This window comes from Zootermopsis nevadensis, unplaced genomic scaffold, assembly GCF_977971745.1.
Source record: "Zootermopsis nevadensis isolate Lab colony 2312 unplaced genomic scaffold, Znev_1.0 Znev_ptg000024l, whole genome shotgun sequence".
Lineage (NCBI taxonomy): Eukaryota > Metazoa > Arthropoda > Insecta > Blattodea > Termopsidae > Zootermopsis > Zootermopsis nevadensis.
Window position 1 is genome coordinate 13,202,709 of NW_028259156.1, and position 1,153,433 is coordinate 14,356,141.

Genomic DNA, 1,153,433 nt, shown 5'->3' on the forward strand with positions numbered 1-1,153,433 from the left:
AGTGACTAACCAACTGAGCTTTGGCATGACCTAAGAAAGAACCATAAAATCACCAGTCGTATTTGTGAGCACGCTCTGTTTCAGACGGCATAGAAATTCTTTTGTTCCATGGAGAGGTGCTGTATACTTTAGATATTTTAGGTTGTTTGACCTGTTTAGAAAATTGTTTTGATTTTCTAATGTTGGCACAACCTAGTATCATTCTTTTGTGTTTGACAAACTGTCTACAAGTTTCTATAATTCATGATGGTTTTGGTTATGTCTGGGTATCAACAAAAGTGTGCTTAAGTCTGCGGACTTGGGGTGTTTTGACTGCAAGATGTAGAAATTATTTTGCTGGCTTAATAGTCGTGCTCGTAATTAAAGTGGTGATATACTTTGAAACAAAAGTGAGATGTAAGAAATAGCCTCTTATCCGATACGTTCCAAAGGTTCTACAATGATAATATTGGTGATGGCAAATGAGTGATAAAGTATGTGGATATTCCTTCCAATTTTGAATCATGTGAAGGCAGTTTTGATTTGATTGGCAGTGAACTGTCATTCTTCTGTGAAGCTACAGTGGACCAAAATGTGCCTGGTAAGTATATTTCAAAGTGCTTAGAAGGTGTGAAGAGATATTCTTAGATGCTACCATAATATATCTCTACTTGGATTAAATGCTTTCGAGCTGAAGTCTTTAAATTCAATGTGTTACATGCTGAAGTAAATGTCTTGAGAAAATTTCCCTATTCTTTTCCTACATTAGATCCTTCCGTGTCAGAGACAGGATACTATGGACAAAATTGTTCATATCAAGCACATTTTTTGCACGTTCTTTAAGAAGTACTTTAGTGTAAGTGTGTCCATCTGCCTACATGTTTAAAAATTTGACACTGGTGATTATGTTGACTCATTTTTATTTAAATAATTCTGATGGTCACTTTATTGTGCAAGTAGTCCTTGTATCCAAAACCAACAAAAATTTTATGCTGGGCCCTACATTAGTTGTAATTTCAGCGTAATTTTGGTTTATACCGGGCCAGTATAACACCTATTAACTTCAAATTAAGATTAAATTGTATATTCTCTCCATAAAATCAAATGAAGGAAAGCTGACGAAACGAATATCGAGTATATCTTTGAAAGCAGACTTTGTCTTTGCTTTATTGAATTACATAGGCTATTGAATTTATCAACATTTATAGCTTTTGTTTGAAACTTCTTCGACATGACGAATGTTTAACACAATACAAGTAAATACGATTTGTAATTGTACAATGTGATGTCAGTTGAGTCCTCAGTATTGCAACAAGAGATTTGTAACTGCATACAGTAACGTTATGGTCAGTGAGACATCCATAATCATGTAGAACACATTAAAAAATACATCGACTACAAATTTCAGCACATATTTCCACTCATTTTTATTCCCTAATGTTATTTCTTTTAATGTGCCATTTTCCCCGCATACGTCTCCATTTTGAATGAAATTTGAGATACGCTTCCCTTGTTTCTTATTTGTTCTAATACTGCCAATTTCATGTACATTGTTTGTTCAAGTTCGTGTATTTTTCTACAAAATTTCACTTTGAAAACGGGGCTTGTGTGCCGTATTTATATTCTAAACCCTCTGTCTGACGACGATGAATATGAAGATAATTGCTTTTATCATCGCCCTGATGACGGAGGCAGTAAGCACATCTGAAACCTCGGGAAGTTTCTATGCGGTTATTATTATTATTATTATTATTATTATTATTATTATTATTATTATTTAGTGTTCTGTCTGACGACAGGTCCATATGAACAGGATCATTCCATCCTTTTCTCGGACTGGGACCTGTTCATATACGTTCTTGGCAGATGATCCAGAAGTGGTTTGCCATTGCCTTCTTCTGTGTGTGAATGGAGTAATTGTTGGGATGCCACGGAGGAAAACTCCGTGTTGCCTAGACCACGGCCTTGCCCAACACAAGTTATAAATTCGGGCACCGCCGGAAATCGAACCCGAGACCCCAGGATTACAAGCCCAGCGTTCTAACCGCTAGACCACCGTGGCATAATATCCAACAAAAGTTGTCATGTTATCGTTAAAGGAAGAAATTATGTCTGTAATCACTGAGGTCATAAGCGAATTTTTCTAAAATAATTTTAATTTATTTTTTGCTGATTATACTCGCGTCTTCCAAATATTTCTACAAATTATCAATAGCTGTGTTTATGAAGTCCAGCATTTGCCCCCGATGATTTCCGTTGATTTTGTATTCTCCTCTGTCGTAAGGATCTCTTGTTTTTTTCACAAAATGAATATCCGTTTGTACCTGTTTTGTGTGTGCATATAAGTTATTCGCATATAAGTTATTCTCTCTTGTAGCATGCCTTGTTGTTACCAGACTTCTTTCTTGCTTGGGGTTTCAACTGTGATGCCTAATTGGCTTACGTTTTTAAATTGATTTTTAAAGTGTTAACCAGTTTAAACATCTGCAATACTTTTAAGTTCAAAACAAGTAACAATAAGCGAAAAAGATGTATAAGTGTGTGTGTTTAATACAGATTTTTTCTTCGTATTTGGTGAATGTCGTGTGTTTCCCAGTTCTCTCTACGTGTTGTTACGTGACAGGCAATACGTCGAAGTTCTGGAATTATGCAATAGTTACGTTTTAGATTCAGACCAGTAATGAAATTATTAACGTATTTTAACTTGTAGCATTTAATAAACTGTATTAATCATAAATCATGTAGGTTTAGTACTCAGAGGGTGCCAGGTTCGATCCCGAGCCGCTAATATCGAAAATACAGAAATAAATTTTTTAAAAAATCACGCAAATATAAGAAATTCCAGAAACGTCATTTACCGGTGTATTGTAGGCCTTTCCTCTGAACATATGCAGTATCCTGAGAATGTGGCATGTTAAGATTGTATAGAGGAACTTGTTTAGTTGCGCCAGAAAACATTTTTTAAAATGACTTAATGTCCCTTTCATTTCCTTGACTTATTTTGCACAGGTACGTATCCATAACTAAAGTCGTAAGTACTTAATTAAACTCGTTGTTTATGCAGTAAAAGTTTCGGGGAGTAAGCACTCAGTACTCGAAACGCGGGCATACAAGACTCAAGTTGGAGACGAGTTTTGTGTATTTTTATTTCTAATTTAAAAAATGAAAAATTATTGAGGAAGTTAAGGTTCCACTTAGTCAAATAGAAATGTATAGTAGAGTAAATCGTGAAAAAAATCCACGGGTCAAGAATCTTCGAAGCGTGTTGGCCACTTGTGGTAAGTGCCTGGGGGGGAGGTTTTAGCTTGCCAGTACTAATTGCCCAGAAATCTGTGATGCGTGCGCAAACTGCAGATAGACTTCAACTGCCAGCTAGCTTGTATCCGTATTCAGATGTTATTAAGAGAACAAAGTACGCTTTGCCCAACAAAGAAGTTGGTAAGAAATATGAAGGAAGAGGACAGCTGATTCATGCACACTAAAACTCAAGTGCAAGGACTGAACAGAGATCCGTCTTCATATCAATTGTGTGACGAAACATAAGGCAAAATGGCACGGAAATGAAGAAGAATGACTTTCGATCAGACTTCGATCAGTGAAAGAGAATGCAGGAAGTTAGGAGGAAAGGGGTGGCTCGGTGGGTGGAAAATAAGGGGGGGAGGGGTGTGCTTGTGGTGAATTAAGTATGCGGTGCTGGTACCCCATAGCCGACCACTAATTTCCATATCAAACGAGCCACTATATCGTTCCTTTCACACGACTTCACTTGCTCCGTCCTCTTCCATTCATTCCTCGGCCTCTAATGGCAGTTATTTTCATTACCCACCCAACCTGAAGCATTAGGATCTCCGGGACTCGGCTCTTTGAATGCGGAAAGACATTCGAGCGAATAGAATGCTAAAAATTATATTTACTACGGAAACCCCCTTTCACCGCCATCTTTTTTTTTTATCTTATCCGTGCAATGTATAGTGAAGTTCTTTACAATGCAGACCCTTGCTTGCTGAGGGAAAGAACAGTCCTCAATCCTTCATGTCATTTAACGCAAGACTAGACCCAGATCAGCGAAAATAATGGCTCCGTCTGGGATGTGCTGGTAGCCATTTCTTGAAATTCGAGGAAAAGAAATATCCTGACTGATAGACAGATCTTGGAGATAGGACATGTAATCTTCTGCAGGCAAATGTGTCTGGTGGGCAAAGAAGAATTTCTTCCCCACGAATCAAAGATTTGAAGCCAGATGTTTATTTAAATAATATTTAAAAATTTATTTCCTACCTCAGAGGATATACGATACTTCTCCATTATAGATATTAATTGATTAATGCTATTTAGGGAAAAAGGCTAATTGCTGTTTATTCCGAGAATTATATAAATTCTATAAATAAACTTTGTGGACAATGTGCAATTATTTAAAGTTCAAGCAGGTGGTGCAAAAGGTTACCAGTGTGATTCAGAGCGTTAACGAAGAATTAAATGCATTTAATGGTTATCATCACTATTCTTCGTCACACACCAGACTGCTTTTATGAACACTTCGTAGGCCTGTGTCTTCGATTCCAGAGGCGTCGCCCCGACAGCATTCATAACAATTCATTACCTCACCCTTATAAAGTGCAATGAATTTTTAATTTAGCGTGTTGTGGTGCTAAAGCTGAAGAAGATTTTATTTCGATAAAATTTCTCATCACGGTTGGAAGTTCGTTGGACCAAATTCAGTGACCAGGAATCCTGAGTTAGGGGGACTTGGCTGGTCTCTACGTAACGTCACTTTTGATAGTCTATAGCTAAAAAAGTCTTACAAAACAATTACACAAGAAATAATAGCATTTATGTGTAATAATAGTAGGAGTTCACAGCTGTGAGTCCGAATATGGCTGTCTTCTGGATTGTAGCGCCGTGTAGTCTGGTAGATGTTTACCTGCATTTCAGAGGTCCTTCCTGCCTCCATCATCAGGGCGATGAGTATGAAGATTTCTGTCTTCTGGGTTGTTGCGCTGTGTAGTCTGGTCGATGTTAACCAACGTTTCAGAGGTCATACTGCCGCCGTCATCAGGGCGATGAGTATGAAGATTTCTGTCTTCTGGGTTGTTGCGCTGTGTAGTCTGGTCGATGTTAACCAACGTTTCAGAGGTCATACTGCCTCCGTCATCAGGGCGATTCTTAGTATGAAGATTTCTGTCTTCTGGGTTGTTGCGCTGTGTAGTCTGGTCGATGTTTACCAACGTTTCAGAGGTCATACTGCCTCCGTCATCAGGGCGATGAGTATGAAGATTTCTGTCTTCTGGGTTGTTGCGCTGTGTAGTCTGGTCGATGTTTACCAACGTTTCAGAGGTCATACTGCCTCCGTCATCAGGGCGATTCTTAGTATAAAGATTTCTGTCTTCTGGGTTGTTGCGCTGTGTAGTCTGGTCGATGTTAACCGACGTTTCAGAGGTCATACTGCCTCCGTCATCAGGACGATGAGTATGAAGATTTCTGTCTTCTGGGTTGTTGCGCCGTGTAGTCTGGTAGAATTTACACCGACGTTTCAGAGGTCATACTGCCTCCGTCATCAGGACGATGAGTATGAAGATTTCTGTCTGCTGGGTTGTTGCGCCGTGTAGTCTGGTAGAATTTACACCGACGTTTCAGAGGTCATACTGCCTCCGTCATCAGGACGATGAGTATGAATATTTCTCTCTTCTGGGTTCTTGCGCTGTGTAGTCTGGTCGATGTTAACCAACGTTTCAGAGGTCCTTCCTGCCTCCATCATCAGGAGAATGAGTCGCCCATCACCCTAATGATAGAGGCACTGCAACCCAGAAGATAGTCATCATATACAATCTTGTTTAACTGCGTAACAGTAGATAGGAATTTCAACATAAAAGTTCATGTTCCGTTTGCTGGCTGTAACACACTTATTAGTGTCACCATTTCTATTTATCTGACATAATTTTGTGTCGTGATATTTTTCTGCGTCTTTGATGGATGGTCTATTATATTTGATCGTCGTATGTTTTTTAGGGCCTGAGAATGCTTTCGATTTCACGATGTTAAACACGCCTTTATAAAAATAATCCTTTTGTTATGTTGGATTATTCTACTCTTTACTAAACCAACTGCAGTGTTTATTAATTTTTTTTATTTTTTTGCCTAGTAATCTAGATTTTCGACCAATCGTGACGTTGTAAATAGTAACAATACAAACACAATACTGTTCAAACATGGAAAATAGATTTACTTTAAATCTACGCAGAATTGCTTGAAATACGATAGAGTGATAACTCAGACTTGGTAGTGTATTTGTTGAATTTAAATGAATACATGACATTACGACATATGTTAGGACAGAAGTAATTCTTGTTAGACGCGCGGGGTGAAGTGATAGGAATGTATCATCGCTTCCATCTAAAGTTGGAGGCGATATATTCCTACATGATTACATTGCGTCATAACACAAAAGATCACAATCCACATTTTTAGAGCAGTGAAAACCTCAGATTTTCTATTATCTTCTTTAAATCGAACAGAACCGTGAATAAAGTATATCTAAGTCTAAGATTAATCTTTGTACTGGCATTTAGATTATAAACGAAGTTAATGAGTTGGTCAAAACTTGTGACACGAATGGAGAAGAAATAAAATGATACAATATTATTGTTCTAAAACTATGTATTAAGAGATAAATTAAATCGGCTAAACTTGACAGTATTAGCATTGTATTGTGTGAGAACGTGACAGATTGAATCAGCAAGCGTAGTCCTACTGCTGAATCAGCTGTCGTCATGGCAGGCATTATATCTGCATTGTGATAATGTTGAGGCAGGGATGCATTTTGATAGGCCTATAGAAAATACTATTCACTCCTGTTCTAGTAATAATGTTGAAGAAATAACTTTAGCGGTGTGCTCTAACGCATCCAAGCTTCAATAGAATGGTGAACCACACAAAACCCGACTTTCTCAAATCTGGCGGTGATGAAGATTTGCGAGGAAACTGAAGTATGTCTACTTGTTTCAAGTTTCCAACATCCTGCTATGTTAGTTGCAGGAACTGTTGTAATATCGCTAAAATTTTGACTTTGTGAATACAGATGCTTTTCCGCATACATCAAGATGATAGGTTCTTAGGATAAACACCAGCATTTCTATAAATTTCTCTCGAGCAAATCTCGTGTAAATTTAGACGGCCGGTGATTACAAAACTCTTCATCGTAGGATCATATTTCTGATTCATTGATTAATTAAGCAAAGACTTTTTAATCTGTTTGCGGTTTCTCCCAGAACAATATTTAATTAAGGAATAGCATCATAAGTGAAGATGACCCGCTGCTGCATATAAATGGCACTGCTCGGTTAAAATTACAGCCTTCCGTATACCGCTTCTAAGGAAGGGTATGACCTTAATAACGAAGGAAGGAGGACTATAACTTTGGCTGTGCTACACCAGCCTCTGGATCTTAGTACAATATTACCTGCGATATATAATGCATCTTTCTCCATTCGCCCCCTCGACGCTTATGTTAATTAACATTTTATAGTTTGCAACTCCCTTGCCTGGTGGCTGGTTTAATTAGACCTTGACGGTAATCCTCCTATTCTTTGATGGGGTTCAGGGTCTTCTTGTTTGTGGTTGGAGGAGGGAACTAGAAGTTGCTTCAATGTAAGAGGTCTAGCCATTTACATAAACCTTATTGCATTTTATACTTTATCCTTTGTCCAGCCGTAAGGTACAAGAGAAGGAATATTCTCCAAGACGTGAGTTTCACTACTTTCTTCGTGATTATATGAAATATATAGTTCGAGAAGATATTCGACCGGAATTAGTTTAATCAGAGTTCGAAGATTCTAACGAAAATTCATTCATGTGTTGGGAAAGTTAAGAGTTGCTTTGGCATGCTATATTATAAACGTCACTACTGTCATCTGTTTTCAGTGTCACCCATAATCACCGCGTCAGCCGTTACGATTATCACTACCTTGTGATCACCATAAACGTCGCGACTGCCATCACTCATGACCGGTATAATCGCCAACATGACACGATTACATTCCCACAACCATTATCATAATCATATGCAATGTGATTCCAAAGGTTAAGGCCAAACTGAAGGAGCGTATAGAGGGACTCCGAGAGAACAACTTTAGAATAGGAATCCATGTCCTCTGAAGTTATCCTGAGTCAGTCGAGGCGATTGAAGGTAGGGAAGTCTGATAACATACCGCTGAAATAATTTGGTTTGTAAGATTGCTTATGTAATCCTTGTACATTAATAAAAAACAAAATTAAGCTAGTAGGAGAATAGCAAAATACGATTATTTCAGCGGGTATGTTATCAGACTTCCCTACCTTCAATCGCCTCGACTGACTCAGGATAACGTCAGAGGACATGGATTCCTATTCCTATTCAAAAGTTGTTCTCTCTGAGTCCCTCTATACGCTCCTTCAGTTTGGCCCTAATCTTTTGGATCATCCTATATACTATCACTACTGCAATATCCAACGCCATTATCACCATAAGTGTAACAAGGATTGCAGCTTTTTCAGGTACCGCGTTAAAATGAGTTAGGAAAATTTTCCATCACATTATAATTCATTCAATATTTATAGATTTTTGTTGTGCAGATCATGACCACTATCACCTTTGCCTCAGCTGTCAATATAACTTTATCATCATCGCCAGAACCACAATTTCCACCACAGTTGTTCTTGACACTGGTACGGACCAGAAGAAACGGGTTCAATTTCAAGCAGAGCTTTTAGAAATTCCCTATTCCTTCGACTCGCTTAGATGACTGTGGTACTGTAAATTTCTACCTGAAGGGGATTCGAGGTACCCTCTCCAGTGGCAGAGGAGTTGAACGTGAAGCTGACTAATCATATCCACTCACTACCGACTTTCTTTTGCATATGAGGGAGGATAAGTTAGACGGAACGTGTAACACAGATGAAAGATATAACATGTGTATGATATTTTAATTGGAAAGCCATAAGGATGATTTCAGAGATATAGCCATAGATGAGAAAATAATATTAAAATGGGTCTTAGGTACGTAAGGTTTGATATTTTGGAATAGTTTTTCCTGATTCAAGATAGGTTTTGATGGCAGGTCCCTATGTGCGCGGTAATGAACATCCACTTTTCATGAAAGATGGGTAGTTCATTGACATACAGCGATTAAAGCAGCTTTTTGAAGAGGGCTATGTTCCATGGGTAGTTCCTTAAAAATAAGATTTATAACGAAGAAAGCAGGATTTGCATTGTCTGAAGGGACAGTCGTTTGTCTTCTTTCCATTATCGTTGTCGTAGTCCGTGCAGACAACACAGAGTCTCTCATGGTGTGATGTAAATTTTCAGGGAGCAAGTTAATCCAATACGAAGACAGCTGCCATAGTTGTTCCTGAAAAACTTCATTTGTAAAGTTTTGCTGTTGCAAGGATTTTACAGTAAAGCAAATGAAGAAAATAATTCTGACCATCATAATAATAAGGGAAGTCTGATATGGAGTTATATGTACTACGCTGTCGTCCTATTCAATGAAGTATGGTACGAGACAGCGCTCTATTGAACACTCAATAATTACAAATTGGTCCCTTTTCAAATCCCCAAATGGTCACGTAATGAACCTTCTCTCCGATGCCGAGACATGATGTCCAGTTCGCGTTGGCTTATATAAACGCATCTGCCATGGCCATTGGCTTTCCTTGCAAGTCTCAGCAAACACATCGGTCACGTACGATAGTTACGTGGCGTAATGGAGGAAGAAGACAGCAGAGGAGGGTGAGTGAAGTGAGTTTTGAGGGAGAATCAATCCTCTGGCCCTTTTGTGTGGTCCTGTCACCAAAATGGAACCTTGTGCGCATATAGTATAACTTTGTGCGGAGTCATTCTGAGATGTATGGGACAGTATAGAAATGTCTTCATTGGAAGGGATTCCGTTTGCTTTTAGTTGATACAGAAGACTTGACAGACCGGACAAAAGGTTACTGGTCATAATGGTCTAACATTGATGATGGCATTGAAGAATACTTTCTTTCTTTTGCTAATACTCTGTAGCTCTTAAGCACTTGAAGATCTCTTGCGCCATGTTGCTGTACCATTGTTTGTTTTTTTTGTTCTCGACGAAAATATTAGACCATAACATGAAATCAAGATACATAATTTTCTTTTTCCGCGTCCAAACACTTTATGTTATGACTTATTTAATAAAAGTATTTATACAGAAAGTGTCATTCAGTCTAAATATTCACTAACTAATTGGTTGATTCATTAGTCGGTTTTCAATCGAATGGGCAAGGACTGAGCAATATTTTTCACTTTTGTTTGTCAGAGATGATGCCATGTATGGATATAAATTATTAGTTTAGTTGTGTCAAAATAAATATGTAAGGACGTTCGAAGGTTTTGCAATGATCAATATTAGCAATTTATGTAAAATGATTTCTAATGTACAAAAAACCGAGTAAGTCTTTCTTTTTAACGTTTAGAAATAGAGGACTTCTGATAAATATTATATCTCTTAGTGATTTGTAACCTCCTGTCTTCGCCGTCAGATTATAAAATTAAACATCTGAAATTTAATTAAATAATTATAATTTTATTAGAATATAATAATTATAACAAATGTTATAAACAGACATAATCTTTCTATTTTGCTTTTGGTGTACGCATTAGTTGAGTGTTTTTTGTACATTCTGCGAAACATGAATGATCTAGTCTTCAGCGGTCAAGTGAGAATATAAATGAAAGCATAAAATATTTGAACTGTATTTCATTTTCCAGTCCATATGTAAGCAAAAGAGAATACTGTAGAATTTATAATTTTTTACCATTCGGATGCTATTGTGCAGGCAAGCTTTATAACAAATTATTTTCTATTACTTTGTATGCAACCTTGCTGAATTGTATGTAATATGTTTATGCATTATGATACACAAAATAGTCACTAGTTCACTTTTTATTCTGTCACTCATCATCATCATCATCATCCGATCTTCACATTAGTTTTTCTAATCCAGTTACCCCATTATAGATACAAAACGCCTTTCTCCATAGGCAACAAATCAGGCGCTCATGGTGTGTGGGTAATCTAATTTATGTTCTTCAGGCGGTGACTGCAGCCGGAGCGCTTTCAGTGAATATATTACCTTTAATTAACTACATGGAGCATGGGCTTTCTTGATAAGCTGATGGTCGCTCAATGGTCAATAGATTTTCTGTCTTATGGAATCGGAAGGTCTGTTATCATATTCACAACAGCCCACCACTGGACTCTGTCCTGAGCCAATTTGAATGCAGTCCAGAACCTCATACTTTATTTCTTTACGATCAATCTGGATAGTAATCTCCAATCTACGCCTAGTCTGTTGTCTGTAGAGTTTTATGGTGTACAAATTTCAAAACGCCATGTCCTTAAGTGGTGCGTATGTCGTGATCAAGATTCTGTCAAAGTCCGAAGTAACGTGATCGAAGCTGTGTTATCTGTGTTGCATAATTAACAGGAACTGGGAGCAGAATAATAGGGTACAGTGTAGAGAACCTGTGAGATAAAGCAAAACAAAGCGTGTGTTACGACAACATGGCTGGGTGGCAAGAGAGACGTGAGAAATAAAAATATTAATCATCTGGGTCATAATTTTAAGATCTACTTTCTAGCTAATATTTCATATAGTTGTGAATTTTAATAGAAATTAACTCGAGTGACGTACAGGCGGAGAGAACATAGTACGTAGTTAACAGTGTCAGCAACAAATAGCGTAATATTCATATTTATTGTGGCCGTCTATACACAAACTTATTAAAATGAGTTGTTAAAATATTATAACATTCACAATATAATTATAAAATATATAAAATATGTTATGTTATGTTTTGGTGCTCTTTTTATCGTATTACGATATTACATTCCATTTTGGCACCTTCATAATAGAAACGACATGTTTCGATGTACTAAGACATCATCTTCAGGTTATCAATTCTATTAATTTTATAAACTATTATATACTAAGCTGAGTTGCATTTATTGATTTTATGCATTTGTGAATCCATCCATCTTCATGATTGATTTGGTGTTAATGTTTCGTTGTTTATTGTCATGTTGTAATGTGTTGTATCATGTCTGACACCGGGAGACGATAACCTGATATTTTATATTTATATTGTGAATATTATAATATTTTAACAACTCATTTTAATAAGTTTGTGTATAGACGGCCAAAATAAATATGTGTATTCGAATCAACACAAACATGACGCAATTGAGATACAAATAGCGTAATATTGTTCAAATGGCAAAATACTTTTATTTCACACATTTTTGTCTTTCTAAGATCAGTTGACTTTTGATTTGTGAGACAAAGGTGTTGTAAAATATGGGTAGGAAATATCGTCTTGCGCAGTAGAGCATAGTATGAGTTGATGCTGATGTGGAGAAAGAGACTAATAAATGACGTAGCTGTGCATCTGACCCTGTAAAATCTGTTTCTTTATTCTTCCAAGGCAGAGACTGCTCACTCAATTCATTCGCTCTAGGGGCTTATCATGAGAACGTCGTCTTCCTGTTTCTCTTGCTTGATTTAAATTTTCCTATGGGGAGAAAAAAAAACTAATAGCAGAGGAACAAGAATGGAACAAAGAATAAGTGTGAAAATAAAACTGTATCTCATCATGTGTTTTGTTTTCTTTCTCTGCAAGTTTCATTCTGTACTGTCTATTCAGTGCATCGGCTCGGAGCACGGAGTAGGCCAAGCGTATCAAACTCCGTGTCTCCTGAGGGCAGCCTGAAAAAGAGATTCCAGTTCCGGAGGCCATCACGTAAGTGGTGAAAGTCAAAACAGTCCCCTTTTACCAATTCCAAGCTTATGATTAGGTTATGTTATAGTTCCTCTATTTTCCCACAAACAAACACATTTCTAAAGTTCATTGGAACACATTTATTTAAATGAAATGTAGAACAGTAGCTACTTGAAATGCATTTGAAAGATTTGAGGTTTTACAGCGATGATATGAAGATTTCCGTCTTCTGGGTTGTTGCGCTGTGTAGTCTGGTCGATGTTTACCAACGTTTCAGAGGTCATACTGCCTCCATCATCAGGGTGATGAGTATGAAGATTTCTGTCTTCTGGGTTGTTGCGCTGTGTAGTCTGGTCGATGTTAACCAACGTTTCAGAGGTCATACTGACTCCGTCATCAGGGCGATGAGTATGAAGATTTCTGTCTTCTGGGTTGTTGCGCTGTGTAGTCTGGTCGATATTAACCAACGTTTCAGAGGTCATACTGCCTCCGTCATCAGGGCGATGAGTATGAAGATTTCCGTCTTCTGGGTTGTTGCGCTGTGTAGTCTGGTCGATCGCCCTGATGACGGAGGCAGTATGACCTCTGAAACGTTGGTTAACATCGACCAGACTACACGGCACAACAACCCAGAAGACAGAAATCTTCATGCATTTGAAACTTTGTATTTATTCACACTGGGACATCAGGGGCCACATATCGTGTACAGTTTATCATGACTGGTATAGGCTATTACGTTGAGATTACGAGTTAAGAATCATTTGTTAATTATCGCTGTTAAAACCAATTACTGTCACTTGTAAACAACTATACTGGAACTTAGTGTCTTTACTCAGTCAAACCGCGGCCTCCAGAAATGGAAGGCAGCTCTTAAAATGCTGAATGAGTAGTCGCTGAAACAGAGCCTAACGTGGGGATGTAGAAAGTCACATAATTACGAGCTTCATAGTTTGCACACTTAGCCAGTATTATCAAGGTGATCCAAAAAATGATTATGGGGCATGCAGAACGCGTGAGAGACATGAAAAATTTATAAAACTTATTACTGCGGATATTTTCATGGGAAGAAGCTGGTTAGGAATATTACACTGATTGTAGGATAACATTAAAGTTATTCTTATAAGAAAAGATTTCGAGGGTGTGAACTGGACGTAGCTAACTCAATAAATGCTTGGTGAAGAAGAATTAACTGTATTTATTAAGGGTCAGCTACCAATTTTCTCATATGTTCAGCTTATTTTGACATCGAAAATTGTGTGACACCAGAATTCATTGCATAGCATTTCGAAATACATGTTACGTACGTACATTTAAATCACGAAATTTTATAAAAGAAGTCAAAGAACGCTGTAAACTTTTTTATTATCATAGTTCCAAGTTGTATAAGAAGTGGAGTGACTTAAAGAGTTTACTGTCGCGGATACTTTGTGGTGCTTTACTTAAGAAAAGAGATTAGGCAGTTTGCAGGACAGGTTTTCTCCGCGCGCGGATCGAGCTGTAGTTACCGCGTTATCTACTTCTTTTATCGAGACCGAGGTTCCTCTGCCAGATTTATAGATGGCGCATCGCGGGAGTTGGTCCATTTCCTGCTGGTGCTAGCGTGGAGGATCCCAGCAACTCAGATAACACATCCACGACAGTTTTCATTAGTTTTTAATGTTCATTTCCGGCCTGGAATGCGAGCCAATTCAAAGTCTGTCGTCTAGCAAGTAAAATTATTGTGACTACTGCTTAGCTTTGCAGCCCAAGTTCCTTGTGCTCAAGGTTTATTGAAAACGTAATGATGACGGAGCGACGTCGGGACGAGATATTTACGAAAATATGGAAGCGAGTTAAATGACATTTCTGTTCTGTTTTTAATAATATTATTCTCATTTGTTCATGGGAATGATGGAAGATATTTGGGTGATAAACTGTAGAATAAATATTATTATAAAGTGGTCTGGTCCAGCCTTCCAAATGTTTTTCTCGAGTAACAGACCTGAACTCATGGATGATGCACATACCCGTCTGTGGCTCGAATAAAAATCTTTCAAAAGCCTCTACGGATTTTCCTGTCGATTGGATTCTTCTGAGTTTTGGCGCCATGTAGTCTTGAAAGTTGCTGCCTATGTTTCGAAGTAACATATCGCTGCCATTTCCGAGTTAAGTGGTAATGTATCCTTGAACAGATCACCCTGAAGGTTGCAGTGGTATGTTCCTCCGTATTCTTATGTTTCCACTACCATTTACTTCAATATTATCTCCATAATTTTACTCGTTTCGGCCTATAATTAACTCTTCTGGGATTTGTAGCAGAATGAAGTGCCTTTTTCTCTTATTTCCTTATCAACAAATCAAAATTAAATTTGCGAAGGAATTAAGAGCGGATTGAATTCAAGTAATATCTAACCTACGAGCTACAATTCAGCTTATAACCTTTATCTTGGCTTCTATTTAGAGATTAAAATGTTGTGTCTACAAAACTTTGGGGAAGGACATGGCTTAAATGTGTTCAGGGTGAGAACAAGGTGCTGCGCGCTGTATCTTGGCTCAAGGGGGAGAAAGCATTGGGGATGAAGAATGAGTATTGTTACACTTTGTGCTTTTCGACAGTTGTTAGGCTATGAGCGCGGTGAAATAAAGAAAAAGTAGATTGACGGGCATGTAGCATGCAGGGGAGAGATATGAAACGTGGCTTAGGATAGGGATCAGTGGCGGTTTACTGTGTATAAGATAATGACCCTACTAGTTCCGTAAATAGTGCGTAATTTCTTGCCAAGCTGAGCCACAGTCAGCTTCTCATGGATATAGTTTATTATAATATGCATAGGCCTACTGACGTTTGCTACCGAGTGTGTTATGCTATTGCAAATATAAGAGAAACTTATGAAGTAGCCTATATTTATGGAACAGTCGCAAATCTTGGCAGTGAATACCTAGGGTTTTATAAGGAAATGTAAGAATTATACGGTCTACTTAGAAATTTTAAACGAAATAATCTTACTGTAAGTAAGAATATTTAAATAATATTATATTATAAATTTAAAGTTTGTATTACCCTGGTAATATCAGATTTGTATTCGATATTCAGATAAACATTTTCACTTCCTTCATTCCAGAGCTAAGTTACTGCCATTTCTTCAATTATAAAAGTTTGCAGTAATATTATGGGTGCAGCAAGGAATTGATTTCACTCGTGTTACAATTAAGGCATATTCGCCCCATTAACAACCAGTTCACTGTTTCCGTAGATACGATGTAGCATATAACTAATAAATAATATCGAGTTATTATGAAGTTAAATCTTGTAATATAGGTGGTGGAAGTTCGGATTCATTTCCCGTTACAGAACGTGTTCTAATCTCCGCCTTTACACTCTAACTGCTGGGCCAGTTTCCAAAATAATTCTTCCCTCTCTCGCTCATTACGAGAAGCGCCTCCTCAGCACGAGATGGTATCGGCTGGCTGGCTGTTACCAAGGGAGGTCCCGCCGTTGGATGAACTTCCTGAAAGCCCGTTTCCGAAGCTCATCAGGATCTGTGTCGTTAATGTGTTCTGCCAACTGCTGTTAAGAGATGTGGAAACAGATCGTCAAGATACCTGCACCAGACTTGTAATGCTTCTAGAAGGTCTCTGTGTTGAATCTCCGTGCTCGAATGGTGTTTACGAGTTTGTCTTTATTTAATGCAGCCCGGATTGTGCGCCGCCCACCACATAAATCGTACGACCGCTTTCTTTCGAATTATTTGTACTTTTCCTTATTAAGTTTATAAGCAAAGTCAAGCAGGCAACGTGAGCTTGCTGTTCTGCATGTATGATGCCACCTTATCAATCACCGGTTCCAATGCTCAGTCGGCATTCACACAATCAGCATTTCCACAAGTCACTCTTTCACTCCGGTGGCATTCTGACCTATTCATCGAGTAAGGAACCTTCCCATAGGTCTGTCTTGCACGTACGCAAATGTAAGAAAACAATAGAAGTAGTAACAGCCTTTCTGTTTTAATCTTATAACGTAGTATTCCGGTAGTGTTTTTAATATTATATTATTTGAAGATTTTTGTCTTCTGGTTTGTTGCACTGTGTAGTATGACCTCTGAAACCAGACTACACAGCGCAACAACCCAGAAGACAGAAATCTTCTCCGGAGATAGGGATTAGCTCTATCTAGTGGGCCAACTGTGTAGGAACCTGAAGACGGAGATAGAGTCCCATCTCCGAAACGTCGTTTTACGTTTTATATTTACTAGACGATGGATAATATCCAAGAAAATTTTTATTCAATAGAAATCTTCAAACTCACCGCTGTGAAAACCTCAAATCATACATTATATTATTTGTAACAACGAGTTATCAGTTCACACTTATACTTTTAACTTAATGGACGGAATGTTTTGACAACAAAATGTAGATCTTCCGACCTAGCTTCGTCGTAAAACTAACGTAGTGAGCCAAAATTTTGTTTTATTTTACGACAATTTCGTAAGAATGTGAGTTATATAGCGTCCAATATAAACACGGTTATAAATAATCTGTTGAGGAGGATGTGAAAGGAACTGGTCGTGACCTATTTTAGAGCAATAACTTTGCATTTGTCTGGGAGTTGCTGAGATAAACATGAAAATCCTGAGTCAGTTTCGTCGGCCTACTGGCCAAGAATCGAACTCACGACATCCAGAATGCGAAGCAGAAATGCTATCCTAGATATGAAAATTATATGGAACTCTGAAATTCCTCGAGTTAAGGTCTTTTCCGTGTAGCAGTAACAAATTCCTGAATAGGTTAACTGTAATTTTAAAATAAGGTTAATAAAATTCGCTACTACTGCCTCGGTAAAAAGTCGTTCGAGACGGAAGATGTGGTTCTTTTGTTTTGTTTCTCTTATAGTTATTCCGAGACCGATGTCTTTGTGCCACTGACGTTTCCGCTTTGTATCACCGGCATTTAGTACAGTACGTACGTCGGCAACCGGGACTTGAGCGGGGGATTTATGAGTTGTACTGGCTTTAGTAGCGTTGTCGGTAGACGACTGGGGAATCGCTGCTGCTGATATCGGTGTAAGGACATTGTTTCCAGTTCCCCACATTCACTTGAATTTCAAGTCTGTTTAAGTACTCAGACAGACTCTTGTGAAAGACTCAAAGTATTTGCAGAGTACTCGTGTGTGTGTGTGTTTATTGAAATAAACACAAATTCATTTAGTTTTACTAACAAAAACGTAAAACAAACCACGAAAATAATAACAGGCATATCAAAGCAACTATTAATATTTACGTCGTAATGAATTTGGGATAGAAGATTAGGGACAAATACTCCTTGTGAGTTACTCGTCATCAGGAAAGATGTTTTAAAGTTGTAAATGAGATTAGAGAAGACACGTGGCTGGTGATAACAATTAAGAACAATGATAAAACAAGGGAAAGCCCGTGTACACAGCAGGAGAGTTAGCCATTCTGCGCGATGTTCGATAGATGTAGTGAAAGTTTAAAAAATTATAAGTCGTCGCTGACTCTACATACTGTATATGATATCAGCTTTGCAAAAGGGAGTTTCTGTCTACAATAAATAAGTTATATAAATAAATACGTTGTGGGTTTTCGCCGCCTCCTTTTCGGAGGTTTCATGGTCTTGTTCGTGAGTGATCACTGACTATATAAATAAATATCATACATAATTAAGAATGCAAAATCATAAAAATTAATTCAGAAATTATAATGGAGCACACAATCTCACTCACTCTTGTGACATTTCAGGTTTTCAGGGCGACGAGTATGAAGATGGCTGCCCCCTTGATAGTTTCACCATGCACTTGGATAGTTTCAGAAATGCGTATTGTCTCCATCATCATTCATCGCCCTTTTGATGAAGGCATCTCTGAAACCACTACACGGCGAAACAATCCAGAAGAGAACAATCTTTGTCCTCACTCTTTGTCTCGCAGCAGCTATAGCTCGGCGTACGAACTCTTGTTCCACGTTCAGTTGAAATAGTGCAAGTATTAATGCATTCTCGATAACCTAACCTAACTCCGTATATTCACTAGCATCTGCTTATTTGTGTTTGCCGCCGGAGCAGAGTCCAGATCATTCACACCTACACACGCAGCCCCATCGCATGGACTATCGACGCAACCCTTTGCATCGGACACAATGTACGAGGAGATTAAAAGACTGAATAGCTATTGTGACGGTTCCGGGTTTTGTGTGTGTGTGTGTGTGTGTGTGTGTGTGTTTCGATTCAGCCTAGGAAATGCGACGTGATCACACAATAGGGAGTCAGTCTCTCACCACGAACAAGCGAGGATCGTTTGCCTTCACCCACCTCTCATTCGCCTTCCATTCTGTCCACCTCCTCGCGTCTCTTTCGTCCCTCTTAAACCCTGAAACTAGACTGCACAAATAGCACGCTATTATGTATACACTTTTGCATCTACCTATTGTCTTATTACTAAGGAATTCGTAGAAAATGTTATTTAGTGCATTATGAAGATGAAATTGTGCACCGTTGGGCCACCAAAGAACTTTGCTTGTGGAAGTCTTTCTGCATTAATTTTATTTAATGTTTTATGTTGCTTGATTATATTTTTGTTGAAGGAAGAAAACAGTTGTTTGGTCTAATAAGTGTAATGCGGCAGACAATGGGAGAAACAGTTCAGTTTTTTAGACGTGGCCGCTGAGTGGCAAGTTAGGGGAAGTGAGGGGAAGAATAGTGGGAGTTCACATTTAGATGCAGTGGTTAAAGGTAGTTCAGTTTAACTGAGCTAACCCATACGTCCCTTTCTTTCCATACTTCTTTTGCTGGAGCTGTCTAAATGCATGGCTCATCGTACTTGCGGCTGTCACGTGTCAGAAACTGAACTTTACAAAATTGTATGTGTCCCCAAGCACCATGAAGACACACTCTGGCCGACTTTACCCGAGGGGAAGATCCCCTGGAACGTATTTGATAGGAAGTCGGGAGGGGCGGAGTGCCCTCCAGACATGATAGCAAAAGAGAGTATTCTATTAGTTTCGAACCTGTTCACTCTTCTAAGGTATCCGGGCTTCAGAATGAGACGGGTGTAGCTGCCGGATTTCATATATGTGTACTAAGAACTGTGTTGCATAGCCATAGTACATATGGTTTCATTACATCCCATTATTCTTTTTATTTACAGAATCTAAATTTCTCGAAGTATTTATCTTTCGTGTTATTCAAGATGGCTTTTACTCCTTTGAACTTTGGTTCTTCCGTGCAAGGCAGTCTTAAATGTAAAGGAACAAATAACTTTATTAGTTGATACGCCTATAAACCATCGTAGTTAGCAAGCAGAATTCTGTAGTTGTAACGTTTTACATTCGTATTTGGGATTTAGAACGCGATTCCAATGTATTTTATCAGTATTAAGAGTTCTTAGTTCAAATGTACTTGTATCACGAGATTTCACGATACAAATAATAATAGCCATGCGATTATTAACACCAGCTGTGTAGTTTCAATAATATTTTTCTCTTTTCCTGTTGTACGTTAGAGTTTGTGTTATTCTTACTCACATCTTTGATATTTTAGTTTCAGGTGAGTGATTCTGTTTCCAAAGTTAAAAAGTCGTGTTCTGTTTAAGTTTATGTGCATAATTTAAACATCCTGGCAACCTAAAAGAATGTAGACTATAATGACTATTTTGAGACTGACAAGGACTGCCATTTTATAAACGAAATAGCGAAATCATGCTTGAGTTGTCGGAATAGCCTTTGCTCGCATGAAAAACAAAATGTAACTGAACATCCTGTTCTAAGGTGTTGTTGTAAAATGAATCATTCGGTCACGTCTCGATAATATATATAATGCGGTGATTGACATAGAACTTAATAAAATTGGCGTACTTCGTAAGCAGTTTTCTATAATTTTAATAAATACGTAAAGTTATGAAATATTGCACCGGACATGGTATCGCGATTCGAGTTTCGGCGAAACAGTTGTCATACATAAACCAATTTACTGAGAATAGTAAATCTCCCGTGCTTTGTCACTGGTAGGTTTACTGGTCGAACGTGAGCTGCTTTAGAAGTAAATGTAGCAGTCAAAATTATCCTATTTCTACAGAAATATGTCAATGCTCTCTGCCCATTTTGACGGAGTCTTCGGGCGGGGTAAGATCAGGTAAGCTGAACATTGCTACGAGGTAGGGAGACGAAACACGTGACCTCACCGGCCGCTTACGTAGAACGCAGGTGGTGAATCAGAACTAATGTAGACGAAAGTACCTGATACAGTGTGTATTGTATTGATCTTGAGATACTTGTGGCCGTGACCATTTCGTCGTTACAAGACTACCAAAAACCAAGACCAATTTTGGATTTAGAGTGTTCTTGATGCTTCCGGAATAATTTTGCCAACAAGTCCTAAAACAAGAAATATATTTGGTTACAAATTTTTTTGTTTGAATTATATTTATTTTAATGTAAAATCGGTCTCTTTAACTTGTTTTGCACTGGGAAAGCCAAATCTAGATTAAAGTTTCTAAAATTTAATTTGTTAATTCCTAGTCAATTAAACTGTTCTAATCATTCACAACAGTCAAAATATTATACGAATTCAAATTCAAAACTAAAATCAACCAATCGTAGTCAGAACTTATACTGAAGTAGGCCTAGTCAGTTATTCCTACAAAGATAATAACGATAATAATTTATGACGTTGATGATAATAACAGTGTATTTTACAGTTTATTTTAACTTATTTATTTATTTTTATTTTGCGACTTTGCAATTGTTTCAGATTATCTGTTTGATGTTCAGGAAGATGCTATTTTATATTTAATTCGACCATTTCACAGATTACAAAAGACAGCTTCAAATAATAAGGTTTTAATTATTACCGAATTGGAAAGGAAGTGGAGGAAAAAGTCGTGGCCTACTTCAAAACACATTAGTATCCAGGGAAATCGTAAGAAACCGTTGTTAGTTTTGTCGGTGGCTAGGCCGAAATTTGAAACTGAGGTCTCCCGAACACAATTCATAAGTACCGACTAGTCTTCTGCGACGTTTCGTGCAGTTTCAATTATAATTTAAGTATAATGCTGTCAGTACCTAATACTATGTGTCGTCGGAAGGTCGGGCACTGAAGGAACAATGAATGAAAAAGGATATGGAAGGAGGCGGTCGTGGACTATTTTAAGCTATTATGACGCAGTTTGACTGGAGGGATGAGCATCAGTCAAGAATAACCGATGTAATAACCCGACATTCCGAAGCGAGACTGATAACCACTCGGCCACGACTTCCGGTTTTATTGTTGGATTATAAACCTAGCCAAAAAAACCCACCAAATACGGATTTGTGGAAATGTAAGTCTGCAAAAATGGGGAAGTAGGTTTTACGAGTTATGTCCAATGTGTGAGCATTTTACTAGACAATACAAACCTTTTATATAAACTTGATGGTGCTACTTGGCTGGAAACTTTGAATAGAAAATGTTACTTCAGTACGTTTGGTAAGCGTGTTATTTTAAAATATGTATTTGAGTATTTGGTCTGCTGTCCACATAAATGCCACCACGTGTGCATTTGACTATGCTACTAGCCGTATCTACACTGAAGATTGCCGTTAGCTCACTTCTTGTTACGTCATTGCAACTACTCGAGTTTCTAACTGCATAAAAAAAGTTTGGAAGCTGAGTTACCTACCCTTCACTCCGAAGTGGATATTGTAAAGTGAAAGACATTTATATAACGCTCCTGATTGTAATTTTGCCTATTTTTATAAAGGCAGTGAAATACGACCTTTAGTTTCCCTCAGAGTCAGTTAAAATCAGATTCCGAATACATTCCTTTACATAAAACCTAAATTTAAAATTAATACGTCTTTAATTAAACTCGTTTACGAATCTAATTGAAATCATTGAAGCAAATGGTTTTCTATACAACAGACATTATTATACACACCAACACAACTACCACCGTCTTTGCAGAGGATAACTTATATGGAATTTTCCATAAGGCTCAAAATCACTTGCCACGGTAAAAGGAAAGCATAGGATGGTGGGGTTTGTGGTACACACAAAAGCTTTTCCTGTGCACAAGATATACGCTACGAAAAGTCCATTGAGTAAAAGGCAATTATGGGCCCTATTGTTGTACGTCGGTTCTTGTATAACTGTCATCACAACACGGGAACGGGCTGTTGGATCACCGTGGCGCGAGGTACTCTGATGTCGAACAGAAGATAGGGGAGGTGCAGTTGGCCTGTGGCAGCCGCGCGTAGCGGACGTGACGTTCGAGCTCTCTCGCAGACGACTTGCCGCTGGCTGCTACCTGTTTGTGTTTCGCTAGGTGTTGGACGACGTGGTGGCATTTGATTTTGTTAAACGTGATACGTGTTGTAGTGATTATCGTTTGTGAAATATTGTGTTTGTGAAAGTTGAATTTTGTGATGGTTTTTTGTGTGATTGGAACATTCATTTTGTCGTTATTCTAAACCAGAAGACAAACGCGGATAATCGAAGGTCAGTGACAACTTTGCATCGATACATAAGTGATCTGTAATGCACTGCCCTTCATAGTCACTATTATTCACCAATAGACACATTTTACTGTTTCGTTCAATGTAGTTCTCCTTCATTATACGTACTTTAGATTAACATTTGACCATACGAAATTTTCAGTTATCAGTAAATTTCCAGTCTGATATTAACGGTATATAAAATTCATCACGTAAACAATTACATTTAGATTTTATTCTTTCAAAACTTCCATTAGCAACAAAATAAAAAAAGAGACGTATTTGACTGATACTTCTCTGGATGTTTTATTTTGTTACAATGTTTTGTGGTACTTAGTATGTAAATTTAATAGTCGGGATTACGTGCTTTTGCTCAGGCATAAATATGGTTATGAAAATTATTCTAGTTCAGGGGTTATCAACTTTTTGCAGACAGAGGGCTAAATTTTCACTTATATTTCCTCTCGCGGGACGCAAGATTATAAATGATCGACAATTTATTGAAATTTCATGACACTATAAAAATGCTACCAATTTCTATTGCAAACATTATATGTCAAACTCAAGTCATTCTATATTTGATCTCACTGTTGTTGAGGTTCAATTTGCATGCTTTCCTGTAAGTGTTCTTTAGTAAGACGCGTTCTACGTATTTCTTTGGTTTGACGTTTTTCCCCCCTAAATAGTTGCTCACAGCGATAGTTACTTTCAAATACTGTCGACAAAGAAAAAACATGTTTTCTGATATCAAAGAAATATTTTTTCCCATAATAGAGAGTGTGACGTATTAGGAATGATAGAAAATGTATGTGGGCCGCTTAAAACATATCGGAGGGCCGTGTGTGATCCACAGTTTGATAACCCCTGTTCTAGACAGCATATGGATGTCAGTCTGTAGTCGTCTGATATTTATTTAATACGAAGTACTCAAGATAGCAACACAAACAATAGAAGCAATAGAATAAAGGTGTCCCAGTTGACTTGCGTTCGAACCATTTGACCGCCAAAGACGAAGCTGGCACAACGCGTGGATTGTTTCAAATGAAATGTGCCTATCCACTTCGTTACTGCTTTGTATACCTGTTCGCGATAGTTGATAGCCTTTACCGATTAAAAATAAACTCCTAGCTACTGAGTCATTTAGATATTTGGTGGGACTCTTGGGGGTAGACCCATCGCAAAATGTTTGCCTCCTCAGAACGCTGTTACAAGACGTAGAGCGTAGCAGGTTTGAACTTGACAGATCTGTATCAGATCGTCAGATCGCACGGACACGATGATCGGTGATAGAATTCGTCTCTGAAATTCTTTATGAACGATTACTTTTAATAAAACAGTTTACACATTGATTTACTTTAATTGTGAGATCAGAAACACATTATGAGATGAAAATACGTTAGTTGCAAATATAATTTTTAAGAACGTTTTGCAAAAATAAAGGATTAGTTGGCTGAAATCTTACGGTGTTGTAAAGGAACATAAAAGCTTTCGAGAGCAATTAACTGTACACGACATTGTTATTTTGCTTGTAAAACAAATGTTCTCATAAAAATTGTAGAATTGAATGAGACACATTTGTCTCATGGTACGATCACGATGTAATATGAAGGGAAATGTTAAGTTATATCTGATATTTATATAAAATGGGGGTTATATTAAACCGATACGAGCCAAAGTTAAATTCCTTTCATATATTTTGATATAGTTGTTATACCGAATTTCATCTAACCCGTTGGTGGGGGCCTCTGGATTATGTACTTCACGCAAGGAACACATAATTAAATAAAGGTTATGATTATAACAATTATGCCGATTATAAATCATATTTGATTAATTTACTGCATGATATAATTATTCCAGTTATTGTTACTAAACTTTCAGTAGCGTTATTTGATGGTGGTCCTTTATTAACGAGAGATACTTCGGTCCTTGGAACTTCGAATACAAGGTCATGCTGACTTGGTTTATGTCTGTCTTGTTTATGATCGTATCTCTTACAGAGCGTTCAGTTTCCATTTGTCACCGCCCCACCGTAAACACAATGTTGACGTCGAGTGAGCTTGACAAATCACTCCTCCAGCAGATAGGCAGGTTAACAGTCCCCTTCCATTACCCCTCACCCTGACCCTCAAGCAGAAGAACATGTACCTATCTGTCGTTTACAAAGCTCACATGACTCCCCCCCCCCCCCACCCACGAAGCGTGGCTCGTGTCAGGAAAGCGTGGGAAATGGGGAAATGCCCTACTGCTCTTTTGGTTTCCTGGTTGAAGCACAGGAATGAGCAGTTGCTACAGGCCAGGGCGACTGGTGACAAGTGTTTTATGATGACTGTATTAAACGTGTTGTATGCTTATTACTGCTTGTGGGACACGACTTCTTAGCCTCAAACCTCAACCTTCTGAGTTGATTTTTGCTGGTTTATCTTCCTTGACTAATTCTACTTATCTATATCATCTCAGTGTGTTATGCCCTTGTAATATTACTATTGTATTCCTATTTAAGTTATTTTTCTAATGAACTTTACGGTCTGTAATATTGCTCTGTAAACTAACTTGTAATTGTCTAATTCAATGTTTCTCAACTTTTCTGTTGCCTCAAATCGCCTTACCTCTTAAACTTTCTGGTACCGCGAACCCCTCCCACGGTTTCAGGAAATCGGGAACGGAGTTTTTGGTTCAGAAACGAAGCTGCATTTGACAGCTGTAATGGTTTCATACCAGAGGGTCGCTAATCTTTTTCGTTGAGGGCAATTATGTAGATATGCTATTACACACTTACACAAAACTACCCTAGTTTAAAAGGCATTCCTTTGTATGATTAAGGTGCCATCGATTTGTTACAGAAACATTTTCCTTAGTTTTTAACCGTACCTCAGACACAAGAAACCGCATTGGCAACTCCTGTTTACGTAAACTTTCTGGCGGGCACCTTGATGCCCGCGGACGTACGGTCGGCGACCGTCATCACCTTTACAACCACGTGACGCGATGGGAAACAATTAAGCACACTGCTCCTTCTAATCTGCGGGCCCGTCCCACCTGCTACAGCCTAACTGGTTTATGTGTGGAGGCTTCTCTGCATGAAGCTGATGCAATTACTCACATTTACCACCCACGTGGGTTAAATATCTCTATCAAGATTGTTTAATATGTGCAAAAAGAATCGACGAACTGGACCGTCTCATCACTGGGCGTGCAAGTAATAGCATAACTGGAAAGGGCGGGGCCATGAACATTTATCCAGATCCGAGATGACCGTTCGCATAGATTTAATGGGCTCTTGAAATTTCCAGGCTTTCTGCCCCATGCAGTTTGTTTCACTGGGTGGACAGGGCTGTCCAAAGCAGTATTTGTAGCGAAAATAATACAGATGAAAAGAGAACGGGATGTTGTTTGGAATAAAAGAGTCAGAGAACTTGTCAGAGAACATTTTAAGATACAGTTATCGTACAGTAAGTGAACAGAGCCATTTTTATTATAACTGTGGATAGTAAAATCCTGGTGCTAGGCGGAAGCGATCTTCTGTAAAAAAAAAAAAAAAAAAAAAAAAAAACTCGTTTTAATAAATGACTACGTAATAATCAGCAATCTCTAGGCATAGCTTTTTCCAGAAAAATATAGCCCACCTGTTATTATTTAACTTCTACGCAAATGGCAATCTGTAAATCTGGTTTTGGACTCATTTTCTTGGTAAACTATCGCATTTGTTGTTTTATTCTTCTGCGTTCATCCATCTGTCCACTTATCTCATCGCAGACTGTGTAATGTTTTGTGTCTGCTCTGCACAGAGAAATCACGTTTTCTTTGAAGAGCGTAGTTTATCAAAGTAACAGGCCTATTTATTTCAATTCATACCTTGCAATTGATTAACACTATTTGTTGAAATACCATCCTGACACAAGTTCAGACGGATGGACTAATCACATCACCTCAGAGCCGACTGGCAGGTTCGTCCCGTATCTGCCTTCACTCATTTATCATACGTAATTATTCTTTCATCAACATTCCTATGGCCGGTGATTAGCGTTATTTTATGTTTATTTTATCACAGGTGGAAGAATTGTTGTTTTACATTTAGTGATTTTTTTTAAACTTTTCCAATTTGCTCTCAGCGACTAACTGGTATGTGCTGAACATCACTTCATCTTGTATTCCTTTGGCTATTTTCAGTGCTGAGAATTTGGGACGTGAGGTTAATCTCATACACCGTTCTTATCTACACAACAAAACCTTCATTTAGAAATAACATTTGTTTTTTTCCCATTGAAAGGCATATTATTAAGATACAAAAACCTACATTTTGGACATAGAAAATACATTCTTACACCCCACAAAAAAACGACATTTAATGGACACTTTCGTATACAGGACAGCAAACTACTGAACACAGGCACTGCTTACACCTGACAAGGACCTCTGAAACGTCGCTAAATTTCTACCAGACTACACGGCGCTACAACCCAGAAGACAGTTATCTTAGTTTCTTTTGTAATTTGCTTTATATTTTATTATTGTCTAATTTCGTCTCTTCTCGTCCCATGAATATTGATCGTAGTGTATTTTTAAGTTGGTATTAATTACAGCTTTAATTGAACCTTTCCGTATATATTTTTAGATCTACAGATGGAAATTATTTGTTTATTAATTTAAATATATTGTATATATAAGAATCTGAGACGTTGTTTGGAGTTCAGTCATGGTTTGATTGTGTCCACGGAATGGTGTGTATTACCTGCACATGTGTGTTTATTGCTACGTGGCATAATAGAAACAATCTTCTTTGACATCGCATAAAAAGGATACGTTTTTCAACAGCGATAGAGTGAGTGTGGTGCTAGAGGCCCCCTCTCTTGTGAAATCTGTTGAGTCCCTCTGAATTAATCCTTGGCTGAATGTGAAATATTCAATATATGGTAAAGTAAGGCATAGGTTCAAAGGTATTCTTTTCGCTTTGTTTAACACGGAACAATTCAGTGTTTGCTGTGAAACAAAGACTGGAAAATTGAATAAAAACTCCTAAACGTTTATTGTGATATGGTATTTCTTTACAGATATTATTTTTTGTTTCACTGGTGTATAATACCATCCTACTTTTCTGTTCTGACACTGAAAACAATACTACATATGGTTTTTTAGTACTGATCGGATTTTAATAAACAGAGAGTTTATAAATTATCTTTACTGTTTTAATATCTTATTACATATAAACGTGGATGAGTATATTTGGAACTAATCAGAATAAGTAGCAAGAGATTGTGAATATTTTACAGTGAAGAAATATGTGACTTCTATTATCCAGCAAATATTGTTAGGGTAATTAAATCAAAAAGCATGATGCAATCAAATCATGTAGCACGCATGCAGAAGTTGAGAAATGTGTGCAAGTTTTTAGTAGGAAAATCTTAATTTTAGAGACCATTTGGGAGATCTGGCCATAGACGGGAGAGCGGGCTAAAGTTAGGATGGACTCGACTGGATTCATTCGGCCCGGTATATGACGAACTTTCTCCATAAATTTTCACCAACTGAACGATTGTCGGCTTTACAGGAATCATCTGGCCTAATAGCCGATGGGGCCCGAGTCTGACACAGTGTTAAAAAATCAGCCAAAACATGAAATTTACCATGCGCCTCCGTCTAGTGTAGAAATCAAGACTGCGAGGCTGCAAGGTGGACAAAGAGGAATGAACTTTTCGATTACACACAAACCCGACAAAGTGTTCAAGCTAAGCTATAAATTATGTACGGGCAAGTAAGATTAAGCACAAAATGATCACGAATGAAGGAAAGTTATAAAATCTTTAGACCTCTTATAATATAACAGGCTAGACAAATGACAATTTTATTAATAAGTGGTTATTGTCTATCTTAATACATTTTTCCGGAAATGAGGGTAACCAAAATAGGGTTCACTCACATAACGCAGTAACTTGTGTACTCAACTGGAATTTGAAAGCGTTATATCGTGTTATATCAGGCACGATACCCTCGAGATAACCCACCATACCGTCTACTTAAAACAGTTTCGAGTATAATACAAATTAATTAGTTTTATTGACAAATATACCTGTTTTCTGACAGCATTGGTCCGATTCAGTCAAATATTCACAAGAAGAAGATGGCGAAGCAGACTGAATCTGATTTCGATAGACACACATCCCTTTTCTGTAATTAGATATTTTATAAACTAGAACTTATTTCAGTGTATGGTGCGTGACCACCAAGAAGAGATCATTGCATCTCGATTTAAGGATTGCATCGCCAAGAGGACGTCTTGACTTCTCAGCCACCTTGGGTCACTCAGACACAGTGTTGTGTGGGTTGCAGAATCCCACTGCTCCTTCCACAAACCAGATGGGGGAGGTAGAGGGATTCACCTCAGACCTTGCTTCCATTCTCCGCTGTCATGCAGCTCCGATGAGCATTCACCTCTCTTATCATGAAGATCACAATAGCTTATGAAAATGGTCCAGCTAGTCCTTTGTTAACGCCTATTGTTATCGGCGTCCATTACGGAACTATTGCTGCAGACGATGTCGTTTTGTTGACTGGGGTAAAAGGGGAGGTTTCTGATGGAAGGAGTGGATTCAGGGGGGGGGGGATCCTGGTAGCATGAAAAGAGACGAGATGGTATTGAATGGGACAAGTCTGTGTGCCAGAGGAATGGTGGTACTGCGGTCCAGAAGAGATGCTGGATGGATGGATGGATTCTTCTTGGGAGGGGGAGGTGAGGGAAGAATAAAAGAATGAATTCGGAGTTTGTATTGAGAAGCTATGAAGGATGAAAATCATGACGGAGGCTTCTTCAACGTGGAGGGGTTTCGTAAGTATACGTTGCATAGTATTGGGATCGAGCCCTGTGTTGTAACGGACATTGTTGTCGCAGTAGAAAAGATGGAGTGGGCTCATCCATCTCTTTCTAACCTATATGTCTGTGTGGGTAGAATAGAAGTCATTATATACTATAAGAATCCAAAGTCATTTCCGATCGACTTGATGCTGCCTGAAGGAGAGGTGGAGGTAATGTCTAGAAAAGTAGCTCATAAAGAGAATAGTTCTATCCCCCTCTCTCTATCTTTTTCCGGGATTTTGTTGGTGATTTCGATGCTGGAACACTTTGTAAGGTTTCCATAAAGAAATTTCACCGCAAAAATTTCTTACATTTACATGTTAAAATAATTTGTAAAATGGATTTTCTGTTACTTCATATAGAAATTTTACAAGAATTGCTGTAGAAAGTTGTGTAAATATTGAAATAATATACTTTTACTCTAGTACAACTTTTATACATAATTTAATAACAGTAAGAAGTGCTAAACGATTTAGGAAATGAGCATAATTGAAAGTGACGGGTTTGTTAAATTTCATTTATCGATGTTGCATACTTTTATCACCTTCGAGAAATTAATTATGAGGAAAGGAACGTCTGTCTGTGGGTTCAACATCAGATATTTTCAAATTTGTGTCATCATATACGTTTCTCATAAAACATAGACAGTTGACAATTTTTGTATTTGTTAAATAATTAAAACACTCTTTTAAGTGTAACAGTAAACACATTCCACTTCACAGCTTAGAATTCTGTTTGGAGTGTATGGACCTAGCTACTGTAAAAATCTATTGCGGCCTTCTGTGTAGTTCTGTGAAGGCCTATTGAGTGTAGGGATTTATTATGTTTTATGAAATGTAAATTTTATTCGGATTTTGACCTCCGAATATCCGACCTCTTGAAACCCACAGCATGTCTTTCAGCCTACTGTAACCATACCTTCAACAATTCTGATCTTGGAATGAAATTTAAACACTTCTTATTAAAGAAATGAAAAAGAAAATTTGTTTGTGTATATTGCTTCCTGTTGTTCAATAACTGTCTGTAACTTAAGTCCATCTGTTGGCCGATTCTAATGAATCTTAGTATGAACATCATTACACTAATTGTCTTCCCTGCTTGTTTGATTCTTATGTAATTTCTTGATTCCGTCATGTGAACATGAGTAGGGGGAACAATACTGGAACCATTAAACGTACCGTCTGAAGTTCTGAATGGCAACAGAGTTTTGAAAAGTATAAGACTTTCATTAAGACATTCCTTTACCGAAATTAAAAATAGTAACATGGCTTCTGCGCGTACGCTTCTAATACATATCAGTGTACGTACCTTAACAATTGAAATTGGTATGGTAAAATGGTACAAATACACCAAGATCCCATTAATAGTTGGTCACACAAGTGCCTTAGAACCTGAATTCATAATCTATAAACTTACAATGTCAAGAAATAAAACAGTTTGTGTATTCTAAAGGAAGATTTATCTAGTTTTATAGTAACTCGATGGGGAAGAGTACTTAACGAGTGATTTATTCCTGATCTCTTTTCTTCTTTCCTTGATCTCCTTACTTCTAAAACTGCATTATACTATCAGAACTTGTGGACTAGGTCCCTTAGGCTTTATGCTTACCTCGTCTAATTCGGGTTAACACTTGCAAAGTGCAATATACTCGTATGACAACGTTCTTTCATTCGTTCTCCCCCACCAGACGCCAGGGTGAACTGTCGTCCACATGTTTTTTTTTCTCTCTGGGTCGAGCTAAACTGTATAAAACAGGTTAGCCAGCTTTATCGCGAGTTCAACAGCTACTAGAATTTAAACCTCTCTGACCTCAATAATACTATAATGGATTGACCTCGCTGTCGTAAGTGGACGTCGGGAAGATGGCTAAACGAATAAACACGACAGGCATTGTGTCAGGAATCCTACTGTTCGTGTAAATTCTACTTTGCTTCTAAGTTTCTTGTCATATATCAGCAAGAAGTTAACAGTATTCTCCTCCTTTGGTATAGCATTGAACTGAATACATTTTCTACCACATTTCATTTACTACCATATAAATTGTCATCATTCAGAAGAAGTTAGCTACACCTTCTCTCGCCCATTTGTCTTCATTATTGTGCTTAAATGAGTACAGAGTAAACTTTATCTTTATCTTATACCTTCTGTCAAAGCTTATATCCATTTCAGGTTCCTGTAACATATCTGTTTATAGTTGAAATGTTCGTCATCTTCAATCATTTTGATGACAGTAAATTTATAGGTATTCGTTCATGAAGGGTGCATTTTGATGTGTAAACAATTCAATAAATCAATTTCAATTTTTGTCTGTACCGGCCTAATTTAACTGCATAGAGCAGATTACTTCGTAAGAAGCTAATAGTCGCGCACCTAGTCAAAAATGTCATTTAATTCTGTGGAACCCATACTTTCACAAAATGCCTGCCCCCAGACTCTGCCCTGAGCCAGATGAACCCAGTTCATATCTTTACTTGTTTCTTTTAAGATCCATTTTTAGTGTCAGTACACCAGTGCGTCTTAATTTACACGAAGCTGAAGTCAAATTTCATGAATTTCTCTAAAGTGGTTTTGTGCTTGGCATGAAATTCGGTGCTTTCTAAGACATAGCTTTGTGTTAATTTGAAACATAGTTGGCATGTCTGTGTCCTGATATTTAACGAAACGGGGGACATACATTACGTCTGTGTGTAATATAACATTTGTGGCGTTCATTAGTTTTAGAAAGAATGGAATTGTAACTGCAACAAATGTATAAAAACCAATGAATTCACATAGGATGACTGTGTAAAATTTGTGTTAAATTACACTCTTGTTATTAACATTTCATGGAGTATGTGACAGTTTTTTCTGTTGACATGTTGTCAGAGTTCAGAATTATGAAGTTGGAGTAGGTACCATTTGAAAGTCACGAGCCCGTGTTCTCAGCGTACCACAGTTTGCAACCCACTGACTGCCACCTCAGTGCTTTCTGACTGGTGATGGGTCAGTCCACATGGTCTTCAAATTTCCCAGCGCTTCGTGTGGCAGCTGTAGCCATCATAAAGAAACAGTTGCTATAGGGAGGGTGATGGTTGTCAGTGCAGTGATGAAGTTGGCAAATGTTGAGCGGGAAGCTATGAATGTGGCTTGATTATGTAGCTGGTCGCCTTTTAACAAGATTCTAATTATCTTCACCTGGCAGGAATTGAGGGGGTATAAACTAGGGAGGCGATGAAAAATACATACATGTTAATGTCTGCACCAGTTAATATGACAGACCTTGTTCCACTTATGAGTTAAATGTGTGGAAGTAGCAAGCTGTCATTACTACATGCCACTCATGTGACTTGCAAAGAATTTTTGTGATTAAGTTTCACGATCCACATCAAGACGTTGCGAGATGTGTTCATGTTTTATTATAAAGCATCTTCGACTAAGGAATGGAACGTACACTGTTATATTCTCTCCTTATTAAAAAAACATGGAACTAAATAATTTTTGCAATTATTTCTTGAAGCTTTTAAGGTACAAAATGTGATAAAACCTTTACTGAGGACCAGCAGATTTAATTCGAAGCAAATGTCCAACGTTTAGAAACCCTCTCTTTCTACATATTTCAGGAATCTAGTTCACCATTAGTAATACTTCCGTCCTGTTTGATAATATATAACCTCAGTATATGAAACAGAGTCTTCAAACAGCTACGGAATCGGGAATCAGAATTCGAATCAAGAACGGCTAATACAAAATATAAGCTAACTTTTCGCTTCTGACTTAATGATATTGCGTCATTTATATAGGCCTGTAGGTCTACACTCGACAAACCCTGAGCAGTCAGTCAGTCAGTCAGTCAGTCATTAATCTACCGCTTGTGAAATACGTGTTGATTTAGTCAGCCGCTTTGGGATCAAAACACCCGTTCATGTCACGTTGAAATCAATAAATCATTTTCGATTTACAAATAGTATATAAATTGGTACTTGTGTCTTTATTCAGGAAACGTGTTCCGCTTATTACCGGTGTATTTTTTTTATTACCATTTTGTTGTACTGCGTATCAAGCAAGCTGATCTCGATATAATAGGAAATAATTGGATTAATTCTTTTGAATTGAGTGATAGAACCATGAATTCATTCCCTAACGAATATTATTCTGTGCAAAGCTCTCGAACAAGCTTCGTTCCCGTTCAAATGAACATGAATGTATTTATTGCTGACTACGCCATACATCTGTCACGAAGGCTGAAAGACGGATTTCAGAACCAATAATAATAATTACGGCATATGTCTGAGAGGAAGTGACGTCATGAAACACTGACTGTAAGAGAGACCATAGGAAGGCCTTATGGTTTTGTTTGGAATTTATGTTAGAAGCAGCGGGATCAGTTTTAGGGAAGTGTCATGAGTAATAACCCGTGTTGAACATTTATACGTTAACACATGAATGATGACTGTGGAGGGTGTGCAGTGTATTTTTCTGGTAATCATTGAGAGGTTAGGATCTGATGACGAGCTGGTGTGAACGTGGCAATGAATTTTTGGACTTTATACAAGGCAGAGAATATCTTGACCAGCTCAGCGACTGTCAACTTCAAGAAGGACTTTGCTTAGTATTATTATGTAAAATCAATTTTTTTTTGTTACTGTGATGTGTTATAGACGTATGTTTCATTAATAAATGAGAAACTAACTCGGATCCGTGATGTGGGAGGCCAAGCGTCTCTGAATTGGATGTCGTACTAATGTATTTTAGATGTTACTAAATGGCCCAGACTCCAATGCTGTATGCAAAATAGTCACAATATTTAATCCTTTGTACCATACGTCGCAGCCACTCTGTACTGTCTTACCGGTTGAAATCAAAGAGTATAAAATTTCTTGTCTGACGGCAATGCTGATTCTTGTTACGTAATTTTAATTACAGAAGAAGTAACAGTATTTTTGCGAAACTTCAAATTTCGGTCACATTAACCCACTTCTTGTGTTAGGGATTTGGCATTTCAGTTAATATTATTCCCTGATGCGTGCTGGTATCCTTCCGTTACTTCCGCCATTTACGTTTTTTTTTTGTTAATCGCAGGAGAAACACATGCGACTGCCATTTCATTTTTCTTGAATTAATTCGAATAAGAATCATGAACTGCAATTGGCTTCCAACATTTAGACGTATTTAGTTGTCACAACGTCCGTACCGCGTATTAGGGTTTGCGTAATCTCATGTTCTCAGTAACCTCTGCAGCAAAGTGATACTCAAAGAGTAAACTTTTGTACGTATTTGTTCCTGCAGTTTAAATAGTAAGCATAATAATGAATATACTTCACGTAGTTTTATCCCACACGTTGGAGATCACACGAAAATGTATTCATTGTATAAAGGACTTTGAAATCCCTGTGGCAATAATAACCGCAGAGCTGAATGATTCTATACTTTGTGGTGATGTGTAAAGAACTACAAATTTTAGTCGTGTATTTTATAACTGTGACAAATGTGTAGTACAGTAAATGTATGTGGAAATTTCAAACCTGGGGCACAACAAATCACTCCCAAGCACACAGCGATGACTGGGGGATGGTCTTGAAATGTAGTTTCGATCTTGTTGTTGCATTAAGGAAATCATTCCCTTCTTCAAATGGATTATGTTTGTTCGTTGAAATATAGAAGTGTATACAAGACGAAGACATTTGCATGCAAATAGAATAGCTTACATTTCAAAAGAGATGCATTGCAGTTTTAAGAGCAAGATCATATTATACAAGCTAGTAATGACACTGTGGCTTGCAAGACAAATATCTGAACATTTGCAGCAGAAAATCTTACGTTACAGATTAATATCAATAACAACAACAACTCCATGGAGCAAAGTCCTTCTTGAGAAGTTGATAGTTGCTCAACTAGACAAGAACTAGTCCATCTTTTATGTAAACCAGAATGTTCATTACTGTGCAAAAAAATTAATATAGATCCTTGTTAATAAGTTCTAGTCAGGATTTGCGGTTAACACGGCGGTAAGTACTAAGATGGACGTCCTCTGGGTTGATGGTAAACTTCTATCAGACTACACGTCGTTGCAACCCAGACGACAGCCATCTAAGTTCAATTCAGTTCACAATTTAAAATTCTGTTTGTTTAATATGCATTCTAATCTCTCTCCTAGGCCTGAATCCTTTGAGTAATGTGATCCCTTAAGATGTTATTTCTATTATGTTATATTCCATTTATCATCCTGCCTAAACCTGGTACATGTGCAGATTGCCTCGTCCTTTTACATTCGTTATGTAATTTCACTACATCACTGTTTGGTACATATTTTTTCAGACTGCTTCTATGAAATGTTAAATGTTCATGTTCATGTTCAGTTGGTAGCACTGTGCTGGTAGTTAGGAATTGGCAAGAGTTTCACTGCAGAAAACATGGCCGTCATTATTTCCCTTAATATAGCTATGACAATGCGTCAGACATTTGATTCATGCTTGTGTTAAGGCCTTCATGAGAAATATGAAAGAAATGTACGTGCATATACTACGCTGTAGCTTCCTCAGGTAGAGTGCTATGCTGTGTCTCCTTCATTCTCGCGATCTCTGGATTTCAGTCTCTCAAGCGAACTCCATTTGAATGCAATGCCTCGACCCCCCACGTGTTGAATTGCTCTTATACTGAAGAATCCCATGGTACAGCTTTTCGCAGGTACAGATGCTAAGGCGTCTTAAACACTGAGAATATCGTTGAAAGTGTAGAATTTAACATAAGTAAACCTTAATCGAAATCACTTGGGATATATTTATATTAATAACATCACTGATTAAATATCTATAACTAATTAAACTGGTCTGTTCTTGTATTGGTTGAAGACGTGTAGCTGAATAGGTTGTGGAGGATCAAATGATACTATGAATGCGAGTATGGAATGTGGACGGAAGTGGTAGTGGCCTATTTTAATGTGCCCTTCGAAGAATTTTTTTAATGGACTGACGAAATATACCTGAAAGCTCAGTCAGAAAACTCTGTAATTAGATTCGATTTCGGGTCTTCCCGAATGTGACGCAGAATTGCTACTTTCTTTCGAAATTCGAAAACAAAGCTCGTTGCAGAGGGAGGAAGACTGATTTCTGCAACATTACTGGCTAGGCATATTTGAATTAGAGAAGTTGCGTTACGTTTTATATCTTGCTTGGAAGGAGAAAAACAAAAATACTACACAATTTCGATGGGGAAACCTTTACGGAGGGAGTCAATTTCAAGATTGAGAGTGAGGACTAAAGCTGTTACGGTGGATCTTGGGCAAATACGTTGTGAGAATGTGAGAACTGGATTGGAGAGGCTGTGAATGGCTTTTGTGTGAGTGCTGTTTAACTTCTGGGTCCCGGTATTAGAAAGAATTAGTATTTTACAGAACAGTGACACCACTCGGTTTAAAATTAAATAATTCTGCTATTTCCAATTGAGAATATCGAACTGTTCCTGTTGTTCCTCAGAATAAACACCGATTATTTATCTGAACAGCATTAAACAAGTGATCCTTCTCAGAAGCGTTGTGTTTTCTTTCAGGAAGAAACTGATTCTTTAAATATAATTTGTGTAAACTTTGTGCTTCAAAGGGTTAACTGATTATAAATTAGGATAATTAATGCTGTCTCATAGAACGTCATATAACGTCTTACCTTAGAAATATTTCAATCTGTTTTAGAAAATGCTACGAAAAAATAAGTATTGTATGTAAATATAAATCCTTATTTCTGTAACGAAATACAACCAAATACAAGTGGAGTCTGAATTCAAGACCAAATTCTTTATCACTACTGATTTACGGTTTGTTGGTATTTGTTATCGGAATTTGAATTGAATGGATCACATGAGGGTTATGGATAGGCGATAAACCGATCAAGTCACTAATAATGTTTGTAATTTCTCTCTGAAACACTTGACAAGGCAAAGCGCTGACGTTCCATATCTGTATTCAGTTCAATCTTGGCTAGATTACTGTATATCCTCACTCAATATTTCGTGTTTTTCTCGGTGTTTCCAAGCGAATCTTGGGACTTCGTCTTGAAATATACTACAGTTGCCTCCTTCCAAATCTCTAGATGTCATTCCTAATAGTCCACCTGTCTCATGCGAAATCTGCAATTGGAAAATATGTATTGTCGTAATTTTTTACGAGATAAACTTGAGAATAAATTCATGTAACTGCCATAGTCAACATAATAGTTTTTTTTACAAGATTCGCCCCATTAGCACCCCCTATAACTGCTTAAGATTTCTGCATGTACAGGTAATGTTACCTTCTTTCATACTTGTTGAATATTACGTAGATGAATGTGGAAATAATTTGTTCTGCAACAGAGGTATCACACATTAAAAATTCGCTGTGATTTGCATCGATTTTATTTTAAAATCTTCTAATAGCTCTTATATCGATTCTATTGAAAGGACGCTTGAAGAGTAGGCCTATATCCAATAATAATCTGACTCACTCATAAATTTTTATTAAAACCAACTGAAATCTTTATGAGTTCGGAAGCATGAGAAATAGACACGGACGTCGTGGACGGATGCACAGCGTGAGTCTCTTAACGGGATTCCTCTGGCGTGATTAATATGCGACTGAACCTACAGTAGAATGACCACACTAGTTCTTTGACATTTATTAAGAGGTGTGTGAATGGAATGATTTTGAGTACTTTACTGCAATTTTATTCCTGCAGTATGTTCGCTGATTTGCAGTACAGGAATGAACTGATGGAAATGGAGGTGGAACATTATCTTGAACTCCTGCTACCACACGCACGCACACACACAAACACACACGAAAGAGCATCATATACTCATTTTCATAACCATTGGGCAACTCTTGGAAAACTCTTAATGGACGATTCCTTTTTCTGCCTTTTTATATTCAACGTTCCCCCGAGTGTTAAGACACTGTGAGATTTATAACAGACATAACTCTCTCTTCTTACGGGAGGTGGAAGTAGGTCCTGACGGCATATACATTGTCTCTAAGACGGAAAAATACAAAGGACTTTGGGGGGAATGGATGATCAGAGTTAGGGAAAGTATAAGCGAAGTGCTGCTTCTGCTCCTCTGCTAGAAAGAAAGGCCATCATACATTCAAACCCAGAAAAGGGGTGCAAAATAAATGAAAATATGGTGAATGTGGAGAACGAATGAATGGAATGAGGAACGACCCATTTCATATACTTTTTTTTTAAAATTGATGCAACGTCTTCAAAAACTGTATTCACTTTTTTTCTCATCAAAATTTTGTAAGAAACGTTCATACAAGTATTTTATGAATTTGTTCTTATGTAAAATTTAACTGCTTTCAGCACAACTCAGTTTAACTGTCACGTAAAGTTTGTTATTAAAGTCGCGTTACCACCAGGAAATGTTTTGATTGAATACTTGTAACAACATCAATACATCCTTAAGGATAGGAAAGCGACTAAAATTTTATTAAGCCACGGAAATCTGGATGTTAAAACAAGGACGAGAAACCTAGGCTTCATATATAGATAAGTCAAAAGTACTTTACACTTTTTATTAAGGCTTGTAAAAGGTTGCTGTTATGTTAGAACTAACTAATATTTTGTGATAAATAACAACCCCAAGGTTTAAATACGTCTGTTTCCATGGGGTCCGGAGAAAACTCGTTCTCACTTACATTAAATTACTATTTCAGTCTATACAAGAATTTAGATGTGTACTAATTATGTATTAAGTATGACCGCAACATATTTCGTTCTCAAACGACATCAAAAAATGGCATACAGTTATGATAAGGAGTTAACAATTCAAGCATATGACTACTTTAAATTTATTGTAAAATATTAAAATAAAACATATTAAAATTATAAAATAAATTATACTCTAAATTATATAGGTACTGCACCTATGAGAGTCCTGTTAAGTGTAGTTTACATTATTCTATGGATGTGGCAATAAGCTCTAGGTTACATCTTATAGTGATAAATGATATGTTCTCGTATTCTGATTTTTAATATCCTGAATGTCGAAGCCTGTAAAGTAATTATTAATATTTACAATATTATTTCAAGATCATTCTTAATTGTTCATTGGTTTTCTTGCTCACATTTATTACCATGCCTCGTAGAACACCCACTGTCAACAAAGTTATTGCGCTATTGGTACACAAAATGTTTTCTAGGACGTTTCCTATCGAAACCTGTACGAACATTTCTCTGAACTTCTTTTTCAGACCAAAACGATCTGAGCCTTCGTGTCTGTTTTCATTGCAGGATCGTCAGAGATAGCAAAGTTAAACCCTCACAACAAATGTGAGAGAAACTTGAGGTATAAATGTATAAATTTTTGCACTGGACTACAGTTTACACACTTACAGGTTTCGAAAATTGTGACGCTACTTTTGACTTATCCTGTATAGCTGAGAGAAGGAAGATTGGGATACAAAATTTAAGACGTGATTCTGGTCTTTATGCCTATGTACATAGTGAGCTTGATTTTTTTAAAATAGAAAGCACGAATTTTGGAACAATGTGATTAATGGTAGACATGTGCTCTGCGGATGAACACAAACAGGATTCCATTATTATGACTGTATACCGGTTGGCCACAGACTTGTAGGCGTCCTGTAAGAAGATTCCTAACAGGCAAATTCGGTGATTACAAGAGCGAATTCTCATGCTTTATGCTCGTTTTATTAATGTGGTATGAATGCGTGGAGTGTTTTAATTTGTACTTTCTACAGCCAAAGGACGACTAATAGAATACAATGCATGTTCTGAGGTTTTTCCTGCTTCTGACTAAGTAACGGCTCCCACAGTCTGAAAAGCACTGCTCTATTATATTTTGATTAATTAACTTCACATGACTTTTAATTTTGCAGGTGAGTTGGTCCATTCATCCAATATGTTTTGAACCGAGAAAGCCAAAGTTTCGCGTATAGTCATTACTGGTAAGTACGGTTTCCTCTGATATTTATATTAACCTTGTGAGTGTTGTCACTGCTTGCAACACTACTAGGTGTTTAGAAACGTGTTTAAACCCTTTCGGTTGTACATTACATAAGGGTTTTCTGTTATCATTCTCCCCGGAACCTGCAGGACACATGTTCTACACATTAAACCTATTTTGTAGGGCCTCTTGAATTTCTTGGAAGGTGGTCCTACACGTCACGAGAAAACATCTAGTCAGAGACATTAGTTTAATTAAATTTAGTCTACTGTCTAGTGAAAAAACGCCTAATCAGACATATTTTAATATACTCTGTTGTCTAATGTGCAAAAATTCAGTCAGATACATTAGTAAAAGATGGCTGTCTTCTGTGTTGCTAAGCCGCGTTGTCCGGTAGAAATTTTCCAACGTTTCAGAAGTATTTGCAGCCTCCATCATCAGGACGATGAATTATGATCTCCCAGATGATGGAGACAGTAAGGACCTCTGAAAAGTCGATGCACTTCTATCACACCACTCGGCGCTACAACCCAGAAGACAGACATCTTAGGACTCACCGCTGTGAAAACCTCAAATCCTACTTTGAGACAAAGGTAATTTATTAAAAAATACGCTAATGTCTGTGTAAAAACAAATAGTCAAAGACATACGTAGTTTATGTATGTGTGGTTTATTGAGTGGTCTTTTCCGTTGTTCATACAAAGGAGTGTCGAATAATAATGTGGTTAATACATAATAAGTTGGAAGGAAGTAGCCGTGACCTAATTTAAAGTGCTACTCTTGCATGTGCTTTGGGGCACAGAAGAAAGCACAGAAACTTCAATCCGTACAGCTGATCTGTGGGCCAAGGTTTGGATCAAGAACATCCCGAATACGTAGCAAGATTACTAACGACTCGACCGCGGCAGCCGGTGATAGGCATGCAGGTAGTGATTTAGCAGGCATAAATTTCTTACCACTACGTTTTCAAGCTCAAAATTACGGCTTACAATCCTCAAGGCCCATATTTTAGTATTTTATTAAAGCTAAATATTTGGAAATGAACTGAAGAAGATATGCGTGCGAATTTATTTTCTTTGTAGCTTTATATTTAGGCTAATTACAGACACTAAGGAGCATAAATTACTCTGGAATAATGTTTAATTTATACTCGTGTTTAAATCGGTAACCGTATGAAGTTAGACCAAGTACGTAACAGTTTATAGCTTCAATATTTAACTAAAATAAGTACCAAATATTTCTGTTTGTTTTCGTTATCTTTTTTTTTAGTAACATATAATATCGTAGGAAATATTGACTCGGTATTCTTAGTAAAATATGTTACTGAGTGCTCTTGATTCAGTATCATGTACTCTCTAGTGCCCAGAAGAAATTTAATATTTATTTCTGAGAGAACGGACTTTCAGAAACGTTGTGTACTACCTGCCTGCCTGCCTGCCCCTTTCTTGAATTCAAACGTCGCTAGTCCTAAAAAGAGGGCATAGCCAATTCTTGACATTGATTCGTATAGGGTCTACTTGTCATCGAGTTTTTGAAGATGGATGCGTAGGATGATCTCATAGGAGTCTTTTCATAGCGCTTTGAAATCGAAGATGTGTAAATATTGGGGAAAGGTAGGATGCAGGCGGAAGGTTTCGTCATGAGGACGTATACGTACCCCAGCTGATCGTAAGATAGACTTCTACAACCACCCTGTATACAAATGACAGAAAAAAGCAACATCTCCGTGCTAGGGCGTCCTATCTTATCCTCATCCCCACCTCCACACTTCTCTTGTTCTGGATCCTTACAGCCTCTCATACTTCTACAAGGCCTTTTCCGCCAATAGCAAGACTTCAAAATATTTCGTCCTTTCTGCCACTTGTTCACTCTCGCTCCCCCCTTCTGTCTCTGTCTAGAAACTGCCTTTTGAAAATCTCCTGAATAAGGGTAAATTGTAGCCACAATACTGTCTTTTCAAAATGTCACTGAATAGCGTTAATTTTGAGCAGAATAGGGAAATGTCGAGAGAGAAAAAATGTCTCCTGCACGCTAGGAACTGGTTGACGGGAGCTGCAAATCCTGTCGGGACGAGGCCCTATCCGAGTCACACATACACACTAAAAGACTAGTTTATTCCACTGTATTGATGTAAACAAACTTTCTGTCCTTTGGATGCCGTGAAAGGATATGCAAACTCGTGCACCCATCCTACTCACTGAAGAGGAACCTGAAGAAAGCTACTTTGGTCTTTCCTCTCTTCCGTCTCAGGCTCTGTATACGGTGGGTTAGTTCAGTTTTCGTCCTTATTGTTAAACAAATGTAGAAGGGTTTGTGGTACGTTCTTGTTGCGAAGGAATGTCTCTAAGGCTAATTGGTACCCTGCCGCATAATTAGCCTTACAACCCGATGACTGTCTAGTAGTAGTTTAATATCAATTTAAGGCAACTTCTAGGAGTGTGACCTGTCAGAAGTTTTATGAGTGGTTACTTCCTGAAAGAGTCACCTAGTAACGCAGACTATTAAAAATTGTCGAAATTAGGTTACACTGTTTTGTTGTGTTTTTGTTTGTGGCTTCAAAGGGATAAACTTTTTCTATCCCTTTGAAGCCGAAGCTGATCTAAAGGGCTTTTAAAACCTCAGTCCCTGCCCCAAAGAATATGGCACGCGTCTGCATTACAAGGATCAACTGGTTATCGCTGTTTAATTAAATAACTTCTGTTTCTTCTGAAAATCATATGGAACCCATAAAATAAATTCTGTCGACAGATTTTCTGATTGTTGAACAGATGGCCGATGTAGTTAGGTCACTGAGAGAAACATGTAAGGAATGATGAGCTTATCGCGGAACTTTATAATAAAATTGAAATTAAGCTTTTTATAACTTGTGAAGTTTGCGATGGCAAATTAATCTTACACGTACGTTGTCCAGTGGAGCAATAATATAGCTTAACTCCATTCAATCTACGAATCTGTATGTCTTTGAAAGACACAATGTTGGACCACTTCATCAGAAGTCAATCGATATTGGTGATCCAGTTTATTAGTAGCTTTCCTTGCTAGGATGTAAGGTGAACACTAATAAAATTTATACCTTTAAAAGCTACTTCTATTGATCGGTTTGGTGGTTAATTAAACGAATCTTGTATTCGGTGAAATGTTTGTCAGCTGGAGAAGTTAAGAATCTAGACCTGTAGTGATTTACTTGTAAAAAAGAGTTTCAAGAAACTTCGTGAAAATCAGACTGGAAAATTTGAAATGGGATCTGAGATCCCAGAAACCGATTTCCTATATGCATTCACACAAACTTCGAGTTATTTGCTGCTTTCTAAGCTAAACTCTTTCCTGTTTGTAATGAATTTTACCATTGTTCTACATGGCTGTGTAACATATCTTTAACGGAAGAACGTAGACTACTGGTATTTAAATTAAATTACGTGGATCTGAGTGAGGTGCTTCAATACAGTACATTACATAAAGAAAAACTTCATGGTTTTTGTATGTTACGGAATATTATTAGAATGGTAAAACTAAGGAATATTTCGCGTCGACTTAATGAAGTTTTCTCATGTACGACAAAAATTGATATTTAACTTAATTCCGACACGATTGATCGCCTGAGATGTCTTGATTTAAATTAAGGAAGTTGTAAGAGGCTGAACTTATGTGTAGCTTGGCTAGGAGAATAATAAATGCATACAGAAATTATGTCGCGGTAGACTATCGGAAAGCATTCTCTTTGAAGACCGAAAAGAAGATGTGTGGATAACATTAAGATGGATCTTAAATAACGTATTTGTGAGGGCAGAGGGTTAATTTATGTGGCTCAGGATGCTGTTTTTTTAGTAGTGTTGAACCGTCGGGGTTTTGGTATTAGGGACTTAAAAAATCGGCTCGCGAAAATTTGTTATGAAATGTAAAATTTGTTCCATGTTTCGAGGATATAATAGCGTTTACAGTATCCCATGGTACAAAATTTGTCTGTTGTTACTACATGGGTGCGTGGCGTGTTGCAGCGGCTGGCTGTGAAGGCGGGGAGGCGTATGTTGCTTCCTGTGTAATCGTTCCGCTAATATGACGGCTCGGGTTTGTTTCAATGTGAAATGGCTTCGGTGTGAACTCAGGTTTCAATGCGAACGTTCACCATCTGTTGACACTTCCTTCCCTCACAGTTGTTGGCATTTTATTAAGAGACAGTTGTGTATTGTTCTTTCCGGTGTGTAGACCTCGATTTACAGCTAAAGATAATTCTCAAACTGTTGATTTATATTACGTTGTCTGTCCCGTGAATTGTTAAATGAGTCTCCTGTATCACTAGTGCACGGGAACAAATCGAGCAGTCAGCATTGTAGGCTTGTAGAATATTCTTCTCGGGTGGTCTACCAGGTCTCGTGGTCGAAATTTATCTATGCTTCATTACTTCAATGTAGCCGAAAGTCGCTCTAGAGTGATTGTCACATCTATTTTGTATTCGGGAGGTGCCGAGTTCGAATCTCGGCATGGATATCGAATATCCAAAAAAATATTCCACGTAGGAAATTATAAAGAGCAGTTTCGTCATAAATTGCTATTCTCTGATCATAAGATTTGATCACATCTGCAGTTTTACCTTGAAATTTTGATAAGGTATTTTGTGAATTGTGCTATTAAATATTTATTTTATTTAGCACTAGGAATTTTCATTTGGGTGCTTAAAGGTCCCTCTTCCGGTGGATTACAATCGTCTTTATATGTAGTGTTTTTAGGATTACTGTGGGTAGAATAAAGCAGGTGCTGTGACTAGTGTCTGAAGAGTAAATAGAGATGAGAAAAGCACATTTAATGGTCAATGCAGTGCTAATAGGAGACCAGATAATACACTGTCTACATAAGTATGAAATTGATGCAGATCGCAATCCAAGTTACAGACGTAAATTAGCATATCAGCATAAACCGATGGAGTATACCTCTTGAAGAGGTAAAGAGCTATGAAATAACACGTCACTGGCGAAAGAAACCCGAATTATTATGTGAAGAATTTATAAGGTCAGCAGCTGGTGAAAACACGATGGACCCTGTCATTAATGAAGACTCAGCCTTGAATTAGAGTTTATTTAACTTCGTGCATGGAACATTAATTGCCAGAGGTCACTGTGAGGTTATGTTCTGAGAGGGATGAATGTCGCAAAGTACCCAATGAAAGACAAGAAGGCTGATTATTTGCTGTGGGCAAGAATTTATTTAATAGTAGATGACAGGAATATTATTTGCCATGTTTATCGACGGTAACACCAAAATATATAGCCACGGTGGTCTAGCGGTTAGAACGCTGGCCTTGTAATCCTGGGGTATCGGGTTCGATTCCCGGCGGTGCCCGAATTTATAACTTGTGTTGGGCAAGGCCGTGGTCTAGGCAACACGGAGTTTTCCTCCGGGGGCTTCCCCGGTTTCTCCGTGGCATCCCAACAATTACTCCATTCACACACAGAAGAAGGCAATGGCAAACCACTTCTGGATCATCTGCCAAGAACGTATATGAACAGGTCCCAGTCCGAGAAAAGGATGGAAGGATCCTGTTCATATGGACCTGTCGTCAGACAGAACACTAAATAAAATAATAAAATAAATAACACCAAAATGCTCCTGGAGACAGTATACCATTTGTGTAGCCGTGGAAACTGTGAGGGCGATACAGTGGCTCTAAGTTGAGAAGATATCATACACTTCCACTATTTTCATGTCAATACAACAATTAAACAGGACATAACATGAAGATAGAGTAATCTGTCACAGGCTATTTCGGATATAATATTGATTTAATAAATGTAGGATATTAACGACGTTGAAATTATGAAATAGTATCTGTGATGTAACCTTATAAAGCAAGCCTTTGGTAAATTACGGCCAGTAACAATGTGGTAAAATCTTGATTTGAACGGTAATTCTGTCCCAGCATATTTTGATTTAATGACCCTAAAGACTATGTTAAGGACGGAGACTTGATACAGTGTTAAACGGAGTGCCATTTAAGTACGTTATAAAGAAAGATTTTTTTTTTGTGAAAACTTTTCATTTTAAATGCAGGAAGCTTGCGTTATACTGCGATACAAAATGTTTACAATCTATGCAGTATATTTTAAACATAACATGTAACATTTAGAAGTTTGTTTAACACATTTTTATTTGAGAAGGTACACAACTTTTATCGTTTGAAGAATATGACACTACTTAGCATGGTATATCACTGTAAAGAGAATTCTGTTTTTTGTTTATTTAAATCATCTGCACTCTTAACTGAGAAACACGTAGTTCTGATGTTCCTCATCAACATATTTCTAAAATTCTTCGTACACAAACATGTAATTTTCTGTACCTGAACTTACGGCATGGCGTCATAGTGTTACAGTATTTCGCTTATTATTTAGAAATGTTTTTATTTTGCACTGCACGAATTATTTTATTTTATCTGTTTTCAATTAGTTGATTTCTGTTCTTTCCTAGTTAATATTCTTGCAAATAAGCTTACCCAAAATAGTGTTCTTCTTATTATAAAATTTGTTTCTCTTTTTACTGCGATGTGGATAAGAACTGCGTTCCTGTGTTCACATGTACTAGCGATTCTCGTGTATATAGTCGTTATGTTTTACATATTTTTTTTCTTCGTGCTGTTGTTTTGGCAGGAAGCGCCATTATAGCGAAACGGGTATGCTATATGGCGAATACGGACCTACCACTGTGAGATCTGGCGCCATCTTTCCTCCTGCCCTCCACAGATTTACAGCTTCCTACTCCCATCATGTGACTCCAGCCGAAAAGTGCTTCTGCAATTAGAACATACAAAAACAGGCCACAATACGCGTTAACGGCTCTCTGCTTGAGCAAGACACGTGATTGTATTGGATTTATTATTCGTTCCCTTTTCTTGGTGTGGCGAGTATCATTAGAACTCTCCTGGCCACAGATCTTTGGCTTTCTTGATCTTACAGCTGTGTTCTGTTCTGAATACTCTCCGACAATTTGTTTGTAATTAGTTGGACTTACTTGTAATGGTAATGCATCTCCGTTCTCTCATATAGCATAAATTGTCATTCTTTTTTGTCTCGTACAAATACTTACTCTGATTTTATGACGTTTTGGCCATCAGTGTTTGTGTGTACATGTGTTATGCATATACGTTAATTCAATTATCGAGACGCAACGTCTTTAATTATGTTGTTTAATTACGTCGTACGCGACTTAATTTTCCCCCAATGAACACGCTGACTGAATTCTGCTCTACCTGACATCTTATTACATCTGAAGTCGGACTGTGGTTCTGTTATTTGTTAACTGTTACAGGTTATAAACATCGTAAATGTGAAGTGCGATGCTCAGCGGACACGAAATTATTATAAAAATGTGGAACGAAAGAAATGATCCTTACTCAAAAACTGCTAAAATGTGACACGGAAGGACAGTGTCTAAGATGAAGATGGCAGACAGAATCTTGGCGCTGTCTCTGTGGTCTCTGAGACTGCAGGCCGATGTTTTCAAGAAAGGAAATAGACATTAGATCAGTCATTTATGACGGACGAGGTAACGAAGATTTGAAATAATATTAAAATGCTTACATGAAGCATAATCTCAGCTGAGGACAAGCTGATTTTAATTTGTGGTCGCTGGAGTAAATTATAATTTGGGAACTATATAAATGTGTTGATATCATACCAAGGGAGCCAGTACTATAACGCCACTTGCTGTTAGAACTGTCGTGTATTGTCGTGGAGATTGGTCGGAACACTTCACTAGAAGAACCTGAGACAGTGTTGGGCGTTGTCCTCTCTGGGAAGTCTTCTGACTTGTTTTCGCTACTACGTACAACGACGTACGGTTGGCCAGGTGTACAAACAGCGCATGCAGTTCCATTTACTCTACAGCGAACAAGGAATGGCAGTGTATTCGATCATAATGCAACACATACAATGTTGTCGTCAGGTTTAATACAGCTGGCTTCAATTCATTGTCCATTCCATCTCAGCAGCCGCGAGGAGTTGTGGACCACCCTGGTCCATTGTGATGGTGTCTTGTTTGTTGTTCGAATCTCAGACAGCGCACTGAGTGTCTTCTCTTATGGCAACAATTGCAAACAAACGCGCTCTTATATGTGAGAACAAAAGGAGATGACCGAAGAGAACTCCGACGCCAACAGTCAGAAAGTCAGAGTCCTCTCTCCACCTCCTCCTGAACCCGCTGGACAAACAAACACACCCCGTCGCCCGCCATCTTGCTTCTGTTGTTATAGTTACTCTTTTGTTCTGAAAAGACAAAAAGGAAAATGATGTGTCATGAATGTGTGGGATGGGGTTTTGAGGTAGCAGAATGAAAAAGGGTGGACTGAGAGAGAGGGAGAGAGAGAGAGAGTTGGTTGAATCGTGTCTGAATAACTCTCTCCTCTTACGACACCCTTGCAACACTTTGGAATCAACACTGAGTCGATGTAGAACCAGAAGCATTTCTGTGGGGTGGCATTTTGCGTTTTTCTTCACGCAGTGTGATCGCTACTCATGGGCTTTTTTTTGTTGTTGAAAGGATCTTTAGCGTCGGTCCAGAACATTCTCTTTTGTTGTAGGTTATAGTTGAAGTGAAAGAAGATGTTGTGCGATGCTATTGTTAGTTCATTGCCGTGGCTACGTCTCTCTTTCTGCTTTTTCATTGTTAAAGTTGTATAAATGAGGATGATTACGTCGCCACAGCCGATGTGCAACGCTAGGCTTGAGACAATTCAAAACTACACCATGAATGCCTCTGTTGCACGTACAGTCGGTGACAGAATTGATTTGCTGTAGCACGAGTGATTCAGCTGTTCGTTAACTTTTGTCGCATCTAATACTTTTTTATTTATTTAGTGTTCTGTCTGACGACAGGTCCATATGAACAGGATCCTTCCATCCTTTTCTCGGACTGGGACCTGTTCATATACGTTCTTGGCAGATGATCCAGAAGTGGTTTGCCATTGCCTTCTTCTGTGTGTGTGGAGTATGGAGTAATTGTTGGGATGCCACGGAGAAACCGGGGAAGCCCCCGGAGGAAACCTCCGTGTTGCCTAGACCACGGCCTTGCCCAACACAAGTTATAAATTCGGGCACCGCCGGGAATCGAACCCGAGACCCCAGGATTACAAGGCCAGCGTTCTAACCGCTATACCACCGTGGCGTTCATCTAATACTACCAAAGGGAAAAAAAATATATTACAGATAAATGTAGCTGGCTGTGTTTTGCTCACGAGATCAGAGTGTCAAAGCTTGAGGCTGGATTATTTTGCTACCGAGTTCTTCATTTCTCCGATTCAGGAAACTACAATTTTGTATGGTTGGATATCAAGCAGGATTTTGTCGTAAACAAACATCAAATAGACACGTGTGAATTAACTGGTTTTATCTGTTTAACACGCCACTGAACATTAAGAAGTGGTTGAATTAGGAATAATTTTTGTAGGGAGTGTTCATTATCCTGTAAAGTGCCTTTGTGTTTATAGAATTTTCATTTGATGAGAATCAGTTTTCTTAATATTAAATTTAGGAAAAAAAAATTACGAATGAAGTTTAGAGTGACTGGCTTCAAGTATGTGTCTTGTTCCTCGCCATTTGGCTGATTATTGAACTTCTTAAAAGGAAGACAGGGGCGATTGTAATATTATCCAAAACAAAAGTTTTTAGTGACTAAGAGGAAACTGTAACCAGAAAATTCGCTGTTGAGAAATAGTAGCCCATTTATTTTTCAACAATAATAACGTATAATTTGCTTCCCGGTATGAGTTAATTCGCAAATTGTAAGAGATCCGCGGTCTAAAGTTATTCAATTCAATTCAATTCAATTCATTTATTAATTATTTATGTTGTTATTTATCTATAAATAACAACATATGTCTATTGACATGCGAATGTGTGAAAACAAACATTGTTTAGGTAGATATTAAATAATTAACGTCCTTAAACACGCAATAAAGTAACTGTCAAAAGTGAAGTGAATTTTGCGGCAGTTCGTACGAGGGTTGCACTAAGGCCTGTTGAGTTGAACGCTGTGTATAGGACTTGCCGTTATGTGTTTGTGGACGGGAACAAATGATGCTTTTGTCTGTTGTCAGCGCAAAGCATGATTCTCTTCTGTTTGAGATAATCGTGTATAGCTCCTTCAACACTGACTCGAACAGAAGCTTTAGGGAACGCGATTGTTATGCGTCAGGTATTATCGGCTGAATTGTGTGCGCATCACGTGTCTAAATGGAAAGTGGGATGAGAGAATGTATTGCATCATACCACATGTTCAATAAAATTAATCGTTCAGTTTACAAGTAAATTTCCAACCAAATACAGCAGGACTTAATTGTCTTTTATTTTCTAAATTTCGTGCGTAAGAATATAGAATTAATTAAAAATAATAAACTTAATGCAACAGAAGTACTATGTGTGTATATAAATACTGGTATATAATAAGTTACGTATATTAACAAATTACAGTAAAACCTCTCAAGTTGGACACCCCTTTATCCTGGACACCCCTTTATATTGGACACCTCTAAATGGAACCGGCGAATATCCAATAATTTTACATGTCCACAATACCCTATGTCTTGGACACCCCTTTATCCTGGACCTTGAACACACCTTATGTTGTAAGTTGGACAGGTTCATGCACTTAACTTCGATGCTTTTCAGGGAAACTTTTTCAGTTACATATTTTGTTATTTTGAATTTCTGACTGATGAATGCCTTCTCTCTGGAGGATTATCTTATGGACATTGAAGCCGTCATTGGAATGCATTGCAAGTGTTTAACTATTCTTTTGTTGAACCCTTAACTGGACTACAGTATCGCAGAAGACACAGCTTTAACTCCATCAGTACTGTGCTTGCATTTGAGTTCAGATGGTGTTAACAGAAATGGAATTTTTCTTTTTGCGATGGGGAAGCGAAAATTGGTGGAATTAACTTTAGAAAATGTTATTGAGGCTGTAGACCACAATTTGATTTTTCTCTTTCCCTCTATCTTGGACACCTCTGTAAGTTGGACACATTTTCGTGGAACCCCAAGTGCCCAACTTAGAGAGGTTTTTACTGTATTAGGCATAATAAACGAACTGAGCTATATTGAAATATGAAATAATTTGGCTATTATTATACCTTTAAACTGAAAGCAATAAAATATCATTATAAATAATTTATTATACGTATTCCGGTATTATGTTAAACGTTTGTCTAACGTTGTCGAATATGAGGCATATTTAATATTTTCTTTCATGATGTTTCGAAATTTATCTTTCCTGTCGTCTTGAGGTGACTGATATCGTTATTCTGAAAGTGATTTTTATTTTAATATTTAATGGCAAAAATTAATATCGAACATTATTCCACTGAAGCAATCTTGTAATTAAAATGTCCTGAGTTCTATTCTACCTGAAGGAAGATACCTCCTTGAATGTCTAGAAATATAAGAAAGGATATGAGGCCCATTAAATTACAACTTACGGGAATTAGGAGTGTCTGGTCTGGACTCATGAGGCTCAGGAAAGAGTATCGTGAGGAATGCGGGCCCTTGTGAACGCGGTGATGAATATTTGTGTTTCTTAAAACGCTTTTGCTGATTGCCTGAGAGAAATTTCTTTTCATAAATGACTTTTCTCCGTGGAGGTTATTTCAACAATACTTCATCTAACGTTGTCATTCTTCAGAGTTATTTCTCCGTGTAGACGTGCTGTACAGACTTCTCCACAGATATTCCAACAGTGTAATAGCCTTCGGTCAGCATCGAACTTAGACTCAATTAATACAGGCAGAAAACATTCTGAGATTTAAGCTCAGCGACTCGGAAGGGATGTTCGCTTGACTCTACTACGAATCGTTTCATTGTAACAAGTAGCTGAACAGCAAAGAAAAGAAAAGAAAGTGTAAATGTTGCAGGTCAAATGAAGATGGCCGAGAAGCTAATTAAAGCCATAAAATGACCGCAGGGTATTGAACCGTTAGAGCCCTGTCCCGGGCTCGAATCCCGCTCAAAGCCTCGATGCTTCTTGTGTTGCCTTGCATAGATACGTGTCCTACGATTGGCCATTCCACTGTCCAAAGAATCCTGTGATATATCTTAAGAGTGTTTTTCAAATCTCTGAATTTGAAATACGTAAAACAGCCTAGCCAGTGAAATCTGAGAAGACCAATAAAATAATGAGTTCAATCTAGAATTAAAACCTTTGAATCTGAAACTGGTATAAATAATATTAATTAATTAATCCGTATCGCGAAGAAAACTCAAAGTTTCTACGTTACGGACGTAAGTTGTTTAACAATGTTGGAGGAAATGGTCGCTGTTTGTAATGGGAATTATATGAAACACACAAATACAAAATAAGGAGTTATTGAGTGTTAAAGCAGGTGGTACGTATAGTTACCATAAGGATTTAAAGGGGTCAGTCACGGATACTGCTGATATTGTTAATTGGTAACAACTACTATTTCCCATTGTTCTTCTTCCTTATCCAGCACAGATAGAAGCCAGTCGATATTATGACGAGTACGTCATCCGAGTTGTGTGGTCCTCTTTTGATGGTGCATGCAGCTGAGCGAGCAGAGTGTTAGAGAGGATCGTCTTCTATCCAAAGTCTTTTCATACTGCAGCAGCGTTCTTCAAAGTCACTCTTTGTATGGCTTTGCCTTGGCTTGTCAGAACTCACATTCAGCAATAGCGCAGCTTCTCACAGCACAGAAATGAATTCAATGGTTTTCGGGGGTCTTGAAGACGGCATGGAGGAGGTTTCCGCTTTTCTAATTTCGCCTGTGTGTTCGCGCCAATAGCCTACTTGCTGCTACTGCTCCGTGTTCAGTGTTGGGCCCAGTGGCGTGCTGGTCAGTGCAACAGTGGGATATAACCTGGACTTCACATGCCAGGGACGGACACGATGTTTTGTATCGTTAGCGTGAAAATCTGAGAAATTCAAGAACTAATCAGCCATAAGAAGATAAAATACTATCAATGTTGGTATTCTGCAACAGTGACTTGGTGTGGTCACGTAGGTTGATGCCAAAGTTCTAGAAAAGAATTTAATTTGCAAGTCCACACGTTGTCAAATCGACATCTTTATCGCCTTGAAAACCTCATATCGTATAAAGTAAAATACTCTTTAAAATATTCTGATAATCAGCTTTCTTTTTACAATACCCTGTATTTTAAAGATAAACGGCAATCAATTCATTCAAATTGTAGGCCTACTTAAGCCTGAGTTAAATGTGAATTAAGACAATTTCTACAACGAGAACACGCGATTAGTGAGAGTTATACAGAAGTGTAAGATAAAAATAATAAAGTGCTTAATTAAGCACCGTGCCATTCAGGCGTATGGAGGACTGGCGGTACAGCTCGACGCATTTCTAACTTCGGCATTGAACATGTCGTCATTTTAGCTTCTGGGGTAATTTGCAAGGTATAGAATACGGAAGTAATGTACGTACGCTCAAAACTTGCTCGATTTTGGCCTACAGTACGGTATTTATCGCAAAAACATTGATGTACTTGTAGCTTTTTAATGTGAAAAGTGAAAGCAAAAGTAATTCCAATAATTATAGGAGCAACTGAAACTGTCTGCAAGTCACTCAGAAAATATTTGGCCAACATCCAGGGCGAACACAACATCAGGGAACTTCAGAAAATTGCAATTCTAGGATCTTCGTACACCATTCGAAAGACGCTGTCGTAAAATATGTAGTCATCGCAAACACTAAAACTATATAATACATGTAACACGTATTAAAAACAAAATGTATTTCGGAAATAGCTGCTGCACTATGTATCTTAGGGACAAGGTTTTTCTTGGGTACATAGAAGTAAATATCCTATATAAAGTGGTGAATAGATGACATAATAATAATAATTCATAATGTCTACCATTTACTAGGCTGTGGGCTGGACGACCGGGATGTAATTCCCGGAAGGGCAGGAATTTCTCTTCGCCATCGAAACCACCTTTTCTCCCACTCAAAATCCTATAAGGTCAACACCGAGGTTCTTTCCTTGGGATAAAGCGGCTGGTGCCTGAAGATAACCATTTACCTCTAACTAGTGTCGAAGTCTCGAATGTAATAATGCGTGGCGCTTCGTTTCCGATCCAGCGTACGTCTTAGAGCTACAGTTTCGCTGATATGTAGATTATGACATTGTATTTTATTTCATAAACAGAGTTAAAGACACGTCATACGCCACTGGAAGCTACAGTTTAACCGCTGCACAAACTTTATAGGCTATACCTACAGGATAGTAGAAAGATCTCTTCCTCTGGCTTCCAGCAACCGAAAGGTCTTTCACTGCCTTGTCTTCATCCCTTTTACCCACAACTTGCTGACTCTATCTGGTCCCTTTTATTCATCATTGGCAACTAAGTATAGGTGTACATGCGGAGACTTAGAACATCCGGTGTTCGGAACGCTTCAAAGCCACTTACAAATTGAATTCTGAATACAACGACATCTTGTCATAACGTATGCTACATTCTCACTTCAACATAAAAAGACTTCAATTTAATTTCATGTTCAATTTGTACAAAATATTGCTGTAATTTCTTTTCTTTCGTACGTCTTTACTATTATGAAGATATATGTGAGGAAATGAAGGCTAATAGGAACAGAAATTCAAATTTAATCCTGTGTTGGTATGTGCTCTTGTTCGTGATTTAGAGTTTCGGTTAAATAACGTTATATAAGACACGAGCGGGTTGTATTACGCGTGATCCTAGTTATAATAAATAGCCTATATAATGGAAATGTGCATTGCAATAATTAACATAGACCAAAATTTCGACAGTAAAATTAAATGAAAGGATTAAACTGCTAAAATTCGTTTTGTGATATCATTTTTAGGAGTTTTACTCTGAGACCAAAAGAGGAATTAAAATGTTACACATGAATTACTTCTGATTAATAATAGTACAGGTATTATTTTAGACTACTGAAGTTTGTGTTGGGGGACGTTTAGTATAGACTTATGGTCAGCAAGAATAAAGGTTAACGAAGATGGCAGTTATCTGGGTTGTAGTCTGGTTCAAATTTACCGACGTTTCAAATGTTCATGTTGCCTGCATAATGAGGGCGATGGGAACTGATGATGGAGGCAGTAAGGATCTCTGGAACGTCTATAAACGTCTGCACGGCGCTACAACACGGGAGGCAGCCACGTTAGTACTCAGCTACGCGAAAACCTCAAATCCGACTTATGAAAGAAAGATAGTTGGAAGACCAATAAGAAAAAGGCTTGACCAGAGACAGAAGGTCACAAATGAGGGAACGTTGAAGAAAAATACAAGATCGAAGATAATTAGAGATTTCATGACAGCGACATGAGGCACGGAATTAAGGATGAGAGAAACAAGACGCAGACAAGATATGCGCAAAAATGTTGCGTACGTGCTCATCCTAGTGCCATGGATTTAGACGAACGTGTGATGCTGTAGCGATCAGCACCGCTGAAAGAACAGAGGTGCTTTTTTAAATGACTGAACGTCCCGTCTTGAACGGCTCGCAATACGTGATAAGGTCGATACTCTGTTTTAGTTCATCCAGTTGTGGGACCTCTGAGTAAGTCGCAGGCTGTACCAATGTCGCGGAAAGAGAAGACTTCTGGCGAGCTTCGTCATCCCATAGTTATCAGCACAATGACAACAGACTTCTTTCTTGTTCCATCTGTCTCACACTTCTGTGTATGTGTGTGTTTTCTCTCTCCTCTCCTCTCCTCTCCTCCCTATCTTTCTTCTTTCCCTCCTGCCATGTTTGTTCCAGCTTTTATGAGTCTCAAATAGAGACACAATCCTTTATGATTTTTGACAGAAGGTATTGCATGAGGGGTAGTGAGGGGTGGTAGGACTTGTCTGTGTAGTGAATTGAGGGGAATGAAGGGGTGAGTGAATGAGAAGGGGTGACAATTCAAACTCTTCCACAGAACGCGAGGATCCTCTCAAAAGAGAACCTTTGTTGCCAATTGTGTGTCTTCCTTTTTGGAAAAGATGGGTGAGGGGGTTGGGGGGGGTGTAGAGAGTTGGACGTTATCCACGGCCTTTTGTTCCAATTCTTGTTGCCTGCGCGTCAAACCTCCACATTCCTCCCCCTCCCTCCTACTCCCCCGCATCGCCTATTGTTTACGTACAAATGGAAGGCCTTATGCAAAAACCGATCAAGTACTTACTTGAAGTCTTTGTGTCCAGCTTAATTTTCTCACGCATGAGGTTGGCCTGTAGATGTCTGCTGAACTGCTGCAACAAATGTAGTTTGCCTTGAATACTCGACAATTTCACAGAAATCTGATGTGTATGGCGAAGTTCGTAACATAATAAATAACGAAGCAGTGCACTGCAGTCGTACCTCGTTATAGGCTGAGGACGCGTTCCTGAAAACGAGAGCTGTAACAATAAATGTTATGAGAGGTCAGTTCAGTACAATACCTACGGATTTATTACGTGACCTCAATATGCCAAAGTTTCATTTGGTTAGTGGAATATTATAGATGGTAAACATGATTTATACATGTAAGATTCGAGGTTTTCACAGCAGTGAGTATGAAGATTTCTGTCTTCTGGGTTGTTGCGCTGTGTAGTCTGGTCGATGTTTACCAACGTTTCAGAGGTCATACTGCCTCCGTCATCAGGGCAATGAGTATGAAGATTTCTGTCTTCTGGGTTGTTGCGCTGTGTAGTCTGGTCGATGTTAACCAACGTTTCAGAGGTCATACTGCCTCCGTCATCAGAGTATGAAGATTTCTGTCTTCTGGGTTGTTGCGCCGTGTAGTCTGGTCGATGTTAACCAACGTATCTGAGGTCATACTGTCTCCGTCATCAGGGCGATGAGTATGAAGATTTCTGTCTTCTGGGTTGTTGCGCCGTGTAGTCTGGTCGATGTTAACCAACGTATCAGAGGTCATACTGTCTCCGTCATCAGGGCGATGAGTATGAAGATTTCTGTCTTCTGGGTTGTTGCGCTGTGTAGTCTGGTCGATGTTTACCAACGTTTCAGAGGTCATACTGCCTCCGTCATCGCCCTGATGACGGAGGCACACATCGACCAGACCACACAGCGCAACAACCCAGAAGACAGAAATCTTCATACTCATCGCACCGATGATGGAGGCAGTATGACCTCTGAAACGTTGGTAAACTTCGACCAGACTACACGGCGCAACAACCCAGAAGACAGAAATCTTCATGATTTATATAGTAAATAAAGAGCTCAAAGAAGTTGTGGTCTGGAGCAATATGGTGAGGATATTTGGCTGCTGTGCCCCTAGGACTAAGAAACGCAGAATGGCATGGGTTTCGTTTATGGGCGATCACCACCCTAGTGATCGCCCGTAAGAGAAAGGCCATGACATGCCGCCAATACCGTACAATTTCATTTCATCGTCAAACACAGACAGAGTATTAAAACTAACTTTCATTGTTCACAATCCACTTTGCTGACAGTTAGTCTGGTGATTAGCTCAGGTGAATTTAATTTTAAGGATAGAGCTTAGGCCGTAAATAGTCTGTGTATAAAGGCATAAAGAGAAGTTTATCTTGATAGTTCAAGTACCGCTATATAGACTTGCAAAGCTCTTAAGAATGAATGCAAGATCCATCTCATAATTTCTAAGAAACGGGAAATGAAACGGTGGCGACAGGAGTAGAGAATAAAAGAAAATGGCGTAGGGAGTGAAAGGACGAAAAGAAGAAGAATAACATTTTGAAAAGAATACAACACAATACAGAAAAACGAAGGTAGTGGGGTGAGATAGATAGTATAAAGGAACCCTAGTATAATTGTGTAAATAAAAGGAGGACACGCTGAAGGAAGAAGAGAGTACAATAAAAAGGGTGACGTAAAAAGGTAAGCACAAAGAAAACTGTTGTATATGGAGTGGAAGAAAGGATTGACGTCATCATTGCAGGAGAGACAATGGGCCAGCGGTCCGTAGGTCCGCCACTTCTATTCTTCGCCGTCTGACTTGTGTCCTGTCAGAGATGGACGTGGTCACCCTTGCGAACAAAGACGAATCTGTTACCATCCACAGAATTTAGCGCGCCACAATCTGTAGTAACGCGGCGATAACAAGATTACGTAAGGCTTCTTCTTTTTTTACTTCAGTTACAGGCTTAAATTGCTGCAGTGAAGGTAGTTCCTGGAGGTTGCCGATAGGAGTCGTGTTTACTAACTTATGTTAGGGCGGTATCGCACTAGGATGCCAACGGTAGGCCATGGCGCAGCTGCCAGCATCTCGGCCAAACTCAATGTATTAATTTAGTAGTCATATATCGCACCTGGCATCCGTCTGGCAGCGCTTCCAACTTGGTATCGCTGTCAACCACGATGCCAAGTGAAAATGTTGCTGGCATCGCTGCCACGGCCAAGGACAAATCAACATCACACGACAGTCTGAGGCCAGTCCATTGACGTCCGTGCGTGTATGTGCTTGTGTGTATTTCTGTTTCTTTCAAACATGGACAATTTCGACACCGAAAGATTGATAATTGAAATTCATTCCCGACTATGGGATTCATCTGCTATTGAGTACGCAAACCGGGACTTGAAAAAATGAAACTGGGTAGAACTTATGGAAATATTTGGAGGAGGAGATTTATTTACAGTAGAAAAGAAAGAATTAGGTAAGAAGTGTTTCTATGGCTTTATTTGTGGGGCCGCTTTCCAATATGGCAACTTCATTTTTAAGTTTTTTTGTTTAGCAATCTATGTATCTATCTATATATCACAAATAATGTGAATTAAGAAGAAACCTGCTTTTATAATGTTTTATTAAATAAAGTTTGTTCATGTAATATTACATGTGATTTGCAAGAACTGAAATATTTCAAATTCAATAATGTATAATGTGTATGGACGTGCAAAGTGTGTGTATGGAGAATTTTTTTACTTATTTCTTTGTTGCAGAATATAAATTCACTCCAGGAATGTAGTTTTGATAAAGGTAAATTTCATTTCCTCAAAAGTGATAAAAGTGGACATTTCTCCTTGCTAATAGCCCTTCATTTCGTGATCTCATAATGTCGATCCATCTGTTCGCTCGACTGGCGTCGAAAGCTGGCAGCTTGTCTGGCAGTTTGTCTGGCGTCTTTTTCTGGCAGCTGGACGCCATGGCATCGCTGTTGGTGTCGCTGCCATGGCATCCTAGTGCGATACCGCCCTTAGTGTAGCGTTTTCTCGTTCATGAGCGTGTTTCGTAATTAATTGAATTCTTGAAGTATAGTGTTTCAGAAGATAATAGTATCTCAGCTGGTAAAGAAATGTAACTCCTCTTATGGAACCGAAAATATCACTACCGTTCTCACAAGAGTCCGCCACCGGACTGTATTCTAACACGGTAGAATCCAGTCTACAGTCTACAGTTGACGACCATTCGAATGCTATGGCATTTAGAATGTGAAACAGATAAATGAACTCACATGTAATGGTAGTTCTGTCTGCAATATTTACTTCGTGATTGTAATAACATACAAGCGAAGTTTGAGATTTGAAGTTTTCACCTCTGCGTCACTGTGGACTGTAATTATCTGAGTTTGATGGCGGGTTGTCTTGTTACCAGTAATATTTCGGAGAAACAGACTGTCATCTTCAGGACTTAAAAGAGTATTGATTTACTTAAGCAGCAAGGAATGTTTTCCTTTGTATATTTATATGAAACCTTACATTTATATTTTAAGAATTATTTATATTAATCTATATTATGCTACTTATTTCGGAACTTACTGTACTTACTTTTAAAACTACATTACATTTCTACCTTGAGGGTTTACAGGTAAGTTTGTATTCTTGTTAAACTCCTTGCTTATTGTTAAGTGTTTTCAAGATTCAAGATCATTTTTTTGTTACATTATTAATATTATTTTATTTTTATTACTGTAGTCTTGTGTTGATCCCGGTGTCTCGCTAGTCGGAAATTGTGAAGAAGTAGCTTACCTGGTAGACATAGCTATAAATGGGAAGATAATATGAAGATTGGTTCTAGAGAAATAGGGCTTTAGGGCGTGGAATGTGTTCGTTTAGTTCAAGGCAGAGTCCAGTGAAAATCTGTTGTGAATACGGCAATGAACGTTTCTTTAAAGCCGGAAGACTTCTTGGCGAGTTGAGTGTCTTAACTACTGAAGAAGGAAAATGCTGTACGGAGTCAGTCAGTCCTCGAAATCACGCCTAGGGTTTTGTTATGTGACAGAAACGTTGACTTTCTGAATAGGAGTAGAGATTCAAAACGACAGGTGATTTTTAAAAGAGTAATGTTTCTTAATCACTTTGCTTTTGATAGACTCTGAATGGAATAGGCGTTCTTTGAGGCTAGAACTTGTAATGTCACTTATGCTATAGACTCTTGAAATATAATGACCACGTCTTCTTTCAACACACTACAGAAGAATACCTCATAAAAGCTTTCCAAACTGTTTTGTAAGGGAACAAATTTGGCATTGACTGCCTATGCTGAATACCAACATCTGTTATTTACCTTATACATCAATTCTGCGCAATGACCATGTAGGAGTTCATTATGTTTTGACCTGTGTTCTTCCGAGCGTTAAGGAAGTCGGTGTTGTCATGTGCTGAATACCCGTTTAACACATGAATTCTATGTTCTGTACCCTACTTTGTGTGTTCGGAACTTTGAAGGAAGGAGGAAGGATTTCATGTACTTAAATATATACCCATACAAGGGAACGTTTACGTACTTATTGTGTTATGAAAGAAAGCCGACAGGGGGTAGGACATTGTGGTGACAAGGGTCATGCGTGCCAGCACGTGGTGCCTGTAAAAGGACAGTGTCTGCTTACTATTTGCTCCCCTTTTTATAAACTCAAGAAATATGTGGAGAGAAACCTAATTTTGTTTCAATTAAAACGATATTTTAAAGTGACTAAGAAAAACCAACTTGCTTTGTGAAATGTAGGTAGGTTCTTGTTACGCGTGTTTGTCGGGGGGGGGGGGGGGGTGCATAATAGAATAACGGATGGAGTCAGATGTCACAGGTTTAGAAAATATTAGTTAGTATTTTGTTGACGTTTAGTCAGAACAACTCTTGAATATTTCTAGTGAAATATTACAGGTCCCTCCGGCGTCTTGTGAACGTCAAGAAGCTATTATTCTCTTTTAGCGGTAACTTAATTTCAATGTTTTAGATAAGAATTTAATTTCAAGGGAATATCTACCGTACTCATCTAGGTCTCAATATCCCTAAACCGGGGCTAAAGTGATTGCATATACCAAAGAAATTATCTCTTCTCTTGGCTACTCGGTTGAAAACAATAACACGAAAGTACAAGTTTATAATTTATAAAAAAAATAATTTGAAGAGCTATTTTATTGCCGTGTTTGGCAATGTAGCAAAGAGAAAATAATTTTTTTATGTAAGTTTCGGAAATGGGAGAAAATCAGATTTTCGGAGTTGCTTCGAAGTGCAGTAACCTTCCAGTCAGTCTTCTCAGCTCTTCTTAGTTGGCGCTTGCCATTCTCTGTCTGGCCCTTAAGAAAATTCTTCCCTTATCTGTAGCAGTAGCGTCGTTGTCATTGCCTGACTCCCCAATTCAACAGTACGTGCCCCCGTGATTGTATCGTCCCACTTTGACTCCTCAAATGACACTCCGTTTTATCTTCTTTATGTTTCTTTCTCGATCATTCTGTGTTCCACTTTCTTTCCTTCCTTCTGTCTCCCTTCTTAAACTTTGGAAAGAAAATTGTAGACAAAGACAACAAGGTGCCAAAGATATATATTTTTTCTTGTTTTTTTTTCCTTTAAATATCTCCTTTAACGTATTTGTTACATGTTCACCCTTCGGTCTCTGAAAGGTGTGTAAACTGCGATTTAAAAATCTGACTAAAACTTTATTATTAAAATGTTCTGGCGTTGGATTGCTCATTCGGTGGTGCGAATTTGGTCATGATTCAGAAATTTTCTCTCCTTTAATAAGTAGATTTTAGATTATAAAATAAATAAACTGTAAAATAACTGGTCAACAAAATACGAGGCCGAGTCCTTCTCGATAAGCTGACGTTCCGCTGATGTCCAAGTAATTTACCACCTTTTACAGAACCCAAAGATCCGATATTATGTTGAAGGACCCGCCCCTATTTTGATCCACATGAATCCAATACACACCCTCAGCTCCTATGCCAGTAAGATCCATGTTAATGTCATATTTCCGTCTGCACGTACGTCTCCTATGTGATCTCTGACCTAAGAATCTCTTTTATTCAAATTGCCATGAATGTCTCACATTCCATGCGTGTTGTATGTCTACTCATCTGAATATCCTTCGCCTTACTGTCGTAATAGACTAATATTTGTTGAAGATTACAAATTATTAAGCTTGCGTTTTGCGTTCTTCATGTACCTGCTACTTATCATTTCTGAAGTATGTTAATGATAGGATAAGCAGTGAAGCGCTCATGGCCTAATTTAAGGAAGTCCCGGAATTCCGATATTACATTCAGAATAGCTCGGCCTCCGGGCCGAAATTTTATCCCGGGATCTTTGGGACATGAAACAGGAATACTAATTACTTAACCGTAAAGTTCAGTAACTTAAGTCATATTATGAAAAATTCATATTCAAATTCTGATTCTTTACGTTTAGTCACGGCTTAAGGTTGTCAATTTGATATAATGCACGGTGTAAGCAATATTCCTTCCATGAGATACTGCACATAAATGATGGCCTAGAATTCTCTGTATTGTCCACTTGCTAGTAGGTATCCAAGAGAGCTGGTAAACCTATGTTTATAATAGGGAAGCATCTCAGTTGCTAGGGCGTGGCACCGTTTATATATAATGAACTCATACAAAGCTGACACGTGCCCTGACATGTAAATTACAATATTACACACAATCAGCTGTTTACATACTCATTAACAATGTTGTCTGCGCGAGTTAGCTTGTGAGACGCGAGGAAGTTCGTTTGTGATTAACGTCTAGAGAAAATATCAAATGAGTCAAGTCTACGTCCAGGTTTTCTCGAGACGCTGATAGTCACTCAGGCGGTCAATAAATTTCCTCCCTGAATGTAAGACTGATTATCGCCATGTTTAAATAATCCTACTATTAGACCCCACCCCCCGAAAGTTCACTCTATTTATCATATGCACCCATAAATTTTGACCTATAATTTCTAACGTCTTCTACTGATCTGTTCTCTGTATTGTACTTTTGTTTTCTTCATGATGGATTGAAACTTGGGTCACATTACATTGTAATTGTATGGTTTTTAATGTGCACTATTCAGTTAAATGCAGATTAGCACAGGCTTATTCATATTTTTAAATCGAATATATTTTTTGCTATTTTCTATGTTTTATATTTATGTATACACTGGGTACATAAAATGAACACGTATTATTTAGCCGTCTCCGTATGTACGCTTATGTTTAATTTACGAAAATATTCAACTATCAACGTCGTTTTATATCGGGTACTTATACTATCAGAATAATTTAATTCTGCGGTGTAGTCGTCCGTAATTTATGCAAGCTAAGAATTTAACTTTATCAAATTTCTTAAAAATTGCTTTGTGTTAATTACATATCTAATTATTCTGAGATGTATTTTATATTAAATATTTTTGAAGTATTTGACCAGATACTAGAAAAATAATTTCGTGCTGTGAGCGGTGCAATTGTGATTAATTTTCCTAAAATGGATTTGTAGACCTCGAAAAATTTTAAAATTTGTGTGCTCTTATTTATGACGTGATGAAGAGGAAAAAGGCGAGTTAGGACACACATTTGTCTAGTAACAAGTCACCGGAATTTTACCTTACTTTTGTGACTGACACCTTTTACTAGAGATTTTTTGAGGTCAGTGACCTGTGACTGGGTGATGTTATCACGGTAGATTCTGAAGCGGTTAACTAATTTAGTAAAACACCCCAGCATCAAATTTAAACTGTTCTGTGGTTGTTATGCGGGGACAGACAGACAGACAGACATGACGAAGGCAACAGATTCGTATTTAAACTTAGCAAAGAACGCGCCTAAAAATAATGTTTTGATCAAACTAACCAATTTGGCTTTAATTTGCTTTCTCGCCTCTAAGATTTCGAGGCCGCTGCAGGTCCCCCGTATTTCTCTCTCTCTCTCTCTCTCTCCTGGAGATCTGATCCAGCTCTAGTACTTGATGATTCTGGGCAGGGGGTTGGAAAGGAGGGCTCTGCACTGTTTGGTCTCAAGTGGTCATTGTGAAGAGACCGGTCGACCAAACAACCGCCCTCTGTTCCCTTCTGCCGCGAAGCTTGGTTGACAATAGATGCTGCTTTTATTGAAACTAAACCTCCTAGTAGTGCAATGATGGTGAGTCCTGAACACAGACTTGCTGTCTGCTATCAATACCTGGATATTAATCATGAACGGTGCTGGTTGGTAGTCGTGGTGCTAGGGGATTGTGTAAGTCGAACCATTTTCTTCGCGAAAATGCTATTCAAGTACCTTATACTCGTCTCTCACCCATTCTATGGTTCTAGTCATATATATGTATGATAAAAAATGTCACCGTGTAGAATCCATTGTTGGTGCATATAAAGGAGTGATGATGGCGGGTAGAAGAGACAGAGAGGATGGTTCCATCGCCAAGGAAACATCATCATTGTTCCCCAAACAATAGACCTCTCTCACCCCACCTCACGTTTCTCAATACCGGCCCCTCTTACAGACAAACCCTGGTAACCACGTTTGATGTACAGGCTGATATGACATGCGAAGAAGTAATTTGGTTATGCAGGCGATAGAACAGTATTGATAGCTCTCATATTATGCAAGGAAGATGACCAGTATTGTTGGTGAATGCTGTTCTGTACCTCTGTCATCGAGTTCAGCAATCCCTAGTATGTGGTCGTCGATTTTAAAACTAAAAATATGGTGAATCATATGTACACGTTGATGTGACTGTGGTGGTTATGTACAACGCATTACTAGAGGGAGAAACGTGGGGGTAGATGGGAGGATAATATTCGAGTGGGTGAATGTTTAAGGATGTGGACTGGATTCATCTGGTCCAGTATATGGTCTAATGGCGGGCTTGTGTGACCACGGTAATGAAATGACTTATCCTGAGCCACACGAACCAAGCTCAATTCTCAATCTATTTATTTAAGAATATTTTTAATATTATCCTTCCATTTATATCCAGGATAATCGAGTGGTTTTCTTCCTCTAATACTGTATTAATTTCTGTGTCTCCCGTGCCTGACACAAGGTCAGGTCATCTCATTCTTTCTTATTTTATCAAGCCTACTAGACCAATATTTGGTCATAAATTATGCGCTTGCCTCCGATCTCCTGATTTAACTGTTGTAGAAGAGTTATACGTCTTCGTGGACTGAAATCCCATCTCTCTACTTCGAAATCATTTGTCCTAACCAAATGAGTTATTACAGCTCATTTCCGACTAGAATTGAGATATTCCAAATATTGAATGTCTCACCAAACGAGCATCGTGGATTATTGTCTGTACCACTTATCACTTTTTTCTCTCTCTGTCTGCTTGTTGGGGATCGAACACATTGCCTTGGGACCGGGTAATGGTGGAGGGGATTTAGAAACACGATGGCAAAGTTGTCACCCCTCGCACTCATAGGTTCGCACTACACAGTACTCAGTGTGAGAATACTAATCGCCTCTGATTGATTCGTTCCGAAGCGTGTTTGACTCCAGTGCCAAGATTTCTATGTTGCTGAATGCAGGGTAGAAAGAGAAGGGCTGATTCTATTGAAAACACAAACCATTGGGCACCGCAGCCCCCTCACTTCCGTGAGGTAGGGGTAGCCAAGAATTCGATTAGCCAACGAAATTTTGTTCACCCACTCTAATATAATTTATACGTAACCCTTCGTCTCCATTATCTAATTCCTGTCACGAATTAAAAGTTAAGCCTGCCTTTTAATGCCAGTTTGAATTCTGTGAGGGATATTCGGGTTAAAAACAAACAATTTCCTGACCAGCAGATTTACCCATAACTATCTCCAAGAAAAAGAGGCCTTATTGAGAAGTCTTTTATGATACCTGAAGTTTCATTACCGTCTTCAGAAAAGCGTTTCATCAGTCTGCCATGCATTGTCGTTAACCGTACGTTACTGAGTACGAAATAACATAACTCAGTGGTTAATACAGCGCCACACAAAAGTGTCCCTTAGGTTGGTCTCCCCTGCCGTATCACCCCTTAGCTGGAAACCACAGTCACAATGTGTCACACCTCTTCTCCGCCCTCTGGTTACGATAACTTAAAACAGGCAGGCAGTTCCGGGTCGGACCGAAGACCTGAGGGGTGTTATACTTGCTCTTACAACACTGATAATGTCTGAATGAACCACCTCTTCCCTTCATACTCTCTCTATCTTCAAGTTATTGCATCAACCCCCGTCCTTTTTATTTCATTTTATCAATTTAGACTGAGCTCTTTCCTCACTTCTTTCCAGTTTGAAAGCTTTTCTTTTTTTTTCTCAATGTGCATTTCCAATGGAGCGTCCATAAATCATGACAAGTAAGAACCAATAGCATATAAAGTCGAGCTCTTTTCACGACTATTTTCCAATGGCTTTGGTGAGACATTAGAGAACCGGGGGAAGCCCCTTTGATAGCGCATGCGTAATGGTAGAAAGATAAGAGCTCTGCCTTTGTCTCCTTCTATTTATGCAATGCCGTAGCTGGCTGTGTGGCCTCCCTTGTTCTTTTGTGACGATTATCTGCATAAATCCGATGGAAGAGCTTTTCAACTCCGCAAACTATATTACTGAATTATCTGAGCTCTTTGAAAGGCATGCCCGACGTACGTACGTATGGTACATTGAGAATTCACAGTAGATATACGTAGTAAGGCAACCAGCGTTCGAGATGGGTTTTCATTTGATTATGAACAATGAGGATTCTGCGAACAATAGACAACTGTAAGGATTGCCGCTACTGCTACTCCTGTTGAGAGAGTGGTGGCGGGTGGAAAGGGGTTGCAAAAACCCCGAAAAGTGAATGCGGTGGGTATAAAAAGCGAATGTCTGTAGCTCAGAAGCCTGTGAAGCTGGTATTGCGGGCTACGCGGCCAAACCTCGTGTGGGTAATGACCGGGGCTGTTTGTACCAGACGCCACTCGATTGATTGAGACCGCATATTGTCAGAGATATCTTAGATAGCATTTCTTTCAATACAAGCTGTAAGTCAGTCTTTTATAATATTTTATATATGATTTCCTTGTCGTCGCCATGCGTGCTGCCTATATAATTTGTCTGATTTCAGTTTGCTTACTGGAATTTGAGTTTGTAATAATTCAAAAGTTAAATTGAGAAATATTGGGACAGTGTTGACAACCGCTTCAACCGAACACTGCTGTGAACTTTAAGGTAACACACCGCGTGCACGTGTGTTTGTGTCGTATTTGGCACTACAAGCAGTTCTTGTAACTCATTTCATTATTAAATAACACTTTAATTCAGTTTCGCGTTGAAGTTATTTTGACATTTTTATTGAAACCACTTATATCTGTTACATTTTTAACTTAATTTCGAACTACCATGGCTGTTTAACCTCCCCGAACTATGCAGATGTTACCAGGAGTTTGCATTTACTCACAGCTGCTTTATTAACATTGCTACGAGATTTCGCAGGCTCCTTCTGAATCATTCTGTCATAAACACTAGAGTTACAAATTGACACTGAGCGAAAGTTAGCTTAAAAATACGTCACACCTTAAGACTGAAATGTACTCTTTTCAGCAGCAAGAGAATATATATCTTCGTGAGATAATTGTTTTGTGGCTAGCAGAACGGTGTTCACTCAAATGCGAAATGGGATTAGCGTTTTCTGTAATAGTTTTAAGTAACTTAATTTTTGTGTATGATAAAATTAGTGCTATAAAGGTAATATGACTGAATTTAGCGACCCATAACGAGAAGCTGAGAAGTGCCATATATTGAAGGAGCATCACTTTGGTTGCGTAAAGGTTAGCTTTAATGGGCAGTACAGTACTGGAGAGGGGGTGTTTAAGAAAGAACGAGGTAATTGTGTGGGAAGGGTTTAGATTAGTACAGTCAACCGAGGGGGTGGTTTTGTATGTTAACATATGAAAGTGTGATGACGTCAGTTTACTCTCATCCCCCTGAAGTCACTGTGAGCACAAGAGGGCAATCAGTGTGCGGTATAGCCCCTATGGGTTTGGGGTTGAGGAGGCAGGGAGAAGTTAACCCCAAGAGGGTGAGAGTGTCAATACCCCATTAATTTTATCAACCCTGGGAATAGCTTTGTTTAACGGAGTGAAGACTATAGTGTAACATATCAGCAGGTCCCTTCATTTATCAGATGGTGTATACGTGCAGCTGTACTCTGTAATAAACTATTCATTCCCGTTTTGCAAGCAGTCCGAACTATACACCTAACTCCACTCATGTTAAGACCAATACTTAGTCTGGTGCTTTCATCAATCTGCACAGGCTGCTTCATGCAATAGTACTGCTACAGCATCTTGTGATTTCCGATGCTTTGCACCAGAATTTACAGTTTAAATGCACTAATTAAATGACCGTTTTAACGTACCACCAAAAATGGTATTCAGGGGATTAATAACGAATAAAAGAAAACTTATGAACAGACAAAAAGCAACAGACTAATTAATATAAGACAACATCCACAGTTACGTTTATGTCGAATTTTAATTATCATATAAAAGGGAAGATACACAGATGCGAAGATATCTGCGATCCTAAAACTTACGTGGATTATAAAGTCGAGAAAAATACAGGACGGAGGATGTATAACACTTCAGTCAGCGCTCTATAATCTCCGCTGTGAAAAAGAAATCCGGACAAAAAGTGGGAAAGACAAATCCAGAATTACAGCTGTAGAGGAGAAATTAAAGATACACGCAGCAAGATATAGGCTTGTCTCAAGGTTACAAAAGAAACGAATAAGTTTTGGATAAACTGAATATCGAATCAACTTTGATCAAAGTTTTGCACGAAGAAATGAGTTTTTCATGTTAACAACGTTACAACTCAGACGAATTATGCAGTACTAATCAAATGATACAAGAAGCTGGGGACGATATCAGGCATTTTGGCAAGCAATTGAGGCCGGAAGGAGTTAGCAGCACTTCGAATACTTATTTGTGCGAACTCAGAGTGATAGTTTAAACACATATGTTAGTTCATATATATATTTGTTTTTCTGTAAATATGACTCAGTTTTATGCCAATTTTTACAATTTGTGTATTGAACCGACTTCTGTTTCCTGGTATGAATTAATGGATTCACACTCCAAGTCTTCTTTTCAAAAACTTTCTTCTTCATCCGTTCCATCCTTCACGTTTTAAAATATGCCTTTTCCCTAAAGTAAAAAAGTAAAAGTAAAGTTTGTCCCACTAGCGCCATGTAGACGCATTGGGGGAGTGGAGGTATAGCTCCTCTCTTCCTTGACCTCGGCACTAGATGGGGGTGAGTGGTCAGCATCACGCCCCGGCCGGCTTTACCCCCGGGAAAGGACCCCGGTACCCATTGTAGAGGAGGCTGGGTGGGCCCCAGAGCCGGTCTGGACGCAGAGGCTAGAGGAAAAATCCTCTGCCCCCGTCGGGGATCGAACCCCGGTCGTCCAGCCCGTAGCTAGTCACTATACTAACTGAACTATCCCGGCTCATCTTTTCCCTGAAAATCATCCAAATTCCTCTTTCTCTGTCTTTCCTAATCCCCCCCAGTCTCCATACCTCGACCTTCCACCACATAACACCTCTCCTCTCGTCCCCCATTTATATTTCTATACACTCATCACATTTCTCTAATTTTCTTCCAAAGAATAGTGCAACATTAACGATTTTGTCTTCCCCATATTCACTTCTATGTTCTGTCTTTCTGTACCAGCTCATCTTCTAATTAGCCTAATATGCACAGTGTATATTCACCTTGTTTCATTGGTCCGTGCTATTGTATTGTTCTGTAGTCGCTCCCATAAAGGTTTGGTTGTACGTGTAGCAGATGGATCGTATGTTATTTAACCACGTTAAATAACACACGGTCATCTGTAGAATACAAGTTACTAGCGTTACAGGTTCAGCCAACTTTTACCGTCATATATGTAACCTGGGGTCCGCAGTGGCCGCGCGTTCTGAGGCGTGGGCCTTGTGCCGCTTGGTCGCTGGGACCGTGGGTTCGAATCCCACTCAAACCATGGTTGTTTGTCCTGTGTACAGGTAGAGACCTTGCGACGGACCGATCCCTCATCCAAGGAGTTCTATCGAATGTCTATAGATCGAGCCAATGAAAAGTTGGGACCCGCAGTGCTCAGGCACTTGAAGAACGGGTCGTTCCTAGTAGCCCATTCTTATTACCATGCTAAATTAACAAAAACAGTTTTATGCAGATTCCTTAAAGAATTCATTACGTCGCACAAATTTAATACAAACTATTTTTGTTATTTAGGCTTATATAATTACAAATTTCTAAAACCACTATATTCTGTACACTGCCTTGTAACTTTAAAATAAAGGTATGGGTTCCATTCCACACTGAAAATAAATCGTAGGTATTTTACGGAATATGTAGCACCCTTGATTGTTATAAGAAATGCATACAGAAGTTTAGTTTGAAAATTGAAGGAAGGAGACAGTTTGGAAGACATTAGTTGGGGAATAACATTGAAACGTATCTTAAAGAAATAAAGTGGAAGTGTGTGGTTATAATTCAAGTTTCTGAGGATGAGATCCAGTGATGAGCTCTTGTGAAGAAGGTAATGAACATTCGGTTTCCATAAAAGTCGTACATTTTGTGAATATGTGAGCAACTATTAGCTTTTCAAGAATTGTTCTGCTGCACGAAGTTCCTTATTAATTCCCTTCGCACTCTATTTGTTGATTTTATTTTCGATACTAAATGGCGTTAGTCGTGTTCGAAATCGAAAATTTTTAATATTGAATATGTGTGCTAACAATCGATTGTGTAGCTTACAACGATATTATTCAAATAGTTATGGCTTCAGTTCCGGCCACTGACAGACAGTAACATGTAAAATAAGACCATTGTGCAGATATCTCCGTGTGACAGCCATCTCTTGAAGAATGCGAGATTGAAACCAAGTTAGGGAATACAATGCACCAGGAGGTTAATAGTGTACAACGCACTTGTGATAAACGAATAATTTTCACACCCTTAGAGAATAACTAGGTTCGATTCCAGATTATGTTCTAGTTTATTTAACGTTGCGAAGCCTCGGATGAATGGATAATTAACGAATGAGAAAATTGGAATGGCCATGGACGAAGGCGGTCGTGGCCTAATTTAAGGCACTGTCACAGCATTTGCCTTATGTGAAAACCTTAGCCAGGAAACCCGATCTCGGAGTCGATATTTGAACCCGGGACATCCTGAATACGATGTAGGATTCATATTATTCAACCCCTAATTTGGGCGAATTTTATCCGGATCAACCTGTTTTGAAAAGTAGATTATTTTCAGGTACTCGTTGTGAAGATTCAATTTGGTACGTTACCCAGAAACCGGTTTGTGGCAAATCAAGTAGTCTATTATGTGGTTTGTTACCTAATCATTTCCGCACAGAGCAAGTTACTAACCTTGTAAATCTGTCATGTCTTCTCTTATACGAAGAAGAGAACACGAAGAAATTCAGGTGTAGCTATTATGGCTATGGGTGTGAAACAGACATTACCTATTGTCATGGTCCACCTAGACGCAATATAAAAGGGGAGACCGAAAATGACAATAGGAGCACGTCTATTGGCAGTAGTAACAGTAACTGCCTCGTGTCCACAATGAGAAGCCAGTATCAACATTATGACAGCTTCCGAAGAACAATCGAGGGGTAACCAGAAAGAACCTCTAAGGCATTGAGGCATTGAGGTGGAACTGTCTGAGTCATGGCCTACATCAGAAACCAACCGCCTTGCCTGACTCCAGAGAACAATGCACGACCTGCTACCACGATCTTGCCGAGTTATAAAACAAGTATAGAAGCCTGCCATACATTGTAGAAGCTATCTTATACTACACAGAAGAGGACAATACAAGTTTCTATTGTAATGAGCGGCTAGAGTTAGCATATGAATAAAATGGACAAAAGGCAAAGGAGGTTGAGACGAGGCAAGAGGAGGGGGAGGAGGACTCTCTGTGTATCAGAACTAACTCTTTTCTTTACTCCCGTCGTAAAGGAGAAAGGTGGGGGTGGGTGTCTGATGTGGAGGGGGAAGCTCGGATTATTGTTCTCAAATGTATAGCGCTTTGTGAGGCTTCTATTCAGACCCTTCGAGAGGTCCATGCAGTACAACAGCGGAACTTGCGCAGTTCTGCAGGAGGACAATGCAGCAGTAGTAACAACAGAAGCACTAGTATCAGACTGCTGTTCTACAAGAAAGAGATGAACAGGCTACTTGCTGGATGACAGAACTCGACAATGCAGAGGAAGGAGTCGGCTTGCACCGGCTCGTAGTACAGTCTCTCGGTAGGTGCGACGCGAGATTTCCGATGATGCGTTGTCGTCTGGGATGAAAACACCTTCAGCTGGTGAAAGCCGATTGAGTGGCGTAGAGATAGCAGGGCTCTCGCCGGCCTATTCGGCGATTTCCGCTTCGTCTTGGGAAGGTACCAGCTCGTAGGTCCATTTGAGAGGTTATGGAAAAGAACGGACAATTCTAAACTAATAGGTCACATTGGGATTTGAAGTGGTGCCCTGTGTAATTAAAATTAGGGATGGTAACACTTTCAGCATAATCATTCTATTTGTTCTGCCTCGATTAGTTTCAAAATAATAAATAAACAACAAAATAAGAATACGTCAGAAGAGAGTAACATAAAGGTCCGGTACCAGCGAAGAGCGGAATAAATCCTGATAGTTTAAGAAACGAAAAACAGTTATCGGACTGGTGAGATTTCAAGTTCCTATATACCTGATGATGGAGTCATTTAACATATCTGAAATGTCGGTAAACTTCTACCTTTCTGCATGGCGCAATAACCCAGAAGACAGCTTCTTCTGAATAAAACTAATCTGCCTTTACCCCAAGATCAGTCAAGTCACAGGCAAAACCCCGAACTTGGACCAAGGGTATAATCATGAGTGCTGTTTGGTCACGGCTATTGCAATCCTTATGGAGCGGTGATAGATGAGCGTGGAGTGACGTTTAACACAAAAAAGTTGAAGAACTATAAGAAAAATCCGTTCTAGTGCTACTTCATCCACCACTAATCACACTTGAAATGTCACCCGGAATTGAATCCGGTTCACCGCGATGAGAAGTCAGCGTCTAGCCGCCTGATCTATAGCATGGCCTTTGCAAAATAAACACTGTCCATAGAGAAGTAGGCTAGTTCAAATGTGGTAGGCGAATTTATTGTCCGAAACATTGGTACCTTGCTAACTTTGCTGCAGAAATGTTGGCGGGTGTCTCCATTCTTCTCACTTTATATTCAAATTCACAAAGAGAAAGAAATGTTGCGAGATAAATTCATTGTGTTCTGACGTAGTAACTTCCAGTGTAACAAAGCTCTCCCTCTATCTGTCATTCAGAACATGCATTTTGACTAAAAGGCAGATTACATTTGTACTAGTGCACTTACCGGAGAAATACAATGCAGTCAGACTGACACGTGTAGGAATTAAAACCGGCCAGTGTTAGAAGTGGCTTACAGGCACGCTCGCCATGCTTTCAGCTGTCTGGAACAAACAGAGCACGTCTCCTAAGGTGAGATCACCGACTTTCATAAATTCAAACAGAAAATAATGGAAATTAGCAATGTATGGGGAACTATTAAAGCAGCTCAATAGTCTAATACGATTACGTGACTAAGAAATGTACAGACAGGTACCTTTAAGAAACAGCAAGTTTTATATATAATTATTTATAATTAGCCTCTTTTAGGTTCAGCTACGAAGTGTGACCAACAGGTTTTGGACGGACCTTTTTTTTACGCTTTCTGATATTTCGCGCTGTTTGCTCCTTTCAAAGTAGTTCTCTTGCGAACTGTTACAAAAAAGTCAGCCGAACAACCACTGTTGGGTGATTCTCTGAAAGTCCTTTGTTTTGAACTTTGTGGTTCTTCTGTTGAGATGACGTCATAAAGTTATTTTCCTTCGAATGAGTTTAGAAAAATCTAACACTGATCCTTCAATATATGTTTCTAAGCACACTTAAATAAGTTAGAAAACACATACATCGTGTAACATTTCTGCTGCGTTTTCCTGCTTTTCTGATCGTTTCGCTAATGTAATTTGATGTATTTTAAAGGGTCCTGACGATGGTACATTACGGCTTTCATGGGTTTCTGGACGTCGATCGTCTTCTATAATTAAAAGAAAACTTTCGGGAACTTTTTTTGTTTCTGTCCTCAGGACTGGGCCTCCCGTGACCGAGATGAACCTTTTTTGTGATGGACCCATCTGAGTAGGCCGAGAAAGGTTTTATATGTTCTTATTCTGTTTATTGTTATGTGTGTGTATATTGTGTGAACTAAATTTCTGAAAAATGTTAAAACTATATACTTTGTATCCGTTACGGAAACACACGTGAATTGAGTGTTCATGTAAGCTCATTCTTCTGGAGGCAATATCCACGTTAAACTTAATCCGTATCTTTGAGAGTACGTTCGGCGTCTCCCCATTTCTTAACCCCTTATGATCGTCTGATATGAGAATACTTATAGAATTCCCAAGTTAAAAGAAAACCTTTGAGAACAATAGCCGATCCTGGGCGCATTCACATTATTGTTGTTTCCATCCGTACTTCTTTTATTTCCAACTCTATTCTTTTCTATACTGCAATTTCTCTTCCTGCGTGCGCATCCATTTATATCTTGCTGAGTTCCCTCTGCCTATATGAAACTTTTGTTTGCATAATGTAAACCAGTTAGCACTTTTTCTCCATTGTGATGCGAATGTGCTTGTTCTTTTCATTGGTAGTCCGTAATGGGCTGCTTCACTGCATGTAGAGGGACCAACAGACAGACGGTCATTCAATGTACTTCCCTAGTCGCTTATACGTCGTGAGGGGATGGGACGTCACTCACATTAACATAAAGACATCATTTCCAATTCTCACCAGTGTTTGCTCGAATAGTTTCTTCTTTTATTTACTCTAATATCTGCTGATATACACACATCTCTTTTTAACTGTTGTACTTTCTTAGACTTTATAGGGCATTTAGTTTCTAAAATGATTTCAGTTCTGTAATCCGAAGACTAAAGGGAAGGACCTAACTGTGCAGTGTGAAGTTTCAAATAAGCTGTGAGATAAGAGGTTTAAAATGTCGATGTTGGTCACCCGGCTTAAGCCCTGAAGGTGTAGACAGTATGTTTCTCATGTGTAATACATTAGAAGGATCAATATTTCCGAATTAACTCAGAAATGAGCTTATTTTCGGGCAGTAACCCGTATAGGCCTACGAAATATCCAAACATTGTTCAAATGCGAGCTATGAACAACGAAAGTAGCACACGCTTAGATGATGTTACATGATAAATGAAAGTGTAAGGCACGTTATAAACAAACACATACAGTAAAACCCCTCTAGTTGGACACCCCTATATCCTGGACACCCCTTTATATTGGACACTTTTAATTGGAACCGGCGAATATCCTATAATTTTACATGTCCACAATACCCTATATCTTGGACACTCCTTTATCCTGGAACTTGAACACCTCTTTTGTTGTAAGTTGGACAGGTTCATGCACTTAACTTCGATGCTTTTCAGGGAAAGTTTTTCAGTTACATATTTTGTTATTTTGAATTTCTGACTGATGAATGCCTCCTCTCTAGAGGATTGTCTTATGGACATTGAACCCAGCATTGAAATGCATTGCAAGTGTTTAACCATTCTTTTGCTGAACCCTTAACTGGACTACAGTATCGCAGAAGACACAGTTTTAACTCCATCAGTACTGAGCTTGCATTTGAGTTCAGACTGTGTTAACAGAAATGGAATTTTTCTTTTTGTGATGGGGAGGCGAAAATTGGTGGAATTAACTTTAGAAAATGTTATTGAGGCTGGGGTGTAATGTGCAATGCATGGAAGTGGGCTTCAAAAGATTATTATTAATACTATTGTCATTAATTCTTAATTTAAGTAAGCCTACAGCAGTTAGTGTATGTAAGTAATTGTCATTAGACCACAATCTGATATTCTCTTTCCCTCTATCTTGGACACCTCTGTAAGTTGGACACATTTTCGTGGAACCACAAGTGTCCAACCTAGAGAGGTTTTACTGTATTATGAAATTTTAATCAGAATTTCCCACTTGTTCGCCTTCAGACTCTTTGCGACAGCTTTTATGCAGTTTGCTGTTCTTCGTGTGTGATGCTCGTTCGAGGACGCTAAATGCCTTCTTAACGAAGGGCCCCGGTTGTGAAGATGTGAACTGGATTCATTTGGGTACAATACATTGGCGGGATTACGAGAGAGAATTTATTGACAGCTGAATAGCTAACAGTTACTTGAAGTAGACATTAAATCATAGTTTGAGGTTCAAGATTTACTCAGACATTAATTAACGATGCCGAAAAATCTATTAGGACAAAAATATACTAAAATTAAACCAACTTCTTTAACTTTGAAAGTCAGTTATTAACAACACTTAACGCCTTCGTATGAACTTTAGATAATCTCTCGTAGATAACACATGGGACGTACAGGACGTGCATACACACATTCGGCGAAAAGAGAGAAACATTTTCATGATTTATTTAGCAGTGGACTGTGCCGTCTGTTTATGAGTCTAGATAGATTAATCAGTAAAGTGACTGACTGGTACTGGGCGACCAAAGTGTGATCCCCTTTGGGGACTACTTTCTTTGCCACCGTTTCTGAATCAGTTACAAGGCTCACCCATCCTTCTATCCATGAGAAGTGGTAGGGTTGATATGAAAGGTGAATGACGAGGATGTACAAGGTCATGGTTTATTTTAAGATATTACTATGGAGTCTGCGTACAGCGATTGGTTGAAAACCACAGACGACTCCGGTCAGGCCTTTGCTCGATCCGAGATTTTAAACTGGGACTTTGAAAACTATTTGTTCAGACATTGTTTGAAACTGTAATTGATAAACATCAAATAATTTTCCAGCATTCCAAATTTGTAGTCTCTCTCTCTCTCTCTCTCTCTCTCTCTCTCGATAGTATGGAACTTTGTTGATCTGTTCTTGTCTTCCTGCAAACACACCTCAGATTTTAAGCAAGTATTTAACACACTGTAGTGCCTCATTTGTAATAACCAGTAGCAAGCAATCGACTCCTTGTATAATGGCCAATGTCCATCTCGCCTTAGTGTTCTAGTGCGTCATTCGTGAAATTTTGAAAAAAAACTTCAAATTACGTTCTGACGGTGGCGAATATGATTAAAAGAAATACAAACGAGACTGTGGTGGCGTCAGTGGTGGAGTCCTGCTATGTCAGAATTTTGCGGTAGTCGGTAGTCTGGAGTCAGGTTAGGTTAGGTTTTGCGTTGGTGCCTTTGACAGGAATCCGACTTCAGTCGGCCTGAGAACATTTCCACTTTTAATTGATTTATTCTAGGAAATTAGCAGAGATAGTGCTGCAATGAATTGTATTAATGTTCAACGCAAAAGTGCTTCATTCCTGTAAACTTTGACGCTAGTACGTTAATAAAGCTAAGATATGAAAATAGATCTAAGCAGAGCACTGAGTGTGATGTGCCTCAAATGTTGGCAGACTTGTGGTGCTTTGCTTGCGGACAATTTCTGCTCCTATCCGGGCACAACATTCGTTTGGCAAATGATCGCTTCTATGGTTACGTACAAAAGCCTCTCAGTGCATAGCTTCACCTGTTTTGTATTTGGGTCGAGTGCTTCATTGTTGTATCCCAAGCAGAATGAGCAACTGTGTGTTGGGGGAAGGTAATCAATGGGTTGCTCAGCTGTCCTATTGGCAGAATGGGGGTAATTGCTCGTCCCTGCTGCAGAAGCAGATAACGACTGATCTCAATTTTTCTTCACCAGACGTTGTTGCAACGGGAGTATAGAAGGTGCATTTTTTCAATACTTGTTAGCGTGTAGAAATTTAAGTGGAAAGTTCTTGCCTGAAATTAAGTTTAGGTAACACATGAATATGACTAACTAACTAACTAACTATATGGCTTACCGAACACAAGATTCATCACCGAATTAACCAAAGCCCTCCACCGGACCCTGTCCTGGGCCATCAAAATCCAGTCTCCTTCAACTCCTATCTCCCATAGATCACGCCTGACATTATCCTCCCATCTACGTCTAGGTCTCCCCAGAGTCTCTTCCCCTCAGGCTTCTCGGTGCACACCTCTTGTCCCATTCATGCGCGCTACATGCCCAGCCCATCTCATTCTTCTCGACTTAATCACCCTGACAATATTGGGGGAGGGGTACAGATTTTTAAGCTCATCATTAAGCAGTTTTCTCCACTCCCCATCGTCTTCTCTCCTAGGTCCAAATATCCTCCTCAACACCCTGTTCTCAAACACCTGCAATCTGTGTTCCTCCCTCTGAGTGAGAGACCATGTTTTGCACCCATACAAAACAACAGGCAAGATTATTGTTTTGTACACTTTAATTTTCAGGTTCTTAGAAATCAGACGGGATGAATATGACACGAACCAAAAATCTGTAACAAAGTCACAATGTAGTTTTAGGTATGTACTATAAAATGCTTGGGAATACATGCGGGAACAATAATAAAGAATATAAATGGAGATCGTGATAAAATTACGAGAAGAATAAATTCTGAAAATGATTGTTATTATACAGTTAAAAAATTATTTTCATTCAGTCTTAATTCCAAAACGCTGAAAATCAGGTTATATGAAAAAATAATTTTGTCATGTGTTTTGTGTGGTTGTGAAAAGTGGTCAATTTCTTTCAGAGAAGAATCTGAACACAAAATTACCAGGAAATTATCCGGGACCTAAGACAGATGAAATGAAGTAAATGGAAATTTTCACAGATCACTTAATATTGTTACGACAGGGAAATCTATCCAGGAGGATACGATGGGATTTAATTTTTGCTATAATGATGGGAAACAAGGAATACATGCAGAAATTTATGTAAAAACATTTTCGAAATATTACGCTTGGAAGATGATATTGAAGGGGTAACTGTAAGACTGGTCTTGGGGGAGATCGATTATGGGTATTGGGAAATGGCTCAGGGTCATATCCAATGACGAATTGGCGGTGCTGAATCTACGGTTACTTCTGCTGTAGTGGAGGTTTATGTTAGTTTAATTGCGTGTCTTTTCTACATTAATTGTAATCTTCACCAGCGTTAGATACTCCCAAGTCTGAAGGAGGGTATAGTTTATTACATTATTCTTAAGTTATATAATTTCAAGAAGATAAAATACGGGCTATAATGTTCCTTCATAATACGCATTAAACTGAAACCATTATCTCTCAATCTGGGTCCAATCATTTGTCACGAAAAATCGATTGATGAGGAAATCATGTGATTAATTATATAGCATGTTATTTAACCTAAAATCTATACACTTATTTCATGAATCTACCTGTACTCGAACTTTGGTCCTCATTGGACTCAACGCTTCTGAGTATAAATACAACGTTTCAGTGGTTATCTTAATTATGAGTTGGAAATATTTAATTTTTGTTATTTTATTCCTTTGCTATTTCATTACACTTTCTACAAATACACATGGCGAATGATGGGATGACTGAAACATAGATCGGGAATGATTTGGTAAAAAAAAAAAAAAAAAGGTCTCGGTTATTTATAAGGTAATATTCCAGTATTTGCACTGAGACGCAGAGTAGCAACACGAAAATCCTGTTTGGAAATTCGGTCTCCAGGTCTCCCGAATAAACGCAAGAACATGCCACTAATTACTCGACTACGACTTTTTGTAAAATTAATTTTTGGTAGTGAAATTTACAGTTGTATTTTGGCATTATCAAAGTACAAATGCATAAATATTTGTGTTCTATCAGACATGTGCTCGGGTGTTCAAGGTTCCTTGTAGGATTTGACGTTCTCATGACGGCGAGTATAAAGAAGGGTTTTAACGCCGTGTAGTCTGGTGGCATTTTTTTTAGAGGTCCTTGCTACCTCCATCATCAGGGCGATGTGTATCTCAAATTCTAAACCTTTTCTTGTCCTGTTAATGAACATTGTGAAGAATGAATCGTGTGGCTCTTTCCAACGCAGCTGTGATTCGAACACCGCTACACGAATCTCTCGACAGCACCAACTTGACAGAGAGAGTCTGCGCGAAACAGACTTCCTATTATTTTACTATAAAAATGTATTTTGTGCTACCTTATCAGAACAACAACAGAGACTTCTCCAAGCAATCTTTGTATTGTATCTCCTTTTGTATGAAGTCATTCAATCCAAATTCTTTCTTGTCGGAAAGTTTGACACACGCCAGGAAAATGGAAGTCGGTATCTGTGAAGGAAGAGGACTCGATGGAGGTGGTGACGAAGAAAGAGAAGAATGAGAAGACAGAAATAGAAAAGGAGGGGGGGGGGGTGTAAAAAATTCGTCGAAAGTTGCTTTGTATTTGCAGGAGTTGCCATCACCATACACATCAGAGGCCGACTGCTTCTGTCTTGCTCTCGTTATTGTATAGAAAGTGCTCACGGACGAGGCAGGAGGCTACGGAGGTTCTCCTCATGGAGGCCCTCTTCCTCCCTTCCGGGGCAGGGTGCGGCTGGGGGAGGGGGGTGGCTCGCTTTCTCGTTCTCCTGTTCGCTCACTCGCGGAAATCTTTCAGAAATCCAAAACTTGTGACAAAAGCGGAAGAGAAAGACACACACCCTTCATACAAACGGTTCTTGTTCGTCGTACAATGAGTCTGTCTATTCAGAATCGAGCTTTTGTGTTACGTTCGTCCACGGAATCAGAGCGGTTTTGTCAGCTATTATGGTTATTAAAGTGTGAGAGTAAAAAATAAAAAAAGTCTCTAAGTCTTTGCTATTGTCTGTGTAGCCAGTGCAACGGTATTCTTGTCTCCGTCTCCATCTTCTGAATGGTATAAAGAGTAGGAGCAAAGCAAGATAAGGGATGAATAGGGAGAAGTATCACACCGTGTGGATACCACCCCATAGGCCCGATGGGGGTGAGAGACGAAGAAGAAGGTCATACTGTGTTCTAGTTTGCTACTGCAAAGTCAATTCATCTCATGGACACAAAGCTCGTCTATTTTATTCGGAACTACAATTAGGCAAGGCGCAGGAGAGAAAGAGATATGACAGCAGCATAGGGAAAATAACTGTACCACAATGCATTAATTTGGTCACAAGAAAGATGAAGAAACCAAGTCGGGGGAAGAGGGAGGGTAAAAAGTTGGAAGCAATTTAATTTCATTGTTCATCCCGATGGACGTCAAAAGACTCCTTTCACATCGCTAATAAAATGAGGAAGGTTTCGCGGGAAACCGTAGCAGCAGAAGCGATTCAAATGCGTTTGCTGGCGTTTGTTAGCTCGCGGACTGGACACACGTTTGTGTTGTCAACTGCTGGATAATTGAAATGCATTATCATTAAATGTGTTTTCTTGCCTTTACAGCACGGCACGATAATGCACGTCAATGAAGACTTACTTTGTTCACGCAGATTACTATTTCTGGGGGCTCCTTTGGTTACAGCTTTACGAAATACCAAATGCATAACGGAGAGGTCACGTGTTATTCAGTCAGTCAGCCAGTTAGTTTACGAACTGAAAGGAATGGCGAATAGAAAAGTGACCTTTTTCTAAAAGATGTAATATTCAATAGACTGATCTTATAATAAGGATTAAAATGCCATGTAGATTGACCTATATTATCCGTTTTCTAAAGAAAGGCATTACTTGAGATTAAACTCGATATCAGAAAGCTTAAGTTACTCCGGGAAAACGTATATTACTCTCCTCTTAACGAATACACTTATTTCGAGCAATTTTAACAGGTAATTTCTAATCTAGATTTTTAGCTCGTGTACTCAGTTGGACCGACAAATGCGATAAATGAGAATCACGAAGGCTCCACAATTAAAGTGGTGATTGGGGAAAGGTGTCCAAGTTTTTCTCTTCTTGAATAAACAACAACAAAACTGTTTACTGCATTTGGTTTTACTTGGTCATCAATATCACAGTTATTAATTAGCAAAAATAAATTACAATCAATAGGCTGTTCTCATCCCATATTATTTTCCACTTTATGGATTTATACGTGCTGCATATTTCAGTTTCATGGAAAAATTTTTACTTCTTAGTGATCCACTTTAAGACAAGAAATTCTGTGTCAGGTAAATTCAGCTGAAATGTATTTTTCTCTCGTTTTTGAAACTGCTCTAAATGTTATATCATCCCTCCTAGAGTAGCTTATAGCAGGAACGAACACATGTATAACGTTGGAAGGCATGTGGTAATTGAAGATTGAAATTACAAGAATTTACTTTCAAATAGGTTACTCAGAATGGTGTAAGATATTATCTCAATGCCTCACTACATTCTCCAAATGCACGTATCAATTTTAGCTGAATGTAAATGACGAGTGTTACACGGTTGCTTCACTTTGGTCTGTCGTATTAATATTTCAAAGGACTAATCATATTATTCCACTTGTGAAATCGTCATGAATGAGGCTGTGTTTTAATCCCCAACATGTAGCCTAACTTGTAATTTCTAACCAGTAGAGAATACCTTAGAAATTCGGCACTCCAAGACCAGAATCACTAAAAAGCATTTTAATATTGATTAAATTTCTCTGGGAATTTTGATTTGATTGAGAAAAAGTTGCAATGTCGTAAATGACTCATTAAGTAAAAGAAATATCAGTGATTTCCAGAATTCAAAATAAATAGCACTCATACGTGTCACGTAGTCAAGCGTTAGATTAGGTTAGGTTAGGTTAGGTTAGGTTAGGCCAGCCCGTATTAGTGGGTTACGGGCCGTCATATTTTCACTCAAGAGATACAGTGGTTGAATAATTTTAATATTTTTTTTCCATAGTCTCGATTGTAAAAATGAGGGAGACGATGTTTGGTGGGTGCGTGGGTGGTTGATTTGCTTGCTTAGGAAGAGTATCACACAAGTGCTGGAAACGTCATGTTGTTAAGTGCTTTGAGCGCGTGCGCTAACTGTGTGGGTGGCTCTCACAAGCCTCGTGCTACAGACAGTCAACTGTCAAGCTGACAACACGCGTGGCGTTCCCTCGCTTCAGGAAACACGCGTTAAATTAGACAATATTAATTATACTTACGTTAGTAATAAGTTTACATTAATTTTCTCTGTGTTACATTTTTATAAATGTCGCTGCAATGTAACATTACGCATTTGCGACGTTTTAATTGTATGTGTGTGATATTCAGCTTGTTTCTTCCACGCGTTTAGAAGAGCTGTGTCCAACATGCTTTTTTTTACGCTTGTAACAGAGGATAATATTCACGTGTTTAGCTTTTGGTTTCAGTTATTTGTTTTGTGCTGTTGACGTAACATTGTGTGTTTGGCATGTTATAAACCAGTCAATAAGTGTGTGTGTTCTGTTCTTCCAGTTCCAGTGTTGGATTAACGAATCTGGATCTACATATCATCATGCAGTTAAATCAGGTAAGATCCTACGAGTTACTTAAAACGTACAAACTCTTTGGACATCTGGAATAGAGGCTTGGCGCGAGATTGCCTGGTGACCGGTGGACCCGCCTATTTCCCTTCTGGCAAGTTGTTCACGCTACATTCTTAAACTGCATGTTTGTAATTGACTTAATGCGTGGTTTAATGATGATTGGTTTTATCGTGTACCAGTATCGTTAAACGCCATATCCTAAGCTGCCGTTCTAAAAATTTCGCTGTCGAATGAGATGGAGAATAATTATGAAACTGTTCACTATACTGCACTAAAAGCCATATAAATTAATTATATAAAATATAATTTCAGTAGATATTCGGTTGGTATTTATTTCTGGTTTAGTAACGACGCTGTCATCACCTAAGACTATTTAGAGCTGGAGACTTAATAATTTCTTAAATTCGGTCTAGTTACTTAGGCATTAGCAGAAAGTTGCGGAAAATATGACGACTAGCTCATTAAAAATAGACATAGAGACTATAAAACGGGCTGGACGAACTGGATTTGAATCCCTGCAGGATAGGATTTTTTTCATCACTACAATATCCAGACATGCCCTAGGGCACAAGGCTCTTTTTCGGAGCTAAAGCAGCCGGAGTTTGAAGCTAACCAACCAACTCCACAAACATCTGTGAGGCGTTGTGTTTGATTAAGCACTAGGGAAAAATGAATACAAGTGACTTTCTTCATGTTAAAATCATAGCACTGACATTATAGTGAGGTAGACAAATAAGGGTGTATTTACAGTTACCTCTTAACACGAGGGTTGGTCCAGGGACTCCTCCATCTCAACGACAGTTACGTGTTTTCCTAAGGGACACACGAGTCGTGGTTTCAAGTGCTTGTTCTACGGAAGATTGCTCAGATGAGGGGAGCTGAAAAAAATCTCAACGCAAATAATTTCAGAATTTACTGTGAATGAGATATTTTGTTATAGGATACCAGAATGGCTTTTTGAGAGGTTCAGCTAAAGGACTTGGCTCTATCGACCTGCTTTCAAAATCGAGTCAGCCCTTGTGAAATTTTAGGGTTACTAAATTCATCCCCAGTATTAATTATACTTGTCAAGTTCATAGACGCTATGTCGTCTACTAATTGACGCGAGTGGTCACATTTGATAAAGATTGTTACAGAATGCTGAGAGGTTGTTTGCCTTGAAATGATTGTCAACTAGGCTGTTTTGAACGAAAAATATTTTGCTTGTACCACTGTTACCTAGGGATGACTGTAGTCGTGGACTTTCGTATTATTATCAGAGACATCTACAGTTGTTACGTTGTTAACCTTTTCATGAGCCTTTCTGTACAAAAAAAAAAAAAAACTTTAGAACGAATGTGAGATTGAGGTTCTTGCGGCTGTGAAATGTTGATGTTGGTCTTTTGAGTTGAAACGCCTTATGAACTTGTAAGTAAATATTAAAGTTTCGGAGAAACGCACTGTCTCCTTGTTTCGCCCTGAAGATGGAGACATTGCGTTTGTTTCAAACGTTTAGTCTAGAAGATAGAGACGGTATATTTCTCCCAAACGTCAGTGTTTACCTAGAAGTCCACGCGGCTTTACAACTAAAAGACCAACATCGATATTTGTAGAATGAATTATCGTACCATTGCACGTTTAAGTCGGGTTTATCAAAACATCTTTTATTCTACGCTAAAGAGGTCCTTAAATCTTACGAAATATTTTGCTGAACATATAAGGTATATTCCTTGTCATTGCGCCGTACTCGAATTTGTATTGAAGGTTTGCCTTAAATGACACGAATGCCATTTTCATTCTTTTTGACTTTTCTTATTTTGTCGTCATATTCATTAATTCCTGTACGTCATATTAACCCCTTAACCTAATCAGTATATTATGCAGGTAAATGTAATTTATTTGCAACCAGAATTGCAACTGCGATTAGTGTAGAAAGAAAATTTGCAAATATGGTCGTGTGAAATTAATTATTAAACATTAAATTACAATAAGGACATTTGTGAATACCATATTGTTGAGTTTAAAATGTTAGTATCATTTAAAGGAGTGAATATACATTTTAAGAGTCATAGGAAAGTTGTCTTGTAAGACTGTACATGGGCCCTACTTTATTACAGAAAAATGACTGACTCACTGACTCACATGCAGGTTGCTTCATTGTGCGTTTTATAAGGTCGAATTAGGGTTGAAGGTCATAGCGGATGGGGCCTTGATAAGGATGTCAACGCCTATTGCAGGCCACTTCTCGATATTCGCCTGGACACACTAGGGAAAACCACGAAACGTCTAATTAAGGACGTCTGCTAACCTTCCTCATATTCGAACGAGATGCTTCCCAATAGAATTATAAATGATTATTATTATTTAGTGTTCTGTCTGACGACAGGTCCATATGAACAGGATCCTTCCATCCTTTTCTCGGACTGGGACCTGTTCATATACGTTCTTGGCAGATGATCCAGAAGTGGTTTGCCATTGCCTTCTTCTGTGTGTGAATGGAGTAATTGTTGGGATGCCACGAAGGAAAACTCCGTGTTGCCTAGACCACGGCCTTGCCCAACACAAGTTATAAATTCGGGCACCGCCGGGAATCGAACCCGAGACCCCAGGATTACAAGGCCAGCGTTCTAACCGCTAGACCACCGTGGCACAAACTCTCTGATTACATTTGACACTTCCTCATGTTTATAAATAAATTCATATAATAACTGCTTTCAGGTGTCTCGCGTTATACAGTTTGAAAACCATGCTTAACGTGACACATGCATCATAATGGTCATTCAAGTGATTCCCAGTTTATTTTAGACTCGACTACTTCACGCGATGCAATTTACATGACACTGATCGTCACAGGAACTATTAGGTTATCCCCAGCCATTGTTAAAGTTCGTTCCGTCTGGTGAATATATATATTTTCCCCCCTGTTACTGTTGTTCTCTTTATTGGAGATGTTATTGTTACTTGGCATGTACTATACACTCGTAGTTTGAATATAACCACAATAGTACGACACAATACAAAGTACTGCACTGTGCACACGTTACAATGCAGCTGTGTGTTTGTTTCCCATCCAGCGGCAGAGCATTCATTGAATGAAACAGACAAAATAGTGAGCCTACACAATGTGCATGTGTGGATATTGCAATTCAATTTATTTCTCGTTGTTCCGCGTCCGTTCTCCTGAATACTGCTCGGTGCTTAGTGGCAACTGGCTGTGGTGACTATTGAGGTAAAAGATACACACATTGTAAAGCTATCACGATGTACGTTCCGTGTCTAATTTTCCTGGAACATTGGCCTAATTCAGTGTGTTGAGGGAAGCACTGCCCTTTTATTTGTGTTCTTTGTTTGCTGGTGAACATGCGAGTACAAATGAACCTCCTCCCACCCTTCTCACCCAGGTATTGTTTCCTCCCACACCTGAATGTGTTGCTTATTCAGAATTATGCGGTGAACGCTATCTACACGATATGTAATTCCTTCCTCGCTCTTATGTTTCTTCATACGTGGGTGTCTTTATCTTGATTATTGTACCTTAATTTTGTTTTAATTTATTGTTTAATGTAAGGGCGTATAGTTATTAGTAAAACAACGAAATCTATGAACGTTAAACATGTCTTGATTTTAATAAAAAAAATACGACGTTTCGGAGACTGGACTATGTCTCCATTCTCAGGTAGAAAAAGAGTCTGCTGGATCGTTAGAGCTCGTCCCTATTTCCGGAGTTCGTTTTTTAACGATGCACCATCGTCACAAACCTTCAGATTTAGCCTATATTTATTTATGTTTACCTGGCGTAGGTTCTTTGCTGTTAACAGACGACCTTAATGAAGGAATTGAGTTATCAGGTCAAACTCAGTTATGTTTTTCTGCGTTTTTTCAAAGGTTATGTCAACTCAGCAGCTCTGTATTATTTTTACGAAAGGTGCAAGAAGAACAACGCCTTAATGAATAAAGTGATTGACCCGCATTACAGCCGTGGCGGAGAAGTTGCCGCATCATCACGGCGCATTCAGCATTTCAAACCTATTCTGTGAAGTTGCTTTACATTCCTTAGATGCCTTTGTGGCCTGTAGGAGTTTTACTGATATTTCTCAAGTCTCCAGTACGCTGGACACATCTGCTTCTCAGCAGTTCAGGAATGAAGTTTCTATAAGAAAATAATATTACGTATCTTATAACTCTATTAATATATATATATGTGGACTACAGTATTTGGGTAGTCGGTAAGCGACGGTTTCTAGACTGGTCAATTTTCTGATTCTTTCCTTTTATACACCTTTACCAAGCGACCCACACTCCGATAGACTATGTGTTTGATCATTGAACTTATACTCGGTTATTGAGCTTTCATCGATGGTTTCCAACTGCATGAACCATGAAGTATGCAGAAAGAAACAGTCTTGACTTATTTTAAGCTATAGTATCTACTTGGAGGGACTAGATAAAGCTACGAAATCGAATCAAATCTGAGATCTCCCTAAAAAGAAGTAGGGTAGCAAGTGTAGTATTACATAAAGATTTTTCCTGAGCATTCCGTTAGCAGTAAAACATGTTTCAAAACGTCTAAAAAATCTTCTATAGTTTATAAATACGTAAATGCGTAAATACGTGGCCAATTGTCTTGATATAGGATGCAGCGGGAACTTTAGAGAAGTCCGTAAACTTGTATTAGTCTACGCGGCATGACACCCCAAACAGCCATCTTTTTCCTTGGCGCCGTGAAAACATCAAATTTCATATTTAAAAATTTAATGTAAGTTTGTTTGGTAGTTTTTGAAGTGAACATGATGGCCTAAACGATTTCTCCCTCATGCATTTATTTCATGCATAATGATACAAGTAAACGTGAAAATATTTAAGACCTTTTTATCAATTATATATTAATTAAGGAACGAATGAAAGTGACCAAATCATTTGTAATAGTTGTCAATTTTTTTGACGTAGTCCGGAAAATAAGCTGTAAAAGACAGAGCACCTGTGTGTGGAAGGAAACTGTACATTTTTTATATTTGATGGTGCTGTGACGAGGAAAGACAAGTGGCAAACACTTGATGGCGAACTTGTTGAGCGGAGTATTGCACTACAGCTGGGGAGATTGTGTTGACAGCTCATGTTGGTTGGCGTATCAACAACAAGGCTAATCGCTAGGCATTTCGGAGACAAAGGTGCCAGGAGAGAGAGGGGGTTACCAGGCACCATTGAATAGAAACTCGGCAGCTGGAGCTTTTTATTATTACTATTATTATTATTATTATTATTACTATTACTTCGGCGTGAATTCTGAACGTTTGTCTCGTCCGCGACTTGCAGTTCACGTGAGAGTAATTAAAGCTGCAATGCGCCTGCTTGTTATCTTGTACCAAAACAATTTTTGCAACAAAAAATGGCTCTAACATGATCTCTCACCCCCCCCCCCCCGTTTTCTATGAATGAGGGTGTGGTGAAGGGAGCAATTTTTATTTTCAATTCTTTCTATCTACTGTTTTATTTTTTTTTATTTTCTGTTGTTGTAAAATTGCCATTGTTGTGGCCCCCACATTCTCGTTGCTGTGTGAAGGGAGACAATACATGTAACGGGAGCAAACCGCTTGGGCTCTTAACGTTTTCAGCTCGCATTGTGATCGATGACATATATCGCCGGCCTTGTGGCGAGACAGCTACACCTCATCCAAATAAAATAAAAAAGTTACGAACATTCTGTTCTCAAAACACTTTTCTATTAATATTTCCACCACCGAAAACATATTTCAGAACGTTACTGTACGTACTCACGTTTGTAACCAACTAACTAAGTAACTAACTAGATGGCTTACCGAAACCGAAGATTCATCACCGAATTAACCAAAGCCCTCCACCGGACCCTGTCCTGGGCCAACAAAATCCAGTTTCCTTCAACTCCTATCTCCCATAGATCCCGACTGACATTATCCTCCCATTTACGTCTAGGTCTCCCCAGCGGTCTCTTCCCCTCAGGCTTCCCAACCAAAATCCGGTGCACACCTCTTGTCCCATCCATATTTACGTTTGTAAGTGTAACTTATTTATAAATCGGATTAATAGTAATATTAAGGAAACTGTGTCAATATGGGGCAAGTCGATTTTGAGAAATTGATGTTCAGATAGTCAAGAAATTCGCAGACATATACGGAACGCAATCATTTACATCCGTCTCCACTAGAGTTCTCATCATGTCATCATATCATTGCCAGCTGAATATAGTCCACAAACTGACACATCTAATTCATTCTCTCATTTACCTCGAGGTCTCGCCAGTGGTCTGTTTCTATCAGGATTGTTGGCTAAAATTTTGTATGCATTTATTTTTCTCTCCGTATGTGTTCCAAGTGTCGACTGTCTTGTCCCTCTTGATTTCATCCTCCTGATAATATTTGGTGAGTAATATGAATTATGAAGCTCCTCATTACGTAATTTTCTTCATTCTGTTCTTTCCTGTTTCTGAGGTAGACGTATTCACATATCACATATTTTGTCGATGTCCAATTTTCTATTTCCCATAGAGCAAGAGGCTAAATTCTGCATCCGGCTTAAAATATCGAAACTTATTTCTGTAAATCTTAGCATTTAGGGTTTCATATAGGATAAGGTAACACATGAAATGAATGGCGGGAAGAATTTCCCGTTAACTTCGTGAAAGCAATTTTGATTTCTCAAATTGTTTGGCTTTGGCACAATTTCGAAGTGCTTATTACCTCTCTTTTTATTGTCATATGTCGTATATTCTGGTTACAAAACATAAATGCTTACATCCATATTTTTTTCTGTGTTAATTTCTAAAACAATCCTCGTTTCATTGTGTAATAGAGTTTCAGTGTTTGTCTTTATCTTCTGTCTTTTTCAGTAAATCATCTTGACCAGAATGAACCAGTAGGTGGTTTGTTTTATTCAATTCCAGTCCCTCATGATTGTGTTGATCCTTGATGTCGTATTCTAAAGCGAAGCTTAAAATTAATAACCATAAAATATTTCCTTGTTCCAAGCCGCTCTGAAGAGAAGACACATGAGAAAAATTTTGCCATAAAATGTAACATGGCTTGGACTTCGCACCATTAACACCTGATCCTCCTCCGCGCGATCTTTGAAGCCGCGCAGTGTTCACTGTGCAGGTAAATAAATTAACACACATAAATGTGGAGGATATCTGACGTCACACAAATCGTATTTCAATATAAATGTTAACTTTAAGGTGTGAGATAGTAAAATTATTTCTTCCTGCTACGTTTTTTGTGTTATTTAATGTTTCATGTACCCTACATTTCAATTAGACCTCTCTAAATGTTGACGATTAGAAAGTCGTTTGCTGTTAATTGTACAAATACGTAAGAAGAAAGTAAAACAGTCCAATGCTTCACATGGGACAGTTTTTCGCTAAAAATCATTATAACGTGTTTAAAAACGAGTCTGGGCTCTCACTATATGTAAATGAACGATGTGGTAATTATTTACAAGTCTTATAATAATAATAATAATAATAATAATAAAAAATATGAATTCTTTACCCCTAAAAACGATGAAATAATATTATAGGGATGGTTTCAATAATGAGATATCATATCTAGCTGGACTATATTTTTGTACGGTCGGCGTCTGCAATCAACGTCAAATTTATTGTGGTACTTGATCACATAAAAAGCAATTGAAAACCCCCTCCGTCCCTCGTGTCTCACCCTACCGCGCTGACAGTGCAACCTGCACACCACATCCAGTTATCTGAACCATTCATTCATTTCAAGAGACATTTTTATGGGGCCGATTTCAATTCGCTGATCACACAGCAGCAGTGGAATTGACTGGGCGCTATTATTATTTTTTTTACGGCAAATGTCCTTTGTTTTGACTAAAATCACAGGTGTAATTGGTGAAAATATATTTACTTTTCCCCCCCTTTGTAACATTTTTATTCTTCTCTTTATTTCAGTCGATAAAATACGTGTTTTACGTATCATTGTTTCATTCCTGGAGAAACTGGAGGCAATTAAAAATAATGCATGGTCTTTTTTTATTATTTCATTACGGTGAAATACTGCGGTGGTCTGTGTAGAAAATATAAGTACTTATGGCAAAATAATCTAAAGTTGCATTGGCGATTAACAGCTTTGTAGGCAGTTGCGTGAATCTTTTAGTACGTGCATTCAGTATATAGCCTAAACGAGATCTTGGAAATTGAATATGCCATTTTGCAGTCGTACGCAAGTGTCACAGATAAACGTCCCTTATGACATAGATAACTAGAGTGCACACGAATCACTGTGTAGATTCATAATTCTTTAAACTAATAAACCCAGTAGCTGATTGGACAGCCTGAATGAAAGAGACCATTCGGAAGATCTAGGCGTAGATGGGAGGATACTGACAAAATGGGTCTTATGAAAATAGGTTTTGGGGGTTCCATATATTTCCATGTGGTTCAGAATAGAGACCAGTGGCGGGCTCTTCATAGCACGGTCCTAAATCTTCGCTAGACAAGCTGAGATCACTACAATCTTCTCAGACGGAGCTCTGCTCCATGGACTTAGTTAATATAAGTTGCAAGAATAAATTTATAAAATAAATCGGAGCTAGCTTTAGGAAATTCAGGTACTCTCTCTGGTTAGGATTAAAGGGTGACATCTGCATTTATTAAGATTATTCGTAAGTTTGTCAATAAACACATACAATTTCACCAAGCCTATGGCCTGCGTAATCCGTAATGTTCCAAAATATAATTCTGCAAAGAGAATAATGGATTCTGAAGCGAATTGTTATTTTTATTGTAATTATTCAGTTCTTAAAATATTGTTCTGAACATCAGGATATACAATAACGCTGTGTCGTGTTTCTTTTGGTGTGGTACATATTCTTTTATTTGAGTAAATAACGTAAATTATGTGTCTGTAAGCAATGTGGGCAACAAAATATTTAGATCTGAAAAGGATGAAATAAACAATGAATTTCGACAACAGGTGGTATTTTTAGGATAGTGAATACAAGGAGGCTGTGTTGGGGGATACGAAGGATGCAATTTAGAAATTTGGTTCTGAAACATCTTGAAGAAAGCCGGGATTCCCCGACGATAATATTTAGATAATAAGTGTTTTGACGATGGCAGGTGGATGAAATGGCTCAGGGTCCGTGACCAATACGTGTTTGGTGCTAGCGGTGTGAACGTCTGTGATTTGTCGTATATTCTGGTGATGAGACATGAATAACCTACATCCTTAATTTTATCTGCGTTAATTTCTGAACAGGGTCCTCTCTAGAGTGTAATAGGGTTTTTGTGCTTTTAATTAGAAGGCATGTCTTTGTAAATAAATTATTTTGACCAGAATAGACCAGAACGTAATGTGCTTTATTCAGTTCCAGTCACACATGACTGTGTTGGTAATTAATGTCTCATTCTAAAGAGTAGATTGAAAGCATTGACGATAAAATATTTTTTTCGTTTGATGTCTGTCTGAAGAGAGCATTCATGTGGGAAATTTCGACTTAAGATGTGACATAATACCTGCTCCACACAACCTTTGAACCCATACTACCAGCTCGCAAATGTGTAAAAATTATGGGCGAGAGGATGACAAAGCCCTATTGCCGATCTGAACTTAATGGCGATTAGAAAAAATCTTATTCCCTTTCGTGAATCTAACCCTGATCACTTTTCAAACTGAGTTATAGCACGTCACTCACTTTTATTGTTATTGTTTTATGTCTTACTTCCTGCAGTTTTTCGTCGGTCACCAGTCCTTGATTGAACTTAAATTTCTGGATTTTGTCAAACATTTTAACTCTTTATTATTATTATTAATTATTATTATTATTATTAATGATTATTTTTAAAATAAAGTTCAATGCACGTAGAATATATGATACGCCTTTCGATAAGGTTTTTAATTCGTCGTGTAAATTATTTATTAATAGGTTTCATAATATGTGTATGTTCTTTGTTGTTGGCAAACACTTTAATAAATGAATTGAATTGAATTATTATCATCACCATCATCATTATTGATATAACATTGACGAATTGTTTCGAGACTACTCTCTCAACAAATGTCATTCATGCTCTGTGCAATGGTACTTGATCACCTATTTGATGTTGATCAAGATCACCACAGTACTCATGTCGGCCGAACTATAACTACCCCTCCCCCCCTGTCCCACTCACCGTTCTGATAATTGGGGTCACATTTAGTTAGAATTCTAAAGTGGAAACCTACTGGACACGCGGCGATGAAATGTAGAGAATCAGCTAACGCTTAATGGTAGAAGAAAAGTCTTACTGGATTTACTGAAAGGGTGGATTCGGGGTGTTATTCAGATCCAAGATAATTTTATGTGCTTATGATGTGTACTTCCTTCTCATTCTCTCTGGTCCATTCACTCCCTCTTTTCTCCTCTGGAATCAGAACGAAATTATGGGGACAATGGATTAAATCCTATGTCCAATCAATTTTAAGTACCATAGTGTCGTGTTCTAAACGAATCCAGCAACAGGGGAGCCTTTTATTCGGGATAAAGACGATTGTTGGAGTGGTTTATTCGATCAAGGGAATGGAGAAAATTATTTTTTTTTCTCTTTTCCTTGAATTCAGATTTTTAAGTTTTATCGAAGTAAAGTGATGGTTTGATGTCTCACTACTTACGAATATATTTGAATTGGGAGTCTATGACGTATAAGAAACAAAAATGTCAGTAGATGTTAACACTTCGTTGATATTAACTTTATAGTATTCTGTGATGGTTTAAGACTAGGACGTGAGAATAAAATTTTGCTTTATTTTTCCCCATGTTTGCACACTAAATTGTTTACTCTTGCGTATTTAACGACGCTGTTTTAACTATTGTGATTATACAACGTCGAGTAAGATGGGAAAATAGTTATGAATAGTGAGTAACTATTTGGAATTAGCCGATTGTGACCTGTTTGACGATAATACCCTTGTATTCGCTCGGACGGATTAATTAAATCTGAATGAGGATGGACGGGAATTCATCCAATATTGAAGCCCTGAAGGCATATCCTCTGACAACAAGAATCCAGATCACCAGAAACTCGTTTCAACACAAAGCTTCCAAACTTTTCCATTTTCAACTATTGATAGGACACATTATAAACTTAATCAGTGAAGATATAAAGGTTTTGTACACAATCTGCGTCCTTGTTTATCCATACATATTTTTGGCAATTAAACAGAATAATACCATTCATAATTATGTCGATAAGCGTTTTCTTTGACGCCACATCACGTAGGTTGTTCTTGCACTGATGTGATCGTGGTTTATTGTTGTCATAAGACATTTTCCACAAGGTAATTGTTGGGTCGTCGGACATTCTTGCACTAATACTTATACAACGATGTACGACAAAACTGTCTTTCTACTCCTCATCCGAGGCGCCACTGTTGCCCAACAATAGAGTCGAATCATGCAGCCATCCAACCACCCATAAGTGTTCTTCGTTCAAGCTAACGCCTGAAGAATAATAAATAAAAGCTGCAAAGGAATGTACTCCAACAAGGCAAGAGAGTCCTGCTCGTACGTAGGACACCCGTCATCTAGCTGTTACTGGCAGGATGCGGTGTGAGGAAATTGCATAGTGGCCAGGGGCCCGCGACATAACTCTCCGACGTTGGGTGTGGCGACCTTATTGTAAGTTTCTCCATTTCCTGCGTAGCGTCATCAGGACCAGGAAACTCGCCGACCGCTTGTAGATAAGCCGCACTGCACAGCGCATGCGTGGGTTTAAAACGCCTAGACTCATGGCGGTGCTTGCTAACCAATGAGGTCGAAAAATTCCATTAATGCCACGGAGCAAAGTCCTTACAGAGAAGCTTGGTAGTCGATCAGGCAGTCCAAAAATTTTAAGCCTCTTATGTAACCGGAAAGTCCAAAGCCAAACGTTAAGATTCACTTTAATATTATCCGCTGTGGAAGTAATATAGGCAGCTACTATGATAGAGGGAAGCTTATCAGCTAGTGATGCTTAATAATACCTGTGTGAGAGCTGCAGGAAAATGTACAGAACAACAACGCTTTGTTTCCTAGATTTAAAATGACTGAAGTTTACGCCGGTCCAACCAAACAATGCCAAAGCCCACTATAACATTTATCCTGTACCATTTCAACACTTCTCGTATCCTCAGAATCATTTCATATCACGCATTTCCAGGTGGCTGTGTGGAGTAAGGATTCATGATAACAGCTTATTCAATTCTTTAATTCTAAAAATATTAAATTAGCTAGTAGTCGTGAAGCGTTTGGTTATGTATCTTTCTCACTCTGCACTTTTAGGTCAGACTATCCTCTTTAATATCATATAAATAACCTAGCCTCCTCTCGCTTTGTGGGTATATACATATATTTCTTCCTTCACAGAAGATACTACGATTCAAAACACAAAACAGTCCTTTGTGTCTCGGTATTATGTTAAGACACTTCGGTAATTGATATTTTAATAAGGAAGTAGATCACATTAGGCGTCAGTCATTATAACTCATTTCCAGAGAAAATGTAGCGATTAAAATGACCACCTGTTCGACAATCGAAACTTTTTCGTATAAAAGCTTATGAAGGCTGTTGTGTATATATCGATCTTAAACAAACGATGAATATAAGTCCAACATCAGATAGTACACAGACAACACTGTTATCAATGATTACAAGATTTATTGTTGTACCTTTATATTGCAAAATCACAAACAATTGATAGCAGTAAATAATCCCTTCATACATATATATATTGTATCCTGCATATAAAATTAGGCTACATTCAGAAGGGAACAAGAAATAGAATACAATTACCAGAGTATCAATCGACTGAGAAATTCCGTATCGATATCTAATCTTATTGGTTTAGAGTTGTTTTAAATTGCTCAACTGTCTAATTAAGATCAGTCCAGACAAGAATTTACTTTATATTCTTACAACCCTCATTTATAGATAGGCGAATCATTGATGTGGCCTTGTCAATTTTTATTGAAGTATTAATCTGTACTTTCTCTGTAGTTGTTTTAATTTTAAAAAATTAAACCACTGAAATGTGAATTTAACATCGTACAGATTTTTTATAATGAGAGTCAAGGGCCGAAACCTTCATTATTGCAAATATATAGCACCAGGAAGATAAATTTGGGATCATTTATGTATTATATAGGGAACTGGATATAAAATTATATAAATGAAAACTAACGAAGCATTTTAAAAGTGTGTGTAGAATTTCTAAGGTACTTGTTGGGAATATGGCCAAGTCGCTGCCTTATTCATAATTGCACAGATTGTTTACAGAAATTACCGCCATTTGGTCACAAATATCAAGCAAATTGTTTTCAGCGCGTGTGACCAAGCGCAGTTTGAGTGCCTGGAGAACAGAAGAAACAACACGAATCTGACTTTCAGAACAAAGACAATATATAATAAATCTTAGTAAACAGAAATTACATTTGTTTGCTTAGAGCTGAATTGAAAGGAAATTTTCTGTTCTCTTATACATTGTAACTGGATTTCATGTTATTCTTCGTTAGATCTCCTCCTGGCAGAGATGTAAACAAATACCAAATGCAGGTTATGTGGCCAACGTTGCTGGTTTCAAGGTTTCTGAGCTCAAAATCAGAGTATAAAACCCGCACGTCCTCAAAACTAAGCCGATTTATTGTGAAAGTTTATTTTATAAACTCAGAAAATTAGTAATGCAATTAAATATCATTGACAGGTTTTGACAGATTTTAAATGTTGATCGGAGATCAATCATTTCTGTTGCTTCCACGTTAAAAGAGATAAATAAATTTTGTCAAAATTATAAAAATTCGTGTCTTTTTTTTTCCATCTTTTAGAAGAACATGTGGACTGGCCACATTATCTGTGCTTTGCAGGTAATGTGGTCGCAAGTCTAACTTAAAAGAAAATATTTTCTGGCTGTTATGGAAAAAAACTAAGATCATGCGTTTTAATGCAGCTTAAGAAATCCTATGGTGGATTCGTACGTCACAGTTGTTTTAAAACCGTTTTAATATGATAAAAAACAATATGGAAGCCTAGCATGGCCATATTCTCTCCGAGTACCCTATATGTTAATTAAAATATTTATGTTGATTGCACCGTATTCCATATCACAGAAGAGTCATCAGCAGAAGATAATAAGAGCTGTCGTCATCGATGGAAGTAATCTCCAGTCTCACTCAATACACCGGTATACGGAAGCGACAATTTTTGCATTTCATCTGAAACAAAAATAGAGCGTCCTTAGAGGTGTCATCTTACCACACCTAGCATTTTGATTCTGTGCAGACGGTGCATACCCACAGAAACGGTTTGTCCTTAGCTCCATACATGTTGAGACGGTGGTATTGGGAACGATTGGCGAAGAACAGGTTCAGATTATTTTTCTGCAGTCGAGTTGGGGTGACGAGCCATGACGAATTGGTGATATTTGCAAACAGATCCAGCACGTCACGACCTTCATGCATTATTACCTGAAAGAAGATTACATAATGTAAGCAGCTTAGTAGTATTGATGTTTGACTTTCATTCAATCTCACTTTCGTGGGTCACAGCTTCTGGTTGCTGTGACGTTCATTCGAATACAAATTGTACATTATAATTGCTTTACATTTATGCACTACTGTTGTTTCATTAACAGCAATACACGACAGGAAAATCTGGCAATAGGTCATTACTTCTTATTTCCTATCAGCCCCCGTAGCAAAATTTAACATGAACTCGTGTTCAGGCACTGAGTGAGTACATAATCGTGAAGATGTTAATTAGTAGCAAAGTACAGCAGAGTCCACATCGAGGAAGTCAACTAGTCAAGAAATTCCCCAACTATTGATCAACTCGGACATTTGTCTATGTCCAAAATACCCTACAACTCTTCCCTATCTTGAACCAAATTAATCTAGTGTAATTCCCAAGATCGATTTCGATATTACCCTCTCAATTAAGCCCAGATTTTCCATGTAATCTGCTTCCCGACCGAAAACTTTCCACGACTTTACATTTCTCGTTACATTTGACATTTTGTGGCAAGGAGCATGCAATATTACATGTTAGGCTACACGCGTGATGAAAAGTTGCAATATCTGAAGAATAAAAGACGGCGAACATTAAAGGATAATGAAACTTAAGTGACTGAAATTAAACATTAAAACACCGGAACTGAAAAGAACTTACCTTCTCTGGTTCTGGCTCCTGATCGTCGAAATCACAAACGTGTGGACAATCCGCTTCTTCATTCCTTAATTTGTCCTCGGAGCACGGAAATGACCGTCCATTCTCAGATGGCAAAGGACAGTTGAAGAGGGAATAGTATTCCGTATTCTCTTCTTCATTTTTTAACAGCTGTTCTTGCACTGCAGTCGCGTTTTCATTCGTTCCTCTTTCATCCTCTCTTTCTTCGTTTCTTTCCTTGTTCACTTTCCTTTCTTTGTATTCTGTCAGTGCCACTGTCCGTTTCTTTGCCTTCTCTTTTTTGTTCATGTACACTGCCTTTGCATCTTTGTCTTCCCTCAGCAGAGCCGCCGTTCGCAGTTGTTTGGACTGCAGAAATTCAGTCGCTACTTGTCGCTTCCATTGCATGGATGCGGTCCCTGTTTTTCCCTCATAACCTACAAATTCCCCTTTTCCTTGTTTCCAATACTTCCTGGATGCTGTTGCTCCATGTTTCTCGCATCCCCGGGTTGATGTACCGTGATGCTTGTTTCTCGAAGACGCTGCTGCCCCGTGTTGGGCGCATCTCCAAGAAGATGCTATTCCATGTTCCTCGCATCTCAAAGAAGATGCTATTCCATGTTCCTCGCATCTCCAAGAAGATGCTATTCCGTGTTCCTCGCATCTCCAAGAAGATGCTATTCCGTGTTCCTCGCATCTCCAAGAAGATGCTACTCCGTGTTTCTCGCATCTCCAAGAAGATGCTACTCCGTGTTCCTCGCATCTCCAAGAAGATGCTACTCCGTGTTCCTCGCATCTCCAAGAAGATGCTATTCCGTGTTGCTCGCATCTCAAAGACGATGTTGCGTCTTCATCCTCGTATCCCCGTGCAATTCTGTCATTTCCCAGTGATGTCAGTTCTTTATTTTGACCGTATGCTCCGAATGCAAACTCCCGCTTCCGTTCATATCCTGGGGCCGCCGAAATTTTTAGCTCATTCAATGGGAATGTTGCTATTTCTGTCTGTATTTCGCTTCGTAGGTTTGCCGTTGCTCCCGAGTTTTCTTCTAATAATGCAATCGCGCCTTCTTCATTATCTTCTGTCGCAACGTTTCCTGATCCTCCTGGCTGTTCGTGTTTCCCACCGCAATTTATGTTTCCTTCGCGCGTCTCAGTCTCCAAGAAGTCCTCTCCTCCTGCAGCCCCATCATCGTCAGGCGACATTTCAAAGATCTGTTCTTCGTCAGTGTCCGGAAAGCTTTCTGGTTCAGTCTCTGTTGAGGCTGCACTTTCAGCATCAACATCTCTGTCTACGGATTCAGGTGGAGTGTCGGTGGGGCTGATGACGTCAGCGGAGCCAAATCCACTGGACTCGCTGTTTGGCATAGACGGAGTAAATGTGTCTTCGGTGATTTCTCTTTCACTTTCTTCGGGGATGGTACAGGCAAGACCTGTAACTGTATAGAACAACAGCGCAGGTACTTAAGGGATCGTGGTTTCTTGGAACTACAGCAGGCTGACCGGGGCGGGGGGTGGTGGAAGGCTAAACTGAAGGTAAACTGTTTGAATCACTGACTGAAGTCCAAGCTTAAGAACTAGACTTTAAGTGACAAGGACTTTGTACTTTCATCCCCAGAATTGACGTTTATGGACATGGATTTTCCACTGAATGCAAATTTCATAAATAAACATGACCCTGACGTCGAATTTTTATATAAAAGAACATAATTTATAAAATCTTCTCGGGCGATCAGCCGCGTCAAATGGTTACCATAGTAAACCGACGTTTCGGGAACCAACTCTGTCCCCATCATCAGGGTTATGATTTCATTGGACGTTTATGTCAGTTTTAGTCATGAAGTGCATGATATGAAAGTTTAATAGAGAGAGCGGGGAGGGGGGGAGGTGGGAGATATCACCTGTAAGACCAAGAAGTCGATTAGAAGATAATTTTAAAATGTATCCTGGAGAAACTTAGGGAAAATTGGATTGGAATATATGGAATATTTTAAAGATTGTATTGTTGGATTGTGGTTTCATCCATCCTCCCGTCACTTCATCCGCCTTAGGTCCGAATATTCTGATCAGAACTCTGTTATCAGACTGTGTTATCATATTGAACCCTTTTAGATATTTGGCAACATTTATTGGACCTGGGGGGTGGGGGGGTGGGATAAACCCAGCACAACACACAAAAACGAGGAAACACATAAGTGGAATGGGGTCCGAACCTACAAACCCAGGGTTTGAATGCGGCCACTGTTGGCATTAAGCGTAAGACTTTCTCATGTAAATAGACGGCACGAACAAAGAACACGTAATGCTTTTATTGAGCTACGTAGTGAAATGTGTAAGTGAAACTGCCTGCAGTTGGTCACTTGAAGTAGTAAATCACTTTTGGTCATTTGCAGTTTTCCCTATTTGCTGTCAGTACAGTTGACACATCCCTTGTTCAGAAATATTGCCTTATGCTGAAGTTCATATCTGTTGCTTCCCATCGTATCTCGACCACAACCCTTTAGTTTATTTCAGTTTACGAAATGATATTTTCTTTTGTGTAGCTGACCTTTGGACCACGCATGAAGACTCTATTTATCTAATGCATTGACTTTGTAGAAATTTGTGTATATTGATTTACTTATGCATGGGGTTTTCTACGAGCCAGTTAAATATATTACCAGCTGCATAAACCCAGGCAAAAATATTCTTATTACGAGTGTATGTTGTCGGGCCTGTAAGTTATTTCCACGTTATACAAAATGAAAAGCTTTGAGAGTAATTAACTCTAAAACAATTAAAACTACTGAGTAAAAATAAAAAATATATATACATGGAAATAATTTAAACAAAAATAAATAGTGGTTTGTTTTTATTTTAAAAGTGATTCTACGAAGTTGGTATGGTTTATTGTGTTCTTACATAAAACTGAGGCTGATAATTTTTTAAGGTATTTGTTTCTAGAATTTGTAATCAAAACTGCCATTTTCCGTAAAATGACTAGTAGATAAACAAACAAGTAAATAAATTAAATGCAGAACACATTAATTAAATTTGAAAGTGATTATCACATTTTCCTTGAGAGGTGTCGCTACCACTTCTGTTTTTCGTAGTCCGAATGAAGAAATATTGTATAATCAATACGAAATGAATTTAAGTGATCACTAAACCATGTTTACACAAAGCCAACTACAAAATTAATGTCATAATATAAAAGCAAATCAGTTTGCGAAAATAATTTTATTTACTTACCTTGGTTGCATCTTAGAACCTCAGCCATCGCTCCAACTCACTGCGGTGCCCGATGTCCAGTGATCTTATTGCTGCCTGTCACCGACTTCTCCCTCCGATGAGTAAACACTATCTGCTGTCCTCAAGTACCTACTGGTTGTCTTGTGGTCGCAGAAGGTGTATGAAGGGGAGAGGGATTTTGGCTAAAGCCATTAGTTGTCTTCAGACAAAAGTATGAGGTTCAGCAAAAGTGATTAGTCTTTACCTCTTACATAGAGGCTAATTTTGTTCGTCTTAAATTTATCAGCGATAGGCTTATCGATCAGGTTCACTTACTATGCGATATTACCATTTAAGCAGCTAAATAAATAGGTGAGCAATTCAATGGAACCGAGACAACGGCAAGATAAGAAAGTAGCGGTACTGAGCTCGTCACTGGTCACGTGAACATAGTTACATCCCCCCACTTTCTTACCCTAAGGTCCATTTTAATATTATCCTCCAAGGTGTCTCACAAATTCGAGTTTACCTTATAAAATTTTGTTCGTTTCTCCCGAGTGTATTACATTATCCTCATTGATTTAACAGCCCTAATAATATGTATATGAGGTTATCACAGCAGTGAGTATGAAGATTTCTGTCTTCTGGGTTGTTGCGATGAATCGCCCTGATGACGGAGGCAGGATGATCTCTGAAACGTTGGTAAACATCTACCAGACTACACAGCGCAACAACCCAGAAGACAGAAATCTTCATACTCATTGCCCTGATGACGGAGGCAGTATGACCTCTGAAACGTTGGTTAACATCGGCCAGACTACACAGCGCAACAACCCAGAAGACAGAAATCTTCATACTCATGGCCCTGATGATGGAGGCAGTATGACCTCTGAAACGTTGGTTAACATCTACCAGACTACACAGCGCAACAACCCAGAAGACAGAAATCTTCATACTCATCGCCCTGATGACGGAGGCAGTATGACCTCTGAAACGTTGGTAAACATCGACCAGACTGCACAGCGCAACAACCCAGAAGATAGAAATCTTCAGCCCTAATAGTACTTGGTGCAAGTATGAACTATAACGCTCCTTAATTTGCTGTTTTATTTAGCCGTCTGTCAATTCCTTTTAGGCCCAAATGTTCTTTTTATAAAGTTAAGTACGGTGACATCTATATGCATTTATAGTCCTCGCGGTAATAAGTTAAATGCTTCGATGTCATTGCCCAGTTCCCGTAGTTCCTGGGACAGAGGTGGGATAACGTTCTTTCCAATAATTTACTACGCACCACGCGATGCAGATACATGGGAAAGTTGAGGTATATTTCCACACATTTTTAACATCGACATGTGATTGGTGAATGGTTAGAGTTAATGACCGGGGAATGCGCCTTCTCAGAACTTGTCATTAGACCCCAGGGTTACTGAACTCAGCTACCACACATTTTTAGAAAGGTTGTGTTACCTGAAGGATTTAAGTCCCGGCCGCAATTAGTACCGGTATTTGGGAAGAAAGTTGTGGTTAATTTGAGGTTTTAGGGGTAGTCAGCAGACGTACTAACACCAATTTCCTTTACAATCAGATGAAGAGAGAGATAAATGCCTGGATTGGATTTAGAAACAAAGTTCCCTATCTATATCACAAAGTTTTTGTCGGATTATGAAGGCATCACGTTCTTGTGTTATTCTGATTTTCAAAATGGCCAAGATATTTCTCACAGTACTGTTGATATATGTTCGTTATTAACTATGTAGGATTTGAGGTTCTTACTCTGATGGGTTTAGAAACGAATATTTAACGGGTGTAACAAAGTGTAGACTGGTAGAAGTTTGCCAACGTTTCGGAGGTACTTGCTTTCTCCATCACCAGGGTGATTATTATTAACTATTTCCCAACCCATATCTCTGCATAGTATATGAGTGTTTCTCAACCGGAGGTCCGCGAGTTGGATATTGATGTACGTTTTAAGATTTTTATCGTTGCATTTTTACTACCACATTTTAGTGAAAAACACGACGAAAAATATACTTTCTATTATATTATAGCACGTTTACATTCCGTTTAATAAAAATGTATAAATTTAGGTTGGTGGTCGCTTTACCACAAGATTCAGGACACAAATATTCTGGTCCTGAGATCCAGACGAATGGACCGGATCATCTCGGAAGTCATTGAGATCAAGCATTATCCCAGCAACACGTTACAGGGCAGGGAAGATGATGGCTTCTAACTGATCATATTTCCAACCTGAAGGGACTAAAGGATCTTGTTGGAAGCTCGGTGCACATTTCCACTGAGCCCTTTCCTGTCCTTGGTTCTTATAACGAATCTGTGACAGTTGTCGCCCACATTGCTGTATTTTTAAAAGAGAATGTCGTGTTGTTACAAGCTCACAAAGCGCATGAGATTAACCTGCAGCTACCTGCAATGTTAAATCTTAAGACGGCAATGCAAATAAGTAAAATATTTAAATTATACATTTTAAATTTGGGGTATTTTGAGCAGATGACTGTAAACTGTATAGAAATTAATCCCTACGAATATATTTATTCTAACTTTCATAAAAGTCGCACACTACCAGATTTCATAATGCGTATTCAATATGAACTGAAGGTAAACAATTCATTAATTTCTCTCAGCTAGTTTCTAAAGCTGAATCAAATTCCGAACAAAGCAAGAGAATGAAAACATGTAAATAAACGCAACTTCATTGGAGTCGAAACAAAAAGTTAGGTTAGTTAACTCGGAATGTTATGTTTTCACATTTCAATGGGCATTTTATTTGAATAGAATAGAACAGTGCTATTTTAAGTGACCCTATTCAAATATATAATTTTGAAAATTGAAAGCAGGTTTATAAAAATCATGAGTTGCATGTAATTGCATTCCCAATAGTGTTTTGGTTACCCAAGTTGAAAGCCATTGATGATATGAATAATACAACGTAAAAGATGTTTCGAGCATCCAAGCCATATTTTATGTTGGTTTATCTGATGTCGTGTAATACATATTAAAACACCCTATATCTACACTCTGTAAAAGTGAAATTATTCTTTGGGTATTTTTCGCTAAGGACGAGGATGAATAATATTGCTGAACGAAATATACGGGGTTTATTGTACGGCTGTGTGAGATGATGGCAAGAAACCGCTCGGAAGATCTAGACAGAGATGGAAAGATAATATTGAAATGAATCTTAGGGAAGTGGAGTGGATGGGTGTGAATAGGACAGGAACTGGTAGCCGGTTGTCGTGGAACCGTTATTGAACTTTTGTGTTGGATAAAAGGCGGAGAATTTCTTGAGTACTTGTACGCGCTATTACCTGCTTAAGAAGAACTTTGCTCTATGAAATTGGTTTTTTTTTCTCTGAGGGATTATTGCTGTTTGTAGGGGTGGCCACCCGAGAAGAGAATTTACTTGAGGTCTACACAGTTGCCAGTTTGTCAGTCATCGTCATTCTCTGATGACGTCAGGGAAGAAAGGGTTTTATTGCTGATCAATGAAAAGCATTGAGAAAAACCGAAACATTGTCATACAAATGCCTAAATCATGTTTACAATATTTCAGCATACCAGATTCGGTGTGATTTCTTCTTATGTTATTTTAAACGATATTCTTTTCAAGTGCATAGGTTATAAGCGTTGATTAATGTGATATTTGTGAATACTAGATAGAAAACGAAGTATAAGAAACCAGATCTGACCTCTTTTGATTAGCTGTGTCAGCATTTTCTGCAGCAAGGGAGACAAAATATGAAAACATCAACAGCTGGTTTCGGGCTCATATTTGATATCGGAGGCAGAAGTTTGATTCCAAATTCTTCGTGGTTTTGTACAGCGGTTGGTCACGTGTTCTTACTACTGTGAATTGTTAAATTTTATGTGTTTTGGTTTTGAATGCCATAAAAGGCCGACAGCCCTTTCACCTCTCTTTCAATAGACAAGGAAGGTTCGTTTACTGTCTAAAACTGTATAAATATCCTCTTTCTACCCAACCTAACAAAGCTAAGGGGTAAGCTTAGGTATTCGCTATGGCCAGCATTTTTTGTTCCGGCAATGGAAATGCTCTTCATATAATACAAACATTGTGCAGGATTTCTGCATTATTAACAATTACTGGAAACATTTTTAAAAATACTACTACCACACTAATATGTGCTGTAGCCCCTTTGAGCTGTGACTTGACTGGGTAATTTCTACCAAATTTATTATTATTTTTCAACGTTAGGTATTTACTATTGCTTAGAACTGCGAGGGGGAGAGTCGGTTCGTCCTAAGGTCTCTATCTACGCACACAAATGGTAACACATATACATGCCGCGGGTGAGATTCGAACCCATGATCCCACTGAGTGGTTAAGGCCAACGCCTACTGGAACTGATTTGAGTAGTAGCAGCAGCAGTAGTGATAGTGGTAGTGGTTGCACTAATGAAGTACCGGGGACAGGCAGAGCTTTCGTATTAACCATGTTAGCACTAGTTGAGAACGCCTGCCTGGTTGGAGCTGGCTAATGGTTCATTAAGATATTCGGTTCTGTTGTGTTGTAGTGTGTGGAGTATCACTGCACCAAGAAAGTAGGAATCTTTTAGTATTTTTTTTTAATTTTATGCGGACTGATGCGGTTAATTAAGATGAACTCTCCGCCCCTGTAACTCTGATCTCAGTTCATGATCGTCTTCCAGTCGTTTTCGATGAACCGGTGTGTGTGTAACCCGGGTGTCCCCGTTAATGCAGATCCTGTAGCAATGGACTGTGTCCCGTGTCTCTTCTTCAGAAATTAGCTGCTTGTCTATTTATGTCATCCCAACCAGCAAAGTATTGACGATTCAAGTTTATTATTGGACTGTAGGAAAGTTCATCTTCGCCTTTCCTCGTGGCTAACCCGACTCTATTCCGCCTCTGCCCCTCTTCCCGTACCTTCATCATCTCTGTAATGATTGCACTTGTTCTCATTTGACTTCCTTTTGATCGTACACTTCCACGAGCCGGTAGAGTCCACGGGAGCCAGCCTTCATTGTTCGGAACCAAATCAAACTTTCAATGCCCTCTAGTGCTGTGGCACGGGGTATACGGGGGGAAGGGGGCCTTTTCTCCCGGAATATAACGTACCACTCATACCCCGGAATTCGATTACTCTCTTCCCCCCACCCCCTTGCAACTATCCAACTAATGAATGTACTCACTCTCACACATTCGCTTACAGTGCAGATGAGAAGTAACTTCCCAATTTACCAAAATTTAGATTTTATTTACGAAGCTTATTCAAGGTACTTGAAAGAGCCAAGTCAGTAAATTGAGCGGGCTTCGATTCCCGGCGGAGATAGGTATTATTCTCTCGTCACCATATAATTTATTCGGAAAAGACTTTAGGATTAAAATATTTTGGAACGTCAGTAACTAACAAAGCAGAAAGACGTTATTAAATTCGGAAAATGCTTACTGCTACTCGAGGTCTTCTGCGTTTCTGTCTTTTATGTATAAGCGTAAAGACTGAATAGGTCACAAAACTGTAATTTTACTGTTGCTTTTGTAGGACTGAAATATTGCTTTGACATTAAAGGAAATGCATAGATTGATGTTGTCTGAGAAATGTGGAATCACATAACAGAGCTATTTCACTATACAGTAGTTTGGATTTGGCGCCCAAAATTGTCCTTCCCTTTTGGATGTTATCGCCCGCATAAACGAACGTAAAGATGAACTCAGACGAGCAACGCGCCATGTCCTCACACGAGTTTCAAAGTGCATTGATGTTGACGGTGGAATTTTCGAAAATACTAGGTAAACTATACCAACTTTGTCACTTGAACAATAAATACCGGTGTTAGAAACAGTACGTAATATCTCTTTCTTATTAACAATTTTGCAACTGTGCAGTGAAATAGCTGTATCTCGGAAACCGTTCGGAATAGGACACATGTACATGTAGACTTTTTTGACGTAAATACGTCTATACGGAAGGGTCATTCGGCAAAAATGTGTAACGAAAATGTGTAAGATCCGTGTCAACAAATCGACAACAATGGTTAGCTTGCGTGTATTGTTATGTTACCTTGGAAACGTCATCTGTTTATCAACAAATAAACAACAATGGTTACCTACATAGTTACCTTACATTACCTTAACTGTTGGGCAAGGCCGTGGTCTAGGCAACACGGAGTTTTCCTCCGGGGGCTTCCCCGGTTTCTCCGTGGCATCCCAACAATTACTCCATTCACACACTGAAGAAAAAACCACTTCTGGATCATCTGCCAAGAACGTGTATGAACAGGTCCCAGTCCGAGAAAAGGATGGAAGGATCCTGTTCTTATGGACCTGTCGTCAGACAGAACACTAAATAAAATAACCTTACATTACATTACATTACTTTACATTACATTCAGCTACCACAGACCCATCTTAAGCGTAACTAATTCAAGTTAAATAAGCAATGTCTTAATCAAACTTATCTCAATTGTAAAGCATGTATAAAGGAAATATTTAGAATAAAGCCAATATATAAACTTCCTTTCCGTATAGACGTATTTACGTCAAATTCTCCTGAACCGTGGTTCCACTGTCAATTTTGCTTAGAATAACCGTTACTATGACTTCCCTTAATATTGACCTTTACTCCTGGGACACCCTGTATAGGTGTACTCTTCACAAATATTATTAAGCGGGGAACGAAGTACGAGCAGGACAAATCAGAAATGTGTAGGCAGGTTCTGGTAATGAATTGGACAGCCTTACAGGTCTTGTGCATGCACGTGGTAGTGAAGACAAGTATTTAGGATCTGCATGCACAGAGAGGACAGGGTGAGGTCGTCATGCGTAAGGAGGAATCCACTGCAGAGCGGGTACCCCGTTTAAGTTCTCGCGAACAATGCTTCGGGCACACTAGGACACAACAAAAGATATGGGGTCGCTATGGTAACACTGGTCAATGGGCCCGCCATTCAGTGTGACCAACAAAGTATGCAACAATTCCCTCTCTTCTCCGCTACATCTAAATTTCCCTATCTCTTTCTCCCTTATAATCAAATGTCCCTTTTCCTCGCTTTACACAGGCAGTACAGGGTACACAATGAGAGATGGGTGTAGGGAATGGCTGGTGGTTGGTGCGAGAGAAGGATAAAGGAGAGAGGGGTTGGAATAAAAAAGTTTCTCTCTTTTGTATAGGCGTGTGCCGGCTACGTATCCGCTTATATTTTGAACCTGTGCATTGAAGGTTTCCACACACACACACACACACGTGCCCCGTTGAATAGACGTGCTGTCTCATATACGGTGCACTATTTTTTTACCCTTAGTTTTATATATATGTGTGTGTGTGTGTGAAACCCGAGGAAACACATTGTACCAATGCATTGTGCCGAAGAGTTGGTGTGGGAGGACAGGGGAAAATAAATCAAAGACCGGATTGTTGTGGTACGAAGGTGGTCGGCATGAAGGTCATCGTTCAATTCCCTCACCAGATACACACAATTGAAAATTGTTTTGTGTGTACAGCTATATGCAGATGTCTAGTCATTGTTATGGTATCATCTTTTCATACGTAGGTCACTTAATATCCAGTGGTAACAGCAGTTACCACAGTAACTGGGTGCTCTTAACAATAGGTCGGTAACTGCGTGTGCTGTTATACGCAACACACAAAGGGGCATTTTAAATTATGGTCTTGGTTGACGCGGTTGGTGGTGATATTGAGTGGATTGTTCTGGTAGTCAACTCTCAGACGCTGAACAACAGTTGAATGGTCATTTCCTTCCTGTAACTAGAGATAAAAAGTTTGCTATTTCAAGCAGCCAAATGTTATTATTATTTAGTGTTCTGTCTGACGACAGGTCCATATGAACAGGATCCTTCCATCCTTTTCTCGGACTGGGACCTGTTCATATACGTTCTTGGCAGATGATCCAGAAGTGGTTTGCCATTGCCTTCTTCTGTGTGTGAATGGAGTAATTTTTGGGATGCCACGGAGAAACCGGGGAAGCCCTCGGAGGAAAACTCCGTGTTGCCTAGACCACGGCCTTGCCCAACACAAGTTATAAATTCGGGCACCGCCGGGAATTGAAAATATAAGAAAAAACACAACGGCGAGCAATTCTGTAGAACGAAGTTTTTTTATTGTTGCGTGTTGTGTAATGACTACAAGAATGCGTGTATTTGATTTTAAATTTCATGTTTGCACCTTCTTCGTTACACCTCCAAAAGAAGTTTCATTACAGCTGCATCATTATCAAAACAGTCATGAAATTCAAAGTAGGTTTTGTCTCCTTTGCTGTTTAATGTTGGTACAACTGAGTACGGTAGTGAAACCGGTTGAAAGCAGCATCTACTTCTAGTTCAGTCAGTGAACAATAAATAACACGGCAATGCAGCGAACAGTGCACTGACGTCTGTGAATAAAATGGAACAGTGTGATGAACGATTTGTGGTCTAACATCTTAGTAGTGTTTAACGTTACAGTGTGTAGGTAGATAGCATATACTAACTGAAGTATCTACTGAACTACAAGCGAAATACAAGGTTAGTACAATGATAAGAAATTAGTGTTTCGGTTGATAAACATTTTAACTGTAGAAGAATCCGGCGTCCTGCGCTCCATGAAATACATTAGCAGGCACAGTGAAGGTTTTTATTTATTTATTTATTTATTTAGTGTTCTGTCTGACGACAGGTCTATATAAACAGGATCCTTCCATCCTTTTCTCGGACTGGGACCTGTTCATATACGTTCTTGGCAGATGATCCAGAAGTGGTTTGCCATTGCCTTCTTCTGTGTGTGAATGGAGTAATTGTTGGGATGCGACGGAAAAACCGGGGAAGCCCCCGGAGGAAAACTCCGTGTTGCCTAGACCACGGCCTTGCCCATACATATATGTAAAGTAAAGTAAAATTTGTCTCGCTACGTGCCATAAAGGCGCTTGGGGTGAGTGGAGGTATAGCTCCTCTCTTTCTTGATCTCGGCACCAGATGGGGTGAGTGGTCAGCTTCACGCCCCGATATATATATATATATATATATATATATATATATATATATATATATATGATGAACGACAAGTTGGAGACATTTAGAATTTAAATCAGCGGCCCATGTTACTTTACGTTTCCTATTTGTAGCTAAAGTGAACAGCAGGACTCACAGCAAATGGGGCCACCTAAAATGTTTCTCTTCTGTGGAATTATCCTGGCCGGCAGCCAGCGATTCATTGAGCCCAACTGCACCCGATTAAAATTAATTAAGTGTCCTGACAAGCATTGCCGCCGATAACAACAGTTGCGATAGCAATCGACTGTTAGGTGCAGCGAGTGTGTGGTCGTATTCATACTTCATTTAACAGGGCGAGCGTGGCGCGAGATAAGCCCTGCAAGGGGATGCTTACTTATTGGTGGAGAGTGTCTCACAACAAACGCCTACAGCCTGTGTGAGAAGTTGGATTACGCTGGCATCTTTAGTACGGGGTGGCACGATCACGGGTACGTAAATCATGGCATCTGATTTTTTGGGTGTTATAGCTAAAAGAAAAATTTTATTTTGAAGACTATATAGTAAGAGTTGCGATTTCATGATCTCAGCTCTGCTAGACTCGAAACGACATTTTCCGACACTCACGTGTTTATCAGTTGCGTTGCTGGTTGCACTTCTTCAGGGGGAATCTCCTGACGATTCTTTCCGTCGCAGGTTAACCTCTGGAGGAAGGAAGTGCTCTTGACAGCCACAAGCCTGTGTCTCCGTGCTTCCACGTTTAGGGTTCAAAACGAAGAGCTGACGAGACCGTCATATTTTTCAACCTGAGGTTATGCGTACCAAGTGGCACGTGTCGGGGTGGGATAAGGGAGGGGCAAGGATCATCAAATCCCGATGCTACATTAACCAGAAGATGAGATGAACCAGAAGGTTTTCTCTTGATCAATGCTTTTCATGACTCTAATTGTGTAGTTGTATATCTGGTAAATACCGCCACGGTGGTCTAGCGGATAGAACGCTGGCCTTGTAATCCTGGGGTCTCGGGTTAGATTCCCGGCGGTGCCCGAATTTATAACTTGTGTTGGGCAAGGCCGTTGTCTAGGCAACACGGAGTTTTCCTCCGGGGGCTTCTTCCCCGGTTTCTCCGTGGCATCCCAACAATTACTCAATTCACACACAGAAGAAGGCAATGGCAAACCACTTCTGGATCATCTGCCAAGAACGTATATGAACAGGTCCGAGTCCGAGAAAAGGATGGAAGGATCCTGTTCATATGGACCTGTCGTCAGACAGAACACTAAATAAAAATAAAAATTGTATGTATGTATATAACATTCACTGTAGGAAAAGGCCCGTTAAGTTTAGTTTGACTCTTTACAAGTCTATAATGCGTTAGTTCTTACTGTTTGTTTCAAGCTTAATAATGTTATCTTTGACAGTTTCGCTGTACACCTACGTTGTAATTAATAACACTGATTTCTCCACCCCCAAGTAATGATTATCATTTTTGCAGATGATATTATTTGTTCTTCGTAATATCTCAACCGCCATAAGCTCTTAACACGTTTCGACTTTATTTGAGTTCAACGAAATGGTGATATGGAAAATATTCACACTCTCGACACAGATAAATGCGAGATAAAACTGCGTTACTTTTTGGAATTTGTATGCCTGCTTCAAATGTATTCTAGTTTTATGACGTGTATAAAAAAAGCATCATATTGAAACATCTGAGTACAGAGTTGTAACTTTATAGCAAGAGACGCACACGAAACTTTCGCAGTGTGTTATAGACGAAGTAAACTCTCATAATTTAAAGGTAATGTTAGTAGTCATGAAGAAATAGAAGACGCCATTCTGGAGCCAATAAAACAGCCCACAAAACTACGTATCCTCTCGCGGATGCTTGCCAAAACGAATATAAATGGCAAGTAGAATTTCTGACTTCAAGAGAAATGAAAGAAATGAAATATAAAATGTTTTGTGAGTCGCTTGAAACTTAATGAATGCAAAAGTGAAATGTGTGCTAAGGTTATGTGGTGACACGTTAATCATAGACGTGTTAACAATTTATAAGGTTGACTAGAGGACAATTTTAAAGAAATTGTAAGAGAAACCAGGGATAAATATTTTAGTAAATACAGCTATCTGATGATATAGGAAGGCGATTATGAATGGGGAGATAAATATTTTTAAGGCGGTTGTAGCAGCCTGCTGCAAGGCTATGCTAGCGTTTTCTTTGAGCGATTGCCGAAAAACATGACCAATCTGTCAGCATAACCAGTAATCAAGGAAAGTTAGAACGGAGTCCCTCCCGGATATAAATTTAGATCGTCGCAAAACCAACACGTTAAATTTCCTCATTTGAAGATTCTGTACTGTTCAGTATAAAAATAATATGCATTTGTGTGTATCATTCTGAAGATGGAGTATATGTATATGAGGACATAAAATTATTTATTAATTAATTAAATGCTAATTACCTAAATAGGTTATAAATATTGCGTATGACAATATTATTTATTTTACCCAAATAACCTGTGACTTCATCAGGTCTCGGACTGTTTCAGTTTCTACAAGAACCTCAGTATCTCTTTATGTTCAGACGGAATTTTATATGATTGCTGTAAACATGGATTTAACAATTGAGTTTACTTCAAGCAGTTCTTACTGCTAGTGATGATAACTATTTCCATGCAACAGTGCTCTTAAACGCGGTAATTATATGCTCAGCTAGGGAGGTTTATTCCGAAGTCCATAAGAGCCTGCTATCGGCCCGTATGAAGAAGAAATAACGATACAGGCCTCCTACACCTTTAATTCATCAGGTGAAAAAGTTTACCTATTATTAATAAACATTTATTAACAAGCACACTTACTAGCCGTCATATATTATCACAAATTTCTTGCTATTTCCTAGTCGTGGAATAAATTTTTCGGGATGCGGGGGGCAGGTAATTTTACCTGTGTAAAAGTTCATTAGATGTAAAGGAGAAGATGTATCTTAAATAAATAGGATATGAAGGTCTGTAATGTGTACATCTCACTCGGGATAGGTCCCATGGAACTTTGCCTGAAGATTGTATTGAACCTTCGGGTTTCGTAGAAGGCGGGATTTTCCTAACGACTGCACGACGCCACTTAATAATCCAGATTTTTGGAATGTGAATTTGTAACGTTTTTTTATATTTTGCTGTTGAGTTCAAGTAGATAAAAATTTTAATACAGCTGCAAAATTGAATTGGGTTATTTCCCGCCATTTGTAGTTTACACGGGAACTGCATTATCGACCCAGTTTCGCGGTAGTTCAGTGTTCTTCCGCTGTGAGGGAGTACTGTGTGGTGTCAGCCTGCAGAACGTAGTTACAGATATGTTCGCAAGGGGCCACTAGCATCGTCGCGGCAATCGACGGTTCACGTAGTTCATCGTTTCATCGTTCGAGTAGTAGCGCCCAGAATACGGTCGATATTATTTGGTCCAATCGACATCGAATGCCGTCGCAGTTCAGTGCATGTGTTTCAACTCTCGTTACTATTGGCTGATATTGTTCGATGTGCGAACCAATGGTCGCCTGTATAATTTATTACAATTTGCCACCAGAATGACAAATGCGTTAGAGAAAGCCGGAGAACAGCAATATTTTACTAAATGAATGATTCAGTCAGTGTAACCTAACCTAAAATTAGAAGTAAATACGTAAATAAGCCGTTATTTCTTATGAAATATTGAAATATGTTTAAGTTAAACCGTTGTAGGATTATTTTACTGCATTCCCGTTAAAGTAATATACGATAATTGCTTATTTCTTGCTTGATACGAGTGACAGCTACAAATCCATTGAGTATAAAGTCGAGTACAGTCGACAGGAATTGATCATCCATTCAGCCTTGTAACTTGGCTGTTTTATCCTTCGCCCTAGTAAACTACGTGTGAACTTTATAATGAAGGTGACTGTCTTGTGGGTTGTTACGTCGTGTAGGCTGACAGAAGTTTACCGACATTTTAGAGGCACTTGCTGTCTCCATCATCAGGGCGATCTCCCTGCAACACGCATGGGAAAAGTTAAAATTACACAGACCAAATTCTGGGCGGAAAATATTGATGAAAGAGACCACTTGGGAGACCTTTCCTTAGATGGGACGATAATGCGAAATTTTATTTAGAGAAAATAGGATGTACAGGTTCGCAATAGCAGACCCAGTAGTGAGCCTTTATTAACGTGTCGATTAATATTAGGATTCTATTAAACTGGGGAATTCTTTGAACAAAGACCTTGCGCCTTGTAGTTACTTACGTGATTAGTACAACAAAATACTGAAGTTCGTACGTTACGTAAACTGTCGTTTAAACTTTTAATTTTTGGAGTTGAAATATCTCTTATTATTTTCTTAATTGAATTTAACCGCGTTCTTTGTTTTTGTTAGAATTACTGCCTGAGACCCTCAAGATAACTTGCCTCTGATATAGAACTCAGATTTAAAATACGGAGTCCTGGAAATTATCATACTAAGGCACGTGATTTTGTCCTTATGAATTTCAGTTCCAAATATAGAATAATAATATAGATGACCTTGTTCGACTAAAAAAGTGTATTTAACCATGAAAACATTTTACTTTGTCTTTAAAGAACACTACGTTACCGTTTCATGCCACCGAATTAATGAGGATTTGGAAAAAAATTATAACACATTTAAATCTACGATGCTGGAATTCTTCTGGAGGAACTGAGGAGAAACAGAAAACCATGAATTTCTATAACCTGTACCTCGACAGAGACTTGAACCGAGTCCCTCTCGAATGTAATCTAGAACAATGCCACCGCCGTAACCTGCTCTGTAAGATGTCATAGTCGATGAGGTATTATATTTATTTATTGTTCTGTCTGACGACAGGTCCATATGAACAGGATCCTTCCATCCTTTTCTCGGACTGGGACCTGTTCATATACGTTCTTGGCAGATGATCCAGAAGTGGTTTGCCATTGCCTTCTTCTGTGTGTGAATGGAGTAATTGTTGGGGTGCCACGGAGAAACCGGGGTAGCCCCCGGAGGAAAACTCCGTGTTGTTGCCTAGACCACGGCCTTGCCCAACACAAGTTATAAATTCGGGCACCGCCGGGAATCGAACCCGAGACCCCAGGATTACAAGGCCAGCGTTCTAACCGCTAGACCACCGTGGCGGTGCCGATGAGGTAGAAACCATTAATTGTTTTGCCGAACAGTTAGAATAAGCTAATTCGTGTTTGGTACTAATCAATTTCTTCAGTTAGACAAAGACATCGCGATTTCTTCACCTTACATACTACAGTTTAAAACTACGCGTCCGTGTAATATATATAGGAGTACTTGTTTTGAACACTTGAACATCTTTATAGTGTAAAATGACCTCTGTCCGTTTTAAGGAGTTGGCCTTGATACTTTATACTTAAATATTTTACTAATGTCCATACACCCCTGTGTTCCATTCTGAAATGGCTTCTCCCGGGGAGTCTGGAGACGCCGGAAGCCATATTGATTTCCTCTGTCCCCCTCCCCCGCGCGAGTTTCTGCAACAACCCATCTTGTGTTAGTGTAAGTGGCAGTATTCAAGCTGGAAAACAGTAGCTTAATGGATTTTGCTTTGCCATTGGCTCCCACGTTCGTTAAGGCGTGACGGAATTTATTAAAGAGGGGAGTTTTGGGGCCCCTGGGGGGGACGGGTGTTGGTCGGCATGCAGGTGGTAGAGGGTGTAATGTTATTATGGCGTATATGATGAAAATTGTAGCTACCCACGCAATACCCATCCTTCTTCTTACACCTGGACACGTCAAACAGTTCCAGTGTTCATTTCACACTAAAACCTACGGCTACCAGGGAATTGATAATTTGGTACGCAAATCGATTTTCAGCTGTGCGGATTGGTTTAACTTAAAGTGCAGGAGGAAGGTGCAATGTTTGAAGTGATATGCTACTACGTCATCAGGTAATCTTTATGCACGATTTGGGCGACGTAAATAAAATGAACGTACGATGGAGACATGAGTGTTCTTCGTCGAACTTTCTCGAATCTACTGTTATATGGTAACCGAGTAGAACTTGTGCAGAGAATTGACAATAAAGTATATATTTCGTAAAGTAACAGAGTTAGGTTCATGAGGTTGTCTTGAACGGTTGCAAGAACATGTCAGTTTTCATTGGCCGTAGGCAAATCTCCTCCATAAATGCGCCTTTCGTGGAGATACAAATGCTACTTCTTGTCAGGCGTTCTGAAGCATCTCCGGTGTCATGAGTTCACAAGCAGTTGTTACTAGGCGACGCGGGTCAGCGTCGTCCCCCACTCCTCAGGCGCCGTAGACGAGATTTTCGCACGCGAGACGTCTGGTGAAGAACTGGAGATTTTGCATGTTACCGAAAACCCTATGAAGATTTCTATCTTCTAGGTTTTTGCGACGTGTAGTCTGGTAGGAGTTTACCGACGTTTCAGAGGTCCTTGCTGCCTCCATCACCAGGGAGATGAGTCGGTAAACTTCTACCAGACTACACGAAGCTGGTAACTTACTAAATACGCTAAATAATATTGTGATTAGTAGAAACTGGTAGAAATTCTGAAGTAGGCATAAACTATGTATAAATCAATATCAAATATAGATTATGATTGTGAAAATCTTGTAACCACTTTTCATAGGAAAGGAAAATGGTTACTTTATGCAATATAATATGTAAAGTGTTTTGTAGCTGCGAGGAAGTAAATTTATATTTATGTTAAACGAAAATAAATCACAATGAGGCATGCAAAATAGCAGAGAATGGAATTATGTACGCGTCAGATGCAGGCTTAAGTAATAAGTCTACTCTTCGTTTTCCTCATACGTTGTAAAGACTGAGATAGGCTTCACACACAACACTTCAGTTGTTGAAACAACAGAGTTTTGGTTATGTGATTGTGATAAGAATTATGAATTTGACCCTAATGCGGAGAAACTATGACAGTCAATTTTGAATATTATTATTGGACACCGCGGTTAAATGGGCATTACTCCTGCTTCGTAATCGGAAGATCCTGGCTTCACATCTCGACTCTGAGACCGGTTTTTCGATTGAGGTTTTCTTTGGGCCCTTCCGCAAATTACTTGGTTATGTCTTTCATTAGTCCGCAGCCTCGCCCCTTTAAAATGTTGCTACTGTTCATTTTTCATCCCATAATCGACGCTATATAGTTTGGGTTATCGGCAATGTCTATAAAAATATCATAAACAAAATAAACTGGACAACATTTCTGCATGTGCCAAAGGAAATTTGAAAAAAATGAGCTAATTTGATTTAGGGTATTCAGATTGTGACATTTTGAGACTCGGAGTTTGAACCAGGTTCTTCTGAGTAGTAGACAGACATGTCTTGGCCTCGGACTTGTTCTTTCGGCCCCTCATTACTTTCGTTCACTTGTTTACATTTCCAGAGTTACCTGTCCGAAACCTTTTGTAATGTACGACAGTATTTTCTTTGGTTAAGTACATGATTACTTGAAGTGCCATATAGAAGTTGAAAATCAGTTTCCCGGTAGCATAGTTTCAAACTTGAGCTTCAAATGCAGAAGTTGCGTGCTCATTCCGCTAGAGCTCGCGGGTGTAGTAAATGTTATGCAGTATTGCAGAACCCCTCGGCGCATGTACCAGGAAGTCCACCAATTGGGGAGTTCCAATGGCTGATAGGCAAGCTTTCTCTCCCCCTTCTTCCCCAGCAACCCGCAACACAGTTCTGGAACAGCAGCTTTACCCAAAGGGTGGAGTAATTCCTTCCACAGATTCTTTGCTGTAAACCTAAAAAAGGAAGAGAGGAATTTTTTATCATTAGTATTCTCTCCACCGGAACATAGGAACGTGTGGTGAATCATCCTCGTGCATTCCGTTCTATGTTTGTAGCTGGTATCTTTCCTTCATTGTCTTAGAGTAACATTTCTGTTCACACGATATCAGATATGCGGGTTTCGATCGCGTTTTGTTTGTATAAGCTGGTCTCGATAAATCAAATCACTTACGTTGTTCAGCAAAATACAGCCCTACTATTTATAATGCAACCTGTTACTTTCTGTAGGCTACCGTGTTAGAGTTATAGTAATTTACATTGATTCTCGGCTTAGTTCTGACTCAGGATACCTCAGTCGGCAAAGAAATCGGTTCAGGAGATTCATTCAGGGGACAAAGCGACTGCCCAGCTGATGGTCTACATAAGTATGGATCCGTGAACGGAATAACGTATACATTAATTGAATATAATCTTTCTGGCTACAGCTTTCTGTTTTGATCTGTGTTGCTTCTCCCTAAACCTGCAGTATTGTAGTACGCACACCTCCACACCGCAGTAATGCTCGTCTTCCCCCCTTGTAACCATAGTCGGATTAAATCCCCAAGCTTCCTCAGTGGGGCATCGTACTGTCTCGAAGCGGCCTCTGCTTGTTTGAATAATATCCACAGTGTAACATATTACCCCCCTTTCCCAACACGGGGTGAGAGTAAATCCTGTGGTAATCATCTCTAATGTGAATCCCCAAGCTCGCCAATAGTCTATAATATTCTCTCTTCATACATATATACATATACATTTCTATGATAATCCGAAAGTAAACATGAATGGGGCCAAATTGAGATCAGTCTCGATATTAAAACTTAGGGAAGCGACTCATACATATTTTTACCGAAATTTGACACTCGAAATTGATATTGATGCTTATATCGGCATAAAAGCTGACTTAACTACTTAACAAAAACCTGGCCGACTGGCTCCCTGCTTGCCTGATTAAATTTTAACCCGTGGAGATTTAACTCCTTCATGACATGGCTTTTAGGTAGAAGTTAATATTTGCATCTGGTACAATGTTTCATACTTTCTTGCATTCAGTCATAATAAAACATTTTAGGTTGGACCTTAAACTTTTCTTGAACAGCCTTGTTCCATGACAGATGATCATTTCAGACGCTCTTTACCAGTGATTCTTCTGTTGTTCCGGATACTCTGATCGATCACCTCCTTAAATTTGACTCATTACGGTCCTTACCACTGCAGAAGCCTTCATGGCTATTATTCCACTCTCCTTTCAATAATTTCACTCTCTCATATAGGCTTACTTTTCCTCTGGCTCGTAAATTTTCAGCACAATTATCGAAAGTTGGGTCACAAATCGTTGTTCTTCGTATGTTTGAGGCAGCCATGACAAATGCGCCACAGTATTATGATTACTCATAAGACAGGAAAATCCAACTAGGTAAATATTTTTCAGTGGTACAAACTTTTTCTGAGGTGCAACAATCTTTGGCTTGTCCTCGTGTCGGAGTATAAGCGGATATTCTCCCCCACATTTCCTACAATAAATTTACTCAACAATCCTTTACCCACAACTGATTGTACCTAAATTTTAAATCTCTGAAACAGATTGGTTTATTTTATAACACGCGGGACAATTGACATCGACAAGAACAAAAGATGTTCCTATCCCAGTAGAATTTCAGTAACGAAAAGTTAGGTTTGGGACCTGGAATTTCATGCCGTAATATTTCGTCCTGCAAGAATATTTGCTAAATATTATTTCTGTATGTTGGTTCTGAAATAAAGGCTTGCAAATTAGATTCAGCAGATATACGATGAACAGAGCGATGCTCAGCTGTGATGTACAGTGGGGTATGAACCTCCCCCCCGCAATTCCACTGGTCACTTGGGAGCGAGAAGGGTGACTGAAAGGTCACGCGGTCCGATTCCCAAATTCCCAATCCACGACGATTCATGGTCCAAATGTCAACGTCTCAAGTGGTGTGAGAACGGGGTGTGTGGTCCACGATGATGGTGCTATCACTTCCTAGCTTCATAGATAAAGATCGATGGCGGATCAGAAGTGTGGACATTTACATCAAAGGAGAGAAGCCACTAGTCTATTAGGTTTCCTGAATATTATTTTGCGTAAGAAACCATTTGGGCCATAGGAAAAGTAAAAAGATTGGACAGGTGTACTCTTTGGATTACACTGACGTAACAAATTTCAAACAAAAAAATAAATAAAAGTATTAGCATTTAGTCCTACAAAGCAGTCGTCCTTGCATTTATAACGTAATTGATTCTGTAGTTGTAGAAATATACGCAAAAATTGGTCGTTATTATATATAATTATTAACTTATAACAGTTGCAATCTCACATCGATTTTAGTAATTTAAAGACCATAGTTATCATTAACTTGTTTCCAGTTCTTGTTCTGTAGTTTAATTTGCAAAAGAAACTGGTCGTCATGTTTCATGTTTATTAAGGTTCTTAGACGCCTACGTCTTTATTGATTTAACATTTCTGTCGGTATCACTAATGGCTAGCACGAGGTCACAATAATTAAAATAGGAAAAGCTTAGTTGTGTGGGATGACAAAGTGGTACAAGGAGACACCAGACACGTGTCGCGCAGCTCTTGAAATAAGCCGCTGTCTTGGGTTCTGAAGTAGCCCTGCCTCCTCGAAACAAGTCTGTGTTTTATCGATTAGACAAGCACAGTCGATTTCCGAGGAGAAGGCTAGCGTAAATACGTGTCTGTAAAATGGCGAACCTCACACATTCAGGTGTTGGATAGTACATATTAAAAATAGTAGAAAGCAACACCTCTAAAATATTTTACTTCAAATAACTGGCTCTACAGAGCGGAGTTGTTGTAAAGTTGATTTTCGCTTAGCTTATAAATATATTTTGCTTATGTTATGAAATTCGAAGTTTCACCGAAAAGCAGCCTGCAATGGACCCTATGTAGGGCCTACATGTGCGAGTAATTTATAGTCGAGTAATGAATCCAAATGGGCAAGAAAGGAGCTTTTTAAGGGGCTAATTCGTCATGTTTTAGAGAAACATTGAAAAACTATGAAAGAATCAAGTCCGGATAGCCAATCTTCTAGGCTAGTGACGGACCAGAAAAATTCTGTGCGCGAATAATTGTCAGTCATTGCACTTAGATGTTTGATTTTTCTAGATCAGAAACACCTTATCAAAAACGTCAAATATGAAGAAGTAGAAGTTGCTGTTATGTTTAATTTACTGCGTAATTCAATTAACCACGAATCAGATTTGAAAATAAAAGTGATGTAATAGCATTTTGTAATCAGAAAGGACATTTAATTTTGTAAAAATACATCACATTAGTGACGAATAAAAGTTTCGTTTTGCCATCCATTTAAAACTGCAAGCAATTCAGTAGCGAGCTAGTTGTTCTGTATAATAATGAATGCAGTTGGTTCAGCTTTAAGTTATTTGTAGAGAGCGCAGAACAATGGACGCCGGATCTAGCAGCACGATGGAACTGTTTTGTGCGGCTGACAGCAGATAGGCTCGAAATAGGGGACACCGGAAACAGTGCCTAGGCTGCTAGTTCCTCTAATAATTATATGAATTGAAACGTAAGTGCGTACTGTTGATATCCATTATCATACCACACGCACCCCCCACTGGCAACCTCTCTCTTATATTATTTGCGGTCAGTGGATCGAAACTCGAATCTCGAAAACCAATCAGTAGTCCTTTTGAAGAGCGATTTAATCATTGGAAGGCGATACAATCAATACGCAACACTTCAAAGGGGATTTCACGGTTTACAACCTAGTAGCTAAATATAAATCCTTTTGATAATTTCCAAGTACCGCCAATGAATTGAAACACGTATTTCAATTAGGTTTCATGATGATTAATACTCACTTCAGTTAATCATACATCCTTTGAGGGATCAGAATCATGTAAAATATATCTGTTCAGTTAAACAGAGTTAAGTTTTGTAATTTTCATCATTCGTCCCCTCATAAAAATGACAAATTTCTGGACGAACAGGTTATCAGTGAAATTCAGGAGTTAGATCTTCTTGGAATAAACTTGGACTGAGTAATGTTAAATGCTGGAGCATTACCTTCAGATAGACCAGTACAACCACATTAAAAATCGTGTAAACCCGTTGTCATTTTCTCATCTTATTCGATAGCATGCACCTTCAGCTGTTGAAACAGAACGCTTTAAATTTTTAGTAATTTGTAAAATATAGCCTGCTCGTACACTTAAACTTTGGTATGTTTTGGGATTTCAGTCGAACTCTCCAGGGAAGCTGACGTAAGAATCATATTCAGGAACTATACGAACGAATTTGTGTATCCTGATACTGTTTTTTGTAATTTATCCTGTCTTATCAAGTGAATCCCTGATAGTTCGTAATTATAAACCTTTTTGAAATATCCACTATCTATATCGAAATATTTCCATTTAGTAAAATATTCGTATCTTACACCGAGATAGTCTTTTATATCTACAGAGTATTAAATAACATAAGAATCTATGTGATTCTGACATTATTTAAATATGCTTTATTAATTATAATGCTATTCATAATTATCAGTGATTCATTAGCTGGAAAATAGAAAAGGACTTACGAAATAAAGGTAGAAAATAAAAGTCACTTCGTGACGTAAAAATCTACGCGGTTAGATGTTCTCACGAAGGTAAATACGTTTATGGTTACCTTCCGTATTGTAACTCCATGAACTTGTAAGTAGATACTAGCGTTTCGGAACGACGTATTGCCTTTGTCTTCAATCAAAATTTTTTCCCCTATCGAATATGCTAACTGGCCATTAATATTATGTCCAAGTTGCCTGGTCTTCACGTATCGGGTGTTTGAAAAGCGAATGCCTTTTAATCTAACAAGTGAACACGTATGAAATAGGTACAGCGTTTCTGAACCTTTTTCCATAAACGTACCGCGTGGTCTCAAGGCGGGTTGCCACGCTCCCCTTTTCAATGCGAACTTAATTTTTATCTGAGACTGTGAGTGAACTTAGTCGCGCGCTGTTGTAATCAAACTTCTGCAAAACTGCAACTGTTATAAAACACGACACTTTTTATAACACAGTTAATGTGCGTTAGTCGAAATGGGACTCATGTACGCGTTGCAGTACTGCGGTATTTCCAAGCTTTACATAATCTACTAAAATAAGTACTTGGCATGTTAAGTGGTTGCCCTCAGAATTATATTCACTACTTCTCTTTCTGGGTCGTTGTGTCGTGGATCGTAAGCACAAAACGATCGGGGTTCGTGTTACGAAATGCATGAAATTTGGTTGCATCCGTTGGTATATTTGACGATTATATTTTGATTTAATAGATTATGAACTTGTAGGGTTGGATGTAAGCAAGCCACGGTGGTCTAGCGGTCAGAACGCTGGCCTTGTAATCCTGGGGGGGTCTCGGGTTCGATTCCCGGCGGTGCCCGAATTTATAACTTGTGTTGGGCAAGGCCGTGGTCTAGGCAACATGGAGTTTTCCTCCGGGGGCTTCCCCGGTTTCTCCGTGGCATCCCAACAATTACTCCATTCACACACAGAAGAAGGCAATGGCAAACCACTTCTGGATCATCTGCCAAGAACGTATATGAACAGGTCCCAGTCCGAGAAAAGGATGGAAGGATCCTGTTCATATGGACCTGTCGTCAGACAGAACACTAAATAAAATAATAATAATAATAATAATAATAATAGGGTTGGATGTGATCTCTAAAAATAAAAAAAATATATAATCCAAGCACTTTAATTTGTATGGAAATGTTACGTAGACAAATTTTTTGCGTATATTGGCGCTGGTTTAGAGCCGATTTCTGTCACCGCTGAGCCCGTCTGTGCAGGTCCCGTTGACGGATAGGCAGACATACCTGTGTGGTTGTGGAAAGACTGTTCAGTAGTTAGTGTCTTTTATAAAACCACTCGCACACGTTCTGTGTCTGTGGGTCTAATAATATAATGAATCTACTTTTGCTGGCTCTCGGTGTATGTGTGCGAGGGAACAATGGCCATCATCGGGGTGCACAATGGGAAACAATGGATGCCATTGTGTTGTTGTATCTGACTCTATTCTCCCAACTTCTTGTAGCTTGCACATTAAACTTGAATATCGCCCTTCCATACCCTTCCTCACCTCTCCCCACTTCTCTCCTCTTTCATCACCCGACATAATAATGCATGCATGGTTCGGTTTGTGTGTGTATGTGTGGCTGGTACTCTGCTGGCTCTAGTATTATAGCATATACTGGGTTTGGGAACAAAATATACTTCATTTGAGCAAACGCCCCGCGTGTACAATAGTTGACTGACATTTTCAGATAGGCTATTGTTGTGTGTGTGTATGTGTATGTTCATACGCTTTTGCCTTTGGTGGAAGGGCACTCAGGACTTTAGTTTTACTGGTGATGCAGGCAAGTGGAGGCGAGTTCGCCAACGCGATGCTCCGGGTGTCTCTTTAGCAAACTGCTGCTGTTATACCGCTCGAGACGTGTGGACATTTTCCGCGAGATAGCTTGCCTGAGGGGCTGTCTGTCGTAACACGTGTCGTGGTGGTGGTGGTGGTCGCCGTGGACGTGTGTCCTCTCTCTGACTTCTTGGACACTTCAACCCCTCCACTCCCTTTTGGGGACTGCGACTTCAGCTACAAATTGTTAGGACGTCTCAGGTAAACACTATGTACGTTTGCCACTTGTGTTGTGAGCTACGTAACGATATCCATAGCTTCATTGACGTTCCGTAATTTTAAATGATATGGAATGTATAACAATGTGTGATGATCATTTGAAATGCAACATCCGTAGAACGAAATTGCTTGTAGTTAAATTCACTTAGATGTGAAGCTAACAAAGCATGCTTTCCGAATTCGCAGGCTTTTAATCCTGAACGTCTTTTGTTAATGATAAAAAATTACGTCGCTCATATAAAAATATTTGCTGATGGACACAATTCAACGCAATGTTGATGTGACTGTACAAGAGCCCACGCAGGTCACGTCATGCTGTAACCTGCTCGCGGCAGTCCGTCAGTTGTCTTTCAACAATCGCAGTGCAAGGATGTCTTTTTCACAAGAGCGACTACTTTTCATTGTCGAACAGTATCTGGCATCGCCTTCTTAAGTAACCAACCAGAATGAGTTTAGGGACAAACTTCCCGATTCTCCTATGACAAACAAATCGACAATGTATGAAGTGAAGCTTTCGCGGCGATTGAAGTTGATGAAAGATTCTCGGGCTACAAGCCACGTCAAGTGAATGAAAGGTCAATAAACCAACGTTTCGAGAACCATCTCTGTTCTCATCCTCAGGGTTGATGGGTAATCGGTCTGTTCTTTTCTTGCGCGTTAGCTGATGGATATTTCGTCTGGTGAACCGTTTCGCGACACAGGAACTCTTCACTTTCTCTTACGTAACTTTTTGATCACCGTGCATTTAGGTGATGTTAATCTTAAAATCCAGCATTCAAATGCAACTTAGATCATGGCTTAATATTCTGGAATAGTGTTTAGATTATCAGATTTTGTTCGATTACAGTTTTATCGCTTGCAATTGTTCATATGGTACAGCCAATCAGCAGTATCATAAGCAGAATAATCTTCCCTCATCCCCGGAAAGAATATAAGATTTAATTACAAATTTTGTACAAGATTTGTTGGATGTAACGTCTAATTTTAGTGTCGTCAACATTTTTGAAATTGCTGACTAACAAAAATGTTTCATATATATTTTCTATACAGGTTTGTGGTGTCTCTTCATGCGAAACTTTGTATTTCAACTTAATTGTTCCATTAGTTATTACTGTCAGACTAAAGTTAAATTACATGTTCGAATGGCCTTTGTGTTGTCGTTTTATATTTTACTAAAAAATATCTTCACGAAAGTTTTAGGTTCTGAAGGCTTCTGAGGACATAGATTACTTGGTTTTGGGACTTTGACCATCGTCTGATGAACGTTTTGAGAACTGGGTCTGTCCTCGTCTTCAGGTGTAGTGAAGGGGGCAGCTACTCTATGGGCTCCGTTAGAATGAAAGTGGGATTGACAAAGATGGACTGGATTTGATTATTCCACATGAAATGCAGTTTACGAGTGTACAAGCGGTTGGTAACTCGTCCCAGCAGAGCGCGTGCTTGGCTAAATTGACTGCCTCCCACCTTGCAAATTGGCAGCAATGGTCGTAAGAGGTAGGTGACAGTCTACACTCTGTGACACCTGCAAGTTGAGAGCTTCGAGTTTAATGATGTGCTCATAATGTTACTGATCTACTGAGCGAATGAATGTTACTCAGCTGGAGAAAAGATTTCCCAATATTATGGACCACTTCATTTTACAGTTGATACAAAAGCCTAGTTTTAGAAATTTTGAGTCTGTTAAAACTGATGTACGTAATGAAAGCTTACTTTAATGAGACAGATTCTGATGTTATTCTTTTGTACGAGCAGCATTCCACACATTTTAGTTATCTGTAACTTTTTACAACCAACGTTAATTTTCTGCAAAGCGATTTGCCACCCTATCCTATGTCCTGTTCTTATTTGGTTTGTTTGTTTGTTTGTGTCGTTTTATTATTTCATGTGTCCTACTGCAGAAACGTTCATTGTGGATGTTTGTGGCGTCTTCTGGATCTGAATACAGTAATATAAATGTGGTGGTTTGCACATTATGACCTGAAATCTTCGTACATATTGGTGATATTTTGATTTGTAAACTGGTATATAATCACTTTTTCTATGTACTTTGAGACGTACGGAAACTTTCTTTGGAAATACAACAGTATCAATAAAATCTTCTCGGGCAAACATGTGTCAGACGACTTCCGAGGTATCCAGTCACATCAGAACCCTGATGATGGGGACAGAGTTGGTTCCCAAAACGTCGGTTTACTACGGATGATTGCCCGAGAAGATTTTAATGATTGTACTCGCCGCAAAAGTCTCAAATCCTACATCACAACAATATCGTTTCACTAGTCTGTGGATCAAAGATGTCGTGGATCAGTGAAATCAGCCACGGCTGTTTCTCGAAAGCATCTACAAACTCAGCATTTCAGTCATCCTGTCAATTCTTACTCGTTAGTCACAGTGTTGTTACTGGCTCACATGTAAGTCGGTCCACTTTCCTTACACCCAGACTGTGTGTGTGTGTGTGTGTGTTTCGGACAGCTGTTCTACCAAAGGAAAGATAAGAAGTCCTCAGTAATGATTCTTTGAGAATATTCAGCCAACTGGGGCACTGTCCAGGTGTAGACTTCAAAAGGGTCGCATCGTACCTTAGAAAGGTTTAGCACAAAGATGTCTTCGACAGGTTGAGTGATGTGCCCAATGTCCTCCATACTCCGACAGCCTCCTCAGGTGTGAAATGGGAGGGGCACCGCTGAAATTACCTACAATAAAAATTTATCTTGACAGCTCCAGTTTTATGACTTTGGTCCTACGATGTTCTGGTCAGTTAAGAGATTGCATTTCTTTTTCTGCTTCTCCCTGACGCTCAAGTAACAAATGGTGTTTAACAGCAGGAGTAGTGCGAAAGGTTGACTCATGTTTTACTTGGCGTTGCTTAGGGAACTGATAGTTACTCAGCTGGTAAAAGATATTTCTGTTTCTGTTGAACATGAAAGTTTGATTACCATTTATAGAACTGTATGTAGAATTCCGCTACTGAAATTTATTTGAGCCGATTGAATCTAGTCATCATATTCAAACCATCGTCTTCTAAAACCTATTTTAATATATTATTCTCCCATTTTGCGACAATGTCTCCCAAGTCTTTTTTGACGTAAATACGTCTATATTTTAGGGTCAGTGTCATTCGGCAAAAAGTGAAACGAAAAAGTGGAACGAAAAAATGAAAGGATAAAGTGTAACTGCATTGTTATGTTACCTTGGAAACGTCAATTGTTTACTCGGCATTGTTGTTACCTATAAAACATTTCATTACATTACCTTACATTACCTTACCTTACCTTACCTTACCTTACCTTACCTTACCTTACTTTACATTACATTCAGCTACCACAGATCCATCTTCAGCGTAACTAATTCAAGTTGAATAAGCAATGTCTTAATCAAACTTTACGCAATTGTAAAGCATGTATAAAGGAAATATTTAGAATAAAGCCAATATATAAACTTCCTTTCCGTATAGACGTATTTACGTCAAATTCTCCGGAACCGTGGTTCCACTGCCAGACCTTAAACGTTACAAATTTTCTGTTCTTATTATACCACTTACGATGAAAATAAACACCAAGACTGTGTTTCCCAAACTGCCCCATTTTCGATATTGAAATTTCCAGAGATATCCTTAATCCTTGCTTGATAGGATATGGAGAGTGAAAATAAGTAGATCGGAAATGGTTAAAATATGTTGGTGTATTCCGTATTGCATCTTTACAAAACAAATACTTAAAACAAATTCTTTAACTTTATTTACATTTACTACACAAATCGAGATCACGTATAAGGACAAAAGAGAAAGGGATGTTTTGTCATCCATCGGGAGAGATAAGATGGAGCAACGTGGTTTGGTATTTTTTCATCTTCGTCTTTAGCTTGCTATTGAATGGAGGACAGGAGTCAAATTTCTGACTGGAAGTTTTAGTTTTATTGTTCTACAATGACAGAAATGTATCAAATTATTGCGTTGTGGATACGGTTGTTGGGCACATAAATGTTACAATAGTGAAAGAAACTTGTGTTCATGTTCAGTTCCATTTGAAGAAATTAACTGTAGTGGTTCTTGAAACGGGGGCATTCAGTAATTGTTAAGAATAGGAAGGTCAGAAAGCTGCTGTACTTTTCGATGGTAACAAAAGTCAATAATCCTGTAGAGTTCTCGAAATGCAGAAAAGCGTTTTGTCTCCCGCTGTTCTTCGTAGGAATGCGAGCAGGTGGTTCCATGGTCAGGGCAGGGCCCCACACACGTCGCTCACACCTCACTCATTGTAGTCGAACGCGCGGTTTTTTTTCTTAAGATGTCGGGAGTTCCCCTTCGTCTCCCTTTGTCGTCCTGACCCTCACTCACTCTCTACTCTAGTTCATTCAGCATTTCATTCATTCTTCCAAGAACGCGTTACTGCGCTGCATACACAGGATAAAGAAACGAGCAAAATATATTTTCCTCTTCGCCTCTACAGTTCCTTTTTTTATTCACATTTTTCAGAGTTGCGAGGGTGTGGAAACCTTTCCACCTGGCTTTGGGACGGAAATGCGTGTCAAAAACTGGATAGGGGTTTCTTGCTAATACTGAAAGTGACTCCAGAATGATGGAAAGAGGGTGTGTTACCTGCAGAGGTTATTTTGGATGTGGGAGGGAGGATTCTTCGGCAAATCTGAATGGCAGGGACAAAAGGCTATCTGTCTTTTCCTCCCACGAAATAGCTGACACAATGTGAAGGGTGAAATGGATATGGTATAGGTTGTAACTAGATGTGTGGTGGGGAAAGTCGTTGGCATTTTTGCTAGCAGCCCCGCTGTCTGCCTGAATTCATTCCTGACTCACGTGAAACTGTTGTTCGACTTTCGTGTTATAAATCTCTTAACCAGAACTACAAGTTCACGAGGCTGCAAAAGTCCATACGTCCCTCAGACTGGTCTCGACGGTATTATTAGAATCCTTTACAATTTTTATATACTTACCATAATGGGGTACTTCAGGCTGCAACTCGTTTAAGAGATCAGCTTATTGTTGCTTCTTAATATACAGTTACACTTGAAGCAGCTTTACAGAGTAGTTAATTTTATGTAAGAACATTGAAATACAATCACTAATTATGTACGAGAGGTTTCAGGCTTTAAAGGCAGCGAACATGACGATGGGTTTTTTCTGGGTTGTTGCGTAGTCTGGTAGAAGTTTACCGACGTCTCGGACGTACCTGCTGTCTCCATCGTCATCATCAGTCTAACGATGTATTTAGAATCGTAATTAGTGTGGCGTTGAACACGATTTGAAATAAATGAAACTCGTGACAGGCTGCTCACATAATGTCATCAAAATTGAACTGATTCGAGTACTCATATAGACAAATTTGTGTAAAAATAATTTATGCAGGCATTGTATTTCAGTGAATATAATGGCGTTGAAAATAAATTAAGGTAAGCTGAGTTTATACTCGGCAACAGTGTAAACTTATAACAACAGTGCCATATATAAAGTTTGATCAAAAGTCTATCAAGCCACACAAAAGATACACAAAATTTATACATTCAATAAGAACTTTCACGTGAAGTGACTCTCACTATATTTAAGGTAAATTAAAATTAACCAGATTGAAGCAAATTTTAATCACTTGGAAAAATTTAATTTGTTCGAAATATCTGGATATTTTGGGTTGTGTTACGTGCGAACTAACGGACGTGATATGGATGAACGGTGTTTTATTCAGTTTTTCAGATGAACCCAAACAGATTAGCATACAAAAATATGTCGTTGAAAACATGAAACGTGTGACTGTCTTCATATTGCCGTTGGTTGTAATTACTTAATGTGCATGTATTCTTAGTTTTGTCTATATGTGTGCGTGTGTGTGTGTGTGTGTTTCCTACGAAAGAATGAATATTTGTATAATTTTGTCTCAATATCCTAACTGAAATGTCTGTGCTTGTATCATAAAATTCCTAACTTATATGTCTATTAACCCATTCAAGTTCTTTATAATATCAGAATTTGTAGGTCTATAGAGTTCTGATTCACATTTTTAGGTTATGAAAATTGTATGAACAAGTAGTGCAGACTTCATGGAACTTAACCATTTACACGTCCAACGACCAGTCTCAATTTACGCTGATTCGTGTACCCAGTAATCTATTAGAAATGGCGAATCAATAAGCGAGCGTTATGTGCAATTTCGGTGGAGCCTCTGGATGGAAATTGTTTCCGACTGCAAAGACATTTATAGACCTGTGGTCAGGTGATTGGCAGGAACCACGCCCTTCGTGTCACTGTTACCATGGAAACTCGTCTCACCCCAACCTACCACGCCCTCTCATGCCCTCATGGACATAGCTTGACAAGTCGCCTGATCCGAAAATAGAACCTTCTTGTTTTATTTATGAACAATATAGCATATTGATTTCCCCCACATATATGATTAGTCAGAGGTCACAGGAAGTATAGCACACAATTAACGTTTGCTTTATTTCATAACATGACATTTTTTGGTAGTACACAGCAGATTTTGGTGCAAAAAACTGAACGCGTATTTGCTTTGCTGGACCCATTTATCACACAACACACAGCTTCTCTCAATACCGTCGAAATGTGGAATATCTACCGTTGTTTCATAAGTTATTTAACAGGGAGGAAACATAGGTATACATTGAAGGTAATATTAATGAGAAGGAATGGTCAAATATAATTTAATCCAGAAAATTTCACTCCGCGATAAAGAATGTCGTAGTATATAATATCCTCTCCCATTCAATATTATCAGCCAGATGGTGAAGTGTTTCGTTTAATTGTTTGCTCCTAAATTTATTCGATTTTCCTAATTACTTTATTCTGTAGTGAAATTGAATCAGTAGCTCCAGTCTGAGTAGTACACATCTTCCTGTAGGTTTCATGTAAACAAACTATAGTTATCCGAAGCAGAGTCATGGCACACCAGATTCACTGAGCGTCTTGTACATTAAATAGCAGGATGTGGGATCTGAGGTTCTCACGGTTGTAAAGGTTTCGATGTTGTAACCCAATATGGACTTATAGATAGGGACCAGTGTTTCGGGGGATAATACTGCCTCCTTTTTAAAAGCTGAAATCGTATATATCTACTGGCCCACACGGCATTAGAACTTAAAAGATCAACCCAACATCAATGATAGTAGTATGTCCTCTGCGAATCACAGGTTTTGTTAAAGAACGCCTCACTGCCGCATCCTTCCCTGTTCATCACTGATAACACTTTCCTATTGCACGCTGCACAAGCTAAGCAGTTGAGAATTCATCTTTGAATGAAGTGAAAAACAATTAACACGAAAGCTATGATAACTTAATGAATGCTAAATGAAGGAACGCCAAGCTTCATAGGCAACTTCTCTGCCACCTCTGTCGGGCATGAGCTCTAATTATATTTTGTCAGGCGTCCCACACATCTCCAAACAGGAAACTCGCCCGAGTCGCATTTAAGCAATGCAGAAGGTTTAGATTTGCACGGCATTGCGTGTTATTGTCTTGAAACTTTGATATGAAAGATTTGTCACTGCCACGATTATCTGAAACGTGTGTTGTTTGGTCAGTTGTTCTTCTAGCCTGATTTTTGTAAAATATGTGGATATTTTGCCTGAAATTTTACGCGGTTTTTCTCTGGTCATTTATCATCCCCGTTTGGTAATTCACAATTGCTTTAATACTATATATATATGGGATGTATAGCAATTCATACAGTAAAATATCTTTAGGACTTACGTTTCATGAATTAGTTTTCGTTTCAAATAAAAACACACATAACAGATTCTGTCCATCAAGTTACCCACCCATACATATGTGGGCCCTATGTATGCATATGTACACGCTGAATTAAATTAGTAACTAAATTCATTGCTTTGTTTCCTTGTTAACATTATTAAAATCAGAGTGTTTGTTATGAATAGCAACCGATTACGCCGTCTTTTCGTTGCTCACATTATAAAACTTCGCCAACGTTTATACTTATGTGTAACAAACTATATGGGACAGAGTAGTTATAATGAAGCGCTCATAGTCGGTCTCTGAGTCTGTTAAGATATTTCTCGCATTTTTTGGGACCTGAAGGACCTACCACTGCTCCTTATTCTTGTTAGATAAACCCAGTCAACCCTGTATCCAATTTCTGTATGATCAATTTTAATATTATCCTCTGGTATACACGTAGGTACAGCAAGTGCTCTTCTTAATGTAATGTAAGATAACACTCTATGATTTTTACTTGAGATAATTTTATAGTTGTGGGACTACGTAGTCAGAGAATCTAAAAAACAATTTGTTAGTTCTGATTGGATTTCTCCACTTTTGTGTAACTCGGCAATTTTGAGACTGGGAGACCTCAGTTTCAGCAAGCTAGAGCCAGTTTAAATAAGAATGTAGGGTGCATTCTGATAGAGTGCCATTAACTAATTCAGTTATGAACTAAGGTTTCCTATTAATCCAAAGAAGTCTCAAAGGTAACGTTCAATTCATGCAAAAATGATAGTTGCTACTGGAACGTTTGATGCTTAGCGAATTAGCGATTTTATGAATGAAGCTGTACCTAAAAGTAATTTTAAATCAACAAAAGGGATGAGAATTCTATCCATTATTTTCCTCTGGTTACGCGATGATTTATCCCAACCATTCATAACGCTGGCCAATAAGTCTGAGCGACAAATGGATGTAACAGTTCCCACCCCATAATAACAATAATTCTTCCCGCGAAATGAACTTCATTTTTAAAACACTAGATCCTTTTGTAGTCTGCATTGGTGGGAATGAGTTGTACGCTATAGCACATACACAGATATTGACTTATTGCTTGATTTATATCTTGCATTTGCGTTACGGCTTGCAGATTTATATGCTAGTAATGAAATTGAAATTTTTGGGAGTTATTAGTGATCGCAGTATATAATAATGTTCAATGTGTTGTTATATTGTATTATCTCCACTTAACGACAAAGTGTTTTTTCTGATGGCTTATATGTTTTCTCAGCTGATTATTGCTGCAGAAGGCTTTAGTAAAAGCAAGTTAAAACTGTGACTGTCCTGAAGATTCTTGTATAGTGCTCTCTGTAGAGACTAAGACAGGCCGACCTGCAGTCTTGTAAGCTATAGGTTCAAATAACATTCTGGACAAATCTTCTGTACGACACTTTACAACAGGGGGTTTTAACATTTTCTATTATACACAGATTAGTACTTCGAAAGACTTGAAGAGTATAAATGGAGCCAATACAGGATGTTTTATTTGTTTGTTAACATTTGCATTGTTAAATATATTAGAAATTAGTTTTGGCTTTTCCCTTTCGAAAATATTTCTTAACTAAACGTATACACTTGTAAAACTGATAATAAAATTTTCAAATTCCCTCCTTCATTCACTCACTCATTGCTGTCTGCTCACTGCAAGTAGCAGACTAGTGACCTAATCTAGAAATTTAGAAGTTAGAATCTATTTAATAAGCAACTGCTGGTTGATGGTTGATTTGTGACCATTTTCTGTTAAGGGATTCTGAGCGTTATGAGATAATATTTATGAACGTATGTGTTGTTGTAACCGTTTCAATTCTAATGCTGTAAAGGGATTTTTGGTGTTGTGTTATAATTTTTATGAACATACGTACTTACTACTTCAAATTTTCCAGCCACTCCTGACTAATAATTTACTACTTTCTTCATAAGAGTGGTAACAGATTTATGAAACACTTCATTTAGAAATGTCTTACAATACTTTTTTCTTTATTGTTTCAGAATAGATGGATATGAAGTCCCAGTGGTGCCTTCTAAAGGTAAAGAAGCAACAGTTTGTTTTATAGATACATTTAAGATTTTGGTCTAATGAGTTTATGGATGGAAGTACATACGTGTTCGGCAAGACGGTTAATGCATCTAAAGTGGATGGACAACAGCGAGCTTTAAAATCTTGCAACAGACAAAATGACAGACTATAGGGATATGATTAATATTCACAGTACGGTTATGAAGTCCAAGCGAGCTTTAACTTGATCCGTGAAGGGAATAGGGCTATGTACGTTGTCTCATATTTATTATTCGCAGGGTCACAGTCGTATTTCCTCGTCGCGTACAGATTAAACTCACAAAAATATTTTAGTTGGTCGATTGTGTTATTTTATTAATCAACGTGATACGACAAAACATGTAAACACAACCTGCTAGCTGTAGTTTTATTTTGTTACTGAACATGCTATAAAGATTTATTTGGAGGAATTAATCAAACAAGGCTTCTAATCTTTAATAGGGATGTGTAATTCACATGCGGTTTGGAGACCAAATCCGCTTTGAATGGAGCCATTTAGATTGCACTGTGTGTAACGATGGTCTGTAATTTAAACACGAATTAATTAAACTGTAGGTGAATGATCCCTCAGCGGATGTTTGAGGAATATGTGCAAAGTGCACTTTTTTAAATTGGCCAGAAATGACATGAATGAAGGAAGAGGAATTTTAGAAGAATATCTGATGTACGAATTAACTAAATTGTTTGTGTTACTTTATCGTCGATTACAAATTAAATTGATTTTTATATAGTCGGCTACTCCATTCATTCATAGCGGCTGAATATACTGTAGGCAAAAATCTGAGTTATGACACCTCTTAACGACAGAAACTCAATCCACGTAGCCTGAGACAGCAAGTCAAACGATTAGCCACAAAATGATATTATGAAAATGTTTTAACGTAAACCTATATTGCAAATGCTTTCTGTATTTTTATTTATATTTACTATAATGACAGCATTTTCTTAACGTTTGAGTCTGAACGCTGTGGTATAATTGTTGATGGACATTGTTTGTATTGTACATTTGTTGTTGCTTGTTGTTGGAACAACGTTGTATTGATGTTGCAAGACAACCCTGGGAACAGATTACAGGACATGTTCACAATTAATGACAATGCGATGGAGCAGTTGAAAGCCATTATGAAGCTAAGACAACGAGACGTGTTTCAAAAGTGTTAGTGATGTTGCAATCGGAGCGTCCAGGCGGAAGGAGATTACTTTGAAGGGGGCGCTTTCGACTAGCTTAGGAACATCACAGCTATTTCGAAAAACAGTGTATATATATATTGCATGGTATAATAACAATTACTCTGTAGTAGTTGGAAATTACGTGTGTAAAATGTTCAGGAAACAATTCATAGAATGCAAATACTACATCATAACATATGAAGTTCAGTCGTTGACTGGCATTTGTTGTACGCCTTTTTATAAAACATACGCATTGCAGTGAAAATGAACATTTGTATCTGTGGCGCTGTGTTACAGAAAACACTTTTAGGTTTCCGAAGATCGTTAACTGAAATTTCGGTTCAAATCATGAGCTTGATTGACGTATAAACACATTTCTGGCATGGCAGTCATCAGTCTGAGTGTCTGGACCGCTTTCGGCTTATTTTTCAACAGTTTCATGCATCTTCACCGTTTTCGTAGAAGCAGCAAATAAAAAGTGAAAGCGACGCTGACCCACTGCACGCCACGGAGGCGTCTGTGGGGGACAGGAGGTACAGTTCCTGATCGTTATTGACCTTGGCACTGGCACATAATGAATTAAATAAACACTTGCAGAGACACTGCAGTAAAATTTCATTTTATCAACTGACATGTTTCGTGTTGATGTAAAGATGCTAGGTTCTTAAATTTTTGAGTTTACATTTTTATCGTTCATGAGATTTGAGATTCTCACGCCGTTGACGCTGGATAATATTGTATGTACCAGTATTTCAAAGGAACACGTGGTCTTCGTGAAGATGGCGGTGGTATGTTGTTTGTTTTACTCTGGAAAGCATATTGTCGGGAATAATCGGTATTTTAATAAGAATCATTGGTGATTATCTTACCTACGTGTTTATTTGTTCGGCGTTCATCTGTGTGTCTTAGGTAACGACAGTTTTGACACAATTCGCCTTGCCTATATTTTTTCGTGTCCTTTCTTCAGTGTAGAAGACGAGGGACTTTGGACTGTGCTCTTGTTCTATTGTTAGTGAAGGCGTTCTACGCCCCGACAATACTAAGCCCAGCGTAGAGGCTATTTTCGGACTTGTGTTATCAAGGAAAGGGTGAAACCTTCCCTCATCATGTTTGATCCTCTGAGGAAACTGATGAATGGAAACAGTGAAACGATCCCGCCAATCTCTTAGACGTCCATCCATCGTTTGGGTTCTTAGTGGACTTGAACCATAGTCCGCAGACGTAAAGCACCGCATAGTACGTCAGAGTGATGAGTGTACCATGAATGGAACCTCATGAATATCAAGATGGCCGGTCTGCTCGCGGTGATTGGGAAGACTTAGCGGAACAATAGACGTAAGGATTACAGGATAGGACGTGTCCTTCCTTTCCTTGCATGTTGCCGCCTAATTCTCCCAGGACGCTTGCCAAGCATTGGTGAATGTGGGTAGAAAAGGTACGTTCTTTTGTCACTGGTCATTCTCCTTTAGAGACGGGCTCCGGTCAAATAATGTGATTTTATGAGCTTTACGAATATTGGCAGGTTCACTAGTGCATCAACGACAAAGCTTTCTTTTAGTTAGCTTTTGTTGCATTGCAGAGAACTGGAATTGAAATGGGTACGTTGAGATGTATGAGCCGGGATAGCTCAGTCAGTATAGTGACTAGCTACGGGCTGGACGACCGGGGTTCGATCCCCGACGGGGGCAGAGGATTTTACCTCTAGCCTCTGCGTCCAGACCGGCTCTGGGGCCCACCCAGCCTCATCTACAATGGGTACCGGGGTCCTTTCCCGGTGGTAAATCCGGCCGGGGCGTGATGCTGACCACTCACCCCCATCTAGTGCCGAGGTCAAGGAAGAGAGGAGCTATACCTCCACTCCCCCCAAACGCCTACATGGCGTATAGTGGGACAAACTTTACTTTACTTTTACGTTGAGATGTATTCTCTGTCTAATGTAACAGTGCAAAGTACCATCTAAGTTCAGTCAACACATCTAAACATGAGCTTCGGTTCTAATAATGTTGTAATACTCATATTTGTCTGGATTCTGTTTTATACATTTATTCCAGTCACTGAGCTATCATCTCCTTTTAATATGAAACGTATGTGCGGCAGAGTTGGTCATATATATACGTGCGTTTAGAAGCCACACGGGATGAAATGATATAAAATAATTTGTAGGTGAGTTAGATGAACACAACTCCCGCATACTTTTAACAAGAATAATGACAACTTCGTGACAATGAATGCTAGACGAGTGCGGCCTCGTAGATGTGTCTGGAGACGTCGTCTTTAAGGGGTTTCCCATCTAAAAATGTGATGCAATCAATTTCTTTCACTGTTGTGAGTCGTACCATGCCGCGGTATGCGACAGGCTACACTTCTTGGTACCAAGGAGATGACTGATAGCTAATTTGAATTGAAAGAAAACGTTGTTCATCGGCGTAGTAGAGTGAGTGCCGCCTTGTCTGATGAAAGCTTTTAAATCATGCTCGTAATAACGGACAACATTTTTCTTCGTTTCAGATTTCCTGGTTCTTTTTTATTGTACAATTCAAGGGACAGGAAAAATATTGTAGTGGGTTTGTACATACTGTTTTCAGAATCGAAATTCTTTGAATGTCAATATTTGCTTCGGCTTTTATTCTCAAACTTTTACCCGAAGGGAAGTCATGTGAAAAATGTCATATGGCTATAAAATTATCGAATATCATTATTAAAAAAAAATATTTTGAGGAGAATTTGAGTGCTCTGGCTAGTAGATTGTTTCAAACTGATTTCACCACTGGGCCTGGCGCATACCAGTTACGTAAGACTACGTCAGATAAGACGAGACGTTATTGCTTCGTCTTCAGCCAGAGAATTTTTTGAGAACCTGAGAGATGCCCAGCTAGTCCAGATATTCCCCGCCTGATATGGAATCTTGAAGGTTCATTATCGCTTTCACAAATATCTCGGCTAGACTCCTCATCCTGGGCGAGATGAATCCAGTCCACACACTTCCACCCTGCTTTCCTAAGTTTCATTTGAATATTGTCTTAACATCTACGTCTAGGTCTTCCAAGTAATCCATTTCCTCATGCTGTCCGACCGAAATGTTGTCCGCATTTCTCATCTTGCCATGATTATCGCTCTGAAAATTCAAGGAGCCAAGAATTTTCAAGGAAACTTGTCTCTGAATATTTAACTCTTAACAGTATCTGTGCGTTTCACCAGATCGCCCGAACTGGAGAAATCCATTTGATCAATTTATCGAGGCACGAGAAGGTGTTTAGAACGTAGAATATAAATACGTCTTTACTAAAGCGCGATATCGATTTTTGGAAGAAGAAAAGATTGTACGTTATAATAATTTATGTCAGTTTTGCTGGACTGGATTTTCTCTCCTAAATTACGTGGAGACAGATTTTGTCTTTACCAAACTCACGGGGCATACAGGACGTTCAGTCAAGCAACACAATTATCATAAACACTTCTTGTTTCTCTGTAACGCTTTTCAGAGATTGACATTAGGTACAAAACAAGACGTCCGGCATGGATGTATCAGCATCAGGTAGACTAATGTTTGGCTCTGTTGTCAACACTTCGGGAGAAAAACAAGACGAGAAACTGTGTCGAGGGGAAAACGATACAAGGAGGAGATCTGTCCATTGTGCTTGCGGCATTGTGTGCTGTTTGCTATCATCCAGCAAGACAGTGCATTGTGGGCGGAACTTGGTGATGATAAAGTAGCTGTCCATTATCGTGGCGTGTCCGTGTGTCTTTACTTCGGAGGACGGACAGGCCTGAGGCGTGCGTCTTCGTCTCATATGACAGCTTGGAGTGATGATACGGAACATTACGTTTCCAGGGGGAGAAGTGGATGACAGTCACACTGGAGGATATCAGTTGATTGCGCCTAACTTTTTTGTCTGCTGTGCGTGCGTTGATAATGGATCCTGAAGTTTTTCTCTCTCTACCGTGGCTACTCAACTTGGTTCTTGTGTGCCCTTACAAGGATTTCAAATAGGGAGAGACTTTGTTTGCTAGTTTCTGTTGTTTCACTTAAAACGTCGGACTGAATCGGTATTATCGTTATGCATCAACTTTCCTTGAGTTGCACAAAACGAACTGAATGGTATAATCACGATCAAAAATCCGGACTGGGTCCGGCTGGGTGTTTTAAAAGGTTAGCCACTGCTGACGGTTATAACGGCACCATTTGAACAAATCTAATCAAGTTTTATGAGACACCGGACGTCTGATGGGTTGAAACCGAAATATTCCACGGGGGTTACAGTTATTTCGTTCATAGTTAACCGCTTTTTCTGTAAAGGTATTCTTTCTGCGCTGTGAAAATTAAGTTTGTTCACAAATGCTGATTAGTCAGTTTACATTATATGCAATGAAACAGTTCCTTTAATTAATTATATGTTTTCACACAATAAATACAGGACCTACAGAGCAGAACTCGTAAAGCCCACTAGTTTTGCAATGCATATACGTCCATTCCCACACAAGCTGGGGTGTTATTGTACGTTAATATTCGGGTAGTTTAAATTTATAATCCAACAACAAAATGCAATTTAGTACATGGGTTTTGCGTGTTTAGATCTTGAACTAGTGATCAGAGGACCAAATACTGCACTATTCAGAACATCTAATGTTGACAATTATAGATATTATTATTATTATTTGTTGTCGTAGTTCTTAAACGCAGGGGTAACTTCATTGTCCAATACAGTGGTTGAGCTGACTGGAATTCAATATCTTTTTCGGGATAATGATTAGGGTACGGGATGGATGACCGGGGATTTTAATTCCAGGCAGAACAGGATATCTGTATTCATCACAAGTTCGGGTCGCTCTAGCGTCCACCCAGTTCCCATGAATGGGTTCCGGAGTTCTTTAAATGGAGGTAATCATTCGGCTCAAAGTGCCGACCGTAAGAATTTGTGGTGCATAAGCAAGCAAGTTTTCTATGTATTAAGCTGTGAAGTCGATATAGGCCTACTATTTGCTCTGTGTTTCCAGGATCTTTTGTTTCGTGTTCTCTGTTGTTCGAACCTAGCCCGTCGCTATTGTTAGCAATGTCGCAACAGGCACTCTGGCTAATTTGCTTCACTCTTCCCTTGTAGTCACTCGTGTATCTTGGATTGAGTCTTCCAAATACAAGGAATCACATCTTATCCATTTTCGCCTTACATCACAATAAGTAGCAGCAATTATCTTTATTAGACAAACCAAGTGATTGAGTACTTTATATTCTCATTTCTGATAAAATTGTTTCATGGCGACATGTTTTAGTTTTTCGGTTAGCAGAATCGCATGTTTCCGTTCAGTTTTATTTCGGAAGTGATGTACCTCTGCGTCGGTAAACTGGTACTAGACTACACAGCGCAACAACTCAGAAGACAGCCATCTTTAGATTCACCGCCGCGAAAGCCTCAAATCCTACTGATGCTAATTTATTTGGCAAAAACATAAGTTCCAAACTGAACAAGAACACAAACTCTGTTGAAGCTAGTACTAAGATGGCTGGTCTAGGAGTAAACTCGGAGAAAATTAAATTGGCCTTTATGTTCAAGTCTTATCACCAGAGTGCGGTACAAAGTCATACTAAGACGACAACCAGTAGGCCAGAGTCCTTCGAGAAAGAGCTTAAATGTTTGGGGACAGTTTAAATCTGGAGCACGCTTCTTACAATTCATTTTAGAGTCTTTATATTCCAGTCTGCTTCGGAATAAAATAAACGAAATAAAAACTGTAATTTTGTGTTTTGTGTTGGTGTGAAATTCCGGTATCTTAGCCTGAAGAACAACATAAGCTGAGCTGAGGATATCTGAGAGAATATTTAGATTTTTGTAAGAGGAGTTAGTTACGCCTCAAAATTTGTAGTCTTAACCGAATATTGTTAGGTTTATAGCCTATGTAGCCTATACATACAGTTATTACATACTTCAGTATTGTGTGTATATATTTTTGTGACAACCTGTATTTCTATACTCTAAGCTTTGTAATTACCTTCTTATGCTAAAATGTCGAAAGTAATATATTCTCATTTTTCTAGCATTTGTTTGTCGAATCGTTTAGTTTATATATCTTTAATAGTGTTAAACGGACTGGTATTAAGGACGTTTCTGGAAGAAAATTATGAAAATTGGCCGCTTAAATTTGTTCTTGCGTAATACATAACTTCCAATTTTGTAAGCTGATATCATTTTTACTCTTACGTTTTTCAACGACTCTTTTATTGGTAGGGAAGTTTGTTGGTGCCGAGTATGATGGGAATATTATGTATATCGTAAGTAGTCACGCATAAGAACTTTTAAGGAGACGCCCATTACCATGTCAGATCGCCTAGAGACAGGAAAATCCACGTGTTACTCAGACAGGACTGTAACAATTTTAGTCATTTGCTGAATGCAAGTCCAGAGTGATGCTGGTACACTGACCTCGATGAGGTGCACGTGAATTATTCCGAAACAAATAATTTACAATGTAGTGAAGCTCTGCGGTTTGCAGACGAAATTAACACTGATAGTGTCTTCAGATGTTTGATAGATGTGAACATTGAACCATTGGTGTATTCTTAAATGATGGCTTCAACGAAAGATGTTTGATATCTTAATGTAGGCGTTCTTGCAACCCAGACTTTTATATCGTAAGAATCTTTAGATGACTAGGCTGCTCACAAAAGTGCAGGTTTGTTGTTCCCTCTTTTCTTAGAACATGTGTCTGATAACGTTTCCTTCCTCATTTTTTAAACCCCTGTGTAGACTGTTTTGTTGGTTTCGTGCCAACGACATTAACGTAAAAATAAGGCCCATTCATACAGGTTTTTATATTAAAAAAGTGCTTTTACACCCTTTCATGGCGTAGTAGATTGCTGGTGGATAATTAATACGATGCATGTTTCTGTACATTTAGAATGGCGTGGCACTTTAAAGGCATCAGGGCTTTTGCTCTTGTTCCATTTTGCCCGTTCGCTCTCTTTCTACCCAATGCTTGTCCATTTATCAAAAGCTGATTATAATTAATTAGGCGTTTCCTTTAATTAGTGAAGGTATGCCAAAGAGCTTTAGAATGCATAAACGTGGCGAGAGTGTGTGTATACGAAAGGCTGTAATTTATGGCGTGTTGTAGAAGTAATGACAGTCACAGGAAAATAATTTGTTGCTACCAGATTTCAGTAATTAGGTTTGTTGCATCTGAATGTTTTTACATAATCCAGTGCAGTATATGTGCTTGTAATCCGGGGATTTAAACTGTTACTCTTTTAAAATTAATTCCCTCTTCCTCTGAGTTATGTAGCAGTCACGAGTCTATGACATCTTACGAAGATCACATATTTCTTAATTTCATTGTACAAGTAAATATAAAACGTACGCACGTACCAATGTCGGAAATCATATATCGTATCGCTCACAATCACTTCCGCGCACTGAAGCGATCGTAAATCTTCATGAGAAGTACAAGTTATTGTTCGAAGTATTAAAAGTCGACAGCACCAAATTTTTGCGAATCATTTTAATGACTTTAGTTGGTACTTAGGCTACACGTAATGCATGTCTTGTGTCTGCTTGTAAGTAGACGTTATTGCTTACACTGAAATATGCAGATTCTGATGCGAAAGATGAACACTGCTATACGGTCTCAGTCCAGGACGAGGCCACTATCAGTGAAAATGTCTATGGGGAGTAGGTCTGTTCGGTAAATTATCGTCCACGTATCGCTCGACATGCTAGACCGGACGTGATCACTAATTGATTATCGACTGGATGTCGTAAAGGTAACAAATGAAGCACACACGTTACCTTGAATAAACATGAGATGACGAAATGCTTGTTCGTCCGTACTGAATAAACAAGTTGGGAAAAGCGTAGGCAAGAGGGCACAAGAGAGACACGTGGTTAGCTGGGTAGATGCTATTAAAATGTTGCTTTCAAGGCTCTGGATTGGATGACTGTGGCTTAGAACACGGCAGTGAGCCTTGAGGTTAAACAAACAACGGAGGGAATTTACTGGCTGAGCTACTGTCAGCTTGTGAAGACGCATCGCGCTTCACGCACTGAGTCAGTCACAGCGCCCATAATAGGCCTATGAGATTCGTACGTTCTGTGGAAGCAGATTTAGTCCAGCAGGAGGCACCCAGTTCGAATCTTATTCATCCTGTCTCGTACTGTCATGTTCTTGCTGAGTTTTTTCAGTCACATTCTAGTTTATTTCAGTTTCTATCCAAACTCGTTTAAATTTATGACCTGTTCCCCAGACTGCAGAAATATATTTAAAATGTAGTCCCAGTGTTATTATTATTATTACATTACAAAGTCATATTTTATTTATTACTTTCGTTATTGTCAGTCCTACGCTATTTAAGACAATGTTACAACTTTGGGAGTTATGTGACGTTTAATTGAATGGAAAAGCGATAGTGAACGGTGAATACGTATGGATTTTGGAAGGAAGTTGTCGTGGCATACCATTATACTCTTTCAACGTTCTCCTAGAGACTGAATAACAAACCGCATTATGGAATTCAGTGCACGTTATGTGGGCCCCTCGATATATGAGGTCATGATAGGTCCGCGGTTTGTGAGCAGAGGGTGACAACCAGAATTTTAAATGAGAAATCACGGACGGTTAATAAGAGTAAGTCCTCCAGGTTTAGGAAAGGGCATATAATTATAAATCCTTCACAAAAATTACGAAACACAGTTCTTGGAATTTGACGAATTTTTGGACTTAAAAAGTGACGTTAGAAACACACCAGAATTGGTACTTGGAAGATGGATCTTATGGAAAAGGAAATGGATGGAACTACAACAAGATGTTGCAAAATTTTTGGATTTTGATATTAGCGGCGTTATACCATCCGTTTCTGTTACCGCAGCGTTAGTTAATAAAGAACTCATCTCATGTAGCTTCTTGCAGACGCTTACGTAGAGGGCTTGAAAGAAACTACGTGAATACTGAGGATTTGTGATCTCTAGTCACATTGATCTTAAAGTCGCAAAGTCAACCCAAAATTTGTCATGAATCACTAAACTTCAGTCCCACGTTCGATTTTCATTTCCGCCCAGTACTTACAGATGCACGAAGCTTTGTTCTGTCTTGGTAACCTGTTTACACATTCAGACGTCATGCAACCCCACGGGGACTCTGGTAATTGTTTCTGAGATCTGTATAGAGCGGTTGCAACTGACGGCCGCGACAAGCACCTCTCAGCTTCCGAACTCTCCGTACAAGAAGGCAGAAGTGGAGAAACGAAACACGGGGGAGAGGAATGTGGGAAATTCAAGGGATCTGAGTTCTGCCCCTCTGTTTCCAGCTGCAGTAGCAGCAGTCGGTTTCTGCAGATCTGCTCTCGTGACAGAACACTAAGGAAACTCGTCCTACTACGCATGCCTGAAACATCCTTAGTTTCTGCATATCCGTCACACGCGAATAGGAGCTGGCGCCTTGCAGGCGACACACGGATGTAATGGTATTGGAATTTTGATCATTTTTGTCATTCCTCAAGCTTCTTTCCCCCCCACCCCCACCCCCCGTACATGTCCCTTCTTTATTCGAGACAAATAGATTTTTCTTTCCAACTTTTCTTCATGGTCAATGAGAAGTGTTTATGAAGGTAGTCTGTCTGTCTGTAAGCGTATTTATTATACTTCTATTCTGTGACTTTGGGGCTAGCGGGCGGTTTCTAGACAGATTGGAAGGGTGAGGGGGCGAATGAGGATTGGGGGGTGGTTGAGGGGGGTATTCAGTCAGTAGATGTTCTGTACTCGGGTAACTTTCAATGCTGCTGTGATTATATTGAAGAGATAGCATTGAAGGAGAGTAAGAATGAAGTTGAAGGGACAACCAAAGCCGACGGGAGTAAGGGAGAGTAGGCAAGAGAGCGCGAGAGATCTGCGTTCTCTCGTGCCTTTATCCCCAACTCCTTTTGTACTTGACGCACACAAAAATGTGGAGATATAACCCATTACTACAGCAAAAGGAGACTCTCTATAGCTCTTTTATATATAGACGAGTGGCGCTGGGCGTCTGAGCTTCAGTTGCACTGGGGACATGCAGGCTTGAGCACAAATCAGAAGGTGTGTATGTTCTGTGTGGGATAGCGCCATCTCCAGACGTCCCTGATCTGTCAAGTGGTTTCTGGAGCGACTGAAGGATCAGGACAACCATGGTACTCCTGAGAGACGGCTGCTGGAGTGTGGTCGCCTGACGTCACGAAACGCCATCTTCGCCTGGAGCGGTTACAGTGTTCGGAAGTAGTGAATCTGTGGTCCAAATTCTCGTTCCTTCCTCCCTCCCACCCTCGCTTCCCGCCTCAAGTTGGCACCTGCGACGCCTGGAGTGGAAAGAGCAGCCAATCAGCACGTATGCCGTGTTCTCATTTCTTCTAGAAACGTCGGACCTGTAAGGGATTGCGGGTCGAAAAGTGCAACGAACAGTTCATCGTCTGTTCTTACGATATTCGGTATAAAACTGAAAACTGAGAATTGTGTTAAGACGCTTTAAAGGGAACCTCCATGTACACAGTGACTTGACTAGAAATAAGATTTGCTTGTTGCCTTCAGTGGGAATCAGGTCTCAGAATCCGCAGCTAACTGGCTGTCAGTGTCCATAAGTTTCTAGCCCTAACAGGACATGCAAACATTTAAAAATGTAATTCTCGCACCTCCCCTCCTCTACCGTTTCTTGTGTTTTAAAATTGTGACTCGAAATTGTTTACTTACACAATAGACAGATCTTAAATTTTCTCGCGTGTATCGCCGCCTGTCAGAATGAAGTTGATTATTTTAAGTTGATAATGAAATTAGAAATCAAACAACATAACTGTGGTTTGCCTTTCAAACTAATAGAAACTGCATTTTGTGAATTTTATTTTGAAGGGGTATTTTTTTAAAAAAATAAGGTGTTGGATTTTTCCGCTTAAAGTAGTGTATTGTGTTAATAAGTTTACATCGCTAATAAACGTAATAAACCCGGATATTTGCTTCATTGCAGATTAATTTCGGCTGCTAAAAACAATCACATTTTTCAGTTAAAAAGAATAAATCTTATTATGCGTGTTGTTTATATATGCCACATGGACTTCTATACCCGTTTAAATCATTACATATGCTCCTAAATGTTTTCATATTGACTTTTAGCCTTTAGTTTTCGTAAATATGCTTGAAGTGTGCAGCGCAAAATTTGAAGTCCTATGCTGGAAAGAAAAATACATACTCGTCAAACAATATGAAATACTAAACAATAAATAGCTTATATATATTTAAACAACTAGTGATTGCTCAGAGTTTTGGCTTGAGAACTGTCCGCTTTCATTTCAAAGGAGTGTAAACGTAAAAGCAATGGAAAATTAAACCTGTCCATAGTTATGTTACTTTAGAAACAAATGAAATATATTTGAACTGGCTTCATTAATATTGCTGTAAGCGTCATTACATTCACGCCAAATCACGAAGCCGACCTGTAATGAGAAATTAATTTTAGGTTATTTATACTTCTCCAACCACCTTAGTAAATTATCATATGCTGTTCTATTAAATACAGGCACTCTGGGAATTGTATAAAATGCGGTTCCTTTGACCTTTAAAACGAAAACAACATAGGGCTTTAATCTCTTTGAGTTATATTTTTCATTTCGAATTCACAACAATTCTGGATTTGTTTGATCATGTACGTCACAATTATCCTCTCCCCCACGCTTGTAGAATAATAAAAGTAAAAAAAGGAACTTAGGTTTTTATGCACCAATATTGAGTTTAAAAAAGTTATCAAAAAATTTTGTTTCTGAAGTTCGAGTTAATCTTACAGTGCATGAAATGCATTATTTGATGAAAACGTAACTGATTCCGTCGATCAGAGGTCGTATTGAGCAGTTAATAGTCGCTAAGTTAGTCAGAAGAAATTTTCTTTGATTTATGAAATAAAATGATATTCGGAAGAGGCCACCTTTGACTACGTCAGACACTAAGCACTTATCATTACTTTTAGATTATTGTGAAAGTCCCAGTTTAAATTTCGTGCTTTCCCTCTGCCGTTTCAAGTAAATACTGGATGATAGTACATTCATTTGCATTTGTCCCTCTCATCAGACACTTTACATTCAGTTCAGTTCAGTAGGCTTATTTAAAGAAACGAAAGGCGTCCATGAATGTGTTAACGAGACCAAGAAATTGCTGTGTAACCCATAACGCAATACAAGATGCGTAATTATAAATTTTCAATGCATCTCAAATTTTCGCTATATAGTGAGTATGGAAAATTTTTGGTAATCTTGCCAAATCGTTTCATCATCCTAAGAATGCTGCTTATTGCTTATACGAATGTTGGTTTTCGTGTTTTTAACGACTCTGTTTCACTTACAGATGTTTAAGTTACAATTTCAAATATTCTGGGAGATGATCACTAATGATGAGTGCTTAAAGAGATAGACTGTCTTCCTGAGTACCTTCCAAACATGCGTAGTGTATATATATATATCTTTCATGTATGTAAGTAAACATTTCCGTCGTTGTTGTAATGTGACAGCACGTAACATAAGAAACGGTGACTGTCGCCTTCTGCTTGTTTACTCCCGTCCTCCGGAGAGCTGTTGCGGGCATTGGCTCCCTCTGAGGCGGTCTCCACCGCTTCTGCTGGTGGAGTAGCACTAAATCCAATCCCGACTAAATTGAAAACGTAAATTAAACTGTTGGGTGTGGAGTTAATCAGTGCTTGAACGTGTAGTCAACCCCATCGGCCCTCCCTCTTGGCTTGTCCTATTAGACTACCAGATGAGGCGAGGCTAAAAGAGGTCTTGTGTCTGGTGGTTGATGCTCACTAGGGGCGAGACCTCCCCAATCATCACTCTCTTACTCCCACTCTGTCCTCAGGGACATCACAACATTTCAATCAAGCAATCAACATGCACGCTAATCCATCCCCCCCAAGCCCCTTACCGAAAGTCAGTGCGAGAGAAAGAGAATTATAACAGAAGCGAGTGTGTCTGAAATTCGATTGCAGTAAATGCTGGTGCTAAGCTGATTTTTTTTTTTGACGCCTTGTGTTGTGGGGCAGTGGAGAGCCGAGTTCTGATCAGTTCACTCGGCACGTGATGCTACTTCATACGCCGTCTTTATTTTGTTCTAAGATACGCGGAAAGAGAGATGCTTTGCGTTTATATGTGTGTGTACCTCTTGGATTGTTAGCCTAATACGATAAACTTCACACCTTCGAGTAACAATAAACACATATTTAATGATCCTTCAGGAATTCAGCGTGTTGATTTCCATTGAAGCCTCTTAAGAAATTCCTCTGTCTCCTGTCATTGTCTGCATTTTTAATGGTCCCGTCTTTGAGATAGTTTCAATTGCATTCCAAATGTCTTACTCACTTCTTCATCCTCATTTGTCTTATTTTTCTTCATGTGCTAGTACAACAAACGTTTAGGCTACATTTTAAGTAATTTCTTAAAGCAGCGGGTATCATCAGATTAAGCTATATTTCCAGCAGCGATGAGGATGACTATCTTCTTGGCTATTGCGATGTAGAATATTACCGATAAGTTCTCATCGCCCTGATGATGGAGGCAGTAAGAATCTCTGAAACGTCGGTATAATTCTACACGGCGCACCATCCCAGAAGACAGGCTCCTTCGTGCTCATGACCGTGAAAACCCTCCCACAAATAAAATGTTTTGAGAAGTTGCCGCACTGACTGTAAAATTGTAAAGAATTAATCTGAAGAAGCCTAACCCAAAGAAAGGACAAAGGACATCTGACCACTCGCCTTTATCAAAGAGGTTAAATCTGTAAATGAATGTAGCCTTAGTTCAATGCCCAAACACAGGTTGATAAAAAGACATGTCATATGTAGATGAAAGTGCACAGTTATTCTGTAAACAATAATGTAATTAAAGGTTTTATTTATCTTCTTTTACAAGGTCAAGTGCAGCCGGTGTAGGTCTTTCTGGACCTCGTGACACCAACATATTAATCACGCTTTATAAGAAAAACATGAATGTATTGTATGTGATATACTGCAAAACTAACCACACTATCGATTCCTGTATAAAAATAAATTTTTCTTATATTGCTTAGAGTATTTATGTCTAAACTATATCGAGTTGTATAAAAGCTATGAATTTATCTGTTATTTTTTGTGGCACTGAAATTTGATCTTTCACACTAAGAGAAGAACGCGGATTGAGTGCGCATAGAATCAGAGAGACATAGCTGATGAAAAAGATGATAGATGCGTATATAATCTTCGTAGCGAAGCCTGAAAGGAAGAGACCACTCGGGAAGACCCAGGCGTAGATGGGAGGATGCCATTAAATAGAATGTTAAGAAGATTTGTAGAACGGTGAGAAATTGATTCACATGGTTCGGTAATGGGCTCTTGTTAGCAAGCAGGAAATTTATTTCGATGAACTGTTTTCAATAATATCGATTGAAATAAGAGTTGCACATTTCCTTTTTTTTCATAGTTAGGTAAGGGTTACATTAGGTCGATTCAAACCGAAATTAAATTTTCACTGCATTTTATATTGTGATAGTAGGACCCCCCCCCCACCCCCGTCTAACACTTTATTTGATCGAAATACGTTTAGCATTTCAGAGATATGAGACTTTCGGACAGGCACAGTCAAACGCAATGTAGGTTTTGTGTGTGTTTCTATTAAGCGCGCTCGTTCAGTCAGGGCGAGACGGTGTGTGGGCGCTTGACGGCCGGCCGTGTCTCATCTTCCGGTATCCACTCCGTTCCTGTCCCGCAGTTTATTCCAGCGGATCACGAGAGGAGACTCCAATCAGAAAATGTGTAATTTGTGTTTAGCTTATTTTTGGAATGTATTTACTTTGATTTATACCTACACCGTGGAGGCGTGCAGGGAATGTCGAGATACAATTTGATGCATGATCAAACTTTGTTCTAAATACGAGGCGTAAGTTTAACAATCTGGCCGTTTTGATTGATCCCGGTACAATGTTGGCCTGCCATGTCATTCAGTGAATACGAAGCTGGCTAATTCAGAAATCTGTAACAGTAAAAGAAATTTCAAAATATTTCTGCAGGTGACTTAAAGCGACTCCCAGGAACAGAGACGTTACTCAGAAACCAGTTGTAACTCAGTTGCTCAAAAAATTATCGGTCCTTTTGGGACACACGTTTCATCATCGTGCTAACAAGAGCCTGTTTCTGGCACCGTTCTTAGACTACTTTAATTCACTGAATATTCTTACAACCTATGCAGAATTTTTTTAAAAGATGTTAAATGTTATCTATAACTTCTTGGTTATCTTTATCCCCGGACTCAATCACCGCGATATTTATTATCTGAGTACAATATTGAATGTTGATTTTTGATGTACTGACAACCTGTCGTTCCCAAAATTTGAATCACATTTTTATACGCTTAAGACCTTCATATGTTTCTGTTGCGTCCATTACCGCGTTGGATGCAGAAGAAAATCTCTTATAAAACTGAGGTGTTTATGAAGATATAATAAAATTATATAATATACAGGTAATTCAAAGAGAACGTAAGATAGTATTTCAATTAAACATTAACAAATAATATTTATTAATTACAGAATTTATTCATGTAACAGACGCATTATGGGATTCTAATTTTGAATAAATCATATGATGGAAATGAGGCAGACATAGATTTCTTGCAACAATATTTTTATTCTGGGGCAAACTTGTTAGTGCATCCGTAAATCCTAATACAGGGATTGCCAAACATCTCCTCGAGGGTACTTTGGTGCCCTCAGAAGGGTTTTCGAGTGCCCGCAATAATTTCATAATATTCATAAGGTTTTTTTTTAAAAAAATATTTAATTCTTAATTGATTTGTTTCACACTCGCGATGTTTCGTCACGAAATATTCTGCGTTGCTGATGAAAGAACAAGCATATTGTAATCTGATTCATTTCATATCTTTTTTTTTTTGTAGGTTGTTACTATATCCGCTATAAATTATACGCTCCTTCTGGTTAAACTCAAAAATGTTGACAATCCTTACCCTAGTACATGCAGAAGGAAAAATTTTATGTCGTAGAGGAACTCATTTTAATTTCTCCTGAAGGTACAGCGTCCCTGCGCATTGACTACTGCAGACGATATAAATTTCCAAGGCAGCAGAAGACGTAGCTTGTTATCTGCATACAGTAGAATCCTCCCCCCTCGGGCAACCAGTAGGGGCATATTCCGCGACCCCCTTCCCCCTTCAACCCTTACTAACACAGTTTGTTATCGCGCCATGAAGTAACATAACGGGGAGAACAACGTAATTTTCGTCACTTCTCGTGAAGGCATGCACATGGTCTGGATAGGCTATACACCTAATCTATTCACACAAGACTTTATAACATCCCTTCAAGGAACACGAAGGAAAATTTACTATATATTATACAAGTTTGATGTTGAACTTTCTTATGATATTGGTCTATTTAAATGGCAGTGGGGAAGTATCTGGTGTCTGACTTTTCGCTGTTTAAAATGTAAACATAATTTAATATAATTTTAAATTGGAAATCTTATTGGGTGGTATGGACTGGATTCATCTATTCATCACTATAATTTTTTGTGTTCGTTATTTGAAACGAAAAAGGACGGACAGCTTTGTAAAAGGGTCCCAAAGAAGGAATCATAGAATTGGAGCCGTAAGGATGCTCCGAATGAGCATTACAAATATCAGTAGATTAGTGATGTTTCGGAAAGGAATTGCGTACAAATTCGCAATCTTGTCTCCAGGGGTCTGGCCAAGTTATTGAATGAAGGTTAAAACACGAAACGTGTTATTGTGCTTTACACAGTTAAAAATGTTGTTTTACTCGATTAATGATCTGACCGCACACTTTTTTTTTTGACTCAGAGCGTTGGAAGAGTAATCTCTTAAAATCCTTTGTTACTTTACCGAAAAACATGTTGATTAATATGATTAAAGATCTTTGATTAATGCTAGTAAATTGTTGTAGCGGTACTGTATCTTTCATTGCAGCCTCTTAAGATTTTTAAATTAATTTTTTGAACACCTTTCGACGTGGGATGTCTTGGCTGTGAAACGTGTCCTCCGGTCGGTTACGCTGTTGACAACGACACAGACCATAAATAAAATATGGCACGCACGTATGTTGTTCCAGGGAACAAAAGAACGGTGGGCGGGAGTGAGAGATGAGAAAGGAAAGAAAACAAGTTGCATAATTTCTGGTATAAACGTCACACATCACTTGTCGCTAGGTGACAGAACAAAACACATTTCAGTTATGTAATTAGCTGGCTGATGAGGAGGAAAACACTCCCATGTCACATTATGCTCTTGGTATTGGTAAATAGCCCTCTAGTCCATATTCTACCGTCCATCACAATTCACAAACTTTCTTCGCTACTTTTTCATGGTTTCATAAAATGCGCCTTGAAACGTAGACTCTTCAATAAGTCAGTATAAACCAGTCATAATTTCAATTCTAAATGGTTCTTACGATGGTGGATTAAACTTAAAATTATTTATTATCTGGACTTTTTCATCGTTGTTGTTTTAAAGAATAAACAACGACGTTTCGGTAACTGGCTATATTTCCGTTTTCAGGCGAGAGGTACCTACTCAGTTGGGTCCGTCAGATAGACCTAGTTCTCCGTCTCTGGATCAGTGACGATGGATAAAATCCAGATAGAAAATAATTTAAGTCTTAATTTACTGACTCGTGGCCCAACTGAAAGGGTTTTAATAACTATGGTGGGTTTCATTCAGTATTAGTGTTTGTATGGACATGAGCTATTGCTCAGAATTATAAATCGAGACCATTACATTTCGGGAGCTGGCTGTACTCCAGTCTTCAGGTGAAAATACCTATTCTCTTGGGTCCCATAAAAGAAGCTCATCCCAGTCTCTAACGACATTGTGTACACAAATCTCATTCATGATCTACTTCATTAAGCGTTAGTAAATATTTTCTGGACAAAGAGTGTAGTAATTAGTGGCACACATTTTATGAATAAAAGGATGATAACGAAGTGCCTCCAATGAGCTGAGTCCTTTTTGAACAGAAGTTTGATTTCGCTTGTCTCGTCGAAAAGTACCGCTCCATTTATGGAACCCGACAATTTGTAGGACGTGGACAAAAGGAGATTCGAATGTCTTCGAAAAGTGGATGGTCTCCCTTCAATATTTTGCCTGCCAACACTGAAACACAATGTTGACCGCCAGGATGAAAGATTGCATGCAGCGGGGAACACCCATTCCACAGACAGAATTAATATGCCGGAGTGACATTTCACAGTCCACCGATTTTTTCCTTTTAGACCAGAAGAAATTTGAATGAAGTCTTGGTATCCTTCAGATGTTAGTAAGGGTTTCAGCTTGAAAAGTTTCCTTAACGGGATTGTATTTATTTATGACATGTGAGTTATGGAGATATATAGTCGACGTTAAAAGTGATGGGTTTAAACAAATTATAGCAATCAATTACTATATTTTAGTTCCGTAATTGTGTAGTTCCTCTATCTGGTTCTTCGAACTGCTGATACGGAATGCGCGCTGGTTCGAGTCTCGGGGGAGAAGAATTTTCTCATGAGCTTTCGACCAGTGTATGGGACCGGTGCCAACCCAGCATCGTGAGGAAATTGGGGAGCTACAATGAGTAGCGTAATCCGGTCAGGAAAGCTAGCAATGGCTGGGAATTCGTCGTGCTGACCACACGTCACTCTATATCTGGTTGGATGATCGTTCACCTCTGCTTAGGCATGTGGACGTGAGGCCAGCAGTCAAGTTAGTCGGCTTTGGCTCTCTGGAGCTGTTACGCCACTGATTATTAATATTATTATTATAATAAAAAGAATTGAATTGAATTGAATTGAATTAATAATACAGAAGGAGCGGTCAAATCGGTGAGAGACAAGTTGAGCATGATATGTTCAACGTATGAAAGATGTGATAAACCCAATTAAAATTTTAGTCTTACAACCTAAATGCAATTTTTATTTGCACTTCTCAATTCAGATTTTCAAACATGTCAATACTGCGTTAATATGAACCGTAAAGCACACAGAATTTAAACAAAGAATTTTGTTACAGAAATGGCGTAAAGGATAATTTCATTTCATTAAATACACTCTGCAGATTATAATGTAACAATAATTTCATGGCATTGTGAGAGACTAATTACTCTTTTGGCGTGAATGAGCAGCAGTGGAGACATGCAGACCTAAGTGAAATTAAATTTTTCTGAAGATCTTATGAACAATATTTAAAAATTCAGTCCTGTTATCAATAAAAATACAATACATAATCTTTGAAAAGATCACTTGGTTAATGTTTTTGAAGGAAATAATCGCTGATTACTAGAATCTCAAGAAGCCGATAAATATACTTTGTGGGATAAGGCGGGCTTGTTTATGTTAAAGTGGTACATGTAGCTGTCAATGGGCTTTGAACAGTTGAAGGTATGTGGTAGTGGAAGGTATAAACCGCTTTATCTTAAAATTTAATAAATGTTATGTTAAGGTGAATGGGAGTATAGGAGAAAGAAACTGACTTGTGGTGCCACCTAGCGAAACTCCGCCAAACGAGCCACAAGAAGCTCTGCATTGAGCAGAAGCCAGGAAGAGAATTCCAGGTCAGAGGCCATCTCTGCATATTGCCAATAGGCGTGAAAGTTTAATGTGTGTCTCTTTTAAATATTCACAGGAAATTCAATTTAAAACATCAAATTCAAATTTATAAACAAGGATAAACATTGATATTTAATTCTGATTGTCACTGAGGATCTGAGAAATTAACTGAAATGTTAGAGGCTGTATCTTGTGAACTGTAGGCCGAACGAAGGTTAATATGTGCAGGGCAGGAAGGTAGAGTTGTGAAATGACAAGAAGTCAAATCCGCGTCGATCGTGAGGTCCCGGTATCTAGTTCCGCGACTTCTGTTCAGGTTTCAGTTCTCAAAGAAAACCAGCCTGACGAGCTGAGGTCCTGGTTTGTATTCTTACTGGAGACGAGGCCATTTCGGATGCCCTTACCGTCATTTTTCGTTTTTCTTTTCTAAGAGTCTCCATAGAAATACCTTGACAGGAAAAATTACGAGTTCACATTCTCCACTTTGGGCATTCTTTACGATTTTCTGGTTTTTACGTGATTGTAAGAGTTGATGAAGCGTTCTAAAATAACTTATTTAACTGTTTGCAAACATGTACGACATCCGTGTTGTAGCTTGCTGCTATTGATATGCGAATAATGCGACATAGGGGCTTAACATTCCTTCCTTCGCCTTAAGCACTACATAAAACTACGTTAGCGAAGCAGACTTCCGCGTTTATTTTCATTGCAACTGTTTGATTAAATTCTGAGTTGTAATTGAACGAAGTACTCTTCTCCCGAACAAATAAAACAGAAGGAGAATTCATCAGTTGTAGCTGTAATAAGCAAGCATTGCATGGCTCTTCAGTCACGTGCCCATGGAAGAAGGGGATAACAAACAATACGAGTAATGTGGGCGGGTGTGATTGGGAATCTTGTCTAAATCTGGAGTACCGGATAATTAAGAGTGAACAAATAAAAGGACAAGGGAAGCAGACACGGAGAACAGTTTGGGTATATGTGCAGCAGTCTACTTTTTTGCACTCTTTCTTTTAATAAAAGGAGAAGGCTGAAACTGTGATTGTGAATCCGTAGATGTCGGCTTGTACTGCGAAGTTCTTTCTAATGGACACTGTTCTATACAAATGTGTACGAAAGGGTGTAGTGGAGTGTCTCTTTATGTCCGAACTTAAGGCTTTTGTAGCAGACATTAAAAGGTGGCAGTTCTAAGATGAAAGTAGTTCTGTTTGTGGCTTTGCTGGTGAATGGATTGGACTTCATGATTAAACAAATTCTTTGGCTGTCTCTCTACCTTCTTGTATTCATTCGTGTGAATTTCAGTTTTGAAATTAACTCATAACTTTTTAATGTAGGTAGAGCACATTAAAGTTACGTAATAATGGATGCAATAATCTAAGAGGTGATACTTTTGAAAATATATTTTAATTTCAAAACTCAATACACGTGAACTTCATTGCAATGTAGTCAGTTTTATCCTCCAATTACCGACAAACATGAAGACAAACGTAATAACTTATACGATAGATTCTTAATATTATGCAGGTAATTTTAATATCACGCAGAGAAAGTGTGCCTAATAACTGCAGAATCTTCTAATTCTTTTAATGTACTTTTTGTTTTGCTTGTACGTTCTTTCAGTAAACACTGCACTTCACGTCTAATAAGGTGATGCGTATACGACGAAAGCAACTGTCCACGAGTTCCACTAGGGAACACCATACATAGTCTCCTAGTCATAATCTCCTAACTTCTAATTAGATCAAGTCTTGTTAGCGTGTTTATTGCTACATTTTAAGTACCTATATTACAATAAGTAAGATATTTAAATCGTTATTTTATTTACAATTTTGATTTTGCTACCTGTAACAAATAATTTTAAGAATACAAAAATAGTATAAAATGAAACGAAAATATTCTTTCAATATTTCAAGATTACTTCCAACAAAATTATCTATATAATTGCCTCCTGATATCCTCCTATAGAGGATAAGTAGTACCAACATGTCACTCCACCCGCAATAATTTAATATCCATACGAATGTTGGCAAACGTGAGGTCGTAGCAGTCTTGAGTGAAAGATGGAGTCTGTAATTGCGAGATGACAATGGTCCATTCAATTACAAATGTAACATATTAAACTTGAGAACTAAGAGAGACCTACTTTTGTAATAAATTGATACTGACTTAGTAAAGAATATCAAACTTGTTAGTAGCTTATGTTAGCACACTTTACAAGTTCTGTTATCCGCCACATAGTTTATTTCAGTTCGCTTGTTGCACTGCGTCTGAATACTTCAGATTCTGAGTAAAATATCATAATGCCAATATGGATTCTGTTTGTTTTCAGATATAATTTTGAATTACTTCAGTCACTGCTGTCTGGGATCACGTTGTTACGTTTCTTTCAATGTCTGAGAACGTTTTACTAAAACTTTTTTAAAATTGAATAAAGCTGGGGTAAATATAAAAGGAGTTATTGAAAACTTAAAGCTGAAACATCTGTGATATTGCTTTGCAGTTTTTGAAATTTCCAAATTGCGACACTGGAAATTAATAATAGCAGGAAATTGTGATTCCTTGCGTTGTTGCGCATATCGTCCTGTAGTGCGCTTTCTAATGGACGCCCTTTCTTAAGCCTGTCACAGAAATGGCAATTTATTCCAGACCATGCGTTTGCCCACAAGTCCTCTGCCACTCTTCCTTCACTAGCGAGTGCTTTTGGATGCTGCTGTTGCTGCAGACTAAACTGATTGCGTATTCCAAGTGGGATCTCCTATAGTTGACTGTAGGCCTGCCTGCTTTACTTTCCCAGAAGCTGCGACTTGCCCAGAATCCTCTCTCCACTTGACTTAATGGTGCCTTCCTCTTACTCTCTCTCTCTCTCGTAACCTATCCACATGTTCTCTCTCCTTTTCACTCATCCCCCAAATTCTTTCTCACCCTTCCCCCAAATTCTACACTCTAGGTTTAGGTAATGAAATATTTTCTAAACCTTAACAACGTTACGAAACCCCTGAGAGCGTGCATATTGTGTTTGCAGTGCTAACGAAATTCATTTGTCCAGATTTTCAACTGATGTATCAATTCACACGCTCGCTCTTAAGGGGTTTTGGGGGGGATGTTGACGCAGAGGGACTTGTCTCGTGGTGTGACGGATGCAGTCAGACAGGCTCTCCCGTTGTTTCTGCCCGCAACACTTGTTGCAGTCCCACGACGTACTCCTCAGCAAATTGACCGAAAGCACTTGTTTGTTCTCTGAAGGTGTCCATTCTATGTTTACACGCACAAGCGTATAAGTACTTGTACTTAATTTAATGAAGTAATTACTTTATAGGGAAGCATTTTAACCTAATAAATACGAAGTATGCCAGCACTTGTACAATTTTACGTAACGAAGACTTCCTAACATACACGTGCTGGCTATGTGCCTAGAATATAAAACAAATGTCTGAAGAATTTTGGTTTGGAAACCTGTTGGGGAATAAGGATTTGAGGTTTTCACGGCTACGAGTCCCAGAGTAGCTGTCTTCTGAATTCTAACGCCGTTGCTCACTCAATCATGATGGTGATGACATCGCCCTGATGATGGAGGCAGTAAGGACCTGTGAAACGTCGGTAAACAAACCAGAAGACATCCATCTTATATTCGACAGTGTCCACTTTGTAGACATAGATGGGGAAATAACATTAATATTGATCTAAGGGAGAGTTACGAGTATAAGGTGAGTGGTACAAGACGAGTTTAGTGGCGTCTATGCTAGAGTTGAGATTTGATGTTGCCTCCGATCAGCGTCTAGCGCTGTACGTCTCAAAATTGTATCTACTGACAGCCACGAGGTTGTTACGTGTTGTTCGGTTTTTTCACTGAATCACATGATGATCATTCTACTCGTAGTCTGTTGGAGTGTACTTTGATCGCAACAAGTCTGCGATTCCACGCATCATCCACAATCGAGTTGATGTGATGAGATGACAGTACTTCCAAGATGGGGCCTACTGCTACGTCACACCTCAAAGATGATCTCGACGCTAGAATATTAACTACAAGATGAATGTAATCGACTCTCGAAAATTTGTTTTGTACTAAATATAATTTACACCAGACAATGGGCAGTGATAAACGCTCATTGTGTAAATGTGACGCAAACCTCTTTAATCTTACCAGGGCCAAGGGACGAGATTCGGCTTCAAAAGTTGAATTGAAGAGCTGAATTAATTGACGATTAAATAATTTCTTGCTTAATTAGATAAATTTCTTTATTAACTATGACAGGTAACTAAGGCTGTGTCTTTTAGAAACCTAAAATGTTGTAGCTAATATATGATTAGTTTAACAAGTTATTATTCTGTCGTCCATTACTGCAGGGTGCTAGAGACGGTCCGCTTATGACAATTAAACTGCTGCTCGCAAACGCGGGAACAAATTCATTAGCTGTTGCTCGTCTAATCGGGTTTCACAAACATGGCCCTCTGCCCTGAGGGCGGGCGACAGCATTTGTTTTGCAACGAAGTCCGTGAAGTAGATTTACATGTACCATATCACCACCGGCACTTCTCCATTGCTATTCCATTACCTCTGTCCATCCAACCTCGTGTAATAATGTGACATAAAATCAGATGTTATTTTCTGTTCAAATATATTATTAAAATTGAGATTCCACGGTTTATAATAATGATGTAACTAACAAATAAATAGATTGTTGTTTTGAGGAGCAAACCTAATCCAGTGTATTGTCTTATCTTCTCAATTGGGCTTAAAAAATTACTGAATCATGTAGTCACCAGCTCACCAGTTTTGTCAGTTCTATTGAAGAATCGGAGAAACACACTTCTTCAAGGAATGCAATGGATACTGCTATCAGCATTGCGTATGAATAAGCTCAAGGAAGAGGCAATATAATTCAAGAGTTCCCGGGTAATAAACTAGTATCGCCAACTAGCGTTTCTGGTTCTGGTATTTCGTGTCCCATGTCCTCTTATCATATTGTTTTTCATTATATCCTTTAGTAGGGACAACCGTGGGGTAGTGAGGAGGAGAATAATAATTCACTAGGCACTTGTTGTCGGTGTGCATCCAGTTGCCAACGGAACATAACCACCATACCTGCTATTTCATTAATACAACCGTCCGTGTTTAATTTCCTTTCCCGGTACTTTACTGACAACCAGCCTACCAATGGACACCTCCACATGACGCTCTTATGCGGTGATTTCTTGTAGTAGGTCCTAGCTTCGGGGACAATAGAGTCAACCAGATTTATTGCCCATAAACATGTTGGCACACATTAACGAGGCGATATTTTTATCCTGATTTACCGAGTACGCATTCTTGTGCACTGCCGCGCTAGCACACTAGCCATATGGGTGTCCACACGGCATCTGAGTGCTGCATTTACTGTCTAATCCCCTCATATAGGTTTATATTTTACCGTAGGAGGTGAAGTATTTCATTCATAATAAAATTCTTCGCCTCAAATTAATTCAACATAATTCAACACAGTTATGTGTAAATGAATAAACCTTGGAAACGTTTACCAAAACATGACTATCCTCTGGGCTGTTGCGATGTGTAACATTAGTAGTAATTGTACGACGTTTCAGAGGTGCATACTGCCTCCATCATCAGAGCGATGAATCACTCTTGTTGAAGTCAAGATCACGGCAATATCAACCCAATAGTTTGCCGAAAACAGGCCTTTAAATTTTTCAAGGTCATTTGGTTTAAGTTTTTCTCACGCATATTTCTGCATGACCGTACTAATTTCAATTTGAGGCCATGGACAGTCTTGTTCAAGAAATAACCTCTCTTTTATTGATCTATAACGTACATAACCTTGTTTAAAGAAGTCTGCCATTGGACTATGTTCCGATGCAGCCCACTCTCTTACACAGTGTGTCCTTAAGCATTCTTGTTCCATGTTTTTTCCACTGAGTCTGATTTATACTTTTCATGTACCTCACTGTGGACTTCAAGTACGTACTGTGTAGGTACTCCCAACTTTCGAATTTCGAAACGATATACTTTCTTTCTTTCTTTAAGTCCGAAGCTCTTTGTGACATTTCGTATCGAAATTCATTAAAATATACAAATTGATTCTTAAGAAATTTGGAATAATTGTAAATTAAGGAAGATATTCATGATTATTTACCGAATGTTACGCAAGCTTAACATTTCTAGGAGACACAGAGAATCACCTTTTCAAAGTGTGTTTCGTAAGATTTTATTCCGCGACTGTGTGAAGGTCAGGCTGGTGGCTTGGTTTTTCTTGCCCCCCCCCCCCCCCCCGGGACAATGATGGTTATGATTCGGTAGCGCGGTCTGCTTCAACAGAAGATTCTACTGCAATGACATTTTCGAGAGTCATATTTCTGTACAGTGCGGGCTGCCGTGTCTTACGGATTAAGGTTGTGTGCCATTTAGAATGCAGCCATTCCTCTTCAGTGTTGTGTGTCCAGAAAGTTATAAACAAAGAAAAGTAATTTATCTTCATTACGAAAAACATATTTGGGAATTATAGTCACTTTGATATGATTATGACACTATAACTTTAACACACTTGTCTATTTTGTCCCGTAAATTTAAGAAGGCTTTTGTGAGTAATATTTTGTTTCAGCGATAAAGCATACAAGCATAAGGAGACCGGTTTTAAAATGGTTTATGAAAATATTTCAGAACAAGATATGGCTGTAAATATATCCCTATGAATAATAAGATCGACATCCATTCGCTTATCGCAAGCTTACGCAAAAATTGGAATTCTAATTCAACATTTCTCAGGAATCCCTAACAAGTATCGTCGCTATAAAGCGAATAAAACGTCATGACGAATATTTGCAAAATGAGTATAAGTTCCGGACTTTAGACTAAGCTTTCAAGTTATTGATTTGACCTTGAAAATTTTACTTTAAGAGTAACCGTGTATAAGTAATTGACGTCCAGGATTGAAGGCCAAATATCATGGACACTTTTCGAAGATCCCTGGCTCTTCATATAATGTTCAATTACATTAGCATGAGTACGTACAGAATATTCATTAATATCTTAAGCTATTTGAAAAAAATGTTACGAATTTTAGAAGCAAAATACGATTTACAAATTTACAGTGATACTATTTCTGATTTGAATAAAGCCATCCTGTTACATTTTCTGTTGGTGATTCCATCCTTTATTCTGTCGCCGCAGTTGGATTCTTCCGATTGGTTTACATTCAATTAGATACTAGAGTCATAATTACTATTCCACTCTTCTCTCATTACTCGCTGTGTTGTCGGCTTTCCACCAACAAACCACTGCTATTAGAAATTTCGTTTCTGCTGTTTGTAATTTTTATTTCGACATATTTTCGTATGCTATGTGAAAATTGAGGCTTTAACGACGGTGAAATTGCGGATTGTGATATTCGGGCTTGTGACGTCATGTACTCTTCGAAGAAACAATTGTAACAACCGGCGTCACAAGTCAGAATCCCACAATCTCCGTACACAAGCAGCTGTCAAAATTTAGTTTTCTTTCGCCATTTGTTTCAAATTGTGAGGGCATTTTTCCATTCGTTCCGAAGTATACCTACATCGTATCTTTAAGGAGAATGTATTTACATGTGTTAAAGAACATATGAGTGTATGAGTCTTATGTATTATGTCCTTATTGTTATAAAATTTCCATCTTAAGACAGAACAATAATTGTTCACATTAATTTGTATGAAACTCAAATAAGGCATCAATTTCTAAAAGCGTCTCCCCCCCCCCCCCCGCGTGTGGCCGCACAAGGAATGTGTCACGTGACACGAGACTTGGGTCTCATTATGACCCATAACATTTATTGTTAAATTTTCTGAATATAAAGAATATTTAACGAAACACAAGGAAAATAAATTTGATGTTAATATATCTACACTTTATCGTTCTAGCAACTGAATTATATCTCAGTTATATAAAAGCATTAAGGCCACTAAAATGTGTAAACTCCTAAGTAAAGTAATTTTCTTTAATATCTGTACTCCAAATTTGATTATACCTTTCCATTCTGTCTGTCTTAATTAATGTGTATAACGGACTAATAAACTCATCTTCTTGTTGTTAGTGAGACAAATCATTCCTGCGCTCTGCCTGATTCACAGACCCTTTTTCATTTCGCTTACAATTAGAACTGATGCTACTGTAAGAAGATGTTCCGAAGTATCGCTCATTTCTAGTCATACAGTTTTGTAAACAGTACTTGGCTGCTGAGTTATGATTCGACCTTTCGAGAGATAGCAGAGCTAATTCACGTGGGTAACCGACCTCGAACAATTGAGCCTGCTGCAAGTGGTTCAGACAACGAACGCAGTGAAATCCTTTGTACTCGGCACCTCATTCATGAACGAACAACTGGCAGTAGTTATTTAGTTAGAATCCGATGCTAAAGACTCTGAAACAAAACATGAAAAGATCAAGTCAATTTGTAGGTTTTCATTACAGCCTTCACTAAACGACTTGATCCAGAAAACGAATCTTACAGAAACAGTTTTTATTTTATGGTGTGAAGCTTTCAAGGCGGCTTTCATTAATAAAGTCGTCTCGGGCTATCAGCCGTGTTAGTTGGTGGTTAATCGCCGACGTTTCGAGGACCATCTCTGTCCTCATTTTCAAGGCCGTTAACTTTGTGGCTCAGCCTTGAAATTAAGGACCAACTAACACGGCTGATAGCCCGAAGAGACTTTATTAAAAGTTTTTATTTTGTTTGAGGAGAAGTATTGATTAGTTTTATATTTTAGAGATAGGTCGTTATCCGATATAGTTTCTCAATAACAGATTAAATATGAATTATATTAATTTAAATAAATTTAGGCTTAATTAATGACAGAGAAAATAAAGGAATTTTATAACGGGTGTTTCCCAAAGTTTGATTGGCGGAGAAACGGTTTGTGTTATTTCAAAATTGCAGGTATTTCTTCTAATTTTGTCACAAAAATTTCTTTCGTAGATCGTATACATAATATACCAATAATTCTATAAGGGTAATCCTTATGTTTTCTTTCAAGGACGTCATTGTTTCCTAATTTCTATCTATTTTGACATTGTTAATGGGAAATTCGTACTTATTTTTTAGTAGAGGCTGGTTGGGATTGTAACTTTCACTTCTCTTGACACATTGAAGCAGAAAAATCATTTAAAAATGTAGTTATCACCTCGAAAAATCACAATGACTGTTTATTCTGAGAATTACGTGAAACTCAAAAATACACTCTGTCGGCAAAATTCATTATTCCTGGCTGTTTAAGCAAATGTTCCATCTGTTTATCAGTGTGCTTTAAAGGGTTAAAATAATTGTCTTTTAAGTTTCCCTTCTGCTTCTAACTGATATGCAGGGCAGTATACTCTGTCTGCGATTAAGTAAGCCTACAGTTTGCCTCAATTTTGCATTTGCATTTATGTATATCATTGTATTCGTGAACTGAAACCTAATTTTTGGTTTAATAAAATGTAAACACCTGTCACGCACGTTCCATTTTGAGATTACAGGTTCTCACGATGATGAGTATGAAGATGTCTTATGGGATATTACACCGTGTAGTCTGGTAGAAGTCTACCAGACTACACAGTGTAATATCCCATAAGACAGTTACCTTCGTGTTCCATTGTGTTCAATTACGAGGTGGTACTGTACGTATATTTACAGGAAGTGGCTCACACCCCAGTCCCAGGGTAAATTGATGTACCTGTTGCGGTAGTAGGTATGTGTTCCATCTGATTTCCTTCGTCTACAGAACTTCATACAGTTGCTCCGTCTGTGATATTGGACGTCTATTTCTGCTTAAATTCTAATTACAATTAAGTGCGGTTGGTCCTTGTATGATTATATTTGATGTTTATATGTAGTTCAGTGTCTAATTTTTCCCATTAATTTGTGGTCAGATTTGCTGTTTCATATGACTAGGTATTCCGTAAGAAACACTTTTCTTGGCTGGCCAAATTTTTGCCATATTCTTCAGTGAATACTCCTATTTTCTGTAGATGCCACAGTGAATTTCTCCCATGACGCTCGATCGAACTGCGAGACAGTTTTGTCTGCAGGAGTGTGTGTTACCAGCAACATCGGGTCTCTGCTGTCATGGTAACTTCTCGGATTTTTGTTGTTGCATGAATTAAAAGGTGTACGCATACAACGGCGAGTTCTCTTTAAGCTTTTATCACGGCTGAAATTCAAAGAGTTGCTCTTTTTATCGTGTTAAATGGATTCTAAGATTTTTTTTTGCTTTAAATGAGTCGGCCATTTTCTTTTATATGAAACACTTTTGAGAATGAGTTGCCACTTTATGTTACCAATGTCACTGTGTGTGTACGGCGCTCGTTTCAGTGGACGGTGAGTGTAAGAATGTACAATATTTCGTGACAGAATACTAAATATTATTAAAAAGGCCCATTAAGTTTATCTGATCTCTAGGATACGTTTAAATGACTTCATCTGACGACACGAGTTCTCAGCGTTAGTACTGCGTTGTAACCGTCTTAATCTCTTACTCATGTTCAGAGGGAAGTAGGTTCTTGCAGTCTTCTATTGAAAACTCCACTCTTTTCCGTGGTTATGTGCGTTATTTACTGAAATTACATTATTATCTGTCATCACGTGTGGAATTATATTAACATTAAATTATGTGTAAGCGTTATCTTAAATTTCTTTCCACGTTTTGCTAAAAATAAAATGAGATTTCATACAGTCATGTCCATAAAATGTTTATAATTCTGTTTATGCACATTTTAATATATCTTGCATAACGTCTTAGCTAGATTAAACTACAAAGTTCCCTGTCGTTCTTTCCATAAAAATGGAAATTACGTAAATGAGAAAAGATTATATTCATTCTTGTCAAGATCTTTATGACGCAACAAATGTCATAGTGCAGTGAGGGGTTGTATGATTACAGCACAAACGAGGACACCACTGATTTGGTTGAGTATTATTTCTAGTTCTATACGGATGCCCACACAAAATTGTGCCTGAGAATTTCTCATCGTAACTTTGTCTAACCTCAGATTCAGGCTTATTGAAGTTCATACATCTGTAATCACGTACTAAAACGAGGCAAACATTATGTAGCTACATACGTACCTAAGTGTCATATTTTAAATTTAGTATGTGACAGTCATATTATTTTATATTTAAATGTTTAATTTAGCAATCAAAATAACAATATTATTTTATTCCTTTCTGTTTTCGCTACTCTGAAAGTTCTTAATGTTTACCGTTTCCTGAGCCAAGAGCTCAGCTGTTATACTGACTGATTATGAGCTCAGCGACCGCGGTTCGATTGTCGGCAGAAGTCTTCCTCTTCGTGACAATATCCAACAAGCCTCTGTTACCCACACAGCCTCCAGGAATCTCTGCTCGGTAGTACAGCCGCCAGAGATTGATTCTGACAAGTCAGTTCTCTGTTGATTAGATTAAGAGTGCATGAAGCTACATCTCCTCTCCCCCATCCGCCTACAAGGCGTGGTGTTTTATATTAGGCATTTTATATGTTCTACACTTCGTTGCCCCCATCTACGGTCCCCCCACCCCAATCGTTGAGTAGTCCTGTACAAATTTCTTTTAGATTTGTATATATGACACAATACCCAAGTGGAATATATAATAAGTCCGAAGTATTTAACTATCTTTAAAAATGAGCGTTTTAAAATTGCCGTGATTTATTTTGATTAAAGACATGCAGGTGGCCTTGAGTGAGGTATTTATCACTGTAATATATATTGATTGTTTATATATTAACTTCTAACTCGACTGATCTTAATTTGTGTTGCATAACTTTAACTACCACCTTTTTCAATACACTGTGTTATACGGAATTGTGTTTTAATCATAGGTACGAGTAGGTTTAGTGTAACTCACTTCATCGTCGTGAATTACCAATGTGACTCGTGTGAGAACGTCAAACAACTGATTTAGTGCAAATATGTTGTTGCTCAGAATATAAAATGCCTGTAATGGATTTGTTTTATGGAACTAGTGCGATATAGATGTTAAAAATTTTGTCGGAATACCTGAATGAAATTGAATAGGGCACTTGGGAGACCTAAGCCTAGATGTAATGATAAACTGGATTTTAAAACAGGGTGTGAGGACGAAGATTGGATCTAATTGCCACACCATACGTGCCAGTAGGGGGGAGATCATGTGAAAATGTAGATTAAAGAAGGGAAAATTCTTTTCAGCTGAACGACTATTAGCTTCTCAAGAAGAACTGTCGGTTTATGTTAAGCCAGTTACATTTATCTTTACGTACACCCATAGACTGCACAATCAAGTGTTTTAATAGCGAGGGTAGCCGAAATTTTGAAAGAGACCATGTCCGCAGCCTCGTTGGTTTATTAACATTAAGATGGTGAAAATGCCATGAACGAGATGAAATCTGTGAAATTAAAACGCAAGGGATTTTCTCTTAACAGCGATGTTTCGTTTTCTCCCCTCTTGTTCGGTTCAAATGCAGCGTCGGTGTTTAAACAGTGAACACTACACTTTTCCCCACTTACAAACGTAAATATAACAGCAAATTTGCTTTTCAGTATTACATGTTTCTCGCCCTCTTACAACAGGTCCTTCGAGGGTATCGGTTTTCGTTTGCTCTGCCAGCGTGACCGAAAACTAACCATAATGCAATGTTTCAGTGACGTCATACAGTTACTGCCAACACTCGATTCCAAGAAAATTACACTAAATAAGAGCAGCCTGCCATTCTTGTAGTCGGTCCCAGATATTTTGAACCTTGTAACACAATTTCCACCTTAAAAATAACTCCGCTTCGACGTTGAACTTCATCTCGTGTCTTCAATACTGTTTCCAAGAACTTCACATAATGCACAACAGAAAAAGTTGTTTATGAAGTAACTCCACGGAGCACAGTTCTTTTTCAGAAGCTCATAGTCGCTTAGATAGCAAAGAAATCCCCGACATTTTATAAAACCAGAAAACTCATTACCGTGTTCACAAGTGTCCGCCATTGGACACTGGATTCAAAATTCAGTCTATAAGGTACTTTTAAAGATTTATTTTAATATTATATTTCCATTCATGCCTAGGTTTTCTAAGTGGTCTCTTACTTTACGTTATTAAGGCTAAAATGTTTATATCTTTCTACGCTCCCCATTCATGCTACATGCCCGTACTTCCTGTTCTCATTGTTTGTTTAGCCTAATGACATTTGAAATAAGTGACGAATATTCTCATACGAAGGCCACTTCAGTTCTAGAAGTGGCGTCCACCTGGTAACTGCTTTCATACTGATTTAGAACTAGTAAAGAAATTTGTCCTTTCACATACGATTCACTGTCGCTATGACGACGAATAAACGAGATAAGGTAACTTTCCACCTTTGGAATTAGACGATTTTGAATGGTCTGTTTTACTCTGCAGCCATTTCACCCTCAGGGAGATACGCCACTATCACGAAAAGTTACGAACGGACTGATGACTATAATTTGTAAAGCCTGATATACGCAGGATCAAATGTGTGATAGGTGAGTGCTTGTTCTCCGCTTACAGTGACAGGGAAGTCTGTTCAGGACCCTCTAGATATTATTTTCCGGTCACTGCAGTGCCAAATGTGTCGTATATGTGGGTAACTTTATTGTCACGTAAGGGTTGAAATAGGAGCCCTACTACCAGTGTGATTGTTGTTGTCGTGGCGGGTAAAATGCATTGATTCTGACCTATGTCTGTTGTTCCTTTCGTCGGAGAGTTCCTTACAAGGACCTACTGTCTTAAATTATTTTATTTTGTTTAAAAATCATATTAATAACAATATCGCCTTAGAACAGGATCCTTAGATTAAATTGCATTTGCTTTCCTTAGTTTCCACTTGTCGAAGTTCTTTTCGTAGGTATTTTAAATACGATATTATGTGTACTCTGTGTCATTTCATTTGTTTCCAACCCTTTCCATTGCTTTCCTTTGCTGAATCTGTCCTTAAGTAGCAACAAATTTAGGGTCTTATTTTCTTTTCTTGAACGCTGTTTCTTACATACGATGTTATAAGGCATTCTCGCATCTTAATTATCTCAATCCATAAGTTTTTGATGTTGGTGAATAACATAAACTGCCCATGTGTTACGATGATACGTCGTCGGTCCAGCAATTACGAGCGTCGGAGGAGGTCGGCCGCAGATGATCCTTGTCATGTAACACTGACGCCTTGTCACGAGTGTCAGGGTATTCGCCACTCAACTGTGATGCCGGTGTGGACAACGCCATGCCGTCATTGGCTGTTCGCAATGCACAGAACCTTTCAGTTCATGCATGCCGTGTGACACGAAATTCAATTTCTGTCACGTTTCATTATTGCGGTGAATTATCACTAAGCTCCTCTCACGCGCTGGCTTAGTCACGCTCTGTTTTTCTGTCTTCGTCCAGGATAATGTTACTGCAATGGGATGACGGACCCGACAAACTGAGAAGCTTAACAGATAATGGAAGCGACTCGATTAATCGGATTATCGTTTATCAGACTCCCTAATATCCTGCACTGCGGACTCAATTTGAGGTGATTTATTGCTAATCATGAACGCTGATTTCACCCCCTCCCCCATTTCATTCCATCTCTATACACACACACATCTGTGTGTCATGTCCTTATGTTACTCTGTGGTACTTAACACCATTTCAACTGTATGAGATTTGTAAGGTTACAAATTGCTTATTGCATTATGGTTTATGTTAATGAAAATTGGTATTATATATAAACGAAAGGGTAAAATATGTGGCGTTTTTAATTACAGTGATGAAAATTCTAAATCTTTCCAAGGACGACATTACAAAACTTCACGTTGCTGTTGTTAAGACCTTATTACGGTTACATGTACGTCTGTTAGGGATACAGACAAGGCTAAAGCCAGTTGAATCCAAGCCACACCCTCGTATTCTGTTTCTCTTAAGTTTCAGTTTCCATTCACGGTGAAGTATCCCAGATGGTGTTTTCTCTTCAGATTTACTGAAATTTCTCGTCGTGCTATGTACGTCGCTCATCTGATCTCCTTGATTTGACAGCCGTGAAAATATGAGACGAAGAGCACAAGTATGAACATTAATTCAGGTACCATATCTGTGTGTTTCTCGCTGTTCTGTTGCGAGGACGTTGCAGCAAAACGCCCCTGATGCTGGCAACTGACTGTGCCGAACCTAAACAGCGCCCCTTTCTGGCAACTTGGGTTCCGCTTGAGCGGTTCGTATGCAGTATTAGCATCGGTCATACATCCAACTCTTCATGTAACCAGACGCCCCTTCCCAGAAGCCGTTGTACAGAGGACACAGCTTGACGTGGGTCCCGCCTGTCACAAGGCCTCTGCTACGCGCCATTAGCCACCGTTCCCTGCCGTCTTCATCTGTGTTGCCAAATTTCATATCACAATTCAGACTCGTATGATGCTCCAACGTTCAGACGAACGTCATTATGAAAGTACACTGTCAAATGTAAGGAAGAGTAGTATATAAACAAGCAATTCCTGATAGAATTCTGCTTTACAGAATTTAATGTTAGTTCGTGGTCTCGGCTTTGTTATTTAGCTAGAAGATCTGTTTCGGACTTTTAGGTACATACAAATGTTTAGAGGTACATTACTGCCTGAATCTTCGACCTCAAGATGAAGGCAGCATGTTTCCCCGAAACGCCATTATCCTTCAAGTCCACACAGCGGTACATCCCAGAAGACCAACATCGACGTATTCACAGGAATCTCATGTATTTTACCAAATTTGTTCACATTTCAGTATTCAAAAATTCCGGTTCGGTCCCAACAACTACTATCATGGTGAATGTTAAATATAGCTCAGACAACGAACAGTGTTTAATATAACATTAGAGTAATGGGCCTTAACCTCAAATGTTCAGAGAATCTCTTCCTCGAGTTGTGTCTATTGATTGAACTTATATTTCATCCAGTTACCATCGCCTGGGAAACATTGGTGTGTCGCAAGATGGTTTCCAGGCTATTTGAATGCTCCCTGATTCAATTCCAGGGGCTGTAGCAGTACCTGCACACACGCACTGGTCCTGGAGGCTGGAGGCGGATGGAGTCGATTGAAAACGTGGCCTGAATAATGGATAGAGATAAACACAGGAACTGGGTGGGTGCGAGGGGAGGGGATGGCTCTGTGACGAGGCGAGTTGTAGGATTGATTTCTCTGGTAGCGCCGGCATATTGCCTAGATTCAGCATTGTGTCAGCACCAAAAAGGACTCCTTATCATGTGTTTTGCTGTGTTTCAGAAAAGATCAAAGTAAAAGACGTGAGCTCAGGACACGAACTAGCACTCTCTTCGTCCTTGTAACTATGTTCTCAAGAGTAGCTTATAAATGACCGCTACACTGGAATGCATTATAATTCTACAATGGATTCCAGTCTTCAGTTGTAATATTGATATAGCGACTGGTTACTGGCAGAACAATCGGAGTTAGATTCCCGCTGGAGCGGTAATTGTTACAAAACATCATAAACGTTCCTGTAAACAGTTAGGTTTCTTCGTTTCGCAGATTTGAAAAGGGAAGGAAGTAAATTTCTGAAATTGTCCACGACATAAAATGTCCATTTCCGCTTCTGGATAACTACTCAAATTTCATAGAAAACCAATACAAAAGTTTTTTATGGGTTGGTAGACCATTGACTACCGTCTTCCGGAGACTCGCATCTAAGTCTTGAAACATTCTGCTAGCGTCTGTCCTTTTCTACTTAGTAGGCCTATGTGGCCCCGAGGACAGTTAAACAATTAAACTTTATTAGATGTGTACTCTTAGATACCATTTCCAAGCGACACGCGTTTTAAATATTATGGTTAAAGTCTTTATTCACATACTCATTCTGTACAACACGTAGAAGTCTACATTTAGTAAGTACCACTTACTGTGTTCCAGCCTTTGTAATAATTATTCAAAATGACTATGCTTGGCAATTGTAATGTGGGTTAATTGACACTAATAAGCGACGAAAATTGGTTTGGTCGGTACACGGCACTTAAAAGCAGTGTGTGTGTCTGGAATAATTCTCCCAAACAAATTCAATTATACCCGTGGTGCTATTTAAGCAGTACCACTACTTCCCTTCACTGACGTATTTATTTAGTCAGCATGCAGAGATATAGGCATTCCGTTGTCTGAAACCCAACCCTATTTTCAATACCATCCCTGCAAAAAGTGGTTGTCGTATGTGAAAAATGGGTACACATACGGTTGAGGATGTAATGTGGGGTATGTAGGAGTGTGGATGCAGTTGAAGGGTGGGACATTGGGCAGGGGAAAAGAATATAACTGCTTCTACACCCTTTCCATTTTAAAACGGTCCTCCCTGATCTCGTGTTTAGGGGTTTCCACAGGGAGAAACGTGTGGCACTCACGTGGCATTAATCATCCCCCTCGATTTTCGAACCAATCGGCCGTTAGAGAGAACAGAAGTAGGGTGCTTGGATTTTGTGCAAAACCCCCCCCCCCCTCCTTTTCTAACCCCCACATTACATATAACAACTCTCCAATCTCGTTAAAGTGAAAAACCTCCATTCCAATCTCTGTGACTTAATGGATAAGACGATGATATTACTTTCCTTTGTTAAATTTTCATTTTCTTCGAGAATTGAAGTTAAAAATTGTACCGAGTACTTACAGTCGAATTTAATACAGTGCATATTGTGATATAGCATTATGTTTGAGGTTTGACCAAAAGAAGTCTAGCCTGTGGATGAAGCCACTATTTACAGTCGTCTAAAATAATAATTCAAGCTGAGAGGATCTATGACTAACGCTGTTTCTTTTCACACACTCAATGTAGGTCTGTAGCTATAGGCTATATGTAAGGTCAACTACGATTAATCTGCACGATTAATAAATTCATTTTTAATTGCCAAATAATTGTATCAAGCCTTCCAACCATACAGAATGTATGCTTTTTTATTAAATGGGACAGGCATATACATAACCAATCCAACCTGCTTGATTCTAAAAGAAGTCCGTGCCAACGAAAGTTATACGCTTATTCAGTTAAACATTTATCACGTACTTTATATAACCCAAACATTTATCAACACCAACACAGACACCATTCATGTTAACCTACTCCAAACTAAATCGATCTGGTTTTAATGTAAACAATCTGTTTCCCTGAGATAAGTTATGTTTAAATATTAACCTCTCTTGAGAATCTAAGTGGTCTTTTTACAAATATTTCCAGATTCACTGCTTATGCATTTGTTGATTCGACACATGTACTACATGCTCTGAACATTTTAACCTCATCATTATTAATAACATTAACAATAATAAAATAAATATAATTATATGAAGTAGTAGCAGCGACTGTAGAATGCCCCACGATGTCAATCTACCACTTTTCAGGTGAATTTTTCTGGAGCAGTATCCGTAAATATATTATTGGCTAAAGAACGGATTGTATTTCGCTTAGTCTACAATCAGACATTCATGCCATGGCGTATTTATAGTTTATTGATTTGTTAAAACTCAGGGCTGGCACTGTTCAATTTTAGCGCCTACTGGTGCATCCAGCTTCAATCTAGACCTGTCCCAAAATGTTCGGCATGTCAGATCACAAACTATGTTGTAGGGCGCAACTGAAGTGCTACATTTCCTAGTGTGAAAACTTAGTGATGCATGAACTATCACCTCATAGTTCTATTGGGGTCACGCGCGTGTTGCCATCATAGTTCATGCATGTGTGAGTTGCTGAATCTCCCAGACAAGGCCAACTTTGTCAGTAACATACGCATCAGAACACATATGGGTCGATAACTAGAGAAGGGACATCTGTCATCCTCCATTAGGTTCATTACGCAACCTAAATAATATGTTGATGTGAACTTTATGGTTAAGTAAGTATTCGTTTCACTCTTATTTTGTATATTAAGTAGTCTGATGGCATCACTTCCGTTTTGACTGTCAGTGTCATCTTAAGTGTTGTCACCAAAGTAGCGTCCCTTACTTTCCGAGATTAGTCTGTGGATGGATGCTATGTTAAGTGTATGTGTGACCTCCGTGGACCTGTGATTTTCCCAAATTGCTCCTACGTTGTGTTACAATTTAGTAGTATATTCTTAATATGACATCCTGAAAAAATTGAGTATAATCTTAAGGACGGAGTTAACAAATTAGCAATGCTGCATTACGTAATTATATAGAAAGATTTTCATGTTGAGGCTAAGAGCTGAATAAAGCCAAAAAATTAATTCAAATTATATGCCACATATGCATGAAGTGAACAATTGAAGTAAGTTTTATTGCACGTTTTAGCAAGTTAATTGCACTTTAGCTACTTACAGCTTGACTTTCTAACCTGGCCTGGTATGTAGTAACCGACATATCAGAGGGAGATCATCGCCCTGATGATGGAGGCAGGAAGCACTCTTGAGACATTTGTCATGTCCTACGAGACTGCACATCGCAACATTCCAGAAGAGTCACCCCCTTGAGAACCCGAAATCTCACATGTTTGTTGTTACTGTACATGTTACTACAAATTTTAAGAAATCGCAAAATACACTAATGATTGTCTGTATTTTATCATTAACAATAAAATATTATATTGAAGTTGTACTGCGAATTCGCAAATAATATTTGCAAGAATATGCCTATCAGCTTCGTACTTTCTTTTCGCACGTAATAGCTGAAGAAAGGCGGATAAGATTTTTATGAAATTTGGTACTCGAAGTGTCAGCACATTGCAGTTTGGGTTAAAATCTGAAAACGATGACGTGCACTTGCATGAAGACCTAATTGTGTTTCTTGGCAGGGAATCCCCGGGTTACCTTGGTTTCTATCGTTACCTTGAATACCATTACCCTTGACGCCCCCCCCCCCCCCGGGACAAGTCTGATGTCAATAGCGCTATTCGCGAAGGTCAAAATTCAAATTTTGGTAAACTCTCCAGAATTGTAATGCTGTGCGTATATTTCGTAATTTATTTATTTTTTATAGAATTAGTTATCTCTTTTAGTCATGAAATCTCGTTATTTCCTATATTTTTTATTCCCCGTTAATGGTCGTTATATAATTGCGTAGCAAATTTGACTAGAAGACAGAAGTAGCTTTTCTGTCTTTGTATTGTAACGGAACTGAAGATACGCGTCCAGAGAGAGAGGCAGCAGGATGCTTTTCCTCGTGTGCGTCCAAGTGAACTAATAGGATGACGCTGGTCGGAACAAGCTTTCTGTTGCAGTGAGTCGTTCCGTACCCGTTTGGTCATAAGTTCGGGCGTAGATAAACGTACGTACGTACGTAAACACGTACTTACGTGCAGTAGGGGAGAACAAAGAAAAGCAGAAGAACTCTAAAGTACAGTCACAGCAGGAGCCTATGTGTCTACTGCAATGTAATGAACATTCTGGCGAAATACTTCCTCTGCGAATTTGTATTCTTCTGCGATCTTTTGATGGCAAATTATTTCAAGCAGGTTTTTTTTCAGCTCAGTGACAATTAACGACTCAAGAATAACACCCTGTACGGGTTTCTGGGAGTTTTGTTTGTCTTATTTTGTTATTCGTGATAATAGTTCGTGAATTTACAAGGAAATTGCTGGAGTAGAATTTTATCTAACGTTGCTTTCGGAGAAATGTTGATATAAATCCAGTTTTAACATGAACGGAACTGTACCTCTGAGCAGGCACGTATTGTAGATGGGAGAACAACAGGAGATTACAAGCAGGCCGGTCCTTGTGTCTGTGTACCTTCGTTCTTATCTTCAGCGGTTCCCCTGTCAAGATGGTCTTGTCGGCTGAGCTGTTGGATTTCTGGGCGCCTGTTTAGAAAACTGCTAAGGGCTGTGTTAATCACAACTCTCAACATGTGCGGGATTGTCTCGACACTCTGTTCCGTCTTCAAAATAAAATCAACATTTAGTGCTTGCTTGTGACGTAGATAATAATGGCAGAGAGAGACAACGTTGAGACATAGGCTTGAAGGGAGGATAATATTAAAATGGACGTTAGAGAAATAGGGTGGAGTGGATTTGTGTGGCTGAATATGGGGTCCAGTGTGCGGATTCTTGTGAGCACGGTAATGAGTCCCTGAGTTCCTTAGTAAGAGAAATAATTTTTGCAAGTTGAATGACTTTTAGCTTCTGAAGAAGATTCGACCTCCAGAAGCTACTTATAAATGTAAACGACAGTGGACTATGATACCTGATGTTTGTACTGAATTTTGTTATATGCAAAACCGTACAAACTCTGTGGAAGGGAATGGGTAGATATTTTCGAAAACTCCACAAGCTTATTTCTGTGTTTGGAAACATGGTTCATTGTTACGTAGCAGAACAGTCCAATTGTTTACGTCTGTGATATATTATTATAAATTTTGGTACAGATGAGAAGAGAACGCAGAGGGAGAAAATAACATTCAGAATCCAATATTGAAACTGACATAGGCTGTGTGATGCTTTGACAACATGAATGTAATATGGGTGGTGCCTATTCCTGGTATATAGTGTTATATATCTATATAGTGTACAAATCCAGAAACTCATTTCCCCTGATGGAATCGATCATATTCCTACTTGGTATATTTTCCATTGTTTTCCATGTCAGCACGGTTTGGGCCATCAGACCCACGTGCTAGAACGAACAGCATTGTGCTGCCAGGCAGGACGGCCTAGCCAGAAGGGGGCAGTTATCGGCCTTTCTGCCTCATTAGCTTGGAACTGGTGGAAATGTTTGCGTGACACTGGTGCTTATGAACGCGGAGGAGCGACGGGCATCGTGCAATGAAATGATTTGATTTTGTGCGGAACTTAATTCGCCGTCGAATCTTATCAGAGCGTCTACTTTCACACTGGAATTTGGTTCACTCCCATTTCATTCCAATGTATAGATCGAGGTTCTCATTTCACAAACGTCACATTATGTACGATCTTTTGTTAGTGTTCGTCCTGTGAACTACCTAACCGTTATAGATCTTACGAGCTTGTATTGCAACTTCCTAATTTAAGCCTTATAAACATCCATTAATTAGAAACATTTCAGTCAGTTTTTGAACGTGTCCGGAATGACGTTGCAAAAGTGCACTTTTTTTTTTGTAACTTTATTTGGTTAAACCGGGAGCTGTTTCCACGGGGGTGAAGAGATCGGAGCACGAAGCTGAGTACTCAGCTCTGTCTCCTTACAAATCGCATGAACGTCTTCAATCCTGCAACTCTTGAATACAATTAATTGTCTTCTGGGATGTTGCGCCGTGTAGTCTGGTAGAAGTTACCGACGTTTCAGAAGTGTTAGCTTCAGGAAGTTGGCTAACGATGCATTTTATATGATCGGTTCTGCTGTATTTTATTGAATAGAGCAGTGGTATTCAACCTTTTTGTTCGCGTACCCCCAGATATAATTTCTCTTCAACTTTGTACCCCCAAAGTTGTTGGTGTATAATTCAAGTTATATATAGTATATAATCTACATCTAAAATAAATTAAATAAATTACATTACTGATTATTCAGTATTTATCATAAAATAATATATATATATATATATATATATATATATATATATATGTGTGTGTGTGTGTGTGTGTGTGTGCCCCTACTTTCAGACATTTTATATTAAGACTTCAGATTTTACAAAATTTTATCGTATAGGTTTCGCTGATTCTAGTTATAGACTTTAATGGACTGAAATATTAATATTTACACGATCATCGGTTTTAATTGGTTGACATTGTATATTGTGGAATTTTGTGGAAGATGAAGTTGAAACGATTTAAAGATATTGTCAAGTGTAGACAAATTTTTCATCCATTAAATACTTTAGGGCAGTGGTATTCAACCTCTTTTGTTCGAGTACCCCCAGATATAATTTCTCTTCAACTTTGTACCCCCAAAGTTGTTGGTGTATAATTCAAGTTATATATAGTATATAATCTACATCTAAAATAAATTAAATAAATTACATTACTGATTATTCAGTATTTATCATAAAATAATATATATATATTTTAAATTTCACGTACCCCCTAAGATGTCTTCGCGTACCCCAGGTTGAATACCATTGGAATAGAGTACAAATGAACTACTGAAGTAAGACAAAATATTTTGTTTTTGATTTTTTGATTTTAAAAGTGTTAGCAAGTGTTAGAAAGTGTTAACATGAACTCTCCGCCCCAATTACTTCGTGCGCTATTTCAGTAGGCATGCATGTTGTAGACACGAAGTCGGTAGCGGCTAAATGTGTAAACTACGAAGAATGCTTCTCAATAATTTAATAACTGTTAAGTCTATGTTTCTTCAATAGTTCAGTTCAGTCCAATCTCTTCAGCCACTGGATAATTTGAGCAAGCAGTCGCCATTACAATATTTGTTTTCCACGAACAGCATTTACGTCGTGTAACCTTGAGCAGAGGGCCTAATTATTACTTTACAATGGCGCGGCTACCTGAGATCATAACTCCGCTACATTCGCTCTCCCCTTGCGTATCTTCGGTAATATTGGGTCTAAGCTCCTGTTTGTTTCACCTAATCCTCCACAAACAACCTGGTTTGGTGTACCAGAACGTTCACATGAAATTCTTTGAACGTCAGGGGTGAACGACAAATAATTCTGCTGCTGCTAACATATTTTAATGCTTTTAACACGGTAGCCACTAACACGTCATGTGTATGTCTGCCTTTACCAAACTGAATGCAATTTATTTAAATTATTTTAAATTTTATGTAAACAATGGTACTAAACATTTTTGGAAAGCCATTTCCGATTAAATGTGTTCGAATTTATCAAGCTCTCGCGAACTGCGTTCTCTGGCATGTTCCGAGTTAATAATTGGTTCTGAACCTGTAGACTCGTAGACTTATTTAACACATTCCTAGACACGATAACATAGTAGAAAAGAAACGCGGACACGATCCATAAAAAACTTTATCATTATCCATTACAGAGAAATGTATACTTGTTACTCCGTTAGAAATAACAATCCAGAAGACATAACGCTTAATTCTTAATGCTATGTGCACTATACACTCAACATCCTCAGTCATCCAACACGGTATTTTGGCAACTATGTTTTATAGAAGCCTTCACCCTCAACAGAAATCCTACAGATTAGATCTCGCTCAGAAATGGAGAGCTTAGTACAACGGTAACGTTACAAGTTTATGCTCTTTAGGTACTCGGTTTGAATGTCGGCCTGTCTGCCAATTACATTACCGAGGTTTTCGTCGTGTGTTCCAGGCGAATACTGCGTTCATATCTTCAAATAAGAATGGAAGCCTCATTTCAGATCTTTACCCACTCATCATTATTCTTGATCATAGTTCCATCTCATTTGAGACTCTGTAAATTTAACTGGAATGCAACCCTCAAATTACTTCAGTGTCGGCAAGTCCCTAAGTCTGATGCCGCACTATGTCCAGTCGCCATTCCTTGTACAGCCCTGGTGGCGGTTATGTTTGCTTGGTTCAGAATTGTGCCTGCTGTAGTCCAGTGTTTACCCAGTTTCACGTTCATCTGTGTTGGTACAAAAGACCAGGTCCCTGTTCAGTCGCACATATTGACCGTGAACTGTTTGTTCTCTCCCAAATCTTCAATACTTACTTTAAAAATGGGAACTACTTTTTTAACTAATACCTCGTATCTGACAGCCGTTTCTGATTTACAGTTTTTATTTCAATAGACAGAACATTTATTCAGGGAGTAGAGTTTCAATACAAAATGCAAGATTACAAATTCCCTTATTTAATATTGAAAATTTGTTTACTCACGTTTTTGTATTTATAAATACCACGTATTTATACGCATGTAAGATAGAAATGCATATGTAGATTGAAATATACTATTAAAATGGATCTTACAGAAATGTGGTGTGAAGTGGTAGATAGAATTAATCTGTTTCAGGATTAGATTTAATGGTAATGAACATTCGATTTCCTTATAAAAGTCAACTCTTGGTATCTGGTTGTGTATCAACGTTTGAAGACGGACCATGGTCCACGTTGTTGGTTAGTTGGTCTGGGCCAATGGCGAATTTGGTATAACTTTTACTGTCTAGTGATAAATTAAGTTGTATGTGGATTGTGTCGACGATAACCACCTACGAGTCTACACGGGGTCAGAACCGAAAATACCCCATTTTCAACTCCGTAAAGAAAATAAATAACGCAGATAATTTGTATGTTATCCTCTAGTTAGGCAACAAGTTTATGAAACAGTTTACATTTATGAATAAATTGTTTTTTATTCAAGACTAATTTAATTTATCTCACGGACTTTGAATATATAATATTACAATTATTTGCATATTTTTTGGGCTTGAACATTGTCAAAATGATTAATTTGTACCGTACTTAGCAATATCTTGATTTTGTTTCCCTACGGCTATGCTTGTACTAAAATTCCTTTCCTTTTTGTTCGCTACCATTTTTGAAAATACTCTTGTCAATAAAAAATTACTACTCACTGTTATGCCCGAGGGTTGTATTATCCTGTATTAGAATGAGAATTTTTACGTGCCTCTTTTATCGTCATCCCCCGTCTGCTCACAGTGGAGATAAGGTCTGATGAGTGTAGAAGACGAGTAGCAAATTGTCGTGGGGGGGGGGGGAGCATGATGTGTAAGAGATGAAATGAAGAATTTGCTAGACCTTGGCAACGCCTGCCCTCTGCTTCCGTCCGTCGTCTGTTTACGTAAAAGCGGTTAACTAAATATTTTTATTCTCCGTCTTTCTTTCCGTTGTTTGTCTTGTTTCACGCATCATTGGTTTCTTTATATTTTTCTTTTGTGTTCCAATTAGAGATTTAGAACTATCACGGACATCTTCTGTTGTGTACTCTGCCCATTCTCTTGCCTGCTAAGCAAAGAGAGCTGTGTTTTTGGATACCGAGCTGCTTTTGTTCCCCCGATTTTACGAAAGCTTGTTAGCCTTTGCCCCAAAGTATCAGCACCGTAGGCTAAAAATAATTATAAATTAATATACAGATCAAACTTTTAAAACTTGTTATGAAGCCACTGAAAAATATGAACATATGTTTAAAGATATGTACTTAGGTAGCCGTTTTAATGACGTAGGGGTTACAAGGGACGAGCGAAACGTAATATAATTGTGAATAGTGAATAGGTAATATTTTTGGGAGTAAATTTCTCGAAGGCGATATTCTGATGTAAAAGCAGAGATAACCTGTCAGATTAACTGGCTATCCGGACGAGATTCGAACCGGACGCCTGAAGAATAGTAGTCTGCATCAGCCTTTTTAAGGGCTCCTTGTGTATAACACAACACAGAAGAATAAAATTTTTGTATATTGTTAGATTATGAAGTATTGTTTGTTGTAGACAGGATAGGGAGATAACATGTTTTCTACCCGTTTGCCTATCCGTTTTCGCCCATAATGGTCGTTTACAACCCACCTTTTACAATAAATTCAAGTTCAAAACAAACATTTTCTTCGACAAACAGTTCATTCTAAAATAAATGTAAACTCTGTGTAGGTTGTAATCTGGTCCCCACGTAACAGAAAATATAAAAATTCCGGTGCATTCTGGATATCGAAGTCTGTAGCGATGCAGAACTCCTCAGGAGTGAAACGTGGCCTCGTCCAGTCGCGAACATTGAAACACCTGGGAATGTTCCACTTCTGTGACTTGTGCCGACCGGCTTCCATGATATCAACCGGTGCTAATGAGCTGTGTTGATGCACTACCACGGTATTTCCGCGAACTCTGTAAAGTGCCCAACCGTTGATAAAACGTGACCTTTCTTCATACACATGACCCATGTGAAATTCAGTTCTTGCAACGCCACGTACTGATCTTCTATGAATTGTACTTTGCTCACGGGATAATACAACGCCAGACTGAGGAGGTTCCCCTTATATTTCCTTGTTTTGTTCTTTTTATTTCATCTAGATTTCATTCGAATTTAGAACTAATCACAACTGAGTAACATTTGCTTGATAAACTTAAATAATTTTGTCTTTGTTAAGATACCTTTTATTTGCAAGAGTCTAAGTGAGTCAAAAGGCTTGGTAAATTATTGCATGTGCGCGATGAATAGGTATGGGGGTGTGGAGGTATAGATCCACTCATTATAGCAACTGAATTAGATGCTTCACGTTCCGGCCGCTTTCAGTCGAGAAAATATCTTATGATACCAGTTTGTTTGTGTATGCATTGTTACTAAAGGTAATGTATTTATCAAAGCAGCATTAGAAAAACTTGTCTCAAAATATAATTCCTTTAATATCACCTGTTTAAAAAGGAACATTTTCATTTCTTATTCTTCATGGAGTTGGATTTAAAGATTATAAAGCCTGGTACACCAATTTGCATCTAAGAATTGATTCTTCCAATGGATTTATAGCACAGAACGCAGTAAAGATCATATTTCTACAGCATTGTTCTGGTAGTAAGATTTGTCGCCCTATTAGTGGGAAGATCTGCACATCGTCTTTACCATATATTACTCTTTTTGCTGAGTTCAGAGAGACGGGAATATACTTTTTAACATTCAATGCTCACGACTCCTGTTTTATCTGGCGTATTTCTGTCTGTTGATAGTGTAAAAGAGAACTCGGTGCACTAAAGAACACCGCAAAGATTGTAATTATTTCTGATGCAATGCGTCGTAGCGAATGACTCATATTATTATGAAGAGCGGAAAACCGTCTTGGACTGTGTGCTTCTCCGAGTGATGTTCTATATGACTGGAGCTTGTCAGGATGCTGTGTTCAGATAGCACAGGGATAACTCTGCAGCTGCTTATGCAGATCTGGCTGTGAGGGGAGGATCAAACGTAACGAATTTGTTAGCAAGTTCGTAGCTTCTCTGCATGCACACAAGCAGCTCAGTTTGACCGGTTTGCACGTTATTTCTTCTGTGTCAATGGTTGGTTCTCCTCCTGATGTCAGGATGGGCGGTTCTCCTGAAGAAGAACACGATCATACAGGTTGTACACCGCTCCAGTTTCTGCCGTAGCGTTGGCACTACGTTTGCTCCAGTGACATGTGATAGACGTTGGTAGTAAAGCTCATGTAGTGAGAGAGATAAATGAAAGGTTAGGTTAGACTTGGCAGGCACGGATACGGTTCAAAAACTTCGCTGCGAATATCCCACGCACCTGGGGACTCACATAAGCATCAAATGCAAGGGTGGGTTGAGGGAGAAGGGAGGTCTGCAATTGTAATGCAAACGAAGGCAAGGCCCTCTTTCGGGTTTTTTGTCGGCTTGGTTCAACTAGTTTCTGAGCTTCCCAAGCGAGCAAGAAATCCTTGCTGGGTTCTTCCCCAGGTGTGAGGCCTGAGGGAATGGTTGCCAGCTGGATGTAAGCTAAGGGGGAGAAGATGCAAACGAGGCTGGGAGGGAGAAGTAGACCGTCATCGGGAAGTTGTATGGATCTGTAAAAACTCCTCTAGAGTTTAGGATAGTACGGGGAGGACAAATTTCGGCACCTGTGGGTTGGGTTGCAGTTCCCCCCCCCCTGCTCCTTCTAGGTACTGTGCCGACTGAACGGTATGCCTCCCTCTCCGGTAGCTCGTGAAACCCGGCGCATCGGGGGGTCCCTTCCCATCGCAGTTACCAAAGCTTTTGTCAAGTTCTTTCTGAATGGAATGGACCGTGGAATGGGAGACGAAACGGTAAGAGGAGACTGCTGGCCTCTGCAGCCGGCTGTTGAAAGAAACGTTGCTGCGTCTCGCTCGAATTTGGATTTTTATAGCACACTACTTGCCTGTCAAGCGCCTCGAGTTTCTCTCCATGTCCACGTCTCAGAAGCTCTTCAGTTGGAGTCCGTTTTCTTCCGCTGCTCTCCTTATTCATTATGGTGACAGCGTGTAGTCTTATGTACTTCTCTGTGCTGTGTTCGCGCCAGAAGAAGTACAAGTTCATGTAGAATGAATGAATATTTGAAGGACTGTATTAAATTGATTTCTTGCGTGTACTTTGTACCCTAAATTCTTGTGTTCCTGATATGAGGTGAAGGGCTAATTTAAGGATCCGTAACGTTTTATTATTTTTCCTACAGTTAAACTTGAACCTGAAGACGGTTTTTTTAAGATCAGTCCAATTCATAGTACAGTATTGCCTTTTTATCAGAATTTTTAAGAAATATGCATAAAAATCGAGGTAGTTCCTGAAGAAAACAAGAATTCATACAGACCTACTTTCTCTTGGGTAGTGTAAGGCTTATGCGATAGTCATACTAATTTCTTTTGTTGCTTTGTTATCAGCATTTACTTACTCATTTGTATGCGTACAGTTTCACTTTGTAAGCTGTGTTACATGAATCATAGAGACACTCTTTACAATAATCATTATCAACTAACTATGAATGCATGAATTCGGCATATGTTTGAATAGTAGAAGGCAAAGGAACTGTACTTATGATGGTGTTAAACAACCATGTCTCCAGATATAGAGTTGCGAAAAAGTCGAATAAGCAATTCTGGAGAGTCTATAAGTGCTGGGCCTCTAGCCAAGAGACAAACAACTTCTCGCCTTTTATTTTGATAAGAAGTTGTGAATCAACTCGTCGTCTTGTTGATGGAGACAGTACGCGCCTCCGGGATGTCTGTAATCTACGAGACTACAAGACGCAATAACCCATAAGGCTGTCCTCTGCAGAAATGAATCCGCAGGAACCATTTATAGCATGAGGGGCACAGCAAGAACTAACACAGTGCAACCATCTATAAGGTTACATGGAAACAGAACCCAGAAGATCACAGTCGACAACACCGCTCTGAGAACCTCAACGTTTTCAATTTCCAAAATCGTCTCCATAAGACCGGCCATAACGGTGTAGCGGTAACGCTGTAAACTTGTTTTTCGAGAAGGACCGGTTTGAATTTCGGTCGGTTTACCGGGAAAAAAAATGAACGAAGACTTCTATACGGTGAGTAAAGGCGGAACAGGCAACGCAGGAATTGTACCTAGAAATAAACAACCGTCAGCGTGTTGAATTTATATTATTTTCATCGTCTATGGTCAGCTTTGAACTTCGTGACCCCACCGAGGTTTTCTTGCGAAAGTACCACGGTGTGTTCGCCTTGTCTTCCGTGGCCAGTCTTAATGCATCAGACTGGAAGAGAAAGGACGCGGACAAACATCCATGCCTTGAGTGCGACTCGAACCAACGGTCCCAGCGACCAACGATGTTAAAGAATTTGACGTCAAGTGTTTTCATATTTTTAACCTACTCACCTCCAAGTTAAGAACGTATCTGTTGTAATCTTGCCATTTCACTACCCGGAATTGAGATCGAGACAGCAAAGATTAAGTTGGTCGTCATCGCCAAGCAAGCAAAATGTAAGAAAAAGTGAAATTTTTAAGCCTGAAATGTTGAGTAGTTAATTTCTTTCCATAAATGATAACCCAGACTAGACCACTCTTGTTATGTGTTGGGGTCTGAAATGGGTTCAGCTGGCTCAGGATATGGACCGATGGAGGGCTCTTGAGAGAACGATAATGACCTTTCGGGTTCGATAAAAATCAGAAATTATCTTGAATAGCTGAACGACTATCAGCTTTTTAATAAGGACTCTGTCCCATGGCTTGAGTGAAGTAATTCTGTATTGTAATACTGCTGAAGATCGAAAGTTTGTTTCAAAGCAAAAGTGTCTGGTGACATCACAGATTTCCTTTGAAGAACTAGGCCTTATAGCAGAGTTCTAGTCCTTCTATGAGTTAAGTTATTTTGTAAGATTTGCGGTTTTCACAGCGGTGAGGATGAAGATTTCTGTCTTCTGGGTTGACGGAGGCAGTATGACCTCTGAAACGTTGGTAAACATCTGCCAGACCACACAGCGCAACAACCCAGAAGACAGTTATTTTGTTATGTGAGGAAATAACTTATTCCTTGGGGTTTTTCATTACTCGGGGCACACAGAAGTTAGGTGTTAATATTCATACTCGGTGGAGCTGATACGCGTCCTTGCTCTTGACGTATTGGAACTTGCAATATATTTAATTATGTTTTCTTTAAATTTCTTTTGACGTATCGTTTTACCAAGTTTCAAAGTAAAGTCAGCTATAGTTCTGTCTTGCTCAAACCGTAGTGTTTAGGGTGGAGGGTTGCTCTAATCTAGGGGCTTAAGCTTTTGGACTCATCATAGTTGGTGATGAAGCCGAGAAGTGCAATTGAAGTCCCTCGAAAATGTTCCGGAAATGGATTGCCTCGTGCTGCTCTGCCTTTCCCCTCTCTGTCTTTTCAAACGCCAGCGCCCTATGATTCATGCCTCTATTGCTGCAAGTCCTACGCTGACGGGGTTCTCATTCCCACTAACTCTCTAACGTTTCAAAGAGTTACAATTAACACGACAGAAACCAGTTATGCAACGAACGACTCACTATGATTTGATCTGCCCATCAGGTCTTGAAAAACAGGCGAGCGGGTTTAGACAAACCCAGCGTAACGAAGCTGATTTCTTCGTCGGTGAGACTGTTGGTTTCTAAGGCTGTTCTCCAAATAGGCGATTCTGATTTTTGGTGTCATCACATATTTCTGTCCTCCAGGTTAGATGCAGGAGTTCTACTCTGGATGTCTAAATGTTGATACAAGTCTCTCACTAACATGTCTCGTCATCACAGTGCACATAACACAGTCATAACGGATAACAAACCTTTCCAAACGTAAGGTTAATATGTCGGGACTACAATAAGAAATCTAAATTGGTTCCAAAATTAAGTGAAAGGTAGATTTAGGTGTTAAACTTTAGGTTTCCATAAAGAAAGTAGGTTATTCTGTGACAAACCGCGTAACAATCAACTTTACAAAGAATAACCCGCAACATTGAGTGAGCGAGTTAGTGCAGGTTAACTTTGGGAAGTGATTGCTACCATTTAGCTCAGAATATTCTAGCTTCCCGCATCTCATAATAATCCTGAGATGATGCAAAATTACGCGAACCTGTTACGTTTATGTTTGACATTGCGTGAAACCTGTGAGTTTATTTCGCTCAGTTGAAAGATCTCATATAGAGAGCTTTCGAAAATAAATTTCTGAGGGGAATATATTTTGTTTTGCTGTATAAAAGGTGAAAGAAGAATATTAATAATCTCACAACACGGTGACTTAAGTTTGGAGCACGCGACCTCCTTCCTTAAGATATGCTTCCTATTTTTGACATATCTATCTTTGGAAGAAGTTCCCTTGCAGTGTCCCGCCACCCCCCAAAATAAAATACGGGACGCGGCCCTGGACCGCTCTTGCTCGACTGCAGCCCTACTTAAGATTCAGCCTTTAATACGTTCTCAACTATGGACGCGGCCCACTTGCTGAAAACCAGAGATTCGTTTCGCGTTGAGACCAGATAGTCAATTTATGACTCACATAAACCACTACGGAGCCCCGGTCAACACACACACACGAGCCAAGAGCCTTTGTATTATTTGAATCCCCTTTTTTTGTAATTCCCCTTTATATCCATTTTCTTCTGTCACTATTACACAGTACATACCTAAAAAGTGAAGGAGAGACACTTAGATAGTGTACATAGGGCCTAGTTCTCGTGGTTTTCCACGATAGTGTCATGAGAATGTTCAATATAGGGCTAGTATTCTGTAGTCCCTTCGAGCATTCCACCGCCATACGAAGAATGTACGCGATTGTATCCATAGCCTGCTGAGGCATGGCTGTACACGAAATGTTTTTTCACTTTGAAATTCCTGAAAGTGTGCCATGACGCCGAACCAGGTTCAAGCCAGGGCTGTGGTGAATAAAGATACATGTGTTACACGAATAATAGTCCCATGAGCGCATAGGCTCACACTATCTTTTCAAAGTTCGTTGCAGACTTGCACGTGAACATGACCATTCACTCAGTCAAAGGTTCTCCAATTTTTTAAGAAACAAGACCCCTTCTACTGGGACTCTTCCGTGTCAGATGAATCCATTTTACATCATACACTAATTCTTTAAGATTTGTTTTAATATTTAATATCTTATACGCCTGGATCTCAGAAGTAGGTTCTCTTCTCTCCAGGTTGTGTTACTGCATGCAACATACCCCGTTCATCTTATGCTCTTAAACCTGTAAAGCCAAATGTAAACCACAGGGTGGGTGGGAATTAAGTAGACATTAAATAATCGCTATGCATTGGAAATATAGAGGTTATAACCATTTCTCAATGCCTACTTACTTCCCACCCACTCTGTATATGTATCACCTTCTTTCACAATTAGCAACTCTGTATTTTGTATTTGTTGCATGATTCTCAGTTTAAACAGGGATTGTTACTTTAACGTCATTGACATAACTAATTATTATGTTGAAGTGTGATGTTTCTTTTTGGCTGAGGGCTGAATTTTTAAATATGATTTGCGCTACCTTCGACTTAAAAGGGTTAATCCAGTTGTCCACGTATTTGGCGAAGATTACAAATTATGTTGTTAAAAATAATACGAAGTATAATTACTCCAATCTTTATTTTGACAGTCCTTTTGACCATGAAAGCTCACACATCCCGGAGGCTTGCACAGGCAACTCGGTACTTGTGTGGAGCTACGTGAGTGAGGCACAGAAGTATTCTAGAAATGTCTGTGTGTTCAAATAGAACAGTGATTCAAATAATGATTATACACAGTATTTCTTTCCCTGGGTTGCAGCCTACTTCACCGTGACGCAGGGGTAAAGTGACTGAGCTACAAAAGATGTTCTCTTTTCCTCCCTGTCTCTCCTTGATGCTTTTATCTCACAAAAGGGTTAAAAAGGAAGAGTTTCTGTGCCAGTTTTCAATACTCCTCTTTCATACATGACCGCTCATTAACTTTTCGAGTTTAAGATTCCGTGTAGGGAAGATGGCACTATAGTCGCTGATGAGGGCATTTCTCACCCTAATCCAAAAGCGTTTTTCTTATTCACTGACTTTCGTATTCTTCTCGTCTGTTCCTTTTCAACATCTTTCTTCTCTACTCTGTCCTCTCGCTATTTTCTGATGTTCCAACTAAATCTACGTCTTTCAGATGCAGAAGCTCGTTATGAAGAAGTTTTAGCCAATTTTATGTTGCGGTGTTTGGAAGAACGTATATTTTACTAGTTTTGTATTCATGTATTATTTTAAGCTTTCTCTTTACTTCCAAGACCTTTCTTGCTTAGTCTTTGCGCCTATAGTTTCAAACTCGGAAGATCGTTTTTGAAAAGCGTATCGAAATTCAGTTTTTAGACAAACTCATGACGGTAAAACATGAAAGTTCAGTAGCTATCACTAATGCCAAAATCCACCAAATAACACTTCCTAGCTACATCTCTTAAAAGTTTGTATTTTTCTATGTTGTTTCTTAATTAAATTGTTCTGTTTTATTCTTATCAGCTGCAAGAATTGGTGTCGTAAACGGTCTAGACATCTGTTGAAAATGTAATAGGTATATTAGGTGTTTGATATCTCATCTCAATGGGATACGTATACAGCTTAAAAAATAATTTATTTGAAAGTTTGTTTATTATATCTTAATTCAAAGTGATACAGCGTGCCTCGTTCTGTAGTAACACAATTCGTTCTTGATCATTTTGAGTGTGCCTACAGTGGCGACATCTACACATAACCGTGTGTCACGACTTCAGTAGCCTATCAGAGCAGTTAGCTGTGAAGTGTGGGTGGCATGTGCCAGGAACTAACTCTCTTAATTACTCCTGCTGAAAGACTGGCGAAAAGTTCCGGCGACTTAATTACTTGGAATAATTGTCGCGCTCCGTCGTTATTACCGTGGGCAGCCATTACCCATTACACTTTACCCCCACAGCCCCTCTGCCTTCTGGCGCCTGATTACCTCACGTCTGCAAATCGTTCACAAAGATTCAGCGAACCCAAGCGCTGATTTAAAACAGCGTAAAAGGCTGTCTATTCAGTTCCCTTTGTTGTCTGCTCGAATAGACATTAAGACACTCAAAACTCAGAATAACAATTTTATTAAAAGTTGCGTTTTTCTTTCGAGTACTAACAGATTACACATTCGGGTTTTATTTATATGTTGAAGGAAGGGAAATGTTGTCTGTGTGTGTAATTATTACGCCATGAAAGCTAATATCAGGAATGGTGGTAAAGGTTATGCATACTGACTCTTAATACTAGGTGGAAGTGAGATTCAAGTTCCGACTGATTGATACCCAGGAAATATCTAAAGTACGCTTTGAATAGGAATCTCCATGGCCCGCAGACGAGGGGACCACTGACTGAGCTATCCTTAATCATATTTGAGTGATAAGAATGATATATTTAATAAAACAGTTTATATCCACCCTCTAGAAGGCTTTTGATATTGATATCAACGGATCGTCTACATTTGGAACTTCGTATTTTTTATTTCGAAAAGTAATTTCGATAACGTTTTCTTAAGGCTTTTAACCATGGAACGTTAATAATTGGGTTTTAACATCAGCACACAGAATCATATGACTATAGATCTACTTTTGCTAGAAACAGAGATGTATTTTTCCTTTCTGCCTCTCTGTTTATTTATTTATATCTCTCAACCTTTCTCTCCTCTCCTCTTCCTTCCTTTGCTTCTTTTACCCCTTTCTTTATTCGTACCATTTTTCATTCCTTGTCTTTAAGCTAGAAGATATCGCCACTTTCTTCTTACGCGGAAGATGAGAACTCACTTTTCGGTTGTGGTATGTGAGCTGATATAAACGCCTAATATAAATATCACTCGAGTGTGAGAACCGAAAGTCGCAAGGAGCGTGAAACATTTTCTTGGCTTCATGGCGGTGAGTGCGAAGTTGCTTTCTACTATGTAGTATTAATAATGTGTAAAGTCGTGGGTGGACGGAGCTAAAGATTTGCCTAGAGAAAGGGAATTAATTAGGCCTACAATAACAGGTTATATCAGAATGACTTTCAGTTTCCACTAGTTTAAACCCACCCCTGAACAGGGTTGCCCAGTTCTTTGTCCTGCTAATCAGTTATAATTTTATGCACAGACCTGAAGCTTGGTTTCTGGGGGGGGGGGGGGGGGTCACAGCTGCACTCCAAGGGACTAGCACATTGAGAAATGAGGACACGTACAAAATTTGAGACAGAAAACCTAAATGGAAGAGACTAGTTACGATGAACTTACTGAAATAACTTAGTCCTATGTGGTAAACGAATACGTTGATGGAGTGTGGATTAAATTATTTCACGATAGGATTCATTGGAAATGTCTGCTAAACACTATAATAAAGCTTTTTGTCTGAGTTTTCACTGCGGTGGATGGAGGCAGAAAGGACCTATGAAACGTCGATAAACTTCTGCCAGACTACACGGTACAGAAGACAGCCAGCCATCATCAAAAATTATTTGATCACGTTGCGACAATTTATCCACACAATGATGTTCAGGGCTACTAGTGTTACGTAAGTGTGATCCAATAATGAACCCGGATTGTTTGGGTTGCCTAGTTACTAGAAAAAGACAGACGTGGACGGGTTACACGATTACACGAGAGCGTGGTGTACACCTAAAAATAATCACTGAATGCTATCACGTGAAGCGGATTATAAGTTGCGATCGAAACGAGGTGGCTGACTTTCTTTGGTTGACGATCTGTTTAAAAAAAAACAGATGCTGTGATTTGTTTATTGGCAATGCAAAACTGGGGAAGGAACTCGAACTTTTACATGGACAAGGAGTCGTTAGTTCTGTCTGTGGCAACTACTACGCTTATATACATTTTATCTTGATAAACATTCGCCTTTAGACAAAGAGAAATCCATTGCCTTTTAGAATGTATGAACGGATTTTACTCTGTATGACCGAACGAACCCTTCGTTGGAGATAATGTTGAACCTTTCTGTGAGCCATCCATCAATGAAGACACTTGTGTCGCCGCTGTGGAGATGGAAGATGCAAGGGCAACAGATAGGTTATCTTGACACGCATCAGTCCTTGTATCTGCCGGCAGTTAATGTTTTTCGCAGTAGGGCGCCACTGTTCTACAGTCACGGTACTCTTTGGTCTGATGGAACTACCACATCTTTCCTCTTCAACTTTTCAAGAACTGAAATACATTTAGAAAATCCCGTTTCGGTCATCTTGTAATGTCGGGCTACGTACGCTGTGTCACCGTCTTTATCAGTTTCTGCATGACGTGTCTTCAGACCTACCCTACTTCATGGCTTCATGGCTTCATGGCTAGTACTTCCCACTGATTTAAGGATGCTTTTCGCTATTTTTACACGAGAAGTTACTTACCAATATGAAGTGGCGTCAGCCGACCTCTTTACTTCTGAACTTAATGAGATATTTTCTGCTATACATTTTTATATAGTTTTTTCAATTCTTATCTTGTGTGAAGTTTTGAAAACGACACAGGCGACACTTATTTCGTTTGCTAGGTGGTTTCTTAATTTTAATATTTTATTTTCAACATATGAAAACAGTCTGTAATATGCGTAGATACAAAATAAAAAGTTGCAGATGTTTTCATGTGGCTGTCTTTGCAGGGATTCTGAAACAGTTTACTCTGAGGCTCATGTTGCGAACATAAAAGACGTAAGGTCCAATTACATAAAAAGTGATTTAGGACTTTAGAAATAATTACTAACTAACTTAATGATGTCTAACGCTTGAAGTACATTTTCTATTGAATTGTGTGTTTGTAATTTAATGTGACCCTTTCAAAGCAATTTGTATGCTAATTAGATCATTAGACTTCCTAACCCTTTGGGAAACTCCGGTCTAGAAGCAGGAAAATATATCTTGTAAAAGAATGTCTTAGAAGAACTATTTAACTATCAAGTAAATCCAGAGAAACTTGTAAATATAGATGCAATCTAAAATCTCACGTCTATGCTAATGTTTCACCATGACTGAAACTGTGGTTTGACAAAGGCTTCTTACAGCGAAAGCTCGCTTTGAATCCTACGGCAGCTAACGTTAGATATATAGTGAATAGTGGAGTTCCGAGGCAAGTTTTGGAGTGTTAGATTGGAGCGGATCGTCAAAATATATAAAGTTTTTAAGATCACTTTTGTACAATATAAAGCAGCTTGACTGATGCTCGAAATCTTCTTTCAATTATCCGTTTAAAAGCGATTTAGTGCAGATATACAGGTGCAATACAACTCGGAGATAGACCATAAACTGATTTGCAAATTTTGTGTGAACATTTGGACTGGGTGAAAGAGTGACATTTTGAGCTTGTTTCCGTGATAACCTCAGTATCTTGTAAGCAAACAAGTTATGAACGATTTCATCATAAATTCTTCTCGGAATTCTATTTAATGTAATGACATGTTATTGAGGTTGGTAGACTCCGGACTCCCGCAGGACAACCTAATCCACTCAGGGATGCAAAGAGAGTGGCTCTGGGGCAGGTTTCTTTGTCTACAGTTCGGTTTTCTTCCTAGTGATAACCGAGTTCCTGAATAGTGCCGTAGGCTCGACCAATCGATATATCGTAACCAATTACTTTGTTGGAAAATTCTGTCGTAAACCTTGACTTGGATGAGACGAAAATATTGTTATAGATTTTAAAGAAAAGGTGTGAGGGAGGGTCTGGACTAACTTCAGTTCGTTTAGAATAGGGTTGAGTGATCTGTTGTTGTGGACACGTAACTGAACCTTTGGGTTAAATAACACGTGTGTACAAGTCAGTGAGTCAAGCACAAAAATAGATTATGTAATATTGTTTCAGATCACTGACATCAATTAGAACAAATATTTTGCTTCATGCATTAATACTAATTCCTGCCCACAGACCGGCTTTCCTGAACTCTACTATGGTTTTCCTCAGTAACTCCAGAAATATTCCAGGATAGTTGCTTAAAGCTGAACACTGCAGATTTATTCCACATCATTTCGGATTCATTAATCTTACTGTCAATAGACGCTGTGGAGCCTGAGCTACTGACAGCGTCGTTAAATAAATGATAAATAAGAAAACAAATGGCAAAATTTCTCGTGGTAAGTGAATGCTATGAGCCTGTTAACTCATTCGATTTTGAAGATTTCTCTCTTCTGGGTTGTTGCGGTGTGTAGTCTGGTCGATGTTAACCAACGTTTCAGAGGTCATACTGCCTCCGTCATCAGGGTGATGAGTATGAAGATTTCTGTCTTCTGGGTTGTTGCGCTGTGTAGTCTGGTCGATGTTAACCAACGTTTCAGAGGTCATACTGCCTCCGTCATCAGAGTATGAAGATTTCTGTGTTCTGGGTTGTTGCGCTGTGTAGTATTGTCGATGTTTACCAACGTTTCAGAGGTCATACTGCCTCCGTCATCAGGGCGATGAATCTTCATACTCACCGCTGTGAAAACCTCAAATCTTACATTCATTCGATTGTATTTGAGGGTGAACACCATCGAGATACTGGAATATCCTTGAAGAAACTGTGATCGTCGCGAGCTATGAGCATAGCACCTTTACTCTATAATTCAGCATTGCCTGGGTGACGGGAAGGGGGGATGGATTCTGATTCTGTTGAACCCCTCTCTCTCTCTCTTGGCCGCGTAGTGACTTCCGGCTCGGGGAGAGGGTTCCACAACAATGGAACTGCAGCCAACAATAGGAATAAGGGAGAGGGAACATCGATTATCGATACTCCATATATGCCACCCGTCAAAAATGCGTTCTTCACAAGTGGACATTGAAAACAGCTGGATAGCGTCTGTATCTTAAAGATGCTGTCATTTCACGGAAATTAATAAATAACAAAGAGCGTTTGAACCTGTGTGCATTAGTGTTTACGAATTTATTTAAATGCTGCGCGTTTGTTTATACAGGTATTCCTGCTACTCGATTGTTGTGGGCCATGGATAGTAGTAAAATTTACCTGCCATAATCATTCACGTCCGTCTCGAGACTGGATTCTCCATCTAGCGTAATAGAGACCAGAGATTACACACGATATGATATAGGTGAAATAATTCTGATATCGCTGAAAATGCATATCGTTGTAACGTAATGATTTTTCCTAAAGTTGAATGTATCATTGTCCTAATTTTCTTGAATTATTAAACTGTGTTTAGGTTGATATTTACAATAGTAAAAATAATGATATATACAGGTCTTCTGTTGAACCTTATAGATCGATAGTCGTAACCTAACCTAACCTTATCGATCGATATTCGTAACCTAACCTAACCTTAGCGATCGATAGTCGTAACCTAACCTAACCTTGTCGATCGATAGTCGTAACCTAACCTAACCTTATCGATCGATAGTGGTAACCTAACCTAACCTTGTCGATCGATATTCGTAACCTAACCTAACCTTATCGATCGATAGTCGTAACCTAACCTAACCTTGTCGATCGATAGTCGTAACCTAACCTAACCTTGTCGATCGATAGTCGTAACCTAACCTAACCTTGTCGATCGATAGTCGTAACCTAACCTAACCATATCGATCGATAGTCGTAACCTAACCTAACCTTTACGATCGATAGTCGTAACCTAACCTAACCTTTACGCCTAGATCAGCGAATTGCAGGGTTAAAGACGACGTCTAACTTCGGCAGGAAAACCACTTCAAGACATTTCGCATTTATTACCTTAGAGTCACTAGATCTGGAAATTAAGTAACCGGACTGATGATTCAGTGCCATGCTTCTGGAAGTTGTTGGATCTTGTGATTTCTCTAAATCATTCAGAAGTTTTTGTGTTAAAGTCTGTTTCGATTTGTTTGTAGTTCAGTATCGAAAGCTCTTATTGGCGCAGTGTTTAGTTTGTAATTTGCCTTCCTATACGAAATCTCTCTGAAGGTAATGGATCTGAAACAAACACCCTCAAGTGCCTCCGTGCGACATCTCTGTGTTCTGGAAATTGAAATTATTCTATAAATGTTCTCATTTCGATACAGATACCCAAAGCAATGTGACGTAACAGTACCGAAGGACTTCGTAAAGTAAAGATGTAGTTATTGTTGTGAACGTCTTGAAGCGACTTGCAAAAATGAAAATGGCTAACAAAGTCTCACATATGCCAACATAGCCTTCAGTTATGGGATAACGCTTTTGTCTGTTTCGTAGTGTCGATAACAATGCCATATGCGTAACCGGCGATTCACTGATGACTTAAACTGTATGTCGACGAACCTGCCATGGCTTGCGAACCACCATCTGAAATCCAAAGTGCATGAAGAGCTGGAATGCAGGTGATACCGAGCAACGTGGATAGGGGTCAGGTCAGATGCATCGCCTAGATGCTTACAAGAGCCGAGGGGTTAAAAATAAGGGCAGAGAGAGAACGGCTGTAACATCCCAGGTTTTTGTCGTTCGTTTCCATCCCCTTTTTTGCAAAACATTCCCTTCGCCCCATCTTCTCTCGCCCATTTACCATAAATCTCGGAGCAATGTCCAGGTGTGCAATATCATGCGCACTACGAGGGGTCCGACGTTTAAGGGAAATGGATGTTGTGCACAACCCATGGATATTTTTTTTTTCTTGGGGGTCCAAACTACCCCCTAACTTTGTCTCGGTTCGGGGTTGGAAATGGAAAGGGTGAGGTCAGATTAAGCCCCTCCTATCCCTATAATGGGGGCGGGTCCATCGCAACTCCGCCTCCCCCTTTCCCTTCCCGCTCTTTCACCCCCTTGTTCGTCCGTTTACCTCTCGCCCTTTCTCTCTCTCTCTCTCTAACCAACAGAGCAGAAATATGGCTGCTACCCTCTTTACTGCTGTTCTAGCCAGAGAATCAAATAACGAGGACTAATAGAGCATAATATAGGGTTGGGTAAAGACAGGAAGAGAGAAAAGTTAAAAGACGAAATAAATAACAAAAATGAACAGAAAACAGAAGGAACGTTGTGGAGGAAGAAGTGGAAAGAATGAGTTCCGGTAGGATCCCTACGGGGCCTGAAGATGTTAATGGCTTGCTGTGTATAGAGAGAGGTGTGTTAAATCGATGGGACTTGGTTAGCATCGGAGACGCCTCGCAATGCCATTCTCTTCACAGTAGAAAATTGCCTTTCAGGATTCATGGCAAGAGTTTTGGCTTAGGAACCAGACGACAGTCAGAATGCTAAGGAAATGACTGCAGGACAGTGCTCTTCTGCGTGCAGTGTAGAAGATTCTGCCTCATAATGATGCAAACCACGGCCCAGTCACTTACATACATAACAGTGCATTGCTTATTCAGTTCCCGATGCTTAGCAGATTACGTCCGAGACACAGCGATGTGTCCCTTTTCGTAACAAAGACGTAATAGACTTTTCTTAGCACATGTTACAGATACGTGGGTTTTAAGTTATCAATATGTTGAAGTAATTGAATGCTGGTCATCATTTGGGACGTGTTTGTCAAACTTACAAGAGAGTATTCGCTGGGGAATCTATAAAGATCTCCACCTACACAGGACAGCTTAACACAGACACACGTAGACACCTATCCAAGCCTCTAGCGGGATTCAAACTCACTATTCCAATGTTCGACTGGCCAGAAACCACTTCTTGAACGGAACGTCCACTATAATGCAGATGTAGTTATTTGAGAAATGAAATATGAGTAACTTTGTAAACGACTCACGACAGACAAGGAATATCCTTCTTCAAACATTACCGGTTATTTATCACTGTGTTTCCATTTTCATTTTACGGTTTGAATTTTACATTACTCTGATATCAGTCATAGTGGAAATAACATTTTGGTATTAAATTGTTGCTTTAATGACGCCGCTATGCGAACGTTTGAAACTATAACCGGTGACCAACAAAGTGTTTCAGAATCATATTAATCTCTGGTTGTGGAGTGCACTGTCAGACCAAAGAATACAGATTAAGAAATCTATTTTTCACAAAGAAATTGTTATGTAAAAAAGAGCTGTAATTTGTGATTTTCTTTCCATTCTTATGCCTATTTCTATCAGTTTTTATTGTAGTAATCGATTAAAGGTGACTATGTTACTATGAACATCCTGTAGGCTGGTATGTGGTTTGTAGGTTCGAAGTCAGCGTTGTAGACGAATACGTTCGTATGGTGGTGGTAGAACTTCGCGGAAAATGTGCTAAGTCAGAGTGGTAACAATGGTCCAGTCATGAAAGGAGGGGAATTCCCTGCATTGTTGTGGCCTCAGCTGATGTCTCAGCTCCCAGCATGCCATTGCGCTAATCACCTCAACTGTCACGCTCAGACCGTGCTGTAATTATTTGCCGGATCAACTCACAATAACAGAATCTTTCGTTGTCTTTTTTCCCTTTTTTTATAAACGATTCACTTTTATAAAATGCATTAGATGATTCTCTTGAAAGTCTTTGTGACTTGTCTTTTAATATCAAACCCCGATACTAGAACGGGCCACTTAAATCTTACAATGATCAGTAGACTCTATATATAAATTACTTTCCTCAGGTACTCCCAAATTGCCTCATATTTGTACAGATAAGGTCTTAATTATTGATGGAATTACTTTGACTCCATTTTTAAGAGTTCCAAGGAATTTTATCTGAAGTCACTTCTTTGATAAAATAATCCATGGAAATTGCAGGTATTTGGATTGCAGATGATACATGTGTGAAGTGATGATAAGTGACTTGCATAACTTAACAGCATTTATTATAGACAACAGAATTAAGCGGTACAAGATCAAACTGTTGATCTGAACTTCGGGATGGAATTGTGTGAATGTAACTGTTATCGAACTAAAGTCGATAATTCTCGTTCTTCAACAATTTCTGTCACGTAGGCCTAGGCAGTTTTTGAATTTGTTAATAGTCATATTTCTTTTGAGACGAGTATCATCGGAGCTCACTATCTAATAACATTAAACACAACACTTTAAATAGTTTATCTAATTTTTACGAACTAGAATTGTAAATTTTTAAGTAGGTTTAGATAGCCTTATTCAAAAATAATAATACAAACAAAAAAAATTAGCGAAGCTCATGGACTTAAAACTGTAAGAATAAACTTTGCTTGCGATTATAATCCTTAGGTTCACCAAAAATGTCTTTCATCTAAATGCCGCATTGTGCGGACCGACAAATATACCTGCACACACTTGAAGTTCGTAAAATATGGCACTTGATGTACCCCTAAACATTAACATCTCTCTTTATGCATTGAAAAACGCAATGCATCCAAATGCGCACAAGAGCAAGATCTTGCTATTATAAGCATGTATAACACTTGTTCGTAAATGACTTTAAAAGTAGCAGGTTCGTCATTGTCCATAGCTAGCTAGCCTATTCCAATGCATTGAACAATGCATAGCTTAAATACGGGACATTCATGGCCAAATACAACACACGCTTTATAAACGTACACATACACACACAGGCCCAAACAGCAGCAATTCAAGCCATCAGGTTTTAACCATTCACTTGGACCGTGACAATGCAGCAACCAAAAGCCAATCTTTCACACAAGATCGTATATACAAAGGCTGGTGCACTGTTATAGAGGTAGCCTGCTGAACACGCGAGCATTGAAAATACCCTCTAGAGTGAAGCTAGAACTTAGTGTTCTCAGTATAAAGAATCTTTAATTCTGTGTCTCTCTCTCTCGCTACCCCACAGACTGTTGGATTATTCAACGCATCATAGAGAGACATTTTTGTATAGAAAGGTTTTTCATTCATGGAACTGGATTTTTTTATAAATGTGTGTGTGTGTGTGGTAAATAAAGTAGCAAACTAGGGGAGGTGACGAAAGTATCGTTAGTAGTTCAGTGTAGGTCTGTAGGTCAGTGTGAATCCAACAGAGCAGACTTAGAGGCAGGTTCTTAATTTATAGCATCAGTTTCATAAGTCGCAACGCTGAAATGCAGGCAAGTGTCTGTACGTAGGACTGTTGGAACACTATATAGAGACGTAAGACAGATACGGAGTCTGATAGTCTTTGGCGAAATTTTAGAATTGCGTGATGTGTTTGGTCATTGACCCGTTCTTCTGAATCAAAGAGAATGGTGACCTTAGATCATAACTTGTAGCAGAATAAGTTAGTCTTACGGTGCCCCATAAGAGTTTTTTTTTGTTAAAGATAAACACGTGGCATATTAATATTTGTATATCTAACCATTACTACCAGACATTTATATAAAAGGTTGCTCCATACGTAAATTAAATACATAAATGTTTCTGATGATAATATCAAGCAGTGTTCATCAAATTGTTGCCAGTGCCAATGAAGATATAAAAGAATTAGGGTCTTGAAATTAGCATATTCAATTTGATGTAATTAGTCAACACATTTCTTGTAAGATAGTTGCTTGCAGCATGGTAATCCCTTCACGTAGGTTATCTGTTTAGATATAAACGCAGTTAAAACTACTTAAGGACGAATGCAGCAGTATCACGAGATGAGATCAGCAGCAAGGATGTAATATATTTAACAGTTAATTCATAATATTAAGATATATTTTAAAACATTAGAACTAGAACTGAGGATGAGAGTGCAATTGAGAGAAAAGAAAAATTTGCGATGCGCTTTTCAACAATAATTTATAAATATTAAATCGTAAGATAAAGCAGTTTGCGTAAGTGTGAGAAGTGATCTGATATCCTGAAAGGGTAAAGTACTTATAATATAATTTGATTTTATGAAAATTGTCCAATCACCTTCAATGAAGTGTTTATGATACAAATGTTTATCCAAAATATTATCCGTACGATGTGTACCTATTAAAGTTTAAGTTAATTAGATCATTTCACCTGTGAGTTTGAGTTTGGGCAAAGATAGACGATCAAGTGACTAATTTAGTGACATATCAAAGTACATGTTAAATTTGTATTGCAAACCTGATACTTATTCCCCTGCTTAAGACTTTATTTGATACAGCGTAACACAGTGGCTTGTGCTGTCATCAGAATAGCCGTTATGGGGTCATGTCATGTGCCGTAACATCATTATCAGCTGCAGCTAGTAACAAGTATGTCGCCCGTAGCGAATGTTTGTGATGCTGTGTAACGGAATATCCTCACAGATAAGCAAACCTGAGACTCAAGCGGAAGGTTCATTCGACATAGGATAAAAACAGGCGAACTACATTATACGTTCAAGGAACTGTTTAGCAGAATATTAAACGTCGCTATTTTAACCAAAAAGATTATTCTTCGTTAAACAGAATTCATTAACAGTTTTGAGGACACTCTCATGCAAACACAAGTTTTCTTAAGAGCTGGCCACATAACACGTTCCGTAACATTGCGGACAGACCGACATGACATGGCTAATAAACGTGATCCCTTTGTTACGAAACACGCCTGAGGGTTCAAGACATAATCTCGAATGTTACGTAAATATAATGATCGCATTTCCCCCTTTATTTCAACGGGCTTCTAGCTCTTGGGTTGTAATTAGTGAGTTAAAGTTATAGACTGAGCTACAATAGCGCGGGTCAGCCTTGTTTTGTGTGAACATCTACACTAACCGCACGAGCTACGTTACAATAGCTAATGTTGGTTAAACAGTTTAATGCAAGTGCTGCACAATTGAATTTTTGCACAATTCTGTATAGGCTACAATGCACCAAGAGAGAATGGCTGTGAAGTAGAGGAAAGGGACTTGGTTGCTATTGAAAGGACTAGTTGTTTGTGTATGATTCCTCCTATCAAAAGTGCTGTTACAAAGGAGGGGAAAGGATTTCATACTGTGGTCACTGTCGAATAGGTACGTGATGTCTTTGAATGGGGCGAGACTTAACTATTTCGCATCATCCTGGAGGTTTGTGAACGAACTCAAAAGTGTGAATGCCCCTGTTGTGGTGTAGTTACTATCCAGACGCGTGCTACGATCATCTCTAAATAGTACAAACGGTATTCATTGAAGGTCTATTGTAAGGCCAAGCGTTCAATGGGCTCAAATGTACAGAAGAAAAGACCTTTTGATTGTCAAATGCTTGTGTGTATATGTGTGAGTTTTTTTAAACCGAAAACATGAACCTTTGATTGTCTGGATGTCTGGATGTGTGTATGGGTGTATTAGGAGCCTTAACATGTTCCATATTGACAACTGAACTTACTTTGACTTCTTTTCAACAACCTGCCGCAAGTATAGAACAGGCTAAGTGTAGTTTCTCAAAGGAAATGAAGTCAAACTGTACTGTATTTCATTGTTGCGTGTAATGATTTGTATAGAAACTCTCTAATCCCAATTATATTATCGTTTGGAGCATAAAACGAGATGTGACTTGTTTACTGGCTAATAATATTGACTTTGCTCTGCCTTACTGTTGCAGCTTGTTAAACCTGCGTTTTCAAAATCAGTTCTGATCCCCTAACAACATTAAAGGCGGTGAATCGAAATACTGGCGTACGTTGTGTCTTCCCACATTTATTCTCTAACAGTAAAACTCAATGAAGATTTCTTACGCGTGGTATAAGTACCGAAGTACAGCATGTTACGACCGAGACTTTTCGTGGTTTTTGAGTGTTTCTCCACTCCCGTATCCGTCTTCATGGCGCTGTTATTACGCGTTGATGACAGCATTGTCTTGTTTTATTTTATGTATTTTTTAAGTTCTTAGGCTTACGCATTTCTAGTCGTCTGATTTATTTTTCTTTTGCGTGTATAAAACGTGTTTGTTACTCATGATCACTACTGATTTAATATAACAATGGTGTCTAATGCAAGGTATCAATTTTAAGCGCGAAGGCCTTCGACAGGAGAGAGAGCTTTCATTTAAATGGCCCTCGTAATTATTAGAGCAGACGTTTGGTGAGGGGGAGGGGAGTTGTTGGCGTGGTATCCAAACCGAGATCTTGACGGAGGTCATTGGTCACTATCGTGTGGTTTCTTACCCCTGCTATGTCAATTGAAACTGAAGAGCCTTCTCGTTTCCTTGCCAAGATCCTCCTCCTGGCTGGAGATATATGGCAGTCTTCGTCCCATGCCTTACTGCAGATGCAGACCAGTCTCCGACCCGCAACGAATGTGCACAGATTGGCGGAAGTGGTCAGAGAAATTGCATCCCTTGTACATCCATTCCTCTGCCCATGTAACATACATCAGTCCCCCTCTTAGTCCTGGGAAATGGGCTCCATAAAGCAGCAAGATCTCGATCACAATAAACCACACCGAACGTAATTTTGAACCGTTTTCAAGCGACATTTTTAACAAATATTTGTTCTAAATAAAAAAAGGCTTTTGTTCTTTTCTGACCCTAATATCGGTGACCGTGATGTTAAGAGTATATAAAAAAACGTAAACAATATTTAATATGTTCTGTTCAGTAAAAAGGCAGATGTTTTCATAATTTTTTCTGTGTTTTACAAGTAAAGATTGTGGTACAGTCATACTACACGTATGACCATTGAAAAAAATTCATGAAATTTGGCGTGAGTATACCACTAGAGACCACTGACTGGAAACGAAGGTGGTATATATAGTAACCATTGCTTTAAACGGTAAATTAGTGTGTTTAAAGTTAGCCACATAATGTCGTGGTTTCTGAGCACCGCGTGCCTGAAGGCTATAGGCGCATGCTAAATGATGCGAGGAAAAAATAAAATAACACAGTACAAAAAATAATGTAGAAGGGTTTGTAATAAGTGGTGAGTGTAGCTAAATAATGGGTTCCAACACCGACTTCAAACTATTCGTGTAGACAAGCAAGGAGAAACCACAAGTCATTGCGCAGTGATATGCGAAAATTGTTATTTGCTGATGTTTATTCCAACGTCTTTATTCTCCTGTTTCTCTCGCTGGTGTGTGTGTGTGTGTGTGTGTGAAGAGGAACTGGATGGAATAAAAAAAGAGGTGTGACTGGAAGGGATCTAGGCTTGACGCCTTCTTTTCTGACTTGCCGCATATATTGCTGTGTCAGCTTCCATCTTCAAATCATCATCGTCAACATCATTATAACGTTTCCAAGCCAGCGGCAGCAAAACCATGAAATTACGCGCAGACGGGTTCGAGCCCAAATGCTGCTGAGTTCTTGTACAGTCACGACAGAAAATTATTTCTATTTCAAGCTTATTACAGTAATCTAAAGGAAATTGTACCGCCAGTCTTGTGTGTGTGTGTGTAAACTGACAAACACACATTTCTCTTCAACACATCTTCTCGCCCACTGATGAACGATAGCGGATAATTTAAATTCTAACAAAGTTCCAATTAACCTAACCTAAAACTGAGGTAACCAAGCAGGTTGTTGCAGTCGTCGAGACTTGGTCTTGTAGTACTCGGCTCGTATCACGGCTGGGTCTTAAGGTCTATCCTCACACACTTTCTCGTCTTTTTATTTACTATGTCCATGAGAATGTTGGGACATTAACTCTACCTAAAAATTGACAAATCATACTTGCACTTAGTACTAAATAACTCCAGAGTCCTCCTTGAGAAGCTGAGAGTAACACATCTAATCACAAATTCCCCGTCTTTTATGGAAGTTTAACTTACCGTTTGATCATTCATAAATATTCGAAGCTGTATAAATAGTGCAATATAAATTATTAAATAACCCAGCAATGACGAAACTCAAAGGAATATCTACAAAGTTTGTAAGATGTGAGGTTTCAGGTTCTCATGGCGATGTGTTGTTGTGCCGTGTAGTCTACTATCAGCAAAAATTCTTAAATTAAAAAGAAATGTCTTCCTGAATTTTGTCAGTGAGCAACTGATGTGTGAACGGAACGAGGAGGCTGACCACATTTTTGCCGTAAATTGGCCTATAGACCTAGTGAGGACGTCTGTTAAAACACAAAACTTTCATTATTCTGTAAATTTGATGAGTACGGGGGAATGGGGCGAGGCGCCAGTCATTTGAACTTTCCTGGGCGTAAAAATGGCTGGTTTCTACCTCTACAGCTGGGCATTCCTCTACCACTTACTTTGCACCTGTAGGCTACGTAATAGATTACCAAGAAATAAAGGACTGTCAGCTTCGTTAGCCAATAACTGTGGTCACATGTTCAAATGAACCATTTCTATTATGAGTATAAAACAAAGAAATTGAGCCTTCGGAGGCGGTTACTAGCGAGCAGAGTAAACAAGTTAGGAAGCCAATGTTGGTCTCTTGGGTTGTTAAGCCACGTGGACTTGTAGGCACATACCAACGTTTCTGATAAATATTCTGAATCTATTTTCAGGGCGGAAGTATACGCATAGCATAATAATTCTGGTGCTTTAACTATATTATCGCCTCGTATGTTCAATTTTTAGATGTTATGATGATCTCCTATAAGTAGCACGAAACAGGAAGGACTAAGTAATAAAGACTTCAAAATCAGTCCAATGGTTTAGTTGCGAGATGAAATAGCACAAAATATTTTTGCTTCTAATGATCTCAAAAAATAGGAAAATTTTACGGAAACGGCGAAGGCCACGAAGGAACAAAAGTAAATAAAATTTAAGGATAGTAACAAACCACTGAAATTAAACTTTATTCTTCATCTAGTATTCAAGAAGCTGGTTTCGTTCGTTTAAATCTTGTCTTCGTCAGGTCATGTTTGCCGGTTTAACGAATGTGAATAAATTTGTGTTTTGGCAACATCTTGGCTTCGAAGATTTCCGAAGTCTTACACAAAATAAGTTTTTATGAATACATGAAGACACCAGTCAGCAGCATTCTGCTCGTAAAGGAGAAGGGAGCAACTTTTGTTGAAATTCTCTGTACCTGAGTGAGGTGTAGGAAGGAGCAGCTGTCAAGGAGGGTTTCTGTTCGCTGGAAGGTGTAACACTCATTAAAGCAACCCATGTTCTACCAATTATTGTGACTATATTTTTAGATGAGTAATGCTGGGGGTTGTTGCACGCAGATCATCTAAGAACTATAATCACAGGTGAGGAACTGTAGCCTCCATAACGTGGCATGTATGATAAGGGAACAAAACTGATACGATCTTGCATAAACTTTATTCCAAAATGATACGTTACACAGTGAATACAATTACACTTTCTGTAGTTACCCGGTCATTTATATAAACTACAACAATTTTGTGGCGCGGTCGTGTTGAAAACGTACTTATATACGCTATACAGTATTCTGAAGTTAAATTTTTTACAGGAGGTATTTATGGTACAATATTTGGTTAGAAATTCTGAACGAGACGAGCTTCTTCCAATACAGAGGCCTTTCTGGGAGAATAATATTATGCCCATTAACATTAGAAATTTTAGGCATGGGGACATGGAGTAGATTGAGGTGGCACATGACGACAGGATTTTGTGAAGAAGGTGATGATGATCTTTTGTGTTTAGTTAAAAGCTGAACTTTTTAACAATTTAATCCTGTGCCTATTGATAATTTTGGTTTTATTGAAGGCAGAAAATTAAACTTTACAAAAATGATACTGTACATTCTCGCGTTTTCTTGGCAGCTACCTAAGACGATAGATGTCAGTCACGCTAAACCTACAATCGGCTACTTGTACATCTCGTAATAACTAGAATTTTTAATGCTACAGCGCTGTTAGGACGGCGCCGTTCACGATATCCATTGCGAGAAATGCCAAGAGTTTAAGTGTCAGGTGACCTTGATGGCAATTCATTTTCCAAGGTATTATTCCACCAAGGATTTTGATTACTATACCAATAGAATACATGCAAATATAATGTAAATATATAAAGAAATAATGTAGATTATGTATCATACATCAGCAGAAATGTTACGTGTTATTATTAAGGCAGTACATTTTTAAGGTGCTAAGGAAGTTTGTGATTCCCCTGTGGTAAATAGCTTATATTTTGTTTTAAAAGAGATAAATAGACATGATTTAGTTTTCTAGCTCACTGACTTGCTATGCGGACGGAGACGACGTCACTTTAAAACAAGCGAATCCATATAAAGGGAGAATGAGCAGAAATCAATGATACAAGGTGACAGACGGAAAGAAAGTAATCCGAGTAAGTGAATTGGCTCTCGTATCAGAAGCCCACTCACGTTCTGTTGCCTTTAACACCAATGCGAAATAACTGATTGGGAGAAGCTTTCACCCAATGCAATTCTCTTCTTCATTAACGAGACACCTTCACAGCGGTCGGCGGCCTGCTAAATCACGTACGAGTCACGTCACTAAATAAATGCAGTCCGTCGTCTCCTTTTCTTTTAGAAAAGTAATTAGCGCAAATTGTTTACAGTGAAATTCTTTTCCTCGTCACATTGTCCCTTTGCAGGTTGGTGTTACTGTTCCCGATGCTGCTAAATTTGATCACCATTGAAGATCGGTGATCCAGCAACATCGAACCACAACGGGTTTCTTTCGAAATTACTAAGACTCAAGAGAATTTATATGAAAATACTGTTTTAAACAACAGAAACACTCTTGGATAAAACAGAATTAATACAGTGATGGAAAACTCATTTAATTTGTTAAATATGACCCTAAGTCAAATTCCTTCATTTGGAGAATCACAATTATAGAGTAAATATGATATGGTTTTTAGACTAGGGGTGTTAAAAAACGAAAAACAATAAATTAAATCCGCCGAGGCAGTATTAAAATACTATTGGTAACAATAATTATATTGTAGAATATGCAAAAAGAAATATTTAAACAAAACTGACGGACACGTAAAACGCTGCTGCAAGCAGTTACTATGCTAAATTTACTAGTCCTAAATATGTGTAGGTTTATATTACTGTGTTACGTAAACCCAGCATTGGACATCATTCTGAGACACTTTTACACAGCCCACAACTTCAACATTTTTAAAGAAATATTATCGTCCCATCTAAGTTTCCCTTTAGGGTTTCCGAGTTAAATTGTAGGTTTGTATATTTCTCATCTCCCCATGAGTACACGTTAGCATTTTCCGAACTTAGTCTCTCGTAATATTGACACGAAAATACTTTTGATTTTCTAACTGAAGCTCCTAAGAACTTGAAATATTGGCAGTAATGCACTTGAAGGCATGCACGGCATAAATTCTTTACTAAGTTGGTAGACTGGCTTATAGCCTATCTGTCAGATTGAAGTCTGTCCCGAAACAATCTGAATATCTGATCTGAACTGGACTGAAATATGGTAAACAAATAACTTTCACTGTTTGATCCTTTTCCTTTGAATGTGTGAGAATAGTAATAAACATTAACATATTTTTTACGTAATACACAAATTTTCTCGCCAGACTGCCTTCCGCGTTCTTCTTTCGGAACAAATTAATTATCTATCTCTGTACTACATAATCGGTTTCAATCATGGCTTTTCTGCAAATTGGTCTTCACTATAAGGTAGACTAAGGTAAGTTATGTATAAAATGTTGTGATTTAAAAACCGAACACCATATGATTTTTTCTAAACTCACCTAATACTAATGTATGGCTGAAGCTTAGATTTTAACTTAAATTTATGATCCACTCGGGTTTAGATGGGCATAAAAACGTCCATAAAATGTTCTTCAGTACGAGACATGATGGACATATATCTTCCTGAGCGATATATTTTGTCATAAATCTGTTTGATGAGAAGCTAGAAGCTTTTGGTATGAAATTAGTCTGGATCCGTGATACCCCGTCATCTTTGAGGGGACACGCACATGTTCGTGAGCACACATTTCTATGCACGGGACAGAAAAGGCTACGTGATGCCGCAGCTGAATGTCCTACTGCGGTAAACAAACATCAGACTTAACGACTTCTCCTAGTCAAAGCCGTGTTGTAAGACGACTTCAGTGAAGCACTGGTGCTATAGACTTGTAGGACCACAGCGAAATTCTTGTAACTAGCTGACGCTTTCGTTGCTACACACGAGATATCTCGCCTTAAACTAACTTAAGCTGTATCCATATAGATAAGGTGAAAATTAGAGGCTCTTTTATGAATTTCAACAGAATAACTTCTGAGTAGTTACATAAGCCTCTTTATATTATTCTTTTAAGTGTTTCTGTGCCGATCTGTAAGCTTCTTCAGTTGATTAAGTTAGAATATAGTATTTATATTGAAGATGGAGAAACGTACAAGACTTTCCGGCGTCACAACTCAGAAAACTGGAGTTGTCTTCTTCCCGGCGTGAGAATACCGAATCTCATACTTCGAACAAATTAGGATTTAAACGTCTGATATTGTGGTTGTAATAGATTAATCTTCTTGAGTACATAGGGCCGACAGCATACATATGTGTGTATGTATGTGTTATATATGCCAATGAAATATTGGAATTTAAAGTCTGTGTCCAGATAAATGAGTCAGTACAGAGACTATGCTGTGGCCTTGATAACGGAGTTCGATTCTGGGCACAGACACGATATTTCCCTCTTAGCTTCCACGTCCATAGTGGTCCGGATCGAACGAAACATCTTATTCAATGAGTCCGGGATGAAGCGGACAGAGCTTGAAACTGATCAATCAAATCTATCCACTACCGAGATTAAACATGAGTAGAGCTATACATCCATTCCCCTCAAAACTTCATGGAATGTGTTTGACAGTAGTCAGAGACAATGTGTGACCTCACCGAAAGGAAATAGGCCCACAGGCCTGCTCATGTTTGGTAGGCCTAAGTATTACTCTGTGCTTTTCTTATGAATTGTTTGTTGATTTAATTTCTAAATACTATAATAAAATGCCGTTTATTGAAGACCAATTTGTCGTGCAAAATACAGTAATTATAAATATGGCGCCTCTCTTTCAAATTCTGCCGCTCCCAACTGCCAAGACCAATCCACCACTGAACGAACGATTGTAAAATACATATTAAAATTTATTTGTGACGAAGCTAAAGTTTTGTATCCCTCAGGTGTTTGTGTGTAGTTAGTCCAGCTTTACTTAAAACTACTTTAAGGGACTCTACTTTTTATGGATTCCTTTTAGTACACCTATGGATTATTCCTACTCAGAACTATGTACAGCGATCTCGGTAGTAGCAATAGTGGATTTCATACACTGGATGGCGGTTAGTAGTCCGTTTCAAACTCCGGAGGTTCTGGTATTTTTTGGACTGGAGGTTGACTCTGAACATGTTAGCAGCTCTTGCAGGGTCTTGAATGCCGGTCGTTCAAAGTAGCCAGTAACTTGCCTGTGTCGGAGAATCAGTGCTAATTCTGACCAACATTTCGAAATGCAAGTTTCGTTCTGATACAGAATTTCATCTTGACTGATGTCCACAATAATAGATGAACCAAATTTATATCTTAATATAATCTCTTAATTCTGCATCGTCATTCAATACGCACTGTTGTTTTATTTCCATTTCCTCCGTATGTTCAAACACTCGCCTACCAGAATATCATATATTAAGAGTGCATTTAATTATATAGCGTCGTGTGATACCTTTCAGACATGTTGTGTGTTCCAACGAAAGTTGAATGTAGGTCCACTCTTGGCGGCTATCAGGCTGGTAACAATGCAGAAGGAAGCCCACATTACAAGCTTGTCTTTTCTTAGAAGTAAAATCGAATACTTCACGAAGTCGCTGACATGGCAATTGGCTGCAGTCTTGAAGAAGGCATGTGTCGCGGTATTTCCTCATAATTTGCCGCGACTTGAGAACAACGCAACGTTTTGTGGTTACAGAAACACGAGAACTTTCTATGCACTGCTTTTCCTTGAAGAACAGACTAAGGAATTCAATTATTTCTTTTAAGTGCCGAATGTGTGGTACATGTGTTGTATGTACTATGTAATACACTTATTTAATTTATATTTAAAGTACTTGCAGTACTGTGGTTAGTGTTCTATAGGTGTTAAGATACGAACTCTGTTTTATGAAATCCAGTTATGTGTACTAAACGGTTTAATATCTGTCAGAGTATAAATTCTCTTACATGTCTGGCGTTTTGCGATTAAATGTTTGTGAAGGTTGGTTAAGAAAGCTCCATCTAAATGTTACCACATACTGGAGAGAAGTTGTCGCGGGCTCTTATATGGCCGCTTTAACCCTAGAGCAGAAAAGTGAGACCCACCCCCACAAGAACACACTCAAAGTATTACGGTAAATTAATTAAGTTCATTTATTCTCACTGCAAATCTCAGAAGCAAGATTAGAGTCCATCTTAATTTATGTATGTAAACCTACTTAAATTCTTCTGTTTAGTAAATTAAGCAAAGTTACCGAAACTCTTTGAAATACGTTCGGTGGTGAGTGAGTGTAACTTTAACCATTCGTCACGTTTATTAGTTCGGCAAAGCCATTAAGTGTGAATGTACTCGAAGTCACTGGTCTGCAAAATACGGTATAGGCTCATAGGCCTTCGCCTCTGTAGCAGACCTACGCCTTGTAATTCTTAAGTCACCCGTGACCCATGCCGTATCGGGCTAATCCTCCCATCCTTCAATGAAGCTCAGTCTTGCAGCAATGGGGTTCTAACTGCAGTGCATTGCAACACCATGAGCAAGTCTATTTTCTCCAAACACCTTTAACAAATAAGGGACAACAACGGCTTGTATCTTGATCCTACAACTGTTCCAATGTTGCATTCAAGCACTGCCGAGGCTGTTCGCGCTAAAGGAAGGCTATTGATGTCCTGAATGAGGACTATTGGCAGGGACTTGTCTACACTTATTCTACAATGCAACTGTCTTCTGTCGTTTTGTGTATTCCTGTTTCTTGAATCCTTGCAGGATTATAGTTCATCTTTCCTTCAAACCGAGATCTCATCTTATTCCATTTCATTCACATCATGTGGATAATTCCCCTTTACTTGTCGACACCTTTTATCAAAAGGAGGATATGGAAATAAAAAGAGAGAAGAAAAAGTTGTGTCTGAAACGCTAAAAAAGTGATTCCACACGTCGATAAGTTTGAACAGTAATTTGGAATGCTGATTCAGGAAGGTGTTGGGTTTACAATGACCTGCCAGCAAACAGGTGACGACACATTCTAGGAAACTGCTTTGTGACGACAGCCTACATCCACTGGCTTCCTTCCCAGACCTTTCATGTCTGAGACGACTCAGTGACAATACTCAAACAACCTTGACGATTACTTCAAAAACCTCGAAGTTTGAAATGCGTAAATCATTACCCTGGTAGAAAGGACCACACAAACAAGTTTTAAGTACAGATTTATCCTTCAATATCGTAATTATTTAACTCATTATTTTCTCCCGTTTCATTTGTCATTTTAGAGTTCTTCTTAACGTTGAATTATTCTGATTTCTTTTCTTGTACTATTTTTAGGATATCTATACTACAATAAACTTATATATTGACTAATCTAATCCCACTAAATCTATTTTTTTTAGATTTTACTTTAGACAAGAAATGCTTACGGAATTTTGTAGATGAAACCTGTAGGAATCGAAAAGGGCTTGTAAAGAATTAACTGATTTAGAAGGATATTAAAACGTTGTTAATATCAATTAGATTTTATTTAGACTGCACTAAATAGACTGGAACATGAAATGATTTTAGATCCTTTCAGAAATGTTTATTGGAAGGGGTCACTTGAAAGACACAAATGTAGTTGGAACGATAATATTAAATTAGTTATTAAAGAACTAGAATCTGTCGTTTTACTTTCCATTAAGCTGCCTGACAAACGGGGTCTGATATCGGTTCTCTTGAACAAAATAATGAACCATGCCGTTCTATAAAATGAGGACATTTCTTGACAGCTGGGCGATTGTCAGATTCTGAAGGGGCTTTTCCATTAAGTTTATTTGGCCAGGTGTAATACATGACCCTTCAGTGTCGTACTGAATTTTTGTAAGCGTCAGAATTTAATTGATGTTAGAAGTTCCTCGTTGTATAATGTCCTGAAAATCTCATTGTCTTTTTATTTTTCACTTTCAGATGCATTCCTCAGCATTGTACTTCCTAACATTTTTAATTTTTGGTTCCCCCTGTACGTTATGACCTGCGTTTTTGTAAAAGATTGTACTGATTTGTCACTTCAGATACAGTAATTTTATGCAGAGTATTTGTGTTTGACCCCTTGTTTTGTTTTATGGTAATTGTACTCAGTCACGTAAATTTTGTTGCATTTATATTTTCCCCAGTTACAAAGTATTTAACTTTTCGTATTCGTTATGGGTTCTTATGTTATGAAACTCATGGCCCACTCAGTGAAAGAAAGTTGCTGGTACAATTTATTACGGGAACTTGGGCATTGTCATATGTAACTGGGTGTGTTTAGAACCTGAGGTCTAATGTGAAGGGAGTCTATACAGGTCCTGTAATCTGGTCTGGCAGATTGTGAAGCACATAGCTCCGGGTTCTCTTTCCTTTCCCACAGCTGCAGCTATTCTTCTGTTTCCTTACCGTTTCGAGAGGAAAACCAGAAGCTATCAGACTTGACATGACATGAACCCTCTTCCCTCCCCCTCCCATGTTCCCTTCACATGTCAACCACGACTTTACTCTTGAAGATCCACCGATTATGTTAACAAACTTCATCTTTCGTTCTCAGAAAATTTTTTTGTACTACATACGTACCGTATCTTTTATTCCAACCCTCTTCGTGTTCTTGAGACTGAAACTTGGATGTGGAAAATGCTTAAAAGATTGAGGGTAGAAATTGTGGTCTAGATTCGTAAAGAAGACCTGGTGGGTAGACAGGTGACGTATGAGGGAGATGTGTTGTTTGTGCGTCGTTTTGGGGGTGGGAATACCTTAAGGGCTAACGTGTAGGAACATCATACTGGTAAAGCGTCGTGTACTGAAGGGGGGCGGATAAATGTAGACCTAAATCCTCCGAGATGTTTTTTTTTTTGTTTCTTCCTGGGATCACAGCAAATGTTTGTGTCCTTGGAGCGGTAGAATTTATCACCGATCAAAAATGTAGTACTAAAATTTGGAAATCTAGGTGTTTCATCAGCAGCAGGCTGATAAAACGAAAATATCACCTGCAGTTTATTTACGAACGTAAGACACATAATAATGGACATTATGTATAAAGAATCTAAAAATAGTTTAATTTTATAAAATACCATGTTATCTCGCATATCTTTACGCTTTTAAGACAGTTATGATATTAGTACCACATTCTTTAACGTCAAGATTTAAGACATTTTGTCCACAGAATGTCAGTAGCGGTTTCGTTAGGTTGTCAAAATACATAGCAATACTTTCCGGAAATATTTCTTATAATGATTTTCACTTTCTGAGGCAATGCACCAGTTTTACGTGGATTTGGTTTGTTTTAATGGAAATAGGTACCAACATTTGAACATGAATTTTGTGACTTTTTTCCGCTAAGTCACTCTTATTAATTTTTCGTGTTTCTAATCGGCCTAAGTAACATTATGGCATCTGACGTGGCGGTTGAGTGCTTAGCTCTCTGAATTTTAATCGGTAGATCCGGGATCCGAGTCTGTGCCCATATACCGGTTATGCTGACATGTTTCGATGTTTTCCTGAGTTTCTCCAGTAACATGTTCGGGTAGTACATTTAGGAAGACAACGAGTGTTTGTTCCACACCATATCAGAATTTGTCATTGATATTTTGCGAGTGGATCCTATATAACCAGTTAATTTTGAAGCATCGCTAAAAAAGCCAGTAATGAATTAGTCATTAGTCTGGTAGCAGAATCTAAATCTCACCGTTGGAAACAGTCCTAAGCCAGTTACAACCACCTCTCACCCTTACACTCTCTGATTTATGCAAATTCGTGCTAATGTTAAACTCAAATTGATTTGGAAAGTTGTTATTCATTGGCTCCTTTATCAACTGTTCAAATTAGGTCTGATATTTGCTAAAATGTTCGGATACTAATTTATATTCTGTCGAAATTTAAAAGTCTAGAAGTTAATTTCAGTACATTTTAACATGTCTAAACTATTTAGCAACTTCAGTTTCAATCAGATCCTTGAGAAGTACTTGAGTGTATCTCTAATTATAAATCCACTAAAATTATTTGGAAGCATTTGAACATATTTCATTTCAATAATAGTTGCTTGTGGCAGTCTTCATAAATTTCTATGACATTACCTACAAACAATTGCTGTTGAAGACTGATTAATTAATTATTGTAGTTTTAAGAAAGCTGCGTGATGTATCTCATTCATTCCACACCTGGGAAACAAACACCTGTGTGTGGTTCGACGTTACGCTGATACGTTCACTTCACTTGCCTGCCCCATACAAAGCAGTATCTCATTTATCAAACTTCAAAAAGCGACCTCTGATTCTGGTTAGTACATTACCATATTGATTTCAGTTATAGGTTTTACTTAACAGAAAAATGCTTCTGTAAAGTGGCGTTGGTAAACTGAAGCTGTATAAATGAATTAATAAATATGGATGCTTATGAAACAATTTCCTTTTGTTGTCGACTGACTCGTAAAGCTAATATCATAAGTGTTTATTTCGTGAGAAGAATTAAAACAAAAATGTTAACAATATAAACTATGCACTGTGCTTCATAAATTTGTCAATACCCTCATGCAGATGATTTTATTTGCAATTGCAGTATACTGTTAGAGGGACAATTGAAATACCTATACATTTACGTAATTTTGGCAACAAAACTGCTTTATTGATTTCTCCTGCACCTTCGTTAGAAAATCAATAGGCTTTGAACATACAAAGAATTTGAAAGGCTCCTATATAGAATGCGCGAATACAGGTTGTTGAAAATAGACCGAATTATACACTTGAGAAACGAAGAGGAAGATTAAGACGTTGGAAAGGGGATTTTGAGGCCGGAACAGGCATCAAGCTGCCTAACCTATGAAAAAGGAAACCAGGAAATGAAAATTTGTGAACAAACCTAGTATCTGGACGGGTATACGCTATGTGTGGTTAATATATAGCTAAGCATAGGAAAATGTGGGTGTGATGATGTTTTATATTTAAATAGGCCTGTTAAGTAATATGTATGGCTATATTAATTACAGCACTTGACAATAAATCGGCTTAAAATATCTATAATGTTTTAAGACAACAACAGGCATGTGCGATGAATAACTTCGGATAAATTTGATATAACAACATCGCACGAGGAACAGAGGTTAAACTGGGATAGAGATAAATTAACAAAAGTTAGGGGTTACAAAACAGTGGCATTTTGAATTACAAGAGGAACATCAAAATTCTCAACGGCTTTATGAGTTTTTCAGAGAGACTGGTAAGAAATAGGGTTCACATTTGCATTTTGGGAAGCAAGCACAGCATTAGAATGATGTTTAATTAAGTGGTGGCGTTATAAAATAGCGGCATGTTAGTAACGAGACTCCAACACGGCTTTCGGTGCTTAAAATAATATGTAGTATTAAACATACCAGGCGTATTTCATTTCGTGCGGTCACAATTCACTTTCATGACACTAAATCTTACTGACCGTTAAAAACATTATCCTAATCATGGTTTTGCTAACAAATCTCTCAGATTAATTTGACATCGGTTTCTACGATTGTAATCATTCAACACAGGGGCAGGGTTCGAATCTCAACTTGAAGCATAATAAATTGGTGGTGTGTGTTGACAGGAGCGCAACATAATTTTGGTTGGCTTTGCTGTTCTGACTTATGTGACGTAATGACAATGAGGGCCCCATGCAGAGCTCAGTATGTGTTGTGTGTTCCAACACAATGGACTTAGGTGTACAATATGTGGCAGGTTCAACACATCCGTGCACCTGACAGCAGCAGGGGCGGTGATGCATCACGCAGCACAGCTTCGCTCACGCCATGGCTCAAAGACCTGTCTGCATGCATATATGTCTGCTCCTATATGAGCTACGCAATTGAATTTAAACTGATGTCGCTGCACGTGGGGACTCCACTAGTTTTGTTCATCCACTTATGTGTTCACATGTGTAGTTCTTCCACGGATTTTATTTTACAGTTTTTGTAAGTTTGGAGTCTGGCGATCCAAATGTTGTATTTGGCCGCGAAGATGTTTTCAAGTTTAATTTATTTCATAAAGAAATTGTATACATTTTGTATTTTATGCGATTTTAAAAGGTAATTTTTTAGTAAATCACATCAATGTTTAACACAAATTGATACCCGTCAACTTTAACGGGTTATACTCTGTTGCTAGTGAAAGTATATTAAACGTTCTGCACTGACGAATGGAAAGTTGGAAATGGCACGTATAGGCTTAATACCATATTGCTGTTTCGTAAACGCGCGTGACTTCAGATACCACTGAGTATCGGATAGGTCTGTATATTAGAACTGTCTTATGACTGTCTAATTTTGAAAAGCGCTGAATGATACGAAGTAGCATTTTCTCTGCTCATCTTTCAAGATGAACGGGACGATGTCAGAATCTGTGTGTTCGTAGCCGCTGCTGCATCTCCAGGAAAGAGTCCATCGTTTCTTATTATGAGGTGTAATTTATTACTCTGCGAGCCCACTGATGGTTTGCCACCTCCACAGTGGAATATCAGAACAAGGTGATTAATTTCTGGAACGTGAAGCTATCCATCTCCCAGGCTCTTCTATCAGCTATCTTTTCTCCCTAACTCTTTTTCTTAGAGCTCCTTTTTTTAACCCTTTCTCATCGTCTTCTGTAACCACCAACCCATATTCACAATCCCTCATTATTATTCTCCTTTTCGTTTTCTGCATGCAACCTTCCCTTCACCTCTTCTTTATCCTTCCTTTATTCTTTATGTTTGACGACCTCTCGCGTCTCATGATTTTCCAACACTTTTATTTCACTTCTGTATTCGTCTCAGCGTCAAAATTTTGCATACTCATCATCTCCTTGTCTTGTCTCAAATAATTGATGGTTTGACTCTGTAATCGACTTGTCGCAAGGGAAATCTACGTTTCACGCACGTGATGTATAATACAGCGCGCAGAACTAGGTAACGCTCTCTGTCTTCCTACATACAACGTTTGCTGCGAAGTTACTCCACTGCGACCTCTTTTGGACACCTCATTTATCTTCATATAGAAGAGACGTCACTTGTAAGGTGGTGTCTGCCATCTTGGAAACCCTTCGTCTCTCACCCCCTGCTTTCACTTGACCGATGTCCAGAAGTAAGTGGCCCTCTTACCATGGTCGAGAACCCCACTACAACCAACATTACTTACTACTGTTACATGTCTGAACAAGGTCCTTAAATTACTCTTGTCCTTATTAATGTTTTCAAGAGACTAGACCAAGAAAGAGACTGCTGTTATTCATGCACTATTTGAAAAAATATTCTCTGCATCGGTGGTAATGATTTTTGAGGCTTTTAAGTATATTATTCAGTAGTAACAAGACGTAAACATAAGACAGAAAGGTAAAATAAATTATCGTAAAATATATTCATGTCTCGTCACCAGGATGCAGGAAAAATTTATAATAATCTGGGCTTGTAAAGAAATGCAGCAAATTCTTCGAAAATTCTGCAAGGTTTAAATATTTCTGAAGGGCAGTTACACACACAACTAAGTTGGGATCAGATTAAAGGCGCGTCACCATCATTACGTTAAAAAACTTTTGTCTTACTATCTCCTACCTAAAAAGTAAATACTACTTCTCTCTGCCCTGTATACGTGTCTTGATCTGCCATATCCGAATTGGGGTTACAGAAGATTCGACTTAACGTTAACACCTCCGGAAATAATTTTTAACTCTTTTATGAGTTTTAAATATATATTTTTTTACTTTATACGTACATTTTTAAGAATGTTTTGCTGGAAATTTTCGTGTGTGGCTGTAATGTGATCTTTAGTGCGTCTAGTGTACCATTGTAATCTACGGTGGTCTAGCGGTTAGAACGCTGGCCTTGTAATCCTGGGGTCTCGGGTTCGATTCCCGGCGGTGCCCGAATTTATAACTTGTGTTGGGCAAGGCCGTGGTCTAGGCAACACGGAGTTTTCCTCCGGGGGCTTCCCCGGTTTCTCCTTGGGATCCCAACAATTACTCCATCCATTGACACACAGAAGAAGGCAGTGGCAAACCACTTCTGGATCATCTGCCAAGAACGTATATGAACAGGTCCCAGTCCGAGAAAAGGATGGAAGGATCCTGTTCATATGGACCTGTCGTCAGACAGAACACTAAATAAAATAGTGTACCATTATAGTATGCAATATAACAAACGTACATATTTGTGGCAATTTCCGAATCACCCAAAATTCGTCTCACCTGAGTTTCTGTGGAACCATACTCTTACATAAGTCGGGGGTCGACTGTACATTGAAATTGCTGTGACGCTGAGGATGTTCGAAATGAAGGAAGATTACTGCGAGACTACCATTAGACTTGGCACATAATTCTGATACACGTGGGTGTGTTACAAATTTTGGCATAGGCGTAAAGTAGGTACTGTCTTCTCAACAGGTAAAGTTGCTGAGTTTCAATTCGACTATTGAAGTCACCAGGTACTGAAGACAGTAAAATGATGGCTGTAAGCTTCAGGGGGTGTGACAATTTAACCCCTGATGCTGGGCAGGAAGACTCCGTGCCTTTCAGCAAAAAAGGTACATTCATAAAGACTATGGTCGGAAGAATATGGGACGTACCGTAACAAAAGTTGAAGTTATGTCCAAAACGTTTATATATAGGCCACAGTCTTCTTCCCCGTTTTCGCCTATTCGCCCGATGCCTAATATTTACCGTAATTAATTCACCATTTGTCAATTTTCGCCCCTACTTATTGATTGAGGGTACAGTAATAAGGATTCGTCTTTGTGTATTTGATTAGAAGACAAAGTGAGTACATATTTGGTCAGTGCAGGAAAGAGAGGGTTCCGAAGCTGGCACTAAACAATACCACATATCGTATGGTGTTTGAACAATATGATGACGTGAACATATGGCAACATCGCCTTTAGCATTTGCAGTTTTATATGGGGGGGATGGGAGGTGTGTGTAGCTGGGTCTGCGCTATGCTAAGCTGAGCTTAAGGGGGTTGGTTTGCTGGCACCCTTCTCCCCATCAATTCGATAGTAGGCCCGCAGAGGACAATAATCCGTGATATTGAATTTTACACATGAGCGCCTTTTCCTTGACTACAACCGAATCCGTATTCGGGCTTAGAGATCAATGTTGCAAGGCGTCGGATCGGTCAAATTTAATTTCCCCGCAGTGCATATTTCTGACAACGTCGTGTTTTAGCATATAAAATGCACGGCTGGGTTTTGAAATATAAATCTGTTTCAAAAAGTAGTCTTTCGTACGAACTTCGAAAGTTTGTTTTATACAAAATTTGTTTTCGGTTAGAATAATTCATTATTTAAAATTCAAATATAATTATGCCGAATTCGGCATGTAAAGTGACCAACTATCTATCCTTTTTTAAATTAACATATTTAGTACAGAAGCATATAGTTTGTATCTGTGTTCATGTATGTATCATTTGTGTTTTGATAAATCTGCCTTACAGTATTTAATGTCTAGGAAAATAATTATAAAAGAGAGAACGTAACAGGACGATTGAGAAAAATTCGTAATGAGGAACTTTGTAAATGAACTTTGCGCCAACCGGTAATACGACGATCAAATGGAGGATGAGACATGTAGCAAGTATTTGGAGATGAAAACTAAGTACAGATTTGCTCTTTGGAAAACTACAAGCATTGAAAAGCTGAAGGAATCAAGTATCGAGAATCATAATTCGGTAAAATACCAAAAATTGACCCGAGACCCCAGACTTCTACATTTATTGGATTTATTACATTCTTATCTTCTTATGTGACTCGGTGACGTAACCTAAAACCCAAGCATTTGAAAGTGGCTTTAAATAAACCAACAACGAGCAAATTAAATTAGTTGATTGTGGTCTTGTGGGTTGTGACTCTGTGTAGTCGTGTAGGCCTATGGTTACCAGCGTCACAATCCAGAAGACACAATCAACATTTTCATCTCTGTGATAAACATAAATCTGAAATAAAGTAAGATATGCAATAACGTATCTGATCAAACACTGTATAAGGCCCATGATAGACTACATGTAGCCTACGTCTTCTACTGTTAAATACGCATTTAGCATTTAGTTGCATATTATTTTGAAAGCGCTGCACTCTTCAAGAACGAAGGCATATCACTGTATAACCCACTGTTGTGCCATAACGTGTGGATTGTTGATGCAAACAATGTTAACATTTTAATCCCAAGGCTGAATTTACAAAAGGTGTTTAATATACGTAATGATACAGCAACTTCTGCGTCACGCAAGTTAGACAAGTAGCCTATACAGAGCCTAGTAACGTCTTCAAAGAAATGTGCGTAGTTGTTCCGTGTTGTACTTTGCTTTTGTCCCAATTACAGTCAGGGTGCGTTTACAGATGAGGGTGCGATTTTAAAATTATCTTAAATGAACAGCACTGCATAACGTATTAAAATAATTTACCAGTAAAGGTGATTTGATTCAGTGTAGTTGGTACCTGAATTGATGTAATTACATTTTTGTAGTAGATTTTTCGAAGGATTTTGTGTGCGTTCAAATGTACCGACTTCTTTATATCTTTTATCTTAGAGGTTACTTTAAAGTTCAAGTAGCTTGTTTGTATCCTTTACTAACTTATCTTAAGTAACGCCCACTTCTTTCTCAAGCATTGGCCCAATGGGCCGTTCAGACTATTTTATGAAAGCCGAATACATTTTCTATCTAGTTACAAAGTTTAATTGTAATAGTTCAGTATCAACTGGCTGGTAAAGCTCCTGGAAATGTAATTACTTCATTTCTGTCTTCTCATAATTTCACATTACATGCAACTTAGTATTTGCTGATTTAATCTATATAAAGACCTCTGGACTGTTTTCTCATTATATGATCATCACCAAAGATTTAGAATTTCTGTAAACTTATTGTCTTTAAAGTAATATGAAAAATGTAAATATTTATTTTGTCTTTCAATTTTGCAGTCTCTCCAAATGACACAGTTGAAAAACTAGACAACCTTCACATTACCTGCATTTGGTTTAAATGTACACTATTTTAGAATTGGTATATACCGTTTGATTACCTTCAGTTTAGTTAGGTTAGGTTAAATACGTTTCAAAATAAGCGTAGGCTTAATTAAGTTTCTATATGCCTGGTGGTTTGTATTGTGTGAAGATTGCTGACATCTTTGTCCGTACAGAAGCATTTATAGGTTAAGCTGTTTATTGTGTAAGATTTGAGGTTTTCACAGCGGTGAGTATGAAGATTTCTGTCTTCTGGGTTGTTGCGCTGTGTAGTCTGGTCGATGTTAACCAACGTTTCAGAGGTCATACTGCCTCCGTCATCAGAGTATGAAGATTTCTGTCTTCTGGGTTGTTGCGCCGTGTAGTCTGGTCGATGTTTACCAACGTTTCAGAGGTCATACTGCCTCCGTCATCAGGGCGATGAAGATTTCTGTCTTCTGGGTTGTTGCGCCGTGTAGTCTGGTCGATGTTTACCAACGTTCCAGAGGTCATACTGCCTCCATCATCGGGGCGATGAGTATGAAGATTTCTGTCTTCTGGGTTGTTGCGCTGTGTAGTCTGGTAGATGTTTACCAACGTTTCAGAGGCCATACTGCCTCCGTCATCAGGGCGATGAGTATGAAGATTTCTGTCTTCTGGGTTGTTGCGCTGTGTAGTCTGGTAGATGTTTACCAACGTTTCAGAGGCCATACTGCCTCCGTCATCAGGGTGATTCTTAGTATGAAGATTTCTGTCTTCTGGGTTGTTGCGCTGTGTAGTCTGGTCGATGTTTACCAACGTTTCAGAGGTTATACTGCCTCCGTCATCAGGGCGATGAGTATGAAGATTTCTGTCTTCTGGATTGTTGCACTGTGTAGTCTGGTCGATGTTAACCAACGTTTCAGAGGTCATACTGCCTCCGTCATCAGGGCGATTCTTAGTATGAAGATTTCTGTCTTCTGGGTTGTTGCGCTGTGTAGTCTGGTCGATGTTAAACAACGTTTCAGAGGTCATACTGCCTCCGTCATCAGGGCGATGTTTGCACGCTGGTTGTTTCCAGTAACGTTTGTCTTTAACATTTTCTCAATGCTTCATCAAAAGTGGGTTATATAATAAATAATATTATCGGCCCTACAGCGTAACTGGTTTCTGTACCCTTTGCTGTTCTGATTTTCCCAAAGAACTGGAAGGCACAGGCCTGTATTTCCTGTAGAACGCGTTTAGCAGCGAAAATCGTCGAAATGTTTAGCCCTCTTAACAGGCCTTTAAACGTGTGCTTTCCTTCCATTTTAATTTATATCAAAGGCCGTGATTCGATACCGCGAGGGACTTGTCCCCTGAGGGTAAGAGAAGAGGGGGCCGAGTGAGGAAGTGCGAGAGGGGAATTGGGAATTGACTTTGTGATTGGATTTGACAGACGGTGACCGAGGATTGACTCAATAACCCGCCACCGCCACATGCAACTTCGCTTCGCTCCCCGCTGTCTTCCTTGCACATGATCTAAATGCGTACGGCACCGTTTCAAAAATATTTACCCCTTCAGACTGCAACTTTTCCCACTGAAATATCCATATGAAATACTGATGTTAAGCAAATAAAAAATTATTAAATTGAACAGAAACTCCCCTTCATTAGTGGCTTTTGTTAGGATACTTGAAAGTCTTTGTCCAACTCCGACTCCAATGGTGACTACAGGACTTCACTAACGCTGAGATAACTGAATCCGAAGGCTCGTTGCTGCTGATACAAGACTCCGCCATAGCACATAATACTGAGCTTCATGTCCTCAAAAACTCTATACCAAAATCCATCTTAATGTTATCCTTATCATATTTACTTTAACTGGTGATATGAGTGATAGATTATAAAGACTGATATTCTATTTATCTCTGAGTCTGTAACATAGTAAAATGAGACAATAGTTGCATATGCAGTTTCAGTTATAAAAACAAAATAGAAGCGACAACCTTGTAGACACAAGCATGTATGTAAGGATCATGTAAACAATAAGGGATTAAGGATGTAGATTGAATTCATCTCCATCAGAATCGGTTCAAGTGACACATTCTTGTGAATTCGGTAATGAACTTCAGTGTTTGAATACAGGCATTTTTCTGCTAAGCGACGTCACGCACTAAAGGAGGGCTGTGGGTCCATATATTTTTGTAGAAGTTGACTTCAAACTCAGAATCATTCATATCACTATATGTTTATTAACATTAAAAAAATAAAATAAAAATTAAAGTAGTCTGTGTTAAATTTGTTTCACATTTTAATATAAACACGTAAACGTCGTTATTCTTATCATTATAATGTTTTATGTTTATTAAAATTTTAGTCCAACAAAATTTATCCTTTTCTTCATTTTATTTTTCCGAAAAGCACCATAGTCTATGTTTATTTTAAATATTATTATTGACAGAATGAGACTGAATGCCAAATGTTGAAGGGATCTGAAATTTGAACTTGGCAGTTTTTTCACTTAGGAAGTTTGGGTTATCGCAGGGTAGGGTGTGAATGTAGAGGAATAAGAGTAAGGGGGGTTGCAGCTTTCGGACTGGTGTAACCACCCAAGATAATGTCAATTTCCATGAAGTCCATGTTTGGATAAGCGTGGAGTAAGCTATGCCTTACAGCAGCACTGAATATTTATGATGTTCGCCGCTGCAAGCGCTGTCTGCTGCATGGGATGCTGACATTTGACGAGCGGCGCAATATGGAGGAGATTTGGATGAGAGAAGGGGCTAAGACCCCACGCGGTGCTCAAGCTGTGGGATCGGGGGGGGGGGGAATTATTATGAATTGTCAGTCTTTCCCTGCTCCCATTCGTTTTCGATCTCACTGCAAAATGGAACTTGTTCCAGCCATTTTGTTACAGATTCCAATTGGCTTACCAAGTAGGCCTATTCGTTAAGAACACGTCAAATTCTGGAAGTGATATCTGCTGCTAAGTTCCGGATAGATTATTGTCCTACGTCCCGCCTAAATACCTAGAGATTAAAGTATACAAACGTTTATAAGATTTATTCATCGCCCTGATGACGGAGGCAGTATGACCTCTGAAACGTTGGTAAACATCGACCAGACTACACAGCACAACAACCCAGAAGACAGAAATCTTCATACTCATCGCCCTGATGACCGAGGCAGTATGACCTCTGAAACGTTGGTAAACATCTACCAGACTACACAGCGCAACAACCCAGAAGACAGAAATATTCATACTCGCCGCTGTGAAAACCTCAAATCATAAACGTCTATATAAGTTTATCATCATCAGCCTTCCACGTCTTACGCTCCTGTGGTCTGTTTCGTTTCATTCCAGCATTTGTAGTGTCTCACTAAAATTGTCGTCCATAAATTAGATTGTAGTTTTCCAGAAGATTCTTATGAGTCTGAAATTTTGTCTCTCGCCATAAGGGAATATATGAGACCTGAGGTTCTCGTGGCATTGACGTCGGTTACGTTCTGATTTTGGCGACGTGTAGGAGGCAGAATGTTTGAACATTCAAAAATTTGAAACTAAATGAAATAATCAGCAATGTAAATGGAGAAATTTATGTCCAGGGTGACGAATATATTATGATATTTTATAGAAGGTACTGTTTCTTTACTCCGTCTTTCAACTCTCCAGGGGAGTTATTTGGTTTGTTTACACCAATTTAGATGCAGTTTAATCGTCATTGAAGTGGAAGTTAACATATCACTGGGATTGCTACAGGATATAGAAAGGTCAAATAGGAATTAATTCTCTCATTCTCTTCGCTGTTACGTGAAATTCTGTGAAACCACAGGTCGTAGAACGTCTGGTTCCGGGAGCCGAGGCTCGCCTCAGCCAATCACAGCCAGAGCGTGTGGTCGTGACATGGCCAACAAGCAACCAATTTAACCAGCCGGGCCCTTGTCGACTCGAGGGTTCTTAACGCACAGTTCTTGCTACTGCCTTCTCCACACCAATTCCTGCTGCACGGATGCTGGAGTGTGAGAAGGAGAGAGAACCGAGTAAGGATGGAAGTAGAGTGCCCAGGAGAACCAATCGTCCCGGTCTGAAAGACTAACTCCCACTGACAAAAAGCGATTGGATGCTGATGCTGTTAGGAGGGTTTGTACTAACCCGAGTAGGGAAGTACTTCTGCTCAGCTATTATATACAAGATGTAGGCTAAGCCATGGCGGGTTTGATAATGGCTAGCTCTGTTTGGTGGCAGGATATACAACGAAACAATAGCAAATCCTCTACACTGGTTTCAAACCGCTAATACAAGTGCGCTTGTACATTTCTCTTATTGTTAAAATACGTACAAGTATTTTCTCCATTAACTAAATCTAGTTAATTTAATAACATTTATGGAAAATCCAGCCATATGTTTATGTTTATGGGTCATTAGATAAGAAGACTGGATATTCTCTTAGCGTATTGTGGAGTATAAATGGTTATGTCCTTATGCAAGTGATAGAAATGAGGACGGTATAATTGTATTTTTCTTGTAATGTCAATGTGACAATTATACTAGAGTCTCGATTTAATCTTTCCTGCCCCATCTGTGTGGACGTAGGAAGCCACAACTAGGATATAAGAATGTGACGCTGTTGTCAGCTCTGAATTTCAACTCGAAACATCGAAGCGTGTAGTCAGTGGTTAGAATATATACCAATGTGTCCAGACGTGATGTTTAGTATCAGGTGATTCATTAGCAAACAGAGCAACTGGCAAGGCGCCTAAAAAACACGCGACTCTCTGCTTCGACGTGGACAGCGCTGGACGCTGATTCGAGGGCTCATGAATTCGTGGGGCGATCATAACTGAATGTGGTTGTCACACGAAAGGGCAGTGGGTTAACTGCATTTGCTTTCTCCCTGCTGTACGTGATGTATACTTTCACGTAGTAGAGAGAAAAGTGGCGATCAAGACACTGTGACCGAGACTGGACACAATGACTATTTTTTTATTGTTTTAATGCACTGACGTGTTCCTAGAATAAAGTGGATGCTTTAGTCCCCACACAGCTATTCTTTATCTTGCTTCAAATGAATTGTTCTCGCCGTTTCCTTAAGTTATTTTAGTATTAATGCCGCTAGGACAGAGTATAAGCCAGCTATAATGCGTAAGTTATAAACAAAGCTGTTAAGTCTTTAGGTAACGACCCAGACCTGTTTCTTGCAGTACATTAACTTGGAAGAGCTACTTAAGAGGTTAGTTCTTTCAAGCACCTTAGTAACTTCTGAAGGACAGCGTAAAAATTATGGGTTTATATGCCTATTTACATTCATACTGCCGGCTCATTTAGAGTGTCCGATGGCGCCACAGATGATGAGACAGAAGAAGCCAATGGGAGATTTATTGATAATTGTTCAGTTTTCGATAAAACATGTGACTGAATTAGAAATAAAATGGTTACCTATTTTGGTAAATGTTTAATAGATAAACCTAATTGGATAAACCCTTCTGTACGCATACTTAGGTAACGTTCGTCACAGTTTACATGAGTTTCATTCAAATCCGTTGAACCGTTCAATTTTGTCATATTTTAAACAAACGTTTTACCGCAATCCGTTGTATGGTTATCACCTTCTTTTGCATTATACATTTTGCATTTTGCCTACAGATTGTATTTATGTGCTTCGTATCATTCCCAAAATAAGCATTGAATATTTTCTGAACAGCATTAGCCACTTGGTCTTTGTAATGAAGACGTGTTATTTCTCTTTAAGGTAGTGGCTAAATGTTTAAATATTTAAAATATTTCCATGCTCAAAGGGCACAATCATTCTGTTAAATTACTTTGTTGTGTATGAGGTTATGAGATTTATTTATTTATTTAGTGTTCTGTCTGACGACAGGTCCATATGAACAGGATCCTTCCATCCTTTTCTCGGACTGGGACCTGTTCATATACGTTCTTGGCAGATGATCCAGAAGTGGTTTGCCATTGCCTTCTTCTGTGTGTGAATGGAGTAATTGTTGGGATGCCACGGAGAAACCGGGGAAGCCCCCGGAGGAAAACTCCGTGTTGCCTAGACCACGGCCTTGCCCAACACAAGTTATAAATTCGGGCACCGCCGGGAATCAAACCCGAGCCCCCAGGATTACAAGGCCAGCGTTCTAACCGCTAGACCACCATGTTATGAGATACTAATGTAAAATTTTAACCAGTAGGCTCTATAGCAGATCTTTACGTACGTACAAACATTAAGTGAGAATTTATGCCTTTTAAAGATATGTGACTGATCTATAGACTATTAAAAATCAAAATTGTTTCAATAAATCAGTACAGTTTACTTTAATAAAAACCAGCGAGAAGACAAATAATTAGCTGTTTGTATTAAAAGTAAAATGACAGGTTTACTTATATAACGAAGGTAAGTTTATTAATAATACTGTACATTTGTTTTAATTCTTGAATGCTATTTGATGATGATGATGAATATTATAATAATAATAATTACAATAATACTGTAATAATAAAATATATTTCAGAAATAGCTGCTGCACTATGTACCTCAGGGGCAAGGTTTATCTCAGGTACATAGAAGAAAAATAACCTGTTAAACCAGGGGTGGCCAACCCGCGGCCGCATGTGGCCCGCCTTGAACATTTTTCCGGCCCGCGAGATTCATCACACTTTTACAAAATATATTTATATTTAATTTTTAGTGCTATATATTTCTTTACAATGTACGCTTAGTATCATTATTATTATATTATCTATGTTTACATGTAAGAATAATAGTAAACACAATAATAATAAATCATTATGTTTCAATTTTTCACTCCAAAAAAATGTCTATAGTGTATCTAAATCTAATATGGGGATATATAATTTTATATGTGGCCCGCGGAGTTATGATGCATTTCCAAAGTGGCCCGAAAGATCATTTGGGTTGGCCCAACCTGTGTTAAACGGTGAATAGATGGAACAGTAATAAATACTCGTATTCAATATATTTACGAATTTTCCACTAAGACCTCTGGCCACCTGTCTAGCAATTGGAAATGAATACAAGTTCTGGATTTCAGCAGTTATGGGGCCCCGTTGTTTGGTCAGCAACGACGATTAAGTAAGCACGTGGGGATGAGTCTAGCGTCGATGTCTCTCACCGGATTTACATCCAGCGGAATGGCTGTTGCTCTGGGGCGGAGATTTCTCGAGGCCAAAGATGGAGGACGGTACTTCTATTTTCTTACCAGTAGGCAATGTTGCCACATCCTGTTCGGCCTTTGTCGTGCTTAAACCAGAGTGAGACTTAAGGAAGCAATAAGAAAGAAGCTGCAATTATGTCGATAAAGTAAGCAAAATAAATGCGAAGATGGATCCCATAAACCTAATAATAAAACGCTGCAGTAAAGAATTAAGGAATTGAAATCAATCGTATATTTGGCTATTCCATTGGTCCTTGAAAAATACAAAGTTTAGAATTTAGAGGGAATGCAAGGAAGGTACAAATGTAATTCTAAGAGAGATTCGAAGAAATATACCGGGACGCAAAAAGGACTCGATTTGGGAGTAGAATGAGAATCTGAGATTCGAATGAACTGGACAGTGAGAAGAGGGAGATAAGACAGTTATTGAGGTATGATTATGATATAAATCTGGTATTAAGCGAAATAAAAGGTAATTCTCAAATGAAGACCGATAACAAATAAGGGAAAAGAAGAAAATATTTCCGAGCTCAGAAATAGCAAAGTGAAAATAAATGGTGTGAAGGAGAGTGAATGCAAGTTGTTAAAAAAGGAAAAACAAATAATTTTGCAGTGGGTGAGGAAGACGATGATAAAGAAGATTTGGTACAACAAGTAGAAGTAGAAGAAGAAGACGATGATTTGGGAACAAAAAAAAACAACATTTCTGTTTCGTTCTCATGTTCTCTCTAGACACCATATTATCTTTTCTTCGGGGCTCGAGAGTGGAATGATGAGTTGAGAAGTTGCGCAAGATGAAGTGGGGTGTGAGGGCGGGTGGGTTGGTAGATGGGAGTTCCGGGGGGGGGGGGGATGCTGCCCCCATCTCCTCGCTGCCACAAAACTCTGACGCTATAGTGGCTCCGAAAGATAGACGGCCGGGTGTAAACCCTCAGCGGCAAGGGGACCCGTTTTCAAAAGACTCCCAAAATTACTTTCTGGATAAGCTGGATTAGGCTTACATTGCAGGAGAGAGATTATGAAGGAGGTCGCTTGTTTCTCTCTCTCGAGCAAAAATAAGAGAAGAGAACAGAACAGGGCTTCAGATAGTGTTGAACATACAACTCTGTCTAATGCTACGGTAAGGGAAATTACACTTTCGTCTACAGAATAAGGTCATATACACTGCATGTTTAAAAAAATTGCTTCAGTTACATGCTGGAGCGAAAATGTATAGTTATGACTGTCTGGTGTGGACAAAGGATTTCGTTCTGTTCCGTGAAAACATCGTCCTTTGCCGTGTCTGCAATTTATCTGACTTGTACTGAGATTAAATGGGAACGTCTTTAGCAGTAAGTTTGCGCGTTTTCAACTAAGTTATGTCAGAGATATAACAATTATAGTAAGAGGCAATGAATATATAAAATACCTGTCAACCGTGACGTAACATTGTATGAATGTCTGCAACTAAGTGAACAAGCTGTAGTTACAGAGTGATACATATCCTTAAATGTGCAAGAAATTTTTGATACTTTTGCGTTGCAGCTTGTGAATAACCTATAACCTCTGCAGTTCCCTTTACAGAAGATATCCTTTGCAAAAGAAAGTGTAGGTAAAATTACGTAAAAAGTTAATTTACCGAAATATTAAAATGACTTCCCGAAAAATCTTCTTTTGAAGTATTTCATAGAATAACATTTTGCTGTTCTGTCACATTATTAGGCCGACATTTAGGCGTATATGTTGTTATTTACAGATAATATGGCGTTTAGGATTTAAAGCTTGGCTTGTTTCTACACAGAAATATCATAATAACGCTGAATGCCTCCGTTGTTATTGCAACCTCTGATCGCGCTGTCATCATGTTGTATCTGCCTGATAAGAATCACTACCATTGTGGGCATGTATGAATAATATTTCCTCTAGTCTATCAGAACAAATGAGTTACAGGCTGCCAGCAAACATTTAGACACATGCGCGTGTGTTGCATCTGTCGAGATTTACCCGAAATGTGACGTGATATTTCACGGCTTTTCTCCAGAAACCTGTTGACCTATAAGTTCACCTTCATTTCTTTTGGTCTACAATAACGAACGACCATTTTCGAATTTTTTGGTCATTCTGTACTGTATTTATAGTCTCGGGTTTGACCGTAACATTTGCACACTTGTGAACAAAGGCCTCATCCTTCGAGACAAGCGTTGTAAGTCTATATTTGCACGCACTACAAATACAGGTGTTTCGTATGAATGTAGCAGTGTAGACGCTAAATAGTATTACAGTCTGCATAACTGAGGTAGGCTACACTAACATAGTAGCGATGTCTTTCACCTCGATTAAACACGAAAATCGTGTTTTGGCTCGTGATGAATAAAGGAAAATACTTATCTCTGTGACTAAGCACCGAGTCACGAAGGAGTGCACGTGTAGAGGTTTTTCGTAGGTTATTTAACGACACTTATAATCTGGGGGATTATATAACAAATGAGATGGGACTGACAATGAAGTGGGCTCTCTTTTGTCATTATATATTTTAATTTTCGCCATGCACAGATTAAAGACTAATTACATTAATTACAATATTTATGGTTAAGTTTCTAATGCCAAGAATCAGATCGCCCTACGTTTCTGCCGTTAATTGTCAGTCCATTCCGTTCTGGACAGATTTCTCTTTTAGAAGTAAAAATGCAAACAGACGGATAAGAACAGGTTTTGATTGTGTTTTGTCAATGCTCGAAGCAACAGTAACCCAAAGAACAATATAATTATTGGTTACATGAAACCTTTTGTCTTGAGTAAAATGTCTATTGGGAGAGGTAGTCTGTTTCTGATTTATCAGCATTGTCTGTCAGTCTGTGCTGCAACGGGCTGACAAACTCATGCGAAATGGAAATAAATTCGACGTTTACAGATTACTTCATTCTTCGGCTGTGTGGTAGATCTGGAATGTGATTCAGTTTTTAATAGCTAACTGGCTCTTTGGAGCAGAGTCTTCTTTGAGATGCTGATTGTCGCTAAGCTGTTCAAATACTGTATATCCATCCGATTTTTAAAATCATAGGCTTATTACCGTCTTCAGAAGAACACGCTGCTAAAACGTACCATATTATTATTTTTTAAAATCTTCTATAATATTATTCTTTCATTTATACCTAGGCCTTGTAAGTTTTTTTTTCAATTTCCAACGGGTCTTAAAGAAACAGAGTTTGTGTAGATGGGAATAATTTGGAACAGGTGGTTAGGGTCCATGGAAGGCTGTTGTGAAAAGTTTTGCCACTGTGACGTGTCTGCAGTAGTGAGAGGTCCTTATCAACATTTCTGTCCTATGTAAATGAATGGACTACTCGTTGCCCAGAAAGTATGGTCTATGAGAATTTTCACGTTATTTAATTATAGTCACATGGGTATTTGTTACTAGATCTGTTGTTATATTCACTTGTGATTTACATGTGAATAAAGTTTGTTCTGTTCGTCAGTGTCTTAAATGTTGATAACTTGACTCATATGGCGTAGGTCTGTGGTAAATCAATCAGCATTGAACATTCTTTCGTTTTTTCTACTTAAGGTGAAAAAAAATCCGCCATTGATATAAATGACTGTTACATGCCAAGTGACACGCGTATACATACGTTATATTGAAGTTAAGTGTCATAACCTGGGATGTTGTGCGTTCCTAATTGAGAACAATTACAATATAAAGGACCCCTCGCTGTTCCTTCATAGGCTGCTTTAATGTAGTGCCCATATGTTAATGACGCACTGCCTACGTGAATCCTAATGACCGCCAAAGTGTCCGACAAACATTACTGGTAAAATTATGTAGGGTCAAATATTATCAATGCGTCGTGCATAATATCATCTGGGATTTTTTTCTTAATTTCTTAAATTTTGCTGATGGATGGTTGTTTTTTTTAGCTCCATGGAGCAGAGTTCTCCTTCATAAACTGACTCTGCTATTCAAGAACTTCCCCGGCTCCTACAAAAATCTAAACCATGTTTACAGGAGCCCACCACGAGTTACTATCCTAAACGAGGTTAATCAAGTCCACGGTCGCCCATCCTATTTCCGTAAAATAAATTTCAATATTTTTCTTAAGTCTACTCCTAGATCTTCAGAATGACCTCTATCCTTCACGCTTATCAACAAAACTTTCTTATACATTTCTCGTAATCCCCCTTTCCCAAAATATTCACAATTATAATTTTTATATTAAAGACTATTCATAATTTGAAGATGACTGTCTTCTGTAATGTTGTACCGTGAAGTATCGAAGAAATTGACCGACGTTTTAGGTGCTTACTGCACGGCGCAACGTCCCTTTTCCTACTACGACCAAGCCTAATAATAGGCTTAGTCAATATAATATCAGCTTCTCACTTCAGCGACGCTGTTTCAGCTGTGGGTCTTCATAAGATGGCGGTCATAGCCTATTTCAAATTGACATTCTCGTGGGGGCGTAATTTTGTAGTCACACTAATGTTATCGCCTTTCCCCACATTAATCCAGTTATATCAACGCAGTGCTGTGAAGCTGTCATTAGTTTCATTTCAGACAGATTAATCAATGAATCATGATTAATTAATCAAGCCACCTCCAACGTGTGGGAAATACCAGAAATGCAGTCACCGTGACAAAGGTGTTTGTACACCGTATGTTGTTTGACACTTTGTTTTTGCATGGTAACAACGCCTACCATTTGTTTCCTGATGACTATGTAGAACCGGAAATGAACACTTCACCCATCGTGTTTCGGAAGTTGGCAACCTTGCTATCCCTCCCCCATCTCCTGCGCGATGGTGGCCACACCTGCCGACACAGACAGCACCGTCATCTTGAGATCCGGTCACGCTATTGGTCGGTCACCTGCCACGTGACCAAACTTGGGATCGATAAGTGGTTGGAATCACGACTGCCATGCCAGGTTGGCTTGTGGTCCCTCTGCCGTGGAAAATAAACAGGCACGTAGCCTACGTGCATGGAGATGATATAGAACGAACATGGAAGTTGTGTGACGATGATCCAGACTCGTTCTGCCGCGGTTGTTTGAAGTTAACAGGGATCATGAATGATGATCAATAAAGACACTGCTGGAATTTCTCAGTCTAAGAAGCCATAGCAAATCTTTATAATATTCAAGAATTCAGTCCGTACTGCGAGGAAAACAACGATTCTCAAAATATCAACTGTTAATAAAGTCTTCTCGGGCTATCAGCCGTGTTAGTTGGTGATATATCGCCGACGTTTCGAGGACTGCCTCCACTTAAAAGGGTCTTTACAGTTCACGTGAAAATCCAAACCTGGAATAGAACCTACAGCCTATCTTTCCAGACTCTTACAAAATATCGATGCATTTTTTCTATCTTCTTTTTAAGCAAACCGGTGTCATCGGATGAGAGGTGTGTAATGAATGGACGTTGCTTTAGAGCCCTACTGGATTTCGGTTTCATTCCCATTCCTTAATACAGTTTTAATTGATAAACCTAAATGTAAATAAGATGGAATGAGAAGTACAGATTAACTGCACTGTTATCAACCGTGCGATTATATGCCTGAAATATATTAACCTGCTGATTTTTGTAATGGAGACGGGTTGTGTTTTCTTTGAGGTACGAAATGAATTTTTAAATTAAATTTTTGGACTCATGTGAATATAAATATTATGGTACATGTCCAAATAATTTATATTCACCAATTATGAATGTTATATTCTTAGCTATAACTGAAATTGGGGTCGGTTTGCTAGTCTTATAGGCCTAAGTACTAGGTTAAAAGAACTCGTTTTCAAGATAAGTTTTTTTTTTAGACTTTTGGGCGCGTTTGTAACTTGATATTGCAAAAGTGTGCTAATCGGCTTCTCACTCTGTCTGCATGCAAGAACTCGGGGACCGATGGACGGATTTTCGTTTCAAAACAAAAATTAGCACCAGTTTCTCTCTTGTTTTCGGATTGACTTTGTGTCTTAGTCTTTCTTAGTTTAAAGCCGTTTTTATCTGCACAGGATACAGGAGGACGATTGCGAATGAAGAATTGAGAAAGATTTGGAAGGAAGCGAAACAGTTGGCCCCTAACATTTTGACATCATAAGCATACGAAAAAAAAACACACACACTCAAAAACAATGTCCATGGTTATTTTGCTCTATGAAAATTTGGGAATCTCTTTCTTCATGTAAGACCGTAAAGTGTTATGAAGTCAAATCAGTGACAAATTTAACAAACAAAAACAAGCCTTGAAAGTGAAAGTTCATAGGCTAGTTTGGATAATGCAGCTGATTATTTACAGTCGTAATTTGTGGAAGAACAAATGTAAATGTTTATGGAACGTATGTCCACGTGCTGAAACTGTCAGGTCGCTCACTTCCATTAAAATTAAGGTAGTCATTGTTATTTTGTGCAGAAGTAATTTGTTTGTGGGCTTGTGTGTGTCTGTCATTGTAATGTCCTTTGGCTCCTACAAATGATTTTAATACCGAAAACGTACTCGTCCCCTCAAATCATGTCTTTGATCCGTTAGGGATAATGTCCTTCCACTTGTTTCCCTATCATTTTGTAAATTTCCTACATTTTGTACGTACTTTTAAAACAATAAAGCGAAGTTAATTGTAGCGAACTTTTTGACCTATAAATGTGTTCATTTTTACGTCAGGTTTATAAGAATACCGAGATAGGTAGACTTATAGTGTAAGGAGAAAAGAGTATAAAATCTAATGAGATATTATTGTTAGATGTCGGAGAAAACATTTATAAGTTTTAAACTTGTAGTTTTGAACCGAGACGTGCCGACCAATAAGGATTTCTGAATAAAAAAGAATAATCGAGTTTGGTTTTGATATCAGCTACATCTCATGGGGAGAAAATTGCACTGTACTGATCTCAGCAGATCGGTACGTCCAAGAACGAAAGAAAAATCTATTAAAACTTTTAATAATATTCAAGGAATGAAAATAGGTAATATAGACAAATTATCATGATAATACACTCAGTCATATGGTTAGGTCTAGGTGTAAGAACGAAAAGAATTTATATATTAATTAAAATTTGCATGGCAAGGATTTCATATACCCACATTGTCGTCGAAATTGATTACCACTTTAATGATATTACAAGCAAGAGACGGCTAACATTAGATAGCGCATCTTCAACATAAACTCGCTTTTACAAATTCAAAGTTGATCGGCAAATCACTTATTTTCGGAGATACAGAAAACGCTCTTCACTGGGGCTCGAACTCAGGGCAATTTTCCTAAACTTTTATCCACCCTGTATTCTCTTTCTAATTTCAAGAAATAAGTATGCTAAATTTAGTGCAAATCTATATATCCTTTCTTGCTCGAGAAATACTAGTATACATGAATACTCACACACAGATACATACAATTTCAATTTGTTTTCAAGATTAAAACCAGAAACTATTTGATTGTTCATATGGCTTGTCTAGAATGAGGCGAATAAAGGTCTGTAGTTACATATAACATTTCCAAGCCATAGAATGAATTTAGAAGTTTTATTTACTGAGATAGGACGGTGATCATGAATGTTGGATAGGTCAGCATTTAGGAATAGGCATTTGTCGTCTTTCCATTTTCTGTTTTGTTTTTTATAAAGAGGTATTCTATTCGATACTCCCCTAGAGGAACTGAGGAAAACTTTGAAGAGCCTCAGTCACAACAGTCCGTAATTCGATTATTTTTGTTACCACCTAAAAATAATCTTAGAGCAATAGTCTAAGATGTGAGAGTATTGAGCAGGACATAATCCGATGATGGGATTTTTATCAGCAAGGTCATGAAAATTGAGGTTCCAAATATGATGGTGTTTTATTTTTTTACAGAACCCAGTGAAATTAGTTATAATTCCATCTTATGCTGGTCATATTTTTAACGTGAATAACATAAAAATGACCCGTATGTTCCGCACATAAATTGAACTTCTGTTACCAGTATTACGCGATTAGCAAGTGGTGTGGGAACGAAGTTGAATTCTTTTTTTTTCGGGGAGTCTCGTCTTTTTGCAATCAGCCGGCCTGTCAAGTGCAGTCGTTACACAATTTAGAGGTCCATCATTTTGACCCAGCATCCTCTTCAAATCTCTCCCTGGATATGTCGCATGCAATGCAGGTTACAATAATTGCTAATAATACACAATTAAGTAATTTCGAAGCAATTGGGTCATCGTCTCTAATGGGAAATATTCTTTTACTTTATGTGGGTTTCTGGGACCTGAGAAGCAATTTGTTATTTATTTAATGTTTCCCTCCAGACTGAGGCAGTATTATGTGTTCGCTAATAGTTACAGGAGAACGGACGGACTAAGTTTAATTTTTTTAAATAAATCTAGATAATTAACTATTTTTAGCCTATTTCCTAAGAGGGTCGTTGTGCCTATTTGCCCCACTAATAACTTCTGAATAAGTGAGCCGACGTTTATACGCGTTCTTCGCGTCCTAGCGTGAACGAATAAAAGCTTATGGGCGCGTCCACGTTCCCTGTCGTGTTTTTCGCTAAGTACTTAACCTCCGTGACTGCGGTCATTGTTGTTATAGGGTTACTCAACCCGGAGGACTGGGAGGGGGCATCATTTCTTGGGGTTATCAACGTGCATGACTTAGGATCAGTCATTCTTATGGGATACTCAGGATTTTGTATGTTCAGCGATTTGGAATTTACAGGTTTTTGCTTTGTACTTCTGAAGTTCTCCTTTATTTATCCTTAAGCTGCAAAAAGCTTTCTTACGCCACTTGCATTTTCCGATGCCAAGGAAGTCATAACCGTGTTATCAGTATGCGTGTTCTTAGCCGCTTCTACATTGAGTCAAAGAATTAACTTTAGAACATGGAATTAATCAAATAAGAAGTTCAACTCATGTACTATTCTTACGTACTCAACTCAACCTTCAGACTGATACAAACTTTGTTGAGCCTTGTGTTTGGTGCACTTAACAAGGATTATTATTGCCTGTTGTGTATAAAATTAGAGTCTAGAGATACAAAATATGTTATTACATCTCACAGACAAACGACTTTCAATAGAATAACAGCAAACACCTCGTTATGACGTCTCGAAAATTCAATAATGACAATAAACTTGCAGTTCTGCTCAAAGGCAGCAAACTTCTGAAAAGAGGTGACGCGTACTTTTGTCCGCCTTTCACACGTGCACGAAGTTTTCAGATTCTCTCCCAGGCCTGAATTATTTCTCTTAGGACCACAGACACAGGAACTTGCCTAGCACGTGGTCTGCAAATACTTCAGAAATTCATGTAACGTATAGTTGGCGACTTTAATCTTGAGACTTGCGGGGTGAGGACGTGGGGTGAAGGAGGAAATATATCGTCTGCCTTTAACGCTACGGAATTCCTGCATTCCTTGCAAGTCTCAAGATTACAGTCGCGTACTTTACGTACTTCATATCCCCTTCACTCTTCTTACCTTCTTTCCTTCGTGTCTTCATTTCTTTCTCTCTCTCTTTTATTTTTTACTTTTCCCAAATATTCCATTGCTTATTTATCACTCATATTGTGGATGGCGGTGATCAATTGCTTCTTACTTTTCCATTAATGTTCCTTCTTAGGCACATTCTAGGGGACGCAGTCCGCAAAGGGCATTTTATGTGAACAAAATGTAAATAAATATCCAGAACGTATGTTACTATTATATTAATATTTTTTCTTCTGTACCAGTGTTAAACTTCTTGCTTTATGAAATGTAATTTTGTGTTAGTTTTCGCACTAAATTAATTGGATTGAAGGAACTTACCGGACGAAGGTTATTTCAGTTGTTTGATAGTCTGTCTCAGGTAAATTACACGCCTGCAGTAAAAATTAACTGCTACAGTAACATTGGTTACAAATTAATTAAAGTCTTTTATATTTCTCTGTGTCAAAAGTTAAGTCAAGATTCCAAATTGCGACATTCTTAAGAACGGCGAATCTAACTCTTAAAAGATAATAGAATAATTCTCCCTACAGTCAAATATTTGAAACCATTGTTCCGCAATCTGTCTTCCCCTCTCCCTCGTGATATATCGCACGATGGGAATATCGGCTGTGGGTGGGAAGGGGGGACAATCGCGTTTTTCGTGTAAGTACTTCATCTTTATGCTTCCGACCTCACAACTCTCACGATCATCGTGGATGACAGATTCCTGGCTTAACTTCCTCTTACAGTATTGTAATCATGATCAAATCGTGCTCCATATTCACATCGAGTATAGTGCTTTAAGCTGGATCTGATAAAACAAATAAAGGTCAACGCCTGTTTAAAGGGTCAACTGGAGAAAGGTAAGGAGACACTGTTGACGTGACGTGCGCTTATTTCTTTCCGTCCTTTTAAGAACTAAATTTGAAATAATGCTTTAGGTGCAATTTGAATCACAAAATCGCTGCAACTTTGATCAGAGTACAAATCTGATAAAATAAAATAAATTGAGTGAGTAGCTTTGAAAATATTTTGACAGCAGAAGATGACTGTTTTCTGGGTTGTTGCGCCGTGTAGTATGTTAGAAGATCATGAACGTTACAGAATTATTTGTTGATCTCATCATCAGGGCGAGTTGATGGAGGCATTAAGGACTTCTGAATCCTCAATAAACTTCTACCAGACTACATAGCGCAACAACCCAGGAGACTTGGTACTCGCCTCCTTGAGAACTTGAACTCTCACAAAACATGTATGATTTGAGGTTTACACAGCGGCGAGTATGAAGATTTCTGTCTTCTGAGTTGTTGCGCTGTGTAGTCTGGTCGATGTTTACCAACGTTTCAGAGGTCATACTGCCTCCGTCATCAGGGCGATGAGTATGAAGATTTCTGTCTTCTGAGTTGTTGCGCTGTGTAGTCTGGTCGATGTTAACCAACGTTTCAAAGGTCTTACTGCCTCCATCAGCAGGGCGATGAATATGAAGATTTCTGTCTTCTGAGTTGTTGCTCTGTGTAGTCTGGTCGATGTTTACCAACGTTTCAAAGGTCTTACTGCCTCCATCAGCAGGGCGATGAATATGAAGATTTCTGTCTTCTGGGTTGTTGCGCTGTGTAGTCTGGTCGATGTTAACCAACGTTTCAGAGGTCATACTGCCTCCGTCATCAGGGCGATGAGTATGAAGATTTCTGTCTTCTGGGTTGTTGCGCTGTGTACTCTGGTCGATGTTTACCAACGTTTCAGAGGTCATACTGCCTCCATCATCAGGGCGATGAGTATGAAGATTTCTGTCTTCTGGGTTGTTGCGCTGTGTAGTCTGGTCGATGTTAACCAACGTTTCGGAGGTCATACTGCCTCCGTCATCAGGGCGATGAATTTATTCACGATCACACGATTTATTCATCGCCCTGATGACGGAGGCAGTATGACCTCCGAAACGTTGGTTAACATCGACCAGTCTACACAGTGCAACAACCCGGAAGACAGAAATCTTCTCACAAAACAGTTTTTATATAATCTCCTAGACCGAATATGAGTAAATAGAGGAGAATCTTAAAAGCATCAACACTTCGACCGGGGTTACATGTTAACTGCAGCCACAGTTGATAAATTTCATAGAATAGAAGACTGCGCCGATAGACAAGATTGTCGATACAAGGCAGTTAAGGCGCAATTTGGTATATCAAAAGAACTGAGGCCTGTTTTACAAATTGAGAACGTATGTAGAGTACGTGTTGGTGTATCCACATGATCTCCCTCATCGTATTTCGAATCTCGAAATATTGATTAACAGGCAATAAACGCAGGGATCTTCCCAATCTGCTATTATGTCACCCCTCAAGTGATTATGTGCATTACCGTTAATCCGCCGTAGAGACTTCATACCTCATTAATCCGGCTCTTGCAATGTACGCATCCGCTCATATGAAGAAGGCTAGGGGAGGGAAATTCGTGTTCAAACCGGAAACTCTGCATCATCGGCCGGGGGGGGGGGGGGGGGGGGGGCTGGAATTCCCTTCCACGCTGCGTGCTAATATTGCATGCAGTCACAATCAGGTAATTTTTAATCACACTCCACACGAGATGTTTATGGTATTTATGACGTCATTTCGATATAACATCGGTGCGTGAACATTTTCACACATGACGATTTTAATAATTTAGAGATCAACTGTTTCACTAATTTCATATCGCCTCAAAACTTGGTAAATTTCTTCCTTGCCTGTAATAACGTACTACATGAACCGCCCATCGATATTACAGTGAATTAATTGATTGCAATAAGGCGTCATTAAATGATAAAATCAATTTATAAATTAATTAGACAGTAGTTTATGCGTGTGTGTTATTTAAATTAAAAATTTCTTAAAAGAAACTTGCGTCTACTGCTAAAGATTGTGATAAAAAGTTTATATTTCTAACATAGTTATAATGACTACTGTACGCCCCCATAGACAAGTTAGAAACTGACGTCATAGAAAATGGGAGAGGAGAAAAGAGATTGAAGAACTCGGGAAAGCAAAGAGAACACAATAAAGAGTGGAGTTGATTTCGAAAAGGAAAGCAATTTGGAAAATGCATCCCCGAAATAGCAGGCTTACGTATACGCACATGTACTCACACACACGGGGCTACGTGCACGCACAGACAGACATCGCGAGAATGCTCAAATGCTCGTTTCACGATTGAAGAGCAGCGCACGTCGGAAGGCAGTCCCCACTTTCGGCGAAGCGCAGAATAAGATTCGGTGACTGTATTTTAATATTAGGCAAAGGCGATTTCAGTCTGTGACGTAAGACCCTTCTTTTTGCCTTGTTCCTTCCTATCGTCCGCTCCGCCTAGCGGTTTCTGTGAGACGACACGAGGTGTAGTGCTTTCTAATTAAAATAAAACCCGGACAACGGCACACGCTTAAAGCGACGAAACCAATGGCAATATTAAATTCTTGCAGCCATGTCCCGCTGTTACAGCTCATAAACTGATTAAAACGGCCGTAATTTCAGCTGTATTGTCCGTCGATAGGCAATTGTCACAGACGAACAAATCTTTGTCCCGAAATATTGTTACCAGTCGGTGTGTTGTTGTCTTCTTTGGAACTACATTACACGAACAGCAGCAAACAATTTCGATGCAAAGTGTTGTTCGTGAATGTATCGTGTTTGCATCTGAACAGCTTGTACGCAACTGGAGAGAGCAACGGCCTAGCAACGAAGTTGATCATGACTTGAGTGTCACGAGGAAGGTAGGGATTGCTTATTGCACGGGAAAGAACCTGCTTATTTTGGAAAGTAAGAAGAACTAATTGTTTCTTGCTTGCAGCAATTTTTACGTGTTAGTTAAAAGGAAGAAGTTCTCTTTTATTTAAACATATTTTATTCAGCTTATTAAAGAAGGTAGCAGGTAGTTGCAATTACTAAATACTAGATATTTAATTATTTCAGCTCAGTTCATATTAAGAAAACCCCGGACGAATTAGAGTATCTTGAGTACTTTTATACATTGAAAGGCCATAAGTTTTGTTCAAAACGTGTACATAATTTTTTGTACTACTCATTTTTAGAGGGCTGAATTCAAAAATATGAATTTTATGCAGGCTTATTTTTCCTCGATTTGAATTAATTCGAATTTATTACTTAAAATCTTTAAATTTGTATCGTTATGGTAACATTAAGCTTTCCTTCAAGTTTTCGTTTCTGGTGTATTTTCTAGCTTGAGTGCAGTTGAAAGAAACAGACTATTCTAAAAATTAAGTTACCGGTACTTAATAGGATAAAATAAATCATAACTAGGATACGCTTTCACACTTTCCTTACAGCAGACAGAAGGTTTGATTCCCACTGGAGCCACGGACCACTATGTTGATTGAAACTCTAGGGATAATAGGAGAGACATGCAAGAGCTTCAAGTACACACAGATGCCAATTCACGGTAGTGCTGTGGTGGGATGAGTTGTGGCTTTCATTTGCCATCAACCGAAAACCAACTATTAGGCATTAGAAATGATTCGCAGTCACAGAGGTGAAATCCAGCCATAAACTAAAATGTCTTGTCAGTGGCCATCTCACGTGTCCATTTGCAAAATGGAAGAAGGAACAAATACAAACACAAGTTCCATGTTGTCTTTCCCAGCTCCTGTAAGACTTATGAATTCCCATTTCCTTTGTTACGTTGACAAAGATGGGGGTTATTCTATATGTATGAATCTTTTCATCTCCAAAATCACTTCTTGAATTTCGACCAGATTTGGCATTGGACGGGTTTCAAATCAGTCCTCCCTCGTTCATATTTATTAAATAGAAGTCATACAAATTCATTCTTTTTGGGAAGGGGCTGTGAATCTGCCTATTATAATATGCCTAAGTCACAGGACAACGGGTTGTGCAAATTAGAGCATCATTAATTATCCTATTCATAACTACTGAATTTTTGTATTTAGTAGTTTTCTATTTCTTGTTTTCAAGTTTTAATATAGAGGTTTAGGAAATTATTGTGAACCACTGCACACTCCAGCTGTGTGCAGCATTTGTCTCTTAAATTATTTAACAAAAAATTGCTCAATTTAATTGAAGCAGAGAGTTTAGCAGAAATTTGACAACTAAACGGCCGCATCGAGTCTTGAAGCAGGACTTATGTTTTCTTCCGTACAAAATTTAGCTGGCGCAAGAATTGTAACAAAGAAGTCGTAAAAGGCAAATAGAATATCCAGCGCTTTCCTGCAAGTGATTAGTTATGCTCCATTTTGTACATCCGTGCCACGAGGGACATTTGAGCCTGTGATGTCGGTGGTTGAGGGATAAAAACCTCATGCTAAGTGACATCTACATTAATGTGCGAACACAGCAAATAGAGAGTGCTCAAACGAGAAGTAACATCATTACTTCAAGAATACAAAGTCAAAAATGTATTAAATTAAATACAAATTTTTGTTATCAGACTGTACCAAGAGCAGATTTAGTTCTGTGTTATTCAGGGATCAAGGACGAAAGAGAGAGATTTTTTTTTGTATCTCCTCCCCCTGAAACAAGCAAACAAACCCCATACCCTGTGGAATATTCCAGCTCCATTGAGCAACATACATGTTAGAACTACAGGGACTATTTCGCTGCATGCCCCATTAGCTGATGAGGTAGCGCGAAAGAGTGGTGGAACGGATGTACTGCTGCGTGCGGATTGATACACAGTGCAGCTAGCTAATAGAAAAGCTCCAAGTCCTTGTAATGTGCTGTATGTATCATTTGGGACCTGTGCTCTGCTGAGTCGAACCATTCCGACGCAACATCGACAGCGGGACAGGCCTACTGCTGAAGACGAACACATTCCCAAGCATCTATTTACGGAAATGTTGGATGCATCAGAAGTAACAGAATATGAGAGGTCATATTTGTTAGGTTAATCATTAAAAGGCCAGTGCTAAATATATGTACCACCTGATTTAACAATCTGCAACTCTAAATCTTATGCTTATGGGTTTTGTATGATTCTCAGTCTGAAAAGAAAATATTTCCCTGACCAGTATTATCCAGTCGCTTTTTCTTTGGACGCGGACTGAATTATTGATCGTATGTCATACTTACCTCACACAACAGAGTTACATCCAACCATTATTTCAGTGGCGGATACGTAATTTTATACAGGAAATGTTGGCGTAGTACCAACACTGAATGTTTATTACCGTGTTCATAAAAGCGCGCCACTGATCCCTATTCTAAACCATATTAATCCAGTCTAGAATAATCACGTCCTATTTAAGATCGATATTGACTGACTACGGAATGGACGATCGGAGTTCGATCCCTGATGGAGGCAGAACATTTTTTCTCTAGCCTCTGTGGCCAGACCGGTTCTGGGGCCCACCCAGCCTCCTATCCAATAGTTACCAGGGTCCTTTCCCGGGGGTAAAGCACGGCCGGAGCGTGATGCTGACCATACACCCCTCCATCTAGTGCCGAGGTCAAGAATTAGTAGGAGCTATACCGCCTCTCCCCTTAAGCACTTACACGGCGTGTAGCAGGAGAACTTTTTTATGAACATTATAATATTCTTTCTAGATCTCCAAATGGCCAACTTTTCGACTAAAGGTCTTTGTACGATATATATCGTATATATCTGTGTTTTCTCTCATCTGCCCGACTCATCCTCCGCGTACTGAGAAGGGAGAAGATGTTCATAAAGCCTATTTGTGGACTTGCAATGCGTTCTTTTACGTTTCAGTCACGAAAACGTCCATTGAATACAAGCATTCTTTCGCCTCTCTGGTGGTGAGAGATAATTACTAAGGCATAGATTTAAAATTTTTGCGGTATCCGTTAACAAAACATCCGAACCCTATGATTCACATCAGCTGGCTCTGGTTCTTCGTCTTCATCATCAGACGAATGAATCTGAGGGAATGGATACCACGCATCCCGCAGGAATTAAAAAGATGGGGTCTTTTGTGAATACAGCGTGCAGGAGAATACGGAGTAGTGGCAAAGGGAATTTAAAGATGGCAGATAATGTCGTGTTGACAGGGAAGAGACGGCGGCTCGAATAGAAACGTGTAGCTGATTGTTGGTTGGGTGCTAAGGAAGTCCCCACAGAAGGGCAAACCCACACTCTCGTATGACGAGGCTGGGGGGATATTATCTCCGGCTGAACTCTGGACGACACAGTCATCAAACTGTATGAGCCAGTCTGGGGAAGATGAAAGATAACGCTTCCGGGATCAGAGGATGCTTGTGGGGAGGGGGGGGGGGGTTGCAAAGTGTACTCGGTGCAAACAACTATTACGACTTTTCATGCTGTGTTTTTACGAAATTCGTAACACGAAGTAATAGCCGTGTTAATTATTCTCTTGGACATTGTCCATCGACTGAACTACAGAACTGTGAGATATATGTTTCAAAAGCTGCATTTTGTTTTTCGTGTTCAGGTAAAGATGGGATGGAGGCGAAAAGAAATCTTATCTGGTCGAGCTACTCTCAGACCTGGACAGAACTTCGAACTTTTACTCAGTTACCCTAGGATAGTACTCTGAAATACATCACTGCTGCATTTGAGATCTCAAGTTCCAACTGGGATTGACACGCCGTATCGACTTGTAGTTGTTTTATGTTGATTCGGTGGAATATATCGCCTCCATTTTCAGAGTTGAATTTAGTTCATGGCGTCACAACCCTGAATACCACAATTGACTTCACTGGTACTTTACGTTCGCACCATCAGTGATCAACTGTGTAATTAAAACGACGCCATTAAACAGTGCATGCTTCTAACTGGTGACGTCACCGAAGAGTTATTACTGCCAGATAATTTAATTGAATTGTTCTTTTGTGATTCTCCTCTCGGTCTCCTGTAATTTAACTTGGTTTCCGCTGTAACAAGCCAATAGGTTACATTGGTTTTATATTTTCCATGCCTTTTCGTTTCATCTGTTTGGTCCCTGTGATATTGATGGTGACCTGGATATAACTTCCATTGGGGCAGTGACCAATAATAAGTACTCATGATTTTTCAGTGACTTTGTTGAACATCGAAATTGTTCGGGGCGGAAGTTCGCGGCATCGAAAAGCTTTAATTCAAAGATTAATAATTACGATAACTTAATTTACAAGCCGCCACTGCTTTAGCTCACACGCTCCCTTGTTAAATGACCTACTGCTGTGAATGAACACATGCACGTGCGGTCGTGGGTTCGAGTCTTACGTATTGGTAATTTTTTTTTTCATTACGTCTCATTGTGTTGTTCTGCACGTGTCCGCTTCTTGGAACTACTTACAAGCGTCGCGCCGACAGTGGAATGAAAAGTCAGCGTCTTGGAGGCGAGGTATTGAGTCCGTAGTACGTGGTCCGCGTATCTATTCCGAAATGGCACTGAAATGCTTGAATAAGACGATAATTACACATCCATTTATACGAACTCATTTTTGAAAACCTATCTCTTCATTTATTAACATCTACTCTTGTATTAAGTTACTTAAATTAATCAACTATAATAGGTCTAGAGGCCTGTGCTGCTGACAATTACTCTAATTAAGCAATTAAATTTATATATAGTTATAATTTTTATCATTATCATCCCTGTCACAACCATTTCATCATCTATAATGCCTTGGGGCTCAACCAATCTACTTATCATTCAATTCGTGGCCTGGAGATACTCTTTCGGGGTTAAAGTTGACGAAGCGCTGTGCTCAACACTCACCTCCGTCTTCTGCTGATATCAACAGTGCGTGGAGTGACACATGCATTGTCCATATTCGCCATCACGACGAGGTACTTAGGTGCACGGGTTTGATAACTGTACTTCTTTAATAGCTCCACGAAAATAGAGACTGACTTACGAGTTAGACGACCTAAATTAGATTCTTGGCGTGGACAGGAATTATTCTGTTCGCCACAACGTCCGGAACGACTCTGGAACAATTCAAGACAAAACTCCATGGAGTATCTCAAGGTTAATTGCATTATTATGGGATTTCCGGGCCTTGTATCCCTATTTAACAACGTTATAACATACAAAGCGTTAATAGAATTTGGAATAAGATTCTGAACGGTAGATGAGATCAGCGGAAAGGGCGGTCCTGGTATATTTCAGGGTACTGTCTCGGAATTGGACTCGAATAAGTAAAGAAAATAATTGAAAATTATAAAATGAAAGAGAATGTTCCGGCATATGTTCGAACCGAGTACCACTGGAATATAAATCTGTACGATTAGTCCTGAGCCAACCTGCTCATGATAATGGTAATAATGATAATCTAAAATCTTTTGCGGATGTGGATAAGTTTAAAAGCGGATCATAGATAAATGTGGTGTGAGAGAGTCGTTTGCAGTTGTTTTGGGAACAGTGGCGGGGTTTTGTTTGCACTGTAATGAACAGCTGGGTTGTTGTAAAGAGTGAGGCATTTCATGACCAGTGTGTTACTATCAGGTTCTCAATGACTTATATTTAGTTAGTTTGGGAAATTATTATAGCAAGACTTCGCCTCTAAACAAAACTTGACTATAGATCAATTTGGCTAACACTCCTGGAATGATTTCAGATCTTTTAGTTCTCGTGAGTAATATTGCCGACTCTAGTCCGTGCGAATACTTTCTCCTTCAACACTCAGACTTCTGTTGCACGGCTTCATGCACCAGGTCCCGAGTTCTCCGTTAACGCTGTTTCCTTGACAACTTGACAGTATACTCTAGTGACGTCACCATGGAGACAAACTCTGCTGTATGTATGAAACGCTCTCTGCGGGTGTGCGAGCCAAGTTATTAATCCCAGAACAGCGAGAGCATTGCCCATGGGGGTGAAGAGGGTTGGAAGAATAGACCCGGGGGTAGGGAATGTACCAGTTCATAAAGGCGACGTCGAGGAGGCAAAAGCAAAGGGAAATTAGTAGCTGCTACTCCTCTTGGTGCTACTGGGTCTGCTTAGGGGGAGAGGGACAGTAGAAAAGCATGAAGAAATAAAGAGGAAAAGACGTGAGAAACAGAAGAGAGTGGATACTGAGACGTTGCAAATGAGCTGACTTCACTGCCCTGACCATCCATCTCTTTGTCGTAATGTCCTTGTGTGTGTGAGCTCATTAACGCTTTCTGCTCGCGATGGAAAACAAGAAAGATCTGTTCGTCCGTATTCAACTAAATAAAGGCGGTCAGGATAACATGTTTCAGGCATCGACACTAGGGAAATCTAAGAAGGAAATAGACTATAGATTTTTTTGTAAACATTTTTGGCTTACCTTATCTTTTCTTAGGCCTGAACTAAGAAAGTGATTAAACGTCGAAAAAAAATTATATATATCGAACAATAATCGGGTTAATTAATTTTGTCAGTGAAATCGATAGACAATATTGACATAATTTAAAGGTAAATATATTTGTAGACTGGAGAGCTCTTTTTGGGCAGAGCAATGGACCTGTCGTAGAATCAAGTTATGTTAGGACACACAGTAAGGTTCGGTGATTTTTCCTGTCGGATAGTGAACACTTTGGACTATAAAGATATATTTTCGTTAAATATTAAACGTCAGTCCCTTAATACTTTGAAGGAAGACCTAAACAAACTAAATATTCCTGGGATACCTTAGTCGACAGGTTCCTGAAAGTACGTGCATTTCGTACTGCAGTATAGCAACAGAGATCAATAGGCTTAAATGCATAATGTTTCGCTACTCACGGCTTGTCATCTTACTCCGAAAATTGTAATCTCTGGCGGTTTATTAGACTGTTGGAAAAATTATTGCAGTCATGGAAATCAAAAGCTGTAACTTTATTTTGGATGGGTGAGAGGACCGAATACTGTATCATAACTATAATTTGCTTGAAGTTTGCTTATTTGTTATGACTGTGGCTCTGTAAAAACATGAAGTATCTCACCTCGTTCTATATTTCAGACTGTAACAGAATCAAATTCCCTGTCTCGTGTACCCGTATATATTAGATTTACTTCAGGAAATGCGAAGTTAAGAAATCGAAAATATTAAGAAAATTTGTAAAAGCAAGAACCGTGAAATAATTGAATAAAAATTTTCTTGGATATTATCCATCGTCTAGTGAATATAAAACGTAAAACGACGTTTCGGAGATGGGACTCTATCTCCGTCTTCAGGTTCCTACACAGTTGGGCCCACTAGATAGAGCTATTCCCTATCTCCGTGAAATAGTTTGGGGGTACTACGACCTATGTGGTATGAAACTAAGGAAAAAAGCAAATGAATGAACAAGGTTAAGGAAGAATTAACTCTAGAAGAGATTATACAGATAATGAGATACAGGGATTGTGACACGAGTCACAGCGTGATGATTAAATGCATTGCTAATGCACGTGCAGAAAGCGAAATCGCATGTCGGTCAATGCGGTGTCATGCTTGATGGATGATGCAGACGGTAAATCAGTGAGTAATTGCAGTGCATCGTGCGTGCAAAATTGTATATCATTACACGTGTTTAAGAAATAAATAACTGGATTCTAGATTTCAGTATACACTAGGGCATTAATTAAAATGAGTGTCGTGTCTTTGGTGGTTGGTACCTACTCATACCATGGCCAAGGAGTTGTCTACTCTGATCAACTGTCATAAGTATCATGATTTTTCTCGGGCACTCCAGGCTAACGAACGCTTTCCTTCAGTTTCTTTCAGAGTTCTTGAAAATGTATGAAAACTTTCAATATGATATAGCACCATTAAATAAATAAGAGACATTACTAATAGTAGGAAGTGAAGTTAAAACATACGACAACATTCATAAAGTTATTAAAATGCTGACAGTAATATTTTTCTTTAAAATATCTTCATTGAGCAGAGCCATTTTTTAGAAGCTAAGAATCATCCCGCCGTTACAAAATCCAATCTTCTGTGAAGATCAGAATTTCATTACCGTCTTTACAACAGCTTACTGTTGGACACTGTTCTGAGTCAGCTGAATTCACGCCACACCCTCCCACTCTGCTTTTATGGTACATTTTAATATTGTCCCCTCATCTACGCCTAGGACTTCCCAAGTCGTGTCTTCTTTTCAGGATTTCCGAAATTTTTGTTAGGTTTCCTCATCTAAATCCCTTGCTCGTTTGTCTTACCTATCACATTCTCCTTGATTTTGTCTTCTAAACGATATGTAGTGAAGGCGTGCAAATTATGAAGACTGAAGTGTTGGTGGTCATGATAATTTAACGTGCAGACTCATATACCAGTTAAATTAAACTGAGGGTATTCTCGGTGCCCCTTTCCGTCTCACGAGAAGGGCCCATGTTACTGGTACTTCGAAAACACTCAGTTATGTACCTACTTGTGCGTGCCAATTATTGACTGCTTGTATAAATCTGCTCACGCTTTAGATGTTGACATGAAGAGTAAGTTAGCGTTTGCTTAGATTCATCGATTTCCTATGTCAAGGTGGTCAGACTCTTTTCTGTCTACGGGCAAAATATAGTTTTCTTTTTAAATTAACTAAAAATGTTCTTTATCTATAGTAATGCTTATTTAGAAATTACAAATTGTCGCAGTAGCTTATATGAGATTTCGTGTTCTCACGACGGCGAGTAAGAAGATGTCTGTCTTCGGACGTGTTTCGCTGTCTCATCTGATAGAAGTCCACCGACGTTTCGGACGTGCTTGCATTATCCATCACGGCGATGCATGTCTATGTATCTCATTTCTTTTAGTGCGTGTTACAACAGTGAACAGCAAATACTTGGTATCGATTGTTTATTCAATCAATATATTCTTCTGACATATCGCTTTAATAATTTTAATTTCGATGTAGGCCTGAATTTTTAAAAAAAACCTGAATATTTGTATGTCATTTATTATTCCTTATGCCGAACGCTCATCGAAAGTATACACTGTAATACTTTTGTATTATTATCAGGAACTCACAATTATCCTGCGCTATATAACGTACTAAACTGAGAAACTTTGGTTAAAAAAATCCAGGCATCACATCAGGTAGAGTAAACGAAACTTCAGTAATTTCGTGCGATGGCGGGCTGTTTGGTCACACATGGTCTCGAAATGTTATCGCGTACGTTAGTCTGTTCAGCAGATTTAACCCGGATATCACTTGATTATATGCAGATGAAGCATAAAATGACGGAAATGTTGGCAGAATCACTGGGTCCCTCGATTTGCTGAAACATTCATCTACGTAGCAGGGGCAGTGAAATGCATTTTTACGGCTGAGGGAGTTGAATACAGTATGTACGAGAAAGGGCGATGCATTATACCCGGGGAGACTCTAGAGAAAAGAGTATAGAGTGAGTGAGGAGGGAGGGAGGGTTAAAGAAGGCGCCGGAAGTCCGTCTAATGCATCCGTCTGCCCACTAAGAACTAGCAGGGGAGATCCCTCGTCGTCTCTTTTCTTTAGACTAAAAAATAGAGGGTGATGCTGTAGAGAAAGAGGGAAAGAAACAAGCTAGGATTGGGAAGCTGTCGACGAAGTGGGGATGGAATGCGGCTGGCCGGCTAGCTCTGCGCGAGTTTCTTGCCAGTAGACGTGTAATTCTACTTCCGGACCGGATCGGAAGGACAGACTGCTGATAATGTACGCCATTACAGGAACTGGGACTGCATCCAAAAATTATGTGTCTAGTAGCTATATATAGCAGCTACTTTGAGGAGGAGAACGAGACAAAAGTACAGTGTGCCCCCTGTAACACGCGCGTCTGAGCGCTGCTGTCACTAGACGGTCCGAAGTCAGACGAGAATTCTGTCATCACTTAAGGTTTCACGTGAATCATTGGCCGTGAAAGAGGCAAGGAATAGAAAGGAAAGTTCTGTAAGAATGGGCAGTTTAAGTGACATATTGATCTGCTTCGCAGAAAAGCAAATGTTTTTACGTCTCGTCACAAGAAAACGGGGCAGAATCATTGCGCAGAGATTGCTTTAGGAACCTTCGTAATTGTAGCACAGGAAACGGAAGAAATTAGACCAAATTAAATTTTGGAGAATGCTTGCTACCATGCAGTTTTACATGTGCGTGAAATTGGTTAGACTTAGTTCATCGCCTAGATTTTCCACCACATTTATTAGAATTTGACATATTTTGCATAAATTCAGCAAAAGCGTCGTTTCCCTGGATTTTTTTTTGTCATTTGAATATATTGTTACTCTTTATTTGTTACTATTTTAATTTAATTTATTTTACTCCTGTGTTACCGCCACGGTAGTCTAGCGGTCAGAATGCTGGCCTTGTAATCGTGGGGTCCCGGGTTCAATTCCCGGTGGTGCTCAAATTTATAACTTGTGTTGGGCAAGGCCGTGGTCTAGGCAACACGGAGTTTTCCTCCGGGGGCTTCCCCGGTTTCTCCGTGGCATCCCAACAATTACTCCACTCACACACAGAAGAAGGCAATGGCAAACCACTTCTGATCATCTCTGCCGAGAATGTATATATGTATGAGCAGGTCCCTGACAACCTGAAGAGGTTGGAAGGATCCTGTTCATAATATATGGACCTGTCGTCAGACAGAACACTACAAAAAACTCCTGTGTTACAAGATGTTTGCTGTTTCTAATAAAGGAAATTAATTTGTTATTATATAAAAAAGAAATTAATTTAATTATTATTATAAAATATGTTATGTTAGGGCCTACATCATTTCTATAGTTTCCTAAAAATGAAAGTCTACATTATTAAATGTTGAATACAACATATGGAACTATTCTTCGTAATGCTTCAGGGAGTTGAAATGCGTAGACTAATAATAGCTCTGTTTAAAACAAAGTTGAAGGACTTCTTTGTATTGTTTAACCTTTTAGCTGTTATCAGACAAGATTTGCATGCTGTGGGGTGATACTGTACTTGAGTCCACTGCCCGTCCCAGGCCTTTTGCCCCCGACTACATAATCACATGAGTCACATCTGCGCTTGGAATCAGTGCACGTAATAATGACACTGTTGGGAGGACAAAAGAGTTTAATGAAGGGAAGCAGCGAAGATAGAGCACGCGAATGGTCCAGTTGGATGCCGGGACTTGTTCAGTAGACACTCAGCTCAGATTTGCTCCTGCCGCGATTAATATTCCACTGTAATGTGTTCTGTGACAGAGATGTACAATCAAAGCAGCATTTTGAAGTACTAGCCCTAGGATCTGTCCTCACGTACTGAAATATCTGGGAACATGGCTTCGAGATATTGTTACATGGCGACGGATTTCAACTAAACTTTAAAATCTGCAACCCATCCATTTGTATCCTTTAGTCCGCAGCATCGCGTAGTGAATCATGCATTAGTGATGTGATGAACAGCCCATAACCAAAAGACGAGATTCTTTTACGTTTAATTTAAGTGAACTAGACTCTGTCTGGATCTGTAATAAAAAAAATGCCACAATGAGGTGCTTCATCTGGTCGGACACTGGACACACCCATTTTCCTGTTCAGTGGATGCTGGACACTCTGTTCCACCGGTAAGCAATAGAATCTGGAGGCCGACCGCTTGTTTGAATCTTGCGCCGAGCTTTAGGAAGCTTGGAACTTTATTTTAAATTATCTGCAGACCGTAGTGCTATGGAACAAGTGTAAAATGAAATTAATATTTTATCCAGACTGATTATTTGGTGTGTTTTATAGGATAATTCACCCTTGTTTATTTATTACAATATTTTGTTGTTATGTTTCAACAGATTAAACATTCCATATTTTCGCTTGCAGGCCAGAAAGTGTTTCCTTACTACTTGGAGGGGAAGAACACCGAATGTCATTATGACAAAACACGAGGACTCACGTAACCCAAATCACAATTCATACGAATCCAAACAGAAGGGTCATAATCACTGTTTCTTCGATATTGCGTGACCACGTAATATTGCTCCCCCAGTCTATCTACATCGATTTTGTACGCTTGTCATTGGTATCACAGCTGTAAAGCTACGCTTTGATGCTGTATCTACCCAGAACGAATTGAAATATAAGGGAAGGGGATATATATCGAGGGGTTATTCTATCATCCCCCGTGAATATGATACGCCCTTCCCATCCCTCCGACAGCTATGTACCGCAACAATGAGTAACAAAGCTCCCGCGACTGTTAGTGTGGGAACCGCACAGCGCGGAACTATGAATTTTAAATTTGCATTTCATTCCGAGCTGAACAAAATTCATAGGCAAAGTGGTAAAGTTCCACCACCCACTAATTTATAGTTGGGCCAAGACAGAAATACTGAGGTCACAATGTACAGCCTACTGGATTCTTGAACATGACTGTCTTCTGAGACGTTGCGCCGTGTAGTCTGGTTTGAAGTTTAAGGACGTTTCAGAGGTGCTTGCTGCGTCTATCATCAGGGCGCTCTCAAAATGGAAACTGAAATGTTTGCGGATATTTTTGATGACTTTCGACGCGTCTCATCCACCAAAAGCCGAATATTTACATTGTGCATCAGCTGTGAAGTCCTGAGGATAAGAACCACGGTAGGACTCGTCATAGGAGGCTTGCAGAGTTTTTGTGGGGTCAAGACTGTGTGTCGGTGTCGGTGTTCAGTGATCAAGAACAGGAAGTAAAGGGGGGAGTTGTTCGTCTCATGTGCGGGAATCCACTCGCCTGTCTTTTGTTTCCCCGCCCCCATCTTGGTAGAAATACTGCTCAGGCTAATGGGAGCCCGACACAGGCTTGCAGAGGTCTCATAAATCAATGACGTCATGGCCACAAGGCTTTGGGATTCGTTCTCGGATATTCCTGGACACCGCCTTCCCAATGTCTTCCACAAGAAACTAGCTTTTTGTTTTACGGCAAGGCCACGTAACTTTCATGTAAGTTCCTTAGCAGGCACAAAGAGGAATACCAAACCTTATTGCCTATCGTAAAACTGTCCTGTTTTAAGGTGTGTTTCCAGTATTTCTGTATAGGCCTCAGAATGCTTCAGGTACCTACGTTAGTGGAGTGGCCGAATGTATTTGGAGAAGAATGAATACCATGAATACTCGTGGAAAATGTAAACCTAAATCTCTGCCGAAACAGGAATGCTTACCCTATGATTTAAGCCTGTCGTGTTTCCAAGTAAGTTCAAGTAACTCCGTCACGAGTTTCGTAAGACGAGGGTCACGCAAAAAAGTACTGTGAATCAAGATAAAATAAAACTATCCAGTATATGGCTTATGTTTTGTCCAAACCTGTCTCAATTGTTGTACTAATTACTGTGGAATAACAGAAATCTACGTTTAGCACGTTACATACATCGGCGCCAGTTGATTATGGTGTAGGTAATTGATGATTAACAGAGGTAAACTGAAAGACTCGGAGAGAAGTCTATTCCATTGTACACAAGCGTCACATGAAGTCAGCCGGGATTGAAAATGGGTCTGCGAGCTGAGAGACCTACGTCTGAAGTGTATTAATATTTCATGCTTAATTGTTAAGTATGCCCTTGGCTAAATAAATAATTTATCCGACAATATGTGAGTTTACATCCGTATAGACGTACACTTTATTAATATCTCGGACAAGATCCATAGAAAAGTTTTAGCATCCGCGGAGCTAGGGCTGTTGTAAACCCCAACATACGGATTAGGGCACATGAACTTGTAAAAACGAGTTTTGAAGAATAAGTGGTTCGTTCCGTAGCTTTTGTCATTTTATACCTAGGGTGTCACGCACCACGAACAGCTGTTTGGGTGCCAGAGATACGCCTTCTGGACCCTATCGGTAATTCTGGAAACGTGTTCGATATCTTTTTTATATATATTTTCATCTTAACAGATTCTTAGATTTTATAGCGGTTCATTTTATGTGAATCCCATTTTTCCGTCATGAGAATACAAGTGACCTGTAGACGTATTTCTCACGTTTACGAGGTCCTTACTGTATCCATATTCTAGGCTACATTGCTAATCTAAAGTGCCACTTTGTAAGTCATCGCTTGATGCTTGAAGCAGTTCCACCCACCAGTGGATTTTTATCGGTTGGGACAGGTGGATGGTCACGCCACCTTCAAGATTAAGCTTCGAAACGTCGGTAAAAAGGGTTGTATCTGCACGGTACCTGGACCCCGAAAACAGAATCCACTTTCATTTCAATATTTTTGTACAATCAAATTTCCGTGTTCTAAGTAGATGCTTTCAACATCTTCTCTTCACTACCAGAGATGCTCGTCTGTTAGGTGACTGAATAAAGACGTTCGTCTTTATAAGGAATCCCCCATGAATATTTTGGTAACGTAAAAATAATTTACGGTAGACCTAGATAACTTACCGAACCTTAAGACCACGCCTTGTCGTCCATCAGAACTTCTTCGGATGTAAAATGTAGCCGATGACTTACATCTCTCTGGTACGCTACAGGAACTGTAACTGTTTGATATCCACGTTATTCATTGACAGGGGAGTACTATCTTAAAGTTCTTTTCTTAATCATCAAAACAGCCTAAAACAACGTTAGGCCTAGTAGGCCCAAACCTCTTGTGTAATTATCTCCACTATACACGCCTATTAGGCCTATAGACTACCTTGCCGATGTAAGGTAGAGTTTATTTTTTCACACCTTCAAACGCTCGGCTACCTATGGACCTGATTGCCTAGTCTTCGTATACTGCCCGGCCGGTTCCGTTCTGCCTCAGCGTTGTGCTCACTGACAGGTGAAAGAACAAGACAAATGGTTGGTGATGAAAAGCTTTTCCTCCGCCGTCTTCTACGTTCCCTGCCTGCTCGCTAGCTAGCGCTCTCCCTGAATTTGATGATATGAAAAGATCTACGGATGATAAATGGATGTGATCGGCTTGTCGCAAAATCCTACTTGCTACTACCCGCGCACAACGAAACATCCGGAGAAGGCTTCCAGAAATTATCCTCGTGTTTTGCTCTCGATTTCTCTTGCTGTTTTATGTGGGTCGTGTTCCTCTGTTGATTAAGCTGAGGTCTGTAAGCCGTAGGTATTTCAATGGAATAAAATCCTTCTTTGAGAATCGTATAATCGTGAAGCAAATTAAGGAATGCCCTGTCTTTTGTGGAACCCGATTGTTCATTATGGGTTCACAAGGACCTTCCACTGGACCACATCACGAACAAGTTGAATCTGATCCACACGCACACATACTAATTTTGTATGATACAACTAATATTATCCTTCCATCTATTCCTAGGTCTACCGTCTGGTCACTGACCTTCAGGTTTTCTAGCTATGATTTTGTACCCAATTTTCATCCCTTCTTTGCCTGACGGGTTCCCGCGCATGTATTCCTCCTGGATTTCGCCAGTCTAATGTGTAAGCCTGCATGGCGAGAAGTACAAATTGTGTAGCTCGTCACGCTGAAGGCCATAGTTTTTTCAATAGGCCTGTGCAGCTATTATATTGTCACATTAAAATCATAAAACTAGGAATTTTTGATATGTTTAATAAAATCAGGGAAGTGTATATTACATGTAGGCTACATTTGTCCGTCTGACAAACACACCACGCAAATTAATGATGAAATATGAGGCGATATTTTGCGAGATCTACCACCGAATGAGCACTCTTTCCTTTTCTTTTTCTTTCCTTTACGCCGAAACCCCTAGTTTCAGACCGTCGGCTCATCGTGACAGATGGCTCTGCTGTGCTCCCACATTGCCTATTGGAGTTTCTATAATTCATACATCAGTGGTTCTACCCGCCTGTTCTTGTGACAGCCTCGGCGCTGCAAACAAACGCTTTGTCTACAAACCTGAAGCAAACAAGCAGCCCGCCGTCAGTTTATCTCGAATTGAATTGGAAGGTCAGTAAACCTGGGGTTCAGTCAGACGCAAAATACTAATGTCTAATTTATACGGTCGGAAATGTATGGGCCTGAAGAAGCCGATCCATAGTTCAGGATCAGACTTAGGCTTCTAACTGGGAGTCTCGTGTTCAGTCTAATTCCCTTCTAGTGTACTTATTTCGATGCCTTCCCTCAGCCGGCCAATCCTCCATCACACGCCTGCCAATTGTATCGCATCCCCTGCTCTCAAAATTCACTTATATTTTATTAACATCATGAAATTTTCTACCCCTGTTTCTTGGTAGATACAATTTTGACCCATATTTTAAGATTAGTAATTTGATATTTTCACGACGTTTCGGTTGTTCGTACTACTCCCCACCTCAGGTGGGTGGTTGATATACTGACAGATTTTTATTATTTTTTATTTTAAGATTAGCTATGACGGTCGGGACATAACAATCCTGGAGAAAAGAAATGAGAACATTTTGGAAAATTTTTTTATTTATCACTTGGCGATGCAGTTTTAATTATGCGTGTTAAATGTCGTGGAATTAGTTGAAAATATTATGAAACGTAATATGTTTGGAAGAAGGCTTTCGTTATATGTTTTATTATATTATCCCACTACTCGCGTAGAGAGACTTGAAGAAACCTCGAGACATCTCAGTCATGATATCCGGTAGCCTATCCGAAAATGAACCCGAATGGCCTATCACCCTTGAGGAAGTTTAGAGCGTCGCGCTACATGAAGCATCTTAGTAAATTTGAGAGCACTGTTCCAGTGTTGTTTTGTCTGAACTGAGGAAATTCACCCAAATCTTCAATCAGAGTAGCCGAAAGTCAAACGCGGAACAAATGACATAAGCAGTGAGTCGCGTAGATTGATATTTGCCACGGAACAGCCACATTTATTGCTGAAGTACAGAGAAATACACGGGTATTCAGATAAGCTTTCTTTATATGAATAATATCATTCTCGTTGTAATAAAGAATAATTTGAATTGAATTGCAGACAAGCTGTGGGTCTAACTTCTGAAATTGAAATTCCGAATATTGGTCTCCGTACGGTGTGTGCGTTTTGGTTCTAAATGGCCTCAAATCATATTATATGGGTGTGGGTGGAGCTGAGGCAAGCCAGCTCGTAGCTTGTAGCCCATTCTGATGTAATGTAGGAGAAGTCCATAGCGTATTTGTGCGCCAACTCCACACTCCCACTTCTCATTTTATGTTGACGTATGTTAGCCAGTCTGCAAAGGCGAGTGTGCTAGGGCAGTGTATATGGACCAAAAATACATGAGGAGGGAATCAGGGAATCAACGGAATAATTCCCACTCTAGAGCTCTGTATAAACCCTCCCACAGATCATTAGTACGTGTGCAGGGCATCGGTTTTAAAGTCGGATTTTTTCCGAATCGAAATTCATAAACTGGGGTTCCGAACATCTGTATATTGTATTAAAATATTCTCTTATACCTATATATATACTTGGATGGAAGATGAACCCTCTGACTCTGTAGTGATGGACGAAAGGGAGCCTTTAAATGCCTGATCCTATGTGACTTAGTTCTGGCTTTCATACGACTGCATCCTACGTGACACAGACTTGTAAATTAAAGCAGTGATACGCAGTAACAGCACGGCGAGTTTTGAAGAAAGTTAATTTTTTTTCATATATGTATTTGTGACTTAATTAACCACGACATTATAAACCCAGATTAAACAGTGTCGAATTATAGGACGATTAATGAATTGTGAATATAAAAGGCTAAAGACAGAATGGATCATGGCCTAACTTAATGTTTCAATCATAGAATTTGCCTGGAGGGACTGAAGTATAACACGAAAAAGCTAAGTTTTGATAGCCACTCTCCGGGCCGAGATTTTGACAGACCACATACCAGTAACTTAATAGGATCTTTCATAAAGTATTAAATGTGTGAGTTATTAAGTGCAAATCGGTATTAAATTTATGTTCACAAGAAATTTATCGTATTTAAAAGAATTTGAGTTATACAATAGGCCTATGGCACAAAAGTGCTTAAATCATAAGTCTATTTCGAGAGTAAATTTTTGAAATTTGGTGCTTGGTGATAAAATGTTAGTTTAATTATTTCGAGTCCAGTGGTCAGCATATACACCACATTTTTTAAAAATTAGTAATTCTTCATTTTACACAGAATTTATTTACTGGTTTCGCACTATTATCGAAAGAATATAGAAATTATTTCCCCAAACAATTTTAACCAATTGATCTTTGTAATGGTTATGAGCTGTGTTTTCTTTGAAGTATAGACTGAATATCTAAATACTTTTATGGGAGATTTGGCTTTAAATGGTTAAAAAATTAGTCAATGAATATTGGAGGAAATCTTTCACTTTGAATTTTACTCACTGTAGTACATTTCAAACATTATTCGCAAATAGTGACAGTTTTGCGATATGTTGTAAGCCAGTGCTAACAGAAACCTAAATCTAGAGTTTAGTGCTGTCCGAGAGATCGGTAGGAATGTGGGGATTTCCCCTACTGAAACAACATATGCTCTGTCGTCCTCCCACCCCAATCCTCCCATCATCATCCGACGCTCAGCGTCGAATGCATATGTACAGCAACTCATGATAAACGGATTAATGTCAAATCGTATCAAATCGAATTGAACTGGAACTGCATTAAACCTCTTCCGCTCTCTTCACACGCAACCTCCGCTGCATGTGGAATATAAGAGATTTGGGATGACAATAATGACCTTTATTATAGGTCTACTGTCATCCAGATAGGATTAAAGTAGAGTGTTAAAGGGTGGTGATATGCGTGATCAAACGACATCTGATTCACACACCAATTCACATTAAAACCAAGTTAAATTTTTGATATCACGACAACGAATGAGTTACTGTGCTACACGGGATGTGATAGATGTTCTATGCATGGGAACCGATACTGAAGTCCTTTCATCGTCAGAAAATTATCAGTAGTGGTGTCACGGAAGTACGTAATAGGAAACACGTGTCTTGTCATACATTTTTTTTCAGAATTTTAATTTAATAGTATTTTCTTATGTTACCTAAAAGACTGAAGCCCTTATTTATTGTATGTATGTATTATTTCTGAAGTTAGTCGCAGAATAGGCTTCGTAGTTATAATCATGAAGTAAGAGTGCATTTCAGTCGCTTACCGATGTCATAAACTTTATTTTAAGAAAAACACGGATTAAGTGCGAGCTTAATGCATGCTGACGATGAATCTGTGATTTCTAATTCGTTTTTTGCACTTACATAAAGTGAAAGCATTTTCTGGAGCTCGAATAAGCATGTCTGTTCACATATTCGATCTTTGAGAAATTCTGATAAAATTTGGTACCGTATTGTATGTTTATACACTGGAAGTTGTCCAACAATATTAGTTTTGATACTTATCGATCGCCATAATCATTTAACTAGCCAATAAATTGTCTACCACTTAGACTATTAAGACAGCTCTATATAGTCTATACTGTAGTATCCTAGTTCACTAAGATAAATTTTAATATTATCCTTCCATCCATATTTTGATCTCTCAAGTGGTATTTTTATCTCAGTTTTCCAACATAAATTTATCATCCGTTTAACGACCTTTTTGATAAATTTGTAGTTGTTTGGCTAGTCAAGAAATTCCTCGTCTTTTACGGCATCCGAAGGTTCATTATCCTGCCTCCAAGAGCCCGTTACTGGTCCTTATCCTCAGCCAGATGAATCCAATCTAAGCCGTTTCTACAAATATTAATGTACTCGAGCACTCTCCAGTGTAACTGAACAGGTTCTAGTACTTCTGAGAAAACAAGTCTGTTATAAATTTAATGGAACTTTTAAGCCTAAAAATTGTTTGTCAACAGCACATTCAGGTAGTTTAATTGTTACTCACAGTGCTGTTTGTTATTATGAGAACGTAAATATAATCCCACGTGGGTCATCGAGTAGCAAAGTTCGCACCGGAATCTAATTCCTCATTCTGTGCCCTCAGCAGCAACAGCTTTTCTCAAAGAATTCTAATATTCGTACCACATGCAGACAGCGGCCTGTCAGCGGGCGAAGTAATTAATTACCAATCTCACCATGACGAGGTACATTTCTGTTGGTAGCCATGACGGCGAAGAAATTCGTTTTCAACCTCCCCTTCCCTGACAGCTCGTGCTGTTACCATTCCAAGGTCTACCTGGATTAACACTTCACTATTTACGTGATAGTACAGCCTATATGTTACCACGTCTCATATAAAACGTGAAGTTTTTTAGTCGCAGAAATTTTTCTTGGAATTCCTAGTACAAGTTGAGTGCTAAGGGATAATTTTTCTTATAATGAAGGTCTACTGCTTTTGTTGAAAATTGGTGAGCGGCTGAAAATAAATTTTTCCAAGTACCGTTCTGGCACCTAATAATTTAAATAAAACTTTTCATACGGACAAATTCCAGGATTTTTTCAACATTTCGCTGCGACGTCACTTTATCGAATATAGACTACTAATGTTATAGCATCGAATAGACGGATGACGGAGAGTGACGTGGAAGGAAGCAGTCGTGACCTATTTTAACGTACTGTCTCAGCAGTTACCTGAAGAGACTGACCTTCAGTTATGACAACCAGATTTCGTGTCTGGAACCGAACACGGGTTCTCCCGCATAAAAATGAATAATTCCAATCACAACGATTTGTGTTGGTAGATAATGTGTGTTTCATAAAATTGTTATAAACATTAACTGTAAACAAGTTAATAATTTGTAATCACGGGAAAATTTATCCCGGAAGATTGCCAGCGCTATTGATTTATATGTTACTTATTCTTGTTTTAATGTAGGGAACATTCTGGCATCTGCAAGGTCGGATCGGATGAAGATGGAAATCCACACTTTAGATGTGAACACCCGTAATGTTGACTGTGAGGCCCCTGTCCCTGTCTCGATCTCGTCACATTAATATAACTTATTTAAAAAAAAAGGAATTATGACTAAGCAGTAACGTAAGGGTAGGACAGATTGCGATTAACTCAGACTGTCGGATCCAACAGAATAGGTGTCTGCTTTTGTCAGAATACAAAGTAACAGTGATTTTTATATGTATTAACATCTTTAAGACTGTTTAAAAAACTGACGATCAGTAATGAGCATAGTAAAGAAAATAGTAATATAATATCATCGCCAAAGCTACTGAGAGGAGAACTGTTGATATTTTAGAAGTACAGATCACTAAATCCGTGCGCCACTTTAATATTTCATGTCCGATTCGTAAAAATAACCTCTGAGGACCAGTCATCAATTATTGAGAGAATACAAGTCATTCAAATAAGATTTAATGGGTGTGTGTTGATACTAACACCTTTCCTTACGCGCTATTGTGCAATTTCCTTTTTCCCATTGCTAAACACGAGGAGAAAGGGGAGGGAGGCTGTGAATAGGATGAGCATCATCCAATCAGTGCCTGCCCACAGAGCGTGTTGAATATGTCTATGTACACAGCTCATGAGACGCACCATCTATTCAATTATCTCGCCGTGTGCTTGGTACGGTATATTAACAAATACAAAGCACACAGTATGCATTTACTTATAATTATTAAATATATTTGCAAAACGATTTGTGACCCACCGCCGTCATTTCGATAATACTCGAGATCTTTGCATTTAACGTATTGTTTTATGAAATAAGTTTACAGTCTAAAAGTAAATAATTCTTTGTGAGATTTGAGGTTTCTAAGGCGGTAAGAAAAATAATGTTTTTTTTTGTGGGTTTTAGTGCCGTGTAGACTTTTAGGTAGATGGCCAACGTTTGAGCGAAACGTACTGTCTCCATCTTCAGGGCACCTTGGAACTTCTGCTGTAAACATTTTTTCGTGTCAGAAATGTGACTTGTTAGGCAATTAGCCTTTTCTTCATTTTTGTTGTGTTAAATCCGGAAGGTTTATCCTCTGTTGTGTAATATTTTTCTTCAGATTCTTACCCACGTGCCCACCAACCGTGTTCCTCTTCTACCATCGTATTAACTCTAACATTACACTATTCTTATACTGTTCCTTGAAGTGTCTTTTGTGCGTGACAGTTCTTGAAGTCGTGTTTTAAATTCTTGTCTCCTAACCGCCCTGGACCCATCTCTGTGCTTGTAACTTTCGTATGACTTTTGAAAAAAATTTATTCATAAGTCACCTGATAAAAAAGGAATTGAAGCATGCGGTTTACTTCTGGATAACAAATAGACCGATCTGCCAAGTTGTGTGGTAAAACTTGGAGAAGTTCTTCGCAAAGTGTCTGCTTTAATGCTGTCTCCCTTGTGTGTAAAATTAAATTGAAATATATTAGCCCATGCATTAATTCTGACACTCAGTGCGTATGAAGAGTTTATGCCTAAATTAATCGACTGCCTTTCTTGAAAGAATCTACACGTACTGGGTTTGTTGTCTTTGAAGTGCTTGAAGTACGAAATCTACCATTAGAAATTGGGGCGTGGAATTTCTGGCAGCCATTTTCAATATCTGTACTATGCCTTGTGCGAGGTGTTGGAGACAAGATGAGAGGAAATAGACGAAGGAGGGAGAGAATGATTAATAGAGCTTCCATGACGTGACTCGACTCACCTTGAGATTCCGACCTGACCAACAAGAGCGGTGCATGCTGGGTACCGCGCCAGAACAGACAGGTAGCACCCTGCTCCATCATTAAACATATTGATTACTGTGTCATATACAATACTAAACACTGAGCCGCAGAGCGTTCTGATGGATGCGGTGCCTGGAGTTGAAATGCCATTTATTGGAAGCAGAAACTCGAACTCCACATTTTTCATTTGCACTTTTAGGACAAGACCCTGAATACTTCATGAAACGAGGCGTTGTCACGCCACAGTAAGTGTTTGATCTACTGCTGTCATATGAAATCGATGATGGATGGATCTTCTACTGCCTTCTGTGATGATTCTCTCTGCGAACCATATTTATGCTCTTTCCTTGCTTTCTACCAGATAGCAGACATCGTGCTGTACTGGAGTACGTTCTGTTACGGCACTAAAGATAAAAACTAAATATATGTTCTAGATCGCTTCTACAACCTGAAAACTCCAATTACGCTTGTGAGATTTGAGTTTGTCACGGCGGGGAGAATAAAGATGCCTGTCTTCTGGGATGTTGGACAGTGTAGTCTGGTAATTTACCGCGTTTCAGAGTTACTTGCTGCCTCCATCAACAAGGCCCTGATGATCGAAGTAGTATGTACCCCTGAAACGTCGGACAGCCGTCTTCTTGTTAAGTTTGATACGTTATCAGAATTAATTCCAACCACCTTCGATCTGCAGACGCATCCTTAAAAATAAATTTTAATACAGAAATTACGGAAGTAAGAATTTATAAAACATTCCTATTGTCATCATGTCTATTGTTTATGTTTTTAAATTCTTGATTATTTGTTAAGTCAGTTTGGTTTACAGAAAATAAAAATTTACAGGAATATTGCAGTTTTATAGGTCTACAGGTGACTTAGTCAATAACTGCTCGTCGCTATAAATTATAAATTATACCAATCGGTTTGTGCAAGTAGAGATTTGTATCTTAATAATAGTCACTTTTGATACAGAAACCCTAAAAATGTAAATCAAATAGCCGACCTCCCAGGTGCAGAGGAGTTATACCTGAATGGGGAAGCTTTCGTGCGTGTTTCAGTAAGTGTGACGTGTTTGTGGTTCCAGTCAGTCTATTGTTCCGACAAACCAAACAAGGCCTCGTCCCTCCTGTGTGGAAATCACCGCACCCAAATGCAGAACAAGAGTCCACCCTCCGTCCTCAACCTCAGAGTTGCCGCCATGTAACCGAGTGCATGTCTTGTTACATCTGAGGGTCTTCCTTTCCGTTACAACTGCCAGTAGTGACGGCCGATTAAACAAATGTAAGTTCTCGTTTGGAAGGCACAATAATTCCAAATTGGATAATTTGATTTGTTAGAGGGGACGCTAAGATGACGAAGCTTCGCGATTCGTCTTTTGTTGCAACGTTATGGGAATCAGAACAGCTGCCGCCATTACTGGACCTTCTCCATCTCCATCCACCGGAAGTCCTCATGGTTCCTTGCATTAGACCGTGAGACACTGAGCCGATATTAAATCTCTGTCTGTCTATCCGTATCCTCTTCTCAAGAAGTGTCATTGCCAGATGGCGGGTAGAAGGGATACAGACTGAAGATATAAAATCTTACGATGATAAAACAGCTCCGAGGAAGGGTAGATGTCTCTCAAGATATAACCTTTAAGTGGAATATAAAAGATGTGAGACTTTCATCGTGATTCTAATTGCTAAATTAGTCTAGACATCACCAACACCGTACTTTTTCAATTTGTATTGTACCGCTTTGCTAGACAAGCGATGGGCACTGCCCGTGGTCATGGCTGAAGATAAACGCTTCCTTCTGTAGTAGCAAGTGTTCGTTTGTAATGACTACAGGAATTAGCTCGCCTTCAGAGATTGTCATAAAATTTGAAGAAAAAAAACAGATTATTTTGAATCAATATTAGCTTTTAAATGGTAGGTGAACTTTCGAAAAGATTGAAATTGATCGATTAACAAAAACCTGTAAATAATAGTTCAACAATTAATAGCAACAAATTCTTTAAATTATAATCCGTCTGAGGGCTACTTTCCATCTGCAGCGCCACGTGTAAGACAATATAGATCCCTTTTTAATGTAAGAGTGCTTCGTAATGATTTACAGTAAGAGAAAAGCAGAACATTTGTTTGTACAGCCCACGACTGTAATCTTGAGACTTACGGGATGAGAAAGTGGGGTGAAGGAGGAAGCCTTTAACGCTTCGGACTTCCTGCATTCCTTGCAAGTCTCAAGATTACAGTCGTCTACTATACTAAGGACCTGGTGGGGCCAGTTGCTTATGGCGCCAGCGAGAAAAGAGTTTATCTTCAGGAACAGTAACTCAAGACAAAGAAGAATGTTTGCAGGATATGACTGCTGAATCCCAAATAGCAATATCGAGGTTTTGGCTGTTAAGAGAGATGGAAGTATTGTTAGCATAGTCCTGCAAATGCCCCCCCCCCCCTCAAATAATAATTAATGGTATTTTAGAAATCCAAGAAGAATGAAGTGCTAAATTTACTTGAAAAGTCTTCCACGATCTTCCAAGAGAACGAGTTATGTTACTGCTGAATTACAGTAGCATTAATAAAATTTCTTCGCAATTCCTCGATTTGTAGTGTTGGATATCATTGATAGTTTTTTGTATACAGTAATTGACATTTTGAATATATTAAAAGTAATTTGAATTTTGACTTTTCGTCTCTCTTCTTCGAGACATACGCATTTTGGTGCGTGGTAAGTCATAAGACTCCAGTACTCAGAAGTGGGGGAGGAGAATCTTTGTTGAAACTGCTGGCGTTGATGGTGGCAGGTAAGAGATTTCAAAGCTACTGTATAACTTGCATTCTCTCTCTCTGGGCAAGAGCCCAACTTACGTCTCTCCTGCTGCTGTTGATTAGGCCTATAATATTACGCTACTACACACGTATTAGAGATTGTAATCTCACGCTAAAGGAATCTTGATATTAATTACAAGCAAGCGAGCTGGCGAGAGGGACAGAGAGTGGGGGCTGTCTTTGTTGCTTCTTGGCGTACACTCACAGCAACAAATCATTCACTTTCAGTGTTTATATTTTACTGACGTCTTATATTGAAATCTTGTTGTGAAACTGTATTAATGTTTTCATTTTCATTCTTTTAATGCAAGGTTTCAGAGAATAATGGATGACACAAAATGTTGTGAAAATGACACTAGTCACAGATAATCATTTCAACTTGCAATATCTATAAATAAATTCAGTGAAGAAATTCATTCTGTCTCATGAGAAATTAAAATGGAAATGAAATTACACCTTGTATCACGCCTTCCAGATTATATTGTATAATAAAATCCCTTGTACTAATTCATTTCAGAACACGAACTTGTGGCGAGGAGTGTACTGCTCTCATGTTAACTAACGCCTTGCTTTTCCTGAACAAGTTTGGTAGCTCCACGCTGTATATACACAACACTATCATAACTCTTAGGGAAAGATAGGGACCTCTAATTGCCTAATTAATCTCTAGTTTAAGAAGCAGCCTGGTGTCGTCTTGTGCCAGGCTGCAGAGAGAGGTCTCTCCTACTTCATGTTGGCTTGAAACAAAGCACATGGTGATGCTGTAGCTTTGGAAACGCATATAGCTACGTAAATAACACAGACATTTCTGAATGAATTAGAATTCGATTTCGTGAATCTTATTATATGCAAACCTGTCTTTAACATTACACAGAAAGAGAGAGATAGATACATAAAACAATTTCAAAACAGGTAGCTTAAGAAATACAAATGTGGTGTAACCTAGACATAATTAATAGACTTATAGTGATGCTTCTCAAAAATTCAAACTTATATAACTTTACCTTTAATAAAAGCTGAGATTGTATCGGAAGGAATAATACGAACCACCGATCTACGAATATCCTGCATCTAATCTTTGTTTCTAAAAACATTTCTTCGGCTCATAAGGAAAAATAGCTTATGTTAATCAGCCGTCATTTAAGTACGTGCATTAATGTTCTTAGTAACATGTTCGTAATAATTTTACACTGGACTTAATCGGAGTCAGTTTATTCTAGCCCATATTTTCACTGTGTGTGACGTCTATGTATACGACTGGCTTGTTAACTGGCTGACTGGTTAAATGATTGGCTACTTGACTCGCTGACTGACCGACTGACTGACAATACGTAAATACTAACGGACAGTCAAAGTGGCACGCGAGATGTGGGGCAGGAAGAGTCTTGGATCTTTTGAATACTGGAATTTTGGGTTCGAATTCCATTCGAGGCTGTTTGTTCGCTATTCTCTGGGTCGTGCTGTCAGGTGTAGGTAGAAGCCTTGCCACAGGTCTATCACCCGTCTAGGGGCACCTACGAACTATCTAAAGATTAAGACTTTTCTAAGTTAATTCTTAATTTTATCATGTCAGAGGGTGTAACCCGGAAAAGGTGAAACAATATGAAATCGACAATGTTGCATTTTCCGAAAGAATATGAGTTTTTTACAGTGACAAATTATAGAGAGAGGAAAATCTCAGGTCTATTTAGTACGTACTTAAAAGACTTCATTACGTTCCTTAAATGGATTTGGATGGGCCCAAATGGAAATTTTTGTTAATAAATCTATACCAGTTTCCTAATCTCACGATTAAGCTATCGAAACTTATATTATCCTTGGAGGCGTATTAGTCCTATATTTATCTCCGCAAATAAACTTTGACCAAAGTAATTTAGTTTAGATTTTAATGAGCTTGCTTTATAATACATTTATCACAGATATGAAGTTAAGAAACTTTTTTTGTTGTTGCTACACTGAAAAATATGAACAGGACTAACATTAATTTGAATTTTTTTAAATTTTAATATTATTATTTTATTTCATTTATTTCCAACTTCTTCGTATTACTTCTTTCGAAATCAGAACCTTTGCCATGCGTGTACAACAGCACTGAGATTGCTATGCCGATAGGTTAAAAATACAGGAACCGCATTAACCCACGATCTGAATTATCGGAAATGCGACTCAAGTACTCGAGGCTGTCCACTTCAGCAGTATTATGAGATATCTGCCGTTTGGAACATGCGACACACAAATAGCCTCGAAACCTACAAAGATAAGTACGAAAAGTAGAAGCAGGAGCAGATGACGACGATGATGAAGAACAGGAAATGGATGAGAGATCATTATTTGTCGAGGGCTTGCCAGGATTCTGGACTGCAGATTCCCAGCATTCCAATAATGTGGTCGCCGGGTTTGCCCTCGCAGTTATGAAGCTCATAACCACATCCATCCAGCTGCAGGGTGTTGGAATGGAGACGACGCACGCTGTATCCAGGGGGCCAGCGAGATTGGGGCGAAAGGATCGGGGTTGCAATTTCAGCCGCAGCCAATTTATTGGCCCCACGGGTTTGCTGCGGATTTAGTGGCACGTGGAACCACCGGGGGTCGCGACAATTTTCTAAATGCCATTTCTGTGCCCTCACAATACGCTGTATCAATGTACTGAAGATACGTTTACGATGAAATGTCATTGTTTGTTTGTGGCTGTGCATTAATTTATTTTGACGATGTTTCTTCAGCTACATTGGTTATGCACCATAAAATGATGGGATGATATATGAAATATGAATTAAGAAGAATTTATAAGGAAGCTGTCGTGGTCGATTTAAGGCGTTGTCACATCTTTTACCCGGAGAAAATATGAAAATCCACGAACATGTCAGTTGGGATAGTTGTTTACGACCCGAGTTTTGAAACCGATTTTTATTAATTTTCTTCATTTTGTGTTTCGACATTACCTGATAATTTGTGTTTGATAGATCCCCAGTAAGGAATACATACTTTATTTAAAAGTCGCGTAATTGAGACATGTGACCGTGCGCAGTTTAAATTAAAAACCAAAGTTTACAATTTTTTTAAATTTAAAAGAGTGTATTCATTTTCGACCAGACGCATTCTCAGAAACCATTGGTGTGGCTGATGATCTCAGGTGTTTCATAAACAAACCTATCTGACCTAGTTGCCGTTCGAAACATTATTTTTATTTTACTTGACGTATTAGGAAATGTTTGCCATCATAACAGAATATTTATGAAACGTATATAATTTGGCTTTGTGTTCCATTTTATATCCTGAACGACAGAAGCTGCTGTTATTCATATGACGACATATACTAAGCTTTACAAAGAACAATTTGGATTGCGGTGAAAGCAGATATTGTTCCCGTCTGCACCCAGGACAGAGCGTAATCTAAATTATAGACTTGTAATCTCACTTGAGTCACAAATTATAGTGGAGACGGCCCGTTGCTTCTGTGGACATAACATCCACGTGCAAGGAAAACAGAAGGCGTTTCCACCAAGAGTGACGAGAAGAACGCAATTAAATATTATCGGAGGGGAATGTCTTCAGCTCCACAATTGTAGGCGTCACATGCAAAAACTCACCAAGTCCATCTGTAAGCATTTGATCATAACGTATATACATGCATTTTATGTGTTTCGGTTGACAAACATAGGCCTATCTATGGACTGTATCGGTCAAGATTCATCGCCATCACTCACACCGTTACAAAATTATTCTTCCAGTAACTCGATAACTCGCTCACTCTCGCCTTTATTTTAATTCCTGTCTCATTTTCTACAGCTTACAATGCATAGAAATAATCGATTGCATATAGGACGAAGATAAAAATAAACAGCTGCCCCAACACTGTTTCTTAAGGGCGAAGATGAAAATGAAGGGGTAATGGGGATGTGAAGCCAACCAAATTCATTCAAACACGACTTCTTTGGTGGTCGGAAATGATTAGTGCTGCTATGCGGCTAATTTACACTCGCAGTAAACGTTCACGGTATACCAGTGGATTAGCCTAGCACAGCGGGAAAGATAAGCTTCCATCATCTCACGAGGACCGAAATTACAGCGATTACTTCAAAAACTATTTAACTCCAAGGAGCAAACTCTTCCTTGAGAAGACAAGTATCGTGCTATTTTGCAATCTGAAATTCTTTACCGTGCTCACAAGTCTACTCTGTACCTCATCCTCAACCAAACAAATCCATTCTACATCCTGAGACTCCATTTATTTTAGATATATTTTAATATTGTCGTTTCATCTGCGCTTAGAACTCTTAAGCGGTACAGGTTTTCTGACTAAATTTTGTGTATAAATTTCTCGTCACTCTGATGCGTGCTTCACGTCCCACTAATGGCATGACGACCCTGATCATATATCTTAAAGATAAATTCTGCGAATACGTGTTTAACGAAACGGTAACTTCTTCTGTCGTGTTGAGGACTTGGGCTGTTTTCCAGTTGAAGTGTTGGGCCCACCGCCTTTCCCCTCGCGACAGCACATGTCTCCCAAGGGGCACCATCATCTTGTCTCTTCACAAGTGTGGCAAGCAAACGCTTCGGCGAGATGATTCGTTAGCAGACACGCCGTGGCGCCAGCTGATTGACACCGGCTCCTCCCATGTGTTGGGGCGTTACCCCGCGAAACAAGCGCGAGGTTATTGACTTGATGGATGCAATTAATTATTATGTCCGATGCTAGGAGAGACCGATGCGTCTCCGGCAGACGGCTGAATGTTTAACAATATGAATGATGGATTTACACTTATGTTTATGACAGTGAGAAACGTCGAGTGGCGCATACCATAAAATGTGTCACAGGCTTCGTAGCGTGTAACCTAAACGCGTTACCTCGTTCGTTGAGGGCCAACTCTGAGTTACTGGGGTCTTGGTCAGAATAGTTAAAAGAGGTAGAAGTTGATATTGTGATTTACCATCACGCACAGCCAGAGCCATTTTATAATAAGTGTTGTCATCTTGACCTGTACTCCAGTAGCTAGGGCGTTGAAGTTATAAGCACAAAGAAAATATGAACTGATAATCGTCTAATAAAGCCACGGCAACCGACCCAAAGAGTAGAGACCGGAGACGTAAGTGGATGCGATGAATTAATAATTTTATTACTTTTAAATTATTATGATCTGCTTTATTTTTGTCCTGTTCCTTACAAAGAGAGCTATCAGACATACTCCTTTGCGTGTTAAATCATTTAATGCTTAAAAAGATAGAAAAGTTGTAAGGGTTTGGAACTTGAGTCATTAAATGAAGGTAATCTTATAGACTGAGGGTATTTGAGAAGAATGTTTGTCCCAAAGAAAGAGAAGGCAACAGAATGATGAATAAAATTGTATAATGAAGAACTTAATAATTTGTACTGTTCACTCAATATTATTATTGGAAATAAATCAAGGAAGGTTAGTCGGGCGGGGTATGTAGCACGCATGAAAGCGATGGAAAATTTATTCAGAATTCTTGCCGGAAAACCTGAAGAGAAACAGATCACGTCGGATTTCTTGGACTAAATGTGAGGTTTAATGTTAAATTAATAGACAATAACCAATGTCGATTACTGCTTTCTAGCGAAAAGTGCTCAGCGGGACAGCTGAAACTGAAATAAATAAAATGTTTTGCCATATAACACAACCGTGTCTTAATGTAATTTATTAAAATACCTTACAATTATATATCGATTGTTTGGGAATATAATAAAAATTACATCGAATTGACTTCCGGACTACGATTCACCATTGTTGTGGCCGAAGGATATGCACTGGATTAATCTGGCTCGGGATATAGCCAGTAGAGGATTCTTGTGAGCACAGTAGTAAACCTTCGAGTTCCATAAAAGACTAGGGTACTCTCGACTATCTGAGCCACTTATTGGTTTCACAAGAATGACTCTATTACGTCGAGGTACCTTGTTATTGGACAAGACTGTCCTTTCATAAGGTCACAGAGCAAACGTTCTCTTGGCAATTGCTGATCGATACTGTTGCTTTTGTAATGACAGTTCTTTAAAGTCAAATTACTCAGAGGCATCAAATGGATCGGAAAAGTTGAATCTGAAATCCCGAGAGAAATGTTTGTTTTCCCTTCAAGAAGAGTGGAACTTTTATTTTGCATTTCCCTTTCAAAAATAAACTGAACTTGAAAGAAGCGACTACAATAACAGTAATGCTAGTGGCGTGTTAGCTGTAAAATTCAATTAACTGAAAAAGGGTCAGTCAGTGACTTCAGTTTGTGTTGTGGCTGGAGTGTAGATTAAAGCCGGTGGGTGGAGGAGATTCTGTCATCACCCGTTCCTCCATGAAGGTCCCTTTCCCTCTGGACCACCTCATCATGCTAATGCCGCTTACTGGGGTACACGTAATTTCTGATGTGTTGAAAGCGCGCGTGGAATTCCATACCCATTCATTCGCTGTAAAATGATGATTATTATGTCTCTCTCTCCCCCTTTTCCTCATCCTCGGTAATGTGATTGGTGCACACAACGGCGTTCTGGAAAACGAAAAAAAAAATTATATCCACTAGCAACTAATTTCTTATACCACCTCTTTGCCCATTTCATCATTTTTAACTTGAAGACTGGGGAAAAAAAAGAAAGAGAATATTTCCACTTCTGCATAAATCCATTGCCCCTAAAAAATTCAGCGAAGAACATGTAAGAGATAGAAATATATGACGCGAAAGACAAATATTTTATTCAACTTCGTTGTTTTGCTGCACAAATCATATAAAATAGAGAACGTAAGACGATGTTGAATGATGACCATATAAAGACTTGTAAGATTTGAGGTTTTCACAGCAGTGAGTATGAAGATTTCTGTCTTCTGGGTTGTTGCGCTGTGTAGTCTGGTAGATGTTTACCAACACCCTGATGACGGAGGCAGTATGACCTCTGAAACGTTGGTTAACATCGACCAGACTACACAGCGCAAAAACCCAGAAGACAGAAATCTTCATACTCATCGCCCTGATGATGGAGGCAGTATGACCTCTGAAACGTTGGTAAACATCTACCAGACTACACAGCGCAACAACCCAGAAGACAGAAATCTTCATACTCATCGCCCTGATGAAGGAGGCAGTATGACCTCTGAAACGTTGGTAAACATCTACCAGACTACACAGCGCAACAACCCAGAAGACAGAAATCTTCATACTCATCGCCCTGATGATGGAGGCAGTATGACCTCTGAAACGTTGGTAAACATCGACCAGACTACACAGCGCAACAACCCAGAAGACAGAAATCTTCATACTCATCGCCCTGATGAAGGAGGCAGTATGACCTCTGAAACGTTGGTAAACATCTACCAGACTACACAGCGCAACAACCCAGAAGACAGAAATTTTCATACTCATCGCCCTGATGTTGGAGGCAGTATGACCTCTGAAACGTTGGTAAACATCTACCAGACTACACAGCGCAACAACCCAGAAGACAGAAATCTTCATACTCATCGCCCTGATGAAGGAGGCAGTATGACCTCTGAAACGTTGGTAAACATCTACCAGACTACACAGCGCAACAACCCAGAAGACAGAAATCTTCATACTCATCGCCCTGATGAAGGAGGCAGTATGACCTCTGAAACGTTGGTAAACATCTACCAGACTACACAGCGCAACAACCCAGAAGACAGAAATCTTCATACTCATCGCCCTGATGAAGGAGGCAGTATGACCTCTGAAACGTTGGTAAACATCTACCAGACTACACAGCGCAACAACCCAGAAGACAGAAATCTTCATACTCATCGCCCTGATGAAGGAGGCAGTATGACCTCTGAAACGTTGGTAAACATCTACCAGACTACACAGCGCAACAACCCAGAAGACAGAAATCTTCATACTCATCGCCCTGATGATGGAGGCAGTATGACCTCTGAAACGTTGGTAAACATCGACCAGACTACACAGCGCAACAACCCAGAAGACAGAAATCTTCATACTCATCGCCCTGATTACGGAGGCAGTATGACCTCTGAAACGTTGGTAAACATCTACCAGACTACACAGCGCAACAACCCAGAAGACAGAAATCTTCATACCCATCGCCCTGATGATGGAGGCAGTATGACCTCTGAAACGTTGGTTAACATCGACCAGACTACACAGCGCAACAACCCAGAAGACAGAAATCTTCATACTCATCGCCCTGATGAAGGAGGCAGTATGACCTCTGAAACGTTGGTAAACATCTACCAGACTACACAGCGCAACAACCCAGAAGACAGAAATCTTCATACTCATCGCCCTGATTACGGAGGCAGTATGACCTCTGAAACGTTGGTAAACATCGACCAGACTGCACAGCGCAACAACCCAGAAGACAGAAATCTTCATACTCATCGCCCTGATTACGGAGGCAGTATGACCTCTGAAACGTTGGTAAACATCGACCAGACTCCACAGCGCAACAACCCAGAAGACAGAAATCTTCATACTCATCGCCCTGATGAAGGAGGCAGTATGACCTCTGAAACGTTGGTAAACATCTACCAGACTACACAGCGCAACAACCCAGAAGAGAGAAATCTTCATACTCATCGCCCTGATGAAGGAGGCAGTATGACCTCTGAAACGTTGGTAAACATCTACCAGACTATACAGCGCAACAACTCAGAAGACAGAAATCTTCATACTCACCGCCCTGATGATGGAGGCAGTATGACCTCTGAAACGTTGGTAAACATCTACCAGACTATACAGCGCAACAACTCAGAAGACAGAAATCTTCATACTCACCGCCCTGATGAAGGAGGCAGTATGACCTCTGAAACGTTGGTAAACATCTACCAGACTATACAGCGCAACAACCCAGAAGACAGAAATCTTCATACTCATCGCCCTGATGAAGGAGGCAGTATGACCTCTGAAACGTTGGTAAACATCTACCAGACTACACAGCGCAACAACCCAGAAGACAGAAATCTTCATACTCATCGCCCTGATGAAGGAGGCAGTATGACCTCTGAAACGTTGGTAAACATCTACCAGACTACACAGCGCAACAACCCAGAAGACAGAAATCTTCATACTCATCGCCCTGATGAAGGTGGCAGTATGACCTCTGAAACGTTGGTTAACATCTACCAGACTACACAGCGCAACAACCCAGAAGAGAGAAATCTTCATATAAAGACTTGTGTCCTATTATGTATCTTGTCAGCATTCCCTGGGACACACTTGGAAACTTCAGTTGTCCAGACTGATTGGGCTTGTGCTCCGTCTGTGCGCCCCCGTAAAAGTTGGAGGTTTCAGGAACTATAGCCCAAGCAGCGAGAACACCCGAGGCTATCTGCAGTAGTCTCTGTAACATGAGTTCCGAATATGAATGGCCTGAACGCAGCTTAGGATAGATAGCTTTTAGTTTGGCCAAGATTCGAAACGTGTACCCCCCGACCTGCATTGTCACACTAACCTCCACACTATACTTTGATACGAGTAGACGCTGGCTGTTAGATGAAGAGAAGCGGATAATTTAAAATGGAATCCTCGTTGAGTGAAATGAAACTGGAGCAGATTTCTCTGAGAGGTCGCATGTTTTCCTTTGACAATCATTATTTAACCATCGGTGCAAACTCATCTACCACCGCCCCATGAGGTTTGCAACAGCCCTGACCAAACGGCACATTACCCCGAGTAAAGGCAGTTCAGTTTGTGTTTCTTGCATTGCTGCAGTTGTCAAATTACAAGAGGATTAAAAGGAAAATTAACCAGTTTAAGAGGAAACTGCTGTTAATTAGTGATAGACAACCGATGTCGGACGTAAACATCCTTGATAGTTAGGTGCGGAATGTTTTTCTGAGTGTCAGAGTAACCAGCAAACATGTGTTCTTGGTGCGACCACCTGGGTGGTAAAAGAACTCCACGTTGAGTGAGAAGAATAAGTTCCTTGTGTACTCGTAAAATTCTGTCCAGGGGGTCACAAGTTTATGTGGTTGGCTTGGCTGTTTTATTGCTGTGCTGGGTATGCAAATAACCTTTTTCGTATATAATTAGAATGCTTCTAACTCAATGGGCCAACACATGCCTCTTTGTGAAATAATCTGCAGCCTCCTGGCGTTCAGACGGGTTTGAAATTAGGTATCTGCCATGTAAAGTAAAGTAAAATATTGTCACTGGAGGAACAATGGACACTGTTTTCTCATATTTTTAAATACGTATAAAACAACACGCAAAATTAACACTTTATGGTATATTATAATTTCTAAATTTTAAACGATACCTGAGAATATTTGGAATAATATTAGAAATAACTTGTATAATGTCTACGTGGGTGGATGAATAGACACGTCTGTTCCCAGCAGCAGGAATTATAAATCCCAAATAGGTTTTTTATGAACAATCCGTAATCTTATATTGTTTTTAATCTAATGCTTTATTCTAATGAGGGTTTTCAGCCTTTATATACAGTTATTGATTTCGACTAAAGCAAACTCTCGTGTAGTCTTTCAGACATCAACGTTATGGTTGTGACGTTTGACGTCGGAAGTTTAGGAGTCAGGTTATAACAATGCTGATCAGCTGACGAGGTCAGAGGTCACACGAAGTGACAAATCAGGTGCCAAAACAACATTTTCAGCATTTTTTCCGAACACTGAAACTTGTTTTGTTTCTCTGAGAGAAGTGAAATTATTTCACAACTGAAATCGTCGGATATCGCGTGTTTGTATAGTAAGACAATCGAGTAAATTGAAAGTTTATGGGTAAAGCAAAATTTTCAAATTTGGATACGTGGCGTCGTTACAATAAATTCTAAAAAAATATTATAAAGAATATTAATAATTATTTTCCTCATATCATGTCTATTAGGCAGATAAGCTGTAGGCGTAATTCGAAATATCTGTAGAAATCCTGAAGGGAAGAGATAACATTTAGGACACGCGCACTTGGAAGAGTGATTATAGATTTATCTAAAAAAAATGTAGGCTTTGAATATATGACTAGTATAGTCTCACTCAGGGAACCTTCGTGTTTCGTAAAAGGAGGGAATTGTTTGGAAATTATTTGGAACGATGTGGAAGTGCTCTATTTAAGAATAGGTCTACTGACCCCAGCGAATGCCTGGAAGGGAAGCCATGAAGACACTGTGTCAGTCTCCAGACCGAGATTTAAACTCTGTACCTCCCAAACACGAAGTAGGATTTCCAACCACTCAGTCGCGACGTTTGACATAATATATATAAAAATAAGTTAAAATGGCAAACAGCTCATTTATATGTGTTTATATGAGGTAAATAATAACATTTCCGAAGAAGCTACTAACTTTCCATTACTGTTACCAAGACATTAAAAATTAAATAATTGTGTAATTTAATAAATTGTTTAAAATGTAGGTCTGTCTGACATTCTCAAATATTTTTAACATTGTGACCGACTGCATTACAAAGGTCCGATATATGGAGATCATCAGTAAAAGCAATGGCTTTCATTCCTTCTCTGAAGACACTGATGAAGCTAAGACGTGTTGAGAACGTTAAGAGAAGGCATACAAGTCCGCAGGAGATGATGATGATGATGATTCCCTACATCCCTCATCACTAGAGGAAGAAAGAGCCCCCCTCCCCTTACCCTGTTCTGAAATCTCCTACCACCTCAGCTGAACACTCGCTTACTGAATAGCGACTAATGAAGCTCCATTATATGATAGTCTCCGGACGAATGAGATGAAGCCGAGGGATGACACAGTAGCCCGGTCTTGTCGCCCTCATGCCAGACATCCTTACCTTCCCTTTTTCCGTTTTCTGTTCTAATATATTGCTCATTCGTAGACCAAATTGGTTAAATGTAGTAGTAAGGATACAACAGGAGACCGGAGAATATAATTTCAATAGCGTCTTAGTATGTTGCGTTTTCAGTTAATAGGCATATAGCTATAAACGTCGACACAGTTTCAGGGCTTTCCAAACTATCTGATAATGCTTTAAATAGTGACAGCCTTACCTGATTCGCTGTGAAATAAGACTTGGTTTATGTAACTAAATAAATCAGTGGTACAAAATGTTTTATTAAAAATTTTAAAATCAGTCCATATATATGTTTTTTAAGTTGATACTCATCTGATGCTTTTCGGGAACCCGTATATTCATCGCCTTCTTCACAAGAATTCACCATTGTACACTATCCAGAAGTAGTCGAGTATAATGTACTCCTTATTTCTCCAATGTCTCTTTTAATATCAACCTCCCACTTATACCTAGGTTTTATATTTGAGTAGTTACTACGTCTCTTTAGTAATAATTAAGTCACAGGTTCGTTTCTCGGCTTGGACTCGTCCATCCTTTATGTGGTTTTTCCTAACCCTTCCAAATTAGTTAATCAGAACTATCCTCTCATTCCACTCTGTATAGTGATCATTGTCCTGATAATGAAGGCAGTAAGCGCCTCTGAAACGTCGGTAAGCTTCTGTTTACACGGCTATATAGTCTAGAAGACAGCAGTCTTCAAGAGAGAGAAGATTTGTCGGTCTCCACATTACACATTCGCGTGAAACAGTAATTTTCCTTACTCGAAGTAGTTTCAATCGGTATGTGACTTGGGTCTTTCCGTGTGGGGACTTGATCAAGACAGTGTTTTACACTTTGAATATCCTTGTTGTACACGTCAGATTATACAAATTGCACGTCAGAATAGTAGAGTTAACATTCGCAAATGAAACATCACTTTATACGAGTCATGTTTAAATGTTTGTCTTCGTGAGTGTTTCTCTTAATTGCGTGATGTTATTCAAAGGCGACATCTGCTTCCAGTAGAATAAATTGCGTGTTCTGTAAATGCGATGTGGGCACATGTTATGTGGCAGACGTCAGTGCTAATTATCCACATGTTCTTATAAATTAATTTTGTGTTTGTGCTCCTAGTGTTTTACTGTGGAGGCCCGCAGAAGTTCAGCCAATGATCAGTTATGGTAGTTTCCTGCTGAGGTACCGAGGGGTGCTAACATTTCTTGTTGTCTTGACAGCATCTGTTCAAATTGTTCTGTAACTGAAAGGGACATGAATTATTTCTTCTGTATTGTTTATTTTTTATATTCTTTCTTAATTTTTTTTTCTATTTTCTTCTCTTCCTCATTCATTTTCATTAATTTTGTTGTTAAACAGGATGCTAAATGCAGGATTTTCAAGGACGTTACTTTTATATTACACTAAATAATTTCTTTTAGAGGTTTGTATATTTATCGACGATTTGTTACCATACAAAATTTCTTGATAACTGCATAATGCTACTATTCCTTCACACGTTAACACGGACACCATGTTGATGTGCCTTGTGGCAGCACAGTACAAACGGATGGCGAGGTGTGATATTTTACCAAGTTTCATAAAAAAAACTTGTACATTAATTAAAATGTTGTTAGGATGGGGAAGATACTGGTGGAAGTGATGGAATATGGTTTTTAGGTTGTAGAGTAATCTTCCATAAGGCGTCAGAACACAGCAGACTAAAATCCAAATTTTTATCTCCTTGAAAACTTCCAATCCACCTAGATAAGATACTATAAACTCGTGTTTTCTTTTGTAATAAATTAATTAGGATAAAAATAAAATTTAAAGTAATGTTGCTTTGTGTTCTAGGCAGTTGTGAAAGTTGTCACACAATCTTGTGTTACTGCAGCTCAACATATGTATTTGTTTGAACTGTACTTTTCCAGTGTCATTGGACTAAGATACATTTTGACGTGTAGTTTGGAGTGTAAGGAACGGCTTAATGTGTGGTGTTTTTACGTAAGATTGTGTTATATTAACTTTATAAAATACATAAAATTCGCAAGTTACTACGTATAATTTAACTAAAGTGTAAACTGACACTCATTAAAAACGTGAAGTTTCGTTGTAAGTGTTAAAATTGTAGTCTCGGTACTCGTATTGAGAAGACATTTTACATTACTGACAATTTAGGAAAAACTAGCAGTGAAACCATTATAAGAAAATAAGAACAGCTTAAAACTGGCGCCAAAAATGCCTTACTCTTTTCGATAACTTAAATTGAGAGTGTTTATTTTAGTAATACTTACGTTCTTTGGAGCAATGTTACTTTTGAGAAGAAAACATTCGCTCAACTATTCACCACGTTTCAGGAACCTGACAGTTCATTACCGTGTCATCTATGTCCTATCCTGAGCCAGATGATTCCAGTCCACTTCACAGCCTGTTTATTTAAAATACAATGTGACGTAATTCTAGATCCTGTGCCAAAGTCCACTAAACCGTATATGTTAATGGAATCAAGGAGGCGTTGATGGGCTGGGTAAGGAAAGCACGTAGGACATTCTTTGGAAAACGCCATATTGGAAGACGAAGGAAGAAATGGTATGATAACATTAAGATATTACACAGATAAGACGGAATGAACTGTCTGAGGATCGTGGACTGAACTTGGGGTCTTGTGCTTACAAAATGTTTATTCCATTTTTTTGCGTGTCAAAGTAATTTAGTCATTGGCTGTTCCCACCTCGCACAGGTAAGCACCAATTTCCGGTTGTCACAGTACCGCCCCGGTGTATGTCCTTGGGACCTCGACCCAACCCACAAATTGTCCATAACTCACAAGCACACACACACAAAAAAAATGCAGCAGGCAACAGTTTTCACACGGGACACGCCGTGTCTCTGCGTCCCAGCCCGAGAGAGACATATTGACTAGCAACGTGAAGCTAATGCTGGGATCCCTTCACTGCTCTTCGCCGTCATCCATTTTTTCAATGTTCATGAAGTTTTGTTGTGTCCTTTCCAACCTCTTTGAGATGGGTCCAGTTCATGGGTTGGGGGTTTAGTAATTTATTTCACTACATTCCACAGATCTACCTCTGGGTTTGGGGAGAACACCTGGGTTGCTTTAAAATCACTCACACCCCCGTTTCAGTCCTCATAAAAGGTAGGATAAATGTAAACAAGTGCCCAGGTTGGTAGACTGCCTTGCGCCAATCTTTCATCCCTCTAACTCACGCTGTGCGTTACTTTTACTAAAGACTCTCATTCCACCGCGACCCCAATTTTTTATAACAAACCTGTGACTTGTTCTTCTCCATAACTTGTGATATGCCCTCTCAAATCTACGTGTAAACGACTCAATATTTTATTCGGTCTATCAGGAAACCTGCGGATGGCTATAAACATGTTCACCAACAAGGCACGATATTATAAAGAAAGATTATCTTTATTGTGCTTTTTAGCACCACAAACCAGATTAACTGGGAGATTTCGTAAATCAGTTACATCAGCTAACTCACTATAGTTATATAATTATCGTGGAACTGGTAGAAGTTTTTCTTTTATTTATTTCATGCATATTACTGAATGACTAAGCGTTCTTTACGCTCAACATATCTAAAATAACTCATTTATGGTTTTACGAGATTGTTATTATATTACGACATAGTTATTTCAAGCGACATTCTTTGTTCGTAATTTTTCAATTCAGGTTTTGGGCCCATACCGAATCCTATTTGATGACTGATGGGATGTATATGCCCACAGACAAACGTACCAAAGAACGAAGCAGATATCTGCCTAGAAAGGAGACATACATAGAATGGAACTGGCCCATATATTTTCCTAGCGTGGGACTTAGCTACGCTGAAAAATGTCATGCCTAAATGAGTCATTTCTACTATTAGATTATCACGGTAACTATTTAATGTTATTATAGCTCTGAATCAATGTTTATTGCATAGCAAATTATTAAGTACCTGGCCAAGTACTATTTGCAGGAGATATCAGCGGTTAAGGCACACAGCCTCTTTTGGTGATGCGATACAAAATATATAAAGTTTTATTTACACTAGTCTGAGCAATATTATGGCGTGGATAGCTACGTTTTAAACTGGAATGGCATCATTTTTGACAACCAACTGACTTCATGGGAAACGTTACGTCTTGAAAAACAGGTAGTCGTTAACTGATCAAAAATTGTCTTTTATGAAATCCGAGGCTTTAATACAATTAATTCAGTAGTCCTAGCTACTGGACACTGTCCACATATTTTGGAATCGACAGTCATAAAAAATATGATTGTTCTGTCGACTAAATATGATAAATTCTTCTCGGACTACCAGTCGTGCCAGGTGATTGAAAGGGGGAACAAAATATTTTTTGTTGAAGAATTGTTTACAGAATACATTTTAAGTAGGGTAATAAAATTATTTGAAAGTACGAAAATTTAAATAATGTAAGCTAAACAATAACAATAGACGACTCTTGAAAAATGGCTTGTAATGAAATACTGAAAAACTGGCGAGGTCATTTAGACCTACTGAGCTTCGTGAACAAAATTCTAAAAGGAAAACAACTTAATATGAATACCAGAATTATGTTACCTGCCAGATGTATTGTATTTCTCTCAAGAATTTCTTCTTGTGGCCTGCTAAATATTATGACGTGTCGGTATTGCAAGTTTTTTACTCGTTACCTCGCATAATGAACTATTTTCAAGACAGCGGCGCTATCTTATTTTTCAAGCCACGATTATGATATTGTTACAGTAAAAGTTATATTAGTTCTGTGATTAAAATAAAAAATGTATAATTGCGAACTAATTACTAGCTGATTCTTGAAGATTCTCTTGTTCACAGTGAGTTGTTGAATTTGGTGATGAGTGCAGTAGACTGGTAGGATTCCACCAGATGAACTCTGATAACAATAGCTACTCAGGGGGTCTCTTGCCCAGGTCCGTCGGCCATACCTTGACAACAGCTTCTGTTCGCTCACCTTCACTGCTTGGTTACATCCTAAACAGCGTTGCCGATATTTAAAAAAAACCCATCTGAATCAAGCAAATAGGAATATAAGACATTTGGCGTAATTAAGAATCAGTTCTCGGAATACTTTATGACGTTCTCTTTGTAGGACTAACCTTCAAGAGGACGAGTCATGAAGAAGATCTACATAAAATATAGACGTAGAAATTATAAGAACAAGTAGAATCCAAAATCCCCTATTAAAATAGTAGGATATTTAAAGACGAGGACAGTTTTTTGCATGAGTAATACGCTTTCAAGAAATGGTTGTCGAGAAATGAGAAAAAATATATTTAGAGACGAAATAAGATATATTTTCTAACAGGTTAGAGTTTCATAAAAGATTTTCTGAGAAAAATAATCTGCTTCGTACCGTAAGGCAGTGCGTTAGCAATGAAAGTGTACCTTGTGTCAATGAAGGTTCAAATTAGTTACATGAGAATAATACTGTGACGTATATGCCTTGCAGTAGACCCACGTGGCCTTTCTATAAAACATAATAAGAATAATGCTATGAGCTGTCAAGTAATATGGTTCTCCTACATTACCACACTTAAATGGATTTCATACCGGCCGTACCTTCAGATAGTTCTTATTCTTTGATTGCTACCACGTTCTGAATTGCAGTGTCAGAAGTGGATCTGTTTCAGCTGTGTTTATGCTTGACTCAGTATAGAATGTTGAAATATGGGCAGTTTTGTTTAGCAGGTAGGAAAGCCTCCTACGGAAAGATTCTCAGATAACTTTGTGGCATTTTGGTGAGATATACAGACTAAGTTTCTATTTCAGCTATGAGCTTTATCATAAAGAAACAAAGTTTCTAGTACGTTCAGGCTTACATTCTCTGTCTGTTTGAGTCGAACACAGTTCTCCTTTAGAAGCTGGTAGTTGCTCAGATAGTAAAACAAGTCCCCACATCTTTGTGCTATCTGATGGTTTATTACCGTGTTCACAGGAATTCACCACTGCCTCCTATCCTGAGTCAAACAAATCTAATCTACATCTTGCCATCCTATTCCTTTGAATTCTTTCATAATATTATCCTGCCATCTACACCTAGATCTTCCATGTGGTGTCTTCCATCCAGGTTGTCCGACCAAAATTTTGTATGCTTTTCTCATGTGTTTCATGCTACAGGCCCCGTCCATCAAACTGTCGCTTTACCTCACGAGAGCAGGGCGTAATTTGTGACTGTAAACGAGATTTTTGAAATAAATCATTTGGATGCCGTTGATGGGCTGGCAAGATAAAATAAGTATGATCTGGCAACCTGGGGCACTTGCTACCAGTAGGTACCGGCTAACCTAATCTTGGAGAGGGGTAGCAGAACGCAGTGGCTGTCAATCAAGCGAAGGCTTCCCGCAGAGAAGAACAAGCAATGAGAACTCAGTTGAAAGCTTTTACGGTGAACGATGGCTCTCGGCCTTGGAAGTTCCAAATAATGGCAATTATTCTAGATTGAAGCATTTCACATTGTTGATAAGGATTAATATATTTCATAGGGATATAATTTCATCTATTGCTAACGCATTATAAAAATATAACTGTTTTTCCACCCAAAACCATAATCATTACAGACTAGGTTAGTGACTGATTTATTTTTAGCTTACTTAACAATATTTCAGTTTCATAAATGAGGATTATGTAGCATCAGTTTGTTAGATTTTACCACTGGCATCTTTATCTCTTTAGTCAAGAAGATGACATGGAAATGCAGCACGCATAGGAGAGATGAAAGATGTACTCCATGTTTTAGACCAGGGGTGGCCAACCCAAATGATCTTTCGGGCCACTTTGGAAATGCATCATAACTCCGCGGGCCACATATAAAATTATATATCCCCATATTAGATTTAGATACACTATAGACATTTTTTTGGAGTGAAAAATTGAAACATAATGAGTTATTATTATTGTGTTTACTATTATTCTTATATGTAAACATAGATAATATAATAATAATGATACTAAGCGTACATTGTAAAGAAATATATAGCACTTCAAATAATCCTTATGTTTTGTTTCGTAATGCCTCTTAACATTATATTCCTTAAATACAGCAACGACCTCTCGGCAAGTTAAACATAATAATTTTGTATTTTGAACTATGAAGAAGTACTTTTCTTCCCATTCATCGCTATACTTTCTATTTTCATCCACTATTCTTCTTTTCTTTGCAGTTTTGAATATATGGATGCACAAATAATGTATTTTTTTAATACATTGGTTTTCACTACTTTGGCCATTATAAAATAAATATATTTTGTAAAAGTGTGATGAATCTCGCGGGCCTGAAAAATGTTAAAGGCGGGCCACGTGCGGCCCGCGGGCCGGGGGTTGGCCCCCTGTTTTAGACGGAAAACCTGTACTGAAGAGACCGCTTGAAGAACTTGGTGTACACGGGAGTTGAACATTACATAAAATAAATCTTAAAAATTAAGGTGGAAAGTGGATTTGACTGGCTCAGAATATGGTAAAGAAGCACCCTGTTATAAACTCGGAAATTAAAATTAGGATTTTATAAAAAGAGGAGAATTTATACGTGAACTGTGTGTCTATCAGCTTAACTGTATGTACCACCAGCTATAGAATTCAGTAAATCTACATTTTGCCTTCGCAGTGTATTTATGGATTTCGTGTGTATCGGAGAATAAAATAGTCACAATTTCCCTAAACACAATTCAGCAATTCATCTTTGAAACTGTGATGTCTGTTATAAAATTCTATAAATCTACATTTTGTCCACAGATTCTTTCATGACATTTCTTGTGATTTTCAAAATAAGTAGTTTCTACTTCCTTACATATCATTAACGCAATTTTCTTTGTGATTAAAACATGTGTTTTCTTAGAGATAGGAACTCAACATTTTAACTATTACTTTAACTCCACGCTTCAGAAAATTATACAGAGACATATGTTGCAGATTAGTTTATGTTAGCATGTATTCATGATGAAGTAGAAAGAGAAAATACAGAAATTAAAGCAGACACACACAAATATATTCTGCTCATGTTGGTAATTCGTAGCAAAGAACGAAATGAAATCATCTGCATACCCGGGGGGGGGGGGGGGGGGGACGGACGGACAGAACATTCCCTTCGAAGGTCTATGAAAACAATCAGCAGACAATAAAATCACGAATGTTCAGTGCTGCCAACTAAAACGATTAAAAGCTCTGAGCACTACAGTCTGAATTACGTCCTTGCAGTGACAAGATTATAATTACAGAGGATTTAAGGTAATGGAGGAGATGTTGTATCAATTAGCTACTTAATTTTCTCCGTAATCTCCTTCCCAATTTGAAATACCTGCGGTACGATGATAAATGTTTAGGTACCTCAGAGTTACCTTGGAATACATTTTACGTCTTGACAGGAGCCCGTCGGTTGAGCTCAGGTTACAGATAATTTGAACTCAAATACCGGTCGTCTTACTGAAAAGTACCGGTAACAAAAGGAAATGTTAGATGTTGAAGTGCTTCTGTAATTTAGCATAGGTTTCTGCTCTGCGGTGCAAGTGAGGTTCTCAGCAGGCGGCAGGCTGAATCGTGTAAGGTATGGAGATCGAATTTCGGTATGTAATGGCATCCTCACAGAGGGTTTGGCCGACCGCCCGTTTCCCATACGATGTTTTCCAAGAGTCGGTGAAGAAAATGCACGAAGGAAACCATGAGAGTTGTTCGGGGCTATAGAAGTACTTGGATCCATAGGTGAACGACCTGACCAAATGAAGTCGGAGAACCTGAGGGTAAACGACCGCTTTGGAGACCTAAGCGTAGATGGGAGTATAATATTAAAGGTGGTCTTAAAAGAGTGTGACCGGGATACAACTTTCACCTTTGGATTTCATAAAATAATTAATTTTGGACGAGCTATAGGACTATAAATGGGCATATCTGAGGAGAAACACCCCGATTCGTAATGTTAATTGGGATATTTTTTTAGAATATGATTATACGACTTAATCACTTAGAATTTAAATTGGAAGTCATACGAAAGAGATGCCAGAAGAAATATTGAATTAAGCCTGTGTTTCTCTTTTGCAACAAATAAAAGTTGTCCAATGAAATATGATCGTTCATATGTTTTGCTTTATTTCTTTTTGTCTTCTAATGTCAGTGGGTGTTTACAAAGGTAATAGTTGTAATACGTTTAATGATGTTGATTAATGGACAGAATTTGATACTGGTCGAACTAAGTCATGTCGTGACTTTTGCGAAAGAGTGCTTAATACAAGAACGTGCCGATTTAAACTACAGCAAACACCATATATTATAATCCCGTACAGTGCGGGTCATAGAAGTGAACGCTGAACGTGAATATCTGTTGCTGATGATGCAAGGTTTAACACATTGTAACCCGTAATTAAATATAGGCATGTGCTTATATAGATTACATTTCAGTCCATGTAAGTAATGTCTAATGGCTTATAGTGAAAGGATGTTTTTTTAATTATTGTAATTAATTTAACGGTTCCTGACTGAAAGCACTTATCAATGCTCAAACAGCAAGCCGTACTCACACAATGCTGTTAGAAACCGGATTAATTCGTTATGTTGAAATTATTTGAAGGACCGGTCACGTACTTTCAGACAAGAGTGAATATTTTGGTCCTCAGTAGGCTCAAATTCTGCGTAACTACACAGACACAAAAATTAAGGAGCCCAAGCAAATTTTATGAGCTGGTTCATATCTTTAAGTTAACTTCCGTATTTTAGAATCACGACGTCAAGACGAAGGGTAAAATTGAAGGAAAGCTCCACGCATGCATAGTCACTGTAATAACAGATGGCGAGTGGTTAGAATTACGCTCCGACTGCTTTATCTTCGAAGAATGACTGCCGGAGAAGGTTGGTTAGGAGGTTTTGTGAATTAAGTTGAGGACGATCTGCTAGTGCTAACATGTCAAATGGACCGCATGAGCGTTGCACTTTCAGTGCATGAATTGTGACGAGAAGTTTCGATATATTATTAACTAGAGATCAGATAAAAATTTTAAAGCGCGCCATGCCTGCTTCCTTTCCGATCCTTACCAAATCATTATTCCTGGTCACTTTATCATTCGAACTTTATAATCTGTGTAGTTAAAGATTATCGTGTAATAAACAATTTATTTCAAAGGAGATTAGATGAATATAACAAAGGGATTTCATATACCTTGCAACCGAGGTGAATGGTAGTATTTGAATTTCTGTCGAGAAATCGGTTATCCTAATTGAACTGTTTCGTGGTGTTACTCAGCCGTTAAAGACGAATAATACCTTAGAATTAATGCACTTTTAACTTTTACATTTTCTGAGATCACCATTCATGATTTTCGCATTTCAATCGGCATGGAATCTCTACAGCTGATACATTTCATAACGATCATGTATTATTTCTCATTTAGTCGTTTCAAATTTTAACGAAGCATTGATCACAGTGACTGGAAATTTCCATGGTTTTCATAAGTTTTTCTGTTCGAACACTGAGGTAACATTATAAATTAGGCGAGGACAATTTTCTGTCCAGTCTTTTTCATTTCAGTAGCACCTTCCGCCCTTCACATAACATCTGCAGTTGATACAGCGTCGGTAAGTGCCCCACGAATGTTACACGAAATGAAATTCTACATCGAGCGACGCTGAGTTGTCTGTGTTAGCATGAGGCCCGTGTTAGTAAACGGAGCGGTCCCAGTGGACACAGCAAGCTGGAACCAATCGCTAATTACCCGTCATTATCTCGGCCGGAAACAAATGCGCCTCGATATTCGTGACGCGTTACGTCGTGTTACAGCCTGTCACGCTCTAGCATTAATAATTTTCCTCCCTTTCCAGCCGATTTTCGATTGGTCGGATGTACAGCGTAATTTATCATAACCTGCTATAGGTTCTATCCAGCGAAACTAATTTTAAAATTTAAAGCAGTGTAAACACTATCAGCATACTGGATGTCTACTTATGGCGGAAATTTAACATTGCAGTTAATGGTTTTGTTATTGAACGATGAAATCCATCTTATCGAAATAATGGGAGTGAGTATTGTTGCATGTATCGTCGGTGTCTGAAACTTTTATCAGATGGCTAGTAATCTTTTGAAATGCTGGTGTTTTTATTTTTTTTAAAAAAATGAGAATGTAATTGTATCATTTGAATGGCAGTTACGAAAGAACCACTACATTAAATAATTCATAGTTTTCCAAATAAATTTATAATGATCAATATTGAGATTGAAATGGGTGGAATAAGATCAGTATGTAATTAATTGATACCTGGTTTCTGCTTTTTGGAAAAATTAAAACATAAATTTAGCAATTGCTATTTTCTCACTGTATTTGAACATAATTTGGTACGAATCAGTTTCATTCACGCCTGATTTCAAATAGCGACACCTATTTATTTAAAAGAAACGATAAGGCAAGTACTATTAGGACCGACAAGGACAATTTTTGCAGGTTACAGTAGCCATGTTATGTAACTCTGACGGAGAGACAAGAAGTGATAGGAGAATTTCGATTGAGAAAACGCCACCAAATCTCTCGGTTAGAAACAAAGAGGATGAATGTTAACGTGAACCTTAAGAATTTGAAATATGAAAGCGAGAAATGGACAGAACTGGTTCAGGACAGCGTCTGGTAAGGGATTTGGCGTTAACGGTTTAAAAATTTCGGGCTCTGCTACCAGAATGTTAATTATTTATTTCTCATGCATTAATAGACGTCTTTCTGTGTTGTGCTGTTCTGTGTACAAGTAGAGGCCTTACGACGAGCTAATCACTTGTCTAAGGAGTCCTACGGAAACCTCTTAAAAAAGAGGCCATATGCTTCACGTAGGAGTGAAAGGAATAATATAAAAAACAGACGTTTTAACACCTTGGAGAAATAATTTATTATTTAATAATTATTTAATGATTTTAACAAGAATCATAATGTAGTCTGAAGGTTGTGGTTTTTTAATGAAGCTAATCAAATGTAGTATATCAGTTAACAACTTAAAATTTCTGCAACACAGCTCGTAATTGATGTAAAAATGTGTAGTACATTTGGCGAACGCTGATATTAGCTGCATCTTTTGGTGTCGAAAGTTGTATTGTACTGTGATTAGGCTATACACGGCAAATAGAGGGGATGAAGAAGGAAATAGCGGAGGTCGCTTAGGAATCTGTGGTATCAGTCGCCTGACTGAACCATTCAAAGTCGCTGGCACATCCAGACGATGTGGATGTTCTCCGTTCAGATTTGCTGAACATTTTGGGGATGATTAGTGAAGATCTTGTCAAGAATAGTAATTAAAATAAAAGGGTCTCTGTGTGATTATTATGTGTCATTGCTTTAGGAAATGTTTGGGGATGTAAGAAGAATTTACAATTTATAGCTCCCATAAAACTTTGTAATATGGGTTCGAATGTTGGAAATTTTCATGAAATATTTGAAGGAAAATGTATAAATGCATACATGAATGCATGTGTGTGTGTGTGTAGCTTCTGCACCTGTAATGACTGTAACCTTGAAAGCTCAGGGGAGTTCATAAAGCGGCCGAGGTCGTATCATGGACCTTGGCAACCCAGTTGGTCGAGACTAATGTACTGGAGGTGCTTAATGGGTCTGTTCTCTCTTCGTTGTTTACCAAGAGTTCTCTAACTGTAATAAAATGACTGTGGAAAACGTATGCGTCTAAATTATAAATTCAACTAATTTATTTCTATGATATCTCTGCTGTTGTTGAAGTGTGATATTCAGGAGTAACAGAGAACTGCACAAATATTTAATAGACCGTTAGCAGACTTCTTGATGACAAGACCAAAATATAAAATTGTTATTTGAATACACTCTATTTTATACATATCAAAATAAACCTATAATCTGGTAATTGAATAAAAATTTTCTTGGATATTATCCATCGTCTAGTAAATATAAAACGTAAAACGACGTTTCGGAGGTGGGACTCTATCTCCGTCTTCAGGTTCCTACACAGTTGGGCCCACTAGATAGAGCTAATCCCTATCTCCGGACCAGGTAGATAGAGATAGAGTTCCATCTCCGAAACGTCGTTTTACGTTTTATATTTACTAGACGATGGATAATATCCAAGAAAATTTTTATTCAATTGACTCTTCACCATCGTCAAGAAGTTTTAGATTTGCTATAATCTGGTACTTGACATTCAACATTTATCATTAAAAGCAAACTCTCCTATATAACAAAGTATCAACTTTCGCACTAATACTTTTGTTTCAGTCTTTTGTTAAGTGAATTTAATATTCACACTAAATGTCTTTGCTCAAGTTCCTCTATTCTCTCTGTTCATACTCGTATTTACATTCTGAATGGGCACGTTTAGATTGAAAATAATTTGCCACCATTGTGGTGTGTCCTTATATTGTTGGGATTTTTGAATGGAGCGAAAGAAGGGACAGGAAAGCGATGTGGGGGGGGAGAAGGGAGAGGAGGAGAGAAGAATTTTCTTACCGCTATGCCTTTTCTTCTACAGCGGCTTAGCGATTATGCTCCTTTGTCTCACCGAGAAAAGGACTTGAAGAATACAGTGTATTTATTGTAGTAGAAGTAGTGCCAACAGCATGTTCGCCATTCAACCCGTGGTCGCATTTTGCTTTTCAACATCATTCAAAATGAACGGAATAAAAAGCATCTTCTGTCCTTTTCTTCGCCGTCTTCGTGAATGACGTAAAGTTCCTCATAAGGAGCGCCTTATGCTATATTTTTACATGCAAAAGTCACACAGCATTGTTTCGCACCCCGGCTTTGAAACTCGACGGTCCTACCCTTCAGCGTAGTCTAGATGCTGTTCGCCTCGGAGTTGGACGTAGGCACCGCCGTGTGCAACGTGATGGAACGGCTTCCAAGTGGCACAATGTTTCTCTTTTTTTATGGTGATGGTGTATCACCCTGCAGGTGGTGTAATGGTGGATGTTTAGTTCAGGTTGATGAGGAATGGAGGCGCTTCTGTGTACCTGAGGAACAACTGCTGGTGTTTGCATGGTCTGTCAGCGGCAAGGTATAGCTTCCAGAGCTCTCGAATTAAGACTGGTCCTTACATCGAGTTCTACGCCGTTTCGTGATACGTGACACAGGAGCAGGTGGATACATGTAAGAGGGAATGAGACAGACGCAAAAAAATCTCTTCAAAACATCAAACATTTAATTTCTCGGGTTCAAAAAATTACGAGCATAGAATTTGATGTTTCCCACATGTAGCTGTTATGCATTGAATGTGTATTTGGTTCGAATCTCGGTTACTGTCTAACATGAGTAAGGCATTTTGTTGCTTCGTTAGGTAAATGCTGAGAAAGAAAACTGCATGTAGGTCGTTGATTATATAAAATTATAATTTTATTTAATTCAAGACCATATCTTCAAAGCAGAAAAATGTCTAAGTAATATTTAAGAATACGGTCCGTGGCGAAAATAAAACACAACAGCTCACCGTCACAAAAATGAATTAGTAGACGCTGTTTTAGGAAATTATCGGTGTTTGCAATGAGAATTACACAAAACACACAAATGAAAAGTTCACAATTACTGACTCTTAAATAGTCTACGAATTAATCACTAATTAACATTGTCCAAAAACATGACTGATAATTATTTTGCACTTTTGAAATGGGCCAGTTTGTATACAACGCATTCCTAGTATGAAAAGTTTAAACCACTTTATCTCGGGTTTTACATTTTATTTACTTTCAGCTTATATAAACATCAAATATCAGGAATATGGCTGTCTACTGCTTTGTTGCAGTGTGTCATCTGGTACGAGTTACCAACGTGATAAAAGTAACATACACGAAACGATATTTGAGGATTTCACGGCGGTGAAAATTGGGCTGCCTTCGTCTGGGTTGTGAATCTGTGCAGTTCACTCAGCTGAACTCTCTCCCCGTGGAGTGCCCTTAATCAGACGATAAGCCGCTGTACGTTCACATGCCGATTACGGTGGAGGGCAACGAAAACACGGTGATGACGAACATCCTTAACTCCATTCTGTTTATAATTCGTTTGCGGAATTCCAAGAACTCTGTAATTTTTGTTGGAGGTATTATGGACATCGTTCGTGATGAACCACCGCCATAAACACAACCTGTCTCACATTATCGTTTCAGTAATTTTGACAGTCAATATCATTCATGACAGCTTAATATCTAACACAGAGTATTTTACTCTAAGGATGCTGCACATTGTAATTTTGTACTGTAACACGTTATCTTGACATTCTTCATGACATCAGTAATTTTCTAACTAATAATGTATTGAAGCTAGAAAGACGTTACTTATCTACTCAGTGAGTATTCATTGTACGAAACGTAATTACGAAAAATATGGGGAAAGTAAATTTTCAAAAATGTCTAATGGGGTACTTTTCAATAGCTAATCGCCTTTAAAGCTAAATGATATTAGGAGAGTTGTGTACATGTTTGTGGTGTACAGCCATTAGAAAATAAATGTGTACGGTATGTAAAATTCTTATAATTTCAGGAAAATGTGTCTTTTAAAGTATCAAAGCCATTCCATTGGATAAAATTGCTCTTTAATTGCATTCCACGTGACAATAAGGACCAATTCTAATTAACGGAGTGAGAAACAAATACGAAAAATCCTATGTGTTCATTTCATGAGGGCTTTGTTCAGAGAACATATAACAATAACTATTTACACTGAGAATAATACGAAACCCGTCAGTAGAAATGATGAGTTATTTTAAAGGAGATGGTACATATAGTTACCGCTTTGCATTAAGGGCTAATACATTTTATAAAGTAAATTCAGGGTGCAGGAAGGTTTTCTTACGGTCAGTATAAATAGCGTGTTTATGGACGAAATTTCATTAAAGAGGTGGCTCTTTCCACTCAGTTACGAATTATGCATAATTTCGGAAGTTTCACATCCACAATACAAGCGAAGGCCGACGAAATCTGTCACTGTAAACTTACATCATGATAACAAATTGCATCAATATAAAATCTCATCGTTCTTAAATTTCTGCTCTGCAAATTCCAGACCCCCTTTCTTTTAAGACCATCCCTCCAGAAATAGCAGATCTTTTAGGCTGTGGAGGATCGTTTTGATGGATGACCTACGGGATTAGACACTGGATCTTCACATCAGTAGCAAAGAGATGAATTTCACAAGCAGGAGTAGGAGAAGGGCTGGCTGTTGGAATTCATCAAGCTTCCCTGGTCACGTGGTGATGTTGAGGGATCACCTACTATGACGTGTGTTGATGTATCACCACCTAGTTTCATCCCTCCGTTCCCTACCCCATCTCGTATAAATTTATATTTCTCTAAAGCGACCAAATATTATTCTAATACGTAACATTGAAGTCTCCGGCAATAAAATTTGTATGGCACAATGATTTTCGTTATCTGTGATCTTCATCAGTTATCATCATTATCATCATGAAATCAAGGAGAAGGTAAGCGGTGATCTGTAGCAGTTGTGGAAAGATTTGACATGAAGATCTAGTCTTTGTACCGAAATGGAGGGCAATGCTTGAGCGACTCAGACGAAGTTGTATGTGTAATTTTAAAACAGAACTTACAGAAATAGGATCCAGGTAGCTTAGGATGTGGGCCCGTTGCAGAATCTTGTAAGCTAGGGGATTTCTTGATTAGCTCAGCTGCTATCGGCCTCTCGGAAGAAATTAATTTGGCTCAGCTACCGACCGCGTCGTTAAAATAAGCCATAAATAAATAATACATATTTTGTTTAATTTTGACTATCTATACAGAACAAGAATTTTTAGTGTATTTGGCACATGATACAGGACTGTGTAAGTTGTGATACTTTCTTGGGCTATTTTATGAGTACTTAGTAGTTACGCGTACTAAATAATATGGCCTTTTCTTAGTCTAGAGGCCTGTCACAACATTTGTAATATAAATAAATATATTTATTTTTATTTGTAGTGTTCTGTCTGACGACAGGTCTATATATTATGAGCAGGATCCTTCCATCCTTTTCCCGGACTGGGACCTGTTCATATACGTTCTTGGCAGAGATGATCAGAAGTGGTTTGCCATTGCCTTCTTCTGTGTGTGAGTGGAGTAATTGTTGGGATGCCACGGAGAAACCGGGGAAGCCCCCGGAGGAAAACTCCGTGTTGCCCAGACCACGGCCTTGCCCAACACAAGTTATAAATTTGAGCACCACCGGGAATTGAACGTTATAAATAAATATATAACGTATAATAAGTACTGTGTTTGCTTTTTCCCCACAAGATTCGTTTTTTCACATTTCTTCGTACTTTATTTTATTTGGAAAGGCAAAATAAGTTTAAACGTTTAGGTTTCGTAATATAGCAAGAAGGAAAAGCCATAATCTTTTCAGTGACCACTGTCTGAACCATTTACTCGCATGTAATACTTGAATAATCGACGCCTCCAGAGGCTTCGAGTGGGGTGCCAGTCTTGAGCGCCGAGAGGAGACAGGTCTCCGCTTGAATAGGGCAGTCCAAGTCTTGTGATAATGTCAGTGGCATCAAGTGAAGATGAGGTTAGGGTGCCCCCATGTATATGCCATTCAGTTCATGTCTGCTGTTGTAACACCTTGTCGACCGGAAATAGAGCACCGGCCAGCTGGTAGGTCGATGCCTTATCTCACTTCCGCGTCTTCTACTGCCGGCCTACAGAAGTTACAAGTGACGTCACTTCTCAGTCTTCAGACGCACACACACTAGCGACAAATACAGCAGATACCAAGAATTTTGGCTCATCATGCTAGAGTTTCAAATAGTCTGGAACAAATTGCATAAGATCACGACTAAATACCCTGACTGTTGTTCTCATACAACACCTTTCGTAATTGAGGCGTTTGGGCTTGTTGGATTACGGCAATACATTTTTCATCAATGTTATGTTGAAATCATCGCGATTACTTCATTTTGTCATTGCAAAAATCGTTCATGATGCCAGGAAATTTACGGCCTTATATACGAGGTGCGATCGGAAAGTTTCCAGACTGCGCGTATAAAAACCCGTACACTTATCTCAGGTATTAAATTCATCCATCACCCTCGAAGTAGTTCCCCTGGGAGTGAACACAACGATCCCAGCGCCGCTGCCAAGCCTGGAAGCATCCGTGCAAACGTGCATCACCGCGTTCGAAACAACCTTCCACTGAACCATATCCTTATTTCATTTCATTCTAGTATACATACTTTCACAGCACTTGTATAAGATTCATTTTAATATTATTTTATCTGCTCGTTTGACTCCCGAGTGATCTCTTCCATTTTGGTTTTTCGATGAAAAAGATTTATGCATTTTTTATCTCTTTATTGGATCAAAACCTGTTGAATGCCCTCCCTGGATATCTCATTCTCCGTTATTTCAAAATCGTAACATTATTTTATGAAGAGTAAATTACAAAGCTCCTCGATAGAGACACTGAAAGAATTAATATTTTATCCAACGCACGAAAGTCAGATACGTAGTTCGTGTGAAATACTACAGGATTTCGCTACGAATTTTTTTTCCATTTGAAGCTAGAGGGAGAGACAGCATTCTACTGACGGATGGAACTGGTTGTAGACGTGAAGTGATTAAAATAATTACTCAGCGGTACTTTATGTGTTCGATGCTATTAACACCCCTTCATTCTGAAAATAGTTATGTCTCTAGTACTGAATTAATCAACTAATCCTGAATTTGATTCTAAATGTGTTAAATTTTGTCCCCAACTGTAGCATGTGTGACGAGATTGTTGTTGAAATGGGATAGGTAAAAGACGCCAACATGAGGGGAAAATACGATAAAGGAGGAAAGTTTCGAGAAAGTGTCAGAAAGTCAACCTCTTTCTATTGTCCAGTAAGACATAGTCCGGAAAACTGCTGACGTCATGAATGTAGATAATATACATAACATTCAGTATATATACAGTCGTAAGCCTCGAGCATCTGCTACTGTACCTATATACTCTATACACTCACCTTCCCACGCGTTGGTTGGTAAAGTGCAAAACCATTCAGCATTCATACATGTCGCCGTGAGAACCTGAGGTCTCGCCTAGTGCTTGCGTCTTTCTGTTAAAAAAACATATACACATTTATCTCAATTTATGACCATTAAGTCGTGACGAGATTTCAGGAGTCGTTCTATCAAGTTGAGTGCAAGCAGAGTGTTCTGTTTCGAGCAAAGTGCTCGCAGGTAGTAAATTGTTCAGCTCCCAGCCTCAGCCAACTTGGTAGTTGTGTTGATGAGAGATTCAGATTATACCCGTTACACTGATCATAAAAACAGCCTTAATAAAAATATGGGTGTGGAAGGAGGGGCGTACTGCTGTTGTAAAACATCTGATGTTACGATCTACCCCCGCCTACTTCGGTAATTTGATTCGGATCCCCGAAACCCTGATCGACGAAGCTAAAGCATTTAGGAACCATAAGAGCATGATAAAATGTAAAAAAGTCTGTTCATTTATCTTATACCCATTTTTTGTGTAATACAATGTACACGCTGTTCTATATAGTTACTCCGACTGCCATAATGGTCGCTCAAATTAGTATCATTTCTTTAGAAAATTACATTATTAAAAAGAATTTATCATTTGTAATTTACACCTGATATTAAATAGAAGAAATAGTTGAGTGACGTACAGAAAATATGGGGCAAATGAGTGGCTGATGCACACCAATTTTTTGTTGAAAAATCTCAAGAGAAGAAACTGTTTGGAAAACCTAGGTTTGAACGTGAGGGTAATATTAAGATGGATAACTAATGTGTAAGGACCATGGGTGGATTCAGCTGGCTAAGGATGAAGTAATAATTATAGCTTCATTGAACACGACGAAGTACCTTCTGGTCCCAGATTGAGGGTGTTTAACGGCCAACTTAATTTCAACTCGTGGATCTTTGGCATAATTTTAAATTCGAAGACAGGATTTTTCTTCGTTTCCTGGGAATAGTAGGGTCTTCCAGAACATCTGAAATATCTTCCCATAAGGCAAATTGTAGGTTTATTTAAATCACGTAAGTAAACGTACTTCACGGTAAAATCATTGACGCTGATCGGACTGAGTGCTGTGGTAAACGTCTTCCTTTGTAACTGGCTATTAATTGACTCAACAAAGAAGTCGTTAGTTTCGACGTCTCATAAATTACTCAAAGAATTTTAACGCCTCAACATTATATCTCTTTAATATCAGAGCAATAAGGCGTAGCGGATTATCGGCAGGTACTTATTTGATCAGACTGATGGTGATTGGATTCTTATCTCTTGTTACAGAAACACCTGATAAGAAGGGGCGGATTGAAGTTTCCTGAGGTAAGTTTGGTAAATATTACCATTGTCTGAATTTTGATGTTATTGCTTTTAAGTTATAAAGGAACGTAACAATAGTTTATTCAAATGTTTCGCGTACGGAAACAAATTCATAGCATGGTTACATGCTTAAATCTATGTAATTTTTCTTTACAAATATCGATCGATCTTTATTGAACCCTATTACAGACCCTGAGACTCTTCTGTACTCGTTGCATGTCAGGATGGGTAGTCGAGTGGGCCATGCAGCTGGCTTGGTCGTTGTGGATAAGACAAAAATCTTCCCCCCATCGGTAATTCTTATGTCATCACCGTCTGTAAGTTGAGAAAGTGTCGCTAAAGAATAAAATAAGATAAATGCGGAATTTTTTGTAGTGTATTGCTTGATGTCTTTGTCTTGGTAAACGATAATCACGAAAACACACATGGTTTAGCGTTAGGTCCCATCTTCAGTGACTTTAGTCGGCTGAATTTAATTTGTAAAACTAATTATTTCATATGAATATACTAACAAAGTACTTTTCTTCTCTGTAAGAGAGGGGCTGCATAGTTCTCGTTAGTATTCTATCTAGTTCTTACCTGAATGCAAAGAACTGTTGAAGAAACATTGGAACAATGTGAGGAAAGTAATTGTCTTCTTGGTACTCTTGTGTGTACATACCATTTGTAAAGATTAGTTAAATTCTGATCTCAGTAGCTGCATTGGGTTACGGAGCATTTAATTTGGTCCCAGATCCCAACGCTGTTTGTGACGCCTGTTGGCTACGCAACGCTCGATTTCATCTTTGGATTGTGACGGAGACGTGGCGTCACACTCCAGCAATCAAGAGATTGCCGTGAAAGGCGAGTGACCTTGTAACGTCATCCCTTGATCACTAAATCGTCTTCCACAAGTTCGGAAAATGCGATTATAGCCTTCCAATTAGGAATTACGTAACATGTTCTGCACCAGTTAGGCCTTATGCTATGAAAATAAGAAAAACTACTTCCACGCAGAAGCGTCTTTCTTTGAAGCTGGTAGTTGATTAGCTGGTTAAATGTTTCTTGCTTGTATTGTGCCCGAAAAATCATTATCTACTTCACAAAAGACCATCATTCGACCCTGCATTCAGCCAGCTGAATCCAACTTCTACCTTAAAACTATTAATTTCAGTGAATTTTAATATTATCTTTCCGTTTACCTCTTGGTTTCCTCAGTGATCTGTTATGTTTAAGCTTACGTTCAAACATTTGTATGCATTTCTTTCTAAGCTACATGTCCCTCTTATCTCTTATTCCTTGATTTGATCACCATAGTAATATTTTGTGAAGATTATGTTTGTTAAGGTCTTCAGTGTGTAATTTTCTCCAATCCTCCTTTCTTCCTATCGAAACTGAACTCACACCTCTTCAGTCAATCTGCTTGTCTAATATTAGGAGACAAAGTTTCACGCTCATATAAACAAGTTAGACAATGTACGCATAAGTAACAATTGTGACGCTTTTGAGAGAAATATAATGTCAGCAATGACATCACAATTTTCTGGGCACTTGAACTGTGCTGGGAAAGGGAAGGGCTTCTAGTGCCTCTCCAAATGAGTGATGGCATCATCGTGGAGGATTCTTCCACATTTTTTGCGACTGGCTGAGAATCTTCAGTCCTGGTATTCGCAGCTTAATCACTTCGGTGCGCAGAAACGCGTATAGTACCCGTTATTGCAGTCCGTTTCTAACACTAATTTGTACTGTACAAACAAATTTTAGTGAAACTCCCCAACATCATACCCGTGCTTAATGATAATGGAGGCAGAAAGTCGGTAAACTTCTGCCAGATTACGTGGCTCAGCGACCCAGAAGAACGTCATCATATTACCTCTAGAAGATGCCAGAACATCGTTATCATTTTTAAATGAATTATCAGCTTTGTGATTTGCTCTTGAAAAAAACAATGAGTTCATCCATTATGAGAGGCGACAGGTTCCGGACACTATCGCCAGGGAAGGATCCCCGAACGTTTAGTCTACTGCAGCCACGAGTTTGATTACTAGCGTGTAACCTAATTTGAGAAGATGCCCGTGCACTCACGCTCCGCCGATCAGGCGACGATGAGCGCATCGGCCCGGGTGATGGGTCTCGTTACATGTCAGTGTTAAAATAGACATCGGTCAAGCTTGAGTAGAGTAGAAGTCACAATGACTTGTCGACATCGGTCAGCCGAACGGAGAGATAAAAGTACTAATGATCCATACGAGACGTTGCTTTTGTTGAATTATTTACGAGCTAATACGTAAAAAGATAATTCTCCTCGAAAAAGAACTACATCACTTTCAAAAAAAAAAAGATATTGCAGGTGGCTGTCGTTATACACGGTGGTTGTGTTACTGCGAATTGCCGCGTATAAGGAAAACGCGTTAAACGGGAAACGTATAACATTAGCCACTTTTATGTTAAATTGTCGTCATAATGATTTGATGTAAAGCTTATCTTTTGCACCACATTCTCTGATAAGCCTGGAGAAGTTTTGACTCAGGTTGTAGGCTTTAAAATTTGGCCGCGTCACATCCTGTGCACAAAAGAAGGTGTCCTTTATGAAGCAAGAAACATTTATCATATTAATGCAGTGAGATATTTGATAGTCGTTTTCTGATTAATACATTTATCTAGTTAGATGAGTGGTATGAGACGTGTAGGGCTTTGTCCTGTATTGTGCTGAATTTTCAGAACTGCCAACAAACAAGGCTCATTTTAGTTGATGGGAAAATACTGTAGAGTAAGGCTACATGGCCTCATATGTTGGCCCTTTCGTAATTCTACGTTTTTGACTTTTTTTATCTTAATACTGGTGTTCGAAAGTTTGTCTCTGACTCTTTCGTCTTTTGTCAACCTACAATTTCGAACTTCATATTTCATGAGATGATAAAGTTGCGTCATATTGTGATAAATATATATTTGTTTAAATCTTGTCAGTCTAATCACAATAAAATTCCTATTAAATATTAAAATATTACCATAATTAACATTTGAATATTTAAAATATATTATATGACAAGATTTAAATAAATAAACAAATTCATATTTTATGCATCATCAAAAGGAAACAAAATGATTTGTGATATTCTGTTCCAGTAAACTGATTTAATGACAAAGTTTGTTTCTATTAATCGATTACTGATAAGTTATTAATCAACTGAAAGTCATAATTATGGGATACTGTAAGATTAAAACTGAAGGTTTTACACAGTATTCTAATAATGAGACTTCTTCACAGTTATGTTCTTTTTTTTTTACCGATAATCTTCAAGAAACGCTGTAGACAAATCGCCGGGAAATTGAGATCGTGTTCAGTTTCTTCACTTGTTGCAAAATCGATGAAAAGAAAGGAACCCGATAGATTTACCGTGTCGTCCGAAATTGCACCTTCTTCTGCCAAGAAAGCAAACTGCAACAAGAGGACGAGGATTGTAATGATGTTGATTGTAATGGACCCCTTGCGGCGAATGCAGGAATTTTACTCAACCGTTGCACATGGTGGAATGTGAACATCGCAGCGAACAGGATCACATGGGTGACGTGGAGAGAAGACAGCTTGTTACAAATTGCTGACTTCAGGGCATCTTGATATCTTGAGATGAGACAAATTTTATATTTAATTTTCGAGACTTTTTTATATTGTTCCTGTATACATCTATGCTTAAGAAGAATTGAAACGGCGAGTTCTGCCTGATGAATCTTCCGAACTGATTCTTTTCTTCGCATTTTGAACAGAACTAGTTTGAGAATGCTGACGAACCATAATCTGTTGACTGATTATGAATTTGAGTAATTGAAAAATTGTAATTGACTTCATACTACAGAATATTTCTTAAGGGATCAAGTGGTCAAAAAATGACTCAAATTTTATGGAGCCTGGTGATTTATTGTATACAGTTCACATAACCTCGCCACTGAACTCAACCGTAAGTCATAAGAATCAAGTCCAAAATCTCACAGATTATTACCTTTAATACCCACATTAATATTATTTACCCATCTACGATCAGGTTTTCGAAGTGTTACCCTGTTCAGATTTTCAAACAATTTCGTTAGCATTTATCACCTCTCGAATATCGGACTTGACACAAGCTATCTTTACAGGCGTTTTTCATATATTTATAAATTGTAAACCCATAGATAAATAAAACAAGAAGCAATTTCTCTAGCTAATGTTGGCTTTCCCAGAGAGTTAATGTGGTGGTAACGCCCCGAATTATGCTCCGGAGGTGGATGCGACTTAAGTAATCTGTGAAAATGAACTACGCTCGTTGGAGTGAAGGGCTTGAAGATCATCATACTATGCGTTTAGAAAACGTCATACTGCTAACAGACATGAGCAGTAGGCCGACATGTGAACGCAGGTAATATGGCTCTGAATAGTGGAGAAAATGTTCCTTCGAAACTTTAGTATCATCCTACAAATCCACTCGGCGCCAAATACAAAATAACAACATCGTCATCTTCACCTCCTACAGTGCCTCAACTGTCGCAAAATACCAGCGAAGTTTTTGGACGTGTAATAAGAGAGATTGGTCTATATTGTAAACAGCCTCTTTTTTGGGTTTAACGCACAGATTTTGCGTTCTCACTGCATCTTGATCGTTATCTCGTCCTGATTAGACCGAAAATCCTAATTGAGATGTTTCCTGATTTTCCTCACGCCCCTTTATAAATATGGGGAGCCGCTTATTCAAAATCGCATTCCACTCTCTGAACCCAAATGTTGAGGTAATGTATACTTGCATAAGCCAGTATTTTTATCTGGATAATTTTATAACGTAAATGATTGATGCCTTACACATCTGAGATCCAATCAGTTCGAGGCAGGAGCTAATCCTCAACAGCTTCTCCCCAGACGAAAGTCGTAATGGTTACAACAGTTAGCCAAGCACGTGCTTGCGCTCTGAAGGAGGCTTCAGATTCTGATGACACTAGTCATAGATTCCTTAATTTGTGGTCTCTCTAATTGAAGATCCTTGCAGTTATAATGAATCGCCATGTTTATTCTTTCCGAGAATCAGAAGAGGGTCCGTAGTTGGCAAAAACAGATGTGTGATTGGATCCGTCCAACTAGCAAGCGTTTTAAGAGATCTCGAGAGAGGGGTCACGTGTACGTTGTCGTGGGAAGACCGATGGTACAGCGACTGGAAGCTGACTGAGACGAGGGTCTGTTCTCCGCAGAGACTGATCGAATGGGTGGGACCCGTGGTCACCCCCCCCCCCCCCCCATCTGCCTCATGAACAGGACCTCCCTGTGTGACACGGCCCAACACTTTAACACCGAACTCACCACCGCTGTTACTGACAGTTAAAACCCATTTACAGCAATAACCCACCCCTGAACCCCTACACCCCTTTGCCTCCACCCACAACCCTAGCAGTGAGCCTGCCACAGCATGACACGTAAAACGAATCTGCAAATAATTGATTTTAGCTTACGAATGACTTAAAATAGATGGCGATGGGAGCGCAGTGTAGGCGGACCCTTAATACCCCGTCTCAAACCTCAGAACCACAAAATGTACCCACATTTAAGAGGAACGTTTTGGCTAAGGTCTATAATAGACCCATACCTCCTATCTTAATATCAATCATGGCTCGATTTATACGCAACAGAAATCTCAAAATTTTCATAACTTTTCTGGGACCACTGTTCACAAACATACGTCATTATATTCTGTCTTCAGTCTGTAGAATCCAGTCCGCATTTCGTATCCAATTACTGTAAGATCCATTTTAATGTTATTTTCAACCCACATGTAATTAAACGAAGTGTAATTATTTGCCAACACTGGGGTCGAAGGGAACCCTTGGCACGTTTGAAAAGTTATTGTAAAATAATACCTACTATTTTTAACGCTGTTTTGAGATGTTTTGTCTACCAACTCTTCTGTCCTGTTAGCAACAACAGCTCATCGAAGCAGGACCACCAACACATCACGACAGACGGAGAGGGCGACAGAACCAGATGAATTGCTCGAGGGTAGAGTAGTGACATTAGCAACGACCAATTGTTTTTGTCACTAATTGAAAGTGTGGTAACATTGCACTCCAACACGGGATGCCTGTTAGGAAGATGGGGAGGGGAGCATTCTAACATAACAAAATGTACAGTTGCCAACTCTGAATGTCTTTGTGTGTTATTAGTATGTTGTAACCCCATAGCATTTGGCTAAGTAAAGTACAGTGTTGGGAATGTAAATTGTAGAAGTGACTTGCCCGCCGGGTAGTTGAAATGTATGAGGGGAGAATCAAATTAATGCAGGATTTGGATCGTAATTGTGAAGGACTTAATCCAATGATGTTGAATTCGATATTAACATTGGACCAAGTGGTACAGTGGGTTTTAATGTCTGAAAACCCAGTATTAAGCTAGACGTGTTCACATTTCTAGTTTAAATCCCATCGTTTTTCATAAAATATTGGGTTTCTGTGTTATATGTAGTTTCCTCCAGAACAATTAAATATGTTTATAATTTCCGACTGTTAAAGAAGTTTTACGTGTTGATTGGTTCATTTCTAGTTTATTAAGTGGCGGTGTTTTAACTGCACGTTTTATGTAGGTTTTACTGGGGTTTGAATGGTGAGTATTCAAGTATTTTTAAAAGGGTACCATCTGTGTGTTCACCCCGAATGACTGAGGAGAAGCACGAAAGAAGTCACAGAAGATAACCGTGTATGATCGCTCGCATACAAATTTGCATGCTGACTACAGCTTTTAGAGATTATTATATGTGCTCAATGCGGTGCCAATTTGCAGGCTATGTACTCAACATTGAGTAGGCCTGTAGGGACAGGGACCTCTTTCAGTGACATAGACATAAGAAATTATATGTGAATAATGCCATACTTTAATATCTGTTCTTGAGTCACGCTTTATTTATTCAGATGAGAGAACTGTTTACTTTTAAATGAGAATGTAATGACGTCCTTTTTTATTATTTCGAGAGACAGATATAGTTCTTAATATTAAAACCACAACCTTCGTTTTCATACACGACAGTTAATGTTTGTAAAACTTTATATCTCAGCTCCTTCTTTAGCTTGATAAAATCACATTCAACACGACATTGCATTTTTCTCTATGAAAGTTATTTTCATTTCCCCCTTATAAGAAGAATATACATTTTTATACTAATTTGTTCCATTAGAAGTAACATCCCTGAATTTAAAATGTCTAATGGCACTCAGCAGACTTTTCTGCCCACAATCATCACGACTTCTCATAGCTTTTAAATCGAGGGTAAGGAACCGGGATTTGATGGTGTTAGGAGGGGACAATATAAGTAGTCGGGGAGAAACTGCAGTCCCCATTCTTCATTTCGTTGTTTTTTTTTAAAGTGCCATTGTACAGCTTGCTTGTGCCTTATTGTACTGCAGGAATGCAGAAAAGGGGCGCTACCTCTGGCTTCGAGCACGTTTCGCACATTAACTGAGGAGTTATTGAGACGCAGGTGACGAAAATTGAAAATAATTTTCCACGTATGGAGACTCATGAAATGAAAACTTTACGAGCTTTACGCCTCGACAGACATTAGTGTACAATTAACAGTGAGAGAATGGATAAATACAGGTAATGAAATGAATGCGGTAGCTGGTAGGCCTGTAATTTTTAGTAGACAATAGCTTGTTTTGCCTAGCTATGACATATTCTCTCTCGTCACGAATATGCTGGCATTTTCATTATATTCGTCTTAAAACATATAAATCATGATAAGGATTTTGTCTCAATACGGAAGGGAAGTTTTATTCAAGTAGGCCTAGGCATATTACAACTTTTCATATCGGCCTGATTTTAGGCAACGAATTTATTTTCTTCCCCGTGTAAGACTTTTTAATATAAAATATTATTACGGAATTCCTGTTCCGTCCGTTCTTAACATTTATTGTTTACAATTAGGTTATTTATATATTCCATACCTCGGTAATTTTATTGAGAAATATAGGCTGTACCACGTTCAGAATGTAAGTTTTAATGAAGATATTTCTATTCTTTATCTCACACGAAATGGAAACGCCCATAATTCGCCCAGGCCTATGTTGGTCTGGTCTGGCATCTATTGCATTATTAGCATTATAATAAGCAGTCTATAGGCAACAGCATCTTTAAAGCCTGGTTATCACCATTGCTTCATTCGGGAACACGAGGCTTCCCATGTCTCTCGTTAAAGGAAACTTCGTGCGATTTACTCTGCGTAAGGAGAATGGATGATAATCTATGAAATTTTAACGGAGTGATATTTCCTTTTCCAAAATTTTCTAATTCGACCTATGTCTTTTAAAAATTTGGTGGTCATATACATGACACACGAATTATGTTCAACAACCAATTCAAGGATTGGTTAGGAAAAACTTTTTGAAATTCAGACCTTCATCTTGCTGTCAGAATTTCTCTACCAGTAATGAACAGAATTGTTAAGGTTATACATTAACACCATTCTGGCATTCACCTTTATTGGCATCTAAAATCCTCTTATCTTGATATCGACAGCAAATAGGTTATCAGAAATTGATGTTATCTCTCAACGTGTTTTGAATCCATTCAAAGTGCCAGACGTAGATTGTACACTCGAGATTATTGATTGGACCTATACCTAGCGAAGGAAAATTTCTTTCGATTTACTAAGTTAAGGATAGCAACACCGAAGTCCGCAGAAGTGACAGATTACAACCCTGACTAAAATGAATTTAAATTCCAATTTCTTGCGTCAGAAATTGCCTGCTTATTATTGTGCAATTACGTACAGGTTTCAGATATTACACACAAGTCCACTAGTTTCCTGTTGCGCCGTTGTATGTGTATGATGACTGCAGATAAAACAGTGACATTGGACACATCTGAACGACCTTCTTCCGTTATTGTCCATTCATATCAACACATACACGCAAGTTTTCAGGATACACAGTAATGAATGCCCATGAGGTGCTGGGAAACCTATCTTTTGCTGCCTCAACCTCAGAATTTGAATGTCGTTGTTGTCGTTATAAATAATGGTTCAACCCCCGGTTGTCGTCCTATGCCAGTTGTACGTACAGTCCGGCCAACACGAGCTGGCAGTAAATGTATGGGTTATGGGTGGAATTGTACTGCACGGAGGAATGGAAGACGGGGGGAGGGGGGGGTTGAGAGAAGGCGTTGTATTCTCATGCAAATTGTCTTGGGGTGAGGGAGACGTGTTTGTGGCCGTGCTACCACCGCGGTCCTCATCCTCGCCGCCGCGCTCTGCCGTCGTCAGCACATAACTCAGCTCATAATTGCCGGTCTTCCGTCTCGTGTGATAAGGTGGATTGGAATGGAGATTCTGCCGAGGGTCCGTCTCCCCCAACTGTACGCTCTGTCCGCTGAATGTTAAATTAGAAAGTAGAATATCCCGTTCTGTATATTTAATATAGCAACGTACTGGGCAGTGATTAAAAATGTACATTTCTTACAATTCAGTCTACAAGGATTAATTACTTAGATAGGCCTGTCTTGTCCTTATGTTTCCGCTGCTACAGTTTGGCCTTCAGGGATAAACAACTTGGAATGTTAAAGGCTTTCAAACGTTTCGTCAGTCTTTGCATTCTCGATCATCGGGATCTGGATTTTGATGTGTTTCAATTACACAAAAATTTAACTATCCGTCTATGGTGTATGATACTTTATGTGCCACTATTAATGGAAACAGTTTTTAAGAGACATCGCTGACGTAAGGCTTACGCCATTTCAAAATGCATTGTATTAATTTGCGGGGAGAACAGGCTGATCGATTTATCACTTGAAAGTCTTGAGGCTTAAGGTTTTTTATCTCTCTAGTTATCATAAACACCCAAAATTATTAATTGGAATCTTACAGAAACAATGCTCAGAATTTATTTTGATAAAAATGAAGGAAAGTAGTCGAAATTTCCCTGAATTTGAGGACACCTCAAATCTCCATCTGTAAATATAATCAGGACACGACATTCAGAATGTACGTGGTACAGCACGGAGCAGACCAGTAGATGAGGTCTTATAGTAAGTGCTTTGCTCTGTCGATGCTACGAACGAAAGTTCTTGGTGAGGAACTCTACACACTTATGCTAAATTAAAGTGTAACCCTATCAATGAATAAAATATATTTCAAATTGTTTCTGGTGTTTAATGGAACTAGCAGAAATAAAATTTGGCATATACATTTTTGACAGGCATTGGGCGTAGTAATCACCAGTACAATTCTCAGTTGATGCAGTTTCTCCAACTCACGTCATAATCCTTACAGCAAATAAAACCTGAGTTCTATATGAAGGTCACGTGACGGGAGTTGCATATCAACTGCAGAAGCAGTGTTAATGCCAGGAAAATCGTGAAAATTTATTTGTATACATTTGATAAGTTTGTAGTTCAAAGAGCTTTACCCAGACACAACATACAGGTTTAATTTTATCCTTTATAACTTTGGCCATTTGTTTCTGTAACCTTGTATGTTTTACATTCTTTACGATTGCAGACGTCGACGCATCGACTTTAATGTAAACGAAATGACAGATTCACTGTGCTGGGAAATGCCTACAATGAGCCAATATGAAGCTTTCCACCGTAACCCAGTAGTTCCTTATTCAACAAAGATGACACATTGCAATGTGAAATTGCATGAACACAGGCATCTATTTCCCCCCCCCCTCCCTTCCCTCCAAACAGAGATAGTAAAGTTGTGAATTTCTGGGCCTTCCCCTACAGCGTTTCAATGCAAGGGAGTACTATCGCATGCGCTTTCAAGCACCCCCCCCACCCCCTCACATACACACAATCAATGCGTGGTACTGTTTCAACCCTCAACTCCGCGTTTTCCAATCCACTCCAGCATACAATGCTGGTTACTATGGGAACCACTCAGGATGTTGGGCGGCAGCGCTCCATCCTTCCTTACCCAAGCGTCCGGGCAACTCTTCAATTCCATAAAGCAGCGAAAACGGGTCTACAGGAAACGAGTTCACTTCGTTTTAAACCGGTCTTTCTTTCAAGGTTCTCTGTCATTCTTCCTTCCTTCATTCCTTTCTGGCGTGTTCCTTCTTTGAACGTGGAGTATAGGCTATCGAGATTCTGTTATCAATTAATCATGTAACTATTTTGAAAATGAAGACTTCTGTCTTCTGGGTTGTTGCGCCGTGTAGTCCGGTCGATGTTAACCAACGTTTCAGAGGTCATACTGCCTCCGTCATCAGGGTGATTCTTAGTATGAAGATTTCTGTCTTCTGGGTTGTTGCGCTGTGTAGTCTGGTCGATGTTTATCAACGTTTCAGAGGTCATACTGCCTCCGTCATCAGGGCGATGAGTATGAAGATTGCTGTCTTCTGGGTTGTTGCGCTGTGTAGTCTGGTCGATGTTTACCAACGTTTCAGAGGTCATACTGCCTCCGTCATCAGGGCGATGAGTATGAAGATTCCTGTCTTCTGGGTTGTTGCGCTGTGTAGTCTGGTAGATTTCCACCAACGTTTCAGAGGTCATACTGCCTCCGTCATCAGGGCGACAACCCAGAAGACAGAAATCTTCATACCCACCGCTGTGAAAACCTCAAATCTTACATATTTTGAAGATATTTTTAAGACTGATGAAGCAGAGATGCTGTAGACTTAAATATCGATTAAGTAAAACAACTTTCACTTCACCATAAAGTTACTATAGGATTTCATCTTAGATATTTCCCGTTTAAACTTTGGCCGGATTACTAGCTAACCTGGCCGTTTTTCCAAATTTTTATTCGAATTTCAAGATAATAACTTGATACAGGTCACTTCCGCCTTTTTACAAAATTCTTACCCACTTACCAATAACAACCAGAGCTATCTTGAGGAACACAACCTGAACCGATTATGAATAGTTCATAAAATTGTAAAATGTTATTGTGGTTGTCATTTTACGTTAATATTTAAAACATTGTCTATTTATGAGGAAGGCTGATACGATCTACGTGCTGACCACGTAACTAATCAACTAAAATAATAATATTCAAGACAACTACGTTATACACAGTAGCGTAACTGAGAAATGTTTCATTATCAACTTCCCACCCTTAGTTTCCACCTATAATGCATTCCACGTAGTAGTAACTAATGTTTAGTTGACAAGATAGACAGTAAAGTGATATAACCTATAAGAGTAGGACAAGTTTATACTAAAGTTCTTTAAATAATCATAGAACGTGCCAGAGACTGTGTAAGATCATTTTAAAACATAAGCCCCAACCAAGTTCCTTTAACTTGGAATGCAAATGACTTCTCTGAGCCCTAAACATTCATAGCTCAGTCGGAGTTGCAGAGATAATGTGTCCTACTCTGCTCAGTATAAACCTCACATAGATTTTGTCTTTCCAACTCACTTATTTGCATTCACATCTCATTCGCATGCAAATCACTGAGCCATTGACTAAATTTTCGAGGATTTTCACGGGAGAGGTTTGCGAAGAAGAGTGATGGTGGGAGTAAGGGATATTAATGGTGCTGAGGTGTGGAGGGGATGGTTAAAACTTTAGTATAGGAAGTCATGGGACCATTGGACAGAGCAACAAGTTATACAAATGCAAAGTTTTTTTTTTACGTCACAGCCCTCTTTTCAGTCAGTCGTTAAAGCTGTCACATATTAATGAGCGTCTTTCTCAAGGACAATGGTGTTGATACAGCTGATATTTACACAAGTGAGTACAATTATGCAACCAAAATCTCGGATGCCATTCTGATGGTTGTGCGTTCAAAGACTACTTGAACACCCTGATCGCGAGTTCAAATCTCCCTCAGACATGGATGTTTATTTCCGTTTTATGCTTTAGAATAAAACAGTTCTTCCAATCAACGCCTTATGATATAAGCAATTTTAATGTCGTTAAATAAATAAATAACGATGCACTTAAATATTTTTAATGCCGTGTAGTACGCAGTCCCCTATCCGATGGTTACAGGAGGTCCTTTACCCAGGGGTAAATCACGGCCAGCGCGTGGTACTCACCACTCACTCCCATCTAGTGTCGAGGTCAAACAAGTTTAGGAAGTCTACCACCTCTGGCCCCAAGAGCCTAATGGCATTATAGCGGGACAGCTTGTTTTTTTTAATTTTAAATTGCACTTAATATAGTAATGTTTGAGAATCATATCCTATTTCGGCACATTATTCTGTCCTTAATTCTTTTAAATTAAATTATCATAGTAATTAACACCACCATATACATTAATTTTAAAATTAATGTCTAAAAGGATCGTGTTTGACATAAGTTTATGTATGTCGTCTGCATAAATCGCTGACACTAGAGAGGAATTCCATTAATGTTATATGGTACCAGAGTATTTACAGTTCAGATCATGATAAAATGGCAGTGGAGGTATTTTATGCTGGAGCAGATTACAAGAAACAGAACTCGGCTCATCGGTACTGATCCAACAGGCTGTGGAGAAAAGGAGAGTGTCTCTTCAGGGGACAGTTACAGGCCCTTTCAGAACAGAGAGAGCGAGCTCAGCCTGTATGCACACAGGTCAATAAGGTCGATATTTACACGCGCACGCGTATCAAATCTCGCCTTTGTTAGCTTACCTACACTACTCCATTCCTGTCTCACCCCTACCGACGAAACACATTATTCAACATTACAGAAGCAGGCTTTCTATCGAATTCCGATGTCACAGTGTCAAGAACTAATGATGCAGCCCATCAAATTTTGTTTTTCTTCTTCGGTAATAACCATTGGACTGGTACACAAAACGAATTGTGAAAACTTCGTAGAAAGAAAAAATCTTCAAGAGGAAGGAACGAAAAATGAGAAAAGAAATAATGGTGACTGGAAAAAGTGAATCACGAGTCGCGGAAAAGTCTCACGAAAAATTTGTCGTAATCGCGTGTAGTAGGTGGATTGACTCTATTTCCACTGTGATACAAGAAACATTGTAAAACGTCTTTAAACAGATCTAAAATTTCGTGATGATGATGAGTGATTTAAATAAAATGTTCTTTGGATATTTTTAATCGTCTAGTAAAATAGTGAAATAGTACGGCGTTTCGGAGATGGGTTCTATCTCCTTCTTCAGGTACCTACTCTGTTGGGTACAACAGATAGAGCCATTCCGTATCTCCGGACCAACAGAACAGATGCGCTTAATACAGACACTCCTGTTCTGCCTTACCGCTAAGTCACAGACTAAACCGCTTGTGACAGTGATAATTGTTACAACTTCTGTAAATAAAATGGCTGTCACGTGATCTTCAAACACGCCGTCTCCTTTTCGAAAGTTTGGTTTACGATTCATTTCTGCGTAAAAGTGTCGTGCAGTCAAATCATTTTACAGCTTCCCGTGTTTAGAAACGCGCTGTAGTATTCGTCTGTCATTTCCGAGAATCATAACAGCGTAATAAGTGCGGCCTCCAAGTTCAGTTGTTGAAAATAAAAAGAATCTCGTACTTTTATTAAACATTTTCACACTTCATAAATTATGCCTGTAGTCAATCTTATCTCTATTTCAACTCAGAATCTAAACAGAATTTTAAATACAGCTATGTAAAGTTTCCATACTTTTTTATTTTTACACCGTGTTAGTTCGATGGACTGTATGGTGACGTAATGATATTTCTAATGGATTTATTATTTACCGATAATATATTAGTGGTTACGCTAATTTAATGTGAAAATTAAAATATAAATCATCGCTTACTAACTGGTTTTCTAATTTGTGTTTCTGTGGCTGTGAAACTTGAGTGCTTACAAGTGCCTGGAAACAATAATCTAGAAAGTATCTAGACTTAAGTGTGATAGGATAATAAAATAATTTAAAGCTGTCCCGCACACGCCATGTAGGCGCTTGGGGGGAGTGGAAGTATAGCTCCTACTTTTTCGTGACCTCGGCACTAGATGGAGGTGAGTGGTTAGCATCACGCCCGGACCGCGCTTAACCCCCGGGAAATAACCCCGGTACCCGTTGGATAGGAGGCTGTTTGGACGGAATGAACCGTTGGGTCTGATAAGAGCTGGAGATTTCCTGGAAGGCTGTCTTATTTGTAAAGTTTCTAAGAAAGATGGTGCTCCATGGACGGATTAATTTATTTTCAGTTTAGAAATAATGAAACAGGTTTGTCACAAATTGCTTCCTAAGTGATTGTATGTGTATGTGGATTCTCTTCATTTAACGTAATTGTAACGGGAAACAAACTTATTCATCCCGACTGTCCAAATCTTGCAACGTAGTCTATTGATTAACTAAACAGATCTTCGTTTGTCCTGTACAGTAGGGTAAAAGCATAAGATGGCTTTTAAGGGTTGTAAAAGGGGGAGGAAGACGAGAGGGTTGGTTAGCTTTTGCGGGGGTAGTTACGCGTGTGTACTGCAGAACAATTGTGTCCACTCTATAGCTGCTCGTAGCAGGAAAGACTGTAGCTTGGTGATGTTAACTTAATGTGGGAAACTAATGCACCATTACCAGCTCAATTGGGTAATTGACACACGCTGGGGTCCCTCGTGATGGGTCACTGCGTCCCTGAACAAATCGGTCTCGACAACCAGCTAGTGTATGTCACCTTATACTCTATTAGACGTATTAGGTAGGGTTGCTAAGACCTCTTCCATGATAGTAATGGATACGTGGTAGTCTTTGCCCAAACAAATTGGCCATTGTCTGTAAGTAATAAGAATCTGTTTTGAAAATGTGTATGTCTTTCGTTTGTTCGTACAAAGTAGAGCTTATATTTAACTATTCTAATTACAATTAATTTAGTCCACTCAGTATCACATTTAATCGAAATGTTTTCAGGATTTTTATGGATTAAACGTAGTTTCAGCACGACTTAAACTCTCCGAAACACCTCGTAATTTTGTGCGACAAACGTTCGTTTCGGTCATCTGCTGATACTTTTAAGCAGGTAAATTTTGAGAAACGATGTTAGGTCTCACCTTTTGCCTAATCCGAATCAAACATCTGCTTATCACTTAGTGAGGTTCAAGAGCAGACAGATGGCGCCCTTCTCGTGCTGCTGTTGGGTGCAATTTGGCGCTAATTAGTGCAGAGGTTGGCAACAAACTCTCGGTCGATATCTCTCTCGGCCAGTTGCTTGGCAACAGTGCACACCTAAACATTGACACCAGCCAATCAGGCAACGAGATCAGCTGCAGTGTCACCTCATTCTGCTCGGAAAATACGTCACAAAAATCACTGCGACGTCCATGAAAGGCAAACTCAATGTGCGTTTGTTTGGTTGATCTGTTCAAGGCTAATTGTATCTTTAGGCGCCATTATGTTTTAAAGTATGAGAAGTGAACAGGAGTCGATACCATGGCTTTGTCTATCATTACCCTTAAGTAAAACTGTATTCCTGTTTCAACCACGAAATGCTAAAACCACAAATTTTGTTCGCTAACCCAAGAATCGCGGTGGAACAGAGTTCTTCTTAGAAGCTTATCTTGGCTAATATTTCTGATAAGCTTTCTCATTCTCTGTTGGAAAATTACTAGGATAGTATCTTAAATAGGCCACAACTTCTCCAATCTAACCCTTTCCCATTCACGATTTGCAAGCATCCTGTTGTTCGTGCGTTGACGTTGGTCACGCAAATTTTCTAAAGTCCAGTTAAATGAAAATAAATTATATTTTCAGGCCAAGTCATACACCTCACGTTAAAGGAAAATTTCCAGGGCGCCATTGAGAGCCGCCGAATATGTTGTTTTTGATTGTTGGCCTCGTTGCCGACGTTTCGGAGATCCTTCAGCTCAGGTATAGGGCAAACTTTAATGTAAGGCCTACTGTTTCTCGCGTTTCCAGCTAAAATGCATCAGACATTATACTTATTTCAGTAGGCCTATGAAGAAAGCAAGATGAAAGTTTGAGACTTTTCACTTATTACTATTCGTAGTCTGTAATAATAACAATAATAATTACAATAACAGTATAAAGAACTAGTTCTTGGTGGTTGTTAGACTCAAAGAGTGACATTTGGGAAATTAAAGAGAATTAGTTTTTGAAAATGTCGACAAAACAAGAAAATGAGGAGAAAAATCAGCAGTGGTCCTATAAGGGGAAAAGCGACCAACCCTTTCAGTACGTCTACTTAAAGCTTGTGATCTTATTTCCTCTTGTCGTCCTTTATTCTGTTTCCCTCTCATCAGACAGTCCGTTCACTTTCCCCATCACACAAACTTCCAGTGAAGTAGAGGAAATGAGAAAAGGGTTGTCAACTGCACTGATTCTACTATTGGATCCAGGCCATTTGCGGATGAATATGTGATTGACAGCGGAGTCTGAAGCCACACAAAGACATCGCTTCCTTCTCCTCCAAGCCTATAAACTCCCTATGAATATTATACGTAGTGTCATTTCATGTCTCCCTTTTGTCTTTGTTACATTGTTAAATGTCCCATGACGTAAGGGAAAAGTGCACTGGGACTTATTTCGTCTGAACCACGTTCAGGTTTCCTGCACAGATATGGGCCTAATACGAACAAGTTTGATCTCTTTTACTGTGCCTGTAAATACGTAGCACCAATGTTCTATACCTTCGTACCAAGGGTTATGAATGACTGGAATATTAATCAATTTTTTATGTTTCAAAGCAATTTTTAACAAAAATAAAGAACCTTTTATTTTATTCTTTACTCTCGTACGGGTTTATATACAACAGATCTGTGTGAAGTCTTGTCACAGGAAATAATTCGCATCATATTATGAACTGACTACACAGAAATAGCAATACGCGAAGCCTGCTATTGTTCTTAGTTCCTGTGTTTTGTTAATTTTTAAAATAATTCTGAGTGACAAAAACACATATGAGAATTCTTCTCTGCGAACTACTTCCGAAGGGACTATAATAGGTGATGAAATTTATGTTTTACGTCTCCATAAATCAAGAATCGAACTGGAGGACTTAGGCTGCAAGAATTGTAAGTAAAATTGGAGAATAAATTACTAATTTCGCACTTACGAAGAAGAACATTGTTCAGCAAGTCTAATATTTCTACTCTTAGCATTTTATATTCATTGCATGGTCTGGTAACAAGACTGTGTACTTACAGGTATTTAAAGAAATCAGTTTTTGTTCGGAATTTATTATTAAAGTATCATAAAATCATTTCCACAAAATAAAAATAAAAATTTAATTGAATAGTCGTATTAATTGCATAATTAAAGTAGTTTCGGGTAAATTTGTGCTAAAGATTTAACGTACATTGCCCAGCCCGTAAATTATAAAGCCACGTTATTCCTTCAGTTGTCCTAGATGATTAAAGTCTTTATCCAGGTGTTCAAATCTGCTGCAAGGGAAATTTGATGGAAAAGTATAAGTTTTTTATTTTGACTATATTTTAGTTCGAATTACAATATAAAACGTAATAAAAATTCGAGTTCTTAGAATGCCTCTGTAAACGTACGTGCACTCGAAAAGGCGTTAGTCAGTTGAAGAGGTTTTTGTAAGATTTATTTCATTATAAAAGTAGTAGCAATTCCCAGTATGTTCAAGCTACAACGCTGTGCTAGGCGACCGATCTGTGTATAACAAGAAAAATGTTAAGCGATTTTTATGTAGACCTAATCGGCTTTGAAGCTTAGAGATAAATTTGTGGTCTGTTCTAAGGGGTGGCAGGTCTCTATGTAGTCTGCTTTCCTAACAAGAGCATTAAGGTTGTGAAACCGGTATTAAAATAGCTTTTAAGGGAATCAGAATTTAGGGTATGTGAGGTCTTTACGAGTGTGTCATTAGGTGAAGTAATTGTACAACAAACTGTGAACTAAAGACATTTTTCTGCATGTGAACCACAATCAGACAATATCCGGAAGCCAGTACAACATAATTGGACGACGTTTTGAATAGACATCAATCATTCAGTCAATCAATGCCATATTGGTATAAGCTGCACGCTGGCACACAACTGCCAATACAGTGGAGTTCAACAGAAAAATATCTCTCCTGCAGACATAAAATAATTACTAAGTAGGATTTGAAGATCTCACAGCAGTGAGGCCGAAGATATCTGTCTTCAGGGCTGTAGTGCCGTGTAGTATGGTGGATATTTATCAAAGTTTCAGAGGTGCTTGCTGCCTCTATCATCAGGTCTCATCGCTATCTGAAACGCTAGTGAACTTATACCAGATTACAAGGAACTGCAACCAAAAAGACAACCATCTTCGTTAAAATAATTACTAATGCCAGCTATTTATATGTATGAAGATTTCCGCCCAGATGACGGAGGCAGTATGACCTCTGAAACGTCGGTAAACATCGACCAGACTACACAGCGCAACAACCCAGAAGACAGAAATCTTCATACTCTGATGACGGAGGCAGTATGACCTCTGAAACGTTGGTAAACATCAACCAGACTACACGGCGCAACAACCCAGAAGACAGAAATCTTCACACTAAGAATCGCCCTGATGACGGAGGCAGTATGACCTCTGAAACGTCGGTAAACATCGACCAGACTACACAGCGCAACAACCCAGAAGACAGAAATCTTCATACTCTGATGACGGAGGCAGTATGACCTCTGAAACGTTGGTAAACATCAACCAGACTACACGGCGCAACAACCCAGAAGACAGAAATCTTCATACTCATCGCCCTGATGACGGAGGCAGTATGACCTCTGAAACGTCGGTAAACATCGACCAGACTACACAGCGCAACAACCCAGAAGACAGAAATCTTCACACTAAGAATCGCCCTGATGACGGAGGCAGTATGACCTCTGAAACGTCGGTAAACATCGACCAGACTACACAGCGCAACAACCCAGAAGACAGAAATCTTCATACTCTGATGACGGAGGCAGTATGACCTCTGAAACGTTGGTAAACATCAACCAGACTACACGGCGCAACAACCCAGAAGACAGAAATCTTCATACTCATCGCCCTGATGACGGAGGCAGTATGACCTCTGAAACGTTGGTAAACATCGACCAGACTACACAGCGCAACAACCCAGAAGACAGAAATCTTCACACTAAGAATCGCCCTGATGACGGAGGCAGTATGACCTCTGAAACGTCGGTAAACATCGACCAGACTACACAGCGCAACAACCCAGAAGACAGAAATCTTCATACTCTGATGACGGAGGCAGTATGACCTCTGAAACGTTGGTAAACATCAACCAGACTACACGGCGCAACAACCCAGAAGACAGAAATCTTCACACTAAGAATCGCCCTGATGACGGAGGCAGTATGACCTCTGAAACGTCGGTAAACATCGACCAGACTACACAGCGCAACAACCCAGAAGACAGAAATCTTCATACTCTGATGACGGAGGCAGTATGACCTCTGAAACGTTGGTAAACATCAACCAGACTACACGGCGCAACAACCCAGAAGACAGAAATCTTCATACTCATCGCCCTGATGACGGAGGCAGTATGACCTCTGAAACGTCGGTAAACATCGACCAGACTGCACAGCGCAACAACCCAGAAGACAGAAATCTTCACACTAAGAATCGCCCTGATGACGGAGGCAGTATGACCTCTGAAACGTCGGTAAACATCGACCAGACTACACAGCGCAACAACCCAGAAGACAGAAATCTTCATACTCTGATGACGGAGGCAGTATGACCTCTGAAACGTCGGTAAACATCGACCAGACTACACAGCGCAACAACCCAGAAGACAGAAATCTTCATACTCTGATGACGGAGGCAGTATGACCTCTGAAACGTTGGTTAACATCGACCAGACTACACAGCGCAACAACCCAGAAGACAGAAATCTTCATACTCATCGCCCTGATGATGGAGGCAGTATGACCTCTGAAACGTTGGTTAACATCGACCAGACTACACAGCGCAACAACCCAGAAGACGGAAATCTTCATACTCATCGCCCTGATGATGGAGGCAGTATGACCTCAGAAACATTGGTAAAGATCGACCAGACTACACAGCGCAACAACCCAGAAGACGGAAATCTTCATACTCATCGCCCTGATGATGGAGGCAGTATGACCTCAGAAACATTGGTAAAGATCGACCAGACTACACAGCGCAACAACCCAGAAGACGGAAATCTTCATACTCATCGCTGTGAGAACCTCAAATCATACATTTATGTGTAATTCGCATTATTTTTTCGATCACAAGCAAATGTGATCTAATATACATTTTTCGGTTAGGTGCGTAGGCGGCCATTTTAAACAGGAACAAAGTCAGGAAATGGCGAGTTACAAAGATGATCTCACTTTCATTGCGCTTCAAAAATAGAGGTCCGAAATTGCAATGGACGTGCTTTGTCTCTCAGATATATTTTAAGATATTCGATAAAGTGTATGTAGATTAGAGTAACACACGTAGCGTTCGAAAAGCATTGTTTTACACATTCACGAAGAGAATAATTTACGCTAGGTAATCAAGACAGATTGTGGCGGGAAATTGCAGGGACCGACTGATTATATAGATAACTGATCACTGAATATTTGCCATGAAATCTGTTGGGTTATGATTTTAATCCAATTTCGCTCGTGAAAGCATCTGGAAAACTAATTAACTAGCAGTATCAACGACAATGTTTTCCAGTCATTTTGTTTCAGTTTTCGTCGCTGTCTCCGTCTCTCTTTCCATGGGATTAGTGCAGTGGAAAATCCTCCCCCATCGCGCATCGTATGTGCGTCGTTTTCGTTTCGTCCAACCATGAAAATACCTTTCTCCACCCTCTTGCCCCTTTCAGCTATAGTTTTACCCCACCTCTTATGTTGTTAGGCGGAGCTTCTGTGTGGGGTTCGCTGGCTAGCTTCTCACAGCGTGTACACGCTCATGCCCGATAACTTCCTCTTCTTCTTCTTCTTTTTTCCCCGACCGTTATTTATTTTCTCTTTTGCCCAGAGAGAAGAAAATATATATCTCCTGATGCTTTATCTTTCCGCTCGACTTCCGTTTATTTTTCAACTTGTCAGTGTAGCACGAGAAACAAGACCCTTGTAGTCATTAATTTCACCCCAAATTACCAAGCTACTGGTTGGCAGTCGTTTCTCCGTTGAATAACCACACACACACACACACACACACACCCTGGGATTCGACGTAGAGTGAGGACAACTGAAGGCCAGACCTAGAAGTGAAAACTTTATATTCATTATCCACGATACGAAAGTCTCCACGATTAAATTAGCTTAAGCGAGTGATTTGCATTCAAACATTTAGCCGGCGAGGAAATTTATATTACACAGGACAGCTAGTAGTTGACACAAGAAATGCATACATGATTATGACGGGGAATGTAATGGAGAACGTCCACTTGAAAGACGAACAAGAATATGGGATTGTTGTTTAGTACGAATAAGAGTTCTTTATGGGTAATTCGACGTTTCGACTGCATTCACTTTCTTTCTCTCCTCCTTTATTTAAGAGAAAATGATCGGGTACCAAAGAAACTTGGTCGAATAGATCGTAGAGTGTTTAATAAGCAGTTTTAGGCTATTCAAAGACTTTTTTTTTAAACCAAGTTACATTAATTGTGCAGCGTCGAATGATATGATGATTTGTGAACGATTAATTAAAAGGATATGAAAGGAAAATATATCAACCTCTTTTAAGGCATTGTCTCAACATTTAACCGGAAACTTTCATCAGGGCACAGATTCAAACCGAGATGTTCCGAACACGAAACTAGAAAAAGAGGATCTTTATCATCTGTACTCTTCAAAAGATATCTGAGTAGATGGGACGATAATAAAAAGTAAAGTAAAGCTGTCCCACTATACGCCATGTGGGCGCTTGGGGGAAGGGGACATACCTCCTACTCATTCTTAATCTCATTCACTAGATGGGAGCGAATGGTCAGTATCATGCCCCGGCCACTTTCGGTGGGCCCCAGAACCTGTCTGAAGACAAAGGCTAGAGGAAAAATCCTCTGTCCCCATCAGGGATCGAACCCCGGTCGTCCAATCCATAGCCAGTTGCTATACTGACAGAGCTACCACGTTTACCCGGGGTGGGGGGGATAGGAGTATTAATATAGGTTTTAAGGAAATGGCTGTCAGGATGTGAACTGAGGTCAACTGGATCAGAAAAGGGTCCATTTTCGGGTTCTTGTGAACATAGTAATAAATCTTTGGGTTCAATAAAATGCTGATAATTTCGTGATTAACCAGTGGAATGTTAGCTTTTAAAGAAATACTCTGTTCCATTAAATTAGTTTCAAAATTATTGAGTACTTTAATCTATCGGTGTAGGGGTTTGATATTCCTCGCAGCGAACGCTAAACTGCCAGGCTACTTGTTCTCCGCGGCGCCGTATTGTCATAATCTTACAGGAACGTTCAAGACCTCATATTAGACCCGCGTCGTGTCGCAATTTTTCCTCTGGTAAATGTGAATATATTTGTTCCTCCTAACAACACGGCGCATGGTTCGTATTTTGCTGATCAACCCAGCCGCACGCTGGGACGCTGAAGTGTGTGTTTGTGTGTTTTGTGAGCTCCATGCGGTTTTCGAAATGGGACGATAATTGCAGAAACACAGCAGGGGGGGGGGGGTTGGATTTCTGCTATGACTGGTCTCTTTTAAGAGCCCCATGTTTGGTGGTGCGCTGAGTTCGTAACAGACGGCGTGGGGTGGATTACGCCTGCCTGAACTCTTCTCAAATGAGTGTGAGTGAAGCTGACACTGGCTGCCGAGTTTCGTCGAATTCTGCGCACGAACGCTGGGGAAAATACCCTGACTGCACACAAATATACGAGGCATGAGTTGTCTGCATTAAGTGTGTTTGAGAATCTCGGTGAACTAATAGCAGATTGCTGATGTCCGAAGCGTTTGCATTTGTTTAGTACAGAATATGAAATTCTTCAGGTACAATGGAATGTGGGTAATACAAATTACGATCGATCGATTTGTCATTGATAGGATTCATATATCATGTTACAGCGCTATATTCGTGAATAGTACTGAGTTTATTTAACGACATTTTTTAACCTATAAATCTTAACTGATATGGGGCCCGTCGTAGAATGAGACGGAGAATATGATTATGAATTGTATGAAAGGATTTGAAAGCAGACGACCATTGCTAATTTAAATGTACTATGCCGGTCTGAAGAGATTGACATACGCTGTGTAGATTGCTTTCAGACTCGCTGTATGCAATGAAAATTATCCCTGTGTCTAAGCACCAAACTTAGCTCCCTCAGTCCAACTGCCAAATGAAACAAAAAGGTAGGGTTACAGTTACATTTATGGATATAATAATTAGTTAACAGGTCAAAGGTTCCTCGAGACGTATAAAGTGAAGCTTTCGCTTGTAACCCGAGAGTACTTCAGCAGGTCCTCGTGACATTTCGTAACTTGCTTTTTTTCTGTTACTGTAAGTTGACCGTTTCTTATTACGAGTATTCGCAACTCCTCTCGCTTTCCAGAGGTCGTCTCTCATCTGCGACCCAAAGACGCGTCATGTGACAAGGACACCACTGACTTGACGAGATATGCAGTACTCGTGGAAAAGCCAACAATTGTATACAACATTAATTATGTTTGGATGGCGTCACAAATCCAGAACTTCGGGATACATGTCTTTTCGAACGTGAGAACCTCAAATCTCAGGTAGTCATAAATTGTCTAGACATTTCTCATGTATGTAAAATGTTGAGTGCTTATATTAAGCCGGATATAATTACACTGGGGAAGGGACACTTAGCTTGACTTTCCTTTTATTACAAAGGTTAAGCTGTGTCTAATTTTATTTAAGTGGGAAAGCACAGGTTTATCCATCAGAGGATGCCCTAGTCTCAGGCGTCCTTGCAGAACCTTTTAATGTACCCGTCCACTAATTAAGGATTTTCCACGAGTCGTCTTCTTACAGACATAACGGTACTGAAGCAAATGATCTCGGAGCTTAACTCCAGCACCAGGGTGCACCGGTCCCTGCCTAAAGGCAGATTATGAAATAGTGGTCTTGGCAGGAAACCTTTTCTTGGAAATTTTTGAATGTTTTAACATTCCTGTCTGCCTTGGCTCACTGCTTGGTTGCTGCTCATCAAGGACCACACAGCTGTCACTACTGCTGTGATGTATGGGTGCTTTGTGTGGACATAAGCCTATAAACCTCCTACTTGTTTAAGCACTCGATTGAGATCGGATAATTCTAATCTTCTTGGTAACATATTTGTTATTTGTAAACAAGTTTATCCGAATCTAACATAAGTAAACCAGATATTCCTAAAACTAAGTTAGAGTCTCTTTTTAAACACACAAGTAACAATTCCATGCAGTCGCTTAGCCAATAGAAATTCCCCGCCTTTTATGGAACCAAAAGGTAATTACCATATTCACAATAGCCTGTCACCAGTCATTATGCCGAGCCACATCAATTCATTTCACATTTTCAAAATTTTATACCATATGATCTGTTTAATTGTCGTTTCATCTGCATTTAGGTCTTCCCAGTGGTCTCTTCCCTTCAAGCCTTCAGGCTTTCAGCCATCAAGAAACCAAAGCTTCATGTCAAAATAAAACGAAGGTCAATTTTGATGTAAATAAGAGGAATGGATGGTTTGCAGTTTTACGTAACGACTTTGGTATTTATTTTATGTTATTACAGTGTGGGTTAATTCAATTTTGAAGTTGACTGTCTTCTGGGATGTTCCGCCGCGTAGTTTGGTAGAAATTGACCGACGTTTTAGAGGTTCTTGTTGCCTCCGTCATCAGGGTCTTATAGCCCATTAATGGAGGCAGCAACCATCCCTAAAATGCCAATAAATTTCTACCAGACTACGCGGCCCAACGTTCTAGAAGATAGTCATCTTCTTAATCGTCGCCGTCAGAACCTTAAATCTCTCCAAGGCAAATGTCGTTTTATATGTGTATATATATATCACGATATTTTCCTCAGATTCTTCACTCGCATGCTGTGACCATAATCTGAAACATTAAACAACTTTCTCCTTCCAAATATTTACCTGCTCAACATTCGTGATCATCTTTCCATCTCACACAGTGCTATAGGTTCTAACCTACGCAGATGAAAGGGCGTCATTACACGGCCGCAGATAGGCCTGTTCTATGCATACAGAATATTTGTAAAGTCATCAAAAGATTTGAGGGGACAACATTATCCTGGGTGTTGGGTTGCGATATTTGGGCATGGATAGAATTTTCTCAAGATTGTATCGGCTTTGTTTTGAACCATCGGATTTTGCGACCAGAGATTTAACCAAAGATAAAGTTATTTTTGGCGCCGCGCTTTGTAGACGTGTGTGGGGAGAGAGTGGAAGTATAGCTCCTCAGGACCGGTGTGGACATTGTATCAAACATAAGAATTCTACCGAGAATCGAACCTCTATCGTCCAGCTTGTAGCGTAATAACTATAGTACTGTGTTTCTTGTAATAAAAATAAAAGTAATTAATTATATATTCTTTGCTGAAGCATGAACCAAGTATTACAATAATTTGTAAACGTGGACCGAATTTACGTATTGCCAGTCAAAAGACTTTTCTATAGGCCTGAGCATCATTAAGGGGATCACGTATCTATGATTTAAAAATGTATTTCTGTCTTTTCACTGCGTTACTTCGTTGGCTAGCCGCTAGTTTGACGGGCACCTCAGTTCTACTGCGTTTCAACCTCTCCCCCTCCCCCTGCTACTCCAACAAAGTTCTCCCTGTACATGTGTGTGTGTGTGTGTCGGCACAAAAGAATGCAGCAGTAGAATCCCAGCATCCCCATGCTCTCGATCAACTCTCCCCACCCCCTTTGTACCAAGGCTATTGAAATCCCGCAGATGGCTGCTGAGGGTAGTAGTAGCCTCTGCTCTTACCGTTGGGGTAAGAGTTTTCGAAGGGTGGAGAGAAACCGGCCCTGGATTCAACTCAAGCTTCTTGGTTTCCATGTTGTAGGCTACGCCGACACTGAAACGATACAGGCTGTGATGTGATTCATGACCTCTTCAGCGACATTTACTAGCAACTGACTGCAAATTAATAAAATATGCACGTGCACTTGTGATTATAAAGGACGCAACACATTTTTCAAACTAATGTAACTTGGTTTCCTATGTCATATTTACAACACCGTAACATTGCTAATTTTTATGAGGATTCCAACTAATAAGCGATGAACTGGAGTATACTAGTAATACAAGAAATCGATTAAAATCAACATACATATCTAATAAGATTCAACTTGATTATGTAAAGAAGAAACATTACAATCATTACTTTCAACTATCTCCAAATATGCCGTGGTATTTCAATTTTTGCGTCACGCATTTAAATTTAAAATCTTTAGGTCCACAGTTTTGTCGTTTCATAAATTAAAAATTATTAGTTACTCCGAAATATTGGTAAGCAAGTTTAAGAGCACGTGGTATCACAATTCGGAGCCCCTGAATCAACGGCTGCACTGGTCCACCCAAACCTCGTACAGAAAATAACAGTCTTATACAACGCTTTAAATTACAATAAGCAATGAGAGCTATAAAATCTTTAAATCGAATGACAAACACTTTTGTCTTGAATTAAAAATTTCTATATAAACTGTGTGAAAAATAAACGATGTTAATTGGCGGCATAATCTTGATGGAAATAAAAATAATAGGCGTGTATATATATATATATATATATATATATATATATATATATATATATATAGGTCTGTTACTATGCAACCGTTTGAAATGCTGATCAAACAGAAGCATTCAGCACTGAGAGAGAGAGAGAGCGAGAGAGAGTGTTTTGCAGCTTATTTGCACAGTGCTATAGTAAAATTAACTGCCGTTTAAGTGAATTGTCTCTTTAGTAGTGTTTAAAGTCAACATAACATAAAATTCAAATTTCAATGTGACTCTGTTTTGTGGGATACAAAGACATAACAACATCCAGTGTTGACTTTCGTATAAATAGCATGAAATATTACTAATTATAACATTAAACTGATGGAGATATATATTTATGTAAATATCAACACAACTTGGACGAAATTGAAATATTTTGCGCTTGTGTTTGTTTGTATGCACACGTGTGTATGTATGTGGAACAAGGAAAACTCACAGCGTTCAGACAATGGTAAGAATCGGTACCTCTATTGTCTTATTGAGGAGCGTGCACACGTGACAATGAAAGGGCTAAGGGTAGACCGCAATGTTGTTAAACGGTTCGCTTTTGTAAGGTAGGCAGACAAGTCAGGTCAGAAATACCCTTTTCCAGACCTACAATTCTTATTTATAGCAGACATGCCAACCCCTACTTGATTTAAAATAACTGTTACAACAAACAGTATGAAGTTGGTTCTAACAAACTAAGGAACTGGGTAAACGGAATTGTAGACTGTTCAAATATCAAACTAAAAACTTGCGAACAATTTTCTAGCGGTTAGAACGCTGGCCTTGTAATCCTGGGGTCTCGGGTTCGATTCCCGGCGGTGCCCGAATTTATAACTTGTGTTGGGCAAGGCCGTGGTCTAGGCAACACGGAGTTTTCCTCCGGGGGCTTCTTCCCCGGTTTCTCCGTGGCATCCCAACAATTACTCCATTCATACACAGAAGAAGGCAATGGCAAACCACTTCTGGATCATCTGCCAAGAACGTATATGAACAGGTCCCAGTCCGAGAAAAGGATGGAAGGATCCTGTTCATATGGACCTGTCGTCAGACAGAACACTAAATAATAATAAGATGAGGTGGTCTAGCGGTTAGAACGCTGGCCTTGTAATCCTGGGGTCTCGGGTTCGATTTCCGGCGGTGTCCGAATTTATAACTTGTGTTGGGCAAGATCGTGGTCTAGGCAACACGGAGTTTTCCTCCGTGGTATCCCAACAATTACTCCATTCACACACACAGAAGAAGGCAATGGCAAACCACTTCTGGATCATCTGCCAAGAACGTATATGAACAGGTCCCAGTCCGAGAAAAGGATGGAAGGATCCTGTTCATATGGACCTGTCGTCAGACAGAACACTAAATAATAATAATAATAGTTTATGTTAACATTTCGTAAAGGAAAGTGTTGGTAAAGTACGGGGGAAGTTACGTACTTTGTGAAACAGGATGGTTCTTGAGCACGCAGAATTGTTTTAGCCGGTAAGCCGTTATTCTGTTTGTTTTCTTCTACGGAAATATTTGATCTATGGGATATTTACCTAACGCCACGTACCAATGTGCAAGTGATTCATACATGTCTTTAGAACCTGTTTTATGTTACTCTTGAACTTCTGTGACTTTAGGTTCTCACGGCCGCGAGTATGAAGATTACAGAATCCTGGTATTTTGCGCCATGAATTCTCGTGGAAGTTCAAGACGTTTAAATGCTATTTATTGCCAATAATATAAGAACTGTTTTCTGAGAGAAGTTTCTGACGATTTTCATAGTAGCTTTCGGAATGTGTCCTCTTGTTGACTTGTATGTTACTACCAAAAATTTTGTGAGAACAAACTGTCTCCATCTTCAGGTCTGAAGATGTTTCTCCGAAACGCTGTTTTGCGTTCAAGACAAAAAGGTATCACGATTCAGAAGACCACCATGAACGTCTTAACCGCTGTGGGAATTTCAAATCACACCTGACAGTTCTTTATATTACTAGAGGTACTGACAAGTACCTCATTTGACCGCTGCCAACTTCAGACTGACTACACTCTCCAGTGTTTGGAGTTCAAATGACCCTACACCAATGCAACATTCTTCCGCTCGTCCTGGGGCTTGCTACGTCAAACACAGGGATGTTTAAATCTCGACACTGTCTGTCACGACTAGGCTTAAAGTTGCTTTCTCGCTTGCAATTATTTTTGACGTCCGTTTCAGTATTACGTAGATAAAAGTTCGGAAGGTTTTATTTTATTTGGTAAAGAAAAGTGTTGGTTCTACGTGATGTGGACTCTAATGGTCATAGTAATTAGGAAGTTTATATACCTACAGTGATTTTTGCTTTGTGGTGGGATAGAAATGCCTTGTCTGCTGGTCTTGTAACAATAGGAACGAACATTTTTTTGTTATCGGTTCTTCCTTATAGCAAATCGATGGACCGGAACGGAGTAGCTTACTTCCACAGAACGACTGGTGTTTCATTGCTTTTATTACAGATAATTGATAACTAGGAATGCGTGTTTTCTGTTGATTGATTCTTGAGCCCCTCAACGACACTTCTCCATTTGTTCCTTACACGAATGTTGACCCTTAAAGGATGACCATAGACTGAAATTATTTTTCTTAACTTTCAGATACTCTTACGTAGAGACTGAGGTAAACCACGAATTCAGTGTAGATATAGCTGGAACCTATCGAATGAGGCCTGCTAGCCTCTCGACTGCGATGTTCAGTTATTTCTCTTGTTACCGCACAGATTAAGAACTATGTGTGACCTATGTGTAATAGGACTGATACTATTCTATAAACGCCAATCTGAAAAAAAAACTTTGTCTTGTAGGCCCAGAGCTCAACTGATTGGTTGTAGATGGAGGTGAACTTCACGCTCCGACCGCCTTATATTATTTAAAATGTCCAATTTTATTTATGTATAATGAGCTAGGATGAACTCCGGGCACTATCCGGCTTTGGTAGAAGAGAGAATAATTTTGGTCTTGCCAGGAATCGAACTCCGTTCACCATACCGTTAACCGAGTCACGCAATCAGGCTTATAGTATGAAGGAGTATACCACATTGATCACACTGAACTCCCCACGCAAACCGAAGTATCGGTCATAAGATACGAATGTCAGCTAATGACGAATGTTGAATTGAAATTATTTCAATAGGAAATCAATTCGAACAACTTTCTTTTTACTCGTCAGATATACGGAACATTCAACAGGTAGGTTTTCATGTATATAAGGGCATTTTAAGATGTTTATAGCCTGTAATTGTAGGTTCGTTACTTTTGATAACACGAGGGAGGTTAGGTGTACGCTAGAATGTGCATCTCGGTAACCCGCAAAAGAGAAAAACGCATTCTGCGTGTTGTTGCATCAGATACATCGATTTAATCTGAATGCTGTCTCTTTTGTAACGTTGCTTTGTTGTGGGAGCCTGCCTCCTGTGCGACCCTAGCACGTGGTGCGTGAGTAGAAATAAAACGGCTGATTCTCTTAACGCATTCAACACAATTTGATCGCCAATGTCGAAGTGCGGCGCTGGTCTGTATTTTTCCGCCGCAGGTGCAGTTCCGAACTAAATAACTAGCTTAACTGGCGATTAAATATTTAATCAGCTTAGTACAATCGATCAGTTCAATAATCCCGTTAATGAGATTAGCCAATGCATTGCACCGGGTTAATCAGTTCAGACTATTGAGACAGATAATATTGAAAGTTTTTTCTAAATAACAAAAGATTATAACATACCATTACTATAGACTACGTGTATTTACCACGAGAGGTATATCAAGCCTCGAATTATATTGTTAAATATTTCACTGTTCTGAGATATATTACAATGCTTCACCACAAATATATTTATTTAATCCATTTGGGAACCGCGTAATATTTTCAGAACTGTCAATGAAAATTTCTTCAAATTCACATTTAAACCAAGTGATTGATTCACCTGTTATTTAACGACAATGTTTACTTGTGTGGGTTTAGGATTATAAAATAGAATGGTAGTTGGAGTGTATAATAGTAGCGTTAGTTCATGGTAGCCATAATATCTAAGCATTCGTTTTGTTGAGGGACTGGGTAAAACGAAGAATTACACAACGCAAGGTAGCCGATTTTCGTGCTAAGATGCGAACTCCGGATGATCCTTTACGAAGCCTCTAGCCAACCAATCGCGACATTCAGTCGTTTGACAAAAGGGATTTTGACAGCTTACATTAGGCAGGTTCTGGGTCGCAAGTAATAGTATTTTTTCCCTTCGTTTTATTTTTAGGAATTCGCGTTATTACCTGAACCGACCTCAAATACTTTTCCAAATAGACCCGCGTGCTCGGTATGTGTCCAATAGCCCTACAGTTCCTTCGTAGTTCTAAATGACCATGACGGCTGTTTGACAAAATTATTGGAGAATCTGTGGATATTGTATGTTAACTACTTACATATTATGCATTCTTAGAGACTGACCATCTCCGTCCTAATGGTGATAACCACACGTATGTTAAAGATGTACGTAATAGAAATACAATCTCTATGTAGCTGGTTACTCAATGATGCTATTATCGCTATAGATCAACGTGCCTTTCAATTGTTTAACGACGCTTGCTCAGTCACAGCGTATGTTCCGTGGGTGGTTGTATTTAATTCAGAATCTAATTTTACAATTTTCAGTATCAGCTCTAAACGCAGTCTCTTCACGCAATCTGGACCTGCTGCTATAATTTTCTTCGTTACACTTTGCTTCCTCCCTATTAACACTCCTGACTATGATAATGTCTGCAAGTTCCAGAAGCATTTTAGTTCCTCGCCCTCTAAAAATAAAGACGTATACAGGATCTGGTAGTAAAGTTCAATGTAAACTTACTAAATCGGGGACGTGCTTTTACCAAAATTCATATTAAATTCCGTATTTGTTTTGTTTTGGAATTTCTTGATCATAAAATATAGAACTGGCATTTTGTACAGGTAATTTCCTGTGTGCATTAATTCGACCGGATTAGTCAAATTTATTATTCTATTGTAAGCTATCTTTTCATTAACAATAAGTCATTTCCTGTTCATGAGTTGCTGTCGTCAGTTCCTCGTGTCCTAGTCATTAGGAGACCCATTTACCTTCACAAACTCCGTGTTCATTCCATGAAAAAAAAAGAAGGGAAAACCAGTTTCAGTGTTTGTTACTGATAGTGAATAAGATAGATAAATGCAGAATCAAAATGTTTTGATTACTGTCGGAGAACAATTGCATTACCTTGCATCATGCAATGAAGTTGATAACCGACAACAGATTTTACATTTAACACGTATTCGATGCGATGTAGGTTCACTAATAACAGTTATTGTATAACTTAAGATGAATTTGTTGTTAAGTCGGGAAATTTCACGGAGAAGTAGTCGAAGTTCACCTATAGAAGACGCAGGAGGTCAAACCTCTAAATTTTTAATATACCGAATTTATAAACCCATATTAAGATTTTGCAGTAAAACGTTGTCGACTCCCAACTACATATCCTTGAGATTGATAGTCTATTAGACTATGTTTTATGACAATTTAGCAGGCTAAGACAATCAATTTGATTAGTTAAATTTATATTAATATCCTACGAAATAATTTATTGGCATCGTTTATAAAAACATTTATACTCAGGAAATATAACATAAACCACCTCTGACCTAAATAAAGACAATTTTACACTAAAAAGTGCTCATGAATCTGGAAACAAAACAGGCTTTCAGCCCAGTAGCATTAAACTGAAATTTAAATTTGTAATAAATTTTAAAGGTACAATCGTGATTTTTAAGCTGTAGAGAAATCAAATAATGTTGCTATCATCATTATTATTTAACTTTATTTGCCTATGCCTACGAATTTATTAATTAGTTTTCTCGTAATCAGTTATTACAAATATTTTAATGTTAAAAAAATCTTGTCCAAGTCAGAGACATTTCATTTGCCTACATTTTAATTGGGGTTGATATTACGTCGTTGCGAATCAGGTTTTCCTTCTGTTAATAACTAAGTTTCCTTCTGCTAGGAATACATATTCGTGTTCCTAGCAGGATTGCTCTCGGAAGCAAGCGGAACGCGGTAATTGCTTGCACACCCGTAGGCTAGCTTCCATGTTAGCTAGATGTATTACACTACATAGCTACTGCACATTAGATTAGGCTGCGAGGTGCGTAGGAGCTAATTGGAGGCAGGTGGAAACTCCCGCAGTTCAAGACAATGAATATGTTGGTCCAACCAAACACACTTCACACATTCGATGTCATAAAGGCGGCCGTTGATTGTGGTTTATAGCGCAACCCAAAGCAAGGGGAGAATATTCTAGAGTCCTCTATTGTTATAATCATTGTTATTGAAAGAATACCAAGAGAACTGCTTTGAACATATTTTTAGAATTCCAGCTTTCTTAATTCCTTGGACTAAGGAGAAAACGAAAGAGTTTGAAGGATCAATTTAATTAACCTATAGACAGGGACGAGTCGAAACACCTCAAACGTACAGCTGATTATTATGGTTGTTGTTATTAGAATGTAAACAGGTCTGAACGTTTCTTTAACACTTATAATTTTCCAGGACGTTATAACATTAACAGTCGATGAACAAGTAGAGGTGCTCACCGGTTATTCTACACGTTTTCGCTTAAATTCACGAGGGTGGAATTATCACAGTTATTTTGTGTTCTAAGAATTACAGATCTAAGAGTAATAAATTATTTCCTCAAAAATAAAATTAGACCAATATGTTGACATTAAGTTAATCAGATCTTATTACAAAACTGTTCTCAAAATCTTACAAGGCAGAAATTTAAATAAATGAAGTGACAATTTTCTTCAAAATGTTCTTACTTTGATTATGAATTACCTTGGTAATATAATTCAGTAACTAGACTAATTTTAACTGAGTAACTATACGAAGCAGAGTTCTTGAAAAAAATTCAGTCAAGAAATTCAAGGTCTTTTATGGAATCCTCAAGTTTATACAATATTTAATGATCCATATAATTCGTCAGATGGATGCAGTCGGCATATCACTAATTTTTTCAATCCATTTTAATATTATCCCCATCTATGCCTAAATAGGCCTACGTTTTTCTATACTAGTCTTGTAGGCCTATCTTTATTACAGTACGGTGACACGTGTTAATAGACAGCTGCTACTTCCTTCTAAATTTGTGACTTTTAAGACGAAACTATTTATTAAGAAACATTAAAAATGTAACACTGTTAGGCCTACAGGCTTTCTGAGTTCGCCATGCCTTCATTTCCGACACTGACACTGTCGTTAGTGTTATTCTCGTTTTAGTGTGGTTTACTACACAAGAAATGAGCCGATAGGAAGTCGCCATGCGAGTAATTGTTTCACGGATGTCATACGCGTTACATAGTAATTTTACAATGTTCCGCCATGACAGAATATCCGTGATTGTGTGTATAAATAAGTGCACTTAGTGTTCATGCATTGCTATGTTGATGTCCGGGAGATCCCGATAACTCACCTGGTCAGGAAGAGGCCTGTTGCGGTACTCATCCGCTGTCACCCAAGAACGTGGTCGATCCACGCTCCTCCCACAAACCACGACGTCACTGCGTAGCCCCTCCTCAAAGCGTCGTGGCGCGACCCGAGATTGGTCTGCGGGAATCATGGCAGGCACGCACGTCAATCAATGGCAGTCGGAGGCCGGAGGTTCGGGAGGGGATCCGCGGAGGTGGGAGGAGGGGGGGAGGGACAAACGGTGAGAAGCACCGAAGAATAGGAGACGGTAGCAGAGGCAGGTTTTGTGCAGTCAGCAGACGAGAGACGTACTCTGTGCTGTGTAGAGACATTCAGCGGACATTGTGCTCCTGTGAATAGCTCACACAAGCGACCCTTGGAGGTGCAGTCTTACCTGAAAGAGAGAGAGAGGGAGGAAGAGTGTTGCGGGCCAGCAGTGGTGAACAGAACGAGTCACATGTGTTTCTTAGTGTTGCCGCGCTAGAACTGCGTCGGTCGGTCGGCGTCTTCCCTTACTTGTTGCGTGTGTCGTGGTGGTTGGTGGTTGTGCGTTGTTTTGTGGCAGTGTTATCGTATAGACGGCCAAGCTGTACGCGCACAGGGAAGAAGATATGCTCACGATGGAGACGGACTTGAAGGGTGGCAGCCTGCATGCTAACATGCCGCCCCATCACCCGAGTGGGCTACACTCGCATCAGGTGTCCACGTACAGCGCCCTCGGCTCCATCGTGCACAGTTCGGCGCTGTCGGGTAACGTGAGCAGCGTCATGAATCTGGGACAGCCGCCCCCTCAGCAGATGCACCAGCCGCCCCCGTCAGCACAACAGCAACAGCAGCATTCCCACCCCCAACACCCATTGTCACACCCCCAACACACGCACCCCCAACAGCATCAGCCCCAACAACACGGCCAACATCCTCACTCTCACCAGCAACAGCAACAACATGGGCAGGGAGGCGGTGCGGGGGCGGGAGGCGGCGGTATGGCGGCTCATCACCACCCGGGGCAGCACCCAGCACATGGCCCTGCGAACAACAACAACAGCAACAGCAAGAACCAGAATGTGGACCGCGTGAAGAGACCCATGAACGCCTTCATGGTGTGGTCGCGGGGTCAGCGACGCAAGATGGCGCAAGAGAACCCTAAGATGCACAACTCTGAGATCTCGAAGCGACTGGGGGCCGAGTGGAAGCTCCTGAGTGAGACGGAGAAGAGGCCCTTCATCGACGAGGCCAAGAGGTTGCGCGCCGTGCACATGAAGGAACACCCGGATTACAAGTACAGGCCTCGCCGTAAGACGAAGACGCTGCTCAAGAAGGACAAGTACCCCCTCGGCACCGGCTCGTTGCTGCCGGGGGCGGACGCCTCGAGGAACGCCGCCACAACAGCGGCAGTGCAGCAGGTGGTGGGACGCGACATGTACCAGCTGCCTAACGGATACATGCCCAATGGCTACATGATGTCGCATCACGACCCGTCGGCGGCGTACCAGCAGCACCACTCGGCTTACGGCAGCCACATGGCGGCGGCGGCTGCAAGCGGGTACCCTCGCTACGACATGAGCCAGATGCACTCAAACTCCTACATGAACGGGTCCTCGTACGGAATGTACTCGACCGGGGGCGCGGGCTCTCCCTACCAGTCGGCGGCAATGCAACCAGGTTCGCACAGTCCCAGCGGGAGCAGCATCAAGTCGGAACCCGTGTCCCCGTCATCCGGAGGGCTCCACACACCTACTCCGGGGGCTGGAGCGCCTGGAGGCGGCATCTCCGTCAAGCGTGAGTACGTGGGTGGGAATTCGGGTGGCGCGTCTTCGCAAGGTGACTTGCGTCAAATGATCTCCATGTACCTGCCCACGGATCCGTCCGCGGACCACCATCAGCAAGCCAGGCTACAGCAGATGCACGCGCAGTACCACCAACACACAGGGTCACCGGACCCCATGGGTGGCGGGCCGGGTACGATGCCCCTCACGCACATGTAGGTCCCAGCAGAAGCAGCAGGGTGCAGACATTTTGACGATGGACAGGTGCTGAGACATTTCTCGTTTCCATCGCCGTGAACTGTTTGACCAAAAAATTCGCATTTGTTCTGTCGTTGGTTGTAGATAACACATGATTCTTGGGACGAGGTACCTGTCTCACTGTGTAGGCCTATCATGCGGGGGTGGTTAATTCAGAGTGTGCCAAATAGTTTAAGTTCAACGCCACCGAGTCACAGAGTGTAAGGACGTAGGGCCTATGTTTACTGAAGCTGGCGAAACGAGCGATGTATTTCTCCCCCTCCCTTTATTTGCCTTGAACTCGTGTACATGTGAGATGTGCTGCTCTGCTGCTAGGCCGCGTGTGATCACTCCACTGTTTTGTGCTCCCGTTACCTGTATGGTTTGTTCATGCTCAAAGGCATCTCTTACTGGATTATCAGAAAACAAAACTGTACTATCAGTTATAATATTATAATTATTAATTTTACTTTTAGTTTACATTTATTCGATTCGTAGTTTTGTGCTACCAACGTTTTAAGATCTGAAGGACACTTTTTTTTTGAACAAACAGCACGCATACGTGTGTAAAAACTATCGTAGATAAATCTCGACCACTGTCGATACCCAGAATTTCATTATGTTTGAATTGTTATTATGTGAATCGCTGAGTATTTTGTCCTTTTTTAGCCTGTCACTGTCATTACATCTGCATAGGTAGGTTATCTCATTTAAATACTGTTAAGTGGTTCAGATCGCAATTGTTTGCTGTGTTAAAGAATCTTATTTTTATGCTACACTGACGATCTGATTTTTCTTCTTCTGTGACACGAATTGAGTACAGCTAAATGAATTTATTATTAAAAGTGTCATGTCAGGCTCCTAATTTCTCTGCTTGTACAGTGGAATCACTTTTATGAACAGACTAGTAAATAATTTTTCTAAAGTATCCATGTTTTTCGTTTCGCATTGACGAGTTCCTTCACACGCTGCTTCTTTTCCAATGGAATCTCATCAATTTTGGGCCAGAATGGTTATCAAAACACATTTACATAAACCATTACATTATTGAAAGGCTAAATCAGTTTCATTAAAATTTTGACAAATTTAAACTGGTGAAAATCATGAATCACTTTGGCGATTTGTGTCACCTGTAATTACTTTGAGTTAATTAAAGACGTGCCAATACGTAATTATAGGCCTGTGTTTTTGCTTTTAAAATTTCGGAAATCCCCGTTACGTGTTGTAATGAGCGTATTGTAGTTGACAGTCACTTTTCAGTAGTGTTAACCAGATAATATAATAGTAATCAGTACTGACCTACAAATGTTAACCAACAGCAAGTGGCAAATATTTGTACCATCTTAATTAATGTCTCATTACTGAATTTTGTCCATAGAATATTTATGGGTTTTGTACCAAAACAAATATCTATTATTTTCCTGAACTGCGTAACCAATTGATATTTGTGACGGAAAAAAGTTGTTTTCTTTGAGGTAGGGACTGAATTTTTAAAAATTTAAATGAGATTTGGCTTCAAGATCTGGCAAGGAGGACATATCTTTTCTCCTTACATTTGCGAACGAGTCAACACAGAAAGAAAAACTAAGCGAAAAGAAAATACGAAAAGGAAATCTTCGGAAAATGTATCAGATTTGTTTTGTTGGACAGAGACAGAGAGCGATTTAAAAAAAAATCGTATGATGCTCTAAATAACAATACAAAAATATAATGATGAATGTTTTCCGGAGATTTTATGTAGGCCTACATAAAACATATTGGCATAATTATCATCCAACCATAAATCAGGATGCAATCACATGCGTGCTTGTACTTGAAAGGAAGCCTTCAATTATCATTCTAAAAAAATGTTAAAGCTGAGGTCTTTGTGTAAATTTTATTTTAAACATTTTTATTCTGTTTGTACGCACTTGGTTACTTTCGTCAGGACAATAATTTGCCGAAATGAAAAATATAAGAATTCGTGTTCTGAAAGGTTTCAGGCTTGAGTAGGCTGACAGAGGGAGAACACTGCATTTTTATTCCCTGTTGAAAAAACAAAATAAGGCCCTGGTTTACTAATTCACACAAATGTGTGATGTTTCGGCTTCTTGTTGCTTTCATCACGGACACTTACTTGTGGAACAATGGCGACTTTTATGTATAGCTCTGGAACACCTAATGTCTTTTGGTTTCTTCTCCGATGATAAGGCTGACTGACTCTAAATCCTACCACTCACTTCCATTTAGTAAGAAGATTAATGCATTTAGCTGTACCTTCACTCCGCAATACGTCTTAATAAGAACTTACCTTTACTTCCATGCATTACACGTAATAAGATATTAATTGTTGTGTGGGTTCTAATTGTTTTAGAGATATTTTAAGTGATGTTCATTAGTTCGACTGGCTCTTATTTTATTGTTCAAGTCAAGACATTGATGTCTTCCCAAGATCCTTTGCAGTGATAGGTTCAAGTTTAGGAATTGTTACGACCTGAGTTACCATCCAAGTATGTACAAACAAGACGATAATTACAAACGACGGAACACAACGTTTGCCGAAGTAATGTTTCCCACTTGCTTCTTCGTTCGACAAGAAATGTTTATGTCCACAACAGATTATATTAAATTTATATGCATAAGCGTAAGAATTTAAATTTCTAGTGAGCATTTTAGAGGTTTCAATCTTGTTACACACTAGAAACATGCTACACTTTCATTCTACGAAAGTGTTCCTTCTCTATCTTACGAAAAAGTTTGGTTCTTTTTATAAAAATTATAATTCTAGTAAGACGTTGAAACGCACTATACAGGCCTTGTCTTGGCTTTGCTTATAATTTATGGCAGTCGGTGTTCATTTCACTCTACTTATATGATCGTCAGTGTAGTATTTATGAAACTAAATTAATACAGTATCATTACTGTTGATGTTATCAATTTGGTTTCCGTGACGTAAGTGTATTTCAAATTATCCAAAGAAAATTGAGGAATCACTTGAAAGCATTCCATTTATGTCTGTTTACGACAAATATGAATTTAAGATATCTCATCCAGCTTTGTACAAAACAAACTTCCTAACAATTATAATTTTATATTATTTTAAATGTACAGTGAATGTAATATCGTCAATGGCTGAACAATGTGAGAATTACTATAGTCTGCATCGAACATTTTTAATGAGAAGAAACTTAAGTAAGTCTTAAGCAGCCCTCTGTCGAGGATGATACACTTTGTTTCCTGCTGCAGAATATTGTGATCCCTTTCTCATCCCACACACACACACGGACCCTTGTTTGTGTTCTTTACATATCCGTCATCCCTCGCTCGCCCACCGGTCCGATTATTCGTTCATTCTATCGTCCATTTTTCCTCTATCTTCACACACACACACACACACACACGTTAATATGATAATTATCTATTGATTAAAATAACTTTGTAAATAATATTGCACCAAAAATATCTTGTTGTACATATATCATACAAAACACGAAGGTTTTCACCCCCGTTTAAAAAAATCTGAAATAAATTAAATATTTGAAATGGATTTTAAACAGTCGTGTTTTTGTGTTTTTTCCTTCCCTTAAAAGGAAGGGTGCTGCGTAGGGGATGTTATAAAAATAAACGTGTTACCTGCTTTCTTAAGCTTGCACAGATTTGCTACTGAGATTCCAAAAGACTCGTTCCTGTGTAGTTGTAGACATCATGTACATTAGAAGTGTTTTTTCAGAGACAAGTAGTACGTTATTAGTCTTTGTTCCCTGGCTTTTATTTTGCTTAATTGCCCGCGAAAATGATTTCAAACGGAGGTTAGGCCATAAGCAAAATCAGAAATATAACTGTCGAAAGTTTTCTTAGCTAATGAGTGTGTTGTAACCCACTTGAGAAGCAATGAATCTCCGCCTCTTAAGCATTCGTATGAGACAAAAATTCTAATGTGGTTTTGCATCTGCAATCGTTCAACTAATGGATAAGAGACTTTCTACTGTTTGTTTTATCCATAATGTTAAATACGAAACAAATGTGTTTTGTCGAAATCCACTGAAAAGCATGCTTAACGCTGATTCATTAATCATTGAGGAAAACAACGCAGTTTGTCTCCTATGATCTGTGTATCAACGTAGCAAATCTGTACACGCTGTCTTCCTTGAAATATTGAGTCCGGAGAATTCATTACCGGAAGTAGAACTGTCTCTTCTCATCTCATTTTATCCTAAGTGTGTTGATAAACTATTTCCATGTGAAATATTCAGACTTCATTAAGAGATTATTGTTAGCAATAGTAAATAATTCTAAGTTATACGAGATCTAAGACTCCCACGGCGGTTAACATGTCGATTTTAGTCGTGTGGATTGTAACGCAGTGTAAACTTTTAGGCAGATACCAACATTTCGACGGAACAACGTTTACTTCTTCAGAGCTATGTTTCTCTGAATCGTATTTGTTCACAAGTCCACAGGGCATTATAACCAAGATGACCGACATCGACAAAACATACGTTAATATTCGGTTCTTGCGTAAATATTTTCATAATACTAATTACAACTCAAATTGATTGGACTGCTAGGATTACTTTCTTATCTAGACCTAAAAACATGCAGACTATTACTAAAACCTTGTGTCTATAGGTGTATATCATAAGTGTCCAACCAATAAATCGTAATTATAAACGTCCAATATTTTTTACGTTTCGCGAAAACGTTTGTTACAGTTTATTCCAAAACAGCATATAAATAATTACGCTTTTCTGCTGTACAGTGTTAAAACCATAAATGATATTGAACACTACAGCCGTTTTCCATTCTTCACTGTCGTTAAATATCCATTTCATAATTTGAATTATAATTATTTTATCGGATACTGATCTGTTACAAAACATGTCACGCGATCAATAATAAATTTCATGCGCTTACATAGAAGATATTTTATTCAGGACAGATGAGAGAGTATAACTGTTAGAAAATGATGAGATGTGATTTATAATATATTTTATGAGACAAATAAGACTAGGTCTATTAATTTGTATAATATATTAATAAAGAATACATTTAGGAAAATTAACAACCAAATTTTATTTCGGGTATAAGTTAAATCTGAATAAAGTTATAGGCCTGCATTCGCAATTAACGATTCAGATATTATGCTGTATGAACTTTGAAGTTGAAACAGCGATGTTAAATAAACTGAGAGTCAAATTTTTACGAGTTTTTAACATTTGTTACGCAAGTTTTCGTTGCGTCTAATAGACCTATTGCATGTTCAGATAAATCGTACGTTTTTCATAGAATGTATTATTTCTTAGCCGTATTTCTAGATTGAGTTTACGAAATCTCCGTTTACTTTCATATCGATAGTTTTTATACCTCTTTATATAATTGGATTTGAAGTTCTTAAGCCTGTCAATGTTTAACGAAAGCGTTCTGCTTAGCTCCCAGTACAATGTTTTTAGTTAATAGTATCAATACAATTAATCTTCGTCTTGTAATATTATGACGGTATTATTCGTTTTGAAACTGTTCATTCGTCCGCAAGATAATATATTATATATATCTGTGGTCCTTCTTTTACAAAATTCAATAGAACGTATGCGGTTTAGCTTATGAATTAGGTACAAAACTGTGAGGTCTCACGAATTAACGAATGCGAACGTGAAATTTGTCTCAGTCAGTAACACACGTCTTGTATTTCTAATTGTAACGCATTGGTAATTTGCAGCTATCAATTCTCACCCCTAATTCCCTGATGCAATTTCGTAAGGCTGAATTAGGCTATTTTGTAAACAACGAACGCATATGTGAGATTTCTGACGTATTACACAAGTAGACAATTTATCGCTGTTACTCTGTAAAGAAATGAACGGATGGGACATTACGAAACATTGAAACCGAAGACAAGTGACATCGAATCTCTCTCCATCTACATATGTAGACAGAATTTCATACCCATAAATCCATGATTTCTTTGGCCATTGTAGATCACATTGTCTTCTGTATATAAGTAAAAACTGCAGTAATCTGGTACTTCATCGGGAGTGTCTTGACTATATTCGGCATTATATTTATTTATTTTTTTACTATACTGTAGGCCTAGTATAGCCACATTATTTCATGCGAGAGATTAAGAAACTGTATCCATAAAACCTGACAGCTACACTCACTAACTGCCCAACTCTGTGGGTCAGAGTTCGTTCTTCGGAAGGTAATAATTTCTAAGCGATTCAAGAAATTTCCCATCTCTTACTGATGTCGAACATATCCTACATCCAATTTGGACGGTCGTGATAAAACATTTGATTACCCTTGTCGCGGAATGAAAATTTATTTTGTTATGTAACTTAATTTTAATTCTGTCCAAATTTTTTCATATCTTTAGTAGAAAATGAAGTTCGGAATTCGGAACTGGCAGCGTACGTAATTGTAGCTTAGATTCATCTGGAAGTAAGTTGATTCTCGTCATTTTTGAATATTATCACGGGCGAAAGTTACTTCGTGGGGGCAGTGGATGATTTTATTCATGCTTCAATCATCTCGCCCCGTGCCCGATGTGATCATGTTGGACAGTAGATTTGCATGATTGCCTCATATAGGCCTGTATAATGTACCTTGTAAAGCAATTCTTGTTTATTATGATGTGGCTGGTTAGCAATTTCGTTGCCGTGGACATTTCGTTATGACATTTGTTTTATAAAATGTGTAGCGTTTTTACTGAAATAATGCTTCTGATAAATGTATATCAGAATTGGATGCATTTCAACGTACAGCGTCTAGCTAATACCTAATACGCGCTTTAAATTAATACTTCTAATTTATTTCACATATGATAAAAATCTCTAATAATTGACTTCGGGTTTATTTAACGATATTCTATCAACCAATGAGTTTATGTAACCGCGAATTGTAAGATTATTTATAAAATTAATATGATGTGGTGTGGAAGGAAACGGTAGTGATTATAGGCATATGCCGGCTTTTTATGGATGGGCTTTGGATAATTGCAGCGAATTTTAGTATAGCCGACGTATCGGCCAATATTTGAACTAGAGAACTCCCGAAAGCTTGGCGTGAGTGGTAATTACGCGATTGGGACCTACTGATTGTCTTAAGATATTTAAAACTAACAAACAACTGTTTTTAACTCGATGAAATTGTCTTATATTACTACGACAGCGCGTGTTATGGAGATACCATTGTGTCGTGGCAGCATATGTTGTGGTGAATAAGACCCGTTTAGTATTTTGTGAGAAATAGAAAATTAATGTACTGAACGGCATTGTGATTAAGTCACGTAACTAGAATAATGCATTTATGTTTCTTTTGTTTGCTAAATTATAATCTATAACTATAATAGAATTATATTTTAGTTTCATCTTTGCAGGATTCAGACGAAAGTGGCGTTTGGCAACAAATTACGTAGAAAATTATGAACGTTTCAATAGAACATGCCAGGTATCACTACAGCCGGCCTCCGGGCCTAGATCTTAATCCGGACCTGCCGAATGTTAAACTTGTGTGTTAAGTACTCGGCCGCAGTATCTTAATTGTGGAATTACGATTACATATGATTTCTTACTACAGTAATATAAAGTACGATGATACTGAGCTGTTTTCCGTGTGGTTACCACAGTGTTTAAAATTTACGAAAGTTCTTGTTTGAGACTCTTTGGCATTATGAATGTCGTTGTCCTACGAACCAAGTAAGCGCAATATCTGCATTGTGTCTTCAGTAGGCGATTTCTAGTGTTCGTGTTCCAACACTTGATTTTCCATACTGTATCTCTATGTCTTCATAGCTTCATATTATGAAATTGCTCGTTCTAAATTTGACTCTTTATGGTGACGATGAAGTAAACAGTGAGAACCAATGGAACATTTTGGAATGTTGTTATTACGCATGCAATTGTGTGCGTACAAAGCCACCTTTCTTGTGGTTGCATGTTTATGTATCTTATATTGTTTCGTAAACGATATAGTTAGTTTCTAAGTGAGGTTGTGAAGGACGATGAAGCAGGCGTTTTTGGCTTACGAAAATAGATTTACTGTTCGCGATCGCCTGAAGGACGCTGGAATTATTTGAATACCGTTCCGTCAGTTAAGACATGTGACCTATTGGAACAGTAAAGAATAAAGTTATGTAGGCTTAAAGGATTAGTTCCGACCAAAGGTCTTACACCAAGTAAATTACTGTTTGCTTGTGTGTCATTAACCAGTATCTACATGCGGCGCCGAAAAATATTGAAATCAAAGAAAGTTTTCCGTACTTATAATAGCAAGCAATGATTTGAATATGCTTAAACAATGTAAAGTTTGTCACCTTGCTTGACAGCATGTGAACTGGATTAAAATACAACTATCCAGCTATTAGTTACAGGGGATTATGTGGGTCTTCTGCATATATATCTTATCTTGGATTGTATTATGCATGGAAAAAAAAATTCTTGAAAAGCTACTGCCATAACCGTTCGGCTACTATACTTTTAAATGCTTTATCTTTAAGATCTGTTTTAATATTATTTTCCCACCCACATTTGCATTTCTTAGTACTGACAATTATTTCGCATAACAGTTTATTATCACAGTAAATAAACTATTTTTTGACTGCCTATTCCAGTGATGACATTAACACAATACTGAGAAAGATTTAGGCTTTACATAGAGAACAGACATAATTGGACAAAGCATTCTGTATTGTAGATCTACATAAAGAATACATCCACTCTGCGTATTACGAAAAATCGTACGTCTATTATATCTGCGATATAATAACGATAAAACAGTGCTATATTCGTTCCGAATTCACCCGGAAGGTAACAAGTACTACGAAAAATCTTCAGCATTCGAAGTGCTGTCTCAATAGCTGAAGTTACGCCTTAAATTCTAACCGCGAAAATCAAGGAACAAGAATGTTACATTTTAAAAATTGAATGGTTATTTCATCGTCAACAGTTTTTACAATGGAATAGAGCTGGAAGTCACATGACGTCTTTGAGCATATATTGTTCACGACTGATTACAAGTAGCCTAATCAGTTTTGATTGCATAAGGAACAGTTTCATGACAAAACTCTGAACCACAGATAGATGGAGAAACAACTTCGAACGAACTCTGCATTAGAATCCTCCTTAAGAAGCTAATAGTCGCTCAGCTAATCATAAAATTACCCACATTCTATGGCACCCGAATGTTTATTACCGTTTTCATAAAAGCCTACTACCGGTTCATATCCTGAGCTAGATGAATTCAGTCCGTACCTTTCCACCGTAGTCCTTTAAGACCCATTTCAGTACTGTCCTGCCATCTACAAACTTGGCTATCCAATCTATTTTGAATTGCGTATTTCACCTACAAAGGAATACAGGATTTAGGTACAATATTGTCAGTGTGTTCGTTAATAGCTTGTGAAAAATTTACAATTTCTTCCCATGAAAGTTGGAATGAATTTCACGCCGCTGACGCCACCCAACTTTAAATGTTTCAACATTCTACTGTCACCTATACGAACATGGCATCAATGCGAACTGTGAAGAGAGAAGCAAAATTATCATCAGGCGAAGTACGATGGGACAGCAGATCATTTTATTGTAACAGAATATTCGCTCCAAATCATTGTTTTTCATTTTGATGCCAACGTATCAACTCTTTGAAGATTTCTGTTTTCTGGGTTGTTGCGCTGTGTAATCTGGTCGATGTTAACCAACGTTTCGGAATATATTTATCGCCCTGATGACGGAGGCAGTATGACCTCTGAAACGTTGGTTAACATCGACCATACTACACAGCGCAACAACCCAGAAGACGGAAATCTTCATACTCACTGCTGTTAAAACCTCGAATCTTACGTGTCAGCTATTTGCTGTAAACATGTAAAATTTTATGTGGGTACAGATCATAATTATACGTACAAATTTTATGGAAAAATGTATTTCCACATACATACGTAGAATTTTCATTACTTTCATCTTATAGAAAAAATTGGCAAATTAGTTGTAGTTCGAAATTATACACAGAAATGTACTACTAAATTTTAATTAGTAATTTATAGTTCATGCCAGGCTTATCGAACAATGTTTTAAAACCCTACTTCTAAAGTATGACAATTTGAATTTTTCAGAAGCGAGGATATTCTTTGAGTTTCGATTGCTCTGTAGGTTTACTAGTTGTGGTCTTGTGTGAACCTAATTACTTATTAGCCTGAACAATTTCTTATGCATGGACAGGAACCCCTTGACAGACCCTGACGTTGGAAATTAGTGACAATTACGGTGATTAGCGACAATGGAAATGCGCACTCACACACACAATCGCATGCACTCACGCACTGCAGAGGGAATTGGACCTCTCGACCGAGTGACCTGACATTGTAGCTCGATCTTAAATTGGCGCGTCTCTTGCCTACCGCGATTGCTTTAAAAACAACAACAATAAATTAATACCAAAATTTTGTTCCCAATAAAGAAATAAAGAAATTATGACATAAAATATGGTGATCATATTATAGGGGATAGCATGGACGAGATGTAGTGCGCATGGGGAGGTGACAAATTGGCTTACATCATTTTTGTTTTTAAGTCTGAAAGAAAGAAACACTCCGAAGACCTGGGTGTAGATAGGATAATATTAAAATGGATTTTAATGAAATAGGATCGGAAGGTGTGGACTGGATTCATCTGGCACAGGAATTGTGGCTGGCTCATTTAAGCTCGATAATAAACCTTCGTGTTCTATTAATTGTGATGAACTATTTGCTACCCAAGAATGACTCTGCTGTATGGAAATGGCTAGTTGGGAATATTTGCTTATCGCACATGTCACGTTATAAGAAACTTATGTAAACACCGTAACAGAGGAATTTGATTTTAAATAATAATAATAATAACGGCGTGTAATAATTTTCATTATCAAAAATCTGCATTAATTGTGAGCTCTTCGAGTTATGCCTTTCGAAAAAGTAGTTGCTTCTAATTTTTTACGTGTTATATAACGGAAGTGACCGTAAGATTTAACTTCAAAATAATTGATCATAAACGTCAACAAATGACTGTTATTACACTTGAAGTAAATACAAGGTTATACAAATGTGTGCTACATCATCGCTCCTGACTTAACGAGTGAGTGGGAAGAGAGGTAAACGCAATTTAACTAAGTAGATTCATTTGGGACTATGAATTAAATTAGAAAGCAAGATTTTGGTGTCACAGATAGGGGTGGGACTACAGTTGTGGTGGAGTGGGATGCTAGGAGAGAGAGAGCACTTACAGTTTAGTGTGTGCCTCTAACATTCAACGCGTTAATGTAAGATCATATCTGAGCTGCGTGTTCTGCCAGTCGATAATAATCGCAATCAACTCGTGTCGAGCAGTAGGAAATCGATTCTCTCTGTTCCTGCCCGCCCTAAATGTAAGTGAGTGACTTAGTAGTCATTGCATGAGTAATTTTTAGTGTGAAACGGTTGACTTATATCACGTTGTATGATTATACATCTTTACGCAAAACATTAGTTGTTTAATGATTTAATGAATCATGTAATGGAATTGTATAGTAAATGAAAAATAAGATTTGTCAGTCCAGCGTAGGTAGTTGAGTGGTAGAAAAAGCGTGAAATATTAATTAATACTTCGTTCTTATCGTCGATAGATAGTTATTGATGAAAGCTACTATTGTGGGCATTGAAACACAGCTTTTCCGTGTGTGACCCGAAACACGAAATCGCATTAAGTAGCTCTGTTCTATGATGAAACAAATATAAATCAAGAATGCGAAGGAAAGAATTGTGACTTTATTTATGAAATTGTTCTGTATCATGACTATCATTTACATGCTGACTTTAACCACATACTAGTAAGTTATTAACGGGTGGAATTTTGATTTGTTAACACAATTTCAGACGATTAAATCATATAGGATATTGCGTTATGAACTATACAGTGAAATCAGATTGAAAAATGTGTAGGCCTATTCCTAATTATTGTAATTAAGAATACATTAAAACACTGTCATATTGGAAATATCTTCCATACATTCCTACACTTTTTAACTTAAAAAATAATGCAGTGTAAAATTTAAAAAAGAGGGGTTCTAAATACAATTTGAGGATGACAGCAGTAAGCCTATATATCTAAAATACATCCACTGTACACCCGCCATTGCTCCAGGATATTTAGTCTCAATATACCACTATGTTGTTTATGTTGTGTTTTTTATCAGCTATAATCAATAATGGCGCGTCTTTTATTTTGATATCATGCTCGCCTAATGTCCGTTCCATATTAAAAGCTTAATTTTATAGTTAAAAAAATCACCATTACTAATTTTGTACAATAGTTTGTTTCAGAACAACCACTCTGTAATGATCATATATTCGAATTACAGCCTCATGTATTGAGTACAGATTTTTATTGTGGGGGCTACATTGCCTAGGGTAGTTTAAAAAACTGTATCATTATTTGGTTATCTCATTCATGCTTAATATGGACTCGTATTATTTGCTATTTACTAAAGCCCGTTGGCGTTATCGTGGACCAGTAAATTCGCATTTGTTTTGGTTCAAAAAGTATGCGTTATTATTACGGCAATGAAATCGTATCTCCCCCTGAGAATGACTTGTGAATTAAAAATGTAATTAACTTAAGTCAATGTACTTTTAAAAGGAACTGATTTTCATTATCATCTGAAATATAATTACGTCACGCGCTTGACTGCGATGATTTTAATTGTTCTTATTTTAACGACGCTTCTCAACGAAAGATGCAAGAGTATGATAGTGTATTTTGAATGCCGGAATGTATACAAGAGGCTGTAACTTCTACTAATGTATGTAGTCCAGCATTTTCTGGAATGAATCAGAAAGACTATAAAAAATTCTCTGTCGGTCTCCACGAAAGTCGAGCTTAAAATTTCCCTAATAAAGGGCCAGAAATGTTAAGCACCATGCTACAACTTTGAATCAGATGATAATTGTAGAACATAGAGTATTTATGTACTATGTATTTTAATTCTAAATGAAACGAGCAGTAATTTGTGTGACCCATTTTTCGTTCTAAAGCAACTCCTACTCACACTACGAAGTCTGATTATAAATAGATATTTCCGCTTGAATGTAGTGCAGTTAATTGTTCTGTAATGCGAAGATGTAAAATAATGTACTGTACCTTCTAAGAAACGTCTCTTTATGGACGGACTACAGGGCGAGGGGTTTAGTGGGCCTCAGGAGTGCCAGAGGAAACAGGCCTTTCCCTGTGCGACTGTATAATACATTTTATTTGACTGATTTTTCAAGTCAAGTAATAAAAATTGTGTCTTACATTAGTTCTCTTCATGTCTGCCAAAAATAAACTAGCATCTAGAGAAGTTGTCAATCGCGCATTGTAAATTTCCCTGGATTGGTTTTAACTGCACTCATATCAATAATAGTCATAGCCTGTTTGATTTATCCGGTGCCACTTACGAATTTATTAACTACAATTATATTAATTTATCCCGTATCGTTATCAAAAAAAACACGCGAGATTGCCATGTTGCTGTATATTTTTTAAATAATATTTATATATTTCATTCCAATAATTTTTAAATTTAGGATCCTACATTGAAGTATGTAATTGTTGCTCCAAATCCAAATGTTCGCACGACCTCCATGTTGGTTTAGTGAAGACATGAGATGTGCCCAATGCCGTTATGTTCACAAAGTAGTTGTTTTATTAGTGTCTAGACTGTAGACATTTTATGGGACAATCGGGCACACGGACAGACACGCATGTGTTGATAATATGTTCCAAAGAAGATGTGCTCTTACAGAACTTTAAAAAGAGTAAATATTACTGCAAACTGAAAAACAAACTGTAAGTTCAGAACTCCATTTTTTGTGTACACCCAAACAGTTTATTTTACTGTATAATAACTTCGGGTTTTCCGGCTCAAATCATTCTTTTATTATTTGGTTCGTCTGCACTAAATTAATTAATATTTTCCTTAATTACATTTAAGATGACATTTTATTAACTTCAGTTTAAAATGAAAGACGTTGCCTAGATAAGCCTGTATTTTTTAATACAAACATGCATATTTAATTTTGGCTGTGCTTTGTTACAAACTTTCTCTGGCCAACATCCTGGCATTAGGCCGATACTGAAATATTTTGTCATAATAGTTCAACAAAACAAAAGATACTTCTCTCAGATTCATTAATTTCTTACCTTCATTTACATTTTTCTTGGTGGTAACATTGATTTCTTTACTAGACTGTGCCCTTTAAGTTATAACGTTTGATATATATTTGAGTTGAGTTTTCAGTACGGAAGATTGTCTGTCTAACTCCAGGATTTTGGAACCCATAGCTTTAATATAACCAGCTCTAATAGGACTACTCTAATGCTGTACCATGTATTATTTGTTCTTGTACTCTGTTCCCCTCTACACCATTTCAAATTATCTATTACTGATTTTATTCTCCCATTTGCACGTAACATTATACAGACATTTCTTACATATCTTAGTTGATGAAAATGACAGATGCATTCGATAAATATTATTAACTTCTTTTTCTACAGTCACCGATTTCGCTCCGGCTTGTATGATCAAATATATATTTCATCATCGATAAGGAACTTGCCTCGAATTAGACCTTTATAGTTAACGTTGTACGTAAAGTAACATAAATAACAAACATCATGGCAATTAGTGTAGATCTGACGACCGTAGCTAAACTTATGGGAAATGGCATATACGTATTTTTTGAGAATGCTTTTATAACTTTCTTCATTGGTTTTTGAACATTCTACGCGGCAGAATAATATTCGGAAAGTATGAAAAGACAGGCGAAATTGTATGTGCACTTGCACACAGTTACAGTGCATATTTACTCTGGCTTTAAGCTTAGCCCTCTGTCCTTATTTTGTTCTGACAATGCGTTTTAATTATAACTATGAATTTCAAATGTTTGTCCGCAAAGCGTACAGGTCTGCATCAACACACATGAATACTTAATAGCTTCCTTTCAGAGTTTCTGAATGCATTTACTGGGACATTTATTTCGTGAAACGGCAGACTCATTACCTGTAAAACAGCTTCTGCTACAGACAACCAAACGCTCCTCAGGGCTGTCGCAAGGAGAAGTGTAGGAAGACGCGACTGCATACATAATTGGCACCGGCTTGTGAATTTTGGCACCTCCCCATAAAACCAATCTGTTCGCTCGTAGTGTAATTGGCTGTAAATATTAGTCTATAGCTACTGTGCTATGTAGGACCATCGATTTTTATATATATATGTGTGTATATAACAGCTTCGGTCTTGCCTTTCTTTCGAACTTGAGCGATTCACGCAGCTTCCAAGCAATTTACGCATTGAAGTGTGAGCCATTAGAAGAAGACTTTTTTGTGTACTTTGTAACCGCGAGGAAAGGGATGCGATATTACATACAACTGCACAAAAATTTGTTTAAATCTGTTTTGAATTGAAGGAAAGACAGAAATACCTTGAGTTTCGTTACATCAAGGAGGAAACTGTTTAATTGCATTAAGCAAAGCGAGCTATAAAAAATAAATGTTGCACAACACAAAGATCTTGATATTGTACAATATTACGTCCAGTTTAATTTGTGAGCCAATATGCTTCTTTTATTTCAGAGGTAAAAACTTCAGTCCTGAAATATTTTATTTCTCATACTGTCAGAATGCAATCAATTATATTTAAAAATGTGTCGGTTTGTGGTCTACGTAAGTGGGGATTTTTCAATTTAATAAGTAATGTTATAAAATATTACACAATCATTTAAGAATTTGATATTATTGGTTCTTGGGATGTATTTATTTTAAATGGTACAGCGGACAAGATGTACGTCACACTTTGATGACTCTTAACTAAAAATAACAGGCCGCCACTGGCATCCAGATTTTGGTTTTCATAATTTTTAATTATCTGTTTCTTACTAAGAAACGTCATCGGCGAATCGCACACATCCTTCGTCATTTTATTGACGGAACTCGTTTTTGTAAATCTAATTGTCCTGTTAGGTTTCTGTGCACCAAAGAACGAGAAGATAACGATTGTGGCGAAAAGCAACTTAGACAGTAGCGCGCGAACTCTTTATGTAAGTGTATAAGGATGTACCCATCCACAGAATTGTCCACAACAGAGAAACAATCAAGTCACTAAATTGCCGTGACGTGGACCTGTCTGTCATCTATAAATTACAGTCTTGCGGTCTGAAATAAGTGGCCAGAGGGGAATTTTGTTCTTCGCTAACTTGCCTCGAATTGTGTGTTTTAATAGAACCCTAAAAAGTTAATTATGAGGTAGTGACACAGTAAGAAAATTTGTTCCGTAGAACATGTGATATTCCAAATAAAAATGCAAATTCACAATTTTAGTGATAAGTAAGCCTATCGCTTCCATGCGTTAGCGAGGGTAGTTTAAACAGTGGTTGGGTTGGAGAAGTATGCTATTTGAAACATTCAGAATTATTGAATAACAATAACAAGTCCGAATTATATTTTCTATTCAAGATGAAATTAAGAGACATGAAAATTTTTGGACGTGCTTACTACCATTCCGATCTGATTCTCTTATCCTCCTGTCTTCTGTCCGTAATATATTGAACACAAATACGTAATTTTATTTGTTGTTTATACAATTTAGGTGTAAATCTTGTGGTCTCTTGTCAAAGAGATTTTACATTAAGCGTGTCTGATATGTAAGTGTTGTGAAGAACGTTTGGAGATAATGTAGAGGGAGTAAGAGGAGGTAGGAGGAGAGTGAGGAAGTTCAATTCTTGTGCTCTTAATCTACATTAAGAGACTTGCATCAACGTCTATTAGACTGGGAGGACAAGTAGCCAATATGGATGATGTGAGGGACTTGTGCAGAAAACCTAAATGCGAGAGACCACTAAAGCGACCTAGGCTTACGTGGGATAATAATATTAAAATGGATGTTAGAAAAATGTAGTGTGATGATTGAATGTCCCAGGATCGGCGTCAGTGGGGGAGCTCATATCGTCATGGTAATGGATAATCTGGTGTCTTTGGGTAGGGATAATTATTGATTTCTTAATTTCAGTGGAAAACCAATTGAAGTTGATTTATGCTACAGTACTTTACGGTGTTTCATCTCTGGTATAGAATTGAATCATCTAAACTGTATTTTATTATACAGATGCGTTCTAAAATTAACTACGCTGTTTTAATAAATGTTTATATTTCAGTACGAACTCTTTTTCCTATCTAAATGTACAAAAGAATATGTTGTGTCAAGATCTCCGAGATGTTTTCGAATGCATGAGTCTAAAATCTTAAAACAACTTCAGTCGTGTACCTTCGTCTATCATGTGTTTATCCAGTCTTATTTGTTTTTCTGATTGCACTTTTTTTTTCATGTTTTCAATCTTTACCTCAATATTTTATTCTGGACGTGAGGGGATGGGTCAGTTTGTCCGTCCCGTGAGTGGCGCTTTGCAACTTTCGAGAGGCGTTTGCCACATCTCAAAGGCCACAGATTTTAACACAGTAAACATAACCTCAAGTGGCAAGTTATAGATCAGTAAACAACGTTTGTTTAACTTGTTTATTCGTTTCTACTTTTGTAAGCGTCTCTGCTCGTGGAGTCTTCGTGGTTCATTGCTACGTGGCCGGCCGCTAGGTGTGTCAGTAAGTTCGTTTACGCACCATTTTACAAGAAGACAAAGACGGCTTCAGTACCACACAGTCTGTTTCTCGCTATGAAAATCATATTGATAATTTGCGGCAATGTTCTTGTTTCAGTCGGATTTCGGATTCTCACGGTGGTAAGTATGAGATGAGATCTTGTTGTCTGGTGGAAGTTTATCGATTGATGGACGTTTATCGATAGTTTAGATGTGCTTCCTGCCTCTGTCATTAGAATCGCCCTGTTGATGGAAGCAACAAGCACCTCTGAATCATCTGTAAACTTCTACCAGACTACATAGCGGAAGAATCCAGAAGACAGCCGGCTTCACTTGTTTACGTGTTGACTCCATTTTGCTAGACGCTATCTGCTGCATTCATTTTCACTGTTGTTGGGCAAGTTTATCGACATAGATACTAATTTAAGAAACACATTCTCAGCTTAGAGATCCATAAAAGACGCGGAAATTCTTGACTTCCTGGGCGACTAGGCTATTATCCCTTTAACAACGAATTTACATTTCCTGTCATAAATTCTTGCAGTGTCTGTGATGGTCTGAGTTATTGGATCGTATATTCAGCTTTAATTTCTGGGGTCTGTTTGTTTAATGTATAAACTGTTAGGCAAGAGTGGAGTCTCATAATTCGTATTGACTGAATATAATACTTAATAGACATGTGTTAAAATACATAAAGATACCATTGCTAAGATTTAGCATTATTTTTAATCAGGTCATGGTAATATATAAGAAAATTATTGCACTCAATTATGAATATTTTTTTGTATTGTTACGAAACCAATTGACTTCAATTCGAGAATGGGGAACAAATTTAGGGTGACTGTGGAACTGCGAACAGCCATTTGCTTTACAGTTTACACCGAGTTAGAGGTAGACTATAATAAAACGGAAATTCTAATTCGTTTGGCAGAAATCCCCAACACTTTAATTTCTTTCTAGATATCTTTTTGATTTCTATTTCTGGTTATTGAGATTCTTCGTCTGTTCCATGCATAAAAACCTATGTCTGTAAAGGACCTATAGTAGACTATTAGAATATTTCCGTGTGCCGAATTAAGGTTTTTCGCTGTTCTTTTTTGAGGTTCTATTATGCGACAAAGAACATTAACTAACGAAGTATGCGAGTAGTCAACAAACTTCTACTGCTTTTAAGGCGAATTAAATTCTCTTAGCCCAGTTTTTGATTCCTAACAGGATTTGTTTTATTTTTGTCTTCTTCAAAATATCCAGATGTCCTCTTCGGCCAAATCAACCTCCTCTCTAGTTGCTGTAGAAACATTTTCCTTGCATAAAGAGACCGGAAGGTAAAATCTAGCCATTTTTCTATATCTAGTGCCGTTGTTAAGAATTCGTGGAGCAGTATTACCTTTACCTACTAGTTTACATATTCCTGAAGAAAAACGAGAAAGGAATCGGGAAAGACATTTCTAGGATTATATTTGAATATGTTTTTTTTTTTCTGTGTTTCTGACGGCAAACGATGCAAATCTTTTGACAGGAACCAGCTTCGGACAGTTCGTTTTGCGACTGTCTCAGTCGGATGGCACAAACATGAAGGTGTTCTGTAGTTGCCGCTGCGTGTCAAGAGGCCCGACCGCGTCTCGCTTCCTATCAACAGCAATTTGTCTCTTGTGGCGATGCAGGATGGCAGAGGAGGTGGCGTATTGGGCCAGCGACATTAAATCCCCCTAGGACGATAGAGAGTCCTGCATGCGATGTTTTGAGGGGCTCTAATCGTTAGTTCGCATGCCTCAGTATCACGCGTTCAGCACACACCATCGCAACTGCTTTTTCGTTATATCCCGTTAATTAACTACATGAATTATCCTGAAACTGTCCTGTGCTTGCATTTGTTTAGGTGGGAATATGAGCACGGTTATAATGTGAGTTCGTAGATAAGCTTTCCGTGTTCAGTGTGGCTGGCTGTGGTCACCAGTTATTTCAGCGGTTCAGTGCAGATTCAACTGTCAGGATGCTGTAGGTTATCAGCGTGTTAGTTATGAGTGTAATCATGAGTGTGGGTCTCTGGTCATAGGCTGCAATCACAATGGTAATTTCCGGAAATTTTATTTTTATATTATTTTTACTTTGACAGATAGTACACAAAGCCGGGTAAAGAAATTAGCACAAATTAAATTTTAAAAACTAAAATATATATTGGTAAAGTATTTATACCCACCATTACAGTGTTAGTATAGTCTGATATGGTTTATGTTACTCTTAGTGCGGTATTCTGCAGACACACACCCAACAGTAAAAAAAAATTATGAATTGTCAGGGATCAGGAAGGTAAATATTGTTTCCTATTTGCCGAGAAAGGTGATACGTACAATACATGCTACTACAACTCTCAACGTTGTGGTACTGAATGAAGTTTCGTCCTAATTCAGAGGAGGACCTCATCCATTGAGCTGGAAATACCGATAAATACACAGCATTGTTCTTGGGAGGTATCCAATTCGAATCTCCACGATTACCGACTATCCTGAATAAGTCTTAATTACAAGTTATTCCCCCATGCAAGAGGATGCCGTATTGCTGTCAGTAACCTATAAGAATATTTTGCCACTGGTATGCTGCCGCAAGTTTTTAGGTGAACCACGAATTTTTGTATTCGCACGTCATAGTTAGAAAAAGGCAATTCTCTTTTATTATCGAAGTTTTATCCAACATGTGCAATATTTTGTTTTCATATACCTGCATTCTTATAAGGAAATGATTTATATTTGTTAATACACATTTATGGCCGGGTATAGTTTCTTTTCCCCTTTCCGTGAGTGACATTTCGTGGTTTGCCGTCGGGTGTCTTTGACAAATCAAAAAGTGTTGTGGAACACAGGTCTGTAATGACTAGGCGACAAGTTGGACGATCGGGGTTCGAGTCCCGGCAGGGAAAACATTTTCTTTTCTCCACAATGTGCAGGCCGGTTCTGGGGCCAACCCAGCGTTTTTATTTAATCGGGAATAAAGCAAGAGGGATATGAAGCTACCACTCACCTCCATTTAGTATGGATGAAGAGAATACGTGGAGCTACGCATCCATTCCTCCATACGCATGTACGGCGTGGTACTTAGTTCGTTACCAGGGATACCTTTCGTTTTCAACCTTTATTACTCCGGCTAAGTTGCCGGATATCTTAAAATATAACGTAATACTCTTTCCAAACTCTTATCAACTGACTATTCTTGATCATTTTTATGTTTAATTTGTCGGTGTGTAATAATTTGTGCGGTGTAGACAGCGTCACTTCATTCACGAAAGCTTAAATGTCCCTCCTGTCGTAGAAATCCAGAAGATTACCATTTTATACTCACATCGTCACGAAAATATCAAATGCTACGAAATAACGTCGTCAAACAAACCTAATATTGGCAGTTAAATCAGGAGTGCAACCGTATCTCTCGCACGCCTGGTCTGAGAACAGTCGCTATGTCTTATAAACGTCACAAGACTTGCTACTTTTTGCTGAGAAGGTACAATGGTGATAGTATCGCAGTCTGTGGGTTTTGACCCCACTCAGGTCATGAAAGTTTACGTATGTATGTATGTCGTTATCTAATGATCATTACTTTCTAGTCTTGCCGCGCGCTAGTATTAGTCTACTGTTATCATTTTGTTGTAATTATCAATCTAGATTATGTTTGCACTTATGTAAATGAGCGGAGCAGTCTTTCATATGTCTTAATTAAAATGACATTAAAGTAACAGATGTAAGTCTGTCACACAAATCAGTCCCGTTCTATATTTATATGCAACGATATGAATCATAATGGATACTGTGCTGCTTTTTACGCACCACACAAAACTGAACTGTTTGTGGAATGACGTTTGTAAATTAATAGTTGTCATGGAACATCAAAAATTGTGCCATCTTTTTATAGTGTTGTGCCCGGGACCAAACCGTGCGTTTTTCCTACGTCATTTGCATGTTTGTAGAAGGAAAACAAAAACGACTTAGGAGCTGAGAAAGATACCTATAAAGAACTACCGCTGATAAATAATGTTTATAGTATGGATAGTATATGTCTTCTTATCTAATACCCATCTAAACCCCTTATCTTTTATTCTAAGGTACGTGGAGCACACAGATTCCGTCTGATATACATGCCCATCCTTGTAATTCATTCGACTCTAAATTACCTCTGCCTGATAAATCTTTGTTCATACATTTAGACTAAACAAACAAAAGTTGCAGAGAATTGAAACAAGCATTAATCCCATGTTATAATGAACCTATACACTACTGATTGCGAACCTAAAGATCGTTGTTGATATATGATGTCTCACTGTCAAACTGTTAACTTTTAAACACACGTGATCCTGTTCAAATATACGTACTTCTTCCATCCTCAGAACACAATTTCCGAACACTCACATTAATCAAGTTTTTTCGCTGAAATTATATACAGATATTAATCCTATTTTCATTGACAACCATTTTAACCTCCTTGGTTTTACCTTCTCAAGATGTCCTAGGCCATAACAGGATTATAATTCCTAAATGTCGTCCTTATATGACATCCTATAATTCGAACTCGGTCCAAATAACTTCCCTGAGTTTTTGTTTCAAACAAGTGTGTTAAAGTTTACCCACACACCAACCACGCACGTGTCACAACTCCAAAACATAAGAATTCTAACAATAACAGTCGGCCTATTTGAAGATACGCTCTGACGCATTATGAGTTCGTTTTCTATGAATTTATCCTCAGTCAGAATGTCCTACGCAGATTTTAACTCCTATAGATAGATGGGAGTCTATTAGCATCGATAAAAAGGAGGTTTGTACGCGGAGCGTAACAAGTAATGACAATCGATTGTCATCCATAATAGTTGAAATTCTTTCAAAGATTTCAACAAACGAACAACGTTCTCCTATAAAAGGGCTTGAAACTTGCACAGCCAAGCTTTACTGAGCTTTATTTCTTTCCATTATTAAGCAGACAAAACATTTCGTAGAATCTTGAAATGGGATGCACAAAAAATAATTGCTTCCTTCTCGTGGTTAAAATTTTATAATTCGGGCACAGCCGTCGATTACGGACCGTTGTATGGCAAGGTGGCTGATACGGAGCGTAACGAAGTACGTTCATATATATTGGCAGCGCCACCTCGTCTGCTCGTAATTAGTTACAAACGTTTTTGTAGCCTTCCTTCCCGTCTGCTGTTTGTAATTAATTCTACACATCATCGTCTAGGCCTAGGTGAGTTAAGAGGATTCTTCACAGCTCTGCTTATCGAGTAACAGATGTGATGCTGTCTTCTTTTGAATTACCCCCCCCCCCCCCCGCTTTGATCTTACACTTACGACTGTAACAAATGACAACATTGATGCAGAATATACAGACCGAATCCAGGTGTCTAATTTGTGAAAACTAGATCAGGATAAGATAACCTGGTTGGATGCTCTTAAACTTTAAAGCAATGCATATAAATAAATAAATGAGCTCTCCATATAAGATTCCTTCTTGAGCTCCGTTAGTCAAACTACCGAGGTTTATTACCATATTCACAAGAGTCCGCCACTGGTACCTGTCCTGAGCCAGATTAATCCAGTCTAAATTCGCAACATGTAACTCTAAGATAAATTTCGATATTATGCTACCATTTATGCACATGTCTTCCGAGTGGTCTCTGCCCTTCTGGCTTTCTAATCAAAACATTTTAATCATTTTCTATCTCGTCATGCGCGTTACATGGCCCGCCCATCTCACCTTCTTCGATTTTATGGCCTTGTAATCCTGGGGTCTCGGGTTCGATTCCCGGCGTTGCCCGAATTTATAACTTGTGTTGGGCAAGGCCGTGGTCTAGGCAACACGGAGTTTTCCTACGGGGGCTTCCCCGGTTTCTCCGTGGCATCCCAACAATTACTCCATTCACACACAGAAGAAGGCAATGGCAAACCACTTCTGGATCATCTGCCAAGAACGTATATGAACAGGTCCCAGTCCGAGAAAAGGATGGAAGGATCCTGTTCATATGGACCTGTCGTCAGACAGAACACTAAATAAATAAAAAAAAATATTTAGTGTAAAGTACAAACTTTGGAACTCAGAATTTTGAAACGGATAAAGAGAAAAGTGAATGTGAGGATTTAGATTTTCTTCAACTCGCTCATCACATAGTCCGAGAGCAGGACCTGGTGAAAACTGTACGGTAACAAATATTAAAATTACGTATAAGATGTGAAATTTCTTGACCAGCGAAGCAACTTGCAGCTTCACAAGGAAGATTCTATTCAGTATCATTGTTATAGTCGTAGTTAGTGGGTTACGTTGCCGTCTTACTTGAATTTATACGGGCGTTATAAAATAATCAAATCCGTGTAGCAAACGCGGATGTTGAAATTACAAGGGTATAGAAGGTAATGTTATGAAGACGTATGAGAGAGTGGAATAATAGTTCCATTCATTTGTAACCTCTGCAAGTACAGCCCACACTGATAAGACTTACTTCGGACTGTGGGTGGCATTCTGTATTTTGCAAGTGAGTAATACACTGGGAATATTTTGACACGGTAAATACTGTAAGCTTCTTTTCCACAAAGAGAACATCGCATTTAACATTGCTATGCTGCTTGAAAAACACGTGTTTTAATTGTTAAGATGGATGTCCAGATACAGTATTTATAGGTGGGGTGGAGGAGGGGACTGAAAGCCCTAATTCCTAAACACGTCAGCAACATCCTAATTGCCGGACAGAGATATCCATAGATAAAGTGGCAATGAGTCTCATGTTCAAAAGGAATGCCGTAAGGACAGAGAGCGAAAACAAGAGACATTGTTACCTTCTGTGCTGGTATATTATTTTACCTGTGGATCGTTTGCTCTGGTCTGCTGACCCGTGGGAAGTTGATTTATGTTCTGGTGCGGTTAGGGTTAGAGGTATCAGAATGTGTGTTCTTTACGTCAGCATTTAAGATGGACTAATGCTAGGGTTTGGTAACTAACATGGGATATGTGAATATGGTTTGAGTTATGTCACGACATGGCGTAGCAGTTTCTTTGGCCACCTGTCGTCTCATCATACCCACCATCAGTCATATGCAAAAAGGGGGGAAAAACTACTACCCACATGCCACACAGCATCAAGATTGTAGATTAATGTGGCCTTCTGGTAGTAAAGCTTGACAAGCTATAAAAGCTACTGGCCATCTTAGGTTTTATTTCATTCCGGCTGTGATTTGTGTAGTTCAGATATTCCCAAGTAGAAGCACTCTTGAAGTTTTTCGGTTTTCATTTTAATATTACTGTCCCTGTCGTAATCTTGTTCCATTATATCTAAGTACCATCATAATTCCTTTTATTCATTATTTTTTTATTTTTCTCCTTATCTCTCATGTTTATACAAATACAAATTGATTCCTTGGAGTAGGGTCTTTCATGATAGGTTGCTAACTGGTCAAGAGATTCGTCCCTTTTATTAAATCTAAAGGTTCTCGAGAGACCTCTACTGAACTCCTGTGTGGCAGGAGAGTAGAAGATTTTATTTCTTTAGTTAATATTTTCTACGGGTATTTTTATTTTTTTTCGCGGATATCGAATAGGAAATTGGTAAGTGCTGTCTGCACTAGGGCCTTTGTTATGCGACACCGTTGAGTCTGAACGTCAGAATTTACAAAAGATGGAGTAAAATACAATTCGTCGTCTGTTTTTATTTATCATTCTTCGGAATAATTTTTAGCTTTGTTTAATTTTGGCTGAGGGCTCTTCTGTGTATGGGAACAACATTTGGCTTTCATAAAAAGTGTTTGAATTTCTTGACTTCCATTCTCGAAAGTGTTTATATATGGAGTCACCCACAATTAACATTTTGCAATCAGTATTTATATTTATAAAATAATAGGAAATGTGGATTTAAAGACGACGAGGGCGGAGCTGATACTCGGGACCTGTCAGTGGCAATCCCTTCCCTTCCCTCTCCCTTTGCCTTGTTTAATTACAGTTAATCGTCTACTAAATAACTAAAGAATCTCAACACTTTGCCAGTAATGTTTTAATTTGTTTCTGTAATTCTTTCCAACATCTATCCGTACAGCACGAAAATTTCCTTGTTCAACTTCTGTACTATACTTCTCAAGATAATGAACAGTGAAAAATAAATAAAGGAAATTCGAATGGATGAGTGGCAAATCACAATAAGGACAGCTTATAATGGAAAGCTGTAACATGACCTTGAATAATTCTAGAAGGAGGAGCAACGTACCTGTTTGCTGTGTTGATGTTTATTGAGCACTGGTTCTGTGTTTGATTACTGTTGTAGTGGATAGTCGTCTACGAAGTGCAGACACGAATACAGAGTTACATTATGTGCGGTCAGGGACATTCTTATCTGGTTATAAAGTTAAAGATTATGATTCATTGAGAATTTTAACGTTAAGTTCCATTTTTATAAAATTGTAATGTTTTATAAATAAGAAGAAATCAACGAAAACTACTATCTAAAATAAACAGAAGATTGCTGTTTTCTGGGTTGTACCGCCATGTAGTCTAGTAGAAATTTTCCAACGTTTCAGAGGTGCTGCCTCCAACATCAGTGTGATGATCGCCCTGATGATGGAGGCAGAAGGCACTAAAATGAAACATATCAACCGCTGAACAAGAAACGGACAGTGTGGGATCCTGCATTACTGTTTCAACAAAAGGTAAGAAAATAATATTATTACTAATAGTCAAAAACTATGCATAATTCGACGCTGCAGTTGGGAACCCGATCTCTTATTTGATATTGGGCCTCTCGACTACAAACGAGCAGTAACCGTGGCATGAGCTTCGAGGACTTCTGACTTAATGCATGTGGGAAGGTTGCCCATACAAATTGTAATTTCATCTCTATTTTATTCAATAAAGTGGTTGGTTAACTGATTTATGAGTTTAAATTCCACCCAATTTTACTGGTCATTTTGCGGCGGATGACGTAAGAAATAATGTATTTATTATAAAGCGAACTTCGTAACAACTTATTTGTATCGTTAGTGCGGATCGCGTTTGGGTAGCAAGGGGTTTAAAAACGCGTTACTCCTCTGTCTTTCCTCTTCTGAATAACCTACTAGATGTTACGTGTTTACTCTCATTATTATGCACGGGCCACGTAGAATGCATCTCGAATTACGTATATACAGAGATATTCGGATACCCTGAAGAAGAATATGATTGTGTGGAGTGGATTAATCTGGCTCAGAATTTGGTCTACAGATTTCTTAGAACAGTGGTATTCAACCTTTTTTGTTCGCGTACCCCCAGATATAATTTCTCTTCAACTTTGTACCCCCAAAGTTGTTGGTGTTTAATTCAAGTTATACATAGTATATAATCTACATCTAAAATAAAGAAATAAATTACATTACTGATTATTTTTAAATTTCACGTACCCCGTAAGATGTATTCGCGTACCCCCGGTTGAATACCACTGTCTTAGAACACGGTAATGAACATTCTGTTTCCATAATAGGAGAGGAAACTTTTGACCAGTTTCTCTAAAAGGACCCTGCTTTATAAAGTTAGTTTCATTAGAGAAAGTTTTATTCTGCTTAGAAAATTGAGACCTGTAATTATCTTCACTACAAATGTAGCAAAAAAGGATAAACAGACCTGTGGTTGCGACAAGACTTCTAATGCTCTTGTGAGGTTAAGTTATTAGAAATGAAAAACAGCGGGTGGATTATTCACGCCTGCTTTTTGTACAGCAAATCGAATGTGAAAATTGTAGTGCGGTGCTAAGACTGTTTTACTGCCTTCATGATTGGCGTTCGAATCTGCTGTCCCCTACAGCTGATTTTTCTATGCTATTCGTAATTATTTGCAGTTCTTTGTTGTCTGCCCTCCGTAGAACCTACATTTGACGGAAATGGAGCACCTGGATTGATAGTGAGTGTTTCTTCATACAGTCAAAGTTTGTTGTCTTTACTAAGTGATTAAAATATATACGTATTTGGGAGTCGTTGGACTGTTTGTTATACATGACCTTTCATTGAATATAAATGTTAGAAAATAGCTCATAACGCAAACAGATTTACACAGTACAAAATGTGAAACTCATCAAGACCTACAAATTTTATTAAATTATTTTGAATGCTGTATAAAACAAATTTTTGTTGTTACTCACCTTTTATATGTGTCTACTACAAAATAACCAGGACTCTAAAATAAATGGCACTAGTATCTCCGCGACAGTACACGTTTGTCCGTTCGCCACACTTTAGTTACGTACTATAAGGAATTAATAATTTCAAAGATGATTGGACCCCTCGTGGTATAATGTTCGTACCAAATTTTGTGATAATCGATTAGCTTACTAAAATATTGAAATGTACTCGCACATACGGTGATTTCATAAGCCTACATTACTTATTAAAGAACTGAAGTTAGTTAAAAATGCACACACCTGATTAGGCAAGGCTACAAGTAGGAACGAAAGTTAAAGAGCACATTGCCCACCCCTGATGCAAAGCAACTTCCACGGGTTACTCTGCAGAACGACCGACTACAGTCTGTTTTAACCCACAACCAAGAACACTCACGCGAACGTTGCATTAGGAAGTTTTAGACAGACAGGCTGTTAAATGCAACCCGCTATACGCTCCATTTTCGATGAGGGTGGCGGCGATTAACAAATGTGTAGTCGGCATGTGGAAAGCTGAAAGCAAAACTATTTTTTTTGTCCATGATTTCTTTATTTGCTTATGTACAGGCAACGAGCAAACGAAGCCAATGTATAAAAATGCGTATTCAGTTATGTAAACACAACTAGTAGTGGATTTTATACAGCGTTTGCAGTCTGAATCTGTTCATACACCCCCCCCCCCCCCCAACCGAAAGCAGCTGATCCGTCTAATACCTCCCAAAGGACGTATATGAAGGCCTATAGCCCGCATAAACTGTACAGGTAAATAGTTATCTTTTGACAAAATGTAATAATTAACCAAAGATTTGTTTAAGTTACCAGCATAACAGATTTTCGAAGTAATGTGACAGTCTAATTCAAAATGCCATTGATTTTGCAAGGATCCCTATAAAGGCTTTGTATTTGTCTGTGATTGTAAAAATAAGTTATCGAAATTAATTACTCAGTTACAGTTTTATTTATCCTACTTGTTTTATTACATTAAAAATAACCTTTAAGGAGGGAAACTAGCTTATTTCATGGTCTTGACCTACCAAATTATCTCTTTCTAAGACTACATTAAAATTATGCGCGCATTCCTTGTGAAATGCGTATTCAGTCAAAGGCAGTCTCCATTTTACTGTCGTAACGATGCCAGATTATTTATATACTACAGGAAGCTCCCACTTGTGTGATACAGGCCTCGTTTGCTCAGCCTGAACGCTATGCCACCCAACCTGCATGTTCCTAGTACTGGTTTGATGGCCACGTGTGCAGACGTTATGGCTGGCTGATGCCACTGTTGAAATTACATCGCTGTTATAGTATACGGCGTAGAACAGACCCGCAGACTCGAATCTGCGTCATACTGGTAGCCAGTCTGCCGTCGTACGCAAATGTCTCAGATTACGAGCCTCAAGCCGTCACCTTGTGACGGAGAATTTGCTGGGTTTTAAAGCACAACCGTTCTGCTGTGTGAAATAACTGTGAAATGTACGAGCTTGTAACTCAGACAACACAGAGGTTAGGCTGAGGTCTGAACGACAGGGGCTCGATTCCCAGCAGAGCAGCGTTTTTCTTTTCGCCACAACATCTAGGAACTTTGCAGCTCAGTCGATGTCGGTAGGGTAGTGACGTTGAGGGGGCTGATGGAATGAAAGTGGCTGGGACAGGAGAAGTATACATAATATCAGTGGAGAAACGTTTGCATAGAAACATTCAGCTACTTGGATGAACGGAAAGGAATTAGGAGTGTAATGTTAAAATAGGTCTAATGAAATTGGGGTGTAATGATATCCCCAAGGGTCTTTCGTAAACAGTTTTTCTTTTTCTGATATGGTATATTAAACCTCTGTGTTCTGTTACTTCTGTTGAAGCTTATGGTTAAATGCAATATAAAGTAGTGTTGAAATATTAAGACAAAGTTATTTACTACTAGGTCTCCCAAGTGGTCTTTTCCGTTCAGGTTTTCCGACCAAAGAGTGTATGCATCTCTCATCTCTTTCAAGCGCTCTACTTGATTTCCTCCTCTCACCCACGCTGATTTGATTTCCCTAGCAACAGTACTTCTATTGTTATACATTTTAACTAAACATTTATCGCTTGAAAATTTGCAAGAGCTCGTGAGTGAAACGTTTTATTCTGCAAGGGATGTTAGGCCTACCAGACTGACATAAAAATATACGGCATGAGTGAAACCTGTTGCTAAAATCATTTAAACGTGAATGGCCTTCCCAGAGTCACGAAACAGTCACGTGACACTGGAAACGGTTACAAGTTTTTGGTTTTTCCTTTTCAGGTAACCGTGACACAGCCTGGCTACAAACGTTGTTACCATCTGCAGACAAATGCTTGTTGATTTTCTGTCGATCTGGACTTTGTTGTCTAGTGTTGGTGGTCTTCTGGGATGGGACGCCGTGTGATTTTTTTTTTGTGTGTGTGTAATTACCAACATTTCGGTGAAAGTTTTCTCTCAAGCATTGGTAGCCTAATACAAGACCACAAGGCGTCACAACCCAGAAGACCACTGTCGACTCTTCAACAACGTGAAAGCCTTAACTCATAGATAAACAGTAAGTTTGCTCAGTACAGAAACCGGTAGAAATCAGTCTGCTACTGCTCGTCCTTGTCGCGTCGTAGCCTACAGATCGGCTCTGGAGTCGAAACCTGTTTCATATCCAACTGGTACCTTAAGTCTGCGGGAAGGTAAATGATACCGGAGCGTAAAGCTACTGTCTCACCACATAATATCTAGGATCACAGTCATCTGTACTCAGACAAAGAACAATGTTGAAATGGATTATAATAAAATATTTTGTTAGTTTGTTGAAGTATCTGGCTAAAGATAGGATAAAATTTTGAGCTGTTGTGTAAACTGTAATGAAACTACGGTTACCAAAAGGCAAACGATCTTTTGACTACCTGGGCCATTCCTAGTTTGTCAAAAAGTATTTTGCTCCGTGGAGGTAGTCAATACAATTATACCGATTTTGAAGCGGTTGTCATGTGTTGGGTAAAGACTGATGGAAGGTTCCGGTGGTTTGGAATATTACCACCTCTCGGCCATGAGCCGGGATAGCTCAGTCAGTATAGTGACCAGCTACGGGCTGGACGACCGGGGTTCGATCCCCGACGGGGGCAGAGGATTTTTCCTCTAGCCTCTGTGTCCAGACCGGCTCTGGGGCCCACCCAGCCTCCTCTCCAATGGGTACCGGGGGTAAAGCCGGCCGGGGCGTGATGCTGACCACTCACCCCCATCTAGTGCCGAGGTCAAGGAAGAGAGGAGCTGTACTTCCACTCACCCCAAGCGCCTACATGGCGTATAGTGGGACAAACTTTACTTTACTTTACCACCTCTCGGCCGAATGTTATTGAATAAAACAAACTGCTGAAGAAGTGTGATGTTTCTAAATTTTTAACGCTGTCAGACAGACGTGGAACTTTTCAAATTCTTTTTCCTACGCGAACGGGCTGTATAATCCAGACAACGCCTTACTGTATCATGCTGGTAGCGTAGGCTAATATTGGCCGCAAGTATAAATCCTTTCCTATTAAGGCCTGACTTGAAATTTTGAGAGTTTATGACTGACACATACAATATTCTACTAGAGCTTGACTGGGTGCCTTACCAACTAAACATAAAAATGTAAGGCATGAGTGGGACATGTTGCTAAGTGCACTTTAACATAAATATCCAGCTCAGAATCACGAAACAGTCACGTGATAGTGGGAAAAGGTTACAAGTGTCGGTTTTCCCTTTTCAGGTAACCATGACGCAGTTTGGATAAAAACTCTCGTTTACTGCAAACACACGAATAAATAAGCATTAAGATCGATGGTTTGTATATGACATCCAGTAACGCATTTGTAAAGTATACGGGCTACTCCGTTGGAGTACACTTTTCTCGGTTTTTTGATTTGTAATAAGAATCGTGATAGTAAGTTTCTTGATCCAGATTTATGATACAGAGTTGAGATATGTGTCATCGTATTGTTTGTCCCGCACGATCGAGCACCTTCCTATAGGCGTCTGTTGAATCCTGAACTTTCCTTCAGATGTGAAAATTGCATACCATAAACCGGGGCATTGTAACTTCATTCATTACGCTTCTTAATAATATGCATACAGTACCGTCAATAATACGATGATTTGTCGGTCTGTCAGGTGGGCTGTGCCTCGCGCATCACTCCATGTGTGACCCCCCACGCCTCACCCCCCACTCACCCGACTATGACTTTATGAGACCTGGTGACTGTATATCCGCAGAGTCCTGTTTGTGTATTGTACCTTTATAATACCGAAATTAGCACACCCTTTCCTGCGATGTGTGGTGTGTCGTAACGCATGAACGTTGTCGGGTGACAGTGTGTGTTCTGTTGTTGTTTTGGTACCGACAACTAGAAACAGCACTAATGGTTATGACGGGAGGAAGGAGTTGCATGTCAATGAATACGTCTACGATATTATTAAAACACAATCAGGGAGTCATATCTATATCGGACAACGATCAAACTCATTAATGTCGGCATTCCTTTTGTTTCAGAATTATAAAATCAATTTATATCACCTTTATAACATGTCATTATCTCTGTCAAAGACATTTCTGGATTTGTGTTGTAGATAAACCCGGCCTATCATTAAAACCACATCAAACGTGAAAGTTGTTTAACATGTTGCTGATAAGAGACGTGAAGGAGGATTGCTTAATTTCGGAAGAAAATTCAAAATAACATGCCAACTGGAGTCCGTATTAACTATTTAACAATTTCATCACTTCAGTCTTGAAACATACTCCCTACAAAATGTTGTAACTTCGACTATTCACGGGGATCAGTACACAAGATACAGTCTGATGTCGAAAAAGTCGGAATTATTGCCATTTTAGGGAGATACTGATAATTGACTTTAACCCTACGGATTTGTTTCAAAACTGGAACTTTAAAGAGCCCGGGACTGCAGTGAGTTTTTTTTTGTGGTGACTCTGAAAAAAAAAATCGGATTCTATAATAGCAGAATTTCTCGAACGGTTGAATAAAAGTATTCAGGAAGCTGGTTCGTTGAAAATTGTCGCATCAGTTTCTTATGAATAAATAGAACACGTTAGGATTTGAATCAACGGAATGAGGGTGAAGAAATTTACATAATGAAGAGTTTCGTAATGTCTGCTCTTCGCCGGATGTTATTAGCGTGGCCAAATGAAGGAGTATGAGATGGACGGTGCATTTAACACGCATGGGGAAATTAAATATATAGTCCACGACTGTAATCTTGAGACTTGCAAGGAATGCAGGAAGTTCGTAGCGTTAAAGGCTTCCTCCTTCATCCCACTTCCTCACCCCGTAAGTCTCAAGATTACAGTCGTCGACTTTAGATACAAATGTTTAGTCGGAAAATGTGAAACGAAGAGATCACTTGGGACATTCATGCACAGATAGAAGTAAAAAGTCAATATGACCTCGAAAGAGAGAATGTGAAGGCGTGGAACGGAGTCAGTTGGTTCGAAGGAATGGAATCAGCGGCGTGCTCTCGTTGACACGGCAGCGAAACGTCGGACTTGATAAAATGCGTGAAGCTCGTATATGAAACATCTGAATGAATATCAGTTTAAGGACTCCCCTTCAAGCAGTTAGTTCATTCAGTTCATTCACTGTACTACTGAAAAATAGTGCAATTTAACGCCACTGCCTGTCAGTTGGCAATTCTTCTTTGTATTCGGTAGATTCCGGGTTCAAATTTCGGCCGAGACAGGTTATCCTGACTAAACATTTTTCGTGACATTCTCCAGTCACTCCAGGCAAATGCAGGGAATTACTATAAATTAGGCCATGACCGCTTCGTGCCGTATCCTTTCCGATTCATTATTTACTTATTAACCATCCAATTATTCAACGACATACAGTGTGAGCATCGTTCTAAAAACCACACATGAAAATTTAGTTGAAACGAAATACCAAAGGAAGAACAGAAACTGATCACGTACTTAAGTACTGAAGTAACTTTAGGAGACTGAATATATAATAATTTAATGTGAACTAGACCATGCAGCAGCAGAGTCCTTGTTGAGAAGCTGATGGTCGCTCAGATAATAACGAAATTCTACATCCCAAAAGTTTGTCGCTGATCCCTATCCAGAGTCAGATGAATCCAATCAATATTCTCCCATATTATTTTCTTAATTTTTTGTTTAATATCATTCTCCTTTTTACAGTTACGTCTTCCGAGTTTCGAATCAGAACTTGTATGCTTTTCTCATCTAAGATAGCTGCATTCTGGGTTGTTGCGCTGTAGTCTGGTAGAAGTTTACCCACGTTTTAGAGGTCCTTGTTGCCTCCATCTACCAGACTACACGGCGCAACAACCCAGAATGCAGCCATCTTCCGACTCACAGCCGTGAGAACCTCAAATCTGTTATGCATTTACCGCAATGGATGAAAAAGTGGAGGTGATTCGCAGAGAAAAGAAAAGTTGACAGAATCCCTATGACTAACACGTGTGTTTCTTGATGAAAACATAAGAGGCCTATATGAAGGCCTAGAAGTAGGTGGATAGACCAATTTAACTATTTAATCTCGAAATGGGCTTCAGGCACTTGGTATTTTGTAAAATATAAATATTTACAATAACACACAATGAAAATAAGTTTCCTGTATCCTTCTGTCTTATTCTGTAGATTGAGTATTAACAGAAGACCACCCAAACTCCGTTTACAATCTGCTTATCTGTCATATATTACAGAAATAACATGGGGTGGATCTCTTGTGACATATTGGGGTATTGGAAATGAAGTCGTTGCTGTTCGAAGGGAAAGGCTTGTCTGTTGTTCAGGCAAAGCGACCACCCACACAAACCACCTGTCAGTCATCCAGAGACCCTCGGCCATGCGTTTTGCTTTTAACAAGGACGTGATTTATGTCGCTGTTGCATACAGCTTGTTATAGCTGCACCTCCCGTTATCAGCACTACACCGAGTATTTCTCCACAGGACGAAAGTCGGAAGCAAGGGTGTGAGCGGTCTTTGCATTTATTCATGAGTTTTGTAACCTCCAGGACCTCCCCCCTCCAACCCCTTCAAATCACACACACACAGTACACGGTGTTCTATAAGTCGGTTGTATGATTATTTTAATTACGAATTACTTTCTAAAGAAAATGCAACCGAACTCTCTTGGTTTACAAACTTTCTCTGAACCACGGAAGGCTCACCATATTGCTTGCTTAAAAGAAAGTTAAATAGATGCGTACTTTTGGATTGTTCTGATGCCGTGTGGTCTTGTAGATTACAAACGTTAAGGTGAAACGTATTCTCCCCATCTTCACCCTAAACATTGGCAACAACCGATCACAAACCAGGAGGAGACAACCCGAATAATGTTCGAATCCGCGTGTTAGCCCCTCAGTTCAGTAGGGGTTAAATCCGATGTGGAAAGATGCTTAATTTTGAATTCATTTGAGTGTCTTTTAAATCTTGCGATAATTAATGATTGAAACCAAATTCATGGTGCAGAATCATTTTTGAGAAGAGTATATTTACTCATCTGATTAATAATTTACTGGTTTGTCACGGAACCCTATTCTGAGCCACTTGAATCCAGTCGACACTCTCCATTTGAAGAGATCTATTATTCTCCTGGACTCCCATATGCTTAACCATTTCAGGTCTTTTCGACTAAAATTTTGTGTGCATCTCCAAATGTATCCTGTCTCTCCTGTCTTGTCCTCATTTGATCCCCAGAATAAAATTTGCTGAGAAGTACAAATTAGCCTTATAAAATGTGCCATTAAGTTAAATTTATTTGCATTAGTGTGTCACGAAAATCTGATACGTATTCCGACTTTGAGTGATATTGCCTGAAATGTTGGACACCCTTACCATACTGTGATTAATACATACCTTCAATGAAATATGAAGGAATCTATGAGTGCAGTTCAAGAATACGTACCTTCATATTTAGCCATATTTACTGTTTCTGCTATGAACAGCTGAAGAAAACATGCAAAATTTTATGCCGGAAATCTGAAATGAAGAGAGAAGTCGAGAAAGCTGTACGTAGCTTGGAGGATAATATTAAAAATGATCTAGAAGTGATAGCTTGTGAGGATATGGAATGATGGTCAAGTGAGTACTGGAAGAGCTAGGAATTTCTTGACTACCTTTGTAACTGTCAGATTCTCAAAGAAGAGTTTTGCTGTGTGAATTAATTATCGTCTGGTGCTCTGATCTTCGTTTCTGTCTGAGCGCACAGTGTCTCTCTGCTGTGGAGCACAGCCTTGCACAGATGCGTGAATGAGAACTCAATTCGCTTCTGAGAATGTTTCCACAAGAGGAGATATTTGCAGATTTGTGCAGTCATCGGGAACGAGTTTTTCCTCCTCAGTCCATTTAATCCATTAGCACATTCGAAAATCAGTTAGATTGATTTCAACACTTTTTTTTGAACCTTGCGACTTAGTCCGCCGTACAGACAATTTATTGCGAGTTTTAATTTATACAATTTCGTAAGAGTATAGAAAGTCCCACGTAGCAAGTCACGGAGAAGGAGATACCGCGTATGGCGAATATACAGTAGGTATATAATTACACTTTATACAGCAAAGAACTCAGCACCTTGTAGCTGGGTCTTTGTGTGAAGTGTGAACAGAGGGGAAACGTGATACGATCATGACGACCTGTCAGTTACAATTCGTTGGGCCACAATTATAATTAAACACAGTATACTTCTATTCTAAAAGTAGAACGTATATAATGAAGAATTTATAATCTAGCACTATCTCGAATAATTAATATGTTAACTTCGATAATAAATGCATGTTTAATATGCTTGGAGATCATAAATTTTCGCTACCGTGCTGAAAACAATGAAAACATTTAATTTATATCATATGTTATTAATTGTGTAATTCTAGAGACATTATAAGAAATTATATTTTTATAAATTATCGAACTCAAATGGGAATTTTCATGTGCTATATATCTGCTGAAATTTTTCCTGTGTATAAATTGTTCTTTCATCATGTTAATAATGCTCGAGTTTGAACCTTTGAACCAGGATATTTTCAAGACGCAGATTTAGATGAAGTTTTAAATCGACTTTAGTTCTGAGGAATTAGTAGGCCTGTGTTTTTTTGCCTTTGGCTGCTAAGTAACCAGGACGCTTGATCCTTGAAACCGGATAGCCTAAGTCTTGTATGGTGTTCATGATTCCCCCGGACAGATGTTGGGATAGTATATAAATTAAGGAAGTCCGTGGTTCCTTAAAACATCGTTCAAAATTCGACGTTTCGAAACGTCCTATGTTTCCATGCAGTATAGTCAGTCGTATTTGAAAGTGGTTATCTACTCTGTTGTACCGCCTTAGCTGTTCGCCAACGCTGTGTCCATCATCAGGGCGATTGGTTTCGCCTTGGTCATGGTAGGCGTTACAACCCAGAAGTTAGTCATCTTCGTATTCTCCGCCGTGAGAATCTCAAATTATACTTACTCGTATTTGAAGGCAGTCGTTACAAAATCAAGCATTGATCAATAAATAAGCATCTTTAAATAATGTAGAAACTGAATAAGCCCTAAAATATGCCCCGCCAGTTCAGCTCGTGGAGACAGACAATTTTAGCTGCTGGAGTCAAGACCGCTGCTTATGAAAATACGTGTTTCACTGTGCAAATCAAAACACGTCATTGCCGTGTGTATTGTGCATAGGTTAAGTTCAATGGAGTCAACTTCCACGAAAGTGAAATATGTTCTAGCCTGTATTTTTAATCGTCATAATTTCAACACTCACCCCCAAAACGTCTAGCGCAGTTTCATCAGCACAGGAGACATTTTCTTTTTAAGACAATATGGTGCTGACACGTTAATCATTTAATCTAAAGCAGAATCTGAAACGTCAAAGTAGGCCTAATTAAAAATGTAAAGTGCTACGTGTTTTTAACTGTTACCCAGTACTTTACCACTTCAATAGAAAGTAAACTATGCTCCTGGTGTTAAAATTCACTTAGCTTAAAGAAGCGAATTATTTCGGCAATCATTACCCACTTGAAACAGTACTTTACTTTGAACTTAACGGTATTCATCAAAACAGCCATTCCTCAAACACCTGTTTCTGATAAGGAGTAGGTACGCATGTGTCTCGCTTGAAGGTGGCCAACCACTAATACGAACTTGTAAATTGCTCTCGAGATGCGGTTGAGGAAATTGCTCATAAATTACCGTAAAATAAAAGAAGCTAGTTTCGAGAATCGTTGGAATGAAGTTTGTAGTAGGTGATGATGTTAGTGGGTCAACATTTGATTCGTCACAGGGGCTGTCACGATGACGATGACAGTGAACATCACATCAGTTGTGGGGAAGAGAAATGCATTAGCAGAGCCAGCGATGCGGAAAAGTTAAACGTTAAGACTCGCTCGCTGGTCGATTGAGGCAGAAGTTGCTGCTGGTGGGAAGTGTTGCCACAAATTTCTCGATTGTGAAGTTTCCTCGATTTCTTTAGAAGGTAATTTTTATTAAACAGGAAATTAAAACAAAACAGTTGTTATTTTTAATTTTTCTGAAATAGATACAGGCGTTAGTCAGTAATCCTGAACCAAGAACGTATTGATTGGTTAGTATTCGTAGTGTTGCTAAACTTCTCAAATACTGAATTTCTTAGCTTATGGACCGGACGATCGGCGTTCGATTCCCGGCAGAGGAAGACGAGCTCTGACAATCACAAGCGTTCGATCCAATACAAACAAGGCGTAAAAGCAGGTGGAACGTGAAGCTCAACACTTATCTCCGTCTAGTTCGGGGATAAGAATTCAGTCGTTCTTGCATTGCTATTTACTTACAGACAGACGGACAACGCGATGTTAGTAGGCACTCTGCAGGGTTGTGAACGAGCCTAAACGCAGGTCGTGAATGTGAAAAGTGAGTTCAGCAGGCTTAGGATAGTGTTCGATAGTGGGCTTTTTTACTTCGCGCCCCACAAAAAGCAGGGAATTTGTTGACCAGCTGAGTAACTACTGGCTTCTGATGGAGTTTGCTCCATGTTAAGTAGGCCTCAGTCTCTCAGGTACTGTATCATCATGTTGCGTTCACACTGACATTTTCCTTGTTGTATGTAGATTTTCTCGACACGATAAGCATAGTTATGTTGAACTAGTTTTAAAATTGTCAGTCTCGTCTCTCCGATGGCCCATGGAGGAGACCTTGAGTTTTATGCGTCATAGCTTAAACGAACCATACAAATTAAATACAAGGTTATTTAGCATGCAAACTTCTGTAATGTTCCACTACGTAGATACTTCAATTTCTTTCCTTACAGTTGTAAAGTCCTGGGCTCCAGAACTCTTAAGTCGTTGTTTTCTATGTATTTTTACTAACAAATTGCAAATAATATAGTTTTACTGATAAATCTTTCAGTTTAAAAATAAGCCTCTATGTTTCCTGAATGACACTTACATTTCCTGGCTGTTTCATGAAGTAAAGAATTTGAAACAGAATTCTGTTTAAAGTAGAATTGCATTTTTTCTACCAGCAGAGAAGTATATTTGTGTGTGTTCTGGAAAATTAGTAAGGGGTGTGTGTGTATATATATATATATTCATTTTTCTTTTAAAATTAAAATAAATTTATACCTGAATTTCAAAAAAAGTTTTCAAATAGTTCAGCACGTAATTTAAATACACTTTGTGCACTAAATATTTATCCTCTAGTCGACAAAAGACCGCCAATCTCAGCAGGTGCTAGGATACAGGAGATTTGCTTTTTAGTTCAGGTTTGAAGTGAATGCACAGAAAATATCTGCTTGTGAGTGAGAGTAGTATAAACCTTGAAGAGTTAAATGTGACTACGAGAACAAAACAAAACAAAACAAAAAATTTCTAGAGTGACTTGTAAAATTTCAGAACACCCAACATAATCTTGACAATATGTGGCGACAGGTGATCGCTTTCATGATCCGGCTTATACAGTGCTGGAGAAAATATTAAATTATATCTCATACACCCTCGTAGGAATTATTTATAAGCCCCTGGGTTTGAACGGGTATGTCATGTTTAGGCCTATGCCCTTTCTATTGTTCTCACTCAGCCGTCAAGTTCAGCTGTGAACAATATTGCAGGATGTACGTAGTCGCGAACTTTTGGTTGGCATGGCAACTGTCAGTTGTCTTACGGTCGAGCGTGAAGCCTCTCCACGCGGCATATGGCCCTCCCGTCACCTCTGTCAACGTCAGGACCCGTTAAACCTTTGCCGCTGTTTCACACAGCTCCTGGTCATACCACAGGCTTGCTCGGGGTTTCAGCAGTAACGACCACTCACTCACTTGTCCTTACTTCCGTATTTCTTTTTATTTCGTGTTTTATCGCTCCAAGTGAAGAGATTTTTAATCATATGGCTGCCTTCAGGGCTGTAGCGCCGTGTAGTCTGGTAGACGTATACCAACGTTTCAGAGGCTCTTCCTGCCTCCATCATCAGAAAGGACCTCTGAAACTGTTTTTGCTAAACGTCTGCTAGACCAGTGGTATTCAACTATTTTTTGTTCGCGTACCCCCAGATATAATTTATCTTCAACTTTGTACCCCCAAAGATGTTGGTGTATAATTCAAGTTATACATATTATATAATCTACATCTAAAATAAATTAAATAAATTACATTACTGATTATTCAGTGTTTATCATAAAATAATATTTTTTATTTAAATTTCACGTACGCCCTAAGATGTCTTCGCGTATCCACGGGGGTACGCGTACCCCAGGTTGAAACCACTGTGCTAGACTACACGGTGCTACAACCCAGAGGGCAGAGTCTGCGTACTGACCGCCGAGGTTGTCACTGCGATGAAGATGTGTATATAGGTCTTCTGTGTTGAAACGTCATGTGGACGTTTAGGTGGACACTAACGTTTCCTAGTAACACGTCGACTTCATCTTCAAGGCTGAATATGGATACATTCCTCCAACATGTTTGTATCTACCTACCACACGACATTACAACCAACGAGGCCAACATCGACATTAAGACAATGTCCATACAATTTTCCTTTGATAAGATACGTGGTGTTTGTGTCTATAATAGCCGATTATTATTTGCGCAAATAACAGCGCTTTAAAGCTCACCGTAAGTTTCTCGTTACCATTCCGCTCTCGCAGAGATCATACAGTCCCACTGAAAGAGTGCATTGTGGGTCAACCTCGTCTTTCTCCAGCGGTATATTAAGGTTACAGCCCTAACCTACATTTAGTTTATTTAAACGTCATCGTGGACCAATGAGTATGTGAATTGGAACTAACATTCTAGTTGCAGTACATGCGAAATTATACGTTGTTTTGAGGCGGAGACAGGACTCAAAGGATTGCGGGCTATGTGAGTGATAAGCAAGGCAGTTTCCAGCCAGGTTTCATCAAACCATGCGTATCATTGTACATCAAGACATCGCTCGAATGTTGATGGACGTACTATATGCTTAGTTGCTTGGTGAAATGGCCTTGGTATCTTGACTGAGTGTTTTTTCTCTTTTCCTTTAGTGTATTTCATTAGCATTGTTGTGTAAACAATAAACAACACCTGTTCAATTTAAATGGAAATTACGAAAGTGAGATTTCAAACGGTAATATCAGAGAAACGTTAAAATATAGTATTTATTTAAACATGGGAGTGGTTTGAATATTCTTACACCGTTGTCTTGGGAGATTTGTTTCATAAACGCGATTTCAATCAGATCTTTGTTGCTACCAGTGCACAGAACACTGGATGGTCCGCTACGTCATGACGTGCGAACATCGTATTTCTTTTGTTCTAATTATACCGAAAACAGTAGTGAGACTTGTCTCTGTTCTAGACCACCTCGGTTCGATTCTTGATCCGGAGACAACCTAACGCTACTAAGATTTTCTATTCTTTCATTTCTTCCTCGCAGATTCTAAGATTGTACCTCAAATCAGGTCACAATCTTTTTCACGTTTTTTTTCAAATCCAGCGTTCGTAATATCGTTTAGAATTGTAAAACCTAAGAAATTAATTCTTTTATCGTCAATAGTCAGCTTGACCGTCGTGATCCCTTTCGGGGTTTTCTTGCGAAAGTACCAAGGTGGTTTAAGCAGTTAATAAAGCGTACTTAAATAAACTAATAGGCTTAGATGTATGGTGTTTATTCGTGTATTTGTCCAATATTTTTAGTCGGTAAGTCAGTAGTTTAGATGATCACGTGGAATAACCCGTGTGACTATCTTGTAGCTGTATTCTACCGAACCAAAGAACAAACATTCAATCGAAATAACTGAGGAAAACCCACGAGTTATCTGACGAATTTAGTGCCGCAGTCTGAATTTCACGGCCTCGTTGTTAGCCCAGGGCCAACTGCCTTGTTTGAGTTTTCTCGTGTTTTTCTTTTGTGCATCCAAACAAATTCTGTTCTTGTAAAATGTTCACGACAGCTTGTTCCCATATCCTTTGTAAATCGTCGCATTTTATGAGGATTTCCCCAATTATATCCGTATTTTACACTTCTCTGTTTATCTTCTCTTCTTTTAATCCGTGTTTAATCCCACAGCTATTCACCTGTCGTTTGGAATTTTTGTGTATTTATAAGATAAAACCTTTTCAGTTGATACATTTTCATTTAATAATTTACTACTCGAATTCTATATAAAGATGATGAGAGATGATTTTGTCGGACAAGCACCAGGTATTTGGCGCAGCAGCCGACCTGTATTGATGTGCTGCTGATACCAAGTTTGATGAAGATCTGCCCAATGGTGAAATAGTTGTTTAGTACGAGAGACACAATAACGGCTCACACAGATGATGAAACTGTACTTAATACTGATTTTCCAATAAGAAAATTAGACGTGGTGTAAAATGTATTGTTCTAATATCTTAATGAATTTTTAAAATTTTACGGTCTTGTTAAGTATGAGGTTCGATCCTCCTGTCTTTCGTATTCCCTATATAAAGACGTGTGAACGCTTAGGTCATGGCAGATTTTGAGGCTGTTCTGGTCACACGTTGCAACAAACCGCACCACAAGTAAATAGCATACCATGAGCAATATCCTGGGGGAGAGGCACTAGAACTGGCCTCGTGATTAGAAGCGAAGGTCGACCGGAAGTTCACTGGTCCAACCCGACGGACGTCCGGCATCAGAGCGCCAACACCCACACATCAGAAACGACGATGGCAGGGAAGTCCCCTGTGTCGTCTGTCTCTCCTTGTGACACGACTCCAATGATTTCTGACAAATATGTACGTGTTGTTTATAGAAAGTTGAACGTCAGATTATCAGTGTCCAGTCCAGAGTTTTGCAGCCATTTCTGTTCTGTTGTCTGGTCACCTTTCTGGTTCCATGAGTTGACGGATTGAGGGTGCGGTTCCATTCGAAATAACCTCGGATCGATGAGTTTGCTCTCTTAGATAGCTGTCAGTTAGGCGGAATGACTGAAAGTACTTTGTAAATATGTCAAAGGTCATAAAATATTATTGATAGGTAATTTGGACATGATATCTACATTTTGATTTACTTTTTTTTTCAGATTTCAAGTTAATCATAAAACCCAATCAGAAGTGGGCACCGCTCGATTTCGTACACATTTGTAGGTGCAGGAAATATAAAAAAACGTATAGAGCTACTAAGGGACTTGCTGTGCATTCTCCATAGGCCCTGTTAGACTCATATTTATGATACATCAATTATTAAAAGATTCATCCGAGTAAGGTCTAAGGTCCAGGTATTAGAAAATTTCATTTAAATGTATTCCCAGAGCGACAGCTACCAAATGGTTTTTGAAAATGTTTAAATTCTAAAACTCTTAGAAAGATAGTAATAAATACGCAAGGTCCAGCATAAGAGCAAATGAGGAATTCTTTCAACACAAAGTTTCTTCACTTTCAACAACACTAAATGATTATTTTACTGCATTCGTTACAAACACTGTTTTTTTTTCTGAAAAATTATCTTTTACTTTGTGGAAAGAATGTAATGACTTCAAAGAGTGTGCATACTTTGGAGACAATATTAAGGAATATTATCCTGCAAGGGTTACATAAAGAGTGTATTGGGCGACATTAATAACTAGTTCTGTGACGTTATAGTTCAACATAAACATTTGAATCGAAATTGTTGGCCTGTGTGAAAGAGGCTCCTGTGCCAATTGGGTGAATTTCTGTAGGGCTTTATGTCAAGTCTTCACTTTGTAGAGAAGAAAAACTTTCTGCTCCTACCGGTTATCGATTCAGACCCTTCAGACCGCGCAGTAGGCGAAAACCGAATAGCCATACCGTTGTTCTGAAATGGAATCTCACGCAACAGATACGGTAGTAAATTTATTCCTTGATAAGAGGTAACAATTCACTTGTGACATTTCTTCTTCAAAGGTCTTATGAGGAAGTAACATTTTACTTATGACAAGGAAATATTTTGTTTATGATTGTTTATTACATGTTGCAAAATTATAATAAAAATGTAACACTTTATGGTAATTTTACACACATACCTGTCAGTAAAAAATGTTAGTTTTTATATAAATTACAAACAATAATAAGTATTTATTTCGCTTGAAAACTATTCCTGTTATGTCAGAATTAATGTTATTGGACGCTCTTGTAAATTTGGCTGTTTGTAATTTATGTTGTTGTCGAATAAAATATTTGATAGTCTAAACCAGTCTTAAACACGCTGCATGAAAAACTGCATAGTTATGTTTGTTTAAGGAATAAGTAAAAGATTTGTTTATCTTATGATCTCAGTTTCTTGGGATTATTGACCTTCTGTTTCTCAGAAATTCTAATGAGAAACGATTGTGAATACCAAGCTGAAAACACTATCTTGTTCTTCAAATGTTCTGCTTGTCTAATTCCGTCCTGACATCAACATTACAATGGATAGTCTCACCCCTTCTTTTGTTATGCTTTAACTTCAAATTCTTTCTTCCGATGACTTGGCTGAAGAAATCCTACCGATCGGTACCTGTGGCATAATTTCTGGAAAGAGTGGTGCATTAAGTTCTACTTCACAAAGTAAAACGTTATGCAGTGTTTAATGGGATTATGTGAAAACATGAATAATGACTTAACGTTTCACTGCGGTTTATTGGGAAGAGGTTTTCAACTGCGAATATTCCACCAAATGTGAATTATGAAGATGGCTATCTTCTGAGTTGTTACGCCGTATAGTCTGGTAGAAGTATTCCGACGTTTCAGAAGTGCCCCTGTCTCCATATAAATGCGATGATATTGCCCTGATCCTGAGGTAGCAATCACCTCTGAAAGGTTGGCAAACATTTGCAACAACCCAGAAGACACTCGTCTTCGTACTAGCGGCTGTGAGAACCTGAAATCTCACTAATTGGAAAGTATTACGATTAAAATGATGTGAATTACTATCTGAGCATTTACCTCGACGGATTGAGGAAAACATTGAAGATTACCAGAACAGCATCCAAGCGTGCATAATCCTGAGTTTCTTGAATACGAATCAGAAGTTCAAATCAGTCGTGGTTTTTGGTATAGATGGAAATATGGTTAGCTGCAAGGGATTTGAAAGAAACTGGTTGTTTTATGCTAAGACGCATAAAACCTAGAAAAATGATTTGAGTCCCTAGTTTGAACTCTCGACAAGGTTCTGACTCCTGACTCCTGCTTGTACAGAAGCGACATCTCCCGTTGGCAAAATGTGAAATACTTTACGGCTTGGACAAAGAAGACGACATGTGAATTTATTTTAGTGAAATATTTCACTCTTTAGAACGAAAATCGGGCAAGGTAGGGTCTTATGGCGGTACTTTTGTTGTGGCGGTGATGAATCTGTGAGTATGAAGATAGGAATAAAATTCATTAAGCGGAGTTATGATAAATTTTCACTTGATGAGCCTGCAGTGAAATACCTGAGCATAGAAAGTGAGTATATAGTACAAAGCAGCGGTAGTAAAGTGATTAAAATTATTTTCTGTGGACTATACAACAGGGGCTCCATTCTCAGTCGAACGCTGGTAATTTTCATTTCGCCACAATGCCCATAACATATCTGGAGTTAATTAATAAAGAGAAAAGTAGCCGGGGATTGTAATCGGCCACGCATTTACATTTTGTGCATTGGTCGACAATGGAATACAATCTATTAAATTCTTCCCAATAAGGTAATGGTTTCAGAAATGTTCACTGGTTATGTTAAAGTAGCTTAAATATCAGATTGTCTCAAAAATAAAGAACAAATTAATGAAGGGTTATGTTTTATGCTGTATCATTATTGAATTAATATATATATTATAAATGCAACAAAACAATACTGTTATGTAATAATAATAAAAATTTTGCACAAATGTTTGTTTATAACTTACAGTCCGTACAAAAATATATTAATGTCTCCCTTCTTTGTTTCTATTATGTAAATGTTTCTGACGTTCGTGGTACGTGCACCACAGTATGAGAAATACTTATCTTTTAAAATTCATGGTGTAGTCAACACAGAATAAAATATTTATGTCAACCAAAAGGAAATATTCTGATTTAAAAGAAGTGTTCCCAGAAATCTGTTTATGAACATCTTTGTAAACATTGAAGTTTGGGTGCGGTCGGTCCACGGTTATTCTGTTGGTTCGGACAGAAGCTCTACCAACGCGTATTTTACATCCACTAATGAATTGGATATGGTATGTTTGTTTCAGTTGGTACTACACGTGTCAACGCTACTAGCTACAAATGTTTACCGTACAGAGCTGTAAGTTCTCCACCAGACAATAAGGTAGGACAATATTATTATTGTTTTTGGTGACACTAACATTAAGTACATATGTATGATGCTACCATGTGTATGTATCCACCATAAGTTTGAACAATTCATTTTCATGTGATAATTGAAGAAAACTGCTCCCAGACTTTGGTATTACTCTGTCAACAATGCTGACATTCCATGTGTGAATTGGTCAAGTCAGTAGCTACTGTGTGTTTGATTAGTTTGAACAATAATACGCAACAGAATCATAATACATAAGGATTTCTTCGTACGAAACTGGATTTAACATGAAGTAGTAACATAAGACGCTACTGGTCCTACATATTCAGAAGTTTCTTGTCTTGATTGTCTATGTTGTTCTGGATTTTAACGTCGTGTGGACTTGTAGGTAGATACCAGTGTTTCAGAGACGTAAATACTTCGTTCATATTGTACTCTGTTCGTTGGTTCAAGTCCTTCTATGTTCATCTAATTTGTTTTATTCCGGTTTCCTCGTCATAAGATTCCAATCAAGCGTCTATAAATAATTTAGATGACTTTATCTTCTGTCTTTTATTTTTGCGATGGGGTGAGATTGTCTATGTGGAAATGGGCCGCTAACAGACCCTTTGTCAATCCTTCATATGGTTCATTAATGTATATGGAGCACCGGTGGAATGAAATTGACAGGGGACATCCGAAGAACTCGGATAACAAAAACACCCATCCCACCACATATCCTATATGGACTGATCTTAGCGTGAGCTTGGACCTCCGCGGTAAGAAGCCGGCGCTAACTGCTTCGATGATGGCTGATGGGAAATAGCAGAAGATGAGTTGGTTCCGTTTCTGTACGGAAACTTCAAAGTTCTTATGGGCAGATTGTGCATCAGTGTCCCGGTATGTGGAGTGCTGTTGTCAGAAGATGGGGTTACTGGTAAAGCAAAATTTATGTAAAGTGAGTGAAATATAAGGTTATGTGCCCTAAGAATATAAATGTAAATTAACGAGGTTTACGTTGCCACTTAGACAGAGAGAAAATATTTATCATAATTAATTGCGTTTCTTAAATATTCTGGCTTGCTAAAGTCAACTTCTTGAATCTCACATCAGTAAAATGACTATTTTTTGACCGTCACTTATGTAAACTTTTACCGATTAATACGATTCTCAAATACGACACAAACCACTCTGTGGGATGGCAAAGAGCTTTTCTTTCACTGTGTCTGATAACTAATTAATTAAGAATTCTCCTGTCACAATGTAGCGTCTTTCAGTAATTTAGATGGTAAGGAAATTACATGCCTTTACAAAGACATGCTACCATGTTTATCCTTCACTTAATTCTCTTCTGAATTAATTGATCCCCGTCCACAGCATCAAGATTCATATTAATGTTGCATTCTCTTCTAACAGTAGGTAGAAAGCCTCGCGGTCCAATGGTTTGTACCTCCTTTTTATGTTAATTTGGTCCAGGGTTTAAATTTTAGCCCAAAGAATAGCTGTCCTGTTTGTTTTCTCTTGTAGTTTTTCTCAACCACTCCAGCACGTACCAGATAATATTAAATCAAGTCGCGATCACCTACTAAATACGTTCTAACTTATTTCTCATGAATCTTCATATAATCATCAGCTATTCAGAACGACGTTAAATAAACCATAAACAAATAAATACGCCTAAATCTTGCTAGTGATCTGTTACGTTGAGGTTTAAAGAATAAAGTTTATGCACGTTTCCAATTCTTCGGTTCATGCTAAACTTTTCTTTAATTGATACCGCTGACCGTATTATGTGCGAAAATGTGTTAATGAGCTGCGAGCTCGCACGCACATTTTTAAAAGTATGTGCTGACTGCTTTTGTAGACGTCTGACTTCCAGTTGGTCGTGCTGGTCTCCATTTTCTGCATAATTTTAGGAGTATTGAGGAACGTAATTTACCACACAAAAATTATGCTATTTGACGTCTTATAGTTCGTAGATAAATACCTTTCAGATATAAATATACACTGAATACACATTTAGCAGACGTAATCAGTCGGAAATCCCACAGCTGGCGTTGCAGAGAAATACCTAATTATCTGTTTTGTAGGTCTACATGTAGGTCATTGACCCCTAGAAGAGAGTATTGAAACAGTGAGACAGCAGCCGTCTTTGCACATTAAATTGTATTTTATTGGTTTTCTTTATGTAGATTAGCCTAATTTATTTCCCTGTGTAGGCAATGAAAGGATGAGTTCGTGCTGTAAATAGCGATGAATAGTGTAACCGAACACCCAGTTCACTGTGCATATTTACAGTGCGTATAACGTCAGGTTTCCCTATCATTAGACACATGCTATGACAATTGATGGCTTGTATCAACAGAATGGGAATTCATACTGAGCGAATGTTATTCTTTATGTATTATATATTATACGCAATGGTTTCTCTACTTTAAAAATGTAATCTATAGATTAATTTAATTTTCTTTACCTTCTATTCTGACTTTTTTCCCAAAACTTTTAACACCTGCCTGCCTTTTTTAGATTCAGGTTTTCACGGAGCCTAGTATGAACATGATTGTAGTCTGTGATGTTGTGCCGTATGGTCTGGTAGAAGTTTATCGGCGTTTACGAGAGTAAACACCTCTGAAACGTCGTTAAGCTTCTACCGGACTACTCGGCGCAACACCCCAGAAGACAGATATCCTCGTACTCATCGCCGTAAGAATCTTAAATCTCACCTTTGATATTGCGTACAAGAAATTTAACGTTTTGATATAACCTGCCTTATGTAATGAGTTCTTTACAAGAAGAAAATAAATTTTATTATTACTAATTGTACTAATGCTAAGCTAATTATATAAGTTATTTTTATCTGTAATATGAGCAGGCTAGCCCATGAGCTAAATTGCATCTGATAACTCACACGGCCTAAACATATTTCCAGTTCACGATTTATAAATCTCCAATTGACAGTTGGCTAAGATACGTTTTCAAACATTTTGCTTTACGAGTACTTGTAGATGTTTGTATTATATCAACGTAAAGTGAAAACCCATCTTTTTGGAACTGTTATATCCTTTCAACATCCTTTTAACAATTAAACACTTGTACAGAAAGAGTAAGAATGATTTTAAAACTTGTGTTCGCGTTATCAGTAATGACAACAGTCGAACCTACGTAAACTGGATTGCATATCCCTACAGTCATTTTTGGCCAGAAGTAACGTCTTTATTGCAAGCTATTTGAAGCATGAAAGGTCATACGTGTGTGATAACTGTACGCTCCGTTCCAATACCCATGAACTAGCACATTCTAAACTTTGACCCAGGAATGTCGACAATGTCAGGACGTTCCTTGCCCAGTCTGCGAGTTCAAAGTACATCTAAGCAACCCGTAATAAGTTTCCACTTTCTGGTAACACCGCCTTTGAAAATGCGATTTCAATTTTGACAACCGGTTTGTAATATTTTTTGAAAAGGGTTGGTGACGTGGATTGCCAGTTCCTGACGGAGGCTTGGTTCATGCCTGCTTGCTGTCAAGACTTTACAGTCGGCTGGGTATGACAAGGGGTAAACCAATGGTTGCTACTGTGTGCATACTTGTTTCAAACCGAGGTGTTGCAAAGGTAGGAAAGGAACTTCGTTTCAGATACAACATTGCCGAGAATTCCTCTTTCAGTACGCATTCTAATACAGAACAGTATGCTGGGCATAATTAAGGGCGATTGCCGGGATAGTACACTGAAATAGGTTAAAATCGTCTGGCTAGGTCTTCCGAGTTATTTCTTCCCTTAACGTTTCGGACTAAAATTTATACGCATTTAATATCTCCTCATACGTTCTACATACTCAGCTCATCTGATGTCTATTGATTTTATCGCCCTAACTTAATTTTGATTAATGGCTGTCAGCTGTACTTCAGGCTTTGCTTCGTGATGTGTTATTCATATGGGCCTACAAGGTTTTCAGCTCTTTCATTCCCAACCAGAAGACACATCGTGATGTGACGGGAAGACGAACTTAAGATGGATCCAAAAGCGTATTAAAAATATTGATATGCATATTACTCTGCCCATAAGTACGGCATCACCATGATTCCAAGGAGCCAAGCTCCACATATACTCACTCAGACCTCGGCACTGGATGTCCTGTCATCACTCTACTGCCGACGTTAGGATTCTTTATCGAGTTCTCTTCGTCAGTTATTCTGGTAGCCTGAAAGATGGACTACAGATCATAAGAGACAAGTCAGCATAATTATGTAGGAAACAGCGTCTGGGGCAAATGACATGTGATCTGAACTCTGTGTTTTCACTCTGTCTGGATGCTCTCAGCAGGCAAGTCTGCTGGTCAAAGGCCAACCCAGGAGTCACAGATACCTTATGCAGATAATAGAAAAGTGCAATGTTGCAATATTGTCTGATAACTGTGTAACTGAATGCAGAAGAAATGAGAAACTAGCAAGGAAGTTAGTCGAGAAATAAGTACAAAGAAACTAACATGTGTACCCTAACACGAACGCCCGTGTCTCCAGAATGCAGGTAAAAATTGTAATATAACGTCAAGACGGTTTGTAAATGCTTCGAAAATATCACATAGTCAGGAAATTAGGATGCACAGTAAGAAATACAAATTAGACAGTGGAGTTACGAGCAGATTGACTTCATGGTACAGCTTGCTACCATTCAGTTAAGAATATTTAAAAGTTATTTATCGTGTCTGTAAGACACATTACAATATTTCAAACTGAAACTATTCTATATCTTTTGTTTAATGTGATGTTATTTTGATTCATACAAAAGTCTCTATGCAGTCAGTAACTTAGCATATAAAGCGTTATAGAGATTGTGGTTAAAACTAAAATTCCTGAAGCTTGTATTAGGAATCGAACCGTTTTCTAGTTTAGAATCAATCTTGGGCTTTTATGCCCGTTGGATAATTTAAGAAGGAAATATTAATAGTGTTGGGAACAGACTATCCTTGCAACCTGGAAATGTAGCTGTATGTACAGGGGAAAATCCGGTTCAGGGATAGGAAAGCGTAAAGAGGCAGAGGCAGGTCAGACAGTTGGATCCGTGCCGATACCTGACAGAGGACGCCTCAGTGCAGGATGGCTGTAAATCAATTCGCGTCGACAAATTGAAGGCCACGGGGTCATTTCTCAACACCCAAAATAATTTTTAGTGTCTTCAAACTTCCCAGAAACTGAAGATCTAACAAGTAAACAATATTTTGTGAAATCTGAGGTTCACACTGCGATAAAGTTCATTTTCTTCTGGGTTGTGTTGCCATGTGGACCTCTAGGTAGACACAGAAGTTTCGAAGAAACATATTGCTTGCATTTTCAGGACGTTACTATCTAAATACGAGGCCTCCTATACGTTGTCACGACCCAGAACAACATCGACAAACATGATTTTGCTTACTGACTTGAAGACATAATTTTGCATCTTAGAGGAAGAAGCCAAAATAAGCTTTTTGTAGAAGATGATCTCAGATCGGGGGTGTTGTAGAATAAACTCTTGAGGAGATTACTCGGTGAGAGGAAGTAAAGGGGGACAGAGCTTCACGTTTTATTATTATGGTGATATAATCAACGGGCCGGACAGGGCATGTAACAAACCTGCGAGGAAATGAGAAATGATTCAGGAATTTTGGGCGGAAAACGGAAGGGAGAAACCCGGTTGAGAGAGCTACGAATTAATGGTTTTTAAAATAGGCTCTGAAGAAATAATCATTGGTGGTGTATGTTTAATGCATGTTGCTAACGACTAGTTTCAGTGATGAGGTCTTGTGAACATGTTAATGAAATTTTTGGTTAAATAAAATATTATTCCCTGACTACTTTTAGAGACTTCTAATTTCCCAAGAAGGGCATTACTCAGTTGATTACGTGTACTTTGCAGAACGTTTCTCACCCCGATTGAGTATTAATTTCGTACAGTCTTTAATGAGAATGTTCCTGAGAACATATCCTACCCTTAGATCTCCCAAATGATCTCCTGCTTTTCAAATGTTCCACCCAAAATTGTGTGTGCATTTCACATCTCTCATTTTCGTTTGTTTCACCATCTTTCATTTAATCGCTGTAATAATATTTTGTAAATAATACAAATTAATATGTTTCCTGTTAGGGATGTTATCGAAATGAATCGTAACTTAAGCACTTCTGTTGATGTGTGTGGAGTTTACAGGACTCGCGGTATTATCTGTTGTAGGGCTTGCCAGATCACGATGAGTCTTGGACTTTTATTAATAGATTCTTTCTGGGTCAACTAAATAATGGGTATAAATTGGTCTAGTATTTCATGTCTCGGTCTTTGTTGTATTGCAGTAGGTTCACAAAACTATAATATGCTATCCATTCGGCTACAGTTATAATTTTTTAACTCTAAAAAGTAGTCAGAGAGTTTTGCGAGTCATAAAGTTGGTATCTTGTTACTTCTAAGTGTAGTAGTAACTTTATGCAAATTCTTTAGGCACTTGAATGCTTCCTTCTCAGGCTATACTTAATTCAGGACGACTATGGCGTGAATTTAAACAAAAGCCGAGCATTTAGCCGGGAAACTTCTCATAAGCGCAGTTCACGCGATATCTTTTGTTTCACACAGCAGAACAACGGGCGGTCAGGAAATCAGTGAAGTACAGAAACGCAATCAATGATAGAGTTTAATACTTTTATTCTTTTTTTTACGGGAATGATTGGTAGTTTAGCTGTGTTAAGTAGCGTTCAAGATTTCGCAGATTACTTTGTTACAACTGTCGGCTCATTGTGAATTAGGTTTTCCATTTGTCGCGAACGATGGAGGTCCGTGTTTGGTTAGTTATTAACACAGGCGTGATCTTCCGGAACGAATTAAGAATTACGGTGGATCTCCGAGCATGAAACACCGTAATTTTTTCATCTTCTTCGTGGATTTTGGGAGTAACACGCATGGTATTGATGTTTTAACCGTAAATGCTGAGTCACACATATCTAATGTTTGTATTCAAAAGTTGCTCAGTGTTTTGTGTGGAGACAGTTCAGAATAACCTTGTATTTCCTACTCGGTCCGTTTTATATAATAAGTTACCTCGTTTCGTTTTAGGCAAGATTAATGTTAGAAGAGTTATTCAGAAATATATATTAAACTATTAAAAATTAGTTAATTAATTTGCCGGGAATCGAAAGGCGGTCGTGTAGCAGGCATTCATTTGCTTACTGTGTCAGCAATCACTCCGTTAAACACGATTCTGATCTTCCTTAATCTATCTCCTATCCTCAGTGGTCTTTTCCGAAGATATTCCCCACCAATATTTTGTAGGCATTTATTTCTGTATCATCCTGTTCTTCATCACACAATGTTTCAGAGTTGGCGTAAACAACCCCCCCCCCCTCCCCGGACTGAAATACGCGCGTGCTAGTAAAACTCCTACTAGTTGTGAAAAGGCAAGCCTCAGTACGAATTGTGGCCGAATTCGGTGCTCTGTTGGTGTTCTCAGACACGTTCTGTTCCACATTCACTGTCACCCTGGAATGATATGCTAGCAAAACTGACAATGCCAACAGCTGTAATCAACGAGATTATCTCCAACCGTTCCAGGTAGTGCTACATTGAATTTGAGTTTGTGTCATGTTCACGAACTATTATGTATCTGTATTTTCTTGCGTATTGTTTCGTAAAAAATTTATCGGTAATTTGTAAAATATTTATATTATTCGTCAAAAAATTATCACTATTAATAACTGCAGACACGTTCTGTGTCCCTTGAGTTATGTCCTACCATCTTTTTGCAATAATTCAACTTGTGCAACATTAGAACGATATTCGGGGATATATAAAACTTCTAGCGACAAAGTATTATAGAGTAAAAGCTGTCTCACTACACTCCATGTAGGCGCTTAGGGAGAGAGGCGGTATAGTTCCTACTAATTCTTGACCTTGGCACTACATGGGAGTGTATGGTCAACATCACGCCCCGACCGCGATTAACCACCGGGAAAGGACCTCGGTACCCTTTCGACAGAAGGCTGGGTGGGCCCCAGAGTCGGTCTGGGTGCAGAGGCTAGAGGAAAAATCCCCTGTCCCAGTCGGGGATCAAACCCCGGTCGTCCAGTCCGTAGACAGTCACTAAAGTATTATAGAATAATTAATTCATTAATTTGTTACGATGTAACTGTTTTCTTAGTAATGCACCTTCTTTGATTGTTACATGGTTTAGGATAAGCACAGTAAGTCCTAGTGAGAAGTTAATCACGGAGTTCAACACTGACAGTAGGACCATATCAGAAGCCTCCAGAACTCAGGAGAATAATTGAACTATACTAATTTAACTTACATTTCATTGAGACGACGACAAAGCGGCCACTAACCTAATTAACATGATACTGTTTGCGTCGTATTCTGTGGTTGCGGACTTGCCTGTCGGACTTTGGGGCCGGCTCTTCTAACTGAAATTTCCCTTTGTTTTTCAAGTCTCTTCAGTCAGACGCTGTGGTAGTGTATTAAATTAAGGTATCGCCACTTCATTTCTCCCTTCTATTCGACGAATACAGTGGAAAAAATCGTAATTAAATTTAGGAAGTCAATAAAAGTATGCCGCTGTTGAGTGGGCGATTTCCGATTACAACTTTTTAGATTGACACACGAGGAAAGTTGAAAATGTTAACGTGGACGGCTTCCTCGTACTTGACATGGCTTCGCGCAGGTATTTCAGGGACCGGTATGTAGGCTGCATATTTCCGTTTCCGTTTATCTGCTTCCTAGCATGTAGCAATGATCTTGTCGGTCGTAGTCCGTGTCTGGCTTCCTGCACGCCAAATCAGCACCGTACTGTCTAATCGCGGAAATAACTGATATAAGTCTTGCAATATAAATATGAAATGTACTTTCACCCCGACAAATGAACTGAATGAAAATATCTACTTCTTATCCAAATAGAAAAGTAGGAGAAATTGACCTATTCTAAATATACGATTTGCTGTTTTCAGGGCGGATAAGCCCAAATTTGGTCATGTGCTAGATTGTAACGCCATTTGGTTTGATAGAAGTCTACCAGAGCTTTAAAGGTCCTTGCTGTCTCTGTCATAATTCGTGATGGAGGTAGTAAGTCTACAAGGAATTGCTACAACTCAGAAGACAGCTATATGCGACTACTCATTTTGCTTTAAGCTAGCACGTAATACAACTATAATTCGTGTTCTTTTGGGTTGTTGTGACGTTTTGACATACGGCCGAAATATCACACGGCACAACAACCCAGAAGACTATTAAGTATATTCACATCGCTGTGAAGAATCCAAACCCAACGTAATGGAATAACTTCTTAAAAAGATCGAAAATATTTGTCACATTCGTTGTATGATGAAGAAGATGACAAGGACACGCGACTTTGTCCACTTCTAATATGATAGCCAATATCTGTTACTCTTGTCCGAACCATTGGTGTGAGGCGGGAAAACTGAAACTGGGTTATACCTGTGATGATTCTGGTAGCAGAAAATGCAAACGAGGCTGTGGTGGCACCTGTGAAGGGGTCTGGCTGAGTCTGGGTGTGGGAGAAGTTATGAGTCAGGTTGTCGGTTCTGGCTTCAGCCATTGCGAAGTTGTTGTCTAAATTAATTTATTTTACAAACAATGTTCATAAATGATGTTTCAATAAACTGTATTACTGTTCAAAACAAAAAGATTTGTTCTCGTCAACTTTGGCGGTTTATGCGCTATTCTAGTGCGCGACTAATCGAAATGTAATTGCTGTACTTTCGATTAGCTGCAATTCTTTTTTTACGAATTTACGCAGGGGTTGCAGGACGTGGTAACCAGAAAAATTAAAATGCAAATTAAACCGACAAGTGTCGAACTTAGCTCGTTACTTGAGTGACTGTCGCCGATTAGGCACAGTGGCTGGACAGACGTGTTCGTTGTCAGTGGCAGAGTTGCCGAGGGACAGGTGTATAGGGGGACAGTCACGACCACAACCAGGGAACTACGCTTGCTTAGTGGAGCCTGGTACCGCTCGGCTAACCCCCGACACACGGTCCCGCACACACACACACACACACACACACAGAGATTTCTGCGTGGGAATCACAGATACGCGCACATGTGTTTGATACTGGACGCAGCCTCAGTGGCTTGGAGTTGGTGCAAAGATGAGGCACTAACGATGTTGATGATGATTTGGGACCAATAATTAAAAACGTGTATACCTCCAATTAAAATAATTATTTTCATACCTCCATACTTTCTCGAGGTCTTAGACAATTTCCGATTAAGGCAGGTTTCCGTCTGCCTAGACTCAGCAATAGACAGGTAGGCATGTTACTGCGTTGGCAATCCTATCCTGCAGTTACACCAATTAGGTAAACCACATGCATAAGGAAATAATGACAGTAATACTCGTATAACATCTGTGCTCGTGCACTCCACGTGCAAAGATGATTTATTCCTTCACCGACGAAAACAAGACAGTCACAAAATAATTTAATTGTTTCTCCTTGGTCGTGTCCCCCATTTATATGATGCAAACAGCTGACGAATGACAAGACATTTGTTTGTTAGTTGATTAAAAATAGCTGATACGAGAAGAGATGTCGCCAAGAAAACAAGTTGAGAATTTGTTACTTGATATTTTCCAAAAGAAAGTGGTTTACTGTTTTTTTAAACTACATACTTCTTCTACATCCTGTTTTTTAGGTGTAAAAGTGTTAAAGTCATAAATATTTCTTTAAATGTGGCCATACTGATACACAAATATCGGATCGCCTCTGTTGGTATCAGCAGTTCTATAATTCTATATACAAATGACAACACAGTAATGGGAGCATATCTTATGTGAGTTATTTCAATTTTCGTCTGGTTCAACCCCTGTGGTTGGAAATTTGTTCTCAGATTAAAATTAAATCAGTTAGTAATGAGTTAGTGGCTTAAACAGAATTAAAGAACCTAAATAGAAATTATCCTTGGTAGGCCTAGGCGTAGACAGAAATTCAGATTAAAATTAATCTTAAAAGAATATGGCAAGAGAATATGACTGAACTAAACTGACTGAGAGCAATGTGGTGGTCTCTTGAGGTAGCGGTTCTCGTAAATTTCGGATTTTTTGAGCAGCTAAGCCAATATCAGTTTGTCAAGAAGGATTCCTTTCAAGTTAATTTGTTGATAACGTCACTATAAATAGTCCGTCAAACCATCTGCCATCCCTATAGCCCATTACCTTAAGTCTAGTTCTGATGATACCTTCCCATGTGAGCCTCGGACTGACGAGTGGCTTCAATAAGAATGTATAATTCTAAACGGTGGTGTCCAGGATATAGAATACAATGATATACAGTTTACACTATGCTGCAACAATAACTCTTAACCGGTCTGTGTGACATAAATTACAATTTTGAAAAGGTATGTGTATAAACGTTTTCAAACTTTGGATATCTAATTGCGTATTTGACTTTGAAACATAATATTTTATATCAACATTTGTTTTCAGACTTACCACTTACACGATCCCAGCCTCAAAACTTACTTATCTAAACTTTCTTGTAAATGCCTTATCTTCTATCTCGTCATACTCTGTCTTCTGATAAGTAAATATCGCTACAAAATATGTTTTATGCAAAAGGCGATGTCTTAATTTGAACACTGGAGCAGAATTCGATTACAGCCTGATAAGAAACGCTGTCTTCTGTAACACGGAATTTGACCTATACAGATACTGAACACGATATGTTGACATCGTGCTCAGGGAAAATGGAAGTTCTCAAGACGCAGTTGAGGCAGAAAGCCCGAGGAAACGGGAAGAACAAACAGCTGTAGTAGCAGGAACGTGTAGGCTGAGGTGTGAATTGCTTGTGCCAACAAACACGCCAAGCCTTGCGTTCCATGCACAGCTCACCACTCGATATGTTTGTTCACAGGCAGCGCGCAGTCCAGGGAAGCTAAGCGGAGGATCCCCCATCACCAGCCACTCAAAAAATTGATCGTCTGATATAATATTTATTTAATCACTGACACTTCTGTAGTTCTCTGTGGTGTTGCATCCTTTTACAGCCATAATTGTTTAGCATTACATGTCAGCTTTCATTGAAACACGCTAGAACACTGACACATGTACACAGAGTAACCTGGATTATGCGGAAACCTAATTTTTTCGGAAAGAATTTTATTGTCCCGTGAATATGAAAACAAAGTCCATTCTATTAACAGGAACATCTAAGGCGGAGTCAAAATATATAATGTAAGCAAGAAAGAAAGCAAGAAAGAATAAACTGAAAATAAAGGAAAGAAAGAAATATGAAATTTGTCTCTACTGTGTATAAGTGTTTTGTGGATGTATGGATTGTGTGTTTATCTCTCTCTTATAAATGCATAGGGCAATGTGCAATTGTGAAATTCTACCCGGAATATGTCTGAGTGTATTAAACTGAAACATGTGTGACTCTTAATAATATACAAACCAATAGAAAGTTGTACTGCGAACTACAAAAAGCACGACATTTTTAATTTACTAAATCTTCCAGATTATTACATGTTTCGTGACATCTCTAAAAACTGCATGGAGCGGAATCCTTAAGATGGTAATAGTCGCTTACCTAATAAAGTAAATCCTCGGCTGTTATGGAACTGAAGGTTCCAGTTCTGTGTCACAAGAGTCAGTTGTCACTGGACCCTATCCTGAGCCACATTCTCATCACATATTTAGTGGATACGGGATCCTCTTCCTGAAGAGGTAAACGGTCGAAACATGAAGCTGACCACTCACTGCTGTTATCGGTATTGGTGTCACTCAAACAGGACAAATAAGCTAATTCCTGTTTAAAGGAATAAACATTACACTAAAATTATCGAACGTAAATATATGATAGATTGTAAAATGTGTGGAAAAAAAGTTTGTTTCTTTACGAACCAAGATGCCAGCTTTGTTCGTGGCAGAATGACTTTAGTTTGCAGCTTTAACTTTAATAGGGCCGAGGGCGGCTTCTTTAAAAACTCCGTCACCATTTAAATGGGAATGCTAGATCACGACCATCCGTTAACTAATTCTGTCCATTTACTTTCATTATCACCTTTTAACCTCAAACATCTACGCCATTAGCTTGACGAAAAGTGGCAAATCATGAAATAAAACAAACCCATGAAATTATAAATCCAAGAGATTTTAACTTACCTGCTTCAGTGAATATGCACATTCCTGAGTAAAACGGTACACTGTGAAGAATTTTCTCACATGAAAAACAGCCACGACACGTATTAAGAGGAGTTACTGAGATCTGAAGTCATGGAATATATAAAGATAAAAAAAAAATTTACCTTCGTAATAGTCACCTTGAAAATGAAAACTTTAAAACAGGAACTAGCAATGTTAATTAAATTAACACCGAGAAAGCATATCTGTTGCTCAATGTCAAAAGCAATTTTAGTATCTAGTCAATATTTATTTATTTATTTATTCGCCTACAAATGAAGATGACTCTACTGTAGAGGTTACTTAGAACCAATGTGACACTGAGTTCGAATAGATACGAGATACATCAGTTCCACAGATCACCTGAAATTGTTATGGGAGTGAAAATCTATTAAGCTTCGAGTGGGAGATGAGGAATGCAAACAGAATTCTAGTGTAAAAACCTCTTGGAATATGTCCAGCTGGACCGAGAAGGAGATGGATGGAAAACAGAAAGCAAGTTATTAGGGATATGGAATGCGAGGATGGGAGGTGTGCGGAACTGGTTCAGAATCGTGCATAAATGCTGGTTTTGGTATTAGCGGTGGCTTGCTACCACAGCGTTAGTCTGCCTCGTTTACTATTTAGAGCCTTACTAAGACTTTCGTTGATCAGCATCACTAATACGACCCGTTCATTTTACTTCGGTTACTTAAGTGCGTGTTATGAACTACAGAAGCCATTTCGCGCTGAATGAACTGAGATGATGAGTAAGGAATTGATGGTACAGAATTTATGGTGCGTCTCTCAAGGTAGTACATGGCATTTGTCTTAGAGTCACTAGGTAGACTTCAGTGTACACAAATGACAAGCAAACAGTTTCCGACATTGCTCCACTCAGTGAGTCGTATTTTAAAATTTAAATAACATACTCATCGATAGAGAGTCTTTTTGAAATGTTGACAGATGCTAAAAAATTTCCTTCTTTTATGAAACCCGAAGAGGCATCTCTGAGTTTATAAAACACGTCATTATTTCCAGTTCTAGTCTAGTTCAGGCAAGGCTATAATTTTATCATCTTTCTGCATAAGATGAATTTTAGTATAATCTTCCCTCGAGTTTTCTCGATTAAATTTTGTTTGAATTCTCAATTTTCTGCACTTTTTACATACCCTGTCCATCTTCTTAAAGATTTGATCATCTTTACAATATTTGGTGAAGAGTGCAAATTAAGAAGCTCTTATTCATGTAATTTTCTCTGGCGTGTTATCTAATTTAGGTCCGAATGTACTGTCAGAAATTTGTCCTGGAACACGCATGATCCGTACTCTTCTTTTTATTTAGAGGTCGTGTTTCACTTCCTCATACTCCTAAACTTGTAGTCAAGCGAACTCCGAGATGAAACATATTTATCATTAGTATTTCACTGAACGGCTTTGTTGAAGAAATATAAATATTTACCCTCAAATTCACAAGTGAACTTAATAAATTCTAATGCTTCTCCAAAGTTCATACCGGCCGTTTTAACACAACCAGTGTCTGACAGTGGCTGATACTTCTGGAATAGGTAGGCGTATCTTCAGGTTCGTGTTAGTAGAAACTTAACATCTCTGTGTTTCCGACTGTTCTACAACACACGTGTCAGGTACCTGAATGTGAAATTAAGTTTTGTACGTAGCTCGACCGCACTCTTCGTAGCATGTTTCCACTATTCCAACAAGATCGTTCTTATTCCATTAGCATCCCGCTTGTATAAGTCTCTCATACGGTCGGTAAGATGTTGTAGGACCTGTTTTCAGGATTCGTCGTCTAGACGACTTGAAGATCATAAACTACTGTGAGTTCTGATCAGCCAGCAATGTGGGTGGGTGGGTTCAAGCCGCGTTCAGCCCTCCTCATCTTGTCAGGGTTTGTGTCATGGCACCCCGGCGATCCGCGCAATACACACATTTTAACTTCGTAGTTTTATTCACAGATAAATTAAGAAAAGGTTAAATATTGAGAACTCCGATTATCATTCATTTCACGAACTTTTGATTCCTCGTGTTCTGTATAAATTCAAATATAATATTATTACGACTCACAAACAAACAACAAATAGCTTAGGGATACGTAGAAAGACATGGAAGAGATGATAAATTTATACAAGTTTCTGTTTTGTAAAACCTGAAACAAAACGGAAATTTGGCGTAATTAAATGTAGGTGGGGGTATAGGCTTAGTATTAAAATATATTTAAAGAAATAGGGTGTAAGGGTGTTGATTTTTTTCTCAGGATGGGGCTCAGTGGTGGCCATCTGTAATGAAAAATCAGATTCCGTAATAGGCGAGAAGTTTTTTGAGTAGCTTAGCGACCTGTTGGCTTCCAAAGAAGGATTGTGTTACATGCATTCTGTTGAGTCGTGTAATAACACAGGTACCCCGCATAGGCGCTGACCTGCGCATACGATAGGCGTGTAAGAACGTCACAAACTTATCCAACATGGCAGCCACTTAATATCGATGTATTGTAACACAAATGGGAAAGTATTACACGTATTTATTCTCCAGACCTATGTACACGTAGAAGGGACATTTAACTTTTAACACTGTGCACAAACATCATGTACCGGATGTCGCGTTAAAATTATCAATGATTAGATAATGAGTAATATCGTCTTACGGGATCCTGTCCCTAATAACATGGATCTATTTTTCAGTACTTCCACATAATAACTGATATTTTGTTTTGGTATCGTCAGGATCGTTATTATATTTTTTATATATATATTAGTGGTCTGACATATAGAATGATGATCTTTCCAACCCTTGAAACTTAATACTTTTGAAAAGTTCTGAGTTTGCTCCAAAATGCATTTTCCGATTTTAAGAGAATCCTAAACGACGCTAACATGAAAGGAGTCTTTAAGACTATCACACATGCAGACACTGACAACATATTAACTAAGTAAATTTTTGTTCAGTAATTAAAAAAAAAATTATTACAGATAATACGAAACAAGAACCACTGGACCAGTCCCCCGATTTATTAGCTTTTGAATAGCGGGCTTATAATACTGAATAGGAGGTTGTTAGCTCCACGCCCAACCCCCAATCCACTTGCTGTTAGTCTGAGCTGTCCGTATCTGCACGCCGTCTTCTGCTCTGAAACTTGAGAATGCGCTTTGGCGTTTTAAAAGGAGCATACTTAACATGAAGGACAAGAAATATCTGAGAAGACACCTGCACCAGATGGACCCTACGCAGTTGAGTTGCCGTATCACCTGATGATATGAACTATCACTTGACGCAAAAAAAATGTGAATATACTAAATGGAATTGAATGAAGGTCGAAAGGAAATTCATGAACACGGCAGAAGACGAGAGGAAGTGGTACGGGTGACTGAATCGGATGCAGGTGAACAGGTAATGGTGCGTGGTAGCGGAAGTTCAGCTGATAGTGGGAAGGGGATGGAATTAAACCACCGATAAGTCGAAGTATCGTTGTGGGAGATTGTGGCCAGACAACGGACAGTTGGTTTCAAATTGTTATGTGTGCGTGTAGCTTGCAGTCGTGACTTGAGGTAGATTTCTGCAGCATTTCCCAATATAAAATAACATTACCATAAGGAAAACTCAAAATTCATTATATTTAAAACTTCCTATTGTGAGTTATTTTGGAGAGCGTTAATAAAAATGTTAAAATATACTTTATCTGTGTTGTGAAATATACTAGAATACGTTTTCCCTTAACATTACCAGCTACGTATGATGTGTTACACTTAACAGGTTATAGGTTTGTGCTTGATAAATGTCAAAATGTCAGTTTTGTCGAAGTCCCACTCTGTCCTGTTACGATCGTTTATAGGGCGTACGTGAAATTTAAATAAAAAATATTATTTTATAATAAACACTGAATAATCAGTAATGTAATTTATATAATTTATTTTAGATGTAGATTATATACTATGTATAACTTGAATTATACACCAACAACTTTGGGGGTACAAAGTTGAAGAGAAATTATATCTGGGGGTACGCAAACAAAAAAGGTTGAATACCACTGGTTTAGAACAAACTGTTGTTTGCTGTCTGAAACCGTGTTCTGAGCAGGTTACTACAGCGGCAACGTTCTTCTAGACGTGAAATCGAGAGGCACGCTTTTCGAATCTCGTCCTTGCTACTTATTATCCTGGCTGAAGTCGTTTTCACGACCTTATCTCTTCAAATCTTAGGTTACAGCACATCAAAAAAGTTGTACCTGATCACAGCTCATGATAATTTTTTATCTCTCAAAAAATTATAAACTGAAATAGCGTCTTTAAATAATCAAGTAATCGTCACAAATATATTTATGGTTGTGATGTTCGGTTAATGGCATTGTTTTTAATTAAATTCAGTCGTGGTAAACCGTATGAAGCTAAGTCAATATTGTGGTAGGAAATAGTCTAGTGTTTTTCAACCAGGGGTCCGCAGGTTGTGCCTAAGATGTCAGCTGGTTTCGTAGATTTTTCGCTTTTATTATACTTTCATGTTCTGTTACTGTAATTTTTAAGCTCCTTTCTTCACATCATTTGGACAGGGATATTTCCCGTGGTTGAAGGTCGTGAAGGCCACGACTCACCTCCATTTAATGTCGAGGTTAAGAATGCGTGGATCTGTACGTCCACTCCTCCATACTTTTTACTTAAGCACAGGTCTTTCGCACTCTTGCTCTGATGGCTGCATTATTATGGATGCAGTACCAGTTTATGCGGGAGACATACACAGATGAAGGAGCCGGTTACCAAATAGCCACTGTCCAGGGGAGTTCGCTGATAAACGTCTCTTAGGAATGAGTTTCTTCTCAGTTTCAAGCCGAGATGATGGCGATATCATCTTACAACGGGGAGTCCGTGTTAGCGCGCTACCACTCCTTGGCACATTCCTTAGCTACCTGACAGAGACGAGGCTGTAGCTGGTTTGTCGCTAGAATCTCGTTAGAAACAGGGAGTCTGATAAACAAGAAGATCAAGAATGGAAGTAGAAGACTTACAAGATGTGATCGAGCATATGACGCCTGTCAGAAGTGAAAATGAAGCTGTATTTGTTTGTAAAACACACTTCCACCTTTCTCATTTTTCATAACAGCGGAGAGAGTGATAAGAATGTGATAAATGGAGTCCAAGGATAATATTTCTTTCTATTTTTCTGTTCAGAAGGAAAGGAAGTAGGATGGGGTACAAACTTGTATTGCCACTGCTTGATTATCGCAGCTACCACGAAGTGAAATAGACACAATTTGGCAAGGACAGAAATATGTACACAAAGAATGAACAAATATTCCAAAATCATTATTTTCCGTTATATATACTCCATTGTCTTGATCATTTATTGCATATGCAGATCGTCTATTGCGAAGCTAATTACGTTAGGCGTTTATGTGGGTTGTCTGGCTACCACCATTTTATTCACAGTGTGTAACAATAGATATACTACTACTTACTACTAGTAGTAGTGGTAGTAGTAAGTAATAGTAGTGCTACTACTGCTACTACTACTATTACTATTATTACACACACACATCACACTAAACAAGTCACACGTAACATTAAATTTCAAGACAATCAGCTAAAATTTTCCCAGGGTAGAAATAAATATCAAGTGAAAACTAATGCGATTTAATAGGCCTACTTAATATATTCAGAATTATAATAATATTTATTCTCAAATAATGTATTATTTGATAATTTAAGTTGTAAAGATAATTTAACTTTTTGTTAATGGTTCTTAAATTCTAATTTCGTCGAATGTGATTTATACTACAGGAGAACTAAAAATTTCCCGAATCCTCGACTTACAAACGCAAATTATTAGAAAGGTAATAATAACCACAACAATAATAATGAGAATAATAATGTCCTGTTTATGCCCTGCCATTATAATAATGTCAGTCACGGGAATCAGGACGCAACCAAAACAAATGCAGAAGATGAAACTGGGAGTAAATCACATGTCAAATCATTTGCCTCGAGGGACTACGTACGATTCACGATAACGGAACTCGGGATTCGATTACGTGTCAGCCCGAAAGCGTGAGACTTTAACAGAGCTGGTGCTCAGTTTACTAACGGAACGCCAGCATTGTACATGCAATTCTTTACTTATGAAGGTAAAGCTTGTTAGCATAGAATTTAAATATCGAAGTTCAGGTAATGAAGTCATTGTTTCTGAAAGCAACGATAAAACTAGAGACAAAAACAAATCTAAATACCTTTGTCACAGGGTTCCTTAGTACGTGGTCATATTCTTAAATCCTGAAAGACCTTATCAAACTTTTATCTGTAATACACTTAACTACGTGTGAAAGCACCTTGAAGTCTGCGCTGAACATCTTATTTCCTTTGTCGGACATGTCAGAATGTTGATGGGTTGTATTGTTTCCAGCAAGATAAATTGTGTGGGTGGAAACTGTAAACCACTTAGCAGATGCAGTTGATTTATGTTTAACTTGCGTGTAACAATTAACAAAGAGTAAGCCACTGACCAGAGCACATAGATGTCGCTTCTTCATTAGTTTTACAGGTTAACGTGACCCTACACATCTGAACCGCTGCACCGGGTTCGTTGACGGTGGTTGGGGATATCCGGGGTGCACTGTGCTGTTGCATCCGTCAATTAGATTTAAGGTAAAATCCCTAACAAAAGTTTTCGCTCAATTTTCTTCCTGTCCGTCAATCCAGCCCAAAGGTTATTCCACTTTCCGGTGGTTACAATGGGCTGAATATATATGACACACACAGGAACTAAACAATAATATATAAAATTTTATTATATTTATATTGACGCGTATTCTCTCAGACCTTAAACTTTAATATTTTTTAGGATAACGACAAAAACAAAGCAAAATCTACCAGAACGTTTTAATAGCATTATTGATTAAGTTATTGATCAGCAAATAGACTCTACAATAAAAAGTATCCAACCCGCGGCACGCCGATGTGTTCTGAATGGCTATTATTATTTATTTTTATTTGTAGTGTTCTGTCTGACGACAGGTCCATATATTATGAACAGGATCCTTCCAACCTCTTCAGGTTGTCAGGGACCTGCTCATACATATATACATTCTTGGCAGAGATGATCAGAAGTGGTTTGCCATTGCCTTCTTCTGTGTGTGAGTGGAGTAATTGTTTGGATGCCACGGAGAAACCGGGGAAGCCCCCGGAGGAAAACTCCGTGATGCCTAGACCACGGCCTTGCCCAACACAAGTTATAAATTTGAGCACCACCGGGAATTGAACCCGGGACCCCAGGCTTACAAGGCTAGTGTTCTGACCGCTAGACCACCGTGGCTCCTATTATTATTATTAAATTAAATTTCGGAATCCCAGCAACAATTATTGAACGTGGCATTGAAAATTTGCTCAATTAAAAACAGTGTCAGATACTTATTAACTGAATTTTATTAAAGAAAATAATTGCGTAATAGGCCTATGTGGACTCGGTAACAAGAGATCTAATTTAGTAGCTTCCTTAATAAATTTCTACGTTTTTTTTAAAAAAAATTAGCCCTCTTTTATAACCCTGCGGTCCCCGAGTAGTAAATAAAGGGTGACTGACGTTGCGTCTAAAAAGGCTTGAAGAACCCTCATCCAATGAGCGAAGCGAACTTGTTTCTAAATTCACCCTTTAAAGGCGTAAAGGCTGCGGGATTTTGACAAAAATGTGTATGCATTTCACACGTACTACATTTCTTGTCAGTCACATTCTCCATTACACGATCGCTCTAACAATATTCGGTGAGGAGTATAAATTATGAAGATCCTCATTATGTACGCTAATTTCCTCCATATTAATTGTTATTTCGTTTCTCATAGACCCAAGTATTCTTCTCAACACTTTGTTCTGAAGAACATCTTATCAAAAGTGTAACAAAATATCCAGGGTATGTGAAAGTCCCCTAGCTAAATTGTTATAAGATTAAGACCTCGGTATAAGTTACATTAATTTTTCTACGTTTCCTTTTTCGGGCTGTCACCCTTATAACATCTGTCTTTCCTACTTATAGCTTTTTTTTCTAAATCCTGTTAACACATGCGATAGGATTTGTTGTTACATGGTAGATTAGTCATCATAAGACAGCAGAAGTCAACTAAGGAATCCGCAATAAACCTCCTATAGCCACAGCGAGATTAAAGTCCACGGCTGTCTGAATTGGCAGTCATTAGTGCTAATACTGTTTATTACATACCCACGTATTCCAAGTGCCACTACAGTTATTCAACGTATTATAAATATGAAAATTTCTGAAGTTTTAAGAGAAAATCTTATTAATGTCTTCGGTTACGTTTATTTAAATGACACTGAAGTTCTGTGAGTAGCGCTCGAGAATTCAAGTGTTCAAAAGAGACTGGTGCTGAGTCACTTTATAATTTTCTTTGAACACTCAAGTGCATATAAAGAATCTTCAGCGGTTAGAGCCTTATTCTGTACCGGTGTATTGATGTGGTTTATCTGAAAAGAATGTTGGTCTGGAGGTAACAAACCCCTAGTGAACCAACGACTAACGTTTCCTGTTTGTTTCCAAACAGATACTCTGTTTTACAAGAAAATGTTTTGGATAAATCTGACAACTTTTCTGAGCCTCGTGCCAAGATTAAGAATGAATGAGCAGAGCTTTCCTACAACTTCCTCCAAACACCCTCACGGGGTCGTGTCCTTATCATTTTCACTGTTATAAATTCTTGTAGGGTCAGGCTTGTAAATAATAAATAGTTTTCGTTTAAATTAGTATTATATTTTAGGTGCTTAATTACTAAAAATAACAAATCAATAAATTTGTTTGAGAAATGCATTCAACAGTATATTGCAATAATAAGTTAGTTTACGATTTGAGACTTTCGCGGCGAGTACAATCAACAAAATCTTCTCGGGCAATCAGCCGCGTCAACTGGTTACCGTAGTAAACCGACGTTTCGGGTCTCAAACTCTGTCCCCATCATCAGGGTTTTGATGTGACTGGATACCTCGGAAGTCGCCTGTGTTACACAGAGTTGGTTCCCGAAACGTCGGTTTACTACGGTAACCAGTTGACGCGGCTGTCTGCTCGAGAAGATTTTATTGAAGTTAGTTTACGTTTAACCCTCCGAAGCCTAAGATTAAAGAAATAATAACTGCGGCCCCAGTTCTTAAAAGGTTCAGATCCTGTCTTGAACGCTCCCCAGAGTGCAAGCTGATAGTCGCTCAGTTAATCGAGAACTTTCCTGTTTTTAGTAAAATTCATTAGATTTTTGCCTATTCAGTATATAACTAGACACTGGACCCTATCTCGAACTTATACACTATATCTTTAAGATTCATTTTAATATTATCTTTCTAAAAGTATATTTTTATTGATATTTTCAAATACAATTTTATGTGAATTTCCGATATTAGATGTGTGGTACATGTCCCAGATAACATTTGGCGAACGGTGCAAATTAGGAGGATTTTGGGTATGTAATTTCTTGTATCATTCAGGTACTTTATCTCTCTCAGGCTCACATATTCTCCACAGTTCTGTTCTTCCTCAGACACTCTCAATTCGTGTTATTCTTTTATAGTGTGAGAACAAAAATATCCAGAAGAAAATAAATTACACGGATTTTAAAATTTGTCTTTCTAAAAAATATAAATCATTTGTTTAGAACGATGGTAGTTGCGGGGCCGCGTATGTTTTAATTACATGGTCCATAAAATTCTTGTGTGTCTGCGGAATTGTGCAATGCCAACGTGTGTTTTATGGTTACGTCACGATAACTGATGAGCGTAGAATAGCGCATCGTGACTCGTCACAGGTGGGCGGTGACATGAATGGTCAGTTCACCTACTACTGAAAATTGCTACCAGATTCCGTTAGTGTCGTTGCGGTAACAATTGTACAGACTGTTTCAAAATTCATACATCTTTTAGTAAGAAGTTTTCCAACCACGTGGATATACAGGCTAGATTAAAGAGTGAAGATATGTTTTTAATTCGTACAGAAATAATTTTAAATTCCAGTTTATCTTATTATTCAAACGTGTGTGTGTGTGTTTGTGCGTGCTGTTCAATGTCTGACAAATATCGGTCTCAAACGGACAAAAATAAGTCATAAGACATACTTGTGTTTAGGGATATTAAGTTTGTGTAAATATAAAATTAATGTTAAACGCCATTAATATGCAATTCGTACTTTGGCGTAGGTATCCCTCTGAAATAATTATGGTATAATTGCGAAATAAATCACATTTTAATGCAACGTCATTTTATGTAAAATCATAAAATTTAATATTAAATTATGGAATAATTATGAAGTAAATCAGAATGTAGCGCTAATTCATTTTCGTGCATAAACACTTAATTTTAAAGTTACATTACTTCTTTCCTCCATTTTACACGTCGGACTAGACCGAAACATAGAGAAAAGAAATATTCTTTCCGTCAAAGCGGTTACTTGCATTTTACGGCGTATCCGACTGAATAATGACTTACTTAACATCTATTATATTAACAGTAAATGGTTTTATTATGACCAAATAAAACAGAACATCGAAGAAAGAAAGTATCCATCTATTTACGTCTGTAAACCTTATTTCTCCGATCCTCAAACCCGGGTCACCTTGGTGGGAGGTCTACGCGATGATCAGTTCTACGGTCAGTAAAGAATTGAAACAAAAGAGTAATAAGTGTACTGTAATTAGAAAAGAGAATAAACCAACAGGTGGTCCTGCTGTTTTATTTGCAAAGCATGCTATATGACAGGGGTGAGAAAATTGCAAGCTACGGTAAGAGTTAATCGGTTCCGCCATGTTGCCTACAGATATTGTTAACGGCATTATACTCAGTTAACTTACGATTTATTATATATAATAATACACGGCGGAGTTATGCCAGTAGGTGCATAAATAAATAACAGTACCAATCGAATAAAAGAATACATAATTTTTTATTAAGTAAATAAATTAATATTATTTATTTTTATTATTTATTTAGTGTTCTGTCTGACGACAGGTCCATATGAACAGGATCTTTCCATCCTTTTCTCGGACTGGGACCTGTTCATATACGTTCTTGGCAGATGATCGAGAAGTGGTTTGCCATTGCCTTCTTCTGTGTGTGAATGGAGTAATTGTTGGGATGCCACGGAGAAACCGGGGAAGCCCCCGGAGGAAAACTCCGTGTTGCCTAGACCACGGCCTTGCCCAACACAAATACTAAAATAAATCATTTATGAACAAATAAATAGAGCGAGATTTTGACGAATTTCCAAGTTTTCGATCTTCTGACTATCGCACTACATAGATCAGATTCCTCTTGAGAAGCTGATATTCACTCAGGTAGTCAAATAAAATGCCTTGTTTTTTAAATAGGCAGAAGGTTCATTATCGTATTTATTAGAACCCGTTGTTGGCCCTTATCTTAAACAAATCCATCTCAGAAAGTACTTCGGGCCCACTTGAGATTAAACTTAATGTACGTGTTTCTATCGGAATTAAAGGTGTGTATATTTTTATATAGCTTACCCACAACTTAAATTTGGATATTGTGAATTTTTATAACTGCTTTACTATTGTTAATCAGTACGCCTACACATATTTTCAATCCGAGTCTCCTGGTATCAAGGTCGATTCGAAAGAGCCACATGTGTCTCCCAAGTAACAATAACTGCCAACCCCTGTTACAGGAGTTGAGGTCACCATGGCAACAGTAGTATTAAAGCAGCTAGCAACAGATTTTGTTGTCATCGTCATGGTTGCTTGTGCACTAACTTGCTACTACTTATGTAACATGCGAACTCTTGACAAGTAGCTGTTGCAATCTTTCAATTGAAGAAAAAGTTGGCACGGTTGTTAGGAGTTCAAAGTATTCTCTGTAGTGTTATGCTGTTACCTTATTATATCTCATTATAAATTTGTCAAACCCGATTTCATCAATTCGATCCACTTCATTGTTCTTATCATTTTTATAGATAAATGGATAATTTACGTCACCTTTATAGTTCAGTACATCTTAAAAATTTCTGATTACAGACGACAGCACAGGAATAAAAACTTCTTGCAGATTTCTTCTCCCTTACCCAGGGAATATTCCACATAGATCTAAAACCAGAATGTATCCGATAGGAACAATACAAAAGAGGAAACTTCATAAAGTAGAGCTCTTTTAAGAAACTAATAGTGGCTCAACTAATCAAGACATTCCCGGAATGTTTGTGGAATTTCTAACTTTGGTATTATATTCACGATCTCCCCCCACTAGCTCCTAATCTGAACCATATGAATTTATTCCACAGTCACACCTGGTCAATTGAATTATTAACCTATCTTCTACGACCACATATCTGAAATTGTCTCATAGTTGAAGGACTTTTTACCAGATTTCTCTAGCTATTTCTCATCTTTCCCAAGCTTTCTACATGTCCTACCGATCTAATACTCCTTGATATGACCTGCATATTTGTACTCGATTAGGGGCATAAATTATGAAGTCTTTGATTACGAAGTTTTCTCCAGCCTTCTCTGACTTTTTCTCTCTAGCGAGTGCGCATCCCGATTTTGGCCTAGAATGTTTCTAGCCCACTAAACTTCTCGATAAAGTGGAAGAAACGAAATCTGTTTCTTAACCTCAGTCATCGACCTCAGAACTCACAAGACAGGTACACTAATGAACTGAGGCTGCATTTAGAATTATTACACACACTTGCCCATCCGTGACTGAGTTTCGACTAAGAACGGGGATTGTTCCTGATTGAGAAACACTGCAAGCGAGGTCTAAGTTCACCCAACATAAATGTCCCATCAACACAATGAATGTGTAGTCGGTTGTACGACTGAGGTGGTCACAAGGTCTGGTCGTCGGATGCTGGACGTTGCTATGATTCATCACATCTCTCTAATGTGGCCGTATCTCGCGAGGGAAACCGTCACGAAATCTCCCACTCGACATTAAAAAAAAGAATGGACTGAGTCCAGTGAGGGAACCTCGTTTCCGGACCGGCCATAAATTTTAGCCAATTTTTCACGTCTGTCTTTCTGTCCCCGACTCCCCTTCCAGGTGTGAAGCTTGCAGCATGAGGTTCGCCAGTCACGGTTTGTTTCCAGGGGTACTAAACGTGTTCATAGAACGCATATCCCAGGTGACAAGAACGTCTTATGGTTTTGTAGCACGCCGTGATACAGTCTTTCATGTGCTGTTTTTTGTAGAAATAACCTAATTTCTTACTATATATTATCGAGTTTCTTGTCTTTGAACGTATACTTGAGTAGACAAGCGACGGACTGGTTTACTTACTGATTGAGTGTCTGATTGGCCCGTCTTACAGAATAGTTAGAATTAATTATTAAACATCTTCGCTATTGATAAACCTTTAGTATCACCACAGATATCAGATAAACTACCACTGGACTGTCCCGAGAATTATAAGACTACTAATAAATGATATTAATTTCAACATAAAAGCACCTGCTAACCATTTGAAGCCGAAACAAGTCTAAATAATACTGAAGAATTCAGTTTGCACCTCAAATAAAGGAATATTTCACCACAAAAAAAAATTAACTGGTTTATGTTTTTAAGGAAATAGCCACTTTTTAGACTGAGAACTATACGAAATCCATAAACACAAAATTCACCTTTACTGATTGTTAAAGTAGGTGGTACATATAGTTGCCACTAGTTTTTAAGGGCTAAAAAGAAAGTTATTGGAGAATGTAATGCATAGGTTTACGTTATGAGCATTAGGTAATGTCATTTTGTGACAAATAACCCATAGGATATAGAATAATAACAAAGGCTCAATTCGTAAATCAGGTTATGTCCGTCAACGTACTGTAAAAGGAAATACGAGACCGTAGGCACAAATGAAGTTCAACGGCAGCACCAACAGACGTACACGGAAGTGGAACAAGGGTGATGAAAGAAACCGTTTAATGCAGACAGCAGAAACGCAATTTCTTATAGCAGATGTTAGTTATTCACTCGGAGACAATCGACGCTACACGAAAATCAGAGCATAAATACAGCCAATATCGAACTTAAACAATGATGTAAAATGTTATGGAAAATTTGTCATAAAATTTGGAAAATGTATAACAGTCGAATTTATAAGATAGTGTAATAGCGTCATATTGTGAATATTATAACAATTATTTATTTTAATCAGTCTGATCACAATATTTAAAATTTCTTATAATTAAGATAATAAAATATCATTGATGTTCCTATCGATTGATCGATTTACATTTCGGAACATTTACACAACATGTTTCGGTTTTTATAAAACCATCATCAGGTGTAAAATATATCTAAGAACTGAAAACTCAATTATGATTTCTGTAGTATTTTGGTGATGTTTCATTATGTTTGTTTTTCCATTTTTGGGCGAAGGTGTTGTTTTTCTTAAATGTTATTAGATGTACATATCGGCCAAAGATGTAGGAGTGAGTGTCCTGATATGTCCAGAAGTACTAGTGTCTTCGAATAGGTGTGGGTCAATATTTTATTATCTTAATTATAAGAAATTTTAAATATTGTGATCAGACGGATTAAAATAAATAATTGTTAGTCGAATTTATGTAAATGTCTATTGGAATACAAAGGAAAATATGGTATGTTCCACTACGGCACGTAGCTGGGTGAGACCTAGACGTCTAGAATGGAAACTGCAGACTAAAGTTGACGTCGATAATGTTAAATATTAATTCAATTTGTAGTTTAGTGTAACACTTTACATTGTAAAATTTATGTATTAAGTAATTATTAAACTTGTTTAGAAATCACTCCATATCAGAAATAAATTCGGTTCTGAACCATCCCTTTATAGTTTTGTGATAACAATGTTTACCACTTACTTTAATAACATCCAGCAATTCGACATTACGCCTACACAATCTGTCTATTGGGGCTTTGATTTCGAGCAGAGTAGAATTTTATGATCATTTCCTTGTGGCTCTTTTCATTATACACTTTTCTCCATTCTCACGTCATTTCATTCCTCTTAGGTCAAAATATTTTCATAAGCACCCTGTTCTGAAACACCTTCAATTTGTAAACTTCCCTCAACGTCTTAGACCAAGTTTCAAATTCATGCAAAACTACAGGTAAACTAATAGGTTCGCGTATTTTAATCGATACCTTCTTGGGTATCAGACAGGAAGACTAACAAATCTGAACTCCATGGAGCACATAAGAAATGCTTACAAAGTTCTAGTTAGAACGCCTTAAGGGATGGAACCACTTGGAGACGTCATAGTAGATGGAAGGGTATTATGAACATACTTGTTAAAGAACTGGAATATGGAGGACTGAATTGGATTCATCTGGCTCAATATAGAGACCACTACCAGTCCCTTGCATACCGTAGGGTTCTTTGAAAGCAATTTTTTGAACAGCTGAACGACAGTCAAGTTATGTAAAGGATTGTGCTGCGCAGATTTTGTGATGTTTTTGTTAGCAGAAATACTTTGTATCAGATTTATATTCATGCATTTAATAGATTCCTGCTACATACTTATGAGAACATATAATACGATTTATGCCTTTAGAAATCTAGTTTATTAAATTACAGAAGCTTTGGCAGGGAGAATTTGATTCGTGTTTGTTTTAATATCAAAGACACGAATAATTTCCACAAAACATTTCAAATGAAGTGAAATTTAAATCGTTCAGAGATTTCGTGGCTGGAGTTAAATGTAATACTTCTGCTATTCGGAATTATCCGTGTCTAATGCTGAAATTTATCCTGTGCTTTGGCTAATGGTTGCAATTGGCATTTTCGGCGCAAAGTGAAAAATGTTCAATCATATTTTCATAATGAAACCAGAAACGACTTGAAATGGAAATAATTAAAATATGACGTGAGGATGTGATCTAGATTTAAGTGACTCGGTATGGGATTCAATGGCAACCTGAAGTTAGACAAGGTCAAGAATTGTCCTGCCTAGCTAGCGGCCATGAACTACTCAAGGACTCTACTTTATGGCACTAATGAGTGAAAAAATGTATTCTGGGTTATAGAGCCGTGAAGTCTGGTAGAGGTTTATCAACGTTTCAGAAGTTTATACTGCCTCCATCATCAGGTCGGTCATCATAATCAATCACTTATCGCCCTGATGATGGAGGCAACAAGGACTTATGAAATGTTGGTAAACTACCAAAAGACTACACGGCGTTACAACCCAGATTTCAACCATCTTCGTACTCACCCAAAGGAAAAAATTCTTTCCCTTAACCGACAAATAGTTACTGAGGCTAAAATTTTGGCCACTCCTATGTACTGAGGAATATGGCAACATTGCTTCACAGTTAGTGTCATCAGCTGCAGGCGGGGATTCGGATACTTGTGTCCCAGTAGTGGAAACAGCGGTAAACAAGTACATAGACAGAGGAACATCTCATAAATAATTCATTTTTTTCCCTCATGCCTCCATCTACAGTGACATTTATTCTTTATTTTACGCATTTCATAGGATTCATGGAAATTTGAACACAAATCTGTACACTTTTCTCTGCCAAGAGATTTTAACCCCCGCCTGCATACGTTATGTGAAAACTAGAGTTTCTAAAATCTGCAGAGACTTCGCTAAACCATTATATTTCTATGCTTTTCTTGGATAAATTAATTAGTCTATAATTCTGAATTAAGTCTTTTCGTGATTTTCAACTCCGAAAGAAAGGAGTGAATTTACATCATACTTGATATTCAAGGAATACACCAAAAAATTTTCTTACGAATTTTTAACATATTCTGTTTGTCGGTGTTCTCGTTTTATAATGCGTCTAATCTAACATTTAGTTAATGTATAACTCAAATACAATATCATTTTTCTCGATAAAAAACACAGGTAGCCAGTAGCTCTGATAACAATTCACAACTTTTATTTCAAATATCGTTTGGGTTAATACCTGATGAAATTCAAGAAACAAAATTATTGACTTCATGCAGTTTATCTCAATGTAATAACTTCGTAACACTGGATTCTTTGTCTACAAAAATAAAGTTATACATTCAATTAATGGACAACACGGTCGATGAGGTACTCAAAATCACAAATAACGCATTTTGAAAATAAACGCCTTTTCACTCTGGGGTTAATACTTAGCACATTCCGAGGTATGCATATTTATTTTGTATATGCATTTGTACATAATCTGCGTGTCCTGCCACAATATTTTGGCCGAGTTTTATTGAAACCCTGGTAATTAACCATCTACCATACATGGCGTTAGTTCCCCTAGTAACAACCACGGTCAATAGACTGTGTCGCTCCCAAGCTTCAATTCGCCCTTGCTCGTTGCTACTCCTTTCTTTTCTTTCAAATGATTAAGGCACGTAGCATTTGCTGTGCGTTTTAGAGTGTGTTTGATTTAACGTGTCCACGATGCATTAAGCAATTTACGTTAAGTATTGGAAAAGTTTATAAGAATGGAGTCAGTGTTTACTCTTAAATTCTTTTCTGTCCTTTTTATCTAACTAAAGGTCTCCTTTCATAAAACACAATAGTTGCCACGGGTAATTAGGAACGCGAATCTAATTTCCTTACGATGAGAATTCCAGTACTACTATTTGTTTCGTCTCACTTCACATCTCCTTAACTCAGTTTCTTCTTTTACAGTTTCGTTAAATTCTTCTCTTTGTATTCGTTTCATTGTGGTACCGTACTACTAAGAGAATCTTTCTCTTCCTGCAAAGTAGTACTCACTTTATATTTCAATTTCATATTAATATTATTCCAGGGTATTTACTTCTATGTACCCAAGACAAACCTTGCCCCTAAGATACATAGTGCAGCAGCTATTTCCGAAATACATTTTGTTTTTAATACGTGTTACATGTATTATATAGTTTTAGTGTTTGCGATGACTACATATTTTACGACAGCGTCTTTCGAATGGTGTACGAAGATCCTAGAATGGCAGTTTTCTGTAGTTATTGTTATTGATCTCAGTGGGTGACCGACTACGGAATTTATGGCCGGGGTTTGATTTCCGGTGGGACAGGAATTATCTTTTCACCATTACATCCGGGGCGGCCTGCGGCCCATCCAACCTCCTGTTCGTTGGGTGGATGCTGGCTGTGGACCGTTGCCCCTCGGAAAAGTTTCCCTGACGTGAATTGGACTGCAGGCTTAATTCCAGTGTAGAAGTTAAGAATAAGTGGAGATAAACTAATTTCCTCCAATATGTCTTTACAGGACTACACAAACGGATAACTTTACTTACTGCTTCCTTCCTTACCCTTTCCAAACCATTTTTCATTATTCATCATGTCATTAGACGCTATATAATCTGAGCTACTAACAGTGCCGTTAAATCAATTCTAAGTAAGTAGATTTATTTCTAAAATACCGGATTCTCGGCCCGGGGGTGGCAATTATGAGTTTTCGAATGTTTCCTCTGCAAATCCTGGAAAATGCCTGTTTAATAGCTCACCTTTTCGTGAGCCGCGACTGTGTATTTTTGCACAATGCGCTGTTGATGGTACCATTCAACTCGGTGTAACTCGTGCAACTGAGAATAACTCCTCATCGTGTCGTCGTCACAATTATGTGGGGGAGTGTGTTGAGCCTGTAAGCACATCACCCTGCTCCAATTATGGAGCGCCATTGTCATATCTGCGTCTAGCCTTCCTCCAATCTCTTCTCGTGCGCTTCGATTCCAGGAACTGTCGTTGTTGTGGCGAAGGAATCGTGATTCAGTTACATGCGGGCACGTGTATCCTGTGACATTGTTACAAGAACCGACGCAAATGTCGTGTGGATAACCTGACCTAATGTCCTTCTTCTGGTTACAGTTAAATTCCTCTCCTTTTTGGAGACATTCGTCAGCGTTTAATAGCATACGTCACGTGTTAAAACATCTTCATATTCTGTTTTCTTTGGACGTACATAAGTAAACCTGTGGGGCACAGTGCTTCAGAAGCTGATAGTCGGTCAGTTGGTTAATAAAGTCCTCCTCGCCTTATATTAAATCCCAAGTATCATTACCGTCTTCACAAAAGTCAGACACTGAACCCTGTACCGTACCAGATAAATCTAGTAACTCCCTATTTCTCTCTTATTCATTTTAATATTATTCTATCTACATACATAACTCCAAGTGCCTTCAGCTTTTCTTATATATATATATATATATATATATATATATATATATATATATATGTATATATATATAATATTTCTTGCAAGTCTCAAGATTACAGTCGTGGACTATAGTATATACCTTTGTGTTGAACAGTAGATACAAGGGAGAAAGTTTCACCCTTCTCCTGTTTCTCTCTCCCATCGGTATAAATATTCTCCTTGCTACCCCTGACCTATTTTCACTAAGCATAATATAATATAACCTCAGCAACATGTCCCTCTCAACTGTAAATACCTAATAAAAGAAATAATATCAAGAAAAGGAAAGGAAAATAATAGGAGCTGAAATCTTTTGCTATTACGTGTACAGGTCATTTGTCATCACGTGACCGGTAGAAAGAGCGTGATTGGTTTCCGCTTGTTCCAACGTCGGAAATGTTAGCGCGCGCGAAAAGTGTTCCTCGCTGTAAGCGTGACCCTTCCCAGAGATTCCGGCCGTCTGAGAAAGGGGCCCTGTCTCGGGACGACAAAATAAATTACTATCGTCGCTCTGAGATTTGTCTTTTCTTTGCCCCACGTCCACGGCACTCGATTTATCTGCAGTGCAACACGCGACGTCATCTACAGCGTGCCTCAATATTTCATTCACCCTTTAATGTAACTAACTAGCGGAAACAAGATGAAATTCAACGGCAGTTTTGTGGCCTCGGTGATGATAATTTGTACTTGTATCCACGCGTTGCTGTCTCATTATTTCCCTTAAGCGTTTCAGGTTCCGAAGGGGACAATCTGAAATGAATAACAAGAAATCGGTAGTGGTAAATTCAGGCTATGCCCCAGAATTAACTCAAGTAGGCTAATTAAGGCGATGCAAAGGAAAATGGGAGGTAAGTTATGTTAAAATGCGTCTTAGTGAAGAATGCCTTGACAGATTCTTGCTAATTTCAGAACAGAAATTAAATATAATATTCAAAAATTAATTAAATACAAGTAAATTCAAATTTGTTTACTTACAACTCGTTTCACTAGAGGTAATTATTAAGTAATATTAGATTTGTTTGCTATAGTAGGTCCAATGTACGAACATGTTTTAGTCAATTGCCAGGTATTTTCAGTAAATTAACTGTCAGCGAATCGATAAGGGTGGATGTGACTCCAGCCTGGAAGTGCTTCGGAACTGTTGCTTTACGCATTTTTCTTACATGCCAGAAAAATAGGTCTCTGACCTCGTTACACGCCCAAGGCGATATGGACGTTGCAGATAACACAGAAAATAAGAACCGTACCAGGAATCGACCTCGGGGTGTTCAACATGTATAGAGTCACTTTTCTGACAGAGCTACTGCTGTTTTACAACAGAGTGTATTATTTAAAATGTTTAAGTTTCTGTAACCGCATACGATTCCGAAATTTGTAACCGCATGCTTCGGGTGTCACTTGGTTTACGTTTCACCTCGCAGCTGACACTGTTCGTGGCACTTGGAAGCACGAACCTGTACGGTTAGTGGTTTAGCTTGCGGTGAAGCAGCTCGGGTTGCATACAGCGTTCCGCTGGACGCGCCATCAGGTGCCAGACGGACCTGCGCTTGTTAGACCGAGTTTAACTGTAAGAGAACCTAATTCATATTTTCACTAATCTATCTGATGTGCTTCTTGTTTCGTATTCATCCCTTAGTTTTTATTATTCTTAATTTCCTCCGCTTGGTTTCGTTATAAAATTATACATTCAGTTGGAAATACCTAATTATTAAATTACTATTAGGTTTTAAGCTTTATTTGCAATATGGATACATAATGACGAGGGTATACCTGTCTATTTATCCACTTCTTTTAGATTTAAACTACTCATTGGATTTAGATAGAATTATGCATTTTATCTCGCGACCAGATTTGTATAGTAAGTCTGAATCGGTCAAATACAACCTTAAGTTGAAATCGAAATATGAACTTTCGTAATAGCTTGTCATCGTACAATAATTACTTCTAATTTTACATGAAACATAGATCTCGTTGACATTTATGTCTTCTGCTTGTAAGAAGTTTCCATTGTGGTGAATATTTAACGCAAAACAAGGGGAATCCCCCGTGATGATGTCATCGCCGAATCATACGTCCCACTGTTTAGCCTCATATAATCAATTAACTGGCACAATTCACAGGGATCGGAATTGTGAAGTTATGCATACATTTTCTAATCTGTTTACTTTTTTTTACTTTTCTCTCTCTTTTCCTTCCCATATTTTCCAGAAACCCATTAAATTATGCTTGATATATTTCGACCAAAAACAAGTTTAATTTGTTACCATTTGTTTTAAATGTATCTTCACGCATAAATTCCGAGACAAAAGCAATTATTCAAGAAGGCTGTGTTCCGTTAAACTGCCGAATTGCTTCCTGGATTCTTCTTGTGTTGGATGCATTCGTTTATTTCGTGTTTGCTCCATGTTCTCCGTACCAAACACATGCGCCGTTTAATTCAAGTTTTGTTGTTCTTATTCGTGAACGTTTTGATATGACAAATAGCCAAAGCACGTGATCTGAAACTACAGAAACAAAGAAGCTGTGAGTAATTCCATATTTATAACTTTTTATCTTTTAACACCGCCAGTCCCTTTGTACAATTTTTTAAAAATATTGAATCAACCTGCAGTAGTGAGTGGCTGCCTCATTATGACGTGTGAAGGTAATAGAGATGTGTCGCCCTGATAATGCGCACTGATATCTGCCACCGGATCTTGATTGCTACACGGCTAGCTTGTTCCGGCAGACAGAGCGGCCTAATGCTCCATTACACTGCTGTTAGGGAGGTTCTTTAACGCCAGGAGACGGGGGTCCGTAAGGAAGTGGAGCGCTCATTACCACAATCGCCAGCACGCCATAAGTTGCAATTGCAAGATTAGCAGTTCCGTCTCCTCGAATTGCTTTCATCTGTTGCCCTCCTCATAGTTTCGCCGTGTTTTCTCAGCGGCTTCGTCTATTCCAAGTCAGTGGAGCATAGTCCTTCTTGAGAAGCTAATAGTCGCACAGCCAGTTAACAAATGTCTCGCCTTTTATGTTGCCGCGTTAACACGAGAATGATACTGTCCAGAATTAATCGAGGAAGTCTCAAAGAACTTTGTTCCAGTCGCCTTTTGTCCACCACAGACGCCACTGAACTAATCTGTGCGCGAATTAGCTTAGATTTACCAAATGACCTCTTCTTTTCGGGCCTTCTTACTAAAATTTCTAATCTCCCTTATACATATCCCGTTGATTTCTTCCTTCTTGAACTGAGTACATATAACTATTTTATGTACAGTAGCCAATGAATTATGAAGCTTCTCAACATGGTTTTTTTCTCCATCCTCCTCTCATTTATAAATATTCTACTCGCTATCTTTTTCTGAAACATTTTCAGGTACTTCATACCTCTATATGTAAATAAGAACACATACTATGTTCATTCTGTCTGAGCGCTTTCTTTATGTGACAAGTCATAGGATAGTACGTACTTCATTTTGATAGTATAATGACACGATTTCATCTTTGGAATAACAGAAACCTTTAATAATTATTATAATCCTTTAAGTACAACGATTCGGAACATCATTCCTCACTGTCATTCTACATGACATATTCGGATTAGCTGTTTTAAATTTACTGCTCAAAATATTAACATTTTGGAGCTGTTACTGTAGCTTGTAAATTAGCAAAAAAATCGGTAAATGTCAGTATTTATGTTATCATAAATCCTTGCCAAGATTTCGCTTTCACATTTGTTTGTTCCAGATATTCAACAACGAAGCGACCTCATTTGGTCGTTTGACTTTTGCGTCTCTGGTACAGCTCTGGTAGGGAAACAAACGTCTAATAGGGGGTTGGTGCGTGTATTTCGCAGTTTGCAGTCTGTGCGTTTTCGCTTCCGATGCCCATAAACTTTGCAATGTTGCAATCGTTAAAAATCCGTGTATTAACACTACAACCTTCACCCTTTTGTATATGGACTGTTTCCTACTGCATTGCCTGTAACTGAACGAATGAAAAATGATGGCTTGCACATGACTCTTCATCATGTTTTGGCAAATTACAGCAACTGCGTAATTATGAATGGCTGACAGACAATAGGGTTACATTTTGCGACATTTCATTCCACATTTCCATTTATTCCTGACTTTCTCTCCCCTTCCATTCTTTTGAAACTCTGCACGTAAAATGATAAATGTGCAATCGTAATGCGCAAAAATTAACTTTGGCCGTGATTTTAACTCGATCAATTCGTTTGGTATGGACATAACAGTCACAAAATCAGAATACTGAAGCAGTGTTATAGCAAACAGGGGCTTTTTAATTCCAAATTAACTTTGAACAGTTTAACACATATAGTAACTACATTGATAAGTTGATAGGTTCACTATTTATTTAAATTTACAAACCAGTTCCTAAGATAACGTTTTAAACTCCTTGCTTAAATTTGAAATCACCATCACACAGATAACAGTCTTGCAAAGAATATCATTTGCCTATCTGTTTCTTTAATCAGTCACCTTGTGCTGAGTTTAACGTGGGCTTACTTAAGTAGCAGGGACAGCTTTAACTCTTACGTTCACTTATATTTTCTAACACTATTACTACTCACACTTTCACACGTGGCTTTTGAAATACGCGTTGTCTCATTTCAATGGTTTCAGAATTTGTGTTGTTCTTTGTAGGCAGATGATTTGTTGATGAAAATATGAATTTTTAAATAAAGGGTTATTTTATACGTTGTTTAATACAGTTATTGATATTCTTTCATTAAATGTAACCAGTTCAATGTTTTCCTTTAGACACCGTGACAGGCAAGAAGTTCTAAACAGCTGTAGGCTTGTGTGATAGAGAAATTTCATTTTCTTGACACCTGCAATTGCAAGAAACAGTTTTTCACTGTTTGTTACAAAACTTCAACGAGTACTCTGTTGTATCGAGAAATTCAAAGTCTTGTCAGTTGTTGGAATTTGTCTGCAAGGACAGAAAGCTGCAGGACACGAAAGATGTTCAGGACTCTCCCTGACCCTATTCTCCCCTTTTTACCTCTAACCACCTTTCCAGTAGTTTTGGCACCCTCGTGTCCCCTCCTCATATTTCGCACCCCCTGATTCACAAACGGTTACTACAGGGCTGTACATGTGTTCTACGAGAGCGATTATTGTTAGAAGTAACTGATGTATGTAGTGTTTACAATTCTCTAAATTAATTACAATTTTTTAAAAACTGAAATACATGAAATCTTATGGCCAATTTGCATTCAGAAGGTCCTTTGATCGAATACCAGTAGCAATTCAAGATGACTGCCTTCTGGGTTGTTGTGCCTGCAGTCTAGCAGACGTTCACTAACGTTTCGGAGATTCTTGCTATCTCTATCATTAGGGCGATGATTAAAGATGATAAGATGTTCCAAGATCCTCTCAAACATCTACAAGAGTACACGACTTAAAAGGAGCACGTACTGAGTAACGGTCCTTTCTCAGTGTAAAAGCTTTTCGGTATTTTATTTTACTCTATAAATTTGTCTTATGTTTTAAATATTATGAATATTAATAAACATACTATACTTTTATGAGCTTGGCGAATTTGTGCGAATATGTTCTGTTCACAAAACTCTTTTAAATGCTAGCGATTTTATATACTGTAGAGAATAGATGTTTAAACAAATTTATTTGACAGTGCTACATTATGTTTATCCAGTCCCCGATAGTATCATCGTATTTCGTGATTTCAGTGTGTCAAGATAAGGTAAGGTAATGCACACAGAAAGACATGAAACGCTTACATTTACTTTTTTTAACCAGGAAGTCCATCATTTCTGTTCGTCTCCCGGAATGATTTACACATCTCGGCGGCATGTATTAATACGCAATAGGTATTGAAGTCACTTTAACTAAGTCCATTAAGCAGATTCCTGCTTCTCCAAGTGTAGCTGAACTGGTCAAGAATTTCTCTTCTTCTTATGCAATCCCAAGGTTCAAAACTGTATTTACAAGAGCCCGCGTTTGGTCCCTACCTTGAGTCAGGAAAATTCAGTCCACGCCTTCCCACCCAGTTTTCCTGATCCACTTCAATGTCACCCCACTGGGTTTTCCAAGTGGAAAGATGGAAGGAGTTTCCGTCGGTCAGCACAGTCTGTGTCAGTGCAGAAGTATAGAAGCCTGATAATTGTTGTCTTTTGACTGTGCTGTGTTAACAACATGCCACCTGTTCGTTGGAGTCTCCTTTCTGGTCATTGATAACACAACACTCAGACAGACAAACCACCGACGTCTTACTCAAAGAAGGACGAAATCAAAGCCTGGATATTGGAAATAAACATCCCATTTTGTGACAACGTGTTGAAAGCTCAACTGTACGATTTAATCAAATTAAATAAGTCAACGTAAAATTGTTATGTGATTGATCAGATTTTAGCAGACAAAGAACGTATTGCCCTGAGACTTCCGCCGTATACTCCAGATTTAAACCCCATTTAACTTATTAGGGACGTCGAGCATCTGTGTCGCCAGAGATTCGAAGAAATTCCTGTGTTACATAACGTGGTGACATTTTATTAGGAGTGTACTGTACGCGGCCTGCTATAATCCCTTCCAGCAAACTTTTGGTAAGTGACTCGCTCCGAGATTCCAATTCACAAAGTTCAGCGGCCAAAATCGTTGGAACGCAGTACAGTGTGGTCCTCCGAGAAGTGGGTTACCTACTTACACGTCGACACGGCGTTACAACACGCAGCAGCAACACTGTCATGGTACAAGTCCACCGTACTCCCTGTATGAAGCAGCAATCTGGAAAGAGTTCTTGGGGCACACATTTCTGATTTGTGCGCATAATGCATATCATTCTGCAGGGACATGAGTCAGCAATCCTGGAATAACATTCACGTCTCATCTCTCGCTACATTCGTTATGCATAAGAGTCACAAGACCCATTCTGCCTTACGGGAGGATAGCGGTAAACGTTAACACATGCGTCAGAGTTACAGAGATCCGCATTACCACGTCTGCTGGTACATTATTATTTAATTTGTTTTGAAAAATTTCAAGATAACAAGTTGCATCTCTGTCTCTCTTAATGTCTGATTATTTTTAACGACGTGGTACGATGCCCTGCCGTCTTCATTTTGTTTCACTTTTGCATTTTCCAATCTGAATCTTAGTTTACTATTTGTACTATTTTTTAATTTATTCTTTCTTTTAACCTAATTTCAAATCAGTTATTTCCCTCTTATTTAAAATAATACCGTAATTTCAGTACCCATAATACACCTGTTTAAATTGCATTCATCATTCTTCTCCTTGGACGTTATGGACGGTTCTATCCACGCCATTAAAGATACAAACGTCTGCCTCTCTCTCTAAAAGTAATATCTTTCAAGTACTACACCGTATTTCGGCGAACTGGATTAACCTGGGTAGAGTAATTATGATTTTGCTTGAGATTGGTTTATTTTAAATAATTCTTTACTATAGACTGCTTAAGTGACTAATTTTTTAAGTTTCTCCCTGTGCTGAGTGACTATCAGGTTCTCAAGATGAATTCTGCTGCAATAAATTTACCTCGCTATGCATCCACGTGGCTTTGTCTCTGATTTCGATTTTCTTCTCGTTTGTGAGGCGATTACACATAATGGCGACTGCGTTCGAGTTCATACGTAAATGAAATGTGCCATTTTATTGCCAAATCTCCCCGAGTGAAATTTAAGACTGCCTCTAATCACAGGAACACGATGTTAATTATTAATTATTCTCACTTGATCCTTGGACATTGTGGAGAGTTATGTTATACAGAATGTGACCATTCCTCGTCTTTCATCACTTCTGAACCGCCCTTCGTTCGCGGCTGAAGTTTACGATGCAAATCACAAGAACAAACAGGAGTGGCGACCTCGAAGTGTTCCGGGACAGTGGGCCAGGTGAAACCAGCGTTAGTGTCATCCCTGTGTGTCGACCCGTTCCTTGTTTGCTTGCAATTCATAGCTGCAGACAGCTGCACTTCATGTAAACCTACCAACTGTTCCAAAACTTGCTTCGCTACCCACTAACATCACACAATGCATTACAAAACAATATTTGTGATATTTCTTAGTATAGTTAAAGAACTTGAGAAGTTCCTGAAAATTCACCTCCTTTACTAAGTGTCTCATACATCGTAACTTCTACAGCAAATACAGAGGTTTACTTTACAGTTTTCTTGATCTGGGAACAATCTTTTACGTAAGTAACTTGAAAAGAAGGTATTATAGGGCTTTCAAATGAGTTCTTTGCCAAGTTAACAGTTTCGAAACGTAACTAAGTGCATTTGCTAAACAACAGTGTTTTATGCGTTATTTAGGAGAAGCGAGGATCTTAATTTGCAGTAACAGCATTATTCTCGCTAAGATGACAGTTGTTACTTCCATAGGAAAACTGTTTCCAGTGCAGGAGAATCAGTTCATTTACTTAACTTTACATTTCATCTAGTAGCTTTACCTTCTGTTTTAAATTGGAAGCTATAGCAAAATAATTATTTCATGCCTGTCTTGAACAATACCATCATGTCGGCTACAGTAACGACTGATTATCAACCATTATATTTAAGCACATGCTGTTTATCTACTTAGTAATATTAATTGTTATTTAACACTGATTTTCAAGTAACAGAAGTTCAGTGGAATGGTAGCGATTCTCTGAAAGTTTCTCACAGTGCTGTATTAATCGTGAATATATTTTGCTGGACAAAACACACGAGACAATGGGGCATGCCTATTAAAATACGTGTATACTGTAAGATTATTTATGATTAACGAATTAGGAACGATTAGAAGAAGGCGGAAATGTAATATTTTACGACACAATTACTTAAAGGGACTGAAAAAAGCCAAAAAATCTGACTGAAATTTGTACTCGAGACCTCCGTTATACGAAACTGGAATGCCAATCACTCAAACGCGATAATGTTTGATCGCAAGAAATGTCAGTAATAAAGACAATACAGTCCCTTGACTGGCACTGAGAGAGTACACAAGGTTGTATATATTTATAATAATTTCCATTGCACTGATTTTATATCAGTGCAATGGAAATTATTATAAATATAGTGCAATGGAAATTATTATAAATATATACAACCTTGTGAACTCGATTTAAATAGGCCAAATTGATTTAAGTTGAAGGTCATAATGATCCCTTCATAATATCGCAGAAAGAAAATGATTCTTTTCTGCTTTCTCCCGAATCTGACAAGATCAAGAATACTACAATTTTTACACTCTCCTTATACGTTATTGAATGATCGTATATCAACTGTCTCTACTCAAATATTATCGAAAGAATATGTTTCATGATCATTGCCAAATTCTCTGCCGCTGCGACTTAGAATGAGAGAAAGTCAATTTGACGAAGTATCAGTCCTACTCACGGATCTGTTTATCACTGCATGCCACTAATTCCAAAGACTGCCGCTGGACACGATGCTGAGTCAGTTCCATTGACCTACAATCCTCACATAAATCTCTCTAGATTCCATTGCGAAGGACTATCATACTATCTCTTTCTTTCTTCGTCTTCCAAATGGATGTTTTCCAGTACTGCATCTGAAATTCCTGCTACCAAGCAGTACTTCGGTTTGGTTTACTGAGAATAACTTATTTTGTCAATTAGTTGAGTTAATACTGATCGCTGTACGACGAACTTTAGAATGTTAATTTTTTACTTTAATTTACGAGGCAAGGCTTCAACAAAACCTGGCAACATTGTCGGTGCTAATTCTTCCAGTTCGCTTCCTTCTTGCTGGATATTCATAATTCCAGCAGAGCTTTCCAGTAAGCTGGCCCTCACTCATGATGGGAGAAGGGTGGGTTACGCTGAACGCGAAGGCTTGCTTGCAGCCAGTCAGCGTTCAGAATGTGAGAACATTCTGCTGCGCGTAGTTTTCAAAACGGAACTGTCACCAGTGGCACAATGGTACTTTCCAAAGTGGAAGAAAGTTGAATGCAGTCTTTTACCTGTGTGGGCGTTAAAAATATTGGTATATGTTACCGTCTTATGTTTTTGTCTATGAAAAGTTTATGAACATGTGTTTCTTCGCCGTTACTCGCCCTAAGGAAAGCACGTAGACGGAGGATGTTTAGAAATACGATGCTGAGTAAAATATCTGGACCCAGAAGACTTGAAGAAATAAGAGCGTGGAGAAAATTACGTAATGAGAAATTCATAGATTACACTCTTCATCAAATATGCTATATTACTATAAATATAACACGCATGGGAATTAATTAATATTTATATGGAAAACCTGAAGTGATAAAACCGCTTCTCATGTTTAGGTATAGATGGGAGGATAATATTCAAATAGATATTCAATATTTTGTGACGGTGTGGTCTAGAGTCATACTGAGTGCAATATTGGACTGTTGTGAACACGGTAAAAAGGCTTGATGTTCCATGAAAGGCAGTGAATTTCGTTACTATCTGGTAGACTATTATCTTTTCAAGATAGATTCTGCTCAGTGGAGTTTATTAATTACTTTTAAATGGCCCAAGACTGCTTATTGCCTGCACCAATGCCATCTGCCGAATGTTTTAACAATCAGAGGCATACATATTTCACTGAATTGTAAAATTAATAGTCGTATGATTAGACTGTATTTTTATCATTGTAGAGGTATAAATAGGTTTTAAAGAATGATAGTACATTCAAATGGAGTTAGTGGGGATTATCAGAGCTGCCAGTTGTAATTAATATCAAATTCGATAATAGCATCACGATTATAGGATTTGTATGTTGGTTAGTAGTTTGTGTCCTGTGACTGGTATTTCATATGAAGTTGCAGGACCTTTTGATTGGGAATATATGCTACATCTTATAATGAGAAACATTGGGTTGGAACAAATGGTGTTGAGTTTGTCAGTCGAGAAAACCGAACGATCCCTACATAGACTTAGCTTAGCTTTTCTTCACGTAATCCCGGGAGGCAAAAGTGACATCTTAATGTATACTTCATCGAACATAGCTATCTGGTAACGTGTCCATCTAGAACTCCTTTTCTTCATTCACGGATTGGTTGTAGCTTGAACCGATTCAAAATTACTTCCGAAATAGTGAAACTGCAGATGTTCTGTAGGGATTCTCAGACGGAGTATTAGCCCATGGTAAGGTCTGTACCTATAGGGAACAACTGACACAAAATATGCGGTCTCACATTTATGCCTCAAGAACAATTCAAAACCGCCTTCCCTATGTTCGATTGGTCCGTGAGGCCGCTGTGAACGACAGACATATAACCTCATAGGTCTTTTTTATTTCCCTTTCGAACAATAGCCGTGATTTGGAAATCACTAAAAAAACTTTTTTTGATATATTTAGGCCCATTCAGAAACACACCAACACATTTCCGTCGTGCAAGCTTATAAAAGAATGAGCTTTATGTTATACGAGATACAGTGCTTATGCGTTATTTACACGTAGTACATAAAACCAACGCTGTATGAGCAGCCTTACCTGTTTAACAGCATAATTAATACTCAAAAATACCCGAAAGATACCGATTTCATTAGGAATGGGGAACATACTCGAGCAAATTTAGATTTTGTTCTTATCCGCCTGTTGTATATCACTCATATTTCTATATTGCATGTTTTAATGCCATACATACTTAATGTAACCAACATCGTGAAACAAAGTATAGTTGCTCAGCTGGTCAATAAATTTACAGCACTTCATGTAACATAAGATTTAACATCGTGATCTCAAAAGCCCACCAATCAGTTCTGTAGATTGGTCATATGACTTTATAATATTCACTAAGATAGTAGTGTTTTAGGATGAAGGGTATTGAATTCCTCACCCAAGTTAGAAGATCACTTCTTGTCACCCTTTCGCGACTACATATTGATTATAATTCACAGCTGTTTCCCATACCCGGAGGTCGTCTTTTTATCCAGAACCTGACGAGACATGCGACAAGGTACTTACTTAACATGTAGTTAATGTATTGTTATACAAAAGAATAGGGCCTCTAATTTGTATTATAATGCAGTCTCAATTTAATCAAATACAGCGTAAATGTATACATTCTTTAGCGACAGACAACGGCCACGATCAATCGTTAGGTCTACATCCCACGTGATTCAGCACAAATTACTAGGTCTGTAAAGCTCTAGAGCCTAGATGGATCATTGGTCCATATTCTGGAAACCGCGGCAGTAAATAATGTGTTCGGTGTTCATTGAAATGACATATTGCTATCGTTGGTAACAAATATTTACTACAAGCTTATTGATTCATAACTATATTGATATTAAACGGATACAATACGGGGACATGCGACCAAAAGCATTGTTCTTTGGAGTAATAATGGAAACTATATCGGCAAATATCAATAACATGTCGAAAGATGAATGGAAAAGTTTTGTGTATTATACCTCAAGTAGCTGTTTTACGTTCTAACCTTACATGTAATTATACGTTCCTTCGACCTGGCGATGAACAGGTTTCTTTTTATGTTTCGTTGGAAGTTCTGCTTGTATGTGCATGATGGTAACCAGGTAACGCTAATTACCCTCCGCGACAACGCCCAAGCGGTGTGTACCTCGGTCAGAAGGCATATCGAGGTTTGGGCGATGACTTAGACACGGTCACGAGGCATTTTCGTTTGTGAGTCGTTAAAACGTAAAGCTAGCACGAAACACGTTGCAAATTTTAGATTCAGGTCGTTAAAAATATAAATTGTTGAAATTTTCGTTTCAAATTACAAAATGGTCCATATTAAAAGCACTTCCCGCTAGTATAGCGCGAGTGAGGATCCTGAAGGATCCCATAGTGTATTTAGTCTACTCATACCACCATCAGATGTCATCACAGAAGCTTCAGAGGTCGTGCCACAGTGATTATTCAGTTGCTATTCTCATAAAGAAAACTTCGTGCGGCTGCCATGTTATAATTCGCGATTTTCTTAAAACATTGTCTTAATGAAATTTGTGCATGAACTTATTTTTCAAATATAAATTTTCCCACACAGCAAGTTCAGTGGTATGTCTGCGGTTTACTCAGTCCGATTTCGATTTTTTTTCCCAACGATAAAACGGCCGGAACCTGAAGCAACTTCAGACACTTTGTATAGCTCCAAGGTTGAAAATGTGTGAAGTTGTGTCAATCCCCACTACCCCACACGTCTTCTTGTCTGGTGCTTAATTAAGCACAGAACATTACCTGCACTGAACAACAATTCAGTGGCAGTGCAGGCTTAAGAGTTTGTTCTGATTGGTCCTGATGTACCTGGGATGCATAGTAATTTCTAGAAGCAACGCGCACAAGGGAATGAAAAACATTAGCTAATATCCATTAACGTCACTTCCACATAACAACTTGATTGACATTAGCGCCAGTCGTTAAACAAGTGTACGACGCAAATAATTTCTGTACCCCGCATCTAGACTGATTGCTTAAACTTCAGCACGGATTATACTGTCAAGAAAAAAATAGTCTTGTACATATACCCTACATGAATAATTACTAATTGAGAAATTTTACTCATTATAAATTTGATCCAGTCTGATAAAGGGTCCAAGTTGGCTTAATTCTGCACCAATTCATATTCTGAATGAAGTTCCTACTAAACTAATCACCAGGCCTTGAAGGTTCCAGTATTTTTGTGATTAGTAAAATATATTCACTGTTATAATACACAGTCTGAGTTGACAGTTGACAAGTGTTTCAAGACGCATTAGTGGCTAGCATTCAGCTGTATGAAAATTACGTGGTCTATAAGAGTTATTTCGTTGTTAGTCAGAGAGTAATAAACCAAAAATGCATTATCGAAGAAAGTAAGAACAGATTTAATTCGAAGAATGGATTTGGTTTCAATCAGTTCATAAAATTGTAAAGAATGAAATATCACTATAATTTTATGTATTATACTTTTTATTATTGATGTAAAATTTGGCATCTCATATCAAGGGGAGGAAACATTGAGGGCGTTTGAGAACAGACTGGTGGGGAGAATTTCTGAGCCTAAGATGGTAAAAATGGCCGGAGACTAGAAATTATGAGTTTGATAATAGTAGGTATTCTTCGCCAGATATTATTAGGATGATCGATCCAAAAAATAAACATTACATGAACGGGACATGGAGCACTCACTTGAGATGAGAAATGCTTACTTAATTTCAGTTGGAAGACTTAGAGGTCGATGTACGACAATACTAAAATGGATTTTAAGGTAATCCAATGAGGGGTTTTTGTGAAAAGTGAATTATCGGGTCCCGTAACATTTGATGAATTTCTTGACTAGCTGTTCAATTGTTAGCTTCTCAGGATGACCACTGCTTCGTGTAGATACTTGTTAGAACAGTACCGGAATCTTGAGCTATTTTTTTATATAAGAGATGAAATTTTTTTTGAATGCCAAGTAAGTGACAATGGAAGACGAAGCATGTCAGAGCTATTCCAATTTCTTTTTGTTTCCTCCTGTCTTTTTCTCTCTCTTCCTTATTTCTCTCCTTTGTTTCTTCTTTTAACTTTTATGCTCAGGCAGATCGGAGTTGAAAGCTGATAGAGACATATACGAAGAGTACACGAGTCTTAAACATTTGTGATGCTATGAATAGTAAAATTAATGGTAGGAAGAAGACTCTTAAGTAAAATATTGGGACGCTATTAAAGTATTATTTTTATTTGCTAGTGCTTGAAAGGACGTTTCTGAAAGTCACCGGAATTGGAGGGCTTCTAAGGCAAAAGAAGAGACTGATATTTCTTATTTTATGGTCCATATGACATCTGCAGGAAAATTGCATGTCGGCAGAAATTAAAATAGCGCTTGTACGTGAGACTATAATAATCAGAAGCGGATGTAACTGGTTGTTCTAAATTTTGTTGTTGTTGAATTCGTTGTGTTGTACGTACAGTATTTAAAGTATGCAGTGGAAATATCCAATTTAACCACATGCTACGCGTCTATAGGCGACTTGCTTTAACCTCACTACTTTTTCATTTTGCTATAATGCACACGACCTCAGAATATAATAGCTTAAATAAAATGTTGCTTTTGATATTTATATTTTATAAGCATGAAAATAGTTCTAATAATAAATTAACTCCTTCTGAAGCTTATGTTCACCCAGCTGGCAAGACATTTCCCGTCTTTTGTGGAATCTGAAGACAAGTTACTTTTTTCACTGTCATTTGGTCCTAACCCGAGCCAGAATAAATCAGTTCGCTCATTAATATCCCATATCTTTAAGGTCCATTTTAATATTATTCCCCCAAGTACCTAGAAGTCTATATGGCGTCACACCCAGAAGACTGTATCCACAATGCAGGATACTGAGACCAACTCTGTATAACATCATGAATAGAAAAACACGTGAAATAGTAAAGATCAATTTGGCTAAATAATCTATGAAAGTACACCTTTGTAGTCCTTATGTGATGGAGTTCAAGCAGTCTTTCGAAGTGAGTTCCTCTTCACAATTGCTATCCTAATTGCAGTTTCCGACTATGGTGTGAGATCAGTTAACCCCAAGACATACACATCCTCAGACTTATAAGCCATCTACTTCATTGGTTTTTGTGTTACGTCAGATGTGCTTAGCTGAGGGAAGCTGAGCTATCACGGATATTAGCAATTATAGCGACATCTTGATTTTGTGTGTTAATTTCTGCAAGAAACCTCCAGTCCTGTACCTTGGCATTCACAAGCCATTCTTACTGTCTAACAGCTTGCAGCAATGTTGCTAGTACATCTGACTGCGACAAACATCCGCATGAGATGAATTGCTATCAGAAAATACTGCTGATTTCCTTCAAATTACTATTCTGGTAACTGACGAGAAAAGAAAATGCATGCAGAATTTTGGATAGGAAAATTGAAATCAATAGGATAAAACAGGACTATCCTATCACTGTAAAACTGATTTCTAGGTAACATTAAACTTAGCAGTAAGTAATGTAAGATGTTTTGTATTTTATCTTGAGGGTATTTGGAGCCCTGTTGCGGTTACATACTGAAATTGGCTTTAGACATCACATAATTTGCTCACAAGAAACATTCCTTTTGTGGCATGTTTCCCAAAACATTGAATTGCCTCAAGAAAGAACAATTCTCTAGCGTCGGAACTTAATACGATTTGTCAGCTGTCTGTAATCGGGTCGCACGTTCTTGCCAGAATATTTGTTGTTGGGCTTCGTGTATGACAAATGCGGGTTACTTGGCTGCCGAATGTCTTGACGCGTCCCAGAGAGCGTATCAAATTGCGCTCGCGTCGCGTACTATATAATGCGTTGTTGGTACTTGACATTTACAACGATGCGCACGCATTAACCGTTTGCGACACTGCGGGAAATCCTAGCAAGCAAGATCTGGTGTAGTGGTCACTCATTGTGAGAAGAGCGCAATAAGCTCTGTTTTTTTTTTCATATGGTTTTACAGCTCCGAGAGTAGTAAATCAACACTGAATGACTTTATTGTGAAGAACTTTTCAAACACAAATATTTAAGTGCTGCGAAAATGAAAACATTTATACTGAGTTTTCAGAAAAAAATACTGATCATGTTAAAAACATAGCTCACTATTATTAGCCTATAAATTTGTTCAAAATGCTCTACTGGAACTGATATAAAAATGAGGTATGATCTAGTAAAGAGTGCAACGCTGTAAAAGTTAAAAGTAAGAACGTAAGATTGACTTTGAGAACAGAGCTCTGACGAGAATATTTGATCCTGAGAGAGACGAAGTAACTGTGCAATGACGAGCTTATCATATGTACTTCATACAAAATATTATTAAGGTGATCAAATTAAGGAGAGCCAGATAAACGTATATGTAATATACAAAGGAAAGTTGAAAAGGCCGCACAACGTTTTAGTTGTAAAACCTAAAAATAGTCGGCTGGTTGATTTGTTGGTGGATTTGTTAGTAGGTTAGATACTTGCTTAGTCATTTGGCTGATATGTTAGTAAATTAGTGAATTAATTGGTTGGTTGGATAGTTCAGTTACTCAGCCAGTAGACAATGTTGAATCCTGGTCTAGAAATGAGGTCGTGCGGAAATGCATTATTATTCATACCCCCAAACAACCTCACCACAATCCTAAGCAATAATACTAATTTAATACATTGCAATTCTTTTAATTAAATTATTTATTTGTTTATTTATTTATTTCCTGTCTTGGCACCTCAAAGGCCAACTACAAAGTAATCCTTTATAATAATAATATGCTGTTTTGTTATACAGCAAACATTTATTTCCTCCGATTTTAGTCGTAACCAGACCGGAGCATTCACCACATTCAAACAGTTGTTTGTTTAAGTTAATAACTTAGCCAAGTGCTTAGTCAATTTCTTGGTTGTTTGAATTGTTTACTTCAATTCAGGCGATACAATTACTGTAAAAGACGATAGGTGTTGCTACCCATGACTTGTAACGCTGTTATATATCAATCAGTCCATACAGTTTTACTGTTACAGGCAAGTTTTATTACCACTGCAAGGACACAATGAATTAGTCAGTTTTAGGTGACATTGAAGAGTTTCGGTTCTCAGGGGCCCCTGATCCACCCCTGTAAAACCGCTGCATGTTTGGGCAGTGATCTTGCATGGCTGCAATAAACCAGCTAGCCCCACCAAGTTTTATAGCAGTCTCTCTGCAACCATATAAGCAGTAAACAAGCTATTTCAAGTCCAGCAAGTGACCACTAACTGCCTACCAAAGGATCTTCTCCCTCCCCCCTCCCCGTTACTTTACAACCCTGGGCCAGCGAAAGTTTCAACACTGAACAGTTTACTCTCCCTAGAATGTAACTTTTTGTAGAAAGGGCAAGATTCTTGTCAAGTGAAATCACATTTGTTTTAACGTTTCTCTGATCATTTTCCTTGGTATATTCTTCCTCCTTGACATCGTTTTCTGATTCTCTTCACGGATTAGCCTTAAGGCTAACGTGGCTTTGTTAGCCATCTTATGAACATATCCCTGTGTCCGTGTCCTCGTTCGGTTTGTAACGTTCTGCAACTTTTTCAGGTCTGTCACTCTTATCCTGAATTGGATTTATCATATTTCTCTATGGTTGGTTACTTATTATTTCAATTATTGAAAGAATATTTAGTTTCTTTTGCATATTATATTAGTTGTTAATTTTAATTTCTTCTTATCTTAGACAGAGAAACAAATGAGAGGTTAAAATTTAAATGTAAATTATCTGATGGAGATATATTGTGGGGCGCTCAATGTAAAACTGGTTCGGAATCGTGTCCAATGGCAGGATTTCGTGTTAGAGGTGTTAATAATTCAGGTTTTAGGTTTTATAACAAGAATGTTAGTTAAATTATTTAATGATATTTTATATTTCATGAATGTTGTGTAGCTGTGATTATTAGGGTGCTTTATGGATGATGCATGTTTCTAGAGGTACAGAAAATTATCTCGAAATACTTGTCGAAATACGCAGTAATGTATGTGATAACCTTGCAGAGGGTATTTCTCGTCGAATCGTGCAAGGTGTTAATGGCAGTGTTGCAGAGAACAAACAGCACCAGAATTCCAATAATTTATCGCCGTCTTAGCACCGCACCCTTGGCGCGAACCTGAAAAATTAATGTCGTTTGTCTCCGTCGTCCCTCACAAGCGACGTCATCATCAGTGGCGTGACCCGGATCACCGCTAGTAGACCCACTGCAATCAGACTGCAGCATTGAAATGTCTTCATGCATCCCACACAGGATCACAGATTAATCTTGTTGGTATAAGAACAAACCGCATCGTCCATCACACAACACTTGAGAATTTGTTGGATGTTAAGGGAGCTACTTCCTGATACATGTTTCCAGCTGCTGAAGTTGCATCAGTAGAATTAGTGTCCAAGTGTGACGGAATTCAAAGGTAATTTAGTCTATTAGCTTAACTTGATGGTTACAGTACATTCGCCAGTTCGAGTGATGTAAGTGGTTTAGGGATGAAATTCAAAATAGTTAACTTATTGAACATCACGTGTAGTATATTTATAAAGAGGTTTAGTGATAAATTTTAAATCTGTGATTTAATTTCATGTAGGAATATAACACAAATACACAGACTGTTGGTGATTTCTTTGCCGGAAGGTTGGTAACACACTCCGCATGATTTAGATCTGACAAATATTACTCGATTACTTGTCTTCTTAAATAGCATGCACGCCGTCACGACACCGCGGTCGCTTAGTCTCAGAGCCCTCCCTCTTCGTACGGGTCCATCGAGTCTGTCTGGTTGCTTTTACACGTGTGATGTCCTTAGCTCCGTCTGTCCGATCTCCTCACATTCCATCCCACATCTCAATCACTTTCCTCAGCTGAATGCCCTTGAAATTGGGCACGACATGACTGTGCTGCATTCCACAAGACTTTTCTTTTTTATATCACCTCAAATCGTTCACCAGAGAAGAAAAGGACATGTCTTATAGCTGAGTTTTCGATTCTCGTGAGCACTAGATGTCTCACCCTACAAAAATTACTTTTTCGTTCCGATCCTGAGGAAACAGGTGTTGTAAAATATTTATGTCCTCAGTGTTTTATAGATCTTTCGCCCTTGCACATGTGGCCTTATTTTATAATTCCTACGATATTAGTTTATATTTTTGGTCTTCTATTTTTAGGTGTAACTTTCTATTTAAAATGCTGTTGATTCTTATTCTTGTATTTTTCTGAGCATTTGATGGTTTAGTGGTGTTGTTCATTAGACCTATAATTACTAAAATAATTACATTCTTCAAGATCCGACAACTTTTTCCTTCTTTTTAATTTTCATCTGATAATGATCGTCGGGAGTATTTATTTTATTATTTTTAAATTGCATCGATGATGAAGCATAGAAAAACAAGAAACAAACGACTATCGTTGAAGAGATTACTAGACAGTCTAGATCGGAACAGGTCAACAAATGGCCGATAAACATGAATGCTAGATGATGAAAGTATTATATTCCGTATTAGAACTTAACGCTAGCAACTGATTTACTTTGCGATCAAGAAATACAAAATTTGTCATTGAATATTGTCTCCTCAATAGTGTATTCAGAAGCTTTCGACTTTTATTTACAAGTTACGAGATTCGAATCTTGATCGGGCTACTGATTTTCCTTGCTGTCTCTTCGTATTTTCCTCTGTCTGCACAGGCGGAGATACGTCTTCGAAATAGTCTCCGACTTCTACCTTCTGCAGTTTTATTCACTTCTCTCTCATCACATTCGGCGTTGTATCTTGGGCTCCTAAATGAACACAAATTTATTCATACAACTGCAAGTTCGTCCTCACATCAACGAAATGCAATTATTCACACAGAACGTATTGACATGATGCTGTGTGTTTCCTCACGGCGTCCGTGACGATGTAATACGAATGGGGAACCGTATATACATACAAAATTTTAGTTGAAGAACCTGAGAGGAATGGACCACTTTTGAGACTTGGACGTAGGTGGAGAAACATTAAAATTAATCTTAAAGAAGTAGTGTGTGAGAAATGTCTTAATTCATCTGGCAGAGGACAGTTCACGGGCTTTTATGAGTGCGGTAAAAAACTAATTGTTTTATAAAATGGGAAATTTCTTGACTAGCTGGTCAACTATATGTTTCTGAAGAAGGACTCTGCTACAGGTAGTTATTTATGTAATTATTTAAAATCAATAATAAATATTTACTTATTAACTAGTTTATTTAATGCATTTTGGAATTTGTAAAAGTATATAAAGTCAGTGAAAATTAGTAACAATTTATTAGATTATGGCTGTCTTTTGGGTTATAGGGCCGTGTAGTCTGGTAGAAGTTTTTCAACGTTTCAGTAACTCATCTCCCTGATGATGGAGGTAGCAAGGACCACCGAAAAGTTGGTAAACTTCTACCAGGCTACACGGCGCTACAACCCAGAAGACAGTCATCTTCGCGCTTACCGCCGTGAGAACATCAAACCTTACCAAGTTGTTGATAATTACGAGGTGGGAAGGATTCAGCCTCTCGCAATGCGAGACGTACAAGCCTCATGTACCGCGTGTGAGAACATAAGTAATGTTCATATATTTATACAATATGTAGCATTGTTCTGTATAGCACAGCTGTATGTAACAATGGTGCACTGTTGAGCTGTACGTCAGAAGCAAAATGAAATCATCTGGTAACATTTCAAGGTTGTTCTGTAACAAAGCTGGGTGAATATCCCAGTCTGATCCTTCGGGTGCTGACATGGTGACCTGTGTCTCAGATTGTCACGCCCACACGTAGAAAACGTCTCCATCCAACTCCGGGGGGTGGCGGCGGCCAACCACCTGAGACCAGTCTCCAGAATGTTGAAGGCATAATTTCTCTGGTTACGAAAAGTCATCGCTTGTCGAATGTATTACCAAATGTTACTAGACGCCGTTCTACACTGGTCAGCATTTATGCTCTCTGCCCGCAAGGTACCTGATTCGCGTCTTGACCTTCAAACTGGCTATCTTGTTTGGAGGTTTTACTCAGTGGCCCCAATCATATGTTGGGAATTTGGACAAGTTTTCCTAAGCATCACGGAGAGGTGTGTTGAACGCTTGTTGGAAGGGACAGTGATCAACCGTAGTTTACATAGAAAATTAAGATAATTGTTAATACTAGCTAGTACGGATGGCGGAAATATGCAGAAGATTTCGGTCGGGGAACACTTCGAAGATCTAGGCGCAGATGGGAGGATAATATTAAAAGGTTCTTAAGTACATATAATTCGGGGCTCTGAACTGGATTGCTTTGGAACAAAATTATGAGCAGTGGGATGTTTCTGTGGACACTGTAACGACCTCCGGATTCTGAAAAAAGCAGACAGTTTGTTGGTTATCCGAGCGACTAGAAGCCTCTATGCAAGGGTTCTGCTGTATGGAAATAGTTGAAAAAAATTGAATCTGAAAGCATTAGGAAAAAACTAATTATTCATCGCCGTGATAACCTTAAATCCTACCTATAACCCAGCAAATTATTTTAATTTAATTCCGTACCCTTACATTTCTACGCCATTGCTGGCATGCCTTCATATACTGATGTATATAAGAGCTTTCTAACACCTCGCAATAAAACAAGAGACGGTATATATAATGGCCTCTGCTCCCTGATGTAACATTAAGACACAATTTTATTACATGTGTGTGAGACGTAATGGCGGTGTAGATGTCTTGGGAGAGCGCCTGGAGCTACCAGTGTTATACATATATAGCAGACAAGTTCAATATAAATCAAGATTAGCCTACTTGTTTTCAGCAAGAATACTTTATATTTCCCGACCTGTTATTACGAAGATGGGCTCCACAAGCCAGTCTAGTCTGGGGAAGGCGTTCTCTGTTCCCCTCTCCCCGCTACTAACCTGAATGTTTAATTAGGGTTGTTGTAAACACGGTCAAAGTTCAAGCTTCAGACAAGCAAACAGCACTTTTAGAAGCTGTTAGGGCTGAAGTGTGGATTAAATCTACAGAGTGCCAGTGTCGGAATTCTTTGCAGTGACTTGTAAACCAGTCTTCATTACAGCAGAGCCCGTAATTTCGTTCTGTTTTCAGGTTAAAATTTTATTTCATCTGTTAGGTGATGGGACATTTCACAGATTTTCAACGGCTGTTAATTGTTGAAGTAAATGGCGAATTAATTTCTTAGTCTAATTTTGATAATTGATACGTAGGTTTTGCCACACGTGTATTCAATGGAAGACGACTTTCCACTGAACTAGTTACGGAGCGCAGCGCATATATATATATATATATGGGCCGTAATCCGTAGTGTTACCAGTGCAATGGAACGTTTTCGTACGATTATCCGTACTGACTTGAAGTAATATCCGACGTTTCAAGGTTACTCTATCTTCATCAACAGGCAGACGTCGTAATGTTATTAATAATATGAATCGTTCAATATGTCTGTTGTAAGTTGTGTGTAAGACGGTATAGCATTTTGAGTACAGACACATAAAACGAGCTACACAACCGACAGCGCCTTGACAGGCTCTTGGACACACGAATCTTTATATCACATGGAAGCCCGAGGCTCTTTTCCAGGTGTATCGCGGCCGGAACATGAAGCTACTACAAGTCTGAAAACAGAATCAGTAAGAACAGTCGAAACATTGGTATCTAGTACCTGAGGGCCCACACGGCGTTAGTACCCAGAAGATGAACGTCTAAGTCTACCACCGTGACGACCTCGGATGTCACAAATATTCTTCAGTCGTTATTAGACTTCAGTTGCTCTGAATTTTTACTGTCATTGCTTAATTTCAAATCAGGTCTTTAATTTTCTTCTATATAAAAGACTGTGTCCACATAACACCTGGTTTTTGCTGTCCACAGCTCTGACATTACTAAATCTAATAACGCTGCTTTCCTGTTATTCCTGTTCCCCATTTCAAGTTTTTATTGCTAATTTTATTTTCCATTTACATGCAATTTAAAAATCTTTTGTTTTATTTTCAAATCTTGCTGCATAATATAATTCAGTATTCTCGTGTAAGCTAAATCTTCTTCATAACTAAATGCAAAGCACCTGAAGATTAAACTGTATTATTGTGTGAACCATAACTGCAATATTTTATTAAGTCGACTGGGGCTGTATCAATTTTGTGCGTTATATATATGACATATGTGTCATTTATAGAGAATGGTTCTCTTAAACACAAGTTAACTGATATCCCGTGGTCCCATTACATCCCTCAGTTGACTTTTCTGAGTGGGTATGCATGTAGAGTCTATGACGTATCCTTCCTCTCAGAAATTGAACCCTTCGTATTTGTTGTCAGTAATGCCACTTGAAAGCTTCAAATCATACACTGCGTTCCTTAAGATTTATGCTTCCCAGTTGTTTGTTAGGATTTTCCATTGGGAGTAGCTGGATTAAAGCTGAAGTAATGAGATTTTTTTAAACATTTATATTCATAAGACTAATATTCTTCTAGTGTCGAGGTCAAGAAAGTGTTGAACTATACCTTCACTATACCCCATACATCTTCATGGCGTTGTGATTATTAAGTACGGGGACAACTTTACCTTTAGGCAGTAGACAAGGAGGTTTGGTCATTTAAGGTCAGAGGTTAATACATCCCCGTAAAAATGTTTCTCTTTGGTTTTCTCAGTTTAATCAAGGTTAATTCCTTGGAATGTAGAGTAAACCTATTAAAAAATCCGACACTTATAACATGTTCTGTGCACTAAGTCATTAGGTAAAGTTTTACTTGTGGAATATCCTTTAATGCTTATGAATCTTCATTTAAACTGTACTAAAATAATGCTGGGCTATTTTTATGTTATAAACAAATGCTGTAAATAGCTCCCTGTACTTGTCTGTTAAGCAGAAGAGATTGGTTGTCCTGTGTGTATGCAGCTGTGTTGCTGTATTTACAACACACTCAAGAAGCAACAGATAACTTATGAGAACGTAATGATTAAACAAACTTTTTGTATCTTTGTTTTTCTACAAGGAATTTTAAGCTTATGTTGCTGATCCTGTTACGAATCTAAGTTACGACAGTGAAGTGGTTAAAGTACTAGTTTCCAGCCGTGTGAATTTTATGTAAATAAAGGTTGGTAGTATGTGGGGGAAACACGTGTCCAGCGTCGCCTGTCTTTGGTGCCACGAGGCCGAGACAAATGGTCTCCTGCAAGTTCTGCACTGACTCGGGAAATGGCGGCATAGTTTTTATGGATTCCACGTTCTACCAGAAGTTCCGGTCGGTCTGCGGAACGACCTCATCCATGATGCTCTGAAGTCCGTTCTCTATGGGCTTCCTGTTCCGGATTGTATTCTCGTCGGGTCGTCCTCTTATACAGAGGGTTGAATGCGACAGGGATGTAGTTGTGCGTTGCTAGCGGAGGGCAGCCCCGGACAAGAGTTAAAAAGATAACTCACGATACACAGATATACGGATTAATGTCAAGTAGGGGTTAAGCCGTGTTCCGGTGAGTTCGGCTGGCAGAATACAATTTTAGTCGCAATAAATTAATTTAGGACTTAAACAATGGACATACCTGCGCATTTAGGATATTTAAGAACTCAGAGCCGTCTACAAATTTGGTACTTCTATAGAGATTTGTTTTGTTCAGAATTTGAATTACTTTCTGTGTGTGTGTGTGTGAAATTTTTTGTAGGGACAAAGATTTTCTTTTGCGAAAATTTAAGTAGAAAAAGTTAAATTTAAGACTTGTTCATTTTTGAAGCTATGCTCCTGTTTAGATGAGCTATTTCAAGAAACTAAAGTTAATAATGTTTAACCACTACACCATTGAATTTTACAGAGTACAGTTTCACGAATTTTTAACCTCGCTACCAACCGCACTTTAAGTTAGAGTTGTTTAAACAAACTGTTCTTTGTAAAACGACAGAATGAGAGTAATTAAAATGTTTATGTAACATATTTATATCTTAATATATGTTTACAGTGTGACACTTTGAAGTTACGACAATATCTAACAAATTTAACATGCTCGAAATATGTATTTGTGTAAATTATGCATAAAACCAGACGTTAGTTAATTATTTATTTATAGTTGCTGCCTGACTCAGACAAAGATTGAAGTATTTGAATGGAACTGCATTCATAAGTTCTTATCAGAAACGATACGATTACGAAAAATCTACTGGTTGATTTCGATACATCGACTGATCGACTTCGATATACTAACTGGCCGAAGACAATATTACGACTGGTTGATTTTGATATAATGAGTGTTTCATTTCGATGTTTTAACTGATCATTTTTTAATATATTTGTTTGGTAGATTTTTCGATTTATCGATGTCTCTGTATCGATTTTTTTATATCGGTATTTCGATTTATTTATTCAGTTTTGTCTATATGCATGTCGTTTCTTCGACACCGATGTGTCTTATAAATTTTTACATCTATGTCAAAGTTCTGATATCATTATCGATAACTTTACTGATCGATTTCGATATCGATGTATATGTGTGTTAGGTGAAGTTAGTTTAGGTTACCTTATGTGGTGAGTGTTAGCCCCTATGTAGTGACACCACATTAAATACGGAATCTGTGTGCTATAGATTGGCGAGTCGGCTAGGGTTACCTCATGATACACCACCTATTTCGTAGTCATTGATATCATTGTCCGTGTCTTCAATACCGTGTAGCTTATCTCCATTATCATTATTCCAGAATTTTAAAAGAGGTGGGGAGAGAGCCTAGAATAGGACGTGCACTGGGTGAAACCATAAGAGGAGGGGTAGGGGAGAGTGAAATCTTGACGAGGGAGGTTGTGTAAATATTTAGCCGGTCGGGAGGACAAATATTGGACATACTCGTACCCCCCAGGTTCATTACCAGACTCACCTTTGTTCGTTGGCGCTACAATGTGTATATATAATCTTCTGTTCTCTCACAACCTCCACAGAACCATCACTATTACATGCTGAAGCTATACCACTCTTATGGGTCTGAGTGAATACTCTATCATGCACCAGAAGGAACAAATTAAGATACCAGTACAGGAAAGAAATATGTTTTAAAATGGTACATTTTCCTCTATGATTTAGTAAAATGTATTGTGCCTAGTATACGTATATAACAAGAACAAAAGATGGCGGTGCAGGCCTATAACGTATTCACATAAATATGTGTAACATTAATTTTCAGCAATTGCTTCTTATATCCTTTAATAATTATACGACAAAACATATTCCTATATTCCTTGCTGCATTTTAAGTTTATAAGTATAAAAGTAGTATTAATAGTTTAATCCATCTTTCTCCATAGATAATTTAACAAATCTTATATTTTCTTATACGTCCAGGGGCAGGTTTTGGTTATTACAGTAATAAGATTTCGGTTGTATGTAAATACGGATTTCTTGATAAACAGACATGTATTGGAATAGAAGGAGAGGTAGGGTATGGAGAAGAATAAAATGAAAGGTAAAGGTGACATTTGATACTCGATGGGCCCCAGAGCCAGCGTGACGCGCTCTGTCCCTACCGGAGGTCGTCCGAACCATCGCACATAAAATGAAGAATGAAGAGATAAACGATGTTAAAAATAATAATGTGAACAAGATGGCGTACGAGGAAAAAGAGTAGAAGGAGAAGAAGATGAAGCACTGGTGAGAGCGGTCAGGTCGGGGTTTTCCGGTGGGGTGCGTCCCGTTATCTGTGAAGTGGCGAGCTGTTTACAAGGTCCTTGAAGCAGAAGGTGCAAGCAACACTTGTGAGCCCTGAGCCTCACCGCATGACAGATGGCTTACATGTGTATCCATTGTCTCAGTCGAGTACTGCAACGCGGACACGCGAGACAATGGATGCCGATCCTACAGCCACCAAGTCTACTACTTCGCTACTACGACTCCTTTCGATAAGTGATTTATCTAACCACAAGTACTTCGGGTATTGCCTCACATATCAAGGACATACTCAGAATTATCATTTTGTAAGTTCTTTACTTAAGTTGTTTAAAATGTCTTCTGGATAGTTGCGCCTGGTTTCTGCGAGAAATTTAGGTCCATCATCAAGGAGGTCGATAAACGTCTCTACAAGCAGGCTGCTATGGGTACGGAGATCGTACCCACACACAATCAAAGATTTAGTTGAATATAGAGGTTCTGTCATACTGTCAAAGCAATGCATAAAACAACTGAGTCCGTGGTACACACAACATCTTTTTTGGAAAGCTGGTAACTGTCAAATTGGACTACAGATTTTCTAGTTATACAGACTCCAAAGGTTCATCGCCGTGTTCACAAGAGCTGGCTATTAAATCAGACGAATCCAGACCACAACTTCGCACTCTTATTTCTTTAAAATTCACTTTCAGAATATCATCTCTTCTAAACACACTTGAATTGTGATTTCGATTAAAGCTGTCGTAGTAAACTGCAGAAAACTACGACAACATTAGGACAGGCAGATAAAAGACTAAATTTCGAAGGCGGTATTACAAAATTGACATTTGTAAGCTATTTCTGTGCTAACATTTTCGGTGCATCTTTGACAAATAAACAGCTACGAATCAGTCAGTTGTATCTACTGTAAGGACAGATTTTGCGGTGAAGAGATGCCGAGAACCGCTAGTTTAATTTTGCTTTGTTGGATACTGTCATAAAGGAATAAAAATGTTGAATGCCTCAGTGTCTAGGGGCCAAATCAGTAGCAACAGTTCCATCATTAATTTCGTGGCGCAGAAGACATTGTCAAATGGCAGCCATCTTGTCTTGTCACCCAATTAGGTTAGAAATGAACGTTAGCAACTGTACAAGTAGAACCTCCTTGATGAATGGCTACCACATATGGAAAATGATGATGTAACGCTATTTTATGTTTGTTAAAATGGTGGGTCAAGGCTGTCAGAAGTGAGATGTTGAGAAGAAGTTAACATTTTTCATGTACTTTTTTTTGACGTAAATACGTCTATATTGAAGGGTCATTCGGCAAAAAAGGGGAACGAAAAAGGGAAAGGAAAAAGTGTAACCTGGTTACCTAGGAAACGTCATGTTTACTCGGCATTGTTGTTACCTATAAAACATTTCATTACATTACCTTACCTTACCTTACATTACATTACCTTACCTTACATTACATTTCATTACATTACATTACTTTACATTACATTCAGCTACCACAGACCCATCTTAAGCGTAACTAATTCAAGTTGAATAATCAATGTCTTAATCAAACTTATCTCAAATATAAAGCATGTATGAAGGAAATATTTAGAATAAAGCCAATATATAAACTTCCTTTCCGTATAGACGTATTTACGTCTAATTCTCCGGAACCGTGGTTCCACTGACAACTTTTTCCTTCTAAATCTGTTTCGCTTCTTCAAGTATTCTTCAAGTGGTATGCAGAGATAATGATTTTTAAACGGAAAGATTAAAGAGCATTACAACGAAATGCCTTTAAGCTGTGTACAAACCACTTATATTAAATTTGTTAATTACAGTTTTTGATAGAACTGAGGGTTATGTACGTTTCCGAACATTCTTCCACACACAGAATACTTTCGAACACCAATAAATGACTGCGAAACACTGTATTCTGTTCCAGTACTATCAAATTCCTGAACTTCATATATTTCTGTCATTCTTAATGGCTTCGGAAAATGGATCCGTTCCGGAAATGTTGTGTTATTTTTTTTAAAAACCTGGACGCTGGACGAACTCCAAAAACCCAGTAGTACTAGTTATGATATGCCATCGTCAGAGCTGCTTAGCATTGTTTGTACTATGGAATTGAAACAAGAAGGTTTATGTCTCTCTGTTGAACTCAGTGAATGTCACGCGGTAAGAATTTAATCAGTCGGCGTGTCTCGCTACGTTAATGTATTTCTCTCTCGGATCTTGCAACTTAATATAATATTTTAATGAAAATATTTTTTTTTTAGATATTTGTTTGATGTTAGTGAAGTTTTCCTGTTTTAGAAAAAAAATAAATTGCCAAAGACTCAGGGTCTGATTATACACAACAGACTTACAGACTTAGATTTTAAAATGTTTTGTTGTTTGAATACAGGGGTTGAAAGTGACGGCCAAGTGCACTGTTCATGGATTTGACCATATAGATGTTAAAATAGCCATTTTGATGGGAAATAATGTGACAATATCGCAACCTTGTAACACTGTCTCTTTTGGCGCGCACATCTGTCACTCACCCAACTTGTTTGAATACTACAATAATCAACTTGTAACGTAATTATCCCAGCAACACTGTGAGCGTTCACCTGATGACCTGTACCATTATTATCACTATTTCGTCCACGCTTTTGCCAAATTGTATTGCATTGTTATTGAAACAAACCAATAGCTTTTTGGTAGGTAACGACAATGCTCTTGTCTCTCCATTAAGATTATTTGTAATTAGCACTCCCCTCTTCCTCTCACTTCCTTCCCTCATAGTCCTTAGTACCACCATACCATCATTATCGTCATTGTTATAGCCATCTTCAACCACAACAATTACAAGTTGTCCTCCAGCTTAATCACCACAGCCTTTTGCGGTAGTGAGTTACTCGTAACTCCATGGAACGGAGTTCTTTTTGAGAAGCTGATTATCTCTAAGCTAGTGAAATTTCCCGACTTTTATGGAACACGAAGATTTACAGAAACCTGCCAATGAACCCAATTTCGAATCAGTTGCACGCATTCTTAATATCGGTACCGGATTTTGAAGGCTGGTCAGCTTCATATTCCGACAACTATTCCCCGTGGTCATGTACGTATCGGACAGGAGATGGTCTACAAGTGGTGACAGAAACCTGCCTCTTCTGAGAATCATTTTAATGATCAAATATCCCGGTTGCCGTCACTTTCTTCAAATGTAATTTTTAAGAAGAATGTTCAGAACGTTTTATTCCTTGGTCTTCATTCATTTCTCTCGGAATATAAGCTTAATATTTAAGTTCTTTAGGAATGCAGTCCCCTTCTCATCCATCATAAACCTTCATGTTAAAGTCTGTTGTTTCTGTTACTTCGAAAGCTATTATTTACATTTAAAATATTCAGTAGTGTCCTTTCCAAACTTTGGATGTTCTGACAAGGTCCAGGCATAGATGGAAGTGAAAACAGTGAAACGGTCTAAGCTCAGGCTTCTAGTGGTCTCTTTCATTTTGTCCAGGCAAATACCAAGGTATAACCCTTAAGGGGTCCAGACTACCAAATCCCAAACCCTTCGTTGCTCCTAGACTGGCAACATGGCCGATAGTCGGTCTTCCAGCTGAGATTCGAGTACAGGACTTCCCGAATATGAAGCAGGAATCCTAACCACTGGACCACGAATTATTTTTCAACCAGGGTTCAATTCCCAGCTAAAGGAGAAATGAAAAATATTTATTTTCTCTGCAACTTTCAGATCGACTCTGGGCCCATCCAGCCTCTTGTCCGCTGATAAACCGGAAACTCCTTTCTGTTACGTCTTCGTGACATAATGCTTAATTAAGCACAATTTGTCTCTGTCTTAACCTCATAAGGGCATCCTGTATTCCACGTGGTCATTGTGTAAAAACGCACAACACGTCCGGGTCTTACCTGTGGGCTTCGTTCCAGGTTACGTCTACACTGAGTATTTACTCAAGTAATTCTCAGCTGCCGAGTTCCTCCGTGCTAATGCTACCGGGGCATGTGATGCCTTGGCTACCTACTTGTCACTCAGATGACCATCATGCATATATCTTGTGTCACACTCACACATTTTATTTCTTTCCCACGTTCCATCTTTGAACACGGTTTCTACATTCTCAGAAGGGTAGTAAAGGTCACACTTTTCTTTGTAGGCCTATGTATCATCTTAAACCATGTAGGAATGGGCTTAATAAACGCATTTGTCTAATGAAATACAGCGATAGTAAAGAACAGCTATGTCACCTTCTTCTTGGTGTTTGGGCCGTGTGGAATTTCGGTTGTCTGCCAACGTTTCAGAGGAACATGTTGCCCCCATCATCGGTGCCAAATTGAGGAGTGTTGGGAAGTAGTTGCTTCGTATATGAAATTAGCAGCATTCCTTACGTCAGTCCTGATGATGGAGGCAACATGTTCCTCTGAAACTTTTGCAGACTTCCAAAATACTAGCAGCAACCAATATTATCTCTTTTCACAAAGCCGTGAAAACCTCTTATCTCTTTTGAGGCTTACTATAGGCTATCTGGTATCAACAGATAACACTATAATTCAGTCCTATAGTAACATCAGCTTTTGGGCTGAATTTTGGTACAATTGTCTAGTCGATTTATTAAGTGTATGTCACTTCACACAACTTATGGTTATTTTTGTTATTATAACTTAAACTCGAGGTATTATAAGTATATAGATAATCCTATGCATAGGCACCACGTCATGAAGAAGTATGGGTAAGTGTAGGCGAAGCACCACGCATTCTTAACCTCTGTAACAAATGGATGTGTGCGGTCGTCTTCGTATCCTCCGTTACCAGTTGATTAGTACGAGGCTCGTCCTCAAAGTAAGTTTCCCTGGGGCCGTTTACAGAAACAAAACACAATTTCATGGAAATATTTATTGCAACAGATACAGCAAGTGTCCAGCTATTTTTCAACATATTCGCCACCGGAATTGAGACATTTGTCATACCGTGGGACCAACTTTTGAATACCTGTGTCGTAGAAGTCTGCCGCCTGGGATTGGAACCACTGTGTGACAACCATCTCCGCCTCTCTGTCATTCTCAAAACGCTGACGCTGACCGGACAGGAATTTCTTGAGGTGTAGGAAAAGATGGAAATCACTGGGAGCGAGGTCCGGGCTGTAGAGTGAATGATTAAACACCTCCCAGCTGAACTGAGACTTGCTGTCCGTCGAGCCGTGTGCGGCCTAGCGTTATCACTGACCGCACTTCACAGTCGGCGGGAGCTGGAATAAGAACCTCCATCTTCAACAGCTGCAACGATGCTAATGTGAGAACGCGGGAAGTTCCGTTAGTGTATGCGCCATGCTACGTCATTGCTCTATCACGTAAGCACAGTCGCTTCGCGCAATATAAGGTTTGCTAGCTGTGGGACGAGTGGGAAACTTACTTTGAGGACGCGCCTCGTATTTTGGATGATCCCATGCGCTGTGGATAAATCGTGTCTCAGTCGTTTGTCTCGTAGTCAGCAGTAATTGACAGAGCTAAAAAACACTTAACTCCGTTTAATTTCTCCCTCAAAGAAACCTCGTAATTCTTCACACACTTTAATTTTACGTTTGTTTTGTCGAAACGTAGCCCATATCTGTAGTACTTTCTTCTTCCTCGGCGATGCTACATCGAAGGTGACTGAAACACCGCTGTGGTGTCACAGTAGCTGTTTTCGTATGGTAGGTACCTAGTTGTCAGAGGACGTCGTACATAAGTACTGAAGTTTCCCATTGTCTAACCAGTTCCCGTGCTTACCGTCCAAGATAAACTTAATATCGGTTTGCCCTGGCAGCCATTGCTGTTTATTTTCTCATGTCAGTTGTATTGTGCGATGCGCCTGTATGCTGTGTTACTGTTTTGTACTTTTGATGGCACAGCTATCACACATGGTTTGCTGTGTATTACAGTTAACTTTGATCCCAAAGGGTGTGTGGGCAGCTCCATGAGAGCGAGATAACTTGGTTTACCAACTGGGGACGTTTATAGACAGAGACACATGTCGTATAGCCTGCAGAAGTGAGTTCATGCGAATTGCCTCGTAACGAGATGGGGATATGACGGCGCAGTGATGTCTGGTTGGGTGGACCAACATGTACATTCCGTGTATGACAACCCGTGATTAGGTTTACAATAAAACAGCTCTTGTGAAGGGAAGGGTAGGTAGGCTACCAGAAGTGCAACAGGCGTGTTCTTGAAGAGCCTAAATTCTCAGATGGTCAAAAAATATTCCATCTTTCATTACCGCTTTCACAAGATCCCACCACTGGATTCTACTGTTGGAATATAGACCCCGTTGGCAACCGTGCACCATATTTCTTCAGGATGTTTTAATATTGCCTTTGACATAATATGAGATGTAATATGTAACATGGTTCGTGAGAAGCTGCTTCTTGAAGCTGAGGAAAGAAACAGAAAGAGAAAACTAAAACTTAATTTGAATGCGTAATATCTAAATGAAAATGAAACTCGTTGGCCTGTAAACTCTGGCACGATTGGGAAGAACAGTATATATATATATATATATATATATATATATATATATATATATAAATATTTGTATTTAGTACTTTTTCGCCTTTTTTTTTCCACTGATCAAATGTCTTCTTATTGCCCCATTGACGTTTTCAGACATCCCCTGTTCTACCTGGGATTTAATTTGATATCCACTTTCTAATCAGATGATTATGGTGGTGAGTGAAGTTCATCACGGTCGATCGATCTGTGAGGAAAATAAAATAAAATAAGCACACACGTGTAATTTGCAAGAATAAATATATATTAGTTTTAGAATAATTCGGGCAAAAATACCTAGTATGTTAAAATCATGAATGCCATGATTGCACACACATGTTTATTTAGCTGATTTCATAACAGATATCTGTAACCATGGAAATACCACTTTTAGAAACACCAGTTCCCTCAGTCTGACAGCCGTAGGTGCATTTACAAATACAAATTTTATGATGAAATTCGACTTTTACTTTGTAATGTATATTTCGTCTCGTATAGTGAAACAAGCTAGCAAACGCCGAAGTATCACTTTATATGAATCTACTATACCTGTTCGTCATTCTCCCTCTGCAATCGCAAAGTTAATTGTATGTTGTATATTGACCTATCATCCAGAATACCTAATGACTGTCAGAATATAAAATAAGCAAACAAACAAACAAACTATTAATAGTATTTTATATTCTAATACACTACACGGTATGAAAATTTTTAAGATTAATAACTGTCAGTCACAATTAAGATAACAGCTTATAATGTATCTTTGGAACTGAAAATTCTACGTCCTGCTTCACATATAAGTAATACTATGAGTTACTTTTTTACATCTATGTTGTAGTGAGTTTACATTACTCGTATTATAATTTCAGCTGGATATCATTAGAATGGTGTTCATAGTTCATAAAATTTCGGATCACTGTTTTTAAGAGGCAATATTTACTTCGTGCTCAATAATTTATTAAAATTTAATTTGTGAGATTTTCGATTTTCCTTCTACTACATGGGCTATGTAGCATTAAATGTCAAAATTATTATGAATGACAAATTGCAAAGAATGCGAAAGGGAGAGACCGTGGCCTATTTTAGAGGTACTATTCCAGCGTTTGCCTCTCTGAGTGACAAGCCGCTATGATATCATTCAACATAGCTGCTCTTCAGCAAATATTCCACAGGAAACTCTCTGAATAGAGATTAGGTATGATAATGATTGATATTCAGTCTCCTTTTGTACCCACGTAATCGCTGTCTGTTCGGATTTCATACGTCACAAGATTCTGTTAATAAATTTTGTAGCCCCTGAAACAAATCCCGGGAAAAACTGTTGTCTTCTAGAAAAAAAATTAAATCAAGTCTGCCGTGGTTACAGTTGTACACTTTTAAAATTCAGGCATTTTTGTTTCCTATTTTGAAATTTACTCTTACTAAAGCATCTTGTAGCTTATTTTAAGCGTTCTTTTCCGATTAACATCTATTACCTTCTTGGATTGCAAAATGTTATTGTAGTCAGAATATGGGTGGCTTATTGTTACGTTAGTATTTCTCAGATAGCTGATTGGCTTAACTGTCAGCGTGACAAGACATACAGCAAGCTATAAAGTTTCTTTTGTTTATAGTGTAGTTGCTGATTGCGTGCTTGTTGTGAGAATATTAAACCGCCGATATGACACTGTACTACCCAAATTTATTCTACCAAAACTTGTATCCACTTGTTAGATGTTTCCTAATTTTGATTCATCTCATCACATGATATAACTCATATTTTAACCGCAACCAGACCCGATAAGCCATGATTATAAAGCCCTGTCGACCTTAAACGAGAAGCTATTTTTCAGATCTGTTATTGTCGTAGTAAGTATAGTTAATATCTACTAAAAAATGAAGAACTCATATAAACACTGGACATATGATATTTCAACATACTTTATGTCTGTTAAACACTGCGAAATCACAGAGTACGTACCCTTATTACTCTGCGAATCATTCTGCAAAATACTAAATTCGAAAGTAGGCCAGATTAAGGGTTATCATACCTCAAGGTTTTGCCAGTCTCTCGATGCTAATAGGTGAATTTCACCGAAAGACTCTGTCGCGTGGTTAGCACTCCTGCGTGCAAACGCCGAGCCGGAGACCGGCTGTCCTGACTGAGAGTTTTGTGGTATTTCTCATTTTCTCCACGTAAATGTTGGGATACTGCCCAAAATTAGACCAGATCATTTTATTCCATATACTCTCCAAATCATTCGAAGTTATAAATACATCTTCTGACAGCGTCTTTATGCAGATCATATAGAGTAGATATAGTAAGTTGAAACAGCGTCTTCCGTACTGTCAGAAGCTAGAATTGAAACAAACAAAAGAACTTAGACTTCTGTTTTTGTTTTAAATTAAAGTCTGTTGGTATTCTTGGACGGAAGTGAGGAATATTTCGTTGTAAGGTTGTTGTGATTCTGAGTTTATTTTTGATCTAATAATTGTTCCCGAACGACAAAATTTGGCGAAAAATGTGTCCGTATAGAGTGTGGGCCATCAGGTTTTCGGAAACAGAGCGTACTCAGCGTACATTTATATATCCTTCATGATGTAATTACTGCAGCAGCCCCACTGCTTGTTCAAACTAATTGTCCCATGCAGCTAATGTGATGACGTCTGCCGGCCGCCAGCCCATGTGTGTGTGTATACTGTGCCAGAGTATTTTTAGTGTGTGCATTGGACCTACACACTACTCATACCTCTCGCTCTCTCATACCGCATCCTACATATCCAAAAACAAAACACACACAAAAAACCTCGCGCGCGCACACACATATATATATACATACCGGCTATTTTTCAAAGGACAATAGCCTAGTCGCAAAAGTTGGCACAAATTGGAATGTTAATGGGAAGCGGGAATGTGAACAGCAGTGACCCCTGTATGTATGCAGCCCGCAGGTTGTTGATAGCAGAGCGAGGGTGGTCGAAGAGGGGAAAGGGAAATTTAGGCTGTAGGCCAAATACCAACTCGTGCATGGCTGACCGTACGGGCGAATAATATCCAGACTTGATGCATTGAGTGATGAAAGGTAGGGTGAGGTGGGTGGGGGGGAGGAGGATGAGCATCACTAGGAATATGTGAAATTATAATAATTAAATACCGGTAAGTGAACAAAATATAGCATCAAGAGAAATAATGGTCTGCTGTATGCAGTAGGGAATTTGATTTTTATTAAATGAAAAGTCATTAGTGCTACTAATTAAATGACGTTTCTATTGGAATTGAATTTCGAAACTTTAAAAAGGCGCGCAAACAAGCATGCGCGATGTCTCTGGGAACTGCCAGACAGTGAGATAACTGGTAGGTTTATTGGGTTGAAATTTCATTTTCGCAGATTTATACGTCAAAATCAATTGTGTATTCAAAAATTCTTTTACAACTTTATATAAAATTATTCCAACTCATTTTTCGCTATTATTGTGAGAATTATTATTAATTTCGTGGATATGAAGCTGCACATAACCAAATTCAAATGTGAAATGGGACTATGATACCTCAATGTCATTACGAAGAAAACAAACAAATATAATAGTTAATCGGCATTTTGTATACATTTTAATGTAATTATAAAGTGGAAATTGTATTATGTTGGCAGTTATGGTTTATTAGCGAGCTTTTGTGAATTTGACAACGAGCATTAAAGTTCTATAAAGAAGGGGGATTTATTGATCAACTGAGCGACTATTAGATTTTCAAAGAAGACTTCACCATCGAGTAGTTCGTGTTTGTTAGAGTACGTTCTCAAACTGTGTTCAATAAAACACAAAGTGATATTTCAGGTTCTAATGACATTGAGAGTGACTTATGGGTTGTTGCCTATGCCATCAAGCCAATTATCTAGGAAGGAAGCACCCCTGAAACGTCGGTAAACATCTATTAGGCTGCACGGCGTGACAACCGATACTCGCCGCCATTAGAACCTGAAATCTTAGCATGTGCATAAATTAATCATTGATCGAGTTTCTCGCGTCCTTCCGATCGATTTTGTACCTACGTTTATGAGTAGTCTATCTGAAATTATCATAAAATGCCATCAAAGAAACCATTTACTTGTAATGATCCCTCAGTAACTATTTAGGACAATTTATGATTTGAGGTTTTCACAGCGGTGATTTCTGTCTTCTGGGTTGTTGCGCCGTGTAGTCTGGTAGAATTTCCACCGACGTTTCAGAGGTCATACTGCCTCCGTCATCAGGGCGATTCTTAGTATGAAGATTTCTGTCTTCTGGGTTGTTGCGCTGTGTAGTCTGGTCATACTGCCTCCGTCATCAGGGCGATGAATGTGGCAATCTTTTGTAGACCGGTATTCCTGTAAACCAGGGGTGGCCAACCCGCGGGCCGCGGGCCGCATGTGGCCCACCTTGAACATTTTTCCGGCCCGCGAGATTCATCACACTTTTACAAAATATATTTATTTTATAATGGCCAAAGTAGTGAAAATAGATTTTTATAACACTTACGTCACAAAAGAGAAATTTTCCAATTTGAGAAATCTGGCACAAAAAGTTGTTAGCGCTTTTGGTTCAACTTACACCTGCGAATCGTTTTTTTCGAAAATGAAATTGACCAAACACAAAACACGCTCAAACATAACGGACGCTAACCTGCAACACCAATTACGATGTGCAAATACCCAAATTGAGATCGATTTGCAAAAGCTAAGTGAAAGAGTGGAGAAACAAATATCGCACTAGTAAAATAAATATTTTTTAATGATTTCATTATTTTTATTTCATTCATATTTATATATTTTTTATATTTAATTTTTAGTGCTATATATTTCTTTACAATGTACGCTTAGTATCATTATTATTATATTATCTATGTTTACATGTAAGAATAATAGTAAACACAATAATAATAACTCATTATGTTTCAATTTTTCACTCCAAAAAAATGTCTATAGTGTATCTAAATCTAATATGGGGATATATAATTTTATATGTGGCCCGCGGAGTTATGATGCATTTCCAAAGTGGCCCGAAAAATCATTTGGGTTGGCCACCCCTGCTGTAAACCATTTGTTGAATGGACAGTGTCACATGCTCCTGTTTCATAAGTCAATATTACTTAGATTTTTGATTTTGGAATTGCTTTCTAGGCACCTAGAACCAATTGCTTCCTGTGTCGCTCTTCTAACGCTACAGGATAAACCGATGCTTCGTTCGCTCTGTCTGACCTGGGGTAGAAAAGTTGTCGGAAGAAGGGGTGAGACCAAGAGGTACTTACGCAGGGTAGACTTTACGACGGGATTTCCAGGAACATTACCACTGATCCCCGTACTTAGATTTCCGGCAAATTCTTGGCAGTCGCTTTCCGAGATACTCTTGCCCCTTCTGTAGCCATAAAACGCTCATCACAGCTGCGCTGAACTGCGACCATTCTGCAGGTATTCTTATACCCTGCCTGCACCGTTATAAAAAAAGAGAAGCATTTTGCAAATGAATGTTTTTGTGCGAGGTTTATTTTGTTTATTCTGAAGGAGGCTGTTTTTCTGATGAGATGCGATGAGGGTTGTTAAAAATACGAAACCCTTATTTGATGGCTAGCATGCCTCACTTCTGTCTGTGTTCGATGGAAAATCTAGCTTATTCAAACCTCTTTTGAATGCAGTTTCTCCTACTTTCAGTGTGATTTAAGGATTTTTCGTCTATCCTATATTTCTTTAACAGGTTGAATTTGTAATCCTGAAAAAATTAGCGCTGTTATACTAAACCCAACAAATCTACAGGAAGTATCTGCTTTATATCTTCAATGCGTTACTAGTAAATATAAAATAATTAATTCCGTGGAGCAGACGTACTTCAGAAACTGGCTTAACCGATAAAGAAATTATACACTTTTTACGCAACATGGAAGCCTATTTTCTTCTCCACAGAATGCAGCTAAGGGACTGTATTCTGAGCCAGACTGCATTCCGAAGACAAATTCTTGAAGGCACTTTTTAGTACTATGTTAAACTGATTGCCACGAAATGTTAATAAATTCTAGCCCATCAGAAAGGATTAATTAATAAGGCCACCGGTCTTAAAAGTTTGAGAAACGACGCCTTAGGGCGAGATTATTGATTTCACACAACGAAAAAGATAGATTAAGTTGTAGTTTTAAAATGTTGATCTTTAGATTTTAGATAGAAGACGGGAATATAAAGGCTTCTGAACTTAATATAATATTGGTTTGTTACAGTAGGCTTTATACAATAATATTATTATATTAGGCTACTCAATTCTTGGAACGAGACATCATTATAACAGAATATTATTACTAATTATTACAGACGCTTCAATGACGCGGGTACTACCTGCAGTGGCTAGTTTTCCCATAACCCGCCCATCACATGAGGGCGTCGTTCGGGCGGAGGTGCATGTGACAACGCATTTGGCACTTCCCGCCCAGTTTCGTGGGAAGGGAAATGGGCGATGGCCCACTGCTACCACACAATAACAGATTCCAGTGCACTGAACGGGACCCATCTACGTGTCTTCTCTGTTCGTCAGTGTCGGTAAGATATAAACCTTTCTTGGACTATGTAGTCCAAATTTGAAGATCCTGATGTAATCTCTTTTCCAGACAACGATGACGAATTCGTGGTTAACCGAAGAAAATGTCGTAAATGTGATTCAGAAATATTATGTGACGCATACAGAAAGCCAGTAATGACGCCACGTTAGGAGCTTTATTGTGGACAGAAACCAAATTTCGAAACGATTCGGAACCCACTTATCCCAGAAATTTTAACTCAATACATCGCTGAAGTTATTACTTCGTAGTTCAAATTTGCATATTATTACGGATACCTTTCTAGGCACTAATAATTTTGATTGTGGTAGACCTATAGGTGGAAACCAATAATCGCCTCCATCTTCATACGACTTCAAAATCTATAAGAAAATCCACATTCCCCCCCCCCCCCCGCGAATCTATCAGCTGTTATGTCATAAACATTTATTTCCATACTTTCTGTAATTTTCCGTAGGATCTAACATTGAAACATATTCAAAGTTATAATCGTTAACTTTAATATAGACTGATAATTAATTATTTAATCAGTTTACTTATCAATGTGCATGCATACTGCGTTTTGACTCACATAATCTGCAAAGGACTAGTGTTTATATTGCGAGGTTGTTCAGAGATGGCGTTCATGTAGAGAAATAAATTGTATAATTTGATTAGTCAAAGTCACACGACAAAATATCTGCCTCAGAGATACCTAAAGTCGTCACTCTCAGTGCCACAGAACACTCATTAGAGAAATTTTCGTCGTTATTTGTTGTAGGCGAGTTTTAGCTGCTGTGTGGTAAAATGGAAATTTGTGAGGGAGAAAGAAATGTTCTAATTCAGAATGACATAAATGAGGAAAAAGCCTAATCAGCGCACTCTGGTACGCATAATTCCCACATAACACGGGTACAACGGTTTCAAGAAAGGCAGCATCATAAGCAGTTCTAAAAACAAGAACTGTCTGTGGATAGCAAGCAGCTTGTTAAAACGGATCTAATTAAGTTCACCTTGCGGTGGTGATACTACTCAGAGAGAAAGGCGAAGGTAAATTGGGATGAAAGAAGTCTTACTAGCAGCACACACAAACGGAAGAGGGTGGGAAATTGTGATGATGGGGAGGAGAGAATCCTCTGGTATCAAAACTCTCTCCCAAACCGCCACGAGTCGTCAAATGGATGGGAGAGAGGGAGTGCGAAGAATGGCTCACATTGCAACTTCGTACGCAGTTGCATCACGTTACTGCGTCCTAACCAGCCTAGCACTAGGTACCTGGGACAGAGCGGCCGGAGTTCGAAGCTGAGCACTCAACTCAATCTAGTACCAGGATTATGTTTTTGTTTTTTTTGGCTGGCCTTGTAATCCTGGGGTCTCGGGTTCGATTCCCGGCGGTGCCAGAATTTATAATTTGTGTTGGGCAAGGCCGTGGTCTAGGCAACACGGAGTTTTCCTCCGTGGCATCCCAACAATTACTCCATTCACACACAGAAGAAGGCAATGGCAAACCACTTCTGGATCATCTGCCAAGATCGTATATGAACAGGTCCCAGTCCGAGAAAAGGATGGAAGGATCCTGTTCATATGGACCTGTCGTCAGACAGAACACTAAATAATAATAATAAGGGCCAAATAATGACTGTAATCGCCGAGGATAAATTGACATGAAGAAAATAGGCCTTATGGACGACCTTTCAATCCTACTTTTTATCTACAAATTAAAGACACTGAAACGCTTATCAAATTTACGTTAGAAGTTCTTCTTGTGGAAGGTAATATCGAAGTCGATTCTTGACTCTGTGGATTTAGACTATTACGTGAGATTATTTTCACTCAGTTTACGGCTTTCATACTAAAGGGAATAAACTTCCGAGTTATGTAACGACACGAAGGTTCTTGAATAGTTGAGCGTCTGTCAAGTTCTCAGGAAGTGACCGTATCATATACTTCGCTAATTACTCGGTCTGCCTGACCAACACTGAATGGAGTAATTAAGAGTAGCTGTAATTAATTGCATAATGGAACTAATAGAGCAATATTGAAATTTCAAATTGGGAAAGCTCTTCTTTGCCTGGAGGGTGGATATACCTGAAGCGTACTCGCTCAAACGCGAGGTCGAGAGAAGTTTCTTTCCGTGCGATCCGTACACCTTGTGACGCGTCTCAAGCAAACTTGTCAGAATGCGTCTGAAATGTAAATTGAATTTGAATGATACGAGGTTTTCACGGCGGTGAGACTCATGATAATGTTCTTCTCGATTTTAGCATCGTGTAAACTCGTCGACGTTTCGGAGAAACATATTGTCTTGATCATCAGGGCTTAATTTTATTAGCGTGCATTGTGCACATTTCAAAATATTCTTTACATTTTTGTTTTTTGTTTTTGTGCAACGAAATGGTTTTCGGACTTATATAACTATTCGTAATCATTTTCAAATATCAGTTTTGTCTTTATAACTATTGTACTGATAGACGAGTTTCAAACAACTGACGACACACATACATAACTTCTTTTCTGGAAAAGTGTAGGACTTTAAGTAGGGAAACAATGAACATCAATGCTTACGTTAAGTACGATGTGAACCAGCGTTTATACTCTGTCTCGCTCGCTCGGTGCGATGGTGATGCACCCACACACATACACTGCTTCTGGTTTTATTTGGTTGGGTTGGGCTAATGAGCATGTTGGCAGACTTCAATAGGCTCCAAATGAAAAACGCTAGCTCCCCTTCTAATTAGGGCTTTGATTCCGATTTGCGGTGGGCCTGCGGTGAGGTCTGTTGAGGGTGGAAGAGGTGTGGAGGAGAGATGAGGTTACACGGATACGTCTAGAATCAGCAACTAGCTAGCAGACAGACATACTCATAATTATGACATTTAAGTATGATGCATAACTCGAAGCTAGTTACCAGGGGTGATCTGCTTCCGTGGTTCTCATCGTCGACAAGCTGAAATGTTTTTGAGACATTTGTTCTATTTGCATAGCTCAGTAATAAAGAAATCTGAATTTACAAAGGAGTCATGTGAGTGTCTTTGTAGTTCATGTTGTAAACTAAACGTCTAATCGATTACTATACGTATGAGAATGCACATAAATCCCTAGTCGGGAAGGACCACTTGAGAAACCTGAATATATACATTGGAGGATAACATTAAAATGATCTAATAATAATGATAATATTAAAATAGATCATATTGCAATAGACCGTGAGGGTGTGAACTGGATTATACTGATTCCGGGTGAGATCCATGGAAGGAAACTGTGAATATGAGGATTGACCACGAAACACAAGTAACTCCTTAATCAGCTAAGCGACTGTCAGGTTCTAAACTAGGCCTCTGCCTCATTGTGTATGTTTTCTATGAATGAATTCAGTAATGTGTGAACACTTTTATTAGGATAAAGCTAATATTTAAGTAAATCTTCGTTGGATTTTTCTGGTCAGAATATGTGCGTATGGGTTGGTTAGAAATTATGAATTCTGCATTTTGTCTAGTGTCCTAACTTCATTTATTACCCCTGAATTTGGCTTAATCTGCCCCCAGCCTTACAATGCATTTAATGGAGTACAGCGACTGCAGTGACTGGCACAAATGATGTAGTGTCAGGCGAGACAGCATTTCGTAATTAGTGAAGAGAGTTCTCAGCGGCGTAAGTTGACATTTAGGAATAATTAAAATAGGTCTATGTCCCCGCAACATTTGTAGCTATTAAAAGAATTCATGTCGCAAAAGATTTATCTCCCCTCATAGCAATAAGTTCGAAAAAAAGAACAACAACTGAAGTTTAGACCTTGCGTATGACAAATTAAACTAGCCTATAACCTTTACTGGTGGGCTGTGGTTTTCCGAGATCTGACGTCGTGTAGTCTTGTAGCCACCTACGGGCATGGTAAGTGGCGAATTAATCGCTTTGTACATTTTATCGAACGAAGGTGCCTAGTGATAAACCAGTGTTAGGTATGTATTTTCCTGGCAACCACCAGACGTACAGGACAAAAATTAATTCTTTGGTGGAGTGGACTTCTAACAAAGTATTTAAAAAGATTGCTGTCTTCTGGGTTGTTGCGCCTTGTAGTCAGGTAGATGTTTACCGACGTCTTAGAGGTTCTTGCTGCCTCCATAATCGCCCTGATGATGTAGGCAGCAAGGACCTCTGAAACGTCGCTAAACTTATATGAACACGGTTCAATGTCCCAGAAAGCTATAATCTTCATCGTAATTATTATGGTCACAAGAGCCCTTCAGAGGACGCCATTGAAAGGCAGGCAAATTCAGTCAACAAACCCATATCCTTTTTCTTTAATGTTCATTTTAGTTATATATTTCTATGTCTAATGCCTACTGTTCGAACTCAGCTTTGTGACTCTGAGGAATTCGAGCCAGTCATAGTTCTGTCTGTTTTCCTAGATTCCCCCAGCCTCTAAGATAGCAATATTCGGCCCCGAACATCACTGTGGACCCGGATTTTCTAATTAAAATTAGATATTCGCCTGCTTTTCTCTAACCCAATTAATTTTTACCTCCTATTATTTTATTTCTCTTAGGACCAAATATACTCATCAGTATATTGTTTCGCTGTGTTATTCATATAATGCAACAGATAAAATTATAATTTTGTGTGATTTTAATCTGCAGGTATGTAGATAGGAGACAAAACTAGTGATACAGTATCACATATATGACAGTACATACATAGCTTAAATATAAAAATAAATATCAGTACATCGAGTGGTCAGTGTACACAACTTCTGTTGCTGTCTCTGGCATCCTTTGTCACGTGTAATCAGAAATGTCCTCACCTGGTAGGTTTCTCTGCAGCAACATTGGGGCTTTGACTAGACGACCAGAGTCTCTCGAAGGAAAAATGTTCCCCTTCACGTACAATAAATAACGCGCGAACTTGGGTCAACAATTAATAACGTCCGACATACTCCCCTTGCCGGCCAGCGGCTGGAGTACATGTCCCCTAATCGAGGTGCTCCATTCCCCCGCCCTCCCGCTGGACCTCTGCGTGCATAGGAGACATGGGTCATTAAACAACAGGCATGTCTTCCCGACTATTTTTCTACCAGCTACCTCTGTCCTCTTGCCTCTCTGTACACTGTGCACTGACGTCCTCTCACGAATTGTGCCAATACAAGAGACCCCTAAGGCTGTTCCTTGCGATACTATTATCTGAAAGAGGTAGCCTGCCAACGGAATGGAATTACTCAAAGTCAACAGTGCGTTCAATAACGTTAGGCACTGAAGAATTAAGGAGAAAGAATTGGGGGATTGAGAAATCTACAGCGTGAGGTGTTTCAAAATTTATCCTCCTTGCCAGATATTATTACAATGAAACAATCAAATGGACTGTCATGGGCGAGCCATGTAGTATGAGTCGAGTGTATGAAGGATGATGCCTACATCATTTTAGTTGGAAAATCCGAAGTTAAGGGACGATCTGGGAAGTGTAAACTATAAGCTTATAAACACTTAAGTTATACAGACCCACAGACTTCCTTCTCAAATTACATTACCAACAGCCAAAATAAATCGGCAAATTGAAACATTAATTTGTCTACATGCAAAATTGAATTCGTTTGTGTTGTGTTTACAAGATCCACAAGAAGGCAAATATTGTTCTGCACAATTATCTGAAACATTTACTTTCGTATTAATCTTCCGTTCAGAAAGCACAGGTTTTGATAGAAAAAATTTGTTGCCATACGTGAACTTCAGTGTAGACGAATCCATACAAGAATGGAAACAGTAAACTCCGTTTCGGCAACTGCTCCCAGGGAAGATCCTATCCATGTTTATACTGGAATTTGCATTAGTTCCTTCTAGTTCCAGCGGTTTACAATGATCCATCTAATCAGATACGTCTACTTCCATTATTTGTACTTAGAATTAGCCTGTCAGTGAAGACACAACCTGCTTGTAAAATATGAGTGGAGAAATTGATAATGTCACTTCGGCTGGTCAGATAATAGTTTAACGACAGTTCAAGGAATTACACGTTTATCTATATGCACTGTACATATTTATCTTATCATCTGTTGGAAGGTCGTATTTAGAGGAGAGGTTACGAGTTCAAACCTCATCAAAACAATTAGCACAAAATAAGTAACATGACGAAATAATCCACTTCTGTTTCACATCCACGACGCTCTGGGTTTGAATTTTAGCTGAGAAACTCACTGAATGTAATCTGTTATTTTTTCTCAGTCCCTCCAAGCAAACGTCGAAATAGTTTTATTGCGTTGGGCATTGTTCAGTCTCTGTTTTATATTTACATGACTATACAGAGCATGTTTCTGTTCTTGTCAAGTCATATCAACACCGTACTACCAGAATTATTTTATTATTTTATTACTTCTATATTTATCACCTGAAAACGGGGTTTGAGACAAATTCTGAAATACGAAGTACTGACAGCCGTGTGTATGATTACACTTAATCTGTTATAAGCCTGCGGCGTTCAACATAAAATGGGTAATAACTAAAATATCTTCACAAATCTTCAAAGAAACAACAAAATAATTTTTTTGAATTAAAGGACAGTCGTTTCCTTCCAGATACATATTCATCATTTCATAATAGTAAAATCTCATTCGACGTTACATAATCCCTTAATATGGAAGACTGTCGTTAAATAATCGAAGAATGAATTAATCTCGAAGCATTGTATATGAATTTTGTAATTCGGAATTTGCATTGTACTGGTTCTCTACAGAAGATACCACACGAACTTGTTTCCAGTCAGAGCGACCTCTGAGTTGTAGTGGTCTGAAAGGTGGTGATTACGTAATATAATTTCTCATTAACAATTTATTTATGTTAAATGTGGCAGTAAGGACCAACTGTTTGGAGAGCAGCAGTAGAATAACGCGGTATTGAATCACGGTGCAAGAGCACAGCTGGGCTTGTTTTTCCTGATCATTTGTTTTTCTAACACGAAAATCGGTAGCAAATTTTTCTTTATGACAAAGTTATAAACGGAAAACTTAGGCATAGTTTTGAGGAGTGTGGGGCATATGCACTTCGTAAATGCTTAAGTGAGTCATGTCAACGAGCAAGGATGGACAGGGATTATGTGAAAATATTTGTCTATTTAATTGAAATTTAAGTCATTTTAGCTGATTCCTAAAGCAGAGATGATTTTGTCGATTTCTGTTTCGTTACAGGCCCGAGTTGTTGTCTTGTTGTCTTGCTTCAATTCCACATCATCGAGCCGTTTGCGGGGACCTAGTTAAAGAGTGTCACCCATTCTTAATCTCGATATTAGATGCATGTGATATCTGAAGGAAATATTCGCTTGAGAGATTTTGCCATTGCCTAAGGAATGCTTGATAATATATAATATGAAATATGCAACTGACAATTACGCTGCAAGGCTTTAAATACTCTGATGCTGGAATAAAGTTTTTATTTTCATAAACCTTTAGTAAATTATAACTTGCAGATCAAGACGTAGATGTCAGTCAATATTTACCAAACTACGTAACTATTTGAACATGCTGTCTGTAAATAGTGTATTGAAAAGTGACTTCTTTTACACCCAGTCGGACCAGAGCAAGAGATATATATATCACAGTAAGTGATGTGATGGTGATATACTTAGCAGGGTCTTAGCATGCATATAAGAGCAGGAGGGTGTACCAGGAAACTCAGGTGTTGGTCGGGGCCCGACCAGTACTGCCACGTCACCCCCCCGTGGGGCATGTGAGAGTTATGTAGGCCCGCGAGGAGGTAGCGCAGGGCCCCCGTTGTGCACCGCCTCATAAAACTCTGTCCCTTCACACCTTCGCCTAGCTATCTGTAGCTCGTCATATACCTCATCCATACCACCCGAGCGAGCACAGTCATACCTGAATACAACTACCTGCGATGTCCTCTACCACTGCCTAATCTCACGAAGCATGCCGATAATGCAGCATTCTGCATTGACTACCCACAATTTTTCGGTTTGTAGTTGTATTGTTCTTAATTTATAACACTCTTTTCGAAATAGTTGAGCTGAATTGTCTCAAACGGTAGGATGGTTAACTAACTTCACGGTTTACGATCTTCTTCAGTCCGTGACAGTTTCTCTGCTGGTCTAGAACTTTTCTACCTTTCGTACAATTGGAAACTTCATTACCATTTTCACAAAACCCGCCACTGAACCCTGTCCTGGGCCAGTAATACTGAACATATCTACATGCTCTGTGTATTTAAGATTCGTTTTAATATCATATTCCACATAATGTAGTTTTTCCAATTAATGTCTTAACTCGAGGTGTTCTAACAAAAAAATTATTTTTATTTATATTACCTATCTCCCTCATCTCATCTTCCTTTATTTGGTTATCAAATATGTAACATTTGGTGATGACTGAAAATTACAAAGCTCCTTATCAAATGCACAGTATTATGATTTTGAACGGCAAACTCTTACAAATGTGCAAGCATCTATGGCAGAATAACATGGCAGTGGTATAGTTAGGCACCAAATAGTTTTCAGCTATTCGGGATGAATTAATCATTATTATTATTATTATTATTTAGTGTTCTGTCTGACGACAGGTCCATATGAACAGGATCCTTCCATCCTTTTCTCGGACTGGGACCTGTTCATATACATTCTTGGCAGATGATCCAGAAGTGGTTTGCCATTGCCTTCTTCTGTGTGTGAATGGAGTAATTGTTGGGATGCCACGGAGAAACCCCCGGAGGAAAACTCCGTGTTGCCTAGACCACGGCCTTGCCCAACACAAGTTATAAATTCGGGCACCGCCGGGAATCGAACCCGAGACCCCAGGATTACAAGGCCAGAGTTCTAACCGCTAGACCACCGTGGCTTTTTGAATTATACGCACAAAAAAAGAAAAATCACTAAGTCAACTAAATTTATTGATCTTAATTTCGCAAGTTAACATCACAGTCTGAATAGTAGCAGTTTGAAGATTTCTGAAAGTCCTATATTATACCACCGATGGTAAAATCCAACTCGAACTCTGGACTTGTAAGTTCGAGACCCACCATTCACATACGTTATTCTATATGTGTTTTGTTGTTTGCAAGTACACACCGATCTCCTCCCTAAGGAATCTTACCAAACTTCTGATGGGTTGAGAATTTGGAGGACCCGTCCTGGGATGTTGTACATTGTCGTCTGGTAGAGGTTTACCAACATTTCAAAGGTGCTTGCTACCTGTATCATTGCTCTGATGATGAAGACTGTAAATTACCTGATTGCACGGCGCAACATCTCGTCTTCGCGACCGTGAAAACCTAAAATATCATAAGATTAAGAATAATTTCTGATCCTGAACAGACGAAAGGGCGAAGTTCCTAACAATGAAAGAAGTTCAGTGGGTAGTAGGAAGGAGGTTATAAAAGTCCCGTAATATCCCTGTAATTTAGCTAACAAAATTAAACATCTGAATTCCCAGGATGTGAGACAACGTTTCCATGTAGAATGCGGGTAGAATACAAAATAAATGCACTGTACTCTGTTGTTTTTTAGTTGGCGAAACTGGAAGGAAAAGATTAGGCAGTGCGTGCGTATCAACAGTAAAAGTTTGGCCAAATGAAATTTCTTTTCCTCCTTGTAAAACGAATTTGAAGGTTTCAGATTCCTTTTTTCTGATGTCCCAGCAATTTTATGATCCAAAAATACGGGTTTAAGTCTCACCGATCTTCATTGGTCCGGAACGTCAGCTCTTCGTATGGTAGAAATGAAAAATGCGTAAGAAATTTTAGTCGAACAACTTGAAAGTTGGAAAACATTTGAGTAACTTACACGCAGATGGGAGGATAATATTAAGATGAAGTTTAAGGAATTAAATCTTGAGGGTGTGAACATTATTTGTTCAGGACAAGTTCAAGTATCGAGCTGTAGTAAAAGTGGTGATTACCTTCTAGTTCGATAAAGATTTGGGAATTTTTCGAATAGCTTCTACATGAAGTTAGTTTAATTTAGTTTAGTAGGATTTGTTGTTCTCACGGCGATGAGTACGTAGATGGCTATGTTATAGATTGTAGCACCGTGTAGTTTGATAGAAGTTTACCAACATTTCACATATCCTTGTTACATCCGTGACCAGGTAGATGAATGATCCTGATAATGGAGGTAGCAATTATCCCTGAAACATTGGTAAACTCCTACCAGACTACACGACTCGGCAATCCGGAAGACAGTCATCTAGTTTAGATAGATTCGCCGTTGGTCTTCAGTCAAACTTTTGTGACGTCTCTAAAGTTAATGTGTCATGTGCAATATTTATTTTCTGGCCACTGATAGCCTACAATGATAAACTTACTGACTTTTCATTATTAACTATCCCTCCTAGTTTTCAATAAGCATAAATTATACGTCGTTGTCCAGTAACAATGTAAGCAAATGCCCGTGGCTTTATGATAATAGTTAAAAAAATACTGAAGACGTACTGATTTATGTTACTAGAAACATGACTAGAGGTGTTGGCGCCATATTTCGAGCACAATACGACATCTAATCCAGACAAATGTAATTGCTCGACCCCACAAGTTGATTATGATTGAAAATCTACTCCAAGTAACGCACTTCTTTGACAAAGTTCATCAAGTAGTTGAAACGGGCTGTAGGATTGTGTGTGACCTTCCGTGACCTATAACTCTGCGGGGAGTATATTCCTCACACCACAAACATCTGAGCGGACATTAATTGGTCCGGTCCTGAAGGTTTGTTTGTCACATGGGTGGTATAAATTGTCTAGCTTGACAATCGTTTCTAACATATTAATGGAAGGTCAATGGTTCACTGATTCTAGACACATAGTATTGCATGATTAAACATTCACAAGCGTGGTTATACCTTTACGATGTTTGAGAATTTGTGGCTGTATTGCATAATTTTTTTTTTCATTTATTATATTTAGGCAATGCCTACGTATAAATTAACGCAGTTTGTATTGTTTATGAAATGTTATTTGGGTGATCAATTTTGAAATGATGATATTCGGTGCCATGCATCTAAGCATTGAGTAATAAGACATGTACACAGAAGATTGGTCTGGAGACCGGGATGGAAGACGACTTGAATGACCTAGATATAGGTGACGGGATAATATTAAAAGATATCACTTTGTGAACTGGATTCTTCTGTTTCAGAATACAGGTTACTAGCAGGCTCTTGTGGACACGGTTACGTAATTTATTACCTTGCTGAGCTCCTGTTAGATTCTCAAGAAGATGCTTGCTTATTTTCAGTCTTTTATTATAACTCTCAGTTATTCGGATTATACAGTGGAAAATGATAACACAATTTAAATATTGATTTGGGAATGGTATAAAAGGAAGCGGTTGTGGCTGATTTCAAAGTACTGTTATGGCATTTGCATAGAAGGTCTGAGAAGAACCTCAAATAACCTCAGTGAAGATTGTCGGTCTTCTATGAAACAGAAGTGTTAACCACTCGACCGCGACGTTCATGTTGTTAAGTGATGGAAGGTCTTCCTCGAAAAGGTATCTTACTTTTATATCAAAGAAATTTATAGGTTCGTTAAATTTTGAAGTTGATTTATTAAGCTCTATGTCTTTTTCCGAATTATTCGTAAATGTGATGTGTGTGTATATATTAGTCAAAATACCATGCTTATTTAATTGTGTTAACAAAATTTGGCGGTATTTTTATTTGTATTTATATTTGCCGCCTACGAAGCACTAACAAGTGAAGATTAAACACGGCAATGACATAACAAATTCGTGAAGTGGCTGACTCGAGACACTGATGAGTATTCGCATATGTTCTGAAGATGCTGAAGAGACTTTCCACGTTCAAATCTTCCGATGGTAGCGCGGATAAAGACGACGTTCAACAAATCAATCTTGTCGTTTACTACTGCATACATGCATATAAATAATTATTACAAGTTTCAAGCAGGGAAAACAGGTAGCAGTTTTACAACTTGTTTCCATTAATCATTGCTCTTCGTTTAAGGGTTATTTTTTCGAGGCTTGAGAACAAAACATAGTGGAATGGTTCTATTAAATACAACGATGCTTCATGAGATTGCAGTAGACACACCTCTCGATTTATTCCTCTTGTATTTCTTGTGTTCAAGTCATATTTCCCTTCTTCCCCCTGGAGAGTTTTAGAGTACTCCATCTCCGAGGTCCATTGCTTCTCCGTCACGATTCATGGCGAATGGAGATGTTGCCTGTATGTTACATATTTCATGGGTCAAGAAGGAACTGGCCGTCCAATGGATTGGGAAGGAAGTGGCTATTGCCTTCTAGCATTTTGAGTCGTTTCCCCTTCTTTTTTCTTCCCTTATTCATGGCTTGTTAAATCAATGGGGCAATATGTCACAGCTTACATACATATGCAACATGATGAGGGAGTCACGGTTTGGACGGTGTGTATGTAGTAAGACATTCTCTGCAGAGGACAAATTGCAGACCATCAGTAACAACTGCAGAATACATTTGTAGGAACCAGCACAAAATTGTACCATAGCATCTGCGGAAAAAGGGTTTAAGTTCCCTTTAAATCAATCTTGAAGAAGTATAACAAATTCTAGTTTACGTTTTGCTTCAAAGATCTTCAAAGATCTGTGTTACTAACAACGATGAGTCATTCTGGGTGACTTTAAGACGATATAACACACACTTCATTTATTGTACTGTTATTACAAACACTGGACACCTGATATAATTTATATTATCAAGCACACTATCGTATTTTAAAAGTAAATAATTAATTAAACCGGACATCATTAAGTGAAGCGTGACTAACCTATTGCCATAAAACGTCTACACAAAAGAAAACAGATATGCATATCGGCTTAATTAATAATGATTGTGGCATAGAATTTTAATTAAAGACTTTCGATTTCTTTCTAACACTACTGTTTCGCTATGAGAGTTACTCAGGAGCGAACCTATTTTTAACCTTTCTATTTAAGATTCTTAAACAATTTCGTGTTATAAATGTAAATACCTCATACATCATTCTGTTACTTCGGCAGTTTTGAATGTCAGCGGTTATCAAAAAATGGATTTTATGTAAATTACTTGGCGGATTTTGTTTAAGTAGAAAAGTATGGCAATCAGTGGAAAATGCTTTGGTTTGAGTAGAAGTGCGGCACTAGACCACGAACGTGGAAGAGGATCTTATAAAAGAAATGTTTAACTGGGCGTCACAACAGGGACATAATATTGTTATAGAAATACCTTAGTATCGTGTTGCGACTGTCGGGCGGGTTTAATAATATTGCATCTCCACACGATCTGACTTCTAGACTAGGATACGCCACTGGTGCTTATGTTTAATAACTGATTACACACTTTTATTTTCATATTTTGCTGATTTCCTCTGAACTTTGATTTGGGCTCCCTCCGGGTCTTAGTATTTTTGTACTTTTGAATGGAAAGGCTAAAATAAATATAACAAGAATATAAACAATATAAAATAAATATTATGAATATGAGAGATGGAGAATATTAAGAATTTGCATACATTTCTCATTTGTATATGTGTGCTACATTTACAGCCCACCTAATTCTCCTTAATTTAATCACCCTAAAAATCAGCTTGATTAAACGTTTTTCTCTTTTATTATTTATGATCATGGTCACTTTCGCAGCTTATTTAACATTAAAAAGTTAAACAAAATTGACACAGCGTTGTTAATACAGGTCTGCTAAGAAACTGCTGGTAATAAAGTCTTTGGGATCTGCAACATAAATACACCTGTAAAGATAAATGTTCACCACCGAATTAACGAGCAGTACTTTTGACCATTGGCAAAAATGACGTGGGAACCAACTAGCGTTTTGATGTATTTTGTACAGTTATGGCAGAAGATTTCAAGAAACAGCAAGTCATGATTGCAGAGTAATGTTTCCATAAACCCCTCAGGTTACAGCAGGAATTTCTGTAACTCATGTAGAACCCTGTTTGATCAATCTAACGTTAGATGGGAAATTCTGACTGCGTCTTTTATTTCTCTGGTCCACCCGGCACTGTTTTTTGAAAGTTTCTCCTTTGTCCCTACAAACTGAACATTAAGATCGAGTGGTTATCACTCCACCTCGTTTTCAGTACTATAACCGATGACTCTGATAAATTTCATATTACACCTCTTGTAACCACATGCTTATAAATTAGTTAAAGAAATCGACCACATAACATCTTATAAGAAACGGTTTCGTCATGGTTGCACATATCCCTCGATCTATCAGGATCTGAGTTCCATTAACTTTTTGTACGAGTTTGCAACTCGCGATCTGTTAAATGTATCAAATCCAAATGATCTGCAGTCACCGCCGAACAAAAAAAGCGTTACTAAATCAAAGATCAAATTTAGATCGTACTGAAGCGGGCGAAGCTTACATTGGTCTTACTCTAGGCATTTTGAACCCAACCTGAAACATTTATTACAAGAAAGTGTAATGAAAAAAATTAGGCCTTTGGATCGCCTTAGGCGAATTTATTTTACAATCACAATAGAAATTTATATTAACGGACTTTGTTTCAGTTTTTTTTTCAAGATTTTTTTAAAGAATCCATGTTAATATACTGGTAATACCGTTTCAGCAAATACACTTTCTGTTACGTCGGCCGACCTGCAAAAGAGTAAACATAACATAACCTTTAAATATTAAATTCACTTTGTGTTTTCACATTGTAGCAGTAGAATAAAATAAATATCTGTAGTTTCTTCTTGTTGGGAGGTTAAAACTTTACGCCAAGTATTCTGCGAGATGAGACGTAAGGACGAACGGACAGAAGAATGGAGAGATGAATTTTTCCCATTGTGTTAATTTCACGCTGTGTAAGAATGTGTAATGTGAAATGGAGGATTAACAACATGGTAACAGACTTCACAATTTTTCTTCAAGACTAAGCAACGTGTAAGGGACTACCAGCGATTCAGTCGCCGAAAAGAACGGCTTCGTACTTTCTGCTTTGTCAGAAAATAGAACTGAAATGCATCGTCTTACGTATTAGAAGAGTAGGGAGATTTTGGTGACAAATTCTCAACTGAAATTTCAGATTTTGTCCGTCACCCCACATTCAAAAAATGTTTCGTCGACTCGTGGCGACAGTCGGGTTTTCCAAAGCTCAGAGCCGTGTGATGACCGTCAACCTGACAACTTAATTAAGCCTGTGGCCCACGTAAGACCATGATTCAGCAAACACATAGACCGACGTTTCGTTCTGCAGCCGAACATGCGTCCCAAATTCACCTTAATAGGCTTCCCTATAGCTCTTATTGCGTTTTTCCACAGACTCACAAACCAAAACGAGCAGAGGATATGGCTGAAGGTAGAAGGGACAATCTGGGATGTGCTAACGTTTCAATCATAAGCAAGACTTGCGTACTGGTGAACCATACAGGTTTAAGCAAAGGTGATTTTATTTTCACTAGAATGTAAGCAACCATTCTTAACTATTTTAATTTAAGCCATACTATCATAATCAACCAAAGCGAAGAGGTGTCACATATAATTTAAGTGAATTTTAATATGTATTTTAGACAATTAGAATCTCATTGGTTATAAACAATGTAGCAATTCGTGTGTAGCTTAAATTATTCGGCGTTGATTGCTGTCTATCAAACGCTATCCGCATTAACCACTCACAAGATAAAACCTAGTGTAATATTATTCTTTAAATCGTTTATTTGCTTGCACGTGCATAGGTTTAATTTCATTTTTACACTTAAATACGTACGTACCCAGTTATTTGTTCATGTAGTTAATTACTTTTGATTTATTCATTTACTTATAGTACATTTACTCACTGCGAAATCATAACATCAGACATTTTAATCTAATTATAAAAGAACGAATTGATTGATTTTTTAATTTTTATATTTTACGTGCTGGATGATATTAACACTTTAAAGCCTATTAGTGACTATATGTACAACCTCCTTTGAAATCAGTAGTTCTGCGTTTCTAATATTCTCAGAGTAAACAACGATTTTTACCTAGACAGAATTTTTAACCAGTTCATCTTTATAGTGGAGAATTTCTGTGATTTATTTGTGATGAGGACTGCGTTTTAAAATATTACTTAGACGAGCCTCGGCTTGAAAAAGTTAAGACAAGACTAACTCGTGATTTTTCCACACTTTCTTTCTGAAGAAATCATCACTACCGAACAATTTCTGACTGCATCGTTCCGGAAGGGTCATCTGTTGTCTCGTTCCTATTAAAAATGGATACCTATGATTCATGTGTTATGAGAAACAGGGTGGGAGTTATATTTACTGTACAGACTGAGCTTTTTAAACATCCTGTACTTAAATTTTACGAAATGCTTGCGAAATCATGTCATAGAACCGAAGTCTCAGTGAGATGCTTGAATCTCCTCCAAAGCGGAAAGTAAACATTCTGAACCGAGCTCATTACTTCAGGACCGGGAATCCCACTGTCCTATGCCAAATCGATTAAGCACGTAACAGCTGCTAATGGGTTAATTTCTCGTGCAGTTCTGAAGAACAATCCCTAGAATTCTACAGAAATTTTTACTATGAAATGGTTTATGTTTAGAATCTACGAATTTCAACACTAATTACAGCAGTTGTCAGATGATGGTATACCTATATTAAAATTAGTATTACGAGATGACTGGCTACGGACTGGAAGACCGGGGTTCGATCCCCGACGGGCGCAGAGGATTTTTCCTCTAGCCTCTGCGTCCAGACTGGTTCTGGGGCCAACCCAGACTCCTATCCAATGGATATCGGGGCCCTTCTCCGAGGGTGAAACGCGACTAAGGCGTGACGCTGACCACTCACCCCCATCTACTGCCGAGGTCAAGAATAAGTAGAAGCTATACGTTCTCTCCCCACGAGCGCCTACGTGGCGTATAGTGGGACAGCTTTACGTGTTTATTATTGGGTATCTGGACTTTTTCCATCGTCCAGTATTTTGAAGAGAATTCCGTCATCGTGTGGAAAGTTATGAAGTACTTTGTCAGCTGGGTCCGTTTCAGAGACCAGTTTTTGACATTAGTTCCTTGTAAAGGACAGCCTTATATTGAGTTGACACCAAGGTTGTATTCCTAGGCGTTAAAGCGGCCAGGGCACGAAGCTAACCAGTCACCTGCATGTAGTGTTGAGCAGCTTCCACTTTTATAACGAATTCATATGATTTTGTACTGTTTGACTTGTCACTTGAAGATGGAAATAGTTTCAGTCTCCGAAACGAAGTGTACTTTACGCACTTACAGTTCATCTTGTTTCTGTTTCTTATTTTTAGATCTTTGCAGTAATCTATAAAAGTATTCTGAATATATTTGGTTGTCGGACTGGTTTAATTTAAGTTCCTTTCTAGACAGGAATGTTCCTTTTTGGATTCAGTTTCAGGAAGTCAGAAAAAGGAAAAAAAATAATTTAAAAAGAAACCTGTAACTATTTAGGCAGACCACATTATACTAAATTTATTACTGTTTCTGTACGATTTATTGATTTTCACTCTATTATATTGACGAAACTAGAAAAGTTTTCCGACAACAATATATTTTATTTTAATTTAGGTTGAATTTTAAACACTGTATGCCTTATTTGACTACAGATTACTGTGGAGAAACTTTTAAAGCTGTGTTCAGAAGGGAGTACCGAGTCTACGCGCAGAGAGCGCTGTGATTACGCGAGGGGAGCGCGGTGCAGACAGAATGACCGCGCGCATTCCTGCACGGTTTTCGGAAGAAGAGACCCACACGGGGAGCCACTTCATCTAAAGCGACGCAAACACCCAATTATTTAATTTTTTATTTCTTTGTCTTAGAGGACGTGTCAAGATTTGCCTAGATCCTAAGCCAAGATGAAATCAAACAAAAAAAGGCGACGTGAATTATTGTAAATTATGGCATATATAGATAAATGAATAATGAGATTATAATTCTGTACAAGCTTATTCTGATATTTAGGTGTTTTGATTGGACCTGGAAAGAGAAGTGATTCTGAAGTGAATAATAGGATGAATATCCAAAACTTAATCAGTTCTTAATTCTTTATTGAATGTAATTTTGGAATTGTTTGAACACTGCCGAATTTCAAAAGATATTTTAATTAAAAAAATATTAATTTAAAAAAGTACCACTTTTAACATTTCCCCGCCACCATGAGCCCTGCTTTTATAGTGTTGCCGAATGCTGGATGTCACTTCCAGCGGTGTATTTGTATATCTTCCGGAATTTCTTCATATTATGAAGTGTGTAAATCTGAGAATTTCCGTCATTTCATTTCCATTTTACTATTTGCTTTGTTGCGTCGTGTACATCTTCGTAAGGAAATTGAGTATTGACGGCCACATCACCTGCAGATTTATACAAACGGCAGGACAGGAGGTGGTCACCGCTTGATGGATAATGGCTGGTTGTTCGGGTTGCAGCAGCGCCCTGCTAGACTCTTCTCGACAACCAGCTAAGAGTGTGGGAGTCCGACGGTGAAGTAACTTATCAAATTTAAAATTATATAATGAGGAGCTTCATAAATTTACTCTTCACCAAATAGGGTGTTATGATTAAGTATGATAAAACCAAGAAAAAACGAACAGCACGGAGCTTATAACGCATAAGTGGGGAGGTAGAAACATACAGTATTTCAGTGGATAAATCTGAATATACCTGAGAGACATGGAAGAGGGTGTGAACTGAATGAAATGATCTGAGGATAATGGAAAGTGGTGGGCGCTTATGAACACAGTAATGAAACTTTGGATTTCATGAAAGGATGAGAATTTCCTCACAGTCTCAGCGACTAACAGCTCTGCTGTATGGAGTCAATTATATCACACGTGTTTTAAAGTTCTTTTGGGACCTAGCAAGTTACAGGTACAAAAATTATGGTATTTTTAATACTGGAGAATATTGACGACGTAAATGAATAATAAGAATAAAAAATATATTTTTTAACCAAAAAATAAAATTTTCACCGATAGGGTCTACAGCAACGTTAATACGATAAAATTGAAACGAGAAGAATTTCTTAACAAATCTGTACCTATTCTAATAGGACAATTCTTCTACGAAGAAGTTGCATTGCAACTAAGGAACATTTAAGATGACTTTAAACTTGTTCCCCTGTATAAAGTAAATTACGTACACGATTGATTCAATTATCATCTTTCCACCATAAATAATTCCAAAAATCTGTCTGTAGAAATCTTAAAGTGGCACATATAGGCTGTTTTACGTGTATTTAACTATATGTTTCATCCAAACACAGATTTATCGCTATGAATGAAACCTGTCATAAACTTTTGTATCTGAACTTTCCTTTTAAAAAGTTGCGGTTTACGTCTTTCTTTAGTGCATACCGCTTGAAACGAAATTGTATGGAGCCCTCGTAGTAGGAAATTCTTATTTTCTTTTCCCGGTATAATCTGCGCCACATGTATTAGTATGGCTGACCCACACTGTGGCCCTATGTCCTCAAGTAATACTAGCCAACGTACCGCACCACCTCCATTTTGTACAAACACTCTACATTGTCATCTTTGGGACCCCAAGGGCTACAGCGAACGAAATGAAGTTATGAATTTTTAAGTTCATCCCCTACGCACCTGCTCAACAATGAACAGTTTTGTGAAGCTGGGGAGTAGAATTGAGAGAGAAGTGAAGATGAAGAGTGGGAGAAGGAAATGGAAAACAAACTTTATTCATTCTCCGTCTGTCTTTTTCACTCCATCTTCCTGTGTCGTTTGTCATCAGAAAGTGATGCATGACTGAGGCTGTTTGCTTTTTGGTATGCGTATGGAGACACATGTGACCCCCGGAGTGTTTAAAATTAATAGAAGAGTGGTGGCAGAAAATTGAGCACACAGCAGAGAAAAGCTAAAGCATTTTATTCCACTTTTGTAGTAGAATTTGTCCACTTCCGTTCAAAAATATTAATTTACTTTATACGTATTTGGTACTGAAAAAACGGAAAGTCAGAGAAATACGGCATCAATTACTTTACAATAGAGTCGTGGTATCTTCAAAGAAACCTTCCCAGTTTCAACATTTTACCTTCTATGGTAGCAGGCGTACCTCAAACAAACAATTTTCGTGACACGTTGTGAAGTACATCCACCATTTCAGATATTCTGCAGAATGTTCCTGTGAAGCGAATAATATATAAAGACAAGTAAAAATTTAAAGAACTTTTATTCCGCCTGAAAAGTGAAGTCGGCATCACTAGAAAACAAAAGATTAGCATGTTTATAAAAAACCTAATTATTTTCGCTAGTGTGTCTATAAAGTCCATTTCGTTATTAGTACGATCAGAATTAAAAAGAGTTGACCTAAAGACCACTATTGGATACAGAATTGGCCTCGCACTATATGGCAGACACACTGAGGGTTGCCATAACTTTCATTGCATTGTTTGATTAAGTGTTGGTTTGTCCGACTGCGACAGAGTATTTGCGTCATGTCCACATCACTTCCGTGTTTGTGTCAACCTGATGAAGTGCTTAATTTATGTATTTTTGTGCACTAGCATGTAATTACAGTATTCTCAGCAACACTTGAGATTGTGGCTTGTATTTGCTCAACGTAGGAGCTTGTTATAGCCAGTGACGACGCAGTATGCAGTGGCCTCCCTGCATCCTATGATAAGCTCCTTTCTAAAAATGTCACTCATCATTTACCTCGTGTCCAGTTGTCAGCATGAAATCGCAGATAATTACATGAAAATTTCTTCGTCTTCCTCATCTCCCATTTTTGCCTTTATAGCGTCGGGGTTGATTGCTCGGTCCACCTCCATTCCTTCCTATCCCTTGCTAAGAATTTCATCTGCGTTAAACGTTTCCCCTTTGACTGCCCTATGTCTCTAATAGTATCCAAGTAGCTTTTTATAGGTCTTCCTCCTGTTCTGGTACCCTCAACTCTAGCTTCCAAAAACTGTTTCGTCTTTATTTCATCTGCCATTCGAACATGTCCAAACCATTTCAGTTTACATGAAAACAGAAAGCCTAAATACTTTGTGTTCAACCCGGTCGTCAAGGTGTATACAGTAACAGTTACAGTGATAGATTCACAGTTCATCAGTGCAGCTAATGCAGTAGCAATATTAAAACCCAACATCAAAACGAGGAATTGTTGTCATACGACTGGGTGGTTGCTTGTCTGGGCAACAGTCCGTGTGCTGCAGACACAAAGGATCTAGCAGATAACGGGAAGGGAGTAAATTGAAAGAAACAAAAATCTAAAATTTTCAAAAAAATCACAAAGTGCTGGAAATTGTCCAAATGGCGCACAAAACCAAAATTTTTTGAGAATTTTCAATTTCAAATTTTTTTCAGAAATTTCGAAAAATTTTGGTCTTGTGCGCTTTTTAAACAATTTCCAGCATTTTATGACTTTTCGGAAATTTTGAAAATTTTCAAAATTTTTCCGACCCGAACTTCAGCAGAACAGTCAGCTAGTGTCTGGACGTCAATGCACGGTCTCTGCTAGACCCGGACTCTGCCGCACACAGACTCTGCAGGAGACGGTCTCTCCATCACACGTTCACTGACGGACGCAGTCTCTGCCTCACCACAACACGTCTCTGCTAGCTCTGTCTTGCCACATCCGGTCTCTTCTAGACTCGGACTCGGCCGCACACAGACTCTGCAAGAGACGGTCTCTCCATCACACGTTCACTGACGGTCGCAGTCTCTGCCTCACCACAACACGTTTGTGCTAGCCTCTGTCTTGCCACATCCGGTCTCTTCTAGACCCGGACTCCGTCTCACACAGACTCAGCAAGACAGGGGCTCTGCATCATCCGCTCTCTGCCTCATGCAGTCACTGTATCACCCGTTCGCTTCCGGTCTAGATCCTTGCAGGCGATAAGTCAGACATGTTAATACATAGATACAATCGTTCAGAAACCGATTAAAGTAGGCAATTCGTTCATCAGAGTGAGTATCTTTCAGAGTCCATGTGCGGCAGACACCGGTTCTAGCAGATAACGGGAGCGAAGTATTTTGAGAAAAATTTCGTAATATAGAAAACTTTTAAAAAATCAAAAAAATGCTGCAAATTGAACAAATGGCGCACAATATCAATTTTTTTTTGGAATTTCTAAATTAATTTTTTTTTCGAAAATTCTCAAAAAAAATTGTTTTGTGCGACATTAGACGATTTCCAGCATTTTTTGATTTCTTACAATTTTGAAATTTTTCAAAATTCTACCACCTCATGCCTTGCAAAACCGGTCTCTGTCGGAGATCAGGATCCTGAAGGGGCCGGTTGGTGCAAACACCGAGGCAGGCAGCAACTGGGTTAGATAGAGGCAGAGTCCGGCAGAGACAGGATTGGCATTCAGCGAGACTGGCATGCATCTCATGAGGAAACTTTTGAAACTTTTCAAAATTTTCGAAAAATCAAAATAATGCTGGAAATTGTCTCAAAAGCGCACAAAACCAAATTTTTTTGAAAATTTTGAAAGCAATTTGAGTTGAAATTTTTCAATTTTTTTTCGTTTTGACCGCTTTTTGGAAAAATTGCAGCATTTCTTCATTTTCTGAAAATTTTGAAATTTTTCAAAATTCCACCACCTGATGCCTTCCAGACCCGGTCTCTGTCGGACTGCTTTTGATGTACTGTGTCTGAAGAATGCGGTCTGTGCCTGACTCCGGCTCTGCACGGACCTGTCTCTGTATGACAAGGCTCTAACGTGCCGTCTCTGTCAAGCTCAGGTGCGGCCAGCAACACGTGAGGCAGACACGGACATGCAGAGTTCAGAGACCTGCAGAGGCCGGTTGGTGCAGACACCGAGGCAGGTAGCAACTGGGTTTGATAGAGGCCGAGTCCGGCAGAGACAGGATGTGGCAATCAGCGTGACTGGCGACCATCTCCTGAGAAGACCTTTGAAAAAAATTTGATAATTTTCAAAATTTTCGAAAAATCAAAAAATGCTGGAAATTGTCTGAAAAGCGCACAAAACCAAATTTTTTTGAAAATTTGGAAAAAAACAACTTTGAAATTTTTCAAATTTCTTCGATTTTGTGCGCGTTTTGGACAATTTGCAGCATTTTTTGGTTTTTTGAAAATTTTGAAATTTTTCAAAATTCCACCACCGGATGCCTTCCACACCCGGTCTCTGTCGGACTGCTTTTGATGTACTGTGTCTGACGAATGCGGTCTGTGCCTGACTCTGGCTCTGCACGGACCGGTCTCTGTATGACAAGGCTCCAACGTGTCTCTTCTGACAAGCTCAGGTGCGGCCGACAACACGTGAGGCAGACAAGGACATGCAGAGATCAGAGACCTGCAGAGGCCGGTTGGTGCAGACACCGAGGCAGGTAGCAACTGGGTGAGATAGAGGCCGAGTCCGGCAGAGACAGGATGTGCCAGTCAGCGTGACTGGCAACCGTCTCCTGAGGAGACCTTTGAAAAAAATTTCAAAATTTTCAAAATTTTCAAAAAATCAAAAAATGCTGGAAATTGTCTGAAAAGCGCAAAATAACCAAATTTTTTTGAAAATTTTGAAAAAAAATATAATTTGAAATTTTTCAAATTTCTTTGGTTTTGTGCGCGTTTTGGACAATTTGCAGCATTTTTTGATTTTTTGAAAATTTTGAAATTTTTCGAAATTCCACCACTTGATGCCTTCCAGACTCGGTCTCTGTCGGACTGCTTCTGATGTACTGTGTCTGACGAATGCGGTCTGTGCCTGACTCCGGCTCTGCACGGACCGGTCTCTGTATGACAAGGCTCTAACGTGCCGCTTCTGACAAGCTCAGGTGCGGCCAGCAACACGTGAGATAGACACGGACATGCAGAGATCAGAGACCTGCAGACGCCGGTTGGTGCAGACACCGAGGCAGGTAGCAACTGGGTGAGATAGAGGCCGAGTCCGGCAGAGACAGGATGTGGCAATCAGCGTGACTGGCGACCATCTCCTGAGGAGACCTTTGAAAAAAATTTGAAAATTTTCAAAATTTTCGAAAAATCAAAAAATACTGGAAATTGTCTGAAAAGCGCAAAAAAATAATTTTTTTTGAAAATTTTAAAAAAAATATAATTTGAAATTTTTCAAATTTCTTTGGTTTTGTGCGCGTTTTGGACAATTTGCAGCATTTTTTGATTTTTTGAAAATTTTGAAATTTTTCAAAATTCCACCACCGGATGCCTTCCAGACCCGGTCTCTGTCAGACTGCTTTTGATGTACTGTGTCTGACGAATGCGGTCTGTGCCTGACTCCGGCTCTGCACGGACCAGTCTCTGTATGATAAGGCTCTAACGTGCCGCTTCTGACAAGCTCAGGTCCAGCCAACAACACGTGAGGCAGACACGGACAAGCAGAGATCAGAGACCTGCAGACGCCGGTTGGTGCAGCCACCGAGGCAGGTAGCAACTGGGTGAGATAGAGGCCGAGTCCGGCAGAGACAGGATGTGGCAATCAGCGTGACTGGCGACCATCTCCTGAGGAGACCTTTGAAAAAAATTTGAAAATTTTCAAAATTTTCGAAAAATCAAAAAATGCTGGAAATTGTTTGAAAAGCGCAAAATAACCAAATTTTTTTGAAAATTTTGAAAAAAAATATAATTTGAATTTTTTTTCAAATTTCTTTGATTTGTGCGCGTTTTGGAGAATTTGCAGCATTTTAAGATTTTTTGAAATTTTTCAAAATTCCACCACCTGATGCCTTCCGGACTCGGTCTCTGTCGGACTGCTTTTGATGTACTGTGTCTGACGAATGCGGTCTGTGCCTGACTCCGGTCTCTGTATGACAAGGCTCCAACGTGTCGCTTCTGACAAGCTCAGGTGCGGCCGGCAACACGTGAGGCACACAAGGACATGCAGAGATCAGAGACCTGCAGAGGCCGGTTGGTGCAAACACCGAGGCAGGTAGCAACTGGGTGAGATAGAGGCCGAGTCCGGCAGAGACAGGATGAGACAATCAGCCTGACTGGCAACCGTCTCCTGAGGAGACCTTTGAAAAAAATTTGAAAATTTTCAAAATTTTCGAAAAATCAAAAAATGCTGGAAATTGTTTGAAAAACGCAAAATAACCAAATTTTTTTGAAAATTTTGAAAAAAAATATAATTTGAAATTTTTCAAATTTCTTTGGTTTTGTGCGCGTTTTGGACAATTTGCAGCATTTTTTGATTTTTTGAAAATTTTGAAATTTTTCAAAATTCCACCACCGGATGCCTTCCACACCCGGTCTCTGTCGGACTGCTTTTGATGTACTGTGTCTGACGAATGCGGTCTGTGCCTGACTCCGGCTCTGCACGGACCGGTCTCTGTATGATAAGGCTCCAACGTGTCTCTTGTGACAAGCTCAGGTGCGGCCGACAACACGTGAGGCAGACAAGGACATGCAGAGATCAGAGACCTGCAGAGGCCGGTTGGTGCAAACACCGAGGCAGGTAGCACCTGGGTGAGATAGAGGCCGAGTCCGGCAGAGACAGGATGAGACAATCAGCCTGACTGGCAACCGTCTCCTGAGGAGACCTTTGAAAAAAATTTGAAAATTTTCAAAAATTTCGAAAAATCAAAAAATGCTGGAAATTGTTTGAAAAACGCAAAATAACCAAATTTTTTTGAAAATTTTGAAAAAAAATATAATTTGAAATTTTTCAAATTTCTTTGGTTTTGTGCGCGTTTTGGACAATTTGCAGCATTTTTTGATATTTGAAAATTTTGAAATTTTTCAAAATTCCACCACCGGATGCCTTCCACACCCGGTCTCTGTCGGACTGCTTCTGATGTACTGTGTTTGACGAATGCGGTCTGTGCCTGACTCCGGCTCTGCACGGACCGGTCTCTGTATGACAAGGCTCTAACGTGCCGCTTCTGACAAGCTCAGGTGCGGCCAGCAACACGTGAGGCAGACACGGACATACAGAGATCAGAGACCTGCAGACGCCGGTTGGTGCAGACACCGTGGCAGGTAGCAACTGGCTGAGTAGAGGCCGAGTCCGGCAGAGACAGGATGTGGCAATCAGCGTGACTGGCGACCATCTCCTGAGAAGACCTTTGAAAAAAATTTGAAAATTTTCAAAATTTTCGAAAAATCAAAAAATGCTGGAAATTGTCTGAAAAGCGCACAAAACCAATTTTTTTTAAACATTTTGAAAAAAAAAAAATAATTAGAAATTTTTCAAATTTCTTTGGTTTTGTGCGCGTTTTGGACAATTTGCAGCATTTTTTGATTTTTTGAAAATTTTGAAAATTTTGAAATTTTTCAAAATTCCACCACCTGATGCCTTCCAGACCCGGTCTCTGTCGGACTGCTTTTGATGTACTGTGTCTGACGAATGCGGTCTGTGCCTGACTCTGGCTCTGCACGGACCGGTCTCTGTATGACAAGGCTCCAACGTGTCTCTTCTGACAAGCTCAGGTGCGGCCGACAACACGTGAGGCAGACAAGGACATGCAGAGATCAGAGACCTGCAGAGGCCGGTTGGTGCAGACACTGAGGCAGGTAGCAACTGGGTGAGATAGATGCCGAGTCCGGCAGAGATAGGATGTGCCAGTCAGCGTGACTGGCAACCGTCTCCTGAGGAGACCTATGAAAAAAAATTCAAAATTTTCAAAAAATCAAAAAATGCTGGAAATTGTCTGAAAAGCGCAAACTAACCAAAATTTTTTGAAAATTTTGAAAAAAAATATAATTTGAAATTTTTCAAATTTCTTTGGTTTTGTGCGCGTTTTGGACAATTTGCAGCATTTTTTGATTTTTTGAAAATTTTGAAATTTTTCGAAATTCCACCACCTGATGCCTTCCAGACTCGGTCTCTGTCGGACTGCTTCAGATGTACTGTGTTTGACGAATGCGGTCTGTGCCTGACTCCGGCTCTGCACGGACCGGTCTCTGTATGACAAGGCTCTAACGTGCCGCTTCTGACAAGCTCAGGTGCGGCCAGCAACACGTGAGATAGACACGGACATGCAGAGATCAGAGACCTGCAGACGCCGGTTGGTGCAGACACCGAGGCAGGTAGCAACGGGGTGAGTTAGAGGCCGAGTCCGGCAGAGACAGGATGTGGCAATCAGCGTGACTGGCGACCACCTACTGAGGAGACCTTTGAAAAAAATTTCAAAATTTTCAAAATTTTCGAAAAATCAAAAAATGCTGGAAATTGTCTGAAAAGCGCAAAAAAATAATTTTTTTTGAAACTTTTGAAAAAAATATAATTTGAAATTTTTCAAATTTCTTTGGTTTTGTGCGCGTTTTGGAAAATTTGCAGCATTTTTTAATTTTTTGAAAATTTTGAAATTTTTCAAAACTCCACCACCTGATGCCTTCCAGACCTGGTCTCTGTCGGACTGCTTTTGATGTACTGTGTCTGACGAATGCGGTCTGTGCCTGACTCCGGCTCTGCACGGACCGGTCTCTGTATGATAAGGCTCCAACGTGTCTCTTGTGACAAGCTCAGGTGCGGCCGACAACACGTGAGGGAGACAAGGACATGCAGAGATCAGAGACCTGCAGAGGCCGGTTGGTGCAGACACCGAGGCAGGTAGCAACTGGGTGAGATAGAGGCCGAGTCCGGCAGAGACAGGATGTGGCAATCAGCGTGACTGGCGACCATCTCCTGAGGAGACCTTTGAAAAAAATTTCAAAATTTTCAAAATTTTCGAAAAATCAAAAAATGCTGGAAATTGTTTGAAAAGCGCAAAATAACCAAAATTTTTTAAAAATTTTGAAAAAAAATATAATTTGAATTTTTTTCAAATTTCTTTGATTTGTGCGCGTTTTGGAGAATTTGCAGCATTTTTTGATTTTTTGAAATTTTTCAAAATTCCACCACCTGATGCCTTCCGGACTCGGTCTCTGTCGGACTGCTTTTGATGTACTGTGTCTGACGAATGCGGTCTGTGCCTGACTCCGGCTCTGCACGGACCGGTCTCTGTATGATAAGGCTCTAACGTGCTGCTTCTGACAAGCTCAGGTCCAGCCAACAACACGTGAGGCAGACACGGACAAGCAGAGATCAGAGACCTGCAGACGCCGGTTGGTGCAGCCACCGAGGCAGGTAGCAACTGGGTGAGATAGAGGCCGAGTCCGGCAGAGACAGGATGTGGCAATCAGCGTGACTGGCGACCATCTCCTGAGGAGACCTTTGAAAAAAATTTGAAAATTTTCAAAATTTTCTTAAAATCAAAAAATGCTGGAAATTGTTTGAAAAGCGCAAAATAACCAAATTTTTTTGAAAATTTTGAAAAAAAATATAATTTGAATTTTTTTCAAATTTCTTTGATTTGTGCGCGTTTTGGAGAATTTGCAGCATTTTTTGATTTTTTGAAATTTTTCAAAATTCCACCACCTGATGCCTTCCGGACTCGGTCTCTGTCGGACTGCTTTTGAAGTACTGTGTCTGACGAATGCGGTCTGTGCCTGACTCCGGTCTCTGTATGACAAGGCTCCAACGTGTCGCTTGTGACAAGCTCAGGTGCGGCCGGCAACACGTGAGGCACACAAGGACATGCAGAGATCAGAGACCTGCAGAGGCCGGTTGGTGCAAACACCGAGGCAGGTAGCAACTGGGTGAGATAGAGGCCGAGTCCGGCAGAGACAGGATGAGACAATCAGCCTGACTGGCAACCGTCTCCTGAGGAGACCTTTGAAAAAAATTTGAATATTTTCAAAATTTTCGAAAAATCAAAAAATGCTGGAAATTGTTTGAAAAACGCAAAATAACCAAATTTTTTTGAAAATTTTGAAAAAAATATAATTTGAAATTTTTCAAATTTCTTTGGTTTTGTGCGCGTTTTGGACAATTTGCAGCATTTTTTGATTTTTTGAAAATTTTGAAATTTTTCAAAATTCCACCACCGGATGCCTTCCACGCCCGGTCTCTGTCGGACTGCTTCTGATGTACTGTGTTTGACGAATGCGGTCTGTGCCTGACTCCGGCTCTGCACGGACCGGTCTCTGTATGACAAGGCTCTAACGTGCCGCTTCTGACAAGCTCAGGTGCGGCCAGCAACACGTGAGGCAGACACGGACATGCAGAGATCAGAGACCTGCAGACGCCGGTTGGTGCAGACACCGTGGCAGGGAGCAACTGGCTGAGTAGAGGCCGAGTCCGGCAGAGACAGGATGTGGCAATCAGCGTGACTGGCGACCATCTCCTGAGAAGATCTTTGAAAAAAATTTGATAATTTTCAAAATTTTCGAAAAATCAAAAAATGCTGGAAATTGTCTGAAAAGCGCACAAAACCAAATTTTTTTGAAAATTTGAAAAAAAAACAAATTTGAAATTTTTCAAATTTCTTTGGTTTTGTGCGCGTTTTGGACAATTTGCAGCATTTTTTGATATTTTGAAAATTTTGAAATTTTTCAAAATTCCACCACCGGATGCCTTCCACACCCGGTCTCTGTCGGACTGCTTTTGATGTACTGTGTCTAACGAATGCGGTCAGTGCCTGACTCTGGCTCTGCACGGACCGGTCTCTGTATGACAAGGCTCCAACGTGTCTCTTCTGACAAGCTCAGGTGCGGCCGACAACACGTGAGGCAGACAAGGACATGCAGAGATCAGAGACCTGCAGAGGCCGGTTGGTGCAGACACTGAGGCAGGTAGCAACTGGGTGAGATAGAGGCCGAGTCCGGCAGAGACAGGATGTGCCAGTCAGCGTGACTGGCAACCGTCTCTTGAGGAGACCTTTGAAAAAAATTTCAAAATTTTCAAAAAATCAAAAAACGCTGGAAATTGTCTGAAAAGCGCAAAATAAACAAATTTTTTTGAAAATTTTGAAAAAAAATATATTTTGAAATTTTTCAAATTTCTTTAGTTTTGTGCGCGTTTTGGACAATTTGCAGCATTTTTTGATTTTTTGAAAATTTTGAAATTTTTCGAAATTCCACCACCTGATGCCTTCCAGACTCGGTCTCTGTCGGACTGCTTCTGATGTACTGTGTTTGACGAATGCGGTCTGTGCCTGACTCCGGGTCTGCACGGACCGGTCTCTGTATGACAAGGCTCTAACGTGCCGCTTCTGACAAGCTCAGGTGCGGCCAGCAACACGTGAGATAGACACGGACATGCAGAGATCAGAGACCTGCAGACGCCGGTTGGTGCAGACACCGAGGCAGGTAGCAACTGGGTGAGATAGAGGCCGAGTCCGGCAGAGACAGGATGTGGCAATCAGCGTGACTGGCGACCATCTGATGAGGAGACCTTTGAAAAAAATTTGAAAATTTTCAAAATTTTCGAAAAATCAAAAAATGCTGGAAATTGTCTGAAAAGCGCACAAAACCAAATTTTTTTGAAAATTTGAAAAAAATATAATTTGAAATTTTTCAAATTTCTTTGGTTTTGTGCGCGTTTTGGACAATTTGCAGCATTTTTTGATTTTTTGAAAATTTTGATATTTTTCAAAATTCCACCACCGGATGCCTTCCAGACCCGGTCTCTGTCGGACTGCTTTTGATGTACTGTGTCTGACGAATGCGGACTGTGCCTGACTCCGGCTCTGCACGGACCGGTCTCTGTATGATAAGGCTCTAAGGTGCCGCTTCTGACAAGCTCAGGTCCAGCCAACAACACGTGAGGCAGACACGGACAAGCAGAGATCAGAGACCTGCAGACGCCGGTTGGTGCAGCCACCGAGGCAGGTAGCAACTGGGTGAGGTAGAGGCCGAGTCCGGCAGAGACAGGATGTGGCAATCAGCGTGACTTGCGACCATCTCCTGAGGAGACCTTTGAAAAAAATTTGAAAATTTTCAAAATTTTCGAAAAATCAAAAAATGCTGGAAATTGTTTGAAAAGCGCAAAATAACCAAATTTTTTTGAAAATTTTGAAAAAAAAATATAATTTGAAATTTTTCAAATTTCTTTGGTTTTGTGCGCGTTTTGGACAATTTGCAGCATTTTTTGATTTTTTGAAAATTTTGAAATTTTTCGAAATTCCACCACCTGATGCCTTCCAGACTCGGTGTCTGTCGGACTGCTTCTGATGTACTGTGTCTGACGAATGCGGTCTGTGCCTGACTCCGGCTCTGCACGGACCGGTCTCTGTATGACAAGGCTCTAACGTGCCGCTTCTCACAAGCTCAGGTGCGGCCAGCAACACGTGAGATAGACACAGACATGCAGAGATCAGAGACCTGCAGACGCCGGTTGGTGCAGACACCGAGGCAGGTAGCAACTGGGTGAGATAAAGGCTGAGTCCGGCAGAGACAGGATGTGGCAATCAGCGTGACTGGCGACCATCTCCTGAGGAGACCTTTGAAAAAAATTTCAAAATTTTCAAAATTTTCGAAAATCAAAAAAATACTGGAAATTGTCTGAAAAGCGCAAAAAAATATTTTTTTTTGAAAATTTTGAAAAAAATATAATTTGAAATTTTTCAAATTTCTTTGGTTTTGTGCCCGTTTTGGACAATTTGCAGCATTTTTTGATTTTTTGAAAATTTTGAAATTTTTCAAAATTCCACCACCGGATGCCTTCCAGACCCGGTCTCTGTCGGACTGCTTTTGATGTACTGTGTCTGACGAATGCGGTCTGTGCCTGACTCCGGCTCTGCACGGACCGGTCTCTGTATGATAAGGCTCTAAGGTGCCGCTTCTGACAAGCTCAGGTCCAGCCAACAACACGTGAGGCAGACACGGACAAGCAGAGATCAGAGACCTGCAGACGCCGGTTGGTGCAGCCACCGAGGCAGGTAGCAAGTGGGTGAGGTAGAGGCCGAGTCCGGCAGAGACAGGATGTAGCAATCAGCGTGACTTGCGACCATCTTCTGAGGAGACCTTTGAAAAAAATTTGAAAATTTTCAAAATTTTCGAAAAATCAAAAAATGCTGGAAATTGTTTGAAAAGCGCAAAATAACCAAATTTTTTTGAAAATTTTAAAAAAAATATAATTTGAAATTTTTCAAATTTCTTTGGTTTTGTGCGCGTTTTGGACAATTTGCAGCATTTTTTGATTTTTTGAAAATTTTGAAATTTTTCGAAATTCCACCACCTGATGCCTTCCAGTCTCGGTCTCTGTCGGACTGCTTCTGATGTACTGTGTCTGACGAATGCGGTCTGTGCCTGACTCTGGCTCTGCACGGACCGGTCTCTGTATGACAAGGCTCCAACGTGTCTCTTCTGACAAGCTCAGGTGCGGCCGACAACACGTGAGGCAGACAAGGACATGTAGAGATCAGAGACCTGCAGAGGCCGGTTGGTGCAGACACTGAGGTAGGTAGCAACTGGGTGAGATAGAGGCCGAGTCCGGCACAGACAGGATGTGCCAGTCAGCGTGACTGGTAACCGTCTCCTGAGGAGACCTTTGAAAAAAAATTTAAAATTTTCAAAATTTTAAAAAAATCAAAAAATGCTGGAAATTGTCTGAAAAGCGCAAAATAACCAAATTTTTTTGAAAATTTTGAAAAAAAATATAATTTGAAATTTTTCAAATTTCTTTGGTTTTGTGCGCGTTTTGGACAATTTGCAGCATTTTTTGATTTTTTGAAAATTTTGAAATTTTTCGAAATTCCACCACCTGATGCCTTCCAGACTCGGTCTCTGTCGGACTGCTTCTGATGTACTGTGTCTGACGAATGCGGTCTGTGCCTGACTCCGGCTCTGCACGGACCGGTCTCTGTATGACAAGGCTGTAACGTGCCGCTTCTGACAAGCTCAGGTGCGGCCAGCAACACGTGAGAAAGACACGGACATGCAGAGATCAGAGACCTGCAAACGCCGGTTGGTGCAGACACCGAGGCAGGTAGCAACTGGGTGAGATAGAGGCCGAGTCCGGCAGAGACAGGATGTGGCAATCAGCGTGACTGGCGACCATCTCCTGAGGAGACCTTTGAAAAAAATTTGAAAATTTTCAAAATTTTCGAAAAATCAAAAAATACTGGAAATTGTCTGAAAAGCGCAAAAAAATAATTTTTTTTGAAAATTTTGAAAAAAATATAATTTGAAATTTTTCAAATTTCTTTGGTTTTGTGAGCGTTTTGGACAATTTGCAGCAATTTTTGATTTTTTGAAAATTTTGAAATTTTTCAAAATTCCACCACCGGATGCCTTCCAGACCCGGTCTCTGTCGGACTGCTTTTGATGTACTGTGTCTGACGAATGCGGTCTGTGCCTGACTCCGGCTCTGCACGGAACGGTCTCTGCATGATAAGGCTCTAACGTGCCGCTTCTGACAAGCTCAGGTCCAGCCAACAACACGTGAGGCAGACACGGACAAGCAGAGATCAGAGACCTGCAGACGCCGGTTGGTGCAGCCACCGAGGCAGGTAGCAACTGGGTGAGATAGAGGCCGAGTCCGGCAGAGACAGGATGTAGCAATCAGCGTGACTGGCGACCATCTCCTGAGGAGACCTTTGAAAAAAATTTGAAAATTTTCAAAATTTTCGAAAAATCAAAAAATGCTGGAAATTGTTTGAAAAGCGCAAAATAACCAACTTTTTTGAAAATTTTGAAAAAAAATATAATTCGAATTTTTTTCAAATTTCTTTGATTTGTGCGCGTTTTGGAGAATTTGCAGCATTTTTTGATTTTTTGAAATTTTTCAAACTTCCACCACCTGATGCCTTCCGGACTCGGTCTCTGTCGGACTGCTTTTGATGTACTGTGTCTGACGAATGCGGTCTGTGCCTGACTCCGGTCTCTGTATGACAAGGCTCCAACGTGTCGCTTGTGACAAGCTCAGGTGCGGCCGGCAACACGTGAGGCACACAAGGACAAGCAGAGATCAGAGACCTGCAGAGGCCGGTTGGTGCAAACACCGAGGCAGGTAGCAACTGGGTGAGATAGAGGCCGAGTCCGGCAGAGACAGGATGAGACAATCAGCGTGACTGGCGACCATCTCCTGAGAAGATCTTTGAAAAAATTTGATAATTTTCAAAATTTTCGAAAAATCAAAAAATGCTGGAAATTGTCTGAAAAGCGCACAAAACCAAATTTTTTTGAAAATTTGAAAAAAAAACAAATTTGAAATTTTTCAAATTTCTTTGGTTTTGTGCGCGTTTTGGACAATTTGCAGCATTTTTTGATATTTTGAAAATTTTGAAATTTTTCAAAATTCCACCACCGGATGCCTTCCACACCCGGTCTCTGTCGGACTGCTTTTGATGTACTGTGTCTAACGAATGCGGTCTGTCCCTGACTCTGGCTCTGCACGGACCGGTCTCTGTATGACAAGGCTCCAACGTGTCTCTTCTGACAAGCTCAGGTGCGGCCGACAACACGTGAGGCAGACAAGGACATGCAGAGATCAGAGACCTGCAGAGGCCGGTTGGTGCAGACACTGAGGCAGGTAGCAACTGGGTGAGATAGAGGCCGAGTCCGGCAGAGACAGGATGTGCCAGTCAGCGTGACTGGCAACCGTCTCCTGAGGAGACCTTTGAAAAAAATTTCAAAATTTTCAAAAAATCAAAAAATGCTGGAAATTGTCTGAAAAGCGCAAAATAACCAAATTTTTTTGAAAATTTTGAAAAAAAAATATAATTTGAAATTTTTCAAATTTCTTTGGTTTTGTGCGCGTTTTGGACAATTTGCAGCATTTTTTGATTTTTTGAAAATTTTGAAATTTTTCGAAATTCCACCACCTGATGCCTTCCAGACTCGGTCTCTGTCGGACTGCTTCTGATGTACTGTGTTTGACGAATGCGGTCTGTGCCTGACTCCGGGTCTGCACGGACCGGTCTCTGTATGACAAGGCTCTAACGTGCCGCTTCTGACAAGCTCAGGTGCGGCCAGCAACACGTGAGATAGACACGGACATGCAGAGATCAGAGACCTGCAGACGCCGGTTGGTGCAGACACCGAGGCAGGTAGCAACTGGGTGAGATAAAGGCCGAGTCCGGCAGAGACAGGATGTGGCAATCAGCGTGACTGGCGACCATCTCCTGAGGAGACCTTTGAAAAAAATTTGAAAATTTTCAAAATTTTCGAAAAATCAAAAAATGCTGGAAATTGTCTGAAAAGCGCACAAAACCAAATTTTTTTGAAAATTTGAAAAAAATATAATTTGAAAATTTCAAATTTCTTTGGTTTTGTGCGCGTTTTGGACAATTTGCAGCATTTTTTGATTTTTTGAAAATTTTGAAATTTTTCAAAATTCCACCACCGGATGCCTTCCACACCCGGTCTCTGTCGGACTGCTTTTGATGTACTGTGTCTGACGAATGCGGTCTGTGCCTGACTCCGGCTCTGCACGGACCGGTCTCTGTATGATAAGGCTCCAACGTGTCTCTTGTGACAAGCTCAGGTGCGGCCGACAACACGTGAGGCAGACAAGGACATGCAGAGATCAGAGACCTGCAGAGGCCGGTTGGTGCAGACACCGAGGCAGGTAGCAACTGGGTGAGATAGAGGCCGAGTCCGGCAGAGACAGGATGTGGCAATCAGCGTGACTGGCAACCATCTCCTGAGGAGACCTTTGAAAAAAATTTGAAAATTTTCAAAATTTTCGAAAAATCAAAAAATGCTGGAAATTGTTTGAAAAGCGCAAAATAACCAAATTTTTAAAAAAATTTTAAAAAAAAATATAATTTGAAATTTTTCAAATTTCTTTGGTTTTGTGCGCGTTTTCGACAATTTGCAGCATTTTTTGATTTTTTGAAAATTTTTCGAAATTCCACCACCTGATGCCTTCCAGACTCGGTCTCTGTCGGACTGCTTCTGATGTACTGTGTCTGACGAATGCGGTCTGTGCCTGACTCCGGCTCTGCACGGACCGGTCTCTGTATGACAAGGCTCTAACGTGCCGCTTCTGACAAGCTCAGGTGCGGCCAGCAACACGTGAGATAGACACGGACATGCAGAGATCAGAGACCTGCAGACGCCGGTTGGTGCAGACACCGAGGCAGGTAGCAACTGGGTGAGATAGAGGCCGAGTCCGGCAGAGACAGGATGTGGCAATCAGCGTGACTGGCGACCATCTCCTGAGGAGACCTTTGAAAAAAATTTGAAAATTTTCAAAATTTTCGAAAAATCAAAAAATGCTGGAAATTGTCTGAAAAGCGCACAAAACCAAATTTTTTTGAAAAGTTTGAAAAAAAATATAATTTGAAATTTTTCAAATTGCTTTGGTTTTGTGCGCGTTTTGAAAAATTTGCAGCATTTTTAATTTTTTGAAAATTTTGAAATTTTTCAAAACTCCACCACCTGATGCCTTCCAGACCTGGTCTCTGTCGGACTGCTTTTGATGTACTGTGTCTGACGAATGCGGTCTGTGCCTGACTCCGGCTCTGCACGGACCGGTCTCTGTATGATAAGGCACCAACGTGTCTCTTGTGACAAGCTGAGGTGCGGCCGACAACACGTGAGGGAGACAAGGACATGCAGAGATCAGAGACCTGCAGAGGCCGGTTGGTGCAGACACCGAGGCAGGTAGCAACTGGGTGAGATAGAGGCCGAGTCCGGCAGAGACATTATGTGGCAATCAGCGTGACTGGCAACCATCTCCTGAGGAGACCTATGAAAAAAATTTGAAAATTTTCAAAATTTTCGAAAAATCAAAAAATGCTGGAAATTGTTTGAAAAGCGCAAAATAACCAAATTTTTTGAAAATTTTGAAAAAAAATATAATTTGAATTTTTTTCAAATTTCTTTGATTTGTGCGCGTTTTGGAGAATTTGCAGCATTTTTTGATTTTTTGAAATTTTTCAAAATTCCACCACCTGATGCCTTCCGGACTCGGTCTCTGTCGGACTGCTTTTGATGTACTGTGTCTGACGAATGCGGTCTGTGCCTGACTCCGGTCTCTGTATGACAAGGCTCCAACGTGTCGCTTCTGACAAGCTCAGCTGCGGCCGGCAACACGTGAGGCACACAAGGACATGCAGAGATCAGAGACCTGCAGAGGCCGGTTGGTGCAGACACCGTGGCAGGTAGCAACTGGGTGAGTAGAGGCCGAGTCCGGCAGAGACAGGATGTGGCAATCAGCGTGACTGGCGACCATCTCCTGAGAAGACCTTTGAAAAAAATTTGATAATTTTCAAAATTTTCGAAAAATCAAAAAATGCTGGAAATTGTCTGAAAAGCGCACAAAACCAAATTTTTTTGATAATTTTGAAAAAAAATATAATTTGAAATTTTTCAAATTTCTTTGGTTTTGTGCGCGTTTTGGACAATTTGCAGCATTTTTTGATTTTTTGAAAATTTTGAAATTTTTCGAAATTCCACCACCTGATGCCTTCCAGACTCGTTCTCTGTCGGACTGCTTCTGATGTACTGTGTCTGACGAATGCGGTCTGTGCCTGACTCCGGCTCTGCACGGACCGGTCTCTGTATGACAAGGCTCCAACGTGTCTCTTCTGACAAGCTCAGGTGCGGCCGACAACACGTGAGGCAGACAAGGACATGCAGAGATCAGACACCTGCAGACGCCGGTTGGTGCAGACACCGAGGCAGGTAGCAACTGGGTGAGATAGAGGCCGAGTCCGGCAGAGACAGGATGTGCCAGTCAGCGTGACTGGCAACCGTCTCCTGAGGAGACCTTTGAAAAAAAATTCAAAATTTTCAAAATTTTCAAAAAATCAAAAAATGCTGGAAATTGTCTGAAAAGCGCAAAATAACCAATTTTTTTTGAAAATTTTGAAAAAAAATATAATTTGAAATTTTTCAAATTTCTTTGGTTTTGTGCGCGTTTTGGACAATTTGCAGCATTTTTTGATTTTTTGAAAATTTTGAAATTTTTCGAAATTCCACCACCTGATGCCTTCCAGACTCGGTCTCTGTCGGACTGCTTTTGATGTACTGTGTCTGACGAATGCGGTCTGTGCCTGACTCCGGCTCTGCACGGACCGGTCTCTGTATGACAAGGCTCCAACGTGTCTCTTGTGACAAGCTCAGGTGCGGCCGACAACACGTGAGGCAGACAAGGACATGCAGAGATCAGAGACCTGCAGAGGCCGGTTGGTGCAGACACCGAGGCAGGTAGCAACTGGGTGAGATAGAGGCCGAGTCCGGCACAGACAGGATGTGCCAATCAGCGTGACTGGCAACCGTCTCCTAAGGAGACCTTTGAAAAAAATTTCAAAATTTTCAAATTTTCGAAAAATTAAAAAATGCTGGAAATTGTCTGAAAAGCGCACAAAACCAAATTTTTTTGAAAATTTTGAAAAAAAATATAATTTGAAATTTTTCAAATTTCTTTGGTTTTGTGCGCGTTTTGGACAATTTGCAGCATTTTTTTATTTTTTGAAAATTTTGAAATTTTTCAAAATTCCACCACCTGATGCCTTCCAGACTCGGTCTCTGTCGGACTTCTTCTGATGTACTGTGTCTGACGAATGCGGTCTGTGCCTGACTCCGGCTCTGCACGGACCGGTCTCTGTATGACAAGGCTCTAACGTGCCGCTTCTGACAAGCTCAGGTGCGGCCAGCAACACGTGAGATAGACACGGACATGCAGAGATCAGAGACCTGCAGACGCCGGTTGGTGCAGACACCGAGGCAGGTAGCAACTGGGTGAGATAGAGGCCGAGTCCGGCAGAGACAGGATGTGGCAATCAGCGTGACTGGCGACCATCTCCTGAGGAGACCTTTGAAAAAAATTTGAAAATTTTCAAAATTTTCGAAAAATCAAAAAATGCTGGAAATTGTCTGAAAAGCGCAAAAAAATAATTTTTTTTGAAACTTTTGAAAAAAATATAATTTGAAATTTTTCAAATTTCTTTGGTTTTGTGCGCGTTTTGGAAAATTTGCAGCATTTTTTAATTTTTTGAAAATTTTGAAATTTTTCAAAACTCCACCACCTGATGCCTTCCAGACCTGGTCTCGGTCGGACTGCTTTTGATGTACTGTGTCTGACGAATGCGGTCTGTGCCTGACTCCGGTCTCTGTATGACAAGGCTCCAACGTGTCGCTTCTGACAAGCTCAGGTGCGGCCGGCAACACGTGAGGCACACAAGGACATGCAGAGATCAGAGACCTGCAGAGGCCGGTTGGTGCAAACACCGAGGCAGGTAGCAACTGGGTGAGATAGAGGCCGAGTCCGGCAGAGACAGGATGAGACAATCAGCGTGACTGGCAACCGTCTCCTGAGTTGACCTTTGAAAAAAAATTGAAAATTTTCAAAATTTTCGAAAAATCAAAAAATGATGGAAATTGTTTGAAAAGCGCAAAATAACCAAATTTTTTTGAAAATTTTGAAAAAAAAATATAATTTGAAATTTTTCAAATTTCTTTGGTTTTGTGCGCGTTTTGGACAATTTGCAGCATTTTTCGATTTTTTGAAAATTTTGAAATTTTTAAAAATTCCACCACCGGATGCCTTCCACACCCGGTCTCTGTCGGACTGCTTTTGATGTACTGTGTCTGACGAATGCGGTCTGTGCCTGACTCTGGCTCTGCACGGACCGGTCTCTGTATGACAAGGCTCCAACGTGTCTCTTGTGACAAGCTCAGGTGCGGCCGACAACACGTGAGGCAGACAAGGACATCCAGAGATCAGAGACCTGCAGAGGCCGGTTGGTGCAGACACCGAGGCAGGTAGCAACTGGGTGAGATAGAGGCCGAGTCCGGCACAGACAGGATGTGCCAATCAGCGTGACTGGCAACCGTCTCCTAAGGAGACCTTTGAAAAAAATTTCAAAATTTTCAAATTTTCGAAAAATTAAAAAATGCTGGAAATTGTCTGAAAAGCGCACAAAACCAAATTTTTTTGAAAATTTTGAAAAAAAATATAATTTGAAATTTTTCAAATTTCTTTGGTTTTGTGCGCGTTTTGGACAATTTGCAGCATTTTTTTATTTTTTGAAAATTTTGAAATTTTTCAAAATTCCACCACCTGATGCCTTCCAGACTCGGTCTCTGTCGGACTGCTTCTGATGTACTGTGTCTGACGAATGCGGTCTGTGCCTGACTCCGGCTCTGCACGGACCGGTCTCTGTATGACAAGGCTCTAACGTGCCGCTTCTGACAAGCTCAGGTGCGGCCAGCAACACGTGAGATAGACACGGACATGCAGAGATCAGAGACCTGCAGACGCCGGTTGGTGCAGACACCGAGGCAGGTAGCAACTGGGTGAGATAGAGGCCGAGTCCGGCAGAGACAGGATGTGCCAGTCAGCGTGACTGGCAACCGTCTCCTGAGGAGACCTTTGAAAAAAAAATCAAAATTTTCAAAATTTTCAAAAAATCAAAAAATGCTGGAAATTGTCTGAAAAGCGCAAAATAACCAATTTTTTTTGAAAATTTTGAAAAAAAATATAATTTGAAATTTTTCAAATTTCTTTGGTTTTGTGCGCGTTTTGGACAATTTGCAGCATTTTTTGATTTTTTGAAAATTTTGAAATTTTTCGAAATTCCACCACCTGATGCCTTCCAGACTCGGTCTCTGTCGGACTGCTTTTGATGTACTGTGTCTGACGAATGCGGTCTGTGCCTGACTCCGGCTCTGCACGGACCGGTCTCTGTATGACAAGGCTCCAACGTGTCTCTTGTGACAAGCTCAGGTGCGGCCGACAACACGTGAGGCAGACAAGGACATGCAGAGATCAGAGACCTGCAGAGGCCGGTTGGTGCAGACACCGAGGCAGGTAGCAACTGGGTGAGATAGAGGCCGAGTCCGGCACAGACAGGATGTGCCAATCAGCGTGACTGGCAACCGTCTCCTAAGGAGACCTTTGAAAAAAATTTCAAAATTTTCAAATTTTCGAAAAATTAAAAAATGCTGGAAATTGTCTGAAAAGCGCACAAAACCAAATTTTTTTGAAAATTTTGAAAAAAAATATAATTTGAAATTTTTCAAATTTCTTTGGTTTTGTGCGCGTTTTGGACAATTTGCAGCATTTTTTTATTTTTTGAAAATTTTGAAATTTTTCAAAATTCCACCACCTGATGCCTTCCAGACTCGGTCTCTGTCGGACTTCTTCTGATGTACTGTGTCTGACGAATGCGGTCTGTGCCTGACTCCGGCTCTGCACGGACCGGTCTCTGTATGACAAGGCTCTAACGTGCCGCTTCTGACAAGCTCAGGTGCGGCCAGCAACACGTGAGATAGACACGGACATGCAGAGATCAGAGACCTGCAGACGCCGGTTGGTGCAGACACCGAGGCAGGTAGCAACTGGGTGAGATAGAGGCCGAGTCCGGCAGAGACAGGATGTGGCAATCAGCGTGACTGGCGACCATCTCCTGAGGAGACCTTTGAAAAAAATTTGAAAATTTTCAAAATTTTCGAAAAATCAAAAAATGCTGGAAATTGTCTGAAAAGCGCAAAAAAATAATTTTTTTTGAAACTTTTGAAAAAAATATAATTTGAAATTTTTCAAATTTCTTTGGTTTTGTGCGCGTTTTGGAAAATTTGCAGCATTTTTTAATTTTTTGAAAATTTTGAAATTTTTCAAAACTCCACCACCTGATGCCTTCCAGACCTGGTCTCGGTCGGACTGCTTTTGATGTACTGTGTCTGACGAATGCGGTCTGTGCCTGACTCCGGTCTCTGTATGACAAGGCTCCAACGTGTCGCTTCTGACAAGCTCAGGTGCGGCCGGCAACACGTGAGGCACACAAGGACATGCAGAGATCAGAGACCTGCAGAGGCCGGTTGGTGCAAACACCGAGGCAGGTAGCAACTGGGTGAGATAGAGGCCGAGTCCGGCAGAGACAGGATGAGACAATCAGCGTGACTGGCAACCGTCTCCTGAGTTGACCTTTGAAAAAAATTTGAAAATTTTCAAAATTTTCGAAAAATCAAAAAATGATGGAAATTGTTTGAAAAGCGCAAAATAACCAAATTTTTTTGAAAATTTTGAAAAAAAAATATAATTTGAAATTTTTCAAATTTCTTTGGTTTTGTGCGCGTTTTGGACAATTTGCAGCATTTTTCGATTTTTTGGAAATTTTGAAATTTTTAAAAATTCCACCACCGGATGCCTTCCACACCCGGTCTCTGTCGGACTGCTTTTGATGTACTGTGTCTGACGAATGCGGTCTGTGCCTGACTCTGGCTCTGCACGGACCGGTCTCTGTATGACAAGGCTCCAACGTGTCTCTTGTGACAAGCTCAGGTGCGGCCGACAACACGTGAGGCAGACAAGGACATCCAGAGATCAGAGACCTGCAGAGGCCGGTTGGTGCAGACACCGAGGCAGGTAGCAACTGGGTGAGATAGAGGCCGAGTCCGGCACAGACAGGATGTGCCAATCAGCGTGACTGGCAACCGTCTCCTAAGGAGACCTTTGAAAAAAATTTCAAAATTTTCAAATTTTCGAAAAATTAAAAAATGCTGGAAATTGTCTGAAAAGCGCACAAAACCAAATTTTTTTGAAAATTTTGAAAAAAAATATAATTTGAAATTTTTCAAATTTCTTTGGTTTTGTGCGCGTTTTGGACAATTTGCAGCATTTTTTTATTTTTTGAAAATTTTGAAATTTTTCAAAATTCCACCACCTGATGCCTTCCAGACTCGGTCTCTGTCGGACTGCTTCTGATGTACTGTGTCTGACGAATGCGGTCTGTGCCTGACTCCGGCTCTGCACGGACCGGTCTCTGTATGACAAGGCTCTAACGTGCCGCTTCTGACAAGCTCAGGTGCGGCCAGCAACACGTGAGATAGACACGGACATGCAGAGATCAGAGACCTGCAGACGCCGGTTGGTGCAGACACCGAGGCAGGTAGCAACTGGGTGAGATAGAGGCCGAGTCCGGCAGAGACAGGATGTGGCAATCAGCGTGACTGGCGACCATCTCCTGAGGAGACCTTTGAAAAAAATTTGAAAATTTTCAAAATTTTCGAAAAATCAAAAAATGCTGGAAATTGTCTGAAAAGCGCAAAAAAATAATTTTTTTTGAAACTTTTGAAAAAAATATAATTTGAAATTTTTCAAATTTCTTTGGTTTTGTGCGCGTTTTGGAAAATTTGCAGCATTTTTTAATTTTTTGAAAATTTTGAAATTTTTCAAAACTCCACCACCTGATGCCTTCCAGACCTGGTCTCGGTCGGACTGCTTTTGATGTACTGTGTCTGACGAATGCGGTCTGTGCCTGACTCCGGTCTCTGTATGACAAGGCTCCAACGTGTCGCTTCTGACAAGCTCAGGTGCGGCCGGCAACACGTGAGGCACACAAGGACATGCAGAGATCAGAGACCTGCAGAGGCCGGTTGGTGCAAACACCGAGGCAGGTAGCAACTGGGTGAGATAGAGGCCGAGTCCGGCAGAGACAGGATGAGACAATCAGCGTGACTGGCAACCGTCTCCTGAGTTGACCTTTGAAAAAAATTTGAAAATTTTCAAAATTTTCGAAAAATCAAAAAATGATGGAAATTGTTTGAAAAGCGCAAAATAACCAAATTTTTTTGAAAATTTAAAAAAAAAAATATAATTTGAAATTTTTCAAATTTCTTTGGTTTTGTGCGCGTTTTGGACAATTTGCAGCATTTTTCGATTTTTTGAAAATTTTGAAATTTTTAAAAATTCCACCACCGGATGCCTTCCACACCCGGTCTCTGTCGGACTGCTTTTGATGTACTGTGTCTGACGAATGCGGTCTGTGCCTGACTCTGGCTCTGCACGGACCGGTCTCTGTATGACAAGGCTCCAACGTGTCTCTTGTGACAAGCTCAGGTGCGGCCGACAACACGTGAGGCAGACAAGGACATGCAGAGATCAGAGACCTGCAGAGGCCGGTTGGTGCAGACACCGAGGCAGGTAGCATCTGGGTTTGATAGAGGCCGAGTCCGGCAGAGACAGGATGTGGCAATCAGCGTGACTGGCAACCATCTCCTGAGGAGACCTTTTGAAAAAAATTTGAAAATTTTCAAAATTTTCGAAAAATCAAAAAATGCTAGAAATTGTTTGAAAAGCGGAAAATAACCAAATTTTTTTGAAAATTTTGAAAAAAAATATAATTTGAAATTTTTCAAATTTCTTTGGTTTTGTGCGCGTTTTGGACAATTTGCAGCATTTTTCGATTTTTTGAAAATTTTGAAATTTTTCAAAATTCCACCACCGGATGCCTTCCACACCCGGTCTCTGTCGGACTGCTTTTGATGTACTGTGTTTGACGAATGCGGTCTGTGCCTGACTCCGGCTCTGCACGGACCGGTCTCTGTATGACAAGGCTCTAACGTGCCGCTTCTGACAAGCTCAGGTGCGGCCAGCAACACGTGAGGCAGACACGGACATGCAGAGATCAGAGACCTGCAGACGCCGGTTGGTGCAGACACCGTGGCAGGTAGCAACTGGGTGAGTAGAGGCCGAGTCCGGCAGAGGCAGGATGTGGCAATCAGCGTGACTGGCGACCATCTCCTGAGAACACCTTTGAAAAAAATTTGATAATTTTCAAAATTTTCGAAAAATCAAAAAATGCTGGAAATTGTCTGAAAAGCGCACAAAACCAAATTTTTTTGAAAATTTGGAAAAAAACAAATTTGAAATTTTTCAAATTTCTTTGGTTTTGTGCGCGTTTTGGACAATTTGCAGCATTTTTCGATTTTTTGAAAATTTTGAAATTTTTCAAAATTCCACCACCGGATGCCTTCCACACCCGGTCTCTGTCGGACTGCTTTTGATGTACTGTGTTTGACGAATGCGGTCTGTGCCTGACTCCGGCTCTGCACGGACCGGTCTCTGTATGACAAGGCTCTAACGTGCCGCTTCTGACAAGCTCAGGTGCGGCCAGCAACACGTGAGGCAGACACGGACATGCAGAGATCAGAGACCTGCAGACGCCGGTTGGTGCAGACACCGTGGCAGGTAGCAACTGGGTGAGTAGAGGCCGAGTCCGGCAGAGGCAGGATGTGGCAATCAGCGTGACTGGCGACCATCTCCTGAGAACACCTTTGAAAAAAATTTGATAATTTTCAAAATTTTCGAAAAATCAAAAAATGCTGGAAATTGTCTGAAAAGCGCACAAAACCAAATTTTTTTGAAAATTTGGAAAAAAACAAATTTGAAATTTTTCAAATTTCTTTGGTTTTGTGCGCGTTTTGGACAATTTGCAGCATTTTTCGATTTTTTGAAAATTTTGAAATTTTTCAAAATTCCACCACCGGATGCCTTCCACACCCGGTCTCTGTCGGACTGCTTTTGATGTACTGTGTCTGACGAATGCGGTCTGTGCCTGACTCTGGCTCTGCACGGACCGGTCTCTGTATGACAAGGCTCCAACGTGTCTCTTCTGACAAGCTCAGGTGCGGCCGACAACACGTGAGGCAGACAAGGACATGCAGAGATCAGAGACCTGCAGAGGCCGGTTGGTGCAGACACTGAGGCAGGTAGCAACTGGGTGAGATAGAGGCCGAGTCCGGCAGAGACAGGATGTGCCAATCAGCGTGACTGGAAACCGTCTCCTGAGGAGACCTTTGAAAAAAAATTCAAAATTTTCGAAAAATCAAAAAATGCTGGAAATTGTCTGAAAAGCGCACAAAACCAAATTTTTTTGAAAATTTTGAAAAAAAATATAATTTGAAATTTTTCAAATTTCTTTGGTTTTGTGCCCGTTTTGGACAATTTGCAGCATTTTTTGATTTTTTGAAAATTTTGAAATTTTTCAAAATTCCACCACCTGATGCCTTCCAGACTCGGTCTCTGTCGGACTGCTTCTGATGTACTGTGTCTGACGAATGCGGTCTGTGCCTGACTCCGGCTCTGCACGGACCGGTCTCTGTATGACAAGGCTCTAACGTGCCGCTTCTGACAAGGCCAGGTGCGGCCAGCAACACGTGAGATAGACACGGACATGCAGAGATCAGAGACCTGCAGACGCCGGTTGGTGCAGACACCGAGGCAGGTAGCAACTGGGTGAGATAGAGGCCGAGTCCGGCAGAGACAGGATGTGGCAATCAGCGTGACTGGCGACCATCTCCTGAGGAGACCTTTGCAAAAAAATTTGAAAATTTTTAAAATTTTCGAAAAATCAAAAAATGCTGGAAATTGTCTGAAAAGCGCAAAAAAATAATTTTTTTTGAAACTTTTGAAAAAAATATAATTTGAAATTTTTCAAATTTCTTTGGTTTTGTGCGCGTTTTGGAAAATTTGCAGCATTTTTTAATTTTTTGAAAATTTTGAATTTTTTAAAAATTCCACCACCTGATGCCTTCCAGACCTGGTCTCTGTCGGACTGCTTTTGATATACTGTGTCTGAAGAATGCGGTCTGTGCCTGACTCTGGCTCTGCACGGACCGGTCTCTGTATGACAATGCTCCAACGTGTCTTCTGGCAAGCTCAGGTGCGGCCGGCAACACGTGAGGCAGACACGGACATGCAGAGATCAGGGACTTGCAGAGGCCGGTTGGTGCAGACACCGAGGCAGGTAGCAACTGAGTGAGATAGAGGCCGAGTCCGGCAGAGACAGGATGTGCCAATCAGCGTGACTGGCAACCGTCTCCTGAGGAGACCTTTGAAAAAAATTTCAAAATTTTCAAAATTTTCGAAAAATCAAAAAATGCTAGAAATTGTCTGAAAAGCGCACAAAACCAAATTTTTTTTGAAAATTTTGAAAAAAATATAATTTGAAATTTTTCAAATTTCTTTGGTTTTGTGCGCGTTTTGGACAATTTGCAAGATTTTTTGATTTTTTGAAAATTTTAGAATTTTTCAAAATTCCAAAACCTGATGCCTTCCAGACCCGGTCTCTGTCGGACTGCTTTTGATGTACTGTGTCTGACGAATGCGGTCTGTGCCTGACTCCGGCTCTGCACGGACCGGTCTCTGTATGATAAGGCTCCAACGTGTCTCTTGTGACAAGCTCAGGTGCGGCCTACAACACGTGAGGCAGACAAGGACATGCAGAGATCAGAGACCTGCAGAGGCCGGTTGGTGCAGACACCGAGGCAGGTAGCAACTGGGTGAGATAGAGGCCGAGTCCGGCAGAGACAGGATGTGGCAATCAGCGTGACTGGCAACCATCTCCTGAGGAGACCTTTGAAAAAAATTTGAAAATTTTCAATATTTTCGAAAAATCAAAAAATGCTGGAAATTGTTTGAAAAGCGCAAAATAACCAAATTTTTTTGAAAATTTTGAAAAAAAATATAATTTGAATTTTTTTCAAATTTCTATGATTTGTGCGCGTTTTGGAGAATTTGCAGCATTTTTTGATTTTTTGAAATTTTTCAAAATTCCACCACCTGATGCCTTCCAGACTCGGTCTCTGTCGGACTGCTTTTGATGTACTGTGTCTGACGAATGCGGTCTGTGCCTGACTCCGGCTCTGCACGGACCGGTCTCTGTATGACAAGGCTCTAACGTGCCGCTTCTGACAAGCTCAGGTGCGGCCAGCAACACGTGAGGCAGACACGGACATGCAGAGATCAGAGACCTGCAGACGCCGGTTGGTGCAGACACCGTGGCAGGTAGCAACTGGGTGAGTAGAGGCCGAGTCCGGCACAGACAGGATGTGGCAATCAGCGTGACTGGCAACCATCTCCTGAGGAGACCCTTGAAAAAAATTACAATATTTTCAAAATTTTCGAAAATTCAAAAAATGCTGGAAATTGTCTGAAAAGCGCACAAAACCAAATTTGTTTGAGAATTTTGAAAAAAATATAATTTGAAATTTTTCAAATTTCTTTGGTTTTGTGCGCTTTTTGGACAATTTGCAGCATTTTTCGATTTTTTGAAAATTTTGAAATTTTTCAAAATTCCACCACCTGATGCCTTCCAGACCCGGTCTCTGTCGGACTGCTTTTGATGTACTGTGTCTGACGAATGCGGTCTGTGCCTGACTCCGGCTCTGCACGGACCGGTCTCTGTATGACAGTTCTCAAACGTGCCGCTTCTGACAAGCTCAGGTGCGGCCGGCAACACGTGAGGCAGACACGGACATGCAGAGATCAGAGACCTGCAGAGGCCGGTTGGTGCAGACACCAAGGCAGGTAGCAACTGGGTGAGATAGAGGCCGAGTCCGGCAGACATAGGATGTGGCTTTCAGCGAGACTGGTATGCTTCTCTTGCGGTGACCTTTGAACAATTTTTAAAATTTTCAAAATTTTCGAAAAATCAAAAAATGCCGGAAATTGTCTCAACAGCTCAACTTCAAAAATTTTGAAGTTGAAAATTGTCAAAAAATTTTGGTTTTGTGCACCATTTGGACAATTTCCAACATTCTTTTGGTTTTATGGATATTTTGAAAAATTTGAAATTTTTTCAAAATTCCGCCAAACGATCTCTCTCGGAAACGGTTTCCGCCGGACATCGTCTTTGACGTACAGTTTCCTACGCTGTCTACGCAAGATCAATCCTCTGTATGTAACTATGTTTGAAATTCCGTCTCGCTCCTATCGGTTACTGCTGGGTCCGTGTGTTGCAGAGATCAAGTCCGGCTGAGAACGGTCGACGCAGAGAATGTGACAGAGACCGTCTGAGAGACCGTGTTCGGCACAGACAGCTTGTGAAACACCGAATGAGCCAGACAGATTGTCTGGTTTAGACCGCGTTAGACAGAGACCGGTTCGGGTACAGATTAGATGAGGGGAATTTTCAAGAAAAAGATCAAATTTTTGAAAACTTATGAAAAATCAAAAATGCTGGAAACTGTCCTAAAGGCGCACAAAGCCAAGAATTTTCGAAAATTTTGAAAAAAAAATTCAAGTTAAAAATTTTCAAAATTTTTCAGTTTACTTCAGTCGGATATTCATTACAGAGTTCATGAGTACCTGTCACTGAACCGCATCCTGTTTCGGTTAAACACTCTCCACACCATGACACTCATTCTGTATTTTTAAAATATTACCCTCACATCTACGCTTAGGTCTGCTAAGCGGCTGTATCTTTCTTTAAAATCGAAAATTTTGAATTCATCTGTTGAAGAAGCGTCGTAGAAATGAAATAATCAATATATACCAATAGTAGTGCACATACGATCGACCACGAGTTTGAATTTTCAAATTAACAGTTTACATCATATGATGAGGAAAATTTGTTTCATTTGGTTTGTACCCTGAATCATTTTTGTCTGTTTCTGGGCAAACTTTATAGCTTTACCACCACTGCTTACTTCTTATAGCACAACCTTTGCAATAAGTTAATGAAAGCTTCTAAACCTCAAGAGCCGAAGTGAGATTTCGGTCCAGTTGGAGATCCGTGTTCGTTAGGCAGATGATGTATACAGCCATACCTTTTCCCATAGTTTCATCTGAACCCCAGCTGGGCCGGCAGAGTGAAACCATAAAGCAGGTTAATTATGGCGGGTATGATTGGCGGGAAGAGGAGGGGTGAGATGTTGACAGCCGCGCAGCGTTAGGTGATGGACGATCGAGAGATGACGTTGCCAGGTGGCGACAGGCCGGGCACCGCGACGAATCGGAAAATTGAGTCGAAGCAGAAATACCAAGAAGAATATACGGAGAGTTGTGTTTATTTCACGGAGCCATCAGCTCCAGTGCGACGCCTCAGGAAGCATCTGGATGCTACTCTGCAGAAAACTCCACTTAGGATGAGACCTTCGGTTTCCAAAAATTCAACATCTGTATAGTAACAAAGCAATATCGTGGTTGGAACTCTAAATTGTTCTTGCTAAATAATAACGTTAATATCTCAAAAATTGATTTAAGGTTTTAAGAGGAAAATATCCAGTCCGCTTGAAAACAGTACTTGTAAACTAAACTACTGATTTTTTTAAACTTTAAAACTTTGAAGCAGGAAGTTCAACTATACAATATTCGGAGAATCAGTTTCTGTATCAGATTAAACAAAACATGTCTCCTTTATCGATTAGCTAATTAAAATATATCGTAGACGAATTAATTAAAGCTGATAAAAAAAATAATCACGGTTTGTTGACAGTTATAAGAAACTTATAAACACGCTCTGTGGTTGAAATACAGAGTGCTAAAACAGGCGATACATACAGGTTTCCACTGTGAATTAAAGGATTAAGTGCTTAGAATTTGGCATTTCTTATAAATCTAAGATGTAAACAATAAAACATAATAGAATGTGTATGACGAAAAGCAGAATATTAAAATAACAAGAAAGGAAAAACATAACGCTAAATTCTCACAAAATAATAACATTTATCGCATTATTATATGGAAATTAAAGTTAGCTATTTTAGTAAACTTTAAGAAGCTTAAATTAACTTGTCAAGCAGTAACTTATTAGTCAAAATTTTTCAAAAAAAATGTTCGGGTAGGAAATTATGGCCCCCATTTTACTTCAAGTATCTCAATTCATAAATGAGGCTACCAGGATGTATAAATTAATAATTACATAATTAATGAATTCTCCCTATTAAGAGCATACAATTAACACATTATGGGAAGATCCCGCCATTTCATCTGTCCTAATATTTCATCTATAAAAACGCAGATCAGTTGAAAGCTATTAAATTTGTTGTTGGTTATTCAAATCTGAAATCTCTCATGCGAATTTGAATTCATTTCGCTTCGTTCCAGAATATCCCAATTTTACTTGACGCTCAGATCGATTTTTATTAATTTCTGAAAATTCTATCGCCGTACAAATTTGGAACTTTTATTTCAAATACTCTCCAGCATAGTGAATATTTAACGAAATTCAATGCGAAATAATTTATGGCAAGCTCCTTTCCAAATTCAGCACTAATGTTTTTGTAAATGCAAAGATGATCATGTCTATCGAGGTGTGAAGAACCGCATGTCTTCTTGTTACTGATAACGTAGTAAATATAAAATTCAGGAGAACATGAAATAAGAATACATACAATTTTTAAAATGTATTTAATTTGTCATTGATATTGTAAATAAGAGCTTGAAATAAATAAGACAAGACTAGATTACAAACATGTCCTTGCCCCTTGTTCGATCTCGTGGTACACGCTGCGTGATCGTTCCAGTGACGCAGCAAGTTAATTCTCACTTCGTTTTCTGTTATCAATTAAAACTGAGTCGAGGCGAGGAAAATTAGTAATCAAGATGAGCTAAGGTAGGACCGCCTGTTGAGGGAGTAGTAACAGCTGGTGGCAAGACCGGCCGAGACGGCCACAGGCACGTTCACGCACAGACTGACTCGCTCCTTGACTAAACACCTACAGTGACAGAACAGTCGTAGGAAGGTTCACTGGTATAGTGACCGAGAATAGTCACAGGGCTATTCGCTGACTGTATTACCACTGCCAGAATGCTAATATTCGCAAGTAGGTACAAATTGGCCCCTGGTAGAGTTGCAGAGTAGACAGTCAGATACGAGGGCAATGGATGAACCGGCCTACACGTCACCCGACAGAATGAAAGAACACAGGGAAGTCAAGCTTGTCCGTTTGTCTCAAATTCATCATTATTGAATTAATTAAATCTCGTATTAGAAATCCACAATAAAATTTTTGAACAATTTAATTTTTTTTTCTCATAGGTCAAAGTTACCTATAATTTATACGAGTACCCATTTTCTCAAAATCGGCTCCTCGTGCTCGGAAATTTGTACTTGATGTGAAATATTAAAAATTAAAACACACAAAACTCATGTTTGAAACATTTTTCATATATTAAATATATAACCCAGTACAAGGAAAAATATTTCGTGACTATGTAGTATGATATGTATAATGTTACTGGCTTCGCAATAACACGTTTTAGTCCGTAATAAATAAACAAGACCAATGGGATATGTAAATAACGCACTTGAAATATATATGCTACAAATTTGTGTTCAGGCCTGCAATTTCGCTTTTGTTCTGTAGTGCCTTGTACTTTGCTTGCCACCGATGAATTTATTGTAATCCATAGGTCCACTACTGATGATAAACCGAAGGTTTATACAGCTTATAAAAACGTGCCGACCATTCATGGCCGTCATGATCTGATTTGCGATATCGTGAGATGTGATAAATGATGCATACATCACTTTCAGGTGCTCCCTGACAAGCAAAAAATAAATCAGTGTTCATCACAATAATTCAAAACAGAAATGAAAAGTCAAAAGCAAGCTACTTGTCACTGAGCCTGATCACAGTATAATATACAATAATAAAGCAAATTGTCAAATTTCCGTGTTGATTAAACATGCTCTTGCCAACGTCTGAGGTTAAAATTTTGTACAGGTTTTTCCCTGTACTTTTAAACTGCCAACACATTAAAAAAAAACACGAAATCACTTCTAATAAACGGTCACTGTTCAATAAATAAAAGGGATTTTTTTTAAAGTTTTAAACAAGGAAACGAAAAAGGAAAATAACAGGGGCCTACTGATAAGTACGCGTCTTAAATAATTATTATTTCTTATTCGTAGAATTTTATTTTGTACTGTTGTAACTAATGAAAGAAATTACACCGACCATCAATAAAGTATGATTAGTAGAAGGTAGAAAATAGAAAGAACGAAGGCAGACAAGGAGGAGACATGAAAATATATAAAATATAATTCTTAGCAACAGTATAGCCTTTATATTTATCATGCATTTTTGACTTAGAATTTGAGCCACAGTACATAGACAATATGTAAATTGTTCTCTTGTTGGTGGCTACCAGCGTTTCGAAGGAACGTATCGCCTTCAACTTTAAGGTTAAAGACCACATAACGTCTCAAACCAGAATACCACAACTGACATCTTCATCGCAGTGAAAACCCACTGTTCAGCGTCGTACTTATAATATTGGACTGCCTGTAACGAACGTAAACTTGGTTGAACCGATAAAGTATTCAGGTTATGAGCAGATTTCAAGCTAGGCCTACTATTAATATTTATATGCAATTTGCGTTCATTAAGTACATAGTAATAGGATTTAATAAATTGAAAATGAGTCGAAGATTCTCCCAGAAATGATAAGTGATCTCAACATCCGGGCTACGAATACACAATAAAGCTTAATAACGACACGAAAGGGCATCATATTTGCATTCATGAGAGGCTTGACGGTTTCATTGACTCTCAACAAAACAGACAACAGCGTATATTTGAGATTGATGCTAGATAAATACAGGTGAAGGTTGTGGAGAGTTAGGATAATTTTGTAAGCTGTATTCTCATTTAATGATGGTGAAATTGGAAGCTACGTTCCGTTACTGTTTTGTTTCTTGAGTCCACTCGTTATGTCTTCTGATTCCTATAGGCGGTCGGTCACTCAGAAGTGTGGAGCTGTGTGTTACCATAACAACTACATGACTGCGGAAACAATTCGCTTTCTGCTAGGAATCAACATTGTGCCGGCTTATCATTCATGTAACGTACACTATTGTGTATTTATCCAAACTCCTGGCTCCATTCTGTTATGTTGTGGATGCTACAACGCTCTGTTGAATATTATATTAGACTCAAATTCCAAATATTATACTACGTAGCTTTATACTTTGTAATGTTTCACATATATTAATAATTTTAGAATTTAGTAACAAGAGTATGCTCCTCAGTGGGTGTAGGTAAACACATCATTTCTATTTTCCTCAGGTTCAGAGAAAATAATATATAACAAATTCCACGATGCGAATTCCTTCTTCAGAAGATGATTATTGTTCACGTGGTCACATGCCTATTACCTTGATATCTTTACATTTCGAAATTCAGGGTTGTTCACTTGCGAATAAACTACGGGACTCTTTCTATCATCAAGGTAAAGATCAATTTCTTTTCTTCTTTTATTCGCTTCATTTATCCCACCATTTTCCAAGGCCTCAGACAGTCTTATAACAAAAATGTTTTAAATTCGTTGTATGCAGACAAACACAATACATCACAATGTATTGCGGGTCTACTTTCCATTTTCCTTGCTACAGTTAATCTGACAGCAGACGGTTAGGCACAGGTCTCTTGTCGATTTCTTGGTTTTCACTTGAGCAAAACATAGTGTAGACACCTTCGTTTCTTTCTGAGTCCGTCCACTCAACATGCCTAAATGTCTCATTTGGAATTGTCAACCCGACGCAACAGTCTCCACCTCCCCACCTCCTCACCCACAATTCCAATCGGAAAACTCTTATCGAACCATTCCTGTCACTTCAGTTTGTCGATTTCTTTTCACACTTCCTGATACGACGAGCATCTACTTCCATTGAGGCTGGAGAATAACCAGTCATTTGCCGGGGAAGTAACAGACGGAAGGTGAGCACAATAGCTAGAAAAATAAGGTGGAAAGAAGACATGAAAAGCATAACGGCGGAACAAAATTAGACAATTCACAGCTACTATACTCACACAACGATACCGGTAAAATTCACGGCATGATGTACAATCATGCGCAAAAGAACTGGTGCTCCAATCCGTCTAAACACGTTTGTTTCCCTTTACTTAGCGCGTCTTATCCGGATTACCATATTACGAGTTTAATTACGCCGCGAGGTTTCAATTGAAAGTGACGTATCTACCCTCGTAGAACACGAGCTTATTTATTTATTTATTTACAGATGGTGTTTGCCAAAATCTCCTTAAAGAGAACAGAGTTTCAGAAGGCCTAATTATCCGCTTCGAAACTTGAATCCCACTGCAGGCGATTGATATAAATTCTGGGAAATATCTAAAGACAGGACTGGAAACAGTTGTTGTCTTACAAAGGGAAGGCATTTGTTATTCAAACAATAAACAGAATAAGAAAAACTACGGTTATGAATGTACAGATTTGCAATTCATAATCTAAATTTGAAAATCGCATGAGTGAAATAACCGAAATTATATTCGTGGCTTTGCTCAGCCACTAGCTGAAACACAAATCCGATAAAATCACAATATTATCCTACAAAAATCGCGATTATCACCACGAACAGGATCAACATTAATATCATCGCCAACACTACAACTGCAATTACAAGGTACATATTAGAGGCCCGATATAACTCGTTATGATTCCGAATTTTTCAATACTCGACGAGAAGAAATGTCCACGTCTCCATTCTCCAAGCCTTAAAAATCTCATACACCAGCGTCTCGGAATTAAAGGAACACGTCACTGATAAAGCGCAGAGAGTTCAGCTGTGATTGTCGTTTTAGTGAGATTAAAAAGCAAAGTCCGTGTCTTTGCATCTGCAAGTAAATATAAGTCATTCTTTACACTTTTGTCATTTTAATGGTCAGTTAATGTAACCCATAATTACTTGCATGTTGCCGCAGTAAAATTATAATCATGCTATTCGTGTTTTATAAATTTTAAGTGAGGCTGTAACATGTAAAGTATAGAAAAAACACTGAATCATACATTTGCAGCAGATGGTCCTCTATTTTGTACGATATTCTTTTAGCTTCATATTATAAAATCATATGTTAAACAACTGCTGCTAAAAGAACCTTACTACTAGACCTATAAACAAAACTGACTATAGTAATTACCGTATTCTAGGAAATATCACTTTTAGACTTGGTAAAAAATGTCACTGAACACTCTTCTCTCAGCGTTTACTCCAGAAAGCCTATAATGATGGCCATATAAGTAAAATTAGCCTGATTCAAATTCAATTTAGAATTGTTTGATGTTAAGAGATGTTTCATTGTCATTGTTTTTAACCGGAAGAAACATGGAGATTCTTTGGGACAATTCCGTTCGTAAATAACAAGAAAATCTTACGAAAAACTGAAAAGTGTAATCATTATTGATCATACTGCGCTAACAGAAACAGAACACACACCTTATAATGTATTTCCTTATATGAAATTGTTATTCGCTACGGTAAAGAACACGTTTATCTCGTTCATAAGCTTAACAGTATTGCTATTAACAGCGCCTTACTACACAAACTACAAAAAGTTCCAATAAATGAACGTGGTGGGTGGTAGATGAGGGTTAAATTGTGGTGGGCCTAATTCGCTCCGGGGGCTGCACCGCGCAGTGCTCGCTCGCTGTCACCGCTACTGCTGGTGGTTGTGGCATGCTAGGGGTGGCATGGGGTGAGACTGGAGTTCACTTGTTTCAGCTCATTGGTGTGTCGCCGGAAACAAGCCATGCGGATTGATCAATAAACGGCGAGAGCCAATCAGAGGGCTGCAAAGAGTAGACCAAAGATCCAAGGAATGAGATCTTCTGATGTGTACACCACTTTTGTCGTTTACCTTCCAGAATGCAGGCTGAACTCTGTAGTCCTCTTCGACGCAGCTCCTGATTTCAGCAAATGTACATGTTCCAGCTTTGCTTTCAACCATCTTGAATAGCAGCTGACATCCATTTTAAATCCTTCCATGGAATAGAAGCCATATTGAGAAGCTGTAGTTGCTCAGTTAATAAACTAATTTTTCGTTTCCTTTTGTGAAACCTAAATGTTCATGAGTCCGCAGTGGCCACGCGGTCTGAGGCGTGGGCCTTGTGCTTCTTGGTCGCTGGGACCGTGGGTTCGAATTCCGCTCAAGCCATGGATGTTTGTCCGCGTTTTTCTGTCCTGTGTACAGGTAGAGGCCTTGCGACGGGCCGATCCCTCGTCCAAGGAGTCCTACCGAATGTCTATAGATCAAGCCAACGAAAAGTTGGTACCCGCAGTACTCAGGAACTTGAAGAACGGGTCGTTCCCAGTATCTCCAGTAAATGTTCATTGTCTTATTCACATCAGCCTTCTACTGGACCCTGCCACTTAAATCTAGTCCACACACTCAGACCCTGAATTAGGATGGATTTTAATATTTACCGGAAAACCTATTGTTGTTAGCATTAAATTTTTGGAAAAATTTATTTACGATATGATCCCGTTTCAGAACTAGAGATAATGTTTTGATCTTTGGTATCTTTATGAAGTAGTTCCAAAAGTTCCTCACGCCAATTAGAAACTATTAATCATTATCGACGGAAAAATAATTAGGGAAGTAGACAACACAGAAATCGCATTTCACGACTAGTTTGTCTAGAGATCCAAGATGATGTTATCTGTATGCAGCATGCTAGGAAGGCGTCTTACGGCCGTAGTTACAAAGATCCACTCATACTCAGCACTAGATAAAAGTGAGTAGTCAACGTCATACTCCCGAAGCCTCCCCGCAAGAAAACAATCCCAGTAGCTAAGGTAGGAGGGTTCTCCCGTGTCGTTCTGAATATGGTATAAGGGAATCGAACACCGGTCATCAAGTTGGGCTAACATCTCTCCTCTGTATTTCATCTTAAAAGCAAACGGTGGGCGTCGATGTAAAGCTTCAAAAGTCCTTCGTTCATAGGAGACTGGGTTTCGAGATCTGCACAAGCCAAAATTTTAGACTTTTACACAGCCCGAGCCCAAAGATCATCTTCAAATGTGTTACCTATACCCGGCCGAAGCCCGATTTCCTTTCATTGCTGCCTATTCTGGACATATGACTGGAAATCGAACATCGTTCGTCCAACATATAAGCAGTCACCATAGGCCTAAGGTTGAGCCTTTAAGAAACGGAACAGTGGTTTACAGTGGTTACAACTGTTGGACATTCTTCCATAAAGTGTTCTCGAGAATGTGTGTGAGTGAACGTAAAATAACCTATTCTAATTTTCTTCCCCTGTCCAAAGCGATGGTTCTGTAGAATTATCATCGCTAACATTTCTTGCTACGCTAAGCGCAAAATATGTCCGTCTTGCTTGCACTGACACGTCACGAAAAATTAAACAAACGGAATCTGACGACAGAGAACGGTAAGTGAAGAAATTGTCCGCACAACAGAAATAAACTACGGATTTGTTACCAGTATTGCTTTATTGGAAATTACAATTAAATTGAGCAGTTTTCTTTCAAATAAATGAAGAAACAGTAAGAAAAAATTATAAAAATCCCTTCAATAAACAGTTATTTATCTTCGTGTTTTTATTGGATTTTCCACAGGTTGTAATCTGAACCCTTCTGTTCACGCAGATGTAACACAAATTCCCTTCACGTTAAAAGTCTGTCTTCCTCCCTACGATTCCGTGCAAAAAGCAATGAATGCCATCGTAAACAAAGAGCTAACGTTTTTTTCAGTTACCTCCCCACCAACACGCCGAACCTGAATTATAGTCGGAAAGGAAGAGGCATCTTGTGAGACATAGACGTAGATGGGAAGATAATATTCATTGATCTCAAGACAATCGATTGCAAGAATCTGGTCTGGATACAAGTGGCTCATGACAGAGTTTAGTTACGAGCTGTTTTGAAAATGGTAATAAACATTCCGGTTACATAAAAGGCGGACAATTTCTTGACCAGCTAAGTGACCATCAACTTTCGAAGGATGATTTTGCTCTGTGGAATTAGTCAAACTGACACCTACTTTCATCAAGTGGCGAAGTGAAGAACTTTCCTTCTCACATTCGTATCTACGCCTTCATGATACACACACAAAGGACGCTTTACTAGCGCAGGAAGATGTCTGTTCCGTGTTCTGTAATTTAAGTAAATTGGTGTCTCAAAATGGACGATCGGAGTCTTCGTGCATGCAGAAAAATGCGATAAATTGGGCTTCGTGTATGGCTGAAAGAGATTTGAACTAGCAGTCTTCTTTAACATATTTGCAGGCTCAAGAAAATAAAATGCCAGCCAACTGAGCAAGTTCAAATTACTTCAAAAGTCTGCTAAAAGTTATGAAGAAATTGTGAAGGAAGACGAAGAAAGATAGGTTGGAGTGATGAAGAGGAAATATCTAAGTTTAATACGTTTTTCAATTACGCCAATGAAAGACATACTAGCATCTCGCAGAAGAGAGTTCTCTGAAAATTTCTCTTTGTAAGAAATAAGAAGAGAGGGTGAGAAATTGGCTTCTTTTCAGATTCTCTTCCTCCATACCATCATCATCTCCTTGTGAAACTCTCTTTTCTTTTGTCGGCTTTCGTCCCACAGCGATGTTTACGCTGTACGTTCGTCCGTCCAAGTTTATTGGGGTGGCCAGCTGGGGAAATCATTAACGGTTAGCGAGAAGTAAAGTAACTGATCCTACTACTCCATTTCAGGCTGACTTCCGAAGTAACAGCGTCAGAGAGAAACATCGTGCAAGCATCCTCATACGTGCATTACTAAAAAGGATATGATAGGCTACTACCACCAAGATCTGCACCGGCGGCGGCTCCAGGCGGGCTCGCGCCCTGACCCTTCCGCGCACATAGGCCACGAACTGAAATGTGAGGTGGAGCATTTCAACGACATTAAACAATGTTTCTGCAAGGACTTAGGAAATATATGACAGGCGCAGTGTTTCCTGTTATTTATAAGTAATACTCATTTAATTTAAATATCTATATCCATAGTCAGTATAGTGACTAGCTACGGGCTGGATGACCGGGGTTCGATCCCCGACGGGGGCAGAGGATTTTTCCTCTAGACTCTGCGTCCAGACCGGCTCTGGGGCCCATCCAGCCTCCTCTACAATGGTTACCGAGGTCCTTTCCCGGGGGTAAAGTCGGCCGGGGCGTGATGCTGACCACTCACCCCCATCTAGTGCCGAGGTCAAGGAAGGGAGGAGCTATACCTCCACTCACCCCAAACGCCTACATGGCGTGTAGTGGGACAAACTTTACTTTACTTATATCCATAGCTTCTGTTTACTGCAGGATTAAAAGTAATTTGCATTTTGCCTTCCGATTATATTGTGGTTGCCTAAACAGGCACGCGGTGGGGCCTGTGGAAATATTCCTAAAGCGTGCGGCACATGGATTACCAGCAGAGGCGAATAAAGCTTAAAATTAAATTACGTATGACGTGATGCATCGCAATATTTAGCCAGATAAAAATAAGTAGCATTGCTCTAGGAAGACTGGAGTACATTTACAGCTCCATACTTCTGAACAAATCGTTCACATAAATGGTCTGAAGCCGGTGGGAAACACTTCCGATGAAGTGTTCCACAAAAAACTATTTAAAACCACTTTGCACAAGAAAATCTCAGGAAGTCTTTATTTTAGTTTGTTTTTTAACAGAGTTAAAATCCTTCGACCCTGCTGCTTCAAATGATCCTAATAATTAGTACAATTAAAATGATTCTACTGTGCCAGTGTCCATGATAAGCATGGCGATATATGAATAATAATAGACCTCAGGTGCAAGGTCTGACCCTAGCTCATGGACAGCTACCCTTTAAGATGGTTAAAACTAAATAAAAAATTATAATGATGATAATATAGCGAACTACCAGACTGAAAATCGTGTCTCTATGGCTGTGGTCTAGCGGTTAGAACGCTGGCCTTGTAATCCTGGGGTCCCGGGTTCGATTCCCGGCGGTGCCCGAATTTATAACTTGTGTTGGGCAAGGCCGTGGTCTAGGCAACACGGAGTTTTCCTCCGTGGCATCCCAACAATTACTCCATTCACACACGGAAGAAGGCAATGGCAAACCACTTCTGGATCATCTGCCAAGAACGTATATGAACAGGTCCCAGTCCGAGAAAAGGATGGAAGGATCCTGTTCATATGGACCTGTCGTCAGACAGAACACTGAATAATAATAAATAATATAGTAAAAGTAAAAGTAAAGTTTGTCCCACTATAAGCCATGTAGACGTTTGGGGGGAGTGGAGGTATAGCTCCTCTCTTCCTTGACCTCGGCACTAGATGGGGGTGAGTGGTCAGCATCACGCCCCGGCCGGCTTTACCCCCGGGAAAGGACCCCGGTACCCATTGTAGAGGAGGCTGGGTGGGCCCCAGAGCCGGTCTGGACGCAGAGGCTAGAGGAAAAATCCTCTGCCCCCGTCGGGGATCGAACCCCGGTCGTCCAGCCCGTAGCCAGTCACTATACTGACTGAGCTATCCCGGCTCATAATAAATAATATAGTACATGAAGCAAACGTTTCTTTACACAGTAATTAAGAAAAGGCCAAAGTGTTTTAAGGCATTCTATCTATAGTGTTGCAGAGGCTAATTCAAGCGCCCTTTGACAAGACCGAGGATTGCAGACGGGTAGGATAAACCTTTAGCAATCACAATGATGAATGGTGACGATGTTGATGATTCGCAAATCCAAATTTCCTCTCATCTCTTCTGCTGGTTTTCATCACAGATACAAGGCAGTGTCACAGAGTGATGGTATGTGTCCATGTGTCATATGTCGCAGTGAGCTGTCCGTTAATACGATGGTCCATCATTTTGACCTCTGTTGCTCAATCACTCATGGCGGCTACCCACCGGCGAACGGACAGACGGACGGACCTACAAACTTGTGGGAGAGGGTTGGATCTCGGACAGAGGAAGCTAATGCAATTTCCATAGCACATCCTAGTGTAGAACTGAGAAGGATGTGAGCGTATGTTGCTGTATTGGGAATGGTGATGCATGGTGTTAGGAACCTGACATGAAGTCGATTCTCGCAATGTGAATGACTGACTGACTGTCTAGCTTGGTTGCATTCGAGACTAGGATGTCCTGTATATGAGGAACGGGTTTAAATGAGGACCCATGACATATCACATAAGCGCAAACACATATACATGCAACATTATAGTACGGACACTTGCAGACAGATGCTGCAGCTTGTAGCATTATTCAAAGCTGGCCATGCAATTTCCGACACGTTCGAGATATCGAAAACAGCGAGCTATACAAGTTCAACCCTCTATTCCCATCCCTCCTTCACCCCCTTTCCTCTCTGTAGAAACCCTTCCATTGAATTCATATCGCTGAGTACCAGCACAGGACCATGTTTCTGATTACATATGGTTGATTATTGGGAAACAAATTGCAAACACCTATTCTGTAGGCACACACGCACGAACACACGCGGTGATTTAAACCTGCTACCTCCACCAACCACACCAAACCCTTCAAATACTACCGAATACACTATCTACCTTGCCGACTAGCACAGAGTCTAACTTTTCAACTTTATCAGGTATAGCACTATAAGCACATGTTAATAAACCAGGCCTGCAACGTGATATTAATACAAGGATACACTTGTTTTAATGGACGTACTCACTACTTGCAATAAGCTACAATTTTCCAACCTGCGAAACTTTTCAAATAGGAATTTACATTAAACCTATTTCAGTTAATAACGAAAAAATAAATATCCAGAGGAGGGCATGCTTTGACTGGCATGGGAACAGGATAGGGCACCCTGTATCAGTTCATTGTTTCGTGCAGGGTGACGTATACTAATCTCCGGTGTAACGTAAAGTTAAATTTAATCTCAGAGTGGACTCTACGAAATTAATGTTCAACCGCAAAGCGTAGTTTATTTGTGAGCAGGTTCTAAAACGGCAGAGGAGAACTACTCATTCATCCAGACTGCAGGCGTAGCCGACCATTAAGATAACTGTGAAAGTTTAAACCACGTGATTTATTTTTAAATACATGGTTTATTTTATTTAAGACAGCCACTTTCACTGTACCTTACGGAAAATAAGTGTTAATGCACGGCCAATAAGGAGCATGGTTGCATTTTAAAGGAATTGTAACAACAAGCCTCAAATAAATGAGGTTTTCACGACTATAAAAATTAGAAGTGTGATCTTCGGGTTCATGACGCCATTCTGTTCTTATAGGAGATTACCAGCATTCTGAAAGAACGTGCTGCCTCCACCTTTGGGGTAAGAGATAGAGGCGACATGTTCTTCCGAAACGTTGGTAACCGTCTATAAGACAACATGGCATTATAATACGAAGACAACGATAAAAAATCGGATATTAGTTGTGAAACAATCGCTTAAAATAATGAAAACAAGTGAGCAGTAAAAAATCAGCGGGCTCGTATTTCGAATCAGGTACCACCAAGAACAGATCAGGTGTCTTTAATGTCTTAGCCGTATATGCCTATGTCTAATAAGTATATACTTCGCTTGCGGCTAGAAAATAAATACGCCTTACTGGTCCAAAAACTCAAGAACACTATCACAGACAACAGTTGAGTAGCTTCAGCGTGACACATAATCCACTGAGATAAAAAAAAGAGGCAATAAGAGATTTGGCTTAAGCCGTATTCTGTTTTAAGCCATACATATATATCCTATATATGTCAGGATGAAACCAATTCTGCCGCTCCATTATTGGTCACAGGATGGAGTCCTGTCTCCAGAGGACCGTATTCGCTAATATGAGCCACATAACCCCAGCCCCAACAGTCCGGTTTAATTGAAAAGCCGCTGAGGGCACCAGCGAACTCGGCTAGGAGTGATTGAGGCAAGAAAAGGGAGGTACCAGAATAAGAGACGTATAAATAAAAAAGAAGAGATGTTGTAGACAAGGGGGTGTGTTGGGAGGGGGGAGTTTGAGCCTAAAGTCCCGGTACTAGAAAGGGGATGGGTATAATCCAGGAGGCGAACTGATGAGACGGACCTGGAGTGTGGGGACACAGAGAAAAGAGACTCCCCTCCCCCCACTATAACGTTGAGTCCAGATTGGAAACGGCACAGAAGAAGGATATAAAGGGAGGATGAGGATTCAGAGAAAGGAGGGAGTGAATCAGAAGATAGAGAAGAAAATGAAAGTAAAATAAAAAAGAGAAATACAACCGAAATCACGAAATGATAAAAGTGAAGCAAAGGAGCATTAGCGTAATCCTGGAAATGAAACAGCGCCTATTGGGGATCAGATCTGGCTGGTGAGGCAGCTGATCTGAGATGGAACTGTCCTTACGAGAAGGTTACCGGGTCTCTCGATACGCTAGACACTGGCTTAGTTAAGTACTTATTGAATCCAAGATCTAACTGCACTGGTTGCACGAGACAGCCAACACGTCAACGAACAAATAAAATTCATATTTAGAAATTACAGTGACAATTTCTCTATTGTGGTATTTCCTCCACAACAGGTGTAATGATTATAAACCACGATTCTGTGTCCGAGGCCTCATTTTTGATAACAGTGTAAAAGTCACAAAGCTAAGGTTGACATCAGGTAGGGCAGGCTTTATGTTGCCATTCTGGGTACCTTGTTACATTGACCGAGTTTAAGCACGTCCACACTAAAGTTGATAATACAGATATTCGTTTTACCAATCATTCAATTGATTAAAGTATCTTGATTCTTAAGCGTCTACAGGAAAATTATCAATTATGGAAATTAATGAAATATAAACACGAAATAATAATCCGTGGCGTAACAGCCCTCTGAGAGCCAAAGCTGACTAGTTGGCTTCTGGACTCACGTTCACATGCCTAAGCAGAGGTGAACGATCATCCGACCAGATATAGGGTGACGTGTGGTCAGCACGACGAACCCCCAGCCATTGCTAGCTTTCCTGACCGGATTACGGTACTCATTGTAGCTCCCCAATTTCCTCACGATTCTGGTAACAAACACGTACTTCGGTGAAATAAAAAAAGTAAATAAGACAATGGGTTAATAAACGTGTTGCTATATTCTGCAGTTACAATAACGGAAGTAGAACAATTTTCGCATTTTCACCGGGCATTCTTAGGAGCATTACTTAAACACGTTTGTTGAGCTCATTCTCATTTTGTTTCTTTTCTTTTCAGATGCCAAATTGATAGCGCCAAAACGTCGGATTCCTGATACAGGAACGTCAAGTTATTATAATTATAGCGTTTGTTTAAACAGCAGGAAGACTTCACGAATAACAGACTTATTTGTGCTTACGCTATCATGTTAAGAATGCAAATATATTGTCATCATAACTAATTAACTCTCTTTATTATCATTGTTCACAAAACAAAAGAAACTTACGTTTTCTCTTAACTTAATCAGTAGGTATATAGTATGATGGAAATGTTTGTTTATATAGATGTTACTGTTTTGAAAACTTTACATAATCAATTGATATATTTCCGGCCTTAATGAGCAGCTGTCACGAAATACGTAATTGTATGGACTATTGCATCAAGGTCAAACAATAAAAACCACAGACATAAATTTAAATACAAATTACGTTTGAGACATTATACCTGACAAAAATCTGGGAAAATAAATATATTGTTTATTGTATATAGGTCAGTTCCAAAAGGAGACGAATAATTTCAACCCGTTTCTCCATGAAAGAAATTATACATGTACATATAAGCATGAATGTAGTTTAGTGTCAAATTCGTACGACTGATTGTTATAGTTTAATAATTCCTGTTTTATTTAAAGGCAGTGCTTCAATTCTGCAGGCTATGTAGTGTCAAATTCTGGAAGACTGTAAATGATAGATTAATGGTTATTAAAAATGGAAATGTGGTTTATTTTTAAGTATTAACCTGAATTTTGCCCAGCACGAAAAATCTTATATTTCCACCCCGAGATTTAAACCAAGACACTCCCAAATACGAGTTAAGTATGCTAACTAATTCGGCCCAACCCGTAAGAAATCCGCAAATGTCTGTAAATTGTCTCTGATTCAGCACCAACTCATGTAGGTGTTAGATGGATGTAAGTGGCCACAATCAAGCTCAGTCCATCTGTACTGTAAAAAAGACAACCACATGCTCTTTCTTCAGACAAAAAATAATGGGAGAATCGAAATACTTCCTTCTTACATCAGCCCACTAATAAATATATCACAACATCTTACATTTTCGCTTTCATATTTACGAGTAAATTTCAGAAATTTGTAGTAAAATTATTTTCACTCTTTCGCGAGGAAGGGGAATAGAAGGACGACCTTGGAAAAACCAAAAAAATATTTGCCAAGTGTTGTTAATGAACATGTTTCTTGTTTTTAAGTAGGAATTTAAAGCTACTATAGCAGTACCTCGTCCAAGGAGTCTTACCGAATGTCTATAGATCAAGCCAACGAAAAGTTGGGACCCGCAGTGCTAAGGCACTTGAAGAACGGATTGTCCAAGTATCCCAGTAGCAGTACAGCTGAAACTTTTTACCATTAATAAATGTAAGTAATAACATCTGGGTCAGGTTCTTATCAATAGCAGAATACACTGCCCATTCTGAAGAAATGAGAAAATGTACGTACACTCTACCTGCAGGTAGCATTAGTCCCTCCTTTAAGTTGACAGACACTAATATCGTAGCGAGAAGGGGAAATTTTTGTGCATATGTTCTCAGAATATGAATGAAGATCACAAACACCAACAAGTGACTATTATCGTGCATTATGTTAATGACGCGAGAGATGTTTTTCTTTAGGGCGGTTAAGGCTGCTCCTAGCTGTCCTTCAAACTACAGTATACAGCCTAACAGATAATTCAATGGATCAAAAGTAGTTTCTGAGAAATTGATAATCGCTCAGATGGCCAAGAAACTCCCCGCCCTTTATGGACAGGGACGGTTTATCACAATGTTCACGACATTCCGCCAATGGACCATGTCTTGAGCCACATGAATCCAATCCACAATTTCACACCTTATTTCCTTAATTCGTATTTTACTATTATACATTGGTCTCCCGAGTGACCTGATCCCTTACGCTTTCCAACTAAAATGTGTGTAATCTTACATATCTCATCTCTCACATGCGAGCTACATGCCTCACCCATCTCAAATTCCTTGAAATGGTCACGTTTATAACAGGCCTGTTTGGTAAGGTATGAATTATGAAGTTGTAAATTTTTCCATCCCCCTGTGATATTCACTCTTACACGCTCAAATATTCTAATCAGCACCTCCTCCTCAAACATTGTCAACATACGTCCCTGCCTTATGGTGAGAAATAAGAGTCTCACACTCATAGAAAAAAGAGATAAAATTATAGTCTTGTATATTTAGTGTGTGGCCACGGTCGTCTAGTGGTTAGAACGCTGGCCTTGTAATCCTGGGGTCTCGGGTTCGATTCCCGGCGGTGCCCGAATTTATAACTTGTGTTGGGCAAGGCCGTGGTCTAGGCAACACGGAGTTTTCCTCCGGGGGCTTCTTCCCCGGTTTCTCCGTGGCATCCCAACAATTACTCCATTCACACACAGAAGAAGGCAATGGCAAACCACTTCTGGATCATCTGCCAAGAACGTATATGAACAGGTCCCAGTCCGAGAAAAGGATGGAAGGATCCTGTTCATATGGACCTGTCGTCAGACAGAACACTAAATAAAAAATAAAATATTTAGTGTAAGATACAGGCAAATAAATATTAGTCTCTGCGTAGAGCAGACCAATATGAACACTTGTGAACGGTAGCCAACAGCTTCAGTGCCTTACCGCGTGGAAATAGAATTTCCCCTGCGTTTCATTAAGCGCCATTAACATGAAGATGCATGGGAGAGTGAAGATACAGATTCAAACGTCCTAATCTCGGTACAAGGATGAGAATCCCTGACCCAGCCAGGAACTAAACACAGGACATCCGGTTCGTCAGTTCGTAGCAAGCTATCCCAGCTCATGTCGCGTGTCTATTTCTAAAATGGGTGTATCCGGAAACACAAACAGAAATTATTCAGATTAGCTGTTGAATTTCTGAAAATAACTGAAAAATATAGGACTATTACTTAACACGTGCACGTGCACACCACCTTAAATACTGTTAAAAACGTCTCGACGTTCTGTTATCTTATCGGTATAATTTGTTCAATATACAGTATGCAAGTAATGCAGCAACCAACTTATTCCCTTATTGATCGTATTACAGCACTTGTGCCCATATTACACTTTACCAATTCTAGACGTGAATGGAACGGATGATAAATTAATTAGTCTATCAGTGCAACTGGTACCTGCACGATTCCAAAGTACGTTCTGTTACGAGGGTTAGCAGGGAAGTAATAGCGAAACGACCTGCAACCCTTCAAGAAATTTATTTTCGAATGTGTCACACTTTTATTATAGTAGTAAACCCCTAACTACCCTACACATTTCCACACAACCATTATTATAGTTGTTACATTTGGCACATGAAGAAACAGCCTCTCAGAGGCATCCTGATAGAATTGCGTGACCATTATTTATAGCTTGTAACTCTACAGTATAAAAATTCCTCTTTGACTATGTATGATTCCAACAGATTAGACATGTTTAGACCGCACATAATAATGAAACGCTCACCTGGTTTCGGCCTACTACTCCCAGACCTTCAAACTTTGACCGAAGCTAAATGAAACACAGTGGTTGGTAGAACATCTTTGTATAACCCAACAAACAAACATGGAACTCTTCATCTTTAGAATGCGAATGTCATGAAGAATTCAATCTTCAATCGTACAGTTTCTTCAGCTGTGTGCCAATATAAGGTAATTTAACAATACTTTTCTTGAGATGATAAAGTTGCGTCATATTGTGATAATTATATATTTGTTTAAATCTTGTCAGTCTAATCACAATTATATTTAAGTTTATTTTATACACCTGAGGATAGTTCTTTTAGAACTGAAACATGTCGTGTAAAGGAGTGATGATCTAATGTAAATCGGACATTTCGATAGACAGCATCATTTAATATATTTTAAATATTTAAATGTTAATTATGGTAATATTTTAATATTTAATAGGAATTTTATTGTGATTAGACTGACAAGATTTAAACAAATATAAATACTTTTCTTGGAAAACACAGGCTTAAATTCAACACGGCTTATCTCGGAAATGAAATGTTATGCAATATCTTATATTTATTCTTAAATATTCCTTTCCATGCACAAATATTAATAGACCTACGCCTCCCACAGAAACCCAAAACCCCCACAGTTATAATCTACTACTCCCATCACAACCATTTTACATGTTCCATAACAAAATGGAGACATTATTCATAAATCGCAGAGATTCAAATGTAGACTGGTGTCTTTACGTGCTTCAAAATAAGGTTTACAGATATTAACATCTATTGTCATTTGTTTCTCTTTTACACAATCGCCGTATTTCGTGGGTATTTTACTAAAAACAAAACCATGAATGGCCTGCAAATGAAGGATAAGGAACAACCTTAAGACACTGAGGACAGATGTAGTAGTTGGTTTAAAGTAAAAAAAAAGTAACGCGATGTAGAGCCCCCCTACAGAGTGGCCCGTCTTTCTTATCTGCCTTCAACATCAGAAAATATTTATGAGGAATTTCTATGCCGCCTATGTTGGGCTATTATTTGTCAAGAAGTGAAGCCCACTGGTTAACATTACTGGTATAAGTATCAGCCACTGTTTTACGTACCGGCAAGCGCCACAGGAGGTATTCTGGAGAAACGGAAGCTCAGAACAAACGAGTGCTCATATATCGTCTACGTTAATTCGCCTCCCCCCTCCCCCAACTAGGCACGATTTTACACACAGTAACACGCGTGGCAATCCTAAACCCCCCCCCCCCCCCATCCCGATGTTACACAGACTCCACCAGATTCTGCTGTGGTCTCTGATACCACTGAACGAAAGATCTAAGACACGCCATGTTTTCATAATGGTTTTGGGTCGAATATCAGCAGACACTTTGTTCAGGATACCTACGTCTAGGACGCAAACACGAAGACGTACAAGTTATCGGGGTAAGAAGCTGAAACACGACTGGAAAACTAATCCGCAATTACTATTATAATGACAGAAAAACACTTGTAGTCACTCAGAAAAAAGTTAAAACAATACCCTGAAATAGACCATAACCTCTTCCTTCCATATCCGTTCCAATTCATCATTCATACATTGGCTTTAGAATGAAATTATTTCTATAAAACATTCAACATTTTTGTAAAACATGCAACTACCCTATGCCTTATATAACCAATGCGGTCGAATAATAATCGTTAAATAAACCAAGAATCAATAAATTATGTACAACAGTTGTTATGCTACACGAAATAATTAAGTAGTAAGTTTACTACGCTAATGAAATGTTAAAGTAACCTACTGGGAAGGCGTTTACATTCACCCCTTAGACATCGTGAACGGTATAGTGATAGTTTCCACTGTCAGTCCGTCTAATTTTGTCGTGTCTGAGAAGTGAATTACTTTTGTGTCTCATCAGAAATTCGAAACTCCAAGTTTCAGTTTGCTGATATACTGCCGTTTGAATCGCGAGAGATTTTCATGCGATTTGCATTCCCTCAAGTATATGATAGATGCTCGTACTCACTACCTCTCAATCGATGGAACAAAATAGTTGAAGATAATCTGTGTAAATTTCCACTCAGAACTTGAAACTAACTTCATGTAGCAGAGTCCTTCCTTGAAAACCAAACATTCACCCATGCAAGAAATTTCCAGCTTCCTTGGAACTCGTCGGTTCATTACTATGTTCAGATGAACCTGCCAATGAGACCTACCATGGGCAAAATAAATCCGGTCCACGCTGTTAATTTAAGTTTAATTTCAATAGTATCCTCCAATCTGCGTTAGTATTTATTATTATTATTATTATTATTATTATTATTATTATTATTATTATTATTATTCCTATTTACTTTCAATTTCACCCCATAACATGTCCACAACCCGGGGTCAAACTTTGTCCCTGAGCTCCATTACACAGCAGCTTTTTGGAAAATACCTTTGAATGTGTTCCGTTAACATATTCCACGCTAGAGTTCTTATCAGGAATGTCATTTAAATTAAAGAAAATAATTGTCACGGATTATGTTCTTGCTGCTACTATTATGTCAGTAGTTCAGCAGTTCTGGGACTAACAGGTAATACCTTCGTCGTGTCAAATGGGTCCCAGGTGCCGACCGGAGTGCAATACCCCTAGTTTATCGAAGAGCGAGAGTTTGTGATCCTAGGGTCAGAGGGCAGCTGTCTAGCAAAGTCCACTCGTGAGCTCGGCGGTCCTGTCGACTGCGATGTCGAAGAATTTCTCCCTTTGGCGGCGGCTTCCTTTTCTCCATCATGCTTGTAGCAAAAAATAAAAGAGTGATGTAAAGTCGGCTTATTGGATGGTTGGTTCCATCCGTCGGTTTCTGTTATCTGGTGCACTTGTCGGATTGGGGAAGGTGAGAAGTGAGATCCTGTTTGGGGTCACACCCCGTAAGGATACCACCCAGTCATTAAGGCGTGAGTCAGCAGAACAGTCCCATCTGTATTCGCGGACGTCCAACTGCCGGGTATCGATTTAAGGCTGTCGGGGCAACATCTTTGTATTCTATAAAGAAGTTATAATTGTACTAAACGAGCACAAATTAACAGCGATGTTATTTATTACAATATTTTACTGGAACCCGTATTTATAACATGTTTCATCATCGGGTTCATTTGCATTAATTTTCTTAATGTAAGGCAACAAATTATTTTAAATTGAAACATATAAATTGTAACATTTAATATATATTCCCTCTGTAGTGCAGTGTCTCATTGAGCTATGAACTAAATACGTATTTATAGTCTATTTTGGAAAAGTATAACCAATAGTTTATGAAACAAATTGTCTTAATACTGTCAGAAATAAAACGCTTGGGATGAATAATAATATAACAAAAAAAAAAGATACTTTTTCTCCTTATCACTAACCTTATAAAGAGCCGTTACAATATGCCTGTGTTCTGGGTTGTAGCGACATGTAGTCTGGTAGAAGTCTGCCACCGTTTCAGAGGTTCTTACTGCTTCCATCATCAGGGATAAAAAGGTGACGAGGACCTCTGAAACGTTGGTAAACTTCCACAAGACTACGCGGCCCTACAACCCAGAACACAGGCAGCCATCTTCGTACTCATCACAGTGAGAACTTGAAATCCTACTACTCAGTCCAATGACGGGGTTAGATTCCTGGCTGAGGGTGAAGTTCTCTCTTCCACGCCAAATCCAGATCAACTCCTCCACATCCAGCCTCTTATCCGATGGCTACCATGAACTCCTTATTCTGAGAGTGAATAACGTGGCCGGCATATGAAGCTGACTGTTCACCTCCTTCTAGTTCCGAGCTTAAAAATGCGTGGAGCAATATCACCAAATCCACAGTGCTCAGTTAAACACATGGAAAATGTAACCTCACCTCGTGTTTAAAATAAGTTAGCAAGAAATATTCTCGCGTTGCCTTAAATACATTCCAGCCGTGTTTAAGACGTTGCCAAGGCGTGTCGGTGAGCGATTCAGAACTCTGAACACTTGCGAAACTTCCGATACCAAAGAATTCGACGTCTAAATCGAGTTCCATCCACGTTGCAAATTGTGTGCAGAGAGCCGACTGCTTTGTATTAGACAGGGTAGCAAAATCACGCTTGTGAAAGATGAGACCTAGCCATGGATGACAGAATAATATTAAGATCATCTTAAGGAAATCGGGTGTGAGGATGTGGACTGGAGTCTTCGTCTGGCTCAAGGTAGGGTCCGGCGGTGGGCTCTTGTCAATATAATAATGTACCTTCGGCTTTCACAAAGGGCGGTGTTATCTGTTGACTGGCTGAGAAGAGGACTATGGCCTATGAGGTCTGTTAGTATAAGGGGAAATGTGAACGTCAGTAAATACACTTGCAAGGCAGGAACGTAACTGTTTCAGCTTTACTAAAACACAAACTACGTCGGCTTACTATCTGTAACTCAGAAATTAATCTGATTTAATCGGAAGAAAATCAGCATTAAGCCTGTAAGACTTGAGGTTCTCACAGCGGTGAGTATGAAGATATCCGTCTTCTGGGTTATTGCGCTGTGTAGTCTGGTCGATGTTAACCAACGTTTCAGAGGTCATACTGCCTCCGTCATCAGGGCGATGAATATGCCAATAGGGTGTGAGGAGCTGGATATATAGGCTGGGCTCCCATTGGCTCGGGGCAGGCTACACCTTTCACTTCCCAGCCTATAAATCCAGCTCCTCACACCCTATTGGCATATTCATCGCCCTGATGACGGAGGCAGTATGACCTCTGAAACGTTGGTTAACATCGACCAGACTACACAGCGCAATAACCCAGAAGACAGATATCTTCAGCATTAAGCCTGCTTGCTACTCTAGTAAGAGCAGTCTCTACCCGGATCTGTTTTTAACCATAAGAATAAATGCTTATGACCATAGCATCACATGACACACTATATTTGCTAACTGAACTTGCATCCAGAACCAAATAAAATTAATTTCCACAGTAGGACACTAAGGACCGCAATATTACAACGAATGGAAATTATTTAACAATATAATGAGTTTTAATTGTGAGAAACACGTGTATCCACGTATCTTCAACACGGTCAAATATATTGATTTCATGTACTTTGTATGCAACAAAAGCTGTTAATACGTCCTAAAGTCATAAGAGTAAGCAGGTTTAAAAAAAAAATACATCTGTAGACTAAGTACACCAAACGATTCCTGTAAAAGAGATACAAATATGGAGTGTCTACGCCTGAACTTTTATTGTCTCACTTCAGGATTCTAAGGTCTACATTCACTTAAAATTACATTAAATTGTACAAGGGGCAGTGACGAATTTGCTTTAGAAGTAAGATCTCACGGATATGCAATATTGGATCCCCAACCACTGCTCTTCTCGCTTTTGAGTTACGCAGTAAAACATCCTTTCATACGTCTGCAGTTTTAGTGGCCTGGGACTGCTTGTCAGACAGAAGCATTCCCCACTCGCAGCGAGATGAGACATTAAGAAAATGTTAACGGGAAAACCTGAAGGAAAGAGATCATCTCGGAAACCTACACTTTGACATGGAGATAATATTAAAATAGATTTTAAAGAAACTTTTTATAAGGGCACTGACCTCCTTTGACTCAGAACAGAGTTCAGAGGCGGACTCATGTGATTTCGATAATGAAACTTCAGATTCCATAAAAGACAGGCAATTTACTGACTAGCTAACCTACCAACAGTTTCTTAAGAAGGAATCCATGGAGTTAGTTAATTTAACGGAACATTTACTATTAATGTTCGTACGAAATATCTGAAGACGGCGACAAAGTTACTACCAGCAGAATCTGTGTTGTTATTTTAAAAGGCGTTTGATTTGTTTATAAATTTCACAACATTTAGAGACCTCCGTGTAATGATACAAAAAGCGATGCTGCCTGGAGAGATGAAACAAATCGTTTGTCCGACTCTCTCCATGACATGGCACGACAAACTGCGGTCGTGACTTCTCGTGGGGAGAGCTGTGATTACTGATGATGCATCTGCGACTCTTTGTCTAACTGCAAGTAGAATATATTGCGTAACAGTAAGCCAACTTACTTTTTATGTGTCATCCGGAGTTTCTACCCATTAACCACTCAAGTCCTTTTGGTACTTTATTTTTTATACCTAACAGAACTATATTTCAGTGGAAGGTACAGCAGTACGGAACCCAGTAGCTCGCTGAAACAATGGTACCTCGTCCAAGTGCCTAAATGCAATCAAAGATTCAAGAGTTAAGTCTACTGACCTTGCAAAATTATTTTTTTTTGTTATTTAACAACGCGTTTTCAACTGCATAACTTCTACAGAGTCGAAAGGTATGATTACCGCGAGTAATCAATTAAAAACTACGCGTATGGATTCTGCTGTAGCCTATTTTAGGGTACTATCACATTAATAGGCTTTTGTGAACACGGAAATGAACCTTCGGAGTCCATCGAGGCAGGGAATTTCATGACCATGTGAATAATAATCAATGTTGAGATGTTAAAAATGTGATTCGTCACGTCTGATCCTTACCAAACGGGTCTTAAGAATTTCTATTATCACCTCTTTAACTGAACCACACATTCGTTACCGATTCGACAGCAGTCTGCTCCAAATAACGCTTCCTAAAACCCCCACTACACTCAACCTGAAGATGGCATCTACAATGTTTACTGAAACGTTCGAAAGCCTAGAACATTCGACGCGGCTAATCCGCGAAAGCCGAAGTTATTCACTGCTCTATTTCGTGTTCGCGCATTGATATCAAACCTGTGCGACAGATAAAATGATCATGATGTTAACGGTAAACGTTGCCCTGTGTTTAAGCATCATGCCATTGAGTAAAAATGGAGAATCAGAAGTAAAGTTAAAGAGTTCTTAACCTCGGCACCAGATGGAGAGGTCAGATTCACGATCCAGCCGCCTTACACGAGGGGAAATGATCCAAGGTATACATTGAATAATAGGCTGGGTGGACCCTAGAGCATAATAGCTATTGCAAAAATACAGGCAATAGTCGGACACGTGTCTTTAGGCTGTGAGATTCAAGTTCGAACACAACTCAAGATAAAGCCTATCTGGTAATTTAAAGAAGAAACTGACGTTATTTCAACACACTGTACCTGCAGTAGCAGTGTTATTTCCAGCAAGGGGTGAAATCTTGAGTAGGACCATGTGGAATGCAGACCACAGTAGTTGAGTTGCAGGTGCGCTAGGCGAGAAAAGGGAGGTCCTCGGTCGGATCACATGGCGAGATAGACAAGCAGGGAGGCAGACCAAACTTACAACTCATGCCACTACCTGTCGAGATTCATTACTTCAAACCAACCGATTGGAGACTTGATTGGAATTTCATTTCATCATGATCTAGCGAGCGGACTAACTAAAGATCGCATAACATACAGGCTGTGACGAAAATATTGGAATTTTTATTCGTGAGACCAGTTTATATGCCGTGTGGCACGCTGCATAGATATTGTAACAAGACGGAGGCAGTATGACCTCTGAAACGTTGGTTAACATCGACCAGACTACACAGCGCAACAACCCAGAAGACGGAAATCTTCATACTCTAATGATGGAGGCAGTATGACCTCTGAAACGTTGGTTAACATCGACCAGACTACACAGCGCAACAACCCAGAAGACAGAAATCTTCATACTCATCGCCCTGATGACGGAGGCAGTATGACCTCTGAAACATTGGTTAACATCGACCAGACTACACAGCGGAACAACCCAGAAGACGGAAATCTTCATACTCACCGCCCTGATGACGGAGGCAGTATGACCTCTGAAACGTTGGTTAACATCGACCAGACTACACAGCGCAACAACCCAGAAGACAGAAATCTTCATACTCATCGCCCTGATGACGGAGGCAGTATGACCTCTGAAACATTGGTTAACATCGACCAGACTACAAGCGGAACAACCCAGAAGACGGAAATCTTCATACTCATCGCCCTGATGACGGAGGCAGTATGACCTTTGAAACGTTGGTTAACATCGACCAGACTACACAGCGCAACAACCCAGAAGACAGAAATCTTCATACTCATCGCCCTGATGACGGAGGCAGTATGACCTCTGAAACATTGGTTAACATCGACCAGACTACACAGCGCAATAACCCAGAAGACAGAAATCTTCATACTCACCGCTGTGAAAACCTCAAATCTTACATATTGTAACAAGTTGGAAAATACACGCAGTGAGTAACAAGTTTGGCGCGATCATCTGAAGCTGGACTTTGGAATACAGCACGGAACAACAACCCAGAAGACAACTATCTTCACACTCGCCGCGACAATATCAAAACTCAATCTGAGAATGTTTTAAAAATATTGGAAATCAGAATAAAATACTACGTTCCCGCCCCTTTCTAACAGCGAAGATCACTTCGTTGTCTGTAATACTGAAGAAGCAATTGGATGTAATCAAAGATGTATGGGAACAGCATTCGATCAGGATGTCTCCACGTTAACTTGATCTTGGTCGCCAGCGAAAAAGTCTGAAAACTAACCAATTTAGTCTCGGAATGGGTTATTGGCCGAAATCTTGACGAGAATAACATGAGAATCAGTTGCAACAGCATCGATGTGTAAGGAATTGACTTTCGTACCACCCATTAAAATTGTTTAGCAATTTAAACATGGTTCTGAAGCCGATACTTTTAACCTTGATCCAGGATGACTTGGCCGTTTACATCTCTCCCTCATCAACTCGAGGTATCTGGTATCGAACTACCTCCTCATGACAAGGAACAGACAAGCAATTCATTAGTAGACCCACCTCATCTTCTGCCTTTGTGGGTGAAGAGCATTTGGGGCCCCTGGCTTTCACATATGTCGTCCTAACAGGCGGAAAATTACTTCCCTTGAAGCGGGTATAAGACTTTATTGAAATGTCATTCAGAACTTTACATTATTGTGGTGAAATTAGTGCGTTATTACCGTAAAAGAGCACAATATTGCTGAAGTTATTATGGGACGAAGTGTTTAGAAGTCTGTGTGAATGATCATTGTGAACAGGGTAACATGTAATACGCCCGTGATATACTTGATCTGTGTTAAAGCTATTGAAAGCTTCACGCTTTCTGAACACAACTCGACGGGAAACGTTAAGTAAGGAGGTTAAGTTTGTTCTGCAACCTATAAGCAGTTTTCTAAGACCATCGCATGAAGGAAAAGAAAAATGTATTGGGGGAAACAATAAACTAAAGTCAACAATTCCATGAAGCAGGGTCCTTCTTGAGAAGCTAATAATCGCTGAGATAGTCAAAACATTCGGGTATGACGGCTCGTAACTGGTCCCTGGTAGCTATGATTTTAACATGCGTGCAAAAAAAAGTAAGCCGACTTAACAGGTGTTAATAAATTAAGTAGTCTTTACAGGCTGAAATTTTTTTTATACTTATGAAAGAAGCATAACAAGCTTGGAAAGGTGCCCTCTTTCGAGTACACTAAAAATTCGAAGGTATTTATTCACGCCACAACACTGGCGGTGACATCAGCAGGTTCCCACAATGCTCCCAACAATGACTCGGTTCGAAGTGTCACAACAATGCATTTCATTGTTGAAACGATGAGTTACGGATCATGGAAGTTGCCTGGTTCCTAGGAAATATGCAACGAAGAGATACGTAGATACTGAAGGGTCCATAAGGTGTCCTTTGTTCACGTTAGAGGGAGATGAACAACTCAAAATTAAAAGACCCGAACAGACTCGCTTCTAAAACTGTCGATTGCACGACTAGCTGTTACTCTGACAGGCACTTTTGTTGTTTTATGTATTGGCGACAAGGTTCGAGATTGGGTTGGAATTTCGTGGTCAGCATACAAGTTCAGTACCCTATTCAAAGGGTTCCGGGTTTGATTCCAACAAATGTCACTAACATCAAAATAAAATAAAACCATCTGTCAGCAAGACAATAACAGCCATCGAATAATGGGGAACGACCCAGGGACCGAAACGTAGAGTGCCTTAAACAATGGAATACTTCTGATATAATTGCACTAAAATGAACCAACTAATGTTAACAAAACTTTATTAGAACGATTGAAACTGATGAGTGGAATATTTTGTAATTTGTAAACAAATAGTTGTCACTTACAATAAAGATGAAAAGTGTTGATAAATGACAGTTCGAACTGTACAAGTTTAAACTACTAATCGTTCATTCATCTCCCTACTAAAACGTATACAGGGACGTCACATTCAGTCGTCGATTTTAGTAAAATGAATGTCAGCTTCTACCCATTTTGTTATTATAAAACAGACCATTTTCGTCTGCTGCAATTGTTAGACACAGATTAGATTTCTGGACTCTTGAGGTCGGAAACAGGAATAAAAAAACATTTACTTTTTCGTTACGGCTTAGAATATCATTGTGAAAAAAAGATCACAAGGACAATTCTACCACACAATATTGGCGGTATCCACATCACACGCAGAAAACCAAAACATTTAGCTATGCCCTTAATTAATCAAACAGTACAAGGGTCGAAACCAACGATCGATACAATGTGATTAATCTGAATTATCAGCTAGATGGTATTCATTAACTCATGACAAAATGAATGACACAAGAATGTGTCTATAGATACGGGTGAAGAGGTGAAAGTGTGGTCTAAATGAGAAGATTAAACGGTTAAAACCTCTCTCCTGAAATCCCTACTACCACCATGAAATAAATAGCCTATAATACGTTTATCGAAGCTGCTAAAATCATTAGTGTGTACTGGCGAAGTACGGGAAAGAGTTATTTTGAAGAGGGGTCAGAAGGGGGTACAATATGCTACAAAACACATACACGTCAATATGCAATCCAACCAATGAGGGGCAAAGCATACAAGGTTTGAGGGAGCGGTGAGTTCATGGTGGGTTACCATAGCAACTACAGGCATAGAATTATCATCATCAGCATTAACATCAGCAGCATATGAGCTGAACTATGCATTGGTTCTGGAGCGACACACACACACACACACACACAGTTACAGTCTGGAATGCGTAACACCGACCCTTGAACAATGGCGGAAAAGCGGATTGCGCGATTCATCTGTTTCTGTGTATTGAGATTCAGTAATGAAGCCGCTACGGAACGACAGACAGACAGACGGGTGAGTGAAGCTCTCGGTGGAAACACAGCTACCCACTCGTACTACCCCATTCCAGTCAGTTGCACTCGTTACTGCAAAACCTCCCTTTATTAATAAAAAGATAAGGGTTGACGAGTGTCTGTCGACCATCTAAATAAGGCGGAGCTGTGGCTGCAGAGTGCTTCAAAGAATCACGTCACCCTCCATCTAGGTATCTACGGATATAGAGCATCACGTTCTATGGCACTCAGAAATAAAACAAAAGCATTTTAATTGGATACGATTTCTAACTTCCTAATGGTCAACATGCTACATTCTGCCCCACGTCCTGGAGCTACAGATAATAATGATAATATACAAAAGTTTTGTGCACGATCGCCTCCTTCCAGATCCTATTTTTTCGCCATTCATAAACACCCACTCATCTCATGTTACTGGGATATTTACTCGGAACAACTTTAACGAGCCCATTTGCTGAGGAAGGAAACAAAAGCCACACTAAACGACATGTGTATTACAGAAGAAACAGGAGGCACCAAAAACAGATGGAAAGAACATCTGTTGAAGAGCGCACGAAAATTAAATAATACTTAGACTAACAGATCGGCGGGGCGTATAAAGACAAGGAAAAGAACGCAGTCCTAGGATTGGATGTTTTAATCTTTGTTAATGGAACAAGAATTCTATCACATTCTATAAATCGTTTATTGTCGCGTAGGTTAAAACGTAATTCTATGGAACTAAATTTATATTTATTTTGCCCTTCAGTCAGTAGGGGTACAGTGACTGGCTACGAGCGAAATGTCCGGGGTTCAATCAACGGCAGAGGGACAGAATGTGTTTTCTATCGCCACCCCAGGCCAGCTCTGAGGTCAATCCATCTCCGACGGCGCCAAGCGGAGTTAAACGTCCACTCAGCCATTCGTCTTCACGACGTGATCCTTTATGAAGTACAGGGACAAATTTACCTCGTAAGCCATCCACCGTGTAATGTGGCAACATCAATGACATCGTTGGATTAGAATTATTAATATTTAGTGTTCTGTCTGACGACAGGTCCATTCTTCTGCCCAAAATGAGTTCGCCAGTTTTCCCTATTCTCAGCTTCTCGTTTTAATTCCTGAAACTTCATCTTCTTTCCTTGTTCCTTGTTTAAGATCGTCGATTAGAATTATAAATATAAAATTTAATGACAAAGTGTTCAATCCTAGATTGTCGCTAATAAGTTACGAATAAACAGATAGATAAATATAATCTCAACATAAGGCATTTAACACTCCTCGCTTTTTTTGTTGACAATACCTGAAGTATTTCATCTCAGAAAACAACAGAACTTCATATTATTTTTGTGTGCTGCTGTTTGGTGACGAGACATGAACATATATAACTTACTTAGTTTTCTCTGCATATACTTCTAGACGAGCCACTTCACAGTAACTAAATTATATGAACACCATTAACAGAAACAGTCGAGTAAATAAAACTTTGAAGTTTCAATTGATTAAACTCATCCACGCAACAAGCTATAAGGACCGAAGGGAGATGACAGTGACGCATATTTACACTAAAGACGTGAACAAGGAAGGATTAAGATGAGGCAAATTCATTGCACGTGTGTGTGGAAGTGAGGAAGAGGATCTTCAGACTTTTGCTGTGTACATTTCACGCTTTTAGTACTGCAGGGAACAGAACTAAGGGTAGAGTTGGTTGTAAGTTTCCAAAACTTTGTGAATGCGCACTTGGTAGAGAGCAGAAGGGTTGAGGAGTTGGAGGAGGACAAAGTTCCTCTCCCTTTAAACTGAAATGATGGCGACAACGAAGCCAACATCGTCGCGACGGGGACTTGAAGAAGACGAAGGCGTGGTCGCACGCCCGTCGTCCGAAGCAAACTGCTATTCAAGGGCCGTGCCAAAAACTTCTTCCTTGGCTGTTACACCCCAGCCAGCAGTTCCGACCTTAATTAATGAGTTTATCGAGACAGCGATGGAGAAAAGCGGGCGACGTAGAAGCTACTGCAGTATACCATTTTAATTTTCGCTCAAGAAACTTTCTAATTACGAACTTTTCTGATTAATCACAGTAATTAATTAGTAAAGGGGGTGAGCGGCTAGAGGGAAATAAAGTTTTGGTGCCGGATTGGAAGAGGGCAAGGGCGCGTGAATGAAAGGGGGGTTGGGGATGTCGCACAGAATTAGACGCTTGAATATGGGCCTAAGAAGTACGAAGAGGGAAGTATTCAAAATGAAAGACCACGATCAGAAGTAGGTATAAGGGAATAAGAGTTGCCCTCACGTAACTATGCTGCGTGTACGCCGTCCCGTGGCAGCTAAAATGTTGAAAGTACTTAATCATTTCTCGTGATTCTGACAAGTAGTCATTAACATCGATGATACAGTCGCCGTATATGTAGGTAGACGGATAACACGCAGCAGGATAAAGCGTCTTAACAGTCCAGCATGCGTTAAAATTGTAGCACTAATATTAGCGATTGTAATAAATAGTTATATTCCTCTAATCCTTCAACACACTGGAAGATGGAACATTGGGTGTCCAAGGAGGAGATGGAGACAACAGCTCCTTCAGTCTCGAAATGGGTCAACGGACTCAGTCCTTAAATAGTAATAAATACTGGGGATACTGGGAACGACCCGTTCTTCAAGTGCCTGAGCACTGCGGGTACAAACTTTTCGTTGGCTCGATCTATAGACATTTTGGTAGGACTCCTTGGACGAGGGATAGGCCTGTCGCAAGGCCTCTACCTGTACACAGGACAGAAAAACGCGGACAGACATCCATGGCCTGAGTGGGATTCGAACCCACGGTCCCAGCGACCGCGCGGCCACTGCGGACCCCAGTAATAAATAGGTTCTAGTAAACTTCAGCTGTCATGTGTTACGACCTCTGAGATGTTCTGATTAGGAATTCATTATGAAACCAAGAAATTATAGACCCACTGATTTTTAAGTTGAACATCGAAGTTTTTCTTTCTAGCCCTGATGCTGCCATGAGTCCTGTGGGAAGAGAAATGAACCTATGGGTATCATGAAAGACAAATAACTTTTTAACGAGGTGAGTTACTATTAGCTTCTCAAGAAGAACTTTGCTTCATGAGGTTAATATTGTTATCATTCATTCTCCCCTAGAAACGGGTCTGATGGTTTACGGAATGTACAAGGCTGTACAACAAATATTCAAAACTTTACATAATCTATGCAGAATGTCTGTGCATAAGAAGAATATTAAACTGTTTTTATATTAATTATAAGTGCATTTGACTGTTATTGAAAGGATATGGGTAAATTCCAGTCAGTCGCAGGACATTAAAAATGTATAACAGTGACCGGACTTTTTAAGAATAATACAACATTATGTCACTAATAACGATTATAAGTACGTTTTACTGTCCCTTGAGACCCACATTTGATTTTAAAAGTTCGTAAGCAGGTAGAAAAATAAAAGGTAGAATAATTATTGCGCTGATTGAGTGGGTGAACGTCCCAAGCCATTCTCAAATCTGAGCGACAATATTGATAGATGGGATAGAGGAGTTACGGGGGGACAGATGATGATGAGGGTACATAAACGTATTACTTCAACTATAACACACAGTATCCAGTATAGAGTGCCGCTACTATGTGTGGAATAGCGGAAACTTGTTAACTAGTGGCTAGCCGATAGCTATGCATGGTTGAATATGCGACATGTTGATTGATCTGCAATTCGCGACAGGGCTGGTGGGAAACACAGTTCGTTTTTAATCAACTCCTGAATGCTATACCCCCACACCAAACCAAGCCCCTTCCAACTATATCTCACCCCCAAATCCTCCCATCATCAACGTCCATCCACTCTCTCCCCTCTCTCTCGTATTTTACAGCATCACTGTTCCTCTGAATTGCGCTGTGTTGTCACAGCATGGCAACCACAGGACGACCTGACGAAGGGTAGAGACGAGGAGAGAGATGCAGCCCGTATATCAATTGCAAGCATACAGGAACCATATTGGATCAGGCCTTCGTCATATTCTAGGTTCAGAACGTCAACACAGGATATTCGAATCCAATCAAGTGCGACAGAATGTTTCTACAAGTTATTAAAGTTACACAACTGTCAGTGAATCATATTATCGTAATTTCAACTGTGTTTTAAGAAATTAGTTCAATCTAAACAATATTATTTATATGAAAATCCAAATGACTCGACATTAACGACAGATCATTTATTTTTACTCTATGATCTGAAATATTGCTTTCCTTCTTTGTGCGTGTATATAAGTATGTCAACATTTCAATCAATCATTTCTCTCCCCTAGAAATAAATCCGTACACACTCAATGTTTTAACGCAACGAAATGCTCTTTTGTACTTGTACGTAGAAACAGAACTTCCTGAAACAAGTGCCGTACAATTTCTGATGAAAGAAATTGGACAGACGCCCTGATGGCAGTGCAGTGGACGTAACCTGCAAGTGGATAACTTTGCTTTATGTATAGTCATACGAAATTAACTAGCTACGGGCTGAACGACCGGGGTTCGATCCCCGACGGAGGCAGAGGATTTTTCCTCTAGCCTCTGCGTCCAGACCGGCTCTGGGGCTCACCCAGCCTCCTCTACAATGGGTACCGGGGTCCTTTCCCGGGGGTAAAGCCGGCCGGGGTGTGATGCTGACCACTCACCCCATCTGGTGCCGAGGTCAAGAAAGAGAGGAGCTATACCTCCTCTCCCCCAAACGCCTACATGGCGTATAGTGGGACAAACTTTACTTTTACGTTAGATTGACACTCCGTCAATGTTTAAGATCCACTATATGTTTCCACCTTAATGGTCATCTTCACGTGGTTGTTTTTAAGTGCTCGAAAGCATATAATTATAATTGGTAAACTGTGTGCATATTTAATTGGTTTACAATTAATCGTAATAGGTATGCACCTGAAAGCGTAGCAAGAGTAGTAATGCATTTTTTTTCTCGGGTTTGAAAGCCTATGTTAAAATACAAGGGAAACACAACACTTCACCACAACAAAGGCCAACTGGTACACACAGTTACCGTCCAGCTTCAAATTGTTAAGAAAACTGAAGGCAGATGCTACTACAGCTGAACCCGGTGATGAATCCACGAAATACTCATTCCTTTTCATTCCACCCAAGCCATGAGTGGGCGGGGGATCCAGTAAACTATTAAAAGGGGATATTCCCATTTCAATCAGTGCAGTCTACCGTCTTCGCTTCTCTTTTTATGTTTCTAAGTTGCCCCGTTGTTTTCGGGAATTATCTCCTGGGAGACAGGGGCAAGTACTTCACACTGCGTCTACCAAACAGAAAAGCAGCCCCTCTGCGTCTAGGCGCTCACCTCTTTAAGGGACGCCACAAAGGGACTGGAGAAGGGATTTAGGACGTAATCCCCCTATCACTGCCTCTCCGCGCACTATTGGTGGCAACATAGGGTCGGAGTTGCCATGCCACTGGTGTGACTTCTCGGCACACAACAAACACTGGGCGATTTCTCTGTCTTACATCAACTACTAACTGCATATTGTAATTTACAGCCTTACTTTTCTGTATGAGTGGTATCCAACTTAAGTAAGCAATGCCATTGATTGAATTGGGATTCGATTCCCGATAGGGGTAAGATTTCAATTTTCGTCATGACGTACAGACCGGCTCTGGGGCCCAACCAACCTCACTTTCAGTAGGTACGTGTGGCTCTTGCGTTGGAAGTAAACGATCAGATTGCGAAAGCGACAACCTTCCTCAATGTTTCTAACTCACTTCGTCGCTGAAGATCACCCACAAGCGCGGCGATGGACCTGCTTGGGTTGCATTTTGAATGGCTCAACCTGTGCCTTGAAATAAGCTACAATAGTCTTTAAAATCCTCATTTATCCGACTTTCCATACAGTTCGACGATACATGATCTACGCAGTTGCATAACGTCGTTTAATAGCATAAGAATAGATCAACAAAATCAGACGGGACAGCCAAAATAAATAGGCTCCTGTGGGTTCCACCTAATACATTGAATTAAGTACGTTGAGAACATGGAGGGACTGTCCGCGATGTAAGTAGGTTGCAAACCACATTGGGGGGGGGGGATCTGAAGGGGCGTCCATGGATATAGGGTGATTTGGTCACCGTAAGTGTTCCTGTGAAGCCACAAACCCCTCGAGTTGAGCACACGCGCTCTACTGATGCATGAATGCTAATTATCGGGGGAGAAACCTGAGTACTAAAACAGGGTTCAATATGAGTTTCAATATTGGTTTTAAAAATCATTACATTGAAAACCAAATTAGTAAGTGAAAGGGAACACATAATGACAAAGATAAGCATTTCCTTGACATACAGTAAAATGTGTCTAAAACAGGACTTTTATTAAATGAAATAATATCATTATAAGAAACGTATCTGGTCGCGAGAACGTAATAATGGAAACTTCTAAAGCGTAACCGGAATTGAGAAACATTAATTTAACTGTAATTGGCCTAATTCAATCTGAGTAGACACATCTATTGACCTTGTTCACGTAAATTATTTTATTTTATTTCATAATTCCTTTGAATTATAATAATTTAATAAAACACAGGGAGATGAGGAAGGTGAGAGAAGAAAGAATAAATGTACTGATCGGGTAATAGTGCGGTGTACCCGAATATTTGGCTTCTGGTTTGGGTTATAAGCATACTATGCGATATGCTTTATCTAGACGTACCTGTGTTAATCGGAAACCTGGCTGAAGCGGAGGATAATCAAGTACCTTGCAATTCCGTTATATAAAGGCTTTATTATACTACTAAATACAGTTATATAAATTGCTGCTGGTAAAAACTACTAGCACCAGAATAAACTGTCGACCGAACTCCAAGAACGGACTACAATTTCCAAAAAATGAGCAGAATTATAAGTAAAACTACTATGAAAGTCACACCACTAGTTTTCAGTAAAATGAAATTAGATATAAAATTTAAAGCACGTAACTGGATTTTGCAAAAAAAAAAAAAAGTGAAACGAATACTAGCTTTTAATTTTACAATGAATTAATAAATATATTAAGAGGAATGCAAAGAATTGATATAATTACGAAGTCACTGAAAACAATTCTACTCAATGTACTTCCATTTTGTAAATAAACATAAATTGTTGATGGGGATGGATTTTTAAATCACTGACTTTCTATTCTGAAAATGAATAAACGTTTAAAAGCTAAAACTTGGTACAATTTTAGACAAATGGATTCTTTGCACCACCTACTGGTAATAGAGACAAGAAAAGAATAAATATGTACACAAAGTATCACATTATAACACTCAAATTTCCCAGATGATTTCGACATAGGTTTCCCGAATGCAATGACATAAAAATCAAGAAGGCCAACGAATTCTACGAAAGCATCAGATAAAACAAATCTGAAAATGTACATGAGGGCACGCGGTGGAGACATGTAGATTGGACAAACGAGCATTGAAAGGCGAGCGTCCTGACGAAACAGATATTAAAACTCGCGATATTTCACCGGCCCTACAGTGACAGACGCGTACAGAGGCTGACTGGGGTCACGACGTGCATTAAGCGAGAGGTGGGTTCAACCCCGCTTCCACTGGCTGACACATGTGCATGTATACCAATTCTAAGAATAATAAAAACCCGACTCTTTAAGTTACTTCATTTTGCGCACATTACACAAGACGGAGGAAAACTCCTGCACGTGAGGATATTAAAATGACGCCAAAAGATTCACTGTTCTCTATAGCACATTTTACGTTTTTACATAGACGTCTGAATGCTTGCATTCGATAATTATTCCTATTTAAGAATGACATAATTCCTATAGAACAATGAAAATATTTATTTATAAAAGTTAATTTGCCTTTAAGCACGAATGTTTTATTCAACGTAAATCAGTGGTACAAACTCACAGAATAATCCATTCCGGGACCTCATAACACACTTAACTAAAACCTATTTTGTAATCGTCTTACTTTATACGTAAAATCGTCCGTGTGTTTAAGCACGGCGCTTTAAAATCGTAACACTGAGCAAATGCATAACTCCACGCTTTCTTAATCTTGGCTCTAGATATGAGTACACAGCTTCACGCTTTACGACCTTTATCCTTTTCAAACACCGCAGTCACTGCAGCGCCGTTAAATAACCTATGAAGTAACCAATCATTAATACCTGGCAAGTTATTAAAAACCCTCGCTCTCAGTCTTGGCCTGAGTACTCAACTAAGCTATATGCAATAAATTGATGTAAATAGTTGTCAATGTCAAAACCGAATACAAAGTTTCAAACTGTAATATTCATTCCTATACTGCAGCGTAATAAACCACAAAGATAGTGAAGAAGAGTGAATCATTTTCTCTATTATCATATATCACTCTGACCGGAATTCGCAATTTTAGTGCCTGATGTTGCCGTCTTGTTAGCGCGTCAACGTGGGCCAAGGGTTAAAGGGGTTTACGAGGCCACCCACATGACAGTGCAAAGTGGTTGCTCCATCAGCAAAGAAAAAAAAAACAAAGGCAAGACGTTTATTCGTCCCCAGAAAGTTTTCATGTGCGATGTAGCATCTAAGTGAAAATTTCACAAACAAGGCAAAACAATTATACTTTTTTATAAGTGTTATTTATTTATTTAGTGTTCTGTCTGACGACAGGTCCATATGAACAGGATCCTTCGATCCATCTCTCGGACTGGGACCTGTTCATGTACGTTCTTGGCAGATGATCCAGAAGTGGTTTGCCATTGCCTTCTTCTGTGTGTGAATGGAGTAATTGTTGGGATGCCACGGAGAAACCGGGGAAGCCCCCGGAGGAAAACTCCGTGTTGCCTAGACAACGGCCTTGCCCAACACAAGTTATAAATTCCGAATCCGAGACCCCAGGATTACAAGGCCAGCGTTCTAAGTGTACGGACCAATAATGGCGCTCATTTATTTCGATTATATGCGTAGGCCCTGCAAGATAACTAAATACATGGTTTTTGTTACGAACGATATTGTCCGAATATTTGAATAGAAAAAGAGGTCGTACTTCGCCCGGGACTTACTTCGTCTGTGTCTTTCTTAAACTACACTAAAATGACAAATCTGTTTGTTTGTTTGTTTGTTACGGCATTCTTATGAATGTATATTCTAGCTGACCAAAGAAGAATATATTTGACTAAGCTTTCACAACACCAACTTGCACTTCAATCTCATGTCCGAGTTAGTACATCGCACTAAGCAAACACTAAATTATTCTTATTATTAAATACATATTGTTACAAGTTATAAAATGTAAACATAGAATAATAATTCCGGCACGATCGCCAAAATTTAAACTTCGCCGTTTGCTAATGATGCCAGTGACGTCATATTTATCTCCGGTCAATAACCTTTCCCCCCCCCGTGCCATAGTACCTGCTAGCAGCTCCAGATATCTGCTTTTCCATCTGATGAAAGCGGAGGGTTCAGAGTTGTTTTATCTTAAGCAAGTGAGTACTAACAATGGTGTAAGAACACGCTTCGCTTGTTTCTAAAAAAACACACGTATTTCAGTTGGCACGGACAGTTTTACAAGAGTTCTAGATCGGTGACACTTGAATCATGGGATGCAATGAAGACAATTTACGTGTTTACGTAAAGTTAATTGTCCGATCCAAATAAAAAAACTGAAATGTCAAGACAATATTTCGTAAAAAATTATTTAAAAACAGTTACTGCAACAATTTCCTTAGCAACAAAATGACAAATACGCAACAATTATGTTAAGAAGGCGGCGATTACGTTATAAAAAGTCTGTTTTGTGAAGACTTCGTACGGAAACTGTGACGTGCAAAAGTTGATTGCTGCCAAGCGAACTAGTAGCCTCCATTAAAACCCCTCCCCCAAGCCACCTAAACGAAACTTGTATATCAAAGATAAAAAAACAACAACAAAATATATGAATCCCGAATTAACAAGTAGTTACCAAGTCCACAGTTCGCATGATCGCCATATTGGCATTATTGATGCTACGGGATTAAAAATTCCCAAGTTCGGATTGTGTTACTGACGTTGTGTAGTGTTGACTGCATGACGTCCGTGACAATTTTCATAATAATCCGTGAACTGGTTCAGAATTTATAAGCGATAACACACAGACACACTAATGGTAACGTTACCTTTACTTATAACACAGATACAAAATATATATATAGAAGACTGGAAAAAGATAGGAAGATGAAGAGATATAATTAAAGGTGAAAGTGTTAGTAGCTTACATCGCACATTCACGTTGTTCTTCGAAATTCTGCCAGGCATAAGTACGGTAAACGTTCTTCAGCTTCACTCCTATGATTGATCTAGCAGCATTTAACAACGGGAACAATCGGAAAAGAACCCCATCTAGGGAGAAGCACATCAGTTTAAACCAATCGGTGTGGTTTCAGCCCCAGGGGAACGAAAAGAAAAAGGTAATAGATCTATAGGTTTGGTTAACCCACGTAATTGGACCGTTGGGGATGAGACGTCAAGACCAATAGCATAATCACCAAGTGAATGATTTCTGACAGCGGTAGTGGCATGTAAACGAGGGCGCATCCAATTACAAAAAAGGGAAGGATACATCCCACTAACTGAAATAACTAGTCCTAAGCGGATCCTGCATTATGAAGGAAGGTCGAAGCTTCTGACGAGCACAGCCAACAACAAGCTTGTTATGAAGTGTATGCAATATGGCGACATGTGGACGGGGGAGGGTAAGGGAGACGATCTGTGTGGCCGTACTTCCGCTTCTGACTTTGTCGCCTGCTGCAGGTATATAATGATTTTATATGGTTAAAACATGATAAAAAAATTGAACAGCTGTAGGTGTAACTTTCAGGAAATTAATTTTATACCATTATAGAAACTCTGAAAAGGTCTGCTTAGTACCAACAGGCCTAAAATACAAGGGGTTGAATTGCTCTATTTGGAAGTGACATTTTCCCACGTGCCTAATTCTGCTCCAGAAGTCAGGTCATGCGGAAACGCAATATTATTAAATTCGCCGACCAATCGTAACACAGTGCTAAAGTATTTTAATAACAAATAATAATACAGTAAAACATTTATTTTGTATTCCTTCAGTTTCAGTGATCTGGCGGTGAACAACCAGTCAGACCGGAGTATTGTCCACTGGTTCTATCGCACAACAAATTCAGTGTTTCTTCCACGCCAACCTGCCCGATTATACGTATGGAAAGAAGCAGTCGTGGACCACTTTAATATACTGTCCTCACATCTGCCGGGAGAACCCGAGAAAAAAAGCATCAGACACTACAGCCGATCTCCGGTTCGAGATTTGAACCTGGGATCTCCCAAATACAAAGCACGAGTGGGTTACTCTATAACAATTTTATAACTTTAACGCATGTATAGGCGACTCTCGTTATACGCTAGACTTCGTTACATGCAAATCGTCGCAGAAATCAAAACCGCGTAAGACGCTCACGTCTTATGAGTGACGCACAATCAGGGGCCTTCATTTGCAAGGCCCTGAGTCAAGATTGTGGGACGAGTCAGTGTAACGACGCGCGCTACTCGGTACGGGCCTGCGCGGTAGCTTCTACCGTGGCCGCGGATATGATATTCATGCCCCCCATGACTTACTAAGATAAAACCGTGGATATCGAAAACGCGTATAATGCGTGCCGCCTGTACACAGATGAACATAACCTTTTCCTTTCTTCAGTTTTCTTGTCGATGAATCATGTCGGTTCACATTTTCAGATACTTTCTCATATAATGCACTTACAATGACAGGAAGATCAAGGAACTTGGGAACTTCCCACACTTCTTAAGACAGAGAGAGCAGGTGAACTTTGGCAAAGCAGCTACTAGGGTTCAAGAAGTATATGTCACTCAAGCAAAACACTATGCTCCACCGAACATCCTCAGGCATTCCCATGGGAATGCTACAAATAACGCCACGCATAATTATAGCTCATACAACAGCCATCAATTTCATTTCGCAAATTCTTGGTTAAAAAACAAACAAAAACAGAGTACCCCTTCAGATCGTTTAACAGAAGCTTCTAGAATTCTTGTTAAATATTTCATGCGGCATCTGAAAATTACGACGTCGACAGGGTTGTAATTTAGTGTAATACGGACAGTATTATGCAAGATTCGGAAATATACTTAAGTCAGTTTCCTTAATCTTTCAGAATTTCCCTCATTCTTCTAGACAATAAACGCCTATGGTATCCTGTCGGCTTGTTTCGCATGTTATTCAGTGACACTCTTTTGTCATCTGTAGAGATTCACAGCCTGTATCATAATTCCGGGGCCATAGAACGTAACTGTTACTTAGAAGAAAAGGAAAGAGGGTGAAATCGTTAAATTAAGTTTTCCAATCTCAAATATTAAAAACTTTTGTTTTATCTCGGACAAGCACTTACGGTGTCACGTTCTTTACATTATCATCGGAAAATTGTCACGGCGAAGTCGCCACGCTGACATGGCAGTTCGCTGGTCGTTACAGTTTTCTGCTGGAATTTCAATGAGCTCCTTCCTATTTTTGGACATCCTCAAATATTTAAAGCAAATAACATCTTACAAATTACTGTTCAATGTGCGTAGGGTCTAGCCCATTTTAACATGAGGCAAATTATATCAAAAGCGAAATCCAATTAAAGAAAATAAGTACAATGTCACACTCTGTAACTACTATATATATATGTTATATGAAGCAGGGGTAGAGAAATCGATGAACTGCAATATCAGAATTAGTTTTAAACTTCGATAAAAGACTAGACATTACATTTATTTCATAGCTTCCTTTAATTAATTTTTGTTTCTCAGCCATTACATCAAATTTTGTTTCCTCGTCTTATCAAAATTATTTTTCAGGGAATATTTTGATCAATACAGGACCCAAAAGATTATAAATTATAACCAACATCTATTTAATTCACAATCATGACACAATGTTTCTTTTTGCAACAAATATACTTTAAAATACTTGCCTCACTCTGGATAGCTAACGTGACTCAAATTTCAAAATATTAAATATATCAGAATATTGCAAGTTCAACCTGAAACATTCAAGCCTATGAATAATTTTTGGGTACAAAAGATTTATATAAATTCCATACACACCACACCATCACAAAACACACGTGTCTCAGGTTGAATGCATATATATACGTATAAAACACCAATACTAATTACAAGTGTCCTGATAATCTTACAGTATCTTGAATTTAGGTCAATTTTATTGCATAATCACAGAATCCCCTCATGAGTTATATTTTAAATTCAAAACGAAGTCCTTCAAACAACTGTAAGTAATTTTGCAACGAAAATAATTCAACCTATTCAAAAAGAAACATCAGTGCATTATACATAAAACATAATTAAAGTATGAAAGGCAATATAAACTACAAAAACAATAACAAGCATTTGCGAAGAAACCACAAAATTCACGAAGTGCACCAATTTAACACAGCTGTTTTTTTTTCTATTTCGGAATGCATTGCTTTCTCGCCGTCAAACACAAATGTGTTATCATTTGTCGCCATCCGTGTCCTTCCAAACACAGGATTGATATTTATCTCAAATGTAGCCTATACGTATTCAAAACCCACCTGACAAAATCAATTTCTGACAGTAACCAAAAATAAATGTTAAATAAAAAAACTTATCAATGCTTATCATTTTCATCTTATAAAGACTGATATTTATTTAAAAGTGTTTAAATTATACGAGAATGAGCACTATCAGAATAATAAACCAGCAATGCGAATGTTGAACCTTGAGCTAATAACGCATGTCTGGTTGCAGTAACCAGACATTCTTGTATGTATATTGTGTATACGAAACCAGAAACCTAACTAACTAACTAACTAAGTAGATGGCTTACCGAACACAAGATTCATCACCGAATTAACCAAAGCCCTCCACCGGACCCTGTCCTGGGCCAACAAAATCCAATCTCTTCAACTCCTTTCTCCCATAGATCCCGCATGAGATTACCCTCCCATCTACGTCTAGGTCTCCCCAGCGGTCTCTTCCCCACAGGCTTCCCAACCAAAACCCGGTGCACACCTCTCGTCCCATCATAAATATATATCCTCCATATTAAAATCAACGTAGTTTTACAATTAATAAATTAGAACATTAAATGTATTCCAAGTCAAATATTGTGAGACTAGAAATAAGTAACAGGTTTTCTGTGGCAATTCTGGTGCAAAAATGTAGTCCTATTTCACGTAAATGTCCTAGTATTCCTGGACTTAAATCAAACAGCTGTGGCTAGAAAAACTAATTGGAATCAAATCACACACGCACACACAAAGTAGGCAGGAAAAAGTGGTGAGCAATGCTGAAAATGGATAAGCAGTCCTAGTGTCACGTGATTTCCACTACAAACTACGTTCTTGAACATTTTATGAAAATTATTAACTTTAATTTTTGTTTCGTGGTTATTGCTTTAAATGCCACTAAAATTTAGATATAACACAAGATCAAACAAACAATTTAGAGATTTTATATTCAGTACTTTCTATATGCGTATAATCGAAATTTTTTACACCACTCTATTTGAAGTAATTATCAAAATTTATGTATCCCAGGACTGAGGTAATAAGCCTTGCAATGGATCAATGACCAAAGGAAAAATATGTCCCTGATATTTCTGCTATGGGAATTCAGTGCGCAACTGATAAGAATATACACAGATATTAGTACTAGCATCTCCTAAATCAATTTCTTAAGACTCACAAAATAAGAGCATACTTCCGATGTCTCGTATGAGCAGATAAGGCAAACATGTCTGTTCTTATTCACAGAATATAATTTCCTCTAATTTTTAAAACCTAATACATAAAACGGGGGACAGTTCGTTAAAGGCGCAGATTTTAACAGACAATACTATCAACAATTAAAACCAATTACCGGAGAGAAATTAGAATCAATGATAATTCCTCAGACGCGAAGGTATAATATTATGCGATCAGATAAATCATGCAAGTAAGTATGATATTAGAACACTCACAGCACTATCAAATTACCACACTAGCTGCTGTTCAAAATTCATTATTTCCAAGAAGAAAAGTTTGTATGACCCTGTTTTAAAATATGAGTGGCAACGTTGGATATAACGAATATCAACATTTACTATTGCACACATGTTATGTACACACTTTAGAAACAATTAGAGTACAAATGGAATGTAGTAGTAAACTGTGCTTATAATTCTGACATATTGGCAATAGAATTTAATGGCTGAATGACTCCCCTCCTTAAAGTTCATATTGGCAGTGCACACAGAAATTAATATAAATCTAGAATCTTCTAAGAAATATATTTAAACAAATACATACTGGATACACATGAAGGCATGCCAATAGGAATTCGTGACAAATGTAAAGGCCTGTCTCTTGAAACCACCTGACAACAAAATTCGTTGTTTTCAATCAGTGTTCTGATCTATTCCTTCTTCTTGAGTTTGTCAGAGTTCCAGTACCACAAGATCTGCCCGGCGATGAGGCCATTCAGTGCCGATGTACAGACGAAGGTAAACAGGAGAATTCCATCGCCAGTCTCCTGTATCGTCGTGAAGATACGAGTCAGTGCACCAAAGAACAGCATGAAACATGTGACGGCCGAGAGTTGGCCCGTACTCTGATTCTTGTAGTTCGTGAATGCTTGAATCAACTGCAACAGAAGAAACAGCAACGCTTTATGCATCGCCCCCTCACACCCCCCCTAAACTTCAATCCATACATGGATTTCAGGTACTCAAATGTCTTCTCGGATGTTGCGGGGTGTGGTCTGGTAAAAGTTTTACCGACGTGCTTACAGCATCCATCAACACGACAAAGGATCATGAAAGCAATATGCACCTCTGAAACGTCGGAGAACATATACAACATATCTCAGAAGATGTCTTCTATTTAATTCGTTTCCAAGATAGATACATGTTATGGACAGTTGCGTATTTAAAACACGGGCAAGGAAAAAGTTATCCCTGGAGCTTAACTAAATACCACGCCATGCCGACGCAAACGCATTCATAACCTCGGCAACAGACGAAGTGAGTGGAACTTCTTCCCTGAAGAAAGAATTCCGGTACTCTGTATAGGACGCTGCGAGGACATCAGGAGTCACTCTGGATGTAGCGGCGAAAACAAATATCATACCCCTATAGGAATCGAAGCCAAAGGATACAGAGACTGCTCAAAAGATGGACACGAGTACAGAAAAGGCCTTGGACTAATCTGCAGAGAGCAGAAGATAAAAATGTGATGTATGTCTGTATGGCCAATCTCACAAACAAGATTTCTCTTCTAACACTAGACAACACTGCACTTTGCAGGAAAAAGATGATTTCGGTGATGATGTCTAGAAACTATCACTACAAACTAAAGGGCAAAGCATTTTTAGGAGGGCGACTAAGACAAGACAAATCCTTAAAAGGGGGGGGGGGGGAGAGGAAGACAAGATAGGAACAGAAGCAAAGGTCCCGCTGTTTTAGCATGCATATCGCACGTTCATTTCATGCCCACCGGAAGAACACATTATCCGAAGGCTGTCTGAACATTATGTACACTTGCACTTGTAATCACAGAAAGTAAACCTGCTGTGCTTAAGAACCACGCCATGAAGAAGTATGGGAAGAATGGATGGAAAGCTCCACGTGTTCCCAACCTCGGCTTAGATGCAAGCAAATGTTGTCATACTGTGCCAGCTTAGACAGAACGTAGGTGGACCCAACAGAGAATATGACGCGGAAATCGAACCCTGGCAATTCAACGCGTGAACAAGCGATGGTAAAAGATGGCTGTATTCTGGGTTTTTGCGTCGTGTAGTCTGCTACAAGTTTACCAACGTTTCAGGAGTCTTTTCTTCCTCCATCATCAGGACATCACACTGACCACTCACCCCTATCTAATGCCGAGGTTAAGAATGAGTAGGAGATTTAACTTTCCCCCCCCCCCAAGCGCGTACGTGGCGTGTAGCGGGATAGCTTTACTTTACTTTATTCTTTTATTGAACAAGCTATTTCAAAATAGAGGACTATTTGTTTACACTTATTCATTTCACAACCACATAAAACAAACGAATTATGTTATATTATCAACGTGCTTTTAAGTATGACACAAATAGGATACCGAAAATAATACATGTTAAAGACTGTTTAGTCCAAATGCACACAGAACTCTTCCCAATAATAAAATGATTCCTAACTTACAAAGACTTTCTTTCAATTCTGCCTTAAGGCTAGCAGTCAGCACGGATCATTGAACGTACAGTCCGCGACTGTAATCTTGAGACTTGCGGGGTGAGGAGTGGACTTCCTGCATTCCTTGCAAGTCTCAAGATTACAGTCGTGGACTATACACGTGTAAATTTGTAGGGATGGAGCAATCACCCTGGGACATAAGCACCTTACCCCATCCCAAGCTCAAGCTTAAGTACACCCTCATTCGCCGATACGGGCCTAGTTCACACTAATTTCAGATAAGCCTGTCTCGAGGGACCTGGTACTGCGAGCATAAGCCTTTGTTTCTCAGTCCAGAGCGCTAGGGATGATGACACCCTGCTTGCTGGGGGTAGCTGATGGGGTATACAGAGGAAAACACTATATGCTGGTTCGGAATGAATACCTCAAGTTTCCTCGACCTCTATGAGAAATTCTCAAGTCAGAAAGCATTAAACATATGGCAAATTTATGTGCACGGTCGGTCTAAGAACACAAAGTCAGAGGAATTTCTGCATATCGTCTGTTGAAAATTGAAGTAAAGATTTAAAATGTATTATTTTCCAAACTCTCTCAGAGATTGGACTCATAATGCGGAATAGGACTTGACAGATATGTACGTAGACAGGACTTGTGTCAATGCTATTATGTCAATCAGTAGGTTGGTTGGACAAGCATGGCGTACCCACAGTTTGCCATTAAACTTAAATTTTATACACACATTTCCTAACCTTAAAACAATATGAACAACAAAACTCTTATCTAAACAATTATTATTTTATTTAAAGTATATAGGATTCCGGTTAATTGGGACACATCGGGACTAAGATTTGTTACAAATAAACGGCTGCCCCGATTAACCGATGGCTCAATTAACCGGAATCTACTGTAATAATCACGATAAAGTGTCACAATAAACATATATAAATATAAATACAGCACCAAATGATGAGTTTATGTGTTAAAATGTATTTAGACCTATTTACTACAAATTTACACTCATCAAAAGAGCTTCTGAAGTGGTGGAGATTTGTGGAGATTAAATGCAGAATGTGAAAGTATGGAATGATCAACAGAATCTGTGCTCAACAAGTGAAATTTCTGAGGCCCAAAAAGTTGAATTTTCTTCTTGTGGTTTAGCAGCTTCCTGTATCTTTTTCTGAAATGACAGCGACGGGAGGCGCGCGAGCTCAGCTACGTACAGCAGCACGCGGGAATCACCCGCGTAAAACTGCAATATTTTCCAGAACGAAACCTACGTGGCGCACATGACGAGAACGATGAAAAGTAAGTCCGGGTACAGTAAAAATATTCCTGATATGCAGCAAGGTGGGACAGGGATTGAAAATTTTACAGGATGTTCTAATGATGGAGGCAGCAAGCACCTCTGAAACGTCGGCAAACTTCTACCAGAGTATACGGCGCAACAACCCGGAAGACAGTCATCTATCTGTCAGTTTCATGACAGACATGTGGCATGTCTCTATACCTGTTCAACGATTCGATTTTGTTACTGTGGAGAAGCACAGAAAATGTTAGGAAAGAAGACAAAACCAGCATCATCTTCCAGTAATTCATCTTTCCTCTGTCCACAGCCATCATTGGTTCATCCTCATCTACAACGTGGTCTCAACTTTCCTGTCTCTTCAACCCAAGTTCTTCCTCGCTCTAAGACTTCTTTCCACCCTTCTTTTCTATTCACCCCCTCCAAGTTCCCAATTAATATGTCTCGTCCATCGTCTAATTGCGTATGCCATTAGGAAGAAAACGTCGTTGTTAATGATTCGGCTTGTTTCCCTCCTGTTTTATTCTAAGATCATCACGAAGGCAGCAGCTAGCTTTCTTACTAGTTAAGTTCAACTCGTTCATCTTTTCCACCTCATTTGAAATTCCTTTCCTCTTGTAGTAAAGCTCCCTGACGTGAAACTTCCTCGAGCGAGGAAACTATACTTAAAAAAAAAAAACTTGCCCTCATATTTAGGGCACGTGATAGAAACATATCGGTTGTGACGTAAATTTTCCGAAACGGTAATACATCGCGAAGAGTCATTAAAATTCAAAACCACGATCCATTCTTACACTCCTTGAATTAGCGATTATAAACATTTCGAAATGGTAACCAATTGCATGCAATTTTATAGATCTGTTTATGTCACCGACCCTAGAGTACTCTCCTGAGCAGTTGGCACAACTGTTCCATTTGGTTATTCGATATTCCCTTCGGTTGTGAAAGTCAACCAACATTGTCACACTTTGACTTTCTGTACAGTGAGGTTGACACGTAACCGCGTGGTCGTGCTGTCGAGAGGTTTTTTTTTTAAGTTCAATTCCTGCAATTTACAACTGAAACAGAAGACTGACCATTATCACCAGCAACTAAAAAAAAAAATTGCAACCATAAACTGTTCAAATTTTTTTTGTACAAGGAGTTTAAAACCAGAGCAAGGGAAGCGCATATTATTTGTAATACAGTTTATTCAAAACTTGACAGTAAGATACCAGTTGGAAAATCCACGTGTAAGTACGATAATGGATTTTTGTAGCGGCAATCAGGCGTATGATATTTCCATCCAAAGCTTGAAATGAGAAACCTTTAAGATGGAGGAGATAAATCAGAAGAAAGTTTGTACGAATTCAAAACTTCGTGGAGATTTTATTCGTAAACCTGACAAATTTCAAACTACAAACTTCATTTCGTACCTTCGGGGGAAAATGGCGATGCTATATATATATATATATATATATATATATATATATATATATATATATATATACACACGCCCCTCAGTGACCGTCCAGTCGATGTGTGAGCGTACAGAGCACTCTTAATACGAGGATACAGCAGATTTCAAGTAGAGAACTGGGAAAGGGTCTCCTCCAAAAAAAGACTTTCTACACAGCAGTCCGTAAAACGCCGTATTCAAACAACTCGCTAAAGCAGGCGGCTACATCAAAGGAATCGACTTAACCACTGCTGTAGGGCCTTCACGACAACGACAGCCGCGAGCCTCCCAATTAACGTAAAATTTAGAACTTACACAAAAGAAAATGAAATTAAATATTCCATATGTTATGATTAATAGATGTATAACTTAATAATATATAAAACACGAATTAGAGGGTATTTGAATCTCGGGTGATGAAGAACACGGATACAACTTCATTTTTTATCCTCTAACACGGCGCTGAATAAAGATTAATTACTTAAGCACACAAAAAACGTCCTCTAAAGTTAAAATCCCAACGAAATTAGAATCATCGCATCAGAACGAAATGGACTGCAGCCTGCTGTCAATGCAGAATATCTCTTCGCTACTTCGTTTCTTGTGAATGTTTCCGTCATTTAACGCATGTGAACGAACCAACTGTCTTAAGAGACGTAATACTTAATCAGCTTCTTCCACAGAATGATACCACATCTTTCTCAGTTCTTTGCGTTTTGAAGCACAAGTTACATAGTGCATAATGGATTATGACTATGTACGATGAAGTGGAAGGGACATGAAAGGAAACGATATTCGTGTTGTATAATGAGCTACATCTATACTTTACTGGAAGGATTGACAGAATCTCCAAAAAGTCTCAGAATAATCTGAAGCCTTACGAAAATGAAGCAGTGGTACCAACCACTCGGCACTTGCTACCTTGAATGCCTCCTTATTTTACCATGTCACCGGAAGTCAAATTAAAATGTTATTTATTTACTCTTGGTTTATATGACGACGGTTTCAATTACGAAGATCAGACATCGTCCAAATTAGTTAAATGTACATTAGAAAGGATATGGATTCTGTACCTTTACTACAGCGTCCAGACCGGCTCTGGGGCCCACCCAGCCTCCTCTACAATGGGTACCGTGGTCCTTTCCCGGGGGTAAAGCCGGCCGGGGCGTGATGCTGACCACCCACCCCCATCTAGTGCCGAGGTCAAGAAAGAGAGGAGCTATACCTCCACTCCCCCAATGCGCCTACATGGCGTATAGTGGGACAGCTTTACTTTTTACCTTTACTATAGGGACGGAATAGAATCACAACCTGGGTCATATAGGCAATTTGTAATTATTTTACTTCGAACGAGAAAAAAAAAACAATTTGTTGACAAAAAGTACGAAAGTCAGATGCCTGTAGTCGATCCGCGACCCACCCGAATGAGAATCAGACACGCCTGGTACAAATCACGGTGCTCCAGAGAGACGAATTTTCGTGTATTATTTACCTTTACTCATAACTAATAACATTACTCATTATACGTCTAGACTTGACTTTTACTGCTAACGCTTAGGTTATGAACGGTTTATTTGTCAGATTACAGGTAAGACGCTTTCACGAAAAAGGAGAATGATTACGACATATCGAGGGCACCGTGCCAGACGAGCGTATGGAAAGAATAAACGATTTAGAGGTGACAAAATTCCGTTCAGTATTCCTGTTTCTTTACACTTCATCTAGTGTCGAATATTCTAAAACGAAACAACTACGTTTCGGAAGCAGACTCTGCTCCTGCCTATTTTATTGGGTTCGATAGAAGGGGGTAACCCTGATCCACGAGCCTAGTCTCTCTTACTTGTGCCTTGATCAATGGCACTGATGACTTCCACACCTGTGGTTTTCTATCTCTGTGTTCTAACGTACAACTATTACAGGCTATTTAACTATGAAGCCGACACTGTTCGTGTAAGACAGTTCTAGTTCATCACTAATCCTCCAGACAGAAGGAACGGGACCCCTTGAACTGAAGGAGCAGAAAGGTCGTATAAGAATACACGAGGTCCCACCTTCGCCTTGTATACACACGTATTTGTAATTATAATCAGTCGGGGCGGACAGGTGGGATGTTATCGGCTGTCCCCAGGACGCCCCTTCTCAACAGGGTTTCACTGCGCGAGACGCAACAAAACCTTAGAAGTACCTCAGAGCACTGGTTTTCACGAAAACTAAAATGTTCCCAGTACATGATTCAAGCGTCTTCTTGAGGTGTTGTCTGGTCCGGATGTAATGCGCATACAAAATACGAATGAAAGCTAAGTTTGCTGTCTATACCTACAGGCTTAGGTCGAAATAGTTTCCTACGACCAACGGCGATGTCTTCGGAGTGGGTTATAAGGCTAGAACAAGGGTCGTCAACCACATTCCCACGACACCTTGATGCCATTGAAAGAGTATGTGGGCTCCCGTAAAAATGTGGAAATAATCGTAATATTTTATTAATCAGTCACTGGTAATCTCGAAAACGCGGTTAATTCGCGCTCTACGAACCTAATCTCCGCCCAGATCCAAGGAGTTCCAAACGTTTAAACTGTGATCAGACGTAGCAGCTGGGAGGACCCGGCTGTTTCTGTGAGATGCAGTGTACCAAAATAATGTTTCGGAGAATTTGTTGACGCCAGAAAACAAGGTAATTATTTCAGTTTGCATTTTTAGTAGAATAATAAAACGCTTCTATGATTTGCTTAGCATCGAAATAAGATGGCGACCCTGGGATGGAATATGGATATCCCATCCAAAAGATCAGGTGTCTGAAACCAAGCGGTGGAAAACCCAGAGCTGGGAGATTATCCCATCAAAATTGCTAACATATATTAATAAATCATGTACGTATTGCATCTTAATTTGATGTTCATAAATTTCTATATAAGCTCAAATACAAAAAAAAAAGTAACCAGACAGCAACCGGAAACATCTGACCCCATCAATTTTTAACAGGACATGACATTCTCTCACATGGTGAAAAGTGATTCAGGAAAGAATAGGTGATAAATATCCGGACCCGGGACGTCTGCCATAGTCCCTTGTTCCTCTGCCCAGGGGCGGGCTGGGACACGATACCATAAATATGTAACACTACTGCACCTAAATTCAAATACACATAGCTACGTTAGCTCGTACACTTCCAATTACTTAGCCTATATAAATAAGACTTCCATAAGATTTATAATTACAGCCTAACCTTTAGAAAGCATGATTGAAAAACCAATGCGTAATATTACCATTAAAAATCGTAATTGGATATGCAACACATACGCTATAGCTTCATATTCAAATTAATTTACATGAGTGCGTAAACTTTGGTGTTTCATAAAATTATCAAGCCTGCTAACAGACCACGCTACCAGATTTATTGTCCTAAATAAATTACATTAAAGCTATGCTAGTCAATTATATTGCAAGAAAGACACAAATACCTACAAATGCAACAGCATCTGTGAACTTTGGCGACATCAATAACAGGAAAGTCAAACGATTTCATTTATAAGCCAGAAAGATCTTAGAGATCAGCTTTACAGCCGAAGTCCATCACGTTCCCGAAATTTTGTTACCAGTCGGTGAATTACGGTCTTATGCGGTAAATCCGTTGGCATTATATTCACTGTTAAATGTTCGACAATATATCATGTTCGCACATGCACAGTTTCTGCGCTACTGACGTGAGCGGTGGCCTAGCAACCATGGTGACCATGACCAGAGTATCAGAGGGGAGGCTGGGAGAGACAATTAGATGGGGCGAATTCGACTGGACCTTCATGAAAAGTAGGGGATATATTTGACCGACACGAACCCAAACAACAACAAACTTTTGCTGTAGACATACTCCGAATAAAAAATGTAATCTAAATTGGTTCAGGTGTTTTGTAGATGAATCATGGGAACAGACAGACAATTCCAGTACATTATTTGTTAGATTTACACAGTTGTTACATGGAAGGCTGAACTTCTGAAATGTTTGACTAATACTTGATCACCGGCACAATTTTAATTGCCCGATAAGAATAAATTACACACAAATCAAGATCCAACAAACCAACCCTTCCAAGTTTTTCAGAGCCCCAAGTCCAACATTATAACAAGATAAACAAACAAGATACTTGCCTTTGCCCTCAGAAATAAAGAGGAGATTGTATATCCTTACCTCCTTCATCACATTTAAACTACGACCGGTACAAAGTATTAAACTAGCGACTAGATTTATGAGTGGAAGGATATGGATGCACGTGTTTCGGCACGCCCGACGAACACAGTAAATCGAACACTCAAGTATCTTTGTTTTAATACGGTAGCCTATAAATCTATCGCGACCACAAGCTCCCTCTAATAGACTAGTAGACACCAGCACGGGTGTAGTTATCATGATACACACGGGGATATGATATTCATACGCCAGTCACCAGTAGCTATTTTATGGTTACTGACAGAACACATAAAAAACCCGCGTTTTAAAGACGAGGGATGTATCGAAGACTGAACTTTTTACAACAGGGGGGACCAATTCATTGACCATTTTAAACCAACGTAAGATTCTAACCACTTGTTCCTTTACATTCGGAAGACCCAACTTTTCCCGTATTTGATAATTTTCTTTTGACGTCAAAGGTAAATGTCAACATGGAGCAGAGTCCTTGTTGATAAGGTATCAGTACGCTCAGCTAGACAAGAAATTCCCCACCTCTAACAGAACCCGAGGGTTCATTACCGTGTTCACAACAGCCCGCCACCAGTCTGAGAACAAGTCCTACATGAGTTAAGTACTTGGTGTTATGCAAAAATGAGTCGACTCACAAGACACTTTTCTAAACAATGAGGACTGAAATTTGATTAACCGCAGAAAATGAAAAAAAAAATTAATTTCTTGGGGAAAGAAATTTGATCACAGGTTAAAACCTCTTATGCGACTAAACGTCATTTTTATTTTCTGCAGCTAGCTAGATCTCAAAACTAATTATCAAAAAAATATTTTTTTCAAAAGCGTGCTTGTTTTGAGTTGACTCATTTTTACATAACAATCCAATAAACAATTACAATCACACACTAAGTAAAATTCATGATCCAGGAAGTATAAAGCCCACACAAGACAGAAGGTTACACGAAGTGCCTCATCTGCGACACATCATGGTGTGGAATAAGTGCAGAAATGCATTGCACCCTATGGAGTGCCGATCTACGCTGCACTTGACTAATACACGATAATTTAAGCTTCGTAAATAACAATTTAACGCCACTTAAGTGTTTATATATTCTCTACTGGCTTCAATTTGGTTTATACTAGTCGAGATTACATGAAACGCGGACGAGGAAACAATGTTGTTAATGTGATAATTCACACATCAATTGGTACAGACTGACGTATGGTAATTATATGTTGTTGAAAACAAATACCGACACTCTTAATACTGAGTTCAAGAGATGAACCATGTCACAGAGATAAACATGTTAAGTGAGGATTCGATATATCAGCGGTATCTGAAACGTCCGTCCGAAATGTGAGAGAGAGTTCTACACAGAAAAAAAGAATTCACATGAATATGGGTCCGTAAACTCTCCCCTTTTCGACTCACAGCACGGAAAAGTACTCCGTGTAGTGATCATTGAAGCTGACATTTCCTATTCCGGGAGATACTCCTGTTGGAGGGCAGTGAGGCCTGTCAACATCTTATTCGATCTTCAGACACGTTCTTATGTCACTATCATTGGCATTATGGTGTCAGTGGTACCACCGACACGGATCCATTAGGCCGACACACGTCCTGTTTAAGCAGGACTAAAATCAGAGCCGCAAGGTATTCTGGAAATGGAGACAAGTACCTCAAAAACGCTGGTAAATATCTGCGTAACTACACGGTGTCATGACCCGAAAGAGCACAATCTAAATTATAAGTACCAGTAATTTCTTGAGGTTCACTATATTCACAGAGGTTCGACGCGAGGTGCCTTAGCACATTTCTCGAAACTAAGAACATTTTAGTCCATCTAAGGCAAGGTACAACAGTTGTACTTGAATTTGAGATGGTCGGAGACCAAGAAACCTGGCCGGCTTCCTTTGATGACCTCGGACACGCAACTCGTAATGATCCGCCCATTAACAAGCACGGAATGAGAAAACACTCACGAATTTTCTCAAACTGCATGCATGTAGACGCGACGTTTGGAACCCCCCCCCCCCTCCTCGCCTCCTTTCCAGCATATTGTGGTTGGTCAACCCCTTAAAATGTATGCCTACAAGTAGACATGGCTGTAACTTAAACCTCTACCTCTTCCACGCACACACTTTATAAATATAGTTTCTCAAGGATACGCTAAGTAAAACAAATGACAGCTTGCACACATTCACGTGCATAAAAAACTAAATAAAAAAACTAGAAGTCATGCTATCTCTGCACTGTTTAACGATTTCAAAACTACACGATATGCTTAATCGCCTTAAAATTGATTTAGACAAGCGTAATTCTTGTTCTTGTTGTTAAGTTGATGATAATGATGGTGATGATACAACTCGTACCTTCTGCACAGGCCGTAACCTAATCACACAGGCAAGCCCCCCCCCCCCCCCCCAGCCCTTAAATGACAGAAGCATGAAATACGAGCACGTAACTGGATTGCAGACAATACGATGAGGGCCCCATCCTATTCCACTGACAGCACTTGCCTGCGTCCTCATAATGTCGCGATCATCTTCCAAGTCGGAATTTCATTCGAACCAAAACATTCATTCTTCAATTTCATCCTGAGAAAATTATACACACAATTTAGATATGAATCACGCTGCCATGAATTTCATTACTATTATCATTCTAATATAATAACAAAAATGTATAATTCCGGAAACACTTGTTAGAATTAAACTCACAATCCGCATATTCTCGTGTCCTACATACGAAAATCCCAATATACAAAACTACAGTAGCATTTGCACCTTCAGTATTATAATCACGCAGGGCATAGTGACCCTATGACCTCTGCGAACACGGTAATAAACCTCGGGTATCATAAAACCTAAACATTTTGTGACCAGTTAAGCGAATAAATTCTCAAGGGAGAAACTGTAGCAAGGAGTTGATTAGGCTATTAAAGCCACACTGAGTTAATAACAGTAGCAGTAATCACGTGCGAGGGACACAGAGTTACAAGCCATAGCATCTGATTAAGCGGGGATTTCCCCCCCCCCCCCCCCAGAAACTTAATTATTTGAGTGTTAAAAATCGGGGCAGTCTTGGATTAATTACACTTTCCAGAATAATATATTTAATATCTGAATTTACATACGAAGTTAAAACTGAAAACTGTTAATTCCGATTTTCTGCATAAAAGCATTATTTCAGGAGGAAACAGAACATATTTCTTAAGCGGACTCAACGACATCAGACAAATTTTGTACTTTATAACCGCACCAATGAGCTGTCTATAAAGTTAGATCCATCCTTAAACCAAACCAGTACTTATTATAATCACACATATGAAGTTAATACGTAAAAGAAAGCTCCCTCACAGGAATCGCATATTTCCGAAGTTTACAAAATAAGTAAATATTATAGCAGTGTGTTCCACATCGGCCTCCACCTCTGTGAGGTCATGAAGGTCACTTTAACCATCATGGGAACCCTACATACAACAGGCTCCCTCTTCAGGAAGGAGCAGAACCCTCACGTAGCTACTCCAAGAAACAAGTAGTCTAATAACAGCGTTGCATGTGTCTTGATGACGAGAACATCGTGTATGGTAAACAGAATGTGTCTCAGGCTGGCATACAGGGTGATTATGCTGAGCCTGTCGACCTACGGGACGACAGATGTTGCGGTAATTGCATAAGGACGGAAGCGAACATTTTGACAAGAGCGGAATCTCTTTCTAATTTGTAACTGTTCTACACAATTACCCACCAGACAGGCGTTCTGAAATCCAGATTCTGAAACTGCAGTTCATGTAACAATCAAATGACTCCACGGAACAAAGTACTTCTTGAAAAACTGATAGTAACTCAGCTGATAAAAGAAATTCCTCACTTTTTATGGAACGAGGCGGATCATAACAATGTTCAAAAAGTAAGTTTAACCTCAGTTTGTTCATAAGGTAGTATTTGCGTCATATTGTGAATTAGGTTAATATTCAGTGTTAAACCTCGACCCGACACAGTAATACTTCTAGATGTCTTCCGCTAGACACTTCATGTCTCTATCAACTCATCACCGACTAATATTGAACATCAGATGAACCACGCCATATAAAAAACAATACCTTCGTTCTAATATATAAGAGTAATCTGATAAGAACATCTTCAATAAACTGCATAACATTGTAAAGGATTGTAATTCGAGTTTTAAATTTACCAATCTAATTTATACCTGAGGACGGTTAAATATAACCGAAACATGTCGGAAGAGACGTTCCAATTTGTAAATCGATCATTCGATGCGGAACGTGAAATGATATTTTAAATATTTTATATTTTATTATCTTATTAAAAATTGTGATTTGACGGAAAATATAAAAAAAAATATTAACTCAGTTTGTTCATACGATAGCCGTAAATACACTACGTGGGCAAGACGCTTAATAAATAATGACATCTTAAAAGTACGACTGTGATTTAAAGATGTAACCCCTACTGCCGACATATTTAAAAAGAAAAACTCAAGGAATTTTCTGTGACTGTATTTATCCGCCCTTCACAAATTCGTGTTCAGTGCTCCTGTACTATTTAAACACGACCAAACACGGAAAATTCTCGGACGTTATGAGACGTTTTTGTAAATGTTTTAATTTATGTTACTACTTAAACAGATCACCAAATCTCAAGATGAAATGAAATAAGAACGATATATGAGGAAAGAGACAAGGACAAATGAAAAAGGCGAGAAAATTAGAGAGAAACAAATGATACATCAAGTAGCAGATTTTTACAGAGACGCATACACATTATAACACGACATATTAACCTTGTTTCAGTATATATTTTTTGGGACACACTGCACAAATGAGATACTGGACGGTTCCAACTGTAAGCAACACACTGTACTGTACGTATCAAGAGTAGCAAAGGCGCTGCAGAAGCTCCAGTTAATGTCAGTGTCCGACCCCAAGCCGACCTGACCCCACCCTCGCACGAGTATTATCCTGTATAATGACTCGGAACGAGACAATCAAAGGGGCTGCAAGCTATCCACATGATGACAAGTTACAACGGAAATCTGGTTGTTTTTGTTATGGAGGTCCTACCTGTACTTAGAAAAATATGATTCATAATAACAATAAAGTATTCTTTATTTTAACTGAGTAATGTAGTACATTTGAGATGTCATAACTACTGAAATCACCCATCAATTTGCAATTACAAACATAAAACTAGTTGCAATTTGTATTACTGTTTTATTTTTTAAATCTATCATTCGTGTAGTACGCTAAAAATACCGCAGGATAACGGAAAACTGGATCTGTTCCAATTTCAAATAAACGCTGTGTTCTTTTCGGAATACTAGACGATGGACAAATTCCAGAAATCCGGTAATATCAATGTAAGATGTTCTGCAAAGTGCCTTTGCTGTTTCCTTTAACAGGTACCACACACTTTTTTTACCGACTTAATGGTGGTAGATGTTACAATACGACCACCCAATAAAATTAAAAACTTTTGCTTCAATTTACCGCGAAACGAAAAACCAGGAACAAAACAAAACAAAAGAGAGAGGCAAGTAAATTGCGTTATTATTTGTTGTTTACGCTGTGGGAGTATTCACGGTTCTCCAACTCACTGTAGTTTTGTTTGATTTTTGGGTGATTTAACGACGCTGTTTCAACCGCATAGTTTTTAAAGTACCGTAAATAATAAGATGCGAATACAATCACGAGTTCTTTGCTGGTTGAAATTTGGAAGAGACGGTATTCTCCTGGAGACCGAGGAAAACCACGAAACATACCAGTTAAGATAGCCAGGAGATAAGCCAAAATTCGAACCGGTACTTCCCAATAAAAGTACAGTCGCTGTCAGACTAAAGTGTTCGGTCCACTGCCGTCTCATCGGTCCACGAAATGGATAACGTTGGGTCACTGTTCTAGGCGATGATTTCGATAATTTTTAGTTTATGGTCACCAAAATGGAAACATTCAACTTCACAAACATTCAACAGCGGACATTACTAACCAATATGAACTCAAAAATCAGAATTGGAATATTGTTTCATGCTTTTTTTTTAAAATTTTTTTTGGAGGTATTCGGGGTAATCCGGAGACAAAGTAAATATATAACTACAAGAGCTTAGTGGGCCTAATTTGTTAGCTTTCATTATGGCGTATGTGAATATAACAGATAATTCGTATTCAACTTCAAAGTACACACAGGTGAAGAAACATTGAATAAACACCTTATGGCCAGCAGTCACGGTCAAACTATGACCTCGAAGACGTATACGTAACGATTTGTAGCGTCCTTTCGTTTACAAATAAAAGCATTAAACAATAACATTCGTGACTAAATGTATCCCTCGAATTTTTTCGTTGGCCCGACAGTATACAACACCTTTAAACTCTGCACCACATTATTAGTTTAGTTTGATAATTACGAAGTGCCCCTTCTGTTTCATACGTTCAGCTTTGTCTTTCTCGTTTCAAACTTTCATTATATATTAAAAACGGAAGTATAATTTACTTTATTCTTGCATGTGTTTCTTTTTTACGTTGTCCACGTTATTAAAAGAAATATAATTTGCACAAAGTTTATTGTTATCGTCTCATCTGTTATGTAAAGTTAAATAGGTTGAAGCAGTGACATCAGAATGTCACTCAAGAGTTCGTATGATCCGGTGATTGATATCAGCTCTTCAGTACGGACCCAGCTAGAAACTGAGTTGGTGTCTCCTGAGGATGGAAACTGGTTCAGTTTCCGAAAGACTGTGTTCCGTTCGAAATACAAGACGATGGATAAGTCCGAAAACCCAGTAACATTAATTGTAATATGCCATCGTTAGAACTTTGTACCATTATATTTCTTGGTGGATTCCCATTCGAAATACTCAATTATTACTACTACTACTGTTTATGATAACACGTACTTTAATTGCAATTATTCACCATAACAAATAACACCCTGGCACGCCAGAGTTGCTACGGAACAGCTTGGGTGACACACTACTCAGTCTACGGCCATGACGTCACCGGAAGAATGACAAAACAGGATACTCACAAAAAAATATATAGTATATTGATATATAGGAGGCTACGACGGGGAATAAATGTAATGCGTAACCAATTTTGAGGATGAAACCAACTGTAAATGGCAGCTTTGAAGACCGAGAAGGGGATGTAAGGCTCTCACATTAAGACGAGTAATGGGAAAGTACAGTCTTCTCGGGCATCAGCAGTATGAGAATGGAGTTTGTATCAAGCGTTGCCAAACCAAACCTCGCAGATCTCACCTGCAGCTACTATAACACTTCACTGGAACCTACCGTTCATAACTGAACAAATGAAAGAAAAATAAAGCCATGTTTCGCAAAACCTATTCAAATTCAAAACATTCAACAATCTCCAACGTTTGTGCAGCGTTTTATATCAGAAGATTACATGTTTTAATGAGTACTTGCACACAATTCTGTCAAAAGAACAGAAAAAAAGTGTTGAGCAGAAACTCTTATACGAAATTAATATGAAAAGGATAATGGATTCATTGAATTAAATTAACAAAGACGAGACACGCTGATTTTTGGATGATTTCGTCAACAGCGAGTCGTGAACATCATCAGGCAAAACTCCCTTGGGGTAGATATTGCTTAAAACACGGAAACCAAATAGCCACTGCTGTCAATCAAGAAAGGAACAAAACATGACTTCCTCGATACAAAAACCACTGCACTGTAAAATAACAAAAAAGTTTTATCATTGAAATAAAGCAAACATTGCCGTCGAAAGCCATTTTCAATTTAGTGTTTTAATGCACTGAATTAAAATCAAAGAAAAATTCATCCCAGCGCTTAAATCTGAACGAACACAAAACAATCAAAGTTTTATCAAGATTATGTGGCGAGGAGAAAAATTATTTCAACACCAGTCAGCGACTATGAAAAATTCAGTCGAAAAATTGGCTATACGCACAAACCTACACGACCTCCACAGGATATAATGCGTATTCCTTCGTAGTTCTGCAACGAGTTTGTAAATTTCACATATTCAGACAGTACTTCACGGAGCCAGACTCTTGCAGACATGTGAGACCTGAGGTTCACATGGCGGCGAATATGAATACGGTTGTATTCTGGGTTGTAGCACCGTTTATTATGGCAAACGTTTACCGACGTTTCAGAGGCATTTGCTGGTTCCATCAGCAAGGCGATAAATAAATGTCACGTCAAAGTCAAAAACTTCGTCTCTAAGTGCGTACGACGTATTACATATTCTACCAGCCGTGCATCTTATTTTCTTCCAGGTATAGACTTAAAGGGGCCGGATTCGGTTTAGAACTATCAGCACCCCAGATTATAATTTGCTGATATTCTTAAGAAAGTGTCAGAGGAAATAGGCATACGCGTTGCGATACGACGGATAACAGTAATGTCACTGACGTTACCTACAATATAATTTCAAATAAACTTCAGAACTTCTAATAAAAATGCCAGAAGAAAGATTATGAACAGACACCTTGAATTACGGTGGCCATGGCGAACGTAGGACGGACGGACGGACGATCTCAGGGGGAGGGTCATCTAGCTTGACAGGACAGTTATCGTAAACGTGATGGTCGGCAGAGACGCTGTCCGGCGTAGCGTAGGACCCGAACCAGAGTGGAGACCCCGTACTCCCCACATACATACAATTTTGAACTCCTTACAGGTATTGCAAGTGTCTCAAACTTTCTGCGCGAAAGAATAACGTCTCATTCCTTGACTATCAGATTCCACAAGAATTTTTAAAACCGATCCACATCGTTGTAACCTTAATGAGTCACTTGTCAATTTCCAGTAATATAAAAAAGGTAATATATTTTTTTGTAATTCATATCATTGCCCAACGTCCCTGATATTGATTAGACATGCTCGAACTATGCAGCCTAATAAGGGCAATGATGCGAATGCAAAGAATAACTTATAGATGAAATTTGTTGTATTCGCAGTAATTAATAAATGAACCACTAGACATTAATTTCTTAAAGTATCCTAAGGTAAAATAAAAGTAGGGCAAATTTTGAGAGCGCCTACAGCGCTAACAAGGAATAATTTGAAAGTAACAGCTGTACTATTAGTATAGAACTATTTTAATTTGCCTTGTTAACGATACACACTGAAAGCCCGTGCAAAAGTACTTTGTACAGTAATGACTAGAGAAGCTGCCCCTGACAAAGACTGGTTATGTTAGACATGTAATATGCTATAATTTGTACGATACGAAGGGACAAAAATTAGAAGTGTTCCAGGTCCCGTGTCACATCAATGTCGCCAACAAAACAGGGAGAAACTGTCTTAATGCAGAACGGGACTGGCCACCTGAGGGTTTTTATCTAAGAGGCGGTAAACGGGGCTTTGACAAAAAGCAGATTGGTAGCCCGAGTGTGGCGTGGCTTCGTATCAGTCTCGCTGTAATTTAGCAACCGACGAGGCCAAACACGCTCTGCTTCGAAGAGTCCTTCCGTACGTCCTTACCGACTTCAGACAATCACTTAATCGGCACCTGTTTGCTTGGCTCCTCAGGGCTCTAGACTCTCGGAATTGAATTAAATTAGGGTGCTGCGCCCTGTAATTCGCTGCGGCGCGAGGTGGCGAACCCCCCTCTGCCCGCGAGCATTAGCACGCGAACTTAAATCTCCCCCCCCCCCCACCTACTACACGCAACAGACACCACAGTCGATGCTAATATCAACTGCAGACTGCAGAGGTATGTACATATGAAGAGCAGATTTAATACTGTAATTACTAATGATGGTACACAGACGAGTTCTCGCACATTGTAACATAGCGTAAAAAACTTTGTACTTTGCCCAAAAATTAAACTTAAAAAAAAAACAGTCTAGCCTCTAAGGAACCGTTTGAATGGGTCTACTGTCCATGCTCATACAGATTTAAAGTGTTTTTTGCTTACAAAAAACAGCATCTAAAAATGACTCCAAGGTTATAAACAAGGCTACATTGAAAGTAAAACACAACTGTCCAAAAAGCTAATACTTACCTTAATACCGGTATTTACGAAAAGAGATCTGAAAACTCTTTAAGGTTCTGGGGGTCAGAAAATAATTCTGACTTCATTATCGGCTTCAAAATTACAGAAATTATAGCGCAGACACTTCCGTACACATTTTAATAAATACTAGGAATATCAGTCGATATGAGTTTAAACATCACACATAATAAACGAACGAATAAAATTAACGACATGTGTAAGTGGGACAAAGAAGCGTATTATTGTTATTACTATTTTACAGTAATTCAATTACAGCTTACTCATATTAGTATTTATTATATAACGTACCTCGTAATTCTGAAACCAAACTACACGCTGAACAAAGAGATAAGAAAAACATGTGATATCGAGGATTATTTAGAAATGAAATTCATATCTGGGTCACAAAGTCTGCCATGCAACAATAATTCTAACCACATACGAAAGGAAATGTGCTTGTGCAAAATCCAATTAATTTAAACAGAGTTTTCAGGTTTTGCTAATTAACTGGTCTTCGGAGACAGACATGTATGAATGGTGAAAACATCACTTTTCATGCAAAGACTGACAAGTAAAATGTCAGAAAGTTGTAAAAAGGGTCATTCATTACCATCCCATCTTCATCAAGTCACTGTGTAAACAATAACACAGCATTTCTAAGAAATTGTGTTATAACCACAGTGACCATAGTTACTATTCAAATGCCGAAAATCTGCCTTTATATTCAATTAAAACAGGCATTATGACGTCATACTAACTTCATCCTGTGAGGCAGACGTTAAATGTACAGGTTCTCTTTACGTAACAGCCTACGAAGTTCTATTGTTCTCTTAAATTAAATAACTCCAGTTCGCCTTCAACATTTGTGTAACGGGTCCATAAACCCCTTTAAACTATACACAACAGTACCAACGGGAAAATACTCTCTTAGAGAAAAACCGAAGTTGCACTACAAAGAGACTTGGTGATTTGGGAAAAACACTTCTTTGTTCGAAAAATGCGATAAGAGTACAATTGTCATCAATTGTCATCCACTCGTGCGAAAAATAGTACCGCAAGTGAATTTGTGGGTATCCAAAAGGAGTCAAATTTCTCGACGTATAAGCGGGCATGTGTACATTGACAATATCAGTACCCTTTCCATTCGCCTTCAGTAAAACCGCACATTAGACCAACAAATGTGTCGTGTACGTCTGTATGTAAAATACATCCCTTAAGGAGTTTCGTAATTAATAATCGTAATTAGTGGTCAGGTACGGAAGCCAGTGTTCTTTTTTTTTTTGAAGGAACGACATGTGGAGAGCCAGAAATTGCGTGACTGTCGCAGCCCACCATGACAGCAGATGCATATCGGATCCACAGACAGTGTCTGCCACTAATTCTCAACAAGTGATCTGCAATCAAGTAAACCCTTCCGTACGTTCGTAAGACCTCGCAACAACGTAAAAAGTTCACTAAGGTATATCATTACCGTGTTCGGTGATAACAGTATTTAAGTGGAACACTACACCAAATTCTTATAATTCATGACAAAGCTTTAGTGTTTCAAAATATTATAAATTGTATGCCTTAACTTAAACTCTAATTGGAAGTCCTATTTGTAAAGAAAAGAACATGACTTTGATTTTTTCCCTTCTACTACATTTAACACCTTCCCTATCTACACCGTTTAATTTAGTTAAATAATTTTTCAATTGTATAGGATATCTTCCTTGAGGCTACTTGTAACTGGGTTCTGTTGCCACTCCTTAACTATAATAACTTGGTTTTTTTGTAAATTGAAAATAAGATGTCCCACGGGCTACGTCGGGGACAACTCACGACAGTAATAGCTAATAACTCTGAAAAGACCAAAACTCTTTGTAATAACAGTTACATAAGTAAGACTAGACATGCAGTGAGGAGAAAATACTTTGGAATAAGAGCTAAAGGCAAATATACCCCAAATCATCTCAGCATTAAAGCAAAATATGTGAAACATAAAATAATAAAAAAAAGACTACTTAGTCGTAGAATAAATCAAATCTTTCTTTGCGTGGATATGGAGCAGCGGCTGAATGATAATGACAGGGGAAAACAGAAGGACTCGAAGAAAAATCTGTCCTGGCGTCCACTACGAATCCCACTGAGCCCGAACCCGGCCCTCTGCGGTGCAAAGCCGACGACTAACCGCCTGAACTATGGCAAATTCTCTCGTGCCGTGTGACAATTACCAAACGCCCAGCTTCCAAATACGAGCATGAGCTAAGAGGAACGATTAACTATACAAAGAATGTCGGGAGATACAATCAGATGCCAAATGTATTCTGCACCTCACGTGACAATATTCAGTCACAAAAAAACAATGCTATGTGTTAAGTCACAAACTGCCTTGCATTTTTGACTTATCGCACTCCATAAATATTCAAATGTGAAAATCTAGCCTTATTTTATTAAAGCACTTTGTGTATGAAATTCTCTCTTCTCGAGAACCTTGTTCTAAAACACTTACCTTACTAACAACAATTACGGGGACATTCACGGCCTGCAGTGACCACAGGACGCTGACAGACGTATAACCTCCCATGAGGATAACGCAGACTGCCAAGTAGGAAATGGTGAACAGCAAGGCTTCTTTCAGTGAACGTCCGAAGAAGAGAACAAGGGCACCAATGACCGCTGTTTGTGAAGCCAGGAAGAAGCCCTCACCCCAGGCACTGAAATAAACTACCAGCATTACAAAACAAACAACTAACAACAGAAATTCGTATGAATTACAGAATATTATAACTAAATCGTAGGCTTACAGTGAGGTTCTAAAATATAAGACAAACTGTTTAATAAAAGCCATACTTTTATGGAACCTAAAGGTCCATTATCGTATTCACAAACCTCCGTTACCTGACTCCATTCTGAGCCAGTTAAATCCAATCAACATATTCGCGCACTATATCTGTAAAAAGATGTATTTTTTTAAAATTAAGCACATCGCTATGAAGACTCGTGGGAGAGTGAAGAATAGTTCCATGCATTCTTGTCCACGGCATTACGTAGAAGTTTGTGGTTATCTTAAACTTCGGCTACTTTAAACCCGGAAAAGGGGCCCTTCAGAACCCTATAGACAGAAGGTTGGGTGTACAACAGTGTCGGTCTGTAAACGTTTTCCTTAAATGTGGTTACCATACAGGAGAGAAAACGCTAAAAATAATATCACTGCTATTACGAAGAACATGTCAAGACCCTAGGAAAAGTCCATGGTTTGTCGGCGCGCCATGTGATTTCATTCCAAAGGCGAAAGAATTTTATGCTGAATTTGGACCACCGGAAACAGCGTGGCGCAAAAAGTGAACAAATACATACTTTTACCAAACATAAACAACAACAAAAGAACTTCACAGCAAAGTGTTCCTCCTTTTTTTTTAATACAACTTGCAACATTCGATTTCTTGCTACGTGTTTGCTTTTCAGAAACAAAATATATTAGAAAGAAAACTTTTTAGAACTACATCCCGTATACATACCTACAACGGCACATGCCATAGGCCTCCACTAATATAAGAAAGTTAATAAACACTAACTGCTCGCAGCTACATTGTTATTTCCAATTTAAGACGAAAATTACCTTAATAAAAGTTAACAATTTTTCAAGATCCCATCATCTTCAAAATTATCTGAATTTTACACTGAAATAAGATGGTGGCTGTCTTCTCGGAAAATTCAGCCAGACTACACTGCGCTAGAACCCAGAAGATAGCCAATGTGTTGGCACTAATTATGCTTAGAAATTAAAACTAGGAAAGAGGGAATGACGATTAATCAAATTTATATAACCACTAAGTAACAATAATTGTTATTTCATACACCAATGATAAATGACAGGTACTTTCACACATCATACTGTCTAAACAGGACGATATTATCCGACCTACTGACTCAAGTATAGCGAGTACATAACATTATGAAAGTGATTTACTACCAACGACAACGGCCATGCATATGTTTCGTGGTTTTAGTCATGTATTCCAGACAACGCTGGCCTTGTAATCCTGGGGTCTCGGGTTCGATTCCCGGCGGTGCCCGAATTTATAACTTGTGTTGGGCAAGGCCGTGGTCTAGGCAACACGGAGGTTTCCTCCGGGGGCTTCCCCGGTTTCTCCGTGGCATCCCAACAATTACTCCATTCACACACAGAAGAAGGCAATGGCAAACCACTTCTGGATCATCTGCCAAGAACGTATATGAACAGGTCCCAGTCCGAGAAAAGGATGGAAGGATCCTGTTCATATAGACCTGTCGTCAGACAGAACACTAAATAAATAATAAAATAAATTCCAGACAAACTGAGTCAGAAACCCTGAGAAAGGCAGTCCTCGATTATACACATAAGTCTATAAAACCACAAAATTTGTAACACTCCCTCACACGTATTTCAACAAAATGAACAATTACGGATCTATTAGAAAATTTGCAGTCGCATTTACTACCCGAACTCCCCATCTACAGAATTTAATAGAACACGAAAACTTAATTACCGAAATAATAATAGGTATAACCTTATATTTAAGTTTATAATATGTAACTCGCTGTACGGAGTGAGCACTTACCATTCACGCACAAGTTAGAGAGATTTGTTAAGACGGTTTTCCTTAATCTCTGTAAAGCTTCCTTCAACCCATCCATCCAAACATCAACTGCAGTTACATCACAAATCAGAAAATTCAACTTGGCGAGTCTGAACATAACCTCCGTCACCAACTTGAACACGGGTTCAAACCACACCCTAAGTAAGATCTTCCCTCGAACTTAGCTCTAGAAACAACACTCCCTTATAACTCCATAAAGTTCACAGCAGGAATTGCGAAGAGTAGAAGACGAAAGGGTTTGGAATGGTGGCAGAGTGGCGAAGACTTTAGAACTGGAGTGGCAGTTCATACAATTTCGTTCCTTTGTGAAGTGAAGTCTTCTTTCATTATCACGTCAAACTGAAAGTGTCATAGTTACACAGGTATAGGTATTACGTGTGTATGAAAGACACAAGTGACAAAGAAATGTATATTAATAGATAAGAATATAGCACAATTATACGTACGAAGGTTGATACGATATTCTAATACATGTAAACGTTGTGAATGTCTTTAAGCAGAACATGAACAATTGTTGGTTAACTTCAAATGTTGCATACCGAACAGATTTGTTTTTAGTAAAAGGCAACACGATTCAGTAGGATTCAGTATATTTTCCGAAAATCACTCCACATTTCATAAACCTATATTAAATTGTACTTCCCACTTCAGAAGTTCGCACGATCGCTTTTTGGAATTAAAATCCTCAAAGGTCAAGTGGGCTCCACTGGCATGACCCCAATATTCACCTTCATGGCATCGGATAAATTATGACGACAACTGTCTTCGAGGTCGTTGTGCCGTTTAACGTCGGCAAACTTCTACCAGACGCAACAACCCAGAAGACAGTCAGTCACCGTGAGAACCTGCCTTCTCAAAGCCGGTAAATTTATTTAACAGACAGCACAGATACACTTGAAGCTGTGAGCCTATATTCAAAAGCAGTCCAGTAAGTGTTCCATCCATTTGTAAAAATAAAAAAAAAAATGTGGGGTAAATAAAGTTTCTCACCCCTATCAGAAGAAAAACCACAACTTTTGGAACAAACAGCAGTGACTAACGAAAACATGGCACTAAGCTGCTTAGATAAAACAGCGTGACACATCACGCAACCACATTTGATGTTTAAGTGATTAGCATGTCTGCTATGTAGTCGGAATGTCTGGGTTCGAGTGTCTGCCCGCAGTCCAGCTATCCTAACTCTGAACTTTCGTGGTATTCCTAAGTCCCTCCATGTAATTTCATAATCATCCACCATTCGTTAAATAAAATAAGAAGCAGCAGGAACATACACGACGAACTTTGAAAGCTCCCGAAGTCTAACTCAAAAAAATGAAGAAATAGAAAACAAATATATTCAAAATATATTATGGCAGCAATCCGTCCAGCATTCACAGACCCTACGTACAACTGCGTTCGTCATAGGACATTGCAGATTCACACCGACACAGAAGTGCAGTAGAGGAAATGACACGATTATCTCGATTTAAATCGACTTTCAGTCCATTTCAACACAGGCACCGACGATTTCTGGCCATGATAAAATTTAGACTTAAGACGAGGGCCTATGTACGCCAGCCTGTTCAATGTAAAATTTCGCTGTCGAATTTTCAGGCAGTATGATATTATTGTGGCAAGAATTTATGAAACGTTTTACTATGAGACAAAGTGTCTCGAAGGTGAGTGAACCGTTACCTCTCCAAGACCTCCAAGAAGCAATTCCACCCCGACTCTTCACCTCCTCCATCTATAGCGCGTTCTATACCACCACAGGCGGACTGTTCATTCGCTTTCTCTAGTCTTATTATAAAGTAAAGAGCAATGGTAAACGCTGGGAATAAGGAAACACATTACGGTGAATAATGAAGACATGCACACACACATTATATCAGAACTTTGTGTTTTAGAGAAGGAGGGGTGCAGGAGGTTTGGAAGAGGAGGGAAGGTTAGGGAGTTCGGAGGAATGGAGGTAAGTTTCTCGCAGTTTCTTCGTAGCCACCACTACCACCGCACAAGACGGTGTGTTTAATTACTGCTCCTTACCGGGTTAATGACTTCCTCCCATTTGTCGAGGTGTATATACACATGCATACACTCTAACACTTCTCTTCCGACCACCCACTATCCCTACCTAACCCACCCATTTCCTTCACCACGAAAACAAAACACGTTTACCAGTAACGTAGGGTGCTTTTATGCTTAAACGCAAATCCCGAAGCGACCGGAGCAGCGGAATACAAACAAACCCAAGTTCACACACAAGTAGCGACAATCTCCCCCAGGCAAGTATTTCAGAATCAGTAACTTCACTATGTATAACGTAAAGTATATGGATCTATGGAAGCCAAACACGCATTTGCTGGGCTCCAATGCAGGCTTAAAGTCATCTGTCTGTCCTACATTCAGCGGAGTCGGAAATACAGCGCCCTGCAATTTTAGCAAGGAAGAAAACCGAATAGGCCTATTTAAGGTTAGTGTTCAGCAAGCACGTTCCGTATCTAGGAAGCCCAGGTTTCAATTATCGGTCCGCAGGCCGGATAATATGACCATGGGTTCGCGTAGGGTTACTACTTTATGCAGGTAAATACTGAGGCAGTTTACGTTAAATCTAAAATGATTGCTTCCTTCGACATTTTTCTCAGTGAGTCATTAAGTAAACTAAGACAGGGGAATTAAAGTAGATGAAGATTTCTGTCTTCTGGGTTGTTGCGCTGTGTAGTATGAATCGCCCTGATGACGGAGGCAGTATGACCTCTGAAACGTTGGTAAACATCGACCAGACTACACAGCGCAACAACCCAGAAGACAGAAATCTTCATACTCATCGCCCTGATGACGGAGGCAGTATGACCCCTGAAACGTTGGTAAACATCGACCAGACTACACAGCGCAACAACCCAGAAGACAGAAATCTTCATACTCACCGCTGTGAAAACCTCAGAGTAGATGTTTGTACTGAATGGTGAGAGGGGCTGACGGAACGTTTTACAAAGAAGTTAACATAAAATGCTCTTTTTATTAAACAATAACGAAGCAAACGTGAATATAATAATCACGGAATAAAAGTTGTGAGGATGATTTTTAGCATTTGCAGGGTTTACGTCGCCGATTTTCCGAATTACTGGCAAAATGTATAGTCAAATCGCTGCTATAGGCCGCGTCAGAACTAAATTCTTCTCTGAAACACACGCAGCCCGGTAAGGGTAGTCTAACGGTAATGGTAACGGTGAATAAGCCCTTTGCCATGAGGAGGGAACGCGCATTTTTCCGCATGTACGAACAATCTTCAGCGTACATGACACAGCGTCGCTGTTTGGCGAGAAACAAAGTAAAATATCCCACTTTTAGTAACCAAATCGAATATGTATCTTCTTCCTCGGTTTTATAGATTAAGCTTTGTTGCCTGTAACATTTCTAAAGTAGTATTAATATTTAAGTTCCTACCCCTTCTTGACCACTGGTAAATGACCCACGTTGTTCACTGGATGGCCCCACAGCCAGACCTGACGGACAAGACAGAAGAAAACCCCCTCCCTTCCGGGGATCCAATTCCGGTCGTCCAGCCCGAAGGCACAAAAATTGTCTACGAACTTCCAACTTATATAGCCTATGAGGCTGGGAAGAATGAAGAACACGCATACATGTGAGACGAAGAGTACATCTCAGCAACGTAGCGAATCAATGAAAAACATTAATACCGTTAGAATCGATAATGTTACGTTGGCGAGCGACCTACTCTATACACACATAGGCCTACAGACAGAGGCTTTCACAACTCGCATAATGACGAGGTTACACCACCGGTATGATGTGTGTGGGAGTAAATAAGTGGCAATTAAGTAGTGAATCACTGTCACAACCACACAGATTAACAAAGAGCGAGGAGCTACAAATACAACTCGCACAGTTATATTGCAAAACACGCGAATGAAACCGCGGGCATGACAGACAACTCAGTCATTAAAAGGAATTAAGAACATCGCGTGTGAGCGTGTAATTCAAAATTCTGCAAGTTAAAATCATGACCGATCATACCACCCTTACGTATTTAATAGAAATTATAATAAAATTAATCTTTTGCAGCTGCCAGACACGGTTTATTCTGCAACAGCTTCATTAGCCATCAATTTTCGTATTCCGAAATAGTACCGTTTGTTCAAAAACGAAGCAGTTTCAAGTGAGGGATGGACACAGAGGAAGGTCGGAATGAAAGATGGTTTCTGAATGAGTCTCGTAAGAAACATTTCCTCCGCTCCGAACATTCAAGCATTTACGTGCGGTAACACACGAGACAAACGGACATTCATACAGTTTCAAGAACGAAACGTCATATCCTTCCGAATTCCAAAGTCGTCTCCTAACCAAAATGAATTAAACATCCGTCTCCATTCACTTATTATGCGGTCTTTTAGGGCAGACTAGTTTTGTCACATCGATGAGTGTAGAAATTTTTAAGTAAGTTGATAACTTTAAACATGTTCAGCTGAATATAATGGTGATTATAATATATGCAAGGCCACGCAACCCAAAAAACAAAATCGACAATATGAAATCCGTTCGAAAAATGTCACAATATTTAGTTTCAATTCATCCTAAGTTGTGTTTATTTTTTAAAACCATACCGGCATACCTCCTACACTATCCTTACGAGTAACAAAGGAAGTCTTCTAAAATGCAGATGGTTCGTAGATGGCAACAACAGACGATAAACACATAGCTAAACATGCTCCTGAAGTCTGCTTCGTTAACAAATTATTAGAGCGATAAACTCACATAATTCTTCTATGAGGGTCTTTTACCTCTAAAAAAAAATCTTAAAATGAAGTGCAATAATTAAAACTTTCATCTAAATCGAATTTAACCAAAACATTCTAAGCCGTGCATAAAGTATGTGAACAACATTTGTGCAGGGGAAGGAAAAAAAAAATTAAAAAATAAAAGAATGTTCAACACAAGCACACGGAACTTAGAATAATGCAGAGTACGATGAGATGGCACAAATTTTAATTACTAGCGCCACCGGGAGGCGAGGCCTCTCTCGGCAGGGAGCCTGCCGTTAAGACTCGAGTGTTTACCACACCGTCTGCCAGTTCTCATCATCATCCTTCATTACCACATCGTGTCACGAGCTCAACCTATCATGTTCACCCGCTTCCAAACACCGCAGCATTTACGATTATCACGTAATTCATTTTCCTCCGTCCTTACCCAGTATCAGTAAATATTACCTTCTTATCAGAAGCTAAGAAAACGATACTTAAATTGGGGATATTTGAGAACACGTTGGTGAGGAAAACATTTGAGCCTAAGAGAAAGGTACATAATGAGTAGTTTCATAATTTGTATTCTTGACCTAATGTTATCAGGATGATCACATCAAGGAGGATAAGACGGACAGGACAAACAGCACGCATGGGGATAATGAAAGACGTATATAAAATTTTACTACGGAAACCCGATGGGTACGTAACAAAATCCAAACATTCGTTTCGCGAACGAATGTTTGGATTTTAATGAATGCGATGCGCGTTTGAGGCCTGGATTGATATAGTCCAGGACATGGACCAGTAGCAGGCTCTTGTGTACACGGCAATTAACATTTGCGTTTAATAAAAGGCGTGAAATTTCTTGATCAGCTAAGCGACTTTCAGGGTCTTTATAAGAAATCTGCAGCAGTGACATAAATCCCAAAAGAAGATTAAAATTTCATATATTTAAGGGTAGACTCAACAACTTAACTACGTTTCATATTGAGTTGTATATCCTAGCATTGAAAGTCACTAGCTAAAAGAAAAAAAGAAATAATCGAAGCGAGCAGAAACGCTGTGATTGACGCTGGAACGAAATGCAGCGACAATCCTTAGCCTTGCACGTACCCTGAATCAATTTTTAATATGAACAAGCTAATATAAAATCGTGATAATTCCACAAAGGTTTGATTTCACGGTGGAACAATTTTAAACGAACTTAAGCAAAAACGAACAGACTGCAGTTCTGACTCATGCTTGACAATGATAACATTTAAGCGACGTCTGGATTACCCTGAAGATGAAGGCGATAAGTCACTCCGAAATTCTGGTAACCACCTGCAAGACTACATGGCGTCACAACCCAGAAGAACACAATCCACAAATCCTTAATTTGATAGCCCTAATATTACTTCGTGAAGAGTACAGGACCGGAGAACAAAATGGCAACAACACCGATCCAAACTGCTGAGTTAAGGACCTGGTACACACACGAGAACTGATGGGAGCAACGTAAAGTAAAGTTTGTCCCACTATACGCCATGTAGGCGTTTGGGGTGAGTGAGGTATAGCTCCTCTCTTCCTTGACCTCGGCACTAGATGGGGGTGAGTGGTCAGCATCACGCCCCGGCCGGCTTTACCCCCGGGATAGGACCCCGGTACCCATTGTAGAGGAGGCTGGGTGGGCCCCAGAGCCGATCTGGACGCAGAGGCTAGAGGAAAAATCCTCTGCCCCCGTCGTTGATAGAACCCCGGTCGTCCAGCCCGTAGCTAGTCACTATACTGACTGAGCTATCCCGGCTCATAAATGGGAGCAACAGGTAACTAAAGTATTTTTCAGCAAAAACACACTACGATACCTATTAATGAAGCCTGTGATGGATACAGAGTAGTGAAGAATCTACTATGATAGGCAACAAAAGACAGATCCATACAAAAACACGGTAAAGTGATGCAAATAACACACTTGCGGCTACAGTAGTGATGAATAGACGATTTCATACGCAGCACATTAATAATAGGCATATGTGATTAGAAAGTTTACGAAGGTTACTCAACAGTTAAATGTTTGTACAAAAGAATAACTTAAGAAACAAAGCAAACATTTTATGCAATTCGTACGACTATAGCCTGTGATGTACAGTTTTCGAAATAATGAATGCCATAATCAACAACGATGTCATGGATAACTAGACTGATACGACTTTTAATAGTCGAGTGTAAAGCAAACTAATCATATACACGCAGTGCCAACGTCTTAAAATGCATGGAGTTACACCTCCAGTGCATGGTACTGAGTTACACAAACATTAGGCTTTACTTCACACACTACGAACAATAAAATTACCAAAGCGCCAACCCATTTTCAGTTGTAGTTCCAATCTTCTTAATTCGCCTAGGGCAATATAAGCGTACCTTCAATGTGCAAAGTATGAAGAAAACTAAGAGAACACAGAATGAGAGAAAATACAGAAAATGAGAGAAAACTAAGCAACTCCGTCAATTCGAGTCTTTTTTTTTAAAAAAAAAGAGACAATAGTCGCTCAGCTAATAAGAAATTTTCTGCCTTTTGTGTCTTAATACCGTGTTCGAAAGAGCCCACCACCTGACCTTGTCCCCAGCCAAATACACCCAATTAATTTCTCCACACTCACTTCCTCTGAAATCAAATTTAATAGATGTCCTATGTGGCCATTTCCATTAGGATTTTCAAAACTAAAATTTTGTACGCATTTCTCATCTTTCCCGCGTGGTACATGGCCCGCCAATTTCATTTTCTTCGATTTATTACCTCAGTAATATTTGGTGCAGAGTACATATGATGAAGCACCTCTTTATGTACCTTTCTCCAGCCTTCTGTCAAGCCGTCTCACTGAGATCCAAAAATTCTCCTCAGCATCCTGATCTCAAAGACCCTCACTCAACCTGAGATAACTGAACACTTAAAAAATTTAAATTACAAAAAACAAAATTGAAGTCTGTGCCGATATACGAGGTGCGATCGGAAAGTTTCAAGACTGTGTCAATAGCGGGCGAACCGGATGTAGTACGAGCTTCTGCCTTTAGGGGGTGCGGCCTACATTCATAGTGAATCAGTGTGCCAGCCGGCATCATCGAATTAGCATTTGTTTCTTAGTTACGGGCGTTTTGGTAGTGCATTACACCGACCCTCCTGCGATTTCGGAATGGCGTGTGCATCAAATTTTGCCAAAGACTCACCAAAACGGCTACGGAAACCTATGAAATGCTAAAGCAAGCATTTGGGGAGTCCGCAATGGGTCGTGCACAAACTTTTGTGTGGCATTCACGTTTTAAAAATGGCCGAACCTCTGTCGATGATGACGAGCGTTCTGGACGACCATCTTCGAGCACAACGCCCGAAAATGTTACGAAGATTCGGCAGGCCATTCACGAAGATCGACGTCGTACCATCAACGACTTGTGCGACATTGTTGGGATAGGCTATGGGACCTGTCAGCTGATTCTAAAGGAAGAACTCCACATGCGACGCATCATGACAACGCGCCAGCGCACACCGCCCTCAAAGTTCGGCAGTTTTTGGCCTCAAACACCATGGCCGTCATCCCGCACCCTCCTTATTCGCCGTGTGACTTCTTCCTCTTCCCAAAGATGAAAATTCAGCTAAAGGGAAGGAGATTTGAAACGATAGAAGAGATTCAGGCAGAATTGCAGATGGTGCTTGACAGGCTGACAAAGAAAGATTTCCAGGGATGCTTCCAGGCTTGGCAGCGGCGCTGGGATCGATCGTTGTGTTCATTCCCAGGGGAACTACTTCGAGGGTGATGGATGAATTTAATACCTGAGATAAGTGTACGGGTTTTTATAGGCGCAGTCTAGAAACTTTCCGATCGCACCTCGTAATGTGTTTCGAATCATATCCGCGGCCTTGTTCACAGCAGAGTTATAATTTCTCTAAACCTGGACCTAACTCTGACTCACACTGTATTTTTTTTAAATAATTTAATCTTTACGTTTCCAGATAGGAGAAGGGCAGATAATATTCTCAAATAAAATCAAAATAGCTGTTTGAAACATTACGAAGCCGTGCGTCTTGGCCACACAGCTATAAACAACAATTCGTATGGCTTTTCGACGATTATTCCTTTTACCTACATCGCATGAGCTTCTGGTGTAATCATTGCGGGAAAGGCACGGGGCGTCGGAGTAGCCATGGAGACGTCGCTAACTGGAGCAGGATGCTGTTGGCTGACGGACTTCTCAAGCTGCGCGGCTCCGTATTTCCGGACGTACACAGCCAGCTCCCCTCTAATGAACACCATTCAAAATCCCCTCCCCCCACAGTGTTCCGGCCCGGACTCAGTACCACCGTCAACGACGGCGCTGTACGACCGACGAGACGACGACGACGACGACAGCTTACATCCATTGGGGATTTCAGTTGCGTTTCACCGGCCACCAAAAGCTTCCCTTTTTAATTAAAAAATCCCCTTCCACAACTGTCAACCCACCTAACGTTCGTTGTGTATACAGGACTTGCCTCAAGAGAGAAAAAAATATTAATTTTTAGTGATACTTCCAGTAGATGTTTCGCTTAAATTACGCGTATTATAATATTAAGTCTTAACCGGGCAGTTCATTCATTAACAGGTCTGCACCAACCATACTTCAAGCGGTTCGCAGGCTGAAACTATGTCCAAGAATACTCCTCCAAATAACCTCCAAACGTTAACATCAATTCGATGTAAAATATCTGTAGGAATGCAGCAAACGTTAAAATCCTTCGTGATGCTAACATATCGGCCAACTACTTAGATTAACAGATTGCTCTACCTATCACAACTGAAAATAAGTTAAGAAATATACTCAAAGCCTGTAGCTTTCACAGCTAGCAGACATTTCATGGCACAGAAACAAACGTAGGCCGTCATATAAAGTATCGGTTACTGTTGCCTGATTTTAACAAAAACTGGAATGTGTTGACAATTTAATAACTAAATCTCTGGAAGAGAAGCTAACAGTTGCTCAACTACTCAATAAATTTCCCACCATCTATGAAACCCGAAGGCTCATTACAGTGTTTACAAGCGCCCGCCATCAATCCCTATTCTGAGCTAAATAAATCCAATCCACACCTCAAACCCTATTTACCTAATGTCCATTTTAAAATTACCCTCCTATCTATGCCTAGCTCTTCCAAGTCATATCTTACCATCAAGCTTTGCAACAAAAATGTCGTATGTATTTCTGATCTCCCCATGCGCGACATTCTCGTTGATTTTATTGTCCTAACAATATTTGAATGAAAGATACAAATTATGGAAAACATAATTATACAATTCTCTCCATGACACACTTCACATTTTAGAAAAATTCCAAACCACAAAATTTAATGAAAATCCGTCCAGCCGTTCTCGAGTTAATTCGTACGTAGAGACAGACGGGCAGGCGCTACGCAGGGATGCGAACGGACGTGGAAACAGAGTCCTTAAATGATGCGATTATCTTCAGTAATATTGAAATTGGACAACTGACAAAGGGAAGACGCATCAGCCAAGTAGTCTTTCAAGAAAGATGACATCAGCATTCAACGATTACTGAACATCAATTAGCAACAATTAAATTAAAAAATGTCTTGTATAACAGATGTCTCCATAAAGAACCACAGCTAGCATGCAAAATCCGTATTCTGCAACATCAAACTGCTTACGACCTCTATCGTCGAACACTGACTACCTCATCTTAATTCAATCACTTTAGACTCTGAGGATCTTTTGTAAATAATTTTACTTGGACAAAGTCAAAGACCGAAAGTCTGTCAACTGGCAATGTTTCATGCCCCCCCCCCCCCTCTCATGAAGCATATTAACTCACGTAGCATTAAGCCGAATCCCACACATAATCGGCTGTGTGACACTTTGATCACTTGGCTGTCCGTCCCTCCGCTGTGGTCAGCTTCACAAGCAAATGGAGTCGTGTGTTGGCTTCTCCCTGATTACATCACAAGTTATTACCGCTCTCTGCGGGGGCTGCCTGACCGCCATTAATAACTCCAGCAAAGGCAGGGAAGCATCGGAGTGGGCAACACTAATGATGAGAGCGGCAAACACCACAGTGCAATCCGAACTGTGTTCATCGTTTTCCTCAGTCGCTCTTGATATAACGCAAATTTGATATAATCTGAAGATTTCCGTCTTCTGGGTTGTTGCGCTGTGTAGTCTGGTCGATGTTTACGAACGTTTCAGAGGTCATACTGCCTCCATCATCGCCCTGATGACGGAGGCAGTATGACCTCTGAAACGTTGGTTAACATCGACCAGACTACACAGCGCAACAACCCAGAAGACGGAAATCTTCATACTCACCGCTGTGAGAACCTCAAGTCTTACACTGATATAATCTCTTCAGCGTTCACAGTATGACCCACATAACTCTTGGGTCGAGAAAATAAAAACACGCTCATTTTAGTAAAGCATTATCAAAGCTTCTTACAGGACAGCTGTTAGCCCCCGCGCTCAACCCCCAACCAGGAGGGCCACCCCTTGTCGGTTGTCTCCATCAGTAATCTGAGGACGAGGACACGCAGTGCCATGGTAACGACAGAGTCACAGAACACAACACTAATGTAGGCAACAGCTTCGTTCGTATGCACGGATATTCCGAAATTCGAATTTTGCGGACTGCCAGCATATTTTAATTTTTTTTTTCACATAGCCCACTTCGAAAATACTAACCGCGGACGTGGGAAAAATGAAGTACGATTACTTTGCACAATGAGACACGCTCGGAGGATTAGCCTGAAATCTCCAACAGTCTGCTGAGTAAACAGGCGTAGAAAATACTGTCCATCTTGCCTGTCCATTACCTCCATGATTAGCTACTATTTCATGGCCTGCAGAGGTGACCATCATACACGAAGTTACATGTGTAGGCCACAGGCCTTCCTACCGGGGAGGAGATGCAGCAGCAAAACTAATTGCATGATGTTGCTCCTTCATATAAACTGTCTACTTTATCACAACAAACGACTCAAACCCATCATCATCACCATCGCCATCTTCACTACATCAGAACAGCGACTTACAGTGTCGCCAAACATATAAAATAGGTCACGCGCATAGCTAACAGAGTGAAGTAGATACCACACAATTTCAACTGGTGGAAAGGCTCACCGAAACCCAGATGAGAATAATTTCTTCCATATTTTCATTCATTACCCCTTTCGCATCTCCAACTCATTCCATTCTTTCTGTCACATTAATTTTGTATCCCTGTTACGTCAACGTTTTCGCCATTCAGTATTAAAAATACTTCCAGAATATGCCTATTAGCAGCAAAATTTGCGAAATTGAAAATTTTGCCATCCAACGCCATTGTAATGAACTTTTAAACCTCTGGGAACGCATAGCAGCTGTATAAAAGTTTGTGAGACAAATAATGTAAACCGAATCACTACACAACGCACTAATGTTACGTTGAGACACAAAACACGAATTTAATTCTCTTCAGTATTCTTTGTTACGTTTCAGATCAGAAGTAATTCCATTAGACATTTGACATTACTTGGGCTGGACATCGGTCCTCTGCAAGGCATCTACACCGGACAGAACAACGGGGACATAAACCCAAGTCCTGGGCGTTATTCCGACCATCGATTCCAGAGTTCGAGAAGTTTAATATCGTAGATCTCACGGCCTTCGTGATCAGAAGCTGGTTCATTCGATTTGTCATTCTTCAATTCCTTTTTCTCCTTCTGTCTTCCTCTGCTGAATATGATGGATGACCCGTAATCTCGATCACAGATTCATTGAATACTGACGATTCGGACGGCGATACAGAATGTAAGATCTTAGGCTCTCCCGGATGTGAAGATATACACGACGGTATTCTGAATTGTGACGCCATATGATCTTGTAAGTTGCTACCAACGTTTCGGAGGAACGTGTCGCCTCAATCTTCACCCTAAACCTGTCATTTCCCTGTGATATATTCCAAGTTGTATTGAAGTTAGCGAAATGTAAAACCTTTTCCACGCTCCTAACGGCTTTAGACTGCCTCCCCCTTACATATTACGAAAAACTATTAAAGATTCCCAACAAAGGCTTCATATTGTTCTTATCAAAGAATTGCAGAAAACTTATACAGCATCATAGTCAAAATTCATTACGAGATACTCTGCCACTATTAGATACACGTTACAAAAAGTGGGAAAATCGTGTTAACAGCAAATAATGGCGTTCTACAGACAAGCTCAGCCAAACACAAATCTAAACACCTCGCAATCACGGTGCACTATCACTAAGCGATCCGCTGAAACCCCCTTAAAAATTCGTTTAGATTTCATGCACTGTACAAGTGTCGGAGTAGTTGCCGAGTGTACAAGGCGCTGAAAAAATGTATAAATCAGAAGTTTCAAGACAGTTTTAAAACAGGAAAACACATTTCGGGTTTGATAATAATATTCCGAAACATAAAATATGTAAAATCCTAATTCTGAGGTAGAAATAATTCGCTTGTGAAATACGAGGTTCTCACGCTGTGAAAACGATGTCGACCGAGGTCTTGTGAGTTCTAACGCCATGTGCACTTGCGGGTGGGTACCACCGTTCCCGAGGAACTTACTGCCTCCATCTTCACAGCCAAAGAAGATCACCATCGACAATACACTTGTCTTAATGATGTACGATGTACAATTTACATATCATTACTGACCGAAATAGCCCATTAGTAGCGCGTGGATGTACACATATCAGTACTGCGTGTAATTTAACACCAAAAGTGCAGTTTGTGAATATAATAAAATTACATAATATTGTCACTCCTTCCAGTATGGTAATTATTTTCACTTCAAGTCATGGTTCGTTCTAAAACTACGTAAAGCAACACATAACATTAATTCATATCTTAATCTGTTTTACACAAACACATAAACGTGATCGTTTACTTAATATTAACAGTATATTATAGATTCAACTCCAGAAGATACAAGAAAATTAAAACTCAGCCTGTTATAATGTAGTAGAACACAGAATGAGAAATGACTAATTTCACGTTAAAAGAACTAGCTCGTATCATAAAAAAGAACACACACTGGTCGACGGACGGTCTTTTATAAGGACCGACGTGGGCTTTTGTCAAAACAGGATCTCATTTTTTTCCCGTCAATGAAGGCCAGTTCACTTTCAACACATAAAACTTTTCTGCTCATTTTCACCGTATCATTATTCATACAAAATATCACCAGGACCAACAAGCTAGCTGCACAGACTGCAAGACAGCAAAGCACTAACTAGCGCAAACTCATTAATCAGGTTAAAAAGTCAACGCGACACAAACGGTATCCAGAAACCTTCTCTCATCTTTCTAACGTGAAATTCTCTCTCAGTAAACAAAAAAGGCTCAATCTCCACAACGAGTTTCCAGTTTTCCACTAAAATAACAACACAGGGGCCGCACAGGCGAATAAACAAAACATCACGAATCAACCAACCGTATTACTGAAGTAACTCTGCATTACTTGGTACGAGCGGTCGCGTGGAGAAGTGATCTATGCGTATCCTCCTAAACCGGCACAGTTTTTACGGCGAAAGTAAAAGGCTGTCCACGTGCTTAAACATTACGTCATCAACATGTATGGGGGGAATGGAGGTAAATTACAATGCGTGATTAGCTTCGACTTTAGATACAGGTGAATGGTTAGTTTCAGGCTCTATCCCCGTCTAGACACGATTAATATTATAAATATGTAGTAAAGATGGATTATTATAACGAAACATATATAACAGTGCGGATGTACGGTAAATGCTTGTAAGTCTGAGACCATTTATGCACACAAAATAAACTACTGCAAGTGTATATGAAAGGTCTTACAGATACCAGTTTATCCAGTATAAACAATGAAAAGGAGAACAGAAGTGACAGAATAACACGAGATACTTTCCGTTTTATATATACGTCGTAACATTTCTTATCCCTGTATGGTCAGTCACAGAGCAGTACTGAAAGAAATGATGACGAACAAAAACACTAATAATCTCGTCAGAAATCTAACACGTCCATGTAAACGATTAGAAAGAAATTGTATTGAAAATTGTCAGAAGCTGACGGCTACCAGCATCACTAGCAGACACATGATGACATGCACACGTCTACAGAATTGGTCAAGTCTTACGCTATTTAATAACTGATGAGAAATCTGTAAAATACTGTAACGGCCTACTTTGGCTAATAGCAACCCTCGTACCTTTTAACACAGTGCATCACCTGGCAATACAAAATAAAACCAGTAATAAATCAATATCACACTTAATTAATTATTATCTTTTCACGTTAATTTAAAGTCGCAGTTACGGTTGAATTCCTGGTACGAAAACAGAGTGAGATAAAAGTGCAGTTCCGACGGTAATTAGATGAGATAATATAAAGAAGTGTAAGGCGAGTAAAGACAATTATCTTCCTAATGAGCAAAAACAAAGGAACTGAGATATAAGCCACCATAGGTAAATAAGTACTTAAGGTTTATTTTAAGCTACAAGCAGGTTTACACAGAAGAAAACCACGAAGACCCTTACTAAAATTCTTTCCGACAGGACCAATCTCTGAGTCATATTAGTCAATGATTAAAGCACTACTGAAACGAAACCTAAACAAATCAGAAAAATCATACACCAACTACAAAACGTATGCATAAAAGGAAAATGGCTAAGTCTTAACAAATAGCGTACAGGCACAACGAAGACGTAACTCTATCTCTACAGCCATCCGCATCTAGCGCTCACTTCGCCGTCATGCCTCATTGCCACTGTTTACTTCTAATTTGACTAGTACAAATGCAAACGATTTGGTACACAGTTGCTGTGGGACAAAGTGTCATGTTTGAATTAATGTACGAAAAGTAGGACGATACAATAATAAGTCAAATGTGAAACAGAAATGTATACAAACTGGAGCGAACCCGAGACACTGGAATATTCGTTTATCGAAGTTCGGGCTCGTATCGAATCATATCGCAATGTTTCTGTATCAGAAACCAAGTGACGCGTCGTGCATGTATTATATGCTCTTTTTCCACGAAACGCTAGATTTGTAGTACGGGACCCAGTAATTAAAACGAGTATTCGAATGGTACAATTTTATTCTACACAAAGAAAACATTGGTTAATTGAATCAGCCATTAATTCGGCTGGGTGAAGAGCTATTTTCGTTTCAATGATTTACGAAAGGATCAGTATTTTTAAAATAACACAATAGGGCTTTAACATATACATGTAATTCGGGTGAAGTTCAAAGACGTTAATTTCTACGATACACTTATTTAATTCACATTAGATTGAGTGGTTGAGTCTTGAATCATTTAACGGAGCTATATCAAATGCAGAGGTTATGCGTCGAATGAGGTATGATCGCCAAAGGATTTTGAAGGAGGCAGTCGCTGGGTACTTCAAGGTTCTATTTCGGCATTAGTCTAGACCAGTGGTATTCAACCTTTTTTGTTCGCGTCCCCCCAGATATAATTTCTCTTCAACTTTGCACCCCCAAAGTTGTTGGTATATAATTCAAGTTATACATAGTATATAATCTACATCTAAAATAAATTAAATAAATTACATTACTGATTATTCAGTGTTTATCATAAATTAATACATTTTTTTTAAAATTTCACGTACCCCCTAAGATGTCTTCGCGTACCCCAGGTTGAATACCACTGGTCTAGACAACCTGAGGAAAATAACGAAGACTTCAGACATGATAACCGGTAATTCGGCCTATATTACAACCAGTTACCTGTCCAATAACAGTGCGTTACAGTTTCATCGGTGTTGGTATTTGATTAGTCTGACCCTGAACAACGCTGACCTAACAATGGACATCATGGTATACAAATACGAAAATTGGTGTGACACGCCAAATAACTTGAAGAGCTAAGAAGGACCTGCGAGACGGAAAGTAAAGCAATTGGATGAACTAGTCCAGTATCGTGCGGTTAGCTGTTTCGTAAATTCGGGCTCTACTCTCAAAAAGTTAGTTTCGTTAATATGTATATGTTATATGCCCACCACAAGTCAATAAAAACACATTCTCCTTCTTATTTACAACCCTTAATACATGAAACCTTCCAATAACTAGTCTTCACTAGTTAGTAGATAATAAAGATAATAGAAAATATTAACCTGAAATGTACTGGTAGTAGGCCTTTGTAAATACGACTTTGAAGACCCCACGCGTCACCTGTCACGCAAATGCCATAAAATAATATATAAATTCATGTTTCAAAATATTGTAATTTACGACTGACAACACAGATCTACAAGTCATGAGAACGTGCTATATACTCTCACGGAACAAAGTAACTAAAAATTTAATGTAAGGTTAAGTACATTAATTTCTGTACCACATGCGTGTACTGAAACATAAGGTTCTAAATAAATTAAATCAGTCACGTACAGGCATATCAAGAATAGCTTTCCTCTCACTATGTACTTCTCTAGTCCGAGACCAGAATCTATGTTATTATCCAATTTCATGAATGCCTTATACAAACTCGGCCTGATGAAAAGTCATATAGACCAAAATCACATATTTTTATACTGCCATAATTTTAGGTTTCACACACAAGGACTAACTAAATTACGTTTTCTGTGCAAGTGTTGTCAGTACACACACGAAGACCGTATGTCCACGACGAGTGTGGCTATAAAAGTCCACGTAATCTAGACCTTCACACTGGATGACAAACATTTTCTGAAAGAGTTCAGAGAAGGATCTGAGTTCGACACCAGGTGGTCAGTGGCAAATTATATGTATTTGTTCTAATGATATAAGAATTAATATGCAATGGTTCAAGGATAAACAGGAACAACTATTTTTTACAACGACCAACAAGACGAGACGGCACAAACCTTCTAAATATGCTCTTAATTGCAATAATAATTTAATGGTTGCCAACTCATACATGAAATGTTATCATTTCTCTTACCTAACTTACAGATATGTTTACAACTAGAATAGTTCGTTGGGGCATGACCTTGAGTTATTTTCCACTCCAGTGTACAAGCCCACTGTAAAACTCAAGGTCATATCTCACGTCCCGCCGAAGTAGCTGTAACGTTCGATTAACTCAGTTAATTTATCCGCATAGGCCACACCAAAATTTCAATATATTTAAGCTGTGATCCCAATTGAAATTTCTGCTTCAAAAGAAACTGAATAACACGAACATCAAAATTACCCTGAATTCTAAATCAGCGCTAAACAATCTCACCAGTTTATACGGAATCGCAAAAGAATTTACGAATGATTAATATTTTTATGACAAAAAAAATTACGTGGGACTTACGTGACACATAGTTGTTCGCTCACTCTTAATGTAGGTGACACACAGCTCGCATTCCTCGGGTTTAAAAGCTCCAAAAAGTGGCCGTGAATTCCGAAACAAGGTACAGCTATTATTGCTGCATCACCCCCAACTGGGGAGGGGTGGATGGAGTGTGGAGGGAGAAAAGAGAGGCAGTGTTTCCCAGGATACTCGGAACAATTTCTGAGATGTGACAAGAGGAATTCGGACCGCCCTTCCAGTAGTGCAGAGGTGTGGAAGAATGCAGCCAGGAATGCGAGACCGGAGACAGCCTGTCCCCGAACTAACGCCAGGCTGCATCTCCACAACTCGAAACTCTTCCCCACAGAACACAGCATTCCTTTTTTATTATTTTTCTTAGATACTTTCGCGTTGCATGCCAAGAACACGCAATGTAGGGGCAGAGACCATAATTCGTATTCCGCGCGAGGTAAGGACAGGATTTACGTCTCTCAGGACAAGGTCCAGTAGCAAGCTTTTGTAAACACGACAATAAACATTCTACTTTGGACGGGGTATTTCTTGAATGGCAGCTTCCAACAGCAGTGACCATCATGCTCTCAAAAAACAGTCTACTCTTTGCAGTTAAGCTATTTTATAATGTTCGAAAGAAAACAGTGTCACAGCGGCAAGTCCTAAGAAAATGAGAAGCACAGAGAGTCGTTCATGATCCTTAGCTTTCTTATAAACGTAAATAGCTTATTGTTCCTTACTTAAGAACAGATTCTGTGAATCCAGGAAATTCCAACAGCTACGAATTCGCAGTCGAACACGTAACAACCAACAGAAGTAAAGATTCAGTGTATGAAATTCACAGACCAGTGGGGCGTGTAACGAGCGACTGAGTCCCGCTCCTTTAAGATACGCAGTTACCTAACCTAACGTAACGTAACCTAACCTAACATAACCTAACCTAACGTAACCTAACCCAACCTAACCTAACGTTACCTAACCCAACCTAGTCTAACCTAACCCAACCTAACCTAACACAACCTAACCTAACATAACCTAACGTAAACTAACCTAACCCAACCTAACCTAACGTAACGTAACCTTACCTAACATAACCTAACCTAACCTAACGTAACACAACCTAACCTAACGTTACCTAACCCAACCTAGTCTAACCTAACCCAACCTAACCTAACCCTCGATCGAACTTTTAAGAATACGGTAATATACATTACACTACTGTACTATAATTAACGACATGATACTTTCGAAGCAAGGCAACGTAAACGTGTGACTGCTTTTCTTGAGATTTCCATGAACTATACAAGCATTGTAGAACTCCCTTGTGTACACGAACCAAACTGCATTTACAATAAATCTTTTCTTCCCCTTCAGCATTTCTTTCCTTCTCTGGTTATTCCACACAGAAGTCGGTAGCATAATAGTCGCAATTAGAGAAGCAAGATTTTCCCGTAGACATCACACATAAACCAGAAGGGTGTGAGAGGGAGTAGACTGCCTGATGCTTATGTTACCATGGAGACGGAACAAATTAACGTCTTCTTCTGTTTCGCCCTTTTATCACTGTAAGAGCAGCAGTTGGGAGGTTTACTATCCTTTACTAACATGTCCATATTAATCTGACCCCGCTGCTACTAAGAACGCGGGCTTCATAATGGACGTAAAAATGAAATGAGAGCAAAGGATGGAAAAAAACTGTGAAAAACAAAGACTCGTGGTAAAAATGCCTCTGCCGGTAACGGATAAAATGTATCTTGAGGGGAAAAAGCGACGAGTGAAACGACGATGTCTCCAGAGTTTTGATTTAATTTAATCATAGGCCTAAAGCTTTGGGAATTTTATGTTTACCATTCTCCATTCCTAGAAAAATGTGTTGGCGTTACAAATTATTAGTTTCATCACGGTCAACAGATTAAGCTGGCCCACACAATGTGTTATCCGTCCATCTATCAATCCAATGGCGCTACAGTCCAAGTCGGGCCCTGACAGCATATCGCTAATATACGTAATGTTATACATTAGTTAATAAATTCTTCGCATACGTGGCCAAGTTCAAATATTTTGGAACAAAAGTAGCAAACAGAACTTACATCCACGAAAAAATTTATAAGGCTTGCTATTAGTTCAGAATATTTTGTACTCTCGTCTCTAAGAATGGTAATATTGACACATACAAGAGCGTAATGTTGTCTGTTGTTTTGTGTGGGCGTGAAACGTTACGGGCAGGTCGTAAAGAGCATGTCTGAGACCAGGGCGCCGTGGAAAATATTCGAATATTAAGAAGCAGAAAGAAACAGAGGGCGGATTAAACGAGACGCTACATCATTTGTATTCCCCACTGAATATCATTAGAATGAACAAATCGATAAGGAAAAGATGGATGGGGCATCGAGAGACATAAGAAATGCAAAGTTTTTGTGTATAAACCTGAACGAAGAAGTGGAATACCACTTGGAAGTAGGCGCAGATGGAAAGATAATATAAAAATTAATCTTAACCATTTTAAGCCACAGTTCGACTAATTTATATTTAATAATTCAGCCCGTACCGCAAAGAAAACAGCACTTCCACCATTACAAAGATCAACTGCGTAATGATACATAAGGAAACAATTCCTATTTACACTGGGAACAGTTATGGCTACGCTTAAGAGTGTAGATTGGATTAATATGGCTCAGGATAGGGACCAGTGGCATGTAATTGTGAGTGCGGTAATCTGAAAATCACCTGAAATTCTTGCCCCATTTTTAGAGATGTTACGTCCTGTTACTGTCAACTACCAGAAACCGTCATAAGAAGAACTTTTAAATATGAAACAGTAGAAATCTGGATTACGTTCATTAGTGGTGCCCGGTGTTGCGGGGGGGGGGGGGGAGCAGCTAGTTTAATTGCGGTACGAACAGCGCTGAAACTTCTTTGTTGCCGGGTTTGATGAAGCTCGTCTCAACACAAGAGAGTGTTGGGAGAGATGATGACAAGAAGGCGGAACACTTTGATGTGAATCTCAGCGGGACAGCGCTAGGAGACCCGACACGACCCAACGTACCCCCTGCCGATTGATCGCAACTCGCCAAACTATTGATGAATTAGTTTCCTGTTGCTACTACTACTCAGGTAAGATACTTGGGCACCCCGGGGAAACCCCCTCACTCAATCCAATTTCGAATTAATTTACAACCAACCTTGTGGATTAGTTTGATGATGCTTCAGATTTCAAGGTAACATCTTATAAATGGATACAATAAAACAAGCAAATCTTTAATCTTGCTCCCACCATTACGGAGACTGAACGAACCTGCCTCTGTCTCGGAACATACTACAAGAACGCTTAAGGGCCTAAACGCAATTTTTTACACAGAGGCTAAATGAAACCGCAACACGCGGATGTCTGTTTTGGTCCACCCTGGCTTTCAACTACCCATTAAGGAAGCAATTCCTTCTTCAGAAGCTGGCAGTAATACAGCTGCTCACGTAATTCACCTGAGTTTATGTAACCCCAAGTTTCATTACTGCATTCACAAGAGCACAAATATCTACTAGAAACAGAATAGAATTACTTACCTAAAAGGAAAACCTTTTATGACATTGTACGCCATATTAGAAGTGATGGCGAAGAGATCAAGGACTACGCTGAGAATATTGATGCCTTCTGCGGTTTTGTTCCCAAGTATTTTGGTGATCTGGGGCACTTTAACTGCAAAGACATGACGCCTCAAATAAGATCAGACGCAAAATTACAGTACTGGAAATAAAAATCAGACGGGGGGGGGGGGGGACAAAGAATCCCTTAAATCTGAAGGTCTGTGCTGACGATTTATTAAAACGTACTCTGTTGAACCCTTCGATCCCCGACGGGGGCAGAGGATTTTTCCTCTAGCCTCTGCGTCCAGACCGGCTCTGGGGCCCACCCAGCCTCCTCTACAATGGGTACCGGGGTCCTTTCCCGGGGGTAAAGCCGGCCGGGGCGTGATGCTGACCACTCACCCCCATCTAGTGCCGGGGTCAAGGAAGAGAGGAGCTATACCTCCACTCACCCCAAACGCCTACATGGCGTATAGTGGGACAAACTTTACTTTATTTTACTCTGTTGAACTCTACTGATAGAGCAAGTCCCAAGAGAAACGGGTTTCCTCGAGGACGAAGACAGTTTCCAGTCACCGAAACTTTGCTATTATTTAAAATTAGGACGATCGATAACGCCCAAGAAGTCTGTCACTGTAAAGAACGCCTTATAGTTACGAATAATTTCCCAGGAACGAGCGGCCGACCTCGTTAAGTCAGCCAATGTGCCGTCAACTTGATCTTCGGCTGATACTTAAATACAAGTAGCCTATATCGCAGGTTCTTAACATCGCATTTCAGTCAAGTCTGTGACGTCCTGCTCATATCATGTGAAATCAAACTGATCAGCAGGAAAGAAGAAGAAGATTGAAATCGATGTTATATTCAAAAGATACCCGGTTCGAATCTCGGATGGGTTACCGGATATCCTGACCACGCGGCCTTCCCTCAGTCTGTCAAGCGAATTCTCGAAAGTTCCTTGAAATAAACCTAGACTGAACCCTTCTGAATCCCTGCTTAATCACAATTCAAGATCTCCAAGTCTAATTCGATTCTGTACGATACGTAATTTAAAGCAGTGGTGGCTACATTTACGTTTATTTTCAGTTTCAAGAACAACACTTTTTTTTATAGAAAACATTAAACATCGCAACAGACTTTCTCTTTATTCAGCGACAAAAAAGGTTTCCGTTTAGATAAATTTACACTGGTTTTCAGTCTGTATTTATTGAACCAGAAAATGGTTTTTAATTGCGTTGTTTCACGCACATCTTTCGCTGGAAGCTCTAAATTATACCAGCGCACCTTCCCATGCCAACCGTACAGAACACAAAATAAAAAGGAGCTTGTTAAGAAAATTCCCACAATGTTGCCAGGAAGAACCAAACCAGCCCAGTAGATGGCGCTACAAGACAGATTGAGTCATACGACATCGCACGGTCTAACCTAGAACTTCATCTTACACACGTAAACCTCGCTGGCTCCGCCAATAAAAGCAGCGCAAATTAGCACGCTTTTTAATTCGGCCAGTAATTACAAGAATGTGTACAGGGAAACGGTTCACTTTTAGTGTTTTACAATAGACACGTTGCTAGTTTTCAAATTATCATATTTGGCAAATACGGTTAAAACACTTGCTGCTGGATCACCATAAACACCAAGGAAGAAACAAAACCCAACCAAACAACACGTGTATTAACACCTCAAATCAAAGGTAATGTCCAACAGCAGAACACAAAGGCGCTGATACAGTTTACTTTTAGTCAAACACTACACTTGTTACCAGGAGAAAGTGATCAACAGAAATACGAAACAGGCTTGTCAAGGTCATAAGATATTCCACAGAGTGAAACAAGTTGTCCGTGTTATCGGTCCAAAAACGTGACCTTAAAGCAAAACATAAAAGTAAACAATTTCCTGGTACAGTCAAGCCGGTCTGAGTACATAATTTACGTTATTTTCATTTGCGATATATTTCACTACCTTCGTAGTATCAGAACCCAAAAGTTACCAGTATGATCATAAGCTAGTTCTATCTACATTCAACCATCAACAAACCTCTCTCTCCAAGGTCGATCTTAATGTCATACACCCGAATATTCACGGTCTTCCAAGTGAACTTCTCCAAGAAATTCTCCCTTTGAAATTTTATACGCAATCCTTGCTTCTTTCATTAGAACCACATTTATAGTCCAATGTACTATCCAATATTTCACTTTTCTAACAATGCCACGTTGCCGCACAAATCATAAAACTGTTTATGTAATAAGGTCCTCTTACTTCAACCTTCTAAGACAATAAATATTTCCTTCAACACTTTGTTTTCACACACTAGTCATTTATTTCGAAAGAGACCACGTTTCACACACGTACAAAAAAAACTGGCAAAATGCTTTGTACATCTTCAGAAATTTGCAAACCCGACAGAAATACGTTCTAACAGTTTTCCTAACATCGAGTGTTTAACACTCGTATTTGGGATGTCCTGGGTTCTAATCTCGTCCTGCAGACAGATTACATACGTTGAAGCTTTTCGCAATGCTCTCTAAAGCTTCCAGCTAAGTAGGCCACAACAGCTTCCTTCCGCATCCATCCGATTCGATGTTAACAGTAACCCTTCCAGTCGACGCCATATTGTACAACGTTCTATCATGACACGCACCTAAAGACGTCCAAGTTCACGCTCAATGGAAATCTTTTTTGCAGGCGTTGTTCCCTAATTAATTATTTAGTCTGGCATTAAGACTTTTCTCTGCCAGCTATGTAGACGACCGTGCTTTATGGGTTTTTTTAAGAGATCTGATGTCACTTGCTTATTCAAGGACGAATATTGATATCATTCTTTAAGCTTCTGGTCACAGTATATATTGAAGGGAATAACAGGGAACAAAGGCCAGATGCAAATATGTTGCTTTCAATAACACCCTGAAACTTCGAACAAATGACTATTTGAAATTCTGCTTATTTATTACTGGCCTATGGGACTTTCAAACTGCAGCTAGTTCGTCATAAAATTTATGAAAGTTTTGACTTCAATTTCAGTTACATAATAACAGAAAATAATTTGCTCAGCCTCCAAAATCTAATCACATTATAAAGAAAACTCATATTTTGATGAGAACTACTGTCGTAGTCGAGGTCCCGGGTTAAAATCTTGACCCAAAGACGGAATATCCTCATTGAGGTTCTTCGTGGTTTGAGTAACTCCAGCCAAATGCCAGTATAGTACTCTAAATTAGGTCCCAGCTGCTTCTTTTCAAATAATTTCCAATTAATTTTCATCAATCACCCTATCATTCAACTGTATATGGCCTCAGTTACCGACAGCATCATTAAATAAACCACATACAACAGAATTCTGATTGAAAGAAATTTGTTGACTAACAACTGGCACAAGGAACTGTGCATGAGACTGCACAGTTATTTCTGAAATGTCTGGAGAATTATGTCTTTACCTTTCCAAAAACTAAAAATTCATATCTGTGTAATTAAATGACAACCTGAAACATTTCACAAAGTTCTATAATATATATTGACAAGCAAGACATTTAATAACATGGGATAAACTCATTCACTACATATTTATATTTTATTAAAGGTATGGTGATCATTAAGAAAGATTTATCACAGATTGTTTTAGCAAATTCAGAGTCTTAGCCAGAGCAAATGTTGAAGTAATGGAATATTATTCTCAAACTTAAAAAAATAACTTACCCATTATAGAGCCAGCCACAATACCCAGTCCTAAAACTTTGCTTAATGTTGCTGTCAAACATGGTCCTGAAACAACAAATTTGATTTATGAGTTCCTCCACAGAACTGTTGCATAACACAGTCAATAACATATATGAGTGCGGACAATTACTGGTCACTGCCAGCTATTTTCCATCTTTTTCATTCTCAGAACTGACTGAGGAAGAAATCCCAAAAAAATTCACAGATCTGTGAGTTATGCTATGTGAACTCATGCTATAAGTACACTCAGGAGTAATTTGATAGTATCCTTGAAGATGGAGACAGTATGACTCTGTAATATCAGCAATACTGCCTACATGTATTCAAAATTATAACCCAGAAATTAGATCCAGGGTAGAAAATCATTCTTCATTGCAGTAGAATACAGGGCTAAGAAAACGTTACTTAAGTTAACCAAACAATGGATAAACACCATATTCAGCTTAAGTTAGGCTCCTTAAAGTTAACATATTATGGCTCAGTTAGAATACAACAGAAGAGAATATAATTCGTTTACATTCCACACATCCTTCATAGGCCCGAGTCAAGTATGTAGAACATGTCATAGCACATACACAATTTTTGTTTCTAATACAAATAAAAATGACACTGCACTTGAGCCACTGCAACATATTTCGCAGTCACGTCAGAACTATACGTGTCATCGAATTTCGAATATGTTTAAAACCCTTTATTTTTCTACTTTCTGAAATCGAGATACCACTAAATCTTGCTGACGTTCAGTTTAAAAAATATATAATGTGCAACTGCAACCCCATAACCTTATAATATGTATTAATACATGAATAAAGACATATATAACTACAACACATCTAGGGGTTTCTAAATATCTTTTTACGTACACGAAGTCAATGTACTCACCATCAAAGAAGTTAAAATTAATGAAGAATTCATCATAACAATGTTGCGAAAGCACTAACAGAAATAAACGACTGATTATGTCTGCCATGTTATTCAATGAAAACCAGCACACCTGCAGCAGACAGATTGCCAACGTGACACATAAATAGTTGGTTACTATGCAGCTACGGAGCGCTAGCGTATGTAATTCCACAATCCTTCCAAAGATGGGAGCAGTATGCACATTCTCTAATATCTGTGGAAACCTAACCTTTATGAAATTCATATCACATGTTCCATAGAACATGTTATGACATGAACAATCAACATATTTAGCATACTAGGGCAGAACGCTCCTTTCGGAGTTCCTCGGAGGGGTTGGTCAAGTTTTTGAAAAGCAACCAACCCCTTCGGGGGGGGGGGGGGGGGGGGTTGGTTGCGTTTTAAAATCTTGTGTAAGAAACTAAACTAAACCCCCCGAATGGAGGGTTAAAACACTTGACCAACCCCCTTTCGGGGGAGCTTGATCAAGTGTTTAAAACGCAACCAACCCCTTCGGGGGGGTTGGTTGCGTTTTAAAATCTTGAGTAAGACACTAAACTCGGCATTGTTGTGGAACACAACAATGCCGAGTTTGTTTATAGTTGATATTGTTGATGACGTAATTTATTGACAACAATGTCGAGTAAACAAATATCTGTTGACATTGTTGATGACGTCATTTTTTGATTTTTGATTCTTTGTTGTGAAGCGTTATTTGTTGACATTGTTGATTGATGACGTAATTTATTGACGACGACGAAATCACAAATTTTTATAATAGATCTTACACGTTAAGCTGATTTTATTTTTGAGTTTTTTATAGTAAGTTTTACTTAGCTATTTGGTACTTCAAATTAACACAATAAAATTTCACAAAAATTAAATAACATTATATAATTTTATTTATAATTTACTAAAATACAAAATCTATCACATCACTCTCTTCTTTTTCTTATGTGTCACATGGTCACAAGAGTTGTTTTTTTTTAATATTTACATTGCTGGAAATAAGTTCTTTCATAGTTTGTTTTCTGAGCACACAGAATTGTTTTTATTAATCCTTCGCCACATCATTTATATTCACTGTATCCTGAAGCTAACAGAGCGGTTAACATAAAAGCCCTTTATAGACGATGTTATATTGTGTGAAGTGTGGCAAAAGTTTAAAGGAAACTGAACAGGAAGGAAGGAAGGAAGGAAGACAATTTATAATACAAGTGTTGTGCTTTACTTTGTTTAGAATGACTTTTTGTGTAAAATTTGGTCTTAGAAGAAAAAAATTAGTAATATTTATCTATGTAAGACTTGAGGTTCTCACAGCGGTGAGTATGAAGATTTCTGTCTTCTGGGATGTTGCGCTGTGTAGTCTGGTCGATGTTAACCAACGTTTCAGAGGCCATACTGCCTCCGTCATCAGAGTATGAAGATTTATGTCTTCTGGGTTGTTGCGCTGTGTAGTCTGGTCGATGTTAACCAACGTCATCAGGGCGATGAATCATCGCCCTGATGACGGAGGCAGTATGACCTCTGAAACGTTGGTTAACATCGACCAGACTACACAGCGCAATAACCCAGAAGACAGAAATCTTCAATATTTATCTACTGTGAATTATACCAACATACTTCAAGACCATTAACCCAAATTAAAGTCTGACTGGTAGAACCTTATTACAGGGATTTGCATCCCTTACTTCAACATGATCTGCAAGAAAGTCCAATCTTCTGTGCTGTACAATGCTTTGATATCACTCACGTTCTTTCACTTATTCTTAAATAGTTAAATAGCAGCTTGTAATCCGGTTGTCAAATATTGTTTACACATGTAAACAACTTTAGATTAAATTTATACATTCCAAAATACAAATATCCCAGTCTCCAAATTAACAAAGCCTTTTGTATTTATTTAAACCATAAAAAACATTTGGAAATTTGAAAATAACCTTTTATTAAACTTCATTGAGCAAATGTGCTGTGTCACGTCATACAAATATTCTATGCCTTCAGAAAATGTAGTAATGTCGAATTTGGAGTTTACTGAATTTTGTTTACTGTAAAATTTGTAAAGTTTACTTACTTTAAACAAATTTAACACATGATATCTGTATAAGTAATGTGTGTACCCAAATTCAAAATTTTTCTGTAGAAAGTAAAAGTAAAAAGGGACCTAATTATGGCTAGCTGTTTGGGTTTTTGTGGTTAAGGGCATAAAATTCCCTTGTCATGCTACTATTATTGGTATGTTCTATTCAGCATATTGAATTGTGGGTTTTAATACACATCTTTAAAACAATGCAAGAGAAAATATACCTGATTTTTCTGGCCTTGCTATATATTTTTTTTTTAATCTCCGTATCTATTCAGACAAGTCACGTAATAATTTAAAAGTTCTGTCTCAGTCATTAAGGATCCTAATTTTATATGCATAACTTGATTCAGGTCTGAATATAGTTTGCCGTATTCATCTCCTGTCACAGTATAATTATCTTCAATTTCCGCAGCTCTACATGTTGTTTTAAAACTTGTATGTTTCAGCTGAGACAAAATTTGTACTTTTTTTATACGCATTCAGAATAAGAGCACACAGTTTCATTTCAGTGAAACAGATGAATTTAAAATTCCGGTACTAGAGTTTTGATTTTCTGGAATTTCAGTGGTTGAACCTTCTCTGAGCGCATGTTCTGCATAAATTGTCGTAAATTCAAGTGGAAAAAACGTGCCGTCAGTGTTTTCTTCAGTCCTTCCTTCAGCTCTGTTTGATGTAGTGCTCAGTACAGTGTCAAGTTCTTCAGTTGGTGAGTCATCATCTGGTTCAAACAGTGCATCAGGGAGTGTACCGCTCTCTTCTGTCAACTCACTTGGCAAGGCTTCCACATCATGAGGCAGCTCGCTCGTCCAAGTAGTCGAGCTCTCTGACACGGCCACCTCAGTTGTTACCGGAATATCATCACCGGTTATGAAGAGTACTCTATCGATGTAGTACATTGTCCCAAGATTATAAACAAAAACTTCACTTTCTATTACCTTGGCATCGCCAATTGTTACATTTTCTCCGTCACGTTTGACATGAATTGTCTTACCACCTAACGTCTTATATTGCTGCCCATTTATCAAGTCTCGGTTGTATAATCTGGTGGGCACAAAATGATTAAGAAGCAGTTTGAGTCCCTCTCCTCTTGACAAATAGAATTCTGGTTTCCCACCAAGACCCACTTCTTTGAATGCATTGTCTGTTGGCACAAAGAAAGTGTAGCCTGAAACAAAGAATATTTCATAAATGCATTTATTGTTAAAACATTCAGTTGGTTGGTTTAAATTACAAAGCCAACAATTTTAATTGTAAAGTGGTATATATATATATCACAGATACTGTGCGAAATGATTTCAGTTGGCTTTTCTTTTTAGGAATGAAAATAAACCAAAGAACTGCTATCCTACTAGACTACAGAGACTTGACAATACAAATTTTATCCTAATAGCTATTATTTTACTTGTGGGTTATCGGGACACATCGCTTTAAAAATAGGTTAGGCCAGGTTATGGGTCATCTCTCTGGCTTGTGGGTCTGTAGATATATATAATTTATCCACACACATTTACCTAACATAACATAACCTAACTTATCCTAACCTAACATAACATAACCTAACTTATCCTAACCTAACATAACATAACCTAACTTATCTTAATCTAACATAACCTAACCTAACCCAACCTAACCTATTTTTAAAGTGATGTGTCCCGATAACCCACAAGTACCGATATGATTTTTATTTCAGTGATTGAGTGAGAGTATGTCTCTGTGGAACTGAGCTGCTGACACCAACACAGTAATTCTAAACTGACTAAAATGCAATTATTGTAACATATACATTATGAAAACTGCAACAATAACACAGTTCAGATATTTTTTTGCAACAAAGGGTTTTTTATGTTCCTTGGTAGGAACCTCAGTTCTTACCATGTCCTGTTATAACAGGAGCAACATCTGCCAAGTTGATGTGTTGAGTAACGTAAGTGAATCTGGGGTCCTTTTGTAGAGCCAGGTAAGCGTGTGATATAAATGGGGAATTCATCCACGTGTAGGCCAGAAGCGGAGGCGTTTCTTTGTCACGATTCTGTTGATGTAGCTTGGTCACAACTTCCTCGTTTACAAACAGAACCTCGCTGATGAACATTATGTTTCCATTTTCTACAGGCGTGTCCCCGTTAACAATCTGCACTCCATTAACTGTGAAGATGACTGAGTTACGACGACCATCTTTTCTTGTCGAGAATTGATCTACGACAAAGAATAATTCAATTAGCAATCATTTGTGTGGCAATTATGTCTATGTCGCTGAAAGTTATCATCACCAAAAAATTAACTTCGGCTTCAAAAAGCATAGGTAATTGGATAGCTGAGTTCATTATCATAAATCCTGGCTAAATTCCCAGTTTATGGAAATCTCGAAGGTGCTATATGTATCATATGTTTTCCTCAGACCATGGTCACTGCCCATCGTAATGAATTCATTACTGTAAATCTTCACATAATAAATTTGTAATTAAAACAAAGCGTTGGGGACCACTGACTTACATTATGGTCCTAGAGGGGTAACAATTATTATATGGACTGAATTATCTGATTTCACATGAAGCAATAAGCAATACTTACCTCGTCTTCCGAATGTTATATCACGTCCTCCTAAGGTCGTAACTTTCTGACCGTCACTTATGGTATCCTGCCTCCAGTTTCCTCGCACAAAATGATTCAAGATTATGTCCTCTGTAAACTCTGGTACAGAGAAGGGATAGAATCCCCAGTCAATTGGATGCCAGCGTTGGAACGCGCGATCTGTAGGTACAAATACTGTATATTCCTCACCTGAAACGTAAACACATTTATCCATTCAGTGACGGTAATCGTTTAAATCGTATCCAAGATAATAAATAATTAAATAAGTTTAGAAAAGAAAAAGGGAGTAATTTCAAAAAAATATTTATGAAAGCAAAAGAAGTTACGAGAATATTAGTAACACTGTTTGAATTACGTCTTACCATCCTTGAGAGGTCCAGAGATGTTGGAGTTACCGAGCAACTGCTGGAAAACCCTAACGCCGCTCTTAAGATATGACAGCACCTGGTTCACGTTTTCTAGGAATGTGATGTTTCTAGGATTATCAGGAGCTGTGCCTGTGACCAGAGACTCCTCTGCTGCTGCTGATTGGTTACCTAATATGAGTTCCTCAGGGAATAAATAGTTGTCCACTACCACCAATATTCCATGAGGAACCTCTACTCTCGGCTCAAGTATTTTGGCCCCGTTGGCATACAAGGTTCCTGCAATTACGAAAACAAAATTTTATAAGAAAGTTATCATCAGAAAACATGGGAGAGCTCATCTTCCAATTCAACGTGTGTATCAAAAACAATGTGAGATTATACAGATACAGCATATTCTTACGTTAAAAAAGTGTCAATTTAATTTCTCACCAAAACAGCATACAAATTACTTTCTTTCACCATTGTATTTTCTTTTATCAAAGGTTCATATTGTGCATCGTGGCAGTTGTGCTTATTCCCAATTTGTAAACAGTTTTAAACAAGGTTACGTAAATTATAAAAATATTTTTAAAAATTTAATACATATTCGACTCACAGTAGAGTAATATAAATTATGTGTTGACATAAATCACACAAATTAGTGAAACTGCACTATTTCCTAAAGTACGTATACCAGGTAAGCATTTTTGGGGGGGGGGGGCGAAGGAGCATTAAATATTTCGGTAAACTTTATACGTAGCCTAAACTTGTCACTTATTTTAACCGTAGCAGAATAGAATCACAGATCTGCATTCATAGTCATCAAATCAAATTTGTAGACCTGCCTGTTTCAATTTAGACACACATAAACCTAATAACTAGATGCACAGTTGTTTAAGAAATTTCCTACCTTTTCTGAAGCCAAAACATTCACATAGATCACATGATAATGTCAGTGACCCACTTACCGTTCACCCTACGCACATTGACAGTTCGACCTCCCAGTGTCGTGATGGTGAAGTCCCCTGTTAAGTTGAGGTTCATCTTGAGGCCGAGTACGATGTGGTCTATCAGCAATCTCTTCACCAGGTCTGGTTGAGCCAGCAGATTCTGTGCGTCCTTTAGAGGAGCTTCGCTGTTCCTGGGAGCGAAGATTGTGAAAGGTTCTTCTGAAACAATACAACTTAGTTCTTACTACTGGAAAATACCAGCTGAAATTCGACGGGGAATGGCTTATTTTGTATCTTCACCCCCTAACCCTATTATGTTTGCCTTTAGTACCTTTTTATTAGGGTCCTATCCCTTTTCTCCTATATCCAACTATATATGAACAAGTATTACGTCAGTTTCCACATTTTTCAAGCACGTTTCTCGTAAGTTCCTTTTCTGCTGTTGCCTAATTGTAAACACGAGGCCCAATCAGCAATTTTTCATAATCCCGTTGCCAATTCTAGAACATTAAACATGTACAGACCCTACTAACCATTAACGTACAGGGAAGAATGACTTGAAGATGTTTTTATCTAAGGCAAACGTTTCACACTTCATGAATGCCATCTTTTTTCTTGTATGGAACTGTAGCGAACAAAGCGGAGCCCAGAAATTTCCAGCCCCCCTTTCAAATTACTCATGTAATCTCCTCGCAATCTTTTAAATTAAATATTTCGTCATTGAGGTCTACAATCGAATAATAAGGAAATAAGTGAAGTCCACCGACTTTCTTTTTAAGTACCGGTACAGAAACAGTTCACGATGGCGCCTTGAAGTCCGCTCCTACAGCACAGAACTGGTATCTGACGTCAAAGTTTTACCTGTGGGCAGAAACCTATCCCTCAAGACGCTATTGTTAGATTAAAACAGAAAGGTGGGTAAGCCATGGCTTGCCTAGCTCTCCTGCTGATGTCAGACCTACCGTTTGAACTTGGTAGTTAAAAGACAGACATCTCACGCAACATCAGTGCTTATTTTGTAATTTTGCAACAACGTACACAAATCCACGACTCTTCTAAAACCATAATTCGATTTGAAAAAGTTCAATATTTTAACACTTATTCATACCGCTTGGTCAACTTTCAAATCTAACATCAGTCAGAATATGGATAGCCTTCTGGGTTGAAACGTCGTGTTGTCTTACACGTGGTTATAAACGTTCCTCCGAAACGTCGGTAACCACTTGAAGACCAGCTTCGACATCTTCATAGCCGTGAGAACCTCGCTTTTTAAAAGGGGGAGAGCTATTTTCTTCAATGCTTGCTTAAAAATACTGAGTTCTGTGCAAGACTTTTACCGCAGTAACTGTCCCGTAGATAATAACATTTACAAGCGTTCTGTTTCGTGCTGAGGGTCACTACAATGCCTGCTGCTCTCTTTAAAGGTTCGAGGTCACCCAGTCACATACACTGTCAGGTAGATGAGAAGAAATCCATTCCCGGTTGGACTATTTCTTTACGCACAGTAGGGCTATACTTAAGTCTCGAGGTTAGAACACAAACTGTGCACCGACCTTGTTGCATTCCTTCATCTTTTAGGGATTCTTGTACTTTCTATTCTTCTGTTGCAAACAGGTTCACATATTAAGATGACCGTCTTCTGGGATATTGCGCCTTGCAGTCTTGTAGAAAGTGGCAGACGTTTCAAAGATGTTTATTACCTCCGTCATAGGTCGAAGTGCCTGAAAACGTCAGTCAATTTCTACAAGACTACACGGCACAGTTCTTTTCGTCATCGTTACATGATCTTAGCGAGTGATAAATCATTAAGAGTCAAGAAGAATCTAAACAGTCTTAGTATTTACAGCAATTACTTCTGTACGATATTCTTTTTTTTTATTTTCAATTTACTGACATAGCAACACTAATACATTAATTTTGGTATCCATTGACGTTAATAGTGTAAAGCATCATCAGTTAGACTTACTACAGCAATAATAAATTCATGGACCAAAGTTCTTGAGCAGGTAATTATCTCTCAGCTACTCAAGAAATTCCTCGTAATTTTTAGAAGCTAAGGGTTCATTACTTTCTTCAAGCAATCCTAGGTAATAGTAAAAATAGCAAAACTTAAAACTGTCGTTTATTGCAAGGACATTATTATAGGTCCACATAGCCGAAGTGTAAAACATACGATGACTCATTTTCTGTGGGTCATACGACGTTTTTTATGTTCCAAGGCTTCTAGTGAACAGGAAGTGGCATTCCAACCGCAGAAATCACTTCTGGACTCCCCTTATCTCACGCTCGATGTGGTTTACTGAGACTTCACATTCAAGAGATCCTCATTCCTTGCTTATGCTAAGCAAATTCCGTGCCGAAGTACGCATTACCCAAATCTCACAAGGCCAAACTACACTGGACTTCTAGTGCGCCTCGGTCCGACCACAAGCAAGTTGGACACGTGGAATTTCACTCTGAAGGCGCCAGTCTCACTACATACAAATGCTGTTTGAGTGCAGTCGATAGAACGTCAACTACTGTGACCGTCTTGGGGTCGACGAAACATACAAGACACAGTAAACCCATCAGACACATCATTACAGCGCGTATGAAATATCCATAGTCGACCTCGAAGGAACATACTGTCGCCATCTTCAGATATGGAGACAGCGAATCGTTGGTATAACCTCCAAGACAATACTCAGAAGTCTAACCTGTACATGATACGTAAACAGAAGAAATATGTGACGGTAAATAAGATTAGAATGTGGGTCGAAGAATGTTAATATTATGAATCAATTATTTATAAGAAAATAAAGAAATTTATTGAACAGCACGGACTAAAGTGGAAATAATTCTATTCGAAGGATAAAATCACCTGTCACACATTTCGTTACCAGACGTGAAGGAAAGGTCACTTGGAGGAAGTTCCTCGTATGAGGAGTTCAACAGTGGGATGTTCACATACCTACTGATTGACTCACAGCAGTGTCATAGAAGAATGTATGTCCCGGATGAGAGCTTGTTTGTGGAAACTGCGTTACAATAATGCCATAGAATTTCGTTTTACGAAGGCACTGTAATGACGAACTGAGTTGCTAATTAGAATACGGCATATATGGCAAAATAGCGTAATTTATAATTATTTACTTTCTCAGTATATCTTTTGCCTGCGTCACTGTTTTCTTCCTTCGAGGTTTTGATGATAAAATTATTTCAATAAAGGCTTTTCATTTCATTACAGATCCAAGTCTCCAACTATCTCTAGATTCTGCATCTATTTATGTAATATGTTTCTTTACTCGGTCTAGCAAGACCACAAAAAGTAATCCACCGTTTATTTTCCATATGGAGACATATGAAGTAATTTGACAACATAATGAACTCTTGAACTTGACATAGGCATCTCATTTCTACTGACGTACGTTATTGACATTTTGTGTTTGTGGTATTTACTGAAGAAATGAAAACATCCTTCTTTTGTGAATGTCTCTACACAACTGACAGACCAGAAAAGACGATATTGAACTTTGAGAACAATACAAATCTACTTCTCTTCAAGTACACTTCGAAATAGCGTCTTGGCTCATTTATACCAATACAACGATCACACGATACGGACGACAGAATAATCCGGCCTTGTCGGAGTTTCTGAAAAAAATCACGGCCAAGTCTGTGGCAAGAGTATTTCATAAGAGTGTAAGTAATTGGTCAATATTTCCTTATTAACAAAATACAATGTACAATGTTGCATTGAAATGGGTCACTGAAATAATGGAATGCCATTTTTAACGTAATGGATCAGTGGACAATAACACTGACAAGGGAAAGTTATCACAAAATCTTAACATGAAACGTGTATTAAAAACGTTGTTACACAACAAGGCTACGCAGTAGAGAAACTTAAGTAAGTGCATGACCGGGACACATTCACCGACAGTTCATTAAGCAATCTGTAATTCTTACACTGAAATTCTGCATTCAGTTTTGTAACATAAGATTCTACATGAACCTACATTAAAATTACCAGTAATAAATATAACTCAATCAATAATTGATTTGCTAGATCGGTTACATATCAATTTTAAAAAACGAAACATTTTTGAAGGTTACATGCAAGTATTTACAGTTTTAGGATTTGAGACTTTCGCGGCGAGTACAATCAATAAAATCTTCTCGGGCAATCAGCCGCGTTAACTGGTTACCGTAGTAAACCGACGTTTCGGGAACCAACTCTATCCCCATCATCAGGGCTCTGATGTGACTGGATACCTCGGAAGTCGCCTGTGTTACACACAGTTGGTTCCCGAAACGTCGGTTTACTACTGTAACGAGTTAACGCGGCTGATTGCCCGAGAACATTTTATTGATTTACAGTTTTAGTTATAGAAATGAGTTTAAATTAGAATAAAGAGCTTTTTCATGTACATTCTTCAAACACGTCTATTAATTACGTGATAAAGTAACAACCGATAAATCAGTAAAATTAACCAAAAAGGAATCCTATTGGCCGTATGACCTTTTCAAAATCCGCAACAAACCCGCGGGCCGTAGTTAGCTTAATTTACTCTCAATAGTTTACAGTATATGACCTCACACATTCACTACTTTATGAGACTTCGTTTTCACTACTGTTCTGTAACTAAGTGTGACTATTTGAGAGGCCTTCGGCAGAGAAAGTCGGCTCTAATGTCTAACCAAGCGAAAAGTGTTCAAAGTCGTTCTTGGATAGGTTTGAAGCAGGGAAATGTACCTATGCCACACATGCATGCATACTTGGCTTGTAAGAAAGATGTAGACACGTATCCATGTTATGCTGTTTTAAATCATGAATGCTCATTATTTAATTTCGTTTATGTTTTGCAGAATTCTTTAAAATTCTTGTTTTTATTTTCTTGATGTTTTTTAACGTCATATTCATTTTATTTCACAGTTATCAATATTCTGGTAATAACATTTATAATAGTAAGCTTATAATGTGCATAATAATTCATATCGTAATTATAAATGTTGCAGTTATAAAGATTACATTTGTTTCTTACAAACTTTATTATTTTACGTCAAACATATTCATCAGCATATTTCTTAGATAAATTAAATCATTATTAAATTTTGGTATTCAGGACTAACAACAGACTTTATAAACATAATTTAATTTTGAACGACTGTGATTTCTGTACTGACATGTTGAATTATGAATGGAAAAGGCTGGGCAAAATGAATTGTAGTGTCCACGCAAAATTCCTAGGCCTTTTCCAAGTAATGTGTAAACGAGTAAATACGGACTCTGAGAAGATTTATTTCAAACACCGAACGCAGAATTTCACGTTACAAATATTCAATGGTTGAAATGAAGTAAAAGACTTCTGACAATAAGCAGTGCATAGGAAAGTCCATAACGGAAGGTATACAACTTCCAACAGTGAATATGAAAGTCAGATGCTGAGAACTAATCAGAAAATAAAAGATTTTCTTCAATACTACACGAGAAACGAACAGTTTCCTGACAGCGTTAATCATTATATTCATAAATGTTGATACATAAATAGACAGATTGAATCTGGTGATGTATTACTGTGCCACGGATATTTGATTTCACACTAACTTCGACCAGTTTCCGTCAGAAAAGAGGCTATCCATTGGGGCATCGACTTCGGAGTTTTATTTACAAATGAGTATAAATCGCTTATGTCTAATAAATAAAATAATTACAGAAGAAAGTTTCATGTAGTCTAATGTAGGTTATCAAAAACTTTCTCTCAAGTGGCCTTCATATTATTGAGAGAAAATCTATTAACGTATTTTCCAGACAAGTGAGAATTTGTTAATATATTTTAAACAAACACCTGAAGGGAAGAAACCGTAGAGCAGACAACGCTCAGATAGGAGGATAATATTAAAATGCACTTTAAAAATAAGGTGTGTGAATTCTATTGTCTCAGGACATGGTTCAGTATCAGGTTTCTATGTACATTGTATAAATATTTTTGTTCCATAAAAGACGCAAATTACTGACTAGGTAACTATTAGTTTGTCAAGAAGTTCTCTGTTCCATGTCGTTTCTAAGAAAGGTAGTTCCATGCGGTCTACGCGGGGTTTTTGCCCGCTCTAACAATGAGATCGTCGGTTCGAATCCCGCTCGAGGCATGGATGTTTGTCGGCGTATTTCTGTGCTGTGCTGTCCTGTATTGGTTACAGACGTTGCGTTGGGCCGATTCCCCACACAAGGAGTCCTACAGAGTGTCTACGGAGATTCATAATTTCACAACTGTCTCTGAAATGGAGCATGCCACGATGCCTAATCTGTAGAAGCTAATATCGAGGAATAAAATTAAAAAGTTATGAATTAAGAAGAAATGTTACGCAATTGTATGATCAGTACAGGTTGTCACAACCTTTCATAAGTAAAGTGTTATTACTATGGTTTCCTTTGCAATAGAATTTCAGGGGCGAAATAAAAATATTTTGTTTGCCAAACAAATACTTTTAATAAAATAGTGTAGTTGCGTCATATTGTGATTTATTAAATTAAAATTAAATTATTTGGTTATTCCGTCAAATCACAATGTATTTAAAATAAGATAATTAAAATATCATTCAGTAATAAACCTTGATCGGATACAGTAATACTTCTGGATCAGCTCCAGACACAACTGTGTTGTCTACTATTTCATCTCTGACCGATGTAAACATCAAAAGCATCACTTCAAACAATAAAGTTGATCCATTATATGAAAATATCTGGACACAACCTCCAAAAAACTACACTACGAAAAATTGTAAAAAATTGTAATTGAGTTTTAAATTTAATATAATTTTACACCTGATGATGGTTTAATAAAACCGAAACATGTTGTAACTGTTCCAATTGTAAATCGATTATTCGATATGGAACACAGAATGATATTTTAATTATTTTAATTATCTTATTTTAAATACATTGTGATTTGACGGAATAACCAAATAATTTAATTTTAAACAAATACTTTGTTAAAATTAGCCCTAAAATGTAGTAAGATTATCTGATATATGCACATTTATGCAGTACGACATGTGAAAAGAAATAAACATGTCTTAATCCACGAACTGAACTAACAATCTGAAAGCGTTGGCGTTATTTAAAAACTGTCGTTGCAACAAATCTGTGCCACTGAACTGGTTATGATATCAGTACAAGAAACTGCTTTCTATGAGCAGGAAAATCGCACTATTATTATCTGCAGTGAAGACAAATCTTGGCACTGTACTTGTACTTTACGGTGTCTGAGAGGTTTGCTAATTGCTATCCACATGAACCTGTGTGAACCGTTATTTCAAACAGTGGTGAGGTGTGACGATGGAATTACTGTGTCGTTAGTCAGCAGGTCGTTCAACACTACTGCAGGCCACGTTGAAATAAAATTGGTTCCTAAAAACTGTTACAAATTCAGAATATTCTCGTATTTGAATATAAAATGGCAGAGCAATGGAAATGATACCGATAAACTCCATTGCACTGTCACTTGGTCTTGCATTTTAATATTATCCTGTAATCTAAACGTGGCCACGGTGGTCTAGCGGTTAGAACGCTGGCCTTGTAATCCTGGGGTCTCGGGTTCGATTCCCGGCGGTGCCCGAATTTATAACTTGTGTTGGGCAAGGCCGTGGTCTAGGCAACACGGAGTTTTCCTCCGTGGCATCCCAACAATTACTCCATTCACACACACAGAAGAAGGCAATGGCAAACCACTTCTGGATCATCTGCCAAGAACGTATATGAACAGGTCCCAGTCCGAGAAAAGGATGGAAGGATCCTGTTCTTATGGACCTGTCGTCAAACAGAACACTGAATAAATAATAAATAAATCTAAACGTAGCCACTTCCCTTCAAGTTGTCAGACTAAAATTTTGTATGCATTCTTGCTTCCTTATTTTTATCAATTCTTCGCTTTATTAATTGTCGCTCGGTTCACTGATTATTTAGAGGCAATGCACCAACTAATAATTATATACCATTAGAGACGCTGTCTGATTATAATCGATAGTATATCGAATCGATGAATTTTAGTTAAAAAGATTTTGCATATAACTTATGCTCAGAACATGTCCCTGTCATAAACCACTCACCCCCACCCCCCTCAGTGAGCAGTAATGTCTAATGTGATTCAAATTCTGTGCTGCTTAAGTATTAGTAGTCAGTACCTGTGGATTGTGGTCCATCGTTTCGGAGGAAAGTACCGCCTATCACACACCGAAAACGGGGGAGATACGTTCGTCCGAAATATTCGTATCCACCAATATAGCGTCACGACCCCGAAAACCACAATTCACCTAGTGACCTAATAGCAAATATCAAACTTACGAGAAGTTACACACATCTTAGATCTAGTTTAGTTTGTTTCTTCTGTCTCGTTTTCAGAATAATTTCCTGAACGAAATTAAGGTTACAACTGTTTGAAAGAGCGTGGAAGGATGTTGCCGTGGCCTGTTTTAAATGTTTTATTTCCCGGAACAAATACACAGTGTTATCCACAATCCTCACTGAACGCCACTTAAATTCGATATCAAAATAACCAAACAAAAATCTCTGTAAATGATACCAGCTCATTTATATAATGAAGCTTTCTCAATAGCCTAAGATTTGTAATGATAAATGGTAAAGCTGTCATTGTGCCTAAGCACATGTTAACGCAAAGGAGTGGGGGCAGACATGTGAAGTCTATGAATTTTTCTCCAGAGGACATTTTTCACGACAGGTCTTCGTACACTGAGTGAAAACGGGTTTTTCAAACGACAGATCTGTGCGAGGCTGAGTCATCGACAGATCTTAATTATACAGCACTGATCGAGATGTGGAAGGAATATGGAAAATGTTACAAGAAGCTATATATTTGAAGATGAGGGGAGGAACTGGGTTAAAATAATCTGGGGCAGGGTGTTAAGTGTTAAAATACGTATCACATTTCTCGTAATTTCTAATATCATTACAGTTCTCGATTAATAATGACCCAGATGAAATGATCATCGAAACATCAGCCCACCTGACATCTTGACGTCATCGTTGTTGAAGACAAGCCACAGGGAGAAGAACTGGTCCACGTTGAGATTATCAGTGAGCACGTAGTCGATTCCAGAAGTATCAGGCAACTCAGGTGGAGCGCCTATCACAGACACAGACACTAAAGCCAAGGCGAACACCAGGATCGTTCGAGATGCCATGTTGGCTGCACGCTTGTACCTCCGCGACCACTGCTTAAGAACTGACGGTCAATCCTCTTGTGCAGGCGATGCTAAAGAAGTACACCGCCAGTAAGGAAAAGTTTCTGCTACCTCTCCTCCCACCCTGACCCCTCTCCTTGATGGTAGGCAAGAGGTGAAACTTGATTGCATACAGCGCTGCCACGCGGCCGACACGGGCAATCCGCTCTTGTAAAGAGACAATCGATTTCACCAACGTTACGACAATGTCAAGGGCAGGATGGAGGCGTCTGTCAACACTGACGCTAAGCGAGAGTTTCTCATGGGCTGACAATATGACACAGCTGCTAGTAACAAGAATCATACATGTACTCCGATGGAGTACACATATTTTTTTTAAATACGTTCCCTGCGGTTTAGTATCTCGCCCTTCTTGTATTGTTGTTCGTTTGTTGCAACTGCATGGAGTCTGTAAATTTATCCTAGCATTTCCTTTAACATTCAGTTTTTTTCGGAAAACGCTCCATAAAAAATTGTAATGGGCTCTACACGTATTTTATATTTAAAAATTTATTTTTCCGAACGTTGATAACATCAGATTTGAGTTTCATGCATGTTAAGGGTTGTATTTGACCTGTAAGAATAAAAATCAAATTCGAACGAAAACTTTAATGTAGATCTCTCAATATCTAATGTATTAAAGATTCGTTCGGCAATTTCGAAGATGAAACATGCCAACTGGCAGAACCTCGTGTTTTGATACGTGGAAAACGCACATAAAATCTAAATGGGCAAGAGAAAACAAACTTAGCTTTGGACAGAAATGCATTAAGACTCTTACACGGCTAAGTAAGATTACACGCTTGCAATGCACAAGGATAATCTGAGGTAGGAAAAGCGACTTCTAGATCTCTTCCTTCAAGTCGATAGCGTACATTTCGACTAAAATTCTAATTATTTTCAGTATATATAGTCTATCGCAGAAATATCGACGCTGTACGCATCCAGAACCAATATCTCTTTTAGAACCAGAAATATGCGTAATATTGGGGCCGTGCACTTTATATATATATATTTTTTTATTATTTATGTGAATTATTTAGTAAAGTGTTTTTTTTAATCTTTATATTTTGGTTCTAACGTAAAACATGACGGTCATAAAATTTTCGACACCTTGCAAACGCCTGGTGTTAACTGTTTTACCATAAACATTTATCGATACCTCGCTGTAGAAAGTGTATTTCTACCACGTACACATACACACAAAGCTACTGCTATAAACTATAGATAGGAACAATGGTAACCACAATTAAACTCATCCAACATTCTTCAGAAAAGACCACCAGAACCAAATTTGACGGTAATCCATTTGAAATTTTCCTTGATGAAACATGCGAAGGGACAGATCGGACCTCCGTATTCAACGTTTAATTTATGCACTGTCTTATGAGAAAAATATAAAAATGAGAGAAGAGGAGGAACACGAAATGTAAAAGAAAAAAATATAGTTCTTACCGCCCAGCTGAAGTCACATTTTATGTCGTAAGACGTTATTGATGGTGGCGCATGAAATCAGTTCAGTGGTAACCCCGTTTCCTAGACGACCCATCTGCTAGAATTGGCTCTTCCGGTCGTCAGGAGCTCTCCATATAGGAACTGGGACATAAGTGGGCTGAATCACGGGATGCGATCATTACGTAACCTAATTAGTTTCTTACTCTCATCTGCGTTGTGTTCAGTGTTCGCCAAGGACACAAGAGGCGAAAAGCTCTTCAAAGAAAAACCGAAAGCACCAATATTATATACAAGATGAATCTACAACAAGTTTTAAAACTATTTTCAGAAATATTATGCACGGAAGCTGTGAAACACGAATTATACTTATCGTAAAATATTAATTTGGATCTTCAGCTCTTCTTCCAGCCACATTCCACGGATTAAGCTTATGCCAGTTTTGATTTCACAGTCAACTTTTGAATGTTCTTCCTAACGCGTTTAGATTTGTACTGAAAGGCACGTTCTGTAACCTCCAATCGTCCGAGAACACAGCCCAGATCAGAACCGGTTGCCGACCTGCTCGATGTAATATAAAGGGTAAAAGTAAAGTAAAGTTTGTCCCACTATACGCCATGTAGGCGTTTGGGGGGAGAGCAGGTATAGCTCCTCTCTTCCTTGACCTCGGCACTAGATAGGGGTGAGTGGTCAGCATCACGCCCCGGCCGGCTTTACCCCCGGGAAAGGATCCCGGTACCCATTGGATAGGAGGCTGGGTGGGCCCCAGAGCCGGTCTGGACGCAGAGGCTAGAGGAAAAAAATCCTCTGCCCCCGTCGGGGATCGAACCCCGACCGTCCAGCCCGTAGCTAGTCACTATACTGACTTAATATTAGGCGAATAGATTATAAACATTTCCAAAAATATTTTCATAATTATAACATTTGGATTTAGCTTGAATTATTTCTGCAGATAATGATAATTTAAATCAAATAATTTATCTATTAGCTGGATATAATATGGCATATTTGATGAGGAATGGATAAATTCCGAGATATTTTACAAAGTATCACAGATGAGAGTTCTGCCTCCATTAACCGGGCGACGGTGGTAGTAAGCAACTTCGAAACGTCGGTCAACTACGAGGCTACACGGAGCAGTATGCCATCAGGCTATCATCTTCATAATCGCCGAGTACCTGAAACCTCACAAGTCACATCCCTGATTAAAACCAAGGTTTGTCCCATTCCACGAGAGGAATCAAAGTCCTACAGACGTCAGACGACACGCAGCCTTATGATTCAGACGGAAGCGGAAGGATGTCTGTGTCATGCCCCTTACGTCATGTATGCGCCACTGTCCCACGTGACCAGAATATAAGAACGATGTACCAAATCTCCATCACATCACGCACAACACTTTCTCACCTGTACCTTGCCTAATTATACATATGGGCTTAAAGAACTGGGGTGATTCACTCCAGCTGAAATATATTTCATAAACATGTGTCAGCTGACAGGGTATCAAAATCGCATTTCATAGTCTGTGTAGTCTGTACGCCATTAGAATTCTTATGACTCATCTTCATTACATAACACGTACCATCGAATACAAAGTGATGATATTAGAGTTAGTGGTGACTACACCAAATTCAGCGTAATTCGAATCGTGGCATCCTAAAAGAAGGACCAATCAGATTTTAAGATGTTGTTTTCGATTATTATTAAAATTACAAAATTTTAACAAGAAAAATATTTTCTTATTTTCCACTCCGATCAGCGGTCACTGAAATACAATTATCTGGCTCACAGGTACGAGATAATTGTACATTTTATGACGCAGTATATGCATATTAGGCCACTCGATTGTAATTAATTCACAGCAGCCGAGTCATAAATGCTGAATGCTTGGTGAGTTTCGTCTTTATTTATATTGTGGGCAGGAAGACAATGAGCAATAAAAGATATTTTTCTTTCGTCAGTGACAATATTTTTGTTTCGCTCGCTGCAATTTCGGGGTCACCTTGAGGAATATATCCGCCACTGCAGCACGTGATGGTAATTACAAGGGATGAGATTTCATTTAAGTCTGTACCATCAAAAGAACAGAGAAAAATGAAACAAATCAACGAATACTGCAAGGCATCTTGTCCAGATCTTTGTTTAAACACACACACAAACGAGATTATTAACGTTTTTATTTTTAAATATTTATTATTGTACGTAATATCATGGTTCAATGTTAAGTATCACTAATATCCCTTCACTACATATGTTTACAATGTAATGGGTACATTTAAGGCACGTTTCGTCGTAGAATTTTCCAGTAATTTGATTAATTTCTAATAAGTGTTCTCTAAATAGGCTACGCGCATCCAGTCAGTATAGTGACTAACAAATCTGCGACGTACGAGAACTAGGGTTAATTCGCGTAATAAAAAAATATTTTTTTGCCGAAACGTCCGGACCATTTTTGGGGCCTCCTATCCGATGATTGTCTGACCTCAGTCCTTACGGCTAAATCGGCCGAAGCATAAAGTTAATAATTAATCTTTATCAAGTACCATACTTCTGTGCGGCGTAGTGCTTAATTGAGTATACCTCACTTTATTTCGAAAGTATGAAAGAAAACCTTACTTAATGAACGTCGTAGCGTGGACAAGATGAAATACAACAAACAGATATGACGTCTGTATATTCGTACACTTGTAAAGAAGAAAAGAATACTGGAATTTGGTTTGCCAATTTATTTAAAAAGCTGTGAAAACAAAAAATCACGAATAAATAAATTACTCGCAATCACATCTGGGATAACGCAACTCAGTCTCACATAAATATGATTTTAAAAGTATTAATTCTCAAAATTTACGAACTCTATGTGAAAGGTTCACTACAGGCGGCATGTAAAATTACTTTGCGTGTAACCTACACCGAAACTGTTCCTGTCTATTTAATTGTTAACAACTGCAACTGAAGAAGAAATTGTGCGTAAAAGCTTGTTGTTGTTTCGGTCAGAACAAAACGGAAGCTTCAGCTGTTGTAATTATGTGAACCATGCACAGTTTTGTATCTTCGCAAAATATGGCGACGACTTTTCAGCATTCTCTGAAAGAAAGAAAATACGAGAATCAGTACTGTACCTGAACTGTCTTGATTTAATTCTGATACATAATAACTGGTGCAGAATTAGTTTATGAAATTAGAAGCTGAATGACAAGATCATAACGTAACACGTCTATTTTATAACCGATGCACCTGTAATATTTAATGTTACTGTACGTGAGGCACCTCAAAATTACTGTATTTTATAGCAGTTATATTAGGCAGAAACAGCAGGGCTCTGTACTTACCAGAATAAAAATTACTTCAAGATTAATCCATACGTAACGCGAGAAAATTGTTATTATCTCTCACTGCTTATGTACCAAAACAAGTGCTAATAAGAGTTGATTGAACCATTATAATGTTTTAATTATAAATTGATAACTGTTTAAAACTTTGAAACACAAAGCTCATTTAAACATTATTGCTTCGTAACTAGAAAATAGCTCGTATTCCTTACAAAAAAAATTATTAAAGTTAATTAGAGAAATAATTGTTATTTATTCCAAGAATACGTAGCTAATTACCAGTGGGAGGGTTAAACACACACTCTACAGGTTACTCAGTGATGACGCCATTTCTCCATAAATACCGGGGATACTGGGAACGACCCGTTCTTCAAGTGCCTGAGCACTGCGGGACCCAACTTTTCGTTGGCTTTGATCTATAGACATTCGATAGGACTCCTTGGACGAGGGATCGGCCCGTCGCAAGGTCTCTACCTGTACACAGGACAGCACAACACAACATCCATGCCTTGAGTGGGATTCGAACCCACGGTCCCAGTGACCAAGCGGCCACTGCGAATGGAAATATAATACGGTCTACCAATATTTGCCGTAATTAATTTATTATTTAATATTATAGCTTATGAAGTCTCATTATTATCGAGTAATACACACACGCACAAAGATCGGTTATAATCGCGTTACGATAAAAGCTGCAATGGGATGTCCGTTGCAGATGACGTAATGCGACATTTCTCGATCACGGACAGTAGAGGTCACTGCATTACAATTGACAACTGACAACTGTCAATTGAGATAATAGTCACAATGTAAGTTCATGCATGCATATTGCAGACAGCATGTCCTGTAAATTTCAGTGCATAAGGGGCATAAAGGAAGCTGCCTGCCCTCGTTTCTCCAACTCTACTGATAGGCTGACATGGCGTCGAATGATAGGATGATTAATGAATTGGAAAGGATTTGGAAGTAAGCGGTAGTAACATTTAGCTGGAGGAACGGAGTAAAGTGACGAAAATTGTCAGTCATCGCAGTAGCTGAGTGGATATTTGAACCCAGAATTTCCCGAATAGTAATCAGATGTGCTAACTACGCGACTGAAATATTTTGTTCAAAGGTAGCTAAAATATTAACTCTTTGCCAAGGTTTCCTTAAAATAAAGTGTAATGAAAATATAAAATTGTTTATTTACTATATAACTTACATTTAAATATAGACTCTTAATTAATATTTATAACTACATTTGTAATATATTAATCTACGTGTATATTTAATCAAATTCATAAAAAGTGAAAGCTAACCTTTGTCAAATGAAAGCATGTTTACTGCAAGAAACAAACGATTACGTAAGATATTAGCAACGATGTTACGATTCACAAACGTATTAACATTGATATACTAAAATACTCTTACGTTTTCAATTTCGACCTTACGTTACGACGAAGTGGGAAACCCATATAAGCCCATTTCATTAAGTAAAACTTCTGTTTAAAGGAATGTTTATTAAAATATATGCACCCTTTTTCGGCTGTCTGCGACCATAATACATGTAATCGGAGAAAATCTCTAACCTCAACTTGAAGACTGTGACAATAGACCCGTGGCTGCGTATTGTGAACACGGAAATAAACTTTCGGGTTCTATAAAAGACGAATTTTTTTAACTAGCGGAGCGTATTATTAGCTGGATTCATCTGCTCCAATGACTGGCTCATGTGAACACTGTAAGAATAAACATGAGTATACACTTTTTTATGAAAACCGGAAATTGTACTTACCAGATAGGCGGACCATCAGCTTCTTCAGAGGCTTGTGCTACAAACAATATGTTAGTCCGTTATGATAAGGCAGAGACACGTAGGAAGAACAAATTTCTGTTAACTTTGTTCAGTTCTAATTGTTGCATTCTTGAAAGATCTTTCTGCGTTTTTGTTAAGAGCACAAAAATACAAAGTTTACGAAATGCGTATTGTTAGAGGGCTGTGATGACAAAGCAAACGGAAACCAGAAGATAACGTTTATTAAGTTTCGGGACAATAAACACACACCATGCTGTAGAATCGGTCTGGTCATTCAATTGTCTCGTGCACCGTCAAACAAGGTACATCACAACACAAATCACCAATCCATCACCTCGTTCTTAAGGGCTCGTTTGGACAAGTGGTTGATCCTCGCTAGAGCTACTCGCACCCACTCCGGTCTGTCGGGGATCACGAGGTGAAGGAAATGCCTGATTCCAAGCAACATGTGTTCCAGAACGACGAACACGAGGACCCATTCCACTGACGTCATAGTAGGTGCGAGACGTCGCAATTGTGGTGACATGCAGAGAAGACTACAGTTCGTCATTATGGACATCGCGCCCACGATTTCGAACGCACGCTGTAACCGTCAGAAATACTGTCACATGCACCAGGACGTGTAGAAATGCACAGTTCAGAGAATGTCTAAACCTTCAAAGCCTATTAGTAACCGTATGCATCACCTGCTGCATTAGGTATTCATAGGTTTCGTATGATTCTCAATATAAACCGCGATAAGTGTGTTTTCTTTGAGGTAAGAACTGAATTATTGAATATTATTTCTACGAACTGCAGCTTCAAAGTGTAAAGAAACATATATAAGTTTGTTACATTTTTATTCTCACGCAATAAAATGAGATTAGCAAAGTCTGTTCATGCAGCAAAGTGCATGAGTTGGGCTTTAAGATAAAAATTCTGCTCTCGATCGGGAAGAAAGTTTTTCCTTTCCCATAATTTTCTGGCCATCTCTGGATCCCTAAATATAGTAATCACATCTAATGTATCACGTAGTATAAACCCAGGCAAACATAAGAATATACAATCTTTGCTTCTCGATCGTCGTCCTTTGTCAAAAACTACGTTAGCTGTTCCTTCAGACATAGGTAGGCCAAAGAAAATGTGGACTTGTTGATGGAAAATAAAAAATATTTTCTGCGCGTAATCTATATAAACACATAAAGCAAAATTCTACTGTTAAATCATTTAATACAAAACGTAAAACCCATAGGCGAGCTCTATATTTGACAGACACGAACCAAAATACATTTTCTGAGATGGCTCACCATACAAAATATCGATACCCATCGAGACACTTCGGAAAGGAAATATGATATGAGGACGCACACGACTTCACATTTTGTGTTCATTTTGCGTAAGATATGAATAATTGAGGATCTGGATAATCTTCTTAGTACAACTTATTCAATCATTTTATAAAGACAGTTGGTCATTCCTTAAATTTCTTTTCCTCGATGCGTGTTGTTACGAAAATGAGTATATAAATATAAACACACAAAAGAAGATTTAGAAATTTTTAGAACGTATTTTATGTTCGTCTTAAAATATTTATCATAAAGTAGTGTATTTTAGCCATTTTTTTTACAAAGAAATAAACCTAGTGCCTAATTAGCTAAACTCGTTGAACCAAATTCATATTTTGTTGATATTACAAGAATAATAATTTAATTACCTGCCAGGCTCCAGTGTCCTTCACTCTTTTCGCCACTGGTCTTCGGTACAGACGACAAAGTTTGAAGGCATCCGCCCTGATTTCCATAATGTTGTTTGCTACCGCCCAGAAAGCCGCCATTGGGTACACAGACGAGAATAAGAACACGTATCCAAATTGTATGAACATTTCCAAATAGTCATTGTATGTTCCCTGGACGTAAGAAATGTATTCCATCATTATAAATGTCATTATTAAATCAGCACACTGCCTAGAATACAGAAAGAAGACTAGTGCAGTTGCTGATACGAGAGCGTCAGTTTGATTTCCTAAAAAAGTTATACATTTCTGTATCAATTTTTCAGAGCACAAGTTAACTTGACTTCTGAAGCCACGGATTTTATTGAAGGGTTTACGTTCTTATATTTTTAAATTTTTAATTTCTGTTTATACTTAAAATTTAAAGGAGATGGCCAATAATTATGATTGCCAGCGAAGATTTATGCTTATTTATACATTAAATTCAATAACTAACCAATTTAACGGAGCAGAACCATTCTTAGCTAAGTGACTACGTTATCCGAAGGTTGTGGGAAGATTTAACTGTATTCAATTGCCAAGGTATCTTAGAATTTTAAAAGGAAAAAATTGTATATTTCCTTCAAAGTTAAAGTAAAATTACATTTCTTAAACGCAAATCCAGATCGTTAATTTTATCCGTTACCTCATAGTCCTCCATTTCTCCTTCGCAGATCGCGAGTTCTATACGTGGATCATCACTGTCTAGCTCTGGAATGTAATCTAGAATTGCTCTACTTGGTTCGTGGTTCACGGAAAGACTCTTCTTTTTACGACCAGATTCGTCAGTCTTTTTGTTTCCAAGTATTGCATCAAATTTAAGTGCCTTCGTAACCTAGGAAAATAAAGTGTCAATAACACAGCAACAAACCGAGTATAAATCACGAAATTCGAGACACGATCTTGAGCACTGATCACCTTTACAAATGGATGGTACTGGAAGAACGCACAAAACCAGCCCATAGATCGACGTCTCCTTCTTTAGGTGTACTTGCAGCTAAAAGATGGGTCTTTGTGAATACACTGATATAAAATGCTTGGAATTTCATTACGAGCTTGGTAACTATAAAATTAACAAAGAGTACGTATTCTGTTTCGAGAGTTGACCAGCTATTGGACTGAAAATGGTAAATAAATATTAGGGGGTATATTTCAATTATATCCATAAAGTTTTGTCACGGAAATAATTTTTTTTCAAATAAACATATTCTGATAAATAATTTCTAATGTCGTGTCCTAGCACCCTATAGGCCTACCATATTTAACACAGCGAAGGCAAAATGATTACTTACTCTTTTGTTGTAATACTTTATTAGAAGAGGCAGAATAGCTTCTTGAAAGTTGTTTATGGCTTGGAAAATAAGTAACATGACAGCCAATTGCTGAAAGAGGAAACGATAAGATACTTTAGCATTTATTACGAATCTACTCACAACACGTCAAAACATTTCTTCTCGATATAATGATGGAACAAAGTCTGTTATAAATCTGAATATCAAGATATATGTTCTAAGAAATTAATATCCCGCTAGTAATTTACAAATATGCCTATATATCACGGCAGAGGCGCTTCTAACAGCACGTGGGATTTAAATCGGGCAGGAGAAGCGACAGCCTTTCCATGGAATTTGATATTGGGATACCAAATTTTGTTTATAAATTACATTTTTTTTTCATCGAGATTACATGTAATTTTAAAACGAAACTTATCACATAAGTTACTTTAAATTATGCAAATATATAAAAATAAATGTATCAGAAAAGTCTTCTCGGGCGAACAGCCGTGTGGAAATTAAAATTCAATGTTCTGGAGGCTGTCTCTGACTCCATCATCAGCGTAGATATACCCTGATGGTGGAAGCACGTGACAGGAAACTGACAAACAAATTTTAATGCAGGTGTAAACATCTCGTTAGATCATTTTAATTCTACTAATTCTACTATTGCGTTTCAATTAACACTTACATTTTTCAGCATATCCATGTCCTGGACATAAAATGCTATGTAGAACAGAGACATGAAATTGTTGACGAACTCAAACAGAACGAGCTTGGTCACGCGATGTCTGTCGAACTGCGACTGAGTCCGGTGGTTCTCTGGATCATAACAAGTCAAATACGTAATAAAACGTAAATCCTGGTAACACATTTCATGCAACGAATCCTTCTCGAGTGGCATGTCTGATATATGGAATAAGTCCTACGACGTTTAGGCGGCTGTCTCTATAATTTCGACGTTTTATTCCGTATCGAAGATGAAAATGGCTCGTTACATTTAGACTAGTTTCTCTTTATCATTTCGCAGAGGTACCTTTAAGCAGATAATACTTCTGGCATCCTGAAATTTCTTACTAATGTTCATTTGTACTCCTTTCGCAAAGCAGAGATATCTGTTTCTGTTTATATGCTCTTAATCACGCCTTCGTCCATTTGTTCTGTGTTTTTGACAATCCGAATCTTCAAATTCTCTTTTCCACGCGACGCGTACAGCATACGTCACGAAGTAAGGCGACTCAGTAAGAAGATGGTTGGTTGTCGTCTGGGTTCCTGGGCCGCTTATTCTGGTAGTTTACCCACGTTCTACCAGTAACCCAGAAAACATCCATTTTCATCTTTAACAAAGTTCAAGACCATCACGGCAACAGAATTCGGCTACAATGCGTATGTCAATGATCGTGATTGCGACAGGTTAACTGCGCAAGCACGCGGTTACTAAAATTAAAAGAATTATATTACACACATTAAAACGGGTTTCACTGTAATTGTTTTAATACAGCCTAAGCAAAAAGTAACATAACAGCTGTTAAAGTAACAAGTACTTACCCCATTCCGTAAGCCATGTTGCTACCTTTCGGTAACAAGAATTCATTATAAACACAACAGCTGAATAAATTATACTTGGCAACAGAACCACAATCTCGCCAGCTTCCAAACTTTGCTGTTTCTTCATGTTTAAAAGAAGTTCTTCTGCCCAGAAAGAGGCGAGCATAACAAAGAATGCCCCGACCATACACACAAATACAATGGGCAATGAGACGCAGTATAACTGAAAAATAAATAACCTATATAAACATTTTAATACGATAAATCATAACTGTATCTTTATTCTTATTGTGTAACAAGTTCAGAGAGATCTCTCCGTTGTTTTTGTCCTTGTTATTGTTCTACCTTCCACGGATTACGCTGAAGCCACCTCCGTCTTCCAAGTCGCATTTCGTATGTTGTCGCTATATCTCTATATCGATTTGGTTTTCGTAAGTTCCTCCTAGCAAATTCTAGAAATAGGCAAAGATTGCTTTCTCGTTTAAAAATAAAAAATAATCCGCCCATTAGAAACTATAAATTAAGTACGAAGCTAAGAAAATTTCATTAAATAAACCAACAACAATAACGATTCATTTAAGTTAAATTCAGTTTCTTTGCTGGCGTGTTCACCAACACAAACGTCTTTGCGATTAAATTTATTTTTTAAATAAGGTACGTAGCCACGCACACGCCGATATCGAGAGCGGAAAACCGTTCTGTTTATCTGTCTTTATAACCTTTTGTGCTCCTAAATGCCATGCCACGGTGCCCATCCTCAACAGATAGACTCCTGCTTCCGAGAAAACGTTTATGACTACAGAGTGCCAAGATTCTAGCGCCAAGAAGAAACAAGACATTTTAACACGAAGGAAATTTATTTTTAAACTGCTTTAAATACATTCTGGAACATATTAACCAATGCTAAGCTTTACGTTATCCTGCTTTATCTTCGTCAGCACCAAATTAAATAATTACTAAATAGTATTCTTGTTTCGTAGAAAAAAAAATCTCTGAGTATCTTGGCAAGAGCCATGGTCCTATTGTTTCGAAATAGAAGTCGCTTATTTTCTTCCAGCGATCCTTACGACTTCCAAGAAAGTTGTTTGATAAACAGGCAAGAAAATAAAATATCTACTTAAATCACAGTTAACGATCAGTTAAGCCAAATCCGTAGAATCGTTGGATCGGGGTTGATTCAGTGGCTGTGTGAAAGGCAAGACACGAAAACTGCTTGTGCATTACTCTTTATAAGAATCCAGGACAAAATCACAATATTGCTTTGAACACCTGTCAAAGTTCAAATATTTTAGATCTACTAACCCTGGCGTTCGTTTTCCAACGAGGGAACTGAGGCTGGTAACGACCCGTCACCTCGTCAATGCCCATTACGCCCCGGTAGTTAGCACGAGGTTCATCTAGACTCGTCATACCAATGGTGCCCCATGTAAATGCTAGCTCACTGCATTTTCTCTTCCATACCTATCAAGATAATGAACAACGACAACAGAGAAATTTCAATGTTTTATTTCGTTGCTATGTTTACACAACACCCGGTACCTCCCTGGAGTTACCTGTACAGATGACTATTTAAACGCTGATAAACAAGCCCAATTACTGATAATACATATTACGTTCAATTTTATTCACGAAAAAAATAACACTTCTGAAATGTGTGTACTTACTTCTAAAAATACTGTCATCCAAAGTACGTTAAAGACGCAAAAGAAAGCAATGCTCTCAGTAGGCAGGAATAGTTGTAGAAATCCGAGGAACATCGGGACTAACAAGGCTGTGGTGTAGAAGCCAAGGAACGTGAAGTATAACGCCACAGCTTCTCCAAAATATAACCGGATATCCTCTGCACATGCCAAAGGGAGAAATACGTCACGAAAAATACTTGCACATTCCGTACTTAAATTTTGTATAAACATATACATTAGTAAATAAACTGAGTTCATACGCGCCATTACATTACATAGGCCTACATATCTCTCAAATCTTATTTTGAACAAACCAGGCCTGAAGGAACTACTGATATAACGGAAAGTCTACGCATTGCCTATCAGTTCAGATGATTTTCGAAAGGACTTTATCTTTAACCTCACGCCACTGTCATCCGTCGTCACTGACCTTCGCGCCTGTCTGGGTGAATGGTTATGTCATCACGAGGATTCCCCACGTATTTAAGCTGTAGATTCCCCACCCAGTACACTCCGCCCCCAGAAGCTCACGTTGGTTTTCATGTGAGGTGGAATTTTTGTCGTACGATTTGAACAAAAATCTGAATGCGTCAATAAAGTTAATAAACTTCCGTACACGAAATGTTATAAAAAATTCGTTCAACGGTCCTGGGGCTGTTACGGGCTGATAGACATAGGGAAATAAATCGATTTGTAAGACCAATAAATTGACATGAAAGCCATGCCAATTTATAAATTCGCATAGAACGTTAAGTCAGGTTAGGTTTTCTTACATAGGTTAGGTCAAGTTAGGTTAAGTGAGCTCGGGGACGCGCGCAGGTAGACAAATATTTACGCATGCGCAGAAGACAAAGCTTAATGTTCAGCTGCTACGTCGTACGTAATATTGAAGTTTAACAATTCATGGAGCTATACCTTCACAACACCGCACGTCTGAATTACACGGTACTTAGTCAAGTTCCAAACGCAACTTAACCTTTATATTTTTAGTAACTTAGCTCCAGATTAAAGGCATATAATTGCAAAATATCAATAAATTAATTTTTGTTATAAGTGTCAATGAACACTACTGACATTTATCTGACTGGTACCCATTCCTAATTCTTAGTGCACAGAAACGAATATAACGATGAGGCAGTTCAGTGTCTGATTCATTTTTGCTGGTAACACGACAGACACTCCGCAACTATCGTTTCCCTTTCTGCATTCATCTATCAGTTCTCAGTACAAATTAAAACCACCACGTGTATTAATTTTGCTGTATTCTAATCGGAATTCTTATCTGCGGTTTTAATTGGAATAAAACGTTATTATAATAGTCACGATGGAATTCTGCTAACCTTATCAACTTCTGAAAGGTCAAACTTCCTGCGGAATGAGGCTGATTACAGTACAAATGTCAAACGTCGAAGAATAACCTCATCGCACAGGAAATCCCTTGAGCACTTGACACTTTAGTTAGCCGAGGAACTTCCTCCTTTATTGACCTATAAATTAACCACTTCTCAAGACAATAGCCTGGTAACCTTGAGAATTAGTTTGTCTAAGATCGATTTCAACTTTATCCCCTTATCAATGCTTGCGTCTCCAAAACGGTATATTGCCCAGAAGTTGCAGACGAAACTTTTTAATTTATTTCTCATTTTAATGAGGCAATGCACAACTATCGTTCTGCATATGATTATTGACGGACTGACAGTAACAATATTAGTCGAACCGCAGTTCCGAAGACTGTAATTTCCTCCAGCCACTTGTTAATAAATCTTTCCGTAATTACCGAAGACGCTAGAACATAATCCTACTTCTGTTAAGAATTAGGAAAAGGTCAGTCATGGAACATTTGAAGACAGTCTCCTTTCATTCGCCTTTAGAGAGCGACGGATTCTGATAGAATCCTCAGCTACGATAGACGAGAACAAGGTCGAGATTCGAATCGTTCACCTCCTAAACAGATGACTATTCTTACCGATACACCAGCCCGCTTGCTTCTTGGAAAAAAAGGTAAAGATTTAGGTTCAGCGCTAAATTTACTTACCTTTAAAATAAGTTAGTAAACTTATAAAGTGGACTTAACGGAGCGGTGGAAGGTTTATAAGGCCCCCTCCTCGTATAACTGAGAAAATACGAACAGTTTCATTGTAAAGAACTTTCGTGAAAAAAAAATGAACATTTGATGAACAGATGGACGTAATTTGTGATAATATGTAAACCAGTTTCGTTCTTATCAGTACATTTTTCATACCTCTTCCCCGAATGTTAATTCAGACGCAATATTGCATCTTGCAACAGGTATTAATGTTTCTTACGATAAAAGATACGAGAGCAGTGACGCTATAAATAAAAGTTTCTCATTTAGTACAGAGACAAACTCAGGACCACTAAAGCACGAGGATAACTCACCGAATGGTTGTTTCTGAAACAATGCCCAGTACCATTTCTTCCCTAGTTTATCCAGTGCTTCCATATCGTGTAAGGGATACATTCGTTTCACAAGTTTCCAATGAAGACACATCTGAACTGAAATGAAAAAGACACGTTGATGACGCATGGAGGAAAAAAGAGGTTCAGTTCCACACATTCGTAACTTTGTAAATAATTATAGGCCCAGATGTGTGGTCAGTATCACGCCCCGGCTGCGTTATCTCCGGGATTAGAACCCAAGAAGCCCATGGAGAGAAGACTAAGTCGCCCTGATGATGGAAGCAGCAAGAACCTCTGAAACGTCGGCAAACTTCTACCAGACTACATGGCTCAACAACCCAGAAGACGAAATCTTTGTTCGACAGTGACGAAACATGCAGAACCCATCAGAAATCCCTGTTGGTTTCCGTACAAATTTGCAATTTTAAGACCGATGTATACCTATGGACTGTCCCTCGTACAGACGGAAAGCTGGGTACCCTGGCACCTGATCGTCTTCTTTGAGGGTTCGAATGTTCTCCAGTTCATGTCTCACGATGTACTGCCTCTCTGCCGTGGTGAGCAAGTCATCCACGTGCATTCCATCCTCAAGGAAGTCGTCTAGTTGACTGACTGTAAACTCTCTGATCAGACCGCATCTGTCACGTTTCTTCAGCTCTAATTCCTCTGCCACCTCCAAGAACTTGATTTTAGAAGCAGAAACGTGAAGGGTAACGCCCTGTAAACAACAGCAACAACTAACACTTTGACAGCAGAAACTGAAGTTTCAGTTTCAAAGCCGGTAACACGACAACTCGTTACGTTTCACGATCCTAAACCAGTTTCATAACATGTCATCCTCACATCTTATTTCCACCTTAGTCTTTTACTCTAATTTCCTTTTTGGTCCTACAACTGGACGTTTCTCAGTAGATTTCCCAACTAGAAACCTGTGTGTGTATTTCTCTCCAGCGCATCATAACCTCACAATAGTAGGTGATGTGTTCTTCGTTAAGTGAAAGGCCTAAACTAGACTTCGTTTAGTTCCTTTTTGGTTCACGTAATTTCTTGAAAACAGAGTTCTTATTAAACACTTAATACCAGGTGATTCAATTTTGAAAGTGTATAGAAATTTATTCAGAAGGCTTACAGAATCGGTTGTGGTGTCATTTTGCAGAAAAACAAATCAAGTTTAACTCACGTTGTGCTGTAGTACCGAATTCCGTCACCGCGAGCGCAAGCGGCAGTGTATTTGAAAATGGCTCTAAAATTTCCTCATACCACAATTAGACGAAGATGACCAAAAAGGACGCATTCACTTCCAGCAAGACGGCGCACCACCTCACTGCCTCACAGAAGTCCGGGATTTCCCCAATAACCGTTTCTCAGGTCGGTGGATTGGTCGAACAGGGTCGATAGCATGGCCACCTCGTTCTCCAGATATGACACCTCTCGATGTTTTTCTTATGGGGTTTCATTAAATATCGTGTGTTTGTTCCAGCCTTACCTGCCAATATCACTGAGCTCAACGTTCGAATCACCACCGCAGTTGCAGAAGTGACACCTGATATGCTGGATCGTGTTTGGCAAGAAATTGATTTCAGGTGGGATGTCTGCAGTATCACCAATGGCAACCACATCGAACCAAAATGTCTATTTGAGGTAAACCTTGATTTGTTTTGCTACAAAATGACACCTCAACCGATTCTGTAAGCCTTCTGAATAAATTTCTATACACTTTCAAAGTTGTAAAGTCCTTTTTGAATCAACCTGTATATATGCCCTTCTCTACAAGGCAAAACACCACGTCTCAAAGCCACTGTTTGGCACATCTTATTTCGTCATAAATCACCTTCCTCTTTGCCGGTGTAAGACCTTTTTTTAAAGGAATTACAACATATAATAAAACATACCACTGCAGTCTACTAAACCTACCAAACCAAATTCTGCGTACCTCTCCGTCGCGATGTGGCTGTCTTCTTACTAGAAGTTCAGCTCCACCATCAAGTCTCTTGCTACATACTTTATTCACGAGCCACACCAAAGCTGTTGCTCGTATACGCTTTGAGAATTGAACAATAATGTAAGTTGGTGGGAAAACGACCGCTGACTCTTCTGAGGAGTCATTAGGACTGGCGGACATGTCTCCGTCTGACTGAGGCTGTCTCTTCTTTGTCATTCGCCCCTGAACAAATTAAAGCACGCCATTGTCTTAAATGGCTTCACTCATTTGTTATAGAAGTCACGCATCTCGTCACTGTGACTACCAACAAAGTGTAAGGAAGAGAACAGATCTCACTACTTTCACACGCGAAGCTACAAATTATTTGCTTTCTGGCAGTTAGTTCACAAGTAAACAAAGGTTATTTACTGGTGACACTAAAACACTCGATATGATTACGGATACTTAATTTAAGGTAAAACAGCAAGCCTTGCCACTACTATAAAGAGAGTTATGCTGCTGTATTGCTGCCCAGTGCTATTTAAAATCAAATTTGAAATACAGAAAATAATTTAAAGTTTGGAACAAATTCAGCCACATGCTCTACATAACACAGCTGTGCTAGTTAAGCGTAAGATACGTAGCCATCGCTGACAGAAAGCTGTTACTGGCTAAAACGCATCAGAACTCTCGTTACTCAGTGACGTCACTGTGTAATGACTCATTCATGGAACTTGTTTCGACTTACCTGTTGTGTTATGACACCAGAGCTAACGTTATTAACTTCGCAATGCAACAAACTTTCTTCCTAAGCACAATACGGTAGGTTACGATTTCAGACTCACTGTTAAGCTGCAAACGTCTCTACTACGTGAAAGTCAAGATACTAAATTTAAAGCAAGAGATGCCGCGTAGGTAGTTGTATCTTTCGTTTGGAATGGAGCCACGTTTCCACTTGGGCAAGCAGTTTGAAGGTTGAACATTTTAGACTGACTGTGCGTTTCTTAGTAAGTGGTTTCAAAATTAGGCAACAGATAGCAGCATATGTACGAAGAAGGAATCGGCAGTGTCCGATTCGTCTGTAAGACGGCGCGGATACAGTCATTGTTGGAAGATTATAGTAGTATTTTAATCGATTCCCTGGGAAAAGAGGAACGTGATGAACATAACTTGCACACAAATTGTATTTAGCGCAATGCAATAGCAACAATTGAAAAGAGAATGTTTCTTCAACACTGCAATTAAGCTTCGGATGAATGAATGAATGACTTCCCTGGTCTCATACATGTACCTTCTGAATGAAATGCATTTATAAATTTTTCTCAACCAGTTACACTTTCCTCTATAATCAATTCTGTATTTTATACTCTTACATGTCGTAATAATGCTATTCTATTTAAATTGTTAATTAACTTCGCGAAACTAGATATTGTTGGAAAGCAGCAATCAAATAAATCATTAGAACTGGGCTCATCCTATTTGTTTATTATAGCTCCAGGAAAATGTCTTTTGACGTAAATACGTCTATATTTTAGGGTCAGTGTCATTCGGCAAAAAGTGAAACGAAAAAGTGAAACGAAAAAGTGTAACTCCATTGTTATGTTACCTAGAAAACTTCAATTGTTATTGTTACCTAGAAAACTTCAATTGTTATTGTTACCTAGGAAACGTCAATTATTTACTCGGCATTATTGTTACCTACGAAACGTCACCTGTTTACACGGCATTATTGTTACCTACGAAACGTCGTCTGTTTACTCGGCATTATTGTTATCTAGGAAACATTTCATTACATTACCTTACATTACATTACCCTACCTTACATTACATTCATCTAGCACAGACCCATCTTAAGCATAACTAATTCAAGTTAAATAAGCAAAGTCTTAATCAAACTTTACTTAATTGTAAAGCGGATATAAAGGAAATATTTAGAATAAAGCCAATATATAAACTTCCTTTCCGTATAGACGTATTTACGTCAAATTCTCCGGAACCGTGGTTCCACTGACAACTTTTTGTTCACATTTTTGCATGTTATGCAAATTTGTTAAACATAGGCACGGAACTTCAATAACTGAAAAATGTGTTTCCTGGTCGAAATGAAAACTAAAATAATGTAATACTGTTACAAACACATGTTAAATTAATATGTGAAAATTGAATATTTTTAAAACTGAAATAAGGATAAACTACAGAACAATTTTTCAAAATAACTGAAAGTGCATTTATGTTAAGACAGTTTCTTAATATATAATAAACAAATGTCCTCTACGCAGCATCAGAATAAATTAAATTGTCGTGGATGGAAATTCTTCCCGTTTACATCATAATTCTCTTCAATATTACTAATAAACACTGTTACTCGAGGGAATAAATTTTTCCTAAAACTCGTCAAAACTAAAATTCAAAAGACGATAGGTTTTTTTTTTCTTTTGAAGTGCAACCAAATGTATAACTTGTAATTCAGGTCATATAACGCAAAACTTTTTCAGCATTTTATGCAAAATCATGTGCTTACTGTTATATATTTCTCGTTAGATATCGTGAAGTGGATTTTAAGAGTCAGGGAGAAGAAAAATGCTAGGAAAGTGACAGAACCACATGTTCCAAAACTTCTACGGAAATTCTGGAAGAATAGCAAAAGGGAAATTGACCTCCAGTACCTACCACGTGTGCTAGACTAGAAATTCAAATAATCGACTAATAAAAGATAAAACTGTGTCCTCAATGGTGACGTAAGTTAACTTCTAAGAACTCTGCTGTTATTTACCTTATGTAAATATGTCTTGAGCTTGCATGCACGTACGTTGAATGAACATTTATTTTCAAAGATCATGCATACATATCGCAATTATTTTGGCTTTTGGTTCCTGCTTTTATTTAATGCGAATCTCGACTTAAGGACAAATTTTTTACAAATGATCGAGCTCATTTGATCACAGATCATTTTATGTGCCAGCCTATTGAAAAATTCGACAAACAAATGTTCTATAGCTGAAAGAAATTTCTTTGCCACCCACTTTGACACGATAACGTAAAAAATCTTAGTTTTAACTTGAACAAGGCGAGTGAAATGCAGACTTGTATGCTAGCTGACAGAATTTATGGTTTATGATTAGTGAACACTTAGGAAAATATTTCCAACTTCTCAACAGAAAATGCTTAGCAAACAACCTGCTGTTTTGTTACTTATAATTAGGACATTGATGCAAATTATATAACCAATTGAAGAGTGTATTACGACATATCCCAAATAAAATTAAATATTCACATTATGCTAATAGGCTTTGATGGATACCATTATTAATTTCATTACTGCTAAATAAAGGTTCATACCCGATAATCAATTTAGCTCACATTTTCACACCTCATTATATAATGATTGTGTGATGAATGTTCCAACGAAACAAAGCAGCAGAGGGAATGAGAAAACCGAACAGGTAATGTTTCGCTTTGTATGCTGTCTGATGCCTGAATCACAGTCAATTCCAACGAAATTTCATACGTTTGTAGTCAATGGTTGACAGAAATCTTCCGTATGTAACATAATGACGATCCTAATGAACATGACAGAATTTCATTGCGAAATCAAATATCAGTACTCGAATCATCAAAAAGTAGCCACACACACGCACCATACAGATACAGATTTGCTGTATTTTTATTCCGCAAATTAACTACACTACAGCAGTTCAAATGCCAAGAGATATTATTTCTGAACAGGTTAATGAAATGTAATTGAAATATGAGTTTGTAACTAAGCTCCATTTTTATAACAGAGAAACACATACAATGAACGAAAGAAATTAAATAAGAGATTAACGCTGAAGTTAATGAATTTTCGGCATAAAAATTCCAAATATTGCCGAACTGAAGTCACATTTATAGTTCTGTTTATAAAGAAAGGGTGATGCCATTTCCTTCTATTATCTATGTTTACTACAAATATTTGAGCCATTCTTCAAAACATATGTTCAAAATCTTTGCATTGAAGACGGAGAGATTAAATTTCTCCGAAACGTCGGCAATACAGCCTATATATACACTACCTCACCTCCCAGAAATAAGATACACTGAACCAAGGAATCCTAAAATTTTCTACAAGTTATAGACACATAGAATTAGACATGGTGTCATATTAATAGTTTATACAGCTTCTCAGTACAGAAGAAATAATTTAAAAGAAAGCTGGATTCGAAAAACATTCCCGAATTTATTACTCAAAGTCCCCAGTGGAAAGTTAGTCGATCTATGACGTTTATAAACCCATGTCATGCAAATTATTTTCTGTTCAAAAATTTAATAATTTTATATTTAATGTTTAATACATGTAACTTTAGGATAAACATAAAAAATAACATTTCCTATTCAGAAAAATGTCATATCTCTCTCCGACACTTATTCTACTTTCAGTTTAGTTCTAATAGTTTAAAATGGTGTCCCAACACACAGACAAGGAGTTGCTTTGGAACTCTGAAAGTGGAGGCATCATGCTCCTCCGATCGTTGGCATACATCGAGGAAACATCACGATGCAAAAACACGGTAGGCCACAGTCATCCCAGAATGGAACTCGCGTTATCTTCCTATCACGACGATAACCACCGATCGCTGAATTGACTTCATGCATAAATTAATTAATGTTTCCTCGTTATAAAATTTTAATGAATACTGAAGAGCGAAGAACGATTGTACACTGAATTAATCGATTTCTTTCTTTTCTCTTCTTTTTTTATTTATATGGAAGTGAGATTGAAAATTACAATTCTGGGTTTGTCTGGAAAGGACGTGTTATCTCACTAAATAAAACTGCACCAATAGTAACCAAAGGATGTAATTGAATTTTTTGCCCCATTTGAACCCCTGGTGAAACAGTGTAAAAAACATTTTCATCTGCGTATTCAATATCATTCTCCGTCTCTGTCTACTACAACGCCTATGCTCCAGGCTCTGATATTTCAGGCTGACTGCTTTTGTTGGCATTTGTTTGGTAGAAATTGCGTTATGGCATGCCTTTAACACGAGCTCACGTGATCTCGGCTTTCTGTCTACACGGCACTTCATATAACACGGTTGCAGGGAGCCACAGATTCTCACTGTGGAGACTCTGCTTCGAGCCCAGTGTTGTCTACGTGGGTTTCATGTCTTATTGATGTTCATTTAGCGACGCTGTAAACATATAAGATTATTCAGCGTGGAATGGTAAGTTAACTAGTGAATAATGAGGTTGAATGGACGTGGAAGTTTTCGGTCTGGATCAGTTTAAAGAATTATTCTGGCATTTACTTGTAGGAAAATAGCAGAAGTATTAGGATAGCCTGTCTCTGGGCCGAGATTTGAGATGTTCCGAATTTGTGCAGGCGACGAAAGGATGTAAAACCCGGAAAAGTGTACTAAGATCTTATATTGCAGATTACTGTTGTCGAGATAAACTCGACTGATTGACTGAGCATAAACAATCCACTGTTATTATTATCTGGAAACTCATCTTACATTAGCAATGCCAGTATTTTCTAGAGGCGGGGCAGAGAATCCTCAAGATGGAAAAACCGAAAGTAGAGGTCTGACACCTACTGATGAGATGCTGGTAAGTACGACGAGCAAGGTTTATGTTGATGAAAGTGAACCTCGGTATGTTAATTTTGCAAATACTTCAGTTTTACGATGCCAGAGATTATTCCATCAGTACATTATTCTATACTAACGCAAGGCAGCACTGTATGACAAACTCTGTACACTTAACCGGTGCTTCAGCTCTGAGTAGATTAAAGGTAAAGAAGTTAAAAATATGGAGGAATGTCTGCACAGGCTGACGTCTCGTCATATGAGCGTGGTAATAAACTGCAAAATTACAGAATAAAAGGTGAAATTTTAGGTTCTCAAAGTGATGACTGCCTTTGTAACTTAGCAACATGACTTGAAGTTGAAAAGGAAAATTGAGTTAAATTACATCCAAGTTCTTTGGACCTAAATATCAGATAAAGCTGAGAAACATCTACCCCCTCGGGCATTAGGTTTGATGACTGGGTGGGTGTATGTGACTGTGAACACAGAAACCTCTGCATATGCTGAGAGTCGAACTTCAAATACACTCCCCACGTAATGTTTCTTTGCTCAGCAATAGCGTGGAGCTAAAATGGGGTTGTAAGAACATCACCATACTGATGACAAGAAGTTTTTGTACTAAAAAAGTAATATATGTTAGCCGCAATGAAGAAATTACGTGGGGGGGGAAAACAATTTTATATTTCCCCAAAATGAGAGAAGGGGAAAATACACAATATCCGGCAAACATGCGAGTAAATATTACCATCTGCACAAACGAAATTATAATTACGAGTAGAATGATACTTTTGTGTGCACCAGTAACTCTGCAAGATACGTACATATGAACGTAATTAATTAAAAAGTCTGAGCTGCTTTACGCGAAACTTGAAACACAACGTTGCTAAAATTGATCTCTCCGAAAATTTTGAACACTTTATGCGTCTAGGCCCCAACACATAAATTCATAATGTGTGATTTTCGTATTTATTGACGCGCGTGTTTTGGCATGTACGAAGACAATGTTGGAACTGGTCTTAGAGAAGTAATATGTAGAATTTTGCGCTGGATTCATCTGACTCAGGATAGAGACGTGTGGTTGGCTCTCATGGATACAATAACGGTCCGAAGGGTTCCATAAAATGTGGATTATTTCTTGACCGGCCAAACGACCCTTAGGTTCTCCTCACGAATTCTGGAGTTAGTTCATACAGCGTATTTAGACATTTTCATAATCCATGACTCCAAATTCACACACTTAAGTGACAAAAATGTAGACATTACTGTATAAATGTATAATGGGGTCTATATACCTACGTTCTCATTATAAGCGACGTTATAATTTTTTTTTATATCTTAATTGCGTCATGTTTGTGTTTTATTGATACAATATTTTATTTTCCGTCTATACACAAACTTAAAATAATGTTGTTTAAAATTACTTAAAATTATAACATTCTCAGTAGATACTGCATCTTGTTACATTTTTTGTTATCGACGACATGTTTTACTACTTTTTATTATGATTTTTTTACATTGTATTACGTTATATTACGTAATAACTCTTTAAATTATTATATTTCCTATGCCAATATCCAAAATCACGATTTGAAAATTAATTTTACAGATATAAAACATCCAAGCACAACCTCCAAATTTAAAGGAAGAGACAAAAACTTAAAATTAAACAAATCAAATTAATCAATATACGCAACGCAAGATGTACAACAGTTTTTAAAATATATTTAAATTGATAGACCTGATGATGATGTAATACACATTGAAACATGTCGTCGATAACAAAAAATGTAACAAGATGCAGTATCTACTGAGAATGTTATAATTTTAAGTAATTTTAAACAACATTATTTTAAGTTTGTGTATAGACGGAAAATAAAATATTGTATGTTATAAATTCTAATTTATAAAGAAAATGAAATCAACAGCGTACAACGTCATGGTTGCGCCTGTAAATACTGGGTTATTAATCAATGAAAAAATTTCTGAACTCAGATTACAATCGTTGCGAACTTTAAACACAGCCAGGTGCTTCACAGGAAAATATTAAGAAACTGTCTAAAACAAAGGAGAAAGAAAGTGATATCTACTAAAATAAAGCCACTTATATCGACCAAGTGAACAGAAGAACTGATGACGAAAGAAGTTTTAGTAACCGCGTGGTTAGGGGAGGAGCTAGCTGCTGGGGAAAGTTTTGGAGACCAGATGGTTAGAGAGGAGGCGATGGGGGGGAAAAAGGTCCACTCCGTGACTGGAGGAAGAGTTGAATAGTTGAATTTTTTTAACACTAAAGAAAGAAGAGGTGACAACTTTGCAAATCCTTCAACATTCGACGTGGCTTATCTCAGGAAGCCGAAGTTATTGTGTGTGTACATTAAACTCTAACAACGAAAACCTACGCGACAGGCCCGACCACCTAGCACGTAACAGAACATCGGCTTCCTGTTGGCTTTTAGTCTCTGACCGGCATCTGGCTGGACTCAGAGTAAATACGTCATCTATTTCATGTTTCCCATAACCCTATAGTATACATAAAATTAATTACGATTTGTAAATAAGGATCACATCAGTTTGCTCGTTTATTTATAGTTTATTTAACGATACTTTTCAGTAGCTCGGACTACACAGCGTCGAAACATGAGCTTGAAAGGACGGCGCAGGATGGGCTTTTGTCAGAGACTGTACAATGCTTCTTAAATTTGCATCTTGAATTGTTATTACTTACCACACCCTCCTTTCAAGCATTGCATGTAAAAAAGATGGTATTTTTAGTAAGTAATACTGGAAGCAAAATGATCTTTAATCTCCATTTTTAGCGCAGCGGTTAAAATGATCATTGAAAATTTTTCACTCGTGGATAAAGAAAGAAACCAGCAATGGCCCTGGTGTTCATAAACTAGGATATCCAGCCCCTACCCTGTTTAATTAACAGCGTCTTGTTGCTGAATGCATTACGTTACGTCTATGATATTCCCCCTCATCCACTGTGAGGTTTGTATGCGCATCGTGACAAAATTAATAGAATGCCACATCCTGAAGGAAAAAGAGAATATTTTACTCCTTATTTGAGCTACGCAGGCCTTATAATATAATCAAGAATTCAATATGTGAGATGTAAGGACCACAAGTCCTGACATTCGTAGCTAGAGAAGCTGAAAGTGGACCAAAGCGTAGCGGAGAGGTACAGTACGTACGATAGTGAATTATTCATAAGATGCGTCGCTCTCTTGTGACTTGAGAAAACGACCAAAACCGAAATACCGCCATGTCAGACGATGGTATTTGAAGAAGGCACACTTACGTTGGACTAAAGCTGTGAGTTTTTAGCCTGCATTCCGTAACAAATTGCGGGTATGCGGAAAAAACGTTCATGGACGCATAATAAAAAACACTTGATTAGACTGACAGCAAGCAACTGTAGTTTCATCTCGCCGTTTTCTTAATTATTACACCGTATAGGCTTGTAAGTAGTTAACGTTTCGGACGAAGTTATAGCCTCCATCCTCATGGTAGAAGTTTTATAATATGCACGTTTTTAAATTAACAGGCACAAATACTAATATATTAAAACCCTCTTTGAGAAATATAAAATGAAAGAATAAAAATAGGTTCATGAAAATGTATTTATTTATTTGGTGTGGAACATACTAGGGTATTTTCATATAAGATTCAAAGGCAAATATACTAATGCATGTATTATATTCCAATGTTGCTCCCAATTATATTACAGAGCTTCTATAATTTGGTGTAACAGAGAGAGTCGTCAAATATTAGCCCACGTGTTGCAATAGTCCTTTGCAGAGTACAAAATCAGCTAACGTTTGTTGACAACTTACCACAGAGTTAATATTACGGAATTCAGTCTAAAATTTGAGCTGTTCCCACAGCATCACTCACCGAACTTCGCATCCGAGTGGCTGGCAGTCCTGCTTTGTATTCGGGAGGTCCAGGATTTAAAAATCTGGCCGGAGATCGGCTGTCCTCACTGATCATTTCCGTCGATTTCATCTGTGCCTCTAAGCAAATATCGGGGAAGTTGGCCTACCTTAAGATGCGCCACGTTGACTTCCTTCCGAATACTTCCTGATTTATTTATTATTCAGCCTAATCATTTGACGGCATATAATTTGAGCCACTGACAGAATCGTTAGGTAAACGAGTAATAAATAAATAAAAAATACATGACGCCCAGTCTCCTCCTCTGCACTGCAGTGAACATCTTTTGCAGTAAGTCGTTCAAAAAAATGTTATGCGGATATTATTACATCACAAGACAGACAAGGTGGAAGCCAAGAGCAGCATCGAGAGGTCTACGACATTTCTCGCTAAGGAAATACGTATTTTAATCGATTACGACTTATCATTTGCAAGTTTCCGTAATGTCGCAGAAATTCTACACAAATTTACACTATTAAAATTAAGGAAAGATTTAATTAAGTATATTTTTAATTTCTGAATATGATTTGATGTCCGATGTGTTCCAGAATAAGCTTATATTTAGTGCAGCTGAACCGACAAACATGTACAGACCGGTTCTGAGAACGTTATTAAATACTCGCTGGAGTAACGCGAGAAAAACTTTGCACCGGTGTTCACTGGAATAAGAATGATTAAGCCAGGCTATACTAGCTAATAGGAATTTCACTAAACTTGGAACAATACGCGTTGTTTAAAAATTAGATCTCTTATAACTAGATGAGTAACAAAAGCATTAGTGAATTTAACATATAATTCCGAGTAATTTAACATACAAATCTGGGATACAATTAATGAATGTGATGCAAGCATTACATTTACTCGCATAGTTGTTTCTCATGTTTACGGATTTAAATTCGGAAACAGAGAAAGGGAAAAAACGTGGGAATATCACACATGTGCAAAGAGTTTTGTATCTGAAATAACATGTTTTGGCGATTAAGTGTTTATATATATGCGGTCATGTGCTGTTGTTCCAGCAGCCACACTAGATTGATAATTCATTTTGAACTACAGAGGCAATACAGAAAAGTGAAAGGTGAAAGTCATTTTCCTCAATAGGATTCTGAACTGTTATAATGACGAGAAAATCTACATTATATCTCTTGTATTTTATTCGGCGATGATATATGACGTAGAAATAAAATTAAAATTAATTAACTAAACAATTACAACTGATGTTGAAGAGAATATTTGTACAAAAGAGATGGGAAGTGATAGGAGTGTGGAGAAAATTACGTAATGATGAACTTCAAAATTGTACTTTTCGTCAAATATTGTCAGGCGATAAAATCAATGATATTGAGATGGGTAGGGTATGTTGTGCTAACGGGAGATATAAAAGATATATACAAAATTTTACACGGAAAACCTGTAGGGATAAGATCACATGGAAGACGTAGGTGTGGATGGAATGAAAATATTATAACTTTAAAAGAATAGTAATTCAGGCTGTTGATGTGTTGATTAGGGGGTCGAACAATGGCGGGCTATTGTGAATATCATTAGTGATTTCTTGACGAGCTGAATTTCTGTTACCTTCTCAAAGATTCTGCATTGTTAGTTTTCATAAACACATCCTCATTGGGGACACACTCCTGTCTTTTGCTGTGGTGTTGGATTATTTATACAAGGATGAGTTTCCACTAGGAATATACAAATTAAATTAAATAGGCCCTATTGATTAGTGCAATGAAAGTCAAGAATTACATTAATAAATCATGTGTAGCAATAATAATATTATTATATATTCAAATTGTTACACTACACACATTACATCAATCAAGCTCAGAAATAAATGTATATCTTTACTTATCTACAATTCTCCATGCTTTTATATGGATTTCGTTACTGTACAAGAAAGGTTTCAAATGATTGCTTATGACAAGTTTTAAAAATCTGTGTAACTATAAGTTTCAAATAGCGTGTAGTCTGTTTTAGGGCAGGGGTGATAATTAATTTGTAACTAAGCCTTTGATGTAATTTGGAATTGTATGGGTACCTTTTATACAGCTACGCTACACAGGACGAAAATTTGACATTTGCAATTTTCGTTGCTAGCGGAGATAAAACTCTCACCTCACGTTTCAGTAAACAGCAGCAACAGTGACACGTGGTTAAACGTGTTACCACTCTAACTACTGTGAAGTCAAAACAAAAAGATTGACGTCAACTGCTTCCTGGACCAAATTACTGTTATTATAAAAAGCATGATATTGCAAGCAACAATATATATTTGGAATATTCACTTAAGCAGTTTCACTAGAACGAAATTATGTATTATACAGTTATAAACTGACTGAAAAGCTACATGTAGATGGCAGCACTGTTGTCCCAGACATGGAGGCGTCATTTGTTTTTCTCCGAAGGCACAGAACAATTTAGTTACAACACCAGAAATCTGTAAATATGAGAACGACAATTTAACTGCGATTGTTAAGTAACATGAGAGTAAAATACTGAAAGGTTTTAGTTGTTGAAATAATTCATTAAGAGAACAAACAAACTAGAAGCAAGAATGTGTTGTGTAACAAAGTTAAGCTTATTGAACAACAGAACTTTTTAGAATTGCGAATGTAAACGCTTCTGGCCTACACTTACTTCACGAATAACTATTGCAGTTCAAAATTAAGTAGAAAGCTTAAAAGAAAAGAAGTAAATAAAAAAGATATATAAAAAGAAATCACATTAAATTTGCCATGAAAAATGAGAAACGTGCTGTAAACAAACAAATCGCAGACAATAACATTTTACTAAAGCGTAAAATCACTCTTATACAAATGAACTGTTTTTAGAATACTTTATTTATTAAAGGATAGAAAGCAGGATTGTATAATCACCGTTTCCTTCGTGTGTATGTGTGTCTGTCTATCCCCTTTTCAAATACCAACCAGCTGACCAATCTTTACAAAACTTATACAGACGTCATGTTGTTGGAGTGTTGTCGTACGTTTGCTACAGTCAACAACAATGTAGTTGTTGGTGGAGGTGGCACCAACACCAATCAACACTGAATTCTTGAAAGTATGATGATAGACGTGCAATATTTGGCACGGATATAAACCATATACACGTCACGACAAGACGGTACGCTTTAGGACACGTCATGACTCGTCAGAAATCGTCAGTATTGGTTTGGCTTGGACTGCTGTGGCCATCAAACAATAAAGGGAAGATACAAATTCTAAGATTGAGGTGTAAATCGGAGATAATATTAAAAATGATTTTACAGATATAAGCCATAATATATATTTGTGAACTGGACTGAACTGGCTCAGGATAGAGTCATTGTGGGATATTATGTACTCAGTGATAAACCTTTCTGTAGAAAATTTACCAGCTGTAGACGTTTTCAATTGCTCATAACGAATCTTTACTAAGAATTCATTCACACTCCTGTGTCATCTAGAATCGTGTTCACGAAAATTGTGCAATATTAAAATAAAAAAAAATGTAGAAACAGAAGTTGGACACGCCGAGACTCCGTGGACTTCGAATGCTGTTTCTCCTTTAGGTTATCTCAGCATAGACAAAATATTGTATCCCCTTTACTAGTCGGCTAATCCTTTAGCGTTAAACTGAATATTCCATACTTTTATAGCCGTCCCGCCTCGCCATTGTACATGTAATATAATTATTATCGTAACATGTATGTAGACTCCGAGTCTAATCATTTAATTTAATTACGTTCCCTCTGACCGCTTTGATTATTATTTTATACCTAAAAGAGAAGACGTATCAGCTGTTCTAGAAGTGCTTTTGGAAGTATAGGGCGTGCAGATAAAATCGGAAGGGAACCCTTTTCACGATCCACTGTTATCTCCCTCGTTACAAACTGTAAGTTCAAAGCTTTGTATAATGAAGGAGGACACGGCCCGACCTGCTATGAGAGCCAGAGAAGCTACAGACACTAAAGAACAAAGAACTTAATAAACACAACACGTAACAAATTTCATTTACGTTCTGAAAATTTAGTGAATAAACTCACAGTTTATACAGATTCAGGGTTCCTTATGTGTATTAATTACGTTCATCAGCGCAAATGTAAAGTCATTGCTCAGAGTAAACTGTGGTCACTTAAAGTCTTATCTATTTTATTTATTAGGGAATTAGTATTAATATGTAATAGGTAAATACAATGGCATTATGTTCTGATGATCATGAAATGTAATAAGTTACACAAATGAGACTTTTTAACTGCGAATAAAAGGAATAAAATTTTCTTGGACGACCTCCTAAAAAACTGCACGAACTTGAAATTCTTAATAAATAATTTAAAGGGAAATTAACTTCGCAGTATATAACCTCTTATTCAGACAGAGTGAACGGTTGTTATGGAGTTATTTAAATAAATTTTCTTCGTCACCCCAAGCACAGAATAACTGTACACTTCACTTAGGACTTCGAAGAGACAGATGGACGGGTTTTGAGTCTTGCAGCTTGAGGGGGAATAATTCAGAGTAGCTCTTTACCTGATGTCTCTAATTTGCATGTAATGAATGCTTGAAGTGTTTTAGCGTTTCTCAGGCAGTTTGAGCCAGAGATGCCCCGTCCCACGTGCGCAGGGCCTCGTGCACTTCCTACGTCGTCTTATGGTATGAATTCACTGTCAGTAACATGTAATGGGGACCATTGTGCTTGGAGAATGCCGTAGTTCTTTCTGGGAATAATTTAATTCTTATACTATAAGCAATGACAAAGTACACAAAGTAATTTATTTAAATTTATACCTTCTACATCTTTGAGTCAGCGGTACTTATAAATAATCACTAAATAACGTAGTAGACTAAACTTTTACAAGCGTTTAGGTAGCCTAATATATAGGTTAATTTTGACATTCGAACGTAGTAGCCATAACCTCAATATTTTCTAATTTTCAACATAAAAAAATTGTTAGTAAATTTATTATTTGTCACAATACCCAATGCATATATATATATATATATATATATATATATATATATATATAATCATTGCTGTGAAATAGGATATTGATATATATGATCCTGTGGTCGGCATACTTTTATTTTGAATTTTACACAAAACCTGTTTTTTTTTAAATGCAACATTTAAAGACTCTACAATGAACTGAAGTCTGAGCTATATCATCATTCAACGTCATGTTTATTTTCTGTTCATTAAAACTGACCATTGTTTTTTCATCATCAATTAGTGATGAAAGATATATGGCCATAGAGCCACTTCAACATCATAAGCCTTCTTTATGAAGTAATCGATATTGACATTTTTTTCTGTCTGTCTTCATCTGGGTCGAGAGTTCATACCCCGGCAGCGACACGGATACTCGCTTACTTGTTCAACTGCCAGATATACTGTTGACTACCTCTGTCAGTTCTGTTTATGTACCGCGTTGTTCCACTGGCAGCGAACTCCAGACGAGAGAATTGTAACAAGCACACACGAGACCGGCTGACAAGCGGCCTAGAGCTTTGAGTAACGCGGGTAACATCGAAGACACGCAAGAGAAGACAATGATAACTTCAACCGATGATAATAATTTGGGAAAGCCGGGAAAGGAAGAGCTCATGTTATTATTATTATTATTCCGATTTTAGATTGGAGAAAGTAAATATACCCAGATAGCTTCTACGATAACGGCTTAGTAGCTTTGCACTCCGCATGGGAAGTGTGCAGTTAAGAGCGATTGTATAATGTAAGTTGAAAATGAAATTCACGATATCACCAGCAGCAGCCTGGAACCATTTCTTGCTTGAGGAACCACCACATTCCGATATTTCGCAGAACCCAGCCCACTTTAATCTTCTATTGTTTTTATGTAAAAATTGCAGCTGCTAGCAGTTAGGTCGAAGGACAGCCAAAAACCAAAGTTAATAACTAAGTAGCCTGTGAATTCCCCCTGTTTCTCCCATCATCCTCATGTCAAAATATTTTCCTCCACACTTTGTTTTCAAACAGCTAAAACTTTCACTATTAGGGCGAAAGAAGAAGTTTAACATCGGTGTAGTACAAAATAATGGGCCGAGTTATAATTGTATGAATTTTGTTCCTTAATTTATTGGAAAATGGTAGATTAGATAAAATACAATAGACGTATAAACAAATGGTATCGACATAACAGTTTATGATACAGAAGTTACATTTATCAATATACTGGCATATCTTTGTTACTTTTAAGTGTCTGCTATAGGCGAAATGTCTTAATTTCCTTCATCAACATTTAAATATTACAGCAACACATTAATTTAACATCCATTTTAATATTACCCTACCATTTAGCCCAAGTTACAACTATTCCCTGTTGAGATTTCCCGTATAAAATGTTACATGTACGTATATCCTACCTGTCACAAATATACATTCTCCTCCCATCGTATTATCCTTGAATTTACGACTCTAATAATATTTTACAAATTATGGAGTGTCTCTTCGTACGTATTTTCCACATTTATACTCCTTTCTCTAAGTCCACAAGAAGATGGTTGTATGAGTAAAATCATTTATGACATGCAAATAAAGGAACCACAAATGGAATACAGAACAAGGGAGGCCATATTAAGATCAGTTTGGTAAAGTGAGAATTTCGTTTTGCAGGTTCAGTGGAACAGTGACAGAGGATCCATACTGAACCTTGACAGATGATTATGAAGCACTAATCCCGTTTCATAGGCGCTCTGGTCCAAACATTAGATGTGAAGGAAGATGGATGTGGGCGCATATTAAATTCAGGCGCTCATATTGCAGCAGGTGGGCTACTGGCGGCACTCTTCCTTCTAACAGTAACATCGCACACACACAAAATTCTGGGCAATTTGTCGAAGTCACGCTGGGCCTAATCGCAAAGTGTGTAGGACTTATTTTGTTACGGATCGATTCCTGCTAGTCTCCGTGTTTCAAATGTGAAAATGGTTCCGTCTTAACAATAAGAGATACAATTTTCATCCGAACTCAAGAAGTTTTTATATCAGTTGTTGACGTGTTACTGTTTCAACAAGTTTTAATAAAAATGTGGTCACATATAAGACTTAACATAATATAAAAATACTGTAACTGTAATACCACTCTAACACATTTTAAATATACTACATATAAACATTTATTTCTTTGAACACTTAGCAAAATTTCTTAAGTTTTATTATTTTTATTGACAATTTATTAAGTTGTGTAAATCTTATTTGACAATTTATGTTGCATGTATTTTACTTTCCTTAAATGATTCCTGTATATCATGAGTCTGTTTTTATTATTATTTAGTGTTCTGTCTGACGACAGGTCCATATGAACAGGATCCTTCCATCCTTTTCTCGGACTGGGACCTGTTCATATACGTTCTTGGCAGATGATCCAGAAGTGGTTTGCCATTGCCTTCTTCTGTGTGTGAATGGAGTAATTGTTGGGATGCCACGGAGGAAAACTCCGTGTTGCCTAGACCACGGCCTTGCCCAACACAAGTTATAAATTCGGGCACCGCCGGGAATCGAACCCGAGACCCCAGGATTACAAGGTCAGCGTTCTAACCGCTAGACCACCGTGGCGATATCATGAGTCTGTTATAAATATAAAAAAACAGAAATTTACAAGCTAATATAATACCATTTCGAAAGGTGATACGCAGTTAATACAAAATTAATGCAGTGAAGCAAGACTATTTAACATTCCTTTACCAAGCACCGGCTTTTCAAATTTAATTGTAAAATAGGAAGGATCACTAAATAGATAAGGAAGTAAATGAAGTAGTAACATGCAAAACGGAGAAAATGATGTTATCGAATATTGTGAGAAAGCAGGCAGCATCTAATTCTGTTTGTAGGTTTACGTGAGCTGCATTTCCAACGCTGTGACCAGTTCAAGTAACTTCAGCCGGTAGATTCAGGCAGTAACAAGGTCTGAAAACTTTCTCGTAAAGGGCGCGACTGTCAAATTCTTTTATGAGCAGCTACAAAATAGCTGTGATTTCAGATTGTCTTGTGTGACCGATAAACCCTGAGGGTTGTTGTGGCTGGGTGGAATTGGTTCACATTGCGACTTGGATTATGGCTTTCAAGCTTATTGGAGTAGATGGAACCTCGATGTGCAGTCCGAACCATTACTCTACGAGACTGTAGTACCGCAAATTCAGTTAATGCGTTTTCTTTTCTCTCCCCATTCTTCCGTTCTCCTTCTTTCTTCCTTTCTTGTACCAGAATTTCTCGTCACTTAAATTGAATTCTTGCATAACTGACGCGCGATTTTAATTCTCTTTTTCTGAAGTCTTTGGAGTCAATTGAATTAATTAAGGTTCTTCCCTATATAATAGATTAGAGAAAATGTACTTGTGTGGAAACTTAAATTACTACACAGAAAGGCTGAAGATCAACAGCTCAATAAAAGTCTTAAACTTTCTTGACCAGATGAGCTACTAGTAGATTCGATAGAAGGATTCTGCTACGTACTGTTAGTCGAGTTGAGCGTAACCAGTACCACAGCTGCAAGAAATCAGGCTCATCGGAATATAATATATCAGTTATCTCGTGTGGAATATATTGTTCTTTTTCATAACGTTACTCTTTCATCCTAACGTCTCCTCTGACGTAAACAAAATCCATTAATAACGCGAGGGCGATTATGCCATGGAAACCGAAGACAATTCAGTTTTTGTAACTGACCACACAGCAGTAGGTATAAGTCACACGCTCTGCAACATTCTCACATAAATACGTAAATAAAATTGTTTCTTATTGCCTAGCGGTCCTGCTTTTTATTCGTGGAGGTCATGGGTTCATATTCCAGCCCGCAGACCGGATTCACTAATTGAGGATTTTCGTGGCCTTCGTCAGACCCTCAAGACAATGCCGGGTAATGTTTTAAAGTAGGCCACTACCGCTTCCTCCCATATTCTTTTCCTATGAATTATTCACTAAACAACAGAACGTTCGACGCTATTTCGTCTCAGCTACTGACAGAGTCATTAAATAAACCACTAGTAAGCACTTTTTATCTTTATGGAAAGAAATTGTACCAGAAAGGCAAAATTGTAAGGGATATAAATGTTAGGGGAAAATAAAAATGTTGAAAATATTAGAAGATATCTATACACAACAAATTGAATAAACTTCCCATTTAATGTGCAGAATAAATCATTCGCCTCGTAAAGACTATTCTTGAAGCTACAGTTATTAGAGTTCTGATAATCGCTTACGAAATTTTCATAGCATAATTTAAGAAAATGAAATTCTATCTCAGATTTTAGGTTGAAACGCAGGACTCTGAATTCTAAAGTACGTGGAAGTAGCTTCGTTGCGGAAAATGGTTTTAAGCTTCAAATCATACGTAATACAGGCTGCTTGGAACATGATATGAAAAGTTTCTCACAGCGCACTGGAAGTCCGATTTCAACTCATTAAATTCTTTTCGTTTCCCCATAATGTATATCTTCCACAGAACTTCCACCATGGAGCAGTGACGTTTTTGAATATACGGATAGTCGCTCAGCTGGACAAAACATTTCTACCCTTTTAACGAACCCCATATCATACCATCAAAAGATATTTATTTCAGATTCACTTTAATATTATCCTCGTTTGGGTCTCCCAGGTTGTAAGTTTCCTTCAGATTTTTGACCTAATATTTCCTTTGCATTCCACATCTCCGCTATGCGTGCTAAATGCCCCGTACATTTCTTCCAACTTGATTTAATCACCCTAATAATATTTCGTGAAGCTAACAAATAATTAAGCTAATCGTTATACGGGTTTTTCCGTCCTCCTATTACGTATTCGCTTTGAAGTTTAAATACTGTCCTGAACACATTGTTCTCACACGCCATCAATCAATGTTCTTCCCTGGTAGTCATAGAAACGAAGGGAAAGTGACTACAGGCACACAAAAGATGCTCTTGAACTTATAAGGATTTTATTAAGAAAATATGGCTACTCGGAAGTGCATCTGATACATATTAAAATACGAACAATGCAATAGAAATATTGTTCAGTATTGTTTAACATGCTCAAATTAATCTTAAAGAAATTGGGTTTAAGGCTGTGGGCTGGATTCACCTAGATGTCGATAGGGCCCAATGGCGGGCTATTGTGTGCACGGTAATGAATATTTTACACAAGAGATGTCGAATTTATTAAATATTTGAACGGCTCGTGACTTTTCAAAACTGCACTCTGTTCCATAGTTTTATTTAAGTTCATGGAGTTACAGAAAGGATGAATTGTTTCTGAAACAGACAGATTTTGCCGTTCACTCATACTAACCCCAAAATGTAGGCCATAAAATTAAATATGAATCTGTAATGATCTAATGTATTCCGCATTAAAGGAACAAGTTGGTACAAGACGAATGTTAAAACTTTAATTTGATAAGTTTTTTTTAGTGAGATTTATATGTGGTGGATTACAAGCAAAATAAAGTATTCTTAAATTATAATTAGCTTTTACAGCAATAAACTTGTACGTCGCTCTATGATGCGAAATTTTCTTTTTAATTTCCACTGCAAGATATAAAACTTTATGAGATTAATACGTTCTTTTATGTTCAATGATTGAATATCAAAAGCAGAGAGAAAAAGAAAGTTTGCAGAAAACGAAATTTCACAACATGCGAACTGCACTGGAATACTAATTTATACTCTTGTTTAGAAATAGACACACTTGATTCTTTCTCCTTCAAGTTTCCGCTCACTGCTTTACGTTACAGTAGGCAGTAGAAAGAAGAAGAAGAAGACCCCACAGCAACAAGAAAGCAACGAAACTTTCTCTCCCCTGTCACGGTCCAGCGAACCAAGTATTCAGTGAAATGTGAAAGTGGTGAAGAAGCAGATTGATGATATCTGAGTCTATATGTTGAAGGCGCCTCACTAGCGCCCTCATGGGGATACGTAGCGGCCGCGTGGTGAGTCTGACTAATTACAGTGAACAACGAGCTGTTCCATCATGTCACAGTTTTGATACTGTCTTTAGGTGCGTAGATACAGCTTCATCAGTCGCTTATTACAGCTAACGAGCGCGTTCCGCTCTTAAACTTAATTTAAATTGCTGAGATAAATGTAACGTGCTGCGTGTCCACGCCCCCTTGAAGTCAACTTATTGTCTATTATTTGGGTAAGTTCTTCTATGGTTTCGGGACCCTAATGGTGCGAGCAAAGTATACTGAGTTATTATTTTGTTGTCTACATTGAAACAGTTCATCGCGTCCATTGTCGACTGAATAAAGTATTTAAGTAAAGTGAAAGATACGAGACATAGACACACCCATAATAAACAAGACAGAAGCATCTTCCGAAACATCTATAAATATTAGACGTACCGTTCCAATCTTGCAGGAGGAGGTAGATATTTCTTACTTCAAAATATCTGCAAGTTTTACCACTTAAAACATGACATTCTGATCTGGAAGGGGGAAGCAAAGCTTACTTCGAAACGTCGGAAAAACATAACACGTCCCCATGGCGCTAGACTACCCTTCAGTGAATTGAAACTTCCTCCGAAAAGCCACAATGCCTACCATTTCAACAACTTGTTTTGCTATTCCTGATGATGGAGGCTGAAATGTATTCCGAAAGGTGGTCAAGTTATACTATTCAGACAATACTATTAGAGGCTCCAGAATTGTATATGGTAGACTGCTGCTTTGTCCAGTAGATCTACAATAAAATAAACTTGACTTTTCTATATTAATCCTAATATTATCTTCAAGGTTATTTTAGATCTTATCGTACTTTGTATTTTCACGGTTTTGAGTACAAAACATATATTTTTCTGCAGTATAACAATGTAACTACAATTAACTTCCACCAAGTATATTATTTACACGTCTGCAAAACTCTTTATATAGCTGTTTTAATAAAACATTCCATCACAAAGAAACGTAAACTGAGAGAACGTACACACACAAAAAAGGAAATGCCTGTAAACAGAAGTAGTTATTATATGTTAATAACGTAATTTTTCTGGAATGTATTCGAAAATAAAACGACCTTAGAAATGAATATATTAAAGTCGTATTTTCTACATCACGATAAGAAAGTTCATTAACTTTTTATTGTTACCAGCTTTATTTTATTTTCATTCCTGTGCGTAAAAGAGGACGAGACTGGCTGATTTAGCATTGTCGACTAATGTACTCGTACTTTTGCAATCAAAATCTTCGCCTCTGACTGCGTTCGTAATATTGTTTGATGCCTGCGTAGTGAATGGAAAATAAGTCAAATATGTTACAAATGTCACGCAACAGCTTGGCTTTGAAGATTTGTAATCGAAAAATGTCAGCAAAATCTCTTCGATTTACTTGTCTCAGATCACTCATACACTTCTAATGATAGCTACAGGAGTATGAAACATTTTGTACTAAAATGATGTGCTGATTTTTACGTAATTATACAGAAATACTAATGTAATTCAAGTACAACCATCATGCTTTTGAAACATTATTGTTTAAAAACAAATTAAAATGTTAAAATACTTTACTACAAAACAAATCAATCTCATTATTTAGGAATAAAATAGACTAGAAAAATTTTTCAGTGTATACTTCAGGTATACAAATTAAAACGTTTACATTTGCAATAAAATCGAAATATAAACACGAAAAACAGAGTAAACTTCGAAGATTTCTGTCTTCTGGGTTGTTGCATTGTGTAGTATGGTAGATGAATTCATCGCCCTGATTACGGAGGCAGTATGACCTCTGAAACGTTGGTAAACATCGACCAGACTACACGGCGCAACAACCCAGAAGACAGAAATCTTCATACTCATCGCCCTGATGACGGAGGCAGTATGACCTCTGAAACGCTGGTTAACATCGACCAGACTACACAGCGCAACAACCCAGATGACAGAAATCTTCATACTCATCGCCCTGATGACGGAGGCAGTATGACCTCTGAAACGCTGGTTAACATCGACCAGACTACACGGCGCAACAACCCAGAAGACAGAAATCTTCATACTCATCGCCCTGATGACGGAGGCAGTATGACCTCTGAAACGTTGGTAAACATCGACCAGACTACACGGCGCAACAACCCAGAAGACAGAAATCTTCATACTAAGAATCGTCCTGATGACGGAGGCAGTGTGACCTCTGAAACGTTGGTAAACATCTGCCATACTACACAGCGCAACAACCCAGAAGACAGAAATCTTCATACTCACCGCTGTGAAAAATCTCAAATCTTACAGAGTAAACTTCCATTGCTGTAAAGTAAAATTTGTACATAAGTTTCAAACCTGCAGTTTTCATTACATTTATGACATTCAGTAATGCTTTTGATATGTCATTGCCACGAAAAGTGACGAATTTGATGACAAGCGTTTACGATGACCTAATTCGACCAACCTGCGAACGGCCTGTTAGATCAGATTATTGTTGCAGACAACGGTAGCTACCGGGCTCCATGTTAAGTGTGCCTCATATAAGCAGCCATGTTTTGTCCTCAGATCGCGGATCGAGGGCAGGTGTAAATACATATAATGACTGCGGACAGCCAACAGGGTTGGTCGCTCAGGTACAGTAGGCAAGGATTTGTCAGGAGACGGTACAATATATTTTAAACTACGTTACTGCCCCAAAATCATGCTTGAAAGACTGAGGAAAGCCATAAAACATCACATGAAAACAGCTGGTAACCTGACCGAGACTTGAACTGGATACTTCCAAAATACACATAATGAAAACCAAATAAAAAATAAAATGTAAAAATTTTCAGAACTAGGTTTCTTAAAAGTTTACATTTACTATTCTTCGTCTTCATCTTTAAGAGGACGGCATACATCTTAATATTCCCTTCTGTCTCATTCTTGGTCTTCGAAATTCCCACTTTACAGGGGGTTGCTGCACCAAAACCTTCATACATTTGTATTCACCAACCGATATAACTTTAATGTTTTCATAATCTTTTGAATTTCACTATGCTAGCAAAACTAAGTGGGCATTACAAACTACAAAATTCTTTGATGCGTACCATCCTACAGTATCCTCCTTGGAGCTGAATACTTCCTGTGCAGTTTTAGTATCACGTACACACAATTTCAACACCGATGTGATGACAGTAATTTAGTAAAATGTAATTCTCCTTGACGTCTTCTTGTTTGCAGCGCCATATAGTCTGGTTGAAGTTTATCAGTGTTTCAGAGGTCCTATCTGCTTCCATCATAAGGGCGATGAGATTACGACCTCTGAACGTCGGGAAACTTCCACCAGACTACACGATGCTACAACCCAGAAAGGAACCATCTTCGAAAGCATTCGCTGTGAAAACCTCATATCCTACGTAATTATCCATGTCTTGTAAAGTTTCTACACTTCATCGTAAAACTTATATTCTCAGATACTTTCCAAGTACTAAATGCCTACGACTCTCACATCAGATATAAATTCATGTTATGTTTTGTTTTGTAAGTACAAGATTGTGTTCTGAATTCAGATCATACAGTTACAACTACTTAATAACGCCTTCGAAGAATCTATAGAAATGTCTCTACTACGGAAGAGAGTTTCTTGTAAGTAGTTACATAGTTCAGGATTGTTCATAACAAAGCACTGAACTCATGTGAAGTGCAACTTAACTTTAATACCCAAGAGCATTGAAAACAGAACTGGTGTCAGGAAGTTTAAATACGCTCTCTGTCGTACGATTTGCAGACTACTTTAGAGCTTGATAAACTTAATGGCGAATAATGTTTATTCGTCAAGAGCAAGGCAGCATAAACTGCTGCATCAAGTGACTAGAATATCTTTAGTGTCTTTATAAACTTCGAACGTTGTTTGAAGTAAAGGTGACTAAGAAATCAGTCACATATTAATGCAGATGAGTAAGAGTTACGCACAGACAAATTTCCTCTTCTCAGGTTTTATGGTCACTTCCATTAAGACTTAATTTCTGAATATATTAATATTTTTAGACAATTCGCAACGAATACTAAATCGTGCATGTCACAGATCGCGCAATCACTTAGGTCGGCGAAAAATTACATATTTATTATCTTTTTCATTTTACCCAATTCTCCCTACAGGCAGTCCTGACGTATCTTGGCATAACCTCACGGAAGACCCATTCGGTAGGTTTGATTTTGTCTAAGAGGTGATGACGTTAGCAAAAGTCAGAGATAGTTGATTGGAAGATTCTCAGTTAGCAGCTGATGCTTTGGGTAATGATACGGTATGATGATAAATGGAACAGACTACAGTACTACACTACAGGTTGAAATAAACTCATATTTGTTATGAACTAATCGCCATTAACGTACATTGTAAGAGTACTTAGTCACTTCTGAGTTTTGTGTATAATTCATACGTACTTTTGTTTCCAGTAGGCCGATAGGATAGTGTTACTTCGACATAATGGATGTTCCATTTAAAACGCAAACATAATTACTACGATACCTGCGAGCGTTGGTAACTGACAAAATATATTCATGTTATGCTTATGTTATGTTCTTAAAGTCTCATATTGATCGTGTTTGTCTCTACAAATGCGAAATACATGTTACAGACAAATTTTATGGTGTTTACGAAACCAAAATGGCGCTTATAAATGTCCGTACTCTGACAAAAAAAATTCTTCATAGAATAATAATCTACAATACCGATTGGCAACAGAGTAACTCTGTAAGACGAAATATGGTTTTGATATATAACTCTTTCTGATGACTTTTGTACTTAAAAGGGGTGTCACTCAGAACTTGAACGGATGTGATTGTCTTATGTTCATAGTTGATAATGTCACCAGCAAGGAAGAAAGTATCAGGTTTATTATTAACACTCTGAAGCCGAAGCACAACTAGAATCCAGCCCGTACCGAAAAGAAAACACAACACTTCACTGTTACAAGATATACTTTCCAAAGCTGTTTAATTAAATAATTGTTTACTATGAAAATCATATGAAACGGACTAATATAAAATTCAGCTTATTGATTCTTAAAGGTGATTTTACATGTAGTTATCACTGGTGTTATATTGTAAAATAATTTGTTTTCTTTTAGCTTTTAGTATTTGCTTTGATATTTTTTTTAATATAGACCTGTTTGTAAGTTATTTCTCACCATACATTAACGTGGCTTTGTTAAATAGCACTTCGTTACACATAGCCATATGCAGACAATTACGTTGACAACATTGCCATAAAACAGTAGCATTGCTACACTGTAAAACATTTAAACGACTACACGGTGTGGTAGCCAGTAAAACCATTCCCACAAAAGGGATGTTCAGTTTCACCCAATATCTGTGAGAATAATATCGGGCATCAATACATAATAACTCATTTATTGAATTTTAAGCGCACGTTTTACATTCATTTTCCGGTATATATTTGTCTATTCATCATCAACAAGTACGCAACTCCATTCCACAAATATAATTTTTTCCCCGGAAATTATGAACGACATAATTTATTTATACTGCAAATGTCAGAGCATATTTAGAGGCAATGAAGCGTAGGATGGATGTAATGAAAAATGAAAAACCTATTTGTCGCTGTAATAAATTATGATATTTTAAAATCACGGTATATTTTAGCGGGGCTCAGTCGACTACGGAACCAATGCGATTTGCATTGCTACTAGGGGCGGAGCATTCACAAAAACCGTGTTAGCCATTTTAGCCCGGATAACACTTGCAAAAACCAAAAAATGAAAGTGCTATTTTCGTGATTCATTTGTCCTCCGTACACTGGAAGACAGCAGAACCGATCAGATTAATTCTTTAAACCATCATGTCCACAGCATCTTACAGGAATAACATACTACGAAGAGTCATATGAACAGAATGTAAATATATGATTATGTAATACCAACTGATCAGAATGTAAATATGTGATTATGTAATACCAACTGATACTGATCAAATTTAAGAAATTATGAAGCACATTCTTACATTTTGAGTAGTTCTACCCTCAGAAGTATAGCTAAATAAGTTTTGGTACGTCTACCTTGTTCAAGAAAATACTTTGTGTAATCAGTGGAAAATAACTGTTGAACATCTTAGTGTCAAGTCATGATTTTACAGCATACAAAGATTTTTAGGTACATTGCAGGTACGCAGAGACCAAGTTCGCGGATTGCGTTGGAGAGTTACTATCGAAAAGAACCGAAATTCTATTATTTTTGTTAGACAGAAGTAGGCCTACATGAACAGTAGCAGGAAAGGGAATGATTCCGAAATGAAAAAGTGGAAAAGAAGACCCGTCTAAAGTAATATAAGTAAAAAAAAGGATAAAGAATGGTTAAAAGAACAGAATGAAGAGAAAGGAAACTTACAAACATGGAACCTATTCTCCCCTGTGATTAATGGCCAAGTAGAGATGTTTTCGCCGACATAAAAGCTGGTGTGAAATTGCCCAATACAGAAGGTCACACCCAAGGCTGAAGCATGGCCATGGTGTAAACAAGACAAAGCGAAAAAGTGTTGTTTTATCATTCGGACCAATGATTTTTAAACTCCCTCTCTTGTACTTCGAAGACAAGGAATCATTTCATTAAGGAGTGAAATGTTCTACACATCACTTCTTATCTTTGTGTAGTTCTGCATTAGTCGAACACGGTTTCTGCTGATTATATCCTTAAGGACACGGGGATGAGTCGCCGGTAGGCCTAATCCTGCGATGTATACCGATTATGAACAAATTCCCGGCATCGCTTAGTTAAAAGCGTCGTGTTTGGTAGACACGTTATGCACGAAGAACAGAACACAGAAGGATCTTCGACATTTTTTTCGGAACATAAATAGCATGTGCAGAGTAACAACTTCTACGTATATTTTATCAAAGATGCTAAATTTTAAATGTTTCAAAATTTTGTGTTGTGCCCACACGCCTCCTATGACAAACAGCATCGAAGCTACAACCATTCAGATAAATGGAGACATACAGCAAGTGAAGCGGTCAACCTCAACAGAATTTGGTAACGGCTGGTTTCGTTTTAAAATACTACCATGTTACGAAAGAAACACACGTCCAGCAGTAAAAATTCCGAGCTGTTAAGGGAGTTTAGAAATTACATCAATAAATCTTCCGAAAAATCCAATGCAAATGTGGATGTAAGGAGTGAATATATGTATCCAGGTCTTGAAATTGTAATTTATGACTTCATTGACATTAGACATTATTTTCGATATTTTATATCAGTGGTATTCAACCATTTTTTGTTCGCGTACCCCCAGATATAATTTCTCTTCCAAATTTGTACCCCCAAAGTTGTTGGTATAGAATTCAAGTCATACATTAGTATATAATCTACATCTAAAATAAATAAAATCAATTACATTACTGATTATTCAGTGTTTATCATAATTTTTTTTTAAATTTCACGTACCCCTTAAGATGTCTTCGCGTACCCCCGGGGGTACGCTTACCTCAGGTTAAATACCACTGCTTTATATCCTAAACTGATAATGTTATTCGTAAACTTCTGGACTTAAACCAAATATATCTGAGATACATTTTGCAAGGATTTTGTTAACTGCATATATTTATGAACTTGATGCCATCGAAATCTTCCGTTAAGTAGAACACAAGATGTGTAAACATGAACGTACGTACACACAGCGATGAACGGCTGTGTCCTCCGAGGCGCCCACACTCTCACACAGACACAAAACTCCCATCGAGGCTTTCACATAAAATGACGACGAAGTTCTTTATTATTGTGTATGGTATTAATTTCCTTTCTCAAAACTTCTTACTTATATAAATAACAAAGAACTTTCTGGCCAACTGTGTTGACGGAGCTTAAAAATAATTTTACTTTCTCGAATCTTTTATAAAGAAAATAACAAGGAGAAAGAAAAAGACATAAATGAAAGTTACAGAAACGAAGCTATTGTTGTGTTGCACAACATTATGGCGCCGGTTCTGAATTAATAAGACGCAGTCTGTGAAGAGAATACTCTATTATAACATAATGAAAGCACTCCGGTGTTTGTACGCTGCCTGGATTTGATAGGCGCTCGTTGTGGCACTATTGGTATTTCATTATATTTCTTATTTTTCCTCTCTTCTCTGAAAGAGAGTCATCATCTTCCTTCTCTTTCGAGAGTCAGCAGCTGACGCACTCAATTTTACCCTCTCAGGCTTCAGGACTATCGACTCTTGTCCTTTTAACGGGCCGTTAAGGGTCTCAAGAATATGTTGATTTTACATTATGTATAAGTTTTTCGAAATAAAAACATAAAACTTGGAAATGGAAGATAATTTATGCTTCTGCTGTTTAACGTATAATATAAATCACTGTAAACGTTATGCAAAAGAACACGAGCTACGATGGCTATTAAGTGAATCAATAACTCCGGTCGTCAATATCGTAGCGACAGTGTATAAGAAATTCGACATCCAACGTGCCCGTGAGGAATAGCAAGCGAATTCATTCAAATGAGGGGTCCAATGACTCAAATAAAATTATTAAAACTGGAACACGGTGTATCATATATCATAAAACACTATGTATCTACACGTTGGCAGCTAACTAAAAATCCTTATTAAAATATAAAGTACAATCATTGAAATTAAATTAAACTACATTTTAATTAGCACAGAATAATTATATACTTACTAAAATTAGTGTTCTATAATAATCACATTTTATAGGCTTAAATTGTCCTGAATTTGGACCACATAGAGTAAACAGGCTGTTGAGTAAGGCCAACATTACAAAATAAATTATTGTTTAAGTTTGGAAATTTTATGTCGGTATGAACTGTGATCTGTCACGGAATTAGTTTTATATAACAAATACTTTACAATAATTACGTCTTGTTTATGTTATAAAAAAATTAATTTGTGAACTTGGCTTTGAATTTTATTTACTTTGTATACGATGATTACAGACCTATGATGAAATACACTGTTGTCAATGCAATTAAACAACGATATATTTAACAAATCTTGTGTATTCGGCAGATGTACTGTACTACAAACTTGCACACAAGGAAAAGTTCTAATACAAATTTGCCTGTAATGAATACACAAAAATCGAATCCTGAAGCTGGCGTATCTTCAGTAGGGGTATAACTAGGGAGATCTGAGGAAAACATAGAAGAAATAGTTTAACAAAAATAGGTCAAGTACTTCATCCATGACGTTGATTACGAATATTCCAAATTCATTTAAGTTTCTGGTTTATTTAATGACGCTGTTAGTAGCAAAGAATTTATAGCATGAAATTTAGGATGATTAATAAATAACGAATTGAAAAAGCTATGGAGAAAACCTACCGTAAACTAATTTAATATAATATTCCGGAAATACTGAGGAAAACCATGATACCTCTGACAAGATAGCCAGTCTTTGACCTAAGGTATTAAATAGGGACCCTCCGAATACTAAAGAAGAATGTTATGATGTTCGTTTGCACTATATAAGTTCCATACGTGATCAGTAAATTAACATTTCGAAATTTGTCAAACCAATCTTAAATTGACAGTAATAACTTACCCTTGAGCCAAGATGTTAGTTTATCTTGAGATATTTCTACTAGCAATAAACTTTTTCTGTCCTTCTTCCACTGCCTTACGTAGCCTTTGGGTGGGAAAGTTTTAATCCTGTGAGCGTAATTATTTTATTACTAACCCTCACTTCTTTAGAGTTAAGTGAGACGCGAATTTACAAGTAATTAGGGATGTTCTCTACAAGTGACATGGAGATCTATTCGGAGCTTTGGAATTCACCTCTCCCGCGTTCTTGAGAGGCTGGAATGATTAGTTGTGGTTAACGGTCGTTAGTCTTGCATAACGGCTCGACGCCACATTCTTGTAACGATCGTTTAGATCAGCCTCTTCTTCGTCTACAGATATCAATCGAGATCTGACCCGATCCATCAGTCAAGTCGACACTGACAGATCCAGCGTGCAGCAAAATCCCCAGAAATTCTGCTTACAAGGACCACGGATCGTTAATTTCATCTCTCCTGTCCTAAAGCGCGCTTCTATTATGCATTTCACAGCAGTCCCTTGTCAGCAACATTCATAATTCATTTAACTTTAAGAAAATGTTATTTTAATGTTTTATAGACGAGCGTAATGTAAACATCTAAAAATTACATCACTTGACCTTTTTATTTTTCACGATATTAACTTAGCGTTCACGGAATTTTTGACACAGATCCCATAATGGAGACAAGCCTCGTGCCATTTTGTGTGTATCTAAACCTTTCTTCAACATTTTTGAATCGTCTGTCAAAGGTAGTTGAAGTAAAATTCGAGAATTTCACGGAGGTGAGCACGAAGATGACTGTCATCTGGGTTGTAGCGTCTTGTAGTCTGGTAGAAGTTTATTAACGTTTCTGAGGTCTATGATGTCTCCATCATCAGGGCGATAATTTTCATCACAAATATCATTAGTTTCTCACATTTCGTTTGGGCGGTTTTTAATGGGAACTTCAAGGCATCAGCTGCGATAAGTGCAACCTGATAGACCAGCCAAATTTTTTTTTAATGAAACGAAGAGTAAACCGAAACGACTAGCAATCCGTAGTTTCGGAAATACAAAACAGACGAGCGTAACTTTCAGGTTATAATCTAAATTCCCTGTTAAAAAAATTCAAATACTTGCTGAGACCACTGCTATTTTAATAGACATAACCATGAACAAGTTTTGTTAATTCGTCACACACTGGTAAGTTAATGAAGTCTCAGGGACTCTTTAACTAAAAGATATGCCGATATTTATTACCAGCTAAGCATACCGTCCGATTTACCCCCCCGAATACAATTGAATCAGTGAGAAATTATAGTGGATGAACGTGTTTTGACGGTTCGTATATCGTCCAAATTCTAACGACATTGAGGCGTGACAATCAAGAACGGGTGGACTTGCGGGGTGGCTGTGAGGGTTCACGTTCTGCAGCGAGAGAGAACTGGGAACAACAAGAGCAGATCAAGCCCACGTCCAGACATGATTGGTGATTTATTGATCACATCCATTCAGTATGGTGGTGGCCAAAGTGAAGGCAGTTTCCCACCCCCATCCCTTACTTTCACAGCCCCTGCGAACCACAGAACAACGCGCGGTTTGAAACACGGGGGCATGTTGGGAGTTTTTGTTCCGGGTCTTTGCTGGGTAATTTTCACGGAATTGCACAAGCACTGTCACGAGTTTGCCTGTGGGAAAATTACAGGTCCTAATTCAATGTCTGAAAGCTCAGGCATTCGCGGCGTGTCCTTTTATGTATGTATGTATGTATGTATGTATGTTGCAATTATTAAACACCACATTGTAACCATTGAAGGTGACATAACACTAGGGATTTGACGAGAAATTAACATGGCGTATGTTTGTGTTGACATAAGTAAACAGTTTTTGTCATCATTTCTATAGGCGTGATACTACAGCTTTCATCTGGACACAGTTTTAAATAACTAATCTTCTACAATTAATTTGAATACCGAAGTTTAACATCTAAAATACTGTTAGTTGATTTATTGGAAGTTTTTAAATATTCAGGAAGTATATTACTCTAGTTTTGAAACGGGGAGGATTTGACGTGCAGGGAAATATATTTTGCCTGTTTATCACATTTTTCGTTCAGTATCTTATGGAACAACAAATGAGATATATGATTTGAGGTTTTCACAGCAGTGAATATGAAGATTTATGTCTTCTGGGTTGTTACGCTGTGTAGTCTGGTCGATGTTAACCAACGTTTCACAGGTCATACTGCCTCCGTCATCAGGGCGATGAGTATGAAGATTTCTGTCTTCTGGGTTGTTGCGCTGTGTAGTCTGGTCGATGTTTACCAACGCTTCAGAGGTCATACTGCCTCCATCATCGGGGCGATGAGTATGAAGATTTCTGTCTTCTGGGTTGTTGCGCTGTGTAGTCTGGTCGATGTTTACCAACGTTTCAGAGGTCATACTGTCTCCATCATCAGGGCGATGAGTATGAAGATTTCTGTCTTCTGGGTTGTTGCGCTGTATAGTCTGGTCGATGTTTACCAACGTTTCAGAGGTCATACTGCCTCCATCATCGGGGCGATGAGTATGAAGATTTCTGTCTTCTGGGTTGTTGCGCTGTGTAGTCTGGTAGATGTTTACCAACGTTTCAGAGGTCATACTGCCTCCATCATCAGGGCGATGAGTATGAAGATTTCTGTCTTCGGGGTTGTTGCGCTGTGTAGTCTGGTCGATGTTAACTAACGTTTCAGAGGTCATACTGTCTCCGCCATCATTGAATCGCCCTGATGACGGAGGCAGTATGACCTCTGAAACGTTGGTTGACATCGACCAGACTACACAGCGCAACAACCCAGAAGACAGAAATCTTCAACAAATGAGATGTTTACGCTCCTATATTATATAAACACAACCAATGAAGTTTTAGTGTCTGTTTCGTAGCAACTTTTTAATTACAGCTAAAACCTATTGTCTCCATTGTACAGAGTGTGAGACAAGAGCAGAGAATGAAGGGTGGCAAACGAAACCAGAAGTAGGAATAACAAGTTGTAAGTGCGCGAGAAACGTCCGCAAATCGATACACAATTTTCCAGCCTTCTCACACAAAGGTTCCCTGGAGGATTACACATTATTTTAACAACTTGGCCTTGTGCCTGAACACAAGAAACAAGTAGTGCTTTCATAAAACCAGAATTTCCCATTACTGAATATACCCGCCATTTAGAGAATGCACCTACTATATTTTGATTAAATTAGTGCTTGATGTATTTATGTTGTCAACTTGTAGATTTAATCAGAAACCTTAAGTATATTCTACCTACGATCTGAAAGACCTTTATATTAGTAAAATAAATAAACATTAATATAAATGCAAAAATATTATGTTCGGTACTTTCAATATCAATTGGTTTAAAAACAAACAGGCTTATGTTTATTTATCTTAAACAAAGTGTCCACGTATATATGGATCATTTGTTTTACTGTTGCTGTGTGGTGAGACTATGACGTATCTGTGGAACTGCGACCTCTAACGGACCCTTTGTCCATCCCTCAAACGAAACGAGTGAATATTGGGCAACGGTGGAATTATATTGAAAAGCATGCAGTTTTATAAAAACCGACTGTCCAGCGCATGAAAAATACACAAAAAATGTTTACTCGTTAAAGTCTAAACATTGATCATATTTTTTTTCCGACAACAAGTCGACACATTTCGATTAGCATAAATAATGATTAAAAAGTGAGTATAGGTTATACTTACAGCAGAGTTCTGGAATCAGACTAGCGAATACACGTGTATCAAAATGATCTTTTCCCCATAACAACAGCAATTTCATCAAGGTGTGTTACTGTCGTAAACTAAACCGCGTATTGATTTCATGACATTTTGGAGCGAGTCAAGCATTAGCCAACATTTGAATGGGAAAGGCATGAATCTGTGTGAATTATGACAGATGAGATTGTTTTCCGTTAGTGCCGCGTATTAATCACTAATTATATGACTCGTTATAACCCATATTGTGGGTTACTGGATCAATTAATCCAGCATATGCTGGAGTGGACATTAAGGGGAATGGATGTTCTGTGTTATGACATCGAAACTCCCCTGAATATTTCAACCCCAATGAGAATCACGTTCCCCTCGTGGAGTGAAATGTTCTTTCAAAATATATTTTAAATTATCAGTACTGAGAGACTGAAGGAAAATAAATTATTACTATAAAATAAAATTTGTGCCTTTAAAGCTACCCACTTCAGTTACAAAAGCTTACTAATTCTGTTTTATTCAGAGATGCCTTTCAAGTATAAGGTGTCTAGAATTAACGACAAAAAATCATTAATTTTCCTCTTTTTCGTCAGTTATCAATTGTTAGACCATATTAAGTGTTCAGATTCTTAAATATTTTTGAAACAATTAATTATTAGGCACTACTGGTTGAGTGATTGGTCCACCGCATGGACAACGTAGCACGGACGTGGACATTTACAAAGAACGAAATTCCAAGCCGCTATTCAAGTGTTCGCAAGATGAAAAATCTTAAGCAACTTAGACTGGGCGGATATTGTGTTAAGTTCTTCTGCTGCTTTTTATTATTATTGTTGTCAATATCATAACCATCATCATCACGAAATTTAATTAGTTTATTTTAATTTAATAAAATATTTAAATGGACTAAATGTATTCACAAAGCAATAAGGATATATAATCTTGACTCGAGGCAAAGGTTACGCCATTGAGAGGTAAATCTAAACTGTAAATACCAGTCTTTGCATGCCTCTGAAAGTAAAGGAGCTTCTCTGTAATTGATTTTACTACGCACAGTGTGTATATTCCGATATAACTGTAGTGAGTGCGTGGTGGCCAATAGAAATGCATTCGGCATTCGAACTTTGTGTCTTGACTTACGCACATGTTGAGTCTCAATATTGGCTCGTTATTATAAACAGACAGCTAGTCGACCATAAACTGTAATACAGCAGTTAAAAATATTTATCAAACGCGAAGGGATAAATAACAATGAGAAGACATTCTCTGATTTTCATTAGAAATATTTTTCACGTTTCAAACATTCCAAATGCATGCTGCATGTTTCTCCCATCTCATTCTCCTTAATTTGACCACCCTGATAATATTTAACGAAATAAAAATAAATAATTTCATGTTTCAGTTATAGCGAATATATTTCCAACTATGTAGAATTTATATGTGTAGTTTAACGGGACAAACCTTCCGCTCTCGGTTGTTCTCCGCCTCGTTTATAAACAGAATGCAAAGTTACGGAGTACACAGTAATTGATTTTGATAGTAAAAAGATAACTAAAGTTCACGCGCTTCATTACATATGCAATGTTAGTGCTACAACAATGTGTAAATAGTAAGTAGTCTGAATGGTTATGTAACGTAGAAACTGAAAGGTAAATAAAGATTTACCGAAATAGCGGAGTTCACATATTTCTGAGGGATGTCCTGTACTCAGCTTTAATAAGTGATATTACACTTTCAATGACATTACTAGAATTAATTTAAATTCTCCCACTACACGGTTTCATTAACAAAACAATCACGTTCTATGAGGCATGCAACATCGCAAAGAGTGCACTGAAAAGTACCAGAGTTCACGTATACCCTATCGTTTTAACAAGTGGGACATGTATGAAAATGTTTGCAAAGTACTTCGCAGTGTTTACTCTCGTTTTACAATAGTGCAGTGGAATATGGGATCTATTTTCATAAAGACCTGTGACCCAATTTTGCGGTACTCGCCGGTTTGTTAGCGACCCTTAGCATTCAGATTGTCTATTCACACTCAGCCAAAATTGTGGACGCGCGATTGTCACATACTCCGCCAGCCTTTAGCCGATCTCACTGTATCAGTGAGAACCTCGAAAGGGTGTCGTGACACAGATATTTATGGGCATTTATATTGTCTTGTGCTGCGTAGTTAGGAAACCAAACAACCCCTTAAAAGGGCCTGCTAACCAGCGCCCAAGTAATTAAGGTCAAAGAACGTGTACCTGTCTAACAGCCAACGGTATGTTCTGGGTTATGATGTCGTGTTTTCTGCATGAGATTTTGTTATTAATGTTCCTCTGTCACTCTGGTAACATTTATCTAAACAAGACCACACGGTGTCACAACCCAGGAGATCGCTACTGACATTTTTACCGAAATGGAAACCTGGGTTCTCAGATAACTATCAACCAACCTACCCACTCACCTAACAAACCAAGCAACCAATTGACAAAATGACCAGCAGTCTAAGAAACAAAGTCATGAATATTGATCGCCCTGATGACGGAAGCAGTATGACCTCTGAAACGTTGGTTAACATCTGCCATACTACACAGCGCAACAACCCAGAAGACAGAAATCTTCATACTCACCGCTGTGAAAACCTCAAATCTTACAAACAAAGTCATACACACAGTCTCCCTAAAAAGTTAAGAAAATCACTATTTTTCTGGAATCTGAAAGCTCACCACTGAGTTCACAAAAGCCGGTCATTGGATTCTAGCCTGAGTCAGTTGAATCCAGCTGCATCTTCACACCCTGTTCATTCTACACCCATCAAATATTATCATCTCCATTTACGACCGTGTTTTATGAGTATTCTCTTATCTTGTTGCTTTTCTAGCAAAATAGATTATGAACATATAATTTATCTCATATTTATTGAATAGTCCTATCACTATATTCTTAAAAATATTACGTCACTATGATTATGATTATTTATATTTAAAATATGAAACGGCTTTCCGTACAAAAATATAGACCATATTTCAATGTCTGTCGTATATGAAACGTATTCTACAGAAAATTACGTTCTTTAGATAATGTAAAATTGTAATCAGCTCATATTACATCTATCTTATATAGCGTCCTTAACTTCCTTATTTTACCGTATTCTTATAAAAGACGAGCAGCAAACATCCACTGACGTCGCATTGCCTTGCACATTTAATGCTCCCTCATGCGTAATGCTGACACACCCTACTTCAGTTCCTGCTTAACACTAATTGATCAACATTCCTAACAAGCTACTCCTCACATCGGCTAATATTCCACTAACTTTAATGTGCAAGTGAGGCTGAGTGCTGACATTCATTTCTGTTTTTCCACACACTGGAGCTTAAATTCAGCCCCATCTATTCATTCCCACGTGTTACAAATCAGTGCTGTTGACCATTCTATTTCGTAACCTACGCTGTTTTCAGACGTGGGAAGTACAAATACGCTACCCTTAGACATGGGGCGGTTTTCGTTTCGTTCTGCTTGTGAAATGAAACCTAACGCTTAGTTATATTCTAAATTCTGAAAGAAAACTGAATACGAAAAGATACCGGCCTATCAACTGCGATGATTTCACGACCATTTCGCTGTCACTATAAAACAAAAAGTCAGTGTTATGATTTCGTAGGTCACTCGGAGGTCCTTTACTTGTGGCAAGAGATTATTATACTTTTTCATATATTACTCCTACATTATTCTAATTCTTCTGCTGTCACCCTGTTGGTATTTTCTAGGTAAGGAGATAGTCTATCAATCTAGGGAAAGTTATTGAGTCAAATCCGCTCAGATTTTTTCAGTATATATGGACAACATAATGTCATACTCAACAGTGATTTAAGTTTCAGTGCGTTTCAGGACTGTTCTTCATTCACATTTTATCTACCACCCTCCCGACTTTGATTTCAACGCAGTGGATTAAATTATACGCAAAAGCTAACAATAATAAGAAAACTGAATGGATTAAATACTTATAAATTCCCTGAGTATCAGGACTACTCCACGTGTTTCGCTTGAATTTAGTTCTGAAGTATTGCAACAGGTGTGCTGGTCTATGGGAGGGAACATATAACAGTGGAAAATTGCAGCTACATTTATAAAGCTAAAACTAGAGACAGAACAATGCATACTAACGCGAAATCTGATGGTTGTAGGACTACGTACCTTGGGAAGATGGTGTTGGAATAAAATTGGATTTCAAGATAGAAAATTGAGTTGGTACGTTGCTACTTTAATATATATGTCGATTTTGAGGCCAAATGTAGAAATGCGGTTCCTCAAAAACTTAGAAATTCCGAAATCTTTTGCTATTACTGTTATGGCGTAGCGCACGGAGTGAGGAAAATCTATGGCGTAGCTTTAGTACTCAAAAACAAATATTATATCACTATCTGAAACAAATGGAAACTTCAACATGAAATTGTGTCTAATATGTATTATGTTCAAACTCTATTATTCAAATACACGTTAATTAAACTGCAAAAAAGGCGCTGAATATCTTTATATTATTTGTCCCTACGTGTTCCTAATTCAGACTTTATGTATCCATAGCCACTTAAAATAAGTTATACTGAATGTCGGAAAACGATTATACTTAAACACGCTCAAAATACTGCTACATTTGAGTCATAAAATAATTTAATGCTAAATGACAAGTAATTAAATATTTACGTTACGTTAATATTAATGATCAATAATTTATATATCTATATGTGTGCTTATGCAACACTTCAAAATACAATGCCAATGTGAAAGCAATAGCTAGAAATAAAAATAATCACGTAACTTTTAAAATTGTCAGTTTTGTACGAAACATGATTAATTCAATATATAAGAGTACCAATGTAATGAGAAAACAGCTGCTTACAATTTTATAACTGAAAATTCCCTTAGAATATAAAGTTAAATTTAAAAAAGCAGATTCATTGTTTTCACTGACGACATGGATACATTACTCTTTCAGTGGGTGTAAAATATTTTGCAAAGAACGTACCCTGAAGCAATACTTGCTGGGCAATAAGGTTATATGAATAAGCGTACTTCGAAAACATTTCGTACTGAAGATGCGAGATCAAAATTTTACATCATGTAATTTTCACGATAAACAGTTTTTTTTAAAATTTAACTAACTGTAATTTCTGCTTCGTATTAAACCGACAATTTTCAAAAGGAAATTGTACCGAAAACTTTATGTCTAACCCAAAGCGTTGAGTATTTTTAGAGATAAAAAATTCAGTCAGGTAACGACTTCTCGACACAGCTCTCATTTTATGAACTTCGTGCAAACATATAAAGTTAACCTGACCATTTAATACGAAATTCCTTAATGTGTTTCCAACATCTGGGGGCTGATGACATCATCTCCACCGTTTCGTATGACAGGTCAATTGGAAATTTCATAGTGACGTGTTTAAAGACAGATGGGCTATTTGTTAATTATATACACGCCAGCAAATTACTTTCCATGGAAATGTATTCCTGGATTGTATCGGGGTGCATACCTGAGGTTCTCACACAGCGATTAAATCGATCACACACTGCAAGCAGTTAACGTTCCAGTGCCTTCATAAACTAATTCCTGAGAGCGGCCCATACACTGCTCTTGGAGCAGAAATTCTATTAAATGGGATCAGGTTTGGAATTAATTAATGTGAGGTACCATATCGTGAAAACATTAGCCCATGTTCTTTCTCTTTGAAATCTAAGGATGTGTTATTTAAAACATCCCATTTAATACAAAACACGGTATATGTAAATACAGAGCCACACAGACAAAAACATATCGTTCTTAAAAAAATATTCGGATGTTAAGTTTAAAATAGCTCGTAGAACCAGTCCACAAGATAATTTCACTTTCGTTGCATTAAAACAGATTTAAAAACATACCGAACTAGTTTTATAATTACTATGCAATTTTAGCACGGGAATATACGAAAATGGAGGATTTAATCAGCGAATTTGTTTTGCTTAATGATACCATCTTTTGTTTCGTTCTACCACGATACAGCTCAATGCGTCCCTGGTTTTAACATTGCGTTGCAGAATTAATGATTCGGTTGTACTTTGATGGCAATACATGCAAATATATGGGGTAACTACGCAGATAAATTAATAATATATTTTCAGATGGTTCAGCTGTGGCTAATACCGTCATACCTTTTAATCCCAGTAATAGTGAACCATCTACTTTAACACTGTCTTTTTGTTTATCAGTTTGTGATTTTTCTTTGCGGTACAGACTGGATTCCTAAATAAAAAGTATACCAGCTTCAAATCTAAAGAGTTAAATTATTTTCCTAAAGAAACTATTAACTACACTTCCGAAATTTGCATATGAACCCAGAACAAGAATCTATTATTCACATGAAACAGGAGGGCGACTTAATATTTTTGTTTTGTGGTTTAAATTGTAAAGCAGAAATGACTTTCCGACAACGAAATAGACTCGTAATGTGCAAAATCACACAGCTAATACCGCAGCGCTCTAATAAATCACTGCATACCAGTGCGTCTGTGGGCGGAACATATTTGGTCTTAATGTTCCAGTCGACAGATAAGGACGCTGGCAAGATTATTCCGTGACCAATATGTGCAAACACTGGATACAGTTCTTGGTTAAATGCCAAACGATGTGCAACGATTTACTGCTCATATACATAAATATTTCAGTTTAAGAATGACCGTTCTGACCTCTTTGGGGCGTTCAAGTACATTATAAGTCACCAAAAATAAATTCACATTTCTTGACAGTATATTTCTTTTACGGAGACTGGCACATAAATCCCACAGCGACAACTTTCGGAGATTGTTTAAAATACAAAATTGTAAAACCGAAGGACAGCAAGAGGGAAAATTTTTGTTTTACGTAAACTGGAATTTCGTTAGGAGCGTGCAATTAAGTACAGGATACGTCTTGGCATGTGACTTCAATTGAGAAGACAATGGACGCTTCTGCTTACAGGTTTTTCATTGGTAAACCATGCACCGTTTAAAGTAGCAATGTTAAACATGTCACAGCGCTGTTATCACCAAAAATACATTGAAAAAATAAAAGCACAAATGAGGGAAGGTTCTTATTCTTTGTAAGATTTGAGGTTTTCACAGCGGTGAGTATGAAGATTTCTGTCTTCTTGGTTATTGCGCTGTGTAGTTTGGTCGATGTTAACCAACGTTTCAGAGGTCATACTGCCTCCATCATCAGGGCGATGAGTATGAAGATTTCTGTCTTCTGGGTTGTTGCGCTGTGTAGTCTGGTCGATATTAACCAACGTTTCACAGGTCATACTGCCTCCGTCATCAGGGCGATGAGTATGAAGATGTCTGTCTTCTGGGTTGTTGCTCTGTGTAGTCTGGTTGATGTTAACCGACGTTTCAGAGGTCATACTGCCTCCGTCATCAGGGTGATGAGTATGAAGATTCCTGTCTTCTGGGTTGTTGCGCTGTGTAGTCTGGTCGATGTTTACCAACGTTTCAGAGGTCATACTGCCTCCGTCATCAGGGCGATGAGTATGAAGATTTCTGTCTTCTGGGTTGTTGCTCTGTGTAGTCTGGTCGATGTTAACCAACGTTTCAGAGGTCATACTGCCTCCGCCGTCAGGGCGATTCATCTACCGTATTACACAGTGCAACAACCGATAAGACAGAAACATTCTTATTCTTGGTAACAGCTATCTTCTGTAGTGATACCATCATTTCTGAAGTAAAATAAAATTTCGTTACCCTTATGACTTCATGTCAATATTGATGAGAATCCGGACGAACGCTGGCTGATAGAGCGTAGCGAGAAATTTTATCACACTTCTCTACAACAATTCTATGTTCATGCGGCATCTCTACGGACTTCGTGGATGAAGACAGCTTTCTGTATGCCAGAACAAATATAATATTTATGAAACCTTCCTTTTGGCCTAACACTTCCTGTTTTTGACAGCCCGCGGCGCAGTTCATGTAGACAACGTACCAACTCAATGGTGTCTCTGACAACAAATTATTAATATTCTAATTTCGTACTGCAGTAATTTCATGCGGGGAAAGTTTACGATGCAGAAATCTGCTTCAAAGATTTTGTAGAATACTAACACGCTAATATCGCTATACGCCTAATCAATAAATATTTCCATTTTGAGACTTAAACTGCTGAATTTTTAAACATTGTTTATACGAGCTTTTCCTTAAGAAAATTAATTATTTATTCCTATGGCGTATTGAACGAGATTTGTTACGTTGAAATTATTTATCTCTGAGATTCAATCTAAACTTCAAACAGTTCGAAAAAGTTTAATTACTTTTCGAGAATTAACATGGCTTCCATGAAGGAACTCCTCATAATCGCTCCAGTTCTAGAAGACAACTAATAGATATACTTGTATTTATTATCTAAGTTAGCCACTTTAAATCTGATTTTACTTCCAGACACGTGAACTACGATGATTATTTAGTAGTCAGATATCTTCATTAAAACTTTATTAATTAACTGTTATATTACGTTACCACTTCTAGAGCCATGTACGCTCGTCTCGCCACAACGACGATGTAAAACAATATTAAAACATAAATTGGCCTCTTCTGTACTTCGTTAAGTTACAAAACTTTAAAATTTATCACAGAGTCTGAGAAAGTAATGTACCAGCTTGTCTTCACGATGGCACAACTTACTTTACCCTTAAGTATACCACTTTCTACTTTTAAGAAACTTTCTTATCAATTTCTTAGCCCTTAGGCTGGTTTAAACTTATGGTCAGAAGTCTTGACATTCCTCATCGTATTTTGGGGACTTTGAGAGAGTAGTTCGTGAGCTGCAACTCACGTTAAAATAAAAGGAAATTCTGTCCACCATATTCTAGGACCTGTCGTAAGCTCCAACAGTCACATAAAGTTCCATTACAGCGATTAGACCACTGAGGAGGTATTCTGGTTAGGGGCGCTAGCTGTCGGGTTGGAGTTGCAGCCTTGGAGTAACTGTCAACAGCAAACAACTAGTATCAAAGTGCTAACCGAATATCTGTACTGCCTCCTTCCATTTTCTGTTCTCGAGAGCCACATTTGAGCATGTCCACTCCAGAAACTACACTTGGCACTGTTAAATTTACAATAAATACAAGCTCTGTCTGAAATTTGCATGTTGCAGTTTCGGTAACAAGGACTTACGACTCTTGAAGTCCTAGTAACAATTGTTATCATAGAATGTGTTAAAACACCAAATTAATATGATGACAGCTAATACATTATTTGAAAATGTGTCGAAGTTAAACATTAGAGGAAATAAAAATTACGTTTATGTAAAAGTATAGGCGAGAATATATGAGATTTAAAGTTCTCACGGTGCTGAAGGTTTTATTGTTGAAATGCGGCGTGGACGTGTAGGCAGGTAACCAACACACAGAAGAAAATATTGTCTCCATTTTCAGGACTGAAGAAAAAGTCTGTTACAACCCAGAAGAAAATGTCGGCATTTTAGTCAACATATACAAAATTCTATATCCAAAAAGAATATTCGCGTTGGCATTCAATCTTCGCCAATGCCTGAAATTTAGGCTATTTTAAATCGAATTCAAAACACAACGAATGTAATTGTAAAAATGATCAGTCCGGTCTCTAGTCGAAAGCATTCAAAATTACTGAATCACTGAAGGTAAAGGTAAAATTTATATTGTGTTTGTCCTTGGCTTCCTTACGATCTGATCAGAGAAGCACTGAAGAAAAACTATCAAAAACATTAACTGGTTTGTTAAATTTTTGATTACAATACCGAAATTACCGGGGTAACATATTTCCTACAGAAGTTGAGGTACCTTCACATTGATGCGAATTTCACCAGCCCTTTTTGGAGATTATTCGGATGACATCATTACTACTTTGCACAACCATTACCCCATAGACGCCTCTCACTATTCAAGAGGAAATTACCCCTGCAATTATTTTACAGCGATAAGAGCAGTATATGTAAGAAATTAGCAAGGTTGTAAAATAGTCATGAGTCTTTTGACAAACTCGACGCTTAAAGGAAAGTTTCAAATATTACAACCATTTGAGCTTGTTTGTGCATTTACACAACACAGCGCACATTTTACCGTCTACTGTACTTCTTATCTCAGCTCTCTGCTTATTGCGCCTTCGCAGTATGTAGTTTCAGTATCTTATTTCTCCCCTTCTATTCTGCAAGTCATTTTAATTCTGAGCGCCACTTCCCCCCTGGCATTTTTTCCTTACTCCAGCCATTCTAACTTCCTGTTTCCTCTTTTCTTTCTTTCTTTTTTTCAAACTTTGTTCATATCTTTATATGCACAGCAACCCGTTCTTGTGGCGTTTAGCAAAATAGACTCTGTAGGGGATGTTGAAACACTGTCTCTTCTGGGTTACACAAGCCGTATCAGATATTTTATGGGACAAGGGTTTGCACGTAGCCTGAAATAACGTAACCTTCTTATGCAAGCAATTATGGATAGAAAAATATTTACCAGTTTTACAATTATGCCTAGACATGAATACACAAGGCCGACCTCGTATATAACAGAAGAAGTCGGCCCTCTGATGGATTCTCAACACGCACTTCCAAGAATCAATGGCTCAGGCAATGATGTGGAATGCTACGCGCTAGATTCTGTAAAATTGTTTCACTTGAAATACGAGGCTCGTCCACAAAGTAAGTTTCCCTGGGGCCGTTTACAGAAACAAAACACAATTTCATGGAAATATTTATTGCAACAGATACAGCAAGTGTCCAGCTATTTTTCAACATATTCGCCACCGGAATTGAGACATTTGTCATACCGTGGGACCAACTTTTGAATACCTGTGTCGTAGAAGTCTGCCGCCTGGGATTTGAACCACTGTGTGACAACCATCTCCGCCTCTCTGTCATTCTCAAAACGCTGACGCTGACCGGACAGGAATTTCTTGAGGTGTAGGAAAAGATGGAAATCACTGGGAGCGAGGTCCGGGCTGTAGGGTGAATGATTAAACACCTCCCAGCTGAACTCCTGCAGGAGACTGACTCGCTGTCCGTCGAGCCACGTGCGGCCTAGCGTTATCACTGACCGCACTTCACAGTCGGCGGGAGCTGGAATAAGAACCTCCATCTTCAACAGCTACAACGATGCTACTGTGAGAACGCGGGAAGTACCGTTAGTGCATACGCCATGCTACGTCATTGCTCTATCACGTACGCACAGTCGCTTCGCGCAATATAAGGTTTGCTAGCTGTGGGACGAGTGGGAAACTTACTTTGTGGACGCGCCTCGTACTTTGCTTTGTCTCTTTGCGCAGCCAGTATTAACGAGTGCAGTCACAGTCACAGTCACATTCACTGTTAGTATTGTTATGTAATAAATTTTATTTATATGTTCACAGACGTTCATTCGAGGAAAGAACTTATCATTGAAATCGCTTGCTAGTCAAAGAGATTTCATGTTCTCAGGTAGGCGAGTACGAAAATAATCGTCTTCTGGGACATTGCGCCATGTGGCCTGGTAAAAGTTTACCAAAGTCTCAGAGGTGATAAGCCCTGATGATGGAAGCAGTAAACACATCTGACACGTCGATAAAAGTCTAAAAGACTTTGCGATCCAACATCCCTGAAGAGTCATCTTCGCATTTGTCATTTTATTTTCCATATTGCAGGAGATAAGGTAGTCTTCACACTCACACGTTTGTCTCTCTCTCTCTCTCTCTCTCCCTCTCTCTCTCCCCCTCTCTCTCTCTCCCCCCCCTTCAAAGTAAAAAAAACTGAAATAAATTATGCATGACTTATTTGAATGTGCCATCTTTGCTTTTTGAAATTCGAAGTTTAAATTGAGTACTTTCGCACTGCTAGTTAGGTGGTATATTTCTACGTTGATCTGCTGTGTTACGAGCTTCTTCCGTCAAAACTCTTAAACTTAACACGTGGAAAATCTCTTCTCTCGTTACAAAAATGAAAGCGGATGAATACTCTACAAATATCACTGCCGGAAGTGAGATTTATTACGACGACATTTTTAAAATGTGAATATTTTAATCACGAAACTCCCTAGCGCATGATTAATAGGATTTATGTTAAATCTGACAAACTTTAATGGAAGCCTTAGTGTATCTCGCGAACAGTGGAAGCAAATGCATCAATATTTCGAGCTACGATATTGAGAAACATTAACTAAGGACTCGTATGCAATTTTTCTTAGGAACAGATTTATTCTGTGTTCTAGTTGACAGTGTGGTATCACAGTGTCTGACGCTTCGATCAAAGAACATTGCTGTATGAGGTTCAGAATAATGTCTTCCATAACTCAAACCACATGCAACCTATTTGTGTATTGTAATAGCTTTCACACTGTCAGCTATCAATCACAGAGCTGTGATAATCGAACAAAGAGCTGGCAGACGAGTAAGAGAAATTACACCATCTTGTACGGTGGCATAAATCAGTGTTCCCCTTCCGCCCCTGTTTTCACGAAGTCTGGAGATTAAACACCAAAACAATCTGCTTAGAATACATGGTCGATGTCTGTACTTTCATGGAGGTTTCTAGAACAATGCCTCAGGTAATTTGCTCCACACCACATGCATTTCGTTTTTCAAATATTGTGTTGCGACTTACAATCAGTAAAAGAAGTAAATTTTCCATTGCTACAGATGAACAGTAAACATATTTGTTTAGAAATAATCGCAAATCGAAGTATATGATGAAAACCCGAAAACAAATTTAAGAAAAAAATAATATAATAAGAGTATGTTTTACACGGACGTTTCTAGGGCTATCTGTAAAAATTTCAAATCTACCCTCTTTATGAAGATGTCTGCCATCTTCGGACTCAAAGTCGTGAAAACATCAAATCGTACTACCCCCCTTATCTTCACTTTTATCATCTCCTTCTTCTGTTTGTACTCCTTTACATACTCCCTTTCGCACATTCCATTAGGTTTCCGTACATACCGATCATTGAAAATCCCCCCCCCCCCCCCCGAAGACGGCCTTTTAAAATATTTTTTCAGTCACTGTCGCTAGACGAATTACATGATGTAGCATCACCCAAAGAACTTTGGACGCGAACCCTTATTATAAGTATCGGCAGGGGTCATTGGATAGTCTTGATGATGAAGACAGTAACACTGGATATGTGGCCTATTTTTACATGATGCAACCACAACAGTAGTGAACCGCATTAAAGCCTGAAACCTTCCATAATTTTGAAATGTTAGTGCTTTTGAAATTTTAAATTGTACGCCTGGGAGAACAGTAGGTAATGAAATGAAAGGGGATTATTACAGTAAGAGACTTAAATACAACATAACACAGGATGTAGAATAATTTCAATGTATGTTATTTATTAATAGTTTAAATGATTTTATCTTCTCTACAAGATCTGAAATTATTTATTTCAATATATACAATACATCGTCAAAGAATACGGCGATCAGGCTTCGTCTGCTAAAATATTAATAGGTGCACATGACGCAGGATGTTTAAAAGTCCGACCACTCACGTCTACACTTCTAGCAGGTGCACTGTCTGCAGTCATTTGCGTTGGGAACCACAGGAAATGCCTAACAGACGACCCTAATAAGGCACAGAATACAGAAATACCCTCTCACCCCACGTGACGACTCTCAGTAAGCACAAACGAAATAGAAGCTTTTCTGCTTCAGAAATTTCAAGGTCAAGACAAAAATGTGGATGGAATGCTTCTGGAGCAAGTACCTGCCAACTGTTTGCTGCGTCCGTCACAGATCTTAAGTCTTTAATAACCAAAGGATTCAGAAGCGGTGTTATTTGTAGCGGGAGATGCAGAAAAACAAAATTAGTTGCAGATGTAAAGAGGAGATGCAGCACGAAACAACTGTCAGGTGCATAACAGCGTGTGGTTACTTACACACGACTGCAGTAAGCCGACTGTCCATGCGTGGAATGGAGTTGCGGACCTCGACCACAAGCAGCCAGGCAGCGCACATAAATCTAACCAAACGTCCTTGTTTTAAAAATAAAAAACGGTATCTGGGTGTTGCTGAAAGGATGCCTCTGACAGAAACGAACTCCTATAATCATGGATGAGTACCGGCTTCTACTGGTCACACGTCTGGTCTTCCAGCCGAGTCTCCATTACACGAGCTGGTTAACATTCACAGATTCCTGAGTTCTTTTATTCTCATATTTAAATTCTCCATTCTGCCTACGTTCTGTATAGATCTCTTACAATTTCTCTGTCATTTAAGATATATTATCACAGTTATCCTATCTGCTGACAAATTTCGCGTTAAAGAAATTAAATCCTAGCATAACGAACTCCGATTCTCGTTCGAGATCAATGATTCGAATCTTGTATCGAAGATGGCTAACCATATTTAATATAAGATGGTAAAGTTGCGTCATATTGTAATATAATAAATATATATTCTTTAAATCTTGTCCGTCTAATCACAATAAATTCTTATTAAATATTAAAATATTACAATAATTAACATTTAAAATATTTAAAATATTAAATGATGTTCTTTATCGAAATATTCGATTTACATTAGATCATCATTCATTCATTCTGAAGATCTTCTCAATTTCAATCATACGATATTACTACAGTTTGCTGCTGGACAACTTATGATGTTAACAAAACACTTTCATACGAGAGAGACTTAGATAAATGAGAGATTCGGAGAAACTGTAAGACCCTACGAAATCCTATTGTGCTATAATGTGTCAAGCCGTTATTATAACAGTATTAGGAAGGAAAGTACTTCATGCTTTAGAAGATTAACTTTACTGTTCTTGCGCAAGACATATCCACTGCCAAGAGTAACTTCATTAAATAACTTTCAACACAACCAAATGTTCCTGATCAATAAATTCAACACGATTCTGTCCTCTGAACAATTTGCAGTCGCCATACTGTAATATACGAGCGCTTACATAAATATTTGACGAGCTCCTTACTATCGATTTAAATGTTAAGAAACACGTACACACATGCAACATAAAAATATCCGGACTAAATTGTTGGTTTTGTCTGATATAACCTAGTTGCTCTACAGGAATCGAGAATACAGTGGATTTCTTGTTTTGCTTTACTAGAAATGACAAACGGAGACATATACTACAAGTAAGTATAAGACAATTGTAAGAGAATTACAAACTAAGTTAAATAAGCTGTATGGAAAAATATATATGACCACCTCACATAAAAGAAAGTACAACGTCTTCGAAATAAAATGTGCGATATATTTACTACAGCGGAAGACTGAATGTAAATCACGGTGTAAGACTGTACTTACACGCAGCCACAAGAAAGATGCCTACTAAAGTGCTTCCATGCCTAGCGCGGTAGCCAAATAAAGCTGGAATCTGCTTGGAGTGTTCTATAAGAATTATTAACGAAATAAATAACAAAGTCTTGGCTGCCACATTACGGAATCCACCTGTTTTACTGTGCTCCTATTTCGTAAAGCAGACACGTTTTGCTTTAAAAGCGCCATACGATCTGCAAGCGTCTTAATCAACAGCCCTGTAACACGTGATTACTAATGTCGACTGGTGTATAAAGGTGATAAAGGTAACAGTCCTTGCTTATTTACCACATTGCTTTTCACAAGGAAGTATAATTTCTCAGCGAACTGCTTAGAGGCAAATAACAGCGCAAAAGAAATAGTATAAATAAAAATATCTATATTTGCTGGATTTGTCGGAGAGTTTTAGACGATTTCAAACCCAGCAAATTCAGACATACATAAACGTGGATATTAATGTTAATTTTCGTGTGCACGTACCGAATGTCAGTGCAACTTTGCAGCCGTACAGCAACGTGGATGTAAAAGGCATTAAAAGAAAGATCTCTGCTTAATCGTTCTTTTTATTTTTTATTTTGTTTTCCTTGAAGGCACGAAAGCAGTTTAAATTACTCTGTCAAGTTGCTTGAGAAGTTCGAAGGTCCTCGTTTTCGGGACGACGTTCGCAGTACGACTCAGCCCTTCGCTGTCTGATGTGCTGCTTATTGAGCATTGTCTCGGGAGTTATCAAAGGCAGGTCGTTTCCAGAAGCGTGCGTCTTTTCTCCACACAGAAGATCCACGTTTGTCTCAAGCCAGATTCACCACATCTCTGACTTTACTACATACGCGAAGTACCTTCAACACCCAAAACCGACTTGACTCCACAATTAAATTACCATCTGAATGTCTACTTGTTATACTTTTATGTGAATCGATTAAACTAGAAAAAATATAAGCAAATTAATAAATAATCAAGTCTTGTGTTTACATCCAACACTTAAAAACACCGATGTGACTATCTATCACTAGATCTAATTATCGGTTCACTGCATTTAAACCTATTTGTCAGCTAATTATCAGGGTTATATATATTGACAATCTAGCATGTAAGCACGTTACGATATAAGCCACTACGAACACAATCTCAAATTAAATTCATTACGTACCAAATTAAAACTCCCTTCTTCTAAATTCTTGGCCTTCTGCACATATTCTGCGCTGGAGCACGCCGTATCTCAGAGTCACGTCTCATGTCCAGACCATCTTAAGTTTTACGACTCTCAACATCCGCCAGGTCACACCACATACGACGCTTAAAGATCTTTCTTTAATGTTCTTCAATCGATGGTTAAACTTGGCTCTAATATACTTGAATCTATCCAAATTGAAATTACGACTTATCGGTCATAAACGTGTGTATTTTATGGCACATATTCCTACACTTTCAATGACTCCTATAGAGCAAAATAGTAATATGGCGAATGATGACGTCATTTTCCTTAATCGGGATTGGACGATGGAGTGAGTTAGGAATTGGATGAGTGAATAAGTAAGGGATTGAGTGAAGAATTTCGTGGGTTGGGAACAAAATGAATGAATTAGTAAATTATTTCGTGATAGAAAATGTAAATAAAGTTAATAGATAAATTAGTAAGAAATTAAACAAAGTGGAAAGCTAAATGACAATATGAGTGGGTGAGAAAATGAGTTTAGGAGTGAGTAATTGAATAAGTTAGGGACTAAATGGGTGTACAAGTAAATGTGGACGTAAGTGAACAAATTTGGGACTGAAGGAGGAGTGGGTGAATGAGTAAGAAACTGAATGAATGAGTGAGTAAAAGACGATTTAAACTAGTGACTACATGAAAGAGAAACAGAGAGAGCAGGAGAGTGAACGGGTTAGTGAATAAGCGAATTAAAATCTTAATGAGTGAATGTGAAACTAAGTAAAGAAGATGGTGGAAACAAGGAGTGACCGAGTGTCCACAGATTTAACAAGAAATGCAGAGATCAGAAGTGTCTCTACCACGGCCCTTAGCTTAGTTTATCTGGATTTATTTGGATTTCAACGTTATGAAAATTATCCGTATTTATTTCGACATTGTTAATACAATTAAATGCAGACCTAAATACGAGCGAACGCCGCTTTGCTTCTGTACAGCATATTTCATGCGTTGTTTCAGTTTCAAGCATTGTTGCTTGCATGCTGACTACACATATGGAATTATGCAAATTCGTGGAAACAATTTCGTAGTAAAGTGAACGAAATATTCCATCCATGTAAATGCAACTTCATCTACGAGATTACCAGACAACGCCTTGCAATACTGCAACCCAAAAGACTTCAGTGTCTTATTGGCTGTGGTAAAGTCCGGCGAACTACATTCTGGGAATTAATCTGAAACGTTATAAATAAATCTGAAAACTGACGTCCTATGTCGTCAAAACGCGACAAGGAAATTAACTCTGAGCGAAAATGTACTTATTGGGAAGGTAATAGTCACTAAGCTAGTCCAAGATATTCTCGGCGTTTTATTGGACTCGAACGTTCCTTACTGTGTCCGTTAACGGTCTCTATCCAGCACACACACTCCCACTCTTTTTCTTAAAATCCGTTTTAATATTATCCTTTCAATTACGCCTAGGTATTTCGAGTGACAAAAAAAAACAGAGTAAACTGGAAGATTGTGTTTTAGCATGGTAATTTGCAGCATGCGTAGGAAAGAATATCATTACTAGCAATACGCTGTAGCAGTATTTGTTATGTTTATACAGCGTAAATCACAAATAAGACCCGATTTATAAAGTTCATAACTCTGAAATTAACAAAGCATCTGACAACATACGAAGAACACAATACTGGAGAAAACTTCATGTTTACGTTTTCAGTTTACATTTTTAATAGCGTTCAATATGGCTAACGCGAGTACATTTCAAAACTATTATTTCTCGAAACTGAGACCAATATGTGACTCCCACTCTACAGCTTTCGCATGGCACTATCGGGTCTCCCAGTGCGATGGTGTCTCTGCATGTCTGAGCAATTCTTATATTACAAGGAATAATATAGATTTAATAATCTGAATCGTTCTGACTTGGGCCTCTAATCATTCAATTACACGATGCCAGCTTTCAGGTGCTACAGGTCATAGTTCAGCCTTATAGTTTAATATTTTAGTTTATTTAATGACTCCCCTACACCAACGTGTATTATATACCATTGAATGAATACTAATAGAGAACGTGAGGTAAAAAATGATTACGAAGTGATATCTGTTATCAGGTTCAAGCTTAAATGGGCTACAGATGGAATACACAGTGCTGATATGGAGGAGATGAAATGAGACTCACTAAATCTGGTCCGTTGAATTTTCAGTGTGTAAGTACGTTGTGGAACTACTTCTCCGTGCGTGTTAACGATCTCCCCCCCCCCCTCTTGTAATAACATCCTCGATAACCTAATGAGATTCCGATTATAAAGCAAGCTTAATGCCTTACTTAACGTAATCATAATACATAATACGATAGCAGGAGAGACAGGCAGCAGGTCGACGTTTGTTAGGTTGGGTTTGGAAACTTTCCATGTCTCTATTAAATTATTCATTAATTCATAAATCCGCTCGGAATACAAGAGAACTGAAGGGGAAGAACTAACCAACACCACGAAGCAGAATCCTTCGTGAGAAGCTAATAGTCGTTTAGCTGGCAAAGAATTTCCCCAACCTTTAAAAGAAACTAAAGATTCATTACCTTGTTCACAACAGCCAGCGATTTATCCCTATCCTGAGGAAAATAAATCCAATTCACATCCTAATATAACGTTTAATATCATTTTAATATTATCATCTCATCTACGACTAAATCTACAAAGTAGCTTCATCCCTTTGATTCTTCCGATTTGGAAGATAAAAGCTGATTTTATTCAAATTTTCTATACACTACTTCAACAATATTTACTACAGACTTCTTTACCCAGCGTAACATACTTAATTAGGGCCTATTTAAAATCTTTGCTTTAACACATCTAGTGTAAGGCTTTTGAAACATAACATTATATTAATATAATACAAAGATACTATGTTGTTTTAGACGTTCTTTGCCCAAACTAAATAAAATGGCACACATGAGAAGGTAATGTCTGTCCGTCTTGTAAGTTTCAGCAACAGTGTAGCTTTAACGTTACCCAAACATTAATTATTAACAGTCACCTGTCATTCAGAAGTACGAATACCAATGTTTTATTCAGAATCTTACTATGTGATAAGTTGAGTTCATATAAATATTTATAGTAAGTAAATTAGTCCACCTATTTAGTCGTTCTCAGAAAATTTTTCGAAATTTTTTGTTCTGTCTATATAACACGTAATACAGAAGGAAATATTTATAGTTCAAGGCCATCTTCAAATACTGCAGGGCGCATTTTCCTAACTGAAATAAATTATCAGTGAAGCTCATAATGATATAACTCATGCGAGATGCTAATTAACATACGCGAATTATTCTGAGCGCTCACAACGGACAGCAAGCTACAAGAGAAACGAACAGGTTACTGTACAGTGCATTGACTGTTGCATAACCACCCGCAACTTCATAGAATCTGTACTATGTTAACTACCTCTAATTGCATAACACAATCCTACGTATGGCAAAACCAAATGAGGTAGGCTACCGTGTAGAACTATTGATACACCCAAACACGTTTTGGACTATAACCTATACAGTTCTATATGAAATAAACTGAAATTTACAAATCGAGAATGTTGTTGAAAGCATAGGTTGATTGTCCGCGCAAAAGTTTGAACGTACGTACCGAAATACGACGTGAAAGAAAAAATATGTTATTCCTGGATAAATTTAATTTGTTTGTTTGTCATCAGTATTTCGACTGGTTTCATGTGGTCCTCCACTTTCGCCTATCTTGCGCCAATCTCTTCATTTCCACATATTTTTTGCAGCCCACATCCTCAAAAACCTGCGTCACATATTCCAATCTTTGTCTCCCCCTACAATTCTTCCCTTCAACTGTACCTTCCATTACTAGATTAACCAATCCTGGGTGCCTCAGAATATGTCCCACTCTTCTTCTCGTAAGATTTCTCCATAGACTTCTTCCTTCGCCTATCCTGTCTAAGACCAGCTCATTTCGTACTTTATCAGTCCACTTAATTTTCAACGTCCTTCTATAGCACCACATTTCAAATGCTTCTATCCTTCTCCTTTCTGGCTTATACAATTGCAATTAACACTTTTAAGATAATGACATAACAACACTAAGAGTACTCAACTAATTTTCTTTAAAATTCGACTGTTGGCCTGGCGGTCAGGTTTTCCCACACGAACACGGGATATAGGCTACCAATTTCCTTTGAAATATGCAGAATATTCGCATTAAGCTCGAAATTTTGTTGGCAAATCTGACGGAAGGAAAAGTCACTTGCGAGGTCTGAATGTGCCTTCCCTTCTTCCCTGGAAGAACACATTCAGTTCATAGAAGCCGTCGATTTCCTCCGAATATTTCTGGGGTCTCGCGTTCGATTCCCGGCGGTGCCCGAATTTATAACTTGTGTTGGGCAAGGCCGTGGTCTAGGCAACACGGAGTTTTTCTCCGGGGGCTTCTTCCCCGGTTTCTCTGTGGCATCCCAACAATTACCCCATTCACACACACAGAAGAAGGCAATGACAAACCACTTCTGGATCATCTGCCAAGAACGTATATGAACAGGTCCCAGTCCGAGAAAAGGATGGAAGGATCCTGTTCATATGGACCTGTCGTCAGACAGAACACTAAATAAATAAAAATAAGAAGCTTCTGGTGTACACTGTCTTCAATACAGTCCATTGTGTTTTGCTTTTTCGGAGGTGAAACGCATCGGTGAATCATCGCACAAATACGATCTCTCCGCATCCATTCATTCTACATAGTTTACGCAGAAAACTCACAAAATTGTCAACATTTACGTATGTGTATAAAGCGCCAATTAAAGGTTTCTGGAGTTAAGCAAACAACTACAATTTTAATAGGAGGCGACTGTATGTAGGTCTATATTTAAGAGTCCCCATGGATAAATTAACGCAACAAAATAACCATTTCATACGATCCGAACAGCTTAAATTGGGGTCCCTTTCAGTTCAGCGACGAGGCCATTACACGAAATTACCCGATTTCGAGAAACCAGATTGTGGTAACAAGTTTTGTTTCCTTCGAGAGGCGCGCATCAGCCACTCAATGCAATGTACAACTCGGGGTATGCAAATGTACGCCTGTTGGATCAAGTTCTGGCTGAAAAGCGTGCGGCAAGGGTTGTATTGTGTCCCTACAGATGTAAGCAGCTGCCGAAGGAAGCACGTGTTGGATGCGAGGAAAACCCACGTGCCATGGCACACAATATGGAAATTGGGGAATAGAACAGGACCCACAGGGCTCGTCAGGGGTAGACAAGAATCTCTTTGATTATTAAGCCCACAGTGTGAAACGCTAGTTGACTCCAAACACGTTTAAAGACGACTCTTTAATTCAAAGTGGTAAGTATATATACCGCCTAGTTTAGCATTCAGTAAGACTGAATTTTGCTTGCAGAGTATTTGTTGATTTCGCACGATTGCCTTTGTAAAAAGCGTTAACCAGTTGATCTCTGCAAAGGAAAAGCGTATTTATTTATTTATTTGAGATAGAAAATAAACATTCAAGTATCATTTAAACTTACAGCCACATAAACGACACTCACAGTGCATGGAAGAAGAAAAGTGGTAATCTTTTGTACTTCCCATCGTAATTTAAATTAAGTTCACTTCAAAATAAGTAATTAACTCAAGTATTAACAGGAAGTAAATAATTATTAATTAAGAAATTAGTTAGAGACGGGCACGTAAAATCATGTGATGGGGTACTTTCAATAGTCCCGTGTTAAGACATAGTTAAAGAGTCGAGATTTATTTACCCCTGGCAATGAGAAAATATATATTACCTGATGGAATTAATTTCCGGAGGTACTGCTAAGCCCATAACTGTGTTGTAATGATAATCCGCCTGTGTTATAAACTAGTTCTAGCGTATTATGATCCTTCCTCTTTGTTTTTACTTACATCTCACTGCGTATTTCTTAGAACCAGTTTCAATTGGAATTTAATTTCTGTATGCCACATATCAAAATAGACGACAAAACTAGTTCCTTTGTCCTGTCGTCGTTTTCAAAGGCGTTTCAACCCTCAGAAGAAATTTCATTTCGCATACTGCAAGCCCCATTTCTTACTATTTAAAAAAAATCCTTTAAGAACCACTTCTTTATAGTACATAGAAGGAGAAAAAAATTTATAGAAAAATATGGACAACTATTTTTATTTGATCTCGTAATAGGCTACTGCACTTCTGCATTGACATTTTACGTAAGCAAATAATCGTGAAATGTAGACAAGGGCCTAATCAGTTTACTACTAACAGCGATCAAAACTACTTCACAGATAAGTACTGTTTTCTGCCTCCATTATGATGCAGCAAGCACTTCTGAAACGTCCGTGAACGTATACCGGAATTCACTGCACAAAAACCCAGATGACAGCCATTTTCATACGCGTCGCCCTGAAAAACCGAAAATTCACCCAGATGCAATACATTTCGGATTTTCTTTTGAACGGTTTGCGCTTAGGAGCACATTGTGTCTGAGACACTTTCCTTTCGAAATAAACTTTCTGGCTGAAAGAAATGTTGTCCTCCCAGACGGGACTCAATTTAGAAAAGCTGAAGTTCCCTAGAGGAATCGAAGACGCTGGCTGTATCGATACAGATGGAAGTTGTCTTCCTCCGCCAGGAAAGCCCATCGTTTTGGAACGATAATATCGGCTAGCGGAAGAACGCAGTGTACCGCGTTTACTCGTACGTGATCCAAAGTCCTTGAATTTATTTTTCACGAAAGCGAACTTTTCATGTGTGACGTTTCTTCGAGATTCGTTCATAAATACATTAAAAGTTCAGCACAGTTCAGGTCAAAACCTGGTCAGACTGGCGAATGAAGTACGCGTAGTCCTGCTGATGGACGAAGTTCGAACCCCTGAAACTCCCGTCCGTTTCTACGAGAGTACATGGCTCGACATCATATAATTACCGCCGTCATAACCTAAAATTTCATAAAGCTAAAGAACCTTGTAAATTCATATTAGAAAATTCACAATGTTCTATGTTATTCCTTCTATTAAACCTATTTTGAGACTAATTAGTAAATAATTGCAAATGAAATATATTCAACATTACAAAAAGTAATGTAAATGTGTGTAAAACTCTTCAGCCATCACTGGTCTGGCCCGATTTACACATCAAAATTATCGCCCTAATGATGGAAGCAATAAGCACCTCTGAAACGTTGGTCAGTTTCTGCCAGACTGCACTACGCAATATTCCAGAAATTGTATCTTCTTTGACTTTCATGATTATTATGAACGACATGATTAAATGGCAAAAATAAATAAATTATTTAAGTTTCAACGAATCAATTTAAGAAGCTACTTGCTGATGAAAGAAGAATGAAAAATACGGAACAAGAGCATAACATGTAGAAAGTGAACCAAAGAATTGTTTACTAGTGTTATAAATATTTATGGAAATAGTAAGCACCGTCCCTTGGGGATGGCGGGGGTAAACTTTATCCAATAAATAAATAGAATTGGCATCCAAACAAATCAGGATATAAACCAAAGTATGGAGACCATAAGACACAGTTTCGTGCGGGTCTACTTCGAGGTTCTGTGCAATGTTATTATTCACATTTCGATAAATATGTTAAACACAGAACTTCTCACAGAATTATTTTACAAATTAAATGATGCAGGTATTTTATATACTGGAATATCCGTCTGCTTGCATTACGTGTCGTGCAATTCCCCGGAAGAGATTAATTAATATGTATCACATGTGTTTGTAAGGAACTGCTTTTTATATTATTTGAATAATATTAATCTTAACCTTCTTGACTCTCAATCGGCTCCCGTTTTTTTAAACTGACGGTCTAGGGTTCGTTTTTCTTTGACTTTCAACGTTCTCATTATTTTAGTTTTTATAGACACTGTCGCTAGTTGGCGTATTTCAACATTTAGACCTTGAAATCTAATACCAAGTTGTTTTTCCTTGCGGTTATCGGCTGAAACAAGTTCTTCGACAACTTAGCTGACTTGAGTGTTTCTACTTTTTATTTTATTTTTTCAGGAGGATAGTTGAAGCAGCGAATGATAACACCTAAAAACGAAAAGCTGGTAAACAATTCGACTTCCAAGTTGGCAATGCCGCCATGAACCCCACATCCAAATCTGGGGTTCCACTTATGCAAATTCACAGCGCAAGAAGGAGGTCTACATTCACGTAGACTATACGAACGTACTTAAAGTCCTCGCAGATTGAGGCATTCTACGCAGTTCCTTAAGCAAGGATTGGCGAACCGGTGACACCATTGCCAAGCCTGGCACCACCGAGACTTAATGTGATACCAGTAATCACAGATTTCGTATCTTTTAATGTCTGAATCTTGTTAATTCAGCAGTTCTTCATGCGTATATTTTAGCTGTTATGCTTTTAATTGATTTGTGGTTCACTGGCTGTCAGTAGCGTCGAATGATTGGAAGATTGGTTAATAATTAACTGGAAAGGATATGGTCGAAATAATTTGTGACCTAATGCAAGGTTCTTTTCCGGCATTTGCCTGGAAGGACTGAAGAGAATCACGATAAACCTTAGTCAGTTTAACCGGTCTCCCCTTCTAGATTTGAACACGAGTTCTCCCGAGTACCAAGCCGTATTAACCTCTCGGCCGCCATGTTAGATTTTAATTGTTATGTAGCTACCTTAAATTATGAAAAGGATTATTATTCAAAGCCTGTCGGCGCAGAAATACAGAACGCTGAAATTCAGTGCTTTTCACGAATGATAAATTTGAAAAAGAAATAATTGTTAGTGACCTCAGTGTGTTTAAGCTACTGTCAAAGAACTTGCGTAGAGGAAATAAGGAAATATAAAATAATATCACGGTCATCTGTTCGAGATTATAAACCAGGGGCGTTCAGAATATGAAGCAGGAGTTTTAACCATTACCTTCTGATACTTGATCCTAGAAGCCATAAATGGACTACGGGACACCAGTTGGTCGCCCCTGACGTTTCTGAAAGACAAGAAGAAAATACTGGGCGAAGGCCACTTAGCTTGTCTGCTGAATTTGCCATAAATCTGGCAATTGTCTTACAACAGGATTTGCTTGACTTGTCTCCCTGACAACGCATAAACGCCCAGAGTTCCTGCCTGTTCCCGGCGACTGCTCTCAGATGAACTTCCGTCAGGACTGAGGAAATGGGGCATTTTCTGTTGGAAATTTCCCGCGATACACGTGAGAAACGAGGAGTTTATGAGACAGAAACGACTGAACAAGAAATACAAGTAAAGAAATACATGTTTTAGTTTGTATTTGTGCTGTACTGTACGTGTGATTGGCGGGTTTGCCTTGCCGACGCAAATACACATCGGTAAGGCAGTGCAGGTAGACTTAGGAATAGATGAGGGAATATTATTAAAATATGCCCTTAAAATTAGGGTGGACTGGATTCATCAGACTCAGGATATGGCCCAATAACGAAATTTTGTGAACACCGTAAAGATAGGGAAATGTGAAACCCAATCGACTATCAGATTCTCAGGAAGAATTCTGATTCATGGAGCTAGTCGATTAGTTCCCGGCCCAGAGATCGGCTAAGGTTGTGAAATTAAGAAGATATATGACAGAGGTCCTTCTGATATGTATGACTCGAAAACTTTACCTCTCTGTTCAAAATACGATTTAATAATTAAGATATCGCAAAACCATTTTATGAAATCACATAAAACGACGCAATGGTTTATGGGATATTTTATGATTCATTCAGAAAATAACCTGTGAAGTCAGAAGGCTAAAAAATAAAAGGCTAAGAGAGAGAGAAGGAAGGATGCAAAGAAGTAATTGTTTTCGCCCAGTGCTCCCGTTGAGGCGTACGGGAATGAAGTTCCGATACAGACGCGCATGCGCAAACAGCCCGGAGGGACGAAAGCGCGGGAAGTGCCAGTGTGCGAACTCAGTCGTCCGCTTGCGCGTGTGATTCTCGGTTGGCGGTGAGTGAGTCGCCTGTCAGTTGTCCCTCTTCCGATACGAATCCTCGCATTGGCGTGGTCAGTGCTTGCACAACAGCGACAGCTGCTAGGTAAGTGTCAAGGGCCACCACGACAGCAATTCCTCACGTATCACCACCGCTTACGAACGGGTGTCATAGAAGTAATTTCACAGCAGATATTTCAGTTCGTACGTCTTTCTCGATTCGCAGTGTAATGACTTTGTAAATTTTAGGGTCTGCAATTTCACTACGTGATTTTCGTTCAAGATTGCTGTGCTGTGTGTCCTTTACAGACCCTCTTGTGCATTGCACTCCATGAAAATTTGTTTTGAACTCCAGTTTCCTCACAGTTTTGCATAATTACATTACGTCTAAAAATTAAGCGATTTGCAACAGTGCTTTTAGTAAAGTACAAAGTGATAAATGTGTCAGAAAAATTGGTTGTGTTCTGGGTTACAGCGCCCTGTAGTCTGTCAGAAGTTAACAGGTGTTTCAGAGGTAGTTATTGCCTTCATCATCAGGGAGATCACGGCGCTATAACCCAGAAAGAAGACAACCATATTCGAAATCACCGCTGTAAGAACGTCGAATCCTACGTAATGTGACAATGTTTTGAAGATCGTTGATTTTGGTAAATTGTGGATGTTTTAAAGCAAAGGGCCGAGGAAAATATACGGTTCTAAAAAACGATATTGTTGCAGGAAAATGGAGAAGACTAAGTAATTTGTAGGCGTACAATTCACCAAACAGTGTAGAGTGATTAAACTAAGAATTCTATTGGACAAACCTGCATCACGAAAAGGCGAAAGAAAGTAATATCGATATTTTAATCGGTAAACCTAATGGGAAGAGACGATTCGAGAGACGTAGAACCAGTAAAGGCGAAATAATGTTGTAGGAAGTAAACTGGTTGGACAGATTCCAGTGGGGGGGAGCTCTTGTGAACACGATACTGAACTTTTTTGCCCGGTAAAATCTCAAAATTTATTGACCATCTGTGCGACTATCACCTTCTCAAGATGGACTCTGATACGTGGTGTTAGTTGTATGTAAACGTAAAGATACATTGTAAATGTGGTTTTAACGGGCCAAAATATAACGATTTGAATGCAAGTGATGCCAAATCAAGGCTTTAATGCATAAAATTTCATGGCATGATAAAACATGCGTGGGAAAAACGTTGCGTACACTTTTACGCGTCGCGTACAGTCGAATCACTGTACGCTAATGCATGGCGAATATCTCATGATTCTTTTATTCATTAGTGTTGTGAAACAAGTGTCTTTCATTACAAAGGCGTGTGGGTTTATAATAGATGGTTTGAGTAAGTGACAGATTAGCACATAATAAAAATTGTAATAAAGAGTCACTTTATCTTACTTTGCAGTGAAGAAGCCAGCACTGAAAACCTAACGTTCTTGATTAGTGGTACAGTACTACTGCTTACTGGCAGAAATAATGACATACAATAATCTACTGAGCAGAAAGTCATTTTGCAGTAATCGTTTCTGCTTCCTGTTTTGGGCTGAAGGTCGCATTGTCCCAAACAGACTCAAGTCATACGAGTCGGAAAATATAATCAAATAGCTTTTATCATGTTCCAAAATGAGAACTTTCGAGGCCATGTAGTTGAATTTCGCAATTGTAAGAGAATATAAAACAATGAAAAAATAATTATTAATTTAATAATATATTTAAAGCTGATATCTCAGGTGAATGGTTTTACGTATTATGTTTGAGCTACGACGAGACTGTATTTATTAAATGCAATTAAATCATTTCCGGCGGAGTGGTCACGCGGTCTGAGGCATGGTCCTCGTGCGTCTGGCCGCTGCGACCGTGGGTTCGAGTCCCACTCAAGGCATGGATGTTTGTCCGCGTCTCCTCTTCCAGTCTGGTGGGTTAAAACTGGCCACGGAGGTGCGAACCCACCGTGGTACTTTCGCAAGAAAACCCCGAAAGGGGTCACGACAGTCAAGCTGACCATAGACGATGAAAAAAAAATTAAATCATTCTACATGGATAAACATACTTCTTACAATCTCACATACTTAGACACATGAATGTGTGCTGTGGTTCTGAACAGCCCACTCTTATTTTGAATTCCATTTGACCACGGTGACCGAAAAAGTGTCGTGTGTGTCGAGGCCCATCTATATAATGTAAACTGCTATAAATTTATGGATTTCTTCACGAGAGAGACAGACAGCCAGACACAGAGACAGATTTCTTTAAGCTGGACGATGACAACGTCCTTTATGCCACGAAAGCAAAACTCTTTTCTTTGGATTTACAGATGCATTTTTGTCAGCCTTTCTGTTACAGTTGTGAATGGAAGAGATTTTTCGAACAGGGAGGAAAATATACACCTGAGATATCTGATCAGTGACCACAGATCGTACATGAGAACACACATCCTTTGAAGTCATACAAATTAGTCGGAAGTCTACGAGAAAGGGAGTGAGATATTTACCTTTGGCGCTTTCATAAAATACGCAGATCGCAACAGGAAAGATTGCTTCACCATTTGCATCAAACAACTGCTTTCAGAGCAGCTCAATGCTGCTTTCCAGCCCTCTCGTTTGAAGTTTTTTTTATTGGGCTTCAAAAAGAGCCTGAGGTTGAAAACGAAACGATGCAGCAGACTGCTTGACTTTGATGGCGAAACAGAGGGGAGGGGTTGATGCTGAGGGAGGCAGATGTCTAATCTAGGGTGGACTTGGAATCTTAACAATAGGCAAATCCTGTTTCGTTCGTCCGTCTCCTCTTTATGAAAACTGAGGGCTTTAGCTTTTCATTTCTATTAATGCACGAGCTGAATTGTCCTGCAGAAACAGCCCCTCTTGCATAAGGTACACCCGTCTTCACCCGCTGAGTGATAGACGCAACTCTGTTAACGCTCGACAGCTCCGTCATCCATAACTTCCGTCCTCTGTAGTCTGGCTTGTGCCTAAGTGCACAACTCTCGGCAGAGACTACGAAGAGGCCGAGGGAAATTGCAAGTAGGTAACTTGAAAGACTATGTTCTTCATGCTACATTTAAATGTACTTCAGGTAATTAGATACAATGTGCTATAGAGACATTTCTAATACGTCTCGGCTAGAAAATCTTGTTTCAAAATATCCTCGATGTTAGTAATAACAAACTCGCTGCTCGCTTGTCTTTCTACGTACTTTGATTAAACCGGATGTCTCATGAAAATTACTTCTTTCAGATGTAAACTTTTAAAAAAATTTTGGAAGCAAATTTAACTTCTGTCTTGTCTCTACCGTTACTGGATTTTGGAATTTTGTTTTCAGTTATTTCCTTAAGAAATTCATTGAAACGTATTGGCATTTGGACAGTGTCTATATAATCTGTTTGTAGACTACATGCTTGGATATTATTTAGAATGTTTTGATTTTAATTAATACCTTAAGCTTATAAGAAATTTATTAATTTGCGAATTGTTGATTATGACCTGCATGCTAAGGGTTCTTGTCCGAATAAAAATGAGGAAATATTTTCCTGAAAATTTCAAATATTAAACTACATCTGGTACTAAATAATGTAATTTCAAATTCTTGCTGCAGAGAGTAATGATAACTGAAATAAGCAGATTTCAAAGTCCATCCAGAAAATCATTAATTATTAATGCAAACCTTACTTTTTAAACGAAGTTCTACATTCTTATCCGGGATGTATATAACCACGACCATTTTTATCGAAACTTTTCTGCATCACATCCAAATTTTCACTACGGCATTGACGTTTTGAGGTCTTGTTAGACTTCCCAAGTCAAAGTCAATATAATATAAATTAAAGCAGTTCCTTGTCTTACCCAGTCCATAACTAATATTTTGTAAGCTCCCTAATAAAAGTGTAGTTCAAAAAGCTTAGAATCAAGACGTACACATTAACTTGTGTTGAACCGGTTCAGCACCCGAAATCAAGCTAGAGACAGTGATAGATTCTTACTGTGTTTAAAGATGCTGCATTAACTGCGCAGGTTCAAGGCTTAGCGTCGGGTAAGGTAGAAAAAATAATTATGAATGGGTATAAAATCAAGAAAGAATTTATCGTTCCCCATTTCAAACGCATTATCCCAGAATTCGTAACGAACATGAAGAACTTTAGTCAGCACGATTATAGTCGGTTAACTCTGCCGAGTTTCGAAGCGAATAATTGTAACATGACAAATCTGTAAACTTCCGGAAAGTTTGCAGGATTTTCATGTGGCAGGGCTGTTGTGAACTCGGTAATGAACATTCGGCTTCCTAAGAAGTACTTGGCTCTACGGAGTTATTAATTTATAATGTATACACGCATCTTTCTTTAAAAAAACATTCAGACATTTTAATTATACACACTACTCATTCCATAAAATTATTCTGACTTTTAGAATTCATCATTTTTGAATTATTGTCTTCAATTCATGTTGCTTTTTTACTATGAGGATATTTTAAGTTAATATGTGATTCTATATATTTACACATTAATATTCCTTATGGACCGCTCCTTGTAATTTGTCTTAAATTAACTATAATTTAAAATATTTTTATAAATGCCAACCTTCACTATACCATTTATATTTCCTTGCATGCCCACTTCATTTTGATATTGCTTTGCCGTGTAGTCATGCTGGCTTGTGTTATCTGAAATTCGTCTATTGATCGCTTTGTACGAACCACACCATAGGATTTAGATTTCAATTCACGTTTCAATTAGGCCAATATGTTCAGTTCTAGTGGCTTATTACAGAAGTGTGGTTTAGATTATTCAGTGACTGTGATAATCTAAGGCTAGAAATTGACGTATATGAAATTGTTTGATATGCTAACACTGCGTAATAGTATGAAATAGACATGACTCTGCCCGTCAGTGCACATACATTAAAACATTTGGACTGAATGAAAACGGTAGACCAAAGTTGTAAATCGAATCCACATTTACACATTCTGCGACTATGGTAGCTTTTACCATTGGGTGTTTGAGTAGAAAATGTTTTTTTTTTGTTTGTGTCCACTAAGACATTAATTCGAATCTGAATTAGTTTTCTTAATACCAAGCGAGCGATGAATAAATAATAATAAAATAAAATTAATTTTTACTTCTGAATTTAATTCCGCAAACAGATTACTCATTCTTATCCTCATGGTAACGTGCTAAGAATTCTACTTTTTAATCATGCTTTTATTATGTTTTCTATAAGCCATTGATCTATTATGAATATGCATGTATGTTTGATGTTGTATTTTAATTGGTTGTAAATATGACTAGTAGATTTTACTTCATCATTCATCATATAAAAGTAAAAACATTTCCAAGGACGCTGTAGCACAAAACTTAGTTGAAACTAGAATCAGATGCAGTCTGTTAAAACACAAAATTTCCCTGTGTTTACGCACCACCTCACGAATAGGAGATGAAAACCCATGCATCCTAACTTGGACAGTAATGAGAGGTGAGTTGCTAGCTTCACGCTACAGCCACTGTAAGTTACGGTATTCGTTTTTCCTGATGTTAGAAGTGGATTAAAGCAAGGATGGTAAAATGAGTGGGGAATTTAGAATGCACAGAAGAGACTAGAAACGCTTACAAAATTCTACTCCAACGACCAGAAGGAAGACCTCACAGAGTTGGAGATGAGAAGACAATATTAATTCGTATCCTATATTTACAGTATAAGGTGTGAAGGGGTGATATATGGTCCAGAGATGGTATAATAAACCTTCTGGACACGACAAAATGTGTTGACTATCGGCTTTAAATTCCCCTTTTCCAGAATATGCCACAAATTATTAACAGCAGAAATATGGTTGCATGCAGCATTGATGATTGTTACGTCACGATTCGAATCCATAGCTTCTGTTATTCTTGTGACGTGTACGGCAGGGCTATTGTTGTCACAGTGGGCACACTTCCCCATGCAGAAAGTGTTTACTGAATAATCACATTCATATTCCAATGAATGCAAGTCCAGTTCACTGAAATGGGAACTTATTATGCAGAACGTCGAGTAGAAAACTTTGGAAACAATCCGATGCGTGGTAACTGATTTTGGGCTACTCAACCCAGTTTCTTTCATACCTTCAGGGCATTCGATGAAAATTTGAGGAGATGTACAAGAAGTAGAACTTTGTTAATGGGAAGCTCTAATTCAATGCATACAATAAAAATAATATCAAATCTGTAAGCATTCTGTACATGCTCTGTATTCGTTTCGGTCTGAGGCATCATGCTTCGGACCGGCGATACGGAATGAGCGCTGGTTCGAGTCTCGGGGGAGAAGAAATTTTCTAATGAGCTTTCGACCAGTGTATGGGACCGGTATCAACCCAGCATCGTGAGGAAATTGGGGAGCTACAATGAGTAGCGTAATCCGGTCAGGAAAGCTAGCAATGGCTGGGAATTCGTCGTGCTGACCACACGTCACTCTATATCTGGTTGGATGATCGTTCACCTCTGCTTAGGCATGTGGACGTGAGGCCAGCAGCCAGCTAGTCGGCTTTGGCTCTCAGAGGGCTGTTACGCCACGGATTGTTATTATTAAAGAACACAATAGTTTCGCAGAGCGGTTAATCAATGTTTGCAACAAGATATATACATCTGAACTAACACTACCATTTTATCTGGTTAAAGCGCATCTCGGCGCATATTTCGACATCTGTTAAACGAGTAAAGTCGGTCCTCATTTATTGCTTAGTAAACCTTACAGTTACTATGTACCTGCGCTTCTGTGAGATGTAATTCTTGCATAGTTGAACATACTGACGTGGCTCGTAAGTTTTACCGACAGAACATTATAAAGTATACGCAACATTATTAACGACTTGTTACTTAACATTTAATACTCTGCATTTCTGTATTACGATGATGTTGCAAAACGTTCTCTGTAACAACTGTATAACAAACTCGCTTCATACTTTAAGCCGTTAAAGCCATCACTATATATCTCTCTTTGTTGGGACATAAGCATTAGATTACGTTATAACCCAGTCGGCTGATAGGCCTACACAACTTGAGTGTTTGAAGGGCTCAGAACTTAGAACAACCCTCTTGACCTATGCGATGACGACTCCCCCCCCCCCCCTCTCGGATATCTACTGGACCATTCCACCCCATGATGACAAATGAGAAGTTGCAATGTCTCATACCGTAGTCAAGGTTTCACCACCTCTCTTTGAAGTGCTGAAACTCTAGACTACAACCTATGCATTTCATAGCTTGGATCAGGAACTCACTCTCTATATACATATATGGCTGGAGGGTCAGATCTAACGCAACGTGACAAGCATGCTGAGAGGTCGGGGGAGGAATATAATTAAGGAATTCTGCCCATTGAATTAAGTACCACTCGGCTAAAGTCGCATCTCTTTTAAATATTCCAGCAGAGTTGATTAAAATGGATACACGAGTTTCATGTCTACACCACAAAGATCTACGTTTAAACGTTACTTGAGAAATAAAGTAGACTGTATTGTAATTAAATAATTATTAAAATGTTTATCGCCACCGGTATCAATCATCGTAACAAAGTTAAACCCTCTTTATTTGTTAAATTTGTAATGTGACTCGCAGCTCTCTCACACAGACCGTATCAACTGCGTAACCTGTCTTCAGTAATAGATGTTTATTATTCTGGTACCTTACACCTCTTTCATTGTAGTTCCCTTTGCTAACACAGACTGAAAAATAAACGTACTCTGTGTTTAGGGTGATTTTGTCTTGTTACGATTATCAATATTGCAGGAAAGATATTATAAAGAAATAGTCGATAATTTAACGTCAATTTAGCTACATTATTTACTATTTGTGTAAATCTTAATTCGTCATGACAACTATTTTAAAGTATTTGAACAAAATTTCCGCATATTCCTTCCTCCTCAATTCAGAAAACTGGAAGGGTTTGTGATATATTATAGGAGTAGATCAGTAAATATATAATTACAAACCAAGAGAGTATAAAATACTCGTATTTGAAGAAATTATTAACATAACTGTGTAATTCCCAGCATGTCTTATTCTGTAAAGACTAGATTATGAATTAAAACATATGACCTGAAGGCTAAGTTCATTATGATGTGTGAAAGACTGCGTATTTCATGTCCTGAAAACAAAGCTTTAAATAATAGTGGAGCGACCTAAAAAATTGGTACATTCCATCACTCACAGTAATCACGGAATTCGATTTGCAGACTCAGAATACTGCAGTAACAATTAGTTAATAAAAGTGTATATGAACATGTATTTTCATGTTATGGTATAATTTTTATTTTATTGGAACTTGCTCCAATGAATTCGCCTAGTCCACATTTAAGGCATTATTTAAATCAATATCTTTGTAAAAGTGACTGTTAAAGGCAATTGCATGAAGAGGCGATTTAAGCAGTGTATAAATTAGACGTGTTTAATGTTTAAAGTCGAGCTTTTATTTGATATGTATTCAACGAAGTAAATTATTTGAAATAGCTTTCAATCATGTAATATTCAGACGACATCATATCTATTCAACGTGGGAACTTTATAATCTATCTGTGATCGATATGTATAAGGTATACATCCTTGAATTTCGAGTCAGCCACACAAATTATGACAGACGTAATACGGAATCATCGGGTGATGAATTTATTCATTAGAGGGAAAGGGAATCCAGATGAAATTAACAATTCTACATAGCATTATCTCATCTCACAAATGAGTAACACCTAAGAAGCATAGTATTTAGGGTCAGCTACATCCTAGAAACAGGTTAATCCGTTTAAGGATCGGTAAATTTTGACATCGGAAAGTTATTCTAATGGAACCATCATGTAGGGGAGAAAATCCCATCTAAAACTGTTATATTACGACCCTGCAAGTTGAATGAAAGCAATTACGGAACGCTCACACTGCTGCCTCGTCTGGGGTATCTGCCTAAACACGCGAGGCTTAGGTGAAGTATCTGCACACCTCAGCTCTGGTAGTTGCTTCCATTAACAAGTAATACTCACTAGAGTACACCAAATTAAAACCTTATTTGATCTGTCTGTTTTAACACTCTGAGGCGGTCGTGGAAATTATACTTAAACATTCAGTTTTGTAATTAATTTAATTTGGAGAATTCTTTTTAGCACTCAATTCAAGGTTTGTTTCTTTCCGTCTTCTGCACCAAACCTGAAAATTTTAATTACAATTTTACCTGTTTTTGTATGGATGTAAAACTGGTCTCTTATCTCAAGGGGAATAAAGATTTGTATCTCTGAGAACAGATTGATGAGGAGAATACTTCAGGTCACAATAGAAATTGGATAAAGCTGGCTTCATGCTTAAGTTAAGAGTGCAGCTTTTGTACTATTCGTTACATATTGGCAGTATAAATAAATCAAAGGAAATTATATGAAAATGCATAGTTACATTTCTATCTGAGAACCTCAAGGACGAAACAATCTGGGAGATCCAGTCGTAGATAAGAGGATAATATTAAAATGAATTTAACAGATCGGGTGTGACAATTGCGACCTAGATTAAACTGGCTAGAGATAGGATCCATTGGCGGGATCTTGTAAACAAGCCAACGAATCTTTCGTGTCAATGAAAAAAGAGATGTTTTGTCCATCTGATTGAATAACAGTTTCCCAAAAAGGATTCTGATAATTTAACTAGTTACCTGGATGGTTTTGCGCAGGAAAACAAGTTAGGAAACGGGCGTATAAAGCATAAGTTCTGGCGAATTTACCAGAATTTTATACTTGTCCGTTACTGTGGCACGATTCTAATCAAAATTAAAATGTGTCGACAGATTTTAGCAAAATTTTCCAATACCTAGCAGGATTTGAGGTTCTCACGGCGGTGAAGGCTGTAATCTCCCTGATGATGGAGGCAGTAAGGACCTCTGAAACGTTGGTAAACTTCTACCAGACTAGACGGTGCTACAACTCAGAAGATATCTTATGCGGAAATATTTTTAGCTGAAGGACAGACAGGGCGAATGTAATTGGCAATTTTTTTTGTAGATTTTTGGTGTAAACGTGCCTAAAAACTTTCGAAACAGCTTATACGATATGATATTTGAATTCTGGATCTTCCGACTACTACCTACAACATTTGTCTCGGCTCTAATAGTTATTACTCCGTGTAATATCTCACTTTGCAGTCTATGCTTCGTTCTTGCTAGACTAACTCAATTACGATTTAATGCCCTTGAAACATGGGGTCTGTTCATACAGAATGACCCAGAGCGTGATATAAACAAACAAATCTGTAGAGTAGGAAGTGCAAACAGGACGTAAAAGTACTCGGGTGTGGGAAGCAGAGCAGGTTGGAAAATTTTGGTGAATAATGAATGAGTGTGTACAACACTTGTTCCTTACACTGAGCGAACAGATGCTCTGTACTTGGTTCTATAGCATGAATAAGTTATGTCGATACCACGTACTCTACAGAGAGAGTTTTTCTTGTTTACCAAACCCTGTCAAAAGCTGCTTACTTCGATTGTCTGTGTGCGCGCGTGTTTTTTTAAACTGCAGACTCGATTATAAATGGATCTTGGTCTATTAATTGAATAATTCAGTTTAATACTGTATTTCTAGGTAATGTACGCTAACTACAGCATTAGGTGGCTGGTACTACGCAATATATTTACGACAATAACAAACTGAAATGGCATGAATGAGGAACATTGAAATAAATACAGGTTATATCGATATTGATACACAAACATGTTCGAAGGCTAGACTTTAACTTCAGTTAACGATTTTATGAGTTTAATAAACCTTGATTTTTAACAGGCCTGTACCCCAGTAGGGGCTTGACAGCGCAAATTTGGCAGCTTGTACATATCGACGTACGGCTACTGGTTTCAGAACAAAAAATCGCAAGTTTACCAAGTCATATATCTTTCACGATTTATGTACACGCTAACACATTTTTATCTGCGACAGCCCTTTCCGTCAGTTTACGTGCCCGCGATTAATTACCTATACCGAGGAACTCAGTCTGAAAAAAAAACAGGGTCACAGTGATTGTTTCGAAATTTATTTTCGTAAAGCTTTTTAACTTAACAACTGATTTCAGAGACAACATAAGTCAGGAGTCAAAATTTTTTCAGGAGTCAAATAACTGTTTTGTGTGATTGGCTGTTGGTACCAGAAATTCTGATGATATGAATGTGAAATACCCGCGTTCAGTTAAGAGTAACTAACGCATGATCCCTACACACAAAAGAGGAACTGCCTTTATAGAATGCATTTCAACCACTGACTCTATTTCGAGAAAGGTGTGACTTACGATGCTTTTTGAAATAATCTACTCAAATGTGATTCTGAAACAAAATACGACTGGTATTGACCAAGTATTGCCTGAAGGACACAAGGCAGAGTATCGAACAAATTATAAAGCAATTTGAAAAATGTGATATGATACGAACAAAGCTACGCAAACAACGTTATGTGTCATTTCGTTGTATTACGTGACATGAAAAATAAAGCAAGGATTATATCCTGTGTTGTCATTCAGTGCGTTTTCTGCCGTTGTATTGACTCGATGTGATTTACAGTCACTACCTGGAAGATTATTGGCCTTCAGTTCAACAGAAAGCCGTTCCAGGTTCCGTCACAATTTTTACAGAGTGTCTACATTATCGGAGGAGAACATACAAGTAAATAAAGAAATAAATAAAAATTTAGGAAATGGGACGAAATGAAAAGGCATTTAAATAAAAGGGAGAGAGATGTGGAAGAAAAATACATAAAAATTATTGATAAACGTCCTTGTATCCGTAGCAAATGCCAAAAAGGGGATTCCTTGAATGCCTTACGGCTATGTTTCTCTGGATGGGGCCATTGCAGCTCTCTTCAGGGCCACTCTGTCCACAGTAATGTGACAGCTTTATATTTTAAAGAAAATATTGATTTGTACATCGCTGTCCACATTCAGAAGGCATGATCTTATTTTTTTTCCCGTAAGTTCCCATCGTTAAAGAATCTATGGATTCATATAATTATAAAACGCATGCCGTTTCAAGGCGGTTTCACAAAAAATCAAAAGAAATTATCTGGCCAGCTGAGCGATTATCGGCTTCTCAAAACAGATTCTGTTCATGGAAATTAAAGATGACCAAGACTTGCCAATAAAAGGGAGTCTGTTCCTGCATTGTTTCTCATATATTCATACATTCGTTTCGTGTGTAATGACGTGTTGGACCAGAATTCTCCTTTCATGAGTAGATCTCATGTCAGAAAACAAGTAAGGATATTAACTCATTTCTTTTCAGATTCCGCATAAATTTTCATGCCAGTCTAGTTCAAAATATTGTGGGTATAAACAGAATCTATTTTAACGTCTCTTTAGCCTAATGCAAACATTTATATGCCCAGTTTTTGGAAAACACTGCCGGCCATTTATATGTAAAACAAAGAGAAGCTGTACTAAGCCACTGAAATGAGTTCTGTGGTTTCAATGACGTTGTTCCACGAAGCAGAAAATAATAAAAATAATGGCTACATTACCATTCGATAGATATTGTTTTACTTTACGACTCTGTACCCTTACACAGACGCAATACATTATATTCAGGGACACAGTCAAAATTATAAATGACTACGGTGTCTGTTTTCAGTACGTCCTCGCATCGAATCTCAAGTTAAGTAAAATTTGCTAAGAAAGGCATACAACTTACATCAACGGGCCACTGTTCCTCTCTGATAATGTGCGGGATTCAAATGTTTTCGTACTGGCAGTGATAGTATTCCTGATTCTATTTAGGCTCCCTACCCAGTGGTCGGCTGTATTGACCGAGGATTTTCGTAGTCGTTTTCAGTCTCTCCACAAAAGAATATATGATGAATCCTAAAATACACCAAGGCTGTTTCTTTCCAAATTTCTTTCTATGCATCATTCTCAGTAATCGTTCCATTTAACACTACAGACATACGTGCAACCAATAAAGTTAAAACGTTAAATAAACCGATAATCAATCAATTTTTGAACATCAATTTATGGATAGTATACGAAGGCTTTTAAAATTTAATCCGAAATTCTGGTCCTAGCAGGTCAATAAATTATTTCGCGTTCTTTATATGAGGCTGCCTCCTGAAGGTACTCTCCCCTTATGTGTACACACTTGTCTTATCCCATAAAATGATTGTTCAAAAATTACAAAAGTTTATATTTATTAACAAGAAACAATGAATTTTCGTCTGACAGCATATATTTAATTGTTTTTATTACGCTAAGTGTAAAAAAGACTTACATCGACGTGCGAAAGCACTTTGCAAGAATCAAATAGGGTCACCAATTCTTAATTCTAGAAATTTCTTTCTTTGTTGAATTTCCGGATGCGGTAAGGCATATCTCATCATGCAGGAGTTGAAGAAGTAGAACTGCGTTGTACATTCGTAGTGATTGGTCAGTTGTGGGTTTGAGGCACTCAGATACTTCAGCCTTACGATTTAACCTACGCGAGAAAATTACTAATATTAAAACACGAAAAAGAATCAAATCTATGGAGCAGAATATTTCCGTAGAAGTGCGTAGTAAAGCCGTCCAGCTGGTCACAAAAGCCGCCACCTGGTCTTTATCCTGAGCCAGCTTAATTCAATCCACAACCTTTAATCCTACTTTTGTAAAATCCATTTTGCCCGCAGTTTGTTCCCTCACGACCGCCTTTCGTGTCCTTGAACGCTCAAAGACTGACAGAAAGACACGTCGTAGCGTCACGACACACAGCAGTACCCTTTTCACTCAAAGGAATGGACTGTCGTTGAAGAAGCTGTTGGGTGAGAATCTGTCGCCTTCTGGACCCCACGTGTTCCGACATGCACGTCGGGTGACATCCTCCCGCGACCTCATCATCTGCTCGTCTTTACGTCACCCTCTGTATCTACGCAGTGTCCCAGCACAACGTGAACCACAGAAAAATGTGTTCTTTCCATTCGAAGACGACGACCACAAACATAGTTCCCCTGAACATCAGCGTTAAATTAAATAGTGCGCTCCCAAAACGAGTCACTTCGTGATCGATACTGACAACTTATTATTAGGGCAGTGTGGGGCACAAAAAATGCTTATAACATATTTTAGCCGGAAAATCTTCTGGATAACGGCCACATGACGAGGCCGAGAGGAGATGGAAAAATAGCATTGACACTTTATAACCCAGAGGAATTTACTACCTTCATTGTCAGGCAAGATCTCACCAAGTGTAAAGTATTCCGGGAGGATATAAGTAATAAGTGAATTTCGATTTATGCTTTTAGAGATGCAACTAAAATAAATATTTTGTCGTACATAGCATATCTATCATTAAGCAACTGGTGACGGCGAAAATTGAGATTAAAGTTATTACATAAAAATTAAATATGACAAAACATCATAATTATAAATGTCAGTCTACCACAACAACTGGCAAACGCGTTTCTGTCGAAAATAATTATATATGATTATTATAATATAATTATAATTATTGACGGTGTGAAGGGATAAGATTATGATATTTATTTTATATTTCCGAAAGTTTAAACTGCAGAATCTTAGTACAAAATATCTTATCACTCAGGTAATAAAGAATGTAACATAAAAAACTGTTCAATAATCAAGAAGTAACTTATATTATATCAAATCTTGCTCAAATAACAATATGAGTAGCATACAAATACTATCACCAATAACTTGGCTACACAGATAAACAAAGGAATGTATTTATTTTGCTGTGAAATGACCTGTAAAGGATATGGGGATTTTAAATAGGATTTCGAATACCATATGAATTCTGCACATTTATACGCTAAGCTGTCACATGTCATGTATATGAGCCGAAATAATTTGCACTGTTGAGAGCTATTTCTTGTGATCAAAAACCATATTCGTCAAAATATGACAAAAAGAGAGGCCATTGTTTTAAATCTTCAATAGAAAATACGTCATAGCTATTATCGGTTGAAAACGGACAGAAAATGTGTTAATTAATGGAGTTTATAATGCTTTCAATATAAAACTTTTAATAACGGAAATAATGCGCCTATTAGATTCAGCGTGTCTGCTGTCTGCATTCATGCGAAAGGTACTCTCTGAGAGAACAATTTTTATTGGGATTTCAGAAAGCAAAGCTATGCCATATTTCCATAAATCGACCATATCGGCCAAACAATAAACAGTTAGACAAGAAACTTTAATTAATTTAAACTTCCTAAAGTGTATGCAAGTAATTTTGTTGTAAAGCATATAAGGTTGGTCATTAGCAAATATATCGGAACAATTCGGCCCACAATTAATTTAGGAAACAAAACCTGACGAGATTTAATTGCATGAAACATGCCCGTAAAATAACTGACAAATGGCACGGGACTGTCAATAATAATGTAAAAGAGAGAAGACGAGTACAGTTAATTGAATGATTTAAGACAAGAAATGTGTTGCACAGCAATGAATAGAAAACTACAAGTTTTGGAAAGAACTTAACGACACTTGCTTTCTTTTGTACTCGTTCTATATGGACTAGAAATGAACAATTAAATAAATTAATGAAATTTTAGGTTGTTCAGATCGTTACACTTTGTTGTGCGTAGAACATCGAGAGAAAAATGTAGAATGAATAATAAAAATATTCTATAACAAAACATAATAGAGTGTCTGCTTAACAGACGACACAGTTTTAATGCGTGCATTTTCATAAACGTTGACGGAAAATAGCAAACTATGGAGATATTTCTTTCGAGAGGGGTGATTTTAGTGTTCGTACTACACATGGCAATAATTCCAAAAATTAACAAAGTTGGATTAGCCCCTAATGTCTTGATGTCCATACGAAGTTTCATTACTACCAGCATTTGGTTCAAAAGTTATTAGTAAGCTAATTATGACAGTAAAGTTAAATACAGCCCTATATTAATTAAGTCCACTTACTAGAAAGAAAAATATTACAAATGGTGAAAGATTTAACGTTTCTAAATAGACTTACATTGAATGACTGAATTATATATTTAGCATATTCATAAATGACACACATGAACACTGCGATGGCAATGAAACATTTCACTTCAACAAATGAAAGAAAGGAGTCGAATTCGATCACGTCGAAAACGTTACTTGGTTTTCCTCTACTGTTTGACATACCAATATCGCAAGTGTTACACATAATGGTTGACACAAAACATTATAAGATGAAAGGGCATATTTTCGCTATTTTAATTTAAAACGTAAAAAATAAATCTTATGGGGAAATGGCCGCTGAATTAATTGTTTTGGGACTCGTTTACTTGACGTGTTAATGAGAAAAGTTATTTGTACCCAGTAGAACATTTTGTCGACAGAAACAGAAAAAATGTGTGAACCGAAAACAACAGAATTTTTTTGTAAATGTCTGCGGCAGTCGATTTAGTTATCGTCGGGGGAGTAGTTTCTTTGAACTTCGTCCACTGTCTGGATGAAAGTTGACTCCCTTTAAAGAAAATATTCCCATTACAAGTCTAATGATGTTAACTGTAACGGTCAAAGCGAGATCCTGTGTTAATGCTCATTTCTCTGTCGTCCACTGTTTTACCGCTGTGATGTCAGAAAGCCATCTGAAAGTTTATAATTGAAATCCTATTTAAGGAAAGCTCCGTCCATTTTGATTATGTCGAAAGTTTAATTACAATGTGTCGAGTTTCTAGTGTACTGAGCCTCTTTTTGCTTTTAAATTTGTAGTTGGCTACAGTGCCTTAACAACATACCGTCGGGTAAGGAAAAAATAGGACATCTCTCTGTCTCACCTCTATCCGCTGTCGTGTTCCTTGATTCTGTCTCTCCGAAAAAGAATGAAAATTTTCTTTTGTGTATCTGATTCTTTACTAAAATACATAGCAGATAACTTTGCTTCAGAGCATATTTTTTGAAAATCTCTTTTTAAATTTTAATTTAGAAATATGATGCCCAAGTTTAGTTTGTCACAACATACCCGTTGTCTCTGAAATCAAAATTAAACCAACGCAATTTTAGAAAAACAACAAATTTTCTGTAACTCGAAGACTTTAAATTATCAGTCAAAGGAAAATTTTTATATTCATGGTTTAAAGCATATGGTAGTGATGTCTAGGACGCATCGAATGTTCCCGAGGGAATTCCCAAAGGAGTGGGCAGCTAAAATTGAAAAATTCGACATTAGACAGTCCAGTCATGCTCCTCACAACTACGATCTTACGTAATATGCCTACTTGTTTTATTTATTAACAAATACCTTGTACTATTTAGGTTACATTAATAGGTGAGGTATACTGTACCATACTACATTGCACTAGAATAAAATAAGAATTTTAATTACTCTTATACAATATGGCGGAGTATTTCACAACTTGACAACAAAAAGTCTGCAACAAAGTTGATGTATTTTTGAAGGCTCTGTCATGTCACTCTTTGCAATTCAGTGACTCCCCACTAGGAGCCTTGAAGTAATCAAAGTCTTTATCCAGACTCTGGACTCCAGGGGACCTCGTCACAGCACTTACACTTCACTTGTCTGCCTATGGTGGTCGTTTAATGTAGCCAGACTACAGAAAGAAAAGCATTATATTCTCTTGAGTTCGTCTGACTACACAGTAGTACACAGGAAGATGAGGAAATATATGTCACTACTAAAAGAAACATCCACTTTAGATTCTGGATCAATACCAATTTATTTTTCCGTCCCTGTTTGTATTTGCTTGCTGTCATTCAATCGCCTCACAATACAACAGTAGGTCTGAAACCTCTCGTTGGGAACGGAATTAAACGCATAACTACGACAGAAACTTGTCGCTAAGAACAAAAACATTTTGGTGGCATAAAGCAAGCAACCAGTCTGGAGTATGCTGTATGTACACCGTTATTTAATCCTTTGAAGTCCAATGATGGTAACTACATGTCCCACCTGACAATTAATATCTTTCCGAAGATTTCCGTCTTCTGGGTTGTTGCGCTGTGTAGTCTGGTCGATGTTAACCAACGTTTCTGAGGTCATACTGCCTCCGTCATCAGGGCGATGAGTATGAAGATTTCTGTCTTCCGGGTTGCTGCGCTGTGTAGTCTTTTCGATGTTAACCAACGTTTCAGAGGTCATACTGCCTCCGTCATCAGGGCGGTGAGTATGAAGATTTCTGTCTTCCGGGTTGCTGCGCTGTGTAGTCTTTTCGATGTTAACCAACGTTTCAGAGGTCATACTGCCTCCGTTATCAGGGCGATGAATATTCATACTCACCGCTGTGAAAACCTCAAATCTTACATAATATTTCTCCATTTGGAGTTTATGTCTTGCATGATTCTCGCCGTTGTTGAAACAAAATTAAATGTAATTCAGTAGCAATTAAAGAGAAGTTGGTTGCGTTTATCTGGTTGACATTTTAACGTGTTTCATGAAACCCGAGGTTCATTTCCACGTTATTCGTTTCTTTCTTTGACGCATGTCGTAATCATCAATGATGACAGTAAGTGAACGATCCACCATTACTGAAAGTTTGCTACAAATGTCACAGTTGAATGAAATCCAATCAGCATGTACTGTGGCAGACAGTTATACGCTGTGTTGAGTATTGGATTATGCGAGTGGCAACTTCTCCCGTTCCGAAATACAAAGGCAAGATTAAGGACATTCCTTCAACACGGTAGAGTCTTATTTGCACGCTCGGATGAGCCGACAAAGATTTTGTAGCGATTGGATTCTATATCTGCGATTTATTTCAATAAGGAATCAGGTACACAAAAGAAAGCTCAGCATTCTTTTTCTCAGCGACGAGATGAAAGAACACGACAATGGACAGCGATGGGACAGAGACAGACAGGCATGCCCCAGAGAAGAGTCTGTCTTGTTATCTTCACGCTTAGTTGGTTATTGGAAGGACGCTGTTTCTGGGAGAAATATGCTATCGTCAGCTTCCTCAGTCTTTCCTTTGGACACAACATTTTCTTATCTAACGTGATGGGGATAAAATAAAACATGTACTGCCAATTTTTTATTCTTGTATGATACAAACGTGGTATACATCATATGGCAGCGAAAACTGTTTCGTATTTCACGTACTTGTGGTGGTCCTCGGAGATAACAGCCGATCTGACAAGGGCGATACGCAAGAAAGAGAAGGAAACTGTCAGCTCGTAGCATTGGCGGTCAGAACGCTGCTTGTGGTGAGCGCGTCTCATGCCAGGCTTTCTGCTACTGCACAAAGGATTCGAGCTTCATAAAGGCCCCTAAAAGCCGGAGTGCCCACATAATTTTGATCCTTTATAACAATTAGGTCTACAAATTTTTTTTTTTTTTTTGCTCGCCTTAAATGTGCTTTTGTAACTTCATTACTTCAGACGACGTGTTTCAGTTTGACTCAAATACAAGAATCCTCGGACAAATTCCCAAGCCGTGTCTCACGACCCAGTCCCTTCGGACTTCCTCTTAAATTGGTATCGTTATGCTTTCCAGCATGAAAATATTTCTTTCACAATCGGCCTGAGTCAATGTCTTCTATTAATGAAGTTTGTGATATTTATTAATTTAATCGTATTTTACTGAAGTACCAAAATATTAAATGAGCATGTTGTCAGAAGTATTTAAGCGTATTCCATTATGATACAGATGTCGAGGTGGAAAATTAGTTAATAAGACGACTGCACGTATCCTCTGCCCCTGGCGATCAAGGATACGAAAACAGCAGGTTTATTTATTCTTAGCGTCTTTAAAAAACGTTTCTCCTCTGGAGATTTTATGGCGTCCGAGACGGGGAGACGATACCTGTATCATGGGTTTGTCTCTGCTTTTGCCTGAAAAGACGGAACATGCTCAAAGAACTTCTGTCAGCATAATCCGGTTCAGTATTCGATCCTGATTATTCCCGAACACAGTTCAGTTGTGCGTCACCTACACACCAATGTGACCGTCACTTGCGTAATAACTGAAGAAACTCCCGAAGTATTTCATTCAGAGTACTTGACACGAGATATGAACCACAAACATTCCGAATATTAGTTTTGAAAATCACCACTAAACCAATCTGATCACCATGGATATGTGACAGTGATGTGAAATTAGTTCTGAAATTGTAGTGGAGTGACAGTAATTTGCGTCTTCATAAACCTCACAAATTTTCCTCTTGGGAAACATGAAACGCGATTTCAGTACTTTTCTCGTTCATTTATAAAATTCTATACGAGGCTATCGGATATCATATTTCCTACCTGTTCCGTGCAAAATCTAAATACCCTTTAATACACATTACTCTTCACCAGGCCCCTTTGATAGGATCTCGCTGTCCGTTGTGTTATTTTTCCCTTCACTAACAGGCGAAGATTTAAAACGGTTACATGATGAAACTTACGGTAACTTTCGGTCTCATGTGATCCAGATTATGCGGTTACACAGAATTAAATTTGTTTAAAGTATAAGTAGATTATTTGTGAAAATTTTAAGGGAGTTCTTCATTAAACATACGCGATCACGGTAATTTACAGAACTAATATTCAGCAACTAACGATAACTCCTATATTTAGGATTTCCGAAATTTAAAACGCTCAGTTAGAGTCCAATGCGCCAGACGATTGATAGCTGTTTAGGTCAGAATTTGTCGGTATAAAATTGTTGAAATTTGAGGCTTAGTTGTAGGCCCATATAAGGAAATATGATACAAACACAAATTAGACTGCAGCATTCACTTGAATTCATTTTAAAAAAGCCCTTCATTGCTGATTTGGTTCGAATGTTAGCTTTGGAATTTCTAGTAATTAAAGGATGCTGTTTAATATTTTAGATATGTCCACGGTGGTTTCAGAACAGAAGTGCAGGTTATGAAATGTTTTTATATCAAATTCATGACCGCAACATTTGTATGGGCGTCCTAAAACATCTCGAAATAACATTCATTGTTCGCATTTTTGTTGCTATTTTCTGGATTAACTATAATACTCGAATACACATATAATAAAAAAATTGTAAAAGCGCGTATTTCAGCCGAGTCCACTATTTTTAGAGATAGATATATTTTTTTTACGATCCTGTATGGTTCATTGGCTTTGATGTACAGTTAAGGATACAAATTGGTTATTACATATCAAACTGGTTGTTGCAAAACCAGTCGCATTACGCATATTACACTGTATATAGCGAAGAATTGTTTTTCATTGCAGTTCGTTGAATATAAAAATGTTTCAAGTAAGTGTTGTAGATGTGTAATGTGAGAATAACTTTTCAGAAGTGTTTGTCTACCTGCATTAATAAATTTGTGTTTGCAATTAATGGTCAACAAAACACATGAGGATGTGGACAGCATTCATCTGGTTCAGAGAGGACTCTTGTGGACACGGTAATGAACTTGCAAATATCATGAAGGACTCGGCAAGTACCGACTTCACACGAGCGATTCTGTTCTATGGAGTTAATTAGTTGAATGAAATGAGCGAAACCCCGAAGAAAGATTTGTGCCCCACACTGGAACAGACGCTTCAGCTCTTATTGATGCAGACGTAACAAGACAGCAAGGCCACTGAAATACTGAAGAATACCGTTTCAACTTCTAGTTTTATCTCGAGCACTTAAATCAATATTTGTACTGCTGTGAGCCTCCATTCCTTGCCGAGTAGAACTGCCGATAGGTGGTTACTGTTATTCCCAACGTGCTGCTAGTTTGTGGCAAAAGGAGGGAGCCCAAGCCCCCTGGGGCAGGTAAAATGGGAGTGAAGTGCTGGACAGAGTGAACCTCTTTCCCCACACTTTATGCGTTCTTCTGCCCAAAACTACAGCTGTAGCTTAGCTGGATATGCATAAAACAGCCGAGTTCCTTCCTTCGTCCACACTCAGAGTTACGTCACAAATGTTGCTACTCATTGATTATTCATGAGTGGCTACTTATTTATAATGCCAAAAGATTAAGAACAATAGAAGGCTTTGGCGCAAAATGGTGATAAGTGAAACATATGTATATTCACGATGGGAAAAAATTGTTTTAACTGTTCAGTATTGCATGCAAGCCAATAGGTAACGACCCACACAACAAATGATTTTGCTCTAAAAATCAGTTACTTACACCCATGAAAGTTTTGTAGAATAAAATTAAACATTCAAAGATTTGAGGTTCTCACATTGATGAAACTCTGAAGCTGGAGGCGACACTTTACTCCAAAACGGTGGTAACCACCCGCAAGGCCACAGGCGATGAAACTTTCGAGATGGATAATTTCACAGGTTTTGAGCGTGCGAATCTCTAGTCACTTTACACGTGTCAGAATGATACTAAATATCGACCAACACACCGCTAGGTGTCAGAGCGATAACCGATTCACATCAACTTCGAATCCTGACTCAGTTCGTGAGATGTTGGCAGAGAAAAGACGAACTCTTTTAACACACATTGACACTCCTACAGGAATATCCAACGGAGACCACTACAGATAACAACTTAAAGACTTATTTCACACAGAAAATATTTGGCAAGAAAATTATTAAATTAACTTAATTAAAATACCGAATTGCAATTATTAATAAATAAATGAGGCAAAATCAATCGGCATTGCCAAACAATTATTCTCCTGTAATCTGTGTGCATCGATTCGAATAAAAACCCGCCGATGAGCCACAAATCCTTGGGGCAGTTGGGAGTATGCTCGCGAATCACAGTTTAACATACAGTTGGCCAGCAGAGATTTCCGTACGTCCGTAGTTATAATCCTCGGCTTGGTTTCCGTCGTCTGTGCTCCCAACGGCTCAGTTCAAAAATACATAATTTTACATAATTTTCTTCCTACGTCAACAAAGGGTCATTGTGGAAGACGATGAGCGTGCGAGTATAAGCGAAAATGAGAACAAAATTAATTTCGCTGAAATCGCTGACCATATTCGTCCTTGATATTTAATCTGGGTAAATGGAATTTCTGTATTAATTAATCAACTTAGGAGTGAATAAATTCGCTTCCCGTCCATAATATAAAAGTATATTCACTTTCCTTCTATTATATTCCGAATTCCAGGAAGACGGCTTATCTGCAAAGAGGAAGAATGTAAATGAATTGTATAGGGCAAGGAGAAAGGGAAATAAGTTCGGAAATGTGGACATAGCGCAGCAATTCGTGTCCTTTCGAATGTCAGGAAATTTCTCGTCTGGGGCTTCCTAATGCTAAAGTCCCGCCCCGTCATTTTCGCGTTAAAACCTCGTGTACAACCACATGCAAAGTGTCCGTTACTTTTGTCCGATTTCAACCAAAATTTGATGTAACAACAACATAATTTCATGAAAATCCGTTCAGCGGTTCTCGAATTTATATATACGAACAGACGGACGGGCAGAGATACATACATGGAGGATCTTATAAGTAGATTTTCTTTCCCCAAAAATTTAGTTGCAAACGCTTTTCGGAAACCCCCCCCCCCCCCCCCCAAATGAAACAGGGCACAAATTCGTTTACTCTCGCCTGTGTCATCATTTTATGTATCATATTTCGAAGGTCCCGAGTTACGATCTTGACCCAATTACCTGATATTTTGAGAGATTTTTATGAGTTTCCACAGTTTCTTCAGGAAAATGTTTGCTTCGTGTTAACGCAGGCCATGTCTGCTTACTTCCACAACCTTAATTTATAATTCACATTCATCGTTCCATTCCACGGGTGATAAAGTATAAAACCCAGGAATCGCTTATAAATAAACTAAGAAACAAGAAAACAAGAAAAACCACGAGGGAAAACGGACTAGATCGTCAATTGAATTAATGATCTGCACACGACGTGGCCTCTCAGGTAAAATACAGATATGACATGCCTCCACGTGGATTTAATCTCGCAATACAAAGAGACCCTACGCAGTGGCCGAGGTAAACTGAAATGTATTGTACCGCTCAGGTTTCCACGTCAGCGAGAAAAGAACGAAAGAATTGCGTTAAACTCCTTCCCTGCCCCTATAATGTAATCGCCCCCATGAGTCACCATTGTCCTATCTCTGAGCCGGGATTTCTGACACACAAAAGAGACAGAGGAATTTAGCAGCTCAATAGAATTCAGTCCAATCAGATTTCCTGACCAAACGAATTTCCGTCTATTCTGTTTCTTGTCAAAATTTTTCCTTCTCTTTGCCCATAAAAGAAGTGGAGTCGAGTACAGGTAAAAACTCGACAGACACCTGCAAGAAAGATACTGGTCATCTATCAACGAAATGTCTCGATTTAGACGACAAATGGTAACGTACTTGTTAACTGTCTTTCATTCTTTTTGTTAGCCGTAAGCTGCCATTAAGCCCGGGTTCTGATATGACATGGACATATATATATATATATATATATATATATATATATATATATATATATATATATATAGAACTTCGCGCGCGCACAAACAGAAACTGGGTTCTGTCACAGGCATAACATTTATACTTCACTCATAGTTCGACCTAACTCCGCGATGTAATGACCAGCATTTCTATTTCATATTAGGAATGGATAAAACCAAGAAGAATATTGGTTTGGATGTACTACTTCCAGGCTGAGATTAGAACATGCAAATGCCAAAACATCAGGACTACCAATAGATTCGATTTATCTCATTTAAAATCATAACCACCTTACCATTTCCATTCTCGGAAAAGATTCAGATATAAACTTAGCTAAAAGGTATTATAACACATGTGACTTTCTTTCTGGAGGTACCCGGTTCTGTGTATCTGGTAAAACTTTTTAAAATTATCTAAGCGTAATTTAATGCTCTGCAGTTATACAGTTACGTGGCTTAAAAATATACCAATTTTCTTTCGTCGAGAAGCTAGTAGGCAGATAGCAGGCGAGGAATGCATGTAGTCAAAATTCGTCTCTCTCTGACTCTTATCGAAAAAATTTCGTTACATACGCCAGGCCTGTTACTTAAGTGTTACTACAGAGTAACCAAACAATGTTGTGATAAAAACATGAATAAATCCACCAACAAATTAAGCCTGAATACACACATTAACACTGATATTCAGGGATAGTCAATCTCTTCCGAACCACTGTGTATAAATCGATAGACACATAAAAATGCAGAAAAACATATAAACAAACTAATTATCAAATCAACGAACCAATTACTCAGGCTTATAATCTGCCATTTACGGGCCGATAAACCTTTGTAGATCAGTCTGTGTATTCCGACAGTAACCGAAGAGACACTGAAGGACATGTAAATACGTTAATTAAGATATCAGATAAAATATATGGATTATGACAGTGGCTTAGGACTTTTTTTCCCCACACACCATGTCCCGATTAGCTTTAAGCAGCGCCTCAAAATGTCTGCACTGTAGAATCCAAACACCTTTCCGCCTACAAAACGCAACATGCATGACAAAAGCCTCTCGGAAAGTTTTAAGACCATTGTGCCATTTCTGATTCGGAAATCATATATAATAAATCGTAACTACAACTTTTACCTTGAAATGGTTCACTGAATGTTTACATATACATTTACGTGATTAAACATATATTTTTTTTAAAACTCTATTGACGAAAAATGTCGCAATATATATTTGTCATCCTTTTGTCAGTGGGCGATGGGAGGTGGGTTAGCAAGGGGGTGTTTTCTTACGCTTCGGTAACAAGCACAAGGGTAGGAATGGCGAAAGAAATTGCAACCAGTGCTCCGGAAAACATAAATCTAACTAAAAGGCCAACAATTCCAAGGTATGACAAGTCGTGAGCGAAACAAGACACGTTATTATAACGGTGATGGATGGATGTTTGCCTTCATGCGGCAACTATTGTGCTCCAAAGGCTCAGCTGTAGCCACAGTAACTTACAGGTCTTTGCGTGCGATTAAGAACTTTGTAGTTTTATAAAACTATCCGATTGTATTCATTTGCTTTCCTACAGCTGCTAGGGTGCCCAATTTGTAAGGGGTACATCAATAGAACTACCAGCTTCCCACCCCGATACAGGTTCCCCAAAAAGATGTACACACATTATAATACGGAATATTAACCTTGTTGTCGGTATCCGTGTTATGTTTGCGGAAGACCTAGACAGTGGTCATTTTGAACACCTGCATTACATAACTAATTCACAAAGTGCTCATGTTAAAACATGTAATGGTTTAGTTTATAAAAATGTCTTTATTTTATTCATTGAAAATGTGTATAAATATATTTAGAACACTCTGTGGAAGGCCAGGAACGGACTGTTATCAAATTGACAAACCGGTGTTAGCTAAGTCAGTAAGTTTATATTGAGACTGGCTGAGAACTTTACGACCGGGCTTCGATTCCTCGCAGGCGTACAGTGTCTTCTCTTCACCACCACGCCCAGAGCAGCTCTGGACCCCACCCAATGTGCAGTTCAATAGGTAACCAGGGCATTTCCCCCGAGGTTAAAAAAGCTGGAACGTGAAACTGACCGTAATCCTAGTTTGTGCCGAGGTTAAGAACGCGTAGATTACCTACATTACCCAACAGACGTCATTGATTTTATTTATAGGTTATTTAACGACGTCATAGAATTGCGTTTAAATTCTCTTAATCATCATCGTTTGTATTCTACTGCCTGCTTTGGTATTCTGTGCCTGCATTACGTAAAATCTGGCTTTAAACTACTCGAATTTATATTGCGTAACGTTTCCTAGAATATATTCTTCGAAGTCCGTCGACCTTACAGCTAAAATAAAACGATGTTGTTGTTTTTTTCCCCACAGTGGAATGGTGAGCTGTAGCGGCCGAAATCTGACGTGATTTCGGCCTGGCGAGTTTTCACTGAGAAGTTTCTTGGTTTCTTCAGAATCTGCAGGTAAGAAAATTAATCAGGCGTGGCGTTGCACTGATTCACTTGAATGATACATAGTGGCACGAGATCAAATGAAGAAAGTTACGCTGGCAGTGCATGTGGCTTGCATGGGAGAGACGAGGGAGGCATGCAACGTTTCAGTGTGAAAATTGTGAATGGAAGTGACGACTTGGATATCCTACGAGTACATGGGGGGGGGGGGGGGGGTGTATTTGAAATGGATACCTCCCGATTACAAATCTAAAACGTTAAAGAACCTAATAGTTGCGTGGTTAGAAGCTTTTACGAAACAGATATCAGAGTTCAAGAACAAAACATGTAAAACCTAGTATTAATATTAAAACGTACAAAGGGGAAAATGTAGTCGTTTCAGAGAACACAGTGGTCCAGCTTCTAAATCATCAGGTTCGAGCAGCCTCCATTTGTGAGGAGAGATAACCGACGTACTCTTGCAAAGCGACAATAAACCACGACAAACCGTGGAGGAGAATTGAGATCTGCCATTTCAATTCCTCTGAACAGAACCTCATCACTAGATGTCACAAGCACTACAGTAATCGAAAGGCCATCACTGTAACAAAATTTAACGCTCGCTAAACTGTTTACCAGCTTTTCATTCCGGTTAGAGAAAGCTGCAAACACGTGACCTTTATTCAACACCGTTTATTATGATATTGCTTCGTTTTGTTTGTACACAGATGAATTTTAGATGAGTTGTGTTTATGACAGTAGTATTGAAAAGATGAACCAATAAATCCAAAAGTAAATACATGCCCAATGCATAAAATATGTTTTATTTATTTATTTTGTGGTTCATTTAACTACGCTGTCAATATCTCAGACTGAAAACCATCGATCTTTAGCAAAATTATGAACAATGAATTTTGAAATGATATGGAAGGAAGCGGTCGTGTACACTTTAAGGTAGTATCCCAGCACTTGCTTGGAGAGCCCGAGGAAAATCACGAGAAACCTCAGTCAGGATAATCGTATCCGGGGCCGATATTTTCACACGTGAAAGATAAATTCACGTATGTGATATATCTAGCGAATCTATTCACTCGCAAGTAGAAGACGAACAAAGGAAATAAAAAATCTTTCTAAAACATTCAGTGCTTCAACGTCACAAATGCATTTGTATCAGTCTCTTGTCCACAGCTGCGAGGTATTCAATGTGGATCTCTGTAAGTGGACTTGAGATAGCACTCTATCTGGAGATAGCATCTTGGGGTCCGTATAACACTCTCTGGGGCTAGATGTGCTGAGCTCATCTCAAAGGGAGCTGATTCTTACTTGTCTAGTTACAGAAACAGGGTCAAGGCTAAAACCACAGTCCTTGATATTTCGCTCTCATGAGTAAGTATAACTTTCGACTTACGTTTCAAGAAACAAAGCTATATATATATACATAGCAGAAATGACATAAATCCTGACTTGTATAAAACTCTACGTAAAGAATCGCCCAATTTGCTTGGAATCTTACAGTTCAAAACATCTTCGATCTTCCAACAAACCTTCAGATTTTATGCATTTAGCGAGAAAGTTCTTTGCACTGATCGTGTGGGCTGAGCCGTAAACATCGGGAGTAGCTGTACAGGAACGTATTTCAATTCTCTGTTTATTTCTCCGTTTGTATTTTTGTGTTTTGCTACTCATTCCATAACTCGGCATATAAAGGCTCGACTACAAGCTGACGGAGAAGTAGCTACAGCACGGTTGCTATGGGGAGGTTTGTAGCATAATAAACGAAACAAAAAATATGGTTAAAAATTCTAAGATTATATCTGTAAACTAGAAGTGAGACAGGAAATTATAATGACCTATCTTATATAACTGGTATCAGGATGGTATCTGAAGACAATTTGACGTAGTCAATCCAGATATAAATCTAAAGTAAAAATATTTCCTACATATTTTAACTCCTTCGATGATCGTCTTATTCTAAAATCTGAGTAAAATCTACATAAGTTGTTTTCCATCTCACAAAACCTCGATGAAAAATCTGACACATAATAATAAACAACATTTAAGGTAATGGTTTATGAAGGAAATACTCAGTATGCTGCAAACGGTTCTCTGAATTAAATTACAGGACAAATTTAAGTTATATAAATTACTTGGAAAGTTGAGTTTTTCATGATGAAAATAATATATTGGTATCAAGAAATAAGTGGGATAACATTAACAAGTAAATAAAGAGACAATTTTAAATGTTATAAACAAATGGCGTCATCACACATTTATACTGTAATGAAGCCTGCGTTGAGGAAAGCAGAAAATAGTTCGTAAAACTAAGCATACGAAATTTCATGTTTAGAAATGTCAAGGGAGTACTAGCTTAACAAATTTTATAATTAATAAAGAAGAAATGAACTAAATGTTTATTCAGTACAAAAAAGAACAAAGAATTATAGAAAGCAATGGTTAGGTTACTTCACCGTAACGGATAGCGAGAGACGGGCACAGCTTCAACTTCTCTGAGTACGACAGAAATACATCGAGAGTATTTAAAATATGGCCCTGAAGACGGAACAAGGAAACGAAGTGTGGAGTCCTGACACAGGCGAGGTACGGAGTCTTGGTCTGTTTTCAGTCAATACAGAAACTATGTCGGTGACGTGGAACGTCCATTTTTATAAACTTCTTAAACTCTAGTTGAATCCTCTTATTCAGAGTAAGCCATTTCTAAAGGCTTACTTACATATTGTGTCACTAACCCAGGGAATTAATTCAGTTCATACTAAACAAATACTTGTCACTCAGATGTTCAGGTTTCAACGAGAGAGAAAATATAAGATCATATTTTAAACACACGTTCGCAGAACATGTCCTGCAGAAAGAACAAGCTGTTTAGCTTATGTAGTTCAGATTAAAACGTCGTCAAAGCGACTTCCCTTTACACTCCAGTTCCCCTGGGTTATGGCAAGCATTACTTTGAGCGTTGCATGTTTTGTAAGCTTATGACATCAGAAGAGGATTTATTAAATTGAATTTCATACAGGGATAAAGTTATAATTTTAATGAAACTGGAATTAAAGCTAATTTTAAGTTTTTCGTTTAACATGCGAAAACAGTTTTAAACTCATTCTAATTTTAGTACTGTAAAGTAACGAGCTATTTGAGAAGCTGCATAAGACAATGTTTGAGTTTGAAGACTAAAATGTCAGCAGCCAGTTTACATACGGTAAGATGGATTCTGTTTTGCAGTAATTTGACGGAAGACGCCATATATTTTCTCTGTCGGTACCGACTTAGTAAGATGAGTTAATCGTATAGCACAACCATTCTCAACCACAGGCCGCGATTAAAATCAGGGTCACGATATTCCACGACAACCTCAAGAGTTCATCGCAATATTTCTTTCTTTCTTTCCTTCTTTCTTTATTTCTTTCTTTCTGAATGTAGCTTCAATCACTATGAAGATCATTTCACATTTAATTTACTGTTTGAGGAATTTTATAAATGTACTGTCCATGCAATTTACAGGAATAATACAATTTATTGTACTTGTTCAATTTTTATCAGTCTAATCACAATAAAATATTATTATTAAATATTAAAATATTATTACAATTAACATTTAAATATTTAAAATATATTAAAATGATGCTCTCTATCGAAATGTTCGATTTACATTAGAGCATGCTGATAAAAATTGAACAAGTATATATTCAACACAATATGACGCAACATTATCATCTCATAATTTATTGTATTACTGCTCAACACCAGAAAAGATTCATTCTCGTCAACTTTGACGCGAGGTATTTTATAATTAAGCCATCAACATACATGTTCATATAGGCCTACAGATCATCTACACACGTATTACTGTCCTGTATATGCCAGAGAGGTCACTTTAACGAAATACGCTTCGGACTTTTCTTCGTGTATTTCTATCGCCTGATTGACATTAAGGAGCAGAGATTGAAGAAATGGTCCTTGTAAGTTCAGAACCACCCGTCCTCCTTAGCAGCTTCTACTTCTCTCTTTAACCACTAGAATCAGGCCCGTACCATGGCGATAATTTATAGGCTGGGTCAGAGGATCCCTCCGTAAGCCGATAGCTAGATACTATAACAGTAGCGCCTCAACTTGCAGAAGACGGTATTTCTGTTAGTTTTCCAAACTTTAACACCAAACTACAGTTGAACCCAAAAGAGGAAAGTCGAATGAGCGAATAAGTTTGTTTGGAGATAATATGACTTGAACGAAGATAAAGCAAGTGAGAGAGACAAATATAATTCTTGTAAACAGACCGACAGCTTCTGTATCAGGATCAGGCAAACATCGTGGCACTTGAAAGGCCAAGGAGGAATGTATTTTCCCGTCTGTTTTATAAGTGGCGCCCGTGTTTCATCTTCACGAAAGCCACAAGGAGGAAGGAGAGATACAACTCAAGTGGGAAACATATTCATCTATTTTTGAAAGGTTTAAAATTAAAATCCTTAAGTATAGGAAAGATGAAAAATGCAAGTTCTTATCTACGTCTGTTCATTTCTCCTATGCCATTCAGTGTTATAATTAAGCAGAACCTTTAGCCTTTATATGATCTCTTCCTGGACTCGAGAAATAAGCATGCCATGTTTAGTGCAAATCGGTTTAATATTCTGTTGAGTAGCAGGTATCACATGTCCCGCGCCGTAGGCATCATGCTTCGGTCCGGCGATACGGAATGCGCGCTGGTTCGAGTCTCGGGGGAGAAGAAATTTTCTCATGAGCTTTCGACCAGTGTATGGGACCGGTACCAATCCAGCATCGTGAGGAAATTGGGGAGCTACAATGGGTAGCGTAATCCGGTCTGCAAAGTTAGCAATAGCTGGGGTTCGTCGTGCTGACCACACGTCATCCTATATCTGGTCGGATGATCGTTCACCTCTGCTTAGGCATGTGAACGTGAGGCCAGCAGCCAGCTAGTCGGCTTTGGGTCTCAGAGGGCTGTTACGCCACGGATTTAATTTTTTTTTAAGCAGGTATCACATTGTGTAGCAGCACGTTCGCTAACATTCTCAACAGCTATTGGAACAAGTTTCATTATAAAACATATACTTTCTTTCCGTTTCAGACTGAAGTTATTTCGGAAAGTTTTACCAAAACCTCTTATTTCCAGTAAGTCTTAGGCTTACTTTCAAATTACCAATGTCTCTTAAAACATTCCAAATTCTGCCCTTGTTGAGAGGATTCTTACTCAAAACCACTAGGTTCATGTAACCGCGATGTTTTTGGCAGACCCCTTTTGAATCACCTGTATAGCATCAAATGGTAGGATGACTTGTGAATGACAAATTGGAAATGGTTTGGAAAGAATCAGTTGAGACCTATTGTAAGAACTTACCCCAGAAATCGTGGAGGGGGTGAGGTAAATCGATAAAGGCCTCAGGACATCAGCTGGTATCTGGTCTCAGATTCCAGCTCTGAAATTTTTGAATATGAAACAGGATTATTAACACCTCAAGCCAACATACGTTAATAAATTATTTTCCTCCTGGTGACCACTTCGAGTATCGGAGTACCAAGTATCCTGACTTTCTTCTCCAGCCCGTCCAAGCAAAATACGGAATAATACTTCAAAGTACGCGAATACCGACGGATTATACATTCCTGTGGAATTGTATTTCATCATTTCATTTGAAAAATGAACAGAAAATTTCATATATACACTGGGAGACCAATATTTGTGTTTTATAACTAAATGTGTATGGAATGTAGAGGTGAGCTGTACATGTAAATGGTTTAAAATTGTTACCTCCCGGTAACAATTAACGGCAATATAGCAACCACTGAAAACTTTCGTACAAAACATTTTCCAATTTTTTAGTCAAGACTAAGCCAACAGGGTGCATTCCCCGAGATAAGTTCCGAAACCAGACTGACAGCGGACTACATACGAGTAGGATCGATGGGAATTGCGTATGAAATTGTCCTGATACGTGCCAGAACCAACTGTGGTGATCCGATGCATGTCTGCACTTCCCCTTGCGACCTGCAACACTAGAACGGCTGTCATGTTCCTGTTGCAAACAGCTGTCTGTTGGTATCGGCAAATTTCCACTCAAGCGAAGTCAGTTCTTACTGTGCAGGCAGCCGAACACACAGCATCCTTCACCCAACATGTGTAAGCACACGAGTTACAGGGACGTAGCCGAGGAGGCTGGTTTGAGTTTCAATTTGGAAAGAAATGTAAAATACCAATACCTTTATACAGGTACTTCCATCACACTTCACAAGACTTAACTCTAAACAGAATATATTACGTACGGTAATCAAGTAATTTTTAATTTCAAACACCTTAACCGTTTAATATTTTAGTATCTGTTATGCTAAAACTACATATTTCAGCCAGTAAGACCACGAGCTAGAGCTCGGCGATTGGAGTCGATTCCAGAGAGGTGCAGAGATATTTATCCTTATCACCAGACTGACCCTGGATCTATCTATCCATCCTATCTGGCGTGTACTGGAGATACATTTCTAGAGATAAGACGACCGGAGCATGAAACTGATCATTTACATTAAAACAGTGCCCCAAGAATAAATACAGCCTTATTTCAATACTCCCAATGTCTTCACGGCTTGCTGATTCGTCACGAAGAGAACTGGACATCTTACCCTATTCTAAATGAGACTGGTCCCATCTCGAAAGATTTTAAAACTACCACATTCGAATCAAAATAGAGAAACAAAGAAGTGATATCAAGGCGAGCTTCTCAGTAATGTCCAAGGATAGTGAAAAATTCGTCCTGAAGTTATTTAGAATGGAATACATATGCAAACGGGGTGCAAAGCTTTCGTCGCCTTACGAGAACTTCATTGTCTTGGAAACGGCACGAACTTTTGAAACTGACTTAGAGATTTCTGCTTTGCAATGGGCAGAATCAACTCCAAGCACTTTAAACATGAACGTGTTGATAGTATGTATAGTTTAAAAATTTAAAATATCCACCATGGGTTTTATTTACAGGACAGCATGTTGAAGTGTTGATGCACAATGCAACAACAAAGTGACACAAAATAGGACTTTTGGTATTCACGGCAGTGAATCTGAAGCAAACTGTCTTCTGGTTTGCAACGCCGTTTTATCCTGCAGAAGTTTTTCAACGCTTCATAGGTCCTTCCTGTCTTCACCATCACCTATCCTCATCACCCTGATGATGGAGGCAACAAGGAACTCTGAAACGTTGGCAAACGTCTACCAGACAACACGGCGTCAAAACCAAGAAGACAGCCATCTTCAAAGCGACCATTAGTAAAGCAACAGAAACATAACCTCATAATTTCTGTACGTGGAACAGCGATGTAAAATTTAGAATACCAAGTCTGTGTTGACCTACATCGCGAATTTATACCACAAGAATGAGGTCAAAAGAGGTGGTATGTAAAAGCTAGGACATTCATTTGGTTTCTGCAGTAAGCAAACGTTAATACCACACATGAATTAAAACTCGGAAATAAGAAAATTCCAGTCATGACGTAGTTAAGTTCTTACTGTTTCTGCGAACGCCAAAAACCCGATGCGAGCTACTGAAATCTTTTTGGGAAGGAGGAGCCTTGTCATAGAAAGCGTGCCGAAGTCCACGCAGAACTTTATTCACTATGAGGTCTGCATCAGAAAGTTCTGTTGGTCGCAAGTAAAGTTTAAAATATATGGAAATCTTAGTATCTCTACAGAGAGGCAGCATCTGATGTTGGTTTGATTAAATATTGAGAGCGCAAGGAAAGAAGAAATACACATACACAGTTACACCACGTAGGAACAATTTCTGATAAATTCGTGACACTTTCAGCTGGAAGAGTCCACAAAATAAGGAGACAGACACCGCAAAACAAACATCGCAATTTCCAAACTCGTCAGCGCAACAGTTTTCTGAAGACCTACCTTACTGATCGAAGTTTGGTTAGAAGTCTTAACTAAAGTCAATCTATAAGCTGCCACCTTAATTGGATCAAGGTATCGGAATTGCAATTACATGATGGTGGCGGTACCAATTTTGTGTAAGCTATAGCTTCCATCGTGGGAAATAAAATACATCTGAAGAGTTGATAAGAAACTTAGAGAATTACAAAAGAAACTCTTAAAAAGTTTAATTAATTTCCTTAGTTTCTCGTTTCAAACGAGTTTCGTAAAGATTTAAATTTCAACAAGTTCTTAATTTAGTTCGTTTTTCTTACATAACTTGAACATTGAAAGACTTCCCTGCTAGATAAACCAAGGCATCTGCGCGTGTTTCAAGAGATAACCCAGAGTCATTTTCTTCCTTTAGACTGGTTCTTACGCCCCAGTCTACATCTGTTGAGTGCCTCGTCTAAATCAAATAAATGAATGTGTAAATAATGAGACTAATTAATGAATAAAAAGTTAAATAAATAGAGACATTATATAAAGTAAATATATAAATAAACTAATACTAATTACGATTCTTAATTCGAAGATAATATTTACCTTATTTTTAATAGTGCAACCTTAGCTAAGTGCATACCCGCACGCAAATCTAATCGCTTCAGACCAACGACACCAGTAATAATTCGGTTAGTGTGAAGTAATTGTTTTCTTAACAATACAGATGTGAGGAACAAGTTAAAATACTTTTCTTTCTTCATTAGTTTCTTATATTCCATCTTCATTGTCTTTCTCATCCGTGTATTATTCTTTGTGTTTCTCAATTTTCTGATCAATACAAATGTAAATTTAGGGTTTTCGATGGGCTAGAAGGCCCGCCACAGCCCTCTTTTAAGTGTTCTTCATGCTCGAAGGTTCTTAAAATGAAAACTCGTTTGATGCGTTCATCTATTGATACGCCACCCGTCTAGAAGAATTTTAATTGCGTACATTAAGCTGTATAAAAATAAAAGTGGAAACAATTAACGCTGTCTGTTTCTCATCTCGAAAACTTTAAAACAAAGACAAATACACGGAATGTTTATATTAAACTCAACACTTTCGTATTTAGATTTTCATTATTTTATTCTGTTACTTTAATAACACTAATTATGAAGTCAATCTTTCCTTTCACCGCGAATTAGAATTACGAACTGCTTCTGTGGCATAACTTTTTTTCACGTGATTATGGAAGGAAAACAACTGAGCAGTCATTTCCGTATGTTTTCTGGACCAACCCATGCAGTCCCGCTGGATGAAATAAAAATTGTACTCCGCACGCGTAGCAACTTTTTTCATAAACTTATACGCGCTTCACTCCTTAACCGAGTGTTTTATCTTAAAACTGCGTTCTCTTCTCTAAGAAAAATTCATTTCTGTTCTGAAAAAAACTATAAAGTAGGTCTATAAAGACAAGACAGTATTTGCCTGATAGTAAAAAATCATTTCGGATCCAATTAATTCATAAAAGTGCGGGAAATTCATCGCTTTCTGAAACTTTTATTTCCGATAATGCTTGTGATGTACATCGATATTTAACGACGTTTATATAGCACACACTGCGGTACATGGGACTAGACATAAGCTGTCAGTCCATCCATTGTCTACAACGTAGAATATAAACTCGACACGTTAACTGTATGAAATGGTTTATGGACACGTCTGACAGCTTATAACTTACATTGTGGCAGCAAAACCCAAAGGTTCAACGCCGTTAATTCCAGAGAGCCAAGATGGACACGAGACACATCTCAAGCGCAAAACCTGTGCCTCCGAGATCAATATTCGTGCTGTCTCTCATGTCACTTCGTGAACGAGAAATAACAGATGCTTCAAACAGAGATGAAGTAAAAGGAGGCCGGAGAAAAGGCGCTTCATAATTTGTATTTTTAACCAACATTTGGGTCATCAAGTCAAACACGATCGGCTGGACGTTTTGTGTAGCACGCACGGAAGCGCTGAGATATACGAAGAAAATTTTAATCGGAAAAAAAACTGAAATGAAGGCACACTTAGAGACGTGAGCGTTCATGAGAGGATAATATTAGAATTAATTTTAATATGTAAATATTTATGATTGGATTGAACACGTTTCCCAGCCTTCGGGTTTAGCATCTAAATAATGACTGTTCCATAGAAATGTTTTTAAAATCGTTTTTTCCTAGACAAAACTGTTGTAAAGAACTTCACCTCTCCCTGCAATGAAACATATCGCACCGTCCCTTGATGCTGGAAAGGAAAATTAGGCAAATATTTGGGGTCATGTATTCCCCTAGCCTAGAACTGTTGAAAGTAAAATATATCACACGACGCGTAAAGGCGGGGAGTCACATAAGGACGATGCGGTGAGTGGGAAGTCTTTATAGTAACTTGACCAGAAGACCTTCTTGTTAAAACATCGATGTCGCTCATACCGGAAGGAATTTTACCAACACGCATAATATACAGTTGAGATGTTGACCTGATATCTATCACGTGATTATAGTTCGATGTTTCTTTCAACGTGCATATGTTATTTACATATCTCAGTAGGCGGAAAACAAAATTCCTATTTTCATATTCTGTGTAGGCCTATCTGTGCTTATAGAACGTTTCTCATGTCACAGCTACAAACTCTGAGCAACGTTCTGTCCGCGTTTCACAGAACCAACGTGTCACCCTCCTCCCCCGCAGTGCACGCCCCACTATTTGTCTGTCATCGACGAAATCCTGTGACGGCATCACACTGGGTGGCCAGGCTCACAGTGGAGGTAACACTGAACGCAGTTCCGGTCTGTTCCGGAAGTGACTTCACCACGTTCTACCGGAAATGAAAGTGGGAAGGTTAAAACCAAGGTAGGCCTGGGAGAACAGAATGAATGTGAGGTGATCTCACAACACACTCATCCTCCGTCTGCATGGATAAACCAAGCATTTCGGTTGACTTCCTCCCAGAACCATAAAACGATACAATATTACGCGTGGTTTTGTACCTTCATTTGCATATCGATTCCATACGCTGAATTCGAGGGAACAGACTCTTCCGTAAGAGAACCCCAACGCCACTTCCATAATATCTTATATGCTTTATGAATCAACCCTTATACAACAAGAACATGAAATTAAAAGTGGGGGATGTATTTGTTCTGGAACGCATGATTTTAATTGGAGGAAACATCCCCCTTATTTGTTCATGTCTCCTCAAAACATTTCATCAATTCTGTTAGGGTAAATATGCCTAAACAGGCATACACGATTTCTGACTTCGGTTCTTTGCATGACAACTTAGTGCCGTGAGTGCATTATCTGTGTGTATTTGCAGACGGCATAGACTGATATCGCATAATCATTAACTGTGTGGGGTCTTATTAGTCGTGGAGCTTTCGAGTAACTAGACGGTGCTATGCCCAAATGGGTGGGACAAGACGCAAACTTACTACGGACGAAGCTGGAATAATTGAACCGACCTGTTTAAGCCTACAAGCTGTTAAACCAACGGCAGCACATAAACACCATTCCATTCCGATTTACATGCGTAGTGACAGATTCGTACTCTTTGAATACTGATTTTGAGGGAGCAGTTCATTCATATTAAGTACGGTTTCACCTGTTCACATATGTAAATAGGTAACATATCGGGAACTACCTGCAGAAAAACACATAATTTAAATAACATACCCACTAAGTTCATTGAAGGTTAAGATCCGTTGTTTATGGTGTTGTTCTCCTCGACATGTCTACTAAATTTCTCTTAAAATGGCGTAATTATAAACGTTTCCATAAAACGAACAAGAATAGTTCAATATTATCTGTGTTTGCTCAAGCAAGACTTTACAAAACATGCTGAATGAGATATGGATCAGAAAACTGTTCTAAAAGTATTGAGCCTTTAGTCTAGACTGACTTGAAGGAAAATAAATTAATTTGACAGGTCACTAGCTGTCTTCATTAAGAGATCGTGTATGGAACTAAGTAGGCCAATTATAAAACAATTAGATGTTGCAAATATAGCGGGAGGTACTGATAAAAACAGGTCGCAGTGGGAATAGCACATCAAAACGAACGCGAGGTGACAAAACACAAACAGAGGCGCTGCTGAATAAACCGAATGGAAGAAGGGGTTTAGTGAAATACTGAAGAAAGGGTCACGGAACGTGTCCTGAATGTTCAACTGTTTTCCGCACAGAAGCAGAATAATATATGCCATAACCTGCTGGAAAATTACTTTCCTACAGGTCACGCTAGATGTGATGTGATATGGTTAAGAAATTAATGAATTCCGACACAATTAGGGACGATTTATTATTTCTGCAATTACGGCGAACCTGAAAGTCTAGTCAAACACATTTTAGGCTGGAGATGACTGTCATTTGGGGTGTAGCGTCATGCAGTACCGTAGACATTAACCGACGCTTCAGATGTACTTGCTGAATCCATCATCAGGGCCCTAAAGAGTCTGTAAACTTCTACCAGACTACACGGCGCAACAACGCAGAAGACAGCCATCTTCATACTCAGCGTTGTAATAGCCTGATACCTCACAAATACACTCTAACCTGAATATGGAGACAGTATGTTCCTCCGAACCACATAGAATACACGGTATCGCAATCCATAGGACCACAAACTGAATTATCACCGCATTGATAACCTCAAATCTCAAATACGTATACCTACAGTGATTGCCACCATGAAGATAAAGACGTTTCGTTCACGCAGCTTTTAAATCCGTCCGTTTGGTTCTTTCCTGAACCAGTTCAATCTAGTTTCTAAATGAGACAAATCACGTAAATACAATTTATCATTTCTCATTCCTGCGGGGGCTATTGGCAGACTGCATGGTAGGAACATTCCAACAAAGGAAGATTAGCCAGTGATATTGAAACCTGCCTACTGTTTGTTTCGAATCGATAGTCACAATTGTGGGGACCGGAGAGTGTGAGGGTTTCCGGTCATTATGTAGGTATTTTTTTATTACTGAACGAGGCCTGTTTTTGTGTTGCGCGTCATACTTTATCAACAACACAACGGAATAAGATCACAAACAAAACCTGGAACCATGACACCTGCATTTCCGCAGAAGTTTCTAATTCAGAACGCAGAGTCAAATGGAAGTCAAAATTCAACAAACAGAGAAACATGAAAGTGAAGAGGTTCACCTTTTAACTATTCTTAGACAGAAATAAGATGAAGAGTTGAAACGTCCTTATGCAATTGTCATTCGTTTACAAACTAAAATATTGACAAAAGTTTCGCTGATAGACAGAGTAGCTTATGCGCCTATAAACCCACTACCACGACAACAGGGTGTTCAGATTATTTATGCCAAAGAGGATGATGTGACAGGAGCTTGAATAAATGTACATAATGACGAGTTTCATGAGTTTAACTCATCACCAAAGATGCTATTTTTAGATTTTCTTAGTGGTTTTCTACTTTTAGCTACTCAGGCCAAAATGTTATACAAATTAAACATCTTTACCATGCGCGTTACATGTCCCGCGTATCCTCTCATTTAAGAATCCCAACTGACCAAGGTATCAGAGGCGTTTACCGCCTGTCACCAGGCAACCAAATCACATGGCGCTTCATCCCAGAGGAATTCATAGTCGTCTGCGTGCCTTTTTACTGTGATTATTTCTCCATCTTGTAGTTACTTCCTCCCTCTTAACCACAAATATTCTTCAGAGCACTCTGTTCTCAAACACTCCTTAATACGAAAGTACAAGCTCCATGCCCGAAAGTTTGCCGTAAAGACTGTAAGGCACCACGGTCACCAGAATCGACGTATTCGCCGCCGATGAGAATCTCAACTGCGAAAATAACGAGACGTAAAAAAAAATGGGATCATCACTGTATTACGGTTGTACTAACAGGGAGACCTGCGTAATTCACTTCCTTGTACAATTTAAGCCCATTCATATAAAAAAAGACAACCGCAAATCCCCACCGCTTTCTAAGATCTGTTTCTGCATTATATGCTGGTCTGGATGGGAAGGATTTAAACTTCTTGACGGATTCAGGTTTAGTCCCTTCTGGAAGAGAGAGGATTTTGGTTTGAAGGGACTAACGCAAAACTTTCCTTCTGCCTTTTCTGCGGCTGTTCTCTGTTTCTTCCTGTTTGTTGCACACTACAGCCCTCGCTCTTTCCCTCTGTCAAGGTTTCAGCATTATCTGCACGGATTCCACTAAGCTTACAGGATGATGGCAAAGGATCTTTGTTTTTAAACAGGAAAGATGAGTTGATGGAACAAGAGGTGACGTTGCGATAAAGAGCTGGCTGTAATAGTTAGGAAAACTTTCATGAAGTTTTGGGATATTGCAGTATGCATGTGGCAGTAACAAGGAGATGTTGACAGGCTGCTGCTACTTGAGTCTGACAGTTGAAAAGAAACCATCCGAAAACAAAGAGAAATATATGTTGTGTGAATGTTATTTAGATGGAATTGTAGCACTCTGCAATTGTGATACTGATGGGATAATTAATAGAGAAGTCACAGTGAACTGAACCCATGGCCATAAGTTGAATAAATGCAGGGAATATTGACTTGTTCTACAAAAAGTGGTCGTATAATGAGGAGGTTCATAATTTGTACCATTCACCAAACAGGTTTATTAGGATTATCGAATGAAAGAAAATGAAATGGGCGGGGAATGCCAGAGATGAAAAATTCGTATAAAAATTTTGGTTGGGAAACCTGAAGGGAAAACTCAGGAGACCTAGATGTAGATAGTAGGATATTATTAAACAGAACCTCTGAGAAACAGGGTGGGAGAGTGTTGATTGGATTAATCTGCCTCAAAATATAGACTGTTGCCTGGCTGTTGCGAACACGGTAATTTGCTTTTGGGTTCCATAAAAGTGGGATCTTTTTGACTAGCTGAGCGACTGTCAGCTTCTCAAAGAATTTATTTTTCTTGACCGACCATCCATGGATATCGTGTTATTCATTCGATGCAACAAATTATCATAAACTGTTAAATTTTCTTTAATTACTTTAATTCTATCAATTATGTTGGAAAGTATTGTTAAAACTGGCCGAAGTGCGTCGAACTTTACACTTTAATATTCCCAGCGTAATACGAGAATTAATTTATTTTATCTGATTCAGATATATAACTTACTATCGACATGCAGCTTCACATTGTGTCCTAAATATATTTCTGCAGTATTATTTATTTTTAAAGAGTAATGTTAAGCACGTAAGATTAAGAATATACTGTACTTACGCTTCTTTGCCACACTGATCTTAAATAAAATTTGAAGTCTACAATTCGTTCGGCCATCCATTGCAGATCCTTCTTCAGAAACTCGACTTTATTTTCATCATTCGCCCAAGAAAACTTCCGTAATCTTAAAACATAAGGCCATTGCTTAATTGGAATCCCTGTGTTTTATTTCAGATGGTTTGCCGATAGAATTTTCCTTCTTCTGTAGGCAGGATGACAAACAAGAACGGTTTTATCTGTTTCGCCAAATCCATTTCTTGAATCTTAGACTGGAAACCATCATCCCTAGACGAAGTTTCTCCCTGGTATCCCTTTATTCCTTCAAGAAATTTTGGGATATTACCACTTCCTCCAACATAGATCCAGTCTCAGCTGTCACAGTCATTTTCTCAGTGTGTTACATAACCTCTGTTATTGACAGGGCGTCGTTAAATAAATTGTACGAAATAAAGTTACTGTTTTTCCTTGAGTCCTTTCCAGTATACCATTCATCAATTCCATTCGTCTGAAACGTAAACTCGTGGTAGGTTCAACGTCGTTAAATAATTTAATATCACTACACAGCCAAAGGTAACAGATAAAGCACATTACTTAACGTTACTTCCAACACAAATTTCTCATTTCGATGCTGACAGAAATAGACTACTCCACGCTCTAGTGGGTTTGGCTGTGTGGTGAAGAAGGAATCAAGAGTTGCTAGTTCTGTGATTTCAGCGAAACTTTGTGTTGTGACCACCAACCGAAGTTCCGAATTCACCTCTCTAAATCCTAACAAACACCAGACTCCCCTGCTCCACATGAAAGTCTTCAAAAGCATTGATATAGAAATATATCCCTCACATATTTCACGTTTTCCTCAACGATATTAAACGGGGAACACACAAAGGCACAACCTATATATAATCTTCTAATAGAATCAATTTACTCAGACATAATAAATATATTTTTATATTCGCCTTCATCTTTTTGAATGGATGAGATATCTTTTGTGTCTTATATTTTTTCTGTAACTTACCCCCCTTTCCTTCTGCATACATCAGTAGGATTATAAGCCAATGGAGACGTCATCTTAGATACTGAACAATGGAGCAAAGACATTTTCTACATTGACGATGGCTGGGGCCTTAATAGCATATAGAGACAACATCTCTTCCACGAGAAGCATTTGTGACATGCTCGTTTGTTGCATCACAACCTCGTATAAATATGATTTTGCTCCTTATGCTCACAAGTTCGCTAAATTTTATATTTATTCGCCAGATTCTGTTAACTATTCCCGCTGCTTCCTTTCTGATATCCATCACCTCTTTTCCGTGAATTCCTTGGTATTCCCTATACCTTTAAAAAAGTGGAGATATGATGTATTTCGACCCTTTGAAGTCGATACTCGTCGAAATAATATTTCAGACTTCATTCCGTACCGCAGAGAAAACACACTTCACCATTACAAGGATCAAATAGTTAACGCTGTTTAAGGAACTAATACCTAAGAATCATACAAAACCCATAAATACAAAATATACAGTTACTGACTGTTAAAGCAGGTGGTACATATAGTTACCATTGGGCTTTAAACGGTTACCACCGATCGAAAATACGTTAGAATATAATTATCCTATTTAAGATAAAATATATAAAACTACGGAACGGCCATGAAAATAAAATGTAACATTCTGTACTACAACACCTCGAGAACATTAAACAAGAACTCTTTCCAAAGCTGTCTCTCTCACCTATAATCAGCGGAGCTACAAGTGTTTGGTTTCAATATGAGTTGATGTTTCAGTTTCCAGATCTAGAGATGCAATTAAATCGTAACTGTAATTAATAAACTCTTGAGTACACTTCGTCTTCCGCTCGTGTAGTCAAGCCACGTTCATTTTCTCTGCATTTCCATTGCATGGATCGTTCTGTAACGCGTGAACAAGATGTAACTGCTCGTGTGTGTACCTTCGCCGTCATCTTCAACATTAACTTCATAGCCTCTTCTGACTTCGACAGCGATCTTTCGCAACTGGTCTCATCATATTTCCTTAGGCCTTCCTTTCATTCGCATTCCCTCCGGAGAAGAGACCTATGCGTAGAAGAATATTCGTGAAAATCGACGTTTCTCCATTCTTTCTACAGGATCCTTCATGTTTACTTGATGGATTTAATTTTTTGAATCACAGAAAATATATCTAATTGCTCTCTTACGTCTTCATTACAAATTCTGGCACACTGTCTGCATCAACGTACATGTACCAGAAACCTCGTACTTACTGCTGTCCGTACGTTTTCCTTTCTTTATAGTCCATCGTTCCTACCTGTAAATCAGCGAGCGTGCAGACATTACGGTCTCTATAGTAGTTTATAGAAGCTTAAAAAAGCCCCTCTACCAGTCCAGGTTAAGGTACTTCTAACCACTCATTTTTATAGCATACAAGTGATACTGAACAATGATAGAACGACATACAGCGCTTGTGTTCTTAGAAAGCTTTCACATTACCAAAAGGGCGAAGTCTGTAACGTTACAAAGACCCATACTACGGGTGTAGTAGAAGGGTAAACATGATTTTGAACAGGTTAAATCTAAAATATCAGGAAACTTTTATGTATTATTAATTAGACTTCAGTGTGCGTTAGCTTGTAAGGACTGACGTTCATATTCCTCAAACACATGAATGCCGACAGATGATACTACATGTGTATATGACTACCATAATATTGGCCGTCAGTTTTACACAGTACCCTAGTTATATTTGTCCTCAGGCGAGGTAAACAGATAATTTTCCGCTTGTGTGATCCTCTCAACGCGGACCTGTACAACCACTGACAAAAAAATAAGTACTCATGTGTTAATATTGTCCCTTTGTTTAGTGTGATTTATTTCAGGACGCTGTTAGTAGCTCACACTACGTAGCGCCGAATGATAATTTGGTTAATAAATAATTAAATTAAATTTACTTTGTGAGTGATTGCGGACAAGTGCACATACTTTGTACCACGGGTTTTGAAGCCAATTTGGCAATTAATATTTTCACCTTTTGTACAGCTAACGTTTTTTAATCATATTCTGTAACCTATTTGTCACTAAGAGTGGCTTAAAATAAATGTTAATGCTTTAATGGAGGTTTGTTTACTTTAAAGTGTGCCACATTATGTATGACGAAGACATTCAATTTCCGACGTATCGTGTTCACATAACAAAAACGAGGTAAATATTTGGGGTAGTAAAGATTCAGCCCTTCTCACATTAAACAAACGTTCGTTACATCCTGTGTGGTAAGCTTCCTCCCTTCTGGTTACATCTGTCAGGACTATATTAGAATGTACAATGGCTCGTAATACTTAACTTTCTTCAGCAAGTTCATTCAATGCGACCAATTCTGCAGTAAAATATAAAATTCAAATAGGTGTAGGTAGGGTGAATTAGGATGACACAAAAATAGAATCTCTATTTAGTCATACGAATTTGTGCTGACTCCGACGATGTTCTGGACACTGACAAACTGCGGCCTGATTGAAAATCAATAGCCAACAGGAAAGACTAGTGCAATGATTAATGTAGCTCAGAAAGAGAACGATATGTGAATCTTGCTTTTTCTGCACGCACATAAACTAATACCGAGGGCATAGTGCCAGAAGGACGTATCAACAACATATTTGCATAATCAGAGATACTCGGTTTAAGAAAATAAGATAATGTGATTTGTCGTGACAAAAGGGCGTAATGTTGATGCTGCTATAAACATATACAAGCAATTAGATCTGGGCGTTTGGACGCTAGTAATGAATATTATGCCAAACCAAATAAGGGTATGAATTTTGTCTCATATCAATCAGTTATTGTGTTAATTTGTCCGCCTCTAAAGCATTTCTCCTAAAAATTCATTGGATGGTTATTTTATTTATAAACCAACGTAAACGTAAAATCTGTTTTTGCACCTAACCCTTGAATTTAAGAACATATTTTCCAATTAACCACTTGAATACGAGAATTCAATTGGCGTTTTAGTCCAACCATTGATATTAAAAATGTAGAACAGCACTTCTCTAAAACTATCCCAAGTTTCAAATCAGTTTTATCAGGGGGACCAACAGATTAGTCTTTTGTCCTCCTGAGGACAAAACCAGAACAAACATTCGAAAAACTGGTATTAATAACATCTCGACAATTGATAAACCAAGAAAAGAAAAATAGATACACCGTAACACCATCATCACAAAAATTCAAACGTCGATTGCATATTTTCTGTCTCTCCCAGGCAAAGATATTAATGGCGAAATGCAAATTATTAATTTAAGATAATATTTGGAGAATAATAGTTGCAGCACCCCGCCGGAAGGGTGAGACAGTCTACGTGTCAGGAGGGTCCAGCGGTTGGTTACACATTGTGAATAACGCTCAAAAGACGACATCTGCACACGGATGGTATAAATATGCTACCAAAGTAACAGGACATTTTTCTAGTGCGAACAAAAAAAATACATTTACGGACACACAAAGAAGAAGTAATAAAACATAAAAGAAATATGGGGGGGGGGGGCGAAATTCCCCCAGCGTTCAATCAGACACTGTAGTCCTGACAATATGAAAGGGTGGATGCAGAACCCGGGAGTTCAAGCATGAACATGCTGGAAGGAACGCCACGCAGCTGTTGCCTGGAGCGAGCAGAATGGAATCAAACCAGAAACACATCAGAGCACTACTAAGGGGGACCATGGCTTGTCTTCTAGGACGTTGCACTGTGTGGTTTGCTCTGAAACGTCGGCCAAAATCTACCAGACTACACGTGCAACAACCTAAAAGACAGCTTTTCTTATACTCGTGGGCGTTAGGACCAAAAAATCCATTAATTAGCTAGCCACTGTTTCGGAACAGCATCTTTTAAAATAGAAACTAATATTTCATTAGATTATAGTTAAATTACATTGTGAACGGCACTGTGCGTGTGCGTAGAGGGGGGTGGGTGAAATATTAAACATAGGACTAACTGTCCTCTGTATTTTGTTGTGTAACACACCGACCATTTTCGCTCGATAGAATATCCATTTTCGTTTGAGCTTAAAATTATAATAACAACACATTACTCCCATTTGAATATATCGATATACCGCACAATGACTTTCAATTATACGCTTTAACGGTTATTTAATATGCGTAATACATATAATTAACTAGTACAGATAAACTTCATATAATATTAATAACGGTCCAACTGCATTGCTTTCTTTCTATTTTGATTAAATACACTGAAATTTATTATGCACTGCATTGCGTCATTATTTGTTCAATTTACAGACTGTTGGATAGTTTTTGTAAAATAGTTTAGATTTCCTACGAAAAACACTATTTTGTGTGTCTGAGGATACCAAGATTAGTGCGCTGGACTACCCTGCTTGGGTCTCAGGTTTGAGATTTGTCCATCCAGTATGGCTTAGTACGCGTTTTTCAAATCCGGATATTTTGGAATTTTCCCGGGACCCATCCGTTATTCTGTGTGCATATCGGCTCTAGATTCCCCCTGCAGATCCTCATATCCGCCGTCGCCCTATGGTAGGGAATAAAGTAAATCCCTCCCGTGGGCGCTCCCACAACAGAAATTTTTTTAGACCGTGATGATCAGACAGCGGTCAGAATGGATGGAAACGTGAAAACTAGAGCCGCTGGAAAGAAATCAAATTGAAGTCGACTTTCTTCTGGGTTGTTGAGTCTTGTAACCTGGTAGAAGTTTACCGACGTTTCAGAGGTGCTTACGACCTCCATCATCAAGGTTATCTTTATCAGTTAGGCCTATATGCACGATAAAATATTTTCGAGACATCTTATAGACTGAAGTTAAATTTGGGCTTAGTGTAAAGTCAGTGTTATAGCTGGTTTGTACGAAGTTAAATCTGACTTGCCAAAATAATTTCAGTGTAGATCCTCCGACACGAAATTTAATTGAATTTGTCTAAGTGTGATAATTTCAGAGATAGAACATGCAGCAAAACTACTGGACTGCCACACCCAGTCTCACCGCTGTGTTCAAATAACGTATACCACGTACCACACACTACGATATGTATGTAGACACGAGGTGCTGATTCTAGTTGTGTTCCAACAGAGGTAAATTGAGGATTTTCAGCACTACCATAACTTGTGGTCACAAACATTTTTAATTACGCTGCAGCATACAATAATGACAAACAAACGTCAAGCTGGATAACAGACTACTATTATAATATTAAAGTAAACCCGTATTCTCCTTTCCAATCAACTTCTTCGACTACTTGTGGTAGGGATTAAGATTTTATGCTGTAGATTTTAACGGTGGTCACTAAAGTTTCGTAGGAATGTTCCTCCTCCAATTTCCGGCTTGAATATGGAGGTGCTGTCTAGCACGTTAACCGAAGAGCTATAATTATTTTTAGATTATTTATGCTCGGTGAAGTACAGTAAAATATTCTAATTTTCGAAGCATATAATGTCAAGCTATGATCAAACTCAGAAAATCCGTGTAGCGACTGTGTTATATCCGATTGTTATATAACTTATAGTCCCGTCTTAGCTTATATTGTGAAAATCACATTTGGCATCATTTTAACGTAGAATGACCCTATCCGTGTTAATGCGCGATGCACCTTATCTCTGAAAAAGCTGAAATCCGAATTTTTCACTTGATCACTAGGGCAGCAAAATTAGCAGTCGTAGTTTGGCATGGCCAATCATTAACGTCAGGTCCAGCGCTCCATAATCGACTACCGTAATGTATGCATTGATGCTCGTTTACTTCACACAAAAATTATTCACGACGTCGACTACTTCATAATGGGTGACTTCAAAAAATATAGTATTCCAGAGGGAAGAACGAAGTTTCGTACAGGCGACTTTCGCGTCTTTACACGTTCCTGGTTTTATTTCAGTATTAAAAGGAACATCCCAAGTAGGTTTCCACGAAGAGGAACATCCCTTTGCCGCCGATATTTACGACAAGGAAATAAGCCACAGAATAAAAAAAACGTACATACTATTTGATCTCTGACAGTAAAAATGTCGATGTTGATTTTGCGAGAGTAATATCACATAAACTTGTAAGTAGTAACCAACTTCTCGGAGAGATATACTGCCTCTATCTTAATGGTTGAAGATTAAAATCAATATTCACACTATTATTTTCAAGTTACAAATTTATTTTGCACTACTGTATCGCATTCATTGTGTATTTAATATTCAAATTTATAGGCTATTACCATTCATCCTTGGAAACTAAGAATTTTAAGAATATAGGCTACCTGTTATAATTGATGGTACCAGAGCGTACTCCCCGGTCATGTCACGTCTTACTCGTGGTAGACCGTCACACCACGACTAACAGGAAATGAATGCAGTACAGGCGTCATCAATGTAAACGCTGTTAAATAAAGTAGCTTTACTTTAAAATTGATGCGAAGTTTGCTTTTAGAGTCATCTCACTGCCTATGTCTAGGCCTGCATACGTATTAGTGTCCAACCTTTACGTCGTTGGTAACACCAAATTTAATAATACGTTTTTCAGGAGACTAAAATTATTAACTGACAGGCCCATTACAAATTCATTCACCACAGCTATCATTTAACGTATTTTTAAGTGGATACGCAATGTAATTGTCACTCGTACATTGAAACACATTCCATTTTAAATTCTTCCGAGTATTTTAGATGATGGAATTTAAATATGTGTGAGACCAACCCCATGTCCCCATTCTAGGGGACCAGTGGTTTCATGTAATGGTCCTCAGTCCCTTACAAACCGCACCCGCCATTACTACCTAACTCTTTGGCCTGGGTTATACGTCGCTTCGCCCCTGTCCAAGCGTCTGGATCATTGCATTTACTTGAAAATTTTAGCCACGACGAGGAGGAAACTCTGGCCGTATCATGTATAGACATGAAATTATTAACTTGAGCGAAAGAATAAGAATAACAGGACGAATCGTACCGAAATTTCCTACGTCTTCATCCTGCAGGTGGAAAAGATATATTCCCCCGAAACGTTGGTAACCACCTACAAGACCACATGACGTCATAACGCAAAATACCACAATCCAACATCTCCACCATTGTGAGAAGCTCTAAATCTCAGAAATATTTAGTGTTTAACTGTTACGCTTATAACTTCAGGTCGAAAGTCTTCAAAACGGGATTTCCTGACATTCCGAATATTGTATTATTCATAAAACGCAACAGGAGATGGCAGATATGCTAAACCTTATTACTTCAGAATATTTCCCTCGCCTAAGAAATCGTCGACAACATACTGCGTACTACGTCTGCCGTCACAACTTGAAATATTTCAAGAACCGATTTTTAATGATTTTCTTGCACTACATATTTTTATAGGACCCAAAAGTGGAATAAATAACAGAAATTATTTCTAACTTAGACGCAAAGTCCTAATAAATGGCCTTTTTATTATTTTTTATTTAGTGTTCTGTCTGACGACAGGTCCATATGAACAGGATCCTTCGATCCTTTTCTCGGACTGGGACCTGTTCATATACGTTCTTGGCAGATGATCCAGAAGTGGTTTGCCATTGCCTTCTTCTGTGTGTGAATGGAGTAATTGTTGGAATGCCACGGAGAAACCGGGGAAGCCCCCGGAGGAAAACTCCGTGTTACCTAGACCACGGCCTTGCCCAACACAAGTTATAAATTCGGGCACCGCCGGGAATCTAACCCGATACCCCAGGATTACAAGGCCAGCGTTCTAACAGCTAGACCACCGAGGAGTAAATGGCCTTATGAGAGCAATTAAATACCAATAAACTAAATACTGAGTAATATCATTATTTTACTGTGCAATGTATATTTTAGGGCAAGACGGGCTTTAAAAGCCGTAGTTCACAGTGCAGTTATACTGACCTCAGCGGTCCCATCCCATCAAACAACTGATGGTTTTCCACTAGCAACGATAAAACGTATTTTAAGCCTTGTCCACAAACCGCATCGGATGGCATGCGTGCTGTTGGAACTAAGGCAGCAGTTATTAGTAACACGCTAGTACTATACGCTCACTGTGTCCCTTCGTACAATGCTCTAATAAATAACTACAAAACCCTATGGGTAGCGGTCATAATGGAGCTGATAAAAGTTGTGGACGGCTGCAGAATTAATGATGTAGCGTTCTCAATCGACAACAGAAATGCTAAGAGAACAGACATGGAAATGTACGACTGGGCGGTACGAAGTTGGAACGTGGAACACATGAGATCCTCGGGAAGTCTCCACGCAGTTCCTAATTTCGTACAAGAGGATAGAGTGCGTTGTAAACACAGATTAGCGGTATAAAAAGGCAAACGTATATTATCAACGTCACTAATATAGACTATTCAAACAAGAAACTAACGCAATAATCGAACAAGAAATAAATGGAGTACGCTTCTGTTTATGTGAGGAGCGAACAAAGAGAATAAATAGTATGTATTCAGCTTCTATTCATTTTCTTGCAATTGTCCCAGCATGCTTCATCGCGAATACCGCAGCGAACGGGACGAGTACACAAGAAAATTCATGAACAGAGAAGGATATGAAGAAAACGGCAGTGGAGTATCCATCTGGAATGACTGGCGAAACGTAAAGTGTCTTTGCGAGGATTAGCAGTGCCATTTTCTAGACCCGAAGCGGATAGCTGCAGAATAAAGTCAGGAACAATAGGAACACATGTAAGATTTGAGGTTCTCACAGCGGTGAGAGTGAAGATTTCTGTCTTCTGGGTTGTTGCGCTGTGTAGTCTGATAGATGTTTACCAATCGCCCTGATGACGGAGGCAGTATGACCTCTGAAACGTTCGTAAACATTGACCAGACTACACAACGCAACAACCCTGAAGACGGAAATCTTCAATAAGAACACATTTAAAAATAATCATGATTCTTGCAAGAAACACTGAATAGAATAGGACGCGCCAGATGATCGCTTTATCTCATAAATTTACATTTGAATCTATCGCTAATAAGAAGCTGGCAGTAGCCTATCTGTAAAATAAATTACAGGACTTGCAGATCATTATCGTCTTCACGACAGCCACGTACAGAATCCTGTACTTCTCCACTTACATCCAGTCAATATATTTACATACAATTACGTATGATAAACTTCAATGTTATTCTGTACAGACTCATTTCACCTGCCCGCTGGTCTCCCAAGGGAGGTCTTCCCTACAGGCTTTGCGATTATAATGCTGTATGCATTAGTAGGAACCAGCGTTACGGAAAATGTACAAAATGAGGTTAATAAGAGGTGTCGTATACATACGCTTACTTATATTCAATTTTTGTTGCTAAATGAGTTCAGAGAGGAATCCATTCATGTTAAATTTTGAAGTCCCGAGATTCGATTGACATATTTTTATATAGAACATGACATCAAAGCCTTGTCAGACATCATTCGCTTGCTGACACAGGAATTATTCGAAAGTTCTGAACCAGTACTGATACCACGCAAGACGATCCATCAACGACTAGTGTTAATTACTGCATGAACATTCTGCATGACAATTTTTTTTTTCTGTACGATGTCTAGCGTCTCTTGTATTTTGAGAGATGCTGTTATTAGGCTGGATGTCTGACAGACACAGCTGGCGCTCCGTTCCACACATGTGTGTCTTATTCTGCAGCCAAATCCGGCGACTAGATAACCGAGTTGACGAGATTCGTACAGAGAATGGAACGGAAATTGACTTCATTTTCTATCTAGTCTTCGTCATCTATAGAGTTCTTGAAATGTAAGAATACTTGACTTCGTGTTCAGACTGAAGTGTCCTTTTTTATAATAGCAATAACAATTTTATTATTTTGAAACAGAAAAATAGGTCCTGTCGTAATCATAAAAATTCAGATACTGTACAATATAAAATCTTTGGTAAACATCAAGGCAACTCCTACTCTATCGCCGGTTAGAATGTATTTTCTTCCTCCTATTATAATGTTAGCGCTAAGAATACCAGTTCTGTTTGATTATCAGGTCATGAATTCTAATCTTGTACATACTTTACATCTTCCGTCCTGCCACCTACGTACAAGAAAACAAAACTGTTTTTACATCCACGTGACTGAGTCTTTTGTTTCATCAGAAGGAAATTTTAATAATGAATAGAGATAAAATTATGATCTAAGCGAGGATTTTGTAATATAAAGCAAATTCTAAAGGCTAATGTCATTTAGCTGCAGAAAGTTTGTGTTTGTTCAGCAGGGTTGCCGGAGAGAGTCCTTACTCTGAAATGTTGCCTCATCGATCAGACGGTTTTTGGTCTCACCTTACTTTCCTATGACATTCATAGAGCACGACAGAACTGAAGCATTGTTCTCCGCGCATGAAACCACAGTTTATTCACTTGAAAGAATATAATATAGTGGCAGCAAAGTATTAGTAATTCTTTTAACATCTGAGCGATTATCAGCAACTTTAAATAAACTCCCTTCAATAAAGAGTAAGAAACTTTTAGTATTTTAAAATTTACAGGCACGTAATTTAATGTGTATAACCAATTTTATTTATTTATTTAGTGTTCTGTCTGACGACAGGTCCATATGAACAGGATCCTTCCATCCTTTTCTCGGATTGGGACCTGTTCATATACGTTCTTGGCAGATGATCCAGAAGAGGTTTGCCATTGCCTTCTTCTGTGTGTGAATGGAGTAATTGTTGGGATGCCACGGAGAAACCGGGGAAGCCCCCGGAGGAAAACTCCGTGTTGCCTAGACCACGGCCTTGCCCAACACAAGTTATAAATTCGGGCACCGCCGGGAATCGAACCCGAGACCCCAGGATTACATGGCCAGCGTTCTAGCCGCTAGACAACCGTGGCACTTATAACCAATTATAACATCATAAAATAGCCTATTACATTGCTAGTTACGATTTGATGCATTTAATGGCCCAAAATAAACACTTGCATCTGAAGTGCACCGACTTTCAGAGAAAATATAATTTCCTGTGAATTGTTAAAGCCTGATTTGCGGGGTCAGAACACTTTGGAGCATAGCAAGATACACAATTCCAGCATTAGCGCTTACTATAAAAATTAATTCCTAAATGATCACATGTTGTCAATGCATAACAAACTACTGGCATTTTAGTTCATGAAGACCGATGGCACTGCGATAATACGAGTCCCCTCCCAAAATGTTCAATTCACCGTAATTAAGAAGTGCGAATTAACAAAAGAGCTAAAGAAATGAAAGTGTCATTAAATAAAACAAATATAAGAAAGTAGTGAACTGGAATATCCACCACCCGGTAGGAGCCTCACCATATGACGATGTGTTAAAACTTGTGTTACCGAATCTGTCTTCACGAATGCAGTCATGACTAACAACAGATATCAACACTTGGACAAAGTAGAAACAATTGTTTCATTACAACTCTGACTTACGTTGTTTGAATATGTCCGTCATCAGAGGCATCGTATCGAAGCTACACTGGCAATTGTTAAGTGATGTTTCCTGTGTAAATAGATTTATAGAAATGTAATCGCTTGAAACACAGAATCCCCTGGTATTTCCCCTTCACGCACAGCAGCGCAGTGAATGATGTGCTCTGTGACAGACAGAAAGAACACTTGAACGCAGGCCTGCTTTGTTATACCTAGTTTACACACGGACGAGAGACGCGTAATGACATAAAACAACACCGTGTCATTATGTGCAGATGCTGTTTTGATAAACGCTTTGCGTTAAACGATTTTAACTTATTCAAGAACAGTGTTTCTACTACAGAAGTTATGCGGCTAGTTGGAACATAAGTTGGTTATAAATGGTAAGTATGAAATGGACTTGAAGAAAGTGACAGAGACCGTTTCAAATTTATTATCTGAGAACTTACTCACAACATTCAGAAAACCATGTACCTCCCTTCAGCTTTAGACCTAGTGCATTCCGAATCCAAGCCCCAGATTAATTTTTATTAACGTCGCTAAAGAAACTTCCTTAAGCAACAGTAACATTAATAATTAATTTATCTAACTAAATAACTCATTATATGAATCAGGATTTCCTACAGCTCTGCTGGAACGGGTATTTAATTTTGTATACGTTCTTGAGTACACTGCACAGTAACTGTGTGGAATCTTATACAGGAAATTCAAATCGCCATATTGGATTGTCTAACGAGATTCCGTAATCTCATAGAGGCTCTGCAGTCCCTCCAAGGAGTACTTGTGGTTATGAGACGGCACGGATACGTGGTTATGCATAACCATTCGGTAGTGAGTCTGGTGTTGAAGTATAAAGAGATTAATCCAGAGAGAAATGAAATCATCTTCCTTCGGTACCAGGTTCAGACTGTCTCCTAACAGAGACAGTTGTCGAGATATGAACACATCACATGTGTGATGTATCACCCATTGATTTCCACCTAATTATCTTGTAGCTTTGTGCTATAGGACTTGAAAGCAAATTTCATCAATACATAGTCGAAAAGCGTCAGAATTTCTATACAGCTTTGCTCACGCCAGGTGGAGTTTCCAGACATATCCATCTTCCATAATGAGACACATGTTGGAGGAAACGTTTAAGAAAGTTCGTTCATAAAATAATAACACAAAAATTAAAAGTGTCGGAAGGTTACGTTTGTTATAAATTCCAAGACTTCTTAATCTGGCACATTAAATAGTGATCCAAAGTGTTTTCACCAAACTTTATGAAAATAGAGATTGTTGTGTTTATTACTAGTGATATTAGACTACTCAGAGAGACGTGTTAATATTTATTATTCTATTAGAATGAAATATCATCTCTGACCTCACGTTCTTACTTAAATAACATTTGCTTAAATAATGATGGAGCTGACATATTTTTATGTTGAATATAAAATAAACAGAAAAGGAACCTCGAAAACTTTAACTAAATTGCAGTTTATGTTATTACCCGTTTTCTCTTCAGCTACTAAATAATTTAATATATTTTTATGATAATGTAATTTTTACGTTCTCCATACTTACTCGGCCGCAACATGAAAAGCAACAAAGTCTTTCTCATCCCCCGATATGGCGAGAAGGACTTTCATTGTTTGGAAAAATACGTGTTGTTTCGTTTCTTACAGCTAGTGATAGAATCATAAATTTGTCCCAGACGTATGGGGGCGTTGAGACAGAACGCCGCGCATTCCTAACTCTGGCACTATATAAAGGTGAGTGGTCAGCTGTTTATGGCCTAGTAGATAACCCTGGTAGACACTGGACAGGAGGCTGAGTGGACAACACAGGTACGGTCTGGACATTGTGGCGAGGAATTCCGCCCTGCAGAGAGTAAAACCCCTATCATCCACCCCGTAGCCTAGTCATTGAACCGACTTAAATAACCCGGACTTCGGCGAAGAATGTAACGTGTGATTCATCTGTAGTTTTAATTCTTATTCATGTCTGATATTTTTACGGTACGTATATTGAATTGGTTTAATTTCGCAGAGATGCAAATCAGAGAGATTAAAAATATCATAAGGACGTTGTAGAATATGTTCAGAACACAAAAGAACGAAACTATCGAAAATTAACTGCAGTCGGAAGAAACATTGCAAGAGAAAGCGATCATAAAACATTTCATATTCAAAATAAAAATAACAATATACCCGAGTCGTTTTCAGATATTTTTACATACTCAAACACCGCAACCAACATGCATTTATGACCTCAAAACAGTAAATATTCGCCCGAGATAAGAATCTTTAAATAAAAGTTAAACGGTTCCGTAAAACCAGTGTTATGGCTTACATATGTGTACATAAAACTTTCAGATTTCGACAGAATCAGACCATAAAAAGAATACTAAATTTTATCCTTCGAAAACGCTGCCCAATAAACACCACCTTCTTAAAACAAGAATCTACCCTTTCTATTTATCGGTACGATATTCTCATTTTACATAAAATTTCTGTACAGTGCCAAACTGTCCATCTGTTTACAAATTTCAGTGCCAAGCGACCGAGGTTTGCAGCTCCAAAGGGGACAAACTCACCAACCGTCTACCACGCCACAATTTACTGAGAACAGAAAGTACCTTTCAGGACTGCCATAATGTTTCTGTCTTCTTTTGTTCAGCGTGCCTCGCACAGCCTTCCCAACTTTATTTAAGCGTCCATTTCTCATTCTCTCCCACTTTCTCTCCAATTTCTCTCATATTACACCAACTTTCACTGTTCCCTCCTCGTAGTTTATCAGACTCACCGTTGAAGGTTTACATTTATCTTTCTTTTCTTTTCTTTAGATTCCCTTACTCAACACTTCCACATTTTATTTTATTTTATTTTATCCTCCCTTCGCTAATTCCGTCTTAGAGAACGAATTTCATTCACGACTCCCTTTGAGCTAAATTATACGTCAGCCAATTCTCGAATTATTTTGAATTGAAGTTCCGACGTTTCGTATCTTATGTAATTAAACTTTTCAGGAGTATCTGTTCAGCGTTTTGCTTTCCTTCCTTAAATTTTCGTACGTGATAAAATGTTCTTATTTATCTGGCACTCTAGAGAATGATTTTCTCTTTTCTTTAAGTTTTCTACTCGACTTTTCTGTCTCACACCCTCGGTGTAATTTTCTTCTATTCTTATCATCTTCGTCACGAGAAAGCTCCATCAGAGCATTATACAGTTTCTTATGTTGGACAGTATATTAGACTAATATTCCCACTGAGCAAATAGAACTTTCTCCTTCATTGTCAGAAAAACACACGTACCCGACAAGTTTAAATTAATGAATCGAATGTAATTTAAAATAAAAGTAGCCCTCAATACGTAGGGATTCTCATGCTCAAAAAAGCATATATTATTAATAACAGTAAACAGAATTAGTCTATACAGCTTTGTTGTTTCCAGTGCACAGTGCAGATGGACGTTTTCAACTGTTTTTAATATTATATATTTATATATAAATGAATTGCGAGATTCCGTGTGATAAATGCGAATCTTTTGGTTTCACAATTTGAAATCCAGCCGCTGAAATGCAATTCACGCAATAATGACGAAATAATTAGACTGACCTTAGCTGAAACTGAGAAAAAGGGAACCACATCAAGGGAATTAAAGCAGAGCCTATATTTATTTTTTTATTTGTAGTGTTCTGTCTGACGACAGGTCCATATGAACAGGATCCTTCCATCCTTTTCTCGGACTGGGACCTGTTCATATACGTTCTTGGCAGATGATCCAGAAGTGGTTTGCCATTGCCTTCTTCTGTGTGTGAATGGAGTAATTATTGGGATGCCACGGAGAAACCGGGGAAGAAGCCCCCGGAGGAAAACTCCGTGTTGCCTAGACCACGGCCTTGCCCAACACAAGTTATAAATTCGGGCACCGCCGGGAATCGAACCCGAGACCCCAGGATTACAAGGCCAGCGTTCTAACCGCTAGACCACCGTGGCACGGTACAGCCTATATAGGAAAAGATTTTTAAACACAAAACTAAATTGATTCAACAAGTTGACAAGATGCAAAGGAATCGACTTCCCAAACAATTAAAATATTACAAAACACGCCGATTAAAAAAAACTAAGGACAATATTCGAAGTGAGGCTCATTAAATTGCTTTTAAGTCTTCGACTCCAAGACGATTAGGATGAATTTCGTAACAAGTAATTTCTTCAAAATTTTAAGACTATCCTATTCTTATGGAATTAATTAGATCCTTCTGCCTCTCTTTTGAAAACTCTTTGTTATTTTTGTTAATCTGTATCGTTACATACTATCTACCCTATTTTGTATACCCAATTATGTTTGTATGCTATCGATGCCAATTATTTTTACCCTTTATCATTGTAACTCGCTTCTTCAGCCACCATTCTTTACTCTAATGACCGAAGTTAGGACGACTGTATTGTTTCATCATTTCTGAATTGAATCAATGTGAATTTAACGACAATTTATTAATCCTTAGAACAACGGTAAACAATAATGCCTGTGGTTTAATTGTATATGTATATGTATATATATATATATATATATATATATATATATGCAAAGAATTATGTATTTTATTTTCCAATTAATTGCATGAGTATGCTTGGTTACGCTTAGAAACAATTTCAAATCTTCGTCGTATTTAAACACTTATGGTCATCTCTCCTCACGACTTTGTAGCAGGTCACGCTTTGTCACGCTTTGGCACGCGTGGTCACTAAGTCACGTTTCGGCACGCTTACGTTTTATAACTTCCGGCTCGGTTACTTTTTGCTAATTTGCAATACGTTAGATGAAGTTATGACAGGTTAGGATACGATAGGTTGGGTTAGGTTAGGTTAGGTTATGTTGAGTTAGGTTAGCTTAGCTTAGTTTAAGTAGGTTAGGTTAGTTTGTTTGCTTTGTGAATTTTGTTAGGTTAGGTAACGTTTTGAAAATGTTTGTGACTTTTTACACTTATGGCCACAATTCGTTACGCCGTCAGAGTACGTCACGCCTAGTCACGCTTTGTAAATATTCGTCACGTTTCGACACTTATGGCAGCATCTCGTCACGCCGTTACTTTACGTCACGCCTAGTCACGTTTTATCACGATTGGTTACGCTTTGTAAATCTTTGTCACGTTTCGACACTTATATTGATTTCTTTTCAGGACGTCCAAGCACGTCACGCCTAGACACGCTTTGTCACGCTTGGGCACGCGTTGTCACTAAATGACGTTTCGGCACGCTTGCGTTATGTTACGTAAAGCTCGGTTAATTTTTGCGAATTTGCACAATATGCTATGATTCTTCGATCGCTCTGAAAAGGCAAAGTTATTTTTATTTTATAAGGTTGATGAGTTAAGGCTGTATTTACAGAGATTATGGCGAAACTTTGGGAGACGTATGTTCCATGTTCTGTGATCAACTAACTTGTGTTCCTGTCTGTATAGAATCTTACGCATGAGTTGACGTAAAACTTGGAAAACAGAGTTACTTCTTATTTAATTTTCCTCACTTTATTTCTTAGCTTTCTCTTTATTTGTATTCTCAGAATTTTTAGTACTTCCTACTGTGTGAAACCCGATGTGAGAACAGGAAGTGGTTAAAAGTTTTTGGATCCATCAGTTTTATTGAAATATTTTAGAATAAATTCTATCTTACATACAGAAAATTCCTTTGAAAAAATGTGGTTCAGCAGAACATTGACGGCTAGTCTGCAAATCTTTATATGTGGAAACAGTTTTATTGTGTATATAAGCAAATGATAATAAATATCATAAGAGCTTACTCAAAGTTTATATTTTCTGTAAACGGAAGAGAGAGACAGGTAGTTCGTCTGAAGATTCGATTAATGTGGTAATGACAAGACATGCATACAGAAATTTGGTGCAAGAGCCTTCTAGAAAACATCCACGTCTTTCCTCAACTTCCCAGCTTCTCCACATCAAATCTGAGGATGGAGACGGCGTGTTTCTTCGAAACGTTGGCATCTACCTAAGAGTTTACAATGCGTCAAAACCCAGATCAACTTCCCCGCCATGAAAATATTACACCCACAAAATACACAAAGAACGTAACGAAACAAGACGACGAGTCTCAGAGACACGAGTTAAGTGTTTCACGGTGGAGAAAATGTTCTTTTTTGCTGTTCTTATTAAATTAAATACGTGCAAGCAATGTAGCCTGGAAATATTTAAAATTACGTTTATGTGTGGGTTTAATTAAATGGAATTTCATTCCGAATTTAGAGCCAAAAAACAAACTAGAAATGATGGAACTAAACTATTTAATATTGGATTAAACAAAAATTACTGCTGGTCGTTCATAAAATGCTGTGGGTGGCCATTCATTTTCTCCCACTCAGTACCAGGTAGTGGGTATCAATTAGAGTTCCCATGATTTACATTCCAAGTACACTTGTGGTCATGATGCAAATGACCAATCATCCCCGAGATAACAGAGCCCACAATCAGACCAATGCTGCTTTACTACTCCCATTTACAAATCATTACTCTGTCCTGCTAATGACTAATGTCTACAAATTTTCCCTTCAATCCACGAATTACGATCTGGCACACTGATAAGGCGTACTCGTCTACGTAATCCTTGAACTGAATTAACGGAAGGTTAAGTTTTATCATCGAATAGTCCATCCACAGCAATCGGTCATTTGTGCCTCGAATTAGTAATCTTACAGGTTCTGCATTATTGCGAATGCAGAACACGCCATCTTTACGAATTCTATGTGCATTGCCAATCTGTCGTGTTCTTTCCCGAACAAGACGACAAACAAAATTCAAAAATTAAGTTTTAGTAATATGTACATCATGTTTCTACTGCCAACTTTTGATGTACATTAATCTGAAAAGTCTTTAAAATACTGAATTACTTCAACATGTTTCGTCTCAAATATATATTTTTATATATTTGCAATAAGGAGTGTTCATTATTATCATCATCTCAAGTTTTTAATTTTCTATAAAATGTAATCACGTTACTTTAGGTAAAATCTCACTCCTTGATTATCACGGCTATGAAGATGTCGATGTTGGGCTCATAGGTAAAGAACCACGTTTCGGTGAGACATACTAACTCCATCTTCAGGGCTGGAAGATGGACACGGCATGTTTCTCAGAAACTTTGGTATCAATCTACGAATCGTGGGCCTATAGGAGTAATGGTAACATTAAGGCTAAGGAAAAGCTTGAAAGAGGATTTTGAGTCTAGTACGAGCACAAGACTACCTGACGCGAGAAGGAAACAGAGAAAGAAAAGTGAATAATGCGAGTAGCTCTTCATGCCATTATCATAATGGCTCCGAGGCCTAACATTCGAGTCGGAGCACACGCATGAAATCACTACTCTGAATTCTGTGCTACAAAACCAATACCCTCACTCTCTCTTTCTCTCCCTCTCTCAGTTCTTCGTTTTCGGTATTAATTGTGCCTTTTAGGTAACCAGCAAACACTGCGCTACATTTCGGTGCTGTAAGTCTTACCTTTACGCATTTTATTTCAGTTTACGTCACTTAACACGTGACCCACACACATGGGGATAAAATATTTAAGTAATTTATTAAGAATATTTGACTTATGATATGTGGATGTAGTGAATGAATCTTCGGTGAGGTTAAACCAAAGTTCTTTTTCTGCCTGGGGACAGATCACCACTGGGCTTTAAAGGTTTAACTCGTGAATTTGTTTGAAGAAATGTTGCTATTAGGCTGAATTGTTACGTGTAATACCCACAAAATCCAAATAGTTCACTTTTTTTGTTGAGAGTCAGCGGGACACAATTCTTCGACCTACCCATGTACCAAATACAAATTCGGACGACAGAATTCCGTGCTTCGAAGCAAGACACCTCGTTAACAGCATGAAAATAATTAACTTTCATACTGCGATGGTGTACGTACAAGTTCATACACTTATTCTGGTACTCATGTGCTTATTCAGTGCTAAGTTTCTAAGCTCCAATTTTTACAGCGTTAATTTAAGTACTCCCTTTAGACGGACACGGTAATAAGTTTCCATAATGAATGCGCTGTACACAACTTAGGGAAATGCTTTGTTTCGTCGGTTAAAATGAAGTTCTCTATAATGAAGTTTGCATTCCTCTGCATTAAAATTGACAGATAATCTCGAAGTTTAAATGCTCTCATGGTTATTTATAACAACGTCACACACCGTAGATTTCCGTAGCACATACACTCCTCGCGATTTAATTTTAAACTTTAATCAAATATCAAGTATAAAGCCAGCGTAAATATTTACACATTTTAAAATACAAATTCGTAGCACAGAGGAGAGAAAGGGAAAAGGGAAGTCGGGTTTGCGTTAAATTCGAACGTACTTCACCCACTCTTGAAATGAGTGGAATTTTGAATGCTCGGATTATACATGTTGATGATGTATGGTAAGCGTGTTCTGGGTACGACAGGATGGGTACCGGTAACCGCAAACACGTTGCGAAATAGAATAGAAATGTATCATACGAGCAGAACAGAGTCCTGAAACCCGTGTTTGATCGCACAGGAGACAAAATACAACACGCGGAACAAATATACGTAATGAGTGAAATGTAATGTTGGCCACATCGGATACTTATAGCCGCACTTAACTACACATTCCAATTAATTTAGTAGAAAATAAATCATTCGCGAACAGACATGCACATTTTGTAAGCTACGAAAGAAAAATACCTTAAAGAGCAAACTGTCTTTGCAACCATTACAAAGTAAATCGTGTTTATATTAAGGGATTTTTACAATAAAATTAATATATTCTTTACAACAGAAAAAAACGGGCTTATAGAACATTTGCAACAATTCTGGTTTTTGCGGGAGTCTGGATTCAGGAGGCGGTTTCGTGTTGGTACCCGGCTTCATTTGCCGTGAAAATACTTCCACATTTCATTCGGTTAAAAAGAAATATTATACATTTTGTTCTTCACCTTAAAAAGATAATAGTGTAAAAAATTATCCTAATCTTCAACACAAAAAGGAACCATTCTCATTGACTTTGACAGGTCACAGGCTAGGAGAGTCTGTTGTACAAAAGTTGGTTCTGCGGTAAACGTTTGTTACAAAATACGAGACACATGCGGACCACGGACGGCAGAAAGAAAAGTGGTGGCTAATTAATCTTTTTTTTTGTAGAAAATCAAAAGAAGTGAGTACACCAATTTATGCAACCGAACCTGGTGCATTCGTAAACCAAGAAAACATGATATTGGTTCCGTGGCAGTCTGTCTCCGCTGATTGATCATACATCTCAACTCAACCCTTCTACGGCCACGGAAGTTTCATTCGTAATGCAGACAACACGCCTGTTAAACGTGTTGGGTGGCGAGGAATGACATATACATGTCACGGCAACGTGATCCTTGATGGACGAGTCTGTGACGTATGGGATTTCATCCCACCCTATCCGCCATCTTGCATTAGTAGTGATCTATGTCATAACTCGTACCCATCTGATGCTAATGCGACTCATACCCGACTGGAAGGCTTCCCTTCGCCATCTCCTACATAGGACGTTATAATTTTCTCCATATGTCAGGCAGAGAAACATGTTGATGACAGCGTTGTACCAACTATTAATGCTATTCATTGTGCGTGGTAATCTTACGAGCTATTGCCAACGGAATAAATGAGCGCTAGATAAGGGAACAGATGCTCTTTGAAGATTACTGTCATCTGTACGTTGCACCGTGTAGTCTAATTGAAGCTTACCGATGTTTCAGAGATGCTTGCTGCCGCCATCATCAGGATGATGGTGATCAGAGTGCATGTCTGAAACGTCTGTACCATACAACATGACGCAACATTCAGAAGCTGAAGCTAACGGAATAGCCTCACATGTTTCAGAAACTGCTTTTATTGCAGACGGTGCCAGATAATTCTATAGAATTATAACCAATGCATTAATAGGCCAATCATCGGCAGGTTTGCCCAATATGCTACTGAAAAGTCGTAAATAGAACCTCAGCTGTCCGCTCCACTCTGTCCTGATAGAGTAAAGCTGACGAGAACAGACTTCGCACACATTTATACTAACCAAATTTCCAAGCTGGAACAATCGGTAATTTTAACTTGGTCTCCTGAATGAGTCTGTTTGTGGTTTTATCATTTTCTCCAGGAGAATGCCAGGAGCCACGAATTTATCCCTCCGAATTCTTAACAGCTCGCAAGTGGTGACCAACTTACTATATAATTTGGAATTTTTACTACTCTGATAAGAGCAGCCCCCTAGTGTATCGTTAATAATAAATCAAAACTGTAGAGCAAAAGAGAGAAATTGTAGCAGTACTATTAATGGCAGTAAATAGCAATTTAAGAAAGCAATTTAATATACCATGTAAAATATTTATCGTCGGAATGAACTTTGTGGGTTAACTGTGTTTGCTTCATGTTTGTTGATATACAAAGTCCAATAAATAAATAACAATATCCATTTTGTAAATATTAGTAAATATCGGTTAGTATGTGTGACTACCTTTTGATTTCACACCCATATTCTAAACGTACTTGCCACACCTGAAAATAATGACGTAACTTATTTCCCGAAAATGTTTTCAGCATTGGTCACATTGTAATGAATACCTTCAAATTATCAAAATGGGACCCTATCCAGATTTCGAGTTTCGAAAACATTAAAAAAAAAGGGCACGTGGTCGCACGAGCCGAGAAAGTTTGATGTTCCAACAACGATATTTGTATCATGACGACAAACCATTTTGTCACGAGTCACGTATCGATAGGCAGTTGTCCTTATGTGGTAGTGCAGCAGATGGCGTGACAGCGTCACGTGTCACATGCTTGCTTCCTCCGTCACCACCTGCGAAGCCACCCTTAGCTCAATGACCGTGATACGAGAGTATCCAGACGATGCTGGATAAATAATGCATGACGCTAAGGCTTCCGGTAATTTACAGAGGAAATATGCTACCAACACATTAATAGGAACGACTAGGAAGCCATTAAATAACATTAGTTCTGTATATTTCACACTAGTGGTCCGTGTAAATTACTTCCAGATTTATCATAACGCGAGGATTTGAAGGAGAAAGTTCAAGAGATTATCTCAGTTATTTCATGGACCTTTCGTTTAATAAAAATATTAAATGCAGTCTTAAGTGCCTGACATACAAAACTGAAGGAAATTATAAATAAAGAGTCAAGGTAGCCGAAATTGATGAACATTGGTGATTTACCAACTTCTAAAAACTATAAATTCTTTTCTTATGACAGAATTTTTCTGGTTTAGGAGAGGACTAGAGGAGAAGAATCTGAACACGGGAATACACTTTTCGGTGCCATAGAATAACTCCGTATATATTACCCAGCTGAAGATTTATCAAAAGTAATTCTGCTCCCTAGCGTTTGTTGGTGACCAATTTCTCAGTTGTCGGCATCAGACTTTGTCCGTATTATTAATGGTTCTTTAAAAGTATTTAGTTGCCCCTCTGTTTTTCGTATCCTTTTTAAAATATCTCAATTTTCGGTTTAAAATTCCAAGTCTCTTTGTTACATTTGAAAAAACATCCTTACAGGTAAAAAATAACGCTGTCAGGCATAGAAAGGACTCGTGCTGGAAAGCTATGTTCGTTTAGCTGGCTGTTGTGTCATGATGTATGGTGTTAAGTTGATCGTACACTTGCCACGCTGTATCGCCCAACAGACTTGCCACAGGCAGACTTGTTATACAGTTGAGACTCTAATCATGTACAAGCCCCGAGCTTGACAAGTCTGTAATTAAAATGATTCATAACTTTACCTCATACATGTTGCTTTCTAGCCCTCTTCGCCCCCCCCCTCCACCTCCGCCATAAGCTCAGCGTTAAGTTCTGCACAATCCCACAGGTTCAAGGAACAAGAATGGTATTGTGGTTAAATTAAAGTATGTTACTCTCCTCCACGACTGTTTTTAAAATAATTAGAACTTTGCGTTATGTGTCTGAAAGCTCTGTTTTGTCATTTAAAGTTATGGGTCGTATTTTTCTTTTCTTTTCACTAAATTCCCAGAGACGAGTATATGCTGAAAATGTTAATCATGGCACATAGCACGAACTTACTACGTATATTTTGTTGCTAATTTCGCATAATGACGGTCTGCTCACACCTCCCACCCCAAACATTGTATTTCAGTGCATCTTGGCCCGGCGTTTTTTGATTATTAAATTCCCGAAGACTGTAACCAGTACTGTTTCTTCAGAGTACATGAAAATCATGACGTGATAAAATTAAATACAATATTTCCTTTCTAATTTATAAATTTATTACTTTTCTCGCATTACGACGGCATTAATAAGTTGTTTAAGTCAGTGATGTGGTTGACTTCTCGAGGTAAAGATGATTATATCGCGCAAATAATTTAATGATTGCAGTCCTACAAGGAAATACGGTTTGATATCCACTGACAATTCACTACAGAACAATGCACTCATGTTTATCCATATGTTAATGTTTGTTTGTGCTTCTCAATTTAGAATTTAGTAATATGTTGTAATCAAATCAGGCACAACAGAATATTAATTTAAGGTCACTGACCATACGGATATTTAAATAAGAATATAATTATGATGGAGCTCATATTAATGGCGCCCATTTAAAAGAAGATTAAGTTTTGAAGTTGACTAAGGAAAGAATTTATGTAGTCTTAGGCCCTTTCATACATACATATATATATTATTTTCCTTTATTCTGAGATTAAACCGTGAATATTAACTTACTTTGCTGTTGTTATACCAAAATCCAGGAAAGAGTTTTACTTCTGACCTAATATTAGACCAGAATAGATATTTGAGTTCGAGGTAAATGCAAAAATAAAAATATTGTGCATTTCTCCCCTTTGTGTCGTGCAGACTAAAAAGGGGGTTATTTGATTAACATAACGTTTTCATCCCATGCCATTTAACTGGAGAATACTTCACAGTCTAATGTGTAATAGCCACAGTCTAATTTGAAATTAAAGGTACATTAAAATATAGAGTAAAAAATAAAGTTATTATTTCTTTCTCTCTCTGTACATCGAGTTTCGTGCTTTGTAATCGTCACGTTCGTTGCCGACAACTCGCGGGACATTAATTTCTCTGTCCCACTTTGATCCATTACATGCGTGTGCTATGTTATTCTCCGTGTGCCTTGTCAGAAATCCTTACAGGCCTTAATCTTAAACTGGTTATCATATAAGTGGCTGTTCACTGGAGGTTCTCTTGAAGTCTGTTAGATGGTCAGAGTGCATTCTGTGCCTGAGGTTAATCTCATATTTGAAAGCTTCAGGCACTTGAGACACGCAGGAGCATCCAGTCTGATTATTCCAGGCACTCAAAGGCACGTGTCTTCCGTCTTAACATTCTCCAACAATATTAAAAAATATGAAAATAAATAAAATTGTTTTATCGTATAGGGACGTAACTGCTGTGACTAAAAACAAAAATATAACATGGCTACAAAATTGTGTTCCAGATAAAATATACATCAATGACTGTAAACCCATACTCATTTATTTGCGTTACATACGAACGTAAATTAAAGAAATATGTGTATTGACACATGACATCCTTCCATATTATTATTGCATCAGGTATTTTATTCGCTAGGATCACCTGTTGGGGAAGTTCGCGTGTATATCCTGCTTTATAACAATTCTGGAGACAAAATAACCGAAGTAGGCCTACTATCCGATGTCATTGCAGACTGCGGAAAAGTCAGACACATCGGTAATTAATTTATCCGAATGGCTTTTATCCAGGTGTTTACTTTCGCAACTCCAGTAGTGCGATATGAAACATGTGTACAGTAAGTAATCCTCAAGCGTCCGTCTGCATTTTTATCGAAATTTGAACCAAACCTCTTCATTTTGTTCAAGTGTGACTTTCAAATGCTTCCTGTCTCCAATTTGTTGTTACTGTATATCTGCCTATTTTGTAAAATCCTCATTACTTCTTTTATAAGAAAGATACCCATCCAACTATCTCTGAAATTGTATCTCCCTAATTATGCACCTAAGCGAAATTGAATTTGTTTCAGAAAAGACGAAGATGATGGGATAACTTGGCTGAATATTCCGCATTTTTAGTAAGTACTTAAAGCATAATAAACTGCATATTGGCACTGTTTCTAATTTCTAAGACACTAGATATTACGAGCTATTAAATCTCTACAATACGTAGCCGTTTGAACCCGTCAACAACGCGGTGTACAAAAGTATCAACGTCACATTTTAATCCATTCTGTGATTTTATCTGTTATTTAATATGAAATGTACGCATAAGTAACCCTCTTTGTCACTTTCATCAGAAAAAGAATTGCTAAGTACTTTTATTTCGAAGTTAATTAACCGAAAGCTTTGTTCAGCCTTGTGCAGACGACCATACGGTATTGTCAGGTGCTAAGCGGGTAGATTTGGTGGATTTGGGTTATGATAGGAAGCCAGGGATGTACTACAGATATATGCAGCTCTTTAGCTTTCCTGACTCCGATACCATTTTTGTAGTTTTCCTGGGTAAGGATTTTGTAAAACAGTGTTATAACCTATACTTAACAAGAAAGAGTTTTATGATGTGCGTAAATCAGTAATTCATATTTTATGGAACCCGAAGGTTCATTAGGCCTACCGATTTCACATTGGCCATCCAGTACATATACTCCAAACTTATTTCCCTAAGATCCATTTTAATATTTTCCTCCCATTTACCCTACGTCTAGTGCTTTGGGGTGATTAAGAAATGCATGCAAAATTCTGGCCGTAAAATCCGAAAGTAAGAGACAAAATCGTAAATGTAAACATAATATAGATCTTAAATAATGTGCAAAGAGTAGTATCGACTGATATGTCTCGAGGTATGGTCCCCTTGTAGTGCCATAACAGGGCGAGGGAACGAGGTGGAAGACTTTTGTTAAAACAACAATAATCGAGGCGGGGGAATTTTATGACTGATTAAATGTCGTGTTTTAAAGGACTCTCTTCCACTTCAGCGTGTAAAAATTATACACCCTGCATTCGACAGTAGAACTCCTCCCCCTACTGGCTATGCAATTTTAGAAGTGGTGTATTCCCACTGCAAAAGCCCCAATGATAACTGGAGTAACAGGGTGAACCACCACTGAAGACATCATGGCCTAAAATTATTCATTGTCAGGACTTTTTCCATCGTCTGTTCTTTAAAATCACGACGTTTCGGAGGCTGGTTCTCTCTCCGTCTTCAAGTGAGAGGTACCTACACTGTTGGGTCGCTTAGATAGAGCTAATCTAAGGGACCCAACAGAGTAGGTACCTCTCACCTGAAGACGGAGACAAAACCAGCCTCCGAAACGTCGTGATTTTAAAGAACAGACGATGGAAACCTGACAATGAATAATTTTAAGTGTAAACTACCGTCGTCAAACCCCTTTAGAATTGAATTTCCTCATGTCGTGTGCCTTCTCGAAATTAAGCTTAACGTGGAAAGACGCAAGTTAACCGTAATATGACGCTGCTTTATGATGAAGGCAATGCCTTATAGCGACAAACTCATAAGGAAACACAGAGAATTCATTAATCAAAGACGCCAGCTTCAACACACAAACGGCGCAACAAAACCCAATTCTGTGTGGAATACTGAACTAGACGAATGGTTCTAATCTCGTACTAAGAACAGTTGACCGCAAACATCTGAGTATAGTCTGTTCTAATAATGTGAGAAATCAGGTTCTCACGGCGTCGAGTATGAAGATGTATGTCTTCTGGGATGTTGCGGTTAAACTGACAGACATCTCAGAGGTGCTTACTCCCTCTGTCTGAAGACACAATGCGTGTTCCGACAGAGGCAGAATGAAGACTGTTAACACTACCTCAACTTGTGTGGATGCAAACTTCAATTGTAAATATGAATGTCGTTTGGTAGAAAAAAATTTAAAACAGCAAAGCAGTTTCGATGGCGTCCTCGTTTCTTGTACTGACAACGTAATTATTAATAATTTAGTTACTTCCACGTAACATACATGCTTGTAGCATCTGAAAACGTTCAAAATATACAAAAAATACTCCTTCGGTAAAACAGTTTTCGGTCAAGAAACTAAAATTGACAAGAGCATGCGCGTACTACAAAAGAAAAACTTAAAGTATTCAATTTGTTTTCAGTAAAAATTGCAGAGATTAAGTTCGTCCTGATTATTTTATACCCCAGTGCTCCAACGCAGTTTTTGGATTAGAGAGCCTGATTACACTGTTTGATTTATGTGGTGTGATTTCACACATGGTCCTCACTGTTAATATTACTCCAACTTCCACATTGCAGTGCGTCATTGTGTCGTCGAAGTTTGCGATTCATATCAGCAATTACTGCATAATTTACATTTCAGATTACAATGACGTCCTACTATAAAAATCTCAATTCTGTTGTATACATGTCTATTTAAACATAATTTAATTATCTAAGCTCTGAATTTCATCAATCACAATGCAGTGTGGATGCATACCGGCACATCCGCGCTGTCAGCTTCAATTCTGATTGCACGGAACTGTACATAATGTTAATGCACAACATTAAGATACATCTAGCTTAAGTTTCTGCAGGACCAAAGCAAAAGAGGATCAATACTGCATTATTAGCTACACTTCCTTTTCAATACATTAATTAACCAGGGGTATCAATAACTCAATAGATGTCAATAGACTTATTTATCATCGTTCTGGAATTTCTTCCCCTGCTCAATCTTTCGCCTACGCACGGGCACACACACACACACACTATTATTTTGATTAATCGTCAAGAGATCGATAACAAAAGTTTTCCTTGCGATTGTTAATGTCTGTGTATATATAGAATTCATTCATAACAAAAATAATAATTTGGTTTATACTTCTAAATAGGCAATTTGTGCTGTCATAAAATATCGTCGAATGAAGGCCATAGTGTCTTATCCAAGAAACAGGCCTATAGCAGTTTTCGCCAAGAAAATTCTCAATTACAATGAAGAGTAGAATATTTCAACTTTATCATTTCAAACGCGAATAATTAAGAAACTTTCGTATACCAACGCATTAAATATAACGCTAATATTAAACTCTTCGTATCGTACTTTGAGGGATGTCGATTATATAACACGCAGTTACGTACTGGCGTTCTTTACAAAATACTATAAAATCCGTGCAGATTTTATATCGTTATAATTGGATCAGATTTATGGAAGGTTAACAAACGAGCACACGAAACGAAACTGCACTGCTGTTAGGTAGCGTGAAACAATTCTGTAAATCAAAAACAAAAACATGACCGTACATCGCGCAGATCTCAGCCACGCGTCTAAGAAATTTGTTACGGAAACAGTACGCTACTTAACCGACCAGAAGGTAATCGTACTTTACGAACGCTTCAGTGTGACACACGGTTTGTTATATCTATAACTCACACTTTTGACGGTAAGTGACGTGAGCAATGCTTCTTTGTTTGTGACATTAATTCATATGTTGGGGTCCCAGTTTATTTAATATAGTTTAAGGGTCATCATTTAATGTTTATGGTATAGAGGACTGAAATACCAACAACGATTTTCAAATTATCTATAAATGTATGTTTATTTTTACGATAGAGGTCTTAGTTTGCCACTAACGAGCAATTAGGTTGTACACCTAAAACCATGGTGGTGCATTAATTAGCTAATAATTCAATAACGCAGGTCTGCAAAGCATTACATGTGGCCTTGGTAACGTAATATATGGAAACACACAGGTAATTGAGTAATACAAGGAGGATTAAAAATTAGTTCAGGACTCGACAAGACGATGATTCTCAGGAACAGGTGTTTTGAGGATTGAAAGCCGATGGAACTAGTTCAGTTCTTCTAATAGATCACTATTTTCAAATCTTCCTTAACAAAATGTCAATATCTTACGCCCCCGTGCTACATGCCTCACAAATCACATGCTCTTTGACTGTATGTATATATGACATAAGAAGATACTTCTTCCAAACAATCATGTAAGTAAATTTGAGGCCCTGGACGGATATGAACATTCCCGCTTATATATAGTATATACTCATTACTGCAATAAGTAACTTGTATCTCTGAAGGTATTTAAGATATAGAGAGCATAAATTACAAGTACCCTTATTTTATACCTTCAAGTATACCGATGCTATTTAAAATGCTCCTCTCCCTTTCTGAAGCTACGAACTCACTACAACAGTAAGGGTATTTGGCGGTATTGTGCTACGATACAGCCTTCCCACTATGCGCTATCACTGCGTCGGTTGCTGCATCCCCTACTCCTTACGGCACATCCGCCAAATAACCTCACTCTGTAACACAGGCTTCCGAGTTTTGATTTTCTCTCGCAAAAGTTTTGAACCGAATGAAATAACAGGCTTAATTAATTTGAATGATACACGTAAGCTGCAACCCATAACCACAACACATACATCTGTTAATACTACCATGTAAACATGGTGTTAGAATGTGTATTGACGTGATTACATGGTTTTCACGTACGAGCTGTTCGGTACACTCAGCCGATATTCAACAGCAGTCCACGTTCGATTACTTCGATTAAACACGTGTAACGGTAGTGATCGCTACGGATTTCGGAGGGCCGAAACTAAGACATCATGTACGGCATTGTGGTACACAGCACTCTTAACGCAATGCCCTCGAAGGCCATGGTGGCAGAACGTGGGGAACATACCTTTCCTCCCATCTAACTATGCGGAGAATGTTCCATTCAGAAGACATTCAACTATTTAAGGCTGGGGTGGTGCCTAGTCTTGCTGAAATACGAACACTGTGATAGGACTGTACAGGCCTGAGATTCTAAGAACGATAAGTTACGAAGGATAGATTGTGTTTTTTGATTTATGGTACATTACATTCGTTATTCACTGGCTCGTTTCGCGAAAGGAACGTCTAAATAAAAACACTGAGCCCTAATTTCGTTGTGTTACCTTATAACTAACTAACTAACTAGATGGCTTACCGAACCCGAAGGTTCATCACCGAATTAACCAAAGCCCTCCACTCGACCCTGTCCTGGGCCAACAAAATCCAGTCTCTTTAAACTCCTATCTCCCATAGATCCCGCCTGAGATTATCCTCCCTTCTACGTCTAGGTCTCCCCAGCGGTCTCTTCCCCTCAGGCTTCCCAACCAAAACCCGGTGCACACCTCTTGTCCCATCCATGCGCGCTACATGCCCTGCCCATCTCATTCTTTTCTACTTAATCACCCTGACAATACTGGGGGAGGAGTACAGATTTTTAAGCTCATTATGCAGTTTTCTCCACGCCCCATCGTCTTCTCTCCTAGGTCCAAATATCCTCCTCAACACCCTGTTCTCAAACACCTGCAATCTGTGTTCCTCCCTCTGAGTGAGAGACCATGTTTCGCACCCATAGAAAACAACAGGCAAAATTATTGTTTTGTATACTTTAATTTTCTGGTTCTTAGAAATCAGACGGGAAGACAAAATATTTTGAACTGATGTGTTAGCTTATGGTTGTTTCAATGATGGTTCATGCTTTTGATAAAACAGTACTCGATGCAGTTTCTTCAGTCAATGTACCCAAATTTAACATACCCTGATGACCCCACAGTGCATGTTTATCACAATATCGATTGCGTCCTCTGTCGCTCTGGCATTATTTTTTTTTTGGGGGGGGGGGGTGAAGTTTCGGGTCTCCAGAGTCCTGGCTACAGAGGAAAGGGATGTTGGTATGACTGGTTCGTTACGTTATTCTATTGGGACCACGGTCGCCGCTGGCATTCCGGCTCATCCGCGCTATGGGAAAACTAACTCGCTGGAGTTCGTTTGCCCGCCATTTATTGGGAGGTGCAAATACAATTAAGTGAATGTGACTGGAAACAATGCCTGACTGATAACACTTCCGGTGCTTAATTCCCATCTCATTACTTTTGTTTGTTTTTATGTGTGGCTTTTGGTATCATAGGCACAGCGACACGTTTTTTCTATTCATTCTGAAAATCATTTCTGTTGAAAATTTTATTAACTCCACATTTCATAGTATTTTATTTTAGACAATGAGGTGTTTGTAAATGTGACAAAATAAACACAAAAATGCAAATTTCATTATCTGAGTCACAAATAGATACGATGTCCATTAGGTATGTTATATGAAATGTTTCAACGTTGAGACCTGTTTACGGTATTTTATTCTTAGACCTACAGTTAAAGAACATTTTCATGCATGTTACCAGGGGCGAAGCATTCCTGTTAGTCGTGTTAGCTCGGCTAACACCTCGAGAAAACAAAATTATAAAGTCACATATCTTACTTTAGCGATTCAGTGGTACTCCATAGATTGAACACAGTAGAACTGATGAGATAAAATGCATCATTAGCCATCTCCAGCCAGCCAGGCGTTGTTAGCCACTCGGTTGAGGCTGACGCTCGCCGCGAGCGTATGGCTTAAGCTCAACCACGTCAGCAAGACAAGACTTTTTATTTATTTTTTGTTTTTCATAGTGTTAGCCGGGATATTACAGTTAATTGAAATTTAATACCACTCTGTACTCCGAGTATGGTTAGCTCAGTCTGTGACGTGACTGGCTTCGGGCTGGAATTAAGCAGCTCAGTAACCAGTCCAATCTCCTGTCTTATGAGAACAACAGACTTTTCCTCGGGGAATAAAGCGGCTGGAGCGTGAATCTATTCACAAAAATTGTTTACACTTTAAAAATAATTTATGCCAAACGCGTTTCGACCTCATGAGGTCATCATCAGTGGCGGAAACGTATTGTAGCCGGAACAGTTCCCACTTAAACATCATTTTACTCCGATTTACCGTTACTAACCTATAATGGTCCCATCCCTGAGTAAGAAAATCTAAAGGTGATAGTGAGAAGGTGTACGGGTACAGCGGGTTAGCTTTAGAAACTAAAAGTTTCTTTTTCAGATAAATATTCAACACTGCACGGTATCCACGGTTTTAAGATTATTGACGCCAAACAAGCTAGATTCGTGTACCACTTTTTTAATCTTAAATATAAATTTTTAATTTCTAATGGTTCCGACACTGATAATGACCTCATGAGGTCGAAACGCGTGCGGTACAAAGTGTTTTCAAAGTGTAAACAGTTTTGTTTGTAATAAATATTCAACAGTGCACGATATGCAAGGTTTTAAGATTATATAGAATATTGTTTATTGTTAAGTACGTTAATTTAAATTGACGACTAAGTGAATCAGCCTATAACTTACTTAAAAATCTGGGTGTAGACCTACTATAATACTATTCTGACACGATACCAGGTGACAATGACAAAACAGGTGTTCTGTTGATGATAATAATTCTTGTAAATTGGTTTTTAGCAAAATTTCGTCGGGTAGGATTGTCTGTCTTGGACATCGCATTTAAATTCATTACTCTCTGATCTTATTCAGAGTCTGGCTTCTTCACGTCGTAATAAATCTAAACGCAGTAACTATGACAATCATATTCTAAGAAGTAGCCAGGAAACAATTTAAAGCAACGCTGCGACCTAATATCCGACATTTGCTTGACGTAAAATATATTGTTTTATATTAGAACACAATTTATTTGAAAATAAAGTATAATTGCCACTGTCATTAATTTTAGGGTAATGTAATAACACATTTTATTAAAGGATATTTATTAAATGCAGTCCCTTAATAATGTTAAACCAAATATGACACTGGTAAAAAAGTGGACATTGAAGATGATCCATTACGAATTCAAACGCTTGTCATTTGCCACAATACATAATAAATTTACGAGTTATAAAAGCTTAATAAACACCTGCAACAGATTTGCAGTACACAGTTGATAGATGCATCTGTCACAAACAGGAGTGTGAAAATGATAATTGTACGTGGTACTGAGTGGAAAGTACGTGCCAGATTTGCACATATTGAATTACCTCTACTTTGACAACACGACGAGAGGTGAGGTTTGGACGGAAGGGCTTAAAACAATCTCCTGCTGGCGAAAGTTTTATCGAGAATAAAAATTCAAAGCAAGTTAAAATTCAATTTCACATATATTCTTATGAAAACACACTCGTGTCTGAACCGCAGCTACAGAACAAAATGAAAACAAAATATATTTGCTGAACTGTTCCCGCTAAATCCGGCAGCAACAGTGGTGATAAAGATAAAATTTGTTTATTTGTTTAACGACGCTGTCAATTGCTCAGATTCTAAAATGTACAATAGCCGGATGTGTTAGTGAAAAATGACTTCGAAAGCTTGCCATAGGAAGCATTCGAATCCAATATTTTATTCCACTGTCCCGACTATTACATTCAGGGGCTGAGAAAAACCAAGAATAACCTCGTTTGTGATAGCCAGCCATCTTCGTACTCACAGCCGTGAGAACCTCAGATCCTACGTAGAGAAATATTTTATAGAATATAGAATCTACAGGGCACTGAGGATTTTTTGTTATGATATTCGGGGAGAAAACTGCTATTAAAATGCGGTAACATGTACTGTTACTCGACCAATCAATTTTAGTTATTTTTTTTAAATTTTATTGTGTGCAACAACAACAAAGTTTTGTTACAAGTAAAAATTCTTACTCCAGGAAATGCAAAGCGGAAATATAACACCACAGTAACGTACAAATTTTCTAAATGGTCAACTTGAGTGTGCTATATATTATCTTGGGTCACACTCTTGTTTTTGTAGTTGTTTGTGAAAATAGCGGTCACTGTTATTAACCCACGCGTTCACCGCAGCATTTCGCAAGCTAAATCATCTACCCTTTCCAGTTTTAGTTCTACAGTTGACAATGGTAGGTAAGATTATAAAAACGGATGGCTTGAATTCGCGGTTCAATTGTCAATGCAATGTGGTGTTGGACATGTACCGGCCGAATAACGCTAATCCTTTCACCGAATACACTTATACTGTCGCGTGTTTATATATGTGAATAATGATTCCACTTTTGTCTTCCACGAAGAATGAGCAACAGCTCTGAAAAGTGACGACGCAGTATTCTTGCGTTCTTCGACGTAGGTCTGGTCGTGTTCGCGTGCTAAGTTAACAACAGCAGACCTAAAAGAATGATACGTTTTCGACGTGTTTAATAATGCCCACGTTTGTTCCAACATTCAAAATTCAGAGCCGTTAATCATAATCAAATTCCATAAACTTGAGAATTTATACCAGCAGATATTAACCAAAACGAAAATACTTGTGCCTGCGTTCAGAATAAATAATTCAAATCTTTGAATATGTAAAATTAATGACGTCCTCGCGTTTCAGAGGAACTATTTCCCTTTTTTTATGGTCGACACAAACGATTTCATGTTTGTTTTAATTCTGTGCCTCCTATGTTATTTTATATATGTATTTCTTAATTAATAATTATTTTCTGTGGACTGCACACAAATACAGCTTTTCGACTCTTCTATAAAAGCTCTCTTAGAGTAAAAAAAAAATTCGCGTCTCTCCTTTGTGTTGCTGTGCAGAGAGTGGACGGAAACTGCATGTAGTTGTCTGGAGCATGCATTCGTGCTAGCTGTACGGTGGCAGGGCTCTGCGATGTAGGGACAATGGATGGCGTATGCTCTACGAACGTTTGAAATTTTGAATTGGGTTGACTTCTGGAGTGGGGGACAGATGGCTTCACTATTACAGTATTAGACTTGGTAATACTCACGCTGTCCCAGGGCTGGGTAAACCTATTTTATGTTAGAAGGTTATACGCGCCTAACACTGAAATAGAATCCTCAATGAAAGGCACTGACTGACCAAGAGGTACAGATGTTGTATGGAATTTAATTGATCCGTAAGTTATATAACGATACTGGGGGTCATACAGGATGAAACGAAAGTTATGAACTGCCCGAGCAGCATTCTAAATTGAAGGTTTTATTAATTTTTGTACAATTTGTGGCATAATAGTGTAAAAAGATTCGTTGAAATTCAACATGCAACGATTCATATCTCATCTTCCCCCTCACCCCACTTCTCCCTTCATCACTTTATACCGCCGTCTTCCTCCTTTCTCCCATATTATGTTCCTATCATTGTTATTTCAACGTTTCTGTAACCCGCAGTAAAAGTACAATACGTAAAAGTTGCCTGCCGGTATCAGAAATTGTAAAATGGAACATTTTAACATCCAGCATTATTACGGGGCATTTTGGCCTCTGGGGGGACGTAACACACTGAGTCATAAACTTTACTTGTTTATTTGTGGTTTATTTAACGGCACTGTCAGCAAGTCAGACTCTAAACCGCATCCCAAAAGTAGACAATAAAGGAATTGTAACTGCACACAGATACTTATAGTCTGCCATCTTGTTTTCTAGTCTTTGCTTTTTATACTTTTCCGCTCTCTCGTTTAATTCACATCTGTGTAATTTCCTTTCTGGATTAAAACAACAAATTTAATGTTTAGTCTCCTATAATGAGATAATTTACTTCGTCAACACCGAAATATAACTTAGTTTTATAGAGCCATCAAGTTCCCTTTCTAAGGTATCTGGATCAAATATGGACACCTTAACTATCGAAAATTTTGGAATTTTTTTACTTAAGATGGAGTAGTGCAACAGGATCTCTTCTTGGTTAGACTGGAAATGAATGAATATGACTGATTTTAGGTTAAATAAGTCGGGGACACAAGAGATAGTGAATTGTTTAAAGGTCGAAAGTGCCCGCATTATGATACAATTCTGAACACTTATAAGAATTAACAAAATGACTTAGGCCTTTTTGAACAAGGCAACAAATCATGGGTTTTAATGAAAATTTGGGAGTTTCTTGATCACATTCGTGATTAACAACTTTTCCTGATGAATTTACTCTACGGAAAGAGAGAGAGAGAGATTATTCGAGTGAAAGAGCGAGTGAGTGAGGTAGTGAGTGACATTATTTTAAAGATGTTACGTAAAGAACAGAACACTTAAGTTTCTAGCAAATAAGGAAATATCCATATCAGTTACATTTTCTCAGCTCTGTAAGCCTACACAAGTGAACGCATCTAAGTAAAGTAACCATGCGCTGCGTAATATCATCCTTACTAAGTGAATGCAGGAAGGACAGTTTGCGTTCTGAACTGCCGTGTCATTCCCCAGGATAATGATTTTAAAGAAGAACTTCCTGAACCGTCTACTAGCTATAGAAATAAATGGATGGATGGATGGGTGGGTGGATGCATCTGTGTACGTTTGCAGTGCTACTACGACAAAGTTTATAAGGCAGTAGATTCCGAACCTGAATGGAAGACCTAAGTGAGAAATTATATTGGAATGGATCTTCAAGATGTAGGTCTAGGGTATGAAGATGTGGACTGGAATAATCTGGCTCAAGATAGAAACAAATGGCGGGCTTTTGTGAACTTTTGGTTTTCATAATTTGCGAGGAACGTTTTAACCGGCTGAACGAATATTATCTTTTTAAATAAGACTCTGTTCCATGGAATATTTACTTGTAATTGTTTAATTTATTCTCCCTACTTCTACACACGCCAAAAGAACGGGCAAATACGTTCATCGAATCTCTGGTTTATAATAAGTTTCAATCGTGCGAATGTCTTGTCGTTATAACAAGAACTGGCATGATCTTAAAATGTGATGGAACGCGAAGGAATTCTCTTTACGTTATGTTCAGATATCTCTTATTTGTATATAATAAGGTTTAAATTTCAGTAATGTTCTTTTTGCAAAACCAGATTAATCTGGAACTTAGATAAAATATTCAGGAACAGATGACAGGGTATGATGTAGTGCAGACACAGTTAAAGTTGTCTTGTGTCTAAACAATACGCCATGAAGATATATAGAAGGCATGTTACAAGCTCCATGTGCTAGGTACAAATGCATGGTCGTTTAACCACGTAAAAGGAGCACTGGGTAGGAGGGTACTGGACCCCACAGCTGTTCTGTCTGTGATAGCGGATAAAAAATCCCTGCCCCTTTTAGTAATCGGTTCTAGGTTTTACAGATCGTAGTTAGCCACACAATACACATTTAATCACTGGAAACGTCTGTTTTGATGATGCTAGAGGATGATAAGGCAGGACGTTCTTCATATATGCAAATGAAGCACCTGGTAACAGACTGTGGAGATCAGCTCACTGCAGCTGTCAGGTGACGCCACATGCAAAATGGTGGAATTTTACATGAACAGAGTGGACGGAGACACTCTGGATCTAGCATGAAACAGTTGCTACCAGCGGCCGTTTTTATGTTCTGTAGTAAAATTTCATGAACATTGCCTACTCGTTGAGGAACTTTGTAATTTGTCAAATATTATTAGAATGATCAAGTTAATGAGGATGACAACGGTCAGGCATAATCATTTTATTTGTTACAGGAATCTTTCTTCTAAATAAATTTAAAAGAACGGAGTATTAATAAAAGGTATATAGCAGAAGGAAATGTAGATAGGAGGATATAATAATTTATCTTAAGGAAATAGGGTGTTCGCGGGCTTTAAATGATGGGCGTCCAGTGAAGTGATCTTATCCCCTGAAGCTGAAGATGTTCACTGGACTCCACTCGCGGAGGCCTTTAGACAAGAATCCCGGCAGTTGATGAGATAATTCTATTACGGAGAAACAGTTTCCTTTCTTTCCGTGCACACCCCCCTCCCCAAATTCTGGGGTCTGTTTCTTTTGTTTTGATTTTGGGTTATATCTCTGCTACTGTTCCATAATGATTTGCCTACTTTTCAGGGGAACTTTACTGCAGCGCTGGGTTGCAGCCACCGCGTGTCACGTGCTTAACGAAATTAATTGAATCCTTACAGACCAATTTATCACATATTTTAATTTGTGAATCCAACCCTCTAACAAAAGTAAAACCTGGAGGTCTAAAACCACGAGTGCCAAAGCTTGGCATTGCACGCGATCCTTAGCCAGTTCCATTCTTCTAGAGAACGGTGCAGTCCAGAGATTGACGTCAAAGGAGGGGCACGTAGCGCATATGAGAGAGAAAAGAAATATATACAGACATTTAAATCGGGAAATCTGAAGAGAAGAGGCCATTTGAAAATACCAGACGTAGGGAATAGGATATCAATGAATCTTAAAGAAATAGTGCGTGAAGTCGCGGACTGAATTTATCTGGGTTAGGATACCGATCAGTGTCGGGCTTCTGTGAATACTTTAACGAACGTCCATGTTCTGTACAAGGTGGGAAGATTGACTACCTCAGTTAACATTAGGTTCTCATGGAGGACTCTGCTTCAGGGAGGTGGTTACCCATACAGAGGTTTCTATTTCGTTATTCTTATTCAGGGGTGTTCAGTCTTTTAGGCAGGTAGGCCACAAGAGAGTCGGAACATTCAAATAGCCTAAACTTACCCTATTAGTGTGAAACTTGAGCCTGCATTTGCTTTGCAAGACGATTAACATTTGACTCAAATTTTTGAATGTCATTTCGCATGACGTCAGTGCACACTGTTGGTTCTTGAACCGAACTGCATGTGCGTTAAAGATGGCCTTAACGAAACCTGGTTTAAATACGTGCGACGTCACACAAAATCAAACACAGTACACTGAGGGGAAATTTTTTGGAATCTATATTCTATGATTTATCCAACATTAACCTTAACGACAGTGCCAATCATAATGTCGTTTAATTTTTCCTATGCTGACGTAGAATTTACATCAACATTACGCAGAAGGCGCTGGATCTCTTTGTTGAAATCTCACAATTAAATCCACAACTCAATAACAGGTTAGGTTAGGTTTGATTTGGTTAGAATTGTCAAGATAGATTAGAATGACTTAGATTATCTTATTTAAGTCTTTAACCTACTGCTACTGCGTTCTTAACAGGTCTTATTCTCTGTATAGTTTTATTGAATAGTAAAGAATGGTTAAAGTATCGCGTGCAGTGGCACTTGCAAGGAGATATGCGTCCTCAAGTTCTGCTTGATTCCTTGGTTGGGAGACCGATCCGTCGAAGCAGGACATACATCCGTGTCCTGATCGGAATATAAACACGCGATCTCAGTGTTGGGAGCTGTAATACCGTAAGCGCCTCGCGGTCACTGTACGAGGTAATTAATTGGATAATTGAGTTTCATCAGTTACATTACTCACTTCCACAGCTGTTTCCTCTGGACTTTCTCATGGGATTCCTTCAGTGGGTCACTCACAATGCTGTCCGAATCGTAGTTTGTCTCGGTTTTCCTTCGACCTGAAACAAGACGATATTTCATTTGCCACTGCGGTTTAACGTACCGTACTTTTATTGTGAAACTGGACATAAAGTTTAGTTCACACGATTTATGACGACTGTTCGGTACATTCTCGTCATGAAACCTGTTGACAACCTGTCCTCTAAACCAGTGGTATTCAACCGCTTTTGTTCGTGTACCCCCACATATAATTTATCTTCAACTTTGTACCCCCAAAGTTGTTGGTGTATAATTCAAGTTATACATAGTATATAATCTACATCTAAAATAAATTAAATAAATTACATTACTGATTACTCAGTGTTTATCATAAGATAATATATTTTTTTTTAATTTCACCTTCCCCTTAAGATGTCTTCGCATACCCCAGGTTGAATACCACTGCTCTAAACGAAGATAACTCTCGTACATACTGAGGAAAGGAAAATGTGATATTTTAGGTTTTCACGGTGGTGAGGACAATAATTTTGATGATGGTGGTGATGATTTCCTAGGTTCTGGTATTGTGTAGACTCGCTAGTAGATACCTGCCCCGAAGATGGAGACAGAATGTTTGTCCGAAACGCTGATATCTACCGATGAGTCCACATAACTTCAAAATCCAGGATTATCATCACAGGAATATTAAGTTATAATAAATTTATTCTCTAGTGGTATGTGACAGTGGTACTTTGTTTTGAGCTTTGGGCCTATCTGATGAAAACGACGTTTCGACTGGTCCAGTTGTTGCCATAATCTACTTATTAAAACAGTTCCGGTTTTAATTTTATTGATATTCATATTGGTTGAGTAGTTTCGGAAAATATGTACACCACTCTATGATTTATCTCAACCAGAGACAAAGTATAATTTGATACGGCAAAAGCTGGAAAAGACCCATGTAATTCTACTTAGTTCTAATAATTTCTGTTGAAATTAGACCAGTGCCTCCTGGCAGTACAGCGAGCGCCATTCATAAACTTCAGGGAACGTTATTGTGTTTACATTGGGAAATCACTCTAGTTTCACTTTAGAACATGTGTATCACAAACACATCCGCATTTATGCTATTAACGGGCGTGGGATATTTGCTTAACCCATGTTTAAACCAACATATTCCCTAGCTTAGATTATTTTGTTGACTTCTATTATGAAGCTCTTACGTTTCAGCTATAATTTACAGCGGAATATTATCATCTGTAACATTCACCTTAGTCAGCGCCATCTGTGTAAGTCCCCAGAACATTTTGATTTCCCTATCAGAACACTGCTAGGTGACATATAAATTACGAAGGTCTTCGATAAAAATGCCCTAAATTTCTCAGTTACTTTGTCCACCTTGAATTCATATAATTTATAATTTATTATCTCTTCTCAAAGTATGAGACGCCATAAGAAAAACAAAATTATTATTTTGTTCAAATACGCCTATGTCCTGATCTGCAAGGAGCTTAATAATAAAAATTATTAGTAAAAATGGATCGATTCCAAGTAATGTCAGAGCTGAAACATGATTTTTAAATGCTAGAAGAATTCAACTGTTAATAAAGTAAATCTATATTAGAACGACGAACTTCCTATGTTTAGGTATGCATAGGAATAATCTGCTTAGCAGAACTTCCACATTCACAACTTGTAACATGTTCTCTGTGCAAACTGTAGAGTGGGTGGGATGTAACAGCCCACAAGAGATGGAGTAATCTCCATTTAATATAAAGTACATTTATGGAACACTGGAGTTGAATAAAGCGGCTTTGCTGGAGAACATAAGAATAGCGCGTAAAATATGTTTAATTCATTCGCACATGGCATTCCATCATCGTACTCATTACACGTGTAAAATGTAACGGCATGTTTCTGCTGCTTTACAAATTTGTTTTAAACCATTTTCAGACATATTTTTACTACAGATTAATTATTCATTCAGACATTTTTCAAAATTAAATTACTGGATTATTTATATAACAGTCTGCTTTTAGACTATATCCAGATCCAGTTAAATCTTTTCCACACTTGTAAACATTTACATATATGAGGATTCAGCCAGAAAGTGCTACGATTTTAAGGAAGATTTTCAAGTAAAATCTATATATTTGTCAATGTAGGTAACAGATTGCTGGGGCTCTGACTATTATCTCCCGAATCAACGATTCAAAGTTCAGCTTTATAATCGATACAAATTTACGTACACAAGTTTGAACAATGTAAAACGAATGACTCATTGAAGTCCTGTGGTTCCCACAACTTGTGATCTACAAAGAAAATTGAATTTATTTTCATTCACTCTTATCTAAACAATGAAAAGAATTCTCCTATTGTCATTGTCTGTTGCTTCTTAACTGTTTTATTGTAGTCACGTCTCGTTCGTGATATTCTAAACAGAAGACCTACACTCATAGACTGCACTAATAAGATCCTAGGTCCCTCCAAACAAAGAACTCCAACAAAGAGTATATGTCCTCTTCACTTCGAAGAGACGTAGAACATAAAAACGTCTGAAGATGTTTAGTTTAAACCTTCTTCACTGGAAATGTATCAATGGCTTGCGACATGGAGTAGCTCTCAAAGCGTCAGAAATGAAGCTCATCCACGGTAAACCTACGTAAAGTTGGCTGATTTTAACTGCAGTTTTTCTTCTTGAAATGAAGGGAGAGCTCGTCTTGTGCTGAATAAACACTTGGGATTCTGAGCACATCACGGTTGGAGGAAGGGACGCCATGACACTTTCAGCTGCAGCTCATTTCCATCTTGACAAACAGGTTGAATTGAACAGGACGTAATATCTTGAGTCTTGAACTTTCTTTCTCGTTGAAATACTGCTTTTTCAAGCTCACCCTTTCCCTACACCTTTCATTAGACCATAATCCTGTTCGAGAACTTCACAAGTTAAGATTCCTTGGTTACAATCACAAAGCACAAAGCACTTGTTTCTGTTTCTATCGCATTTACCTAAGCTGCACTTACTCAACATTCAACATTGAGAGTATTAACATTGCTTAACGTTTCTACTGTCTTTAAAGTTCTTCTGGTTCTCCCCATGGAAAACTAAGAAGCGGATTTAACAAATGTTGATATTAACTTGTACACGGTCAACATGTATGCCAGTTGCTATAGTTTTTAACGGGAAGAAAATGAGTCCTGTTATTTAACAGAGAGACAAAATCAACATTACACGTGTTAAATTAAACAAATAAATTAAACTAAACGCGCTGGGCATAGAGGGCGAACCGGATGTAGTACGAGCTTCTGCCGCTAGGGGGTGCGGTCTACATTCATAGTGAATCATTGTGCCAGCCGGCATCATCGAATTTGTTTCTTAGTTACGGGCGTTTTGGTAGTGCATTACACCGACGCTCCTGCGATTTCGGAATGGCGTGTGCATCAAATTTTGCCAAAGACTCGCCAAAACGGCTACGGAAACCTATGAAATGCTAAAGCAAGCAGGCAGGTAATCTTTCACAACAGAGTATTTGATACAAAAAAGGGTTTTCTCTTATAATAATATAATGAATATGTCAGTCTTATGTGATATTGCGCCATACAAGTACAAATTTATCGACGTTTTAGAGATGCATATTGCCTCCATCATGTCTCTCACAGCCCCGATGATGGAGGCAGAAAGCGCCTCCGAAAGGTTGATCAACACGTACGAGAAACTGGAATCTATCATATGATCTTGTGTTTAACAATTTATCATTCTCAAGCAATCTAATATTCACCATCGTCTACAAAAACAATTCGTAACATAGAAGTACAAATACAAACACAAGAGAAATAACGAAACTGTAGAATAGGAAGCTAATCAATATCTAACATGGCTGGAACGGGTGTACATGGCATCGGCTTTGAAGAAACTATTTGCCAGCAACACAAGCCTAAATGTCACAATACTTCAGAGCAGTGTACTCGTACGTAAAACTTGGTTTGTATTTTGGTGCAGGTACATACTTCCTCGTTCTTTTATTTTTATTATCTCTGCCGATGTGTTTCCACGTTCTTAGGAAAACTGCGAGTGTAGAGGAAGTTGTACATTACTCCAGAATATCTTTTGTCTAGCGCAGTGAGACGATTTATGATCACGTCCGGGCCGCGGCTATTGCAATGCTGTGCGTGGAAGCAAGTCCATCCGTCCATGTTTGACCACTGCTGCGTGATCCAAGTTTACCCTTTGTTATCTATTTAAAAGCAGGTCGGACGGACATCATTTGTTACCGTATTTTTCTACATCCACGATGATTACACTCTGCACTGATCTACGGATAAATCGAGCGTGATGTCTCGAATACTGAAACAGTGTAGCCAACAGTGGAAATTATAACAATAAGGATGTGTAAATAATAAATAAGGAAGGGAGTGGAAATAATAAATTACACTTCTATCTATAATGGGTTCTACCTCATATTACGCATTTCGGGCTTCCACAATAACAGGATAGTCATCTGGGCAGTCTGGAGGAAGGTGACAAGTTAAACAAATACAAACCCAGAATTGAAATGTCTAAAATTGTGTAGCTCGTCAAGTTTGCCAGGTGTCAGTGCAGTAACAATTGACAATTGCGTTTTAAAAACTTGACCAACCCCCCCCTCCCCAAAGGGGGTTGGTCAAGTGTTTTAACCCCCTTCCTTTCATTGTATGCCGAGTAAACAAACAGATGACGTTTCCTAGGTAACCATTGTTGTCGATTAGATGATCTTACACATTTCTGTGACCCGTCTTCGTTACACTTTTTTGCCGAATGACCTTGATAGACGAAAGGAGAAACCGATAGACGAAAATCGCAAAATTATCGAGAAAGAACGACTCTATAGAGAACGCTCCGGAAAGGAGCGCGTTGCTCTAGTTTGTTAATAATTTGTGATGTAACCGAAGACAGCGCCACACTGAAATTTATGTAGTCTGTTAGAAGACTGTTCCTTTCTTATAAATGTGCACACTCGTTTGTATTTTCTGTTTGTTGTTTGTTTGTTCTTACATAAGGGACCAAGTCACATGAGTGTACGTTTGCAGTAGCTAATGAAAAATAAAACTTTAATGATCTCTGACAACAATCGATACCGTTAAAGAGACGCAATCCAGTATTATTTACAAAGCGAAACCAGTGCTTGTTTCATGATTTTTTTAGGTTTAAAATACTTGAAAACAAATTCGGGCAGTCTGGTACTGACTGACTAGGCCAGTTAAAAGGCACTTCAAAGGGAATAGTCTATTAAACGATCGAGCCAATGAGAAAAGTGCGATGGTTTTTTGTTTTTGTTTTTTTTATTTTTTGGAAGAGAGCCAATCACACAGGTCACTTAACTCCAGCCACACAAGAGAAGTCCATGACCACACATTTTTAGCAGTGGTTTCAGACGAAGTGGGAATATGGGGCCATAAACTTTAAAAAAAAAGCTGCGATATGCTTTTATACGGAACTTTGTCTGGTCCACAAATTGTGTACAGCAACGTAAAGATTTTGGCATCCGCACAGTGCAATGCCGTCAGACTTTATTGTTTGGCTTTACAGGAGCGTCTGAGTAAGCTCCAGAAAATAGTCTATATGAACGTGACTGAAACAATATTTTATTTCCCGTGTTTCTCCTTGCATATAGCCATCTGGTAGTGAAAAACAAGCCCGCTGCAGCACACTATCAATAATGTAACCATTTTCAGATTATCCTGCTATAAATTATAAGTACGTGACGATTTTACGGTGGAGATAACCTGGGTCCAATGAGGTATTTTGTTTTAAGAGCATTATCCCTGTATTTGTTTGAATAGCCTGATCAATATGTTCATGAAAGTAATCACTGTAAACCAGGGCTTTGCGAATAAATATCTGGCACCACAGAAAGGAACAGAAATATTAACCACTGTACATTGGTACAGAGACAACGTCAGTGATATTGTCATTTAAATTATGTAAATTGCTTTCATGTATCTATTACTTATTTGTGTGTATTAGATTTGTCTCTTTTTAACTTTGAAACTTACAGCACGTAAGAAATAAAGAATTGAATTATTATTGTTATTATTATTAAAGTGGTGAAATCGTGGATCATGAGATGGACGGAAATGTAGCATAGGAAGGAGACAACAACTGTGGTTTAAACGAAACAAAATTAAACTTCTTGCTTTTATGTCAGTCAAGTACCACAGTATGTGCACAGAGTAAATAACGCACATTTTCAGAGCCTGCGAATCCCCCCTGGACTATTAATTGTCGCAGTATACAATTTAACCCGCTGTTTATAGACACATATAGAAGAACGCATGAGTACTATAACGAACATAAACCAGCCTTAATGGACGTGTTCTCGGTGTACGAACTGAGATCTAAACTCCCAGTTGAGCCTCTAGGTTAACTAAATTGCGCGCCCCTTCCTATTAAATGGAGGATAAGTCAGTGACGGGGGTTCATGAAGAACCATTGAGCGTTTCCTGCTTAGCAGAGTGGACAGAAAGTCGGACTGGATGAAAAGCAGAAGGACCACTAGCACATTAGGACACCAACTCACACTCACCAGTTAATTAATTATACCACAGGACAGCAACAGGCATAAATGTTTCGCCCAGATTCCCCCCCCCCCCGCGAATTTTACGAAATCGGCAATGACATCAAATACTTAGAGCCAACTACGAAAATGTGCAAGGAGTAATATAAATATTCTGCTCATTTCCGTAAACGTCAAGAGTTTTTGTAGTTATACTTTCATATTTTGATACGAAATTTTATTATTCCTATTCGTAGTGAAACGTTGCAAAAGTGCGCCATTTAACTTCGACCTCCATCTGCATGAACCGCTCGAAAACTGGGAAAAAAAATTCATGAAATTCGATATTGCGAGTTTTTTCTAAAACTTATCGATTCATCATCGACCTGATAATGGAGGCAGCAAGACCTCTGAAACGTTGACAAACTTGTACCAGACTATATGGCGCTACAACCCAGAAGACAGCCATCTCCTTCCCAATTTTGTTTAAAGCAAAACATTAATAACGGACACTTTAGAAAAAAACAGTTTGCATGTCTCGATAAATAATTTTCGGAGCGGTAAATGTTTGGAAATAAATTAATTTATATTTTGTGCCTGATACACGTTTTACTTAACTATTACGGCTTACAAGTAACTGAAAGGAACTTTTACGTCGTAACATCTCACAACTCGAGAACCATCGATCTGATGTAGATAAAAAATTTATGCTGGACATCCCTGTTCGTCAAAAACTAGTATTTACGAATTGGAAACGCTAACAGAGCGAACGCGATTTGTTACGGAATGGGTACATTTTCTAACGTGTTTGGCTTTGTTTCTGCTTTGAAGAGCTCAGTAGAACGTTGCTCCGATGGTCAATTTATCTTGCAGATTGTTAGGAGAAACAAATCAACAAACACACGCACAACAAAAGGAATAACACGATTAAGGGCGGAATTTGATTTTAATGTAGTGAAATAAATCAGCCTTTGAGAAGAGAACACAGCCATGTTTAAAAATTAGCAAGGATAGCTAATCTCTAAACATACGTATTCATGTAAATAAGTTATACACGCACAGTCGAACAGATACACTTACTGTGTTCTATGGTTAAACAACTGATTACCCAAATTAAAGTGGCTCAAATGTAAAATGTTTTATATCAGTCGGTCGAGTTACAAATATCTCACTTTTTCCGTCGCTCACTGTTGGTTAAAACATTACTAATCAAACAGTTCATCTCAACATACTTTCAAAATATAGTATCAGCAGCATAAATCAATATATATATATATATATATATATATATATATATATAGTGTTGCGTCGTAGGTTATTATTACACCAATGTCATGATCCGCTCCCTACCCCCTCCCGAGACCATGGTTGTTGAGAATCCCGTAGGAACAGCTTCCCGATAATGCACAATTTGAATTCCCCGTGAGAAAACTGATCACCACCGAATATGAAAGTTGAGTACCCCCGAAAAAAAAACAGACATGGAGGGTCCTTAAGGTGTTCTTCGCACACGTTGGGGCGTGAAGGGCACCAAAGTATTGGGGTTTTTTTAACACGGAGTCTCCCTCGTAAATTTCATTGTCCTCTTGCGTGTATGTTAACCCCTTTCATATCTAAGGCCAAGTTTCGGTAATTTCCACACGCTACTGCCGGAGATGACTTATATAGCCTTCAAGAAATGCCATAGATTCTTCTAAATGTCTTACACGAACCATTTTAACCCAACAGACCGAATTTTTTAACCTACACTCTTTGTTCAGGACTTCGGTTTCCCGGAATTCCGCTGATGCATGTCAGGTCGTCCACACCAAGGAAATAAATTGATCAACAAACGCTTGCTGTTCCATCACCGTCGCCTGCCAGATCCTTTCTTCGGGAATGGCATTAGACAGAAGACAAATTCTTCATAACGTCAGAGAGCGTTCGACAATTCATTTCCTCCCTCAGTATTTAGCTCAGGTCTCTAGTAATTGTGCCACAATGAACTGACAAGAATGGAGTGATTCCTAATAAAGAACGTTCTTGAAAGGAATAAACGAATTCCAGCACCCACACTGCTGTTACGCATCGCAGTGTGTATTGACTGCTGGGCACTGTCAAGACAAAAGAAAGTATTACCCGGAGATATTTCATGGAACCACTTTTGAGCGTTAACACGTAAAGATCTATTTTGCTGCGTTGTTAGTCCATTACCAGGTTAACTGTCATCGAAAGAGACATCGTAGGTAGGAATGCGCAGAACGGCATAACAGAAAGCGGATTATACCGCGCAGGGAAGCTCAGAAGTTTTCTATTCCCCCATCTCGTATAAAATTGCTCTTGGTTTCCGGAAGCATGAGTCTATGTATGGGTGTACGGGCGGCCTGGTTTTCCTTCGATGGTAAAGGCGGCCTTATGACGAAGGTGCCCATTCTACCTAATAAAGATGTCGAGAATTTGTGGTTCCTTATCTTCACTTCCACAGAGATGGACAAACAGAGGTTTTATCGACATTCGATTAATTCATTCCAGATCACCTTAGTGACTTTTTCATTTAACCGCGGGGGTACCTAACCCAGGGTAGTCCAAATCTTTTTTTATCTCTCGGGGCCAAGAGTATTTTTTTCCGTTCGACCCAAAGACATAAGAAGTTCTCCTGGCACTATTTTAAAACTAACAGCTAATTTTCGGCATATTTAACAGTACTTTAACTTATTCATAATTTACAATTTACCATAATATATGCTGAAACATAATTTCTAGTTAAATGTCTACGAATATACCATAATTACGTATTATTTTAAAATTTCTCTTGCAATAGCTTGTGTCCGGCACAATATTTACCTGAAGTTTTTAAATTTTATAAGAGGGGTTTAAAGTCAATAGCATGTGTGGTACCTGTAAGTGAAGCTTACGGTAACTAGTAACACATTAACTAATAATTTCGCGGGCCTGGTTACAAATGGTCTTGGGCCAGATGTGACCCGCAGGCGACTACGTGGACACTAACTGATTCAGTCATTTATTTACGTACGGAACGTTACGTCGCTATTCGATTACATACATTCGTGACGTGGTTCTATTATAACATCACTGTTTATCAATTTTAACATATCAAACAGTTCATACAAACAAAGCATGATCCAAGGTAGTCGACCGAGTAACGTGACTGGCACCAGACTGTATTACAGAGGTTCGATTCCTGGTTAACGAAGGGACTTCTTTACTTCTCTGTCACCTCCTCCAGACTTGATCCAGGCTTACACTGTCTCGTACCCGATCAGTACTGGGGTATACTCGTCCTTAAAGTAAGTTTCCCTGGGGCCGTTTACAGAAACAAAACACAATTTCATGGAAATATTTATTGCAACAGATACAGCAAGTGTCCAGCTATTTTTCAACATATTCGCCACCGGAATTGAGACATTTGTCATACCGTGGGACCAACTTTTGAATACCTGTGTCGTAGAAGTCTGCCGCCTGGGATTGGAACCACTGTGTGACAACCATCTCCGCCTCTCTGTCATTCTCAAAACGCTGACGCTGACCGGACAGGAATGTCTTGAGGTGTAGGAAAAGATGGAAATCACTGGGAGCGAGGTCCGGGCTGTAGGGTGAATGATTAAACACCTCCCAGCTGAACTCCTGCAGGAGACTTGCTGTCCGTCGAGCCGTGTGCGGCCTAGCGTTATCACTGACCGCACTTCACAGTCGGCGGGAGCTGGAATAAGAATCTCCATCTTCAACAGCTGCAACGATGCTACTGTGAGAACGCGGGAAGTGCCGTTAGTGCATGCGCCATGCTACGTCATTGCTCTATCACGTACGCACAGTCGCTTCGCTCAATATAAGGTTTGCTAGCTGTGGGACGAGTGGGAAACTTACTTTTGGGACGCGCCTCGTATTTCCTCGCGAGTAAAGCGGTCAGACCGTGAAAATGACCATTCGACCGTCAAGTTGTTCGGATGATAAAAATACTTAGAATGCTATCTCTGCTCGCCCATAAGTCTTCATGGCGTGGTGCTCAAACATAGAGACAGCTTTACGCTTTACAAACGACACTACACAAGTGCTCAAACTCTTTCTTAAATTCATGAATATTATTCTTAAGTAAAATTAAGAACACGCTGCACCAAATATAGCGGATGCGACACGGAATATGCAACCCTCTACAGGGAGTAAATTTTTTATGTCGCCTACCGCAGTTGCAGAGTCAGGGTGAGGATATATAAGTTAAAATATGAAGATAGGAAAAGGGTTCAGCGTGGAAGATACCCTTGTCATGTTAAGACACCCCATACATCATCACGAAAGCTATTCTTGGATAACCGATACTAAGAAGGTAGTCAAGCACAGGGGTCACAAATGCTCGCCATCTGCTTCGCAAACATCGAACTGAAAAATGAGTCTAACTTGGCTGGGTTTCAATCTTTCCTACTAAATTAGGGTCACAACAGACAGTTTAAATATGAGGCACTAAAGTTTTAAAAAGTACAGCAGTTAGTTTGGAGAGTTTTACTATCCCAGTGCGATATTTATACACAGTAAAGCTCACATTATTTTTATTCGGAAGTTTACGTATGAAAATGTAATGATCGTCCAATACACTGATTCATTTAACAAACTTAAATATTTCTACTTCAGACACAGGATCTACCTGTCGAAAACAGATCAACAAAGGCAGGCATTAATATTAAACCCTGTAAATTACAATCCACGACCATAATATGTTATCGATAATATACCCTGACTATAATACACCGATGATATGAGCTCCATGTTGCTAGTGATACATACTGGACAAAAATTAACCGTGTGAAATACAGGGCGTTACCTGACAGACATAAATACACACACACACACGCATACACCAGTACATAGATGAAAACATTGCATACCCGCATTACATATATAAACATACAGATTATATTTTAATATATTTTATGAATAGTAAAAGTAACAGTACAATACCATGGAAGTCCCAGATTCATCTGCTAGGGTGGTAATTTGTTCCTGATTGTGATTCTTACATTTCATACCAAGCGTCCTTTTTATATCTCTTTCGAATTTCAAGTAAGTCTATGTAAAATGTAATAGATCTACGAACCCTAATTTTTCAAGGACACATGACGGTACACTACAAAGTTCTGCCTTACAAAAAGAGGGTACGAAACCATACTTGGCCATAAATACGTGTCTACATGTAACTCCTTCCTTTATAAGAACGCAGACATATGAAAAAATACAACCCATGTTCAATAAAATATTGTTGATGAACCAAGTGTGTGTGTGCTTGTGGATATTACGAATTCTAATTGCTAAAGATGAGATACTGCCTTTTTCAAACAATAACGTAAGAACACAGTTTTTTATAAATATCCGTGTCCCACTTGAAACCTTGTGATTGCGGAACATTGGATAAGAGCCATATTCGTGCCGTGTTATTTTCCTATAATTAAAAAATTAATACAAATATGGATCCCGTTGTAAATATGCAGTGCATGTAACATTATTATATTCGAGACCTAGAATTTACTTATTATAGCATTAAATATTTTACTGTCCAAAGAATTCTCGGCTTCCGTTGAGGAAATTGCTGTTTATTTTATTAGCGTACACATCGATCGCTTATTTTTTTCCTTTTTCATCTCTTCTTTGTCTCATAAAATTTCTCGTTTAGTTAGAAATTCTATTTCAGATTCCACAATATTAAATAAACAATAAAAATCACAACTGAGAAGCAATACCACCTTTCTCCTCCCAAATGCTACGTTTTTAATTTCAGAATTCTGGTAGCACAAAAATGTTTCCTTGTCAGAAACGTCTCATCTCAGGGCATGCAATGTACGTAACATTATACTGTTGTTCTAAATGACTACTCTGAGTTCGTCTAAAATGTTGTCTCGTCCCGTTATCTGTCCTGTTATCCACTTACTTTCCTACAGTTTAGACATGTAATTAACGTATGCACCTTGTTCAGTAACTACGTAGTTTTCTCTGAGTTTAAGGCAGTCGCCTCGCAGCGTGAAACTGACAGCTCACCTCTATCTGATGCCAAAGTTAAAATGCGAGGAGCTTTCGATACCTCCACTCACAACAAGTCTTCGGCACATGGATAATTTTTTCTTTCTTAGTTCATCCTTGTTCCTTACAATAGTCGTTCATCGACAAAGGTTATTATGATTCGCTGTAGTAGCTCGTCTTGCGTCTTTAGTACAAATTTGACCAGCTTACATGAGACGCCTCTGCTGTATTACAATCTATGATTCAAGAATGGTAAGTGCTCATTCATACTAGTTAATAAAGACATTCTACACCTGAGGCAGAACTAAAGGTCGCTCAAGTCACTAGCACATGAGTTACGATAAGCGATTCTTGGTTATAGGATTCCTGTTTCAGGAAGAGCGACTGCATCTTCAAAACTATTTCCCGCCAGAACAAACTTACAAGTTGGTGGTGATGTGGAAGAATGGGATCACTGCGCTACTACATTGAATAACCTTCATATAGCCCCAGAAATATTTCCATAGGAACAACTACAAAAAGTTAGAACGCTCTCTGACGATAAGGCGGATATAACAGCTTGAAAATCTCATTGCGCGGAATGGATTTTGTTAAACCCAGGGTTTCAATGACTCTGAGTTACAACGGGAGCCCATTTTTTTATTTTATCACGATGGAGTGTTTTAGTTCTAGAATTCTGCAGACGCTGATTCAAGTGTTGAATCAGGCGATAAGATAAAAATGAATAATGAATAGTTCAAGAGTTTTTAAAACGAAGATTAAGCTCTAAACATACATATTCTTCACCTGGTGAAGACTGACGAAAACAACTAAATAATTTTACTCAGGATTAGTGAAATAGAAGCCGAGATTCAAACATGATAGTTCCGCAATACAATGCAAGAACTTCACTGCTACATTTTCGTGTTCAGCCTCTAAGCTGGATTTATCACGTCGTAGAGGCGAAAGACGTTTGTTTAGATTTGATGGTACGTAACCTACTGACTATTTTATGCAATTTCTCAGCACAGGACTACCGTTAAGTTCTGAATCTTGAGAAAATGAATTGTAACACGTAGAAAAAATCAGGTAAAGTATCGCCTGAACGAACACTCGAAATATGACGCAATGTACTTACTAATTCGTTCCTTATTTAATTATAGTGTCGATTAAGTTATCGCTTCTTTATTTCTAAGGCAATAACGAAATCCTAAGAGTATGCAGACTTCTATTACTTTTTAATTCTAGTAATAGTCATTAACCCTATCCATCTCTGCGTCATTGGCTCTATTCGAAAAGGTTCAAATGTCAAATTTCGGCTACAGCCTGAACCGTAACGCTCTGCATATATTTCCTAACTTTGTTTTACATATGGTGATGTGTTTTTGTGAATGCGCTGGCCCTGTCAGAGGGAGACGCAATTTCATGATACAGCCGGATGTTTCGGTGGCTTCCTCCCTCGATTCAATCAGCAACTGCCCCACGATTCATTTACATCCATTTAAAAATCAGCCCGAACAGTAAAGTACACTTCGTTTTGATGAGCGGGGTGAGAGGCAACAAATTTCTTGTACCACAGTGGAACTCAGACAGCCAACAAGCTCTGCAGCTCTTCCCACTCACTGGTGCTCTGTTTCCAACTGCGAAAGTCCACAGATCGAATCTGGTGCTTAATTTTATAATGCAGAATCAAATTTAATCGCAGTAAATACTAAATGCTATGGTATGGTATAATGCATATATATATGATAAAACCAAGGACAATGAGATGGGTGTGGCATGCAGCATGCAATTACACCTATAACAGCAGACCTCTGGCTAAGAATTCAGATTTCTATTATGAGTGTTGATCTCTGTAACCCCGAACTCCAGCACACCTGTACGATATTGTTAGAAAACAGAGGTAACGAGCATTCAAAAAGGGTCTGCGCTACTTTATACACAACTTTACAATATTTTAGTTTATTTGCCATAGTTATTTTTAATGTTAATTTTATTTCTGAAGACTCAAAACAATTATACGTCGTCGAAATAAGTTACGGTACATTTTAATATAAAGTATATTTAAGATATTATAATAATCTTATAATTAATAGTTTAATTTCTTTAAAATGTGGGAAAAATGACTTTGCCGAAATAACTCTTAATAAATCCAGACGAAATATTAAAGCAATCCTTCCAAAACAGTTTAACTGAGAGAATGAAGAAAACATGCGAATACTATGGACACACGTGTGACAGATTTTTCTGTGAGTTTACCTTACGGCCTGCCTTCTGCAGAAAGTAATTAAGGAATGTTCATTCTAGCTTCTTTATGGTAAATTGAAAATAATACAGTGGTCTGAATCGTAATTATACAGCCTGTAGAATTTCTAACCTCCGAACCAAGAACTATTGAATTTTTCGTCTATTTTCCAAATGATCAACCATTTCCACCACGTACATAGTTTCCAGAAGAGTAGAAGATTATATGTATTCTCCTTACGTTCAATGCTGGTAAAAAAAAACTTTGCTTTTTATGTGATACAGTTGTAAAGCTTCTGTTCCGATCTCTGGTGAGGGAGTGGTGTACACAAGAAAAGTCTAAGAACTTTAGAATGAAGTGTTCGTAATTCTACACACGTCTAGATGGCAGGAAGGACCCCCCCCCCCACCTCCCCAGGCAAGGCAGCGTTGAACCATGGACTTCCTTAGTGCAGTGCAGTGTTACATGACTTCTTGAATCCCACCTCGACTCAACTGGTATTAATTGTCTTTGCAGCCAAGTAATTTATATCCTAATTCTCTCTCCCGTGTTCTCCGCAGCTTGAGAAATCTACCTTAAACCAACCACTTTCCTTCAATACCGTGTTCCTAACCCGTTTATAAAGTAGCATGGCCTGAGTACAGAACACAGTTGAACGCATTCTGCTGATTACAGCAAAACAAATATATTGAAGTTGGAGTTGTCAACTTGCATCAGAGTGAGATAAATGCCATAATTGATTTTAATAAAGGATATCAACCTCAGACTAATTTCGTAAAGGATGATGATGGAAACTTCCTGGCAGACCCAATCAAAATTTTGAATAGGTGGAAACATTTCCTTAACCAGCTCTTAAATGTTCATGGGACTGATAATGTTAGACAGATTAAAATGCATACAGCTGAACTTTTAGTGCCAGAACCTAATTTAGATGAAGTTGAAGGACCTCTGAAACGTCGATAAAAAGTTAAGTTAGGCTAGGTTATATTAAATTCAGTAACATTATATTATGTTACATACATGATAATTCTGAATTAATTCCATTTTATGTTGCGAAGACAAGTAAAAAATGTTGCTTGATACATAACCTCATGAATATCGTTCAAACTTCACAAAAAATTAAAAGACGATTTCATAGCGCGTTCCTGTTTAAGAAACCGAAGTACGAAATACTTCCCGAAGACGGTATTCTCTGTTAATATTACTCATGATTCTCCTTATTGTCAATGTATTAGTGACATACAACGTAGTGGGTATCTGGAGAAGAAATTCTTGCAAAAGAACGTTTTTAATTACCCCTAAAGTTTACGAGAAAGTAATTACAGATCCAATAACATTTTTTTAAAAGTGAACTTAATGATTTTTAAGTTATAATTACAATCAAGAGGAGGTCGAATTATCGGACGGTGTGAGAAGAAAGACTAAAGAAAGGAAAATGAAAGAGCAGACGAACGTACAATTATCTTACGATAGAAACCGTGAGATTTCTGAAGTGTAGAAGACTTGCACTTGAGAAAAAAGAAACTGCGTTCAGTTGATGGCAGTAGGAGCATTGGGGAAACTTCCCCGTAGACTTGGATCTCCTCAGGCTCAGTCCCATGAGGTTCTACAGCTTTAATTTGATATCGATTTCGAGACAAGTAAGCCACGGGGACTTCCCGCTTGACTTACACCTCACCCCCATTTCCCTTAAAGTCACTACACGTGCAGTTGTACTAGCGCCAAGACAAGACTTGTTTTACGCTCTTCAAAAGTCCTGCCTATGCTCACAACGAATCTGCTGCTCGCTGCTGGTGTTGGTTTGCAATCTTCTCGCAACTGCCTGGATTATTTTGAACCCTTAGGCAAATCAAATTTACATATTACATCCTTACAGATATGCTACGTTTCCTGCTTGTGTTTCATCTTCAATATTGAAATGCTATATTATATGTCGTAATAGAACGCATTTGTGTTTATGATAAATTCTGTGACTTAGCCCTGATGATGGAGGCAGTAAGCACCTCTGAAACGTTGATAAACTTCTACCAGACTACACGGTACAACATCCCAGACGACAGTCATCTCAACTCTGATGCAACAGCCTGGGTACATTTTAGTTGTCCTTGTTTGATTGCATTAAACAGGAGCTCCGTTGGCATACATTTAGGCCATAGAAATTGAAACAGAGTGCCCGCAATATTACTTCGGCGGAAGTTGAAAAATGGTTACATTTCGTATTAATTTTCGTTCTCCAAAAGCTTATCATGGGCCTCATTATTCGATTTGTATATTTGAATTTCACACGAAAAGTTTATTTTTTCTAAACCACACATCTACACCTTGACTGAAACCCATGATAGCGATTTTATTGCTTACTAAGTTAATCTCCGCGCCGAAACAAACAATTTTGTTATTGGTTTCCTATCTCTGTCCTGTTTAATTTCCGAGATACAGGGACTCAAACTCAGAAAACGTTCGAAATTTTGGCCTCTCAAAAAATTTATTTGATTCAAGGCATAAGCATGCCGAGTTTGGTGTAATTTTTGTCTTTTGTAAGGATTTACCGCATCAGTAGTTGTTTTAATCATTATTATTATTATTATAACTACGGGTGTTTCGGAGGAGACATATTAATTGAATAAATCTTCTCGATCTGAGACAAAGTAATTTTTGCTCTTTTTCATAAAATGTAGGCGATTTTGCGCTCAGGACAGAAAATATTTCCCGAGCTCAGCCCCAAAATGACATACCAGCTTTGTTTTGGTTTCCGGTGAAGACTGCGGGTTTGTGTTATTTAAATTAAATTTGTAACTAACAAAGCCAGACTCCAGCAGGATGTTTAACCGGCAGGAGGTATTCAAACTAAATTACATTAAATAACACATTCACCCAAACCCACCGGAAACCCTAACAAATGGTATTGATTCACTCTGCGGGAGCTATTGTCCGCATATGACACAGGACGTTCGGCAAGAACATAATGCAGAAGTTTCGACTGTGTTATAATGAAAAAAAATGACTACGCATAATATACTCGCTCTTGTACCTGCATATTTGCTGTTACGTAATAGTGCGACTGCCATATAACAGAAGATAGTGGTGCAAAGTGAAATTTGTTTTATAACGTTCAGTTTTTTAATGTTGCGTTTATTTGACAGTACTTATTACGATATTTTGCTTAGACATTACATATTGTCTGTTGTTTTGAAATTAAAAAAATACATTAAAAATTATAAAATTCTCTACGTTTTAAATACTGGCTTTGTCTCAGTCTTCAGGGAAGAAGGTTACTCTGTGTGTTCCGCAATATAAAATTAGTATTTGTATGATTTGAGTTTTTCGCGGCGTTGAGTCCGGATATGGCTGTCTTCCGGGTTTTAGCGCCATGAAGTCGGGAAGAAGTTTACCAAAGTCTCGACCCCATGATGATGGAGGCAGCAAGGACCTCTGAAACGTTGGTAAAATTCTTCTTAACTACTCGGGGCTATAACCCAGAAGACAGCTATATTAAAACCTGTTCATTAACGCTCTGCTTTCGAATGTAGCGTATTTCTGTTACGCTTCTAGGGAAAACTGTATACGTTTTGATAGGTCATGCCATATAACATGAAGATGAAAATTCTCACCTCGAATTCACGCGAGAAATTTTCCGTACGAAATGTATTAAATATTTCCAGTTAAGAGACAGCTGAGTAAGATTCTAGGTTAAGAGGGCGATTTCGGAGAAACGTTAGTATCTAAATACGAATCTGCGCGTCCTCACAACTCAGAACAACTTCGTCAACAGATAATTGCAATTGTAAACAAAACCGCATTTCATTAACTTCTATAGAAGACACACTTTATGGTCAAATCACATTACAGGCATGGCAGACACGTCACATCAACGTATCGCCAACTATATGACACTTTTACTGCTAATTCACATCATGGCAGAAAATCATATTTCTTATAGTATTACCGCACGTATTACATTAATTTTTATGAGTCTATTTCAATCACCAAAGAATTATAACGTATCTGTTGACAATGAACCGACACAGATCAGTTCAGAAATGCACACGTATATAAAATATTCTCTTGACGACTGGCAATAAGGAAAATCTTCAAGAAAAATGTTATTACGTTTATTTTAAAAAAGGGGGGGAATATTTTGTCGTGTTGACTACACGCTGACGTGTCGTGTCGTGTCGTTCGTGTGAATCGACCGTTAGGGGTCACAAAAACGATTTCTAGAAGTAACCACATTCTTATTGTTATTTCAGTGTTTATGTAAATGCTCTCCTGGACTTTGCTTTTCTCACCCAATCACGTAGAAGACCATGTTCTTAGTTCTACGGAACTATCGCATGCACTGATCGAACTGATAAAACAGTATCAGTCTAAATTGTAATAAATAAATCGAAGTTTCGAACGTGCATAAATTACGTGTTGACTCAATTGCTTATCAGCTTTTTTCAATTTACCCCCCCAAGTCCTTACACTTAAAACTGATCGCCCAGTAAGTACACAGTACACTCTCACTTTAACGTTTCATTAAGTCTCTATTCATGTCCTTTCATCAGAATACAGGAGAAACCTTCATAAGAACATAATTAATAACTCCTTTGTAGAAGCAACAAAGTTCAAATATGTGAAGACAGTAATAATACGAATGAAATTAAAACAATAAAACCTGGTTAAATTAAATTAAATTAAATTAATAATTCTTACCATCAAGTTCAGAGTCTGTTGTATTTTCAACTGCTAAAGAAAAATGTAAATATTAAATTATACAGAATTATAATTTGTCCTGTTTGGTATGAGTATGATACTTTCTCTTTCACACTAGGGTGATAACATAGACCGAGGGCGTTTGAGAACAAGATGTTGTAGAGAACACTTTAACGTAAATATGAAAAAGTAATAAGAAGTTGGAGAACATAGCAGTACAAGTACCATTAGCTTATACTCTTCACCTAACATCTTCAGGGTGATCAACTCGAGGAAGGAGATACAAGCGAAGCATGTAGCATGCATGAATGGTAATAAGATAACGTCAACATAAGATAATTTTACATTTCGTTTCGCTTTATTCTACCTCAACATCAACTTTAAAATCGAATTGTAAAAAGATTTATTTACAATGAGTTTCATTAGACTGAAGACACAAATGCGCAATATATGCAGTTGCATTGTAAAGACGTTAACATGAGACGGTTCTCTGTTTTAATCATATGGAGTGGTTATTGGCTAGGAAGAACATAAAGTAGTTAAAACATGAAACAATTAAGCTGCTATTCAGAAAATGATATTACACACTGTGTATTCTGAGAACTCCTTGCAAAAATATACGCGAATTTATACTAATTAGATATAAGTCACTGATCAAAGGAAACTAATTCACTGTGGACTTCAACACAGAAAATAATATTCTAATTTAACATAACAACGCAAGCGGAAAATCACTAGCCTATTATTCTTTCAAAAATTGCCGTGGTTTATTTAGCGACGTTTCAGTAACTGATAATATATAGCATCGAATTATAGGACCTTTAATTAATAAAGGATTTCAAATTATTTGGGATGACGCGGTAGTGCGATAATTTAATATAATATACCGTCATTTGCCTGGAGAAATATTAGTCAAGATTTCTGATTGTCTGGACGAGATTTGAACTTCTAATATGAAGCAAGAGTGCTAATCGCTCGGCTGTATTGCCCTGTTTATTATAATTGTATCACAAATTTCAGCACTATAACAGCTCTTACATTACGCAAAACAATTCACACTAAAATGGGATCTGTTTAATTCTGTTGACCAGGGAAGAACGTTTCAAGCCTTAAGGGCTACGAAGAAGGCGAGTTTCAGTTGATTAAAAACTTGAAATTAGATTTCACGTGTAGTTTCGTTGAAGCACGCTAACTATAGGAGTGCGTGTTATGTTTCTTCGTTTGACAACTCACGTCTATCGACCTAAGTTCTTTTGCACATGCTGAGAAAAATCAAGCTCGGTGAAGCTAGAGTTGATTGCACATTGTGACTTTCTGACCCACAGAATAAACTTCAGTTTGAAAGCTTACGTGGCAAAGTGAGATTTCAGCCACAGTTAAAAAAAATGAAAATAAAGGCAAATGTTAATTCGGAGACGAATAATACATTCGTGACATGTAGTGTATTAAATTTCTCGCTGACTCTAGCTCTATTCTAAGATTTGGTAATGCGTCCGCGAGTACAAAGAGTGCAAAAAATAAAAGAAATTGGAATAATTTTGTATACATTTCCTGTTGATCTCTAAATCATATATACAAATTCCAGATAGAATGGTTTCTCATCAATACCGCGTTATATAATGAAGAATTTAGTTACTTAGTTTGTTCCCCAAGTAATTAAACTGATCAAAACAAAGACGATGGGATGAGCAAGGTATGTAGCCCGTATGTGGGAAACGAGAAATGACCATAAAGTTTTGAAAGGAAAATATCACTTTGAATACCTAATTGTGGACAACGTTAAATGATCTTAATGCAATTAAGTGTGAGGCTGTGGCTGGATTAAAATGGTTCGGATTACGGCCCAAAACGGCTCTTGTGAACACGGTAACGAACAGTCGGTCCAATAAAATTAATTCCTTTACCAGCTCAGCGACTAACAGTTTCATATGTAGACCTCCGCTGCATGGAATTAGTTCCATAAAAGTAAGTGTTATACTTCTTGGCTGCTTCTATTGTGAAGTCAAGATTAAGGAGCATTTGACTATCTCTTGTCAATGCAATACACTTATAATTTATTGAGGATCCCACACAGGATATATTTCTGAAAGCTAGTGCTTTTGATTCTATCTGATCCTGCAGATCCACGTCTAGAAATTTAAGATCAGCAAAAGTCTGAAAGTGACTCCGCGTGACAGAGCAAATGAGAAATACTCAATGTCTTTACACATATGAGCGAAATTATATTACTATCCGCCCCTCCCTGAGAAATTTCGTTTTCTGAGGAGCATTATCTCGAAACGTCTGCCACGAACTAAGTCGTCCCATAACAACAATATGGGTTAAACAACTGACTGTCACATTGCAAGTATGATTTGTTCTTATCTCCGTCAATAGGAACGTCTTGTTTGTTATATCACTTCAACCTCCAAGGTAAATTCTGAATCAGAGAGTTAGAATTGCAGTTCAGTTGGATTCAGTAAGTGGTATAAGATGAAGATTTGTATCTTCCTGATAAATGTTCGGAAGAGAGAGGGAGAGAATGAAGATAAGGAAGAATCTAGCAACTTAGGAAAGACGATTTTGGCTTCCAGAACAAAGATCAGTCCATTTGAAATGTAACGTCATCTTTAAATCGTTCTTACTCCATCCAACCGCCTTAATATCATAAATCTTAAAACGCTACTCTAGAATTATAAACCTTTTAGAACTTTTACACATCCACTAACAGTAGATGCAGGATTAAGACTCTTGTAGAATGCGTATCAGGGATCGCCCTGATGATGGAAGCTGCGCGCACCTTTGTAACCACGTCAGTAAGCTTCTATCAGACTACACGACGAAATATCGCAGAAGACATTTATCTTCACACATAAATTTCTTTGAAATTAAAATTATGAATACAACGAGATATACTTCATATGATGTAAAACGTTTTTGTGTGCGGGCTTTCAGAGGACATTGACATTAAAACATGCGTAGGCAAAAATAATATTAAACAGAGATATACAGTAACAGTATGAAAACAAAACACCAGTTTCATACAACGTTGTCAGAGTTTTTTGTGTCCTAGTGTTTTCTGTTATGAATGTCTGCTACTGAGACAGACGCTACAAACCAGCGAGAACCAGCGTTAGAGATGAAGTAACAATGAAATTACACAGAGTATAACATAAAAGAAATATGAAATCCCTAAGGATATAGACTGAATCAAAAAAAAAAGTATGTGTCTCAGAAAATTATATGCATTGTTCAGATATGAGACGTCACTTTGAGAACAGAACGATCTTAATGCAAGTTTTACTGTTATCACAGGAGCACGTTCTCTTCAGCACTTCTTAAGAAGTGACTCACATTGATCTCCGTTGACCTGGCTCTCTCCTGCTAACGAAAAGTTCCCGTGAACTGCGTGTTTACACTTTCTACCAAGTTCGATGGTTATTGCGTCGGGGTAACAAAGGGTAGGTTCGGAATAATACCCGACAGTTTTCGCATAAAGTATACCTTTAAAGAGTGTCAGGATTTTGACAAGTAATTACCTGGAAACGGAAAGAAATCCTAGTCCTACAATGGACACTGTATAGCATGTCTGTTGCAGACAGCGCTTTTATCGTTTCGAATGTTGTAGCTGTTTTAGTAATTCGCGGAAACCAGTAGGTATTCAAAAAAATGTTGTAAGATTTTATTCACCGATCACTCTCGAATCCTTACAAATCCTTACTTATTCGTCGTCTACTATAATCTGTGAGTGTCATTCGATACTAAATAAATTTTGCAGTTGAAAACGCGTCATCAGGTGACCCTAGCATATACAATAGACTCCGGTTAATTGGGCCAAGGGTTAATTGGGGCAGCCGCTTAATTGGCCCAAAGTGTTCTAATCCCGATGTGTCCCAATTAACCGGAATCCACCGTATATTACTGATTAAAAATTCTTATTAGTTTACTAATTTACTCTATGAAGTAGAGTACTTCTAGAGACCCTTACAGTCTAAGGTTTACATGCGTCATGTTTGTGTTTTTGATTAATATATATATTAAAATTCAGGTCAATACACAAAACAATTTTTATTTTTAGATGTTAAAATTTAAAATTTTAAATTTTAAATTTGCGCCATTCATCATTATAAAGATGTTACAATCGAGCGCTTTCTTTCATTTCACAACATGTTTCGATGTAATACATCATCTTCAGGTGTTGTCTATTTTAAAACTATTTAATATTATAATGCAATTCTTTCAATATATTCATCATGCTACAATAATGGACGAATATATTGAAAGAATTGCATTATAATATTAAATAGTTTTAAAATAGACAACACCTGAAGATGATGTATTACATCGAAACATGTTGTGAAATGAAAGAAAGCGCTCGATTGTAATATCTTTATAATGATGAATGGCGCAAATTTAAAATTTTAAATTTTAACATTTAAATTTTAAATTTTAACATCTAAAAATAAAAATTGTTTTGTGTATTGACCTGAATTTTAATATATATTTTAACCCTTACAGTCGCTTAGCTAGTCAACTTCTAAAAAGGTCTCCGCTCCGTTTATTTGGTGTTAATATTAAATGGAAGAAAACATCCAAATAATTTCTCTATTTGTATTAATATAACGTATCCATGTTTGATGTATATGTCAGTATTAAGTTCGATTTCTTATTCGAAGTTGTTATGACTTTTTTGCAGGCTAACTACTCGTTTCGCTGCCAGCGACTGTAGTTACAAGCGAGGGCTCCCTTCAGCCAGATAACAAAGGTAGGGACACTAATTGATTTCACATTTTCTCGATAAGCCATCTTTTATATTTTTAATAACTTTAATTACGAAGACAAGAGAGGAAAAAAGAATTCGACGTCGATATTAATTAGAAGCCGATCTGTTAGTATCTCTCTAATTAATCCTTACTAATAGAGAACATTAATATTCACGAAATGTTTTTCAACAGACAGACCTAAACTTGAGACTTTTAAAAGAGTGTATGTTACAGCCATTCAGTAGTGCTGCAATTCGATCTGACCATTAGCTCGAGTAGTTACTTCAGAATATAGAATTTATATAGAATAGTCATTGCTTTTTTAACATCGTTTCACGTCACGAGCCCTATTATGGAATGCACAAGACTGAAATAAGTAAGAACGTAGTAAGATTATAAGGATAATCATAATAATTGTATTAATCCAGTCCAGTTATTTTCTTCTATAACAGTGTTTACCAATAGCAAAGAACCCATTACCGGCAAAAACTAATAAATAAATATATATATAAAATATTATTTATAATATGTTATGCATTTCCTATTTAAAATTATCGGAAGGAAGATGCCTTGTCTGTCGCCCTTCTCCCCATTGGTGGCGCTGCTGACTTCATCCTCTGTAATCTGATAGCCCTAATAGTAATAGTATTTGTCAAAGACCACAGATTATGAGGCGTGGACGTTTGTCCTCGGCGTTCTGTGGTGCACTGTTCTGTGCAAGCAGAAGTCTTCGGACGGGATGACCCTTCTTCAAGGAGGTGTTGTGAGACAAAGATACCGAATTATACAAGTGTCCGGACAGTCGCACACCTTCAGCTCTTGTCCGTCGGTGTGACAAATTATCATGAACCAAACTCCTCGTTGTCGGTCACCGATGCTTATCCCAGAAAACGAGTACAGAATACGACAATCCTGTGAACCCGTATTAGGCCGATATACTGTCCAACTACCTTCAGGATAAGTGGACACATTCTATCGGCCCAGGTCTAACGCAGGAAGCTGGGTCACATCGTCTTCGCCGCAGGATGTATGCACTTGAAAATCGCGCCATGTGACAGATGCGAATTACATACATGCACTCGACAAGAGCCCTCTAATTTTGCTATTACTTAATTTACACTTCGTGCGAAGCGCTGACTCACAGACCCTGTAGTTGAGACTGGCAGTCCAACTACGCCTACCCTATTAAAACCGATTCTAGCTCTAACTTCTTCGCGGTATTTCATCATTATCTTCAAAGTAGGCTACATATGGCATATTCCGTCTCAGATAGATTCGTACTAGTCCCCTGGGCTGCTTGTGGGCTATAAACCCTACCGAGCAACCCCCAGCTTTGAGGACCAGGTACTTGCTTACTCTACACAGAGATTATTATTACCATCAAATGAAACAACGTACCTCAATCTGCGAAGTGCTAAGTTCGAGGTGCTTATTTTTGCAACACCACATGCGCTGAAAATGTTTAAAGAGAAATTTTACAAATTGGTGTACGCATCCACAAAAAATTACCAACTACACTTCCAGTAAGTAAATTAATTTCAAACGGCGGATTCGAATTTAAATAATTCTTTTGCAGAATTTAAATTTTTCCAGATGCATACTACACGTAGACCTACATCGATTTCGTGTATAAAATGCTCGCATAAATTTGCTTTGAACAGCACAAAATAAATGATATTAAAAACTGTCGTAAAGTCACACAACATGCGTACATGGCAAACAGATTACACGGATTTTCGTGTGTTGCCATTTTAAAATCAACGAGTTATAACACAAATAACTTTACGTTACATAAATATTAAACATATCAGGGATAAAATATTTCTACCAAAACATAAACCTCGCATACATTGAAACGTGTTCGCTTCTTCGAGAACGTGCAAGTACTAAAAGCATGCAAAAATCGACAGGCTAAATAACCTAGTGCGTGTCTCGCATGGAATTATAAATGTTATTATAACATTTCTGCAGATCCTTCATTTCCAGTGATGAAGTTGGAATGTGTGACAGCAGTTTATTTCACTATTTCTTCTAATTCCCTTACAAAATGGGATCGTCTGATTTATGAAGTTATGGCTGTCAGAATGTTTGTGTTTTTATAGCTGACGTTACATTATTTATCTTTTAACATTTCTGCGTGTCGGTCAGAACGCTGTCAATCCAGTTAGTATATACCCATTTAATGGTCATAACCTCATTCATCATATTGCAGCCGTATGGCCTTCAATTCAACCTGTTAGAAACCCTGTGAGCCATTCGCGTCTATGCAATTACAACTGACTTGTGTTAGTGGAAAACTTGGGTGATTGATGCACATTCGTGTTTATTACGTATGATAAAGCTTTATTCTACACTAAATATCATTTCATTTCAACGAAAAGATCTGTATGCATAATACACGTTGCGTCTACACTTATAAAGCTGAATTATCAAAGAAATCTGTAGCTAAAATATATATTCGTCTGCTCAATTTGAAGATAAATTAGCAATATGGCGTAAGAGTTTGTGTTCTCCAGCGCAGACTTGTTTCAAAGTAATTAATCTTTTAATACATAAGGTTGAAAGCAGTTTTTATGAGGTTTCCTCACCCAGAAGTAATCCCAATTTCATATCGCTGTGTATTAGAACAAGAATAAAACGTTATATAATAGCTGGATTGATGATTTTTAGTTATGGAACCGACAAGGCATGACTTAATTCGAAATACTGTCAACAACGCTGGTTTCTGAACATACAAATATGCAAACGATATGGAACAAAAACATCTAAGACGAAATTACACAGGCTATCATACAAGTGATAGGAAGCTTAGACATTCTGTCTGCTTCTCGGGAAAAAGTAGACTAACCGAATTTTGAATCTACACTTTTAAATTGTCTGTACGCCTATACGGTATAAATGGACATCCATTTGTTTCCCTTACACGTACGAAATAGGGTCTAGTGAAGAGTTAACATATATAGGGAACCGACTCAGCGACAAATGTAACAAATGCCTCATCAAGGAATTAGCTGTGAGCTTCAGTGGTGAGAACAGAGATTTGGAGCGAGTGAGCCGATATGTCCAGGATCCTTCCTACAAATCGCGCGAGGCAAACTAATCCTCATTAATCACGCTTGATTTCGTTTTTTTTCCCATCTGTCAGAGAAATTCAGTAATTCCCATTGAAACCAATACTTCAGCCATGAACAAGGCAATATCGATATCGAATAAGCGATTCTTAAATCGACGGAAGTGCGCCGATTTCTACTGTCGAAGGAGTCTAGTTTATTTCAGCTCGGGTGTCGATATTTCGCAGCAATGCCGCACTGTACACAAAGAACATTAAAGAAGGAAAAACTTGTTTCAGTTGCCAGATATGCCATTTAACTTCTGTAACGCAAATACACACTACTGGTACAGACTTTCTTCAAATAATTTAACCCACATTGCTGTATTAGTTCTCCCGCAAGTAATAAATATGACTTGGTGAAGAATTTACGTAAATACGCTGATAAACATGCAGTGTATTATTGCCGTTTTACGAAAGTGCGCATCTACATAAATATCATATTTTATGTTTGAGTTAACTGAAGTTCACATTGGACGAAAAAATGTTTAACCTCTTGTGGCTTTGAATGTGAAGATGTTCGCGGAGGATTTCTTTGAAAATAAAAGTAAATTTTAAGATTTTTCCGAAAAGTTTAAGAGACCTGTCTTACTAAATTTTGACTAATAAAATCCATACTTCATTATTCAATGAAATGTGAATATGCTTTGAGAAATTAAAAAGTAATTTTCACAAAATATTTCATGATTATATTCGTCAGTCTACTCGCAGTAGACAAAAAAGATACTTGCTGGGCTTTTCGTTCTAAGAGATTTTATTTATGTGGCGCCAGATTCCCTTCCCCACACCGAACATCGGAAGTCCTTTGCATTCGATTTCAGTTCACGTTCCTGCTACAGTCCCACAGTCGCACTGGAGATGGCGCTGTAACCTGTTTGCAAAACATGACGAAACTGATATTCATACGGAGCTACTCTAGTACAATGATGTTTAAAGGTACTGGAGGCCATGGAATTGACCAGGGGAATGGATTCGTAAGGCTTCAATAACTTCTGAGTAGACCCTATCCACGTGTTAAACACGCCATTTCGGCGTCTGCAAAGCAGTGGCTTAGTCAATTCTTTTCTATGCCATACTTTTAGTGATTATTATCATATTCATATTATTGCTATTATTATTATTATTATTACGCTACGCTTTCTTATTTAACGTCATAGGGTAGTCCTCTAAAGTTCATCATTAATTAAAGAGTTTAATTACACTTCACTAAAACTGTACTTCAGGTAATTGTAGATTATGCTCTGAACTCTACAGGAAGATGAAGGAAAATTTTGTAAAATGTAACACCGAAATGAGCTAACGCTTTCGTCATGCTTTGTTATAAGTGGATTAAAACAAACAAGAGAACTGTGATGAGCGACACTTAATGTGTGTTGATCCCTTCATGCTTTCTGCTGAACCTGTCTCTTTCAGAACTCATCTCCACAGCTCAGAACTGAAGCAGAATAACTTTGACTTGGTAGAGCGTGAACGATGCTACTATAAATTTGTTTTCCGTGTAACTACTCGGCCATCATCTCGATATCAATGCTTTGCACGTTAATATCAAATTGTTTTTTGCAGTTGGATCTATTAACTAAATGATTTGTGATCACAAAGTGCCGTCCAGTAAACTAATTACTGTAGCCAGTGTACTACCTGGTCCCTGTGTTTAAACATTGCCTTGTATACAGATCACACACTGTCCTTGATTGGGTCCAGGACTACAAGAAGCACTGTTAGAATTCACAAATAAGGACACACTTAATGTAAACATCCACTGGACAATTTATCGATCGCGTCATGATTAATTCCGTCTAAATTCAGCATTATAAGATGCCCTTGAAATGAATAGCAGATCGGAAGCCCAATTGTATAGCCTTTGTTTATCAGACAGTTTGTGTCATGTGACATTTAACAGTGTGCTACAGAGGAAACCAAGCGGTTCTACGCATCTGTGCGGTATACGCTTTCATTCAGATAGCCCAACTGTGGAACGACATGAAAGACACTTTTTGTAATTCACGTGGTTTGTTGCGGATATCACATCGAATAAATCATTCTAGAAGAAATAAATATGATATTTTGTTGTGGTGTGTCTACAGATGCAACCCACATAACTTAGCGCATCAACCTATTATCTTACTATCGGTGACATAGAATGATTCCGTTATCTTGGTATTTCATGTGCGAAGTCTGAAATGATCTCTACGTATGAAACAGAATGCGATTCCATAGGGCATAATTATTTTTCTTGTGTCTTTAACTTTTAATTAGTTTAACGATTTAAAATTGGATGCTACATTGGATCGATTAATTATCAGTATTATTACAAAGGGGACATTATAAATACCATAGGTCTTTCTACTTTTCAGGCAAAATTTATATTTGTGTGTAAAAAAATTTAAAAAAAAACACACAATTGAAATAAAATATTTGATACCTACGTCATCATCTGGTTTCTAATAAATCTGTTCGTGAAAGTTGTTTGGCTGCTTGATATGTTGTTTATTTTTTTATTTTTTAGCTATCGTCCATGTTGAGAATAATAATTGTCGCATGCAACTTACTCCCTTCTGTACACTTTGCCTGAATTTTAACATACCGTAAAATCCTTGGCATGATTTCAAAGGCTGGCGGTGTGGTTATACCATATTATCATTAAAGTGTAACTGTCTTTCTCCCTGGAGAAACATTTCATTACAAATTAAGCCGTGTATGGGGATTATAAATGACACGATGTGAAAGAAAATTAAGTCCATGTAATTTATAAATTAGCCCAAAGGCAGGAACAGAAAAAGAAAACTCCTACATCCTACGCATTTCAAATCTACCAGAAGCAATCGATTTACTTCATTAATCTTCAGTGATAAGAGGTTTAGTCTTTACAAAGTTTCGAAATTTCTTTTCAATAGTTTTAGACTTTTGAGGCACTGTATTGAACGCTTCGTTTAATCGATATAGGTTTTCAGGATGAAGATTACTTACAGGCGATACTTACCTTCACTGAAGAGGAAGAGGTGACAGAGAGATGTTTGCCGTCTCCTTTTATCAGGGGTGGGCAAGATACTAATAAATACGAGCTATGCAAAACACAAACACTGGTGTGTACGCGCAGCAGCTGATGAAGTAGAAGAAAGATTTTGTTATGGTCCGGGATCGGCGATGGTTTGTTCATGGCCGAACGCTGCTGTGTTGTCGCGTAAATTCTCACCGGGTAAGAACTCAGAACGAACCGACCATGGTGTTTGAGAGACCGGAGAAAATCACTACAGACTTCAATCAATTTAATGAGCAATTCGACCAATATCTGAACCAGGTACCCCAGGATACAAGTATTCAGCTTTATCGCTACACCATTGTAGTCGATAACATCAATTTGGTAGACGAACACCGCTTCGATACTTGATCGACTTTCGATATCTTTCGGGAACTTTCAATATTTGCATTTGAAACACTAGAATGCATGTCACTTCAGGATGTCTGCCACTCTTGCTTGTAGCAAAATGCATTTTATTAACGACACGATTATTCATGTTGTCAATTCTTGTGATATTAATTACACCATATGTTCATATGGCAACACTCCGTCCGAAAAAAGATCTGTGGGCAATATGGTACACACATGTCGTCTCATCAGCGAGCTGCTCAGCGCTCACAGACTGCAGATCACTCCCCGTATTTTTCAGTAAGATATTTTGACTGTGAGCTAGTCTGGTGGTGCAAAGTCACGACCTTTTGCTTCCCTGTGATTACAGCATTGCCAAGAATTTCTGTTCAATGTGGCCCTTTATCTTTACGTCATCGCAGACAAAATACAATCAGTGACAGGCTTGTATTGTGTCTCACAACAACTTCGGTTCTCAGTCTGTTGACTACGGCGTTAAAATGTTTCACGAGCTGAACTGTTTTGCAAGCCGTAGATTTCCACGAACTAGAGCATAATAATGATGCAGATCATCATCAAACTTCAGATATATGCACAGTGTTCACGGCGTTTTAGCCTAGTGCACGCATGTATGATACGTCTCTCTGCCTGTCAGCGTGTATCATGTTCGAACAAACAGAAATAATTTCTATTAATTTTGGTAGTGATAGGTTCTTGGTACAATTTAATTTGTCAATTACGGTTCAGTAAAACCCCTAAATCTCAAATATAACTTTGTCAAAGGTTCTGCTTTGTGGGATCTTATAATATGACCGACGTTTCAGAGATGCTTAATGACTCAATCATCAGGGCTTTCATCAATATTTCTGAATAAACCCGTCACATTATTGCACGTAACCTCGTTTAGAGATGCAACGAATATAATCGACGCAAATTATAAGGGGCATGAAAGATACTGAAGTAGCACAGAACCCTTGAATGCTTAAAATCTGGAGGAGAAAAAACTGCTGTTAAAATTTGAAGTTTAAGGAAATAGGAATACCACACAGGGCTGTTCAACCCCGAATTGACGGTCTCACCTGGAAAATATATCATCTGTCTGGCAGAACCTTATGTCGAATTTCCATATTTCTGAGTGAGATGTCGAAATTCTGAAGTATTAGTCGACTTAAAAAATTTAGTTTCTTACGCAATATTAATTACTACATAAAGTAAATAAATACATAACGAAGAAACAAGGACCAGTTGGAGGTCCAGTTCCACAGAGAGAAAGTCTCACCCCATCACAACAATAAGTAACCCTGTGCAGTCGACAGTAGGCCGCTCCGCCCCCAACAACCGGAGCTGGCAACCGCAGTGACGCATTGCTCAGCGCCTTTGCGTAACACATAATTCACTCCACTCTTGAACGACAAAACTTCCTTCCATTTCGATTCCAAAACTTTCTTTACTGTATTTTATAATTCTATACGTTCATCTTACTCAGCAGATCTCATACATTTATTCAACACCCTCCCCCCCCAAACAAAAGAATTATATCCTTGGATCTCACAACCCAATACTCGGACAAGCAAGTTGATTCATGGCTACCTTACTTAACTCTAAATAGAGAGACACTTGATTCGGCAAATCTACTGAATACCCTTGGGTTTTTCATTATTTTTCTCAGCCCTCCAGATAAAAGCCTGGATAGTACATTAGGAGTCATCACTTCACCATACACAAATGTCTTCTTAAGTCAAACGACAGTAAATAACCTCAGTAGTTGATTCAACTTCGTTTAACAGCCAGTCTCCAGATAGTACATGCTCCACGAAAGTTGTCACTATAGCTTGAATTTTTGTTTTTAGTTTACAGGTACGCATTGGAAGGAAATTAAATAGAAATAAATGTCACTTGCATCTAGGAATCTACTATTTTTCAGGCTAAATCTGCCTTCAATTCCCTGCATACACGTGGAGTTCACCACAGGAAATATTAATTACCTCAACGTTTCATCGACACTCACGTCCGTGACTGTCTTCTCTTTCCTTTGCTTTATTTTAACTTCCCCTTCTCTGTCTTTCAGCCTCTGCTTTCTGGATGCAGCTTTAAAAAGCAACATCTGTTGACTGGAATGTTTTGTAATTCGTAACTTTGTAACTTTACACAGTAGCTAATAGCTGTTTAAAAAGCTTGTGTTTATACGAAGTAGTATTGGAGAAGCTTAGATCTCTTTTTGGGCAATCTTCTTGTACGACCACATCTGTATAAACTGCTCATACTATATTGTAGATAATATATATTTGTGTAAATATACACTACAGGCAGAAAATATAGCTGCTCTGTAGTTAAATAAATAATAATGCAACTTTATACTACACTATAACATCGTACGATAAGTAATATTATCTGAAGATGGCTGTCTTCTGGGATGTTTCGTCGTGTGGTCCCATGAAAGTTTACCGACGTTTCAGGAGACATGAAGAAGCGTTTTACGGCAGTACTGTGTTTAATCGTAAATTTCTGGTATACTGTAGCTTAGCTAAAAAATTAAATATTGTTTACTTTCTTTTACTGCCAGCTTACAATTCTTTGACGATAAATAATTCTACGAAATTATTCGTCCGTCCGAGACTATTAAGACTACAGAAGTTAAAAGCTTGCCAAATTATTTTGGCAGCATTTTATCTGCAATATGACGATTAGTTATCCCATAGCGCCAGGATTCCTATGCATTTCAGTAATCTGTAACTGCCATATACATTTTCTCTCCTGGGGTCTCCACACCTCGCTTTGTTCTGCTAAACTGATTTTATTCGTAATCAGTGCTGCCAGTTCTGAGCGTGAAATATCTCTGAAAAATCGAAGTACATGTTTTTATCCCACGACTCAAACATTGTCTGCATGGTCAACGTGCGATCAGACTATTTCATCGATCCGAACACACGACGTGCCATGTCCAAATACGCATACAACTGTTATTTTAAAAGGAGTTGCGTTGTGATTTTAAACAGAGGTCTATTTTTCGTACACCAAGTATTATTGCAAAAGCCTACCTATGGGAATAACTTTGATTTAACATTGTTATTTCTTAAGGATTAGGTCTCTTGACCTGTTGCGGCTCCAGATACCTGCAACTGACCTATCAATGACTCCAGAGGTCGATTTAAATACCCTCTACGAATCTTCGAATGTCCTTTTATGTCAAGTTACATCTTTTACGCTTTTATCCCGTTCAAAGAGGTTCAATATTTTTATCTGTCTGTCACTTTCTTTGTCCAATAACCTCATACTGTTTCACGAAGTGAGTTTTATATTGGAGAAGTTATTACACTTGAATTCACCCGAAAACAGGAGTTTGATGATGACAAGCTGTAATGTTTTACTGTTCTTTCATTTCAGGATGGCGTGTGGAGTTCGAATTTCCCTGATGGTGCTTTTCCTCAGCTTGCCTCAGTGGTGCTGGGGTGGGCGGTGTCCTCATAACTGCACGTGCTATCTGGACGACAGAGGTCGTCGTCAAATTATGTGCGCTCGAGGAGGCATGACCGATCCCATTCCCATACAATCAATGGATCAGCAAGTTGAAGTGCTGGTAATAACGGCCCCCTATAATTATTCCAACGACCTCACAATTGGCCCAATTTTCCAACAATTCAATCGCCTAGAAGAGTTACACATAGTGCGATCAAACATACCTGCGATTGGCAGACATTCGTTCTGGGGAGTACCAACTCTTCAGAAGCTAAACTTGACTCACAATAACATCTCTCACGTCCTTGACTACAATTTCCGTGGCCTGGCTAATCTCCTAGAACTGCATCTGGACGACAATCGCATCGAGTCCATGCCAAGCGAGACTTTCCGATATCTGCAGGAACTCAGGGTCTTGTCACTCGCCCGCAACAGAATCACCAAACTAGTGCCGAGACTTTTTCTTATGCTCGGCAAGCTGTACCAGTTGGATCTCAGTGGCAATCGGCTTATGGAGTTGAACCCCGATGTTTTCAAAGATGTGCAGGTGGGTGACATTGTTCAATAATCCAAAGTTTCTTTCTTTCTTTCTTTCTTTCTTTCTTTCTTTCATTCAGAAACACTCATCATCCTTCTGTCTGTGATGGAGAGTTCAAGAAGTTTATTTTTTTAAACATTCTCTCTACCACAACATATAATCCTACAAAATAAATTCGCCTGTAAAATACTTTATATATTAAAAAATCAAGTTTAAAAATAGCTCTAAAGGCATCTAGTATCTAACCAGTATTCTGGGTTACGTATTGGCTTTCAAATATTTTAACTTTATCGAACACACGTTGAATTAAGTATTTAATAATTTGGGGCAGTCACACAAACTGAAGCACTCGTTTTTAAAACTTTATAACATAATTTTTATTATGAATGTGGTATTTTATAATATTTAGGATAATATTTGTTCTTTATTCTGAGAACTGAACGCAACCATTAACTAGACCACGAGTAACATGCAGAGTTATTAAACGCAAACGCTGACCAACAACAGTCCAGAGTATTCAAACATCTTCGCAGATCGATGCAATTACTGTCTTCAGACTCGACTGTGGCTCTTTAAAAATACACTCTCATATATTTAACTGACATGACAGTTTTGATTCGAATAGGATAAGTGATGCATGCTTTCTTGTTTTTATTTTTGGCAGAGACTGCGAGTGCTCCGATGTCGAGGTTGTGGTCTCTCCAACATCAACACCCTTATCTACCGCCTGCTTACGGACTTGATGTACCTTGACCTGGGTGACAACGACTTCAAGTACGTTGCATCAGACGAGTTTCGGGACCTGAGAAACCTACAAGTTCTCATGATGGACGGAAACCAGCTACCTGTGGTTCTGGAACGGACATTCGGAAACAACGGAGCTAGCGGAGGACAGATCGACCTGCAGACACTGTCGCTTGCCCGAAACCGCCTTGCTAAAGTGACTGCAACGGCCTTTGAAAATCTCACCACTCTGCAAGAACTGGACTTAAGTTACAACAAACTGAATCGCTTGGAGACAACTACTTTCCTTCCGTTGGCTGAATCTCTCCGTCGACTAAAACTGAGCGGCAATTTAATTTCTCTCTCAGAGGTCAAGTACGTTCTACAGGTCATTCTGAAACTACGTGACCTTTCTCTGGCCGATATGGGAATTACTGACGTCCCTCTGGGGCTTTTCGTGTACCATGAACACCTCAGAACTCTCAACCTGTCCGGCAACAACTTTGTGCGCTTTCCAGCACAAATACTGTCTCCGATACCAAAGTTACAAGAAATAGATCTTTCGAGAAATCGATTTCGCGGATTGGACGAGAGGCTGATACTGAGATTAGAGGCACTGAAGACGGTACACTTACAAGGAAATCCATGGGTTTGCGACGTGTGTCACTTGTCGTACATGTTGAACTACATGAACAAGAGCACTTTTGGCGTAGCCATGAGAGAGCTGGCGTGTTTTTCGCCGTACTCATTAAAGGGACGACTTCTCGGCTCCCTGTCGAGGTCGTCACTGTCCTGGTGCACCAGTAGTGATGGCGGTCTGGGGTATATGGAGAGTGGTGGTGGAATTGTGTCAACTAATTTCCTAGCAGAACATTCGCGGTTCGGGCTGCTCGCAGCTGGCGCAGTTGTTCTCTTGTTACTACTGACCGCTGCAGCGCTTCTAGTAGGTATCGCATATTCCCGCCATCATGCGGCCCACTATTACACACGAGAGGAGCAGAGAGGACCAGAGCATGAGGCTATCTTCGAGAATCCAGCGGCAATCCTTGGTGAAAATGGAGACATTAAGTACAAAATAGTGCCCTTGGATATCACGAAACCATCTCCGAGGAAGAAAAAAGTGTCCATTTCTACAATTGATGGGATCACTAAAGATCCCGAAATACATTCATTAACTAACGGGACCTGAGTAGTGCGCTTCAGTGACACAGTGGAAACTCATTGCTAGTATTACGCAGGGACCAACATCCTCCGTGATGCGGACCACCTGGTTGTAGCATGAGTGGTGTCACTGAAGCAAACCACATGCAAATGAAAACATTCCAGCTAAGCTGTGAGACATTCGGTCATTTTGTTTCCGTTCGACCTTAATGCCGCTGTGCAAGTTCGAAAGAAAAACACCATCATACATCGACGTCTATCCGGTTTCTAAAAGGATCGGTCAACTGTCACGGGCCTCTGTACAGACCTCCATCACTGGATCTAAACAGACATCGAGGTCCACATACCACACAGTAATATCGCGCCTTGGCACTTGTGTTTGATGCTGGGGGCTGTGTAGAATTGATTTTCGATATGGCTAGCAACTCTGCTCAAGTAAAAGGTAGGGGGAATTTTGCGAGTGCAAAGTGGCATGTACCTTGTAGCAGTGGAATACGTTGAAGAGGAACAGACCGGAGGGAGGAGCCTTGTTCACCCTCCCTTACTTTGAAGGGAATTCTTGTTACAGCAGGAGCGCCTCGCCTTCCTACCCTTCGGCTTAATTAACGACCCCTTCTTCATTTTCACATCATGGTGCTACTGATGGTAGGGGTGGACTCTGACGAAGAGTGCTGGACTTCCAATCCCAACCCTGTTAAAATGCTTTGGAAGCTTGATTTTTATTGAAGAGTTTATACAAACAAAAAATTCAACACATAGACTATGAGTGTGATGAATAATTAACATATAATGAAACTTACATATAATGTACATAAGCCTGTAAAACTATAATTTGAGTACTCCTATATGTTATGAAGATGGGTTTGTTTTAAATTGTGGCGTATGCTGAGAGCCGAACGCAATGTGAAATGTCTCCAAAGAAGATAGTGAAAATAGTAGTAACAGTCTCTCGTAAAGAAATATAATTATATTAACTAATTGGAGTACAGTTTGCGGTGATGATGGTGATGAAATGTTTTTGAGTCCCATAACGTTCTATTTTAAATAATCTTTAAAGAATAGATATAGAAGTGTTTTGTTAACACCCATTTTGACATGAAGTGTGTTTTTAAAGCCAGAAACACAGTATACTGGCTCTAAGAAGTATGCCCTTGTAACAACTACAGTTATAGTTATTACTGTAAACTCGTACAATATTTTTCAAAGTGTCTAGTGCATATCATTGGATAAACATGTTTTTAATATTCTATTTTTAAGTGTGCCATTTTCTGTCTGATTTTGTCATGGGACCATGAATAGAATTCCGTTATGAACGTGCGTCAGATTACAGGGGCAGCTACAGGTGATTTTGTAATTAATGTTTCAGGAACAATCTATGTTTTATCGTTCTAATCGTGCCTAATGCCTATATAACTAGCTTATAGCATCAAATTTGTCATGATTAAGAAGCATTTCTTTGCTTGTCCATTTATTATCAATGTTAAGAACAATCCGGAAATTAATTTACATTTATTAACTTACTGTAAAAATATATATATTTAATTTCGTATAAATCAATAAGGAATTATTCTGAGCTCGAATAGATAACATGTAGAAAGGCTACAATAAATGGCCGCTTGAAAAGTTAACTTTTCAGTCTAGTATTTCTTTGTAATAATTGTTTCCAGTTTTGTTCGTGCACGACGTACAGGATATATATTTAGCTTAAACTGAAATAATCGGGGATGTCTGTGATTTAAAACACAGGGAAGCAGTAGACCATATGGAATCAAATATATCAATAAATTTTAATTAAGCAGTGTCTTCCAAGTTGCTAAATTATAAAACATTAAAACTGAATGTTGTGAGGACCATATTATATCAGTTAAATATAGCTTAATTTTCTTATATCCTCCTCATTTTAGTAACACAGTTTCATTCGTGTCTGCGTAAAACAAAGCTACTTACAGCCCTATTATGCAAGTATTTTATATTTTTAAGACTAACTTGGTACTACTTATACATCGTTCTAAAGACGCATTTAAAATGAGGAGCCTGTATGACATGGTAATAAACAAGGATTCAAGCAACTGTTGCTGCCCCTTCTATTTTAAATTTGTTTATATTATTCTCCTTATCATTTATTCATAAAATACAAGAATGTATTAAAGCAGCGTGGAGTTGGTTATTATGCTGTGTCTTTATGTAGTCTGTAGTGACTTGTGATACTTATCATTATCATTATCCCTACGTGGTTTGTGTTATCACGTTTTATTACACGGGGAATTCCTTGAGTGCACTACATGTTTCTGCATCGATATTGACCTCTCCTTTTCAACACATATTATGGAAATAACTTAATTTGTTTTGATACCGACTGGACACGCTGGTACGGTCCGAAGACGTTCCACACAAGTGTATTGTGCGCTGTTCCGAGGAACGATTTAATAACGACAGAGGTGGCATTATAACAAGTATTTATCAGAAATTCTTGAAACGTGTCTTATTGAGGCAATTGCTCATGTGCGATTCGCGAGCTGTTGTTTAAGAATCGCTGATACAGATGTAAGTCCATCAACTAAGTTTTGGTTGTCAATTAGAAGACAATACACCCGATTTTTTAACCATGATGGATGTTTTAATCAGAAATGTTCTCTATTTAAATTGCTAACTCCTGTACGCAACGATATATTTTAGTTTATACAAGTTCAAAAACTGTTTTGATATTCTATGTACAAATTTCCGATTCCTTCTTCAATATTACGTAAAACTTTGTTCGAGCATAACGCAATTTCTCTTTGGTGAAAGAATGTTTCGAATACTGCTGTCTTCTGGGTTGTTACGCCGTGTAGTTTACCGAAGTTTCAGATGTGCTTGCTGTTTTCATCATTAGGGTGATGATGATAGAATCAGCACGGACGTTTGAACCGTTAGTAAACTTCTACCAGACTATAAGGCGCTACAACCCATAAGACCTTCATTGTATTATTTTATTATCAAAATTAAATCGGTATTTCCATTTTTCATTTGTCCAGCAGAGGAATCATTTTCGTTAATTCGAAAATATTGGACCGAAGTTTGAGGGATTATTCTGGAGACAAAAAAAAATGGCACTGTTAGTCATTACCTATTAATTGTTTAAAAGCAACAGTGCTTCAGGCCCAGGTCTTATACCAGTCTGTAATTTCTATACTTTGAGAAATAATTCATCAAAGAATTCGTTAATACATTAAGCTATTTAAAAAAAATAATTAAATTACAAAAGTGACATATCTTCGAATAAATTGGAGAAATTATAAGTAGACAATAATTTGGAATGTTCAGTGATGATCTTTTTCGACGTAATGTACCAGTATTCGCTTGTAGGGACTGGGTAGAACCAGCAGAAACAGCCCGAACATCCAGTAACCCAGAAACGATTAGATCTGTCCCTTTTGACTACAAGTTCAGTGCGTCAATGCTAAACCCGCCCCTTCGGTACTATGGACCACATTCCAAACACCGTACACCTCCCTTTGATATTTACTGACAAGGAAGCTTATAAGTGTTTAGGTAAAAGAGGTCTGTGCTTTGAGCTTTGAGCACAACGATAGAAAAGAAAAAAAGGTCATTTGTCAAAATGTTTGCCTAAACACTAGACGTTCATCCAACTTCAATTCAAATTCTAGTGTTCTATTTCTCAAACTACCTTTGCGTTTAAAGCTTGCAAATACAATCAATTATTTCAAACTCCGCTCTCTAAAGGCAATGCTGTAAATAAAAGTGAAGCGAATTAAGGCAGAGAATACACTTAAAATTCTGTACGAGAAATATAGTTGTGTTTGGTTTAATTGCACAACAGCTCCGACTTGTTTCCAGCAAATTCCCACTGAACCAATGTCTACAACTTTTCTTCCACGATACATGCACCAGCCGAGAAATGTTGGACACAATTCTATTTTCCCCACGAGATGCTGTAACGAGCAGTTTCTTTACGAGTCTCGTATCCAGCTCCTGCATCCCCCTTTCTTACCCTAATAAATTTAGTATTTTTTTTTTGCGTCCTCGTTTCTCCTGGTTGGCCATCTGACCGACTTCACCTACTCCATACCATAAAAACAGGTAATCGAAATTCTCCACAAAACCCTACCACCAACATTGTTACATTTTATAGGGCACTCGCAGGTTTCAAAAACATCCTGATAGATCCATTCAACCAGTGGATCATTTTATCCACGAGGATGTACTTGATAGAATAATATTATGATCACAGGTTTATGGTAAAATGAAATTCCTCTCAAGTATAGAAACTCAATGCAAAACGTGTACATCACTTGGAAGATTTTATTCGATAATTTTTCAAAGACACTCAACCTGACTGACACTTAATCTTTCTAAATAATGTTAGGTTAGTGTAAGTTGTCTAAAGAAGCAAACACTACTTCCTTTCAAATTTGAAGCTATTCATAAACCTCTTTAGTATTCTGACAAATCAATATTTATGGTAATTTAAACTTTTAAAATTAATAATATTAGATCGATACTGCAAAACATTTTTTTAATAACTACTGTAATTTCCTTCTAAGAATTGGACTTTTACCACGTCTTGTTTACTTAATCTAAGGAAGCGAGAACATTTGTACTAATAACCAACATAAATAGTATGCCATCAAGTGGATAAGAGTTCAAATCTCGTATTTTCCGCATAGGAATTCGTAGTGGAAGGTATTTGTATTCGTTAATTATCTTTTTATTTCGACGCTGTATGGGCTGAGTTGTGACAGATTCGAATAAACCATAAATTAAAATGTAATATGATAGGACTTTTATAATCCCTAGCCTTCTACAAAAAGCAAACTTTATTTTGTTCTGATAATATCCTTATGATATCAGCGTCTATTCTGGCGGGATTCAAAAATTTCTGGCCTCAGGATGGGTTGGAATAAAACAAAATTCGAAACTGGGGAACAGAAGAATCAAGCGAGTCATATATGACGCAGGAAAAGTCTGTTACATGGTAAGCGCTAGCTGGACGAATTTTTTTTAAAAAAAAATGTAGTAGGCAAATTCATTATACGGACGGTAGACTCTATTAATTATGCAAAGGCGCTCTGCTGCAAAATGGGGGTAGTGTTTTATAACTCTCTACAGCCTGGAGACAGGCCTGTCGCTGGAGCAAAACTTTAGCCTTAATTTCACGGACAAACAGTCAAGTCGTTTTTCGGTACTTGCGAAGTAGACTTGCATGAAACTATAAAATTACAGGTCCTGAAAAGGAAAATTGTGACAACCGTGTCAACGGCTTCACGCAATCTACAGACACATCATCACTGATTCAATTGTATTCACGCAGCTGATATGAATTCACATGTAGTCGCTGAGTTCAAAAAGTAATTATTATTAATTGAATAAAGCCTTTGTCGGTAAAGCAGGTAACACAGGTCGGTTGTCGCGGCTTTAGGGTTAAAATTCAGTATGATAATGAAAAGATATTAACACATTTAACAGACGGCTGAATAATCTGTTAAAGTTTTAAAAGTGTCAATAATTCACGACAAACATTTTCAAAATATGGCGAATGTTACGTTTTTATAAAATTATATCTTATTACGCAAAATAGGAAATTTTTGGTAACTCCGATCGCCCTGCTGATGGAGGCAATAAGCTCTGTGTGACAATGGTCAATTTATACGAGAGTACACGCCGCGACATCTCAGAATACCGTTATCATGACCCTTTCTGTAATCGAACCCCTCCAGCCAGTCTACTAAGTGAGCTATCCCGTATGTTTTCATAAACTGATATTTTTTTAAATAAATACTTCCTATGAATTATTACGTATTTAAACGGTTTGCAAATATGAATATGTTCTATATTTACTCCTAAAGTATTAAGGAACTCGGTGAGCCATGCGCAGGCAGTCTGGCGCAGGATTGAAATGGAAATTAAATTGTACGACCTAATGTAGAATATTCTTTGTAACGATGCGTGTGTTAATTTTCTGCCAAACAATTTTTCTGTTTCTTTCTAATTCACCTTCCCTTTACGAATTAATACTTAAATTGCATAGGTAAAGCGAAGGTGTATTTTTTAAAATGGTTGTTGGTTTCGGGGACTACCGCATGAAGCAGGGACTAGACAAGGTTACTTGAGGAAGGTTTTGCAGAGAAATAAACGGACTTACTGGCTAGAGGTGTGGAATGGAGAACCGAAAACTCATTATCCTCCTGCTATGCCTGGGTCTGACAGCAGAACAATTACTGTTCCCTTTTCATCACCCACCTTACGTCTATACCCTCTTTGCCCCCTTCATGTTCCACGTATTTATCACATCTCTCTTTCAGTGTGGTACTTGTGTCGTTTATATGAAATGATCCCGGAAATTTATTTCACGTGAATAGATTCACAAAAATTCTTTTCTTCTCAAAATGTCAGGGTTCACAAACACCCTGAGGAATCCCACCTCACTTCACGTGACATTTCAGCTGTCTGGAATACTTTCTCTTGTGTGTTTTTTATACGCTTAGTAACAAAGACTTAAATTCTGATTGTAAGCGGATAAAAGCCACTCACAACTTATCGTTTCCGAGTGAACCCCCTATAATGTGTAAGACGAAACGCATGTGGCTTCTGTAAAATATTAGGCTAATTTACGATGCTGAATCAGTTGCACAATGGCGTAAGATCGTCAAGATCACGTCTGGGTAAAAATAATAAGCAAATAATTAATTACTGGATATACCGCTTGTGACACTTATGTAGAAATGGCTTTCCATTTTACGTAAATATTATTAGATCTATGCTTCATTCCTCCTTCTAGACACAATAATTAGTTTAAGATTCTCTTTAATATTATTCTCCGATTTATGACTACTGCTAGCAACTGGGCTATTCCGTACACTTTTTTCAGGAAATATTTCTATGAAAATCTCACCTGGAACCTGCTCTGTAACCCTTTGAATTCACCCCACATAATTTATCACGCTAATAACATATTTTGAAGCTTTAATATTACGAATCTCCGCATTATGCTACCTCTGTTCGTTTAGGTACAAATATTTTCCTCGGTACTTTGTTCTCAAACACCATTCTTTGTTATCCCAGTACTATGAGAGACCAGGTTTCAGACACCCAAAACAACAGGCAAGGTTACACTTCTGAATGTTGTATCCTTTCGTGTTTTAGATAATACATTTTAAACTGCATGGTACCCTAAAACAGTGGTATTCAACCTAGGGTACGCGTACCTCCGGGGGTACGCGAAGACATCTTTAGGGGGTACGTGAAATTTAAAATATATATATTATTTTATGATAAACACTGAATAATCAGTAATGTAATTTATTTAATTTATTTTAGATGTAGATTATATACTATGTATAACTTGAATTATACACCAGCAACTTTGGCGGTACAAAGTTAAGAGAAATTATATCTGGGGGTACGCGAACAAAAAAGGTTGAATACCACTGCCCTAAAGTATTTAATGGATGAAAAATTTGTCTACCCTTGACAATATCTTTAAATCGTTTCAACTTCATCTTCCACAAAATTCCACAATATACAATGTCAACCAATTAAAACCGATGATCGTGTAAATATTAATATTTCAGTCCATTAAAGCCTATAACTAGAATCAGGGAAACCTTTACGATAAAATATTGTAAAATCTGAAGTCTTAATATAAAATGTCTGAAAGTAGGGACACACACATATATATATTATATATATAACTAAAATAAATAGTATTTCGACTGGAAGGCGTCATAATAATGATTCGTTTGATAAAACCCTACAGAGTATATTTCAACTTTTATGTATGGGTGAATCCGAAGAAAGGAAACATCGGAAAAAGTTTTTCTCAGAGCAGTCAGGTTAGGTTTCAGCACGATGAATCTTAAATACAAAGACGGTATTAGAGAATAACTGCTAATAACAGGTATCAATACATTAATAAAATAAACAATCAAAATGACTGGGAAATAGTGGGTGAAAACAGAATTCAGAAGGTTCTCTGCGAACAGGCAGAGGAAACAGAAGGGCAGAAGAAATATAATACACGTACAGCAGGAATATAGAAAGGGCAATCTTAAAACTTCGTGGTAGCTTTGGTAACATTTCTGACGTATGATGAGTAAATGCATTGCAGATTTCATCGAACAACTTCTTAATAATTAAAATGCATATATTGCAGGCCTATAATATAAACCGATTATAACTTTATACAAAAGTAGTGTGAATATTTAATAATTTAAGAACTAGTTTCCGAATAAATGCATTAGATATACAGATCTTGATTGATGTGGGCTTTGTTCGTTTCCATCCATTACGTCTGTTCTGGAAAGCTCCACAAATTAGCAAGGTTAAAGCCGGGATAAAAATGTATGGAGGGTAAGTGATGACAGGGCTATTATTCATATCATGGCGTCAAGCAATTGTAGGAAACTAAGAGAACCACGGAAGTTTCTCCCCCTGAACCAGTGCCTGTGCATCGAAACCAGACGCCCTAATGGAATTGCGGGCGTAAGGTATTTGATTTCGTCGCGTAGGTCTCAGAGTACAGAGAAACTGTTCATGCGGACTGAGGTATTCGTCACTTTTACATTACAAAGGACGCAGTAGGAAAAGATAGAAATAAATCATAATTACACTCACGAATAATGTAACGGCAGATTAAACACCGGGGGACGCTCGTACCACTCAGTTCACAATCTTTTTGCCTTCTCGTCTCCTACACAAGATATAAAAATTAAAATACACAAAACAGTTAATTTACCTGTTGTTTTATCAGAGTGTTCTGTAGCACCAAAGGATGTAATAAGCCTCAGGTGGTCTGAGAACAAATTAGTCTACTTGCTAAGAATAATACTTGGAAATGAAGACGTAAAAGAACAAAGAGGATTGTGAAAAGAAGAGAATGAACAGCTTCATAAAGTGTAGTGTTCGCTAATATTAATACGAAGATGAAATCAAAGAGGAAGGAATTGGCAAAGCATGTAGCATGTTATCCAAACTTTAATTTTCTTCATATAAATTAAAGACGTGCAATACACTTTACTGATTTGATTATATTAATTCATACTTGAGCCCAAAGTGATGATAATTTTAATTTCGGAAATAATATATTGCATCATTCACGTGAGGGTGAACTGCATTTCTCTAATACTTCTCATCTTTAAGGAGAAATTTTGTTATTCCAAGGGGTGAGGGGGGGGAGTGGCCAGCTTTATGATGCGACCTCCCTTCACCCCCGGGGAAAGGACCCCCTGTGCCCACTACATAGGCGGGTGGGTGTGCCCGAGAGCCAGTCTGAACACAGAGAGTGGAAAAAAAGTCCTTTGACCCTCCCAGGGATCGAACATTGCTCATCTGGTCCATAGTCAATCATTACCCTGAGCCACGCTGGCTTTTATGATCGCAAGATTCCAAGGACATATAAAAAAATTACCTTAAACGATGTATAAACAATGATCATTTTATTCGAAAAGCACTTGAAGCTTATGTAAAACGGTTCCCAGTTGATGTTTAATGTCGCAATTTAATGACCTGTGTTTGGCTAACCCTTGCAGTAGAGTCTGGAGAGTAGGTTATGCGTGATGCCGAAGAGCACTAACGTTAGGGTCTTAAAAGAGGGGTGTTTTAGCATTACGCCACCCCGCTGCGGACCCATCGAGAGAGTTGTAACATCTGCACAATTGGTTCTTCGCGCCGCAGACGTCCTATTTCCAAGAGAGAAAAAATGCATCATCTTGCTGCCATGACAACAGAAGCGTGACGTGACCCTTCAACCCCCCCCCCCCCGCTGGCCGTGTTGTTATGTGGGAGATAATCGATTGTTACACCAAGCGATCAACAAAGGGCTCCCATACGCCTTCAGAAGGAAGTGATGATGTGACAGAATTAGCAAATATATGTAACAGCATGTTCCGCTAAGGATCTTTGCGCTCTTGTGTTTTACTGCAGAGTGCTAGCACGATAACGCATAAAAGCCGGGAACTTAATAATGTTAAAGTAACAAGACACATTTCACAGTGTAAAGAGAGGAAGAATGGAACGCCCCAAAGTCAGTAAATGATTCTTGTCCATAGATTTTGGCAGCTAGAGTCCAATGTAAAACTCCGGCTTTCGTGGTTAAACCGCATCGAATGTTGAAAATTATCTAATGTTTCGGCAAGCGCTGCAGTTGCCATCTTCAGGGTAAGACATTTCATTCACCCTGAAGATTGCAACTGCAATGTCTGTTGAAATTTTGGGTGATTTCCATCATTCGACGCTGCTCATCCCCGAAAACCAAATTTGTACGATAAACAATTTTAAAATTTTTATCATTGTAGATAGAGAGATTTTAAATATGAGACATAGCCATGCCTTAAGCGGGATTTAAATTCGCTATCCCAGTATTCAATAGTCCGAAACTATGAGCGTCTAAATCATAAGGCCACTGTGATTTCGTAACGCTACAGACATGTGACATCTGGAAGTATTTAAAATTTATTACTATTATTTTAGTAACCATTTGCTTACTCTCAGGCATATCCTAAAGTAGATGGTATTACTTCATCTATAAATAATCATGTTATTTTGCTTTGTTTTAATTATTACCTGTCTGTTTGCTAGGAACTTCATTATTATTATTGTTGTTATTATTATATAATTGTTGTATTTACTTTATTTTTTGTGCTGTATCTGTAATTTGCCGTCTGGCTGTTGATGCAGCACTCTAATAAAAATAATTGAATTGAATTATTATTATTAATGTGCTGTATCATTCACGAATATAATAGTAGATGAATACAATAACAATCATTTTAACAAGGTTCCTCTTTCAATAATTTAAATAAAGTAAACACGTCTTCATACAATGCTAGAGCTAAAAATGTCCTCTACTTTCATAATGCAAAGCATCTGATGGATTTGTTAGTTTTTCTTTCAAAGTTTCGTGCAATTTGTAAAAAGAAATCTGTCGGGAAGAAAAATCATCCAAGTGGACATAATTCTTGCAGAGAAACAACATGAAGTTAACTTCCTTGAAGTTTAAGTTATGCTGCAGTAAAACGTTCCCTGTTCTCTAATCAGGGTACCACTCCCTTCTTTAATTAATTTTCTCCCATCCAAAATACTTGCTACAACATAGGCACATGTTCGTTATGTCTTGAATATGTTTTACGTTAGTTTCATTATTTCTTAGTTATTGGGTAATAATGCAGAGACTTCTATTTCATCCTTAACTTTCATAACTTCGAAGTCATTATATCACAATAAAGAAGTTAAATTTTCTTTATGATGTGAAACAAAAATCTCCATCTTTCGCCTGTACAATCCATCTTTTTTCTCCGATGTGAATAAGTGCCTATTTATAGTAGATATTTTAAAACAGCACCGTAAAGTGAAAAAATTTGAACTCTGCTGTACTTTGGACATTTTACAGTGAGGTCTTAAAGCTAAATATCACGTGCGGCACTAGTACGTAAAGCAGCGGACGTGATAAGAATTTCGAATTTTTTTAAATCCTTCGAAATTAACAAATAATTTCGCGGACCTGTTTAAAAGTTGTCTCCTGCTGGATGCGGACCGCGGGCCCCCAGTTGCATTACGCTATCCTAAAAAGGAAGCACAGGTAGATATTTACTATGTCATGTTGTAACGTTTATTACCAATGAAAGAAGATGGCTGTAAACTCTTCCTTTGTCGTGTATTTTAAGATCTCATATTGTGTCCCTCACTTCTAGCGAGCTTCTGTAGGTCACGATGAGTGACTGGTGTGACGTCAACCAAATGACAGGACCTGCAATAAGAAGCCGGATTCTGGAGGAAGTCGCCCTTATATATAGCTGTCACCCCAACTAAAGCAAGACAAAGATGGCCCATAAAAGTTTCTAAGACTAAAAATGTCACCGCGGTTCAGTTAACACACGTTCACAGCAGACAAAGTGTCTTGACATTTTATCGGTTTCCAGTATGGCTTACTACTTTGCTCTTTTAATCTGCGTTGAAGCCAAATAAATTCTAAAAATACAATGTTAAATCGTTTCCTCGACTTTATAACACGATCTTTGTCAACAAATATAAGAATAAAATTATTCAGCTGTACAATGAAAAGTAGTAGATACTTCCCCAGTCGTTTCGGAAAGACGCTGCTATAGTTTAAGTTTTAATGTGAACGTCAAGTTTAATTCTAAATGGAGACGTAACAAATTGTAAGCACGATTTTACAGGGTTTTAAATTCACGATATGTTTCACGGTTTTAAGGTTATGACCAGAAAGAAGATTACTGCTCATAATAGACAGAAACTGGCAAAGACATTCGAGAAGTCTGCCACCAATCGAGAAGTCTGTTAAAAATAAGCTACCAACTATTTCACTTTCACTGATACAAGAGACAATAATTTAGTATAACACTCATAAGTGTAACTAAATATACAACAAGAGTACCTTTATTAACTTTAAGAAATAAAATGACTTAGTCATCTTCGTACTGTCTATTCTTGGTTTTACGGATTAAATTCGCCAGACCAGATATTTCTATACGTCTGTATGTTGGCTTCTCTTGAAAGAGAATAAGAAAACCGCCTGGCTGGAAGAAATATGATTGTCATTACTCCTTTAAACTACGATGTCACAGTCTGAAGATCTCGAGCAAATTTATCACGGAAAGAATTTTCTGATTCACACCCTTAGAGAAGTTTTGATGATGACGTTGGTAATATTTTTCTACTGGCATTTCTTACGAATATCTGACTTCCGTATAATATTATCGTCACAGAATGGTTTCCATTTCCACGCCATATTTATCGTCAGAATGAGTAGTATCGTCTGAGCCTCGCATGTCTTCTGAATACTTTTAAGTTTTGAAAACGCTGGAAAATAACTCTTAATTCCTTCACTGTTTTATTTCCATATACCAATCTAACAAATTTTCTTAAACATCCAAGTTAAGTAAAACGACTTAGGTGTAGATCTAAGTGTGCACAGGTCGTTTTAGGGCCTAATTTCCGTTTTAAGGATAGCCTTGTGACACTGACAGTTCTGTACTAATAAGTTTGGAGCGAACAGATTGAATTTCACGAATTCAGTAATAGAATATGTCGCTGAAGACCACTACGACTTTAAACGTTCTAATACCGACACAAAAACGTTTTGACAAGAGCGTCTGTAGCGCCACCTCAATGCACGAACGTTAAATTCTGTGACAAAAGATTATTAAAACAAGCAAATTTCTAAAACGGGAAATAGCTTTATGGAAAGTGAAGGGAATATGAGGTTACGGCTGAATGTTTAAAGCAGAGGAAATCTATATTAATGTACGTCATGACAAGAAAATTTTATTAAAATCATAATTATTATTTTATAACTTGTGCTAGCCTCACTAAACAAGTAGGAGCATTTAATACGAACACACGTTTGAAATTTTTTATAGAACTTCTTTTAGAAACAAAAGCGAGCAAACAATTTCCAAAATGTTAAAAAGCCTTATTTATTATTGAAGAATTAATGTTCCTGTTGGAGAACTCGTTCTTATTCAAATACTTTCTAATTTTGAGACTGCGAACTCCGATGGTTTAACCCTTCTAAATCTAAACCCTATAATTGAACTCGAACGTGAACCAATTTAACCCATATGAGTTCTGAGTTTTCGCGGCGTTAAATTCTGGATTGTGCTCTGCTGGGGTGTGACGTTCTGTAGTCTTGCAATCCAGAAGACCGCATCCTAGAGTTCTGTCCTATTCCTGATTTCCATCCTTATCTTCAAAATTTACTATACGCTTTTACTGTTCCTCTACCCGAGCCCTTTGCAATAATTTGAACCTGCATGATTTAATTACTCCGATAATACCAGAACAACTGCATGAATCACAAAATTCCTCGTCTGAAATAGCTGTTTCTAAGTGTGTATTTTTCAAAGACAGAATCCAGACTTCAGCTGAGAAGAACAGTGTCCATTTCTGTGGTGAAAATGGAAAAGTCACAACGCAAACAACCTAGGAATATTCAATTCAGTATTCCTGCTCTTACCTGTTCTTCGATTAGGCTTTCCGGCCTGTTCAAATTCACAATTAACTGCGTTATTAAGAAACCTTTGGACCCTTAGTAGAGTTCCTTTGATGGGGGATGGCACCATCGCTTCGCAAAGCATCTAAAGACAAAAGGTGATGCAGAAAAACAGTGCCATTCATCGTGCATCGAACTCGCAATTCTATATCAGTGACCTAAAATAAATTAATTTAATTAATTAATTAATTTCGGCCATTTGACATCATATCCTTCCTTACCCATATACCTATTAGAACGTCAGAGGCATACCTACTACGTAGTTTAAACTGCTTTTACGCATAAAACATAAATATTTTAGAGATCGTCATTTGTGACGTAATTAACCATTCCTTAGCAACCTGTTGCGATCCGAGGTGGTACCTGAGTCTGCAAAATCTCTTTCCAAGCTACAGGAGTTGAAAGCTATTAAATACGGTTTAAAATCTAGCAGCGCACTAAAAGGTTTTGTACTGTGAGTCGTGTAATTATCAGCTTGCGTTTATTACATGTATAAGACGTCCGACAATTACGCGGAACTTCAACGAGTAATTTGCAACCACGTTCTTTAGTTACACAAGACTTCCATAGGACATGGTGTGGACTATTTTTAATGGAATAAGTTTGTGTGATGGATACTCTGTATTATCATGTGACGAAGTACAGATACATTTCTGTTCAATGTATTTGTAAAGTTACTTAAAGAAAGAATTCATTTCCCTCAAATTTAAATGGGCATTTTTTATTAGTCTCGCGTTATAAAGTAATTTGATACCCGCAATTTATAAACTGATTAAGAATGGTTTCTTTTATTTCACGGCAGACTTCAAGTCCTGTCGTATTTTATTTCTTATCATTATCACCTGTCTCCCAATCGTAAGCTACAGAAGCACTAAAGACACCTTTCAAATTTGAACTAATTGACAGGCAAGCAGAAATGTTCAGCGCGAAGACTTGCAAGTCTTTTATACTGCAGGACAAACACACTGCGACAAGAATATTATATCCGAAAATGTAGTGATCTGAATAATTATGATTCACGTGGATTGAAGAATCAACAAATAAGCTAGTCTCACAACGACATAAATGTGTTAATATACAGTACTCAAAATGACGAAGTTCTAGAGAATGACGTAAATGGTAGAAGTAAATTACTCATGTACCTAAGCCCTAAGACATGAAGACATACACCAAGCATGGAGGAAAACCTTCACACATTCTCAAATAAGTGACGTAAGCTAGAAAACGGAACTGTCGAAAAACGTTTTCTAACTATTTCGTACAAGATCAACCATTTCAAGGACCCAAAATGTCCCTACACACGACAAATGTCCTACAACATAACAGTATGAGAAAAAGTTATTTCTAATGGTACGTTTATTTATGTATAAAAATCCGAATGTAAATAGCGTGTACTTTATGTGTGTTTCTAAAATGAAAGAGGACATTTCGTAAGTAGTGTGCGATCAATATTTATTACATTATAAATGATGCACAAACACTCTATTTAAAGACTAAACAACTCCCATTCATGAGGGAACAAATTTTACTTAAAGTATAAAACAGGAATAAAATTCTGAGCGTACTTCGAAATATTAAATAATTATTACTCGTAGTTAATATTTAAAAGTTTTTTATCTAAAATCATACAACAGAAACGGGAAGGATTTAAAGTTGTGGAAACTGTAAGCATTTCGAGGAAAATTGGAAAATAAACTTTTTTTTTCCCACTAAACGTCACTAAGTAAAAATTAACATAATTTAAAACCTTTATGTGCGTACTTCTTTACTGGTTTACTTTTTCATTAGAATAAGTGGCAAACTACAAAGTTCAAATATTTTGCAGTATCAAGGGCGTAACTGTATCACAACGGTAAAGAAGAGTTTCTGTATATTTCCATACATTTAACATCTAATGAAATACATTTGCTATCCGTGTTAGTTTCCCGTTCTTGGATTAAGACTTCAAGACATTATTGGAGTAAACTCAAGTGGGCTACATTTTGTTAATTGATCAATGGTACAGAGTCGGCTCAAACACGATGGTTATTCGCTCTTGAAAAAAGAAGTTAAAACAAAACTAACTCAACTTATATTTTGTACTGACATTACAGGGAACGTCGAATATTAAACGCCAATCAAATCCAAAAGTTCGTGACGACGGTGAGTTATTTGAATAAAAATTTCCTTGGATATTTTCCATCGTCTAGTAAAATAATAAAATAGAAAAACGACGTTTCGGAGATGGGGCTTTATCTCCGTCTTCAGGTACCTACTCTGTTGGGTTGTGACTTGTGAAAAATGTGGGGTGGAGTAACTTCGTAAGCAGGTCTCCCTGCTACCGTATCTACCGGACATCCACTCATCATCACCTCATCGCTGCAGCAACAGAGTAGAACGTGGGAGTGCCGACAATTAAAAATACACAACGTTCGCAAGGGAACTTTAAAAATATCGCTAACAGTTCTGCGTTAGTAGCTTCCAACCTGACGCCTATACATCGAATTACTTTAGACTTTAGCAAAGGCCCCTGTTCCTAGTGACGACTTCCAACACTCCATTACTTTGAAAGACCTGACCTGCTATCTCAGATTTGTTCACATTGTCAAGAGGACGAAAAGCCAATAGCTCATTATCCGTACAGTTTAATACGACGTCAAAGCGGGATCCTTCTGATCCCCGGAGTTAACTCCGGTTACAGGGTCACTCCTACATTCCCCACAGTTCTGATAAAACTAAAGGAAGTCGGTTCTTTCCCTCGGATCATTTTATATTTTTGGGTCTAGGAGAAATCGTATTATAGACCCTCAAATAAAGCTGTTTTAATTCGACGAAGTGGGACCTATAGTGGATCTAACCGGAATTTCGAAATTTCTACCCTTTACAGATGCTTGTTGCCACACAGGGGTTAGTAAATGAGATATACTCAAAGTGATCTGTCTTTCACAGCGATAGATCATAGAGTATCTTCAAACAGATTATAGTCACCTTCTTGCTATGTAGTTGATGTTTGAGATTCAGATTACGACAAGAACTTACACTGTCATTAGAGTTAATTTAAATATTTTACGTACAAATGTGGAGTATCTATTTATGCTATTTTCCTACTCTAGAATATTCGAAATTTTGACCGGCATTTAGGATAAAAGGACTTACCAAGCATTTTTTCTTTTATTGTATATAAGCCTTATAATCACGTAGTACCACGACGGAAAATAAAAAAGTAAACATGTGTAATGCTAATTACTTTAGAATTTATAACCTGAACTTAAAGAAATTAGGAATGATTCAGCATTTGTTTCTTCCAGTGGCCAAACTTTTTGTAAGTTAGGACTCGCAGTATTAAACACAGAACCGAATAAAATGTTCTTATACTTAAGCCATCGCAGTAATAAATCATATTCTCCCTTTGTGTTCATAAATTTTATCACTTTTCCTATTCTGACACCACTGATTATACAGCAGCTGGAAAAGTTTTCTGATTTTTTTTTTTTTCGTTTTGTTTCACAGTTCAAAAGATATTAGAAGGGGTGAAATCACGTAGATAAAATCAACGATAAAATTGGTTTACTTCGTTCTGACTGAATCACAGAACTTCGTAACTAATATAAAGCTACCTGACGACTGGATCTGTGGTCTACCATTTATTGCCAACCACTCAGATTCAAAGCTCATAGATTTCTGATCTGGGTTATAATGGCTCTCCTCAGCACAATAGGAGTACGGCATATTGCATGAAAGGTCAGATCTCCGTCCACCCAAATCTTTCGAATTTCTTTATTTAACAGTGTCTTCTCCGCTTCATATATCCAGCCTCCAATTTGGGAAAGAGAGAATCAATTGTGTGTTGTAACAGAAACGAAAGAAGGGGTGTGCGTGGTGGAGGCTAGGAATTTGGAAATTAAGGGGTTGCAGGAAGATGTCCAGAAAGTGTGGCAGTGAAGCTAGGAACTGGAGAATAAATTTGTAGTTCAAAAAAGTGGTTACGTGTGAACGAATAAATTGCATACAAAAAGTAAGTTTAAAACAGATTATTGATCAAGGATATTGGAAACTACTTTTTAAAGAAAGGGTAAATGGGAGAGATGTGTCAGTAAAAGTAGTAGTAGGAGGCAATAACTGACAGGCCTTCACAGTAGTTGCTTTACTTAATGTAATTGTAAAAATATTCGATTCACTGAAGTCCTATCACCGTTATAACCCGGGGGTTTCCGCGGAGAGCAGAACCACGTAAGAGCCAAACATCTTAAAAAAATATCGGCCTCCGGGCTTGGAATTGAAACCGGTTGTTTCCCAAAACCAATCCGCATTTGTAACCACTCAAACACGACATTGGGACATACGGATCTTAAAGACGACAGAACCTAACTACGACTTCAGACTAACATTCCACATAATTTTAAACAAACACATATCATTATTCTACGATTAAGTTAAATGCAACTAGACTTAAACTTTGTAATCATAAAACTAATTTATTTTGGAATTTAAGGGTCACTTCAACTGCGCTATCCCCAGGCTCGGAATCAAATTTAGGCCCTTATGTCACACAGAAGTTCAGTATTTAAGAAGGTCAAGATTTCGAATATGACTGCTGTCACTAATATCGAAAATACGTGTAGACAATAAAATATATTTTAGCGAAATTATAAGCAGTTAACTAATTATATGCGTAGAGCCAGGGGCAGTGGAAATACAGATGATTATTAAATGTGACAAATACGTTTATGCAAATGACGATATAAACAAAAGACGTGTCCTCTCTGACTAAATTACAAACCCTTTCAATGTACACTGAGTCTGAGTGAACCACGTGTTACAACAATTACAAGTTTATAATGTCTTAATTCAATGAGACCGCGTTCTACCTGATAATATTGGCCTACACTGGACTGGAAACACGGGAGACACAAATATTTGCAGCATGTTATATATATGTTACAAAGAGATGAATGCAATTAATCTCCATCAAGACGAAAATGCTGACATGAATTTCAATATTCTGCATGAAAGCGGTTGGTGGTAATTCTGGCAAATTCGAATTATGCACGGATCGTGTAATTCCAACAGTATGGGTAATTTCGCAAAACATTCTCCAATCAAGTGGGTTTCAGACGATCCAAACTGTAATCATTTTTTTTTCGCCAGTTTCTCTCCAGGTGATGATATTTTGTTACCAACTATGAAAACCTCGATTACCTATAACTCACATCCTGACTTCACTTCATTAAATCTGTCATAGTTTGGACCAGACCCCTTCTGGTTTTGTAATTAAAGTGTACGTCATACAATGAGCATGGATATCGCAGGAAGGCCAGAGTTCAGAAATAGAATCCGGAACAACATATAATCACATGTGTCCCACATACAGAATTACAATATCTACGTAGCCGATGGAGGTCATAAATATTACTTACGCTGGGAACGTAACAACGAAGTCGTGAAATAATCTGCCGCAATCACTACACAAGCGGCAACCGTAATTTTTTTTTTAAATTTACTCGTGCTATATTTAAGAAGGCTGTCAGTAGTTCAGTACGTATAACGTCGAATGAAGGAATGATTATGAAATATTGAAGCAAAAATATAAGAAAGGAAGCTGCAGCGCACAATTTAACGCACATTTCTGGTATCTGAATGGAGGGACAACCCATGAACAAGGACAGTCGGTCCGCGTCGAGATATGAACCCGGGACCTCTCAAATACGAAGTAGGAATACTGACCCACTCTGCGACCATGTTCGGTCTAACAGTTTTTTTAACATTAGTTGATGTACGAGTGTAAAACTTGTCTACCGCCCTCACGTATTAACAGGAATTGATGCCTGAACGTCGGCCGTGCAGAATGCTGCAGCAAGTTGCTCCGAAACGTCGATAATGTTAATCACTTCGGTATGATACATTACCCAACAGACTGTATAGAGAACAGATTGGGGGTGTCTGAAACCAAGAGCTATGAACGTTGAGATGTGGCACATGAAGAAGAAATTAAAAATGTACACAGAAATTTGGTCGAGAACCTTGACGGGAGGAGTTCATTTGGGATGCCTAGGTGTACAAGAAGTAATATGATGCGTAATAACCCTGATGATGGAGGCAGCGAGCGCCTCTGAAATGTCGGTGAATATTTATCTGATTGCACGACGTAACATCTCAGAGGAGAGCCATCTCCATATTGAATTTTGTTGGGGGCTACCTCTCGAATAATTACGGAAGCGAAGATTGATGGGGAGGATGATATTAAAATGTATGGGAAAGAAATGTATTATCCTCTAACTTGTTATTACTTAGGTACAAATAAGCACCCAAATAATTTGTTTACAAATTATTTGTTTTCATTGTGTATATATATATATTTCTCTTTCTAGAAACGTATGGAATATAAAAGATTCTTAACCGAGTAAAAGTATTTTTCTGAATATAATTTCATCTTATTGTAGTCAATATCACTTTAATTTGTTATTGCCTTGGATAGTTTAGTCTAAAAAGAGTTATTATGTGTGACTATACTTCCAAATGTGTGTGTGAAGTATTTTCTCTGGAAACATCCTCTTTCTTTGTTGGAAACGGCTTTCATACACTTCAAAGTTCTCTCAAACTGTTTTGCTACAACCACTCTCTGATATTACACCCATGGTTCAATTTTACTCCTGAGAGTAGGTATTGTATAATCTTCTTCAGCTACCCTCGCTTATTGAATTCCACTTGCGGTTTATTAGCACAGAGTATAGACGCCAGCATCTTCCTTAGCTGAACTGCAGGATTAGAAGTGAATAGAAGGGCCGTATTAACGTTAAGAGCTGGTTGACGAGCTCTCGTATTCAGGGTCAGGCAAAGCTGTCCCTGGTGCTTAACTAAACACCATGCCACGCCCATATGAGGGTGTCGAGAAAGAATTAATTGACACCTTGTTTAAAGTTTTCATTAAGTGCCACTGTTCATGAGAGTAAAGAAGCAGTTACCAAATTTTATAAAAGTCCTCTGAAATTATACATCATTATGTCACTTTTAATATATAATAAATTATTTAATAGAGTAATCGTTCTACACGTATTTTAATCTTCACCGAAAACTGAAACTGTTAGCGTAATCTTCTCTCCAGCTATTGCAACAGAGAGAAGGTAATTTAATCACACTTACAACGCCTCCTATCCGGAGACTCAACTACAAAAATCCATAATCCATAAACATACAAGAAAAGGTTAAAATAATATGCATAATATAATACGGTGGAGCTGTAACATAAGAAAAAATTTTAATCATCACGAGTGCATGAGGTATGTTTGCACTTCCTTCCAAACTGAAAGAGGTTGAAAACCTATGTGTAATTTGACAAGAAACAGGTGAACGAAGTAGATAATAAGTTTTGCATATATACCTAAGTTCGTACAATTATAATTATTCAATCCTTCAATAATTATAACAAAGATTTAAAATGACCATTTCTTCTTCACTCATTTTTACGCGGTAGACGCATTATGTAACTTGTTAATACATTCCTCAAATGTGAGAAACAGTTATGTTGTTCTATACGTAAATTCAGTAAAAATGCACACGGAAACTCTGAAACATTAATCAAAGGATAAACATGGTATATATAATTTATTTGCTTTTTTGTCCTAACGACACTTCACTTTTTATACACTGGAGACTGAAAGGCAGAGTTTTGATATATAGTCACAAGCAGGGGTACAGGCGTCAAGACGTCACCCCTCCCCTTTCGGCACACTGGGGTATTACGGAGGTCTGGATAAAATATGGCCCTGTTTTATGCTAAACAAGATAATCTAGGGTTTGTAAATGGTAAATGAATCTCAGTTACTACGTTTTGCGAACCATGTGACTTGTGTTTCACAAATGTGATACGATCCTAAACATAAAGAAGAAACAGCACGTATAGTATAGTTAGGACATCGATTATCAATATTACAGAGAGCAAATACGAGCAATTTTGATTCGTTAGATTGTTATCCTTGATTTCCCAATAGAATTTTACGTACGAACCCACACAGGTCTCTCCGAGTTCATCTGTTTCCTTCCTGTTAACTGATTCATACCACCAGTATTTTGCACATTGCAGATGACCATGCAGATCACATCCGAAGAGACTAAATTGGCTAACATCGTTTGTACCACACAAAATTTGTCAACAATCACATATTTCAACTCCTCACACACTAGATGCTATATCATCTTCATATTACATTAAATCTAACCGACCACCCTGAAAGTTTATATTTCCTGACAGCTTCAACGGCACCGGAAACTGATTCATTTCGAAAACCCTATCTTAATTTTTCGAGAAATAATAATTTTATACATATTACTGATGCATAACTCTTAAAAACTGCATCATATTACAATAAGCTCGACTTGTATTCGAACGCGAGCTATAGGCTACGTATATAAAAGATGAAATCAGAAAAATTTCAAAACAAACAAAACGACAATTACAAGATCAACTAATTACTATTGCGAACAACATTATAAATAGCCCAAGGGCCCTGCGTATTATTAAATTCAACCTAGACAACGCACAATGCCAAATGTGCAAGTTCTAGTTAATAAACGATGTTCCAGTTTGAAAACATTTATTGAACGTTGGACTCGGTTTAACAAACTCTAAATTACGAGTTTCATTCGAAGTAGAATATTTAGAAAGGGAACTTTTTAAACTAAAATTTACCAGAGTAGGATTTTTACTGTTCTGGTTCTGACGTACAGAAGAGTGAAAACATGAACCATGTTTCTCATCTTTTTGTTACTTCAGTTTCTTCGTTGTAGGTGGCCCCGTGGGAGGCTTTCATAGCAAAAATAGCGGAATGCAATAGACAGAGAGAAAATGCGTGAAAATCAGTAAGTAACGGAATTATTCTGCTTCCCTGTCGTAATTGTTCATTTCTATACATTTCCTCTTTTCTTGTGCTAACTTCGTTTATTGCCTGCTGCGTCTTCCATAACAGTCAATGGAGTTTCGAGTCTGGGTCAAGGAGAATGGATTTTTAACGCAGTATTTTAATTTTCCGTTTTCTGTTCAGTTGTAGCATAAAAGTACTTTCTCACTTCAGAAAAAACAACAAATGTCTTTTGTGCTTGGCGATTCTATTAAGTTCCACTCGAGGCGAAGTATTCTGCATGAAATTACACCGTTGTCAGAAAACCCTGAAGGGTACTTATGTTCCGCCACCGCTCATTTCTTAGAAACGTTGAAGAAATATTTTTGAAGGCTTGATTTTAAACTCTTAATAAAACACTTGATATGGAGTAAAATACTTTTTTATTTTGAGTATGGTACTAAAACTTCAAACATAAGGGAGTGTAGCCACTGCACATCTGGCAAAAGCTACTTTGTTTTATATATTCTAGAATACAGAATATATTGCTAATATGTGGATGGTATCAAAAATAAATCCTCTATAACTCATTCTATACTGACAGTTTCTATGTCAGCTTTATAAAGAGGCAGCCATGTTTTGTTCTATCTCAAACTGTAGCGAATTATCGCATGGGTCCGCTGTCTTTCGTCAATTCTGATTGACGTCATTTATCTGGGAATTGAAGAGACACGATTCTTCTATCTAGATTTGGCCCTGTCAGTAAACAGACGGGGAGACAAGAAAAACAACAACTCCGACGCAGAAATTTCCTACGATCACAAAATTGAGTTTCGATCCATAAGAGAAACAAAACACGTATGCAGCGAACAAGAACGTACGAATTCTCACACATCAGTTCTCAAGAACCATAAAAGGGAGATTTAAAAATTAATTTACCAATCACTGTTTTATGTGTAAGTATTGTTTCTGTGTATCAAAATCCTGAAAAAGGCCCACCAAATGTAAGCATCAACTTGGACTCTCCCTTATGTTGGTACTTCCACTACTTACCACCAGTAAGTCAGAACAAATGAATCTACTTTGGTACCTGAGCACTGAAAAATTCCGAGGCGCTACTGTCTCTTTAGGCAAACTATAAACGTCAGTGCAAATTGTAATGAATGTATTTACTGTAATTTGATTCTGGGTCCATAAGGAGAACTGCTGCCCCTAAAACGAAAACTGCGCTATTACACATTCGAACGACGAAGTTACGAAGCTCTGCTGCAGGAAACGATATTGTGACGTAGGAAAAGTGGTTCGTTGCTAGTCACGTCGCGACGAGGAGCGCTGTTTCCACTGCAGCATCGTGTCTCGACTAAATTTTTGGAACTGAGAAAACAACCAAATCACATGTAAATCGTTTCAAAGGCAGAAAATCTCTCCTATTGAATTCTACTTTCCACTGTATTACTCTGCAGTTAAAATAAATACCGTACAAGTGTTTACTACCCTGCAGATAAACGTGTATCCAAGAACACGGTGAAAGGAAAGGACCAGAATTAACACGTCTCGTTAGACATTCAGGGCCATAGACTTCCATAGCCACCACCCGCTCACTTAAAATATCGGTGTGATAAACTAAATACCAAAATGTGAGATAGTCAAATTAAAAAATAAGTTATCAGTTCGGATTTCAAGTTCTCACGGCGACGAATATGAATATGGCCGTCTTTGCCCTGATGACTGAGGCAGCAAGCAACGTAGGTAACTCTTACCAGGTTACAAGACGGAGGTCGAAGACCCTATCCCTTACGAACAAGTCGGGGAAATGTTTATGAAAAAAAAAGTAAGATCGCTAACACATTCAACAGGATTGTAAAATTACATAACTTTGCTTGTAAGTCGAGATAGTACTCGTTTAAGATCATCAAAGTGTTTTCGAGAAGTGGATACCCTTAAAGGTAGGCCTACATCTTCACAGGCCGCTGCTGCTCTGGAATTTCGCCTTCTCTCTTTCCTAGGCTTTCCGCAACTCTGCAGAGCGCTTATTAACTTCGCTTCGTCTGAACGTATGTACGCACGTAATGAATCCAAAACAGCTAAACTTAATATTTGGAACTTTTACTAAAACATATCGCAAATAGGCGCAAACAGTCACCGAAGCTGACGCTCCTCTACACCCCCCCCCCCCCCCCCCCACAAACTAAAATTTATCGATATATTACGATTCGTATTAAAGTCGGACAACAGTAACGGACACATGAACACCCACATTCGTTTCTGTTCGCATCTCGCTAAATATTTATCGGGGCGAAGAATGTCGAACATAGGTTTTTTTCGAGAAAAAAAAAGCATTTTGTGTCCAAAACATTTTCTTCAGACGTCTTAAGGTTTTACATAAAATTAAACAAAAGTAACTGTTACGTTGTGTCATCTCGTACTTAGAGACGTTGAATTAAATTAGGACAAAATAATTTACATATGTTGAACAGTCTTGCAAGTCCGTCTCGCCTGTTTATGCCACTTATAAAAATACACCAAAAGATGACATTCTCGATTTGAAAATCTAGTGACAATAACAGAGATAATTCGCCAGAATTATGCTATGCATTTATTTCCTCACTTCTAAGTGCACTGGATTGTATCAGAAGAATTTGAGGACATTGGAACTGTCTACCATGTATAAGGTGTATATATGGTAGACAGTTATTATTATTATTATTTATTATTAACTGCAAATGGGTTTTTACCCGGTGGCAGTGGTCCTACAATAAGACACAACAAAACAATGAAACAGAACAAAACAAGGAGACACAACAAAACAATGAGACACAACAAAACAATAAGACACAACAAAACAATGAGACACAACAAAACAATGAGACAACAAAACAAGGAGACACAACAAAACAAGGAGAGACAACAAAACAATGAGACACAACAAAACAATAAGACACAACAAAACAATTAGACACAATAAAACAATAAGACACAACAAAGCAATGAGACATAACAAAACAAGGAGACATAACAAAACAATGAGACACAACAAAACAATGAGACATAACAAAACAATGAGACACAACAAAACAATGAGACACAACAAAACAACACATCAAGAGAGGAGAAGAGGATAAAACGGTACAGCATATTTTCTTTTCACAGCACTGTACCTGTTACATTTAACTTTCTGTTAAAATTAAAGACACTGCTCTGAAACAGTTGGCATTCTGACTATCTCTTACCCTTAATTTTACGTGCTTCATTCGTAGAAGGAATGCAGAGGGAAGTTAAGTTTTACTGCGGATATAAATGTAACGCCATCAAATTCTTTTGAGCGTTCTACCTCTGATGGTACTTAGAAAAAGCTTATGCACAGAAGGCGGAATTTACAAAGCCACGTGGAGTGTAATTTTTACTCATTTTTTTAAAGAATACCTTTCGAGCGTTGAGGAGTATGCATGACTTCACTTATAATGAATTATACCTCCGAGGGCAAAAGGATGTAGCAAATTCTAACCGAGATTTTTTTTTACAATATACATAAAAAAGAGATAGTGTGGCAGTCGGATAAGAATAAAAGAATGGAGCGGAATAAAAATAAATTAGCGTTATAAAGAGGACGAGAAGCAGAGAGTGGCAAAGTATGTCGGGGTGTGAGAAGGACGTACAGTATGCCAGTCTGTCTCGCAGACACGAGTGGAGAACTGGCAAATCAGTTGGAAACATCGGGCTTTTCACAAGAGGACAGATAAACTATGGAGGTGCACAGCCAACGATTTCTTACTTCCATTAATTCAAATGCGACGTAAAATTCACGTGAGAAAAACGTTTCTGGTGTTTACTGCATCTCGCAACACTTCCCGTGCTACACATAAGATATCTGTTTCAGACATTAACGTCGTTTCCCTCTGTCTGGTAGGTGACAAGCCGACTGATAAAGGACAGCTGTAGTTATTTGCAGGTTCTCAATAATGTAAAGTACGCATTAACATCAAATATACTAAGATTTATCTAAGTACACGGTAAGAATTAAGGCATGTCTATGGGGTACAGAAATCTAGGAAGACCATGAAGAAATGTCAAGAAACCGCAATATTCCTCGTGGTCTAATACCTGACACTCTGATGATGATGAATTTATATTTACTAAAATCTCAGCATCGGAGGGTTTAGACATATACCTCTTTCGTCAGAAGTGATGGAAGGTAGAAGCTTACAGAAAACTTCACAGCTATTCAGATTTACATTAATTAACCTATGTCTTAAATTGCCATTTAGAATTTTAAAGTAACTCAGTAATATAAAATCGCATTAGCGTTCATGGTTAATCAGGGAAGGTTTTATACGATTTTCCTACATGGTGGACTTGCATTATGTCCTACTCTTCAATACGGAAAAAAGCAATCCACATTCCTTTTAGCAGTAATTGAAGTGAGTAGAACTCCATTATCTACCGGAACTAAAACCAAACAGAGATTTGTGACAGACCCACGCTTCAAGTATCAATTATAACATTTTCCTTTCCAGCAGGTCCTGAAAGTGTTGAAAATCATTCGCCTTGCTTACTAATTGGGGTTGCACACCATGCTAGGCATTCATAGTGCAAATATAAACGTTACGTCGTACCTAGAATAGATAAGAAAGTAGTCAACAATTCTTCAGCAGAAATCGAACAGTCATGGATACAAGTGAGAACGAAAATGTATTGGCGTGTGTCCTACATAAAACTTGTAGTTCGCGCTGCTATTAATATGCTGTCTCAATAAATCAACTTCCTTTTATAGAATGATTAATGGTTCCCTCTAATAAACGATGTGGAATAAAATAGGTTATTATTATCGCAATATAACATGATCTATATAACAATTCAATAAACCCTGTCTCCAATATTTAAACCATTTAATGGTGACGTATAATTTACACTGGAATAGTGGGCTACTTTGATCTGACTATAATTGTGCATAACTATATGTTTTTTCTCCGTGTTATTACTTAAGGTATCCTGTAACAATACACTGTACGAATGCATTCAATTTTTGGGATAGGAATAAATCGTCCAGTAAGTTAGAAACAGACGTACATCCAAATGCGGATTAAGAAGGAAACATGATCAAATTCCGTCCGGAAAACATGGAATATCAAATGCCTGTGTTCTGTTAACGAGATGATACAGGAATTATCCAAAACTCCTTTATAAAAATAAATTTATAGGAGTGGTCAATAGTAGAATCACAATTAATCTCGTATTTGCATTTATGTTTGTGTTGAAACTTTTAAAACACTTTTTTGCAGCATAGACATAAACATGCAACAAAAGATGAATATATAATCAAATATAACTACTCTCATTTTTTAGGTGGTCTCAATGTTAGGTTTTCATGACTTTGCTCTGCTCTTTCTGCATTCTGCTGGCAGGCTTACTGAAACAGTAGCGACTTTAAGAAGACAAAGGTTTTGGAGGTAATAACAAATAATAAGCAGCGGTCCTCAAATTATTTCAATGGATTTGCTGTTTGTGAACTGCATGAAGCCATGAAGATTCCCAATCGACATGGTTGGCGCGGGAAATGAAAGCCCTTATATCTCTTAACATACGAAGCGCTACCACTAACCAAAACAAGTTGCACTTATTATTATCAATAAATCGAAATCGGGTATAAGTTCCTTTGTGAAAAAAACCCTTACGTTTACAAAGCTTTGTTCCTTCAACTTGCAATATGAACATAAATGTAAGAGTTCTGTACACGTGCAGACATGACCTTAAGATTGGAAACAAAACAGAAACTGAATCCTCCAGTATCAAGAACAATGAACGTAAAACCGCGTGCGAGACTCAGAAAATGCTCAAGGTACCAAGTTTAATTCGACGTAAGTGAGAACACAATTTCCTTGCACTGAATTTAACATATTAACTGCATGGAACAAAGATTCTCTTGAGACGCTGATAGTTATTCACATTGTCGAAAAATTCACTGCCTTCCATGTAACCCTGTAATTCACGAGTCCAGACGAATACAGGCCACACCCTCTGAACCTCACGACCTATTTCTCTATAATCCATTTTAATAATATATTATTCTATTAATGCCTATCCTCGGTAGAGAAGAAGCAAGCTGGAAACCAACACAGCATAACATTTAAGCGCTCTCACCATCTACAAATACTGATCATAGATAACAAATCGATTATGTGAAAGAATGATCGATGATCGATTTCCTGGAAAAGGAAAGAGTTGGGCATCTTACACGATTGACTCCTCAGGGAGCGAATGAAGATTCTCACTGGTGATGAAAGAAGGAAGAGTTGTTACTGGTATGTAACACTACGCGGAAATAAGCAGCAGCCAAAAAGCATTAGACCCACAGAGGGTTTCCGGAATCCTTTAATGAACTCGAGGAACGCGTAAGGACGTGAGAATATGCTGTCGTGACAAGGCACCGACTTAACACAGTGCAGAAACTTCTTTCATAAGAGTCCTTACTCGTGAGTGTTTGTCTTCTAAAGTGTTCAAAATCATAACGTACACCCCTGTTGAACATTTCGTGCAGTAATACTGGTAATGTTATACTGACTCGTAGGTTTAAACTTTGAGTTTATTGTTTCTTATTATGTTAAAATGGCTCGACGTTTGTGAGATTTCTTGTTGTAGTGCCTATTTAAAGGTACACTTGAAAACAACGGCGCCTGTAAGAATAGAATAGACGAAATTTGCAAGAAGGAGGAAATGGTATTTGTCTAAAAAGAGAAGGGTTATGCAAGCAGTACAATATGCTTACGTTTTCGCTTCAGGCGTGGCAATCAAGGCCTCTGCAATAAATGCGTTACATTGGGATGAAATGCAGTGTATTCGCAATCCGCACTAGACAGCTAATGACTTATCATGCCAGTTGCAAACCGGGGTAATTGAAACTCTGTTCCTTAATCCCCATAAAATTGCATTACCTGCTTGTTAGCTTGGTTGATGAGTGTAAATTACAAGTACCTGAAAAATTTCTAAGGGAAATATCAGGAACAAAAAATATTGAACAAGTTAAATTCTATACTTATACCCTTCTGCCAGCAGTAATTATGGAATTTCACTGATGGAAGTACCATGAACAGGACATGAACAAGTAGGCCTGAGAGGATAGGCAAAACGTAATACGTGATCTCAGTCGGGAAATCCATTGGAAAACGGTAACGGAGCTGGGAAAACCATATTACAACGGAAATGAGAGTTCGAAACGAGAATTGGAAACAGCTGGCTCAGATTCGAATTCATAGCTATAGGCTTACTGGAGTAATTTGCTTTGCAAAAGATTTAATTTGGCAAGAAACTGTTGTTGATATACTCTGTTCTATCTGCCGTCTAACACTTTAAACAAATGGATTACACGAAATTTAATATTCTACTTCACTGTTGTAGTCTGTTACCTTTTATGGGCATTCTGCTTAGGAATTCTTATATCGCTTTCATATTAGCTGTGTCATATTGACTTTCTTCTACTTTGAGAAACAAGTTCTTTGCTTTGATCCAGATCCCACGCGCAGCATCACCGTCCTTCCTTTGAGATTCCAAAACATTCCCTCTATTTCTTGTTCAAGTAGGCTACTACTTGCACGGAATTATCCTGCCATTGTTCCCCTAATAATACGACGAGAAATATAAATAACTGTTTGTCTTTTTTGCCGTTTTCCAATTATTATTCTCTTGGTTTTTTTAAAATTTTAATTACCATCAAATTTTATTTTGAATTGTTGGTGTAATAAAGCCAACTACTACTCATTATTCCAAGTGGTTCCAATCCAAGAGGATTCTCCGACGAAAGTTTATGTGTATTTACAATTTTGCTCATTCGTTCCACGCGTACGTTGTAAGCAAAAATTGTACCATATACTGAAGTAAACGTAAACAAAATTGAAAATGGAGGAACCCGTATTATCAAACCAGCCTGACTTCCGATGTTATTTCAGGGTAGGGAATTCAATTCAACGCACTCCATTTCATGTGCTGTAGTTTGTCACATGAGACCTCTCGCAACTAGGGACATTGGCACACAACAGAGACCATAAACTATAAAACACTCAGTTAATATTTGTTGTTTACTGATTTGCTGAGATGAAGGCTCCTAACCACATAGGAATTCTGTATGAATCCTACGGGTCTGCCGGAAAGTTGTATTAGTTCGAGGTTATATCACAGTACCAGAACGGAACAGCTGATCAGAGTACGTAAGTTAGACCCCTATTCAGAGACCAAATTGTATGTTTTGTAAATTAACTCTGCACACAAACAAACAAAATAACACTATAGAGCAGTGGTATTCAACCTATCTGGTAGATTCACTATAGCATATTTTTTTTTGTAAAATGTTGGATGATGTTAATTAGATGTTGCACATTAATTAAATAAACATTGCATAGATTATTTTTTCGGGCTACGAAGTATAAATTAATTACATTTCTTTAAGCTATATTCAATTCAACGGCAACAGAATATGTCCTTTTATAAATTCAGATTCTAATAATGGAGTCCGTCGTATGCCAATACAATTCCACGTAATCTCTGATACTATTTTCTTGGTCTTTCCACCAGCTTAATTTAATATTCGCTTGCGGGAAGCAAACAATTCTGATGTGATGTAAATAGTTTCAGATTAGATTCATTTAACTATCTGGTTGTTTAAACTAAACCATTATCAGAGAATCATTCAGAAACATTCCTTCTCAAAATCAGCCTAATTACACTTATCTACAAAATATCTGTTCTGAAACAACCTGAGGGAGGAATTAACAGTAACAATAAAATGCTCGCTGAATCCACTTCAGATGCTGTAACAAACTTTGTAATTCTGTCTTCCTTAGAGTGGGCCAACAAAGCCTATAGTAATCTCGGAGTATGTCGTTACAATGTGTCATTGGTATGCACCGCTACAAACAAGGCTGATAATAAGGACACCTTGCTGAAAGCAAGGAGTAGAATTCCAAAGGCAGCCACTAATTAGTCACGTGGTCTACGTTTCAAAAGAAGGAACACTTAGGCTTCTCCAATACCGTGTTTAACGAAGTGGGTCTTATCAGAAACTTTTGAATGGGTTGTTATCTCGATTCAAAGGACAGGCAAAATACAGAGCCCCATAACATCTAATGTAATATTGAGTTCTGTAGGAAGCTCTTAGAGTCTCTTCACTTATCGTCACAAATTGATGGTAAAGGTACAATTAAAATAGCAACAGAATGGTTCTCAGTACAAACTCAGCAAATGGGCACAGCCTGGAGACAGACTATAAGAAGATACACTAAATTAAATGACGTTCTGACCCAAACAACTTCAAGATAGTACAAAATGCCCCAAGAGTAAGAGACACTATTAAATTATACAGAACTGGTTGACTAATGTGATAAAACGGACTACGACACACACACACGGTATTGTTGATTTTTAATAGTGATATTTCTAAGTATTGTCTCGTAGAAAATGACGTGTTTCAGGAGTTCCTGCTGTCACCATAGTCAAGGCGATGATAATAAAGGCAGTATGAGACATCAACCAGTTGCTAAGAGACTTCGTAGCTTAAGATCCTAGACGACAGACATATTTATTTTTAGGTTAATCAAATCTTGGATGAAAAGATAAACAGGTCACACAGCACGCATGCATGATAAATGCACTGCTGATACAAGGAAACTGAAAAATACACATGATATTCTTGTTTAAAGTAATTGGGGACATAAGCTATAAACAGCATGGAAATATATTTATATATACAAAGGCGAATTTTACACGGCTTTTTAGAGGAGAAAATCTTCCCAAGGCAAAACACAAAACAAGTGAAAACGCAGAGGCAGAAGTGACAGAGGAGCGTGAGTAGAATAATTAGATATTGGATGAGAAGTTTCTTCTCACAAGAGGGCGAAATATTGAAGTGTGCTTAGTTATACAGAGGACGAATAAAACACGGGAGCAAAGGTCGTAAGGCAAGAATAAGTACGTATAAAAGAAAATGAGGCATGCACAAAGAAAGGAAGAGGCGAAAATATACGAAGGTTTTTGTCAAGCGAAGAAGCGTGGTATGTTGATATTGAAAGAGAGATAACATTCCGGGGACTGGTATCTGTTGGATATTCGGTTATATTCTTTATAGAGGTGTAATACAGAATATTTCAGACAGGGAAGTCTTGAATAGTTAGAAAAAAGAACTCAATAAGAAGATGAAGAGAGAATAGCACATATTGAACATCTGTTCTTAGGCCAGTTATAAGGAATGAATTTAATCGTGATATTACTTAGTCTCAAGGCATATAATATTTAAAACAGATAATTTTTTTTATAATTCGTAACCATTTTAACAGTCGTACTCAGTTTTAAAAAGCGTCGTTAAATAACCAAGACATAATCATAATGCAAGTTTCTTCAAGTGCATCAATTCGTAGAACTTTTAAAAATAACTTTATAAATAAAAAGGTTCCGCTACTACAAAGATCTTAATGTGACACTGAGCCTTTCACATGCAATAAAGTTTTGAAATCTAATTCGAACGTCTGTTTGTAGCGTAATCTCCACAGACGATTACAGAGAACGCACCCAGTCAACGATATGACCGCATGAAGCGTGTAGAATATGAGCTGAATTCAGCACACGCGACAACAGAATGCATTACAAAATTAACTAATTTTATGAAATAGAATATTTCTTAAGCTGGTAGTTCCTTAGATGGCCCGTATCTTAATAAGCAAGCATGTATATAGCCTTGACGACTATGTAGGCTCATACAGAAATAAAACAAACTCTAAGTTTTTAATCCCGAAGAAAAAATATTCCAATAGCAAAAGGACAAATGAATGCTCATTCTCAGTGAATTAATTAAAATGGGATACGTCAAAGAATCTTTACACGCTCGAGCAGAGGGGCAGAAGTCCTAAAAGGAGATGGGACGAAGATGTCTTCTTAGTCTAAAAGGGCCCGGATGGTGTTAAACCTGATGACGCTTCAAACTCCCGTGTTTATGACAAACATTGCCTACTTTTAGGAAAAGGTAACTTATGAAAATCAGTACATAACAGAATCTGCAGGTCTATCCGGGTAGAATGATCTAATTTTCGATAACACTATTTTAGATTGCGAAATATAAATAAAATTATACTGCAATTTAACGAAGATCGGAGAAGGTCTATATAAACTGGACTTCCATATTTCTGAATGCTGCTTGCTTAAGATCCATGTCTTTCCTGTAGACACTGTCTCGAATTTCGTCATATGTTTACAGTAAATGTCTCATAACAGATGTCAATAATTTTCAATACATTCTTCTGTGCCTGACAGTAATACTACCTCATAACAGGAACATGAAAGGTTATAATAAATCTTCCAGAGTTTATGGAGGTAAAAATATAAATTACTTTTCTGCCTCTTCCTCTGCTCATCTTTCGTTCAATTTCATGCTGACAGCAATTTCCTTAAAACAATTTCATCCCATGTTTATCCCCGTTCCAGTTTCAAAGCTCTATGGCATGCATCAGATTTAATAGCAAATTTCCCTTCAGGCCTGTTTGCCAAATAACAGTCCTAAATGCTACTGTAAAACTAAGCTACCATAAACGACGAAAGACAGGAATTTTTCACATGGTCTCATTCACTCCCAGATCGCCAGTAACTGTTCTCAGTAACATAATGACTTATCAGATGCTCGGATGCCTTGACATCTTACACTAGTCAAAATACCACGCCACCACGAAAACCTGAAATCTCAGATTAAGGAAGAAAATTTAAAAAATGTATGCTGTGTCCAATGCCTTAAGCAGTGAAATGAAGGATATTAATAAACAAATATTTACTATGGTACCTAGAGAAAAACAAATGTTAAGTTCCTAGGAAAATTCGGCATCTACAGACCACTCCACAAGGCGCCAAAACCCAATATAACATAATTAAAAATGTATCCTTGTAATTAATGATGTACCAGGCCATATAAATGTATGAACGAGTGGAGTTGTAGCTCAAGGTGTTAACTTTAGCACCGAATGAAGGTATATTAGGCTAAAGAGGTCCCAGAATCGGTCTCGAATTGTTGCCATGCCAGGGATCAATTCCCGATCGTTTATCCCTCTCAGAAGGAGGAATACACAAAATAATGTAACTCAGAACTCTTAATAAAATATTGTGACCTGTTACAATAATTACGTTATTGCAGTTACAAATATTCTACGTTATGTTCGTTATTGAAACCAACAGCTGGAGAACGTGGAGCATTTCAAGTACTTGGGAAGCATAATCACGACGGACGCCCTATGCACCAAGGAAGTAAAAGCAAGGATAGCCATGGCCAAGGCAGCTTTCGTCAAGAAGAGGATACTTCTCACTAGCAAGTTGGGCTTGGAGATGAAGAAGAAACTAGTGAAGTGTTACGTATGGAGTGTCGCGCTGTATGGAGCAGAGACTTGGACACTCAGGAAGAAGGAACAGAAATACCTGGAGAGTTTTGAAATGTGGTGTTGGAGAAGAATAGAGAAGATCAGGTGGACGGATCGAGTGACCAACGAAGAAGTATTGAGGAGAGTCAACGAGCAAAGAAGCATTCTGCAGGCGATTACACGAAGGAAAGCTAACTGGCTGGGACATATTATGAGAAGGAATGGATTACTGAGTGATATCACCGAAGGCCAGGTTGAAGGAAAGAGAGGACTAGGAAGAAGATTGATACAGCTAACCGACGACCTTAAACAAGGAAAGAAGATGAAGTTCCAGGAGTTAAAACGAGAAGCTGAGAATCAGGAAAACTGGAGAGCTCTTTTTGGGCAGAGCAATGGACCTGTCGTAAGACAGAACACTAAATAAAATAATATGTTCGTTATTACGCTCTGGAAAACTCGAACGACTTATTTATTCATCGCGGCATTAACGAAAGAACAACGCGGTCTGACTTCAAGTTGGCAATGCTGGGAGTTATCGTCGGCACAATAATGTTTACAAAGTACTAAATGCTACAGTGAGCAATGCAGAAGCTACAACGTTCAGCTAATTGATTTACACAGTTTTGGAAGTTGGAAATTATGTTCTATTAAATTACATGCACAAACTAAATAAACCAGAACAATGTCTGAGAGTTACGCTTCAAACACTGTATAGTATTGCGACATTTATAACACAATTAAATATTGACATAGCCTGAAGCTGAAATGCTAATTGAACATGCTTAAGGGACGAAACATGAATTAATAAACTATGTTCTCAGTACATATTAGATAAAATTATGTTATCTCCATATTTGAGAATAAATTTATAGTTAAACTGAAGTTGTAAAAATTCATTGTATTTCAATTATGCATTAAAATACTCTCACGAAGATTCAAGAAAATAAAGTGGGATTGGAATTTAATGGTTCCGATCAGCTTCTGGTCTAGATATTAATTAGCATAAATGCCATAAGAAACACAGAAGTTCCGTTAGATGTTACTGCAGAAGTTTAAATAGATTCCATGGAAGAGAACATTCTTGAGAAGCTAGTAGTGAGCTCAGCGGTTATGGAGGCAGCAAGGACCTCCGAAACGTCGGTAAACGTCTACCAGACAACACGGCGCAACTACCCAAAAGACAGCAATCTTCTGACTCACCGCCGTGAAAGCCTCAATTCCTACTACTGGCTACATATTTGTTCAGATAGAAGCTTGCAGTTTCACAACCACAATTGTCTCACCCCCCCCCCCCCCTCACGAATATTAGCCAGTTCACCCTATTGAGAATTTATTGATTTAAACAATGAGTATGCCGTCAGGTCCCTAGAGCCCTGCAATTCAGATGAACGAGGTCCCTTGAAGCCCTTGAAGGAAGCAACCCGTCTTGCTTCACTGCTTCTCTATTAAACCCTCAGTGTACTGATCACTTTCGCATCTTCAATTCAACCAGAGACTTGCCTCATACTTGTAACGAGATGAAGTCAGAGAGACAAGATCACAGGCACCTTCTCTTGTGTGTACCGCTCAGACCAGTTCTCAAATTTTGGACTATATTCTGACGGCCTTCGCAAGAGGAAACATATTTATTCATTTGTAATTACATACGTTAACCAATTGAGCAGATATCCAACAACCATATATCCAGTCAAAATCATTCAGAATGATTTTTATTCCCTTCCCATCACATAATATTTTGTAATTTTTACATCTTTCCTCGGGACATTCAGAGATTTCACTATCAACCATTTGGTGGAATCATAAGGCCAAGCGACGGAGAGATGTCGGAAGAAATCAAATATGTCTGCAGCAACCTTGCGCGTTCCGCTACTCATTTCATTTGTTAGTACCTTGATTCACGTATGGTGTCGCATTAAGTAAGGTGGAACATGCAGCGATCAAAGCCGGCGAATAAGACGAAGACGGAGAGCGCAATAAGAGTGCGCGTGAACTTTTCATGAGGGAGCCAGAAAACTGCACACTGTCTCTCCCATTTGAGATTGTAGACTACAGGAGGATCAAAGAATATACAATACCATTTGAGATCTGTCACTTCAGGGAATGTAGGCCCTTACGAATCACTACTGTGGTTGTTGTAAGTGTAGATACTACAACAGATAATCCTATTCATAAAGTGTAATAAATACGTGAATAGGACGTTTGTTTTCTGCAATGATTACAGTGGTTGTCTTATCATGTTACAGTATAAGCATTTAGGCAGACACTGAACTTGCCATATTCAGGGTAAAATAATCCACCTTAAACACTTGACGCATCTTATGTTAGAAAGATAAAGGTAAAGAGTAATCTGTTAGGTTTCTTATCTGAAAGTAAATTTCGTAATGAGCAAAATATGGTTCTTTAAACTTAACAATAAAAATTGACCGCAGTCCTCGACCGTTAAATTTATAACATGAAGAGCATAGCAATTAAAATCTATAGTGATAAAACATGTTATGATAATTAATTTGATACCTAACATTTCAAAGTTTCGAGTTTGGACAAAATATATATATAATGGGTACTTCGGTACACACTTGAAACCTCTCTCATGGCAGTGGCTACTTTGATACTGATAACAGCTCGGAAAATCCCTTTACAACAACGGCTATAGATGATACGTCTATATTGACGCTGGAATATATTAAATCAACCCAGAGCATTTTTCGGGTTTCTGGTCTTTATTTATGAAATACACAGTTAACTGTACTCTGTCTGTAGTAGTGTAAAACTATGGCGCGTAACACTTCCCACCAATAGCAGCCCTCTAGTCCACTTGGTAGTAAACATTCCCCCTTCACCGCACCAGAATCGACTTCCCCCAGCATGGATTTTCTCATGGCCGGTCGACTGTACTCCCCGCCACACTGCAAATTTTACTGAGTAAATGTAGACAGTTTTACTCAGTTCTAATTAGCGACCTTCTAACTGTACGAACGGCACAGTTTACCCATTTTCAACCATTGTTATGACGTTGTACAGCTAATTTGCAGCTTCATAACGTGAAAATGGAATCTTCTTTTGACTGAAGTAAGCAATAGTTTAATATGCATCTTTTCCTACTAGCAACAGTCATAAACCAACGTGGCTGAAAGTAAAACATTCTAGAATGCTACACATACTACTTTACTCAAGAACAGTAGACCAATTATATTCTAACCACACCAATACTCAAAGTGAGTACATACCTTCGTGCTGAGAACAATGGAGATAATCTGCCGATTCACTACGTCCGTCACAGACCACTTAAAACACTTCGTAAGACTGACGGCATTTGTCTTCTTTGTGTGTTGTTTTAAGTCTCAACCGCGGGTGTCTCTACCTGTCACGGGTCGCTCTCTTCGTAAACCAATTGGGGTTGATACTCATCCAAGCTAAGCTGCCTTTCAGATACCAAGCGGCATTAGTAATAGAACAGTTGCGAATTTCGTACATCTGTTCTTGAAGCCGCATTTTTGTTTTAAGGATTTTATGCATTCATGTTATTTTACGTGGAAGTGCGGTATAAATGACAGCGAAATTAAACCAAGAAGATTCAAAGGTATTCCAAAAGTGGCTCACGTTCTAATCTCTGATTAATTCTTCAGATATTCCGCTGTGCATATCTTGTAACGGAAAGTCGTCAGACAGATCTGAACAAATTCAATTACTTTTTAAGAGCCCATTAAAAAGAAAGCAAAATCTAAAAATACATCTGGTTTTTAAAAATAAGCTGTAAGGTTCTGACAGTAAGTGTTTGTACGAGATAATCGTTCACGATAGAAAATGGAAACCAGGCGCGTATAATCTTATATTTCTAAGCACTTTTAATTGAACAAAGAATGGACTATTCAAAATATAGAGTAATACTTGGTGCTTAAAATCACATCTCTTGAACGATGAGTTGTACAAAAAGGATTATAGTGAACTAAAACTATTTCAAGAGTGGTGTATGATTTCAATAAACCTTGACATGAACAAAGTATAGGAACGGTCAAAAAGACCACGATATTCGAAGTTAAGAGGCGTTAATATTCCTTCCAGATCCCTTCACCAATCCGGCATATCGTTCGAAAGTCTCAGATATTGAAATAACCAAAAATAAATAGATAAATTAATAAATAAGTGAAATAAATGTACGACAAAGCAGACCTACTTACAGCTGATGCCAAAGAACATGGATATCAAAGACCAGCTAGTAATTTTATCATTCGTCAAGCTGTCACAATAGAATTTCAGTTTGGAATATTACGTCATGTTAATGGCTCACTAAATACTGTATGTAAAGATATTCGGATAAACAATAAAGGAATTAGCATTCTGCAAGAAAGAAAATTTGACGCTTTAAATTAAACTTAAAATTGCTCCACAATTTTAAAAGGGCCGTTGTTATGAATATCAAAGGTTTGCAATTCGATGTGTTGTTTCACTTTATAGTGTAAGCTGGTATTAAAGTTAAATTTAATCCCTATTTTGCAAGTCTATATGAACTTTTTCCTGCAATTAAGTCACTTTTATGGCTGTATAATAAAGATCACGCGTTCTGCTGTTAACCGTTTCTGTCTAATAGAAATCAAAGGAAATGTAGCACGGAGGAGGGAGGGTTGTCTACAGAAAGCTTTTTAGACTTCGTTTTCATCCTCAACTCTCTCTTAATGGCCACTTACAGAAAGCAACAAGCGAGAGCACGTTTACATATTAAAATCTAGTTACCACTTTCATTCTGGCTACAGGAGCTTCCAGTACCATGTTCTCATTAACTTTATCTTCGAAACCCTTTCGCATGGTTTTTTGTGGTTTTCGGTTAGAGTGTACTCTTTTTCGGGACGGCTTTAAAATAATACTTAGAGCTCAAAGTAGTGTGAAGAGAATGATATAGTGGTGTTAGTTAAGTGTACGCAGTGTTATCGGTTTTAATATAGCAATGTAAATTCACGTTTCAGTCAGTAGTTTTAATGGTTTTGCAAATTAATTTTTATAGGGGCTGTACAGTTTTCTCGGAGAGACATAAAAGAGCCTAAATGTGGATGGAGAAACATCGTCCGGTTTTATAGCAGATTGTGCGATGTGTGAGACTTGCCACATTGGCGAATTAGCGACCTGGCGACCTGAAGGGTCTGTATTAGACAGTCTGGGTTGCGTAATTTAAGAAAACAGTACATTAGTTACATAAGTGGAAACTAGTTTGTCCATGAAAATATTTGTGTTCTAACTAAAGAGCCCAGAGTTCAGATAATGTGTATTTTCTTATGAAAAAATCTATATGGGTCTACATCAGTTTTGAATTGCTATATAGTGGGATTTATATTAGGCCGATATGAACTAGAATCAACTCCTCCGACAACTTACCTCATTTAGTGGCGTAGGAGATGAATATACGGATTTACAAACAAACAAAATTTCCCATTATACATTAATTTAATTCACATAATTCTACGTTTTAATAATCGTGTTATATATTTAGCATGTTAATAGTTATAACGTCCTGAATGTAAACATTTTCTCCATCATAAAGGAACACTGCATTTTCAGCTGACGTGCTTCGAAAGATCCACACAAAAAAGGGAACGTTTCGACTACTCGTATCTATTCCCTCATCAACCCTCTGCATTTACCCTTCTCATTTGGTTTACATCAGCACAATTGCACAATCCTCCTAGCACGTGTCCCGCTCGAGCAAGGGTGAATCATCATCAGCGCACAAGTTGTCCGGGATATTAACAACAAAAGAACGACGGTACTGCACGCTGAGTGGCAAAAGCCCTGATGCAACGCAACGTAACGTAACGAGATAAAACTCTTCTGTTGAGACACACGGAATTAGACAGCGTATATTTAAATAATCCGAGTCTAAACAGAGTTGTGAAGGAAGATAGGGGGTAGAAGTACAGATGTGGTGACGTCATATTTGTAGAGCCACAAAGGGTTGCTGAAGGGATGGGAAGTAATGGAGAAGACGAAGATACACGGGAAGAGGATAAGGAGAGGAATAATTAGTAGATTTGCAGAACACGTACTCACAATTTAAGCCATTATTATGTAAATATAATTATGTATGTATGTACAGAGACTTCGGCCGCTTAAGAGTGGCGCATTCAAAGACACTGGGTGTAAGGAATCTCAAAGACACAAGTTAACAGGACGATCATGGCTCAGAGAACATGGACAATGTCAGTTTGCTAATTCGTTTCTTTCGTAATAAGAAAAACTTTGCTTACGACGCGCAGGAAAATTTAGCTATCAGCACAGATGTTTAATTTTGAAACTTCATGAAATATCACAGCACCCTGTACGTATACTTCACACAGCCTGTTTTATTTTGATTGGCTAGTTTCCTGTTTGTTATATACTTTTATATTTATCTCTACCTTCCATTGATCCCTTAGATTTTGCCCCTTCTCTAAACATCTCTGTTGTTTTGAATCTACAATGTCCCTACTACGTATTCCATGAAGTTTATAAATAATACGAATTATGAATACAGGTAACAATTTGGAAGCAGATTGAAATCAGTTTTAAATTACACCCCCAACCACTAGATATTTAGGCGAAGATGACTGTATTCTAAGACGTGCAGTCTGGTAGAAGTTTACCGACGTTTCAGAGGTGTTTATGCCTCCATCATTAATGATGTAAGCAGCAAACACCTCTGAAGCGAATTCAGTTTTCTACAGACTACACGCCAGAGCTTACCAAAAGACAAGTCATCTTTATACTACCAGCCTTGAGAACCTAAAATCTCACCTGTACTCACACAAGTCAGTAGAATACAACACGCAGATGAATCGGTACCGAAACTGTATGAGGAACCTGATGATCACGTTCCGACGGACAGTGTCAATAAAATCAGAATTTAAAGACAGGGGTCTGCACTTTTATATTGGATCATCGCCGCAGCATTCGGAAAGAATTTCTGAGCAATTCAATCAAAACAAAAAATCCAGCAACAGACTGTACGTACCACCTGTCCGACACTGGGGCATTGCAGAAAGTCCCTGGCAAGAACAGAAAGTTCTCTCAGTGCCTGGTCCGTTAAGAAAAATAGTAAGAATTTTGCAAAGAATCATATAGTTTCGTCATTCATTTCCCAGTATAAATTTTACTGAAACATATCAAGACTAAGAAATATTTTTTAGAGTACTACAGGACGCTACAAGCCAGAAGACAGACATCTTCTTATTCGCCGCCGTGAGAACCTAAAATACAACATATATTTTATTCCTTTGTTGAAACTATATTTTTATGAAAAAATACAGCAATTGACAGTTAGTAGATAAGCTAACACTCAATCTTATTTTATCGCATAAACATGTAGCATCTAAGGAATAATTTACTAGCTTAATTTGTTAGAACATATTTCAAATTATTCAAGTAATTAAAAATTTCAGAATCGCTATATATATGATTTTCATAAAATCGCTAGCCACTCTCGTGGCTTGAATATGATGCCCATACCTTCCAAAATCTTCACATGTTTTTTCTTTATTTATACCCCCAATGAGCCACTTTGATTTATAAAATTATCTCTAATCACAACTAAAACTATTACCAATGAAAAGTATGGCTTTGAAGAACATAATTATTCATTCATTGTGATACGAAAATGGTCGATTGGCAGAAGAGGACAACTGAGGAACGACCCTGAAGAAGATGTATAACGTAACTTTCGTCAGGATGTGTTGACATAAAAACATCGAAACCTGGCTCCCAGCCAGCAGAAAAGCTGCAAAACCAGTGGTTGAACAAGTGACTTCCAGTCTTCTTGATTCTACTGCTTTCCATTAATAAAATTCCCATCAATCGATCACCGTCACACAGACGTAGGGGTGCGATATCTCGAAGAAGCTGAAGGCTTGCCGGCTATATTCTATACAACCACTCTCCGTCCGTTTGCATCGCATACGGGCATTTTATGCAAGTCAGACAAGGTCGCATCTTACATAAGATAAAAGAATTATCAATTACATTCAAGAATAAAAATATTTTTACATCAGATGCTTCATTATAAGAAACGTTATGAAATTAACACAAGGCTATGGGTTGATACAGGTAAACTTCTATAGGTTGTAGCTTCGCTCTCACGCAGATCATTTAGTATATTTGTCGTGTTCCTTAATTTAAACACAATTTAAAAACTTTCTCGAAGCTCATGTTACCTGGTAGCAGGAAGCAGCCTTAAACTTCATACTCGATGTGATGCTTCAGATTCACGCACTGGAATGCTACGATAGTCTCGTGGGTTACTTAACTATTCTATGTTAACTGCCGTCTCTATTTTTCGTTAATAAGTTGAAAACGTGGAAGAGAAGACCCCGAGCACTGACCTATGTTTATGGAAGAATTCCATCCAATTGAAAAGTCTAGATAAAAACAGTTAGAGAGGGTGGGACTGGAAGGGAACAGTACAATCGGACATCTCCCACTAACGCCACTGTTTGTTTACAGAAATACGACTTCAAGTGATACAGCACGTTTCAGAGTAACTATTCCGTTGCGATGAAGCTGACAAGACAGACAGCGCCAGCAATGGGGACTTTTTATTACTTACACAGACGCTGACCCCACGTACGGGTAAATGCGCAGTTAATTTTGAAGAAGTAATCAAGAAACGTTTTTGCACTTTATATGTTAATTTGTGCAAAGCTATATCAACTGACATATGGGATATTTATTGTAGTTCTGTGTTTGCATCATAGTTTATTTAATAAATTTTTTTCTTCAAATTAATAAGTCATTATAAACCAAAACGGTATCATGAATGAGACTGGAAAAATTGGAAGGGTTGAGAAGGAAGCGATTCTGGTTTGTAAATACTATCCTAACATTTTCTTGAAGAGGCAGAACAAACTAATGAGAACACGAAGCTACAAATCCAGCCTCCTGTATGGGCATGTAACTACAAGTTAACTACATCCATAATTACAGTAAGATTCGAAGCCGTGATCTCAGTTTTCGAGAGATTCAAGATGGTATGAGCTTTCGAAACTAATTATCTTTCGGATTTCCATTGGGAGCGGACTTCTCCCGAGCTGTATAATCTATTGCCGAGCCCGTAACTGCACAAACATGAGGGTATAAAGTAGACTCAAGGATAAGAATCTGTAGGAGACTTTACGTTCGTGCGAATTTATTTTGTAATTTAAAATATTCAACAAAACTTTACTGGCAGACATCCTAGTGATCACAACAAAACTTTCCTGGACTCTTCTCTCTTACTTTAAGCTTCTTTTCCGATGCGCTGCCAAACATACGAATCTCGGAAGTAAGGATTTCAATAGGCTACAAAAATCATAAGAAGGAAGCTAAAAATATGTCGACTCCCGACTTCTTAGACACAATAGGCGAAAACATGGCTAGTTCTTGAACTGTATACAGTTTTCAAATATCGCTGAAGTGAAGTCTGTCTGCACTTCAAGTAAGATAAAGATTGCGAAGCGAAACGTAATAAGTAGCTCTAGGAAACATGAAAATAAAGGCAAGTTACTGAGTGGCAGAGACTCCGTAGTTTGCATGGAAGGCACCTCGTATATAGAAATGTTTCGATATGTATCCAAACATCAGATATATATCGGTTATTCCCTGCGAAACCGGCTTTAAAATAAAGATACAGAACTATTAATTTTGGTTCCTAAACTCCACTACTCAAAAAGGAAACCGAATGGATACTAAACAGTGGAGACCAAGGACCAACTTTAATTTGCTAAACACTAAAATACCCGTATATCCCAAAAAATCAATTTATGGATATTCATTACATCACACAGTTTTGTTAAAAGACCTAGTTCCGATTATAAAACTAATATTTAAATTTAAATTCTCTAATCTTTTAATGAGGTTTCAGGAATGATGATCCCAGAATTCTTTCGTAGGAAGAGTATTCAATAAATAAATGTTCCAGCTCATTTTTACCGTGTAGTAGCCAAATAAAATTTAAAAGTAGTAAACCCACCCTATGAAGGCGAAGTCCAGTAAACAGAGCATTTATAAAGTACTAACTACGTGAGCAAAATACAGCAGTTTGTTGTAAAAAATGTTAATTAGAACGAAAAAGCGTTCGCCGTGATGTAACCGCAACTTCTCCGGCACTTGTGGTATGCGGGATGTGTAAAGTAGGAGAGACTTCAAGGTAGCTGCTATAAGCAAGCAAAACCTATCAGTTAAAGCAGATAACACCGGCTTAAAGTGAAACGTACATTAGAATGCTCGTGTGCTACACTAAGAATAATAATAAGTTCCTGCAGAGTCATCGTTTTCATCTGCACCAAATGCAAAGTTAGTAACGTTAATTATAACTGAATTAATCTGCATTAAGATAAATAATTATTTCGTTTGTGTGTACAGAAATTTCAATGATGCCCGATTAAGAGAGTAGATGAAATGAATAAAAAGATGTGTTTAATAATCTTTATCTTCTTATGACTTCACATTATTTAAGAGCATTAACGCCTCTGTCTCCACTTCTCCATCTTCTACGATCGCACATAGCAGTCTCTCGTGTAATTGTTTCTCCTTCCCCCCCCCCCTCTTTCTTATACACCGCCTTCTCCTAATTTAGACTTAGTGAATTATCCGTCTTCTCCTCGAATTCGTCCTCTTTCTCACGTGAGGTTTTATTCTTCATTTTCTCTTATTTCCCTTATTCTGTTTCCCATCATTGTACAGACCATCCATCCTTTGTTACAGCTTAATGGAACTCCTGTGATATAAATGCAGATGTGCTTTGGTATAATCGTATCTCAAGTGTGGTCGCCTGTCAGAAACTTCATCTGCTACCGTACAGCAAGACTAGTGTCGTTTATGGTGATAAACACTGCATCTGGTCACATAAGAGAACAGAGAGCAAAGAATATTGTACCAATACGTAATATTTTTCGACATGTCGGATTGAAGACAACAAAAGTACTAGTTGTCATTCTATTTTGAGGTCCTCTTAATTAAAATTACTATTACTGCTGCATAACAACCGCCAGTTACGCTCTCTGTCCTAAGACATGAAACCAGTTTACATTTCAACACCCTTTTTAACACCCATATTAATAAAAAACAATTTTAATGCATTTTTCTCCCATGTGGTGTATACCCATCAAGTTTTACGGCTGTATATTTGAATGCAATGCTCATCCTAGCGTTATATAACTACGACAAACCCTCCTCCAGTGTTTCCTTTTGTTTGAAACGATATCCTGCCGAGGTGAAATGCCTAAAATAATGACAAATTTAAACATTTGTAGACGACGATGTCTAAAGTATTGTTCCAGCACAGATATGTACGCCACAGAACAAGCAAATACGATACTAACAATTAACAGTGTCGATGTCTTGCAGAAGAACTACAGGTTATCTTGATTAAACTTTTTGACGTAAATACGTCTATATTGAAGTGTCATTCGGCAAAAAAGTGGAACGAAAAAGGGAAACGAAAAAGTGTAACCTGGTTACCTAGGGAACGTCATGTTTACTCGATATTGTTGTTACCTAGGAAACGTCAATTGTTTACTCGGCATTGTTGTTACCTAGGAAACGTCATCTGTTTACTTAGCATTGTTATTACCTATAAAACATTACATTACATTTCATTACATTACCTTACCTTACCTTACATTACATTACTTTACATTACATTCAGCTACCATAGACCCATCTTAAGCGTAACTAATTCAAGTTAAATAAACAAAGTCTTAATCAAACTTTACTCAATTGTAAAGCATGTATAAAGGAAATATTTAGAATAAAGCCAATATATAAACTTCCTTTCCGTATAGACGTATTTACGTCTAATTCTCCGGAACCGTGGTTCCACTGTTACTTTTTTTCTAGCATTCCAGGCCTATTACGGGATAGCAAGCCTGCCTTCGTATTTCACAGTCGTCTCCTTCCAGATTTTTACCTACTCTCTGACGATATTCACCTTAAATTTCATTTCACGCAGATGAGTTTGTATTGCCAGCCCTTGGAATGATAAACTGCAAATATGAACAGGCTTAGGACACTCCTATCTACAACTTTTAATTTCCGTAGCACTTAAAAGTGAATTTCTTTCAGCGGAAATTTTATTTGTAAAAAAAAACATGAGAAATATTTCTGTGTCCTTCAGTGATGCAAGCCGTAGCACGTACAGAGATACAATAACTGTCAAAAAGTTGTTTTATGAGGCATACATATTTGAAATTCTAGCCACTCCTCCGTTATCCAACGTTTTTCGGGCTATTTCATATTACAGAATTTTTACGTGGACGTAAAATTGATACGAGTTGTAGAAAAAATGTTCTCTCTTGGTGACTGAATTGCTATCTGAGAATTCCATTAAAATTCTGACATTTTTATAGATATTGAATATGCATTGCATTTCAATGTGACTTCCAGGACAGCTTCTGCAGGCTCTGAATTTTAAAGTTTATCGAACTCCAGAACATGTTTGTCTAAATCATAACGATGCCATCTGTTATGTGACGTGTTAATCTTTGCAAGACTGCAGAAATAGCCTCATCGCAACGTGCAGTTTGGAAAGTAACGCTCTGCAGTTACTTCATTATTCAGTAATTATATATATTGACGTGAGGATAAAGCTATGTAACACATCCAAGCTTCAATGCTAGGCTAAGCTACTGAAAAAGCATCGTTAAATAAACAACAGATATGAATAAACTTACAATTATACTGTCATGTTACGTCGGCTCAAGGTAAAATTACCGAATACTGGCAAGAAGTATAGCGTACTTCTTCGCTTTGTCAGCAGATGTCGGTTTCGAATAACTGCTGCACCAGCTTATGTTCCTATGTTTACCTCACAGATGTCGCTAGTATATTTAGCGTTGGCAGCCCTCGATTTGGTTTGTTAGTGTAACTGATTTGTGGGTTGTCAGCACTGATGAGAAAAGTTTTATATGCTGTATATGTTGAGTTTGGTACAGCTGTGTATGGATTTGTGTTTATTTATGTGAACGTAGTTAATGCGATGTGATCCACGCTAAAAGAAGAAACTTCGCTACTTGGAAATAAATGGCTAATCGCCCAAACTTAACAAAATCAAACTGCAAAGCATCGGATAGTTTTTACTCTATTAACGAGCGTCCAGTAGATGATATATCCATAGAGCTGTTTTATAGACCACATACAATAACATTATTAGCCGTTTCGATATGTGCAGTGTTTTATTCCGCTTTTACAAGGTGAACATTCTAAATCAACATCGCGGTCGAGTGGTTAATAGTGTTGCTTCGTATTCGAGAGGTCGTAGATTTAAATCTCGGGTGTTCGATACCGGTTCTCCCGGCTGGTTTACCCCACCTCTGTGTGTTCACCCTTCTTAATCATTCCCCTAAAAACCACTCCTCATAAGAATTAATGTCATTGTAGATATGCTGAAGAAGTGTGCTAGGCCTATGCCTCATTGAATATGGTGTTTGCATTTTCCAGTTGGTGTTCCCCCACGTTTTGGTAGCATTGGCCATGAAAGCTTGAACATAATCGTTCGGGGCAAATGGGCTGGAAGATTAGGGCATGTTCCTTGGCCTCACAAGTCTTCCCACCTGATCCCATTGGACTTTTACTTTTGGGGTTATATTAAGAACTACACCTATTCAAGGCATGACTGATCTGAAACAGCTGAAAGCCCAAATCAGGCTACTCTGAGAACAGGTCAAGCCTGGCAGGAACAGGATTGCTTTCTTGAGCTACAAGACACACACATTGTATTTATGTGATTACAACAAAAATTTGCAAGCAAAACTACTCATTGTGTGCTACTGAATTTTCTTTAACCTTTTTACATTTAATATGTATGGTTTATGAAATTCTGGTACTTTTTCATGCATTTTGTATAATCAGAGTTATTGAATGGGTTGTTAAATAAACCAAAAATAATGACTTTAATACTACCTGATGTAGCAGAAGTGGGAATTACAAATTGATAATATTTTGATGGAAGTAAATTGCCCTAAAATTTCATAAGTTCAACTAGTTATTTACAGTTGCAGCTTACAGAAGAGTCTGGACTTTTGGCTGGTAGTCATTTTAGCCAGTTTGTTTTAGAAGTGTTCTTTTATTATTTTCCAGAAATGAAGGTGATGTGCAAGACAACATATGGGCTGGAATATGTTGTGTCATTTTTTTCTTCTTAATAATCTCAGTCCTAGCTTTTCCAAATGGGCCATTTACAAGGCCCCATCCAGCTGTTTGGCGGATAGTATTTGGAATGAGTGTTCTGTATCTTCTTGGGCTACTTTTCCTTCTATTTCAAAGTTACAAAACAGTAAATGGAATTTTGGTGTGGATAGATCCATCTTTAAAGGATTTTCACATTGATATGGATAAGGTATATATTCATAAAGATGTCATTTTATTATATATGTAAAATACGAGTTACAAGACTTGATTTGACTATGAGGATACAGTGCATCTTCAAACCGCATGGCTTCTTTCTGTAGAAGTAATAATATAATATCATCACTGCAGGCATAAAGTAGGGATTAATATCTTAATTACTGAACTTCAGAGAAATCATTGAAAAAGGTGTATTTTTGCGACAATGATGTTTAATGTTGTATGTTTGCAGATATATTGTACAGTGAAATATATTTAGAATTTGATATTAGAGTTTTGCTAAACATAGATGCTTACACTGTAAGCATAAAATTACTACTTAAGCTGCTTTTCTTGTTTGCCTCTGAGTATATTTAGGGGAAAACAGTGCAGTATTTCACAGTCTATAAGAGTAAATAACTCTGGATACTTTTATCATTGTTTTCTTTTTATATAAACATGAATTAAATCATCTCTTGCAGGAATATGGAGTAAACTGCTCAGATATAACTGTAGAAAGGATTTGGAGCCATCTAGATGTATTTGCCTGGGGACACTTTTTGGGATGGATGTTTAAAGCTGTATTAGTTCGACATTTTGGCATATTATGGGCCATTAGTGTTATGTGGGAATTCACAGAGGTTAGCAGAATTGCTACCATTACCATTATTTTGAATTGCATTGTTTTACATTCCCTATGTATTTACAAATCATTTAATGTGAAAATTTAAATGTTATATGTTTAAGAATACCTTGTTATAATTGTAGAAATAATTAGTACAGAATGTAAAATGCATGTGAATGTGACTGATACATACAACAGTGCCAAGTTTTATTATAATAATAACTGCCGTCATTTTACAGATTGCATTTGCTCATCTTTTGCCAAATTTTATTGAATGTTGGTGGGATGCACTTATATTGGATGTTCTGGTTTGCAATGGACTGGGCATTTGGGTAGGTCTTCAGATATGTAAATGCCTTGAAATGAGGGAGTACAAGTGGGTTAGCATCAGGTAAATAATCTCTATGTACTGTATCTCTGAACTTCCCATAAAAAATATGTATAAATTTTTTAAGTCAACTTTTATCACTCTGTTGCATGGGTTGAAGCTATTTTATCTGCTTTGCTCTCACCTTGACCCCAGCCCAGAAATTCAACAGTTTTAATGTATATCACTCCCCCCCCCACCTACCTCCATTTTCATCATTTCGTACTTGACTGACTGACAGAATTTATTAGTTCAATTTCGATGGATTTCTCTTAATGTAGGTGGCATGCTCCCCAAATGAACCGTTCTATTCAGAGACATAATATTGATAAACAAGGATTTAAGTCTTGATTGACAGCAACATAGCCTGAATTCTGAAGCCTTTCACAATTATAACAGGTTGAATTTTGTATCGACAAATATATAAAATGCTTGTAAAAAAAATTAAATTCGTGGCGCAACAGCTCCAGTATCAGTTTGACTGTAATTTTGCTACCCCCAATAATGAAATGAACGTGATCATAGGGACATCCACTCGACATCGGGCAAGATAAAGCGGGCGGTGCTACAGTTTACTCCAGGAAGTTGGACACACGTACGCTGGCTCGACCCAACGTGCACGTACATGCGATTCTTTGCACTCTGTCAAATGGTCATCTTCTGGCAAGTCTCTGAACTAAACACTTTCTTTCTGAAGCATATTTTTGAGATGCCGCCATCCCACCTCCTTGTTGTGACAAGACTCATCCTTATTGGTGTCATTGTTGCTCCATCAGTCAGGTAAGTCTAGAATGTAAATTGTAGCGTCCGTGTATTCCCTGTGTGTTTTATAGTAACTTAATTTAACAGTAACATCAATCTTGTAAACTGTCGACACTCCTTTCTTATCATTTTCCAAGTAGTATTTCTCCTAAATTTTTACATGAAAAATATATAAATGGAATATATTTCCCCTTCCAACATCAGAGGCTAAGAAGACAAAAAGTATGCTTATAAATATATCTTCTTCTGTGGCTCTCCAATCCGTATTCGGTCCATGGCCTCCTCAATTCTCCTCTTCCATTCGGTCCTCTGTTAGGTCCGTCTGTCCGAGGCTTTGATCGAGGTTTCGAAACATCTTCCTTTTTACGGTGCAAGGTTGTTAGCCTTGCGACCAACCCCCAACCTGGAGGACCGGGGTACCTGTCTTAGTCTGACCTCTCCCCCTCGACCAATCTGGCTAGGGAGGCCCTACCAGTAGCTCTTGGGGTCACTTGAGCCCCACGACCACGACAAGGTGTACCATTAAGTGGGGTTATAAATATATGACATTACATATTTGTTTAATATTTCAGAATACATCTGTTACTATTGTTATCGCTGGTGTCATAACTTGACGTTTTGCTCCCATTTGTTTGACATCTTAGTGAACAGTAATATTATTTTGATAGAGTAATAATATGAATATTTGCAGGCAGTACTACAGTTATGTGACAGACACCCAGTGCAAGCGAGTGGGGACTCAGTGCTGGGTATATGGGGCCATCATGGTCACTGAGGCTCTCCTCTGCATAAAAAATGGGAAGGAACTGTTTGAGAGAACACAGGTCATCAACATTATAATCTGGCTTCTCCTACAACTGCTACTCTCGGTGCTGTGCGTTTATGGTTGCGTACTCTGGCATAGGTATTTCCAGGTATGTCGTACCCCTCATTTTTGTATGGTACCCCTATCATTGAATCAAAGGCTAACATTGTGCATTCTGAAGCCTTGAAGAAAGTATTATTAAGAGCAACAATCACCATGATGTCTTAATTTCTTGTCATTTCTAGAGAAACTACCGTATCTAGGTCCCATTATAGTGAATTCGGGCTGTGCCGATGGATCTTACTCTATCATTGTATGAGAAAAACTGAGAAGATGCATTCATGGAACAGATGGTTCTCTCCGTGACCCCCAAAAATTTTCATGCACAAGTTTAGCGTAAGAAATAATTTGTTACGTTCATTATTTTGGATGTAAAATGCGAGACCTTCGCCAGCCTTACATCGTGCTTACAAACGATCCATTTAGCCATGTGTAACAGTAATGTACTGCTAATATTGTTTGATGTTGTAGAATCTTGAATATATGAAAATCTGTTCAGTGATACGTAATTAGCATTTGTGTGCCAATTCTGCAATCAAAAACTACATTCCACGAGACTCACAGTTAGTTTGAATTGGTGTATATCTGCAAGGATTAATTTAATGCAATAAAACATAGAATGTGGGTGGCTTATTTTCAGAATGATGATGACATATCAAGGGAATCATCCCCTTGCAAATCTCCAGACAGTGGCATTAAAGAAAAGGGAGCAGAGTTTTATCATAACGAATCAACGACAGAGGCATTTACTAAATCAACCGAGGAAATAGGTATGGAAAAGCATTGGCAGATGGGGGAAGTCCATTAAAATGAAGCGGCAAAACCTGGAAAATAACTATAACTATTCAGAAATATCAGGATTTGACACAGAAATGCAAGTACCACATTCGTGTGTGAACATCGGTCCACTTCACGTACTTCGATAGTTAGTTGTAATACAAGTTTGGTCTTAATATGTAAAAGTGAGGCAGTAAATATCACTGGCTGAATTACAACTGACCCTGAGATAAGATGGCCATCTTCTTGGTTGTAGCGCCACGTAGTCTGGTACATATTTACCAACATTTCAGATGTCCTTGTTGCCTCCATCATCAGGGTGTTTTGTTGGTTTGTAAATACTGTATCAGAATTTATAATTGATTATCATCAGGGATCCAATAAAGAAAATAAAAGGAAAGAATCTTGTGGCAAATTAAATTCTTCCGCTGTGTTTATGCTGGAAAATCAGCAGAAGCACCGTCTATAACTGAATTTCCTCACCGACTAGTTACAGATAGTATTTTAAACAGTACTTTCCACCTGACTATTCTGCCTCACCTCTGTTTTATATTTATAAATGAAAATGTTGTGCCCTTTGTTAGAATTCTGTTTTCAATGGATCTGTTATCTGGACAAGTCACTGTCATATTGTGTTCTTTAGGTTCCATACATGGCAATGAGGACATTAAGAAGAGGAATGTAGCATTTCGCAATGGTGGTCCTGAGTCATTTTAACAAGCTGCAGCTTAAATTTTATTCATAGGTACAAAGTAGTAACATATATCATGAAGGCGTGCTTGTGTGTTCATCACATGTTTGGGAGAGATATTTCAGATTATCATAGAGTATGTAAACTGTAAGCACTATTAGTGTTTCCCGATAATCAAATATTTTTCTTGGCCAGAAACAGACTTCCGAGAGACAAAGGGGGCTAAGTAGCTGTAAGACGAAAAATGTGGGTATTATTTCTGAGCTCTTGCAATTATTTTAATGCATACATCAGATATTAATGCTGTTGTCTTACCTGGGATATATTTATGTCTATATCTTACATCGTAAAACCATAGCAACTATATGTCTGATATTGATTTAATAGCATCATGTATTACATTTTATAAAATTGTCTATCCAGGGCTATTACAGTTATGATTTCAACTGTAATTTCTGTAAAATTATATATGGTGTGTCAGAATTTGAAAATATGAGTTTTCAGTGTTGCTTCATTAATGCATTTCTGACAGTATAATGGTGTCCACATTATGTCAAAGGTTATGTAGGTCGTAAGATTTGAGGTTTTCACAGCGGTGAGTATGAAGATTTCCGTCTTCTGGGTTGTTGCACTGTGTAGTCTGGTCGATGTTATCCGTTTCAGAGGTCATACTGATGACGGAGGCAGTATGACCTCTGAAACGTTGGTTAACATCGACCAGACTACACAGCGCAACAACCCAGAAGACGGAAATCTTCGTTATGTAGGTTGTTTGTAAAGTAAATTTTGTTAAAAAACCTCAAATCCTACATAAATTTTGATGGTGATCTGTTCAGAATTTGTCATACAAGATTTTGCAGGTACAAGTAAATACTACTCACAAAATATCATTTTGCGCACGGTCCCCATCGCTGTTAAGACATTTGCCCCAGTGGCACACAAGAATCATTATCCTGGCACTGAAGAAGTCCAGGCTTAGAGACCTAAATAACTTACGCATTTCAGTTTTCACCTCTTTATCTGAATATAACTTTTTGCCCACATTCTCTCTTTGATATTTAAATACTGTGTCAGTGTAACCTGTTAACGAGACTTGATGATAATGTCTAATCAAGAAAGAGGGTTTATATGGATGGTGCTAGTGCCATACTAGGTGATAGAACTGCAGCTAAGAGTAAGAAACTGCTCAAATCTAGTCATATATGTAATAATGTGAAGTAAATAGAATCTGTAATAATGTACCAAGATCTCCTATTTCAATCTCATATACTAATATTAGCATGGTGCATTACAAGCCAGATAAATATCTAGCAAAATCAAAACTTATTTGTTACATCCTTTTGTGTGAACAATATAAATTGATACCATCTGCACAACCTTCATTATAGAAATATTATTCACGAGCATCTTCAGGTTGGTAGGCATTGAATATTTTTTACGATGAAAGGTTGTTAGCCTTACGCCCAACCTCCAACCTGGAGGACCAAGAGGTGTGCACCGGGTATTGGTTGGGAAGCCTGAGGGGAAGAGACCGCTGGGGAGACCTAGACGTAGATGGGAGGATAATGTCAGGCGGGATCTATGGGAGATAGGAGTTGAACGAGACTGGATTTTGTTGGCCCAGGACAGGGTCCGGTGGAGGGCTTTGGTTTATTTGGTGATGTACCTTCGGGTTTGGTAAGCCATCTAGTTAGTTAGGCATTGAATATATTGTAAGTTCTCCATATAAGGCTGGAACATGTAATAGTAAAAATAATTGTCTGATTGTGGTATCTTTATAATAAAGGTTGGTAGATGGTCTTATTAATAATTTATATTATGTGCAAACATTAACAAAGGCAATGCAACAACTTTGATATTATTTAAAAATTAATGTAATTTTCAGTTCATTATGTGGTGTGCAAACGCAGCCGTGCTAATGGGTGACTATAAACCATTTGTGGCTGCTGTTTGCCATTTCTAAGTAACTGTGTTGTCTTTAATTAACAAGTCCCTCAAAGTATAAAACTGCTACCTGCCAATCGGTCGATGTCACTAAATCATGAGCTAAAGTTGTGCAGTACTTAGTGTGTAATGCTTCAGTTTGTGAAACAATTTTTAAACTAATGTGAAAAACTTATAAGTATAGATTAAAAAAATCCTATTCTTTGGAGCTGCAAATCTGAAACTTGAAAGTGTGAAGGATATGGATAACTTGTCACATGGCTTTGTTAAGCAAGTCTTAAATATAAATTAATTTTATGAAGTCAAAGCAATGTAATGAAAACTTACTACATTACCAATGAAGCAAGATCAATACTGTGTATTATTTTCATTTAATTACTTGGATACTGTAACATTCTATGATTTTTATACATTTTATCCAGAAGTTCAGTCTTAAAGTCACAGTTTCCCATCCACAGTTTCTTGCAATAAATGTGGCAGTACTTTAATTTTATTTTAAAAATTGTCTTGCGTGTGCTTTATCCTTCCCCGGTAGTAAATAGTAAAAATCAATCCAGCCAGAAACTGTGTGAATGAAGTATTTGATCTTTTTTTAAAATTCTTCCTCATCTCTATCCTTGAATATACTTTGTGATTTGTTTTGTAGGAAATATACATTTAAGTGTTACGTTTTTGGTAAAAATGTTATTTCTGTTCAATAAAATGTACCAAAAGTATATGGTATCAAGCATGTTATTTGTAATTGGATATTCATTTCCTCAAAGGAGCAAACCTGTCTCTCTAGGAATTAGTAATTGAAATTCCATAAACGTGATAAAGAAAAACCAATATCACATATCCTGTCTCATTCTTTTATAAAATGCAGATTGTTTAGGATTTCATTCTGTCAATTTCTCTCTAAGTGACTCAATTAGGTTTCCAGTATTAATCCTTTGCGGTCTCTTTTAAAAACCACTCTGGCTCTCTGCTGGTCTATTTAAATACCACTAAGCTACTGGTAGGGCCTCCCTAGCCAGATTGGTCGAGGGGGAGAGGTCAGACTAAGACAGGTACCCCGGTCCTCCAGGTGGGGGGTTGGTCGCAAGGCTAACAACCTTGCACCGTAAAAAGGAAGATGTTTCGAAACCTCGATCAAAGCCTCGGACAGACGGACCTAACAGAGGACCAAATGGAAGAGGAGAATTGAGGAGGCCATCGACCGAATACGGACCGGAGAGCCATAGAAGATAGAAGAAGCTATGTAAATTCAACTACTGTTATGAACTGATTTTCTTTTCTTTTATAAGTTGCATAAAGCGGAAGAAACTTTGCTAAATATGGTGAAAATATGTTCAGAAAGGATCACAGTTCCTACTGTTTGAATACTGATTTGTGAAATAATTTTCACGGATTGTACCACTGCCACCAGTGAGATGTGTAGTAAATGGTGCTTTCTGCTTGCTGTCGTTCAGTAGAGAATAAAGCAAGACCAAGTCGATAGATATGACTCTAAACGTCTAAACATCTCTTATTACATGCAGATATATGATGTATAAGCATTGAATTTCAAAATCTCAGAGCTATGCTTTTTTTTCGAGTTATTTGTGTTTGTAAGTTCAAGACCACGTTCAAACCATTAAAGCGAAACAGACCATGATGTGTAAACGATGAAGTCACTACACACAAAGAATGCTTGAGAAGAAGACGAATGAATACGCCTATATCAGTGGCAGATTGCTCTATGCATCAAAAATAATTAAAAAAATAGAATTTCCTACTAGGAAGATGAGATATTTGATTTATAACTTCATCAGATATAAAATATTCCCATTCTAAGTAATTTTACAGCAACATACCTAACAGTATATCAAATCTAAAACTTCTTGACGATGGGGAAGAGTCAATTGAATAAAAATTTACTTGGATATTATCCATCGTCTAGTAATAAAACGTAAAAAACGTAAAACGACGTTTCGGAGATGGGACTCTATCTCCGTCTTCAGGTTCCTACTCAGTTGGGCCCACTAGATAGAGCTAATCCCTATCTCCGGACCTAACGGTATTTCTTCAATGTATGATAAGTGGCAGAACAGGGTGGAGTCCTGGCTTCCTTGGACACGTCACAAAATGACGTTTCTCTCCTGCCTCCTTTCACTATTATAAGGTTCACAGAGTATTACCAGGAAAACGTGGATAGCTCTAATGCACAGATGAAGGCTTAAATAATATGTTGACACTTTGCCAGACTCAGCTTGACTCCAGATCATGTATAAAATTCGTAAAACACGTGGCAGACATAGTCTGACATCAGACTGGAACTCAGATTTTTCGATGTCGGACTCAGTCTGATTTAGGACTGCAAAGGGTTAAGGTTCAACCAAATTCCTTTAGTACATTCTGTACATTTTAGTCTGCATTACCAAACAGAGCTAGACAGTCTTTAATATTCTACTATCGTACCAAATGTATGTCTTGAGTGGGAATCAAATGAAAACAATATCAAGTTTACAATTTCATATAACAGCTGGAAGTGAGTGGCATTTTGTTAAAACTGAGAATGCATAATGTATTATTCACTATCTATGCCTTCGCAATTCACTACTGGCTTTACTCTAATATATTTTTTTTAAAATACCAAAGAATGTATTCTCTTTCTTTAATGTCATTTGTTTCATTTCCTTTACAATTCATTGTAAACTGCTATGATTTAATTGAAGCTGAAATAATAATATGAGCATTTTATTCATACACAAACCCTAAACAAAACCTTAATACTGATGGCAGTCACAAAGGAGAAGAGCATAAGGCTACGGCTGCTACTGGAAATACGTAAATAAGTGTGTCGGATACAATCAATAAGGTATTGTCAAGACTATATTTTGTTTTTATTTGACTCTCCTCACACAACTAGATATTAATTGAGCATTTCACTTGTATGTCAAACTTCCAAGATACCCTTCCGAGACCCACAAGCACAAATCAGCTATGTAGGTTGTCCCAGAACAATAACATTTATAAAGTCTACAACAGTGGTCCCCAACGTGGTGCCCGCGGGCGCCATGGTGGCCGCCAAGGCTTTTTTTGGATGTCCGCGTTGATACGGAAAGAGGTTATACTGAATAATGAAGGCCGTTCAACCATGAACATTATAAAATCAAAGCGCAGATCTCGACTTGCTGATGCCCATCTTGACGATTGTGTGTGAGCAGCAACATCATCCTACACTCCCAAATTTGAAAAAATTGCAGATGAAATGCAGCGCCAAACATCACACTAACTTCCCACTTGAGTAATAATAATTGTACTTATAAAAGTACGTATTTTTGATTGCGTGGTTTCTTGTATCATTAAACGTCGTGTTGTTTTGTGTATTATTTGGTGCCCATATCTTATTTGTCCAGAGAAAAGAAAATTTGGCTTTGTTAACTGGTTGGTGCCCACTACGATCTCATAAACTCTCAAATGTGCCCGTAGGCACAGAAAAAGGTTGGGGACCACTGGACTACATGAAGTACCGTAAGCATATAAATGTAGGAAACACTTTTGTATAAAGTACTTATACATAGAATTTAGCTAGGAACCAGTGAATTATATAACATTTCTATACATTCTATACATTACATATTGGAAGACTAAAAAAAATCAGTTATGAAATGCCCAATCATAATTAAAGCCACCATATGTTTGAATATTAAAATAATAAATAACCTCTATCATCGGATAATGTACCTTCCAGTTTATGCCTTCCATTCACTAACGGCGGACAACCACAAGTTATCGCCAAGGATCTGTCTCTCTGTACATCCGTTCTATGTTGTCTTTCAACATTTTTTCTTGATCTAAAAGAAAATTTATTTTGGCCGTTAATCCACATGTAATATACTTAGAAAGTAAAGTTTTAAAGTTAAAAATTAATTTTACATTGGAGATAGCTCTGACAGCTTTATATTTTATGTTCATAACAACACTGCATAAACACTTCTCACTGTAACATCATTTTCCCTCTTTGGATAATCAATTCTCTCAAACATAAAACTGTTGTAATTAATTTACTAACCTCAAGCTAGTAAGATATGAATTGAAAACATACAATTTAATGCGGTATTTCTGAATAAATAAAGCTTCTTGAAACAAAATTAAATTATAAGGAACTTTTGTTTACCTTCTCTTAAACTGGCAATGACGCACTGCTTCCTGAGAAACTCTGCACAAAGTTCCTTGCTGAGACCAAATGCATGCATGTTGCATGTGAATGTCCTAAGAACAAAACTGTGTTTTAAAAATCTATACATGCATTCATGAATTGTGCAGAGGTGGGAGGTTAAAACACACCAATATTTTATAGAAATCATATAACGACTATTTTTTCAGATTTTATAAATCACTGTTGGGTAACATTTCCTTCCAATTTTAATATCATCAACAGTTTAGAATCTGACACTCAAAACCAGTTTCTATCTTGAAAGCATATATAAAAAATTGGTACTTGTGGGTTATCGGGACGCATCGCTTCAAAAATAGGTTAGGTTAGGGTAGGTTAAGTTAGGTTAGGTTAGTTGTCATTTATTGAAATAAAATATTATAACTTTCAAGTATATGTCATTTATCCACACACACATTAACCTAACCTAACCTATTTTTAAAGTGATGTGTCCCGATAACCCACAAGTACCAAAAAATTTGTCATATGAGATGTTCAAAAAAAAAAAATTATACTGTGTTATTACCAATTTTAGAAGCAATAACATTTGTAAAAATACTGTAATTCACAATAGTCATAATACTAAATAACGTGAGACAATTCTCATTAAAAAATCCAATCCTCAATCAACTAGTCGGCAAGCTGTTAGAAGTGTAACACTACATAACCTCACCCTAATTGACCAAAGGTAATGTTTTCTTGATATTGCTTCTCATCGGTGATGGCCTCTAGGCTATTATGCTGAATGTCCTCACGTGTTACAACAGGTCTGTGAACCCGTTCACACTGCAGTGCATCGAAGAAAGCTGCATTCCAGAATCGCAGACTTTGCCAAATTGTTTGGTCTTTCAGGTACGTGTACAAGTACTCCTTATAGGGCTCACAGCCTGGCACATCCACTGAAAGCACACAATAACTTATCTGTATTAGTGACAGCAATTTTTATGCGCAGAATTGAGCATGCACATTTCTCACTTACAATGTAACTACAGTAGTAATGCTGCATGCGGGATAAGAGAAGAAATATCTGTCATTCCATTTTCCATATTATTGGGACCCGCAGTGCTCAGGCACTTGAAGAACGGGTCGTTCCCAGTATCCAGTAATGGAGGTTCACAGGAGGTTAAAATGTGTTTTGTTTAGCTTACCTTCATGGTAGAACGTGAAGCACATGTTCATGAGAGACTTAGCGGGTGAGAAGTCATCGGCATCAGCACATTCAAATAATACAATGGCAAAATACTGCACAAGACTGTAGAATGTTGATTCATCAACCTTCTTGTTCTGGACACGTTGAGCATTCACAAACCTTGCAAACCACAGTCTGCCAGCCTCATGCTAAACAACACACAACGGAAGCAATTTCTGCTTTACCTGAACTGCACTTAGTTGAACATAAAACAAATTCTGAATACATATAAGACATAGGACCATATGAGGAAAGGACAGAAGGACAAAGTTTTAATGTTCAAAATGGTGGAACTTCATTACTTTTGTAGCCAGCTATGTTTATAGGCTTCTGAAATGTGAATAAACTGTCAATATCTTTACCAATGCAGAAAACATCTTTAGGTTAAAATGACTACTGAATTTAAATACAATATACTTTACATTAACATATATTTTAAATTAAGGTACATTTTAATAATCCTCAACTCAAACTTTTTATACATGAGCAATTTCACACAAGCAATAAATTATGCAATACACTGATAAGGTGATTTCATACTAACATTGAGTGAATTCTGATATATTTTCTTACTGATTTATATCCCTAATATTCACGGACTGAATCAGAAACAAAGATGACCAGCTAACGCCATACATATATCAATGAATCCCAACATAAAGAAGCACATTTTCATGCAGCACCGAATGAATAATTTACTTTCTTCGACAGTTTCATGAATCACATGAATGTATTAGGTTTTTCACATAATATATGTTTCCTTGTGTGTATATCTGCTAACACACAAACATAAGGGATGTGCGTATTCTAAAAACAGCCATACAGAAACCACACGACAAAAATGACGTATGAAACGAGTTCATATCTCGCAAGAACACACAAAGTCCAGATGTGTGCTCATACAGTTACACACACAAGTTATTCTTCCCATCATAGGCGTATTACTGAAGAGGGTGTTTTGGAAGTGTCTTATTACACAAGAGAGCAAATTATGTGAGCTATTACATGTTTCATACAATAAAATACCTGAACAAGCTGCCCAAATTTAGATTTCTGATCCAATGGTATAGCTGAGCTGTCTTTGAACATATCTCCAACAAACTTCCTCATGAACTCCACTGCTTCTGCCGTCATCTCATCGGACAGACTGTCAAAACTTAAACTCGATGCCCATGACTGGACTGAGCCCTCCGATCCTTAAAAATGCAATGGCATATCATTATGATAATTAATGGATCTTCACTTCCATTTTGAATTCAGATATTAATGCACACAACGTCATATTACAAAACAGTAAATTTCTTCAATTTTCACAGCATCTTATTGCTTGAAGATTTCTGTCTTCTGGGTTGTTGCGCTGTCTAGTCTGATCGATGTTGACCAACGTTTCTGAGGCCATACTGCCTCCGTCATCAGGGCGATGAATAAATCGTGTTATCGTGAACAAATTCATCGCTCTGATGACGGAGGCAGTATGACCTCTGAAACGTTGGTAGACATCGACCAGACTACACAGTGCAACAACCCAGAAGACAGAAATCTTCATACTCATCGCCGTGAAAACCTCAAATCTTACATCTTATGGGTTGCTGCACCATGTGGTCTTCCGGCTGCATACCAACAGTTCGGAAGAACATACTGACTACATCTTCAGGGCTGAAGTGAAGAGGATTAGGAAGTGGATAGAGGTTGGGTACATTTAACTGGACTGGAGTGAATCTGGATAGGGTGCCACAGCGGCTTTTGTGACAAAGGTCAGAAACAATCAGCTGATCAAAGAAGATTATGAATTCCAGAGTTAGTTCGTATAGTCAGTTATTTGATTAAACTTGAGGCCTTGAAAAAATGTACAAACGAACTAAATAAGCCTCCGCTCAGGTGATTCCTATTTGACCATGCAAAGAATTTGTGATGGATCCTTAAGCTTCATCAACATCTGCACACAAGCCAACAAATGGATCCTGGTAATAAAATTTTTTGTTACTCAATTTTGTTAATTTGAAAGGACGTGATGACTGTGGGTAATATCAAAATGCAAATTCGCTGGATTTGTTTTTTTTAATTACATTTCCTGGTGTGATATCTCGGAATATACCAATTCCACTTACCAGATCTGACCCAGTATTTCTTTCCATCATGATCAGATAAGTCAAGACTTGTGCTAGGACCGTACCCATCTCCGTCGCTCGCCGAGCCACTGCTCGGAGCCTCTGTTAATGTAATCAGTGAGAAAATCAGACTTACATTTTACAGTAATCCATAACAAGAAATTAGTTAATAGAGAACGAGGTAATGACAAACCAAACGTGATTTAGTTACACCACTTACAGAGTGTGAAAACATATTTTTTTAAAACAAATTTCTTTCTATATGATGTGAAGCTTTCATGACGGCTTTCATTAATAAAGTCTTCTCGGGCTATCAGCCGTGTTAGTTGGTGATTGATCGCCGACTAACACTGCTAAACTTGACTCTCTAGTCATGACATAAAGGTCAATCCAAAGTGTTTTGAGTATTTAATAACTATTGGTAAATGAAAGGAAACAAAATGACAGTTGGAAAACTTCAGTTACTGGTACACGGCTTAAAATGTACTTGTTGCAGGCTAACTAATACAACATTTAAGATCTTATACCGTACCTGACTTATATCGAAGTTTATCGTAAGGGTCAGGACCTGTCGCCCTCAATTCGACTGTCTGGTTGAACTTGCTTGAAATATCATTATTGCTTTCACTTGACGCACATGAATGATCTTCTCTGGGTTTTGCGTCATCTACTTTTAGTCCGTTTCCACCATTTCTTGACCCAAATATATCTTCCTTTGAAAGTTCCTTCTCCTTTTTATGCCTCGCAATAGCAGTGTAGTCTTCAAAAGAGAGTCCCGAGCCAAACTGCGGGAACCACAGTTTCCGAGTAAAGACTTCAGGGGCCGCTTGACTGCAATGGTCCAGCTCTACATTACTTGTTGGTACTGCGCTGTCCTGTGAAGCGGAGTCTGTGCTGAGGCTGAGTGCAGACTCTAATTTGGATGACAGCCCTGTGATGAGATCATTGCTGCCCTCAATCACAGATAAAAATCTTGATCTGAGAATACCTTGAGTCTTCCCCATGATGTGTCGGAGATGACCGTCGTTCCCATCTTTGGGTGCAGAGTTCAAAAAGTCCACCATTGCCGCTGGAGCTGCAAAAACATTACATTTGTAACTACTTTATTTCTAAATACTAGGGTTTTATAAACACTTATTTAGTCCTATTTATTCTTACTATTTCAAAACAAAAACTCTCTCATGCTTATATTACATTCCTTATAACTTTACTGCATTTTCTTAAGAATTACATTAAGAACGTGTGAGATTTGAGGTTTTCACAGTGGTCTTCTGGGTTGTTGCGCTGTGTAGTCTGGTCGATGTTGACCAACGTTTCAGAGGTCATACTGCCTCCGTCATCAGGGCAATGAGTATGAAGATTTCTGTCTTCTGGGTTGTTGCGCTGTGTAGTCTGGTCGATGTTGACCAACGTTTCAGAGGTCATACTGCCTCCATCATCAGGGCGATATTCAGACTACACAGCGCAACAACCCAGAAGACAGAAATCTTCATACATTAATAACATTGGTATTTTAAATATATATTCATTTAGCACTGATACAACGCCCACGGGTTCATATTTTATACACAATTATATTCGAAAATACTGACGTGAACAATTACACTACTTTCATTAGAAAGAAATTAAACTCCAAATATGCTGCCTCCGACGGCTTGTCTGACACACATCGGCACACAAAGTTATCAGCTGATCCAAACACAAGATCAATATCTGTAGAAGTCGCCAGGACCTACATGTCATTTACCGGCGATCACTTATGAATGACGCTCCTCCGTTGGGATTAGTGATAAGAATCAACCCACCTACGTACGATTCTACTTCGCCCGGATGTTGCACGGCGTACTCTCGCCCCACAACCCGACGCGGTGTCATACCCCAGCCTATGAAGCCACGGGCCGCCGCGCGCCTGCTTTCCGAAACAGTGGCCTCAGAGCGAAACTCGATTGGTTGCCAAACGCGACGTCACGGTTACCATGACAACAGCAATGCGGCATCTAAAACTTATAACATACAATTTTTGGACATGTAGCCGTTCTTACGCCAAGGTAATTTATGCCTGTGTGCTAACGTGTCTTTTAAGCCATTCTTCTGTGCAGCCCCACAAACACTATTCAGATTTACGTCTTTCGAGTGGTCTCTTCCGTTCAGGTTTTCCAACCAAAATTTTATATGCATTTCTCATCTCTCACACATCTCATCCTCCTTGATTGGATTACTCTATTTGGCGAAGATTACAATCTGCGGAGATCATGTTAAGCAATTTTTTCCAGCCTCCTGCCTACATATTCTAAGTACCCTGTTCTCAAACCGAGGCCCTGTATAAAACTTAGGAACACGCGTTTCAAGGTGGAGAGTTACTAGCCTCGCTGCCCAACTCTAAAGCCGGAAGGCCACACCTTATCAGCTGTACGCGACTGCTTGTTCAACATATTCGAAATTACCCTCCATATCTGGCGGTCGTCACCTCCACTGGTAACCTGTCGACGCGCCACGCCGTGTTGAGAAGGAAGGCACCGTGAACCGATTAACTGGAACATCTGTAATTTTAAACACCTACTCAAATCGGCTCCCAATCTTATTTAATATAATCACACGCGTTAAGGCTTTACAGCACAGTATTAATTCTGTAAGGAAATTTCCACTTCGTTATCGTGCACCTCATGGGTGGCGATAACGCATCCTTACCACTCCAGAATATAGGCGCGCGCACACACAACTGTGTCAAGGACTCGTGGAAAAAGCACGATTATTTTCAGTTCAGTAGTGCAGATTACGCAAATATCGCATCGTTTCGGTTACCGTGCCCGTTAGTTAATGCATGGCATAATTTGGCAGTCATGTCGTAAAAGGACACCATCACAATTCGTGCAATAATTCTACCATACGATTTACACGCATTACTACTTAAATCATTCCTTGCCTATAGAATAAACTATTAATCTTCGATGTTTAAAGCACATCGAATTTCCGTTAACTGGTTTTGGGGAAAGAATCATGATGACAATTTCACTTCACTTTCACTTTAAGCACTGAACGAAAAAATATATAACAAGTTCCTTTTCACTCTTGCCACCAGAATTAGGTAATATGTAGGTGCTGGGATTACATTACGTATCTAAATTTCATAAATCAACAAGGATTAAGAAAACAGAAGTATATTTTTCATCTGAAGGCACTGGTAGAGCATAAATTTGGACAAAACTAGGGCAATTTTTGAAGAAGAAAAAAATATTACCTCGAGGACTGAACCTAGAAACTCCCACATACTGAAGAATATAATTTAATTTCAGAAGAGTTTATTGAATCGGACTGATATTTTGACAACACTTGGGTGGCTTATCTCCCGATGTCTCACGTCTCGCTGTAACAGCTCTTTCTAGTTTGTTCACATTCGTTAGAATTACGATTAGTAGCAGAAACTACTAAAATAGGGCAGCTTCTCCGACCGCCCATTCATTAAAAGCTTTCAGAACACATGACCTAGCCCTCTTACATGACACGATGTGTAGAGAATTCCTGACGCGCTGTTCTGCTTTCTTAGAAGCCAGGAATAACACATCAAAGTTCTCAAAGCAGCATTACAATTATACAAGTCCGTCACTTACGTATTCTCTGACGTAAATTGCAAATTTTATCGTTACGTTCTAAAAGTGTAGTTTAAAAATTCACTGCCTACTCCCGACAAGCTTCAGTGTAGATAAAGTAAAGTTTGTCCCACTATACGCCATGTAGGCGTTTGGGGTGAGTGGAGGTATAGCTCCTCTCTTCCTTGACCCCGGCACTAGATGGGGATGAGTGGTCAGCATCACGCCCAGGCCGGCTTTACCCCCGGGAAAGGACCCCGGTACCCATTGTAGAGGAGGCTGGGTGGGCCCCAGAGCCGGTCTGGACGCAGAGGCTAGAGGAAAAATCCTCTGCACCCGTCGGGGATCGAACCCCGACCGTCCAGCCCGTAGCTAGTCACTATACTGACTGGATATCAAATTTAATACAAATCTAGTTAGCAGGTTCCATGACGTAACATCCGAACGGGTAGACACGACATTACGCATTCATTTTAAACTTCTCGAAAACGTTTGGACAACTTTCTTAGCTTAATTGTTTGCCCCCTAATCATGTTATTTATTTATTTAGGGACAGAGACAAATTTAAATTTACTAATTTGCCAAGTAACGCGATACGTAGATCCTACCGCTGGAAAAGAAGATAATTTCATTCAAGACCACTGACGTTTGGGGTTCGAACCATGGATTCACCAAACATATGGTATAGTTCCGTTGTACAGCATGAACTACAAACTTAACTGGCATCCAATTAGCAATGTTTATGCCCACATCTCGTCCTTAATGCATAATAATTAACATAATTAATCCAGATATTCGAACAGAAAGGTGTGTGTGGCTGCAAATTCATTAGCCTACTACCTAAAGCAGAGAATTAAAAAACAGCGCTGTTCACGAACTTGTATCTTGGAGGTCGACGTTTCTCTTCAGATCGGGTACTTCAATTTCGCTTGCAAAAGTACTAAGGAGCAATTAACCTAAATAAACGACTGTCTTTAGGTTTTTGCGGGTGGAGTTCGATGTGACATCCGTAATGTTTTCCGAAACGTTGATTGGACAACTTCCAACATTCCACTCGGCTCACCCCCGTAAGACGGAGTTCTAGGAAACGTAAATAAATACACAGCATATAAATACATACGTATACATAGTCTGATAACATGGAGCTTTCCTCCACGCTCCCCGCACACCCCAAATGCAGAATGGCAAGGTGGCACGGTTCGAAAGAATATGAATACTCCGGTAATAAAATGGCAAAATATGATAAATTGGTTCAGTCAACCGAGTTCACAGATCATTCGCTGCTGAAAGAGAGTTTAACTGTATCAGAAAACAAACACATTTCTGGAAACGCTTCCAGAAATGTCAGCTGTGTAGTAAGACGCCTCAGGCGTTTTAAAATATGAGTACTGAAGCATCCTGTATTATACAGCGCTTTCCCGAAGTGGCCATTCCATTCATTTCGCTTCAATGATTTGCTGATACTAAATTATGGTGTGTTTGTTTATGTGTGTTCAGTAAACGGCGGAGAACTCTTCTTTAAGGCAACAAATATTAAAAGCAAATTACATGTCGCTAGGTTAAAAATCAGAATAAACTGATTCATTGTGTGTAGAATACCTGAAGACCTCAGGAAATCTTTATACTGGGGATACTGGGAATGACCCGTTCTTCAAGTGCCCGAGCACTGCGGGTCCCAACTTTTACGTTGGCTTGATCTATAGACATTTTGGTAGGACTCCTTGGACGAGGGATCGGCCTGTCGAAAGGCCTCTGCCTGTACACAGGACAAACAACCATGGTTTGAGTGGGATTCGAACCCACGGTCCCAGCGACCGCGCGGCCACTGCTGAACCCGGAAATCTTTATTCCTATTATGATGGTAAAAATGCCACTACATAATTTTTAATGGAGTCATCGAACTAAATCCGGTGGATCATGTACATGGTTCATGAGCCCGACGACTCTCCGAAGTTAAAATTAAGACACGGTACAACGACGGGCAGGCAAAGCAAAGACCAAGCCCCGGTAGCAGGCGCTAGCACTTGTTAACCCGCAGGGTGGGAATAGTTTGCTTTGCCTTGCTTTCGTTTCTGTTCTCTTCCCAACTCAACTTGGCGACTTATCAAAAAGACAGGCGACCGAAAATCCAAAATTAGAAAACCGATGCATCGCCACCGAGCACCGGTCTGAGAGCGGAATATCCGTGCGTGCAGTCGAGATTTGTGTAGCGGAAGAACACCGTCCAGCGGCAAGTGGACCGTGGTTCGGGCAAACAGCAAGTACGTTCGCGGATACCCGGGGTGGGTCCACAAACAAGCCATCCTAACGCTGGACCAGTGACTGATTATCAGTGCATCGTCTCTCTGTCTAGGAATGCACAGTCACCCATAATGAACGTAAGTTACACGCAGTTAATAAGTATTTAAAGAATTTTTAACCCAATCAAAATATTCATCGTTTCTCAGTAGGTGGATAGCGACTCATCATGGGTCGTAAATATGTTAATCGTCTATTATATTTTGCTTCAGACACTTTTGTCCGTGATCTAACTAAACAGTGGTAAAAAGACCGACGAAAAATTGTTTTTAGAAGACTGGAGACATTTCAGTTGTGAGACAGTTCCACGTACTGCATCAGTACTTTCATGATACGCGTCGAGTGCCCAAGACAACACAGAATATTAATTTGGAACCTACAGCGTGCCGAAAATAAACTGATTTCTTAGAGCACGGTCAAAAGACTCATGGGAATAATGTGAGATTTCAGGTTCTCACGGTAGCGATTACGAAGATGACTGTCTTCTGGGATGTTGCGCCGTGTAGTCGGATATAAGTTCACAGACGTTTCAGAGATGCTTATTTCCTCCATCATCAGGGTAGTAAAGCAAACAGGCAGGCAGTCGGTCAGTAATCACCTTTGAAACGGTCCAGCATCCCAGAAACAGCCATCTTCATATAATTTCAGACGCTTTACAAAACGATACCAACAAGTTGGATGTATGATTCGTAGGTTATCTGACGACGCTATTTTAATGCCACAGATTACACAGAATCAAATGAGCAAGTTTGGAAGTAAACGGTCATATCGTATTTTAAATAATGCCTTGCTTGAGTGCGTTATTCATATTAACGACGTTGTTTCAACTCCATATATCACAGGCCAATGTTGTGGAATGAGAGGGAACATGGCAATGAATGGTGAGTAGGTAAGAATTTGGTATGAGGCGGTCGTGTTTAAAGATCCTATCCCGGCAAATGTCCTGGATGCAGTGCGAAGAATCACGAGAAATTTCTCTCACAACGAGTAGCCAGGAAGATATTCGATGCGGTGCCCTACTGTATCAGTTATAACCGCCACCTACTGGCATACAAGAGCCACTTGAACTTATCGCAAAGCATGGGTTGCTATTTCAAGTACAGACGCAACAGAATTGGCTTACATTTCAATTGTGTATAAATCTATATATACATATATTGTTTCTTCAGAAATAATTCATTACCCTGCAAGATCACGTGTCACTTCCTGAAGAGATAAATCCGATGATTTAGGTAAGAACTAACACAGCCTGTACTTTCCCGAGATATTTTCGAAACGAAATTTATCAAGAAGATTATGGCAAAGTTTGAAAGTGTTTTGTCGTATTACCAGAAACAGGAATATTATTACTCACTTTGTTTGTCTTCTCGCAAACACAACAAACTCCAAGGCCCCTCGAAAGTAAGTCTGGCATCTATAGTACTTCTTCGATCCTCGAGTTTAATCTGTAAGGAAGAGTAATAGTCTTTCTACGTCAGAGTCCTTCCGTCTTGTTCATTTCGTTACGCGATCGTGAAAGACAAAATAGTTCATAAACTGGACCGAGACATGCGCACTAGGTACCTGACAAAACTGTGACAATTTTAAGTAGCTTCTACACAGAATAAAACATAATTCCAGTGGATTAATAATGGTAAAAGGAAATTATACTACAGGACTTTGCCTACATCACACCTGTGACGTTCTCATATCGATGCTGGTCTTATGGGATATGATGACGTACGGTCTTGTGGGTCTGTACCAACCAATCGGATGAATCTGCCGCCTCGTTGGTAGGCACCTACAAGACAGCACGCCGGCACTACCTCAAACACGAGGAACGACATAACTTTGAGAATATTTAGGTACCTCTAGATGACAGTAACACACACTAAAAGCACTTAAAGTAAAATACGCCACATATTTGAGTTAAATATAATAGAAAATCTTGCTTCTGTTCAAGTTTACATGAAATAAGATAAAAACCCATTCTTTATTCGCAAATAACTTCGAAACGAACATAATTGGACATACATTAGGTTTCAAGTCGTAAACTCCTACACAGCGCTGTCCTTACTCGTAACACTGTCTAGTTATATAACAAACTACTATGTCTTATCACTGACACTTCAGGGGGAAAAAACCTCTTTTGTTGGAATAGTATTTATGATTAAGAAATTAGTTCAAGGCAACAAGGTATATTTAAAGATTACATTCTAGACATTATTCAGCTGACCAAGTAATTCGCCACCTCGTATAAAATCAGAAGGTTCATTACCATATTGTCAACAGCTGGCCACTGGACTACGTCCTGACAAATGCATTCCACTTCCTCGTATCACATTACTTTATGATCGAGCCACTAGTGGTAGAAAATATAAATAAATGGTTCAACCACTGAAAGTATCTTAGAAGGAACTTAAGCAACAGAGGCGAATTCACTCACTGGCCACGTATCTAAAATTACAGACAAACTATTTCGTCGGATGGTACTTACTTAAAAATGGAGTTCAATCAGAATCTTCAACGTTATATACGACCATTTCCGACGGTGGTAATTATAATACAAAGTTCTGTAAAGCAAGGCGGTTTAAGAGCACGCATTAATCGTATGAAGCTTATCAGAAGGCGCTAGAAAGGATGTGGTCCAGATCGTAAGCAATGTTTTTATGTTTCCATTACTGACCTGATGCAACGTTTCTAATGACGTACGTTCCTGACTACAGATGTGAGGTCGGAAGAGAAAATCGCCAGTTCGGGAAGGGAAATCCCGACGGGAAGGTCGAAATCCGGGGGAAAAATACGTCACGCATCAAACATTCGCATTTGTTTTCTAGGCTTAAAAATACGTCTTGTTGTCATCTCTACAAATGACAATAGCATTGGAGATGATTTGGTCAGCTTTCGAAAGAACACAGATTATCACGAAACAGATTCACAGGTGATCACTACGAGACCAACCTTGTTGTAGATCCAACAAGTTGGAAAATGTACGCAGAGGGCAGTAAGTCTGGAGCGTTCGCTGTCTTCATCATGGACTTTCATTTCGTTAATATTACCTACAGATGCGCTCTTATAATAAAGCATGCCGGGCGACCAAGGTCCTCGAATACAAATTGTATTAAAACCAGTCAAAAACTTCTCGAGTTACGACATGACACAATATTAAAATCCCTTTTCTGTAATTATCTTGAAAATCGCACTGCGTTCGGAAATACTGTACTGGGATACTGCGATTAAAATTTATTTCATTTAACTCTAAAACTTCTGTTCAAAAAATCTTTCATCCCGACAAATGTTTACATATTTTCAATGTAAAAAGGGATTATTTCCCTAAGCAGCGTTAACCATTTGATCTTTGTAATGGTCAAGTGTTGCTGTGTTTCTTTGAGGTACAAACTGGATGACTAAATATTATTTAGACTAGCTTCGGCTTCAAAAGGTTAACATCCGACAAATTTACTGCGGGCCGAGACGAGGCGAATTGAGAATAAAGTCCCTTGATCAAGAACAATTGAAAAGAAAGCCTCACTAATCGAAAGGAAAAACAGTCCTACACAAAATGTCTCCGCGCTAATTGATTTATGCCTTACACTGAAAAGTAAACAGAGCACTCATTCGCATTTAAGCACAGCGTAAGACTGTCGCCCGGACGTGTGCGCGCAAATGTGCAGGAACAAATACATGATTCTGTGATTGTAAGAAGTTCGTTATTAAGCGGGCAATGAAGCTTTCTTTATTTCATGTCGATATGACGATGCATTATAATACTGACTTCTACGAGGACGGTTAATGAACTGGCAGGGCGTGAGGGAGTGTTGTGACTTACCTTTCGATTTGCAAGAACGGAATTTGAGCCGGTAAAATTTTTTATCTTAATTATTTAGTGTCTAAGATGAATTATAATTTCTTCTGGCCTGCAGATGACAGCAACAAAGCAAGCTCCCAGAAGGGTTAACGAAAATTACAGTTGCACGCAGGGGCGCAGACGGAGACATGGAGAAGTATGTAAGCTCCTTAAGGGTGAACATTTCAAGTAATCGATACAATCCATACAGAGAGCTATCGCGGTCATAGCAATGCTGGGGGAACAGACAAGAGTTCAATGTCGTTTGGCTGCTCCACGAGTTATTATGCACAGCAATCCACGCCTGGCATGCAGACATGACGCGTAATCTTTAATCGTTTCCAATAATTATACGCCTACAGCAACGCCAGACTTCTATTCTTTAAATGATGCCCAGAACTAAAGATGTCACTGGTAAACATAAATAATTACATAACTGTAATTTGTATCGTTCTGTTAGCATAGTCATGGAAATTACAACAACTAGTTTAAGCTAGACGGAGCATGGTTCGTATTCTGGGTCCCCAGGATTCGACTCTTGATACCGTGTCTACCTCAAACGAGGGATTCTGTTTTTTTCCTCAGTCCCTCCACGAAACTGCTGAAACACCCAAATCCACGACCATTTTGTGCTTCCAATTTACCATAATTTATAGTCACTCCTTTTACCCCTTCCAACTGAGAAGGAATCGAAAATCAAACTAAGCATCCAACTTTAAAATAGGCCACTGCAGCTTCTTCCAAACTCTCTTATCACTCGCCTTTCTTATCTCCAAATCTGACTTTACGCTATATAACCTCTATGGTTGAAACAACGTCATAAAAACTCACGAATAAACCTAGTGTATGCGGAACCTGGGTGCTCGTCCGCAGGAATGGGGGAGAGATCGAAGAACGAGAATGTCGTTCCATCGGGCTAGAATCATTCTGTGGCCCCAAAATGAAACACACAAGCCATGCGTAATGGACAATACAAAATTGGACACGAGTTTTATGGTTAGTTGCAAATTATGAATGGTCTGGCATATTTTCAGCAACAGTTAAAAAACAAAAGAATAAAACCTCACACCGTGCCGTACGATTTTCAACAAAAAATCAGCAACATAATTTCAAGCAAGCAAGTAAAAGAACGCGGTGATGAAATGACTGTGAAGCTGAGGTATGAGGGGAAAACGCGTTATTTTTAAAGTTTCTGCCACGGCACAAGGAATTCCACATCCCACTCCCTTGGGATGTGGATTTATACACAGTTCTACTCATCAGAGTTCATCAATGAGGTGTTTCGGAACGGAAACACCTCAGGAGCACACGACGCTCAGCATCTTGGCATTACCGGCAGATGACGTAAATCAACGCAGTCAGTGTTAAAATTATCCAGTTGCGGTTAATAGTGGTAAATCTGCTCAATGTATCAAAACGGCTTAGTAACATTCGAATTTAACTACACTGCATAGACAATTTGAATTCCGAACTCGTGAGTTCTTCAAATTCTTGCCTTCAACCACCTTCAAGTGTTTGCATTTACAACACTGCTACAGCGTATTTTAATAAACTTCCGGAATTTAACCTTTCACACTCGCGAATGCCCGAGGAATTTCCTGGCTACGGAATTCACTATCCAACTCACTTCGAAGCGCATGCAGGTCTTCGTGCAAAAGATTTCATTACTTTCGTCCTTGACCAAAATTTGAATGCGTGGAGAAATTTCAGTAAAACCCCCAAATAAAAAAATTAATAAAAATTACTCCAGCCATTCTAGTGGTTTCATGCATACAGACAGACGGACTGAGCGATTTTAATACGCTCTCCGCACAGTGAAAAGTGCCTAAAAATTAAATGATGGGCTAATTTAAACGCAAATTCAAAAATGTACTGTAAGACACGAAATTCGTAACGAAATCGACAAGGACACAAGTGATAACTGTAACACACGCTCTGCTGTCATTCAAGGTCTGTTTATCACCTGATGTTTTGTATATTAATTCAATGTCAAGGCTCCGACAGCGTAATCTATTTTGCCAGGGCTCGTACACACTGTACATCCTTCACAAAGGTCAAACTCCAGTGACCCACTGGCTTACAACCGACAATATGACACAATAATAATAAGGATTATAAATATATTCCCTGAGAAAGAAAGCCAGTTGATTATTCAGGCACGACGATTATTCAGAAATAAGCATTGAAACTTGAGGTGAAACGAATTCTCCTTCCCAGTCCATACTGAAGATGTCCTTACGGGACAAACAAAATAAGGACCGAAGGCTGGACTAATGGGGCTTGGAGCTCACGTTTTAAAAATTTAAAAAGTAAAACTACCAGACACATTCAAAGCTTGTAAAATACAAAATAAAATAAAAATTTATGCGCATCAGAAGGATCTAAAATTGTCGTATAACTTAAAGCATCCTTCACTGTGAAACATCTGCAAGTGATAAATAAATGTCAGTATTCAAAATCGCAAGGAAAAATTCGTACTTCAAGCATTTCCACAATGTCGTAAGCAGCAGTGCGAAAAGTGTGTCCACATCTGCAAATTCACCGGTTGGATGCAAATTATCACACGCCACAATTACAAATCACTCAAAAATATAAAATATATATACAGTTTCCGAAGTATTATTATATTTTTTTTACCGTTAGTTACACTACAGAGCAAACACTTAGTGTCAATTCGGTTTCGAAACACTATTTACTACAGCAGTGAACATGCTGCTTTCGCGGTGGACCAGACGTCCTCCAAACTCATAAAATAATTGTGTGCACAAGTATACAGCACGTCTACAAAGTTCGTACCATAGTTAATTCCCTCCTAGTAACTTTATAGCACAGAATTCTCCTTCAAAAGTAAAAAAAAATCCACAACTGGTCAAGACATTTCCGTCTCTTACACAACACCAATGTTCATAACCGTGTTCACATAAGCTCATAACTAAACTCTATCCTGAACCAGTTGAATCCAGTCCACACACACTTCATTAAGATCAATTTTAACATTATCGATCCATCTACGCCTAGTTCTCCCAATTTATCTCTTTCTTTTAGGCGTTCCCGCCAAAATTTTGTTTCACATCCCACAAGCCTAATCTTCCCTAATAAAATTTAGTGAAGAATGTAGATTATATACATCTTCATTAGCTCTTTTCCTCCCATCGTCGTGTGTTACTTAACCTCGCTTCTCCTCAGTACTTGAATCTCGGGCACCAACTACGTCCTTCCCGAAAAAGTAGGCGACACATCGAAAATTATATTCTTTTCTGAGTACTTCCGGTCAGTTCCTCATAAGCTGACGTGCTGACAGTGGGGGCAGGGCTAAAATCAGAACCACGGAGTATGAAAATTCATGACATAACCGAGGCTACTGAAACGTCTCAATGGATAACACTCTGAGAGCAAGGAGTGAGGAAGCGGGTAGCAAGCAGAACATGTGAACGGGTAGACGAGCGGAAAAATGTTTATTCCTGGAGCCCTGCCTTACCTCATAATTTGGCAGCCAGCCCATATAAGCCTAAGACACAAGATCCAACTCGTCTCCCCGACTTTAATTAAATCGGAATTTCTAGTCCTTCAAATGTTACATTAAAAGCAATGGCACACACACACACACATTGGTTTAGCTTTCAAAGTAAACTCGTCAGAAATCGTAGGCCGCATATTCCGAGTGACGAATTGTACTTACATTTCACTATGAGAATCAGAAAGAAAGAAATCGACAAGAGAGAAAATAAAACATGTAAACAAAGGAAGATCAAAAGAGAGAAATAAACAAACAACAAAAACACATCACAAAGCGTTAACACTACCTCTTTGCTACAGCCGTCGTGTTAGCCTTGCAGCAAAGTATCTTCGCCGCCACAAACTATTGCCCCTTCTTTTGGGCTCCTGAACACGCAGACTGAGTTCTCGTACGTGTACGTAAATTCCCGAAGTTGTAACACACCGGTAGTGAAAGAGGCGTGTACGGAGAAAAGTGTTATTGATCGCTGAACTGCATAAAAGTGCCACGAACTTTTGAACTTCTACGTGTCGACATTCACGTTAGGGCTTTATGTGAACGCGGTACAGATCTTGGGAGAAAAAAACCCAACAATTTCTACACAAATTTGAAACGAAACGACGGTCCTCTCTAGGACTTCACTTACAGCTACAGACAAAGTTGCACTATTTTACAACTCTAAAAGAACCGTAACAAACTAATTAATACATAAGAATTAGGGTTTCTTTGACCTCAGCCAATTTCATATACATATATTTTAAGAATTCTAAACCAATTTCGGTAATTTCTGTGCTTAACCACGATGAAGTTTGTGCGGAGCAAATATTTTCTTGAGCTGAATGCTAATCAAGCGTCTCTGTCGCCGTTCAATTTCTCTCCGGTAAAAATGTCTTATTTCCGGATCTTGTGTGTGTAGTATCAAGCTTTTTATACGAAACTATTCCACTACAGCTTTTTCACACGACACTAAAAGCCATACATACATTATTTCACCACTGTACTCTACCAGTCCTGAAAATAACAGGATCATTCCCGTGAAGCAATTCCGATATGTCGAGTGACCTTACAGGGGAAAAAAAAGGAATAAGTAGGCGAGCAGCGACGGCTCGGCGTGGGAGACGACAACTGACGGCCGCGGTCTTGAGATAAACAGGACTTTACGTCCTCAGCCTTTCGATAAACAGGACTACCTCTACTAGCTAATCTACAGCAACATAAAATTTAACAAATTACCTCTTACAATATTCCGAATTAAATGAAGAAGTTCCCTCTCTAGTTTGAAATATGGAATCTCTATCATGGCCATTCTCTTTCATGTATTATTTCAGTCACTCCTCAAAAAAGAAACAAAGAACAACAACCGAATCCTTGTAATGCTTTCCATGAGACATTTTTCCTTCAGGGAGGACTCAGGAATAACGGAAAGAAGACTGTCTTGTGGAGTTTGCAGAGGCATTTGCTGCCTTCATCATCAGAGCCTGATGATTGAGGCAGTAAGCACCTCTGAAACGTCGGTCAATATCTACGCGACCCAACATCCTAGAAGACATCCACCTTTATATTCGTCACCGTAAAAAGTTGAAATCTTATCATTTATAAATAATTCCAACGTATGTAATCCCACCAGTTTAGTTTGCATCCAGTTCTCTAACAGGTACAGATGTTTATGGGCACAAAGAAAACATGAGGACAGCTGTGCACATGGTGAGCGAGACGCGTGGAATGTATACAAAATTTCAGTCGGAAAACACGAACAGAAGACGTCCGTTAGGTGGGCTTGACGTAGACGGAAATCAGTTCATTATTAATATGCCGTATTAACAGCCAGAAGACCAATTACAGATACAGCACAAGGCAGGAGGGACACAAGAACCAAACTCAGCGACAATCACGTTTCAACAACCCCATCAGATATTTAGGTTAACCCGAGGGAAAAAAAATTGAAACTTCAGTTATGATATTTACGATTTCCAGACCCACATTTTCAAATCCTCTCTTTCTAATACCAGACAGAATACTTGCACGAACGGTAACACGTCTGACTTGCATTCAAGAGTTGGCCGGTTTGAATCTCGGCCGGAGTACCATTCATTCCGAAATCTTCTCATGTTTTCGTCAGTTGTTTCCGATGAACGCCAAAAATAATTCTTTCAAAACAGGGCACAACTGTTTTCTCCCTGTCAATTCGAATTAATCACGCGTGATCATGCTGACACGCAAGTCAGTACTAATTACTTCTGCAGTTAACAGCGTCTGACTGACTCATCTTTTAACTGAACTGACTAAAACGTGTTTTTATTACAGAGTTCGGGCAACGAGATATGGCGACCTATGACGATCTCCAATCCTTCCACCCGGCTCCGAGCTGCTCGCGCTATGCCCCATTGGGTGGTAAGTACAATACAGTTATTTACCATAACTTTCACTGAGTCCGAAATGTAAGATGCACTACACTCAAATGCATTATGGCATACGGAGGCTCTTGGAGGAAGACTTGCAAGTGGATGGGACAGACTTCAACCCCAGCATGTACACGAAACCCCTTGCATTACTTCAAAAGGCCATGTTCTGTATTAATAGATAGCAAGACTTGACGTTTGCACATAGCTCATTTTCTCCCCGAATCTTTTAATGAAGTAATAATTTAATACATGTACGGAATATGAAGGTGTTAAACATTACGGAGGACTTCCCTGGCGTGGTGATCTGATAGTCATTGATCGGGTTGTAAAAACTGGAACGCAATGTTGTACACGTGACTGGAACACCGCGAGTCATTTTACTGCTACCGGAAGGTACACTCGGCAACAAAACAGACTGCAGGCCACACCACAATATCGTTACGAGATGTTATTTTACAGTCGCGACAGGAATTAGGGAGCTTCATCCTGCATTATTAACTCACTCCATGCGGCAGATGGTCACACAGCTGGAAAGGAACCTCTCCCGGCTTTTATGGAACTCGAATGTTCATTATCGTGTCCAGAAGAATCAGACATTGGACCCCAGCCTAATCCAGATAAATCCAGTCCAAATCCTATCACCAAATCTCAGGTCAATTTTAATATTATCCTCAAATCTTCCAACTTCTATCTTCATTCAAAGATTGTGCACGTATTTCAAAAGTCACTCATGTTTCCTACATGCTCCGTACAAACCCCTGATCTGACCACACTAATAATTCTCGTATTTTATGGACAGCGCAGATTACAGAGCTATTCATTACACAGTTTTCTTCAGCCACCTGTCACTTCATTCCTTTTGGGTTCAACTATTCTCCTCAGCACCCTTCCTTAATGTGAGAAACCAAGTTTCGCACCCACACACAAAAAAGACAAACTTTTAGTTTTATATGTTTTAATCTGAACGGTTGCAGACGGGCGGAAACACGAAAGTTTCTGAACTGAACAGTAGCAAACATTCCCCGAATTTATTCACCTAATTTCTTCATAAATGAAATTTTAATATTAAATTGTTATTCCCCAAATCTTCAAATTTGCCACATTTTATCGTGTATTATTAGACTGATTAAATTAAGAAGATGGAAAATAAAAGAGGAAGCGATCTCTTCGGAGACCGATAACCATCGCAGGATAATATTAAAAGAGATGGTACCGTTTAGAAAAACAGATGTGAAAAATAAACACGGTGGAACTAGCTTAGGGCATGTGATCATGATGGACGTACAGGTTCTATGAGAAAAAAGTAAGCCAAAGTTCAGATTGCGGTATTCTGGGTTGTGACATCGCGTGGTCTTGCAAAGTCCAGTCACAAAACCGTTCAAACACGATGAACGAAAAGAACTAATGAACTGAACCGTTCGTACATGGAAGACGTAACGAAGACGAACCTGTCATTTGTCTTCACGGCATTATTACACTGTGACCAACCTACACGAGTGAAGAACTGCGTTTTCATGTGGCACTAATACGTCAGAAACCTTTTGTCTCGTGCTTCAAAATTGTGCGTGAGCAAAGAGGAACTTGACCCGTGGATAATCGATTCGTGATTTGTCGTGTGTGTCGTAGTTTCGCATCAGCACAAAGGTTTCAACAGATTCACATGAACGAATGGCCGCTCTTTGTCGCAAGTGATTCCAAAATATTAGATCAGTCACAGATGTTTACAAACTGAACCTAGTCAAAGAAACGATACTCTGCCAAGCAGTTATCTTTTTTACAGAATTGGCATTGCAATGTTTCTTATAATTACATGGGGCATAGCATTTATCCGGAAGCTAATGACTGCTCGCCTGGTCGCGAAATTCGTCGCCTTTAATGAAACCGGAAACTTCATTACGGCGTCCAAAAGAATCCATCGATGGTCCCCATCCTCTCTCTCGTGAATCCCGTCCACATACTTTAACTCTTCGAAATCCTGGTTAATTCTGTCCTCCTCCGAAACGATATCTTCCTTTTAAATTTCTCGACTAAAACTGTATCGTCCACTGCATGCTACATGCATCGCCCATTTCAAACCCCCGGATCTAAATGAACAGATTTGCTTTCTCTTAGTTAATGTTCGAGGGCAACAAAAATTATTCTACCGTAAGCAACAGAATATATTCCGCCATCCGTTGATAACAGCCATTTCACACATTCCATGTTTCCGGGCGGTTCAAGCAGCGGTATAAGATGCGATGAGCGAGATCAAGCCGTTAAAAGGAACGCGCTGATTCATATGTAAAAACACAAGAATAGAACAATCTTGGCAGCACGTATAATATGCAGGTTCAACGGCATATTAAGGCTTGAACTCTGAAAGCATATTTTAAAATTCGCACAAAATTAAAGTTACAAAAAGCATACGTTTACGTTGTTCAAACTGCACGTTACCGAAGATAGTTGCTTTATTGAAGAAAGTCGCGTTCCGGAAAAAAAATTAATTACAAAAGCAATTTATTTCTTTTGATATTTGAGATTCTCACATCGGCGAGTATGAAAATTACAGCGTTCTTCTGGTGTCGTCTGGTAAAAGTTTATACAGACGTTTCGGAGGTACCATCTGCCTCCAAAATCACGACAATGAGTAAGTAGCGAGCGGCTACATCTTGTCGCTCATTTTAACATCTGAATAAGGCCCCCTTTTCCCCGTACCTGAACTGAGCTCTGCTAAAGAATTAATTCTTCCCGCAAAGGTGCGTCTACACGGCTTGGGCGGGTATTCATTCGGTGATCTCGTGTTCGTCAGGACTCCCCCGAGCTGCCATGAATCGAAATTTCTGCTAGTCAACCTATCTGTATTCTTTCAAATTTACGTCTGGTGCTTGACACGAAGACACAACACTACGGCCCATAAAGTCAAGTGTCCTAAACCCCCTTCCCATTACGGTGCGTTACTGTCAAAAAGAGAACACTTGGTGGTTGATGAGAAGGGGATAAACACAACAAGGAAGGCGATCACTTGTGCCAGCCAAGCACCGGAAATCATCGCTGGCACAGACAAGCACGTGAAGACGAGAGCTGCAGTACTCATCTGGCTGGCCTGCTCTGGTTATTTTAAAATACGGAAAAGATTTACTGGCGTTGCAGTGGAATGGAAGAAACTCGCCCACGGCTTATAATATATCCATCCTTTCTGGTCTTCTGATAAGCGCACAATGCAAGTTCTCACATCTCACGTGCTGAAACTTTGCATAGAATACAGAAGTGAAGTTTGAGCGGCTTATAAACAGTAAAAGGTAGAAAATAAGTCATAAAATTATGACGCCTACTTCATTTTAAAAGTTTCAAGCTATGACGATGTACGGCGAGGCTAGCAAGAATTATAGAATTACACACTACATAATTACACATTAAAAATCAGGTAATCTGAACTTCAAAAGTTCAACTGTCACGTTCTATTGAATAACAATCCAGGAAAAATTAATTAAAAAGCAATAGGCCTAAATTGGTTATTACTTACTGGGTTGTTCCTCCAAATCGTAGGTAACAGTCTACAAAACTTCTGCGAACACGGTAATGACCCTTCCCGTGTCATAAACGCAAATTATTTCTTGGCCAGCAAACTTTCAACATTCCGAGGGAGATACCACGCAATTAACAACGGAGGAATGTACCAACTACATTATTCTGTTCTGAGAATTGTAACAAACAACTATAGCAGCAACAAACTTAAACCAAACTGTAGCCTACGTTAATTAAAGCAAATACAAAGTTTCCGTTAAGAAGCAACTCAAACCACAACATTAAAATGATCCAGTGCAGCCTTGGGCATTGGATGGTCTGATGTCAGTGAATGTTCTCGGTGTTTAATGATGAATCAGCTTTCCCTTTGGACACGAATTCAACATCGTGATGTGATTAAGACAACTGCATTTCCCTCGAAAACTGTATGTGTGACTGTTCACACTATAATATTCATATACCAACACTTGCCTGAACAAATTTACGACTTACAAATATGCCGAAAAGTTAGATATCTTCTTATTTATTACACCGTCTCCTTTACAGGAGGTTGGCGACATATTATGAACAGGATACTTCCATCCTTTTCTCGGACTGGGACTATGTTTTTTAGGCAGGTGATACAGAAGTGGTTTGCCATTGCCTTCTTCTGTGTCTGAATGGAGTAATTGTTGGGATGCCACGGAGAAACCGGGGAAGTCCCGGAGGAAATCTCCGTGTTGCCTAGACCACGGCCTTGCCCAACACAAGTTATAAATTCGGGCACCCCAGGATTACAAGGCCAGCGTTCTAACCGCTAGACCACCGTGACGGTCAAAGTTAGATATGGTGGTCTAGAATTAAAAATCCGTGAAATTTTCTTCCCACTGCAAGGCAAATCTCGATATTCTTGATGCTGTAACTGCAACACCACGATGTACTGTGTTCACAGCACGCCAGGGAGCCAGACGAAAACATAGCTCCACCACCACTGCCCACCACTGAACCCCCGCCTCTGGATCCGGATTATGAAGTGATCGAGTTCCCTGGACAAGCGTACACCAACGCCCCACTTCCCGCTAAGCCCACCGCAACAGGTACGCCAAAGCATCGACAGCTTGTTAAACTAACCTGTCTTATTGCAGGCTCAAGAGTACCTCAGTTTTTGAAGACACGCCAATTATGAACTGGAAAGGATGTGGTACGAAGCCATAGCAGCCTCTTGTAAAACATTATGTCGCTATTTTCCTTGCAGAAACTAGGAAAGACATGAAAAACCAGTCAAGAAACAATGGCCTTTGGAGGATACACGTCACGTGTTCATTAACAGGAATAAAATGCAATGTAGAAACAACTTTATCATTGCTGACAGATGACCAAGGACGAAACAGACCTCAATATTAGGAGAGTTGGTTTTTGTGGGTTATCGGGACACATCGCTTTAAAAATAGGTTAGGTTAGGGTAGGTTAAGTTAGGTTAGGTTAGGTTAGGTTAGTTGTCATTTATTGAAATAAAATATAATAACTTTCAAGTATATGTCATTTATCCACACACACATTAACCTAACCTAACCTAACCTATTTTTAAAGCGATGTGTCTCGATAACCCACAAGTACCGGATAGTTTAAATTATACACCAACTTTTAATGTAAAAACTGGAAATATCTTAGAAAGAAGACCAAAATCCATACCTAATTTACATGTCAGTGTTTGATCTGAACAGGCTAACAGTTATAAAATGTAAGGCAAATGGTAACTTTAACACCATCAAAGCCGACAAGGTGCATAATCTAGGTACTAGGTACAGATGAGTGGTCACCTCCACACTCTACCCCTGGGAAAATAATTCTGGGCAGGAGACCGACTGGATGTGGTGGTAAAGAGAAATATTTTGTCCCTGCAAGGAATCAAACCTCAGTCATAAAACCTGTAGCTAGACATTTTACCAGCTCACATAACAAATTAGAAGCGTTGCTGTTTTACTACTACTATCTAAGTTTTTGTATCTACATTCTCTAACGTGTTAAAGGAGATGGGAAACGAGGGGATGGTCGTCACTGTGACCTGTGTGGATGCTCTACTCCCACTGTGCGCTGTGATAAATGTGCTCATCAGATCTTCTGCCTCTCCTGTGATGACATGTATCACAGACACCCCAAGAGACAAAGCCACGTCAGAAAAGTAGGTATAACCATCAAAGACAAACATTTAGATTTTGGCTTCTTACAGGTTCAAACAACCCTAGGTATCGCCTGAATTAGAAAATATACAACCTAAAAGAAATTCCTGCAAGTCTGATTACAATTCATTCACGAGTTACATAACGACCCAGCATCAATACACTATGTGACATCAAACACGATATAATGATTATTACAGCGTTTTGTCACAAACGGTGGAGGAAGCTGTTATGACCTATTTTGGGGTACTATGAAGAAATGTGCCTGAAAGAGCTGAAGAAAATCAGAAAAACCAAATACAGAATAAATGGTTTCTTTTGTGTGTATATGGATATGTAAGAGCACTTGTGAGGGCTGTAACTTTTCAGACTGAATTTCAATATGACTCAAAGTATTTGAAACCAAAACAGCTCATAATTATGTTTACAGAGTCTGGAAACTTCCAGGTTCCAGACGTTCCGTCCCCCACTGCCACCCAAAAATGAACATATGCTTGCACCCGTACCACCCCCAAGGAAAAATAAACGACCTGGAAGCAGCAATAGCCGAGTGGGAACACCTAGCCCGGATCAGGTAAACAAGGATCGCAACTGCGTAGTGTGTTAGCCTCCCATCCCAACCACTGCAATTCCTTATATCAAAAATACTGCTAGTTTTTAAAATTTAATCACATACATCTCAGTGAAGTAACATAACTTCTGATAAAAGATAATATATATGGATGCATGTATATGAAATACAGAGGTATCTGCAACATAAATACGGTGTCGTCTAACATACCGATCAAACTATTAGAACATCAGTATTATTTTTTTTGGAACAGGTCAATCATTGAAAAGATACATAAATTTCAGTCATAAATCTCAATAAATTATTCTTGTTTCACTGTATACATGATGAAACTATGAGATTATTTATTTTAAGCTCAACTCAGAGCATACAAATACTAAACATAGAGATGAATGATGCTGCAACTAATGATTGGCAAAAATGGTGATTTAAAAGAACACAAAATAAACTTAAGATGGAACACAAATTGTTTTAATAACAGCTCACACATGTTTCTCATTAAATTAAATTAATATTTCTAGAATAACAACATAATTTTTCCCATCCACACGATAACTGTTCACTGAAGCTTCAAAGTAATACTGTATTATCACACTAAATGAACAAAATAAAATAAATTATTTCAATGCAGACTAAAATCAGCATTTAGTTTTCTTAATTCTCGTTATCTTCTGCTGAAACAACTATAGGATTCATGTCCACGTACCTAATACATCAAAAAAAAAACTTATGCTACTGTTCAAATTGTTAATTAAAACTGTCTGATCTAAATTATAATTAGAATGACTCAACAATTTTTCACAAGATTCTCCAATATATAATTTAAACAAAACTGGTTTGTTCGTTCTCAAGTTCTTTCACGAGTATGGACAGATACAAAGACAGACAGGTGAAGCGATTTTAATGGGTATGCTTCAGGGTTGCAAAAGTGCCTAAAATACGTATAGCGTACATATCTTTCATGGGGCAATAAGGGAAATTTTTTGAAATGATGTCACAATATAAAAGATAAACATTTCTTCATAAATCAATTTTGTAACTGAATAAAGAAGTGTGATCCATTTCTAGACAACGACCCTTAGCCCAGAGAACTGCGGCCATTAAATCCTGTACATGGACCATGTATCAAATACATGTCTGACAACTTCTTTTTCATATATATGCATCCATAAATATAACATACTCAAATACAATATAAACAGATTATATATATTAATAAAATATTCCACTGCAAACCTACATGATGTGCTTTTTGCAGTGTTAGTTGCAATATATCTGAAAATCACACCTTTCTTGTACCTGCTTAGATGTGTTAGCTTAGCATTAGACTGTTCAGGTATACACCTTCATTCTAAATTATGTGACATAAAGACTGCTGTAAAATCAACTACAAAATGTTACTTATTTTATGTTAAAATAACATGTGCTTTTGCTGATAATATATATTTTATTTATTCAGAAGAATGTTTTATTATATCAATGTTGCAGTTGTTTATATTTGTCTTCTGTCCTGCATCTGAACCCCAGACATCCAAAAACCATAACAGTTCTGTTACTACTGAAATATGTAAGGATCCAGACACAGACACGCAATAATGCATATTCCCTACACTCTTAAAATTATTATGTCATAAAATTCCAGAAAATACAGTGATGAGATATCTTCTAATATGCGCAATTTCTAAAATCCAAAGTACTGCGATAATCTGGCAGTCAAAAGTTGCAACAATTTCCATTATAGCGACCATCGTTTGCCAAATACCAAGTGTGGCAAAGAACAATACCCACGAAGATTTTTGTCTTCTGGGTTGTTGCGCCGTGTAGTCTGGTCGATGTTAACCAACGTTTCAGAGGTCATACTGCCTCTGTGATCAGGGCGATGAATATTCATCACCCTGATGACGGAGGCAGTATGACCTCTGAAACGTTGGTAAACATCTACCAGACTACATACCGCAACAACCCAGAAGACAGAAATCTTCATACTCACCGCTGTGAAAACCTCAAATCTTACAACAATAACCACCTATGTAAAATATGATTTAATTCAAACATCAGTGAAATATTATTTATATGTTAGTATCTTGTTCCATAATTAACTAATTCTTCTCCTACAGGTGTCATTTCTACACACGATGCTGAAAAATGGTACTAACTTTCAATTTTGAATACTTAAATGACAGCACTTTGACAATGACATTTAAATCATTGTGTTTGACTGTGTTGTTAACTATAATGACGAGGATGAAAATGTTCTTCGCAGACTTTCACGATCACAAATTGTTTTATGTATCTACTTGAATATTGAGTATCATCTTACACAATTTGATATGGAAACTTAACGCAGGACTTAATTTAATTCCCCGTTATACAGTGTTTTAGATTTGTTTTGCTACTTTAAGTCTAAGAGATATATGAAAATGTTTTGACTACCCACAACAAAATTCAACCTGCAAACTCGCAACCAATAATATCAAGTGTATTCAGACTACTTGCTGTTTACCGGTATAGAAAACTACATACTAAGCAATTTATTAATAATTTCAACTTTGGTTTATATCGGACAATATGTCACGTGTCTCATTATGACCAAAAGCCCTTTGAAATTTATCCTACTATATATAGACTACAATGAATTATTTTTAAACAAAATTTGTATGTACTAATGATATAAATACACATTAATAAACAGGGGCTACCACAATATGCCAAACTTATATTATGGAATCTGGTTGAAAAGTTTCCAGTTTGGCATGGCTGATTAATTCTCGTTTAATTTAACAATGCTATTCCAACTGCCAAGGTAATGAATGTGTTGTCTCACATGGTAGGATGACTTGTGAATGATACTGTATATTAATTAAAAGGAAACAGTGTTGGCCTATTTTGGAGAACTATTCCTGCATGTACCCCGATGTACTGCAGTAAACTACAAAAAAAAATTGAGTCAAAATAGCTGTGATTTAAATGTGGGACCTCCCAAATATGAAGCTATTGTACCATGACATTTTGTGATTCAAGTAGACAAACTGGTATATATGGAAATTTGTGTTTAAAATATTTTTTTTCTTCGCCATATTTAATTTATACACATTAACATGAAAGAAGCATGATATGGTTTCAATACAGGCACTAAGCAATGTATAAACTGGAGAGGAATTAAAAATATGAACAAACATTGCTCTGCTTGTGAGAAACTGCACTGACTGCAACAGAGAAAGAAAAAGATTTGGAAGAAAACTTATTAAGACGCAATCTTCATTAATTCTAGCCAATTTTTTCTTTCCACTTGGTAATTTAGAGGTAAGTAGACTTTTTAAACCACTATACCAGAACCCTGATAAGGATTTAACTTCAAATTTTAGCATAAAAGATTATCATCACAGGCCTTCATTGACCCTAATGTTTTCAGTTGTACTCTGAACCATCAAATGATCATCCGCAAAACATTCTACCAGGGCCTGAATTAACTGCAGACCATTCGAAGACTGTCTTGTGCCACACTGAGCCTCCTAGCACGGCACAAACACAACATAGCCTGTTGAGATGTATGTTTTTATAAAATGTTTGGTGCCTTCAGACGTCATATAATACGGAATGTTCAACTGGGTTTGGTGCAGTTACAAAATTATAATTCTCAGTTTGGACAGAAGTATAAGGCCTATCAATTTATAATTTTAAATTTATACCTGAGCACCACATAAAGATTGTGAGTAACAAAAATTTATATAAATTGAAATGAATGCCCATGTAAAATTCTGTTGGTTAAGAATGCTTTTTGACAGTAGATATAATTAAAATGCTATGAAATACAAAACCAGTACTCGTGAAGTTCAAATATGTTTAGTACACAAAGTGTTAACCTCCAGTACAAGACTTCTTCACCTGCCCAGCCCCAGTTTAAACTACGTCTTTCAAGGATACGGTTACAAGCCTGCTCTGGCTCGATTTCAATGTTAATGGGATTTACAGTGTCTCTTCTTCCTCGTGGATGGTAATTTAAAATAGTTTCAAGCTTTCTTCTGGCATTCTGCCCAAATGTTCTGTCCACTTGTTCTGTGACTTTATTTTGTACCTCACTGCAAATATCTGTAGGTCTTCTTCACCATCATCAGTCTTCATCCTATTCAAATGTCTTGAAAACTTCATTTTAGCAGACTAAATCCATCTTTCACCTCTCTTTGTTAAATTCCAAAGTTTCACTTCCATAAAATGGAACAGGAAATTCCAGAACTTCATAAAATTGAATATTATTTCCTTCCTTGCCTTGTGCTTTAAACACTCTTAAAGAGTTCCACACATTGATTATCATGTATATTATTTTTTACGTCTTCATCATATTCAAGTGGGGTCCTAGACAATCAGAACACGTAATTTATTCCTCTGGACATTCTTTCTTCAGATAGGATAATTTCACTGGCTTTGGTTTTTCTTTTTGAATATTTTAATATTGTAATTCTTAAGAAGTTTATTTACTGACCTCTGGATCTCATTCTCATTGCTTGATGTGTCTCATAATCTGCATATAGTGCGGTATTTAAAATTATTCTAAGTAATTTTTATTACAGTGATATCATTTGCCCAGTTTCTTACAATATTGTCACTGAATGGTCCTCAAGGTTCAGGGTTGTGCATAAGAATGGTAACTCCGCATAAAGTATCCATCTACTCATAACCTTAAGAACAGTCAGGGTCCTTAGCAACAGAGAACTTTCAAACACCAGTAACTCAAAAGTAAAGAGTTAAATATTTCTCATAAAACAAATTAATAAAGAGGAACCTTTTAGAAAGATATGATGGAGGATGGTTATCAAGGGCACCATATGTACACAACTTGAGTTATTGAAGGCAATAGCAAACTCAACAACAAGTTCTGATGACATCATAAAAGTCCAATTAAATCAATGATAACTTCAGATAAGGCAGAAGACATCCGTCCAGGAAGAAATATACAGAATGTTAGGTGAAGAACTAAGGCATATTGTTTCTGTATACACTCAGATATACAATGGTGTGTTGTCTTCTTTAAACTAGGGTCCAACTCTGCCCAAGAAGGATTTCTCTATCAAGGATAAGATGGGAAGCTTGAAAAGGATGATGGGTGGCCGGCCTTTACCGCCACCACCTAGCAAATTTCAGAGTAAGAAAATTTTTTCAACCCCTACAAGGTTTTAATTCTGTTCTATTAATTGAGAGATTATAAAATACTCTAAAATACACTGAAAATATTTTAGTATTTGTCTTTCTAAAATTGTACAACTGGTTATAAATAACAGCAAAACACTTAAGTTCAAGCTAAACAGATTTTGTGGTAGTCTGAAGTACATCAGTCTCTGGCCAAAAATGTAAACTGTAAAGGCTCTTAGCACATGATTTTTGTTTTACTGGAAAGTTAACCAAATGAATTAATTTTCAAACTGCACAGCTTTAAGAAACTGCTTTGGGTTTCGATAAAACTACTATGTTAAGATCAACTGAATTGGAACTTTCGCATTCTTACTGTATACTTAATGCAGCAATTTTATGAAAAGACCAATATAAAATGTGAATTAGCTCATTTTGTTATTAAGTTTGTGTTACAGATTCTCCAAAAGAGGAAAACAAATTCTGATTATGCACAATATAACCTAAAGGTCTAGCACAATTGTGCACCAAACTAATGGAAAACTTAAACATGGATCCAGAAAAACCTACTTTCCAAAATTTATTATGTGTCATATACTTTTGTTGCTTTTTTTCTCTAATAAGAGCAGAAATTTCATATCAGTTTCTACATTCCTTAAAAAAAGTCAGTAACTCCATTTCTTGGACAACAAAACAAAATATATAACTACAGCTTTTATTTCTAGCTTCAAACTCTCACATATTTCAATAAACTATATAAAATGATAGATATTCTTAAATATAATAAATATTTCTGAAGACAATTGCAACAGCGCGCCAAGAGACAAGACCACGCCTGTAGTACTTCTGGTTTTCACAGCAACAAGAGATGACTTTGACCACATGGCACCAAGTCCTCCAGCACTGAACTCAGTTCCACCTGAGCACACACACCAACCAAAACCACAAATGGCTGACCGTATGGGGACTCTACAACAGCGCTATCGTCAACATCAGGCAGCCATGAGGGGTACCAATCCCAACATCCCACTTACTGTTGTGGAAATGAGCAATAAGCAAAGTGAAATTGAACGAGAGAATGAGATGAAGCAACAAAGAGCCAGGAGCAACAGTATGGCCAACAGTAGTTTTACCAACTTGCCTGATCAACATCTAGTAAGTATGGCTGGCATGTTATGACAAAATGCTGCCAACATAATGTCTAAACGCCCAACACAGAATAAATGGGTCTCTGGTCATTATATTGGCACCTTTTGTATTATTAGTGATAACAATCAAAATATCTCAGGTTCAATCCTGACCACTGTTACTAATAATATAAAAAAGTGTCAGTAAACTGACAATCACCTGAAGATGACAGTGGAGCCAACTACCAAAAAGTGTATATCAAATATACCCCACACAATAAACAATGGCCAACATAGTGCTCCTACAATTATTTTACTCACATATGTGAAGTAAATTCTACTTCTGCCTATGTTTTCCCAATTAGAATGTACAGATTTAAATATCTAGAAAATTATTTCTGTCTTCTGAGGCATTTTATTCATTGTATGTTCACCAATTTTATAAAAGAATGCTTGACTAGAGAGAGTAATAAAAATTTCTTTGTCTGTAGCCACCAAGCAGGGACAGTGGTTACCCAGACTGGGAAGCTGAACAATGGGCCCTACGAAACCGCTCAGGCAGTATTTCTGGGTCATCTGGCATTGACATAAGTTCGAAGATGCGATATAATTCAAGCGACATATCTGGCTTGGCAACACTATCTCGTCGTCGTACTAGCGAATTCCAGACTCCACCGTCAACTCCTCAACGAAATAATGGATTTTTTGGTAGGGGACTTATACAGAGTAGTTCTGTAACTGATCTACAGGGAATGGGGAACTTTCCACCACAACCACAGCCAAATTTTCACACAATGCAGCAGGTAAGACATCTTCCAGAACTGGTCAACCACAATATTTTACCCACATAACTGATGATGGATGTAAAACAGTAACAACAGCAAATATAGATTTGCATTACTTTTATTCCAACCAATATAAATGCCCAAAGTATGGAAGGCAGTCTCCTCCTGAATTCAATTTTTCTTTCTATGGCACACCAGACCAAATTCAAGCCTTGGCCTCCTCCCATGCGGTAGGTTTCCTTGTCTTTGAAGTATGCATTTATGAGTAGTGAGTGACAAGCCCACTGCCTCTGCACAATTTCTACTCAATCCTGATTTGTCTACTAGAGCCATCTAGAAGCGAATCAGGTGAGACTTGGGTGAGAAATGGCCACTGAATTTTGCTTACGAAATGTCTCGTTCATGCTCATAAGGTTCTTTTACATGCCGTAAATCTATGGCGTGGGTCTGCCAGCTTTACTTCCCCTCCAAAGGAAGCCATGCTATGGATTTTATCACCCTTAATAATCCATCAACCTCGGCTGGGTTTGAACTCGCAAACCTTGGGTCCAGCAGCAAGCATGCTAACCACTAGTCCACCGAGGGTGACCCTGAATTCAGTTACTGAGACAAAATTGAACTGTACACCAAAACATAGACATGCCATATGTTATTACTCAATAATGAAATTAGAAAGGATGACCTTAAATTATCAATCTATGATGACAAGTACTGTTGTGCACTATGTTCAGGTTCTTAAAACAAAGATGCAAACATTTTTCAGGCTCAGTCCATGGCCCATCTGAATTGTCCAAGTTGTCATCATGGCATGGTTTGGATGTCTAATAACCCATGGGAATTTGGTGGCCCACCTGGAAGGACACCCAGCAATTTAAGTTTAAACATGCCTGCACCTGGATATACTGGTGGAGATGGCAGTAGATTTGTACCAATGTGGGGTGGAGGTGTCAACAACATGGGTACCTGGCATGGTCCCCCACCTGGAATATATCCTACCTCACCCCCAGGAGCATACCCACTACAAATGAGTGCATCACAAACCAACATTAATGCACCTAACACCAACATGCTTCCTCCGAACATAGGCCACAGTGATCATAGACATTCATCACCAGCGCACAGTACAAAGTCAACACAACAGCAGCATCGCAGGAGACCTGCATCCCCAACCCTTAGTGTCAAGTCAACCCAGCTGCATAGGATGACATCTCCAGCTCCAAACATGAAGACCATTCAGCAATACCACAGAGCTGTATCACCGACACCCAGCACAAAATCACGGAAATCACAGGCCACAAGATTGAATCATAATCAGACACAGCAACATATGGCTACAACGCATCAGCACAGACGTCGTGAGACTTCAGAAAGTTCTGGAGAAGATTACCTCTCAAATGTCCAGAATGATGAAGAAGAAGACATAGATGATGCTAATCTTGAGAAAGGATCTGAAGAGGAAGAGGAAGTACAGCTACCTCCTCCAAAACCTGTGATTCCCACACACCAATGGGAATGCGAGCACTGTACATATGTCAATCGTGCTGGTACCAGGGTTTGTGCCATCTGCTGTAAGACACCCACAGGTCTGCCACAGAGACCATCAACAGATTCACAACAACGGCACAGACTGAGAAGAAATAATTCTGATACTGGTGGAATTACCAACAGTTTTAATATAAAAACCAGAAGTAAGAAAAACACAAGTAGTGGTACAAGTTTCAGGCACAGCAGTGTAAAGAGCACCAACAGTCACAACAATGCTGATTACAATAATACAGGCACTAGCAGGCAATGGCATCACAGTGAATTCACAGCCAAACAACAGCCACAACCTACAAGTGACGACTATAGTGACATTCCCTATGATGAAAGCTATGTTGTTGCTAAGTTCAACAAACAACTAAGAATTACACAGAAATCAGGCAAAGCTGTAGATGCTGAGGAAGACCCGTATGAAGGCATGCAATTGAAGTCCTCAGATGTAGAATCAACTAACAGTAAAAGGAAAGGTAGGCCTTCCAGAAAAATATCATTTTGGCCTGGTACAAAGTTTCCGCAGAAATGTTAAGACTTAATGTGAAAACACGATATAATATACTTTTTTAGATTCAAAGTTAATAAATATCACTAAACTTGTGTGGGCTAACATATCTTTACAACAAACAGAAATTGTGTGGGATTAACAGCTTTCAATTCTTAAGAACTTGGAGTAGGTTCTTTGTGGACTATTCAGAGTTTTATATACAACCATTTTATCTTGTAGCCAAACCATACAACTTCATAGGAATACAATACACATATTATTATACCAAACTGTGTTTAAAATTTCTGTTAATTCAAACTAACAATCTAACCCATTTTATAGGGGAAATTCTGGAAGATGCGAAGACATCTGAAATGGCTCAGAGAAAATCTCGCCATACTGAATTAAGTGACTCTTTGTCTGAGACTAAATCTGTTCCATCTGCCCCTTCAGACAGACTCACTACCACAACTACCACAGAATCCTCTGATTCTCACTCTCAACTCTCGATAGCAACACCATCTCCATTACCTGTAGTTAGTAATCAGGAATTTGCTGCAACAAGCAACACTGTAAAGGAAATTCCGAAGCCTCCAGCAAAACCAGCTGCAAAGAGTACTGTGTCAACAGGAGTTGGACCGTCACCTCCTAGAGAGATTCCTACGCAAATATCAGAAAGTAAACCAGTTCAGACAAGTGCTGTGTCAAGTGACACTCTGTCTGCCACAGAAACTCAGGCAACAAAATTCAGCACTGAAATACAGGCAACAGAATCCAGAACCAACATAAATGCTCAGTTTTCTTGCAAATCTAAAATGGTGACATCTACTGGCACATCACCTCCACCACAGAGCATCTCAACTCAGGTAATGTAATGCAACTACAAAACCTTTTCTAACAAATTCTTCTCATACACGAAACAATTTTAATTCTTCTTCTTTAAAACTCATTCTTTGCTTTTGATGTTATTAACACTGATCAATTTGAATTAGATCTTATAGAAATATAAAGGATTTCTTTACTGCATGACTTCTTTCATACTATGAATTTCTCAGTAATGTCCTTACTGTTATAGATTATAGAATTTTCTTATTGCTTCATGACAGAAATCAGCACAGAATTTAAAAGGCTATGGTACATCAGTCTATTGAAGAATGGTATAGAACAGTATAAAACTAAGTTTCCATTTTGTTCAGGTGGTCCAGAGAGGGAAGTGTACATAACTAATTGTATAACTTACTTTAGTTATCTGACTTCAGCCCCACAAAGGGCACTTTCCCATTGGCCCAAATGTCACTGTATCTTTCCCTTCATCACCCCAGCTCTGATTAGCCAACTCTCATTATCTTATCCTGGAATAACCAGCTACTTCCCAAACTTCCTTACTTTAAACCTGATGATAGAAGCAGTATGGTCCTCTGAAATGTTGACAACAAGCCAATTTCTACAAGTGTGAGCACCCAAGAAAATGTCACTGAAACGTCAGCAACAAGCCAGCATCTATAAAGTGTGAAACACCGGCAACTAGCCAACGTACACATAGTATGAGCAACCAAAAGCAGGTTCAAGAGCAATAATGAATCCCCATGAAATCTCAAAATCAGATACGAAAATATAATTATTAAAAAAATGGCCACAATTTATTGTCATGATTACCCACCGTGAATGTATATATCTCTCTACATTTCATAACAAAATAGTCAAATTAAAATGCAGAAACAAATTAATATTTGGATTTGGTTCAAAAGGCATGAAAACCACAAATTTCAAAATTAAAGAATAGCAATCTTTCTCTGTGACTTCTATATAAGCAGTGGTGTTCAGTTTAAGTGATACTATAATCTATGACTGGGGAATATACATTAACAAACTATGTTACTTAAAAGTTTCTAATGACTCTTCAACCTGAATTGTACTTACAAATGATTAATCTACCCAACCCAAATACCATAAGCTTGCTGCTGCATAACAAAGCTAGCGGTACAGGTAACTGGTTTCTGTATTAACAGACATATGAAGTGCCTCAGAAAGTGATGAGCATGTCAGGACGAAGCGAAGCTGCAATATCACCAGTCAGTAAGCATGGGGATTCTTACAGTGAACGTGACGAAGTGTATAAGCCAACACAAAGATTAAAACGTGCCATGTCACTGCGTATGAGCACACAGACAGCTGATGACACCTGGGGAGCTACTTCTCACTACCTCTTTCGCTCACAAAGCCGACAGTCACTCATGAGTGACGCTCAGGTATGGCTCACTAACATGCTCTGCTTATTGTATGGACTGCCAAATTTCTTCTGCTCAGATATAGTTAGAGACCATGCCTCTCTCATAATATCAACAAATTGGATAATTAACCTTTACTGACCATGCATCATGGTTCTGTGCTGTCCAACTGGTAGAGTGTAACACTAGCATAATGCTAAATTGTTAATTCCAAAGGTCAAGTCAAGCTCGTAGCCCCTTAATACAGCAGTTTAAATCCCCTTTTCCATACTATAAAGGTCAGTGTTAGATACAAAAATCATTCTCCATCTACAAATCAAGGTTAGGGTGCTGATTATCGAAACATCTGTCAGACGTATCAATGTATATATGTATTTCACAGTTTCCTTGGTGATAATTTTTTTTAAAAAAAATTAGCAAGATACTATTTAGAAGTTAGACACAAGCTGTTTTATGAAGATATTAGAATATGCACATAAGAGAAGGATTTATGTCTTCCAAACGACTTGCTCAAGGCTTTGATCAACAAGAGCCAACAACCTTTACACATGAAACAAAAACAGCTAAAGAAAGTTTTCATCTTCAGTTAGCTACTTCTTTCAAAAAACACATCATTTTAATCAGAATGCCAAAGTATGGTTCAATGTTTATGCTAAAACAGGAGACTCAAAATGATTTACAGTGTATTTTAAATGTTAGAATGAGACCTGCTGATGAATCAAATCAATCAAACTAATGTGAATCCCATTCAAAATTTCAATGATCATCCTATCATTGTGAAAATAATTTTACTGAGGACAAAACATTTTGGAATGAAGTTCCAATCAGATATTTTAAAGTTAAGGAGACCGATTAAAAAATCTATTACATTTACTACACTAATTCAGAGAACACAAGTTGAATGTAATTAAATGTATCTTATTTTGAGGGACTGACAGTAAAATTGTATGAAATAAATACAAAGTATGCAGATTCACAGTAAAAATATACATCATTAAATAACCTGAAAGGATGTTATGATGAAAATTAGGTCCCCAATTATGTTAATTTACATGAAAAACACTTGCAAAAAATGGAAAGATCTCATCATAGTGAAAAACATACAGAGTGAAGCAGAATGGAATAAAAGGAAGCAAAAACAGCAAATTTAATTTATGAGTATTACAAATTGAAAATGAGAAATTTCTTAATATCATCCATATTTTGACTTATATAATTAAATATAAAAAAATTCCAAAAAATAACTTCTGAAGTAAGAGTCAATTCGATCGACTATGAAACACACATTTCTTTATGTGTAATGGATAACCATAATTATTTGTGCATATTTCACCCATCAAATAGACTGAACAGCTCTGGTAAAAGTTCCAGTTTCATGTTATTATAAATTAGTAGAACCTTTTCACTTCATTAAAATATGGAAATATTTCAACATCCAGCCATTAATTAAACACATTTTATAAATAACTTACTGCATAAGGTGTTGTTAAATATAAAATAAATTATATACAAGAACCAATCTCATTTTGACAAACTGGTAGTTATTATAATATAAACACATATTACAGTTTCTAAATATGACTCTGAAAATTTCATATTTTTTAAAAGTTGAGATACTATAAGATGAATAATGAAAACTTAGTTTCCTTACCATAAAAACTCCAATAAATGCACTAAGCATACCGATTCTGTTACAGAGTTTGCCACTATCACCTTCGAGGGACTCTAGTCCTGTTCAATTTGGAAGCAAATTTCTTGATGATGAGATGCTTATGTATGGAGAACGTAACAATCTTGGTTCATATTATGGTGGACCTTCCAGTGACCTTAGAAGAGATGACTATCAAGAGGGAAAACGCCGTTCATTGGTGGACCACAAACGAACCTCAGATTCAACAAGAGGCCATGTTGATATCCGTCACAATGACCAATTAGATAACCGGAGAACTTCTTTTCCAGCAGAGTCTCATGGATATAATAATTATTTAAGGGTGTGGCATGATTAAGCACACATATACACACATATTGAAAATTCACTTCCGCTATATGTATTTTGATACATATGTAAATATCTATATTATCTCCACTACTAAGTCACATGGACCAGAAATAACAGGACTATATAATGGCCATTTAGATCAAACATAAAAACCGAATTTCAGAGTTAGTAAGAGAATAAAAGGTGTGGTTTTCAGTGTTAATATTGCTAATTTTGTAAGACTAGATATATGTGGAAAAACTATAGCATTAGTTTTGCATTACTGCAACATTTTTCTGTTCACAGCCTGAACGTGCAGGACGTCGCCACAGCATTGGCAGTCGTGCTGGGTCCCAACCGCCAGATGGTCATCTTGGGATGAACCGTCAAGATTACTTTGCTTTGGAAGATTTAGTACAGAGGCAACGTACAGAAGCAATGAAATCTCAGGGTCTTGAATTGGTCAGGTTGCTTAGGGTAAGTACAGAAACATAAATGCAATGACCTTTCAGACACAAAGTGTAAAGTTATCCCTGGTGCTTAATTAAACACTACACCATCTTGGAGACATGGAGGTATAGCTCCATACATTCTCAATCTCAGCACTACATGGAGGTGAGTGATCAGCTTCAGGTTTGGCCACATTAACTCTGGAGGAACAGCAATGGTATCAGAAGAAGATTAATGATTTACAATACCATTAACTTTGATCAGCACTCTCTTGTCATAGTAATGAATCCTTAGACAACCTCTTCATAATTTCCCCCATCTGTACATCCACAAAAATAATATATAATCTAGTACTACATATCTTAAATATATCTTAAAAAAGGCAAGGTGTGAGGATTTGGATTGGATTCATTTAATCCAGGTGAGGGCTCTTGTGAACACAAACCTTCTCATTACATAAAAGAAAAGAAATTTGACCACAGAAGCAACTATCATTTTCTCAATATGTACTCTGCTCCTTGGAGTTAATTAATATGTAAATAGTTATATTAGAGGTATGAGTTGGAAAGTGACTTCTTCTTTATTACGCCGTCTCCTTTACAGGAGGTTGGCGACATATTATGAACAGGATCCTTCCATCAGGAAAGTGACTGCTTATCAGAAATTAAACAGCAACTCCTTGTAATTTAAAGCTGTTGTTTGAAGTTCACTACAGTACAATTTCAATAGTGTCATTGATAACACTAATTTGTTTTTCATTAGGAAGCTGAACAGCACAATTTCACAGCTGAAGACTTGCAGGTGGCAATGAACCACTGCGGTGACAAGAATCCAGTTGACTGGTTAAGGGAGAACTGGCGCAACATGATAGACACTGTGGTCACATTGGCAACTAACTATGGTCATGAACGTAAAGAGAACAATATTGGCACCATATCAGTTCCTGAAGCACGTGATGCTCTGCGCTTGCACAAGGGGAATGTGTGGGCAGCAGTCACAGAGTGTGTTGAGCAACGTCAGAAAAAGGTACATCTAATCTAATGTCTAAATTCTCTTTATAAATAAAGGCACAGAGCCAAGGACTTCAAGTTTTTTAACAATTTAACCATGACATCTGGAGACACTTTTTTTTAAAAAGTACTTTTCCAACAATTGTATGAATATATGGGGTACAAAAATCACAAATAATACTAACAATTGCTGGTACCAACTTAAATTTCAACCAGGTACTGAATATAATGCTAGTGCTCTACTAATAAATGAGCTAGCCAGTTCATTCTTATTACTGTTATCATTCATAATAAATTAAATGTGGGTAGGTGAATATAAGATTTCTCATTCCTCTGTGTTACTAATACAAGTTGCAAAATTTAAAGAAAGCTGTAAATTAATAATTAACACTGCATTGTTCCAGTATGCAGATTTGCTGTCACGCGGTAACTTCACGAGAGAGGACATTGTAACTGTTCTAACAGCAAATCACGGTAATATAGAAGCTGCTTATCTTGAGCTCAGCAAAACTCAACTTAAACCATTCCTTATGAGGATCTGGGGGCCCCCAAATGGAACAGAAAATGAAAGTGGGAATATTAACGCAGAGAATATTGGGGTGAACACTAAAGAAATACCAGATGATGTTTCCCAGAAACACCTTGATGAAGAAGGTAATCACCAGCTTATAATCACACAGGCAGCCTCCAAATTATGTCAAGAATGAGTTCTCACAAAACAGCAATATATACCAAAATAACTTAATGGGAAACTGCTCAATCCTTGGTTTCAGTGATTGCTCAAAACAAAAATGTTATATTAAATTCATACTCAAATAACTGAACAATGTCACAGAATGACATAAATAGGAGACTACCTGCATATTTATTTGTAATGTTCACAGCAGCATCAGTGTAATCAATAACTTATGTATATTATTTTTTCTCCCACACAGATGACAATATATCAGTAACAGACTTCCTAGATGCACATTCTGATACCGAATCTCATGAAGCAATTATTGACGGCAAAAAAGCGGTGAGTCAGATATCTGAATCAGTCCTTCCAGATGAGCCTTCAACTTCGGAGACTGCAATACAGGTTATTAGCACTACAAGTTTACAGGGAAGTAATGTTAAAACCGATGATGTTAGATTGGACCAATCAGATATTCAGGTAAATGACATACAGCCAGTCAAAAATGAGGACCAGCACATTCCTGTTAAATCTCATGAGGTAGAGGACAAAGTAATATCTAAAGAACATGCATTCCAGCTGCTGATAAATGTGCTGACAGGCAATTATTCAGACATTCCTCAAGCAAAAGCATTCAAAGACTCGATAATTGCTGCACTGTGCAATCAGGCCCCAGCCCAAACCGAAAGTCAAAGCAAATTAAACCCAGCAAGCTTAACACAGCAACACGGATCATCTGAGGCTTCAGGAGAAGTGCACGGTATCATAGATTCAGAATCAGTAAATGGAGAATATTATTTACCTGACAACATTGCAGAAAACAAGAGGTCAGCTGAATTAACAAGTTCTATAGAAGATACTGAAGAACAAAGTAAAGTACTCCATGAATCAATTGTGCATGTAACTGAAGAAAACATTTCAGCATCTTCCCCTGAACCTAGAAACATAGTAGAAAGCACATACATTCAATCTGATTCCAGAATCAAACAATACAGTCCAAAACTGGATCTAGCCAGAAACTTGGACACAAATATTTTTTCAATGGATGAAAGTTCGGACGTCACACTCGATCAAATAATGACAGAACCACCACCTGCACAAAAACCTGCAGAAACACCCTATGACAAAGATGATCAAGATCACAATATAACTGCAATACCATTACAGCTGAAAGAAACACTGCAAAATACAGTGCAAAGTGCACCCTCATTTCAAGAGCACTGTGCAGATGAAGAAGATGATGATTATGAAGAATATGTAACAAATGATGAAATGGAAGAAGAAGAAGATTACGAGGAAGAAGATGATGAAGAAGAAGAAAATGAAGAAATAAAACTTATCATGGAAAATATTATTGCAGTTAGTGAATCACCAAAATGCTCAATGGGTCAAGAAAATGTTCTCAACTTTCAAGATAAGACAATTGAAAATGAAGTGGTTTTAAAAAAAGACAGAGAAAATGTAACAGACAGTTCAGCAGCTTCTGACCTAACTAAACAAGAAGACAAAACAGATTCTGTTAACTTGATTACAATGAAAGGTGATGATGTTTCAGCTCCAAGTTCCCAAGGAACGGTGACAGAACATTCACCACATTCACCAAGACCTGCAACAAGTGATTTGGCTTTCTTCAACACAGAATCTCCCAATGCTACTTCAAGCACACAAACTTCCATGGTCAGGGAAGCCCCAATTCCTCCTAAACGTAAATTAGCAAAGGGAATTAAAAATCCACCAAGTGTTGCCACCACTACCACTTCAAATAACAATGAAGCTATAACCCCAAACAGTAATTCATATTTAACCCAGTCAGGTTCACCTAAGTCAGAAGTCCTCCAAACAATAAACATAGGTAATCAATCGCCTGACCCTGCCAAAGTGAACAATGAACACGTGCAACCTTCAACAATGTATCCTGCTGAGAATGAAAGCTTGGAGAAACAAGATGAAATCCCAAGCCCAACAGACTTATCTAGCAAGGTCACAGATCAAATGCAATTTGAGGTGAGCCATAAAGTAAGAAACAGAATAAAAATCCCAATCTGAGGCTTATATGTCAGAACAAAACCTAATGGAAATCTGGACATGATGACTTTCATACTTCAAAACTGTAAGGACAGATTTCAGAACAGAATCCACAAGGTTACAACATATGAATACTGCAGAATCTTTTACTAATTTAATATGCCTCGCAGAACACAGAATTCAGCAAAACATTACTTATGCGATTAGTTTATCATATTGTAATTATAACGTGTATTTAAATTCTTCATATTTGTTCTTACGAATCTACTTTGATGGCATAACCTGAGATGACTTTGTCAGGGCTTGACAACCTCCAGTGAAGGGCCACCAGCAGTAGCCTAATGTTATATCTTGGCTTCTGCAGATTTGTGCCTGTACTTAGTCTCGGTACGTAGTATTTAAAGATGCCCCCTAAATCTGAACAATATTTGTCTAGACCTACTATACATACTAGTTTACCTAGAACATGTTATGGTTTCAAGAATGTCATCTTCTAGAATGAAACAAACCAGAATACTTCAGGTTGGTCTTTCTGTCATGGCAATTTGTTTTCATAAGCATTCTCTATTCACTTTCCACGATTAAAAGAACACAGAGGAAATACAACTAATGCGTATCACAGACTGCAAGAAACAAAATTAGGGGTAACATAAATTTCCAAAATAAATCAATACCATCTTCTTCTTTATTACGCAGTCTCCTTTACAGGAGGTTGGCGACATATTATGAACAGGATCCTTCCATCCTTTTCTCGGACTGGGACCTGTTCATATATGTTTTAGGCAGGTGATACAGAAGTGGTTTGCGACTGTCTTCTTCTGTGTGTATGGAGTAATTGTTGGGATGCCACGGAGAAACCGGGGAAGCCCCGGAGGAAAACTCCGTGTTGCCTAGACCACGGCCTTGTCCAACACAAGTTATAAATTCGGGCACCGCCGGGACTCCAGAATCAATACCATATAAGTCACTAATTTCAAGGGTACATCTGTTAATTCGCATCAACATAATTTACATGCCACAAATATCTTTGGAGGCTTTTGGGAGCACTTTATAGCCTATTTAGATGTGGTGGATAGCCACCTATATTATTCTGTTACTGTAACTGGCCGTTCTCATCTAAACAACACCAAACTGCTTTATCTGTTTTGTTATTCTTCATCAACCACTAGACTAAAATAACAATTAAAACATTTCTTGGATTGTATTATACTCAACCAGCTGGATAAGTAGGTATTCTTATTACCAAAAACTTATATGTGCCCTTTTAATTGCCAGAACAGGCTCACAGCCTAATCTCTGAATAGCAGAAGTAGAATAAGAAACCTCTTCTTATTTAACTGATATGCTATAATTATATAAATATCTAAATTTTCTTAAACTGATGAGAGTTTATAGAAAACGCATACAGCTGAAAGTCACTAAAAACATAACACAAGTAAAAACGCTAAAGAAGTTTTAATGCCATCTTGGAGAAGGAAATTTATTTATATTGAACAGTTCTGCAGAAACTTATTTTCCGTGAACAATCTCTCGCTGCAGAGTTAAAATACTATATGCGTATAATGAGAAGCTTTAAAACCTGAGCATATTAATTTCTATCGCAATGTGGACATTCGATAAAACATGATCACATGCAAGGAATTAACTGTAGCACATTCATATAAAAGCCTCATCTGAGAGGAAATACTGCGAGTAGAAAATTTCTAACTGTAAATTTCAGAATAGCAATAATACCTTATTTAGTACAAATAGGATGTTGCTGCAAATTCAAAATGCTGATAAAGACAACAAGCAAATGTTACAGTGATCTCCAAAATCATCAAACTACAGAAAGTAAAAACACCTTAATCTGCAATAAACAAATTACTTACCTATTGCTGTTTCCATGCATGCCCTCCCACTTGCAGCGCCAGGTAAGAAGATTTCTTGCCGAGGGGTTGGTGAAAACATATGATCAGGCTGAGCTAGCTGTCAAGCTGATGGATCTGAAGTTTGAACAAGATGAGGCACTGAATGCAGCTCAAGAATGTAGTAACCTCAACACAGCCCTCTCATTCCTGCAACAAGAGTGTGAACTCTGTACTGGAAAATATCCCATGAAGCAGGTTAGTGAAACTGTTAACAGAGAGGGAATGATCCATCATTTTTTTTGGCACAGTACATGGTATTATGCACAAAATGAGGAACAGGAGTAAAATTTTACTTTTCCTCTGCTTAGATGGTGTCCATGCTGAAATGTACCCATTGCTGCTGCAAGGAGTGTGCAAAGAACTACTACACGATCCAGATAACTGATCGTAATATAAATGATGCTGTATGCCCATTCTGCAAGGAACCAGAAATGCAGAATGATGATGAAGCACTAGAATACTTCAGTAATCTTGACATCCTTCTCAAAAGTTTCCTTGATCCAGCTGTCCACGAGCTGTTTCAGAGGAAACTAAGAGACCGAACACTAATGCAAGATCCCAATTTCAAATGGTGTGTCAAGGTAAGACTCATAGTACTTTACTACAAAAAATAATACAAGACAATTTTGGAAAACTATTAATGGCTGACCATATTGTTTCAGTGTTCTTCTGGTTTCATTGCAAATCCCCGCCAGAAGAGGTTAGTCTGTCCTGACTGCCGTTCAGTAACATGTGCATCCTGCAGACGACCTGTGAGTATCAGATTTATTGTCAAAAATCACTAAACAAAGAGCACATAACTGAAGAAAGGAGAAAAATATTCCTTGACCTTGGTAAATAGACCACAACCAGTCTATGAGCTCTTACAAAATCAAAATACAAAGTCATAATAATATGAAGATTTCTATCTTCTGGGTTGTTGCGCTGTGTAGTCTGGTCGATGTTAACCAACGTTTCAGAGGTCCTACAGCCTCCATCATCAGGGCGATGAATAAATTGCGTGATCGTGAATAAATTCATCGCCCTGATGACAGAGGCAGTATGACCTCTGAAACGTTGTTAACATCGACCAGACTACACAGTGCAACAACCCAGAAGACAGAAATCTTCATACTCACCGCTGTGAAAACCTCAAATCTTACTCATAATAATACATTTGTAAAACCCATTCTTTGCGAATCCATTTACAAATTAGAGATACCTGACATATATTCTGCTGCAATTGTCAGCATTTTCTTTAGAAATATTTTAAACTGTGACTACAAACTTTCCAAAATGAATGGCATTACTAGCAAAAGACTCATATCTATAACATTTGGCAATAAAAAAAAGAATTAAAATGCAGACTAAATATTTCCACTATTTCCGAGTTCAAAACATAAAATAATGCATCCTAAAAATTGTTATTGTTTTAGACAGTATGGCACTGGTTTGAAAAGATATATAAAAAACTGCTTCTTATTGTGTATTCTTGTTTCTAACTATAAGTTTAAAAACACAAACAACAGAAACATATTATAAATGTAGTCAACAGGAGAAATAAAACTGAAATCTAAGACATTTACAGAATTCTTAATTCTTTGCAGTGGGAGAAGCAACATGAGGGTATCACATGTGAAAAATTTGCAGAATGGAAAGAAGCTAATGATCCCGAGATTCAGGCTGCTGGATTAGCTAAACACTTAGCTGAACATGGTATCGACTGTCCGAAGTGCAAGTTCAGCTATTCACTGGCAAGAGGAGGCTGCATGCACTTCACATGCAGCCAATGCAAGTACGAGTTCTGTTGTGGCTGTGGAAAAACATTCACGATGGGAGCCAAGTGCAGTATGGGACCAAATTGTGCCAAACTGGGCCTACATGCTCACCACCCACGCAACTGTCTCTTTTATCTGAGAGACAAGGAACCTACACAGCTGCAGACACTACTGAAGGTAGAAGATAACATAATTATAAACCATTGTAACTAATAAATGTGTCTTCATAGCTAATGGAAAACATGTCAAGTCTATAGTGAAGCATCCCAGTGTGCTATATTCAATTCTTGTTTTTGTGCACATCAGATTACAAAATATAGAACACAAATACCAACCACTTATAAGAATAAACTGAATAGAATATGTAATATTAACCAGGAGTCTCAATAAACAACACTTACCTTGCTACACCTAACACGAGTATAATACTGAAGACATAAATGTCCACTGTCATGCTCAAGGCAAAATCTTTCCTGCACAGGAACACAACATCTCATTCGACACAGAGCTACCACCTAACCTGAAGACTCAAGAGCAGAATGGTGAGAAACTGAAATGCCTGGTACAGTTGCAAAGAGAAACGCCTGCAGGAGTAATTGATACTGTGTGCAAAGAAGATATAGCAGAAGGGCAAGCAGGACTATGCAGGTGAGAACATGGCAACCTAACATCTGTTCTTTCAATTATATTGCAGTGTGAAATAACTATTTATAATATGAATTTTAAATCACGATAGCACTAATATGACTTTCTGTAAATTTTTCTAACTTAATGAAACTATATTTTCCATTTCTGACATAGCAAATCTCTCAATATCAAATTGATTTTGCAGACAAAAACTTTAACAGGCTATACTACTAAATAGTTAACGTATTGCAGTTTGGAATTATGTAAAATAGTGAACACATTATATTATTGTATTTGCAATAAAATGGGATTTGTACACCTGAATGTTTAACCACAAATCTCTTTTCTTTTTTCCAAATTAAATGTTGCCATGGCAATATTCAAAAAGAGATTAATCTTTCCATTCCAGGAGACACTATCTAGAGTATTTAACTAATCTAATCCGGAAGCACTCACTGGATACATTAAGCATTCTAAGCTTAGATGATCTAGAAACTCTTGTTAGACGAGCAAGCTTATGCTTGCCTCCCAGACCGTATGGAACATTGGACCTCATCTATCGGAACCATTTGCTCAAGGTACTTATTTTAATTTGTGCTCTTTTTCACTTTTTTGTTTTCTTGTCTGCTCCCCTTAGGCTACACTACATTGAGTATTTAGTGGGGCTCATTGCCAGACACAAGGTTGATCCAATCAGTATATTTGATCTGACGGATGTACAGCAGGAGCTAAGACGCAGGGGAATGGCTCTACCTGCCAAGGAGGCCAATACTACCGATGATGAATACAGGATTTTGTGTGCCAAGGTGTGTCAATTTTACATTTATGAACTAGCCAAATCACACTTGTACAGAACCAGTACTTCGCTCTTGCCAATAGCAAAATCAAAAAAGTAGATCAAGCTGGGAATAACAGTAAATAAACTTTGAGCTACAAACTGGACATTATGCATCACGACTGCCTTCATCATTAGTGGGGTATAAGGACACATTTCATACAGTACCAGAAGAAAATTTAATTCAACACGCAGAAGAAATAAACAGCATTACCTAGAAACACCTTAAAATGCTATCTCAGTCTTCTGCCAGGAGATTACTGTGTGTAGCTTTGTCTGACACCGTATAAGAGGAACAAAGACTGAAGGTGACTGAGGAAAAAGTACTAGGGAAATTATTTTAACACAAAGTGGAATTAACCGCAGGATGAAAAAAAAATACCTACATTACTAGGGTAATCAAATCAAGGAGGGAGTGATGGATGGGACATGCAACATGTATGGGGGAATGAAAAATGCATACATTTTATTTTAAAAAACCTGAAAGGAAGAGAATATTCGGGGACCTGGACACAGATGACAGATACTGTTACAACAGGTCTTAAAGAAAGAAACAAGCTGAACAAATACACACTATTTAGCCATTTTGCTACAACAGAGTATAAAAGGGTAAACCACACAGCTTGGAAAATATGCTGACAATATCATAGCAGAAATTTTAAACTGCAAAGTCACATCCACATTTCAAATTATTTAAAATGTATGCAAAAGTTGCCACAATATTTTTCGAACACGAACTACTATTAACAGCCCAAAAATAAGAGACCCCAAGTTTTATGTAACACGGAAATCAATAAAATCGTAATATATAATTACATTTCTGACATAAGGCATAAGAAAACGAACTGCATACTAACTTAAGATATATTCTGTTTTTTGCAGGTAGTTCAAGAGAAGATTCCATTAGACTGAAAATGAGAGTTAGTGTTCATATGAATACTCATAGCAACCAGCAGAAATATGTTATGTTTGTCAACTGGCTTAGACATAATTTAGTTTGTGTGATTGTTTAAACCTGAAGATGATTTCATGAACCCTGTGCAGTAAAAAAACAAATTTTTAAAACTTATATAATGATCCTACAAAAGATGTGAAAAGGGCACTTTTGCATAACTCTATTGTGTGTTTTCATTGAATTAAAGAACTTAATACAATATGTTTTCATATACCACACAGTTAAATTAAATGCATAATTTCAGACATCAACCAGTACCTATGTACTGAACAAATGAAAGAGTCTAAATAAGAAACAAATTACTAATGCACTACAAACTTCTCATATTTATGTATGCTATGGAGACATATAGTCCTGTGCCGTAGCCACGCGGTCTGAGGCATCATGCTTCGGACTGGCGATATGGAATGTGCGCTGGTTCGAGTCTCGGGGGAGAAGAAATTTTTTCATGAGATTTTTGACCAGTGTATGGGACCGGTGCCAACCCAGCATCGTGAGGAAATTGGGGAGCTACAATGAGTAGCGTAATCCGGTCAGGAAAGCTAGCAATGGCTGGGAATTTGTCGTGCTGACCACACGTCACTCTATATCTGGTTGGATGATCGTTCACCTCTGCTTAGGCATGTGAACGTGAGGCCAGCAGTCAAGCTAGTCAGCTTTGGCTCTCTGGAGCTGTTACGCCACGGACTTAAATTTTTTATGGAGACATATTTTCAATAATCCCAATATGGTCTGAGGTTCTCATTACAGTCCCTATGCAATACTTACTGATATGGCTCCCACTGGTTCAAAAAATGCTGCCAACTCCAGATGATCATACCTGTTACTAGGTTTTATAGGAAATTTTGTGACAGATCTGAACTATCATCACACAAAGCTTCATATGCCCAGCTACAAAGCTAAATGTATAAAAAGTTAACAGGAGTGTAACTTTGTCTCTTACGTTAAAGGATATACATTGACAGCAACGTGCTCAGGAGAATATTTGGACCTCAGAAGCAAGAAATAACAGGAAAATAGAGAAAGGTGCATAATAATTAAATACAAAGTTTGCACTCTATTAAAAATTATTGGACTGATCAGATCAAGAAGGATGAGGAGGGTTGGACATATAGCACACATAGCGGAACACACTTTTAACACTACAATGGATCTTAAACGAACAGACGAAGGTATGATCTGAATTAATCTGGAGTAAGGCAAGGTTCAATGGTAGGTTCCTTCTGGTTCGAAAAATGAACAAATTTTTTGAGCAGCTGAATAACTTTCAATCTATCAAAACAAACAATGCATAATGCAGTTATACTATAGCAAAAGTTGGCAGATTGTGACTCAATACTGGCCTCCTATTGGCTAGTTGCAGGCAAGTTCACCTTAAGACAAGATAGTTCACCCTCTCAACGTTTCTTATAAAAGACAAGGCAGTGATGATAATGTGATGTTCTCCTGAGTTTTAATACTGTGTCAACATCTTTCATCAAATGACACTTCACAACCCTAAAAGTATTTGCCATCACCTAAATGAGCAACATTCAGAAGCCATCAGATCATGTCAGTGTTAATAATATTGCCAGAAAAGTTTCTGTGACCTCCTCTTGTACAGAATTATCAGTACATAAACTACAGTGAAACCTCTATCCATCGTTCCCGGAACTATCGTTTTCCCGGATGCATCGTCCGTTTTGTTCGGTCCCGAATACATCCCATATAAAATAATGTTACATTTTCCCGCTTCTATCGTTCCTCGAACTATCGTTTTATCGCATCGATCGTTCAAAAATCTTAGTCCCGGCCCACAATTTTCCCGCAATGATCGTTTCTGAGAATTTAAAATGCTGGGTTTAGAGATAAATTAATACCGAAAGACGCATAATGTTTTTGGAATACACAGTAGCGGTAACCTGTTATGTCGCCCAACCAGCACATTCTTTTGGAATGAGGGTCAGCGGTGCAGGGGTGATAGTTGGAGTGAATGGCGGTGCTCATTGTCAGAAATTTTACGATTTTAATTAGGGTGCACACATATTTCGTTCCAGCGATGCCAGATGGCATGTGCAGTGTGAATTTCTTCACAAATGCTTTTATTATAAGTACAAAGGAAAGGCTGGCGGCACTTTTCATTCTTCTGGTTCATCTCGTTTCCAGCGGTTCAGGGTCTTCTACAGCTACGTTTCGTTGAGTTCGGCAGTAATAGTATTTCCATTCTTCCTGTTATTGTCCGCAAAGGGGGTTGGAGCGGTGAGGAAGAGGAAGACGACGAATGCGAGCCCGAAGCTTTGCCGAGTTTTGCCGAAGCGCACGCTGCATTGGCGAAAGTGAAGTCGTTCTTTTATGCGCTTAATATTAGTGAACGTGACGAAGAAAACATTTTGAACGTGGAAAGTGCTCTGTTTGGTCTAAAACGTAAAGTTTCAACAAACCAGTTGTCCATTAAAGACTTTTTTGGTAAAAAGAAGTAACTTTGAAAGAGAAACATTGTTTTTTTTTAAATGTTTAATGCTTTCCCGCATCTATCGTTTTCCCGCATTCATCGTTTTTATTTCCCACCCCCGCCGAAAACGATGCATCGAGGTTTCACTGTATATCCAAGATTTGACAAATGTAAGCTTGTGAGATGTCAAGTTATCACAGTGACGAGTATGGAGATCACAAGTCTTCTACGATGTTCAGCCACTAAGGCTGTCTAATTCTTGGTACAACTTCCATGAAGACAGGGATATACATATATATAAAAGAAGGATCTATTTAATGTAAGTCAATTCACTTCTATTCTGTTCTATCTGCTATGTTCTTATTTGGTGCTTTTGACAAAAATTAACAAATAAATAAATGAATTAAGAAGTCACAATATTTCCCAAATCTACACCCAATGCATGGGAAAGTTTTCAACCAAAAGTCACTTACATATTTAGGAGCAGAACTGCGGAAATACAAATTAAATCTATTAGCCGCCTATTACAAAACCCATCTGCAGTTTCAAGTAATGCAACTTAAAACTGGTAAACACTGATCAATTTTTCAAACAAAACAAGATGAATTTATTCCACTATTAACATTTTAAAGATCATAAGTAATTGCAGGTCCTTGTCATGGTGGTGGGGCTTGAGTACCTCAGTGACCCCAAGAGCTACTGGTAGGGCCTCCCTAGCCAGATTGGTCAAGGGGGAGAGGTCAGACTAAGACAGGTACCCTGGTCCTCCAGGTTGGGGGTTGGTCGCAAGGCTAACAACCTTGCACTGTAAAAAGGAAGATGTTTCGAAACCTCGATCAAAGCCTCGGACAGATGGACCTAATAGAGGACCGAATGGAAGAGAAGAATTGAGGAGGCCATGGACCGAATACGGACAGGAGAGCCATAGAAGAAGAAGTAATTGCAGGTACCACCTGCTTCAGTAATCGGTAACTGTGAATTTATAGTTTTGTATGACCTACGCAATAAACAGCAATTATTTCCCTAAACAGCATTAACCAACTATTCTCTAAAATAGAGATGTATTTTCTTTGAGATATGGATTGAAATTTGACATGATATTGTGATGACAATCAGCTTCAAAGAGTAAGATGATTCGTAATTTGTATTAATACCTAAACCAATACAATTTTGACTGAGGTTAAAAATGTACTTGCCATCAGTCTCTCATTAACTCTCTCACAGTGAACAGGTAACAATATTTTCCAGAGCAACCCACCACGAAATTAGTTCAGCTACTGAGCCACATCCGAGCTAGGGTCTTATCTCACAGCCCATGAATGTCGGATACCGCCATCTCAACAGAAGTTGTTCTCAGTGATCTAAAGATGACACATCTGTATAAAAAGCAGGAAACCTAAATTTAATCAATGGAAAAACAAACAAAATTCTTCACTAATATAAAATAAATACACTAATGCAAATAACATAAATCAATAACTTGCAACATATACATAGCCCCAAACAATTTAATACAATTATTTACCTTCACAGCACTGCACCTTGGAATTTTGCATTACATAAGTTCTTGTACTGGTTGTAGAAAGAGAGCCCATTCAGTTATAACAAACTGAGCTACATGCATAATTTCATTATCAGGACATGGAAGAAACAAATTTCAGTGTTTTAGTTGCTTATATTTCAGAAGGGAGTTTATTTTGAAGTTAAAATACGGAGATATGCTTTAATTCAAATTGGCCAAAAATTCTTTAAATGTTGTTCTTGCACTCTGAGAAGAAGTATCTGCCAAAATTTTCCGTAAAGCATTACACTTTCTCGCTTTCTTAGTCGTATTCTCTAACTCCAATGCAATTCTCTTTTTAGCCTTCTTCCTTGAAGCTATTATCAGTTGCTTTGCTTGTGCAATTTGTTTTCTGACAGTTGATTTCACTTTATGCACCTTCTGTTCATCTGTAGGAAACAGTTCTAAATCACTGAAATTCTTCCTAGCTTTACTTTTTCTTCTTGACTGCTCTTCTTGAGGAGTGGCTGATGGCTGCATGGAACTATGGATGTCAACAGGTTCATTTTCTTTCTTAGTTTTCTTCTCACTTTTCAACTGTGACAGTTCTCTTTTGGGAATATATACTGACATAACAGAACTATTAAGGCCTGCATATATATCTTTCTTCTTCTTCTTTTTCTTCTTCTTATTTGTTACTGGAGTCTCAACAGTTTCATTCTGAATTTTGGTTGGCTTTAACTGAACTGGTTTTGATAATGGTAGAATGGTTCTCTTCTGGCAAACTAAGCACTTCAAAACCTGAAAGAATTGCAAACACAGTAAACAAAGTTGTTTACAAAATTAAAATTAAATTGTAAAGCATGGGCAACTCAGACAATTCAAAAACCTTCAAGTTATTTGTGATCAAATATATCGTGTCTCAGTACGTACACAGATCATTGCATATTACATCACATTTATATTTAAAAATTCTAGCCATCTCCATTCAATTTCACATCCTCCATTACCAACCAGATGGTCAAAGACCTGTGGGGAGATCCTACAAATGCTAACACAAGGCCTTAACAGAACAGAAGGCCCACCTGTAAGTCCACGCAGAATCAAAAACCACAAGACCACCATCAACATAATTTTGCAGATACTAATGTATTTACACCCACACAAAAAATTAATGATGACACTAAATTCTAAGTGTTCAACAAATATGTATAATCCGCTGCTCTAAAGCGATTCACAGCAGATACAAATAAATTTTCTTCACATACTTCAAGTCTTCCTCTGCTAATATTGAACCACAGTTATAATTAAATATCATTTGATAGTGTGGATATGCTCTGAACCTACAGCTAATACCCTCACCAGTTTGTTATCCTTTCCTTTTTTATACTTCTCATACAACTTCTTCTCAAATGGTCTAAGTGTCTCAGCCAGTTCCTGCCTACGAATTATTTTTTTCATTTTCTTTCCTGGTACCTTCTCTGGCATTACTGATATATGATATCTGCCATACATAAACACATTACTACATAAGTTACACATCGCCGATTTACGAAATTCGTTTCCAGGTAAATGCCCATCTTCACCCTCTTGCAGTAGTGACCTACATTTTGACCTGAAAGCAAAATGACAATTACATGCACGTTAATAATCACAACATTAATATAACGGTATTATAAATTCTCAATATTCATACTGTTTGTTAAAGGAATATATAAAGCAGGCATGGGTAAAAACTACCTCTACGGTACTGGTCAGAAAACTTGCACAGTTCACATAAAATAAAAGCTAATTACATCCTAAAACAAAATTGGCATTATTTCCATTATTATTACTACTTTTAAAAAATAGATCATAACATATCATGTGAGAAACGTACAGGAACGGGCAAGTATGCCATAATTGTGATTACGTTACGTGTAAGCCTATTACACTTACAAGTAATAACTCTGAAGGACAGGTCTTCTTGTAACTAATTTTGACGCGTTCCACAAGAATTTTGAAGTTTTGACTTCCATAATTTCATAAAACACTTCAAGTTCCTCGCAATACGTAAGTATTTAACGTCTTCATTCACAAAAAACTACCACGCTTACTGTTAATGTGCCATCTATTGGAAGCACTGAAAGTTATTTTGCAGGCTGGCCAATGACAAGAGAAATTCCCTCCGACATGGTAGCCTTAGCATATAATTACCGTTTCAACCGTGCAGCTTACCCAGATCTACTACAGATGGCTGATTGCAGCACAAAGCCGACAAGTCTTCTAAATCGGGGGCTTACAATAAAATTTTCTTGGAAATGAACAGATGTTCCTGAGGACAGGACTTATTGATGGACGTTACTGTAACAGACTTTCAGCTTTTATAACAAAAAAATTATCCAGCTGCTGAGTCACTCAAGACGGTTCAGACGTAGAGGACAGGTAAGTCTTTTTCAGAATGAGAAGCGATAAACGGAATTAAGAACCATACAAGCTGGCATAATAGTGAAATTACTCGAGCAAAGAACTGAACTCGGTTTGGAACAAATTCATTTTGGGATTTATACACATTTACAAGTGCCGTCACAGCGACGTCTATGGGGGCCCGGAAACAGCTTAAAAGACTTTGCTCCCGGCCCGCTCCCATTAGGCCTGTTCCTGACCCCTCGTAACTCATCGCCCCCCACCCCTCACCTCCATCAACAGAAACACTCATACAAAGGAGTGTTGCCCTTACAGGTCAGATTTCTGAAATTATTTCCCACTGGAAGAACAAATTTCAACTTCCCATGCGAATCACATACGTACGTACGTTATCACATTAATAACATGATTTGCTTTTTGTGGTTTCCAAGGGCGAAGTTTATGTGGATCCAGCTGTAGCACAAAAGAGACGTTTACACGAATTAGTCCAGAATGAACATTTCCATCTGTAAACACAGAATACAAGGCATTAAATTATTTAAAGGCAAATGCAATTTACTTGAAACTCAGATTGACTCTAAAACATTTCCTGGGCTTAAAAAAAATACGAGACCTTTGTTGAACTTTAGGCATCATCGACGAGAGACGTAAAACGTCGAATTTTTTAAAAAAAAAACCGACGTCACATAGCGTAAACCGGGCAGTCAACCTCGATAAGTGAAACACGTATATTATCGTTGTGTTTAAGAAATAGAAGATAATACGTGGATAGTTTTCATAACAAATCAAATAAATAAAATAAATCCGTGGCGTAACAGCTCCAGAGAGTCAAAGCCGACTAGCTTGACTGCTGGCCTCACGTTCACATGCCTAAGCAGAGGTGAACGATCAAACCATGTTTAAAAGAAAGTGTCATCAAAAAATAAAAAGGGACACAGAAAAATCATTACACTCAATATTATGAAACACACTCATAATCTCCTACTGTACCAAATATGTACGCCTCCTACATTTTGGAAATGAGACTTTCACGGTGATATAAAATACTGTCGTATTCTGTCTTTTAAGATCTTTTAATACTGAAAGTCGTTTTCGACGTTTTGAAAGAAACAGCTGCCTTCGTATTTAGGGCAGACGTAAAGATGGACAGGCAATAGGTTCATCCGAAACGTCGGAAACTTCTTCCAACATCATTCGGGTTTTCAATCCAGATGACGCTGCCCTAAACGTTAAGCATGTTTACGGCACATATGAAAAAGGCAAACGGTGTGTTATAAGACATGGATAACCGCGAGATTACTTGAGCAGCTTCTGTCTGGCTCAAATCCAAAAACAATCACACGTTGTTTGTAACGTAAAGATCACAAGAACTGCCGAATATTTCACACGACGTCGACGCAACCTTAGCCAACCCACCATTTAACTTCTGAAATAGTGCCATTAGGAACATAAGAGTCCAAATTATATCCTCTCGGGCACTTGAGATAGCTGGGAGAGTCTAAGACAGAAGTGGCACTGATATCCTCCTCCCCCTAGTAAAATCTTCCCCTACGTTTGATATACTCGAAGACACGAATAAGATACCAAAACTAGAATGAAATATATTATTATATCAATCCGTTCTCTGCACGAAAGTTATTACCGATATTTTTGTAAGTTAAAATGCAAATAAATGTTTCGATTAGAATTGACATGAGTTATTTATTGTTATTCAAAGTTATCCTATGGAGTAGGCAACCCATTGTACTGTGATGTTTTTTGGGTTGCTGCGTTCTTTTGAAACTATGGTAATCTTATGTGATCCTCTTTTGTAAACACAAATAAGACGCGGTTTATGGACAGGAGAGATTTATGTATACTGAGGCAGAAGAAATTACAGGCGTGGCAGACTGTGTATCCATCAAAGGCCCACTGAAAGAAAGCAAACATTACAGTGCGTATTCACGCTGGAAGAATTTACTCCAGGGCTGATGGGATTTAGAAATTACAAATGTTCGAACGCAACAGTGATATTGTATTTAATGAAAGAGGGCGGCCATTTTATTCGTGAAATCTTTCAGTGATTGTCAATGGTTCAATGTCAAATTCTTGTATGTAAATTTCGTAATGAGCGTAATAATAATCCTCGAGTTGTCATTCTTTGAAACTGTATAACGTTACTAGTCAAATATGCTACGGCTTTGCACTGTACTTTAGGAAGCAGTTTTAATTTAAACATTTATTAAGCAATCGTGACTGTAATTTTAACTTTTCACACATAAATTTTGGTCCTATCATACTGAATGTTTCCTTAAAGGAGGCAGTGTTTCAAACTTTATAACGAATTTTAGCTGGTTTACAACTATTACCCACACACCCTGCTAAATGCATTTACCACTCCCTGTTCGGCTTTGAAAATACTCTTAAACTCGTTCTGGAACGCCAAGAAAATAATCAACATGCTTTAGAAGAAAATTGGTTTTGCCTTTGGAAATAACACGTAGATTGAACAGAGTGTTTGCTCACAAACATGTAGATACCTTAATTTAAATAAAATATGAATAGCAAAAGTATATTTTCCATTTGTGGGGGCGGAGAATCCTGGGTTATGATGCTTATATTTCACATAAAATGATGTAGTTTCCGGGGTATACGAAGGATTTATATAAAAAATGGCTTACATCCAATTCGTAGCTGTAGTAGTCAAGAGACGAGTGGATATGTCGTGGATTCCAGGCTGTGTTTTAAACGCATTTCGTAATAGAAAGAAAGCGTGTTTTATAGCATCGCTAAGTCTAGCTTTACACGCATTTTCAACGTGTATTCATCCACAGTTTATTCCTGTGTCAGTCGCACCAACTTTAAAATAATTTATTGAAAATGTCACTGAAATATAAGCAAGCAGAGATGCAACTTCATTAAGACTTCTTAATGATATTTAATAATATTTCACGGGCATATATAATTATCCAAAAAAACATGGATTGTCCCAGAGCTAATCTTTTGATAGAACGAGTTTCAGGATGCTTCAAGATTTTGGCAACAAGATTAAACCAAACTGTTTTTTTTTTTCGTTTAGGGTAAACGGATGAAGACATTTACAGATAAAGTAATTGGGAGAGTGTAAATCCGATTCAACTTGTAAATGTTCAATTATAAACTCAGAGTCGCTCAACTAAGAAGCACGCAATGCAAACGTATGGGAGAGTCAACGTTCAGAAACAGGCATTCTTAACCTCTACACTGGATAGAAGTTAGTGATTAGCTTCACGCCCTGAACTCCCGGGAAATAACCCCGGTACCCATTTGATAGGAGGCTGGTCGGACCCCGAAGATAGTCTGGAATTTACGGCGAAAAGATCTGGACCTAGGACATTCTTCGAGTTTGTGATCTTAAATTATCTAACATTCTCTCCCGAAAAGAAATTTTACCCTGATGCCTTCTTCTGTCGTGCTTAGTATCCGAGTTACAGAAAATATCTTTACTGGTAATCAAACCCAGGACAATTTCTTTTCGGGTTTGTGGTCTTTGTTTCTGTAATATTCTCTTCGAAACAAACAACTATGGCCAAGGCGCCATTCTTTTATCGCTTAGCTTTCGAGCTATGGGGAATGCCCTCAGGACACATTTCCCAAAGTTCTGATCCACCTTTGATGTTTCCCTGGTATCTAGAAACAAGCACGCCAAGTTTTGTGCAAACCGGTTTATCCGTTCTCGAGCTATAAGCGAACAAACACATAAACTCACATTTCAACTTTATATGCAAGGTTACTTCGGCGACCTTCGGCTTTAAAGGGTTAATCGTACTACATACAAATAGTAACTTAATTTAATTAAGATCGATTAAGAAGCTTTTCGTTACTCATAGTGCTAAGCCGGATGGATTTACTCATACATTTTATTTTATGTGAAACATAATTAACGCACGTATTTCTAAATGCTGCTGGTTTTAGGCGAGGTTGGCATTACTTGATCTTGTTACGTAAAGTTGCTTTCGATACGTGAGGCAATTAAAATTACTGAAACATTTCGTGAGGTATATCACGGGCAGATCACGTAAACACTACATTAGTGAACCGGACGACTTGTGGAGAATTCGCATGAGATATATGACCACAGATCTGAGTAATGATGCAGAAGCATAGGGAAACAATAGTCGAATGTAGGTAGCTGCTGCAGGAATTGAACAATGCAGTGAATAAAAGAGGAAAACAATACAAACAGAAGAAGACTGTTTGGAATTGCCGGGAAACATGGGGTCAAGAGCATTGCGTCATCAGACTCGGTGGTCCATTCTTCCTTCATCCAACCACATATATCAACAAATCTTTTAATTACAACGGAAGCCCTTATCTGTAACCGAAATGTGTCTTCGGTGCCAAGAAACACAACCATCAGCGTAATGTACGTACCTATATTTTGACGTCAAGTGCCTCTTCTGCAAATTTATCCTCTAATAATGAAGAGCGTAAAAATGATTCAAGTGAAAATACAGTCCTTTATGTCTTGGGGGAATTAAAAAAAACAATATTTCAGTCGCAAATAAATAATGGCTTCATCTCTCAGTAGCACAGCTTAACTGGGCAGAGATCGATAGTATTTAAATTAGCTCCGGCCTGACGATAGGAAAATTTATTACATTCTGCAGTGAAAATTACATAACCTCTTACCAGTTAAAGCATCTCTCAAGGTAAATAGCCATCTAAACACGTTCTTTATAAATCGACTGCACTGTAATAAACATTCACACGGCAATACTTCCATAAACAGGTACTTGGGACATGGCTTCAGATGAATGCAAACATTGTGATAAACCATGGCTGGATGGTATAAGGCATTTTAATTTTTGAATACATAGAAGTCGTTAAAATATATAAATGTGTAAGGTGGTAAATTTTCTTATGTTTCATGTTGTTTATACAGCATACAGAACTCGTATGTCTCTGATCTGTACATCAAACCTCACAGTAACTAATAGTAGTCTTTAAAATTACACAAACGTAAGGTAATCATGCAGAATAATCTATCTTTTAAATCAAATGTCAAGAGTCTGTTGTATAATAAGATAGTTCGGAGAATTATGTGTTGGTAGATTTCACTACCAGGATATTTACCTCTAGGGGGTTAAAGGTTTGATTCTGAAACTGCCGAAGGCATGGAATGCGGAATTAATGGAGGGAAAGATCAAATATCGAGAGAAATAAAAAAATCACTGTTCCATATGTAATGACGAATCTAGTTCCTTCACATTCACGCATATATCAGAATAACTGAGCTCCATGCCTTGTCCTCACATCCTCACGTAGCTCTGAATCAACCACTGCAAATCGTACTGTGTGGAATATTACGAACTCTGGTGTCATTTTGACTTTTACGCTTTAAATTCCAAGTGATTCTTAGTTCGAATCACGCCGTCACATATTCTTACTGAAGATTGTTTCTGGGATACCAACTACCATCAATAGCCCTCTCAGTTTGACACATTTAATTTTCTTCATAAATGTTTTTCTGTTAGTTGTCACCGAAGTATGAAACAACACAAAATTTTCTGGCTACTGCATTTAGTACAAAAATGTGAAACAAATACAGACTGACAGATCCAGCATTGTTACGTTTAAAATTACCTGAAGGAATAAAGAATGCGTAGACCCCATACGGCAGAGATTAAATTTATGAGAGGATTAGTTACATTTAGAAAACACGATCAAATGGACACGTGAACGTATAAGAGATTAATTCATTGTGACATTAAAAAACAGAATATAAAAGTAGACAGAATATTTCAATACAGACAAAATTCTAAAGAATGAGTTTTCGCAATAGAGTGAGAATGGTTAATACCATTATTCTTTTTATTGTCTCTTTTGAGGCTTATTTAACGATACTTTCTCAACTGAGTAGGTTAGACCTGAAGTAAGAAGACGTATGAACATAAACCCCATTAGCGCCTTTAAACGTGTCTGATGTTCTAATGTTAGGCTTACGTCTTCGTGTCGGACGGTCCCGTAAATTATTTCCAAAAGCTCCAACCTGTGTCGTAACAGAACTCTATCCGAGTTCAAAGGAAAATCCTCGACCTCAGGTAGACCTACAGACCAAAAATTTGTACCCAGACCCGTGGACAAAAGCAGGTGATAGACCATAATTCTGTGGCTATCACATTCCAAACTTTATGTCGTCTTTAGTTCTGATCTATCTGCTTTCTAGACTCAAGTGATCCATCGTCATGAATATGGTAGACGGTGGATAGAACTAGCTTACGAGTTAAGATAAAACTGGTCTAATTCTGTACAAAGGCTTCTCAGGATTAGACTGACAGAACTAAAGTCAATATTTTTAATATATAATCTCTGTTTACATATTAAAAATATTGACTTTAGTTCTGTCACGAATTTATAACTTGTGTTGGGCAAGATCGTGGTCTAGGCAACACGGAGTTTTCCTCCGGGGGCTTCCCCGGTTTCTCCGTGGCATCCCAACAATTACTCCACTCACACACAGAAGAAGGCAATGGCAAACCACTTCTGGATCATCTGCCAAGAACGTATATGAACAGGTCCCAGTCCGAGAAAATGATGGAAGGATCCTGTTCATATGGACCTGTCGTCAGACAGAACACTAAATAATAATAATCTCTGTTTATATTACCGTTTTGAAAATAAACGTGAACCATGCAGTTCTTACGTTGCGGAGTATAGAATTCTAGAAGCAGATGTTTGATGCTGAATGTTCGCTTCTACACAAAAAGGCTACGCCACCAAATTCTCATTTCTTGTTGGAGACGACGATACTTTCCCAGAAGCTTGACGTTTAATCCTTCGTCACTGACTCAGTTCTCTCTCAAGATATATGACTTGCAAATGAGTGAAGGTCGTGAACTTTCGTATGGCGTCCATTTTTGGAAGCACGTTCTGCTTGTCACAGCAGACGGTGCAAGAGGTAAACCGCGGCAGAACTCTACTGTCTTCCTAATTCGGTATCGACCACCTGATGAGAGGATTTCGAGATAATTATAATTATCATACATACATCTTGGATAGTGTTCATTTCGAACTGTTGTACCAAACAAATGCACGAACCAGACAGAATTCGGCCTGAAGCCTGTGAGTTATGAGAAGCATGTAGGCCCATCATATTTGCAATTATAATGTTGAAAATCATCAGAGTTATATGCGTGGTTCTCGATGCCGGTAAGAGACTTAAAGCGACAACATGCAACACCCATTCGAAAATTAAGAAACGTACGCATAGCGAAAAAATTACGGTGCGTTTCAAAATATTATATTTAAACACGGCAATACTTCTAGACAGATGTAACTCCTCTACAACTTTCATTTCTGGCTGATACAAAAACAACAAAAACGTTCACCCACACTAAAGTCATATTGAGCATGATGTACATATACAGAACAACATCGAATATGTTATTAAAATGGAATAAAATCTGGAAAAGAACATCGTTTAATATCTGATAAACATCTGATAAAAATGTACGCTAAAATAATATATAGAAATTGTATTTAAGAAATTGTATTTAAGTTATTATTGATTTGAATCTTTATATAATTATATACACCTGAAGATAGTTCTTTTAGGAACTGAAACATGTCGTGAAAAATGATGGTCTAATATAAATCGAATATTTCGATAAAGAACATCATTTAATATTTTAAATATTTTAAATGTTAATTATTGTAATATTTTAATATTTAATAAGAATTTGTGATTAGACGGACAAGATTTAAATAATATATATTATATTTAAAACATATAAATGAATTTAAAATCGTAAATAATTAAAGGAGTGCTATTGCTGTAAATTACAATTGTTAAATTAATTATTTATAATAAACATTAATGCAAAAAAACACTCCATTTCCATTTCGAATTCGACTGAACCAAATACTAAGGAGAAGCATAGGCTTCAGTTGCTTGGCGCTGAATTGGCAGTGTCTGAAATATTTTGGCCTCACCATTACTTTTGAAACTTGCCTGTCGTGATTTGACAGCTATTTGCAAAGACTAAACAAATTTGGATTTTGCTTGTAACACGTAGGCTACGCCAACAACTTAAAGACTGCAACATTTGTAGTCAGGAAACGGGATCTATGATTATCAGAACTGTGTGCCTCTTTATGAATTAATGCTGTAGATAATTACTTGATTATAGCACCAATTCGAACCTCGAACCTGAGATCTTTGGTACAGTAGAGAGTGTCTTAATCTTAAAACGTTACTTTTCTTCTCGATAACCGCAGTCGACAACCACGTTTGTGACACACGACAGTGTAATTTGTAAAAGTGTGTCTTTTATCTCCAGATATTTATAAATATGAATTGTACTTTTATTCTGATTTCTGTATTTCATGTGAATTTGTAGCTTATAGGGCTGGAATTGTACTAGCATCCGGTAAAAATACGTGTGATCTGATTTTACATTTTAGTGTAAGAGAGATAACTGAAATATATGTATCCTCATTCTTTGAAGATTTTTTTTACATTAGTGTAAAGATTAATCAATTTTAATAATATTGCGAATGTAAACATTTTGAAACACCGTGTACCGTCTTCGAGACAATTCTCTCTTCAGTGCCCTGGGAAACACAACGTGACGGTTTGCCACGACGGCTTACAATCTCTCGCCAATTTAAAATGTATCACTGCATTTTAACTCACCAGTATTCACTTTTAGTTTCAAAAGAAAACAAAGAAAATTTGAAAGAGGACCAAGATAGTAAATCATTTTAGATCCTTTGTTCTTCACTACGAAGTTAATTTCCTCCGGTCTCTTATCTACAAACGCACACGACACGTCTCCAACTTTAAGAGTCACAAAAGATTTAGCTATATTTCACTTGGGAGACAGTTAAATTCTCTTATCCAAGAACACACATTTAACAAGTTGTACTGTATTTTATACCATATCTAACACGGATTAGATTCGTCCTGGATACACCCATCGCTATTTAAAACAAAAATCCTTTTGTCGTCGTGGTATCAGCACGTCTCTGAAATTTCTTATTTTGTCACATTTACGTCATACGCATTCAGTGCATTTTGTGTTCTAGATGTAATTTGTAAGACAAAAACATTTTTATCTTCCAGACAACCCTTGAGATGATAGAGCGAATAGATTTTTGGTTCGAAGAATAAGCCAAAGTTATTTCTTACGCTTAAAATATTATACACGATCTAAGTTTAATATCGGGTATCATTTCCTTGTAACATATCATCCAATCATATTTATTAGAGTTCTTAAGTTTGTGTTACCAAGATAGCGAATTTACAGCCGAAATTTACTGTACGTATATAAAAATAATTTACATAATGTCCTACTGCTGGAACCGAAAGAAGTGTATGATAGGGAAAATTGTTTGATAAGATACAGCTGAACGGAACAAAATATTACCCATTCGACGTATTTAAACAGTCTCACAACACGTAATCCTCATCTTCACGCGGTGACTGACTGACCCTGCAGTGTGACCTATTACACCACAGTGAACGAAGACATGACTAATCCTTTTACGTGCAATCTCTGCCAGAGGTCTGCCCGTATGAGAGAGAGAGGCCATGACCCATCAAAAACGGGTTTCAATGACTCTAAAACTTATTAAAACTAATGGTCAGATTACGACAATCAGCCTTATGACGTCAACACAGGAACAATGATAAATAGAGTACAATATTTTTTGGAAAATCTTGTGGAAAGTTTATAAGAAAAATTATTTTTAAAGAAGCAAGTCACGTGTTGTAAAACTGATTGTCCTAGCTCAAGACAGGAAGCGAGGACATATTTTAGTTGCAGACAGAGTCGTATTTAAGGGCCCAAAGCTCACTTCTCCTGCATCCGGACGCCCTCTCTAAAACGTCTGAACATCGCAATAAAAGCGTATTTTCGTTTGTTAAATTGCAGTAAAAGGAGAAGGTTTCATGACATTTATCCAAAAGAAAAACAGGTAATTTATGGATTTATGTAGACCTAGTAAAGTGTAAACTAATCTGCATTCGAATTAGAAAATTCATCTTGAAATTTTTGGACTTTTTAAAAATACGTTCATATTCGTAGTGAAAATAAACCATTACCTACGGGTAGAACTGATCGAATCGTTTTCTATTAATCATCCATCATAGTGTTTATTAATACGCATAGGCCGATACCTTTGGTGGTAGGTAAGAGTCATACGTGACTTAGTATTAACTTAAGCAGTTCTTATAAAAAACCAGATATATGTAAGGTGATATAAAGCAGGATCCAAAATATATGCGTCTTTTATTCTAAAATAAAAAAATAATTAAATCTACAAATTCACCCTCATCTTACACAAACAAGAGACGCAAAATAACGAGTATTTTCAAGATGGTCGTATCCTGGGTTGTAGAAGTCATCAACCTGAAGATGAATGCAGCAAGGACCTCTGAAACGTTGGTAAATTTCTACCAGGCTACACAGCGAAACAACCCAGAGGACGACCATCTTCGTACTTGTAGTCATTGAAACCTCAAATAATACACAACGCGCATTTTTATTGCATTTATTACGACAAAAGCGGTAGATTATTTCTTATAAATAACCCCCCCCCCTTCGAATTACTATTTGTTAAATTCGAAAGTAGATGTAGTTATCAACACACGTAGACTAAAAGTGCACACTTCAAACCGTTTACAAAGCCATGAAATCTACCGTAAGTTATCTGTCAAAATAATTGGCGTGGAATGCAATACATATCTCTTTCTGAGTCAAAGTTCATAAACAGCAAGAAACAGTGCGAAGAAATAGGGTATGTGACCTCACAACGCAGGGACACATGGACCTACGGTAATATGCAGGTAAAGGAAGTGAGCTCAGATGAAAATAAAATGCCGAGGAACAAACATCATTGACTCTGTTGCGTGTAGTAACACAAGCAACCTCATTTATAAGACACTGAAATAAATTTACACCACGTTTCCCAATAAATACCACTTCAGACAAATAAATTACACAGTCACACAGAGATAAACCACTTATCCATTATGGGAAACAATTACTGACATAAAATACTGGAAAGAATGTTCGTTACGTCATGCTTATTGCATTTTTGTTTTTAATAAACACATATCACATCGTTTCGGAGTTTTGGGATGAGGCTAAGGTTCTCGGACAGTCCGGTGTCTTGGTATCGTCGCAACATCTAAACTTCATCACACATGAATTCACAGCTTTCCCTACGTAGACGATGCCTACCTGGACGCTTATTCCGTGTTACTTGCGTTAGAATGTTGGCAAGAATTTCGGTTCGTAAGGGGACCAACAAAAATATCAGCGATAAAACGAGAACAGGAAACGCCAATCACCAGAGAGACTTAAGCATTATATTGACGACGACAACAAATTTAAGATTGTCTCTAGTTTAGTAACCAGTGACATTACCCTCAAGAGAAGTTCTGAACCTGCGACCTTCCAGTTTATTTTGTGGATTTATTTGTAATTTATCTGGTATTATAAAACACTCGCTGTTAATGTTTCCGGTACGTGAATCGAAACTAGGGGCCGATCAAACAAAAGCAGTGTTAAAATATAACATTGATGATTATTCTGACACCACAATTACTCAGTAACATGAGAGCATGTTTTTCAGTAGTCAGTAACACTTTTATAAAACATTTTACATTTGAAAAGATTGCCCTAATTAATAACGTTGTGTCCCCGCGAGTCGACAAAAATAAATGTGGTCCCAGATCTGAGAAAGATGACAACCCTTCACCAACAGCGTCAGGGAATTGATCGAGTTATAAGAATCTGCGAAGTTGTTATAACGTAATGTAAGTGAACATGTTTGATTTTTTTGTAAATATATTATAATTACTTACATATTAATGTGCCGCGCGCCTGTCAAAAATACGGACTACAGCAAGCACAAAATTTTTTACAAGGTGTACACTGAAATTCTGCATTACTGACACGATCAAAATTACAAGACACACGACATGGTGACTTACGTCATTATTCCGCACTGCTATTATTGATGTGGTTGCCCAAGTCAAGACGACAAATGTCTGGCCTTGCAATTTAATCTAAACCGCGAAGTGAATTAAGTTTACGAGAAGCGTGTTCGAGCTTCCGCGTTGATGAAGCTAGACGATGGTAACGACGGCTGCCACCGCCGCTCCCCGGGCCACAGCGTCGATGTGAGGGCGTCGGGGCCGATGTGTCTTCCGTCGCCGGGACGACCAGTGAGTGCTGGCAGCCAACAGCGCGTGGTCACCAGCGTCGCGATGCGACTGTGGCTGTGTGGTGGGGCAGCAGGCTACGAGACCCGCGGCCACCCAGCTGAACGGCGGTATCTTCCTGCAAAAACAACTGTAACTCAACACCGTTCCAGCGATACTTCTTACACGAACATTAATATAATTTTGTGAAGACCACTGATCTCGGTGACCCAAGGCAAGATTAAAAATCCTGCACGAAATTACGTCACTGGTTACGGTGGCAATTAACAGTTGTTACCAAACAGATTTTTTGTTAAAGTCCAGTGCCATCCTTTCCCCATAAATATTCCCTCCACTCCCGCGCGATCCAGAGGTTGCCATAAATTAATCGAGCTGTAGACTAAACAAACCGAATCACAACTTATTCTTAAATATATTTTCACGACACACTTTCAATTCCCCGATATCCCCATATGCTCCAAGATGTTCCAGTATAATTTGTATGATTTTTCTTCTAAGAACTCAAAGCACGTACACATCAAACTCAATCACACAATTTACCAGTTCATTGACTCCTGGTTTGGGGTCATTGGTTCTGTGCCCTAACTGGAACTATCGGCTTCGGTATCTACAATAAGATCCTTGGGGCCGCTGGGGGGGGGGGGTTGCAGGAGGAGTAGTTGGAGACTGTTTTTCCCTCATCCCCGCACCACTGACTACCCCGTTGGTGCCCTAAATACAGCCGAGCGAATGTGGCACAACCCCCGTTGGTTCCGGGTTGAGAGGACAGCATTAGGATTGATCTTGCGCTTGCAAGGGGGAGGGGAGGCAATGTGAGGATGGAAAGTGAATGTAAAGACTCGGGGAAGCGAAGCTAAACCTTCTGGTATTGACAGTACAATTTTTGTTACAGCCAAGTTCTAGTAGCATAATAAATTAAAACCTAAAATAATTATTATATTTGTTTACCGTCAAATCACAATAAAATAGTAAGATAAGATAATTAAAATATCATCTTATGTTCCATATCGAGCATTCGATGTAAACAAATATAATAATTATTTTAATTAATATCACAATATGACGCAACTATACTATCTCACAAATTAAAACCTGTGAAAACAGTAATAATTTCACAAGCAGAATCCCTACGCATTCCCGTGGTAGTTATAGTAGAATAATCAAAGGGTTTTGGATTCGATGTCAAACGCTGATTCGAACAAAAAAAATTATTTTTGTCCCCATTTTCCCATTCATCTTCGTGACGTGATGATTCGTTATTACACGTCCGTATACGGCCAAGCCAGAGACCGGTATTTCATTTCCATTGCGATATCTAGTGCAATCGTGATATTTTACTTAAATCTGAAGCAAAAAATCAGATGACAGCAGATTCAATTAGGGAAATTGTTGTTATCGTGAAATTTAGAATCGTACTTTTCTGTCTCCTACCTAAAATCCTAAAAGTAAAAAATTGGAACATTACGTGTTACTTTATATGGATGGGCAACTTCGTCCTTCGCATTGATTAAATGTGTTTGAAAACAAAATATTGAATACTATATCTGTATAGGAGGAAAATTAAATAACGGGATTGTTAGAGTAATAAACTTAAGGAAGTTCGAGTGGGCGGGGCATAGCGCACACATGGAAAAATGTAGCCGAAAAACCTGAAGAGACCTAGACGAAACATTAAAACGCCCTCTGAAGAAATAATGACTGACTGAATTTTTTTTTATTCAGAAGCTGGTCCTGTTGAACACAGCAACGAGGTTTCGAATTCCATCTGTGTGAGGGAATTTTTTGACCAGCTGAGCGACTATCGCCTTCTTGAAGACAGACTGCTCCATGGAGTTAGAATCTCAATCTCATGAACTGACATTTTACCGAACCTACAAGCTGGTGTGGTAATTTCAGCTTGTGAGTGAGACCGGTAACACAAAAACATCGTTACCGCTAAAGAAATTACAGATCTATAAGCCGACTAGCAATCATGAAAGAATTCGAACTACCTTCATTCCACTAATGCATAAAAAGTTTGAAAATATCAGTAGTCTATACCTCAGTAACAACTAAAACATAAAGTAATCCCTGATTATGCCTTAAGCTGCTTCTTTAACAGCGTAAGCGTCGAATTTATTAATTATTTCTGTTCCACGTCCACTTACTTTGATAACAGTATCACATCTCGTTTTTCGAGTCGCAAATAAATTAATCCATCATCAGTGTTTACATCTTCATCTCACTGTCGCTGAAGAGCGCTGCAATCTTCTTTGCTAGAGGCAATAAAAAAACTCTGGGGCTAGAATATCGATTCCTTCTCTGACTAATAGCATCGATTATGTTCCAGTGAACAGGCACCACGAGTTGCTCGTGGACAGATAGGCGACAAGATTGCCTTAACTTACGTTCTTTGTCTCGGGAGGACAGGGAAAGAATTCTCATTCAGAGAAAACTAGATTAAATTTTCTGCATGCAACCTTTTTTTACACAACTACAGTAAGACGCTGGTAGCATTTATATGGTGCCTCCCCCCCCCCCAAAAAAAACGAAATTTTTACTGTAATAAAATATATTACTATGAAGGACCCTACAGGAACCGCGTAATTTCACTACGGGTTACATCGGCATAAGCAAGAATACCCCTGTCTCTGAAGTGAATGACTTCATGGTTCGATTCCCGACAGAAGCAATGATTCTTACAGATTGCGTGCTTCAGAATTGCCAGCGTTTTTAAGAAATCTTAAAATGTTAAATATGGCGTTAAGGAAGGGACGAAAAACGTACTCTAAAGACAATGTGAGGCCAGGAGAAACATTAATCCAAGGGGCAATCTAAAAGACTACGTGGCATCACAACCAAATAGACCATAATCCACATTTCCGACGCTGTGGAAACTTCAAACTCATAGGAATTTTCTCTTCATCAACACTTCCAGATCGATTCCTGGCTGCAAAGCGATTTGTACCGGGTGATATTTCTCGAGCGAAAAAAAGTGTCAGGAATATTAAGTGTTTCACTAATCTCCACAGCGACGCTCCCATAAATTTTAATGTCACTGTGATAAATAATGGGTTTCTGTTGACCCTCTCGTATATAAGGTGGAAGGATTGCAGAAATACCATTAAACATTTCCGTATCGAAATTAATTTAGGTAAGAGTACCACGTCTTCATATATCTGTGGACTTCCATGACACTTTATCACCTTCGTTGGCAAAAAAACACATAAAAGATGCGTTTTATGAACAAGAGACAGCAAGAGAGAGGAAATTGTTAAGTTAATATCAGTAGTAATGTCGAGCGTCAATAATCTTCTGAGCATCAAGTGCACAAGAAAGTCGTCTGTGTGTCTGATAATAACATATGTTAGTTACCTGTAAGCAATTTATAGATTATCGAATTGGTAAATTAAGGTCATATGTTTATTCGTGAAGGAAAGCGGATATCAAATATGGTAATGTCTTGATTAGTTACGTGACTGGTAGAAAAATCGTAAAGAGGTACAGACACTATTTGCCGTTATGTTGGATCTTCGACAAAGTTGAATTTCAAAATAAGATTGAACTAACATCGCATGGCTCAGTCACACAGATCACACTACCAATCAAACTTTTAAAAAATCTAAACCTTTCGAAACGTCACACAATCACAAACAAACAAACCATTGCACAGTGTATCTTAATCACACTTTTATTTATAAAATCTTTTACGTTTTGCTATTTCTTCTGTGTTTCTACCATCACAGCCACCATCACAAATCACAACACAACTTTACGACTATTATCTCGTCTTAAAACTAAGTTACTTGCAGAGTTTTTCAAGACTTGAAGCTGTGCCAGTATTCAGATTGTCTGGAGAAGATAATACAGGCCTCGTAAAAAAACTTTGTATAAAAAAACCGGGTGTTCAAAGAAATATTTCAAGAATATGAAACCTACTGACATTTTATGGAGTAAAGGAGTTCAAATCCCGACGGAGGTTTGAGATTCCGCTGTGTAGCGTCGCGTTTAAAATGGTTCTATAGCTCATGGAGTTTCGTATTCGATATGATGCCTCGAATATTACTCGGGAAAATTCCACGATGTACAAAGATCTGTTAAAATTAAAATTTTAAATCCTACATTCAATGACGCTAACGCTGCATCCACCTCACAAGTTCGCATGGCGGCCATATTGGTGTAGAATGTTAAGAAATGATAATGCGAAGAAGTGTACAAGCCTCCCTATTGACTGGCTCAGGACAGAGTCAAGTGGCTAGCTCTTGTCAACATGGTAATGACTTCCATAGAAGACTATCAATTTCTAAAGGACTCTGCTCCGTGGATTTAGTTAAAACTCATCTCTACGTAAGTGTTAATTTAATTTAAATTATTCATAATTTCAGTGTAATTAAGTAAGTTTTTATCAGAAATTGTATATTCTAAGAAAAAAAGTGTCATAACAAATGCTATAACCACAAAAATATTATTATTGAATATCCTATAATATGATAATACGCACGTAAATAATTGAGTGAAGTTATTACAAGCAAATAATGGACTACTGGAAAGACATTACAGCAGAAACCGTGTGGAAAATACCGATAAGTATACGCAACTAACACGTTTTTGTTTCTGGACAGTGCATTTCAATTTAAAAACGGAAGTCATATACGAGTATAATGCGCGCATGCTTAGATTTCGACTAGCAAGGCTTGTTATTAGGGTGTATAAGGTTACATTCTAGGGCTGGAAAATAGATTCCTACATCCCACAAACGACTTTCAGTGGAATAAAGGCAAACAGCTCGTTAAGACGTCTCGAAAATTCAACTATGACAATAAACTTCCACTTCTGCTCAAAGGCAGCAAACTTCTGAAAAGAGACGCCTCGTACTTTTGTTCGCCTTTCACACAAACATGATTGTCCATAACCTGGAGAAATGGAAACAGTTCACAATCGCCGTAACGTGATGCAGAGTCGAAACACAGAATTAGCCTATAGTGAGCGTTGCTGCATTAGACTAAAACTGCTTAAAAGTTTCAAACTTTACGGTCAATTAATTTTTATATTATTGGTGTTTTAGATGACGGATGGACAGACACGTTTTATTTTTGCCAAGATAAATTAAAACTCTGGAGAATTTTAAAACAGTTACCCACGTATTAAATTCTTTTCAATAATATGGCAATTTTCAAGAATTTTCATTCTTTTTCCACGCATTGTAAGGGAACAGTTTGTACGAATTCAACTCAAGCGAATCGAAATAGCGTCCATTGGCGGATTTCTGTTCTAACAGTTACGAACCTCCTGATTCCACTAACGTGCAAGCAGGTATAAACCACCTACGACATATCCGGTCAAATACATTAGAATTAAGAATCTGTTAATATTTACTTGGAAACCATTTTCTGAGCTACTTTATAATTTGCGCTGTTTTCAATAGCGATTAACGCTCAGTAAAACTCAGTATATTGGTAATGGCAGTTCACCCTTTCCCTGCCCTCTATATAACAAGTAATTTCATGGTCTTTGTGTTTCACGAGGCAGAGCCGTGAGTCTCGAGCACAATAAAAGAGCTGAAATGACTACCTTTATTTCGGGCCATATTTCTCAGAGAATCATCAATAATCCACATATAATGGTCTCAGCATACCGTGGCTCAATGGTTGTTGGATCAAATTCATTGGACGAAAGGGAATTTAGAACCTAACTTCCCCTTAATATGGCCGAGTTCAGTGTTATTAACCCGAAAATCTTACTTTATTTCCTCCATCCTTAAGAAAGGACGGAAAAAATTAGACAATGAGATTCGTGCCTTATACACCTTATCCAGATTTTATTTATTATGGTGATTAAATCACAGGTGAAATGGGCGGGGCCTGCACCCCGCATTGAGAAGACGAAAGCAAGCGAAATGTTGGTGTGGAAATACCGAAGGAAATTTATTAGATACAGTCACAGGTGACAGGATAATATTAAAATAAATATTAAGGAGAGGGAGTCGATTAAACTCTCTCAGGATATGGTTCAATCTTTGTGAACGCAGCAATAATTTTCAGAATTCCACAAGCGCAGGGAATTTGTTGACCAGATGAGTAACAGTTTTTAACATGTTAATGACACCACAGAGTTGCGGTTTACTTATTCCATGGGCGAAAAATTATTATTACACGTTCATTTTAATTTCATTCATATGACGTAGAGAGCATGTTATTGTTTCAACTGCAAAATATAACATCGTTATAGGTTTACATAAGGAGTGACCAGAATACGAGCTGCATAATTCAAATCGTTCCCAGAATTTTTGAAACAGGCCTAAACTACTATTAATATGGCTACATTTTCTTAATATTTACTTCTAAAACACACCATAAAAATTGTACTAGCTGTACGCCATAGCAAAAAAACGTTTCAAGTAAGTCGAACAGCGTAATGTGCTCGCTCTGAAAAAAATAAAGATCCATTATTTATAATAGCTAACTTTTAACTACTGTCAAGAAATATGCTGCGAAAGCTTTTAGCACCTAATTTTATTAGCCCAGTCGTAAAGACAATTACTTGCACAATCGATACAGGATTTGAAAAGTGTTGGAGAAATCTTATTCTACATTTCTGCTTTCTGCAGTTCACACACCGAGAGCCATTTTCAAAAATTCTTGATGTAACTGCTCTAATGTAGGCAACAGGATGATGCAGAAAATCACATGACGAGGAGATTCCTAATTTATATTCTTTGCAAAATATTAAGGCGATCAATTAAAAGGATGATGTGAGCAGAATGAGATGGAAAATGCATATGAAACTGTAGTATGGAAAAATGAAAAGTCAAGACAACATAGCAACACATGAAAACATAATATTAAAATGGATCTTTAAAAAATTGGATATGAGGATTTTCACCAGATCGGTTTCAGAACAGGATCCAATAACAGGTTCTTATGAACACGCTACTGCAGCTTCGGGTTCCATAAAAAGAAAAGAATTCTTGACTGAAAATATCGGTTTCTCAGAATGTATTCTGCTCCATAGAATTAAGGCCGGTACGTTACTGGATGGTTCGAAAACAGGGATACCGGTTTCGAAACCGGTTCGTGCCGTTTCTCCACGTTTGCGTTATTTGGTTTTGTCCTGTGTTTGCAGATCTGCTTATCCTGAGTTCTAAATGTTTAACCGAATGTCTAAAATATGAATCAGAACAGACCAGAGAGCTTAATCCATGACATCTAAAGAAGATATATTATTTTACTCCCTACTAACAGAACAAATACATTGAAGTGGCCTCTACTTGCCTTAGTGTGCGGCCGATGGACGTCGAGAAGAGGCAGTAGATGACAGGGTTGGCAGCCGAGTTGAGAGGCGCCAGGCTCTGGATGAAGGACGCCACGGCGATGTTTGTCTGGGTCCGTGGCACGTGGCCGTATACTTGCAGGAGGTCGAAAACGATGTAGGGGCTCCAGCAGATCACGAACACTGCGGAGACGTAAGATGCATCAACCACAACACTCAGCAGCCTTGTGATTCGAAAAGTTCGTGTCTTTACACCGCGTTTATGTTGGACCGGACTGTTTTCTTAATATCAGACGAACTTCGGCTTCAAAGGGTTAATATACGACATGCAAAACGTATAGACACGGGTCTACTGACGGCTTCAGATGACGGGTTTTCAACATGGTCATGCACTATCGACCAAATTTCCTTTTCCTTAAGAAGCTTACGCCTTGTGATGCAGGCTGATCAAAAATCACGCAACCCGTTCCTGACACACTTTCTCTTTATCAAAATATAATTATTTTAAAATGAGAAAACAAGAAAACATCATGTAAGTGATTAAAATGTTAACCGCGTTTAGCGATACATGAATTCACTATTTTTCCCAAGTTTGTTGCAACCAAGTAAAGGCTTTCGCTTCCAACTGCTGACACTTAAATAATATTTTAAAAGGAACACAGCCTATATATCTGCGAACCCTGAATATATTATATTTTATTATATGGACAACACGGAAACTTTAAGTCACACAGCGTTCCAAGCTTCTTAGATAGGCCTACATTCCGATTTATTTTGAGGATATAATTTTTTCCTGAATGAACGGTTTAAGTATGTTGAAGCAGCAAGATGTAGATACTCGAAGAATCAATTTATCCCAAACATAAAAGCAAGGGTCTCGTGTCAAAAGAAATGTAATCACAAATTGCTGAGAACACTTACGCGAACCTTTTGAAAGACATAAATACATTTCTTGCTCGTCATCTTAGAAATGGTAAGAGGGGAAAATTGCGTTCAAGAATTCTACACACGACCTGCAGCCAAAGTAGACACGTATTTTTAGACGTGTGCATTCCACATTCCTCTTGTATCATAGGAATAACGGAGCACCTGCGGCCAATTCTATTCTACAATATTAGAACTATTAATATGGGTCTCTCTCGCCAACTTCAGTGACAGCGAATTCTATCTACGAGAGATAAGCGGCCCTCGAGCTATAGAACAGAACGTTCGAATTATAAAAGGCATGTCAATCATCTTGATAATTGGGCTGAAGAAGGCTGTCTTCTGGGTCGTTGCGCTGTGACGTCTGGTAGAAGTTTACGGACGTTTCAGACGTGCATGATGCCTCCATCATCAGGGCGATGCGTTACGGTACCATTTCATGGAACGTGTTTCCGGCGAGGATTTACACTTGTAGGGAATCCTGGCCGATCTAACGATTGTTTTAACTTAGATTTGTTGCGACTGTCCTCTTTCTCTCCAAGCTAATGCCCTGAAAGTACCTCTCCTTTCCATTCCTCACCTACTTGGAATTTATTTTACTTCCATCTCATGTGACACTATATATCATACTCAGTTAAAAGAGTGTCATTAAATATATTAGAATGCCATATAATCAATCAGTATATTGGCTTCAAAACTGTCGGAAAGAACTGAGCAATTGAATTGATATTTTGTGCGGTTACTTTTTCATACACACAAAAAAAGAATCGGCTGCAATGTAAGAAAAAGACGAGGGCCTAAAATAATATTATTCGACTTCTTACAGTAAGCAGAAGAGGCAAAAGCACTTGAGTACTTACGGGAACAGTTGCATTTAATTAAGAGCATACCCCGCAGAAGACAACCTGAAGTCACATCAGTGGTACTTCATCTGCGTTTTTGTTACGATGCACAAGTTAAAGCAGGACAACACGAGAACTTTTTTGTCATCAGTGGCGCCAGCTTGAAACAATTGCTCGGATCTTCCTTCGTCCGTTGTCGGATAATATCTCGTGACAGATGAAGCGTATGATCCTACTTTATTTCAGGAAGATAAAGTATTTTCACTGATAGTCGCGACCGAGTGGTTAGTATTCCTGCTTCGTATTCGGAAGATCCCGGCTTCAAATATCGACCAAAACACAGGCTATCATAAATACTTTCCTTGTTTTCCTTAGACCCTCCAGGCAGATCCTTAAATTAAGTCACAACAACTTACTAAACATCCTTGACAATTACTTTCTAATTAATCGCCTAATCATTTGACGCCATATAAACTGAGCTGTTGATAGTGTCGTTAAATAAACCACGGAAGTGAATATATAATTTTGTTTGAATAGATGGATATGTTCTTTAGAATCACAAGCATTTTCGATACATTTGCAAAGGAACAAAGGAAACAAATATACGAGAGTAGGCACAGTGCAAATTAAGGGCGATATTATTATAGTTACCCCAAATATCAAAATGTTAAAAAAAACTCTAAAACCAGTGGACCTATTCTGAACAATTACCGCACTGGAGATTCTTGCAGAAATACGTCGAACCACCTCAAAATCTGTCAATCACAAACTGAAAATCTAAATGGTACGCCAAAACTGTTACGATATGCATGTGACATTTCCTAATCTGTTAAATACGTGAGGGTTCTAGATTTTAAGTCATGTCCTAGTCACCAAATTAAAAACCTTCTCATCGTCCCCAAAGACAAATGCCACCATATTAACGGGGCCGAAATTTGAACCGAGCACCAACTGGATATGTAAGGGGAAGGGAGAGAAATTGGGACTTTTACTGATTACCGCCACGTCAAGATACTCTCTCCTGCCCTATTTACAAACGAAATCGAGGAGCTTTGGGAAAATAGAGACAGATGGAGAGGCTTGGTTGCTAGGCGACCCACATAAAACAAAAGGCTGTGGAAACGTTCTAGGAAGAAGATGAATAAAAACGAAGAAGAAATCTCTTTCCCAGCTGGATGTGATAAAGACCACACACCTCATCTAATGCAACGGCTAACATTGCAGAGTTTCCTTGATCCTTGGCTCGTTTAACGACGCTTTTACAACACTGGTTGTGGGATGAGAGAAAAAGCGATCGTGGCCTAATTTAAGTTAGGTCTACTACCAAAGCTTTTTCTTGTAAATACTGAGGAAAGTCGCTAAGAACGCCAATGAAAATAGAGAGTTACAGAGTCAAGAATCGAACCCCGTTTCTCAAAATAAGAAGCACACGTGACAAAAGCTTAATCGAGATATTCATGGAGTTATGTCTACGCGCCTTACACACCTTCATAACGTGGTACTTGGCCCCATTTGTATGCAAACTTCGAAACGGAAGCTCAGAGACACATTTCTTTTGTAAGTAGTCGTGACAGGTAGACAGAGTAAGATATTTTTATAGTTATATTTTATAATCTGCCACAACTGACAAAGTAAATCAGCACCATGTTTTATCAGTGGAATGCCGTTCTCCGACAGATGTCTCCTGGTACCAGGAGACACAAAGAAACCTTAAAATAACCCCGACTGTTCAACACAAGTGCACATCTTAAAGCATGACACATGTTTAGCATGAGATTCTACAGAACTGTGAAACTGATACCAGTGCACTGTAGCGGGCATAAGGCTACATCACTGCTAGCAAGATACACAAAATTGGCCCCCTAAAATACAACGACACGGTCGATACAACACTCACCACAGTTCACTGTCAAAATTTCTCTTTGATCCTGGATACATTGCACAAACACATACTTGATGAACCACATACAACGTCCATGTTTATGGAAGCCAGTAACATCTCTGTTCAATGGGTGGTTCAGCACATCTACTCTTAAACTATCTACTAACTGCAAGACTAGTTATTAAATCCAATTGTTTCACGTAAACACCATTTGAATAACGGCATAACAATATTATACTGTTTATAATATACAACGGTAGCTTTCAAAACAAAACTATCTCATATTCATAGACGAAAATGAAAAATAAAAAACTAAACAAACGAGAGTTTAGACCCATATTCATTCAATCATTCATTCATTAGTTCGTTCATTCGCCTGATACTTAAGTACGTTAATAATAACATAAGAAGTAAAAATTACACGTTGTAAGAAGTTTCGATTCGGTTCCGCAAGAGGAATTAAAGAGACAAAACACAGAAACAAAAAGTTACAGTGGAACCACGGTTCCGGAGAATTTGACGTAAATACGTCTCTGTATTTAAATTATATTTACGTCTCTGTAATGTAATGTAATGTTATCTTCAATGTCATTCATCTTGTTACGAAAGCGAATTGTTGACGGCAGTAATGTAACACAACAATGCCGAGTAAATAGATGACGTTTCCTAGGTAACAACAATGCACGCAAGCTGACCATTGTTATCGGTCCATATTTACACATTGTTGTCGATTTGTTGATACCGATCTTACACTTTTTCGTAACACTTTTTTGCGGAATGACCCTTCCATATAGACGTATTTACGTCAAAACACTGAAACACAAAAACTGACTCTAGTTTTAACAGTGGGTTAGAGCACTACTAACCGAGACGTAAGCAGAATATGCAACCTACTAAAAATACGACAAATTAGAACATAAAAAAGAAATAACGAAAGGGAAAATGGAAGGAAAAGAGAGAAAAAGTTAACTAGCTGAGTGCAAAGATCGGTGGTGTAATGCAATTGCAAATAATTACGACGTGCTCTATCGTAGTTTTGTCAACACAGTTTACGCTGTAAGGGCGACGTACATGGTAAATTCATCCACACTTCTGAACGTAAAAGAAGCTAACTATGGGGCTCATCGTAACGCAAAGAAATAATTAAACTGTAAGGTTAAATCGACCAATAAGTATCGGGAACTGTAAAAATCGAAAGACAGATTTCATTTTGAAACATAAACGTTTACTGTGATACTGAGAGATGAAAACAGCTGTGATAAATAAAGCAGCATTATAAATTAACAGTGAATAAATTATACTTCTCATAATTAATACAAATTAATTATCCTTAGATTCAGAACAAAAGAAATGAAACAGTTCTGAAAATTAATAATCATTACAGGAATGTATAGAAAATTTAATTTAGGAATACACGAAACAAATGAATTACATAAACAGAACGTCTGAATAAGAGAAAAATACGATAAATGGAAGATAAAAGTTGGTATTTTTACAGTCAATAAACATCACAGCTCATAAGCGAGTGTTATATTATAAAATAATTATTTTGTGTCAGTCTCAGTTTTACCAAGTTCCTTCCACAACGAAAACAATGGCGGTCACTTTTAAACGGATAATTACGTGCACTCACTAAGAGTTTATCGGTGTTAGATTCACTAATGCACAAGCTAAAGACCGGTTACTATTCGACATATGTATAACGTACAGGACGTTACGAAACTTCGGTCAAGATATCGTTTTTAAATAATTTTATTCGGCAACAATAAGATCGGAATATGTCATGAGACAGATTTGAAGCGGAGACCCACAGAGGCGAACCAATGAAGCTGAAGCCTTGAAAAAAAATTTGTCACAAGAGTACCATTTATTATACGGTTACTGCATCAACGAGTCTACCTGATCTTGGATGTGGGTTCGAGATTATTTTCAAAACCTCCAGCTTCCTCCCAGGAACTGAGAGATTTATCAACCAAAGTTTATCTGGGGAATTTGTTATTCCCGGACACAGTGTACATCGTTCTTTTATGGTTACATTTTTATTTCGAGTATGATCTGTGCTTTGAACGAAACCGGTCTCTGGAGTGTTACACTTCTTTTTATGTTCTTTATATAGAGGTTTCATCCACTTTGGTAATACGTTTTGGTCCACTTCATCTGATACGGAATGGTTCATCTGTCATATATACACACACGTCAGCACTCAGAACAGACTCTACACTCCATATCTTATTTCTGGATTTGTTCTTTTGAATATGCTACGAGTGACCTGTGACAGTAAAACGCATTTCTAATTTTTAAAACAATCCCGTAACTTGTAAACGCCATATAGGTCTAATCATTGTTTGGTGTCTCCCATTCTTCGTATGGATTTCTCTTTGCTACTGAGGATTTGAACACAAAAAAACAGCACATAAACCAGAATAAGAAAGAAACTGTTAGACGTTACTGCAGGCATGTCACATTTTAAAACTCACCGAAGACAATAACGAAGGTCATCTTGACAGTCTTGACCTTGGCCTTAGGTATGATGCCCCTTGAACTAGCCCTCCGGCTGTCATGGTCCTCCTGCTGGAGTTGCTGATGATGTAACATCCTATGTTTACCACTTGCCTGCAAAAGGCTGTTTCCGCCACTATCTGCAACAACAGTAAGCTGGACTATGCAAAACACAAGTATTCAATAACAACTTCCTGTTATTATACGAGTCTCTTTATGCCTTCAAACCTTCTGATTGGAAGTAAAATATAATTGCACGCTTCAATGGGGTTCTTTAATATTGCTCTCTTCAAAAACTTAACATGACAGATTCAAACATCTCTCTGAAGACGTGGTGTGTTTGCGAACTTCCCATTGCTGACACAAACAACGGCCTAATTTACAAAAACTTTATTTCATGTGCGAATGGAAACACCTAACGTATTGCAATTTCTCTGTAATGTTTATACAGAATATTCTAGAGCAGTGGTATTCAACCTGGGGTACGCGAAGACATCTTAGGGGGTACGTGAAATTTTTAAAAAAAAAATATTATTTTACGATAAACACTGAATAATCAGTAATGTAATTTATTTAATTTATTTTAGATGTAGATTATATACTATGTATAACTTGAATTATACACCAACAACTTTGGGGGTGCAAAGTTGAAGAGAAATTATATCTGGGGGTACGCGAACAAAAAAGGTTGAATACCACTGCTCTAGAGAATTTCCAGAATGGATAAATGGACACGTTCATCAACTTGGACCTTTAAGCTGAAAATCTAAGAGCTGTAGAGACGCCTTTTTAAATAAAACAGTAGGCAACGTATAAAGTCTTAAGAAATGTTCCAATCAGATACGAGATAATGTACAAGTTAAATTTTCCGTATCCGTACTAAGACAAGAACAAATAAGGACAAGGACAAAGTTGGAAGAAGACGTGAAACATGTAACGTCTATTAACAAAGATTTTGCTAGGCTGGCAAGTGGCAACCGAAAAGAATTCACTTCACGACTAACATGTATAACGGAACAAAACGAGTGCTACGAAGCATGCGAACAAAAGAAAATGCAAAAGGGTAAAGAGATAATGACCCTTGAAAAAAAAAAAGAGGGAGGGCTAAGTTAGCGTTAAAAACAGGCTGCTATTTCTACCATGCCAAACAAAATAGAACAAACCATAAAGGAAGCTAAAACTGGGCTTAAAAGACGGAGAAATGCATCGAGGAAAGAAACCACGACGCAGTGGTCCGGTGGATTCCTGTTTTCATTTTCTCTTTCAACTTCAGCTGCACCATGAGACTTGTCTTACGAGGGATCGACCTATCCAAGCACCAAGTGAAATTTCAGGTTCTCACGGCTGCTAGTACGAAGATGACTGTCTTTTGGATCGTTGCGTCATGTAATCTAGTAAACGTTTGCGGACGTTTCAGAGGTGCTTGCTACTATACCAGTCCAGAACCCCTGTAACTGTTTGACTTTAAATTTCAACTGGCCGGAAGATCAGGGGTGAAGGCCCCCCCCGCTAGCAAGCCATATGTGGAGGTTCCCTCGCCAGCAAGGGATCTGGTCTGCAGGTCAAAACACATGGCAGTACTCAAGTGGACAGAGTCGACAGCGGGCTTTCAGACAGTAACCCAAACTTTAGTACCAGTCAGGGAAACAGTGTACAAGATTTTCTGTAAATTAAAAAGTAAAATTATTCGGTTTCTTAAATTTGTTGTTCCTGTATTTATTGATATACATCAAAATTACCACGTCAACCCTGAGGTGATCCTTGTTCCCCACTGACTCTAGTTCGGGATATAACTATCTCTTTCTGCAAGAACAAAGAAGATAAAAGTAGTGAGGAAGGATAGTTATACTACCCACATCAGAGAGAATCCTGATGATGGAGGCAGTTAAGCACCTCTGAAACGTCGGTGAACATATTCTTGTTCTGATGACATCAGTTCATGATTACGCCACGTGTATGTGTTTTGTTTCATCCCAGTTAACTCGAGAATATTGACAAATAATATAAGTATTGGGACCCGCATTAAAAACCACGACCTCCCAAATATGAGGTACGAGTTAATCTCTCAGTCACTTCCAGGTTAGAAAGAATGTAGGTTGCTTTCGCTTGAAATTCTAACTACGCACATACGTGCAATATGTGGGGAAACAATACGCAACAGTTGATGGTTTGTTTTTTTAGTGGAATGTAAAATAACAACATGGAGGAATCACGAAATTTATATGACTTTCTGTTTGATGTTTATGATCAATAAACGATTAGAAATAGGAATGTGTATTTTGTACTGTGATAGGCTAAAACATGCCCGCAAATCTATATAGGCTGTCTTATACGTCAAAAATCACAATTTTATTTTGGAATACGTAAAATTATAACAAAGCCGGAATTTTTTAAACGAAATAGGTAGTTATTTTTCTCTGATGGATTTTTTTTCTATGTCATGTTGTCAGTCATTCGTTATAATGTAGCTTGGCTTTGATTCGTCTACATTTTTATGCCTTTCAAGTATAGCCTCCATGCTACAGGCCTATTTCGGATTCAATGCAATAAAATACTGTATACTGACACCAAATAGCAACGTAGCTCCAGGCCTATGAGGCCTTAACTTCTGTCCACAGAGTTATAACTTCTTAAAATCAGTGTATAAAGTATACATTATACAGAAATAACGAAGCGTTTTACTATGTAAAAAACGCGCTACTCTTCGAAGGGCTGGACGGGTAGGCTACTTGTTCTGTTTATGAAAATAAAATGACTGTAATTTATGGCGCATGGCAGACGTTATACATAAAACAGGTATGCCTAGATCTACATTTAGAAGTATAAAATTGGTATGCAAATGTTAACCACTTCTACACATACATTTTATATTTATTCGAAAACACCCTCTCATTTCGCTGATGAATGATTTAGAACAACGTAGATTTTACTCAACATACTGAGTGGATATTACAAAGACTGATTTTTATCGATACAATATTCTGCAGTTGAATATAAATTGTGCTGTTCTCACATAATGAATAAAACATGAAAAATATCGATACCAGCTAATGACCTGTAAAATAACGAGTTTTATATTCTTCTATTCATTAATAACAACGATAAAAGCAGCTCTAGGAAAGTTAATAATAATAATAATAATTATAATATAATAATAATATGTGCAATGACAATTCTACATTGATTATTCAGAAAAGTGATTAGACACAATTTTTAAATGATCACATCTCAGCTGATCAATAGCAACCGAATTATGGTATTTACAGAGCAAATGTAGACAACTGAATAGTCACGTGGTCTACGAGTAAGACGCTGTTCTATAATCTCTGGTTCGAGACTAGCAGGGGCGATTGTGAATTATTCGATATGTCTTCCGATTCACTCAGTTCTGACAAAGTAACAAATTTTTGTGTGTTGTGAATACGCCGAGGTGGTACTACCATGGTTCGAATCCCACGTTAATACTCAGCTACCCTAACTGTTATACTCAAAATCAATACCAAAATCTGTGACGTAGGCTACTGGTCTTCTGTTGTTCCCAATACGAAAGTTTCCCAAAGCTTCCGGTGGTTGTAGGAAAATCACAAATGTGAGACGGTCTTCCACGGAAATATATGAAAGTACGCGTGACATTCAAAGAAATAGCCTCCGATATCTGAAATTTTAAGTGTATCATTTCATTCTCGTCGTGGGTTTAGAAGGGTCATCCAAGATTCTTCCATCTCAGTGGATTTGAATTCAATGCTACTGCTGGCATATTTTCATATGGGCTTTTATCACCTAAGATGAACGATTCATTTACCACAAATCACTGTCAAACCTGCTCAGACAGAAATATGTTGCTTTTTCCGTCTTTATAACGGGTGAAACAGACGATTGAACAGAAATGGTTCTCAGCGCATTATCGTTAATCTGTCAGAAATTTAATCGATTTATTTACGCGGTTTAAGTATTAGTGAAACTTAATTAATAGGATTAATTTAAATAAACGCAATTTTAAGCATCAGGCATAGTACTGGACTGGTGATAATGGTAGTAATCTTTTAATTATACATGTTTACCATATATATCGCCCTATAAATGGTCATATTTATTTATTCAAGCATGAATTGATACAAAAACAAATTAACCAACCATTTACTTAAATGCTGCTCTACATATACAAAGCAAGTGCACTCTAAACACCTCCCCCCCACCTCCAACAGACTTGTAATTCCAAAGCTGTTTCACGAATCACAGGTTGTAAACCTATTCTCTGCATCAAGACCTGAATTACATCGACAGTTAACAACAACGTCAAGGAAGGAAGAATTTTATGGAGCACGTAACATGACCTGTCCAGAGTTTTCTTAAAGGAATCGAATTACACTGAAAAGCTACGAAAGATAAACAGCAGAGTCTACAATAGAACGAAAAACAAAAAATTCGAACCCTGATAGTATTTTGCTGACGTTTCTACCATTGGGCTTCAGCTATTTATTCTCCTAACCCGGCGTACAGTCCTTGGGAAGATGGCAAGCGCTCAACTGGTAAAGAAATCTCCCGCCTTTCCTCAAACCCGAAGGTCCATTTACGGTTTAAAAAACCCACAACTGCACACCATTCTGAGCCAGGAATACAGTCCACACACATATACGTTGTTGCTTTAATATTATCCTTCCATCTACATCTAGGTCTCTAAGTGCGTTCGTCTCTTCAACGCACACACCCGGAAAAAATTCTATTATTTCCATCATATAATAACACTGATGTCTGATTTGAGGTTTACACAGCGGCGAGTATGAAGATTTCCGTCTTCTGGGTTGTTGCGCTGTGTAGTCTGGTCGATGTTTACCAACGTTTCAGAGGTTATACTGTCTCCGTCATCAGGGCGATTCATCGTGACCTGATGACGGAGGCAACACAGCACAACAACCCAGAAGAAAGAAATCTTCTTAACACTGATGTCCATTGCTGAAAGTTTCACACCTCATTTGAAGCCCTCCATATACCTCATAAAATGCTTATATGAGACACAATGACGCAAATCATTTTCTTACCACGTTTATGTGTACCAGTGAACCTGTCTGCACGTTATATCTTAGAAAATACTAAACAGATTTCGAAGAAATTTAGTCCTAGGAGTGCATACCAAAGGTTGAACTCAGCGACTTCATTCTCTAATCAGTCAGTATGCCATAGTAACAGTAAGTCAGAGATAATAAGCTACTAGATCACTAAGTAAAATATAAAATATCTCTTAAAAAACAAGTAAAGTTTATACTTAAAAGAAGACATTTATGTTTCCTGATACTGTGACACGTACCCGGTCGCTGTGCGCAGGGTAGAAACCGTTGATCCTAGGGATTAGAACTTCTGGACCCAACAACGACTTCAAGTAAGTAGAAATCCCAGTTACAAATTGTCAGACAACTGCGTTTCAAATGCTCCTGAGAAGTTTCTGTGTCATTATGGTAAAACTTCTGGTGGCATAAGCGGAATTTTCGCGTATACAGAACTCTCTAAAGCGGAGTTTAACATCAGACAAAGGTTCGCTCTCCTTCAGGCTTTGGAAATTACTTTCCAACATGGGCATAGTCCGTGTGTTTGGGTTTTATGTACCTACAGTGTATTCATAGTCCACAATTTCGCAAGTTGGAAGGTGAGTTCATTACAGGAATACCAAGCGAACTGAAACCTTATAACGAAGGTCTAGGCCAGGGATGTCCAAACATCGCAGAACGTTTACGACAGAAAACTCTTCATCATTTAGCGTCTATTGCGACATTACGTTTCTAGGAAGTTTTTACAATGGTATAACTTATAAACGCACACACGACAGTTTAGTGGGTTCAGGCACCTTTAGAGTACGCGTTGTCTGACAGCATACAAGAATTTCAGCTCATCCACAATACCTGGAAACATTGCTGGAAATCATTTTCAGAAAGAGTTTTTTTAGACCTAATTAGACCTAAGTAATTTAAAATGATACCATTACTCAAATACCTTCAGTTTCGTAAACATAAAAGAAGGCGGGCGAGTAGGATGTGTCTTACAACTCTGGTATTTGTCTCTAACCGAAAATCGTTTTACCGAAAGTGGTGATAAACCGACAGAGAATTTCAAATAATTACCTTGGTAAGCTACTACTAGCTTCTCAAGAAGACCTCTGATCCACGGAGTTACTGTAAAAAGAATTATGCGGTGGACAGAAAGAAATTAATATAATTTTCAAAACAAACTCTCTTCCGTGGGAATTTTCCAAACAGTCTTATCTGTCTTGACTGCGATAAATCTATATAAGATCTATCAGTAAGCAGTCTATCGTAGATTGTGAATCCAGACACACAGACGTCTATCGACTTTAGAAATAAGGTGAAATAAAGATCGATTTCACTTCAGTAAACATAGCGGTACTGGAAGGAAAACGTCTTTGTTTAATCCAGTGACTGGGACTTACATCCACTGTCTAAGTAATTTGCATCACCTGGTACTTGATATAAAATCGATACGATCGCTTCCTTCCACATCCATACCAAATAATAATTTTTATATTGCTCCTGTAACTGGAATGGATTTTTAAATTACCTGCCGTTCCAAACTACATATAGTGTGTAACTCTGTTGGCAAGAGTCTACAGATGGCACATTTAATTTTCCAGCTCACTGATTTGATGTAGGGTTTCCAGTTATCGAAGACCGCTCTGGTAGCTCAACATTCCGGCCTTGCACTTAAGGGTCAAAAGAGGAGTTTCCCCGTCACAGATCGGAATCTCACAAAGCGCACGAAATAGAACCCTCGAATCACTACAAGTTTAAATTCGGTGGACACGTCTCAGCATATGTGGCACAGGGAAGTACAGGCCTAACAGCATTCTATTTGTCTAATGTTCCGCCAGTCCGAAGTGGTTAGCGCTTTAACATCGTATTCGTAAGGTCCCGGGTTCAAACTTCGACACGGAGACTGGCTATTCTGACCAATGCCTTCCGTAGTTTTATCAGTCATCCAGACACAAACCGCGCCTTAAATTACACCACGAATTCATCTTTCCACATCCTTTCCAATTTATTATTCATTAACCTGTCATTTGACGCTGTCTAGTCTGAGCTATTTACAGCGTCGTTAAATAAACCATACGTATATAAATACAACACATAATCCTATTACGAACACCAAATATTCTAGTGGTATAACAGTCTTCATTATTAAAAGAGTAATTAAAGCCACAGAGAAGTATTACAGATCAATTACATAAGCATATAACTTACTTTGCAATGAAAACGTTCTTAATTCTGCAAAAGACAACACATTTCTTTATTTTTTGCCTAACACGTACTTTTTTCCGGCGTTCTCTTATTATTCAAACAACTAAGTCGATAACATTTCCCATAACATCTTCTTCCTTATAAAGTTACTAACAATTGTTGCAGGGCACTACGATCTCTGAAACAAAATAACTACTTAAATCTAATTTAACTCAGCACACAAACGGTAACTTGTAAGCTAATCGCTTAAGCTTGGAATCAACCTGGTAATCGACCCTACACAGTCCACCTTCAACAGAGTAGTTGGCGTTGATCCGATGCCAAAATTCGCTCAAGAATGACATCGAGTACCTAACATGGATTCCAAGACAAGAAACCCAGGACAATGAGCATTTCCCAAGCCCTGGATAACACTCATGCAGGGAACAGACGTACCAAATCCCACACATTTTTGTCTTCAACTCAAGCTCACTCAGACTTTCTGACATGGCTTTGTTCAGCGATATTACTGAGAGGAGTTCAGATGCAGAAATCCATTAGAGAAGGGCACTCACTGCGCGATTGTCGTCTGTTTGGATCCGGCGTCAACTGCTTGCTTTTACTCCAGATCGTGGATACAATGACGGTGTAGCAGGCAGAAATGATGACGGCTGGTAAAACGAACAGGGTGACCGCCACGAGCGTCATGTACAGCTGCCACTGCCATTGCTCAGAGAAGTCAATCCAGCACTGAAGGCGACCTGAGACAAGAATGCCACTTAAGTTTTGAGACATTAATGAACCACATGAGAGTTTAGGTGCTCACAGCGGCGAGTATGAAGATTTCTGTCTTCTGGGTTGTTGCGCTGTGTAGTCTGGTCGATGTTTACCGACGTTTCAGAGGTCATACTGCCTCCGTCATCAGGGCGATGAATGACAGAGACAGTATGACCTCTGAAACGTTGGTAAACATCGACCAGACTACACAGCGCAACAACCCAGAAGACAGAAATCTTCATACTCATCGCCCTGATTACGGAGGCAGTATGACCTCTGGAACGTTGGTAAACATCGACCAGACTGCACAGCGCAACAACCCAGAAGACAGAAATCTTCACCTCTTTGCATTGATTTATACAGAGTAGTTCCAGTTTTGTCACTTACGGTCTCCGCATGGACTTACCTGCTTTAGATGCTCGTAATAAAATACTGTAACATGTGGAGTAGCAAGCAATATTGTCAACTATGGCACAGTAACTTTGGTGCAAATAAATTTCTGCACTCCGGGGTCTGGGGACTGTATCTTACGGTTTGTCCATCATCCCCAATTTTGCGTCTCCATTTGTAAAACTGATAACTATTTTAAACCGAGTTACATTCGTTGATATTTTAATTCATAATGTTAGAAAATATTATTTCAGTGCATTCTTTTACAAATGCAAAAAAATTCAGATTAATTTACATCTGAAGAATATTTACTATTAGTATTCATGGCCAATTTAAGGTCCTATCTTGTTATATTCCTGAAGGGTTTGAAAAAATCCATGAAAACTTCCAATCAAGGTAGCCAATATCCTAGCCGACATTTGAAACTGAAATCTCCCGTAAACGAAAGTGCAGCAGCAAAACTATCGGTCACGAAAATCGATGTTCGAGAGACAAACTGAAAGGATACGAGATAGATGGAACTAACTCACCAATGTCCAATGGCGACATTTGATACAGCGGTGTTGAACTTTCCGTTTACTAACTTAGTTATTGATCACCTGTCATTACTGCACAATAAACAAATTGTTTGTAAAACATTAGTATAAAAACTGGTATTGTTACTATATTAGCTGAAACGTATTATATTGTGGAGCACAATATAATAATTTACTGACTCATACTTTCGACAGGACGCGAGGGTAATTAATTTTCGATCGAAATAAAATTGCTGCCTGTCTTAATTACACTTCGTGAAGAACATAACAGATTGGTTTATGTAGCCGTAAAGAAATTTTCACAAAGGTACAAAAATAAAGTTTATTCATTCTCTAAAGGTTTGTGCGGGAATTCTAATTAAATTATTTTTTCTTTTATTGTTGTGCTGGATAATGAACGGTATACCGCTCTCATATGACTGACAGACATCAGAAAATGGAACTGTTGGTGAGTAATGCCATAGGCTATACTAGCACACATCAAAGAACACAATAAACAAAATTAATTTTTCATTTGTACTCACCAAATAAACTATAACACTTAAAGACAGAACCAATAAAGCTTACGTTCCTATCACAAAAACTTCCAGTGCTATAAATCTTGCGCTCTGAATGTCATATTTGGGTAATGTAAATGTATTACCTCGTTCCAGGATTGCAATGAAATTTAATTCATGGATTAGCGTGCTGGCCTTTTGCGCAGACGGCCACAGATAAAATCCTAGACAAGACAGAACATACTCTCAGTAGATGAAAATAAATTATATATTATTATTATTATTATTATTATTATTTCATTTTGTGTAAGAATAAACTACAAATTTTGTATATCTCAAATTTGTTGGATATACTCCAAAGATTCGTACGGTGACCACGTTTGATTTTTGACTTATACGCAGTATTTCATATAAGATATTTGAGTACGCTTATAATCTGTCTCTACACCAAATTTCACATCCTTATCTCCAATGGTTCATTGGTCATCGCCATCATACCGAAATTCACAACTGTCACAACAAGACTTTGAATGTTGACCTCAAGATGTCATAGTACGCCTGCACATTACTAGAAAACTAGTCGGCCCACTTAATTTTATCACACCCAGCTGCAGTAGGTAGAATACGTACATAAAAGTAGTTAACGACTGCAGGCTAGCACGGAATCAAAACATTCATTTTATCAATTCATTTATTCAACTGCAAATTCACTAAATTATTTATTACGATTTCCATAATTCCAATATATTTTGTATGCGTGAAGTAGTAAATTAAAGAGGATCGTATTATTTTTTAATGTCTGAACATCGCAGCGGACCATAGTTTTCTTACCCCTAACCTTTTTTTTAAGTGTTCTGTCTGACGACAGGTCCATATAAACAGGATCCTTCCATCCTTTTCTCGGACTGGGACCTGTTCATATACGTTCTTGGCAGATGATCCAGAAGTGGTTTGCCATTGCCTTCTTCTGTGTGTGAATGGAGTAATTGTTGGGATGCCACGGAGAAACCGGGGAAGCCCCCGGAGGAAAACTCCGTGTTGGCTAGACCACGGCCTTGCCCAACACAAGTTATAAATTCGGGCACCGCCGGGAATCGAACCCGAGACCCCAGGATTACAAGGCCAGCGTTCTAACCGCTAGACCACCGTGGCTGTCACTTATCGAACAAAAATGTCAAATGGGAAATAACCCAATGAGAACGCGCGTTTCTTTGATAAGAGAATTACCACATTATTGATACTTGCAAAGGCGATAATAAACCTACGTGATCCATAAAAGGTGGAGAATTTGTTACCAACTAAACGACCATCATCTTTTAAAGAGGAGTGTGTCTATCATTTTCTTTAAGGTTAAAAGGCTTGGCATACGCGATCGCTTTCAGTCCTGAGTACAAAAACGACACAATTTACTTTAACATCAATTACGAGCATCAACAGAATATTTGCGTAGACCTACAGACGAGACTTTGCGTGTCTTACTTTCTGACAGGGGTCATTTTTCACACCTGGATCATATGAATGATTACTGAGTATTTTTTTGTGTAACACGTTTATATTCTTATCGAAAATTCTGGCACCTTGCCACCTGCACTGATAAATATCCAAGCAGAGTTCAAACTGACACAAGATCATTAATCATCTCCTTTTCAAAATATATCAATAGGTACTGGTGCTGTGGTTGAAGGAGACAGTTTGGCGCACGCAAAAACTCGTGTTAAACTAATTAATATAACACTTGTAACCCCCGGTAACTTCCAAACACATGAGAGTTCATCAACAGTTTCCAGCATCGCTCATTATGATCCATTATACTACATCTTTAACAAGCCGCGAGCTCCTGGAACGTATGCAAACAACAACACGTCGATTTTTTGGTAACTCATGACGTCTGTGATAGAATGTCAGCAACTTTATCTTGTACGTCTACCGGCGATTTCAACAAAGTAGATTTAACTGACATCAAAGAGTGTTTACTTTAAAATATCAAACTGGGCTCGTGAATCGAACTACAGCCCACCGAACTTCACAGTCGACTGTTAACATTATTAATTCATAATCGGTAAGTGGTGTGAGAATTTCCTTAGTCTATTACGGAGTCTGTCACACGACAGCGTCCTTCAACACACTTCCAAATTATCATTCAGAAATCATTCTCATATCCAACGCTGAACAGTTGGAAAGGTGTGGTTAGAGGAACAAATGCATTAAGTATCATCAGAATTTTATATTTACACAAAACATATTATATTGTTAAAGAAATGTACAGTTTCTTTTAAGGAAATTGTTGGAAGTAATACAAAGTGGCAGCATGCCACAGCAACGCCAAATCTGTACTTAGTTTTCCGTCTGACGGCCAGAACTAACGAACCACTGGACTAACACGTGGCATTCTTTACGGAGACAGACTACAAACGTACGCATAGACTGTATTAAACATTGCTACTGGTCTGTGCAATAAGTATCACACACAAGGTGACTGAGAAAATAAGATGTTATATCTGTCGGGTTCGATTCTCGGCGCTGCCCGAATTTATAACTTGTGTTGGGCAAGGCCGTGGTCTAGGCAACACGGAGTTTTCCTCCGGGGGCTTCCCCGGTTTCTCCGTGGCATCCCAACAATTACTCCATTCACACACAGAAGAAGGCAATGGCAAACCACTTCTGGATCATCTGCCAAGAACGTATATGAACAGGTCCCAGTCCGAGAAAAGGATGGAAGGATCCTGTTCATATGGACCTGTCGTCAGACAGAACACTAAATAAATATATATAAAATCTGTCAACGGCAACGGAGTTCGAACCTGTATTAGTCGAATTATTGTACAGACATGGGTCACTAATTTGTTAAATAATCCTCGGGCTCAATACCGCAAACACTGCACAAGAATTTATCATTAAATGGATTTGAGATTTCTTGTTAGCCTCACGATGTATAGCGAAGTATTTGATCGAACACAGTCGTCACACGTTCTTCCTAGAACTTTTTATTTCTTACTCATACGTACCAGCTGTTACATTTGGGAGTTCATTCTTTTCTGAGAGTAGTGATTAATGAGGTTTACACTCCTAAACCACAACAGCAAAACCGTGCTTGTAAACACGGACTATTTTGTCTCGTCTTCCAGGAATACACGCACTTCTACATGTTTCGGTTCTTTTTCTTTTTATATTTCAGAAACTCACAAGTCGTGGAAACTGCAACATCATCTTCCATTCACTACGCTAAATTGGTTTTATCTGAAATATTTAATTCTGAGAAATCCATCGAGCATGTACACCTAGAAATTTTCTTCTTTTATCTCTTAGACTACTTAATGACAAATAATAAACTGGGAATTATGTAGAAAGAAGCAGTCCTGGTCTAATTTAAGATACTTTCCCAGCATTCACATTGAAGTACTAAGGAAAAACTTCGTAATAGCCGGTTCCAGGGCGAGATTTGGACCTTGAACCTCCAGGATATGGGGCGGGAGTTCAAAGCACTCACTAACAAAGTTTGGTCACCGTCCAACATTTGTTTGGAGTCACGAAACACGCAGGTCAGCCTCCGGAAAAAGAATCAAACTTGGTACCTTCTGAATATGAAGCAGAACAGAGAGATTCAGCGCGCGATAACATCAAATTAGATGTACATCATACTGAATACTTACTTCATTTCCACAAATGTTCTGGAATATTTTATAAACGGATTTGTTACACACAAAATCCACGTGTTAATTACTAATAACTGCCAAAATTATAAATTAATAAGAAGTAAAAAGCCAAGAAAACATGAAATCACAAAACGCATTAAACAGCTCGATGAAATAGGCGATAAAAGTCTCAAGTGACATAATATTCTTAAAATAATGTTATATTCGAAACCCCACAATATCGCCCAAAGAAATTTTACTACAGAATACGAACCTCTTAATAAGTGAATCGGTGCAGGTACTGGGCTGGTACGTAATAAGGGTATTATAAAAATGTAAATCTGTCAGTAAGAATTATTACTACGTTATAAAATGGACAAAAAGTAATAATGACCGCTAGATTAAGATTACAGTTTCCTCCACTTCGCCACGGGGGCTTCTCTCGTATACAGTCATACTGCTTCATCTTATTTCCACTTCTTAACGATCCAGGTACTATAATTTTAGCGCTCTTAATATCAGACGACGTGTGAACCAATGGATGTTTATTACAGAATGGCAGCAGAAGCCCGAGCGATTACATCTAAGAAATTCTTTAATGAATCTTGGGCTAATACTTCGACTGAGAGTAATGAGGTTCTTGCGCAGCTCTGTTAGGATGTAAAATTAAATTTCCAGAGGCAAATCTGAAAAACTCGCCGTTGCTCCAAATCATTACTCAATTTGATGCTAAATGAACCTGAAATGATGGTAAATGATGTAAGTACGTAGCCATCATTCATTGGGATGTCCCGCTGTGTGGCGTGAGAACCAACAGGTGACTGGAATTCTCAAAACTTCTTACCTTGTATAGGCTTCTCATGGTACAGAATCACGATGGGTACTGAAAAGATGGCGCTGATGACCCACGCGACGGCAACCAGGAGACGAGCGCGCCTCCCTAATGACAAAAAAAAACACCCGGCGCTGTGACGCGTCTCAAAAGCAAACACATACAGGGTGTCCAAGAAAACGTGTCAATGAAAGGGCTAAGCATCAGAATGACAAATAGCAATGAACGTCGGTGCATGCGATAAGACAGCAAACAGGACTGGACACGTGATATCAATCAAAACGTAAATTTGAAATAACGTAACGCGACTTGAAGGGTGTGCTGTCTCGAGTACACTGACATTCCAAAGGCGTTCTTCACGTCACATTTTTGTTCCACTAATGCGATCAGAGGTCATAGATTCGTAACAATATATTCCGACAATTTCATCCCAAACTGCTGCTCAACAACGGGAACCAACGGGCGGATTATGTACGCGACGGAGAAAGAAAATTTAGAACACACGATGTAAGATTTTCTGGCATGACAACAGAAACTGTTATGGAGCATTCTCTAAACGGTGTCATAAATTACAGGGGACTTGAGGCATAAATCTGAGTCAGAACGTTTCCAGTGAACATGTTATGGTAAATTTTACGACCGGTCTCTTAGATTTGAGATTGTCACGTTCAAGTATTTGATATCAAAATATCTATAAACATTTTAAGTAGCCTATTTGGTAAAATATTAAGTATTTCATTAGACATCAAACGACTACTCTACACTGTAGACATGGCAACACTTGTTGTAATGTGTTCAGAGTTATTATTGGATCCTTGGTCAGGTAACAAATTAACAACACCGCAACTGCCCCCATAATAACGTATGACAGATAACCTTACCAACAGAAATTTGTGAGTACATCGTCTAAAAAACTATTATAAATGTTAAAAAAAATATTCCGTTTCATGTAGATTGCCACATGAGATTTGGAGTGGACGGTCTTATCGTCTTCCTTACAAAGGTAAAACCAAGGATGCGCGCTAAGTTTTAAATGCGTAATGTCCCTGTATTTTTCAGAGTAGCAGAACAGTTAAATGGACTTACAACTTCCGGAGAAATTCATGGGATGGGTAATGGCGTCGTATCGGTCGATGCTGAGCGCCACCAAGACATACGTTGAAGAGTACGTGACCACACACTGAAGCAGGGAACAAAGGAACACGACGTCAAAACAGGACCACTTTGCATATATTGCAATGACTGTGTCATTTGTACACTACAAAGTTCTTTGCTCCGAGAAGAACACAAAGCAGAGACATAGAAATTGAAGGGCATAAAGGTATAAAAAAAACGAAGAAGGCGTAATAGAAAATGTCAGAAGTGCTCCTTCACACACTGAAGCATGAACATCCATTTCAAATGAAGAAGTAACACAATGAATACGTCTACTTGTTACTCTAAAGTTGGCACAACCTGTTCATGTTACAATGATTTATTGCCAAAGGAATCCATGTTGATGTTTTAAATTTTAATAACTAAAACACTGTAGACAACACAATGTTGCCAGCGCTCTTCTGAGTAGAATTATTGGTGGTAACAACACTTCGGAAGAACATAACGCCGCCATCTTCAGGGTAGAGGTGAATCGATTTCTATCCTAAAGATGGCCTGCTATAAACGTATTTTTGTGCATCACTGAAACGTCACTCAAGAATCTAATATTGTTAATAAAACATCTGTTAATATTTAAAGGTGTTTTATTTATACATTTACTTGGCTGTTCTATTTCAGAAACAGTTTATAAAAGTTCTTACTTAGGCCTATGACGTATTTTTAATTTTATTGTGTCAAATGCCACCTATGTTTACCTAAGCTTACCTGGAGGAAGCGGATAGCTTTGCAAGCTATGTTGCCGGCATTCCAGGCGACTGTTATTCTCCAGACAATATCAGTCAAAACGCTAATGAGACCAACAGACAGGTCTGTAAAAGAGACACTTAGATAAACAGAAAATAGGTTGATTAAAACATACTTCTACGTCTTAAAACTTGAATGAACATATTAGGTATTATGTACTTGATACAATATGTATAATTAAATAAAAGGTTTCCACATAAATGCCTCAAACCAATCAGAAGCTTCTGTATAGATAAACCACATTCCTTATCTGATTAAAAAAGCAATTTTCCTTTCATCCAGTGACATTTCAAATTCGTCAAAGTAGCTCACGTGAGGAGGCTATCCAGATATTAAAGTATGCAAATGGGTTACATGAATCTTACTAGCAGCATCCTGTATAAACCTAGGGAACATCTTGTGATTATATAATTGTGTGCATAGGTTCTTTTATCCTCTGGCTCCAAAAGTATTTAACGTTAATTTAAAAGTAAGTTGTAAGACGTTAAATGCTTGCATATAATCTGAAAAGGTAGCCTGTTCCGGTCATAAGTATGCCGTGTTATTTATAAGAATGTATACTTAACAAAACTACTGCTTAATGACCCTTGTATAAACACCACCGATTCATTTGTTTCTTAATAATACTGGCACGAAACAAAGATTACATTTTACATTTCAACATTAAACAAAAATCTGATGTGTTAGGTGATTTTAGTTGTGTATATGAATGGTGCTTGTATTTGGTTCAGTTATGTAAAATCTACATGAATGTAATTCAGCTACAATCTTAGGACACATGCACCCACACTGACGGCTAGTATCAACAGCGTATTAACAATTGTCTTTACGTAAAGTCACATCACAGTTCGCAAAGCCATTTGATTTTGACTAAGGTGTAAGCTTATTCTCGACTGCAAACACATTAAACAATTCAAACCAAAAATTATAAAATAAACATTTACTAATTATGGCAGCTGTATTTCCTCCACACCACATGTACTAGTTATACCGGCACTGTAAACCTCAGGGAATGTAGGTAAGTGTACCATATTACAATGGCGGGAGCCTGGAGTGACAAAGCAGGGTATACAGGTCAAGATTCGAACCGAATATCCTCTGAAAATAATGCAGCATTCCTGCTACACTAACATGCTTGGTACTCCGCCATTTTCAATAAAATCCCCTTACTTACTCAACTCAATCGGTTTCGGCGCCACTACCAAAAACGAACTTATGATTGATCGCTTAAAGTGTGTTCCATAGAATATCCACGAATGTATGAGAGAATATTTTAAGATCTACCAACCCCAAGTTATGGAAATTCAGATAAAAATTGTTGCATGAGAATTGGACGAATTTTTCTTTGAAAATTAACCACGCACCTAATTTTGAGGTAGTAACTCATTAAAAACGGAATTTATGCTGCAAGGAAGTGTGAGATAAAAACGGAACGAGAGGAGGTTGAAGGGCCACGATTCTGCCCAACAGCAAAACAACCATCTACTGCTCACGTAATATGTATTGCCTAAGAGCTAGGGGCTACACTTTTAACACTGAATATGAGGAAACAGCTTTTAGCAGACACATTATTAAGTTTCTACGTTTACCTTTGTATACTGACAACCTCTCGATTTCAGGAAAACTCGAATTTCATTCAGAACGAACGGCTAACATCTTTGATCCAATACTTTCTGTAACTGTAAGTTAGTAACACACGAAATAAATACTTACAGGTAGACGGCTGTCTTCTGGGCCTTAGCGCCGTGTAGTCTAGTAGACCATCCACCTGACGATGGAGGCAGCAAGTACCTGTGAGACGTCGGTAAACTTTTACCAGGCTGCACTGTGCTACAACCCAGAAGACAGCCATCTTCGTACTCACCGCCGTGCGAACCTCAGATCCTACCAACTTCTTACGAGTGTTTAAAATTTTTCAAGTACGAAAAATTCTAATTGTCATCGCTTCTCAGCCCCCGGGCCATTCGACAAATAGGTTATAGGAGACAATGACATTTAAGGAGTACGCATTCCTTTGTTACTGAAGTAAGAAACACGGACAAAGAGTCTGGGTTCAGAGGAAATTAACAAAGCGAAAGAGCGAATGCAGAGGGTCTAGGTACCGATATCAATCTGAGTTTCCTTCGTGAGACTACCTCACAATAGGACCAGGTGTGAGAATACAAGTTATTCTGTTTTATGTGGTTTACTGTTGTACACTGAATCAGATAACAGGATTCGCGGGAAATCGAGCAGAAAACTTCTCTTTTTTGAATAGAGGACGTTTGATATTATGCTGAATTTTCTCCCCATGCAAGGTGTTTTTCAGTTATTGACAAGCTGTCCTTCGCTATCTCAGCGTCACTGCAACACTTGTTCCTTTTATAGAGGTGACAGATTTATGAACTAAAAACATCTCAAAATCATTCGTTTCGGAAAGAAAATATTTTTACACGATTGCCGAGCCCGCATTTGTCACAAGGGACGGTTTTTCGATTCGTTTGACTCTGAACAGGGAATACAGACGCCATAATTTTATCACGCAAATAAATTCTGGGATTCCTTAATTTTATTTGTAGTATTTATTCATTATCAGAAGCATAAGAATGCAGTAACCTCATTATATCGAAATTCGTCATTCTAAAGCAGTGGTATTCAACCAGGGGTACGCGTACCCCCGGGGGTACGCAAAGACATCTTATGGGGTATGTGAAATTTAAAAAATATATATATTTTTTATGATTAATCAGTAATGTAGTTAATTTAATTTATTTTAGATTTAGATTATATAGCCACGGTGGTCTAGCAGTTAAAACGCTGGCCTTGTAATCCTGGAGTCTCGGGTTCGATTCCCGGTGGTGCCCGAATTTATAACTTGTGTTGGGCAAGGCCGTGGTCTGGGCAACACAGAGTTTTCCTCCGGGGGCTTCTCCGGTTTCTCTGTGGCATCCCAACAATTAGTCCATTCACACACAGAAGAAGGCAATGGCAAACCACTTCTGGATCATCTGCCAAGAACGTATATGAACAGGTCCCAGTCCGAGAAAAGGATGGAAGGATCCTGTTCATATGGACCTGTCGTCAGACAGAACACTAAATAATAAAAATAGTAGATTATATACTATGTATAACTTGAATTATACACCAACATCTTTGGGGGTACAAAGTTGAAGAGAAATTATATCTGGGGGTACGCGAACCAAAAAGGTTGAATACCACTGCTCTAAAGACTGAAGTAAATCCTTTAGTACTCTGCGGAATTAGTAAAATCAAATTCACGACAACAGAGTTCACTTCCCAACGTCAATTTCATCACAGACCTTTATTGGTGTCAAACTCCCAACACAAAATTTGATCGAAATCCGGTCAGTTGTGACAGAGGTATAACATGCGAGCAAATGTATGCAGCTTCAAAATAATACCTTCATTTCAGGTAGTTCGTGCAAAGAACGCGTGGTTAAATATGAAGCCATCAGTATTACAAATTAGTAGTACCTTCATAATACAATTAATCTCATGTATAAGCGTATAGGACCTGACGTACGGCCGGCTACTGTGAGGAGAATAATTCCATTTGGAAACTGAGGTCGTGCATCACAAGTAGTTTGATCACAGCGCTCTTGTGGGGTGGAACCCAACACGACCGGGCAGACCAGCACTGACCTTACAGCCTCTAACCGTGCCCAGGGTCACGTTGTTCATAAACGTAACACGCCCTTTCAAGCAACATTTTTGTTGTTGTTGTTTTACTATCAGTATCAAATGCACTACTGCTACAGTTAAAAGGCGATTCAGGATGGCGTCTCGACGCTCTTTTTAGTGTCAGGGCGCCGCCCTGTCACTTAAAGACAGTGACAAATACGCGCGGCGTAGCCTGAAGGCATGGTCATGAGATATCCCCCACTTAAAATAAAATGTACAGATTACGCCACTATAGAAACTTACAAAATTTATGTAGTATGTAATGTCAGAAGGCATATATGATACTGTCTGCTCTATTATTAACGTTCTTTAACATATAATTATTTGTTTCATTGTTTATTTGTGTTTTTATCGCTTAATCTTCGATATATCAATAAGAAACAAGGATAACGACCTCTTACTATGATTCATAAGCGTTTGTTTGAACCTGTAACTGCTTAGAAGAAGAAATTTGGAAGTACTACTATACTGTAAAAGGCTTGTTACAAAAACTGCGTCGAATATGAGATGTAACATTACATAGGGTGAATTTAAAAGGGTTGGCTACGATTCAGCCTTCATCTGTTTCAAGGTACTATAAAGGAATTCGCCTGTAGGCACTGAAGTAGGGCACTGAAATCCTCAGTCAGGAGACAACAGGGCCCCGGCTAAGAAATAAAGTGTGCACATCGTTTCAGCTAATCCACTGCCTCGGAAATAAGGTAACACCACAACGTATTATCCTACCTTTTATGAGACACGGAAGTGAGCCAATGGCGTATACTAAGAAATATACAAATCCCTTTACTACTGATATCAACTTTAACTGTTTCAGGAAAAAAAGTCGCTTCTTTTACATGAGTAGTTTTAAAATCATGGACTCAAAGAAGAGAAATCCATGTTGAGGCTCTTTTTAAACAGATGCTTTGCAATTTACTTTATACGACGCTTTCTGAAATCCGATCGTCAGTGTTAGTAGAATCAGCTCCATCACATTTCTCTCCCATTTCCTTACTTCTCGGAGGAACGCTGGAAAAGCCTTATTGATTCTAGTAAGGTGAAGACTAATTCCGCATGGGAATTAGGTCTGAATAATAGCAATGAAGATTAAAGAAGAGTAGGAAAATAAGAATTATGGTTCTTTCTAAGGCTCGTTCTAGTGTTCATGTACAGAATGTGAGAGAACTCACTAAATTTAGTTTTAATATTGGATTTTTCATACCATATCTGATTAACGAACTGACAGGCATATTTACGCTAATACGATTACAAATGTGGAAGCCTGTTTTTCGTTGGTTCCTTTACGTCGTGGGGTTTTGGTCCTCAGACCAATCTCTCGCTCTAAGGACCACACTTTGTCGGCTGTCCGCAAATGATTATTTCATATATTCAAAACTAACCAACATGTCTCGAGACTGTCTCCTCCTTCCGCAAGCTGACAACGCTCCACGTCGTGGTGATCAAATACGGTAGAAGCACAGAGAAGCGGAAAATTTGTTCATATTATTCTAACATTAATAAGCCTATTATCGAATCTGTATAAGAATTACGTATTGGAAACTTACCGCAATGAAACTGAGCCTATATAATCCACTTCCAGCTAACCTCAGAACTTACAATCGGCTGCTCACGAGATAATGCCCTCGTAGATATGTCACTTTTAATATACCACGTTCTTCGTTTCATTAACGGCTCTACCCTGCACTCTAATAGTGTTTGAAGTGTTCGTCTCATATAGTGACACCTAAACCAGCAATCAATTTAATACATGCAGAATTTTGGTGGACAAAATTTAAAACTTGTTCAATTTTATTAAATTTGATGAGACGGGTATTAAATTTTCATCGCGTTATTATTTCTGATTGTGGGAATTTAGAACTTAAGCCATCTATGTTTCTTTAATTAATTTTGCGATAATGAAATCAAATTTAGAATTCATGAAAATAATCCCAAGGTTTCCTAATAGACTGCATTGTAGGTCAACAAATATGAAACAAAAAAATATCATCACTTTATTATTACAACATATATGTTACCGTAAGCGGAGAAATGAAAACGTTGTAGTCCTTGTGGTATTACAAAGGAATGTTTACATGTTATCTAACCTGCTAATGCCAGCTGCATGATGAAGAAGTTCATCCGAGATTTCCTTCTTTTGTTAACGAGAAGTGCAACCAGAACGGCCGAGTTCCCCAGGACGATGAGTGCAAACAGGATCCACAGGACCGTGAACTGTTCAGTCTGTAACAATATAAACGACACAACCATAGAAGCAAACACAAAGTTAATAGGCAAGTCCTTCCACCAGATTCCGAGTTCGAAATCTGATCACTTCAGCACACAAACAGTCTCAAATCAGCTTCCATACATCTCATTCTCTCTCTGGTAGAGTTTGTACACTCTATTGCATAAAGATGTGAAAGACTAAACGCTCTATATACAGGATGACAGAAGTATAACATAAGGTAAGGAATCCTAAATGAGTTGTGTGACCATATAACTGAGTGAACATTTTGGTTATCCCTGATCTAGCATTTACCTGATGTTGGGAGCACCATAAGAATACCACAACATACACACATAATGAATAAATTATAAATTGCATAGTAAAATGTTTGAGTACACGTGTTGAGACTCCTGTATCAGGTTAACTACTACAGGAATACATACGTCTGCCATCATTGTTTCACATGTGCAATCAACATCATTGAATTAACAAATGAGATACGAAGGCGTTTCCCTTATCCTCGGCTATCCAACTTGCTTATCAGAATTCCAATTCAAATGTTAGCGAATTTAGGTCTGATTCAGTCTGCGCCTGGGAATGCTGATATTTTGATATGTACACTAATATGCTTACAGACACAATGTCTTCGGATTGAACAGTCACAACTGTCGCAGATAATGCACAATACGGGCCTGGTATATCAGTTGAGAATGTCTGAATGAAGGATCCAGCAGGAAATTTTGGTAAATGGAAGGAATTAGCGTGTAATTAGCAAAGTACTTGTAGGTTTAAACAAAGACTTGGAATTATTTTATTTAAAAATTAATGCTTGCTAACAACAGTATTTTGATAACTAAAATTTTAAGGTGACAGAATTGTGGATTGTGGTATGCTGAGTTATAATATCGTGTAGTCGTATAGGTGGTTAAAAACGTTTCCGAGAGATGCATCGCCTCCACTTTCAACGTAGAAATGATGTCAGTGCACAGGTATTAAAACTAAAAATTACAGAAAACAAACTTTTGACAACATCTATCGAGATAAAAAGAACACATTTTTAAGTTTTCTAATATGACATAGATCATATAGATCAGAATTTATACTAAATTTTTAGTCTTATATTTAAATAATAGTTTTTAACACGAAATTTTATTAAAATTTGTCAACGGACAGCATAAATGATGGATCAAATTTGGATGGACAGACGCAAATCCCTCAACAAATTTCGAATCTTTCCGTCCACGTAAAGAATGCACGGACACCTCACTTTTATTCAACAAACTGCAGCAAATCTAAAACTTCCTATATTTTGATCTTTGTTTCAGAAATACACCATTCACGTAAAATCGGATGCTAATTTTTAAAAAATATATTTACACGTCTCGAATCATATAAACAAGTCTTACATTGTCACAGTAATTACAGACTACGAGTCTGAAAACAGCCAGTGAAGCCACGAGCCAAAGAAAGTATCTTTGTCGGTGGATGAGATCTGTACATACTGGTCCACAGACTATAAGAGGAGACTAAAGCCCTATAAAACAGAATTGCACTAACACAGCCAATTTGAATGCACAGCATCCAGATCAATAAAAGTACTAATGAGGAACACCGGCTTCATGAAACGACTTATAAGCTTAACAACAACAACAACAACAAGAAAACGTGTTCAGTTTTCTAAGCTTATAGTCAGAGACCGAAATGTCTCAGTCTCTATTAAAATATATTGTGCTGGGCATTCTGTAAATATGGTACAGAATTACTTAAACCAGTATAGATAGTCCAATCGAAGTGGCTACTTTCGTAGCTCATCACTTTTTATGCCTATTGAACAATATCGTTCTCGGGAAATATCATTTTTCATGAACTATACAAAACGCGGGCTAAGCATTTAAATTTTTCTCATGTTCTCAATCACCAACACTCTTATACTGTTTCCGTCTAACGACGTGTAATAATTCATACACATAAACTCAAAAACTATTACTTCAACTACAGGCATACAAGATTAGCGCGAATAATGTGAACAGAATAATTAACACTTCATTAAAAATCTTAATTCCAAACGCCCTTGGAGATTTTGAGACGAAAAGTGTTAAATTCATTTTATTTCGCGTAACTTGTGTAAGTTATAAAATATCCTTTATGATTCCATTCCTAGGTTGAGGGTTCTAGGAAGTTAACAGCACAAATCTATTAAACTATTTGTTTTGTTTCAAACATGGTCACGATCTACTTATATACACAGGCATTACACAATTCAGGTGTCACGTTTGTGAAGGTCGTGATCAATATTATGACCACTGTGAAATTTTGAGTAACTGAGACTGTATACGAATTCTGGGATATTTTATCATGTTTATTCTGACTACTGGTTTTTGTGATTTCCCTCAGTCCTTCGAGGTAAGCGTTCAAATATTACCTTAACTTATGTTTATACCCGTTCCTTCTAAATTCTTCTCTATTTATCTCTCCCTATGGTCCTTTCATTCGACGTTGTATATCCTATGTAGCTTAAAATGCGCAATTAAATAAGATGATAATTAAAATAAAGCGATGTCTTATTATGTTACAATACAAAATCATATCTGTATAAACTAACTTGCAGCATTAATCTGGCTGCCATAAACACGTAAAGTAAATTTGCCTATGGAGACAGAAACTCGATTTGTCCGGGTTTCCGCCAGAACAGGGTCCTGCTGGGAACTGGAGTCTGAGTAAAATATTTCTGTCTTCCTATTCTGAATAATATAAGAATCCTACGGGAATTCGAATTTCTCTCAAATGTCGTGTTGCCTCAGGTACAGAACTGAGCCGATACCAGACTGATCCCCCAGCACAAAGACCTCTTCCTTCTGCATGAAGACAGGCAAAGAACCTACATCCAAAACATCTTTCTGATCGAGAAAATATACCCGCCATAGTTACACTGAAGTACGGCACTATAATTCTTACTGAGATTTTTTCTTCAACCAATTAATGGATATACTAACAACACACTCAAACACCCGGATATGCACATTGATTAGTGTTCCTACTGTATTTTCCTTATTTTACCATGAAAGGCTCGCGGTGTCATATGCCAGTGTGAATTGGATTCATGTGGTTCTGGATACGAATACGTAGTGGGCTATTAGGAACACGGTAATGAAAGTTCGAGTTTCATAAATTATCTGACTAGATAAGCAAAGGCCTAGTACACCTTTCCAAGAAAAAAAAACTCTGCTATATGCAGGCAGCATTAATTATTGTTATTAATAATCTCGAATTCATCGTCGTCATGGTAGACGATTCACGTCATTGTACTATCCCCCCACTCGGTGTTTCGTATTACTGAAAGGATGTCAGGTTGGGGGGGAGGAGCTAATGCACTGGGTGTTTAATTTCTGCTGTTGCATTTACCATACGGTTGTGTATTCACACTGACCCAATTGGTAAATACAGCAGACTGTGAGATCCTGGCAGATGCGATGTGGAGACATTAGTCTCAGAGTGCGTACAACCGTTCAGCGTTGGAGGTTCCCCGAAAGCACCTGTCCCCCATAATAAAAAAAGAGTTCTGTGTGATATCACCATGGTAACACAATGTGGTCTTTGTCGGCGATGTCCATAAAACAGTTTCAGATCTTCGACATGGAACTTCAGATGCCGCAGTGAATAGAAAATCAACTACTGCAGTGTGTTAATAAGTGAAGAATGTATAAACTTCTACGCAACAGTTTAGTATTAGTTACATATTTTAACTCAAGAAGCTATTTATCGGCCATATTATGGCACACAACAAGCAAACAACATTAGAATATTAATAAAACCATTAAAGAATTGCGCTTGAGAGAATTAAATTATGTGTAGTTTACAAGTAAATCTGTGGAACATCTATGTAGTTAAATGCTACACTGAGTATTCTTTAAAGAGATATTCCATATTACATAACATATTTTTCAATGAACTAAAGTTGTGTATGTCCAATACGTATTTTATAAACAAAAATCTAACTTTGTATAACATTTAAAGCTTGTAATTTAGACTGTACAAATTTTGTATCATATTATAACATTTATAAAATTAAAAGCTTTCACAACGTAAGGCTTACTTCCTAGAATGCACACATGGTTTGTCACATATGGCGTCTTTACTATATTTTATATTTGGGAAAACACACAGAAATTTATTAACCATTTTGGTTTACCTGTTTCATATATTCGACAGATTAATACGCTTCACGCATCGTAGCGCTAATTGTCCTTTCTGGCTTTGACCACTGATGGAGAATTAAATAACTGTGCATTTCAGCTTTCATATATTCCTGAATACAATTGGCTTGTAGGTAGGAAACACATGATGGAATTATCGCGCATTTAATGTGCTAATGACAGCAATGAAATCTGTGCAGCCCTATTAGTATGCAGAGTCAGCATTCTGAAACAAAGTTTAAATATGTACATTGCTATTGTGTTTGTGTTTATATATTTCATTGTTTTTTTTAAAACAGACTAAAAAAAATTTCAGCAATATTTTGAAATATCTACGTAATGAATTAAATTATTTTGATGATGTAAATTAATTAACACTACAATGACAGAAATTAATATAGAGTATGTACTATTAAAGAGTAAGTAGTTGCATGCTGTAGTTAAACAGTAGTTCGCAACAATTTCGCTGTTTTAAAAATTAATTAATTAATAGCATATATCCTAGAAGATTATAATGCAAATTATCACCGCCGTGAAAAATTTAAATTCCAGTAATATATATCCATGTCTACGTCATCAGTGCATACTGTGATCGACGTCATATAGATCAAAGAAAGTGACTGTTTGCATTCCACGTCGCATGTGATCACGGTGACTCTGACAACATATGAGGCAATTAGTCTGTGTATATGAATCTGGGCGCCTAGTTGTCATCAGCCCCAGGGCGTAACAGCACACATTTATTGCATGAATAGGTCTACAGCAATAAATAAATAAGAGCATTTTAATTCGGACAACTATTCCTGCCAACCAGATCAAAATCTTGCAGCTTGCATGGTGTGAACCTCGGTCTCTCAATGTAAGGAAAGAACATGTAATGTAGGTGACTGAAAACAGGATTCTGAGGATAAGACGCCTCTTTGAATCTGAGAGGACGTAGGTCAGCAGCTGACAAGACTTCGGAGAAATCTGCATGATGAGGATCTTCGTAATTTGTATTCTTCACCTTAAATTATTAGACAGAGCATATAGCACGCACTGCAGAGACAAGAAATTCATATAACGTTTTAATAGGAAATCTTACTGGGCGGGATCAGGCAGGAGGCCTACGCGTAGATGGGCTTAAAATATTTGCACGTAGCTCAGAGAATCTGAGTGTGGCGATGTATACGTCTACTGTATTAATCCGGCTCAGAATAGGGCTTAGAAGCTGACTGTTGTTAACACAGTCATACAAGTTCGGGTTCCATAAACGGAGGGAACTTATTTACTAAATGAGCGAATATTAGTTACTCGTAAAAGCAACCGGTATAAGGAGTTACCTAGTAACAAGCTATGTTACGATATAAACCATGCAAATTATCTAATAATAGTCCACATTGTACAAGTGTTTCTGCATTGGGCCCTGACTCATGGAGACGTTCATTATGCCTACGTCTACAATACGTGATTTCTTCTAAACTTCATTCATCGACGAAATAATTCTTTCAAGTTTAGAAAGAAATAGCCAATTCTATTCCAGGCCATTTCAACTACTCACGGAATGAGCATTACATTTATTTAGCTAGTTATGCAATATCACGACTCTGAATTAAGAGAACCAATCTCTACTCTTTGCAATAAACCTCGTTGTCCTGCAGAGTTCAGGTATTAGACCACATCAGCACGTATCTGAGTGTACAGATTAGGTTAGGTTCACTAATAGATCTTTAAGCTCATGCAGAATCTCACGTTAGTTGGAGAGAAATACGCATTCAGAAATTTTATTCTGTGTCATAACTCGAGTCTATGAATAAATCGACTCTGTTACTTCATTGGTAGTACACCTGTGTCGCGCTCAAAATTCCATAAAATTACAATTATGTAAATTTACAAATACATTATAACGGTGGGGGTGGAGGAGTGTTGTAACAGGCATTACCTAGATGCGGTCGCTTTAGCAATTCCAAATCGGAATGAAGTCGCTTTTAAACACGAGACTGTCTCAAATGAAGTATCACAATTCTGTCATGCACTGTCTCTTATTATCGTACCTCAATTTCATGGTACGATGGTACGTTACGTGGCGATGCCTCGTAACTTTGAATGTTAATATCGCGAGGGAGGCAAGGATAGTCCTTCTACTATCACGATGTAGCCTACAGACGCTTTTAAGGATTGGCCCTAGGCTACAGATCGAGTCTAGGTAAGGTGCGTCTGAGAAATGATTCTGCCCTGGTAACATTCTGGTGTGGTAGCGTAGCTTTAAAACAAGAGATGCCGAATCGTCATGATAGGGAATTTCGCAAAAGCCGAGTTCTATACATACGTTCAACTACAGACGAACGAATGCATACAGCAGATGAGCGTATGGGGTAGTGACGCCGACAGGACACAGAGACCAAAATGCGTATCCCTCAGATGTATCATACAGCTTCTAAGTGAAAGCTTTTGCAACATTCAGACATTTCGTGATTTTTGTGACTAGAAGCAGGTAGTGGACATTTAAATAATAATAACCGAACCATATGTAAATCGAAAATGGTAAAGAGAGGCATGTCATATAGCATGGTATCCTAATAACCTCAGAACTACACACGAATAACTGCCTGAGTTCATTTATTATCCGGCCTGTGATCAAATTAAGTACAGGTAATACGATTTTTTGACGACAGATTTATTTAAATTTTTCAAACCATAATTATCTGAGGGAAAGGAGACTGAACAACTGGGAGTATTTTCATATTTTCTACGTTAAAATAAACTATTTAATTAATTAGCACTACTTATATTTCTCTCTTTCCTTCTGCACAACAGAAGTTGATTTTCCTAATAGCATAACTGTGAAAGTGTCTTTCGGGAAATTCTAAAATGTCTCCCATTAAACATTCATCACCGATTAAGCAGTAACACACTTAATGAAACTGCTTTAAACAGAGACGTTATGTAGCGTTTTATGGGAAGTAACAATTAATAAAACTGGAGAAGTGGAAGGGATAAAGACACGGGGGGGGGGGTTCCTCATTTTAAGTTCATGAAGCACTTGGCAGGACTGAGGATATCTACATGGAACATCCTGTCTTTCGACTGAGACTGGAAATAAGGATGGGCCGAATAAGGAGTAGATTCCTCAATGAGCTCGTACTTCGCCAGGTAGTCCGAATTTTAATTTTCCTGTCCCAAGAGCCAACCACTGGACCCTGCTCTAAATCAGATGACTAGTCCATATCCTCCCACCATATTCCTTTAAAGATGCATTTCAATGTTATCCCTCCTTCAGGCTTTACAGCTCATGCTTTTTATTTGACATAAGAATGTTCTAGATAACACTCTTCCTCGTTGCAAATGACCTGCGCATTTTTTAAAATTTCTTCCACAATCACACATTTCAAAACAGTCAGTAAAATGATTCAGTAAGATTTAGCATTATTACGGCGGCAAGTATGAAGACGGCTGTATTCTGAGTAGTAGCGCCCTGATAGTGGAGGCAGCAGGAACCTCTGAAAAGCTGCAAAACGTCTACCAGACTACAGGGAGCTACAACCCAGAATAGAGCCATCAACTCATACACTGTGTAAACCAAAGAATTACAGAAGCAGGAACTGAGACAGAGAGATATAAGTACTGCCACTGGGAAATAATGTTTGTAGTATGGATAGTATATGCTTCCTTCATGGAGTTTTAAGCACGTTACAACTCTACCGCTCATAATTATTTCCATGGATCATCTCTGACACAGACTTCATAAACAGCTGTTATTTCTCTAAACAGCCAACTGATTTTCGTAATGGATACACGTTGTGTTTTGCGTCACATAATTTCATAAACATGCTTCAACACAAACATGGTTCCGAATATGTACTCAATGAGCAGCGCGGGTTGTGGACTTTGTATGACAGAAATGAAGCTGCCAACAGCTGTATGACAAGCAACATTACTTATAATCACACAGAAATTACGGTGCCTGATTAAACACGTCTCATTCTTGAGTTGGTAGTAGGCTGAATATTTGCATACTCGGCAGGATAAAAATGAGACCATCGTTTAAAGCAGAGAGTTAGTGAGGGAAACTGTTATAATATTAAATTACAGATAAATTATGCCAATTAATTAAAGCTGTCAACGCAACACTTTTTATGTTTATTAGTCCCCAGACGTATCATGGCTATATGATTCTGCCTCATCGCGTCATTATGAAACCATGGTAGTAAACCTACAATGCGTAGAAAACTAGCAACAATCTCAAAGTTTAGGGTCTACAACTGATTTTGATCAAATGCGGGATAATCGAAATATGTATGAATCCACAAATAAATTTTATATTAACCGATGAATAAATATGCTACGTCTAGCGTTATGACAGAATGTGAGTTTGGTTTTACAACCGTGAATGGACATAAGAATAAGTAACCATAATATAATTGCGTACAAACAAACGTTCCAAGAGTTGTGTTAGTAGAGTTAATTAAATGTTAAAATCCAAACTAAATTAAACGTACCACGACAAAATTAAAAAGTCTACCATCTAGCATAAATTAATGTAAAATAATTATTAATTGTGGTTGTGGAAGACCAAAACATTATGGACAAATTTAGATTGCATATTATATAAATCTGCATACTAATAACCTGGCAGATTAACAACAGAAAATAAGAGTCATTACCTAATTAATAAAAACATCAGAGTAATATAACATTAAATATGGAATAACATTCCGCAACGCGCAAACATGGACATAATTGCATGCAGTCTATAAAATTAGACCCTAGTGTACTTAATGCTGCTAATTATATTCACGATTGACCACTTTAACCTATGAAGTACACTCGTATTTAGATACGAGCCAGACAGTAACTACGAACATGTGGATGTGTAGTGCCTTTAGGTACTAATGAAAAGCGTACAGGCCAATCCACAGCTCTTTCAGATAGTAATGATTCTCATCTCTTTGCACGTCTTTGATACGCGGCCAAGACGCGAGAGATCCTTGTAATCGTCTGATAGCTACAGACAAGCACCACGGAACGAGGAAGGATTTACTCTGCCATCGTGACACAATTTGGGAGCGTTATTGGAGTGGCGTGATCTGACGACAGAAAATATAATCACGCACTAAAATGTGACGTCATCTAACGCAAGTATCACTGAAATCTAACTTTTATGCGTACCTTATGGAGTTTAGCTCTTTATGAAACGTGATGAAAACAGGATATATGCCACCAAACCCTCACAATCGAAGCTGTTTTAAAACTATTAGGGGAGAAACTTGTATAATATAAGTTTTCAAAGCAAAATTGAGAATACCTATCATATATGGAATTTTTGCTATTTTGTGTAATTAATTGGTCTGGATTTTTGTTGCATCAATCGCATTATTATGGAGCTAGCCATGTTATATGAATCACAACACGCAGACCTAGATGAAAAAGTTGTACTTTTTTCTCGTCAGGTATTCACCAAATCATCGAACTTCCCAAATAAAATTTGTAGGTGGAAATGAGACCTATATTAAAACCCAAGTACTAGTAAATGTTACGATGAGTTGTTTTTGGGAAATTTATATGCGTTAAGTTCGATCTGAATCGACTTCGGCAACAAATTAAAATTATTCACACCCTACTGAGCTTATAGATCCCGAAAAACAACAACAGAAATTCTGCTAGTAGCTTCGAAAATAAAACGTACTGTGATTCGAAATGACAAAGCTCCAAATTACGCATTCATTTTATACATTTAATGCAAATTACAAATTTGCAGATTAACTGTGTAGATAAATTAAACACGAATGTCTTACTAGAATAACAGAAATATACAGTATTAAATCATTATCTTAAATAATACACACACACACACATATATATATATATATATATATATATATATACACTCGTACGTAAAATGAACTTTCAAAACCACAAATTAAATGTTCTAAAGAAACACGATGTATGACCGACTAACAGTCGCGCTGCAACATCTGTTTTTTAAAGTATATTAGTCCTGTATTTTCTGAACGATCTTAAAAACAAGACACGGACACTTTCCTCTACTCAAAACAGTTGGCAGTATTTCAGAATCCTGACATCTTCCAGCAATCCAATTAGCTATACAATAGCGTAGGTAGTTGAAGAAAGAAAGAAAAACAAATATGTTTTTATTTCATATTTGTAGCAGGCAACATTAAATACTTTTTATGTTGGCCCCCAACAAACGAGTATTTTTGGCAGTGTGAGACTTACAAGGAAATTCATTAAGTCTGAACTCGACTCCCCCTTCCATCGTTAATTCAAAAGAGTAAAACCTGGTAACAAATGAATCACAAGCAGCGTGACCGATTCTGTTTCATACTGCATCACGTCGAACACTGGTATTTACGCCCAAATCACGAGTCAGATTTAATTTAATACATTATAAACTACACTGTAACTTATCGTCATTCTTTTATCATCCTTTCCTTTTGATTTTCTTTCTATCTTCTTATTACTTAAAAGTGCCCTTTTTTGTATATACTTATTCCACTATAGAGCTTAAATGTTTCCAGTTTGTGACAGGAATGTCTGAATGACTGTCTGTTCAACTGGCACTTCTACTTTCCCATTTCCGTGTTAAACAGTTTAGGTCAGCGAAGATAATTTCTCATTGATTTTCACTCATTATCTGGACCAGGAAAAATATTTTGAAGGTTAAGACGAATAAATCTGATTGGGCGACTCAACGTGAGAGAACTATTTCTAGCAAGTAGAGCAGACATATACATTCTAATGTAGTTTTCCTGTAAGGCTAGAAGAGCCTGCCGTCCTGGCGTCTTGCCATGGCCACGTGTTGTACGTCGCGGATTCTAAGACGCCTTCTGCCACCGCAGCGTGACGAAATTCCGCCCACAACGGAACTCGACCTCAGTACTCCCTCCAACTGTGTGACAATCTTGTATCCGAGAAAAGAACACGTATTCATTTCCTGACAATGAGCAGCAGCTAGACTAGACGTGAATCACCAGAACATAAATTATTTTGTAATTTGCTTCTATGCTGGAGCATTACTAACACAGAGTTAAGTCTGCATACCCAAATATCAAAATCTTTTTCTCCGAATTTCTTTTATAAGACCAGTCCTACATTCTGCAGATTCTGCTAAGTTTAGCTCACACATAATTAGTGTAAAACCACCTTACTAGTAATCTTTTCGAAGCGTTACGTTGATATGTTTTTAAAACTTAGAGACAAATAATTGAAGTGCATAACCTAAGATAATAAATTGTATATCTTGGTTTTGTCACATGGATATAAAATAAGAATTTAGATTTTTTTTCCAAAATCTATGGTGGAACCAAACTCCTATAGACATGTCTACAAAGATTTTTAATCGTCGTTATAAGTTTACCAAATCAAGTTACGAAACAGAATTTTGTAGAATACAATTTACTAATAATAATACACGTTGGAACACGTAAGCACAATATGCGTTATTAAATACGTACATATTTAAACAAACACGTAAACACAATCTACAAGACCCTTTATCACTCAAATTCAGATGACAGGTTAATAAACCAAGCCATGCCATACCTTCATTTACCATAAGTTAATTAAGGCTCATTACAGAAATAAACTTCAGAACCCATAAGGCTATGAAACAGAGAGGTATTAAGTATATAAACAGAGGCAATTGTCTCTTAAATTTATTAAGTGACGCTCAAGGTTAACTAAAATGGTAGCTCGTGCCATGATCTCTTCAATACATCTCCTCTCTTCCTTGACCTCGGCACTAGATGGGAGTGAGTGGTCAGCATCACGCCCCGGCCGGCTTTACCCCCGGGAAAGGACCCCGGTACCCATTGTAGAGGAGGCTGGGTGGGCCCCAGAGCCGGTCTGGACGCAGAGGCTAGAGGAAAAATCCTCTGCCCCCGTCGGGGATCGAACCCCCGACCGTCCAGCCCGTAGCTAGTCACTATACTGACTGAGCTATCCCGGCTCATCCATATAAATTAATACCAGTGTGAAATAAATATGCTATAATCTACGACGCGTTACACACATTCTTCTGACATTCTTTTCTATGTCACCACACAAAATATACACTACGTAAAGATTTCTGTCTTCTGGGTTGTTGCGCTGATGACGGAGACAGTACGACATCTGAAACGTTGGTAAACATCGACCACACTACATGGCGCAACAACCCAGAAGAATAAATCTTCATCGCCCTGATGATGGAAGCAGTATGACCTCTGAAACGTTGGTTAACATCGACCAGACTACACAGCGCAACAACCCAGAAGACAGAAATCTTCATACTCATCGCCCTGATGATGGAGGCAATATGACCTCTGAAACGTTGGTTAACATCGACCAGACTACACAGCGCAACAACCCAGAAGACAGAAATCTTCATACTCGTCGCCCTGATGATGGAGGCAGTATGACCTCTGAAACGTTGGTAAACATCAACAACCCAGAAGACAGAAATCTTCATACTCAGATGACGGAGGCAGTATGACCTCTGAAACGTTGGTAAACATCGACCAGACTACACAGCGCAACAACCCAGAAGACAGAAATCTTCATACTCGTCGCCCTGATGATGGAGGCAGTATGACCTCTGAAACGTTGGTAAACATCAACAACCCAGAAGACAGAAATCTTCATACTCAGATGACGGAGGCAGTATGACCTCTGAAACATTGGTTAACATCGACCAGACTACACAGCGCAACAACCCAGGAGACAGAAATCTTCATACTCATCGCTGTGAAAACCTCAAATCATATATATATATATATATATATATATATATATATATACACACACTACGTACTTGTCACCTATTTATTTATTTGAAGCTTATTTAACGGCGCTGCTAAAAGCTCAGATTAAACTGCATGAAACGAGAAGACAAATGGTAAAATTGTGGAAGAAAGCGTTGTTCATTATACTGTCCCTGAATTTACTTAGAGGTGGTTAGGAAAATTACATTAAACCCTCAGGCAAGACGTCGTTCTCCAACCCGAGATATGAACCCGTTATCTACAGAATACAAAGTAGGAATGCTAACCACTCGACTGTTAAGTTCGTCATGCTTCAGCTTTCTGTCTTCATTATACCATACTTGTATTATTACAATCTCTAGAAAATTTAATTTAATTTTTAATCAACATTTCCTAAAAAACTAATAAAGTCAAACAAACCCTTATTACCCAAGTTACATAAAAAGACTACACAGTTCCTCGTTCTAATATACGAAAGTTCGACGTGAAAAGGTTTCGAAAGTAATTACATGTCTATGTATTGACGACAGCCTTCTCGTCGTATTCATTCGCATGTTGGCTTCAGGTAACGAAACGTAACAGAAAACAGAACCCTTAGAGCAGTGGTCCCCAAACTTCTTTTGTGCCTACGGGCACAGTTGAGAGTTTATGAGATCGTGGCGGGCACCAACTAATTAACAAAGCCAAATTTTCTTTTCTCTGGACAAATAATATATGGGCACCAAATAATACACAAAACAACACGACGTTTAATGATACAAGCAACCACGCAATCAAAAATACGTACTTTTATAAGTACAATTATTATTACTCCAGTGGGAAGTTAGTGTGATGTTTGACGCTGCATTTCATCGGCCATTTTTTTCAAATTTGGGAGTGTAGGATGATGTTGCTGCTCGCAAACAATCGTCAAGATGGGCGTCGGTAAGTCGAGATCTGCGCTTTGATTTTATAATATTCATGGTTGAACGGCCTTCATTATTCAGTATAACCTCTTTCCGTATCAACGCGGGCACCCAAAAAAGCCATGGCGCCCGCGGGCACCGCGTTGGGGACCACTGCCTTAGAGTAACATGAGCTTAGAGTATTTCCCTACCTTTAATATACAAACTAACCAGGCCAAGATGACTACATGAGCTCCAAAAGTAATTATTTGTAACGGAAGCAAAGCAGCTGTTTCTCCCACTCCTTATTATAATTCCCAGGTTATTTCTTTACTTTTCATGCATATCTTTTCACTTCTTTTGCAGCAAGAAGAAGCATGTTTGAGTGAATTGCCTCCTTTATAACATTACTTCATCATAAATTATAATTGTGAAGACACAGTAATATTAGGATTCGTTTTAAACATGACATTAAAATGTGCTGTTCGGCAGAAAACAGAAACAAAGGGCAAATTTTCAAAGCACCGATAAAAAATTAAAATTTCAACGGCCACACACACAGAAAAGAAATAACAGAAATTGAAGGTACACGAGTACAAGATGTTGAGGAGAACACCAAATATCACACCTTCTAAGGCGTCCAGGGAGTTCCAGTTCACAATTAGTACCCTTCAAAGTACACTAGTAATTACATGTACCACATTCCTTTATGTCGGTCCTCACAGCCCCTACCTATAAATAAACAAGATAGAAGATCAGTCTGAATGGCTTGAAGCAGATTACCTATTTTGGAGCAATGTTATGGTTACAAAGAGACAAGAGATTAACTTCAATAAAACGAAGCATGGAGCGTGCTACAACGTCCACAAAGCCAGCACATCTGTAGTTCCTCGACGGGAGACTATGGTAATGTGACGTTAGGTTCGAACAGAGGAGGCAGTTAATTTCTTGACAATATGGCACCCTGCCACAAACATGTCGCCACACACGCGCGATGTCTCCAAGGAAACCCAACAAGAGTCACCAGAGTTCCATTCTTCCGACGACTTTTTCTAAGCTTGTATTTTCTCAATGACCACTCATCCTTGCTGGCATGAAACAATTATTTGTTAAGGCCGTTCCTTGCTCTCTCGTAAAACAAAGGAGGGCATCTCTAACAAGACAATTTTGTATCATATGCTCTAACAAAACATTACTTTTTAACAATTCTGATCACATAACTTTATAATTATTGTCAAAGTTCTATCTTAAATTAAATTTAACTGTAAGAGACTGCAAAAGAAATACTAGCAGATATTCTAACAAACGCCTCCGTTTCTGCTAGAATGTGTAAGACTGGATAAAATACCGGTCTGCACGTGTTTCTTTTAATATTTGTACTTAAGTATTAGAACTGATCATTGGTTACATTGCACATCCATTTAATATTCGTAATTACGTGTAAATTATATTAATATTCTACAATACCATTAATTAACTTAATAAGCAGTGTTAATGACAACAGAATGCGCCTACTTTAACCCCTAAACTAATATATGTATATAATAGTTCGCTGGACAATTGATCATTGTAACGTATGATTAAATTTCGATTCTAGAAAAGACAGCATGTAACAATACACAACGTCTACATTATTTATAGCCGTGTTGCAGCTCGTAAAAATATCTTGTAAATATATACTAAATCGTTTTATGCATAAATAAAAATAATATCATTAAAAATATCATTAATAAACAACAAGAACAGAGAAAGGTTTCAGTCTGAAGTCTCTTTAATTTATCATCTGACAGATCAGATCGTCTTCTCGTGCTTCTTTGATGAATACTTATCAGAGTTTTTATAAACATTCTATTATAAATATTTGTGTTGTTACGCAAGTCTGCAGCGTTCAGGAGTCTGCATTTTCGTAAGGAATTACCTCCATTCTTTATTCTGAGATGGAAAACTTTCGCCAATAAAACTGGAAGAGAGGTCACGTATCAGTCGAGAATAACAGAATGAGACAAGTTGTATACAGCTCAGAAGTGTTCGTGTTCATTAGTTCAAATATTTCTTCTCCATTCAGATGTTTTGTTGTTCAAAGAATGTACGAACAAATTGCAGGAAACATTAAGACATAACTATTTTCGGACTTCTTACAGCATTTAGTATGTTTAAAGCTAATAACACGGCGTGTTAAAATCGTCTCTTTCCCAAAAATGTGGACAGTGGCTTTTCTAACGTGTTGATTATGTTTTGAATGTCATACAATAACCTCAATGACATTTGGTCTATCAACGCATGAATAGGAGATTTGTATTATAATAAATCTTAAAGAAATATAGTTTGGGGCTATGAACAGGATAGAACTGGCTCAGGGTAGTGATCAGTTAGCGGGCTCTTATAAATCCGACAACGAATTTCCTGTCTCCATAAAAGACAGCTAACTTATTTAATCGGCTGAGCGATTATCAGCTACTCAACAGCGACTCCGATGCCAAGTCTATTACGGTACACATTTTGAAGTTAAAAGAACAAATACTGTCAGTGTCATTTATTCAATGACGATTGAGTGGCACGAATAAAGATCACATGAATCGACAAGCCTCATTCAGCCATCACATAGAGTCAATGGATTGATTTATTACGTACCACGTCGTACGTTCTCTTTACGGACATACACATGTACAAGAACATTACAGATTTCTAATACAGCTCTTTTCAGGAGTGTCACATGAGCGACATTTATACCAGACCTTAATTGAAAGTTTTCACAACTATTCTTTAAGTCAAATGACACCGAGTGGAAACGTTTCTTTCTTCTGTTTTCCTTGTCTTACCGCTTTCAAGCTGTGATCTTGCCTAGTCCCTCAACTGTTTTCGAACGGATGAACACGTGAAGTGACTCTGAATAGAACAGGGAGGCTGTTCACTACACCTAATTAAAGGAAGTGAATTTCAAAGCGTGTCTTGTGAGGAATGTGGCTGTGCCCTGTCTTTTATAGCATCCAGTGGCAGTCTGTATCGCAACAAAAATTGGAGTACAATTACGTTCACACCAATGGATTCACAGCTGTTGCTGTTGTCAGCTCAGTTAATTATATTATGAGATTACGAGTGGAGATAGTCATCTTAATTAGTTTCTGTTTGCTACTGGCGAAACAGAACATGAATTGCTTCAGTTTTATAAGTTCCAATAGCTTAGCCAAGTGTCAAGAACTGAAATGAAACGAACACCGTGGGGACTATGACATTACTAAATATATAATAAATAATATCTTACAAGCGAAAGCTAAGTTCAGAGTCACGGTAATGATGCTGTTTGTCATAGAAAGTACGACAGCTTTGACTGTAATATAGGAACGATTAAACACGTCACTAAAGAATTATTTCAGTAAATGAAAATGAAAAAGGGGCTTTTCTTAAAACAAACTGTGTTGAAATGATTAATTTTTTTCATTTATGCCACGCATCTTTGGTAAACTTTTACTTAATCATTATAAACAAGAGTGTGTCAAATTAATCTTTATAACATATACTACGAGATTATAGCGTCCTATCTGCCAGACGGTATGAAATAAAGAATAATTTTATTTTGCAGAGGATTAGTTATAATCTGTGTGTTCACACAATAAGGAAGTCGTGTGACTTGTAGCAGTCTTTGCTAATTTCATAATTTAAATTAAGTTTCCAAATATATGACGGCTGGAAACTTGAGTGGGTCACTGATTGTTCCTTTTACCCATAAATTTAACTGCACGATGCGCATAATACAGCTCCGAATGTCGAAACTCTTGAATGCAATTCAATGCTATATACACTGTCTATTATATACTATTCTATGTAGTATCTACATTTGATACGGCGTAACTAATCAACGAAACAATAAATCAACGAGACAGTGTAACGTGGCAGTTTTGAAGGGAAACATCGTCACATAGCTTGAGATTGTAAAATAACAAACACGAATAGTACATTAGTAATTAAATTTGGTAAGTTTAGTAAGTTTTGAACTTCCACTATACGAGTACTTCACGTTCACAATATCAAAGAAATCCTATTTTATTTCAGAATATAAGGAAAAGAATCAACGTATGATACACAATGAGTAAATTGTACATTCTTCATTCGCACGGCAAGAGATCATTATATAAAATTTAATTGTTAAACGTGGAAATTCCTTTGAACTTCACTACAGTATCATTAAAGAAAATCAATTAAGCCCAGATTTTTTCATTATTTAAGCTAGTATACAATTATAGGAAATAATAAAATCAATTTAAGTATTCAACGACGTTATATCAACCTGCTTTTAAACGTAGATAAGAAAGGGAGCCCACCTTAGTAGTGTTTGCTTTTTAATAAATTAAAAACCCTCTATTCCTTTAGTTTATGAATATTATTCAGACATATTATTTTATGTTGTGTGCTTGGACCGTATTAAAATTTGTTTCATCCTACTTTCATTTCCACAGGACATCCCTTACACTCAACTAATTTCCCTTTCTTTTAGCAGAAAGAAAATCTTTGCCCCACTCCATCAGAGAGCACAGAAACAGAGAAATAGTAGAAAGTTCATGTACAGCCGCAGTCCAAAAGAGGTCGCTCTACATAATTCACTGGCAGAATGCACATAAGGAGTGTATGGACTGCAAACCTCTCGAGGGCGATGACATAAAAAGCTACTCAAATCAAGAACGTTCCTAAAATTTACAGCAGGAAACGCGGCAGGAACCATGTCACCAAGCACCGTAACAGTCACAGAAACCACGTATTACCATTAATGCCTTTTATTTAATATCAGTATATCTCTTCATAAAAGCTACATTTTTACTGAATTAAGTGGTATATACAGCGACGCAGGTCTTTATGAAATTACAGCAAACTTACAGCATTTCTCGTTTATTGCAGAGTTGCAGAAAGGGAAATGAAATGACAACCTAAGTGTCAGCAGCTCCGGATTCGATTCCTGGCAACCATTTTTGAATTCGTCAAAATCATCCCTAACTCCCACACACACTCCTTTTTTACCGGTGGTGTGATGGGCAAAGCATGAAACTATTTCAGTTTAATTCCCTGGAACGTAAAGAATGAAATTTTACCTCAACGCCTTCATGACGCAGCACTGAAGATCAAGACAACATATACTTAATTTTAAATAGTTCATCAGGATCACGGAATGATCTCTTGGCCTGTTCCTATAACAAGTCTTTGTAATTAATATTATGTTCGCTAGACTTTGCTCTCTTAATACATATGTCGCTTATTTAATAAAATATTTAATCTCCTTATTGTACTTTTATACTTTCAAAGTAGCACTAATAAAACACATGTTAATTTGTCTAAACGCTTCTGACAAAGTTGTCATTAAATTTATGCAAATTCTTGGATACTTTTCTTTGTCTGTTGATTGAGAAAAATTTAAAACGCACGACGTTTCAGAAGCTGACTGTCCTTCTTTCGTAAGCACATAACCTAGTCAGCTGAGATCATTATAAAGAGCTAATTCGAGGATCGAGACTGAAACAAAACATATAACACTCATGAAGAAAGTCTGCTAACTGAAATCAGATGATAATGGTTTCTTTTTGTCGACGTTTTTATACCTTTTCGCACCTTCGTCTTCTTCCCTGCATTTCTCCGTGATTTATTTCAATATCTTTCAACTAACACAAATAATGAGAAGTACCTGTAACGTTAACATCACCCACGTGGGAAGTACTGCTAAAAGCAGTCTAAATGTAACAGCACTTTCAAATTCGAATATTTTATCATCTAGCGACATAACTGATAACATGGTCAGACGGGCACAGCACACACGTAACCATAAACCGTATGACGTAATATGGGTGTGCATCCTCATATTGCCTTTTGCAGTTTATTGTGATTATTGCGGGTTATGGTACATTTGGGGGCAATGGTGTTAACAGACGCCGCGGAAAATTACAGACACAGGCGAGGGAGGATGAATTTGTCAACAAAATTCCTACCATCGTTGTAAAGTGACCTTTCCGTTGAAGATACACATTTTTATTTGTTAACCCTGCTCGGTCATAAATTTCAGTACGTATTATGGCAGATTTTTAAACTGCAGACAATTTATCAATGGCCACGTAACTGCTGTAGCCTATCTTCAATGTGGTGACTTCTACTCCCATAAGCTTACTATATATCTCGTCAAGCAGAAACGTGATACGTCTCAGTAAAGAACAGTTTCGCGGCGCTTGATAATGTGTGCCTCAGCTACACTGGTATCGACTATGGACGGCATATGAATCATCGATTATATTTTTTAACAGAACACCGAATTTGGTGACGTTAATGTAGAAAAGTGAGGAAATATGCACCAAAAATCACAGAATTATTATCATATGAAAAACAAAGTTAACATAATATTGTAGCATAATATTATACGGTTCGCAATAATTTAGTCCATTATCGCTGATTTTCTTAGCAACTTTACATCTGAATCACAATATTGTAGTAGACACCAAGACGTTTCATAACTCATTAGACATAATAGCCCTATTCTACAGAGTTTCAAAATTAAGATACGTAAATTATTATAATAAATATTTAATTATCCGGTCGGGTGAGTGGGTTCAGATATTAACGCACCAACATCTGTGATATTCCAGAACCCCCCCTATTCGAATTTCACAGAAAATAACGTCTTCACATAGCCTGTACCTGAACTTCTGCTGACAACGGTAAACAGATGCAAACTTTATAACTGAGAAAACCGTTTTAGATAATTAGTCTGTGCTTTAAATTCATTTCTAGATGACGGTAGTTTGAACAATGTACTAAATAAATTTTAAAGTTTATTTACGTCACTTAACCCTCTTACTAGAATGTATTACTAACAAGCCTGTAATCTTATTATTATTCCCTCGGGAGTTTCTCTTTCCGTACGCCTTAAATGAAAAATATCTTTTGAGCACTAACACTATAATGCCTACTCCAGTGTAATTATTTGAGTTTTACGTGCCTGCAAAAGGGAAGACAGATAATTGCAGTCGATTAGGAAATGAACGTTCTTATTTTTTCTGCATGATCCATTTTGTCAGCTTTGTTCAGTTCCGTAGCTCGTAAGTTTCATTCACGACGAAGCTCTGGGTACCAAAGTCGCATATAACCACTATCCTTACACCTGATAATCCGCAATTTAAATATTTTTTTCGTTAGCATTTCTCTTTCATGCCTAACGAAGATAAAAAGCTGTGAAGTATAAAACAAAGACAATTTCAAAGCCCCCAACAGATTTCTTGATTGTAGACCGGGAGAAACATTTACGTAGCAGATATTAATACTAAATAATTCTATTTAATGCATTTGTCTTACTGAACTGCGAGCATAAAATTATATTGGCGACATTGAGTGATACACTTCGATAAATACCTAATGTTAACTATTTAATAAACAATGTAGACGGTCAGTAAAACTTTGTAGGATTTCCCACAGAAGTTTGCTCCTAAACATGTTATATATTAAGAGGCTACTCGATAGCACACATACGTGTAAGGCCTACCTATCACATAAATCACTTAAGAAAATATTCACAAAATAAATAGACATCAAAACTTATTTGTAGCCTTCAAATGTTGTCAAGGAAACAATAGGATAAAACTGTAATAAATATTATTTATGCGGCAAATATAATTTGTATTACAGAATTAAGTATGACAGCTCCGTTAATGGGGAAAGACTAGAAAATTATTTAGGAAAATTTGGTACTGAAAAAGAGTAACAGATAGAGCGAAAACTCTTAAATGGTGCGTTGTTTAGGACAGCAAATCGCAAGCTATCAACTGTGAAGAAACAGCGCGTCTCTCCTAGAACATCCTGTAATACGACAAGTATGATTAACAACGCGGCTGTAATCTGTTGTTTTTGCACCATTCAGTTACACTGAAATAAATTCCTACTGTGTATAGATATAAAGCAATAGAGAAAGTAATCGGATATTCAAAATGAAAATAGGTTCATACTGATTTAACAAACTTCATTTCAGTAAAAGCGCAGAGATTTATTTGCATTATCTAAGTTGAAAATATTATAGTCAGATCAGGCTAGTAATTGAGTTTGATATGATGCTTTCACAAAATAAATCTGTCATGTATCTTTGTTATATCAGTAACACCGAAACAAACATTCACTGCCCACGAATATGACAAACAGCCTGCAAAACAACATTTACAATAGCAATGCAAACAAGGAGATAAATACAATAACAGTGTTGATTTAATTGCAGTTTCACCGTTGTTTACTTTAAACTGTAACGTTTAATTTTAAAAATCATAACCTGAATTACGTACCTTGATTAGGACTAAAATGTTAAAATTCTGTCAATTGAATATAGACGAGGCGCCATAGCAAAAGTTCTCAGTTGCAGTAATAAATGTTTACTGATGAATTAATTGCATGACGGCAGATAAACATGAGAGACTAGCTTTCATAAATACGATGTATGTGAAACACGAACTCTGTACTAATGAATACTGCCATTTGTTTCGCATGGGAAAGCATGCATCTGTTTTTAGAACCACAAATCGTTATTCATTAGATAAGTAAATGGATTCGAATTTTAATAAAAAGCAATTTTAACATCTACCCTTCTTTTCAATAGGTAATTCCAAACAATCTGTTCAATTCCGAGACCTTCGTAAAGTTTTATAACACAGAAAACTTTACTGTGAAGATCTGTTATCCTTAGGCGAAACTGCCCGCGACTGCCTATTCAGATACCAACAGCTAGGCCTAACCTCCATATCCGGAGACCGTGTTCTTCACCCGAAACCCAAGGATGCTCAGTGCTGCGATGCGTATTACAGCTTCTGGTATTAGCGACGATGAACATTGAGGTTCTGCTACCACAACGTCTTCAGTCCTTCCGTTACGAGCCATGTGGTACAGCACTACCTCTTTATGTTTGTGTTCTCTAAGCACACATTTCGAGTCTCGGATGAATTTCGGGCCATCCTAAGTGTCTTAGTTGTTTCACTCAGTCTCTCCAAGATAAACTTAGAGTATCCAATTCGCATATGATATTTGGAATACTTAATGGAGGTCTGAAATGTAACCCAACTTTCCTTAAAATAGTAGGTGTCTGTTGTGAGTTATGGTACAAAGACATAAACAGTATCCAAAAACTTTGACATTACCACAGTATATATATGCCTACATAAATCCATAGAAACATCGAGATCTAAATAAACAATTATAAAAATAATGAAATGTGAGTTGAACGAAAAGTGCTTATAGCCTCGTTTCATTTGCTGTTCGATTGGGTGAGACTGTCGTCGTGGAACTGAGTCGCGAGGGGGTCCAGTGTCCTTCTCCCTAGATGATACATGAGTGAATATGAAGCAGCGGTTGGATGATAATGAAAGGGGGAAAACCTAAGTACTAGAAGCGAAACCTTCCCCCAGCGACACTTTGCCCACCATTACCTACCATAAAAGAAAAACAAAATACATTTGTGCTTCTTTACAGTGTCGTCTGTTTTCCAACAGCAGAATTTATAACTCTGCGTCGCGTTATTACTACACTTCCAGTAAGATAATATATTTTATCAGCAATAAATGACCATGAAATATAAGGGCATGTACAGACTTCAAAAAGTCATGTAATCTCGTAAATAATCCACCTGTTGGAATTATGAAAACATACTTAGAAGTTCCATTGACATCCGCTTAGTTCCACTTACTGCTCCGAAAACAAAATATAACAACGAATGCAATTCATTCATAATATTTTAAATGTTGTCTAAATTAACCATGAAAATGTTACATTTGTAATTTAACATTTCCATAAATAATGACGTATTGCGTTTATAACTGTGCATGGGCGAATGGTATCTGCAAACCCTGTTACAACTGTTTATAATGAAAACCCCAATTTCAAATTAAACTAAAATACTAATTCACATTCATTTACGCTACGTCCTGTTGTGAACCTCAAACATATTTAAACACGTAATATTGTAAACTTTCATGCCGTGTGGACACTTGTACGAGATCTTACAAACCAATTACTTTCTGCGCTATTTACTAGTCTACACTTCCTTTATAAATATGTTTCAAGGGAACCAGAGTGGGAAAAGTACGAGGTCAGAGAACATACAATGTCCAAACTATAAACATTATTTTCCAGCGACAGTACTATGCAGCTCGCTATGCCAGGGTATGTTTCTGCCTTCCATAGCATGTGTGTTTGTTTTCCTTCTACCCGCGAGCTAGTGACGTAGGCGAAACACACGGTGTGTTCCCGACCATGGTACTTCCCCTCGACTGAAATTAAAGTTGTATACGACCCATTTCTACATACCGTAACGAGTTCAGTCACTTCATGCGAACATTGCGAGATGAGTGCAGGAAACATACGATATTACACTAAGATTATTTAGGAAGGTATTGGCGAGAGATTACAGTTTAATAATACGTATGTGTACATGCACTTCAAGCACCTCTGTCACATTCCTAACCCGCATTCTCATGTCGGGGAAGTTTAACTTATGACCTAAGTGAGATCATAAAGCCTTGCATACGGTGTAGTGTATTGGAATATAAAACATGCATACAAGAAAAACTGTTTACACTTTGAAGGACACTAATTCCAAATGCGTTTCATAAGTAAGATCATTTAAAACATTTGAAGAAAGTAAATTTCATTTCATACAAGTGTCTACTCTGTTTAAGCCATATATACATAAGAATGTAATAAGGTTTCAATATATCACCGGCCGGAACATTACACCAACATGAATAGATAGGCACATCACATCGAGTCTATTTTGTATGTGACCCGTCTTCTCTCAGCTGTCATTGTGGGCTGCCAACTTTATGTTATCCAGAAAGAAACAGGGCGGTATTGCGCATGCTTCTTCATCCACCTAACGTGGTTGCCCAAGAATACGACTGTTAAGTTTCGGACAAATGTAAAAATCGGGTTCAGTTCAAAATCATTATCACCTAAAAACCCAAACAGAAAACTGTAATTCTCCGTCCTGTTAAACGCGTTTCAAAAAATAAATCTAAATAACATATTAGTTCCGTAACGTCTGTACGTCCGGAGAGTCCAAAATATTTTACCATTTTCGATCAAATTTGGTATGGAAGACTAACATTAAATTGTAGGTAATTTAGGTTTTTGTTTTGACCATTCCAAGGTCACTTTACTTACGAGCCGAAATAAATTCCAATGTGTATCTTAAGAGCCTTTCTATATATTTTTAAAAGAAATTCATATATCACTTTTACCGAATGCAAATTGCCTATACATACATACATTCATTCATTCATTCATTAACATACGAGTAGCGAAGATGGTTGTCTACTGGGTTGTAGCGCCGCGTAGCCTCAAAGAAGTATGCCAGCGTTTCACGGTTCCTTGCTGCTTCCATCTTCAGGGTGATGCTGATAGAGACAGCAAAGACCTCTGAAACGTTGGTAAATTTCTGCCAGACTACACGGCGCTACAACCCAGAAGACAGCCATGTTTGCGTTTACTGCCGTGATAACCTCATATCCTACGTATGAGCAGCAAATCGAATTGAATATAAAATATTTTAATTTCAATTAACCGATCTGAATGGGCAAAGGTTAAATTGTAACACATCGTAAGGCTTCAAAGGAAATCTGAATACAGATTTCGCCAGGCAGCCGTCTTATTGGTTTACATTCTTTAAAAATAAAAATCTTAGTAAGAGTTGTAAGCAAAATGTCAGGACCTACATTAAGTGCAGCTACTTCTGTTCTCTTTTCACCCATTCGTAGACCTATCTTGGTGGAATTAATGAAAACAGGAAGTTATAAACAGAACGATACAGTGACTTCTAGTGTCCTGATTTTCACACCAAGTTTCATAAAAAGTAACTTAATTTTCTCAAAAACATATTAAAGGACATACACACGAGCACGCGGATATGACGACACAACAAATCTTCAATTTCAAAATAAGGAAAATAGGCTAATACGAACACAAATCTCGTCTCAAGTTTTACTACAGTGAGAAAAACATATCACTTCCGATACATATAACTAATCAGCGTACTTGTAATGCCTACCACATCTCAGCATCCTGGCATCTGAAGACAATTCGAAAAGATTTTTGGTGTCCAACGAAAGACGATGTCAGTCGCTCAATATAATGTTAGTGGCATGCTCCCATTCTATGGCAGAGTTCCAACAGCAATGTCCTCACTATTAGATCATAGCTGTGGTACGAAGCAGTCCGAAATATGCAGACAGAAGCTGATAGGAGTGAGGATTTCATTTTCGAGCATTCTCTCCTGTAGTCATTCTGTGTTTTGTGCCATCGATGTGAATGAGTTGGGAGCAGCACAACAGATGTGTAATCAAGGTCCGGAATTACAGTACTTGATGCAAAAAAGAAAAAAAAATCCCTAGCTTCATATCAGACATGTAGTAACTTTTTGTTTTCATAATTTGTGCACAGTCCACCATTATTTTGGACATACACACTGGGTAAGTTTTTACCACAGCCTGTCACATACTGAGGATGGATGAGACGGCCTGCAGAAATGGAAGGTAGCTGCAAATATACTGCACAAATAGCAGTAGACAAGTGACAATGGGTGGTTCTACAGCTGGACAGCATGATACAGTAGGTTTCGCAGGATGTCGGAAGATTCTTGTGAATGCGAGCTCCATAAAAATCATGGAACTGCTTCATTAACTGAGTGATAGCTTCTCAAGAATTACTTTATTCCATGGGGTTAGTTATTTGGTTACATGTAACTGTAAGTGGGAAATAATTTTTATGTCTCCCTTGGATTAATTATTAACATTACGAGTGCAAGGAAAATACTCTCTAACTGAAAATACAGTACTTATACAGCTGACAGTCTCCATCCTATTAAACACAAGCGTCGGTTAACTTCTGCTAGACTACACGTCACAGCAACCAGAAGACAGTGAGTGGTCTTTATGCCTGCCACCGTCAGAACCTGAAGTCTCGACAATAATTTCGCAGGATTCAGCTGGCTCCAAATATGGTCTAGTGGACGTTTCTTATGAACAAGATAATGAATGTTCGGTTTCCATTATAAGCGGAACATTTCTTGGCTAGTTGAGCATCTAGCAGCTTCTCAAAACGGACTCTGCTCAATGGAGTTAGTTTCTAAACCGAACACCAAATGATGTTCACCGAATAGTAATTGTGTTCCCAGAAAACATAGGAAGAAGGTTTTTGTCAGCTTGGAGAAAACCGCTCGAAGCTCAGCACTGCAGCTGAAATTCAATCGGAATGAACTGTCTCTCACACGCCATTGGAAATGAAATGCCATCGCTGGGGCACGTAGTAAAACAACCAGGAGTGTTATACAGAGTGACCACAGTTTAAAAAGTACGGTTTAAAAGCCTTATAACTTTCTATTCAGGTCACATATCGGAAAGTAATTGCATCACAAGTGGGTCAGCACAGATCGAGAGTAGGTCGGTCTACAGGATCCAAGGATTTAGCTTCCTCTCAGACGAAGATGATTCATCCCTGGAAACAATCCCAACGTCATCTGACAACGGAGAAAGTACAAAATGAACAGATCAGCAGCTTTGTTACTTCGGCAAGTCAACTAGTAGTACTTACTGAAGGACTCTGACTGTGACCAGAATAGATGAATCCATACACAGTATTTCGGTGAAGAAATTTCTTTCTAAACTTCGACTTTAACGAGGAGGAGACTAAAATATATTTTAAGACAGACGTGAAGTAGTCATAAGAACTGTAAGTGGAATTAATTTAATCAGGATAGTGTCCAATGTCTAGCTTTGTTACAAGGGTTCAGGAAACGGTGTTTGTAATTTAGTTAGTGACCATTGCGAATGGTAAATCTCATATGCATTATGTTTTAGAATCGGTGCTTTTCTCGCCTTTAAATGACCATCATTATACAGACATTTCCTACTATGGCAGGAATGTATAATAAAAGTAGCAGTCAATAGCCTATAATCACCAACAATGAAGATCAACTTTATGTATACTGCATGCACCGTAGAGAACTGACAATATCCAATTCGTAACTGTGGTGTAATGAATCATTCACTGTCACAAAAATCTTAATGAATTACTATTAATTTCCTAATAATTCAGCTGTAACATGGGCGCTGTAACAGTCATTATAAAGAACCATGAAGTACTAAAGAGCCTATTCACTTAATTGCTTTGTGTTGCCCTCAAATTTTGTCGTCAATTACAAAAACTGTCTTCCTCCATTTACAAAGGGAACTGCAGACAAATGCTTTAAAAGACTTGCCAGTACGTGTCACGCACAGTACGATGAAAATGAAGTCTGTAGCTTATATTCTATAAAGCTGCTCTTAGCAAATAAAGTTTCAATTCATTTTTATCCTAAATGTGACCGAGTGTCTCCGCGGAAGGTAAACGAGACCGTTGGACCAATAACCAATAAATATAAATGATGTCCGCTTAGATGTCAAGTCTTGCTGGAAACTCAGAGTGCCAAGACGAAGAAAAATAGCTTCCAGTAACACTCGATATAAGGTCTCCATCAATCTACTTCATCGAACAAAACTAGTTAATCAGACTTCAATAGTTCCACTGTTGCAGTGATTTATATTCTGTACAGCGGAGTCCACAATGTAATCTTTTGTGTGTCTCAGTCGAGAACATTGATAATGAAATGTGAGCATCTTCGTCCTTAATCCGTATGTAGTCGCTTCCAGGATATTTCCTTAATGGAGTTAGTAGTCGAAAGGAAATCAGAAAGCTGATATTAACAAAGGCAGAATAAATAAAACATGTGAAGCTCACGTGTTGCAACCCGCCATATTTTCCAGAATTTCAACTACGAAAAAAATACGAACAGTGTAAGCAACGTATCAGAGACACCTAATTTTCATTGAAAGCTATGGATTTTATTTCTTTTTAACTCAACTACAAGGTGTCAGAACGCTCACCTCGATATAATTCACTGGATGACTTTTAAAAATAGTTATTTTCATAGGTCACTTAATCTAATGTAATATTTATACCACGTGATTTCACTTGACAAGATAATTAACGAAGTATTATATTTTACTCCCAGTGTCATTTAAACTTTCCTCAGGTAGGCCTAGGCCCATTATGTCCTTACCTCAATGTAATCATAATTATATTAAGGGACAAATAGAAGTTTTAAATTTTACAACACATTAATAAGTACATAAGTATGCCTGTATTAAATATGAGTTTCGCTTCAATTTATTTTGAACGCGTATTTCCAAGACGCAAAAGCGTGTCATTAAACAACGGAGGTTTCTCTTGGCTAGCTGAGCGACTATCAGCACTTTTAAGGATAACTCCACAGTTTACGCGATGTCCTTATATACCGTTTTCTTTCCACTGCTAGAAGAACACATAACACCTAAGTAATGCACAAGGCATTAAGTCATTATGCAGTCTATGTTGTTTAATGCATAACGCGATCCATTTGGCATTTATAAGAGTTAGTACCACTGCATTAAATAGTATAAAAGATGTATGGCGTCATAGTTTTCGTTGTTATGATCTGAATTTAATGACAGTAATAACCCTCCGGAACATTGACTTGCAGGAGAGTAACTATCTTATGTGAGTTAAGAAGTTAAAGATTTTTGCACTGTTTATCAAGTTTACTGAAAATTAGTCCAACACAAATTTAGGTACAAACATTAATTTTCCGGTGTCAAAGCAGCCAGCTGATACAATGTGGTGGCTTTTCGGCTCTTAGACACGAAAAATGTCAACTGCTAATCTGAAACCAAACGTTGTAGTCTAATGGTCACTACTTGTGTTTTGTATTCGAAACGTCTGGATTATTATCTTCACCCGAAGACCGGAGATAGTGATTTTACTCAGTTTATCCAGGAGAATACCTTGAGTCAGGCCACGACCGCTTCCTTCCACATACTTCCCAATTCATCATTCATGGATCATCCAATTATTCCACGATATACAGTCTACACTACCGACAACGTCGTTAGAAAATTATAAATGAAATACAAATTATCTTCTAGAACCACAATAATATAGAGAGAGTAATAAATTCAAATGTAATTCCATCCAAAGTGTACTAATTAATTCACATAGGAGGCTACTGTATACCCACCTGTGGAGTCTAACCTATTAGCAGGGCTTAAAAAGTCTATTCACTTTCATAGTGTTACATTTATATGATGGGTCTTTCAAAATGAAATCACGTCTCGTCTACCTATTCATCGCCCCTTCTCATGGAGTACGTTAATTTAACACTTAATATGCTGTCTGTTAGAAAGACTGAAAGATGCTTACTTGAATGACCCGAACGTATATAACCTATGTGACGCCGTCAGGGTTACCAGCACGTCTCAAAAATGGCATTCACTTAATCAATCTGCTATGAAACTTCAACACAGTATTTCTGTTTGCTTTTCATTCTAAAGGCTAATCTAACATCACAGAATGTATTTTACTTGTACATTTGTTGAAGCACTCAAGAATGGGAACTTAGCTTTGTAAACATAAAATCAGCGTATGTTGTATAACTACGTGGGTATGCAAATATTCTGACAACGGTAAACGGTCCTGAGATAAAGACGGACTGAGGGCGTCTGAGAACAAAGTGTGGAGGCTAATAGACTTCGGACTAACAAGAGGTCAGGGTAAATTACATGAAAAGATTTATAATTTGTAGAACTATTATTGGAAGAAATTAGAATGGTTTGGGAAGAGAAACTTTCATTCTACTAGTGTATATATGCTAATTCAAGGTACATGCCCACAAAACGACACTAAATTTGGCCTACGTACGGTAAAGCATTCCCAAAATCAAACACTTGTGATCTTTGTTTTAAAGATACTAGGAAAAAAGAAATACTTTTGTGTGTCAATAACAGAAATCTAGATTTTATATTAAATGCAAATGACACCTAATGTGTCACAGCCAGTTCATTTATATTCTTCGTTGCCGTTTCTTTACAGAAAGGCCGAAATTGAACTAAAAAGAATATGAATTATGTTTAGATTATGATGTAGAACTTCTTCTTTATATTAAAATAGTTACTTCATAGTTTGAAACAAGTACGGCAGTGCCCACGTACACATTTCTTTCAATCGCATATCAAAACTAACAGTCTACAGACTCGACACTACAAATACATACATTATTATTTACAGCTATGTATATATATATTTTTTTCTTTTACAGTTTCCGAATAATAGACTCATTATAAACGACATCTTCCTAAAAACTAAAACAGTTATATCATTGACAGAGAAGCAATGACTCATAATACAACTGAATGTTGTCTCAGCTTCAGATCAGCCCTGAGTATACCCAGCCTCCTATCCAATGGTACCGGGGGCTCTCCTCTGGAGTAATGCGGACAGGACGTGAAAGTCATTGCTCCCCTCCACTTAATGCCAACATTAATTACGTACGACACTAAATTTATAAACTATATGTTGAATGTATTGGTATGAATAAGATTCTATGAAGTTTTTGTTTAAACAAAGCCATGCTAACTGACAAAGGCCATCATATTTTATCGGCCACAGGTAAACCAAAGCTTAAATATCTACACAATTCTAAGTCTTACTTTATGCCCGTTTGATATGGAGTAACGACATTCGGGCAGTGATATTTCGCAGTATATGACTGTGTCTGAGGTTTTCGGACAAGGGGCAACTAACTGTAACAGGTACCACAACATGGCGCGCTCAACACGCTTTGTTCCTTCTGTTTCATCTCAGTGGATAAGATATTAAAAGTGGCTATGCAGCATTAAGTATATTTATGACTCAATGTAAAATTCAGTGACGTTAATGACTAACTGCCGCGGCTTAAGTTATGACGCGACAGCCAAGACGATGAGAAGGAAGCTGCGGTAATGAATTACACGTCCGCGTTTTTGAGATTAATAAGCACACTCTAGTCCACTTGACGTCCAGAAGAGGTCAATGAATCCAAACATTTATGTTAAATTTCGAAACATTGCCATGCGAAAGGATCTTCAATATAAGGTCTATAAATAGTGTTTAAGTTGCATTTTATGTTACAAGTTTCTTATCCTGTTTTCTTAATATGGACAAGATACAAAACGAACATGTAAAACTTACAAAATTAAGCCAAAGAAACGCTGTATCTACAGAAACATATTACCATTTTAATTCGTTTCAACTAGTGTTACTGTTATGAATCCTACCGATCTTAAACACATTTTCGTAATGCGATGTTATTTGACCGGTGCAGTTGATAAAGTAGCACTAAATACGCTAAGTACCAAGTAATTATCAATTTACCTTAAGGCTCTAAGTTGGTAATGGACAACATCAACTTATGTACACAATATACTGGAGTGGAGGATAACATTAAAATTTATTTTATACAAATATATTGCGGGCTCAATTGAAAGATTGGTATATTGTTAACACGGTTAGCAACCTAAGGGTTTAATAAAGGGTAAAAATACATTTGTCAACTATCAGCTTCTGAAGAAAGTCTGAAAGACTCTTGCAGTAACGTCAGTCTGTTGATAACAAATGTAGAGGTGTCTTTCCTGGATCTTTATATTTCAGGCTTTTTATCACTGGCGCAGGAAAAATATACTCTAGAGATCGACCACAGAGCAATAGTAATGTTAGTCACAGTGAAATACTAAAAAATATTTTGAATTATTACTTTCTGCATTTCTTGCTAAATTGCACAAGCGTGTTTTACAGTAATGAGACTGCAGTAATATTTCATCTAACAATTTTCTATCATGCAACCGTAATGCAGTTGTTCTTTGTGAAATGACGTCATGTAAACAACTAACCGCCACAGAGAAATTTTTGCCACAGGCTTACCTTCCATTCAGATATTTTTAAATTTCTTCTGCATTCAAACAATAAAGTGTGGGATACTGTATTTTATACATAATTTATTTTCATACAAAAACAGATTTTCACATTTATTACTAGAAAATTTTCATAAATACTAATGTCGCAATAATCTTCAAACTGTCATTCAGCTTTCCCTATAAAGAGTTTAGTTTCTTTGCCGCCTTTCAATACCGAAGAGAATTAAGTTCCGTACATATTCCGTGTTTCCCAATAAAATTAATTAAAGTCCTAGCTCATTTAATTGAAAATATTTAGAAGGTCGGACTTTCACTGAACAATAAAACATTTTCAAGAATGTTGTGCAATGAATCGCCTTTGAGAAATTCGATAAAGGTTACTTTCGAATAAATAACAGTTGAAAAGACGATTCCAGAGAGGACCTTTCTATCTTTTGCAACGAAACGGCGAGTGGAAACTAATATATAAAAGTTACACAACTTTTTCAAGCAAGGGACAAGTTTTAATCTGCTTATTATCAAATGTACGTTTTGTCATTCCCTTTTAGAAACAGACCGATTTAATAAAAATGAGACAAAACATTAAAAGCTGTGTAAGTACGCTATTGTTGCTCGAACAATTATAAACGGATAAAAACAAAGTCGAACTCATGTTTGCAATAGTTTAGGAAAGATATCAATTACAGCTGCTACAACAGAACTTTTTTATTACACCTAATAATTCTGGAAGGCCCATATTCCTGAATTCTACATACTCTTATTTTCAACAAGTTTTTTTATTTTTCAGTAGAACTGGTTCAAGATTTTTGTCTGAGCCTTTCCTTTATAATATATTTCTCACTAGATACAAGGTCGACGTCCGGGCATTGGAACAGGTAGTGTCTCGTTTTTTTCTGGAATTTCGTCTTCCACTGCTAAAGAAGAAGAAGAAGAAGAAGAAGAAGATAATGATGAGGAGGAGGACAGAATGAAACACTATCCTCTCGTCAACTGCATGTTGTACCGAGAAGTTAATTCAGAGCTTAATTATACACATGTGCTTAAGACTCTCACAGACTTCAAGATCTTGTTTCGCTATTATATTCAGTTTACCAGACTCCCATCAAATAATTTTCATTACGATTTTCAATAATTATATTACGACCACTAAATCTACTTGCGGTAGCAGTTATAATTATAGTTTCAGACCCTACTTATATTAAATAATTATAAGATATTCGTAATGATATCCCTTGTAGCTTAATTGAATTGTTTTATCATTAAGCAGGTAAGTTCTAAAATACTGGAACCAGTTTTCGGATGTCCGTGTATAAGACCCTCAGTCAAAACATGATTTACCATTAAATCGATTCACTTTCTGATAATTTTGCATTCCGTAAAACGCAGGGGCAACTTTTCTGATCAAGCGAACATCCACAGCTGTTTATGTTGCAATAACAATTCGTTAAGGGATAAAACGGCATCAACTTCTATTTTAAATGTATTTCGACTGTAATCACTTAACTAAATATGAATTAAAGTAGTTTATAACCCTGTACAATGAGAATATCTTCGAAAAATCAAATTTGTACCTGCAACACAGCAAGTCTATGGACATTCGTTTGTTACTCTTTATATTGGAAATATAACGGTGCCGTTTTTATATAGGCCTATTACAAAAGGGAAGATTGCTGTAATGGCTAATGTAAAATAGTAACTAACAGCAGATACTGATAAATGAAGTATCTTCTTCTACAAAGATGATGAAGGGCAGGCCTAGTGTAAATCAATACATACACTACTATAATGTATACCCCAGATTTAAATACTGTCGTGTCTTTGGCGATAGTAATTCATTGAAAGGATAAATATATACAATGAGAGTCCACGATCTGATTCATGATCATCTGAGAACGTTTCAGCGGCGAAAACGGAGGGATAGCGTAATGTGACACGTAAAATGCAGGCATCGGTGTGCGCTGCCGGAAGCAGTTCTCGAGAAGCAATTAGTTCAGTAGTTAGCAGTCAGAAGCTTCAACCGATAGATCCACGCAAGTTGAAATAAAATGTATAAGAATTTAAGACAGCATATTGTTTTGTGATACGCATGAAATATTAATTTACATACACTCACTTTACTGACCATCTGAGTGTCTGTAAGAACTATTCGATCTCTGATTAATGCAGATAAAATGTATGAAAGCTTATTTTAATGGTATAATGAGAGACTGGAGCCTGTATAACACGGATATTCAATCAGAACGGTTTAATACAAGCCTTACCTAAACGAGGATTAGGATTGCCTCGTGCGACGAGCAGTAACGAGAATTTAGTAGCTACATGGCCACACACTCGGTCTTGAGTAAAATCTATTTGAGGTGAAGACGTGCAATATATAGTCATTAGACGAAGGTTTCCTTTACGCACGAGGCGCTCACTCGAACTACCTACAACGAGGAATATCTCGCACTCACATTCACAGCCTTTAATCATTTTTAATAATATTGTTCTCTTGTCAGTGGTCGGGTCTGCTCTTTAGGTTAAAATTTAAAGGCGGCGAGTTCTTTCGAAGCCGAGGCTCTGTGATCTCTGTTTCCGGTGGCGCTACCCTTGGATCACATATCCGAGGAAATCACCCCTAAATTAAAGAAATTAACGTAATTTGTATAATTTTTGCTATTTTGTTAATGAATGAAATGAATAACATGCCTGTACGCAAATATTACTTCTCACCTGAGTTACATTCTGCCTAGAATAACGGACGAAGGGATTTAGAACTAAGAATGTGATATTATAAGGCCTCGTCGTAATAGTATTTTGTAAAATTAAGTTTGTGGGGGTAAATTTTTACTTTCTGTGCCAAGTTTCACAAACAGTTGTCTGGTTTATCATTATACCAATATCATCATGGTACTGAATCCGTCTAGGTCCTAGACTCTAGGACAATAAGATAAGATTCATTAACACCCCAAGAATTTCTATAGGTTAAACTTACAATTCTCCATCCTACTGTAAGAGATTAGTACGTATAGTATAAAAGCAGAACCAACTGAAGGCATTATCTTAACTTTACATACCCAGACACATTCACATAAGCTACTTACTCATATCATCTTACTGTAACACGGACAGATATCCAAGTTTCACATAATTTAAGATGGCTATCTTCTGAGTTGCTGTGTCGTATAGTCTGGTAGAAGTTCGCTCTGATGATGAAGGCAGCAAGTACCTATGAAACTCTGGTAAATTTCTACCAGACTACATGATGCTATGGCCCAGAAGACAACCATCTTCCTACTCACCGCCGTGAGAAACCCAAATACTACCACTTAATTTAATCTGCGGATTTGCCATTGTATTCTTCCTCGCCATTCCACTTCTCTGCCTCATCCATCTCTCCTGTTACAGTTACTTAGCTTTGAAATGGAATATATCCTTCCTTACCCAGGCAATCTTTCCAACAACCATTTCACAGTACCTTAGTCTATCTTCTGCACGGGCTAATAAACTACAACTCTAAACCTTGGGAAGGATTTCTAATGATGTGCCTTATAATATAAATCTTTCATTGTACACATGAAATCCCAGTAGTTTTCAGTGTTAATGTACCTAGGCACTACTTTAACGGATGTTGTACAGTGTTTCAAAATTATGGTTTCTGTAAAAAAAATTTGGTGATATTCGTAATACAAAGTGCCTTAAGTTACTAACGACTCCAGTACGGTACATCGATCAATATTCGTCGCCTATTAACGCGTCCTGATCAAAGCAATTCTGACAAGAAAATTCAGCTGTTTGGCCAATAACAAGACTTGGGAGGTACAGTCCGCACCAGTGAAGTACACAGTGGCAGATAACCCAGATTTGTCTATTTATTGATTTATGCCTATTTAACGACATTCTCACTTCCTCGAACTATGTAGCGTCAAACAATAGGACGGTTAATAAATAATAGACTTTGAAAGATGTGGTAGGAAGCGGCCATGACCTAATTTAAGATCCTGTTCCGACATATGCCTAAGGGTCCTATTTGTATAAATTAAAGTTTGCGTGTCCATCACATGCAGAACTAGGGTATGGATAGGTCATGACAACTGTTAGCCATACGTAATATGAATGGTTTTACGGTCATTAATGTAAACCACAGGGTCGAAAATCCTTTTTGTGATCAAGAGTGGGGTTATCATTTATTAAGATGTTAAAATTAAGGAGGATAAGATGGCTGTGATATGTAGGACGCATGGGGAAAACTATAAATGCGTGCAGAATCTTTCTCGGAATACTTGCTGAGAAGAGATCACTTGGATGATATTAAAATTAATAGGTTGGGTTGGAATGGATTTCTTTCAAAAGGCCCAGGTTAAGGACATGTGGCGAATGCTTGTGAACACAGAAATGAAATTTCGGGTTCCATATGGGGAATTTCTTAACTGCCTGAGCGACAACTTGATTCTCAAGGGCTGCTACACATCGTTAGTTAGTTAGTTAGTTAGTAACTGAGACGAATTAATATAAAAGTAATAGAAGAATAAATCTTGTTACACTAACACAAATATTAATGACCTAAAGAACACTTTGCTCTTAGACAAACATTAATTAAATTGTTAGAGTTTATGAACACCCACTGTGATTTAAAACAGCACAGTTATGTCGTCAACAGAGATGAAAATATGAGCATTCTTGTTACTCAGCGTCTAACTTCGGATTTTCAGAATAATTTTAGAAGAAGCTCATTTTGCTATTAATCAACATTTTGGAAATAAATTTACTTCTTTAGTTCAAGATTCGTATAACATAGACTATAAAACATTTTAGTTTATTATTCCTATTTCTCAACCCAAAATTACATGTGCTTCGACCCTGTTCATTACTCTTCTACTCCTAATTATACATGTAGATAAAGAGAAGACAGAATTTTAACTGTAACTCACTAATTAAAACTCACTAGAATACTGAAATTAAAGAGAGACACTGGTAATTTTCTAAAATATACATTTCACCAACAAAAGGGATGAGAACCTTGCATCCGCATAGACTGACCTATTTTTAGATTTTCTGTAGTTACATCCATTCTTCCGGTGTGCAAAATTTCTCAGTACAAATTTTTGGAACAGAAAAATATACTTTTAAGAACTGGACACTTCGGTTTGTTTCTATAAAGAACCCCACTGTTCAGAAGGCTACTGGCAACAAACTAAATACATAATCTGTCATCGTCATTACTTGGCACCTAGAAGTTTATGCCATTCTGAGACACATTATTAAATAATTCTTTAAAAACAGTTAATTTAAAATATTTAAAGAAAATCGTATAATTACTGTTTACAAAATGACTCGTTAATTTTATCTCGAAATTAGTTACAGTTCAGACAGACACTTACGATGTTAAACCAGATTTTTGGTATTAATTCTGCAAGTACTTCTAGTAAAAATTCTGTGTCCGAGGAGTGAATATTATATGCATAAATATGTAGACACACATACATAAGCACACATAAATCCACAAAACGGACGTTCTATTTATGATTTAATGATTAAAGTAAAATAAAATATAGTTCTTCATAAACTGTTACAATTAAGAAACCAAGACGCGATACTTACATATAAAATTAATATCGTCTTAATTTTAACATACATAAATATACTGTTATCATCAAGTACGGTGAAAACAAATCAGTTCAAGTCATAGAAACATCGCGGTATAAAATACAAACACATTAAAATAAGTTATTTATATTCTTTGATCATATCCACGTTAAACAACATTACTTTCTCTTTTCAGAACGACAGAAGATCATAAATTTTATGATCTTCCAGTTTCGTAAATCTAACAGAAAACCGCAAGTTTTAACACAGAAAAGACTAGTTCAATCAGACCTTCGTGTTACGGAAAGCGAAATAATAAACAAATTTAAAATGTGCATTCTTCAACAAACCCCTTCTGCTCTCCGAAGTATTTATCCATCAGTCCACCGAACTCATAAAGGTGTCTTAAAATAAACTAGTTCGGTTAGTGCAGACGTCAGTAGCAAAACACTAAAACGCTTGCGACAGCCTGATCTGATAGCATATTTTGTTTCCCATGATTATGCCTCTTTAATATTGTTCATTAACAGGGTAATGAGAGGGCGGTCTGTGCGACATGTTCCTGAGGCAAACGGCGCATAAGGTGGCATAACTAGCACCAAAACACAGAACACGGAGAATAACGAGACAGTTTATGTTCTACCCGTTCACATCTTCCGCGTTTCTGCTAAGGTTCTCTCTTCTTCTCCCAATCACGCTTATTTCAATTAAAGGCTCCTTTAAGTACACATCTGAGCTGAAAAAATAAATTGGGCGGGGCATGGAAGAGACGAGAAATACATACAAAATATTAGTAAGGAAACTTAAAGGAAAGAGTCCACGTGGGAAACCGAGACAGAGATAAAAATATTAAAATTAATTATACAGAAACAGCGGTCCTTGTGTGAACTTCACGTGCGTCGGATTGCTGACCAGTGAACACGGTAATGAGGCTTCGTATTCAGTAATTATAGCGAATTTGCAGATTACTGACAATTTGCTTCTCAAGAAAATCTGTGCTTCCGGAAGTCAGCAAAACACAGGCGGAAACATCTCTAACAAGCCCCCATTTTACAGGTGTGTCAGTTTAAGATACTTTACTTTTACAGAAATACAAGCTACTGTCTGTTAATAATACGCGTGTTAAAACACACACTTGAAATTCTCAGTATCTGTGGCGTTTAAACGTGATGCAAATCAATTCCCTCAAAACCATTATCACTCAGAATCAAGATGAGAAATGTCGCAGATCGGAAATTTTCTGTTCGTGTAAGACTTGACGTTTTCACAGCGGTGAGTATGAAGATTTCTGTCTTCTGGGTCGTTGCGCTGTGTAGTCTGATCGATGTTAACCAATGTTTCTGAGGTCATACTGCCTCCGTCATCAGGGTGATTCATCGCCCTGATGACGGAGGCAGTATGACCTCTGAAACGTTGGTAAACATCTACCATACTACACAGCGCAACGACCCAGAAGACAGAAATCTTTCTGTTCGTTCTTTGTCTTTAGTGGGACTGGAATTCGAAGGTGTGGAAAATCTGATTGTAAGTTCGCCATCTGGTGATACATGAGACCTGTAAGACTAGAATATTTTTTTTTTTTAACAGACTACACAGAGGCATCATACAATTGTAATATCTAACAATGAAGCAGATGAAATACAGCGAAACCCATAAAAGTTTTTGGTTTCTCAAGAAATTAGTTTTAATTCGTGCACTTTCTTTCTTTTTTATTTATTTTTAAGTTACTTGATTTAATGTATATGTTTTGGGGGTAAGAAAATCACCACATAACTCAAAGCAAGTAGCCTTACTAACAATAAGGCCTATTTTTAATGAAAAGGTTTGTCTTCAGAGTGACGCTCTATATATACTACTAAAAGTTAATATAAACACCAAAATTATTATTCACAATTTTCTATTTCAAATCGTTTTCATACGAATAAAGTTAAAAATCCTGTCACATTTCACGGTAAATTATGCTGCACAGACAGTTCGCGAAGTTCTATAAATGAATGTTTATTACAAAAAAAACAGCTTTATCTGTGGATAACTGCAGCAGTTGATCTAAACGATCACACTATATTTCAATATGCAAAAGAACTGAGGTTTCTGCAACTGATAAAACAGTCATGCCAGCAGAATCTGGCATTAAAATTTGATTAATTTATTTCAATCCGCACTGATACAAAACATAAATATTTTAAACATACTGAACTGACGCTAGTAATGAAAAGGTTTCAAGTAAATTAAGCTAACGTAAAACACAAATTAAAAAAGCCATTAAGAGAGAACACGTTTTCTCATAAACTCGAAAATATTAACATACTTCCAACATTTCTAATTGTCCCTCCCACGTTCCCACGATCAGAAATTAGCCGATAACAGAATCACATATTCAGACATGTTCTGAGAACATTTCGACCATTTGACTGACAAAATTACAGTCTCAAAAGAGGATACTCGAAAGGCACGCCTATCACGTTGGCATGTGTTTAATTTTAACCCTTTAGAATCCAATGGTAACTCTCATTTTGTATTTACGCGTTTCGTATGATTTTCACGTTATGTAAGCAGCGATCATTTCCTTTAACTGCGTTAACCATTTAATCATCGTAATGGTGAAATGTTTTATATTACTTGCGATAAAGTCTGGATTCTTAAAATTTATTCACACGAGCTCCAGCTGTAAAGGATTAAAGAACTTTGATATATTAATATTATGTTTCTCAAGATGTACAGTCGTAAACATGCAGAATGTTCACAGAGGTCTACTGCCCACAATAATTTTCCAAAGGTAAAATTTCCGAAGCGTGAAAACTGACCACTCACCATCTAGGGGCAATATTCATTTGGCTTTTTACCTTCACTCCCCCCTACATCTTCAGTTGTATTGCTCGTGATTTGGACCGTGTTTCTGCAGCTAAACTAATTTCATAACAGAAAATAACGCGGCTATCAGTATTTGTTTGGAGTAGACACTTACATACTTTACAGAACTGTACACTTAACTATGGGTTCTCATAAGTAAACAGAGTGGATAATTTCTTGGCATAGATTCCCCAATAAAATGGCTGAAGTGTCCTGTTTATAATAGCAAGGCGGAACATCAGTGGTTTTAATGTCACCACAGATTGCAGCTCAATGCTGGACACACACCAAAAACGCATAGAGATACTATGACGGCAATGAATAGAATCTTATACCTAGTTCTAACGTAGGCGTAACTGTACACAGCAGATGCCACTTAATTATAACAGCCGTTTCTTTGATCCTGAGCAAATTAACCGCAAGACCTAATATAAAAATAGCATATGGTAAGACAAGCTTCGTTAGATTTGGGCCTGCATGCACTTGCATATTTCTTTCATCTTTAAATAACACTTATGAAAACGAACACTAATACTGATCAAAAAATAGCTACGATACTTAAATAAACTACCAAACAAGGGTGGCTCTCTATAGTAACTGCAACTGTTGTAAAACGAGTTGAAATTTTAAAAAAAAACGTGCATACTACATAACGTGTATTCTAAACGAACACGGGTCTCCAAAGCTTTAAGCACGCCGGAAAACGTGCTGCCTTCAATCACGTGAAGTGTCACATCAGCCGAGGTGTATGTGATAACTATCAAATGTCTGCGCTTAGGACTGTAGTCACAGAGTAAAGAACTGACACTAATTTAACAACACATTACTGACTCTGAATAATCTTTCATCAGTGATGCAAGTAAAATTATTTAGTACCCTCTATAATAAATATAAACCCAACACCATTAAAAATGGCACACATCTTGAATGTTTAACTTTACTGTTGATATCTGACACGAGCCACACATAGACTTCTAATAATGTCATAAAATTCCTTGCTTTCATCCAGCTTTCTTCTGAAAACTTGAGAGTTGTGATTCACATTGGGTGAGAATGTCGTATTGGCTTCTGGGCTCTAACACCGCGTAATCTTGTAGTTAGTTACCAACGTTTCGGAGAAATATATTGGTTCCATCTTCAGGACAACCGCCAATAAGACTGCATGGCTTCACAAACCAAGTACCACAATCGATGAAAGATTTTTTTATCGTAAATGGTCTGTATCATAGATCATTGATTCTCAGTTTGCATATATACATATACACTGCATAGAATTTATATGAAAAAAAATTAAAGTGGCTATTAGTCAAAAATCATTTTAACTTCAGAATCAGTTATTTCCGCATTGAAATATTTATGTTATCTTATAAAAATTAAATATCATACAAAACTTACGAACGTAATGTACGTAAGAGATTGTGTTATTCTGTGCTGTAATATTATACATATTAAAGGCATGCTCGAACAGGTTAGCTAAAGGGATGTCGTGTTTGACTCCGGCCGTTAACAGTTTTCTAGCCCACCGTTTCTTCTGGTGAATAACGGTACAGTATATTACCCCAAACTATGGCAGCATTCGCCCGATTAATTATTTAGCCACCCTAACCTTTCTCATTTCATGTTAAAGAACAATTGCAGGTGTAAAATAAACAAAGGCACACACTGGCCTATTCAGTAAGCTACAATGTGCAGGATAGTCAAAATTTTGAAGTCAACCCACACTATACAGCTGACCGGTAAAATGTCTAAATTATCCATCGCAGACCGTCAAAATTATATACGTATAAGTATACAAAATTCTGAAACACTACACTAAACAATCTTCAAAAACAAAGACATGGGATAGCAAATTAGTCACAGTGACTGCATGAAAATGTTCTTTCTGGAACGGCTTATACGAACGCAATAACTTAAAATACTGAATTTAATTTTAATACAAAACAGGCCTGAACTAGAAAATATCCTCGTATTACATCCACAAACATGGCGTTCGTTTCTCACATCAATCATCCTAACCGTACACACTGGTCCTCAAGCGTGAAGCTGCGTCTTTCGGCAGAACGTCCCCCAAGGGACATTGTTTCCTACTTATAAATTAAATTCCCTGTTCCTCGAGAATCGTGCTTAACTAAAATTAAACATACTTGAGACAGCTTCTCATCCTTTTTAGAAAGCCATAATAAAAAAAAACAAATATGAATATGCATATTAGTTACAAGGTCGAAATCCACAGTGTAGAAGCCATTTCACACAAATTTCTCGCCAGTTCCTTACGCCACATCGGTTTGTTACTTTATATACTCACACGTTCGGAATTATTAAGGTGATTTGTCAATAATTCTAGGAATATTTTTAGTTCTTAAACTCGCAAGATTATTATAAATGATTCCTGCTGTCAGTATAGGAGTCATTATTAATCGCGCACGCAGAAAAAACATGGAAATTATAGGTTATACATTTCACTCGAGTAGTAGCTGTGCTCCGGCAATAAGGTGTGTACCACGGACTCAAGGAACACTGATGATGATCCTTTGCATTAACGACTTTCACAATTGTTAATTTCCCCGACCTTAAGAACAAAGGTCGACATCTGAATATCCCTACAGTTAAGGGCGCTACAATATTTTGACAGCGCAGGCCTCACTTCAATCCGCAATTTCAATACTGATTATTCTATCGGAAATCCTATTTAAATTTTAAAATAACGTTCACCAAATTACACACTTTATACTATTTCTGTAAGAAGTCCTCTTTTTCATTTGTGCGACATAAATAGTATCTGGTCTGCGAGTCTGCCAGTAAGTCACAAATATCAAATCCAATCATAACCAAATATCTCGTCCTGTGAATGATTATAAGCTACAGCACAAAAAATATATATAAATATGCCCGCTGAGGTTCAATGATAGAAATAAATACATGAGAGAAATTACTATAAATTTAAGTGGAATGTACCACACAGTAGACTCCCGTTTATCTCGGGGCGTATTAATGGGAGGCCATCTAGTTAAAACGAAAATTAAAAGTGAAATTAAAAAATCTGTTTTAAATGTTAAATTGTTTAAAAAGAAATGAATAAATACAAAAATTACATTATTTAATGTATTAACATAAACAAACTGTCGCTAACATCTGAAGTTTACGACACTAGAATGTTGTTACTAACCGTTGTAATTTTTGTTAAATAGTTGGTACGTAATAAATTAATTTCTTACATAAAATCCCCTTTATTATTAGCAAACTTTTAAAAAGTAAGAAGCCTGCATGTAAATAATTATCTAGGGTTTCAGTTATCCGGGTAAATACATGTCCCAACCAGCCCGGATAATCGGGAGTCTACTGTACATTTAACTGAAATAATAACAAAAGTTATAGACATAGTACAATAAAAACTTCTTTCGCCAGATAAAGTACAAGTCAGTACAGACCTACATCATTTTAAATGAATTCACATAACGCTCAATCAAAATCACTGTAATGTCTCTCTTTGAAAATTGCAAGTCGTCTTACGTTCTGCTCACTCTTCTGTATACATTTCATTTGAAGTTGTTTATCAAAATTTCCTTAATTAAACATTCGCCTAACCATGTTCTTAAAAGACTACATTTACGCTGTTGTTAACGCCAGGTTCCAACTCGTGAGCTGACTACTACATATTCATTATTGTTTCTTTCTTGTTTAATTGCATACCTCTCCTCCTCCTTTTTAAGATATGCGTGACCTCCGAACTTGAGACAATTGAGAAGGAAGCAGTTGTCTTCCAATTTCCAAGTACAATCCCATCGTCCATTCAGACCATGAACCTACAAACCACAAATCTACGTAGTTAATATAAATAAACATTACAAATTGGGCAGAATTCGGGCCTGATATTCCGACATTATGTACCTACAATCAGTTGACTCGTTGACATCTCATAATTTCGTACAACTGCACAGATACAAGCAAAGCATTATTAAGGACTTTATTTACGCGGCTATTGGTCTAAATGTTTTCTCGGAAAGCTATGATTTTTTGTTGTACTTTATAAAGTCGTCTGTCATTTCATCTTTCGATGTTCTGGGGGAAAAAATTACTGGGATTATTTCCTTCAAAACCGAATACCGAAGCTAGATCGTAGGTTATTAAAGGATCTCTATCTTAATCTCTAGCGAACCAAATTTTTGCACAGTTTTCACTGTCACAGATTCGCACCATCGCCATATTCGTGATTTTCTGGCACGTATACGTAATTTTCTACACAACACGGAAGTGTGTTTCCGATTTATCTTAGGCCGGACGTTAAAATACAAAGATAGAATGATCTCTAGCAATATGATGTTCAGATCAAATTTTATGAAAATCTGTCCTTTGGTACATGAACGAACACACGGGTAATAACATGTATTTCCTTATAAAGAAAGTATAATATGTCACAAATAAATCATAATTTCATTTCCTCAAACGTTCCCAACTCACAACCATCCCAGTATGTTTCCACAAGCACAGAAACAAATCTGTACATTGGACAAACACTAAAAAACACGTTTTCCGGATTCCAAAATATGACGCACGTCACAGTCCCCATTTTGAAATAAAAACATTTAGACACATTCTCTCAACACAAGCACATTCACTGTGATTCTGACAGGAAAATTTATGTGACAAGACCGACTCCATTCCTTAATCATCTACCTCTTCTTTTGTCTTGACTCAAGAACAGTCCGTTCTTACAGCAGAAACAAAGCGATAATGGATTCTTTGTGCATAAAGTCAATGAAGGGTTTAATTTCCAGCTTTGTGAATGAGTTTGATGTCCCTGTTTTCTTATAAAGTACTTGAGTTTTCTATATTTTTCCGCTATAAGATTCAACAAAACTGAAAGCACGCCAGTTAACCTTTGATGTCAAAAAGTAATGTAAGCAAGCAGAAGTGACTATAGATCCACACACGAATGCCAATACGCAACCTGTACTAGACAGTGATAACAAAATCCTTCTATTTAGGGCAGAAAATGGGGCAGCGTTGTCGCAAAGTTTCCAGTACAAAATGAGAAACGCAGAGATAAAAGCGCTCCTTCGGGTCTCCTACTGTCTTTTCTCGATAGGCTGGTAGGAAATGACGTTCGTGAAGTGGAAATATCAAAGCTCTTAGAAGTGCGATCAGTACGGTATCAACTTAGATGAAGACATGTGACGAACTTCGTTAATTAGTGTGGATTTAATTCATTATATATCGTCAGGGAATAAATTGTAACCACAGTGCCAATTTAAACGGGACTTATAGGCCTAATTTGATATTTTAATGTTATATCATAAACACCAATTGACTAGTCAATGTAAATATCGACTGGTCAACAGGAATTTGTTTATTCTTATTTAAATTACTGCATATTATATTTTCATGTATAATATTATATAAGTTGTCTCGAGGAACACAGTTTATACACACACGTTTAAGCGTAATTTCTAAAATTTAAACCATCCATACGGGTTACACGGAAAATCAATATTATGGATTAATATCAAAGATACTATAATACAATTTGTGAAGGACCCGAAATTTACGTGTGATAATAAAACCGTGCGTCGTGTACAGGCCAAACTGGTTTGGTGTTGGAAAGTAAATAACAGATTCACTGTAATGCAGGATGGATACAAATTATCTGTTCAAGTTAACGTAAAATGAAAAGCACGGGAGGATATACCTCCCGGTAAAGACCGGATTCTTAATCCAAGTCACAGCATGCGGGCAGACTCTGGCGTCCATCCATCCTCCTATCCAATAAATGTCAGGCGTAAATGACATAGTAATACGTCTAAATGTTAGGTCTAGGCTACTAAAAATTGACCACAAAAATTGAGGACGATTTCCAAATCACAAACAATTTCCGTGTATTTAAATCTTTAAAGCTAAGACTTGTCATAATGGTACTGTTACAACTCGGGCAAGGTATTCCGAAGGCACCCAGTTCGATTCCCCGACCGGGAGCAGTCTACCTTCTCTAAGGTTTATATACTTTTCCAAAATCCCTTCCATTACATTTACAATGTTTATATTTGTATTTTACACCCGCTTTCTTCCAGATCCCTGACGACTCATCTATCACTACCATTTTCTTCGATCTACGTGGATTCAAATCAATTAATATAGCTGAAACAAACGAACAACCTTATTACTAGTATGGGTATAGTGAGAGAGCACAGAAATCATGTCTCCTCAAGAGTGGATCGATTACTTTCAGTTTAAAATGGAAATTTATTGTGATGTAATATTTCGTTATGTTCATCTTACGCAGAACGATGTAAATCAGACAAAACGTAACTCGGTTAAGATCAAAAGAATCCTTTCAAAGTTCATGTCTTAGTTATATTTCTTGAGTTGCCGTGTCTGTGCATTAGGTAACATTAAACCAAATTTCACATGCAAATATTGAAATATAAAGAAAGAAAAAACAAAAATACGGAGGAGAATTAAAACGGACAGAAATAAAACCAAACCTACGAAATTTAAATTTCCGTTTCCTATGCGAATCTACGGTTAATGAAAGAGGCTGCGAAAAAGCATACAATAACATTTAATCACAACAAACATTCAACAATACGTGAGACAGTCTCAAGGGAGTCTCTTCGTTGAAACCCATCACCCTTTGACAAATCACAAACAGCTTACCTCGTAAAAATAAAACGAATTTATGTCCGGAGTCGGTGGTTGCGTGGTGTTATGGTTGTTGCTGTCTGTTGTATCAGTGAAGCAGATTCTCGTAAAATTTTCAGTTGTTACTGTGGTGCTACTGAAGAAGACAATGGTTCCAAAAGCGTCGCGCCCGCTCCACGAGCAGTTTAAATCTACTGGCGCCGTCTCCATCTACCCTTCGCCGTCTTCTTCACAGTTCAACGTCCACAGCATCCCGCACAGAAACAGAAAAACTATCTCACTACTCAACAACAGTCAAATATTATAGAAGTTTCTCGCGTCCTATTCTCGTCGTACAATCTTGACCCACGCATAACGACAGCATTATTAGTTGGTACGACTTGCAATAAACATTTTTTTTTAAAAAAAAAAAAGTTTAAAAATCCCACAACGCTGCCCTATTAATCACACGATATTTCGCATTTGTATGCGCTGGCTTTTAATTCGGTGGTTCATTAACTGTATTCACATGTACCATTTATTTGGTGAAGTCTAATTCCTCGTAATGGAATACATTCTTCAAAATAAACAGACATCTTCACTGAAGCCTATGGAATTAATTTTTGTCGGTGATAAACATACGGCCATAGTCTAACAAAGTACTTGCACGATTAAAAAGTTAATATTCACATATATAATACAAGCCTAGGCATCCTGTTAATGAACTATAATAATTGAATTAAACTTTTAATTACGCGTGCCGTAAGACAGATATTGTGACGTATATACAATATGATTTGTCGTCATAACTCTTACAACATTGACGTTGTTGCAATATTACAGAAATAAAACTGGTCGTGATGGAATAAAGTTTAAAACGTCTTCGCCCCATTTTGAGGAAAATTCTACAAAAAGTTTGAAAATGTTCAGAATCCGGTAAAACTCTTGCAGAACACAATCACGAATTAAAACCAGTTGTAAAATGTCGAACAGATCCAGCTTCAACCTAAACTATTTCTCAGAAAGGTACAGACGCTGTATACACATCCTATCTAACCCCACAACGATCTGTTTCGTACGACTGACATCGATTTTACAACTCGATAGTTTAAGTACGACGACTCCAAAGAATATAAAACTCCTGCCCAGATAGGCAGCTTAATTACAGGTCCAGTATCCTTCAAGACGCAGAGAAATGTGAGACGAAGAAGCTAGAAGATTACATGCCAACAAGAAACTACGCTGCTGACTCAACCTGAAGCTTCATCACGCGCACTGGCCGGGTTCGTGACTGCTGACAGGCGTCGAAAACAAAGTCAGTCGCGCGTGGCGCTCGGTCCACGTCTGATGCGTCTTTCTCACTCGCGAAAGAGAACCGGTCGCTACAGACAACACGCATACATCACAGTACCAGCGCCTGCGCTACAGCCATACACAGCTCCAAATTTTAGAGAACTCTTCGCTGACACTGACATCTGTATGATTTACATTACTTCACCAAGAACTTTGTTTACGTTTACTCAACTGTGAGCGAAAGGTACAGGGTTGAGTTACATCTATCCTTAGTGATGCTGCAAGCTTTCTCATTATCTCTTAGATACGTCACTTCTAAGTCGTACAAATTTCATAATTATTTATTTTTAAAAACATATTTTAACTGAGGTATTAGGCTCAATCACAATCCACCGAAAACCACGAATGCTAGTTATTCGTCAAGTTCCAGCCTAGTTTCTCTGCATGGAAGCTGAGGTTTTCTGCGGGGTAATAATTCCAAACAGTTCACCACATCTCCCTTCAACAACCCTTAAGATTTCATTGCTTACAATCATTCTAACTTTTATCGCTATCTACGTCAAACCGATGCAGTTGCGATTATTATATATTATTTTATTTAGTGTTCTGTCTGACGACAGGTCCATATGAACAGGATCCTTCCATCCTTTTCTCGGACTGGGACCTGTTCATATACGTTCTTGGCAGATGATCCAGAAGTGGTTTGCCATTGCCTTCTTCTGTGTGTGAATGGAGTAATTGTTGGGATGCCACGGAGAAACCGGGGAAGCCCCCGGAGGAAAACTCCGTGTTGCCTAGACCACGGCCTTGCCCAACACAAGTTATAATTAAATAATCTTATAAACTAGACATATTCCTGATTCCTGCTTATTGGACAAACTGTTAAAACATTAATACACAAATATCAGACAGGAATTCAATTGAACATTTAACGAAACTTTTTCACCAATTAAACAATTCCGCACTACTTCAATATGCTTTTCCCTTATTTACTTTCGGACCAGTTCGATTCAGAATGAAATAAATCAAGACACGAAACAGTGCCTGCTTCAAGTAATGCAGTGAGCACGTTTCATAAGCTTAAGATACGATCTTCACACGGTGTTAAAAAATCTTACGAAACCGTACACGCCTTAAAATCACCAGAGTACGAAAATTAAAAACATCTGCCATTAGGAAAAGCGTGAAGTTAATCTTGTAAGTTCGTGGCACCAGCCAACAAGATTTTAAAACTTTGCATACCGTGTAGTGTATTAGAATATAAAATAAGCAAACAAACTATTAACACTATAAAAAAGACACTAGTGTCTACTGTCTTTTTTGTCTTTCTATAGTGTTAATAGTTTGTTTCTTTGCTTATTTTATAGTCAACAAGATCTTGCCTCTGAAGAATTCTCCGAGCGAGGCTGGCGACAGAATGAAAGAAGCTTACGTACCGTCTCAATATTCAACCAAAATTAATCTATAATCCTGATCTGTTATAAATTAAACGTCGGTTTGCATGTATCCATTGTTACTGACGTAATAATTCAGTATGCTTCGGTTACTACTTAATACACGCTCAAGTGTTTGCAGTTTGGCTATGATATTGTTCGCGAATCACGAACCTCCTCTTCACTCTACTGGCTCCCCAATGAGATGCAGAGACCCTATCAGCTGCCTACAAGACCAGACAATACGTACACAATGTCAGGCCTGTTGTATTACCGGATACAACGGTCCAGATGTGACTGACATGAAAACAGCAGGTGTATTTGCTGAAAAACTTACGTATTACACGATAAATTCAAATTACAGATTCCTTGTGATGATTATTAATCGATATTGGGTACATTAATGAGCATGAATGATATGAACAAATAACAGACGTTTTCGATATATGTGGCCTCGAGAAAACCTGGTCTTCACTCTTCATTATCGTACCAGAACAGAAATTGTCAAAGGGATTCGAAGCTGTGAGCATCCACAGTGGTAATTATCTCGTGACTGTTCTGGATTAGATACGTTAGGTCCACTTATGCAGTCCAGCTGTGCTGTGGAGCAAACACTTATCCAAACAGGTCCCACTAGATGTGTAAAATAAAACTTCTCAGTCAAGTGTCAAACGTAAAGTCCTCTTTCCCTCTTCTGTATCAAATTCTGAATGTCTCGGTGAATTTGAGTTTAAAGTTGAGAAAGCAAAACAAGACACAAAATTGTAACTGATACTACGTCTCTGTATAAAGGACAGCAGCACAAAACTGAGGAACTAAATTTTTAAACATCAAACAGAACATTCATGTGTGCTCATGTTAACAAAATTAAAATATTAAGACATTGTATCAAATTAATTTCACGGTTTGCATGTCAACTATAGCAAATGATTAACACGAATACAATTCGTTCGAGTAGATGCATACAATGTTAAGACGCCTTGGCATGGGCACTTGTTTACGCATATGAAATGAAGTGTTTCAGTTACTATAAAGACCGGAGATTATCTCGAAGCAAGCTGCAGATTTCGTAGCGAAAGCTTCCTTTCATAATTAACCCTTATGAAAGTTGGCCGCCAAAGCAGCCGAGTGTTCATTAAATGAACCGTATATTTCATTTACAAGAGCGTTCAGCCAACTCAGCTAACGCAAAGCAATTAGATGAATTCATGTTTCAGACCACTGTCAAAGTGACTTGAGCTAACACTGAAAGTCAAATGAACGATGTATTTCAAATAGAACAAAGCACTAACTATTAATTTCGTTTTATATTGTTCCGATATAAACGTGCCTTCCTGGAATTTGCCTAAATTTAATGGTCGTCGAGACTTCGGACATTTTACGAAAGTTAAACCATCCAATGAACTTCAATCAACAGTTATGCTTTACATTTATGTAACTATTGTGTTTCAATCAGAGTGTTAAGTCCTTTGACTAGAACAAAAGAAGAATGGAATGAGATGGCTCAAACAGAACACAAAACACAGGTGTTTATTTGCACAGGGGTTGAATTCTATACAGTTGATCATTTAATATAATTAAATACAACTTAGATTCGATGATAGCATTATCCTGTTTCACGTTTAGTTCCCCTGATCAACCACATCCTTAGAGAAACTGATATCAGTATTACCCAGTTTTCGCAGGACGATGAAAAAGAATCTACCGTTCACTAAAAAGAATTCATTCATAACACAACATAAACACTGAAAGTTTTGTGATGTGATGTGCTAGATTTGAAAGCTTGCCATAGCATGAGACAGTGAACTACAAGAGTAGCCACACTTAGTGCTAATGAGACTCACTTGGGAGCGTCCTCTACATTCCTGCCAAGTATGCCAGGGCAAGTAGTATCTTGCAAACTAATTGCATTGCAGTCCAATGGCTTTACTCTTACTAGTGTTACAAACGTTTATCTCTAAAGGACACAATCAAAAATTTAACGAACTTGTCCATTATAGCGAGATTTCGAGTTCTTGCGGCAGCGGTTGTAAAGATGGCTGTCTTCTTGTAGAAATTCACCGACAATCTGATATTCAATTCCCTATTTTACACTTTATCACGCGATCTCACGCCGTAGTTTAAAATCTGGCTTAGATTAACAGAATTAAGTGAAGAAACATTGCCTCATCGAACAGCTGCGAACCTCAAAATGTTATCTCCCGGTGTTGCACCGACAGTATCTGTGTAATTTAGTATCTTACACTCCGCTACATTAAAAGCTTCAATGACTTTATGTCTTGACAAGTGGCCCATAAAATATCGTGCTGTTGATAATTGCTTAATGGAGTGAGTGTTCAGGAAGGAAATTCTCTAAATTTTGTTATGTGTGGCATCAACAGACAGACAAATTTAAAGAAAATCCTCATTTCCAGTAGATTTGAGTAAATCGTATTTCAACGGTTATGGCTGAAGAAATATATGAATGTGTTCGAATGCCTTTTCTCATTCTGATTAAATGAAAATTATCTTCGATGGTGCAACGACAAATGATACGTTTTTATATAAACATAAAATAAAATGCACATGATTCGTGCCTATAACATGTTCAATTACATTTTGTTGTAATTTAAAACCCCTACTTTGATGATGTCGTATTGGCTTTGTGAGTACCGATTTATAGTAAATCAACTACAAAATTTAGTTTTCAAAATACAAGGTGATTCAAAATTCCCTGTGCACACACAAGCCATAGATGTCGCAAGTGAAATTTACGTGTTACAGGTACTTCACATCCCACTTTCAACAATTTTTAGTCTTACAGCTGCTTACAGGAATTCTTTGTCATCTTTGGCACCGACACCAAAGACTCATTTTTTAAAAATATATTACGCCAATTTCTTCGCAGTTACAATTATTTTACATTTAGTAAATTTCACATGAAGTTTGATTTCAGTTACATTGACGTCACAAGAATTATTATGCACGGTGAAGCAGTCCTATGTTTTGAATAGCAAAATATAATTACCATTAATAAATGAAAAGCTGATATCGGATGGAGTCGTTATTCAGTTCAGAAACTGCTGCCGTCAATTTTGCTCTGAGAAACACGAACTTTGCCAATTATTTTGTATAGTTCTTTCATAAGGCATACGTTTACTGAAAGTTGGTGGGAGTCTCTTGAAAAACGATCACCTAACATACAGAGATATTTACACAAGCACGTATCAGAATATACTCCACGAATTGCGGCACGACCTACTGAAGATCTGACTGACCCGGCGTTAGATAGCGCCGGATAGCCGATATGAGTTTTTCTGGAGTTTACCCGATGAAGTAGCTTCTAACTTAACTAACGAGTTACTCATTGGTATCATTACACGTTCAAATTTTGTACTAGATTACAAGAAAAAATTATTCTCTTGGACGTTACATTCATACACATAATTTTTACTTTAAGTTTGTTGTTTATGTGATTATTTTGCTAGATGGACTCCAAACTTAAATGTTTCTATTGCTGATACTGTGTGGTTTTTATTAACTGTCGATTTGGGTACCTATGTTAAAATTTCATTTTCATATTTCTCCTCTCGTTTTAATTATTTATTATCATATTTTATAAAATTATTTATTATGGGTTATTTTAATCTCCCCCACAGATGAGTAATCAGTTACGATATGAATTAAACTCTAAATCCTAAGTTAATTCATAATTGAAATGTTAGATAAAAGGAAAAAGAACATGCTATTTATAAAAATAATTAAACCAACAAATAAACCACGTGTTACTTGTAGAAAATGGTTTCTGTAACGTCAGAAAGGAAACATAATGCCCTCAGTCCAAGCCGCGATTCGCTCCAGTACCCTGCCCCCTTTCGTTTCTATTTAACAAGTTACGATACCCTTCAATTTTCATAATTCTATCGATGTATCTTGATGTGATCGCGTAAACTGCAACGGAGACTACGTCACGACTAACGATCGTCGCCTTGAGTGCGTAAGTAGCAAGCACGTACTTAGCAACAACCGGAAATCAGACTCCTACTGGAGCCGACACGAAAGCGTGTCATCATTAATTTCTGTTTTATACGAAGAAATGCAGACAGGAAGACACTGTTTCGAAAAAAGAATTACTGTGCTCTGTTCATAAGGGGAAACAATTATTTTCTCTTCTGTCGCTGTAAGTAGGGCACTTCCAAAGGGAAAGAGGTGATAATGATAAGATGAAGAAACAGAGTAGTAATAATAATAATAATAATAGATAAAGAGAAGTAGTCTTAGAAATGTGAAGCGTATTTCGTATTTTAAATTATATGACACTATTTCTGTGCAGAATTTAAATTCGGTTTATAGTGTAATTTAAGGCGCGTTGTTTTGTATAAAAATAATAATCATTCTACTCTCTCCAGAACACGCACTTCACCCAAACATATGAAACAGTAGACAGTTATCATAAGTGACAAAAATAAATTTGCGAATGTGAGTTTACCGTTAATCTGTTCGTGTATGCGGGTATCAATAAGCGCGCGCCCGCGAGGATAATAAATAATAATAATAATTCATTTATTAAAGTGTTTGCTAACAGCGAGGAGCCAATGACAGGCAAACACTGATAATACATACAAATAATAGTAGAATAATAATAAAAAATATTACCCAAACAGATAAACTAAATACATACATGTACAATATTAAAAATAGCAGCCAAATACAGGCAACACACAAAATAAAAATAATATTGTACACAAAGACAAATAAATGAAAAAATTCAAATAATAGCAAATAATCCACCTACGTAGACACTAATATAAATATGAAAAAACACTAAAGAAATACGAGGAACAAAATAGCAAAAATTAAACTAAAAACAAATAACCAAGCTAGATCACCTATCAAGACAACCCATCTAGATAATTTCCCTTATTGAAAAAGTGCCTTCAAAGGAGACAATGTTTATGCTAAATACGTCCAAAGATTTGCATACGTCATTTGCAGCGATGACGCACCTGGCTGAAGGACTATGTCTTAGCGCACTACTCGCACTAAAAGTAGAAAATTCTCTTATTTGCCTCGCCGGTACACGTATACCAACAGTGTCCATAATGGAATGGCAATTTATTTTGCCTTAAAGACATTAACAATAAATAAAGCAACGAGATGTGGCCTGGAATAAAGTGTTCTAAAATTTAAAGTAGTCAAAATCGATTCATACTTACGTGGGATATTAAACTGAAAAAATCGATAATTGCACAAACTGACAAATTGCCTTTGAATATTTTCTAATTTATTAAAATCTGCCTGTGTAAGATTATTCCATATGACCGAGGCATACTGAAACTTTGACCTAATTAAAGCATTGTATAGAACAACAAGGCTGTCTAGAGAGCAAAAATTATATGTAATAAAATGAATAAGCCCTAAGGTCCTTAGTGCCTGTGTATGAACAAAATTGACATGACAACGATAATTATTATTATATTTTGTGGGAATATATGGACCTACTGTTCGCTTCGGTAAACTAAGGAATAAAAATTAAATTTTTAAACTAAAATAAAATATACTTCATTGAATTACTAACACGTATATGATCCTCAAAGTGCCATAAAGGAATAGGCATTTTAAAGTTAAAATATTACAGACGTTTTAAGTGAAATAAGGAAAAGTGGATAAATATACGGTATTTTTTATAAGTTGCTAGAGACATGACTGCGATCTGAAAATAAATCTCTCAGCTTCTTTTAGCATCGTCACTGTCAACAGTCACAAAAACCATTGGACCAGGTACACTGAAACAAGACAGAGGAATGGGAGTTTTAGCCAGCTAGCAGAAGTTTGGAGGTACTTCACCCACCCCCATTCAATTTTAAGAATGGGGGCAATATGAGGGAACTCTCATTCAACCAGTCTACAGGCAGGATGAAATGACCGCGACAAAATACAGTCTGCCTCTGTTCTGCTGCTACTACTCCAACACTACAAGGGCTGCTTCAAGAATTGCACAGATTCCTCTCCATTTAGAAGAGATAACATTGGAGATGTCCAGAACTGAGCTTCAAGCTACACACGAGTTTAATCAGACTGATGTCACTTTACTGCAGAACCGAACGCTGAAAGAATCTCGTTAAGACATCGGCCCATTTAAAGAAGCGCTTCTGTTCTGCTAAAGCCTTTCAAAACATTTCTGATGTTCTCTCTGAAGTTAAAAGTACGCTGTTCTGGAGTATGGAAACCAGTTAAAGGAGTTCGGTTATGTCAGATCACATCAGTATGAAAATAATTATGTAAGGTTCGGTCAAGTCCACGCCTTTGAAATTTCAAAATCACATTTTGCCCATTTCTTGTCACCATTATTTCTTCCGAACTGTTAGTATCTGAGTGATTATATTCATATCACGTTGAGATCAGTCATAGGCCAAGGCCAATCCAAGGTGACGACAATATCAGCCCAGGAGATTGCGGAATACAGACCTCTAAAAATTTCAAGGTCATATCTAGGTCATTTCTTCCCACCGTTATATCTGCCGAAATGTGAGAAACTGAACTACCAGATTCATGTCAATTAGAGGTCACGTGTAGGTCAAGTCATGTCAAAGTCACGGTAATATCAGCTCAAGGGTTTGAAGAATAGTGGCATTTAAATTTTTGTAGGTCACTTCAACGTCATTTGTCATCCTTATTTTCTTCCGTTGAAGTCGTGGGATTTCGCAGGCTTAAGCTTTTAATCTTTTACCTATTTTAGGAGCCTAACTGTACAAGAAATATTAGGGAAACTCTAACGTTAAGTCTCTTCCAGTATTAGGCTTGTGATTGTTATTTTTATTAGACTTCTTCTCAAAATGCAGTGGCAAACTGAATAATTGACGATTTTATATACAATTCCGTAAAGAAAAATAAAATCCCCCTTTTTCAATATTCCTAAGCCTGTTTTAATAATACGACCTTTATAATTTTATTTACTTATAAATGTTCCTTATAGTGAAATTGTCTCGGAACTCCTACTATGAATATCGTATCAAACGGTCTGCCATTATGCACACGTTCTTGTGTTGGGCACAAAAATTAGAGCTGGGAACATCCGAATATGAAACGTACTGCTGCAGTCAAATGGCAAACAGAATCAATACACAGGCACGGACTTATTAAAATGAAAGCACCTTCTTTCTTACCAGTCTTTGCAATTCAATTTTAACTTCTCATATTTAATGTACGAACATGTATTTGAATTAATTAAATTTGTATTATCATTAAATAAGAGGATTCCGTCCATTAAATACTAACTTTTATGTAAGTAATTTGTGAACAGATATTAGTACAAAATATAAGCATTTACGTATAAACATAATAGATGGGCGGGCGGATTTCTAAATCTCAGCATGACATCTCATAAATGCGTGCTTAAATATGCTAAGAAAAGTTTGAAAAGTCAGTTCTATTAGCCAGCTTATAAATTACAACTGCGATGATTAATTATACATTCGGAGACCAGGAAAACTCAAATAAATAAAATAGGTGGCAAGAAGCCAAAACTGGGGCAGTTGTCTCCTAATACTTGTTAAAACAGCGGCTAGTGCCTGCGAGCGCCCGCAGAGGGCGATAGTGACACTTATCGTTCTGAAGTCTGTATATCACCCCAGACAGTGTCCACTTTAATTGTTCCTCAGGTTGTAAACTTTAGCCTTGGGCGCAATGACAGTTGTCCAAATATTGGATAACATAGTACCCGCTATATACACTTCATCTCTGTCGACTGCAGGAGCCAACGACCCGCATTAAATCCAAAATATTGAATAAAATGCCAGAGAGTGCAGAGACATATTAATCAATATGAAAATTGTCTACGAAACAAAAAATTAAATTACAGGCAATTTACATTTTGACACTTATGTTAAATCCTTAAAAATTCTGACAGTTTTAAACCGAAAACCAATCATTTGAGTACATGAGCATTATATATATCATCCATCGTCCATTACAGCATCCTACGCAGTACAATGTGGCAATAAATTCCGCTACAATGATGATACAAATTCCTGACCTAGAAGAAACCGTTATACAAAACACACAAAATATGAGCTCGTTCTTTTCAGTGTGATTGAAACTTCAGTATCTAAGTCAAAATACAAAATGTTTACGACCGTTTCTTAGTATCATCATCATCATCATGGCTGCCTGGAATTCTAGACGAGTGTTATGCAACCGATGTGCCCCAGAAAACTGGTGTGCCGCCATAAGATTTCAGGTGTGCCGCGAAATTTTATAACAAATTATGTATTTGCACGTTACATTTAGAAAAGGTCAGTATCTAGTCTTTCGTTATTAGAATTTGTAATACATCCCCCTCTCTTCGGGAAGCGAAATTTTGTGGTGTGCCTTTGACAAATTAGAGTGTGTCGCGTATGGTCTAAAGAGAGGAGACAGTGAATATGCAAAATAGTAGCAGACCGCAGGAGTTGGTAACACAATATCTTTGGTTCTTAATCAGATAACACTTGCAAATGTACAAAAACAATAGAATTGTATGCTATCAAGGCACATAATTTAAGACTTCCGACTGTGTCAAGTTCCACTATCGCAACGTTGAATGCAATTTGTAAAATTTTCATTTTATGACACCTTCATAAAGCACTTTTATTCACAAAATGTTTTTCATTCCGCCGTATAGTATTCCATTTCCGTTGTCGCACTTTTTTTAACGTACGTGTTTCATTGCAATTTTGAATTCCTGAAACACATAAAAATAGACAGCCTCAAGGATAGTTAGCTCTGGTTTTATTACTTCTCGCAACCACATATTTACCTTCAATAAGAGAGCATTTCTCCCCATAAGAAACAGCATAAAGTATAATTTATTTAAATAAGGATGGGGGAAGTGCTTTAGAAGTTAAACAAACTCTACAACAACTGTGGTTCTAATCCAACTATTAAAAATGTCGGTTCAAAGACCTTTCTCTTTGACGTCAGTGTTTCCAAAGTACACTTCAGTGGTAGAAATCCGTTACGTTGGATTCTTTGACCACTGCTTAAATAAGAATACGTCTCTGTCTCCTTAACTTAAACATAATACATGTAGAACATCATAAAATATCTCTGTTTCCCTGGTATCTTCCATACAGTGCACAGACAGACTTACGTCTGGTCGTTTCGTATTTCTGACGGACAGAAACACTTTCAACATAATAACCTTTGCATATGGGGAGGTCTGGGCATTTAAGAACACAGGCACCGAAAGACGGAAGGCAGAACAAATTCCTTTTACAAACTACAAGAATAGATCAACGAAATACAGATACCTGGAAGAAGTCAAATGTTCTAAATATTGTCCTGAATTCAAATTCTCCGGAAAGGACAGACCACAACACCGATACAGAACGAAGACAAAACAGAACACTAAAGCACGCAGTGGATTACAGACTGTTAAGGCGAAGAACAAGCAATAGAGCCTAATCCTCCAGAGTTCATGATGACTATGATTTCTGTAAGTACAAAATGTCGTACGTTACACAACTGGCCTATTCACTTTCTGGCCCAGACTGACAGGTAACTGTTCTCCTATGGAAGTGGAGAATAATATGGCCCACGGCTTCCATATACTGAACGCCAACTGAACACTGAGTGCAAAATACAATGCGCACTCCTTCACTTCTACGCTATTTTGTTTCCAGTTTTGTTACGAGTGTAAAATATCTGTCCTCTGATATATATTTGTCCAGCAAATAAATTTAACAGATGTAATAATAGCTTTGTTGCTTTCTCGCTCGTACTGTTCTCGTATAATCGTGAAAAACAATCTCAAAATATTTTCCCTTTTGTGAGATTTTGTATATATTAGGATAGTATGACAATTCAGATTTAATGGCAATGAAACACACTTCCGAACCATTTAATACAATATTTCTATCGCTGACTTGTATGTATTTCACTTACTTTCACCTTGCAACCCTTCCAGCCCATAATTAGGCGTAAGATTCATCGTCAAAAATAAGTGTCATCCCAGATTCATTCTATCCTGGATTCTTGAAGCACGTTTTTCATCTTGTAATTAATTTTCATCCCCAAACATTTACATTTATGACAATGTTTTACGGTGTCGTATCTTTCGAAAGATAAATTGTGTCCGCGATTCCCGGTTGAGAGATATTTTTGCATTTGCTGAATTTAATGTGAAACCCATGTTTCATATAACCCTCGTAATTTCATTTTATCTTTATTTTCCCACTCGATGAGAAGAATAATACAGTATACCGAAGCTAGCATTTCTGTCAACTGTGAGTAAACGTTGGGGGGGGGGGGGGGGGAAGAAGAAAGACGACGAACGTGGTATTGGAAGACGACGATAAAGGGGACAATATACACATCCGGCAGCAAAGAACTGTCACATAAAGCCGTCCATCTAACGAGGACGCCTTCCTTTCAACGTCCTAATTGTGCTGTTTTTATTTTCACACTTCAGTAAGCCCTGAGACTAAAGATATTTTCAAATTTTCCCGCTGCCATGACAATGACAAGACACAAATATCCTCCGGTTGACTTTCAAAGTAAAGTGGAGTCAAACTCCGGGGTTTCACGCCCACAGCGTTACCTTTGTCCAAAACTGGCAACGTTTCTGTACATCGAGCGTATTTATTTCGAAATAAACAACATATAATTAATGTTTTCTAAATCACTGGAATATAAAAAAATCTGTTCCTTATTCGGAGAATCTCATTAGTTAACCCATTCCGTCAAGAACACTAATGCATTAATGTATTGTCTACCAAGAGTCGTTTGAAAAGAGGCAAATCTTACGAAAACCATCACGTGGGTGCGGAAACTCATAACCAACTATTTCTTCTAATTCAACACTGAATCCTTTCGTTCCTCAATTTTCCCACACGCACACACAAATATAAATTTCACTGAAGCACCTCTCCACTTTATTTAACTGAAATTTAAAACAGCCGTACACAGGCAACTACTTAACGTGCATATGAAACACATAATTTATTAAAACTAAAACATGCGGGACCGCAAATCGTGTATAATTCGAGAAATGAGTAGGGTCCCATGAAAATCAAAAAATACCGCGTCCCGCGAGTTTTACATGCCTGATCTAAAACCTTTAGATGATCACAGGAGGAACCAATCAGACGCCATGCAGCAGATCCAATTTTATATATTTTTTTATTTTAAATACTCGAATACAATAAAGGTCACAGTCAAGTGCTTTCTCAACGTTTCCAGACAAAACAATCTCCTGATACTCGTTCCGTGTAAGTATTGGGGTGGGAGTCAATCCACCATACCCCGACTTGGCAACGTAAAACCGAAGGAATTGGTCGTCGTATTTAATTCGTTAAAGAAATCAAGCTCAAAATAAATGTCGTCTGTACTGCTAAAAGTAATGTTAACAGGAGCACAATTTATTAAGCGTTGAGAACGAAAAATGTTATAGCATTTTTATAATTAAAAACGCTTCGTCTTTCTCTAAGCGTAACTTAATATTTTATCTTCCACGTGAGAATCGTATAATTTAATGGTCTATCCTTATCATTCATCAATTATATTTAATGTAATGGTCTATCCTTGCTGTTCTTCTCCAATTATATTAATTGAAGTCGTACCTCTTACACAGACTGGTCTATAGAAACAAATCATGACTTGGTTTGTCATTTTCCAGCTTTCGTTTCCTCCTTCTGCTTTGCTCATGCAATTATCCAAGCTCAGTCTATAGTCAATGTAATTTGCTTAATTTAATTCATCAGTATTCATGTGTTTTATGTTCACGCACTTCGTATTTTCATCTGGCACGTTTTCACATTTTTTATTATAATCTAATTCCTTTCCTTTTACTCGTGAATCAAACAATCTAAAAACGCTTACAAATTCAATATATGATAAAGATATTTTCCATTAATATTACGACACACTGATGGTAAAAAAAAACCTTTCACGTAGCACCCAAAACAGACAATAATATTTTCAAGTTGTCAATTATATAATCTGAGAAGTATCATTACAGCATTTAATCCCGATTGCAACGTAAAATAAACTCGAATACAAAAATAATACGCTATTAATAAATCTAATAGACACTATAATAACAAATTAAAATAAACGTATAAATTATTAGCGAAATTAATTAGAAGAAAAGAACTCTGTGAGACTTCTAAAATTTAGTATTTACAAAAGTTTCCTATTTGTAACATATCGTCATTCCAAAAATTTTAGTCTGCTTGTACTCTATTCTGAAGCATTCAAGAGAAGTAGGCGTCAAAGTTCTGCCAGAACGTCTTCTTCTATTACCGCAAACACACTGAGAGACAAATTCTACATCATTTCTCCGGCCATTTCAACTTCACTCATACGAGAAGTTGCCATGGTAACTCGAAAATTGCAGTGACTAAAAGAAGCGTATCAGAATCACAGACCCTAAAGTGATAATTCCGACAGCATAAAAATCAATAACATCACTATTAATATATTCCGTTTACAAAAAATTTCGTCTTAGCGGTTATGACCTGACAAGCCGAATGTTTGACTTCTTTTTCCTGTAAAAGAAGGAATTCGGCTACAAAAAAAATGGATTATGTCGATCCCTTTCAGAAAAAGAGCTGCAATTTTACTCTGTCGTCTGATCTCTTTCAAAGTAGAACAAAAAACACAAATTCGATATGAACGCTACTTCAGAAACTAATAAAAGTGACGAGAAAAAACTGATATCTGCCTATAAGTCTACACGGAGTCATAAAAATACACTCCCGACTCCCTGGATGACTGAACTAAACTTAGATTCGTAAAAGCAAAAGCCTTCTCAGATACTCCAAGAATTCTATACGATGTGTCCATTATTAGAAAATGAATTTGAATGTTCAAAAATTGTCCACTTGAATTACTCCATTTTCGTTTACTTATATTATCTCGTTCACAGCGTGACGTCACTGAATCAGACCGCATTAAGGATTTATACAGTACCTGTTCTGCTTCATAGCCTCATTTTCTGTTGTATTTCGAATTCGGTAGCGCAAATGTTTAGGCACGGGAACCAAATCTACGAGAATCTCATATAAATGTAAATCCCATTTCATTAAGGCTTACATCTATTAAGACTGCAGACTGGGTTATTATACAGATGTAAAAATCTTACTCAAATCCCGAAGAAGTTCCCTAGCATATGTTTCCATACATGAGGCTTTTGAATTAATACACACCTACAATTCAGAACTATTTTTCGGAAAGAACTTAACTTATGGACGGGTGTGTACCTATGAGTGACTGCCTCACTGATTAGCTAATTATTTATTAAAATTATTGCCGGCACGTGTGGGCGCCGTAGGACGCGTAGCCTCTGTCTTGCCTTCAGACGTCACGGCAAAATCGAAAACCCCAATCAATTAAAATATTTAATACCGACTGATTCGGAAAGTTAAGGTTACGTAGGCAATCAGACAGAGGATTTCACAGTCCACAGGTTTCTCGTTTTTAATACAAACCGCAAGAGAACTGCAAAATATGAATGAATAATTATCGATTGTGTATTTCTGTATGTTGCACTAAACGGTCTAATACTTTGTGTCTGCTTTAAAATCAAGAATAACTTAGCCAGCATGACATCAGAATTTGTTATATCGATACCTCGCTTGCCACGTGAGATAATTCGCTTGTGTTTTGGCTCGAAAATATAATAATAACATAACTTGGATTAATTTTGCTATACTTCCCAGATATTACAATTTTAAACCCTATAAGATTATTTACTAGAAGTATCGGAACTACAAAATTAAATAAGAACAATTTTGATTGTTTATACCATAACCACTCTCTCTCTCACCAAATGACCTCTTATGCAAAAGTTATGGCATCGATTTAACTTCTGGTTAAAGGGGCTCCATTCCACTGTAAAAGTAACATAATACATCGAATCTGTTGCTATGTTAAGAGCACAACTAAAGTTTATTTTAACTGGTTCGGTTATATTTAGGTATGAAAAAGGACCTTTTTTACAACGTTCAATGTTGTTACGTCGTACGTTATAATTTGGAGGTGGAGAAACTGCAGCCCTATTTTACGTAAAATGCTTTAATTCAGATTTCAAATTAAGCTCGCTTAAGAAACTGTATTATTCCTTCTTCTCTTATCAGTCATTCAAGCCTTATTAATTAATTATGAATGTCTTAGAACAATATAGTCTATTGGTTAAGATTATGCGTCATTAAATTACACTTATGACATAATGGAATCCTTAATGGTCATTCCTGTGTGATTATTCTCCTCCTCATAGGAACGAACAAGAAGAAAGTGGAAACACAAATCACAGAAGCATGCTTCTCTTGTGTTACTACGCGTACCAGCAATTTACATGACATAGTAAAATTATAGTCATATAGTCATATGGCTGTTCAAAATTACGGGTATGTTCGAACACCAAACTATGGGATCTTCCCTTAATTGTGAAATTTCCATGGGCTGTAACAGTGCCAAAGGTTGTGAATTCTATAGGCAGAAAACAAATCTACGATGCCTCCAGCAAACAAAGACTCAGAACAAAGTTCTGAATTATTTTTTTAAGAATTCCGTTCTATGTCTTCAGGTAAGGATAATCCATCCCCTCGTATATTCGAAGGACTCCGAACTATGAATAGGCTAAAACTATGTAAGAAGGGTTTGGAGGTCATGTGTGATAACGAATATCTTCGGGGTTGTAGGATAGCCCTGATAATTGAGGCAGCAAGACCACTGAAACGTTGGTAAACGTCTACCAGACTACACAGCGCTACAACCCAGAAGACAGCTGTAACTAAGTACCTCCATTCTCAACATCAGCCTACAATAGTGCCATAAAACTTCCTCATAAACCAAAATTCGTAGCCTTGGAAGTACTTCATAAAGGCCGACCTATTCTGTTCATTCACTTCACAATCATATCCATTGTTGTATGTTTATTGTTACTAAAAAATCGAACTGCAGACTTCACACTACGTGGAATCAACTTCTTTACGACTTTATATTTGTAATCATTAAACACATCGAAACACTTCAAAAAAAAAACAGATCGTGATGGTGTTCTTATTGTTTATTTTGAGCGATAACATTTTTTGGAGACGACTGATAGTACGATTTGATCTTCCGAATATTTTGGACCTATAAAAAACAAAAATTATAGACTTGCCCAACAGATTTCAGTAGACTCCCTAATTCCAAACGTAGTCTAATAACACTCAGTAGTTTCGGAGATAATATCACGAGGATGTAAATTGCTGAAATCAAACAGAGTATTATGTTCATTAAAATAGAGGAGTTACAACAAAGACTTCCCGTCTTCATTCTTTGCATCGTGTCTGTTGGAATTTCCACCAGCAGACTTAGGAAGGAGCCGAGAAGTCAGTAACACTGATGTTCTTCAATTGTGGAATCCAATGATCCGTCTTTTACTGCCACTGGAAGGGGAAAAGAGGGGGGAGGGGGCATTGAATAAGATGAAGAAGAGTGATGTCCATTTCAAACTGCCTCATACCCAAACAGAACTTAATTTCGGTCTCATTGCGAACGAACGAACAAAACTTCGCTAGCGACACTTTGTGTTTTTAGAGGCTTCAAATGAAATACGATTACTAATTTACCAGCATCGAGTCAGGGACATAAAACTTTCACAGTAGGGAACGAAAACTGTTTCTGAGCTTTCAGTACTTCTTCTTACTCTGCCTCTGAATGCTTCACTACTGTGTAAATCCTGTCCTATCTCTCAACGTACGTACGCCGCTTGTAAAATGTGTGTGTTGTGTGTCATGAACTAGATCTTCAAGACACAATCGTCATTGAAACTCAATTGTTAAAATATATTTAGAGCAACAGACATACAGAAATACAAAATCAAAATCTATTATTGATTTTAAACAAGGTTCATAAAATTACAACTGGTGACATTAAATTCATGTGTCAGATTGAAAAATATAAATCAAATGTTAAGATTATAACAGAAATCAAGACATTGTTAATAAACAACCCGGTCTCAATGACGTGTAGGCTATAACTTACGTACGATAAACGATAATGCGAACTATGATGATGACTAATCGGTGAGCGTACAGCCTAACCTTCCAATTTCCCCTTCTCGCCCTTCCCCCCTGGGTAGTTAATACTTCCGACACTCGGTCAGTTGCGCCACGTAGCCCACTTCAACACTGTTTACATCACATAACATGGGACGACCAACAATGAGAAATCTTGCAAGAACAATGTATTACGTACTAATTAACAAATTATATTCTTATAACACCGATGCACAACTCATTTCCAACACAATGTAGAATCAAGTGCAATGTCATGTCTTGTTCGACAACTAAGTGACTACCCAAGTGTTGCATTCTTCCTTGAAACTTGAAAATCACTCATCTGATCAAGACTTTGTGAAACACGAGGGTTCACCACCCTCTTTACATCGCACCTCTAGTTATTACTCTGGGCCGAACAAGTGAGTCCCAAACCTTTCCCCCTATTTCTATGAGAAACATTTTGATATTATCTTTCCATCTGTTTGCTTGTTTATACTTCAGTTCTAACATACATTTTGTATCATACTGCATTACCTTACTCTTATTTCAGTACAGGGCAGTTTTTTCCTTTACAAGTCTATCAGGGAATAAACCAACAGATTTTTCTTGCGTTTTAGGTTGATCAGCAAGAATATGATATCACTTTTATTTACCCATCTATGCAGTTATTTACGTACTTACCTATGTAATTCGGTCACTCTCGGGTAGGGGATGAATGATTTCCATGTCTTCTGAATCGCCTATGTTGATATTAAGCAGATCGACCACGTTGTCAGTGTAACCTTCAAACTTCCACATCCTTACTTCCTCCTTAATAAGTCTGAATATCTTCCTGTGCCTTATTACCACACAACGCCAAAACTGTTACACAGCATTCACTTCCTACTGTACAACCGGAAATCAACTGACTCACATAATCTCAGGTACTAATTCTTTAACGTCACGTGACAAAAAAAAATACAGTGATAGCACCAGCAAACCACGTGTATTTGTGTACACCATGGTTGAAGCAATACTGTGCTCCTTGGTACTCGAAGCTACATTTTTATTCAATTTTTTCTTTGTGGTTTACAAAACATAATTTTAATGTATCTGTCATTCTATAATTGCCCACCTCTCTTATCCTCACTGTTTTGAAAAGACAATTTATATTTGATTGAAAGTATAAATTATTAAGCGCTTTAAAGACAAGAAATCTGAACTGTATGGCACCAAGAATTGGTCGAATTTTAATCACTCTTAATTTCGTTATATCGTGTGCATTTACTTTCTGTTTCTCCAAAGTATTTTAATTTTGCTTGCTTTTTTGTCAAAGAGTTGGTATTGATAACTCGGAAGACCGAGTATACAGCAGGAGACGGACATCTGTTATCCATTTTCAGAAACCATATACAGTCCTTGCGTTTTGGAGGTTATGTGTCGGCAACTTAGTGGGTTCATTTTCGTAGGGTAGTCGAAAAGGATTATAAGTTACTGCTGTTTCAAAACGAATGTTCTTTATGAGTGATGTTTCCTATAGATGTTCAGTAAACCAGGATGTTCAGATATGTCATTAGGTGAAGTTTCAATGAAGTCAACATCCTAACCTATATTACTGGAATGATCTCAGTACATAGTGGTCTTGTGATCAACTTTTTGTACTGAAATTACACATTTTTAGACAGCTCGTACAACATGCAGGCAATCACAGTTTTCCGAAATATTGTAATAAATACTGTGAAAATGTGCCGAACATTCTCTGTCACAAAGCTTGAAAATACACATTGCAGGTTGAACAGTAAGTGTGTGTCTGATCAGATGCAAAATGAAATTTCAGAGCGTTCAAACCAAGTACCCTCATTGGAAGATGAAAATGCTGAGTGCATGAACCTGGAACTGAATGTTGATGCAGATAGAAAGGACACATCAGTAATAGAACCATGTACTGAAGATATATCTACATTTTCACCATACATTCGACCTTCTTTCAACTTTGCTGCTTACATTAACAACTCTCCAGTGCTCCAAGAACTAATTAAACTTGGTGTCAATCTACATAGACTTGAAAGAAGGAAAGGTGTCCCAGAATTTATCCTACAAATGGACTTCAACCAAAACATGAAAGAGCATATTAGGTAATTACAGTAATGCAAAATCATGCATTGAAGGAAGTAATTTTGATTGGTTCCATTATTCTGTTCAATGGAGCTGCTGGATTCTGAAATGGAATAAAAGTATGCTAGTCTTGTACATGCCAAAGATATTCAGGTCTCAACATTCTCATGCCCATTCTGCATGAAAGTATCATTGCTTAGCCTTTGAAATGGCATGATGGCCTGTCTAATTCATATGGCTGACTGGAGTTTCCTAGTGGAGCATACATTTATTTGGTGGAGGCACTATTCCAGGCACATCTACAATCCATTTCAGAGGGGTGCCCATTAGGTGGTCTGTTTACCCCTTGAAGGGTATTTATTTTTATAAAGATGATAACTGACAGAGTGGACCTACAGTTCAATATGGTTTGAACCACTGTGTGGGTCTGTTATTAGGATGATGGGGAATCTATACTGAGCCCAGTAGTTTTACTTATAAAGTCTGTCCCTTTTTCAGGTTTTTACATGATTTGGGAGTTCCAGCAGATGAACTGGGAGATTTCATAACAAAAAATCCATGGATATTTAAAGATGAATTGGATAATCTCCAAGTTCGTGTTAACTACCTCCAGTCAAAGAAATTTTCAGCAGAAATGATAACGAGGGTAGTACGAAAAAATCCACATTGGTTATCGTTCAGGTACATTACAAATTTTGTTTCCTGTAATAGAATAATACGAGGCTTGAAATTCAATTGTCCATTTAAGGCTTATTACATGGATGTTATAAAAATGTGAATGAGTTAAACTAAAATAAGATTGTTGAGTCAAATGCCTTTGACTCAACACTGACATGGCTGATTGCCCAATAAAATGTTATAACATAAAATGAGATTAAATCACTATGTAGTTGGAGCTACATTTTGTATCTTTTCATAACTTTAGAATGCAGTACCTATATGTAACTGTACTGTATTTCTAGGTATTTTCTTAATTCATGTGTTGTACTTTCTGCTTACTATTCATAGTTCTTGATTCATTTATATGTGCAGCATTTTACTTGAATGAATCTTGGTCAGAAAAACATGCTGTAAATAAGCATGCTTTCTTTCCTTTCTGTTGGTAGCGCTGAGAACATAGATCAAAGATTAGGTCATTTTCAGAAGACTTTCAAGTTAAATGGTGATGAAGTCCGGAGCCTGGCAGTAGGAAAACCAAAACTTGTCACATACGATATGACTCACATTAAGGTAATTTCATTGTCTGTAAAAGTTACAAAAGAAAATTATTAGATTATTGGCTGGTGTAAAACCTAGGAATTCATGTAGAAGTCTATTTAAGAGATTAGAGATCTTACCTCTTCCATGTGAATACATATTCTCATTAATGAACTTTATTGTAAATAACCAAGAACTCTTTCAAACTAATTCTGCTGTACACCCTGTCAACACAAGGAATAAAAATCAGCTTCATAGACTAATTGCCAACCTCTCATGTTTTCAGAAGAGTGCATATTATGCAGGGATTAAAATTTTCAACAGTCTACCATCAAATCTCACAAGTCTTGTAAACAAAAAGGCACAATTTAAACCAGCATTAAAAAGATACTTAATTACACACTCCTTTTACTCTGTCAATGAATTTATGTTGTTTACAAATAAGTGATAAATTTTTCTTGTGTGTAATGGGTAGATCTATTTGTAGCTTATCATTTCTCTAGGTGAATACTTTGTTTTGTATTATGTGAAATTTATATAATAGTATGAATTGTACTTTATAATATGTATTGTATTATTATTTTTATTATTATGACTTTTTCCACATCCTATTGTCATCTGACTGTCTTATGGATCCATGGAATGTAAATAAATTATTATTATTACTAGTGAATATAGAGATTACTGAAAAATACACTTTGCTAAAGTATGTCAACAAAACTTGTACTTAGTACTAAATGAACTAAATGAACCCATTCACTGTTACCTAGGAGTTGAAGTATTTATGTAATGTTTATGTTAGAAGAATTATATGTAAAATCAGTATTTCATACAAGTAGCCACTTTAAAGTGTAGTGTGCTTTATATTTCAGAGAAATACATTTTCACTGAAAGAAGAAATGGGTTTCAGTGATGATGAAATGCGAAGTTTGCTGCTAAGACAGCCAAAATTATGGTTGAAAAGTAAGTTATTAATTCTCATTTCTGTGAGTGAAAATGCTTGTAAAATTACTTGGAACAAAAAGGCTTTATTAAAACTTAAAATACTGTAGAATTTTGTACAGCCGTGACACATGGTGTCTTAATACGAGGGATGAACATAAACTGCGAGTGTTAAACACTCAATTGCTCAGGTGATACGTGGGGAATGGAGGACACTGAATAACAAGGAAAATATTATTTTGACAGCTCATTATGGTAATCATTCAGAAGGTTGTGGATGTGCAGTTTAATCATATGGAGGAAGACAAAATGCATACAGAATTTTGGTACAGAAGCCTTTTAATAAGTGACAATGTATCTTACAGGTTGAGAGGATGTGAACTGGCATCGGATCATATGTAATGGCAGGCTTTATTATTGTGTTAATCCTTCAGGTTCTGATACTAGTTGTTAACGGTGATGGTCACAATAGTAAGATCCGCACAACTGTTTTAAAAATTTTAATCAAAACATTGATTTCACATACTCTCCCTTTTGTCATCGCAAGACTAGAACATGGGGCACTTGAATAAAGAATGTGATGGAAATACACAGTGATGTTTGTATGCAGATACAATTAAAAAAATCAATTTTTAATCACTTTGCATTTGAATTTGTATCTTCATGTGACATCATTGCATATTTTATGACTTCAGTGAATGCAGCAGAGGTCAGGAAAATCATAACTGGATACGTTTCCAACAACTTTGAATTTAGCTACTAGGACCGTTTCAGATGTTTATAATAAAAAAAAAATTGGGGGGGGGGGGGATTACCATAGTAAATTTTGATGAAAGGATGTATAAATTAATTGTTCCTGTTAACATAAATATAAACACACTGTTTTGTAAATATAGTAATTCCTTTGTATTACCAACACAGCAAATACCCATATTTTAAAAATATCCTGGATTCGGAGGGTTACAACAGACTATGAGCGGTAACCTATATAGTACATGTCATACTGTCCTTTGCACCTATAAAATAATTTTAATTTGCACACAGTGCTTGGAAAATGTTAATACTGTATCCTTTTCTATTTCAGGTAACAAGCCGCTGCTGGTGGTGTTTGATTATGTGCACAATGTCATGAAGTTGACTCATCAACAGATTGTTGATTTTCCAGAAATTCTCAAGAGTAGAACGTTTCGTGTTAAACAACGCCATCTATTCTTGGAGCTTTTGGGTCGGGCACAGTATAATCCTAAATTAGAAGGCTACATTTCACCTAAAGCTATTGTTTCTGGCACAGATTCTGAATTTTGTCAGGCTGTAGCCAAGTCATCGGTTGAAGCATTCAACATATTTCTCAAATCAATTTAAACATGAAATAATATGAATTTCATTTTAAAAAATCTGACAGAACTCTGGAGCTTGCATTCGCATAGCAAACTTATATAAATAAAGAAATTAACCTGTTGAAAGGAAATATTGTCTTATCAAAAATGTCCATATTGGTAAATTTGTAATAACGGAATGTGACGGTGTATTACAAAAATGTTAAGCCATTTAAATTCTCATTTAGATTGGACAATTTTAACATAATATAATTTTCTTTTTGAGACATTAAACAGCGTTGCTGATCGATCTTTTTAATGGTAACAATTTGTTTTCTTTGAGGTAAATACAGAATTTCATTTATGAATTCTGGTTGCCATGACATCTGATCAATATCTATTCTGCTGAAAATCCTTGTTAAATATCACTATCTGAATACAAAATCTGTCCTTTAAGTACGTCATCTTGAATACTTAAGCTACTCACACAAATAAAAGATCATTTAATAAAAGACATTTTTATTAAATATCAATTATTATACCTTTGCAACAACAAATAAGAACAAATTCATAAATATAACCTGAAAACCTTGTGCCTTTACTATGTTGACATTTTTTAGAAATTTTCCTTACAAAATTTGTGGAGGTTTACAGTTTTTCAGAATTTCGAAATCTCAGGTGCATTGTCACATTAGTTACCAGTCATCATCATGAAATAAAACAACAGATATCTTTACAATCAACATGTTTTCCAATTTTTGATAAAATTTTAACAATCTATCTAAACTTTAATTAAAAAAGATTTAAGATTACATATTCAAAGATGCAAATGTTTACTTCAACTTCACACAAATTTTCTTGAGGTCAATTAAAAGGTTCAAAAGTTATAACGAAGATACATATATAACAAAATTGACAAGCCCATGAACTGCCCTACATGAATACTGCTGAGAATGGATACTGTCCAATAAATGCAAGAGATAAATCCTCCAAGTGGCAAGTGGAGACTTTGTAAATTTTCAGTTTCCAGTTCAATATTTGTACCTTTTCATTTGGTTCATTGCATGGAGATTACTGCAGCCGACATATTAAAATGACCTTATATTAATTTACCTTACCTAGCTCAATTTTTTTCTGTATCGCTTTAACCGAGTGATACAGCAAAGAATCTATAATTCCAGCAACTGTAAATATGCCTCCAATAATAGCACAGATGTTAGTAGCGCAATGTCCAAAAGATCTGAAATGTAAGAATATAATCATTAAAATATTTAATATATTACCAGTATCTATAAAAGACATGAATCTTATGGGAATGCTTATTCAGTTTGCCTTATTCAGTACTCTTATTTATTTAATTATGCCTCTTCTCGAGTCCTAGACCAATCGGAGTCAAATTTTTTTCCATTTAAGACTTTATCAAATTAGCAATTAAAGTATTTCAGAAATATTTTTATTCATAATGTCTATGAATTATGTACATCTAGTCATGATGTTGAAGTAATTCAGTGATTTTGCCATATTTATGCAAATACCATGCACATCTTCTTTATTACAGTTCTGTACTAAGAAACTACACGTTATACGAAACGCTATGATTTCGGTAGCATAAAATGCTGTGCATAATGTATCAGCAGTTGTTAGTGCTACTTTAATTTAATTTTTGCATTTCATTTTTCACTAAAAATATTTTTAAAAAAATATCGTGCATGGCTTTTCATAGGTATTTGATATTTAAAATTTAATTCAAGAGCATGGGTACGATGCATGGATGTAATACAGGTATGCTGGGTGTAGTAATGCAAAAACTTACGGTATAATTTCATCAACAATGAAGAAATAGTACTTACTTTTCCCTTTCTGTATATTTTACCATCATTGGAGCAAGTTCATAACTAAAAAATATACCAGGCATTCCAGACTCTCCGCTGCTGATGGATACAACCTGAAGTGCAGAAGAAGACATTTACAATCATCATCTGTCAGTGGTAAATTCTAACAGCAGATGAGGAAAATCAATAACAGAAATGCTGGAGATGTTCTGGACAGCGTCTTGAACCAAAGTGTTTGGCATCACAGGTTCAAAGCTGGTCAGAAGTTGTTGAAAATAAACTGGGTCATTACCGTACCTTTTGATGTCTTGTAACGGAAAACTGATTGGTCTGCCACACTGCGCCATCTTTTCGAACATATGTTGTTGGCACTATCTTGACATAATACTGAAACATTGTTGCACCTAAAATAAAATAATTGTAATTTTTAGCAAGGATGAATTCAGTTCTCCCCACATTAAAAACAGCAGCAGTTAATTCAACCAAGTTCCAAATGTATTGTTTGTATTATGTGAAATTTATATAATAGTATGAATTATACTTTATAATATGTAATGTATTATTGTTATGACTTTTGACGTAAATACGTCTATACGGAAGGGTCATTCGTCAAAAACAGCATTACGAAGATATGTAAGATCCATACCAGCTTTTATATGAACTCCTGCGTGCATAACAATGCTTTACTCCTTTACTTAAGAAACTAATGTTATGTCATCTGTTTACTCGGCATTGTTTGTTTTTTTACTGCCGTCAACAATCCGCTTTCATTATTGCGGAAAGAGCTGAGCTGTGAATCGCTTGTAGAAGAAGTGCGTCGTAGAGTAATTTTGTGCTGGTAAAAACGTTTTAGAATATCACAAGTACTTATCTTATATAAGAATTATTAAGAAATCTGTGATACTGCCCTCCACACTCTCCATTTTAGTTTTGATTAAATTCATCATTGCCGGTGGACATCGTGGTCTCTTACAATTGAACAAAGTTTGAGGTAAGGGATTCCTATTTATTATTATTGTTCATCACATTTACTGTTTTCATCTGCATTTGTGAACTCGTTTAAGAGAATTAGGCTTCTCTTCTTTTGACGTAAATACGTCTATATGGAAGGGTCATTCGGCAAAAACAGCGTTAGTTACGATGATGTGTAAGATCCGGCGCCGAGTCACAGTTTTGTCACATTTATGGAGGAAACGTTTGGCTTAATGTTGATGTCAAATCCTCAATGTAGTACTACTAGATCAGAATCTTGTATAGATATGGTGTTTGCACGAAATGTTGATACTCTAGTGCACAAATTTTATAACATATTTCAGCTACCACAGACCCATCTTAAGCGTAACTAATTCAAGTTAAATAAGCAATGTCTTAATCAAACTATTTACTCAATTGTAAAGCATGTATAAAGGGAATATTTAGAATAAAGCTAATATATAAATTTCCTTTCATTGTAATTATTGCCTAAATATAATTTAAATACAAAGACGTATTTACGTCAGAGTCTCCGGAACCGTGGTTCCACTGTCAATTTACCACATCCTATTGTCATCTATCATATGGGTCCGTGGAATATATGTATTGGATTCATGTGGCTGCTCAGGTGTGACGGGTGGCACATCCTTGTGAAAATGGTAATGAACCTTCTGACTGGGTGACTATTAGCTTCTCAAAAAGGACTCTGCATCATGTAATTGCTAACATAATTACAAGATATAATACTAATATGTAGTAAAATGTCACTGCATTCCATTTTAAATTCTTCTAAACCTTCCTACTTCCTGTTAACTGTGCCAGTATTTCTTTCCAACATCGGGGCTGGCCACAGCATTACAGTAGGCCTAGGCTGACGACATTTCTGTAACACACAAAACCTATACCACACTCCGAAAAAGAATGACGTGACAGTTCACAAGTACTACGAAACTAGACATACAGTGCGCATGCGTTCCGTACGAAACAGGTTTCGAGAGTCGAGATTCTCGAGTCAAATCGTTCATATCTATAGTTGAACAAAGAGATAAACATGGCGGATTTATAGTTTCGGAATTGGTTGTGTCCAATATTTATCACCTAATCTGCATATCTGGGAAGACATTTCAAACAAACATATATACAGTTTACGTAATAATATTACAGGTTCGTATAAACTATATGTATTTGTTCAGTACAATATTTTAAGTACGGTTATATCAGGCACATCTTTAAAACCAAATTGTACTAACCTCGTGATACCCTACTGCTGTTGAAAATGCAAACTTGGCAATACAATTTCCTAATTATTAACATACTGTAATTATATTAATGTTATTTCAGTATAATTTACCAAGATTTCTGTCAACGTAATGATGTATGGGATATGCCAACTATTATGAGGAAAGTGACATTTTCGCTTTATAGAATTTTAAACTTTAACGACGACTGAATGCATTTAAGTCTTATCGGCCAATCATCGCTTACACTGCCCATAATACTTAAGTGATTTCCCTTTATAACATTAACTGACTGCTATTTGTCAATGTTAGTCTTTGGGTTGTAATGCCACATGACTTGTAGGTAGATACTAACGGTCCTAAGAAACATTCTGCTCTCATCTTCAGGGCTTGTAGTTGTATGAGTGTTTATGTATCTATGGGGATACTTCTCCTGCAGAGTCTGAATGTAAACACTCTTAACCCATGTTACAAAATAATATCAGTTAATCTGTGAGTACAGGGACATTCATGGCATAGGCTAGGTCTCAGCTTTTAAGTCTAGAGGTTTCCTACAGTTACTGATGTGAAAGAAATTCATGTGGTAATAATTCTTTAATTTGATTAATATAATTTGTATAATGAAGAATACAAATAAAAGATTAATGTATTAAAATTGTGAATCTGAAGAAACAGTGGATGGCCTAGAAACATATCAGTTACCAGACACATTTTTAAGTGTGAGAGGCACAGAAAGTATATTGTTTTTTCTGTTAATTTATGTATCAGAAGATGCATAGTAAAAATATACCCTCCATTTGTTTTGTAGCAAGTTTTGTATAATGCCTGTTCCTGTTGGATCATACCATTCTGGCCCAAGCTGTTGGGATCGCATGAAGATGGGGTTCACAATAGGCTTCTGTGTTGGCATGGCATCTGGTGCTCTTTTTGGAGGATTCTCAGCACTCAGGTATATGAGAATTTATACTGCTTTAAAAGACTGTAACGTGCTGTGCTTTGAAACCTTATATTACTTCCTATTTTACCAGGTATGGACTCCGTGGAAGAGAATTAGTGAACAGTGTGGGAAAGATGATGCTTCAAGGTGGAGGAACCTTCGGAACATTTATGGCAATTGGAACAGGCATCAGGTGTTGAGTGTGATAAAATATTGTTACAATAGTCATAGTGAGTGACAAGAGTTCCAAGATATTTTGTGCAGCAAATCACATAACCTACATATTAAGTTGTGTGCAAGTGGTTTACAAACTGTAAAGACAGAGAATGACCAGAACAGAAAATCATTGATTATTTGCATATTCCATGTGTTATGTAATGGTTTTTGTTAGTAAATAACCCTTCATTATGTGTTATAATTTTATTCATGCAGTCCTTTTGTGTGACAATTTCACAGCAAACATAACAAGATCACAATCTAAACTTTCATCATGGAAACCTCAAATCTCATACAGACATAGATTAGATTTGAAATGCTGAGTTTAAAAGAGTCTGCTAGTAATGTAAAGACTTTTTTAACATAAACTAATACCAAGCAAATGTAAATTTTAAAATGGTGATTTTACTTATCTAATCCAATCAGTGTCTTCAACAATACTATATATGTAATCATTTGGCTAACATTCTTTATACATTGCAAAGGATAAGTGGGCCCCAGAGCCTGTCTGGATGCAGTGATGAACAGAAAAATTCTGCCAGGAATCAAACTGTGATCATCCATCCTGTAGCCAGTTATTCTATACACTGAACTAATCCAGTAGAGAAAGCCATCTTCCGTTTTTGGATTCCGAATGCCATTGATGAAAAACAAATAACTGAAAGAGGTTCCTTACAACAGGCAACACAAAATGGCCTGCCTCAGTGGTTTATTTCTTCTTAAAACATCTAACTTTTTCACAGTATGAATGGCTTCAAATAAGAGGGTTTATTATGGAACGAAGTGCATCACAAAATACACTAATTACAAACAAAATATATTTACAAAGTGAAAATGCACTGTTTCCATCTTCATGGCTGAAGTCCTATGAGTTCATACAACTTCACAACCCAGAACAACATTGCCAACACAGTTCTGACTGAGGCTATGACGACATATCCATGGGATGAATTCCAAAAATAAGAGGCACAACAAGTACATGAATCATGAACTACGTAAATTTAAGTGTGATCTGAACAGCAGTTTATAATATGACAAAAAATTTAGCGAACTAAAAGAATAAACAAGGGTACCAAATTTTCTTCCACAAAATGATCTGAAACCTGACAGGTACAGAAATACAGAAGTATCAAGGTCACCTCTACCATAATGATGGAGTTATGCGGTATTCAGAAAGAGCCTTACCTTCATGTGTGATGACGTCAGTTCCATCAATTGGATTTGTCTTTCCTGGAATATTTTTACCAAATGAGAGGTGCCTGATGCGATGTGATGTGTTGAAGCTTGTAGAGGAAAACGGTTGTACATCATGAACTGCAAAATTAGAATTAGAATTAGTTTGTAGCTTGAAATGGGCTATTTATGAACAGACTAGCCAATCACCTCTATTATTCAACAGGATCTTTCTACCATATAATTTTAAAGAATTTCGCGTGACCTCCGAGATCTGTAATGACAAGAAACATCAGAAACAAAGAAAGATGATGCACTTTCCCGAAAACATTTTTTTGATTCTACATATAATACATACAATTCTATGTTTAAAACACCAAGTCTCTAACAGCAACTTCTAAACATTTATGGTAACCATATAAAAAAACTTGCAATTTTATAGTCTACTAAACACTTCTCAAATATTTAGGGGGCACAGGTCAAGTGCCATTCAACACAGGCTTTTAATTTGAAGTTTGGTGACAATTTCTGCAAATTTTATATTTAACATCTTCTGTGCTTTAAACAATATCAACATGACTACTATGCAAACTTATAAGGAATAATCTTGTAATTTTTCACAAGTTAACAACTAGCTTTCATTACTCTTTGTCAACAAAATACAACTTGTAAGGAATATTTATTTAATTTCTGAATAGACAGAAAGGACTACATATTTTGCACCCCCTGCAAACATAATGAAAATACTTACTATGTACATGATTTATGGAGAAGCTCTGTCCAGGGGCAATGTGAAAACTTCCACCAACCTACAGATTACAAATACAGATCTCTTAGTACATTATGTTACTTACAACATCGTGATGCAACAGAATGTCATTACAACACATTTCAGTGTACCATGAAATATTATTGGAATTGGATTGCATATCTTACTGAAGGGTGTGCAGTATTCAAATAAACACATTACTGGCAGAAGGCTCTTTCAAAATAAAGTAGCCTACTCATGTGCTAGTAGGAAGACGTTCCAAACAGAACCTTAGTTAAACATTGTGTAGAAACTTTCCTAAAAATATGTTTCAGTGTCTGTTATTTTTTTCTGTCCCGCTACACGCCATGTAGGTCGTTTGGGGGGAGCGGAGGTTAGCTCCTACTCTTTCTTGACCTCGGCACTAGATGGGGGTGAGTGGTCAGCATCACGCCTCGGCCATGCTTTACCGCTGGGAAAGGATCCCGGTATCCATTGGACAGGAGGCTGGGTGGGCCCCAGAGCCGGTCTGTACACAGGCTAGAGGAAAAATCCTCTGCCTCTGACAGGGATCGAATCCCGGTCATCCAGCCCGTAGCCAGTCACTATACTGACTGAGCTATCCCGGCATCTAGTGTCTGTTATTAGATTCAGTAAATACTGTACAGCTGAGGAAATCAATATGTCTTACATATATTACTCCCTTATTAAAAACTAGAAATATAATTCTAAAACATACGGAGTGATCATTTTATTTGTGAATCCATGAAAATGTAAACAAATTTATGTAAGAAAATAACTACAGACATGGAATTTAGAAGCAACAAATTTTGTTATCTGACATCATTTACATCGTTTATTTCATCATTATAAAACGTTATACCAAACTGCAACTTACTCGGTTTACTTCCATATAACCATATATTTGACAAGCTTCTGAAAAGGCATTCTTTAACTTCTCTGAATAATGCTCTGAATGGCACTGAATAACTGTATCCAGATCTGGAAATGCCCATTTCTTTCTTCTATAAGCTTCTTTCACGGCTTCACAAGTATCACAACACCTGGAAAAATATCATAAAAATTACAACACATATCAGAATTATACTTTACAATGAAAAACAAAGATGGACTACTATTAATAATTAATAATTCAATTCATTTAACAGGCTCTTATGAAACACCTAGGTACCATGCAAGAAATTTCTTGATTGGATAAATAATAATTTCTCAAGGATTACGTTCCATGCATTTAATTAACACAGATAATTGTTTAATGTGCTAGAATACAGCAAGAAAGCCAAGAAAACACAAGCACTGCAAAGGCATATGTACAATATGTCTTAGATTTATGGATTATTTCCCATAATACAAAATTCAACCCATTTCTGACTTCATTGTTACCCAGTCATTTGCTCTATTCTTAACTGTAGAAGATCTGTATTGTAATATACATACGGATAATCTGCAGTGTCAGCACCGTAACAACTTCCACACTTTTTTTCTTCAGTTGTATTTTTTTCTGGCTAGAAAGGGAATATAAACAAATGGTAGTAATGTAAGTAGCAACAAAAGTTCTACAGTGAACAATCTTTTAATCAGCATTAAAAAAGTTGTATGGATTATATAGTTTTATTTTGGAGGTGAGGAAGAAAATTTCAAATACCAGTTGCCAAAAAGAAAATTTAAACTTTTTGATTCATGTAAAGAAATTTTCCACAGTTGGGTCACACAGCAGTAATAGTGGAATGACATAGTGACTGATTCTGATAACTTTAATATCACTACATCAAATGTCAATGTTTGTAGAATGAAAAATCTTAACCTCAAAATTAACTTTTAGGCTTCATCTTTATATGATACTTACTTTTAACATATCTGTTCCTCCTGCTCCAATTTCTGAAATATGAAATTAACAAGTACATTCAGAAACATATTATTTTATGCACTTATAACAAAATACAGGAGTGAAGTGAACCTTTACTAATTTATCCAACTTCATCTTACTAAAGGGATTTCATCACCTTACAGCATATCTCATAACTGTTACGCTTGGAATGCAATCTAGTTGAAAGCATAATCCTTAATAAACAAAACTAAATACTTACTATCTTGGCTGCTTTTAACTAGTTCTATGCTATATCCTGATAAATATTGACAATGACAAGTAGAATTACCTTCTTTCTTTGGGTCTTCAATTGGTTTTCCATCCAGGTTCAATCTACGTTTGTAAATGTTGTGTTCAATTTTCAAATGTTGTTCTCCTGATGTATCCATTGCATCCAGTACCAGAACTGCAATATATAAAGTTAGTCTTTACCAACAGAACCGTAACAGGCAAGTTCAAAATGCAAATCAACCAGCTTTCTTTCTTCTTAGTGACTTTGAGGTTTTCACAGCAGTGAGTCTGAAGATGGTTGTCTTCTGGGTTGTTGTGCCATGTAGCCTCATAGAAGTTGGTGAAGTTTACCAGACTATATGGCACAACAACCCAGATGACAGCCACCTACAAAGTAGTTCTTGAGAAGCTAACAGTCATTCAGCTGGTAAAGAAATTCATCGTGGTTTACGAAATCCACACATTCACTACCATGTTCACAACAGACCCTATCCTAAGGCTTAACTGAGGCTGGAACAATTGGATATGTACCATCATGTACAAACAAGTGCGTTTGAATGGAGACATTTATAGTAGAGACCAGACTATTCAGGTGAAAGAAACCAGTACAGGAAATTACTGCCCTAAAAATGAACCAGTTCCCAGTACAATGTTTCTTATCTGGGCATCTGCAAGTTGTGCCTACAAGGTGAGCAGATTCTACTCTTTTATGTTTTATGCTCTACTGATGTACGTTTTAAGCTTGTTTTCATCATACTTTTTACTTCCAAACTTGAGTAAAAATCATAACAAATAAAACTATCTGTATTTTAGTTACTCTGCATTCCATTTAATAAAAATGTATGAGATCACTTTTGGAAGGGGTCCACAGTATCAGAAAGATTGAGAAATACTGCCCCAGTACATGTTGATGTTTTATTTTTGAATCACATAATATAACTATTACATATATGTCATAAAGGTACAACATGCTTAATTAAGAAGGTATGAGGTCTTATGTAATATAACAACAAAAAACAAAGCTTACATTCACAAGAAATTGCTGGTATAACAAAGTCTACATTTATCCTTAGCTTTGGTCCTCTTGATGTGTCCACAAACAGTTCTTCTGATACTGTAGGTGTCCAGTAGTCCCGAATTTCAAAAAATACAAGCAATGCTATCACACAGCAACTCACTACTGTCACTGTAAAATAATAAAGGGACAAATTATTTCCAACTTTTTAAACAGAACAGAACAATAATCAACTGATAACTTATTTTTTAAGGAACAAAACAACAGACACATTGTCCTCTGGAAAATGTGAGGAAACATGTAACTTTACCTGTCGCTTTCCAGATGTGTAACTTTTATTGTTTCTACATACTCTTTACGAGATAAGATATCCATAAAATGTTGGTCTAATACAATACATAATATGAAAATAATTCAAAATATGATATAGCAACTCATCCTTCCCCATAAGTTAATTATCCTAACATAAAACCAAAGTATGCTACGCTATGCTATGTCAAACAAGCCAAGGTATGCTGACCTAAACAAAACTAAAAAACAAGTACTGAATAACAATATAACGCAGCTTCTAGGATAATCATATTCTGCACTTTAAACCATGTCCCTCTTTACTAAATACAGATATTCGGACTACTAACAAATGAACTGTATTCTTATACTGAAATAAGGATTCGATTACAATTGATCTGCATATTCCTGTGGCCCGATATTCTTATTCTTTATAAAATTATTTCAGATACTTGTAAAGGTAGATTCATCTACACCTTCCACCAGTCTCAGCATAAATGCCAGGTATAAAATACTTGTGAAATGCTGTGTTGACAATGTGTTCGTTTGTTTACCTGCTGCTCCTCCATAAGTTTTGATTCTAAAATCTTCCAAGGTTTTTGGATATGCATCCAAATAACGTAACCTAACAAGAATATCACTAGAACTCATAACAGAAATAAAATAATACAAAACCAACAGAATACACACTAGACAGCCTTCACACACGTCAAAAACTACCTGGCACGTCTGAAACGCATCACGCACAGTCAATTTTTCTCTTGCCAATATCTGAAACAAATAATTTCCTTCAACAGTACATTGCCAACTACTGGAAAGATAATTTAATTGCATGATATTCACATAAAAGGAAAAAGCAGGTTAATTTTATTTCGGATGGTCAAATCAACGGCGCACTTTTTGCATATATTTTCAGTCTCGCTTCCCAAAATTAGGGTCCATGCAACAACGGCCCTGGGAGAGACTGATTAGCCCTCAAGGAAAAGTACATGTGAGGAATTTTAGGTGAAAACAAGTTCAACATGCATTATATGAACATACAAACCCAAATAACAACACCATTGGTTTAACACTAAGAAGTACATCATTGTTAATGAAGACTAATACAAGCTGCCAACAATTGCCAGTTACTCAGAAACATTAACAGAATAAGTGATAACGTGACGGGACAGTAAACAGTCAACAACAGCATTTTATAGAAGACATTTAAAAACTGTCGTTTACTTTCCACACGCTTCCATCGGAAACTTTTCTAATTCTTTCATCAATGTTGTCTGTCTGAGATATATGCACATGTATAAAGCAAACTATGGCAAAAATATGAAGACAAAAGGCAATTCCGATACATAAAAATACAGGAGCAGGCTTGGATCACCAACCAACATACTGCTACTATCTCCAGGACTGAAATTTCAAGGAATGTAAGACGCAACGATCCAAAATACTGTAGCACCGTTTACTACGAAAGTCAACTCAAATTTGAAAGACCTTGGCGTTTGTCCTGTAAAACACCGGAAGCCGGTCTGGCACAGGATTACTCTACACGAAAGTACAAAACAAAAAGTTAACTGACTTTTTATCCGGGCATTATCATGACGAGACCGACCAATCCCAGCGCAAGTAGGTACGAGGTTGTTCGTGAATGGGGGCAAAATCTACTACGCAGACATCTTCGAATTTTCTGCGCTTTCTAGCTTGTTGCCATGGTTACAGAGAAGTTCTGGCATCCCTCTGTCTTGCACGTAGAGCTAACGCTAGAGTGCAACAAGCAAGGGATGAGGTGGGAATGAGTCTCCCGATAGCGCATGGCTGTGCTACTAGGGAGGGCGACAATACCGTCTTCAGTCCTGGACCTCATCCAGCATCCGCTGTCCTTTTCTTTAGTGTGTTGCATATATTACACGATGCCAATATCAAACCAGTCATTTCTAATACACAAGACGAATTTTGGCCTAGTGTTAACAATCGTATCGATGGGGTTTTTGCTTTCGGTACGCGATGATTATATCTCACTACACAGTAACACGTGTTGTCTGCAGTTAACAACGATTAATATTTAGGTACGTAATCTCATAAACAAGACTATTCCTGATTAGTTTAGCCATAATACATCGGAGGACATTTGTAAACTAGGGAGTGCGCAGTTCGACAAACGTCATCGTAATCGAAAGTTAAGTGACATATTTCTATGGTAACGTACGGCAGGCCTACAACATACAAACACCAATAATATGAACATTGCACGTTTGTAACTTCAAGCTACATTACTCTTCGATCTCACCTTGAAGTATCACGTAAAAATCCATCGCCTGAGGATTGGTTATGGCTAGCTACACCCCGCTTCTGTTCCATAGAAGACCATCTCAGTTACATCATCATCGCGATCCTGGGCGTGATGTTGAAGATGATATGGTGTCATTGTACTCGGTGGCGGAGGTATCACTTCCCAGGATAACGTCCCGTGAAGTGAAGAGGCGAGAGGTTCAGCTGAGGAAGATTGAGAGGTCCAATGACGGCGTTTCGGTAAGTTCCGATAATTTTTAAAATAGACTGATCGTCACCAAACGTGAAGGCGTTCAAAACAGGGAGATTACGATGGAGGAGACCTGATAAATGCACACCAAATTTTTGTTGGAAACTTTTAGAATAAAGTACAGCTTTGAAGAACAAAACGTAGACTACAGGATAATATTAAAACGGACATTAAAGAAAACGTGTAAGAGAGTGTTGACTGCATTTATCTAGCTGAGGATAAGTTCCAGTGACAAATTCTCGGTGAACACAATATTGAACCTTTCCGTTTCATAAAAGAACAACTGACAGGTTTTCGGGAAGAACTTTGATATATGCATTTAGTTAAGTAGTTGTCGGTTTTCTTGAACCTAATATTATTAATAATATTAATTTTAATGCCGTGATTAATAGCAATAATATAAGCCAAAGAATTGAGTTTATTGAGTTTACAGTGAATAAATATTAACAAAATACTAAAATAGAAGTGATTTTATTTCAGTCAATAAATTAAACCGCCATAATAAATACTTAAAATAATTACTACATACGAAATATTTAATGTTAAAAAATGGAAGTGATGTATTAACAGTCTGTGTATATAGACGGAATACAAATAATGAAACAATTGCAAGAATTAAATTGGCTTCAGATAACTTTACATTAAGAGATTCCCTACCTAACTTCATAGAGCAGAGTCCTTCTTCAGAAGCAGATAGATTAGAGTAGGCGTAAACTAATATCGACATTGATAAATGCAAACAGGAATGGAATACTACGATTATGTCTGTGTGTCCTATTAATCAATTCTACACAATATGACGAATACTCTTCATATTTAATGCGTTCTTTGCAGTAAGTTTATGAAATATAAGTTAAACACTTTCTTTAACCATCTCAATCCTCTTAATGTTTAATATGTATATGAGTCTTATTCATGAAAAACTGTAGGCTACTTCAGCAGGACCAAAACAGATCAATCGCATTAAAAAGTATCACATGCATCACGCCTCATACATCTTCTTTACTACGTCACAAATCGTTTAAACGATACATATCGGTGCACATTTGGTGGAAAACGAGGCTAGCCATAACACTGTCAGAAAACACGTTGCATCCCTTTTACATTTCCAATTCTAAGCCATCATAGCTCACGGAATTGAGCTGTCTCCCCGTTATGGAATGAGGCCGGGGGTTGGAGGTGGTGGTAGCGTTTCGATCACAGTTCAGGGTTTTCCATGTCACTAAAGAACTTCAATTTCCAGAACGCCTGACAGGATAAAACGTCCATATTGCTATGTTTTTTTCTGTAGTATCCAAAAACACGCATGGCCTACTGAAGAAGCATCTGTGACTGAACACCCATGGACTCTCGATTTTTCATTATAATGATCATCAAACTCATGCAACAGTCTGACGTTTCGGAGGTAACACAAGTTTGCGTCTGAATTTAAAATGTGAGACAGAGACATAACGTTTCAAAACTTAAAACCTAGGCCTACAGGTCTTTTACCAAACCCGAGTCGATGTTACTTCCATCCTTAAGAAAATCAGAAATAACGTTTTTTTCCGCCCTCGTGTTTCCATCTCATACATCAGTTCACCCAGACAGACCTACACATCATACTAGCTTCAAAAATATCGAAGAGAAACGTTGACAGAACCCCTTGAAGCTCTCTAGAGGAAAGGATTCTAGGATATGTGAGTAAATATTGATACAGATCACGGAAAGAAAGGCATTTCTGTTCCTACACATCATAAAATACAGAACAACAAAACAAAATTAAAATATCGAGAATTACATATCAGTATTCTGGGTTGACGCCATGACGTCTTGTCGGTAGTCACCCACGTTTCGGAGGAACCTATTACCTCCACCTTTAGGGTAGAAGAAATAACTACAAGACTTCACGGATTCATAATCGAGAAGACCACAGCACAAGTGTTCATTCTCACACAAAAACAATACTGAATTTTACATAAATATAAACGTTCGTATTCAGATGACCGTGTTCTGGGATTGTAGTCTCGTAGAAATTGTCCGGCGTTTCAGAGGCGCTTACTGCCTCCATTATTATCGCCCTGATGATAGAGGCAGTAAGGACCTCTGAAACATTAGTAAACTTGTACCAGATTACAAGGCGCTACAACTCAGGCGACAGTCATCTTTATCATTAATAATTTTTCACTGTTAAATCAGTACCTAAAACATCAGTGCGATGCATATCTACCAATTAAACAAAAGCATTCATAATTTATTACAGATTTTTTATAATATTCAACGTAAAGAATACCTCATAGAATGATAATTATACTAGCATTTATAACTGACAAAGTCTTCAGCAAAACATGTCATCTTTCTATAAATGTTCTGCTTTGTCTTTACTTTTCGAACATCCATGGGTGTTTCTTTGTAGTCAAAGTAGACAAATAGGAAAGCCAACAAGAAAGGAAATGTAAAAGACAAAGGCATAGAAACACGAAAGCAATTGCATAAATTATCTTAAAACAATACAAAAAATCGAAAACAACCTAAGCAATATAAAGTAACTGATGATTCGAATTCTAGTTAAAGCAGGCTGCTGACGGAAATTTAAATATTTAACATTAAATCGAGTCACTAAGCGTGTCAGTTTTAAAGCTTACTCAGCGACGATAAGTACGTACAGTGACATCGAAAGGAAAGACATTCAAGCGGACGTGGTCTCTTCGAGGGGTAACACCCGCCTTGAAGGCACTGACTGCAATCACGAAAAAATGAGGTGGTATACGCTGAATTTCACACAGAGTAGCCTACGAGTAGGGCCCACCTTGTCTGCACGAGTTCCAGTGAATAATCGCATTTCTGTACAAACTATAAAATTATTATGGCCTGAGTGATCACATTCAGACTTTATTGGTGACTGTAAGCACTTAACCACTCCGACAGTATATTATGCTTCTAATTCTCTGGTACTAAACTGAACAGTATGGTGCATTGGCAGCGCTTCAGGTTTTCAGCCGCGAAGTACCCAGGCCAAATCTTGTTCTGACTGACGATTTTCGTGATTTCCCTCAGTATCTCCAGGAGAAGGCCGCGACAATTCCTTGCAACTGGCCACATCTATGTTCCATATATTTTGTCATGATCATCTTTCTGTTTAGCTTGTCAATGTACAATCTCTGTAGCTGAAAGAGAGTCGATAAATAACTTAAGAAAAATCATCGATCTAGGTTAAAAGTGATGCTATCCCTCGTGCTTACGCAAGCACGCCTTATCACCGTATTCATTGGAAGGGATATTGGGTAGGCTTAACACCCGGTCCAGACAAAAAATCCTACCTTGCCGGGAATCAAACCCCGGTCATACGGCCTGTAATCGAGTCACAACTCTGACTGAGCTACACAGGATTCTCACGATTCCTCGGGGTTGTCATTTTCCGGTACCCATGAAGTTGCTAGAATGAATTTAGGTCTATCTGTTATTTAGTGCTCCGTTCTTCTTATGTAAAATTTTGTTATTTTGTAAAATCGTTTCCATTAAAAATCTGAGTATAAAAGTGTACTCCAGACTTGAATAAGCCAACACATATTTACTTTTCGAGTTTTCATACCTTATTGATCTTCATGTTCATTAGCTGCAGATACAAATATATTATTGCGTGTTCGAATTTAATGTTGCATTGTAGAACTGCGTGTTTCAAATAAAAGATGTAGACATCGCATTTGATGATACATGCCCACTTTTATACAATAAGCCTTTTTTTTTTAAGAAAATCTATAATATTATGACGTCAGTTTCATGTGAATAAATGGGGAATATGGAACCAACTGGAGCCAGAATGCAATACGTCTACACTTTATGTGAATAAAAAATGTTTTACATAAAATTCGATTAGATACTTCTGAGAACAGCTGTGTTTGACGTTGCTTTACGCTGACAATGTCAACCTTAATAAGCTGTGAAGCCATATATCTGCATGTGGCTGATGTATGACGCTGAATACTGAGGACGTAACCTAACTCACCATTATGGTACATTATGCAGCACAGGATATACCAAGTACAGCTCCAGTCTTCCGGCTTCAAGATATATTTCGGTGGAGTTTAGACGAATGAGATATGCATAACACCGGTCGCAAGTCTTCTCGTTAAAGGACATTGCTTTTTGGGTTATTCTTTGCTTAATATGAATATGATAACTGCTCCGCTAGCAAATAAATTGTCCTCCGTTTTCTGAACACACAGGTTCATTACCTTTTTCACAAAATCCCGCCAATATCTGGATCCTATCCCGAGTCCATTGAACTTAGTACACATCCTCAAATCCAATATTTTCATTAACATCCATTTTAATATTATGTTCTCAAGTATGACTGAGTGTCTCAAGTGTTACCTTTCCTTCAGGCTCATAGACTGAAGTTGTATGGGCCTATTTATTTTCATCCCTCCATGCGTGTTTCACTTAACAGCATAAGAACCTCTTCACTATGGCATTTTCTTTATCCTATCGCAACATCTTCTCGCTCCACCACCTCTTATTGGCTCAAATGTTTAAAATGTCATCCCAAACGGATAAACAGAAAGTCCTTAAAGTGGCAATATAGTTTACCCTGCTAAGAATCCCAAGAAGTTGCAATAAAAGTTTCATTTTTTTTCGTCAGCTTCCATAGACAGTGCAAACTTCAAAGTGAAGTCGACAAGGAGTACTCCACGCCTGTCTCGGTGATTTGGAACCTCAAAGAGATGTTAACACCAACTGTGTGAACAATATAGTAAAAGGCACACACCAGAAATAGTGGGTGAACAACGTTTTTCTGAAGACACTCCTATTGAACAATTGTCTCGCCTTTTATAGCGAAGGATTTTCATGTCGTCTTGTTTTCTAAAGGGCAGAGGACTCAAAGTAAATCCGAACACAATAGAAGACACTGAAAACTGCAATTGACAGAGATACCACGTAAGAGATCGCAAAAATTTGTAGTTACTTTGTGAAATGTTCACCCACTTCAAGTAGATCAGCAGTCAAATCTGCGCATTTAATGATCGGCAGTGAATAGCTCCGCCACTGCCATTGCAGTCGCTTGTGTTTGCAAAGGAAGGCAAACTGCCCCCTTCGTCACGGGAAATTTATGTTCCTAGGTGCGTCTCAAAGCAAAAAATGAAATTCGAAAATTCATGTCCTCCCTGCCTCATATATCATGGCCCAGACTAGATGTTAGATTTCGATCAAATACAGTACTGTGAATGTACATCAAATTTTGTAGAACAGTTATGACTTCGGTTCAGTTTTGAACATTTTAAGGACCTGTTTACTAAAGAATGTGAACTGAGTCATCTAGCAAGATTTTTATAAAATATTTTATACACCATTTGACCTAGCATATACAGGTAGCCCTCGATTTTCGCCGGGGATGCGTTCCTGGACGAACCGGCGTAAATTGAAACTCTTTTATAATGTAAATCAATGGGAAGTCATGCGTTCCCAGCACCCAAACATTGACGAGTAATATAATGACATTACATTTAAAGCTTTGAAATAACGTAAATAAAATAAAGGGAATTTAAAAAATATATTTTATACACTTACATTCGGCAATTCGTTGGTCCCCGCGATTGACTGCGATTCTTTCATGTGATTGATGTGTACAGTCATCTCTGCTGTTATGCGATAGTTGCATTCATGTAAGACGCCGTCCTATAGAAAATCGCGTAGTAAAAATAACCCCGGTACCTCCGCAGAGATTAAATTAGTTCTTTGAAAGTTTAAAGCGCCAGGAATGAAATTTCATAAGAGCAAACTCGCATATGCAAAAGTTTGCATTTCACAAACAGCTTTTACCGATTCATCGATCTCTTTGGAGCAAATTCGCGTTAACGAAACATACGTAATTGCAGAGATGACTGTATTTATAATTTTTATTCAAAATCAGCGATGTAAGAATTACGATTTAGTATAAGAATCAGTACGAGATACATTGTAAAAAGTTATAAATAACAGTAAAATATATTGTTTCCACTTTTTGACTTTCTGGTTTCAAAATCGGCGTTATTCTGAATCGGCGCAAATTGAACCGGGGCAAATCGAGGGCTACCTGTATTAGCATTGCCATGCACTAGTTCCATTAACCTTAATTCATATTATGAGTCATTTACTCTTATGCCTAGATGAACTTGCATCTTTTGTCTCTTTGCAGATACTGATAAAACATTAAATATGACTACTGCCACACCACTATTGCCATAAGCTTGATTCGTATGGAATTAATTTTTACCTATACGTATGTTCTTGATCCTTCGACAAATTCTGACAGAACTCCATAAACGTTATTTCCGTTACACGAGTTGTATTCAGAGTGATTTGTCCCGGGAGGGCATAAATACATTTCTGTATTATCACGATCAACATTTACACGAGACAAAAGAATATGCCTGAATAAAACTTGCCGCTCAGTCATGCAGCAGCTCATAGCTGTTCGATTTAAACCTCTTTAATACCACGTGCATCTGTCACTTCGATCTATTCATTTTCTCTTTCTTATTTTACCCAGAGCTTACCAGTGCCTCTGAAATGCACTCGTATTCTGTTTTATTGTTCGTATGCTGTGCTGAAGCTGTGTATACTCAAATGTGCCATATATGATACGATGGCATCAGTCTGCTCGTATAATCTCATTCGAAATTCTGTAGCACAAATCCACTTCGCATTTGCATCAAATCGTATCCAAGCGCGTCGTACCGAAAAACAACACGAAAATAAAATGATCTCAAAAGAGCTGTTCAAACGCGTAATCCCCAAACGGGGGAAAAGTTCCACGAGAATTTTCAGGAAATTTTAAATTTTACATATAAATTTCGTTTAAGTATATTGTATTTATATAAGGAACCTATTGGAAAAAACATTCTTAAAAGGGACTGTTAAAAGTCGACAAAATAATGGTATTATTTAATGTGACCAATTTTTCAAACCTTGAATGATCAATACTAAAGAAGAACAAGAATAAATATACGAGGATAAAGAAGGGAAAAGGAATAAGAAATGCACGAGAAGAGGATATCACAGGCGGATGGGGAATAAGATGAACGAGATTCGAAAGAAAGAAGAAAAGAAGGGAAATCTGTAGGAGAAGAGAAGGAAACCACCATTCCATAAAAATTGGTATCTTTCTTGATCTCTGAAAGGGCTATATACACTTATGTAATTTATGACATATTCCTTCCATTACCCCATTGTATATTCTGTATATTATTTCGCCTTATTATTGTTGTATGGATTCAATCAAACCTCAAGAACTTCACATCAGGCTCAAGTTCCAACAATTTAGCTCAGAACTTCTGCAGGAATTCACAAAAACAATTATGACGACCTTGTTGAGACAGTTTTAACTTATTTAATGCAGCTAATACAATTATCTTATGTCAGCCTTGCATGATAAGAAACATTTGTTCTTATAGACACAGTGTTCCAGTCAATATGAACAAATTCTTGTCTACGTATTCTGCTTGTTCAGACACATTGTGGACCTGTGAATCAAACGGAAAGCAGACGTGTGATGAGTTAGCTTTCTCATCGTGTTTTCTGTTCAGCGGATCGGAATGGTTCTGATAGTAAGCTCAACACTTCGTTCACTCTATCTTCCATTTCACACATAACCCAATAATGTAGAACCTAACGAACCCAGAATTGACTTTTCAGTTTCATTTACTAACAGCAACCTAGCTAAAATAACGACACCAAAAGATTCTTCGTTGCAGAGAGAGGTCCCAAACCACCAGTGAAACTTCAGCTGATACTGTCTTGCCTCATTATTTACCCCCCCCCCAAAAAAAAAAACAGGAGAGAGGGACATTAGATTAGCTTTTCACCACCAAATCATCTCATACATTGTACTTGTTAAATATAAAAAATAGTTTCTTCCTAGTTTATCTGTAATGTACCAACTTGTGACATAAAGTCATATTAAAATGATTATAAATGCTGAATCTTTAGTGGATGGAAAATACTATCCCGGTATGTGTAGCAATTTTTCTGAATGGAAGTGAACTATTTTACACACTTAATATAATATCACAATCCAGTTCTAATGCTAAATATTTATCTCGTCAACTAGCTTTTTACAAAAAGGAATGTAAAAAAATATGGGCGATCAATGTTTGAAAACATAATTACACATAAATTAGAAGCTTCTTATTTCTCTGCGTAGACACCCTCCCTACCTTTCAATGCAATGTGCATAACTGTCCATAAGATTACTGATTAGGCTATTGAAAAAGCGTCCTTAAGTGGACCAAGAATCAATCTAAATAACTGTACGTAATTCATAGCAAAACTACGAACGTCATTGGGGAGTAGCAGGCCAATTTTTTATATATACGACGAGTGCAAACAGTGAAATACACCGCAATGAATGTGAAAGTACGAGTTTTCACGACCTTTCAAATTAATTTAAATAAAGGTGTAATAGGTTCCCCACAAATCCGGCCGTCCTCCTGCTAGACATCTCATTTCCTTTCTCGACAGCTCCAGAACTAAAGAAAATAAATGAATGGTTTGTAGAGGCAGAGCCCCCCCCCCCCCCCCCCCCCCCCACCTTCACTGAGCTCCAGTTCGAGAGAGCATCGTGTGTTAGCAGCTCTGAGGTCAAACACGACTCGGCATAGACGCATGTATTCTGAATTTATCCTGTAGGCGAGGAGTGTTAATAATTCACGGCGAAGTTTTGCTATCCTAATACCTGCATAACCATCATTTCAACGGAGATAGCCAACTGGCGTCAGAACTTCATGGTTCGTATAATTCAGGCGCCGTGAAAATGGAGTTAGTCTACATTCAAGAGCAAACATGCTTGAGACCCTGTTTGTTTCGCTTACTGTCTCTACATTATGACTTTATAGAACGGCGTAAACTTCCTCTCCCCATTTGTTTAAAATCCAAATATCACTTCGAAGGAATCATCCTATTTTGGCGTCAAAATGAGAATTACTAACTTCAGAGACTGCAACATTATTTCCCTCAAAATTGTTGGCAACGCTGTAATACCGAGATTGAATTTCGAGGGGCCGTGTATAAAAGAATGGGCTTTATGGTTTCGTGATGATATTGTACAAACAACTTGGTTCGTTTCCGGGATAGATGACAACAATTCTTGTGTTCAAATATTCTTAGTCTTCGTATTTCGATGTTATTACTTCAGCAAATTCAGTACAGTCTCAGACTCCAAAACAACAGATTAGAATTTACTAGCTTAAATAAAAAAAACTGGGTAGCTATGATTATTAGACAGAACATTACAAACGACCTTGACTCTTTATGGAATTTTATTATTATTTAGTGTTCTGTCTGACGACAGGTCCATATGAACAGGATCCTTCCATCCTTTTCTCAAACTGGGACCTGTTCATATACGTTCTTGGCAGATGATCCAGAAGTGGTTTGCCATTGCCTTCTTCTGTGTGTGAATGGAGTAATTGTTGGGATGCCACGGAGAAACCGGGGAAGAAGCCCCCGGAGGAAAACTCCGTGTTGCCTAGACCACGGCCTTGCCCAACACAAGTTATAAATTCGGGCACCGCCGGGAATCGAACCCGAGACCCCAGGATTACAAGGCCAGCGTTCTAACCGCTAGACTACCGTGGGATTTATATTTATTAAAAGCAATTGGAACAGTGTGTGCATTGTTGAGGTCCGTTTCTTGACCCACTTCGGCTCCTGCTTTATAGGCAACCCACCATACCGTCTCACGCAACGACAGTCATCGACACACGACTGAAGTTCCAGTAATCGATAGACAGTCGAGTATAATTCGCTCTCTCTCTCTAGTACGCTACATGCAGTCATATAACTGGCACTGATCTACATACGTCAAATGATCACACATATTTTAATACTAATAGACATTAATCGCTGTAAAACCTCACTTAGACGCTTCTAGGTGAGTTTTGGGGTTCTTATGGCGACGAAAATGAAGATGGCTGTCTTCAGTGATGACCCTAATGATGGGAGCAGTGAATGCCTCCCAAACACAGGTTAATATCTACCAAAATTCATGGTACTATATCCCAGAAGACAGCCATCTTCAGAAAGCATGAAGTTTAACTTCATTAATTGTCTCCATCATAGACATTACAAAGCTGTATTTATGGAAAATCTCCTCAAGTATATACATCCAGTACTTAAATGTACGAAACGTAACTCCCAAGCACATGGCGTCCTGACATAAGCCAATTCTAGTACACAGATGAGTCGTTGTGTACACAATGTATAGTCATTTCTATAACTTGTCCGTGTAACAAATTTCACTATTCTGTCGACAAACAGTTCATAAATTATCCAATCAGAATCTAAACATAGTATGTATTTTGTACTATCGCAACATAAATTTTTATTTTATACAAAAATAGCCTAATTAAAATATGGTTAATTTTTAAAAATATGTCGCCACACAAAATTTCGTAGTTTTTCTGAATCTCGAGACAAATGCCGGGAATGTACCGTCTCTGCATTTGAAGTGACCATTCTCCAGATATTTCCCCACAAATATTCTGCTTGAATTCCTTCTCTCCCCAACATAGCCACATTTACAATTCGCCCCAGCATTGTATATTTCACTTTCCTCACTTTTAAAAAGTTTGCAATTAATTATAAATTAAACAGTGAAGTAATAAGTTCTGTTTGTTTCAAAAAAGCATTTCCTCGAGAGAAGTATTGGATATAAGAAATAAGTTTTAGAAACTCGTTCGAAAATAAAGGGGGGATGGTGAGGAGAGGTGCATGCAGCATTGATCGGGCACCCCGACGCCCTGTTGCCGTCTGTTTCCATGTGCAATGCGTGACACGTTTCCGTATGAGCCATTATCCGGACCCGGCGGTCAGCTTCATTAAGCGTACGTCACACTTGCATTCCATTACACCGATGAAGAATGTTCAACCGTCCAACTTCCGCAAAGTCCCTGCAGCTTAGCGGTTGCCTTCTATATAGAAGTACGCTTATAGAGATCAAAGTTTAGGTTGGTGTCCAAGATGGGATAATTCTGTGGGGCAATGCCCGTATCTGGATCTGGGCTAATATGTACTGCACATTGAACCAAGATGTGAGGGAGTTTACAGGATAATGGAGATACTAGTCCTATGGAAACTTTCAAGTAGCTAATTATTCAAATAATCAACTCCGTGTGGACGAAGGAAATACATACTTTTCTTTGCTGTTACTTCATAACTAACTAACTAGATGGCTTACGGAACCTGAAGGTTCATCACCGAACTAATCAAAGCCTTCCATTGGTCCCTGTCCTGGGCCAGCAAAATCCAATCGCCTTCAACTCCTAACTCCCATGAATCACACCTGATATTATCCTCCCATCTCCGTCTAGGTCACCCCAGCGGTTTCCTGCCTTCAGGCTTCCTGACCAACACCCGGTGCACACCTCTTTCCCCGCCCATCTAATTCTTCTCGACTTAATCACCCTGACAATATTAGGGGAGGAGTTACTTCATATGTCTCGCAAAAGCAAATAACCTTAAGCTAACCGCAGAAGCTCAATTGGTAGAGTGTTTGCCTGATATGTGGGCGTTCAAAAGCAAATGTTAACCAAACCGCCTTGGTGACAAGGTGATAAACGTGCTGGTAACTACCGCTGTGCAGTTTCTGCGACAAGAAACATCTGTAATCAATACACGTGAGAATATAACAAATAAGGACAAAATACCAACATGTGACTTGGGTTAATAATACACTTATACGGTTGGTTCGTGCAAAGTATAAGGCAAATCGGAGTTTGCGCATTCATTGCACGACACAATTTTTAGTTATCGTACCCTACCGTTAAACACCCCGACTCCCCTATATGTCTTGTGTAACGCATTTAATAAGATTACTATAAATACCGTACATATTCCCCTTCACTATAATGGCTTCTGCGTTTCTGGAAACTTCCGAAGCTCTTGAAAGTCTACGTTCTCCTCTCATGCGGGCAATGCTGCCGTATGCAGCCCGTGATGTCGGGTGTACTACATACAGCATATATGGCGACATTTTGTGTCACGGTCACGCTATTAAAAGGATCACACAGGTCAAACCCTGTGGGACCTACAAATAAGCAAACTTGAGAACAGCGAGTGTGTATCATTCAGTGCATCAAATTAAAACAAGTGACTGTCGGATAGTGCTGGTATATTTTTTGAAGTGTGCTGTGTATGCTCATATACATCCAACACCGTACAATTTTGTAAAAGGATGTACTGAAATTTTCGTCGCGAATTTATTTCGAAAATTGTGTGTAATTGACTAACTAACACTCCGTAAGGATGGTTTGCCCGTAATTGACATCAATTTTCGTCGTTACACGTAAGGATTAATTAGTACCTCATCAAATTCTACTCACTCCTTACTCTAGCGTATCGGCTGCAATTACGTCTCAGGGTGCACCCGTGTGAGAACTGCCAAAGCCCTCTCACTGAATCATCTTGGCTTGACGATGCTCGTTCAGGTAAGCTCTACTGCTACCCTTTACAAATTCCTGCGTAACAGAACGGTGCTGAGTTCAAACAAGAATCTATCAAAAATATCTTAAAATTAAATCGATATATATATCTTAAGTGCGTCATGTTTGTGTTGAATCAAATACATATATTTATTTTTCACAGTCTATACACAAACTTATTTAAAATAATGTTGTTAAAATATTATAACATTTACAGTATAAAGTATATTATGTTATATTTATGGCGCTCCTTTATCGTAGTACGACATTACATTATTCGGCGCTTTTATTTTTGAACGACATGTTTCGATGTTTTATGACATCATCTTCAGGTTTATCAATTTATATTATTTTAAAAACTATTATACATTTTGATGCATTGCATTTATACTGTAAATGTTATAATATTTTAACAACATTATTTTAAATAAGTTTGTGTATAGACTGTGAAAAATAAATATATGTATTTAAATCGATATATTTCAATGATATCAATATTACTAATGTTTATTTTCATGGATTTGAGGCAGTTATATTTGATTCAGAACATAATTCCGTTTCCCCGTTATTAAAATAACTCTTTGCCACTATATTAATAAAATCATAGAAATAAGTGCAGTCGTGTGTTATGAGATACTGTACAGGTCTGCTTCTGTTTTATTTGCATTCGTACAAAAATGATAGACGGTCATAAACCATTTCGGCATCTCCTCAAGAAATGATCACGGAGAAATAGTCTTACATAACAGCTAAATAAGCTTCTGTCAGTACAAGATCAGGAATAATAAAACGTGAATATAAACTCCAGCGTGGTACTTTAATACAATTGCTTGTCTCTCTTCAAATCCAGGCAAGTTACGAACAGCACCGAAGCTGCATTAACATTTCATGAAGCATCCTATTATCATTTGTGATCAGCGCAGACACTTTAAGTCATCATCTGACGTCATTGATGCTCGAGTCAGAGCGCGCTTGCCAACAAGTATTAAAGTAACGACACGTGTAATAATACCGTCACAAGTAATTACGTTTCGTCATTCTAACATCTCAGATTGTGATCTTATAAACTGGCAGAATAAACGTGTTGCTCCAGCACCTGAAGTTGATGAATTTAGTAAAGTAACTTATACAGAGTTATCACACACATTTGCCTCAGTCAACTCTGGTTTCATAAACAAATTAAGGATTATACAAAACGTTTCAAAGTAAGCGTCACACAAACACACCACCACTGAAATTTTATGTACGCGTATAAAAAAAAGACACGAAAACACAAAACATAAAACACGATGGGCCAAATTGGGAAAATTTTACATTTAAAATGACAGGCGGATAGGCGTATTACTTCACATACGCTACGCTGTCTCCCCATCTATTCGATTTCTGTTCAACTGGGGCGCACTGACAGCAACTGAGATACAGGTTGGCCAAGCTTCAAATGGGACTCAAACAGAAATACTACACCCAAAATAAAGAAACACAGAAGTGTTATTTGTAAGTCAGTGTTTGTTTTGTTATTCTACCCCCATCATATACAATAAATATTTACATTTGACATGCCGGCATTCCTGTGTGGAAAAGTCGGAGTTGACTCTTTGTAACTTCTTCGCATTCGAGATGTTTCGACTTCAAATCTCAGCCATGGGGCGCGTATCCCGACTTACGTTCTTGTGGTTTTCCTCAGTCCTTTCCTGTAAATGTTGTAATCGTATCTTAATACAGACTACGATCACTTCCTTACGCATCCCAGACGTTTTCTGCAAACGAACTGCAACAGCGATGTAAACGTCGTAAAAATTGTTGTCTCTGATGTGCCATGACTAGAAAAGTAAAGGTTTGGTCTCAGAAGACAGCCATGTTCATACAAACCACAGTCGGGATAAGCGGTAACCTAATCCCTATTCATTTTGAAATAAATTTGCCGAAATTCTGTTGTAGACGTATCGTAATCAGGACACGACCTCAATAATTAGTCCTTTCGTCAATATTCTTGAATTGCGTTCTCACAGCAATGCCACCTATTGGTGACGAATAGAACTTGTTGAAGGTGGCCTCAGACATGGCTGCTCTCTCCCAGAAATCATAACAACTAATGTGATAAGTACTAGCCGCCGTGAGAACCTCAAACCTCACTGAATAAACATACAGAATTGGAGCAGCTCCGTAGCTACAGACAGCAGACTCATGAGAGACAAAGTCCGGTCGGGAGGACGGTGGGTGGTACAGCGGCCATCGCACAGACCCAGCACCCACACAATCGATCCCTGGTTCGAAAACCACCGCCGCCCTTTCTGACAAAGATCAAAAAGGAAAGACAATCTGTCGGCACAGTGACCAATCATCCGAAGATGGGGGTAGAGTCGACTTCTCAAACGCCGTGTTTATCTGCCAGGACAATGAAGCTTACGGTTATAGTTGGTCTACACATAAAAGTGCCTCGCCTAATTTTTTTTATTTTTCAATCTCCTAACAACCCAAACATCCACGTTAGCTTGACTGCAATTTTACCAAATTTCATCTCCATCTTTGCGAGAAGAAAACAGATTCATAATATTTGAAAACAAATGCCTGAGAAGTTGTGGAGTTTCATAACACGCGCTCTTCATAAACAGTTTTTAGGTAGATTCAGACCATGAGGATAATATGAGTGCGACATGTAGCATGCATGAATTAAATTATAAATTCATACACAACAGTAGAAGAAAACTGAATAAAGGCGCCAGATCTGGTCTGGGTGTGGCGCCAAAGAGAATCCCCGGGAACATAACTCAGGTCATCCAGTCCGTAGCTTAACAACACCATTAACGCTCCATACGTCCGTAGTTTTCGCTTTGAAACAACAAGCATTTCTTCTGCGTATACATTCTATATTGCCAGGGATTGTACTTTTTCTTTCATAATCCTACAAGCCGAATCAACGCTAGTTTCCTAGTCTGTTAGCCTATTGCAGAAATCATGAGGCTGCAAAGTAATAAGCAGACAGTGTGTATGTAGGAACAACGTCTTTCATAGGGAAACAAAAAACTTCATTGTTCTAACATATTAAACGTAAATAAGCTGAAAACCTGGTAGTATCTTTGCAGTTTGCTGTTAAGCGCTTATTACAAACCTTCAACGTTTCCTTCATATCTGCTACCGTAATAAAATCTTATGTCGCCATTACGAGGTGCGATCGGAAAGTTTCAAGACTGTGTCAATAGAGGGCGAACCGGATGTAGTATGAGCTTCTGCCGCTAGGGGGTGCGGCCTACATTCATAGTGAATCAGTGTGCCAGCCGGCATCATCGAATTAGCATTTGTTTCTTAGTTACGGGCGTTTTGGTAGTGCATTACACCGACCCTCCTGCGATTTCGGAATGGCGGATTTTCATGAATAAAGAGTGTGCATCAAATTTTGCCAAAGACTCGCCAAAACGGCTACGGAAACCTATGAAATGCTAAAGCAAGCGCAGTCTTGAAACTTTCCGATCGCACCTTGTATTTTTATTTTGTTCTTTATTGGTGTCTTAGTTTATAGCGACACAATCGCATCTAATTTACATGTATGTGTAACTAAAGTATACTGTACAAATGAGATGTGTTGATCACCTACTGTAAACACATCGCTTTAAAAGATATTGCAGTAGAAAGAGACAGCTTGGAAAGACGGAGACGTTTCTATGTGCATTCTTTGAACCTTGACATTCTCAATACTGCTTCATGTTCGGAATAGTTTCGATCAAAAAGCTAGCGTCTTTCTTATTCTTAAGATGGGGTAAGAGTGTCTCTGTGGAATTCTGGCCGCTAACGAGTCAATTGTCTATCCACCTTCCCATATACGACACAAGACTGAATAAAGAAAAAACAGTTGCCCAACACTGGAAGGGGAAAGTCGAAAGACTCAGAAGACCCTGAAGATGGAGACAGCAGTTTTATCCGAATCGTCAATATCTACCTTCAAGTGCAGAGAGCATTACAGCTCTGAAGGGCAATATCGACATACTAACCACAGCGAGAACCTCAAATCTTACCACCTTTCCTCTCGTGTTACCTGACGACAGCTACCAATTTACAACAGCCCCTAAGCCAACAAAATCCATTCCACATCCTCACATTCTACATATTTAAGATTCGTCCTAATATTATAATTCCATTTAGTTTTAGGTCTATTTTCTACATCTCTATATTAAAATACACTACGACAGTTTCCTACAGCATCCTTTCGATTTTAATTTTACTACCATCAGAATAATTATAATTATCCCACTATAATAGATACTGGGAACGACCCGTTCTTCAAGTGCCTGAGCACTGCGGGTCCCAACTTTTCATTGGCTCGATCTATAGATATTTTGGTAGGACTCCTTCGACGAGGCACTATAGTAAAATAACTATGAAAGTCATAGAGGAGAAATGATTTTCGAGAAAACTGTCGTCGTATAATTTAATGCAAGAGAAGATACTGCTTGAAAGGCCTAAGCACCGACAACACCATTTCAGTCAAGAAGGCTTAAATTAATGAAATAGAACGAGCAGACATACAGACAGCAGCCTTATCGTGGGAATTGAAATGATGCACTAAAATAGTTCTAGGGGCAGACTGGCAAGCTCTGAAGTTCACCGACCTCTCGTCATTGATTTCTGTCTTGAGTCACTGCCCGTCCTGCAGAAAGGGCGATGCGTCTAAGCGCCATAATGCAGCGCGCATGTTACAAAGAATCAAAAGGTTTGTTCGGCGCGTGGTCGTTACTAGATCAAAACCGCGGAAACCCTTATTATAATTAAATCTTTCCACGTATTTCTTCAGGTCTGCTAGGGAAATTATGTGACAGAGTCCTTATTACTATTACCTACATTGCAATTAATTTTATATGCATATTTATCTCTCTACTTGTGTTATTAATATGAGGTATTTGCTCAAACGCCCCACATAAATATCACTATCTACACAGATCATATTTCCAAAAGCACATCGGTAGATTTTTAAAGCAGAATTATGAATAGAACGCGAAGAACGCCTTCATTTCGTTCACAATTCAGTATAAAACTTGATGCAAGATTCTGAAAATATATTTGCTTCCAAGGAAAACACTGCGACCGAATACATGTATCAGAATCCTTTCTGAAAGGGTAACAATCAGTCAATTAATCCACAAACTCCCCACCATTAATGAATCCTACGATTCATCATCGACGTCCGACAGTGGAACCCATCGTGAACTAGTAGAATCCAGCCCACACCGTCACACCCTAGTTCTTTTCGGATGCATTTTAATATTATCCCACCATTTTGGCCTAGCCTACCTACATGGTCACTCCAGTTTTAATTACTACAATTTTATGTGCATTCATCTCTCTCGTGTGTGCAATATGATTCCATCTCATCTTTCTTGATTTTATTAACAGCATCCTGACAAAGGGCCTATTTGGTGGATATCGATAGTACATGTTATGAGGCTCTTTATTATCCAACTTCTTCCGGTTTTCTGTCATCCCCTCCCTCATTGGTCCAAATAGCCTGCTCAACAATCTATTCTTAAACACCCTCAACCTATGGCCTTCCCTTAAGATAAAAGACAAAGTTTCGCGTCTACTAAATAACAGATAAAATTGTTCTTTCACACATTTTAGTCGATATATTTTTAGACAGGCATAGGGATGATAAGAGATTAAATTTCTTCACACGGAGAGTCTTCTAGCTAATGATCCCGAGTTCGACTAATTAAATTCTGAAACTGGAATCTGACGCTAACTGTTGCTTGATTTAATTTAGGAATGCCTAGTATAAATCCATTTTGTCATGTTGTATTTAGTCAGAAATTACCGAGACGCATAAACAATTTAAGTATTTTAGGCTCGAAGCAAGGTGACTACACATTTCTAGTCGTATAGGGCACACAAAAGACTACGTACCGCTTTGAAAGAGGTTAACTTCGCCGTTTGTGAGATTAAGTCTGTATTCAGTGATCATCGTACGTTACCATCATCACGATCAGGGTACAGAAATGTTACGTGCTGAACATACCTTACACTTTCTAAATGAGATCTGAAGTGATGCAACACCAATCTGCTGATCTGCCTCATGACTGAAAGTATTCGGTGACTGGTTTGTATCTTGTGTATCATATGCAAGATAACTGAAAATTTAAACACTTCTTGAACTACAGCATTTTGACTGTGCATGGGCCAGCTAAGGAGGGCGAACGAAAGGTCATAGGTCACAAAGCGTACCAATTAAAACGCAATAACAGTCAATGTCCTGAGCCATGTCCAGTACATTCCCGATTTTATTAAAATCCGAATAGTCACTTCCCTTCATGCTTTTCAGTCGTAATTGTGCATGCATTTCCAATCTCTCCGTGCGTTTTACGTGCCTCGCCAATCTTTTAATAATTAATCTGGCCGTCCTAATAATATTTGGTGGAGTACAAATTATTAATCCCCTCCTTCAGCAGTTGTCTTCAGCTTTCTGTCATTTGAACCCTCTAAGGTCTCGATATTCTTCGATACAATATTAAAATGGATCAGTCTAAATAAACAGGGTGCGAGATGTGATCTGGATCCAACAAGCTGAGAATTGGATGATAGCAATTAACTTTCGGATTCACTGATAGACGGGTAATTTCTTAAGCGGCTTAATTACTGTCGGCTTCTGAAGAAGGATACATTAAGTTATGTACGTATAGCACAGGCTTAAATAAGTTTACTTTGTCGTCATGAGTCATGACTCACGAATAATCCATTTTCACTTTGCATGCTTTACGCTCATGATATACGGATGATTTATTTTCACGCTTCTTGTATCATGAACGGACATCGTACAAACATATTAATGCTACCTTATAAGCAGGACGGCTTTAGGACATCACGCGATGTATTTAGATGTAAAATTTATCTGAGTTATTATTCTTCTGAATAGCATGTAGCTGTGACCGTCAACACTAATATATATCTGTGTGTGTGTTTTCAAAGATACATTACTGCCAAGTGAATAAGTCTGTGGATGCTGTACTATAGAATATAAATTATCATTAGAATCTACAGCTATTATTTGCAACGTTCTTTGATATAATATACGACAAAATTCAAAGTGAAAATAATGTAGAATGTATATCTCTATTGATTATGATATAAGCGTTGCTTAATAGGTTTGGAAAGTAAATTTATATCTCAAACAATCATGATGACCAATCAGGCAAAGTCGTAAAGAATATAAATGGGAAATACGTGTAGTCTATTACAACCGAGCACGCCTTTTCGGTTTGTTGAAACCTCTCCATTACTGCATGTTCTACCAGATATTTCTTGTCAAACTGTGCCAGACTGCGGGACTTGAATGCTGTTCTTTCCTGAGAAATGCTGGACTCGAGAAATGATATGCAGACAGGTGAGATTTCAGTTTCTCATGGCAACAAATACAAAGATGACTGTCCTCTGGGTTGTTGCACCATGTAGTCTGGTTTATCGATGTTCCGCTTAAATGTGAAACTCCCGCCCTGTACCGCTTTTTTATCTTCTTCTTCTTCTTATGAAGGTAAACAGAGGCACACAAACACCTTACACAAAAAATAAATTTGCTTTTAAAATCAGCCACGAATTAATTTCCTAACGTTTTGAAACTGAAATCTTATCACGGGCTTTTACCTCCCCGCGTTATTTCCACGATTACTACAGTATGTATCGAGTAGGTTTTAAAGTGCACAGTATTTCAGATGTAGGTACGCTGGGACATTCCGTCTGTAGTGTCCGAGTAATTAAAAAGAGTTTAAAAGTCTTAGCATTCTTCGGGAGCAGTGAAGCGCATCTGACGGTCCGAACAGCAAAGTCTGTGTAATGCATGTTCTTGGGGTCCGAACCAGACACGAAAATTATCCCAGCGCTCCGATTAGTTTTTGTGTCGAAAGAAAATTCAGACACGACCATCAGACTGCCGACTCTGTCATTTAATAGTATTAGACCAATTTTCGCACAATCGATCAGATAATAGATATACATTTTATTAATTAAGTGAGAAGTTTATGTGTGTCGTGTATACAGTTGCTAGCTTCATTTTTTTATTTATTTATTTATTTAACAGATTTACAAATGTCTCAACAAATGCGAACAAAATACAGGTTATATTATAAAGTAAAGGTAAACGTAGGGTTGTTCCTAGACCCAGCTCCATTTTAACTAGTATATTTTCTCCCACCAATGTTCATATATTCCACGGGAAGCTTCTTTCGAGTAGTAGGTCAACCAACACGCCTGCCAAGAGAAGATAAGAGAAGAATACAGTCCATACACAGCGAAATTCTTCAATAAATTCGGTTTTCCTTTCTATGGCGAAAAGAGGTAGGGGGAAATTTCTAGACGCACGAGTCATTTATCACATTTCCATGTTCTAGGCTATAAATTCATACATGAATGTATATAGTTGATTCAGAAGAACCAAGTGACAGTCTCATGTGAACACGATAATAAATATAGATGCCGTAAAATTCCAAGAATTTCCTGGCCACCTGAGCGACTATAAACTTATAAAAAAAAAGGACTCTGTGAGATTTTATATTCTCACGACTGTCCTCTGGGATGTTATTTGTCTGGTGGAAGTTACCCGACGTTTCATAGGTGCTTGCTGCAATGAGATACCCATCGCCGTTAGCCTACCACATATCTCACAGGGCTCAAACCCGGCCACCGCGGAGAGGAGATGGCGACTGACCGTCTGAGCTATGGCAAGGTCTGTCTCCGACACAGAATGAAGATGTCGATTCTTCACTACAGCAATGACTTTGTTACGAGGCTTCCGTCAGTGCGCCAAGTGAGTAACACTCCAACATACCGAGCACTCATATTTGTTCCGCCTGCGTGCGGAATGACTGTCTTCCTGCAGCACACAAACAAGCGGACGTATTATGTGATATGTGCCATACATTTTAACTAAGACCGTTTCCTGCTTCTCTCCTGTCCCCCTGTTATGTATGTCACAGAGCACAACGTTTCGTATGTCTGTCTCGGAACACAAAGACAAGATTTCCCATTTGCGACCAAGTTCAAAAAACCTATTGCTTTCTTCACACAGAATTTGTAATATTTCCATGAAACTTTAACGCACAAAGATCACACCAACACAAATTAATTTGTGACCACTTTATCGAGTATAAATACCATCCCATAAATGATGCAGAGCTGGAACCGTTATGATGTGCAACACAAAGCCTCTGTTAAATTTAATACCATCATCACTTTCACTTTTAAAAAACTATGATCTTACAACTGAGACATTAAGGTATAGAAATAAAATCATCATTGATGCAAATCCCCACTACCTGAAGGAAAGGAAAAAAAATATTCGTAAATATTCTATTGATCTCGATGACATGGTAAAGCATAAACAGCTGCATTGCCCGTTTGAATCCAATTATTTTCACCTAGGGGAGAGCAAAAGAAGAAAGAAGAAAGGTATATGATGAGACGCTTCGTCATTTGTACCGTTCACCTAGAATTGTTATGAACTGAATGAATTAGAGAGAGAGAGAGAGAATAAAGTAGGGGAGTAGTGAGAGACTCATCTAAACAGCATTTAAATATTCATTACCCGATCCGTATATCAAAGAAAATACAACAATTCTTCATTAAAAGGATCAGGTTGTAGATGTTATACAGGGAAATAAGCATTGTTTATTCTTATACTCACCCCGCACGTATAAATACATCCAGCGGACAAAGATTATACGCTGTTAAAGACTGGCTGCAAAAACTTAAGATATTGATCATTACTGGTACACATATTAGAGTGTATATTTCTTACAACCTAAAACACTGGCTTCGATGCCAAATTTCGTGCCGACTGAGGTTTAGGCAGTCACCAGTGGTTCTGTCTTACACTAAGATTTGGAGTCACTTGATAATTATGACTTTTAAAACAATCACACACATAAGAATATTTTGATTGTATAAAAATGCACAGAAGCGAGTCCACCAGGTGGTACTGGATTACTCTTCGGCCCTGATGATAGAGGCAGTAACGACCTCTGAAATGTTGGCAAACTTCTGCCAGACCCTGAGGGCAGCCATCTTCGTACTCAACGCCGTGAAAGCCTCAAATCCTGCTTAATTCCATTACGTTTTGCTGAGTGAAGTCCCTGGAGTGTCCCTCAACAAGAGTTCGTATTACTTCCACGTCAGAATCCGTGCATCTCACATGTGATGCCAGTGCTCTTATGTTTCTCTGCGGAACTGAATATCCTCTTGGTCCATCGCTGCACAACACCAAGTTCTCTTATCAATACTAAGATTAAGTTAAGCCTCGGCTTCAACCACAGGCAGCTTACTTGACTACCGCGAATACCATATACGCTGCGTAATGACGTAAGAACCCACAGGCCACGTGCCGTCATAAAGCACGTAACATTCAGTAACTCTACAGTCTTCCCACTGAGTGCATAATGGGTTTCATATCATTCTGAGAATAAACAAAAGTTATTTCCCTGAACACCATTAAGCAACTCATTTTAGTAATGGAGACGCGTTGTGTTTTCTTTGAAGCAAGAACTACTAATTTTTTTAAAATGTTGTTTAGAAGGTCTCATACTCTTCCAAATACATTTTTTTCTAGTTTTGAAACGTTTTCAGCATCTCAGACTATACCGCATCGAACGATAAATGATTGATGATGATGATATCCTCCAAGTTCCCTGGCGAGGCTGAGGAAAAACATGAAAAACATTAGTCAGCATACGTAGATAATGCGCCGAACATTCCATAAATTCTGATAACTCTTTTGTTTCGTATGTGGGAGGCACACGATAAAAATATTAAACGGGACTTCCTCAGGTTTCCGGACACACTTCGGGACATTACTGGGATACTGGGAACGACCCGTTCTTCAAGTGCCTGAGCACTGCGGGTCCCAACTTTACGTTGGCTCGATCCATAGACATTCGGTAGGACTCCTTGGAAGAGGGATCGGCCCGTCGCAGTGCAGGACAGCACAACACAAAATGACGCGGACAGACATCCATGGCTTGAGTAGGATTCGAACCCACGGTCCCAGCGACCAAGCGGCACAAGGCCCACGCCTCAGACCGCGTGGCCACTGCGGATCCCTTCGGGATATTAGTTCCTAATAATTATTAATTTTCATAAATCGAAGTTTCACAATATGATAAAACGTCGTTAAACAGCCTGACACTTTACTATGGTCAAGCAGGCTAGTACAGAGATACTACTCAAGAATTGTAATCAGTAGATTACGTCACTGCTATCCTCCGTCCGTAGTCCTCTCAAGTGATTGCTCGGACACTGTCTTGAAACACATTGCTGCTCTCTCCTTCCAGATCCTTACATACACATTTCGATTACGCTTCCATCTCTTTTGACAACATACATCCTCAACAGTTGGATCAGGATCGTTTTATAACCTAAGAATCAATAAAATCACGAAGACCATCTAATTCGAGGCAAGTTACCTAACTGAAACTACGTAATTCGGTCTGCACGTCAGCAGCATGCATAAAGAAATTGAAAACGGAAAAAGCGTTTAAGCAGAAATAAACTGACCCACAATAAATCTTCCTGCACGGGGCTGTTAGAAGGAACGAAGGCAGCTGAAAAGCACAACTTGTGTTTCAACACAAAAGCATCAATTCAACTGTTTCGCGTGAAAATGGCTTCTATTGCTTTTCCAGTATTAAAACTGTTACGATTCCGACTTGGAGCTACGGCCGTTAAACGAAAGCATTGCCCCCGCTACCATTATCCTAAAGGACGGCGTTCGGGAGCCGGCACATACATTCACCTTACAGAATCGCCTTTCACTCGTTCACCGCCTGGCAAATTGCCCAGGGACATTTTCCGAATAGACGCCACTTAACTGAAAGTATTTCGCTGTTCAGTAAATTGTTTTCTTCCCTATCATATCTCTAGCATTCTATTTATATCTCACATCATCCTTCGAGACTTTTCTAATCACAAGTCTTGTGAACACGCCAATTAATATTTGTTTCCATAAAAGATGGGTAATTTATTGACTATGTGATAGAACATTAGCTCCTCAAAAAGGGCTCTACTTCTGCCCCGTGGAGTTAATAAATAAAACTGAGGTTTCAAATACTTGAAAAATAGATACTGTATCAGCGCAATGGAAATCGAAAACCATTGGACTTTATTTTGTTTTCTAGTTTTATCTTTGTGTCGTTTATACATAACTATTGTCACGTGGGAGCACTAATTAGCAACTTACAATTGATACTATAATTCAATTTATGCTATAGAAATAACTGCAGTCACTCAATCGATGTAATCGCCAGTCCCGGCTTCATAAAAAAATCTCTTTGAAAAGAGTCGAAAGCGAAGCAGACCCCCCCGTAGTTCCAGCTCCGAATCAAAATAACCAGATAAGTAATTTACAACTCAGCACGATAGCGATACGTCAAAGAACCCAGGCGGAAATGTCAACATCGAATCCATACAAAAGAAAATTTAAGTCAGATTCATTACGTCCAAAGAAGGCGGGAGTTTTTAACTTTATTAAATATAGCGATACGTTAACGGAAGTGCAAGATGGCTATAAGACACTGTAGAATGCCACTGTAAGTAGTGATTGCTAAAGGATTACAATAATTTAACAGATCTGCTTTTATGTACGCTTCTGAACCCGTATCATTAAATTCCAAAACTCTGTGTTTGCCCGGAATCACATCTATTTCTGTTAAGAACGCTGTAAACATATATGTCTGATAATCAGCGAGAATGGAAAGGCGAAAATATCAGCGACTAACAGCTTCTCAAGCTGTTAGTCGCTGTCTGCTCTGTGGACTTGCTTACTTACTGAGAAGATATATTCCAGCGGCATAAATATATTTTTCAAATAGTGTTTCATTGTACGCATATCTCATGGACCTCATTAATTAATTCAAAATACAAATTTATTATACTAAAGCGAATTACATAATAGATGTAGGCTTTATTGAAGTCCTATATTATTTTCCTTTAATTTCATCTAGAAATAAGTTTAAAATAATAAACGTTGAACATCTTAAAACTATATAATGGCATTATCTTTCTAATGTTTTAAATAAATTTCCATTCAATCATAATTAATAATGATATGTAAGGTAATTGTTCAACGGTCTCTAAAGAGCGATCCTTAGATAAAATAATTCGTGATTTTCTAAGCGTATGTCACGTTCTTAACAATATCATAGAAGCTTAAATAACATGTAATATGGATCGTACCAAAGATTACAAGTGTCAAATGGAATTAACTTCTATTATTTTCATTCGTCCCTCATCCTTCAATTTGTTACAAGTGGTTCAAGGAAGTGTTAGTTCAATACCAATGTATGTGAGACATCGCTATAATCCATCAATTCTGAAGCTTAATTTTACCGTTGCCATATTCATCTTTACCACTCGACTTTTACATTTATGCATTTATGATTCTTAATGCAAATATCTATGTTTTCCTTAAACAGCATCAACCAAATGATCGTGGTAATTATGAACTGCTATTCTTCTTTTCGGTACGGACTGAATTCTTAAATATTATTTAGATAAGCTCCGACTTCAAACGATTAAATAAAACTATGAAAGCACGTAACATGATTCAATCAAAAAAAGTATTTAGGTAACCTACTGAGCTTATTTAGCGCAGGCTTATACATATCAAATAAAACGGAAAGAACATTCTAAAAAAATTCTGATTACTTCTGAATGGGTATTGTTTATAAAAAAATAGCTGATAGTAAACAGCTGATCCGCAGCGATTAATATACGTTCCACCTGCTTTAACATGTAATAATTCTGTATTTACCCTTATTGTAATATGGGTTTCGTATTTTTCTCCGAATAGACAGCGATTATTTTCCTTAACAGCGTCAAACATTTGGTTTTATGATGCAGAAGAGTTGAGCCCGAAGTCAGTATCTAACAAACTGAGCTATCCCACCTTATGTCAATAACAATAAAGAGATTTAATTTCCATGCTGCACCAGCAGATGTCGCAGTAATAAAATCTTGTGATGAGCAGATGGTTCATTGCCGATTATGAGATATTCCACTGCGTGGAACTTGACTGTAAAATCACAATTATACTTCAGTCGGTGGCCGGTGGCATGAGCAGGGCTATGAACTAGTCAGCCAGCTTATTGTTCTGTTGCTTCGCTTAGTTTTGCTAAAAAAATGTTTGTTTTGGTTGGGCGTCGGCTTGAGGAGAAGGAACTTCCTTTCTGCGAAGGACTACAGGAGTACGGAGACACGGCTTTAACAGACAGAGGAGGTGGAACTCCAATTAACGAACGCGCCACAAGTACTTTGTTACGCGAGTCTGAACCATTGTCATGTGGAGCTTTCGACACTGCACAACAATGTGACGACCGAGCATAGGAAGGGTGTGGCCATGGCTGTCGGAAATTTCAGTAATCAAGGCACTGAATGTCACGGTTCAATGGTAGCACTGGATTTCGCGAGGCTCCGGGTTCAAACCCCGGGTCAGAGAGTGCTTATCCTAACTGAGGTCATTCATGGTTTTCCCCAGCCTATCTTGGGAAATGCTTATTTTCAAATACATTATAGTAACTCAATGACTATTTCAATACATTGTAATAGGCCATAACCACTTCCTTCGTTATCCTTTGTTATTCGTCAACAATTATCCTACCATTCAATTCAATATAATCTACGCAAATACTAGAATAAGAAACATAGAATTTAACTTTGCTAAAAAAACGTATTTTATTACTGAATACAATTAATGTAAATCAAACGTGTGACTTTCTCAGAGGTTCGTCTATGTTTGTCGTAATGTAAACAACTTGTTACATAACCTCACTCTATTTGCTTTTCGTCTGTCTTTTATGTATCTTCAGCAGTGAACACAATAACGTTTTCTAACCTAAGACTAATTAATACTCTGTCTTGGGAACATTGTTTAAGAAGTATAACTCAACTTTCTTTAAGAAAGACTATGTTTCATTTTTATTCCAATCACATTTATGTAATAACAAAACACAACATTCATTCAAGACCGCAGGAATCTGCCTCAGATCCTAACCGGACAACACACCTAGTTGCACGGGGGAAATAATAAATGAATGACATCTTTTCCAGACACAGAATAAGATGAGAAGGAACAGAAGTTTTAAATTAGACCCTAAGTGGAGCAGAAGTAGTAGTCGCGGTGATTTCTTGTGATACCATCCGCACAGGAAATGAAAGAGCAGACTTCCCTCCTTGGCTTGATAGATTTCGTGACACAAGTTACTTGCCGCTTCGTTCCGTCATCCCCCCCCCCCTTTTTCAGTGCTTGTTTGAGTGATAATTCAGTGATGGATCACTGCCACAAACGTCTCATGATTATGTGAGAAGACAGTAGCATGGCACGCCTGTTCTGTCTTTTATTGGACTCACTCTCGTCGTCCTTATCTCAAGTGCCAACCACACAAAAAGACATTTACCATACTCGGCATTTATTCGGAAATTCTATTCATCAGCTACTAAGGATGTAATTTTATCTGATTAATTCCTTTCAGTCGATCGCATTAAATTACAATTAGAAGTGCTCCCAAAGTTTGAGTAATTTTTTCTGATGTAAATTGAACAGGATATTAAGTACTAATAACTGTCGTCTGAGATCACGTAAATTTTATATACGAGATAAAACCTATTTAAATTAACCATACAAGACAATGGTATGAAAGGAGTCTGAACGTAGTTAAGATAAGAGACAATTAGGCTATAACCAAAATACAAAATGGTTAACTAGCAATTGATTAACTGATATAATAATTAAGAATTACACCAACATCCGCGAATCGTTAGGTATCTGAACACACGTGAAATATGATTTGAGGTTCTCACGGGGATGAGTACGAAGATGGCTGTCTTCTGGGTTGTAGCGCAGTGTAGCCTTGTAGAAATTTACCATTGTTTACGACGTGCTTGCTGCCTCCATCATCGGAACATTCCGGAAGAAAGTCATCTTCATATTACGCTATATGAACCTGAAATATTATGTACTTCAAAGTTAAGAAATGAAAAAAGAGTTTTCTAAAACAAATGTGTCTTCATCTAAAATTGCTTGGACCCACCCGAATACGAAACAAGAGTTCTAACCACTGGTCTGCGACGATAGCTTTGACTTCTTTAATAACGGTTCCAGTTAGTTAAGTTTGCTCTCGAATCATTAATCACTCATTACAATTCATTGTTCATAATTGGTAGATAATCTTGATCTTCATTACTTGCCCTAAGCTAATTAATCAAATTTTAAATTTAAAAAATTGCACTTATGATATCAATTATGATAACAGAGTAATAGTTTTCAGCTCACGTTTATTTTGTTCTATAGAACTTAAAAATTGTTATCTGACACAACAAATAAAAATGAATTTACAGAATTCAACATGTCTTTCAAGTTGTCATTTTCTTTAACTCATATTAACCTGATTTCCGATTGTCAAGTTCAATGTTAATTTTCATAATTCGAGCGAACTGCTCTCTCTTCTTCTTCTTCTTCGTTATTTATTGCCTATGGTTTTTCGGTTTACATGCCCATCCATATGAATAAAACCTTTAATGCATTTTTCGTCTCTCGCGCGCGTGCTACGTGCCCCTCCCACCTAATCGTCCTTACTATGATCACTTTAACATTAATTCGTGAACATCACAAATTTTTTGTTTCTTAGGCCCAATAATTCTCCTCATCGCCCTCTTCTCAAACACTCAATTTGTTAGATGTAGACATGTTCATCCCCAATCAGTGTTCCCTCTGTACAGTGAGTTACCAAGTTTCATACCCATATAAAACAAGATTGAAATTGTTGCTTATATTTTATTTTCTACATACTACACATAAACATAAGATTCAGAGTCTCGCATCACTTCTTAATTAATTTTGAATGTAATTTCGACTTGTTACCGTTCTTGTCAAATACTTTAACATTGGATGATTTATGTCAAGATTCTATCCGGATTTCTGACAATGTTATAACAAACTGTTCTTATTCCAGTGAGAGTTCTTCTAGCAGGATTATGACTTGACATGTTACTTAAGAGACTATAAGAGTATGTAGTATATGTAATAAAATACAAACGATGAATAAAGAGAAGGGACTAATGGAAGAATGACAAGGAAATTTAGCAAAGTAACTTAAAAATATTAGACCTACAAGAGAAATCATTGATCTTGTACCAAAATATACAGTCAAGTCTTCCAGGTACATTATAGGCAGTCTAGAAGCGCGAATAGGCATATCGTCTCGTATGTCTTTCTTAACAAATTAATGCCTGGTTAAGCTCTTTTAGAACTCGGTCATGAGAACGCCAGCATCATGTAGGCCTATATGTAAAATATACAACTGTGTGATTACAAATTCGTTTCCAGATCCAGCAAAACCCTTAGATCCACACAGTCGAATAACACTTGCACTATACAGAAAACGTTTCAGGCCGAAGATAAGTATCTTAATTAGCTAAACATTCTCCTTTGACATTTACCATCTTAACTATACACTAGATCGAAAATTGTTTGGAATGGATAAACATCTTACGTCCACTTAAGCATAGTATGAATTTTTTAGAAACTTAATTAGAATTTATTTAGGTCCCATAACTCGTAATAAGGCATGCAGGCTTTCACCTGTCCATATTCACCTCATATTACGACGAATATGACGTACAAATTTAAAGACTGAAGAAACTAGTCTTATTCTAAACTTGACACAGTATTCTGAAAGAGAAACCAAAGGTCGTGGGTGTAATGGTTTTCTCTTGGGATTAAAGCCGTGTTTACGTCATACTCAGCCCTTGTGTTGGGTTTACGTAACTATGTTACTGAACAAGTTATAGCGGAGAATAGGCCGTACATGTAACTTCTTGAGTCACCCATTTCGATAATTTCTTGGTAGAATGGACTATTGTAAAGCGAGGGCTTGCGAGAAAGAGTGTATCCCACTTCCGAACTGAGGCCGATCTGTATGAGATCACAACGTTCTGGCAGAACGAGTCTCACACACGAATATGTTACAAAATGCTCACTGATTTCTTCCTGACTATTTGTCTGCTAGTACGTATCAAAATAATCATACACTGGTGACGTACTCAGTACAGTAGGTAACGCTGCAGAGTACGACTCTCCAAAAGTACGTGGGAATTTCTGATTCATTACATCGCAATTACGTTGGTAACTCTGTTTTATCTGAGGTATATTTCATCTATGTCTACTTGACGTTTTAGAAGTTGGATCCTATCATCCTGCTGAGGTCTTTACGTCGGCGCCTGAGTTGAAGCAATAAATACGACAGATGACTATCTGCTTCATCTTGCGAAGAGGTCGATAGACAATAAGGCACTTTTCACACCAGTTCTTTACAGTTCCCAGTACATAACATCCGCTGACGTCATCATTCTACGCTGATTAACTCTTTGAAATGGCCAACCAACCAACCAACTAAACATTCATTCTAAGGCCTATGTATGACACGGCACTTAGGAACAAAGGCAAGTTTATCCATTATTCAGCACAGATACAAATTTCCTAACGCATTAATCGACAGAGACCTTGGTCCCTTACAGTCTCATGCCTTGCATTACGCTGAGTTCACGTTCATTACAGGGAATACAGACAAATTTCCTTAATCCGAAAATGAAAACGCAGGGTTAAAATATAATGTAAGCTGGTATTAATATTCTAGCGTCAAATTAGTTTTCATACTCCAACAACAGTCTCCACAAACTTCATAAAAAAATTCGAAACAATAAATCATAAAAAGGATCAAAGTTCATAATCCAGTCTACTTATTGTCGCATTCATTATAACATCACGACCTTTTCTTGATGAAAAGCGAACCTACTTTCCCTGGAGGGGCGTGTCTGCCGACTTGAAGCTTGGTGCAGTGCAGTACTATAGTTAAGTCCTTTCAATACGAAAAGAATAAAGGAGTTGTAATGGCAGTGGGGCTGGTGTGTGTAAGTAAGGCTTTCAATCTCTTCATTACCACTACTCAAACACTCTCACCGTCTTACAGCGTCTGAAAGCGAATCTGTGTTGAACAGATGCCGCCCGTGTTGAACGAACAACGCCACAGGGAAAAGTTATTATCAGGCTATAGGCCTATTTATAACATTCCCTTCCTTGCACTGTACCACAACAGAAATAAACCAAGAGAAAGTGGTAATACACTACATTATAATTTTCCTAATCTCTCAAGACAAATGATAAGATATTACCTTAAAATGAACCACGATCACTTACAGGTCAATTTCGGAAACACTTTACCTTTCGAAGCATTATGACATATTCAGTTGGAAAATCGTAGTTAAATAAACTAATTAAGAACTTCAAGCCACGCCACGCATAAAAACAAATATTAATTTCCGTTATCGCTTATGGCATTAGTCTCTATTCGCCATCCATCTTCTAAGAGTCTAGAACACTACTTTTAATCCTGTAAGCCAAGTTAAGTTCTGATTACATAAGAGGTGGAAGAAGTAAATGGTGAGCTTCGGGACGAAGAAATAAGCTCTTCACATGCGAGAACAAGTCACTTTGTTTTTGACTTTAATTAGGCAAAAACGTGTAATCAACAAATTAATTAACTTGTCTTCTGCCTTGTAAAGTGTTTCTATTGACCGTCTGCCTGACTGTCTCTTTCATTTCAGTTCTGGGCATAAATGTTGTCGAAACAAATTCCGGGTGAATCCTGTATATGAACAGTGTGTTATTAAAGAACTTCCCGTGTTGATAAATTTCAGCTCACTGGCATCAACAATACAAACATGGCGGTCTTGTGAACTTGTTGGATGACAGCGAGAAGAGTCATTTGCGTGTAGTGACGTGAAGTTTTGTATGACAATAAATCGTCGAAAAGTATGCAGCTCTTAAGGAAAATATTAAACAAAAAATGGCTACCTCATGAAACATTTAGGGTTGATGAACCATGACAACTTTAATACTTATAGTCTGACGCTACAGCACGCCACAATTGCAGTCAATAGTACAGTCACAGCATGCAAACCTCATAATATATCATCGTCCACCTGTTTCACAGTTGTTCTACACAGTCATTGCTGTTAACAATATGTACGTCATAAAATCGTCCAACCTGATCTTAAATAACATTTAAAGAGGATTAAAACTACTACGTATGAATAGGGCTGTCTTCTACGACGTTTCGCCGTATAATACGTCGTATGGTAGATATTGACCTTACCGTCTCCATCACTACCCTACCTGAAATTAAAAGGCTTGTAATATGTCATATTTTGCATACCTCGTATGATTTCTGAGACTGGCCTCTCCGTTGGACGTATGGAAATTCTTAGGGCTTTACAGTCCACGCTAGTCACTTCTGCTTTGATTCCGCGATTCCGCAGAGCCTCAAGGCGACGGGCATGGGTCCGTGGAAATCCTGTAAGAATTCTATTATGAGACTAGTTTGGTCTATATCTACACTTTTCATGTGACAGATTGACACTGTCGTTCCTTAGAACAATAGTTTAAAAGAATATTAAATATAAATAATTGGTCCACTAAAACATCTAAAAAGAAATTGTTAATAGAAATGACAAAAATGTAGAACTTTCAGACATAAACATTCATTTAAAAATATAGATTTGAGATTCCCACGACGGCAAAGATATCGATGATGGTCTTCCAGGTTTAACGCCATCTGGGCTTCTAGGTAGATACTAATTTCAGCCCTGAAGATGAAGACAGGCGTTACAACCTGGCTGACCAACAGCGGTGTAAAAAAGCAGCATGTGAAATATCTGCGATCTCGCGGCGGTGAAAATGTCGCTATTGGTTCTTTGGTCTGTTACTACGTGGCAGGTAGTACCAACGTTTCAGAAGAGCGTATCTACTCCATGTTAGACCACATGGTGTTAAAAGCCAGAAAACTGCAAACAACTTCTTTGACTGGCTTCATCTGGCCTTTTCTTGTAAACCTGGCAACGAACCTTCCGTTTTCATTGAAATGCGGAAAATGTATTGACCAACTGGGTGACTATTAGCTTCTTAAGAACTCTGTTTTATGCAGTCAGAGAGTTAAAGCACTTGTTACCTCGCTTACAAGGCATTCCTTATATTGGTTTGCTATGTATATTTCTTTTAATTAGGCAGGCACGCATCCCTGCGGAGCGCCTATTCAAACTGCCCTGTCCGTACATCTGTAGTCCGCGCTTGAAACAAGTCGATTACGACCGAAAGGGTTTCAATGGAATTCGATATTGGGGAGTTATATTAAAATTTATGGACACGTTCTAATTTTTTAAAATCGGAGACTATCTTTCTTTTGCAGAATTTGCAGGCAGTATCTGAACGTTCGTGAATCATTCTCCAATTTGACAGATGTCCTGTCTGCATATGTACCGCACCACGATCTGTATTCACCAGACTCCAGGGAGACAGAGCATTGTGAGGTAACTCGTTTTTATGGCCTTTCCTAGAATTTTCTGGGAAAATTCCATAAATACGGCAGGAGCGTTTCATTACAAATGTTTTCCAATTAATCATTTATAACCCCCACTCCCACTTCATTCGACGTTATACAACGTATGAAGTTTATAAATCATAGTTAAATAAATTAATAAAAATACATCCACGGAAACAGAAAACATTTCAAAAATTATTTCTTCGGTGGACAAGTATTTTGGTGATTGTTTTATTAACTTTAATGGACCTGAATGAGTTTGATGTTAAGAAAAACAAATTTCTAGCTCAAAAACTGGTTTAGATTGAATGACAGTCTTCTGTTTGGAATCCTGAGCGTCAAATTATTTTCTCTCGTTCAAACGGTCCAAATTCATAATTCCCATTGATCGGAATGTGACCTTCCAGTCCGTAAGGTCTTACGGCCTTGATCCAGTGCAACGATAAGTCTTCGTAGGGTCGCTACGAATCAAAATTACATAAATTTAAGTAAATAGGCTTACTTATCAAACATTCTTAAATAAAACAATGCACAGAAATTCTATGCCCTTTCATAGTAATCAATAAGAAAACGCTCATGTTTTGCCGTACTTAGAAGAAGTTCATAAATACTGTATAAAATTAAAAGCGTTTTATCCACTAAGTGCCTTTTTGTGTGACTGCTGTTACTGGCTCAAAATCTGCCCACCGAAAAGTTTTTCAATGACAGCAGTTCCGAGAACTCGTATATCGGCTTTCACGTCCACACAACACACGTCCCTTTAACGTGTTGCCAACATCAAGGGGTTTTCACAGCTTCTCTGTGAATAAAGCTTTCAATAAGCTGTAACAAGAGGGCTGGATTTGAGAAGTTGGTTTCAAACATCGGAAGTAGTTTATAAACGCGTTAAATTAACTGTGATTCTGAAAATGACGGTCTGCACCAGCATAATATGTTCAAAGGGCCAGAAAGTCTTTGCAGAAATTGGTATTATTTATTTTTACAAAACAAAAGAAACCCCTGGATTCAATTAAGTCGCAACATATTTAAGTAATGATTACAACGACTTAGTATCAGATGAAATTTGAGAGGTGCTTACTAATATTCGTCGCCCCGCATGCTGTCTGTAAACGTAAATACTGAAACTTACACGAGACTTCAATTGTATCTGCTGTTTTATATGGGTGTGAAACTTTGTCTCTCACATTAAATTAAGACCACAGATTCGTGGTATTTTATAAAAGGGTGCTGAGAAGAACTTTTTGATCTAAGAGGCTTGAAGTAACAGAGAGCTGGAGATAATTGTAGAGTCATAATGAGGAACTAAAAATCCGTATTCTTCACCAAAAATCAGTATAATAATGAGACCAGGAGCAGGAGACGGGAGGGGAGTGTAGCAAGAGGATGAAGAGGTGTTGTGGGGAAACTGGATGGGAGGACGTAGGCTGGATTCATGTGGCTCAGGATAGAAAATGGTGGCGGACTGGTGAATCAATCTTGAATCCCACTCATTTTAGCCGAATTAATTTGAAGGGTACAAATCATGAATCTCTTGAATACGTAATTGGTTCCATCTATTGCTTTCTCTTTAAATTTCAGATATAGTTCTCAGCATTTTATTCCAATATATCAAAATTCTATATTCACAGCAACAAAATTTCGCACCAAAACAAATCACAACAGGTAATACACACACACACACAGGCGTACATATTTGAACTCTAACCTTTTGATTTCGAGACACAAAACACGAAGTAAAAAGAATTCTGATATGAATAAGAGTAACCTAATTTAATCTTCTGTTGCTATATGCCAATTCAATAATCGCAAGCTCGAATCTTTGTGCCCCCTGGGATTCCATCTGTACTTATCCCGAGTCATCGGACAGGTGACCTCGTCTTTAGAAGACACGAGACATCGGATACGACGCTCACCACGCCTGTCTCTATCCCCTGCGTCTCCCGTTTTAGACAGATTCGATCACTCAAGAGCCACTCTGTGTCCTCACAAAGCGCATCAGGCTATTGTACAGGCCTGTACATAAGAAGGTGGGTGGCCGCCCTGAGAAAGAGACAAAGCTACGAAGTTGGCGGCGTTGCACACGGTATTGACACTTGGCAACAATGTGAATTGGCCAATCTTGTTTCTTCAACTCTTGATATATATAAACGCCTTCAACATCAGATCTCTCGTTTTTTTAAGCACGAAATGCCGTTTAATTTGTTGGTCATCTCTTCAAACAATTAGAAACCACTTCAGGGGCACTTAATTTCATAAATAAAAACCCAAATCCCGAAACTAACTTCTGCAACAATAGTCATGTCTGGCAAGGCTATAAATATATCCAAAGGACTTACGCTTTGGCAACGTAGCGGACTAGCATACCGGCGTCTGCATTACGTTTGATGTAACTGAATACTTTATACACCGGCTCTCTGGCCTGCCTGTGTCGAACCTGACGCCTCTGACGTTCACATTCCTTGCTTAAAACATCAATTGTATGCTGAATTCCAACAATTTGCTTCACATGAACAAAATATTCACATGTAACACTAACACTGCTACAGACCGAGCGACAGTACAGGAAGTGGCTGCTGCTGATTGGCTCACAAGGGCACGTGACAATAGATGCGCAGAAGAGACAAAAATTCAACCAACATCGTTCGTGTCGTGCACGTTAGTTCTGATCGGTTTAGTGCAGATATGGGCGAACTATCAGTATTGTCAGGGTGATTAAGTCGAGAAGAATAAGATGGGCTGGGCATGTAGCGCGCATGGATGGGACAAGAGGTGTGCACCGGGTACTGGTTGGGAAACCTGAAGGGAAGAGACCGCTGGGGAGACCTAGACGTAGATGGGAGGATAATCTCAGGCGGGATCTATGGGAGATAGGAGTTGAAGGAAACTGGATTTTGTTGGCCCAGGACAGAGTCCGGTGGAGGGCTTTGGTTAATTCGGGTTCGGTAAGCCATCTAGTTAGTTAGTTAGTTATGGGCGAACTATAAGTAGCATAGGGCCAAATCTAGTTTTCTCATCATGGTTGCAGGTCCATGAAATAGATTTATCTTTCACCGATGACCATGTTGCTAGTAACGTCCTGCTCTCTCCCCTGACTGGGCCCAGCTATGGATTGTAACAACAACAACAACACCAACAACAACAATAATAATAATCTGTCAGTGACAAAATACAAAAAACCTTGTTATTTAACGTATAAAACACATTACAGTCGCGAATTAAACAATCTATCAAAAATGTATAAAACTTTAGGCGGGCGGATGAGAAGCGACTGAGGGCAGAATCTGGCCCGCGGGCCAAGTGTTGCACATGCCACGTTTACACTGAGCAAATTACGTGATTACCGCTATAACAACTACATTACCTGTTTCTTTTGTACGGCGTTCGCTTAGTGATTGAGGAAAGTCATGGGAAAACCTAGTCTGACAGGGAGAGATGAGAGAAGGCTATAAAAAATATGAGGTACCGTTAGAATGGCCCACTCCCTCTGCATAACCTTACGTACAATAGAATTCGCTCGCCATTTGTGAGGCGTAATTCTCAGAAAAGATCGAGGAAGCACACAGGAAATTATCTCTTATCGGATGTATGCAGGAACACTGGTCGATACCAGTGGGTCCACTTAGACATGTCTCACAGCCTTCAAGTTTCGGTATTCCAAAATGGGATATTATATCAAAGTAATAACAACAAGTTATGGCGAAACTAATTCCATTAAAATGTTTCAATCTGAATCTGTAACGTAAAAAGCAAAAATATCGCCCTGATGATAGAGGCAACAAAGACCTCTGAAACGATGGTAACCTTCTGTCAGACTGCACGGCACTACAACCATCTTCGGAGTCACTGCAGCGAAAACCTCAAATCCTGCTTAATCAAAAAGACAAATTATTAATTAGGATTTAGTAATCCATTTCCCTATAATGACCACGTTTCGATTATATTAATTCGTCAGACATAGCGTCCAAATATTCGCATTCTCATCTTGTCATTAACTGTTAGCATACAAATATATTTAGAACATAATTTAAGTGGCTTATGATAAATCTCCATATAAAATGTCATATCTGTTTCACGTGGCTTATGATTTACGTCTAATAAACCAATAGTTAAGGTAGATTTTCAGCGATCTCCATTCTGTTCATTCGCATTACTTCATCAAGAATACATACGTAAGATATTGTAAATGCGTCATATTGTGATTCATAATTATTAAAATATTAAAAATTTGCCGTCAATCACAATTATAATATTGTTAAAAGATTAAAACATCATTTAACGTTCCCCCATCGAGTACTCGATTACATAGAAAATTAAGACTATAAAACATAAAAACAATGATATTCAGTAATTAGTGATAAGTTTATACTACATAACACCCGTTGATGGCTAAATTATAGCGGAAACTAGTCGTGTAAGTTCCTATGTAATCGAGTACTCGATGGGGGAACGTTAAATGATGTTTTAATCTTTTAACAATATTATAATTGTGATTGACGGCAAATTTTTAATATTTTAATAATTAAGAATACATACGTTCTTAACACTCATCACACAAGATTTTAAAACCTTGCACTGATTTGCGCTACTTTTAAGTACTTGTAAATGTTTCTGACGAAAGTGTGTCCATTGCCTTGCATGAAACTAGATTATTTAAAATAATAATTCAGATTATTTCCGCATATTTGAAGACGGAAACAGAGCTAGTTTCTAAAACGTTTCGTTTTAAAGGAAGATGAAACAATGGAAGGACAACTTCAAGATATTATAACTAACCACTTTCTAATTTTTCAGCAATACTGATAAATCCAACACAGACTTTTTTGTATATGTTTGCTTTGTTCTGGGTTAATCTAACGGTTTAACAAAAAGACCGTACTCTAAATTAGTGGTTTCATATCTGCAACACTCAATCGAAAGCTCAAGAATAGACCTGCTTGATACACGGTCAGAACAAAACAGACATGCTGTTAATGTAACAAATTCAAACATCGATAAAAACAATAAAAACTCGGTTATAAACGAGTTGCATTTAATAATAATCTAAGATCAGTTAATGGCAAGGAGTACAAACACTTTTCTCTCTCTTTTATACGGTGTTTAAATATTTAACACCAGTGCTACAGAACAAGAACGACATTAGTAAAGCCTTATTACATAGTCACTCGTTGGCATTTCAAGCTCGCGGATGCAAGCAAAAGGTGATGGCGCACGCGCCGTGTGTGTTGCCTGCCAACAGGGGCAAGCACGAGCCACTAGACTGGCTACAGCTTGTACGCAATGAAACACACGCGATACGCTTTTTGGCGATGCCTCTAGACGCTAGGAGAACTTCCAGCGACAGTGCACGTCGCAGAACTACATACAGCATTGCTCGTAGTTTCCATTTACAAAACTTTCGACAGACGACTTTTCCTTCGTGTGGCACGAATGCATAAAGTGTAAACTGTAGACAAGGGGGAGAACAAGATTACCTTGCGAGCGAAACTAAGTTACTACTGCTGCTGCGATAGTTTGCGGACACGTGATCTCTAACGATACACTCAGGTACTTGTTTTAGAGCGAAAGAAAATTTCGATCTTCATTCATTATTTACGAAGCTACTTAAAATATTTTTAAAATGATAATTTTACGGGATTTTAAGTAAAATTGCGCAGATACGTTATAAAGGTACATGGCAATCATCATTGTAACCAATCCGACGCCCAGGAACTGTGATTACTCCGATAACCGACAGTATTCGTTAGGATCGGCGTCTGTCTCGGTGACAGTGACCAGAGCTTCAGCGTCAGCGTCTCCGAGGGCTAGTGGTGAACGAAATTCCAGCAGCAAGGTGTGTCCTTTCCTCTGGAGGTGCGGTTCAGCCTCAACTGCCAGCAACAGCGTGGTAAGGATTTTGTCAACTGTTTTGGTTATGCAGCGATCAGTGGGAAATGACGTCATTATGAATTGAAGCGGAAGCATGTAACTGGGTCCTGTTTCAAGACACTCTTCCTGTTGTAATGAAATACTATATTATTCACTACGAGACCACTGTTGCTTATTTTATTTATTCATTTAACAGCGTTTCATCAAATACGGAATGTGTAGTGGGCAATGATAGGGCAGTTATTGATTTGATGTTAATGTTACTTCAATATACACGTCAGAATGGAGGAAAAGTTGAGAAATAAACTGGTGTAAATCCCCTTTGTACAGCGAAAATATGCACATATCCTGTAACAGACATCTCCGTTGAAAAATCACGTGTTTGTTCTTTACTGGTCGCTGTCAAACAACGAATTTCGAAATGCATGATTTCTAACGTAAGTGTACATTCAACTTCAAAACAATGGTGGTGACACGTTGCTTTAACAGCTGTATGGGACTAAAGTGGGAAAATAGTAACATAACCACGGTATTAATTTTAATTTTAGGGATTTATATTTCAGCTCATAAGAGAATATTTAAAATTATATATAAAGAGATCATTTATGAAATCACATACAAACATCTGATCACGCTTCACTTCGAATCTTCAATATTCATCATAAATCTGGAAGATGGAGGAATAATATGTCGATATTAATAAAAATGTCGAGCGCGTGTAAGAATGTGGACAGCAGTACTTATGATTTCCTTCGTGTCCGCAGTGCAGGGTGACGCAATGGCGTTTAACAATATTTTGTCTGCGGCAACAAAGCGGAGTTTTTTCCTGTCGTAAAATATTTAATTCCGCTAAAAGTGTGCGACAAAAGATACAAATAACAGATAGCGTGTTAGTGTTTGGGAAGGATAAATTGATTTACGCGGATGAAAGTCAAGATTACAGATACGTTAGCCAAAGTAAAAGTTGTCTGATTTGTCATACTCAAAAAAAAAAGAGTTTTGAAACTCTGGAAAAAGAAGTTCAAGACACGCAATGGAAAACTAAATGAATCCCAAACACATGGCGCATTATTAATGTGGTATAGTAGGTTTGTGTTGACAAATTCACAGCTTTCCTCGACGAAACAGTACAGCAGACAATGGTGAGCTGAGGAAGTTAAGATCTATCACAGACGGTGCAAGAGTTGTAACGGATTGGTGGGGGCTTTTGAAGTTAGTAATATTGTTAAGCATAATGAAACTGATTCAGCAGAAGATAAGACAGTGTAATGTAGAACAATACTGATTTACGCCTGTGGCCCAACAGTAAACTACTTGGTGACATTCTCACGACTCTGGTACATATGGGAGAAAATTATACAGTTCCAACAAAGTTCGTTTTGCGTTGTATGTATCGGCCTCGTCGTGAGAGCATAGACAGCGAAAAAAATAGATTTACTGATGATTGTACATCACATGATTTTAAATACTACACAGTTGCAGGAAATAACAGAAAACGGATACCGTATCACAGTGACAATCGCTGATGACAAAATATCTTATTTTCGTAATATTTCAAGTCTCACAAAAATCGGTACATTAGGTCAACGTTTATTAGTGATACACACAATGACATATATTGAGATGCTAATAAATATATCCCATGTTACTTTTTAAATAGAAAAAGTAGGCTGAAAAGTAAATTATCGTTTAAACACTGGAGAGACAGAGGACGTGACAAAATTCAGGATGCCATTCAAGAATTGTGACGACTTCACCGACGATGACACAAAACCGGACATTCTCAGAAGGGGAAAGCTCAGCAACACCAGAACATTACATGACGTTATAGGTTCTACATTGCCGACCACACTGGATTACTCTAGTGAGCTGGAAACTGTAACTGGCTTATTCGATTAAATAAATATGATTAGGTTGATTGAACTAAGAATAATGAGACTGGCAGGAAATACGTATGAATTTTGGCCGGAAAATCTAGAGGAAAAAAAACACTTGAAAGACCGAAACACATATTGGAATAATATAAAATGTATCATAATGAAATGAGGTGTGAGGTCGTGGACTGAATTTAGCTAGTTCCGAACAGGGTGTAGTCGCGGCTGTTGTGAACACGATAATGAACGTTCGCGTTGCAAAATAGGCAAGTAAGTAATTTTACAACTCTCAATTAGGACTGCTCCACAGTCTTAGTAGTCTTAATACATGTTTATGCGCGCGACTAGGACCAATTAGACACACTAAAAATCAATCGCTACTTAAAAATGACCATCTTAATTTAATAAACCTATCATTTAAAACACACCTATGTATGTCTGTCTCCTCTTGTACATTTCACAGTGCAGGTAAATGATTATTGTACTCCTTCCCTGATAGTAACGCTCATGAACTGAAGATTCAAAGAGGAATTCATGTTTAATGCAGGGAGTCGTCCAGTCATTAACCTGTACACTTCACGGCACAGTTGTTCACAAACCTTTGACGGTATTCTTCAAACACATTAACATAAAAGGTTTATCATTATTTATCATCTTTATATAATTCTAGTAGACACAGGGATGTCTGTGAATAAAAAGGTACTGTAAGATAATTAGAAAAAATTGAAATTACGTCTACTTTATGTAGCTGTTTTACATTAAAATAAAGGGATGAAGACTGACTCAGTAGGAATGATGTGTAATTAAGAAGCTTGTCGTGTCTCGTGATGTTGAATATAATGGCATTCCCTCCCCTTTACATCAACAGAAATTACAGCAGGAAACCTGAAGCTTATTATTACGAAACTCCTCGCTCAGAAGCACTGTCCTAGCACCGGATCGTGGCCAACTCAACTTTCCATGTTTCCCCTTAGATTTATTTTAAGATGCGCTTCGCAGAGTTGCCTTTTGTCCACGGTCCATAACTCGGTTACGATGCAGTGTGGGTGCGCGAATTTGCGTGGTCGTTAGCATTCTTAATTGAACACTCGTTTTTTTTAACATGTAAATCATTAAATCGAATTAGTAATTACAATGTTCAACAAATCTGAACTCTTTAATATTCCTTTTGGTGAACGTTGTTAATGATGATAGTATTTTGCCTGTAGAGTACCGGACAAAATATTTCCATCTCCCATCACTTTTTAGAACTCGAGTATAATTTGCACCTACCAATTGGGAGACCAGTGTCATTTTTTCAGTTTTACAGCTGACTCTTAACTTATAATCGTTATTCTAAAAGCAGGTTTTTAATGTTTGGCTAATATTTTAAAGCGACTGTCGACAACGAAACCTCTCCAAGTGATAAAAGATGTAGTCCAACTAGAATTCTATACGCATTAAATAAATTTTATTGTTGTTTATGAAACAAAATTAAACTTTGTGTAAATATCTTCACAGCAATAGTGCATATGTAATTGTTGATTTCATACAAGGTGAACTGCGTTTGTTCACAAAAGGTAGGATGACGCTCATTAATTAGGAGAACATACATTGCTGGTAATAATTATTTATTACAAACATTTATGAATTATTGTGGTCCTTATATAGCATTCCTCCTATCTGTACATAAAAGGCGTGGCGTGCGAATCTGTTTAATCTACCTTATTTGTTTCAGCAATTCAGTCAACCCTCCTCAACATTTTGCCCTTAATGGCGTCCTTTCTGGGTCAACCACCTACAACGGTCAGCGGGACATTTACAGTCCTGCACTATATGTGCTGTGTAGATTACATCTCTATTATGCCTCAGGACATAGAACAATATAATTTATTGTCTGCGTCCACAAAGCCCTTGTAGTCCAGTTATGGGCGTCATTCTACTAAGCTATAAAAACAAATTTGTTTGGCGTAAAAATACGAATCGACCTCTGAGTTTCGAATGCTACTAGGAACGATGCATGAGCCGGGATAGCTCAGTCAGTATAGTGACTAGCTACGGGCTGGACGACCGGGGTTCGATCCCCGACGGGGGCAGAGGATTTTTCCTCTAGCCTCTGCATCCAGACCGGCTCTGGGGCCCACCCAGCCTCCTCTACAATGGGTACCGGGGTCCTTTCCCGGGGGTAAAGCCGGCCGGGGCGTGATGCTGACCACTCACCCCCATCTAGTGCCGAGGTCAAGAAAGAGAGGAGCTATACCTCCAATCACCCGAAGTGCCTGTATGGCACGTAGCGGGACAAACTTTACTTTACTTTACTTTACTAGGAACGATGCAGCTTTTTAGAACAGGAAAAACTTGACACTAGCTATAGGCTAGTAGTGCAGAAAGAAAGTATCTGTTAAACAGAGTGGAAGGATCAGTACTATTATATACTATTATTCTCACTGAAAATTTGTTCCAAACATTGAAAATACTGATCATTATTTGTGAACGTGCAGCGACAGGCAGACACACGCAAGTGTCAAAATCGAAAGATAAATAATACTCACATCAGCAGGTTTCTCACGTCGCACAATGAAATGCAGCCACGTAAAATGAAGCGATAACATAAACAGATTCTTAACCAGACAAACAGCCTGAGCCAGCCATACTACGAGTACCACGCGCCTATTAATTGTTGCAAAGAGCTCGGCGAAATAATCCAAAATGAAGTACGCATATCTGGTTTTCTTTAGACACCCTTAGAACGTAACATCATAAATTTTGATATCAGATATCTCTTTCAAAACACATTCACTCGCTGCGGAATTCATCTGGTCCGCCACGATGAAAACAGGGATCTTAAATTCGTGGTCAGCGGAATGTTTGATGTTCCATGCAGCCCGACTCAGTTCTAGAATTGTACAAGATGTGCGGACCCAAGCGTTTCAGTTAAAAAAAATTAAGTTTGAAATTCACACCAAATACCTACCTATATACTGCTTTTACATGAAGTGAAAATATGTTTAAATGAATTTCACATTTGTGTGTGCACGTTTATTACTAATCTCTTGGGCATACACTTATTTTCTTAGTGGTGGGGTGTTGTAATTTCTTTGCGGCACGGTCTGAAACTTTGCATATTATTCAGGCGAGCTCCGGTTCACGTACATAATTTCACACTGAAATCACAGTCAAACACATATATGACCCGTAATTTTATTACCTAAATCTCGTCTTGGTAACGAGTTAATGTCCTGGTTTTGTAGAAGTATTACAACTCCTCGAACTGGAAGAAAGTGTATTATGAAATCATAAGCGGGATCATGTAAATCAATAATATTCCTCACAGGCACTTTGAATTAAAGAAGAATATACCAGTTTGCATGCAGCTCATATGGTTAAGTGCTTCGTCAGTAAACATGCCTTTGCTAACGCATACACTTTGTTTAAAACTGAAATAGCAGCTTGGACACACATAAAACAAGCCAGATCTCAAGCTCTTAAACAGGTCATATACCGTATAGAACGGAAGTTTTACTAGACAGACCATTAGAATATAAAAGTTGAATAAACTACCAATGTTGTGAGCAAAATGCAGGTCAGAAATTAAGTTCCTCTTTCTTAAAGCTTAGGAGAACATTAAGTACTCTATCGTTTCTGGTAATATAATTCTATAAACACATTGATATAATTATGTTTTACTTTGCATCTTATATTGGTACAAACGTCATCACAAGTTATAGACAACAGCAAAATACTATAACATATTCTTATGTATGTATGTATATATATATATATTATTATTATTATTATTTATTTGACTGCAAATGGGTTTTTACCCGGTGGCAGTGGTCCTACAATAAGACACAACAAAACATAAGACAACAAAAACAATAAGAAACAACAGAACAATGAGACAGAACAAAACAATAAGACACAAAATAACATAAAACAACAAAAATAATAACAACAGAACAATGAAACAGAACAAAACAATAACACAAAAAACATAAGACAACACAAACAATAACAATAAGAAACAACAGAACAATGAGACACAACAAAACAGTAAGACAAAAAGACATAAGACACAACAAAAACAATAAGACAACAAAACAATGAGACACAAAAAACATAAGGCACAACAAGAACAATAAGACACAACATAGCAATGAGACACAACAATACAGTAAGACAAAAAGACATGACACAACAAAAAGAATGAGACACAAAAATATATATATATATACACAGAATTTTCCAATCATCTACACACCATGATTTAGCTCCTTGGTACGTTTCGTGTCTGCTTTTATTAGTGTGAATATGGTACTGGACATTTCGGTTCCAATAAAAGACGAAACATTTATTGACAAGCTAAGTGACTACTAGCTTCTCCAGAAGTACGCTGTTCGTAAGAGTTAGTTCCTTTGTTGTATTTTTCTCTTTCAAATAAAACATCAATGGAATAGTATGTGCGGTGCTCGCACATAGAAAGCTAAGTACCCGTGGACGTCCGTGAATTCAAACAGATGTTCTTTTGGCATACGTGGGCTAGCTTGTAGAAATCTAGGACACAACAGTTCCCAAGAGCTCAATGGTATCAAGAGATAAAACCTGGTTAGTTTTCTAAAACAGGTCGTATCACATTTATATTTGATACAGTTGAACATCACTGCATTAGACTACCAGCCAGACCGATCAATGGTTTCCACGCCGTACATAAACCAGCAGATTTCGTGTAAAGTCTGTCTAGAAAATAGGACAAGGCTATTCAACTGACAGAATTCAAAGATTTATTAAAATATAATTCTCAATACGGCGCAGTTATAAATAGACTGCAGACCCAATATTACTCTTAACACATCGACATGGATTTTCGAAAGCAAACCCAGAGGTCAGACATTCTATTTTTTAATGCAGTTTACATGAGAAATAAACACGTCATTATCCACACAATATTAACAACCTTCTGTGTAGTACACACGAAGAAAATAAGATACTCAGTTCTAATGTAAGTATTTAAAAGTTAAAAATCATAAACAAACAGAAACGGACTACCTCTTATCTTAATAATTATTTTCTGGTTTGAGTCTGTCACTTCAAGGGAGCATACAGAAAGTTATATTAAAATCAATAATGTATGCTTAAGTCAAGATGTCAAGATTTATGAAATTTTTGTAACCCTGTATTTGAAAAATTACAGTAGTAAAATAGAAATTTACTTAGTAATCATATAGGCATACACACTTCACTACGTGTATTCTTATCGTTTTATATAAGGAATAAACGTAACGTTACTTGTTGGCTATTAATTAACAATTTCAGGTGAGCGGTCTCTTTTAAACAACCGAAGAAGTCTGTGTTTGGAACTTGTGTAAGTCACTTTGTCGCCGGCACAAAAACGCCTCTTTCCAGTTGTTGTTTTTTGTAGTGTTCTGTCTGACGACAGATCCATATGAACAGGACCCTTCCATCCTTTTCTCGGACTGGGACCTGTTCATATACGTTCTTGGCAGATAATCCAGAAGTGGTTTGCCATTGCCTTCTTCTGTGTGTGAATGGAGTAATTGTTGGGATGCCACGGAGAAACCGGGGAAGAAGCCCCCGGAGGAAAACTCCGTGTTGCCTAGACCACGGCTTTGCCCAACACAAGTTATAAATTCGGGCACCGCCGGGAATCGAATGTAGGTAGGAAGAACATCGATTTCCTATCGAAATTACACCCCAAGTCAGGAACAGTGATTAATGTTCTCTGGCACCGAATTACAGAAGCAGTTTCTTCCATTAATTTCCCAACTACAGAGATCGAAATTATTCCTTCTCTTTTACATCCATTTTCATGCCTGCCTGTGAGTCAGGTTAGGCAATTCATGTCTTCCTCTTCTTTCTCGCTTCATTTCTATTTTCCTTATCTTTTTCTCTCTTTACAGCTGTTATACTATTATTTTACCAATATAAGAGAATGTGGATGATGATGATGATAGGGAAAGTGTATGAAGACAGAAATTATCAGAATTCATTTGTTTCTTCAAATTGGGTTTGAATGAAAACATACAGGACCTTCATTCAAACTTTGTTCCACTTTATAAAAACACTGATTCTTAATTCTAATCATGCACAGAAAAATATTACATTTTGACGCTTGTGTTAATGTTTAATAACGAGTAATGACCGTTTAAAGTTGAAGTTTTACTGAATTTTCCACGGATATCACAGTTTATTTCCTAACGTCACATCATGTCCATGAATAATTACTTAAATTAATAACTTTCTTGGTTCTCTTGATACTAACAAACAAGCATTACATCCATTCACTACAAAATTCCAGTTCCACACACAATGGCCATAAATACCTAGAGTCTGAGCGTTCATCTTTCACGCGTTGCGTTCATGTAGGCCTAATGCAACGTGAAGATGTGTGACGTTGCGTGACGCACGGCACCGCTTGAACCAATCAAGAGGCAGCTTATCATGGTGTATTACTGATAGACGTAATGCATTAGTTACACCATATGTGTGGTTTGGAACCAGACGAGATTCCATCTAGAACTGAAAAATAGACAACGTGGCGTGGAGAATAGGTCCATATTGCAAACGCATTGAGGGACTTCAGATTAGATCACATTAAGAGACTGGGCAGTTTCGTTTGTCGATGTCGCCTACAAACGGAACTCAATTACATGCCAGAAGTTAAGTGCCCGTCTTAGTGGTAATACTTTACTTGGCAGTGACGCAAATACGACGTGCTCTGCTGACCACGATTAAGCAAACTAACCACAATAAGCAATCGAATGTTATAGTTTAAAATATCGTAAAGTCTAGCCAACATAAGAGCTGCTATTGTCATCCTGTTTCCCTTAAAGGCATATTTGATATGGTCGATTATTAAACATTGTATTAAAAAAAGTATGTAATCTAAATTAATTCTTCTTTTCAGGTAAGAATTTTGGTTGAATTAACTACAAAACAACGTTCAGGGGTGTGTCCAGAATAGTATGCGAAGTTAACAAAACCGCTAAGACGTTCAGGTGAGTTATCCAAATATAAAATGAACTTTGCTTGGAAGCCTTCTCGGGTAAATCAGCCCTGTAGCCTGCGGAGCTACAATCCAACGCATCGGAGACAACACAAACCCTGAAGATGAAGGCACGAACATTTTTCGAAACGATGGATTGTATCTCCAAAGGCTACTCACACAGCTCATCGCCTGAGAAGGATTTAGGAAGAATTAAGATGGCTGTCTACCATATAATAATTCACAGGTAATAGTTATTTATTTTTTATATTTGTTTGTTTACTTTTCTGGCTTTTTTATCCACCGATTTTTGTGTGAAACTGTAAATCCCACGAGCGAATCGTACTCTGTCCGGGCAGGTATTCACAAGGGACTGAAGCTTTTGAATGAATGCCTGTATTTCAGTCGAAAGCACTCATGTGTGTCCTGAGGCGGCTCACCCTGCATTTCAGATGATCACGAATCACAAAAGGCTGAAGAAGCACTACACGAAACATCACGTCAGCAGCATTTCAAATATCGACTAGCACTGTCGATTCTTCAAACTCAGTTGGAAATGTTTCTGGCATTTGGAAGGGCTTTGATGTAGTCTACATCATTTTAACGTCAAATTTAAAATATCATTCAGATTTTAAATATATGAATCCACAGAACCATTTTTCTGCAAATGAAAATAATAAGTCCTGCTGTAAAATACAGTGTGTTCAAAAAGTTACACAACCCATTCCTGACACGTTCTATTTGTAAATAAATAAATAAACAAATTACATTTTAATCGTAAAATGAAAAACAGTGTTACGTAAAGTGTTATAAATGTCTTCATATTTCATGCAACCCGATACAAAGTTCCTGTGTCATGGAAACGGTTCACCAGGTAGTGTTCGACAATGAACACTCGTTCCACGTGCGAAAAATAAATAATTAAACTTCGACTGTTTCAAGAAATCTGACCCGCATGGGCATACGTGATCACAACAATATTGTGTGTTTATTAATCCAACGACTTGTATTGAATTGCAACTAATAAATATTTTAATATCAGTTGTGAGACTTCTCCGTCATTCTGTATTAACGGCAGAGCTGAATTTAACGACCTGCTCTAATAAATAAAAATGTAATATTTAATGCAAATAAAAGGTCAAATATAGTCGTGCATTCCAATAGAATCCAGCGAGTGAACATTTCAATAACGCTGTCTCGAGTTCAAGACACATGAAATTTTCTATCCGGAATTATGCTCGTTCAGAGGATATCGACATTCAAGGCCAGAACTGTTAAATTCGTACTAATTTTGTTATCCGTGAAAATAATTATACCCTACTGCAGCTACACGCCCCTTCACAGGTAAACCAATTTTAACATAAAAACTTGGACTGTTTCAACCCAGAGAATTTAACAAATCTACGTCATGCACATGATGTATAATAGAATAATTATCCTATTTTAAAATAAATTAAATATATTTCTTTGCACGATTTGTTCAACAGTCCCCATAAATACATAATTTCCTGTGCATATTAAATCTGGATACTTTTTTAATTTTTAAAAGTATACGAACGTTCCTTTTATACACGCCGAAATTAACATGACAGTCTGAATACACGTACGTGTTCACAGGACTACGTGGCAGTCTATTACAAAGTTTAATTTCCTTATTAAAACATATTTTAAAACCTACACGTCTAAGAAGAAGCCATTAGGAAACTTCTGAGATAGTTCATCTCAATAAACATTAAGAACTGTATAATCAACTTCTAGACGTCCTTTAACTTGCTTTAATTTTAAAATAATTTTAAGACCCATTCAAATTATGACTACGTTAACAGAGGTGTAAAGTAATTTTTGGTCACTAGCGTTCCGTAAAACCTCGTTCAGCTGCAAGTAAATTTGACAGAATATAGACGTTTATTTTTGCTACAAAGCAAATTATAAGGTACTGTTAATAGATACCGCCATGTTTCTTTTTTTTTAACCCACGACTAAAATGAAATAATTCTATAGTAGCTGTATAACATGCAGAGCATAAATTAAGTACTAAATTATGAGGAATGGAACCGCATCTTTATAGCATGTTTCATTCAACTCGATAATAATTAGTACAGAAACTTGTATGTCAGTTCCTTTAATTGGCACAACACTGTAATTGGTAGATGATAAAAACTAATGTAAACTGAGAATCAAGAACAAGTTTACTCGTTATATATTTTATATTTCAAATAAAAGACAATTGTTTAATATAGGTTCCTCTTGCACGAAATGAAGCACGCAAGCACAGTATTAACTTTCGTGTAGTGGTATGCATGATCTAGTGCTGAATGTTTATCGTCCTCTTAAAGAAACAGCGTTTGTCTTAAATAGGCCTCCAATACACATTTTGAACTACACGAACAATCTTTTTAAATGTCTGTATGAAAGACAGGCTACTAACATTCTTCTTCTCATGATTTATTTTAAATTCGTCACATTGCCACTTTACTAAATGATAAAATATCATAATATATTAAGTTAATATCTTTAACTGTACCAGATTTTAAATATACCTGCAGAATTTTTTGGGGTTAAGTAACATTGTGATGAGCATGAGAACCTGAGATTCATAGCTACAGAACAGCGGAATCATTCGAAGGTGGCGATACAAATAAAGGAAAGAAAAACAAGGTGTACCAATGTCAGAAGAGCGATTATGTCCTCTTTCAAGGTTCTACCCTACCATTAAACTGTAAGTACAGCAGTAGAAAACAACTTGTCCGTTTCGCTTACAACAGAAACGCTACCTCAGACTGCTGGCTACAAAGAATTGCCGCAGAGAAACAGTGTTTATAATTCGGAAAAGATGTGCTTCCTTACCTCTTACCCTCCCACATACGTCAAACTGTAGTGAAATGCTCGGTTTCATCCCGATTACTATCAACAGAAAATTAATATTTATTCCATCAGAGTAATTAATCCTCAATTAAAATTCATAAATTAAAATAAAACTCTTTCCACGACAATTGCACAGAACTTCGATACTTAATAATTATAGCAGTGATACCCATGAAACACGTAAATAATATATTTTGTATAACATTTAATTATTTCAACGTAACCCTTCTTTTGTTCTATTAGATAATATATATTATTTAAAACATATTCTAGTTCTTTATTTCCCATTTCTCTTGAGATTAATTAGGACTTTCACTTATCACACAAAATAACAGGAGGATACAAAATAATGTAACTCGAACACACTGCTACACACTTTTGAGAACTCTGAGTTAAAGAAATAACAAAAGAACCAGACAGGCCTTTATTAACGGTGACTAATGCAGGTAAACGCCACCATCATAAAGAAATAAAGGAAGCTCTCCACATCCTGGTAACATTTGTTCGTACATTCGCGAAAGGCATTTCATCTAAAATTCATGACGTTTAATGGATTTTGAAACTTGTTCGTGAATAGTAGCGCACTGCTAAATTCGCAATAGAAGGAATGGTTTCCAAAACTGCTACTCCATTTTCATTGCTTATCCGCCATATTTTAAAACGCTGCGGGCAAAGAATCCAGTTAAAAAAAGCTCGAGAGACCAGCTAACGCGAACAACGATACTATCTTTACGACAGGCGCCCAAGGAATACCCTGTTTTCACGGAAAGTTATGGCAGTGCTCACGAAATTGAACTTTATACACATATTTTAACTGCTGTACTGCATCACCGTGTTCATAATCTGCAGAATACTACTTCCCACTTAATCGATAAAATTAACAGCACTTCAGAAAAAGAAAATAGATAATACGTGTCTTAACCGTGCAAACATATTTACCTGAGTACATCATGCCATCGATTTTCATTTTGAAAACGTTCAAGGTTCCCCACTAAAACTGACAGGAAAGTTATCGAAGAGTCGGTTTGTTGTCACATAATCGATACCATAAGTGCTTTATCTTCATCTGACCTTGTGGTAATTCGTTTGACTCGTTGCAATAAACGTAAGGTTTAACATTACTTATTCAGGGGCAGTCAGAAGGATGTAAGGAGTCAAGGTAAGGCTAAAAAAGTCTGAAGAATTTAACAATTTGAAGGCATTCACATAGGATCTGACTTCATCACTAATCTCTACAAAGAAGAAATAATACTAAGCAAAGATAAAAACTGAGTAATGTCCTTCGGATGTAAAGGGATTCACTACTGTCTCTACAGGTTCGGGATGAACGCTGATGAACAGAAAATCATCCAGAAATATCGCCGGTAGAGTTTTGTTACGAATCTTTGGGAAATATCCATTCTTTGTTCAAAAATTGGCAGCGTGAATTTAATAGATTTTTGCAACTGCTATATTATAACAACACTGTAGAACTGAAAACAACAACTATTAATCCAAATCCCGACCAGGGTACCATAGAATTTTTCACAATCTCCACAGCACAAAATAGGATTTGAGGTTCTCAAGCGGTGAGCACGAAGATGGCTGTCTTCTGGTTTGTAGCGAAGTGTAGTCTGGTAAAAGTTTACCGACGTTTCAGTGGTCGTTGCTGCCACATCATCAGAGTAATGAGCGAACTTTTATGAGACTACCCGACGGTCCAGTCCGGAAAACAGCTGTTTTGCACAATGCTTTCTGTGATCGGATTATACCAGAGTTACTCTGTTATTTTTAAGGCGCTGTATGAAACGTAAAATGATTGTCATTGATGAATTGGGTGTAACTTGGAAGGAGCAAGTCATAGCCTACTTTTAGTTAGTATACCGCTACTTACATGGATGGGGTTACGAAAGCTATGGATATCGCTGTCATGGAAGCCTGATGTTGGTCCATATTCGTATTTATAAGCTTCAAAGGCTTGGCCCAGTAGTGTGTTTCGTCCCCACTGCAATTTCTCTTAACGAATACACACTTCAACAGTCATCTGCTTGCTAACAACACGAAGCAACTAGTATAAGCGGTGACTACTTTGCTGTAATCCAGTGATCGACCTTAGTAATTACATAACATGAGAGATCCAATTAGTACTATCGGAAATATCCGAAGCAATTACGAATAAATGTGCGCATTTCATAAAGCGTGAATGCGAACCTGCTTGTCTATCACAAGTGCCACTTCTAGTCAATTGTAATGTCAAGCTATAACCTACGACCCACAGATCAATATAAAGTTATTATGTCTGTATTATTATGGCCTGTATGTCTGTCTGTTCTTTGAGCACAGTAGCTGATACTGCTAAAGATACATTCGCCTACTCCTTTGTAAAACAGTACCGCGTTATTTCTGTGATAACTAAGGATAGTTTCTTCCAATCGTGCTTAAACCAATTTCATCAGGAGCGAAGATCTCCAGAAGCTAACAGTCGTTCAGCTAGTCAAGATATTGTCAGCCTGTTACGGACCCCGCTGGCTTATTACCACGTTTAGAAGCGCCAGCCAATGGTTCTTATCCTGATACAAATGAATACAATATATAACATCTCACCCTGTTTCTTTAAGCTCCACTTTAAAACTATCATCTCATCTATGCGTTGATCTTCCAAATGGACACTTCCCTTCCGGTTTTCCGGTGTTTTTTTCAGTCTCTCCGTGTGAATTTGGAAAAAATTACATACCAAGTGCACTTCCTGCCTTCTTCATTATCAATGTAAGTTCATACATTTAATCACTTTGATTTATTACTTCTATTCGTATTTCATAATATCCAACTACTGTGGACGTAACCTGATATGCTTTTAGATTATGTAACGATGCTGTTTCAAAAATAGATCGCATAGTGTCGAATGAGACAGGAAGATGATCAAGAATTGTTAGTAGATACAAATTTTGGATATGTAGGTCGTGGCCTATTGTTATATACTATCACGGAAATCACCCGAAAAAAACCCATGAAGTATCAGTCAAGATGGCCAGTAGACAGTACAAAACTCAAACAATTACGTCCAAAATAAAAACCCATTTGGTAATTTTTGGTTACTAGAAATGCACGCAAAATTTTAGTGGGGAAACCCATTGAAAGGGGTCCACTTGTATTTCAAAGAGGCTGGTTGTGAGGATTGGAATTGGACGGGGCTATCACAGGATCTTCTCCAACGGCAGATGATTTTTGTTTTAATGATGTTGGATCTTAAAATTCTGCTATCACGATGCATTTTATGTGAACGGTATATTCAACTGACATTTTTAAATATTCCACTAACTGAATCCGGTTGTCTCACCCAAGAATAAGCATTTGTTTGTACTTTTAAGCAGCTCCACCTTCAATCTTTCAAAAAAAAATGCGAACACCTTCTGACATCAAGCGTAACCTGCCTCAGTTTGTTTCAATATGTCAACAGGTAGGTGGAGTTTAAACCGAACCGAGTCAGGCTCAGATTTGAAACGGAACAAACAATTCTTCTTCCTCCCCTGAGACCCTCTAATGGACACTACCACGGTAGGTCTTCGTTCCTGGCACAACATAATTGAGAATCTATACATTAATGACGTTGGTTACGAACAATGAAAAGCAATTAACAATAATTTCACAACTGCGAAAGAGAGGAGAAAACAAGTCCAATTTGTGAACGTTAGTTAAATGGGTATCACCGAATGTTCTGGTTTAGTGGTTAAATTCCTACTTTATTTTCCGGAAGGTGTAATCTCGACCACAGAATTAGCTACACCGAGGGAGGAGCACTTCATTACCCTCAGTCCCCTCAGAAAAACTCTGGTATAGTAGTACCTCTACAGGCTACATCCTCTTCCTTCAAAATCTCTTCTAACTATTTTGTACAGTTATCCTACCATTCTACATTTTATATAATATGCACTTTAAAATGTGTTGGAGAATAAAGCACAAATCAATTCGAACTAATAAAACACAGTCGTGGCTAAAATGACAATTCATTTTCGCAATATCTGAACTTCCAAACAACTATACTCCATGAGTTTCTTTTTGAAAGAATCAGAAGTAAAGACTCGTTATGTTTGTTATGATAAGTTTTGTTTCCGTTAGCGTCTCTTTACCCATCTGCGCAAAAACGGTGAATTATAGCTGCGTCGCGACGATAGATGCCGCGACCTCCGGTGTCGGTTTTCAGCGTCGTTATGGCATCCCGAGTCTCGTTAGCCTGATTTGGAATTCTGAGTCGTCGCCGTTTACCGACGTTGTGTGGGATCGCATCCCTGAGCTGGTCTACGCTAAATATATCTAACGTCGGCGTCGCGACGCGACACTTCTCTTCGGTTTACCAGCGTCGTGCAATTTCTTTATCAATTTTTTCTTTATCTTGGCCTAGGTTTTGACTTGATCCCGAGCCACTTGATTGCATTCCATACCCTAAAACCAATTTTTTTAGATCCCTTTCAATATTATCCTCCCGCATGTGCAAGTTTTCGCCTCATATGTTACCCTTCCCTCGAGATTTTCTGAACAAAACTCTGTGTGCATTTCTCGTTGTCTCTCATGCGTTAATACATCCCGTCATTTTTAGTTTTATCATCCTAATATGAGCTAATCATATAAGTTTAATTAAAATACATTATCTAGAACCTCAAAGCACGGATATCTGAAAAGTAAGATTAACTGTATTGCTACATATCCTCCGCCGATCCTGAAGAATCATAACATGAGCCTTCAGCGTTGCCTTCCTAATCTATCCCAAGGCACATAACTGTACTAAAAATGTGTAGGACTTCTGAAACACGCCATTTCTTTCACATCAAGCTCTTGATTTTTATCGAAACCATGTTGCTTTCGGATATTTAACTTCCTACATAAGTAAAACTGAATGTCAATTTCCTTTCGGTTATGTCTGTCCCTGCATCTGCCTAATATAGAATTTCTTAACTGCAGCAAGTACGGCTAATCTTGATCAGCTCACAAAGAAGAGTTAATGGCAGGACCTCTCCAATTGATTGTCAGTCCAAGTGACAGTGGAGATGTTCTAGAAGGAAGTTGTTACCGGTCATTGACCTTAATGTCTCCCACACAGGAAATCTGCTCTATGGTTGTAAGCACACTGGTCACACAGAACATGGAAAGTTGGAATGATGTTTAATACAATTTCGTGAAGAAGATTTCAGACCAAATTCTGTAGTCATACTTATGATCAAACACGGGGCTGATAACTCTTACAGCTACTCAATTAACGGAGGAACATGTCCTCTAATAATAGGAGTTACAAAACCAAAATGCCTATAACAACATTGAATGGTCTTGTGAGAAATAAATACACGTGGTTTTAATGCTTACATTACTTTCTTTACAGTGAAACATTTCTGAGCTTGTGATTTAAGCTGTTACAATATTCTAATATTCAATGGGAATTTCAGACTCGCCTCGAGAAATCAAATGATGCGAAAACCTAACAAATTAAGAGATGTCGGATGGGAGAGAGTCCTCTCAAAGATGAGAGAGACACGCTCACACGTGACCCTGGAAAACTGCAACTTAACGCTCATCCCCGATCTTTTATTTGAATTTCCTTACAAAAAGGAAAAGTCAATGAGAAGCAGTGATTATAATTTGAAAGTCGTGTGTTTGGAAGCCACAACAGCAAGTATTAGCCTATGCCGAACTTGATTACAGACTCTAGCAAACCACGTTATTCCATTGACCATTACAATTATATTTTGGTTTCGGGAATACCAGGATGCTAAGATGGAAAACACAAACTGCATTCCCCTCTAGACCCACTTGACAGACTTCAAAGATACAAAACTTAAAATTAGTAAGGATTTAAATATAACTTACTTAAAATAATGGATTGAGGTATTAATAATCTTTAAAATGACGAACTATTTACATGTACGAGGGTCGCTCATTAAATAATGCCCCACATTTTTTTTCTCAGCCAATAATGAAGATAGAAAAGTGTACTTTTACATGCTTGAGATTTGATGTTTCTCGCGTTCGTGTACGGAGTTTCAAATGATTCCAACCAATGGCGGAGCTGTAGTGAACTGTTAAAATGGCGTCTGTGAACGACTCTCGTTACAAGCAACGAGCTGTAATTGAATTCTTTTTTGCTGAAAAAGAAACTGTGGTGAACATTCATAAATGTTTGTGTGCTGTGTATGGAAGCTGTGCAGTCGATAGGAGCACCGTTGGTCGCTGGGCTAAGAGAGTTAAAGCTTCAGGAAGTGAAGAAACCGAGCTCCATGATCTGCCGCGCTCTGGGCGTCCTGCCACAGCCACCACTCCAGACATGTTGAACCGCGCGGATGCCATTATTCGTGAGGATCGGCGCGTCACAACTCGACAATTGGCCCAACAGCTTTCAGTCAGCAATGGAAGTGTAATTGCAATTATCCGGGCTCTTGCATATTCGAAGGTGTGCGCAAGATGGGTTCCACGAAGTCTCACAGCAGACCACAGGATTCAAAGGAAAACAATTTCTTCTGAATTGTTGGAAGCGTTTTGATGCTGAGGGATCATTACAGGTGACGAAACCTGGATAAACCACTTTGAGCCGGAGACAAAAAGGCAGTCAATGGAGTGGCATCATCCTCAATCACCGAGAAAGAAGAAATTCAAGACAACTCCCTCCGCCGGAAAAGTCATGATGATTGTCTTTTGGGACAGTGATGGGGTCATTCTTGTGGATGTGATGCCAAGAGGTGCGACCATCAATTCAGACGCGTACATTATGACCCTGGAAACCCTCAAGAAGCGTTTCCGACGAGTTCGGCCTCACAAGCATCCAGCAGAAATTTTGCTCCTGCATGACAATGCACGCCCTTACACAAGTCCGAGAACCCGGAAAGAAATCACCAAATTTGGTTGAACGGTGCTGCCCCATCCACCCTCCGACTCCATCTCTTTGGGCCACTTAAAGATGCTATCCGCGGAACAAGATTTGAAGATGACGAGAGCGTGATTCAAGCAGTGAGGACATGGCTACGTTCACAGGACAAGAGCTGGTACCGGCAAGGCATGCACGCACTTGTTCCACGATGGCGTAAAGCCGTACAAGTTGATGGGGACTATGTGGAAAAATAGTATGTGTAAGGGAAACATTGATTTATATTGTCACTAAATTTCAGCCATCTTGAATAAATATATTCTGAGGAAAAAAATGTGGGGCATTACTTAATGAGCGACCCTCGTAATAGATTAAACGGCCAGTCCACTGTCCTTTCATATAATTCTCAGCTATTAATCATTAAAAATTCCATCATTTGACGCTGCATAGCCTGAGCTATTGACACCATCGTTAAAAAATCATAAATAAATTAAACTTTAAAAGAAATATACAGGCTATAATAAATTAATTACTAATTTAACACTAAACATGCGATTTTAAGTATGAAGGCAGAAACACCCGATTAAAAATGCCTGCCAGGATATGTAGCACGATTAAATCATATGAGAGATGTTTATATCAAGTTTCGTTCAAAAATATGGAAGAAAACACCACTTTGTAGACCTAGGCGCAGACGGGAGGTTCATATCAAAATGGATCTTAAAGAAATACAGTGTGAAAGTATAGATATACAAACATAATTGAACTTTAAACAGCGTCACTTAATGGTTAAGGACTGTGATACATACAAACAGTTAATCCATTATAGCAATAAGACTTTTTAGTTTTACAGGCAAGTGAGAAGCACTAACACGCGAACATCTGCAGCCACCAACGATTCAAAACAATAACGTAAGACCACACAGGAAATTGTAGGATCCCAAGCGAATTTGGGTAATAAAAACAGAGCCATATAAACGACTTCATGTGGAACAAATAAGGTTAACTGTTTCATTCAATATAACTCGTACTTGCTGCATTCGAAAACACGAGAAGTAGAAGCTTAGATTAACATAGGGCAGGAAAATAGTGTATTTGAATTATAAACATTTCGGAGTGTTCTTAATATATAGAATTAAGAAACAAAATTAAGAATAGATCATGCAGATATTTAGTGTAATCTGAAACCCCCATACGAAACATTTTCACTTTTTAATATTCCTCTTTATTTAATATAGATTATCTGTAACATAATAGTATTAGAAAAAAAAAGAATACATGACATAAAATGCTTAACTTATTTTTGTCTAAAATGTTTTGTTGCTGCGCTTTTAATAATAAACATAAAAGAGCTTTTACTTAATCACTAACTCAACAGAGCAGAGCAGTTATTCATAAGCGAAGTCCCTTCGCTAATCAAGCAATTTTTCGTCTCTTGAGAAATCCAAAAATCCATTACCATATTTACAAAAGCCTACTATACCCTACACTAAATTACATAAACGCAGTCCATATTCTGACACAAAATATTTATATTAAATTATAATATTATCTTTATATTCTTCTAATCGGCCCTTCCCCTGAGATTTTCTGACAAAAATTCTATATGCTTTTCTCATCTCCCCCGATGTGTGAAACATGTTCCGTGTATCTCATTGTCCTTGATTTCATCACGCAAATAATATTTTGTAAAGGCTAAAAAAATGTGAAATTTCGCATTATGTAATTGTCTTTTTCTCATAAGCACAGATTTTCTCCTCAGCATCCTACTCTCAGGCACAATTAGTTTTATTCAGTTCTCATATTGATGCCAACCCATGTTATCAAGTGATTCAGAACCGATGGCTAAAGGAATACGACAGGATTTTCATCGCCGGACCTTAGCGACTCTTTCCTGTAGGACACAACAAATATCTTTCTCGTTTTGTGAATATTTTATTTTATTTTATTGTGTGTTGTAAGTGTGCTTGAAGTAAATAATGAGATGAGTCAATAAACTATGACGCCGCCTTGAAGGGAAATCTTAGGTGATAAGTGTAATTGCTACCTAATCTTGATGAAGGCTGTCGTTAGCATAAATCATACATGTTTTCCAGGCCACTTTAAATACATTAGCGTATGAAGGCGGGGGTTTAATGATAGCCCATTGGCAGAATCTGCAGTTTGCTAACGGTTCAGTCATATTATCAGGGAGTTAAGATTTCCAATTAGTAAAACTGTGGCTGAATTTATGACTGCGCCTAGAGTACCAACTGCAAAGTGTTGAGGTGGAAGACGAGCCGACTGGATCGCTCGCAGTCTGTATTGAAAAGCTTATAATTGCTCAGCTGGTCAATAAATTCTCAGTTTTTTTTCTGGAACCGGAAGTTTTATTGCTGTGTTAAAATAATATTTGCTGTACATTATGGTGAGGCAGCTAAATTTAGTAATAACACATTACTTAATGTACATTTTAATATCATCCTGTCAATTACGTAATATTAGAGTCTTTCCTTCAGATTTTCTGACTATTTCTTTCCATACATGCAACATATCCAACATTCCTCCCTTATTTAAGAACACTTTGTCACTTACATAATAAATAAACGAATACAGATCGCGAAATTCGTCATTAAGTAGACATATTGTGTGTAAATGCCAACCACGGTGGTCTAGCGGTTAGAACGCTGGCCTTGTAATCCTGGGGTCTCGGGTTCGATTCCCGGCGGTGCCCGAATTTATAACTTGTGTTGGGCAAGGCCGTGGTCTAGGCAACACGGAGTATTCCTCCGGGGGCTTCTTCCCCGGTTTCTCCGTGGCATCCCAACAATTACTCCATTCACACACAGAAGAAGGCAAAGGCAAACCACTTCTGGATCATCTGCCAAGAACGTATAAGAACAGGTCCCAGTCCGAGAAAAGGATGGAAGGATCCTGTTCATATGGACCTGTCGTCAGACAAAACACTAAATAAATAAATTGTGTGTAACTGACCCCTTCAGGCCAGTGCACTAAGAGAACTGTATCCGCTTACTCATTAGCAGGGCGATATTAATGTCGACACAAGTGTGGCGCCATTGTGCAGTGGAACTAATTGCTTCAGTAGGTGGTAAGAAATGCAGTTGAAGATTGTGGCGTACACACAAAGTTCAGATTGACACGTGGCTAAAGCACTACCACTACAATAGTCTCGGATGACGTAAGTGTGAAATGAAACTAACACAGTGGCTATAAACAGGTATAACACAATAGAAAAGTAACGGGAAAATTTCAACATTTCACATGTATAACCCTAGAAGTAAATAGCGCTCATACAAAAATAAAGCACACAAAAACTTATCTTGTTTCGCAGTTAAACAATGTATAACTATATCTAACGCTTACAAAATCAAATCTGAAGTATTTTACTTAACATTTCTATTAACTGGGTAATAAACTGACTTCTAATGTGAAAATAACAACAGATATAAAAAAAGTTTGACAATGAGAAGGCCTAGAATATATTACATCTCAGGCTACTTCTAAACAAAATTTGGCAAGTGAAGCCACAATGAGAATTACGAGAAACTACTGATAGGACCATCAAATAAAGAGTATTATGATGGACTGGCCCTTCAGTTAAATGCGGCAAAATAACGATGAGCAGGACAAGACATTTTACCACCAGTCCTATCAAAGTCACCAGATGCAATACTCCCTCATATCAATCGATGCATATTATATATAGTGTCATTAAATACCCCACAATGGACTTAAAAATTACGAGAATAAACCGGAGCAATAATACTGTTTCCGAGTAAGGCCATATTAACATTGCGAGATCTATTCCTCACGACGGAGATTACGATCCGCCATGGTGACGGAGGAAGAAAGCGCCAGTGAAACGTCGGTCGACAACTGCTACCAGACAATAAGGCGCAAAAGACAGAACGCATCCATCGTCATGTTAACATCGTTCGTTACAGCTGTCCTTCGCCCGGGAGAACGCAAACTTATACCAAAGTCCGGGCGTTTGTGTTCGTCTGAAGCACTGCCTGCATTGCTCTCTGCATACGCACAAAGGAGCACCGGGTGTACCCTTCTCCCTTTCACTGCTGTCTCGACAGACAGACCGCAGAACATCGTGTCTCCGTACGCCTCGTAGGTTAACCAACAAAAGGCTACCCATTGAGGTTGAGGGACCTGCTGTCTCTTTGTGTCTACCTGTAGGTATCTAGTGAAGGAAGATACAGAAGTAGGAAGCCGCTTCATGTACAGTTTGATGCATAAAAAGACCGATGAAGGAATGATAACGTTCATATAACCGTGTACGTATAATATTATTTATATTCATGCTACTTATAACCACATCACTGGTGGCACAAGATACGATAATTGAATAGGCTGAATAAGGGAGATGCTGGCCACATTTTATCTCTCTTCATTACAGTAGAATGAATTTATCACACCAAGGCTGTACTAGGTAGGTAGGCAATCAGCATAACCTCCAAACTTCGGTCTTCACCCTTCGGTAACCTTGGGTCATATTTGTCCTTGGGTTTCCGCGGCTAAGTTCAATGACAAACTTCGGCAATGCTTCGAATGTTAAAAATTACCCAACGACTTAACAGAAATCGTCGAGGTTAAGAATGCGTGGACCTATACATCGCCTCTCCCATACGTCTTTATGGTGTGGTGCTTAAGTAGGCACACGGACAAATTTACATTACTGTGATTCAAAGTGAGGTGTTTAACACTCGAGTGGCTCTGTGTTAACCGAAAGCTGCGTGTTTATATTTTTAAATAAGTAATTTAGTGTCAGAAAAAAAGAGAGGACATCGCGGATTATTTAATACCAAGAAACCGGTTTCTGACCCGGTCTTTAACCATTTCCCTCACTCCTAAAAGTGGAAAACGAATGATAACATTAAGTTTGGATTCTAGGAGTTGCTACTTCTGCATTATTCATAAAGTTCTTTATAAAGTGTACGCACTCTTAACACAAAACGTATAGTGGTTAGAAGCGGAACATGTATTCTTGAACCAAATATAATTTATCTCACGCCTATGAAAGCGCAGTGAGATAGGGAATTACTAAGCTACGAGAACACAACGCGTCCTGCGAAGTACTTACACTATAATCGCTACACACCTCTGAGATTAGGGACTTCTCTCACCTACAATGTTATTTATGTACAAACTTCCCGGCGATATGTCTGTGACCTCTCGCGCGGTATTAATTTATGAAACAAATAATTTTTGTAAACAGTATCTAGCTGCACTACTTAATACATGCATTAATAACAAAGAGAAACATGCAATTAAAATAGCTGTAATAAAAAGTGGTACAGGATCAAATCCGATCCGGTCTGAGGTTAATTTCATCATGAAAAATAGTGTTTCTAACGACTGTTTCGTTTTAGTGTTTTTAAAAATGACAGACCAAGGATCCAAACGTCAGGAGCACAACACACACAGACAATGTGCTTAATCATTTCGACGGAGAATCTGAGAATATGGGATATTGCGTGTGGTACTGCATAGTCTCAAGTACGCACTGTTCATACCAGGCTTAGGACAATGATAGTTTAAACAGAAAGGCTTGCAACATCTTAAAATTTAAACTTTGTCTCGGAGCGATGAACCATTTTACACCCCTGGCGCTCTCGTCTTTGTATCTTGGTACAGTCGCAACGGATAATGGGACGGCAATTTGACATGATGGAGGCAGAGCACAGCACAAGCTTCCAGCAAGTGGCAGGAACTCTTATTAAAGACTCGTTATCCCTACCACAAGCCTGTCGTATAATTAACAATTTCAGTTGATGGAATCAAATGTCGATTCATCTTAAATCTAGACTCCCAGTTCAATTATGAACAAATTTTCCCCACGACATTTAATTGTTTTTGCATGTAATGCGCTAATTTCTCCTAATGTAATCCATGCGTTCATTTTATGATGTGGATAAAGTAAACGCACAATGGGGATATCATGCCTGTTCATCGGCCATCATGTTCTGCCTCTGAAACCAATAAACAATTTTCGACGAAGTTTTGTATTAGGGAGTGTACAATAAAGGTTTCAGGGCAATTTTAATTTAAGTTCGAAACGATCAAATAGAATCCTCAGCTTACGCGAAGCTCAAATCGAAGTTAATCAACTTCTTGAAGGTCAGAAGGCCATAAAACTTAGTTTCTACCATAACTGGCCTTATTCATGAAATAAACCAAAAAAAAATCAGTTTCAAATATCGCAAATGGTTCAAAATATTTTGATGTAATAATAAATATTCCGATCCATAATGTAAGGTATTTTCAGTCTAACCGGTTTCTAGCTTTTTGATCCCTGTGCGTAATGTCAGTATCATTTCATCAACTTAATAATTCCATCTTCGGTGGCCAGTCCTGATCTAACTTTGTCCTGCTACAGTCTGGTTTACATCTGGAATGGTAATGGTAATAGTAATGGCGAGATATAAAACGCGTATTTCAGGTGAACCCAAAGGTGAAATTTCTCATGTGCCTACCCAAGCCATAAATCTTATTTATAGGGGTCGTCGAGGGAAATCTTCATGAATTCTCGAATTCAGTGTTTAATTTGAGCGGTCAGCTTCACGTTCTAGTTAATTACACCCCGTGAAAAGAAAAAGTCGCCAGTGTTGATGGACTGACGGACTGACGGACCGCACAGTCGGTCTGCACGCGGAGGAGTCCTGCCTCTGCCAGTCATTCAGCCCGTAGACAGTCGGTTTTGTGACTGAAATATTCAGACATGAATAAATTATTCGTTTGATAACACAGATAGAAAGTCTGAATATTCTATATTCGACACAATTTTAACACATAGGAAATTATTTTGCTCCAGGTATAATGTAAATCAATATTCTGATTATGCACAGGAACCAAGTCACCAGCATCTAACAATAAAATTTAATTTCGAAAGCCTTATACATTTTAAGGCATAGTACGTTACATTAATCCAGTTCAGGAGCGTATTTTAATTATTTCATTTTCAGCGTTCATACTGTCGCATTTTCTATAGGCTATGGTATTGATTTCCTCTCTGGACTGTCGACTCCCTAGTGCCGCGATAAAACGGTTGACCTGACGGCAGCTCGGACCTAGAACATATAGGACTATATTCCGGCTTTCTTCGTGGTTATACTCAATCCCTCTACCCTCGATGGGCTAATTAATGCTTACAATGGAGGACCGGATGGGACTAGTTTAGAAGTCGCTGTGGCCCGGAGAGCGTCACGAAGCTAATCCCGTAATTTAAACTTTGTTAAATTCTTATTAGTTATTCGTACTGACTGAATATACTTTAAACCTGTACCAAGAAACACAACACTATCAATAATTATTTCTAACAGGACATCTTAAACTCTGGTTACTGTTCTAAAGGTGTTAAGACAATCATTAAACCGAATATGAAGAGAGATACTATAACTTCCATCTACGCAAAACTCTCGACGTTTTCGTATTTACTGTCTCGCGATTATGATATTTTCTCAACTTACTATGCATAAAATACTGAAAAACTCTTGAACTCAACTGGCTCCGATAGGATAAAGTACAATGACAGATTCTTGTGAACACGATAATATAAACTTCTAGGTTTCAGACATTTCTTAACAAGGTAAATGAACTGCGATATTTTTTAAGAGCTTTGCTCCAGTTATCTAGTTAGGACAAAAAAGAAAAAAGAAAACACTTTCCATAAATAAAATGGAACGTGGAAGAGAAAAAACTGCCAGTCTCATGAAAAATATTTGCTAACATTAAGCTGTAACAGCTGCCTAAAAGAACCTTACGAAATACGTGTCGCTTGTGACACTTTTCGCTTTACTTCTTCAATTTCACTTTCAACGTAAAACAGATTTTTACTTCCCTGGTCAATTTCCACTGGTTCTATGTAAAAGGATGATACGCAAACATTATTACAATACAAAAGAAAGGTGTAGCCTGGAAGCTCGTTGCTTATACCTACATTTAATGAGTAACCACCCAAGGCATTGCGTGATCTGTCGGTCGACATGTCAGGTAAGGAAGTCAGGGAGACATTAGCAAAGGGTCCACTGCGCTTTCCGTGGTCTCTCGCACGCAGCAGCAACAAGACTTACGTCGTATGTTACAGATTCCTCGTGATAATAATTCAGCTAAGCATGCAATACCCCTTGGTGTACTAGATGAGAGACTTTCTTCTTGTAAGCATCGATAAGCATTGTGTTATGGTGAGTGGCATTGAGGAAACGAAACAGTAGGGGAAAGTGACCTCAATGTTCAAAGAATGAAGGACGCGTAACGGTAGGCACAGTGTTCAATTACGGCACAGAACCCACATACATACATACACACGTACATACAAACAATTGAAGGTAGACTGGACATCTGATACGAACCAAAACAATACATGTGTGTGTGTGGATTAAATTAGACCCAATTTTGATGGTCTGATTAATCTTTTTTTTTCGTTATTTATGTTCATACTACAATGAGGAATATCCTTTTGAAGTCTTTTTGTGCTTTCCTATTCCATGGACACGTAAATCATACATTATTTTATTCATATGAAAATAATGCTTTATTTTTTAGAGTGAGCGCCTACAAAACATTTTACGGAACGTCGCTGATTCAGTAATTGATTATTTAACTACGCTGTTCAACCAAAAATAATATACGGTCAAGTGGATTGAAAGGTGATCATGAATAGCATGTAATTAAAAATTTGGAAGGAAATGGTTTCGGCTGATATCAAAATACTACCCCAAAATTTTTAAAAATCCTTCTGAATATAACCTGTAAATCGGCTGAGATTTGAATCGAATGCTTTCACAGTGGAAAGATTATGAACTAACCGTCTGAAGCCGAAGCGTGTCTAAATAATATTTAAGCCTTAAGTCCGTACCTCAAAGAAGACGCGACATTGCATCACTACAAAGATCAACTGGTTAATGTTGGTTAGGGAAATAATCACTGTTTATAGTGATAATCATGCAAAAACCCACAAATACAAAATGTAGAGTTCCTGACTATGAAAGCAATTGGTGCGTATGGTTACCACCGCGATTTAAAGGGTTAAATCTGGAACAGACGGACAGAGCCGCATAAGGTGCAGGCTAATAAAATATCATTGGGTAGTGGATAACGAAACCATTACGCAATGTTTGCAAGCAGGAAGAAGGAAGCTGTCATCTTGTTACGTTCTTTATCTCAAGACATGAGAACAGCCACCTCTCTGCAAGTTAATTAATTTTATGAAAATTGCGTGTATTAGACGATATTTTAAACTAAGGGGGTAAGGATTATATTGTCTTCTCTCTCGAAGTGACTGATAGCAGATAAACGCATCATAATATAGTTTAAGAGTCAATAATTTAACAAGTAAACTAATTAATATCTTTCACCACTTTAGGAATAATACGATGATAATGATATTTATTCAGTCATCTCATTTATTAACGGGCTTGACAATAGCAAATAAAATCAATTAGAGACAAGAACTAATGAAACAACTAAACAAATAATTCGTATAAACTGTCAAGAGTGGCATTATTTCTGCAGGTCAATTGGTCGATATTGCCACAACGTGACCGTTTACTGGCACGCTATTAAGTCACCAGTCTTCCCGTATATTACATACAGATATCCCACAAAAAAGGCATTTCTTCTGGAAGGTATGATTGTACGGTACAGTACTTTCTGTAATAACTTTGTGTGAAGTTAATGCCATCCTCCCGGGTCCATCTCAGCCTCACAGTAGCACATCTTGTCAGACATCTAAGAACACCACCAGTTTCACATAGCACAGCGCTGTACAAACACATTACAATTGTCTGTCTGTCTACTGCTTGAATGCATTATCAACAGTGCCATCTCTCCAGCGTCCTGTCATCATAATTCCAGTTCCTCCTACATGCATAAGTCAGTGAGAAACTACATTTTACGAAACGTGTTATTCTGTTGTTTAAATATTAAAGAAATTACCAATGTTCTACGTAACTAAACTACGCCTACTAACTAGCATATATACCTGGCAAATAAGTAATAAATTAACTATTTCATATTCCTAAGCTAAAATGTTCATCTCTACAAAGATAAAAGCCCATTGCCAAGAACAGTTTTGAATTTCCTAACAAATGTATTCAAGCATTTCTTCGTTCTATGGTAGATGATGATAGTGATGACCATTCACTGCCTTATAGTCTACGTAACGACGATGTATCAGCTGCATTGGTTTCATAGCGCCGAACAACAAACACCAACCATAAAGTGTTTTGTGGGCTAAATTTGCTTTGACAGTCTGAGGGAAGCCACCGAATAACACAGCCAGAACGATCGGTCTTCGGGCCGAGACCGCTAACAATCTCTATTTATTTACTTTAACATGTTTTATGATGCATTTTTACTTCTGGCACTGAAGGTGTCACTGTGAACTTTATATTTCAAATGTCGATAAAGAGGGTCACCCGAAACGAGAGCCCGAATTCAATTCATTTTGGAATTTGTTATAAACGCGGGCCTGACACGTAAACCGCAACAAGACAATGTTCAATTATTCAGAAGGAAGCATGTATTATTGCCCTAATTTATTAGGGTTCTCTGGATGCCTGAATGGTGAGCTTAGAACAGATGTGGCATGCTGGCGAGTTCAGGATTCATTCACACAGACTTTTTTTTGTTGTAAACTGTGGAATGTGATGTTTTTTTAAACTCCGGAAGTGACTATTTAAGGCGATGAGAACGAACAGTTCATTTCGTACAGTGGCCTGGTTATGGAAAGACAGAGCCCCGACACTCATGACAAAACATAATCCCGAGAAATGAACAAGCTGTGTTCTTGGAAGCGAAAAGGAGCGACTGCCTGCAGGCAGCTCTACAGATGTCATAATGTTATTCGTATCGGTCACGAAAGCCCGCACTTTTGTTAAAAATGTTTTGATACTCAGGCGACTCATATCTACGGCAGGCGCATTAAAAATTAAACAACTTTTTTTATCAAAAACAAAATGAACTTTAGGAATTTCCCCGAGCCATTACCAGAATTTAAGAGACGACACGCAATTATTACTGGTTTTTATTCCACAATGGTTCACGAGTTATCGCAAGCAAATGGAAAAAAAAACGGAAAATACTGTAAACATGTTTACATTTATGTTCATTATTTGTAAAGTATCAGCATGAGATATAACAAAAATCTGATGCCACGTTTTGCTATGTAGGCTATAATGCCCTTTAATATTTTTGTTATATATAAACTAAAGAACGTAATTTCAGGTAAAAATAGTGGCCCTGTTGCTTAACTAAACACCATGCAATACAGACATAAGGGGTATTAAAGGTATAGCTGCATGCATTCTTAATCCCGGCACAAGATGGGGTGAGTGGAAAGCTTTGAGTCCCAGTCGCTTTACCCCGGTGGAAATAAACCCAGTATCCACTGGGCACGTGATCCGGGCGATCTAGCATAAATAAAAATTCCAACCTGAAGGAAATCTAACACTCGTCGACCACTTATTTAGAAGGAATAAAAACATTTTGACATCTGCTGTTGCTCATATATAACTTACACAAGTCTGTACAGAGACAACGGGGATCACAGTTTAGCTCTAGACGATTTAGTGCCCTGATTGGACCTTACAACTCTTCATTCTTCGGTCACAGATCGATACACGTGCTTTGTAAAATATTTAACAAAGCCAAATATACTAAAATATTTAGATATTAGTGACATTTAATAGATTAATACATGGACACACGAACTGTCTGGGTCATGGTTTCGTGACCCACTAGAAAATATAACGCTTCAAGAAACAGGAAACGAATTTAAATTTGTTCTAAGAATACAATAACATATTTTACATCATTTTATAATACGACGCGGAATGGAGTACAGGAGACAGAAGTACAGTTTCTCCCAGAAATCTCAAGTTTATAACACGTGCCTGACACAGCAGAAGAACGAAAATTCCAGAGGCAGTGGCATCTGCGACAAAATGCCTTGATTGCCCTCGGTTGTGATGAGTCAGTGAACGAGACGCACGTCAAACGTTGTATTGGGCTGGGATGAACATGCTGTTCTGTTACCGCCTTCATTCTCTTTAGTGACAGGGACATTGCTCTTATGAAGCTGCCCTTCACCGAAGATCTGTACAGCTACAGAGGTCATCTGCATACATCTCCTATACGCCCGCTCGAAATGTCAGTTCTGTCTAAGAACACGATGCATTCCGTCGGCTTAACATTGTTTGTCTGCTTCTATTCTGATTCTGTCCACTACCTCTTCCTTTTCCTTACCCACAAAACCTGTATATCACTTCATCTACCTCATCAGTCATTCCGTATTTATCTGCCTGAACCACGAAGCCCTTTCAAGAGCCATCAATTTTGTTAATTTACAGCTGACTGTACAAGTAGTATGTCCAATTACGCATTTAAAGTGTCTTGACAGGCAAGTGGGGGAATTTGAAACGTTGATTCAATAATCTGGTCACATATACATTCGTTCACAGTGAAGTGAAGGTTGGAATGTTACTGTATCTTTACTCCATACTTCGCCTGGCTTATTCAGATCCCTGTGGTCGCTTTACATCCACTAAGTTATGCCGACACTTATGAGGAACGACGAGACATGATCTTAAAATTTACCACCCAACGTAGAGAAAGCCGTCTTCTTCCCACAGTTAAACAAAAATCATCATCACTTTATTTAAAATTTAACTCCTCGGTAAACCCCAAATGTGGGAACATCGTTCGAGTCCTCTAAATCAGGCGCGTGGAACGTCCGGTCAACGGGATTTTTTATTTCATAGATGACGTTTTGTTTTAAATCAAGAGTCGCTACATCATGAAGAATTATAGACCACTAAGACAAGTAAGATTTGAAGTTCTCACGGCGGTGAGTACGAAGATGGCGGTCTTCGGAGTTGTAGCGCCATGAAGTCTGGCAGAAGTTTACCGACGTCTCTGAGGTTCTTGCTGCCTCCAACATCGGGGTGATGAGGTCATCACCCTGATGACGGAGGCAGCAAGGACCTATACGATGCTGGTAAACTTCTGCCAGACTACACGGCCATCTTCAAGCAGCGATAAATGTTAACTCCTTTCACTAAAATGGCTCTGATGTTAACACGAAACCTACCAAATGTGTAGAATAGGTGCTCTGGCAAGGGGTTGAGTCGGTCGGAACGCAAGGCTGACCATACATTTCTGTTTCTTGCTTATGGTTGAACAGTAAATAAACTCAAATAACAATGTGATGAGAAGAATAAATGAAACTTGGAGAGTATAATAAGTAAGAAGAGGGCAGCGAATTCAGCGTAACGAAAACCTACACTGTTTACTCTCTTCAACACACAGTCCTATAAGATGAAACCAAGGAGACTTATCAACTCTACTTACTGTAGTATGTAATATTTCGATTCAAATGACAGATTTTATTACTTACGGGGCAGAAACGTTGCTGGGCACGAAGAGAAAGGGCGCAAATGAATCCGAGCGTGTTAACCTAGGAAAATCAAGAGAGAGCAATTAGAAAATGTGTAGGATCTTAGTACAGTTACGTAATACTCAGGAAGCCTATTATAATACAAACAAAACTTCGTAATTAAGATATTCCATGAACAACAGGATTCTGATGACAACAGACACGTAGGGAAAGTTGAGACTAGTGAAATAAAACTTATTTTAATTACGAAATCTCTTGGAATACATTCATTACTTTACTTATGTCAGAATTGTCAATAATTTCTGTAAAGATGTACAGTATTAGTTTTCTTATCGGCATTCATCTGGTTCGGGACGGGGACCAGTGGCAGGCTTTTTTGAATGCGGTTATGAACATTCGGGTTCCATAAAATGTTGGGAATTTCTTGATTGGCTGAGCGACCGTTGGCTTCTCAGGAAGGAATCGGCTCCATGGAGTAAATAAGAGCATTGGGTATCAATATTAATAGAACAATTGGTTGTGATTTTTTGGACGACGTCGCGTGTCACTTCCAGGAAATGAGATTTAATTATATCGTTCCTACAGCTGGATGCTGAAATGGAGGAGGACCGCTCTGTTAGTGCCGACATCCATACTTGAAGAAGGGCGCTAACATATTCCCGAGCCGTCGAATTCCTAGTATTGAGATCGAACACAGACATGCTTTCATCACCAATCGGAGCGAAAGACGACCAAGACAATATTTGTATTTCTTCAAAGCGTAATCTTTCTGCTCGTGGATATTGTATTTCGAGTTTAACACAACCGAAACTCAAAGTGTACTGCTTCCGCCCACCAGGGCCTCAGAATACCCACCGCAACCGAACCACACTACATCAATTGTCCTCCTTTACGTGCTAAGGCCAATGATCTCACTTTAATCTCATTAGAGAGATTCCTAATGGCCGGTTCCCCGGTGATACGAGATTCTATTAATGTTTGTTCGCCTGATGTAAGTTTTACAGTTTAATTCGTGTATGCCTGCTATTCAACAAATTCTATGGTGAAGTGGATTGTAATTTAATGTGTTATGATGCCCATAAACTTACTTTTATAGAACACCCCAGCACATTAGACTGCACTCCTGTTCCCTTATCGGAATTCCCAGCTTCAAATCTCGTCGTGAACGTCTGCTATCTTGATTTCTCAGTCCCTCCACATAAAAGGTGAGAAGGGCCATGAAATAGACCACTACCACTTCCTTCCGTAAAAACTCCAGAACGGCTGACCACATTTTCATGAACTTCTAAAACGCTGGCATATCAGATTACTGCATACCGGTGTCATACTTTTTATCCATAACCTCACACAATTAATAGTCTAAAAAATTAGTAATAGATCGGTAGACTGCATTACATACACCAACAACACACAGTGTGAGAAACCTTTTTAATGTATGAATTCGCCCTTTTTCTATATTCCTTGTCCATGCCCAGATTGTGAATGGACCTTTAATAATGACTCTGTTTTCGATATTCGAGTTCGGGGAAGTTGTCTACAAAGATCTGAACTGGTAATCAGGCGAAACTTTCTGCAAAGAAATGCACTGCACCCATAGTCCAGGTAGGTGCATATTGGACTTCGACTTGGGTTGAAAGAGAACGCAAGGTAGTCTCAGACCCTCACTTGCCCCTTCTTTGCCCGCATAAAGAAAACATGTAACTCGGTTATTTATGTAGGAGCGGAGCATGAGACTCTGGACAGCAACATGTGCCACAAAGAAGACAAACAAGCCATGCAGCTTTTCAGCCAGACTTCCAGTTGTTCCTCCCTCAGGGATGTTCATCCGTCTCTTTCACTCTGCAAAGAAACAGTCCTTCCAGTCTCTTTCGCTCAACTATCGGTTGTGTCCGGTAATATTCGGGTCGGATCGACAGCACTGCCGGAGTTGCTTAGTGCTGTATTATTTGTGCCGTCTGCCATCCATTGCCACCAACTGGAGGAACAACCCCGTTCCTTTACCCCCTCCTGGAGAAACTTTGCTCAGTCTCGGTTCTTTTCTTGTGCCGAAACTTGCGCGCGCATACAGAACTCTTCTTTGTTGTCTTGTCTGTTGGTGTGGGTGGACCGCCGGAGTAGGACGAGAGTTGGTCCGCTGGACTGTATGTGTTCGTATCGGCAACACGTGCGGATAACTGCTGGTGCTGTATGTGTTCGTGTCGTCTCCAGGTGATGTTGCTTAGTGTCGTGCGAAGTGTTTTCTTAGTTTTTAGTTGCAAAAAGACGTCTCTCCTAAACGTGAAACGTTTCTGTGTCTGGTTTTGTTACTAGTGAACAGACACGAAATGTTATGGTGTCGTAAGAAACACAAAATGTGTTGCTGATTACCTGAAGACCTAGGAAACCCCCTTATTCTTGCCCCTACAAGCATCCAGCGTCGTGCTGCATGGTGAGAATTTTTCATTGTTTGTTTCTTCTGAGGTCTCTTGCTTTACAAGACGCTGTTCTTTTCATGTTTTGTATGGGTTCTTATGTATATTTCCTTTAGAATTGGTGGTGTTGGGGTCTGTACAGCAATGCGTTTCTTATCCCTCAAAGACAACTGGAATGCAGTCTCCCTGCCGCCCGATGGATAAAAACAGTAGATGGTGTCGTTGGATGCAAGCTGGCACAAGTTTGGTACACTCCCTCCCAGTAGACACTTCTAACAAGCAGACTGACATGCATGTCTAAATAAATACTACTAACAGTCTCTTCTGTGAAGTTTCCGAAATTATTTCCTTACACTTCACGAATTCCACTCAGTCTCGTTCCCACTATTTTCAATCACTTTGACATTTAAATTCTCTCTGATCTTTAGAATAAATATTTACTTCGTGACCGATAATAAAATATTTATTATTTGCAAGTCACGTATATGAGTTTCTATTCTGCTCAATTGAATAAAAATTTTCTTGGATATTATCCATCGTCTAGTAAATATAAAACGTAGAACGACGTTTCGGAGATGGGACTCTATCTCCGTCTTCAGGTTCCTACACAGTTGGGCCCACTAGACAGAGCTAATCCCTATCTCCGAAACGTCGTTTTACGTTTTATATTTACTAGACGATGGATAATATCAAAAAAAAAAAAATTATTCAATTGACTCTTCACCATCGTCAAGAAGTTTTAGATCTGATATTCTATTCTGCTGTCCATAATTGCATGAGAATCAGCTAGAAGCACCGTGACTTTGTCAGGTTGGTACCTGAAACAATGTATCTCAACTTAAAATTGCTGTTTTTCCCCCTAATATTTCCTGTGCTGATTATAATAAATACGCATCTGCAATCTCTTTTGCTCCATTAAATTAATTTAGTTAATTTGGTTTATTAATTAATTTACAACTCGGAAATCAATCATTATCTTTTATTTCGAGGACTTTCCAATGAATGTATCCCATAGTTCCATAGCTGTGAGTAAAGAAATGACCATTTATTTGAAACAATCAGTCAAAACTTGTGTCCAAGTCACCTACTAAGAAATTTGGCCGTAATACACAACTGCACTTATTAATGTCTGGAAATATTAATCCACAATCGTTCTATATCGTCGTATAACAGGATTGGATTATTAATAGTTATGATCTACTTTTAAAGTACTATCCCATTTGCTCGGATGAACTAAGTAAAACCAAGAAATTCATCAAGCAGGATAGCCGGTCTCCGGGTCGAAATTTGAATCCGGGACCTTCCGAATATGAAACAGAAATTCTAACCACTTGGCTGCGACATTCGGCGCATCCGGTCCAGAAAACCTCGGCTGAAATTACAAAAATTTCAAAGTGACTTTATTTATTTCAACCACCTTGGTTATCTTTCGAATAACACAGCAGAGTCCACTTGGAGACCCACTGCAATGTACCACAGTGTGAACATGTGGCTACTTGCTTGATTTGTTCAGAAGCCGAAGGACCGCATGATCGAATATCCTTGCATGTTCAACTACAGTTCCCTTACACCATTTAACAAAACGACGAATTCTATGTCATGCACCGAGAAATTACAAAGACATCACTCACTTACTTTATTTTACGATTGCACCAGTACAAATCTGTAAATATTTTACGCGCCCGGACATTGATTTGTAGAAAATGAAACGTTTGACAAAATCGCCTTTCAATTTTATTCAGAAAAGTTAAATTTACTGCGCGTTAAAAGATATATACACATGCATACACACATATTGTCAGAAACTTTAGAGGAACCGTATGATAAAACTGCCAACTGAGAGGTTTGTAGATATGTTTGAAAGCTTCGGAATTACTTACAGTCTATTAGCATTCTCGGTTTATTTAATAGCGTTTCATCACACATTCCTTCGAGTTCCTTATTCATTCTTCCATTTAACGCTCTATGGCCTATTCAGCTTGAAAATTATCCTTAAATAATCCAGGAATCGAAGATGATTGTCGTCTGGAATACCGCGCTTTGTAGTCTTGTAGAAGTTTACAGACGTTTCAGAGGCTACCTCCATCATCGCCCTTGTGATGGAAGTAGCAAGCACCTCTAAAACGTCTACCAGACTACATGGCGGAATGTCCCAAAATACAGTCGTCTTCGTGCTCGCGGTCATGAGAGCCGAAAATCTCACCAATCTAAGAATGAATCAACCAATCAGTCAAATAATCAATGAGTCAGTCAGTTTTTAATTCCCCTTTTGTACTTCGCTGTCGACCCAAGTCGATCCATCATGCTGTGCACATCGATTTACTTTATGTATAACTTGTTATTACTTTTGGGCGAGGTTAAGAACCACAGTTACCAGGAGTATAGAACCTGCTTTGCAAACAACACGAGAAAAATATGCAAAATATTTATTTGATTAGTACTTACTGTATGTCGTATTGACATACTCTCTTTAGCCACCTGGCACTATCTGGCAGCGTGCCGGTTGCAGCTTGTAATATAACATATCTTTTATTTGTAACAAATACGTGACATGAAACACTTTATACCACTCCTGACATCGTGTCTCTTTGTGACTTCCTTTCCTGAATAGATTAAGCAAAAACTATGCAATATTTCACTGTGATTAATCATGTTTCCTATTGCTATCTCATTACTTTCCGCCCACACGCATTATTTCTCCATTCTTTGCACACTTCCCTTCTCACGTAAAGATAGAATTGTACTACCCACCCTTATTCACTTTTGACAATAAAACGAATTTTCATTAAACTTGGTAATGATGTGATGTAATGGAAAACAAATCTTATGGAAATGGGGTTTCAGGGGGTGGATTCGATTCTGGCTCTTGTGAACGCGGTAATGAACTGTCCGGCTCTAGAAAAAGGATGGGAATTGCTTAAACTAACTAACTAACTAACTAGATGGCTTACCGAACCCGAAGGTTCATCACCGAATTAACCAAAGCCCTCCACCGGACCCTGTCCTGGGCCAACAAAATCCAGTTTCCTTCAACTCCTATCTCGGATAGATCCCGCCTGAGATTATCCTCCCATCTACGTCTAGGTCTCCCCAGCGGTCTCTTCCCTTCAGGTTTCCCAACCAGTACCCGGTGCACACCTCTTGTCCCATCCATGCGCGCTACATGTCCCGCCCATCTCACTCTTCTCGACTTAATCACCCTCACAATACTGGGGGAGCAGTACAGATTTTTAAGCTCGTCATTGTGCAGTTTTCTCCACGCCCCATCGTCTTCCCTCTTAGGCCCAAATATCCTCCTCAACACCCGATTCTCAAACACCTGCAATCTGTGTTCCTCCCTCTGAGTGAGAGACCATGTTTCGCACCCATACAAAACAACAGGCAAGATTATTGTTTTGTATACTTTAATTTTCAGGTTCTTAGAAATCAGACGGGAAGACAAAATATTTTGGACTGAGAAGTAGCAAGCATTTCCGGAATTTAGTCTCCTCCTAACTTCCTCACAAGTATCATTTTGATTTGTTATTGTTGTTCCCAAATATTTGAACTTTGTAACCCTTTCAAAGGATTTATTAGCTACCCTAAGATAATTTTGCCCGCCTGTCTTCTGATGACGAGATACTAACATGTACTTAGTTTTTTCTGAATTTACTTCCAGCCCCACTTGTCTACCAGCCTCTAGTAAAACTTCTGCGTTCCTCTTTATTGTATTTATATCGTCCCCCAATAAATTAACATCATCAGCATATGCCAATAGCTGATGTGTCCCGTTCAATTGCAAACCCTCCTGCCTACCTTGGACCTTCCTGATGGCGTATTCTAGCGCAAAGTTAAAGAGCAAGGGAGACAAAGCATCTCCTTGTTTTAGACCGTTCTTGATGAGGAATGTCTCAGATACATATTTACCTACTCGAATTTTGCTGCAGGTTTCATTTAAGCACATTTTTATTAGACCCACTAGCTTCTTTGGTATACCAAATTCAATAAGAATATTATATAGCACTTCTCTCTTCACAGAGTCATAGGCTTTTTTGAAATCTATAAATAACTGATGTACAGTCCCACCGAACTCCCATTTTTTCTCTAGTATCTGACGAATGCAAAAGATCTGATCAATCGTTGATCTGTTTCGTCTGAACCCACACTGATGATCCCCAATAGTTTCATTCGCATATGGGGTTAATCTTGCCAAAAGAATGTTGGATAGAATTTTGTATGAGGTTGATAGCAGCGATATTCCTCGGTAATTACCACACTCAGTCTTGTCCCCCTTCTTATAAATAGGAATAATTATGGATTCCTTCCATTGATGTGGCATCTCTTCCTTATCCCAAATTAACTGAATAAGCTTATGGATCCTCATATGCAACCCTTTGCCACCTGCTTTAATTAATTCGGCCGGAATCTGATCAATTCCTGGAGATTTATAACTTTTCAACTTCCCAATGGCTAGTTCCACTTCATCTAAGCTAGGTTCTGGCACCAACAGTTCAGCTGTATGCATTTTAATCTGTCTAATATCACCAGTATCATGAACATTTAAGAGCTCGCTAAAGAAATTTTTCCACCTATTCACAATTTTTATTGGATCTGCAAGCAAATTGCCACTATCATCCTTTACCAAATTAGTCTGGGGTTGATATCCTTTCTTAAAGTTATTAATGCCTCTGTACAGGTCTCTGATGTTTTTTTCCTTATTATTTGTCTCAAGTTCAGCAATTTTGCCCTTCAGGTATTCCCTTTTCTTAGTCCTAAAGGTTCTACTAGCCTCACGTCTCACGTTACATAGATTATCCGCATTTGTTTTGTTTGGGTTCTGCAACCATTGAAATTTTGTTTGCTTCCTTCGATCTATTAATTTTGAACATTCTTCATCAAACCACGGTTTATTTTGCTTTCTCCTGTAGTATCCTAGTTTCTCTTTTGCTGAAATTTTGATGCAGTTTCTGACATTTTCCCACTCCCTGTTGATGTCCACACTTTCATTATCCTCATTTGTCTCTAAAATTTGAAACCTATTCGAAATTTCAACTTGATATTGTTCCTTTGCCTCTCCCTCACTTAATTTTTTCAAATCAAATCTTTCTGTGTCAAAATTTTGTTTAGTTCGTCTACTTACTGAAAGCCGCTCCCTCACTTTTGCTACCACCAGATAATGATCAGTGTCGCAATCTGCTCCTCTGAATGATCTCACATCAATTACATTTGTCTGCCTTCTCTTATCTACTAAAACATGATCTATTTGATTGTGTGTTCTGCCATCTGGGGAAGTCCAAGTGTATTTATGAACATCACGGTGTGGAAATTTTGTACTTTTTACAATTAAATCTTTTGACGTAGCGAAGGTCACTGCTCTGACGCCATTATCATTACTAAGTGCATGGAGACTCTCGCTGCCTATTGTGGGTTTGAAGACATCCTCCCTCCCAATTTTTGCATTGAAATCTCCTAGCAGAATTTTCATGTGATACTTGCCAAATGTATCAAATACTGATTCCAATTCTTCATAAAAGCTATCCTTGATATCATCGCTTTTGTCTTCAGTTGGGGCATGAACATTAAGGACAATGATGTCGCACCAACGTCCTTCCAAAATTACGTAAGACAACCTGTCACTAACAAATTCTACTCTCTTAACTGCTGCCCTAATTCTGCTATGAACAAAAAAACCCGTCCCTAGCTGATGATTGTCATTCCCCTTTCCATAGAAATTGCTTAAACACCTGAGCGAAATATTATCTTCTCAAGAAGGACTTTTCTCCATGAAATTAGTTCGTTAGTCAGTCAGTAAGTCACGCTAGTCTCTGTACAGAGGCAAACTTTTAAAGGAAAATAAGTATCGTAAGTTATTTCCAGATCTTCACACATTAGTTGTGTCTTCTAAGGAAATATTTTTGTCCATCTGTGTAATGCCTACATTTTACAAATCCAGTTTTGCGTCAGGAGTGGAAACAGGGTAAGTGTTAGAATCACCGACCTAAAAATGCTAATACCTTTTTTAAATGGACTTGTGCTAATACAAATTAGGATTGCTCTGTCCTAATAGAGAATTAATTTCTTTAGACATATTGTGCCCTTTCAATTAAATCTGAACTTACTTCGTACGTTGCCAGAAATTTTAGAGGTACTCGAACCTCTAAACTTCCTCGCTTTGTACAGTCAACATTTGAAATTAGCAGTGGTATTGTGTTCATCATTTGTATCTTCCGTAACTGTATATACAGCTTGCACCCAGCTGTAGACTTACAGGATGACAAATCCCACAGTTGCACAACCCGGAAGGTGAACCTTGATAAAGAACGAACACTCGAAACCCACTCCAGTATCGCTTGTTACAACAAGACTAATAATTTTATCTCGTTTTATGGAATATACCTCATGATTATGACACATGCTTTGTGGGGAATTATTGGATTTTGTTAATATGTTGCAAGGTTTATCAAGTCGTACCTGTCATAATTTCCGTCAAATTTTAAATATCTGATTTAATCGTTTTAATGCCATGAACGAGTTATATCGGTTCCAAACGCAGTCCTGGTCTGGATTTATTTTGTTCTGGAGACGTGAAACAAACATGCCGCACACTATTCACAGTCAACTATTCATTGATTTCATAAAAGCAGAAATGTTACTGTGGGTATGTATTAACATAAGACGATTTATTTGAATAAAAGCCTGTGCGTAAAGGTTCATATAACAGCAGTAGAATTAAATAATATTTATTATATTGGGAGTTTCCTTGTGATTAAAACGGCCGGAGAGTGAAACTGACCTCCATGTAATGATGAGATTAAGAATGACAGGAATTTTTACCTCCGTTCCACCATCATGGCGTGGTGATTGAACACAAGAGAAGCTTCACCTAAGAAGTTGTTACAATTGTTCTTATAGGCTTATCCCTCAAATGCATGTTCCAAATTCCAGTCAGCGAATTCCGAGACTTCCTGCATGGGAGTGTTTTTAGCACGGACTTCCATCAAGCAGACCCGAGTTCGAGATACGACTAGTAAAGACGATTGTTTGTCAAGGTTGACATGTATTTTTTCTCAACAAACATACTTTTTATCAGTTCCAACTTTCAAATCCTTTTAATCTTAAAAAGTGTTACAAATACACTGAGAGACGTGCAATTTAGAAATGAGTTCAACAACAAATAAGTGTATTATTAATGACCATGTTCTGCAGAGTTCAAATTGAAGAAGGAACCAGATATATAAAGAAAAATGATATTAGACCACCAAATGTGGTTCGGATTGTATTATTTTTGTGCAGATATTTGTGAACTATTCATAATCCTTACATTATTATGGGAACGTATTCTGGTTATGTTATTAGACGATAACTGGGGTACGAAAAATATATGCTGTCACACGTTTAGGCCTACCTTTCTTGGATTCTACATGATCATATATTTTAGTTTTATCTGATGGAGAACATTGTAAGATACGGTGACAGTGCGTGTTTGTTGAGCCCATTAAGAATCAAACCTTCCTAAAATACTGCTATGAAAAAATGAATACGACGGAGAAGATATAAGAAAAATAGTTTTAAAAAAAGTTCTGTGACAAGTAGTGGTAGTTAATGTGTTGACGACTCTTAGGAGTGGATTTGGGTTGCAGCCAGCATTAGAATGAAACCTGATTAGACATTCACGGCTGGTAGAGCAGCTGACTTAAGGTAAGGATACAACTACAGTCGTAATTAGTGCTCCAGCGATGATTCTTGAACGCTAATGAGCAGAAGCGTTACCACTTTAATTAGGGCTTTATTAACAAATGCTACGTACTATTTTATTCCACCTTGGGCGTATTAAAGAAAACATGAATGACAATACGGTTTAAGTAATGTAAAGTACCAACATTCAAAAGTAAACAATAATATTGTACGCTTATAGAGTATGTAATGAAATTTACTTACACAAGTATACCTGTTATATGAATATATATATTTGCACATCGAGGGGCTCCATAATTTGTATTCTTCACAACATACTATTAGGTAAAGTCAAAAAGAAAGAAAAGAATTGGGCATGCAGGGTGCACGACGAAATGAGAAATTGGTACAATTTTTTTTATTGGGAAGCCTGAACAGACCTGGGCACAGATAAGAAGATAATATTAAAATCGATCTTAGGAAACCTTGATAGGAGAATGTGAATTGGATTAATCCTGCGTCGAGATAGGAACCTGTGACGGGCTCTTGTGAACACGGCGATAAACCTTCGGTTTCCATAGAAGGTGGGGAATTTGCGTACTCTTGATCTCTCAAGAAGGACTCTGTTCTATGGAATGTTTTAAACTCACTGGTTTAAAGAAAATAACTCATACAGACCAATTATCATCGGCGATTGGACTAGGACAACTACGATGTCCTCTCCTGTAAGTTTTCTGGGAGAGGGTTATTTCAGACATCAGAATTTGAAGTGGGTGAACTGTAATGCGTGTAGGATAAATACCATTAAATCAATATAGTACTGGCTACAGGCCGATGTTGCGGCGTTCGATTCCCGACAAGGAAATGACTTTCTGTTCACTATCACGTCAAAATCGATTGTGCTTCCACGCAGCTGCTTATATCAAAGGTGTTGTGATTCTATCCCCGTGAATAAATCTCCCAAAATATCTGATATACAACACCTGCAGACATCCTCTATAATCAGGAGTGGTCATTGCCTGGATAACAAACGCGCAAGTATGACCTTTTCGTTGGCCATCTCTGTCTCCATTAGTCAGGAACAGAACCAACTCTGAAGGATCCGTCAGGTGAATCTCTTGCTCATGACTAGGCATTGAAGCAGATCAGAATCGTGTTTGTTGCTGCAAATAGGATATTCTGACAAAGCGAATTTGTAGTTGGTCTGTCGTTAACACGTTCGTCCATGCGATTCGAGTTTGTTTTTGTTACTTCTATTCTGTCGTTACCATGGGCAACAAGGAATGCTTCAATTGACTGAAAACGGAACAAATAAAAACTTGATGAATCTCAGGCACAGAGCGTAGCATCAAGTTTATTTTCCACTGGAATTTGCTGTTTTCTTGCTTCCCTGGAATTTCTCTCATGAAGTACAGATTTATACATCCGTTCTAATTTAGTGAAGACCACCTTTATCGATGAAGCTGCATAGTTATTAGAATTCGTTTCGTCGACTCAAGGGCGATTGGCCTGGGAACGATCGGGCAAAAGAAAGGGACAGAGTAGAGTGAAGAATTTGATGTTCTCACTGCGGTAAAAGTTGTCCCTGGTACTTATTAAACACCACGCCATGAAGACGTATGGGGCAGTGGAGTTTCTGAACTGTGAAATCGTGTGGTCTTCATGGTACCTTGAAGATGGAGGTGATACATTCATCCGAAACGCTTGTAACCTTCTAGTGCCAGTCTAATAAGCTGCTTTCTTAATGCTGAAACACATCTAACGGATTCTCAGTAACTAAACAGTACCTAATATTGTGAAAATGAGTTCCTTTTCTGTTGTAAGAAAACTTAAAAATTTTAATTGATATATAAACTAAAGATACACCAATAGAAATATAATAAGTCTGCATATAGCATAGTAAAGACAGTTCTTGTTAATTGCAGATGAACTTATTAAGAATTACGTTTACTCTGAAATCATGACCATCTGTAACCTTGACGTTTCAACGATTTTACTTATGGAGGTCAAGTTACTGAACTGAATTTCTGCATATAAAAGAAAAATAACGAACGTTGCTAAGTACAGAAGCAAACAGCAATAACTGAAGCTGTCGCTCATTTCGCGGATGGAAACAGACCATCAAAAGAATACATTTATTTCCGAGCTTTGTCAAGTTAATAGTATTCCTGTTGGTCTACGAATACGCCCAGTCTGAGGTTTCTTTCACTTTCTTCCCCGTGTCCACTTAGCTAATGGGTTGTTTGTATCACGTATGAAGCACAGAATGGGCCCCGATGGCAGTGTGCAATCATTAGGACGTACATCAAGACCTGTAAAACAGAAACCGCTGTAATAATCTACGGAGGAGACGACAGAGGAAACAGGCACTTCGTTTCTGGTCCGGTTATGGAATCGTATGGGAGTGTCCGTAAGACAATTTGAAGATATGACTGGCTGTGTACTTTACGTAAAAAATGTGCAGTCAAATTCATAATAACCAGACAATAATTTACATTTAACTTAGCGTTACGAGAGAAATGACTGGGGCAGACATTTAGAACTTCCTTGCTCTGAAAAACTGAGCGCCACGACACATCCTGAGGATCGACGTTAGATATTTAGAATCCAATTATACTCTTAGCTAATATGGGCCACATAATGAACTAAACTTTAGTGATAAAACCGAAGGCGAGGATGTAGAATGGATTTATCTAGCTCAGAATAGGATCCAATGGCAGGCCAATTAACTGCTCGAGAAGGACTCTACTTTCTCCGTGGAATAAATTCGTTTAATTGAATCTGGGAACGAACTTCCACTGCGAAAGGCTGCAATAAAGCAACCCTGTCTTTCCCATAAGTTAAGCGACGCTGAGGGCCAGACAGACCGACCTAGCAACTGGAACTCGGAACGAGACAAAGCAGTTGAGATCCTTTCGAGGCCACTTTTGTAACTTTACCTGGAGCAGCACTGTGTGAGGTTCCTCTGCAAACACAGAACTTCAAGCAGCGAAAAATAAACTTTCTTCCGAATGGTTTTCTTTGTAGTAATATGATATATTATATCAGTTGGCATTTACTGTTGTATCATCAAGACTGAAACTGCGTCATCGTCAAGATTCAAAATGACGCGACTCCTTTCCCACTGACGGTGCTATTACAAGTTGTGGATGGTTTCTGTCCAGCATGTAGCATTTTGATGCTGGTTAACTTTTAATTATTTTAGGATTATCTGACCTTTGGTTCTCCACTTAAAATGTGACAATCACGATATGTAAGGTAGGGTCAACTTCAAATCCAGCTCATGGTATAAATGCTTATCCACGATTTTCTATGTTGTATTGTCCTGTGTAGGTAGGTGTCCTGTGTAGGCAGAGACACTGTAATGTGCTGGTCGCCCACCCATGCACCTACCAAATATTTAAGGACTCGATGCTTCAAAATTCTGAATAGGAATATTTCGGAGGGCCTAATCCTTGACAGCAGAAGAATTTTAAAAATAAATTAATGTTAGTCTTCTACGCTTTTCAATAAAAAAACTTAAACAACATTCCTAAATTAAAAACTAAGTATTGCATAAGTTACTTATATAGCATTATCATTACTAGTAGTAGTAGTAATAATAATATTAATAATAATATTGTTATTGGTACAGGTCTTTGTTTCGTAAATCAAAAATATTCATTCACGAAATATGAATGTTTATTTACTCACGTTCTAAAACAGAAACAGAAATAAAACTACCACAGTACATCAGTAAAGTAATTAGGCGTTTTAACAACCTGTGTTGTGCTGTATAACCTTGTTCTGAACACGCAACAAAAAAACATTTTCTTCTTCCGTCAGAACTAGGAACAGGTTTGTATATTCTTTAAGCCAGTTCGTCTCTGTTCTTGAGTGTATTCTGTTTTTTGCACTCGTCAGTTTTCTTGTACCAGTTTCCGAAACGTCGTTTTTGATCTCGTCTTTCAGAATTTCTGTGCATGTGTCGTCTTTCGTCTTCTGGGTTGTAACTTAATGTGGACTTATAGGTAGACAACAATGTTTCGGAGTAACATTCTGCCTCCATCCTCATGGCATTAGCGCAGAAGACCAAATTCGACATCTTCATAGTCTCAAGAACTCGTTCTTCGTCTGTGAGACCAAAGACGAATGCATTATGTCATGGAAATGAATCGCCATGCTTTCCAAAGTTCCAGCACTGGATATATTTGAGTGGTCTGTCGAATTTATCACCCTGGCCGTTGATTCAGTCCCAGATATGTCCAGGAGACGAGGGGTGGCGATGGAAAAAATTCCAAAACAAAACCTCCAAGGATATACCCGCAATTTTAATACACCAGAGAGGCGTCTCACAGTACAAAAATTAATGTTTTTATGTTGGCTTTCAAGGTGGATAGAATCGTTGGGGTCTTACTTTCACACTTAGTTTTATTATCACGTTAAATTTCTATTCGACGCCAAATAATTTCGAAGGCTAATGTAGAGCAAAACTAATCACACCGATAATACAAAAAAACAAAGCTCTAAGAATCAAGGGATGTTGCACCTTAAATTTTGTGAATAAATCTAGTGATTGTTGTTACAATAATAACGATGGAATGTTCTTTTGATACATTCTTTGTTTATAACGCAATAATATCTTAGCACTTACTAAGATAAACTCATTTAACTACAGGAACTTCACCATCTTTGTGTCTCGCGAAGTGCACCCACTGGGAACAGACGTTCCAATCTCCCCTCACCCCTCTCGTACTTCAATGTCAACTCTTCTGCCTCGTAACTGAGGAAGAAGTATTGTCCTTCTGGTGCGTACAGTAGAGGGCACTTTTCGATTCTACACTGAATAACGTGCTTTCAGTTATCTCTGACAAATTAACAGATACGTGAGGTTAAAGGACTTCAGTCTACAACCAGCTGATAGAAAATTACATACATGTGTATTGAGTGTAAAAGAACATCTGTCCTCCGGAAAAAAAAACAAGCCAACGTGCTTAAAATGTGATGCCAATTATTTTGAACATTTGACTGAAACTGTCAGAGTACGAATTGCCGGTGTTTTAAAAAGAGAATTATCTACCTGCTAATTAATCTACCTGTCTTCAATAGGCGCAGCAGAACAATAGGGCGTGAGATCAAAAGGCTCAAAATTCACTAACAAGTAGCTGTTCCAAAGCAGATGTCATTAAATAAAGTTACCAATATTTCATTGATCCCTAAGTACACATTTTATTACAGCAATTTCGCTGTTAACTCTTGGACCTAAACTGACAAATACAATTGATGGGCGTGACTGAACATCACAGTGCTAACGAGCGGGCAGGGAACTGAGACCCCAAAAATAAAATTCGTAAGTAGGATTTGAGGTTTTCACGGCGGTGAGTAGGAAGATGGCTGTCTTCTGGGTTTTAGCGACGTGTTGGTAGAAGTTTATCGACGTTTCACAGGTAATTGCTGCCTCCATCATTAGGGCGATGACAGCCACCTTCAAATAAAATTTGATCTGTTCAACCCCTCTGGTTTGATGTTGTATTTTTGTTACACAGCTCGATTGCCAGGGTTATGGCTTCCGACACCCTGCAACTCTTACTGAGGAAGGTGATAGGACCGGTTCTGGCCGTTGCTCGCACACAAGATGCATCCCGCAGACACAAACAGGCTTTTTCTTCCCACTCCTTTGTTACTTTCCCGACAATGGCACCATGTTCTGACCGGTTCTGGGGACTACCTAGCGTCTTTTGTAATTGGTAACACTGGCTCTTTCTAGGCAGGTGAAGTGGCCGAAGCGTAAAGCTGGCTACTGACATGTCGAGGTTAGGTATTGCTGAAACGTTACCTCCACTTCACAAATTTGTGTGGTATCGACTTGGTGGTATCAAAGAAAAATATATTTATTTATACTTCGTATGGAGCTTTCATGTAAAACGTAGGCATTTCATCTCTTCTCTTCATGAAATATATAGAATTAAAATTGTTGTCCTTGTAGAAACCCGAAATGTAAATTGCATGAACTTACTTATTGGTTATGGCATACGATTATCAGTGATTTTACTGAGGGCGTTTAATGCTGAACTAACAGGTTCTTCACATCGCCTTTTAAGACTATACATTATAAATTAGCACAACTCTGCAGTTTGACTGATCAGGACTACAATTTCATCATAATTTATTCAGACTTTAGTATTGGAACTTCGGTTCCACCCGATAGGTAAGACGGAATATTGTAGGTGGACTAAGGCGCGCGGGTGTGTTACAACAAAGTGAGAGTGGTTATATGACGTCACGTAGTTGCTGGAGCTGGATCGCAGCTGGAGTCGAGAGCAGCTGCAGCTAAACTAGTGATGAAAAATCTTTTGTCCGCCGGCCAGACATGACCCCACTTCCTAACAGTGCCGTACGTATGAGTCGTGGTTGCTTGGTCATGGCGAACGAAAAACTCCATTATCCTTGCCTTGGCTTTGCGTTCGATACGAGGCATCCAGGATGTACCGGGACGGAATTTAACGTGGGTCCAGGAGATGTATAGGCAGCTCTCACAAACGGGTACCTTCTTCACTAAATTGAGAAATTTCATTTCAGCTACCCGTATTTCAGTATAGTTTCTTTACTGTCCATCCTTCACTTCCGTACCATAACGTAGGTAGGTACTATAATTACTTTGAAAACTTAAATTCAGTTTCCTTCTTCGTTTTTTCTTTCAAGTTGAAATATATGGAATTTCCTCCTTGCATGTCGTCATTACATTTTAATTTTACAAGTTACTACATCCAAGCTCGTTAAGACATGACACATTTGACACTTTCAACTTTTTTTCTAAATGAATAGTTTCCGTTCAATTTCATTCCTTTGGGTTTCCTTGCAGAAATTTTAGAACTCTTACCAGAACACTTTCAATTCAGTTAATACAGAGGCATCTGTAATTCACACCCAGTTTCTTAAACCATTTTTATTATGACTGATGTTAGTTGACCATTTGTAACGAAGTAATGTGTAGCGGTTTCATATGGAAAGATTCAAAGAATCAGATTTTGTGGACGGGGGAGTCACTGAAACAATCACTTAACTCTAGTCAATAATTGGCCCAAACTCTTAATTATAATATTTTCTTAACCTCACATTAGGATCGTTACTTCTGGCACCGCTATCCATTTACACATTTTGCTTCGCCCTCGTGTTGGCCAATCCTGAAATCAGAGAATGTCGCTGAAAACTCAGGAGAGTCAGCCGGCTGTTAGCAGGCATTAATTTGAAGGCCTTCCTTTACCTGAAGGGTCTTCATAGCGGTCAAATGGATGCTTCAAACGTGATGAGTTTACAGCAGCATTTCGAGTGATACTACTTTGGATATGTTTTCTTTCTTAAGTCTCTCTTCCGCCTATTACATGTTCAGATTAATATCAAGACGTGTAAAATACTTAATTTGCCATTCGGCTTGATTGCTTAGTAAATAATCTGGCTTCAGGCCAAATATATTGAAAGTAATGGTGGCTGGCGCCTCTGGTATTCATTTCTTAGCGGCATGGAATGTTACGTATTATCACAGCATCACACTCTCGATGTTTGTTTTATGGATGGATAAAGTAACACGAGTGGAGCCAACAATTTTTCTCCCAGCGGGAGTCAAACCTGGATTTTCGAACATGTTCTGTAATTCGCTGCTATACGCTGACTAATAATTCCTACTATTTTTACTTTAATGATCAGAGCTTGAAATGCGATATAGGTGACGAGTACGAAGACAGCTGTCTTCTGGGATGTTGCGCCGTGTAGTCTGGTAGAATTTTACCGACGTTTCAGATGTGCTTGATGCCTCCATCATCAGGGCGAAAAACAAAACTTCATAATAAGAAGACCCAAAGCAAGAATTTAAAATGGCCAAACACCTCAGCCCAATAAGTAGGGTATGAAGAGTTTTTCGTAAAGTTTATTTACGGATCAGGGCAGATTGTTCTGCATAATTTTCATGGCTTTATTTGCTCAAATAAAACTATATAACAAGGGATAACGCGAATGTTCCGATGGTTTACAGAGCAGTTACGTGGAAGAAAGTAAAATCTGGAATTGTGAAAGTTCTAAAGTTCTGTGAAAAGTTCATAATTCACGAAATATAATGAAATTTTTGTCAGAGCTATTTAAAGGTTTCCCTTCAAATCGTGCAGCGACGATTTCGCTAATGAAAACGATTACGTGAATAAAAAGCAATCATAAGAATGAAACGAAATACTCCTTTCTTAATTATCAATTAATATTATTTATTAGCTTTCAGATAACAATATCCCAACTCCCTCACTCTTATAATTTATTTGAATTCGTGAAAATTTTGAGCATCTCGTGTTCAGTACTCAGCAATATTATATTTTATTTCTTATTTTCTTCTTCTGGAGTATATTTTATCTCACAGTGCAATCAAATGTTACTACTACCATTACAGTGAACAGTGTCTCAAATGTGTGAGCTTGTCTTAATCAGAACACATATACCCGCGTGTTCCCTTTTACCACACGTCGTAACAGTTTTAATTCTCACACCCATGTGACGTAATTGGAGTCGGACATGTTATTTGTCCGATAAAGTGTCACTTGATTGGCTGCTAATATCACAGTTCCTTTTAATAGGAGTAGTTACTTACGGAGATTGAAAGGCCCCACGCACTGCATAGAAGTAAGTGGCTAGCTTTACTCTCCGGCTGTCAACACCGAGAGAAGAGTCCCCGTATCAATCAATCAGACAGAAGAAGAATGGATAGCTACAGAGCCAGTCTGGAAGTGATGACGAAAAGAGAAATCCCTGCCCCTCGCGGGAACCGAACCTCGATCCTACTTTAAACATTTAATCATAGTTCTGCCGACCCATACACAGGAGAAACTGATTGACGGATTAATTATTTCAACAATCATGATTACATTTATGAAGAGAGAAGTTGCAATTTAAAAGAATTTCTGCTAAATAAATAGCCCAAGTTTTGATCAGCATATTTTCCCCATTTAATACCATAAAATTACCCTTGTACAAGACAAATTACAGAGTAATTACTAAGTAATTCTGAGGTGTTACTATTTTCGGGTTATCCCTAAACTTCTCAAGAAGTTCACCTTCGTTTGAAATAAGTAATTCGCTCCTTTTGATGGTCATTGTCCGTCCCACACAGTCGATTCTGGGTGATATATACTGATTATGATCAGAATGTCGTCTTTCGAATTTCTTTATGTTTCATGCAACATAATAAGTACGCCCGTCGTCATTGCATCCTGGTAAGGACGAGGAACCTTGAACCGAACTGAACGAAAGCAAGTCAAGTCAGGTATGAAGTCCCAACTGGCTTGTACCGTCACGGCCTTGATGTAAAGAGCCATAAGAGATTCTTTTTCGTCATCTTTTATTTCGTCTCTCCAGGCACTTTTTATCGTTATATATCATGATCGTTTTCCAATTCTGAAAGCCCGAAGGTTGTCAGTCTACACCTGCCCGCGCGCGCGGTGCGGTGGTCTGATTCATTAGCGTAGTCACCGTAAGGCTATAATTGATTGCCAGGCAAGGAGGTTACGCACGGAATGGAACACTTCAAATTTTGAACACTACAAAGACAAAGATATTACTCTGCAATTATTCGGGGCACGGGTAAAAGAATGAAAGAAACACTGATCATCGTCTGGACTGAGATTTAAAATTCTGTTCTGCAGTCCTAAAGTGATTGATTTACGATATTCATCATGGACGTGTGTGGTCAAAATATTTTCTTTTTCATAAATAACCATTACGTTAGATGTACATTTTTTCGAGATTTAACTAACGGCTTGTAGTCTTCTGGGTTGTGACGCCTTGTAAGCTTGTAGGTGATTACCAATATTTTAGAGGGCCGTAACGCCTCCATCTTCGGGTGGCACCGTGCCGAAGTTCGATTGCTGCCGACGTTTCAGAGAACCATACATTCTATTACCAGGACATCATTCCTCTGAAACGTCGGGTACAAGCCAATTTCTAGGCCTAGACTGGAGGATACTATTAAAATATATCTTAAATAAAATAAAGTGTCGACTGGATTCCTACCTTAAAACAAGGTCCAGTGGCGGAATCCTGAACTTTGCATTACAAACTCTGTCGATCCTCATGTCACTGCCTTTCATCTGAACACCTGCAGCGCATGCTCTATTGCTCTTATAACTCGGCTTCGTTTTAAATTAGTAAGCTTACTGCGTACCTAATTCAAAATCATTTCATTCGTTATTATTTAAATACGGCCACTTTCATGTCAGAATCGCAAACCTGTTTATAACACCTGTTAAGTGAGATCTATGTTGCATTATTCATTTAATCGCATAGAACGCGAATATGCGTAGAAATTAACAAGCCTTGTTAACGAAAGCTGAATGGGATTTATCAAAATAAATAGGAAGGTAACTCGATACTGCAAATTAGAAGAAGAAGAAGCTCATTTTAATGTTTCATTCGAGTGCTGTGTCTTTAACTAAAATTTCAACGGCCACAGGCTCAGATTTCCCGTTATGCCTACCAGAATTTTTGTCTATTTTTAGAAACTGGCTTACGTAAATAAAAATAATGCTTCGATCCACAAAGATTAAAGTTGCATGACATCATGCGATTATAATATCAGCAGAACGGCAGCAGATGTATATTGAAAAATATATACCGCCATTTCATATTCCATTCCGCGTTCACGGCCTATGTTAGCAGACTCCAGTCTCTGCATACTTGCGAGCAATTTTCAAGGGACGCATGCCGCCGACTGCGATATCACATACAAAGGAGGTAATATTTTGCTGTATTATAGACACGGGATATGATCGATAGAACACGTGGCAAAGTACCAGCGATATCGCGGAGTTTATGACACCAGTTCTTTGGTGGCACGTAACAAGCCCTATTTCGTACTGCATAAAACAATTTCAGGGATCGATTACAAATTCATAGATCCAAGTGCATGCCAATACATGAAAATCGACATTAGGCAAGGTATCGTATGATTTAAAATGTTTTCAGGTGCATATTTTATCATCTGCCTACCGACATTAATTATATTATAAGTGAATATATATTGTTTTTACTGCTGACGCAAAATTCACTAAAAGAGGTATCGGTAGATAGAAACGTTTGGAATCGACAAAATTTTTTCAAAACGTGACAAACCGTATTGTAACATGAAGGACAAGAAAAACACGGTTCGCAACGAAAGAGTTAGTTTACGTACCGCAAAAAATGTGTGAATGCTTATTACCAATAGTGTGTACTGAAAAATCCTACATAAGAATCATGAGAATATTATTTAATTTCCCCGAAGTCTTGAAGTACTACATTCATGCATCAGTACATCAAAACCCGTTTTGTTCTTGGTTGTGGTGGGACTGTCACGCCTTGTTTTACGCTTTGAAATATTGCACAATTTAAACACATGCATTTATTTTAGCGCCATTCCGTCGTTGACATTGTTCTGATGGAGGCGAATAAAATGAAAGAACTTGCTGTGGAAATATGCCCACTAACAAAATGGTTTTCGAATTTTCGAAGACCCTCCGATTCTTGTAGACTCACGTGTTGTCTTTAAAGTCCCGCACCTTTTAAGCCTAAAATGGGATGGACTCTTTAACTGTACATAAAACTATGTGCCTGTTATATAGGTCTGTTATAACAGTGATGGTCAGGGCATGAATGTACAATGCAGTTGCACGAAGTCTGTTTCCGTGTACAGCAATACTCCCTTTTTAGAAGAGTGCAAACATGTAAATATAAAAGTAAAGGATGTAGAGCAAGGATAATATTTACTGAAGTAAGTAGACCCAAGTCATCAGTTTCTCAAGGAGGCTTCTTACTCCACGGAGCTAGTTATGGTCCTGCAGCAATCTGAGGATTACAAGCCAGAAAAAACGACAGCAGACTGGGGAGAAAAGTGTGAGGCCGGCTGCATCTTGTCAGAGTCCAGTCATAACAGTCCGCAGGAATTGTCTGCAGGTGTTGGCGTTGCCAGTCCGCGCGCGACCTCCGAGGGCTAACCCCAGTAGCCACTAGCCAGTCCAGTTGGTACCTGCATGGAAGGCAGCAGCTGATTTAGCGTCCGACCGAGGTCGCCGCTTGGTTAGGACAATGCCCGCTGTACCAGCAGCGGGTTCTCGAAGATAATAAACCTCTCCAGAACAAGGTCACACACAGCGACGTCTGTAATAGAATCCAGACTTGCGTTCATACATGTGCAACTGCTTATATGACTCGCTGAGACGAAGGAAACTTTTACCATACATACGCGACGTAGTTGTTCGTCCTGTTATCAGGAAGTTCTATGTTGGCGTCTCGCCGCGGAGAACCGGGTTCAACCCTGGGTGACTTCAGGTCATATTTATGGTAGACGGCGTGGCACTGGAGAAAACCCTCGTAGATTCTCGGTTTTCCTCTCATTCCATCATTACTCCACCACTTCTCTCACCGCCCCATTAGGTGTGCGATAGCCCTGACCGAGCACCACATTATCATACACTCGGTCCTAAGTTAGAGGCTTCATCTCTGAATCGGCATTTGGCCGGTCTCGGAGTAAAGGTAGTTCAAAACCTGAAGAAGATCCTGATTTGTGCTGTCACGAAACAAAAATATTCATCGTCATCCCTGCGCATTATTGATTGGTGACAATGTACGTGTAATATGTACTTACTATAGCGGTTTCTGTTTATTTATGTCTTTCGAAAACGAAAATGCTGTTTTTTTCCACCGTAACTGCTGCGTGATGTTTGAACGATCGTGGAAGGAGCCGCTGTGAGCAGGGGCCTGAAACCGGCACAGCCGGTTTTGAAACTCCTATTCCCTTTCAAGGGACCATGAACTGTGGCTACAGCCCATGCTTCTCATTCCGCAGAACTCGATTAGAATCCCGGTCGGGTTCAGTTATTCCAAGAAATGTCGTCGTTCCCCCAGATTCCTCTAATGAAAATAATACATTTGAAGAGATCACGTTGCCTCCCGTCCCTTCCCACTCGCCTTTCACAATCGTCATCAAATGTCTCAGGCTGTTCTCTGTATCATTAGCCTGACAACAGAACGCGGGATCAATAGGTTGTTGCCTATTTAACCCTTTACAAGCCACTGGCAACTAATAAAACACTGTATTTATGGGTTTCGTATGAAAGGCTAAGCTGAAAAAGAGCGATTATTTTCCTAAGCAAATTTTCCATATTTAGAAGAGCTTCGGTTTTAAGGCGTTACAATTTTGTCATGTCTTTCAATTAAAGAGACAAAGAGAAAACAGATAAAAGGTATGAATTAAAGCAACGAATGAATGGAGAGAAGTCGTGGCCTGTTTCGAAGTACTGTCGGACCTCGACATTAGATGGTGTGGTGGTGAGTGGTCAGCGTCATGCCCGGCCGTGCTTTACCCCCGGGGATGGAAAGCTAGTGTGGACCCCCAGAGCCGGTATGGACGCAAGAGCTAGAATAAAAAATTATTCGCCCCTGCCGGAGATTGCACCCGGGTCTGAACGACTGTAGTCGGTCACTTTCTGACAGAGCTTCCTCGCCTCATACGATCCTCACATTCGCACGCAAGGTCCGTGAAAAACATGACGATAATTTTTCTGTGACAAGTTGTCTTCCAACAT

General features: G+C 38.3%; 15 protein-coding genes and 1 long non-coding RNA gene across 68 annotated transcripts in view; 8 read left to right on the forward strand and 8 right to left on the reverse strand.

Annotated features, from left to right (window-relative positions):
* Nucleotides 1–22,970: 22,970 nt before the first annotated feature.
* Nucleotides 22,971–521,274, forward strand: LOC110841323 (uncharacterized). 6 transcript variants are annotated; one of them, XR_015536924.1, is made up of 7 exons: nt 22,971–23,218; nt 84,423–84,477; nt 136,020–136,057; nt 300,806–300,844; nt 384,208–384,284; nt 456,328–456,552; nt 474,089–477,032. It is a non-coding gene; the product is annotated as an uncharacterized LOC110841323 (long non-coding RNA). The 6 variants fall into 6 exon arrangements; XR_015536925.1 differs by lacking the exons at nt 22,971–23,218; nt 84,423–84,477 and adding an exon at nt 111,174–111,355; XR_015536922.1 differs by lacking the exons at nt 22,971–23,218; nt 84,423–84,477; nt 136,020–136,057; nt 474,089–477,032 and adding exons at nt 294,385–294,581; nt 520,570–521,274.
* On the reverse strand, nt 97,116–103,034 carry LOC110841322 (uncharacterized). Of its 2 annotated transcripts, none has more exons than XM_087354926.1 (4): nt 102,863–103,034; nt 99,638–101,070; nt 98,768–98,937; nt 97,116–98,685 (listed from the first exon to the last, which is right to left on the reverse strand). In XM_087354926.1, exons 1-4 carry the CDS (start codon nt 102,888–102,890, stop codon nt 98,682–98,684), a joined length of 1,635 nt encoding a protein of 544 aa, XP_087211052.1. In that variant the 5' UTR covers nt 102,891–103,034; the 3' UTR covers nt 97,116–98,681. The 2 variants fall into 2 exon arrangements, with proteins under 2 accessions (XP_087211052.1, XP_087211051.1); XM_087354925.1 differs by having other exon boundaries at nt 98,764–98,937; nt 102,863–103,033.
* LOC110841325 (transcription factor Sox-2) lies at nt 336,077–341,370 on the forward strand. The gene has a single exon (XM_087355244.1). It carries the CDS (start codon nt 336,446–336,448, stop codon nt 337,817–337,819), a length of 1,374 nt encoding a protein of 457 aa, XP_087211370.1. The 5' UTR covers nt 336,077–336,445; the 3' UTR covers nt 337,820–341,370.
* On the reverse strand, nt 504,939–600,181 carry LOC110839330 (mannose-P-dolichol utilization defect 1 protein homolog). 2 transcript variants are annotated; one of them, XM_087355245.1, is made up of 5 exons: nt 600,034–600,181; nt 599,131–599,196; nt 595,417–595,549; nt 571,692–571,896; nt 504,939–505,812 (listed from the first exon to the last, which is right to left on the reverse strand). In XM_087355245.1, exons 1-5 carry the CDS (start codon nt 600,119–600,121, stop codon nt 505,777–505,779), a joined length of 528 nt encoding a protein of 175 aa, XP_087211371.1. In that variant the 5' UTR covers nt 600,122–600,181; the 3' UTR covers nt 504,939–505,776. The 2 variants fall into 2 exon arrangements, with proteins under 2 accessions (XP_087211371.1, XP_021939133.1); XM_022083441.2 differs by lacking the exon at nt 504,939–505,812 and adding an exon at nt 547,852–550,747 and having other exon boundaries at nt 600,034–600,178.
* A 752-nt stretch (nt 600,182–600,933) lies between these two features.
* Nucleotides 600,934–617,160, reverse strand: LOC110839328 (periostin). Of its 4 annotated transcripts, XR_015536920.1 has the most exons (7): nt 615,029–615,206; nt 606,045–606,245; nt 605,092–605,373; nt 604,709–604,918; nt 604,013–604,333; nt 601,658–603,305; nt 600,934–601,396 (listed from the first exon to the last, which is right to left on the reverse strand). XR_015536920.1 is itself a non-coding variant. In XM_022083440.2 (6 exons), the coding sequence occupies exons 2-6, from the start codon at nt 606,118–606,120 to the stop codon at nt 602,641–602,643; spliced, it is 1,554 nt and encodes a 517-aa protein (XP_021939132.1). In that variant the 5' UTR covers nt 606,121–606,245; nt 616,701–617,160; the 3' UTR covers nt 600,934–602,640. The 4 variants fall into 4 exon arrangements, 3 of the variants coding, with proteins under 3 accessions (XP_021939132.1, XP_021939131.1, XP_087211368.1); XM_022083440.2 differs by lacking the exon at nt 615,029–615,206 and adding an exon at nt 616,701–617,160 and having other exon boundaries at nt 600,934–603,305; XM_022083439.2 differs by having other exon boundaries at nt 600,934–603,305; nt 606,045–606,242.
* A 1,697-nt stretch (nt 617,161–618,857) lies between these two features.
* Axs (Abnormal X segregation) lies at nt 618,858–849,693 on the reverse strand. Of its 9 annotated transcripts, XM_022083432.2 has the most exons (14): nt 849,597–849,693; nt 774,604–774,700; nt 632,430–632,660; nt 630,938–631,214; nt 630,476–630,592; nt 628,058–628,233; nt 627,696–627,854; nt 626,394–626,616; nt 625,537–625,667; nt 624,864–624,953; nt 624,218–624,406; nt 623,515–623,706; nt 622,156–622,404; nt 618,858–619,781 (listed from the first exon to the last, which is right to left on the reverse strand). In XM_022083432.2, exons 3-14 carry the CDS (start codon nt 632,652–632,654, stop codon nt 619,707–619,709), a joined length of 2,103 nt encoding a protein of 700 aa, XP_021939124.2. In that variant the 5' UTR covers nt 632,655–632,660; nt 774,604–774,700; nt 849,597–849,693; the 3' UTR covers nt 618,858–619,706. The 9 variants fall into 9 exon arrangements, 8 of the variants coding, with proteins under 8 accessions (XP_021939124.2, XP_021939125.2, XP_021939123.2 ...); XR_002546431.2 differs by lacking the exons at nt 774,604–774,700; nt 849,597–849,693 and adding an exon at nt 633,166–633,412 and having other exon boundaries at nt 621,801–622,404; XM_022083433.2 differs by lacking the exon at nt 632,430–632,660.
* Nucleotides 692,402–813,338, forward strand: rdo (leucine-rich repeat domain-containing protein reduced ocelli). 4 transcript variants are annotated; one of them, XM_022083436.2, is made up of 6 exons: nt 692,402–692,535; nt 719,036–719,127; nt 760,617–760,664; nt 798,751–798,819; nt 808,678–809,296; nt 809,952–813,338. In XM_022083436.2, the coding sequence occupies exons 5-6, from the start codon at nt 808,679–808,681 to the stop codon at nt 811,197–811,199; spliced, it is 1,866 nt and encodes a 621-aa protein (XP_021939128.1). In that variant the 5' UTR covers nt 692,402–692,535; nt 719,036–719,127; nt 760,617–760,664; nt 798,751–798,819; nt 808,678; the 3' UTR covers nt 811,200–813,338. The 4 variants fall into 4 exon arrangements, with proteins under 4 accessions (XP_021939128.1, XP_087211367.1, XP_021939129.1 ...); XM_087355241.1 differs by lacking the exon at nt 798,751–798,819; XM_022083437.2 differs by lacking the exon at nt 760,617–760,664.
* Nucleotides 849,694–859,241: 9,548 nt separating the features above from the next.
* Pss (phosphatidylserine synthase 1 homolog l(3)77CDf) lies at nt 859,242–867,454 on the forward strand. Of its 4 annotated transcripts, none has more exons than XR_015536932.1 (8): nt 859,242–859,556; nt 860,419–860,701; nt 861,171–861,329; nt 861,553–861,704; nt 862,206–862,460; nt 863,134–863,356; nt 863,948–864,181; nt 864,728–867,454. XR_015536932.1 is itself a non-coding variant. In XM_087355305.1 (8 exons), exons 1-8 carry the CDS (start codon nt 859,387–859,389, stop codon nt 864,799–864,801), a joined length of 1,446 nt encoding a protein of 481 aa, XP_087211431.1. In that variant the 5' UTR covers nt 859,243–859,386; the 3' UTR covers nt 864,802–867,454. The 4 variants fall into 4 exon arrangements, 3 of the variants coding, with proteins under 3 accessions (XP_087211431.1, XP_087211432.1, XP_087211433.1); XM_087355305.1 differs by having other exon boundaries at nt 859,243–859,556; nt 863,948–864,077; XM_087355306.1 differs by having other exon boundaries at nt 859,244–859,556; nt 860,443–860,701; nt 863,948–864,077.
* Nucleotides 867,455–869,561: 2,107 nt separating this feature from the next.
* On the reverse strand, nt 869,562–915,478 carry LOC110830893 (uncharacterized protein KIAA0513). 14 transcript variants are annotated; one of them, XM_022066269.2, is made up of 10 exons: nt 915,337–915,473; nt 881,436–881,526; nt 876,641–876,736; nt 874,729–875,271; nt 874,197–874,298; nt 873,115–873,284; nt 872,048–872,237; nt 871,573–871,798; nt 870,861–870,955; nt 869,562–870,537 (listed from the first exon to the last, which is right to left on the reverse strand). In XM_022066269.2, exons 3-10 carry the CDS (start codon nt 876,645–876,647, stop codon nt 870,473–870,475), a joined length of 1,398 nt encoding a protein of 465 aa, XP_021921961.1. In that variant the 5' UTR covers nt 876,648–876,736; nt 881,436–881,526; nt 915,337–915,473; the 3' UTR covers nt 869,562–870,472. The 14 variants fall into 14 exon arrangements, with proteins under 14 accessions (XP_021921961.1, XP_021921962.1, XP_021921965.1 ...); XM_022066270.2 differs by lacking the exon at nt 881,436–881,526 and having other exon boundaries at nt 915,337–915,478; XM_022066273.2 differs by lacking the exon at nt 876,641–876,736.
* On the forward strand, nt 879,951–919,748 carry LUBEL (Linear Ubiquitin E3 ligase). Of its 7 annotated transcripts, none has more exons than XM_087355296.1 (23): nt 879,951–880,161; nt 889,708–889,794; nt 894,241–894,385; nt 895,319–895,470; nt 895,899–896,042; nt 901,074–901,179; nt 902,023–902,318; nt 902,782–903,093; nt 903,839–905,084; nt 905,441–905,964; nt 907,108–907,347; nt 909,024–909,317; nt 909,611–909,781; nt 910,517–910,780; nt 911,169–911,418; nt 911,700–913,444; nt 915,373–915,570; nt 915,684–915,956; nt 916,038–916,127; nt 916,962–917,309; nt 917,614–917,780; nt 918,169–918,337; nt 919,477–919,748. In XM_087355296.1, the coding sequence occupies exons 1-23, from the start codon at nt 880,156–880,158 to the stop codon at nt 919,504–919,506; spliced, it is 7,257 nt and encodes a 2,418-aa protein (XP_087211422.1). In that variant the 5' UTR covers nt 879,951–880,155; the 3' UTR covers nt 919,507–919,748. The 7 variants fall into 7 exon arrangements, with proteins under 7 accessions (XP_087211422.1, XP_087211421.1, XP_087211427.1 ...); XM_087355295.1 differs by lacking the exon at nt 918,169–918,337 and adding an exon at nt 918,397–918,565; XM_087355301.1 differs by lacking the exon at nt 918,169–918,337 and adding an exon at nt 918,397–918,565 and having other exon boundaries at nt 911,700–911,782.
* A 3,613-nt stretch (nt 919,749–923,361) lies between these two features.
* LOC110830911 (uncharacterized) lies at nt 923,362–925,605 on the reverse strand. 2 transcript variants are annotated; one of them, XM_022066309.2, is made up of 3 exons: nt 925,420–925,605; nt 924,844–925,096; nt 923,362–924,282 (listed from the first exon to the last, which is right to left on the reverse strand). In XM_022066309.2, the coding sequence occupies exons 1-3, from the start codon at nt 925,497–925,499 to the stop codon at nt 923,704–923,706; spliced, it is 912 nt and encodes a 303-aa protein (XP_021922001.1). In that variant the 5' UTR covers nt 925,500–925,605; the 3' UTR covers nt 923,362–923,703. The 2 variants fall into 2 exon arrangements, with proteins under 2 accessions (XP_021922001.1, XP_087211434.1); XM_087355308.1 differs by having other exon boundaries at nt 923,631–924,282; nt 925,361–925,437.
* An 11,142-nt stretch (nt 925,606–936,747) lies between these two features.
* LOC110830897 (cardioacceleratory peptide receptor) lies at nt 936,748–1,040,544 on the reverse strand. 5 transcript variants are annotated; one of them, XM_087355356.1, is made up of 10 exons: nt 1,040,208–1,040,544; nt 1,020,830–1,021,041; nt 973,027–973,162; nt 967,223–967,326; nt 966,449–966,542; nt 965,375–965,470; nt 959,274–959,459; nt 951,454–951,615; nt 945,327–945,511; nt 936,748–938,194 (listed from the first exon to the last, which is right to left on the reverse strand). In XM_087355356.1, the coding sequence occupies exons 2-10, from the start codon at nt 1,021,022–1,021,024 to the stop codon at nt 937,985–937,987; spliced, it is 1,368 nt and encodes a 455-aa protein (XP_087211482.1). In that variant the 5' UTR covers nt 1,021,025–1,021,041; nt 1,040,208–1,040,544; the 3' UTR covers nt 936,748–937,984. The 5 variants fall into 5 exon arrangements, with proteins under 5 accessions (XP_087211482.1, XP_021921974.2, XP_087211479.1 ...); XM_022066282.2 differs by having other exon boundaries at nt 936,748–938,198; nt 945,331–945,511; nt 1,040,208–1,040,543; XM_087355353.1 differs by having other exon boundaries at nt 936,748–938,198; nt 945,331–945,511; nt 1,020,830–1,021,086; nt 1,040,208–1,040,543.
* Nucleotides 1,040,545–1,040,887: 343 nt separating this feature from the next.
* On the forward strand, nt 1,040,888–1,046,385 carry mTerf3 (mitochondrial transcription termination factor 3). The gene is made up of 5 exons (XM_022066291.2): nt 1,040,888–1,041,640; nt 1,042,119–1,042,301; nt 1,042,727–1,042,850; nt 1,043,690–1,043,780; nt 1,044,844–1,046,385. The coding sequence occupies exons 1-5, from the start codon at nt 1,041,201–1,041,203 to the stop codon at nt 1,045,119–1,045,121; spliced, it is 1,116 nt and encodes a 371-aa protein (XP_021921983.1). The 5' UTR covers nt 1,040,888–1,041,200; the 3' UTR covers nt 1,045,122–1,046,385.
* Nucleotides 1,045,578–1,058,022, reverse strand: LOC110830900 (endoplasmic reticulum-Golgi intermediate compartment protein 3). 2 transcript variants are annotated; one of them, XM_022066290.1, is made up of 11 exons: nt 1,057,895–1,058,022; nt 1,055,338–1,055,496; nt 1,054,369–1,054,485; nt 1,054,059–1,054,090; nt 1,053,650–1,053,717; nt 1,053,090–1,053,255; nt 1,052,195–1,052,252; nt 1,051,456–1,051,584; nt 1,047,205–1,047,311; nt 1,046,926–1,047,020; nt 1,045,578–1,046,315 (listed from the first exon to the last, which is right to left on the reverse strand). In XM_022066290.1, exons 1-11 carry the CDS (start codon nt 1,057,917–1,057,919, stop codon nt 1,046,180–1,046,182), a joined length of 1,092 nt encoding a protein of 363 aa, XP_021921982.1. In that variant the 5' UTR covers nt 1,057,920–1,058,022; the 3' UTR covers nt 1,045,578–1,046,179. The 2 variants fall into 2 exon arrangements, with proteins under 2 accessions (XP_021921982.1, XP_021921980.2); XM_022066288.2 differs by lacking the exon at nt 1,057,895–1,058,022 and adding an exon at nt 1,056,168–1,056,374.
* Nucleotides 1,048,870–1,050,464, forward strand: LOC110830902 (reactive oxygen species modulator 1). The gene is made up of 3 exons (XM_022066294.2): nt 1,048,870–1,049,043; nt 1,049,926–1,050,066; nt 1,050,146–1,050,464. The coding sequence occupies exons 2-3, from the start codon at nt 1,049,939–1,049,941 to the stop codon at nt 1,050,252–1,050,254; spliced, it is 237 nt and encodes a 78-aa protein (XP_021921986.1). The 5' UTR covers nt 1,048,870–1,049,043; nt 1,049,926–1,049,938; the 3' UTR covers nt 1,050,255–1,050,464.
* Nucleotides 1,057,936–1,153,433, forward strand: part of Dyrk2 (Dual-specificity tyrosine phosphorylation-regulated kinase 2) — a 158,269-nt gene continuing 62,771 nt past the window's right edge. Inside the window, exon 1 of one of the 4 annotated variants that reach the window (XM_087355349.1) lies at nt 1,057,936–1,058,136. In XM_087355349.1, the coding sequence (XP_087211475.1) occupies nt 1,057,936–1,058,136 (201 nt within the window). Of the gene's footprint in view, nt 1,058,137–1,070,511; nt 1,070,590–1,097,274; nt 1,097,863–1,131,810; nt 1,132,224–1,153,433 lie in introns of those variants that run through there. The other 3 variants (XM_087355352.1, XM_087355348.1, XM_087355347.1) reach the window with 3 other exon arrangements.

Bases quoted from the DNA above. Each gene is read 5' to 3' on its own strand.
- Axs (XM_022083432.2), bottom strand. From the start codon at position 632,654: ATGACAAAGAAGAGACAGCCTCAGTCAGACGGAGACATGTCCGCCAGT. The intron at 631,215-632,429 runs GTACGCAGAATT...TGTTGTTTACAG, and splicing joins AGCCACATCGCGACGGAGAG to GGCGTTACCCTTCACGTTTC. The intron at 626,617-627,695 runs GTTAGTAGATCT...TTTATTTTTCAG, and splicing joins GTTGGAAAACGAACGCCAGG to TTATACTGCGTCTCATTGCC.
- LOC110839328 (XM_087355242.1), bottom strand. From the start codon at position 615,206: ATGGCATCTCGAACGATCCTGGTGTTCGCCTTGGCTTTAGTGTCTGTG. The intron at 605,374-606,044 runs GTAAGTGGGTCA...TCGTAATTGCAG, and splicing joins CAATGTGCGTAGGGTGAACG to GAACCTTGTATGCCAACGGG. The intron at 603,306-604,012 runs GTAAGAACTGAG...TCTTTGTTTCAG, and splicing joins TCCTGTTATAACAGGACATG to GCTACACTTTCTTTGTGCCA.
- LOC110841325 (XM_087355244.1), top strand. From the start codon at position 336,446: ATGCTCACGATGGAGACGGACTTGAAGGGTGGCAGCCTGCATGCTAAC.
- LOC110830911 (XM_022066309.2), bottom strand. From the start codon at position 925,499: ATGGAAGTCAAAACTTCAAAATTCTTGTGGAACGCGTCAAAATTAGTT. The intron at 925,097-925,419 runs GTAAGTGTAATA...TTTTGCTTTCAG, and splicing joins GTCCTTCAGAGTTATTACTT to GTCAAAATGTAGGTCACTAC. The intron at 924,283-924,843 runs GTGAGGGTATTA...CAATTCTTTCAG, and splicing joins AAGGAAAGGATAACAAACTG to GTTTTGAAGTGCTTAGTTTG.
- LOC110841322 (XM_087354925.1), bottom strand. From the start codon at position 102,890: ATGGCTGAGGTTCTAAGATGCAACCAAG. The intron at 98,938-99,637 runs GTAAGTTCTTTT...ATCTTCTTTCAG, and splicing joins AGGAGCCAGAACCAGAGAAG to GTAATAATGCATGAAGGTCG. The intron at 98,686-98,763 runs GTATGCACCGTC...TTTTTGTTTCAG, and splicing joins AGGACAAACCGTTTCTGTGG to ATGAAATGCAAAAATTGTCG.
- LOC110839330 (XM_022083441.2), bottom strand. From the start codon at position 600,121: ATGGCAGACATAATCAGTCGTTTATTTCTGTTAGTGCTTTCGCAACAT. The intron at 599,197-600,033 runs GTGAGTACATTG...TTGTTGTTTCAG, and splicing joins TAATTTTAACTTCTTTGATG to GACCATGTTTGACAGCAACA. The intron at 571,897-595,416 runs GTAAGTAATTCT...AGTTTATTTCAG, and splicing joins ATAAAAGGTTTTCCTTTTAG to TGCCTGGGGTGAGGGCTTCT.
- rdo (XM_022083436.2), top strand. From the start codon at position 808,679: ATGGCGTGTGGAGTTCGAATTTCCCTGATGGTGCTTTTCCTCAGCTTG. The intron at 809,297-809,951 runs GTGGGTGACATT...TATTTTTGGCAG, and splicing joins ATGTTTTCAAAGATGTGCAG to AGACTGCGAGTGCTCCGATG.
- Pss (XM_087355305.1), top strand. From the start codon at position 859,387: ATGGCTAATCGCCCAAACTTAACAAAATCAAACTGCAAAGCATCGGAT. The intron at 859,557-860,418 runs GTGAACATTCTA...AGTTTGTTTTAG, and splicing joins TTTTATTCCGCTTTTACAAG to AAGTGTTCTTTTATTATTTT. The intron at 861,330-861,552 runs GTTAGCAGAATT...GTCATTTTACAG, and splicing joins TTATGTGGGAATTCACAGAG to ATTGCATTTGCTCATCTTTT.
- LOC110830902 (XM_022066294.2), top strand. From the start codon at position 1,049,939: ATGCCTGTTCCTGTTGGATCATACCATTCTGGCCCAAGCTGTTGGGAT. The intron at 1,050,067-1,050,145 runs GTATATGAGAAT...CTATTTTACCAG, and splicing joins GGAGGATTCTCAGCACTCAG to GTATGGACTCCGTGGAAGAG.
- LOC110830900 (XM_022066288.2), bottom strand. From the start codon at position 1,056,264: ATGAGTTCTAGTGATATTCTTGTTAGGTTACGTTATTTGGATGCATAT. The intron at 1,054,091-1,054,368 runs GTAATTCTACTT...TTCATATTTCAG, and splicing joins TGAAGACCCAAAGAAAGAAG to AAATTGGAGCAGGAGGAACA. The intron at 1,047,021-1,047,204 runs GTACGGTAATGA...TCTGCACTTCAG, and splicing joins CCGTTACAAGACATCAAAAG to GTTGTATCCATCAGCAGCGG.
- LOC110830897 (XM_087355356.1), bottom strand. From the start codon at position 1,021,024: ATGGAGACGGCGCCAGTAGATTTAAACTGCTCGTGGAGCGGGCGCGAC. The intron at 967,327-973,026 runs GTTAGATAACAT...TCTCTTTTACAG, and splicing joins CATGCAGCTGGCATTAGCAG to ACCTGTCTGTTGGTCTCATT. The intron at 938,195-945,326 runs GTAGAGGCCACT...TTTTGCAGGAAG, and splicing joins TCGGCCGCACACTAAGGCAA to ATACCGCCGTTCAGCTGGGT.
- mTerf3 (XM_022066291.2), top strand. From the start codon at position 1,041,201: ATGCAGGCAATCACAGTTTTCCGAAATATTGTAATAAATACTGTGAAA. The intron at 1,042,851-1,043,689 runs GTAATTTCATTG...TTTATATTTCAG, and splicing joins ACGATATGACTCACATTAAG to AGAAATACATTTTCACTGAA. The intron at 1,043,781-1,044,843 runs GTAAGTTATTAA...TTTCTATTTCAG, and splicing joins GCCAAAATTATGGTTGAAAA to GTAACAAGCCGCTGCTGGTG.
- LOC110830893 (XM_087355302.1), bottom strand. From the start codon at position 915,415: ATGTTTTCACCAACCCCTCGGCAAGAAATCTTCTTACCTGGCGCTGCA. The intron at 875,272-915,336 runs GTAAGTAATTTG...ATGTTTTTGCAG, and splicing joins ATGCATGGAAACAGCAATAG to CTCCAGCGGCAATGGTGGAC. The intron at 870,538-870,860 runs GTAAACAAAAGT...ATTTTCTTTTAG, and splicing joins CATTGCCAGTTTAAGAGAAG to ATCAAGAAAAAATGTTGAAA.
- LUBEL (XM_087355296.1), top strand. The intron at 894,386-895,318 runs GTACGCCAAAGC...AACGTGTTAAAG, and splicing joins CGCTAAGCCCACCGCAACAG to GAGATGGGAAACGAGGGGAT. The intron at 911,419-911,699 runs GTAATCACCAGC...TCTCCCACACAG, and splicing joins GAAACACCTTGATGAAGAAG to ATGACAATATATCAGTAACA.